The sequence below is a fragment of the Schistocerca cancellata genome, chromosome 3 (genome assembly GCF_023864275.1).
Source record: "Schistocerca cancellata isolate TAMUIC-IGC-003103 chromosome 3, iqSchCanc2.1, whole genome shotgun sequence".
Taxonomy (NCBI): domain Eukaryota; kingdom Metazoa; phylum Arthropoda; class Insecta; order Orthoptera; family Acrididae; genus Schistocerca; species Schistocerca cancellata.
In genome coordinates this window covers 516319760-517473192 of record NC_064628.1, presented here as the reverse complement: position 1 = coordinate 517473192, position 1153433 = coordinate 516319760, and the positions used below count along the sequence as shown (strand labels likewise).

Here is a 1153433-nt window from a genome sequence, read left to right as displayed (position 1 = left end):
ACTGTCTAATACATTCTTGGAGTGTGAAGTTAGTAGTGTTTGTGTCCAATGCAGTGCATGAACATAGGAATAAAGTGCACATGTTGAGTGTCGGTGTCAGTGGTGTTGAGAAAGAGTTGAAATGGCTAAAATGGAACATAGCTCCAGGGCCAGATGGAGTCACTATCAGTTCTGTACTGAATTTGTGGCTGAGTTAACCTCTCTTTTAATCATAATGTACCATAGATTCTCGAACAAAAAAAACTGTGTCCTTAGTTGGAGGAAAGCCATAAGTCACACCCGTCTTCAAGAAGGTTAGAGAAGTGATCCACAAAACTACGGTCCAGTATCCTAGACATTGAATTGTTGTAGAATCTTAGAACATAATCTGAATTCAAACATAATGGGGATCTTGAACAGAATGACCTCCCCAAGCTAAATGGCATACATTCCAAAAACAATGATCATGTGAAACTTAACTTGCACTTTTCTTATATCACATTCTTAAAGCTATGGTGAAGGGAAACAGGCAGATGTAGTATTTCTCGATTTCTGAAAATCATTTGACTCAGTATCACACCTACATTTACTACTGAAAGTACAGTTAAGTGGGGTATCAAGTGAAATTTATGAACTTCTTGACAGGGTGGATGCAGCATGTTATCTCGGACTGAGGATCATCAGCAGATGTAGAAGTAACTTCACATGTGCCCCAGGGAAGATTTTTGGGACATTTTCTGTTTGTGTTGCATGTTAATGACCTTGCAGACATAATTAATAGTAACCCCAAACTTTTCATAGTTGGTGCAAAGATGAGCAATTTGCTTTAAATGTTCAGAGATGTTAAGTTGTGGACTTGATAAAATGAAAAAAAAAAACATGATATCCAACAGTTACAATATAAATGATCCAGAAATGGGTCAACTCGTACAAATATGGGGGTGTGACAGTTTTAGCGATATGAAATGGAACTACATTAGCTCAGTCGTAGGTTAGGGAATTGCTGTCAGTCTACAAAGGAGATTGCATACAAAACACTAATTTATTTATTTAGCAGCTTATAATGTACATCTATGGAGTAAGTCCAAGTACATATTTGCTTTTTTCAGTTTTCCAATAGAATACATTACTTTTACTGATTCTAACTATTTTTTTTTGCTAAGCCATTTTGCCATAACATTTCTGAAAATTAACATCATAGTTACAAAATTTTAGATACTGTAAACTGAACAGATTTTATGAGGCATACATAATCTATGTACCTAAATTACAGAACATTTATTTGCAATAATTCTATACTATGGGTCCATCATTTTATATACATGGTATAATGCAGTCATATAGCACATACATATTCTAGATCCCATTTTGTTTACATTTATAAAAAAAATTAACAGCAATAATACTGTAGAAAACAAAATCTTTAGAAAAAAACAATGCTGTTAAGAAGTTAACACATTTTCCTTTTTCTTTTTCTCTATACCTGTGTACATTTTTTTGGTGTACTATGCCTGTTTGCATGAGTTATTTTCATTTGAAAGAAATTCTCTGACTGAATATAAAGGGGTTTCTAATAGCTGTTGTTTGATTGACTGTTTAAACTTATCCTTCGATTTGGCATTAGTGATGTGTGGTGGTAAAGAGTTGCACAACTTTACTGCCATGTAACCACTGCTTCTCTCATATTGAGTTGTTATGCTGTGGAATTCTTTATTTCTTGGTGTTTCTGGTGTGGTGGTGGTGTACATCTTCATTTTTGTTGAATTTATCTTTATGATCCAATGCAAGGAGCAGAATTTTATATAGGCTCAAGCTGTAGATGGTTAGAATCTTATATTTTTTGAAAAGAGGCTTTCAACTATCTCCTGTTCTTTTGTTTCCTATTATTGTAATTGCTCTCTTTTTGTAATTTGAATATTTTAATTGCCTCAGTCGAGTGGCCCTATATATCTCTACCATAGCTCATTATAGCATTGAAATATGAAAAATACACTATGCACGCATCATCTTCGGTTATTAGTGACTTAATTTGTCTCAGAGCAAAAACAGCACTGCTAAGTGTATTGCTTGTATTGGAAATATGATCTTTCCATCCTAAACAACTGTCCACGGTGATCCCTAAAAATTTAGCACTTTCATCTACTCTTACATCTAGCTCTTGCAAATTTGTCAGTTCACTTGTTCTTCTTTTGTTGTTTCTAAGTAGGACTGCATTAGTTTTCTCATAATTGAGAATTAACCTATTCACTTCAAGCCAGTGGGTGATCATTTCAACTGCTTGATTGCTTTTACTTATGGCCTCCTGTAAGCTCGGTCTCACAGTTGTGCTTGTTGTGTCATCTGCGAAGATTATCAATTCACTGTCTACGTTACAAGGTAAATCATTTACATGTATAAGTAAAAGGAGGGGTCCTAGAATACTACCCTGTGACACCCCATGTTGTATATCTTGCAGTTCAGATAGCTGTTTCCCTTGATTGTGTGATACTTCCACAGCTTGTTTTCTGTTCTGCAGAAATGACTTTATATCAAGAGCAGATCCTCTAATTCCATAGCGGTGTCGCTTCATTATTAATATGTGGTGATTGACAAGATCAAAAGCTTCAGATAAGTCACAAAAAACACCAACCGGGATTTGGCCTTAATCTATGCCTGCAGAGATTATATTAATAAGTTCAAATGCAGCTGACACTGCAGATTCTTCCTTCTGGAACCCAAACTGTCTACCATTAATGATACAGTTTTTATGAAAACATGCCATTAACCTAACAAATATTATTCTTTCTAGGATCTTTGGCCAAATAGGAAGGAGGCTAAGTGGTCTGTAATTATTTGGGCACATGTGAACACCTTTTTTGAATAGTGGTAGTACTCTGGCAGTCTTCATTCTATCTTGGAAGATTTGTTTTTTGAGACATGAGTTGAGTAAGTGACAGAGGGGTTTAGCAATTTCCCTAGTAGTTAGCTTCAAAATTTTACTTGACAGGCAATTTATGTCTGTGGATGCTTTATTTTTTAGTTTCTCTATTATTTTTCTTATCTCTTGTTCAGTTGCCGAATACAGGTAACATGAGTGACTTTTGTTTATCCTCAACTAGTTTTTGGGCTTTTAGAGAATCACTACTGTTACCCTGTGTAAGTTGTTGGCAGATGCTGATAAAATATTGGTTAAAAGTGTTGCTAATGATTATTGGATCTTCTGTTACAACATTATTGATTTTTAGGCTTAAGCTTTTATTGTTATTTCCTGCTGACTTTCCTGTTTTTCTGTTTATCATCTTCCAAGTGCTTCTGACTTTGTTGGGAGTTTGTGTAATAACATTTCCATTATACAGTTTTTTGCAGCTATTAAAGTTATTTAAATCTTTTTGTGGGCTCTATAATATTCAACAAAATGAATAGGCCTATCTAGAGCTTTCCAAATTGCATGAAGAAGTTTCAACTTTTTACCGGATACTAATAGACCTTTGTTAGCCATGGCAGATTTCCTCGCTTTTTCTTTATTGGTTTAGTTTCGATTGGCAAACACTTTTCAATGATTTTTAAATAGGTACCTAGGAAACTGTTATATTTATCATTAACACTATTAGATAAGTACATTTCTGGCCACTTTTCATTTTGTAGTTTTATCTTTAGGTCTGTTATCTTAAAATTTCTCATATATCTGTAAGGGATAAAGCTGAGTGAATCTAATTTCCTTACTTCTTGTATTATTACTGTCTGTGAGATGTGATCTGATAAATTCGTGTCTTCTCTAAGGCTATTATATCTACCAAACTAAATATTTGTAATTATGTAATCAATGGCAGTTTGAGTGTTCATACTTATTCTCATATAGTTTTTAATTGTGTTATGTAAACCACACATTAGAAGTAAGCTCTCTAGTTCTGTTCTATATTTTGATTCAGATAGGGAGTCAATATGCAAGTCTCCACATAAAATTAACTTGTTCTTCGAAAATAGTGATAGCAGCCCATCAAAGTTTTTTATGAACACACTGAAATCACCACTGGGGAGCTCTGTATAAAAGCATTATTACATAGGTTACATTTTGAAGTTCAAAATGTTTTTCAGTTGCATACCTTTCCAATGGAATTGCAGTTACAGGGCAGGAGATGCAATCTGTAACATATATGCAGCTTCCACCATTTTTTAAATTCTTTCTGCAAAAGTATGATACTAACTTATAATTGTCTAAGTTTATACAAGTTATTTCATTGTTTTTAGCCAATGTTCAGTTACACAGAGAACAGTAGGACTTATACCACTGCTTTCTATATATACTTGTAAGTTTAAGAGTTTGTTTTTGATTGATAGAATGTTTTGATGTGTAATAATTAATGTATTGACTAAGATATTTACTCCTCCTGTACTGAACTTTTGGTCCTTTTTCTGGCTCCATCAGAAAAAAAATCACTTAAGTGAGCTGGAGTTACCGCATTCCTCTTCTGTAGATGAACCATTGTTGGCTCTTTTGATTCTGATCACTTCACTTCTGGTGAGGGTGTAATCTTCCCTCTTGGCACTTCTCTTCTGTTGCTCATCATTAGATTGTGATTTTGTTGTCTTCTTTTTCTCCTGCAGAGGATTATTTGATGTTTTTGATGTCAGATTCACTTCTTCAGTAGCATTGGATTGGTTTATACTTTTTGTATTGTTTTCCGTTTCTTTTGTTTCCTCCAATGAAGAATGACTCATGCGACTTGTCCTAGAAAATTGCTTGATTGTGGGGGATCCATACCATGTAGAACTAAGACAGGATAAGGAATGTGTACAAAGATGGAAACATGAATTGTCAGAGGTTTGTGAGACACGTGGGGAGACATGGAAAATTCTGAAGCTATAGATATTCTGTGGCTCTCTGAACACCATGTACCAAGGATAGAGATCTTAAATACTATGGATTTAGAGAAGCCTCATTTTCATGTAGAGTTAACATAGAAAACAGAGTTGCAACATATGTTAAAGTTGGACACAGAGTCAGAAATATTAAAACAAGCAGTTTCTTTGTAGATCAAAATCCAGAAACATGTGCTTATAAGTTGTTACTGCAGAATACTTCTCTTGTAATTGTAACAGTCTATAGATCCTCTCTAGGATACTTTCAGCTATTTATGAGAAATCTAGATGATTTATTGAGCAATCTTTCAGACGAGAAGAAACAGTGCTTTAAGTTTCTTAAAAGATTCTGACAGGAAAAAAAAAATTGACTCGTTATTTGGTTGTTGGAATCTGATTTTATTAGTGGATTTTGCAACGCATGTGCAGCCAGGTAGCAGGGCCTGATTGATAACATTATCACAGACAGTGCTCAGGCTGAAACAATCAACCTGTACTATATTTGTAGTAGCCACCAGAAAGATCGCGGGAGGCGCACATTGGCACGGCGCGTCATGGACGGTAGTTGCCGCAAGTAGAGTCCCGTCCACCAGAGGGCACGCGAGAATTCGGACGCGCCCTCTGCCGGCGTAACAACAAGAACAACAACAACTCCGGCAGGACAGGCGGAGCGCAGTCAGTCAACATCGGGCATGCCTAGGACACAGTCCCGGTCTACGCTAAGTGAAGTGCGACGTAACGTGAACAGTGTTACTACACAATTGGCGACGAGTAGGGTCGTTCTTTCGCGTGTTGCGTCGTTGTTCCGGTTTCGCAGTTTCTCCACGGCATGGAGGATTTGGTGCGGGTTTTGGTTGCGCAGCAGACGGAGCTCATGGCCACCATGAAACAAGTGCTTCCGGCGTTGCTCTCCACGCCGTCTGCTCCGGCGCCGTTCCCTCCTCCCTTTCCCCCGTATGACGAGACGGCGGAGGATTGGGACGCATATGAACATCGCCTTCGGCAGCATTTCCAGGCGTTTCATGTTGCCGATGCGGAGGTATGTCGTGCTCTCTTCTTGTCTTGGATATCTCCCTCGCTGTATCAAGTTTTGCGGCAGCTAGCGCCGTTGCAGGAACCCTCGTCCTTGTCTTTTGACGCATTGTGTTCGTTGCTGTCTTCATATTATCGCCGCCGCACGCATGTTGTGGCGGCTAGGGTCGAGTTCTATCAATGCAAGAAACAGCCCCATCAGTCTTACCGGGCGTGGGCCGCAACCCTGCACGGTCTTAGTCGCAAGTGTCATTTTGTCACGGAGCAGTCGCGGGAGTCGTATGCCCATGTTATGGTACGCGACGTCATTGTTCGTTCGGCCCCTGATAGGGAGGTCCGGCAACGGGCCCTGCAGTTAGAAGACCCTTCCCTCGAAGTCCTGTCCATTGCTCAATCGTATGAAGTCTCTCACGCAGCAGGTCAACAGCTGGAAGCGTGGTGCGACGTCGCGGAGGTTCAGGGCGGCGCGGCCGCGTCCACTGTGTCCGGGGTGGACGACGTGCGAGCGGTACAATCTAGAGATGGGCAAAACTGTTCTTTTCAGAGATTGGATCAGAACTGTTCACTCCCTGAAATGAATTAGCTCTTTTTCATGACTCACCACTCATTTACAATATAAAATAAATGGAAGGCACATTGCCCTTTAAACTTGGTTTATTCCAGTACTATACCTGTATTTTGATCTTATTTGATCCTATTTTGAAGTAACACAGATAATGAGTAAGAATTTTGTATTGTTTATTGAAATTTCCACGATATGACAAAGTTTTTGATTATTGATTTATTTTGCACTATCGTGGTTTTTTGGGTGATCGGAAAATGTTGTAACTTGAGATTTACATTAACAATATATTTGGCTATAACGTATTAAAATTTCATTAACCTCATACAAATACATCGCAAGCCATATATTTTTAAAGTGAACGTTTCCTTACGAAGACGCCTAAAATCGCAAAATCCGTACCAGAATAAGAAAAAAAAATATAAATTTGACTGTAAAACGAAAGTGCTGCATATAGCCTTACGCAGAATAAAACAAGGAAAATATTGGTGTATCACATTTTGCGATACGTTTATCGGTTCGCTAGTAATTAAAGCGTAAATTCGAGTGTCTATAATAAAAATCCTATAGTAAGAGGAGTCATCAGGAACCTAAACTAATCAGTTTAAACAAATAAAAATAAAATAAAAACAATTGATGTATACATAACATAATAATGTAATATACATAGCGGCATTACTACGAAGAACAATATCCAGTGGGGACGAACTCCGATGCAGAGGCGCTGAGTCGAGCCGCGAGCTGTATTACTGCGTGAGCTGAGACCGCAGAGACCACAGTGACACCTGAGTCGCTTTGCTCGACGCTCTGGCTAGAGTCGAGACGGTGGGGCGAGCGTTGAGCGGGCGAGTTCCGAGGGAGGGGGTAGCGGTGAACTCACCTGCTCCGAGACAAATAGTTCGTTCCCTTGCGAGCGGGTTTTTGCAAGTAGTTCCTATGTTATCCGCTAGGTGGCTCTCTGTCCTGTTGCTCGCATCAACTGCCCAGAGGGCAGGACGTGCGACTGAAACGATCGCCGACAGAGTGCGATGCGAAGTTACGCTGCGCCAGACACTGCGCGGCAGACGACGCACAGAGACGCCACAGCATATGTGAAACACAAAATCCAATGGGGCACTGCACAATGCAGGCAGCCAAGGTAGAAGCAGGGCAGAGGCTGGCGCTGGCTGTGTTGTGTGGCGTGCACTGTGCTGTGACCAGCAGAGGCGCTGCTGATATGCTCCGTCTCTCTCTCTCTCTCTCTCTCTCTCTCTCTCTCTCTCTCTCTCTCTGCCGTGGGAAACGTTTGGAGCTACCGTTCTTTTTTTCTGAATCACTGATTGTTCACTCCTTTGAAAGATTGAACTCTATGAATTAGTTCAAGAGCGGATCCCCCATCTCTAGTACAATCCGGCCGTTACGGCCGCTCCCGCGCGGCGCGTAAACAGAATTCCGGCCGCCGGCCCCTGTTGCCGTCCTGTGCGTCGTGCTATATACATCACGATCGGTCGAAGTGCCCCCAGCGTTGGGCCGTTTGTCGCAAATGTAATAAAAACGGTCACATTGCTAAAGTTTGCCGCTCAGCCTCAAAAGAATCGAAGGAAGCAAGTACAGAGGACGTGGACGTTGACATTCAGGAAGTTTCATCGGGCCAGGCTCCCGACGCATCGGCACGCAAACTCTTTATCGAGGTGTCAGTTCGGTCGCGCCGGTTACAACTGCAAGTAGATACGGGCGCGGCAGTTTCGTTGTTGAATGCACAAACGTATTCCGACCTTGGATCGCCCCCGTTGGCGCCAGTTTACCGGCGTCTCCGCGGTTATGGTAAACAGTTCATTCCCCTACTGGGTCAATTCACTACCGACGTGACTTACAAATCAGTCACTCGGCCTATTACTTTTATTGTTGTCAGTGATGCGAGCTCCGCTAACCTTTTTGGCCTGGATGCCTTTCAAGCTTTCGGTTTTTCTATCGCTGACACCATACAGTTGGTCTCCGAAGACGTTCCCTATCACTCATTGGAATCTTTGATCTCAGACTTTCCAGATATTTTTGAGGAGGGCCTGGGGCGTGTTTCAGATTTTGAAGCTCACTTAACGTCGAAGGCGTCGGCTCGCCCGCGTTTTCTACGCGCGAGGCAGATCCCCTTGGCTCTCCGCCCTCAGGTAAAGGAAGAGCTAGACCGGCTGACAGCCCTAGGGGTCGTTCTTCCCATTTCTTCCAGTGAGTGGGCTTCGCCCCTCGTTATTGTCAAGAAGCCCTCGGGAAAATTACGTCTTTGTGGCGATTTTAAGGCCACCATTAATTCCCAATTGGTGGTGGACACCTATCCTTTGCCTCGTGCTGATGAATTGTTCTCCGCCGTGGCGGGAGGCCACTATTTTTCGAAAATCGATCTGTCAGAGGCTTATCATCAGATACCACTTGATGAGGACTCCAAACGGCTGGCAGTCGTCAACACCCCGTTTGGCCTTTACCAATACCAGCGGTTGGCTTTTGGAATATCCAGTGCCCCGGCGATATTCCAGCGTTATCTTGAGCATGTCACGTCGACAATCCCTCATTGTATTAATTACCTGGATGACATAATTGTCACGGGCCGCAGCACGACGGACCACTTGCACAACCTTCGCACCCTCTTTCTCAAATTCAGGTCTGTGGGCTTGCGTTGCAACCTGCATAAGTCAACCTTCTTCCAACCGTCCATTGAGTATGTGGGCTACACCATCTCTCGGCATGGCATCCAGCCACTAGGAAGTTTGGTCCAAGGTATCGTCAACCTTCCTCGGCCCACATCGCTGAAGGAGTTACAAGCTTTTTTAGGCAAGATAGCCTATTACCACCGGTTCATTCCCAGGGCTTCCACTATAGCCCACCCCCTGTACTGCCTTCTGCACAAAGGTGTTCCTTTTGATTGGTCGCCTGCATGCGAGTGAGCGTTCACCTCGTTGAAGGGCCTCCTCATGTCAGCCCCTTGTTTGGCTACTTTTGATCCCCATAATCCGTTGGTCCTGGCTACGGATGCTTCGCAGTATGGGGTGGGGGCGGTCCTGGCCCATCGCAACGCAGATGGTTCCGAGCAACCACTGGCGTTTGCGTCGAAAATGCTTAGTCCCGCGCAGGCCCATTACTCCCAGGTGGAAAAAGAGGCTTTGGCCATTGTCTACGCTGTTACCAAGTTTCACCCTTTCTTGTATGGCACGAAGTTTCAGTTAATCACTGACCATAAGCAGTTAATATCATTATTTGGCCCCGCCTCTCAGATTTCGGATAGGGCGGCCCACAGACTACAGCGCTGGGCCTTGTTCCTCTCTAAGTACCATTATGACATTCGTTTTCGCCCTACAGGCCAGCATGCCAACGCCGACGCTCTTTCCCGTCTTCCGGTGGGCCCGGACCCTACATATGATCGAGAGGAGATTATGTGTTTTCATTTGGATGTGGCGTCCCGCCAGGCGGTTGATGGCTTCCCGATCACTAGTTCTCGAGTCGCCAGGGAAACGGCGGCTGACCCGGTTCTGCGGCAAGTAGTTCGCCTCATTCAGCAGGGGTGGTCGTCCCGCCCTCCGGGCCGGGCCTCGGACCCTCTTTGTAATTATTTTCTTCTACGAGACCGTCTCTCGGTCTTGGAAGGGGTTCTCCTTCTGGCTACCGATGATACAGCTCCTCGCGTGGTTGTTCCTGCAAGTTTACGACGGGAGGTCCTCAAGTTATTACATGCGGGGCACTGGGGCGTTTCCTGTACTAAAACCTTGGCTCGCAGACATGTGTACTGGCCCGGTATTGACAGAGAAATTGAGCACTTGGTGGGCGCCTGTTCCCAGTGTGCGAGCCAACAAGCATCTCCCAGGGCAGCGTTCTCTTCATGGCCGCCGGCAACCCAGGCTTGGGAACGTGTTCACATCGATTTTGCGGGGCCGTTTCTCAATGGCTTTTTGCTCATTGTCATTGATGCGTATTCCCGATTCCCATATGTGGTTCGCTGCTCCTCAACCACTTCAGAAGTTGCAATCCAGGCACTAGCAAAAATCTTTTCTGTGGAAGGTCTGCCAATCACCCTGGTCTCAGACAATGGACCGCAGTTTCTTTCGCAGACCTTCCAGGATTTTTGTAGGCACTTCGGTATTCGGCACGTTTGCTCTCCTCCCTTCCATCCACAATCGAATGGGGAAGCTGAGCGCATGGTGCGCATCTTTAAGACGCAGATGAAAAAGTATGTGCACGAATTTCCTGCAGAGGAAGCACTGACGTTTTTCTTGACGCCATACCGGACCACACCAATGGGAGACCGCAGCCCCGCAGAGCTCCTCCATGGGCGTCCACCTAGGACTCTGCTGCACCTCCTCCAGCCTGTTCCTCGCCAGTCTTCCCAAAACGGAGTACCTGGCTTTCCACTGGGTATGTCAGTCTGGGCCCGTGGGTTTGGTCGCAATCCACGTTGGATACCGGCGGTGGTCCTGCACCGCCATGGCCGCCGGCTCTATACCTTGCAGGTGGGGGACCGGGTGGTACGTCGTCACCAAAATCAGCTACGTCCACGTTTGGGCACCCACCCTCCGACCTCTCGGACACCGGCTTCCCCATTGCCGGCACCTGTATTGGTTTCACAGGGGACGTTACCTCCTCTCCCCGCTGTGACTCTGCCGCACTGTGATGGTTCTCAGCCTTGGCAGCCTTCAGTGGCTCCAGCACCGGCATCGCCATCATTCGAGCTGCCCCAGCGAGAGCCGGCCCCCCTAGCCGGCCCGGTTTCGCAGGGGGCTAGTTCCCCTGTGGTCGTCCCTTCCCCTTCGTCCCCGCCACTGGGTCTTGCCCCTCCTGAGGTGGAACAGGATCCAGAGTTCGACAGCTTGTCGCCCGTTCTGTCCTGGGCTCCGGTTGTGGGACGACGGGGGCCTCTTCGTGTGGGTCACTTCCAGCCGTATTCGAAGGTTCTGGCTCGAGGGTTGGCAGATTCCCTCGACTCCGGCCATCCCATGGATGTGGAAGTCATCGCTCCTGCCCGACGCTCCACCTTCCGACGCAGTGGATCACAGTGGCTTCACCCCCCGAAGGAGGAGGAGTGTAGTAGCCACCAAAAAGATCGCGGTAGGCGCACATTGGCACGGCGCGTCATGGACGGTAGTTGCCGCAAGTAGAGTCCCGTCCACCAGAGGGCACGCGAGAATTCGGACGCGCCCTCTGCCGGCGTAACAACAAGAACAACAACAACAACTCCGGCAGGACAGGCAGAGCGCAGTCAGTCAACATCGGGCATGCCTAGGACACAGTCCCGGTCTACGCTAAGTGAAGTGCGACGTAACGTGAACAGTGTTACTACAATATTTGTTTATGGACCATGTGATCATGATGGACAGTTAATGGAAATAAACAATATATTACCTTAAGCACTGCACCATGTTCATACAAAGCAGCAGGTCTTATTGATGAGGACAGGGTACAATGTTTTAAGACTAAGTTAAATGAGTTGGTTTGGGAACATTTTAATCCATTTTAATCCATAATAGGGAATAACTTGGGATAGAGATGAGACAGAGCAAAATGTTTTTGATAAAAATTGTAGATGGCGAAGAGGGTCATGCATTGCTGGTAATGGCTTTGACATTGAACGTGATTTTCAAGGTGATTTGGAGATTAAAGATATGTTTTAAATGAGAACCCTAATATTTGATTTAAGATTTGAAAAGAGTGGGACATTTTATGTATAAACTGATGCCTCTGAACAAAGAAAACAAGTTCTCGTACACCATCTCAGTTTGTGAAGGCAGGAAAAATGGATGAGGTGCTGGCATTATATTGTAACATAATTTATGGTCATAATAGTCTGCTTTCATTATTAAATTTGAGAATCAACATGTCTCAGAATCCTAACGGCTAGGAGATTTCATGCTTACGGTATCACATGTATTACAAGAACAAGCACATTATAAGTTTGAAGAATGCCTTACATTTTGCCACTGGGCCATACACCATCAAGAGGTATTCACATCATTAATGTTTTCAGATGAAGCCACAAGTACGGTGAATTAAACAGGCACAACTGTCATTACTGGTGGGATGTCCATCCACACTGTACAGAACTGCTGACAATCAACATCGCTGGAGCCTTAATGTGTGGTGCGGATTTGTAAGTCGTTGTCTGATTGGTTCATATATATATATATATATATATATAATAGAAGGAAACATTCCACGTAGGAAAAATATACCTAAAAACAAAGATGATGTGACTTACCAAATGAAAGTGCTGGCAGGTCGACAGACACACAAACGAACACAAACATACACACAAAATTCAAGCTTTTGCAACAAACTGTTGCCTCATCAGGAAAGAGGGAAGGAGAGGGAAAGACGAAAGGATGTGGGTTTTAAGGGAGAGGGTAAGGAGTCATTCCAGTCCCGGGAGCGGAAAGACTTAACTTAGGGGGAAAAAGGGACGGTACACACACACTCCTGGAAATGGAAAAAAGAACACATTGACACCGGTGTGTCAGACCCATCATACTTGCTCCGGACACTGCGAGAGGGCTGTACAAGCAATGATCACACGCACGGCACAGCGGACACACCAGGAACCGCGGTGTTGGCCGTCGAATGGCGCTAGCTGCGCAGCATTTGTGCACCGCCGCCGTCAGTGTCAGCCAGTTTGCCGTGGCATACGGAGCTCCATCGCAGTCTTTAACACTGGTAGCATGCCGCGACAGCGTGGACGTGAACCGTATGTGCAGTTGACGGACTTTGAGCGAGGGTGTATAGTGGGCATGCGGGAGGCCGGGTGGATGTACCGCCGAATTGCTCAACACGTGGGACGTGAGGTCTCCACAGTACATCGATGTTGTCGCCAGTGGTCGGCGGAAGGTGCACGTGCCCGTCGACCTGGGACCGGACCGCAGGGACGCACGGATGCACGCCAAGACCGTAAGATCCTACGCAGTGCCGTAGGGGACCGCACCGCCACTTCCCAGCAAATTAGGGACACTGTTGCTCCTGGGGTATCGGCGAGGACCATTCGCAACCGTCTCCATGAAGCTGGGCTACGGTCCCGCACACCGTTAGGCTGTCTTCCGCTCACGCCCCAACATCGTGCAGCCCGCCTCCAGTGGTGTCGCGAGAGGCGTGAATGGAGGGACGAATGGAGACGTGTCGTCTTCAGCGATGAAAGTCGCTTCTGCCTTGGTGCCAATGATGGTCGTATGCGTGTTTGGCGCCGTGCAGGTGAGCGCCACAATCAGGACTGCATACGACCGAGACACACAGGGTCAACACCCGGCATCATGGTTTGGGGAGCGATCTCCTACACTGGCCGTACACCACTGGTGATCGTCGAGGGGACACTGAATAGTGCACGGTACATCCAAACCGTCATCGAACCCATCGTTCTACCATTCCTAGACCGGCAAGGGAACTTGCTGTTCCAACAGGACAATGCACGTCCGCATGTATCCCGTGCCACCCAACGTGCTCTAGAAGGTGTAAGTCAACTACCCTGGCCAGCAAGATCTCCGGATCTGTCCCCCATTGAGCATGTTTGGGACTGGATGTAGCGTCGTCTCACGCGGTCTGCACGTCCAGCACGAACGCTGGTCCAACTGAGGCGCCAGGTGGAAATGGCATGGCAAGCCGTTCCACAGGACTACATCCAGCATCTCTACGATCGTCTCCATGGGATAATAGCAGCCTGCATTGCTGCGAAAGGTGGATATAGACTGTACTAGTGCCGACATTGTGCATGCTCTGTTGCCTGTGTCTATGTGCTTGTGGTTCTGTCAGTGTGATCATGTGATGTATCTGACCCCAGGAATGTGTCAATAAAGTTTCCCCTTCCTGGGACAATGAATTCACGGTGTTCTTATTTCAATTTCCAGGAGTGTATATATATATATATATATATATATATATATATATATATATATATATAATGGCAACGTAAATCAACATAATTTTCTAGAAATGTCAAAAGACCATTCACCTGGCTTACTTGAAGATGTTGACTTAGACCAGACAGAGAATGTGGGTGTAAATGGTTGGTGCCCCCCACATTACTAACGGACCGTAAGGACAGTTTTGAATGAACAGTATCCACGTGAATGCATTGGACATACTGATCCCATTCTGTGGCCTGCATGTTTACCTGATCTAACTTCCCCTGACTTTTACCTTTGGGTGTATTTGAAAAATACTTATTACGAGCAGCAGCTAACGACAAGACAAAACATGATGGAACATATCTGGAGAGCTTGTGCAGCAGTTCCGCAGCACCCGTACAACACAGCGGTAGCTCGACGATATTCTGCTCCTTTTTTTTGTTGCCCTTCATGGCAATCCTTCCTGGGCTTATATTTCAGCAAGATTATGCCTGCCCGCACACAGCGAGAGTTTCGACTGCTTGTCATCGTCCTTGCCAGATCCTACCTTAGCCAGCAAGGTCGCCGAATCTCTCTACAATCAAGAATGTTTGCAGCATTTTGGGCAGGGTCCTCCAACCAGTTGGGGATTTTGATGATCTAACGCGCCAATTGGACAGAATTTGGCATGATGTCCGTCAGGAGGACATCCAACAACTTTATCAGTGCCAATCCGAATAAGTGCTTGGATAAGGGCCCTAGTCAGTTTAACACGTTGCTCAATTTGTGAAGCTCTTTCTCTTGAATAAATAATCCAATTTTTCTGAAATTGTTATCATTTATTTATCTGTACGTGTACATCACATCTACGGATTCCCGTCCCATTCAGATAATTCCTTCGTGGTGTGTCTTTTTTTTGTCTTAGAATGTACTTTGTTTTATACGTACATAGACATACTAACATAGTTAAAAAATTGCTTTCATGGTACATAAATTTCATGATCTTTTTCTTGTTTCACGTCGAGCGTAGCATTTGTGTAACAGATACAAACAAACAAACAAACAACTGTTCGATTAGCACTTCATGAAAGCTAAGAATTGGTGTTGTTAGTCAGTTACTAAGAATCTAAAATAGTTCAGCAAACACGTTTTAAATACTTGACGAGGAACTATGGTAAGGTGACAGGTGACGTCAGTGGTTGCAGGATGATGTCTGTCAGAAGGATAGGACCCAGGCGACGAGTTGGAAGGTTGGATTGGAATGAGGCATCACGACCCAACCGGATTGTCACTCGTACGGGCAACAGGGGTCCAGCATGGGCCTGGTTTAATGAACTATCATACAGTGGAATCAGAAATGTCTTCGCACAGTTCATAACGGTTGTGCTGAAATAAACGATATTACACAACGCAAGTTTTTTTACAGATCATATATAGATTATGTAAGAAATAGAATTAAGAGAACCAGATGTTTTTTATTACTATTTTGGGGACATCGCTTTAGTGTTTATTTTCTATAACAGTTTTTCGTTTTATTTTATAGCGTAATTTTTTTTGGGTCCTTATTTATTATGCACCATAACGTGCATTCAGTACGTCCCACATTTCATTACGTTTCATGGCGGGCACATCATGCTCCCTCGTTAGTCCTATTATCATATTAGCGCTGATCGCGTCATAGGAACATGTTTTAACGGTACCATCTGTGCGACACAGCGCCAACAATCAAATTCCTCCTGTGTGCTAAGGCTCACAGTCAGGTAGTGATGCAGTGCGGAGCTACGGTGTTCGTGTGTGTTCTTGTGAGTGATTCTTCATCCAACAACGCAAGGACATCCTTCTGCACACCAAACCACAGGCAACTTGCAACTCACGAGTTGGAACCCAGGTAAGTGAGGTTTCATTTGTTTACAGGATCATTGTCAGCAAAACTGTCCTGTTGCATTACGCAAAACATGCCAGACACTGGATATCTCTCACTCGTTACTCAGTGTATTAATACCCTTACTCCAGTCACAAGAATTTGTTATTAGGTGTATGAACAGATTCCACAATAGTTTCGATACTGGTCTTCATTTTAGCGTCTTATTGTTTATGCTACACAAATATATTTCAAACTACTGACATAGTTTGCCATATTGCAACTAAAATCTTTTTATATTTGCACGAATGATTTTAGTGTCATATCTGACAGTACACTCTCTTGCCATTATTTACAAAATTATGTATTTTGTATCCCGCCTGGAAGGCGGCGAGCGGGTCTGCTCCTGTAAACTGAAGGGAAGGCCGAATGTGGGAAGTGAGTAGGAGCAGGAAAAGGTGAAATGCATCAGTACTGCGTTTAACTTTATAACACCTTTACTATAGGAAGAATTAGGATTACAGTAGGCTTAGATAACTTTGGCTGAGATGAGCACGTAGGTGCGAAGCTGTATGTCAAATTACAAACGCAAAATCTGTAGTGGCTCAAATAGAAACAATGTTCCTTGGTCGTCTACTAGGAATCAAATGGACTGAATCTGGAGCGGCGCTCGTAGAGCTGCACAGCGCCGGCTAGAGGGCGCTGTCGTCTGTGTCGGTGTCGTAGTGCCAATCTACGAACTTGCGCCTACGCCGTGGCATCGTAACTATCGATACTACAATACACACAGCGTAAAATACCCTTTTTTCGGTGAGCTACTGATTAGATTCAGGTGATTCCGTTTTAGAGATGTAGCGCTATACGGACTCACCACGAAAAGTTTGGTCCATAGTTTGTTAGCTATCCTCTAATGCGGCTCATCTGCTCAAAGCAGAAAAATTACCGTGTACGTGTAGAAAAAAAATACACGCAATCGGAGGGGCATTATATCTCATTGTACGTACAAGTTCCTCACTAAAATATTCGTCCATCATTTAACTTTATCTACGTATCTATTTACAGTTAATGAACTGGAATTTGGCTCATTTAGGCTCCTGAATTTTCATTTTATAAATGCAGTCCATTAGAGAACTATACTGCTGTACCAAACCATGAATTATATCGTCTATGTTTACATTTTGTGCTCTGTTTGAGAGCTCATATTAACGTTAGTCATTTCAATGTCACTGTAAAACAACCAGTGATTATTCATAAAAATCTTAAGAACTAATATAAACACACATAAAAGCACTAACTTTTGCTATGGGAAAAGTAGTCATCATTTTATTAAAAAATCTACTCGTTTAGTTTGTAGCAAAGAATATGGGAGTTTCCTCGTTTTTTTCGACTTATTCTAGTGTTACATTACTGTGCTTCTTGATCTATAGTACTGTAGGCATCAGTGTGACATATGAATATGCTGTACATGAAGTACATCTTCTTACAATCTACATGTATAATTTTGTTCTTTCTGGTTTATATAGTTACACGGAAACATATTTGTTTGCAAATTTATGGCAAAACAGTTCAGAGTTTTATGTACCATTCTCTGTACATAAATTAGTACACCCTAGTAAGACCATTCATATGAGAACTCGTTTAGAGTATATTTTTACATGAGTTACTAATTAAAGATTTATAATTTTTACACTTTCTCAATTCAGACAAAAGCAATCATCTCTAATACTCGTACAGATACCTTTTCAAATCTTTGTGACTTTAAAGTACTTTAATTTTGTTTTCGGAAAAGCCAAAGGGTAGCTCCCAGATGCGGGATCCATACGATCTTATATGGTCCTTTGTACGGTAGTTGTTATTTACTATTTCTTTTCTGTAGAACTGATGATCTTTGAAGTGATTCTAATAGCACCGCTTCTTCAACTGAGTATTCTTATACACGCCCTATCTTTCTATTGTACCCATTCCTTCCTATCCTAGTCTGTTCAGTGGCTATTTCTTACTTTTTCTTCCAGCGTTAATTGTTCTTTCGTCAGGAATGGCAGTAGGTTTACCCAATCGTTAATTTCTGTATTGTTCATTAAGGGATCTGAGGGTGTGTATGGGGTAGTGTGAATTGGCAAGTTTTTTACCATGTGCTCAAATCCTTCGATAAATTCGACCGAACTTGTATGTTGTGTACTTGTAAAAGTTCATACAAAATGATTAAATTCTCTAAAATATGTTCAGTTGGGTTACTTTGCCGATGAAATTTTGATATTGAAATGTGTTTGATGTCACAAGCCTGTAGAAAATCTCTCCATTTTTTGCGCGTAAAGTTTGTTGCATTGTCTGATAGGAATGATCAGGAATGTGACAGGCCTGTGCGTATGCAGTCCCTAAGAATTCTTCTGATGATGGCAGGCACTGTGGTCGTCTTTATTGCATACAGTTTGACATATTTCGAGAAAAGGTCATGTAGGGCCACTAAGTTTTTAACTCCACCTCTTGCAGAGGGTACAGATTCAGAAACGTCGACGAATACTACTTGCAAAGATTGAATTGGTAATATAGGGTGTAGTTCTTTGTACCAGTCCTTGTTTCTGGGTTTAGTTCTCTGACAGATCTGACAAGTTTCCAACAGTTGCTCTACACACCTTCGCATATTAGGAAAATAAAAATAAAGATCCTGTTTCCTTAGACATTTTGATGATAATAGTAGTAACGTGTATGCCAAACTAAAATGTTCCTGCAAGCATGAGGTGTAAACATACACTAATTATTGTCTTTAATATTACAATACATTATTTTACATTTTGTACTGTTGTTGGAGCTGTACAGATGGATTTTGTGTGAGTAGTCTCTTTGTGCCATCAAGGATCTGCATCCTGTAGCATGACCATGTTAGTACATTTATCAAAATGGTATTGCCAATGATGTGTGTCTTTAGTAGGAGAATCAGGTAATCAGGTAATTTGTTCTGATATATCAGCAACATCAGGCCTTGCGGTACGTGTGACAAGGTATCCGCTGCTGCGTTATCCTTACCATGTACTTGCATTATGTCAAAACTATATTCTTGAAGAAAGGCTGTCTTGTGATTCGAGTATGAACTAACTTGCAGCTGAAAAATCTGAGTGCTGGTGATCGCAAAATACCTTACAGTGTCTGCCTTAAAGGTAATAGTTAAACTTCTTGAAGGCCCATATTACAGCTATAGGTTCTACAATGAAGAGCCAAAGAAACTGGTACACCTGCCTAGTATCGTGTAGGGCCCCCGCGACTACGCAGAGTGCCGAAACACAACGTGGAATGGACTCTACTAATGTCCGAAGTAGTGCTGGAGGGCTGTCCATAAATTCGTAAGAGTACGAAGGGGTGGAGATCTCTTCTGAACAGCACGTTGCAAAGCATCCCATATATGCTCAATAAAGGTTGTGTCTGGGGAGTCTGGTGGGCAGCGGACGTGTTTAAACTCAGATGAGTGTTCCTTGAGCTAGTCTGTAGCAATTCTGATCGTGTGGGGTGACGCATTGTCCTGTTGGAATTGGTGAAGTCCATCGGAACGCACAATGAACATATATGGATGCAGGTGATCAGACAGGATGCTTACGTACGTCTCACCTGTCAGAGTCGTATCTAGACGTATCAGGGGTCCCATGTCACTCCAACTGCACACGACCCACACCATTACAGAGCCTCCACCAGCATGAACAGTCCCCTGCTGCCATGCAGGGTCCATGGATTCATGAGGCTGTCTCCATACCCGTACACGTCCATCTGCTCGATAGAGTTAGAAACGCGACTCGAGCGACCAGGCAACATGTTTCCAATCACCAACAGTCGAATGTCGGTGTTGACGGGCCCAGGTGAGGGTTAAAGCTTCGTGTTGTGCAGTCATCAAGGGTACACAAGTGGTCCTTCGGCTCCGAAAGCCCATACCGATGATGTTTCGTTGAAAGGTTTGCACGCTGACATTTTCTGATGGCCTAGCATTGAAATCTGCATCACTCTGCAGAAGGGTTGCACTTATGTCAAGCTGAGCGATTCTCTTTAGTCGTCGTTGGCCTCGTTCTTGCAAGATATTTTTCCGGCCGCAGCGATGTCGGAGATTTGATGTTTTACCGGATTCCTGATATTCATGGTACACTCATGAAATGGCCGTATGAGAAAATCCCCACTTCATCGCAATCTCGGAGATGCTGTGTCTCATCGCTCATGCGCCGACTGTAACGCCGCGTTCAAACTCATTTAAATCTTGACAACGTACCATTGTAATCGAGCCAACAGCAGCGCCGTATTCTGCCTGTTTGATACCTCTGTATTTGAATACGCATGCCTATATCACTTTCTTTAGAGCTTCGCTGTAGTTCAGTAGCCAAATATGCACATCCGCATACTGAAAGTGTTCTCCTTGCAAAACTAATCATCTTTACTTTAACCTTATTGCCCTTTACAGGCATTTGAAACAAACACGTTCTAAGTCCAGAAAAAGATGCGTCTGTGCCAGTCTAAATTCATGTCGGGGTGATAGGATTTTAGAATTTACAAAAGCAGTTTTTATATCATCAAAATCTGTCTGACGTTTTTCTGTCCAACACAATACTACATTTTTCTTTAACAAATTTAGCAGTGCCGTGCTTTTGAGCAATTGACCTGGTACAAAACGACTGAAAAATGAACATAAATCAATGGAAGCCTTTAGCTGTAGCTTTGTCTTAGCAGCTGGGAAATTCTTTATTGCACTTCTTTTGATAGGATCAGGTGTTATTCCTGAGGGAGAGGTAATATGTCCCAAAAATTTATTTTCTTCTCTACCAGGTTTTGACTTTGGAGGTTGACTGTCACTCCAGCCTGTGAAAATTCGTATAAGAGTATGTCTTATACAGTAAATCAAAATTTTCCTCCCACGTTAAAGTAGCAGTTAAGATCTCGTCCAAACCTAATGTAGGAGGTTGGGTCCTAGAACTGTATTTAGAGAAGCAATGAACGCGCTGGAACTTACTTTGAGTCCAAAGGATTGTACACGAAAATGATAACTTCTACCAGTAAGAACAAAGCTCATATACTTTTTACGTATATTCTATGATTCTTTGGACGCAAGACCTGTTATTATGAACATCTGAGATCAGTGCTAGTAAAAAATTGCACGCTATGGAATTTATGCATCAGTTCACCTAAACTTTCAGGCTGTGTACGAGCTGGCACAATTATTTTGTTAATGGTGCATGGATCTTGGGCTAAACGAATTTAGCCATTAGGTTTTTCTGTAGTTAATAATGGAATAAAACGCAAGGAGCAAGATGGTTCAGTGACATTCCATCAAAGCATTAGTTTTATTCCCCAGGTGACAGCCTCTCATTTCGCTCTTGGGGTGGAGGAGGAGATTCGGCAAAATGTGTCGTGACATCACGTTCATATAGTATACATTTATTACACATGGTTTTTCGTCAAATCGATATAAATACTTCATCAGTACATTTCATAACGTATGTTGTTATTCTGAACAAAAATACGTAGAATTCGTTGCTTTTATCATTGATGTAAGCTTCATTATGTTCATTCTTGCACTAGAGACTTCAATAACTATTTACAGGAGCACTCTACGTTTTCAAGATTTTACTTTAATACCCTGTTGTACTTGCCGTATGTTACTGACTCTTGCGTTAAGTCAGCTACTATAACAACTTCGGTGGCCAGATAGCCCCTACCCAAAGGAAAGTCTCATTTTATGTCCTTTTCCCAGAAAAATTCCATGCCAAGCAAACATTCAAGTATGAGACCCTTCAAAACTAGATATAACATATTTCTATTTCCAATTGCGACATCTGCTTGTGTGCCACTTGACAGGCTGCTACTTCGCACCGAAAGCCCCAGTTATACGCGAGATTTGGACTGGATATGTCGCCACTTGATTTCCTTAATCTTGGTAAATAACTTCTGTAATATAACATCAACAGTGGCGCTTGTGTCTACAACAACTGAAGTATGAGTTTCACCAACTATGGCCTTGATTGAAGATTGAAGTAACACCTGAGGTTATTAGAACATGTGTTTATATCCATAGTTAATTCATCTCTTATATAAGTACCTGTATCGTATCTTTAACAGATTGGCCTGATTGTTTTGATTGCTCCCACACTGTCAAACGATCATTGGAGGGCTAATGAGGTCAGAATTAGTTTGACAAAGCTTCTTTATTATTTGTCACCTATAATTCATTGTTCAATTCAATGATATTTACCGACAGGGCGTGATTTTGCCATTTTGTACGTGGTGGGTGGGTATTACTTACATTTTCTTGGTTCTGATTCGCATTATGCGAATTGCAGTAACTGTTATTCCCATAAAACTGTTTTCCTCCTTTACCTAGGTAACCAGGACGATACCAATTATTGTATTTTGTACTACTATTATGATTCAGGTTCAGCGATCCTTACGCTGCACGCAAACCCAAGTTACATCGCAGGCTCGGTAGCGTGATTGTCATTCCGCCGACCGAGCTGTGGCACTACGGGGCAGCTGATTTTGCAGCGGCGCGTTATTGTAGCCGTTAACTGTTGCTATTGACCTTTACGTCCTCATGTATCATGTCTGTTGAATCTAGTATTGACAAAAATGCTCTAAGTACTCATCCGGTACCTGTGCTAATTTCTCACGAATATCTAAAGGCAACTTCGCCTTCCAAATCCTTAACATGTCTTTCTGAGAAAGAAGCTCTTCCCAATAACGAGTTTTGTTTAAATTTTTCTCAGAATGTCTATGGAGACTACCCTGTTTAGTATGGAAGCGTTCAAGATTGGGTACCTATTTCTTAAGTCTTTCCCGAGGGCATTTTGACGAGTACTTTGCCAGAAAGGTTCTTTCAAGCTGTTCCTAAGGTTGACAAAGTTTTACTGTGTCCGTAGTCCAAAGGGTGCCACACTTTGTTCGTATAATGTTGCGAAACGGATCTTCTGTTGTTTAGTCCAGGATTGAGGTAGCACACCCATTAGCCTTTATGAATTCAGCAGGATGTGGCGTAAGGCTATCCGAAGAAGAAGACGTGGAATTTTCTGTGCGTATTATACTTTCTTCAGGAATACCGAAGATAGTGAAGGCATTGCTCCGCCGTTGTGGTATACGGTTTGGCAATGAATCACTTGAATTCATTCTATTACCTTACGTTGCGTGATACGCAGCAGGGCTGATGTGTGTATCACGTTCTTTATCAGTATATGACGAAGTACCCCGAACTATGCCCCTAACCGCAGGCAATTCAGTTCCACTGTCGTAATTAGTGCAGTCACCTGTCACATTATTCCGGTAAATTTTTGTTTAAAGCGACTTACTTTATCAGTTCGGACTTCACCGATTGGTCAGAACTGTCTCCTTCAGACATAGCTACTGTGATCGTTTCACTTACAACTCGTCTTAATTCTGAAGTTAATTTATCATTAATTTGCCTTTGCTTTGTGTGAAAGCAACTCTGAAAAGTCATTAACAATGTGCTTACACCGATCATTAAATAGCTTTTGTACTTTACCACCCTGTTCTTCCAGAAAAGTATCGACCTTATTTTCTGACTTGACTGTAGTTGCTTTCAATTTTTTTATTCTTTAGGCAAAGTCTGCACGATTTCCAGGAGACCATAATAACCCTTCTTTAATTGTGAGACATCATCTGCTAAAGTATTATACTGCGGTAACAAATTGTTAAAATTGGTATTCAGTTTTTTCTGAATCTGAATTGTTTTCGTAATTCATTGGATTGTTTTTATAATTTATTGGATTGTATTTGTAATTCTGACATTTTTTGTTGTTGCGCCAATTGCTTCTGTAGCTGCGCTATTATGTTGTCCTCCATTGCCTTTAAATTTTTAACATTAGTGTAACTGACACACTTGGCTTATCACTTCGAGAATGAGATTTTCACTCTGCAGCGGAATGTGCGCTGACATGAAGTTTCATTGGCTTATCACTTATTTGCACGTTCGTCTTACATGAAGTATTGTGCATTTGAACATTCACCTCATATGAAACGTCTTCACGTTGAACGGATGAACTACAAAAAGGATCATGTAGCTCAGAATCGACTTCACATAAAAGATTATCTATTGAAGTATTTGCATCGCTTTCAGAGCGCAGTCCAACACCGTGTTCTGAAATGTGTTAATTTTCAACTTCCGTTCTTCCGTAGCCATTCATATTTTTACCATAACACGACTGGAAGCAAAATACTTTGGAAACAATTTTAAATAAATTATGATTTGAAAAAGTATCTACCTGCTAACAGTGCTCAATATCTGCCTTTTCGTCGAGATCAACAATGAAGCATCGCGCGTGTAGCAAGTAGCAGTGTAGCGCGACTTCCCCATTATAGCTGAAGAGCCAAAGAAATGGTACACCTGCCTAATATCGTTTAGGGCCCCCGCGAACACGCGGAAGTGCCGCAGTACGACGTGGTTGGCCGGAACTGACACCATGAATCTTACAGGGCTGTCCATAAACCGTAAGAGTACGAGGGGGTGGAAATCTCTTCTGAACAGCACGTTGTAAAGCATCCCAGATATGCTCAATAATGTTCATGTCTGGGAAGTTTGATGGCCAGCGGACGTGTTTAAACTCAGAAGAGAGTTCCTTGAGCCACTCTGTAGCGATTCTGAACGTGTGGGGTGTCGCGTTGTCTTGCTGGAATTGGCGAAGTCCGTGGGAATGCACAATGGACGTGAATGGATGTAGGTGATCAGACAGGATGCCTACGTACGTATCACCTGTCAGAGTCATATCTAGAGGTATCAGTGGTCCCATATCACTGCAACTGCACACGCCCCACACTATTACAGAGCCTCCACCAGCATGAACAGTCCCCTGTTGACATGCAGGGTCCATTGATTCATGGGGTTGTCTCCATGTCCGTACATGTCCATGCGCTCGATACAATTTGAAACAAGGCTCGTCCGACAAGGCAACGTGTTTCCAGTCATCAACAGTTCAGTGTCGATGTTGACTGGCCCAGGCGAGGTGTAAAGCTTTGTGTCGCGCAGTCATCAAGGGTTCACGAGTGGGCCTTCGGCCTTCGATGTTTCGCTGAATGATTAGCACACTGACACTTTTATATGGCCCAGCACTGAAATCTGCAAAAAATTGCAGAAGGGTTGCACATTTGTCACGTTGAACGATTCTCTTCAGTCGTCATTGGTCCCGTACTTGCAAGATCTTTTTACGGTTGCAGCGATATCGAAGATTTCGGATTTCTGATATGCACGGAACGTTAGTGAAATAGTCGTAAGGGAAAATCCCCACTTCATCGCTAACCGGGGGATGCTGTGTCCCATTGCTCGAGCGGACTATAAAACCACGTTCAAACTCACTTAAATCTTGATAACCTGCCATTAAAGCTGCAGTAACCGATCGAACAACTGCGCCACACTTTTTGTCTTGTAACGCCGGAAATGCATATCCTCCCATTTCCATCTACTGCACTGCAAATTTTTTTCCTTATTTTGTTACCTGAAGATATAACATTTCTGTGTCTTTATATATTGTAATTGTTTTACTGTTTGTATGTATATATATATATATATATTTATACATTTATGTTGATTTGTTTTGTGAATATTATTTGTATTTATACGCTGGGTCTGGCCTAGGGAAAACTATGCTATCGAACGAATACATCGATAGGTCGTGTGGAGAACAAAAGTGTTTAGGATCTTTGGTAGTGTTAACACTGTCGCGTGGAACGCGGGCAGAGGGAGAGTCTGCCTGGAGTAGCGAGTGGAGCAGGTGTGTTGTGTGACGCTCCTGCGAGTTGCCGCGCTTTCGGGGTTTGGCAGCATGTAATTGCGCTCGACTTGCTATGATAGTTTCTGACACGGTGTCGCGGACGGGAAGCATTAGCTGGCGCACATCAAGAGCCCGTTTCGCCTGGTGACCGTGTCGAGAAGGAGGCGTGCCAACATCCAGCTTCTGCAACAGCGACGGCCGACAATGAGTGACTGTCGCCACCTCCTCGATCGATGGCTTCAAACCTTCAATCAACCAACAAGGAAGACTGGGAGCACGTAAAGTTTTAGAACTGTATGGCAGACCTCAGCTTTTAAAACTGTTCAAATCACAAAATTACAGCAATGTAGCATGAACCTTTGTTGCTCATTGTCCCAATTGCATTACCAAGCAGGGTCCCTTCCTTTTTCGGAATGAACCTGAGTGTCGTTGAAATTCAAACGCCAGCATTAAAGCAATATTATTCTATTTCACTGCTTTAATTTCAAATTTCAGTAAAGTATTCATAGCTGGCTACAATATTTAGATTACACAGTCACAAATTAAGAGTGCGAGTTTTGTTACCGTATTTTAGCTTACCTGTGACTGCAGCTCAGCTTGGTACATACTAAATTTTACTATTGTTAATTGTTCAGAAACATTTAATTCAAGATCAAAGTTAAATCTCTTATTTCTAAATTGCGTAGATTCTAGTAGCTTTTGAAATGATTGTTGAGGTAGTCCAAGACTAACCGTATTTTACTGAATTTCGATGTGCTTCAGAAAGAAAGCTCACTATTAACTTCAGTCACTAAATTAACTTTCAGTTTTCCACTTTTATTAATTCTTTTGCTAAATTAAGTCAGAGTGTAGCGAAATTTATTACTTCTGACAAACTTTCAGTTTTCACACTACACCTTCAGTTGCCACGCTTCTAGTACTAATTATATGTGTAATAACCTTTCCTTTTCAGTTACTATAGTAATTGTCCATAGGACTGGCGACCGTAATTTCCCCCAAATCTCAAATATCTAATTACCACTAGTTAATTGTTAACGTAACGGCCGCACATTTACTTTCTTTATTAACTTTACCCCTTTTCAAAATTAATTTCCACCAGTTTCATTTGCATTTTTCCTTTCATTTAGATGTAACCCTTTCCTCCCTCTTTACCGACAAATTAACTTCGGTGACGATTGCTTTTCCCAAATTTCCATTAGGTACACGCGGTTTAATTTTTCACTGTCATTAAGGTCGATAAGTGAGGGGGAGGTTACAGTCTGATATAGGCGTTGCTGACCGCAGTGCCGTATTCTGCCTGTTTACATAGCTCTGTATTTGAATACACATTCCTTTAGTTTCTTTGGCGCTTCAGTGTATCTTGTGATGAGGAACCTGTTGCTTAATGCAATTTATCTTGCTTGTAGTTTTTTTCTTGTAATGGACCAAAATTTCGATGTCACAATGTGTAAGAACTTTAGGATAAAAAATATCTGTTGTCGTTACTAACTGGTAGCGTGCTTTAATTCTTAATCATGTTTCCTGTTAATTTTATCTCGTAAAAATAATTTCATTTTCGTTTCATGGAGTGATTCCTCTCATTTCCATCGTAATAAATTTCACGACTCCGTCTACGTATTGGACTGTCTTGCAAATGATTAAATGTTTTTTGTTTTATATGATCAGCAAAAGAGAAGAGGAAAATATAGTAACGGGGAACGAATTTGTTAATCAGCACAATTTGTGACTATTGGTGCTAATAAAGTGATACATGACCGTGGAAAGAATCGTAAGTATTTCAAAGCTAATATTTGCGTATAAGAGCAGTGTTTCTTAAAATGGGCCGGATTTTGGAAACCAAATTCGAAAAGAAACACAGGTTCTTTTACTGATCGTACAGTATGGAGCAGTTGCTGATTAAAAGCTTCATCTTATTAGCAACATGAACGTCGATTTCACTCCCCGATCACAGTTTTGAAAAATACCTTCAAAAGCAAGGTTCAGACAGGAAATAATAATATTAACCAACTGTAATTCGGGTTTAGATCAAATATAATTAATAAAAATTTACACAGAATTACCATCTGCTATCCGTGTAAGACAGATAAGGCGCCAAGAGACAAGCGATAAAAGAAGAAGTCAGACGTATAAAATGTTTTTCAGACAAAAATATAACAAGAACATTACAGAGACTATAATGTTATAACATCTGAGATCTTTGGAGGCTGTGGATTCATTTTTCTCGAATTTTAATGTCATATTACAATTATCAGGAGGTGACGCTTAGATTCCTTGAATCGCTTGTGCTCTCCTTATACTTGTGCCGTTCTTCGATGAATTTCCGTTTTCCGCAATCCTTTTGCAGCAAGGAAACTAACTACTCCTCTTTGCCCTTCTTTTGAAGCCTCCATTTCACCTTCTTCAGCATGACTGAGTGTAGTGGACAATCGACATAGGTACGTGTCCGCTCCGTCGTTACGTGGGCATGCGCCCATGCCTCTCTAGCGGCGAGTTTTGGCCTTAGCGGTCAGTTAGGGACCAGGTATTCTTCCATAGCCAATGGCATTACGGCATTATGATCTCTTCAGCGGTTTCTACTTTATAGCCTCCGGCTCGTTGAACGCACCATATATTGGACGGTCAGAAACAGTGTGAAAAGCTTGTAAGGGTGTTGTAGGTTAGGTTGTGCTGAGAAATAATAGTTAGTTAGTTGATTGCGTGTTCCATTAATCAATAGCACGGTACGGTAGCCGTTATGATGTGGAACGTAACAAAGTCCACAAGAATGCACATATGTTACAAGATTTTTTAATATGGGGTGGTCCATTGATCGTGACCGGGCCAAATATCCCACGAAATAAGCGTCAAACGAAAACACTACAAAGAACGAAACTTGTCTAGCTTGAAGGGGGAAACCAGATGGCGCTATGGTTGGTCCGCTAGATGGCGCTGCCATAGGTCAAACGCATATCAAGTGCGGTTTTAAAAATAGGAACCCCCATTTTTTATTACATGTTCGTGTAGTACGTAAAGAAAGATGAATGTTTTAGTTGGACAACTTTTTTCGCTTTGTGATAGATGGCGCTGTAATAGTCACAAACATACGACTCACAATTTTAGACGAACAGTTGGTAACAGGTAGGTTTTTTAAATTAAAATACAGAACGTAGGTACGTTTGCACATTTTATTTCGGTTGTTCCAATGTGATACATGTACCTTTGTGAACATATTATTTCTGAGAACGCATGCTGTTACAGCGTGATTAACTGTTAATAACACATTAATGCAATAAATGCTCAAAATGATGTCCGTCAACCTCAATGCATTTGGCAATACGTGTAACGACACTCTTCTCAACAGCGAGTAGTTCGCCTTCCGTAATGTTCGCACATGCATTGACAATGCGCTGACGCATGTTGTCAGGCGTTGTCGGTGGATCACGATAGCAAATATCCTTCAACTTTCCCCACATAAAGAAATCCGGGGACATCAGATCCGGTGAACGTGCGGGCCATGGTATGGTGCTTTGACGACCAATCCACCTGTCATGAAATATGCTGTTCAATACCGCTGCAACCGCACGTTAGCTATGTGCCGGACATCCATCATGTTGGAGGTACATAGCCAGTCTGTCATGCAGTGAAACATCTTGTAGTAACATCGGTAGAACATTACGTAGGAAATCAGCATACATTGCACCATTTAGATTGCCATCGATAAAATGGAGGCCAATTATCCTTCCTCCCATAATGCAGCACCATACATTAACTCGCCAAGGTTCCAGTTGTTCCAGTTGTCACAGCCATCGTGGATTTTCCGTTGCCCATTAGCGCATATTATGCCGGTTTACGTTACCGCTGTTGGTGAATGACGCTTCGTCGCTAAATAGAACGCGTGCAAAAAATCTGTCATCGTCCCGTAATTTCTATTGTGCCCGGTGGCAGAACTGTACACGACGTTCAAAGTCGTCGCCATACAATTACTGGTGCATAGAAATATGGTACGCGTACAATCGATGTTGATGTAGCATTTTCAATACCGACATTTTTGAGATTCCCGATTCTCGCGCAATTTGTCTGCTACTGATGTGCCGATTAGCCGCGACAGCAGCTAAAACACCTACTTGGCCATCATCATTTGTTGCAGGTCGTGGTTGACGTTTCACATGTGGCTGAACACTTGCTGTTTCCTTAAATAACGTAACTATCCGGCGAACGGTCCGGACACTTGGACGATGTCGTCCAGGATACCGAACAGCATATATAGCACACGCCCGTTGGGCATTTTGAGCACAATAGCCATACATCAACATGATATCGACCTTTTCCGCAATTGGTAAACGGTTCATTTTAACACGGGTAATGTATCACGAAGCAAATACCGTTCTCACTGGCGGAATGTTACGTGATACAACGTACTTATACGTTTGTGACTATTACAGCGCCAAAGCGAAAAGGGTGGTCCAACTAAAACATTCATATTTCTTTACGTACGAATATGTAATAAAAAATGGAGGTGCCTGTTTAAAAAAACGCAGTTGATATCCGTTTAACCTATGGCAGCGCCATCTAGCGGGCCAACCATAGGCCATCTGGTTTGCCCCTTCAAGTTAGACGAGTTTCGTTCTTCGTAATTTTTTCGTTTGATGCTTATTTCGTGAGATATTTGGCCCGGTCACTATCAATGGATCAGTTAAAGATTTATATTTCTATTATTATTTACTCCATTCCCTTAAATGGCACAAAATGAATATACTATATTTATAGATTTATTTATTGCTATTCAAGAATTCATCTATGTTATAGTAGGAGTTGTCAAAAATATATGATTTCAATTTATTTTTGAAGCTATTACTGCTGTCTCTCAGACATTTTATTTCATCTGGTAATTTGTCGAAAATTTTTATAGCAGCTCGTTTTACCCCTTTCTGTGCGAAAGACAGGTTGATTAAAGGATAGTGTAAGTCTTTCTTTTTTCTGGTATTATAATCATGAATGTCACTGTTGTTTTTAAACTGGTCCATGTTGTTGAGAGCAAATTTCATTAGTGAGTAAATGTACTGTGAGGCTGTTGTAAGAATTCCCAATCTTTTAAAAAGATGCCTACAAGATGTGCGACTATGAACCCCACACTTTAATCTAACCACTTTCTATTGAGCAGTGAATACTTTTTGTCTAAATGAGTTACCCCAATATATTATTCCATATGACATCAGAGAGTGTAAGATGCAAAGTATGTTAGCTTACTAATTGCTATGTCCTCAAAATTTGAAATTATTCTGATTGCAAAAGTTGCTGAACCTAGTCGCTTTAGAAGATCCAAAATATCAATTTTCCAATTAAGATTCTCATCTATAAGTACACCCAAAAACTTAGTATGCTCTACCCTGTCTACTGACTTCTGGTGATGTGTTATATTTATTGAAGGAACTGTACTTTTCGCAGAAGAAAATTGGATTTTTTCAATGTTTAGAGCATGCCCTTTTGCAGGAAACCAATTAATGATTTTTCCAAGGTCCTTACTTGTTTCATTTTCAATTGGAGTTTCTTTTACTGGATTAATAATGATGCTTGTATCGTCAGCAAACAGTGTCAGTTCAGCTTCCTGTTTCAGATAGGAAGTGAGGTCGCTCACATACATCAAGAACAGAAGGGGACCCATGATTGGACCCTGTGGAACACCTAATGTGATTTCACCCCAGTTAGATGAAGTGGCAAACTTATTTAAATCACTTGACCCGTATAAGGGAACTTTTTGCTTCTTGCTTTGTAGGTATGACTTAAACCACTCATTTGCTATTCCATTTGTATACCATAGAATTGTAATTTTTGTAACAACGTCATGGTTCACACAATCAAATACTTTGAACAAGTCACAGAAAATTCCTATTGGTGATATTTTGCTATTTAAAGACTCTATTATGTGGACAGTGAAGCTGCATGTTGCTGTCTCAGTGGAACAACATTTTTGAAATTCGAACTGTGATAGTAAGTATCCCATTACTGTTGAGATGGCTAACCACTCTTGAGTACATTACTTTCTCGAAGATTTTTGAAAATGCTGTAACCCGGGATACTGGCCCGATAAGAATTGACATCTGTGTTGTCCCCCTTTTTGTGGAGATGCCTAACAATCGCATATTTTAACCTGCCTGGGAAAATACATTGAGTTAGTGATTCATTACATATGTGACTCAGACCATCAGCTGTAATTGCCCCACATTGTCCGCATTGTTTTAGTATCTTATTAGAGATGTCATCTACTGCAACAGAACATTTATTTTTGAAAAATTTAATAATTTTACTTATTTCACAAGAGGTTATTAGGTGAAACTTAATCTGACTAAATTTTTTCAAAGGAGACTCTTCCATGTACTGTCTGGCTTTTTCTTTTGAACTGTTCTCACCAATTTTTTCTCCTACACTTAAGAAATGGTTATTAAATACATTAGCTACTTGTGTACTGTTGGTTACTATGGCCTCTTTTTCTTTAATAGTAATACTACCTACCCCAGTGCTTACTTTTCCTGTCTCCTTTCTAACAACATTCCATATTGATTTTATTTTATTGGTGGAGTTGTTAATTTCTTCTCTAACATACAGATTTCATGATTTCCTTACAACTTTTCTCAGTATGCTACAATAATTTTTATAGTGTAAAACTACTTCTGGATCTTTACTAGTTCTTGCTGTCTCATACAGTTTTCTTTTTCTTTCTGAAGACACTTTAATACCTGTAGTAATCTAAGGTTTCTTTGAAAAGTGTGTGGTGTTACATTTAGTAATTTTCTTGGGGGAAACAATGTTCAAAAAAGGATATAATTTGTCAAGAAATATATTGCATTTATCATTGGCATTTGGCTCATTATATACATCTTCCCAATTAACATTTCTTAAGCTTTCTTTGAAGTGCTATGTAGATACCGGATTGAGCGACCTCACACTTTTACACTGTTAAGAAATTAGCGCACGCAACGGCCTGATTGGTTAATTTCAATGCTTATTAACTCGTAAACGTATCGAATATTTTTATTAACAATTATTTCCGAGTGCAAACTACCCTGCAACACTCGTACAAGCTTTTCAGTCAATTTCTGACCACACCTTACGCAAGACGATCAAAAATTATTCATTCGAAGGCTGTACAGTCCAGAATCGGTATGCCAATCAGGAATAATCGCCGTGAGCATTAAGGTAATCATCCCGCTGACGCACCAGATTCAAGATACCCGTTTAGTAAAATCGCATAGGGAGAGATCAGGACTACGGGGCGGGTGCTCTAGTGTTTCCCACTGAGTTGACGTAACTTACGCGTTACAACATTTGCGATATGGGGACCTGCGTCATCATAAAGCAGCAACACCCCTTGTGGTGAGGTGGTTTCCGACAGATATGCTGCCCCATAGACATGCTTAGGTCTCCGATGGATGTCTGCTGGTGTTTGTCCTTTGGTAACAAAGTGAAGGATAACAGCAGGTTGGTCCTGTTTGGATGCATTTGGTATTTACGTCGCCATAGTTCACGTTTCCGCATTTACCGCACGCACATCGGAACAACACGAATGCCATACTTACGTTGCAGATACTCTGCAGCAACGCACTCAAACCGAAACCTTTTGATCGCCTCTTATATATTCCATAATCAGCTGGTTTTGTGCCGTCCCGTTTTTACTGTAACAGCGGCTATTTTGTCTTGTACTGCGCTTAATGTGACCACGTCTGAATGGTAACCATTGCGTACGGTGACTTGTCTGAGAATAGCAATTTCTGTATGAAAAATGAGTTGGCGTAATAGCTGTTTGTGACTTTATTTTATTTAGTTTGACTTTAGGCAACATTGATCACACAGGCAGTAATAGTTGTAACAAGTCAGAATTAACACTGTACTTTGATTTCAGGTAAAATGACAGAGTAAGCTTAGCTTTGGAGATGACCAAAGCGCTAAGTAAGGAGATTCCATTTCATACAAGCTTATTCTTGTAATGTTTTCACATACAGGATCTTATTCAAGATAATTTGAGTCTACATGTACACAACCAGACCGTAATTTAAAAAAATTACACAAAGGAGCAATAATTTCTTTTGTTAAATATTGGGTTATCAAATTATACTTACTCATATAGAACTGGTAGAGTAAGGAGGTAAAACTGGTAGGTAGGGGAAAAGCGCTTCCAACCAGTTTCCCGTGCGGCACTTCTTGTGCTTTGTTGTACTTGGTGCATGGAAGTGTTACTCGATTCAGCTCTACCACGTTAGTTTTATCCTCATCACAATGTCCAGGAACTAGAACTTTTATTGGATGTAAATGTCCTTCCCAGCCTTGTACGAATGATAGACGTCACACGACGGTGATCTAGTTTCAAATAGTCTAACCACGGCCGAGGAGAGATGTCCTGTTTTTTGGCCGCTAGGTGTCTGCCGTCATGTTTCTGAGACACATGACATTCACGGATATCTTCATGGTAACTTGTTTTCTTAATCGTAGTTTTGAAATCAGATGAGCGATTGGTCTTAGATGGATTGTTCTTTAGTAATGCTTCTCTTTTTTAAGTGGTAGATCATTTCCTCGTGTAAAATTCCATAATGTCCTTTTATTCGTAGCAAGTGGGCATCTGTCATTTTTCCTTGTTTGTGGGATATTCTCCAATATATCGAAAATGCATCTGTTTGTCTTCTTGCTGAATTTTGATTTTTGTAATTTCTGCACAACGCTATGAGAGACAGACAATATCGATGTCAACTTACATGTCTGTATGATGTAATAAATGGTCTCTTATGGCCAATAGCTCCGCTGTATAGATAGAAGTTTCAGTGTTAAGGGCAACAATTTCGTAAGTGCCATTAGAGGGACTGAAGAAGGTTTGTCCCATTCCCTCTTCTGTTTTAGAACCGTCCGTGTACATGTAAGCGTGTTGTGGCTAATATCGTTAAATTAATTGCTCCAGTTCGTAATTGAAGCTCTTCCCGTTTCTTAAATCGTGTGGCAGGTATGTCACTGGTGCTGCAGTAAAGAAAATGTCAAACAAATACCGAAGGAAAGGTAAGTTCGTGTGCTGTAAGATTGTTGGTGACAGATTTCGCCATTTCCGGTAGCTTTTTACCAGCAGTGGAGTTACGTTTGTGCTTTATCTGTGAGGTGCATGTGTTAGCATCAGAATTTAGCCGCTGTCTTTTGGGCATAATGATTAGATATCGATAAACGACTCAACGGAAATGTACGTGGCAGTATCTGACTTCGTATCGTTGCTGGGATTTCGGAAACTTTGACTAACAGTGCGTTGGCGGGAGTTAATTTAATGGCTCGAGGAGTTACGCCGATCATCCGGTATTGGAGAACATATAGTTACTGCAAAACGAGGTTCGGTGCGTCGCCATAGACGATGCTTCCATAGTTGTAGCTAGAGCGGATCAGGACGTTCTACTGAGTCAAAAGTATCGTCGGTTTCGCTCCTCATCAGACCTTAGCATCTGTTAATATATTCGTACTTTTTTCCACCTTCCTTATTAGGCACTGAATATTGTCATTCCACAATTGTTTGCTGTCAAAGTAGAATCCAAGTAGCTAAGCATGCGACTACTGTATGGGAAATTTGTAAGGCCTAAGCCGTCTTTTCCTCTAGAATATCACCACCGCGGACTTTTTTGACGACAGAGTAAGTCCATTGCCCAACTGCTGTTTGGCAAGCTCTTTGCACGGATCGTTTAGCCATAACTTTGTCACCCAGAGACATGGTGAATGGGCGTATATACTGTAGATTAGTGCTAGTCAACCTGGTCCCTACAGTCCACTAGTGGGCGTTCCAGCTTTTCTTATTTGCGTCAGGCAGTAGGGACTTAAAAAACATTTTCATTAGATTTTGATAAAGTGTGTGGCAAATAATTATTATTATATGCTGCAACTTGCTGAATCTCTGCATTATAAATTTTATAAAGTGAAGTTACTTCCCTACTTTATAAATCACCATGATTGTGGAACTGGTGCGTGGTTACAAAATTTTACTGCTAATAGAGATGCAAAAGTGGATAGTAAGTAAAAAAAAAATTGCATACCACTGCTGTAGGTGTTGGGACAAAATATAGCCTCTAGACCTATGACATACAGGGCGTACAGTAAAGGACTTAATGCCGCACCTTCTTCTTCCGGAATATGTGGCATTTTCAGTTTTTTAATTAGCTCTGGTCCAATGGCACAAATAATCTATAAATAAAGCCGTTAGGTATTCGTTCGTCAGAATTGTTTTTTCAGTATCTAATGATAGGGTTGTGATACTGTCTACAGTACTTCTACCCTTACGAAAGCCATGTTTTGTTCGTGGTAGCGGTTCCTGATTTTTTTTAGCTACCATTCTAAGCGTAGCTTGATGCGACGTTTAAAGATGTGCCCGGACGTCACGAAGCGCCATCGGTCTATGTGATGTTGTTTTTTTAAGATGGGCACTAATGTTTGAATTGTCCAGTCTTCTGGAACCATACCGTTCTTCCAAGTATCGTTGAAGATACCCACAAGAACGCGTTTAACGCTGTCGGACAAATTTCTTACAGAATAGTGGACATGTTCGTAGCTAGGTGAAGTGTCAGCTGAGTATTTCAGAGTTTGTGTAATTAATCGACAGAAAACGGTTTGGTTAAACTACCACAAAGGTCATTAGTGCTACAAGACGACGTGAATTCAGATGGCACATACATTGCTGTGGGGGAATTTACAGTGTCAGCAAATTATTCTGCCCAGTTTCGCAGCTGCTTGCAGGGCACCCGTTCATTTTGAGCGAGGGTACTATTGCCCAAATCTGGCCGAGGGCGATATTTTTTGCTAATTTTTGTTAAAATTTATTCCAGTGTTCTTTCTTAAAAGTCTGGAGAAAGAGATCGTTGACTGCATTCGTCCTTTTATAAGTGAGGTGCTTCTCCTGTTTGCATGCTGTTTGAATCGACTACATACGTGCCTCCTTTTTGTCGGCTCGTGTCTATAAACACGCTCTTCTGTGGAACAGAAAGGTAATGATGCTGCTGAGTGTATATGATCCCTGAACATCGTATATCTCGTTTGTGGGGACCGCCCGTTAGGTAAAGACAAAATGTTTACATTAATTATTTCGCCATATTTATACCAATCATCTTTCTTTACGTTCCATTTGTCGGATTAAAAGGCACGATTGGGTTCTGATGAGTGTTCAAATAATAATTACATGTGGCTTTATTATAGCTACCAGTTTCGGTCTAGCAACAGACCATCTTCAAGCGTAAAAAAAAGACATTAATTGCAGCACATGCGTCCAATGATGATAATTCGTATCTAAATCAGCGTTGTACATTAACTTACCGAATGCACGGAAGTGCCCCATTGAAACAAAGTCCTCTGTCACCCACGGTGGCCAACTATTTTATATAAGAGTTTGAGGAAAAAGCACTGGAGTCAGCAAGTCTCCAACCTTCTTGCTTCTGGCGGCAGGTAGACGATACATTTGTGGTGTGGCTCCACGTAATGGAGACATTACCTATATTTCTCCAGCATTTGAACTCGCTCGGTCCGAATATTCAGTTCACCACGGAAGTGGAAAAAGATGGCATCTTACCGGTCCTGGATGTCATGGTTAGAAGAAAAGCCGTCAGTAAGCCGGTCATAGTTATACCGCAAGCTATCTTACACAGAGTTATGCGCTATGCGATCAAAAGTATCCGAACACCCACAAAAACATACGTTTTTCATATTAGGTGCATTGTGCTGTTACCTGCCAGATACTTCATATCAGCGACCTCAGTAGTCATTAGACATCGTGAGAGAACAGAATGGGGCGCTCCGCGGAACTCGCGGACTCCGAAAGTCGTCAGGTGATTGGGTGTCACTTGGGTCACACGTCTATACGCGAGATTTCAACGCTCATAAACATCCCTAGGTCCACTGTTTCCGATGTGATAGTGAAGTGGAAACGTGAAGGGATACGTACAGCACGAAAGCGTACAGGCCGTCCTCGTCTGTTGACTGGCAGAGACCGGCAGCAGTTGAAGAGGGTCGTAATGTGTAATAGGCAGACACCTATCCAGACCATCACACAAGAATTCCAAACTGCATCAGGATCCACTGCAAGTTCTATGACAATTAGGCGGGAGATGAGAAAACTTGGATTTCACTGTCGAGCGGCTGCTCATAAGCCACACATCACGCCGGTAAATGCCAGACGACGCCTCGCTTGGTGTAAGGAGCGTAAACACTGGACGATTGAACAGTGAAAGAACGTTGTGTGGAGTGACGATTCACGGTACACAATGTGGCGATCCGATGGCAGGGTGTGGGTATGGCAAATGCCCCATGAACTTCATCTGCCAGCGCGTGTAGTGCCAACAGTAAACTTCAGTGGCGATGGTGCTATGATGTGGTCGTGTTTTTCATGGAGGGGGCTGGCACCTCTCGTTGTTTTGCGTTGCACTATCGGAGCACAGGCCTACTTTGATGTTTTAAGCACCTTCTTGCTCCCCACTGTTGAAGAGCAATTTGGTGATGGCAACTGCATGTTTCAACACGATCGAGGACCTGTTCATAATGCACGGCCCGTGTCGGCGTGGTTACACGACAATAACATCCCTTTAATGGACTGGCCTGCGCAGAGTCCTGACCTGAATTCCATAGAACACCTTTTGGATGTTTTGGAACGTCGACTTCGTGCCAGGCCTCACCGACCGACTTCGATACCTCTCCTCAGTGCGATTCTCCAAGAAACCTTCCAGCACCTGGTTGAACGTATGCCTGTGAGAGTGGAAACTGTCATCAAGGCTAAGGGTGGGCCAACACCATATTGAATTCCAGCATTTCCGATGGAGGGCGCCACGAACTTGTACGTCATTTTCAGTCAGGTATCTGGGTACATTTGATCACATAGTGTATTTGGTGGCCACAAGCTGTTATCAATCTGCACAACGCGATAGTGTCTTACGCTCTTTGGTACATACACATGTGGTCTCAGACACCGACAGTGTGCACTACAACACCTAAAAACGGTGTTCCGACAGAACGGCTATTCTGATAGACATGCCATGCATTCGATTCTAAGCAAGTTCAAAGCAGGGATGTGAATGACGATTCGGAGGCACCCATTGCAACAGCGTTCTTGACGTATTTTGGCAGCATGTCTTCAAGAATAGAATGAATCCTCAAGTGTGTTTTCCGTCCACCAGCAAAACTGAGGACTTTGTTGTGTCCTATCAAAGAGGATATTGGCTGTGGAAAACGTGGCATATATCAGATGCCAAGCGAACGGGGAAATCTTCTACTGGGCAGACATGTTGAACCGTGCAAGAACGTTGTGTTGGAGGCCATCATCATACACACCTGGGCCAAACTGATAAATCAGCTGTAGCTGAGCATTGCCAGAAGACGGGGCATACCATGTTTTACGAGAAGACTGATGTTTCATCTTCAGCGTCATAGTTCTGGAACTGACGTTTTTAAGGAGGCCGTCCATATTCTTACGGCGGACAACGTTATCAACAGGGATGCTGGTTTTCAACTAAGCGTTGCCTGGAATCCAGCACCGGCTACCATTAAAACAGGAGAAACAAGAAGCTCCCATTCACGGCTGGACGCAGCGTATTGTGGAGATTTAACTCAGCTTTTAATCACAGCAGCATCCGGCAGCCCATTCATTGCGCGGTTGGCCTCTCTTCGGCTCCCGGTCGGGGCACTACGAGCGCTACTTTCATCTAACTGTGGGCGCCTCACCGCACACGTATATTTTCCGCTCTTGGCATGATAAATTCCTACGCCGCAATTTTCACCGTTCGCGTTTTGCAGCAGTGACAACAGCATCTACCACCATCTGAAGACGTCGAACAGTTGTGTCGATGAAATACTGTGGAACGTGCACAATACAGAGCCCGACAGAAAAATGTATACAGTCCTTGTCAGGCTTTACCGAGATATCGATATTGTCGTTCGGTTTGAGTTACGAGTGTGTTGTAGTATGGTCTTTGGCTCAACAGATGTTAGTACTTTCATCTCGATATTGAGAAAACAAGATGGCTGGAGCACGCTTGACATTCGAGCAACGAAAATGTATTGTTAAGTGGTTTTTCAATTTCGATAATGCCTTTGAAGTGCAACGTCAGTGGAGGCGGGATTCTGAAACAGAGCCGCCAATCCGCCTAACAATTAAAAGCATCAGCGAAATTTTGAATTGCATGGAACGATTTGTGATATTTACAAAGGAAGATCATAAAGACAGCATACAGCTACAAGTCCTGCTTCGTCGGTTCTCGTGTTGGAAACGTTTGTTAATTCTCCACAGAACTCTGCTACGCAATGTGCATGTGAAGTTGGGCTTAGCAGTACAAGTGTAGGAAGAATTCTGAAAGCTGCAAAGTGGAAAGTTTACATCCCACGATTACTGCACGCGATTAATGATGACGATCCTGATCGCTGAATGCAGTTTTGCGAATGGCATCAGAAAATGGTAACTGATGGCGAACAATTTGTGACGAAGGTAGTGTTGAGTGACGAGGCACAATTTAAACTTAATTGGACCGTGAATCAGGATAACAGTGTGTTTTGGGCACCGGAAAATGCGTATTTGAATGTGGATAAAGCGGTCAATTACCAGGGGTTGATGAGTGGTGTGGACTATCATCTAGGGGCTTAGTAGGGCCCGTTTTCTTTGATGCTACTGTCACTGGAGAAGTGTACATGGAAATGTTATACACATAAATTTTGCCAGGTATACATACACTGTAAGGAGCTGATGAAGAGGTCTTCTACCAACGGGGCGGGGCACTACCACACTACCACCTAGCCGTACGAGCTTTCCTGGATGACAATTTTCTGGGGCACTGGACTGAACGAAGAGGGCCCATTGAGTTCCCTCCACGGTCGCCAGATGTAATACCTAAAGACTTTTACTTGTGGGGAACTGTGAAAGATGGCGTCTATCGACGTAAGCCACGCACGCTTTAGGAACTTCGCCAGCAGATTACAGCGACATGTGCAGCAATCTCCACTGTAACATTGATTGACGTAGTTGCGACGACCGCTCGTGGTTCTGTTACATGTATAGCCGCCAACGGTGAACATTTTGAACATTTAAAGTAACCATGTGCTAAACTCAAGGTTGTTCAAATGGTTCAAACGGCTCTAAGCATTATGGGACTTAACTGAAGGCTGTACAACATGTGTGATCAATTATTAAATGTAAAATATACACATAAGTAATACTTTTCGTGCCTTAAAGTGTGTATGCATTTCTCTGACGGACCCTGTATTATCTGGCGGTAAACCTGAGAAGTGCATTTGCGACAAGTCCGTGGGGAAAGCCTGAAAAGTCGCAGCTTTTGCTGTCTCATTGAAAGATAAAGGTCGCGAAGACCTCGAAAGTAGAGCACAACGTCCGACCTTACACTTCAGAAATGTTATGACTTCTGGCCAAATTACTGGCTTTGTGAACCAGAGGTTACCGTATTATGCAACGAATAGTACCCTTGTACCATCACGCCAGCTGTTGGATCCATATGATGATGATGATGAATGCAGTGTGGATATGTTAGCTCCCCTTGGGACCTCCCTATTTCGATACGTTCATTTCAGTGCTGTAAGTAGAATTGAGACTAGTCTGAAAGATGACACGATTCCAGTGTTGCTGACACTATGTGGTGCCCTAGACGTCATCTCAATCTCCGTGTGGATATTTGTCTCACTGCAAATGACTGCATTTCCTAACTGAAGGTACACTCTTTGACATAAAACTTGACCGGCGGCCGGCCGCTTCAGAGGCTAAATCCGCGCCGATCGCGACATGGGACAAAGAAACTGGCCAACTCGCTAATTCTCTAAGTCCGGTTATCTGCACAATCTGGCAACACTGTAGACTGCGGCACTTCCTGGAGGAAAACTTGTCCCAAGATAGAGAGACTCCAGGCTGATTACGCCTGTGGTCTAGCGGTAGCGTGCGTTGTTTCTGTTCATAATGTCAGTGGATCGAGAGCAGCTGGCATAAAATATTTTTATAGCCTCTTCTGTCTGAATGCTGAAGACGTGAATGTAATGGTAGCGCAGATTCAATCTATTTCGCTTTGTGACACACCGATATCAAAATTTTATCTAGTAACGATTTTGCGGCAGATTTCCTGCAGACTGTCCTCCTCTGGACGCCGTATGCGGCAAAGCTCCGGGATCCATTTGCTGGCTACTGGCAGCGGCCGTGGCGACAGCAGCGGCGCTGCACTCCCCCGTTCTTTATCGAAAGCGCCTGCTACCGCTCATCGCTTTTGATGATTTAAAACGCTTTATTATTAAATGTTGCTCCACAGAAAATTTCTACAATTTCCATTCACGCTCAAAAGCAACGGAGACAGACGCCCTGATTAGTAGGCGGGTAATCGGCAAGAGCTGAGTATGGCCCGAAATTAATTTTATAGACTGGGACGAAATTAAACCACCTCACTACATTCGATGAATTTATAAATGCTTCATACCTTGTTTCTTTTCCTTTCAAACTTAATTATTTGTGCAACTTTTGGTCAATGATTGGATGTTTTCGTCAAGCCAGAGTGAGCGTCTGTGGTGTAAAATGTATTACAGTTCTTGTTTGATTCCTTATGGTAAGTCTATGCGATAAACTGTGTGAATACCTTGCAATGCATGCTCTGTAGCAGTGCAGGCACACTGCACATTTGGAGTTCCATGTATGGGTTCATGAAGTATTTATTGTTGATCGGAAGTGATAGTTAAGGTCATCAGATTTAATCCAGATAAATTTGTCGTTTTGAAGGTTTCAGAGAACGGAAAGGAATTGCTAACGCCGGTGTTAGAAAACGTCTACAGTTAAATGCTATTGCAAAAATTTAGAAGATGTGAACTATATTAATGAACATGTGCACTTCATAAACAACCTTCTGACATGTTAGACCTATATGACGAACAAAGCTCAAATTTATATCGTTGACAGTCGGTTTGAATCTTTTCAGGACATATTTTACAGTGAAGCACCTTGGAATTTGCAAAGCAGAAATCCATGATATTAACTTAATTTACTAAGTCGAAATCGGACGAAGATTGATGTTTAAAGGCATTCTTCAGATTTCGCATAAGAAATGTTTACTAGCAGTTTGCAACTCCATTAATTAAAATGGAAAATAAAATGTTTTAGTCAGCGGCTTCTACCGTGATTCGAACTTATAGTACAAGCACTGCAACGCACAAGGGAACCTCTGAGCTAACGACACACTGGCGGCCAGAGGCGGACTATAGTCACTGCAATGTTGCCTGAGCCTCAAAACGCAACCTTAAACACACAAACAGAGGAGGTGGAGATTACTGTTTTAACGTCCCGTCGACAACGATGTCATTAGAGACGGATCACAAGCTCGGATTAGGGAAGGATGGGGAAGGAAATCGGCCGTGCCCTTCCTAAGGAACCATCCCGGCATTTGCCTGAAGCGATTTAGGGAAATCATTGAAAACCTAAATCAGGATGGCCGGGCGCGGGATTGCACCGTCGTCCTCCCGAATGCACACACAAACAGGTGTTACTTATGTGAAGAACGCCGTTCTTGGAGTCCAGAAATTAAATATACTTTCTAATTGTGTCATCTTGCAGCGGATTATATCGTACGAGTCTTCGATGTGGAAAACGAATGTTAATTGAATTTAGCGAGGTAACGCCGACCTACACCCGGAAGTAAATGCACTATCAGAGTGTTGACAAATACTTGCTACGACGCTGTCATTTCTCGGCTCTCTGACGAGGCAGCTCTTCAGCGAAATGCTTGCCGTGATTCTCCGATACGGTTCTTCAGAGTGGAGACGCGCGCGCACGTTTGGTTTTTATGCGGCGTTCTCCCCTGGTGGTTTCTGACGTCGCCTTGTGGGCTATGTATACATATGAGACATTCAATTATCATTAATCCAGAATGATACAAGTTTCAGCTTCCGGCGTGGAAGAAGGCTGTTGACGCCGACATTATATCATTTCAACGTAGGGAAAGCAAAACGGATCATTCAATGTTTCTCATTCAACATAAAGCATGTGAGATAAATTTCCGTAACGTTCATAATCATCTAAAAATACAAACGAAGTAAAAATACACCGGAATCTTATTCGAATTGAATATAATGTAAGATACCAAACGCTTTGCACCTCGATGTCGAATTTGTCCACTTGCAATCGTTTGCAGCATGCACATAGATTGTCATGATTACCACGAGAATGAAGAAATATGTTGGTAAGGATGGAAGCAAGAAGAGACGCAGTCAACAAATATTCTATTCCTCATGGCATTCATTTCATTTGACACGTAAGAAGAGGTAAAGCGGGAATTTACTTTCGTTAACACGAAAGATATGCCGCACATATTGATAACGAGGAAGTCTGCGTCTTCATACGTTTCCTCCTTGAAATCTGTATGCTCTATTATATACTAAGTAGCCCGATCATTGTTTCAGTAATGTTACCCTCTTGTTTGACCCCGTAACGATGAACAGATTCCAAATGCATGTCTTTGCGTGAAAGTAGCTGTTCGAACCCTTCCTGGGTTGTTTTTTGTGTTTTATTGCTTGGAATTCCTGAAGCAGACCACTGTGCCTTCCCCCCTCGTGGGTTAGGTCTCAAAACTAAACCGCTTTGTATCCAATGGCATAATTTATTCATACAGCATCAGCATAAGACTCTTGCGAGTGAGAGAATGACAATAACAATCGTAACAAGAACAAGCAAATAATGAATGATGTTTATTCCAACGCAGAACGAGAATGGCTTTAAATATAAAAATCTATATCTATATCCATATCTATTGATCTTTGAGTTGGCACAATGAAAATATATTCTTAGCATTTAGTTACTGAATTTAGTTCTGGATGTTTGCAGAGAAAAGGAAAAGTCGGTACTTCTCGCTAGTGTAATATAATGTGAACCAGCAACTACCCTTTCCTTAGAACACGACTCAAGCAGGTCCTCAAGTAGGCACTGCTGCACTCTGTTCCCTGACATTGCTCTGATGACGGTTAATGCAGATAGTTCCGATTATGAAATACAAAACGTATTGCAGGTTAGTTCCTAGGATAGTAACATTAAATTTGCGTTGTAGACGGCACATGAACGTGACGACTATCCATATTACTCATCAATATAAAAAGACAGTATTTTGGTAATTTAGCAGGATTACTCAAAATGAATTCTGAAATTGGGTGACTGACCGCACAGGTGCTAAACGTCGTCAAGAGTATACGATGTCCTAATCGCATTAGGAATATGAAGATCGTCTTCGACAGCTCGCAACTTTCACATAGCTATCCCCACCCTACTCCAGACAGCTCTCGGTGGAGTTGCACTACGTTGCCGATGTTATGGAAGGCCTTCAAACCGACAACAGACCACATATTGAAAAATACAAGCGAATTCTCTTGCAGCGTAAGCTTATTGTAACTAATCTAAAAATTATTGGAGAGGAACATTGTCCTATTCAAAAAAGTAAAATGTTACACACTGTTGACGTCAAACGGACATTATCTATGTCCTGTCTTGTGTCCTACTCATCTATAATATCAAGTGTACTATGAAAATGATTATATATAATGGATTATAAGGTAATGCATTGATACCAGATGGTGGGGGCCGGCCGATGTGGCCGTGCGGTTCTAGGCGCTTCAGTCTGGAACCACGTGACCGCTACGGTCGCAGGTTCGAATCCTGCCTCGGGCATGGATGTGTGTGATGTCCTTAGGTTAGTTAGGTTTAAGTAGTTCTAAGTTCTAGGGGACTGATGACCTTAGAAGTTAAGTCCCATGGTGCTCAGAGCCATTTGATCTATTTACCACAAAATGACATTAAAAATTTAAGTTATTCACGAGCAGCTAGTTGAGAATATGTATGAACATTAAATGATACGACGAACCGTCATGTTCTGCATATGGATTCAAACCCAGCTCATGCAGACTAAGCAAAGATTTCGTGACTGACGGAAACTAACAGTCATTCCTGATTAGGCATACAGAGAGTGATATACCTCGATTTTAGACAGTATCAGTTAGCAAATATCAACTTTAAATTGCATAACGCAAACATTTTTAACAGACGCGAATTCCTACCCAGCATCTATTGTCCTTGTTAACGAACTACGAGAGATGTTAAATATTGCTTCTTCACAAGTAACTTACTTGAAATGCCGTGAGGTAAAGCTGTGTGTTGGACACGGATTCGAACCCGGAACCTAATCGGATTGCTATCGAAGCACAGTCAAATGTGACATATCGGAATTTCGCGGCAGTAACTAGATGTTATAACTGAAATGACGAGACGAAAAATTAATTTTTTCCTTCCCAGGACTCCAACCCGGCACCTATCGCTGTTATATTCTAGAGAAAACTAACGTTAAATATGGGTTTGTTGCACCAGCAGTGACATGTGAGCATGTTTGAACTGAAATAATATGACGAAGAGTTCAGCGCTCACTGGGAATAGAGCCCCACACATATCGTTGTTGACTACACACAAAGAGACGTCAGCTACCGAATTTTTCTCCACCAGCTGCTCAGAATAGCATCTTGAACTTACAGTCATCTCGCAAATAGTTCTGTGTCTCACTGGGAGTTAAAAACGTCAGATATCGTTAGTGTGACAGCGAATGAAAATACATTAAAAATCAAAATTATTATCCACCAGCAGACAGGTGTTCTCATGCTAGAGCTTGATAATACATAATTAAATCTTTAGTGCCGGGCCAGGATTCGATCCCATTCACGCATAATATGTGAAGGTGTTGAGGAATCTGCAGTTTTGAACAAACAACAAATTGTAGCCGAGCTGTATTGCCACGAAGGGATCAAATTCCGCGTTAAGGGCGGTCTGAGTTGCATTCCCAGTTCAGAACCAATTTTATCGACATACAGAAGCTCAAATAAAAGATGGAATAAGTGTCCTGTGACCATACATAGCGTTTGTGTCGTCACTTGAAATAAATAACTAGTATAAGAAAGGTTACTGGTGGTAGAGTTTCTACATGTCGCCACTCCAGACTTTATTGTGGTTCAACCTACCGTCTACTTGGTAAAGAAGGAATATCATCTTTAATGTGAATTTTCAGACCACGCAGCCATTATATCTCCTTCACTTGGTGTAGCCAGGAGAGAATGGAATCTGTCTCTCCCTATCTAAAATCATTGACAGAAGTGGGAATCGAACCCAGACCATAGGTATAACAACCTACCATCCGTCCAACAGACCACGAAATCCTCTTCTCTGCGAGTCATTTTTCTATCGTAACGCAGTTGCGCCACACTGGATGAGAATTCTGACACACAGGCTCCCTGTAGTAATTTGCAGCATGTTCAGTAAATTCATTTACTTGGTTGACCGAATCACCATGAACTAGCTGCCTCGGCTACCCAGTGCATACATTCGACTATTTTGTAATCACAGAAATAAAATCACGTTACTGCCACCTACACACAACTGCCAACATTGTAGGATGCAGAAGTTTAAATAAGAAGTGTTCCTTTTCACTTGAGCTATTCTATTGCGCTATCTGTTACTAGAAAACGTCGTTCAGTCCAAAAGAAAAGCTGTAACTGTTTGTCTCTCAGAAGTCAAGACATGGCCATATGCATAATCTCACAGTGCTGTGGAATCCAAAAGTTCTGGAGGAATAGTTGCCGAGCTCTGGAGCTGTTGTAGTTCCGTGTCAGCTTGCAGCATAGATAAGATGTCGCGAGTTCGAATACATTCAGTGCTACATTTTTTAAAACGCAATTCTGCTCTCTGCTGAAGTTATCAATCTAATGGAACTTTGAACAAATTCCCTTCACTTCTCAACCCAAAGTAGTCGCATGTGGAAAAAGGACTAACTACTGTGACTTTTGTCCTATTCAGGTTTAATAGACAGCAGGCAGCAGATGCATCTCGAAGATGTGCAGGGAGAGCGCATCGTGCCATAATATGTCAGAAAAGTATTTTCTACATTAGCCGTCGTGTGGTAGTGATATTTTATTCTTCTTCAAACTTTGATTGACAGCTTTAACTCAGAACAAATTTTCTACATGCATGTAATCAATAAACTGCATGTGCATTGTCAGACTGTCATAGGTAACATCAGAGAATTCGCATATATCGTTGATGATTAATTTCTCTCTCATGTTTACTATTGTTTTAACAACACTAAAGGAAACCTTACGAAAATTGTGCACTGTATTATAAGAAATGAAATAAAACTAACGATGATAACCTTACGACGAAAGTATCTGTACACAAGCATGCCTCTATCGACACGAATTAGTAAAATACTACTCACTTAGATTTTGATAGGGTCTGTGTTTAATTGGTATGCTGTGTCATACTCAAGAGGTATGCAAATGTGGCATTTCATAAATATAGTTACGTATTCCTAGAAACCCAAAATTCGCTTGTCAGCAGCGGAAAGAGGCGTTACCTGTTGTGCAGCATTGTAAGTTTTTCAACATTGCACTATGAGCTGAAAGCATTTTCTTGCGATTTCCGTATTGATGTTTGATCTGACTGCTTGTAGCTCTTTCACAGAAGGGATAAAAACGTTTCAGTCAGTGAGACTGGAACTGCGAACCGTAACAGACGCTGTTTCACATGTCAGCACGTTACCACAGAGCTGGCGAGGGGGTATGGGTCTCAGTTTCCTATTACGACGGCAATAGTAACTAGAACTCGTAAACCGCTATTTAAAGGTCGAGATTAGTTGCGATTTCCACCTGCAACGACTTTCTTGGGCTGAAAACCGTAAATTTTCAATCTTTTGTTACCCTTCAAGCTATAATAACTCAGATTATTCAATGGAAATGACAGGTAAAATCAAGTGAACTTTGAGGCTTAATTCCGTGCACACCAGGAAGTAACTCGTCGATCACAGAGTTGCCAAACATACGTTGCCTTGTTGCCAAATCTCAGTTACAGTACCAGCAGGAAGAAGACGAACCGATGTGATCCTACAGCGGTCTGGGAAGTGACCATAGCTGGTGTCTCCAAGTCGCGGCTGCTACGGCCTGGAATACGTAATGCGTCTGATTCGCTTTCTGTAACTAGGTTTAGGGACTGGAGCGTAGTTACTAATAATACTCAGAACTGACTGCAAACTGAGCATCATAAATCAGTAACTCTCATTGTTGTTTTTATATTTCTTTCGTAAGTGCACTCAAAACTAAGAAAGTCATTCACAGGCGTTTTCCTGCCTCGCCGATAGTCGAGCAGAACATACAAATAAAAATAAAAAAGAATGTGTGTGTGTGTGTGTGTGTGTGTGTGAGAGAGAGAGAGAGAGAGAGAGAGAGAGAGAGAGAGAGAGAGAGAGAGAAATAAAAAGCAATGAGTGAGTGTGTAAAAAATTGTTGTAAAGAAATTGAATCATGGTATTTAAAGAAATCTTTCATTAAAATGACACGTTCCACATCATTACGAAATGTCGTATTCATGATCTATGGAACAAGAGTTAATCTAATGTAATGTAATCTAATCTAATCACATCATATTGATTATTAGCCATGAAGAGTCATGAACTACCGAAAGTTTTGCCAATACCAGTAACCAAATCTAAACTTGAAAATAAAAGACGACAATTTTTGTAATAAACCGTGACTCCTATCAAGACCCTTTCATCCCTGTTATCTAACCACGAAAGATGTCTGATATACCTCCATTCTGAAGTAACAAAGTGTGCATGCATTTAAAGATGAAGTGCATGATGTGAAGTTCTGTGACGGAGATACGAACCCAACACGTAATCCGATTGTTAACTAAGAAAAATCAAATGTTACGTATCGGTTTTTCTTACGAGCCGCTAGGTGTCTGAATCTAAAATAAGGATACAAACTTTTGTGCCTAAGCGACAATCGAACTGCACACCTACCGCGCATCCACGAATATAGCTTAAGTATCAGTTGCTTACTCATGAACAGTAAGATGTGTGCGTGTTTGACCAGAAATAACGACACCTGTTGCGATTGTTGGCAACACATGAACAGACATTGAAATTGCGCGTTAATTTTCACTAGCAGGTGGGTGTGCACTTGATAAAGCTAGAAATGAAATTATGAATATTTTTGTACTGGATCAGGTTTCAGACCCACATACTTACCTTTGGAAGAGAGCTAGAGAAGATTGCAGTCTTGGGAAAAGGAACGAAATGACTGAACTATACTGTTCCGAGAGATTCAGATCCTCGAAAGAGGAGATACGAATTCGAATCACAGTCCAGCACCAAATTTTTAAACGTCTCTAGTTCAATCAAGTACAAGTAAAATAAGAGCCCTGTCCCTTTAAATGGCTATCGGTTCATCAAATAAAATAAAATTTTCTAATGTAAGTAAGTTTACTGGCGACTGTATTTCTGTTTACCATGACTTCCGCTTTGTCATTTCCCAACGAAAACTGGCTCTGCTCAGTTGGTTATGAAGGAACGTGATGTTTAATGCGGATTCTGGATTATAACGTCTTTCTCTGGAGGTTACCAGAGGTAAAATAAATCTGTTTGTGCCTCTTAAAAGTAAATGCCTGAACCCACGCATTGCACCTGTGATAGCTCGTTCCACCAGACCATTGTGGCCACATTACCCAGCCCCAGGAGTGTGCTGTAACGGATGATGTGCTTAGCTTACAAAATTAGTCACGGTGGAAAAAATGCGAGTCTATTAAATGGTCAAGTAGAAGCAAGCTTCTGACGCAGAGATTATGCTATTCTCATGTCAGCAGGATGTAAAAACTCTTCTAGGCATCATAGGCTGGATGTGAAGCCATTTTGATTTTTCACAAATTCAGCAAATTTCTTAGTTCGAGAAAATCCACTGTGAAGTGTGAAGTTGCCGGATAATTCGATTATTACTGTTATTATTAATATCATTTTATTCATACTGCTGCTGTAACACAAGTGCTTGAACATCATTTAGTATCTTTTGGTCACTATAGAAGTAGTTTCCCAAGAACAGGTTCTTTCCCTGTCTACGGAATCCTTTTCATGTTAATATCAAACACCAGCAATTACTCGTAGATTACATTAAAACTAAAGTAATTGACGAAGACGTTACTTGGTAACAAAAACGCACTGCCTTTCTTCATTTACTTTCGCCTAGAAGTGGCTATCGAGTACTGACAAACCAAAAGGCAAGAGATCTTACTGCCTTCCGATATACGTTGCTGTTAGTTCTTCCACATGATATGGTCGACATGACCTGTTTCAAGTAGTGTATGACAGACAGTGTTTTAGAAAATCTATTGTTTCCCTTTGCAATAAGCAGAAGTATTTTCATTCTAAGCTGTCCAAGTACAAAATTTTCGCAATATTAGTGCACATTTAATATTCGCTTCTATAATGTATAAAAGTATTTCACAGTCGCAAAACTCGCATCCGAAACGTTGACCTTACACTTAGTCGCTGACCATAAATTCTAGCTCAGAGTGACACCAGTTTAAATAACCTAATGTAGCGAAGACTGTTTGCCAGTGCTCTTTCTCACCGGAAAATACGCAATTGACTCATTTGGCTCCATAAGTACACTGTAACAGTAATTTCTGTGTGAAATTTGTCAATAAGCTTTCGCCTTCCAACCGGCAAAATACGGAAGAGTACAGCCGGTAAACAAATCACAAATCACGATTTAGTGCCGATAAGACGATTTCTTTAAACATTGTCGAAGCTGAGGGAATTTATTTTCTGCTTAAATCGTCTTAAGCAGCAACGTTCACAGATAGGAAAAAGCTGAATATCCAGGTACGAAGGTTGTAAAACAAACTTCCCACAGTTTGTGTCAGGTTGATCTTTTCGTCTGATAACACTGCTTAAGTATTTTGTCTAAGAGGTATCACAAGTAGTATCCCTGTAGCTGTGGGAATCATTGGTTGAAAACGAGTTTAACACCAATGGGTACAGTGCTGCTATATTTTCAAAATTATTATCAACTTAAGTCTGAGTTCATCCACAAACTGAGGCGTATTTATAATATTGAAGCTAGACTGTGTATCCTTGTCTTTCTTGAGTGGTCACTGGAAGGCGTTTACACACACGTATACAATACTATGAATACTTCGAACGCTATGGTTAACGTTGCTCTCATAAACTACTTTTTTTTTTAAATTCTTCTGGGTCTTAAGCGAGCAATATGTGTTGTAGATACAGTCTCAGACCAAAAAATTGACCGCCGAGTCGTTCACGTAAGGTGGACAATACAGTCATGCTCCTCTCAGAATTCTATGTCTGGCAATATGCTCGATCTAGCAACATGTAGACTGCGGCACTTCCCAGAGGAAGTCTTGACTCCAGTCTTAGTACATTACTCTAGACTACGACCGTAGTCTTTAGGTTAAACGCGAGACCAGCTAATATGATATTGTAGATTCGCTTGAATTACACTCATAGCTTCAGCACCGAGAGGAAAGGGGCGATAAAAATTCTGTCGATATGTGCTTTCGGTCGCCAGACGTCATATTAGCTGGTCTCGCGTTTTATCTCAAGACTACGGTCGTGTTCCATCAGCGGTACGAATAAAATGATAGTAATAATAACAGTACTAATCGAATTATCCGGCAACTTCACACTTCACAGTGGATTTTCTCGAACTAAGAAATTTGCTGAATTTGTGAAAAATCAAAATGGCTTCACATCCAGCCTATGATGCCTAGAAGAGTCTTTACATCCTGCTGACATGAGAATAGCATAATCTCTGCGTCAGAAGCTTGCTTCTACTTGACCATTTAATAGACTCGCATTTTTTCCACCGTGACTAATTTTGTAAGCTAAGCACATCATCCGTTACAGCACACTCCTGGGGCTGGGTAATGTGGCCACAATGGTCTGGTGGAACGAGCTATCACAGGTGCAATGCGTGGGTTCAGGCATTTACTTTTAAGAGGCACAAACAGATTTATTTTACCTCTGGTAACCTCCAGAGAAAGACGTTATAATCCAGAATCCGCATTAAACATCACGTTCCTTCATAACCAACTGAGCAGAGCCAGTTTTCGTTGGGAAATGACAAAGCGGAAGTCATGGTAAACAGAAATACAGTCGCCAGTAAACTTACTTACATTAGAAAATTTTATTTTATTTGATGAACCGATAGCCATTTAAAGGGACAGGGCTCTTATTTTACTTGTACTTGATTGAACTAGAGACGTTTAAAAATTTGGTGCTGGACTGTGATTCGAATTCGTATCTCCTCTTTCGAGGATCTGAATCTCTCGGAACAGTATAGTTCAGTCATTTCGTTCCTTTTCCCAAGACTGCAATCTTCTCTAGCTCTCTTCCAAAGGTAAGTATGTGGGTCTGAAACCTGATCCAGTACAAAAATATTCATAATTTCATTTCTAGCTTTATCAAGTGCACACCCACCTGCTAGTGAAAATTAACGCGCAATTTCAATGTCTGTTCATGTGTTGCCAACAATCGCAACAGGTGTCGTTATTTCTGGTCAAACACGCACACATCTTACTGTTCATGAGTAAGCAACTGATACTTAAGCTATATTCGTGGATGCGCGGTAGGTGTGCAGTTCGATTGTCGCTTAGGCACAAAAGTTTGTATCCTTATTTTAGATTCAGACACCTAGCGGCTCGTAAGAAAAACCGATACGTAACATTTGATTTTTCTTAGTTAACAATCGGATTACGTGTTGGGTTCGTATCTCCGTCACAGAACTTCACATCATGCACTTCATCTTTAAATGCATGCACACTTTGTTACTTCAGAATGGAGGTATATCAGACATCTTTCGTGGTTAGATAACAGGGATGAAAGGGTCTTGATAGGAGTCACGGTTTATTACAAAAATTGTCGTCTTTTATTTTCAAGTTTAGATTTGGTTACTGGTATTGGCAAAACTTTCGGTAGTTCATGACTCTTCATGGCTAATAATCAATATGATGTGATTAGATTAGATTACATTACATTAGATTAACTCTTGTTCCATAGATCATGAATACGACATTTCGTAATGATGTGGAACGTGTCATTTTAATGAAAGATTTCTTTAAATACCATGATTCAATTTCTTTACAACAATTTTTTACACACTCACTCATTGCTTTTTATTTCTCTCTCTCTCTCTCTCTCTCTCTCTCTCTCTCTCTCTCTCTCACACACACACACACACACACACACACACACATTCTTTTTTATTTTTATTTGTATGTTCTGCTCGACTATCGGCGAGGCAGGAAAACGCCTGTGAATGACTTTCTTAGTTTTGAGTGCACTTACGAAAGAAATATAAAAACAACAATGAGAGTTACTGATTTATGATGCTCAGTTTGCAGTCAGTTCTGAGTATTATTAGTAACTACGCTCCAGTCCCTAAACCTAGTTACAGAAAGCGAATCAGACGCATTACGTATTCCAGGCCGTAGCAGCCGCGACTTGGAGACACCAGCTATGGTCACTTCCCAGACCGCTGTAGGATCACATCGGTTCGTCTTCTTCCTGCTGGTACTGTAACTGAGATTTGGCAACAAGGCAACGTATGTTTGGCAACTCTGTGATCGACGAGTTACTTCCTGGTGTGCACGGAATTAAGCCTCAAAGTTCACTTGATTTTACCTGTCATTTCCATTGAATAATCTGAGTTATTATAGCTTGAAGGGTAACAAAAGATTGAAAATTTACGGTTTTCAGCCCAAGAAAGTCGTTGCAGGTGGAAATCGCAACTAATCTCGACCTTTAAATAGCGGTTTACGAGTTCTAGTTACTATTGCCGTCGTAATAGGAAACTGAGACCCATACCCCCTCGCCAGCTCTGTGGTAACGTGCTGACATGTGAAACAGCGTCTGTTACGGTTCGCAGTTCCAGTCTCACTGACTGAAACGTTTTTATCCCTTCTGTGAAAGAGCTACAAGCAGTCAGATCAAACATCAATACGGAAATCGCAAGAAAATGCTTTCAGCTCATAGTGCAATGTTGAAAAACTTACAATGCTGCACAACAGGTAACGCCTCTTTCCGCTGCTGACAAGCGAATTTTGGGTTTCTAGGAATACGTAACTATATTTATGAAATGCCACATTTGCATACCTCTTGAGTATGACACAGCATACCAATTAAACACAGACCCTATCAAAATCTAAGTGAGTAGTATTTTACTAATTCGTGTCGATAGAGGCATGCTTGTGTACAGATACTTTCGTCGTAAGGTTATCATCGTTAGTTTTATTTCATTTCTTATAATACAGTGCACAATTTTCGTAAGGTTTCCTTTAGTGTTGTTAAAACAATAGTAAACATGAGAGAGAAATTAATCATCAACGATATATGCGAATTCTCTGATGTTACCTATGACAGTCTGACAATGCACATGCAGTTTATTGATTACATGCATGTAGAAAATTTGTTCTGAGTTAAAGCTGTCAATCAAAGTTTGAAGAAGAATAAAATATCACTACCACACGACGGCTAATGTAGAAAATACTTTTCTGACATATTATGGCACGATGCGCTCTCCCTGCACATCTTCGAGATGCATCTGCTGCCTGCTGTCTATTAAACCTGAATAGGACAAAAGTCACAGTAGTTAGTCCTTTTTCCACATGCGACTACTTTGGGTTGAGAAGTGAAGGGAATTTGTTCAAAGTTCCATTAGATTGATAACTTCAGCAGAGAGCAGAATTGCGTTTTAAAAAATGTAGCACTGAATGTATTCGAACTCGCGACATCTTATCTATGCTGCAAGCTGACACGGAACTACAACAGCTCCAGAGCTCGGCAACTATTCCTCCAGAACTTTTGGATTCCACAGCACTGTGAGATTATGCATATGGCCATGTCTTGACTTCTGAGAGACAAACAGTTACAGCTTTTCTTTTGGACTGAACGACGTTTTCTAGTAACAGATAGCGCAATAGAATAGCTCAAGTGAAAAGGAACACTTCTTATTTAAACTTCTGCATCCTACAATGTTGGCAGTTGTGTGTAGGTGGCAGTAACGTGATTTTATTTCTGTGATTACAAAATAGTCGAATGTATGCACTGGGTAGCCGAGGCAGCTAGTTCATGGTGATTCGGTCAACCAAGTAAATGAATTTACTGAACATGCTGCAAATTACTACAGGGAGCCTGTGTGTCAGAATTCTCATCCAGTGTGGCGCAACTGCGTTACGATAGAAAAATGACTCGCAGAGAAGAGGATTTCGTGGTCTGTTGGACGGATGGTAGGTTGTTATACCTATGGTCTGGGTTCGATTCCCACTTCTGTCAATGATTTTAGATAGGGAGAGACAGATTCCATTCTCTCCTGGCTACACCAAGTGAAGGAGATATAATGGCTGCGTGGTCTGAAAATTCACATTAAAGATGATATTCCTTCTTTACCAAGTAGACGGTAGGTTGAACCACAATAAAGTCTGGAGTGGCGACATGTAGAAACTCTACCACCAGTAACCTTTCTTATACTAGTTATTTATTTCAAGTGACGACACAAACGCTATGTATGGTCACAGGACACTTATTCCATCTTTTATTTGAGCTTCTGTATGTCGATAAAATTGGTTCTGAACTGGGAATGCAACTCAGACCGCCCTTAACGCGGAATTTGATCCCTTCGTGGCAATACAGCTCGGCTACAATTTGTTGTTTGTTCAAAACTGCAGATTCCTCAACACCTTCACATATTATGCGTGAATGGGATCGAATCCTGGCCCGGCACTAAAGATTTAATTATGTATTATCAAGCTCTAGCATGAGAACACCTGTCTGCTGGTGGATAATAATTTTGATTTTTAATGTATTTTCATTCGCTGTCACACTAACGATATCTGACGTTTTTAACTCCCAGTGAGACACAGAACTATTTGCGAGATGACTGTAAGTTCAAGATGCTATTCTGAGCAGCTGGTGGAGAAAAATTCGGTAGCTGACGTCTCTTTGTGTGTAGTCAACAACGATATGTGTGGGGCTCTATTCCCAGTGAGCGCTGAACTCTTCGTCATATTATTTCAGTTCAAACATGCTCACATGTCACTGCTGGTGCAACAAACCCATATTTAACGTTAGTTTTCTCTAGAATATAACAGCGATAGGTGCCGGGTTGGAGTCCTGGGAAGGAAAAAATTAATTTTTCGTCTCGTCATTTCAGTTATAACATCTAGTTACTGCCGCGAAATTCCGATATGTCACATTTGACTGTGCTTCGATAGCAATCCGATTAGGTTCCGGGTTCGAATCCGTGTCCAACACACAGCTTTACCTCACGGCATTTCAAGTAAGTTACTTGTGAAGAAGCAATATTTAACATCTCTCGTAGTTCGTTAACAAGGACAATAGATGCTGGGTAGGAATTCGCGTCTGTTAAAAATGTTTGCGTTATGCAATTTAAAGTTGATATTTGCTAACTGATACTGTCTAAAATCGAGGTATATCACTCTCTGTATGCCTAATCAGGAATGACTGTTAGTTTCCGTCAGTCACGAAATCTTTGCTTAGTCTGCATGAGCTGGGTTTGAATCCATATGCAGAACATGACGGTTCGTCGTATCATTTAATGTTCATACATATTCTCAACTAGCTGCTCGTGAATAACTTAAATTTTTAATGTCATTTTGTGGTAAATAGATCAAATGGCTCTGAGCACCATGGGACTTAACTTCTAAGGTCATCAGTCCCCTAGAACTTAGAACTACTTAAACCTAACTAACCTAAGGACATCACACACATCCATGCCCGAGGCAGGATTCGAACCTGCGACCGTAGCGGTCACGTGGTTCCAGACTGAAGCGCCTAGAACCGCACGGCCACATCGGCCGGCCCCCACCATCTGGTATCAATGCATTACCTTATAATCCATTATATATAATCATTTTCATAGTACACTTGATATTATAGATGAGTAGGACACAAGACAGGACATAGATAATGTCCGTTTGACGTCAACAGTGTGTAACATTTTACTTTTTTGAATAGGACAATGTTCCTCTCCAATAATTTTTAGATTAGTTACAATAAGCTTACGCTGCAAGAGAATTCGCTTGTATTTTTCAATATGTGGTCTGTTGTCGGTTTGAAGGCCTTCCATAACATCGGCAACGTAGTGCAACTCCACCGAGAGCTGTCTGGAGTAGGGTGGGGATAGCTATGTGAAAGTTGCGAGCTGTCGAAGACGATCTTCATATTCCTAATGCGATTAGGACATCGTATACTCTTGACGACGTTTAGCACCTGTGCGGTCAGTCACCCAATTTCAGAATTCATTTTGAGTAATCCTGCTAAATTACCAAAATACTGTCTTTTTATATTGATGAGTAATATGGATAGTCGTCACGTTCATGTGCCGTCTACAACGCAAATTTAATGTTACTATCCTAGGAACTAACCTGCAATACGTTTTGTATTTCATAATCGGAACTATCTGCATTAACCGTCATCAGAGCAATGTCAGGGAACAGAGTGCAGCAGTGCCTACTTGAGGACCTGCTTGAGTCGTGTTCTAAGGAAAGGGTAGTTGCTGGTTCACATTATATTACACTAGCGAGAAGTACCGACTTTTCCTTTTCTCTGCAAACATCCAGAACTAAATTCAGTAACTAAATGCTAAGAATATATTTTCATTGTGCCAACTCAAAGATCAATAGATATGGATATAGATATAGATTTTTATATTTAAAGCCATTCTCGTTCTGCGTTGGAATAAACATCATTCATTATTTGCTTGTTCTTGTTACGATTGTTATTGTCATTCTCTCACTCGCAAGAGTCTTATGCTGATGCTGTATGAATAAATTATGCCATTGGATACAAAGCGGTTTAGTTTTGAGACCTAACCCACGAGGGGGGAAGGCACAGTGGTCTGCTTCAGGAATTCCAAGCAATAAAACACAAAAAACAACCCAGGAAGGGTTCGAACAGCTACTTTCACGCAAAGACATGCATTTGGAATCTGTTCATCGTTACGGGGTCAAACAAGAGGGTAACATTACTGAAACAATGATCGGGCTACTTAGTATATAATAGAGCATACAGATTTCAAGGAGGAAACGTATGAAGACGCAGACTTCCTCGTTATCAATATGTGCGGCATATCTTTCGTGTTAACGAAAGTAAATTCCCGCTTTACCTCTTCTTACGTGTCAAATGAAATGAATGCCATGAGGAATAGAATATTTGTTGACTGCGTCTCTTCTTGCTTCCATCCTTACCAACATATTTCTTCATTCTCGTGGTAATCATGACAATCTATGTGCATGCTGCAAACGATTGCAAGTGGACAAATTCGACATCGAGGTGCAAAGCGTTTGGTATCTTACATTATATTCAATTCGAATAAGATTCCGGTGTATTTTTACTTCGTTTGTATTTTTAGATGATTATGAACGTTACGGAAATTTATCTCACATGCTTTATGTTGAATGAGAAACATTGAATGATCCGTTTTGCTTTCCCTACGTTGAAATGATATAATGTCGGCGTCAACAGCCTTCTTCCACGCCGGAAGCTGAAACTTGTATCATTCTGGATTAATGATAATTGAATGTCTCATATGTATACATAGCCCACAAGGCGACGTCAGAAACCACCAGGGGAGAACGCCGCATAAAAACCAAACGTGCGCGCGCGTCTCCACTCTGAAGAACCGTATCGGAGAATCACGGCAAGCATTTCGCTGAAGAGCTGCCTCGTCAGAGAGCCGAGAAATGACAGCGTCGTAGCAAGTATTTGTCAACACTCTGATAGTGCATTTACTTCCGGGTGTAGGTCGGCGTTACCTCGCTAAATTCACTTAACATTCGTTTTCCACATCGAAGACTCGTACGATATAATCCACTGCAAGATGACACAATTAGAAAGTATATTTAATTTCTGGACTCCAAGAACGGCGTTCTTCACATAAGTAACACCTGTTTGTGTGTGCATTCGGGAGGACGATGGTGCAATCCCGCGCCCGGCCATCCTGATTTAGGTTTTCAATGATTTCTCTAAATCGCTTCAGGCAAATGCCGGGATGGTTCCTTAGGAAGGGCACGGCCGATTTCCTTCCCCATCCTTCCCTAATCCGAGCTTGTGCTCCGTCTCTAATGACATCGTTGTCGACGGGACGTTAAAACAGTAATCTCCACCTCCTCTGTTTGTGTGTTTAAGGTTGCGTTTTGAGGCTCAGGCAACATCGCAGTGACTATAGTCCGCCCCTGGCCGCCAGTGTGTCGTTAGCTCAGAGGTTCCCTTGTGCGTTGCAGTGCTTGTACTATAAGTTCGAATCACGGTAGAAGCCGCTGACTAAAACATTTTATTTTCCATTTTAATTAATGGAGTTGCAAACTGCTAGTAAAAATTTCTTATGCGAAATCTGAAGAATGCCTTTAAACATCAATCTTCGTCCGATTTCGACTTAGTAAATTAAGTTAATATCATGGATTTCTGCTTTGCAAATTCCAAGGTGCTTCACTGTAAAATAGGTCCTGAAAAGATTCAAACCGACTGTCAACGATATAAATTTGAGCTTTGGTCGTCATATAGGTCTAACATGTCAGAAGGTTGTTTATGAAGTGCACATGTTCATTAATATAGTTCACATCTTCTAAATTTTTGCAATAGCATTTAACTGTAGACGTTTTCTAACACCGGCGTTAGCAATTCCTTTCCGTTCTCTGAAACCTTCAAAACGACAAATTTTTCTGGTTTAAATCTGATGACCTTAACTATCACTTCCGATCAACAATAAATACTTCATGAGCCCATACATGGAACTCCAAATGTGCAGTGTGCCTGCACTGCTACAGAGCATGCATTGCAAGGTATTCACACAGTTTATCGCATAGACTTACCATAAGGAATCAAACAAGAACTGTAATACATTTTACACCACAGACGCTCACTCTGGCTTGACGAAAACATCCAAACATTGACCAAAAGTTGCACAAATAATTAAGTTTGAAAGGAAAAGAAACGAGGTATGAAGCATTTATAAATTCATCGAATGTAGTGAGGTGGTTTAATTTCGTCCCAGTCTATAAAATTAATTTCGGGCCATACTCAGCTCTTGCCGATTACCCGCCTACTAATCAGGGCGTCTGTCTCCGTTGCTTTTGAGCGTGAATGGAAATTGTAGAAATTTTCTGTGGAGCAACATTTAATAATAAAGCGTTTTAAATCATCAAAAGCGATGAGCGGTAGCAGGCGCTTTCGATAAAGAACGGGGGAGTGCAGCGCCGCTGCTGTCGCCACGGCCGCTGCCAGTAGCCAGCAAATGGATCCCGGAGCTTTGCCGCATACGGCGTCCAGAGGAGGACAGTCTGCAGGAAATCTGCCGCAAAATCGTTACTAGATAAAATTTTGATATCGGTGTGTCACAAAGCGAAATAGATTGAATCTGCGCTACCATTACATTCACGTCTTCAGCATTCAGACAGAAGAGGCTATAAAAATATTTTATGCCAGCTGCTCTCGATCCACTGACATTATGAACAGAAACAACGCACGCTACCACTAGACCACAGGCGTAATCAGCCTGGAGTCTCTCTATCTTGGGACAAGTTTTCCTCCAGGAAGTGCCGCAGTCTACAGTGTTGTCAGATTGTGCAGATAACCGGACTTAGAGAATTAGCGAGTTGGCCAGTTTCTTTGTCCCATGTCGCGATCGGCGCGGACTTAGCCTCTGAAGCGGCCGGCCGCCGGTCAAGTTTTATGTCAAAGAGTGTACGTGTCGGCGCTGCACAATCATGTGCAGCCTGGCGCGCAGTATGTGTGTACTCTCGGGCGCTAATCGCATTGAGGCAGTGACATCATGCATGAAATTAACTATAGTCCATCTGAACTCTTCGATACCATTTTCACATGGATATCATGTGATATCAACCAAATCTTGCAGTAATATCGAGGAAAGATAAAGTTCAGTTTCGATGGGCTACTGTCAAATTCTGATACGAATATGATTGATAACACGATCTTCTCACAAACAACCAACATTCAAATGGTATTTATGATTGAGAAAGTCACTGCATAAACTTTTCCTTACGTACAGAATGTGGACGACGTTACTGCTACAGCCTTTGTGCGATTGGTTCAAATGGCTCTGAGCACTATGGGACTTAACATCTATGGTCATCAGTCCCCTAGAACTTAGAACTACTTAAACCTACTAACCTAAGGACAGCACACAACACCCAGTCATCACGAGGCAGAGAAAATCCCTGACCCCGCCGGGAATCGAACCCGGGAACCCGGGCGTGGGAAGCGAGAACGCTACCGCACGACCTCGAGCTGCGGACTTGTGCGATTGCACTTAAATGCTAATCACTTGGATAACCAAGCATCTAATATACTTTATGGAAATTTGACATTTGTTGCATGCCGCCCTCATGGTGTGGCAACTTGAAGTCATGAGCAGAAGTGTGTCTGATCGTGGCGAAATCGCGTATGCTCGACGCATGGGACACTCCATCGGCCAGGTAGTGGAAATACTAGGATTTTCACTTGCCACTGTATCGAGGATACACTCTGATTCCCCGATGCAGGGAGAAAAGGCGCTACCGTAATCAACTGTTGACTATGTAATAGCGAGGTGATGACAGTTATGACGGCGTCAGTTGTGGATTGCAACAGCTGATAGATGGGGCACACACCTCACGCCAGTTGAATGTTATATAACAACTGCTGTTGAGTGGCTGACTATCCAGAAGCACTTAGTCGCCATGAGATACTGAAGCCACTTCCTCTACTTGTGCCTCTTTTAACTGCACTTCGCTTGAGATTTTATATGGAATGAAGTGGATCCTGGGTTCTTCTTCCCTCGTTTCTCACTTTGCGAACGACGCATGAATTACAGTACGATTAGATAGACTGATCTCCCAATGTATCAACGCACCCCCCCCCCCCCACCCAACCCCGTTCGCCCACACCGTCCAATGTAGCTTCAGCTACACAACGCGCCACCCTATCGTTTCTAAAATGTGTAAGAATTTCTTGCGAGTCATTTCACAGACGCGTGTGTGCTTATGCGGCCCCTGTAGATCGCCTACCGCAATGCTGTAGAAGTAGCGCATCACTGAGGGAGATTTGCGCATCTCTGAACCGGTTCTCAACTATCTGCGTGAATTATGGGCACCGGCTGGGCGGCCATCGATCACCAGAACAGCTTCCCAATGCTTTTAGTGTAGTGGTCGTCAAACTGCGGCCCACGGGTCGCATGCGGCCCGAATCAAGTGTTCGTATGGCCCGAGCTTCTCAATTGTATTTTATAATTATATGCATCTAGCAACTTACAGCCGAATCTAAAAATTCAGCTAACATTGAGCTTCTTAAGAGAGTATCATATAAAATTGCTTAGAGACATTAACATTTTAAGATACGCTTTTTATTAATTAAGGTTGGCAAATCCGGATTTGAGCTAAATAAACTTGGCCGATTACCTGAGGGACAGAGAGGTAAGTACTGCGCCCACAGCTCTAGCTAAGAGGATGCGAGGGGCGGAATCTTTTCTCACCTGTCTTCCAAAACAGACAACTCACGGGCGCTCGCGGCTCGAACCGATCTACATCTACATGATTACACCTGCAGTTCACAATGAAGTGCTTGGCAGAGGGTTCATCGAACCACTTTCAGACAGGTTTTCTACTTTCCACTCTCGAAGAGCACTCGGGAAAACCGGGACACACATTATTTTCGTGCGAGCTCTGATTTTTCTTATTTCATCACAATGATGATTTTCCCCATGCAGGAGGGCGTCAAAGTATTTTCGCATTCAGAGGACAAAGTTGGTGATTAAGTTTCGTGAAAAAATCTCGTCGGAACGAAAACTGCCTTTGTTTTAATGACTGATCAGCTGCTGTGGCATAAATTTTGATAATGTGCGTTACAGAGACAGTTGTCTTCAAATGCGGTGATAATTTATAACAAGGAACATTAAAGTAATGAAATTTGATGTAATACTACGCAGTGAGTAGAAAAAAAAACGGCATTCAAAACATTTAGTAAAAATTTGTGATCGTGTCTTGTATTGTGGGTTGTGGGTTTGAAGGGACCAGACTGCTACGGCCATCGGTCGTGTCTTGTATTGCATAATGCGTTTATATATAAGTACAGTTATTTTTATTAATCATTAATTATCTACTCTCATAGACATCAGAGCAAAACTTCATCAGGCAGTTACAGTGTCACAACTTTGGCATCATTGAGGGTGGCAGCAATCTGAAACAGAGAACAGTGGACACGATGTGTTCCGAATGGTCCCATCTTTTAACGATCAGTGCATGGGGGCCTGCGGCCAACTTACCGCGCCGTTACTATAGCAAGTCTATTGGGGGCTCGTAGCATATTATTTTATGTACGTTAACAGTTAATTATAAAGTCGGTACATACGCGGCCCGAAGTACCGCCCCACAAAGTCATTAAAGTCACTTGACCAAACAAGTTTGACAACCACTGTTTTAGTGTCTCGGGGAATCCATGTCATGAGGCGTCGACGCCCCTGGCATTGAGAAAAGCTACACTGTACACTATTTCATACGTGTCTCGTATTCAGTTGTCAAAGTAAGTGTATGCTAGCAGGTTCAGATTTTGTGTGCAAGAGGGATAATGTGCGAATGGATGTGATGTTAACTGAGAGGTGTAAATGGACTTTCAGTCAACATTTGATGCTATCAGCTTCGACTTATAAATATTTTTTAACCACGTTCGCCTTGGAACCCATTAAAATACCTTTTAAACACCTGAAGCCAACTAGTATCAAGTTTTCGATGCCTATGGACCATAATGTTCAAAGAGGTAAGACACTAATAAAAATAATCGGCAGTGCCAACTGAAGCCGTGTCATTCAAGACAGTAGGAACATTAGGAACACTTGAATATGAATATGAAAGTATTTTAAATGTCTGCAGATAAATTCAGCCTGTTAAGTAAGATCCTGGTCGAGTTAATCAGCATCTGACAACAAACTAAAACATATATTACATAATATATGAACAAAACAAAAATGCAGTTACAGTTGAGTCGCTGAGAGCCAAAGTGGCATAACTCAATTCTTCCCATTTGAGAAATGAACGGCTTTACAATAATCGTGATTCGTTTGATGAGATGTAGAAATGAAATAATTGCCTTTACTGCAGAAATTTTATTTATTTGTACTTTAAATGCCTTTTTGTAGTCCCTAAAAGTTGGAGTACCACTTTTACTCTCAGAAATTTACTCACAGTAAAAGGTAAAGTGGTATAAATCAGGAGTTCTACCAATCTTCTTATAAATGTTTTGGTGAAGTTGAATACCCGAGAAGGGACACGCTGTCTTTTAATCTCGATAAGTGCAATTTAGTTATAAAACATAAACATAATACGACAAAGTAAATGTGAGTCTGCATTTATTGCTCCAATTATGCACTTTTATCTCACAAATTGAGTTAATTGCATTACTGTTGCTGATTACTAGACATGTTACTAGGTGTGTTGCTGGACATGTTGACTCTTTGGCAGAGGAAGAGGATGTGGACAGTGAAATCGAGTAAACAGATATGCTCCACTATAAAGCCTCTTGAAATATCTGCATGACAAGAATTACATTTTACGAAATTACGAATTTTAGAAACAACAATTTACTTATAATCCGTAGATTAACGCAATGCTTTTCTCCTTTTTCCAGTCGCTGAAAAGCCTGCTGCGTCGGATCGTTGTCCTGCTACGGTATCCTATCTTCAGTTCTATCGATGAACCAACGTTGTCAGTCTTAGATAAACGCGACGCGTAAACTGCACTCGTGTTTCTTCTTGGGAAGAATTCAAATTAAACTAATGCTTTATGGGCATTGTATGAAGGAAAAAGGTTCCCTTCGCTGTGTTCTGAAAAAACTAAGGTTACATCTCTTACCATCTGTGTGTAATGCCAACCACGCTCTTGCTTAATAGACTGTACCTATACCGCATCGATACGCCTTATGACTACTGGAAGTCGCTTCTCAAAGCAAGTAGTGCAAGCTGGATTTGCATCAAGTTTATCTTATTGTTTCAAGTTAAATGAAGGAGCAAAGACGTCCACGAGACAATCGACCGATGACGCACCGACTGCTGGCGGCGGCCTCTTGGTGGCACGTGAGACGGCAGCCATCCTGTCTGCTGCGCAGCAACGTGCCAGGAACCCAGGGCAAGGGGGTGGGGGTGGGGGGCCATGGCAACGGAACGAAAAGAAATTAAATGAGTTTCCGGTCTGCCACCAACTTCGCTTGCCCTCGCTTACAGTTCCCGTCCTTCTAAGCTCAAGAGCAGCATCTGACGGTCTTCTTGTCGCAAGACACGATGTTCTACATCTACAGTATACTCCGAAAGCCACCAAACGGTGTGTGTCGGAAGGTGCTTCTGGTACCACTAACTCATCCACCTGTAGATGTTCCACTCGTCAATGGAGCATAGAAGGAATGATAGTCGGTAAGCCTCTGCATTAGCTCAAATTTTTCGAACTTCCCTGTCGTGGTCATTTCATTAGATTTATACTGATGAGCCAAAAAATTATGACCACGCCCACCACGAACTTGTATGCTACCTGGCGGCGCTGAGGGCGTGTGACGCGGTAAGAGAGGTGTATGAGCGGAGCAGAGACGAATGGGGAATCATTCTAGCGACGATAACTGGCGAAAATGTGCAAATCCGCCGACTTAAGCGACTTTGAAAAATGCCAGTTTGATGTGGCCCAATGCCTGAGAGCGAGCATGTCGGAAACGACGAAGCTGGCCGGCTGTTCGCGTACTACTGTCGTCAGCTTCTATGGAAAGTGGTTGAAGAATGCTGTAGGCGAATGAAGTAGGCGACAGGAAGTTGCACGTCCACACCTCATCACAAAATACACTCCTGGAAATGGAAAAAAAGAACACATTGACACCGGTGTGTCAGACCCACCATACTTGCTCCGGACACTGCGAGAGGGCTGTACAAGCAATTATCACACGCACGGCACAGCGGACACACCAGGAACCGCGGTGTTGGCCGTCGAATGGCGCTAGCTGCGCAGCATTTGTGCACCGCCGCCGTCAGTGTCAGCCAGTTTGCCGTGGCATACGGAGCTCCATCGCAGTCTTTAACACTGGTAGCATGCCGCGACAGCGTGGACGTGAACCGTATGTGCAGTTGACGGACTTTGAGCGAGGGCGTATAGTGGGCATGCGGGAGGCCGGGTGGACGTACCGCAGAATTGCTCAACACGTGGGGCGTGAGGTCTCCACAGTACATCGATATTGTCGCCAGTGGTCGGCGGAAGGTGCACGGGCCCGTCGACCTGGGACCGGACCGCAGCGACGCACGGATGCACGCCAAGACCGTAGGATCCTACGCAGTGCCGTAGGGGACCGCACCGCCACTTCCCAGCAAATTAGGGACACTGTTGCTCCTGGGGTATCGGTGAGGACCATTCGCAACCGTCTCCATGAAGCTGGGCTACGGTCCCGCACACCGTTAGGCCGTCTTCCGCTCACGCCCCAACATCGTGCAGCCCGCCTCCAGTGGTATCGCGACAGGCGTGAATGGAGGGACGAATGGAGACGTGTCGTCTTCAGCGATGAGAGTCGCTTCTGCCTTGGTGCCAATGATGGTCGTATGCGTGTTTGGCGCCGTGCAGGTGAGCGCCACAATCAGGACTGCATACGACCGAGGCACACAGCGCCAACATCCGGCATCATGGTGTGGGGAGCGATCTCCTACACTGGCCGTACACCACTGGTGATCGTCAAGGGGACACTGAATAGTGCACGGTACATCCAAACCGTCATCGAACCCATCGTTCTACCATTCCTAGACCGGCAAGGGAACTTGCTGTTCCAACAGGACAATGCACGTCCGCATGTATCCCGTGCCACCCAACGTGCTCTAGAAGGTGTAAGTCAACTACCCTGGCCAGCAAGATCTCCGGATCTGTCCCCCATTGAGCATGTTTGTGACTGGATGAAGCGTCGTCTCACGCGGTCTGCACGTCCAGCACGAATGCTGGTCCAACTGAGGCGCCAGGTGGAAATGGCATGGCAAGCCGTTCCACAGGACTACATCCAGCATCTCTACGATCGTCTCCATGGGAGAATAGCAGCCTGCATTGCTGCGAAAGGTGGATATACACTGTACTAGTGCCGACATTGTGCATGCTCTGTTGCCTGTGTCTATGTGCCTGTGGTTCTGTCAGTGTGATCATGTGATGTATCTGACCCCAGGAATGTGTCAATAAAGTTTCCCCTTCCTGGGACAATGAATTCACGGTGTTATTATTTCAATTTCCAGGAGTGTATAAGGATCGAAGGCTTGCCCGCTCTCTAAAGCAGGATAGGCGGTACAGTGTTGGCACAGACAAGTATTTTGGTGCAAACCGTTCAGCACACGGTGTTGAGCATGGTATTCGCAGCAGAGAACTTCTATGTGTTTCCATGTTTACCCAGCAACATTGTCGCCTGGTCGGATGAATCCCGTTTATTATCAAACTAGATCGAGGGTCGTGTCCAGATATTCTGTATCCAAGCGGCTGCTAGAAACATGCAGCAGTTCACGGAGGCAGGGCAGTGGGAGCGGTATTATGTAATTGGGACGTCCGTCTGGGCTTCCATGGGACATGTGGTAGTAATCGAAGGCACCGTGACAGTTGTGAAGTACGTGAAGATTATTAGGGACCACCTATAACCCCTTATGCTTCATTGCTTCCCCAACAGCGATGGCATCTTTCAGCACAATAACAATCCCTGTCAAAAGGTCAGAATTGTGCTGCAATGGTTTGAGGAGTGTGATGGTGAACTCACGTTGATGTCTTGGCCATCAAATTCGGTTTATCTGAATCCGATGAAACCCAACTGGGACACTATCAGGCGCCAGCTCAATTCCCACAAACCAACCGCCCGACTTACGGGAAGAGTGTGACCTATGTGTAAAGCATCTGGTGCCACAAGCCTCTGGAAACCTATCAAGTACTTGTCGAATCCATGTCAACGCAGAATTACTGCTGAATTGCATTCCAGAGGTGGACCAACACGCTTTTAAGTAGGTGGTCATGATATTTTGGCTCATCAGTGTATGTGGGAGAAAGTAGTATATTGTTCAACTCTTCCCGGAAAGTGCTCACTTGAAATTTCAGTACTAAAGTTCTCCGTGACGCACAACGACTCTCTTGTAACGCCTGCCGCTAGAGTTTGTTGAGCATCTGTGCATTGCTCTCGTTTGGACTAAAAGATTCTGTAACGAAACGCAACGCCCTTGGTTGGGTAATCTCTATCTCTTCTCTTACTCCTCTCTGCTAAGGATCTCAGATTGATGAACAATACTCAAGTATCGGCAAAATAAGCGCCTTGTAGGCCATTTTCTTCGTGGACGAGTTACATTTCCTTAAGATTGGATTTATGAATCTCTGCCTCTCCGCCTGGCATCTGCTTTTTCTACAAATTCTTTTATGTTGTCATTGCACTTAACGTCGCTCTTGGTTGGTTGGTTTGGGGAAGGAGACCAGACAGCGTGGTCATCGGTCTCATCGGATTAGGGAAGGATGGGGAAGGAAGTCGGCCGTGCCCTTTCAGAGGAACCATCCCGGCATTTGCCTGGAGTGATTTAGGGAAATCACTTAACGTCGCTCTGTATAGTTACTCTTAAACATTTTACAGTAGGTACTGTTTCCAGTAATTTGTCATACATAGTGTAGTTGTAAAGTTGTGGATTGCTTTTCCTATGTATGTGCCGCATGTTACTTTAGTTTAGTTTACGCTCAGGGTCAGCTGTCAGAGCCTGCACCATTCATCAATCCTGTGCAGGTCATTTTGCAAATCGATAATGTCTTCTGGCTTTGATACTTTTTTGTACACAGCCGCATCATGTGCGATCAGCCTTAAAGAGCTTCCGACGCTTTCTACTAGATCATTTATATACATTGTAAACAGTAAAGTTTCTGCCACACGTCCTTGGGATACATCGGAAATTACCTTTACATCTGTCAATTTTGTTACTTTAAGAGCGAAGTATTGAGTTCTATCTGCAAGGAAGTCTTGATTCCTGTCGCACGTCTAATTCGATACTTGGTAAGCTTGTTTTTTTTCCACTAAACGACAGTGCTGGAGGATGTCAAATACCTTCCGGAAGTCAAGAAACACGGCAACAACTTGAGCACCATGTCAGCACTACATCTTACAGACGGAGACGCAAATGATGCAGTATATACGTTTCGGGAGCGAATTCTAAAGCCTCATCGACATGTGGAAACTTTACTGTGCTTTTGACTGAACCAAAATCGCACTGACTAGTGTAGATGTTGATCTACGGAGGGTTAACGTGCGCAAACTAAGTTTGCGCGGTGAAGCTTATGCTGCTGGACGTGTTGTTATCCGTACCCTAAATCGATTTAACTTTACCATTGTGTGTGTGTGTAAATATTCGGATAGTAACGATCAACTTGAAAATGGAATATACTGACGGGAATTAAAAGTGCTACGACGTGAATCCCTTACCGAACGACACCACACTGATACTCCAGTGTCTCCACGTCTGCGGGAGGTTTTCATTAAAATTTAATCTTTGTAGGAACTTATTTTTAGCACTAAAAAAAAACATTTATGCAGATGGAGCTTGCCTAGAGGCCGCGCACGTGCAGCGTATTGTCGTCTTTCGGACGTTGAGAAATGTCAAATCATCCGCATTGGGAACATGGAAGCATCATACCGACATTTGGCTGCAGTGGAATGACTGCAGAACGAATGACGAGATGAAGTCAGACAAAGTGTGTCAAGAAAACTGTGGAATTTCGAGGACTTCTTTACGAGCCTATCATAATATTGCTCGACTGACTTGGACTTATAAGCGAATGACAAAAGCTGAAATCCGGTCAGAAATTACAGGCAGAATGTCACTACGAACCACTGCGAAGCACTGGGAACAGATTACTAGAAGATGGTTTGAGATTTCGAGTTGCCATACGTCGCTTACGACTGATACTATTCCACAGACAACAAAGATTTGTATGGTAAAGAGCCAGGGTCAATTGGGAAATTAAAAGTCATTCAGTGGCGTTCAGCGGCGAGTCTCGCCCCTATTTGTGGCGATGTTAACATGTCCATGGATGACCTGATTCTCGAGACGTTTACCTCTCAAGTTCATGGGCTCATGATATGAGGAGCTATTGGGCATGCCAACAGGACTGATTTGGTTATTATCGAAGGGAGGTTAAATGCTCGCCAGTATGCGACAAGGATGATGGACTTTTGTCATGCACTTCATGACAAGGGTACCAAATGATACGCCATCCAGTCACATTAATGTGACCGACCGCCTGTCAAAAGCCCGAATGATCACCTTTGACAGCGGGGACCGCTGCGAGACGTGCAGGAAGGGAGTCAATGAGGTTGTGTAAGATACCAATAGGGATATGGAGCCACGCCGACTGCAGTGTTGTGGACAGCTGCGCTAGGTTTCTTGGTTGAGGATCCATGCCGCAAAAAGCCCGATGGAGGTGGTCTCACAGATTCTGAATTGAGCTTAAATACAACAAGTTTGGTGGCAATGGATGTACTGTAATCTCATCCCGGTGTTTTACGAACCACATATGTACAATGTGAACTTGTGTGATGCGTTGTATTGTTCTATTGGTGTGCGCCATCGTGCCGAGGATAAACAAACTTCATGTAGTATACTAGATGTATACTTCTGTTGATCCATTGTGCCTTCCAGAATGACGAGATTACCCAGGGGATGTCAGGAAAACATTTGTCAGACCTCAACGCTCCCTCCTCTGTACTGGACCCTTTGGTTTCAGACCTTTGACCCTGTATACCCCAATGGCTATCTGTCCGATGGGTCATAAAGCGTGATTCATGGGAAAGGACCACCTGTCGCCTCTCAGTGGACGTCCAGTTGCACCAGTTGCAGCCGCGCGGGATTAACCGAGAGGTCTGGGGCGCTGCAGTCATGGACTGTACGGCTGATCCCGGCGGAGGTTCGAGTCCTCCCTCGGGCATGGGTGTGTGTGTCCTTAGGATAATTTAGGTTAAGTAGTGTGTAAGCTTAGGGACTGATGACCTTAGCAGTTAAGTCCCATAAGATTTCACACACATTTGAACATTTCGTCCAGTTGCGGTACTGGTGTGAAAATTCCAGCCTTCATCGCCGATGAACAGCAATCAGCACGGGTGCGTGAGCCACGCATATGCTATGGAGGCCCGAGCGCAGCAGTATTCGCTGAACGTTCGTTGAGGAGACACTCTTGGAAGTTCTTTGGTTCATCTGAGCGGTCAGTTGCTCAACAGTCGCACATACATTCGCACGTACACACCTCCGCTGCGTCGTTCATTCCTCTCATTTATGGCCCGTGGTGCACCACAGTTGGCTTGGCTCCGGTTTTAGATGCAGCCATTTTGCCATGCATGGTGCATTTTAACCACGGCGGCAACCAAGCAGTTTACAGGCTTAGCCTTTTCGTCAATGCTTTCACCCTTGACCTGAAAGCCAGTGATATTGCCCGTCTGGACAATATCGCTCCGTTCCCGCGTTACGACAACGACTGCATTGTTTTCCGCATCTCTGACATGCTGTATATGCCTGCCACTGCTAGTGCTCCCAGCTGCCGTCTGTGAATGGTTATTGCACGTTGAAGCTGAAAGTAGGCAGTGGTTACAAAAATGTGACTGCATCTTGTATATACCATTAGGATAACACAAGACACCAGACTGTAGGTCAGATTTCACAGACACCTCAAGGAATTTACGTTTTCTTGACCGGTCTGTCTGGTTCTTTACTCATAGAGAGTATCTGGGATGCGACGTGAAAACGTATTACATTCATACCGGCCTCGCAAACTATTGCAGTATGTGTTCGAGGCATGGCAAGGCATTGGTCAGGGTGGCATACTGAAGCTTTTTCCATCCACGCCACTGCGAATACAAGAGCGTATTCGTGTCCACGGGGATCACATTTCATACTGACTTCTATGAAATGCAAGTTTAATCATTTGATGCCCGTTACGCGATGAACATCTCTACGCAGTTTGGTAAATATTGCTCAGGTGCTCCACGGAGTAACACCATTTCCTTCAGTGTAATTCCAGACAGCATGCGATGAAGAACTGCAGCATAATATCTCAGACCTCTGCAAAATTTCCCAATGTTGTTGTAGTAGATTACTTTTGTCTTTCGTAAGTTTATACAGATTCTCACATGAAAGGATTCCGTTGTTCCAATAAAGAGACAGTAACTTTATGTTCTTAATTGTTAAGATATTTCATCCATTCTCAAACTATTACGTTAGTTCTGCATCAGTATGCGAATGTATTCTTCCTCTTAATGACCACACTTTGTATCACGTCGATAGAAATTGTCTAACTCGTTGCGTTTTCTATGATAAACGACACACAAAGCTTTTGTCTACATATGTAACTGAACCCCGCATGCCACCATTCGGCGTGCGGCGAAGAGTACATATTATACCAGTATCATTCCCCGCCGTCCTATTCAAAGATGGTACGTGGGACGAAAGAGTATGGATTTCTCTTTTGATACGGGGTTGTGTTGGAGGAAGCATTACGTTTCCTGACGCTTTCCGGAATGCGGATCTCGGAATTTTGTGAGTAAGACTCTCCACAATGCACAACGTATTTCGTACATCTTCTCCCACTACATTTTTTTTTCAGCGTTTCTGAGTCACTTTCCTGCTGAGTGAACAGCTCAGAGAAGAATCGCGCTTCTCTTCTTTCAATAAATAAATAAATACATAAATATAAAAATAAAAGTTACATGGCCCCATTAATGCTATTCGGCTTCTTCCGATGCACAAATCTGGGAGACTGCAGGACATTCAAATTTTGATACGCTAAACTCTACATAGCAACGAGCACAACGTCATGTGAACAACGGAATTACCAGTGAAGTAAATAGCGGAAAAGTGTTCGGTTTTGCAGCTATCACGCACGTTAGCTTTAGGTTAGTGGTGGAAAACCTGGACTCGGGTTCGGCAGGAGCGGTTTCATGACAACTTCCGTTCATGAAGTCTTGCGTGTGCCATCATTTTTCTAAATCGCCTCCGGCAGATATGGGATAGTTTCTTAGAAATGACCATTGCCGATTTCCTTCCTCTCAATCAAAGTGAGGTAGTGCGCAGTCTCTCATGACCTTGATGTCACCAGAATGTCTTTCCTTCAACTTTACCGTTTAGAGTGCTGGAGAGAGAGAATTTTCAGTACTCGGTTGTATCTTTCTGGGTACGGTCATGTGGTGCCGTGAAATTTCTGAGCAAAAAATTTTGAGCTAACTTCTTTGCGTAAATTTTAGTTCTCTTCTCTGGTTTTGACGATTTCTTGGCTTGCGTAACTAGGGTGGTCGGGACTACCGTGGTAGGATGGGCTTGGCGTTTCCGTATGCAACCAGATGCAGTGCATGAGTAGCAAGAATAACAACAGAGCTCAAAATTACATACACTGTCTGAGGGAAACTAGCATATTCCAGGTAGCAAATCAGATGGGTGGAAAACATAAACTATCTGGAAACATCTGAACAGATAAATCGCCGTAAACGCGAGTGATACAATACAGAGACTGCTAACACAAAAGGTAGTATACAGTGATTTCTAAAAATTAGAGAAGAAATCACAGAGAAAGCAATGACGTGGAAAAAATAAAACTGTGGCCACACAAGGTAAGTGCATTTTTACCACAGCAGTGGTGCTCAAAATTGTCACACACATGCCAGTGCTTCTGCGACACTCTTGAATGATCTTTGTGTACAGGCAGAGTGTGCACTAACTAAATTATCCCTTAGCTGTGCGGTCGTTGGTAGGGAAGGGGCAGACCAAGTACCACACATCGTTACATAAATAAACCTTTGGTGCTCGCATACTGTAGCAAAAGTTTATAACCGAAATTTCAGTGAGCAGAAGGTTCAGACAATGGTGGTGTAGAGGCAGGAGAAGCGCTGGTGACACTACTTCTTGTTTTACACTCTATGGAAAAGGACCGGAGTGAGCCCTTGATGCGTCCACAAAGATTATTTTAAGGAACAGTGTCTGTAGAAAACATAACAAAGATTGTATGAGTGCAAGGTGACCATCTACATTCGAACCATTTGTCAGTTACTTAGTTAGATGCTCCATAGATAATTTGAACGATTCTTTTATCGAACCGATGTGGAACGAGTCAGTGTATGGGATATGTATGCCTAACTAGTGTTAATATTAATGAACACTTTTTTTTAGTTCTACTCATGCAAATACACTTAAATCAACTTTTTTTTGCTAACACTTTTGAATTAGAACTTCGTCAGTGGAATAGAAGGACTTGTCCAGTAGAAGTGATTTTAAGTTTAGAGTTAAAACTTGTTTTGCTACCTGTCACACATTTCATGGGATGAGGAAAATGATCAAAAAATTTTGTTGCTGCATATTTAACTCTTTTCTGAGCCACTGACAGCTATAGTAATGGGCAGTAAAGGTGATTTTCCCCTCTAGTGTTGCAAGTATGGACATAACTGTTCTAAAATTGTGATGGATTATTTATGACGAATTTCAGTAGCAAATATGAGTATTGCGATGGCCCTGGCAAAGTGAACTCTATAGCTGTTTTTTCAAAATTTAGGGAGAGTTCATTTGCTGAGAACCACTTAGTAATTACTCGCATCTGGAAAACACCATTTACAATCTTTTCTGTTGCTGTCTCTGTAATGGAATTTATCATAACACTAGTATCGTCTGCAAGAAGAATTAATTCTGCATTCTGCTTGCTGAATGTCAACTGGAACGTCATTCACGTACATAAGGGATAGGAGTGCACCAAAAATTAAACTCTACGGGACTCGTGATTTCTCCACAGGCACTAAAATTTTCTACCCTTCCAACATTATTTTAATTATTCTGAACAACTTTTTTCATTCTGTTTATTAAGTATGATTCAAACCATACGTGCATAAAACCATCGATTCCATAAAGCTTGAGTTCTTCCAAGAGAGTAACATGATCTACACAATCAAACGCCTTGGAAAGATCACAAAAAATACCAAACTGGGGTACTTTATTCTCTGAGGTTTGTACTGTTTGATGAGTGAATGTATAAACAGTATTCTCAGTCGAGCAACCCTTCTGGAATCCAAACTGTGGTATGATAAGTAAATTGTTTCTACTTCTGAGACAACTCTTTGAGTACATTGCTTATTCGAATATTTCGAAAAAAGATGTCGCTAAGGAAACTGGGCGGTAAATATTTAAGTCTGTCTTGTCACCTTTCTTATGTAGAGGTTTCAACAACCGCATATTTTAACCTGCCTGGAAAAAAATCCCTGTGCCAGTGATGCATTAGGCAAATTGCGTAGGACATAACTTATTAAGATGAAACAAATTTTCAGAATTCTGTTTGAAATTACATGGACATCACATGAGCATTTGTTTTTTTGGAAGTTTTATTATTCTATTAATTTCAGCGAAGGATGTTGGTACTGTTTCTAGTTGCTTAAGGTTTCAGGGAAGATTTTCAATATATTATCTTGCTTCTTCCTGTGAATCATTTAACAATATTTTTGCTGCTAGATGTAGAAAGTCACAGTAGGATGCGTTTAAAATGGGACACGGCAGCATGCAAACTGGACTGCAGATCGATGGTGGACCGTTCTCTTCTTGAATGACACCCGGTTTAGCTTGCGATGTGACAGCAGAGTTTTCTTGAAGTAGCACACAGGTAAAACATTACCATCATCCGTTGAATATTCGTGAAACAAATTTCTTCAGCTCATTTAACACCTATGCATGCGTGGAATATCTTACGACAGACAGACAGACAGAGCTGTGTCTCTTTACTTTGATTCCTGATCGCACAGATCTACAAAGGCCACATACTTTCCTTATGCCGTTAAAAAGAGCCATTGTTTGACATACAAGAAGAGAATCCTCGACCACGTAGGGCTCGCCGTCTGGTCCAGCGCAATGGATCGACAACTGGTGCAGGGACTGAAAGTTGAAGCTGAACGTAAATCAATGTAACGTATTGTGCGTAAACAGGCGAAAAAATCCCCTACTGTTCGATTACACTACTGGGGACGAATTACTGGAAACAGTAACTACCCTAAAAACTAGCGGGAAGTATCCAGAGCGACCTAAGTGGAACGACCACATAAAACAAATAGTGTGTAAAGCAGATACCAGACTGTTTCATTTGGAGAGTATTAAGGAAACGTAAGTCATCCACGAAAGAAGTGGCTTACAAGACACACATTCGCACGAGTCTTGTGTACTGTTCATCAATCTGGAACCCTAACGAGGTTGGATTCATAGAAGACACAGGCAAGAGCCAAAGAACAACGGCGCGTTTTGTGACGGGATCGTGAGAGGGTTACGGAGATGCTCAACGAACTCCAGTAGCTGACGACAACAGAGGCGTTGTAATCGCTTGGAGGTTTACAGTTAAAATTTCGAGAGCCTATGTTCCAAGAAGTTTCGAGCAACATATTATCTCCTTCCACACACATCTTGCGAAACGACCACGACGTGAAAATTAGAGTTCACTTGTCAGACGGAGAACTTTTTCCTTTTTTTTGGATTATCAGACTTCTGGATGGTTCGATGCGCTCTGCCACGAATTCCTCTCTTGTGCCAAATTCTTCATCTCGGAGTAGCAGTTCCAGCCTACAGCCTCAATTATTTGTTGGATGTATTCCAATATCTGTCTTCCCCTACTGTTTTTGCCCTCTACGCCTGCCTCCGGTACCACAGAAGTTATTTTCTGCTGCCTTAACAAATGTCCTACCATCCTGTCAGGGTTTTCTATATGTTCCTTCCTTCGCCTATTCTACGGAGAACCTCACCACCCCTTATTAGTCTACATACATGTCTACAAACGTACAGCACCACATCTCAGATGTCTCGCTTCTCTTTTACGTTTTTCCCACAGCCCATGGTTCACTACCATACAATACTGTACTCCAAACGTACATTATCAGCTTTACCGACAGTCATTATTTCCGCGCGTCAGTCGTCAATGCAACAGGAAAGTGAGAAAAGGGTAATGCTACCGAAAGTAGCCTCCTTCACACGCCGTAAGGTGACTTTCGGAGTAAAAATATGGATGCAGATATCGCACATAGAAAACAATTCGACACGCGGTGCAGTTAGCTCGATCTCCCAAAGTGAATCCCATAGATCATATATGGACTGAAAAAAATGGGGAACGCCGTGAGAAATACATGTTTGAACATAAATGCAGACAATAGCCAAGCCTGCAGGTTGTGATGATGTGTTTGACCGCTAACGACTTCTGTGAAAAGTCCTCAATACGTTGTCAGTATCTGTTATGTTCAGAACAGTGTCCAGTGTAGTTTTGCGTGCGTTATGGCGGTGCTAGGTGACCTCGAACACGGGCAAATTGTTGGTTCTTGTATGGTGGATCCTTCGGTAACCAAGGTAGCGGAAGTGTCTGATGTTTCAAGAGGCACCATATCGAAGATTTATACTTCATACAGGGAAAGCAGGAAAAAATCATCCGCTAAGTTACAGTGCGGACGAAAGCGTGTGTTGAGTGATCCTGACAGATCCAGTGAAGAGGACTGTGACCAAAAAAAGAGGAACACAGCTGAAAAAGTTATTGTAGAACTGAATGTCGTACTCGCGAACCTTGACAGTACTGAAACAACAACTATAAGCAGGGCGAGCTGGAATTCCAAAAGAAGCTCATCAGTGATGCAAATGTCTCTAACAGGACAACATGGTGCGGAACCATAAAACTTGGACTATGGAGCAATGGAAGAATGTAATGTGGTCGGATGAGTCTTGTTTGACTCTTTTCAACTTCTGACAGAGTGTAAACTAAGACTGAAACATGGCGAGGGGATCGATAATGATTTTGTTAGCCATGGTTACTCTGGAAGGTCACATTACCGCCCAGGGATTAAGCGACCGTTTTGGCTGATCGGGTCCATTCCATAGTGCGATGTTTGTCCCCTAATGGTGATGGTGGGTTCCAAGAGGACAGGAACCCTGTTCATACAGCTCGTATCGTCCAGGACTTGTTTCATGAACACGACGATGAATTGTCGAATCTCCTTTGGACACCACAGTCATTATATCTCGGTATTATTGAGGCTCTCTCGTCTACTTTTGTGAGAAGGGTGCATGATCACTATCCAACACCGTCATCGATACCTGAACTTGGCCGCATTTTGCAGTTTGAATGACATAAGATTCCCTTGAAAACCATATAGAACCTGTACTCATCCAATACGGGACGCCTGGAAGTTGTTTTGAATGCCAACGGGTTTCCACATAGTACTAAGCATGGTTATGTGTCGTGTTTTTGGTGTTTCTTTATTTTTTCCCTCCCCTTGTAGATGAGATTCCTTGAGAGGTGTGTTGCTGTTTGAAGTCCTCCTTCACAGCCCACTTCCGCTCTAGTATCAGTTTAGCAAGAAGTCTTCGTAAGGAACTCACAGATATCAATGTTGCCAGCATTACACTTCGCTAAGCCGGCCGGAGTGGCCGAGCGGTTCTAGGCGCTAAAGTCTGGAACCGCGAGACCGCTACGGTCGCAGGTCGAATCCTGCCTCGGGCATGGATGTGTGTGCTGTCCTTATGTTAGTTAGGTTTAAGTAGTTCTAGGGGACTGATGACCTCAGATGTTAAGTCCCGTAGTGCTCAGAGCCATTTGAACCATTTTGAACACTTCGCTGTAGGCGCCGTGCTGCTGTTCAGTGCGATCGCACTATTTAATGATGATACATCTGTTTTGTGAATTCTAAACATATAAAATTTGTGGGGAACTAAGTTCAAGTTTCCTTTCAATCTTATTGTGTACTCTCATTTCAGTTCCACCACATAATTTTTCTATTTTTCTTTACCTTTCTGATCTATCTTTGATTTATGGGAACCAGCATAATACATTAATGTCATGATAAAATGTTTCAGGCTATTAACTATTGAGAAGCACGCACTTTCTTTACTACTGTGTTGCACAGTGCTGCTAGTAAGGATGTAGAGGCGCAGACGCGAGCTGTGCAGGGGAGCCTTGTTTCGACAACACTGAATAGCGCTCTTCAAGCTTATGGAAACGACCTGCGAGACCATAGTTGAGGTTGTAAAAGTTCTGCCTGGGATTCCCTCTATAGTTAGTAGGGCAAGCTGAAAAGCTGCCTGCCACGATCTGTAGGACTGTACATTTTTTAAAGGCAAATGTGTACTGACTTTTCAAATTTATGCCAAAATGCTTCGTCTAACCTTAATCTACTGAGACTGGCTACAAAGAAGCATTAAAAATCATAATTTTCTGAATCTACATCCCATCTGATTTTCTGATGGTGATATCAAGTATGAACCAAATTCCACCTATCATAGTGACCAGATCATAACTCAGATAAAAAAATAAAAAAGGTTGTACCCTGCTTATATAGAGCCCCTACTGGTAACCCGTGTTTTGTTAAGACTTGGAATCCATTCTACGAAAATTAGTGAAAAGAAACCAATGATGTCGTTGAATGTGGTTCAAATGGCTCTGAGCACTATGGGACTTAACTTCTGAGGTCATCAGTCCTCTAGAACTTAGAACTACTTAAACCTAACCAACCTAAGGACATCACACACATCCATGCCCGAGGCAGGATTCGAACCTGCGACCGTAGTGGTCGTGCGGGTCCAGCCTGTAGCGCCTAGAACCGCTCGGCCACCCCGACCGGCTTGAATGTGGTGTTTAACATTCATTTCAGGAGGAACTCTTAAACAGAAAAGTGAACTACTGGAACGCTTATCAGAGTTTAACCTAAAATCTGCAGTATAGGCAGAAAAACGCGTCGCAAGATCTTCAGCCGTCTTCATTGACTGAATCTTTACAAATGCGACAATGATTCATACTATAGAAGTAATGAGCAGTGTCTTTGGTGATCACAAGCTCTGAAGTCAGTCTCAAAATAGAAATAAAATTTATTTTACAATGTGTTGTCCCCTAAAACGTACGAAAAGCGTTAAAAAAAAGAAGTGCTACGAGTAATTGGATAGTAACAGGGACATATAATCTTAACGATGGAGAAGATTGCTTCACAAAACATCCAGACAAAATTCATCAGCGAGTTTATTGCTAATTACGAAATCTCTAAGAAAATGACGGTGGCCCACCAATAGCAGCAGGAAGAATTTTAACCAATAACTCTTCTCCAGTATATATGCGGGAAAAACACCTCTCTATCCAGTGACGGTGGCTCACCAGCGGTAGTGTGATGATACAAGGTTTTTTTTTTTTTTTTTTTTTTTTTTTTTTTTTTTTTTTTTTTTTTTTTTTTTTTTTTTTTTTTTTAAGTACCAGTTAGCGCAGTAACGATCAGGAAGATCGAAGATCGGCGATTTTTACTGACTGAAAATTTATATACCTGACGCTGAAAGAAAGTGGTGTTTAATCTTAGATTTACCGAGCTTACGAGAAATGATATAAACCGTGAATCTAAGAATGATTTTCAAAGTATAGTGATCTGGTAGGGCATCTCAGTGAAAGATTATAAATTTTATTACTCAAGAGGCATCTAAATGGAACAGAAATTACGTAATTAATAATTTTCTACATTTGAAAATTTTAATACGCTTACTAGAGATAATTGTGCTAACAGTCATTCTTGGTTTGCATAGTACAACGTAAACGAAAAGAAGAAGATCTTTCGTTTCAGTTCACGTAGTTACGCCAAAAGATAATTTTGTGAAGCATTTACACTATTCAGCGCCCACAATTCGACCGCTAGAGCTGATGAACCTGTCTAAATAATAATTTAGCTAATCTTCGGATATATAAGAGGTACAGTTAGACGCAATCTCTGAAGAAGGTAGTGGAACTTACTTGGCCTACGGGCTACTTAAGACACGCTCGGGCAGAAGATGTAGGAATTTTACCCAATAATCCCACTTCTCCAGCATAAGCGCTGGAAAACCCCTTTTATAAGAGAACGCGACACTCGACTTTGACAGCGTTCAGTCAGCCATGGACACCACAAGAGCCTGAGGAAGGTCCCAGCGGAAGGGTCGAAACGTCGATCGTTTGTAAGAAATACGATGGGCCTAACAGCCCAGAAGCAGTACCAGTGGCCACGAAAACTTGCAGATGCTTATAAATTATCAAAAAAGATAAAATTTTGAAAGAATCCAGATTTTTACCGATATTGTTAATAATCTTTAAGACGTGGGTACTTACTGGAATTAAGGAAAACGTGGAAGAGAGGACCCATCAATATAACATTCTTTTCGCACAACCTGTTTATTTAACAATGTATAACCATAATTCTTGTTTTTACAAAATGAGCAATTTTGCAAAATTCTTTTGACTTTAATCTTAAGATGAATAAGCTTTTGCAAAAGAAATCAGAACAGCAAACAATATGCTAATAATTACAAGACGACCGGACTAGCAGCCCGCCCATTATCGGGTGAAACAGCGGTGTTTACTACTGCATTGCTCACAGTCCCTGTTATTAAGTGCACTTTTGCAACACATGAAAACTATATAAGCGCCATTGACGGACAAGAGTGATTCAGTTGCTCAAAACAGATGACGTAACATTTAATTTGAAAGCTGTATGTCGAAAGGTTCGGGGTTAAGATGCGCACCTGTGCTTGAAGGTTAAACAGACTAGGGAACAATATGACAATGAGAAGGCGTACTTCAAAGCCACCAACCTCTTAGTTTAAATCGGCAACCAAGGTGCGACTGGATCCCAATCCGTCCCTTTTGTCAGTCTTATTTTGACTAAAGCCCTGGTGACAGTTGGATGTTAATACTTTCAAAGTTAAATTGATTGTCAGTTATCAAGACCATAACCGTGAAAGTGCCGTCGGTGCAGGATTTTGTGCGCGAAGTGACCTGTCGACTGTGTAGCATAAAAGTTCGTGGGATTCATGTCAGGCGATCTGGGCTCCTAATCATTCGCTCGAAATGTCCAGAATGTTGTTCAAACAAATCTCCAACAATTGTGGCCCGGCCACATGGCGCATTGTCATCCATGAAAATTCATCGTTGTTTGGGAACACGAAGTCCAGGTAGCCCATCATAACCTTCTCCAGTCAATGGTGGGTTCAGTTGGACCAGAGGACCCAGTACACTCCAAGAAACACAGATCACGCCATTATGGGGTCACCACCAGCTTGCACAATGGCTTGTTGACAGCTTGGGTCCATGGTTTCGTGGGATCTACGCCAAACTCGAACCCTACCATCACGTCTTACCAATTGAAATCGGGACTCATCCGACCAGGTCACAGTTTTCCAGTCGTCTAAGATCCAACCAATAAAGCCACCAACCTAGGAGAGGCACTGCAGGCGATGTCTTGCTGCTAGCAAAGCAATCACGTCGGTCGTCTGGTGCCGTAGCCCATTAACGCCAAATTCGCCGCACTGTCGTAGCAGGTACGTTCGTCGTACGTCCCACATTGATTTCTGCGGTTATTTCACGCAGTATTGCTTGTCTGTTAGCACTGAAAACTACGCAAACACCGCTTCACCCGGTCGTTAAGTGAAGGCCCTCGACCACTGCGTTGTCCGTAGTGATAGGTAATGATTTGGTATTCTTAGCACATTCTTGACACTATAGATCTCGGATTACTGAATTACCTAACGATTTACGAAGTGGAATATCCCATGGTATCTAGCTCCAACTACCATTCCGCAATCAGTGTATGTGTATATCGCTCTCCCACGACTTTTGTTACCTCATTGTACACAGTACTATGATGTTATTGTGTTGCGTTGTGTATGGTCCTGCGAAATTCGCGAAAAATGAGAAGGCAGTATAGTAACCCAACTTCAAAACGTTCTACTATCTTCCGTAGGCCTGTAATACCTTGGTGACAATACCCCCAGTTTGTTTTATACAGTGGTAAAATAGCTAGCAAGCCACAGGAGGAGCTGAGAACACGAGCAGTCAGTAAGGGATCCTGCCGAGGCTCGATTTGAACGTCGCCAAATTGTACAACAACCCATACACCTCCGTCGGCTGTGCGGCTGGTCCCGGCGGAGGTTCGAGTCCTCCCTCGGGCATGGGTGTGTGTGTTTGTCCTTAGGATAATTTAAGTTCAGTAGTGTGTAAGCTTAGGGACTGATGACCTTAGCAGTTAAGTCCCAAAAGATTTCACACACATTTGAACATTTGAACCTCCATCGGAACATTAACTACTATACCAGTTACAGTTCAACGAGTAAATATTGACAAAAAATAATACTAGCTTTTTTAACATATGCTTCCTCGTGTTGTGTCGGGCTTCACCTATACTAATAATAAGTCGGTAAAACGGTCGTGACTATCTGTCTAAACACACTTCTCCATAACTACTAGATGAATTTTCATGCGGATTTGACAGGTAACTTGAGCATACATCGCGGGAACGTATATCCTTTAGTTCAACAAAATAGGATAACGGAAAAGAAGATATCGTGATTTAAAATTTTACTAAACTGCCTTGTCTGTCTGTTGGTCTCTTTGGACAAGCTAATCTCCAAAACTACTAGACGAATATTCATGAGATTTTCACAGCTAATTTGAACACAGCTTGGGGAGTCTTATAGACTTTATTTCATCGAAATCGTACCACAAAAAAAGTTACGCATACATGTTATAAAAATGTATGTGCTTATGTGTGTACGTTCCACATCTTCTCCGAAACCGCTGGATCGATTTCAACTGCTGTACTAGAGGAACCCTTCACCGTTGATACAACTGCTGAAAGAACGGAGGAGTTGCTGCCATATCAGAGGTAGTCGCCATACACAGCGCTATAGGGAGTTTTCGCCGAAGCTGCAAACATTTAGTAACAAAAGGAGAACGAACTGTCTACTGAACAGTCGCCAAAAAATAGATCGAGAAATATCACTGAAAACTGCTGGAGATTTCATTGACGCTTGTGAATTACAGAGGTAATTATAAGAGGGAATGGGACTTTGTGCTACCGGTTTTACCTATCGGGTTGGGCTACCATCACAGATGCAGTACACAACATGTGACGTCATAAGTGGCGTGTCCGCTAAGCATGGTATTCTAAAACACCAGGTTTGGTTGGTCGATGTATGGCTGGCAAGTTGCGGTGTAGTGGCTGGGCTTGGTAGGTAAGTGTGCACTGAGGAGTGTTCAGAGTCAGGACAGCGAGCCGTGGAAGGAGGTTGGGTAGCGGTCTGGCGGGCCGCACTGCGATCGCTATTTGGAAATCCCCTAGCGATTCGGGTAAATGGTTCCATCGTATGCTTATGGACGCCAAGAAATAAACTGTGCTAAATTCAAATATTCACTAAGAACGCTGTAACCACCCCGAGACATGCTACAGAAAATCTAATGACAGTATCGCAATCGCAATAAGGGGACGAACTAATTAAAATTATTATAAGATATATAAAGCAAATATTAACAAAACTGTTAACATGTATATGAAAAATGTCCATATATAAAATGAAATGATTCACTGACTCACCGTCGCCCGGCCCAAACCACTGAGGACAGAACTTTAAATTTGGACGGGTGTTGATCGCATAGTGTAGGTCTCATTTAAGAAGGGATATTTCGAAACTCCACCTCTAAGGGGATGAAATAGGAGATGAAAAGTTTTTTGAAAATATGTCGCTATTAAGGCAACTTTGAAGCTATAATTACGAAAATTCATATTTGGTTTCTTGTTTAGAAGTTGAAAATACGTGTTCCAGAATTTTTGAAAATTCACCCTCTAGGCGGCTGAAATAGTAAATGAAATTTTTTTCTGACAGTATATCGTTATTTAAAAACCGCCAAAGCATTTTTAAAGCTACATCCATGAAAACTGGTATTTGACTTCTCGATTAGAAATAAAAAAACACGTTTCAGTGTTTTTGGAAATTAAACCCGCAAAACGGGTGAAATAACGGATGAAAGTTTTAAAGGAACTATGGCATTATGAAAGCATTTTTGAAGCTAAATTTCTGCAAATTGGTCACAAATAAAAAATACGTGTTTGAGTGTTTTTGAAAATTCCGCCACTATGGTGGTGAAATAGGGGATGAAAATTTTTATGAAAATCTTTCGTTATATTAAAAAATAGAAGGTGTCGATCTCATGCTGTAAGCATTGTTTAAATGGATTTTTTTCGATATTCCACCCATAAGTGGGTGAAATAGGGAATGTAAGTTTTTTTTTTGAAAATATCTCGCTATTAAGACAGTTTTGAAGCTAGAACTACGAAAATTGGTGTTTGGTTTCTCGGTCAGAAATAAAAATGTGTTTCAGCCTTTTCGGAAATTCCACCCCTAAGGGAGTCAAATAGCAGGTAAAGTTTTTTTTTTTGAAAATATGTCATTGCGTAAGAACCACTAAAGCATTTTTAAAGCTACATCTATGAAAACTGGTATTTGACTTCTCGGTTGGGAATTAAAAATACATGTTCCACTGTTTTTGGTATTTCAACTTCTAGGAGGGAGAAACAGGGAATGAAAAGTTTTAACATAGTATTTCGTTACAATATAACATTTTTAAATCCAAATGTATGAAATTTGGTTTTTACTTCTCTGTTAGAAGGAGCGAACTACGTGCTGTGGATGAAAGTTTCAACGGGAATATCACCCCAAGAACTCAAAAGACAAAATTAACGTAAATCTCTGACTCCAGCAAAGCGTGAAAAGTTCATAAGGAGTTACAATTTGTAAACTAAATCAAAGAAAACTATTTACATCAGCACGACAAACAGAATTTGCCAGAATTGCATACAAAGAGGACTGGGTCTCCAATACATTAATTTTTTAGTAAGCTTAATATACGTTTGAAATTATTTTTGTTGTAATTACTTCGCAGACTAATAATTACTGATGACGAAGTAGATATTGCGTTTAAATGCGATTCCATGTACAGGAATATCCGTTTGAGAGGACTAGGGATACTGTTTCTAGAATGGTTACGTTTATTTACTGAAAGTTTTCTAATATTCGTAAGGTGACTATTTTAGTAACGTTGTACTACAGCAGCAAACTGAATAAAGAGATGAACGTGACTAGCTTTTGTTGTTCCTTTTATGATATACAAAGTTTATATAAAATTTGAAAGTGTATCAACCGTCTAGGCCGTACACAATAGACGGCTACAAGACCACGCTGATCGCCTAGTGCAGTATCTTATGTCCGACGATGTAGTTAATCCTATACTTTGATCACTCTCCCTGCGTCATTTCCCGCATTTTTGCGTGTTAACTTCCGCACCTATCCGCTGCAACACGATCTTGTATCTCATCCTACGAACCCCAACCCCTCACTTTCTCCGTCTATCCCAGTTCGGACCCACTGATGACATCTCATCCAGTCATATCTGCCGTCCCCATTTTTCACACTGTCCGCCCTCATACCTGCTACCCACAGTAATATATATTTTTTTTATTATTTATTCTTTACTTTATCCTTGTGACTCCTCGCCTATTTTAATGAGTTTTTGCCTTTCGCTACCGTCGAATCCTTCAGATTTCATCTTGTTTCCCCCTTTTGCATCCATTTCATCCTTTTCGTGAGTTTTCACATGTATTTGTGTGTATTTTTGCGAAATTTCGGACGCAGTTCTACATTATTTACGTAATTTTTCGCATTTTATCCACCACCATGGATCCTTGCTCCTTCCATCTCCGTCAATACATAAGGTTTCCTTATCCCTAGCCAGATCACAGTTCCATATACCGTTCCTGCGTTGTTGCTTGGCTCATGAAATACCCCCTAATGGCCTTACCATCAAATTATCCATCTCTGGTTGCCATCCCTCCTTCCACAATGACCTCCACTTGTCCAGATTCCGCCAGTCCTTGGCCCTCACCAACATAGTCCTGCAAAACCATGTCAACCAAGCCCAAAAATCCTTCCAGTACCTTCTCTCCATCCGTAAAATTCTGCTATGCAATCTCAAGTTCCTGGAACCCATAACACACACTGAAACTCTTGCCCTGCAGAAACTTGAGCAACATGCACAACGCCACCTCCAAAAGCTCTCCATCCTGCTCACTTCCTACTCCCACCTTGTAGCACCACTGTCCACCACCTCTACAACAGCCTCCAAACTTCCCTCATATCCCCTCATAGCTGACAACTTACCCCACCCTCCAAAACTCCCTCCTACCACCACACAGAATCCAGAACCTAAACAGACCCGCAGCAGAGTCATGAACCTTTCCTCCAGAAGCCTTAGCCCCATAGGAAGGCCTCACGTTTTGCTTGACTCCCAAATTCAGTCATGCAGGACTTGTAAAAGACCTTCCCTCCTTCTCCCAGTACCTACAGTGGAAAAACTTTTTAGCCACCAACCCTATCAATCAGACTCAACCAAAGACCAATATTGAACTTTGCCTAACTCTGTTCACTCCTCCATCCAACCATGATCCACCTCCATTTTCCCCAAATCACCTTCTCTTAAGTTTCCAGAATTTCTTATCCTCAAACCTTGCCTCAGCATCATTCGCCAAATCCCTCAACATGCAAACTAATCTTACATCTGCAGAAAGAACTGCAGTCCACCATCTAAAACCGGATCCCAACCTTATAATCCTACCTGCAGACAAAGGTTCCACCACTGTTGTTTTGAACCGCAAGGATTACCTGGCAGAAGGACTCTGCCAGCTGTCGGGTACTTCCACCTACAAACCTTACCACAATGACCCCATTCCAGAAACCCAGTAGCCTCTCCAGTCACCACACAAATCCTTAGGCCCATCTGAGAACCTCTCCCTGGAGTCCATATCTTTTCTCATCCCTACCACTCCCCTCACTCCTGCCTTCTACATGCTTCCTAAAGTCCATAAACCTAACCACCCAGGACGCCCCATTGTGGCCAGTTACTGTGCCCCCACTGAGAGAATTTCTGCTTTTGTAGACCAACACCTTCAACCTACAGTATTACCCACAACCTACCCTCCTATATAAAAGATACCAACCATTTCCTCCACCAACTCTCCACAGTTCCTGTCCCTTTATGACATGGTGTCCTGCTTGTCACTATTGATGCCACTCCCTGTACACTAACATTCCTAATACTTATGACCTCACCGCTGTTGAACAATACCTTCCCAGTGCCTGATGGATTCCACACCAACAACTCCTTCCTAGTCGCCTTGACCAACTATATCCTCACCTGCAATTACTTCTCCTTTGATGGCATTACCTACAAACAAATCCAGGGTATGGCTATGGGCACCCGCATGACTCCATCATATGCCAACCTATTTGTGGGCCATCTAGAGGAATCCTTCCTAAAAACCCAGAATCTTAAACCCCTTACCTGGTTCAGATTCATTGATGACATCTTTGTTATCTGGATCAGAGGTGAGGACACCCTATCCACATTCCTCCAGAACCTCAAAAACTTCTACCCCATTTGCTTCACCTAATCCTACTCAACCCAACAAGCCACCTTCCTAGATGTTGACCTCCATCTCAAAGATGGCTACATCAGTACCTCCATCCATATCAAACCTACTATCCACCAGCAATACCTTCACTTCGACAGCTGCCACCTGATTCATACCAAGAAGTCTCTTCTGTACAGCCTAGACACCAGTGGTCATCACATCTGCATTGGCAAGCAGTCCCTCTCAAAATATACTGAGGGTCTCACTGAAGCCTTCACTCATCGTAATTATCCTCCCAACCTTGCACAAAAACAAATCCCCCATGCCTTGAAACTTCCTGGCAGATTAAAACTGTGTGCCAGACCTAGACTCAAACTCAGGACCTTTGCCTTTCTCGGGCAAGTGCTCTACCATCTGAGCTACCCAACCACAACTCTCGCACCGTCCTCACAGCTTTACTTCTGCCAGTACCTCGTCCAAGCGTGAGTTGTGCTTGGGTAGCTCAGATGGTAGAGCACTTGCCCGAGAAAGGCAAAGGTCCTGAGTTTTCTTGCAATTTAATTCAGTATGAGTGATTTGGTGCACCGCACAATGCCTTTGGTTTATATTCGGTACTGTCTGTGAACGCTCTGCTTGCTCTGTTAAGTCAATCATTTGATTTCTTATTCTTGTACTCTGTTTAAACATTAGCCTGTGTAAGGTCACGTTTTGATGTAACTCTGTGACTGATTTTAATAAACTGATAGTGGAGCTAACTCCTGTAGTTAGGCTACATCATTATCCTACCTGATTATTCCTTTAATACCGGTATCTCTTTATTTTTTGGTCCATTAAATGATTCATATACAAATTTAAGGTGGCGCACTCGTCCTGTCGTGGTCTGATAGCAATAAATTGTGCACGAAAATTAGAGTAAAAATTTTCTGTTCTAATGGGCATTACAAAAAGCACTGACACTGTTTTATTATCCTTGAGATTACAACCATTGGAGGTTTACGTTACTGTGTAGTATTTTGTATTGATTTCAGTGAAGATGCGAAGCACATTCATAAGGACGAATCTCATTTTAATGTGTATCTCTTTCTAAATGTACTGCAATAATTACTAACAGACTTTCAGTTAAGATTTAGTTTGTGTTTTATTTTGTGAAAGATAAAATGAAACAATTCCAATAGTTTCATACAGAAAGGGTTAGCATTAGCAGAAAACATGTCTAAATATAAATCTCTAGATAGATAAACATGAAAGAAAAAGGAAAAAATGGACAGTTCTCAACACTACAATGTTTATTAAATGATTTCATAAATTTATCCAGTATAAAATTTTGTTTACATTTCTCGGGCAACGGGAAACTAAGCAGATTACTCATTCGAAAGACCATATCAGCGTGGCGGCATCTTGCAGCGGGGTAAAAGGGTGGGGAGGGGGGTGAGGGGTGGGGGAGCGGATGACAAATGCCGATCGCAATGAAGCGTCACCGAAAGCTTCCAGTTGTGCGTGCGCATTTCCTACGCAGTGAGGCAGGTAACAGGATCCGCTGTGGCTTAACTGTGACGTCGGGAACTCTCGTAAATGTTTTCGTTGTTCGAACGGTTTGCTGAAACAAATAATGTAACTGGCAGCACCTCAAAACAAAAACATTTGTACTGTGGGAACCGCTGTGGTCTGTTGCTTTGTTGTCACATGCTGCAATGCATGCGCAAATACATATTCAGTTAAATGTTCGCGCGTAGCCGATATCTCGAGCGTCCTCCAAAGTCTGTGGAAAAACAGCAGCACACGAATACATATAAAACACGAAAAATTCGCTGGCAATGGTTTCTATCACTGACACACAGTACACAATTTATTAATAACAACACACGGAGCAATTTCAGCCCGTTTATGACACTCAAAACCTATCAAAACTGGGTTAAGCTTGTTCTCTCCTTGGTGTTGTTAAGGCTTAATATGTAATCTATATGCAACAATGTTGCGGAGGAGTGAACTGTGCAGGGTGAATTGTAATTATTATGAACTAAGAACATTTATGTTTCATTTGTGATTTGTGCATGCGAAGTGGCGGGTCTCCAGTGGTTAATTCTGCAGTTAAGAATAGTGTGACTGTTGCAGGAAATGATTCACATTTGATAGTTGTTGAACTGGGAGACACTAATTGTAACAAGTTTATAAATGTAGTTGCAAGTGAAGATTTGAATCTAAATTCCTGTGTGCAATGACAAAAATTATTAATGAGTAATTCTGTGGCTGATGATGACCAAGAGAGTAGTAACTCAATAATGCATCTTTTGATATAAATGAGAGCAGTCAGGCAACAAGGGAAAGAATTCGGGCAAGTAAATAAAATTTGGATGTTCATTTGCAAAAATAAAATGTATTAAGACGTGAAATTAGTAAATGCAAAAGTGAAATTCGAGGACAATATCAGCAAGTAGAAATGTATACAAGGTGCATTCAAGTTCTAAGGCCTCTGATTTTTTTTCTCCGGACTGGAAAGAGATAGAAACATACGCATTGTTTTAAAATGAGGCTGCGTTCATTGTCAATATGTCCCAGAGATGGCAGCACCGTACAGCAGATGGAATTTTAGCGCCAGCGGCGAGAATGAGAACTGTTTTAAATACTTAAAATGGCGACGTTTTCTTACTTGAACAGCGTGCAATCATTCGTTTTCTGAATTTGCGTGGTGTGAAACCAATTGAAATTCATCGACAGTTGAAAGAGACATGTGGTGATGGAGTTATGGATGTGTCGAAAGTGCGTTCGTGGGTGCGACAGTTTAATGAAGGCAGAACATCGTTTGACAACAAACCGAAACAACCTCGGGCTCGCACAAGCCGGTCTGACGACATGATCGAGAAAGTGGAGAGAATTGTTTTGGGGGATCGCCGAATGACTGTTGAACAGATCGCCTCCAGAGTTGGCATTTCTGTGGGTTCTGTGCACACAATCCTGCATGACAACCTGAAAATGCGAAAAGTGTCAGCCAGGTGGGTGCCACGAATGCTGACGGACGACCACACGGCTGCCCGTGTGGCATGTTGCCAAGCAATGTTGCGCGCAATGACAGCTCGAATGGGACTTTCTTTTCGTCGGTTGTGACAATGGATGAGATGTGGATGCCATTTTTCAATCCAGAAACAAAGCGCCAGTCAGCTCAATGGAAGCACACAGATTCACCGCCACCAAAAAAAGTTCGGGTAACCGCCAGTGCTGAAAAAATGATGGTGTCCATGTTCTGGGACAGCGAGGGCGTAATCCTTACCCATTGCGTTCCAAACGGCACTACGGTAACAGGTGCATCCTACGAAAATGTTTTGAAGAACAAATTCCTTCCTGCACTGCAACAAAAACGTCTGGGAAGGGCTGCGCGTGTGCTGTTTCACCAAGACAACGCACCCGCACATCGAGCTAACGTTACGCAACAGTTTCTTCGTGATAACAACTTTGAAATGATTCCTCATGCTTCTTACTCACCTGACATGGCTCCTAGCGACTTTTGGCTTTTTCCAACAATGAAAGACACTCTCCGTGGCCGCACATTCACCAGCCGTGCTGCTATTGCCTCAGCGTTTTTCCAGTGGTCAAAACAGACTCCTAAAGAAGCCTTCGCCGCTGCCATGGAATCATGGCGTAAGCGTTGTGAGAAATGTGTACGTCTGCAGGGCGATTACGTCGAGAAGTAACGCCAGTTTCATCGATTTTGGGTGAGTAGTTAATTAGAAAAAAAATCGGAGGCCTTAGAACTTGAATGAACCTCGTATACCTGTAACTGGTGTGTAACATCAGCATTCCATTTAGATGCAAATAGTTAGGATTTAGATAAATTTGTCAATGTAGATAGGCAGGTAGGTCGCTTACTAATGCAGATTCAATACACACAAAAAAGTGAATACGGTAATGCAAGACAACCATAGTACGAGTTGTTCTACAAACATTGTTGCTGATGATCTTACGAGTAAAAAAACGTTTCAAGAATTCGCCTTATTGATTTTATGAAACAGTTCAGAATTGCCTTTCCACGTACTGGGAGTGAAGCTGAACAAATTGATTTGTGTGTACGGCACACAAGTATCAAAATATCTCGAATATTTCTTCTCTACAGCCCATTGTTGCTGGTTCGTGATATACTTTTCGTATTCTTTCAACAACTGGATGTTGTTACACTCCGTGACAAAAAAAGTAAAGTATCCAGAAGAAGTGGAGGAAACGAAATGAAACTTCGCATATGTAATGTTACTCCAATGATTGCAAAATTGAGTGCAGTTTACAAAACAAAAAAACGCATTATGAGCCCATTTATCAGTATGACGTTGCACGCTCTCTGGTCTGGATGTATGCTCTGATTCGGTTGGGAAGGGTGTCATAAGTCGTTGTATCATCTCCTGAGGCAATTTTCTCCACAACTGCTGCACCTGGTTCTTTACACTCAAGATACTCTGACTCTGACGGAGTTTACATCCGAGTTGGTCACACACACGTTCTATCGGGGCAGACCCGGGGATCTTGCTGGCCATGAGAGCACCTCACGTCACGCAAATATTTCATAAATGCATATGCCATGTGTGGAAGAGCATTGTCTTGTTGGAAAATTGCACCTCTCATACTGTAACATGATGTACGTGACATGGTGTTCTGTCAATCGAGTTCCTTCTGTTACTACCAGCCGTAATCTGAAGTCATACCTGACGGCTTCCCACACCATGACACCAGGAATATATCGCTGCGCCTCTGCAAAACGTTTGAAGAATGAGGCCCCCTCCCGAGGTCACCTCCAGACTCGCCGATGTCGGCCACCTGTGAAAGTGTAGATCCAGCATTCGTCGCTTAGCGTAATGCGACTCGATTTATCAGTAGTGGATACTCCCTGCACACGGCACCACTCTAAACGCAGCAGTTTGTGTTGAAGTGTTGATGGCAGTCTATACATGGGAAGGTAATTTCTTGTCCGGCTGCTGCTAGTCTCTGGTGCGAACTGACAGAGAGTGTGTTAGGATGTGTTTGGTGCACCAAACGTCGGTCCTCCCTTGTGGTCTGAGGTGGTCGACCAGAGCCTCGACGCCTGCGTTCAAGTCCCCATGCAGTCCGAAATCGAACCACTGTCACATCCGAATCCCTTACTAATCTGAATACTACACGATTCGACAATGTGACCAAACGGGGATCCACAATGAGGCCTCTTTACAATCTGTCAGATGCTGATGATGCTGTATTCACGCTAGTGTCCTTCACAATGATAACTCAACGTTTGACGCAGTACGCGCCTCTTATATACCCTACCATGTCTGGTAACAACACTAAAAGTGAGCAATACTGATGCCGCAGTGTAACAGTTCTGTCTGTCACAGAGAATCCCAACTCTGGTCATTTGCATACTCGCCAATGGCGTGTTCGTATACGAAGTTTCATTCACAAACGCCCATTTCTTGTCAGTGCTTCACATTTTTTGTCAGGCAGTGTACATTAGCTGCTGTTGCATACCCTCCATCGATAACCAGCCAGAATATGCATGAAAGAATACGAAATACAAAATAAACAATATTAAATAAAAGTACACGACCTTACACATAGGCCTCCCCTAATTTTGAGCTTACACTTTCATCCAGTTTCATACCATTTCTTAATATTACCCATAAATATTTAACGCAGTTACGTTCTCCTTTAACCTTGTAATCAGGTTCTAACAACTCCTTTGTCTTCATTAACGACATTCTCTCTCATTTATACTCATATAAATAGAGCTGTCATTCATTACATGAATTGGATATTTTGTCCATATCTTCCTGCATCTCTGCTCAGTTTTTCAACGACCATACTTTTCTATAATAATACTACTGATAATACTATTGATAATTGTTATTAATGCTTCAGAATAGGCATTTTGCAAAACCAAGAAAGGCAGAAGACGAAGATCATTCGTCCTTCGACATCTTGTGCAATAAAATGTAACAGTCGCTTCAAAGAGGTATAGAATACTCAGAATTAGGTGACATAACATGGGAACAACTTTTTATCGTAATTCTGCACGAGAACAAATAGAATTTTAAGTTCTATTTGATGTGTAGTCGCTTCTAGAGTCCTATGTACGAGAGGACTTCATCATTATGGCAGGCCTTCATTGTTACAGCAGGCCAAGTAACTTTTATTTACTGCTGCAGTACACTTCAGATTGATACAGATACGTGACACTATATTTCAACATAGTCATCAAGTCTCTGTAAACAATGGGTGGACGGTTCTAAGAGTCCTTCAACTCGACGATAGAAATCGGCTAATAGACTCCTATAGGTCACGGAGCCATTCGAGAATAGCTGCTGAAAAATCTCTTTTCCTGGATGTTCTTCCAGCTAGCTTAAAAAATGGTGCAAGAACTAAATTGTATGGTGGACCAGCATCGCCCACGTCTATGCTGCCTTGGTCAAATTTTTGGCACCATTCCACCATGGCTGGACGTGACGTTGCGTTTGGCCTATCTAGCGCTGGAATGTCACGGTGAATCTGTGTGCAATTTAGAAGTCTTGCCTACAAGAATCGTACTGTACCAAGCAGTTCAACTTCAGAGTACTGTTCCGATTGCCGCGTATTTCACTCATACATTGTCATGCACCTGTTACCCATACCGTAGCAGAACTGAGTCTGCTGGAAAGCTGGAACGTGTTCTGTCTCCTGACAATGTGCCACTCTTGTTGTGCAATGGTTTCAGCTTGGAACGACATTTGTAATTTACTTTCTGAAGATCGTGTATACATATAATATTGACACTACTCTACTCACATCGCTTCACACGTAATTTCACTCATGCAGTTATTGTTGCAGTGGACAATAGCATCGACAGCAAACAATGTAACTGAGTTGCTGACTTTATAAATCAGTTATGTAAGTCTGTTGAATAGGTTAATAATCCTACTACTCTTCCTTGGGGCATATTCATTTATGTTGAATATTCGCTTCCAGTTTGGTGACCTGGACTCTAATGGCCAAAAATTCATGGAGCCAGTCACTTATTTCTGTAGATCTACTCCGTATAATCTATTTTGCATAGTAATCGGAATTGAAGCACAGTGGAGAACGGCTTTCGGGAATCTAGGAAGACGGAATATACTGTTTGCCTTTCCTCCACGGACCTCATAATCTTTTAGAGCTTACTCTAGTATTATGCAACAGATGGAATTTAGGGGTATTGCTATGTACTTCCGTGAATTCGTTCTTTTACTATTTTTGTGATGAAGCGTTTATTAACGAAACTGTCAACAGTTGCAGTACATATGCACGGTTAAAAAAATTGATTGTTCTTCAATACTGGTTCTACTAGATTCAGTATCTCTCAGTTGTACGTATATTCAGTGGTCAAAAATTGGTATCCTCATCCGTGGACAAATTTTTGAACGTGGATTTTGATATTTCCGTTTGCTTGTCTATTGTTTCAGTTTTGACACTAGAATGATCCACAAGAGATAGGAGTGAATTTTTGATCTGTTCATTGACCTACATGTGTTTATAACTTACTAGGGGTTTCTGCTAGATCTTTTGCTAAGATCTGTGGAAATTTTTGTAAGCTTCACGGTTACCCCTTCTGAACCGTGAACGTAGTCTCTGTTTTCGCAATATTCTTCGACTAGTACCGTTAAACCAATGTTGACTTTTACCATCTTTTACTAGTTTCATGCTCTGAGCGGAGGATATCCAAAAAATAGTCCCCATTAGGAAATAAATGTATTACTGGAATATTTAAGGCAAATTCATTAGGAAAATGTTAAAACTACACCTTTCTATTACTTCTACACATTGCCACATTTAGGTTTAAGCAATTTTCATACGTCACAACGATTAACAAATACCATCTGCATTAGATTCTGTGGCATAAGATGCCCATGACAGCCCATGATAGGACCTTGAAGTTCTTCTCTAGAATCAAAGCGTTGGGAACCGAGCATCCTTTACATCTGCATGAAGACGTGGAAATTACTTGGAACCAAGTGTGGGCTGTAGGCCAGCAATTGCAAAATGTCCCTTTTGATCCTATGGAATAATTCTTATGTTTGTCGGGCAGAGTGTGGTCGAGCAAGTCTTGCGAAATATTCGTATGACACTGGTAATCAAGTGACATGTCGGTTATTTTGAATGGGTCTTCCCGGCGTTCTTGCTGTCTCCGATATGTTCCAGAAAAAAAAAAAGCAGTAGCCATAATATTGATGGCTGACAGAGTTTGGCGTGCTAACTTCGTTTGTTGGGTAGGTTTTGTGAGTCCAGACTACTGACAGCTGTTTGGTCTTTGTTTTGACATAGGAAACCCATGGGTCGTCACAGTTCAGATTAGTTGGTTCTCTCTTCCCGAATCGTAACGAAAAAGAGAGCGCCGTTTCACGCTGCGATTGTTGTGGCGGCTGCACAGAGAGAGGGGGAGGGGGAGATGGACAGAGAGAGGGGAAGAAGATGTGAGAAGATGTGACAATGTCGCAGCTTGTAATATCTAACATATGCGTGCATGGGCGAATCTGTAGGTAAACAGCTAGTATATAAATAAATAATTATTTAAATTAAAAATATAATCTCTTCAAAATCCACTGAGAAATTTTTCACACTCAAGATTAAAAAGTAGAAAATAATTATTTAAATAAAAATGAAATTTTAATATAAAACGTTCTTAAATTGGACTAAAAGGTATAAAATAATTTCTGCTAGCCCTATACATCTTCCTACACTCGTACAGATAGTCTTGAAAGTTTGTACTGGTGAATTTTTGATAGCTATGACAGTACTTCTTAGATTTATAATGAAAAATGCGGGGCGCATGGAGTAGAGGCTAGTGAGGGGGTGAACTATTAATGCACCAATTACATATATTGCATTTTTCGTTATAAATCTTACGAATATTGTCATAGCTATTAAAAATTCACAAGCACAAGCACAAATTTTCAGCAATCTCCTTGGGACTTTGATAAATTATTACAATAAAAATTTATTTTCAATTAAATAATTATTCACCTGATTTCTTACCTTCCTTCACACGTCGATTCTTTTATATCCTGCTCAGCGATCGTCGGCTGCATTAGGCGTACGTTTACCGAGGCGTATTCGCGCCTGCAGCTATTGCGTTTTACATTCTCAGTACGTTTATACTCCTGCTTCTTATTTTTCCTGTTATCACCTGAACATACAAATTGCTGTAACCAATCAAATGTGTTACGTTACACTTTTCACTACGCGTTTTGGAGGATTATACTTCCATCAACAACTATATTTATGTCAATTAATAAGGCATAGGTGTATCGCAAGTATGACGTTTGGGTAATCTGTCACACTGATTGACAGCAGAAGGCACAAATGGCTATTTCATTTCAGAGCCAAAGTATATGGATGTTTCGATTACGTAGGTGAGCACTAGAAAAAATTTAGATATCTTTCAGTGGTCAGAGGTTTCTTTTCCAGTTACATACTATTAGGGCCGACTCGAGATCATTTTTCCGCATAAGTGATAATTTGTACCCCCCTCCCCTCATCTCTTTAAAAATAAATGTAAACCTAGTATCGTGTAAATGAATGATTTTTTTTTCTTTTAAAGTACTATCTAGACATTCCTCTCTAACAGAAATTCTCGCATTCTGGAAGCTCTGGCGCCACTCTCATCTTGGCATACCAAGATTGTGTCGCTTAGCCCTTAAACTGGTTCTCCATGTTACGCACTGACCTAAGTAAAGATGGCGTATTACGATGCAAAAAGAGTAAGGTGCATATGAAATGAATAATGCTGCCAGTAGTGCCAAATTTTATACTGCATTTCAGTTATTATCATCATATTAAGATGATTGTGTGTGTGTGTGAGAGAGAGAGAGAGAGAGTGAGGGGGGGGGAGGGGGGGAGGGGAGTGAGAGGGAGAGAAAAATAGTAGTAAGATCGGCCAAAGAACTTCACGAGCAGCTCCTAAATACAGAAGGTGTGATTGGTGTGCATTATCCAAAATTGCATTATTGTCCCACGGTTTTTCGAAGAGAACGATAGAACAGATATGGTTACTTTTGAGCGTCATGTCCAGATGTTGAGGGGTTTTTTCTTCCACACCTTGAAAAAATTTATGTTGGAGAACTCTGGTTCCAAGAAGACGGTGTCACGCCTCACCCAGCACGGACGTCAATGACTGTCTTGCGCGAGCAGTATTCGTGCTGTTACTGTCAACATAGACAGAGAGAGACATGCTATACAAAGTTTACCGAAACTTCCGATTTCGACTCTCCGAATTCATTGAGCAGAACAGAGGCCAGCTTCAAGATATACAATTTTCAAAACCTAATGAAATAAAACTTTAAATGTACCTCCATGAAATGAAAAGAGAATTAAATTGATACATTCAGTATTTACTTTTTTATGATTTTTTAAAAATAAGGAAGTTCCCACTGCGTGCCCTGTACCTCTACATCCATTTACAGTAGTTTAGTGTACTTTTGTCCCTGAAAGGTCTTTGGTTTATGAGTCTGATGTGGTCATTCATCTTTTGAAGGTGAACGCTTTATGCTCCTCCAGAAACACCAAAACACCACGGTAGTTCGTTTATAAAAACGGCCTGTAATGATCCCATTTCAGTTAGTGGATGTTTAGGAAACAGCATCCACCCTGATTTAACCTTCTTCTGTTTTCGACAAATGTTCTGAGGTAAATAGAAGACTAATGGTAATCACAATTCTTTACGTTCTCGTCAGGCGTCCTGCCAGGCGGAAGTGACGCGCTGGTCTACTGCTGTGGCTGCATCTGTAATAGCGCCCTGGGGCAAACGAACTGCATCAGTTGCATTCACTCGGCCTTTGTATGATTCGTGAAACTGCGTCATCACTAAAGAATCATTTAAATTTAATTTTCATACGACGTACAGTGATGTATAAAAGGTAATCAAATGAAAACGAGACAGATGGGAAAAAAGTAAGTAAACTGTTTATTATTTCAAAAATAACAGATGGGAAAAAAGTAAGTAAACTGTTTATTATTTAAAAAATAATCACCGTAACAATGCATTTATCACACTGCGAGACAAGACGGTCATTGTCTTCATGGAAAAATGGAACCACGCATCCAGGCCACCACCTCTTCGTCCGCAGCAAATCGACGTCCGCGAATGTCTTTCTTCAGGACTACAAAAGTATTGAAATCGCTTGGGGAGAGGTCGGGACTGTACGGAGAATGTGTAAGGTCTACCCAGAGATACTTCTGCAGCATAATGCCCGCCCACATGTTGCCACGGGTGTATTGAGTACGATGCAGAAGTTTCTTTGGGAAGCCCTTACACACCCTCCGTACAGTCCCGATAACTCCCCATGCGATTTCGGTATTTATGGAGACGTCAAGAAAGACGTTCGTGGACGCTGACATCCTTCGGACGAAGAGGTGCACGCCTGTGTTCGGTGGTCTCGTAGGCAACCGCAGACATTTTTCGTTCAGGACGCTGACAGTCTTGTCGCACCGTGCGATAAATGTGTTAACGGTTACGGTGATTATTTTTGAAACAACAAACAGTGGTAACAGCGGTTCCCGTCAGATCACCGAAGTTAAGCGCTGTCGGGCTGGGCTAGCACTTGGATGGATGACCATCCGGTCTGCCGGGCGCTGTTGGCAAGCGGGGTGCACTCAGCCCTTGTGAGACAAACTGAGGAGTTACTTGATCGAGACGTAGCGGCTCCGGTCTCGGAAACTAACATACGGTCGAGAGGGCGGTGTGCTGGCCACACGCCTCTCCATATCCGCATCCGGTGACGCCTTTGACCTGAGGATGACACGGCGACCTGTCATTACCGATGAGTCCGCCAGGGGCTGCGGACGGAGTTTACGTTTTACAAACAGTTTACTTACTTTTTTCCATCTGTCTCGTGTTCATTTGACTGTCCCTTATAAATAAGCGTAAATCCACAAGAAAATCAAATTATATTACGTGGCTAAAATCGATATTTTCTAACTCCGCCAAAGGCTGCTATGAGAACACCTGCATGAAATTAAAAAGACTTCTTATGTACTTTGTAGAATAGCATTCCATTTGTTTGTATCGCGCAACACAACCTAGGTTTGTGGAGAAGGTTGTCGTCTGCGTCCTTTTCAAATAATCCCCCTCGGTATTCATCTTAAGTAACTCAATCACGTTAAGTAATTTAGGAAGAGCACGGGAAACCTAAATATGGGTGGCCAGATGGAAAATCGATAGTTTATATCCGAGTTGACTCGAATCCTGTGACGAAAATCGGTGCTCTTCTGCGGACATTCTTTATTTCCTCTACCAGTACTATCTGGTAAGGGTCCCAGACTGAAGCGCAGTACTTGTAGACTGGTCGAACTAGGGTTTTGTAAGCTACCACATACTTTTAATATGTGCTGGCGACAGAGAGCTATCCCAGAAACATTGTCACAAGCAAAGGCGATATCATAATTTTAAAAAAGGAGACCGCAATAGCTACGTGAACTATAGAGGAATCAGCTTACTTGACACCGCATACAAAGTTTATGCAAGAGTAGTGAACAAGAGGTTAAAGGTTGTAGCTGAGAGTTCATTAGACGGAGAACACATGGGATTTCGGAGGGGCAGATGACGGCAGATCCAGTATTTATAATAAAATTAATAATAAAAAACGGAGTGAGTATAATAGGGAAATCATTATAGCGTTCATTGATTTTATTACGGTATTCGATAATGTTGATAGAGAGGAACTGCGGAGAATTGTGAGGAAAAGAGGACGTCCACAACGCCTGGTAAACGTTTTAAAAATGTACAGTCATTCTACTATAATTTTAGAAATAAACGGCATTATAACGCAGCTTATAGCCACAAACAAAGGAGTAAGAGAAGGGTGCAGCATTTCCATCTTACTTTGTAACATTTATTTAGATGGCGCAGTTCGCAAATGGAAGGAGGTTTCTAGCTAAGGAATTAAGATAAACTGTAATTACCGCTAGAATGGTCTTTTATATGTAGAGGACGCCACACTGCTGGCGGATAAGGATGGCCTACAAAGGGAAATACGTTTATTAGGTAAGGCCTGTGAAGATTACCATTTGACGATTTCAGAAAAGAAGACAAAATCAGTGGTTTTCAGAGGGAAATATCCTGCATGGACAAAAATTATGGTCAACAACAGACCAACAGAACAGGTCAAACATTTTAATTATTTGGGTTCTGACGTCACATATGAGTATGACGAAGACAGAGAAGAAATTAGCACCGTCTGGAAATGTATGTGGAACAATAAACAGTGCCTGAAACATAAAAAGAGGAAAGAACAAGATTGAAATTTTATAAGAAAATGGCAGTTCCTACGCTTGTGTATGGAACCGAATCGTAAGTTATAAGTAAACGTCAAGAAAGTCGCATACAAGCACGGGGATGAGGTTTCTAGGAGCAGTAAAGGGATGCACAAGGGCCGACAGATTAGGGAAGAATTAACATATTTAACATCCGCAATAAAACGTAAGAAAATAGAAGGAACTGGAATATAAATATCGAAAGAATGAGTAGAAAAAAATTACCTTTCCAGATAAGAAGATTTAAGCCAGCTGGGAAAAGAAGTCAAGGAAGACAGAGGAAGTGATGGGTACCGTAAAAGGAGAAAAAAGACCTATTGCTCGAAGTGAAGATGACGATGATGACATCCCCCGTCGGTGGACTCATTTTCTGAAGATTCTTCCAATGATTGTCAGTCTGGCACCTGTCTATCCTGCAATTACTTTTATGCGGTTGTTCCGCTTTAAATCGCTCCGTGCGCATACTCCCTGATATTTTATCGACGCGACTGTTTGTCGTGTTGTTCGGTAATCACGTAACCATATAAAAACGTGCCTTTCCATACACAGTTTATGTAAAGAGTCTGCTGCCAATCCCTGGATGACTTCCTGCGTTTCACTACAATTTCCTAGCGCCGCGATCTCTTTGTACAGTACCGCATCATCTGAGAACAACCTCATGGGGCTTCCGACGTTATTCGCTAGTCCCACACAAAACCGGTGCATCTCACGTACCTGTTAATCATCTCTAGTCGAATTGCTTGTGAAGTGGCAGCACTGTCTAGAAAGTTGGCTACACTGCATGTTATCGGAAAACTGAGTACAGTTGTGTGTTCGTGCGTCAGCTGTTGTGAGAAACTCATATTGTTGAGTTGTTCTAGAAATGGGTCAGTTTGCATTAGAACAACTGATTTATATTGTGGAGTGTTACACAAAGACAGGCTCCATCCAGGAATGTAAAGAAATGATTCAAGCGAAGTATCCTGGTAGGAAACTCCGCACGACCGGCACTGTTCATTATCTGTACAAGAAGTGGAGGGCTGTAAGATCCGTTCAGAATATGCAGAGAAATAAGCGACCGACAGTGAAGAAACCTGAAACTACAGACGGAATTCGCATGGACATTATGAGAAGGCCCCGCAAGTCGGTAAGAGGGTTGTCGCAGCAGGTGGCCATCTTGTACTAGGAGATACCAAATTAAAAGCCTATCGTTTGAGTGTGCTGCAAGAGTTGAAATTTGAGGATCGAGAAAAAAAGAGTTAATTATTGTAACTGCCTGATAGCATCAACTACTAACGACTACTTGGACCCCGTGGTTTATTTCATCTCAGATGAAGCCCAGTTTCATTTGTCAGGTTATGTAAACTCCCAGAATTGCAGATACTGGTCGCAGGACAACCAACATATTTTGTATGAAGAACGTCTCCACTCTGAGAATATAGGTGTTTGGTGTGCATTATCCTGCATGCGCATTGTTAGTCCCATATTTTTCAATTACACCTTTAACAATGCCAGATATCTAGAGATCTTTGAGTCGTTCTACGCACAGTTAACATATGTCGAAAAACTGTATACAGTATTCCTATAAGACACCGAGCGATGTGGCCCAATGCTTAGCTTACTGGACTCTTATTCGGCAGGACGACGGTTCAAACCCTGTGCGGCCATTCTGATTTAGGTTTTCCGTGATTTCCCTAAAACTGCTTCAGGAAAATGCCGGGATGGTTCCTTCGAAAGGGCACGTCCGACTTCCTTTCTCACCCTTCGCTCATCCGATGAGACCGATGACCTCACTGTTAGGTCCCCTCCCCCAAATCAACCAACCAACCACCAAGATGGAGCAGCCGTTCACACATTCAGCCAAAGGACGGCCCACATCACCAACGTGTTCCCCGAAGACAGACTTTTCCGTAGAGCCCTCCGGCCCCCAAGGTCAGCGGACTTAACTGCGTGTGATTCTTATTTATCGAGCACACTAAAAGGCAAAATGTATGTTGACAATCCTCGCAAAATGGGCGATCTTAAATGGAACATTACTAGAGAAATTAACATCACCCCTGCAGAATTACAGCATGTTGTTGCTGACATTATCACACGGAGTCAGCGATGCCTGGAGGCCCATGGCCACCACATCCAGGAACTCCTATAAACAGGTAACTACATGCTTTTTAACGTTATTTTTATATGCTCTCTATGTTCTCCCCAGGAGAGTGGGATAGGACTGTTGTTCTCTCTATACATAAATTATTTGGCGGACAGGGCGGGCAGCAGCCTGCAGTTGTTTGTTGATGTTGCCGTGGTGTACGATAAGGTGTCGAAGTTGTGTGACTGTATGAAGCTACAAGACGATTTAGACAAAATTCCCAGGTGGTGTGATAATTGGCAGCTAGCCCTAATTGTGGAAAAATGTAAGCTAATGTGGATGAGTAGGAAGAACAAACTGTAATGTTCGGATACAGTATTACCAGTGTCCACATTGACACAGTCAAGTCGTTTAAATATCTGGGCGTAACGCTGCAAAGCGATATGAGGCGGAACGAGCATGTGGTAGGGAAGCTGAATGGTCGACTTCGGTTTATTGGGAGTATTTTAGGAAAGAGTCGTTCACTTGTAAAGCAGATCGCATGCGGGACGCTGGTGCGACCTATTCTTGAGTACTGCTAGAGTGTTTGTGATCCCTAACAGGTCGCGAACTGAAGGAAGACATCGAAGAAATTCAGAGGGCTGCTGATCTGTTACCGGTGGATTCGAACAAAACGTAAGTGTTACGGAGATGCTTCGGGAACTCAAATGGGAATCCCTGGAAGAGGGCGGCATTCTTTTCCGGAAACGGTATTATGAAAATTTAGAGAAGCGGAATTTGAAGCTGACTGCCGAACGGTTCTGCTCTTGCCAACATACGTCGCGTGTAAGAACCACGTAGATAAGATACGAGAAATTAGAGCTCATACGGCGGCGTACAGACAGTCGGTTTTCCCTCACTCTATTTTCGGGTGGAACAGGAAGGAAATGACGAGTAGTGGGTACAGGCTATCCTCCGCCACGCACCGTACAGTGGCTTGCGGAGTGTCTATGTAGATGCAGATGCCGCTAAACAAAGTCCTTGAGGGTGTTGCATTTTTTTCGCCAGTGTGTGTGTTGAAGAACGTAGCTAAATTAAGTTAAAATTCTACCAAGTACTTCTGTTTCAACCAACCCACCGGTCGCAGTAGATTCACACAACAAGTTTCGGCAGAAACACTTGCAGTAAGACAAGAAGTCCGAGGGTAACACGGTCGTGGTGTTTGGACAATTTCTCTAAAGGTAAGAAATTATTTATCTACAAGAAGGGAACGAAGCAACAGTAAGGGAAAGTCTACAGCCAATATTTACACGTTGCTGGATGGGATGTCCTCCAAGGTTCATCCACCTAAATCGGAAAGTTTATCTTTATCCGCATGAGTCAATGTGTCAGGTACAATTCTGTTGTGAAAAATGAATGCTCCGTCTGAAGTGTCAGCATTTCGCACAGATGTCTGTGATTAGTGCATGAATGTGTGCATAGTGAGTGGATTAAAGAGGGGGGGGGGGGAGGGTGAGGAGGAAGCTTAAGTGGTTCAAATGGCTCTGAGCGCTATGCGACTTAACTTCTGAGGTCATCCGTCGTCTAGAACTTAGAACCAATTAAACCTAACTAACCTAAGGACATCACAAACATCCGTGCCCGAGGCAGGATTCGAACTTGCGACCGTAGCGGTCGCTCGGCTCCAGACTGTAGCGCCTAGAACCACACGGCCACTCCGGCCGGCGAAGCTTAAGTGTACATACAGTACGTTCACTCAATGTGACACAACGGAGAGGTTCAGGGTTTAAACCAGGCAAAGGCAGATCACAAACCAGGTGATCTGGAATTTCATGCTAGAAAGTACTTTTCCCTCCATCCAAACAAACTTCTGAATACTTTTACAAACTGAGTCCCACGGTGATTAAAGAATCTGGCGATGACAACTACATCTATTTTCTCTTCGTGAATGAATGGTATATCAAATTTTGCCTATATGAATTTGGTTTGTTTAAAACGAATTCTCGTTGGTTTATCAACTTAAACACGAATACCCGAAAATTATACTGGGTGTGCCTGTCTTCAACCCAACCAAAATCTTCTCTCCAGCATACGATTCAAATCTTTCTAAGCGAGATCTGATTTCTCTTATTTTATCATAATCGTTCTCCATATGTAGGTGAAAGCCAACAGAATATTTTGGCAATCGAATACGAGAGTTGGTGACTGAAATTTCACAAGAAGATTATGCCACAACGAAAAAAGCCTTTGTTTTTATGATCGCCACCTCGTTTCACATATCGTGTCCATGACACTCTCTCTCCTATTTCACTATAATACAAAGAGCTTCCCTTCTCGAACTTTTTCGATGTCATCCATCAGTCCCATCTGATGTGGATCCCACACCGCACAACAGTACTCCAGAAGAGAGCGGACAAACGTAGTGAAGCAGTCTCTTCAGTAGACCTGTTGCACTTTCTAAGTGTTCTGCCAATAAACAGCAGTCGTAGATTTTCTTTCCCCACATCATTATCTATGTGATAATTCCATTTTAAGTTATTCGTAATCGTAATCTCTAAGTATTTTGTTGAATTTACAGCCTTTGGATTTATGTTATCGTGTAACATTTCTTTTAGAGCGCATGTGGACAACTTAATACTTTTCGTTGTTTAGAGTCAATTGCCATTTTTCGCACCATACAGATATCTTGTCTAAATAAATTTTACAATTGCTTTCGTCATCTGATGACTTTACAAGACGGTAAATGACAGCATAGTCCATAAACAACTAAGAAGGCTACTCACATTGTGTCCCATGTCGTTTATGTAGATCAGGAACAGCACAGGGCCTATTAAACTTCCTTGTGGAACGCCAAACATTATCTCTATTTTACTTGATGACTTCCAGTCAGTTAACACGATCTGTGGCCTTCATGACTGGAACTCACGAATCCAGGGCAAGCAATTTGATTGGAAGGCTTTTGCAAGAAACGGTGTCAAAAGCCCTCTGGAAATCTAAAAATATCGAATCAGTTTGACATCTCCTGTCGATAGCACTCATTATTCGTCAGAATAAGAACGATATTTACTGAATCCCTGTTAATTATCTGCCACTAAATCGTTTTCTTCGACGTAGTTGATAATGTTCAAACACAGTATTTCTTCCAAAATCCTACTGCAAATCGATGATAGTCTGTAATTCGGCGGATTACTCCTATTTGCTTTCTTGGGTATTGGTGTGACTTCTGTGCAACTTTCCAAACCTTAGGTACGGATCTTTCGACGAGCGAACGGTTGTATATGATTATTAAGTATGGAGTTATAGCATCAGAATACTCTGAAAGCAACCTGACTGGTGTACAATCCGGACAGGAGATCTTGCCTTTGTTAAGTAATTTAAGCTTCTTTGTTACACCGAGGATATCTACTTCTACGTTACTCACGTTAGCAGTTGTTCTAGATTAGAATTCCGGAACATGTACATCGTCTTCTTTGGTGAAGGAGTTTCACAAAACAGTGTTTTGTAATTCTGCTTTAGTGGCACTGTCATCAGTGACATCACCATTGTTATCGCACAGTGAAGGAAATGATTAGATCTTGCCGCTGGTGTTCTTGTGGTCACTAATCCCTGAATCCTTAATGACGCTCCCTGTTTGCTCAGGATTATTTGTTGCTATTAGGTCGCAACCATTTATATTTCGAGTGGGCTTCTGAACTAATTCTTCAAAATAATTTTCTGAGAAAGCATTCAGTACAATTTCAGACGACGTTTTGTGCCTACCTCCGGCATTAAACATGTATTTTTGCCAACATATCGAAGGTAGATGGAAGTCACCACCAACTATACCCGTACCGTAAGAGTGGGGTACCTATTTGAAATAAGACTCAAATTTTCTTTGAACTGTTCAATCACTGTATCGTCTGAGTCGTAGGGGGGGGGGGGGTCGGTAAAACGAACCAATTATTAATTTATCCTGATTGTCAAATACAACCTCTACCAATACTAACTGACAGGAATTATCTACTTAATTTCACTATAAGATAAACTATTTCTGACAACAATAAATACTCCACCACCAATCGTATTTGATCTATCTTTCCTGAACACGGTTAGGACCTTTGTAAAAATTTCGGCTGAACTTATTTCTATCTTTAGCCAGCTTTCCGTACCTACAACTAGCTGAGGTTCAGTGTTTTCTACTAGCTCTTGGAGCTCTGGTTCTTTCCCAACATAGCTACGACAGTTTACAACTACCATACCGATTGTTGACATATGTGCCTTCCTGTGTTTGCCCTGTACCTTTTTAAACTGACGGCCTTTCTGTAGTTTCTCCGCTCCCGCTATTCTTGTAGCCGCTTCCTGTGAGTGATGAACCCGGAAATTCACCACACTATGGCGCAAGTCGACGTGTCTGCAGCCTACACTGTCGCAGAACCACCTGAGCCTCTGATTCAGACCCCCCTCCCCACTCGGGTGTGTACCAAAAGATCGCAGTCAGTTCTGTAAACAGTTTGTATGTAAGCAAGGGAAATCATGAAATCATTTGCTTGAAGTGTTTTAAACTACAGCTATGAATTGTGAACTATGAAGAACAAGGAAGGGACAAATAAGAAAGAGTGCAGATGTGGATTTGGAAGAGAGCAACAGAAACGTCCAGTATAGAAGAACAAGTAATGATGAAGTGTTTAAAAAAATCAATGAAAATAGGACTCTGACTAACAAAATACAAAAAAAAAATTAATTGGACATCTGATTTAAGCATAATGACTTCTTAAATAAGATCTAGGGAGGAAAATTCCTGAGAAGAAAATCAAGAGACAGATCCAGAACGTCAATACCCCTACTGAATGCGATCAGGGAACGAACTTCAAAAGCTATTACCAAATGTCAGCAACAAAACAGAGAAGAATGACATCAACAAGTCAAAGGTTTCCCTGCTGCCTCCGTTAATTTTTGTTTTAAAGTGACTATAAAACAGATTTGTTAAATAAACGTGAGCTGCAACTGCCGCCCTACTTTTGACCATTGCCATCAACGAAGTTCTGATATACTCATAAAGACGGACTTATAACATTAGAGGTAAACTTTTATATAATCTCTGATGACGTTTTCTGGTATTCCTGTAAATCGTGGTCTATAAAACCATCTATAGTTGATCGATGTACTGTATATTAACTTTTTCTTATTTTTTTACCGGAATTCTTCTAAATGTTACTGCCTATGGAAAGAAAGTGGTTTCCTTCTATATGAGCTCTTTTTTATAGCTTTATTTTTATTTTTGTTTTTGCATTTTTCGTTTCGTCATAAATTCTATATACAGGGTGTAAAGGGTTGGGTCATCTTGCCTCTGTCCCTTACCTGTTCTAATGAAAATTTGATACTCCCTCTTTTGTCTCTAATTTCTCTTGGACTTCTTTCTATGAAGCCCCATTCGCTGTTCCAACTTTTCTGTTTGTGTGCTTGTTTGACAGCTTGTATAGTTGTTTGTCCTCAGCTGCTGCGGTTTCGTCCCACATCTTCTTGGCATTTCGTTTCATTATCACAGCCTACCATGCTTCACTTTCTTACCACCGGGTTCGTTTGTCAGTGCGGCAACCGTACGCTGAAGATTTCTCCGTTGGTAAAGAAACCAAGTGGTGTAACAGTGAAGTAGAGGAGACTGTAAAATGAATCATAGGGCCAAGAAGCGGTGGGGTGAAACCGGAGCCTCCACCGAAAGTGGGCGCTGCAATAAAGGCTGATGCACATGTGAATAAGAATGACAGGGCGCCTTGTACACGGCTTTTGCCAGTAGAACTCCGGTGCCCGAAAGGTCTGTCTATAGCCGAGTGGTGATGTTACTGCAGTCCTGGTTCAGGTTATCGACCTCTTACGAAAGCTGCAGAGGGCTTTTAACTGCGCAAGTTTAATTGCACCTGAAATTTAAAACTCTAGCTTGACATAGTTAACAGCTAGTATTACAGCTGCTGTGTATAACATTATAGGACACTCGGCCTTTTGCAGCCGTCATCGGATAGCCCGGGTTACACAAGCGGTGCTTACATAAGGAGGCAACACAGTGCACCGGCACTCAGCGTCGCGATCCGCCGGTAATTGCCGCTGCACACACACACACACACACACACACACACACACACAAGACACCGTAGCGCTGTTGCATACTGACTGCTGTTCGGTGAAAATTATGGTACACTCAGTTCCTCGGTTGGGACAGCGAATAATCGACGCAACTTTATCAAATGACTTGGATGTTTTTATTTAAGACGACCGCCTGTCGGCTTAACACGATCTATATCAGGAGTTTTAAAATGAAGGTTAAAGAACGGTCGCACTATTGCAAGAAACGGTCTGGGCGATTTGGACTAGGGAAGTCTAAACTCACTGAGCAGGGAAAATGCGACTAAGATACCTCTACATTACATCTGCATAATTACTCTGCAATTCACATTTAAGTGCTTGGCAGAGGGTTCATCGAACCACAGTCATACTATCTCTCTACCATTCCACTCCCGAACAGCGCGCGGGAAAAACGAACACCTAAACCTTTCTGTTCGAGCTTTGATTTCTCTTATTTTATTTTGATGATCATTCCTACTTATGTAGGTTGGGCTCAACAAAATATTTTCGCATTCGGAAGAGAAAGTTGGTGACTGAAATTTCGTAAATAGATCTCGCCGCGACGAAAAAGTCTTTGCTTTAATGACTTCCATCACAACTCGCGTATCATATCTGTCACACTCTCTCCCCTATTACGTGATAATACGAAACGAGCTGCCCTTTTTTGCACCCTTTCGATGTCCTCCGTCAATCCCACCTGGTAAGGATCCCACACCGCGCAGCAATATCCTAACAGAGGACGAACGAGTGTAGTGTAAGCTGTCTCTTTAGTGGACTTGTTGCATCTTCTAAGTGTCCTGCCAATGAAACGCAACCTTTGGCTCGCCTTCCCCACAATATTATCTATGTGGTCTTTCCAGCTGAAGTTGTTCGTAATTTTAACACCCAGGTACTTAGTTGAATTGACAGCCTTGAGAATTGTACTATTTATCGAGTAATCGAATTCCAACGGATTTCTTTTGGAACTCATATGGATCACCTAACACTTTTCGTTATTTAGCGTCAACTGCCACCTGCCACACCATACAGCAATCTTTTCTAAATCGCTTTGCAACTGATACTGGTCTTCGGATGACCTTACTAGACGGTAAATTACAGCATCATCTGCGAAAAACCTAAGAGAACTGCTCAGATTGTCACCCAGGTCATTTATATAGATCAGGAACAGCAGAGGTCCCAGGACGCTTCCCTGGGGAACACCTGATATCACTTCAGTTTTACTCGATGATTTGCCGTCTATTACTACGAACTGCCACCTTCCTGACAGGAAATCACGAATCCAGTCGCACAATTGAGACGATACCCCATAGGCCCGCAGCTTGATTGGAAGTCGCTTGTGAGGAACGGTGTCAAAAGCTTTCCGGAAATCTAGAAATACGGAATCAACTTGAGATCCCCTGACGACAGCGGCCATTACTTCGTGCGAATAAAGAGCTAGCTTCGTTGCACAAGAACGATGTTTACTGAAACCATGCTGATTACGTATCAATAGATCGTTCCCTTCGAGGTGATTCATAATGTTTGAATACAGTATATGCTCCAAAACCCTACTGCAAACCGACGTCAATGATATAGGTCTGTAGTTCATTGGATTACTCCTACTACTCTTCTTAAACACTGGTGCGACCTGCGCAATTTTCCAATCTGTAGGTACAAATCTATCGGTGAGCGAGCGGTTGTATATGATTGCTAAGTAGGGAGCTATTGTATCAGCGTAATCTGAAAGGGACCTAACCGGTATACAATCTGGTCCTGAAGACTTGCCCGTATCAAGCGATTTGAGTTGCTTCGCAATCCCTAAGGTATCTACTTTTAAGAAACTCATGCTAGCAGCTGTTCGTGTTTCAAATTCTGGAATATCCCATTCGTCTTCCCTGGTGAAGGAATTTCGGAAAACTGCGTTCAATAACTCCGCTTTAGCGGCACAGTCGTCGGTAACAGTACCATCGGCACTGCGCAGCGAAGGTATTGGCTGCGTCTTGCCGCTTGTGTACTTTACACACGACCGGAATTTCTTCGGATTTTCTATCAAATTGCGAGACAATGTTTCGTTGTGGAACCTATTAAAGGCATCTCGCATTGAAGTCTGTGCCAAATTTCGCGCGTCTGTAAATTTTTGCCAGTCTTCGGGATTTCGCGTTCTTCTGAACTTCGCATGCTTTTTCCGTTGCCTCTGCGACAGCGTTCGGACCTGTTTTGTGTAACATGGGGGATCAGTTCCATCTCTTACCAATTTATGAGGTATGAATCTCTCAATTGCAGTTGCTACTATATCTTTGAATTTGAGCCATATCTCGTCTACATTTGCATAGTCAGTTCGGAAGGAATGGAGATTGTCTCTTAGGAAGGCTTCTGGTGACACTTTATCCGCTTTTTTAAATAAAATTATTTTGCGTTTCTTTCTGGTGGATTTGGAAGAAACGGTAGTGAGCCTAGCTACACTATTCTACACAGAGTATGCTGAAAAACTGCTTCTCTTCTAGAAGAAGTCTACCTTAAGTAGCTAGAGGAACAAAGAGTTCTTAGTATTGGAAAAATGCGCAGGTCATTCCCGTTTTCAAGAAGAGTCGTCCAACAGACGGACGAAACTGAAAGCCTACAAGCGTCAGTTGCGGAATTTTAGAAAATTAATTGGAATCCATTGGATGTTTGTGCACACAGAGACCGCTGAATATTCAAATTTAAAGGACAGCAGTCAGTCGCTAAGATCCGTAATTTATGAGGGATCTAGATTTCGGCTATAACATAGTCTTCATCGGTGCGTAACCAAAAGAGTCATGCAGCTACCAACATATCAGGGTATCAACTTATGACAAATGAGACTAGCCTTTACACGGCAAAAATACCTGTATGACTCTTCTGGTAAAGCACCGATGAAGACTATGTTGTAGTCGAACTCTAGATCTACAATAAACTACTGCCAACTGGCTAAACAAGGCGGAGCTTCAGGAAAGCCATGTCACCCAAAGGTACCGCATACAGATATCATACAACGACTTAAAAGGACGATGCGAATGAAGTGGGATGAGGAAAGGACTGCATCGTCTCATCGTTCTTTTAAGTCGTTGTATGAAGTCTGTGGGCGACATCTACGACAAAACGAAACATTATAGGGTACTACACCGTGTGATCCCGTCGACGCACTGGTACATGAAGCAAACGGCGTTAAGAGGGTTTTATACAACGATCGCACAGTGAAATTTAATCAATGCCGTTTAAAAAAAAGAAAAAAAAAACATTTGCATCGCTTCGGACATTTCGACTGCTCTTTTCGTACTCCTGGAAAGGAAGGAGACATGAACCATATAATATTAGGATGTCCCGAAAAGACTGACAGTATAGATAAAACACTTAATTAGCAGAAAGGGCTTTGGTGAACAAAGGCCCCCACTGCGTTACCATTCTTTCGCCAGCAACAGACGTTAGGGTCTATAAACTCACAGACACAGCTCTCAAGGCATTTGGAGTGTCAATATAATCAGCCACGTCATAATCTAGATGCTACGAGTACGGTATAGAGGAAGAGGAGAGCGGCAACACGAGACCACAGACGAGGGCGGCCATTCCTGGGGGCCAGAGCAGGAACGAAGAACTACATTGAAAGGAGTACGAACCCCAATTACCCAATACGTCGGAAGACAAATAAGACACAAAGTGAAGTGTATTTGTACACAATTATTATTTAAAATAATATACGTACCTTTCATTGTAACTGACTTCAAGTTAAGTTTTGCACATAGATAAGCCTAGCGTATACATACAAATTTTATAAAATTTATAATTCTTTTCCTATTAATTGCATTGAAATAAGTACATAGTAAATAATCAAAACTGACAGTGTTAACTACGATTGGTTAAATGGCCACGAAACCAAAAGTCAAAATGAATAAATAAAAGAAATAAATTATCGATTTCTGCGTTTTACTACTGTCCTTCAGATTTGGATTTTAGAACATGTTTTGTGTTCGCGTTGTACGACCTTCCTGTAGATCGAAAACTTCCCTGTAGGAATCAACAGGGATTCCACAACAACGATCACATGAAACTTAGCTCACTCTCGTCCACGAGACACAGAAAGCAGCAGATACAGGCACCCGAATTGATACCGTGTTGTTAGACTTTCAGAAGGTTTTCGATACAGTTCCGCATTGTCGCCTGATGAACGAATACTAGTGAGCAGAATATCCGACCAGCTTTGTGATTGGACTGAAGAGTTGCTTCCAAATAGAACACTGCGCATCATTCTTAACGGAGAGAAATCTTCAGACGCCAAACTAACCTCGGATATACCCCACGGGCACGTTGTAGAATCACTAATATTTACCATATATGTAATGAGATGACGAAATTTATGGGATAGCGATTTGTATTGCCGCAGCTGTCATTTGTACTCAGGTGACTCATGTGAAAGATTTGCGACGTGATTAATGGCCGCACAACGAGAATTAACAGACTTTGAACGCCGAATGGTAGTTGGAGCTAGACGCACGGGACATTCCATATTACCAAATTTCAGGCGTTACATCTCACCACGGACAACGCAGTGGCCGACGGCCTCCGCTTAATGACCGAGAGTTTGCGTACAGTTGTCAGTGCTAATAGACAAGCAGCACTGCCTGAAATAACCGCAGAAATCGATGCGGGTCTTACGACGAACATATTCGTGAGGACATTGTGGTGATACGTGGCGTTAATTGGCTGTGGCAGCAGACGACCGACTCGAGTGGCTTTGCTACCAGCACGACATCGCCTGCAGCGCCTCTCCTGGGCTCGTGACCATATCGGTTGGATCCTAGACGACCAGAAAACCGTGGCCTGGTCAGATGAGTCCCGATTTCAGTTGGTGAGAGGTGATGATAGGGTTCGAGTGTAGTGCGGACCCCAAGAAGCCATGGACCCAAGCTGTCAATAAGGCTCTGGTCCAATTGATCCGATCATTGGCTAGTTACAGACTATTCGTATTGTCGGAGACATCACGTTCCCAAACAAAGATGGAATTTTTATTGATAGCAATGCACCATGTAACCGGGCCGCAATTGTTCGCGATTGGTTTGAAGAACATTATGAACAGTTCGAGCGAATGATCTTGCCACCCAGATCGCCCGATAAGAATCCCATCGAACGTTTATGGGACATATCCGAGTGGTCAGTTCGTTCTCAAAATCCTGCGCCGACAACACTTTTGCTGTTATAGACAGCTATAGTGACAGAATGGGTCATTATCACTGCAGGGGATTTCCAACGCTTCTTGAGTCCATTTCACGTCGAGTTGCTACACTAGGCAGGGCAAAAGGAGGTCCGACACGATATTAGGAGGTATCCCACGACTTCTATCACCTCAGTGTACAAACGACCTTGTGAACAACGTAGGAAGCTCCATTACGCTGTTTGTGGATGATGCTGTTGCATGCAGAAAAGTCGCAACAAAAATGTAGCGAAATGCAGGACAACTTGCAGAGAATAGACTGTTGGTGCAGTGTAATGATACAATAACTGGCCTATTCGCCTATTTATGCGCAGAACGTTACATTTCTTTATGTTACGTATCAACATAATCAAATATAACGTATTGCGCCTAAATATGCGGAAAGGTCGGTTATTATATCATTACACTATTTTCAACCAAGCACTGGAAGCAGTCGCACCCATTAAATGTAAGGAAGTATGTGTACAGAGTGATTCAATGTGGAACGACCACATAAAGCTATTCTGAAGAAAGGCAGATGGCAAACTGAGATTCATTTGAAAAAGCAACAGGAAGCGTAATCTATTCATGAATGAGGTCCCGTACAAAGCCCTCGTTCGACCAATAATTGAATATTGCTCGTCAGTCTGGGATCCGTAGAAAAAATAGACAAGACCCAAAGAAGAGTAGCGTAGTTCGTCACAGGTTCATTTAGTAAGCCCGAGAAAGCACAGAGATGCTTATCCAACTAACCTGGAGAATGTTACAAGAGAGCCGTTGTGCTTCACGATGTGGTTTAGTGTTAAAACTCCGTAAGTGTACTTTCCTACGAGAGATAACCAGTGTATTGCTTTCTTCTGCGTACATTTCGAAAAAAGACTGTTAAGATTACGTCTGAGACATTCGAGCTCACACGAAGGCTAACCAACGACCGTTTTCTCACGCATTATCCATGGCTATAACAAGAAATGGTACAAAAAGTAACTTCACCACACAGGATAATGTGGCTTGCTGTCTATAGATGTAGACAGAAACGTATGGACAGAAGAGATATACAAGGCAATAGGTAAATCCTAAAACGGACTATTCATCTATTCAGACATCTTGTACCAAAGGCCCCAACACATGCAACAACCTCGAGTAACGCAGAATTACATTAGGAGACAGAAGACACTGTTACGAGCTGCTATTTGTACTATACGAACTGTTATTAACGTTAATTAGCTTATGTTATTAATAAATGATGTAAGGCAGCACTGTGTATATGCTGCACGTAATAGAGTTACTGCTTCGTCACTTATACAGTTTAACTGCAATTTATCGATCAATTACGAAGAGGGGTCCAAACCACTACCCGTACGCTGTGTGTAAAAACATCTGCGGCTAGTTACCCATCTTGGCTATTGGTTCCATAGACTCAACAATCAGCTTTATGGCCTCGTTTTGCTGCTTTTTTTGGTTCTTCTGACTAGTTTTATGCAGCTCGCCATGAGTTCTTTTCCTGTGCCAACTTCTTCCTGGCGTAGCAGCACTTGCACGTCCTCAATTATTTGTTGGGTGTACTCCAAACTCTGTCTTCTTTTAAAGTTTTTACCCCTATAGCTCCCTCAAGTTCCATGGTTATTTACTAATGTCGTAACACGTGTCCTATCGTCAGGAGTCTTCTTCTTGTTAATGTTTTCTTCATATCCCTCTCCTCACATATTTTTCGGAGTAACTCCGTTTCTACACATAGGGCTCGCGAAGTGATTTTCAGCCTACACTTACATAGTATATCACGATAGCAGCACAGAAAAGCTTTGGAACGTAGTTGTTACATCTAGAAGTTGAAATTAGTTTCTTTCTTCCTAAAGCATAGTGAACAGCTGTTGCCGGAATTTTGGATTAATATATCGGATGCTCATTCAACAATCTAGCTCGCCGCAAAGGAGTTCGATGAGATTTTGGTCGGGGTTTTGAACTGATTTGTATCACGAAACGACCTAGTTTTCAACGACTCACGATTCAAAACACCTTACTTTGTTCAGAGAAGAGGAATCATGTAGATAAAGAAGAGATAGGAGATGAAACAATGGCAATATCTATAACGTTTTCTAAACACTTGGGTTTATTTTACTATAAAAAAAACCTCTACCATCCACCACTTCCATCGAATTTCACTGTCGTCTCAACACATTGCAGCAAACAGTGTTCAGAATGTAACCGCCACCTCCACGCGAGCTCATTAGAGTGCCATTCTCTGCTAACATGACGAGCTGTTTTTGTAGTCTATAGGTCAAAGACTGGCTTGATGGAGCTAGTTTATCCTCCATAAGTCCCTTCACCTCTGTATATCTACTGCAAATTACATGTATTTGAACCTACTTACTGTATTCGAAAGTTGCCTCCCCCCCCCCCCCCCCCCCCCACACACACACATACTCACACACATTTCCCTCTAAGACTGCGTAGATCACCTTACACTGTTAGAAAAACACAAGTTTTATAGAATTGATAGCTTTACACAGAACGAGTTTAATCTGTACGTTACAAATAGAATGAAAGAGTTGTGCGGAATAGCCTAGACAATGTTGAAAGGGGAGAACATTTTAGTGACTGGGAGGAAAAAAAAAAAAAAAAAACAAAACATGAAGGCAGTTCCATGGGGCTCAGTTTTGATACCACTTGTATTTCTTATTTATGTCAATGATCGTCCCCTTAACATTCATCAAGCAGAATTGGTACTTTTTCAGACGATACTACTGTTATAATAGATCCCACGGTAGCGAATGCAGCAGAAGAGATTGTTAATGATGTTTTGTAAGCAATAGTTGAATGATTTTCTGAAATGGGCTGTTCTTAAATTTAAAAAAAGAAACTTGCTACCTTCAGTTGTGTACCACAAATAAAGCCGTACCAACAACTGATGTAAAACATGAACAGGAGTCAGTAAACGACGGAGAATGCTCCAAATTTTGTGTGTCCGTATACATGAAAACTTGAACTGGAAGATGCATATTACTGAGCTGCTCAAAAAAATAAGTTCACTTACTTTTGCTCTTCGTATAATGACTAGTCTAGGAAACAAACAAATTACCTCCTGACATATTTTGCATATTTACTCTTAGTAGTATCTTGTAAAATATTTTTGTAAGATAATTCACCACTTGGAAAGAATGTACTGATTGCACAAAAGCGAGGAGAAAGAATAATATGTGATGTTCACACGTGGTCGTCATGTAGGTTTTTCTTCAAGGAGATAGGCATTTTACCTGCATCGAGATACATGTATTCGCCAATGAAATTCGTCATAAATCATCCATCACAATTTGAGAAAAATACTGATGTCCATACCTACAACAGCAGAGAAAAAAATGACCCGTTATTAAAGATGTCAGCGCCTCAGAAAGTTCAATATGCAGCAACCAAAAGTGATCATTTTACCAATAATATAAAATATCTGACAGGTAGCAAAACCAGTTTTAAATGTAACCTAAAATCGTTTCTCCTGGCAGATCCTTCTATTCCGTGGACGAATTATTGTTTAAGAACAGCTGGCTTCTAAAAGAAAACTTACTTTTAAGTGCAGCTGCAGGAGTAGGACTAAAAAAAATATGCTCATTAATTTTAACACCAATCATATGTACATATCCTGTAACCTGATTCATTCCGTAGCATATCGGCAAAAGAATCGTTCAAATGATCTATGGAACATTTAATTGACTAACTAACATCATCGAATCAACTACTCATTGATTCCACATGATATGTCCTATCAAGCGGCCAATTGTTTTAGTCAGCATGTAACATACGCTTCTTTTCTTCCCAATACGACTCAATACCTCTTCATTGCTTATCTGATCTATTCTCCTAATTTTCAGCATTTTTCTGTAACACTAACTTAAGAATATTCAATCTCTTCTTGTTCTTGCTGATTACATCTATGCTTCAGTTCTACATGAGATCAAACCACTGCCGTCTGGTATTCGCTCTGTACTTTTTCCGTGATTATTTCAGAACTTTAAAAAATACGTTATGTGAATATTGACAAAAGTTTTTCTAAATCTACAAACGCTTTAAATGTAATTTTGTGTTTGTGCAACTTGTCTTCTAAGTCAAAGGATCAGTACTGCTCACGTGTGTTTACATTTCTGATCTAATCTGTACATCTCCCACGTCCGCTTTTTCCTGTCATGCCATCCTTCTGTGTGCATATGGATCTCCTGTTAGTAGTGTGCGACCATCACTTATTAAACTGATCGTTCCGTAATTCACCTGTCAGAGTGTGTCTATATTTAATAATGGGATTCTTCTTTTATGTCTGACGATATTTCGATTGTATCGAATATCCTTAATACCAGATGGAACCGTTTGTCAAGACTGGTTCTCGCGAGAATGTTAATAAGTATGGGAAAGTATCGTGTACCTCAGTGCCTGATTTTGACATAGATCTGTGAGTGCTTCGTCAAAATGTTCTCGCAGTACCGTATCCGACATCTCATTTTCAGACACTTCTTCTTCGCTTTCCGCAAAATTGACTTCAAGTTAATTTTCTTTATTTAACTCTACTACATTTCTGGTTATTACGGGGGGCTTTCAACGAGTTATGCAACACATTTTTTCATCTGTCAGTTTTGGTTGAAAAACGCGGAATTTGTTGTGGGGCATCGTGGAATATTCCCGCTTCAGCCCCTGTAAATTGATGAAGTTCCGGTAGGTGGCATTGCTGTACTTGGACTTCAAAATGGCTGTAGTAACGGAGATACGTTCCAAGCAGAGAGCTCCGTTGAGTTGCTTTTGGCGGAGAACCAGAGCATCGCAGATATTCATAAGCACTTACAGAATGTCTATGGAGACCTGTCAGCGAACATAAGCGCGGTATGTCGTTCTCTGGGAGAGGCGTCTGTCGTCATCGCAACAAGGTCGCGTAAACCTATCCGATCACCGGTACGCCGGCTGGTCGCAAACACCTGTGATTCCATGGGTTCATCATTTCGAACCGGAAACAAAACGGCAGTCCATGGAGTGGCAACAGACCATCTCTCCTCCGAAGAAGAAGTTCAAAGTCGCACCCTCAGCCGGTAAACTCATCTGGAGCTCTGATCCGGTTATTCTGTTTGATGTCCTCCCTCATGGTTCAACAATCAACTATGAAGTGTAATGTGCAACCATCAGGAAATTGAAGAAACGACTTCAGCATGTTGGTTGCCACAAAAGGACCTTCTCTTTCTCCATGACAAAGCAAGGCCTCATAAAGGCTGCGCACCAGAGAGGAGCTTACAAAACTTCATTGGACTGTATTTCCTGGTCCTCCCTACAGCCCGTGTCTTCTACCTTCTGACTTCCATCTGTTTGAGCTACTGAAAGATGCGCTCCGCTGGAAGGATGATGGGAAGGCTACTGACGCAGCAAGACGTGGGCTCCGACGTCAACTATTAGAGTCGCACTATGCAGTCATACAGGTTCTCCCACTAAGGTGGTCTAAGGCCATCGCATTAAATGGAGGTTATGTTGAAAAACAGATTTTTGCAGCCAAAAGGGTTTGAAATAATATGGTGTATCGGTAATAAAACCAACCTGTTTTCAGAAAAAAATGTGTTGCTTTACTTATTGAACGCCCTCGTATAATAAAGACATAAAGAAAGTGGCTTGCATCAAGATAACTCAAGACTTCTTGTTGCCTATGCTGTCCTGTCCTACCTCGAAACAGAGATATTGTCACCACGTTCAGCATGTTTTTTAGATCTCTCAATCATTGAAAATATCTGGTCATAGATTGGCGAGATAGTAACACACGACCACTCGCCCGCCGCTATGACGGATGAACCCTGGATACAGATGAAGCAGCATGGAATGAAGTTCCATTGTGTCATCCAGGCTCGATGGTCAATCAGTCTAGAGTCTTTGCTTCTGTCAGAGATGGCAGTGCTGTGTACTTTGTTTCGCACCCTGTGTACTCACAAATAACCTACAAATTTTGTCATGTACTGTTGCTACTATGCGGTATATCTACTTTTACATCTATTTGTGTCTATCACATCTACATGCATAACTGCTAATCCGCTCGCAAATAGAGCGAGGGAAAAACGACCGTGTAAAAGCCCCGCGGAAGCCCTAATCTCTCGCATATTATATCATGGTCTTTTCGCGAAATATACGTTGGCGGCAGTAGAATCGTTCTGCAGACGGCCTCAATTGACTTGTTCTGTAAATCTGCGCAGTAGTACCTTGCGGAAAGAACATCGTCTTCCCTCCAGAGATTCCCAAATGAATTCACGTAGCATCTCTGTAATATTTGCGAGCCGATCGACCCCACCAGTAACAAATCTAGAAGTCCACCTCTGAGACCCTTCGATGTCTTCCTTTAATCAGACCTGGTGGCGATCCCAAACACTCGAACAGTACTCACGATTGGTTCGCTCTAGCGTTCTGTAAGCCGTCTCCATTATGGATAAGCTACACTCCCCAAAATTTTCCCAATGAAATGAACTCGAGCAATAGCCTTCCCTACTTCAATTTCATATCGTTTTGCAACGTTACGCCTAGATATTTAATCGAAGTGACTGTGTCAAGTTGCACCTTACTATTGCTGTAATCGAACGTTACAGGACTAATTTTCCTACTCACCCGCATTAACATACATTTTTCTACGCTTAAAGCCTCTGTCTGTCATCTTCTATACCCCTATAGTCACTCAATGACGACACATTCTTACACACCACAGCGTCATCAGCAAACAGCCGTAAATTGCTTCTCACCCTGTCCGTCAGGTCTTTTAAGTATACAGAGAACAACAGAGGTCCTATCACACTTCCCTAGGGCACTCCTGTGACAGCCTTGTCTCTGGTGAACACTCGCCATTGAGGACGACATACTGGGTTCTGTTACTTAAAAAGTCTCCGCGACACTCAGATACCTGTATCTGCCAACCTAAACCATGTGCTCGGACCTTCGTCAGCACCTGCAGTATGCACCGTGTCAAATGCTTACCGGAAATCTAGGAATATGGAATCCCCCTGTTGCCCTTCGTCCGTGATTGGTAGGATATCACATAAGAAAATGGCAAGCTGAGTTTCGCTCGAGCGATTCTTCCTAAATTCGTGCTGATTTGTGGACAGAAACTTTTCAGTCTCATGGAAATTTGCTTTAATCGAACTCAGAATGTGTTCAAGCTTTCTGCAGCAATTTGACATTAAGGATATTGGTTTGTAATTATGTAGGTCAATTCTTTTACCTTGCTTATACACAGGAGTTAAATACGTGGGTCAGCTGCGCTTTTTTTCCATGCTGGCTAGCCGGCCGGGATGGCCGAGCGGTTCTAGGCGCTACAGTCTGGAACCACGCGACCGCTACGGTTGCAGGTTCGAATCCTGCCTCGGGCATGGATGTTTGTGATGTTAGGTTTAAGTAGTTCTAAGTTCTAGGGGACTGATGACCTCTGAAGTTAAGTCCCATAGTGCTCAGAGCCATTTGAACAATTTTTGAAATGCTGGCTAACGAAGGGACAACGTTGCAGACTACACTTTGCGACACCGAACTGGGAGTTCCATCTAGATATGGTGACTTATATGTTTTCATCTCTTTCAGCTGCTTCTTTGCGCGCTAATTTATATGTCCTCCATGCGTGGGTCTGTACGACAGTCAAACGACGGTATGTTTGTACGATCCTCTTGCGTGATTAGTATAACGTAAAACTTAAAACGTCAGCTTTACTTTTGCTGTCTTCTACTGCCATCCCAGACTGGTCGACGAGGGACGGGATAGAAGCCCTAGAAACGCCTAGTGTTTTTACGTATGACCAGAATTTTCTCGGTTTCTTGGCAAAATCTTTAGCTAACGTATGACGGTGGAAGTTGTTGTATGCATCGCGCAATGCTCTTCTTACGGACACACGAATTTTTACAAACTTTTGTCAGTCAACATTTGCGCGCTATTTTTCAAATCGAGTGTGCAACAATCACTGTTGCCCCAGCGTCTTTCCGAAGTTGGTTATTAAAACACTGAGGATTCTTTCCATTCTTAACCCATTTAATGACACATACATCTCCAGAGCGTGGTTTACGATCAGTTTAAACTTTGCCCACAATCCTGCAACATCAGTCATTCAGGAGCTAAGTGATGTGCATTCATTGTCTAAGAGAGATGATAACAACTGCTTATCTACTTTTTCTAACATGAACACACTCCCGAGCTTCTTGACCGGTTTATTAACTTTAGAAACTATCGTCGCAATGATGACATCATGATCACTAATCCCTGTTTCTATACTGAATCTGTCTGTTTGTTTGAAACTGAAAGGTCTAAAATACTTCCATTGTGTGTGGGTTGTCTAACTAGTTATTCAAGACAGTTTTCGGAAAATGTGTTCAGAAGTATTTCACAAGACTGTCTGCCCATACCACCTGCAGTGAATCCATAGACGTTCCGGTCTATACTCTGTAGGTTATAATCATTATCAGCTAATATTGCATGATCTCGGCATTTCCGTGATACTGATTGTAGACTTTCCTTGAATGACTCTTTAACTGTCGCAGCGGAATACTGTGGCCGATAAAAACATCCAGAAATTAACTTGATTTCATCTAGACCTGTTACACGCGTCCAGACTTTCCACTCACACTCAAATTCTACCTCAATAGATACATTGTTTTGTCACACTCCCCTTCCTATGGGGTCTAATCTGTCGTCCAATATACACTACTGGCTATTAAAATTGGTACACCACGAAGATGACGTGCTTCAGACGTGAAATTTAACCGACAGGAAGAAGACGCTGTGATATGCAAATGATTAGCTTTTCAGAGCATTCACACAACGTTAGCGCCGGTGGCGGCACCTGCAACGTGCTGACATGAGGAAAGTTTCCAACCGATTTCTCATACACAAACAGCAGTTGATCGGCGTTGCCTGGTGAAACGTTGTTCTGATGCCTCGTGTAAGGAGGATAAGTGCTTACCATCACGTTTCCGACTTTGATAAAGGTCGTATTGTAGCCTATCGCGATTGCCGTTTATCGTATCGCGACATTGCTGCTCGCGTTGATCGAGATCCAATGACTGTTAGCAGAATATGGAATCGGTGGGTTCAGGAGGGTAATACGGAACGCCGTGCTGGATCCCACCGGTCTCGTATCACTAGCAGTCTAGATGACAGGCATATCCGCATGGCTGTAACGGATCGTGCAGCCACGTCTCGATCCCTGAGTCAACAGATGGGGACGTTTGCAACACAACAACCATCTGCACGAACAGTTCGACGACGTTTGCAGCAGCATGGACTATCAGCTCGGAGACCATGACTGTGGTTACCCTTGACGCTGCATCACAGACAGGAGCGCCTGCGATGGTGTACTCAACGACGAACCTGGGTGCACGAATGTGAAACGTCATTTCTTAGGATGAATGCAGGTTCTGTTTACAGCATCATGATGTTTGCATCCGTGTTTGGCGACATCGCGGTGGACGGACATTGGAAGCGTGTATTCGTCACCGCCATACTGGCGTATGACCCGGCGTGATGGTATGGGGTGCCATTGGTTACAAGTCTCGGTCACCTTTTGTTCGCATTGACGGCACTTTCAACAGTGGACGTTACATTTCAGATGTGTTACGACCCGTGGCTCTACCCTTCATTCGATCCCTGCGAAACCCTACATTTCAGCAGTATAATGCACGACCGCATGTTGCAGGTCCTGTACGGGCCTTTCTGGATACAGAAAATGTTCGACTGCTGCCCTGGCCAGCACATTCTCCAGATCTCTCACCAATTGAAAACGTCTGGTCAATGGTGGCCGAGCAACTGGCTCGTGACAATACGCCAGTCACTACTCTTGATGAACTGTGGTATCGTGTTGAAGCTGCATGAGCAGCTGTACCTGTACACGCCATCCAAACTCTGTTTGACTCAATGCCCAGGCGTATCATGGCCGTTATTACCGCCAGAGGTGGTTGTTGTGGGTACTGATTTCTCAGGATCTATGCACCCAAATTGCTTGAAAATGTAACCACATGTCAGTTCTATTATAATATATTTGTCCAATGAATACACGTTTATCATCTGCATTTCTTCTTGGTGTAGCAATTTTAATGGCCAGTAGTGTACGTTCAAAGACTCGCTAAATATCTCTACTTCGGGTTTCTACCAGTTATCGGGCCCGAGAATAATTTGAGTGCGAGAAATTCCCTGGAGAGCAGTAGATTCGTGAACTTCGTTACGAACACTTCGACAGTTTACTGTTAAAACTAAGACAGTCGAACTGTCTCTACTTGGCTGCATATCGAGTAGCCATCTTTCACCAGAGGACCTCCAACTACCGCCTAACCTAAAAGAATCCCTTGTGCACTCCATAAGTGCTTCCGCTATCCGAGTAGCTGCTCCCTTTACATAGTGCACCCCTGACCTGTTGAGAGGAGTCATACAGCTTCACCGTGTAACGCAGTTCCAGAAATCTGCAGCGATGACCGTCACCCGAATCGACGGAACCTCTGGTTGAAACCCTCCACTTGGCTCCAAACTGAAGGACCCCGATCGACTGTGGTTGCGATGGTGCAAATTGTGAGCTCTGCTTGCACCCAGAGAGCGAGGCCAGCAATCTTTACCACTTTGTCAGCCGCCCGTAGGAACAGAACCAGTCCTTAGAACCCAGGCGACAGGTATCATTGGTGCCGACATGAGCAACAACTTGCAAACTACTGAATCCTCGATTTTTTTTCTTCTGAGTTATCAGTCTTCTGACTGGTTTGATGCGGCTCGCCATGAATTCCTCTCTTGTGCCAACCTCTTCATCTCAGAGTAGCGCTTGCAACTTACGTCCTCAATTATTTACTGGATGTATTCCAATCTCTGTCTTCCTCTACAGTTTTTACTCTCTACAGCTCCCTCTAGTACCACGGAAGTTATTCCCTGATGTCTTAACAAATGTGCTATATATTACACTTTTACTAATGTTCACTTTGCAACCAGATTGCGTTTTTAATTACTATTCAATAATTGCTATGATAGTGAATACCGTAAGCTGAAAATACTGGACAGCATATGTCCGGTACGACCACTGTTTTTACAAAATAACAAGAAATTCTGTTATTAAACATTTACCTTCTGTTATTAAACATTTACCCTTCTTCTCAGTGTTTTCCAGTTTTCCATATACACTCACCCCAGGAATGTGTCAATAAAGTTTCCCCTTCCTGGGACAATGAATTCACGGTGTTCTTATTTCAATTTCCAGGAGTGTATTCCTGTCCTCTCCGATTCTGCGCAGAACCTCCTCATTCCTCACCTTATCAGTGCACATGATGTTCAGTATTCGTCTGTGGTACCACATCTCAAATGCTTCGATCCCCTTCTGTTCCGGTTTTCCCTCAGTCCATGTTTCACTAACATGCAATGCTGTGTTCCAAATGTACATTCTCAGAAATTTCTTCCTCGAGTTAATTTTTCAATAAGTACAATAAGTAAAATTCCGATATTTGCTATCCTTCCTGGTACTGCAATTTTAGCGGGCAGCAGTGTGAATATGCCTTCCACGCTTCAGCCTTCCCTTCTTTCTATTGTAGTGGTTTTTAGTCTGACCTGCTCCTACTACCCTAGAGGTTTCTTTTATTTCTTGTAGTCATTCATGGCACTATAGCAGTTAGTATCTTACGTGATATTCAAGGTTTCCTACCGGACATTATCTCATTCGCTAGTTATTCGTCTAATGGGTTCACTACTTCATCTGTCAAAGCTAACTGGGAAGGAAACACTTCCAAAAACTACGAGCGAGAACGGTTGTTATGCGACGATACGCCTAGATTGCTAGTGTGTGTGTATGTGTGTGTGTGTGTGTGTGTGTGTGTGTGTGTGTGTGTGTGCGTGTGTATGGGTGTATGTGTTTGTGTGTTTGTAGCAATAAATGGTATCACTTAATCGACATTTATAGCAATGTGTACTACAAAATCTGCCTCTTCGACAATTGTTTTTTCGAGATAATCCTAGTCTAAAAGTGCAAAATTTTCGATCCGTTTGCTTTCAACTTCACTTTTCAGGGATCTGTAACGAATATAAGTGTTGATTTGACTTGGCCAAGTTCCTTTGTAACGACATTTTGGTTCTGGTATGGGTCGAAACCGATCACATTTTGGAAGTTCATCCACTTGGGAAAAGTCGTTTTTGTATCTGCATGGCCAGAAAAAGTAGTCAAGATCTGACGAAATGTGAGGCAATTGTGGCGATTCATACCGTGTTTGCTAGTGTATTACGTTGTGGTTTCAATGATCTTTAAATATGCTTCAAATACAAATGGAAGTTAAAGTCACTATCCTTTATTCTTGCATTAAAAACTGATATTATTTCCAGAAATCACAAGAATACTCAAACACAATTATGTCGGCAACAACACTCTGATGCTCATCTACATCTACATTTATACTCCGCAAGCCACTCAACGGTGTGTGCCTCTGTCATTACCTCCCTTTTCTGTTCCAGTCGCGTATGGTTTGCGGGAAGAACGACTGTCTGAAAGCCTCCGTGCGCGCTCGAATCTCTCTAATTTCACATTCGTGATCTCCTCGGGAGATATAAGTAGGAGGAAGCAATGTATTCGATGCCTCTTCCAGAAACGAACCCTCTCGAAACCTGGCGAGCAAGCTACACCGCGATGCAGAGCGCCTCTCTTGCGGAGTCTGCCACTTGAGTTTGCTAAACATCTCCGTAACGCTATCACGGTTACCAAATAACCCTGTGACGAAACGCGCTGCTCTTCTTTGGATCTTCTCTATCTCCTCCGTCAACCCGATCTGGTACGGATCCCACAATGATGAGCAATACTCAAGTATAGGTCGAACGAGTGTTTTGTAAGCCACCTCCTTTGTTGATGGACTACATTTTCTAAGCACTCTCCCAATGAATCTCAACCTGGTACCCGCCTTACCAACAATTAATTTTATATGATCATTCCACTTCAAATCGTTCCGTACTCATACTCCCAGATGTTTTACAGAAGTAACTGCTACCAGTGTTTGTTCCGCTATCATATAATCATACAATTAAGGATCCTATGTCATTATTGTCATTATTGTTGACTGTTTGTGAGCAAAAGCTCAAAAGGTTTGCGTAAATTACCTCTACTCACGTCAGAGCAATAACTTTCAGTAGAGTATGAGTTAATAAAGTTCTCAGGTATTTCACTCGGAAATGGGTTCGCTTTTATGTAAAGGTATATTACACTTTTACTAATGTTCACTTTGCAACCAGATTGCGTTTTTAATTACTATTCAATGATTGCTGTGATAGTGAATACCGTAAGCTGAAAATACTGGACAGCATATGTCCGGTACGACCACTGTTTTTACAAAATAACAAGAAATTCTGTTATTAAACATTTACCTTTTACCTTGGATGAAGACTGAATGGCTTCTTTTATATAAGTAAGTAGGCTTGAAGAGCCGTAATTTAAAAATTATTTATGCCGATAGCAATGGCAGCCACCAATAGAGGACTGAAGCTACATGAAACTATCTTAAATACTTCAGGTGAGGCCACTACACCTTCTCCTGTGCTTTCTCATTACTGTGTGTGTTTTCTGTTATGGTTGATTGCATTATTATTTCTTTGCTTCTTCGTGTGCTGGAGAGTACATCTGAATGGATACATAAAATCTTTATTACATTATTGTTTTAATCTTACGGCCTTTTACGATGTGTATTACACATCTGTTTTCTCTTTTCTCTGTATTACAATCATTTTATCTGCAACAAAAATGACATTGTGTGCTGCGGGATATGATACTGACGTGACAAAGTCGTAACGGTCACCTGGCTGAACCATGATTCCGACATTTGATACTAGATGAGTGGTAGCAAAAAGAAGCAAAAAGTGTACAACTTAAATATATTCCCAAATAACAGAAACATAAAAAAGAATAGTCTAAAAAGCCTACGGCTACAATTGTTACAAACAGTAAGATTTTTCTTTTATGTAAATGAAGAATTTTAAATTACTTATTTTTACTTTGGCGTGTTTCAGACAAGGTAATGTGTTTCGCTCTTTTGTATAAGCCATTTTATGTAATTGTGGTACGATGCAACTTAGACACATTGTTATAAAAAATTGTTTAGGGCCAAGAAGCCATTGTAATTTTGATGTATGGGAAAGAACGACTGTGATTAGTGTTTTCTTGCGACCTCTTGTGGTTATTACTCAATTTCAGTGTAGTACGTTTAACTAAGTTTTTGTGTACCTGAGCTAAACTCAAAACATATGAAAGTTTTTCCTGTTTGTTAAACAAGTTAATAAAGGCTCCGTATTATTGCTGCATGTCCATTGTAACATTATTTAAGATATATTAATAATACTTCCATTTCAATTTCTTTTCATTGTTTTGTGCCGATTTTGTTACTTCATTTCTGTAGAAAAAAACAGCTGCCATTTTCAGAATTCTTCATTTTCACGTATTTATGGACTAAAAAAATTTGTATGAGGGAAGGAACAGAAATTTATTTTAATTCTTAGTAAGTAGAACAATAACGCAAAGACAAAATTTATATTGATTCATTTGAAAGATCTGTCTTAGAAGATCGCATTTTTTACCATGTGTGAGTGCCTTCGTTTTACGAGAGAATTTCGTACAGAGCTCACACATATTAATAAATCATCCACTAAACCTTCTGATGTTAAACAAAGTAATAATAATTGATGAAAGAGACCTACATTTCGCAAGAAATTGAGAAATTTATTGCTATTTTTTGTTTCCTTCCAAATATTTCTCCAATGCTGACTGCTACGTCAGGTTCATTTTAATAAGAATTAAGACAGAATTACTACAAAACGTAATACGAGGGTGAGGCAAATGAAAACCTTAAATTTGTAATAACAAATCGAAATTTCTCGCCGTTATCCTGTAAGTTGGTAAGAATGCAGAAGAGTGCAGAATGGCCTGTAGGTGGCAGCATAGTGCAGATGCACACATACCGTCGCAGTATCAGTATAAATATGGCCGCTCCACTTGCGACTTGCACCAGGGAAGAACAGCGTTCTGTTATTCGGTTTTTGCGTAGTGAAGGTGTGAAACCTATTGAAATTCATCGACGAATGAAGGTTCTGTACGATGATGCATGTTTTTCACAGCAACAAGTGTACGAATGGCGTAGGAAGTTTGCAAATAGTGAGACTTCAGTGGAAGATGCTCCTCGTCCAGGTCAGGCACGAGTTGTGACTCCACAGAACGTTGCAGCAGTTGAAGCCATAGTGAAGGAAAACCGCCGAGTGCCTCTGAATGACATTACCGCATGTTTACAGATTATTCATGGGTCAGCACACCACATTGCACATGATGTGCTCCAGTTTCATAAAGTGTCTGCAAGATGGATGCCACGGCAGCTAACTCCTGAAATGAGAGAACGACGTGTTGATGCTTGTGAAGAACTTCTTCCGCGCTTTGAACGAGAAGGTGATGGCTTCCTTGCAAGAATCGTTACTGGGGACGAAACCTGGGTTCACTTCCACCAACCGGAAACGAAGAGAGCGAGCAAGGAATGGCGCCATTCCTCATCACCAAAACCAAAGGAGTTTTGAACATAACCATCAGCAGGGAAGGTTACGCTGACTCCCTTTTGGAACGAAAAAGGCGTCATTTTGGAGCATTACATGCCTAGAGGAGCCACTGTCACCAGTGCATCGTACACAGATCTCCTAAAAAATCATCTGCGGCCAGAAATCAAATCAAAGCGACGTGGATTGCTGTCAGCAGGTGTCCTTTTGCAACATGACAATGCAAGTCCCCACACTGCCCGTACAACAGTTGCAACAATCACAGACCCGCGTTTTGAGTGTCTTCCTCATCCACCATACTCACCAGACCTTGCCCTAAGCGATTTACATATGTTTGGACCACTGGAAGACGCAATGGGAGGAAAGAATTTCCGTTCTGATGAAGAGGTACGCCACGCGGTGCATGAGTGGTTGCGCGGACTACCAAAAGAATTTTTTTCTAAGGGAATTTATGCACTTTGTAAGCCCTGGAGAACGTGCACTGAGCGTGGGGGAGATTACGTTGAAAAGTGATACAGCTTTGTACCACTTCTGCACATTAAATAATATTTAAAAAAATAATTAAGGTTTTCATTTGACTCACCCTCGTATTAAAAGCTCAGAAGATGAAAGCACAAAGATTCAGAAAGTGAAACGTTGACTTTCACTGCGACTCGTGCATATTAGTTTGGTAAGTTATTCTGCGCACATCGCTTCCTATTACAGTGCACTTCAATAAATCGTGAGGTGCTCTATGCATTAACAGGGCAATTATGCTGCAGTCTGTATCATGAAACAGTGAGTTCATAAAGAAGCAATAACCTGTTTATACATCTTTCATCCCCAAGGTTAGGGAAAGTCCATTTAATTTTTTGAAAATACGTAAAAATGTTAATGGTATACGAGCATGTAAAAGATGACATCTGAAGATGTTAAGAAATATTTTAACTTAACGTTCATTGAATATATTCAGGTAACAAATGTTTAGGTTCAAAATGGTTCAAATGGCTCTGAGCACTATGGGACTTAACATCTTAGGTCATCAGTCCCCTAGAACTTAGAACTAATTAAACCTAACTAACCTAAGGACATCACACACAACCATGCCCGAGGCAGGTTTCGAACCTACGACCGTAGCAGTCCCGCGGTTCCGGACTGCAGCACCTAGAACCGCACGGCCACCGCGGCCGGCAAATGTTTAGGACCTTGACGAGTATTTCGGGAGACACGAAGGAAGTTCTAATGCCATGTGGTTTAATGCCAGGCTACTCCTTTCGTGATTCCGAAGCACTCGGCAAAGTCCTAGAGATTTATCACCTGAAGATGTTCAATGACCAAAATCGGTAGAGAAAACTGAAGTATTTCTTGACATCAGCTGAGATGGTGTTTTATGTATAACTTAAAATGTTAACAGCCGAGGCAGCGCAATACAGAAATATATGACAAATACAATATTGCAGTGCCTGTGTTATTCCGAAGAACGATGCAGCGTCCGAAGGAACATGGAAGGCGGCGACTGCAGCCGTTGTGAAATGCAAGAATAGTGTTGGCAGTTGCGAAATGGACAACAGTCAGTTGTATAATGAAATGGCGCCACTGAAAATTTGTGTAGGGCCGCCACTCGGACTCGGATTTTCAGCTTATGGGGAGCGGTCGTCTTACCATTTGGCTATCCGAGGACGACTCACAGCCAGACCCAAACTTTGTGCCTATTGTCATCAACATTTGACGGTTCGTCATTTCCGGGGAGAATGCTCTTTTTTGTCCACTTACGTTCTAATTTATGTTTTCCCTCTCAGTTATCGAACTTTCAGCGTACGACGCGCGGGTTGTCACCGGCGTTTTACTTTTTATCCGTCGTAGCAATATGGCGAAGTACATTTAATGTTTAGTTCAGGACCTCCGTTGTCTCTGTCGCATATTTTGCGAACTTTGTCCAAGAGGAAGTTCCTGCTTTTAGCTGCCTTTCCTTCCGTCGATTGGGTTGGTTGGTTGTTTTTGGAGGATGGGACCAAACAGCGACTTCATCGGTCCCATCAGGTTAAGGAAGGATGGGGAAGGAAGTCGGTCGTGTCCTTTCAAAGGAACGATCCCGGCATTTGCCTGAAATGATTTAGGAAAATCACGCGAAACTTAAACCAGGATGGCCGGACGCGGGTTTGAACCGTCGTCCTCCCGAATGCGAGTCCAGTATGCTAATCACTGCGCCACCTCGCTCAGTCCGTCGATTGGGCTTAACGTGTAGTCCCTTTTAACTACTTTTTCGTCTTCGTGTTGTACGGTTCTAACATGGGCGCGTATGCCCTTAGTTGTTTTAGCGCCCTAAAACAAAGCAAATAAAACAAACAAACTTACTTGTACGTCCATTATCTGTATTCTCGTACGGGAAATCCGGGTTCGGGTCTCAGTCCGACACAAATTTTCATTGTCGTCATTCCATTATACAGCTGATGATCGTCCATATTCGCAACTGCGAATACATTTATTGTATTTCGTAACGGCTGTAGTCACCGCAGTGCCTGTTTCTTCGGACATGCATGTATGTCCGAAGGGACATTGCATCGTAATTCGGAATAACACAGGCACTGCAATATCGTATTTATCTGCTGACACCGGGCAAGCGACTTTCAAGTACAAAGTCTCCCCTGTACGGGAATATGCCTAGTGGAAGTACGAGTACAGGTTGTGGACACATGGTTAACGACATATGGAAGTTTGGGTACGGTTGTGAGCTCGTGCTCGGATAGCCTAATGGTAAGGCGACCGCTCGCGATAAGCGGAAAATCCGCTTTCGAATCCCGGTCCATCACAAATTCTCGTCGTCGCCATTCCATTATACAGCTGATATTGTCAATATTCGCAACTGCGAATACATTTCTCGTACGTATGACGAAGGTTCTTACTCATAGATAAGAAACACGCTGCTAGGCAGTGTATTTTTCTTTAAGCAAGATCAATGTCTATGTATTTTTATTTCAGTAAAAGTATTCTTAGAGATGTTGTGGGAGTGAAATATTCGCTTGTGAAATACGATCTGTCTCAAACAAATTTACATTCAGAAGTAGAGCATAAGAGATCATACACTTGTTAGGCTACTATTCATCTACATCTACATGGATACTCTGCAAATCACATTTAAGTGCCTGGCAGAGGGTTCATCGAACCACCTACACAATTCTCTATTGTTCCAATCTCGTATAGCGCGCGGAAAGAATGAACACGTATATCTTTCCGTAAGAGCTCTGATTTCCCTTATTTTATCTTTGTGATCGTTCCTCCCTATGTAAGTTGGTGTCAACAAAATATTTTCGCATTCGGAGGAGAAAGTTGATGATCGGAATTTCGTGAGAAGATTCCGTCGCAACGAAAAACGTGTTTCTTTTAATGATGTCCATCCAAAATCCTGTATCATTTCTGTGACACTCTCTGCCATATTTCACGATAATACAAAACGTGGTGCCTTTCTTTTAACTTTTACGATGTACTCATTCAGTCCTATCTGGTAAGGATCCCACACCGCGCAACAGTATTCTAAAAGAGGACAGACAAGCGTAGTGTAGGCAGTCTCCTTAGTAGGTCTGTTACATTTTCTAGGTGTCCTGCAAATGAAACGCAGTCTTTGGTTAGCCTTCCCCACAACATTTTCTATGTGTTCATTCCAATTTAAGTTGTTCGTAATTGTAATACCTAGGTATTTAGTTGAATTTACGGCTTTTAGATTAGGCTGATTTTTCGTGTAACCGAAGTTTAACGCGTTCCTTTTAGCACTCATGTGGATGACCTCACACTTTTCGTTATTTAAGGTCAACTGCCACTTTTAGCACCATTCCGATATTTCTTTTAAATCGTTTTGCAGTTTGCTTTGATCTTCTGATAACTTTATTAGTCGATAAACGACAGCGTACTATTGGCTGGTTTGTATATACAGTGTGGTATCTCATATCGTGAGCCGGCCGGTGTGGCCGAGCGGTTCTAGGCGCTTCAGTCTGGAACCGCGCGACCGCTACGGTCGCAGGTTCGAATCCTGCCTCGGGCATGGATGTGTGTGATGTCCTTAGGTTAGTTAGGTTTAAGTAGTTCTAAGTTCTAGGCGACTGATGACCTCAGAAGTTAAGTCCCATAGTACTCAGAGCCATTTTTTTTATATCGTGAATCGTGGAAAAGTGCACGAAAATAAGAACAATAAAGACTGCGTTGACAGACTCCATAAGTAAAAAAAAAACCTTACATTTTCAAAAATTCAAACAATGAATCCGTACAACTTATTCGCATTAGTCCTTATGCTGCTAACAGAGTACCTCGGAGGTTATTTTTACACGTTGTAGGGACTCGAAATGTGCTCCTTGGCTCACACTGCAAACATTGAGATGACACTGATACTCTTCGCAAATCTTGTGCAAGAAGTCGGTGATGAGGGAATGTAGCGTAGCTGCGATTCGCTGCTGTATCTGTGGTTTTTTGTTGTGGCCGAAGCTGGACAAACGCTTCTGACATAATGGCAAAAGAAAATCACAACGGATTAAGTCTGCTGATCGCGGTGGCCTTCTGCACCACACGTTACCACCTGCACCTGGACGGCCGAGCCATCGCCCAGCCAGATTTGTGATTAGCTGTTCCAACATAGCCAAATGGAACTGACGGGGTGCAGAATTTTACTGCAAGATGAAATTGTCGAAGTTTTCTTGCAACTAAAACAAAAGCCACAACGGAAGTATGTCGTGGTAGCAAAAGTCTGACATTGTTTTTTCTGTGGAAAATTGAGTCCCGCAGACCTTTCCTTTCGACGCTGAATAGAACAGTTGACCTATGACAGATCTCTTTCAAGTTAGAAGGAGAAATGGGAGTTTTCTGTTCCCCTACAACGAACATTGCGCCGATGAAACGTTGCTTCGTCACTAAAAATTAACATGTTTGACGTGTCGTTATCATTGTCCATTCTTGCCAACGTCTTGTTAGTAAAGAAGTCAGATAGTGCAGCATAATCTTCTGACCGAGTGCCTGACCCAGCTGTAAGCTATACTGTCTCATGCGCGAAAGATTGCGCATTACGGTCGTTTGTGTGATTTGAAGCTTACGACTTTCTCGGCGTGTTGATTTCTGTGGGATTCGCTGCAATGCTACTCAAAGCTGGATCAACATTCTGCTCTGGCACAGGAGGGCGGCTGAGACTTTTGCCTTTGCAAACTGTTTGTACCAGTCATAAATGGAGACCATGCTGGGTGGCTCCTGGTGAAACTTCGTGTGAAATTATCTTTGGATAGCAATTACCGACTGCCTTTTTGCTAAGTTGAGAACACAAGATTTCTTATGTTGTGGTACAGTTGCCGTTATCTACACGAGCACTGATTGACAATGCCAGCCTGCAACAAAAATTGCACCCATATGTAAAAAAAAAAAAAAATAAAAATAAAAATGTACTCCATTACCACTTAAAGTTATGATGCGAATATGTTGTACCTTTTAGCTTGTATGAATTTTTGAAAGTGTTGTGGCGAATGACCTATGTGGGGGCTCCCTTACTCTGAGGGAACGTTCTTTAGTTTACCCAAGGCCTTACTTGACTCATGGAGTTTCACATTGTAAAAGTAGCTTCAGGGAGATCCCACACAAAAAGGTGCTTGAGCAGAATTCCCTAAGAAAGATCACTATCTATTAATGAATAAGACAGTAAATTCAAACAGAATATAACTTCCTTCAGCTAAAGAGATTGCCGAGGGCGAACTTGTATCTTACGATTACTGAGTAAAACCACAACCTTCTACGAGCAACTTACTTGCACAGAATAAAAAAAGTGTCTTTTAGGAAAATATAGCATCAGTCCTCAATCCATAGTTGACAATAATCAATAGAAGCTTCCACTTCAATCATATATTATCATCAGAGATCAGCGTAGTTAGCCATCCATAACCGAGCTACAAAATTACTTCCAGCAGAAATTAAATTTCACGACACTGTATTTTTCATAGTATATACACATAAGCGCCACTTAAAATCATTAACTAGCCTTTATAATCTGTCTTTACTTTTGCAAGTCACAATCTATCTTGCTTGCTGCGGTACCTACAGATCATTATCGATTCACATAACGATACGACAGAACAGAACCTTTTTTTTACATTTTTCATAATCTTTTTTGTGGCAACGGATTCTTTGGCGGCTTCCTTCTTCTCGCACGACTGTCGGATGCCCGTTGTTATTGATCAACTACTCGGATCACCGATCGTTCACCTGCAAAGGTGCCCCTTAGCTTCCACAAGACTATTTTCAGTTTCTGTTAATAACATGAAAATTGCCCGTTTCCTAATCTACGTAACTTCTCATTCTAACATACCTACACCCTGCGATCTCAGGGTTTAGTCATTCAAGACCGTCGATATAAGCGGACCGTAACAGCGTAAAGTTATTTTGTGCTCATCCTGTGTACATGTCCACCCGTGCTGCTGTGAGGGCCTAAATAGCCAGTTAATAGCACTGAACACGTAACGCGAGCATCTAGACGTAAATGATGGTCCTATACATAGTGTTAACTTGTCTGGAACTGGTTACAGCGTATTCTCCGCCTCGGGGTGAAAGAAATATTCTGCAAATAGCGTGATGATTACGAGCTAGATTAGACTGTAATAGCATGCTTAGGAGACGGATCCTATCCTGGAATAATCGAGAGCAGCTTACGTACTGGATCACCCACGTATTTGTGTAACCTGTCACCGCATCAGTTATGCAAAAGCGGTTGCCGGCGCGCGGGCTACGCACGCAGCGCGGGAAGGGGCGGAAAGGTCGGAGGTGGCGGCCGGCCTCACGTGGTGGCCGTGTTTGCTAACACGCCGCCGCCCTGCCATTGGCCGGCGGTCGCGCATGCGCCGCGCCACCTCGCGGAGGGCATAAAGGGGGTGCGCCGCGGCCGCAGCGCACAGTTAGCGACGCTCGCCAGACATGGACGCACAAGCAGTCGCCTCGTCTAACAGCGCACCCCTGCTGCTGCTCAGCGCCGGCCGGCCGCGCAGCGTGTCGCCCGCCTCGCCCACGCACGAACTCACCGATCTGCGCGGCGCGCGGCTGTTCCGCGCCATCGGCCGGCGTCTCGGCCGCTACCGCCAGCGGCGCCAGCAGCACCAGACAGCCGCGCAGCAGAAGAAGGCTAGGCTCGAAGGCGAGACCGACGAGGACTCTTCGTCCTCGACCGACTCCGACTCGCGGTCCTCCTCGTCCGGGGCCTGCTCCGGCAGCGGCAGCGGCTCTTCTGGCAAGGGAGACAGCGCTACCGGCTCCTCTTCCGGCGCCAGCGGCAGTGGCAGCGACGACTCGGGCGTGGGCTTGAGTCCGCGCACCACAGGGCCGCCGAACGCCGGCGATGCCTGCGGCCGCTCCGGCGCGCACGCCTTCCGCAAGGTGTTCCAGACGCTCACAATCAACGCCCGCAGCCACAGCGCCAGCTGCGCCTCCAGCTCTTCGTCGCCCGCCACGCCGACGGGCCACGCCGGCCGCTCCAGCCGCCTCTCCGTGGCCGCCGCAGCCGCCGCCGCTCTCTCCTCTTCCTCCGCGGGGGGAAGAAATGGCAGCGGAGGCAGCAACAAGAAGTCGCCGAAGCGCATTCTGCGCTCGCCCGTCGCCTACACGTACGTGCGCGGCCTGTCCGGGCTGCCTACACAGCGCGTGCCGCGCGACTACCCCTGCGTGCTGCTACCGCAGCCGGCGTGCTGCAGCGGCAAGTACCCGACAGCACCCAGACACTTCGCCGGACACGGCCTCAACCGCTGAACGCCTTAGCTGCCTCTCTATCGCTGCGCCAACGGCTGACCGCCGACGCACCGACGCCTCCAGGAAGACTACTCGTGGTAAGTTTCACTGCGCTGCCTACCTGTCAGGGGCTTAGCCCGTTGTAAGCAAATACACGCGTCTCCATCACTGTACGTGTCCACTTGTGCTATTGTCGATTGGGTCTTTGCAGACTTCGCCATATAAATTATTGACTAGAATTTGCTGCTCATGATACTGCAGTTCACATTGATGCACTCTTTGTAGTCACACAGTTTATATTTGTTGCAATGATCAGAAATTTTTATATTACTAACAGTACTGCGATTGCTACATCGAGTGACGCTGTCGCCACTCTCTCTCTCTCTCTCTCTCTCTCCCTCTCTCTCTCTCTCATACACACACACACACACACACACACACACACACACACACACACACACACACAGTCATTTGGATATAGCGATCACAGTGCTGTTAATAAAATAAAAGTTTCTGTGTCATTTCAGTAGATATAAAATGTTTGAATTTTCTCTGAATTTCGGTGTAATAAGCAGAAAACCCTAGCCAAGCATTTCGTGTATGATTACGGTGAATAAGGCATTGAAACCGACCATATGTTAATAAAAATAGCGTGCGAGCGAGACCGAAAGCTTTTGTTATTACTAAAAAAAAATACTTTTTATTTGATGCGTTGCCCACAAACTGCCTGAGTTTGCACTAATTATTCGTCACGTACAGGAAAATCATTCAGTTTTACCAATATCTGTTGGATCATATTTACATGCGAAGCTTAAACATTAGTATTTTCCGATTTCAGGCATTGCTCAATTGTTCAGCCTAAGAATTGATATTTGTACAGTTTCGTCTAATCCGTTACGAATGCTTGCTGATTCATAACTTCCACAAATAATTTCTGTTTTTCCACTGTAGATGTGTCTAAGCATAAACAACAGCAAAATCTCACTTCAAAGGCTAGTTGCTTTACTGATTTTAACAACGTACGTTGAGTTAGATTATAAATGCTTTGCTGATTTTCCGAACTGATACTATTCCGTACAGTTTGTCAGTCGTGTGGTGACTTGAAGCGGTACTCTAATTATTCTTTTTTGTCTTTCTACAGAGGCTGTCGCACATCTGTCGTGTTCGAGCGACCGCGCGGCAACACCGGTGCCCTCTACTCGCCACAGGGCGGCATTAACTCGTCGACCACAGCGCTACGCTGTTTGCTGTACGTTCGTCAGACTGTCTTCGAGAGGCGCAGCTGTCCGCATTCAGAGAATGTATACGAAACTTCACACCTAGAAGACCCACACTACGTTATGTTAACGCATTGTATCCAGTGATAGCTCATTTTCTCTTTAAAAGTAATACACAGCCTGATAGATATTTTAGTACACATTCTATATTGATATGAATAGGGTATTATAAATTCTATACACTCCTCGCTCTTCTGAGAAGATTACTCAAGGATATTTTCGCAATTATCAAGTGAAAATTATATGCAGTGCTCTGATTTGTACACTACTTTAAACGTTGTGCCTAAAATACTTCGCGATTTTTGCAAAGTAAATGCACTGTTCTAGTAGAACACGTCTTATAATTTTTTACTGGAGTATTAGAAGAAAATAAGAGGAAGTGATCACATATCGTGGAAGAAATTCCGAGGTGAATTTAATCTATCGTTTTCACTTGTTACTCAAATGTATAAGTATCAAATTATTTGTGTCAATTACTTAAAGTAGAAATCACAGTATTGTAACAATTGTCACTGGATGTAAACATGATACCTTCAACAACCATTTAGTGCCTTAAATGGAATAGGTACATCGTTCTCGGTATATGATGTCTCAGGACAATTTATAGCAGGAAGTACTTCTTCGATATTGAATTGTCTCTAAAATAACAACACCATGGAGTACATCTGAATATCCAAATATATTTTATATGTTTCATCGTCTTAAATGTAATTTGGTTACACATATCTGAAAAAAAAAATAGCAACAGAAACGTAATGGCTGTTGCCTCAAAATGAACTAAGAGTAGATAAAGTGATATGTGATACTGCTGTTGCAGATATTGTATCCAAAATATATCTATTATACGTAAACTGTATACATAAAACTTTAGAGGAGTTTGTAGCAAGCTCTATAAGCATGAAGCTGTGAATATTAGAACATCATAATACGCAATAAGTGATGATTCCCTGGTGTAGAAATTATATAGCAATTTCCAGTATTATAAACAGTATCGAACCTTTACTTGTTACACATAAGAAAAATTTTGTAATAACGTACACATATATATCCATTATTGTAAAACCAATTACATTACAAAAGGATACTTTTTGAATAAATGGAAAATTAGATAAATTAAAAATTCTTTTCTAATGATTGTTACCTTTGCCATTTAAAAAATAATTAGTGCTACCAACTGTGGACACATTAACGTATGTCAGTTGGAAACACGACTTACGATGTTCCTTCTTTGTGCAACTTCGTTGTGTAGTGCCTGTGGAATTTGTAAGATATTAATAATTGTTCCAATAATTACGTTGGGATGATACTGGCTGAGGCAATAATGAAATTATTTAAGCTTGTCTTTTAACTCGTCTGAGTCAGTTACCAGTAACACACTTTTTGATGAAACCGCAGTTTAAGAAATTTTATTAGAGTCTCGTCTCTATGATATCTTTGGGTGTAAAAACGAAATAAAATGAAAAGAAAAAAATTAAAACCGAAATTTGATGGAATGTATGACACAATTTCAGTAAAATTATGGAGAAATCGTTAAGAGCTTTGTAAAAAATTCTGTACTTTCAAGCTTGAGTATTACACATGCCGATTGCATTCTATCGTAGCTATAGAAAGATAAGTAACATGTTTTTAAACGACAACCCTGCGTAATGAAAAATTAAGTCTTGGTTTGAGTATTATGTTAAATTTTTCTGACGCACTTCTAAGATGTTTTTAGTGTACTAACATATGTAATTGTCATGGAGTTACGCCAATAGTAACAACGACAATATTAAGCTGACCGTTACTTCAAAGATTTGGCGCTATCTGCAACAGGTGGTCATAACGAAGGTAACGACTAAGAAAAATGTAGTTTGTGGGAACATATGGCCTCAACAGAAAGAACTGTGAAACGAAACAGAGTCCGAGAATGTTTTACGTAGCTCTTTGAACGAGAAGAAGAAGTAGTGCTTGTACCTAGACAGTACCAGCAGTGCCGTACCATTCTCAAGTATCTCATTCGTAGGCAGGTAGGACAAATTGTTAATTAGAACAAAGTGTGAGCTCTAGTTAATTATTAGGTTATCAGAATAATGAAGGTAGTCTCTCAGAGATACAAACGCCAAGACCATACGACCTGTATGTAAATGATGATTATGTGCGTGAAGAATTATCATCAAATTCAGTTCAACACGACGTTAACAGGGAGTGTCTAAGGTTTTAAAGTGGAGAGGATGATTAAGAGTACATTAAACTTGTGAGAAATAACTGCTGAAATGTTAAACTCAAACACGTAAAAGTAATTGCAAGAACTGCTTACAGTAAGTAAACTAAGAATGATCTTGAGTAGCCCTTCAAGTAACGCGTGTTCGGGGGGAAGGGGGGAGGGAAGAGGATTTCAGTAATCATACCATGGACAGAAGCATGTAAACATGTAGGTACCTAATATATACGAGTATCCACTGAGCAGTAGGCAGCGAAAGATGCTTCTTTCCAATGTTATTGATTTTCCATCCTATTCCATTCGCCTATTGAGCGAGGGAAAAATGACTGCCTGTACATCTATGGCGCGTCTTGTCTTATTCTCCTGATTCCTACACGAGATACACGATGACGATAGCAGAACTGTCACATCATCTACTTCGAATACAGATTCTCTACGTTTGGCCAACAGGGTTTCGCGAGAACTATGTTGTCTTTCTTACAAGGTTTCCCACTTAGTTCCCCGAACGTATCTGATTCACTTTTGCGTGAGTTATACCGACGGGTTGCGCTCCTTGCAGCGCGTCTCTGAGTTCTTTCGATGTCTGTCGTCACGTCTGCTTGATAATAGCTCCAAATATTGGAATAGTACTCTAGAATTGGTCGCACTAGTGTACTGTATCGATTTCCTTTACAGATGCACTACATTTTTCGAAAACTCTTCCAACGGATCTACGTCTTACCGTCCCTTTTCGTAACACTAATGTCAGGTGCTTTACTCATTTCATATCACTTCTTAGTACTGCCGATAAATACTTCCGTTACATAACGTACTCGTGATGTTCACTAAAAATGCTGTAATCAGATAATATCTGATTCTTTCTCTTCGTTATGGTCACTATCTTGCATTTGTTCACATTTAAAAAGCGCTACCTTTTATTACACACAGTGCAAATTTACTCCAAGTCTCTCTGAATTTTCTTACGCTAGGCCAAAAGCATCGACAGCGAACAATATTCCGGTGCCGCTGATCATATCTGATAAATTGTTTATGTGTAACGAAAACTTTAGAAGTTCTATAACGCTTCCCTTAAGCACACACGCCCTTACTTCCGTTTCTCTGACACATTCACTATCTAATGTAATGGACTGACAATGAGTTCTGTTAGTAAAATATTCCTCGAGCCAATCACATGTTCGCGATGTACTTTGTATAATCATATCTTGATTAGCAATCGGCAATGTAGTGCATTGTCGAGTACCTTTCGAGAGTTTAGGAAGACGTAAAACATCTTATCACTTACGTCTGTTATTTGTAAGATGTCGTATATCAAATGAAGAAAGACTTGTTCCACGCGAGTGGGTTTTCCCGAATTCGTGGATGTTCTGTCACAGAACCATGTTTTCCTCCAGTAATTCGAACAGTTTGACCTTAGAACATGCGTTACCGTCCTGCAACTGACGGACATCAGCGATTTTGGTCCGTAATTCTGTTCGTCTAATCTTTTAGCCTACTTGTAAACAGGAGTGATCTTCGATTTTTCTCAGTCATACTAGACCGTTCACTGTGAAAGACAGTCTTGATAACCATGAGCCAGGAGAGAAGTTAATTCCGCAGAGTATTAAAGGTAAAATATAACTTCAACTCTAATGTAGCCAGATGCCTTGTTCACTTAAAATAGTCTTGTTTTTCAATGTAGGATGGTGTGTAGCGGTAAAACATTGGTGAGGTAGTGGCATCATGCGTAAATATTTTTCTGTGTTTGATATTTCTGCTCTTTACTGGCATTAGTTGCAACATTAGACAGATACACGATAGGCTGAATGAGAAGTTCACCATTCACTGACTTTACGTACGGCCAGTACTTCCTGATATTTTCTCATGTATCTTTCACCAGGATCTGACAGTGAAAATTATTGTAGGCTTCACGCATGGTCCTTCGATTTGCTAAGTTTTCTCCATCACTTTTCCTGCAGTCTGTCTTGTAGTGAGATTGTAGTACTCTTTCTTTTCGCACCGTTCTGCGAATGGCACCAGTAAGTCAATCTTGAATTTTTAAACTAAGGAGTGTCTTTGCGCAGGTACTTGTTTAGATAGAGCACGGTTTATAACGTTTTTCAGCTTAACGCTTTCAGCTTTGGCAACGAGTAGGATGTTAACTGCGTACTATGGATGTAGGAACTGTTAATAAGAGTACTCATAAATTTATAGGGCGAAATGCGTCTGTTTAAAGAGTAATAACATGGTGTTTAACGTCTCGTCTAAGGAACACTAGATGCGTTCACCTTGTACAAGTTATTAAACATTTTATGTTCCGTGGATCATTTGCACAATGAATGATAATGATGCGGAGCAACTCATTTTACATTCACATCACAAATTAATTTGTAAATGTAGCTACATGCTGAACATTTATAAGGTTTTTTTATTATTGTTATATAATTCATAGATGTGAGTTAGTAATCCCTACAGAACAACTTTTAGTGTTGCAAGAGAGGTAAGCAAAAGCAGCCATACGAAACAAGCAAGAAGCAGACGATTGATTATTAAATTATTTAAGAGGGAAGTCTCTCATAAATATAGTGAAATATCATGTAGACTTGTGAAGACCAGTGCTAAATGTACTACTGCCGTAGCGAGTCACCTTTGCAACGTATCTCTCAGATGCTATCAGTTTTTAGATATATTTAAAATATAAAATTGTAAAATCTGTTTACGAAAATGGAGTAAGAATTGATGTAGACAATTGAGTCCTAATTCCTGCCAGCAATTCCAAAACTTTATGAGAGGACTGCGAATAAAAGAATGACTAGAAATTTCGAGATATGCCCGCCCCCCCCCCCCCCCCCTCAAGGATAGAAGTATTTGCAGAAAATAACTTTTTTTCTTTTGTGCATTAAGTACTTATAGGACTAAATAATAACCTGGCACAGTAGGTGATTTATTGGAGTTGACAAATTGGAGTTGATATTTAATATTATGGAACGAGGGTGAAAGCTTTTTATTGTGTAAGATAAACGAAACAGAATGTTGTCCTCCCAAGTCCATTGACAGGGAACAAATGTGGAAATAAATGCGTGCTCTGTGTGTTTGTGTGTGTGTGTGTGTGTGTGTATGTGTGTGTGTGACATACACCCACACCCCCACACTCCCATACACCCACACTGAGAGAGACAGTGAGAGAGAGAGAGCGAGAGAGAGAGAGAGAGAGCGAGAGAGAGGTTGTCTCTTCTAAGAGGCGTCAGGCGCTTTTTCTTTGGTGTTTCGTCAATTATCTTCAGCCAATACTGGTCATCACGTATCTCATGTGACCCCCAGTGTTGACGGAAATCGTTTTGTTTCCCGTTGCAAAACAATGAATTTTAAAGCGGAATAGTACGTGCTTATTCGATAGAGCGATCCCAGATTAGTCTAGAGCTACACTTGTTTTATCGATTCGTATTAAGAGGACCGGTAGAGCACAAAGAACAATCAGTACTCCAGCTACTCCGGCTTGGCCCGTACTGTCTGCTACAGACATGCACTAGCAACGCTGGTCAGTCACTGCTGGTCTGCTGGTTATTCTTCGCGTTTTATTGTCTACTAATATATACCGACAACAGGAATATCGCACTACACTAATTTTGTACCGCTCTATCGAATGGGCACATAAAGTTCCTGTAAGAAATCTTTTTGTTTGTAACGAAAAACAAATCAACGCAGTCCGTCCTCACGGGACGTCGCATGAAAGACGTGATGATCACCATCTGTTTGGGCTGACTACAGCTACACATTGAAAAAAGAATCGAAACTGCAGACTTCTGCCGAAACACCAGAGAAAATGCACCTGACCAATCTTACGAAGGATACCCTTTATATACAGACTGCCGGGAAAAAATTTCAAAACCAAAAAATTGTTGATGTAGAGTGATGAAAGCTAGGGAATACGTTTGTCTAGGTAACGTATTTAAGTTATTAACATTGCAACATCACAGATTAACGTAAGGTCGAGGTAAGCTATTGCAAATGTGAAATGATGTTACGTTAATAACCGGTGTAGCTGTCTGAATGTTGAATGCAAGAATACAAAAGTGCATGCATTGTGTCGTACAAGAACTGGATGTCAGTTTGTGGACCGCAGTTCTGTGCCTGTTGCGCTTGGTCGGTCAATACGGGGACGCCTAACGCTGTTTGTGATGACGCTGGAGTTGTCGTCCGTTCCACATGTGCTCGAATGGAGACAGATTTGGTGATCGAGCAGGGCAAGGCAACATGTCGACATTATGTAGAGCATGTTGTCTTATAACAGCGTTTTGTGGGCGAGCGTTATCCTGTTGGAAAACGCCCCCTGTAACGCTGTTCATGAATGGAAACTAATTTTTAACGTTTGGGAGTTGCGAAATATGTCATCGACATTGCCATTTTTTAAGTGGACCATAAAACATTTCCTGGGATATTGGAAGAGGTGGAACTATAGCAGATAGTACCAAGATAACAGCACTTCAAAAAGCTGTCCCGCCGCCAGGAACAGCGACCCCACTAACGTCTGGTCTGTTTGTACGAAATGTAAGAAAACACGTTTAGTATGTTTAACTGTGCATTTGAAAGCTTTCAGTTCTCTACTGTTTTAGAGATGTGACAACTTGCTCGTGTAGCCATTCTCAATGTATGCGGAAGTATTTCGTTGTCGTTTATGAAGAATGTTACAAAAGCTGCAAAAATAGCGGTGTGGTCATGTGCTGAAACATCTACTGATCGAGCGAAGTCCTCACGATCCGTCTTTACAGACATGATTAAAATAATTAAGGTGAATGGAAGAGTGAAGAATTCAACGCCAACGAAATAGAACAGTAACCGATCAGAAAAATGCGATTAACGTTCTAAACGTTTTAGTAGCTGTAACACAAAACGGACATCTCGCTTCGAGGCACACTGAATGTGCGACTAGAATTAGCAAAATGGGTGTTCCGCGAATGTTGTATTCCAGCGCATTTTATCCTTTCCACGTATCACTCCATCAGCAGCTGTCTGCCAGTACCAGTTACAGTTACAGTTCTTCAAGTGTTGTCTCCGACAACTAGAAAGTGATGTGACTCTTTAACGACAGATTTTGTTTATGGATGAATCTTTGTTTACAAACCTTGGACAAATCAAATTTCACAATATACACTACTGAACAGTTGAAAATTTACGTTGGGTGAGAGAAATGAATACATATCGACCTTGGTCTGTTAATTTGTGGTGTGATATTTTCAAGAATTGCGTCACCGGCCCCTCTTTTATCGATGAGATCCTAAATAGCTGAACGTATCTACACTTGCTAGCATATATACTGACACAGTTATGAGAAGATATCCCACTGGACCACTGGGCGTGGTATAGAGATGTGTGTCCCGTTCACTCCTTATAGATAATTACAGAGCAACTTAACAGAGGGTTTGCAGATCTTTCGGTAAATGCAAAACGGCCTTCACGGTCTTCAGATAAGACACATCCGAACTTTGAATGAAATCCAGACGTTTAGCCGCTTAAAGGCGTTGGTTAATATCAATGGGGACGGTTGAAAATGTGTGCACCGACCGGGACTAGAATCTGTGTTCGCCTGCTTACAGGGCAGATGCGCTGAGGCAGGGCTGAGCCACCGAGGACACAGAGAATACTGCGACTGCAGGGATTTGTCTCTGACACGCTCCCCGTGAGACCCACATTCCCAACTTACCGTCCACACACTGCATCTGTAGTGCCCCTTTCCACTATACTCATAACTCGCGGCAATCAATCTACCGATTCCGGTAAGAGTTCGGGCAATGTGAGTGCATCCACAATGAAGAAGATTGTCCCCGTTGATATCTATCAACGCCTGTAAGGAGCTAAAGGTCTGGATTTCATTGTAATTTCGTTCATCGAGAGCTGCAAGATGTCCGAAAGAACAGATACCATCTTCATATAGATATGGCGTAGCGGCCAATAATCTTCTTCAGTGTGGATGCACTCGCATTGCCCGAACTCTTACGGGAATCAGTAGATTGACTGCCGCGAGTAATGAGTGTAGTGGGCAGGGGCACTACAAATGTAGTGTGTGGACAGTAAGTTTGGAATGTGGGTCTCACGGGAAGCGAGCCGGATATAAATCCCTGCAGTCGCACTATCCATTGAGTCCTCGGTGGCTCAGGCGGATAGAGGGGCTGCCCTCTAAGCAAGAGATCCCGGGTTCTAGTCCCGGTCGGGGCACGCATTTTCAGCTGTGTCCCTTCATATTTATCAACGCCAGTAAGCAGCTAAAGGTCTGGATTTCATTGTAACTTCATTCTTCGAGATCTGCAAGATCACCCATGGCATCTGTTCTTTCGAACAAGTCTTCATACACTCCTGGAAATTGAAATAAGAACACCGTGAATTCATTGTCCCAGGAAGGGGAAACTTTATTGACACATTCCTGGGGTCAGATACATCACATGATCACACTGACAGAACCACAGGCACATAGACACAGGCAACAGAGCATGCACAATGTCGGCACTAGTACAGTGTATATCCACCTTTCGCAGCAATGCAGGCTGCTATTCTCCCATGGAGATGATTGTAGAGATGCTGGATGTAGTCCTGTGGAATGGCTTGCCATGCCATTTCCACCTGGCGCCTCAGTTGGACCAGCGTTCGTGCTGGACGTGCAGACCGCGTGAGACGACGCTTCATCCAGTCCCAAACATGCTCAATGGGGGACAGATCCGGAGATCTTGCTGGCCAGGGTAGTTGACTTACACCTTCTAGAGCACGTTGGGTGGCACGGGATACATGCGGACGTGCATTGTCCTGTTGGAACAGCAAGTTCCCTTGCCGGTCTAGGAATGGTAGAACGATGGGTTCGATGACGGTTTGGATGTACCGTGCACTATTCAGTGTCCCCTCGACGATCACCAGTGGTGTACGGCCAGTGTAGGAGATCGCTCCCCACACCATGATGCCGGGTGTTGGCCCTGTGTGCCTCGGTCGTATGCAGTCCTGATTGTGGCGCTCACCTGCACGGCGCCAAACACGCATACGACCATCATTGGCACCAAGGCAGAAGCGACTCTCATCGCTGAAGACGACACGTCTCCATTCGTCCCTCCATTCACGCCTGTCGCGACACCACTGGAGGCGGGCTGCACGATGTTGGGGCGTGAGCGGAAGACGGCCTAACGGTGTGCGGGACCGTAGCCCTGCTTCATGGAGACGGTTGCGAATGGTCCTCGCCGATACCCCAGGAGCAACAGTGTCCCTAATTTGGTGGGAAGTGGCGGTGCGGTCTCCTACGGCACTGCGCAGTATCCTACGGTCTTGGAGTGCATCCATGCGTCGCTGCGGTCCGGTCCCAGGTCGACGGGCACGTGCACCTTCCGCCGACCACTGGCGACAACATCGATGTACTGTGGAGACCTCACGCCCCACGTGTTGAGCAATTCGGCGGTACGTCCACCCGGCCTCCCGCATGCCCACTATACGCCCTCGCTCAAAGTCCGTCAACTGCACATACGGTTCACGTCCACGCTGTCGCGGCATGCTACCAGTGTTAAAGACTGCGATGGAGCTCCGTATGCCACGGCAAACTGGCTGACACTGACGGCGGCGGTGCACAAATGCTGCGCAGCTAGCGCCATTCGACGGCCAACACCGCGGTTCCTGGTGTGTCCGCTGTGCCGTGCGTGTGATCATTGCTTGTACAGCCCTCTCGCAGTGTCCGGAGCAAGTATGGTGGGTCTGACACACCGGTGTCAATGTGTTCTTTTTTCCATTTCCAGGAGTGTATTTATACATCTTAACTTTTGTCTGTGGAGAAAATTAAAATAAGAAGCGTACAAGGGAACACCAACGAGTTTCCAAGACATGAAATGTCTGGTCTGAGCTGTGCTGACCCCGGAAGAATTCTGTTTGGAGTGTTGCCTGACCGCAATTATGTTAGAGCATGAATCAGTGCTCAAGGTCAACATTTTGAGCACTTGATCTGACAGTCGTAACACACGGTCAGTCACATTAGTGTAACCACCACCTATGTTTGACGTCAACAGGCAATAACCACTCACAGACGGCAGGTGGCAGTACTGACAGGGGAGGGTATATAACGCGTGTCGGGGAGACGCGGAAAACAGTGCAGTCGTTGTCGTAATGCGGAAACAGACCGAGTTATCTGGCGTCCAAAAGGGCACGATCAGTGGCTCTTGGGGCAGTTTGTAAACTGTTCTCGTGTCGCTGTGGTTTAAGTATACGGTGCGTGGCTAAATGGCGCTGTCCAAAACCGTCGCCGAGGCGACTGTGGTATACCACGGGCCATAAAAGACATGGATGAACGACGGCTGCGGAGAGGTGTACAGGCGAATAGGCGTGCAACTGTTGAGTACCTGACCGCCCAGATGAACCAAGAGACTACCGCACCAATAGTGTTTCCTCAACTACCGTTCAGTGAACGTGGCCGCGTATGGGCATCCGCAGGAGGCTCCTGCTGGCTGACTGCTGTTCATCGGTGACGAAGGCTGGAATTTGCTTACCAATACCGTAATGGTCGACCACTGAACGGTTACGGGTGTCCTTTTCAAATGAATCACATTTCATGCTTATTCGGACAGGTGGTCATTTTCATGTATGGCGTGAAACGTCTGAAAGCAAACACCTTGCATGCGTTATCGTCTGGAGAACGTTTTCGTGGCCTAGGTGATCTTGTCGTTCTGGAGAGCACAATGGACTTACGCAGTTAAGCATCTTTCCTAGGGGATCATGTTCACCCTCATGTTGAAATATCGAAGTACTGGTATATCGAAACTTTTCTAGAAAATATCCGTATTCATCGGCGATATTCTTTTCATCGATATATCGACGTCGAGATGACTAAATCGAGTGCCCATATTTTTATTTTATATTACATATTTTTTGCAACTTTCGATATATATTTAAAATTGTTCTTTTGAAAAATGTGGTAGAACATAATTTTACTTTCATTGTGTGATGGAGTCTTGCTACTTTTTGGGCTTTCATCAAGTCCAGTCTTTCTCTTTCACTGTGTGAAGCAAGTACAGTTGGCACCAAGAAGAAGTTCTCCGATGGCACTGCGGGGAGGGGGAGGGGGGATGGCCGTGTGAACGGAATAAAATTTCCAATGTGAAGAAATAGCACACCAGTTGCGTTAAAAAACAATTTTTAAAGCAACTGGTATGCTATTTCTTCACATCGGCATTCTTTAAAAACAGTTGCTGAAAACGATGAACAAAAATCTAAGTCATTAGACTGGTCTTTGCGGTGGGCGGATACATGTGGAGGAAATGCTGACGCAATCGGCACTGGCAGCTAGCAACAGAAACTGTAACGTTTAACTTCACTAAGCAGTTTAGACACTACAGCTTCTAGTTTAGTGGCTTTAGCAGAAACGAAAAAACAGGGAAGTCGACATGAATCATTCCGCACAAAACCGATATGTGACGATACCGAACGACGTACCTATCGGACACCTTTTGTTAGATGCAGTTACCGTTGTAGCAAAGTGATTATCGCCAACCGTGAACGTCCGTCGTTTTCCTTCCAATTCGTACTCTGTAGGGGGATAAGCCGGCTGCTAGCCTGTTGACGTACAGAATATCTAATAATAAATCAATACTTAAATACGAGTGTACTTCTCTAAAACCGACAGCCAATATTTGTATAGACCGGTACGTCGATACTTTTCCAGTCGGTATATCATTATATTTATAGCTTTTTTGATATATCGTTGGATGGTAGTGGCGTTCTTTTAAATATCGTTGTATCGGATTCCCTATATTTTTAAAAGTATCTACTGGACAGTGTAATAAAGATACGGGCCGTAGTTAAGTGTCTTCTTGGATCTGATTAAGTAGGGTGTTACTACACTCCTGGAAATGGAAAAAAGAACACATTGACACCGGTGTGTCAGACCCACCATACTTGCTCCGGACACTGCGAGAGGGCTGTACAAGCAATGATCACACGCACGGCACAGCGGACACACCAGGAACCGCGGTGTTGACCGTCGAATGGCGCTAGCTGCGCAACATTTGTGCACCGCCGCCGTCAGTGTCAGCCAGTTTGCCGTGGCATACGGAGCTCCATCGCAGTCTTTAACACTGGTAGCATGCCGCGACAGCGTGGACGTGAACCGTATGTGCAGTTGACGGACTTTGAGCGAGGGCGTATAGTGGGCATGCGGGAGGCCGGGTGGACGTACCGCCGAATTGCTCAACACGTGGGGCGTGAGGTCTCCACAGTACATCGATGTTGTCGCCAGTGGTCGGCGGAAGGTGCACGTGCCCGTCGACCTGGGACCGGACCGCAGCGACGCACGGATGCACGCCAAGACCGTAGGATCCTACGCAGTGCCGTAGGGGACCGCACCGCCACTTCCCAGCAAATTAGGGACACTGTTGCTCCTGGGGTATCGGCGAGGACCATTCGCAACCGTCTTCATGAAGCTGGGCTACGGTCCCGCACACCGTTAGGCCGTCTTCCGCTCACGCCCCAACATCGTGCAGCCCGCCTCCAGTGGTGTCGCGACAGGCGTGATTGGAGGGACGAATGGAGACGTGTCGTCTTCAGCGATGAGAGTCGCTTCTGCCTTGGTGCCAATGATGGTCGTATGCGTGTTTGGCGCCGTGCAGGTGAGCGCCACAATCAGGACTGCATACGACCGAGGCACACAGGGCCAACACCCGGCATCATGGTGTGGGGAGCGATCTCCTACACTGGCCGTACACCACTGGTGATCGTCGAGGGGACACTGAATAGTGCACGGTACATCCAAACCGTCATCGAACCCATCGTTCTACCATTCCTAGACCGGCAAGGGAACTTGCTGTTCCAACAGGACAATGCACGTCCGCATGTATCCCGTGCCACCCAACGTGCTCTAGAAGGTGTAAGTCAACTACCCTGGCCAGCAAGATCTCCGGATCTGTCCCCCATTGTGCATGTTTAGGACTGGATGAAGCGTCGTCTCACGCGGCCTGCACGTCCAGCACGAACGCTGGTCCAACTGAGGCGCCAGGTGGAAATGGCATGGCAAGCCGTTCCACAGGACTACATCCAGCATCTCTACGATCGTCTCCATGGGAGAATAGCAGCCTGCATTGCTGCGAAAGGTGGATATACACTGTACTAGTGCCGACATTGTGCATGCTCTGTTGCCTGTGTCTATGTGCCTGTGGTTCTGTCAGTGTGATCATGTGATGTATCTGACCCCAGGAATGTGTCAATAAAGTTTCCCCTTCCTGGGACAATGAATTCACGGTGTTCTTATTTCAATTTCCAGGAGTGTATTTGATCTAGTTCGACACACGTAATGTTGCTGAAATCCAATTCGAAAGGTCTTTCCAGTGCAGCAGCAAATTAGTTGGTTCAGGTCTATAGACGTTAAAATTATTGGCGTGTTTTACTCTCTACGGATATAGTTTTGGGTGGCCTGTTGATATATACGGTATATACATATATACATATGCTAATTCGGCTAAACTGCTCACGTCAGATATTTCCTGTGTTCTTTACCGTACCGTAATTCTGTTTTCATCGAAACTAAATGTGAGAAAAATTCTCGCTAACTGACTCATGGTCTCTCTTCATAGCTATTAACTCCAGAGATAGGTATCAATTTCACTTATTTAAGTGTAAGCATATTAATATCTGCCGCACTGCCTATATTACTAAAAGGCTGAAATCAACTATTTTCAGTTGCAGGTTGCCTGTCTAAAAGCTTCCAGGGACAACAAAAAACTGATCTTCAGTATTTCGTATAATAGCCGCGCACTGTAGCTCGCCGCTTCCGGGAATCGGGGTTCGTGTCACACAAGGTCGAGTCCGTCCGGCGAATTCACGACGACGGCCACTGAGCTGAGCAACCTGGGGTTGGTTTTTAGGTGGTTTCCCACATCCCTCAAGGTGAATACCGACGTCCGCCCTCAGTTACACGATTCGCAGACTTTTCGAAAACGTTTCACAGTTTCACGTGGGATAACACTAGACGCAGCCAAATGTGCTAGTCAAACTTTGTTTCAGAGGGACAAGGGGTGATGACGGAAGGAAATCCAGCCACCCTCTATCACTAACACTGCCATATTCAGTAACTAACATGACTATACCGTGCACATACGGGATAAAGACCAGAAAAATGAAATACTGGCCACATTTAAAAGAAATTAAGTGCTGTCAGAACCTAGTGACTGGGGGGTATTATCTTACAGTAACGGTTTGACATAATAAGACAAGTATTTTAGTTAGAAATTCTATAATCGGGGTGATTCAGTTGCCCCTACCACTGGGCTTTATACGACCTGCATTGCCTTCAGAGACCATGTGCGAGATTTTCATATTCTCTCTCTCGCCATGCACAAATTATTAGTCCTGCAGAAAAAATGAACAGGACCTTTTCGCAGGAAATTCAATGCAATTAAATTTCGTACTGGGATACGTTTTCGCTGAAGGGCACGGTTTTCGATTTATTCAAGACTACGTCCGAAGGTCACTTTTGTACGTCTTTATCGAATAATTCTAAAACTACGGCTTTTAGCGAGAACACATCCCACTACAGAATTTAACTACATTAAATTTCCTACAAAAAGGTCCTGTTAATTTTTTCTGTAGAAGTAGTGGTTTGCGCATAGCGAGCGAGAGAAAATGAAAATCTTGTATTGCGGGTTGCATAAAATCCAACAGTACGTATCTGTGGCCTGTATATTCTGAAACAGCTTATTTCATGGTGCGCAATTTACTCAGAATATATATATATATATATATATCAAATATTTGACAATGAGAGCGCTTAGCGACTTCCAACAAACTTCATACGTAATTTCAAATATTTTTGAAACACTTTCTCTCTGACAACCTCCACAAAATGATGAAAGTAAAACAGGTTTATCGCTTTCTGAATTTACACTATTCACGCAGTAAACATCAGCCTGAAACATGGCATTTTAATCCATTACTTGTTAGCTACTAATTATTCGCAACAGGTTTTGTAGACAATAGCCATATACTCTGGCGAATGTACCCTCAAAATTATATTATTGTACGACGCATAGTTCAGGAGGTACAACGTCACGAACGTGGAAGTTCGATTCCTTAAAGAATCGGGCGTTAGGGGGTTACTGGTCGTTGTTTGAAAACAGACGTATCCAACGGCGTTACACTTTTTAAACTCCGATTAGTAGTTTCTGAAGAAATTGCAGTGTATATATCTCAGGATTTATCTATTTCGAACACGAAACCGGTTATATCTTACGCGGAAGTTCGTGTTGTTTTACGAAGCTATTGCGTCAGGCTGTTGGGGCGGTTCAGTTTGACGCAATTAATATAGTTCACCTATGCAATAGCTGAATAGAGGAGAATAGTTTAATATGAAAGTGATTCTACTTGGCTAAATGTGGTTGGATCGAAACACCAACTGGGAGGTAAAGGGCATGGCATGTGGGGATGATTCACCAATTAGCTACAGAAACAGCTCTGCCCTAGTTTCTGCCAAAGCCTTGAAGAAAGCTGCAAGTCAAAAATGGAATCGAAAAATTAATTGAGTTAAAAAAATATATATCGTTGAATAATAACTTCACGTAAGGAATTCAATGTCAACATATACAATGACATCCGAAAATTACGTCATTTGCAGCAGTAAAAAGGAAATCACAAATTGATATGGTGATAAACACCTTCTTAAAATTCCGTTTATGTCTCAAGTGTTCGAAATGTTCAACGTCTACTTCAACATGCATTTTCAGTCGGTGATACAAGAACTTCTGGACAGACTGAAGCGATTCCTCCGATATCATTGCACATCATACAACACAGTGATTTTTTAAATTCTCTTGGGTCGTCGGAACTCTTACGCAGATTTTATCTTCGACTTTTCCCCAGATAGAAGAGGAGTGACGTCAAAACAGACCAATGTGCAGACGAACTAATAAAGCCTTCATGTCGTATCCAGTGGCCAAGAAAGAGATGGGTGAGTGATTTCTTAACCTCGAATGCACATTATGCTGGTACTACATAATCGACGTGGTTCAACTATCTCTTCATCTAGGACCGTCGACAGCACTTAGACATGGTGCTTACCTGTAAAGGTTTCTTCGATAAAGTTAGGACCAGTCACGCAGCTTTCAATAATCCCGCACCAAATGTTCACACTTCACTGCCTTTAATGTTCAGTTTGCCTCAGCCTGTGCGGATTTTCAACGGTCCAACAATGCATATTTGTTATGTCAGCTCTTTAACATATTGCAGCGTGTCAGCAACTGTGAAATGTACAGCAAATAAACAATTTTTTCAGCCTTCAGTTGCAAGGTAATTTTACTCGTTTACCTAGGTTTCGATTCCAGTAATGGAATCTTCTTCAGAACCTATAAGTTAAACCACATACGGACATATATTACTCACTAAAATGCATTATCAGTCTAATGATTGAATAATGAAGAAATTGTGATACTTACAAAAAATGAAATTATTTTGTGAGCCAAACACTGGCCATGTCACAGATTAAAATTAAAACATTAAAGATGCATAATCATAAGATTATGTCAGTCAAAATTAAAACCATTAGGGCGAACGTAGACGGAGCTGCGCCGGCCATAAACTAAGGCCGATAAAGGCAATTCCCTAATTATCGCCCACAAAAGCGAATACATCCGTAAAACGGAAATGTTTTTTGAGGAAAATGGCATCGTGCCAATCGAGGTGGACCCCACACCCGTGATCCAAAAAGAGATAAGGTCGGCTCTTAGGGGTAAAAAAAAGTTAATCGGCGAGTTTTATAAAAAATGCCTTACAAACATGAATCCGAAACCACCTATTTTGAGAAGCCAGTTTAAGGTTCATAACATTTCCCATCCCATCCGGCCGATCGTTGACAGTACCAAAAGTGCATACCACAAACTAGCTAGGTTCCTGCACCGTAAATTGAAAGAGAATTTTGTGTTTGAAAAAAATTTCTCCGTCAAAAATTCGGTAGACGTGGCCAACAAACTTAAAACTTTAGCCTGTTCTGACATCACAAAACTCGTATCATTTGATATCAAAAATTTATACACTAATGTACCTGTTGAACAGACGATGGACATTATAGAAACCAATTTGCGATACCATAAAAAATTATCGGCCCCTGAGATCGATGAACTAATGGTTCTGTTACGCACCACCCTCAAGTACAATTATTTCTCTTTCAATAATAAAATATATTCGCAACCCTGTGGTCTAGCTATGGGCAGCCCGTTAGCTGGTATCATGTCAGATATTTTTATAAACTCAATGGAGCAGATGTTTTTTCGGAATTATCCAGATTTGGCAAATAATATAATATTCTATGCGAGATATGTAGATGACTTGCTGTTTGTGTTTGAAGGTTCCCATGAAGAGCTAGAACTGTTATTTACCACTTTCAATAACCTACATGAAAAAATCAGTTTCACGCAAGAAAATCAGACAGCTGATAGGACCTTAGACTATCTCGATCTGACTCTATCCGTTATTGGCAACAAAATAGATTTCAAAATTTTTCGGAACGCAACCTATTCCGACATCATCATCCCAGCTGATTCCACCCATCCTCAGGCCCAAAAAATGGCCTTTTTTCACTCGAGTATCCATCGAGCTCTTTCCATTCCGCTTTCGCCAATCAACTTACAGAACGAATTAAAAGTCCTCGAAAACATCGCTCAGAATAATGGATATAATCCCAGTATAGTGAGACAGTTGTTCAATAAAAAAACACGAAAGAAGACTACCACCCTTTCCAGTTCAGATACTCACAATCAACACCAGGCAACGAAATACATATTAGTTCCCTTTATAGGTAACATATCCTATAAGGTAGGTCGTTTATTAAAAAACCTAGGGTGTAAAGTTTCATACTCTACCACCAACAACCTCAAAAAGAACCTAGTTCATTCTCTGGATAAAGGTAATGATAAATCATCGCTGTCAGGTGTATATAAAATCACGTGTGCTGAATGTCCTTCTTATTACATTGGACAGACAGGAAGGGCCCTGTCTGTTAGGTTTAAAGAGCACCTGCCGACAAAAAGCGGTGATGGGACTCGAGGATCTACATTTGCTGAACATCTGGTCCAAAAGGCGCATGCTCCCAAGCCTCTAAAAGACGCAGAGCTTTTGCATAATGAAGTAAAGGGATGTAGGCTAGACACCCTCGAAGAAATGCAAATTTTTAAACATCTTAGTATTGATAGGGACAATTTACTTAATGATCAGCTGCAATTAAAAAATAGAAGTTATTTCGAAGGATTTCAACCTTTACTTCAGTGGAGTTGACCCACAGTCCGCCTCGAATGGCCGATGCTGTTTCCCTATCTGCTTTGTCCCTTTATTATAATGTGATTGTACATGTGTGTCTTTGTATTTTCGTTATATGCTTGGTAATGACACATAGTTGCTAAGGCCTTTTTTATGTTAAAGACATTTTATGCTTAGCACGCATGGTTTTGACACTAATTTTTAGTTACTGTAGCGGGGCTACGCCCTCTTACTATAATATTTAAAAAAAAATTATACCTTGGCTTTGTAGTTTGTTCTCAGGTAAATTGTTTAATGTTGCTATACCAATAGATAGGTTTGTCCAATTGTAGGACAGCTTTCAGTCACATTTTGTTTATATGTATACTTGCTCTAAGTAATTTTGAGACAGTTTGTCTCTCGCCCCTGCGCTTGCGCTTGCGCATGCGCTTGGCCGCGGCCGAGCCTCGCCGCGTAACTGCTCACGACGCCTAGTTTTCGAGCCGCTTACGTGTGGTCCTGATTTATGGCCGGCGCAGCTCCGTCTACGTTCGCCCTAATGGTTTTAATTTTGACTGACATACTCTTATGATTATGCATCTTTAATGTTTTAATTTTAATCTGTGACATGGCCAGTGTTTGGCTCACAAAATAATTTCATTTTTTGTAAGTATCACAATTTCTTCATTATTCAATCATTAGACTGATAATGCATTTTAGTGAGTAATATATGTCCGTATGTGGTTTAACTTATAGGTTCTGAAGAAGATTCCATTACTGGAATCGAAACCTAGGTAAACGAGTAAAATTACCTTGCAACTGAAGGCTGAAAAAATTGTTTATTTGCTGTTATGTCAGCCTTTCTATGGTTTGTAAAGGTAACTTCATCCGTAAAAAGAAATTTTTTTTCAGAACGTATTATAGTATCGCATCAGGACTGAGCGAAAAAATTACATGCATCTTCTTCAAAAAATGTGTCAAATGGCTCTGAGCACTATGCGACTTAACTTCTGAGGTCATCAGTCGCCTAGAACTTAGAAATAATTAAACCTAACTAACCTAAGGACATCACACACATCCATGCCCGAGGACCATAGCGGTCGCGCGGCTCCAGACTGCAGCGCCTAGAACCGCACGGCCACTCCGGCCGGCCGTCTTCTTCAATCCCGCTGATTAATCTGCTGCTGAAGGACACATTGAACTGATGGAAGATGTCTGTGCGCAAAATGCCACATTCCACGGGTACTCGCAATTTCTCTGGAGCTAAGCGGACTATGAGCAACGTTGCCAGATTATTTATTTCGTTCACTCTCCTCGTTGCAGGCTAGTCAACTACTCTCTTACCGTTGCTTCTGCAGTCTCCGTAAATAATTATACATATTGAGAAATTTTTTTTTCAAACTATCCAGCTCTAGAAGCAGATGAACGACAGAATGAAAGCTACATTTCCTCTGTGCCCATTTTATAACGGTATCTCACCTGTCTAAGACACACTTCCTCCTTATCCGACGTGACGTATTCCTTTGTATGGGTCTGAAATCACGAACTTCCGCACGAGACAAGACTGTTTCATGTTCAAAACAGATACATCCTAAGTTCCAAATACTGTAATTTCACTAAAAGAGAAGAAACTCCAGTGAATTCGTCTCTTTTAAAACGTCGATACTAGCGGCGGAAACGGTTATAGTTCTATCGTTAATATTTGTATCCTTAATTACTACAGTTCTGTTTTAGAACGCGAAGTGGGTAACGATATCTCTGTAGTGAATATAGCTATGAAAAGAGAGTATAGGTCGTTTAGCGAGCACTTTCTCACAGTTCATCTGGGTGTACTTGTCCAGTGAATTCGTCTCTTTTAAAACTTGTTTGATGCAGCTCTCCATGCTACTCTATCCTGCGCAAGCCTCTTCATCTCCTAGTAATTACTGCAACCTACATCCTTCTGAATCTGCTTGCTGTATTCATCTCTTGGCCTCCCTCTACGATTTCTGCTCCCAAAGCTTCCCTCCAGTACTAAATTGGTGATGCCTTGATGCCTCAGAATGTGTCCTACCAACCGATCCCTTCTTCTTGTCAGCTTGTGCCACAAATTTCTCTTCTCCCAAATTCTAATCAGTACCTCCTCAGTAGTTACGCGATCCGCTCACCTAATCTTGAGCATTCTTCTGTAGCACCACACTTCAAAAGATTCTATTCTCTTCTAGTTTAAATTGTTTATCATCCATGTTTCACTTCCATACATGGCTAGACTCCAGGCAAATACTTTCAGAAAGGATGTCCTGACACTTAAATCTATACTCGATGTTAAATTTCTCTTCATCAGAAACGCTTTCCTTGTGACTATCGTCTACATTTTATATCCTCACTATTTCGATCATCATCAGTTATTTTGATTTCCAAATAGCAAAACTCAGCTACTACTTTTAGTGTTTCATTTTCTAATCTAATTCCCTCGGCATCACTTGATTTGATTCGACTACATTCCATTAACCTCGTTTTGCTTTTTAGAGGTTCATCTTACAGGGTTATTACAAATGATGGAAGCGATTTTACAGCTCTACAATAACTTTATTATTTGAGATATTTTCACAATGCTTTGCACACACATACAAAAACTCAAAAAGTTTTTTTAGGCATTCACAAATGTTCGATATGTGCCCCTTTAGTGCTTCGGCAGACATCAAGCCGATAATCAAGTTCCTCCCACACTCGGCGCAGCATGTCCCCATTAATGAGTTCGAAAGCATCGTTGATGCGAGCTCGCAGTTCTGGCACGTTTCTTGGTAGAGGAGGTTTAAACACTGACTCTTTCACATAACCCCACAGAAAGAAATCGCATGGGGTTAAGTCGGGAGAGCGTGGAGGCCATGACATTAATTGCTGATCATGATCTCCACCACGACCGATCCATCGGTTTTCCAATCTCCTGTTTAAGAAATGCCGAACATCATGATGGAAGTGCGGTGGAGCACCATCCTGTGGTACGTTTAGCTCCCTGCTTGCTTTATTCGTCGACTTCCGCGGGCTACGCGTGAAACTTGCCCGCACGCTTTCAACCGTTTCTTCGCTCACTGCAGGCCGACCTGTTGATTTCCCCTTACAGAGGCATCCAGAAGCTTTAAACTGCGCATACCATCGCCGAATGGAGTTAGCAGTTGGCGGATCTTTGTTGAACTGCGTCCTGAAGTGTCATTGCACTGTTATGACTGACTGATGTGAGTGCATTTCAAGCACGACATACGCTTCCTCGGCTCCTGTCACCATTTTGTCTCACTGAGCTCTCGAGCGCTCTGGCGGCAGAAACCTGAAGTGCGGCTTCAGCCGAACAAAACTTTATGAGTTTTTCTACGTATCTGTAATGTGTCGTGACCATATGTCAATGAATGGAGCTACAGTGAATTTATGAAATCGCTTCAATCATTTGTAATAGCCCTGTATATCCTCTTTTCAAGAAAGTGTCCATTCCGTTCAACTGCTGTTCCAAGTCCTTTGCTGTCTCTGACAGAATTACAGTGTCATCAGAAAACCTCCAAATTTTTATTTCTTCTCCCTGGGCTTTAATTCCAACTCCAAATTTTTCTTTTGTTTCCTTTACTGATGCTGAATATACAGATTGAATGACTTCGGGGATACGCTACAACCCCGTCTAACTCCCTTCTGAATCACTGCTTCCATTTCGTGCCCATCGACTCTTATAATTACCGTCTGTTTTTTGTATAAGTTGTAAAAAGCCTTTCACTCCCTGCATTTTACTCCTGCGACCTTCAGAATTTGAAAGAGAGTATTCCAAAATGTTCATATGTTAAAATGTGTGTGAATTCCTAAGGGACCAAACTGCTGTGGTCATCAGTCCTTAGACTTACACACTACATAAACTAAGTTATGCTAAGAACAACACACACACCCATGCCCGAGGGAGGGGCCGAGAATATTCCAGTCAACATAATTACGATATCTCAAATCGTTCCGGAATTACTTGAGGCGGTCAGCTTAGTTGAATCACCTTATAATGTGATACAAATGCCTGGCTTTTGTGGACTGTGGCTAACATTTGTATTCCCTGTCTGTTCCTCGAGGACCTATTCGAGTTGGCACTGGTTAACGGTTTCAGCCCTTTTGATTCCACAGGAAGCGCAGTTGTCCGCAAAGTGCAGAGTTATGGATTCGGCTTTCGATCCAGCACACAGTATTAAATTACTAAAAAGCAATTTTCAAAGTACGAAATTCTGTACTGTGTGCATAAAGTGAATAGCGTCATCTTGATTATGTGAATAATTGCCACTGTAATTGGTACTGCACACAAAGCTCATTTACTTCACGCAGTCGCTGTTATCTCCTATGGTGTCGCATGTACAGTAATTGCGCATTTACAGAGAATATTTGTACCCCAGAAAGAGCGAGCAGAACGATGTTAAATCTCAGATCGCAAAATTCGCGTGTGCCGCTATTGAAACGTCACGAAATTCTAGCTCTGCGTTCACGGAATACGTATCCTCTTATGGGGGCGCGCTCAAAATAAACTGCTGCACTCAATGATTGAACTTAAGACAGAAAAACGTTTTGCGCTCGATAACATTCGGTCGACAATTGTACAGAGAGAGATGAGCAATATACCATACGTAACATTCTGGATAGACTCCCAGAACAAGAAAAAAACGAGCATGGATATCGAGTTTCACGGTACTACAAGTTTTCAATCATTTTTACGTTAGCAGATACTATCAGGCTCTATCGATTTTCGTCATCAAAACAGTATAATTTCGTCATCTTATGTGGAAGCTGAGAACACCAACAGCCCTTCATGTGGACCTATTATTCATTATTCTGTTCTCTTGACTTGGCAACAGTGTATACAGTGGTGAGACAGCTACAATTATCGATGAAGTTACAACTGACATGTCTGAATCCATCTACGAGTAGTCTCTAGGGAATTTGAAATGTCCAGGGAGGTAAAACAAATGGTTCACAGTAAACTGGACTACTTTCGACCAGTACTGTAGAGAATTTAAAATATCCAGGAACATATATCAAATGCTGTAGAGTAAGTTGGACTTCTTCTAGAAGTAATACAGTGTCTGTGACAAGTCTTAGTACATTACGATGTTCGAAGTTGAATCCATAATGCTGCTGCTGCGGTCGCATAATCCATGCTGCTGCTGCGGTCGCAGGTTCGAATACTGCTTCGGGCATGGATGTGTGTGATGTCCATAAGTTAATTAGGTTTAAGTAGTTCTAAGTCTAAGGGACTGATCACCTCAGATGTTAAGTCCCATAGTGCTTAGAGCCATCTGAACCATTTTCAAGGCATAGTACATGTATGCTTGAGAACCAGGTTGTTGTATGCTGATACCTTTACCTCAAGAATCACTGACGATGATGATGTAAGCTCTTTGGTCTGTCTTACTGTTTACAGGTACTTATCTGAAAACTTTTTTGCAGTCCTACTAAAGCTGAATTCACTGAAAATAAGAGGAAATATGTAGTTAAGTTCCAGAACATTTTATTTACGTTACTGGAAATGCATTTTATCACTTATACCATGAGAGATGGTTAGGTACACCACTTGCTGGTTTGCGCGTTCCCCTGAGCTTCATCTTCTGGATTATTATCTGTGGGGCTACCTCAAACTACTGGTGTATTCAGCAGATGTTCTTAATGAGCAGAAGCACACGTCGTGCTGTTGTCTGCTTCATATCATGGGTAATAATTTTGTGGGGCTCAATGCCCAGATGCGAGACTTTCAATTGGGCACTTCAGTGACTTGCGTGTTCGTCATCTGCCTCAGCTATCCAACCGGGAAAGTAGACTTACAGTTTAACGTGGAATCCAAACCAAATATCGTTCCTGGCGATTCCCCACGCTGTTGAGACGCAAAGGCTAGATTGCAGCCAGACTGAAAATTTCCGTAGTCCGACCGGGTGTTGATCCGGCGACTTCTCGGTTTCCAGCAACGTGCTTTACCGCTAGATCACCAACCCCTACACATCATGATTGAAAGTGAGCGCGTGTAGGTATCATCGCCTTGGTACAGTAAAAGTTGCTCAAATCGGCAGGTGCATAATTCGGAAATCTGCCCAAACAGTAGAAGTATTTCAGTCCCGACGCATTCAGTGCACTTATATATGCTGATTTTTTTGTATAAAGCGGAAAGTGCCTAACGCGGAAACGGAAAGCAAATCTTAAAACATGCTTAATAATTCATTGCATACTGCGGAAAAGAGCCTATACAGTACTACTGTATTACAGTTCATTAGTTATTCACGACTCTAATAGGACGTTACTTTTAACACCTCTGTTAACCGGCGCAAAACCAGGAAAAAGGTGTGGACCTAAAACCGCGCCGCTCTGTGCAACAACGAATAAGTTACGATGAATGTCGTACAGTACATCAAAGGAAACTGTTCGTTCGTCAACTCTCTGTTTGTCGGCTTTCTGGTTTTCCTCATTACTGACGCACGCCGGCGCATAGAGCAACATTGTTGCACACCTATCAACACTCTGCTGCAATGTGCACAGTGAAAGAGGTGGGTATTGTTCCGCTAAACAATCGTTTTACCCGGCGAGATCATTATTTTCTGTCAGTTTCAGTTCACTAGTAGCACTTTAAGAGATACAGTAATATGACGTCGAACAAACGGTATATGTTGCTAACACTTAACGAAAAGATCAATGTAATGGAGGCGAGTGAGAATGATAAACTCTCTGTGCGCGAAATTAAGCCGCGTTTCAAATGCGGTAAAACAGAAATTTATGAGACCTTAAGAAACAAGGATAAGATTATCGACGAATGGATGAAAGGGAACAAGAAGATAAAAGAAAGGCGAAGAAGGCCGGAAATGAAGAAATTAACGAAAAAGTGTGGGAATAGTTTGTAAGTGCGCGTGCAAAAAACTTACCTTTATCTGGACCCATGTCGCAGAGTGAGGCTCTGAAAGTCGCTAAAGAGTTTTTGGAATTACGGAGCTTAAGACATCCACAGGATGACTGTACAGTTTCAAAGCTAGTCACAACATCGTGTGGAATGAAGTGTGTGGGGAAGCTAAGGGTGTGCAGGAAAGTGTAGCAACAGAATGGAATACAATACTGTCAAAAAAAAAAAAAAAAAAAAGATTCAAATGGCTCTGAGCACTATGGGACTTAACATCGGTGGTCATCAGTCCCCTAGAACTTAGAACTACTTAAACCTAACTAACCTAAGGACATCATACATATCCATGCCCGAGGCAGGATTCGAACCTGCGACCGTAGCGGTCACGCGGTTCCAGACTGAAGCGCCTAGAACCGCACGGCCACACCGGCCGGCTACAATACTGTCCAACTTCATTTTGAATTATAACCCGAAAGACGTGCTCAATGCAGATGAAACGGGACTGTTTTATTGCGCGCTGCCTTCAAAATCGCTAGCAATTCGAGGTGAAAGGTGCATCAGAGGAAAAAGTCCAAGGAAAGACTCACTGTACTGTTGTGTGGAAACATGTTAGATGAAATTGAGAAGCCACTGGTGATTAGAAGGCGGCAAAACCGCGTTGTTTCAAAAACATAGATGTCAGTAAGCTTGCAGTCACATGGCGAAGCAATAAAAAGACGTGGATGGTGAGTGCTCTTATGGAAGAATGGCTGGGCTCTTTCAATGCAAAATGAAAACAGGAAATCGCCAAGTGCACCTTTTCCCGGACAATGCAACCTGCCACTCGAAAGTAACGTTATCAAACGTGAAATTGGCTTGGTTCCCTCCAGGTTCAACTAATCTCACACCATCCATGGACCAGGGGGTTATTTACACATTCAAGTGTCGTTGTGGGTGATTACTGATGCAGCCTCTTATACTTACTGTTGAAGCCGAAAGTGCGTTTGCTCTTGCCCGATCAGTTTCTGTCCTGGATGCAGTAAATTGGATTGGCTTGGCAGTAAAGGAAATAAAACCCGAAACTGTCACCAAGTGCTTCAACAAAGCGGGGTTTGGGGGTCAAGAACAAGACGCTTCTGTGGCATTAGAAGTTCAAGAAAATGCAGCAGCAATTGCTGATTAATGAAAATGCGAAACATTTCATGTAGTGCAGACGATTACTTTCGAAGAGATGACTTTCTTTCAGCTCACTCCAATTTCACTTCAGCAACAGATTTAATAGAAATCCGCAACATAGAGGATGATGATGAAGAAACGAAGGAAGAAGAAGAGGTGGAGCAAAATGATGTCCCTAGAAAAATTAATACACCTGAAGAAGGTGCAAAAAATTGCCTAGAAAAAACAATTTTGAACAGTAAATTAAAACATGTTTCCCTTGTCGATACGTGGCGAAAAAATTGAAATGTAAAGCAAATAAGCATGAGAATAATATTTATGTACATACAATAAAAACGAATTTAAAGTTCGACTAAAAATATAGAAATGCCGTCTTAATTAGCAATTAGATCAGTTAGTATAATATTCCTGTGTTTTATTGTCCAATATACAGTAAATGAACATCTACTGTGCTGGAGTGAAGATATGGCTCGATGGCTCTGAGCACTATGGGACTTAACAGCTGTGGTCATCAGTCCCCTAGAACTTAGAACTACTTAAACCTAACTAACCTAAGGACAGCGCACAACACCCAGTCATCACGAGGCAGAGAAAATCCCTGACCCTGCCGGGAATCAAACCCGGGAATCCGGGCGTGGGAAGCGAGAACGCTACCGCACGACCACGAGCTGCGGGCAATGAACATATGTAAATACAGTATGTGCATGATTAAAAAATTTTACTGTACTTTTGTGCATGATACCTGACAAATTTACATAGCCCAGTGAGTTTTATGTAATCCGGAAACTTGTCCAATTTGGAAAATTATTTTAGTTCCAGGCGATTCCGTTTTGAGCAAGACAAATAGAGCCCAGGCTCTCAGGATAAACTACACTACTGGAAATGGAAAAAAGAACACATTGACACCGGTGTGTCAGACCCACCATACTTGCTCCGGACACTGCGAGAGGGCTGTACAAGCAATGATCACACGCACGGCACAGCGGACACACCAGGAACCGCGTAGTTGGCCGTCGAATGGCGCTAGCTGCGCAGCATTTGTGCACCGCCGCCGTCAGTGTCAGCCAGTTTGCCGTGGCATACGGAGCTCCATCGCAGTCTTTAACACTGGTAGCATGCCGCGACAGCGTGGACGTGAACCGTATGTGCAGTTGACGGACTTGGAGCGAGGGCGTATAGTGGGCATGCGGGAGGCCGGGTGGACGTACCGCCGAATTGCTCAACACGTGGGGCGTGAGGTCTCCACAGTACATCGATGTTGTCGCCAGTGGTCGGCGGAAGGTGCACGTGCCCGTCGACCTGGGACCGGACCGCAGCGACGCACGGATGCACGCCAAGACCGTAGGATCCTACGCAGTGCCGTAGGGGACCGCACCGCCACTTCCCAGCAAATTAGGGACACTGTTGCTCCTGGGGTATCGGCGAGGACCATTCGCAACCGTCTCCATGAAGCTGGGCTACGGTCCCGCACACCGTTAGGCCGTCTTCCGCTCACGCCCCAACATCGTGCAGCCCGACTCCAGTGGTGTCGCGACAGGCGTGAATGGAGGGACGAATGGAGACGTGTCGTCTTCAGCGATGGGAGTCGCTTCTGCCTTGGTCCCAATGATGGTCGTAAGCGTGTTTGGCGCCGTGCAGATGAGCGCCACAATCAGGACTGCATACGACCGAGGCACACAGGGCCAACACCCGGCATCATGGTGTGGGGAGCGATCTCCTACACTGGCCGTACACCATTGGTGATCGTCGAGGGGACACTAAATAGTGCACGGTACATCCAAACCGTCATCGAACCCATCGTTCTACCATTCCTAGACCGGCAAGGGAACTTGCTGTTCCCACAGGACAATGCACGTCCGCATGTATCCCGTGCCACCCAACGTGCTCTAGAAGGTGTAAGTCAACTACCCTGGCCAGCAAGATCTCCGGATCTGTCCCCCATTGAGCATGTTTTGGACTGGATGAAGCGTTGTCTCACGCGGTCTGCACGTCCAGCACGAACGCTGGTCCAACTGAGGCGCCAGGTGGAAATGGCATGGCAAGTCGTTCCACAGGACTACATCCAGCATCTCTACGATCGTCTCCATGGGAGAATAGCAGCCTGCATTGCTGCGAAAGGTGGATATACACTGTACTAGTGCCGACATTGTGCATGCTCTGTTGCCTGTGTCTACGTGCCTGTGGTTCTGTCAGTGTGATCATGTGATGTATCTGACCCCAGGAATGTGCCAATAAAGTTTCCCCTTCCTGGGACAATGAATTCACGGTGTTCTTATTTCAATTTCCAGGAGTGTATGTGGAAGGACTGGACTGGGATTTGAGTAAACATCATTCACTATTTGTGAAGCTTTTATTATAAAATATTATAAAGTGCAAACTTCCAGTTTACAATAAGCAAACTTTCTGAATACTGGTTAATAAGTTTAAAATAGACTGAATAAAAAAAATCTTTGACATTCAAGGACAAGCCTACAGTACACTTAAATAAACTTGAACAAGAAATAACGGAATTTACTCTGATTTAGAATTTACACATTTAAGAAAAAAACGAAAGAACCAATAATACAAACATGCGATGTAATTACTCTGACAACGAGAAGCAGGTGGCCTCCTAGAATCTTATACTACCATTCAAATCTGCAAACTGGATCCCGATTTATACGAAACCTAGAAAATGGGGGGTAATAAAGACAATTACTCATAACTGCATCCCATTAACATATTGCCTTACATTTAAAAACTCCTTTAATTCAGAAAACTTGGCCAGGGATAAAAATTTAACAAATTAAGAAACGGCCAATCGCAGCTCTTCAAAAATTTAAATCTGGCCAGCGCCATGTAATAAAATTTAAGGAAATTTAACAAACAAGGCAACGGTCGTCCAACAATTATTGTGGCAGAAGCCCGCGACAAGGTTACGTGACTTAATTCTCTACGGCATGTAGTGATGCAGGAGGCGGCGGTATCAGCGAAGGCGATGTCGCCAGCCGATGGAGGCAGGCGGCTGATCCACAAGAGAACTATGGGGCCAACAGCTTCGGTGCCGTTTGCACGTGTCACAACAGCCGTAACGCTCGGATAAACTGAGGGAGCCTCTAAGTTGCGGCACAGCTAGATCCTTTCACTATCTCCCATAATCGGGTGATCAGTCAGGGAAGGATTCCCTTAGCAGGCACCACCCCTGTAAAGGTCGACAGGTCTCCGCTCAAGGAAACACCAAACATTTTTTTTTTTTCCTGCGGCCCGCCACGAATTCCTCTCCTGTGCCAAATTCTCCATCCCAGAGTAGCACTTGCAACCTACGTTCTCAATTATTTGCTGGATGTATTCCATTCTTTGTCCTCCCTTACAGTTGTTGCCCTCTACAGCACCCTCTAGCACCACGGAAATCATTCTCTGATGTCTTAGCATATGTCCTATGGCCCTGTCCCTTCTCCTTGTCAGTGTTTGGCACATATTCCTTTCCTCTCCGATACTGCGCAGAACCTCCTCATTCCTCACCTTGTCAGTCCACCAAATTTTCGACGTTAGTTTATAGCACCACATCTCAAATGCTTTGATTCTCTTCTGTTCCGATTTTCTCAAAGTCCATGCTTCACTGCGATACAATGCTGTGCTCCAAACGTACATTCTCAGAAATTTCTTCCTCATTCACACAATTTTAAATATTTTTGGCTTGTCAGATCTACTGCTGAGCATAAAACCAGCATTACGATTACTAGAACCACATCTCAGGCATTGCAGCCCCTTGGTTCTGCCCATCATCGGAAGGCAAGATACCGGAACAAACCGCGACACCACGAATATCGCCTTTTCCTGGTGTAGCCCGTCTAACCTACTTAACCAGCTCCAAGCTAAGTGCGCCGACGGACAGCACGGTAACCCCATAATCCAAAGGCCAAAGCACGTAATGAATCAGAGTCGCCAAAACTCCAGGCTCTCTGTGCATTACTTCAGTCTGAATTCCCAAATGAGAGGAAAATTACTTGAACGTGCAAATGAAATAAATTTTGGCGCTCCAGGAACACATAGGACCAAGTAGATTACAATCATGCGCACTCGGGAATAATGTCAGAGAACTGCCGTGCCAAGAGGCCTCGTACCGAATCCTAAAGGCCAACGTGACCAAACTCGGGCCTAAACAGATGACCACTCCGAGCCGAGCCGAGTGCCACTTTATGCTGAAAACCACACTGCCCCTCCCGGCGGCACGGCCGCACCCCCTTATTGGAAAGTATTCTTTTTGGCGAGGAATCGCTATTTATCTGGAGCGTACGGAGGGTGATTTTGAGAGAAGGAAGCCGCCGTGGCTCAAAGAAAGACGGAGGGGAGATTAGAATTTAAGCTCCTGTCGAAAGCGAGGTCATTGGAGCACAAGGTCAGTTTACAGATATCGGCAAACCATACCGGCATTTGCGTGGAGCGATTTAGGAGAATCACCGAAAACCTAGCCGCGCGGTATTAGCCGAGCGGTCTTGGGCGCGGCAGTCATGGACTGTGTGGCTGGTCCCGGCGGAGGTTCGAGTCCTCCCTCGGGCATGGGTGTGTGTGTTTGTCCTTAGGATAATTTAGGTTAAGTAGTGTGTAAGCTTAGGGACTGATGACCTTAGCAGTTAAGTCCCATAAGAGTTCACACACATTCGAACATTCGAACGGAAAACCTAGTTCTGGATGGCCAGACGGGATGTGAAACGTCATCCTCCAGAATCGGAGGCCCACCGTGTTGCTATATTACTTATATCATATCGCGGAGCGTTGCACGTTCTGTTCCACTCTGGGTACGCACTGACGCGGAAGTGTGTAGACGTGCACGGAGGTCGCTCTTCCATGTGAGGTCTGAGTTTTTCTTAGAGTGTGTGAATACTGGTTTCAAGTTTCGTACGGTTACCTGTAACAGACTTTAACATTTGAATTCCCCCTAGGTGACGACAAGGCACGCCATATATTGTGGGGTGTACGGTGAAGGGAATGGTGATTTCGGTGCCCCCACTGGACAACATCGACAACAAACCCATTGCCCAGCGCCTGCATCAAGATGCAGTTCCTTTCAAATTCGTCCAGGAACTACGTTGGACAACATGATGAGTGCTGTCGGCCACTCATTAGCGGTCGTTCGGGATGAATCTGGAATTCACCCTGAAGAGGAGAAAATACAATTGTCTGAGTAGGATCCCTCTAGCTATTATAGCACGATAAATAAATGGCAAAGCGAGGTTAATCTGGAAGGAAGTCAAAAACATTCATCGCAGGAACTAATCAAGTCTCATCTGCTACTAATGTTTCAACTATAGCTGATCCCCTTGTAACTGTACCTTCTGGTCGGTTCCCACCCTACAAAATGTTATCAACACTCCTCCCGTGGGAAGTTCAATCACTGAACAAACTCCTACAAACGTACAGACAGAGGGCCATACGTTATTTATAAAGAAAATTTGGATAAAAACATAGGCCGTCTACACCCTATAGTTCTATGGAAGCTCTTACATTTTTCCTTACTAGAACTCAAAATGATATAATTAATCTCTTTTGTACGGGAAAAACCAAATTGAAGGTCGAATTAAAAACTCCAGACAAACTAATTTCTTAGTAAATGTGGAAATCATGAAATGAAAAATACAGAAGCTTACATTTTTATCTTCGTAGTCCACAAACTGGGGGCAGCAAGAAAAGTTGATGCAGGACTAGAAGAAGAGGAGATTTTGGAGGTCGCCCAGTCCTCCTCGTTATACATGCTGGAAGTTTATGAAGCAACATGTTCGGGGCGGTAAAGAACAAAGTGTTAAACTGCAGACCTGCTTGTTACAATTCAACTCTCCAACTTCACCGGAATCTTTATCTATCAATGGAACTAGAAGTCCTGTAGACCATCATGTGTCAAATATCAGGCAGTTCTTGAATCACCTTCGTTACGGGCACATCAGAAAACATTTTCAGTTTCTTAGGAGACGCGTCAAATGTAATGGGCATTATTCTTGTGAATCCTGCTCCTCTGTCATTGTTATTTGTGCTCACTGGGGGAGACAACACCCATCCTCGGATCTGTCCTTCCCTGAATATCACACACGGCGACAGACTCAAGAACTAGCTATATTCAATATCAGTGACTTCAGGGATGCGCTGAACATTACTCGTCAGCCAACCTATGCAAAATGGTAAGAGCGGGAGGGGAGCGGTAACGTGCCAACCCACTTTACAATCGTACCTTAAAAACAGGTTTATTGTTAGTGTCTTCAAAATTTTGAACACTTGAACGTAGGTGGTCAGTTCAGAAATCTTTAAAGAAAGTGTGATAATCAATGTTAAAGAAGAATGAGATTTTCACTCTGCCGCGGAGTGTGCGCTGATATGAAACTTTCCTGGCAGGTTAAAACTGTGTGCTGGACCGAGACTCGAACTCGGTGCGGCACACAGTTTTAATCTGCCAGGAAAGTTTCAGTGTTAAAGAAAATTATTATCTTTACAACTCTGATTGCTGACAGTAAAATAATAGTGATAAAATAATACAGACAATAAAAGAAGTGTACAAAGAATTCCAAGACTCTTCAAGTATGACCTTTTCTTCTGAAAACAAATAATTACAGCTCGTAATTTCACAAACAGCTAATTCGAGAAATCACTTAAGACAGTCAACTAACGAACATATACAATCCTTTCAAATCCATTGACAACCAGGGAATAAACAACAGTACCTAACTTGAGGAGGGGGAGGGGTCACGCGTCACAATATAGGTATTAATTTTACGAATGGTAGGTCTTTCAGTGCACTTGCTGGCCTTTCTCTTTATAATAGTTCATGTCTTGACCAATTTGGTGAGAATAACTTATGATACCTGTAACCAAAACTTGTTAGCACTAGGCATACACGACAACTCACAGCACTTAATTAAGATGTTTAGTAACGGCAACAAGCATGCGTAACCCCAAGCACGCAAGCACGCGCGCTCGCCCCCCCTCCCTACCCACACACACACAGAAAATTTGCAATGGAATGTAATTACAATTGTTAGAGTTATCCTTTGGCATTAAACGCCACAAATCCATTTAATTTTAACCTTTTAATTTAGCTGTGGCTGTGTATTAAGCCAATACATGACTGCTGTGTGTCATACGAACTTAACAACCAACCAACAATCTGAATGACTTGCAGACACTTCAAGTAACAAGTAACTATTTAACCAATGCAAACAAGAGCACTTGACTTTTTGAAACAATTCCGGATCAACAGCAATGTAAACCGTTTAATCCAGTAACTCATATTCCACATGTAAACAGTTAGTCAACAGCTAGGTCACAAAACCACCTCTGTTTACGGGAAGTAACAAGATCAGGCCACTTAATCGTACTAGAATTATAAACAATTCAGTGATCATACACTCAGCTAATCTTTACATATTGGAACTCCCTTTAAAGCACGGTAAAACAACAACACATGATAGTTCAAAATGGTTCAAATGGCTCTGAGCACTATGCGACTCAACTTCTTAGGTCATTAGTCGCCTAGAACTTAGAACTAATTAAACCTAACTAACCTAAGGACATCACACACATCCATGCCCGAGGCAGGATTCGAACCTGCGACCGTAGCGGTCGCTCGGTTCCAGACTGTAGCGCCTAGAACCGCACGGCCACTCCGGCCGGCACATGATAGTTCTTTAAATATGCACACCGTAGTAAACTGCAACTAACTGTCGTTAAGTCATTTCTTAACGGGCGAAAGTAACTTGAACAGTACAATGTGGGCATTCCAACCAGCTGTTTCATAACATATACGCTCAGTAGTGCAGTCTGGTCACAGAATAGTATATAACAGTATAAATGTACTCGTACTTCTACTGTAACCAGCTGAGGGTTACACTAATGCTTTAAACAGTCTGTTAGCCACCAAAACAACCGTACCGAACCAGAAAACGGTCACCGTTGTTTGTGAACACAAGGGAAAATTGGCCCCTCAGACTCGAGTACAGAACTGTTACTCAGCTACCACACAGGTTCTGCACAATCTTGCCCCTCGCTGCACCGCCCGCCCACTCGCTCGCTCGCTCACTGCCAGCAGCCGCCACCTTGCTGAGTAGTCTTACACCATCGCGGAACCAAATCTGAAGGACTCGAAAGCGACTGTCATGCCGCGCGCGCTTAAATAGTCTTCCCCGTTGTGATGAAACATCGGGTATTGGTGGAGTAACTGATCCTTACTCTAGTGCTTTCCCGTACCCTGGTTGTCGGCTCAGCTGGCTATTATGTGCTCTCGCTACCTTACCATTCAGTGTTTCCTGAACCAGGCATGTGACCGGAGCCAACACCTTGATAACATCGTATGGCCCCAAAAAATGTGGCATCGTCTTGGACGTCACCTTATCGGCGCCTTTACTCTGAGCCTAAAAATTGTTCGAATATGCTGGGCAGCCGGCCGGAGTGGCCGTGCGGTTCTAGGCGCTACAGTCTGGAGCCGAGCAACCGCTACGGTCGCAGGTTCGAATCCTGCCTCGGGCATGGATGTGTGTGATGTCGTTAAGTTAGTTAGGTTTAATTAGTTCTAAGTTCTAGGCGACTGATGACCTCAGAAGTTAAGTCGCATAGTGCTCAGAGCCAATATGCTGGGCTACCAAAGTGCAGACTGATGGGATGCTTACCTTTGTTGTATCGGGCAGCTTATCTCCTGTGTGCAAGCAGGATTCGACCGGCAAGATATTATTTGACCAAACATTAGACAGCTCCGAATTAACAGTTGCTCGAGTAAGTATTTATTTCAGTACTACTAGTCCACTTCCTCCTTCCCCATCTCTCTCTGTCTGTATCCTCATGCCCCTCTATCTGCTCCTGCTCCCTCTTTCCATCACCTCTTCTCCCCTCTGAGCCCATCTCCTCCTGCCCCCACTATCTCTTCTGCCCTCCTGTCCATCTTCTCCTCGCCCTCCTCCTCTCTCTCTCTGTCCATATCCTCCTCTTCCCTTCCTCTTTCCATTTCTCCCTCACCCCTTCTCTGTCCATCTCCTCCTCCATGTCTGTGTTCATGACGACCTTCTCTCTCTGTCCGTCCATCTCTTCCTTCCACCTTCTCTCTCTCTCTGTAGTTCCTTCTCTAGATTGTCGCACAGATGACAAAATGGTAGATATCGAAATAGACGACAGAGGGATAGAGAAACAATTAAAATCGCTCAAAAGAGGAAAGGCCTCTGGACCTGATGGGATACCAGTTCAATTTTACACAGAGTACGCGAAGGAACTTGCCCCCCTTCTTGCAGCGGTGTACCGTAGGTCTCTAGAAGAGCGTAGCGTTCCAAAGGATTGGAAAAGGGCACAGGTCATCCCCGTTTTCAAGAAGGGACGTCGAACAGATGTGCAGAACTATAGACCTATATCTCTAACGTCGATCAGTTGTAGAATTTTGGAACACGTATTGTGTTCGAGTATAATGACTTTTCTGGAGACTAGAAATCTACTCTGTAGGAATCAGCATGGGTTTCGAAAAAGACGGTCATGTGAAACCCAGCTCGCGCTATTCGTCCACGAGACTCAGAGGGCCATAGACACGGGTTCACAGGTAGATGCCGTGTTTCTTGACTTCCGCAAGGCGTTCGATACAGTTCCCCACAGTCGTTTATTGAACAAAGTATGAGCATATGGACTATCAGACCAATTGTGTGATTGGATTGAGGAGTTCCTAGATAACAGGACGCAGCATGTTATTCTCAATGGAGAGAAGTCTTCCGAAGTAAGAGTAATTTCAGGTGTGCCGCAGGAGAGTGTCATAGGACCGTTGCTATTCACAATATACATAAATGACCTGGTGGATGACATCGGAAGTTCACTGAGGCTTTTTGCAGATGATGCTGTGGTGTATCGAGAGGTTGTAACAATGGAAAATTGTACTGAAATGCAGGAGGATCTGCAGCGAATTGACGTATGGTGCAGGGAATGGCAACTGAATCTCAATGTAGACAAGTGTAATGTGCTGCGAATACACAGAAAGATAGATCCTTTATCATTTAGCTACAAAATAGCAGGTCAGCAACTGGAAGCAGTTAATACCATAAATTATCTGGGAGTACGCATTAGGAGTGATTTAAAATGGAATGATCATATAATGTTGATTGTCGGTAAAGCAGATGCCAGACTGAGATTCATTGGAAGAATCCTAAGGAAATGCAATCCGAAAACAAAAGAAGTAGGTTACAGTACGCTTGTTCGCCCACTGCTTGAATACTGCTCAGCAGTGTGGGATCCGTACCAGACAGGGTTGATACAAGACATAGAGAAGATCCAACGGAGAGCAGCGCGCTTCGTTACAGGATCATTTAGTAATCGCGAAAGCGTTACGGAGATGATAGATAAACTCCAGTGGAAGACTCTGCAGGAGAGACGCTCAGTAGCTCGGTACGGGCTTTTGTCAAAGTTTCGAGAACGTACCTTCACCGAAGAGTCAAGCAGTATATTGCTCCCTCCTACGTATATCTCGCGAAGAGACCATGAGGATAAAATCAGAGAGATTAGAGCCCACACAGAGGCATACAGACAATCCTTCTTTCCACGAACAATACGAGACTGGAATAGAAGGGAGAACCGATAGAGGTACTGAAGGTACCCTCCGCCACACACCGTCAGGTGGCTTGCGGAGTATGGATGTAGATGTAGATGTAGATGTAGATGTTATCTCCCCCACCCAAACAGCAGTCGCTGAGCCACAGCAATTCTTTCGAGATAGTAAGTGGGATTCGTACCAATTGCTTGAAATAGATTCAGGGGTTTAGGAGGAGTTTTTTTACCCTCTCATATGTCACATATCTTTCACGTATATTTAATTTACTTCTATTTGTGTGTTTTCAGTTGCCTGAGACTGCAGTCGTGTGTGTGAGTTGCGTTCGAGGGCGGGCGTGTGTGTGTGTGTCTATTGTTGACGAAGGCATTAATGGACGAGAGCTATATTTGTGACAGTCGTTTTGTTGTGCCTATCTGCGACTCAGCATCTCCGCTGTATGGTGAGTAGCAACTTCCCTTTTCATAATATTGTGATATACTTCATACATATTTCTGCATATATTTCACCTGTAGCTCTAGGGAATTTCACACTGCAGTTTAGTTTTCACCCTGCTCAGTCTTTATGACGTCGTATCGGCCGAACTATGTGTCGTACAGTTGTATAATTTTGTAGATACATTCAGCAGCATATGTCGTGAATAGAATTAATAGCAAAGAAATTACAAGTTAAAATGTGGCAGGTTTCACACATCTGAAAGTTTATGATGTCATATTTCCTGAATTATACGTCGTGCAATGATGCAATACTGCAAATATATTCAATGGTACGTGGAACTACTGACTGCAAAATGTGTTACGAACACAATTGGTAGTACAGAAGTAAAATTAAAACATCAAGCCTCATGTGGCAGTTATACTGCATGAACAGCAAAAATGTAGTAAGTGATGAAATTTATTCCTTTTATTCCTTTCATCATTTTGAGGGGGATGTCAGCGAGGAAAAAATTCCTTAAGCTTTGAAATTATGGGTAACGTTTGTTGCAAGTCACTAAGTACTCTCATTCTTAAATACTTCGTGAATAGTCTGGGTATTGACGCGTCATGCGCTATACTTGTTTCTCACGGTAGCCCCCACCCCTTCGATAGGAAGGTGGTCCTTACCCCCATAGCGATTCTCTCCAGATAGTAAGTCATATGTGTAGCAAATTTGGCCACAATCGGATCAGTGGTTTAGCAAGAGATGTGGAACATACATCCGTTTTTATAAGCTATATGGATTCAGACGATGCAAAGATAGGATTTACACGATTAAAAAGGAAAAACAAATTAGAATCTGCAATGCAATATAACCTTATTCGTGAAACTGTTGGTAATATTTTGTTCTGTTGCTTAGATGTAGTTGAACGCATGAATGCTATCTGTCCTTCACAAATTGTTTTCTATGCACTATGCCTGTAATCTGAGGCCAACGACCTACTACACGAGTTCAGGTATACTTATTTACAACCCGATTTGTTGGACCCTGGGGCTGTTTGCAGAGTGCCTCTGATATTCTGCAGTTGAATTCAATTACATTTTTTGATTATTATTGGGACTTTAGAAAGTGTCACAGACCCTTTCCGTTGCTGGCTCACGAGCTTTGAATTATCCATTTGCACTTGGTAGAGGATAAAACTTTGAGGCTCCATCGCTAATAAAATAAAAGCTTCAGAGTATTAGCTCTTCATTACAATTTCCACATCTCATGGAAAGTGAAATGTAATGTCAAAACAGTGTTGAAGACACATATTAATATGAATTATTGGAAACTTGTGATAAAGTAAATATACGTGAATAATACACGCAGTTGGTGACCGTAGTATTCTGGTGCTACAAATCAGCGGTTCAAATGGTTCAAATGGCTCTGAGCACTATGGGACTTAACATCTGAGGTCATAAGTCCCCTAGAACTTAGAACTACTTAATGAGCACTATGGGACTTAACGTCTGAGGTCATAAGTCCCCTAGAACTTAGAACTACTTAAACCTAATAACCTAAGGACATCACACACATCCATGCCCGAGGCAGGATTCGAACCTGCGACCGTAGCAGTCTCGCGGTTCCGGACTGAAGCCCCTAGAACCGCACGGCTACCGCGGCCGGCAAATCAGCGGAAATATTGGTTTTCACTTCACTTGATTTCCTCTTTTGCATGCACCCACAAAGGTACGCAAATGTCTAATGATGCGTCTTTTACACAAACACTATTTTCAAATTCACTTGCATGTGCAACTGGTTTATTACATCAACAGTTGCTTTACATCACGTCATAGGTACTATAGAACAAAAAATAATAATTTTCAGAACTGAACTTACTTCTGTACCTAGCCATAGTAATACAGATAATGACGATAACTTGCGTGTGTGTGTGTATGTGTGTGCGATGTGAACAAAGGACGAATAGCAACTCGCTCTAAAACAGGACTGGCCATGGTGTACTAAACTCCACACGGGCCGGGTGTGCGGGGCAAGTTTCTACCTGTCTTGTACAGCGAAACATTTGATTTAGTATTCCGGAGTGGCATTTTTCTGTCGGCGCAACTCTCACCAGTTCGGCAGAATCGTGGTGTCAGTGCTATTTACCCTTCGCTATTTGTTTGTGGGATGAAGAACATTCACAGGTCTAGTGCATCCTTGCAATCTAGCGATCTATCGTAGAAGTCCTTAAAAATGAATGGTAATGACAGAAGAGAGGTATGAGGTGGTCCATTGATCGTGACGGGGCCAAATATCTCACGAAACAAGCGTCAAACGAAAAAACTACAAAGAACGAAACTCGTCTAGCTTGAAGGGGGAAACCAGATGGCGCTATGGTTGGCCCGCAGAAGGTGCTGCCATAGGTCAAACGGATATCAACTGTGTTTTTTTAAATAGGAACCCCATTTTTTATTACATATTCTTGCAGTACGTAAAGAAATATGAATGTTTTAGTTGGACCACTTTTTTCGCTTTGTGATAGATGGCGCTGTAATAGACACAAAAATATGGCTCACAATTTTAGACGAACAATTGATAACAGGTATGTTTTTTAAATTAAAATACAGAACGTAGGTGCGTTTGAACATTTTATTTCGGTTGTTCCAATGTGATACATGTACCTTTTGAACTTATCATTTCTGAGAACGCATGCTGTTACAGCGTGATTACCTGTAAATACCACATTAATGCAATAAATGCTCGAAATGATGTCCGTCAACCTCAATGCATTTGACAATACGTGTAACGACATTCCTCTCGACAGCGAGTAGTTCGCCTTCTGTAATGTTCGCACATGCATGGACAATACGCTGACGCATGTTGTCAGGCGTTGTTGGTGGATCATCATCATCATCATCATCATCATCAGCCAATTCAATCAATAAATGATGTGGCCTCTTCGAGTCGTGGATTCAGGTAGGCTTTCAGAAGTCTTCTCCAAGTGGGACGGTCTTGGGCAGTTCTCTGCCATGTGTTACCCGCGATCTTCTTGATGTCTTTGTCCCATCTGTCTGGTGGCCTTCCTCTAGGCCTCCGGTGCTCTCTCGGACTCCACTCCAGTACTAGCTTCGTCCATCTGTTGTCTTTTCTTCTTGCGACGTGGCCAGCCCACTGCCATTTCAAGGAACCTACTCTCTCTAAGATGTCATTAACCTTTGTCACAGACCGGATGTCATCTGCCCTTTTCCTGTCCTTTCTTGTATAGCCCAGCATTGATCTCTCCATAGCTCTCTGTGCTGTCCTAAGTTTCCCTTTTGTGAATGAGTTCAGTGTCCATGTCTCGCATCCGTACGTCATCACAGGAAGAATGCATTGATCAAATACTGCTTTCTTCAGATTTACTGGCATTTTTGATCTGAATACTTCTGAATTCTTCCCAAATGCTTGCCAACCAAGCTTGATGCGTCGATAGATTTCTGGTCTTATGTCTCCCTTCATATTTATAATCTGGCCAAGGTAGACATATTCACTGACCTCTTCTAGTAGACTGTCCGTGACTTTCACATCTCCAGCTGGGACCCATTTGTTGGATATTACTTTTGTTTTGGAAAGGTTCATGTTCAAGCCAACCAGCTGACATTCCGATGCAAGATCTGTAACTAAGTTTTGGAGCTCTGCGAAGTCTTTGGCCAGTAAGGCAATATCATCAGCAAATCTCAAGTTGGTAAGCCATCTTCCATTAATTCTAATTCCCTTACCTTCCCAGCTCAGCTTTGACATAGCCATTTCCAATACAGCAGAGAACAGTTTTGGGGAGATGGGATCGCCTTGCTTGACACCCCTCATGATGCGGAATTCTTGAGTTGATTCGCCGATGTTAACATAAGCTGAAGAATTCTCGTAGATTTTCCTGAGCACTTCAATGTATGCTGCTCCCACTCCTTGCTCACTCAAAGCTTGGAGGACAGCTACATGGCTAACGGAGTCAAAGGCCTTTTCAAAGTCAACAAAGGCAATGCAGAGAGGCAGTTGGTATTCATTCGCTCTGCTTATCACTTCACTAACGGTCAGAATGTGGTCAATAGTGCTAAAATTGTTTCGGAATCCAGCTTGTTCTATAGGTTGGGCTGAGTCTAGGGTGGAACTAATTCGGTTTAACAAGATCTTTGTAAAAATTTTGTACAAAATTGAGAGCAAGCTGATAGGTCGGTAGTTTTTAATATTGTGAATACTTCCTTTCTTGTGTATCAAAATAATCTTAGCCTTGTTCCACGATTGTGGGATTGAAGCACAGTGCAGGCAGGAAGTAAATACTTTTGCCAAGTGATTTATTGTTACCTCTCCTGCCAGTTTGAGGATGTCAACGCTGAGCTCATCATCACCCGGCACTGTTCCCTTCTTCATGCTATCTAGAGCACACTTGACTTCCGATGGGAGTATATCTGGAACACTAGATATATCATTTAAATTAGATACACTCAAATTTTCCCCTGGATTGCTATACAAATTGCTATAAAAGTCTCTGATGAACTTCAAAACCGCCTCCTTTTCAGTGATTCGACTGTCATTTCCATCGAGTGCGATAATCTGCTTTTTACCGATTGTGAGTTTGCGTTTGGCTGACTTTAAACTTGTCTTGTTCTCCAAGCTTGCTCGTAAGGTGTCTTCAGTGAATTTCTGTATGTCAGTTTTCATTTCTCTTCGCACTGCCTTACATAGTTCGGAATACGCCACCATGTCACGATCGGTTTGGATCTTCATTTCTCTCCTCTGTTGTAAAAGGGTTTCAGTTTTGGCACTGAATTTCTTTGGTTGTTTATTTTTTTGGCATAGGCCACCGACTTCTTGTGCACTTGAAACAATCATTTCCGCCAAATCACAATCTTTAGTTACGTGGAACTTGCTTTGGAGGACTTCTTGGAATTTAGAGGAATGTTCTTCCAGGTTTTTGAGGTTGATTACCCTTCTCTTCCCTTTCATAAGTTTACTCCTTTCATTTCTTACATTGAGTTCGACCCTTGCTCTCACAAGACGGTGATCACTGCCAGTGTTGAACTGATTTAGCACTGATACGTCTTTTACAATCTGCGGAATATTTGACAGAATAAAGTCTATCTCATTTTTGACACTGAAATTTGGGCTCCTCCAAGTCCATTTTCTGTCAGGGTGCTTCTTGAAGAACGTATTCATGATGGACATACTGGTGTACTCAGCGAACTGGACTAATCTCTCACCTCTATCGTTTCGGTCGTCAATCCCATAGTTGCCCACCACTGTGTCGCCTTGTTTCTTGGTGCCAACTTTTGCATTGAAATCGCCAATGACCATCTGGAAGTGACAATCGCTACCTTTTTTACAGGTGTTATCCAGACTTTCATAAAAAGATTCAATTTCTTCGTCAGGGTGACTTGAGGTGGGAGCGTACACCTGAACAATCTGTATTTTATACCTATTCGACACCTTCAGGACCATTCGAGCTGTCCTGCTGGAAGTTCCTTCTAAGACAGATACTCTATCAGCAATATTCTTGTTGATTAAGAACCCAACTCCATTGAGTTTTCCTTCTGGGTCGCCACAAAAGTAAAACAAGTTGCCAGAGCGCAAACGGAGACAGTCTTCCCCTTTTCGGCGAACTTCGCTTAAACCAACAATACTCCAGTTGATTTTTGTAAGCTCTTTCTCGATCTCTTCTAGTCTGTCGTTGCCTATTAGAGAGCGACAGTTATATGTACAGACGTGAAGAGTCTGTATCTTCTTCTCAGCACCACTTGGTGTTTGGGACATCAAAGTTGCTCCCACCCGGAGATCCGACTGTGGGGCTATTACTCCGGAAAATTTAACATTAATGTCACACAACATAACTCGAAGGTGAGAAGCATAATCGCCACGCTTGCTTCAGAACGGATTGGCGATATAATTTCCAGGCCGCCCCTGACATGGGGTACAGACACCTTTGGTAGGCCGCTCCACTAGAGTACAGACGCCACCACACTGCTAGTTTTGGTCCACCCCGGGTATTTCATTTCCCCGGTGCCACCCATATCTGGGAGGCTTTCCCCTATCCGCCACCTGGGGAGGCGCCCGATGGGGGACTAGCAACCCCATGGATCATGATAGCAAATATCCTTCAACTTTCCCCACAGAAAGAAATACGGGAACGTCAGATCCGGTGAACGAGCGGGCCTGTCATGAAATATGCTATTCAATACCGCTTCAACCGCTCGCGAGCTATGCGCCGGACATCCATCATCTTGGTAGTACAATGCCATTCTGTCATGCGGTGAAACATCTTGTAGCAACATCGGTAGAACATTACGTAGGAAATCAGCATACATTGCACCATTTAGATTGCCATCGATAAAATGGGGGCCAATTATCCTTCCTCCTATAATGCCGCACCATACATTAACCAACCCTCCAAGGTCGCTGATGTTCCACTTGTCGCAGACATCGTGTATTTTCTGTTGCCCAATAATGCATATTATGCCGGTTTACGTTACAGCTGTTGGTGAATGACGCTTCGTCGCTAAATAGAACGCGTGCAAAACATCTGCCATCGTACCGTAATTTCTCTTGTGCCCAGTGGCAGAACTGTACACGACGTTCAAAGTCGTCGCCGTTCAGTTTCTGGTGCATAGAAATAAGGTACTGGTGCAATCGATGTTGATGCAACATTCTCAACACCGACGTTTTTGAGATTCCCGATTCTCGCGCAATTTGTCTGCTACTGATTTGCGGATTACCCATGGCAGCATCTAAAACACCTACTTGGGCATCATCATTTGTTACAGGTCGTGGTTGACGTTTCACATGTGGCTGAACACTTGCTGTTTCCTTAAATAACGTAACAATCCGGCGAACGGTCCGGACACTTGGATGATGTCGTCCAGAATACCGAGCAGCATACATAACACACGCCCGTTGGGCATTTTGATCACAATAGCCATACATCAACACGATATCGACCTTTTCCGCAATTGGTAAACGCTCCATTTTAACACGGATAATGTACCACGAAGCAAATACTGTCCGCACTGGCTGAATGTTACGTGATACCACGTACTTATACGTTTGTGACTATTACAGCGCCATCTATCACATAGCGAGAAAAGTGGTCCAACTAAAACATTCATATTTCTTCACGTACTACACGAATAGTTATAAAAAATGGGGGTTCCTATTTTTTAAAAAAAGCAGTTGATATCCGTTTGACCTATGGCAACGCCATCTAGCGGACCAACCATAGCGCCATCTGGTTTCCCCCTTCAAGCTAGACAAGTTTCGTTCTTTGTAGTTCTTTCGTTTGACGCTTATTTCGTGAGATATTCGGCCCGGTCACGATCAGTGGACCACACTGTGTATCATGCAGTCATATAAGAGATGGGTACTGCAAGTTTGCTATGAAACGATATTACAGTACCATTCAGAAAGAATTTAAAGATATAGTTGACAATGAAAGAGCAAAAATTTAGCGATCGACTTATGAGATCCATTGTTCAGTACATCAAGAAGCACTTCGTGCAAAATTTGCAGGCATGCAGCATGTGAATATATTTGTGGTACGAACAGAAAATTTATGATGTCGCACGCAGTATTTCATTGCCAGTTGCATCAGTTTTCGATAGAACTGAACGAATAGTATAAACTCTTTATATATAACTTTAATGAAGGGGTCCGCCGCTCGTGGTCTCGCGGTAGCGTTCTCGCTTCCCGAGCACGGGGCCCCGGGTTCGATTCCCGGCGGGGTCAGGGATTTTCACCTGCCTCGAGATGACTGGGTGTTTGTGTTGTCCCCATTATTTCATCTTCATCCAGGAAAGTGGCGAAATTGGATTGAGCAAAGATTGGGTAATTGTACGGGCGCTGATAACCACGCAGTTGAGCGCCCCACAAACCAAACATCATCATCATCATCTTTAATGAAGGGGCATGCCTGGAACTAGTTTTCGATTTTAAACTCGCTATTGTTGAATCTATAAAGGAAAAAGGAGTTCAGTGAATGGTCAGTAGACTTGTTTTGTGCATTTGAAATTCCTCTATTAAGGCCCTCTTAGAAGTCCTTCATTGCAAGTAGAGGCAGTGTTGTTGAGACATTCACTTACCTCCCGGGCGTGTGCGCAAGACGTCTTGCAATGCTAACAGAGCGGGGCGTGAGCGAGCGGCAGCGCAACGCCACTGCTTCTGTCAACGACGTCCTGCAGAGTCGGAAGCTAAGGCAGTGGCGGCCGGGCGGCCGATGCACGGCTGATGTCTGCAGCGGTGTAGTAGCCGTGACCCATGGTAGAACTATTGCGGTCGGCGCGCTATGTCCCAGGGCTCGGCTACGGCAGCCGCGGCTACGTGTCTCTTGTGTCAGGCCGGTCTGCCCTGATCCGACGTCGAACTGCGGGCCCGTAAAGCGTTCCGCATGGTGCACCAAGTGACCTAGCCCCATGGTGACAGAGTGTGATACTATGTTGTTGTTGTGGTCTTCAGTCCTGAGACTGGTTTGATGCAGCTCTCCATGCTACTCTATTTTGTGCAAGCTTCTTCATCTCCCAGTACCTACTGCAGCCTACATCCTTCTGAATCTGCTTAGTGTATTCGTCTCTTGGTCTCCCTCTACGATTTTTACTCTCCACGCTGCCCTCCAATACTAAACTGGTGATCCTTTGATGCCTCAGAAGATGTCCTACCAATCGATCCCTAGTGCCACAAACTACTCTTCTCCCCAATTCTATTCAATACCTCCTCATTAGTTATGTGATCTACCCATTTAATCATCAGCATTCTTCGGTAGCACCACATTTCGAAAGCATCTATTCTCTTCTTGTCCAAACTATTTATCGTCCACGTTTCACTTCCATACATGGCTACACTCCATACAAATACTTCCAGAAGCGACTTCCTGACACTTAAATCTATACCCTCTCTTAAATCTATACTTTCTCTTCTTTAGAAACGCTTTGCTTGCCATTGCCTGTCTGCATTTTATATCCTCTCTACTTCAACCATCATCAGTTATTTTGCTCTCCAAATAGCAAAACTCCTTCACTACTTTAAGCATCTCATTTCCTAATCTAATTCCCTCAGCATCACCCGACTTAATTAGACTACATTCCATTATCCTCGTTTTGCTTTTGTTGATGTTCATCTTATACCCTCCTTTGATGACACTGTCCATTCCGTTCAACTGCTCTTCCAAGTCCTTTGCTGTATCTGACAGAACTGCTTGCTCAATGTACAGATTGAATAACATCGGGGAGAGGCTATAACCCTGTCTCACTCCCTTCCCAACCACTGCTTCTCTTTCGTGCCTCTCGACTCTTATAACTGCCATCTGGTTTCTGTACAAATTGTAAATAGCCTTTTGCTTCCTGTATTTTACCTCTGCCGCCTTTAGAATTTGAAAGGGAGTATTTCAGTCAACATTGTCAAAAGCTTTCTCTAAGTCTACAAATGGTAGAAACGTAGGTTTGTCTTTCCTTAATCTTTCTTCTAAGATAAGTCGTAAGGTCAGTATTGCCTCACGTGTTCCAATATTTCTACGGAATCCAAACTAATCTTCCCCGAGGTCGGCTTCTACCAGTTTTTCCATTCGTCTGTAAAGAATTCGTGTCAGTATTTTGCAGCTGTGACTTATTAAACTGATAGTTCGGTAATTTTCACATCTGTCAACGCCTGCTTTCTTTGGGATTGGAATTATTATATTCTTCTTGAAGTCTGAGGGTATTTCTCCTGTCTCATACATCTTGCTCACCAGATGGTAGAGTTTTGTCAGGTCTTGCTCTCCCAAGGCCGTCAGTAGTTCTAATGGAATGTTGTCTCCTCCAGGGGCCTTGTTTCGACTCAGGTCTTTCAGTGCTCTGTGAAACCCTTCACGCAGTATCGTATCTCCCATTTCATCTTCATCTACATCCTCTTCCATTTCCATAATATTGTCTTCAAGTACATCGCCCTTGTATACACCCTCTATATGCTCCATCCACCTTTCTGCTTTCCCTTCTTTGATTAGAACTGGGTTTCCATCTGAGCTCTTGATATTCATACAAGTGGCTCTCTTTTCTCCAAAGCTCTCTTTAATTTTCCTGTAGGCAGTATCTATCTTACCCCTCGTGATATACGCCTCTACATCCTTACATTTGGCCTCTAGCCATCCCTGCTTAGCCATTTTGCACTTTCTGTCGATATCATTTTCGAGACGTTTGTATTCCTTTTTGCCTGCTTCATTTACTGCATTTTTATATTTTCTCCTTTCATCAATTAAATTCAATATTTCTTCTGTTACCCAAGGGTTTCTACTAGCCCTCGTCTTTTTACCTATTTGATCCTCTTCTGCCTTCACTATTTCATCCCTCAAAGCTACCCATTCTTCTTCTACTGTATTTCTTTCCCCTATTCCTGTCAATTGTTCCCCTATGCTCTCCCTGAAAATCTGTTCAGCCTCTGGTTCTTTCAGTTTATCGAGGTCCCATCTCATTAAATTCCCACATTTTTGCAGTTTATTCAGTTTTAATCTACAGTTCATAACCAATAGATTGTGGTCAGAGTCCACATCAGCCCCTGGAAATGTCTTACAATTTAAAACCTGGTTCCTAAATCTCTGTCTTACCATTATATAATCTATCTGATACCTTTTAGTATCTCCAGGGTTCTTCCATGCATACAACCTTCTTTCATGATTCTTGAACCAAGTGTTAGATATGATTAAGTTATGCTCTGTACAAAATTCTACCAGGCGGCTTCCTCTTTCATTTCTTAGCCCCAATCCATATTCACCTACTATGTTTCCTTCTCTCCCTTTTCCTACTCTCGAATTCCAGTCACCCATGACTATTAAATTTCCGTCTCGCTTCACTACCTGAATAATTTCTTTTATCTCATCATACATTTCATCAATTTCTTCATCATCTGCAGAGCTAGTTGGCATATAAACTTGTACTACTGTAGTAGGCATGGGCTTCGTGTCTATCTTGGCCACAATAATGCGTTCACTATACTGTTTGTAGTAACTTACCCGCACACCTATTTTTTTTATTCATACTACTAACACAATATGATTTCAGTGCGAAAGTGGGTAGGTGTTCGTACTCTCACAGACTGCGCTTGCTTGGGCTTTGCTATTTCTTGCGGCACGTGTACTGAACACTTCGGCCTTGGCTTCCACCTTCTTCTGCTTAGGTGCTGCTGTGTCAATTATTTCTACACCTCGCCTGGCCGGCTCACCTCACTACGTGCGATGGCTGTGTTGTTTTGTAAGCCATAACCTACTGCTGGCTCTGCTGTTATCCACTTCCTAATTTGCGCGTTTTGACTGAATATGGTCGCTGGCTACAGCAGGAAAGAAAATTAGAACGTCTGGAATAGAATGCAGATCTCGCATTTTAAGTGGACTTGACCGCCTAATGTCCACAGTAAGACACTGCAGGGTGAGAAGCAAAATCTTTCTGATCTGATGGGGAAGCATCTGAAAGGGACACATTTTGAAAAATACCACCCGATTTCCTAAGCTCACTACCATTAAAGAAAACGGGAAGCTTCAAGAATTCATTGTGGTCTCGTAAGAATTACAAGGACAGTTTCCTAAACCCTTTGCGGACACTCAATCTTACATCTGTTTTCGAGAGCATTTATCGTTTCAGTTGAAAGCACCCATGTGCGTGAACAGGTGTAATTGTTTGATCTGCAAGGTAATTCCTGTTACAACTGCCCAAGACGTCTACATTGTTTCGTCAGGCAGAGTTTGCACATCTCATAATGAGGTTGCAAAAGTGTTACAATATTTCTATCGACATATTTGTGTGAAAGAGTTTTTCGATTATGAAAGTAAATAAATCACTATTATGTGACGATTTGAGTGCCAAAATCTGTGAAACTGTCTGCTTCTGTACGTATGCCGACAGTTTGTACCAGATAAAAATTAGGCTGTCTTATGTCTTCAGAGCACCAAAAACAAATGACATTGAAAACTTGTTTTTCTGTGTGACCTATGTTGTCGAGAAACGTGAAATATGAAACTAAGTCGTATACAGTGCGACTGCACTGCCATTTAAATGCGGCTTGGCGTGGCGGTGGGCGAATGTGGAGCGAGACTGAGCACTACGGCAATCGCGCCGCGCGGTATTAGCCGAGCGGTCTTGGGCGCGGCAGTCATGGACAGTGCGGCTGGTCCCGGTGGAGGTTCGAGTCCTCCTTCGTGCATGGGCGTGTGTGTTTGTCCTTAGGATAATTTAGGTTAAGTAGTGTGTAAGCTTAAGGACTGATGACCTTAGCAGTTAAGTCCCATAAGATTTCACACATATTTTGGAACGGCACTCGCATCAGGGCGCTATACGCGAGCTGAAATCTTGGCTGACCTTGCTCTGAAACTTCCTGAAACACTAAGGTAATGGCAGTCCATGTGAGAGGCAATGGTGGGGTAGAGTCGTGTAGAATGTGCACCTACTGTCACTGGCATTCAAAAACAACCAACCACTTATTAGCATCGCTTTGGTTAGTGAAATTCGTGACGGTCAGCATTAAGGGGTTAAGGAAAAAAGAATTTCGTCTCCCCGATTTTTAATTCCCTTTAATAATCTTTCTTTCGTTACCTTTACAGCTTGTTCAATGTGCAACTGACAGAGCTGGTCATCTCTCAATTATTTGCAGCATATAACAAGGAACCCCTTGATTGCGTGGTAGCAAAAGGCTAACGAAGTTTATGGCATTCGACACCCCACATATTGTCTACTATGCAACCACAATATTGGCTGTTAACGGCAACAGGGGACGGGACTGTAGGTATCCAATGATTCATAGAGTGCACTCCTATCTCTGCTGGCTGCCGTTAACTTCCATCTAAAGGTTGGCACTGACCTTCAGTTTTTGTATTTGACACACCTACTTGGAACACGTGAGGCAATACTGATCCTACGACTTATCTTAGAAGGTAGATTAAGGAAAGGCAAACCTACGTTTCTAGGATTTGTAGACTTAGAGAAAGCTTTAGGCAATGTCGACTGGAATACTCTCTTTCAAATTCTGAAGGTGACAGGGGTAAAATACAGGGAGCGAAAGGCTATTTACAGTTTGTACAGAAACCAGATGGCAGTTATAAGAGTGGAGGGACATGAAAGGCAAGCAGTGGTTGAGAAGGGAGTGGGACAGGATTGTAGCCTATCCCTGATGTTATTCAATCTGTATATTGAGCAAGCAGTGAAGGAAACAAAAGAAAAATTCGGAGTAGGTATTAAAATCCATGGAGACGAAATAAAAACTTTGAGGTTCGCTGATGACATTGTAAGAGAAGAGCAGTTGAATTGAATGGATAGTGTCTTGAAAGGAGGATATAAGATGAACATAAACTAAAGCAAAACGAGGATAATGGAATGTAATCTAATTAAGTCGGGTGATGCTGAGGGAATTCTTTCAAATTCTGAAGGTGACAGGGGTAAAATACAGGGAGCGAAAGGCTATTTACAGTTTGTACAGAAACCAGATGGCAGTTATAAGAGTGGAGGGACATGAAAGGGAAGCAATGGTTGAGAAGGGAGTGGGACAGGATTGTAGCCTCTCCCTGATGTTATTCAATCTGTATATTGAGCAAGCAGTGAAGGAAACAAAAGAAAAATTCGGAGTAGGTATTAAAATCCATGGAGACGAAATAAAAACTTTGAGGTTCGCTGATGACATTGTAAGAGAAGAGCAGTTGAATTGAATGGATAGTGTCTTGAAAGGAGGATATAAGATGAACATAAACTAAAGCAAAACGAGGATAATGGAATGTAATCTAATTAAGTCGGGTCTGCTGAGGGAATTAGATTAGGAAATGAGATACTTAAAGTAGTGAAGGAGTTTTGCTATTTGGGGAGCAAAATAACTGATGATGGTCGGAGTAGAGAGGATATAAAATGCAGACTGGCAATGGCAAGAAAAGCGTTTGTGAAGAAGAGAAATTTGTTAACTTAGAGTATAGATTTAAGTGTCAGGAAGTCGTTTCCGAAAGTATTTGTATGGAGTGTAGCCATGTATGGAAGTGAAACATGGACGATAAATAGTTTAGACAAGAAGAGAATAGAATCTTTCGAAATGTGGTGCTTCAGAAGAATGCTGAGGATTAGATAGGTAGATCACATAACTAATGAGGAGGTATTGAATAGAATTGGGGAGAAGAGAAGTTTGTGGCACAACTTGGCTAGAAGAAGGGATCGGTTGGTAAGACATGTTCTGAGGCATCAAGGGATCACCAATTTAGTATTGGAGGGCAGCGTGGAAGGTAAAAATCTTAGAGGGAGACCAAGAGGTGAATACACCAAGCATATTCAGAAGAATGTGTGTTGCAGTAGGTACTGGGAGATGAAGAAGCTTGCACAGAATAGAGTAGCATGGAGAGCTGCATCAAACCAGTCTCAAGACTGAAGACCTCAACAACAACAACAACAACAACACTTAGGAAGCGAGTGTGATGACAGCATGCCATGGCTGATTGGCTACCTATATAAAGTTGCAGTCTACATCACATGCTTGCTATCATAGAGAGAAAATATTCTGCAAATGTGTCTTAAATTATTTTAAATATGTATTGTGATTCTTGTTTTTATCATAGGATGGTCTGAGAGTGGTACTGTGTACCAAACCCGGTAGCCAATAGGTAAGATAAAATTTGTGACCGTAGAATAAAACAAATATTTTTATTCTTGATTCGCTTTTGTTGAAATCAATCTTATATTTTTTTTCCCTTCAAGGCACTACCCACTTCGTTCAACAGACCTACCAAGTCGTTCTTCGTCTCGACAGAATTACAACGTCATCAACAGCCCTAAAACTTTTTATTTCGTCTCTCTGAATTTTAATTCTTTTCAGTAATTCGTCCTTGGGTACCTTTACTGCTTGCTCAATGTAGAGTTTCAATAACGTTACGGATAGGCTACATCGTTGTCTTTGTCCCTTCTGAGGTAATGCTTCCCTTTAATTTTCTTCGACCCTTTTAATTGCAGCATGGCTTTTGTACAAGTTGCATACAATCCTCCTGTATTTTATCCCCACAACATTCAGAAATTCATTCGGGAGGACGACGGTTCAATCCCGTCTCCAGCCATCCTGATTTAGGTTTTCCGTGATTTCCCTAAATCGTTTCAGGCAAATGCCGGGATGGTTCCTTTGAAAGGGCACGGCCGATTTCCTTCCCCATCCTTCCCTAACCCGAGCTTGCGCTCCGTCTCTAATGACCTCGTTGTCGACGGGACGTTAAACACTAACCTAACCTAACTAATTCAGAAATTCACAGAGTGTATACTTGGCAACTTATAAGCTTTCTGTGGGTCGCAGTAATCCAGCTACACTGTACCCCGACGACATGCTGATAGGGTGTACAAGGGGTATATTTGTGAGAAAATTAAAAGCATACACGCCACTAAGCCTTCTTTCCTTATCATTCTGGCTTCTCGTCCAGCCTCATTATTCACTTGTAGCATGATTTTTACGACTGACAGAGCTCGTCATCACTCAACAATTTGCAGCATATAACAAGGAAACCGATGAGTGCGAGGTCGCAAAAGGCCAACGATGTTTACGGCATTCGACACCCCACATATTGTCTACCGTGCAACCACAACATTGGCTTCTAACGACAACAGGCGGCGGGCTGGAGGTATCCAACGGTGAGCTCAGCGTGAGGCTACACAGCGTAGTTGAACTGCTTAGTCGACAAGCAACACACAACAGTGCTACAGTGCTAGTGGTGTTCTTGCAAACAGAGCAATGGCAACGATAAACATTGGCTGGCTCTGAGCAGTATGGGACTTAACATCTGTGGTCATCAGTCCCCTAGAACTTATAACTACTTAAACCTAACTAACCTAAGGACATCACACTCATCCATGCCCGAGGCAGGATTCGAACCTGCGACCGTAGCGGTCACGCGGTTCCAAACTGAAGCGCCTAGAACCGCACGGCCACACCGGAAAACATTGCATTATAGCACGGTGTATTGATAATTTTTACTTATGGACCGTCTGACAGCAACTGAATAAAACACAGTTTTAGTGCCATACGCGTTTCGCCTTTATTTTCTGCAAGGCATCGTCAGTGGCAGGTTGCGTGGACAATTTCTTACATATTACGCTCCTGTTGCATTTTTGGTGTTGTTCTTCTTTTTATGAATGCCAATTTGCGGTTTTTTTGCCACATTCCACAGCACTATGAACTGAACGCTTGTTTCAAGAAATTGTCCACGCAACCTGCCACTGATGATGCCTTGCAGAAAATAAAGGCGAAACGCGTATGGCACTAAAATTGTGTTTTATTCAGTAGCTGTCAGACGGTCCATAAGTAAAAATTATCAATATACCGTGATATTAACGCAACTGAGGAAGGCAGGACTACAAAAGTTGAGGATTGCATTATAGCTACAGCAGGTGTAGAAGTCGTCAGAAAGAAACCCAAGGAATTTCGCAGAGTGAGAAAGGAATGGCAGATGAAATATTAGCATTTCTACAAGATGAGTCAGTGGAATGTGTGTTGTATATGCTCGCTTGCGTGAACACTGTACATGAGGAGTACAATGATGACGATATGTGGTTAACAGGAGAAAGTGATACTGAAACAGGTGGTCGGCCTAGGTGCCCGAGCGGTTCTAGGCGCTTCAGTCCGGAACCACGCGACTGCTACGGTCGCAGGTTCGAATCCTGCTTCGGGAATGGATGTGTGTGATGTCCTTAGGTTAGTTAGGTTTAAGTAGTTCTAAGTTCTAGGGGACTGATGACCTCAGATGTTAAGTCCCATAGTGCTCAGAGCTATTTGAACCATTTGAAACAGATGTCGAGCCATGTAGTTCATCATCTTTGCCGAACAGGGAGCCACAAATCCCACCTCCAGTGAAACGTAGTGGAGGATAATCGCTGTCCAAGGAGCAGGTACTATAGTGCTTAAGAAAAACTACTGATATTCAAGGGAGGACAAGGCGCACTTGTTACAAAATATGGTGTTCGCGCGCTTCAGGTATGCTCCATGCAATTTGCAGAATGTGCATGCTAGTAATCCACTAAGTTATGCATATCGAACTGCGCCGATGTTAAATTACTCTGATTTCAAGAAAAGCGGGGGATCGTTACATAACTTAAAACAGTGCTACAGAATTGGAAGACGTAAGATAACGAAAATTCAAAGAATGCGTCAACTTCACGATGCTCAGAAAACTGCGGAATCGGCCCTAAAATATGTAGATGAAAAAAAAAGCAACAACTCTATCCTATCGTTCAGTAAGGAATTTGTTTTCATCTCCGACCAATCGAGATTTGAAGGGGAAATGCATATGAAAGGAAATATTGAAATTAGGGGTACCAAGACAGTTGAATCAACATCAAGTAACATCAGTGCCTTGACGCATTCGTATACAGTTATGCAGACAAGTAATCTAGATGGTAAATTGGCCGCAATGTTATTTAATGTGCTGCGAGAAGTTGCAGTTGCTCTGCCCCTTACGGTTCTTTCTCGTGCGCGTGATCTTGCAAGGGCAGTACGACAGCACGAAATATTTGCGTTACAGCAAGCAAGAGTGGGAAAATGGGCGTAAGAGAACTACAACTATGGTATGAGAACTGTTTTTGTCCATTATCTGGTCAAAATAACTTGCTTTTGGTTCATCCCTAGTCTGCGTATTAAAGTCACTCCTTTAGAGCTAACTATTCGTCCTCGAAAGTTTGTGACACAGAAATTCATACCACCTGGAACCACTGGACAAATTCAGCCTTTGAGTGTTTGTTTTTTCCATGTCTGTAAAACCCATTATTGCACTACCTGCAGCTACGCCTTAAATTACAGCCAGTTTCAGGATAAGCTCCACGACACACTATAAGATTCGATTGCATACCATCATATTCCATCAGTTATTATCCCGTTATCCCAATATGATTCTATATGCATTCTTTAAGAATGGATACCCAGCTGAACCTGTTGTACGGTTTGTAACTCCCAAGGAGCTCTCCTTCGATCTTGGTGGTGCCAACCTTTGTAATCACTGTGGCACGCCATTTTTGACTCATTGTTGATGGTGCAAGTTAATGGTTTGTTTTGAACATGTCTTGAATGTGACGATGTCCATTTTGCGAATTGTAATACGTACATCCCATAGAAGACTGATATCTGCAGCTTCCAGATACTCATTTTCTGTCTCCCTCCTAGTGCACATGTTGAATCATTGGCAGCTAATATTTTTCCTGTCATAATATTTAACACAATGAGCCTTACTAAAGATTGAACTTGTCACTTCGCACTCCAGAGGTCCTTGTAAGACATTAGGTTTCTTTGGACTACAGTGACAAGTCCGTTTCGCCTACTTTGGTATTCGCAGGACCTATAGTGCAATTGCCAAAAGATGCTCTTCTCAGAAACGGAACACAAAAGTTCGCTAAGCAGCTGATTACCCACCTCATCGTCCAGCGTCACTTTTATGCACGCGCGCTATTTTTCCTGCTGACCTGTACGAGGTGTTGGAGCTAGCTGGTGAGGCGGTGGGGGGGGGGGGGGGCGAGAGGGGGAACTGTGCGCTAGCCCAGCGACAGATAAACACACGTGCAGGGGCCACACGTGATGGCTGATGCTGTGTCGCTGTTTTAATCGGCCGTTGGACCCCACTGCTGCGGTCGTCGCACTGTTTATCTTCGTGATATGCAATTTGAAACGCCACACGTGGCATAATTTTCTGTTGAATCTGAAGCAGATGTTAAAAACCGAGGCGGGATCTATTGCAGTGACATTGCAGGAAAGGCTAGTAAATGTGGCAAGCTGGCGAAGGGACTGCTAGGAAGGTATGTCGAATTTCACGCTGAAAAAGTATTAGTGTATCAGTGGCAGATGTTCTACAATTGTTTACAAAATGACGGTTTTGAATTTCTATTTGGTTTGTATTTTATTCTATCATTAGAAGCACTGGGAATTGTAAGCAGAAAATCCTGATAAAGTAATCGGACGAGACTAAATTTGTGATTTACTGATATCGTCGTTTTGAGGCAGTTTTGTGATCGCAGCGCGAAAGGAGAGTTAAATGATTATGTCCATGAAAAGATTTCAGGTAACCATGTTCATGAGAACGTACATAGTTCCTTGGACAGTAAACGACATGTTCTACGATCTGCCAAAGACGTTTGACAGCGTAAATCGCAAGGTCTTCTTCAGTAAGTTTGGGTATAACAGAAATTTCTGTGAAATGCTCAAGCCATATCTTCGTTACCACAAAACAAAACGTGTCACTTGTTAAGTATGTTACTGACATTTGAGCATTAATATTAAGAGATGCTAAATGTTTTTGCTAACTGATAATGCATACATCGTAAAAATTAGCAAATTAAGAGTGATTGTACAAAGATCGCTACAGAGATTAGTAAATATAATCCAACCAATATTACTGAAGTGTGAAACGTAACTCACTGTACATGAAGTTCAGAATTTGAAAGAGTTTCCCATCCGGAATATGCTTGAAATATGTGGACATGCTGACAGAAGTTGTCAATGTTAAATTATTGAGACTGCGAATTTATAATAAATTCAATTACTGAATTGCCGAAACCAATCATTGATTTTGATGTAAATGTTGTCAGACCCTGGTGATCTGAAAACAAAAATCTATCAAAGTTCGTTCTATAATTTCATATTAAGCCTAACTCAACATAGGACTGTAAAATTTTACAACTCCATATATAGTATGACATATTAAGGGTAACTCATCCAACGAACATAAAATTTTCGAAATCCAAAAGTTGGAAGAATTTAAGAACACCTCGCAAAAATCTGTTCAACCAAATGGGCATATACCTACTGCTTCTAATTATAGTTAGACCTTAAAGGATGGTGTAAATAGTAAACTTCTGTTTGAAATCTACAGCTCAGTCCACAGAATCAATACTACTAGCGTGACCAACCTACATAAAGACTTAAAGTCAAATTTATCTGCTGTTAGGAGCACATTTTCAATAACTTACTGATAACCGTAAAGAAGTTTGGCTACCAATGAAATACGGGTTAAGAGGAGACAAAGAATTTATTAGTGATTAACTTTTCCCCATTGACGTATTTCTTAGGGTACCAAGTGATGTTTATATTAAAAATATTACCTAATGAGAATCCTGTTTAATATACGACTGCTGTACATCTTCAGCGCAGTGCTGCAGCAGCGCAATTTTTTCGGCGATATTTAAGCTTTAACTTTCCGCACTTTAGTATGCATAGACTTATATAGTAGTGGTACGTTTAGTATAAATTTGTAAATAAACATCAATGTAATTTGAGTAAATTTGTAATTTGCTTCACATTCTTGACGACAATTTCCGCTAGGATCTGTGAAAGCAACTTCAGAATATCAGTTCTTTCCCAAATGTGTGTGCTACGTTTTGTTTTTATGACATGTTCCACGCTGGCGACGATTCTTTCGGAAAGAGTGTGTACAGTGCACTCTCTATTTAATCTTATCAGTGGACCATGCATGGTTCCCAGTTGTGGATTCCTTTTTTTCAGTATGATAATCTCCCACTTACGCCTGTAATTTTTCAGGGTTAGTTTTATGAGAGTGGATGTGAAGCAGAACATTAGTAGGGACATATTCCTGTTCGCCATCATCTCGAAATTAATGATAACTTATTTTTACAAAGTATACTATTATATCGGTTGATCAAGATTCAGACTTCATATGTTTCCATACTCCAAGAGATTACAGGTCTGTTTTGTAAGCTAGACGTTACGCTATATCATATTAGGTTGACATTTGTTATCTTTTTTCAGTCCTTATCATCTGGCTTATTCAAATCAGAAATCATACTACAAATGTACTTACTGACTACGAACACAGATGACCATAGAGATGCTAGTAGGTTTATCGTGGTGCTGTGTTGACACATTAGCGGACCGATTGCCGACACCTTCAGCGGAAGTGGATTCAGTTACCAACAGTGTGTTATGTCCACCAAGAATGTGTGGAAGACGTCGCAATTGTACAACTGAAAGGATAAATAGGTACTTGTGCTCTTTTTCCGTTCACTCAGTGTATGAATGAAACGCTCAATGTTGGGAGCCCTCTGTCGAGTGAATCGTTTGCATTTCTCCCATTGTTACAACTACCATTGACAGCTACCACATTTTCGACTGCAGTAGGACCCCAAATAAGGACAGTGGTATCCTTCTGGACTACAAATCATAACTTTCGACGATTTACTTTTGATATTGTCAATTGGTTATGTTCATGACGAACAACACAAACGTACATGTCTACTTTGATTTTCGGAGGTATTAACCTATACAACACTCAAACATGTGATTTATACAAACCTGTTTTATCTCATCTTTCTTTTACTTACATGTCTGGATGAACCGGCGTTGTTGACGATAGATACTCGTCCAAAATTACTCGAAATTAATTCGCTGAATATGAATAACTTGGCTTCAGTGGTGTCAGTTATAGATGCGCTTCTTATTGGTGAGATATGACAATTTGTGCCGGATCGGGGCATCATATCCGCATTTATACACTACTGGCCATTAAAATTGCTACACAACGAAGATGACGTGCTACAGACGTGAAATTTAACCGACAGGAAGATGCTGTGGTATGCAAATGATTAGCTTTTCAGAGCATTCACACAAGGTTGGAGCCGGTGGCGACACCTACAACATGCTGACAAGAGGAAGGTTTCCTACCGATTTCTCATACACAAACAGCAGTTGATCGGCGTTGCCTGGTGAAACGTTGTTCTGATGCCTCGTGTAAGGAGGAGAAGTGCTTACCATCACGTTTCCGACTTTGATAAAGGTCGGATTGTAGCCTATCGCATTTGCGGTTTATCGTATCGCGACATTGCTGCTCGCGTTGGTCGAGATCAAATGACTGTTAGCAGAATATGGAATCGGTGGGTTCAGGAGGGTAATGCGGAACGCCGTGCTGGATCCCAACGGCATCGTATCACTAGCAGTCGAGATGACAGGCATCTTATCCGCATGACTGTAACGGATCGTGCAGCCACGTCTCGATCCCTGAGTCAACAGATGGGGACGTTTGCAAGAAAACAACCATCTACACGAACAGTTCGACGACGTTTGTAGCAGCATGGACTCTCAGCTCTGAGACCATGGCTGCGGTTAACCTTGACGCTGCATCACAGACAGGAGCGCCTGCGATGGTGTACTCAGCGACGAACCTGAATGCACGAATGCCAAAACGTCATTTTTTCGGATGAATCCAGGTTCTGTTTACAGCATAATGATGGTCGCATCCGTGTTTGGCGACATCGCGGTGAACGCACATTGGAAGCGTGTATTCGTCATCACACGGCATGATGGTATGAGGTGCCATTGGTTACACGTCTCCGTCATCTCTTGTTCACATTGACGGCACTTTGAACAGTGGACGTTACATTTCAGATGTGTTACGACCCGTGGCTCTACCCTTCATTCGATCCCTGCGAAACCCTACAGTTCAGCAGGATAATGCACGACCGCATGTTGCAGCCCTGTATGGGCGTTTTTGGATACAGAATATGTTCGACTGCTGTCCTGGCCAGCACATTCTCCAGGTCTCTCACCAACTAAAAACGTCTGGTCAATGGTGGTGGAGCAACTGGCTCGTCACAATACGCCAGTCACTACTCTTGATGAACTGTGGTATCGTGTTGAAGCTGCATGGGCAGCTGTACCTGTACACGCCATCCAAGCTCTATTTGACTCAATGCCCAGGCGTATCAAGGCCGTTATTACGGCCAGAGGTTGTTGTTCTGGGTACTGATTTCTCAGGATCTATGCACCCAAATTGCGTGAAAATGTAATCACATATGAGTTCTAGTATAATATATTTGTCCAATGAATACCCGTTTATCATCTGCATTTCTTCTTGGTGTAGCAATTTTAATGGCTAGTAGTGTAGCTTACGAGAGCAGGAAATTCGGGTTCGAGTCCGGGTCCAGCAGAAATTTTCATAGGTCAGCGGTAAGTAGTGCTTCTATATCTAACACAGCTGAAGCCAATTATTCACATTCAGTGAATTTATTTCGAAGCCATATCCAATTTGTGGCAATGTTCACAGATTCACGTGACTGACGTTAGTGAACCGTTATCACTCAATCGTACGCCATTGACTAGAAATAAAAACTTTTGTCGTTCTAGCAGAATGATGCAAGAATTACAGGACTCTTGAACCGTCCAAGGGGATGGGATAGTCTAGTGTCCCTCCTGAGTACATAATCAAAATTTAGAATAAATCGCGCATTTTGATACATTTTTAATAAAGGACTAAGTATCACATTTTCAAACAACATTCTTCATTGGATACCTCAGGGGGTATGGCCAAAGTGAGTTGTTAGAGCTGATTCAAAAAGTTTCCGATGGTATATTATCATGAGTAGCAAAAAAAGAAAAACGTTGTTCCCAATGCATACAACGCAAAGGAATTCTCAGCCGTCTTCATGGATTGCGGTTAACTAACAAAAAGATCTCGCTCGCAAATAGTTCGTATATTCTGAGGCACACGTTCTCACAAGAACGGATGTCCTACCTCCTGATATAGGGACTTCTGTCGGACCATTACGTCGCCGTAAATCTAGGTACCGAGCGGGGTGGCGGCGCAGTGGTTAGCACACTGTACTGGCATTCGGGAGGACGACGGTCCAAACCTGTCTCTGGCCACCCTGATTTAGTCTTTCCGTGATTTGCCTAAATCGTTTCAGGCAAATGCCGGGATGGTTCCTTTGAAAGGGCACGGCCGATTTCCTTCCCAATCCTTCCCTAATCCGACCTTGTGCGCCGTCTCTAATGACCTCGATGTCGACGGGACGTTAAACACTAATCTCCTCCTCCTCCTCCTCTATATCTTTGGGACACCAAAGTTTCCGCTGTAAGACTGGTCCACATGCGATACCTCTTAGTAAATCGCATATGCGATAGAATCAGGAAAAAGCAGCGTGAACACCACTCACAGATTGGGTCTCAGGTTTCTTCCTTTGGCCGACTGCCGACTAGAAGACAGCACGACGAGCGATGTGCGATCGTACGACATGTCAGCATGTCGCCAACCACCGCTACCATTATTTCCAGCAGATGAATCCTGATGATGTTGCTTCTTTATTCAACCAGCTCCTCATTTGTCCTCGCAAGGATTGAGTGGACCCTGTGCCAGACCCCCCCTACCTCAGACAGATATGTCAGGATGAACCGGGAATCGACCGCCGGTTTTTCCGCACTGAGAGCAACGACACTAACATTTCTTTCTTTTTTCTTTTGATCTGTTTCTTAGTAATTTTTAATCACTGGTTCTGTGCGGATGTCACTTGACATTTTTTGCTTTCCATCAGTGAGAACTTCAGTTCTTTGTATTACAGGGGGCAGTCAGCATAATAACCGGTCACGCTGAGCTGCAGATGCCGTCTAATCAGGAAGTAAGGTCTAAAATGATGAGGCGACGAATGTCACAGGATTTAATGGCATTTCTTTGGCTTGATAATGTTTTAATTCTGATTCTAAGCTAGCGTCCCGATTCCATTTTAGTGAGTGTCGCACCAAGGAGGGGTTCCAATTAGTGTGTACCGATACTTCATTAAATTTCTCAGGGCAGTATTTTCATTAAGCGACGATAGTGAAAATAAATTGAGTAGTGGGTGTATTATGTTATGACCTATTGTTTCTGGGTGTTACAATTTCCACAAACAGAGGTCATCACTGTTGGGTCGCAGGGTTTGATCAGGTGAATTTAATACTCTTTATTCTGTATTCTGACATGGTTGTCATAAGAAGTGTGACTAAAAAATAATTTAAAAGTTTGACACTACCATAGTGAAGCCACAGTCACAGTATATAATTTTTTTCTCTGAAACGATAGGGTTACATTATCGGTTTCAACTAACTACGTCGTTATTTTGAAATGCAGAAACATCATTTGGAGAATATATAATGGGAATTATGACCACACATCTGACAAAAATTACGAGAAATAATGACAACAGGCAACTGAGACAACGGTGGCACAACCAAGTCACTACAAGTTGTGCCTATGCTTGCCCAAACGTCCATTCCATGTCCTAATGTAGAATAGATAAAAACTACACCATGGTGATATTTGCCCAGAATTCTTGCAGTGTGTCCTGCGTTGACACAATGAGCGTATGGCTCCTATAAATTCACAGTTCGTAAGTGTATCAAGCACAGCAAGCTGCCATATGGAATGCAGCATATAATTTTACTATGTTCCGAAAAAGGAATCTCAAAACGCAATGCACTTTCATGTGGGACTGACACACTACTAACTTGCTAACGTAACATTGCTCCATTTGCCTGGTAGCCCATGGAGAATGGGTTCGCTTGTTATCACAGTTTTCACGATCACTTACATATACATACATACAAACAGATATAAATAGGACAACTTCTTTGGAAATAACTGACTTCATTGAAATACCAGCTCTTAAAATACTTCATATTCCATATGCCTTTCAACTCACTTAAGCCTGCACTACACGTATTTGTCTCAACACAGTATCATCTTCAGCTCTAGTATTTACTCCTTAAACATCTATTAATCACGTTTATTCATCTCAGGAATCACATAAAAATTCTTACATGCTCCTTCTCCACACATCATTGACCTCATTGCATTAATCATCCTTATACTTCAAGTTTTTTTATCCAAACAAGTAACTCCTCATCTATTTGTCATTTTCCCTTTCATCACAACCATCAGCTGTTATGTCGTTCCAACTCGTTACAGATCCTCTGTTATCTTATGACTCATGAAACAAATCTATAATATTACATAAAACTCTTTACTGATACTACTTAGCTTTACACAATATTCAGATAGACGTTTCCTTCCAGAACTGTCTCCTTTTGGCACTACTGATTCGACAGTTACACAAATTATAGATTCTTCGATACCTTAATTATTATTTTCAGATTCACTTAATATTTTATAACGAATGTACCACAGATCTTACTAAACTGTTCCTCATTGAAGTACATGGACAAACACGGATTATGTTACTAAATAATTTCTACAGTTTTCTTAATATGTGAATAGGAAAGGTGGGATAAGAGTTGAATTTGGAATAGGAAGTAAAGTCTCACCCAGCTTGGAGCATGCCACTTGCCAACTGGTACTCCAGCAAACGAGTTGCTGGTTCCCTGCACGTATTCTGATTCTACTCGATCACCAGGGTTACCCCTATATGTGTTACGAAACTTGCAATTTAGTGGATCTTCAAGAAATTTCACTTTAAATCGATTATAATTATTAATCTCTTCTATTAATTCCCCAGGTGGAATATTCGTCTTCCAACTGTCTATTGCAAAATGGATTTTGTATTCATCTTTAAAGTGTGCTGTAGAAGTCCCTTTTAACTACCTAGTAAACCTCACTGAATGAGAGTGCAATTAACTTTTCGGTTTACATTTCTACCCTATATTAGCCTCGATGTACTTATTACTGTTCGTTAATGAAACGATATTACCTACACTCACTGTCAATGTTTCGATGTTAATTTCTTTACTTTTATTCTCCTATTCAAGTATACCTTCTTGTAAATGGTAGATATCTTTCCTGAATTGCTGATCATCGTCCTGTCTGCGTGTTGCTACATCTTCTCTCAAAGTCACAACTGATTCATGGGTTTGTTAATATTTTCTTCCTTTTTTTGTCCTTCGGCTTTCCATTGACTGTATCTGCGGACAACATTCTGTTTTGTTCTTTCGGATCTATCATTTCCTTCTTATCACTTTTCTCTTGTTTAATTTCATCTTTGGCTACTTCCTTTTGTCATCGACTTTCCTTGATATGCCTTTGTCTCTTTCTTCAGGTTCTGGAATTTAGTCTTAGAATCTTCTTAACGATTTTCTACTTCTTTCTTCTCTACCTCAACTATCTGCTTTGTAGCGGTTTTATCTTCGTCCTCCATGTTCTTTTCAGGAACTTCTTTTAATTGCGCCGGCTGGGGTGGCCGAGCAGTTCTAGGCGCTACAGTCTGGAACCGCGCGACCGCTATGGTCGCAGATTCGAATCCTGCATCGGGCATGGATGTATGTGATGTCCTTAGGTTAGTTAGGTTTAAGTAGTTCTAAGTTCTAGGGGACTGATGACCTCACAAGTTAAGTCCCATAGTGCTCAGAGTCATCTGAACCATTTTTTTTCTTTTAATGAAAGTTTCTTTGTACTTTATAGTATTTCATTAGTGCTGACGCATTTATGTGGCATCTCTATTATATTTTTAATCTGTTTGTCATGACATGTCTCAGCTTCTTGAATCTCCTCTTGCATCTCAGACTCAGCTTCCACAAAATCTTTCTGTGTTTCTTCTGTGACCTCAAGCCTCATGTTATTCACATAGTTTACGAGTTTGAATTCTCCTGCAGTCTGGTATCTCTCCATGGTCTGTTTCCTCTTTCTCCATGCTCCTGCCACCACTTCTCCCAGATTTATTTACTTTCCCCTATCTGTCTCACCTTCCACAAGGTTTACCTGAGAACAAAGAACTTGTAGAACAAACCACTGGTTATACCAATGAAAGACACTAATTAAAGACAATATTATTTAGATATGTGCAGAAAAATGGCTGATTTGCAGAATGATGACCAGTGCTGGTGCAAAGGTAAAATACTACTTTCACAAAAATCCATCAAAAACTCAAAACAGCTTTACAAAATACATAATTACCTTCTTTTCTGTAGACATGATGTACGATCTGACACATGGTGTGTTCGTATTCCATCTGCATGTGAAGATACTTTTATTTGCTATGTGCATCATATGTGGGGGCATTACAGCACAAATTTAGAAGAAGGATTAATCTGTACTGCAATGTTCCTAATTCAAGTTATGGATACAACAGCAACTAAAGACATGTTGTGATGAAGCAAACTGGGACCTCTTTACTTCCTCTCTTGTTTTGCCATCTGCCTCCTTAAATTCGTTTTTTTTTTCATTTTTGACTAATGACCATTAACATAGATGAGTATAAACTGCATTTCCATAAAAGAGGAAAGCTGGCCCTCAGTCCTAAGAAATAGAGCACCCAATCTAATTTTGTGCTTAGTTTGGTGTATGTAATCAATTTCCTAATTTATTTTGAATATTCCTAGTTAATATCTTTTGTTATAGAGTAAAATTCGTAATTGTTTAGTGACATAAATTCTATCATTGACTTATAACAAATATAAATTCTGTACCAATTATAAACATTTGGAAGAAGAACTACTAGGATTGTTAAAGTATTTATTTGGCTCTATTCGAAAACATTAGCAAAGCCAGCTCTTTAATTCCAAAATAATTACCAAGTTTATAAAAAGAATTGTTTGCATAACTATATCTGTTAATTTCATTATTTGAGCAAAATAAGTCGGCCTAACCTTTGTTGTAGAAGAAACGGTTAAAAAGAAGGAATTTTTCGATTTATTCAGTTAATTGAATGAGTTATGTTTTAATTGTAATTTCTGTAAATTAAACATTGGACAGTGTATAGTTTCAGTGCCTATTATTGTGACTATTATAAAGGTCCGATTTTTGGTCCTGAGACAGTCATACGGGAAGTCTGTATCAGAGTAACAACTTAACAGTGGAATTAGAGTAACACAAATAGGCTGTCTGTTAAAACAGTGGCAGTGTCTGTTCAGTTTATTTGAGAAATAGTGTCACACGTACCATATATTCTTCAAGAACTGTGAACTGTGTGGTTAGGTATTTACTGCTCACAGATGTTCAACAGCAAATTATTGTAGCAGTATGCTGATGTTTACCTGCAAGCTTCTAATGGGGCTTATCATTTACCATTAGTGAACTGGCCATATAACTGTGTAATATGGAGGGGGAGGGGAGGTTGTGTGCAGCGAAAGTAAATAATTGTGAAACGCAACTGTGCAACTGCGGCTACATCATTTACAGTAGTCAGTGTCGAACTTCCACCCCCCACTTTTTGAGCCAGTATAACGATGCAGTACATCGACACCGATGACTATCAACGAAGAAGTAAAGCAGGCGACCATCACAATGTCTCATGTATCAGAAAACAAAAATCTACAAACAAAACCTGTTGTACAGAATTAGATCCCACAGTAGTAACTCAACCACTACACTTCGTATCTATTGATATCGCAGGACCCCTGCCTTCAGGTGGGGGAGGAGTTTAGTGCTTAGTTGCACGTTATGATATATTCTCAAAGTGTGCCGAATTATAAGCTCCAAGCACGTTCAATTAATAAAAGAATTTTTAATGATTACATACCTACAGTCGGTAAGTATGTGTCTTTGCTCTCTTACACTACATCATACTTCACTAGCCGAGTATGGAAATCATTTCTGCATGAACACCAGACGAAGCAAATACTGATTCAAGCTCTCATCCAGAAAGCAATTCCACAATGAGAATTTTCCACGAATTCAATAGGTTTATATGCACTTGTGCACCAAATCAACAAACACATTGAATAGAATATCCAGAATCATTCAAACAAATTGTAAATAAGCTGCCACTATATACAACACTATGCACTTAATCTGCCACTATATACAGCATTGTGCACTCCAGCTGAACTGGTATACAAGACGAAAAAGAAGAATGTTCCCGGGATGAAAAGACAAAGAAAACCTTAGCTACACCTTAGCTACAAGCACTCTTAAGGGACGCCTATTACAATACGAAATTAAGACGGGTGGAGAGGTATCAGATAAGAGGAAGTATTCTTTTGAAAACAACCTGAAATCTTCAGTACTACAATGAAGGAACTGTAAATGACAGCTACTCTATACAGATCCCTATAAATCCGTCAGGATTCCACATTGATGCTACAGGCTAGCTTATCCTGAAACCAACAGAATTAAGGGATTACATGTCCACAATCATCTTAAATATTTACACAGAGGATTAATCTTATTTATGTGTTATATGAAATGTTTGAACATTCATGGAATATTAATTGTGTCTAAGCAACTAAATCAGTAAGATTTGCAGAAACTTTGACCCACATGTGTACATTGTATAATATGAAACGCCAGAAGGCTATACAGTTACTACTGTTGGTACGTAGACATCCATTACACGAAGAAAATTTTGGCAGAATATATGGGTTAGACAGACAGACACACACACACACACACACACACACACAATGTCAGATAAACTGATTGCTAGGCACTGCATGGCCTGTGGTACTTAAGCACTTACAGAAACATATGTATACAGGGTGAGTCACTAACTCTTGCCATCTGGAATAACTCCGAAAGTATAATAGTAGTTGAAAAGTTTGTAGGACAAATGTTGCATAGAACAACGGGGGCCATAATATGACGTTGGTTTTTTTGTTGCTCGGTGGGGTCCCGTCAGAGATATGAAGGTCAACTTTGTTTTTTTTTTAAATGGGATGCTATAGTTTGGTACTTATTTTCTGATAGCAGCTGTCGATAAGAATCCAATGAGGCTAACAGTAAGGTCTTTGAAGGTCAACGAAAGTCGAAGAGGTGGCATGAACGTCCATTTACAGAAGGTGTTCGAAGTGATGACCATTGGTATCAATTCAGTGCTGCCATTATCTTATCATGGTCTGAGTGGTATTCCTTATCACTTCGGCACTTATCGAAGCAATTCTCTCTAGTAAATCGTGCAAATAGTAAATATTCGCCGAATACAGCGACATGTAAACACCATCAGACGGTTTCGCAATAAAACACTAACAGGACGGTAAGGATAGTATCGTCGAATTAAGCGAATGTGAATGATTTATTCCTTCGAAGAACAACTTGATATGCTTCTCATTTACGGTGAATTCCAACGAAATTCAGTTAGAACTAGAGACTTATACGCTGAAAGATATCCTCAGCGTACTCACCCTACACGTCATACATTTAAATATGTGTATGATAAATTGAGAGCAACTGGATCTTTAAAGCATTGGAAACATATCTGGCAGAGGAAATATACTAACGAGGAAACGGAAACTGGTACTCTTGCCAATGTGGTTCGAGATCCTTGTGTTAGTTCGCGTCAAATCGCAATGATGGCATGAGCCAGAGTAGTGTTGTTCGTGTTGTGCATCGCCATATATATCATCCTTACCGTATCAGTCTCCACGAAGAATTAACTGGTACGGATTGTATGTGTCGCATTGAATTCTGCCGATGGGCGCAACTTCAGATTCAGAGGAATGACACATTAATTTGATTTTATTTACTGACGAGGCAACATTCACGAACCATGGAAGTGCTAATTTGCGTAACATACATTATTGGGCACATGTGAATCCATGTTGGCTGCGGCAAGCTGCACACCAAACACCGAGATCGGTGAATGTATGGTGTGGGATTCTGGAAGACAAAATTATAGGCCCCTATTTCATTGAAGGAAATCTTAATGGTAGGAAGTACACCACATTCCTGCAAGAAACCTTAGGCCTGTTATTGGAAGAAATATCTTTAGGAACAAGGAACAGAATGTGGTATCAACACGATGAGTGTCCGGCACATTTTTTGCTGATGGCTAGAAATGAGTTGCAGAGACAATTCCCAAATCTTTAGATTGGACGCGGAGGAGATATGTCGCGGCCGGCTTGTTTGCCAGACCTGTCGCCTCTGGATTTTTTCTTGTGGGGATTCGTAAAAGACATTGTTTATAAAGACATTCCAACTACACCTGAAGATATGCGAGAGAGAATTGTCAGAGCATGTGCTTCGATAAGTGCCAGTGTGATAAGAAATACCACTCAGTCCATGATATGAAGATTGCAGCACTGCATTGATACCAGTGGTCATCACTTCGAACACTTTCTGCAAATGGACGTTCATGCCACCTTTGTGACCTTCGTTGGCCTTACTGTTACACATCACTGGATTCGTCTAGATAGCCACTATCAGAGAGTAAGTACCAAACTATAGCATCCCATTTAAAAAGCAAAGCTGACAATATCTCTGAAGCAACCCCACCTATAAAAAAAAACGAACGTCATATTATGGCTCCCGTTGTCCCAGTCCGCAGCTCGTGGTCTTACGGTAGCGTTCTCGCTTCTAGAGCACAGGGTCGCGGGTTCGATTCCCGACGGTGTCAGGGATTTTCACCTGCCTCGAGATGACTAGGTGTTGTTGTGTCGTCTTCATCATCATCATTAATCACCATTACGGTCGGAGGAAGGCAATGTCAAACCACCTCCGCTAGGACCTTGCCTAGTACAGCGGTGCGGGTCTCCCACATCGTCGCCTACGTTCTGTCAAGGAGAATGGGACTTCATCATCATCATCGTTGTCCCATGCAACTTTTGTCCCACAAACTTTTCAGCTCCTCTCATACTTTCGGAGTTATTCTTGGTGGCAATAGTTAGTGACTAACTCTGTATAGTAGTTATTAGAAATGCAAGACCAGAAGACATTTTAATATTAGTATGTATGCTGCATCGGCAGTACACTACAATAAACAGAAGACTACATGTGGTGATGCTCCACAAGATCCATATACAGATTCATGAGCTGAATAAGAAGTTTCCATTATCTCTGGACTAAATATAATGCAAGGCTGGCATATGAAATCCATGCATTCATTGCCAACTATTTGTAAACACATGTCATGTTGCTATAAAGCAGAGATGGTTAGTTGATTTAGTGTTAATACTGTTCAAAGAAGGTACTTTTAGTTTAGTGTGGTGTACAGCCAGAATCAAATAGCGGTCAATCTCACTGCTGTTTCTGTTAGCCTGATCGACACCAACGTGTCTCGAGACCCTTATTGACCTGCGCACGCATCAATATGAAATCGAAAGCGCGATATAACCTCTTGGCAGGTCTAGCAGAGCAACCGCCTCCTTCACGTCCCACTCGGTGACATGCACAGTCTACTCCAACAACAGCGGAGTGTGTGAGCTGACTCAGTCGTTTCTCACTGATAACTAGTGGACGAGCATTCAAAGACAAATACTGTCAGTTATGTGGGACATGGACGCTATCAGTTGAATATCACTTTGAACAAGTGTGTTTGATTCTTCATTCTACCAGTTTACAAGCCCGAGAAGCCCTTTCCTCGGATTTGGTGGTGATGGTTTTGGAACATTCGTTACTGTTTGGTGACTACAGAAACCACGGACAAAGTGAATTACTGAGCCTAGTCATCGGTGCTTGTTGAACTTGTTTGGTGAGAACCTTAGCGTGTAGACTACATGAGCAAGAGCTACCTGCATCACTGCACTATGTGTTCTGGTTTGCTTTAACTTCCAATTTATTCTAGTGTTTACTGTTCCCAATTGGTTAACTTACATTACTGAGATTGGTTATAGGGTTTGAAACCTGGTGGTAATTTATCAGTATTATGCGTGCTGGTTTCCTGCAATTTATTTTGTACTCAGGGTCAGTGTAAGTTTATTTTTCACTACTTTCTGTTTTAGTTGAAGCTATGAGGGTGTTGCTATTTACATTTATCTTTATTGATCCTTTTATAGAGCTAGCCTGAGGTATTTGCATTCTACACGAAGAGTTGAAATAATATTTCTCTGATTCAACTAAAAGTTATATTTGAAATTGTTTTATAGCTGCTCATTGATTGCTCTGACCTGCTGTACTTATAGGTGTTAATGGTTGTGTTTGAGGTGAACGTTCACTATGGGTTGTCAACTGGTGCAGCAGTCCGATCATGTCTGCTAGATTTTGTCATGGGTGAAGTAAAGTTTTACTGTGTATATAATTACCTTGACGATATGATTGTTTACAGCAAGACCTTTGGTGACCACCATTAATACCTTAGGTAGCTGACGTATTAGGCAGGCAGAGTTAACAGTGAAACATAATAAAATTAACTTAGTCTGAGCCGAAATTTCTTTTCTGGGTCATCTAATTTCAGCCAATGGGATTATAATTGGTAATGAGTGCACAAAGGCTATTTATACATATCTGTCCCAATGAGATAAGGAGAGAGTTGCACGATTTATTGTATTGGTTAATTTCTTCAGGAAGTTCATTCCGAACTTCGCCTAACTAGCCGCTCCCTTAAACCAACTTTATTATAAGGGAGAGCTATTTCAGTGGCAGATACCCAGCGTCATCTTTTGATGCAATGGAGCAGAGTCTCAGTAATGCCTTTTTACAAGCCATCCTGAATTTTCAGCGTCGATTTATTCTCCAGACCGATGCCTCCAAATTCTGGATTCAGTGATTTCCTTTTATAAAAATTGGATGTAGGTCGTCGACCAGTCGGGTATGCATCGAGGGCGCTCTTAGTAGCAGAGGTTAAATACTCTGTATACGAGTAGTTAGAAGCATTGCAAGTCTTATCTGGCCGGGAAAAATAAGAGTTCTACTTGGAGCATAGATATTTATTAATAGAAATATGCAAGTGCTAAGCTGGGTATGGCTTTGTCTTAACACTGGCTAGGTAACACGCTGGGCAGTTCCAATTTCAGGTTTCCAGTTTCCCCTAAAACACTTAACTGGTTCCGACAACTAGCTGGCCGATGCAGTAAGTCATATTTTTGGTGGGGATCAGGAACCGAGGTTCCATCACTTTTTGGGAGATTGAAGGAGCAACAGGAGCGGGATCAAGTAGTCAGAAATAATGTGGAGCAGCTCCTTAGTGGGAAGAAATTAGCCGGGTATTACCTTAACAAAGGTCTCCTATGTTATTGTACCCGCTACGACAGCAAGTTAAAGATTTCTCCCCAAAGAGTTAAGCCAGGCTGTATTGAAAAACTTTCGTTATTCCTTGTGTGGGGATAATCTGGATATCTTCAAGATCATAATGAACATTAAAGAACACTTTACTTGGCCAATTCTTAATTCCGACGTTAAGAAAGAAAAAAAAAATGGTCCAAATGGCTCTGAGAGCTATGGGACTTAACATCTGTGGTCATCAGTCCTCTAGAACTTAGAACTACTTAAACCTAACTAACCTAAGGAAATCACACACTTCCATGCCCGAGGCAGCATTCGAACCTGCGACCGTAGCGGTCGTGCGGTTCCAGACTGAAGCGCCTAGAACCGCTCGGCCACAGCAGCCGGCGTTAGGAAGATAGCAACGCAATTTTTCTCAAAAAACGTTTAAGGGCACTCTCGCACTAGATATAATGCAGTGACAGTTACTGAAGTTTCCAGTATACCTGACTATTTATTTAAGTGGAAAACTACATTGCAATTAACATTAACTGAAAAGAGTGACGTGACACAATCTGCGGGCATTCGAGAGACGCTGCACATGTTCGCCAAACATCGGATTGTCACTGTGGTTTTAGTTTAGTCACTGGTCGGAGTTTGAAACAAAATTTAGTCCTCGTGGTTGAGATTAGAAGAGGAGATAGAGAAAATTCAAAGTAGAGCGGTGCATTTCGTCATCTGTTTTAGTAAACAAAACGCGAACGTTAAGAAATATTCAACGAATTCCAGTGATAGACAACAATAGTGGCGTCGGTCGTCATGGAGGAGGAAATTACTGATGAAATTTCTACAGTAAACGTTCCACGTAAATATCACTTGATGACCTCGTCGGAAAGATGAAACAAATCAAAGCTCATATGGAATGTTAGCGACAGTCGTTCTTCCCGTTAAACTTTAGCGAATGGAACAACAAATGGCGAAATCTCTTACCGTTTCCAGAAGTGTCCTTCGCTTGTGGAGTGTAGATGTAGATTTAGATTTTGTAATAATTTGTTTTCTTGTTTCACACTGAATTCCTTACACCTTTCAGTGGCCAGTAAGATGACAAGCTTCTCATAATGAATGAAAGCAGAATGTTCTGCTTTTAAACCACAGATCTTCGTTGGAGTATATATCTCATCTCGAAGCTAGGAGCCCCTAAAGATCTCTGAATTATCTCAGTATCTGATAATCAGAGGGGTTATTAATTTTATCTCATAGCCACAATTCGCACTGTGGTCAATAACTCTTGAGAGTTAAATACCTATTAAAAACTTTTATTTAATTCGCAACGACAGTTCTAGAGAGGGTTCAATACGTAGCATAGGATGTATTCATTCGTCCTGAAATCTGGAAGCGTAAAAATACTGGACAAGGAACTTGAGTCTTTATTTTTAGACATGTAGGGCGGATGTGGAGCACGAGCTGACATTTAGCTACGTTGCGGTTTACAAATGCCGAAAGTCGCGCCGAGTTCACCAGCAAAAAAGAGATTGTGCGGGCATTCATGCTAGCTGTACAGCGGAAACACTGTGTGTGGCGATTCCCTGATGTTACAACGAACGCTGCCACGTGTGCAGTAAGCTAGTTAATTCCTTGTTTATCACCCCTGGCTTTTTAAAAATTTATTTGCTTAGTCATTTACGCAGCTACAGGGTTAATAACTGACACACAGTATGAAACAAGAATTGATGACGTAACATTAGAATGTATACAGATACAAGTTTAACAAAGAGCTTATTAAGCTTACAGTTTATTGAAATGTATTTGAAAAATTGAACAATAGAACTGATTATTTCAATAACCAAACAGAAATTTAAATCTGAGGAAATTTTAAAAGGCCGGTTGAAGCGGCCGAGCGGTTCTAGGCGCTTCAGTCTGGAACCGCGCGACCGATATGGTCACAGGTTTGAATCCTGCCTCGGGCATGGATGTGTGTGATGTTCTTAGGTTAGTTAGGTTTAAGTAGTTCTAAGTTCTAGGGCACTGATGACCTCAGATGTTAAGTCCCATAGTGCTCAGAGCCATTTGAACCAAATTTTAAAAAACAATACAACAATGCTTGCGATTAACAATGGCGTTGTGGCACAAGTTTGGAAATGCAAATACACGTTTAACAAAAGAATTTGACTTGCTGTGTACAATTTTAGAAGGTAGAATAGCAAATGTAATTGTTCTGGCACTACAGAGATAAGAAACAAAACGAAAAAAATAAGGACAATAGCGGTACAAATGTTTGGTGTCTACGCTGAAAGAACTGTACATACACACTGTCCAGTCACATTATTGCGACCAGCTGTCGAAAGGCTGAATAACCACCTTTTGGACGGCGGTTCAATCCCACGTCCGGCCATCCTGATTTAGGTTTTCCGTGATTTCCCTAAATCGCTGCAGGCAAATGCCGGGATGGTTCCTTTCAAAGGACACGGCCGACTTCCTTCCCTATCCTTCCCTAATCCAATGAGACCGATGACCTCGCTGTCTAGTCTCCTCCCCCAAAACAACCCAACCCAACGACCTTTTGGATCGCATCAGGTTCTGGAAGGAACAGACAGGGATGTAGCCAGATGCAATAGGTTTTTCAATTGAAGATGCATGATGAGGAGATGCCGACCAGGGTGGTCCCACAGATTCTCGATCGTGTTTATTTAAATCTGGCGGGTTTGGGTGTTGTGGGGGGGGGGGGGGGATGAAAAACTCATTCTGGTGCTCTTCGAACCACGCACATACACTGCTAGCTGTGGGAAACATTGGATTGTCCTGGTGCTATATGTCATGGTGGCGAGGACAAACAAACTGCCTATAGGGGTTGACGTGATCCCCAAGGGTAGACGCATACTTGTGTTGATCCATTCTGCATTCGAGAATGACGAACTCAACGAAGCAAAGACACGAGAACATTCCTCTTTCTACACTACTGGAAATTGAAATAAGAACACCGTGAATTCATTGTCCCAGGAAGGGGAAACTTTATTGATACATGCCTGGGGTCAGATACATCACATGATCACACTGACAGAACCACAGGCACATAGACACAGGCACAGAGCATGCACAATGTCGGCACTAGTACAGTGTATATCCACCTTTCGCAGCAATGCAGGCTGCTATTCTCCCATGGAGACGATCGTAGAGATGCTGGATGTAGTCCTGTGGAACGGCTTGCTATGCCATTTCCACCTGGCGCCTCAGTTGGACCAGCGTTCGTGCTGGACGAGCAGACCGCGTGAGACGACGCTTCATCCAGTCCCAAACATGCTTAATGGGGGACAGATCCGGAGATCTTGCTGGGCAGGGTAGTTGACTTACACCTTCTAGAGCACGTTGGGTCGCACGGGATACATGCGGACGTGCATTGTCGTGTTGGAACAGCAAGTTCCCTTGCCGGTCTAGGAATGGTACAACGATGGGTTCGATGACGGTTTGGATGTACCGTGCACTATTCAGTGTCCCCTCGACGATCACCAGTGGTGTACGGCCAGTGTAGGAGATCGCTCCCCACACCATGATGCCGGGTGTTGGCCCTGTGTGCCTCGGTCGTATGCAGTCCTGATTGTGGCGCTCACCTGCACGGCGCCAAACACGCATACGACCATCATTGGCACCAAGGCAGAAGCGACTCTCATCGCTGAAGACGACACGTCTCCATTCGTCCCTCCATTCACGCCTGTCGCGACACCACTGGAGGCGGGCTGCACGATGTTGGGGCGTGAGCGGAAGACGGCCTAACGGTGTGCGGGACCGTAGCCCAGCTTCATGGAGACGGTTGCGAATGGTCCTCGCCGATACCCCAGGAGCAACAGTGTCCCTAATTTGCTGGGAAGTGGCGGTGCGGTCCCCTACGGCACTGCGTAGGATCCTACGGTCTTGGCGTGCATCCGTGCGTCGCTGCGGTCCGGTCCCAGGTCGACAGGCACGTGCACCTTCCGCCGACCACTGGCGACAACATCGATGTACTGTGGAGACCTGACGCCCCACGTGTTGAGCAATTCGGCGGTACGTCCACCCGGCCTCCCGCATGCCCGCTATACGCCCTCGCTCAAAGTCCGTCAACTGCACATACGGTTCACGTCCACGCTGTCGCGGCATGCTACCAGTGTTAAAGACTGCGATGGAGCTCCGTATGCCACGGCAAACTGGCTGACACTGACGGCGGCGGTGCACAAATGCTGCGCAGCTAGCGCCATTCGACGGCCAACACGGCGGTTCCTGGTGTGTCCGCTGTGCCGTGCGTGTGATCATTGCTTGTACAGCCCTCTCGCAGTGTCCGGAGCAAGTATGGTGGGTCTGACTCACTGGTGTCAATGTGTTCTTTTTTCCATTTCCAGGAGTGTATGATTGTTGCAGAGTTGTTGCTGTCAGTCGTCTCACGACGTAAACACCAACGACCATCTCTCTGATGTAACATAAAACGTGATTCATCTGCAAATGCTACCTTTCGCCACTCAGTGGACGCCCAGCTGCGTTACTCTTGTCAAATTCCAGCCTTCGTTGTCTATGAACAGCAGGCAGCATGGGTGCACGAATCAGGTAGCTGCTGTGGAGGCACATAAGCAGCAACCTTCTTTGGAGGTCGTTGAGGAGACACTGTTGATGATATTTTTGTTCATCTGGGCTGTCAGCTGCTCAGCAGTTGCTCGTATATTCTCCTGTACAAATCTTTGCAGTTTTCGTTCGCACCTGTCATCTATGACGCCGTAGCGCATCACGGTTGCCTCGGCGCCAGATTTGGATAGCGCCAATTTGTCATCCACGGTATACTTAAACCACAGCGGTTCGCGTACAATTAACAAACTTAGTCGTTTCGGAAATGCTTTCGCCCTTGGCGCGAAAGCCAATGATCTTGCCGTTTTAGATACCGAATAAATCGCTCCATTTCCGCATTACGACAACGACTGCACTGTTTTCCACGTCCCCATTACACATTTTGTTTACCCTCTACTGCTAGAGTTGCAACCTGTCATCTATGAATGGTTGTTGCACGTTGATGTCTAACATATTTGGTGGTTATATTAGTGTTACAACATCGTGTTAACATGAAATGACTTATCATAGCACCCAATGCTGTGTTATTACTTCAAAGATGTCATAGCAGCATATAAAAATCTAAAAAGCTGCTTAACATGTAGAGTAGTTATCCTTAATGAGAAACGATCCAAACGATCCCTGATAGGACAAGAAAAAAAAAAAAAAAAAAAAAAAAAAAAAAAAAAAAAAAAAAACCTAAATGCGTTCCAAAGGAGGCACATCCACTTGAAAGGGGAGATAAAATACCTTTGTCAGTGATCCTAGTATCTACATCAGACAGGTGGCCGGCGTGTGTGTGTGTGTGTGTGTGTGTGTGTGTGTGTGTGTTGGTGGGTAGAAATGTGTGGACAGTACAATCTTAAGATACTGAATTTTTTCCACGGACAGAGGTCTATAAACATGTGGATACATCCCACAAGGAAGTTAACTCTACAACTGATTATCTCATAGGGGAAGAAAGTAATCGTACTAAGGCCTACTGGGGAGCAGACTGTGGAAATAACAATATCCTGCTTCGGTGTACACTGTGGTTCCTCTTTCCAAAAATTGGTAAATGCCAAAACAGTAGTAATAAGAATGGAGAGAAACTGTACCAGATACGGTGTTAATTAAGCTTACTGCAGGATCCTTCAATTGCCTTCTTGTAGAATTTTTAATTGGGTGGAAAGCTACATCAGACTGATGATACGACAGTGGAAGTAGTTTATAAGGCAACTGTAAGAGCTGTTCATGAAGCGGCCTTTGAACGTCTCAGAGTAGATCATAACACGTCTGGCAAATTTAAGTGACTGGTGGAATGTTGATATTGCAGACAAGGTGAAGGAGAAAAAGGAGACCTGTAACGGATGGCTAATGATGACAAAAGTAGGTATATGAGGGGAGAGACAAAGAAAGCACAAATTAAAGCAAAAACAGCTGCGTACGAATGTAAATGTGAAGAAATTAATAACAGCTTAAGAAGTTCAAAGTCCAAAGAAACATTGAAGTATACGTAGACTAAGACATACTATGAAGAACTGTTTAAAGAAGATAGATCCGAATTTCAAGATACATGCTCCTTTGTAGGTAAGGAACATGACACAGAAATTCAGGAGATAATAGTGGAGGTACAGGAGAGAGTTAAACAATTGTTGAAGCCCGGGCCAAACATATAACTGAACATCTCGTGAAGCTGACTGTTTAATCTCTGTCTTAACTGAGAGGAAGTCCCGGAAGTCTCATCACAAACATATATAATAAGGGAAGCAAGTATGACTACACAATTATCGAAGACTATATGGTAATTTCCTTAGAAATATAACAGAGAGAAATTGAGGAAGCAGAAGAACACAGTTGCTTCTGGGCAAGCACGTCTTGTGTTAATAATATCTGCAGTATTAGACAGGTGAAAGGCAAGAGAATGGCACGGAACTTTGAGACACATATGGTTTTCACAGAGTTCCTTAAGGCCTATTAGAGTGTTTAACTTTCTTGGGTGTGGGAAGCAATGATTAACCAGAATTTAAATGTTACCTAAAACAATTAGGAAACTATAATCAGATAATACTTGTGTTTAAGTTAGGAAGTTACTTTGACAGAAATTTAAAGTTAGCAAAGGTCAGACAAGGGTGCTGCTTATCGCCTACCCTCTGATATATTTTTGAACGAAACACTGACAAATTAGAAAAGGAAGTAAAATATATGGTAAATAGAATAGGTGATGACATCCTGTTCTCCCTAAATCTCACCGACGATCATATCATTTTCGCTGACGAAGAAGAGGATGTATATTATGTCTTAAGAAAACTTAAAGAAGTATATGAGCAGTGGGGTATGAAACTTAAAGGCTGATTACTTGGTTATCGGAGGTATAGGAAGGGATGTTGTGCTTTATGGATCTATATTCTATAATAAAGCGCAGTTGATCAAGTAATTGGGGGCAGTAATTTCGGACAAGGTGAAAATAACGAGGAAATAAATAATAAAGCACAGAATAATAAAGGAAAAGTGGCAATTAACCGCCCCATTCTATCGTTTGAAGTAAAAATACTTAAAAAATTTAAAAAGTAGGACACAGGAAACTACAGTTCAGAGCATTGCTCTGTAAGGTGATGAACTGTGGGAAGTCTGCAGGATCTGTGAGAAGAAATTAAAGACAGTGAAAATAGAGTCATAGAGGCGAACAAGATACAAGAAGAGAGATAATAAGAAATGAACTGCTACGACAACAGCTGGGAGTTATCGAGGATATTGTAAACACAATTGAAAACAAACGGTTAACATGGTAAGGGCATCTTAGAAGAATGACAGAGGAAAGATGGTCCAACATATGGAGCTAAGACCTGCACGGCCCAGAAAGAAGAGGAAGACCCCGGCTACATTGAAACGATGGAGTGAAGCGTGCGAAGCAGGGCAGTCATGAAAGTAGAGAACGGGCAAGGTAGGAGTGTGTACAAGACTCGCAGAAAGAACAACATCGACATCGTACTTTAAGCAAGAACTCATATGGCTGCTGCAGTCGACTTCTCGAAGGCGAGCGATGAAACCAGGTGGCAGAGACTACCTCGGAAAAACACAAGGTAGCGTGTTTGATGACGATCGGCGCGAGAACGCCAAACACGAAGGGAGCCTCGGCAGAGTCACATCATCAGAGGTCTTACGGTATGTGTCTGCGTCAGGCGTTCCTTCAGCAGCAAGGCCCGAATCCAGGACGTCTTGGAGACGTCCAGTAGCCGGTTGACGGCAGTCTGGTGGAAACCGCAGTGGAGGCGCCCATTCAGACACCGGCATAATCGGGTCTAGGAGCGGTCCATAGGTCAATAGCTAGCAGAGGCATCGGCTTGGTGTGGACGAGGCTGGGTGACCCACAACGGGCCGACAGCTAGCGTGGAGTAGTTATTGACATAGAGAGCAGTTACAGCCAGATAACACTGGGTTCGGGTAACGAGTGGTTATGCAAATTCTGCAGTTTTGTTATGACTGTGCCACGCCTTTGGCCACGAGGAGGGCCGATGCGACGATGCGGTCGTTCATAATGCAACCTCAGAATTTGTAGATCACTGAACATGTATGTTAGAAACTATCAGGTGTTATACCTCTTGCCGAAGCTGGAAACTGTTTCGTGACAAAGGTGCCTATACTATGCAGTGTTCCACAGCCACATCAATTATGGGCTGTTACTCTGGGGCCGTCCTGCAGGCTGCAAGAACGTGTTTTATTGCAAAAAAAGCAATGAGAATCATTACCTCAAGCAAAAAACTGAGCATTGTAAATCATTTTTTTCCAGAGTGGAGTTCTGACTTCAGTATATTTTCAGTTGTCTTGTTCACATAAAGACAAATAATGAGACTTACAGAAAGAGAACTGAGGCTCATCAGCACAGCACTCGTTAGAAAGACCGTACAGAGGCCCAAGATATCGATTAAGAGGCAGAATAGCTTCACTGAGGATATTCAGTCGATTGCACGATAAATCAGTCAAATCTAAAGGTCATAAATTCAACTAAATTACATTTACAAATATATAATCTTGCCAGGTTAAATAAATAAATAAATAAATTTACAAACAACTTAAATTTGAAGGAACACACAGAAAATGTTGGGGAAGGCTATCCAAAGACTGGGTTTTATTGGCAGGACAGTTACAAAATGTAAAAGATCTACTAAAGAGACTGCCTACACTACACCTTTTAGAATAGTGGTGCGCTGTGTGGGATCCTTACCAGATAGGACGGACGGAGTACATCGAGAAAGTTCAGAGAAAGGCAGTACGTTTTGTATTATCGCGAAATGGGTGCGAGGGTGTTACTTTGACATGATACAGGATTTGAGGTGTACGTTACTAAAACAAAAGCATTTTTCGTTGGGGCAGCATCTTCTCACAAAATATCCATCACCAACTTTCTCCTGCGAATGCGAAGATATTTTGTTGACGCCGACCTACATATGGAGAAAAGATCATCATAATAATATAAGGGAAACCAGAGCTTGCACAGAAAGTTATAGGTGTTCGTTTTTTCCGTGCGCGAGATTGGAATAATAGAGAATTATTGTGAAGGTAGTCCGATGAATCCCGCTGATAGGCATTTAAATGTGATTTGCAGAGTATCCATCCAGATGTACCGATCGAACAATTTAGAACTAAAATTGTGTGTATACTAAAAGAGCAACCTTTGTACAACGTAGAGGACTACTTTGTCTAGTTTGTTGATACCGTCATTGTAGAATGTATGTTGACAGCGCCAGAACTTCACCTGTTTGCACCGCTTCATCACTATCAAAGTGAAGTTCCTAAAGGTGTTCCTTATGTTCTGGAAACAATTGAAAATAGGATAGTGGTGCCAAATCGGGACTGTTTGGAGGATGATCGATGACAGTGAACCCAAGGCGTCAGACTTACAGATGTCCTCGTGTGTGGTGTGGCACTGTCGTGCTGAAGATGAGGTTGCTCCATGTGTAGAGAAACTCTTCGAATTAGAAAGTCGACTACAGGACGCTGTTTCTCACGCATGGACGTAGTCAGGTAACACACCGTCATGTTACACGCTACAATTCGGAGCTTCTAAAGGCAGAGGGCTGCAAGTATGTAGACAAGAAGAAATACGATGGAGACTGTTCATAACGTTTCTTTTATTTAAGAAAATTTAAGAGTTTTGAGAGCATTACTTTTCAGTATGCCCTCGTATCTTGATAAATTGGTATACGGGAACACAAACCGAGTGATCATTCACAAGTAACAAGATCAATTCTCAGCAGACTTGTCAACAACAGAGTCACATTTACGGCATAGCTTAGGTTGGCAGATTGATTTGGGGGAGGGACCAAACAGCGAGGTCATCGGTCCTAGGTACATCTTAGAAAGACACTCAAGTATTAATACAAACACACAGTGTTTATTAACAAACTGAACTACTCTCGCTCACAGCGCACGCACCTTCAATCCTGTGTGCCATTAATAAACAACCACAACTTGTCATATGACAGCAATGGACTTCCGTGGAGAATATGTGACTAGCAAATACACTCATTGTACGGATCGTATACCACAGCATGCACTGTATCAATCATAAAACGACCAGCGTGCAACCGTGACATGCAAAAGTGCTCAGGTGGTGCTTCTATTGATACGCAGAAGCCATTTCTCGCCTCGCATGGGTCCATATGGTTGGGAAACGACACGAACCGCTCTACCTGGCTCTTGTGTCCACACAGTAGCCACGCCTTGCGCAGACCGTAGTGACGTCCGGCTGACAGCTCCTCAGCACACCAGATTCTCGAGAGTCTCGCTCACGGCTTCGTCAGAACTCACCCGTTCGTCCCTGTGCAGCGACTAACGACTGATCACAGCTGACCGTCCATGCCACGAGCTCGGCCACGCTAGAGCTCACGGCCTTGCCGCCTTGCCGTCCGCCCTCACGCAGACACCGCATGACACTCAAAATGAGTAGCATACCGAGCGAGATGATGCAGTGGTTAGCACACTGGACTCGCATTTGGGAGGACGACGGTTCAAACCCGCGTCCGGCCATCCTGATTTATGTTTTCCGTGGTTTCCCTAAATCGCTTCAGGCAAATTCTGGGATAGTTCCATTAAAAGGGCACCTCCGCCTACCTTCCCCATTCTTCCCTAATCCGATGGAACATATGACCTCACTGTTTGGTTCCCTCCAACCAACCAACCTAGTGCCGTTCGACATGGCACACATTTTTCCGACCTTTACAGCAGAATGTCAGAGTCAGCACGCTGGTCCACCTGGCCATAGATAGTGGAGTCTGCTAGGAAAGGTGTTGGCACAACAAGGGGTAATGTGACAAACATGACGTTGCTCCAGCTCACGGCCCGCCTGAGTGTCGAGCCAACTAGTACAGGCAGAACATTCCCACTTGCCTGATATGTTCTTGCATGTGGTTCCTATCATTGAAACCTACTCTGACAAAGATCTCTCTTCACCTTCAACTGGGTGCACCTCCCTTGGAATACGTATCCGGCTGTACATCCATGTTACCTTCTTTAATCATTCTCTTAGGTATCATTTCCTGTAGTTTGTCCCTATTTTGCAACGTCGTCCAGGATTACTGAAACTGAGGATGTTTGGTGTATCAATACGTGAAGGCTAGTGAAATGAAAACCGAAAATCCACCACAACAGGATCATGGAATGGTTCCATTAGAAAGTATTCACTACGCGTGTTAAGACATTTATCCCACTGGGAGATCCACACCTCCAACAAATAACTCCAAAGCTGTTCACACAAGTTCCTCTAAGGCCTTCAACTGCAGCGGCCCTCTGCTCGTCGAGTTCGAGCATGGAGCTACAATCAATGCGAAGCACTACGAATACTAGTTGGTGTATTAAAATTGTTATTTGTGAGGTAACTGATGTTAAAAAACCACCGTATGAGTGAAACGCTGGTCCAATGTCAGAGGGGCTGATGATCCTAATCAGATCAAATTAAATAAATAAAAAGTCTCCTAGCGGTGACTAACTTTTTGTCCGGTGTTTTAATTACGTAGTACTCCAAGATTACGATCTCTGTACAGAGGGAACAAATTTGTTCCTCATCCCGCATGTAGTTGTCATGCCAGTTATGCAACTGTGTCACATTAGTCATTGTTGAAGGTATGTCGTATTAAGTTATGGTATATGTTGCAGTGTATCTTCGATATCGTATGCAATCTTCCGTTCAGCAATCAACAGAAAAGAAATTTTTCACTTTGGATTCGTTGTGCTACAAATATTGCCACTTTATCATGTTCTGATAACAAACTCAGTCCGAAACAAATTCACAGTATCGGTTTGGCTGGCTTGTGTTTAATACGGAGAATGACAGTTGTCTGCACGTGTAGCCGCCTACTGCACAGTATCCAGACCACACCGGCGGGTCCCGTGTCGTGGTTTGTCACCCTCTGGACTCGCGGCAGCGCGTGGCTCTTATTGAATGTGCACGTGTTCCAGCGTCTCATTAGCATTCCGCGCAGCCACTTCTCTAATTGTCCCAACAACAAGGCAGTGCGCATGTCGCAGGAGTTTCCAAAGTATACGAACACCCCTTCCACCATCATTTCCGTGCCAGTCGGAATTCTTTCCTTCCAATATTTTCTTCCGCTATTGTCAGCGGAAAGCGGTATTCGCTACGGAACTCGTCAGAGACCAATGTTATGTCAAAGCGTGTCCTCCCTCCAGTATTTTTCTTTTCCTAGAACCAGCACTGTCCGTTAGTGATTTCCGTTATGCTACTTCTAACCACTCTTATTTGTGATTTTCTTTTATTTGAGCTTAGCAGCGACTAAACAAAAATCTTCAAACGTTAATAACATGCGTGTCACGGTTTACTTTTCACTGGAATCATAATATCTTAGATAACAGAGGTTTTATGGAAAAGATGATATAGTCAGCCAGTGGATAGTGTCTCATAAAAAAAAATGCAGGAAGTTGTTCCCAGTAAATCAAAAGCAAGAGATTCTTCTGACAGGGAAAGTCTCACTTGTGGAGTTCAACAAGTCTCAATCCTAGGTCCACTATTGTTTCTCATGCAAGAAAATGAGCTTCGTCCGCCTCCGTAGCAGCGTCGTCAGCTTAGATGGCGGCCATGCAGTGGACCCGGGTTCGATTCCCGATACTGCCAAGGAGCTTTCCTTGGTGAGAGAACTGCCTAGAGATGCCAACTGGGGAGCTACTGGAATGAGAAGTTGCGGCTCCAAGGTCTGGGAAGTCGGCAAAGCGACCGGTAGAGTGGTGTGCTGGCCACATGCCTTTGCATACTGCATCCGCGAGACAACGAATGCGGGAGAATTACACGGCGGCTGGCCATTATCTCTCGGCCCTTCAAGGCCTGGACAAGTATACAACAAACATAGCAGTTCTTTCCGCAGCTGAAAGTACGAGTAGTTTTATAATCAGTCCAAACGTACACACAGTTATAACACAAGAACTGAAAAAATGTTCTTAAAAGTATTATTCAGTGGTTTACTGCACATAAAATCTATGATCAGTTTAAAAAGGAGAGAATATAATCGGTTCTGAATATTTGGAGGTACTTACACCAATGTGAATTGACACGTGGTGAAGAAACAATAACTAGGGCGGAAACTTCAAAATTTTTAGATATCCATATTGATAAGAATTTAAACTGCAAAAAATACATTTTGAACCCCTAAAACAACTCAGTTCAGAGACATCTGCACTTCAAATGATGGAAAATTTTCGTGGGGGAAATCAAGTTATTAATATCCTGCATACTTTCATTCAGTAATTTATGTAATTACTCAACTTTGTTTTAAAGTTTTCATTGTTCAAACATGCTGTAGAAACAATATGCAGTGTTCATCCACGGTCATCTTGAAGACTTCTTTTCAGGGGTACGTTCTTCTGAATAATGCTTCGCTACGTGAATTTCCTTATAAGTAACCCATTGGAATTCATAGGAATCAATGACACGCATAGTTGCAATACCAGAATAAGAAAGAAATTATGCCACATTAAGACTGTTTAGCACAAAAGGGGGGTGCACAATGCTACCACCTAACTGTTGCATCACTTACCCAATGATAAACGGCTGACATAAAAGTTAAATTTGAAAACAAACTGAGAAATATCTACCTGACCACTTCTGTTCTGCGGAAGAATTTATTTATGTAATATGTAAAAGTTGGTGGGTAGAAATTAATAAAATTATCATAAAACCCTTAAATGGTCAGCGGTAACAATATAACAAAGTAACAATACCAGAAGATAGTAACGATTTGCAGAATGACCTTCAGAGAATCTATGAATGGTGTAGGCCCTGGCAGTTGACCCTGAACGCTTACGTAGGAAAAGAAATCCACTACTGTACAGCTACACTACTGATGGCAAAACGACTGGAAACCATAAAATATCTAGGAGTAATTATCCAGAGCGGCCTTTAATGGGATAACCACATAAAACAAACAGCGGGAACAGCATATGCCAGATTCAGATGCATTGCAAGAATCTTCAGCAAATGTAGCTCATCCACAAAGGAAGCAGTTTAAAGGTGTTTGTTCGACCGATTCCTGAGTATTTTTCATTTGTCTGTGATCCCTACCAGATAGAACTGATAGAAGAGACAGAGAGAGATCCAACGAAGAGCGGCCCGTTTCGTCACGGGATCGTTTAGCCGACGCGAGAGCGTTACGGAGTTGCTCAACAAGCTCCGTTACAAAAGAAGCATGGTCCACCACGGAGATATTCACTCTTGAAATTTCGCTAGAGCATTTTCAGGAAAGAGTCTGACAACTTACACTACTGGCCATTAAAATTGCTACACTACGAAGTTGACGTGCTACAGGCGCGAAATTTAATCGACAGGAAGAAGATGCTGTGATATGCAAATGATTAGCTTTTCAGAGCATTCACACAAGGTTGGCGCCGGAGGCGACACCTACAACGTGCTGACATGAGGAAAGTTTCCAACCGATTTCTCATACACAAGCAGCAGTTGACCGGCGTTGCCTGGTGAAACGTTGTTGTGATGCCTCGTGTAAGGAGGAGAAATGCGTACCATCACGTTTCCGACTTTGATAAAGGTCGGATTGTAGCCTATCGCGATTGCGGTTTATCGTATCGCGACATTGCTGCTCAAGTTGGTCGAGATCCAATGACTGTTAGCAGAATATGGAACCGGTGGGTTTAGGAGGGTAATACGGAACGCCGTGCTGGATCCCAAGGGCCTCGTATCACTAGCAGTCGAGATGACAGGCATCTTATCCTCATGGCTGTAACGGATCGGGCAGCCACGTCTCGATTCCTGAGTCAACATATGGGGACGTTTGCAAGACAACAACCATTTGCGCCAACAGTTCGACGACATTTGCAGCAGCATGGACTATCAGCTCGGAGACTATGGCTGCGGTTACCCTTGACGCTGCATCACAGACAGGAGCGCCGCGATGGTGTACTCAACGACGAACCTGTCTGCACAAATGGCAAAACGTCATTTTTTCGGATGAATCCAGGTTCTGTTTACAGCATCATGATGGTCGCATCCGTGTTTGGCGACACCGCGGTGAACGCACATTGGAAGCGTGTATTCGTCATCGCCATACTGGCGTATCATCCGGCGTGATGGCATGGGGTGCCATTGGTTACACGTCTCGGTCACCTTTGTTCGCATTGACGGCACTTAGAACAGTGGACGTTACATTTCAGATGTGTTACGACCCGTGGCTCCACCCTTCATTCGATACCTGCGAAACCCTAAATTTCAGCAGGATAATGCACGACCGCATGTTGCAGGTCCTGTACGGGCCTTTCTGGATACAGAAAATGTTCGAATGCTGCCCTGGCCAGCACATTCTCCAGATATCTTACCAATTGAAAACATCTGGTCAATGGTGGTGGAGCAACTGGCTCGTCACAAAACGCCAGTCACTACTCTTGATGAACTGTGTTATCGTGTTGAAGCTGCATGGGCAGCTGTACCTGTACACGCCAACCAAGCTCTGTTTGACTCAATGCCCAGGCGTATCAAGGCCGTTATTACGGCCAGAGGTGGTTGTTCTGGGTATTTATTTCTCAGGATCTATGCACCAAAATTGCGTGAAAATGTAATCACACGTCAGTTCTAGTATAATATATTTGTCCAATGATTACCCGTTTATCATCTTGGTGTAGCAGTTTTAATGGCCAGTAGTCTATTACTTGCATCTACATACGTCTCGCGTAATGACCACAAGGAGAAAATTCGAGAAATTAGAGCCAATCCAGAGGCTTACTGACAATCATTCTTCCCATGCGCTATTCGCGAGTGGAATATGTTAGGAAAATTCTGGTGCTAAAAGTGCCCTCCGCCACGTGCCATTAGGTGGCTTGTGGAGTATGACGTAGACGTAGAGATTTACATATTTCTGTCTAATACGATTGCAGACTCACTAATTACAAATTATGATTAGTTGTACAACTGATCAGTGGAATGTAACACTATTTCTGAAGCATCCTTACGATCTGGCAAGCATTAACCGTGATACGCTGTCTGTGATAGGAAGGGCAGGGCCAAAGGGAGACTGAACACTTGTATTGTGAACTTTCTCTTTAAAAAAATGGTTCAAATGGCTCTGAGCACTATGGGACTTAACATCTGAGGTCATCAGTCCCCTAGAACTTAGAACTACTTAAACCTAACTAACCTAAGGACATCAGACACATCCATTCCCGAGGCAGGATTCGAACCTGCGACCGTATCGGTCGCGCGGTTCCAGACTGTAACTTTCTCTTTATTTTAACAAAACACACTATCTTAAACTTCCATTGGAAAAAACACCTACAGAGGTACTGACCGCTAAGAAACAATCATTTAGGTCTGAAAGCTGCACCACGTTGATTAGTAGCAAACAGATTAAACAATAATAAAAGTTGTCGCTATACAATGAAAGAGCTAAAATGTTTTTCTCGAAACAGACTTTCAGATCAACAATCCAAAATACAAATATGCTCCATAAAAGCACCATATAAGAAAATTACTATACAGCCAGATAATGGAAGTGCGCAATGCACTCAAGAGAGAAAGACAAAATTTGTGTTATATATTGCAACCTGAATGGTACAAATAGTCATCGAGAACCCTCATGAAATTAACAGATCTATAATCTCGTATTGTCTGGCCATTTCAAAAACCGACAGTCCACAAAAGGAGTAAGGTTAATAACGATTTAGTTGGTCGAGCCACACTTACATAAACATTTATGTAAATAATCTAGTAGTTACTCGATTGGAAAATTAGCCAGTTGACACTTCAAAAATTTACATGAGCTATAAATAAGAAATTACAAGGAGAGCTGCAGTCGGCACGCGGTGATTAAGACAAGTTCATCGACGTGCTGTACAACCTGTCTTGGTAAGGCGTAGCGGGCTCGGAAAGATTAAGATGGTGCAGGACCGCCTGCACCTGACTGAAGGTTCGGTCGAGCGCGGAGTTGGCTCCGTTTTCGGAAGGTGCGCCTGCTCCATCAGCCAGGCAGGTTTGACCCAAGTGTCACCAAAAGGAACAAATGGTAGCCTAATTAACAGAAACACGGAATTTAGTAAAAGAATTGGACCAGGCGTCTACTACACACCAAACGCTGCCACACGATTGTCAAAATTACAGCAACAAGAGAAACAAGTGTATATATTTTCAGTGAGTTAACGGAGTCAAATCAGTGAAACTTTTAAAGCGGCCAAAAACTAAACAGTTCCAAATACAGTTACTGAAGAGGATGTCCGACTGCCAACCACAAATTGTACCAAACTCGCGCCACAGTGGCGAAGGGTAAACAAGTATCAGCCGCTTGGAGCGTAGAACTAAATCCCAAGCAAACGCGTTCGGTTGCCTAACGAACACCTTACTAACAGCAGACAGAACATAACTTTTTGAATAACATTTCAGCCACATAAGACAGTAAAAAACGCAAAATAAAGAAGTCACAGAGATAAAGTGCCCCCCCCTCACAAAAAAACTAACCTGGTAGTACAAACATCCAATAAGGCAAATGAAATTGTCCGCTCCAGTAGTCGTACATGCAGGACGTGGCAAAAATGAACCCACTTTATATACGAACGCGCGCCGCCACAAATTCGACGCCTTACAGCAGCCAACTAACAAGGAGAGGCCACGTCGTTGTAGTAAGGTGCACTATTATGGCAATTCCGAGAAAATCGCAAGAGAAGTTTTATCCATCTATTATGTGGCCTACGTATCGCTGCGTTGGTGCCGTATGTTAATGTTCATGATGGTTACTGATTAGCGTTCGAGCTTCGTAAGACGAACGTGTATGAGGCGACGGTTCGACTCCCGCTCAACATTAATTATTAATCCAGTTTTTCATTATAAGTGGTTATATTCAGTTTCCAGAACGTCAACGAGGTGTATTTTCTCTTTGAAACTCTGAACATTCCTAGGAAATGCGGGAAAACTGCTTTCATTCGATACAGTAGATACTGTTTTAATTTATTTTTTCCATGTCCTTATAACAAATATCATCCTGCAAGTGTGATGTCGAGAGCACATGAAACGAGTAATTATACATTACCCTTGTGGTCTGCAAATTTTGACATATTTTTGATTGTGAATGACGTCATTCGCATCATTATTTATTAATCTTTGACTCAGGCTTTCCAAGGCTGTCCCTCGGCCTCAAGAATTTGATTAAAATAGTAAATAATCAAATAACATATGAGTTTCACTACAACTTCATGAAAATGGACGTGGGTTTTTTTCATTGTATTATCTCTCAAATGACAATATGACCAGTGGCGAAGAAAATATAGATAAATTTAGTAAATATGATGAACACTATACTAATTATGTTTTAATAAAGGGAGATATAATATAAAAATAAATATATTTAAGCCATATCAACTAATAGATGTATACAGCACGTGTCTTCTAGTATTTGATAAATTTAAAAAAAAAATTTAAAATGTTTTACCCACCTGACGTAATTTAAATGTTTTTGATAAAAATAACGGACTCACAAGGAGTGAACATCGAATTTTATTACTTGATGGTAAATATGAAATACGTCGGATGACAATTTAAGAATTTTACTTATGTTTCATTTTATGTAATTAAATTTGAACTAGTTTACTTTCCACGAGGTTCATACGTAGTTCACATAGATGGCACCATGCAACCAACCGATGTGTTCTCCATACAGCCCGCCTTCCGCAAACAGTAGTATGCAATGAACTGTGGGTGAAGCCCGACCAACAGGCATTACATGCATTGATCAAAAACGATAGTGGTATGTAATATACAAATCATATGTGTTAAGCCATTAATTGCAACTTTTTATGACATCATCTAACTATGTACCTCTTGTATTCTTAGCATTTAAAATGGCTAATTTCTAGCTGAAATCTAGATCTGCCAATAAAATTTAAAAAGGACGACTGACAGCTGAAATCTATTATTTACATATAGATTAAAGAGTTATAGCAGGACTCGAACCGTCAACTTGACCACAATGTCATCTTACGGCCGGTACTTTTGCACGGATACATCAGCTGCATAATAGGCTCGTAAAACTTCTCTTGCTGTTTTCTCCGAATTGACAGCGTAGTGCACTTTACTACTTGCACATTAAGTTGTTTTAACGGCCTACTAAAGGTGTACAAAGTTTGAAGTAAATCCGTGATCCCAACGTCGTGTCGTCCCCTGGTATGTTGAGAGCGAACTTCCCAAATAACACTCAGAATGGAGCATTAAATAAAGCAACAAATTCACTAGTTTTGTAGGAGTGCACAACCAGTTTTCCTGTCTAGGGACAGAAGTGGGATCAATAACCAGAAGTCTGATATGGAACCGGACGTGAACCTCGAACAAACAACCGGAAACTACCGAACCAGTCACAGGAAATGGCAGTTATATCTATGGTTACTGCCGACGCTCGTCTCATTCGCATCCGATAAACCAAATCGGGAGTCACCACATATATCGGTACAACGATCCAGGACGGACAGCTTGGAACCGACAACTAAAACACAACGGCGGTCTCCCGGCCGCCACCATGTCCGGTCGGTCACTGAAACTTCTCTCGTTACATACCCCACAAGTGCAAACCTTTGCAGCCGGCCACCATCAAGATAATAACGTTTCGCAATCCAGGAACCCTCCCTAGTGTGTCTTTCTGGCACCGCTGCTACTCTCTGAGCCGGTGATTTAACTAGCCATCAATTGCAGGCACACTACTCGCCTCGCCGCCAGGTTCCAACTTGATCGCCTCGCCCCGAGCAAACTCTTTCCCCTTTCCAGTCTCACTGACACTGTCCTCACGCCTCCGATCTCCGCGTCAAAGACGCCCTCATAAGGCAAAGATGTTCTACTAGAGACCGTGGAGCGCCTTACCGATCGCGCAACGGTTCAGTATCCTTTGGTACATAATTGGAAACAAAAATCTGCGCAACGTTCGAAAACATAATTTTCAACAATTTTTCAGATAAGGGCAGTGCACATTTACAAGAGATATCTGACTTTGCACCATGAGCAAGGTCAAGCTTGAAGATTTTCGTCTCGGAACAGAGACTATGTTACCACTGAAATTTTGTTTTTATCACGCAGTAAGTTAATCTTCGGAATAGGTTTATCTGTACATCTTTTTGAAGTAGCTGTGCTGCGTGTGTTTGTGGCAAACTGTCGAATAAAAATTTATGTCGTTAGTAAAATTTTTTCCTGAAAACGGTTCATCTCCAATGGAAATCCATCCAAATTTTTCGAAGCCTTTTAAAGCGTGTGCCTTCGTATTTTCAACAAATCACAAATGGATAGCTCAGTCAATGAGGTTTTATTCAGCTTGAAGATAATTCACATGCAAGACGGGCCCAAATCTACACTCTCACATATAAACATTGACAAAGTGCAGAAAATGGTGTTGTGTGATCGGTGATCAAAGGTCTAAATATAGCTAATGATCCAGGCTGATTAAAGAAAGAAGTCTCTTAATTGGTCCCCAAAATCAAGTTCGAATACAAATCCCTCAGTGAAATTATGTCCGTTTAAAAAATGTCAACTGATTTTGTGTACCCTTACTCTACATGAGACGTGGGGCGACAACTTTACTTTAGAATCAACACAGCAATCAAAGCAGAAGAACGAAACCAGCAGCTAAAGGAAACGAAGTCGATATCGTCTGCTACAGTTGTTACGTACACGCTGAAGTTGGGTTGCACAAAAAATGTCCACTTCACATTTTTTCAGTAAGTGACATAACTTTTCTGCCACTATATAAGACCTGCTATTTGCTCTGTTCATGCTCTTACGTTATTCTATGTTTCCACTGATAACAAATGAGTCTGTGCTACGTCCTTTGGCGTTGAATATACTTGAATATGGATGAATCTGTACTGTACCTAAGTTACACGTTTGACTGCATTGATAGACTGATTCATGCATTATCTCCTGGAGTTATCGTGTAAATATTCATGTTCCCGATTGCCGTCTGCGCCAAACTCATTATGAATGCCCGCAAATTATTGGCGGAAGCCTGAAACACCACATAGCCCATTTTACTTCCTTTTCTCTATCTTGTTCGTTGTAAATTACAGTTTTTGAAATGGTAATTCAATCTCATTTACTGCCATAATTTGTTATTCACAAGTACGTTTGCTAACATGTTAAACTTAATAAGCGTGGTTTGACGCAAGAGAGTGTAAAAATACATTCCGATACATGAAACAGTACAATAAAATTTGTACATCAAGTTTTTCGTTGATCTTCACTTTGCCAATGATACAACCTAACGACCTTAAGATATCCTGCGACTCATCGATGAGTTATTTCACTTGACCAATGGATGATTTCTATTACATTTGTGTTTTCATATATTGTACTTGTTATAATAAGTACAATAAAATTACGACATATTTGATGATAAATAGTTTATTCTCTAATAGAAAGTGAACTTCTGTTATTAGTAATCGCTCCTAAACTAAGCTAAGACTGCATTTTATATTTACCTACCGTTTTTTCTTTCTCATCTGCGTTTATACATTTTCCCACAGGCTTCCTCTGTAACTAGACGATATCTAATCGGTGCTTGTCCTTGATGTGGTGTATGTCGTGTATTATTAACAAATATGTAGACAATTACGCAGTTCCTTGTAACAGGTCCAAATTGACTGAATTTTTTAAGGGATGTTATAGCGACTATTGGTCATTCGACTCATCTAGAATTGTTTTTCATTATCAAATAGAGGTTTGACAGTAGTTTTTTTTAATTTAAAGTTGTATATAACAAACGACTGACTCTCTGAAACTATTTTAAAGTTAACTACGTAACAATACAATTCCGATGCGCTGCGTAGATTATTCATGAGCTTTCTCGCAGTGCTATGATCACGCAGAATACTGTATATCGTAGACAGTCGCAAGTCAGTCGCTTATAATGAGTACACTGTTATTGACAACAGCTGTTGGCCTCCCAGTTGTATGCTTGTAGGTCGATGAACATTTCCGTCCTTGAAAGACCAGCATCTGTTCTCTGGAACAGCTGTCATTTCTGACGTCTTTCCTTGTAAAAAGCGGTTTTATATTATTCCTGGAGCAGTGCGCAGGTGTACTGTTGATTCATAGAAGGAATCGGTAGTAAATCCGAGAACTGTTCGATCAACAAATACGCCGAGAGAACTCTGCGGTTTCTCTCGTTGTAAGCAAATGAGTCATTGTTTTTGGCTTTTCTGTTTTCTCACGTCGTTTTACTTTAACAAGGGAAGAGAAAGATTTTTTTACTTTAGTTTTTTGATTATTTCAAGTGTCATATACACGTCAGTCCGCTATGACGAAAATTGTGTGAATATTTTACAGACTCAGTTTATCAGATACATACCTAAAAGTGTTTTAGGGGCTATTTATTGGTCACTTACGTAGCCGTACGAAAGCCTATTTGCCCTGTAATAAATGAAATTAATTCTTGGATTGTTGTGGTCTTCAGTTACGAGACTGGTTTGCTGCAGCCCTCCACGCTAATATATCCTATGCGAGACCCTTCATCTCCGCAAAACATCTGCATCCTGCTACCTTTTGAACTTGTTTACCTTATTCAAGCCTTCGTCTCCCTTTACAATTCCCTTCCCCCCTCCCCCACCTCCACCAAACAATTCCTGCCATTAACAAATCGACGATTTCTTGAGGCCTCAGGATATGTTCTATTAACATGTAAACGAGACTTCTCCACGATGTATCACCCACATTTTCAGAGGTCCCATTCGCTGTGTAACCCAGTCCCTCACAAAGGAAGAGTACTTAATTAATTGTCAAATAATATTGTCAGTCATGGGCTCATGCCAAAGGCTAAATTACAGACAAAATGACAGCAATCATAGGCTGATTGTATTAATATTTAATGAGTTGGAAAACTTAACTAGCAGATTTATGTAGCATTATTAGTTTTCCTCGACCTCCTGGAACCAAAGACGTGTTGCTTAAGTGGAGGACCATCGGCAGCGCCATCGGTTCATGGGGGTGAATTAATTGTATTATCAGCTGATCAATTAACTTAAGAAAGGCATAAGAAGACGAAAATTGGCATAGAGCCTTGTCGTTATCTTCATATTGTTGGAGCAGATACGTCTGATGCCACCACAAGAAATCCAGCCTAAGCACTAGGGAGTCTTTCCCACCTCTCTGGCCAAAGAGTTGCAGGAATGAATATTGCTGTCCTCCCCCTACCAAAACCTCCCACTCTCCATCCTGTAAAGGTGGTTAAAAGAATTACTTTTTCTTCTCACGTGCAGGTCGCTGCATGTGCTACGACACGGAAAAACCATGCAGCGCTTTTCTTTGCCCCCCCCCCCCCCCGATAGCACCAATTACGGTTGCAGATTATTGATGGAGCCCCGACAGTTGAAGATGTTTCATAGAGCAACTCGTATGCAGAATTTTGTTAGTCGTTAGTGCATAAGTTGCTGTCACCTTTGATTAACATGAACTGGCTTGAGAATGAGATTTTCAATCTGCAGCGGAGTGTGCGCTGATATGAAACTTCCTGGCAGATTAAAACTGGGTGCCGGACCGAGACTCGAACTCGGGACCTTGCTTCTCGAGGGCAAGTGCTCTACCAACTGAGCTACCCAAGCACGACTCACGCCCCGTCCTCACAGCTGTACTTCTGCCAGTACCTCGTCCCCTACCTTCCAAACTTTACAGAAGCTCCCCTGCGAACCTTGCAGAACTAGTACTCCTGAAAGAAAGGATATTGCGGAGACATAGCTTAGCCACAGCTTGGGTGATGTTTCCAGAATGAGATTTTCACTCTGCAGCGGAGTGTGCGCTGATATGAAACTTCCTGGCAGATTAAAACTGTGTGCCGGACCGAGACTCGAACTCGGGACCTTTGCCTTTCGCGGGCAAGTGCTCTACCAACTGAGTGAAGGTAGGAGACGAGGTACTGGCAGAAGTAAAGCTGTGAGGACGGGGCGTGAGTCGTGCTTGGTGGTTCAGTGCCGGCACGGTAGCTCAGCGTGTTCGGTCAGAGGGTTATCTGCCCTCGGTAATAAAAAACTGAGTAAATCGAGCAACAACGAACTTAAAAGGATGTCTTACGACGTCCACCCCGAGCAGATAGAACGAGCAAAAGCGAACAAAATGAGATTAAAAAAAAAAAGTTGGTAGAGCACTTGCCCGCGAAAGGCAAAGGTCCCGAGTTCGAGTCTCGGTCCGGCACACAGTTTTAATCTGCCAGGAAGTTTCATGAACTGGCTTCCATTACCTTGGAATTAGTTGGGTAAAATTACATTGGTATGATTTCGTTTACGCTACGTACGCATACACTCACCTTCGTCTCCTGCTGTAATTAAGCGTACACGCAACTTGGGGTGTCAGCTCCCACCGATGCTGATAGCGTAAGAATTGACGCGCTGCCGCCCTTTGTAATCCCTGTCTTGTATCTCTTATGCCCGACCAATATACCTCACGTGCGCTACTTATGATAGGTTCTCATATTCTATTACTTGTATATACGAAGACTTAAACGATGAATGAAAATTTGGACCAAGTCTGGGATTCGAACCCGGGTCTCCTGCTCACTAGACAGATGCGCTAACCATTACACCACCCTCGCACAGCGGCTTTGTTAGCACGCCTCTCTCCTCAATCCAAAATCCCATTCATGCCTCAGCTCGCTTGGAATTCCCAATAAACGCGAACAGCATTGCTGAGGCTCTCCAACTAGGCTCTCTAGGGGCTGTACGATCTTTTATTTCTTGTTCAAATTGATTTTATCTTGTTACTTGTTTTTACTGTGAAAGACAGGCTGTCCGGCGTGTAAGAGAGAACTGTGGATTAGTGTTATCCTATGCTGTAACAAGAATACTTCGCATTTAAATGTGTCTTTTAAAGTTCAAATTATAATCATTTCATTAATTAACTGCTTGCCTGTTTTTGGTTTGCAGCTGTTCCTTTTTATATTATTCATTCTTGCGGAAACACCTGCACTTTGTCTCCTATCTACTTCGGCCATTGCCTGTTACTTTGCTCCCAGTCGGGAAAAACATCTTCTACATTTAGTGTCTCATTTCGTAAGCTAATTATATTCGTATCACCTGATTTAATTCGACTGCATTCCATTACACTTGCTTTACTTCTGTTGATATTCGCCTTGTAACTACTTTTCAGGGCACTATTCATTTCGTTCAAATGTTTTGCAACTCTTTTGCTGTCTCAAACAGAATTGCCATGTCATCTCCAAATTTCAACTTTTTATATCTTCATCCTGAACTTTAATTTCCATTCGTAATTATTCCTTGGTTTCCTTTACTGCAGGGAATTGGTTACAACCCTGTCTCACTCGCTTCTCAACTATGGCTTCCCTTTGATGTCTTTCGACTCTTATGGTTGCAGTCTGCTTTTTTTGTTCAAGTTGTGTGTTTTATCCCTGCTACTTTCAGAATTTCACAGATTGTATATCAGTCAACATTGTCAAAAGTTTTCTCTAAATAAACAAATTCTGTAAACGCTATGGCCTAGCGTGTTTGTACATGTCTCCGGAGCCCAAACTGATCCACCCTTAAGTAGACTTCTATCAGTTTTTCCATGCTTCTACAAACAATTCGTGTCAGTGTCTTGCAACCACGAATTACTAAACTGATGGTTCGGTAATATTCACATCTGTCAATACCTGTTTTTGGTTCAAAATGGCTCTGAGCACTATGGGACTTAACTTCTGAGGTGATCAGTCCCCTAGAACTTAGAACTGGTTAAACCTAACTAATGTAAGGACATCACACACATCCATGCCCGAGGCAGGACTTGAACCTGCGATCGTAGCAGTCTCGCGGTTCCAGACTGTAGCGCCTAGAACCGCTTGGCCACCCCGGCCGGCTCCTGTTTTTGGAATGGAAATTATTACATTCATCTTGAAGTCTGAGGTCAGTTCACCTGTCTGATAAATATTGTTCACGAGATGAAATAGTTTTGCCATGGCTGGCTTTCCCAAGAATTTCAACTATTTTAAGGGAACGTCGTTGTTCCAGGAGGTCTTGTTTTGATGTAGGTCTTTCAGAGCTCAGTAAAAATTTTCTCGCAGTATCACATCTTCCATCTCATCTTTAATTTACTTCCTCTTCGCTGTCTATATCATAGTCTTCAAGTATTTTTCTCTTATATGCACCCTTTATGTATTCCATTCACCTTTGTCTTCTTTGCTTATTGTTAGTACGGGATTGCCATCTGCCTTAATACTGTTCACGCAGGTGCTTCTCTTTTCTTCCAAAGATCTCTTCAATTTTTCTATACGCTGCATGTTACTCTCCTTTAGTCATGCATGCATCTACATCTTTGCATTTCCCGCCTAACCAATTTTTTTTGCCATTTTGTCTTCCCTGTCAATTATATTTTTCAGAGGTGTGTATTCCTTATGCCTGCTTCATTTGCTGTTTTTTTTTTCTTTCAAAATCTTTCCCTTTCGTCAGCTACTATTTAATGTCTCGTGCGTTATGCAAGGTTTTTTAATGTGCCCTGTCTTTCTGCCTATTTGATCCGCAGCTGCCTTTACTATTTCATCTCTGAAGGCTGTCGATCCGTCTACTATTGTGTTCCTTCCCCTGTTTCAGCCCTTTGAAACTGTCAACAACCTCTGGCTCTTTCCACTTATTCAGATCCAATCCACTTAAGTACCTACCTTTTTGCAGTTTCTCCAGTTTTAATCTGCAATTCATCAACAAGAAATTAAGTCAGAGTTCAAAATAACATTATGTAAAACAGTTCAAAATATCTTACCATTATGTAATACATTTGAAACCTTATTGTGTAAACACGGTTGGCGGTGGCGTGTTTGTTGCTGTCAGAAGTAGTTAACTTGTCGCGAAATTGAAGTAGATACTTTCTGTGAGTTAGTATGGGCAGATGAAGAAACAATCAATGCCTTCTCTGCGCGATAGCAATGGAGATACTATCGAAGACAGTGCTGCCAAAGCAGATTTACTAAACACAACCTTCCGAACTGCCTTAACAAAAGACGACGATGTAAATATTCCAGAATTCGAATCGAGAACAGCTGCCAACATGAGTAACGTAGAAGTAAATATCCTCGGAGTAGTAACGCAAGTCTTCTGGTCCAGACTGTATACCAGTTAGGTTCCTTTCGGAGTATGCTGATGCATTAGCTCCATAGTTAACAATTATATACAACCGTTCGCCCGACGGAAAATCCATACCCAGAGACTGGAAAGTGCGCAGGCCACACCAATATTCAAGAAAGGTAGTAGGAGTAATCCACTAAATTACAGACCTATAACGTTAACGTCGATATGCAGCAGAATTTTAGAACGTATATTGTGTCGAACAATATGAATTACCTCGAAGAAAACGGTCTATTGACACACAGTCAACATGGGTTTAGAAAACATCGTTCCTGTGAAACACAACTAGTTCTTTATTCACATGAAATGTTGAGTGTTATTGACAAGGGATTTCAGATCAATTCCGTATTTCTGGATTTCCGGAAGGCTTTAGACACTGCACCACACAAGCGGCTCGTAGTGAAATTGCGCGCTTATGGAATATCGTCTCAGTTATGTGACTGGATTTGTGATTTCCTGTCAGAGAGGTCACGATTTGTAGTAATTGACGGAAAGGCATCGAATAAAACAGAAGCGATTTCTGGCGTTCCCCAAGGTAGTGTTATAGGCCCTTTGCTGTTCTTTATCTATATAAACGATTTGGGAGACAATCTGAGCAGCCGTCTTCGGTTGTTTGCAGATGACGCTGTCGTTTATCGACTAATAAAGTCATCATAAGATCAAAACAAACTGCAAAACGATTTAGAAAAAATATCTGAATGGTGCGAAAAGTGGTAGTTGACCCTGAATAACGAAAAGTGTGAGGTCATCCAGATGAGTGCTAAAAGGAACTCAAATTTCGGTTACACGATAAATCAGTCTAATCTAAAAGACGTAAATTCAACTAAATACCTAGATATTACAATTACGAACAACTTATATTGGAAAGAACACATAGAAAATGTTGTGCGGAAAGCTAACCAAAGACTGCGTTTTATTGGCAAGACACTTAGAACAAGTAACAGACCTACTGAGGAGACTGCCTATACTACCCATGTTCGTCCTCTTTTAGAATACTGCTGCGTGGTGTGGGATCCTTACCAAATAGGACTGACGGAGTATTTCGAAAAAGTTCAAAGAAAGGCAGCACGTTTTGTATTATCGTGAAATATGGGAGAGAGTGTCACAGAAATGATACAGGATTTGGCCTGGAAATCATTAAACGTTTTTCGTTGCGACGGAATCTTCTCACGAAATTCCAATCACCAACTTTCTCCACCGAATGCGAAAATATTTTGTTAACACCGACCTACATAGGGAGGAACGATCACCACGATAAAATAAGGGAAATCAAAGCTAGTACGGAAAGATATTGGTGATGATTCTTTCCGCGCGCTATACGAGATTGGAATAATAGAGAATAGTGAAAGTGGTTCGATGAACCCTCTTCCAGGCACTTGTATGTGATTTTCAGAGTATCCATGTAGATGTAGATGTATAAACTAACCTGCGACAGCTGCTCCTGCAACTACATAGGGAAACAGGACGAAATTTCGTAATTGGAAACAAAGAACATACAGATACAGTAGGTTTAAAAAAATTTAAGTAAATCTAATTTTGTAGCCCACCTAGCACAAAAGAGTCATTCAGTTACAAACATCAGAACCAAGCTTCATATCTTACACATTGCAGTCATATGAATAAAAATGGACCTCTTGGAACAATTAGAGATTTTCACATCACCCCACACCCTCTTAAATGAACAAAAGGAATTAGCAAACAACTTATTTTTCCTAAATTTCAAAGAATCATTAAACAGAAAAACTAAATAACTCACAACCTCCCCCCCCCTCTCTCTCTCTTCCACATTGGCATATCTACTCAACATTCTCTCCCTCTCTCTCTTTCTCTCTCTCTCCTTGTAGCGCACAAACACACACACACACACACACACACACACACACACACACACACACACACACACAAAATCTCCTCCTCCCACACACCATCCTGCTTAACATGTCATTATTTATAAAAAAAGTAATCCTGTGAGGTTTATTGTATTATTTGATAAGTACTGATTAATGTTAGTGGAACAAAAGGTAAATGAAACGTCAAAAGTAATTTCAACGCCAAAACTGTAGATGTAATATCTTCCAAAATCACTGTTTAATAGATTTTATACATAGCACAAGTCAATAACACCACATAATTACATGTTACTTTTGCAGTGGAGAAATATATACTGAACAAAGAGACTCTCTGCGCTAACACAAACTCTTTGACATAACTTTAGCTATACTGCTTGAATTATTTACGTTTTATAAAGCATGTGGAACGTGTTACCTATGGCTAAGTGTGTGAAGTGAGGTAAAATTAACATCACTGGATAACATTCATTATGTTTTCCAAAATACTGTGTGCACCAACAACCAACCAACGGACACAAATACTGTTAAGTAATGCAACAAAATCGGTCATATAATGTGAATAATTTTGGCCACACTCAGTGCTTACACGTTTCGTTTATAGATCTAACCACAGCTACACGACTCCCACACTGTTATAAACAATAAATAAATAAGTACCATCTGTTGATGAATCGCTAAGCGGTTCAAAACCGGTAACGGGATAATAAAAACTGAAGGGCAGAACAAAAGGCGACTGGTTATAATAATTTCAACAAACACGAAGCGAAGTTAGACATTGTACTTTTCGCTATTATATGCGCAAGATAGTGTCATTCAGAAACCATGGTGTTAAAAAAAAAACCTTTGAAAAGGTTTTCATGTTTTTTTTTTCTTTTGTCAATGTTTTCTAGAACTTCGTTACTTATTTTATCCACCTACTTTATTGCCGAAGTTATTCGTCAGCAACCAATTTTAATTACTACCAGTTCCTTGGTCTCTTGTTTCTTCCCACTGTTTTCACTTCACGCCTATACAGCTTGTGAACTGATGTTCAGTGTAACAGAGGTGCTTTTTTTTGTTTCCTTGTGCCTCTGTCCCACATCGACGTGGGCTCTGCATAGATATCAGTGGATATGTCATGGTTATTCCCGTCGCCATGCTGTTAGTACCCCCTCTACAACCCCCACCCAAATGGCTGCATGTAGTGTCAATCATGTGAAAATGATTAAAAGTTTTTTAAATGTTCGTGAACCGTGTTACTGAGGTGCGACTTGGGTACCAGCCCAGTATTCACCTACTCGTATGTGGGACACCGCCTAAAAGCAACAGCCAGACTGGCTGGCGCAGCGACCTTCGTCGTTAATCTGCTGGGTAGATTCATTCCGCGACCGGAGCACCTTCTTGTCCAGGTTGAGACGCTTTAACACCAATATCTGTCTGGACGTGTTACAGATGATAGTTTTGAAGTACAGATTTTTTGTTCTAGCAGAATTATGTTGCTAAAGTAAGCTTTTTTCTTCTAAATATGCCTCGTGTCTCTTTCTTGCTTCAGTGGTCTTAGTATTTCAAAATTTTTGGCTGTTTACTGTACTTCTTCGAGTAATACAGTTCATAATCATGGAGCTCAACGACCAACAATATGGATAAGTTAATGTTTCTGTGCACGATTGCTCATGTTCCTAAGCTGACAACAGCTTTCATTGTGGGAACTGCAAAAATTGATTGCAGGCAACTTCTAGTGTAAACTCGTGATATTATGGAAATAAACGAAATTTATTTCACGCTCTGTGAAGGGAAACGCATGAAAACATTCAATTAGTGCAACCTGCAGCTTTTGCAAAGCGATAAAAGTTTACTAATTGGATGAGGAATGTTATTAACGTCTACTTTCTATCAGAATATTTCTTGACAACTTATTTCGCAAGGAAATTGTAATTTTACATATATATATGAGTTAGGTTGAAGAATGGTCCCTCGAGATAAAAGAAACAGCGGGTGCCTGTTTCAGAGTTTATTGGAGAAACAAGTTCACTGCCCTCCCAATCCAGCAGAGCTTTGCACGTGGGTTGGAAGTCAATTAGCACGTGCCACGGTCTCATCAAAATTCACGGCCACTGCCCTCCTTTACTCTGATTCCCCGACAGCGCCAGCTGGGGTGAGAAACCCTGCTACGTGGAGGTTACCGACTTTCGTCAGTGAGTCTCAGCTCAGTGGGTAAAGTGTTACGTTTCCGCTCGAATTAATTTTTGGCGTACTTCTTAAGTATTTATTTTCCTATTACTTTTTCCATCAACAAATGAATGATAGTGTAGGTGCTATTTTCTACATAGCGTCATGTTTCTGGTTTATATTGTTCTAGTGTACTGTATGCATCTATACGCTAACATTTGAGAAAATAGCAAGCACCTGTGAGAAATCCCAACGATCCCTCGAAACCCACCTTAATCAGTTTAATTCCTGATGCAACCAATGGCTCCTCGAGATCAGTCCCTCCAAAATCCCCACAATAGTTGTACGTCTCCATGGCTCTTACATTACAACCGTTCTGCCCATTTAACTAATACACTACAATGCCTTGGACTAACCTACGACTGGCAACTAAAGTGGCAACCTCACTTACTAGTCATCCAACAGAAAGCCCACAGTATACTAAAACTACTAAAATTACTGACTGGCCGAACATGGGAATCATCACTCTCCGCTATTCTCCACACCCATAGAACCCTGATGAGACCCATCCTTTGCAATGCAAATGTTCCTTGGATATCCAGCCAAGCAGAGTTTTGTAAGCCCCGCTAAATACTCGAGCTCCGGGGACTCCGCCTCGCTACCCGCGTCCATTTACCTTTCCCCACATGGTTTCTCTACCATCTAATCTAATTCCCACCCATTAGCACCCACACTGAACATCCCCGCATATCCCTTGCTATCCGCAAATTAGATTCCAATAATCCCATTCTCTCCCCTCTTATTACCAATCCTGGTACATTTCCGCGCCTTTACAAACACAGCCCATCGTCCCTATACCTACACACTCCATATCCTATCCCAACGCAACTTCAGACAACTTTCTCTCCCAGACAATGAGATCCGCCCCAATATTAATCCCCCTACCAACTCTAACTCTTCCCACCTACCCCTCTCCACACCAGGGCTCCTTTTGCCTCTCCATCCATCCACATCCCTATCTTCTTGTAACCTGTAACGCTAAGTGGTTGTACGCGAGCTAATCGGGCACCTAGAATTGCTACGAGATAAGATGAATTTGATGTGCAGCTGAATGCCAGCGGGCCCGGGGGTCAGGGCAGACCGCAGCGAACGCTCTAGGCTAGCCAGCACCACCTGTATCTAGATGACTTTGGGTTAGTCGGGAATGAGACAAGGAGCACGTGGTCACAAACCAGAAAATCCCAGTGTGGGGAATTTCGACGACGCGTCGATCGCTTAAGATTGCCGGCTCTGCTCCCAGCAATGGCTGTCTGTGAGACAAGCTGAAACACGGCATCTTACAGTTCTTTGAGAGTCTATAATAATTTACAAGAAAATATTAATGCAATCCTGTAAAAATGAGCTGCATCCAGTGACATAACAATATTTCAATATCTTTAAAACTACAGAAGTAAAAATTTCACTGTGAATAAACATTTACACAATGAACCTCTGAATTAACAACTTTTAATCCTTCCATACGATTTCAACAAATGTTATCTCCGATGATAGCATTGCATTATAGCAAGCTTCTCTGAAAGCTACGTATCCGTATCTACTTAATTTTTTGATTTATTCCTTTTTTTGTTCTTTTTATTTCGCAACTGTTTGTCAGAACATTGTATTCTTCACATTTACACAACAAATCAACACAGCATCAATATCTCACATTTTGTCATGTTTCTTTTTATTTAATGAACAATTCATTTAAATGGTGACTACAACTCCTATCAATATGTACTAATTTAAAAGTGGTCAATCGCATGTGTTAGCGGACACCACAATTGAAAAGAGAACCAAAAGACGCTTCTGTTGAGAAGGCATAAATAACTGTTTAAACATCACTGCAGGACAATCTGTTGTGATTTATCATGACCACAGTTGCACTGGCTTATTTACTTATGAACCAACTATTACTACCATTTATTGTAAATGGTCTGTCTTGGAAATCTTTCTGGGGAGCATCACTCCATTTGGTTTACGTGAGAGTTCACAAAGCATCGACAGTGGACGTTGCTCTGCTATGATGCTATGATTAACTTTCTGAGAACCACGTTCCAGACATATTCTACTGCGCGACATGTAAGAACACGCTGGCCACGGAAGCGGTTGTATTCGTGTTTCTATGAAGAAGATTTGCATATTCCTAGTCAAATTTGGTAGAGAATTAGTTTGCTGAGGGTAGGGCAGAACTGGGCCCGCAAAACTTTCCTAAACTAGCGGCTACTCTCCAGAGTGTCGTCATTGCGTTTTAATACACTCCTGGAAATGGAAAAAAGAACACATTGACACCGGTGTGTCAGACCCACCATACTTGCTCCGGACACTGCGAGAGGGCTGTACAAGCAATGATCACACGCACGGCACAGCGGACACACCAGGAACCGCGGTGTTGGCCGTCGAATGGCGCTAGCTGCGCAGCATTTGTGCACCGCCGCCGTCAGTGTCAGCCAGTTTGCCGTGGCATACGGAGCTCCATCGCAGTCTTTAACACTGGTAGCATGCCGCGACAGCGTGGACGTGAACCGTATGTGCAGTTGACGGACTTTGAGCGAGGGCGTATAGTGGGCATGCGGGAGGCCGGGTGGACGTACCGCCGAATTGCTCAACACGTGGGGCGTGAGGTCTCCACAGTACATCGATGTTGTCGCCAGTGGTCGGCGGAAGGTGCACGTGCCCGTCGACCTGGGACCGGACCGCAGCGACGCACGGATGCACGCCAAGACCGTAGGATCCTACGCAGTGCCGTAGGGGACCGCACCGCCACTTCCCAGCAAATTAGGGACACTGTTGCTCCTGGGGTATCGGCGAGGACCATTCGCAACCGTCTCCATGAAGCTGGGCTACGGTCCCGCACACCGTTAGGCCGTCTTCCGCACACACCCCAACATCGTGCAGCCCGCCTCCAGTGGTGTCGCGACAGGCGTGAATGGAGGGACGAATGGAGACGTGTCATCTTCAGCGATGAGAGTCGCTTCTGCCTTGGTGCCAATGATGGTCGTATGCGTGTTTGGCGCCGTGCAGGTGAGCGCCACAATCAGGACTGCATACGACTGAGGCACACAGGGCCAACACCCGGCATCATGGTGTGGGGAGCGATCTCCTACACTGGCCGTACACCACTGGTGATCGTCGAGGGGACACTGAATAGTGCACGGTACATCCAAACCGTCATCGAACCCATCGTTCTACCATTCCTAGACCGGCATAGGGAACTTGCTGTTCCAACAGGACAATGCACGTCCGCATGTATCCCGTGCCACCCAACGTGCTCTAGAAGGTGTAAGTCAACTAGCCTGGCCAGCAAGATCTCCGGATCTGTCCCCCATTGAGCATGTTTGGGACTGGATGAAGCGTCGTGTCACGCGGTCTGCACGTCCAGCACGAACGCTGGTCCAACTGAGGCGCCAGGTGGAAATGGCATGGCAAGCCGTTCCACAGGACTACATCCAGCATCTCTACGATCGTCTCCATGGGAGAATAGCAGCCTGCATTGCTGCGAAAGGTGGATATACACTGTACTAGTGCCGACATTGTGCATGCTCTGTTGCCTGTGTCTATGTGCCTGTGGTTCTGTCAGTGTGATCATGTGATGTATCTGACCCCAAGAATGTGTCAATAAAGTTTCCCCTTCCTGGGACAATGAATTCACGGTGTTCTTATTTCAATTTCCAGGAGTGTATAATGTATCCGGTGACGGCATAAACTGTGACAATCGACTTTTGTCCCTTATAGCACTTAACAGGGCTTGTTGTCATACTGAAATCACCATAGTAGTATCAACACTTATGCTTATTCGACCGTAAACAATGAACTGTGAAACTTAGCACGTTAGGACTACACAGATATACTTTTTTTTTTAATCTGATGTATGTGATGTGCCAGATCCCTTTTTGACGCATGAAACGTTGATAAGGAACATAGCAGCTGAGTCAACACCACAGTCTCATCTGATACTTGATACAAATTGACTGTATGTCGTTAGTTTCTTCAAGGAAGTACATGATAAAGAAAGGAAAATTCTTTTCTATATTCCCTTTCAGTAACGATCGTAAAAATCAGTTAGTGATTTTCTGCATCAGCCAGACAAACAGCTATTCAACGAAATCAGTTAACCATTGATTTGTGCGCTAGCATTTATACTGCAAATTAGTATTTCCCAACACTCTTACAACGTAAGATTATTTCCCAGGTCAACTATCTGCTTATTTTCCAATATCTGCGCCCTGCGGTGTCACCCGTGATGAAACAGTTATTTATAAAGAAATGTTAATGTCGAATCTGACCATCCACGGGTATCCGCGATCACAAATGTTATCTCATGGAGGTATTGAGGCGCGAACCATTTGTGGCCCAGCAAATGGTGTGACAATAGAACCAAATGGATGACACAATCGGTGATCCAAAGCAAATGCCAATTAAGCGAAGAAAAGAATCAACAAACCTAACAGAGAAACAAACTATCGAAATCCTACAAACCAACGAAATCACCAAAGAAACTATGAATCATTGAAACCCAAAGAGAAAAACTAAGTCAATGTTCAAGACTCACGATAATATCACAATCCAATACACTTACACGATCCAAGTTCTCAACATTAATTCTTCTGAACCGTCGAGACCCTAGAGGCAAACGATATCTACAAAAAAAATTACAAGTCATTCAAATCCAAACAGAAAGCCAAGTTAATGTTTAAAAATCCCGATATCATCACGCTCCAACAGACTACCTAAACATTCTACGTGCTGCGAAATATTTTAGTGCTTATATGTTACATTGTTATTGAATTCAGTAATGATTTTATACCACGGGAATATTTCTGCTGTCCTAGATTTATTCACATACGCGTACTTGGATGACGTTTCAGTCACATTACCCATCCCGCGGGAATAGTAGTAACTTTGATCATCTCACAGGAAAAGTGATTTTTTCGGAATAAAAATTTCCCTCTTTGTTTAATCAGGGTATGGGCTATCTCCATTCCAAAGTAAAACTAAATCCGTCCACCTGCTTCAGCGTGAAGGAGTAAGAAACATACTAACCGAATACTGAAAATAGTCAGTTTTTAGTTCGGTGCAGCAAAAATTTTATACCGAGAAATGGAGATAATAACTCGACGAAGAAAGAAAATAAGCAATTTCTAGCTCGCTGCAGCGCAGATTTTATAATATTTGTACAAGCAACGACGTCATCCGCCCTCACGTGTGTGCCTGTTACCTGACTCACTAAAAACCTGCCACGTTCTAAATTAAAAGCGCGTCGTGTCTCTGTCGCACAATATTTAAATGGCACAGTCTTTGTGAGTGTTTAAGTGTCTCAGAAGCTAAATGCAAGGGGTTTTTATGGAAGTAGGGGTTAAACACTTTTAGGATTGTATAAGTATTGTATTCATTACTTTAAATCGTATTATGTCGGACATATTAAACAATAAAATCATTTTCGCAAATACAGTACAGTTGAAAAGTCAAAGAGTAATTAGCTTTTAATAAGGGTAATTATTGTTTCGCGTTTCGCGTCATATTCTTGAAATCAAATATCTCGTACTACTCACTTTTAAAAGTGGCCTGTGTGTTAATTCAGGATATAAACTAATACCATGTCCAATCTGTTCCAAACCCAGCCGGAGGTTTCAGAGTGAGGAGTAACAAACAGTCACACACAAACTTTCACGTTTGTAAGATATATGGGATTAACATACAGTTTCAAGCTCTTCTCAATCTTTCAAACATGAAGATGTTCTACATAATCTCTTAAAAGTATTATAAAACCGAAATCATGCTTCTGATATATGCACTTCACAAAATTTTTGAAAAATCTTGTACAACTAACCAGTTGTTTAAAATTTCATAATAGGCACAACTGAAATGATATATAAGACAGAATGTATCATTAAGTAATCGTTATTTCTCATAAACACTGTAACTGGGTTTATTTTCATCAACGAGATTCAATGATAGGTCACGTAATAAAAGGTCGTAACTCATTCCATAAAAATGAACTTGATTCTGGAGTTGCGAACAAGGCTGAATGCATTTTAAGGTTTTACATAGCACATTGTTTATTCTGTTACTTCATTATAAGATTACAAGATCATAATAGCTACAGAAGATCTGATATAGCTTGAGGCTTTTAGTTGTGATGGACTGCTACCGAGGAGCTGCGTATTGTATCGGGCAACTGGTCTGCCAAGTTTGTCACTAAACTCATATCAGCCTTCAGCGCTTATCTGATCTCTGTGACATACCGGTACACGTAACAAGTAAGTGAAGTACTGTGTAGTAAATGATCTTCCCTTCGTGGGGGATCACAGTCATGCAGAAAGTTTTGAAACAAATGTCTGGTATTTCACTGTAAATTACTATTCATTTATTTCACACAATCATGATTTCGGCTTTATAGTCGTCCTAAAGTTAACTACGTTACAATAAATCAGCCAGTCTTCCGGAAAACGCTAGACCCAAAGTACAAAGATAGAGATCTCTGGAACGGAACAAGAATATGGAGCGAACAGCCGTCAGACTGGTGCCAAGTTAACTGCCTTATTGTTGACTGTTAAGAAATAGGAAAAGCTGTCGCCACTCGATAAAGTGGATAAAAGAAGAGGCATCGTGTGGTGTACGTGCAGGAGAGCTGGTTGGCTAAAAGCGCAAGATAGGGCAGATGGCGGGGGTCAGGTGCTGCTTGTTTCTGAACTCCAGCACTAAAACTCATGCTACTGGTTGATTATGTGTATGGAAGGGAGTTTGATGTAATATTGGAACAGGACAGATTGGTCGGCACTCGGAAGAATCACTGTCATTGGTGCTCAAAATCATGCACAAGTAAAAATTCTGCTTCTTTCTGGGAGTGCTCTGTGGCACTTACTTCCACCTGAGACTCGTCACAGGACGTTTCAGCCGAGAGAGCAGCTCTGGGCGCAGCCAAGATGACTTAATATTCACACCCACCACAACCGCCACTCGCAGGCACCGGTAAGACTAAGTATGGTGAGCCACTGCAACGTTCGCAAACCAACTGACAGGACATACACGGAGTTGTCAGTTTGATGTTGGGGCTTTTTACAGTTCTGATTCAAGTGCAGTCATTAGTAATATCGAACACAACATGTGATCATGTAAGATAATGGGTGTATGCATGATTCAGTCTTTAGTTTTCTTTGGTCTTTGATTAACATTTGGCAGTCACTGCACGACTCCCGAAAACTTAGTTGTTCCCCGAGTGTACGATTAACTAATGTATTCACCTTCATTTCATTACCCAACCTGTGCCAAAGTGCTGTTACTTTAATTTCATTGTAAACTTGCATTAATGTTCAATGATCATTATGATTTAATGTTCTTGAGTACTTGTGTTGAACTTGAAGTCCACAGAAAATTGTAAATAATAGGGCTTTATATGACCATTTTTCCAATCAGCAGTTTGATGAAATTTTCTATTTTAACAACTTGTGAGTTACTGCATCCATGTTTCACATATGCTAGGCCACCCGGATTAATAAATTAATTAACTTTTCCTGTAATTAAAGTTATCCCATTATTAAATTCACTTGATTCTGTGCAGTACCGGCTGATCGTAAGTAAGGTCACATGGTACAGCTCTTTCTGACATCCGCAGGAGTATGTCGATGGCTCAGCAGTAACTTCACAATGTAATCGTCGAAATAACATATACCCTTTATATTATAAAAATGGATGCACAGATATACAGACTATAACGGGTATAAGTGGAGTTATTCCTACTGGTGACTGAAGACGGTGTACTGAGCAACATAATATCTGTATTTACGTCATTTGCAGACTAATAATTATAGCCATTACAAGTCGTATGTTTTTAGGTTGGGCAGTACCTCCAAATACAGGGCTATTACAAATGATTGAAGCGATTTTATAAATTGACTGTAGCTCCATTCATTGACATATGGTCACGACACACTACAGATACGTAGAAAAACTCATAAAGTTTTGTTCGGCTGAAGCCGCACTTCAGGTTTCTGCCGACAGAGCGCTCGAGAGCGCAGTGAGACAAAATGGCGAAAGGAGCCGAGAAAGGGTATGTCGTGCTTGAAATGCACTCACATCAGCCAGTCATAACAGAGCAACGACACTTCAGGACGAAGTTCAACAAAGATCCACCAACTGCTAACTCCATTCGGCGATGGTATGCGCAGTTTAAAGCTTCTGGATGCCTCTGTAAGGGGAAATCAACGGGTCGGCCTGCAGTGAGCGAAGAAACGGTTGAACGCGTGCGGGCAAGTATCACGCGTAGCCCGCGGAAGTCGACGAATAAAGCAAGCAGGGAGCTAAACGTACCACAGCCGACGGTTTGGAAAATCTTACGGAAAAGGCTAAAGCAGAAGCCTTACCGTTTACAATTGCTACAAGCCCAGACACCCGATGACAAAGTCAAACGCTTTGAATTTTCGGCGCGGTTGCAACAGCTCATGGAAGACGATGCGTTCAGTAAGAAACTTGTTTTCAGTGATGAAGCAACATTTTTTCTTAATGGTGAAGTGAACAGACACAATGTGCGCATCTGGGCGGTAGATAATCCTCACGCATTCGTGCAGCAAATTCGCAGTTCACCATAAGTTAACGTGTTTTGTGCAATGTCACGGTTAAAATTTACGGCCCCTTTTTCTTCTCCGAAGAAAAAAAAAAACGTTACAGGACACGTGTATCTGGACATGCTGGAAAATTGGCTCATGGTACAACTGGAGACCGACAGCGCCAACTTCATCTTTCAACAGGATGGTGCTCCAACGCACTTCCATCATGATGTTCGGCATTTCTTAAACAGGAGATTGGAAAACCGATGGATCGGTCGTTGTGGAGATCATAATCAGCAATTCATGTCATGGCCTCCACGCTCTCCCGACTTAACCCCATGCGATTTGTTTCTGTGGGGTTATGTGAAAGATTCAGTGTTTAAACCTCCTATACCAAGAAACGTGCCAGAACTGCGAGCTCGCATCAACGATGCTTTCGAACTCATTGATGGGGACATGCTGTGCCGAGTGTGGGAGGAACTTGATTATCGGCTTGATGTCTGCCGAATCACTAAAGGGGCACATATCGAACATTTGTGAATGCCTAAAAAACTTTTTGAGTTTTTGTATGTGTGTGCAAAGCATTGTGAAAATATCTGAAATAATAAAGTTATTGTAGAGCTGTGAAATCGCTTCAATCATTTGTAATAACCCTGTACATGTGGCAAGAGCAAGCCATTAATGCTTGTTTCCCCTGTGCAGTAAATCAGGTGTTGAAGTGTGATACAAAACGGTTAGTCTGTACTGACAAGTGTAGTCCACTTCGCGATGCAGGAAACATCAAGTTGTAAAGTTTTTGACGTCTTTCTGGAAAGACTGTCCGACAGAGAAAAAAAACAACCTACACGTTGATGTGTGTACGTATTAAGGCGCCCCGTATAAAAATGTCTCCACTTATACCCGTTACAAGCTGTATATATGTATGCATGTTCTACATCTGCTCCTAAACGACTGGACGAATTTCAACAAAATTTGGTACATACATCACTTATTGTTTCGAAAAATCGCTCTGGAGGTAAGAACAATCCACCTATCAAAGGGGAGGGGGGGGGGAGTGATTAGGTGCGAGTACTCATTTAATTCATCCAGTATTTGAGAATAAGTGCACTTAATGACTTGCAACAAACTTTACGCACAGTTTAAAACCTTTATGAAACTTCTTCCTGCTGACAACCCCCACAAAAGAAAACGGATAAAAGTTTATCGCTTACTACATTTTTCGCTGTTCATACAGTAAAAATGCCATATAAAGTGTGAAGTTTTAATTAATTATTTAGCCGGCCGCGGTGGTCTAGCGGTTCTGGCGCTGCAGTCCGGAACCGCGGGACTGCTACGGTCGCAGGTTCGAATCCTGCCTCGGGCATGGGTGTGTGTGATGTCCTTAGGTTAGTTAGGTTTAAGTAGTTCTAAGTTCTAGGGGACTTATGGCCTAAGATGTTGAGTCCCATAGTGCTCAGAGCCATTTTTTGAACCATTTTTATTAATTCTTCACTACGAACTGTATTCCCGAAAAATTTTGCAGACAGTACTTACGAATACCGTTGAACGTACCAGCAAAATTATATCATTGTACGGCACACAGACCAGGAGACATGACGTCATAAACACTGAGATGCATGAAAAACTACCGTATCATGGACGAGTTTTGAATTTATTATTACTTTTTTACTAGCTCTATTCGCAGTACAGCTCGGTGGCAATATCCACATATGATGCTGCATTTATTTACGTAATTATATCATTGTACGACCCATAGTTCAGACGATATGACGTCGTAAAGATTGAGCTGCACGAAAATGAAACTGCAGGTCCAAATTCGCTGAAGATACGGATGAAATGTGTGTACGTATGCGATGTGGAAAGAAATACTAGGGGGGGGGGGAGAGAAACTCCAGTCTTCTGTTGGGGTGGGGGTGATAACATGGAGGGGAAGCGCGAGATTTCAGAGGAGGAGTTAGATGGAGGAAGGGCAGAGGGGAAGAGGAGAACATGAACTGAGGGAGGATGTAGAAGGAGATGAACAGTGTGTTGGGGGAGGAGGAGGAGGAGATGGACAGAAAGGGGGGGTGGGCCAGATGGACAGAGAGGAGATCAAGGAGGAAATAGAGAGAGGGGGAAGGAGATGGACTGAATTGTAGTAAATACATACCCGGACAACGCCGGGCAATCAGCTAGTCTGATCGTATAAAGCAGTTGTTGTGTTATTAGGTATGAGTACATATAAAAGATATTTCTGTTCATGTGCGAATGTGATGAATGTATGTCACAGCAACGTACTGGTTATCAAATATGCGTTACCGTTTATTCGTTGCGCACGGTCTCAACCTTATTATGTATCTTTGATACGTACTCATACCCTGTAATAAAATGACTAGTTTTTGAGGTCATATATACACTATTTCGATGACGACATGTCATTTAGACATGACGGACATTTTGCGACCCTTGAACTTGCTATAAAGCCGAAATCATTAGTGTGTGAAATAAATGAATAGTAATTTACAGGCAGTTGGTGCAAATTTCTTTCAAAAAACTATGTAGTTTATATTGAACTAAAATGTTATTGTAATAAACCGCTTACATTAATTGCATGTACTACCACAAGTCACGACTGCGCAACTTTTATATCACCACTGATACTAGTGGTTTATTAGCAATAGAAGCCGCCACAAACGCCGAATGGTCGATGAAAGCGGGTTCTGAGGTCACAACGTACAGGTAGACATCGAAAGAGCGCAGAAACCGGTGGAAGGTACTCCGGCACACGTGACGGACAAGCGCGCAACAGGCCAGTTGCCACTGACGTGCTACGTGCCGGTTTCCTTTGTGCAGCGCTGAAAGCGGCGAAACTTCGTGCGGACCTAAGTGTGGACGAATTTCCTCTACAGCGCATGTCCGTACGACACAGTTTCTGTCCTGCTTTGAGTCTGTTTTTCGATTAAACCGTTACGGTTCAAAGGAAGTTGACCTCATTTGCAACTATACGTTTTGTTGAAAAACAAATTTTGAAGCAATATGTGATGAACAGTGACGCTAGAATCTGCAGCCTCTGGCTAATGTAAGGGACTGTAAATACCATGTGGACTTTAAAGTTTTGAACAAGGCTGCGAGGTCAGCTACCGTTTACAGCGTAAATGAAAGCAATGACAGCCAAAGGTCGCCAAAAAGAAGTCTTTTGATCTAGATTTCGGGACTACTATGAGTGCCTTCATCAGAAGTAAAACACTCAAACTGGCCTATAACGTAAGTACAAAATTATAGGAAAAAAATTTTTTAAGTGTAAGTACTGACTGACAGTACTAGAAAGAAAGAGTACTTACATGTCACGTATAAAATAAATATCAAGCCGTAAAGATTTAGTGACAAAATTTTTGAAATAGAATACACGGAAGACGAGCCAGTATGAGCTGCTCACACACGTCGAGCTACAGATGGCATCAGACTGAGGCGCCCGCTTTAGGAATAGCGGGCAGGTGAACATTACACCAAGAGTGCCGTCTTGTAGTCACAAATATAAACAGGCTACTTAACATTCAAATTATAGACAGACGAATATTATGATGAACATTATTTAGTTCATGAAGTAAAAGGCAATATTTTATCTGACAGTAGCACACATGCTAACATTTTGTGTACATAAGAGCTTAGAAGTACAGTTTCAAGGCTGAAAACGGCATTATAAAATCACAGAGGGAGGTGAATAACTCAGCGAAGTAGAAAAACGATGTAACATAAAATGCAGCCAATATAAACCCCTTAATAAACAAAAAATTATGAGTCGACTTAGATAGAAAAAATATTTTGGTAACTGCAAGAGAGAACACGAAATCAAATATCAAGTAACGGCTTTATACCATTGAAGAAGCTTTTATTAAGTAATTGAAGCTGCTCATTAAGAATGAGGCCATTATTTTGAGAAATATGTTTAAAAATTCCTAATTCTTCGAGAACATCTAACCTATGACCTTTCTTGTCGGTGTGCAAAATGTTGATATCGTGAACAGCTTTAGGCTCTTGACCTGACAGGGAGAAGGCATGGGATGATAGGACATCAGTTAAGAATGAGGGAATGACTTCCATGTTACTAGAGGGAGCTGTAGAGGGCAAAAACTATAGAGGAAGACAGAGATTGGAATACATCCAGCAAATAATTGAGGACGTAGGTTGCAAGTGCTACTCTGAGATGAGGGAGTTAGCGCAGGAGAGGAATTCGTGGCGGGCCGCATCAAACCAATCAAACTCCTCCAAAAAAGATTTTCTGAAATAGCCGTGAGAAGGATATCTATTTTACAGTCATTCGTAAACAACCATAAAATGTGTCTTGAAACTCCCGAAGTTGCTCGTAAACGTGTTGAATTCATGTTCACTTCTGCCACGACTGACGCTAAACACCCAGCATGATGGTAGCTCGCGTATCATGTCATTTCTGGAAACCCAGAATCTACTCTGTAGGAATCAACATGGATTGCGGAAACAGCGATCGTGTGAGACCCAACTCGCTTTATTTGTTCATGAGACCCAGAAAATATTAGATACAGGCATCCAGGTAGATGCCATTTTCCTTGACTTCCGGAGGGCGTTCGATGCGGTTCCGCACTGTCGCCTGAGAAAGTAAGAGCCTACGGAATATCAGACCAGCTGTGTGGCTGGATTGAAGAGTTTTTTAGCAAACAGAACACATCATGTTGTTCTCAATGGAGAGACGTCTAGAACGTTTAAGTAACCTCTGGCGTGCCACAGGGGAGTGTTATGGGACCATTGCTTTTCACAATATATATAACTGACCTAGTAGATCGGAAGTTCCATGCGGCTTTTCGCGGATGATGCTGTAATATACAGAGAAGTTGCAGAATAAGAAAGTTGCAGCGAAATGCAGGAAGATCTGCAGCGGATAGGCACTTGGTGCAGGGAGTGGCGACTGATCCTTAACACAGACAAATGTAATGTATTACCAATACATAGAAAGAAGGATCCTTTATTGTATGATTATATGATAGCGGAACAAACACTGGTAGTAGTTACTTCTGTAAAATATCTGGGAGTATGCGTACGGAACGATTTGAAGTGGAATGATCATATAAAATTAATTGTTGGTAAGGCGGGTGCCAGGTTGAGATTCATTGGGAGAGTCCTTAGAAAATGTAGTCCATCAACAAAGGAGGTGGCTTACAAAACACTCGTTCGACCTATACTTGAGTATTGCTCATCAGTGTGGGATCCGTACCAGATCGGGTTGACGGAGGAGATAGAGAACATCTAAAGAAGAGCGGCGCGTTTCATCACAGGGTTATCTGGTAAGCGTGATAGCGTTACGGAGATGTTTAGCAAACTCAAGTGGCAGACTCTGCAAGAGAGGCGCTCTGCATCGCGGTGTAGCTTGCTCGCCAGGTTTCGAGAGGGTGCGTTTCTGGATGAGGTATCGAATACATTGCTTCCCCCTACTTATACCTTCCGAGGAGATCACGAATGTAGAGAGATTCGAGCGCGCACGGAGGCTTTCCGGCAGTCGTTCTTCCCGCGAACCATACGCGACTGGAAAGGGAGGTAATGACAGTGTCACATAAAGTGCCCTCCGCCACACACCGTTGGATGGCTTGCGGAGTATAAAGGTAGCTTCCGCAACAGTTGATATTTCAAAGAAACGTTTTCTGCCAGAAGCATTTTCTGACTCAGTACTGGAAGAGACGTTTCCACAGTGCGAGCGAGCAACACGCCTTTTGCAAATCGCATCGATACTTCTCTGTAGCCAACAAGCATCCAAGCGCTTGGCATCTGGTGAGTCGCGAGGTACGTGGGCGCCAAGGGCACGGTATGGCCGTTGCCTTATGGAGCCTGTTGTCTCGGTTACTGTGGGGGTCAGCACCGACACTAACAAGGAAGGAGGGAAGTTGTCATGGCCAGTGGCATGAATTTAAAATGATCTGTACATTAAATTTTCTAATTAACTGGACAGTTTACTTCTAAAAAGGAAAGAAATCTGCTTCCTCTGCCTCCTACACGCACGTATTTTACACGCTATTTCTGCTCGCAGAACGCAGGTTAAATATCGTCTTGCTATTAATACTGAAGCTCTCAAAGTCTGCGACCGAAATGGGGGCCTGACCACCCATGGGCGGCTGGTTAAGTCAGCGTTGACAGGGGGCGTTGAACTCTTGTCTTCCTGGAGGTGTGGTGCTGCCCGCTTTTTCCATTGGCGCGCGGGTTTCAAGGCGCTGCGCTGGTCGGTGTAAGCCGTAGTTGTGCCCGACCCTTCGAAAAGCGCGCCAGGCGGAGTGCTTTCGCTTCGCATCTAGTGTTTGCGGTGGCGCTTTCGGTTTGGGTCACTGTTTGGATCGCTACTGCCCTCTGGCGGGAGGTGAAGCAAGTGTACGGTCGCGAGACGATCGAGGAGTAGGTACTGGACGGTGACCGAGAGAGGTGGTGGCGCGAGCTGGGCGTTAACTACTCGCCACGTGCTTTGGCCGACCTCTTGGCTATCAGGGGCTAAGTCTGCCTTACCCGCATGTACGTGGCTTATGAAGCTTAGAAGCAGTGGTGCAGGAGATCAGCGCGTGGGACCGTATGTCTTCTTATCGGCCGTTGAAACCATTGGCAGCGTTTGGCTCTGACGAGCATTTGGAAGTGCGCCGTGTTCTTGGCGCTGTGGTGGAGTGTGAGAAGTTGAGTACTGTTTTTATGTAACAGAGTTATATATATATATATATATATATATATATATATATATATATATATATATATAAGAGAAGGTTTTAAAGTTCTTGTGAAGTGTATGAGTTTCTTCACCAGTGGTTTTGTTGGGGTCGTCCCACCACAGTTTTCGTTTGCCTGTTCTCGGGAATGTGGTAATTGCTTCTTTGTCGGGCCATTTTCACACCTCGATTGGATGATTTAGGGTCGGTGTCGCGGGTCTCTGTGGCTCGGAGTCTGTGCAGGCACCGCCTTTGCTACATCTTCTGGTTTTGCGTAACTCGGGGAGGTGGCGGCTTGTAATGGAAGTTTTGGGGCTGATCTGCTATGACCCTGTAGACCACCAGTAACTATTCCGCCTATTGTGATATGGGCCCCTTTACACGTGTCACTCCCTCACCGAGCTAAGGAATTTTGTTTTGTTTTGGGAACTGCCTTTAATGTGAATGTTTGTGTGCTGGCTTATTAACATTTATCTTGTAACAAATATGTTATGTAACTGGCGAGAGACAACTATTTTTGATTAGTACAAGCGAGCTACGTAAAGCTTTTTTTGGAATTGTTCTCTTATTGATACAACAAGTTTAAAATCTTCTTATTGTTAACGTCGAACTTTGAAATATCCTTTACATACAGCTATTTTTAAAAGAGTTATATATATATATATATATATATATATATATATATATATATATATATATATATATATAATGTGTGTGTGTGTGTGTCAAGTTAAAATCTCATTATTGGCAAGTTGTTAATGTCATACCTACCTGGTAATATCTTTTCATAATGAAAATTGTCAAGCTATTTGAAATTGTTTTGAAATTATTTTTTAAAGAAATGCCAGGCTTAAAAATTTATTATTGAAAAAGTTTTAAAATGAAAAGGTATCTTTAGCAGTGTGTGTTATTTCACCAACACCTCCTGGCCCCTACTTCCACGATAATGTTTTGGAATAACATGTGTCCTTGAGTTGTTGTTTGTGAAAACCCCTAGTTGACGGTTCACGGTGTACAGTCGATGCTTTAGGATTGCACAAAGCCTTGCATGGTACTCTCACACAAAGAGCATGTCGACTCCTCCGTATTTTTCGTCCGTTTTATGACTGGTTTCATGCGCTCTGCCGCGAATTCTTCTCCTGTGTCAACTGCTTCATCGCAGAGTAGCGCTTGCATCCATCGTCCTCGGTTATTTGTTGGGTGTATTCAGACCTCTGTCTTCCCCTACAGTTTTCACTTTCTACACCTCCCTCAACTTCAGTGGAAGTTATTCGTTGATGTTATCATCCTGTTCGTTCTTATTTTCAGTGTCTTCCACATGAGCTATCGTCGCCAATTTTGCGAAGAACTTACTCATTTCTTACCTTCGCACGACGTATCAATTTTGCTATTATATTTTTTCCGGTTTTACCACATTTCATGATTCTCAGAAATTCGTACGTCATATTAAGTCTGATATTTGATACAGTCAGAATTCTTTTGGCCAGGAATGCCCTTTTACCAGTGCTAGTCTGCTATTTATGTCCTCCTTGCTCCGTCCACCAAGGGTTAGTGTGCTACCTAGGTACCTAGGCACCCAGTAACTGCGTGTACTTCTTGATCTCCAGTTCTGTTGTCAAGTTTCTCACTTTCTTAGTTCTGCTACTTCTCATTGCTTTCGTCTTTCCTCTGTTTAATCTCAACCCACATTCTGACTCTTAAGATGGTTCATCCCTTTCAACAGATCCTGTAATTCTTCTTCACTTTCACTGCGGATAGTAATGCCATGAGCGAATCTTATCATTGATATCCTTTCACTTTGAATTTAAATTCTGCTCTTGAAGCTTTGTTTCATTCCCGTCATTACTTCTTCAGTGTAAAGACTGAACAATAGGGGCGAAAGACTACATACACCCTTTTTTAATTCGAGCTCCGTCCTTAGCCTCCTAGCCTCATTGTTCCCTCTTGGTTCTTGTACATATTGTGTATTACCGCTTTTCCCTTTAGCTTACTCCTATTTTTCTCACGATTTAGACTATCTTGCACCATTTTCACGCCGAACCCTCTTTTTCAGATCGACAAATTCTATGAGTGTGTTTTGATTTTTCTTCCGTCTTGCATCCATTAACAAGGGCGACGTCAGAAGTGCGTTTCTGGTGCCTTTAATTTTCTTAAAGCCAAATTAACCGTCATCTAACAGATTCTTAATTTTTTCCATTGTTCTGAAAGCTATTCTTCTCAGTAACTTTGGTGCATGACCTATTAAGCTGACAGTGCGTAATTCTCACACTTACCTGCCCTTGCTGCGAGGCGCCTCCAATAAGTAATGCAACACATTTTTTTCTGAAAGCAGGTTGGTTTTATTCACGAGTTCAGTACACCATATTATTCCCCGCTCTTGGATACCAACCTGTATTTTTCAACGCAATTTCCGTACAATGCGACGGCCTTACGCCACCTTACTGGAAGGGACTGCATGCCCGCATGGAACCACTCTGCTGGTCGACATCTTGCTTCATCAAAATCCTCCCCATCATCCACCTACTGCTTCCCGTGGAGCGCATCCTTCATTGGGTGTTTAATTGGATCTGTCGATCACCTCGAACGAGTGTCCGCACGTTCCAACATTGTTGCGAAGATGACGGACGCCTCGCCTAACGACTCACCGTGCTTTTGTTTACTGCCAGCTTTCCGTAGACATTCTGCAGGCGCTCATGAGAATCTGCGATGTCCGCCAAAAGAAACTCAATGACAGCTCTCTGCACCTCCGTTGGAGACACCATTTTGAATTCTACGTATAACGCCGCCACGGATCCTCATGAAACAGGTGCTGGAGTGTGAATATTCTACTATATCCCACCAAAAATTCTGCAGTTTTTTCCAACCGAAATTGGTAAAGAAAAAATGTGTTGCGTTACTTACTGAACGCTCCTCGTATATTCGGTATGTAGAGTGATACTTTTCCGAAGGTCTGATGATATGTCTCCGGACTCATTGATTCTATAAATCAACTCGAATAGTTGTTCAGTTGCCACTTCACTCAATGGTTTTAGAAATATGGAAGGAATATTGTCTTTGTCTTCCGCCTCATTTGATCTCAGGTCTTCCAGAGCTCTGTTGAAGTCTGACTCTAGCACTGAATCCACTATGTCTTCCATGTTACCCGCAGTCTGTTCGTCTGTCAAGTCATCACATAGTTTCTGCCCCTATTAGATGCCTTCAATGTACCCTTCCCACCCATACACTCTTTCCCCTGCGTTTAAGAGTGGCGTTCCTCTTGCATTAATAATTTTTACGCACTTTCTTGTAATTTTACCGAAGTTTGTTTTGACTTTTCTGTATGCTGAATCATCTCTTGTATTCACCTTAAAGATAGTTAATAAAATTGTGTAATGCACACTAGTTCGCTCATAGCAGGAAAAACAATCAGTTCAGTTTTTTAGTGAAAAGGAAAGGTAAAATGAAAACTTATGCCTGTAGTAACTCATTTTTGTGATTGGAAAGAGTTCTGAATTGTTATTTACTGTAATTGAAGTTGATTTATTACGAAGAAATTAAGTAAGTTGATTTTATGGTATTATGAGAAATAGTCATTCGAGACATTTTCGGAAAATCGCTTTGGCATAAAATAGAATTTGGTAGTATACAGAAGCTAATACTTCAGTTACGTATCACATTTGTCACAGATCATACGACAAATAGCCAGAGTAAACAACGCAACGATATTAACCACATTTTTAAAAGCAATTACGATACTGCAATTACTGACTATCAAAGATCAAACAGATAACGTTTTGCAAATAATCATTTCACAGTTCTAGCGCTGCGACGCAGAGCTTGTTCAGCTGTAATATTAAGTTATGCAAATAAACGTGATTTAGAGCATACGGTGATCAGGCTACACTCTCGTTCCAAAACGACTGTTGGCAATAATTATTTAATTAGGTAGTGCTACCTCTTTCTCCTGGACGTGGTTTCAGAGAGGTGGTCAGGTAGGTGGAAGCGAGCGGCGGTCCGTTAGTAAGACGTCCCTGGTTGAGTTAGACTTTCATTAGCGTTAGATGTAGAGAAATGGGTAGGTGGAAAGAGTACAATTGAAGGTCTGTCTGAGTGGGAGGACTTGTATGATGAGGTAATAAAGGAACAAATTGAAGTCGATATGGAAAACATACGGGATCGAGAATTAGAATCAGAATTTAAAAGAGCTCTGGAAGACTTGAGATCAAATAAGGCAGAGGGCATAGAAAACATTCCATTGGAATCACTGTGGGCAGGGGGGGCGGGAAGTGACAACCAAACGACTATCCAAGTCAGTTGTTAGATCCTGTGAGACTGACGACGCACCACCAGATTTTCGTAAAAACATCTTTCACACAATTTCAAGATAGCGAGGGCAGGTATGTGCCAGAACTCTCTCTCAGTCAGTTCAACGACTAATGCATTCGCGTTGCTAACAAGAATAATGTACAGAAGAATGGAGCAGAAATTGAGGATCTGTTAGGAGACGATCAGTTTGGCTTTATGAAAGGTAAGGCCACTAGAAACGCAGTTCTGACATTGCATTTGATAGTGGAAGTAAGACTGAAGAAAAATCAAGGCACACTCACAGGATTTGTCAACCTGTGAAAATGTAAAATGATGCAATATGTTCGAAATCCTGAGAAAAATAGGAGTAAGCTACAGGGAAATACGGGTAATGTACAATATGTGCCAGAACCAAGAGGGAATGAGATTCGAAGAGAAAGAACGAAGTAGTCGGATTAAAAAGGGCGTAAAAGGGGCATGTAGTCTTTTGCATTTATTGTTCAATCTACGCTTCGAAACAGGAATGACGAAAATAAAAGAAATGTTCAAAACTGGGATTGAAATTCAGGGGGAAAGGATATTTTGATAAAACTGGCGGATGACATTGGAATCCTCAGTGAAAGTGAATAAGACATACAGGGTATATTGAATGGAATGGTCTACTGGATACAGAGTGTGGACTGAGAGTAAGTGGAAGAGCGACGAAAGTAATAAAAGTAACAGAAATGAGGACACTGAAAACTGGAGATCACGAAGTGGACGAAGTTAAGGAATTGTGGTATTTTGGAAGGAAAATAGCCCATGAAGGACGAAGCAAGCAGGGCAGAAAGGCAGATTAAGATAGGCAAAGAGGACATTACTGATGTCAAATGTAGGCCCTAATTAATTTCTGAGAATGTACGTTTCGAGAACAGTGTTGTATGACGGCTAATCATGGATAGTGGGAAAACCAGAACAGAAGAGAATCGATGCATTTGATATGTGGTAGTACAGAAGGATGTTGACAATTAGGTGGACTGTTGTGGAGGTTGTCCGCAGAATCGGCTAGGAGTGGAACAAATGGACGACACCGACAAGGAGAAGGGCACGATGATAGGGCACTTGTTAAGGGATGAGGGAATAATAGTACTAGAGGGAGCTGTGTAGGGTAAAACTTGTAGGGTAAGACATCCAACAATTAACTGGGGATGTTGGTTGTAACTGCTATTCTCAGATGAAGAGGAAAATGGGTACCGAGATATGACAGAAGCCAGAGGAGATGCCGCCGTCCCCAGGATGACGTAGTGAGCCACAGAGTACTGCGAGCTGTGGTTAGCAGGAGCCTAGGCAGCGGCGTGTGTAAGCTGCGCCACCCGCATGTCCGTAGATGATACGCGATGATGTGCCGCGGCAGGTGTGCTACGTCGTCCAGGCTACTGGCTCGCCTGGATTGCAGAATTCAACACAGGGAAGGATGGTACTCAAACCAGTCCACAGCACGAGCTGATGCCCAGTGACAGAGAGACCGGGCCGCCACCAACCCAGGCTCGAGTAGGCGTCCCATTACAGATATGGCCACCAGCAGAGCGAGACCCAGCAGTGTGAAGGTACGAAATTGTCTGCATACAGTTCCCAGCACAGATGATTGCCTGCTGCTACTGCAGATGACTGGATATCGCACCATCCACTGCAGTGGTCTCCATCTCTAAGTCAGCTGCTGTAGATTGTGGCTGTTGGCATCAATTACATACTGCGATACGGCAGAGAATGTCGGCAAACATCTGAAAACTCAATACATCTGAGACTGAGGGTCTGATTTGTAGGGCTGTTTATAAGAGTTTGCTGGGCAGTACTGCAACAGCAGCTCCCTTACGCCGGAGGAGACAACAGGTAGTAGTAGTTGGGCGTCGCCATTGGGTGACGACAACTTCACTCGTTCTACTCTTCTCTTTAGTCAGCTCCGGAAGGAGTCTCGCCAGAGCTGCAGTATTGACCAGCTTTACCCTTCGGAGGCGCTGACTAGCTTCTTAGTCAAATTCCTGAATGAGCGCTCTTGCACTCTGAATACGTCTTCTTACTTGATAGTGCACGTTCACCACAATGACGGCACCTCGCTCCATATGACGTCGTTCTGCTGCGTCGGTGCCAGATGGATCAATGCCCCAGAGTGGGGTGTGGTGCAACAGGAGGTTCAAGATGGAGGCAAGTACGGAAAACATTAAGAACAATAAAAATAAATACAAATGAAATGTAGACAATAGTTTTAGTGATATAGGAAATTAGTGAAAATTATATAGGTGCCTTTTACAAAAACTATGGTATGACTCAAGACAGTTACTTACAAACTGAAAAGAAACTGAGGATCAAGAGAATAATATTACAGTTACAAAAGTGAGAAGAAAAATTAAAAACATGAAGAATTACAGGGCAATAGGTTTTGGAAGGAGAATTGTTGTCTATTAGCTCTACAATTAAGAAAATTTGCTTAAATAAGCTCAACACATAAAAAGGAAACAAAAGAAAGTTAAGTAACTGTAAAGGGGATTTGTTTTATGTCCTCTGAGGTTAGCTTGAGAGGGATTATGTCAATGCCGAGTAGGTTGCTAGAAATGATTTTTTTTATTATTCTGCCGAAATAACAGTATAAAGTCATAAGCACAAGCGCAATTCACAAATGTTTTCAAGAGTAAAGATACACAAGTTATTACAAAAAATTTTCAAAAAGTGTTCAGAAAAAATCTTACCGAAAAGAATAGCCTTCACACAAAGTATGGGGTTACATGTGGCCGTTCTCATCATCAGTATCTACAAAACGCAACTGCCAGACATTGCAGCCAGGTGGCAAGGCTCTATTGGCATAGTACTGTTAATTGTTCCCAAAGGGTAACCTAAACAGCTTGATAATAAAACTGAAAACAGGGTAGAAAATAGAATAAAAACATAAATATAAAACTAAATTCAAAATTTCAAGAAGTATTCAGCATAATGCATAAAACATACAAGGTCCAATTCTGGCCGGCAGGGATGGAGGAGAAAGTATACAGGGGTGGCAAAGGGAGTAGGGGGAAGGGGCAACAGCATATTGCTAGAAAAATGAACCATGTAAAAATATTCGTAAAAAGAAACAAAAACATAAAGCTTTGTACGTTTTATGCACCGTTGTGTACACTTTTCTGAACTTTTACTTTTATATTTATGTTCTTTTCCTATTTCTTTACTACTTTCAATTTCATTACCAAGTTCTCCATTTTACACTATACGCGCAGTTAACAGTATTGTGCCAATAGAACCTCGCCCATCTTGTGGCAGTTTCTGCTAGTTATATTTTGTAATGACTTTCCATCAGTTGAGTACTAATGGTGAAAATGGACGCATGTTACCCCATACTTTGTATGAAGGCTATTATATTTGGTATGACTATTTCTTGTTATGTCTTCTGTATCTCTACTCTTGAAGACTTTCGAGGATTATGCTTGTGATTTTGTACTGGAGCTTTGGCAGACTTTCTGAAGGTAGCTGCGTCCGAAACGCATCAACAATACAAACTTTTTAACAAGTTCTAGTTAATTTCTATTGACCTATAAAGTGTTGACCTAAGTCCTCTCAAGTTTATGTCATGGTCGTAGACATCTTGCATAACTTCTTGTATGACCTTAAACTCTAAGGTATGACCTAAGTCAAGGATGGAAAAAAAAGTAGAATGTGAGGTACAATATTTAGAAAATCAAAGTGTATGTAGGGCTGGTAGATCATGGATAGAGGCAAACAGCTGGAAAAGAAATAGTACAGATGGATTTGAAGAAGGTGTATGATAATGTATCAGTCACAAGCTTATGGGAAGCAAAGGATGGCAAAAAGTTTTCTGTAATCTTATCAGTGAAGCAAAACTTGTCTATCAGGATAATAAGAGTAGAGTCAAAATAAGTAGACAGTCGGATTATTTTACAGTTGCCAAACGACTGAGACCAGGTACCTGTACAACACTGTTCAAAATATATGTTGATAAAGGTTGTATAGAAAATGTATGCTGGTGTAGAAAATGTAAAAACAAAGGCCTACTAATGGCTACTGAGCATTGTGACCACTCCCCAGCAAAGGACTGAATACTGTCTGGTGGTGTGGTGGGCGGGCACGTGAGGCAGAAAGGACGATTGTAAGTGGAGCGGAGACGGATGGAGAGTCATTCTAGCGACGATGCAGCTCGCAAATGGAGAAATCCACTGACATAATAAGTGACTTTGAGAAAGGGCAGGTTCTTACGGCCCGGCGCCTGGGAACGAATGGAACAGCTAAGCTGTTGACGTGCTGCTGTCGGAAGCATCTGTGGAAAGTGGGTTGAAAGGAAATGAAACCACGAGGAAGAGACAAGGTGCTGGGCGTCCACGCCTCAGCACTGAATGTGGGGGCCTGCCTGTTCTGTAAAGGCGGATGGTTGACGGTATGTGGATGTGGTAGATCTAACGACCGAGCACAGCGCTGGTACAGACTCTAGTACTTGGGAGCACATCGTTCAGCGCACGTTGTTGAAATTTTGGTATTGCAACAGATGACTCATACTGATCGCAGTGGGCACGGAATGATCGAGATTGGACTTTGAATCAATGGAAGAGTGTCCCTTCTTTCGATGAATCTCATTTGTTATTACACCACGTCGATAACTGTGTGCGGATATGCTGCCATCCCCGAGAACTGCTGCTCGAAACACACAGCACCACCAGCGGCAGATAGGGGGTAATACAAGGTTACTCAAGTTCTCTGTAAATACATTAACTGACGCTCCACACTCAAGTAGTAAAACTCAAAAAGTTTTGTATTGTTGACACTTCAGATTTCTGCCACGAGAGCACAGCAGTGAGCAATTAGGCAAGATGGCGACAGGAGCCGAGAAGATGTATATGTGCCTGTAATGCGTTCACATCAGTCTTCTGCCACACTGCAAGGACACATCAGGCGCGTTAACAGGGGGCTGGGGAGCGTGCTGATGGCAGAGGGCATGGATCACATCTCAGTGGTGCCAGTTGGGTCTATCAGTAGACCGGAATTCACTAGGCATGGCCTGCACCTCAATAGGTATGGGAAGGGGAGGCTGGCAAAGCTTATAGGTGACGATGTAGTGGGTGGTGGTAGGATCACTCTAGGAAAAATTCCTGTAATAGTTGATGTTAGAGCTGCACCCTTTTTAGATTGAAGTCAGCTGATAGGTATAACTGCTTAAAGGAAGTAACTCTAACTAAGGGCTCACCTTCAAGGATGTAAAGTTTCCAAGTAGAGAAGGAACTAGCATATTTCATAATAATATAAGAGGAATTAGAGAGAAAGTTAGTGAACTGCTTATAGATGCTGACTCTCAAATTATTGGTAAATCATAGCACCACTTAAATAATTTGACAATTCAGAGGCTTCGTTTACCAGGATACAGATTAGTTGGCTGTTTTTCAAGGAGTTCCGTGTGGGGTGGGGGAGTGGCTATGTACGTAAAAAAACAGTATTCCATTTGAGTCCCTAGATGTATCACTGCACTGCACTGAACAGATATTTAAATATTGTGCAGGGGCAGTTGAATTTAGTGAAACTAAACTTCTAATCGTTGTTGTTTACAGGTCCCATAACTCTGATTTCAGAGTATTTCTGCTCAAGCTAGAGAGGGTTCTTGATTCACTTTGTAGGAAGTACCAGAAATTAGCTACATGTGGTGACTCAATACAAATTTTGTATGTGATAGTGCAAGAAAAAGGATGTTGTTAGATTTCATAAATTCATATGATCTTGAAAGGTTCAAAAAAATGGTTCAAATGGCTCTGAGCACTATGGGACTTAACATCTATGGTCATCAGTCCCCTAGAACTTAGAACTACTTAAACCTAAATAACCTAAGGACAGCACACAACACCCAGCCATCACGAGGCAGAGAAAATCCCTGACCCCGCCGGGAATCGAACCCGGGCGTGGGAAGCGAGAACGCTACCGCACGACCACGAGATGCGGACGATCTTGAAAGGTATGCGCTATGGTCTGATCAGGGTAGATAGAGAAAGTAAAGTCGATAGTTGCCAACCGCAAGGTGGAATGAGTGTAATATCTTTGAGTAGGAGGATCCTTGATGGTTAAGAGAGCCGGGCGCGCGCAGTAAAAAACTAGGGAGTCGCAACTAGGTGCCCAGAGGAAGCAGACGTGTGGTGACAGCTTTAAGGTAGGATTCGCGCTACGCAGTTTTCAGGTTGTACACTGAGCAACCTTTAGCACGTTAATGGGAGAAGCTATAAAATGATTTCAAAATGGTTTTTGTTAGATGATGTTCAGAGTTAGGATTTGTATGTCCAAGTTTTGACGCAGTAAGCGTTTTGTAAAATGTTTTGTAAGAGTGATTCGTGCTACAAACATGTTGGAAATGGTAGTTTTTGTATATGACTTAAATTTTTATATATATATATATATATCAACACTGTGTTTAATCATAATCCACATCCTTTGCTAGTATTGAATATGAAAATGAGTATTAAAGTAAAGTTACCCACCAAATGAAAGAACGTTAAGAAAATGAGGCCTCTATGCAATATATATGTGGAGTTCATGGTTTGAAATCGATTTTGGTATAACTAAAGTTATCAAAGCAAAGTTATTTCAAATAACTAATTTTATGCCATTGCACAACTGGCATTATTTAAGTCCAGATAAAATTTCATTAAGTAAACATCAAGCACAAAAGTTAATTTTTCAGTACCATCTCAATGCCATTGCACAAACGGCATTATTCTCTTAAACTTGATTGCTGAGTCAAATACGCCGGCCGCGGTGGTCTAGCGGTTCTGGCGCTGCAGTCCGGAACCGCGGGACTGCTACGGTCGCAGGTTCGAATCCTGCCTCGGGCATAGGTGTGTGTGATGTCCTTAGGTTAGTTAGGTTTAAGTAGTTCTAAGTTCTAGGGGACTTATGACCTAAGATGTTGAGTCCCATAGTGCTCAGAGCCATTTGAACCATTTTTTTTTTAGTCAAATACATGTTGCATTACTGGGAAAATGGAGGAGTGCACGAAACAATTTCGCAGATGCAGTCAGATGCAGGTTTGGTTCAAATGGCTCTGAGCACTATGGGACTTAACTTCTAAGGTCATCAGTCCCCTAGAACTTAGAACTACTTAAACCTAACTAACCTAAGGACATCACACACATCCATGCCCGAGGCAGGATTCGAACCTGCGACCGTAGCGGCCGCGCGGTTCCAGACTGTAGCGCCTTTAACCGCTTGGCCACCACGGCCGGCCAGATGCAGGTTTGTTGAATAATTATTTTGGAACAATTTTATCTTTGATACTTTAACTAATTAAAGAGGAAATAATTTTAGGTTAGATACTTTCACTATTAAAGATAATTTTGGACGTGATACTTTCAATCTGATGCAGTCGGTGTTTTTTCCAACTATGGTGCAGGGGAACGGTAACACAGCCATAGACAATATTTTTATTCATTCTTCATTACTAGATGGGCATTCTGTTAGTAAAAGGGTGAATGGCCTTTCAGACCATGATGCACAAATTTTAACACTAAAAGTCAAACAAATGTCACATTAATTACAAACTACGTAGGAACATTAACCCAACCTTGTCAAGGAACAAGAGTGGCAGGTTGTTTACAGTGCCGATAAAATAGATGATAAATATAGTGCTTTCCTTAACAGATTTCTCATGCTATTTGAGAGTTTCTTTCCATTAGAACCGTCTAAATGGGGTACTAGAGTAATAGGCAGCCTGGGTGGCTAGTGGGACAAGGATATCATGTAGAACAAAGCGAGAATTGTATCAAAATGTTGGAAGTAGTCGCAATCAAGTTACAGTAGCCCATTACAAATGACGTAAGGTGCTTAAAATGTTATTAGGAAGGCAAAGAGTATATGGTATACAAATAGAATAGCTGATTCACAGGATAAAATTAAAACCATATGGTCAGTTGTGAAGGAAGTGTCTGATCAGAAGCACAAGGTCAACGATATAAAGTCAGTTCACAGTAAAAATATTCCTGTTACTGATAAATCAGATATATGTACAGCATTTAACTTTAATTTTTTGAGCATTGCTGGTAAATTAAATAAAAATTTAGTTTCTACAGGAAATCATATAACTTTCTTGGCAAATGCTTTTCCCAGATTGATGTCTGAAATACTCCTCTGTGAATCAGACAAGGGGGAGATTGTATCAATAATTAAATCACTGCAGACTAAGGACTCTCATGGTTATGATGGAGTACCTAGGAGAATAGTAAAGTACTGCGCTGCACATGTTAACCCTGTATTTAGCCATATTTTCCTTTAGGAATTGCCAGTTTTCTGAACGATTAAAGTACACAGTGGTAAAGCCGCTTTCTCTTTTCTCTGTGAGGTTCGTACGTAACTCCCCTGTGCTGTCAGTCACTTGAGCCAACCCTGCACTAGGCTTCACAATGCTGGTGGCATGGTACTCACTCCCCAACGCTTCCTGCAACTGCTGGCCCACACCTCTATCGTGCGAACTACCTAGCAGTAGAACCTGTTTCTTTCTGTTAGACTTTGCAAGTGACCGAGGCCTCTTAACTGCTGAGGACTGCTTCATGTTCCCTACATCTACAGCTACGCGAGGCTCCTCTCCACTGTATTCTCACAGTTGGTAAAATCTATTGCATATACGCAAAGTATAAGTCTGAATACCTCCTCTTCCTAGCTGCCTTCTTGCCAACTGTCAGTTCCTATTCCCACCACGCTCCATCCTCCTTAACCTATCTAGTTCCTCCTTTGCGTATTGTAACTGCACCTGAAAGGAACAGATATGACGCTCCTGTTCCTCTATCAACTTATTTCTACTGCAGATTCTGTATTCCAAGGAGAGGATCTTGCTAGAATGCCCACTGGCTTCCCCACTGCATTCCCCCCGATGAAAATACTTCGAACAAATCCCACGCCGTAACCCACTACTCACAAACCTGCGACAGAGACCACACTTCTCACTCATGGTAAAATTTTAAGGTTACTGAAAAACTGTACGTCTAGGTTACCACAGTTGTTACATCAGTAGAACTATTTATAGAACTAACAATAGCGGTATAGGAATTCTCTGTCTACTAAGAAAGCAACTACTTGTATTAATACTACTACGCCACAGCTAATACCAATACCAACGAAACTTCACAAAATTGTTAGTTAAAACCAAAAATTATAGCGGCCACTGGAACACTCAACGAAATTAAAACACTGAATGAAAATTTCCTGAAATATTTAACTATAAACAATAAGAAACGTCAGCTGAAAACTAAAGCACGAAATTTACTAAACTACTTCAACGCACAGAAAACTCTGAAAACCACAGCGAGCGAACGTTTTCAAAAGTTTATTAAATCGTATTTCGCTACAAACTTCATGAAACACCGCTGAAAACTATTAAATTTAATAACTGTATAACAGTGCACAACTAAGTTTGTCAGTACTTAGCTTTATAACCGCTACCGCTGCACTACACGCAGCAAAATGTAAACACACTACTGAGGCGTAAGGCTTGGGCGAGCGACGTGAGCACACTCACGAGTAACAGACGATTCGAGTCAATAACACAGGAAGAAAGACTGAGGTTAGTTAAAATCCACTACTAAGTTACTTTTACAGCAAATATTAACACAAATAAACTTTAAAATAAGTAACTCAAGAATAGGTTGGTTGGTTGGTTGTTTTGGGGGAAGAGACCAAACTGCGAGGTCATCGGTCTCATCGGATTAGGGAAGGACGGGGAAGGAAGTCGGCCGTGCCCTTTCAAAGGAACCGTCCCGGCATTTGCCTAGAGCGATTGAGGGAAATCACGGAAAACCCAAATCAGGATGGCCGGACGCGGGATTGAACCGTCGTCCTCCCGAATGCGAGTCCAGTGTGCTAAAACTCAAGAATAGAACTTTATAAAATATTGACGAACATTTTCAATAGCAGTCCAGCACACGTGACGTCACACCAAAGCAAATGATGCAGTAGTGGCACACGTAACGAACTGTACTGTACACAACATAACCAGTAGTGATCACAATGTCATAACATACACTCTAACTCACATTCAGAATACAATGACCAAATCAAACACTAGACATTCTTGCACAAAGCAGACTGGAACAAATTAACGGAAATTATCCAACAACACAATCTAGAAAACATCTGTGGAGGTATCTATTATAGAGCACACAAGCTAACACAGGTAACACAGCATGCACAAAACACATCAATACCCACAGCAAAGAACACAAAACGCTCACCAGCACCATGGACCAACGAACTTACAAGACTCAAACAGGATGCCAGACGAAAGCGAAAATTATATCAAAGGGCGATAGCAGATAGCGACAGACGCATAAGACTTGAAGCATATAGGCATGCACAAGACTTATACAGGCAGACCCTATACAACACGCGTAGACAACAATGTAAGCTATTTATAACAACACAAACAGAGCAAAATATATGGGGGGAACCATAAAAAATACTGACAGAGAAGATAAAAACCTCACTAGTTCTGGGAACGCTAAGGCAGGATGACGGCACGACGACGAGGGGATGGAGGAATACAGCGGAGTTTCTGCTGTATAAACTGCTCCCTGATACAGCCACACGATATCATACAAATTTAAGAGATAACCTACACACACCATAAAACGCTGCAACTGTCACCTGTCCTTTTGGGCAAGAAGAGGTTACACTAGCAATCCCAGAACTCAAAAACAAGTAAGCACCTGGACCAGATAGTATCCACTCGGAAACATTGATAAAACTAGCACCGCAGATCACCTCGTTCCTAACAACGTTGCTGAACGATGCCTTACGGCTGGGCAGGGTACCTACAGTATGGAAATCCTCCAAAGCAGTCATTATTAAGAAATCAGCGGACAGAGATTCTTCAGATCCAAAGACTTACAGGCCAATATGTCTAATAAACACCCTAGCAAAGATTCAGGAGAAGCTACTGTGTAAGCGCTTGCAAACACACAGAGCTCTGAGGGGTATGAGCCAACAACAATTTGGCCTCAGAACTGGCAAATCAAAAGATGATGCCATCAACCAGGCCCTACACATAGTTAATACTACAACACAGAAATACGCCATGGCAATAATGATTGACATTGCCGGAGTATTCGATAATCTCTGGTGGTCCGAAATGTTTCAGAGGTTAAGACATCTGGAGGTACCACAATCACTGTACAACAGTTTCCTAGACTACTGTAAAAACCGAGTAGTCGAATGGCAGATAGACAGCCGGAAAGTAATTAAAAGAATTACCAATGGCTGTCTTCAAGGGTCGATCTGCGGCCCCATCTTTTCGGACATAACAGTCGAACCCCTGCTACAACTTCTGAAAGGGGAACACAGATCAGACGGAATTGTCGCCTCACCAGATGACCTAGTAGTTGTAGTCACTGCAAAACAACAGAGCCCAGTTAGAAGAGGAAGCCATTGGAGTACTACAAACAATTACACAATGGTGTCACAACAATAAACTCAGGATAGCCGAAAATAAAACAACATACACATTACTGAAAAGATCACTCCGAAGACACGTTACGCGCTATCTTGAGGGACAAATAGATGAAAAATTGAATTTCCACGAACACATAAAGCTAACAACAGACAAAGCAGAAAAAGTACTACAAACGCTGGTGAGGCTAAATTCAAAACAGTACAGATTACCTCCACCAGTCATACACACATACCACTGGGTAACATGTGGGCACGTAGACTGAACCTGGTCACTAACAAAGTATCGGTCAGACGAGGGCAGAGAAGTGTCCTACTTACGGTATCTGGAGCCTTCGGCACCGTCTTAGCGGATGCACAGTGTGTGGCGCTCGGAATATGCCCCATAAATATCACGACCAAATACAAAGCTGCAAGGTACTGGTTAAAGATGGGGAGACCAGATAAGGTATGCACAATAATTGCTGTGCCGATAGAGACGATATGTCGCCTTAAAAGTTGTCGTTTGGATACATGTCAAGCTGAGTGGGATGAAAGTGATAAGGGACGTAGAATGCACGACTTCCTCCCTGATGTAAGGGAGCGGTTGAGAATGAAACACGTCGATCCAAGCCGCGGTATGGTACATTTCTTAACCGGATACGGACCCTCTTCCATGCACTTAAACCGCGTGAGTCTGAGGCAGACATTTATATGTACATGTGGGGAAGAAGGTTCTCCAGAACACACTGTTTTTTGACATACACTGCACTTTAGACTACACAGAAACGGACATGGATATACATTCAGCAATAAGAGACGAAGAACAATGGGCACAATTAAACGTATTGACAAACAGTATTTCAAAAGCAACACATGAAGAGTACATGCGGACACGACATAACAGACATGCGTATGTGCAACGTAACAACAATCTCCAGAGTGTGGACAGAGATACCCACAGTGACAGCGAAAACAGTGACAATGAGGAGGAACAGGAGGAGGAAGCCGAGATGTGACAGTAAATAAGCATAAGGTGGTGGCGATCTAGCAAAGAAATCACCAAATGGTATACACGGATGGGCCCCTAAAGTTAATACATAGGATTTGTAATACATAGGATAAGCAATACTATTTCTCTACTAATAACCATTTGTGTGTGTGTGACTGGCGGTCAACGCCTCGAAGAAACCATTCCGAGGTATTCACCGTCAGTCAAATTCGGTGATGGTACTAACAAATCTCTTCTCTATCCTATCATCTTTATATATTCTTCTTAAAAAATACAATTTTATTTATATTTCAACCTTAAATTATTGTTGTTTTGAAAAGTATTATTCTTTGTAGCCAACGGCCTTGCCGCACTGCGAAAACCGTTTTCCGTCAGATCACCGGTTAAGCGCTATCGGGCTGAGCTAGCACTTGGGTGGGCGACCATCCGATCTGCAGAGTGCTGTTGGCAAGCGGGGTGCACTCAGCCCTTGTGAGGCAAAACTGAGGAGCTATTTGATTGAGAAGTAGCGGCTCCGGTCAAGGAAACTGACATACGGCGGGGAGAACGGTGTGCTGACCACATGCCCCACCATATCCGCAACCAGTGACGCCTGTGGGCTGAGGATGACATGGCGGCCGGTCGGTACCTTAGGGCCTTTATGGCCTGTTCGGGAGGAGTTTAGTTTTTTTATTATTCTTTGTAAATGTTGTAGGTAAAACAAAAGAAAATAAAACTGCAAAAAGATGAAAATCGAAAATTATAAGATGCACGACCTGCTTGAAAACATCAGGTAACAGGTCTATAATTTGGCAATACATAAATAAATAAATAATCCCAGCATTGACAGTGTCGTAGATTCGGCTACGCCTGACAGGCTGTGCGTCATCGGCCGGCCCAGATGCACCCGCACCATGATGGGCTGGTCCTGGTTGTCCAATCTCCGATTCCGTGTGCTGACAGTTGCGGTGGATCATGCAGTAGGGATCTGTGAGACGTCCCTCTCACTGACTCGAGGAAGTACCGACTACGACGGCGGTGATTCAGCTGAGTTTATTGAGCTGGCAGGACATTGGCCAGCGGCCTGGTTTCGTTGATCACCTGTTTTCCCAGCAGTCTGATTCCGAGCCATTACATGGAGAAGGAAGTCAGCTATACCTTTTTCAATGAAAACATTACAGAATTTGCTGTAAGTAATTGAGGGACCACTGGAGACCTAAGTCTGGAAGAATAAAAATGGTTCAAATGGCTCTGAGCACTATGGGACTTAACTTCTGTGGTCATCAGTCCCCTAGAACTTAGAACTACTTAAACCTAACTAACCTAAGGACATCACACACATCCATGCCCGAGGCAGGATTCGAACCTGCGACCGTAGCAGTCCCGCGGTTCCGGACTGCGCGCCTAGAACCACTAGACCACCGCGGCCGGCTCTGGAAGAATAATTCGGAATATGAGCGCTGATTCTCCGACCTGGTAGCTTAGTGTCTTTAAGTGCTGTGTCATCTCACTCAGTGGCAATTCTGGAGGGGTTTCTGAGTAACGTACATCTCTCCTGGTTGTTAGTCTCAGTTTTCGACACTAGATTTCTCCAATAGTTCTCAGGATGAGAGAAGCGAAGCCAGATTCTCACTCTGATAGCCAGGCTCACTAATCTTTTAACTAAAGACAGATCACTTAAGTTTGCCTACTTAGAATCGGATGATTTTTTGAACATGACCATGATTTATTAGGGGTGGTATGTACTCGATATCTTACCACATAATAACCAGTACGCGCCGTTGTAGTGGCGTCTAAAATCGCACACTTATTCTTAATTATTATTTTTTCACGTGTGAAAACGTGAATAAGAAGTCACGTACCTGGACGCGCAGACCGTTTTATTTGTGGTATGAAGATTATAGAACTGAATACTGCATTTGTGTTGTTTTAGTTCTCTCTAAGTACCAAGTATAATGACACACAATACTTTCTTCCTGTTCGCTAAACTCTGCAAAGTTAGTGGGGAGGCTGCTTGAGTGGATGCCGTGAACCACCGCACGCATCCTCCGGAGCGTCTTCGATCGCACTGACGCAACACTGTTGCGCTCCGCGCCTGGACATACACACCTTCCCTCATAGTGGTTACCACGGAGCTGCTATATCAATATTGCGTGTAGCCTCAGTCTGAAGTCTGCTACAATCATGCTCATAAATTAAGGATAATTGGAGAAAGTGGCACTACACAAAACTAGCGCTGATAGCATAGATCTGTAAGTCCACAGTACTGGTGATAAGTTGAGAAAACCATCCCGAAACACATGTTCTAAAAAAAAGGCCACTGCTTCCTGTGCATGCACCCCAACATCAATATGGTATATGATCACCATGCACACGTACACAGGTTGCACAACGGGAACGGGTTGGCATACTCTGGATCAGGTGGTCGAGCAGCTGCTGGGGTATAGCCTCCCATTCTTGCACCAGTGCCTATCGGAGCTCCTGAAGTGTCCTAGGAGTTTTAAGACGTTCAGCGATACGTCGACCGAGAGCATCCCAGACGTGCTCGATGGGGTTTAGGAGATTAGGCAGCTGTTTGAAGGTACTCTTCCACGATGGCAGCTCGGTGGGGCAGTGCGTTATCATCCATCAGGAGGAAGGTGGGACCCACTGCACCCCTGAAAAGGCGGACGTACTAGTGCAAAATGACGTCCCGATAAACCTGGCCTGTTACAGTTCCTCTGTCAAAGACATGCAGGGGTGTACGTGCACTAATCATAAGCCCACCCCACACCATCAAACCACGACCTCCATAAAGGTCCCTGTCAAGGACATTAAGGGGTTGGTATCTGGTTCCTGGTTCACGCCAGATGAAGACCCGACGAGAATCACTGCTCAGACTATACCTGGACTCGTCCGTGAACATAACCTGGGACCACTGTTCCAATGACCGTGTACGGTGTTCTTGACACCAGACTTTATGGGCTCTCCTGTGGCCAGGGATCAGTGGAATGCACCTTGCAGATCTCCGGGCGAATAAACTATGTCTGTTCAGTCGTTTGTAGACTGCGTGACAACTGTTCCAGTGGCTGCGGTAAGGTACCGAGTGAGGCTACCTGCAGTACTCCGTGGCCGTCTGCGGGCACTGATGGTGAGATATCGGTCTTCCTGTCGTGTTGTACACTGTGGACGACCCGTACTGTAGCGCCTGGACACGTTTCCTGTCTGCTGGAATCGTTGCCTTAAACTTGAGATCACATTTTGTGACACACGGAGGGTCCGTGCTACGATCTGCTGTGTTTGACCAGCCTCCAGTCGCCCTAGTATTCTACCCCTCGTAACGTTATCAATTTGTGTTCTCTAATCCATTTTCAACACACAGTCACCATTAGCACGTTTGAAAACGTCTGCGCACTTACTCGCTATACCGTACTCTGACATGCACCAGCACACCTCTGCGTATGTGGACTGCTGCCAGCGCCACCGTGCGACGACCGCAGTTTAAATGCACCGCATGGTCATACCCCGAGGTGATTTAAATCCGCATACCGCCCACCCGAGCGTTGTTTCACCATGTATCAGCATTATCCTTAATTTATGAGCATGAGTGTAGATCACATTCATCTTCACAAAAGGCATTAAATTAATCAATCGCGTAGCTCACTTGAAAGGTCTCTGTTGGATTCCTTTCATGTTTAATTTCTTAAATCTGTTGCCATTTATGGAATAAATTCCTCTTCTAAATGTACTGTGGCGTTTCTGACTATCTGGGAGGAGACTGAGCAGTGGAATGTGTTACTTTTACACATAAACAAGAACGATCTGTCACACTACTACACTTTAAAGCACAGTTTATATGTAATTCTTATATGTAATTCATGTCACACAGTCTCATACGGAACCTACATCCGCTTTCTTTTATATACTGTATATGATAAGATACTGTCATCCCCCTTCCCTTTTGTGTGAGAGGATGAATGAGCATATGTATTTCTAGTTGCATGCTTGAGGGTAGCAGACAAGGCTGTCTGCTAGAGAACAGTAGGACCAACGTCGGAACAGGTAGCTACGCTTCCTAAAAGCAAAGAGGTTTCCATCCTTAGTATGGTCCTGTCCGTCCGTTGTCATGTTGGTATAGGAAGCTGCCCCTCTGGCCACTTCCGTTGGTCTTTGTGAGCCACCGTCAGGAAGCACGCTCGCAGTAGGGAGTTGCAGTGTGGCCGTGGCGAGCGTCTGAAGTGGTAAGATCTCCGGCTAAGCGCGTGTCTGTTAAGTCCGTAGGACAATGGATTTCTTAAGTTCAGCCTAACTGAAAATTTAATCACTTTTATTTCGGGTTTAGGTCTAAAATATCCGATGTTATCTTAAATTGCAGCGCAGTGTAATTATCGTGTGAAGTTCAGATTATTTTTCGGTAGTTGCTTTGTTACTACTTTGTGAGTAAAGTGGAACCACGTGTTGATCAGTAACTCTAAGTTCATCAATCTTAAATCCGAATGTGCGTGAGATTATAACGTCTCGTCTTGAGAATATTTTTTTTAATATAGCAACTTTTCTTTATGCTTTTCTTTATGTTCAACCCACGTGGGGTGTACTTTGCGAGACCAGTACCACGTGCTTATATAACTGTTTGACCCATCAGGTTAATAGTAAGACGTTAGTAACCAGTTCAAGGTTTTTCTTTTGTCAATTGCTTTTCGATCTAATGTATTTTAATTATCAAAATTATTGTGGAGTTGTACGCTTTGTGTAAACCAAGTTGACCACGTGGAGCATGTGGTGTAATCATCAAAGTAGCCCTCAGCTATTCTTTTTGCGAAGACTTCACAAAGAGTTAATATGAATTTAGTATACCAGTGTGTGGTAATTACATGACGGACAGGATTGTGGTATGAACGTAATTTCTTTGGGTAAAAACTGAATCTGTTGGTTGTGGTTAATTTCTTCTTGCTTATGTTTCAATGTTCTTCGTGTGTGATTTTATGAATGCAGTGTTGTATACAGTCTCCCAATCTTGGCTCCATATTTTATGTGTTCCGTAAAATTACAATCTCACATTTTTTTAATCGTAAATAAGGCACCAGCTCAGTTATAACTCACGTATAATACGCTGAAATTTCAATGAACAATCTTAAAATAAATTTCCAAATATAAACTGATTTCTTTCTTTTTATTTAAATTATCCTTTATATATATATATTACCGGTTTTGTATGACTATTAAAAGATTATCATTAATGTTAGTCTGGTTGGTAAACCAAGACTAAATATCTGATGAAACAGTTGCCCAGTAATCCACGGCTAACGTCCCCAGACAGATCACGGCTTTTAACCCAGCTTTTATTGTCTATTAGCACCGATCTCAGCATACCAAATTAATGTTACAACATTACACTTCAGCTAAGAAAATTAAAGTTACAATATTACACATGGCAACCCTGTTCTGTGATTCCGCTAGACTCTGGAATCTCTGAAATGTTAGATTGCGAGCGTGTTATAATCTTAATTTTTTTTTCCCTACAGCGCTCAAACAACTTCTGCGTTGTTTCCGAGCAGACTTTCAAAAGATTCACGGCGTTGTTGATCGGCGTTGCGTTGTTTGTCTTGTTTTGTTTTTTATATTTGTGTGTTTTATATGTCTGTGTGTTTTTTTTTTCTTGTTTCGATCAAAGATAAAAATTTGTTTTGCGTGTGAAAAAGTGTGTACTAGGTTGGGTATCTTTCGTGTGACTGTCGTAATTTTTGGGGGACACATTTATTGTGATTAGTGTGTTGCGTACTGAGTATAAATTGCACTAATGCAAACACGTAACCAAGCTAAAAGTAAGCGGTCCAACAACTTAAGCAACATGGACCAAGGGGATAATTTGATTTCGAATATTAATGCGTCGGACAGTTCCGAAAATACAATGGGAAATACTTCAGACGAAATGCAAAACAGCACGAACGGGCTCACATCAGAGCCAGAAATTAATTTGCCTCTAACTAACCAAATTGATGTAGCAGAACTTATGAAAGCCTTATTGCAACAAAATAAGAAAACGCAGAGAAATCAGAAAAATCGTTCCGAGAACAAAAAGAATCATCCGAAAAATCGATCCGCGAGCTAGGCGAACAAATGACGCAGAAATCTGAAAAATCGATCCGGGAGCTAGGGGAACAAATAGACGAAAAACTAATCCAGCAGACAAAGTCGACAAGTCGATGCAGAGAGTGTCCGATGATATCTCACAAAGAATAAACAATCTGGCAAGTGAGATAAAAAGTGATATTATGAAAGAATTAGGCCGTACATTTGAACAAATCGATGATCGTCTGCAAGCCTTAGAACAGAGCAAGCGAAGGGGCGATGCCGAATCTAAAGAAAGCGAAGAACGGCTGCTTAGGAATTTCCAAGAGCTGAGGGAAGAATGCCAAAGGGAACACCAGCAGGTAATCTCGATGGTCCAAGAGGCGGAAACGCATTGTCCCACGTCCGTTAGCAACACAATAGCGGACAACAGTTTAGCGATCCACGCGTTGGAACAGCAAATAGAACAACTGAAGCAGACTGGGGCGGAGGACAAGAGACAAATTGATGATAAGATTGCGGCATTAGCGGACACTGTAGGCACGATGAAGCTGACGGAAAGCGAGAACAATACTACACCGGTAGCGGCCGCAGAGACCGAAGAAGTGCGTTCGCTTCTTAGATTTCAGAAGGGACAGTTTGAAGTGAACAGACAACACAAAGCTGTAACAGGCGAATTACAAGAACGCGTGGCGCATCTGGAAAACCGCATGGCGTGTGATTCCGAACTCGCCAATAGCACTAAAAATAGCCGTACGAACAGTGCAGAGAGGGACTCCGGCCACGAGGGAGATTTTGACGACAGGGAAGAATGTAATTTGAGGGGCAGACTTGAGAATAATAGAAACATTCAAGGGCCTCGCCAGGAGGAAATGCGGGGATTTGATTTCAAACATTTCCTTACGGTGAGAAAGTTTGAGATATTCCGAAATTCGCAAAAAGGAATACATCCACGAGCATGGCTCGAGCAATTTGAGTTCTGTCTTCCTCCCGACTGGGCAAGTTCACATAAGATAGAATATATGTGTGGCTATTTGGAAGGCGAACCGGCGATTCGCATGAGGTCGGCAGCGCGTCACTGCAACTCCACTCGGGAGTTTCGACAAGCCTTTCTGTCCGCCTATTGGTCGGAAGCGGCACAAGATAGGGTCAAACATGGCATAATTATGCTGCCAAATTTGAACCAGTCTGGTTTCGGCAGCCCTGCACGCCTATTCGACCACATGCTGCAGGCAAATCAATTCCTATACGACCCATACGGGCCTGCGGAACTAATTAGGATATGCATCACCAAATTGCCGATGCACTTGCGGCACGTCATTCTTGCGGGACGATGCAAAGAGGACGTGGAAACGTTTAAGACGCTTCTCCAAGAGTTGGAATACAATACAGGAGAATGCCCGCCTAATCAGGCACAAAGTTATTACGGGGCACAGCAGCGCGACCGCAGTCGTGGCCGTATTACTAATCAACGGCGTGACTGGTCGTTGCGACGCGAACGGAACAATAATCGGGACAGGCCGTATAGAAACTGGGGTGACAGTCGCGAACACAGGTGGAACAACAGAAATGATCGAGGACGTAGACAGAATCGTGAACGGGACAGTTATGGCAACCAGAATCGATACTACGGTGAACACGGTGGGAATAGGACTATAGGCGGAGCACCTCATGATGTGGAAATTCGGCCGGCTAATCCTAGACATAATCCAGCAAATGGAAATGAACGAAACCGGCAATGACAAACGATCAGTGCAGAAGGCGCCTAATTGGAACAAATGAGCGACATGGCAAATGACTAGAAAGGACAGTGAGAAGTAGAGAGGACGGTGAGGAGAAAGAATTGATTAGTTTAAATTTATGACGAATGCATTTTGAATAATATGTTGGTAAAAATTAATGATAAAGATGTTTCTGTGTGATGTATGGAAGTGATGTTTTAATTTTTTTCTCTCCTTGTGCAATTAGGATTTAGTTTGATTCAAACGTGAAGATAAAAGGTTTCTTTGTGAACGAGGAAAATGCTGTTTATGTTTTTTTTGTGTGTAAATTGAAAAGAGTCGCTCCTGAGGAAAGCAAGATCGTTGCTGAATTAGTGCATAAACTCAGGGGAAGATCCGATCTGTGGGTATTATGGGTCTGGCAAACCCAGGTCCCCAGCTGTTAGTAGCCTTGTTTCCGATTTTCTGCTTTCAGTGCTACTATCTATCTATTACTATTCTATATCTGTCAGTATAAATGAGGATCTCTTACTATAGTATGCGTGCTGTATGAATATTTTAAGATAAGAGAACTCTGAGAAAGGAATGAGTAAGTTTGGAATCTTGAAAACAGGATGCGATAATACGATTGTTGAACCATTGGCTTCCAATATGCGATGATATGTTAATATTGATGATATATGTCTTTTTTTGTTCTTTATAGCTGAGTACGTAAAGTGCTGTCTGTGGATTTCGTAAGTATATTGATTCCCTTCAAGGTGAAAGAAGAATTGTGGTTTGTGTAATTTACGTGGCTCTGAAATATTATTGTGGTAGTCAAATACGAGCAGCTTTTCAGCAAATGGAGAATGGAACGGAAATATTGATCCTTTTTGTAGTCTTGATCGATGTTGAGCCAAAGCCTAAAAAATTATTCTGCGTTAATACTTGTCCTAGAAAAGCGACGTTTATGTGTTTTGCTGATGCTGTGAGCATTACAGCTTACTGTTTTCGCTGGTGCGGGATGCACTGCAGCCTATATGATTTGTACTGAGGAAATTTCCCTCTTGAAGGTAGAGGATGATTAAATAATTTTGATTATGGGAACGAAGGAAAGCTTGGTTTAAGGTAATAAGGATAAAGCAAAACATTTGTCATTTAAACTACAGGAGGATTCGGATCTTTTGTGTCTGTTGTAAGTTCAATATGTTAAGATGATACTGTTTTACAGAATACAGGTGACCACAATTTTGCCATTCATAAGAAATGAATCCAGAATAACCACCACAGGCGAAATAAATGATTTGGAAGCGAAAGGTAACGTAAAGAAGGAACGAAATCGCAGCAAAATGGATAAGAAAATGTAATATAACCTGTATAATGCAAATATTTTTAACCTTCTCAGAGTCATCTGCGTGATTAATTGTGATAACGTAATTTTAGGTGAAATTTTCTTACTGTTTTATGTGTGAATATATGAGTATGATAAATGTATAATTGCGAGTCTCTTTTCAGGTGTGCGAACTGGTATAAATGTTTTGGCGTGTAAATAACCATTGTTCTTTTTAATGTGTATGTTTAAGGAAAGTTCTCCATATTTATCATGTGACAAGACGTATGCCGCGAGCGTCAAGAAGAGGACGAATTAGAACAATGTTGTAGTGGTATATACACGGTGTTGAAATAGCATTGAAGTAGCTTATTGGCTTAACTAGTAGTGGATAGAAGTAGAATATTGAGTAATGCATGTTTATGGGTAGTTAGTTTGTAGAATAGACAACAGGTGTGCATGTATGTGTGTGTAAATAACATGTGAACCCTATGCTGTCCTGACCTATACTTGCACAAGGCATAATCCTATTCATTTTAGTGAATTAATAAATAGCATTTGATTTATTAAAACGTAAGTGAACCACATTAGTGATGTGGATTTAAATATTATATTGTCAGTTCATTTAAATTTTTATTTTTATACTGTCAAGTCATTTTACTTTTATTTTTTTTTACATTGTCAAGTCATTTAAATTTTATTTTATATTGTCGATTCATCTAATTTTTTTATTTAAAAAAATATTAAGTCTCACTTTGTTCTTAAAAATTGTGAAAGACAATACTAAGTGGTATTATGTATGACATTGTGTAATCACATAAGGATGATGAAAAATTTCTGTGAATGCAGTTGAGAACGTGAAAGCGAACCGGCAAAACTCTTAAGAGACAGCGGGAGCAGCCGGACTAGTTGTAAACTGGCGGGTTTCCCAGCAGGACACGCTGTCAGCCAGGCCACTTTGGGAGCGCGGCTGACAACAAAAGAAGGTACGCGGCAAACACTTTCCCTTGTACCTGGAGCTAATGGGCGGCCGCCCCGGGCGACCCTTCCTCGAGGCGATGACCTGAGATGGGCGAGCGGTCCACCGCGCGGAAATCCATCTGCTGGCAACGCACCACACGCACGCGACCGTGACGAGACGGCCGCGGTGAAACAACACAAGGGGCGTGGAGCCTTTTGACACATACTGTCCAGAGTAACTGGCAGACTTCAATGACGCCTATCAACATCTCCTGACGGATGCCCACTGTCAAGCGACAGTAAATCATGGTTCGATGTTCTCTGGTCGCTAAGGGTGGCACAAAAGAAGAGCCATTAAGTGTCATCCTTGCCCAGGAATATCAACCTGGCGTGTCAAACGAGGATACCGCACGAATTTGACAACACAAACATGGAACCAAATCGAGATGACGTGACACGGGAGAAACTTCATGAGAGGGCAGAGACGGCGGGATCGCACGCAACAGATGGACAAAAAAAAAATCCCTACTGACAGCTGCGGCGACGAACCCCCCCTCTTTCCCCTATATTGTGCCTCGGAACAGTGGAAGTACTGAGTGTGTCAGTGAACAGTGATTATACGGTTTTTAGTCCAGTGCATATACGTGTGTTTCTGTCAGAGAAATTCTGACTCGTGTGTTTTGCAGGAGTTTGATTTATTGTTGTTTATTAGACTGACTCTTGTATTTTGCAGGTGTTCTATTTATCTTTTTTTAGACTTTGACTCTTGTATTTTGCAGGTGTTTTATTTATAGGTGTTTTTTGTTTTGTTTTAGATGTTGACTATTGCACTGTTTTATTTATCAATGTTTGTTTTTTGTGTGATGTATTAGATTTGTGATATTTTGTTTCGTAAATTCATTGCTGTGGCATTGCTTCGTTTATCAGTCAGATAGCTTTTTATTCTCAGTGAACTGTGATCGATTAGCCTTTGCATGGGGCATATTTACTGTGAGGAACCCCTTAAGGGTAACAATCACATAATTATTGTAGTTTCAGTATAATGACACAGTGCTCATTGTTTGCTAGCTAATTGAAATATAGTAGAGTGATTAAATGAGTGCCACATAGTTATTTTAATTCTACAAATTATTAGTTTTATACGATATAGAATTTTTTTTGCGATAACCACTTTGTAAAACATGTTTTTTTCTCTTATCATTTTGTTGCTTTTGCAGATTGTGCATTGTTATGTTCTGCTTTTTAATACCGATGTTATTTGATGTTCTTTTTTTAATTGCTGTGGCACCTTTGCTATTTTCATAAATTTTGCTTGTTAATAAACAGTCATAAATTTTCCTGTGATCAGTTGGCTCTTGCAATGAGCAAATACTGGTGAACTCCATAAGGGTAACAACCAGAAATTGTTTTCATATTAATGACACAGGAACCATTGTTTTTACTTGCTGACCGAATTAGGTCTACACTACCTTTTAAATAGGTGTCACAGATTGTGTTCTTTTTTTTCTGTTTGAAATTGGTAGATTCTAAAGATGTGTTGAAATTATTGTGTTTTAGCAAGTAGCTGGTGTCCTTTTGCCTTTTCTTTTACACTTTTGGTTTAAGTAGGGTGTGAGAAGCCTGCTTGGGAATGTCCTAGCATGGCCAGAAAATTCCCTGCACAGTCTTTTCCCGGAGCGTTGGGGTTATGAAAGGTCTCTGTTGGATTCCTTTCATGTTTAATTTCTTAAATCTGTTGCCATTTATGGAATAAATTCCTCTTCTAAATGTACTGTGGCGTTTCTGACTATCTGGGAGGAGACTGAGCAGTGGAATGTGTTACTTTTACACATAAACAAGAACGATCTGTCACACTACTACACTTTAAAGCACAGTTTATATGTAATTCTTATATGTAATTCATGTCACACAGTCTCATACGGAACCTACATCCGCTTTCTTTTATATACTGTATATGATAAGATACTGTCATCCCCCTTCCCTTTTGTGTGAGAGGATGAATGAGCATATGTATTTCTAGTTGCATGCTTGAGGGTAGCAGACAAGGCTGTCTGCTAGAGAACAGTAGGACCAACGTCGGAACAGGTAGCTACGCTTCCTAAAAGCAAAGAGGTTTCCATCCTTAGTATGGTCCTGTCCGTCCGTTGTCATGTTGGTATAGGAAGCTGCCCCTCTGGCCACTTCCGTTGGTCTTTGTGAGCCACCGTCAGGAAGCACGCTCGCAGTAGGGAGTTGCAGTGTGGCCGTGGCGAGCGTCTGAAGTGGTAAGATCTCCGGCTAAGCGCGTGTCTGTTAAGTCCGTAGGACAATGGATTTCTTAAGTTCAGCCTAACTGAAAATTTAATCACTTTTATTTCGGGTTTAGGTCTAAAATATCCGATGTTATCTTAAATTGCAGCGCAGTGTAATTATCGTGTGAAGTTCAGATTATTTTTCGGTAGTTGCTTTGTTACTACTTTGTGAGTAAAGTGGAACCACGTGTTGATCAGTAACTCTAAGTTCATCAATCTTAAATCCGAATGTGCGTGAGATTATAACGTCTCGTCTTGAGAATATTTTTTTTAATATAGCAACTTTTCTTTATGCTTTTCTTTATGTTCAACCCACGTGGGGTGTACTTTGCGAGACCAGTACCACGTGCTTATATAACTGTTTGACCCATCAGGTTAATAGTAAGACGTTAGTAACCAGTTCAAGGTTTTTCTTTTGTCAATTGCTTTTCGATCTAATGTATTTTAATTATCAAAATTATTGTGGAGTTGTACGCTTTGTGTAAACCAAGTTGACCACGTGGAGCATGTGGTGTAATCATCAAAGTAGCCCTCAGCTATTCTTTTTGCGAAGACTTCACAAAGAGTTAATATGAATTTAGTATACCAGTGTGTGGTAATTACATGACGGACAGGATTGTGGTATGAACGTAATTTCTTTGGGTAAAAACTGAATCTGTTGGTTGTGGTTAATTTCTTCTTGCTTATGTTTCAATGTTCTTCGTGTGTGATTTTATGAATGCAGTGTTGTATACAGTCTCCCAATCTTGGCTCCATATTTTATGTGTTCCGTAAAATTACAATCTCACATTTTTTTTAATCGTAAATAAGGCACCAGCTCAGTTATAACTCACGTATAATACGCTGAAATTTCAATGAACAATCTTAAAATAAATTTCCAAATATAAACTGATTTCTTTCTTTTTATTTAAATTATCCTTTATATATATATATTACCGGTTTTGTATGACTATTAAAAGATTATCATTAATGTTAGTCTGGTTGGTAAACCAAGACTAAATATCTGATGAAACAGTTGCCCAGTAATCCACGGCTAACGTCCCCAGACAGATCACGGCTTTTAACCCAGCTTTTATTGTCTATTAGCACCGATCTCAGCATACCAAATTAAAGTTACAACATTACACTTCAGCTAAGAAAATTAAAGTTACAATATTACACACTTAACAAAGGCAAATTATCCGATCCAGACAGTATACCAATTGGGTTCCTATCAGGCTATGATGACACAATAGCACGATACTTAGCAGTTATATACACTGAGGGGAAACAATCGCAACAGCAACAACTAATTAAAGCAGAGGAATGAAATTTCGGGAATACATTAGTCTAGGTAACCTATTTAAGTGATTAAATCACTGGTTAATGTAAGCGGGAGACGAACTGTTGCAAATGTGAAATGCTGGTACATTAATAACCAGTGCAACGGCCAGAATGTTGATGCAAGCATGCAAACGAGCATGCATTGTGTTGTACAGATACTGAATGTCAGTTTGGGGGATAGAGTTAAGTGCCTGTTGCACCTGGTCGGTAAATACAGGGACGGTTAATGCTGTTTATGTATGACGCTGGAGTTGTCGTCCGATTGTGTGCCATATGTGCTCGATTGGGGACAGATCTGGTGATCGAGCAGGACGCAACACGCCGACACTCTGTAGTGCATATTCTGTTACAATAGTGGAATGTGGGCGAGCATTGTTCTCTCTTGTTCTCTTGGAAAACACCCCCTGGAAGGCTGTTCATGAATGACAGTGCAACAGAGAGACGTACAAATTTATTGTCTAGGTGCGTGTGATAACCACGAGAGTACTACTGATTTTATATGTAACTACGCCACAGGCCATGACTCTGTGTGTAGGTGCGATGTGTCTAGGCCTCAAATAGGATGTTTGCAGACCGTCACCTGGCCTCCTAATCAAGACACGGCCATCACTGGCACTGAGGCAGAACCAGCTTTCATCAGAAAACACAACCTCCGTCCTGCACTCCAAAGAGCTCTCGCCTGAAACCACTGAAGTCGCAAATGGTTATAGTGAGACGCCCTGCTAAACCTGCAGGACAGGACAAGTAGTTTAAATTGTGGAAAGGGGCCAACATAAGCCGCTGTCACTTACACTGGAACATACAACTTTATTTATTTGACCAAACATTACAAGAGCCAAGAAAATTAAAAAAAACACAGCATTAATTTTTGGAACTTAATAACCGGCTGAATACGCCATACAATCTCATGCTTTAAGGGCAAGACGACTTTAATTTAAAATCGGTTGAAAGCCAATAACTTAAAACTCAAACCAAAATCAGGAATTTAAAAGGGAGAAGGCCTTATCTTAAATCAGTTCTTTCAATTAGACTGAAGGCCCAAACGATCTCACGCCTTAAGAGCAAAACAACTTTAATTAAAGAAAAAAAGGCTGAAGGCCCATCTCTTAAGACTCAAACCAAAATTAAATTTTTAAAAGTCAAAAGGCATTATCTTAAAACAGTTCTTTAATTAGGATGAAGGCCCAAACAATCTGACACCTTAAGAGCAAAACAACTTTAATTCAAAATCGGCTGAAGGCCCATCACTTGAGACTCAACAAATTAAATTTTTAAAAAGGCCAAAGGCCTTACTTAGAACGGTTCTTTAAGTCAGACTGAAGGCCCAAACAATCTTACGCCTTAAGGGCAAAACAACCTTAATTTAAAAATCGGCTAGAAGCCATACAAATAAAAACAACGAGAACAAATAAGAAAAGACAGTACACTCAACGGCGCTCAGAACTTTCCGAGGGTCGGCCTAGAATTCAAACACTAACGCTCGCTTAGGTGAGACAGGCAGTTGACCCAACCATTCTCGATCAGACAACCACCCAACCGACAGACAGTCCACGGACCCTCCGGCAAGATAACTTCCACTCCACCCGACCAGCACACAACAGGGAGTTCAATGGAATAACGTAGAAGGTATTGGCGCCCACAACGAATTATACATCGAGCTGTCAAACTAAACACCGTGCAGGACAGCGACAACACGGAGAGGAAAATACACTGCCTGAATTTACGTCAACGGCCAGACAGGTAACCGGAACGTTAACGGCCACAAGGCAGAAGATTCCGCTGGAGTATTTCAATTCAAAATAACCAAGTACAGTTCAGCTCCACCGGAGGGTTGCTAAAATTTGCTAACTTGAAAACACACGTCGTTGCTCGCGGGAATGTCCCGGCAGCCGACAACGAAATCCAAACGACAATATGTGAACAGTCGTGACTTGCTGGTAGATTAAGTCAAAACTCAACTTTCGTGCCCAGTATCGGTGAGCCACGGACCTCGTAGCAATGGGAACAGCGCCAGACACTCAGACCGTGCGTGGACGCCGCCAGCGGTCCCGGCCTAACTACGCGCCGCGGAGACTTTCTCGGTGCTCCACGCCAACCGACCAACTGCTCGCACACAGCACAGCCGGAAACTATAAGCGCCAGTCCAAAGATAGTACAAGGTGCGAACACTGCAACCACTCGCAGAGAGAGAGGATAACAACATAATCGCGATAACCGTGGGTGACTAAACACAGAATAGCAACCAAGGTTTAATCCAACGCAGAACATGAGCCAGACACGGCTCAAATGGTTTGGGGGTCAGTGGAATGCACGCTACAGAGCTTGGAGATGCCCTTGAAGTAAACGATCTGTAACAATTCATAGTGTCACTGTGTGCCAACTGCTGCTCAAACTGCTTCTGAAAATGCAGTACGTTGCGACAGAGCCATACGCCGACCACCACGGCCTTTCCCTGTCGATAATGCCACGTGGCCGTCCGGATCCCGGTCTTCTTAAGACCATACATTCTCGTGACTGCCGCTGCCAGCAATCATGTACAGTGGCTACATTCTTTCCAAGTCTTTCTGCAGTATCGCAGAATTAACCTCCAGCTACTCGTAGCCCTGTTACGTGTAACTCGTGAGGAGTTGATAAAGGCGTCTTTGTCGCTTTCAAGGCATTTCTGACTAACATCAACTAACCACGTCTGATCTCAAGAGTGTTACAGCTTGTATTTAAGGCAAACCTCATTTGCATCGTCACAGTGGCGCTACTAGCACTACTGTTGTACAACCTGGGGCGAAATTTGAATAGACATCATCTTTCGGATGTAGAAATACGCATAGCGATTTTCGATTGTATCACACAACTCCTTCTTGGTGTTGTAATTTTTTCTGTACAGTCGCTTGCTCGACAGAAGATGCTTAATAAAAGGCTGGAAGTTGTACACATCGCACCAGTATTCAATAAAGAGAACAGGTGTAATCCGATAGCCGGCTACTGTGGCCGAGCGGTTCTAGGCGGTTCAGTCCGGAACCACGCGGCTGCTACGTTCGCAGGTTCGATTCCTGCCTTGGGCTTGGATGTGTGTGATGTCCTTAGGTTAGTTGGGCTTAAGTAGTTCTAAGTCTAGGAGACTGATGACCTCAGATGTTAAGTCCCATAATGCTTAGAGCCATTTTTAATCCGATAACTTAAAGACCCGTATTTCTGAAATCGATTTGCAATAGCATTTTGGAACATATACTGTGTTCAAACATTATGAATGACCTTGAAGGTAACGATTTATTGACACACAATCAGCAGGGATTTGGAAAATACCGTTTCTCTGAAACGCTACTACCTCTTTATTCGCATGAAGTAATGGGTGGTATCGACAGGGGACCTCAAAGTGATACCTTGTTTCTAAATTTCCAGAAGGCTTTTGACACGATTCCTCGCGACATGCTTCTAATCAACTTGTGAGCTTACGGAGTATCGTCTCAGTTGTGTGACTGGATTCGTGATTTCGTTTCAGAAAGGTCATATTACGTAGTAATCGACAGAAAAGCATCGAGTAAAACAGAAGTACTGTAATACTCGGCGTCCCCTATGGAGGTGTTATAGGCCCTGTGATGTTCCTAATCTGTATAAACTATTTAGTAGACAGTCTGAGCAGTCCTCTCAATTGTTTACAGATGATGCTGTCATTAACCATGTAGTAAATTCAACAGAAGATCAAAACCAATTGTGAAATGATTTAGACAAGCTGTATGTATGGTGCAAAAATGAAATAGTCTCTAAATAATGAAAAGTTGGAGGTCATTCACGTGGGTACTAAAAGAAAACTGTTAAATTTCGGTTCGACGGTTGTTGTTGTTGTGATCTTCAGTCCTGACATTGGTTTGATGCAGCTCTCTATGCTACTCTACCTGTGCAAGCTTCTTCATCTCCCAGTATTTACTGCAACCTACATCCTTCTGAATCTGCTTAGTGTATTCATCTTTTGGTCTCCCTCTACGTTTCTTACCCTCCACGCTGCCCTCCAATGCTAAATTTGTGATCCCCTGATGCCTCATAACATGTCCTACCAACCGGTCCCTTCTTCTTGTCGTGCCACAAACTCCTCCCCAATTCTATTCAATACCTCCTCATTAGTGATGTGATCTACCCATCTAATCTTCAGCATTCTTCTGTAGCACCACATTTCGAAAGCTTCTACTTTCTTCTTGTCCAAACTAATTATCGTACATGTTTTAATTCCATACATGGCTACACTCCATACAAATACTTTCAGAAACGACTTCCTGACACTTAAATCTATACTCGATGTTAACAAATTTCTCTTCTTCAGAAACGCTTTCCTTGCCATCGCCAGTCTACATTTTATATCCTCTCTACTTCGACCATCATCAGTTATTTTGCTCCCCAAATAGCAAAATTCCTTTAATACTTTAAGTGTCTCATTTACTAATCTAATTCCCTCAGCATCACCCGACTTAATTCGACTACATTCCATTATCCTCGTTTTCCTTTTGTTGATGTTCATCTTATATTCTCCTTTCTAGACACTGTCCATTCCGTTCAAGTGCTCTTCCAAGTCCTTTGCTGTCTCTGACAGAATTACAATGTCATCGCCGAACCTCAAAATTTATATTTCTTCTCCATGGATTTTAATACATACTTCGAATTTTTCTTTTGTTTCCTTTACTGCTTGCTCAATATACAGGTTGAATAACATCGGGGAGAGGCTACAACCGTATCTCACTCCCTTCCCAACCACTGCTTCCCTTTCGTGCCCCTCGACTCTTATAACTGCCATCTGGTTTCTGTACAAACTGTAAATAGCCTTTCACTCCCTGTATTTTACCCCTGCCACCTTTAGAATTGGAAAGAGTGTATTCCAGTTAACATTGTCAAAAGCTTTCTCTAAGTCTACAAATGCTAGAAACGTAGGTTTGCCTTTCCTTAATCTTTCCTCTAAGATAAGTCGTAAGGTCAGTATAGCCTCACGTGTTCCAACATTTCAACGGAGTCCAAACTGATCTTCCCCGAGGTCGGCTTCTACCAGTTTTTCCATTCGTCTGTAAGGAATTCGCGTTATTTTTTTGCAGCTGTGACTTATTAAACTGATAGTTCGGTAATTTTCACATCTGTCAACACCTGCTTTCTTTGGGATTGGAATTATTATATTCTTCTTGAAGTCTGAGGGTATTTCACCTGTCTCATACATCTTGCTCACCAGATGTCAGTAGTTCTAATGGAATGTTGTCTACTGCCGGGGCCTTGTTTCGACTCAGGTCTTTCAGTGCTCTGTCAAACTCTTCACGCAGTATCGTATTTACCATTTCATATTCATCTACATCCTCTTCCATTTCCGTAATATTGTCCTCAAGTACATTGCCCTTGTATAGACCCTCGGCGGCAAATCACATAAATCTAAACTAAATATCTAGGAGTCACAATTACAAATATCTTAAACTGGGACGATCACATAGGTAACGTTGCGGAGAAGGCAAACCAAAGACTTCGTTTTATTGGTAGAACACTTTAAAGGTGTAACAGGTCTACTAAAGAGACTGCCTAAACTACGCTCTTCCGTCCTCCTTAGGAGTACTGCTGTACGGTTTTGGATCCTTACTTGACAGAATCGAAGGGGGACCTCGAAAAAGTCCAAAGAAGGACTTTCTCCTCAGACTGAAAAAATCTTTTATTGTCGCCAGCTTACACATGGAGGAACGAACATCGTAATAAAACAAGAGAAATCAGAGCTCGTACGGGAAGATTTAAATGTTCATTTTACCCACGCGCTGTTAGAGACTGGAGCGGTAGAGAAACAGTCAGAAGGTGGTTTGAAGAACCCTCCGCCAGGCGCTTTTGTGTAAATTGCAGAGTAGTCATGTGGATGTAGAATGTTTCAAACGTTGTGTGGCACGCAGTAACTCACTGCGCCCGCATACTAGATGGACTGTTGTAGAATTCAATATTTTCCCAGCATCAATGTCTGCAGGTTCTTCGTTTTCTATTTAGTAGTGTTTAAACGTTAGACGGTATCCATGTAACAGGCATAAACCGTGTGAACAGCAGTCCCTCGGGGAAACTGAAAGTAACACACGACGAAGTTGAATGCCATGCTGTTACAGCACTGCAGCACGAAACTTCTATATACAAATAATATTTATTGGCTTCAGTCAAAGAACTACTCTGTTAGCTTAAGAATCAAATATTTGAGAAAGATTCAGTAGTTTCCGACCACACAAAAATTAAAGTACAGTGTTCACGTTAGTAACACAAAAAAATTTTTCAAAAAATTTTCATGCAAGTCGTCAGCTTATAAGACAAAATTCTGTCAGCGCTAATGATATCTATAATCTAAATACACAGCCTGACAAAAAAATGAAGAACACAGAAGACACGGTCGGTTGTCAATGTAGCTTCGTATACGTACACACAATCACCGGCTACATAAATGATTGAAGTTTCAGTTCTACACGGGCAGAACGACCGCCGAATTACGTTAGTGCTGTTCGTATTTAGTGTTGTTTTCGTTCCTAATAGAATATACGGGGTCTTCGAAAAGTCTCTCCGCAGTGCTGTACGATTGTTAGCCGCGCGTGCTGTATGATTGTTCGGCTGCCTGGATTACTTCCCTTCAAGTGGGCTCTCCCAACGTTCGACTGTTTCGTTTATCTCAGCCAGCGTCAGTAGTATCGTTGGTGTGTGTCGTTACGTGCCGACGTGAACGTTTAAGTTTAGTTCCTTTATTCGTTTGTTTCGTTTTTGTCACTGTTAAAATGCTAACCACTGAAGAACGTGTGGTTTTAGTCGGACAAGTGTTCAAAGCTGGCGGTAAATACACAGTTTCACTTCGTCAAACATTTAATTCAGTTTTACCGGAGACAACACTCCCACATCGCGATACTGTGCGAGATTTGATTAACAAATTTCGAAGTACGGGTTCAGTGACAGTTGCACCGAGAAGTGGTCGACCTAGCGTTTTGTCTGAGGATAAACTACTCGATATTTACGATAAAATGTCCATGAGTCCGAAAAAATCAGTAAGAAAACTCGCCCAGGAAATCGATGTTAGTGTCGGAACGGCCCACACAGCTGTAAGGAAAAAATTAGAACTTTTCCCATACAAAGTGACAGTCGTGCAAGAACTGAAAAATACTGATCATGGCAAAGAGACTGCATTATTGTTAATAGTTCAAAATTTTGGTTAAACAACTTTGGAAGGGACATTCTTAATGAAACGTTTTTCACTGATGAGGCGTGGTTTCATTTATCCGGGTACATGAACTCGCAAAATTCTCCTATGTGGAGAACTGAAAATCCATTGTGTGTTCATGAGGAACCACTTCATTCTGTGAAAATAGGTGTTCGGATTGCAATTTATAGACGTACGATTGTGGGTTCAATATTTTTCAACGAAACAATAAACGCACGACGATGCTACAGTGATATTCTGTACCCATTCATAGGAGAACTTGTGTTACTGAACGGTTATTTTCAACAAAATGGTTCAACCGCGCATACAGCTCGCGTTTCAATGTTACTGCTTGCTGATGTTTTTGGTGATCGCATAATTTCACAGGGACTTTGGCCTCCACGATCGCCTGACCTAACACCATCTGACTTTTTCTTCTGGGGTGCAGCGAAAGCAACTGTCCAAAATCCATCGATGAATTGAAAACTGCAATACCCACTTTCACTGCTTCTGTTACAGAAGAAATGTTACAGCTTGCGTATGGAAACATGATTAGACGAATTGAATTGTGTATTCAACAACAGGGGGGACACTTTCAACATTTAATGAGAAAATTTGTAAGTAAAAATGAATATTCAATAAATTAATAAATTTCACGGAGTTTCATTTCGGTATATTCACAGCGGCATACGGCACGCGCGGCTAACGATCATACGGCACAACGGAGAGACTTTTTGGACACCCCGTATAAGGCCGCTTGATCAACGGCAGACGGTGAGTGATGATTGTGAAGGATACGGAAATGTCGCTTGTGTGAAGCAGCTTAGTCAGCACCTAACAGGGGCCTCACTGTGAGTCTCCATTCGGCCAGCTGGTAGAATGTGACCAGATGTTGGACTGCATGGAATTGTGGGGGCAGCCACACTCGTCGTCAAGGTTCCAGTCGACCACGTCAGACCACCAGAAGGGAGGACGCCGTATTGTGCACCGAGCACATCTCAGCCCCGTCACATCTGCATCTGACAACGAGAACAAGTAACAGTCTCCCTGAAACTTATTGCATCATACCGCACCATTGGTCGGAGACCAACAGCAGCCGGATCAGGGAAATACCGTCCCATGCGTAAGCTTCCGTCGACACCACGAACTGCTGTGTCTTATGCTGTGACCGGGAAGCATGAATGAATGACGTCGTATTTTGTTTTGTGAGGACTCCCGGTTCTACACTAACCCAGATGACCATTGTTGGCGAGTATGGCGCCGACTTCGGGAGCAGTCTCATTCTTCCAAAGTTTTGGAGAGGTACGGATGTGTTAGTCCTGATGTCATGGTGTGGCGGCTGTTTGGTATGACCTGAGGTTGGGCTGCTGCTGGCGACTGAGGGAACTCTGCCAGGGCGTCTTCGTGTGTTACCTCTAACGTGACAGTGTCGTGGTGCTATTTTTCAACAGGACAATGCTCGTCTACACGTGGTATATATCTTTATGGACTGTTGGCATGATATTCAGGTATTCCCGTGACAAGCAAGTTTCCCTGGTCTTTATGGACTGTTGGCATGATATTCAGGTATTCCCGTGACTAGCAAGTTTCCCTGGTCTGTCTCCAGCAGAATATGTTTGGGACCATCTCGGACGTCAACTCCGCCCCAGTGCCGGTACGCAGGATATCAATGATCAGTTACGACAGTTGTGAGCGTGCTTGCCTCAGGAGACGATACAACGGCATTATGACGCCCTTTCCAACAGAATCAGTGCATGCATCCAAACCGGAGGAAATGCAGCGTCATTCTGCTAACTGTGATATTACCAAATTCTTTGTAAATGTGACTCGATATTTTTATCACTGAAATAACATCCCATACTCTCTCAGGTTCATTCGGTTCCTCCTCCCCTAGTGATGCCATGGCTAATAACGGGATATATTTTTTTCCTTTTTTTTACTACCTTGTACTCCATAAATATACAGGGTGATTCAAAAAGAATACCACAACTTTAAAAATGTGTATTTAATGAAAGAAACATAATATAATCTTCTGTTATACATCATTACAAAGAGTATTTAAAAAGGTTTTTTTTCACTCAAAAACAAGTTCAGAGATGTTCAATATGGCCCTCTCCAGACACTCGAGCAATATCAACCCGATACTCCAACTCGTTCCACACTCTCTGTAGCATATCAGGCGTAACAGTTTGGATAGCTGCTGTTATTTCTCGTTTCAAATCATCAATGGTGGCTGGGAGAGGTGGCCGAAACACCATATCCTTAACATACCCCCATAAGAAAAAATCGCAGGGGGTAAGATCAGGGCTTCTTGGAGGCCAGTGATGAAGTGCTCTGTCACGGGCTGCCTGGCGGCCGATCCATCGCCTCGGGTAGTTGACGTTCAGGTAGTTACGGACAGATAAGTGCCAATGTGGTGGCGCTCCATCCTGCTGAAATATGAATTGTTGTGCTTCTTGTTCGAGCTGAGGGAACAGCCAATTCTCTAACATCTCCAGATACTGTAGTCCAGTTACAGTAGCACCTTCGAAGAAAAAGGGACCAAAAACTTTGTTGGCTGAAATGGCACAGAAAACGTTCACCTTAGGCGAGTCACGTTCATACTGAGTTGTTTCCCGCGGATTCTCAGTGCCCCATATACAGACATTGTGACGGTTGACTTTCCCGTTAGTGTGGAAAGTTGCTTCATCACTAAACACAAGCTTTCTGTTGAGCGGTCGCCATCTTAGCATCAACTGACGCTGACGCCTAGTCAACAGCGCCTCAAGCGAACATATGTACAGCTAAATGAAACTTTATAGCTCCCTTAATTCGCCGACAGATAGTGCTTAGCTCTGCCTTTTGTCGTTGCAGAGTTTTAAATTCCTAAAGTTGTGGTATTCTTTTTGAATCACCCTGTATTTCTGATGACGTACAATATTTTTCATTTGGTTATATAGTGTAGAACAAGAAGTGTGTAGGACTGTGTTTACTGTGCTATTTTCTGTAAGAGTAAAGACTCGGATTTTTTTTCTGGCGATCTTTCAGATAGTTTTATTAAATGTATTGTGTGAAACACAATGGAACAGGCAGAAATTTTGTAAGAACTGTGGAACGAGAGAGGTATCGATTGTTGTCAGGTCGAACGGAGAGGCAGACAGGGGCAACTGGCGCGTGAAGCATGGCGGTATGGAAACAAGTAATGTGTGTAGCAGTGGCGTGCGTTTAACGCGATATTAATATCTGAGGTTTTGTATTAGACCCGTTTGGAATTTGACTTTATGATAGATATTCTAAACGGACGTTGTATTATGCAAACGCTGTTGGTTTTTGCAGAACGATGCCTGTGGCAATGACAATGTACTCGTGAACAGACAATATTGTCGTTGGTTTAGAATTGAGCTGTATTACATAAACTGTGAATTTAATATTGCTCATTTTCTTGACTACGATATATGACGTGTGCTAAAACAGTAACTGCCAATGTGGAAACTGTGAACAGTGGTGCAACGTGACTGTTTTCGCGGGAACAGTGTTATTAAGAACTGTGAATACTAACAGTAGATGACCCCGCCCGGTTGGCCGTGCGGTCTAACGCACAGCTTTCCGGGCGGGAAGGAGCGCCGGTCCCCTGCACGAATCCGCCCGACGGACTTGTGTCGAGGTCCGGTGAGCCAGCCAGTCTGTGGATGGTTTTTAGGCGGTTTTCCATCTGCCTCGGCGAATACGGGCGGTTCCCCGTATTCCGCCTCAGCTACACTATGTCGGCGATTGCTGCGCAAACAAGTTCTCCACGTACGCGTACACCTCCATTACTCTACCACGCAAACATAGGGGCTACACTCGTCTGGTGTGAGACGTCCCCTGGGGAGTCCACCGAGGGCCGAATCTCACAATAACCCTGGGTTCGGTGTGGGGCGGCGGAGGGGTGAAGTGGACTGCGGCAGTCGTCGTGGGGTTGCGGACCACTGCGGCTACGGCGGGGACGGAGCCTCTCCGTCGTTTCTAGGTCCCCGGTTGACATAACATAACATAACCGTAGATGGACTGTCTAGCTTCGCAACTGGCAAAGTATAGCAAGTGGAATGTTTATTTAAACACGATGTGGACTGTGCCAAACTGTTTTGTGTGAAAGTTGCAGTTGAACTAATACGACCTTTAGGTGCTGCATAAGCAGTTACTTTGTTCCGGCCTGCGACAAATGGATGCTATGCCACTTATTAGTACCACCAGCCAAAACAGAATGTAAGGAAAGAGGATATTTTAATGCCAAGGACACGACTGGATGAACTTTTAGGATTCGTATCAACAACTTCAAACTGCTTCTATTGCCGTGCCACATCATACCGACCCAGAACAGATAAGAATCAAAAACATTCCTCTCTTCGAGAAACACAATTTTAACCAATCTAATTGCTTTATGCTTTGTAATAATCTCTTAACGTTTCTCTCTGTAAATAAAAGTAGTGTATTGTAAAGACTGTTCACCTTCAGTGATTGTTGACACCACTCCTAACAGTACTTATTGCCATCATTTATTTGTTTTTGATTTTCACTGTATTTGTAGTCGTTGCATGTGTTGTATGTGTCTTTTGGAAGGGTATGCTTCGATGTGTGTACACAGTAGTTTAGACAGGATAATCTATGTGTTGCATTGTGAAATGTGGCCAAACGTGTAAGTTGAGGCATCTGCCATTCACGTTATTTACACCGACCAATTACAAAGAAGTAGATTATTCACCGTTGGTTCAAGTTAGCGTATTGGAGGGAACTTTGAATCTGACAGTTGTCAAAGTACGTGATTTTTTTTTACATGCCGCATAATGTCATACTCAAATTTATTCGTGTTTGGTTGCAAATTAATCTGTGTTACACCCTTCTGGTTGCTTAAGTCTTTTTTTTTTAGGCAGCGTGTAATTAAAAATGTACGCTTGTGCGAAAGTTACAACATAAATTTGGAACACCTAGAGCTTTTTATAGAAAACTTGGTACACGTGTGAATTACTATCTGGAAAATATAATGCTGTAGCTGTGCGACACGCCCAACACCTCTAGCGATAGTGGTGTCGGAGGGGTGGCGATCGTGTAAAGACAATTGCTAAAAAACGGTGTTAGTGTCGGGTAGGAGCAGTCTATTAATATGTGTGGGCTTGAATTTTCGATTAACTGGTTTCTACCACAGCAAAAGTTTTTCCTAGTACGCCGGTGGGTTCATTCAAGAATTAATTATTGATGCTCCTGGAGAAAAAATAGTCACGTTTTGTGTAAAATTAACATTATACTTGATTTATGATAGACTGCATTGTAGCATGTATACAGTACCTACAGTTTTAAAAAACATGTAATTAAAATTAGTGTGATTCCACCTTATAAATGTATCTGATTTCTTTTCCAATCTAGCTGAAAACTGAGCTCAGTGACGCCGAGTAATCAACAAGATTGTAGCGTAAAACACGTCAGTTTTTTCAAGTGAACTTACAACCTCCGGAACCAAACAGTGTCGATACGGATAATATTTGAAATTTGTTGTTAATTTGAAAAGCTGTGCCTAAAATTGTGTACGGGCAATACATATAATCATTCATCATCATGAGACACTAAGAGCAACATCTTTTTGGTGGATGTTTTGGGCCAGTCTCTTGGATTTTTTTCTCCCAGGAGTTTTCGTCCTAAGGTGTTTTGTAAGTAACTGTTACATCAAGCAACGTGTGTTATTGATTTAGATTTTCTTCACTGTCTTAAGTTAGTTAATGTACTTTTCTCTCTAATTTCTTTTATTATTTTGTCAACTACTGAATTTGTTAATTTGTAACTGTTAAGCCTAAGGCTGTTGAAAATCAGCGAGGGCACTCCAGGATAGGAAATTCGAGACACAATGCAGAGAGCAGGTGAATACATTAGCGTTTAGGAAACAAGAGATAAACAAAAACGGGAGGCGTCTGAGAATTGCAGACACTCTGTGCAGCTGTTTCAGGGTAGAAGTTTGGTCTCCATTAATTAGTAACTTCATACTACGGCTGGACGATGTTGTAAGGTGTCATAATAGAGGATGGTCACAAACAGGCACGTCTTAGCAGAGCTTGATATCTGCTGCTCAGAACAGCAATGTCCATGGGTTTACAGATTAAAGTGAGATTGGAAATGGGCAAAACTGCTGGAGCGGCGGTCTCCACTCACGAGAGCTCTCCGGGCAGGGCCAAGCGACGCAGACCACAGTTATCACTAGCCGTAAGAGGAAGGACAGTGACGTTTAGTTCTCAGCTGAACGCTGTTGCTGCCAGACTTGTAGTTTGTTAATGTAAAGGCCAGGAACATCTCCACCTTCAGAATCGGAGGAGGAAAATGAACTGATTGTGATAAGCAGGGAGGTGCAGGGCCTCGCGTCAGATTGGCCGATGCCTGTGAAGTGCCGCTTGATTGGTGGACCGACTATAGGTATCGAGAAATTGTACACCGCCACAGTTCTTTAAAAACCCATACTGTTTTTGTATTCAAGAGAATTATCAGTCAGACCGTAGCGACACCGACCTCATGTCGCTCATCGCTAGCCTCGGATGAGCTCTGACAAATCTGTTTTCATTTATTTAATTATTTAGCATTGGGCCATCAGGCCCCCTATTACATCAGACTAGGGTTTCGCACATAGAATACGTTTGTTACATCATAATTACCTAAGAAATAACCACTTTTTTCTTTTTTTTCGGGATAAATTTTAGTCATCAGTTGCCAACAAATTTTATTATGCTTTACCGGTTTCGACAAATTAATTTGTCATCTTCAGAAGCTTAGTTCAGCACTCATTATTTTCTTCATAGAAGGATAATGCCATGGTCTGTTCAGAAATTTACATATTGTATGTGATTATTTTAAACGCTGTTCGACAATTTACAGTAACTGAATCATATGTTGTGCTAGTAACAAGGAACATATATATGTTCCTCACAACAGATAACATAGAAGTGATTCAGTGATTCAGTTATTGTTAATTCAGTTATCGTTAATTCTCAAACAGTGTTTAAAATAATTACATACAATACGCAAATTTCTAAGCATACCATGGCATTATCCTACTGTAAAGAAGATATTGACTGTCCGCTAAATTAAGCTTCTGAAAATGTCAAATTGATTCGTCGAAACTTGTAGAGCATAATAAAATCTATTGGCAACTTATGACTGAAATTTATACTGAAAAAAATAGTTCTACAGTTGCTGAACATTACAGCATAAATAAAATAATTTTTTCTCACTTGGAGTGCCGCTGTCAAACAAGTACTTTACAATACTGCTATTGCTTACTACTGCTCACCCAGATAATCACACTGACTTCTGTTATTCTACAAGTTGCAGCCTTTGCTTTTCTATTGCTTATTGTTAGTATGAGACTAGTGTAGAAATTAGTCTGATAAAAATAAATAGTTTTATTCAGACCCCAAGTTCCTTGAATCTCTTGATGCGAGTTTGCTATTCAGTCCCAAAATCCTCTCTTCTTGTATGTGTTCTGTAACAGTATACGACGTTCATCCAATTCAGTCAATCTGCCACACTGGAAGTTTGTCCTTCTGCATATGCTTCTAACCACTAGGACATTGTAGACTGACTTGAACCCATTGTTTTCCATCTTTGCTATACTAGGCCACGATAGTTTGTTCGTTAGATTTTCTTCCTGTCCAGGGCGTTTCTGTGGTCCTTCGCCATACTCACATCGCTGCAGCTTCTGTTTTGTTTCTGTTTTCCCAGAGGCAACCTTTCACAACCACAGCTTAAAATGCTCCAAATAAATTCTATATTAAGATGGTTGCTTGTTCAATTACTTTTTTCTGCAGGCGTCTTCAGTCTTTGCAATTCTTCTTTTAACATCCATCTGTCGGCATATGTTATTGCAATGCCAAGTAGCAAAATTCATTTACTTGCATTACTATTTTATTTCTGTCTTAAAGTTTGCCCTTACTGACCTGTTATACCGGGTGATCAAAAAGTCAGTATAAATATGAAAATTTAATAAACCACGGAATAATGTAGATAGAGTGGTAAAAATTGACACACATTCTTGGAATGACATGGGGTTTTATTAGAACAAAAAAAAAACAAAGTTCGCAAAATGTCCGACAGTTGGCGCTGGACAGCAAAACGTCAGTGACTGCGCATGACAATCGTGTATAAAAGGAGCTGTAATGAGAGAGAGAATCAGATGCGCCAGCAGTCGCAGCATGTTGACGTTACCTGAAAAGGCGCTTTTAGTGAAGCTGTATTATCAGAATGGGGAATGTGCTAGTTCAGCGTTACGATCCTATCGCCATGGGAAGGGGATTCGAACGGGTAAAGGTCCGTTGACAAATGCAGCTATGGCGAGAATGATTTCGAAGTTCGAAGCCACGGGTTGTTTAGACGATAGACCCCGTAGTGGCCGACGGAGCACAAGGCGTAATGCTGCTGAGACAGTTCAGGAAGAAATGGAGACTGTAGTGGATTGTCAGCGCTCGTGCAGTCGTACGTCGCACCGGCATTCCATACAATACTGTTTGGTTGGCACTGAGGGGTACCCTCCGATGCTATCCGTACAAAATCCATCAGCATCATGAACTGTTACCTGGTGATTTAGTGAAGCGGAGGGTATTTGCGGTGTGGACGTTTCAAAAGATGGCGGAAGATGACGGTTGGTTGAGTAACGTGTTGTGGACCGATGAAGCTCATTTCACGCTCCGAGGGTCTGTCAACGCCCACAACTGCAGAATTTGGGCTACCGAAAATCCTAGAACTGTCGTGGGAACTCCATTGCACGACGAGAAAGTCACGGTATGGGTTGGATTTACCACATCTACCGTTATCGGGCCTTTTTTCTTCGAGGAAATGCGTGATTCTGGTTTTGTAACTGCTTCCGTGACGGGTGAGAAGTACGCCGATATGTTATAGAATCGCATCATCCCCAGCCTGGCTGATAAACACTTGCTGGAACGTACGATGTTTATGCAGGATGGCGCTCCACCCCATATTGCTAGACGCGTGAATAATCTCTTGCGCGCGTCGTTTGGTGATGATCGTGTGCTCAGCCGCCACTTTCGTCATGCTTGGCCTCCCAGGTCCCCAGACCTCATCCGTGCGATTATTGGCTACCTGAAGTCGCAAGTGTCTCGTGATCGACCGACATCTCTAAGGATGCTGAAAGACAACACCCGACGCCAATGCTTCACGATAGCTCCGGACATGCTTTACTGTGCTATTCACAAAATTATTCCTCGACTAAAGCTATTGTTGAGGAATGATGGTGGATGTATTGAGCATTTCCTGTAAAGAACATCATATTTGCTTTGTCTTACTTTGTTATGCTAATTATTGCTATTCTGATCAGATGAAGCGCAATCTGTTGGATATTTTTTGAACTTTTGTATCTTTTTGGTTCTAATAAAACCCCATGTCATTCCAAGTATGTGTGTCAATTTGTACCTCTCTATCTACATTATTCCATGATTTATTCAGTTTTCAAATTTATACTGACTTTTTGATCACCCGGTACTTATCTACCACCAACATTTTAGTATTGTTCGTGTTTATCTTGACTCAAGGCATTAGAAAAATATAGTTTATGTCGTTTTCAGAATCTGATGAAACATCTATGTCACCAGCAGATCTCATGCAAAATATTTCTGTACCATTAATTTGACCGCTCTTGTGCCACTTCTCAGTGTTTGCATTGAATTTTTCAAAAATGAATTAGTTATGTATGGAGAAAGAGGACAACTTTGTTGCACACCTTATCCTAGACCCTTCTTAGTGCTTTTGAGTTAGATGTGCTACAAGCAGATAATAGCTCTTTGTGTATCAGGCTTAACGTTAGATTGAGGACCCTTGCTGTTAGCTGTGAGAGTGGAAAAGACAGCTGGAACAGAGCGCAGAGGCATAAGTTATCTGACAAACTGTGATCATCGCATCTGTGATATTGTAGGCACACCAGTTTCAAACACTGTCATGTCATAAGCACACCAAAGTCCAAATCCGTGAAGTGCAACCTCTACCACTGAAAGCACATTTTTTAAGAAGACCAATGCACAGACAGAACCGAACAGGAGATCAGTTCGGTTCTGCCTGTGCATTGGCCTTCTTAATAAACGTGCTTTCAGTGGTAGATGTTGCACTGTTGCAGAGTTTAAATCACTTCGTCCCCCTAGAGCGAATATGGAACTGAAAGGCGATATTTCTCTAATTCCATAGAGTTTGAAGGTGCTTTTTCGCATTACACTGTCATCATAGTTTTCCTCTACGGGTTGGAACAAAAGTCTTTATCCTCTTCTTTTTTGTTTAAATAAACGCCGGCCGCTGTGGTTGAGTGGTTCTAGGCGCTTCAGTCAGGAACCGCGCTGCTGCTACGGTCACAGGTTCGAATCCTGCCTCGGGCATGGATGTGTGTGATGTCCTTAGGTTAATTAGGTTTAAGTAATTCTAAGTCTAAGGGACTGATGACCTCAGATGTTAAGTCCCATAGTGCTCAGAGCCATTTGAACCATTTGATTAAATAAACACGAATATAATAGAAAAACAAGAATGACTCTCAAATGAAATTAATCCTCTCTGGAAAAGGAGCTCGTTCTATCGTGGAGTGCGATATTTACTATATATGCATTGAGTTTGCGAGACATTTTTGCACCCACCCTTTGTATTTTGTTTTTGGCGACAAACGGAAGTTCCCTGCCGTGAAGAACTGGATAAAATCTAGCAATGGAACGTCTCGTTCTGATGTCAAGTAATAAACATCTGCCCCAGCAGCCAAGTGTCGCTGTTAGTTCTTGCCTTGGGATAACAGATCTGTTCGGGTTTCACAGTATAATGTATGTCTGTCTGCGATTCGATGGTTCTAGTTATAGGTGCCACTTTCTTCCTTATTTTAAGTATCACTCCGATCTCTGTACACAGTTCTGCGTAGCAGGGAATCAACGAGTTGGCATTGTGGCTTGATATTACACTGATTTTATGTAGTTTTTCTCTTGTGTGAATGATGTAGTTAACATCATACCCAGCGGCCTTGACGTGGGAGTATAGGTAAGGATTGGTTATATTCTTCCATATCACTAATGGAATCACAGATCGCTGTAATGTATATGACGAAGCGTTTTGATAAGCTGTTTCTCATCGACGAAATGATATTCTGAGTCAGAGGAGCGAGAGTGCAATGAGATGGAAGTGTCCTTCGCGCATGTACAACATGTGCGAATGTAATGCTCTCTTGCACGAGTATTCTTTGTTGACATTCACTGAATAAACCTCCACCTCTGCAGCAATGTATTTATTAATAATGCTAGCAGTTTCGGAGGATTCATCTACCATCTTCATTTTATCGTCGAATGTCGCCTGTAGATGGAAGATTAATTCTCCGAAACTACCAGCGTTTAATGAAGAACGTCGTGGCTGAGGTGGAATTTTATTTACTGAATTTAATAACTGATCTGGACACGTCATTATAGGGATAGCATTCTTTTTACATTATACACTAAGAAATAGGATGAAACAGTTAGCAGTTATTTTGCGTGAAAACTATTGTAAAGCTTGCTGTGCATTGGTAGTAAAAATCTGTGGTTTGAATCGTAGAGAATATTCAATGGATCTGTTGTTGAGCAATGTGGCGATAAAGGGAATAGACCCTAAAAATAGAAAACGTGATCTCCTGAAAATGAATATAAAAAAAGACATTAAATTTCAGCATTTCGGTTACGCGATAAATAATACAAATTTAAATGTCGCAGATGCAAATAAACATATAGAGAAACAATTACAGACAAACTGGAGCGATCACATAACAAATGTGGGGAAGGAAAACCAAAGACTGAGTTTTATTGGTAGACAACTTGGAAGAAAAAATAATTCTACTAAAGAGGGAGTCTACACTATCCTTGTCCGCCTTCTTCTGGAGTATTACAGCGAGGTATGGGATACGTACCAGATAGGGTTTTCGGAGAACATCGAAAAACTTCAAAGAAGGACAGCTGGTATTACATTATTATAGCGAAATAGTTGACGGAGTGAAGCGGATAGGGTAAGCGAGTTGGGATGTCAGTCATTGAAACACAGGCGTTTTCTAATTCCGGCGAGATCTTTTCACGAAATTTCAAATTATCAGCTTTCTCTCCCGAGTGCGAAAATACTCTCTAAGACAAAAGAAGAACAAATGAAAAAATTCATTGATTTATTGAAGAGAAAGACCTTCACAAATCGAGCACGTCAATAACGCGTTGGTCCTCCTCTGGCCCACAGGTTCGAATCCTGCCTGGGACATGGATGTGTGTGATGTTCTTAGGTTAGTTAGGTTTGAGTAGTTCTAAGTTCTAGGGGACTGATGACCTCAGATGTTAAGTTCCATAGTGCTCAGAGCCAATTTTTTCTGGCCCACATGCAAGCGTTATTCTGCTTGGGGTTTATTGATAGGGTTCTCGGAGATCCTCCTGAGGTATATCCTGCCAAATTGTGGCGTTTATTGAAAGGATTATTGGATGTCCTCCTGAGGTATATCGTACCAGGTTGTGTCCAATTGGTGCGTTAGATCTTCAAAATCCGGAGATGATTTGAGGGCTCTAAGCATAATGCTCCAAACGTTCTCGGTTGGGGAGAGATCCGGTGAGCTTGTTGGCCGAGGTAAGGTTTGGCGAGCACCAAGACAAGCAATGGAAATTCGCGGCGTGTGCGGGTGGGGTGTCTCCAGACACGTCTTCGTCCTGGAATCTCATTGACTGGAGTAGAACTGTCTTCAGTGGCGAGTCCCGCTTTGAACAGAGCTCCGATGATCAGCAAAGACTTGTCTGGAGACACCACGGACAGCGGTGAGATACAAACCTGACTGTCACCCGCCGAACGGCCCGACAACCAGGAGTGTTGCTCTGGGGTGCCATTTCTTTTCATAGCAGAACTCCTTTGTCATCCGTGGCACCCTTACAACACAGGGAACAACAATATTCTACGCCCTGGTTTGTTGCCCTTCATGGCAAACCATCCTGGGCTTACATTTCAGCAAGATAATGCCCGTCCCCAAACGGCGAGAGTTTCTGTTGCTTGTCTTCGTATTTCCCAAACCTTGACTTGGCCAGCAAGGTCGCCAGATACCGCCCCAATTGAGAACGGCTGGACGGTTATGGGCAGTGCCCTCAACCCGTCTCGGGATTTTGACGATATAACGCGCCAATTGGACAGGATTTGGTGCGGTATCCCTCAGGACATCCATCAACTGCTTCAAAAAATGCAAAGCCCAGTAACTTCTTGCATAAGGGCCAGAACTAGACCAACGCATTATTGACTTGCTCAATTTTCGAAGGTCTTTCCCTTCAATAGATAATCCATTTTTTTCTGAAACAGTACTCATTTGTATGTCTGTTACATGTACAGCACATCCCCCGATTTCCGTTCCATTCGGATTACTTCTTCGTGGTGCGTTGTATGTTTTTAGGCTTACAGTGTACTTTTTTGACGCCCACCTACGTCGGAAGAAATGATCATCCTAATAAATGAGAGAAATCGGAGCTGGCACGGAAAGACTGATTTGTTCGTTTTTCCCGCGCGCTATTCGAGAGCGGAATGGTCGAGAAATAGTATGAAAGTGGTTCTGTGGACCCTCTGCCAAATAATTAAGAGTGAGTTGCAGAGTTATCATGTAGATGTAGATGAATTCTTAAAATGGATTGGAAGAGCTGTTTTTCTATCTCTTGATAAGGATAGTTTAATTAATCGAGGAAAGTCCAGTTAGGACAAAACACACTTTAGTTCAGTGCGCAAGCACTTGTACAATTTTAGGAACTGATTAGTCTACATCACTCTTTTATTTTTCTCTTACGCGTTTCGACCACACTAGGCCATCTTCAGATCTAAACCTGACGTTCAAAAGGAGAGTTGCTACTGTCGACATCATGTCTGCTCTTCAAAGGTGTCCAGATATAAATTCTTAAAATGTTTCTATTCAGAGCTGTCTTTGAAGCTCTTGCTCGGTACGCATGAGTTTCACTTGACAGCATACGCCAATCACCGCTGTGCAGCGACACCTCCCTGCCGCGGTTCTCCCTCCCCAGTGACCTGGGTCGCTGATGAATTCCGCGGCCTCCTTTAAGCTCATGCAAATGTAAATACACAATGTGGGTCAGGCTCCGCTGGCACGTGTCGGCCCGCGGCCCGGGGCAACGGCCCCTCCGTGACGTCACCTATGACGCCACAGCTACGTCATTGCCGACACGTGGCTGAGGGTGCACCCGCTGCCCGGAAATCGATGTGGGCAACACTTCCCCCGCCTCATCTGAGAACAGGGGGAGCGTGCGCTAAAAATAGACTTCTCATTGTCTCCAGCCTTAAGCGTTTCTCAAAAATTATTCGCAGTTTTCACTTAAGCTGCAATATGCTGTATATTTCATGTGGAACATTTTACTTGGAAAATGGAACACAAGACTTTTTCTTGAGTATTTGAGTATATGTTCTATCGAACCATCATGATGTCGTTCTTTGAATGCTTCATTTAAATCTGATGTGTTTTACAAAGCAAACTCAAATCCATGCAAATTCATCATCAATTCTTTTCTCTGTCGCATGTCTCTTTATGCTTTAATAAGTAAACAAACGCCGTCTGCACTACAACTTTTTCTTACCGACTACCGGCTTCAGTCTGCTCTTCCGATCATCTTCAGGTCTCAGTTTGTCAACAGCAGTGTAAAACATGCTCATACCGTAGTACCTGAAGCTAATTGGACCTTCTGTTTATTTCTATTCGAGAGGAGTATGCTATATTTCAGGAACGCTATCCACCTTTTTCCACCATGACACGGCCATAATCACTCATAATTACACAAAAGCCACTGCGCATAACGGAAGTTCTCACCACAGTCTTCCTTGCTACCAGATGCAAACGCGAGACGCTCTGCTGTGGTCAGCAGTGGGATCGTATGACATTAATTGAACTGTTGTTGAAAGATGATGAAACTCTCCATTCTAGTCTAACATGTGCAAGACTCTTCATGTCTCCATAGCTATTGCAACATGTATCCATCTGAAATTGCTTGCCGGCCGCTGGTGGCCTAGCGGTTCTAGGCGCTACAGACTGGAACCGCGTGACCGCTGCGGTCGTAGGTTCGAATCCTGCCTCGGGAATGGATGTGTGTGATGTCCTTAGGTTAGTTAAGTTTAAGTAGTTCTAATTTCTAGGGGACTGATGACCTGAAATGTTAAGTCCCATAGTGCTCAGAGCCATTTGAGCCATTTTTGAAATTGCTTGTTGTAATCAAGCCTTAGTTTTCCTCTACAACTTCTATATCCCTCCATTATCAATTTGACGATTCCTTGATGCCCCAGGATGTGTCCTGTCAAAGAGTCCTTTCTTTTAGTCAAGTTGCGACATACATTTCTTTTCTTCCCTTCTCAGTTCAGCACCTCTTTATTAGTTACCTGATCTATCCATCTAATCTTCACTACCCTTCTGTAGCACCACATTTCAAAAGCTTCTGTTCTCTTCTTGTCTGAACTGTTTACCGTCGATGTTTCACTTCAAATCTACACTCCTTATTATTTCCCATGAAAACTTAAGAAGTGGCTCACAACTTTTACCCATGCATTGCCCTTGTCAGTTTGTCCAGTAATTATCATAAGCAGATTGCCTACATTTGAAGGAGTCAGTAAGCAACGCCATTCTATCTTGATTAATGGTCATGTGCCGTGTGAGTGAACATGAAAAGAATGTACTTCACCTATGAATCATTCTGCTGTTAACTTTTAAATCACTAATAAATGTCGATGGAACTAGAAAGAAAATTTTATAATCAATCGGGGCAAAAAATGTAATCATCATTGACTCGGATTACATTCTTACAAAGGTAAGTCCCCTATCGCAAAAGAATAACAGGTATTTTCGAGAGTGGCCAGTGGATGAGTGTATAATAAAAAACTTCTTCATTGCTATAAAAGTTGAAATTTTCCCTGCGAATCAACTGTTCAAAAAGATTTCGGGCTTGCAGCCGGTCGTCTTAAACTTCATCGCTCACCTGAAGATGGCTGGCAGTTGTCCATCCGAAATATCGTTCAATGAAGTTTACGACGACCGGCTGCAAGCCCGAAATCTTTTTGAACATCTTCATTGCTGTGATATGATTGTATAGACTGCCCCTTTCGGAAGGGTAGCTTCACTTTCGGAAACAGCTTTCTCACTGATCAAAAGAAAAATTCGGAGCTTTGTCAGACATCCGGCAAAAACACTTTGGAATGGTACAACACTCCTCGACATAATAGTAAATTGTATACAGTTTCTGTGTTACGATGTACTAAAATCTTTTTGCATCTTGTCGGGGACGGTATCAATAGGAGCGGAACACCGACGCGATTTAAAGGAGAATTTCTATATGCGAATAACATGGTTTCATTAATACGATAATCCTGGAAATTCAGTTTCTTATTTACGTTGACATGCACATGCAAGAATGTATTCTCTACGATTAATAGTCTGGAATACAAAAACAACGTACACCACGACGGATTACCCTAGTAATTTTATCACTATAAGAAGAACATTGTTGTTCAGCTGAAGGTGATGGAGCTAATTCAGTGAACAAGTCGTAACACAGGATTCCAATGCTTTTTATTTGCAAGTTAATATTAAAAAGTCACGACTTTTAAAATCAAAATATTACACTGATACATTAATGCTCTTCACGTATTACTCGCAAAGTGATGATCTCACTCTACCCTCATCCTTCACACAAATACTCTCTTTGCAAATTGCGACAGCTACAGCTGAGGTCGATTTGGCCAGCTGTGAGATAATGAGGAACTTATAGGGATGAATATGGGAAAAACTGAGTTAAACTCATATATCGAAATACTCAACTAACTTTTTCACAATAAATTCAGAATCAATGTGGTATCCTACATAATGAGCGCTCTTTCTTCAAGGAATGAAAGTCGTCAAGCAGCGGAAAGTATATTAATGAAGCTTAAAGCGGAGTTTTCATAAGATAAAAAATACCAAATTTTCCAAAATCTAGATATTTAGTTTTGAAATTGCTTAGCATAAATTTAAGCTGTAAAAAAAGAAGCTATTTACACTTTCGTGAAAGTATTAAAATTCTTTTTTCTGTAATCATTCAGAGTAGCATGTTGATATACAACTCTGGTTACAGAACTACCGGAAATAATGTATTAATATGATGGTAAATTGATAAGGAAATCCCTTTCAGGAATTGAATAATAATAATGTATTGCAAATATTGTTATTTTGCACTTCCACAAAACACGCGGACTCATTGATTTGCAACATACGTGGTGCACACCTCGGAGACTTCAATGAGAGGATGGAAGGGAATCACTCGGTCAGCCTGTCTAAAGTGCACACCCAAGACAATTGAAAGAGTCATCAAACTCTTCACGAACACTAATTATGTTAGAAGTACTAGCCACTAAACTTAAACGTGTTTCCAGGAACACAAATTCCACGACATTTGAATCTCAAAATCTCTAAATAACACAGTGGTGTATCTGGTCCTATAAGAAATCTGTGACGAATTTCTCCCGAGGCTAAAAAGAAGGTGTTGACGAGGATGGATAATCACGAAAAGGAATAAATATGTTGACTGTTGAAGAGATGCGTAAGAAACGATAGATCTATAGTTAAATTTTATTAACAAAGAGATTCAGTTATTCTGCAACGAAGAAAAACTGTAAAAATGCTTCAGCTATTTTACTGTATAACAAAATTAGTAGGTACATGTACAACTAAACCTTCATCCATTATCTGATTTCCGATTTTAATTTAAAGCAGTGTTAAATGAAAATGTTTAAGCTTTAGCTTCCTCCTAAGAAGAGAGCACGGTCTGACTGTAATTCTAATAATGGTCTTCGCACAAAACTAGTTCCAGTTTTGTATCAACAGAAAGAAAATGAAATATTTAATTTAAAATTTCAGAATATTTCCAGCGGTAGACATAAAATTCCTCGAACTTCTGTGAAAAATAGTTATTGAAGTGGTGTGTGATGTGTGCTCGTGAATACCACAACTTGGCTTTATTTGCTTCTTCGTTTTGGACTGATTACTACATTAATTGTTTCTCTAGGGATGTAAATAAGGGAGAATTAACGGCTAAACTGGTTCTGTTTTCTGTCTTCTTCCAGTGAGTGTCTGAAGAAAATTCTGAAGAAGCGACATTTATAATTACATTCTTCCGACGTAGTGCCGATCATTAGGTGTCGGTGTATTATGATATGCATATCGGACAAAAAATTAATCATCATTTGATGAATAGATCGCATAGAGCTACTAAATAGTGGGCATGTCGGTCGCTATGTTTCACCTGCACTTCCATATAACCTGAGGTATTTCTTGTTGGGTTAAGATGGGGTAATTTAGCGAGTCAATCGAGGTGGGTTAGGGTGCCTGACTGCTGAGGGTTCGTTAAATCAAGAACGTATGCGAGCATCCATATGAACACAGTTGTCATCTTCTTTAATAGTGGGAGTGACCAAATGATATTCGTCCTAGGGGTATCACTTGATCACCGAAAATAATGAAATAAAGAAACTGGTTTAGACTGACGACAACCTAGAAGCTGTGCTCAAGTCATGGTACGCAAAACGTCTCGCTGGATTGTTGGTGAACCCGATGCCTTGTATCATTCGATAAAAGGTAATATCGTTGACTGGTCTTCGTGTTACACGGCTTTAAGTGATACAACATTCCTTGTAGACACTTTGGGCAGCCTATGTCGACACCCCACCAAGTTGGGTAGTTTGATTCAAGTTGGAGTCATGGGTAGGTCCAGATACGAGAGCTGCATTCTAACATTCTGTCACGTCTCTACGCCGACCCATTTTACTGCATTAATTATATACGACCTGCTGACACATTTACGCCACTTCACTGTCATAATTTACGTCAACGGTGGAGGGTCGCTGTCCAAAGTGGTGAGTGTAGACTTTTAAGGGAGTGAACTTATTCATCTTGCTTTCAATATTCGCTCACCAGCCTTGCTAAAGTATTATCGTCACGAATCGAAACTTTTTCGATGAGATTGTGCTTAGTGTGTTGGGGGTCTTCCTCCGTGTGTCTCACGTGTGTGTCGGGGGATGCGGCACTACCAGCGCTGACACGTGTGCCGCAGAGAGAGGGGGTTAACGGCCCCTGCGCTGCAGCGGCGCGCGCATGCGCAGAAGGCGGCGGCGCGCTGACCCAGTGGCCCAGTGCTATTGTTAGCAGCGCGGCACACTGTGCTATTCCGGGAACGGAGCCTCGCCGCTCCAGGGCGTCGACCCATTCTGAAATTCGTGCTGACGTCAGGGCGGTGGGGCTGGCCACCATTGAGGGTCGCGCGTGTGACCTACTTCGGCGGCCGAGTCATCCACGTGGGGTACGCCGCCATTCACGACACGGCCCCGCTCAATGGCCACGGTCCGGGTCGGCCCCCACCATCGCCAGGCGGCGCGTGGCCCGGGGCCTGGAACTGTGCTCCAGGTCGGGCGGCGGGCTGACCTCAGCCTCGCACCTCCTCCGGGCGGTCTGACGTCATCGTGGTGCCGCAGCCTCTCAGGCGGTATTGAGCAGGAGCTCCCAGGAGCGCGTGGCTCGTCAACTATTCTCTGGGTCAGGCCACCAGTTTGACCATCCCCGGCTGCCACTTCCTGACCGACATAACCATTACGTGCCGAGTGGCGTCATGACACTATCGTAACCTGCCACTATTGATTCTTCAGGCAAAACATTAATTCGAAACTTATGTAATTGTAATCTTTCCATTGCTGTTGATGTTGTCATCTTCGAACACACAGCGCAGTGTGTGTCATTATGTCATATATTAGAGACCCCCTCAGGCTGCATCTCATTGTTTTTCGTTGTTCATGCGGCATAATTGATAGATTTAGGAACATACCTTCCATCATCAAGAATAGGGTGTCTCTACAAAGAGTCGTCAGAGGCGTATTCTCTGGTCTTTCCGCATATATATCCAGTTTTGTTTTAGCAATGCGTAGCTGGTGTCATCCAACAAGTACAGCGCATCAAGTCTTTCAAGCTATACCTAGAACTGACGGAAAGCGTCGGTTTGTTTCCCGTTGCGAGCAAAATGATTTTTAAAGGGGAATTTTACACGCCCAATCGATTTAGTAGTCTCACATCAATCTCGGGCTATTTTCGTTGTTGTGGTTCAAAAATGGCTCTGAGCACTATGGGGCTTAACTTCTCAGGTCATCAGTCCCCTAGACCTTAGAACTACTTAAACCTAACTAACCTAAGGATATCGCACACATCCATGCCCGAGGCAGGATTCGAACCTGCGGCGGTAGTGGTCGCGCGGTTCCAGACTGTAGCGCGTAGAACCACTCGGGCACTCTGGCCGGCTGTTGTTGTTGTGGTCTTCATTCCTGAGACTGGTTTGGTGCAGTTCTCCGTGCTACTCTATCGTGTGCAAGCTCCTTCATCTCCCAGTACCTACTGCAACCTACATCCTTCTGAATCTGCATAGTGTATTCATCTCTTGGTCTTCCTATACGATTTTTACCCTCCACGCTGTCCTCCAGTACTAAATTGGTGATCCCTTGTTGCCTCAGAACATTTCCTACCAGCCGATCCCTTCTTCTAGTCAAGTTGTGCCACAAACTCCTCTTCTCCCCAATTCTATTCAATACCTCCTCATTAGTTAATCTTCAGTATTCTTCTGTATCACCACATTTCGAAAGCTTCTATTCTCATCTTGTCCACACTATTTATCGTTCATGTTTCACTTCCATACATGGCTACGCTCCATACAAATACTTTCAGAAACGACTTCCTGCCACTTAAATCTATACTCGATGTTAACAAATTCCTCTTCTTCAGAAACGCTTTCCTTGCTATTGCCAGTCTACATTTTATATCCTCTTTACTTCGACCATCATCAGTTATTTTGCTCCCCAAATAGCAAAACTCCTTTAATACTTCAAGTGTCTCATTTCCTAATCTAACACCCTCAGCATCACCCGACTTAATTCGACTACATTCCATTATCGTCGTTTTCCTTTTGTTGATGTTCATCTTATATCCTCCTTTCAAGACACTGTCCATTTCGTTCAACTGCTCTTCCAAGTGCTTTGCTGTCTCTGACAGAGTTACAATGTCATCGGCAAACCTCAAAGTTTTTATTTCTTCTCCATGGATTTTAATACCTACTCCTATTCCGACGTGTTCGTCTTATCGACATGTATGATCAGGGACAATAAAATACGAAGAACATGAGGTACTCCAGCAGCGTTAGTACAGGCAAGGTCCGTGCTGACTGTTACCGCCATGCAGCAGCGCTGCTCAGTCGCTGATGGAATACTGGTTGTTCTTCGTGTTTCACTGTCCCTGCTAATACATGTCGATAAACAAATATTTCTTTAGCCTAATTTGGGACCGCTCAATCGAATGGGCACGTAAAGTTCCGCTTTAAAAATAATTTTGTTTGTAACGCGAAACAAACCGACGCTTCCCGACAGCACTGCGAGTCACATGAAAGACTTGATGAGCTGTAGGGCCTATTTGTTTGGGCTGCCTCCAGCTACACTTGCAAAAACTAAATTGCAAATATCTGCTGAAACACCTGAGAAAATGCGCCTGACGACTCTGAGGGGAGACACCACGTATACCAGGAAAACCAGTCACATCCCTATCGATTTAATAAAACTTGGCTATGGAGGAAGAGGAGATAACCGCCGGTATCGTGCCACATCACTTTACCACGAAGATAAAACCGCCTTTAAATTATTGGGAAATATTTTGTTTTTGATGTATTTCCCGCTTGATAACCAACCTGACTGTGGAGTGGAGCAGCGAAAACCGAAGCTCACCGAAACGTGCCTCACATGGTGCAACAAACGGATCTTAACCTTCGCATTTTGGCGCTCTGTCTGGATTTCGTATTTGTTGTAAATAAAAAAGTTTCCACATAAGTTTACATGATTTTATCGGCGTGGTATAATTAGATACTAGTGGTTATCGGTTATCTATTAATGGACGTATTTCACTGAATAGGTATAGAAGTTTTTGATTTCCCAGATACATATGATCATGGACGTGTATTCCGAAACATACCATATATATTGTATAAATAATCAACAATAATAACATGGAGGTTAAGGAAGTTTGTAATCTTTCACATAACTTCAGTAATGAATAAGAATCGAACGCTATGAGGAGCGATCAAAAAGTTTCTGTTTGAGGGCGTTGCTGCAGCGTAGATGTAACACAGCGCGACTCCGATGCGGGTATATGAGCATCGACATGTAAACAAGGAATCAAATGGCTCTGAGCACTATGCGACTTAACTTCTGAGGTCATCAGTCGCATAGAACTTAGAACTAATTAAACCTAACTAACCTAAGGACATCACACACATCCATGCCCGAGGCAGGATTCGAACCTGCGACCATAGCGGTCGCTCGGCTTCAAACAAGGAATCAGTGTGGCATTCGTGTCTTTACGACGTGCGTGCGGTAAATGCGAAAACGTGAACTATGGCGTCGTTGTTACCAAATGCGTCCACACAGGACCAACGTGGTGTTATTTTTTTTTTCTTGATTGTTGAAGGACAAATACCGGTAGACATCCATCGGAGAATGAAGAACGTGTGTGGGGCAACATGTCTGTCGAAACCCATCGTTCTGTAATCGTTTGTTAACTTCCTTGCTGACCGCAATTCGACACATGACGCCCCATATAGCAAATGTCATGACGCAGAAGTAACGTCAAATCAAGTGGGACATAGTCGAGGACCAGCCCTATAGTCCTGACCTCTTCCCATGCGACTATCACGCCTTCGGTCCCTGGAAAAAATCCCTTGAATAGTCGACGATTCCTGTCGGAGGAGGATGTGCAGCTGGCAGTTAAGGACTCCTTCACGCAGCGGGAAACGGTGTTTTACTAAACGGGTATCTTCAACCTGGTGGGATGTTTCTGACAATGCTCACGGCGAGTTTGCTTGATTGGAATACGGATTGTGGACTGTTGAATGGTAACCTTTTGATCGCCCCTTGTATATCACTTTTATGCATAACGCAATAGCGGTCGAGAAATGACAGAGACGTATTTTTTGCTTTGATGCGGCCCGCTCCGAATTCCTCTCTTGTGCTGAACCTCTTTATACCAAAAGAGCACTTGCATCGTAAGTCCTCAATACGTTTTATATGTATTCTAGCCTCTATCTTCCCCTATTCTTTTTACCCTCTACAGCTCCCTCTAGTACTATGGAAGTTATTCCCTGATCACTCCCTGCCGGTTCTGCGGGTAACCTCCTGATACCTTATCTTATAAGCCCTCCTAATTTTTAAGATCTTTCTATAGCATCACATCCCAAAACTTCTTTTTTTGTGATTTTCCCACAGTACATGAATCATTACTACACAAAGGTGTGCTCAGAAATTTTTTTTCCTCAAATTAAGACCTGTGCCTCATTTCTTTTGGCCAGGAGTGCCTTCTTTATCAGTGATAGTCTAATTTTTATGTGCTTCTTGCACACTTGCAATACGTACTTCTAACACGCTTCTTCGCAGTGTGTTATTTTTCTTCCAAGGCAGCGGCAGCGGAGTACGGTAACGTGCTTTGCTGTTAAGCTTATCGCTAATCTCATTTTTCCAACTTCTCACTATTTTCTTTTTTCTTCGGTTAGCTCTCAGTAGACCATTCCTTTCAACAAGTCCTGTAATAGTTCTTCACTTTCACTGAGGATAACAATGACATCAGCGATTCTTGTCACTAATACCTCCCCTCCCGAATTTTAATCCTAGACTCAAACCCTTTTTTTTCAATCGTTACTTCTCCGATGTATAGAGTGAACAATTCTACACCCTTCCTTGTATAGAGTGAATAGTTCTACACCTTCTCTAGTTTGTGTAATTCGTTCTCGTCTACCGTTCTTATTGTTGTATATACTCTGTCTTTCCCTGTAGCTCACATCTATTTTTCTGAGAATTTCGAACACCCTGTACCAATTGACATTCTCGAACGATTCTTCTTGGTCGACAAATCCTACGAAAATGTCTTGATTTTTCTGAGTCTTGCTACCATAACAGCCGCAACATCTGTTACCTCTCTGGTGCCATTACCTTTGTCCCTCTTGGAATCCAGGATACAGACTTTTTATTCGTTACAGACTTCTCATGCGTTCCTAGAAATAATTATCTGTGACTGTTCTATTACGTCGATTTAGTGTTGCTGAATGCGACGGGAGATACTGTAGCTTTAGAAACTTGGGTTTCTTTGGGTGTTAGACCGGTAAAGGTAAGTCATGTCTTTTTCCTTTTGCGCAGCAGTGATTTCTGCGCAGTCCTGGAGTCGCGCAGAATGTGACGATTTGTAGAACGTTGAGAAATATTCACCAGTATATTCTTTATCACTTCTTAGTGCAGACCTTTTAGAGCTGCAGAAAGGGATCATCCCAACGCGTTGGTGTGCGGATTTCGGCTCCTACTCCCAGCACAAAATAAACATAACATAGGGTCTGGCTTCACTCGAGATTGAGTGGCGGACAGTGGTGGGTTCGCGTGTCTCTGGGCGGAAGGCGACAGTGGGAACTGGCCACATGGCTGAGTCCTTACGTCTTAGCAACATTTCGTGGTGCTGTCCAGTGTTGATAACACTTCTGAGCCAGCACGGTACGCCTTTCCTGTGGGGTCAGTGGCCGATTTTCATACCCAGTCTGGACAATTGCAGAACGGTGAGTCTGTTAGTGACTGGGAGTTCCAACGTCAGGCTGGTAACGGAGTCCCTCAGGGAAATAGCAGGTAGGTAGTAACACATTTCGCTAACAAGTCTACGTTCATACATGATCGTTTAACAGTGTTGTTTGTTTCACATTTACACTGAAATTTGGAAATTTGTGGGAAGTTCCTATCTGACCAAACTGCTGAGGTCATCGGTCCCTGCCGGCGGAAGTGGCCGTGCGGTTAAAGGCGCTGCAGTCTGGAACCGCAAGACCGCTACGGTCGCAGGTTCGAATCCTGCCTGGGCATGGATGTTTGTGATGTCCTTAGGTTAGTTAGGTTTAACTAGTTCTAAGTTCTAGGGGACTAATGACCTCAGCAGTTGAGTCCCATAGTGCTCAGAGCCATTTGAACCATTTTTTTCATCGGTCCCTAGGCTCACACACTCCTTAATCTAACTTAAACTAACTTCCGCCAAGGACAACACACACACCCATGCCCGAGAGAGTACTCGAACCTTCGGCGTGAGGGGCAGCGCAATCCATGACATAGCGCTTCAAACCGTGCGGCCACTCCGCGCGGCTTTAAAATACCAAGACGGCGCGTGACCACTAGTGCTATGGCATTGTTGTCATTAAACAGCAACACCAGGGTTGTTGCTTGGTGTGTGATAAAGATCACATACATTCCACAATTTCAAGTCCTATGTGATATATGATCCTAAGTGAGGGATTATATGTGGAAATACGACAATTGTGGCATTTCTGCTTTCTGAGCGAGAAACGATTGCGAAACAAATCAACTCTGCGTACATTATAAGGTTACTGTCAAGCGATTACAAAGCACAGGCACAACAATAAATTAAGATTATTTAGTTGAGTGTAAGGCGTCTTCCGACACAAGCGCCCCGCAGGGATCTTGTTGTGCAGTAAGATTTATTTCAGCGGTGTGTGTTCATTATGGTTCGCCGTAGTCCGCCCCGATAGCTGAATGGTCAGCGTGACGGATTGCCGTCCTACGGGCCCGGTTCGATTCCCAGCTGGGTCAGAGATTTTCTCCGCTCGGGGACTGGGTGTTGTGTTGTCTTCATCATCCTTTCATCCCCATCCGGCGCGCAGGTCGCCCAATGTGGCGTCGAATGTAATAAGACCTGCACCAAGGCGACCGGACCTTCCCCGCAAGGGGCCGCCCGGCCAATGACCCCAAACGCTCATTTCCATTTCATTTCCATTTCGGCATAACGCTTAAATATTTAACCAACAATGGATTTCGGTAGTTGCTTCCTGTACTGTCTGATTTACCATTATACCGGCAGCTGTTCTGCGAGCTGTTTAACTATCATTCTCAGCTCTTCGGTACGTATCACGCCTTATCAGACGACATATAACACCAACATTTTGTGTTAGTTTGTGTAATTTACTAAGCGGGCGTAATTTCAAGAACTGATGAAGAGAAGTGCGATGTTTCTACGCCAAAAAAGAAGAAGATGCAATAAGAAAATTCTCCGTTTTGACAGATGAAAGCACCGGTATTTCTTCAGTCAATTCCGCTTGCATTGTTGTGTACTATTATGACAGAATGGAAGGCCAAATATTGAGCAAACTCTTCACTTTGACTGAAAAAAACGACAGTGTCTGTAATTGGGGCCACTGGGACTAACTTGTATGAGAAATTCACTCATGCGTTAGTACAACATACTATTCCATTAGAAGTCGTCACTGATTTTGGCCCAAATGGCGTAAATGCTACGTCGGGGAAGAACTATGCAGTATCCAGTCGACTAAAAAGAGTTGTAAGTAGGCTGTTTATGTTTTCTTTATGTAAGTTTGCTGTTTATGTTTTTTATTGGCAACGTTACATAGCACTCTATATGAAAATCACTGGCTGTGCTGTGTGCAGTATGTGGCTAGTTTGCATTGTTGTCTGCCATTGTTGTCATGAACTGCTATAGCTGGATGTGAACAGCGCATAGCGCTGGTCAGTTGGAGGTGAGCCGCCAGCAGTGGTGGACGTGGGGAGAGAGATGGCGGAGTTTTGATAATCTGTAAGACTGAATGTCAATTATGAATATTAAGGTAAATACATTGTTTGTTCTCTATTAATATCTTTCATTTGCTAACTATCCCTATCAGTAGTTAGTACCTTCAGTAGTTTGAATCTTTTATTTAGCTGGCAGTAGTGGCGCTCGCTGTTTTGCAGTAGCTTGAGTAGCGAAGATTTTTGTGAGGTAAGTGATTTGTAAAAGGTATAGGTTAAAGTTAGTCAGGGCCATTGTTTTGTAGGGGTTATTGAAAGTCAGATTGCGTTGCGCTAAATAATATTGTGTGCCAGGTTAAGCATAGTCTTGTACAATTATTCTAAGTGGACATTTCATATGTCAAAACGTTCTAAGGGGACGTTTCATATGGCGACCCTGCCAGGATTCGAACCTGGAATCTTCTGATTTTTTCTTGTAGTTTGTGTATTTAGTGTAGCTTTTGTTTATTGCTAGTGCGTAATTGTAGAGAGAATCTCCTTTGTAGTTGCAGTCTTTCATTGTTGTACAGTAAAACAGTTGTGGCATGCATGTAGCTTTGCGCCAAGTATTTCGCTGCTGCAATTAACTAGATATTATTTTCAGTGCTATCTTAATGTGTTCTCTTATTTTTGCTATTCAAATTGTGCTTTTCTGTGTTATCGTGTGAAATATTGTGACAATAATGGCGTGTGAAAAACGTAACACTCGGCTCCAAAGTAAACTAAGAAATGACAGTGAAGACGAAAGCAGTGTGTTGGCCCCACCATGTAATGAGTTAACTAATGTTCAAAGTAGTAATTTGGTAACTGTGCATAGGGAAATGGAGCGGGCGTCAAACAATGGTGTAGCCAGTCAAACAGGTAATGAACAGGGAAGCATTATCGATCGATCGGTCGGCAACAGCTCGCCTCAGGAATCCGAAATGATAGGACACAATTTTGCAAATACTGTAGATTCAGGTTTTGCGTCCTCACCGTTTTCTCAAATGAGTCAAGACACATTTTCTGCTTGTCAAAATGTGAATGTTGCCGGTGAAAATCCACTGCCAAAAAGCATAGAGAAACAGATTCCAGACACTAATACATTATTATTGCAATTAATGCAACAAATGGAACAAAATCAGAGACAAATGGGACAAAATCTTCAAAAGTTAGACACAATGGAACAAAATCTTCAAAAGTTAGACACAATGGAACAACACCAGAGACAAACACAGCAACAGTTAGACGCAGTGGAACAAAATCTTAAAAAGTTAGACACAGTGGAACAAAATCTTCAAAAGTTAGACACAATGGAACAAAATCAGAGACAAACACAGCAAAAGCTTCAAAAGTTAGACACCACACTTGAACAAACACGTGAAGATTTAACTACTGAATTACATAACATTGAATCGAAATGTCAGAAAGTCTGTAATGATGTAAAAACACAAATTTGTGAGCATTTCCAACCTATTTTTTCGCGGCATGAAAATACATTACAGAATCACGAAGCAGCCATAAAAGAACTGCAAACTATTGTTCATGAAAATCATGAGACCTTGCAAGCTAAAATTGACTCAGTTGCATCTACCGATTCGGTTACGCAACTTGCAAAAACTCAGGAAAACTTAAAGGACACAGTAGAAAGACACATGGGGGAAATTAGTTCATTATCAGAGAAAGTAGCCGAACTTTCGGATCAGGTCACTAACTTATCTACAAAGGTAGATGATGATCTGAATGACACAAGACCCATAGCCTTCACTGACACAGAAGAGTATGAACAAATTAGAAAATTCAAACAAAATCAAAATCAAATCAACACACAGTACAAAAGAGAAATGCGGGAAGTACAAGATCAGCTGACACAGGTAATACAAGAATTACGTATTTCAGAGGACACTCGCGCTCCAACACGGGAAGAGGAACTTAGAAATACGCAAAAGCCACAAAATAATAACACAGGGCATTTCGGTAATTATGAAAGAAATTGGCAAGGTACACCGAATTTTGAGATGGAACCGCCGACACGATATGCTACTCGCCGACACGATGATTTTGACTATAAGCTGTTCATTACTACACGTAAATTCAAAACATTTAAGAATTCTGGCAACGACATTCATCCACAAGCATGGCTCCATCAATTCTCTCATTGTTTCCCTCCCAACTGGTCATTGGAGCACAGGTTAGAATTTATGTGTGGCTACTTAGAGAATGAACCAGCTGTAAGAATGCGATCGGTCATTAACGATTGTCACAGTGAAGGAGAATTTTACCACGCCTTCCTCTCAGCATATTGGTCACAAGCTACACAAGATCGCGTAAAACATAGCATCATGATGATGAAACACTTTGAACAATCTGAATTTTCCAGTCTTGTCAAATATTTTGAAGACATGTTGCACAAGAATCAGTACCTGTCAAACCCATACAGCCCCTCAGAACTCATCCGCATTTGCTTAATCAAACTGCCTGAACATTTACGACATATTATTTTGGCAGGACGTTGCAAAGACGACATTGAAGCTTTTCAGGGACTGTTACAAGAACTGGAAATTGACACAGACAGTCGCGGGATGCGAAAACAGGAAAACAATCACTATAGGTCACATCCGTCACAATTCCGTGACGACAGAAACAATAAATGGCCACGACAAACCTATTCTTACAACGTAAATCGTGACCAAAACAGACACCACCCATATGACAACCACTGGCAGAGTAATAGTTACAGGGAAAGATCACCTTTCCGCGGTAATGACTATCACAGAGACAATCAGAGAAACAGACAATATGGGAACCAATATAACTATTATCAAGGGAGACAGAATAACTTTAGACGCAACGGTCCAGCACGCAGTTACGACTCAGGCAGAAATTCTCCACCACGTGACCGACAAACAAGAAACTATGTAAACTACCGACATGACGACAGACGATATGATCGTAACGACAGACCTGAATTGCATCAGAACTGGCGAGATTTAAACAGAGCAGAGCACTCTCGTCACGATGAATTTGTAGAAGTTAGGTCTCCAAATCCCAATAACGACGCGCGCCAACAAAGAGACAATAGGCAATGACTCACTCCGCTGGCAGCGACAATATGTACTTATGAAACTGACGACGGAGCTGCCGTAGCTAGTAATTACGTAAAAATGGAAGACATTAGGGACATCTTACTCCAGGAACACGACGTAAAACATAACAACATTGCATATCCTGTGATTCACATTACTGTAAATGACGTAAAATTTACGGCAGTACTTGACTCTGGCAGTCCCATTTCAGTAATTAGTGAAACAGCTTTTAGCAAATGCAACAAATCGAACGATTGCCCCACACTTCCGTTACGTAAGATTAAATTACAAGGTGCAATCTTTGGAAAAAGTGTAGATGTACGCCAACAAACCAATTTAGAATTCGTTTGCCAAAGCCACAGCTTCTCTATGAACTTTCTTATTGTTCCATTATTGTCGACGGAAATTATACTGGGAGTAGACTTTTTGAATGAATACAAAGCAATTTTAAGCTTTCACGATGCTGAAATAAGTTTAGAGAAAGAAGGTAAGTCAATAGCTTTGAAATTTGAAGACTGGCTCTCAAACCATGATGAGGAAATTAATCGGCTTTACCTTCTGTTAGATAACAGTTCGGAATTTTCTACGGAACTAGACACTAACAATCACTCTGCAAGTACTGACAGGGATGACATCGACGGCATATTTGAAATTAATGAGTTAATTCAGAATAAAATTCAAACAATTGAGAATTGTAATGACACTGATAGGCAGGACCTTTTTGAGATTTTACAAGCACATTCCACAGTTTTTACTCACAAAACAGGAACAATCAAGGGATTTCAATACCAATTTCGTGTTCGTGAGCATACTAAATTTTGTGTTAGACCATACGTAATTCCAGCACATTATAGGGACCGTGTTAGAACAGAAATACAATCTATGCTTGACGAGGGCATTATTGAGCCTGCAGCAAGCTCATACAACAATCCGTTACATGTTGTTGAGAAGAAAAATGGATCGATCAGACTTGTCTTAGATTCGAGACAAATCAATACTATCATTATTCCTGAAACAGACAGGCCGCAGACGATGGAAGAACTTCTTCAAAATTTTAATGGTGTAAAAGTGTTGTCTTCCATTGATCTCAGATCCAGCTGTTATCAGATCGAACTTCATCCAGAATGCAGAAAATACACAGCTTTCCTTTGTTTCGGCGTTTGTTATCAGTTTCGGAAACTTCCTTTTGGTTTGAACATTTCTTCCGCAGCATTCATTCGCGGGTTAAATTCCATATTACCTGAGTTCTTAAAACGTCACATCACCTTATATGTGGACGATATTCTAATAGCAGAAGCTTCATGGGAACAACATAACCGCATCCTCAACAGTTTGTTACGTATTTTTGCAGAATCTGGAATTACAGTTAACTTGGAAAAGTCTGAATTCGGTAGGACAAAGGTGAAGTTTTTGGGACATATTATTTCTTCTGAAGGCATTCAGCCGGATCCTGAAAAGTTAGAAGCAATCAGAGCCATTCCAGTTCCATCTACAAAAAAACAAGTACGTAGTTTTTTTAGGTCTCGTAAATTTTTACCGTCGTTTTCTGAATATGCAAATTCTAGTTACACCAAAACTTTGTTCTCTCATTGGAAAAAATACTATTTGGAACTGGGACGAACAAGCACAGTTGGAATTCAATTCTTTGAAAGAAGCGTTACTTCACGCGCCAATACTAGCTCATCCAGATCTGTCACAAGATTTCTGCCTTAGCACAGATTCTTCTAAAGTCGGTCTTGGTGCCCACTTATTTCAAGAAGCCATAGAAAATGACACTACTGTTCAGAAAACCATTGCTTTTGCTAGCCGAGTGCTAACAAAATCTGAAAAAAATTATTCCGTTACTGAATTAGAAGCTTTAGCTATCGTTTGGGCATTTAACAAATTCCGTTTCTTTCTTTCTGGTAAGCACGTAAAAGTATACAGTGATCATCGTGCATTACAATTTCTTATGTCTTCAAAATTAAATCATGACAGGCTAAAACGTTGGGCATTGTTTCTGCAAGAATTCCGCTTCACAATAGTCTACATTCCCGGCAAGGAGAACATTGTTGCGGACGCGCTGTCACGCGCACCGGCTGAGCTTGAGAAAAGTAACACAGAAGGCAACCTCGAGAAAAATTTCAGTATTCTTTACATTCAGAAAGTCGCCTTTGAAAACTTCATCACCACATCTTTAAAGGACATTGCTCATGAACAAGATAAAGATCCGATTTGGAAAGACATCAAAAGTAAATGGCATGAAAAGACACACACTCAGATTCGGCATTATTACCTGGTTAGAAACAACATACTCTTCAAACGCTGCACTGTTGATGACAAGCTATGGGTACTTTGCATTCCAGACGATTTTGTTAATAAGCTCATTTGGTACATTCATTTCAGCTACGCACATTTTGGCCCACGAAAATGTTATCATATTCTTCGAACGACTTGTTATTTTAACAATATGGAAAAGCGAATTCGAAGAGTCTTGTCTATTTGTAAACTTTGTCAAAAGGCGAAACCATCTACTATCTCACATCGTGCTCCGTTGTTTCCTATTATTCCTTCCAAATTAAAAGAATTTGCTGCTGTTGATCTCTTGGGACCCCTTGTCACAACATCGAATGGATTTTTGTACGTTCTAGTCGCTGTTGAACTTACTTCAAAATTTGTTTCTTTCACTCCGTTACGTAAAGCCACTGGACGGTCTGTATCCAACGCCTTTGTTAAAAATTTCTTACGTGAAGTGGGACACGTTAGTAAAGTCATTTCAGATAACGGACCGCAATTCAGATCTGCTGTTTGGTTACGCATGCTTCGGAATCATAAAATCAAACCTGTTTTTATTTCATTGTATTCACCACATTGTAACCCGTCTGAACGGATTATGAAAGAAATCAATAAGCTTTGCAGACTTTATTGTCACAGAAAGCATCAGCATTGGGACAGATATTTACACTTATTTCAAAATGTGCTGAATGAAATGCCTCATGATTCCACTGCTTTACCACCTACTCTTGTACTGAAGAATGTAGAACCTCCGAACAGAATCAGAGAGCTTGTACCTTTCCCGAATACACGTAAACTTCGACACAGACATAATTGATTTGGCTCTTAAAAATATAAAATCTGCAGCAGACAAAAGGAGAAAACTACACGGTAAAGCAAATGCAAAGAAATTATATATTGGTCAGAAAGTTCTCATTAAAGCTCATTCATTGTCACATAAGAAGAAACACTTGAGTCACAAATTCTTTCTAGTTTACAATGGACCTTACAGAATCCGACGTATACCACATGATAATTGCGTTGAAGTTGAAACTCTGCGTACTAGGAAGAGTAAAGGTTTACACCACATTTCTCATGTAAAACGATTTATTGACAGATAATCTGCTTTTTAACTTTGTCTTTGCAATTTTCACTTCACACCACTTGTACAATTTGTCACACTGAGAAACTGGTAACATGCAACTATGTTTTAAAGCTAACTAACCATCCAGTCAAGAACATAGGTAACTTAGACAAGTAATTGCGAATGCATTATTATTGCGAACAGACGACACATTCCTCCTTGTTAGTTGCACGATTACATAACGAATATACGGCTTACATACTTAGAACATATACCAGCACTGCTAATGAAATTTTCATGCAACATTTTGGTTTGCTTGAGAGTGGATTCAGGATTTGAGGTGCTTTCTGTGAAATGCCAGATGACACAGTGGTTAGTTTATGTGACAGCTACACGATTTTATCACGACGCTGCTAATGCGTGACAATTTACAATGTTGCTTTTGCGGTGTATCTGTTTTATATCTGCACAGTTTTTTCTGAATTCTTCTATAAAGTGAGACATGTTTTAGTGGTGACTTTTGTGCTATTGCTACAAGGAGACAGCCTTTTCCGTAGGACAACAATACGTTACAGCACAGTACTTTCCTCATCACGGCAATAAGCGTAATAACTAAGTTATCTATACGCAAAGCATTTCACTTTTGTGTATCATGAGGTAAGTACATTGACTTCTACAGAACTTAGCTTTCGGAGGACAATAACTACGACACTTCCCAGAGATTATCTTACAGCAAGACGCATATTTAGCGCTACTGGACACGTATTTGAGTGATTAATTTTGTACTTAAAACATTTATTTTTAAAGATTTTTGAATTACAAAGAAAGTTTTTCGTGATACATTTCATTCCATTGCTGTAATCTGTAACACCTGAGGATACAATTACAAAACCTCAGGGGGGTACACGCCTACTTTGTGTACCATGTGTTTGGCAAGCACAAGGAGCCCTAGCTAATATGGTATTTGCTTATACAATTTAACACATCGGTACCATATTTCTCTAACACGAATTACACAGCTATCTGATCATTTAACAGAGAAACATTTTTTTTTACGTCAGTGACAGATGTTTACGTAATTACACCGTTGGGTAACTTCACACTTAAGAAATTGTACTTTGTCTGTACCTTTTGCACTGTTCATATTTTTTTGGTACCATTGTGATACTATGAGAGCTTTGAATGATGTATTTTGGTATGAGATCATAATTTTTAAAGTACGTTTGAGGTAGATGACACTACCGAAATGAGCAGAGAATTTTCTTTAGGTTTTGAAATCATTGGAAGAAGCTACGACGTTTTTGACATTTGACTGAGGTGTTATGATGTTATTTTTACGACGACGATGTGTATTATGCTGTTGAGGTATGTTTATGTCAATAAAATTCTTGACCTGTGAAATGTTTTTATATGAGACTGTCACTGTAGCGGAAACTACTGTCGTAAATATTTCCGTAAGAAAGTTAAGTGACCACCTGCACATAATGTGACGTGGGCACCCAGGTGTGTCAGACACCTGGAGAACAAGCCTTTTCAGACGCTCAGGTAGAAAAGAAAGCCATTAGGGTGTGCCAGAGGCACAGGTGGAAGAGAAGGACAAAGAGAGGCCTACACATCTGTTAATGACATTCCTTTGTAGAGGGCATCGCTAATGCGACACGCTCGTTACTTGAAAACATATGATTTTTGTAATGCGTTGTGGGCACACAGCTGTGTCAAACACCTGGAGAATAAGCCATTAGGATGTGCCTTTCATCGCTAATGCGACACCCTCGTTACTTAAAAATTTATGATATTTACTGAAATGCCTAACAAAATGACAAGAAATATTTTTACATCTGCACACCTGATTATGACAAGTGTCTTTCTACGAGAGTTGAGAGCCATTAACTTATGAAATGAAATGGCACATGACTACTGAATGATATTTTTATGCTTTGGTTTGTGTAATTGCTTATTTCATTTGATATCTGGTTTCCAGCTGTGTTGCAGCATTGCTTTTATAAAATGAGATGCATTTGCTAATGTGAACTCTTTCTGTCAACAGATCTATTAAATGATAATTTTGTAATCCACATTCTTTAAAAAAGGAGCACTTGGAAAGGAAAGAACAATAAGAAGTAACTAGTAACAGTAACACTTAATTTTCTTTTCAGGTACATGGTAATATTTTTTTACAATCAGTTGTTATGGTGCACCACTTTAATTACATAGACATTAAGATGTGAATATGCATTTCCCTTGTCTGCATTGTTGTTTCCTGTAATATTTTTTCTGCTTGAGCTATGTCATGTTTAGGTATAAGTTGCTGCTGTTTGTCAGGCATAGTGTTACTGAATTTGACTTTGTGTTACTCTTCTAAGCTAGTTTTTCTTGTTTCCTGCATTGCCTTATATTAGTTGTAATATTGCACTTGCTTTGCTAATTTATGCTGCTTGCTTTGCCATTTCTATATTTTGTCATTGATGTTTGTGTTAATTATTTTTTTTTGCTGCATTGCCTCGTCCCTTGGTATATATCTGAGCTCAGTAGATTTAAGTTAGCTTAAGAGGGGGTAGACTATATAAGAAACTGAATATGGAGAATAGGTAAAGAATGCATTGCGAAGAAAGATTTGGGCCCCAATGAGTATTGTACAATCAGAAATAATTACTTTGAAAGAAATATGAATAGAATACAGGAAGGAGGTATAGGTAGGATTATCTTGGAAATAAATAATGAGGTAAGAAATATGTGAACACATAAATACAGAAAGCATGCTTGGATAGGATTTTTTTGGTGGAAGCAAAGGTTGAAATAAGACGAACGATCTATGGAATGAAGGGAGATCTCCAAGCAAAATACTGCAGTAAACCAAACCCTGTCCTTTCCTCTTTGCTGCCTTTTCCAAATATGTAATTGTGTATTGTCCTTTCCTTTTGGTGTTATCCCACTATGTGTTTGTGTACCCTTGTGTATTTGTGTTTTTTTTCTGTCTTTATGTGTTTAGCTGATGAGAGCTATGTTGTAGAATTTTTCTAATATTCTGTTATTTTCTTTGTAAAGATGCTTAGACATTATTTATTCTGTGTTGTTTTCATGCTCATGTGTGAAGTTGACGTTTCAAAAGTGATTCTGATCTTTTATGTATGTACTCATGTCATCATTCCTGTAACACTGATGTATATGTTTATTTCTATTCTTTTGTAAAGCCCCTATTACTACAAATATTATCTGTATTGTTATGTCTTTAATGTTGTATTTTGTATCTTTGTAATTGTATTCTTATGTTATATAATTGTAATTGACGCCAGTTAATCAAATTAAGCAACTTGAAAGCATTCATTTCACTGCACACATTTCTGTTGGTCATAGTATATGGACAATATGTGAGAAGTAGGGACTGATAGTGTTTGCACGTGTGTTAATAATTCAGCAAGGGACTGGATAACAGCATTGCTGGTTCTAAGGACAATTCCCAAAAACTTTGTGAATGCACAAGTGGTGGTATATGGACTTGCTATCTTCTCTGCAAGCCTCTTCGATGGTGATTGTGCACCTGCACAGTCGCAGCAGATGGCTGCTGGCCATCTCTACAAGGACTACAGTGGGCCTGTCCACAATTTCTACAAGGACTACAGTGGGTCTGCATCTCTGGTGGCCCACCAATACTCCCTACCAGGACTGCAGTGGGTCTGCTCTGTGATGACCTACCTACCAATATTCATCAACTTCGACTGACTCTGCTGTGGGTTTGCTCTGTTGTGGCCCATTACCTGTCAGCATGTCAAGAGTCAGCACTGTCTTACCGTTGGAAGGACAATACTACTTCTTCAAGACTGCATGGAAATCCACTACTTCTATGTGCAATTTCTTTTACTAATGAGACTTTGTGAAAAACAAAAACTGTAATTACTATTATGATGAACAATCTGGACTGTCTTTATGGACTGAGAAAATTTTAGCTTTTGACCAACATTGTATAAATAAGTGTGTGCATTTGATATCTTTGTTGCCCGCATCTCGTGGTCGTGCGGTAGCGTTCTCGCTTCCCACGCCCGGGTTCCCGGGTTCGATTCCCGGCGGGGTCAGGGATTTTCTCTGCCTCGTGATGGCTGGGTGTTGTGTGCTGTCCTTAGGTTAGTTAGGTTTAAGTAGTTCTCAGTTCTAGGGGACTTATGACCACAGCAGTTGAGTCCCATAGTGCTCAGAGCCATTTGAACCATTTTTTAGCCATATCTTTGTTATTGTAATTATGAAAAATTTTATCAAATCTTTATTGGCCACTGCCCAAAAATATTTTGTAAAATTTTTTGTGGGGAGCATGGGGGCTATGTAAGTAGGCTGTTTATGTTTTCTTTATGTAAGTTTGCTGTTTATGTTTTTTATTGGCAACGTTACATAGCACTCTATATGAAAATCACTGGCTGTGCTGTGTGCAGTATGTGGCTAGTTTGCATTGTTGTCTGCCATTGTTGTCATGAACTGCTATAGCTGGATGCGAACAGCGCATAGCGCTGGTCAGTTGGAGGTGAGCCGCCAGCAGTGGTGGACGTGGGGAGAGAGATGGCGGAGTTTTGATAATCTGTAAGACTGAATGTCAATTATGAATATTAAGGTAAATACATTGTTTGTTCTCTATTAATATCTTTCATTTGCTAACTATCCCTATCAGTAGTTAGTACCTTCAGTAGTTTGAATCTTTTATTTAGCTGGCAGTAGTGGCGCTCGCTGTTTTGCAGTAGCTTGAGTAGCGAAGATTTTTGTGAGGTAAGTGATTTGTAAAAGGTATAGGTTAAAGTTAGTCAGGGCCATTGTTTTGTAGGGGTTATTGAAAGTCAGATTGCGTTGCGCTAAATAATATTGTGTGCCAGGTTAAGCATAGTCTTGTACAATTATTCTAAGTGGACATTTCATATGTCAAAATGTTCTAAGGGGACGTTTCAGAGTTTCTTCCTGGAATCATATTAACGAAATGCATTTGTCATTAAATTTACTTGTACGCTAGTGATAGATGCAAGACACTTCCTAGTCGTTGTGAGGAATTTGCAAGATATGCATATAATTATTAAAAATAAGTAGTAAACGGCAATGTCAGCTAGTTCATTTTCAAAAATATATGCATCTGAAAGTACATAAAACACTACATTCAGCGCTTTCACTTCTTTCTGTTGTTGAATGAATGTTGAAGCAGTTATAATAGGCGTGCGAAAAGTTGGCCGGTCACCTCAGGGACGAAGCTGCGTGCAAGACCAGAGAGATTTGGTGTTGTAGAGCGAGGCTGATTGATAAGGAGAAGGTTCTCTTGTTTGTCTTCCACTGCTGACAACTCATAGGCGTGTGCGACTTGTACCGGTCGGTTGCTGTGGTATGAATTTCAAACGGAAGTAACATGGATTCATGAGGGTGCTGTATAGAGACGGTCATCTTTAAACGTGATATATATTTCTAGGAATGAATATGAAATGTAGTTAAGGCTGTTGTAATATAACGCACTAAACAGAAAAAAATGGCACTCAAAACATTTAGTTAACATTTGTGATTGTGTCTCCCACTGAATAATGAATTTAAATGTAACTGCAGTTACTGTTATTAATCAATTAATAATCCGCAGGCACAGACAACAGCTGCCAAGAGGTGTTCCGAATGGTCCCGACTTTTAACGATTGGTACTTGGTGGCCATCGCCGAACTTATTGCGTCCTTACGACAGCTAGCCCGTCGGGGCCTCGTAACATACGAATTTATGTTGGTTACTAATTAATAACAAGATCGAAACATTTGAGTTCCAAGGTGCCACTCTACAATCTCAGTATTGCCTCTCGAGCAAAAAAACCTTCGACAACTACGGTCACATGCGTAATGGGGAACCGGCGCATGTTTCTGGCTGTCCAAGACGTGTAGGTCAAGCAGAGCCTGTACTTCGCCCTCCGACCCCTTCTGACCTCAATAGGCAAAAATTAATAAACATGCTAACAGATCGTACATAGGAGTTACGTCTTCCAGGCACCCTCTACATCTACAAAAGACTTATCTGAGCCATCCTCACCTCTGTGCAGTCCTGGCATACTTTCTTAATCTGCCAAGAAGTTTAAATCAGTGCACATTCTGCTGCAGAGTGAAATTTCATTCTGATAACGATCAGAATATATATAATACTACAAGAGCAGAAGAAGTGGTTTGGTTGCATTTTCAGAACTTCATGGGTCAATAATTAACAGTTACATACAAATTACATTTTAAGAAAAACGTATTAGAATAAACAATTGTGCTGCCTTCCACGAGTATCATTATATACGCAGTGACTGTTTAACTGAGTCGAGCATGGAAAGATTGTACTAGATGTGGTGAAATGAATAAGTAATTCCCGCAAGTACCTCAGGTTTGGTAGCAACAGGAGTAATATAAACGGCAATAGGTCTACCAAATGAATAAGGAAATAGAAAAGCGTTTAGGATTCTATGAAAAACATAGTTAATATATTATCGTAGCCAAAACAGACGCGAATCGAACACTCACCACAGTTTGAAAAACATAATGTTTTATCGCCAAAACCTGCCCGTCGATATTCTTTATCAAGCAACTAGTTTCGTTTCAAGGAATACCAGGTTCATAAAACATTTACATCGTACTAGGAGATGTAAAAGGGATGACGTCAAATAATAAACTCAATAAATTCATCACTGTTGTCAAATAGTAATATAAATTACATCGACAATCATAAAAATGTGCCAAATAGTGCAATATTGATGAATTTATGCATTTAAGTATTTGACGCAACTGATCGTTATGGTGAACAAACGTCACGAGTTTTGTATAGCTACCAACAGGAAAGCGAAAAAAAAGTAACTTAATCGCTCCGTATGAACCGGTATGAATGTAATAAAATAAGTAACTGCTAACACAGTAAATACACTTGGGTTTGAAGTCGCGTCAAAATATCCGTTCATTATCTCCGGCAACTTTTCGCATTAATAGTTTTGAACATCAGTACACTCACACAATGAAGCACAGACTCATACAGAATCCTTTACTTTGAAAGTGTTGTATGTCCATTTGTAGTCTATAGCTGTGCCGCCCTTTCTCCGCGAACGGCAAATGAAACTGAGTGGCAGTTAGGTCAGCTTAATTGACTCCCAATTATGCTACCAGAAAAAGAATAACGTATAATATATTACCTATCAGCCAGGCACAACGAACAGTGTGTACAGAGAACTCCCTGATCAATGAGATATGGCATAATTCCTTGTTATTTTAGTAAAGGTCAACGTGTTAAATTTGTAACCTAGGGCGTTTGAATACAGCCGCTGCCCCACGACGAGCAACATGTAAAGCAATGCCGCCAGATGAAGTGAAGAACGAATTGCGCGCAGCCGCACGGAGTGAACAACATTTATCACCGCCGGCGCGAACGTGTTAAATATGGTACAATTACTGTCATTAATTAATCATCTGCTCACACAGACAACACAACAATACTTCATCAGGCAATTTCAGTGTCACAACTTCGGGTTGCAGAGGCTGACAGCAATCTGAAAAAAAAACAATGGACACAGTGTTTCGAATGGTACCAATTTTTAATGATCAGTACTTGGGGGCCAAGGGCCAATATATTGCTGTCTTACTATAGCGAATCTATTGGGGGCTCGTAACATACTAATTTATGTAGGTTATCAACTATTAATAATAAGATCGGTACATATGCAGCCAGAGGTGCCTCCTCAGTGGCAGTATTGGTGCTTGAGCAAAAAAAGTTGGACGACAAGTGATCTGTTCAGTCACTGAGTGACTATTATTGTTGTGGTCTTCAGTCCGAATTCTGGTTTAGTGCAGCTGTCCAAGTCACTTTTCCTGTGCAAGTCTCTTCATCTTGTAAGTAGGCTGTTTATGTTTTCTTATCGGCAACGTTACGTAGCGCTCGGTATGAAAATCACTGGCTGTGCTGTGTGCAGTCTGTGGCTAGTTTGCATTGTTGTCTGCCATTGTAGTGTTGGGCAGTGGCAGCTGGATGTGAACAGTGCGTACCGTTGCGCAGTTGGAGGTGAGCCGCTAGCAGTGGTGGGTGTGGGGAGAGAGATGGCGGAGTTTTGAAATTTGTAATACTGGATGGCATGAACTGCTATATATATTATGATTATTAAGGTAAATACATTGTCTGTTCTCTATTAAAATCTTTCATTTGATAACTATGCCTATCAGTAGTTAGTGCCTTCCGTAGTTTGAATCTTTTATTTAGCTGGCAGTAGTGGCGCTCGCTGTATTGCAGTAGTTCGAGTAACGGAGATTTTTGGTGAGGTAAGTGATTTGTGAAAGGTATAGATTAATGTTAGTCAGGGCCATTCTTTTGCAGGGATTTTTAAAAGTCAGATTGCGTTGCGCTAAAAAATATTGTGTGTCAGTTTAAGCACAGTCATGTATAAATGTTCAAAGGGGACGTTTCAATCTCTCACTAACTACTGCAACCTACATTCTTACTGTATTCATCTCTTTGTTTCGCTCTATGATTTCCAGCACCCCCGCCTCCACCCCCCTCGCACGCCAGTCACCTCCAGTTCTAAATTGGTGATCCCTTGATGCCTCAGAATGTGTCCTACCAACCGATCCCTTCTTCTACTCAGGTTTCGAGACAAAATTTTTTCTCTCACCGGTTTTAATCAGTACCTTAGATTAGCTTACATTAGATTTACTTTCATTCGAATTGATCAATAGTGAGGAGGTCCTCCAGGATGTGGAACATGTCAGAAAAACAATAATACTTGACAAATATTTACAACTGAAACAAATAAGCTAATGTACCTTCCACAGGTCCCAAGTGGAATGATCGTCATTTTTTTTTAATGAGCACTATATGAAAGAATCACTTTACAAATAATGCACTGAATTTAAAACAAAAAAAGGTTTTTATTTATTTATAAGGTAATAAACATGTAATAGAACTATACAATACTTATTTACAGTGAACACATTACTGCACTGAAATGGTGCAGAAGTTACAAATCAGTTGGTCCTACTGAGAAATTCATCAATAGAGCAGACGGAGTTGGCAACCAATAAATCCCTTAGGCTTCTCTTAAACTGAATTTAATTGGTCATTAAGCTTTTTATGGCTGCTGGCAAGTTATTGAAAATGTGTGTTCCTGAATAATGCACACTTTTTGTACAAGAGCAAGTGACTTTAAATCCTTGTGAAGATTATTCTTATTTCTAGTATTGATTCCATGAATTGAGCTGTTGGTTTGAAAAAGTGATATATTTTAATGACATATTGCATTAAGGAATAAATATAATGGGAAGCAGTAGTTAGTATCCCTAGTTTCCTAAACAGGCTTCTGCAGGATGTTCTTGAGTTCACACCACATATAAATCTTACTGCACGTTTTTGTGCCCAGAAAACTTTAGCTCGGCTTGATGAATTACCCCAAAAAATAATCCCATATGACATTATGGAATGAAAGTAAGCATAGTATGCCAGCTTTTTCATTTTTATATCCCCTATGTCTGACACAATTCGCATTGCAAATAGAGATGTGTTAAGACGCTTCAGCAGTTGTTGGCGTGCTCCTCCCAGCTGAATTTATTATCAAGCTGTAATCCCAAGAATTTAACACTGTCCACTTCTTCTATCTGCTTGTCATCGTATGTTAGGCATATACTCGCAGGACACCCCATACAAGTTCTGAACTGCATGTAGTGTGTTTTTTCAAAGTTTAGTGACAAAGAATTGGCTAAGAACCAGTGATTGATGTCCACAAACATTTTACTAGCCGATCTTTCTAAGACTACACTGATTTGCAATTTATTGCAATGTTTGTATCATCGGCAAACGAAACGAACTTGGCATCTGATAATGTTACTGATTAAAGGTCATTGATATACACAAGAAAAAGTAAGAGGCCCAAAATGGAACCTTGTGGGATCCCACATGTAATTAGTTCCCAGTTGGATGATGCCTGATAGCTTAATACATGTCTTTTTCTAATAACACCCTTTGTTTCCTGCCAGAGATATAAGATTTGAAACATTTTTCAGCATTTCTTGTTACACCATAATATTCTAATCTACTTAAAAGGATATTGTGATTTACACAGTCAAATGCCTTTGACAGATCACAAAATATACCAGTTGCCTGCAGTTTTTTGTCAAATGAGTGAAGCACATTTTCACTGTATGTGTAGAGAGCCTTCTCAATATCAGAACCCTTTACAAATCCGAACTGCGACTTTGACAGTATATTATTTGAGATAAGGTGGTTATAAAGCCGATTGTACATTACTTTTTCTAAAATTTTTGAGAATGCAGGCAAAAGTGAAATTGGACGGAAATTTGATGCTATTTCTTTATCTCTCTTCTTAAACATCAGCTTAACTTCCTTATATTTCAACCATTCAGAAAATATTCCACTGATAAACGACTGGATACACAGATAGCTTAATATGTTACTTAACTCAGAATCACATTCTTTAATTAACTTTGTTGATATTTCATCATACCCACTAGATGTTTTTGATTTTAAAGATTTTATGATAGACATTATTTCTGCTGGGGTAGTGAGGGTCAAATTCGTATTATGGAAGTTACTTGAAATGTCTGGTCTGAGGTATTCCATAGCAGCATCTACAGAACCTGACAACCCCATCTTTTCAGTAACAGTTATAAAATGTTTGTTGAAAAGTTCTGCAACACTATACACATCTGTCACCAATGTATCATTGGTGCTATTTGTCCCTCTTCATGTCTGGTTCTACCGGTCTCCTCCTTCACTATATCCCAGTGTCTTTATTTTGTTATCTGACATGACTATCTTATTTGCTTTGATGTTCGTATTACAGTCTTTAATAGTCTCATTAGTTACGTGACCTACCCATCTAATCTTGAGCATTCTTCTGTAGCACCACATCTCAAAAGCTTCTCCTCTCTTCTTGGCTTAACTGTTTATCGTCCATGTTTCACTTCCATACATGGCTACATTCCATACAAATACTTTCAGAAATAACTTCCTGACACTTAAATCTATACTCGATGTTAAAAAATTTCCTTCTTCAGAAAAGCTTTCCTTCTCGTTGCCAGTCTACATTTTATATTCTCCCTACTTCGACCGTCATCATTTATTTTGCTTCCCAAATAGCAAAACTCATCTACTATTTTAAGCGTCTCGTTTTCTAATCTAATACCGTCAGCATCACCTAATCTAGTTAGACTACATTCCATTATCCTTGTTTTGCTTTTGTTGATGTTCATCTTATACCCTCTTTTCAAGACGCTGTCCATTCCGTTCAACTGCTCTTCCAAGCCTTTGCTGTTTCTGACAGAATTACAGTGTCATCGGCAAACCTCAACGTTTTTATTTCTTCTCCTTGGACTTTAGTTCATACTCCACATTTTTCTTTTGTTTCCTTTACTGCTTGCTTAATATACAGACTGAATACAATCTTGTCTCATTCCCTTCTCAACCACTGATTTCCTTTCATGTCCCTCAACTCTTATAACTGCCATCCGGTTTCTGCACAAATTGTAAATAGTCCTTCGCTCCCTGTATTTTACCCCTGCCACCTTTAGAATTTTGAAAGAGAGTATTCAAAGTTGTCAAACGGTTTCCTTAAGTGTACAAACGCTGTAAACGTTGGCCTGTCTTCCCTTAACCTATCTTCTGCGAGAAGTCGTGGGATCAGTATTGCCGCGCGTGTTTCTACGTTTCTCCTGAACCCAAACTGAACTTCCCCGAGGTCAGCTTCTACAAGTTTTTCCATTCTTCTGTAAGGGATTAGTGTTAGAATTTTGCAACCGTGACTTATTAAACTGATAGTTCGGTAATTTTCACACCTGTCAGCTCTTGCTTACCTAGTAATTAGGATTATTATATTCTTCTTGACGTTTGAGGATATTTCGCCTGTCTCATACATCCTCCTCACCAGATGGAAGAATTTTATATGGGGCTCTCCCAAGGCTATCAGTATTTCGGTTGCCTGATCCCGGAGCCTTGTTTCGACTGAAGACTTTCAGTGCTCTGTCAAATTTCTCACGTAGTGTCATATCTCCCTTCTCATCTTCATCTACGTCCTCTTCCACCTTTTTATCTACACTCCTGGAAATGGAAAAAAGAACACATTGACACCGGTGTGTCAGACCCACCATACTTGCTCCGGACACTGCGAGAGGGCTGTACAAGCAATGATCACACGCACGGCACAGCGGACACACCAGGAACCGCGGTGTTGGCCGTCGAATGGCGCTAGCTGCGCAGCATTTGTGCACCGCCGCCGTCAGTGTCAGCCAGTTTGCCGTGGCATACGGAGCTCCATCGCAGTCTTTAACACTGGTAGCATGCCGCGACAGCGTGGACGTGAACAGTATGTGCAGTTGACGGACTTTGAGCGAGGGCGTATAGTGGGCATGCGGGAGGCCGGGTGGACGTACCGCCGAATTGCTCAACACGTGGGGCGTGAGGTCTCCACAGTACATCGATGTTGTCGCCAGTGGTCGGCGGAAGGTGCACGTGCCCGTCGACCTGGGACCGGACCGCAGCGACGCACGGATGCACGCCAAGACCGTAGGATCCTACGCAGTGCCGTAGGGGACCGCACCGCCACTTCCCAGCAAATTAGGGACACTGTTGCTCCTGGGGTATCGGCGAGGACCATTCGCAACCGTCTCCATGAAGCTGGGCTACGGTCCCGCACACCGTTAGGCCGTCTTCCGCTCACGCCCCAACATCGTGCAGCCCGCCTCCAGTGGTGTCGCGACAGGCGTGAATGGAGGGACGAATGGAGACGTGTCGTCTTCAGCGATGAGAGTCGCTTCAGCCTTGGTGCCAATGATGGTCGTATGCGTGTTTGGCGCCGTGCAGGGGAGCGCCACAATCAGGACTGCATACGACCGAGGCACACAGGGCCAACACCCGGCATTATGGTGTGGGGAGCGATCTCCTACGCTGGCCGTACACCACTGGTGATCGTCGAGGGGACACTGAATAGTGCACGGTACATCCAAACCGTCATCGAACCCCTCGTTCTACCATTCCTAGACCGGCAAGGGAACGTGCTGTTCCAACAGGACAATGCACGTCCGCATGTATCCCGTGCCACCCAACGTGCTCTAGAAGGTGTAAGTCAACTACCCTGGCCAGCAAGATCTCCGGATCTGTCCCCCATTGAGCATGTTTGGGACTGGATGAAGCGTCGTCTCACGCGGTCTGCACGTCCAGCACGAACGCTGGTCCAACTGAGGCGCCAGGTGGAAATGGCATGGCAAGCCGTTCCACAGGACTACATCCAGCATCTCTACGATCGTCTCCATGGGAGAATAGCAGCCTGCATTGCTGCGAAAGGTGGATATACATTGTACTAGTGCCGACATTGTGCATGCTCTGTTGCCTGTGTCTATGTGCCTGTGGTTCTGTCAGTGTGATCATGTGATGTATCTGACCCCAGGAATGTGTCAATAAAGTTTCCCTTTCCTGGGACAATGAATTCACGGTGTTCTTATTTCAATTTCCAGGAGTGTGTATTTCAACTTATTAACAGTTATACATTGCTCAAAGCCTGTTACAGAGGATCGAATAATCGCATTTAGATCGTCAGTATCGTAAGGGCCAAGGGACATTTCCAAAACTTCACCACATCCAAGATCCAGTTCATTGACTGCCTGTGTGAAATTTGGAATGCCGTTGTATGTTTCCACACCGATGAATTCAGCACTCCACTCCCCTTTGCTTACATCTGTTGACGGCAAGTAATTAACACTTAATACTGACGATCTTTCTTTTAATGTTTAATCCTCAACTGATGCAGTAACGTGCATGCTGCTTGTTGTTATGCAATCGTCAGGAGAATAATTTGAGGGGGAAAGTCTAAGAGTGTATGAACCGTGAAGATTAAATTTCATCGACATACGGGTTTTCATGGTTCTGTTAAGATGCTCCGCAATATTTAATGTGGGGGGAAGCCGAGTGGTGGTCTATTCCGTTTCTCTCCATTAACGACTTGAAATAATTATTGTGAAATTCGTCCCCATGGTCGGTTTGCACATCGTGCACCTGTGCCTTCAAAGGAAGGGACCAGACGAATTTTGATTACGTGTCTGTGATCATTACAATATATTTGAACCCTTTATTCGATCGTGAATTTGCTCTCACACCCATAAAACCGGCCTGCCGTATGTCATCCAAAGTGTATATTATGATACATTTTCGAGGAGTTGTTTTGCACATTGGTCTGTTGGATTCCCCGACCACCGTTTCTGTTATTATTATTATTATCATTACCATTATTATCATTCAATAATGGGTCTTTCTTGAAACTCCGATATGACTAATGTTAATTCGGTCGTGTGAGCTGTACTCTCTGTGGTGGCTGATGCTGTCAGTTGTCGTAGTTAGTCTATGATTTCTTTGGGGTTGTCATCGTTAATGGACTCCAAAGATATATTACTCAGTCTTTTATGCTGAATGTGAATGCCTTGGCCTTCGCTATGTACTTCAATTAACGTAAGTCTAATGATATTACTGTATTTCCTACTGTTTGGGAATTTTATTCCTTCATTTGGGTGTTGTTTCGTCTTTGTGTATCAGTCATATTCACAAGGAAACCTACCCAAGGGATACACTTCGATTTTGGATAAATTCTAGTTTCCGATACCACCCGTCGGCTTTGACCAATGACGTCATACGTAAGGCTAAGATGCTGCAATGGACAATCGAATGGATTATACTCGTAAACAAATGAATGTAGTTTGCCATAAAATAATACATTTTATGCGACTATTATTTACGCGTGAATTTCATTTAAACGAGTTGAAGAGGACTGAAATAACTAAGAACACGAGAGCAATTACGTGTGCATATATTATGTAATATAATTGAACAGTGTTGTGTAGAACCTGTTGCCAGCGATGTGGAAGGCGTAGTTAGCCGGTCGGTGTGGCCGTGCGGTTCTAAGCGCTTCAGTTTTGAACCGCGTGACCGCTACGGTCGCAGGTTCGAATCCTGCCTCGGGCATGGATGTGTGTCATGTCCTTAGGTTAGTTAGGTTTAAGTAGTTCTAAGTTCTAGGGGACTGATGACCTTAGAAGTTAAGTCCCATAGTGCTCAGAGCCATTTGATTTTGGAAGGCTTAGTATACCGTTAGCAGAGCCTGTTCTATTTTCCATAAGTACTGCAAAAACAATCTAAATAATGAATCCTCGAATAGTTGGAATCGGTAACTAGAAGCAAACTATGTAGGAGGTCAAAAAAATGGTTCAAATGGCTCTGAGCACTATGGGACTTAACAGCTGTGGTCATCAGTCCCCTAGAACTTAGAACTACTTAAACCTAACTAACCTAAGGACATCACACACACCATGCCCGAGGCAGGATTCGAACCTGCGACCGAAGCAGTCGCGCGGTTCCGGGCTGAGCGCCTAGAACCGCTCGGCCATGTAGGAGGTCATTTCTAGTAACCGATTCCAATATTACTGTTTGTTGCGCAAAAGTCTTATAACACATCAGAAACGTGCGTAAAAAATGATCTTGTTAGTGAACTACAGAATACGACTAGACTTTCAAAAAATGGAAATCTTTACACACATTACTGCACACCAAAGAAATGAAATGCAAAAAAGACCGAATCTTGCAACCGATAACTATGCTACACGAAAGTGACACCAGCTGATGTAGCTCCAAATAACACCAAGTAAACCGATACCCCAGGAGTGACAGTAAAACTAAGACAAGTGCAACAAAAACATCAAAAAGGAAAAGATAATAGCGGTTACATTAAAAGAAACTTACCGCATATGAACTTCCAAACGAGTCAAAAATCGAGGCTGACAAGAACGAAATAAGGGCATAACAAGACATGATAATGTTAGAAGGTCAAACTGTAACGAAAGAAGCAAAATCCAGAATAAATAATGAAAAAATAATAAGAAACACAAACTTAAGGCACGAATGAGGTACCACTCAAATCAGTTCTCCCGCCCTCAATCAGACGCAAAATTTTAAAACAATAAAAAAAAGTAACCACGAGTCAGTCACATAAACCCTCCGGCAAATACACAGCAATACCCCTCGGCCCACCATTGTAACCAGAAAATATTAAAACGACAGAAAAACCTCCCTCTAGAGAAACCAAAAAACTAGCACTCGCACAATACAGTAACATGAAAAAACGCAACATAAAACAAGAAAACAATATCAGACCCGCCAACACCTAAGAAAACGAGTCCTGTACATTTTGCTGACTGCTTTCATAAATGCAAGAAATAAACAATAACCTTTAGGAACACTCTTCCTCCAACAGTATTACTCTAAATGGCCTTGGAACACGGAAATCCTTCTCTTTCCCCGCAATGACGCCCAATGATTTCAAAAATTTTGTAGTTGATTTACGGTCACTCATTTTCTGAAGCAGAATTTTCGCTTTAAAAACAACTGACTCATCCATAACGAACAGCGTGAGAAATCGAGACCTTATAAATCACGACTACTTTCATTAACAAAAGACGGCGAAAACAAATTACGAAATGAAAACAAAACAATCTACATCGAATTTTTAATATACGAGCGTAACGAGGAAATTCAGAGAAATCATTTAACGTTCATCGACAGCAATCTGCGGCACAAAAAAAATAACATCACACATTACGTCATTGGTCAAAGCCGACGGCTGGTATCGGACACTAGAATTTACCCTCGATTTTGATTGCCTGTGAATATGTTGAAATGTAGAGCGAAATAATAACACGTATTTTTAAACGGCGAAAACAAATACCCGTGGTCTAGGGGTAGCGTCTTTGATTCATAATCAAAACGTCTACGGTCCTGGGTTCGATCCCCGCCACTGCCTAAATTTTGATAAATAATTAGCATTGGCGGCCGAAGACTTCCGGCATAAGAAGTCAGCCTCATTCTGCCAACGGCCTTGTCAAAGAGGGCAGAGGAGCGGATAGAGGTTCAGGGCACTCTCTCGTCCTAGGGGTGGGAAATTGTCCCTAAAGGCGGAAGAATCAGCAATGATCAACGACATGAGGATGCAGAAGGCAATGGAAACCACTGCCACAGGACATGTGGCCTGTAATTGAAGAAGTGTCATGATGGTCTCTCCATTGGCAAAAGATTCCGGAGTAGTCCCCCATTCGGATCTCTGGGAGGGGACTGCCAAGGGCGAGGTTACCATGAGAAAAAATTGAATAATCTACGAAATGATAACGTTCTACGAGTCGGGGCGTTGAATGTCAGAAGCTTGAACGTGGTAGGGAAACTAGAAAATCTGAAAAGGGAAATGCAAAGGCTCAATCTAGATATAGTAGGGGTCAGTGAGGTGAAGTGGAAGGAAGACAAGGATTTCTGGTCAGATGAGTATCGGGTAATATCAACAGCAGCAGAAAATGGTATAACAGGTGTAGGATTCGTTATGAATAGGAAGGTAGGGCAGAGGGTGTGTTACTGTGAACAGTTCAGTGACCGGGTTGTTCTAATCAGAATCGACAGCAGACCAACACCGACAACGATAGTTCAGGTATACATGCCGACGTCGCAAGCTGAAGATGAACAGATAGAGAAAGTGTATGAAGATATTGAAAGGGTAATGCAGTATGTAAAGGGGGACGAAAATCTAATAGTCATGGGCGACTGGAATGCAGTTGTAGGGGAAGGAGTAGAAGAAAAGGTTACAGGAGAATATGGGCTTGGGACAAGGAATGAAAGAGGAGAAAGACTAATTGAGTTCTGTAACAAGTTTCAGCTAGTAATAGCGAATACCCTGTTCAAGAATCACAAGAGGAGGAGGTATACTTGGAAAAGGCCGGAAGATACGGGAAGATTTCAATTAGATTACATCATGGTCAGACAGAGATTCCGAAATCAGATACTGGATTGTAAGGCGTACCCAGGAGCAGATATAGACTCAGATCGCAATATAGTAGTGATGAAGAGTAGGCTGAAGTTCAAGACATTAGTCAGGAAGAATCAATAAGCAAAGAAGTGGGATACGGAAGTACTAAGGAATGACGAGATAAGTTTGAAGTTCTCTTACACTATAGATACAGCAATAAGGAATAGCACAGTAGGCAGTACAGTTGTAGAGGAATGGACATCTCTAAAAAGAGCCATCACAGAAGTTGGGAAGGAAAACATAGGTACAAAGAAGGTAGCTGCGAAGAAACCATGGGTAACAGAAGAAATACTTGAGTTGATTGATGAAAGGAGGAAGTACAAACATGTTCCGGGAAAATCAGGAATACAGAAATACAAGCCGCTGAGGAAGGAAATAAATAGGAAGTGCAGGGAAGCTAAGACGAAATGGCTGCAGGAAAAATGTGAAGACATCGAAAAAGATATGATTGTCGGAAGGACAGACTCAGCATACAGGCAAGTCAAAACAAACTTTGGTGAAATTAAAAGCAACGGTGGTAACGTTAAGAGTGCAACGGGAATTCCACTGTTAAATGCAGAGGAGAGAGCAGATAGGTGGAAAGAATACATTGAAAGCCTCTATGAGGGTGAAGATCTGACTTTCGGAAAAGCATCATCCACACAATTCCGAAGACGGCAAGAGCTGACAAGTGCGAGAATTATCGCACAATCAGCTTAGCAGCCCATGCATCGAAGCTGCTTACAAGAATAATATACAGAAGAATGGAAAAGAAAATTGAGAATGCGCTAGGTGACGATCAGTTTGGCTTTAGGAAACGTAAAGGGACGAGAGAGGCAATTCTGACGTTACGGCTAATAATGGAAGCAAGGCTAAAGAAAAATCAAGACACTTTCATAGGATTTGTCGACCTGGAAAAAGCGTTCGACAATATAAAATGGTGCAAGCTGTTCGAGATTCTGAAAAAAGTAGGGGTAAGCTATAGGGAGAGACGGGTCATATACAATATGCACAACAACCAAGAGGGAATAATAAGAGTGGACGATCAAGAACGAAGTGCTCGTATTAAGAAGGGTGTAAGACAAGGCTGTAGCCTTTCGCCCCTACTCTTCAATCTGTACATCGAGGAATCAATGATGGACATAAAAGAAACATTCAGGAGTGGAATTAAAATACAAGGTGAAAGGATATCAATGATACGATTCGCTGATGATGTTGCTATCCTGAGTGAAAGTGAAGAACAATTAAATGATCTGCTGAACGGAATGAACAGTATAATGAGTACACAGTATGGTTTGAGAGTAAAGACGAAGGTAATGAGAAGTAGTAGAAATGAGAATAGCGAGAAACTTAACATCAGAATTGATGGTCACGAAGTCAATGAAGTTAAGGAATTCTGCTACCTAGGCAGTAAAATAACCAATGATGTACGGAGCAAGGAGGACATCAAAAGCAGACTCGCTATGGCAAAAAAGACATTTCTGGCCAAGAGAAGTCTACTAATATCAAATACCGGCCTTAATTTGAGGAAGAAATTTCTGAGGATGTACGTCTGGAGTACAGCATTGTATGGTAGTGAAACATGGACTGTGGGAAAACCGGAACAGAAGAGAATCGAAGCATTTGAGATGTGGTACTATAGACGAATGTTGAAAATGAGGACTGATAAGGTAAGGAATGAGGAGGTTCTACGCAGAATCGGAGAGGAAAGGAATACGTGGAAAACACTGATAAGGAGAAGGGACAGGATGATAGGACATCTGCTAAGACATGAGGGAATGACTTCCATGGTACTAGAGGGAGCTGTAGAGGGCAAAAACTGTAGAGGAAGACAGAGCTTGGAATACGTCAAGCAAATAATTGAGGACGTAGGTTGCAAGTGCTACTCTGAGATGAAGAGGTTAGCACAGGAAAGGAATTCGTGGCGGGCCGCACCAAACCAGTCAGTAGACGGATGACAAAAAAAAAAAATTTTTATACATGGCCCTACGGTCTTAAAGGGGGTGCAAGGCCCCCTTGAAAAAAACTGAGTTTAATATTTCTGAATAAATGCCGTTGAAACGGTAACAGATACAAAAAAAAATTCAAATAAATGTTCTGTGGGTTTTAATGTACATTACAACGGTGCAGCAAGATCCGTCGAAAAGTCTTTTTTTCGAAATCCCCTCCCACTGACTATTTTCTTTTCCATTCCGACATTTGACTAACAGTATAGCGTATATCGTCATTAATACCAAATTAAATCATATGCGATGGAATGGTATTCCAAAGAGGCATGTGGTTGTGCTTGGTGGGCAAAATGAAAGTGCATTCAGAATTTTTTGACTTGAATAATTCTGCACTTCGTCATTATTGAACAAATTTAGAGTAATGTTACAACAATAATTTACAAATAATTGCAAATGTTACGCAATTAAACCTGAAAAGGTTACAACCAGAAAACACAAAACTACGCCAAATGTAAAAAGAAAACACAAACGCAGTAAAATATATTTCATATTTCTCAAAATTAAAGGAATACGTAAAACAAAATATGTAGAATATATATTTAGAAAATATTTATGTGGGAAAGACTTATTAAACAATGCAACATAACTGGCATTGAAGCCAACACATATTACACAAGTGTGCAGCATAATAAAGATATTAATAGCCTATTTTTGATAAACGCATCTTTGGAACACCAATTAATTATATATAATTGAATTTGGTATTAGCGATTCTATAAGTTTTGCTATTAGTCAAATGTCGAATGAGAAAAAAAATAACAGTGAGGGAGATGGGATTAAAAAAATGTGACTTTTTTAGCGCATCTGGATGCACCGTTACAATGCACATAAAAACCACAGATATTTCATTTTAAGTTTTTTAGTATCTGTAACCGTTTGAATGGTATTCATTCAGAAATATTAAAATCAGTTTTTTTCAAGGGAATGTTTCACCCCCTGAATGGAGATATGGGCATATGTAAAAAAATATGTCTCTTATTTTGCTCTTCACTACGACATATTCAAAGACGATCAAAATCGAAGTGTATCCCTTGGGTAGGTTTGCTTGTCAATATCTCGCCTTATCTTTGTATCTTTTTTGGGAATTACTTGCGGGGGTTAGTAAGAATATTAGTTCCACTAAACGAGTGTTTGCTCAAATTCCCTATCCCAGCATGTATTATGTGCTTGATTAAGCGTAGAATGCTTTCCAAGCATAAATGGCTGATCTCGACTCACTCCATATTTCGGATCTATTTTTCTAGCACTTCCAAAGTTAATATAACTGATTGGTATATGAGTTCTTCCTCCTGTTCTTCTTTTCCTCTTCGGCCTCCTTCTGTCATGCGTGACAGCTGTTTAGTACTTCCTGTTATCGGTTTAAAAATTTCATGGAGAGAATGATTTCACTCCAGCTGTGCTAATTTTTACAGTTGTAATTTCCAGCGAATAGCCTTCAGTGCTTGACGAGTTTGTGTTTCGTCGACATAGTACTGGGTGTTAGGGGTATAAGTGCAGATATTTTGATTGGTGACTGAGAACAGTGCGCTCAACAGTGTTGCACCAGTATTTACTTCATTTGCGGACAAATAAATATGGCTGTTAGGAGTAGTGCGCTTTTGGGTGTGTTTTAACTCTAAGTAAATGTGGCAAGAACAAGACATTAAAGGTTATTTTCCCTTGGGCAGCAGGTCGGGTGTCGAAGTATGAATGTGCGGATGCAAAATTGTTTGTCTATACTGACAAGTGTAATCCCGTTACTGGAGACACGGAAAAAACAGCAAGTAGTAAATTACGTGACGTGTTTGCGGGAAGACCGTTAATTGCAGAGAAAAAAGAACTAACACACTCAAGAGAGTACATATTAAGTTACCAACGATCACAATATCTGCACTTATACCCCTGGTACTAACATCGGTCTGGTACTAACTGTGGTGATGGATTGTTCTCCTCTTTAACTCTTCTATCTCAGATTCACATTGATGGATTCGTTCATTCGTGTCCTCTATCGAGGATTCGTACAACTCGACCTTCAGTGGTATTCCCTTTGGTAAACCCACCCAGTTCCTTTACTTGTGCACTGAGAGTTCCAATGACTGCATCAGTTTTTCCCTCTACAAATGGCTGGATTCTGTCATTCAGCTGTTGCACCTTGGGATCATACAGCTCGCCTTTCATAGCTGCTACTCTGATAATGCCATCCAATTCAATTAGTCTTGCGTTGATTACTTCAGTTTTTTTTATCAATGGACAGACTTAGGTTTGGCCTGTGCACCATCCCCTCAAAATGAGTGCAGTGTAATTCTGCGAATTTTTTCAAGGTCTACATTATACTGACATAGTAAAATGTCGGTACACACCTTTTAAACATAACCTCCTTAAAATTTCATCTGTATCGGCCACCATTGCATTTTTTCGTTTTTTCGTTGACCAGACAGCTACACAGTGTTTGATTCCAGCAGTTCCCACATATGCTAATAAATCCATTGAATTTCATGGACATTAATATGCTTTAAATCCACTTTGTGCAGTTTCAAGGTGAAAATTAGATTCGCATTATCCCTTACCGACTGCTTTGGAATCCTAGGATGTGTGGCTCAAGTAAAAGATAATGACTTCCATATGACGGCAAAAGCGAAAGTACTTCCATATCTGATCCTGGTTTTTCACTGCAATATCGTCAAAATGAAAACACTATTGGACTTATTTTCTCAGAAGGTTGAATATCGCCACTTTTGCAGAAGGTCTGGTAGATTACTATATCAATGCTGTGCAAAATCGTCTGTGACAGCCAGTATTTAGTGTGAAGTAGTTTTTTTGAGAATATATAATGTACATGCTCCAAGCAGACCCCTTCAGAATGTTGCAACAATGATAGAATGACATTGGTCTTCCCGCAGTTAGATGACTCAATAATTATAGTGCATGTATTACTGGGAAGTAGAGATCTACTCTTTTTCTTCTTCATGTTTGCAGGACCTGTCAGTTATTTACTATGACACTGTTTTCGTAAGGGTGATTCTTCCTGTTGGTCATGACAATGACAATGTTATTACATTAGCATACAGGGAATTTTATAGTTTTTTTCCAATTTGTAAACACTTCAGTATAACAGGGTATATGAACATACGTAAATATGGGTGTAGTTCTCTGCCAATATCTGACATGGTTGCTTGACACATATAACCTGTATTTATGCACAACATAAGTCGTTAATTTGAGCGTTGGTTTCTTCTGGCGTATGAGGAGTTTTTTGTGCTGACTCCAAGAGACGTTCCACATCCTCTAGTGGAACAACTGGACATACAGCTGCCAGCATAGTCAATAGTCTAAAGCATGCTGAAATATGTAACTGGTGTACATTAGAGTTTTAAAAGTTTATTCTTGCAGACGGATGCACTGTGTTTCGCTATATAGCTTAATTGTTTGTGGGAAGTGCCCTGCGAGATCGTATAAGCACTAGGTAGCTCTGATGGATAGTAGGCATTTCTGTGGTAAAATATGGAAGTTTGCATTTATGTCTTGCAGAGATGCATCCACTCGTCTGTAGATAACGTGACTGTAGCATTATGTCTTGCAGAGGTGCATCCACTCGTCTGTAGATAACGTGACTGTAGCATCACAATATCAGGGATATTCGAAAATGACTAACGGATAGAATTCACGATGGAACGTCATTCTCACAATGACACTTTTGCTGCCACTGATATTAAACCGCAAGTCATGTTAAATAATGTTAATTTAATGTCAGATGGCATCTCCTCACATGAAGGCTGTCTTGTTATTAGTTTTGACAAGCTTATCCGAGGAGTGTTCTCACATGACTGGATGAGTGAATTATCAACCACTGTGAGTATATATAACTGTTTATTTGGTGTGTTATCACTACAGCTTAGGATTATTATTTTCTGTTTATGAACTGAGCACCTTAGACAAACAGCTACATGGAGTACTTGTATTGTAAAATCTCCTCATTCACATCTAAATGCTGACTGCTGCTATGGGGGGAATGTAGGAAGCGCCGAAGACACACCACCAGGTGAGACAGTGGCGGCGGCATGGTGGTGGGTGTGACAGTCATTGTTACATGGAGGTCCATGTGCAGGACTAGATCCTAGCAGGCTATAGAGGAATGGGACTAGCCCTAGCAGCTGGAGGGGTGGGACTTCCCTGCCTGCCCACCCTGCTCAGCATGGGTGTTCACGGTGGCAGTGGAGTGAGTCATACATACCACTGCCTGGCGTGTGCGCTTCGCTGCTCAGTGAAGCTTAGCAGACACGGCGACTATGACACTTCGTAAGTAGAAGTACTCTGTGTAACAATTGTCTTTGGACAAACTCAGCGCATCAAATTGTATGTATTGGTAAACCCTGTACTCTGAAACTGATTAACTAAGCTTGCTTCGATGGCTGCTGCTGCTGTGGCTGTGATAATGCAGTATAGTCCGATGAATCCAGAAGACCGCCTGTGGATTGCTGTGGTGGTGCATATAGCAGTAAGTCGAGCACGTGCGTGTCCCGTTTCTGCATTTCTGCTCGTGCAGCATCAGGTATCTGTTGCTCTGTAGGAACAAAAACAACGCTAAGTAACTTTAACACAAAGGATATTAAGGGATGGACAGTTACCTACTCTTCTTCTTATTGCTCGATCTCTGCTGCCGTTTCATAGTGACCCTTTCACTGTGAAGTGCAGCCATCAACTGAATGACAAAAAACTCACAAAACTGGGCTGATATCCATATTGGTCCAGTTGCTTAGCATACAGGAACAGTAGCCGTTTGTCCCAGTACCGAGTCTGTGTTTCAGTGACTTTGCCATGTGTTGGGGGTAGGCGGAGTGGACTGGTGCTTATCTTAGCGTTGACCTTGGTGTACTACAATAACAGCCATTTTCCAGGTATTGGCATGTGGTTGGATGACCTTACCACGTGTCAGGAGGAGGGGAGGGGATGGGGTCTTATCGCTGACCTTGCTGTACTAGAAGAATTGTCCCCTTTTTTCTAGAAACGGCACTGATACACTACTACTGGTCATCAGTTCTAAAAAAGAGAATATACAAATAGACATATCAATAGATCAAGAAAATAGACTTTTACAGTGTGTGAATAAAGTGAACAACTTACCTAATAACTGCAGCAGGCGCGCCATGCATAGGCGAGTACGAGTAACTTATGCAGGGAAGAACGAGAGCAGGGAGTGCTTATTTGCAGATAAGTAAAAGTTTACAGATATCGGCACTAGTAGAATAGCAGTAACCAACAGCAGAAAGGAGAAACTTTTATACATTTCTAAAATATGGCATAATCTGATTAAAAATATATCATACATTATATATATATAGTCTTAAACCAGCCCCTTTCATGTGTTATTAGAGAAAGTAATGTAACAGGTGAACCAAAATGCCATCGACAAATTTTCAGAAGTTTTGTAGGGAGTTGAAATGGCTCTGAGCACCATGGGACTTAACATGTGAGATCATCAGCCTCCTATAACTTAGAACTATTTAAACCTAACTAACCTAAGGACATCACACACATCCATGCCCGAGGCAGTATTCGAACCTGCGACCGTAGCGGTCGCGCTCTTCCACACTGAAGCGCCTAGGACAGCTCGGCCACAGAGGCCGGCTTTGTTGGAAGTACTTTGGTCCCAAGGACCAACTGTCTCCTGTGGCTCGTTACAAAGCTATCGAATTTCGTTTCGTTTCTTGTCCTTTTTAGCTTCTTATCTTTATTGCACTGAAGGTAGTGCACAACAGTGCACATGTCGACGGTACGTGCTACCTGTCTTGTTTGAAAACAAAGCTTTTCCGGTCAATCATGGTACTTTCTTTTGACAACAATATACAGACATTAGTCTATGACTTAAAGCACTGCTCGGTCATGTCTTAGTTTTATTTTTCTGACAATGTTAGTTGCACTGAACCGTGCTGCAGCTCGTGTTGGTGCTGTTTGTTGGTTTCCGCCCTCTGTTGGAGGCCACATGGTATCGTTTGGTTGGCATGGCTGCGGTTGTTTGCCGTCTTCTCGTGTTGACAGGCGCCACTCGGTTTCGCAAGCGTTGCCTGTCCGCTAGTGGCAGCAGTGGCGGTTATCGATATGTAGTAACTGTTGCCCTACCTTTGGGGAGACGTCGTTGTTTTTCCGGGTCGTGTGACTGGGCCAGTTAGTTTGGGGCCTCAGGTCTGCACAGTGCCAGAACACACGCGGACCGTTGGCGGCACGCATAGACTGCCGGATGGAAGGGCTGTGGTCACGAGGGAGTACGTCTTAAACCGGATCCAGTAAGCCTTCAGATGAGTGCATTTCAATCCAAGTAGAGAAACCTCCACCATTGTGATGTGTCGCCATTCTCTAGTGACTTAGGTTCGTGTCGCTGCTCGTAGTGTAGCCGAGGCGAAGCGCAGCGAGTGGAGTGCTTGGGGAAGGCGGATCTGATTAACATTCCTCGGCTTCTTATTCCTTTTTACTGCGTTCACGTTGTTACAATTTGTTAAGTTCAACTAACGGTAATTTTTCTTGCCTGGTGGCCGCTAACGCCCCGGATACCTGCCCTGGGGGATAGTATGTGGAACGGCAGTGTACGTTTCCGCCTTGCCGCTGCTGTCCGGTAAGGAGTGCAGTTTTGACAGTTTTCTTGATTGTAGGCCGGTTGGTGATTCTTCTACTCTGGTGGTAGCGATACCTTTCTCGTTCCGGGCGCTCTAAACACAGTATTCTGGGGACGTAGTGCAGACATCCGGTTCCGGCTTTGGCGTATTGTTCCATCGTTGCATTTCGTTTATCGGACGTCAGGTAGCTTCAGCAAAATTATCATTAGTCATACGTTAGACTGCCACTTGTCTAAATTACCATCTTGTGAAGTGAATGCATCTCTTGGCTGCCTATCTCAACGCTCGCGAAAATGTTTGTTGCCGGACCTTCTCAGAGGTCGATTCCTGAAGCACCGTCTGTGGCTCCTTGGTTCTTGTAACACTTGTGTGTTCTAAAAGGAGGTCTGATGGCCAGTTGTTCAGTGTAACGCTCCTTCAGTCCAAGCCTTCTGCGGGTTGCCGGCTGGAGTGGCCGAGCGGTTCTAGGCGCTACAGTCTAAGTAGTTCTAGGGGACTGATGACCTCAGAAGTTAAGTCCCATAGTGATCAGAGCCATTTGAGCCATTTTTTCTGCGGGTATAATCTGCCTCAGTAACCTTTAAGGGACTTACGTACTGGTCCTTGTGTTTTATTAATGTTTTATTTATTACAATACCTTGTAATGCCTACATTAAAGGTTATATATGTCTAGTTAATAGTTCTGGTCGCCTTCTGGAATAAATCTAGCAGGTTCAGTGAATGTTAAGGGTTGTGTTACAAAGTTTACCGTCATCTTATTTCACCCGTTTGATGATCAGAAGCTTGTTTATTTAATTAACCTTTGCTATTGTAATTACTGTTTTACAGCAGGTTTCTAAATTTTTCATATTATTGCCGTCCCTGGCGTGTAAGGCTTTCAGTTGTGATAGTGGTCATTTGCCTTAAAATTCTAATTTGGTGTTTGTATTGTAGCAGTAAGCCTTAAAACCTTATTTACTGCCATTCCTAGCGCCTGATGCGTTCTGCTGTGTTTGGGACTACTTGCCTATAATATTTCAATACCTGTAATATGTAAGTTGCAGCGAGTTTTAAACAATTCTCAATTTATTGCCATTCTTGGCATGTAAAGCCTTCTGCCCGTATCACAGTGGCTTGCTTTTAAAACATTATCTGCTGTATTTGAATTTAATGGTGATTTGCTAAATTGTATCTCACTGAAAACACTATTATTTACACAGTTGTTTATTACTTCATTGATAACGTGCGGTATTGTTATTTATTGTTGAGTCTGGAATTACTGGTTTAAAATAAATTGTGTGTAACTGTAAAAGGCAACCAATAGTAATTCATTGCGGCCCCGTTCACAATCGTAAAGGAACCCTGCCTTCCCTTGACTACCAGGTTTCATGCACGTATCAGTGATACACAGCAGCAGGTATAGTTTTAATGATGGAAGGTAATCATCACGCGTGGCTTCACTGAATGCAATGGAAGAGGGGATCAGTGATGCTGTACTGCCAAAATACTCAGAAGGTATTCCTGAACAACCCGTGAAAATTTGTCTGTGAAGTTTTTGTTCACTCTGAGCAGTGCAAGATTAAAGTTCAAAGCTTGAAAAGAATTTGAAACTCACTTGAAGACTACATCTATACAGTAGAATAAGAACGGAACTACATCAAAAGTGGTGGTAAATCACATCACAAGTGCCTCACAACTTTGTAAATGATTTCATTTACTGTTCAGTCACAATGCGTTCGATGTCGACGTGGAGTAACCGCTCACAGACGGCAGGTGACAGCGGTAACAATAGATGATGTGGGGGGTTTGAGGCAAACAGCACAGTCGTTACCGTAATGTGAAAACGGAGCGTGGAAGCATTTCCGGAACGGCTAAGTTTGTAAACAGTTTTGTGTGCCATCGTGGGTAAAGTGAAACTTGCATAGCGAAATGGTGCTATCCAAAACCGGCCCCGAGACAACTGTGTTAAACCCTGGGCCACAGATGACAGAGGTGAACGACGGATGCAGAGATGTGTACGGGCGAAAGTCCACAGGCGTCTAATGTGCTGAATGAGACCAGGCTGATCAGGCTTAAGCGCTGTAGTGTGCGAGTGAGACAGACAAGAACCTACGTCATAGGGAAACCCCGTAGGGAGGCGTAGCTGTGTTAAATATGGCGGATCTAAAATCGGCCATAAAGGGAAACATTTATGAAAACTATTTAAGTCTGTAGTAATTCGGGGAATGAAGCCACAATAATTTTAATCTACCATCTTTCTTAAGTTTTCATAGTGATCACAATAAAACTTGAATATTTATAATATCTATAATAGTTAAGGATTTACTGTTACAGTGAACTTAACAAGTTTTGTAACAAAGACCTGAATGCTAAAATCTGAACGCTTGGGTCGATCTTAACGATCGAAAGTTCATAGGGGAACTCGGGGTGGAACGAGATACTTAATGTTTAAGAATGTGTGTAAAATAAGGGAACACAAGGAAACACTTCTTAAAGTTATAAAGAAACACCTTGTAGTGTAAACTAATGTACCTTATTTTAAAATCACTTAAAACAATAAATTTTGCATTTTTTACAATTCAAAGAAAGTTTTGCATATTTCCCGTTCCGCCCCACCCACGGGGCAGAATGGGGTAAGGCTATTTTTTGTTAAATTATTGCATAAACGTTGAATTTGAATTACGAATATCGTATTAAGATATGACAAAATGTTGTATAAAAGGCAATTCAGACTAAGGAATGTGTAATTTAAACAATTAAAAAGTCATTCTTCAAAATAAGAAAATACACTCCTGGAAATGGAAAAAAGAACACATTGACACCGGTGTGTCAGACCCACCATACTTGCTCCGGACACTGCGAGAGGGCTGTACAAGCAATGATCACACGCACGGCACAGCGGACACACCAGGAACCGCGGTGTTGGCCGTCGAATGGCGCTAGCTGCGCAGCATTTGTGCACCGCCGCCGTCAGTGTCAGCCAGTTTGCCGTGGCATACGGAGCTCCATCGCAGTCTTTTAACACTGGCAGCATGCCGCGACAGCGTGGACGTGAACCGTATGTGCAGTTGACGGACTTTGAGCGAGGGCGTATAGTGGGCATGCGGGAGGCCGGGTGGACGTACCGCCGAATTGCTCAACACGTGGGGCGTGAGGTCTCCACAGTACATCGATGTTGTCGCCAGTGGTCGGCGGAAGGTGCACGTACCCGTCGACCTGGGACCGGACCGCAGCGACGCACGGATGCACGCCAAGACCGTAGGATCCTACGCAGTGCCGTAGGGGACCGCACCGCCACTTCCCAGCAAATTAGGGACACTGTTGCTCCTGGGGTATCGGCGAGGACCATTCGCAACCGTCTCCATGAAGCTGGGCTACGGTCCCGCACACCGTTAGGCCGTCTTCCGCTCACGCCCCAACATCGTGCAGCCCGCCTCCAGTGGTGTCGCGACAGGCGTGAATGGAGGGACGAATGGAGACGTGTCGTCTTCAGCGATGAGAGTCGCTTCTGCCTTGGTGCCAATGATGGTCGTATGCGTGTTTGGCGCCGTGCAGGTGAGCGCCACAATCAGGACTGCATACGACCGAGGCACACAGGGCCAACACCCGGCATCATGGTGTGGGGAGCGATCTCCTACACTGGCCGTACACCACTGGTGATCGTCGAGGGGACACTGAATAGTGCACGGTACATCCAAACCGTCATCGAACCCATCGTTCTACCATTCCTAGACCGGCAAGGGAACGTGCTGTTCCAACAGGACAATGCACGTCCGCATGTATCCCGTGCCACCCAACGTGCTCTAGAAGGTGTAAGTCAACTACCCTGGCCAGCAAGATCTCCGGATCTGTCCCCCATTGAGCATGTTTGGGACTGGATGAAGCGTCGTCTCACGCGGTCTGCACGTCCAGCACGAACGCTGGTCCAACTGAGGCGCCAGGTGGAAATGGCATGGCAAGCCGTTCCACAGGACTACATCCAGCATCTCTACGATCGTCTCCATGGGAGAATAGCAGCCTGCATTGCTGCGAAAGGTGGATATACACTGTACTAGTGCCGACATTGTGCATGCTCTGTTGCCTGTGTCTATGTGCCTGTGGTTCTGTCAGTGTGATCATGTGATGTATCTGACCCCAGGAATGTGTCAATAAAGTTTCCCCTTCCTGGGACAATGAATTCACGGTGTTCTTATTTCAATTTCCAGGAGTGTATTTTAATGTCATTCTGAAAAGTGTACAATGCTTAATAACCACCAAACCACTAACTACTAGTCCTTTCGACGATAGTCATGAATCAGTATTTCTTCTTCATGTTCACTGTCTATGCCAGCACGTGAATTGTGTGCCCGCTTGAAACATCTCTGGCATGCGACCCAGTCTTCATTAGAAACGGAATAGCCGGCAGGGGTGGCTGAGCGGTTCTAGACGCTACAATCTGGTCGCGCGGGCGACCGCTACGGTCGCAGGTTCGAATCCTGCCTCGGGCGTGGATGTGTGTGATATCCTTAGGTTAGTTAGGTTTAAGTAGTTCTAAGTTCTAGGGGATTGATGACCTCAGAAGTTAAGTCCCATAGTGATCAGAGCCATTTGAGCCATTTGAGAAACGGAGTAGAAGTCCCCACAGTAGAGACACTCCATCATCTTCTTCCTTTTATTTTCTTAAGGCCTTTGATGTCCTCTGTTTTTTTTTTTTTTTTTTTTTTTTTTTTTTTTTTTTTTTTTTTTTTTTGGGTGTACAGTTTGATATTTTTGCCTTAAGCTGCATTGCACCTGACGTCTCGGTTCTGACATTGTTCATATTTGTGCACCCTACTCCTTTCTGTAGGCCTACTTTACGTGCGACAGCATTCTGCAGTTCCTTCTTATAACGAGAAACTGTTAATACGACGGTTTTTCCTTTTCGTCGTGTAGTCCGCCGAGTATTTTGACAGATTACTGGGATCGGAATGACAGTCTCGAGCGATATCTGGAAAGCTGAGTTGTTCGGCGAACATAGCTGGTTGGGAGAGATAAACTGTGAAACTGCTACTTTGTTGAATCCCATTGCTCGAGCACCAGAAGTATTTTCTGGTTTGCTAATAGACCGTGTAGGATGCCTCTTAATAAATCCTTTAACCCAGTCATGTCCAGCTAGACAAGTGTGTTTGTCAAATCTGCGTGGTAAGCCATTTCTTTTGGCTAGTTGATAGGCTAGTGATCTGAGAGATTTCATTGTTAGACCAAAAAGTCTGCTTTCCATTGACTTGAGATATAATACTAGCTCATGTTCTTGTTCTGCAGTGAACACCTTTTTAAATTTCCCATCTGATTTGTCAATTATGTCGTCAGGATTATTCGAAGCTTTAGGCACATATCTTCCAATGTTGATTTCGGTACGTTGAATTGCTTAGATGCTTTTAAAAATCCTGTTTGGGAAGATGAAACGGCTGAAACTGCCATTTCCATCGCTTTTACGTCCCATTGCTGTCTATCAGTCTTTTTCATGTACGTTATCACCATATGGAACAGCAAGGGGGAAAGAAAAAAGAATACAGTTTGCTTTCTACTTGCATCAAAATATGACGGGGCAGAACAGAACACTATTCCATTCTGCCCCGCCCCGTTCCGCCCTAAGAGCACTTTTGAAGTTAACAAATTTTATGGAATGTGATAACTGACGTACTTAATCGCATTAAATAACTAAAGTATAACAAATGCCATGCACTTTAAGGGAATGTGTCATTTTAGGGTATACAATTAACAATTAACAGTTTACCTGGCGTTGACATTCACCAAACGTTAGACCAACGCAAGCGGTAACGTGACGGACCACAATTCACTTAGATCTCGCATTTCAAACTAAGCAAAAATGGCTGCCCTAACTTCCCTTCCATTCGGAGAAATAGTTACATGCCCATACAACAGGTTGCAGCACTGTGTAGTCTAGAGAAGAGCAATTTCCCATTGTGCCCAGCTATCCCGTTCTGCCCCGAGTTACCCTATAAAAGCGCATCATTAAAATGACAAATGTTGTAAATATCAACGCTGTAACTTTATTTGTTTAAAAGATACAGTAAATTTAAATTATCAGTATTTTCAATTAAGCATCAGATCATCATTTCCTCCACACAGAACACATTGAACGATGACAGCATGACACCTTATTGAATCATTAGGTAACAGAATATTTGTTGTAAGGTTTAGTGCATAATAGTTACTTTTTTCTTTATTTATTTATCAGAAAGCACATTGGTGCAAGGCTACTGGCCGTGACATTCAAAGTTAAGAAGGAAATTGTACTGATTTTATGTAAAAGAATTGAACGTTTATTATATAATGGATATTATTGTTACTCTTTTTAGAATGTGAAAGTGGTCAAGCTTTGATTATTTAAATGTGTTAAAATGTAAATTAATGTAGAATGAGCTGTAGCCAATAAGATGGACACCTTCAGCGAAGGGAACTTCATTAGTCAGTTGAGCGACGCGGCTGGAAACGGGCAGAGGAACAGTTTGGGTTGAGACGCGAAAGCGGACAGTCGGTCTTTAGGTAGCTTGGAGGTGAAACGACTTAGAAAATTTCGCGTTGTGTGGTATCGCAGGACTTAGTCTCTGAGCGGTGAGCAGCCGCGCGTCTGGTGTGAGTTCTAACTTCTCGCATAGATAAGGAGGTGGAGTGTTGGAATTGTATTTCGCTATGAGACTGAATGATCGAACTGTGTCAAATGGATATGCGCCCGAGTGTAACAGCAACTCTAAATACGACCATTTTCGCTATTAGTTTGCTTTCTCAATAAACATTATTCTAATCAAATTGCAACTGTGTGGCCAACATCATTTATTGGTCGTTAATTTAGAGCCCAATATTATTATTACTGTTATTATATGTTATATTAACTTTGTATGTTTCATACAATTTCGCCAACTTGCCATCAGCCAGACAATTTAACCAAAGCGTCACAAGTGTCTAATTTAGGGCGTGTAATGCGACACGTGCGGTTCAACCCCTAGACGAGTTTGAGCCAAGACATTTCGATGAAGAGGAACCGCATGTGAGCCCGAATAACTTTGGGATGTTAGCTCGCAGAACTGCTGTCTGCCGGCCGAAGTGATGTGCGGTTCTAGGCGCTACAGTCTGGAACCGCGTGACCGCTACGGTCCCACGTTCGAATCCTGCCTCGGGCATGAATGTGTGTGATGTCCTTAGGTTAGTTAGGTTTAAGTAGTTCTAAGTTCTAGGGGACTTATGACCACAGATGTTGAGTCCCATAGTGCTCAGAGCCATTTTTTTTTTGTGGGAGTCGACGCCCCAGGGTAAGGGGTAGTTTCATTGACGTCCTTTATGCCATCCTCCGATGCCTTTTCGTGTAAGTTGTGAGCGGCGGAGTGTCTGAAATGTTTTCCTTGGTCAGCCATAAACAAAAACCGCGTGATTTCAATGTAGTTGTCGCGTTTTTGATGACCGTCGCAGAGATGTAAAATGAAGGTTGAAATGAGCGACCTTCTCGTCGTGTGACACGTCCATGGTGCTGTTGCGCAGAATTTTGGTAAAATTTGGTGCCAGTTGACGCAATTAACCGGCCTTACACTTCACATGTACTTCTGAGCTGTGTCGACACTCTGCTGTTAGAAGCGCCGCCGACACCGAGGGTGACGTCGCAGTGTACCACACTTTTGCATCATTACTGATGAAACCTTCCCGTCTCCTCTATCTCTTTTGTTATGCAACCTTCCCTTCTACAATAACCTATGAAACCTTCCGTTAGGATTACTATCTCTTGGCCGGCCGTAGTGACCGAGCGGTTCTAGGCGCTTCAGTCTGGAACAGCGCGACCGCTACCGTCGCAGGTTCGAATCCTGCCTCGGGCATGGATGTGAGTGATGTCCTTAGGTTAGTTAGGTTCAAGTAGTTCAGAGTTCTAGGGGACTGATGACCTCAGATGTTAAGTCCATAGTGCTCAGAGCCATTTTTTATATCTCTTGCTTAACAATAACAAATGAAATCTTACCTTTGGTATTAATTCACATTCTTAATAATAATAAGTGCAATCTTCGCACTCAAATTTCAATGCTGCTTATTAAAAGTGATTTGCTGATTATTTCGATGAAACATAGAATGTGTCGTCGTCGTAGCCCTCAGTCGATACCTGCAATAACCCAAAACTGTTCCTTACCTTTTTTACTGTTACTGGATTGCCATCTGACTGCTACATAGAACTGCGACATGAATATACTTACTCTGTTTTACTATACTCTATTAACTGCTGGTGGGCTGTCATAATAAGTGGCTGTATTTATTACCTAAACTGACGTTATTCTTTAATAGAAAAGCTGACATTATTCTTTAATTAATTTGACTGAAGTAATTCATAGTTAAACTTTCTCTTGACAACAATGAAATTTTGCAAAGTGTTACGTTGATGGTTTTTGGGATGACTTATAATCAGTAATGCAATATTACTGGCAAAAATTAATTATATTCTGAAAACGATTCTTCAAATATTTACTGTTGGTAATGAAATGATTTTGCAAACGTTCAAATGGGACTTACTTTTTACAATAATCTTACAACTAGTTTTGCGCAAACATACCAGTAGTCTTGAGTTTATATATATATATATATATATATCCTCTTACGATAACAGTTAGCTGATGTCTCTGTACATCCGTTTATAATCTCTTGTAAATCATAACTGGTGGCTGGCAGGCACACCGCTCCTGTAAACCTCTCGCTTCAGACCTGCTACCGACTCGCTTCACATCTCGCATACTACTAACTTCCTACGAACGCTAAAGTGCGGTCTCTCCCTCCAACAACGCTTTCTGGTGCAGACAAGCCCTGCTACCATTACAAAATGTATCAACGCGCGGTCTTTCCCGCTCTTTTCTTATGATGTATCCATGCGCAGTCTCTCCCGCCCTTTTTAAAATTATATCAATGTGCGGTCACTCCCGCCAACAATACTTTGGTGCAGACATTCCGTGCTACCACAATTATTTCCAAAATGACAAATATTAATTATTCCTAGTTAATCCTGTTAATAGCCGCGCGGTCTAAGGCGCTGCAGTCATGGACTGTGTGGCTGGTCCCGGCGGAGGTTCTAATCCTCCCTTGGGCATGGGTGTGTGTGTGTGTTTGTCCTTAGGATAATTTAGGTTAAGTAGTGTGTAAGCTTAGGGACTGATGACCTTAGCAATTAAGTCCCATAAGATTTCACACACATTTGAACATTTTTGAATCCTGTTAATAAAATATAAACATCTTTCATAAATTGTGGTTTGACAGTAGACAATAGAAATATACACGTTTTACACTGAGTAGTGTTGTAAACACCTTGAGCCAAATTTAAAACTCGCGCATAGAAGGCAATTGCGGGGTTTCGAAAAAGTGATTCTCGGATTCTGTTGCACTATGTAGAATTTTCAACCAGTATACAGTTTCGTGCTACTTGTATGTGGCGAAAGGACCACGAATTTAAAATTAAAGAGATTTTAGCTCATACGGAGGCTTACCAGTGATCGTTCTTCCCGCGAACCATTCATGACTGAAACAGGGAAAGGAGGAAGTGAGAGTGGTATACAAAGTACTCTCTTCCGGCGTATGGAGGTAGATGTAAACAGAACGTTAAGCAGTCAGTGTGTGATGGTCAGCTGCGTGATGAATCAAGCTAGGCTAGCGTAAGCCACGTCCTGTGCCGTCAGCAGGACACGTCACGCGGCGACCGCGTCTTGACCCGGATGTCACGGTGACCCGCTCCCCCGAACGCTGTCAGACATGTGGGTCACTGGGAGCCGTAGCCGTGTGTAACACGAAACCCTGATGCCACGCTTACTTTTTCCCACTCTGAATTCCAAGGGACGTGACCGCATAAAATGCGTATCTCAAAGATACCACTGTACTTCCGCCACTCATTCCTGAAAAAATATAATTGCCATATATAAACAGTTTGAAACATTTGTTTACTTTACAAATGATACTGAACTACATGGGCACTGGCTGTAGTAAGGAATAAACGTTTTCCCTTTCATTATTTTTCAGAAGAGAAAGAGATTTCGAAAAGATTTGTAATTATGAGTTAAGTTTGTTGAAAGTAGCTAGGTGCTCTTATTCTAAAATACTAGGTGAATATACGTAATGTGGGTAATTTGTAGACAATGAGTTATGGTGCGCCGGCCGCGGTGATCTAGCGGTTCTAGGCGCTCAGACCGGAACCGCGAGACTGCTACGGTCGCAGGTTCGAATCCTGCCTCGGGCATGGATGTGTGTGCTGTCCTTAGGTTAGTTAGGTTTAAGTAGTTCTAAGTTCTAGGGGACTGATGACCACAGATGTTAAGTCCCATAGTGCTCAGAGCCATTTGAACCATTTGAGTTATGGTGCCGCAAGAAATGTACACAGTTACTAATTTTAATACTTGACATACTGTGCAAAAACTTTACCGTGAGATTATACCTTTTCTTCTACAGTTTATGAGAGCATTTAAAATTTTTAAATTTTGTCAGTAATTATTATGAAATACTGACAATAATATTTTTGTTGCTCCTGGAAGCCGTTAGACAGGTAACCTGCAACTGGGTTCGGATTACCGTTTTCACCATTTAGCAATACAGATGTCGTCCTTTTGTTGCAGCAGTTGCTCCCTCGTTCTCTTCCTAAGCGGTGTCCTTGTCTGCACGCTTGCCAGATGGGGTGCAGATTACATTCTGCAATTTAAATACTGGAGAGTGTAACATATCTTCTCTTACTCTCAGAAAAAGCTGAGAGAATTATTTAAATGAATGCAAAATATTTTGGATGAAAGCGACAGTCCGTTTGTGGAGATGGTGACTGGCTTATTGTAAGGTTTTATTTTTTAAATTTTTTACGCAGTGACTTTTTTATGATACAATCATAACCAGTTTCGACCTTCAAAGACCATCTTCAGACACTATAGGTGCATTTGATGAACAAGTGTTCTACGCATGAGCATTTGTTCATCAAACGCCACCCATAACATCTGACGATGGCCTTTGAGGGCCGAAACCAGTTATGGCTGGTTGGTTGATTTGGGAGAGGGGACCAAATAGCGAGGTCATCGGTCCTAAAACCGGTTATTACTGAATCATAAAAAAGTGACTGTCAAAAAAACTTATAATAAAAAATGCGCTGTGCATGAATATGAGTTTGCTTCGGAAAAGACAAATGCGATGACACGATGTGGTTAGTTATTTTACACACGTGCATATATAGTTAATCCTCTTAGAATATTGGACCAATATTACTTTTAAACCTTTAGGTCATCGCTGTTACATTCTACCGACGTACCAGACCTTGGTGGTTGTTGAGCATCATTAGTGTTTGAAGGCTCGTTGGCCGTAAAATACTATTGCGACTTCCACATAAAAATTGGTAATGAATATTCGATCGAACTTCGTAAAAACAGGTCTCCAGTTTCTAATTTGTGGAGAATAGAATATTTAAACGACACGATGTGTTAAGGAATTGGTCTCTTTGCCTTCAAAACAATATGAGCACAATTTCCTGATACGTCTGCCTGAAAAATATCAAATCATTAAACAAATTGAACATGGTGATATTAACACGCTCACTACAATAATTGCAGACATCGTTAGGATGAAAATATTATTATTGCATAATATTCCTATCATACAGGGATTTCGTCAACATATCAGTTAGCACATAGTGTCAAAACAGAAATGAATCATTAGAAGAGGAAGTCTCTTCTTCCCACCAATATCATATGCTTCTTTAGAAAAATGAATGTGGGTTCTCTTACAGACGTTTCTTTTCTATGTTACGTAAATACAGTTTTTGGATTTGTCACTAGCATCTGTTAGTTAATCATTGACATTCCGTATATTACTCCTGACGCCAGAGTATTCACAATTAGAAAGTTCCTTCGTAAAAGAATAAAAAAAACTCTTTGTGAGATATGTTTTAGGATACTTATCAGAATTCTTGGGAAACGGGAATCTGACGTTTTTCTTACGTATCTGATGTAGAGGATATGTAACCCTGTCATCATCAGGTATGACGTTTGCATTACAATTTATTTTGCCTAAGGAATGTGTCAATTTTTCAAGTTTTTAGTGGTAGATTTGCCGGTGGTCGCCACAGTCATCGTTGCTCAGCGTAAGTTCCAAATACTCTCGACTGAATTGGAAGAACTTAAGTGTCAACAGCTTATTTAAAAGGTAAAAATAATATTTGAAGATCGGCGATGCCTCCCATCCTGATTTTCCCACTTTTGTTGAATCAGCTTTTCTAAGTAGCTGTCTCAGCTGCAGTGTCAAAAGATGTATTTGTATGTAATTAGTCTTAAATATGTGTTAACTACCATTATTTTCTGGGACACCTAATCCAAGAAAAAACAGTTAATAGGCACCCATGAGATCGGTTCTAAAGAACTACTAAACTGCTGATAATTTCTAGAGGCGCTGTTCTGAGCACCGTGCAAGGTTAACGGGACGAATCATTCGGGGACTGTGTGTTTACGGTCGAGTTGAAGTAGCCGCAATAGGGAGGGGCAGTACTGGCCTCGAAGCATCACAAGCGGAATTCCCCTGTTGTTTGGTGCTTCAGTTTTAATTGCACCTAGGTCCTCCGGGCTGTTGAATTCTGCTTTAATGGTGTCTCAGATGACAAATGGGACACGACAACGTTGATCAGAACGTGGTTCCGCTTAGTATTTCAATGTGCTATTCCATACACATGAATGGTAAATGATACATCATAGGGATAGCGAGAAAGCGCTAACCATCTTCTTCATAAAACGGATCTAGATTGTAGAATTAAATAGAATCTACGAGTAAATACACACATCTTTTTTCAATAAGATTCTTCTGGGTGTGTCATATGTGATCAAACTATCAGAAAAGTTAGAAGCTGACTATCATTACGGTATAAAGCCTCGACCCTACTTGACTTTTTAAGGGCACAACCTGTTTGCTGCAATTTAGAAGTGATGATGAGTCTGTACCAGCTGCAGAGACTGATATTCCGTTATCTTCATAAATTTAAGACACAAGACACATTGTAATCAAAGTTTCCATGGAGCGGCTATTTCCGAACCATCAGGAAACAATCTGCCATGTCGCCTGCTCGGAGTCGTTGTTAAATGTCCCCGATAGTTCTGCCGAAGAAAAGCGACTTTCTACTATAGTAATTGTCAACTCCATGGGGAAAGTGTGAATTGAGAGCAAATCGATGAAAGACGAAAGTAATGAGAAGTAGCAGAAACGAGATCAGCGAGAAACTTAACATTGTAATTGACGGTCGCAAAGTATTTGAAGTTAAAGAATTGTGCTTTCTAGGTAGTAAAATAATCCGTGGCAGAGCATGGAGGACATCAAAAGCAGACCATCACTGGCAGAAAGGGTATTCCTGGCCAAGAGCAGTCTGGCCTTGACTCGAGGAAGAAATTTCTGAGAATGTACATTTGGAGCGCAGCATTGTGTGGTAGTGAAACATGGACTGTGGGAAAACCAGAAAGAAAGAGAATCGAAGCATTTGAGATGTCGTGCTGCAAACGAATGCTAACAATTAGGTGGAGTGATAAGGTAAGGAATGAGGAGGTTCTGTGCAGAATCAGAGAAGTTAGAAATACATGGAAAACTCGGACAAGAAGAAGAGACAGAATGGTAGGACATTTTTAAGACATTATGGAATAACTGCCATGGTATTAAAGGAAGCTGTAGAGAATAAAACTGTAGAAGAAGATAGAGATTGGAATACATACAACAAATAATTGAGGACGTAGGCTGCAAGTGCTACTCAGAGGTGAAGAGATGGGCGCAGGGGAGGAATTCGAGGCGAGCTGCATAAAACCAGTGAGAAGACTGATACAAGATAAACATTAATGTGGGAAGAAAGGCACCGAGAGTCAAGAATGGGTGTTGCGTTAGACTTGGCACCCAAAACATTGTGGAGGTTGGACGGTTTGAAATTGTTGAGCCTGGCAACTGAGTAGAGAAATAGCAGCATAGGACACCATTGGTCGTTACATGTATTTTAGAGGGAACTGGGAGATCTTTCATTTGTTATAAGGGAAGCTATTCAAGAGATCTACCTGTCGAATCTCACTTGGAGGCGAGTGTCTCAACGCCTGACACGCTTGTGTCTATAAATCGTCAAGTGACGTTTCTGTAAGCTAGCGTAGCGTCGCAGTTCGCTACAAGCTTGAAGTCCATCATAATACTGCAAGACTATACTGGTCTTGCAGTTTGATTTGAAAGACTACAGGTTACGCAGGTTTATATACTGACAGCACTTGTTTTAATTTATAAGAATTCCACTCGTCCACCTGGCCATGTGTTTACAGAATTAATCTGCTTTCCGACGATGATCCCTTTTGCTAGCCTACATTGAAGGCTATAACTTTTACCAGAATCGTTAAATATTGAATCCTGAGAAAAATTAATAAAATGATGGCCCTGTCCTTGTTTACTCAATTACCAATGGGTGAGTGATATTCTAACATGGATTTAATCTTTCATAAAAATGGCAAGACTTTATTAATCACCGGAAGCAGCTACTAGGGTAGCAGAGTACGTGTGGCGTGCACACGCGGGTTTTTTAGGTTAGAGGGACCCCCCCTTGGGCGAAACGATAAAATACCTGACGGCTTACCAGAGAGGACATTATCATCGTTGATAAAGAACGTCCGTCCTCAGAGACCAAAAACAGGAAAAGTTAACGTAATATTGGTAAACTGCAGGAGTATCCAGGGCAAGGTTCCTGAATTAGTATCTCTTATTGAAGGAAATAGTGCGCATATAGTATTAGGAACGGAAAGTTGGTTAAAACCGGAAGTGAACAGTAACGAAATCCTAGACACAGAATGGAATATATACCGCAAGGATAGGATAAACGCCAATGGTGGAGGAGTATTTATAGCAGTAAAGAATTCAATAATATCCAGTGAAGTTATTAGCGAATGCGAATGTGAAATGATCTGGGTTAAGCTAAGTATCAAAGGTGGGTCAGATATGATAGTCGGATGCTTCTATAGACCACCTGCATCAGCAACCGTAGTAGTTGAGCGCCTCAGAGAGAACCTGCAGAACGTCGTGAAGAAGTTTCGTGATCATACTATTGTAATAGGGGGAGACTTCAATCTACCAGGTATAGAATGGGATAGTCACACAATCAGAACTGGAGCCAGGGACAGAGACTCTTGTGACATTATCCTGACTGCCTTGTCCGAGAATTACTTCGAGCAGATAGTTAGAGAACCAACTCGTGAAGCTAACGTTTTAGACCTCATAGCAACAAATAGACCGGAACTTTTCGACTCCGTGAATGTAGAAGAGGGTATCAGTGATCATAAGTCAGTGGTTGCATCAATGACTACAAGTGTAATAAGAAATGCCAAGAAAGGAAGGAAAATATATTTGCTTAACAAGAGTGATAGGGCACAAATCGCAGAATATCTGAGTGACCACCGTCAAACGTTCATTTCTGAGGAAGAGGATGTGGAACAAAAATGGAAAAAATTCAGAAACATCGTCCAGTACGCCTTAGATAAGTTCGTACCGACTAAGGTCCAAAGCGAGGGGAAAGATCCACCGTGGTAAAACAATCATGTACGAAAGGTACTACGGAAACAAAGAAAGCTTCATCATAGGTTTAAGAGTAGTCGAATCATAGCTGATAAGGAAAAGCTGAACGAAGCGAAAAAGAGCGTAAAGAGAGCAATGAGAGAAGCATTCAACGAATTCGAACATAAAACATTGGCAAACAATCTAAACAAGAACCCTAAAAAGTTTTGGTCATATGTAAAATCGGTAAGCGGATCTAAATCCCCTATTCAGTCACTCGTTGACCACTATGGCACCGAAACAGAGGACGACCGAAGAAAGGCAGAAATACTGAATTCAGTGTTCCGAAACTGTTTCACTGCGGAAAATCGTAACACGGTCCCTGACTTCAGCCGTCGCACGGACGCCAAAATGGAAAATATTGAAATAAACGATATCGGAATTGAAAAACAACTGCTATCACTTAGTAGCGGAAAAGCATCCGGACCAGACGAGATACCCTTAAGATTCTACAGTGATTATGCTAAAGAACTTGCCCCCTTTCTATCAGCAATTTATCGTAGATTGCTGGAAGAACGTAAAGTACCTAGCGACTGGAAGAAAGCGCAGGTCGTTCCCATTTTCAAGAAGGGTCATAAATCAGATGCGAATAATTATAGGCCTATTTCGCTTACGTCAATCTGTTGTAGAATAATGGAACATGTTTTGTGTTCTCGTATTATGACGTTCTTAGATAATACAAATCTCCTTCATCATAACCAACATGGATTCCGCAAACAGAGATCATGTGAAACTCAGCTCGCCCTATTTGCCCAAGAAATTCACAGTGCCGTAGACACTGGCGGGCAGATTGATGCCGTATTCCTGTACTTCAGGAAGGCATTTGATACGGTTCCGCACTTACGTTTAGTGAAAAAAATACGAGCTTACGGAATATCGGACCAGGTTTGTGATTGGATTCAGGATTTCCTAGAAGAAAGAACACAACATGTCATTCTTAACGGTTCAAAATCTGCAGATGTAGAGGTAATTTCGGGAGTACCGCAAGGAAGCGTGATAGGACCTTTATTGTTTACAATATACATAAATGACTTAGTTGACAACATCGGTAGCTCCGTGAGGCTATTTGCAGATGACACGGTTGTCTACAAGAAAGTAGCAACATCAGAAGACTCGTACGTACTCCAGGAAGACCTGCAGAGGATTAATGCATGGTGCGACAGCTGGCAGCTTTCCCTAAACGTAGATAAATGTAATATAATGCGCATACATAGGGGCAGAAATCCATTCCAGTACGATTATGCCATAGGTGGTAAATCATTGGAAGCGGTAACGACCGTAAAATACTTAGGAGTTACTATCCGGAGCGATCTGAAGTGGAATGACCACATAAAACAAATAGTGGGAAAAGCAGGCGCCAGGTTGAGATTCATAGGAAGAATTCTAAGAAAATGTGACTCATCGACGAAAGAAGTAGCTTACAAAACGCTTGTTCGTCCGATTCTTGAGTATTGCTCATCAGTATGGGACCCTTACCAGGTTGGATTAATAGAAGAGATAGACATGATCCAGCGAAAAGCAGCGCGATTCGTCATGGGGACATTTAGTCAGCGCGAGAGCGTTACGGAGATGCTGAACAAGCTCCAGTGGCGGACACTTCAAGAAAGGCGTTACGCAATACGGAGAGGTTTATTATCGAAATTACGAGAGAGCACATTCCGGGAAGAGATGGGCAACATATTACTACCGCCCACATATATCTCGCGTAATGATCACAACGAAAAGATCCGAGAAATTAGAGCAAATACGGAGACTTACAAGCAGTCGTTCTTCCCACGCACAATTCGTGAATGGAACAGGGAAGGGGGGATCAGATAGTGGTACAATAAGTACCCTCCGCCACACACCGTAAGGTGGCTCGCGGAGTATAGATGTAAATGTAAATGTAAATGTAAAAATAGGTCAACCAGCACAAGTTAAGTGAGATGGCAAATAAATTGTAACCATTCGACAACACAAATAGAAACAACAAATAATATGGCTGGCAAATACTAAAGTTTGTCTGAGTAATCTGTTTACCCTGGCTCAAAATATGGATAACACAATCTGAAATTATTTAATGGTGAATAGACTTTCATGGATTTATTCTGTCCGCAGCTCGTGGTCGTGTGGTAGCGTTCTCGCTTCCCACGCCCGGGTTCCCGGGTTCGATTCCCGGCGGGGTCAGGGATTTTCTCTGCCTCGTGATGACTGGGTGTTGTGTGCTGTCCTTAGGTTAGTTAGGTTTAAGTAGTTCTAAGTTCTAGGGGACTGATGACCATAGATGTTAAGTCCCATAGTGCTCAGAGCCATTTGAACCATTTATTCTGTATAGGAGTTACGCTACGTTGATGCAGCTGAGAACAAGTGGCAAGACTGTGCTCCTGTTTGCGATAACCAGCCGGAGCAGCAATATTGTACCCCTTCCTTGATGCATAGTGTTGTCTCAGGTGACGGTCATCGTGCAATAGTCAGTGGAGCAGCAATGTGCGGCGCCTGTAATTCGTAATCATGGGCACGAAATATGGAGAGTAATGGGCACGCTATCTGTCAGACAGATCGCAATTACTCTCTAATGGAGCCCAGAAATCTTGGCAGATTCCAGCATGTGACGCTCTTGTTCCCCGGGCATGCCGTGGACCAATTTGACTCATTTATGCAGCAGTGCGCACAAGGATATCAAACGTCAAGACAGCATACCTGATATAAATAAAATTGTCCTCGCCACAGTGAGTAGTCCAAGACGGTAAAGGTCCAAACTGTCGGTACAGCTAAGACTTCATGGTACAGCTCAGACTTCACCGCAGGCTCGCCAGTAAAGACCAGTACCAGAGCAAAGTCACGTTCAGGGCGAGTGTCCCAATGGAACCCACTCATAACAAGAGTCAAGACCAGAATTTCCTCTCCCGACTTTAGTCTGAATCAGTAGTCCATTTCTCCCCTCGTCACTTGTCCATCAAAACTCGGTAATCTTGAAAAGTGCCCCAACACAACCGCCCCCACGCTGGTTTCGCGCCAATCACTTCACTGCATGAGTCCCACATCTCCCCCTCTACCTCGTCTGTTTAACCTCCCGACCAGCCCTAACCCAAGTTAATAATATTCTTTTCCCTGCTGGAGAAACAGTCAATCTCTGACTCGTAAGTTTCCGCGCAGGAAGAGACGTTACTCTCCCGACTGTATTTTCCACGACCGCTTTTGACAGTGTGTTTCGAGGATTTTCGTTTGGACCTTAAATGAACAACACAATTATCACAGAGATCATTATCCTGATGGACCAAACGTTACAGCATGCTCGACAGGGGCCTCAGCTAAACTTACAGAAGTGCTTTTGTGTTCCAACATAGACAATTTCAAGGCCGCCATAAACGTTGCCTTCCACCCCAAAATTCTTCTGAAGGGGCAAAGCTTCCCAAACTCTCACCAGGCAGAGAGATGACACCACCTGATGGTTCCACTTACCGTGTCTGGTCCAAGGAAAACATGGAAACTCGTGGATTTTTATGGGCGTTAACTCTATACGCAATGGACAATTATGTCAATGTTGAAAACCCACGACGAGGCGACCTACTTTCTCTCCTATGCCCCTGCCCCACCTAAAAGGTAGCTTCTGGTGTGCTGTTTTTCGCCTCTTCGGACTAAAGCATTGTCTGCACATCAGTGCGAGAAATTCTTGCGACCAGCATTCCTTCCTCAGCATGTGCTTTGAGACGTTCTTCTCCCTAGCAGCTGCACGTGGCTTCCAAGCCTCGAACGCCCACTGCAAGATTTACTGTGAAAGAACCATACCAGCTGCTTGTTATCAACTCCAGAAAATACGAAAATGCTGTTAAAAGGATAGCTACCATAAAAATGTTGCATCCATTAACAATGCACAAGCTCCCATCATCACCTGCTCATGTTGATAACTTCCCGTTATCTCACGGAAAATAATATCTGCGCTGCAATAACTACATCATAGGGGATAACGGGCTGATGACCTTCTTCAGTGCGGATGCACACGATTTGCCTAAACTCTTACGGGACTCGGTGGATTTTCTGCCGCGAGTAATGGGTATAATGGCAGGGGCACTTCGAATGTAGTGTGTGGGCTATAAGTTCCGAATGTGGGTCTCACGGGAGCGTGCCATTGATAAATCCCTGCAGTCGCACTATCCTCTGTGCCCTCGGTGGTTCAGATAGAGCGTCTGCGATGTAAGCAGGAGATCCCAGGTTCGAGTCCTGGTCGGGGCACACATTTTCAACTGTCCCCGTTCATGTATATCAACGCCCGTCAGCAGCTAATGGTATTGATTTAATTGTAATTTCACATCAAATAATGGCCTTGAATTTGCAAATAATTGAGAAAGTGACTTTTCTTCTCTCACAGTTTCTACTTGGGTAGCGTCTCACATAAAAATGGTGCAGTATGACACAGAACAGAGGAAATCATTAAACAGTATTGAGATTGCTTAATGATCATGTAAGTGAGAGGGCTGACTTTGCCAACGAAGACCGCACATGAAAAAGGCATTTTAACTTGACCTCATTCAGTACAGGAGTCACTTACATGCACAAAGCCGCATGCCTGCTAGAAGAACACCTGAACTGTGTGTAGTAAGATTCATGTGGATCGTAAGGTCGTTGCTACACAGCACCTTTCAGATGAACAATTACTAGGCAGTTAAAAAGGCCTTGCAGCAGTATTTTTTACTCACTCATGCAATTTCTGAGGTCAGAGACGACTAACGTCCCTAATCAGATTACAATTCTGGGGAGTTCAAACTGTTCTGCGCCTCAGTGATTTACTTCTCCTCAGACATCCACAGGGTTTTTGTCATCCATAATACATAAACAGACAATAACTATAATTTAAGAAACACTCTCATTCTCAAAATCTAAACAAGGGTGTAACATGTGTCATCTGTTGTGCTTCTTTCCTAGGGCAATGTAATATTGTTTCTGGTGCCTACAGGACATTTGCACCTCACGCTTTTCAAATAGAATTTACATATATGCACGAAAAATTATCTTTGAAAATATAGCTGTATCAAAAATTAAATGAGTTTCACAAGAAAATATACAGAATTACATGAAATCAAGAGTTACACGAAACATCCTATTGCTCCCTCCGCTAAGGTCCGTGAGGAGTCAATTTACACTTACAAAGTCACAGGATAAAACAAGGCATTAGACACATGTACAAGTTCTCTCTGGACTGGCTGGAGCATCAAGGAGTTGCGAGGTTGCGTCAGGGTGAGGGTTGCCCTTCACTCAACGCGTGATGTAGGAGTAGCAGTTGACGGCTCTGGTCTTCCGTCTTGTCCTTGGCACAATCAGGATGGCAGCTGGGCAGCTGGCAAATGAGAGAGCAGTGTTGACGGACAGCGGCCAATATCTCCAATTCAGAAGATGATATCTCTGCCCCATCTTATCTCTCGACCTGGTATCTCAAGGAGTCCAGTCTTCCCTCGGATTATGTGGCGAGACAGCCTTGAATTTGGTGCCTTACCTGTCTCCTAGTTACGAGTTCTTGTGTCTCAATGTGCCAGTGGGTAGTGTGCGATGTTTGCACACTCGCCAGCGCTCGGCTGCGCCATACTGCATGACTGCCGGAGCAATCGTCTGGATAGTGATCATCAGACTCCACACACCACTTGTAGAGGGGCCTGTTTGTCTGTGGCTTGTGGTGCTGGCTTGTCTGCAGGTCCCTGAAGAGTGTTGCGTGACATCAAGGATGAGCCTCCTGTCTGGTGGGTCCCATTCAGCAGATGGTTGCTGTCGGCTGACAGTTACGCGGCGCCGGGCCGTCTGCAAGACTCTAGAGTGTGTGGCGTGACGTCAATGGCGGGCCACCCTTATCCGACAGGCCGCCTCCATTAATAGCCACCCAGGTTAGGTTGGCTTATGGCAGCCGCGGGGTCTCGCAGCTTCCCCTCTGCACTCATTCTCATTATAAGTCCGTGAGACGAGTGATTGGTACTGACAGTTCCGGCGGGCAGACGGCGCTGTTGCCGAACGTGGCTCACAGCACGCGGCGCCCTGTCTGCTACACGCATTCTCTAGCAGCAGAAATAAAAGCGAGACAAAATACAAGTCGTATTGGTACGCGTGAATTTATTTAAAGTTGATGCTTGAAATATATTAACTCGAAAACTGATAAGAGCTATTTAGTACAAGTATCTAAGATGCTGAAACATAATAAAGTTATTTGTTAAACTTCACAACTGAAATGAAAACTATTTTCGCAAGTTGTTGAACATTAGCAGTTTTGGTTTCCATTGTTAAGTATTAGCATTATTAATTTGTTCTACTACAAGCTACAGAATAATTGGTCAGTGTATTAAGAGTTATAATCTGAAGAAAGTACTCACAATATGATGATATGGTTGTAGATCGATAGCAAACTCCCTCCTTACATTCCTGAATACGTTGTAGTTACTGTAATGGAAAAACACCACTCACATCACTGTCAGAATCTGATTTGACATTGTCTTCCTCAGCACTACTCGAACTATCACTGCTCTCTCCCAGATGTATAATTAAATTTTCGATGCATTCTTCCACAACCCCTTCGGTTTTGGCCGCCTCTCTGATGGCACTTGCAGTGCTTTTTACAATTTTAGCCCACGTCTCGCTTGTCACTTTATTGATAGCTGCTGGAAGGAGAGTTTCCACTTCCGAGATCGTGAATTTTTTATTGTTTGCAGCAATGTAATTTTTTATCTGCGCCCACACTCCTTCAATTGCATTGAAGTGACAGTGGTATGGAGATAGTCGAACGATTTCATGCCCGTGCCTTTTAGCAATCTTGTCAATTACATATGTTGGAAATTGGGGCTTCTTTTGTGCCACAATTTCCAGCAGTTCCGCCTTCTCTGAAATCTACTTTTCGCCGTTTCAACAACTGAATGATATCGTCTTTTTTTGTTGCCAAGGTTGGTGCCTTATCGTGAACAACGGAATGATAAGGCGCAGTGTCCATAACAATCACTGATGGAGTTGTCAGATTCGTCATAAGCGATGTCTCGAACCATTCTTGAAATACTACACTGTTCATTTCTTCATGGTAATCTCCCGTCTTTTTTGACCGAAACATTTTCAAGCAGTTTGGCACACAACCTTTCGATGTTCCTGCATGTAAGACAATAATACGCCCTCCTTTGCCAACAGGCACTGCCATTGTCCCCTCGGGCGTTCCATCATTCCAGCCTCTACGTAAAGAATGGCTGGCATTGACCCAAGTTTCATCTAACCACTCTATACTTTCGAATTCCACACCCACGATCCTGCGCAGAAATCTGCACCGCCATGCAACTACATCTGTCCTTTCCATTAATATTTTGCGTCCGTTAAACAGTGAATTGCTGAAGCCTATGTCTTTCAACACTGTACGCAATGAAAATTTGCTCCCTTTAAAAAGATCGTCTTTCTGAAGCGACACCAGTAATTTAGATAGAGTGGGATGTTCCCTTCTCTTATAATAGCTGTATATATGACGACGGATAGCGTCTTTCTGAAAATCGTCCAAAGCTGTCACCTGCTTATTTCTCGGTCGCTTCTTTCCTGGTGTGTGCAGCTTTGTTGCGCCACACTCGTCACAATCTACACTATACTGTTCTTTCCCTATCTTTGCAACAGTGTTCTTACTTATTTTCAATGCTGCTGCAGTTCTCTTCACAACCTAAACAACAGGAATTAAGGGCCCACCTTTGTCCTTTTCTTTCTCAAAGTAATCCCTCACAGAGCACACGAATTCACGGGCCTGGGTGTGTAGCACACTTTTCTTCCTCCGTTTCACTTCTTGTGTTGGGCTGGTACTACCCGCCACACTAGACATTGTTTACAACGAAACATAAACAGAGAAACACTAAAAACAACAAAAACGAAATAAACTGCGAATTCATCTTCAGACAAACGACGAACGACCGCACCGCCTGCACGCGAGACACTGGTAAGTTTCATAAGCGCGAGCGACCGGGTTTCAGAGCGGCAACGTGGCCCTTGCTACCCGTTCAAAGTCAGGCCGTCATTGGCTGCCTGCCTGCGGTCGCTAGGCAACGGAAAGACGCTACCGAGCTGTCAATACCAAAGACTCGTCTCCCAGACTATAGGCTTCGGAGGCGTCTGGCTGGCCTCCAGCTGTCCCTGCGTTCATTCAGCGCTGCCATCTGGCCCTCCACTCGGCAGATTTCTGGGCCGCATGTGCCTCAGGCGTTTTTCTTCAAGCTACCTCGTGGTCATCACCAAAAAAATGGTTCAGATGGCTGTGAGCACTATGAGACTTAACATCTGAGGTCATCGGTCCCCTAGAACTTAGAACTACTTAAATCTAACGAACCTAAGAACATCACACACTTCCATGCCCGAGGCAAGATTCGAACCTGCGACCGTAGCAGTCGCGCGGTTCCGGACTGAAGCGCCTAGAACCGCTCGGCCACCCTGGCTGGCTGTGGTCATCACCGCCGGCTGCAGTGTTGCCTTGCAACGCTCCGCAGGAGGCGCCAGTACCACGTTTGACAGCTCCCAGTATCTGCACATTCATAGTATGCTTCAGTGCCACGTCTTTACATCGATTTTTTACAAATACAACTACACAAAAATGAACTCTTTGAATAAATACAAAATGAACCTATATATGATTATTTTCGTGATTGTAATATAATGAAAAGAAGAAATAAGTGTTATTGTATGACGTCTATAACGGTTGATGTCCCGTGCTTTTTGACAGAGCGTAGGGGAACGATGCGGGAGGCCCGCACCGCCGTACTAGGTAAGGTCCTAGTGGAGATGGTTTGCCGTTGCATTCCGCCGACCGTAATGGGAATGAATGATGATGATGAAGACGACACAACACCCATTCATCTCGGGACAATTAAAAAATCCCTGACCCGGTCGGGAATCGAACCCGTGATCTCATGCTCGAGAAGCGAGAACGCTACCGCGAGACCACCGCCGACTTATAACAGTTACAATTGTCTTAAGTATGATGTGAAGTGTCTCTCGTCTGTGTGTGAGAGTTGTGTTAGTACCATTTCCCCTCACGCATACCCCTATGTTAGGCCGGCTCTGCATCCACTCATCACTCAAACATACTCACTCCACACAAAACTTAGTTTAACTTATTTTCTTTACCCAACACCTGTCAATTTTACCTCTAAACCCTCTCTACTCTTAGATTATGCTTTCTCTACATATACTCCTTCTGTTCTTAGTAATTCCGATGGCGTTGTCACACTATGCTGGAGTGGTCTGAAACCGCACTTCTATTCACCTGCATAAATGCTCTTTCTAGTGACAGCTGCTCCTGGATTTGTGCATTTTAAACTTATAAATGTCATTAGCTCCCACGTACGTGTTCTTTAACATGTTCGAAAAATGCCTCCAGTCTTCCTCTTGCTGGATCTCCGCTGTAATAAAGTGCAAGAAGGTAAATGTAGGTTGACCTTCATCCTCACCAATGGTTCCCTTTTTACTACCGCCTTCCTTTTGCCGAGCCTGAGGGACGCCACACCAGCGTGACTAGCACTGTATGTGCTCACGTCTCATAATATGCATTTCACCCACGGCGCTTTCATGGAACCCGGCAAAATAGAAAGATCTCGAGGAAGGCTTCATCGCAGGCTGGCGATGGCCCAGAAACCCCATCAGAATTAGCGTCTCCACGCACCTAATGCGTGAGCAGCTAACACCACTCATAACACACCCAAAAATCGAGAGAAACATGCGCAGTGGTATGGTCGCAATCTAGTCACTGCAAAAAAGCAGAAAGCAACGTACACTCACTTCTTGAGAAGTATATAAGATGCCGCAAAGAAAACACTGCTACGAGAATTATAGAGCCGAATTAGATGTTCATAATGCGATCGTTTCTTGTCTAATATTGGACAATGACAGTGTGGTCCAAAGCCATAGTGACCATTTGTAAAATAGGCAAAATGGTGGTTGGACAAGGAGCTTAGTTCATCAACGTGCATGGGTTGTCATGGCACAAGAAAGTATACGAGGAGCTGTTACTTATGACGAAATTCTATTTAATCCTGATTTTCAAGCAGGCAGTGATTGTGTTGATACTATGAAGTAACAACAACGCAACGCATTCGACCATGTTTCACAAGCATTTACTGTTAGCTACTAAAAGATAATTATAAATACATCAAATTCAGAAATTCAAAAACGGTAATCTAGACTTTACTACACAATGTCACATATAATTTGTTAATCCATTGAAGTTATATGTACAAATTGTGTGTTTACTCTGACCTAAATTAACTACTATATACACTAACTCTACAAATGGTTTCAGATATGGTGAATTTCCTTGATTTCAAGGTCTCGAGTTCCAGTGCGTTCATGTGAGCGATCCTGCGGGCTTAGACACTTCCATTATAGACAGGGTAGGATTTGTAGCACAGCTGTTTCTTTTTGTTAGACAGATGGAAACTTTTAACCAACGTATTCTGAGGAATGCTCATTTCTCTAAGGCGTGCCTTACTATTCTAGATCTATTTCCGTTTTACTCTTGCCTTGCGTAATCTTCTGAGCGCCAGGTCAACAATTTGCTTGTGTTACACTTGGCTTTGCAGGGAAACGTCTGTTACTTCATAGATTACGTCTCTGTGTTGCCTGTTCTTGAGAACAGTCGCTGGTGATATCTTAGCAGCTCCATGTGGCAACTCGTTCATGACATCCTGGAAGTCGCATAGGAAAACATCTCAGGTTGCGTGTCATTTCGCGCAGTATATACGGCAAGGTTTCCCCAGGCTTTTCATTATCCTCTCTGCCAGGGTTGGTTGCGGACACTGTATGGAAGTGTATATTGGTTTAATCCCGTGTTTTCTTATCGTTGCTTTCCATCTCTCTGACTGGAACTGGGGTCCGCTGTCAGAATAATCCTATATAAATGACCTACTTGGCTCAGGAAATCTTTGCAAAAGGCTCTGTATACTGTCTGCGTGGTTGCCTTTTTCAGGGGGGCTTAAGGTGACACATGTAGTACAAGAGGGCCCAATAAATCTGTTGCAATGATGTGTTTTAGTTTAGATGAAAATAATGGGCTGCAGAGGTGCCCGCATTGTCACTGTAACATGCTTTGATTTCTGACACACTTTACACACCGCCTAAACCCTCCGTATTCTTCTGTCCATATCTTTAAAGTGGCACAGTATGCGTAATTTCAGGAAGAATTTCCTGGCTCCAATATATGTATAGCTAAGGGGAGTGTGTCAGGTGACTCTGGAATGCAAACACGCCAGAGCGCTCCTTCCCCTTCACTGCGAAAGAACAAGATTGCGTTTCTTCTTCTAGTGGGTTTGCGTTACTTGTTTCCAATCACACAGGTGAACATGACAGCGCATCTACAACGATGTTCTTCTCCCCTGTGAATGCGTCATTGTAAAATCGTATTTCTGTAGCATGAATGCCCGTCTCGTCAGTCTCTTATTGCAGAGCTTTGCAAAGACTTGTTTTTCTCCCACACAAGAAAAATCGAAATTTTTCGTAGCCAAACAGACTGCCAAAGCTTCCAACTCGGTTGCAGAGTAGTTTCTCTAGTATTTACTGAGAACATGGCTTCCAAAAGCGATGGTCTTATGCACCATGTTCCACCCCCTCCCCCTCCCCCCTCTTCTCCCGCCTCTTGATATCTCTGGAAGATCACCACGCCAAGCCCAGAGTATGAGCTGTTCGTTGCCATGCGAAATTCCTCCACCAGGTTGGGGTGTGACAAAAACGATGCATTAACCAGTGCGGTTTTGAGCGTCTGGAATTCATCTTGCGCCACATCGTCCCAGCCCCACAGCATATTCTTCCCAGTGAGCTGGCACAATAGCGGTGTAGCTAGTTTCTTCACTTAATGAATCTCTTGCAGAAATTTGCGACACCGATAAAGCCTTCGAGTTATTGGCATTGCAAATTTGGCTATTGCCTAGAGATTTTCTGGGTCTGGTGAGATTCCTCTCATGGTGACGATATGGCCGAGGAATTTTACTCGTGAAGTCCCAATACACGAATCCACAATGTTGGCAGTTACGCTGCATTCCTTGATGGTCCGTAGTACTTCCCTTAAGATCAGATTGGGTCTTGCCATGTCATGTCTGCAATCAAGAGATCACATACATAAGTGGTGATTTTTTGTTTTATGGAATCCTTTAAGATACTATCGAGTCTCCTAATGAAAGTGGCTGAGGCCATGTTTAACGCAGATGGTAGCCGTTTGAACTGGTAATACCTACCGAAGGCGACGAACGCAGAATATTTCCTGTAGTCTGTGTTGTGACTTGGCAAGACAGCCAAGCCACTATGAGGAAGCCGAAAGGCACGCGTTAAGCTCACGCAGGCTGGCGTGAGGTCTGGAACAGTTAAGGGAATTTATAGTAGTAAAGAACGTAAGTAACTACTGGAATACTTAACTTTAATTCATAATTGGTGAACATCGGTCTGACGGTACATGCATCACAAGATAAATAGCAAATGATAATGGCGCCTTGCTAGGTCGTAGCAAATGACGTGGCTGAAGGCTATGCTAACTATGCGTGTTAACCACCAATACGCGCTGGGATTCTTCGTCCACCGGTATTTGCAAGTACGCATCTGCTAGGTCCAACTTCGAAAAATATTTACCCGGGCACAGTTTGTCAAAAAGATCTTCTGGGCGGGGTAAAGGAAAAGTAGCAATCACTAGTTGTGGATTCACTGTTGCCTTGAAGTCCACACAAAATCTCAATTTTCCGGAAGGTTTTTGCAAAATTACTAAGGGTGATGCCCAGAGAAGCCTGCACACGTTCAATTACACCTTGTGATTCCAAATCGTGTAAAGTTTTTGCGACCTCATCACGCAATGCGTGGGGAACATTGCGCGTTTACTTTCAGTTCCAAATGTGCTTTATAGTTCTTAGCCCAACCAAGGCCCGGGGCAAAAATGTCTGCAAATTCTTCACATAGACGAGAAACACTGGCTGAAGGCACAGTCTGGTTCACTGATAGGACCTGATTGACTATAGACAAGTTAAACAACTGAAATAAATCGAAACCAAACAAGTTCACAGCAGAAGAAGAACGAAGGACGTAGAATGACACAAGTTTTGTTTGTCCCTTGTATGTTGCAAAAAGGCTGCACTGCCCTAACACAGGGATGACTTGTCCGGAATAACTAGTTAGCTTAACATTTGCGGCACGCAACGGAGGTGTGCCCAGCTGTGTGTACGTGTCATGATTGAGTAGTGAAACTGCAGCTCCGGTATCAAGCTGGAGCGGTATCACTTTGCCGTTAATGTCCAAATCTACAAAAAGTTTATTGTTCTGCTGATGACAAGAGCGACTGTCTCGTGCAACGTGAACTGACTCTGGTACAGAATCACTTGCGACTTGACGGGATTTCCGGTGATGTCGACGCACACTATTTGTGGGACGAACACAGACACATTTAGAGAGAGTAGCACTGGGCGGAGTGGCATGAACTACATGAATTCCCATGGGTGAAGTGTTGCGAGCCTGAGTATCCTTGGTTCGATTCCGATTCCGGCGTGAAGCAAAGGGCCTGGAATGGTCTTGAGTTTCCTATCGGAGCTTTTTCTGGCAAACACTTTGAACATGTCCTTTTTTATTACAGAAGAAGCAAATAGCTTGGTGTGATGGGCAATTCTCACGCGAATGTCTATTAGCACACGGGCATGATTTCACTGCATTAGCTTGCCGATGCGGGACACGTGGCTGAGAGCCAGGCGGCTTTGGCGCGGCCGGGCGCGAGGACTGTTTACTGTTCCATGCAGCTCGCCTGGCGGGCCGGTTAATGTGACACATGGATAGAGAAGTTGCAAATGATTCCTGAGCAAAGTCAAGTGTGTCCTGCCGATCCAATATGTCCATCACTTGTTGAAGAGAGGGATTGACTAGTTTCAAAATCTGTTCCCGTATACGAACATCAGAAACGTTCTGTGCAATTGCATCATGCACCATAGTATCTGAATAAGGGAGTCCACATTCACACTCAAAAGCACAATCCCTAGTAAAGCCTTGCAAGGTTGCAACCCACTCCTGATTAGTCTGACCGGCCGTACGTTTTGTACGAAAGAACATATACCGTTTGGCAACTACATTGACTGAGTCTTTGAAATATGCATCTAATGCAGACAAAATTTCTTCGTAGGACAGAGTTGCGACGTCGCGTCGGGGAAACAATTTGAGTATCACACGGTACGTGGACACGCCGACGCACGATAATAAGAAAGGCTGCCGCTCGTTACCTTGAATTCTGTAGGCGGCGAGATGGAATCCAAATTGGCGTGACCACTCCGTCCAGCTTTCCAGTACCGCATCAAAAGGATGAAAAGGTGGTGCAACTGCGTGTTGTGGCTGCGTGAGCGGTGGAGCAGCGGCTGCCGCATCGTTTTGCAGTGCACGTTGACCCTGGACGAGCCGTCCAAGGGCATCCAGTAAGGCCTGCGTCTGCTGGTTCTGTAAGCGATAAAATTCGGACAGTACATCTGGAGATTGTGGCGAAGCCATTACACAAGTAAATCAGGGTAGTAGCAATACGACCGCAAAATTCTCGTCGCCAAACTGTTGTGACTTGGCAAGACAGGAAGCCGAAAGGCATGCGTTAAGCTCACGCAGGCTGGCGTGAGGTCTGGAACAGTTAAGGGAATTTATAGTAGCAAAGAACGTAAGTAACTACTGGAATACTTAACTTTAATTCATAATTGGTGAACATCGGTCTGACGGTACATGCATCACAAGATGAACAGCAAATGATAATGGCGCCTTGCTAGATCGTAGCAAATGACGTAGCTGAAGGCTATGCTAACTATCGTCTCGGCAAATGAGGGCGTAATTTGTCAGTGAACCATCGCTAGCAAAGTCGGCTGTACAACTGGGGCGAGTGCTAGGACGTCTCTCTAGACCTGCCGTGTGGCGGCGCTCGGTCTGCAATCACTGATAGTGGCGACACGCGGGTCCGACGTATACTAGCGGACCGCGGCCGATTAAAAGGCTACCACCTAGCAAGTGTGGTGTCCGGCGGTGACACCACAGTCTGGGTGGAGTGTAATTTCCCAGAAATTGGACCGCAAGTCAAGGACGAGAATACTGTTAGGCCATGGAAGTTTTGCAAGAGTTCTTCCAGCTTCTCAGGACGATCTGTTTCTGAATCTATGATGGTATTAATTTGGCGTGAATCCAGCAGCAAATGGATTGAGCCATCGTGCTCTTCTAGTGCCATGAGGGGGTTGTTGTTCATGGAGGTTCAGTGATACCGTCTAGCATCCTCTTGATCTCTGAGAAAACTTCGTGACGGTAGGTGAGTGGAACCTGGTAAGGTGTCACGAAGAATTTTGCGTGCACAGGCACTTGGAATATGTTTTCGATGCTTCTTCCAGACCCTCCTTGTCATGCGCTGGAATGTTTCCTAAGTTCCCTAACGTGTTATCAGTAGCATAGCGCAACTCCCATCGAATTTGTTTATCTTTTTTGGGCGGTACAACTACGCTGAAGACACCATGATTGATTTCTATCTTCCTCGCTTTTGCGGTGTGATTTAGATTGACGCATATGACAGGAATTAGAACGCGTATTGTGTGATCAAAACAGTAATTTTTATGATGTCATCGTTTTGCAATGTGATTTCTCCTCATCCCACGCCCAATACAGCCTTTCGTTGGTTCAGGAAATCCATACCGAATACAATTGCCAGCGAAGGTACGACCAGAAAGTTTGTTTCCAACGAGTGCTCTTGGTAACTGAACATTAACTAGGTTTGTAGCCGGACCTCCATGTCCTTTCTTCTGAGTGTGCCAGTAATTTTCGTTTTCTTCAGCGTGAGTGCTAGCCCTGGATGATTCGCAATGGATCTCTTGTACAGAGATTTAGATTTCAGCGTAACATGGCTTCTACTGTCCTCAATCCTGGCCAGACTGACGCCTATGGTGACATGAATAATGGGATGTACATGCGGTCGTGTCATGACTTCTTTCTCCTCACGCAAAAGCTGTCTTGTGTCTTCATATCCTAACATGTTGATGTAGCCCTTTCCGATGTTTTCTGCGGCCTTATTTAGAGCTGTGTCTGCAGCAGTCGAGGGTCAGTTCCAATTTAAACTTCTGCCACATTTCCCGGGTTCCATGGGAAACACTTGGTTTGATTACAATGTCTTCTTTTGACATTAGTACATTCTGGCAAAGTAGATTCAAAATTAAAGTATTTTTTTACGAAGTTACTTACAAGCATTTCGTATATACTATTTGTGAGAACTGTTTATATAAATTATCCGATTCATGGCAAAACGCGCTATTGCAACCACTTCTTATTGGAATGAAAATTAATATGGTAACCAAGACACCATCATTTTCATATGGTGTAACTTGTCCGCCACATATTAAACAATATAGTCATTGGTGCATGTTTTGTGCAAATAGTCCATTGTTCAGAAGTGTACGTTGTGGTGGCTCGTTAAGCATTGTATCGGATTCAGAGGAAGACGATGCTGATTTGGCTGATATGTTGCTTGCAGACCTCTGATGGAGACCCTGGCCGACATCTTCCAAACCATCTTCACCTTGGTTCAAGCACACGTGACGGATCCAACGCTGAAAATCTTCATCTGGATAGCTACGAGATCACACTGCCAGTTGGGAGCCACTGATGGACCCTTAGGGACATACATATTCACCATTTTGAATTGTTTGACGAACTTCGAAGATTCCTGTTCACAATTATCCTTTGGTTGCCAGAACTTTTGCGAATATCTGAAATCTCAGAAAGATGGTATTACACTGATGTCATTGTCATCAGAGGACCGGACGATGTTGATGAATTTAGTAGACGAATTGCTTCTGTCGCATCAGTCTAACCTGGAGAAATTATCGTATGGAAACATGATGACGACCACATCCACCTCGTCCACGATTGCATCTATTCCTCTAGACGATGTAGATGCCGATTTAGGGTTGACCCCTTTATTGCCAGCAGAATTAAGAAATGTTTCCGACGAAGGCGAGCAATCACAGCCATGTCGGACCTCGACTGGTTCAGTATACTCATATATTTCTTCTTGCAAAAAAGGCCAAGTCGGGGACAAGTTTGGATTAGAGGAACCCATAAGAGAGTGCCTTGTGAGTCTGAAATTGTACAATGGGTCAGTTTCATCGAGGGATCCCTCTCAGTATTGAAAAGGGAAAACCTTTGAATTAATGATCAGTTGCAACAAGAACTCACCAGAGATGGCTCACGTAAATGGCCTCATACAAAGCGCAAGCCAATCTCTGACTACCAAAGGTGCAACCCTGAAACGACGGCAAAAAAGGTACTTTCCATATCAATGTCATACAATTGCATACCACCAGAAAGTATAGTCAGTGTAATACCATCTGGACGCCATTATTATATTAATTGCATTGATCCTAAATTAAAGCATTTTTTTGACATGGGCCTAGAGTTATACAAAAAAACTATAAATGAATTAGAACTCAAAGGTTTGGAGAATCTTTTATGTTCTGGCTCAGAAGATAGTATATTTTACAGCCATTCTACAAATGTTTGGGAATATTATTATACTTTATCAGATTCTCTTGCATGGCTAAATAAACTTTTGTTATTTCAATTTAATGATGACACAGATGAATTGTCTACATTTTTGTTAAATTTGGTATCATGGTTTAATAGACAGGGCCTTTACCAATGGCAGGATAATAATTATGTACAAAATAAAAAATTAAACACTCTTTGTATTATTGGCCCATCAAACTCTGGAAAAAATTGGTTTTTTGATTGTTTCATTTCACTTGGACTTAATGTAGGCCACATTGGCCTATGCAATAATAAGACCAATCAATTTGCTCTTCAAGACGCCGTTAATAGGCGTATAATCATTGGAAATGAAATTTCCTTAGAAGAAGGTGCTATAGAAGATTTTAAAAAAGTTTGTGAAGGAATTGCATGCAACATTCGTGTAAAATATAAAGGAGACGCTATTTTAAGACGTACTCCATTACTGTTAATTTCTAATTCTCAGCCAATTGTATGTAGTCATCCAGATTTCAACAATGTTCGTGTGAAAACTATTAGGTGGAAAAAGTATGATGAATTGAAAAATGCAATAAAAAAGCCTTATCCTTTAGCTATCTTTTCATTATTGCAAATGTGTAATATTCCTTATTAAATAAAAGACAAGAATTTGTACAATGTATAATTTTTATTATCAATTAGTACAACAAATAAAAATAAATTACAATTGTTACATTTCAATTACAATTGTTTAATTTCATATTGCTCCTGATAAACAGATGATTCCTCATTCCTTTTCACATTAGACATATAAATCATATCTGATACTTGAACATTTGATACAGTTGCTCTAGGGTAATGTGTCTCTAGACCATCTGTATACACTGAACATTCTGCAATAACTTCAAACAACATTTGAGTATCAGTATATTTTGTAACATCACTATTTAAACTGCTTGTGCTTAAAGCATATGTAGGATTAATGCCTACATGAAGGCTCGGTTGAACATTTGTATCATGAAGTCTAATATTATACCCCGCAGAAGCAATATCAGCTTTTTCTATTAAATTATTATATCCCGATGCTTCTGCATTTGTTACTGGACTAACAGCTCCTACTAATTGTTCCTCCATTCTTGCTGGTTCAAAGGGGGTTAAAGAAAAACTATCACATGACATAAAAGGATTACAGTGCTTATCAGCATTAATATTATACTTTTGAATTACATTTTGAGCAGTGCTTGTAATAGGAAAAATATCGACATTGGCTACTTTTGGAATTTTGAGAAAACCCAATGTTGGTGTATAAGTATAGTCAACAATAACACTTCCTGTTCGTGCATCTGCATCTACTTCAGAAACACAAGACTGTACACATTTCCAACCCCAATTATGTAAACCCTTATCTTTTGAGCTAGAAACATACGCATAATAATATTTCAAATTAATGGGTTGTCCAAATTGATGTGCAGGCAATTTAGTAAGAAACTCTGCTTCATCATTTCTATAACCATACCATGACTTCCAAATGGAATCAAACTTTCGTGTATGATCTATGGCAGTTGTTTCCATAGGTGCATTTGCAGTAAATGCTGTAGGCTTTACATTAATACCCGGTATTTTCAAATTAATCCCTACACTTGTAATCATATTCTTATTTTGATTTAATGTTGCAAATTCTGTATCACTTGAATTAGTCGGAAAAGCAATTCTAGGATTTCGTACAATTACTTTTACAGAACAATGAACAATTCTACTACCATCAGGTAATAAATCGAATTCAGAAGGTGTCATATACAAAAATGGCCTATCAACGGGAATTTCTGCCAAATGAGTAACCATGCATACTACCTTTTCATGTTCAATCACTTTATATGCTAAACCATATGTGAAAAATCTATGTACTTTGCGATATCTTATAATATTACCAGTATCTAATATACACTCCTGGAAATTGAAATAAGAACACCGTGAATTCATTTTCCCAGGAAGGGGAAACTTTATTGACACATTCCTGGGGTCAGATACATCACATGATCACACTGACAGAACCACAGGCACATAGACGCAGGCAACAGAGCATGCACAATGTTGGCACTAGTACAGTGTATATCCACCTTTCGCAGCAATGCAGGCTGCTATTCTCCCATGGAGACGATCGTAGAGATGCTGGATGTAGTCCTCTGGAACGGCTTGCCATGCCATTTCCACCTGGCGCCTCAGTTGGACCAGCGTTCGTGCTGGACGTGCAGACCGCGTGAGACGACGCTTCATCCAGTCCCAAACATGCTCAATGGGGGACAGATCCGGAGATCTTGCTGGCCAGGGTAGTTGACTTACACCTTCTAGAGCACGTTGGGTGGCACGGGATACATGCGGACGTGCATTGTCCTGTTGGAACAGCAAGTTCCCTTGCCGGTCTAGGAATGGTAGAACGATGGGTTCGATGACGGTTTGGATGTACCGTGCACTATTCAGTGTCCCCTCGACGATCACCAGTGGTGTACGGCCAGTGTAGGAGATCGCTCCCCACACCATGATGCCGGGTGTTGGCCCTGTGTGCCTCGGTCGTATGCAGTCCTGATTGTGGCGCTCACCTGCACGGCGCCAAACACGCATACGACCATCATTGGCACCAAGGCAGAAGCGACTCTCATCGCTGAAGACGACACGTCTCCATTCGTCCCTCCATTCACGCCTGTCGCGACACCACTGGAGGCGGGCTGCACGATGTTGGGGCGTGAGCGGAAGACGGCCTAACGGTGTTCGGGACCGTAGCCCAACTTCATGGAGACGGTTGCGAATGGTCCTCGCCGATACCCCAGGAGCAACAGTGTCCCTAATTTGCTGGGAAGTGGCGGTGCGGTCCCCTACGGCACTGCGTAGGATCCTACGGTCTTGGCGTGCATCCGTGCGTCGCTGCGGTCCGGTCCCAGGTCGACGGGCACGTGCACCTTCCGCCGACCACTGGCGACAACATCGATGTACTGTGGAGACCTCACGCCCCACGTGTTGAGCAATTCGGCGGTACGTCCACCCGGCCTCCCGCATGCCCACTATACGCCCTCGCTCAAAGTCCGTCAACTGCACATACGGTTCACGTCCACGCTGTCGCGGCATGCTACCAGTGTTAAAGACTGCGATGGAGCTCCGTATGCCACGGCAAACTGGCTGACACTGACGGCGGCGGTGCACAAATGCTGTGCAGCTAGCGCCATCCGACGGCCAACACCGCGGTTCCTGGTGTGTCCGCTGTGCCGTGCGTGTGATCATTGCTTGTACAGCCCATCAGACATGATTCCAGTCACCAACAGTCCAATTTCGGTTTTGACGATCCCAGGAGAGGCGTGAGGCTTTGTGTCGTGCAGTCATCAAGGGTACACGAGTGGGCCTTCGGCTCCGAAAACCCGTATCAGTGATGTTTCACTAAATGGTTCGCACACTAACACTTGTTGATGGGTCAGCATTGAAAACTGCAGCAATTTGCGGAAGGATTGTACTTCTGTCTCGTTGAACGATTCTGTTCAGCCGTCTTTGGTCTCGTTCTTGCAGGATCTTTTTCCGGCCGCAGCGATGTCGGAGATTTGATGGGTTACCGGATTCCTGATATGCGCGGTACAATCGTGAAATGGTCGGAAAATCCCCACTTTGTCGCTACCTCGGAGATGCTGTGTCCGCTGACTATAACAGCACGTTCAAACTCACTTAAATATTGATAACCTGCCATTGTACCAGCAGTAACCGATTTAACAATTGCGCCAGACACTTGTTGTCTTACATAGGCGTTGCCGACCACAGAGCCGTTTTCTGCCTGTTTACGTATCTCTGTATTTGAATACGCATACCTACACTAGTTTCTTTGGCGCTTCAGTGTAGTATCAAAAATGGTTCAAATGGCTCCGAGCACTATGGGACTTAACATCTGAGGTCATCAGTCGCCCAGAACTTAGAAATACTTAAACCTAACTAACCTAAGGACATCACACACATCCATGCCCGAGGCAGGATTCGAACCTGCGACCGTAGCGGTCGCACGGTTCCAGACTGAAGTGCCTAGAACCGCTCGGCCACACAGGCCGGCTCAGTGTAGTATCAATGCACGTTATAATACATCAGTCCCTGACGTATTAGAACATAACTGATATTATAAAAAATGGTTCAAATGGCTCTGAGCACTATGGGATTCAACATCTTAGGTCATAAGTCCCCTAGAACTTAGAACTACTTAAACCTAACTAACCTAAGGACATCACACACACCCATGCCCGAGGCAGGATTCGAACCTGCGACCGTAGCAGTCCCGCGGTTCCAGACTGTAGCGCCAAAACCGCACGGCCACCGCGGCCGGCAAACTGATATTATAAAATGGTGTGCTGATAATGGCTGGGCACTAGCCGAAATCTAGATTTGCCGAACAAAAGGTGTAAGAAAAGAACGACTGATTCCTGTGCTCTATCATTTGAAGGGGGACGTATCTGTTGAGAGACAAGACTGAGAGGTTTCTGATGCTTCCAGCTAATGTACAATCGTAGGAAGGGATACGACAGTTGTTACAGGATGTTACTAACTCTCCGTCTTTTTCTTTTCTGTTGGAATTTCATGCAAGCCATATCATAATGCGTACAGGTAGACACTGTTCCGCCTGGGGTAGCCAAGCACTAGGGAGCGACAGACCACCGCGTCCTTTAATGAGGTGTATAGGAAGCGCACGTCAGAGAGAGATCAGGAGAACAGGCTTTGTGGCGGCGGACAAAGAGCCGCCAGGACAGTGTAGTGCCAGACATCACCAGGACCTAGGACAGTACTACAGGGAGCAATTGTGGTGCTAAAGAAGCAACCCGCCACATTTTCCCCTCTTCAACCTGCATGCTGTATAGTATGCCTTGGTCCTCATTGTGACGGAGCGGAGTATGTCTTTTCCTGTATGCAAAATAATCTTTGATATGTTACCTCTTGAATCACCATATACGTAGCCTACCTTGGTTGTGCAGTCCCTCACCATACAAGCATCAACAATTTGCCCGCGTTCGTATTCACTTAGCTCCAACGTAGTGCTGTCACAGCTGTACAGAAAACTGTTGTGATCACGACTGATACTTGCAATATATTGAGGACATTGGGCAGGTTGCATTCGTTGTCAAATACGACAGCACAACCTGCAGGCTGGGCTACCATATACATTTGTATTCAGTCATGGATTTCTCGCAGTATTTCCACATTTTCGTCCAACCGTTTTATTAAAAATCATTGTCTGTTCTAGGCTATGAATCTATCTTTCATTTGTTGAGCCATTTCTACTAAAGCGTCAGTAGGTTAGAGGGTCTCGGGGAAACACAAGAAGTGCTTCAGTCGCAAGGGGTGCAGGCTGAACACAGGAAGAATGTAGATACAGGAACCATTGGTATAACAGTTGTAAATTGTCGTAGCTGTGTTGGGAAAGTACCAGAGCTCCAAGCACTAATAGAAAGCACTGATGCTCAAATCGTTGTAGGCACTGAAATCTGGCTAAAGCCGGAATTAAGCTCAGCCGAAATTTTTGCGAAGAACCTAACGGTGTTCCGAAAAGATAGGCTAAACACGGTTGGCGGTCGCGTGTTTGTTAATATCAGAACTAGTTTAACGTGTCGCGAAATTGAAGTAGATACTTCCTGTGAGTTACTATGGGCAGAGGTCATTGTTGGCAACCGGAATAAAATAATAATTGGATCCTTTTACAGACCTCCCAATTTAGATGATACAGTTGCTGAAAGGTTCAAAGAAAACTTGAGTTTGATTTCAATCACGTACCCGACTCATACGATAATAGTTGGTGGTCACTTTAATTTATCCTCGGTATGTTGGTGAAAATACATGTTTAATTCCGGAGGTACACATAAAAGATCATCCGAAATTGTGCCAAACGCATTCCCTGAAAATTATTTCGAGCAGTTAGTTCATGAACCCACGCGAATAGTAAACAGTTGTGAAAACACACTTGACCTCTTAGCAACAAATAATCCTGAGTTAATAATGAGCATCAAAACCGATTCAGGGATTAGTGAACACAGGGTTGTCGTAGCGAGACTGAATATTGTAATCCCCAAATCCTCCAAAAATAAGCGAAAAATATACCTATTGAAAAAAGCAGATAAAAATTCACTTGAAGCCTTCCTGAGAGACAATCTTCACTCATTCCAAATTAATAATATAAATGTAGACCAGATGTGGCTTGAATTCAAAGAAATAGTATCGGCAGCAATTGAGAGATTTATACCAAATAAATTAACAAACGACGGAGCTGATCCTCCTTGGAACACAAAACGTGTTAGAACACTGTTCCAGAAACAGCGAAACAAACATGCCAAATTTAAACAGACGCAAAATCTCCAAGATTGACGATCTTTTACAGAAGCTAGAAATTTAGCGCGGACTTCAATGCGAGATGCTTATAACAGTTTCCACAACGAAACTTTATCTCGAAACCTGGCAGAAAATCGAAAGAGATTGTGGTCTTATGTGAAGTACGCCAGTGGTAAGAAACAATCAATGCCTTTTCTGCGCGGTATCATTGGAGATACTATCAAAGACAGTGCTGCCAAAGCAGAGTTACTAAACACAGCCTTCCGAAATGCCTTCACAAAAGAAGACAAAGTGATTTTCCAGATTTCGAATCCGGAACAACTGCCAACATGAGTAACGTGGAAGTAAATACCCTCGGAGCAGTAAAGCAACTTAAATCGCTTAATAAAAGCAAGTCTTGTGGTCCAGACTGTATAATAATTGGGTTCCTTTCGGCGTATGCTGATGCATTAGCTCCATACTTGATAATCACATACGACAGACGAAAGAGCGGTAACCAAATATTGGAAAGTTGCACAGGTCACACCAATATTCAAGAAACGTAGTAGGAGTAATCCACTGTATTACAGGCCCACATCGTTAACGTTGATATGGAGCAGGGTTTTGGAACATTATGAATTACCTCGAAGAAAACGGTCTATTGACACACAGTCAACATAGGTTTAGAAAACATCGTTCCTGTGAAACACAACGAGCTCTTTATTCATGTGAAGTGTTGAGTGCTATTGACAAAGGATTTAAGATCGATTCCGTATTTCTGGATTCCCGGAAGGCTTTTGACACTGTACCAAACGAGCGGCTTGTAGTGAAATTGCGTGCCCATGGAATATCGTCTCAGTTATGTGACTGGATTTGTGATTTCCTGTCAATTCGTAGTAATTGACGGGAAGTCATCGAGTAAAACAGAAGTGATTTCTGGCGTTCCCCAAGGTAGTGTTATAGGCCATTTGCTGTTCTTTATGTATATAAACGATTTGGGTGACAATCTGAGCAGCCGTCTTCGGCTGTTTGCAGATGACGCTGTCGTTTATCGACTAATAAAGTCATCAGAAGATCAAAACAAACTGCAAAACGATTTAGAAAAAATACCTGAATGGTGCGAAAATTGGCAGTTGACCCTAAATAACGAAAAGTGTGAGGTCATCCACATGGGTGCTAAAAGGAACTCGTTAACCTCTGTTACACGATAAATCAGTCTAATCTAAATGCCGTAAATTCAAGTAAATACCTACGTATTACAATTACGAACACCTTAAATTGGAAGTAGCACATAGAATATGTTGTGGGAAAGGCTAACCAAAGACTGAGATTTATTGGCAGGACACTTAGAAAATGTAACAGACCTACTAAGGAGACTGCCTAGAACACGTTTGTCCGTCCTGGGTGGGCCTTGGCGGGTCACTTCAGAGGTGAAGATGGGTGCAGGAGCCGACAGATTAGTCGATGTGGGGTGGCGGGGAACGTTTCCTTGCTTGCCTTGCCGAGCTGACAACTCATCCCTCGTACCGATCTGCAGCTATGGTATAAGCGGAAGTAACATGCTTTAGTGCATGCACATTATAGAGAAAGTCTTCTTCAAATGCATAGCTAGGAATTGAAGGCTGTTGCACTACAGTGCAATGAATACAAGAAAAATGACGAACAAGACAAATGGTTCAAATGGCTCTGAGCACTATGGGACTTAACATCTGTGGTCATCAGTCCCCTAGAACTTAGAACTACTTAAACCTAACTAACCTAAGGACATCACACACATCCATGCCCGAGGCAGGATTCGAACCTGCGACCGTAGCAGCCGCGCGGTTCCGGACTGAGCGCCTAGAACCGCTAGACCACCGCGGCCGGCGAACAAGACATGTGGTAAAATTTTATGATCACTTCTCTTATTGTGTAATGCAGTGAAATATACGTACACTTACTGTTACGAATCAGTTAATCATCTGCTGTCACAGACAACACAACAACAGTTCTTCAGGCAGTTACAACGCCACGACTGTGGGGCCACTGAGGGTGGCAGCGATCAAATCTACAACTGTCGACACAAAGTGTTCCGAATGGTATCACCGGTCACTGGGCCTACGTGCCGTCCGGCGGCCAATTTATTACTCACTATAGCTAGTCTGTTGGGGGCTGATACCGTTCGAATTTATATAGTTTACCAGTTAATAATGAAGTCGTTACATTTTATGTGCGGCCCTAGTTGCCGCATCACAATGGCCCTTGAGTAAAAATGTTTGACGACCATTATGTTGTACTAGTTATGCATTTCACTCCTCTGTAATTGACACATTTTTAAAGGTGCTCGAAAGTGACGGCTTAGTAGAAATTTGCCGACAGCACAACAAGAAAATGATAAATTTACAGACTACAACGGGCAATGTTTTTTTTTTTTTTTTAAGACCAAGTGGAACAGTTTCGTCGTGACTGGTTCTCCCAAGGATCTAAGTAATTCTGGTGGAATATCGTCTTCTCCAGGGGTCTCAGTTGAACTTAAGTCTTTCAGTGCTCTCTGAAACTTATCCCACAGTAATATACCTGGCCACTCATCACCTTGCCGGACGCTGATGACCGCGCAGTTGAGCGCCCCACAAACCAGACATCATCATCATCATCATCATCATCATGGTCATCACCACCGTGCCTTTCTCTCGCTTTCCGTAACACAGTGAGGTGACGAAAGTCATGGAGTACCTCCTAATAATTTGTCGGACCTCCTTTTGCCTGGTATAGTGCAGCAACTTGACATGGCGTGGACTCAACCAGTCATTGGAAGTCCCCTGCAGAAATAATGAGCCGTGCTGTCTCTATCTACGAAAGTGTTGCCGGTACACGATTTTGTGCCTGATTGACCTCTCGATTATGTCACATAAATGTTCGATGGGATTCATGTCGGGAGATCTGGCTCAGCATATCATTCGCTCGAAGAATATTCTTCAAACCTATCGCGAGCAATTGTGGCGCAGTGACATATTTTGGAACATAAAGTCCATCAATGGCTGCATATGGTCTGCAAGTAGCTGAACTTATCCACTTCAGTCGATGATCGATTCAACTGGACCAGATGACACAGTCCATTCCATGTAAACACAGCCTACACCATTACGGAGCCACGACCAGCTTGCACAGTGCGTTGTTGACAACTTGGGTCCATGGCTTCTTGGGGCCTGCGCCACATGCTAACTCTACCATCAGCTGAAATCTAGAGTCCAACCGATACGTCACGAACCCAGGAGGGGCGCTGCAGATGATTTAGTCCTGTTACCAAAGATTGCCAATTTACGCCAATTTTCGCCGCACAGTTCTAACGGGTACGTTCGTCCTACGTCCGATATAGATTTCTGTGGTTACTTCATGTAGTGTTGCTTGTCTGTTAGCACTGACAACTCTATGCAAACGGTACTGCTCCCAATCATTAAGTGAAGGGCGTCGTCCACTGCGTTATCCTTGGTGAGAGCTAATGCCTAAAATTTGGTATTTACCACGCTCTGTTGATACTGTAGATCTCGGAATATTAAACTCCCTGACGATTTCCGAAATGGCAATGCGTCTAGTTCCAACCACCATTACGCGTTCAAAGTTTAATTCCCGTCGTGTGGCATAATAACATTGGAAACCTTTCCACATGAATTACTTGAGTAGAAATGAGTACGCCCCCATAGCTGAATGGTAGCCTGCACGGTAGCTCAGCGTGTTCGGTCAGAGGGTAATGTGCGCTATGTAATAAAAAAAACTGAGTTAATAGACCAACAACGAACATAAATGGATGTCTTACGACGTCCGCCCCGAGCAGATGCAACGAACAAAAGCGAAAAAAATGAAAATTTAAAAAAAATTTTAAAAAATGGTCAGCGTGGCGGACTGCCGTCTTAAGGGGCCCGGGTTCGATTCCCGGCTGGGTCGAGGATTTTTCTCCGCTCAGGGACGGGGTGTTGTGTTGTGTTCATCGTCATTTCATCCCCATCCGGCGAGCAGGTCGCCCAATGTGGCGTCGAATGTAATAAGACCTGCACCAAGGCGGCCGGACTTGCCCCGTAAGGGGCGTCCCGGCCACTGACGCCACACGCTCATTTCCATTTTTCCACTTGAGTAGAAATGCAGCTGCCCCACTGCAACGTACTTTTATATCTTGTGTACGCGATAGTACCGCCATCTGCGTATGCGCATATCGCCATCCCATGACCCTTTTGACCGCAGTGTGTTGTCTTCAAATTTGTTCGTAACAGAGTAAAGCTTTATCTTGGTTTGTGTTCCGAATTACGTGCCTTTTAATAGCAATCCCCATATATGTTTGAAAAGGTAGAGAGATGGAGTTTCTTGGATTCTATTTTAATACTCTCGACAGGGAACGAGCAAGAGAATAAACTTAACCAACTGTCGAGTTATATATGCGGTGTATTTTTGCACGCCGGACTTATTTTGGTGGTGTGTTTTGACACATTTAAAGCGGCGGAGGGAGCTCGCTGCCCCGGCGGAGGATCGGCCCTGCGCCCGACACGCGCTGTCAGCCACAGCGGCGCCGGCACCCACGCCCTCGGCTCAGCGGCGGGGTACCTGCCCGGCCCGGCCTGGCCGCAGCGGCTATCGACGGCTGTCAAGCACGCTACCCCGCCGCCTCCAACCAACTGACCACCACTGGTGTCGACTAATTATAACTGCTAGTGGCACAATGGCCGAGTATGTCTTTCAACGCCACGCAGCTTCGGCCTCTTCCGCAACGGCCTTATACGCAAACTAAGCGATGCTGGTTTTCCCGACCCACTCGTACGTCTCATACACTCACATCTCACGAACAGATTTTTCACCACTGACGTGCAGAGCAGACAATCGACACAACGCGGTATCCAAGCTGGAGTACCCCAAGGGGAGCATCCTGGGGCCCATCTCGTTCAACCTCTACATTAATGACTTTCCAGCAATACAAAACACGACGTTCGCCATCTACGCGGATGACACAGCCAGCCTTGCCCAAGACTGGAAAACGTCGAACATAAATTCGCGAATGTAGACGGCACTCAGAACTGCCTGCCCTCGGTTGCAACGATGGCGTAATAAAGTAAACGTCGACAAGCGCGAAGCAGTTGTGTTCACATGGAGGCCCAAGTGAGCCGCGCGTGGCTCTTCTTCCCGCCATCATGCACTTTACACCCTGTTTTTAACGTACTTCCACCTCACTGCGTTAATTTAAATTACTACTGTCACTGGCCGGCCGGAGTGGCCGAGCGGTTAAAGCCGCTACAGTCTGGAACCGCACGACCGCTACGGTCGCAGGTTCGAATCCTGCCTGCCCGCATCTCGTGGTCGTGCGGTAGCTTTCTCGCTTCCCACGCCCGGGTTCCCGGGTTCGATTCCCGGCGGGGTCAGGGATTTTCTCTGCCTCGTGACGGCTGGGTGTTGTGTGCTGTCCTTAGGTTAGTTAGGTTTAAGTAGTTCTAAGTTCTAGGGGACTGATGACCATAGATGTTAAGTCCCATAGTGCTCAGAGCCATTTGAACTACTGTCACTGAGTTGCTGCTTTGCCTGACCATGAGCGGCGATAACTGCGCGTATCCATATATCCCCTCTCGTAGTATTTTGCTCGACTGCTATTACTTCCTGGTCGTTCTCTGTCGTAAGCGAGTTCGGGTCGGCAGTCGGTTGGAACACGCCTGAGTGCAGCCCGGACCTGCCAGTCGGGGAGTTACAATGCGGCACTAGTGCAAAAAAATGGCTCTGAGCACTATGGGACTTAATTTCTGAGGTCATCAGTCCCCTAGAACTTAGAACTACGTAAACCTAACTAACCTAAGGACATCACACACATCCATGCCCGAGGCAGGATTCGACCTGCGACCGTAGCGGTCTCGCGGTTCCAGACTTTAGCGCCTAGAACCGCTCGGCCACTCCGGCCGGCGGCACTAGTGCAGTCGGGTTGGAGCAGCAGTGAGGTCTGCGTCGACATGGCTCGCCCGACCTTTTCCGCCGCGCATCACTTGAGCCGGGCCACGGTCTTGGTGGATCGTCGGTCGGTCGTCCTACAGGACCACGCGTTTTGGCTCCCCGATCATTCATGAGTCGGTTGTGTGTGTATGCATCGACTCCCAATTTGTCTTTGTGCGTGCTTCGTTACTGTTGGGTATCGTTCAGGTCTTCGTGCAATGTTTGTCAGGTTGTGTGTGTAGTTGCTGTTATTTCCACTGATGACTATTTCAGACGTCGGTATTCTGCGGGAGTCGGTCGGTTACTACGGACTAGGGAAGTTACCTCCGCGCGGTGCAGTCTGCTGGTTCCGCTGGAAGTCCCTGCGCAGTGTCGAAGCGTGTGTGGATCTGTCCGATCGCTACGAGCTTCGCGGTTCACCGATCCAGGACGTCAAAGTTGAGTAGTGGTTTCAAGTACTCAAGCCACGTCCATTCATGTTGTGTGGTTGGTTTCGGTGGTTCGCTGTTGGGGAGGTTTTCCGGTGAAGAACACCGAGTGTTCGTACTGCTGAAATTTAGCCGCCATGTGGTGGAATTAACTATATTGGTTGACTATAATTCAAGTGCACCAGCGGAATTTTCTCCCTTGTGGCCGTTAGTGTTCCGGTTACCTGCCCTGCCCACTAACGTAACTTCAGGCAGTGTCCTTTCCTCACCTGTTGTCGCTGTCCAACACGGCGTGTAGTTTTGACAGTTTATACATATACCTATGTGATTGTGGATAATCACGCCTATAACATTTGGTATTTGAATTCTCATGTACCAATTGGTGGCAAGCAAGTCTTTTGTCGTTCGGTCCGTGGCTGTCCCTTGGTTGGGTTCCGACGGATCAAGTGTAGTTGGGCTCACCATCTGTCTCACCTAAGTGAACGAGGGCAGACCGACCGCCTGGAGGCTTCTGAGTGCTGTTGTCATTGCTATCTTTCTCATGGGTGTTTAATTGTCTGTATAATCTATCAAAGCCAATGATTTAAAAAATTCTTGGTATTACTGTGTTCTATGTAAGTAAGTTAGAATTCTAGCAAGTGGATATTTGCTGAAAGGTTATTACCGTTGTGTTGTCTTTTCTTTAGTCCGGTTTCAGCTACTTAAAACTTTAGGCTTATGGTTATATTTTTTAAAATTTTGGAAAATTAATTGTGGGCCCTCAGCCTTGCAACCTTGTCTTAAAATTACCTTTCAGGCTTAAACAGTGCGGCCTTCTGCCTTTGATAGGTTATGGAAATTTATTTTAAAATCTTGAAAATTTTATTGTGGGCCTTCAGCCGTTTGTGTGGCATCATGTTTATGTTTGTCTATCTATCTGCTTTCCACCTAGCTGTGGTATATATACATAATTATTTTGTTTGCTATTTTAACTGCATTTTTATCTTGTTGATTTTTAAGACTTATTGTTTGGAGGCCTTCAGCCGTGAAAGAATTGCATTTTGAAACTCGTAGTTGTAAAAGTTCGGCTGTGTGCCGCTTTGTTTGTAAATGCGTTATTAAATTACAATAAATTACAATTTTAAGGTGAAACTGACGCCAACCTTATTCGGCCCTCTCCACAGTCCTAATCACCTGTTCTGCCCAGTGGGTTTAGCGGGCGTTTCACGAAGCTACTGCGCATACATCGACACTGTCGAGAGTTAACACTACATGGACGCCCAATACGTTTCCGAGAGAAAGTCAGATATCTCGGTGTTTGCTGGATCGGAAACTTGCATGGCGGGACCACATCGAATACGTTGCCAACAGAGCGCACGCGAGGCTCAAACAACTCTACCCAATGTTCAACAGGAAAAGTACACTGAACTAGAGGGTGTCGAGGTCCATATACATGGCACTGATTATGCCTCTGATGACGTGCGCAGCTCCCGTCTGGGGGTACGTAGCTCTTACACGCCTGCACTGCCTGCAGATCATACAGAACAGAGTGCTACGCATCATCAGCAACGCTCCACGCTTCATCCACTCCGTGGATCTTCACAATGAATACCGCCTTGAAACCCTCAAGGAAGTATTCAAAAAACTCGCCACACGACTATACAGGAGCTTGAGACAGTCTTTTTATCCTTTTTCTGGGAAACTATGATTTTGCCCGCATCTCGTCGTCGTGCGGTAGCGTTCTCGCTTCCCACGCCCGGGTTCCCGGGTTCGATTCCCGGCGGGGTCAGGGATTTTCTCTGCCTCGTGATGGCTGGGTGTTGTGTGCTGTCCTTAGGTTAGTTCGGTTTAAGTAGTTCTAAGTTCTAGGGGACTTATGACCACAGCAGTTGAGTCCCATAGTGCTCAGAGCCATTTGAACCAAACTATGATCATAACCATAGGTGGAAGCTTAAGCGTACTAGCTAGGGCATAACCGCCTATGGCGAGCTGAGATACACCCACAAGCGACAACATCTGCAAGCCCCTGCAAATCAGCAACATTGACTGGATATACCAGCTGCTATTAAAGCCGACCAACAAGCTACAGCAGCGAAACTGACAAGCTCGCACACTAACGCACAAACAAACCGCCAACACTACCCTATACTGAGAATCCGATATATGGCCTGTCGGACACTAAAAGGTAGCTGTTACATGTAAGCTGACGCTGGCCGAGAAGCCAACACGGGCACACAGCTGCAAGCGCCGAGTACCACCACTGCATATATTCAAAGGTATCCGCCTGCATGACACCCATTAGTTACAAAGCCTACCCTTTCAAGACTTGTCGCAGGCAGCAAGAAAACCACCACTGCTCTTACAATCAGACCCAACTATTGAAGAGGTTTTTTTTTCCTTCGCACTTGCCTTGGCACATCTACATCATATTCCGCAAGCCACCTAATTGTGTGTCGCGGAGGGTACTTTCGGTACCACTATATGATCCCTCCAACCCTCTTACACTCGAGAATAGTGCGTGGGAAGACTGATTGTCGGTAAACCTCTGTATTGGCTCTGATTTCTCGAATTTTCTCGTCGTGGTCAATACGCGAGTTGTATGTGGGGAGACGTAATATGTTCTCTCACTCCTCCTGAAAAGTACTGTCCCGAAATTTCAACAGTAATTCTTTCCGTGATACACAACGCCTCTCTTGTAACGTCTGCCAGTGGAGTTTGTTTAGCATCTCCGTAACGCTCTCTCGCCAGCTAAACGATCCTGTGACGAAACACACCACTCTTCGTTGGATCTTCTCTATCTCCTCTATCAGTCCTACCTGATAGATATCCCAGACAGATGAACAATAGTCAAGAATCGGGCGAACAAGCGGCTTATAAGCCACTTTTTTCTTGGATGAGTTACATTTCCTTGAGATTCTTCCGATGAATCTGAGTCAGGTGTCTGCTTTTCTTACTCTCTGTTTTATATGATCTTCCACTTAAGGTCACTCTGGATAGTTACGCCTAGACATTTTACGGCAGACGCTGTCTCTAGCTGTTTGTCATCAATAGTGTAGCTGTACAGTAGTGGATTTCTTTTCCTATGTATGCACAATATGTTACATTTCTTTACGTTCAGGGCCAACTGCTAGAGTCTGCACCATTCATTAATTCTCTGGAGGGCGTTTGCACATCCTTACTATTTTCTGGCGTTGCTACTTTGGTATAAAACACCTGCATCATCTGCGAATAGCCTTATAGACATCCGACGCTTTCTACTAGTTCATTTATATATATATTTTTCCCTCTGCCCTTCAAACCGCTACCCTTCGTTCGATTTACTTCCAAATCTATTTCCAGATTAGCGGGTATTAATGGTTAACCTTAAGTGGACTCCGCAAACATCACAATACTCACATCCTGCGCTGTCTCACTTTACTGAAAACTAACCCTTATGCAGAGTTGGCAGTAGATCTTTTGTGTTGGCGATCATGCTGGTGTGGGTGTGGAGGGGGTCTACCTCCTTTTCTTCCTTTGTGTTCCTAACCTATCCCGATTCACACAACCAGGGGACGGGGACCCGAAGTTTAATTTGCGACCCCAACCACGTGTCGTTCCTGGAGGTTCTTCACATCATTAACAGGTGAAGGTTAAATGGAAATCAGACTGAAAATTTTCACGGTCCGACCTCTAGGTTTCCAGGGACACGATTTATCACTAGACCACCAGGCCCTACATTGAAATCGAACTATGCAAGGCAACTATCACAACACTAAACGCTTTTGTGCCCACGTTACGGTTATCTGTCGTCATAACCGTCTACTATTGTGTTATAATTGATTCCTTTCCGGTAACAGAGGACTGGGTAATTGTGCGAAGCGGGTAATCGTACACATGCGGTATTGCAAGCTTGGGGTAAACATGACGACCAGACTACTGCATAATAGCTGCAAAACGAAACATATGCCTGGAACAGTTTTTTTCAGGCGGCTAACCGCAGAAATACACAAAATCGTTCAAATGGCTCTGAGCACTATGGGACTTAACTACAAGAATGTAGAACTACTTAAACCTAACTGCCTAAGGACATCGCACACATCCATACCCGAGGCAGGATTCGAACCTGCGACCGTAGCGGTCGCGCGGTTCCAGATTGTAGCGCCTAGAACCGCTTGGCCACCCAGGCCGGCGCAGAATTATACACTGAAAGATAAATTGTGTCAAAGTGATCCTGAAGAAACTGAACAGGCACGTCTTGAAGATAGACGCAAACAATTCCGAGGAAACCCACAAAGTTCTCGGAACCGGATCTAGAAATATACGACAGTCCCCTAGGTATCGCTTTTGTAGGAGTCGTGAGGACAAGATCGTATTAATTATAGGGCATGCAGAGTCATCGAAAGAGTCATTCTTTTACGCGAATGAAATGGGAACATGCCCTTGTAGCTGGTACTGTGGGAAGTATCCTCTGCTATGCCCTTCACAGTGGTTTGCAGAGTATGGGTGTAGACGTAGAGAACTTCCGACCAGTGTTGAAGTCTTTTGATTCCTCTAAGTAACAAAGAGTAGCAAGAAGTGTGCGTGAGTGCTTGGGTAGCTCAGATGGTAAAGCACTTGCCCGCGAAAGGCAAACGTCCCGAGTTCGAGTCTCGGTCCGGCATACAGTTTTAATCTGCCATGAAGTTTCATATCAGAGCACACTCCACTGCAGAGTGAAAATCTCATACTGAAAACATCCCCCAGGCTGTGGCTAGGCCATGTCTCCGCATATCCTTTTTTCAGGAGTGCCAGTGCTGCAAGGTTCGCAGGAGAGCTTCTGTAAAGTTTGGAAGGTAGGAGACGAGGTACTGGCAGAAGTAAAGCTGTGTGGACGGGCCGTGAGTCGTGCTTGTGTAGCTCAGATGGTAGAGCACTTGCCCTCAAGAGGCAAAGGTCCCGAGTTCGAGTCTTGGTCCGGCATACAGTTTTAATCTGCCAGGAAGTTTCATATCAGTTTCTTGTTATTTTCAGCGAACAGAAAATAATAAGGTAAGTTTCCAGGTGTTAGTGGCTTATTTTTAACTGAACAGGTTGTTAAAACCTACAATTCATTGTTTAATTGCATTGATTTGCTTTCTAAATACATCAGTTTATAAATGGCGATCAAAAAGTTTCGGTTCGAAGGCCGTACAGCCCATAATCCGTAGGCCAATCGGGCAAAATCGCCGTGAGCATTGTGGAATCATCCCTCAGACGTGCCAGGTTGAAGATACTAGTTCGATAAAACACCGTGTCTTGCTGCGCGAAGAAGTCCTTAACTGCCTGCTGCACATTCCCGCTAGACAGGAATCGTCGACGTCTGAAGACCTTTTCTAAGGTACCGAAGAAAGTATGGGGAGAGACCAGTACTATAAGGCGGGTATCGAGTGTCTCCCACTTGAGTTGGCGAAACTACGGCGTCACTACATTTGCCATATGGGGACGTGCGTTATCATGAAGCAGCAGTAGCCCGTGTCACAGTTTTTCCTGACTATTCCACAAGGATGGTTTTCGATAGACACGCTGTCCAATACACAGTCTTCGGTCTCCGAAAATTGTATACCGGCGTTTGTCCTTCAGCAGCGAGGAAAAGAATAATAGCACGTTCTTCCTGTTTGGACGCATTTGGTGATAATGTCACCATAGTTCACGTTTCCACTTTTACCGTACGCAAGTCGGAAAGATACGAATGCCACACCAATCCCTTACCTACATGTCAGTGCTTATGCACCCGCATCGAAATCACGCTAGGTTGCATATACGCTGCAGCAACGCCCTCAAATGGTGAAAGGGTACAGTACCGCCCGACACTGAAAATAGGTACAACATACTTTTGTCAGAACAACACATTTTTTCCTAATAATAACTAAATTTCAATTAATACAGCGAAGCCGGATACCAGTGTGTGAAAGAATGACAATTTATTTATTTAATTGATCACATGTGCACTCCCACAAAATAAATCCCTACATCCACTTTGGTGAGATCTGTGAAATGAATGAATGTATGGTCGTCTGCTAACCGCAGATAATGAATGTGAATCATCTTTGAGACGATCCTTTGGCCACCTTTGGTGGGACCAAAGAGATGAAATTTACCTGAGTTTTGAGCGCCTGAAATGTGGCTGACCAGTACGGTAGCAAGGTGCCTCCCCACTTCGGCTGAGGTGCGAGAGAACCTGAAGAACGGTCATGTTTCAGCACTCTGCCGCTGGATCTTGTGCTGTTAAGACCTGTCTTAGTTGTGCTCCGTAAAGACAAAAAAGTGGAGACATGGTATGCATGTGGAATATTTAAGAGTAGTTTGAAATAATAATTTCTCTATTTCAGGAACTTTTGTGGGGAGAATTAAATGTCAGGCAGGTGATATTAATGGGATCGTAGCAATCTTCGGAAGTGACCAACGGTCACAATGAAACCACGTATAGCGATAAGTTGAAATACTTCCGTGTGCTTAAGTCAAGCTGAATTACTAGCGTGTGTACTATAAGTTGAAATATTTAAGAAATAGCATGTGCAGGACTTGAAATTAGAGGCGAGTACTTCCACGTGGTGAGTACTGTGTGAGTCTCAATCTGTGTATGAGACAAAGGATAAAGAGAAGTACTCGTCCATGGTATCAGTTGAGGACTCGTGTGGTGATGAATATGTTCTTAATATTACATTGCGAGATATGTTTCTGTGTGACGCTTGATTCAAACTATAACACTCTGAGAGAGAAACAAGGTGAGTCAGCCGTCTATCCAGCTTGCATTGCACAGGAATACGTGCATATATCTCCAGAGTTCATAGTAGGAAAGTAGAATTACGAAGTGGGGCAGTGTTGTGTGAAACTGGGATAAATATTAATTGAAGTGGGAAAGCTGAAAGTGATAATGTTGTGACTATTCCCTGTCTTGTATTTCATGTTGCAGTGTGGTGTATGTCATGTAATTTAAGTATGTGTGGTTTGCATGGGAGAGTAGCAAGGTAGTTTCAGAGGTAGTGGGTATGCATGTTCCTTTTGTACCGCTCGGTCTGGAGGAAAGTTTCGTGATGATGGTTGTAAGAGTCGAAGTGTGAAATATAGCAAAAGATCCACCATCCTATCCAGAAAGTGCACTGTAGCATTATATAATTACGAGACCATAAGGTAGAGAATCACCAATGTAAAGCCATGCCCACTGGGCGGAATTTCTCATGTGTTATTGTTGTAGGTTATAGAATTTGTGTATTTAGGTTATAGAATTTATCAGAATAAATAAGATAGTGAAAAGAAAAAGATTGGTGGACTTTTCCTCCGAATTGTATGTTGTCATGATGTCCCGAATTTATAATGTGTGCGCCATTCATATTCAGTGCGGTGGCCACGTGTTGACAAAAGCCGTTAAATAAAAGACAAAAAGAAAATATGGTATTGCCAGTGCGTAGTGAACAGTCAGAGACTGTAAATTACTGATAGTCAGATGTGCGTTTCCGTTGCGTATTATTCATACAGGAGGATAATTTGTAACTTAATTGAGAGCACGAGAGTTCATATTACTCGATAAATAAGAATGAATCCACTCGCTTGGCAGACCACTCATCTTGCAGGCCTGACTGCTTGATGCCACAGTATGAGCAAGGCATGTGGGTGCCTCTTATAATTTCGACCCTGCCAGGATATTTTGCCAGGATATTTTTGCCAGGATTGTGCTGTTAGGGTTTGCTGTTAAGATTTTTTTATGGAATGTATTGTGATAGCGCTAAGAAGTAAAATTTTTTTTGTTTGTAATTTCTTTCTGGATTGGTGGGGATCTTTCGTTTTTTTTTTTATATAATCGCTTGCTACGTCATCTAAGGTTGGAAGATCGTTGTATAATTTTTTTTTGCGTAATGTCCGTAGTAACTAGGTCGCAGTCGAAAAGTGTAGTCACCATGGAGAATAGTGATTCTGGGTGAACGTAGCAGTGTGGCAGGAAGTAGCTGTCAACCATGGGTTAATGAGCGAGAACGGCAAACACTCGGAAGGGGCTGAATTGTTCAGCAGACCGCGGCTAGGTGATCCTTTATGCGGCGGGCCTTGTCCACAAACGGGGGCTTTTCCCGACGACGCGGGCGAGCCGAGACTAGGTCAGGTATGCAGTGAAAGTGAGGCTACCCTTGGCGAAGCTACGGTTTCTCAGGCGAACGAGGTGAGCGCACCGAAAGTAGCAAATGACAATGTGCTACTGCAGTTTTTACAGAGGATGGATAGAGATAATAAGGAAAGATTGGAAGCGATGGATAGAGATAGTAAGGAAAGATTGGAAGCGATGAATAGAGATATAAGGAAAGATTGGAGGCAATGGATAGAGATAATAAGGAGAGAGATAGGGAGACTAAGGAAAGATTGGAAGCAAATAAGGAAAGATTGGAGGCAATGGATAAGGGAAATGAGGAGGCAATGAGGAAGTTACACACAGTTATCGATGAGCGTCTGTACACAGTTAATAATCGGTTAGATGAGGGGGAGAAGAATCTGGATGCATTGAAGCAAGTATGTAATGCTGTGAAAGAAAAAGCCAATAATTTGGAGGTACGAATAAGTGCAATAGAGAGCAATATTACAGAACGTAGGGACGTGTTGCCGGATGAGCGACTCAAAGAAATAGTGGACTTACTTGCAGATAAACAAGGGGCATTAGACAGCGTGGAAGCTCAAGTCACCTGGCAGTGTGACCGAGCGGTTCTAGGCGCTACAGTCTGGAACCGTGCGACCGCTACGGTCGCAGGTTCGAATCCTGCCTCGGGGATGGATGTGTGTGCTGTCCTTAGGTTAGTTAAGTTTAAGTAGTTCTAAGTTCTAGGGGACTAATGACCTCAGAAGTTAAGTGCCATAGTGTTCAGAGCCATTTGAACCATTTTTTGACGATTATTAAAATCGTTATCCCTACATATGAAAATCACAGAAAAAAAATGATTAAAATCTTCATTAAGTCATTACATCTACGATGTCGTAGCTGCTCAATGAACTGATTTGGTGGAGATGAAATTTACTTTTCAAATCAATGAAAAACCTCTTATGTACTCAATGTGGGGGTAGGTAAGTATCCCAGCTTTTGATATTCAATGGTCAAATCGTACACAAGTTGGAGTGAGCAAAGTCTCAACTCAACACTTACTGTAGCCTAATGCGCACTTGTACTTTATCAAGTAGCATCTGCAATGGCGTCTCCATGCTGGATCTGAAACGCTAATCCCCTATTCCTTCCTTGACTGAATTCACTCAGTCTCAACTTTCCTGCGTTCTGTAGAAAGTTAATTTTTTCCTAGTCGAAATAATGGCTATTGCACAGTCGCCAAGGTTTGGAGCAATGTGCACAATTAATTTGCCCACAAAAATTCCTGCAGGAATAATTAACTACCTCTTTGCTATCAGTCACCGCGATACGTGAAGCGTATCATCCACACTTTGCAGAAAGCAAAGCTCTCAATGCCCTTGTTATTTTTCACACACCTGTGTGGTCTGCTGTGAGACCAGAGAGATATCTAGAAATTTTAGTTCTCAAAATACTTTTATATAATGGGGATCTCCCAACCATGTCGCATCTGCGTCGGCCAGTATGGCTTCAGCCAATCGCCGTCTCATTAGAGGTGAATTTTATTTTTCTTGCCGGGTTACAGCCTAACCCTGTTAAACTCAACCAGCCACTTACACTTGGTCCCAGCGGTATTTACGTAAAAAGGAATAATGTATTGTTCTGGCCTTCTCACTTTCTGCGCTGAAGCTCGCTGTTCTCTTGTTAAGTGGGGTTTTCTGATTTCAGTAACCACCTGCTCAGTTCGTCTCCAAAACGCGTTTCACTTTAACTTTTTTATTCATCCCTCTGTCCATATATTGGTAGAAATTGTTCTGTTAGTTTTTTGGTACATGAGATTACTGCAATTCCATTTTGTTGATATAATATAATTATTATTTTCTGAGGATCTCATACTGTATCGTACTGTTGTTATGGATCAAGCTCATGGAATAAAATCCATAAAATCCAGATGCCTTAAAAGTTAACAAACTAAACAGATGATTTACTTAACTTGCATTTATCTAAGTGTACGAAGACTCATTACAAATAATGCAGCAAGAAATAGAATACAGCTATCACAACGCCAACAAGGATGAGGCCCTCTGAACTTAAGCATGAACAATGGTGTCAGAGCCGTGACTAGGTGGCATCTGCTTAGCATCACTTAGTGAAGAGGCTCCAAGTGCGTTAGGGCTGTCGGTTGCTGCCGGTCGTCCTATATTGTGTTGGTGGAGGGCACTCGTAGTCCAGAGTCGCTGGAGGTATGGCTCAGAAGGTATGCACCATGCGACCATTATCGGTGTTTGATGGAAGCTTGCAATTCTGTTGCCAACTTTGACATCTGTGTGGTGGTACTGACACGTGATACCACAGAAATCACCGATGCTGTCATAACACAGAGCCATATAGTGATACACTGAGGTACTTCTACGAATGCGCGCAAAGTAACATTTGTCATGTACTTCTAGGTGGCTGTGTCAAGTGCTTGTTTTGTAGTTACCATATTTAGGAGATAACAGAGAGTGAAAATAAATGTATCTAAGGTTACTGTATTGTTGAACGTGGTTTTAATATAGACTTATTAAATGTCAGGCCCTTTTTTCTTTGTTGTGGCATTATGGGTTTGTGGGAATTTCTAGATATACAGGGTGAGTCACCTAACGTTACCGCTGGATATATTTCGTAAACCACATCAAATACTGACGAACCGATTCCACAGACCGAACGTGAGGAGAGGGGCTAGCGTAATTGTTTAATACAAACCATACAAAAATGCACGGAAGTATGTTTTTTAACACAAACCTACGTTTTTTTAAATGGAACCCCGTTAGTTTTTTTAGCACATCTGAACATATAAACAAATACGTAATCAGTGCCGTTTGTTGCATTGTAAAATGTTAATTACATCCGGAGATATTGTAACCTAAAGTTGACGCTTGAGTACCACTCCTCCGCTGTTCGATCGTGTATATGGGAGAGCACCGAATTACGTAGGGATCCAAAGAGGACGGTAATGGACCTTAGGTACAGAAGAGACTGGAACAGCACATTACGTCCACATGCTAACACCTTTTTATTGGTCTTTTTCACTGACGCACATGTACATTACAATGAGGGGTGAGGTACACGTACACACGTGGTTTCCGTTTTCAATTACGGAGTGGAATAGAGTGTGTCCCGACATGTCAGGCCAATAGTTGTTCAATGTGGTGGCCATCATTTGCTGCACACAATTGCAATCTGTGGCGTAATGTATGTCGTACACGCCGCAGTACATCTGGTGTAATGCCGCCGCAGGCTGCCGCAATACGTTGTTTCATATCCTCTGGGGTTGTAGGCACATCACGGTACACATTCTCCTTTAACGTACCCCACAGAAAGAAGTCCAGAGGTGTAAGATCCAGAGAACGGGCTAGCCAATTTATGCCTCCTCCACGTCCTATGAAACGCCCGTCGAACATCCTGTCAAGGGTCAGCCTAGTGTTAATTGCGGAATGTGCAGGTGCACCATCATGCTGATACCACATACGTCGACGCGTTTCCAGTGGGACATTTTCGAGCAACGTTGGCAGATCATTCTGTAGAAACGCGATGTATGTGGCAGTGCTCTCCGATACACACGATCGAACAGCGGAGGAGTGGTACTCAAGCGTCAACTTTAGGTTACAATATCTCCGGATATAATTAACATTTTACAATGCAACAAACGGCACTGATTACGTATTTGTTTATATGTTCAGATGTGCTAACAAAACTAACGGGGTTCCATTTTAAAAAAAACGTAGGTTTGTGTTAAAAAACATACTTCCGTGCATTTTTGTATGGTTTGTATTAAACAATTACACTAGCCCCTCTCTTCACGTTCGGTGTGTGGAATCGGTTCGTCAGTATTTGATGTGGTTTACGAAATATATCCAGCGAAAACGTTAGGTGACTCACCCTGTATAACTGTCTCAAGGAAAAATACAATATTGCTTTCACATATATTGCATGAAGTGATGGGTTGTTGAAGACTGTATGTCCTAGTAGTTTCAAAGCGAAACCACCTCCCTGATTGTTTACTTTTGTCAATTTCTTCTTGTATTCATTGCTTTCTATGATAATAAACATTAATTTTATGAAAATTTTATAGTAGTGTTTATTTTCATATTGTTGGGAATCAAAGGTTTAACTGAGCGATCGACTTCAGGAGAAGGCCAGCACATATAGTCGAGCCACACTGAGCAGGTGGCATTGGTAACCTGGCGTTGTACCGTCGTCAGCGTGTAGTGCCGCGTCTGACGCGCGCAGAAGGCTGGCACGCCACAACAGGCTTGAAACGTCCCCTTAGAAAAATTGTACAAGACTGTGCTTAAACTGACACACAATATTTTTAGCGCAACGCAATCTGATTTTCAAAAAACCCTACAAAAGAATGGCCCTGACTAACATTAACCTATACCTTTCACAAATCACTTACCTCACAAAAATCTTCATTACTCGAACTACTGCAATACAGCGAGCGCCACTACTGCCAGCTAAATAAAAGATTCAAACTACGGAAGGCACTAACTACTGATAGGGATAGTTAGCAAATAAAAGATTTTAATAGAGAACAAACAATGTATTTACCTTAATAGTCATAATATATATAGCAGTTCATGACATCCAGTCTTACAAATTTCAAAACTCCGCCATCTCTCTCCCCACATCCACCACTGCTGGCGGCTCACCTCCAACTGCGCAACGCTACGCGCTGTTCACATCCAGCTGCCCAACACTACAATGGCAGACAACAATGCAAACTAGCCACAGACTGCACACAGCACAGCCAGTGATTTTCATACAGAGCGCTACGTGGCGTTACCAATAAGAAAACCTAAACAGGCTACTTACATAGCCCCCATGCTTCCCACAAAAAATTTTACAAATTGTTTTGGGTACTGGCCAATACAGATATGAAAACATTTTTCATAATTACAGTAAGAAAAATATCAAATGCACACACTTATTAATACAATGTTGGTCAAAAGCTAAAATTTTCTCACAGTCCATAAAGACAGTCCTGATCATTCATCACAGTAAAACTGCCGTTTCTTTTCTCAAAGTCTGAGCAGTAAAAGACAATGCACACAGAAGTAGTGGATTTCCATGCAGTCTTGAAGAAGTAGTGTTGTCCTTCCAACGGAAAGACAGTGCTGACTCTTGACATGCTGACAGGTAATGGGCCACAACAGAGCAAACCCACAGCAGGGTCATTCGAGGTTTTGAAGAATATTGGTAGGCAGGTCATCACAGAGCAGACCCACTGTAGTCCTGGTAGAGATTACGGTATTGGTGGGCCACCAGAGGTGCAGACCCACTGCAGTCCTTGTAGAAATAATGGTACTGGTGGCTCATCAAAGATGCAGACCCACTGCAGTCCTTGTAGAGATGGCCAGCAGCCATCTGTTGTGACTGTGCAGGTGCACAATCACCATTGAAGAGTCTTGCGGATAATATAGCAAGTCCACGAACCACCACTTGTGCACTCACAAAATTTTTTTTGAAATGTCCTTCGAACCAGCAATGCTGTTATACAGTCCCTTGCTGAATTATTAACACATGTGCAAACACTAACAGTCCCTACTTCTCACATATTGTCCATATACTATGACCAACAGAAATGTGTGCATTGAAATGTAACTTACAAGTTACTTAATTTGATGAATTGGCGTCAATTACAATTTTATAACATAAGAATACAATAAGAAAGGTAAAAAATACATCATTAAAAACATAATAATACAGAAAACATTTGTAGTAATACAGGCTTTACAAAATAATAGAAATAAACATATACATCATTGTTACAGGAATTATGAGATAAGTAAATACATAAAAGATCAGAATAACTTTTGAAACATCAACTTCACACATAAGCATTAAAACAAAACAGAATAAATAATGTCTAAGCATATTTACAAGGTAAATAACATATTATTAATGCCAATTATACTGTATTTGAGGATAACAGTATTCCTCATCATAGTGAATGTAGCTTAGTATTAGAAGAAGAAAAAATTCTATGAAACTACACAGAGACAGGAAGAAAACAAATACACAAGGGTACACAAACACATAGTGGGATAACACAAAAGGAAAGGACAGGGTTTGTTTTCAGTGTAGCATTTGGTACTGCAGTCCAACCCAAAACTTCATTCCATAGATCTTTCGTCTTATTTCAACATTTGTTTCCACCAAAAAAATGCTATTCAAGCATGCTTTCTGTATTTATATGTTCACATATTTCTTATCTCATTATTTATTTTCCATTATCTTACTTCATCATTTATTTCCAAGAAAATCCTACCTAAACCTGTTGTCCCCAAACCCTACTTTTTTGGTTCATATCCTCTTTCAAAATACTGTTTTGGCCAAACCATTTTCTTATAGCTTCACAATGCATTTCTTCCAATCCATCATAGTTAGTTTCTTATATAGTCTACCCCCTCTTAAGCTAACTTAAATCTACTGAGCTCAGATGCTAAACTAAGGGACGAAGCAATGCAGCAGCACAAAACAATTAACACAAACATCAATGACAAAAAATTCAAATTGGCAAAGCAATTGCAATATTACAACTAATATAAGGCACTGTGCAGCAAACAAGAAAAATAAATCTGTAGTAAAACTGGCTTAACAGAGTAATACAAAGTCAAATTCAGTAACACTATGCCTGGCAAACAGCAGCAGCAAATGAAATAACTTGTATCTAAACATGACATAGCTCAAGCAGAAAAAATAGTACAGTAAAAATGGCCATTTTGAATACCTATGTCACGTCTTAACACTAGAGTGATGCATCACAAAAACGTATGCTAGCAGATAAGTTACCAAATCGTAACAAAATTATTTATGCAATTCCTGTGAAGGGAAATGTCTATTTATGTGCCCTCGTTTTCTTGGAAGTAGATCATAAATTTATAATTGACTGGATCTGTAGGCATAAAATAACTATATGAGTACATCTATTAAATTTTATTTTAACCAATGCTGCAGTGCAGCTAGAAACTAGATATTAAACAAAATGAGCACACATATATATAAAGCAACATATGAATAGTCATTCACTAGGCAAATGGCCTCTCCTAAGGGAAAAAATTCTCTCAACTAGCAAGACAATAGCTGTGAAATGTTTCTCATCGTTTCATTAGGCATTTTATTAAATGTCATAAATTAAGAGCTCCACAGTATAATCATATGTTTTCAAGTTTGAGTGTGTGGTATTTGCGATGCTCTCTTCAAAGGAATGTCAATAGCGAGGATAATGGCCTCTATTGTTTTTCTGCCTGTGCCTCTGAAAAGGCACACACTAATGGCTTTTTCTCCAGGCGTCTGACACAGCTGGGTGCCCACGACGCATTACGTGCAGGTGGTCACTTAACTTTCTTACGGAAATATTTACGACAGTAGTTTCCGCTACAGTGACAGTCTCATATAAAAATATTTCACAGGTCAAGAATTTGCGTTACAAAGCTGTAGAAACAAAATCCTATTGATATAACAGTGTCCAAAAAATTTTCGTCGGCATTGTAATACATTCACGCATTTACATACATTTCATAACTCTTAAAGTACGATTCTTGGTTTCCAACAACCTTTTTCACAAACCAGAGTCCCTAACCACTACTCATTATTCCTTACCTTATTCGTCGACACTTCTTCAATATTTCATCATAACAGATACGTAGCATAATCAAATAACTCATATAGCATCAGCTTATTGATCATAAACATACTGCAACAGCATAATACACATAGTCATCGTAATAATAACATCATAACTCCTCAGTCAACTCTCAAAATCGTCGTAGCTTCCTCCAATAATTGAAAAAAATTCTCTGCTCATGTCAAAAGTGTCATCTGTCTCAAACATACTTTAAAAATCGTGATCCCATACCAAATATATCATTCAAAGCTCTCATAATATCACAATGGCTCTGAAAAAATATGAACAGTTCACAAAGTACAGACAAAATACAGTTTCATTAGTGTGAAGTTACCCAACTGTGTAATTACGTAAACATGTGCCACTAACATACACTCCTGGAAATTGAAATAAGAACACCGTGAATTCATTGTCCCACGAAGGGGAAACTTTATTGACACATTCCTGGGGTCAGATACATCACATGATCACACTGACAGAACCACAGGCACATAGACACAGGCAACAGAGCATGCACAATGTCGGCACTAGTACAGTGTATATCCACCTTTCGCAGCAATGCAGGCTGCTATTCTCCCATGGAGACTATCGTAGAGATGCTGGCTGTAGTCCTGAGGAACGGCTTGCCATGCCATTTCCACCTGGCGCCTCAGTTGGACCAGCGTTCGTGCTGGACATGCAGACCGCGTGAGACGACGCTTCATCCAGTCCCAAACATGCTCAATGGGGGACAGATCCGGAGATCTTGCTGGCCAGGGTAGTTGACTTACACCTTCTAGAGCACGTTGGGTGGCACGGGATACATGCGGACGTGCATTGTCCTGTTGGAACAGCAAGTTCCCTTGCCGGTCTAGGAATGGTAGAACGATGGGTTCGATGACGGTTTGGATGTACCGTGCACTATTCAGTGTCCCCTCGACGATCACCAGTGGTGTACAGCCAGTGTAGGAGATCGCTCCCCACACCATGATGCCGGGTGTTGGCCCTGTGTGCCTCGGTCGTATGCAGTCCTGATTGTGGCGCTCACCTGCACGGCGCCAAACACGCATACGACCATCATTGGCACCAAGGCAGAAGCGACTCTCATCGCTGAAGACGACACGTCTCCATTCGTCCCTCCATTCACGCCTGTCGCGACACCACTGGAGGCGGGCTGCACGATGTTGGGGCGTGAGCGGAAGACGGCCTAACGGTGTGCGGGACCGTAGCCCAGCTTCATGGAGACGGTTGCGAATGGTCCTCGCCGATACCCCAGGAGCAACAGTGTCCCTAATTTGCTGGGAAGTGGCGGTGCGGTCCCCTACGGCACTGCGTAGGATCCTACGGTCTTGGCGTGCATCCGTGCGTCGCTGCGGTCCGGTCCCAGGTCGACGGGCACGTGCACCTTCCGCCGACCACTGGCGACAACATCGATGTACTGTGGAGACCTCACGCCCCACGTGTTGAGCAATTTGGCAGTACGTCCACCCGGCCTCCCGCATGCCCACTATACGCCCTCGCTCAAAGTCCGTCAACTGCACATACGGTTCACGTCCACGCTGTCGCGGCATGCTACCAGTGTTAAAGACTGCGATGGAGCTCCGTATGCCACGGCAAACTGGCTGACACTGACGGCGGCGGTGCACAAATGCTGCGCAGCTAGCGCCATTCGACGGCCAACACCGCGGTTCCTGGTGTGTCCGTTGTGCCGTGCGTGTGATCATTGCTTGTACAGCACTCTCGCAGTGTCCGGAGCAAGTATGGTGGGTCTGACACACTGGTGTCAATGTGTTCTTTTTTCCATTTCCAGGAGTGTAGTAAAAAAATGTTTATCTCTCAGTTAAATGATCAGATAGCTGTGTAATTTGTGTGTTAGAGAAATATGGTACCGATGTGTAAAGTTGTATAAGCAAATACCATATTAGCTAGGGCTCCTTGTGCTTGCCAAACACATGGTACACAAAGTAGGCGTGTACCCCCCTGAGGATTAATGTAATTATACCCTCAGGTGTTACAGATTACAGCAATGGAATGAAATGTATCACAGAAAACTTTCTTTGTAATTCAAAAATCTTGAAAAATAAATGGTTTAAGTACAAAATTAATCACTCAAATGCGTCTCCTGTAGCACTAAATGTGCGTCTTGCTGTAAGATAATTCTGTGGAACTGTCGTAGTTATCGTCCTCTGTAAGCAAAGTTCTGTTGAAGTCAATGTACTTACCTCATCATAAACGAAAGTGAAATGCTTTGCGTATGGATATCTTAGTTATTACGCTTATTGCTGTGATGAAGAAAGTACTGTGCTGTAACGTATTGTTGTGCTACAGAAAAGACTGTCTCATTGTAGCTATACCACGAAAGTTACTACTAAAACATGTTTTACTTTCCAGAATAATTCAGAAAAACTGTGCAGATATAAAACAGAAACACCGCAAAAGCAACATTGTAAATTGTCACTCATTAGTAGTGTCGTGATAAAATCGTGTAGCTGTCACATAAACTAACCACTGTGTCGTCTGGTATCTCACAGAAAGTACTTTAAATCCAGAATGTATTTTCAAGTAAACCAAATTGTTGCATTAAAATCTCATTAGCAGTACTGGTAAATGTTCTAAGTATGTGAGCCTTATAGTCGTTACGTAATTGTGAAATTAACAAGCAAGAATGTACACACACAATAACACTGCGTCGTCTGTTCACTATAACAACGCATTCGTAATTTCTGTTGAAATAAGTTCTGTTGGTTCTTTACTGAATATTTAACTTTAAAACATTGTTGCATATTAACAGTTTCTCAGTGTAACAAATTGTACTAGCAGCATGAAGTGAAAAATTTTATGGCAAAGACCAAGTTAAAAAGCAGATTATCTCTCAATAAACGGTTTTACATGTGAAATGTGGTGCAATCCGTTACTCTTCCTAGTATGCAGAAGTTCAACTTGAACGCAATTATCACGCGGTATACGTCGATCAGGAATGCTAAAATTTTTCTCAAGGTTAGCGTCTATGTTATGTTTCTCTGGGCCAGCCGGCGCACGTGGCTGCCTGCGGTGCAAGTCATTGTCTGTCTCTTTGTTGGCGTGCGCCGTTATTGGGATTTGGAGATCTAACTTCTACAAATTCAAGTTGTCGAGAGTGCCCTGCTCTGTTTGCATCCCGCCAGTTCTGATAAAATTCAGGTCTGTCGTTATGATTATATCGTCTGTCGTCATGTCGTAGATTACATAGTTTCTTTTTTGTCGGTCACGTGGTGGAGAATTTCTTCCTGAATCGGAACTGCGCGCTGGACCGTTGCATCTAAAGTTATTCTGTCTCCCTTGATAATAATTATTTTTGTTCCCATATTGTCTGTTTCTCTGATTGTCTCTGTGATAGTCATTAACGCGGAGAGGTGATCTTTCCCTGTAATTATTACTACTCTGCCAACGGTTGTCATACAGGTGGTGTCTATTTTGGTCACGATTTGTGTTGTGAGAATAGCCTTGTCGCGTCCAGTTATTATTTCTTTCATCGCAGAATTGCGGCGGGTGTGACCTGTAATTGTTGTGTTCCTGTTTTCGCGTTCCGCGATTGTCAGTGTCAATTTCTAATTCTTGTAAGAGTCCCTGAAAAGCTTCAATGTCGTCTTTGCAACGTCCTGCCAAAATAATATGTCATAAATGTTCAGGCAATTTGATTAAGCAAATGAGGATGAGTTCTGAGGGGCTGTATGGGTTTGACAGGTACTGATACTTGTGCAACATGTCTTCAAAATATTTCACAAGACTGTAAAATTCAGATTGTTCGAAATGTTTCATCATTATGATGCTATGTTTTACTCGGTCTTGTGTAGCTTGAGACCAATATGCTGAGAGGAACGCATGATAAAAATCTCCTTCACTGTGACAATCGTGAATGACTGATCGCATTCTTACAGCTGGTTCATTCTCCAAGTAGCCACACATAAATTCTAACCTGTGCTACAATGACCAGTTGGGAGGAAAACAATGAGAGAATTGATGGAGCCACGCTGGTGGGTGAATGTCGTTGGCAGAATTCTTAAACGTTTTGAATTTACGTGTAGTAATGAACAGCTTATAGTCAAAATCATCGTGTCGGCGAGTAGCATATCGGTCATTGTTACGTCGTGTCGGCGGTTCCATCTCAAAATTCGGTGTACCTTGCCAATTTCTTTCATAATTTCCGAAATGCCCTGTGTTATTATTTTGTGGCTTTTCCGTATTTCTAAGTTCCTCTTCCCGTGTTGGAGCGCGAGTGTCCTCTGAAATATGAAATTTTTGTATTACTTGTGCCAACTGTTCTTGTACTTCCCGGATTTCTCTTTTGTATTGCGTATTAATTTGATTCTGATTTTGTTTGAATTTCTTAATTTGTTCATACTCTTCTGTGTCAGTGATGGCTACAGGTCTTATGTCATTCAGATCATCATCTACCTTTGCAGATAAGTTAGTGAACTGATCCGAAAGTTCGGCTACTTTCTCCGATAGTGTACTTATTTCCTCAGTGTGTTTTTCTGAACCAAGTTTCAGAGTGTCCATTTGTGTTGAAATCGTATCTACTGTGTCCTTTAAGTTTTCTTGAGTTTTTGCAAGTTGCGTAACCGAATCGGCAACTGAGTCAATTTTAGCTTGCAAGGTGTCGTGATTTTCATGAAAAATAGTTTGCAGTTCTTTTATGGCTGCTTCGTGATTCTGTAATGCATTTTCATGACGCAAAAAAATAGGTTGGAAATGCTCACAAATTGGTGTTTTTACGTCATTACAGACTTTTTGACATTTCGATTCGATGTTATGTAACTCAGTAGTTAATTCTTCACGTGTTTGTTCAAGTGTGGTGTCTAACTTTTTAAGATTTTGTTCCACTGTGTCTAACTTTTGAAGATTTTGTTCCATTGTGTCTAACTGTTGCTGTGTTTGTCTCTGGTGTTGTTCCATTTTTAATAGAGAACAAACAATGTATTTACCTTAATAGTCATAATATATATAGCAGTTCATGACATCCAGTCTTACAAATTTCAAAACTCCGCCATCTCTCTCCCCATATCCACCACTGCTGGCGGCTCACCTCCAACTGCGCAACGCTACGCGCTGTTCACATCCAGCTGCCAAACACTACAATGGCAGACAACAATGCAAACTAGCCACAGACTGCACCCAGCACAGCCAGTGATTTTTCATACAGAGCGCTACATGGCGTTACCAATAAGAAAACCTAAACAGACTACTTACAGGCTCCCTAGTAAGTCGGCCACGCCGTGAGGCACAAACAAATGTCAGCTAACAGCCTGGCGCAGGCCCAATAGAGGGAGCATCCGAGCGCTGCGCAGAACCAAGAACTCCAGCGAAGGATACAGTAACAGCGGCCTGCGAACGCAAAGTGCACGCAGAGATGGCATTTCGGCAGTGAGGCAGGCACGGGTGTAAAGCAGAACGACCAAATTGGCTTCCTAAAGTCGGCTGAAGTCAGCTAGCATATGTCCCCCAGCAGGATGGCACCAAGTCAGCTCTCAGCAGTGTAACGCTTAGGCAGTCTATATCTTTGCAGCGGCTTTCATCATGTATTCGTCAGCATTTGCTGTATTCTCACTGGATTTCATTTCATAAGGAGCTTAAGCCAAGCTGTCTCGCGTACAGGCAAGTATGATAATAACTTGCGTGCGCATCGACTCAGTGATAATACGGGGTAACAGATTTACCGACGGATTGAACTTGGACAGCACTAGCCTGTCAGCTCGTCCACCTAACCTGCAGTCACGTGATCAGTTACACTTAAAGCAACAAGAGACGAGTGGAGTAATGAATGTCATTTTTTAAACAGAATGAACTATTATCCTGAAAAACTTCGGCAGTACACTTTTTTGGGGACCAGACGGAAAACATAAATTGCTGTCGCTGTTAGCTAACATTGCAGCAGTGTATTAGCTAGTGTCATTATTAAGCACTCTCTGTTGACAACTTTGTCGGCAGTTCATCTATTGTCTACAACGAAATATTTCCTAATAAAATGTTTTCACCTGTAGTTTCTGTTAAATATCATCATAATTGCTCTCGTGGCTGCCATCTTGTTGCTTCAATGCGTCAGTCGTTTCATTTTGTTTATTCATGTTAATTGTTTCCTGTTCTTGCTTACTTCTGTTCATGTCATTTCTCTTTTGGTTCCATATTGTTGAATATGAGTACATATTTTTAGTTACGTTAATTAATGCCTAAATTACCGCAAATTATTGTCAGTTTATATCGAAAGTTCTAGTATAGTAACTACGCGTAACAAGATGACTGCTGTTCATTGCTCAAACATTACATGGCGCAACAATCATTTCTTATTTGCACAAATGGTGCCACCAAAAATTTTGAAATTGCGAAAAGGAAGGAAAGCAAGGATATATTGTTACTGAATCTAGCTACATAGCGCGATAATTGGTCCTTCCTTCTCTTTCGCTGGTGTGCTCATTTACGTATTTATGTAAATTTTCTTTCCAATTTTGGTTTTGTATTTCCATTTATTGTTGCTTAGCAAATTTTCTTCTAAGCTTTTCTTGACGATCTCTATCACTCAACAGATAAAATGTACATGTGAACAATGAAATTATTTACAGTATTATGTAAAATAGTTCTTACAAGATCCGATAGGCATTGAGGGTGCCCATCTAATGAATAAAAAAATATGATGTGTGGTTATATTCTTTAAAGGCGTCCCTCACAGCAACTCAAATAAACGTTAGATAAAAGTTTTGCAATGACCTTTTGTTCACACAGTGTTAACGCTTACGTATATCGTTCTTTGTGGATCAATGTTGGTGCCAACGGGCTTGAATATAGTGAAAGTTGGCTTTTACCTCTGTATTTTGTAATACTACAGTTTCTGTGAGTTAATTGTGATCCGCCCAACAAACCTTGTGTTTTTTTTCGGTATAGCGTGGAGTGTAGCGTGGATTCAGCGATTTCGCGTTCTTCTGAGATGCGACTTTTGTAGATCAATAATTCTTCCTTCGCAGTTTCGCAGAGAAATAAGTAAAAAAACTTTTGCTTTTAGCAACATTGGCAATTATACTTTCTACATAAGCATTTTTTACTACAGAGCCCTGTGATCTTTGCTCGGTACAACCAGCTCTCTCAATCTCTCATCATAGGCAGAAAAACTAATTAATAAAAATTGAATGTAGTCCGTCAACTTTTATTTGCAATTTCACAGATACTACGTCTTTTCTTCTTATTACTCTGTACGTTTACCGTAACCTGTTATAAGATTATAAAGTTTCTCATCAAAAGAAAAGGAAAAAAAAAATTACAACACTCTTCTTTCGTTATGTTTAGATACATTACATTACGAATGTTACATCAGTCATTGGGTATGCAATATCTCCTGTACTGTTGTCAAACTGTGCGACATCTTTGAACAGTTTCTTCTTGCAGTCTTCAAAAGCAACAAGAGAGGCTCCTGGAAGTTGAATTCCGCCTAGTAGTGAAGTCGAAGCCTTGGCCGCAAGGCAATCTCGCCTCATGTTTCTCTCTTGTCATATCCTCGCAGATTTCTTCGTGGGTCTGCACCGCATACTTCTACGATTTCCGCTCCCTTTCATGCGTGATCATCGCGTTCCCCATAATTTAGTCTCTCATCTGTCCGATACGGTGGTGCAGATGAACCAGGAGTATTGTTCCTATGCCATTTATTTCCATTTAGTTTGGGTGGATGCCTCGCTCACCATTTTGCATTTAGTGGCCATATTGTGGTGACTTGTAGTGAGTTTGCATAAAGTGTACTGGCTCTCTAACATCAGGTTCATCACCGTAACCAAGATCTTCAAGTAAATGTAAAAATGCGCCCACATAATTATTTCCATGACTGGCCAGTGTAATATATTTCTGAATCATGTTAGGTAATTTTGTTTTGCAGATCCGTTAGCTCTTTCTCCTCTAATGGTGCGCACTAGAACTGGTTTCTTTTGACCATTTCCTTAAAATATTGAGTAGGACACCGAAACGGCGATCCTGCATAAGGCTTCATCATGAAAATGGTTTGCTTCACGCGGTCGTTCCCTTGTGATCAAAAGTCGTCCAGAAGCACGTTTAAACTCCTCGTAAGTTCTCCACTTTGCGCCGATCACTCACTCGCGGCGAGTGCCTCTTCCCGAAGAATTGCGCAAATGAAATTTATTTTGTATCTGGTAGACCGTGGCTTTGTAAGTCCATCCTGGAACTATTCGATTTAAAGTTTTGGATGCAAACTGTTCAGTCTATTCGGGAGCAGCGTATAATACTGTACCAAACAAAAAGAAGTTCTAATTTTGTCCTCCTAGACCTGTTAATTGGCGTATTTCCTCATCTTCCTTCCGGCTATCCTTTTCACTCATCCTCGTACTGTTCCCTGATCCACTATTTCGTTCTATTCCGTTAGACTGACTGTAGGAATCAACATGGATTCCGGAAACAGCGATCGTGTGATACCCAACTCGCTTTGTTTGTTCATGAGACCCAGAAAATATTAGATACAGGCACCCAGGTAGATGTCATTTTCCTTGACTTCCGGAAGGCGTTCGATACAGTTTCGCACTGTCGCCTGATAAACAAAGTAAGAGCCTACGGAATATCAGACCAGCTGTGTGGCTGGATTGAAGAGTTTTTAGCAAACAGAACACAGCATGTTGTTCTCAATGGAGAGACGTCTACAGACGTTAAAGTAACCTCTGGCGTGCCACAGGGGAGTGTTATTGCTTGTCACAATATATATATATATATATATAAATGACCTAGTAGATAGTGTCGGGAGTTCCATGTGGCTTTTCGCGGATGATGCTGTAGTATACAGAGAAGTTGCAGCATTAGAAAATTGCAGCGAAATGCAGGAACATCTGCAGCGGATAGGCGCTTGGTGCAGGGAGTGGCAACTGACCCTTAACATAGCCAAATGTAATGTATTGCGAATACATAGAAAGAAGGATCCTTTATTGTATGATTACATGATAGTGGAACAAACACTGGTAGCAGTTACTTCTGTAAAATATCTGGGAGTATGCGTGCGGAACGATTTGAAGTGGAATGATCATATAAAATTAATTGTTGGTAAGGCGGGTACCAGGTTGAGATTCATTGGGAGAGTCCTTAGAAAATGTAGTCCATCAACAGAGGAGGTGGCTTACAAAACACTCGTTCGACCTATACTTGGGTATTGCTCATCAGTGCGGGATCCGTACCACATCGGGTTGACAGAGGAGATAGAGCAGATCCAAAGAAGAGCGGCGCGTTTCGTCACAGGGTTATTTGGTAAGCGTGATAGCGTTACGGAGATGTTTAGCAAACTCAAGTGACAGACTCTGCAAGAGAGGCGCTCTGCATCGCGGTGTAGCTTGCTGTCCAGGTTTCGAGAGGGTGCGTTTCTGGATGAGGTATCGTATATAGTGCTTCCCCCTACTTATACATTCCGAGGAGATCACGAATGTAAAATTAGAGAGATTCGAGCGTGCACGGAGGCTTTCCGGCAGTCGTTCTTCCCGCGAACCATACGCGACTGGAACAGGAAACGGAGATAATGACGGTGGCACGTGAAGTGCCCTCCGCCACACACCGTTGGGTGGCTTGTGGAGTATAAATGTAGATGTAGATGTAGACAATCATATCAGTTTTCTCGATTACGTTGGTTATGCATGCCTGTATTTCTTTAAACTGGTCCAACATTCTTATTTCCTCCTGACCTTTCAAGTTTAAAGAAACTGTCCTATAGGAATCCGCGTCACTACATAATAACTGATCTACTTGTTTCTTGACTTGGTTAGGTAGTCCGTTACATTGTCTTCCCAGTCTTAAACGGTTTCAACGTCTTTATGAAACCCGTCGGTTGAGCCCTTCAGTTCCTGAGGTAACGCCTAACTTATTGTCACAAGTGCTGACTTGTTCCTCAGTTATATGCTTCGTTTAGTCTTCAGATTGCTTAATTTCTTCTCCGATCTTTTTATCCAATTCTATCATCTTTTTGTCATACCATTTCATGTGACCGATTAAATTTTGTTGTAATTTCATCAAATGTTCTGTGTACTCCTTGAATTCTTCATCAACCTTCTTGAATCACGCGCCATTCTTCTCGTCTTGTTGTTTATTAATTAGCTCGAGTGCTGCAGAATTATCTTGTATCTCTTTGTAATTCTGTTCCGCTCTTTTATGTTGCTCCTAATGATATCTCAATTAAGAATGATGGGAAATCAAAAGTAGGCGGTGAAGAAGGAGTCGGTGCGCGATCGGTAACACTGTGTGTCATGTCCTCTCGTCCAGCGGCCATGGAGTTTCCGATGCCTGTGACATTGTCACATCTTCTTCACGCGATAGTTTACCTTCGGACTGTTCTCTGTTAATCTGCCTGCTATTTAAATTACTATCTGTCACTATTGACCGAAATTTCTCTCAGGACTTTATCTAACTTCAGTTCTCTGTACGATATTTTGTGCTACTTTCGTATTAACTTCACGGTTTAATGCTCCTGACGGACTTGCTTCTTCCCTGTCAGCTGTATTCATATTTTCTAAACTACATTCTCGAGCATGGGTTAATCTTGGAACCTTGGTCGGCAGTGGTAGCCGAGCGGTTCTAGGCACTACAGTCTGGAACCGCGCGACCGCTACGGTCGCAGGTTCGAATCCTGCCTCGGGCATGGATGTGTGTGACGTCCTTAGGTTAGTTAGGTTTAAGTAGTTCTAAGTTCTAGGGGACTGATGACCTCCGATGTTAAGTCCCATTGTGCTCAGAGATATTTGAACCATTTTTGGAACCTTGGACACATCATGAAACACAATGAAATCCCACCAAAAACACAAACACACTTGAATATTTCCTCCCGAGCTGGAACATGAAACTCGGACAACGATAGAATGTTAGTCACCAACCTTTGCTGGAAGAGGAGCAAAATTAGCACAGCGCAAGTAATCTTATAGTTTCCTTAAATTCTTCAAGTTCTTTTATTACTGTGCACTTTGTGTCTACTTTTTGGTTGAAATGTAATTCGTAAGCAAATGATTCGAAAAGCAAGATTTATTGATTTAAAAATTTGACTACGTAAATCTGAGGGTTTCAGGCTTCGAAACGTCTAGCTATGTGTCGATAAATTCCTTTGCGAGGTATCTGTTGAGCTATCTAATTACAGGGATGTTAGTTCCTCATAAGATCATGTAAATTTAAGAGAAACAATGTCGTGCAAAGTGTGATGTCTTATAGAATGAAAACTACAAGTGGTGGCCCAATTAAGCATGAAAATCCTGGTACGTTCATACTGGTATATAGAAGGAAAGGGGCTCATCTAACTACAAAAGGAAACTAGCAGTCACTGTAGCATCGAACAAATGATTTACCCACTGCTGTAATTATGAACTGTATCTTTGGCACAGTCGGGTGGACGCACGGAAGTACACAGTGAAACTATATCATGGATAAGGCCAGCTACTGTGAAAATGGTTAGTGACTTGAAGAAAGAATCCAGAAAAGTAAATACGAACGCCCTTGATGGGAGCAACTAGCTGGCTGCTAATGTTAAATCTGTGTAATTAAACACTAATGTAAATTAACTAGCTTTGTGCCACCTTGGCTCGGTAACTGTATCACTGGTTCATGTGTACCATTCAGGCGTCCGCCCCAGTAGCTGAGTGGTCAGCGTGACGGATTGCCATCCTCCGGGCCCGGGTTCGATTCCCGGCTGGGTCGGAGATTTTCTCCGCTCAGGGACTGGGTGTTGTGTTGTGTTCATCATCATTTCATCCCCATCCGGCGTGCAGGTCGCCCAATGTGGCGCCGAATGTAATAAGACCTGCGCCAAGGCGGCCGGACCTGCCCCGCGAGGGGCCTCCCGGCCAATGACGCCAAACGCTCATCATCATCATCACCATTCAGGCGGAAATCGCGTGCAAGACAGCTGCAGTAGCAGCTGGGAACCATGAGTCCAGCTCGTCTTCTGTACTGTGCCCTAATGCTAAGTCGGAGACATCACTCCCTGCAGTTCTCTGCAACGACCAGGATCAAGTCTACCCTTTGATGTCCATGCGACAGGTGATTTCTGACTTTACTCTCCGAAGTCTCTGTGTGTCCATCTTTTCACAGATGATTGCGGGACCTCGGCTGTTCAGTGAAGAATGTCAAATCAAATGCCCTTCAGCCGCTTAAATTTCCAAATTGTTATTTTATTTAGCTACCAGTTTCGGCGATATATTACGCCATCTTCAGGCCCTCTGACCGACGTGTAGGAAAATTCTCACCTTTGGTCCAGTCAGAATAGGGGACAGCATTCAAAGACTGGAATCCGTAGATTTTTGGTCGGCAGGTGGTGTCTGAAGTGACTGCTGTCTCAAAAATTTATGGATACAAGTCTCTGACTGGACCAAACGTGGGAATCTTCCTACATGTCGGTCAGGGAGCCTGAAGATGGGCGTAAAATATCGCCGAAATTGGTGCCGGATGATGGGGAAATATCGGTCACAGGGATAATTTCGGACAGGAACAGCGTATTTCTGTTCTTACGTTTGTATCACTGAATTCAAGCTTTCGTTTCGCGCGTCCGTTTTGCTGTTTACACCTTACATATTGTCAAGCATATGCGAAGACACATTATTGCAATTGGAAGTTGAAACAGTGGTGTACAGCGGGTTACAGTGCAGTGTACGATTGTACTAGTTATCTTTATGCGAATACTTTCGTCATTGTACAAGAAGAGAAAAAACTGATAAGCTTAATTTGCATATAGTCTACTTATTTAAATGTTAAGAGGGAAGTATGAGTACAGTTTGTCTGCACATATCACTTTCGTTAATGTCTAGTTAACTATCTACAGGTATGTTGGCGTAATATCGGACAATGCCGCGTACTTACAAAAGGATGCTTGGTGCTATTCCGAGGCGCAGTTATGATCCTGAAATCTTGAAAAGGCGGTTGCTGCTGTAAGATCAGGAAAACTGTCGTACAGAAACGCGTCAAGCAAATTTAATGAACCACGGTCAACGTTAGAGAATAAAGTTAATAATACAAACTCTCTAGTGATTGGAAGGCCTTCTGTCTCAAGTACCATAGAAGAGAATGCACTTGTCCGTGATATTTTCAGGGCTGGACCTCTGATGATGTTAGATACATAGTGCAAGAATGTCTTGATATATGTGGACGAAGGGAAAAACACTTTCCTTGTAGCATGCCAGGGATTGATTGGTCGCGTTTATTCATATTAAGCCTCCGGCTATCTGAGAACATGAAAAGGCAACATGCTAAAGAGAGTTATGAGAAAGTGAAATCTTATTTCCAAAATGTTGGTGAAAAAATGGAAAATAACGAACCCAAAAATGTAATCAATTATGACGAGACCAATCTGTGTGAGGACGTTGGGAGGAAGCATGTGATAGTTAGAAGGGGAAAAAAACATCCTGAAATGATGTTAGATTCTTATAAAAGTAGTATTCCAGTAATGATGGCTGTCACTGGGAAAGGGAAGCTATTACCTCCCTTTGTGGTCTAAAAATCGGACCATTTATGGGACACCTGGTAAGAAGGAGGTCCCAAAGGATCGCGCTATAACTGCAACAAAAGTGGATGGTTTGATCTGTCTACATTTGAAGACTGGTGTATTATTGTTGCGCTGCCTTACCTGAAGTCAATGGAGGAGGAGAAATTATGAAAGGAGAAAGCTTTCAATCCACATTTCGCTGCGAGTAATTGATGGATGTGAGAAGATTAAAACTCTCCGTTAGACGTAGGTTTCTTCAGACCTCTAAATGCTGCTTGGCAGGCAGTGGTTACACAACGGAAGAAAAGCTCCTGTGGGCCAAAATCGAAAGATGCTTTCCCCTCACTTTTGAAGGAAACGCTTAAAAAAGTGCCAGCAACTGAAGAAGACAATATAAGAAGTACATTCTATGCAGTGGGATTAATTCTATTTGACCCTGAAATATCCTGATGGAGATAATTCTCAAAACGGTTCTTTAGAAGCCTGGTCTTTTAGCTTTGAAGATATGCTTCAGAATGTTCTCTGTGGAATGAAAAATAACGCAAGTGTCCAACGAAAGCAAAAATTAGATGTTGCCCCAGGAAAATCTATTTTAGGCATCGATATGAGAAATAGAGATAATGCTGATTTAGTGTCTGAATTGCGTGTGAATAATTATGAACCATGGACCTTGCCGTTGGTGGGGAGGCTTGTGTGCCTCAGCGATACAGATAGCCGTACCGTAGGTACAACCACAACGGAGGGGTATCTGTTGAGAGGCCAGACAAACGTATGGTTCCTGAAGAGGGGCAGCAGCCTTTTCAGTAGTTGCAAGGGCAACAGTCTGGATGATTGACTGATCTGGCCTTGTAACAATAACCAAAACGGCCTTGCTGTGCTGTGCTGGTACTGCGAACGGCTGAAAGCAAGGGGAAACTACGGCCGTAATTTTTACCGAGGGCATGCAGCTTTACTGTATGATTAAATGATGAAGGCGTCCTCTTGGGTAAAATATTCCGGAGGTAAAATAGTCCCCCATTCGGATCCCCGGGCGGGGACTACTCAAGAGGATGTCGTTATCAGGAGAAAGAAAACTGGCGTTCTACGGATCGGAGCGTGGAATGTGAGATCCCTTAATCGGGCAGGTAGGTTAAAAAATTTAAAAAGGGAAATGGATAGGTTAAAGTTAGATATAGTGGGAATTAGTGAAGTTCGGTGGCAGGAGGAACAAGACTTCTGGTCAGGTGACTACAGGGTTATAAACACAAAATCAAATAGGGGTAATGCAGGAGTAGGTTTAATAATGAATAGGAAAATAGGAATGCGGGTAAGCTACTACATACAGCATAGTGAACGCATTATTGTGGGCAAGATAGATACGAAGCCCACACCTACTACAGTAGTACAAGTTAATATGCCAACTAGCTCTGCAGATGACAAAGAAATTGAAGAAATGTATGATGAAATAAGAGAAATTATTCAGATAGTGAAGGGAGACGAAAATTTAATAGTCATGGGTGACTGGAATTCGAGTGTAGGAAAAGGGAGAGAAGGAAACGTAGTAGGTGAATATGGATTGGGGCTAAGAAATGAAAGAGGAAGCCGCCTCGTAGAATTTTGCACAGAGTACAACTTAATCATAGCTAACACTTGGTTTAAGAATCATGAAAGAAGGTTGTATACATGGAAGAACCCTGGAGATACTAGAAGGTATCAGATAGATTATATAATGGTAAGACAGAGATTTAGGAACCAGGTTTTAAATTGTAAGACATTTCCAGGGGCAGATGTGGACTCTGACCACAATCTATTGGTTATGACCTGTAGATTAAAACTGAAGAAACTGCAAAAGGGTGGGAATTTAAGGAGATGGGACCTGGATAAACTGAAAGAACCAGAGGTTGTACAGAGTTTCAGGGAGAGCATAAGGGAACAATTGACAGGAATGGGGGAAGGAAATACAGCAGAAGAAGAATGGGTAGCTTTGAGGGATGAAGTAGTGAAGGCAGCAGAGGATCAAGTAGGTAAAAAGACGAGGGCTAGTAGAAATCCTTGGGTAACAGAAGAAATATTGAATTTAATTGATGAAAGGAGAAAATATAAAAATGCAGTAAATGAAGCAGGCAAAAAGGAATACAAACGTCTCAAAAATGAGATCGACAGGAAGTGCAAAATTGCTAAGCAGGGATGGCTAGAGCACAAATGTAAGGATGTAGAGGCTTATCTCACTAGGGGTAAGACAGATACTGCGTACAGGAAAATTAAAGAGACCTTTGGAGATAAGAGAACCACTTGTATGAACAACAAGAGCTCAAATGGAAACCCAGTTCTAAGCAAAGAAGGGAAAGCAGAAAGGTGGAAGGAGTATATCGAGGGTCTATACAAGGGCGATGTACTTGAGGACAATATTATGGAAATGGAAGAGGATGTAGATGAAGATGAAATGGGAGATACGATACTGCGTGTAGAGTTTGACAGAGCACTGAAAGACCTGAGTCGAAACAAGGCCTCCGGAGTAGACAACATTCCATTGGAACTACTGACGGCCTTGGGAGAGCCAGTCCTGACTAAACTCTACCATCTGGTGAGCAACGTGTATGAAACAGGTGAAATACCTTCAGACTTCAAGAAGAATATAATAATTCCAATCCCAAAGAAAGCAGGTGTTGACAGATGTGAAAATTACCGAACAATCAGTTTAATAAGCCACAGCTGCAAAATACTAACACGAATTCTTTTCAGACGAATGGAAAAACTAGTAGTAGCCGACCTCGGGGAAGATCAGTTTGGATTCCGTAGAAATACTGGAACACGTGAGGCAATGCTGACCTTACGACTTACCTTAGAAGAAAGATTAAGGAAAGGCAAACGTACGTTTCTAGCATTTGTAGACTTAGAGAAAGCTTTTGACAATGTTGACTGGAATACTCTCTTTCAAATTCTGAAGGTGGCAGGGGTAAAATACAGGGAGCGAAAGGCCGTTTACAATTTGTATAGAAACCAAATGGCAGTTATAAGAGTCGTGGAGCATGAAAGGGAAGCAGTGGTAGGGAAGGGAGTGAGACAGGGTTGTAGCCTCTCCCCGATGTTATTCAATCTGTATATTGAGCAAGCAGTAAAGGAAACAAATGAAAAATTCAGAGTAGGTATTAAAATCCATGGAGAAGAAATAAAAACGTTGAGGTTCACCGATGACATTGTAATTCTGTCAGAGACAGCAAAGGACTTGGAAGAGCAGTTGAACGGAATGGACAGTGTCTTGAAAGGAGGATATAAGATGAACATCAACAAAAGCAAAACGAGGATAATGGAATGTAGTCGAATTAAGTCGGGTGATGCTGAGGGAATTAGATTAGGAAATGAGACACTTAAAGTAGTAAATGAGTTTTGCTATTTGGGGACCAAAATAACTGATGATGGTCGAAGTAGAGAGGATATAAAATGTAGACTGGCAATGGCAAGGAAAGCGTTTCTGAAGAAGAGAAATTTGTTAACATCGAGTATAGATTTAAGTGTCAGGAAGTCGTTTCTGAAAGTATTTGTATGGAGTGTAGCCATGTATGGAAGTGAAACATGGACGATAAATAGTTTGGACAAGAAGAGAATAGAAGCTTGCGAAATGTGGTGCTACAGAAGAATGCTGAAGATCAGATGGGTAGATCACATAACTAATGAGGAAGTATTGAATAGGATTGTGGAGAAGAGAAGTTTGTGGCACAACTTGACCAGAAGAACGGATCGGTTGGTAGGACATGTTCTGAGGCATCAAGGGATGACCAATTTAGTATTGGAGGGCAGCGTGGAGGGTAAAAATCGTAGAGGGAGACCAAGAGATGATTACACTAAGCAGATTCAGAAGGATGTAGGTTGCAGTAGGTACTGGGAGATGAAGCAGCTTGCACAGGATAGAGTAGCATGGAGAGCTGTATCAAACCAGTCTCAGGACTGAAGACCACAACAACAACAACAATTATGCAATACCCAGTGGTGACGAAAGTAGCAGAGCAGAGGAAGCAATTCTGTAAGTAGAGGCTTTTGTTCTTGTGAATTATCCACACGTGATTGGGGGAAAACAGCGAAATAGGCAGTTTGTCGGAATCGCAACAAAAGTGAGCGCGAAAGAAGAGGAAGTCAGATTTCTGCATCCATATCAAGGCTGTAAATCTGTGTTTATTTTTCCTGCCATTCCAGATGATGATACTGTAGATAAAGGCCAAATTGTAAGCGTGTTTTCGACTCCAATAGAAGAAAAGGGGAAGTCTTCTTTCACTGCGAATATATTAAGATTTGTTGTATGGGTAGATTGTTTTTAACAATGAAATGTTTTGTAAATATGTCTGTGAAGGTTTTCTAAATACGTGTCAAATGTTCACTGAAAATGTGTAGAATATTTTGTAACCGTCTGTAAAAATGTTTTCTAAACATGTAAAACACTTTTCTAAGCATGCATATTTTTTAAAAAGATAGTCACTGTCCGAAATTACCCCATTAGAGGGTAATATGGTTCTTTATGTGGAAATTCAATGAATGACCGAAATTACCCCATCAAATGGTTAACATCGGACAGTTTTAGTATTCTGACTAATTAAAGGCCGGCCGTTGTAGCCGAGCGGTTCTAGGCGCTTCAGTCTGGAACCGCGCGACCACTACGGTCACAGGTTCGAATCCTGCCTCGGGCATGGATGTGTGAGATGTCCTTAGGTTAGTTAGGTTTAAGTAGTTCTAAGTTCTAGGGGACTGATGACCTCACATACTAAGTCCCATAGGGGTCAGAGCCATTTGAACCATTTTTTGAGCTAATTAAAAAATATTTTTGACTAACTTTCTTTAATATTGTTCTCCAATGTCATCCAAAATATCTCGCACTTTTTGCCGCGAGAATTTAATGTTCTTTACGAAGTTACCTTAAGGAATACGAAAATTCCGTCCGATATTGGAGGAGGAGGGGATTAGTGGTTAACGTCCCGTCGACAACGGGGTCATTAGAGACGGAGCACAAGTTCGGATTAGGGAAGGATTGGGGAGGAAATCGGACGTGCCCTTTCAAAGGAACCATTCCGGCATTTGCCTGAAACGATTTAGAGAAATCACGGAAAACCTAAATCAGGATGACCGGAGACGGGTTTGAACTGTCGGCCTCCCGAACGCGAGTCCAGTGTGCTAACCACTGCGCCACCCCGCTCGGTCCGTCCGATATTACACCACCTTACTGTGACCCAATAAAATAACAATTTGGAAATTGGGACGTCTGAAAGATGTTTGATTTGACATTCTATTATGCTCCCAAAGTTAGCTGGTTCTCTCATCATAAAAATCTCGCCGGCCAACTGCAGCAGACCTTGCGGTTTTGACTAATAATAATTTTATAAACAAGTTTAACAAATTTCTGCTCTCGCAGATTCAGTCGTGATTAACTAATAATGGAGTGGCACGTGAGGGAATGCAGAAAACCTCTCCAAGTACATGAAGGGTTCTCAAGCCTGGCCAACTAAAAGCTTTGCGCATAGACACATGTGGGAAAACGCGGCTTCTGAAGTAATAATTATTGTCAGTCAATCAGTCCTCCTTACTCGAATTTAAACAATATTCCTTCGTGGCATATCCAGGGACAATCACCAGTCCCAAGGTCTCAAGTTCTGAGTGCTGCACGTGGCTTTCGGATCTCTATTTGGCCAAAAAGGGTTTCTCCTAGCGTCTCACACAGTGCATTTTTTACGGAATGCAGGTCACCCTCCCAGCATGCCCAGTGAATTCCCTGTCATATACCTGCTGGAGGACTGCTTTCAGCACCGAATAAGTTTCTGTGGTCCTTCTAAGTGAACTCCCATGTCATGAGTCAGGAAAAGAAAGCTCCTGAGGCTGCAGAAAATAACAGATCCCACTCACCGTAATAAAAGTAAAGGAATGAGTGAATATTGTTTGCAGTTTTCATGTAGCGTTAAAGACTCGGCCATTTGGATGTGTAATTACATTATGAAATAGATTGCGTGATAGATTGGGTATAACCTGCCGTGTAACAAGGCTTACTGTTTTCTGGATATGAAGCAAACAAAATAACGTTAAAACATGCAAATCTCAGCGGTTCAGGAAAGATCATTTAGTGTATATACCTTCTTTCTCCAGGTTTAATGGTTTTAAGACCTTTACCATGGCTACAAAAATAGTTTTGGTGAAATGGAGTCAATTTGCCTAATTCTGCCCTCAATTCTGAGCTTTTCACTCGCTTGATATAAAGGAATGGAAGCCGTAGCTTTATTGAATATATTCTTCAACAAATTGGTTAGATAGATTCTGTGCCTAGGTTCTCAAGTGCTGTCGTTAGAGATTTTATTGTGACAGAGTCAAATGTTTCTTACGGTCAATGAACCCCATACGAAGTGGTGTACGTTTTTCATTACTTCATTCTAAATCTTCGTTAACGACCTGTTAATGGTCCACTGTGCTATCCTCTTCTAAGGCCAGCTACAACTTTTTCCTAGTTCAAGTTTCTTCTAGACGACTGTTAAGAATCCTGTAAAAAATTTGTATTCCATTGACAAGACTAACGGGCCTGCCGTTTTTCAGATATTTCCTTCACCCTTTCTTTTGGATTACAAGATTACAGTGTTGTTCCAACTATCCATTGTTGCCCTCTTGCGCAAACATTCTGTGTGCAATCATCTTGTGAATGTTGCAGCTCTTCTTATTTCTGTGTTTTCTGAGAAGATTTCAGAGGTATTCCGCCTTGAGCAAGGCACCTTTATAACCCTGTTTTCACTCAGACATGTTTCATCACTTTTTGTGCTATTTTCAGTGAGTTCGTTTATTTTTCCTCTGCAAAATTCTTACGTGTTAACCTTTAAAGGAAACTTTTGGTATAAAATATTTACATTTGCAACACGAGCGAGTATTGTCAATTGCTGTTACATTGGCTTGCATACAGTACAGAGTTGTGACATGTATCACTGAGTTGAGGCACTCTATGTAGATTATTTACGATATGTCTAAAGCTTCTAGTTAAGAAAGTGGATATATGTATTTGTTTACATACGTCACACGGAGCTATTCGATATCTATACTAGTAGCTTTACGTCTGCTATGCAATCTACAGCTTTTCATCTGCAAATAGTGAAACGTTATTTTATTTTTCTGTTTATTATCAATTTCCTACAGATAATCACTACGTATCGTGCTGTTTGGCGTCTTACTTACAGTTTTTTGATGCTATGGTGCTTTTGCTTTCATGTGTCGAGACATCACGCTTACTCCTTTCGCTTTATGTCGTTACACATTCACTTTATACGATTTCTTGCCAGCACAGATTTTTCACCTCCATTACGTGTTGTTGTGACTGTGTAAGTTGGTTTTTTTGTGGCATGCTTAGGATATGGCGCACAGATTTGAAGAGTTGTTGATGTTTCGGTATTTAGTTCCTGAGTGTGAGTGTGTGTGTGCTTAATTTTAGAAGCTGATCACACGCAGTTTTGGGATAGGTGTTATTTATATAGTTCATCTATTGCTGCAAAGAGGGTTTTATTGCCCAGTGCTGTGAATCTGTTTAGTACCTTCTTTCCTTGGACTATTAATTTTTGGATGTGATACTTTCCTTCTATTGTTAATTTTTGGCATAGGCTGCCATTAATTTTAAGGATTTTTAGTTTGGTTCCTATGTTGGTTGGGTTGTGATTCTGTATTCGTAGATGCTCTGTAAATGTTGAGTGTAAGCTATTGCTTTTGAACGGTCTGATACGTTCTGTTTACCTGGTTCTAAAACTCCTGCATGTTTTACCCAAAAACAAGAAAGAAGAATCAGAAGCCCAGGGAAAGAAAAGAGTAAACGAATACACATCACTGTGCAATAAAACCCTCTTTGCCACAATACATGAACCATTAAAATAATGCCTACCCAAAAAGTGCATATAATCTGCTTCTAAAATTAAGTTCCTGTCTCCCCATACTGCACATCATTCACTCGACGTGCCCATCCACAACTCCTTCTCTCTCTCTCTCTCTCTCTCTCTCTCGCTATCTTGGAAACACACACACATTACACAATCGCTGCAACACTTAACGGAGGCGAAAACTAGGCTCTTCGCAAGAAATGTATAAAGTGAATGTGTAACGACAGAAAACGAAAGAAATACGCGTGATATCTTGACACGAAAAGGTAAAAATATCACATCAAAATAAAAAAGCTTAAGTAACACGCCAAACAACACGGTACGTAAAGGTTCTCGGTCGGAAAGGCATAATAAACAGAAAAATAAAATAACGATTTGGTGTTTGCAGATGATAAGCTGTAAATTGCATAGTAGACCTAAGGCTAATAGTATAGATAGCCAACAGCTCCATGTAAGGTATGTAAGCAAATGCATACGCCCACTTTACTTCCAAATGTACTATAAAACTAGAAGCTTTAGACATATCGTAAATAAACTACATAGAGTGCCTCAGCTCAGTGTTACATGTCTCAATTCTGTACTGTATGCAAGCCAATGTAAAAACATTTGACAATAATCGTTCATGTTGTAAATGTAAATATTTTGTACCAATAGTTTCCCTTAAAGATTAATATGTACAGAATTTTCAGTTGGGTGAAAATAAAACTCCAAAGTATATTGCACAAGGTGGAATTCCTCTCCAAATTTTGTGTATAAATTGCTACATTTTGCTTTCACCTCCTTTTTTCCTGATTTTATAATTGCTCCCGTTGTCCAATTATTCTCAGTAGTTTCCTCTTTCCATGCATCGAATTATGTTCCCCAATTCTTCTGCTAGTATTTGCGTAATACACTGATTCTCAGACTCTGCTATCTGGATGTTCCTTTCCTTAGGTGCGGTATACAGACTTTGAAGAAATCTTCAGATAACTTTATTATGGTCCCCAGTTTGTCGTAACAATGCTATCTGGCATCCCGCCTGGAGTGATATGGCAGCATAATTATCTGTTTCAGTTCCCTCACACTTTGGTTATCACCATTGTACCTCTTGTTATACTCTCATTATACTTTGCAAGATCTACTGGTAATCGTTTCTCAATAATTTATTTAACTCTATTATAAGTGTAATTACATAAGGGATGAGGTTGTGTTTTGTAGAGCCAATGTGATTTTTAGAATACAATATGAGGACAAAACAGCTCGGCTGATGCAGCTGGCAGATACTCATACATTATGTACAAATTAATGATCCATCAGTAGCGAAGTCTGTATAATTAGAGGAGAGACGCAGTTCAGCATCATTGTGGAATGAACCCAACCTCAAACTGATTTTGAAAAACACCTTAAGGTCTCTTCTTGTCTAAGCTGTTTGTCATCCATGTTTCACTTCCGTTCAAGATTGCACTCCAGACAAATACCTCCAGAAAAAGACTTCATGAGACTGAATTTATATTCAGTGTTTACAGATTTCTCTTCTTCAGAAATGATTTCTTTCTGTTGGCAGTCTGTATTTTATATCGTCTCTACTTTGGAAATCATTTGTTGACGAAATAGCAAAACTCATCGGGCATCTCACTTCCTAACCTATTTCTCTATGCATTGCCTGATTTAATTCGATTACATTCCTTTACCCTTGCTTTACTTTTACTGCTGTTTATCTTATAACCTCTCTTTACTACATTGTCAACACCTTTCACTGTTCGTCCAGATCTTTTTCCATCTCTAATAGAGTTACAACGTCATAGACATACCCCAAAGATTTTATTACTTCTTCCTGAACTTTAATTCCCTTTCCAAATTTCTTCTTAGTTTCCTTTACTGCTGTCTCAACGTACTGGCTGATGTAGCATTCGCTGGGTAATTCAGTGGTTTGGTATTTCACTAATTTGTAAATGAAAATGATAATCTTATTTTATTACACTGAGTAATTACTACATAATTTTTCTCCTGGCTAAAGATTTGGTCAAGTTGCTAAAGAACTCCAAGTTAACGTCGTGTTAAAGTGTTGTCTGTAAGTTGTGTAAGTGTCACTAAATCACAGTTCATACAACAGATTCTATACAACTATTGATTAAGATGGAAGCAGTTATCTTCAGCAAAATGATCATTAAAACCACCGAATATCAGCCGCGCACAACACTGACGTATGTTACCTGAAACAATATTCTTCGCAACTCGTGCGTAATTAATTTCGGCTCCATACATCAGCTAGAAAAGTTTTTTATAACGATCGTGCTATGAGCACTGTTTTTAAAGAACCAATCTGATTCGAATTATTTTCATTAAAATGAGTTCGGGACCACCGGTGCACATTTATTTTTACACATTTGTATTACGTTCAGCATTTATGTCTGCAGAGCTGAGTAATTTGAATTTGCCGCTGAGACAATTGTTAAGATGGCGGCAGACAATTGATAGAGACTTTCTATTGTTAGACCATATAAGTATATATTTAAAATGATTATTAAACGCTATAAACTATACTTTCATATTGTGCAGTATTTAGACCTCATCAAGCAAACATTTGATTTGTTTCTAAGGAAAACACAGACAAAAAAGCGATACAAATCGCTATTATCAATGGCTGCGCTCGTTGCAGTGGAAAGAAATAATTAATCAAAACTAGACATAGTTGTCTCACTTAGAAATAATTAACACAGATAATGCTTACTGAGAGAGGGATTAAAGTTACAAATAATTATTCACTCATATTTATAATAATAATGAACTCTATTTTCAAGTAATAATTAACAAATAATTACAATTTCTTAGCAGACCTCAGTTTGATATGCGTCCGCAGTCTACAAAAGCCAACCAACAAAAGGTAAAAAAAAAAAAAAAAACAAAAAAAGACAAACGTAGATCATAAAAGGAATTTACAATTATCATTGTCTTTGTATGATACACATCGATATGTCTAATTACATCATAGAATATTATGTAAATAATTAATTCACTATTTTTTCATATGCCGAATAGATAATGTTTATAACTGTTACAGGCATAATTTCCTCTCGTCGCACTGTAGCCAAAAATTTATCACGTGGATGTTGCAATGCCATCTCTAATAGAGTTACAACGTCATAGACATACCTCAAAGTTTTTATTACTTCTCCCTGAACTTTAATTCCCTTTCCAAATTTCTCCTTAGTTTCCTTTACTGCTTTCTCAATGTACTGGCTGAGGAAACACCTAGTAGACTACACAACATGTTTCACTCCTGTCTCAAATAACACTTCCCTTTAATGCCTTTCGACTCAGTCTGGTTTCTGAACAAGTTGCAGATTTCTTCTTCCGTATCCGTATGCACCAATTATATCTTCCCTTGCCATTAGTTAGCAACGTAGGTTGCTTTGTTATTGACTTTCAAAATATCGTCTTTAGTGCATGTTATAGACATATCTGGGCAAATCAATAAGTGGTCCAAGTCCTGTATTGCTCCGCATTCACACCTATCGCTATGACTGTAGCCTCATTTAAAAAGGTTTTATTTGCAGCCGGTTTAGTGACCTCCAAGTTGTAAAAGGTAGTTGAAATCCTGCAGATCCCTCCTCAAGTAGTTCCATTGTGGAGTGTGGCACCATTTCTTCCCAAACAGATAGCCGCCTTGCAACATGCTTGATGGCGAGCTCTTCAGTAGTTTCAATGAAACTCCTGTGGGATTTCAGCCGGACACGTTGTTTTCGGTGCATATGCATCGGGTGCCAAGGATCATTCTTTTGTTTCGATCTTTCGATCTCGGCGGCTACTTGTCTGCGGATAGTGGGTGGTGATAGCACCACCCACTATGATGGGATAAATTTTGTCTTTGGGAGTTGGTTTGAGGCATACTGTGGCAATACGCACAGCTTCGTTTACGGTGACGTCAACTTGTTTAGTGTGAGCAGAGTTCCTCCAAACTGGCGCCGCGTATTCCGCTGCTGAGATACTCAGCGCCAGACCCATGGTGCGCAAAACATGTGGTTGAGCTCCCCACGATGAACCTGTTAGCTTCCGCAGTATGTTGTTCCTGGCACAGACCTTTTTTTTTAGTGTTGTGACAGTGCTGCTTAAAAGTAAGCGCTCTGTCCAATGTTACTTCCAGGTATTTTGGGCTGTTTGTATGCTTCAGCTCTTCCCCCTGCCACATGACTCGGAGTTTCCGTTTGGCTTGTTTGTTCCTAAGATGGAAGGCGGATACTTGAGATTTACTAGGGTTTGGTTTGAGATTATTGCCTTCGTAATAGGTAGCAAGTTCTGTTAAGACTCCTGTGAGATTCTCCTCCACTTGTTCAAAGGTTTTATCCTGTGTGGCCACTGCTGCATCATCAGCATATATGAACATTCGTGTCTGGTGGCTGATGGGAAGATCATTGGTATAGATGTTAAATAATATTGGAGCCAAGACACTACCCTGTGCAAGTCCATTTTTCTGTGTCCTCCATCGGCTGTTTTTAAATTGTAAGGTTACACATTAGCGTCTGTTCTGTAGCATGCATTGCACGAACATAGAAAGGGTGTAGTCCTTAGTGACATTATACACTTTCTGGGTAAGCAACTTATGGTTAACTGTTTCATATGCGGCACTGAGATCCAGGAATGCGACTCCAGTTATTTCTCCTCTCTGATAGCCGTCTTCGATGTGCTGTATGAGACTAAGGATTTGGCCACAGCATGATTTTCCTGGTCGAACTCCAGCTTGTTCGTTAATGAGGGCTTTGTCCACATAATCAGCTATGCGTTTGAGGATCATTCGCTCCAGCACTTTGAATAGATGACAAAGCAGTGAGACAGGCCGGAAATTTTTAGCTTCAGCTGGGTCTTTCCCTGGTTTTAGTAACGCAACCACCCGAGCTTTTCTCCACAGTTTAGGAATTTGCATTGTTATAATACAGTTATTCATTAGCTCTAGGATCTATGCTTGTACTCTCGGCCCAAAATGTTTAATTTGCTCAGATCTCAGACCGTCGAGGCCAGGGGCCTTATTGTTTTTCAAATCGTTGATGGCGTCTTGTAGCTCCTGAATGAAGAACGGGCGAGCTAGGAAGCTAATCTCTCCTCGTTCAATTTTCTTTTGATTTTGCCATTCCTGATCTACCTTTTAGTTTTTCCGTTCATGAGCAGTTGGTGAGCTATCTGATCAGGTGTAACTTCACTGTAATTTGGTTGTGGTTCTGTTGGGTCGTTGCTGAGACTTTTGAGCAGTTTCCATGCCTTCCTACTGCTGTGCTTCATGTCCGTCTCTTGTAGGAGGTTGCACCACTTTTCCTTTCTCGTTTCGGAGATACCAGACATCAGTACCTCACCTGCCTCGATCGTTTCCTCTGCGTAGGGGTCCTTATTGTAAAGTTCTTCATACTTTTTCAGAGCTTCCTTGCTGCTACCACTGAGTCCAGCAATATACTGAGTGCGGCACCCTCTAGGTATGCGCCGTCGAGAGATTTTCTTGACGAGGTCTATAAAAGTTTCATACGATAGTACTTCTGGTTTAATTTCCAAGATCTCCTTATCAAGGTCCTCTGTGAAGAGTTTCCAATGAGCTTTTTTGAAGTTGAAGCGTCTCTTGAGGGGCATTACATGTGATTTGATTACTACCATAATGCAGCAAATTATTGCTCTGTGTTGCGATCTTGGAACTGGGTCCTCGATTTGCTTTACAGTTTGCAATGATACCTTTTCGGAGACAAAGAAGTTATATGGATTATATCCTCGTTTCCATCTTCCACTGTTACATGATGCAAGCAACTTTGGGTCATGTATCAATTTCAGTTTAGCCTGGTCTGCCCAGATCTCCAGCATTTCGCCATCGTCATTTGTCTCTTTATAGCCGCATGCGAGACCGTGACAGTTAAAATCTCGTAGTACAACTTAAATGTTTTTTGAATGGAAAATTCCAGGCTCCGTAAATTTGAACCTCGAACTGGATGGTTTGTACACGGATGTTACAGTACATAAATGTAGCTCAATAGTTAAAATTTCTATATATTCTTCGCAGGTCAAGGCACAGGAGCATACGTCTAAGTTCGGTTTCACTCATATAGCACTTCCGTACCTTTCGTGTGGTCTCTCAAGAACTAATTTCATGCCCTGTATTTTTGGTCTATGGCTAGTTGGAGCTCTGTGTGTTTCTTGTAGCACTAAAACACCAAAGTTGTTTCGTTTGCACATGTCAGATAATAAAATTTCTTTATTTACAGATAAGCCTTCAATATTGCAGGAAGTTGTCACTAGTGATGGTCTTGATAAAGGCCTTTTTAGGGGCTCTTCGGAGAGCTGTTTTGGCATCTTTGGTTTTGGTGCTCCGGTGTTTGCAGGACTGGCCGACTAGGTCGTTTCCAGGGGACGCCCGATTGCTTGTTGTTCGTGTGATGAACGCAATCTTCGTGGAGGCTCCTGCAGTGTCCCCCAAGTTGCAGATAATTTTTCGCTCTAGGTGTTTTAATATAGCGAGCTATCGAATTTTAAAGAGTGTATTCTAGTCAACATTGTCAAAAACTTTAGCTAAATCTATAAATGATACAAACATGGGTGTACTTTCTTCCGTACATTTCTTTAGGTACGCCGTAGGGTCAGTGTTGGCTCGTGTGTTCTTACATTTCAATGAAACACAAACTGATCGTCGCCAAAGTCGGCGTCTGCTAGTTTTCCCATTCTTCTGTAAATAATTCGTGTCAGTATTGTACAAGAGTGACTTATTAAACTGATAGTTCGACAACATTATTACCCGACAGCACCCGCCTCCTTTGGAATAGGAATTATTACATTTTTTCTTGAAGTCTGACTGTACGTATTTCGCCTGTCTCGTATATCTAGCACACCATGTGGAACAGTTTTGTCCTGATTGACCACCCCAATGGACTCAATAATTCTGAGGGAATGTCATAAACTTAGTTCTTACGCAAGAGATATAATTAATACCCTTGTAGTGAATGAGTTTTGCACTGATGTTTCTCAAAGAGCAGCGCCCTTATTTGGAAATGTAGTACAACTAAGATTTTGGCAATAATGGTGGTATGTAGGGATTAAGTACGGATGCGTCGCTGCAGTTGTCGGTACTTGTTCAACGATAGTAGTTTACTACTCTCAAATCAATCCTTGGTCATTTTAAACTCAATTACTTGAGAATGACAGCGATTTATGAATTTATGACGGAGCCCAGAAAAAAGTTAAATTTAAAAGCTCGGTTAGCGACTAGAAGAAGCAATGTTGTACTTTGAGTACAAAGAAAAAAGTATTAGAAACGTCTGGTGTTTTCGTTTTAAGCGAGAACCAGTACTTGGAGCATGAAAAAACATACAGCGTTTCTTTAAATGCCTCAGATCTGAGCGAATGAGTAAATATTTTCGCTACAAGCAGAATAGCGATGAGGCAGTTTTCAGAACAGCCTTAAATAAATAGCTGTAGAAATACTTCAACAAATATAAAATATTAGTGTTGCAGGAAACAATGTGGCAAAGGGTTATCAGGTCAGTGTGTAGATTTCCAGCTCAGTTATTCTTTTAGACCGATGTCAAAGAAAGTCTATGTTACCTGTCACATTGCTAAAAAAATCTGAAGATGGTCTTTAGTGTTCGACCACAACAGTAACTTATAATTACAGGTTTAAAAGTCTGGAATGCGGACTCTTTGCGAACGAAAGGTTTTGTTTTGAAAATGGTACCAGTCATATGTGATGAGTTAAAAGCAGTTAATGAATTTACTGCGTCGGTGGTATGAAATCAACAGTTCCGACTTCATCGACCCAATTGTTTAAATGGAGTGCATTTATTTCAAGTGATATAAAAATCCCTTGTGGCTACGTAAGCCAAGATCCTATACCGATTCATTTGCCTCAGTGGCGCTAGTCAGGTATCAGTGTTAGGAATGCACTGGTGGAAACATCAGTGAAAATGGAAGTTTGACGCAGACCTGCAGGCATACTCAGTCAGATTAATGTTTAAGGCGACTGCTCGCGATAATCTGGAAATCTTATTTTCATTCATGACTACAAATTCGTAACAGTCGCCAGAAAAGTACTTATTTCTCTAAAATGAAGGCAAACTTATAATAGACGAAGGAATTGCGATAACTTAGAAGAAAAATAATTCGTGATAGAAGTCGCAACGAGGATGTAAGAAGCGAATAGCACTGACAAAGAAGGCTCTGAAACGTCCTGTCAAGTTAAAACTGTGTGCCAGACCGAGTTATAACCTTGGATCTTGGCATTTCGAGGGCAAGTGCACCTACCAGCAAAAGGCGAAGGTCCTTGGTTTGGTTCTTGATCTGGCTCATAGTTTTAATCTGCCAGAAGTTTCAAAACAGTGCAAAGGCTCCTTCTGAGTGAATTCACTCCGGGAGGAAGGGTATAACAGCCAGGCAACTGGATGGGACACTTAGTGCCAATCTGAGCTCTGGAATTCGTAAACCTTGCCACGGTGATGGTGCCCAGTTGCCACCCCTACAACTCAAATTCGCGCGTGGTACTACACTCAGTGACTGCAAAGCGTTTGCCCGCGGGTCGTGAGTTAGCGGCTCAGTTCTCGTTAACGGAGAGGTGTAAAGTGTCTATTGTTAATTTCAAACGGATGTGGTATGACCTCTTCCTCAAGCCAGTCTCTTGAGCTCGTGTATAACGTACGATGACATTTTGAGGAAGAAAGAGATAACAACGGCCCTCTTACACCTGTGTCGAAACTCGTCGAACGAATGGCTGCAGCTCTGAAAACTGCAACGGCCTCTGTGAAGAAAAGAATAAGGGAGAAGTTTGGTGGAGATCTACAGGAACCAACTGCTGATGTTTCGACTCCAGGAGAAACCAGAGGCAATGCTGCTAAGATGACGAATCGGTAATTTTCTATGCACCATATCACGCCGTTCAATTAAACGAAATCCCTATATGCAGAAGAAGGGAAGGCAACTTAGTCGAATGGCTAGAGAAGAACAGCGTAGATTAATTTGAGAGGGAAACGAAAATGCCAAAAATGCTGGAAATCATGAAGTAGGATAAAGCTCGTAATATCGCTTACGACATTGACAAAATTGCAGAAGTAAACTGTAGTACTGTGTTGAGGGTTCATTGCCATTTCATTGCAATAGAAGTCGTGTGGGCTTAAGTGAAATTATATATTGCAGACAGAAGTAAAAGTTTTAAATTAAAAGCGGTCGAAATTTTAATGTGTAAGTCATTGGGCAGTATTACACCTACAAAAAGAAACAATATTACCCCACCCACATCTTAGAAGATATTAGAAGATGATAAGAGCAGCAAGAGTGGAGATAGTGATCATTGACATATGTATTCATTTATGTATTGAAATACTGAAACACGGCAATCTTCAAAAATTCTCAACATACACTACTGGCCATTAAAATTGCTACACCAAGTAGAAATGCAGATGATAAACGGGTATTCATTGGACAAATATGTTATACTAGATTACATTTTCACGCAATTTGGGTGCATAGATCCTGAGAAATCAGAACCCAGAACAATCACCTCTGGCCGTAATAACGGCCTTGATACGCCTGGGCATTGAGTCAAACAGAGCGTGGATGGCGTGTACAAGTACAGCTGCCCATGCAGCTTCAGCACGATACCACAGATCATCAAGAGTAGTGACTGGCGTATTGTGACGAGCCAGATGCTCGTCGACCACTGACCAGACGTTTTCAGTTGGTGAGAGATCTGGAGAATGTGCTGGCCAGGGCAGCAGTCCAACACTTTCTACATCCAGAAAGGCCCGTACAGGACCTGCAACATGCGGTCGTGCATTATCCTGCTGAAATGTAGGGTTTCGAAGGGATCGAATGAAGGGTAGAGCCACGGGTCGTAACACATCTGAAATGAAACGTCCACTGTACAAAGTGCCGTCAATGCGAACAAGAGGTGACCGAGACGTGTAAGCAATGGCACCCCATACCATCACACCGGGTGATACGCCAGTATGGCGATGACGAATACACCTTCCAATGTGCGTTCACCGCGATGTCGCCAAACACGGATGCGACCATAATGATGCTGTAAACAGAACCTGGATTCATCCGAAAAAATTACGTTTTGCCATTTGTGCACCCAGGTTCGTCGTTGAGTACACCATCGCAGGCGCTCCTGTCTGTGATGCAGCGTCAAGTGTAATCGCAGCCATGGTCTCCGAGCTGATAGTCCATGCTGCTGCAAACGTCGTCGAACTGTTCATGGAAATGTGAATTTTAAAATGGAAATGCTTGTTATCTTGAAAACGCCCACATCTGTTGACTCGGGGTTCGAGACGTGGCTGCACGACCCGTTACAGACATGCGGATAGACGCCTGTCATCTCGACTGCTAGTGATACGAGGCCGTTGGGATCCAGCACGGCGTTCCATATTACCCTCCTAACAGTCATTGGATCTCGACCAACGCGAGCAGCAGTGTCGCGATACGATAAACCGCAATAGCGATAGGCTACAATCCGACCTTTATCAAAGTCAGAAACGTGATGGTACGCATTTCTCCTCCTTACGTTTCACTAGGCAACGCCGGTCAAATGCTGTTTGTGTATGAGAAATCGGTTGGAAACTTTCCTCATGTCAGCACGTTGTAGGTGTCGCCACCGGCGCCAACCTTGTGTGAATGCTCTGAAAAGCTAATAATCATTTGCATATCACAGCATGTTCTTCCCGTCGGTTAAATTTCGCGTCTGTAGCACGTCAACTTCATGGTGTAGAAATTTTAATGGCCAGTAGTGCATATTTCCAAACCTTTTCTTTTTGAGTAACAAGAGAGTATGTTTCAATGTTCCAAAATTATTAGCGGTTTTTCACGCTTCAGGCGTACTGCAGTGCAACAGCTCTACAATTTTCGGATATGATATTAGTAGTCGGGAGACCGGCATGACGTAACAACGAACAGCCGCTTAGTAGCACTGGCAACATAACCGCTGGCCGTCAGGGACGCTTTAAGTGCAAGGTACTGTGAAAATTTCTTATTTCTTGTCAACGACCGGCACGGGAGCTTGCTGTCTCGCTTAGGAGTTACTCCCGACTAGTAGGCCGGAGTTGCTAGTATTACTAAGAGCGTTCAAAAAGTTTTGCACAGTCGTCTCTATTTTTTTTTTTAAATTTTTGCAGGAGGAGAATGAAATTTTTTTGTGAACATACTTGGAACATTTAGCTATACATTGAGCCTACTCAGTGTAGCCTCCATCAGCTGTGACGCATCTGGCCCAACCCGTTCTTTTCATGATGTAAATATGCACTTCGGTAAAAATCTGGGGATTGACTTTTAAACCATCGCTTGACCCAGGAAATAAGGTCTTTCCCACTATCAACTGTTTTACCTCGCAGGTGGGCCTTCAGACGACCAAAGAAGTGAAAATCAGACGGAGACAACTCCGGACTGTAGGGAGGACGAGGAACAATTTTCCAACCCATTTTCCTGATCTTCTCCTGCGTCATAAGGGCTGTAGGGGTTTGGACATTATCATGGTGTAGTCTGATGAGCCGACCGTGAAGCTGTGGTCTGTGGGTCTTGATGGCACGTCGCAGCTTGTCCAGTGACAAACAGTAACTGTACCGGTTAATTGTCAAGCCAGGTTCCAAAAAGTCAATAAAAATGACATCACACTGATCCCAGAAGGAGGAGGCCATATTCTTTCGGCCTGCTGTTCGTGAAATCTTGGTATCTTCTTCCGAGGGGAACCAGGAAGACGCCACTCCATGGTCTGCGTTTTGCTCTCAGGTTCAGACAAAAACAACCATGTTTCATCCTGGATAATGAGGCTGTCAAAACACTGTTTCCACTCTTCAGGAAAGGTCTTCATCAGACCCTCGCACACATTCTTCCTCATCGTTTTCATTTCTCTTGTCAATAATACAGGCACCCAACGTGCAAAGGTTTTTCTGTACCCTAGTGACTGTACCAGTGTTACCACACTACCCAATGACAAATGAGGCATTTCAGCAAGCTGTCGTGTCGTCACACATCTGTTATTTTGGATGATTTGAACAATGATCTTGCCGACCGGAGTGGCCGTGCGGTTCTAGGCGGTACAGTCTGGAACCGAGCGACCGCTACTATCGCAGGTTCGAATCCTGCCTCGGGCATGGATGTGTGTGATGTCCTTAGGTTAGTTAGGTTTAATTAGTTCTAAGTTCTAGGCGACTGATGACGTCAGAAGTTAAGTCGCATAGTGCTCAGAGCCATTTGAACCATTTGATCAATGATCTTCTTATTCACATCACTCACTGCCATCGATGGTCTACCGCATCGTGGATTGTGGATTCTTTAAACCTCTGCAACCACCGCTGGATACTGCTGCGGTCCACTGTGTCCTCCCCATAAACAGGGAGTAATTTCCTGTGAATTGATGTGGCAGAGTCATCGCCGGTCTTGAAGTCGAACTCAGTTTTCGCAACCTGACGTCTACTTCCTGGTCCATTATGGCTCACCTCTAAATAAAAGAAAATGCTTTTGTATACCAATATATAGCTAAATGTTCCAAGTACGTTCACAAAAAAAATTCATTCTTCTCCCGCAAAAAATAAAAAAATTAGAGACAACTGTGCAAAAATTTTTTAAACGCCCTTTGTATGAGAATCAGGTACAGATTACTGCAGCTCGTTCTTCCGATTGCGGAAAAAGCCAGAAAGACATACCGCCAGTGCGGAAACGAACTTCAGGGTCTGACACGAGAGTGAAGTTTTAAGTGTAGCTTTGGACACAATGATTCGTGATACAATTACGTACTACGTGCCAGACAGTAGGTTTCGTATAGAAATTCTCAAACATTCTGATCCTACTTTGAAACAAATGTTACAAATTATTGAATATCAGGAATCGTGTGATAGTTCCGTGGAAAACTTTGAGGTATATTTCATTCGCAGTAAAACGCAAAGTGACAAACAGGTACGGCCCTGCAACCGACCAATGCTGGCAATCAGGTCACCGCGCCGTGACCAAAGTAAACAATTGTCAACGAGTGTGCCTTCTGTGAAATCATGCTCCTGCTGCTTTCCTACGCATAAAAGACAACACTGGCATTCGCAGAACGCGACTTGCTGTGCTTGTGGAACGCCAGCACATGTACAGCTGTGTGCTTGCTACAGAAAAAGAACTCTACCCACGTTCGTTCTCTTAAGGGCGGAGCACCTTCTCACTCAGCGAATGTAGTCTTTACTAAACCGGCTACTGGTACTAGTACTGACAGAATTAAGTATGTGCCTTCACACCGCCTAAGTGTTATGCAACGGCAGTAAAAAAAACTGTTTCTGAACTTAGTCATTGCTGGACGCTGTGTGGTACCTAAGTTAGACGCTGGCGCTTCCGTTACATTGCTTAATCGTGCCACTTATGAACAGTTAGGTTCACCACACATGACAAAATCTTGCACGCAGCTTACTGCGTATAACGATCAGGACAGATCCAGTGCTTGGTGCCTGACACATTCCAGCCTCACGCCAGAACAGTGACGTTTACAATTCTGCGTTCGCAGAGTTGTGAAAATATTTTTGGGTTAGATTCATTTGATTTGTTTGGTATTATTCACGAGAATATACTTTCTGTTTCTCCTATCAGTCAAAAGGACAGTGTTACTCAGTTGATTGCAGAGTTTCCCGATTTATTTTCTGAAAGCCTTGGTAGAGCAAATATTTTTGTGGCACATGTTACAATGATGGACAATGCGCATCCTACATTTTTACGGGCGCGTCTCGTTCTTCATGCACTTAGAGACAAAGTTGTAAGTGGAGATGGCAAGTCAATAGTGTTAATGCTCCTATCCTGGTTAGTCAATGGGATCCTCCCTTATTCATCTTACCCAAAGCTTCTGGAAGACCTCGCATCTGTGTTGACTTTAACTCCACTGTAAATCCACAAACAATTACTGATACTTATCCGTTGCCTCGCCATGGGGAATTTATGGATAAGTTTGGTGCAGGGCGCTATTTTTCAAAAACTGACTTACGCGATGCCTATTTGCGAATTCCGCTAGATTAAGGGTCTCAGAAAGTGTTTGTGGTCTACATAATGTTAGGGTTGTTCAAATTTTTGCGCTTATCCTTTTGCTGCGCTTCCGCGTCTGCCATATTCCAACGCTACTTAGAACAGCATACTGCAAGAATGGTTCAAATGGCTCTAAGCACTATGGGACTTAACATCTGAGGTCATCAGTCCCCTAGACTTAGAACTACTTAAATCTGGCTAAGCTAAGGACATCACACACTTACATGCTCGAGGCAGGATTCGGATCTGCGACCGTAGCAGCAGCGCGGTTCCGGACTGAAGCGCCTAGAACCGCTCGGCCACAGCACCATACTGCAATAGTTCCATTCTGTAGTGTCAGGACGTACTCCGGAACAACAGACCAATAACCGTCGTAAGCTCTTGCAAGTAGTTTCAGCTGCAGGTTTGAAATGTCGCCTGGACAAATGTGCCTTTTTTTCGGACTGAAAATCAGTACTTAGGCCATGTCATTAATCACCAGAGATGTAATCCACTTCAGTCACATTTGCTGGTCATTCGGGACCTCCTGCCTCACGGAACGTGGTGGAACTGCAGGCAGTTCTCGGGAAGTTGACGTATTATATCCGATCTATACCCAACGCAGCCCAGATCGCGGCTCCTTTGCATCGTTTGCGCCGGAAGCATGTCCATTTTGTATGGACCAAAGAGTGTCAGGATGCACCCCAGAAACTTAAAAATGCCTTGTTGAGTGACAGACGCCTTGTCCATTTCGATCCCGCTAATCTGTGGTTTTGGCAGTGGACGCTTCTTCTTACGGAATCGGAGCTGTGGTCTCACACAAATTTCGTTCACTGGGCAGGCCGATTGCTTTCGCTTCCAAGTTATTGACTAGACTCAATGTAACGATTCCCAAATCGAGAAGAAAGCTCTCAATGTTATCTATGGCGTGACAAAATTTCACCAGTATATATTGGGTCAAACGTTTTACCTGGTGATAGACCAAATAAGCCACTTAAGTTTTTTTTTTCATCCGTCCAAACCTGTTCTGCCAGGCAACGCTCTGAAGTCGCATCAGTAGAAAATGTCGTACCGGCACATGTCGAAGGATGCAAATGCTGACGCCTTTCCTCGCCTTCCTGTTGGTCCTGATTGTGAATTCAATGGAAGTGCCGCATTTTGTTATCAGATCGATGTGCAGGACACTGAACTTCTACAGACTTTTCTACTGAACTACTGGAAAATTCTTTTGTGCGCCGATATTTTCCTCCTCGACAGAGCCGCTCCGTCCAGCACGATGTGATTTTACTGCAAAATGACTCTGGACATTCGAGTGTGCTTATTCCTAAACAGTTGCGAAAAGGTGCGAACGATTACTCCACTAAGGAAACTGGTAATTTGTACGCGCAAAACAGTTAGCGCGTCAGCACTGTACTTGGCCATGCAGGATGACGCCAATATTGAACAGACGAGGTCAGAGTGTCGTGCTTGGGCTGAGAATCTATCGGGACCGCCGCAGACGTTTACAACTTGGCCAGACTCACAATTGCCGTGGCAACAAGTGCGTATTGACTTTGTTGTCCCTTTTGGAACACTCGTTGGTTTATTGTTGTGGACTCTTTTTTTAGCAAATATCCGTTTGCAGTGCCCATGAACTCGACTATGTCGCGTGGTACCATTCAGCCTTTGCCATCTACCCTTTGCTTGGAAGGTTGGTTAGAGACAACGGACCACAGTTTACGACTCAGGACTTTGAACAGTTTTGTACAGCCAATGGTATCACTTACCTTATCAGTGCTCTGTTTCATCCTCAGTCGAATGGAGAAGCTGAGCGATATGTGCGTACGTTCAAGCAACAAATGAACAAACGGGAACAATTGCTGCTGCTCGTCCTCGCAAAATACCGTTCCCAGCCCCGTGATGGTCCGTCCCTCCCACGCTCCGAAAGTATAGCTTTGCGCGTAATGACTCTATTCATTTCAGAGTTGTTGGTTGCACCAGGCTCTGGGGGAAGAATCGTTTTTCAAAATTTGGGCGCTTGCATGTATTTAACTGAAGGTTCTGCTGGGCTGCTGCGACGAGATCAGAACCAGATTCGTGCTTGTCGCAAAGTTCTTCAGCAGATTTTCTGTCCCTGGATTCGCATTCTAGCGGGATCTTGCGGCTGGTGCGGCCGCCCCCGGGTGCCTCTTCCGCAAGGCCTTTGGAACCGATGGAGCTGGACCCATCGCATTCGGCGCCGCTGCAGTTCAATATCCTGGTGCCCGTACCGTCGCCCTTCGTGGACCCAGGACAGTCTTCGTCGTCTTCGTCGTCGTCGTCGTCGTCGTCATCGGCTTCGCCAGCGCCGTCGTCATCGCCACCCTCTCCGTTTTTCACCGGACCGGCTCAGGAAGAGGGTGGGCGCCTTTTCGGGGCTTTTCCGGCCAATGTTTCCCTCGGGGCGTAGGAGGGATGTCGGGGGGGGGGGGGGGGGCTAGGGCTCGGCGTCGGTCCCAGTTGCAGCTATTGGGCCCTCACGCCACCCAGCTTCCTGCTTTCCGCGCCTCCCCCCCCCCCCCCCCACTCCCGTTGTTGTAATATCTTTCACTACACCGGCACGATGCTGACGATGCTGCATTTCGTGGGGGGGGGGGGGGGGGGAGGTTGTGCAGGCCAGAAGCATCGACTACACCGACCAGCGCAGTGCCACGAAAACAGCTCAAGAAGGCGCTGATCCGAACGCCAAGCATGTGACTGAATTGCTGCCACCGCTCATTGCAACTTCTCGCCACCCATGATTGTGTCGGTGCAGACTCCCACTGTAGCCGACACAATAGACTGGAATTCTGAGCTGTCAAGTGATCGCAGTGTATCCATATTTTCTGTGTGACAGTGTGTTCCAGCATATCAGATGCAGTAGAGAATACAGAGAGCTCTGTCAAGCTAGTCAGAAGCAGACAGCTGGTGTCCCGCCCATCCCCCCAACTTCCACCAAAAGAAGAGAACTCCTTATGAGAGATGTACAGGACCCTCGATTCCAGCCATGGAAACTACAGTTACATTAATGTGTCCATCTGTCAAATATCTTAATAACCAACTTTTGCTGTGCGGAACTCTGCGAGATGTTCAGGGGTTCTGGAAGATACCGACAGGGATGTGGAGCCATGCCGACTTCAGTGCCGTGGCCACCTGCGCTAGGTTTGTCAGTTGAGGATCTATGGCGTGAACAGCCTGACCGAGGCTGGAATTTGTTGGCCAGGGGAGTACGGTAAAACATCCTGGTACCCTTCATACCACGCACATACACTGCGAGCTGTGTGACACGTTGCATTGTCCTACTGGTAGATGCCAGCCTGCAGACGCAAAACAAACTGCATGTAGGGGTGGACGTGGTCCCCAAGGATAGGTGCATACTTGTGTTGATCCATTGTACCTTCCAAAAATGGTTCAAATGGCTCTGAGCACTATGGGACTTAGCTTCTGAGGTCATCAGTCCCCTAGAACTTAGAACTACTTAAACCTAACTAACCTAAGGACATCACACACATCCATGATCCATGCCAGAGGCACGATTCGAACCTGCGACTGTAGGGGTCGCGCGGTGCCAGACTGTAGCGCTTAGAACTGTTCGGCCACCCCGGCCTGCTGTACCTTCCAGAATGACGAGATCACCCCGGGAATGCCCCGAAAACATACCATAATGCTCTCTCTTCCGGTCTGTACCCTTGCAACGGTTGTTGCAGGGTTTTTTGCTTTCAGTTCGATGGAGCACAAAACGTGATTCATCTGAAAAGGCCACCTGTCGCCGCCCAGTAGACACACAGTTGCGGCCTTGGCGTGCAAATACAAGTCTTCGTCGCAGATGAACGGCAGTCAGCATGGGCGCATGAATCAGGTGCCTAGTGCTCAAGGCGATACGTGGCAACGTTTTCTGTACATTGAGGAGACTCTGTTGGCAGTCCCTTGATTTATCTGCACAGTTATCTGCTCAGTTTCACGTCTATTCGCCCATACACATTTCTGCAGACGTTGTTCTCTCATCTATGGCCCGTGAAGCACCACAGTTGCTGACGTGCCACTTTTGGATAGTGGCATTTTGCCATCCATGTTACACTTTAACCACTTCGATATGCGAATAGTTTAGAGATTGAGCCGTTTTGGGAAACGCTTCCACTTTTTGCCTAAAGCCAAATGGTCATGTCCTTTTGCAAGTCAGATAGATCGCTCCATTTCCGCAATACAACAACAACTACGCTATCCCCCCCCCCCTTCCCTCGACACGGTTTATGTATCCTTCGCTGCTGGTCCTGCCCCCTGCCGTCTGTGAGTGGTTATTGCATGTTGACATCGAACACAGGCGGTGGTCAAATTAATGTGACTGGACGGTGTAAACGTTAGTCTACAAATTGGTTTCAGGAAGTCCCAAGCATCGTAATGGTTTAAAAGAAGTTTACTTAAGAAAAAAATAGATGACAGTTACTAGTTTAGTAGAATGTAGTGTCATACTACATTGCGGAATATCGATCCATACAATGTAGTTTTTAGTGAGGTACCGGAAAATAATTTCGCATCGTGGTTGGGAGTTGGAAGACTGTAACAGAGGACGTATGCTTTCTGCGCTCCGTCGGATATGAGTACCAGAGATGCATTAGCTCAGTGGCCCAGGATATGCAGAAGTGAGCGCACTAACGCAGCAGACTGGGATAAGGTCGACAGCGGTGTGACATCAAGGCGGCGCGGCAGGGCAATGAAAGTGCACCGCGGCGCCATATATTGGGCACTTAATGACGTAAGCCAAACACCGGCAGTAAAAGCGGTTTCAATTAAGACGACGGAAAGCCGGCGTGGGATCGATGCGGGCGCAAGTCACGTTGGGCCGCCACAGAGCGCCTTCCCGCAAACTCGCGCAGAAAGAACTAATTAACTTGTTGCGCCAGAGCAGGCGGCTGCGGCCCGTGGGAGTTGAGTGGAGTGTGGTGGTCACGTTGCGAGGCTGCACGTGATTTGTACACGGAGAGCAGCCGGCGTTGTGCGTACGGGCAGTCTCCGCTGATAATGGACAGGGTAATGAGTGCTCTCGGAGACAATGGGAAATGTTTCCATTGCGGCGCATCCATTTCTTTTGGCATGTACTTGTCCGTCGTTTTCCTTGTTGCTTTCCCCCACCGCCGATTTCTCTCTCTCTCTCGCTCTCTCTCTCTCTCTCTCTCCGCACACGCACTTAGCGTACTGACACACACACACACACACACACACACACACACACACACACACATATGTATATGCTAGTGTTCACACATACGGAAAAAACACACACACACACACACACACACACACACACAATTATTGTAATTACAAGCAGCTTTAAAGAGATTTCACCGACTTTCAAGACAATATCTACCACATAGATGAAGATAGAGTCTTGGGACAGAGTTCTAATGCACGCGTCGAAACTAAACGTTTACCTCGACTCCGGTAGTAATTTCCCGGTTCAAGTGGTTGCTCATAGGTGACTCCCAGGTGCAACTAGCTCGCTAACTCGCTTGTTCGCTACCCACTATGTGCCGCGTCGAGGTGACGATAACGCAACAAAAGCCGCTTGAGTTCTTCATTTCAACAGATTCAATGTAGATTCAGTTGTGCTGAATTTCAGCCTGACACCTCCTAGAGCTCAACGAGTTTGACGATGACACAAACTACAGGTTTCTTTTGTTAAACGAAATATCTACATCTACATCATACTCCGCAAGCCACCTAATGGTGTATGGCGGAGGGTACTTTCGGTACCACTATCTGATCCCTTCAACCCTGTTCCACTCGCGGATAGTGCGTGGGAAGAATGTTTGTCGGTAAGCCTCTGTATTGGCTCTAATTTATCGACTTTTCTCCTCGTGGTCAATAGTCGAGATTTATTTGGGGGGAAGTAATATGTTGTCCGACTCCTCCAGAAAAGTGCTGTCCCGAAATTTCAATAGTAAATCTCTCCGTGATGCACAACGCCTCTCTTTTAACGACTGCCAGTGCAGTTTGTTTAGCATCTCCGTAACGCTCTCTCACCAGCTAAACGATCCCGTGACGAAACGCGCAGCTATTCGTTGGATCTTCTCTGTCTCCGCTATCAGTCCTACCTGACAGGGATCCCTGATAGATGAACAATTCTCAAGAATCGGGCGAACAAGCGCTTTGTAAGCCACTTCTTTCGTGGATGAATTACATTTCCTTACGATTCTTCCGATGAATCTGAGTGTGGTGTCTGCTTTACCCACTGTCTGTTTTACATGGTCATTTCACTTAACGTCGCTCTCGATAGTTACGCCTAGATATTTTACGGCAGACGCTGTCTCCAGGTCGCTAGCTGTTGGTCATCAATAGTGTATCTGTACAGTAGTGGATTTCTTTTCCTATGTATGCGCAATGTGTTACATTTATTACAGATTGTCCCCGTATGCTCGTTCAAGATGTAGAGCGTATTCATCAGAGTGTTACACATATTTCACAGAAATCTACACAGCTTGCCAGCCGAGAGTAAACTATTTCTCATGTATCCGTCTGACTTGTTTGTGGTGACGTTTGTGTTTCAAATTATACAGGATTCGATTGCTACATGGCCGGCCGGAGTGGCCGAGCGGTTCTAGGCACTACAGTCTGGAACCGCGAGACCGCTACGGTCGCAGGTTCGAATCCTGCCTCGGGCATGGATGTGTGTGATGTCCTTAGGTTAGCTAGGTTTGATTAGTTCTAAGTTTCCGGGGACTGATGACCTCAGAAGTTTAGTCCCTTACTGCTCAGAGCCATTTGAACTATTTTTTGATTGCTACATACAATTTATGACGGTGATTAACAATTATGTGCATAGTTTTGTCAGTTCATTGATGTATTGGAGATAGAAGATAACAGTTCCTCTTCACATTCAGGCAACAGAACACAGAAGTGACGTAAAATGAGTCTCAACATTCAATGCCTACCGTTAGTCCTATTTTGTACAGATTACACACACTTGAGAGATATTGTAACATGGGATGCGCGTGTGATTTGCAAACCGTATTCTTCGTAGGATGACTACACTTTCACAGTATCCTATGAATGAAGAGAATTCTGCCACATGTCTTACTGAGACTGGACAAAAGTATGGAAACACCACAATCATAACACTTAACCATGCTTAATACGGTTTAGGAAAAGCGTTGACATTGAAAACAATTTCCAGTCGTCTCGGAGTGGCTAAGTACAGGTCCTTTATGGTTTTCAGTGGTATCTTATACCATTCTCGCTGAAAAGCAGTGGCAAGTTCCGGTAACGACGACGGAGATGGGCAGCGATCAAGCACCCTTTCTCAAATGCAGATCACAAACGCTCAATAATTTTAAGATCTGGTGATTTTAGTGACCAGGGGGGATGCGTCAATTCATGACTGCACTGGACGATGCGAGCTGTGTCAGCGTGACTCCTGTCGTCTTGGAACAGCCAAAATGGCCAAGTAACCCTTAGCAGTAATGTGATCTTGTGGATTATCCATGGAGCCATGAAATACCACAATATGGCTTGCCAAATCGTCACCAACCCTCTCAACACTTTGAACGTAAACTTGGCTAGAATTTGAAAAGAATGTAAAACAATATTCATCCGCCCAAACGACTTTCTTCCGTTGCTCTATAGTCGAGGTTTTATGGGGTCGGCACCAACGTTTCTTGCTACGGGCATTTTCACCACTGGTGAGTGTTTGGAATTCTAGCTCGCCTTGCAATTCCCTACTTACGGAATGCTCTTCGAGTTGTTTTGGTGTCGACAGAGTCCGCGAGTACAACATTCACTTCTGCAGCGAAAAAAATGGCTCTGAGCACTATGGGACTTAACATCTGAGGTCATCAGTCCCCTAGAACTTAGAACTACTTAAACCTAACGACAGCATACACATCCATGGCCGAGGCAGGATTCGAACCTGCGATCGTAGCGGTCGCACGGTTCCAGACTGAAGCGCCTAGAACCGCTTTTTTCTCTCTTCTTTTTTCGTTGTTGATCGTTGCGTTTAGTCGTTGCGGACGTCACGTGACATCCGTTCGAGTTTGTTTGTTGATCCTTCCACTCAGTTTTTTTATTACACAGGCCAACCGGCTCTCTGACCGAACACGCTGAGCTAACCTGCCGGCGTCGGCCACACCGGCCGGCTTCTGCAGAGACTTTTGTAGCTGTTGTCCTCTTACTTTGCTTCACAGTCCTCTTTACTTATCGACCGTCACGGTCATTCAACACCCAATTTCGTTCGGGTTATGACTTAGCGGATGATATGTTTCGGCTTCCCCTGTATGCATTATAAATCATCTTCAATACGGTACCTTTTAAAACACCAAACGCTTCGGTTACCTTGGTTACGGAAGCGCCCACCAGCAGAATACCAAGAATTTGCCCACGTTCGGATTCCCGTACCTCCGACATAGTGCCCTTACAACTAAACAGAACACTGTTCTGAGCACGGTTGGCACTTGAAAACTAATGAGGACATAACACAGGTGCCGTTCGTCGTCAAATTCAACATCTAACCCGCAGGCTTGGGCACCATCTGCATTTATGTCATCATCATCATCATCATCATCATTTAAGACTGATTATGCCTTTCAGCGTTCAGTCTGGAGCATAGCCCCCCTTATAGAGTTCCTCCATGATCACCTATTCAGTGCTAGCATTGGTGCCTCTTCTGATGTTAAACCTATTACTTCAAAATCATTCTTAACCGAATCCAGGTACCTTCTCCTCGGTCTGCCCCGACTCCTCCTACCCTCTACTGCTGAATCCATGAGTCTCTTGGGTAACCTTGCTTCTCCCATGCGTGTAACATGACCCCACCATCTAAGCCTGTTCGCCCTGACTGCTACATCTATAGAGTTCATTCCCAGTTTTTCTTTGATTTCCTCATTGTAGACACCCTCGTGCCATTGTTCCCATCTACTAGTACCTGCAATCATCCTAGCTTCTTTCATATCCGTAACCTCAACCTTGTTGATAAGGTAACCTGAATCCACCCAGCTTTCGCTCCCATACAACAAAGTTGGTCGAAAGATTGAACGGTGCACAGATAACTTAGTCTTGGTACTGACTTCCTTCCTGCAGAAGAGAGTAGATCGTAGCTGAGCGCTCACTGCATTAGCTTTGCTACACCTCGCTTCCAGTTCTTTCACTATGTTGCCATCCTGTGAGAATATGCATCCTAAGTACTTGAAACAGTCCACCTGTTCTAACTTTGTTCCTCCTATTTGGCATTCAATCCGTTTATATTTCTTTCCCACTGACATTACTTTCGTTTTGGAGATGCTAATCTTCATACCATAGTCCTTACATTTCTGATCTAGCTCTGAAACATTACTTTGCAAACTTTCAATCGAATCTGCCATCACAACTAAGTCATCCGCATATGCAAGACTGCTTATTTTGTGTTCAAATATCCTAATCTCACCCAGCCAGTCTATTGTTTTCAACATATGATCCATAAATAATATGAACAACAGTGGAGACAGGTTGCAGCCTTGTCTTACCCCTGAAACTACTCTGAACCATGAACTCAATTTACCGTCAACTCTAACTGCTGCCTGACTATCCATGTAAAGACCTTCAATTGCTTGCAAAAGTTTGCCTCCTATTCCATAATCTTGTAGAACAGACAATAACTTCCTCCTAGGAACCCGGTCATATGCCTTTTCTAGATCTATAAAGCATAGATACAATTCCCTGTTCCACTCATAACACTTCTCCATTATTTGCCGTAAGCTAAAGATCTGGTCCTGACAACCTCTAAGAGGCCTAAACCCACACTGATTTTGGTCCTCAACTAATACTCGCACTTTCCTTTCAACAATACCTGCGAAGATTTTACCCACAACGCTGATTAAAGAGATACCTCTGTAGTTTTTACAATCTTTTCTGTTTCCATGTTTAAAGATTGGTGTGATTACTGCTTTTGTCCAGTCTGATGGAACCTGTCCCGACTCCCAGGCCATTTCAAATATCCTGTGTAGCCATTTAAGACCTGACATTCCACTGTATTTGATGAGTTCCGACTTAATTTCGTCCATCCCAGCCGCTTTATTGCACTGCAATCTATTGACCATTTTTTCCACTTCCTCAAATGTGATCCTATTTCCATCATCATTCCTATCCCATTCTACCTCGAAATCTGAAACATTACTGATCGCATTTTCACCTACATTGAGCAACTCTTCAAAATATTCCATCCATCTGCCCAAGGCATCCACAGGATTCACCAGCAGTTTTCCTGACCTGTCCAAAATACTTGTCATTTCCTTCTTACCTCCCTTTCGAAGACTGCTAATTGCACTCCAGAATGGTTTTCCAGCAGCTTGACCCATAGTCTCCAACCTGTTTCCAAAGTCTTTCCACGATTTCTTCTTCGATGCTGCAATTATCTGTTTGGCTTTGTTTCTTTCTTCAACATAACTTTCTCTGTCTACCTGGGTTCTGGTATGTAGCCATTTTTGATACGCCTTCTTTTTCCTTTTACAGGCTGTCTTGACTGTATCATTCCACCAAGCTGTTTGCTTCATCCTACTTTTACACACTACTGTTCCAAGACATTCTTTAGCCACTTCTAGTACTGTGTCCCTGTACCTTGTCCATTCCTTTTCCAATGACTGTAATTGACTACATTCAACTAACTGGTACCTTTCTGAGATCGCTCTTATGTACTTGTGCCTGATTTCCTTATCCTGAAGTTTCTCCACTCTTATCCTCCTACATATGGACCTGACCTCCTGCACTTTCGGCCTCACAATCCCAATTTCCATGCAGATTAAATAATGATCAGTGTCATCAAAGAATCCCCTGAATACACGTGTGTACCTCACAGCCTTCCTGAATTCCTGATCTGTTATTATATAGTCAATGACAGATCTGGTTCCCCTGCCTTCCCAAGTATACCGGTGAATGTTCTTATGTTTAAAAAAGGAGTTTGTGATTACTACGCCCATACTGGCACAGAAATCCAAGAGTTGTTTCCCGTTCCTGTTGGCCTCCATATCCTCTCCAAATTTACCCATAACTTTTCATACCCTTCTGTTCGATTTCCAATCCTGGCGTTAAAATCACCCATGAGCAGAACACTGTCCTTGTCCTTTACTCTAACAACTACATCACCGAGTGCCTCATAAAAACTATCCATCTTATCTTGATCTGTCCCTTCACAATGCAAATATACTGACACAATCCTAATTTTCTTGCTAGCCACTGTCAAATCTATCCACATCAGTCGTTCGTTTACATACCTTATTGCAACTACGCTGGGTTCCATTTCTTTCCTGATGTAAAGCCCTACACCCCATTGTGCTATTCCTGCTTTGACTCCTGATAGGTAGACCTTGTATTCTCCCACTTCCTCTTCTTTCTCACCCCTTACCCGAATGTCACTAACAGCTAAAACGTCCAGCCCCATCTTACTTGCAGCCTCTGCCAGCTCTACCTTCTTTCCAGAGTAGCCCCCATTGATATTAATAGCTTCCCATCTCATTACCATTTGTTTGCTAAGTCGTATCTTAGGAGTCCCTGGTTTGTCAGTTAGAGGTCGGACTCCGTCACCTCCAAAGGTCCGAGGCATTTTGCTCTGATTATTGCCAGCATCATATTTAAAGTACCAGGGAATCAGGTTGCTAGCCTTACTTGCCCCGAGTCCCATTGGGTTTTACCCCTAACGGCTGAGGGACTAACCGGTGGATTTGGTAGTCTTTCCGGTAGAGCACAAAGGTGACCACGACTCAGAATATGTCCGAGATGCCCAGCCTTATTCCAAAGTAACTGGTATCCCGACTGTCGGGACCACTTACTTGGCCACTCATACGTTGCCCGTGGTTCATGAACTAGGACATGACTACAGGAACCCACACCATGAACCACCTGCATTTATGTTCAAGCACAAATTTCTAGCGGTGATTCCATATTTCTGTCCAACCCCTGTACTTACGACTGAATCTAAATGATCATTCAATTTCATATCTCTACAGATAGGTAGCTACAGGTACGCGTCTGTATAAGTTGTGCGATATATAATGTATATAATGTAATCATTGCTATCGTAAGCACAGGATGTTATTTTTTCGTATTTTAAACTGCATAATTTTACATTTCTGTAAATGTTTTGAAGTCTTAGTGGCACGGGACGAGATTAGGACTTAAGAAGCCGACCTCTCAGGCAGAAATACACAACAGGCTTCGTCAGTTGTGACAGACGGTCCTACAGTGGAGGGTGGTGGAATGAAGACTTGTCATCCTCGAGTGAATAAACGGTGGCGCCAGCAACGAGTCAGTGGACTATGCTTGCAATTACTAAAATAGAGTATTTAATAACAAATATTAAACAAAATAAGTAACAGCCTGATATGTGACATAAGGGATAGCACTAAATGTACTTGTAAATTGCCAGTATTAATTGTCTGTCTAATTAACTAGAAAGTGTAAGTTTTATGTAACAATTTCCGGCGTGCTGTCGGACGAAAAACAGATGCAGATGCCATAAAGGCTGTAATAAATATAATACTGAAATTTAGTGTGATAAAAGTGAGTCAGTGTCCTGTTTTGTCTGATGTACCTCACTTATGTTGACATTATGCTTGTTGTGGTACTTTGTGTGTCACTAGTTCGGTCGGTGCTTAAGTTAAAGAATGCGAACTTTTGAGTTTTGCTGCATCACGAGTGATTTTTGTACCATATATGTAGGGGTAGTTAGTGTAGGTGAAGGAACGAGTGTTTTGTACAAGTTACGCAATCCAGGAGGACCGTACATTTGTCCGCCTCAACTAAATAACAATGGCATCTCATTATATTACTCACGACGACTGCATCTAACGCATCAGTCGAATAACCAACTACACGCAAGTGTTTTTCAACTAACAAACGCTATATTTTCAAGAAACGAAAAGTGATGCGTAGGTTTCGAGACCAGATCGAAACCAGCTCCCAGAACAATGATGTCAGTACAGCTTTCAATAATTGTAGGGGGATTTATGACTGACCACCGAGCTAGTTCGGATAGTAATGATACTGCGCTTTCCCGCCTGTGGAAAACTGGCATTGACCCTGGCTTTAACTGAAAATTATGTTTAATACTCTAACAGCTGTCATACTTAGTTAATACCCTTAATGTCAGTCCTTACCACCTGAGTGTTATCAGAAAAGAACACAAAGAATGAGCAGAATGTGTGCATGAAAGTATGTCTGCTGATGAAACTTCCAGCATGGAACCGCTTAGTTTAAATTATTATGAAATAAGTTAATTAGCACTAATGATGCCTGCTTGTTTACACAAAACGACATAAACTGAGATTAGCCCCCACTCATTAGCTGAGACCGTGAGAGAAGCGCAGGCGCTGAATTCTGAGCACGGTGGAGCTTACTTACTGCTGCTCTCTCCATCACTCAATAAGGTGCAAAGATTTAACGGCAGCCATCGTACATATACTTTCGATAACGGAAAAGAGAAAAATTTTTTCTTTCAAAATTTAATTAATATTCTAATTAACCTTAATCCATAGCTGTCCTCTAATTAGGCTGTTTTTAAGCTGTAATAGAGAAGTCTCAGCATTTTTAGTTGAAGACATTTAATCCTTCAGTAGATGATATGTAAAGACTCACGTTCTCCTTTGATTCTCATCATCCTGCTGCTGCCTTCACCTTAATTTTGTTTGTACCGTTCGTTTTTTTCTCAGTTCCTCCTGCATTTCATACTTTTCAATTCTTCTCTTTCCACTCACATCTCTCTCTCTCTCTCTCTCTCTCTCTCTCTCTCTCTCTCTCTCCCTCTCCCCCTCTCCCTCTCCCCCTCCCCCCCTCTCACATGTGCGTGCGTGCACAAACATCCACCCACCCAAGCACCCACCCGCGCGCGCACGCGCACACACACACACACACACACACACACACACACACACACACCTACCCACACACACACACACACACACACGCACATACATACACTCACACATTTCTAATGAAATGCAGATCATGGTTAGAAGCGTTGAATGCCTCTAGGATGTTGCGATATTTGTGCCTGCAATAATGTTTCGTGCTTTAATCATCATATCGTAACACCAACCTACATTTGGATGCTTCGTTGATTAGTTTCATTTTGTTACATGGAACCATAATCATCTGCATGAGCTGGAAGAGAGAAAAGAGTGTATTATAATAAATGTACGACTCCATTAGCGATGCTCCACTGGACACAGTATAGCAGGCTATTCCAAAACCCATTTTGGATGGAGTCGAGCACAGCTCTTATGATTTACGAGATTCATTTTTAGGGTTCCGTATGTAAGTCGATAACAATGGAACCCTTAAAAAATCGCTTTGCTGTCCGCTGTCTGTCCGTCTGACTGTGCAGACGCGTTTCCTCAGAAAAGGGTATTGGTATCAAATTAAAATTTATATCACATACTAAGGTATATGGTCGCTTCGCGATATAAATAATTTAAGCTTCTAAATCAATGCAATCAAAAGATACGACAATATATGTAACATATTTTGATTCTCGAAAAGTCACTCATGCAGACGTGTAGTTGAACTATGAATGTACATGTCAGGCTTAGCAGTCTAGCGGAACGTCAGCAGGCGTGGTAGATCAGCGTGTTCGGTCAGAGGGCTGGCTGTCCTCTTTAATAAAAACTCTCAGTGAAATATTCAACGATGAACTTGAAGGTGTGTTATGGGACGTCCACGCAGACCAAATGCCGAGGACAATGAGGAACAAAATGAAGGAGAATAAAAGGATTTAAACTCTCGGTCGAGCGATGGATTTTTTGAGATTTTGTTTTACCTATCCTTCCCCTCCCAACGATGTGAGGAGTGGCTAGAACCGACATGCGTTCCAGACTGCACGTTAAGCTGTGGGACCCCTTTCCCCAGTTCTGTAAGTGGGGCAGATTAGGGACACGAAAATCACCGGAGTGGCGTCCGATAGAAAGAGCAACAAGGAAATACGAGTATTATCTATATATTTGTACGGAATCCTCAGAGAAGGGGTTCCAAATGCTGATTTAGCATTCTGGCAAAAATGTGAAGCTAAGGAAATTAGAATTCTCGTCGGTAGTGAAGCGATCATTCCTTTGTCTGGTGGTATCTAAGATACCAGCGGAAGTCCCAGGCCGATTCTTTAAAGAAGTTAACGAGTAACGTATTTGGCGATTAGCATGCACGTTGGAAAAAGTTTGAAATTATGTTTAAAGTTTGTTGGAATTTTCTATAGTAGTAGTAGTAGTAGTAGTAGTAGAGGGTTTTTTGTGCACACGACAGCAAGGTCTTCAGCGCCCGCTCAGTAACAGAGTGAGACGGGTGTCAAGAAAATACGCAGAAGATAAAACAGAACATAAAACACAGGTAACAAGCTTTGGAAAACATGTGCCTACCCACACCAAAGCGTGGGACGAAGCAGGGCGCCAGCAGTAAAATATGGACAACGCAGGAAGAAACTGGTAGAAGGAGCTAAAACAATGTAGCGGATGGAAGTGGCTGGCTGACCGCAAGGAAAAAAGGGAGGAGTCAGCCACTTTGCAATACACTAAAACCTCCAGCCTAAAAGTTTAGGCCAGAGTCCAGACACATCACAAAACTTTAAAACCCTAGACACATATGTCTCATCGTTATGTAAAACACAAGGCAGATACCCATCAACTCGTGCTTCTGCCCGAGCAGCACGGTATAAAATGCAGTCTGTTAAAATGTGCCGGACAGAGATGTGCACACCACATTAATTTTCTAAGTGCTCTCATTATTGAACACTCGATATGTATAGTCCGGGTAATCTGCGTTCCGTTTTAAGCGGAAGCTAAGTTTTCAACGTTTATCACGCCACATCTCCTGAACTATGCATCATAGAAAGACGTAATTTTGCACGTTCGTTCTTTTGTATACGATAGTGATTCGGATTCCAGACCGCGCTGCTGCTACTGCCGTAGATTCGAATCCTGCCTCGGGCATGGATGAGTGTGACGTCCTTATGTTAGTTAGGTTTAAGTAGTATCTAAGTCTAGGGGACTGATGACCTCAGACGTTAAGTCCCATAGTGCTTAGAGCCATTTGAACCATTTTTTCGGATTCCACAGGAAGGCTGGGCTGCGACTGGCGGCTGCGCGCCACCTTCGTAAAGGGATCCACCGCAAAGAAATTCATGTGGCAAGACCCAGTGACGACTGTTTGTCGCTGAGCCTGTGGCCCGGGCTCGCCTCATTGCTTGCTGGTGGCTGTTAGTATTGCACCACTGCACAGCCAAATTGACTCATTTTATGTAAATTTAACGTGGAGGGGTGAGGAGAAAGGAAAGAGAGGAAAAGGTTTTCATGTCAGCTGCATCGGGACTTTGTGAGAAGTAAGCAGCTGCGAGTGAAAATGCGATCCAGCCTAGGTTAGAACCTGGGAGCTCCTGCTTACTAGGCACTTGCGTTAACCCCTGCACCACCTGGATACAGTGTTTGTCGCGACTGCGCAAATCATCTCAGTACGCTCCGCGGCCCTCTCACATTCCCACCTGGCGCCATATGTCTGCAGTCCCCTCCATGTCTCACTTGCTCCGTACTTTGTGATTGCTGCAGGCGGTCGAACTGATTGTGCACTCGCACTGAAGGTGGTGGATTCACTGGCAATCGAGGCGAATCAGTTATACGAATGCGTAGTGTCTGTTCTTTCGGACCACCTTCAGAGCAAATTCACAATCACATTGGACATCCTGCTGGAATGTCAAAAGTTGCGAGCATGGAGGACGTGGACAGGGACTGCGGGTAGGTGGCACTGGGTGGGAATGTGAGTCGGCTGAGGGGGGGAGGGGGGGCGTACCGAGGTAGTCCGAGCAATCGTAATAAACACTGTGTGTGGGTGGTGCAGTGGTTAACGCAACTGCCTAGTAAGCAGCAGATCTGGGGTTCGAATCCCAGGCTGGCACGCGTTTTCACTCCTTGTCGCTGATTCTGCATAAACTCGCAATGCAGCTGTCATTAACCCTCCGTTGCTCGCGCCGATGACACTCGTCATCCACATGACTTTCCCACTCAGTTTTGTGTGACGGGGCTGGATCGAGTCCTCGCCATTTTCAGTACCTTTCTGTTAACTATCCGGCTGTTAGCTCCAATCATTGTTGCCTTTCAGTTACGAAAGATACCTGGTCATAAAAAAGTCAGTATAAATTTGAAAACTGAATAAATCACCGAATAATGTAGATAAGAGAGGTACAAATTGACACACATGCTTGGAATGACATGCGGTTTTATTAGAATCAAAAAAATACAAATGTTCAAAAAATGTCCGGCAGATGGCGCTTCATCTGATCAGAATAGCAATAATTAGCATAACAAAGTATGAAACGTCTCCTTAGAAAAATTATACATGACTGTGTTTAAACTGACACACAATATTTTTAGCGCAACGCAATCTGACTTTCAAAAATCCCTACAAAAGAATGGCCCTGACTAACATTAACCTATACCTTTCACAAATCACTTACCTCACAAAAATCTTTGTTACTCGAACTACTGCAATACAGCGAGCGCCACTATTGCCAGCTAAATAAAAGATTCAAACTACGGAAGGCACTAACTACTGATAGGCATAGTTAGCAAATGAAAGATTTTAATAGAGAACAAACAATGTATTTACCTTAATAGTGTTGAAAAATCATAATATACATAGCAGTTCATGACATCCAGTCTTACAAATTTCAAAACTCCGCCATTTCTCTCCCCACATCCACCACTGCTGCGGCTCACCTCCAACTACGTAACGCTACGCGCTGTTCACATCCAGCTGCCCAATATTACAATGGCAGACAACAATGCAAACTAGCCACAGACTGCACACAGCACAGCCAGTGATTTTCATACAGAGCGCTACGTGGCGTTGTCAATATAAAAACCTAAATAGCCTACTTACAAAAGTAAGACAAAGCAAAGATGGTGTCCTTTACAGGGAATGCTCAATATGTCCACCATCATTCGACAATAGCTGTAGTCGAGGAATAATGTTGTGAACAGCACTGTAAAGAATGTCCGGAGTTACAGTGAAGCATTGGCGTTGGATGTTGTCTGTCAGCATCCCTAGAGATGTCGGTCGATCACGATACACTTGCGACTTCAAGTAACCCCAAAGCCAATTATCGCACGGACTGAGGTCTGGGGACCTGGGAGGCCAAGCATGACGAAAGTGGCGGCTGAGCACACGGTCATCACCAAACGACGCGCGCAAGAGATCTTTCACGCGTGTAGCAATATGGGGTGGAGCGCCATCCTGCATAAACATCGTACGTTCCAGCAGGTGTTTATCAGCCAGGTTGGGGATGATGCGATTCTGTAGCATATCGGCGTACCTCTCACCCGTCACGGTAGCAGTTTTGCTGTCCAGCGCCATCTGTCGGACATTTTGTGAGCTTTGTTTTTTTTTTTTTTGTTCTAATAAAACCCCATGTCATTCCAAGCATGTGTGTCAATTTTTACCTCTCTATCTACAATATTCCGTGGTTTATTAAGTCTTCAAATTTATACTGACTTTTTGATCACCCGGTACATTGTTTATGAAACATTGTTATAGTCTGGAGGACACTTGTCATCCGCGCTAGCTCTGCTGCCACAATCTGAAAGACAGTAAGTCTATATTGCTTTCCTAGATTCAATCGATCTTTCATGTGCGTAAATTTAGACATATTCAAACTGTTTGCAGTTACCTTCCGTGTTACTTACTATTCTCTTTATTTTTAAATTGTGGAAGAAATGTCAAAGGCAATAAACCTCGTACAGAGTTTAGTAGAGATCCTAATGTATGGCTGGAACGGTTCAATGAGCTGAGTGACGAAGATGATCACAGTGATAGCGCTGACTCAGAGACTGGGAATTCTGTGCATGAAAGCGGTCATGATTCAGGAACAGTACAAGAAGTGCCAGAAAATGATGAATATGAATCACAGGACGAAGGAGCTCAAGAGGATGTATTTTTTTTTTAGGGAAAGATGTAATAACTAAACGGAGGAAAAATAAATATCCTACCAGTGTTAGAAGCAGAACTTGTAGTTTTATTACGCATTTGCCTGGACCAAAAATCAAGCACGTATAAAAAAGACAGAAATAGAAATTCTGAATTTGTTTTTGGATGAAAACATAATAAACATGATCGCAACATGCACTAATATATACATCAATGAAGTTCATGGTAACTTCTCTATGGAAAGGGACACTAAAGAAACAGATGCTATAGAGATCAGACCTTTCATTGGTTGAGATGTTCTAGGAAGAGTATATCGAAAGTGCGGGATAACTCAGAGGGAAACGGACTTGAAACATGTTATTTATGCATAAGTGAAAACCGATTCCGGTTTCTGTTGAGATGTCGGAGGTTTGATAATATCCGTCGTAGAGGTGTTCGCAGAGATTCACAGAGAGATTAACAAGTTGGCTGCTACCATAGCTATCAGAGAGGTACATGAACTATTCACGAACAATTGCCAAAAATATTTTTCACGTAGTGAATTTTCTTACTGTTGACGAACAATTTTTGGCATTTAGAGGAAACTGCCCGTTCAGGCAATATATTCCTAGCAAACCAGCAAAGTATGGGTTAAAAGTGTTTGTTTTGGTTGATGTAAAAACAGCTTACACTTTGAATTTAGAACCGTACGTCGGTAAGCAACAAGAGGGACCATGTAATGTCAGTAATACAGCTGAAGATATTGTTCTTCGAATGGTCAAACTGTTTCAAACGTTAGAATATATTATACTGTGTACAAATATTAAATGTATTGTATTTAGATTTAATAAAAAATTATAAAACCAGTCACAAAGACCGTTCAAAGTGTACAAATAGACCGCTTAATTTGTGAATGACACCAGTCATCCACGCGAGTAACGATGTCACGAGTTTTCGCGCGAGTAACGGAGGGTTAAAAGTTCCTTTTACTTTCTGACCCCCCGCCCCTCCTTTCCACCTTGAATTTACATAATATGTCTCACAGTTGCGGATTTCGCTGGGTGTCTGTTCTTTCGGATATGTTAGAAAGAACAGCCACCACACATCGATAAAATTGAGTCAGTTTGTTCTCCGATCTCGAGTGGCTACAGATTTGGAACTATTGTATTTCTACGCCGACTTTACTATATCCCGGAATTTTTAGTTTTTCGTTTATTTTATGAACTCGCTCAGTCGCGAACTTATAGGAACGTGTGTTCGTTTCCCTGGTGTACCCACTGGAGCAAGTGACGATAAAGTCTACCTAAGCCACACAAGATAGAGAATATTGAGCGCTATGCTGTCCAAGGGTGCCATACGACAGTTTCTAAGGGGGAGGGGGGCAGACCTGCGGTATGGAGTGTTTTTAATATTTTGGAAAACTAATGCCGACTTGTAAGTAGCGATAAAAAGCGCCAGATCCTACCCTGTTAAAAACCTTCGTAACACCAACTTTTAAATCGTTTTCTTGAAAGCTGACTACACTATTTTTTCCTTTCCGTGAGAGCTAGGAGGAGGCCGCCCCCTCCGTCCACCCCCACCCCTCTTGCCTTCAGGTATGGCCACCCTTGATACTGTCTGCAGAGTTTGTTACGAAAAGATTTAGTAATAAACAAGCAATAAATTAAAACATCCTGTCTGCATGGAACAGAGAAAATGTTGTAAGTCATAAACATCTTTTCTTTCAGCATTTTGTGTAGAGTGTGAACGAAAAAAAAATTTCCTTAGGGTTTGAAGTTCGTCTTAAGTTTGTTGGAAGTCACTAAGTGCACAAATTCTGAAACGTAAGATCAATAAAGTTTCGGTAATTTGCACGTCTTACGCTACCTCAAGGCATATACCCATTTTGTAACTTTAATGCTTGCCCTACTGACTTACTTTTAACACAAGATAACAGCTGTTAATGAGTAGGTGATGAGAGCATTTCAATTTTTTAAGTTCGGTCTATAATTATGTGAAATATTGAAGATAAAATTTTTGTTTCCCCCTGGAAGCCGTTAGATAGGAAACCCACGACTGGAAACTGGTGACCATGCCCAGTGTTAGCCTTTTGGCAATGTGGCTGTGACGGTGTTTTCTCAAGCGAACACTGCTGGCGTGACAGGTGCGGGACACAGTTTCAGCAAGAGAGCACAGAATGCTGCAATTCTGATGCAGTAATAGCTTTATCGTCATCGCCGGCAATAAAAAGTTTATTATATATAGCAACCGAAGCATCCTTTTATTTTTATCAAACACAGGCTGATGAAGAACTATATGTGAACAGGACACCTGTCTTGAATTTATAGGACCTGTTCTTGTATGAAAGAGTTACAAAAAGGTAGCTGTGGTATGCAGTGAGCACAAGACTGGTTTCATGTTCCATGTGCGTTGCACTCAATTGTAATTCTTAATGATGAAAAAATACCACATCTTATGTTTCATTTTGTGCTAATGGGACTTTTATTACTATCAGCTCAAACATATTTGCGATGCCAGTCTACCATTTTCCACATTACACGATGACGTATGCAGCGCCATGGATAGCCTTTTCGCTGTTCACGTTGAAACATGAGTCTCCGCGGTGGTGGTCGCGGTAATTGTGCCATCGCTATGACCTCGTACACTCTTTAGCGTATGAGACGAAAATGTCGTATAAAATAAAATCAATAACATTCAACCGCTTCGATCATGCCGACGTAGCTACACGTCTAGATACACAGAGTGATGCACCTAAGCTGTTCACCTCAAATATTTCCGAAACAGTTCTAGATACGAGGGGCATTTGAAAAGGCCGTGCAAAGTCCGAGAGATGGCTCCACCGGCGTGTATCGAGGTCATGTTTAGTTAGTAGCATCTTTGGAAAGAATGCACACCAAGTTTCAGCCATATTGGTCTATTTCTTTGTGTTTGGCATTCGTGTGAATCAAGGAAGTGGAGTGATTGTCAAAAAAATGGGCGAAAAACAATTTCGTGTGGTGATTAAACATTACTTTATGAAAGGCAAAACGCCTCAGGAGACCAAAGAGAAGCTTGATAAACATTACGGTGACTGCACCTTCGATGAGAATGTTTATAAGTGGTTTCAAAATTTTCGGAGTGGCCATATGGACACAAGGGATGCTGAACGTTCTGTACGCCCTGTGTAGGTTACGACTCCAGAAATCACGATAAAATCCATGATATGGTGATGGATGACAGAAGAGTTAAGGTGCGTGAGATTGCTAGTGCTGTGGGCATCTCGAATGAACGGGTACATAATATTTTGCGTAAACATTTGGACATGAGAAAGTGAAGTGTTGCAAGGACGGATTGCAGCTGTTCAGGAAGGATCTCGAAGAACCTTAATCGTCGTTTCGTCACTGTGGATGAAACATGGATACATTACTATACTCCTAAGATCAAAGAACAGTCTAAACAATGTGTTACCAAGGGAGAATCTTCACCAAAAAAGGCGAAGACCATTCCTTCGGCCAGAAAGGTTATGGCGACTGTCTTTGGGGATTCGCAAGGGATAATTCTCATCGACTATCTGGAAAAGGCTAAAACTATTACAGGTGCATATTATTCATCGTTATTGGACTGTTTGAAAACCGAGCTGCAAGAAAAACACCGGTGATTGGACCACAAAAAAGTCATTTTCCAGCACGACAATGCACCAGCACACACCTCAGCAGTTGTGGTCGCAAAATTAATGGAAATAGGCTTCCAACTCTTTTCACATCCCCTCTACTCTCCAGACTTGGCTCCCTCGGACTACATTTGTTCCCCAATTTGATGAAATGGCTGGCGGGACAAAGATTTTAAAACGGGGAGGCGGTTGCAGCAACTAATAGCTATTTTGCAGCCTTGGACAATTCCTATTATTCGGAAGGGATCAACAAATTAGAACAGCGTTGGACGAAGTGTGTAAGTCTAAAAGGAGACTATGTCAAAAAATAAAAAAGTTTTACCCCAAACACGTAAGTAGTTTCTATTTTTGCACGGACTTGTCAAACGCCCCTCGTATAACTGTGTTTACTGTCAGATGAAATTGTGTGAGAGAATCAACAAACGATTTATAATCTCTTTTCATAGCTTTATTAATGACTGATATGTAAGTATCAACTCAGCTTTTTAAAATGGAATTATAGTAATTTCTGCAGCTAGTAACACAGTTCTAACAAAGATGAATTGAATGGCGTTTCAATTTTCAGAATATGATTGCTAGTTCTTGAGTGATTACAGTATTTAGCACAGCAGGGTTTATCTGGTTTGAACACGAAACCGATTTCTGTCTTATGCAGAACTTCGTGATTTCATACACAAGTAAGGAAATGCGTCACGTTGGTTAGCGGGAAACGGAGTGTTACACCGCCGAGATACTGGTAAAAAGGGGCACACTGGAACAACACCTTGCATTCTCATTCTGTCTGTGATCTTTATTTGTGACGAATGCTGGTCAGTAGGCCTGCTCGTGCTCGTGATTTGACGCCATTGGACTGTCCTTTTTTTTCTCTCTGTCTGGGGTTAAACCGAAGTTAAAGTCTACGCATGTTCCGACAATCCAAAAAGATCTACAACATCGCATTGTTGCACTAGTCTCGTTGATATCGAAGGAATCTCTTACGTCTGTCCGTAAATCATTGGGCCAGCGACTGCAAGCGCTTATTCTAGTAGATAGTGGGCATTCTGAACACTTTATGACATAAACTGACTTTTGATTAAATGTTTATGACCAGATTCTTTTCCATTTCTTTTCGTTCTGTTGCTGACGTGTTTTGTAGTGTGTGTATCTTGCTACTGAAATAAAGACGCGAAGTTATTAATTAACATATGTGGTTCTGTTCTTTATTGATCCAGCAGTCACTATGGATTAATACACAAACAATGGCTGCGAGTGGGCTTTGATTTAAATCCATGGGAAAATTTGAAAATTTGTGCTAGACCGAGAGTAGAACCCAGAAATCCTGCTTAGTAGGCAGATGCTCCGACCACTGAGCCATCCGGATATAGTGGGCATCACACCTGCACGAACTACCAAACATGCATCCCGTCAGACCAAAATTCGTAGCTTACCCACAAAGCCCCTGCCCATTATTCTCATTACTCGCGGCATTTTGCCGATTCTTGTATGAATTCGAACCTTGTGTATCAGCACTATAGAGATCATTGGCCCTCCTCGCCGTAATTAAATATATATGTGGTGTCTGTTCTTTCGGACATGACACAGTGGTCGAGCATCTGCCTAAAACAGGAGGTCGGGTTTTGAAACCAGGTCCCACACAAATTTTCACCTCTCCCCATTGATTTAAATCTACGCCCACTCGCAGCCAATGTCTGTAATTCCTTTGTGTATGAATTACTAACTAACAATCTTTATACTTCAGAACCTTGTTTTAGAAATCTTCTCAGCTTTTGATGTGCAGCTGTCTTTGTAGTCAGTGACTCAAACAAGAGCTGTTACCGTAATTAAGTGGTAAATCATCCATAGATGCCACGTCCTTACCCTGGCAGTTGGTATATCGATCCAACCACATTTAGCCAAGGATAAATAGTACCACTTTTAAGTTAAACTTCTCTCCAGTATTCTGATATTGCAAGTAAAGTCTTAATTCTTTTTTTTCCTTTTTTTAAAGGTCCGTTTTGATCACACAAACCTTTACACTTCACTATTACCGGTTTCGGCTACTGCCATCTTCAGAGCTGATACAAACAAAAACAGGGTGTAACCAACTAAGTTCAATTTGCTGACACTAAATCTATAAAAGACCCGGTGCTACATGAGAAAAATAAAAAGTATATTTACTTGATTAACAACCATGTGTACTAGCCATACATAGCAAAAGATATTCTGATGTAGGTATCAACGTCAAATTATACATGTAGGTACATAATAAGTGCTGGACATGATTAGGATGCATCTGGTTCAAATGGTTCTGAGCACTATGGGATTTCTGAGGTCATCAGTCCCCTAGAACTTAGAACTACCTAAACCTAACTAACCTAAGGACATCACACACATCCATGCCCGAGGCAGGATTCGAACCTGCGACCGTAGCGATCGCGCGGTTCCAGACTTTAGCGCCTAGAATCGCTCGGCCACCACGGCCGGTGATGCATCTGGTATTTATACAAATAACTGGGACAATCTGAGTGCACAATAGCTAGGGAACATGAATAACCAGTATCACAAATTTAATAGTTAAAACGCAGTATGCATACTCATTAATTAAAATTACATTACATGGGTAAATGACCATCTGACAATAAAACATGGGGTAACATACAATACGTGGAATTAGAGGCGTACTCAAAATCCACATAAAAAGTGCAAATAGTAATAATGGTCAAACTCCTAGCCTGGCAAAGCAAAACGCAACTTCTCTAAAAGCCAGTACAAAAAAGTTTAAAAATAAAATCACAGCTATAAAACGAAATCTTCCAGCATGACAATGCAATTAAATCGTATCCGTAAGTGTAAGTTAAGTAACGAAAGAGTGACTATTAATTAAAAAGTCGATAGTCGATAATACATCGGGATGGGATCCAGTGACGCCTCCTCGTGGCTTCTCTGTATGAAATTCTTGTTTTCTTGTGGCGGAACTTCCGGTAGAAGGACGAGTCTCCTTGTCGCTGGTGATCGGCGCACACGACCGCACGTCAAGCCACTGGGGTACTCGTCGCTGCTCAAACTAGTAATTTTCTGAATGCTTCAAAAGAAGCATCCGGGTTAAACTCATTCCGTGTACTCAGCGGTAATTCTGTTTGAAGTTTTCCGTTATGTAAATCTCCATTTCTTTAGTAGTTTCAGTAATTGTCCCTTTGATCCATTATTCAACATTTTCATGTCAGTCTTGATGTTTCGCGCCGAATGCATTTTCTCTGTTCAAATGTGTACCAAAACCGCTCTTATTTTGGTTGTACGTATGATCTCTAAAACGAGTCTTTAAATTCCTTCGCGTCTGACCGATATAAAACTTGTCATATTCTTGTCAGTTGATCTTATAGACACCAGATTCTCAATATTTGTTGCTTTTGCTGCCAACTTTGTGGCGTAGCGTAGAACCTACTGTACTTTTCGTTTGAAATCCAATTTCTACTTTCATTTTTCTGATAGCTTGTGCAATTCTGTATGAAAATGCGGCATTGTGTGACACAGCAAAAAACTTCGTGCACTATGGTCCTTGTCTCCTTCTTGTCACGTATGTTTGACTTTATTATAATGGTGCATTACATCAGGATCCTTATACCTGTTTGCCTCGGCTACTTGTCTAATCACATTCAATTCTTCCATTTCGTCGTTAGGGATGAGTGTTTGTTTTAGCATCCTGTTTATGATGGCTCTGAAGTATGCCCATTTGTTCTTCTTAGGGTGACAGGATTTCACATTCATCAAAGTGTCAGTACCCGTCGTCTTCCTAAATATGATAATCTCTTTCAGTTAACCTAAGATCCAAAAAAACTTTCACTTCCTTCTTCTCCCTGTTCCACTGTGACCTTAATTTTTTGTGCATCCTACCCACTCTTTCTGCTACCTCGCGTATTGAACTTTGTACAATAGTATGATGTCGTCTGCATGACGTCTGTAACTAACACGATTATAAATATGAAATCCTGTCACCACAAGAAACAAACATGGGCGTACTTCAGAGCCATGATCAACAGGATACTAAAACTACCACTCAACCCTAACGACAAAATGGAAGAACTGAATGTGATTAGACAAATAGCTGAGGCAAACGGGTATAAGAATCCTGAGAGTAATGCACCATTATAATAAAGTCAAAAATATGTGACAAGAAGGAGACAAGGACCAGAGGGTACGAAGTTTGTTGTTGTGCCATACAATGGCAAACCGAACTATATACATATAGACATGGTCCACGAGGGTAGATGCATACTTGTGTTGATCCCTTGTGCCTTCGAGAATGACGAGAATGCCCAGGGAATGCCACAGAAACATTCCCCAAACTTCAGAGCTCCCTCCTCCAACCTGGATTTTTCCGACTACTATTGCAAGGTGTTTGCTTTCAGACGTTTCAGGCCGTACACGCCAACGGCGACCTGTTCGATAGAGCATGAAACGTGACACACCTGTTACCACTCATTGGACGTCCAGTTGAGGTATTCGCGTGCAAATTCCAGCCTTCGTTGCCAATGAACAGCAGTCAGCAAGGGTGCGTGAACCAAGCACCTGCTGTGGAGGTCTAGTAACGCACAGTGAATGGTCCTTGAGGAGATACAGTTGGTAGCCGTTCGGTTCGTCTAGGTCGCCAGTTGTAGAACAATTACACATATATTCGCTTGCATGCATCTCCTAATTCTCCATTCACCTCTTCATCTAAGGCAGTGGTACGGCACAGTTGCCTTTTTGCCGGTTTTGGATGCGCCATTATGGTATGCACAGTATACTTTAATCGTGATGGTACGTGAACTGTTTACAAACATAGCTCTTTCGGAAATGCTTCCACCCTTGGCCCGAAAGCCAATGATCACGCCCTTTTGGACATCAGATAAATCATGCCATTTCCCGATTACGTCAACGATTGTACTGTTTAGCCGGCCGGTGTGGCCGTGCGGTTCTAGGCGCTTCAGTCTGGAACCGCGTGACCGCTACGGTCGCGGGTTCGAATCCTGCCTTGTTCATGGGTGTGTGTGATGTCCTTCGGTTAGTTAGGTTTAAGTAGTTCTAAGTTCTAGGGGACTGATGACCTCAGATGTTAAGTCCCATAGTGCTCAGAGCCATTTGGACCATTTTTGATTTTCCGCCGCCCCCCCCCCCCCTCTCTAAGACACGCTTTACATATCCTCCATTGCTACACTACTAACACTTCCCACCTGGCGTCTCTGAGTGTTCATTGCACGTTGACGCCGAACATAGGCGTTAGGACCGTGTAATTCCGTAGCGTATTCTGTGTGAAATCTAGCTGGAATTCCACCATGGCCAAGCGGTTTGCGGAAATGCATTCCCTGTTCAGAAAGCACATTTTGTGTCTGAAAACAACCACCTGTCGATGACGTTTATTCAGAATTATCTCTTACTCTTTGTAGCGGTAAACTGAATCTGAACTTCATTGTCACTAGGACTATGCTGCAACTTTTGTGTAGTTTTTCTATTTCTGCTTTCAGAAGGTGACTTAAGCTTTTCTAGATATTTACTTGAGCATCAAACCCCAGTTGCAGATTAAGTGAAAACATGTGTTCTTGGTAAGTAAACTGGTTTGCGGAATATCACCACTATCTTCCAGTTTGCTTTTGTCTAGTTAACATACTGGTTTCGACCAGAACGCTTATCAATAATGAGTTTGGTTTGACGTCATTCGCGGTCACTCGGCCCTGGAGACGTTTGATCCTACGTAAGTCGCAAGGCCACATGATCCCTGCTACGTGAGCATCACACTAATCCCTGCTACGTGAGGAACGGCTACTACCCCTTTTTGGGAAGTGGACACGTCGTTTATCCCAGTCTCAGGGAGAAGGTCACAGAATCCAGTTCGAATTCGTATTCCCCGAGAAACTCTCGAGGTCCGCTGTTAAATCGTATAAACGTGGGCAAAAAAAAAAAAGTTTTCGAATTATACGAATTGTAATGTAACATAGATCAGTTGTCTTGACAGAACGACAAAAAGTCACATTTTGCGGACAATTCGAGAAAAAGGTTGTGTTCTGCAGATGAAACTCAGAGAAAACTACACAGTTTAAGAAATTGGGTAACAATATTTTGATTACAGTTTACGTTTATGCAACAGCACGTCTATGTTATTGCAGTATTTTATCTAGTGTTGATGCACTTCGTGAAATGAAAAAAACTCGATAAGTCTGAAACAGAAAAGAAAAACGCAACTTAATGGCTATTTCTCTGTGCGTCGTAGTTTATTGCGACCGTACGTCTTGCTTGAATAACACACTGTCATTCGATGTCCATCTCTCACTCGTGCTGCGATTTGTAGCTACCCCTAAGACATTTCACTGTATCCATTCCCTCGTTATTTTGCGAATCTTTGACTATATTATTTGAAGCCCAATTCAATAGAAGTAGTGAAATTCATGAATCTATGTCATTATCGTAATACCAATCGTTCTACTACCAAATTAGAATAAAGTAAAAAAATGTGATGGCTGCTTATTGGCACTTCTATTTGAAGCACTGTGTCTCAAATCAAAATCAGTGGCTAGAGAAGTGCCCTGAGACTTACAAGTAAAATATCAAAGCCGTCTCACTGCTTTACAGGTACGATTCAGTTTTAATGTGGAGTCACATCTTCAGCGAATTGATAGTTCATTTGGATCATCTGCAAATCATCGACAAATATCAGGAGACGTTTTACCAGTTTCGCAGTGGCAACTATCGTTTGAAATTTGCTTGTTCATTGGGCACTTTCATTTCTCCCCATTATATTATGTTTTCAGTAGATCGCGGCATATATCTTACTATATGCACATCCACTATTCACATCTTCGATTAATCGATATACGCAGTGTGAGCAACCTCTTAGGACGTTGTACACTGAGGTGACAAAATTCATGGAACAGCACCTAATATCGTGTCAAACCTCCTTTCGCCGTAGTGCAGCAACCCGACGTGGCGTGGACTAAACAAGTCCTTGGAAGTCCCATGTTGAAATATTGAGCCAAGCTGCCACAGTAGCCTTTCATAATTTCGAAAGTGTTGCCGGTGCAGGATTTTGTGCACGGATTGACCTCTCGATTATGTCCAATATTTTTCGACAGGTTTTATGTTTGACGATCTGGATAGAAAAATCGTTCGCTCGAATTGTTCAGAATGTTCTTCAATTCAACTGCGAACAATTGTGGCCAAGCGACATAGTGCTGTTTCGACGATTACTGCTTGCTAAACACTGTGCGGTGTGATCTCGCACATTACTGTGATGTTACGTGAAAAAGATTTTCGTAAATTGTGTATGAATTCTCCGCATTTAATGATTCATTGTATTTAAAGTCAAGAATTAAAAAACTGAGGACATGCTCACTGCAACGAAAAATCGAACAATTGTTCGAGTCTTCTTCACTGTCGTGGCGAATCGTTACTCGCCGTATAGTATTCAAACAGTAGCTGTACAAAGCCCATTTTTCAGTTGCGCTGAACTACGAAAGTTTGTGTGTGTGTGTGTGTGTGTGTGTGTGTGTGTGTGTGTGTGTGTGTGTGTGTGTGCGTGTGTGAGTGTGACTATTTCTATTAAACGTTTCGAGTCAGACAGCATTTTCAAATTGATTATGGTGCATAAGAATTTTTGTTTTGCATAGCCTGAAGATTTCAGGGCTTAACTATCACTACTTATAGTAGTAGTCATTGCTTTTTATCACAACAGATATCTTTCATCTTATAGATTGTCCCAGTTTGTCTTACGATAAATCCTTACCTCTTGTAACATACGGTTTACAATCGTTGTCTTTAATGAATTATTCTGGAAACGAAATCAGTGTGATATGGAGAGAACTGGAAAGAAGTATGATAAATGGCGGTCTTGTAGGCAGAAATAAAAATAAAGACAAGAAATGAAGTAGTCGCGAATAAGTAAGCGGCTCATATTAAAAATAGTGTTAGGTAGAATGTACCATGAGGCGACCGGGCCAAACTTACATTGAAGTGGATGACTCCAGAAGGCTAACGGAACGACGAAGACGAAGATGGGGTTCTGTTACGGCCAATGGTAGATCGAAATAGAGACTAATATAAGTGCGAAGCAGAAACCAAATGAAGTTACAAGGGGCTGATTGTAGGCTGTGCTGTGTTACCTAGTGAAATTGCAAAGTCCGACATGTTACTGAAAAGAAAGAAGTCATTCAAAGGGGCGACGCCCAGCTCTGTGACTGGTAGCTGTCCCTCATAGCTTGTAGATAAGCGGAAAGACCAATTACCGTTTTATAACTCTTTGGGAGATAGTTACTGGAAATTTTGAACCCATAAAAATCTAGACGCATCAATTTAAGCCGATTTAAGGAAGAGAATCGTATAAAATAAGCTGCAGAAATAGCAAATTCCACACTCACATTCATTGGAAGAATCCAATGGAAATGTAAATACCTTCGTTTGACAGATCTGTTACGTTGAAAGCTATCATTATGAGATCCTTACCAGGCGGTATTGACGGAGGAAGTTGAGAAAGTTCAAGGCAGTTGTGCAGTTTCAGCTGATCAGGATGAGAGCGTGGCGGGTGTGATCAATTTACTGCAGCGGCAGATGCTACAGGAAAGTCGATGTGCATGGAAAAGCTAATCGTCAATATTTTCATCCATTATGGATGTGGAACACTTACACTGCAAGGAATAAAGTTTATCAGAAGTGACTGCAACCAGTAGGCTTTTGTAATGGTAACGGTAACTTTTTTTAATTTACCATTACCAGTTCCCAGATGTCCAGCGACTCATCGTCAGACGGTATGCAGTTCTTCATGTTTGTTTGCAGCACTGTGGGGTCTTTATATGGCTATGCCAATATCGAATCTATCGACTGCCGCGAAATATTTTGAATCAGGTACATCATACTCTTGACTTGATGGTATTACTTACGGTTATTTGCATCTATAGAGTTAATCATAGTGCGCAAATCACTTTAGACAACATAGTTTATATTTTCCAGATACAATAATTCTACAGCATTACACAAACTACACCACACTTTACGGCCCGTAGGTACTTCAGAGACTGTAAACAAACTAAAGAGTGTGATGAATGTGCAGAGATTTTACTTTGGAGTAAAGACTTACATGAAACAGCACTAGCATTTTCATAAGTTTCAATCGATCATGAATGATAATAAAAACAATTACGCATTTGAATAATATTCATTATTATAAAAGTATCATACGCTATTTGCAAAGCCAGTAGAACTTGTTTTCAAATGACATTTTTTCTAAATTTCTCCGTATTATAACAACAGTTAGCAGGCTATTTCCTGCATATTACAACTGCTTATGAACTATACGTAAGAACTTAGCATGTTGATGACTTCACTTAATGAAATAGTAAGATATATGGCGCTTTTAGGAGGTGATGGAAGGGGGTGGTGCATGTCAAGAGGTTTTCTTGTGTGTGTGTGTGTGTGTGTGTGTGTGTGTGTGTGTGTGAGAGAGAGAGAGAGAGAGAGAGAGAGAGAGAGAGAGACAGAGAGACATGGTAAGTAGGTGTGTCACTAAGAGTAGGGAGTTTAACGGTTGATGTTTATGAACAGGTGTTAGCCTGACAAATAATTTATTTCAAGGATAGAAATTTCGTTTCACAAGTTTGAGGACTCGCTGAAATTCTGAAAAAATGGGCTGCTTGTTAAGGCAATTTGATCATTGAAAATAGTGTGGGATGATTTATGTTTATAGGTGAGAAACCGTAATTATTCAAATGGTTCAGATGGCTCTGATCACTATGAGACTTAACATCTGAGGTCATCAGTCCCCTAGAACTTAGAACTACTTAAACCTAACTAACCTAAGGACATCACACACAGCCATGTCCGAGGCAGGATTCGAACCTGCGACCGTAGCAGTCGCGCGGTTCCAGACTGAAGAGCCTAGAACCGCTCGGCCACTCCGGCCGGCCCGTTATTATTCCAGAAGGTTCATTTGTATCCTTGTGCCTTAATGTGTAGGATATGTAAGTTTTTTTGTCGTTAATGTAAAGTCTATTACCCGCTTGGTGGGCACCAAATTGTATTTATTTAGATTTCCTTAAACGTAGTGCATCGATGCGAACTTTGTATTGGATTTCAAAGCTTCTCCCAGTTTGCTCTCTACAGTAGGAGGAGCAGTTATCATAAGTTAGTTTACATATACTACATTAGTGAAAAGGTGGGTTGTCTGTTTTAGTGTTATGAATTATTTTGTTTTGCATTTTGTTGTTCATGTGAAAACTTATTTTGATCTGTGTCGTTTAAACAGCTTTGCGAGGTGATATGAGATGTTGCCAGGACAAGACAGAGAGATGTATTTGGCTGCTTCTGGTGTGTTGATGGTGTTTAATTGGTTTTATCTTTTACATCTAAAATTGTAAATTATGGGTGGGAGCTTAGTTCTTTAGGTATTATGGAGGGTTCAGCTTGAATTTTCATTTACGGTTGAGTGCTAATCTAAAGAATGCTAGTTTTGGTTTATTTGGGTGGCACAAAGTATTATATATAAAGACATATGATGTGGTACGTTTCCTATGGATTTTTAATTTGTTTGTTGTTGCGGTATGTAATGTTAAAGTCTAGAAAATTAGTTCCATCCTGTAATCAGTGTTCAACTGTAAACGGTTTTTTCGATTTTATACTGTTAAGTTTTTAAGCTCAGCCCTTTATTTTCAGTGGTTGCCGTATTGTACAGAACCAAGGTGTCATCAACAACATGTTTATAGCGAATCATTTGGTCTTTTAGAAGGTGGGTTTCTTTAAAAGATCTGGTTTCTATATCGCTCACATAGGTATTAACTACTGCCCGTTGCTAAGCCATCATTCTGAACGTAAATTTTGTTATTGAAGGTAAACTAATTGTGGGACAATAGAAACTCAATAGTTGCATTAGTTCGTATATTTCTACGTTAATTATTTGTTATGGTATAAGTTGCTTTTTACTATTCAGTGTGTCTGTTATTGTGTGTTAGTATATAGGTCAACTATGTCGAGGGATGTAAACCTTGGTAATCACTTCTTAACTGTTCTTTATGGCGTGGTTGTTTGCAAATGTATACGATTTACTGCTAATATCATTACAGACATAAAAAACAACCTCCATATCCCACTCACTGTAAGCAAAGGGATACAGGTAGACGTACGGGAAGAACTGGAAATTTTTCAGTCATAATCACAAATCACCCCACATTGTTTTAATTGCTTAAATTGGCTCAGCACACAACTAATTTCTTAGAATCCTCTATTTTGCAAAACTAATTCCCCCGTCGTCTCTCTCACCCTCGCTCTGTCACACATCTGCTTACTATTATCATCTCCCCCCCCCCTCTCTCTCTCTCTCTCTCTCTCTCTCTCTCTCTCTCTCTCTCCCTCTCTCTCTCTCTCTTTCATACGCAGCCTCCTAACTCCACCCTGCCACAATAACCCCCTCCAACACACTTTCAAAGCACTGACGTATATGAAACTATCAACATGTTGTGTTACCTAATTCATAAGCAGTATGTAACAAGCGAGAAGAAACCTACAAAATGTAATAAATACCAAGAAAATGTAATTCGAATCTAGAACTAGTGACTTTGTAAATCGCACAAGATACATTTGTAAGAATGAAAGTAATCAAGTCGGTACATCTTTTTACTGTCATTGCAGAGCGGTTACAACTTTCTAAAATGCGAGTGTTGTACAATGCAAATCTTTGCTCCAACGTTAAATCTCTGAACATAAGCTTCAGTCACACTCTTTCGTTTGTTTGCATTCTGTACAGAATGCGGGAGCCGTTAAATGTGGCATAGTTTATGTTTTGATGTGGAATTATAAATGGGAAACGTAAACTTTTGCTCCATAGCTATTTGTTCACCAAGATTAACCTCATGGATGAAAATAAGTGTAAGTAATACCATCAAGTCGACCTGACGACGTAAACAGTTCCACATACTGCATCACATTCAGTACTTACTTGTTTCGATTGTTTTCTGTGTTCGCAAAGGCACACATAGACCACTATAATGTTAAAAACAAGTATTAAGTACTGTAGAGGTTACCATGTGTTGATGAGTTGGTAGATGTCTGGAAACAAGTAATGGTAAAACTAAAATTTCTACCCTAAAAAAAGGTGACTGGAAGCAGTTAATTTCTGATAGCACTTACCATTAGTATTTGCAACAACGCACATTCCGAGAAACGCCCCAGGTAAAATATTTTTCCTCTCACGTATATATCACGAAATTGCCAAGAAAGAAAAGTGAGAGTAAGAAAATTGAATGAATATAGTGGCTTACCCTGCCAAACACCACAATTTCGCTTGTGGAGTACTGATGTAGCTGCAAGTGCACAATTGGGAGAGGTCTTCACGAAGTACAAGCACACTAATAAGTAGAAACCAGGCGAAGAAGCGCTGTGGTTAGCACAGGTTTACGTTTTCCGATATTTCCATAAGTCACTTGAGGTAAAGAGTAAGATGGTTCCTTTGAAAGAGCACAGTCAATTTCCTTCCCCATTCTACCCTAATCTCAACTTGTGCTCCGTCTCTAATGATCTCGATGTCAGCGGGACATTAAAAGCTTATCTCCTTCTCCTCCTCATACTACTAATGTGTAGAGTGTGAACAAAATTACTTGGCTCCTATCCGCTCAGATAGCGTGGTTACGGAGGGGACAAGAGAATTGATAAGGGTTCTCTTGCGGATGGCACAGCGGTGTAGTACCTGAAGGTTGAAATAGTAGGCAGTTCATCACGAAACTGGCCAATGAGACTATGAGATGAGAGAGAATAAAATTCTTGTTTTACAAATAGGTTCTATAAAAGCGTTTTTTCGACAGCTGGTGTGAGCGTGCAGCATGCTACCCATGCTACCGTTCCCACAGTGTAGTGAAAGCGGATAGAGAATGTTTGTTTCATAACAGACAAAAGCAATGCTCAGTAAGCGACAGAAAACTGCCCCTTCAAAAAGGAGGCGTGGTCTCGCCCAGCACGAGAATGCTTTTCTGTGCATATACCAAGTTATCTTGCGCAAGCTTGATCTAGAACTTTCGCTGCTCAGCTGGAGGAGAGGAAATTATGTGTCGTTTTGCAGCTTATCTTACTTGTTTACTGTGATGAGACAAAGACAGGAACGAGAAACAACAGAAACTTTGGTAAACACGTATAAAAAAGTTTAAATGTGCTCAGTGCGGCACCTGAAGTTCATAATAACGATTTCGAAACCGACGCCTGAACGCGTTATGAAACTTAGAAATTTTGAGCGACCAAAAATATGAAAAACAAATGTATGTTTCATACCGAGGACAATGTCGTAAACCAGCTGCCTAAATTTTGCTCGTTTCATCGTTTCACTAAATTAACAGAGTAAGTGATTAAATGCAGGAACTACAGCTGTTGCAGTAGGGGTTATAGTCGTTGTGAGCAGATTGATAGTATCAGAAAGAAATACTGGAAGTAACACAGCGAAGATTTTTTTTTTCTCAGCATCGGGATGAAGTCAACACAACCCAGTGCTTATAGTGTTATATTAGTCATACAATATATTCAATGATCATACGAGGATAGTAGGGAAACTGAGAAAAAAAGGGAATAAAAAGCAGACAGGGAAGAGAGAATCGAATTCCATCTTAAGGGACAGAGAAGAAGAGAGCAACAGTGATGGCTATCGCTAGAGGGAATGTTAGATGAGAAACACTTCTCGTAACACTTCAAGTAAATGGAGGAAACAACATTTTTAAAATCGAAGAAGAAGGTGTTTCTATAACAAGATGGGAAATTCCCTGTAATTTCGAATGGTCTGTACCAAACACAGACTTAAATGACACAAAATTTTCTGAGTATTGTACCGCGTCATAATGTGAAACAGCTACACTGGAGACGTCAACGTTTCGGCCACGGTTACAGTAGACCCAGAAGAAGGCAACTGCAGACGTGGTCGAAACATTGGTTTATCCATTACAATTTTTCGAATTACATCTCGGTACAATACTCAGAAAACTCTTATATCAGCTGACTCTGTCCAGGTAAGCGTAAGCTATTATAACAGACTAGAACGAATTCCGAAGTACGGGTATGGGTTCAAATATGGACCTCGTAGTCAAGAGCAACAGACTGAAATTCAATAGGTGCGAACAATACATAATGACTTAAGAAAGAGATGGTGACGGAAATAGTTGACGACTACCAAAGGAAGACTAAAAGTTCTTAAATTATTGAAGGAGGAACAACAAACATAAGAATCAGCAAGCGCTATCTCACGCTTGTAAATTGTTGACTTGCGTAATTTACTTGGAGAAATGCATGCTAAACACTGTGCTGACCTATATTTATTCACAACTGGTTTCGATAATTGATCATCTTCACGGTGCTAAAATATTGTGACAACTTCACATGTCATACATGCTATTTAACCAGAAAAGATGTCATTGTTGACTTGCAAACATAAAAATATAAGAAAAAGACAAAAGTATCGTTTCCTGATGTTTGCAAGTCAGCTATGGCATCTTTTCTGGTTAAATAGTATGTATGACATGTGAAATTGTCACAACACGGCATCTTTTCTGGTTAAATACACTCCTGGAAATTGAAATAAGAACACCGTGAATTCATTGTCCCAGGAAGGGGAAACTTTATTGACACATTCCTGGGGTCAGATACATCACATGATCACACTGACAGAACCACAGGCACATAGACACAGGCAACAGAGCATGCACAATGTCGGCACTAGTACAGTGTATATCCACCTTTCGCAGCAATGCAGGCTGCTATTCTCCCATGGAGACGATCGTAGAGATGCTGGATGTAGTCCTGTGGAACGGCTTGCCATGCCATTTCCACCTGGCGCCTCAGTTGGACCAGCGTTCGTGCTGGACGTGCAGACCGCGTGAGACGACGCTTCATCCAGTCCCAAACATGCTCAATGGGGGACAGATCCGGAGATCTTGCTGGCTAGGGTAGTTGCCTTACACCTTCTAGAGCACGTTGGGTGGCACGGGATACATGCGGACGTGCATTGTCCTGTTGGAACAGCAAGTTCCCTTGCCGGTCTAGGAATGGTAGAACGATGGGTTCGATGACGGTTTGGATGTACCGTGCACTATTCAGTGTCCCCTCGACGATCACCAGTGGTGTACGACCAGTGTAGGAGATCGCTCCCCACACCATGATGCCGGGTGTTGGCCCTGTGTGCCTCGGTCGTATGCAGTCCTGATTGTGGCGCTCGCCTGCACGGCGCCAAACACGCATACGACCATCATTGGCACCAAGGCAGAAGCGACTCTCATCGCTGAAGACGACACGTCTCCATTCGTCCCTCCATTCACGCTTGTCGCGACACCACTGGAGGCGGGCTGCACGATGTTGGGGCGTGAGCGGAAGACGGCCTAACGGTGTGCGGGACCGTAGCCCAGCTTCATGGAGACGGTTGCGAATGGTCCTCGCCGATACCCCAGGAGCAACAGTGTCCCTAATTTGCTGGGAAGTGGCGGTGCGGTCCCCTACGGCACTGCGTAGGATCCTACGGTCTTGGCATGCATCCGTGCGTCGCTGCGGTCCGGTCCCAGGTCGACGGGCACGTGCACCTTCCGCCGACCACTGGCGACAACATCGATGTACTGTGGAGACCTCACGCCCCACGTGTTGAGCAATTCGGCGGTATGTCCACCCGGCCTCCCGCATGCCCACTATACGCCCTCGCTCAAAGTCTGTCAACTGCACATACGGTTCACGTCCACGCTGTCGCGGCATGCTACCAGTGTTAAAGACTGCGATGGAGCTCCGTATGCCACGGCAAACTGGCTGATACTGACGGCGGCGGTGCACAAATGCTGCGCAGCTAGCGCCATTCGACGGCCAACACCGCGGTTCCTGGTGTGTCCGCTGTGCCGTGCGTGTGATCATTGCTTGTACAGCCCTCTCGCAGTGTCCGGAGCAAGTATGGTGGGTCTGACACACCGGTGTCAATGTGTTCTTTTTTCCATTTCCAGGAGTGTATATTGTAAGACAGCACAGTGTCTACCGCGCATTTCTCCAAGCATATCGATGCTGTTGACAGCCGCGTGAAAATTTATGTTTGCGTGATTTAGACACCAGTCGAAAGACAGGAATATAAATTTTACCGATTTAAGACCAGTTTCACTTCGGAAAAAGATGAAGTTGCCATAAAAGCAATTATGACCTAAGTTGCGGTATAAAGAATAAAAAATGGTTCAAATGGCTCTGAGCACAGGAAAGGGTAAGGCAGAACTACATCAATATTGACAATGTTGTTAACTTGTACACCAATGCCCTCGCGTTTGGAAGGGCCTTTTTTGAAATCTCCATTCTACTCTTTCTATGTGCTCTGTGTCGATTTCCTAAATAACGATACATTTTAATCTATTTACCTTCCTCCTCACCATAATCCCGTCACTTTCAGCCATTCATCCTAACATTTATGATCGAGATTAGGTCTCAACAGCGAGTTTAGGACACGTAAGGGGAGAACCACAACGTACGAGTTGCAGGTTACGGTCCTGCGTTACACTCGCATTGGCGAGCTCTTTCCTATGAATCGCGATGTGTCGTCAGAATGAATCATCTTGTTTTTTTTTTGTTTTTTTTTTTATTGGTAGACAGGGTGCACAAACTGGACTTCTTATTTCCAGGATCCATTATAACACTATTATTAACAAAGTCACGTATGCAACCATTCTCTGCAGTCTTGCCTTATCTCGGACAGGTAGTCTTGCTACATGCAATTAGTACATCGTTTTCCGAGAAAACCAACGACGATCTTGTGGTCGATATGTACATAAAATTTTTGAACAACAAAATGAGATTTTTTTGTAATATTTTACTGTTCTGTAAATTGCTGTCGTCACACCGTGTTATACTGATGTACGTGCGTCTGCCCTCTGGAGCACCGAACATCTCTGCTAACTAGGTCACTGACCTTTTAGCTATCTCTTAAACAGTTGCACCCTCGGGAGCACTGTAATTGCAAACACCATTTCGGGACTCGTTAATCTTTTTCGGGCGCATTTTCCAAACGAACGGACTTCACGTAATGAAACAGTCCTTTGATTACAGGCGAAAATCTCAGAGCGTAACCCAGGAGCAGCGCAGTATAGATCGAGGTATCATTTTGCAAATTCTCGCAACTTACGCCCACGCGGCAATTAAATTTCTTGCTCAAGACACCAGGCAGAAGTTTATTTGACAGAAGTGATTTACATCTCAGGGAACTGCCGCTCATTTAACAGCGTAGCAAGATTTTCACCAAAGCGTGGGAGAAGATTAAAGAAGCCCACAGAAATTCGAACATATTCTACTTACTTTAATCGAAAAATGTTTCTTTAAGCCTAACGAGGTTCGAGAAGCGCGTCGTCTAAAACGTGTTTTGCACATAATGACTGATCATTGTCCGTTTTTAAGTGTAAAATGTAGAGCTCACCGGCGTACACTCAGGTGACAAGTCATGGCATAGCGTTATGCACGTATACACACGGCAGTGGTATCGCGTACACAAGGTGTAAAAGGACAGTGCATTGGTAGAGCTATCATTTGTACTCAGTTGATTCATGTGAAAAGTTTTTCGACTTGGTTGTAGGCACACGACGGGAATTAATGGACTCTGAACGCTGAATGGTAGTCGGAGCTAGATGCATGGGTCATTCTATTTCGAAAATCGTTAGGGAATTCAATATTTCGAGATGCAGAGATCCGAGAACACCAGATTTCAGGCATTACCTCCCACCGCGGACAACGCAGTGGCCTACGGCCATCACTTAATGACCGAGAGCAGCGGCGTTTGCATAGAGTTGTCAGTGCCAACAGACAGGCAACACTGCGTGAAATAACCACAGCAATCAATGTGGGACGTATGGCGAACGTATCTGTTAATACATTGCGGCGAAACTTAGCGTTAATGGGCTATGGCAGCAGATTCGAGGGCCTTTAGTAACAGTACGTCATCGCCTACAGCGCCTCTCCTGGGCTCGGGGCCATGTCGGTTGGACCAAAGACGATTGGATAACCGTAGCCTGGTCAGATGAGTCTCGATTTCAGTTGGTGAAACCTGATGGTAGGGTTCGAGTGTGGCCCAGGCCCCAGGAAGCCATGGACCCAAGTTAAACTACGCACTGCGCACTACGCACTGATGTAGGCTGTGTTTACATGGAATGGACAGTGTCCTCTTATCCACCAGAACCGATCATTGACTGGAAATGGCTATGTTCGGCTACTTGCAGGCCATTTGTAGCCATTGATGGACATTATGTTCTCAAACCTAAGGCTCCGAAAGTCATCCCGAGTAATGATCATCTGTTACTGCTTAGAGACCTGTCACAGTGTTACCATGGGACCGTTTTGTGCACACCTGAACGCTGCGTCTCATTGTGTTTCATGAATTTCAAAGACAACTTAACAGTTGGACTTGAGTGTTTTTGGGAGAAAATGTGTTCCCGTGTTCTAGAAAAGAAAATTATAAATTGTTTAGGACTCAATTTTTTGAGATGGCTGGTATTTGTAATGACAGTAAATTCGAGGCATTGACACATATCATTAATTTTTTTCTCTTCTACCTCAATTAATTATATAATTTACTTTGAAACATCTCAGTGTATGGGCCTGTGTGCTACAAAAGTAATTTATAGTGCCAGCTGTTAGGGGCGTGTGGAAATAGAGCAATTTTTATGTTATCTGTGGGAAATTGTAATTTTTTAAATCATTTTTCAGTGATCCATTTTCATTTGTTTAGCTAAAGATTTAAATAATATGCAAAAAGTATAACGTACCAGTGAAGCCTGACATGCTCAGGGGGGAGACGGCAGTCTTAATGTGGCAATTTAAAAAAAAATTAAAAGTAAAAACTTTTAATTGTTAGATCGTATTTCTCCTATCACAATTAAAGTTCGATAACTAGTTTCTGTTGCTATCTGCAAGCGCCTTCAGATCGTTCAAAATATGAAAAGGTGGTGAATAAGCATTGGGAGGCATCGTTAGCTGCAATCATGCAACAACATGCATTCGTAAGTACCAAAACAATAACACTACGTAGTAGAAAAAGACAATACTCGTTTGTAAACATTGGAGAGGTGTACTATGTAGATCAGAGATATGATTTGTTGTTGAGCAAGGAGACTTATAGTCAGTGTGTGACTTGTAGTGGCATTGTACTGCTGTGCATGCAATGAAGGTATCCAGCAGAAGAAATGTGCCTCGATGTGGGGAAAGTGGCAAATGTTGAGAGGATACAGGAACGCCGATTTGTCATTTTTTTCCACTTTTCTTTCTCCTCTAAAGCCCCCCCCCCCCCTCAGGTGGAACAGTCCGCTGACTCGCTCACCTGTGGGTGATTGGCTCACAGTCTGGTCTGGGGTCAGGGTCCACCAGCTCGACGGCAGACCTCTCTCTACCTGTGTGCCCCGACCACTACCTGCCAGTCCACACTCCTCAGTGCAGGAAGGTAGGTTCCGCCGAGCAGTAATTGGTGCACACACACACATCAGACGGGTCGGTGAGTGAGTTAGCGAGCATGTTGGCGGACCAGTCAGGCTATGAATGGGCGCCTTTAAGACCCGTCTTTGTTTGGACACGGGCGACTGCTTGGCGGAACCTACCTTCCTGCACTGTCGGAGTGTGCAATGGCAGGCAGTCGTCGGGGCAAGCAGGTGGAAGTCAGTCCGGCGGCCGAACCTAAGGGCTCGGATTACCGACCCATCTGCGGGCCACCGGTCACACGCAGGCGAACAGGTTGGGGCAGAAGGACTCGCCGAGCGATTCGGCGGTCCTTCGAGCAAGCTCTCCTAGACCTGTCCGATTACAGGGCGACTGTTATTTTCAACCGATACCAGGTGCGATACTAGTAGGTCAGAAGGTATCCAATTCGGAAAAAGTGAGAGGTCCTCACCAATTTCGGCATGTACCTGAGAACCAAAGAAACTCCACTAAAAACCTTGGTCGGGACTACGGCACCAAAATAATTATTTTTTCTGGGACTACGTTCTCCATTATCACAGACAAATACTAAAATTATTTGTGGGTGTGTAGTGAATGATGTTGAGTGTGTGCTTGTGTGTCATTATAGGTGAAGCCGTTTGATGTCAGAGATTATTAGCCACAATATTACATTGGCGGCGCTGAAACAGAGAGGAAAATGCCAGTTCGACACTAAAATTACATACTCCCATTAACACAGATAAGTGTAGAGTTCAACTCTCGATAGGTGAGTGGTTCTGGAATTTTAATGACTGTTTTATACATCACGATAAAATTACAATGGTAGTGAAACATTGAAACAGTGATTTCTAGGATTAACTGCTACATTGATATTTTTGTGTCTTCTTAGTAATAAGGCAGTGTGCACGATTGTGTGTTTGGATGCTTTTCTGTAATTATGCAAAATTATTCTTTATGTAACTACAGTAATGATACTATTATAAATCAATAACCACACCTTTGTCAACTTTATTTATAATACGAGGGTATGGTGAAAAGTAATTCCTCCGAAATTTTTTGTGTGAAAATTCTTAAAGATTTGTAAATAAAACACACGTAATTAACATTCTACATCTTTATTCTTCTCATCTCTACATATTTACAGCCCTTCGTCGCTAGAGGGCTCCGAATTGTAGTGTGTAACATGACGCTTCGTAACGTAACTATGTCGTTGCGTGAGAAACAGAGTGCTGTAATCGAGTTTCAAATTCTAAAAGCTGGTCCACATACGGAGCACTGTCTCCTTCAGCATGACAGTGCTGCGAAGTCTGCAGTAACCCGGCGGCTTGTGTTCACTGTCATTGAAAATCCTCCATAGAGCCCCGACTAGACTCCATCCGATTTTCATCATTTTTTAAGGAACACCTTCGAGGACTTCATTTTGATAGTGATGAATCAGTGCAAGCAGAGGTGAGGTTGTGGCTCCGTCAACAAAGCCACACATTCTACGATGTCGGTATTAACAAACTGGTCTCTCGTTGGGAAAAAAGTATTCGAGTCAGGGTGACTATAATGAGATTTAAATACATGGACTGGAACAATAAAGATGAAGACTGTTAATAAAGGTTGTTTTATTTAAAAAGCTTTAAGACTTTTCACATAAAACATTCGGTAGCAATTACTTTTCAGAGCACCCTCGTGTGTGATTTCCTCGATTTATTATTTTCATGTCAAAAATACCCATGTGAAGGATCATTACTCGTATTACCTGTCCTTGAAACGTTTTATGCAAAACGAAGTTGGGCGTCCGATTAACCTACGGCGAATATTCATTTACAGGAAAGATGGTTACCTAATGAAACCCGAGGGACATGTAATACATCCTGTGTGAAATGGCGAAGGAAGGCAAATGTAACTTGTATTCGAATATTTTACATCCTCTTACAAATTTGAACGAAGAGCTGTTAACAGCTGTAGAGATATGTTACACAACTTGTGAAAACGTTGATTTGTTGGCATCTAATACAAGGCCACAGTTACAAAAATCAGCTTTCGTCCAGGGTAGGTCGTGCTGAGAAGTAATTGTTAAGAAAAAAATTCGATATCTTTCACCATTTCCTATTTGATTATCATTCAAGTTAGCTAATTAGGACACTGTTTGCTCGCAAACCGCCAGAGACGTTGCCGCCAAACGTGTTCTTCGCTCGGTTTTCTAAAACGGAACAAGAGAGAGATACAAAAATTGGACATTGAGACGGCAATAAGGCTATCATCTACGCTATCAGACCAGCTGACATTAAAATAAACTGTATCTGACGGCCCGCTGGAATCTGCTCGCGCAGCTGCCTAATTGGCTAAATTAAACGCTAATTAAATCAGAAACGGAGCAATGTATCGATTTTTTTTGTCAACGATTATTTCTCAGTGTAACCTTCCCTTCATCACCCATACAAGCTTTCCAGACTATTTATGAGAACCCTGCATAACGTCTACAAAGAAGGGTTGTTAAGCACTGTGTAATTACACGACTGTACTCAGTTCGTGGTCTTGCCGTAGCGTTCTTGCTTCCCCCGCACGGGGTCCTGGGTTCGATTCCCGGCGGGATCAGGTATTTTTCCTGCCTCGAGATGACTGGGTGTTGTTGTGTCGTCTTCATCATCATCATTCATCCCCATTACGGTCGGAGGAAGGCAATGGCAAACCACCACCATTAGGACCTTGCCTAGTACGGCGGTACGGGACTCCCGCATCGGCCCCTACACTCCTCGGAGTATGGGACCTCATCATCGTCAGTGACATGATTATGTTACTTCCATCCTCGGACGCGTTTCCAGCCTTGGAGTTAGATGAAAATTTCATGTCCACCATTACACTGATAAATTACAGGAAAGAACTCATCTGCAGACTATGAGCAATAACTCGGGATGGATCTAGGGCCCTTTGTGTAGCACTTTATGGACTCAAGGCGTATGACACTGTTAATGGTGATCTGCTCTTCAAACGAGACACTAAAGTTGCCTACCTGGATTTGTTCTCACTCTCTTATCACAGCCAACAATACTAACAGAGCACTACGTTCCAAACTAATGAATCACGTAACCAGTTACTTTTAAGGAACCTGATACATATAATGCCAAAGTGGAGTCAAGTCAAAAGCCACATGAAATGAGGTAGGTTATTATTATTATTATTGTCATTATTACTATTAATGGATACGACTGACCCCACATAATGCTACAAAAGGTCCTTATGAATGTTTGTTGATATTTCTTTATGCTCATATTTCCTCTAGTCACTCGCTATGCTGTCTTTTCCTCACTTAAAAACGAAGCGACTCCGATCTTCTTGTTTAGCTTTTCCACCTTGTCAGCTTTCCATGCTGAACTTTACATTGATCATTTTCGTAGTCCTGGATACTTCTTCTATGACTACCGACAATTTGATCTCCGTTTTTGTGTTTTTCCTTTCCCAACAAAGTCAACAGTTTGATCAGTGAGTAGCTCTGGTTTAACTCTAGACTTTTGACAGTAAAATTTTGATTTAAGGTTTTTAATGTTACAAGACGACCAATGTCAGTTGTGGCAGTAATGGTAAGTGAGGTACATAGTAAAGTAATTAATTAAGCATCATAATGAGTGTGTAATAAATACTTGTTGCTGAGTAAAAGAACTCTGAATATTTTAGCGACATTTATTTTATAGATAATTTGTGTACGATACTTCGAACTTGTGGTTCAATAAATAATGAATGTGAATCCAGTAACATGACATCCATTAAGACAAAAAACGAGAACACAGTATCTATATGTATACTAACATTGTAATATCGTCGTTCTTATCTGTCTGCCGGCCGCTATGGCCGAGCGGTTCTAGGCGCTTCAGTGCGGAACCGCGCTGCTGCTACGGTCGCAGGTTCGAATCCTGCCTCGGGCATGGATGTGTGTGATGTCCTTAGGTTTAAATAGTTCTAAGTCTAGGGGACTGATGACCTCAGCTGTTAAGTCCCATAGTGCTCAGAGCCATTTGAACCATTTTTGTTCTTATCTGTCTGTCTATTGAAACACGCTACTCTCCAAAACTACTAGAGGAATTTTCGTGGGATTTACACACGTAAATTAAGCATATAGGTTTTATTTCATCAAAATCGGTACACGAAAAAATAGTTTTATCTAATACCATTGTGTTTCTCTGAACATGCTAATCTCCAAAACTTATAAACCAATTTTCATGGGGTTTTCACAGATAAATTGAGCGTAGCTTGGGGCAATATATAGGCCTCATTTCAACAAAACCGGATCGCCGGAGAAAAAGGTACCATACTTCAAAGTTTATCTAAAACACTCTGTTCAGTTTAGCATTTCTGAAGTTTCATCATCACGGCGTAGTACACTCAAAAACTAGTAGACAGCGCTGTTAGTTTCACAACACAACAAACAACCGACAGATGGCGCTTTTAGGTTTTTTTAACTAAGTGAAAGATGTATTTTCGGAAATTTACGTCAGTGACAGAATTAAGCGCCGCAGTCTTATCTTCACGAACACAAACTAACAGCGAATCGACTTGGCTAGGATATACAGATTTACTGATTTCACTTTGTATATTAAGAACTTAACGACGTTGCTTTGTTTCTCACGATAGGTTTCATCTATATTCTTTGTTAGGAAAATCGAATTTATCAAGTTTGCTGTGTGTGTGGTATGCCTACTCATTACTTTTTTGTTCTGTTTACTAATAAAATGTCCAGAAAACGGACGAGTCTTTCTGAATACATCAAAATCGTTGAAAGACTGAAAATTATGCAGTCTTAAGACTCCAATGAAGATCGTGAGGCCAGACTATCTGCAGCTGGAAAACGTTAAGCTTTAAATCACTATTTGAAAACTCCTTCTGAAGGTGAGGTGTGACGTAACCCTGGTCGAAAGCGTTATGCATTTTTTCGCTCCTCAAAACCCTTCACTAAAAGAAGCTTAAGGTTACTACTCCCAGCGTAACATCATAGAAGCGGTAATTTTAATAGGAGGTATGACAGGTGAGTTTCCATACCTCTTATCGTGCTTATTCCTAACAAATTACCGTTTTGCTTTAAACGTGTGCCATGATCACAAACAGAAGCAGACCATAGTTGCCTTTTGCAGGCCCAGTTCTAAGTGACTCTCTCCCGTGTTAGTGAAGCAAACATCCTCTTTGTCCAAGTTATCAATCATACTACTTCAAAATTTGTGTACAAAGAAGCTTTACGAGTCAAATATAAATTCCATTCATACAAAATGTTGGAGCTATAAATGAATACCCAGGCAACGCTGGATTTCTCAGCTAGTTAGCAATAAATTGATGGTGAAGAAAATTTGGAAATTTGTCGTAAGATCTTATGGGATCTAACTGCTCACGTCAGTAGTCCTAAGCTTGTACACTACTTAATCAAACTTAAACTAACTTACACTAAGGACAACACACACACCCATGCCCGAGGGAGGACTCGAACCATCGACGTGTGGGGAGGGGGGGGGGGGGGAGGGAGCCGCGGAAACCGTAACAAGGCCCCTGAGACCACGCGGCTACCCCGCGCGGAAGGTGCTGAAGAGCTCATCATACTAAACAAGAGTGGAACACGTGTTTCACGTGTAGACAGAAGAATTACGATGTGATTTCAGTTGCTCTTCTTAATCCAAATCTACTTATATACTCCGCAAGCCACTTTAAGCTATGTGGCACAGGATACTTTGTGAAGTACGTTAAGTCCCCCCTTTTCCTGTTCGAGAAGATCAATTGCTGATAAGCCCACAAATGAACTCGAGTATCTCTATTTTTAGCCGGATCGAGACACGAACTCAGGACCTTTTCCTTTCATGGACGAGTGCTCTACTGACTGAGCTACCCAAGCACGATCTACGACCCCTCCTCACAGCTTCAATTCTGCCAGTACCTCGTCTCCTACCTTCCAAACTTCACAGAAGCTGTTCTGCGAACCAGGCTCTCACATTCTTGCAGAGTCAGTCTCTGAAGTTGGCAAAGCACCTCCGTTACACTTTACTGCTTAGCAAATGAACCTGTAACTAATCGCGCCACTCATCTTTGGGTCTTCCCTATTGCTTCCATCAGTCCTTTATGGTGCGGATCTCAGACAGACGATCAATATCAAATATTGCTCGGACGAAGGTTTTGGAGGCTGCCTCTTTTGTGGTTGGACTACAATTCCTGAAGATTTTTCCTTTTCAGTCTGGCATCTGCCTTACCTGTAATTAATTTTTTGTGATTGTTCCACTTTAAACCACTCCGTACGCATCCTCATAGATATTGCATGGACGTTACAGCTTCCAGGGACAGTTCTGGAATCGTGTAACCCTAAACTAATTGACATTTCTGCCAATTCTGCCTATTTATGGGATATAGAATACATTTGTTTATGCTAAGGGCCATATTTTTACGCTGAAAGTCAACTGCCAATCCTGCACCAAGAGTCGCTTCTCTGCAGGTCTTCTTGCATTTCGCTACAGTTTTCTAGCGTTGCGACGTCTCTGTATGTAGCACCATTATCAGCGAAAAGCCTCATGGAATTTACGACGTTATCCACTAGGTTATGTCTATATATTGTGAAAGGTAATGGTCCAATAATTCTCCGTTACGGTACGTTCGAACTTACTTTTGCGTCTGAAGTCGTCTTTTCGTTGAGAATGACAAGCTGTATTCAGTTTCCTCAGTCCAGTCACACAGTTGCTCTGATATTCCGTACGCTCGTATTTTGTTCATTAGGTGGCAATGTGGAACAGGATCGAACGCCTTCCGGAAGTCGAGCAACATGGCACCAACCTGTGCGCCTATGACTACCGCTTTCTGCGTCTCGTGGACGAATGGAGCGAGCTGGGTTTCAGAAGATCGTTGTTTTCGGAACCCATGTTGGTTCCTACAGAGGAGATTTTCGGTCTCCACAAAGAAACATATTCCACAATTCCACAAGAGCTCGAAGACAGTGGTGCAGGCCTATAGTTTTTTGCGTCTGTTCGACCACCCGGGAATGACTTACGCTTTTTTTCCACTCATGAGAAATGCTTCATTCCTCCAGCGACCTACGGTACACTGCTGCTTACCGGTATCTCATATGATCCTTATGTTTTTCCACTACAAAAAGACTGTAGTTGCTTTTCTATTCCTCCATCAGGTATCTCAGTATCTACCATTTCGACGATTGAGTGATGACTGAAAACAGGGACTTTTTATCGGTCTTCCGCGGTGAAACAATTTCCGATAACAGAATTCAGTATTTTGCTCTTCTCTCTGTTATCCTCCGTTTCGGTGCTAACATTCTCACTGAGTGAAGCAATAGAGAATTTCGAACCCTTTACTGATCTTACGTAACACCAAAATCTCTTTGACTTTTTTTCCGATATAAGTTGATAAAGTTTTACTTTCAAAGTCAATGAACGCTTGTCTCATTCTACATCTACATCTACATCTATACTCCGCGAGCCACCTTACGGTGTGTGGCGGAGGGTACTTATTGTACCACTATCTGATCCCCCCTTCCCTGTTCCATTCACGAATTGTGCGTGGGAAGAACGACTGCTTGTAAGTCTCCGTATTTGCTCTAATTTCTCGGATCTTTTCGTTGTGATCATTACGCGAGATATATGTGGGCGGTAGTAATATGTTGCCCATCTCTTCCCGGAATGTGCTCTCTCGTAATTTCGGTAATAAACCTCTCCGTATTGCGTAACGCCTTTCTTGAAGTGTCCGCCACTGGAGCTTGTTCAGCATCTCCGTAACGCTCTCGCGCTGACTAAATGTCCCCATGACGAATCGCGCTGCTTTTCGCTGGATCATGTCTATCTCTTCTATTAATCCAACCTGGTAAGGGTCCCATACTGATGAGCAATACTCAAGAATCGGACGAACAAGCGTTTTGTAAGCTACTTCTTTCGTCGATGAGTCACATTTTCTTAGAATTCTTCCTATGAATCTCAACCTGGCGCCTGCTTTTCCCACTATTTGTTTTATGTGATCATTCCACTTCAGATCGCTCCGGATAGTAACTCCTAAGTATTTTACGGTCGTTACCGCTTCCAATGATTTACCACCTATGGCATAATCGTACTGGAATGGATTTCTGCCCCTATGTATGCGCATTATATTACATTTATCTACGTTTAGGGAAAGCTGCCAGCTGTCGCACCATGCATTAATCCTCTGCAGGTCTTCCTGGAGTACGTACGAGTCTTCTGATGTTGCTACTTTCTTGTAGACAACCGTGTCATCTGCAAATAGCCTCACGGAGCTACCGATGTTGTCAACTAAGTCATTTACGTATATTGTAAACAATAAAGGTCCTATCACGCTTCCTTGCGGTACTCCCGAAATTACCTCTACATCTGCAGATTTTGAACCGTTAAGAATGACATGTTGTGTTCTTTCTTCTAGGAAATCCTGAATCCAATCACAAACCTGGTCCGATATTCCGTAAGCTCGTATTTTTTTCATTAAACGTAAGTGCGGAACCGTATCAAATGCCTTCCTGAAGTCCAGGAATACGGCATCAATCTGCTCGCCAGTGTCTACGGCACTGTGAATTTCTTGGGCAAATAGGGCGAGCTGAGCCTCACACGATCTCCGTTTGCGGAATCCATGTTGGTTATGATGAAGGAGATTTGTATTATCCAAGAACGCCATAATACGAGAACACAAAACATGTTCCATTATTCTACAACAGATTGACGTAAGCGAAATAGGCCTATAATTATTCGCATCTGATTTATGACCCTTCTTGAAAATGGGAACGACCTGCGCTTTCTTCCAGTCGCTAGGTACTTTACGTTCTTCCAGCGATCTACGATAAATTGCTGATAGAAAGGGGGCAAGTTCTTTAGCATAATCACTGTAGAATCTTAAGGGTATCTCGTCTGGTCCGGATGCTTTTCCGCTACTAAGTGATAGCAGTTGTTTTTCAATTCCGATATCGTTTATTTCAATATTTTCCATTTTGGCGTCCGTGCGACGGCTGAAGTCAGGGACCGTGTTACGATTTTCCGCAGTGAAACAGTTTCGGAACACTGAATTCAGTATTTCTGCCTTTCTTCGGTCGTCCTCTGTTTCGGTGCCATCGTGGTCAACGAGTGACTGAATAGGGGATTTAGATCCGCTTACCGATTTTACATATGACCAAAACTTTTTAGGGTTCTTGTTTAGATTGTTTGCCAATGTTTTATGTTCGAATTCGTTGAATGCTTCTCTCATTGCTCTCTTTACGCTCTTTTTCGCTTCGTTCAGCTTTTCCTTATCAGCTATGATTCGACTACTCTTAAACCTATGATGAAGCTTTCTTTGTTTCCGTAGTACCTTTCGTACATGATTGTTGTACCACGGTGGATCTTTCCCCTCGCTTTGGACCTTAGTCGGTACGAACTTATCTAAGGCGTACTGGACGATGTTTCTGAATTTTTTCCATTTTTGTTCCACATCCTCTTCCTCAGAAATGAACGTTTGATGGTGGTCACTCAGATATTCTGCGATTTGTGCCCTATCACTCTTGTTAAGCAAATATATTTTCCTTCCTTTCTTGGCATTTCTTATTACACTTGTAGTCATTGATGCAACCACTGACTTATGATCACTGATACCCTCTTCTACATTCACGGAGTCGAAAAGTTCCGGTCTATTTGTTGCTATGAGGTCTAAAACGTTAGCTTCACGAGTTGGTTCTCTAACTATCTGCTCGAAGTAATTCTCGGACAAGGCAGTCAGGATAATGTCACAAGAGTCTCTGTCCCTGGCTCCAGTTCTGATTGTGTGACTATCCCATTCTATACCTGGTAGATTGAAGTCTCCCCCTATTACAATAGTATGATCACGAAACTTCTTCACGACGTTCTGCAGGTTCTCTCTGAGGCGCTCAACTACTACGGTTGCTGATGCAGGTGGTCTATAGAAGCATCCGACTATCATATCTGACCCACCTTTGATACTTAGCTTAACCCAGATTATTTCATTTCCCTACTTACGCTCATTTTCGCTTCGTTCAGTTTTCGTTTGTCAGCTTGGTTTTGATTTCTCTTCAATCTTTGATGAAGCTCTTTGTTTATGTTGACGTTTCCTAACACGGCAATTAAACTAGGGTCGGTCTTCCCATCCTTTAAGACGTTGCTCGTAACATACGATCTAATGCATACTGAACGATGCTTTTGAATTTTTTGATTTGTGGTCCACACCCTCGTCCTTAGCACTTGATATTTGATGCTGACTACTCAGAAGCATTGCATAACTACAGGTCGCTATGAGAGTAACTCAACTACTATTACTAACAGACGACGAAAGATGGGGAAACGTGCCTTCAAGTTTACTAAATGTTTGTCATTTCTCCAACTATATGTGTCTCCTTCGCCGTTTAGAATCTGGAGGAGCTTAATGTGACTCGAGTTACGAAACCTGTTAACGCATTAGTGGCTGTCCGTGTGGTGGGGCTCCGAGCAGAACGAATGTTGCCAGTGTCGGCTGATAAGGCCGAAGATGTCGAGTATAAATGGAAAAAATTCAAAAGCACAGTTTAATATGCCTTACAGAAATATGTTCCGAGGAAGGTCTTAAGGGATGGGAAAGACCAACCGTGGTTTAATAACTGTTTTACAAAACAGCTACGCCGGCCGCTGTGGCCGAGCGGTTCTAGGCGCTTCAGTCCGGAACCAGGCGGCTGCTATGGTCGCAGGTTCGAATCCTGCGTTGGGCATGGATGTGTGTGATGTCCGTAGGTTAGTTAGGTTTGCGTAGTTCTAAGTCTTGGGGACTGATGACCTCAGATGTTAAGTCCCATAGTGCTTAGAGGCATTTGAACCATTTGAAAACAGCTACGTAAACAAAGAGAGCTTTATCGCAAATTCAACCTATGTCAAAACCTTGCTGAGAAACGAAATCTGAACGAAGCGAAAATGATCATAAGGGGAGCAATGACTTTGAAAGTAAAATATGGTCAACCGACATGAGTGAAAATACCAAGAGATTTTAGTCTTACTGAAAATCAGTAATCTGTTCGGAATCCCATATTGATTCACTCACCGAAAAGGAAGATAACAGAGAGAAGGTAGAAATACTGAATTCGATCTTGCAAAATTGTTTCACCGCGGAAGATCGTAACACGGTCCCTCCTTTCAATCGCAATCGTCATACGAACTTCGAAATAGGTGCCTAGAGACTGAAAAATGTGCAGGTAATTCCTTTCCTGTCGTAGGACAGATGAACACAATTATAGACCTCTCTCATTGACTCGATCTGTGGCAGAATTACGTGACATGTTTCGTGCTCAAGAACTGTCACGTTTTTGGAGAACGAAAATCTCCTCTATAAAAATCAAACAGAGATCTTGCGAAACTCATCTCGCTCTGTTCCTCCATGAGACCCATCCCGCTGTAGACAATAGAGCTGAGGTTGATGCCGTGTTTCTTGACTTCAGGAATGCATTTTACACCGCCCTGTTTAGTGAAGAAAATACGAGCTTATCGAGCTTCGGACCAGATTTCCGCCTGGATTCAAGACTTCCCTGCAGACAGAACTCAGCATGTCGCTCTTACAGGAAGAAAATCGACAGATGTAGAAGTAGTTTCGGGAGTACCCCAAGGAAGTGTGATAGGACCGTTAGTGTTTACAGTGAATATAAATAATCGAGTAGAAAGCGTCGGACGTTTTTTAAGACTGAAGACTGTTTGCAGATGATGCGGTTGTCTATAAGAGAGTAACAACGCCAGAAGACAGTATCGGTTTGCAGAATCACCTACAGAGGACTGATTAATGGCGCGGGCTCTGGCAGCTGACCTTCGACGTAAATAAGTGTATCATATTGCGCATAGAAGGAAAATAAATCTACTGCTGTACAACTACAGTCTTGATGACAGACTGCTGGAAACAGTATCAACCACAAAATATACCTTAACACATAAAACAAATAACAGGAAAAGCTGATGTCAGGCAGATTCATAGGAGGAATCTCAATTAAATGTAGCTCATCCAGGAAAAAAGTGGCTTACAAGACTCTTGTTTGATCGATACTTGAGTACATTTTATCAGTCTGGGACCTTTACCAGATAGGACTGATAGAAGAGACAGAGAACATCCAACGAAGAGTAAAGCGTTTCGTCACGAGATCGTTTACTCGGCTCGAGATCTATACAGAGAGGCTCAGCAAACTCCAGTGGCAGGCGCTGCAAGAGAGGCGTTGTACGCCACGAAGAGGTTTACTACCGAAATTTCAAGAGTGTACTTTCCGGGAAGAGTCGAACCACATATTACTTTCTCCCACACACATCTCATGAAATGACCACGACGAGATAGTTAGCGAAATTATAGCTAAACAGAGGTTTACCGACAATCATTCTTCCCATGCCCCTTTCGCGAGTGGAACAGAGAAGGGGGAATCAGTTGGTGGTACAAGAAGTACCCTTTGTCAGGTGGCTTTCGGAGTATGATGTAGACGTAGATGTAGATGTAGAAACTGGGGCACCACAACCCGCCATCCTCTGTGATTGCTGAACGCTGACAAGGAGTTGAAGCAGCATGGAGTGACATACCTGTATCAGTAATCCAAGCTCAGGTCGACTCCATACCCATCCAGGTTAGAGGTGTTGTTGCGCCAGAGATGACATTTCTGTTCGCTAAGCAAGCTTAAATCGCCTTGAATTTAATCAAGTATTCGTCCCGACATTCTGTACATGCACAATAAGTCAAATTTGCTCTCTTTCTTGCTGTTGCTATTTTAGCGAGCACAAATAAACGGTTAAGATTAACCGTAATGCTATTATCACATTGTTGGGACGCTGAAACTAATAAATATGTGTTGCAGCCTCAGGACAATTAATAAGCCATCACAAAGTTTTAAGGCATTGGAAGCGTCTCCCAGTCGTAGAAAATATTGGTCATGATGAACACAAAGCCGACACTCCGCAATAGGATCGATATCTGGCCTTAACTCCACGGCTTAGTCCAACTATACCTGCAAGGTCAACGACTGATTTAAAAAGCAAGACTCCGTTTCCCTCGAAAACCACCTAAATTTTTACTCGAGAAACAGACAGCGTCTATCTGGCTGACAGCAAAGTGTAGATGGGTCCGTTCGTTGTGGAGTAAGCAACCAAAATACTGGAGGATGTATACATGTAGTGTGTGCTTTTCACCATGGGATCCGGTATCCACTCTATCCGTGTGGAGGGTAGGTGTTACCTGGTGTAATAATAGAAATACGAGTATGATAGAAAGAGACCTGAACGACAGTGGCGAGAATTGAATGAGGGAGCATATAGCGTTGACAGCGCGCACATATTCGTAGTTTATCGATGATGTGTATCTCTCAAAGGAAGACATCGATCACATAGACCAGGGGTCTCCAAACTGTTTAGTCCGCGGGCCACATGACTCTTCCACGAAGTCATAAGGGCCAAGATCTACCTAGTGGGATTAAAGCACCCTAGCACTCCATGATCATCGTAATGTAAGGCTCAAGGAAAGATGAAATCGTAAAAATCTAAGGCTGTGGGAATAGCTAGCACTGAAACGAACTACGATTTTGATTTAATTACATAATTTTGATTGGTGGACGTACCTGACCGAAATTCTGGCGCATTTTGTTCTGGCGTATTTCACGGACAAAAAAGTAGTAACTGCACATTCTTCACGAAAGCGTCCTGCAAAGTTAACGAAATCTCAAAATCATTGTTAGCGACACTATTACTGCAAGACATAACAGAGGTAGAGTATGTCAACGCATTGTTATTTCAAGCGGCGCAACAATAAGTTCAGTTATGTAGTCTTGTAGCGAGTAGCAGAGCCAGAGCATATGTTTGATAGTTCTGTTGCGTGATTGTGTCTATGTTGCGAATGTTTCACGAGTTTTTTTTAGTGTTTTATGCGCTGTACTAGTAGGTGAGACGACGAAGTGTGGGACAATTCAAAGTTTGAATTCGAAGAGACAAGGAAAATCTGAAAATCGAAATACGTATAGCACCACAGAGTATTTTTTCACTGCATTTTTTAGTGGAACTACAGTGAAATTGTGAGTATTTAATTTAGTAATTAAAGTACCTTAGGCAGACTACTCCCTAGTTTTATTAGTATTAAATAGCACAATTTTATTTTCAGGTTACAATCTTTTGTGAAGTTCTGTACAAATATGGAAAAGAAACTAAAGGTTGACAGTGAATGTAGAATTTTTAAAGAGAGAGGCAGTAAAGGTACCACCTCAAATATTTGGCGGGCCGGATACCGGGGATGTCCGGCCAGCCAACGCGGGCCGGTTGGCCGGCCCTCGCGGGCCGGTTTCGAACTGCGGGCCATAGTTTGGAGACCCCTGCAATAGACTGATCAGCGAAATCTCCGAATTGACTTATACAACATTTCAGTCGGGTAGTAATTTATTAATACCCTTAAAAATTAATTAACTACGTCTCCTACACACTAAAAAAATTTCAGACGGTGACGAAGAGATGAGTACAGTAAGCATGTTCAAATGGATGTGGGTTGCAGCAGTTATTCGGGGACGAAGAGGCTTGCACACGATATAGTACCGTGGTGAGCTGCGCCAAATCAGTCTTTGTACTGAAGACCACAACAACGATAACATATACTTGTCAGACGAGATATTTTATATGTTGTCTTCTTACGATTAAAAGTACTTGCATGACCTGGTTCCACATACTCTCGGAAACTGCCAAAGGGTTATCGAATCCATGCTACTCGGAATCGCTTCTGCTTTTCGTGAAAAGTTAGATCAACGCGCTGTTAAGGAGGTAGCTATAATATTTTGGAGCACAAATAAACGATTCAGGGAATGATCTTTAGCGACCATGACTGTGTGATCGATAAATGAAAAACTGTAGTTTCAGCTTGTGTACTAACATGTGATAGACCAGCGGTAAATGCATCTGTCAGAGCACAAAAATGACGAATACGTCCCTCTATAAAAGACACTGGCAGAAGAGTGGAGAATCGGCTGCCTCAACCCTCATTTTACTTTCCGCCCCAAAAATTATGATACGCGAACATATTCAGTCTCTTTTAACACAGAACGTTTTAAATATTTTTACTCAGTCTCTCTTTGTAATTATGCCTTCATTCTCAGCATACCCCTCTCACTGCCACTGTGTATATACGTCTCTCATCCGCTGTTTCCTTTTTCTCTCACTGGTTTACAGTGTATCCCACTGCAGCTGTCTCCTCTCTCACACTGTCTTCTTCCGTCTTTCTGTTCAACTGCCGTCATTCCTTGTAAGCTCCAAAATTGTGCGGGGTGTCCAACATACCCTTTCTCCTAAACCATGCGGCTTTTCGCGGATGATGCTGTAGTATACAGAGAAGTTGCAGCATTATAAAATTGTAGCGAAATGCAGGAAGATCTGCAGCGGATAGGCACTTGGTGCAGGGAGTGGCAACTGACCCTTAACATAGACAAATGTAATGTATTGCGAATACATAGAAAGAAGGATCCTTTATTGTATGATTATATGATAGCGGAACAAACACTGGTAGCAGTTACTTCTGTAAAATATCTGGGAGTATGCGTGCGGAACGATTTGAAGTGGAATGATCATATAAAATTAATTGTTGGTAAGGCGGGAGATTCATTGGGAGAGTCCTTAGAAAATGTAGTCCATCAACAAAGGAGGTGGCTTACAAAACACTCGTTTGACCTATACTTGAGTATTGCTCATCAGTGTGGGATCCGTACCAGATCGGGTTGACGGAGGAGATAGAGAAGATCCAAAGAAGAGCGGCGCGTTTCGTCACAGGGTTATTTGGTAACCGTGATAGCGTTACGGAGATGTTTAGCAAACTCAAGTGGCAGAGTCTGCAAGAGAGGCGCTCTGCATCGCGGTGTAGCTTGCTGTCCAGGTTTCGAGAGGGTGCGTTTCTGGATGAGGTATCGAATATATTGCTTCCCCCTACTTATACCTCCCGAGGAGATCACGAATGTAAAATTAGAGAGATTCGAGCGCGCACGGAGGCTTACAGACAGTCGTTCTTCCCGCGAACCATACGCGACTGGAACAGAAAAGGGAGGTAATGACAGTGGCACGTGAAGTGGCCTTCGCCACACACCGTTGGGTGGCTTGCGCAGTATAAATGTAGATGTAGAACCCACTTGTTTAAAATTTGGTCCAAAATGCACCTTCTCCTATAACTACGTGTCGAAATTCGACTCTCTGAGATGGTCCAGACGTCCCAAGCGTATGTATGGTCTCCATTCATCTCTCTCTTTCATTTCCACTGTCTCCTCTCTCTGTTGCTACCACTGCTGCTATCTCTCTCCATTTTTCTTTCCCTTTTACTGCCACTGTCTCTCACTGACCATCAATATCTCTCTCTCTTTGGTACCCGCTGCTATTGTATTCATCTGTCTCTCTTTCTCTTTCACTACCACTTTCTCTCTCCCACCATCACTGTTTCTCCTCACTTTCTCCCCCACTGGCACTGTCTCCTCTCACTTTCGCCGTTACTCTCTGTCTACTACTCTTTTTCAGCACGGAAACGGGCAAATATGTTCACATGCCAAACTTTTTGCTGAGGAAGGCAGAATGAGAACTTATGCAGCTGGTTCCCCAAGTTTCTCTCATATTCCAAAAGAAAAATATTCACCTTTTTTTGTGCTCCGGCATTTTCCGCTGGTTCCCTTAGTTCTGCTTGAATAAAACACATTCTGCAGGTCAACACAGTTTTGACAGTTTATTTGTACACTTCAATACATTTATATACTTTGGCACTTATAAACAAGTAATAAGCACGCATGACATAACGCTAAACACAGTATCGTTTGCTTTACATTTTTTCTGGATACTTTGGTCATCGACCACAATTCATCCAGAACGATCCGTTTTACGATTTGTAGCTTGAAGAGTAAAAATGTTAGAAGTATTTCACTGAATCTGCAGTCCTTCCAATCTCATACCACTTTTGGCAGTAATTACGATCTCTTGAGGCATATTAAGGCCCTTTTTAGCCCAGTTTTTGTCACTGTAGTACCACTTCGGACATATCTGTATACGCGGAAAATGCCCATTATACAGAGAGAGCGTGTTATAAAGTTTTATTCTTGGAAAAATGCTGACTATGAATATAGTTTGGTGACCTCAGAACGCTTAAGATGACCCTAGAATCTTTCCCACCAGTTCACTGCATCAGTTAAATCTACATTTACGGGTCAGACCGGAATATTACTTGCAAATTTTACCTGTATAAGTACAGCAAATTTGAACCCGTGGATCTCGATAGCAGATATTTATATCATCTTATGGAGATATGGTAAGAATTTCAACGTTCTGCCATGAAAAAAAAAATTAAAGAAGCGGCCAGCCCCACAATTGGTACTTTTCGTTCCCAAAAATCTTGATTTTCCAGGGTTTTCTCAGGAACCACCACTCAAAAAATGATGATTTTATGAGCCGTCCAAGTTTTACCCTAGGTCACGCCCAAAGCAAAGGAACCAACGGATTTTCTCAATTTTCCTGGGATGGACGAAGTGTACAATGTTTACATTTTGACCCTATACAGTAGGAGAGCTACAGTACGTCCGTTCTTCCGGTAGGTATACAAATGGCCACTAGAACAGGAGTTATCCAAAACACTTGATACATTACCTGTGTGAGTAACAGAATGCGAGATATGACACCCTGAAGAAACGAATACTCGCGCGCACCCTTTTGGAATATATTGGTACCGTGCACTGTCGTGGACGGACCGATTAGATTATTGCCAAGGAGGGAACAAGAGATTTCCCGTCCTACAATCTATCGATTGTTCAAAGCAATCGCAAAAAAAGGAAAGAAAAAAATTGGAAGGAGAGTTACAGAGATTATTATCGAACTGTCATCTGTTATCCGTTACCTGATCTGACCGTAGTCTTGTAAGTTATCGTACGTTACGTAGCAGAAGACACATTCCCTTTGGATTTCATTCTGTAAGGTTGACCTTGCGCAGGCTACATACTTTAATTACATATGCCCTATGAGAAGTTGGATGAATAGTCTAGGAACATGCCTTGTCAGTATTAGAATAGTAAGCCATTACGTGCCAATACAACGTTTTTCCCAAAGCCTTTACCATGGCGTCTCTCACGGAAAATGATAGCGACTGTCTGTGTCGCTCTCCCACTGATAAAGCGAACCTATTACTAGCCGCGCAGCCTTTATCTGAATATTTTCTTCTGTTAGTTCAACTATATAAGGCAGTTGCTTAGCAACGAACGTACAACAGAATTTGCTGGTCGGATCGGTCTCAGTTATTTCGGGTTGGTTCGAGAAGTGCTCGAATGTGCATCTTTCGCGGATACGCCGCCTGAGTCACGGAAGTGTGTGGACTTACTCCACGTGTTAGTACGCCGCTCGTGGTCTCGCGGTAGCGTTCTCGCTTCCCGAGCACGGGGTCCCGGGTTCGATTCCCGGCGGGGTCAGGGATTTTCACCTGCCTCGAGATGTCTGGGTGTTTGTGTTGTCCTCATCATTTCCTCATCCAGGAAAGTGGCGAATTTGGACTGAGCAAAGATTGGGTAATTGTACGGGCGCTGATAACCACGCAGTTGAGCGCCCCACAAACCAAACATCATCATCATTACTCCACGTGAACAAGCTATCGATATAACCACAGCGATTAGGAACATGGTAATTTCAATTGTTTGTCTGTTCGTGCGTGGCACCGTGTTACTCATACCCAGAATATTGGGATAATTAACGTAATTACTGTTTTTGCCCCGTGTGCAATCAATCGGATTTCGTGTTACCTGCCATCGTAATAGTTCTTGGCAAGACTTCTTCGAAATTCATCAGCACAAAAACTGGACGAATCTTTCTGTACCATCAAATAATTCGAATGCGGCGCACGCTCCAACATCACTTCATGGAATACTACTGAAGTCACCATGACCGGAGCATCACAAGAATACCAGTATTTATAACTACAGAAGGAGGATGTTTCCAAGCAATGCACCGCAAAGCCATAAATATCTGAGGTAAAGGAGGATTCTAGAATGTTTTCTAGCTATTGTAATAACCATGTCGTGATGGCTATGAAAGCACCTAGTTCTATAGCGAGTACTGATCCTGTAACACTGCTTGAGAAAAATGTGTACTGAGATACGAGGACATGGTCATTTAAGCTCTTATTGAAAGGAAAGGACAAAACACTATGAAATTCACCTTACGATTATCGAGAAAGTACTACACAGATCAAAGTCACCATTTACGAGCAATATTGCAAATAATTGTAACAGTGATACCAACAGGGTTCAAATACAATTTTAGTCGGCTGAAATTCAAGAGTTTGTTAGCAAAATCTTGTTAGCAAGAAAACAAATAGTCGTCTTATGTCAGAATATAGTTCGTAGTCAATGGGACCTTTGAACTTCACGAAAGTATATCTGTTGGGGGGGTACTTTAATTTCCTACACTTCGTTCATATTAAAAAATCACGCAATGTCAAAACTAGTTGTTTTGAATATGCCAATTACTATCCATTTCAGTTTAAAAATGGTCCAGAGAGGCTAGGAATATTAGGCACTTACAAATTAATGTCAATGATAATGTTCTTTCTTCATCTATTCACACACCAATCAGAACTTAAAGGTATTTTGTTGTGTGAATCAGAATATTCTATTGAAGAGTTTCAAATTTTCTGGAGTACAGGATTCAGCTGTATGTCAGGATAGTACGTACCGTAACAAAAGACGCAGAAATTTACACTGGAATGTTCGATAATACAAAATCAACTTTATGTGGAAAAATCACAATGGATGTTCCAATTATTGTTCATACACTATGTTAGGGGTCCACCATTCCCTTTGAATCAGGGGACAAAATTACTCCTCTCTACAGCTGGTAAAAGCATAATTCTCGGGCCAGACAAAGAAGCACCCACTGGGAAAATAGTACCAAATGTTTCTATTCAAACAAACTACACCCGGCGAACTTCGTTATAGCTGACGCGGCAAACGTTGTTATGCCGTATAAATTATCTCTAGTCTATAAGAATAATGTATACGTGTAACACAATGTACACGTGTAACACAATAGCCGTTGTTGGCGGGAGCTCGTGACACAAACAATAATAATGGAAAACTGTGTAGGGAGTGAGAAAAGGCTTAGGGGGAAGTCCGGCAATATCAGCCACTATTAGTTCTAACGTTTCTACGGTAGATACCGCGGATTTAACAACTGCAGCCGATAGACGGCTCGTCCATGAGCATACAAACGTAGTGGCAATTTCGTGTCGAAACGTGTTCGCCAGCATTATGAATAAGGCCAAGCGCACACGCATCGATTTCTATCGTTCGTAAAAATATTGTACGATTAAATTCTTTTAGAGGAACAAACGAGAGCATAGAAACATCTTTGTTCCACTAAAGGAATTTGATCGTACGATATATTTCCGTACGATAAAAATCGATGCGTGTGCGCTAGGCCTAAATATCGGTTTGGCGAATGACGCGTGCTACCTAGTTAAACTTCTCGGTCTAGTTACGTCGATTCAAAGAGGGATATTCGAGTCGTTGCTATTGGTACATTTTCTTCAATTACCTGTCTATTGAATAGTGAAAGACTATCACCGGTAGACACCTGGCGGGGATAACTGATAAAATGATAGTTGATCAGTTATCGACTGGGGTTGAAAATGATTAAATTACTAAAATCTCTATTAAAAATAGGGGTTGGTGGTAGAAGGGTGAAAATTTAGTGTTGCGTGTATTTTGTAATGTCACATCATAAAGAAATAAAAATAAAAAGGTCTGTCCAAAAAATAAGAAAAATTTTCTTGGGTTGGACCAGCCTTATCACTTAGGGGTATGAAAAACAGATTACGACCGAGTCTCAGACGTACCGAATATACATGTAAAATTTCATCACAATCGATCGATCCGTTGATCAAGTGATAATTGATCAGTTATCGACCGGGGTTGAAAATTATTAAATTACAAAAATCGCTATTAAAAATATGAGTTGGTGGTAGAAGGGTGAAAATTTAGGTTTGTGTGTATTTTTTAATGCCACACCATAAAAAGTAATAATAAAATGTTCTGCCAAAATTTTAGGTGGGCCACGCTTATCACTTAGGGGTATGAAAAATAGATTGCGACCGATTCTCAGACTTTCCGAATAACATGTAAAATTTCATCAGAATCGATCGAGTCGTTTCGGAAGAGTATGGCAATTAACACTGTCACACGAGAATTTTATATATAAGGATAGGCGATTTGTATTTCAATGGTTTCTTTAATTACACAGTCACAGAAGCCGATAGTGCGAGCCACGACGATTTCATCAACTTTGATCCGGTGATTGTTTTCTAAAGCATGCTCAGCTAAAGCACATTTCTCGGGGTAACGTAGGCTTCCTGCGTTGTTACTTGGTGCGTACTGTTTGTCTGACGTAAGACTGGCCACACTTGCAAGGTATCTTCTAGATACCAGGTGTTCTGACACTTGATGCGTCTTGAAATGGTATGGATTATTGTCGGAAGCCTGAAGATCGATTTCATCTTGTGTCTTTTCAGCAGGCGGCTTATCTTGCCCGAAACGCAGACACAGAACGGCAAGAAATTACAGATTAATCTAAAACACACAACTGATAAATGCAATAGCAATTTTCAAGGTTATAGTGTTTACACACTATCATGTGACGACTGTGATAGAGTATAATGGACAAACAGTTCGAAACTTTAACATCAGGTTTAAACAATAAACATCAGGCATTTCGTACTTCCTGTAGTAAGTCGGTTTCTGGTCAACTTTTCTCGTACCACAACCGTCCTGATGGACCTTTTACGAGTAATTTGAAAATTCTCCACATTACACCAAAAGGACTTTTACTGACTACCTAGGAAGAGCTCGAAGTTTATGCTCATTATAAAGATAAATCTTTGTCCTTCTCGAACGAGCAGCTGGACGTCAGAGATAGATATTTTTTCGACTTCTTTGATGAGTTACAACAGAAAGCTTTTGCTGTCTTGTTTTTTAATCTCAACAACCATTTATTTCTTGCCTTATATTTATAATTTTAATTTTTTATATTTTTTATTCCGCTTCTCGCACGCTTTTCAACTATTTTATCCAAAACGTAATTTTAGTTCCATGACTGATTATGGCACTGTTCAAATTTTTAACATTTGATCTGTCATTTAATGACTTTTAACATTTTGGTTCAACGTTTCCTTGGTGCTTTTACGGCAATCTACAGATGGATATTGCTAATTTTTATGTAATATAGAACTTGACTTTAGAATTACGTACCCTTCTCTCGCCAGCCATCATGGCACAGCTGATCTCTACGTAGCATATTGCTTACACTTGATATTATATACTCTTCTCTCGGCAGTATTCATAATGATTATTTCATAACGTTCTTCAGCGGTTTTCATGCGCATCAACAGCTTTTCTTGCCTATGTGCTAGCACACTGTGGTGGCCAGCTCCTGTCGCATCGTTGACATCGTCCTCCACCAGGGCCCTAGATGGTGCATATCGATACTTTCACGCCGTATCCAAGGAAACCAACGCCTCATGTACATCTATCTCCGCTGTATCACACTCTTCGAGTTTTATTCAAATGGTCATAGAGATAATCTGTGCATTGAAAGCCAATTTATATTGGCTATTCCCCCTGTGTATTCTTCTTTATCTTTTTAAATGTAATGTGACAAACTGCTTTATAAGGCAGATACTTATGTGAAGTTACGTAACTTTTTGATTAATCTTTGTAGAGTTGTTTTATATGTACACTATTTGTAATAATGTTTCCTACCTACTGTTACACGTACTGTGATAAGCAATGGGCAGAGCATCAAATAACTAACCTCTAGCTCCTCTACCCTAAGCAGCAGCTAACGCTCGACCATCCATGATACCTGCTCTGTCCACCGGCACCATTTGCCATCAAGGGTGGTCATATTTTATGTATCTTGCATTAACTATTATTATTCGATTTCCCTCTAAACCTTTATTGTACTCAAATTTCAGTGCATATGGTCTCAAGATGGACGCTATTTGACAAAAACCGGTTCCATTTTTTTTATAAACGTTCTATTGCAGTCAAGACGGTTTTAATTTTAATTTTAAAATATTCCACTGAGACCACTGTTTTGTCTCCACAAAATGCTTTCAAAAATCATGTATTCATTTTGTTTAGGTTTTCAAAACTTTCCTAAAGGCACATTCAGATTTATGATTCTTTTTTTACATAAAAAGTTGTAGGATAACGATGATAGCCTGAGGTCATTACTTGACATAGAGGCATGGGTTTTCCAGAGAAGGAAACCATCGAGGGTGTAAAAGGGAGATGACCATGTTGCTCATGTGGACTCTTCTAAACAGAGTTGAAGAGATGGACCAATGTCAGTTTGGATGGTGGTTTAGCCATTAAGGTTTGGTCCTAGAAGTTTTCGAGTGATGGTGATCACGATACTTGGAAATATTTCACAAATAGTCCATGAGAACTTACATTTATCTCTAATAAGCCTGACTTTAACATAGTCTGACAGTAAAATCTTTGATATTTTCACATCTGATTGGCACTTCTGATTATTATATGCTACGTATGAACTGTAGATTGAAACTGAAAAAACTGTTGCCTAGAGGAAAATTGAAGAGGCCTTTGGAGAAAACAGAACCACTTGTATGAATATCAAGAGCTCAGGTGGAAAACCCGTCCTAAACAAAGAAGGGAAAGCAGAAAAGCGGAAGGAGTATATAGAGGGTCTATACAAGGGCGATGTACTTGAGGGCAATATTATGGAGGACGTAGATAAAGATGAAATGGGAGATATGACTCTGCGTGAAGGATCTGACGGAGCACTGAAAGACCTAAGTCGAAACAAGGCCCCGGGAGTAGACAACATTTAACAACAACGACGCTGTACTATTCTACATATAAGTAATTTTTTTTCTTATGATTTTTCGATAAACTTGTGTAATTAATGTTCTGATTTCATTTCTTTTTTATTTCATGCCATTGTGTTAAGAAAACTGTAGACAAGTTTCAATGTGAATATTAATGTTTATGTCAAATGTCAAGTAATATTGTGATAGAATTGAAATGTAACAAATGTTGAAACTGTTGTAAGATGTTTAAAATTGTAACTGTGCGTCTGGTCCATACGCAGGCAATGTGTTAGGATATGTAGAAAGCAAAACCTCGGGTGAATACCTGGTCTGTCAGGGAGCGGTAAAAGGTGGATGGCAGGCGAGCGCGGGAAAATGCGCACGGGCACTGCACGGCACAACGGGCTCAGCAGTGGTAGTTGGCGCTTGGCAATGGTTTGAGCAACACCTTCTGGAGCGAGGAGGCTCTCCTGGAAGACATAGCTTCACTGAGCCTCGGGTATGCCGTTCCAGCGCCCACACAGCATAGGCACCAAATGGAAAAGTATTGCGACGCTAAGAAGAATTAAAGTGCCGATACGTCAAGAGCCATAGCTGTGGTTGTATATGTGCTCTGTGCCTCGTCATCTCGCCGCCCGCCAACCGCCGCATCGATACTAGCGGGTTGAAACTTATAGTACTGTATTCGTATGGATCAGAGAGTGAATTGTGCAATAATAACCTAAATTTTACCAGAACTTTCACATCATTTAATTATCCTCACAACTAACCTAGACAGGGTCCTTTCCAAATGTTGTGCAATCCGAGTGTCCCAAAATGAAAATTAAAATTTGTGTTAATAATAATTATTTGCAGAACTAGCTATGTTAGAATGGTGTTTAAAGAAATGCTTCGTTAATGAACCAGTAAATGAATAACGAAAGTCTAACGAAGTTGAAAGATAACTTTAATATTGATATAGTAATAATGTTTAATTATTTCGAGACAGATATAAAGGTATTTAAATGAGCAGTAAATAAGATGAAAAGAGTAGTAACTTATATACTGGAAATCTTGAACGCATAATAAATTCAGTAATCATTTTTTTAATACAGTGATCATAACAGTTTCAGGCCCCCCCTTTTTTTTCATTTGAATTCTGAAGTATTCTAAATTGGTTTGACCAGCAAAAGTTAAAGTCAATATAAAAGTCAAATTTTATCAGTGTTTTATCTTTATCAAAATTGACATTTTGTGTGTGGCACCAAAGTGATATTTCTAGGGTAACCTATGCCCGATTTTAATCAGATTAATAGACAGTATAAAGTTTTGTAGTATACATTGTAGTGTAGTGTTATGTATTCATGGTTTTTCCATATCAGTACAGAACGTGAAACTATCAGTTCAATAGATTTTCTGGTTCTAAAATTCTACTATATTATGCAGTGTTACTACGTGTTGTTTTGCATGAATATATACCAACTTGTACAGGGAAGAAACTCAGTTAATGCGTAATTAGGCTGGCGACCGTATTATTATCAAATTGGTAGCATCTTCAGTGTTGCTTTGGTCCATCCTGACGTGTAACTGCATTTCGGACTTGCTTGACGGATCATTGTTATTACAGATTGGGTGTAAGTCTGATTTGCCACCATTCAGGTACACGCGGTCGATATCTATACGAAAATTCTTTCTCATAAGGTGAACCCCGCTCTCTTACCATAGTACAGGCTTTAACGAGTACTGTGTCACGCGGAGGTTACAAACATTCCATTAGAACTACTGATAACCTTTGGACAGCCAGTCATGTCAAAACTCTTCCACCTGGTGAGCAAGATGTATGAGACAGGCGAGATACCCCCAGACGTCAAGAAGAATATAATAATTCCAATGCCAAAGAAAGTTGGTGTCGACAGGTGTGAAAATTACCGAACTATCAGTTTCACAAGGCACGGCTGCAAAATAATAAGACAAATTCTCAACAGACGGATGGAAAACGTGATAGAAGCCGACCTCGGGGAATATCAGTTTGGATTCCGTAGAAATGTTGGAACTCGCGCCGCAGTACTGACTCTGCGGCTTATCTTAGAAGATAGGTTGAGGAAAGGCAAACATACATTTCTAGCATTTGTAGACTTAGAGAAAGCTTTTGACAATGTTGAGCGGAATACTCCCCTTCACATTCTGAAGGTGGCAGGTGTAAATTACAGGGAAAAACTCCTCCCGCACAGGCCATGAAGGCCCAAAGGTAACGCCTGGCCGCCGTGCCATCCTCAGCCCAAAGGCGTTACTTGATGCGGATATGGAGGGGCATGTGGTCAGCATACCGCTCTCCCGGCCGTAAATCAGGTTCCGAGACCGGAGCCTCTACTTCTCACTCAATTAGCGCCTCAGTCTGCCTCACAAGGGCTGAGTGCACCCCGCTTGCCAACGTCGCTCGGCAGACCGGATGGTCACCCATCCAAGTGCTAGCCCAGCCGGACAGTGCTTAACTTCGGTGATCTGACGGGAACCGGTGTTACCACCGCGGCAAGGCCGTTGGCAAAATACAGGGAGCGAAAGGCTATTTTCAATTTGTACAGAAACCAGATGGCAATCATAAGAGCGGAGGGGCATGAAAGGAAAGCAGTGGTTGAGAAGGGAGTGAGGCAGGGTTGTAGCCCATCCCCGATGTTATTCAATCTGTATATTGAGCAAGCAGTAAAGGAAACAAAAAAAAAATTGGAGTAGGAATTAAAATCCATGGAGAAGAAATAAAAACTTTGAGGTTTGACGACGACATTGTAATTCTGTCAGAGACAGCAAAGGACCTGGAAGAGCAGCTTAATGAAATGGACAGTGTCCTGAAAGTAGAATACAAGATGGAACATAAACAAAATAAAAACGAGGTCAATGGAATGTAGTCGAATTACACCAGGTGATGCTGAGGGTATTAGATTAGGGAATGATACACTTGAAGCAGTAAACGAGTTTTGTTATTTTGGGAGCAAAATAACTGATGATGTTTGAAGCAGAGAGGATATAAAATGTAGACTGGCTATGCCAAGGAAAGCGGTTCTGACGAAGAGAAATTTGTTAACATCGAGTATAGATTTGAGTGTCAGGAAGTCTTCTCTGACAGTATCTGTGTGGAGTGTAGCCATATATGGAAGTGAAACATCGACGATAAATAGTTTAGACAAGAAGAGAATAGAAGCTTGTGATACGTGGTGCTACAGAAGAATGCTCGAGATTAGATGGATAGATCATGTAACTAATGAGAAGGTACTGAACGGAATTGGGGAGAAGAGGAATTTGTGGCACAACCTGACTAAAAGAAGCGATCGGTTGGTAGGACATCAAGGGATCACCAATTTGCACTGGAGGGAAGCGTGGAGGGTAAAAATGTAGAGGGAGACCAAGAGATGAATACGCTAAGCAGATTCATAAGGATGTAAGTTGCATTAGTTATGCTGAGACGAAAAGGCTTGCACATGATGGAGTAGCATGGAGAGCTGCATCAAACCAGTCTCTGGATTGATGACCACAACAACAACAACAACAACAACAACAACAGCAGCAGCAGCAGCATGTAGGTCAGAACTGTATCTATTTGTGTTAGAGTGAATTTAACTTGGAATAACTTAGTTGTGAACCTACCTGCGATTTTTCAGCTATTTTATTTTTATGTACATTGGGGGTCGAGCTATTTTCAGTTCACTTAGACACATAGCAGAGTTTATCACCAGAATAGGAATTTTCATGGATTTAAGAACAATAAACTTTGTTTATTAAACTTTAACCGTATATAAATGGAGCATGTTATTTAGATTTTCTGCATCTACAACAAAACTAAAGTCATTTTAAATTTGGTTTGTAAGTCAGTGACAATTGGAGTGTTTTATCTACCTGTTGTTAAAGTGACGGTATCTGTAAAAACGGTTATCTCCAGAGGACGAACCCAGTTGAATACTGCGGCCCCTTTCAGGTTGGTGCACCAAATGTAAGGCAGAATTGGACACAGCAGAGTTAGCAGAAGTGCGATGATAAGCGGTTATAAAATAAAATAAAAATCAAGACGTATTTATTACAGAGGAAGACAGAAGGGAGGAAACTGAAGTGTATGCTTTATTTTAAGCAAAATTATAACAGTATCAGAGGTATAGAGGAATATCATATGAAATCGTAAAACTTTTTAGAAAAGAAGCTAACGGTGTTCCACGGAAATCAAACAAATCTTTGATCAATATGTTCACGTATTGTGGATAACATGTAAGACCTCTGAAAAGAGTTAGAGAAACTGATAAATGATAGGAAATCCGAGTATATGTCCGAAGGAAGGATTTTGATTCAAAGCAGATAAAACCGAAGCATTACATATGATGGAATGAAATAGGTCATTGATTCGAAGAATTCATGGAAAGAATATAATGGTTGTTTCTAACGTTTGCCTGCAGAAGAGAACAAGTAGAACATTCTTGTCAAGGGTCGAATAAATCAAACAATAACGAAATTGTAGGAGACTGACGGTCCTATACCACTTTAGAATTTCAACCGGTGAAATATCAGTGGGATGCAGAGTAAAAATAGACACAAAGCATGAAAGAAAAATAGTGGTCAGATTTAGTAAAAACGAGAATGTATTTAAGAGTAGGTACCACTAACATAGTATGCCGGAAAATGAATATAATGGTAAAGAAGACAATGGGGTGGTTATTAAACAAGGAACTTGTAAAAACAGCACGGGATGTTGTAAGTATAACGTAAGACAAACGGTGTTTCTTTCAGAACATATGGCACAACCATGTATGGAAGATCGCAGAAGGACCTGGTTCAAATGGTTCAAATAGCTCAGAGCACTATGCGACTTAACGTCTGAGGTCATCAGTCGCCTAGAACGTAGAACTAATTAAACCTAACTAACCTAAGGACATCATACACATCCATGCCCGAGGCAGGATTCGAACCTGCGACCGTAGCGGTCACCCGGTTCCAGACTGAAGCGTCGAGAAGCCACACCGGTCGGCGAAGGACCTGGTATTCAGGAACAACCGATTTACGTTAGTCTCCAACAGAAGACGCTGTAGACGATTCCTATTTTACGCACTCGAAGTATGTCGTACAAATTGTTCTCATGTGGATCCAAGAGGACACTCGGCTCCTTTCAAGACAGTGTTAGCGACAGTACGGCGCAGTATCAACAGTGCCTCAAGTAAGCATTATGACCGTATATACAGTCACCGCCAGGATGAACAAACCGTAGAATCTGCAAGTGGTTGTAGCTGTCGTTCATTGGATTCCGGACGAGACCAGGCTCAAGGAGAAATCAGTGCAAATGAACACTATTCACACGTACAGTCTTCAGACTGAAGTTAAGTAGTATAACATTTCGATAAGTAAGTTATTGTAAGTTACTGACAATCAGTGTTGTCATCATTTTGCGACAGATGTTGCTCAAACCTATTTGGTCCCGTGATGATGCTGTGTAGTTGCTGCGTGCAAGCAAGGCACTTCATAACAGCAACTGCTGTCTGTGTCAGGGGATTCCCTTCCTCCCCCACACATACGTCTGACGGCATGTGAAAGCGTGAGACAGTGCTGTCTCTCGTCATTGCCTCGTTATGACAAGCAAGTACGATAGAACAAGCTGAATTAAATAAAACTGTTCGTAAACGTGTTGAGGAAATGTGAGAAAATACAATAGAAACAGAAATTATTGAAAACCACGAAGAAAAGAAAACAGAAACTTATGTCAGGTAGACTCTACATTCCATCGGTTAAGATCTCATGTTGCGCAGAGAGATAATTTTATGAGCATTCGAAGATGGCTCTAAACGCTTTTACTGTATTTCTCAGCCTAGCGTCACGTGAATAGTATCATGACCGGTTCGACCTATTAGTACCCGTCATCACACGATATCAGAAGACAGAAGCTTGATAGATGACGTCCGTCTGCAGACACGAATACCAAACTGGTAGCTGACGCTCGAAAATATCACCCCTGCATCTTCCGTGACATTACATTTACTTACCTGAGCGCAAAACAGGGAAGATATAGGCTGGAATTTATTCAGAGTAACAGTCGCTACATTCACCTGGAATGATATATGGGAAATCATAGAGCTGGATATTAGAACGTGGACTGGAGCCCTGGTCCTCCGGAATGCGGATCTGGTGCCTTTACCAGTACGCCACTTCGCTTGGCCTCAGTTAGTCGAAGTTCTGTAGGTCATTTGAACGATTCTTTTATCGAAATGATGTGGAACGAGTCATTTGCAGGATTTGTATACATGATCAGTGTTAACATTAATGAACACATTATCTTTCTCGTCCTACTCATGCGATTACAACTGAAAACAAGATTTTTTTTAAAAAAATAATAGCTACTAGTTTTTAAGAAGAAATTCGTGTGGAATAGAATTTGTCCAGGAGATGATTGTAAGCTCGCTGCCAGCCACACTTTTTTGTTGCTGTGAAAATGATCAAAAAGTTTTGTTGCTGAATGCTGAACTCCTTTCTGAGCCACTGTCAGCTTTAATAATGGGAAATATGGGTTAGTTTCCCTTCCATTGTTGTAGGTATCGACATCACTGTTCTTCCCAAATTGTGACTGATTATGTATGACGAATTTCAGTAGCTGATAACTTTATTATGAAAAAGCAGTTAAAATAGGTAAGCTCCCTGAAGAGGTACGTACATGATGTCCGTGGGTGAAAAAGAGATATTATTATTACTGCTTGATTTTGTGCAAAGTATACTCACTTCCAAAGGAATGAGTTACCCCAGAAAATTATTCCGTAAGGAGTAATTGATTGGAAATATGCATAATACGTCAGGAGTTTTATTAATTTATTTCCAAGATTAGCAATTATACGAAGAACCGAAGTAGCTGGACTTAACTGCGGAATGTTAAGGCATGACTTTTCCACGCCACTCCTAGCTTGTGCACTAACTGAGAGAATAGTCTCGCAAATATCACGTTTAAAGAACTTGCGTCTCTCTCCCTTTTTCTTCTTTTTTCTTTTATCATCACGAAACGTTCACTGTCGACGGAATACATGCAGGATGACGTAATTTGACGCTGCGCTGAAACCGTTCCTCGATGAGGGGTTACCCCTCGGTGTATTCGACGGCGCTACAACGTCCATCTCCGACGGAACTCGTCGTGCGCATTTTTCCGCCTGGATGAAGCACGCTTCCCCCTGTTGCGTAATGCTGTTGCATACGTACCGTAGGTAGGCTTTCCCATATGCAGACGTAAAATGAAGGTGGCAGACGAAAGAAAAAAGTGACAAAAAGAAAGAAGTGTGTCAACGGGACGAATACGCATGCAAACCCCTGCCGCGCGCTGCACACACGGTTGAGAAGGGCGCGACACTTCCAGGCAAGATCGTCGCTATGACGCTGGGGACGGCGCGAGTGCTGTTCCTCGCATTATCTCAATAGAAAAAGATTAAATTCTGCAGATGGCAGGAACTCATTTGCACTAGTTCCTTAATGTACTTAAGCCGCCAATTGCAGGGCGTGGTAAACTGTGCGCGGCTGTGACAGTTGCTTTTTGACTAGAGTTATCTTAATATGCAGTAGGAAAGTACAGCGGTCCCGAAACTAAGCCGGGGGATAAGATAAGTAAGCTATGTTCTCAGTAAACTTGTTTGATAGGTTTATTATAGCTCCATAGCTCAGCGGTGAAGCGTCTACCTTTTCAAAATTGGAAAATTAAGCAAATGACAGGTTTATTATAGCTTCACACCTAAACAGTGGAGCATCCACCTTTTAATAATTGGAAAAATAAACAAATAATCAACACAAAGAGTGGTCCTAAAGTTTTAAATATCACTTCGAAAAAATATAATTATGTAATTAATATTTTTCTTGTTTACACGTACATGTTTGCAGTCGTGACATACACTGAAATCCCAGCACCACAGTAGCACAGAACACGCTAGCCTCTTCAGTCCCAAGCACGCATTAAAAGTACAACCTAGCTACTAAAGTGTTCATTGATATGTGTTAATACTAGTTAACAATGAATGACCCTAAAGGAATTTTGAAATCATAATGACTTTTGTTGATGGTATTATATATGATAATCAGGACTTAAGCAGGACAGTTATATACACCACTCTGCAGCTTCCTGTTGCTTTATTATATAAATGAAACAGTCATATACATTACACATATTCATCATATTTACTGTAACGTTCAAGACAGGTCAAAATACACATTTTGTACTCAAAGTTTCAACAGTTATAAACAAACAATTAAAAATATTTAAACAAAATTACCATAGCTAAATTTTTCAAAGTATTTTTGCTTTTCTTGATGTTACCACTTGGTTCAGTATTAAAACAACATTACTTGTCCTAACTTAATTTTTTTTGTGGAATGTGTTGCAGCCGTTCCTGCCAGTAGTGAAGCAAGGGAATACTTTGCACTACTCGTACCATACAAAGGTAAGACCTCTGCAGCCGTCTGGCCGGTATTTTGACCTGTTCGTCTAGACATGGCAGTCACGCCTGGGAATAAAGCGAAAAATACCCACTTCCACCGACATAAACAAAGTCGGCGTTGAGTTGTCATATATGGTAGCTAAAGGCTTATAAATCTTTTACAACATTAATTTATAGTTACCTATTAACTAAGGAATGTCTGCGCAGCTTCAAAAATTATTAAAGCATACGAAAACACTTATAATTACATTCATTTCGCAGGGACATGCTGTGAAGTTACGTAATCCAAAGGTTGCAATCACTGTTGCGCCTCGTGGTGCTTGGCAAAAAGACAAACAAATGAGATGTGGCAAGCACAATGTATATCATAACATATAGTCGTAGAACTACAGTAGCCTAACATAGACTGCCATAAGTAAGCATAGACTGCAGTACTTTTCCTAGTAGCTTTAGTCTGTTAAGATTGTAACTGTGTTACCTGTACACTGAGTGTGTTGCATATCTGTTGGGCGCTACCTCATAATGATCGCTTTCTTAATGTATGGGATCAGTCTTACTAGATTCTCCTAAAAACCGAAATTGGTGAACCGTCTAGAAACTGAGGATATATAAAGAATTGGGTAACCTATGGAACATTTTTGTTCTACATAATTATCCTCTCGTCTGTTCCTCAGGAATAAATAGTATTTATAGAAAAACTGAAATAGTCAGTGTTTAATTCAGGTTCGAAAATTGATGATTTTTACCGTGAAACAGAGGAATTTCGTAGTAAAAATAAAGAAAAAAACACAAATTTATTACGTAGCGCTAGAAAACGCAATTTTCTTGGCAAAAATGTAAAATAAAAAAGTAAACATCGCTTCGCTACTTCACTGAAATATTATAAAACATGCTTCTGTTACTCACAAACAATTTTTGCATTTATCAGTAATAACAGGAAACTTGCCTTTGATCAGGATGAAGAACATTCTATCGAGTATGATTTAACAACAATAATTATATATACTTCTTACGTTTGTGCACGTAAATTGCTATTGCATCAAAAATAATTGCTTTTGTTATATAAAAGTGTAGAAGTTACGCGGTCAGTTAATTTTTACTACCGATAAAAGACCAATTTATATACTGTAAGAATACAAAATACACAATGGACTGCCGCGCGTGGTAGCCACGCAGTCTCAGGCGTCTTGTCACGGTCCGCGTGTGGCTCACCCCCCCCCCCCCCCCCCGTCGGACGTAAGTGTCCTCCCTCGGACGTGGGTGTGTGTTTCGTCCTTAGCGTAAGCTAGTTTAATTAAAGTTAGATTAAATAGTGTGTAAGCTTAGGGACCGATGACCTCAGCAGTTTGGTCCCGTAAGACCTTACCACACCTTTCCTTTCCACACAATGGACTAACACTGAATGCTCTGCGGTTCTAATTATGTGCATAACAAAGAGCCATTTTATCTGTTACACGTTCATTTATGTTTGTTTCCATACCAGTACTATCGATGATCCTATCATATACAGCTTCACTTACATAGTGTACCTAAACCACCGAACTGTAGTTCTGGTAGAGTCCAACTCTAATCGAACACGACACCACAGGCTAGAAAACATTCAGCTGCGCAAGCGCCCGAGAAAAAAATAAAAAATAAATAAAACCTGGAGGTATGATATATGTTATCTCGGGACTGAAGAGGCTAGAGGCGGTACAACGAAATGTCGCAGCCCATTGATGAAGTCATGTATTGCAGTGTATCTCTTTTCTGAATTTGAAGGGAAAGAATGCTGCAACAAGTGATGCTGAACTGATGGAAGTGTACGGCAATAATTGCACCGTGATATAACACAGTGGGCACATGATGCAAAAGCTCTAAGTGTAATGTGAAAACGTTAGAATGACAAAGAAAAGTATGGCAACCATCTCTCTGTGCAAGAGATGTGGTAGTATTGGTGTTAGAAGATTACCATATCACAATCGAGGTGATAGTGGAAAAAATTATGGATCTGTTTTAGACATCTTGCACGACATTTTGAATATGACAGATGTCACCGATGGCTGGGTTTCACGACTGCTCACACCCACTTAAAAAGGCCACCGAGCCAACATAGCAGCAGAAATGTTGCAGCTGCGTCAGGCAAACCCATATGACTTCTTTAGTCGCCTAATCATCATGGACGAGTGCTATGGTTATTACTATGATACAAAAAAAAAAGTATTGGAAACATGGGGATTTACCACCGTCGGAAAAGGCAAAGAGCCAATCACCATAGTGCAAGTTTGCAAGTTCATGTTATGGTGCTTACAGATTATGCTCACCAAAATCTCCTGGTGTGGTTTTGGCAGGCTATCGAGACGAAGCATCGTAGGAGGCTGACCAAGGCTGTTTTAGAGCCATGATAACGGCCCAACTGATTCTTCACAGAGCAACAATATGCTGCTTCTTTGGGCTACCAAATTTAGCCTCATCCCTACATTCCCATGACACAGCACCCAGTGACATATTTCTCTTTCCATTGATGAAAAGCCATGGTATGACAAGGATGCTTACCCAGCTAGCCGCGCGGTCTAACGCGCTGCTTCCCGAGTGGGGAGGCGTGCCAGTCCCCGGCACGAATCCGCCCGGCACCTCAACCATTACTGCACTCTCCATATGGTGGCTGCATTATCCGTCCAGGCAACCACTGACTAGCATCACCCTGGATGGAACTGTGTCTGGGTGGTTCTCCACAGCACCTGACCTTGAAAAACAAAGGCGGGTCGTCGTTCAGTTCAGTTCTCTGGCAGGTAGGTCCCGTTAGCCATTTCTCTGCCAGTGAAGTGATGTCAACGACACTACCTTTCCAGCTGTTCTTTTGCACCAGACCCCATCAACCGTGGGGTTCATCCCAACTGTCATAATACAAGATACATCCGTCAGCCCACAAAATAGCTCAATGACTGAGTGTTTTCTTAGCTGACCACAGAATGCCGTTCCAGAGTCATAAAGACTGATTTAATATCCACAAATATCAAACCACAGTGAAAGGGAACGTTTGTTGATCATATTCTTTCAGAAATTCAAATAGTGTCTACAGTTAGCCTGCTCTAGTGGCGATGGACAGTCTACATAATCAAACCATATGCAATACTAACTACGATTAGTGAGCCTGATAGGCTATCAGCAGTATGCCCGTTTATAAAAGTTAATGTCTAGCACTATCCAACTTCTTGTAGGCAGTGGGTCATTCACAATTAACCAGCCTGATGAACTGCATTCACTACAGAAATCTGACAAAATCGTATCTACAAGAAATGGGCCTGAGAGGCTCTAGACAGGATGCTATTTACACAATAAAATCAAAAATTAAAAGTCAGTGTGAATGGCTGTTGACAATATGTCATCTATAAAGCATATCTAGAAATAGTGTGACTGAAATTCTGAAGGAAGGATGCCATTTATATATTTAAATCTAAAAATAAGTAGCCTGAATGGATGTCAGCAGGGTGCTATCACAATTAATCAGCCTGATAGGCTGTAGGCAGGATGCCATACATACGGCAAAAATGATAGTAAATTCCTGTAACAAAAACATCTTCAGTTATTATAATTGCGTAGGCTTCCGCGGCCAGAGTCAGTCGACATAAAAGTTTTCTGGGTGTAGTATCGCGTCATATTGCATAAAACTACTGATGGAGAAAACCAACGTTTCGGCCACAATTAAAGAGGCCTTCTTCTGGGTCTTACTGGTGCGTTCTAGCTATGCAGTGTCCCTTATATTTTGTTATACAGTTCACTGCGCATGCCATTACGTCACAGTTTTAAAAAATATAGTTCATTTCATTGATCAGGAGAGGGAACTTTATTTTAATAGGTTACTGTGGTGGAGGGAGAGCGTAATCTCTGTTGTCTATTGGTTTTTGTCTTATATACCATGATTGATGGTCACCGGTGAATGAGAAATTGGCTCCTGTTTACCAAGTGCTGGACGTCAGCCGCGCGGCGGCAGTTACTCGCCGGCAGTGCTCGTTCTTCATGTTGACAGTGCGGTCTGTTGGGCTTTGATTGCTGGCAGCCAAGATGGAGCAAGCCTGAGTCCATCCTACCTGTTGTTGCGTTTCGTCATAAACGGCTGCTTGGCCAACACACAGGCTTCGCTAAATTTTATTTCTTTTCCGCAATCTTGCTGATGTTCTGCCACTGCACATTTATTGTGTTGCCTTAGAGGAATATAGCGCTCGTGTTCCCGAATGCGCGTTGCTATTGGTCTGCCATCTCGTCGATGTATGCCTCCCCACATTCGCATTCCATCTTGTAAACGCCTGTAGTGTGTATTGGATACACCTTGTCCTTAGTGGAGCCTCGCACGTCCTGGATCCTGCGACCACTATAAAAGAGAGGCTGTACCCCAACCCGGCGAAGGTGTTTGCTATTCGATCAGTAACATTTTTCACATAAGGTTGTAACCTCCCCCTCACTTACCGACCTTAATGACAGTGAAAAATGAAACCGCGTGTACCTAATGGGAGTTTTGGAAAAGCAATCGTCACCGAAGTTAACCTGTCGGTAAAGAGGGAGGAAAGGGTTACATCGAAATGAAAGGAAATGTGCTAATGAAACTGGTGGAAATTAATTTTGAAAAGGGGTAAAGTTAATAAAGAAAGTAAATGTGCAGCCGTTATGTTAACAATTAACTAGCGGTAATTAGGTATTTGAGATTTGGGGGAAATCACGGTCGCCAGTCCTAAGGACAATTACTATAGTAACTGAAAAAGAAAGGTTATTACACATATAATTAGCACTAGAAGCGTGGCAACTGAAGGTTGACACGTGTAGTGTGAAAACTGAAAGTTTGTCAGAAGTAATAAATTACGCTACACCCTGACTTAATTTAGCAAAAGAATTAATAAAACCGGAAAATCGAAAGTTAATTTAGTGACTGAAGTTAATAGTGAGCTTTCTTTCTGAAGCACATCGAAATTCAGTAAAATACGGTTAGTCTTGGACTACCTCAACAATCATTTCAAAAGCGACTTGAATCTACGCATTTTAGAAATAAGAGATTTAACTTTGAACTTGAATTAAATGATTCTGAACAATTAACAATAGTAAAATTTAGTACGTACCAAGCTGAGCTGCAGTCACAGGTAAGCTAAATATGCTAACAAAACTCGCACCCTTAATTTGTGCTTATGTAATCTGAATATTGTAGCCAGCTGACTTTGAAATTAAAGCAGTGAAATCGAATGGTATAATTTTAATGCTGGCGTTTGAATTTCAACGACACTCGGGTTCATTTCGGAAAAGGAAGGGACCCTGCTTGGTAATGCAATTGGGACAATGAGCAACAAAGGTTCATGCTAAGTTGCTGTAATTATATTGACGAAAATGGAACAGTTCTAAAACTTTACTTGCTTCCAGTCTTCATTGATGGTTGATTGAAGGTTTGAAGCCGTCGATCGAGGAGGTGGCGACAGTCACTCATTGTCGGCCGTCGCTGTTGCAGAAGCTGGATGTTGGCGCGCCTTCTTCTCGACACGGTCACCAGACGAAACGGGCTCTTGATGTGCGCTAGTTAATGTTTCCCGTCCGCGACACCATGTCAGAAACTATCATCGCAAGTCGAGCGCAATTACATGCTGCCAAACCCCGAAAGCGCGGCAACTCGCGGGGGCGTCACACAACACCTGCTCCACTCGCTACTCCAGCCAGACTCCTTCCCTCAGCCCGCGCTCCACGCGGCAGAGTTAACACTACCAAAGATCCTACACACTTTGATTCTTCACACGACCTATCGACGTAATCGCTCGATAGCAGTTTTCCCTAGGCAAGACCCAGCGTAAAAATACAAATAATATTTACGAAACAAACCAATTATACATCGACATAAATGCATAAATATACAAATAGTAAAACAATTACAATATACAAAGAGACAGAAATGTCATATCTTGAGGTAACAAAGCAAGGAAAAAAAATAGTACAATAGATGGAAATAGGAGGATATGCATTTCCGGCGTTACACGTGCCCCACATTGTCTGAGGATGTTCGTGTAACGTAAACAGACTCAGAAAATGTCCCAAAAAAGAAAACAGCGGAAATGCATATGCTCAAAACATCAAAAAAAATTTAGCATTCGTCTAATTAATCATAAACCAATTTTTAGACAATAATAATTGAGTGGAGACACTCCTAAGCTTATTCCACTCTGTCATCTTGCACAAAATAAAACAGGTTGACAACATATCAAAATTCATAGAAAACATAGAAAATGGTTTAGCTATTCCAAAATCATTAAAATTCGTAACACTATAAAAAATGGAATACTATTTGCAAAATTGATCAGAGTACATGGTCATAAAAGACAGGTATATCAAAATACGCAAACTAATAATTAATTACATAGAATACACAATTTTATGTAACCTTTTCATAATTAATATTCTCGTCATGTCCAATTAACGCTAAACAAGAAAATAATATACAGCAGATAAAATAAGACATAAATATTGACAGCAGAATCCTTTCACATCAGCTGTCCGGGAAGAAAAGCAACTCCACATTCCGTACTCGCGAGTACAAAGAATGCCGACAGCGGAACAAGAGCCGACAGCGACACAAGAGCCGACAGCGGCTCGGTCTTTCCATTATTGTTGCGCCCGCCGGTGCGGCACGCTTGATCTCACTCCCCCTTGTAACGGCGTTTCCAGAACGTCCGTTTGACTGAATTCTTTCGGAAAAACTCACTCCCGAGTAATCTCAAGGAGTCCATAAACACTATCACAGCGGATAACTCAACACTGTCCATCATGACACGCATGTACTAGCCTGAAACTTAAAACAGCGTCTAAGTACATCGGCAATGACTAATGAAACACACATTCATGAAATCTGACAGCTAGTTACAAAAGCATATTTACTTTCCTTAATCTACTGTGACTCAGCTGAAAACTTAAACTAGCAGCTTGGATTTTTCAGATGATTACTAATCAGTTACTCTTAAATCATTTAGTCAAAATTAATTACTTATTAATTACAACTTCTTTAATGACCTCTAGGTCAGGCAAAAGCATCGTAACATGGCACATCCTTAAATCTTACACTCTATATTTACATACTGTACAAATTACCCATTGTGTGGTATTAATCGATCCTAGGTTGTTTTCCAGAGCTTGGATACTCTAAGCAATAAGCATTTGTGTGAGGTATACCAATGACTTTTTTATGGTCCATTATAAACAAACTTAAATTTAGAGATTTCATTGTCTATCTCGCTCGATTTCTCATGAGCTTTTACAAGTACTAAGTCTCCGATTGCAAACTTAGCAAAACGCGCTTTAGCGTCATGACGACGTATGCGAGCATCGGCTTTTAGCTTCATTACTTCTCGCAAACGATCTTTTTTCACACCAATACTAATGTCAATCCGTGGAGGGAATTTGATTATCTCTTCCAATTCACTTTCTACACTTTTGTCAATGCCGAAATTCCTCACGTTACGGCAGTTCAAATTCATTCCTACATCAATGTCATCCGGCCAGTTAACAATGTGTGTGGGCTGGTATTGCCTATGCACACAGTCTCCTGCCTCGTCAAAACTAACTACTATTGTTTTATTTTGTGACGTACATGTCAAAGTTTTACTTTCGCAATTAATCACTGCACGGTACTTTAATAGCCAATCTAACCCGATAATTACTTCCGTAGTCAAGTCTGGCACGACGACAAACTCTAGTTCAAATCGTGCCCCACATAGTTCGAAGTTGACAAAAATCTGTTTTGTGACCGGTTTACTGGCCTTCCCAGTAGCACCGATAATTTTCACTCCTGCTACTGGCATAACTACGATGCCAGGTCTGTCTTTCAGTAACTCAAATATTTTCCCAGATACAGCACTCAATTCTGCACCGGTGTCAATCAACACGTTTAGTTGTAGGTCATGCATATTAACAGACACTACTATCTGTCTACACTTGTCCTCGGCTGTCTCTTTATTTTCCCACAGTAAATCCTCGTCTATATCCAGGTCATTCCAGAAAAAACCATCCGGCTTTGATCCTAAATCCGGCTTATCTGGCGGCTTTTTCAGCCTCTGTTCACTTACAGTTTTAATTTCAACACGTTTGTCCTGAGGCTTAGTCTGTAGCTTCGCCTCCAATACCGAAACCTTTTCCTGTAACTCGTCAACTATTGAGTGTTGCTTTGCTATCAACTCACTAATTGTCAACTTCGTTGATTCCTCTTTAGTCAGATTGATCTCATCTGCCAATCTACCTGGAGAAATGTGCCCAGTAGTATCTGCAATTACTTCCTCTAGATCTGCGCAACCCACACTGCTATCGTCTGACCGTATAATGTCAGCTCTAACCTCATACACGTTGTAATCTATGTGCTTTTCTACCAATCGTGTCCGGCTATCACTAAAATTTTCGCAATCTTTCTCCTTAATACTCTCGCAATGTTTAAACTGGAGGTTTGCGTCGGATGGGTCGGTTACTTCTACCACTGAAACTTTCGGTAAGGTCTGCCGGTTAGGGCCAGAACTTTCCGTTACTACTTCAACATCTAACTCCTGCGGGACGAAACACGACGAATCTTGCTCGTGCTCCCCCTTAACATCAACTATTTCTAGTAAAGTCTGCCGGTTAGGGCCATAACTTTCTATCACTTCACAAACACTATCTTCCTGCAGGACGAGACGCGGCAAATCCTGCACGCGCTCCCCATAAACACTTCTCCCATACAGACCCCTATAATCTCTTAGTTCGTCGTATAAGCGACCGAACTGCCTTAACCAGACCTCATCCCTCTCTGCATCCCCTCGCTCGATGACGGACGTGTTATCCGACATCTGATCTTCTCTCAACAATTGCGAATCATTCTTAAACTCAATCTCCAGTTCCGCTGTGGGTATTACAGCTGCCACTTTATAATCGATTTCCGGAACACTACTTAAATTGTTCTCACTGACAGTGAATGTACTACCTACTGCCGTGTATACAGCTGATCTACTACTTGTGGGCGCACTCCTTTCTCCTAACACTGGCACACACTCCCGCCGTTGATTATTCCACACGGAATTTTCATAATGACGATACCTGGGTTTTCTCCTGTTATTGGGCCTCCAAAATTTCTCCACGCCCGCTCGGCCCCTCACCGGCGCGGCTAATGGTTTCCCTGTCTCGTCCCAGCAGATACTCTCCCCGGATGCTGCTGAGACGGCTGATCACACCCTCTGGCGTTATTACTATTCTGTGAAGCCCGTATCACGTTAGTATGATACTGGTTTCTGTCATTCCTGTTATTATTTGCATTGTACCGATTGTTATTACGGTCCGAGCCATTATTGTTATTGCTGCGGTATGCATTATTCCCATGGTTATCATTGTTGTGGTTGCTGTGGTACTCGTTGTTGTTACCACGGCCTCTACCACTGTCGCGATTATTGCGCCAATTGTCCTCGTCCTCAACTCTTTCCAGGAAATCATTCACTGTCCTATAATTGCTTCCTACGTAGCGTTTTGTATCATCTGGAAGCTTCTTGTAGAGTTCCCAGACTATTTCGGATTCCGTGCGGCGATCACGCAAATATTCCAACTTGCGGATCCAGCCCTCACAAAACTCCTTCATCGAGCCGCGCGAATTCGCATCGAAAGGCCTCGATACGACAAATTCGCGCCAAACACTTTGCTGTTTTTGCTCTGACCAGTATTCAGCCAGAAACAAATTATTAAACTCGTCAAAAGTCAGGTTCGTAATGTTGAGGTTTAAGCCCCAACGCTTGGCATCACCAGCCAGCACATCAATAACCGCATTAATTTTTCTCTCATTAGTCCATGATCTGGGTAAAACTCTTTCACAATTTTTAATGAAATCCGTCGCGTGTATACCGCCTTTTTTCAAGGGGTCGAACCGCTCCTCTTTCGTCAACAATTCCGAACTATGTGCACAGATTGGCACATAGCTCTGTTTTTCGTCAAGTTTCTTTTCTAATTCCGACACTCTCGTAATTACTTGGCAAGTGGTTGTCGCAAGCGTTTCCACTTCCCTCTTTTTCTCTTCGCAGGTATTAGCCTGCTCCCTCACTTTAGTGTCTACTTCGGACACTAAAGCCTTTAAAGTTTCCACCTTCTGTTGATCCTCTTTTTTCACCAACTGAATTTGTTCCGTCACCTTATTCTCGATGATCGGAGCAACTGCTTCTCCTACACTTTTCTCGATTCTGCTAATTTCGGAATCAAAACGAGTATTTATGCTCGCAATTTCCGCCTGAACGCCTATCATTTCCTGTTTAAGATTACCGATTTCGGTATTAATTACAACAATATCTTCTTTGATTTTATCAACTTTTGTATTAACAACTCCAACATTGTTGTTAACAACGTTAATAGCTTTGTTCTGATTGTCTAGCTTGGCCGATTGACTCTTGATTTCGTTAATCAAAACATTCAATAAATCAGTTAAATTCCCGGAAACTACCGGTTCCACTTCCGTAGCGGCTTCCTCTTTAATTGTCCCCCCGTATTCGTCATAAAGGGATTCAGGTTTGATTTTCACTTACGATTCCGAAACATTTTCTAAAGTTTGGAATTCCATTTCTGCTCTTTGTTGCGTTTCGGCGGTCGCGTCTTTCATGCTAGCCGCCTGCCCCTGAACAATGGGTACCGCGGTGCGCGTTTCCCACTGTTCGACCGATTGTTCCGTATCCAAGTCTACCAAATTTTGGCAATTGTTGCCTTCACTCATTTTAATAATTTTCAATATAAATGCCAAATCTCAAATATAATTAGGATTACTCCCACTACTTATTCTCGCTGACGTAACGGCCTGTACGTAACCAATACTTTGTTACGAGATTTGCACAATGCAAAATTCGTGTCCAGAACAACCTCAAATCTGAAGATTGTCCTGTCAGCAGGTCGCCACGTGTAACCTCCCCCTCACTTACCGACCTTAATGACAGTGAAAAATGAAACCGCGTGTACCTAATGGGAGTTTTGGAAAAGCAATCGTCACCGAAGTTAACCTGTCGGTAAAGAGGGAGGAAAGGGTCACATCGAAATGAAAGGAAATGTGCTAATGAAACTGGTGGAAATTAATTTTGAAAAGGGGTAAAGTTAATAAAGAAAGTAAATGTGCAGCCGTTATGTTAACAATTAACTAGCGGTAATTAGGTATTTGAGATTTGGGGGAAATCACGGTCGCCAGTCCTAAGGACAATTACTATAGTAACTGAAAAAGAAAGGTTATTACACATATAATTAGCACTAGAAGCGTGGCAACTGAAGGTTGACACGTGTAGTGTGAAAACTGAAAGTTTGTCAGAAGTAATAAATTACGCTACACCCTGACTTAATTTAGCAAAAGAATTAATAAAACCGGAAAATCGAAAGTTAATTTAGTGACTGAAGTTAATAGTGAGCTTTCTTTCTGAAGCACATCGAAATTCAGTAAAATACGGTTAGTCTTGGACTACCTCAACAATCATTTCAAAAGCGACTTGAATCTACGCATTTTAGAAATAAGAGATTTAACTTTGAACTTGAATTAAATGATTCTGAACAATTAACAATAGTAAAATTTAGTACGTACCAAGCTGAGCTGCAGTCACAGGTAAGCTAAATATGCTAACAAAACTCGCACCCTTAATTTGTGCTTATGTAATCTGAATATTGTAGCCAGCTGACTTTGAAATTAAAGCAGTGAAATCGAATGGTATAATTTTAATGCTGGCGTTTGAATTTCAACGACACTCGGGTTCATTTCGGAAAAGGAAGGGACCCTGCTTGGTAATGCAATTGGGACAATGAGCAACAAAGGTTCATGCTAAGTTGCTGTAATTATATTGACGAAAATGGAACAGTTTGAAAAGCTGAGGTCTGCCATACAGTTCTAAAACTTTACTTGCTTCCAGTCTTCATTGATGGTTGATTGAAGGTTTGAAGCCGTCGATCGAGGAGGTGGCGACAGTCACTCATTGTCGGCCGTCGCTGTTGCAGAAGCTGGATGTTGGCGCGCCTTCTTCTCGACACGGTCACCAGACGAAACGGGCTCTTGATGTGCGCTAGTTAATGTTTCCCGTCCGCGACACCATGTCAGAAACTATCATCGCAAGTCGAGCGCAATTACATGCTGCCAAACCCCGAAAGCGCGGCAACTCGCGGGGGCGTCACACAACACCTGCTCCACTCGCTACTCCAGCCAGACTCCTTCCCTCAGCCCGCGCTCCACGCGGCAGAGTTAACACTACCAAAGATCCTACACACTTTGATTCTTCACACGACCTATCGACGTAATCGCTCGATAGCAGTTTTCCCTAGGCAAGACCCAGCGTAAAAATACAAATAATATTTACGAAACAAACCAATTATACATCGACATAAATGCATAAATATACAAATAGTAAAACAATTACAATATACAAAGAGACAGAAATGTCATATCTTGAGGTAACAAAGCAAGGAAAAAAAATAGTACAATAGATGGAAATAGGAGGATATGCATTTCCGGCGTTACAAGGTAAGCACACTGATGGCTGCAGTTTGTCTATTTTTTGCTTATCTTGATTGCTTGTATTCGTCGACAAGGCTGTGTGGATCAACTTATGGCTGTAGCAATTGACTAGAAACTTTATACGTAGCGTCTTAAGCTCAGGTGTTATGTTTTGAGCATCACTTAGGCGCTGCGTACAGATTGCCAAAGAACGGATGACCGGGTTCTTCTGCAGCGGGTGGTGGTAGGATTGAGCGTGCAGATACCTGTCTGTATGTGTAGGCTTGCGATATCTTCAGTTATCTTACCATAGCATTTGGACAAGGATGAGGATATGGTTCAAATGGATCAAATGTCTCTAAGCACTATAGGATTTAACATCTGATGTCATCAGTCTCCTAGACTTAGAACTACTTAAACCTAACGAGATCATACACATCCATGTCCGAGGCAGGATTCGAACCTGCGACCATAGCAGCTGCGCGGTTCCAGACTGAAGCGCCTAGAACCGCTCGGCCACAACGGGCGGCGATGAGGATATGGAAATGGGTTCTAATCATCTACTGCTCTTTACCATTCCTACCTTACCCAAATACTGTCTACCACCATCTAAGCTACATTTCAGCGAGCTTTGAGTATCTTTATCTACACCGAAATATGGGCCAATACTCACCACTGAATCAGTTCAACAAGGTACTTTCCTTTTACACCTTTCCTTCCTTATTATTTCAGCTTTACGTCGGTTCCTCTCCTCCATTTCTCATGATTATTCGTATTACTTTGCTGCTATAAAATTTGTGCTATTCTTTCAGGATCTCTGAACAATTCTCAACCCTTCTAATTCGCACCTTACAATTACCTGGAACATCATTATTCACAAAAATACACATAATATATTACAGGATCAAATTCAAAGGTAATCCATTCAGAGGTAATTACCAGATGTGTTAAGACATTTATTCCACTGAGAGACGAGATGATCAATTCCTGTTTTGTAGATTCCAGGTAGCCGCTGACTGTTCCATAACTTCACCTTCTCTTGAACTTCCGCATCTGACCGAGGCCGACATTTATGCATGTCTGTCTTGAGGTTGCCAAAAACGTGAAAATCGCCTGGTAAAAGATCTGGGCTATGCAGAAGATGTTGCAGTGTTACCAAACCAAATCCCTGAAGCGTAGCCTTCATCCGAGTGGCAGTGTGGGAGCGAGGATTATAATGAAACAAGAAGATCCCGTCCAACAGCATTCCGACAGCCCGAGGGCAAATGTCAAAGCCAACAGCGGAAACATTCCTCATCTCCCCCATAAAAGAAATCCAAAGCTGTTCACACAAGTTTCAGTAAGGTCAGGATGACCTTCTTCGACTGGAGGGGCCCTCTACTCGTGGAGCTGCTCAAGCGTGGAGCCACAGTCAATGAGCAGCACTACGAAGACACTTTGTAGAAACAGTGACGCGCCATGCAGTAGAAACGCCTAGGAATGCTGTCAGACAGAATCGTCCTATTGCATAATAACGCCGGTCGTCACACTGACAATCAGACAAATGGCACACTTCTGCGATTTTGTTGGGAAATGCTGCAACATCCTCTTCACAGCCTCGATCCTAGCCAGTATAATTTCCACGTCTTTGGAGACATAGAAAGATATGCATGGGCATCGGTTCCAGTCAGGCGAGTAAGTGCAGGAGTGGGTGTGGTTGTGGATCCGTCAAGGGCTGACTGCATTCTATGAAACAGGAGTTGATCATCTTGTCTTAACGCTGTGGTGACTACTTTTGAATGCAGCCATTTCATTGCCCGCTGTGGCGGGTGTTTGGCTTTCATTTGACTGATCCTTATAACAGGGCCGAGCCAAAAGTCAGGCTGCAAGCAAATCCCTATCCTCCTCACCACTTCCTCTTTTGTCATATTTAAGAGAAGTAAGAACTGAAAAACAACGTATTAGAATATGCAATAAAGAAACGTGTCAAACAGTACATCTCGAGTGTTCGTTCCTACCACTGAATAGGCTCCATTTTGCTTGTCTAATTCATGTCATGCCTAAATTCGAATCACAATTCCCTTGGCTAGTAATCAACACCTGGCAATGAAATCCTCCAGTACATCCACTCCCGGTGTTCCATTGGCTACCGACTTTTAACAAATCTGTCTCACGTCATTCGTGCAGGTACTTCATCAGTGTCGCCATTAATACGACTCCAAGACTCTGAGACAATAGACAGGTTATGTTACTACATAAAAATTTCATAAATTTCATATTCATATCTAAAGCTTTTGCTGCATGTTATTTTTATTCCCCTCAACATGATTCAATCCCCAGGAAACTGAGCCAACTCCTTGATTATAAAGCGAACTGATTTCAATGACCACATTTGCCATTCCTTACAAATACACATTCTTTACATGTCAAGCCACAAATCATCATACACTGAGTAAAAGGAAAACCATGAAAGAGAAACTGGTCGTATTACATACTGACGTAGTAGCTAATCTCTACATGGCTTCAAATCGGTAATATGGTGCATCTTCTCTCTGATAACTTCGTGCCGAGATATTTTGCTTGGTGCATGCGAACTTTAATGAGTTGTTGCTACCTCTGAGTAACTACATGATAGCGCCGTTAGCAAATAAACTGTGTGTGTTTGGCCACTTCAGAAAACTTCGCGATGATGATAAGACTATAATTGTCTGTCTACCTGGACGTCCTATGTTTGCATATGTGGCAGTCATGAACGGGGATGTACAGCTATAAACTGAAGAGTCAAAGAAACTGGTACACCTGCCTAATATGGTGTAGGGCCCCCGCGAGTACGGGAGGGGGGGGGGAGGGGGAGATCTCTTCTGAACATCATCCCAGATATGCTCATAATGTTCAACTCTGGGGAGTTTGGTGGACAGCGGAAGTGTTAAGCTTAGGAGAGTATTCCTGGAGCCACTCTGTAGCAATTCTAGACGTATGGGGTGTCGCATTGTCCTGCTGGAATTGCCCACGTCCCTCGGAATGCACAATGGACATGAACGGATGCAGGTGATCAGACAGGATGGTTACGTATGTGTCACCTGACAGAGTCGTATCTAGACATATCAGGGGTCACATATCACTCCAACTGCACACACCCCTCACCATTACAGAGCCTTCACCAGCTTGAACAGTCCTCTGCTGACATGCAGGGTCCATGGATTCATGAGGCTGTCTCCATACCCATATACTTACATCCGCTCGATACTATTTGAAGTGAGACACGTCCAGCCAGGCAACAGGTTTCCAGTTATCAACAGTCCAATGTCAGTGTTAATGGGCCCAGGAGAGGCGTAAAGCTTCGTGTTGTGCAGTCATCAAGGGTACAAAAGTGGACCTTCGGCTCCAAAACACCATATCGATGATGTTACGTTGAATGTTTCGCAAGTTGGCACTTGTTGATGGCCCAGCATTGAAATCTGCAGCAGTTTGCAGAAGGGTTGCACCTCTGTCACACTGAAAGATTCTCTTCAGTCGTTGTTGGTACCTTTCTTGCAGGATCTTTTTCCGGCCTCAGCGATGTTGGAGATTTGATGTTTTACCGGATTCCTGATATTAACGGTACACTAATGAAATTGTCTTATGGGGTAATCTTCACTTCAAACTCACTTTAAGTCTTGATAACCTGCCATTGTAGCAGCAGTAGTCGATCTAACAACTGCGCCGACGCTGACGCTGGAAAGACGAGCCTATCCTTGGCTCGAGATGGTGCAGTTTCGACAAACGTTTGTCATTCCTGCGGTTCCTAAGGGGAGAGTGTGGTGTCACCGCCAGACACCACACTTGCTAGGTGGTAGCCTTTAAATCGGCCGCGGTCCGCTAGTATACGTCGGACCCGCGTGTCGCCACTATCAGTGATTGCAGACCGAGCGCCGCCACACGGCAGGTCTAGAGAGACGTCCTAGCACTCGCCCCAGTTGTACAGTCGACTTTGCTAGAGATGGTTCACTGACAAATTACGCTGTCATTTGCCGAGACGATAGTTTGCATAGCCTTCAGCTAGGTCATTTGCTACGACCTAGCAAGGCGCCATTATCATTTGCTATTTATCTTGTGATGCATGTACCGTCAGACCGATGTTCACCAATTATGAATTAAAGTTAAGTATTCCATCAGCTACGTACTTTATTTGCTAGTCTCAATCCCTTTAACTGTTCCAGACCTCACGCCAGTCTGCGTGAGCTTAAACGCGTGCCTTTCGGCTTCCTCTCCTAGTGGCTTGGCTGTCTTGCCAAGTCACAACAGAGAGAACAGATGTTACCATTCTTGTTGATTTTTTATTGCTGGTGGAGCATGAAAAAGAGAGAGACACACTCTGATGGGGCATTAGTAAAACTTAATTCCTCAGCAGGTCATGCCAATGCGTGGTAGGCCTGCGATGAGGTTGTTGGCCAAGTCCTCGGATGAGCCGGTTGCAGGAGTGTCCTGCTTTCTCGTAGAACCTCTTAGCGATGATGCGAATCCTGTCTCGGAGAGGCAGGATCCACTTGTTCTCGAGGAGTTGTCGCGTTGAGAAGCGCGTCGGATGATACATGGCAGTCTTCAGGGCGCGGTGCCGTATCAGCTGCAGAGTCACAATGTGAGCATATGCAGCTTTCCCCTAGACCACGGCCGCATACTCTAACAGTGGACGAACCAATGTTAGGTGTAGCGTGATGCCGTGTTGCGGTGGCAATGACGACTGCGGGTTTAGCGGCGGATACAGGGCGCGAAGGCGTCCTATTGCTCTCCCTTTCACATCACGGATGTGATGCTTCCAGGTGAGCCTGCGGTCTAGGGTGATCCTATAGGTATTTCGCCATCCCACTCCATGGGATAAGTTCTCCCAGGATTTCGCCTGGCGTACGCCGTGGTGGCAGAAGTCTTCGGGTGAAGACAACTGCCTGGCGTTGAATTTCAGCCGCCATTTTGTTGCCCATGAGCCCAAGGTGTCGCACCCGCGTTGGAGGCGGTTTCTGAGCACTTGGGCGTTCATGCTGCGAGTGAACAGGGCCGTATCATCCGCGTACAGCGCCAGTTCAACTCCTGCCACTTTCGGGGCGTCGGCAGTGTACAGGGAGTACAACGAGTGACTGAGTACCGACCCCTGCGGCACTCCTGCACGTATCTGCCGGTCTGTGGACGTTCCGTCGTCGGCTCTCACGTGGACGGTTCGTGTAGACAGGTACGAACGCAGTAGCGTCATGCGGAACGTAGGTATCCCTTGTTCAAAAAGTCTGAACTCGACACCGTCATGCCATAGCGAGTCAAACGCACGAGACGTCGAGGAACACTGCCACAAGGAATCCCTTGTTTCCAGTGCCCTCATCGCTGGTTCTACCACCCGCAGGAGCTGGTGGGAAGTGGCATGTTCTTCTTGAAACCCGAACTGCTCGTTCGGGGTGGTGACCTCCTGGGTGACGTGTCGCATCAGTCTTCTCGCGTACAGCCTCTCGAAAACCTTCGAGAGGGATGGGGGCAGGCTGATGGGTTAGTAGCTGGATGCCTGGCGTGGGTCCTTACCGGATTTCAGAATGGCCACAACCTCCGCGTGTTTCCATGCAGAGGGGTAGACACCTGATCGGAGGATCTCGTTGAAAACATCGGCAAATTCGCGGTGTAATCCAGGCGGAAGGTTCTTCAGGTGGAGGTTCGTGACGCCATCGCTGCCTCCAGTCTACTTGGGGTTCAGCGAGTGAAGCTGCACAGCAACTTCTTCCTCTGTTATCGGATCGATAACGTCGCCTTCCTCCCTTGCGGCGCGGAAGGTTGGTAGTTGCTCATGGACCCGCCGTATGTAATCGACGTCGATGACGTCGGCCACCGGTGTGAAGTTCGCTGCGAATGCGTCAGCCAGAACGCTGGCTTTCGCGTCCGGATCGCTGGCGAAGTCGTTCCCCACCTGTAAGGGCGGTATTCGCTGTCGCAGGCGTAGGAAGGATTTTACCACACTCCATGCACTACCATCCTCAGGATTGAGGGTAGACACAAGGTCTGCCCATTTATGGTTCCGGTGTTGCTCGACTGCTGCCTTAATTTCCCGTCTAATGCGCTTTAAGCGGCGCTTCGTGTCTGGTTGGCTAGTGAGCTGCCATTCACGAAACAGTCGGTTCTTCTCGGTGATCGCGTCCAGGATAGGGCGCGGTAGCTGTCGCGAGAAGTCTCGTGGCCCTTGGCAATGTCTCGAATTGGCTTCATCTGCTGCTCGGAGTATTCTTTGGGTGAAGAATGCTAGGGCGGCGTCTGCCCCTACCTCTGTTGGGTTTAGCGCGTCCTCGAGCAGTTCGAGGGCTTTCGTCTGAAACAGCTCGTCATTGAGCCTGCGATAGTTCGGACGGCTCTTTGGAAGGCCAAAATGACCGGTACGTGGTCGGAGGACAGGACGTTACGTGTCTCGGTGGTCGCGAATTGCCCGATGCCCTTCAGAAGAGCAATATCGAGCACGCCCAATTGTCCCCGTACAGGGAAGATCGTGGGGTCAAACGGCCCCATGGTGACCGCACCGTTACGGTGAACAGCGTGGGAGAGGCGGGGGCCGGCTGCGCCTGACAGTTCGCGAGTTTCGCATTGAAATCCCCGGCAATGAAAGCTCGCCCCTCCAGCGAAAGCAGGGCGTCGAAGTCGGCTTCGTCCAGTGGTCTGCCAGGCTGCCGGTACACCGACACGAAAAGAATCTTTCCGGCGGTGGTGTTGACGGCCACTCCTGTGGCCTCCAGCGCATTAAGCGCCGGCAGTTGAACCCGGTGGTGGCGCAGTGACTTCTTCACGTAGATGGCAGTGCCGCCCCCGTGAGTGGCTTTGTTATCTCGGTAGCAGCAAAAATTTGCTACTCACCCGTCGACCCCGGGTTTGAGGAAGGTCTCCTGTGCAAGGCAGATGTCGACCGCCTCGTCCCGTAGGAACTTGCGAAATTCGCCCTGCTGGGTGTGGAGGCCCCTAGCGTTGGACGTGCAAATTGTTAACCCATAAATATGGTCGTTATCCATATTAAGGCTGGTTTCTACCGGCAGTGGCCTGGAGGGCCGCCGTCACTGCTCCCACGAGCACCGGTAGCTGAGTCACCAGCTGGTTGAGCGGCCAGCTCGGTGGTGTCTTCCTTCGCTGTTTCGGGAAGGTTTGACTCCATCGCGACGTTTCCCGTAGTCGGCAGCGGAGCGGCGTGGTGGGAAGCCCTGCGCGGGCGGCAACCCTCCTCGCAGCCGCGGGCGCCGGCAAGCCGAACCCACTGGACTGCAGGCGATACCGCCGGCGAAGGCAGCTGCGACGGCTGCGGTGCCGGTGCGGCCTCCCCTGCGAGCGGCTATGGCCTCCCGGAGGGGGCGGCCGGCTTCCTCTTAGCGACGTCCGCAAAGCTGCGACTCGGGTTTACGCGTCTGCACCACATACTTGGTGTCTTATATAGGCGTAGCCGACCGCACCGCCGTATTCTACCTCTTTACATATCTGTCTTTTTGAGTACCATACCTATACCAGTTTCTTTCCCGCTTCAGTGTACTAATACAGGGTTATTACAAATGATTGAAGCGATTTCACAGCTCTACAATAACTTTATTATTTGAGATATTTTCACAATGCTTTGCACACACATACAAAAACTCAAAAAGTTTTTTTTTGGCATTCACAAATGTTCGATATGTGCCCCTTTAGTGATTCGGCAGACATCAAGCCGATAATCAAGTTCCTCCCACACTCGGCGCAGCATGTCCCCATCAATGAGTTCGAAAGCATCGTTGATGCGAGCTCGCAGTTCTGGCACGTTTCTTGGTAGAGGGGGTTTAAACATTGAATCTTTCACATAACCCCACAGAAAGAAATCGCATGGGGTTAAGTCGGGAGAGTGTGGAGGCCATGACATGAATTGCTGATCATGATCTCCACCACGACCGATCGATCGGTTTTCCAATCTCCTGTTTAAGAAATGCCGAACATCATGATGGAAGTGCGGTGGAGCACCATCCTGTTGAAAGATGAAATCGGCGCTGTCGGTCTTCAGTTGTGGCATGAGCCAATTTTCCAGCATGTCCAGATACACGTGTCCTGTAACGTTTTTTTCGCAGAAGAAAAAGGGGCCGTAAACTTTAAACCGTGAGATTGCACAAAACACGTTAACTTTTGGTGAATTGCGAATTTGCTGCACGAATGCGTGAATTTTCTTTACCGCCCAGATTCGCACATTGTGTCTGTTCACTTCACCATTAAGAAAAAATGTTGATTCATCACTGAAAACAAGTTTCGCACTGAACGCATCCTCTTCCATGAGCTGTTGCAACCGCGCCGAAAATTCAAAGCGTTTGACTTTGTCATCGGGTGTCAGGGCTTGTAGCAATTGTAAACGGTAAGGCTTCTGCTTTAGCCTTTTCCGTAAGATTTTCCAAACCGTCGGCTGTGGTACGTTTAGCTCCCTGCTTGCTTTATTCGTCGATTTCCGCGGGCTACGCGTGAAACTTGCCCGCACTCATTCAACCGTTTCTTCGCTCACTGCAGGCCGACCTATTGATTTCCTCTTACAGAGGCATCCAGAAGCTTTAAACTGCGCATACCATCGCCGAATGGAGTTAGCAGTTGGTGGATCTTTGTTGAACTTCGTCCTGAAGTGTCGTTGCACTGTTATGACTGACTGATGTGAGTGCATTTCAAGCATGATATACGCTTTCTCGGCTCCTGTCGCCATTTTGTCTCAATGCGCTCTCGAGCGCTCTGGCAGCAGAAACCTGAAGTGCGGCTTCAGCCGAACAAAACTTTATGAGTTATTCTACGTATCTGTTGTGTGTCGTGACCATATGTCAGTGAATGGAGCTACAGTGAATTTAAGAAATCGCTTCAATCATTTGTAATAGCCCTGTACTTGCATCCAGTTGTTTCATGCGATACTGCCACCATCTGATGGATGGTCTTCCTACAAGCTGTATCTTTTGCTATCGTCATGAGAGTCCCTGTTTTGATGCTTCAAACCAGACGCCCTTGGCGAGAACAGCAGGCAGCCCACTGATGAAGCAATAAACAAACAGCAAGAGTAATTTCCATTCGTTAAGTGTAATTAAAATGCTGGTTAAGTCAATTTGTAAAATTCACCGTCTCCCCATGCACAAAAACGACTGAGATAATGAAAAAGCCAGTTTACCAAAATGTTCAAAAATGAAAAAAATGTAATTCATAAATGCGAACATAATCTTGTGACCGAAAACAATTCTCTTGTAAAGCCTTCCACAGAATATGTTTTTTTATCTGTACCTGAAAACTTTAAGCTGAATATTTGTGAATATGTAACTGAAACATTTCAACACACATTGTATGAACAAAGAAACGTTATACAACAACATTTTATGAAAAGTACTTAGTAAAGAATAATAAATGCTTGTAACTGTAAAACGATAACTGTTAGCTGCGTTCAAAATTAATAAAAGATATTCAGTGTAATAAAAGTAATTGTAATGCCAGGTCGAAGGCCTCATTTATGATTCTGACCGGTTTTTCATCTAACATAAACTAAATTTTGAGGCAAAGTTAAAACTTATCTGAGAAGATCAGCAAATCCGACGTTACGATGTACAAAATACGTCGGTAAAGATCGAAGGACCGAAGAGCAAAGAAAGTAAAAAGCTAAAAAATAGAATTCAATCAAAATCTAAGGAAAAGAACATTTCTGTAAAAAAAGCTAAATAAAGTTATGCGAACTGTTAAACTCAATGTAATCGAAAAAAGTGTATACCCAAAGGATAAATTAATAACAATGTTATCATATCACATAAACATAAAAAAGGACTCAAATTTCTCCGTAAAGGGAAGAAAAACCTAAAGTGGTGCGAAATAGTAATCCTTTCAGAGACTAAGGGGTTAGGTAAGAATGACATCAGCATTGTTTATTGCATAAATAAAGTCTTCCGCCGTATAATATACTACTGAAGGAAAAAATCACAATACGGAGAGGAAATTGTGCGACATAGACGAAAGTTGGAAGACGCATTTCTACTCCTGAAAGGAATTTCGCGCCAATCACGGAAGAATGGTGCTAGTAGCTCCGCTCTGAGAATATAGATCAGGTTTACTTTAAGCACACGCTGTAACGGTCATGAATGTTTGTTACTTTTGAGATAGGATTTCAGATTGATTCCGTATTTATGGACACTGTACCACACAAGGGTTTGTAGTGAAATTGCGTGCTTATGAAATATCGTCTCAGTTATGTGACTGGATTCGTGATTTCCTGTCAGAGACCTCACGAAAAGTGTGAGGTCATCCACATGAATGCTAAAAGGAATCCGTTAAACTTTGGTTACACTATAAATCAGTCAAATCTAAAGGCCGTAAATTCAACTAAAAACCTAGGAATTACAATTACGAACAACTTAAATTGGAAGGAACACATAGAAAATGTCTTGGGGAAGGCTAACCAAAGACTCCGTCTTATTGGCAGCACGCTTAGAAAAGGTGACAGATCTACTAAGAAGACTGCCTACACTCCTCTTGTCCGTTCTCTTATAAAACACTGCTGCGCGGTGTGGGGTCCTTACCAGGTAGGATTGACGGAGTACATCGAAAAAGTTCAAAGAAGGGCAGCACGTCTTGTATTATCGCGAGATAGTGGAGAGAGGGTCAGTGAAATGATACAGGATTTGGAGTGGACATCATTAAAAGAAAGGCGTTTTTCGATGAGACGGAATCTTCTCACGAAATTCCAATCACCAACTTTCTCCTGCGAATGCGAAAATATTTTGTTGACACCTACCTACATAGAGAGAATCGACCACCATGATAAAATGAGGGAAATCAGAGCTCGTATGGAAAAATATAGCTTTTCGTTCCTTGCGCGCGCTATACGAGATTGGAATAAAAGGGAACCCTCTGCCAGGCACTTAAAGGTGATTTGCAGAGCATCTATGTAGATATAGATGTACATGTAGGCTGGACGTGGGGACTTGATGCTGGTCAAGAATGCCTTTAAGGCAGCAAACTCACCATTATCAACACCTCACTGAGTTTGAACGGGGTCGAGTAATAGAGCTATGAGAAGCTGTGTGTTCCTTCTCCGATATTGTAGAAAGACTTGGCAGGAATGTGCCACTGTACATAAGTGCTAGCATCGGTGGCCACGAGAATGTACGGTCGCAAGAATACCGGATTTTGGACGGCCACGTCGCATTGTCCAGAGGGAAGTCCATCGTGTTCGGCGTAGGACTCTGGCACATCGTACTGCATCTGCAGTAGCAATTTGAGTAGCAGTTGGCACCACAGTGACACAAAGAACTGTTACAAATCACTTACTTCAAGGACAGGTTAGAGCAGACGTCCTGTAGCGTGCATTCTGCTGACCGCAGACCACCAGTATTTGCGACTTCAGTGGTGTGAAGTAAGCACTCATCGGAGTGTTGGATGGAAGTCTATTGTTTTTTCTGATGAAAGCTGGTTCTGCCTTGGTGCGAAAAACGTCGGTGTGTTGATTAGGAGACCAGTTGAAAGTCTGCAACCAACCTGGCCTACGCCTGGAGCTATGGTTTGGGGTGCGATTTTGTATGGCAGAAGGAGCACTTTCGTGATTATTCCACTTGACCTGACCGCAGAATTGTACGTCAGTCTAGTGATTCGACCTTTGGTGCTGCCATTCATTAACAGCATTCCAGGGTGGTGGTTCAAATGGTTCAAATGGCTCTGAGCACTATGGGACTCAACTGCTGAGGTCATTAGTCCCCTAGAACTTAGAACTAGTTAAACCTAACTAACCTAAGGACATCACAAACATCCATGCCCGAGGCAGGATTCGAACCTGCGACCGTAGCGGTCTTGCGGTTCCAGACTGCAGCGCCTTTAACCGCACGGCCACTTCGGCCGGCCCAGGGTGGTGTTTCCCAACAAGATAATGATCGCACACTTATCGCTGTTGTAGCCGAACGTCGTCTATAGATTCCTGACATGTTGCCTCAGCCTGATCGATCACCACATCTGTCTCCAATCGAGTGCATATGGGACATCATCGGACGTCGACTCCAGCGTTATCCGCAAACTGCATTAACCGTCCCTGTATTCACCGACCAAATACAATACGCTTGGAACTTCATCCCACGAACTGCCATCCGGCACATATATAGTACAATCGACACTCTTTTGAATGTTTTCGTTCAACATTCTGGCAGTTGCAACAGCTGTAAATGCAGCCGCATTTCACCTTTCAAATGGCTTATCTCGTGCACACTTTAACCTGTGATTTTCGCAATGATTATCACTTACTTATGTTACCTAGACAAATGTATTTCCGAAATTTCATCACCCTACATTATTTATTGGTGTTGCGACTTTTTTCCGTCAGTATATATATATATATATATATATATATATATATATATATATATATATATATATATATATATATATATACTATAACGGATATTCATTGATATATAGGCCATTAAAATTGCTACACCAAGAAAAAATGCAGATGATGAACGGGTATTCATTGGACAAATATATTACACTAGAACTGACATGTGATTACATTTTCACGCAGTTTGGGTGCATAGATCCTTAAAAATCAGTACCCAGAACAACCACCTCTGGCCGTAATAACGGCCATGATACGCCTAGGCATTGAGTCAAACAGAGCTTGGATAGCGTGAACAGGTACACATGCCCATGCAGCTTCAACACGATACCACAGTTCACCAAGAGTAGTGACTGGCGTATTGTGACGAGCCAGTTGCTCGGCCACCAGTGATCAGACGTTTTCAATTGGTGAGAGATCTGGAGAATGTGCTGGCCAGGGCAGCAGTCGAACATTTCTGTATCTGGAAAGGCCCGTACAGGACCTGCAACATGCGGTCGTGCATTATCCTGCTGAAATGTAGGGTTTCGCAGGGATCGAATGAAGGGTAGACGTAACGTCCAGCCGGCCGGTGTGGCCGTGCGGTTCTAAGCGCGTCAGTTTGGAACCGCGTGACCGCTACGGTCGCAGGTTCGAATCCTACCTCGGGCATGGATGTGTGTGATGTCCTTAGGTTAGTTAGGTTTAAGTAGTTCTAAGTTCTAGGGGACTGATGACCTCAGTAGTTAAGTCGCATAGTGCTCAGAGCCATTTGAACCAATCGTAACGTCCACTGTTCAAAGTGTCGTCAATGCGAACAAGAGGTGACCAAGACGTGTAACCAATGGCACCCCATACCATCACGCCGGGTGATAGGTCAGTATGACGATGACGAATACACGCTTCCAATGTGTGTTCACCGCTATGACGCCTAACACGTATGCAACCATCATGATGCTGTAAACAGAACCTGGATTCATCCGAAAAAATGACGTTTTGCCATTCGTGCACCCAGGTTTGTCGTTGAGTACACCATCGCACGCGCTCCTGTCTCTGATGCAGCGTCAAGGGTAACCGCAGCCATGGTCTCCTAGCTGATAGTCCATGCTGCTGCAGACGTCGTCGAACTGTTCGTGCAGATGGTTGTTGTCTTGCAAACGTCCCCATCTGTTGACTCAGGGAACGAGACGTGGCTGCAAGATCCGTTACAGCCATGTGGATAAGATGCCTGTCATCTCGACTGCTAGTGATACGAGGCCGTTGGGATCCAGCACGGCGTTCCGTATTACCCTCCTGAACCCACCGATTCCATATTCTGCTAACAGTCATTGGATCTCGACCAATGCAGGCAGCAATGTCGCGATACGATAAACCGCAATCGCGATAGGCTACAATCCGATCTTTATCGAAGTCGGGGGATGGTATGCATTTCTCCTCCTTACACTAGGCACCACAACAGCGTTTCACCAGGCAACGCCGGTCAACTGCTGTTTGTGTATGAGAAATCGGTTGGAAACTTTCCTCATGTCAGCACGTTGTAGGTGTCGCCACCGGCGCCAACCTTGTGTGAATGCTCTGAAAAGCTAATGATTTGCATGTCACAGCATCTTCTTCCTGTCGGTTAAATTTCGCGTCTATAGCACGACATCTTCGTGGTGTAGCAAGTTTAATGGCCAGTAGTGTATATATATATATATATATATATATATATATATATATATATATATATATATATATTACGAAATAATAGAAAATTCGCGTTACGTCTGGTTTTGGTCAGAGAGAGCGTGACGGTGGAGAGAAACCGATGTTGCGGAATATGAGTCCCTGCAATACTGACTTAATCCACTGGTCACTAAAGAGTATTACAAAACTAATGACGAGTATTTTAAATCCCCATTCGTCTTTCGTTCCTCGTAGACTGCGGTCTTCTTGCAGCAAAGGTATTTATATGATTTGTAGTAGTAAGAATAATTGTGTGTGAAATCATCTTGCAGCAAAGGTATTTATATGATTTGTAGTAGTAAGAATAATTGTGTGTGAAATCATAATATCGCATATAATATTCTTACTACACTCCTTCGTCGGCTGTGGTGGCCGAGCGGTTCTAGGCGCTACTGTCTGGAAACGCGCGACCGCTACGGTCGCAGGTTCGAATCCAGCCTCGGGCATGGATGTGTGTGATGTCCTTAGGTTAGTTAGGTTTAAGTAGTTCTAAGTTCTAGGGGACTGATGACAACAGCAGTTAAGTCCCATACTGCTCAGAGCCATTTGAACCTACACTCCTTCCAGTTCAGAAAATATGTCAGTCGAAAGGATTGATGGATTTAAAGAATTCCAGAGTAACTAGATAAAATATGAGACCTATTAAACATGAACTGGAATGGCACTTACGTGAGACGACAATTGAATGCTCACATTAAATATGGAAGGAAATGAACATACAGCCTTATCCATTAGTTCAGAGATTATATTTATTACAATAATATTCGAAGGACTTAACTTCCTTGTTTGCTGTGTGCGAGCAGATAGGGTAGGCAAGGATAACATCGGTTATTTCGTCTGTAATAAGTACCCCACACTGTACTTCCACACAGAGTGGTCGCCCGCAACCGCGTAGTGGATGGATAGTATGAAAAATATTGTAGGAAGTATAATTAAGAGCTGAAAGTGTGACACCGGTTCACAGGAATGAAGTGTTTGAGTAATCCAGTTATTTCGTGGAGAGGCGCGCGGGATTTGTTATCAGATTAAAGGATGAAACAGTATCGTGTTTGTGAATCTGTTTATTTCATGGAAGAACATGTTAACGGGAGAACGTAAATGAACCGGCTTCCGTGACGCAGTATTATCTGTTTAATTAACACTAAAACGCAACGTACTAATGGTTACTTCAGTGTGAAAGTGAAACGAGATTATCTGTTAACACAAGACTGGAAGAGTTTATGTACTGTTAGGGAAGTGTGCTACGGGCTAAAGGGACAATACGATAGAAGAGTTCAATTGGTTCAAATGGCTCTGAGCACTATGGGAGTTAACATCTGAGGTCATCACTTCCCTAGAAATTAGAGCTACTTAACCCTAACTAACCTAAGGACATCACACACATCCACGCACGAGGCAGGATTTGAACCTGCGACCGTAGCGGTCACGAGGTTCCAGACTGAAGCGCCTAGAACCTCTCGGCCACTACGGCCGGCGGTAGAAGAGTAATTTGGTTTTTACAGTTATTATTTCAAAGTGACATCTTTTCGCTTTTTCGACTGAATAACTGCAATACTTGAAAATTATAAATGGCACCTGTTCGTATTAGGCACATGGTCAGGTCTATCTCGTAACGAAGCGTATTCTCTCAGTAAAGCCACCAAACTCGAGTCCATAACCGCGAAACAATTAAAAGAACGGAAAGGAGGAGCTTCAAAATTTTGTGCCGGTACAAAGTGGCAGAGTAACTTTAAATGCAGCACCGATCTTGTCTACATTCAGGCAAGCTTCTAGCTACTTCTGCATTGCCTTTTTGCATTTTCTCTCAGCGTAACATTTTAGACATTTGTATTTCTTTATACCTACTTCAGCTGACATATTTTTGTATTTTCTCCTTTCATCATTTGAATTTAATATCTCACGTGTTACCCAAAAATTTCCATAGAGCCTTGTCTTTTTTCTAGCAGTTGCTCTGCAACCTTCACTGTTTCATATTTACCCACTAATCTATCTCGTTTCTCCTTCTTATTTCAGTCAATCCCATTGTGCTCCCTTTGGATTTTCAACCACTTCGGGTTGTTTTAAGTTATCCAACAGCAGTCTCCTTTATTTTCTACCTTTCTGAAATTTATGCAGGTTTGGTCTGCATTCGATAATTAACAAAGTATAATCAGAGTCCGCACTGTTCCTGGGAATGTTCTGCAGTTTAAAACTTGCTTTGTATATCTCTGTCTCACGATTAAATTACATATCTGAACCATTCCCGTGTCCCCAGCTATTATCCAAATCTTGTAAAGACATTGTGAATTAAGTCAAAAAAGCTGTTTCTATTTTGAGATGTTTATTTAAGCACGGCAGGCCTGTTTCCACACTATTGCCGTCATCAGGCGATCTGAAAGTAATGGTTTTATTACATACTACTTTCTAGGGCAGATGGTAGCCTACTTGTCATATATGAGATTGACAACCATACATTTATGGAATTCTTAACTTATCTATAACATCGGTGGTTAGTCACTCAAGCGTTTTTCTTACGTCTTTTAAAGTTATTTTATGACATTAGCTTTCATAGGCTATATTTGTTGGAAGTTATAGCCTGAATTTTATTTGTTGTGTGTGACAATTTTTTGTTTGTTTGACGTTTAGCTGACGATGTTATAAGTTTACATCAGAGCAGTTGCTTATCGATTTCCCTTAGTTACCGTGTTGTTAATTTTTATCTGTGAATGTCTTATTGTTTTGGCTTAGCTTAGTAATATCGAGCTGCGGACTCATTGGAAACAATATCATCCAAGTATACAGCCTTCTTTCTGGACTCTTAGACGAAGTATTAGCATTTAATAATTTGTGTTCTGCGTAAATTGTACCAGGCGGCTTTCCTTATATTCCCCTGACATAGTTCCTATTCTCATAAGACTTTTCCTCTTCTTCCTTTTCCTACTGACTAATTCCAGTCATCCATTACAATTACATTTGCGTCTCTCACAACGTAATGAGGTATCTGCGGCGCTATAGGTCTGTCAGCATGTGGTGCTGCGACGTATCACGGTTTATGTCTATCTCGGCTACAACAGCCCGTTCATTGCGCTATTCAAAGTAGTCACTCTGAATTCCTGTTATTACCCGTATTTAATATGGGGTCTATTTTACAAAGAAATATTTTACACAAAAGGATTTTACTATGCGATCAAGCCATATATTTGAGTCACATATTCTCAGGAATTAAAACGGTAGCACTTTCTCCTTGTTTTCAGCCGTCTGCAGTACCAACAAAACAAGGCCAGACCATTCAGTCATCCACACTGTCGTTCCGACAAATAACGAAAAGACTGCATCCGTTTTCGGGAATCAGTTGCTACTTCGGCTCTTTCATAGATATTCTACCGGTGTGGTGGGACCCACTGTACGGCTAGCTTGAACTCTATCGTTGCGGCATGTTAGCCACTCCCTTTGCGCAAAAGTTAAAATGGCTCTGAGCACTATGGGACTTAACATCTATGGTTATCAGTCCCCTATAACTTAGAACTACTTAAACCTAACTAACATAAGGACAGCACACAACACCCAGTCATCACGAGACAGAGAAAATCCCTGACCCCGCCGGGAATCGAACCCGGGAACCCGGGCGAGGGAAGCGAGAACGCTACCGCACGACCACGAGCTGCGGACTTTGCGCAAAGTCTACAAGCTGAATCCCCCCCCCCCCCCTCCCATTTCCCACCCCCAGCCGAGGTGAAGTATTCACTATGTGTTCTGGTCATTTTCTAGGATCTACTGGGGTTCCGGCTAACGAACAACCCTGAAGAGAAAATGTGATTCTGCACTCATGCACGCAGTTTACGATAGATTTCACCGATTACACTCATAAAGTTTGGCATATACTGTTACAGTAAATCGAAAACTGAATAGGTTACATAAAATGAATGGAAATTCGGAGGAAACAAGATAATAAAGAATGTAGTACACATAGTGACGAAGTTAAACTGAATTCTTGTACTGTTCACTTAAACACAAAACTAAACATGATGGCCCTACATAAAAAAATATAGAATTAAGATCATAATAATTGCAACTTAGATTGCGTGAATAGCGAATAAGATTTGACAGATTCCCCAGTTAGATTAGCTATAGTCAAAAAGCAGAACCAAAAGGCAGATCTCGACGATGTGTTAAAATTAAAGATCATCTCTGATGCTGATTCACTGTCTCTTAAATCTCAGAATTATCATTCTTGCACAGTTAAAGTCTTTCTAGTAGCAAAAACATCAAACGCTGTAAAGCAGCGTGAAAATATCCCACATATTGCTTGCAAATTATGTCACTCGTAAAATTTTAAAGTTTTGAAAGGTTTAGGCCGGAATACCGCCCAGCAGCCAAGCTGAACTCCTGCTGAAAACCCAGACCCAACACCAATTGTCCAGCGGATCCACTCGGGCGAAATCGTCGGACCGTAAAAAGACTGGGAGATGCAGCAGCGCCGTCTGTTTCAAATCCCAGGAAACCATACCACATATGCTTTTCCTGACTGTTTACAAAGTTAAGATAAAATAACCATATTGGAAAATACATTTCTTTTCTTAAAACCCAACATATTCAAAAGAGAGCCTTCCAGGCTGATAAATTTTTGACCTTACAAAACAATAAAAAATGCACATAACGCTAAATAATAACGAAAATATGATAAGATGCCTTCAAGTACAACTTATAAAATGGCAAACACAAGTAAATATTTCTGTGTACGTAAGTGTGTCACATGAAAACAGAACGCAGATTCCAACTTATTTATGAGGCAATCTTAGTTTTTATGTACACTATTGGCCATTAAAATTGCTACACCACGAAGATGACGTGCTATAGACGCGAAATTTAACCGAGAGGAAGAAGATGCTGTGATATGCAAATGATTAGCTTTCCAGAGCATTCACACAAGGTTGGCGCCGGTGGCGACACCTACAACGTGCTGACATGAGGAAAGTTTCCAACCGATTTCTCATACACAAACAGCAGTTGACCGGCGTTGCCTGGTGAAACGTTGTTGTGAAGCCTCGTGTAAGGAGGAGAAATGCGTACCATCACGTTTCCGACTTTGATAAAGGTCGGATTGTAACCTATCGCGATTGCGGTTTATCGTATCGCGACATTGCTGCTCGCGTTGGTCGAGATCCAATGACTGTTAGCAGAATATGGAATCGGTGGTTTCAGGAGGATAATACGGAAAGCCGTGCTGGATCCCAACGGCCTCGTATCACTAGCAGTCGAGATGACAGGCATCTTATCCGCATGGCTGTGACGGATCGTGCAGCCACGTCTCGATCCCTGAGTCAACAGATGGGGACGTTTACAAGGCAACAACCATTTGCACGAAAATTTCGAAGACGTTAGCAGCAGCATGGACTATCAGCTCGGAGACCATGGCTGCGGTTACCCTTGACGCTGCATCAGAGACAGGAGCGCGTGCGATGGTGTACTCAACGACGAACCTGGGTGCACGGATGGCAAAACGTCATTTTTTCGGTTGAATCCAGGTTTTGTTTACAGCATCATGGTCGCATACGTGTTAGGCGTCATAGCGGTGAACGCACATTGGAAGTGTTGTGGCGTAGCAAAACATCCACGCCACTTTGAGGTAGCCGAAAGGCACGCGTACACACACGCCGGCTGGCGTGAGTTCTGGAACAGGATACTTAATTAATGCTATAAGAAAAATATGCAGCTCCTTGAATACTTAACTTTAATGCATCCTTGTAGTACATCGCTATTGACGATACAAATGAGTCTATCTCCAGATACGGTTAATTACAATCACTGTAAGGCTAATGGCGCCTTGCTAGGTCGTAGCCATGGACTTAACTGAAGGCTATTCTAACTGTCTCTCGGCAAATGAGAGTAAGGCTTCGTCAGTGTAGTCGCTAGCAAAGTCGTCGTACAACTGGGCGAGTGCTAGTCCGCCTCTCTGGACCTGCCATGTGGTGGCGCTAGGTCTGCAAGTACTGACAGTGGCGACACGCGGGTCCAACATGTACTAATGGACCGCGGCCGATTTAAGCAACCACCTAGCAAGTGTGGTGTCTGGCGGTGACACCACAGGAAGCGTGTATTCGTCATCGCCACCCGGCGTGATGTTATGGGGTGCCATTGGATACACGTCTCGGTCGCCTCTTGTTCGCATTTACGGCACTTTGAACAGTGTTACGACCCTTGGCTTTACCTTTCATTCGATCTCTGCGAAACCCTAAATATCAGCAGGATAATGCACGACCGCATGTTGCAGGTCCTGTATGGGCCTTTCTGGATACAGAAAATGTTCGACTGCTGCCCTGGCCAGCACATTCTCCAGGTTCTCACCAACTGAAATCGTCTGGTCAATGGTGGCCGAGCAACTGGGTCATCGCAATATGCCAGTCACTACTCTTAATGAAATGTGGTATCGTGTTGAAGCTGCATGGGCAGCTGTACCTGTACACGCCATCCAAGCTCTGTTTGACTCAATGCCCAGGCGTATCAAGGCCGTTATTACGGCCAGAGGTGGTTGTTCTGGGTACTGATTTCTCACAATCCATGCACCCAAATTGCGTGAAAATATAATCACATGTCAGTTCTAGTATAATATATTTGTCCAGTGAATACCCGTTTATCATCTGCATTTCTTCTTGGTGTAGCAATTTTAATGGCCTATATAACAACCGTCGTCCTCCCGAATGCGAGTCCAGTGTGCTAACCACTGCGCCACCTCGCTCGGTCGTACATCGTTGACGTCAATCTGCTGTAGAATTATGGAATATGTTTTATGCTCAAGAATTATAACGTTTTTGGAAAATAAACGTCTCCTCTATAAAAATCAAAATGGATTCCGCAAACATCCTGCGAAACTCAGCTCGCTCTGTTCCTCCATGAGACCCACAGCGCAGTGGACAACGGCGTTCAGGTTGATGCCGTGTGCCTTGATTTTAATAAGGCACTTGACACTTTCCCGCATTGCCGTTTAATGAAAACAAAATGAGCTTATGGAGTATCAAAGAAGACTTGCTATTGGATTCAAGACTTTTTTTGCAGATAGAACTCAACATTTGTCGCTCTTAACGGAACAAAATCAACGGATGTAATGGTAATATCCGGAGTACCACTGGGTGGTGTGATAGGACCGTTGCTGTTTACAGTATATATAAATGATCTAGTAGAAAGCGTCGGATGCTCTTTAAGGCTATTCGCAGATGATTCAGTTCTCTATACCAAAGTAGCAACGCAGACGGTAGTAAGTATCTGCAGAACGACCTGCAGAGTATTGATGACTAGTGCAGTCTCTGTTAGTTGACCCTGAACGTAAATAAATGTAATATATTGCGCATACATAGGAAAAGAAATCCACTACAGTACAGCTGCTGATGACAAACAGCTGGAGACAGCGTCTGCCGTAAAATATCTAGGCGTAGCTATCCAGAGCGACCTTAAGTGGAAGACCATATAATACAGATAGTTGGAAAAGCAGACATCAGACACAGATTCATCGGAAGAATCTAAGGAAATGTAAGTCATCCACGAAAGAAGTGGCTTATAAGGTGCTTATTTGCCCTATTCTTGAGTACTATTGAAACATCTCCTTAGAAAAATTATGAATCACTGCGCTGGTAAACCCTTTACGTTATTTGATTTTCAAACGGCTGAGCAAAACTGAACGTGCTGAGACATTTCTCTCTTTACTTATTCTGATCATCACTAAACTGACACACAATATTTTTAGCGCAACGCAATCTGACTTTCAACAATCCCTACAAAAGAATGGCCCTGACTGACAATAACCTATATCTTTCATGAATCACTTACCTCGCAAAAATCTTCGCTACTCCAACTACTGCAATACAGCGAGCGCCAATACTGTCAGCCAAATAAAAGATTCTGACTACTGAAGGCTTCTAACTATTGAAGGCACCTAACTACTGAAGGCTTCTAACTACTGGAGGCTTCTAACTACTGAAGGCTTAGTTAGCAAATGATAGATTTTGATAGAGAAAAAAACAATGTATTTACCTTAATAGTGTTTAAAAGTCATAATATATATATCAGTGCATGACATCCAGTCTAACAAATTTCGTTTTTCTGACGGACACACGTCCAGATCGTCCGCTCTCAAAACTCTGCCATCTCTCTTCCCACATCCACCACTGCTGGCAGCTCTCACCTCCAACTGCGCAACGCTACGCGCTGTTCACATCCTACTGCCCAACACTACAATTGCGAATATTCCAACAATGCCAACTAGCCACAGACTGCACACAGCACAGCCAATGATTTTCGTACAGAGCGCTACGTGACGTTACCAGCGTAAAAACCTAAACAGCCTACTTACACTATTCATTTACCAGGTAGGAATGATAGAGAAGATCCAACGAAGAACGGGGCGTTTCGTTACGGGATCCTTTAGTTAGCGAGAGAGCGTTACGGAGATGCTAAAAAAAACTCCTCTGGCAGACTTTACAAGAGAGGCGTTGTGCATCACGGAGAGATTTACTTTTGAAATTTCGGGATAGAACTTTTCAGGAGGAGTCGGACAAAATATTAGTTTCCAACACATACATCTCGCGTACTGACCACGAGGAGAAAATCAGAGAAATTGGAGCCAATACAGAGGCTTATCGACAGTCATTCTTCCCACGCGCTATTCGCGAGTGGAACAGAGTTGGAGGGATCAGACAGTGGTACCGAAGGTACCCTCCGCCACACACCATTTGATGCCTTGCGGAGTATGATGACCTTGTCTTGTGACCATATTTCTCCAGTTTCTGTTTTTTTTGTTGTTCTTGGGCTGAGCTTCTAATCCTTTTTCTCGAAAAACATCTCTCTTATCAATTTCATCTTTTTCGTATGACTCCTGTTTTATTTCAGTAATTTATATGAGGATTGTTTTTTCTGTTTTCTCCTGCATTGCTTGCTTTCATTCAGCTGAACCATACGTCGATAAAATATCACCTTACATTTCATAGTACTTACAGTCTACTTTTCGATGTTTATACAAATCTTCATTCCTACCTGTGTTTAGCTGAATGTTTTAGGGGTCCCAGAACAAGATTTTTCCTATCACTCTCTCTTTTTCCGTAGTTTTCTAGTCTTAGTGACACCAACAGGTTGAGCTACATGTAAATATTCTGGTTTCATCACTTTAATAAAGAGTCGTACCTTTGAGAGAAAACAGATGTCTTGATGTAGACATTTATTGCCGTCAATTAACTGACTCTGCGTCTTGATTGTTCTTTTTAGTGTCTCCGCGGAATTTAAAAGAGTGGACGTTTTTAATTCTCATCGTAACATGTGTTTAAGAAATTTTTGTGGTATGTTCTGTTTTTGTGTAAGATAGTGTATATGAAGAACAGCTTTTTTTCTGCAATTATTTTTAAAATATTCACCTTCCTTGTTGAGTTTTCATTTCTAAGCACGATATTGCAAGCTCTTCAAACACTTAATTAATATTATTACCACTATAATTATACTATTTACAGACATTTTTGTAGCAAGAATTAAAAGACGTGGAAAAACCATTGATCCAGCTTAAGTCTAAAGAACATGTCAGTGTGATGCCCTGTTTGTTGGATATGGACGTGTAATCTATCCCAGTTCAGATAACGTGCCTCACAATATCATTTAATATTTCACAGTAAACAAAAGTGCCCCCAAGAGTACAAAGAAACTGTTAGGTAATGTGCAAGTAATGGGTCAGAGATTTAGTTAAGTACTTCAGGACTCTAACATACTAAATGCTTACCTTACAGTGCACTGTTCTGCCTTTTCACATCAGCTCTGTCATTACACTATTTAGGTGGATGGTTTTCAGGTTTTCTTACTTCTTTCAGAATATCATGTTTGCTGATGGCTTTTTAAATTCCAGGACAAATAAAAGGTTTTTATGCAATAAACGGTATCCTGTTTGAAGTTAATTCAACCAATTCTTTTGCTTCACAGTAGTAGAGATGTGCACAGCATCTCCACTGACGCCATCACCACTTTTAATAGGGAATATCCATAACATATCGCAGATCAAATGTCACGTGACCCATCTCACCATACAGAGGCTTTCAGGCAAGTAACTGTACAATTTCTGTTTTCTTCGTTAACCTGCGAGTGTTTCCAACTACGCCAAATACGACATTTTAGGCACAGCAAAAGGTTAGGTTACATTTTATTACATTTTAGGGTCATTACCTTACTTATAACAATGTTTAAAACTGAAATAAATAATAATTTTTGTAGGGATTACTTGCAAAATCTACTAAATTTTCTATTGTTGTATTCTGTGCTTTTCTCATATTCGACGATGTGTTGAAAAGCTTTGAAAAAATCCGCTGCCCAGTCTTTTTTTGTAAGGTTTTCAATTCAGCTACATTTGTAGATGTGTATTATCTTAGCATAGTTGAGACTGATATATATAATGTTACAAATCAATTCTTTGCCAAATGAGTGTAAATCCCTCACATAAAGCTTTAGAGTGAATATTGACTTATGTTGCTTTCTTGATTTTAAAGATTCCAAATAACTTTTATAAAAATGTCTCTAGCTGAACTTATTATCTAATTGAGCATACGATTCTGTAGCAACTTTCTGTAAATATTTAATTTTGTAATCCATATTAAATATATGAAGATCAAGATGGCTACCACAAATAAATTGTGAATTGATTATCGTGAAATAATTCGCTGCGAATCGTGGAAGCGTCGTTATTAAAATTTCTCTTGTTAGAGGAGGAAACTAAATTTCACTCAGTTTATGTTGTTCAGTTATTGCACAAGGGTAGCCGAGCAGCGGCTGCAGTTTGTAGTAGATTTACACTCTGCCTTCATGACGGAAGAAGGAATATTATTTCCACTGATAAAGTAGTGGCTGCGCTCTGTTGTAAGTGCTATGCGTTTTTTGAACAGTGAAATAAATAATTCTGTAGCTGAAGATGATTCTATTGGAAGAAAGCATTCGGTTCATAAGAATAGTGTTGAACGCTATGCCTAAAGACAAGCATTGGATTTGACTGAACAGGTAGCTCCACATGCGACTCCCAGCAATAATAGTAATAATGGTGTTTGTGAATATGTGATGGAAAATGAAATGCATGTAAATCCGGATTCGATGCAGACAGATTCCCTAGCACGATAAAAATTTCCGCGGAACCTACATAAGCCCACAGATAAAACTCCACGCATTATGTACATAGGATGTATCCTTCCGGTTCCTGGGTCTTTAATTTCTATGGCATTAGCAAATATTTTTTCACGGTCGTATGCCAAGGATCCGTGGCCACAATGGCAATATCTCACACGGGGTAGAAACAGATTACAAATTGAAAACAACTCCCCAGCAACAGCAAATCACTTAGTTCGGCCAGAAGCGCTATCGACTAGTTTTTGACACATTTATTCCAAACTATAGAGCGTTGAAACAAGGAATATTTCGAGATGTCTGTAATGAACTGTCTCTAGCAGAAATTATCGAAGGAATTTCGTCCGATGTTCGTGTCATCAAACTAACGTGAAAAATGAGACGTGTCACTCATAATGAAGTATGCCATGTTGTTGATTTGCAGACCTGTATCCTCAGTTTTAACTCTCATAATATCTTGCAGCATCATGTTTACAACTATAGCACGCGCTGTGAAGTTACTCTGTAGTTCAGGAGTGAAAAAAATGTTTCCAGGTTTACGTTACGAACATACAGCCACAACGTCGCAGATACCGTTGCTGTCAACATGGCGGTCAGCTTTCCAACCCAAGGAAAAAAAAAAAAAAACTTTAAGACTTTCCGTTTATGAAACGAGTTAATCAAATCGTGAATGAAAACTGGAACCTTGAAGAAGCTGAGAATTACCCTTGCAATGAAAGTTAGTATCAGACTGTTCGGACTTTCCCATCAAATTTAATAATACTGACTTACAGAAATGAGAAAGCAAGTGGATCCCCCTTGTAATATTATTGGGATTTCCGTCGCATGAAAGCTGTGAGTACACTTGGAAAGGCATTCACCTATCTGTATATTAAATGATCAACTTATGAGATGAGACATATTCTTTGAAAGACATTTGTTTTATATAATTTACATAACTGTAAAGATGCGCATCTAGCGCGGACGCTAATACATCGATTGCGCAGTCAAAGAAACATTTTAACAGAAGCTGAACTGACGTTCCGCTTCGATCTAAATAAAAGATGACAGTAAAAAACCTTTGTAGATCTTCAGATTTTATGTACTTCTGCTTGTAATGTGAAAACGTAAAGGAGGTCGACTTTAAGCTATAAAAGTGAGCGGTCTTGCCAGCGTGCAAACAACATTATTAATTAATAAAATTCACGTAATTTATGTTCGAAACTGTAAATCGGCAAGTTATTGTTATGAAGGTGTTGAACGGTGCAAGAATTGTCTTTAACGATGGAGAAAAGTAATGACTGTAATTTGTGACAAAAACGTGAACCAACTAGACAGCACAGGGCAGGCTGAAATCTGATCGCACCATACAGTTAGAAAATTAATTATGTAAGTTATACTGTTTATAAAGAAGCTCTAATTGCTTGTGAGAATTATTAGGATGTATTTAGTGTTTACCAGATTTCTTATTCTATTCTTTTCCTTTATTTTTTTACCTCCATGTCATATTATTTTTGTAAATATCAATCAGCCTTTACTACAGCAGAGAATACTGCGGCATCCTGGTCGTAGACAGAAGGCCGCCCCTTATCTTCTATACAACTCATAGCTGCCCCGTTTATTATTGATTTCATTTGCAAATGCAATTTTTTTTATTGTTCATTGTTAAAGATCCCTTAGGTGATTATAAATTTCATACTGATTACGTAAAGAAATCCGGGTTGTTCTTTTCCAAATAATAGAAACCTTTGCGTAATCAAAAACTAGCCCCTTCTGACAACGATCAGGAGCCGACCAGAAGACGGACGTCTTCGACCGCTTTCGTGTTTCCTGTGGCAAAGCTGTGTCAAACTGGGAACACGACATTCTAGTATGAAACACAATATAATCAGATTAAAATTGAAAGAAAAAAATCAAATATATTTAACCCAATTTTTTTTATCATACTAGACCCTCTCCCTCTCTCCTTCTCTCGTCTTCCTGCCCGAACAATTTCACCGGAAACAAAAACCTGACAAATGAAGGTAGTGCCCTGCGACTGCAATACAAATTTAATGTAAATGTCGTGTGAATAGGGCCTTCCGTCTATATATATAGACTGATCATATATAACTTTTGATGAGTTAGTTTGCCAGAACCAAAATACACTAGCGGAAAAAGATCACAGCACCAGGAAGGAGTTGTGCGGCGTAAACGAAAGTTGGTAGGCGTGTCTCTAAATCAGAAAGGTGACGTATATTCAAATTTCACGCAGTCGCATAAGAATGGCTTGCCACGAATGTACCTACCATACATGATTGGTGGCAGCGGTGGTTACGAGAATGTACGGTCACAAGAAGACTAGGCTCCGGACGGCCACGTGGCACTACCGAGGGGGAAGACTGTGGTGTTCGGCGTATAGTTTTGGCAGCAGCAGTCTGAGCAGCGTTGGCACCACTGTGACACAACGAACTGTTACAAATCGATTACTTCAAGGACAGATCCAAACCACACACCCCGTAGCGCACATTTCACTGACTCCAAACCTTCGCCATTTGCGACTTAAGTGTTGTCAAGCGAGAGCTCATTGGAGGGCAAGGGGGAGGTCTGTTGTGTTTTCTGATGAAAGCTGGTTCTGCCTCGGCTCCAGTGATGGTCCTGTGTTGGTTAGGAGGCCAGTGAGGTCCTGCAACCGAGCTGTCTGCGTTCTAGACACACTGGACACACACCTGGAGCTGTAATCTCGTGTGCGATTTCATATGAACAGCAGGAATACTCTTGTGGTTATCCCGAGCAACCTGACTCAAAATTAGTGCGTGAATCTAGTGATTCGACCTGCTGAGCCGCCATTTGTGTACGGCATACCGGACGATGTTTTCCAACAGGATAACTCTCACCCACATACCGCTGTTGTAACCCAGCACGCTCTACAGAGTGCCGACATGTTGCCTTGCCCTGCTCGATTACCAGATCTTTCTCCAATGGAGCACATATGAAACACATTGGAATACAATTCCAGCGTCACCCACAAACAGCATTAAGCGTCCCTGTATTGACCGAGAAAGGCAAAGGTAAGAGGCCTTGAACGACACATGTCATCTGTATAGCACAATGCACGCACGTTTTCATTTTTGCATTCAACATTCTGGCGGTTACACCTGTTAGAATGTACCAGCATTTCACATTTGCAATGCGTTATCTCGCGCTTACATTACCGCGTGAACTTCTAATGTTAATCACTTAAATATGTTACCTAGACAAATCATTTCAGTAATTTAGGTACAGTACATTAATTAATTTTTAGTGTTGCGATTTTTTACCGTCAGTGACTGACATTAATGACCGTATATTTCGATTGCGTTGACCCAGAAGCCTAAATTTTGTACGTTGCCAAGGGGCCGTAGATCTTAGTGTTTAGCACAAATTTCAACTTGATACTTCTACCCGTTCCTTAGAAAAGGGGTTCTTAACAGAGGGACAGACAGCCGGGCAATCAAGTGATACTATAACGTTACCGTTTTTGTCGAGTGAGGTACGGAACCATAAAAAGGATTATAGAGGCTCCCAAAGTCATTCAGCATAACACGTATTAGACGCGTCAACGAACGGCTAATCCACCCACTGATGGTGCAGAATCAGCGTCATATACGCCCAAAAAACGACGAAATAACAGAAGCTATAGCTATCCAAACCAACTGTTAATTGACGTAAGAGGAATTTTCGGAATGTCATCAAACATTACTCTCTCCGGCTTTAGAATTACAGACTGAACCTATTCGGAATTTCAATGATATTCTGGCCAAAAACTGTGCATCTTAGTACGTAATTGGATAGACAAAATACGAAGTGAAGGAACGTGTTAAACTTAAAGCAGTATTCAGTAAACTTATCGATGGTTAATATGCTAATACCAGGTTACGCAGTTTAACATTTTACGGTGGAACAGTCGCTCGTTATTTCAAGTTAAGTGTAGTGAGACAGTTGCAGCGGAGCTGCATAGCGGCTGCAGTAATATAGTAAACATGGAACCAGTCTGAAACTTCCTGGCAGATTAAAACTGTGTGCCCGACCGAGACTCGAACTCGGGACCTTTGCCTTTCGCGGGCAAGTGCTCTACCTACTGAGCTACTTTTTTTTTTTTTTTTTTTTTGTAATCTCAGTTTGTTCGCTTTTTGTTCGTTGAATCTGCTCGGGGCGGACGTCGTAAGACATCCGGTTAAGTTCGTTGTTGATCGATTAACTCAGTTTTTTTGTTACAGAGGGCTGCTAACCCTCTGACCGAACACGCTGAGCTACCGTGCCGGCGCTACTGAAGCACGACTCACGGCCGGTACTCACAGCTTTACTTCTGCCAGTACCTCGTCTCCTACCTTCCAAACTTTACAGAAGTTCTACTGCGAACCTTGCAGAACTAGCACTCCTGAAAGAAAGGATATTGCGGCAATATCCTTTCTTTCAGGAGTGCTAGTTCTGCAAGGTTCGCAGGAGAGCTTCTGTAAAGTTTGGAAGGTAGGAGACGAGGTACTGGCAGAAGTAAAGCTGTGAGTACCGGCCGTGAGTCGTGCTTCAGTAGCTCAGTAGGTAGAGCACTTGCCCGCGAAAGGCAAAGGTCCCGAGTTCGAGTCTCGGTCGGGCAAACAGTTTTAATCTGCCAGGAAGTTTCGTATCAGCGCACACTCCGCTGCAGAGTGAAAATCTCATTATGGAACCAGTCTAATAAACAATTTTTAATCAGAGGCTACACTACCAGGCGAGAAAAGAGGACAAGAAGTAGCAGTATTGGTGACAGACAATATACTCTATCACCAATGGCCTCAAATTTGTATAATCTGCGTTCAAAACTGTAGCCGCGCGGGATTAGCCGAGCGGTCTGGAGGGCTGCAGTCACGGGCTGTGCGGCTGGTCCCGGCGGAGGTTCGAGTCCTCCCTCGGGAATGGGTGGGTGTGTTTGTCCTTAGGATAATTTAGGTTCAGTAGTATGTAAGCTTAGGGACTGATGACCTTAGCAGTTAAATCCCAAAAGATTTCACACACACAAACACACAAAACTGTCATTACCCGGACAGAACTAGGCAGTATGCTTATATTCTTTGTACACTGGTTTATTCCACTAAGAAGTCTGGTAATAGTAGTAGGAGTAATCCACTAAATTACAGGCCCATATCGTTAACGTCGATATGCAGCAGGATTTTACAACATTGTGTTCGAACATAATGAATTACCTCGAAGAAAACGGTCTATTGACACACAGTCAACATGGGTTTAGAAAACATCGTTCTTGTGAAAGACAACTAGCTCATTATTCACATGAAGTGCTGAGTGCTATTGACAGGGGATTTCAGATCGATTCCGTATTCGTAGATTTTCGGAAGGCTTTTGACACTGTACCAAACATGCGGCTCGTAGTGAAATTGCGTGCTTATGGAATATCATCTCAGCTATGTGACTGGATCTGTGATTTCCTGTAAGATAGGTCACAGTTCGTAGTAATTAACGGTAAGTCATCGAGTTAAACAGAAGTTATTTCTGGCGTTCCCGAAGGTAGTGTTATAGGCCCTTTGCTGTTCCTTATCTATATAAACGATTTGGGAGATAATCTGAGCAGCCGTCTTCGGTTCTTTGCAAATGACGCTGTCATTTATCGACTAGCAAAGTCATCAGAAGATAAAAAAAACTGCAAAACGATTTAGAAGAAATATCGGAATGGTGCGAAAAGTGGCAGTTAACCTCAAATAACGAAAAGTGTGAGGTCATCCACACGAGTGCTAAAAGGAGCGCGTTAAACTTCGGTTACACGATAAATCAGTCTAATCTAAAAGCAGTAAATTCAAGTAAATACCTAGGTATTACAATTACGAACAATTTAAATTGGAAGGAACACATAGAAAATGTTGTGGGGAAGGCTAAGCAAATACTACGTTTCATTGGCAGGACACTTAGAAAATGTAACAGACCTACTAAGGAGACTGCCTACACTACGCTTGTCCGTCCTGTTTTAGAATACTGTTGCGCGGTGTGTGATCCTTATCAGATAGGACTGACTGAGTACATCGAAAAAGTTCAAAGAAAGGCAGCACGTTTTGTATTATCGCGAAATATGGGAGAGAGTATCACAGAAATGATGCAGGATTTGGGATGGACATCATTAAAAGAAAGGTGTTTTTCGTTGCGACGGAATCTTCTCACGAAATTCCAATCACCAACTTTCTCCTCCGAATGCGAAAATATTTTGTTGACACCGACCTACAAAGGGAGCAACGATCACCAAGCAAGATAAAATAAGGGAAATCAGAGCTCGTACGGAAAGATATAGGTGTTCATTCTTCCCGCGCGCTATACGAGATTGGAATAATACAGAATTGTGAAGTGCCAGTCACTTAAATGTGATTTGCAGAGTATCCATGTAGATGTAGCTGTAGAATAGGAGTTCAGTGGTTGGATTTATTTCAGCAAACAAAACTTCCGTATACTTTACCCAGAGACTTCAATGCTCAATAATGACAGAATGTACGCTGTCCTCGCATCATTAGATAACGAATTAATGACTTTTATGAATGGTTATGAATCCTGGCAGGGAAAAATCTGCATTATGCTCCACTTGCATTGCTGTAACGTCCGTTTGACAGGTGCTCCAGGATCTGACCATTATCCTATAGTTCTGAGGAATCTATGTGAATATAGTCCCTATCTGTGTACAAACCTCACAACTAGATGATATATTAGAAAAGCAAATTGAGAACATTATCAAGGAATGATAATGCAAGAAATAAATGAAAATTTCAGTATTCTCGAGGGAACTGACGGTGTGTGGAAAGTTCGTCTCATTAATCGAACGACCAGCTAATAGCAGTACTCCTCCAGTAACAAACAATACAGATGTTTGTCCGGCGGTCATCTGGTGGAACACGATCTCGAGAGGGCCACAGCAGAGAGAAGACTGGCTCCATCGCAGTAAATAAAGACGTCAACGTTTGGCACTTTCTTAAATTACAAGGGAGCAAAAATAAAATAAAATAAAATAAAATCCTGAAGGCGTTTGAGAAGGGAAGCTGGTTTCAATAGTATTATTCGATACGAAAAGATACAAGTATGATAGAAGTCTGGCAGAACATCAAACGTAGTAAAAATCATTAATCAGACAGAGAATTCATCGAAAGAGAAATGCTTTGGATACAACCGTTCCTGCACAGATCTATACCAACTTCGACCCGTAACAAAAATCTTTACTTTCATGGGGATGAAACCGAACATAAATTGTGCACACCTTTTTCAGATCAAGATTCGATTAATGCTTTACAAAAGTAACTCAACACAGGTCCATATTTCGACAGAGTACATTGTAGCGTAAAGTAAAACTTGCCATCTGAGTTACATTCCATAGTACGAAGGATGTACAATGAAATATGCATGAGAGAGGTTGGACAACACAGATTTTAATTACTGTTCTTAAACCAAACAAAGATCTTCTCATCCCGTCGCCTTACAGACCGCTAACACTATCTTCATATTGATGAAAGACTCTTGATAGACCGCCTAATAACGGTTTAGAATGGTTGATGGAGAAGAATAGTGATCTTCCCAAGACCCACTGGGAGATAGCGCTCTTTGAAATGTAGGCATTTTGACAACTGACGTTCAAAGCACTTTCGTGAATAAATGTTTCTTGTTTTCGCTATTCTGTGGTACTCGTATTTCCACTGAAAGAGACTGATCTGAAATAATGAAGGAAAAACTCGTCGGTAATGGTTTTTACGCGAAGAAGTTCGCATTTCCTGGATGTTAGGAGGCTAGATAGAATAAATATCCCATTCAGGAATCAACCTAAATTTATATATATGAGAACTGGCTCCAGGTTAAAGTGTGGACCTCACATAAACGACGTTTCTTCAAGGACAGAAACGAAGATGAGTGCACTGAGGTGTTTGGTCAGCACATGGAGGGGAGGTCACCCCAAAAGTGTGCTCACCTTCCTCAGGGCTCTCGTGGGATCTGCCTTGGATTGTTAATGTATAATTTACTACGACGGAGCAAGCATTCTTCAGTATCGCTGTATCGAATATACATGGGATTCATGCTAGCCGGCCGTTGTGGACGAGCGGTTCTAGGCGCTTCAGTTTGGAACCGCGCGACCGCTACGGTCGCAGGTTTGAATCCTGCCTCGGGCATGGATGTGTGTGATGTCCTTAGGTTAGTTAGGTTTAAGTAGTTCTAAGTGCTAGGGGACTGATGACCTCATGTGTTAAGTCCCATACTCCTCAGAGCCATTTGAACCCATTTTTGATTCATGCTACCCACACTTACTAACGCTTTTCTTGTTGAGGAATGGGAATCACCACGAAGTATCAAAAGAAATTCACGTTAAACGAATCTCACGGACAGGATACTCTTTTAATCACCAGATTAGTGAGGTATTGGCCAGACACCGAAAATGTAACGGTCTAATGGAAATAGATTAACAACTACTGATAATGAAATCGCTTGAATAGTGGACCTTCTACGTAAATGAAATACAGAAATACGAAATATTTCAAAAAAAAGCCTTTCTACTAATTTTCGATTCAGTCGTACAATAGGCCGCGGAAGCCTGCGCAATTATAAATATAAATATTCTCCCAACTTGTAAGTTGAAATGAACGTTTTTCCTTCCTGAATTCGACGAAGGTTTATGACGATTTACTGAAGACCGCCAACGGTAAAAAAGTAGAACGCGCAATATATAACCCTACAGAAAATAGTCAAACCCTATATTTCCTCACTAAAGAGGCAATAACTTACTACAGCAAAGCAGTAGCAATTAAGGAAATACTAAAATACGGCAGATGACACGGAACAACTTGGTGATATTTATCGATTACATAAGAACCTCAAAAAACCAAAGTGCAACAAGTGTGTCACCAATAAGTACAGACATTATTAAAAAAGACACTACAGGTAAGTAAGCAAGAATAGTAACAAATATTTTATGAATTACAGGGCACAGTGGCATCTTTCATAAAGAAATAGTAGATAGCTTAGCGGAGAGAGAAATGTTAAATAATTGACTTGCCTTACCAAGAAATGTTGAATTTTATCAATGAAAAATCAAGAAAAGACTGGCAGACGCAATGGATTCGATCAACATTTCAATAGGATGTTATTATATCTGGCTGCAGTCTTAAATAGAATTATCTCCTTGATTTACTGTTTGTAATAGAAACAGTCGATTCACAACAACGTTTACGCAAGTGCGCTTAAACCACAAAAAAATTTCCAGTTCACATGTTGCGAATAGAGTAAAGGAATCTCCATTATGCCATTTACGTAATGAAGAAGGGGACGTGAATCATCCAGTATTACTGTACACCAGATATAAGCAACAACATAATTCTTTTAGCCAAGCACTGATTAATGCAGAGCCTCCCGTTCCAACATCGACCAGAGTGTTTCTGTCAACCCAAAAGAGTGAACTAGTATTAAATGTGATACTAAACCACTTAAATACGTGTTATCTATCTATATATAAAATTAACTGAATTTTTCGTCTACTCTTGGCAGAATATGCTATCAATACTAAGTCGGAAACGCTTCCTAAAACACTTCCTAATGTTCTGCAAAATTATATTTATTTGGTCGTGTACCGGTCTTTGAAGAACACTAGGGAATGTCTGCAGTTTCATGTTATCTAGGTATACTGTGCCCACGATGAGAGTGTATTTTGTATGATGCTATGGTTCATTTTCGGATTTCGTACATCAGCTAGAAAAACGGAACCCTTATACGATAACTTTGTTGTCTGCCTGTCTCTTTCTTCGATTGCTAAGAACGCCGTTTCTCTGGAACGGGTAGATGTGTCAATTTCACTTTATGTCACGTGCTAATGTCTATGGTCTCTTGTCGGTGTAACAAATTTAAAAGTCAGTGCAATCAAAAGATACATACTATTGTACTCGAAAACTCACCCTCAAAATCTGTAGAGTACTTCCCGTTGATGTAGAGTCATGAAACTTGGCAAGAATCAAGGTTTCACAGTACAAGTAAAGGAAGAATATTTGAAAATTGTTGATTTGTAGTTATATCACACGAAAGTCGTGGAAGTCGCGGGACAACTATCTTGCCAGTTTCGATATCGATAATAGGCAGAAATCACCGAGATTCTCGATTCCGGGATGGATGAACTACCTCGTATACACATAATTCAGTTTGTACGGGTCCCTCAAAGCTCGAGTCCCACTGGCACTTGGCTATATCTTTTATTATGGTATGATTACATCATGAATAATTTCTAGTAGTGTCATGTTTCAATCATCTGTTCATACCCAAATGCTTTTTGTTAACTTGTAATTAGCAAAATATATAACAGAATACCCATTAAGAATGATACTATGTAAACGTGGTGGATGGTTGTATGATGATGGCCAAACGTCAATGAAGAAAAAAATAATAAAAATCTCAAACACGCATTTTACAATTACAAAGCAGTAATGGAAATCTTCCTCGGACTGTTGTCTACCAACAGAATCGGTTAACACAACACTGCTTTCTTTCCAAAAATTTAACCAATGTCAAATTTAATTTTAACAATTAAAGTAAACACTGCAATCAATGCACCCAAGTCCACAGATTTTCCGCTTGCTTTCTATTAAAAATGACATGTAGCACTCTGGCTCCATATCGTATTGCTCCAATTAGAAAAAGAAAATGGTTGTGTAGATACCCCGATTATATAACAAATGTGTCCGCAAAGTGACGGACTAGATAGTATATTACAGTCCCAGATTCATGCCGTGTAAAGTGCCGATGCGAGCACAATCTGTACTGCTACATCTAGATCTACGACTACACTTTGAAAGCTAGTTTACTTTGTGTGGCGGCGGCTGCTTAAGGTGCTTTTTTCCCTTCTCGCTGTTACGTTCCCGTGAGAAAAATGGCTGTTGGTAAACCTCCGTATGAGCTCTAATTGCTTTAATTTTCTCGTCGTGGTCATTTCGCGAGATGTATGTGGAAGGATGTGATATGCTGCTCCAACTCTCTTGATATATATGCTCCCAGATTTTCTTCCTGAATACTGCAATAGCCTTGTGGCAATGCAACCTTCCTACAGGCTACAGAATCGTCGGCGAATAGCCTCAAGGAGCCACCAGCAATAACATAAGCTAATATCGTAAACAGAAACACCTCTATAACACTCCCTTCCGGTACTCGCTAAACTGTCTTTACATGTGTAGATTTAGTTCCTTGCTCGTTTACAAGCTGTTCTCAGATTTCGATTTGAAAAAGGAGAGGAAGTTTGGGTTGCGAATGAACCATACTTTCATTTACCCTAAGCGATGAGGGTACTTACTGAAAACTTAAATCTGGCTCGTTGAAGGTGGATTTAAACTGGCGTCGTCCCAAATGCAAGTACCGTGTCCTACTAATACGCCACCTCACTCTGTTTTCATTTGAAACGTGGAATTATAGATGCGACGCAATAGAATAAGTGAGACGTCTGTAAAGAACGTTCCCTGGCTGTCTACGGGGTACCCCGCACCGACACAACTTGAAATGTCTTGGGCAGTAAGTGAAATTACGAACGTGGACGTCCCACTTTGTTCGAGAAAGTATTCCCATTTACCATGCACAGCCCTTGCCGATTCATGTATGCAGCTCCTACGTACTTTTTATGGAAAAGAACACACACAGGAGGTTAACGACAGAAAGCAGAGTGCATCGTCTCCATATCGATCGCATAACAATTCGGACTCAGAATCTGAAACAATTAGACATGGTGTATCAAAAGAGCATATTTTGAGTATGCTACTTTCTCTGTTGTATATAAATGATCTTTTACTTTCATTGTCAGACCGTCTGTATGACATCTGTGTCGATCGGATGTAAAACCCTTATCTACCTTTTTTTTTCATTGTCAGAAGATGCAAATTATGAGCTTTTATGCAGATGTTATAGTTCTATGGATATAAAAAGTAACAGAGGTCCCCTTACTGAAAAGGAATCTAAAGAAGCATTTTTGAAAACATCAACAGATGATTTAAAGCAAGTACATTATCATAAACTCTTTACAAAACTCAGTACATACGATTCAGTATTTCTCATTGAGCACCACATGTTACAGAACAGTCTACTCAAATAGCAAAATACAAATAGTACAAAGTATTAAGTTTCTGAAACTACATATAGATCACAGCTATAAATGGATAACCCACTGCCTCGAATTAATGTATCCTTCAGGCCAGGTACGTTGGCAGTACAGATGATTACTGCTCTAGGCTATTTAAAATGAGGTAAGTGGATTATTTTCTGTTTTTTCATTCGTTCATGAATTAATGGATCGTTTTCTAGAGAAGAATGAAGGAGTTAGTAGCATGAAGATAGTACTAGGACCAACAAGATCTTATGTAATGCTCCCAAGGGATTAACATTTGTACAAAGAGGGATCGGGTACAGATGTATTCAGCAGCCTGTCAGAGCATACTAAATGTCTTGTAGGGTATCGATTGGCGTTAATAGCGAAATGAATTTTCTGTTGAGCATCTCTATACTCCCATAAAGAGTATCTTCACAGAAACTCTTGAATGGATGTTTTACGTAATTTTATAATTAACATTAGGACTTTTGTACAATAACATTCCTCAATTTAAAGTTATTTCACAGAGTGCACTTATATAAAATGTGCATCTTTGATTTCCTTTTACGTGGCATAAATGAATTTTCATAGAATGTATGGAATACGACAAATGTGATATAATTTATCTTGATTATTTCACTAACAATATCTTGCTGTCAACACATGACTTGGATAACAAATATATTTCACTCTTCTTCACAAGTTCAATAAGAGTGTTCATATTAGCTTTTGAATACCGGAAGAGTCCTTAATATTTTATAAAGCACAAATTTCTAGCTTGTCTTTAACTGTCGGAGCCGATTGATCACACTGAAGACCATGGCAGCAAGAATTACGTCATGGTTCAGGCATGGTACATAGTGATAAATAGTAGCTAGTTGTGATTACTGTTACAATCTTACCGTAATCTTAGTGTATTTCCCACGTACTTTGTTGATTTGTATATTCAGCGGCAGACTCCCTTCTAAGAACATAATTTAATACCAGGCCAACGCTGCACTTTGACAGCTATGAACATGATCACTGGGTTTCTATTCCGCGCAAGCCTGCCCTTTTGTAACACGTGGATTCCTTTGTTAAAGTATATTTTCAGTATGTTCTTTGCATAACATCTTTGAATGATAATGAACTTTTTTCATACTCCAACTCTAGCAACTCTTGATGGCATAAGAGAATACTCATGAGTGATAGGGAACTCTATGTGACTATTCCTAGAAAAATACTTCGGACACAGAAGAAAAGTTCGGTTTGTCATCTCAACAGCAACGCCATGTCGTTAGAGACGGAGAAAAAGCTTAGCAAGACATGTAAGGTGCAAGAAATTAGTCGCCTCTGGTATTGAGGATGCTGAGAGCTGTAACTGAACGTGACTTCCAATCAGCCCAAATAGCTACGCTAGCAGAAAATGTATTTTTAGTATAGTGCACATAAAAGATAGCAGTATATGTCTTATGGATAATACAATGGCAGCGCGGGATTACATCTACATCTACATCTACATCTACATCCATACTCCGCAAGCCACCTGACGGTGTGTGGCGGAGGGTACCTTGAGTACCTCTATCGGTTCTCCCTTCTATTCCAGTCTCGTATTGTTCGTGGAAAGAAGGATTGTCGGTATGCCTCTGTGTGGGCTCTAACCTCTCTGATTTTATCCTCATGGTCTCTTCGCGAGATATACGTAGGAGGGAGCAATATACTGCTTGACTCTTCGGTGAAGGTATGTTCCCGAAACTTTGACAAAAGCCCGTACCGAGCTACTGAGCGTCTCTCCTGCAGAGTCTTCCACTGGAGTTTATCTATCATCTCCGTAACGCTTTCGCGATTACTAAATGATCCTGTAACGAAGCGCGCTGCTCTCCGTTGGATCTTCTCTATATCTTCTATCAACCTTATCTGGTACGGATCCCACACTGCTGAGCAGTATTCAAGCAGTGGGTGAACAAGCGTACTGTAACCTACTTCCTTTGTTTTCGGATTGCATTTCCTTAGGATTCTTCCAATGAATCTCAGTTTGGCATCTGCTTTACCGACGATCAACATTATATGATCATTCCATTTTAAATCACTCCTAATGCGTACTCCCAGATAATTTATGGTATTAACTGCTTCCAGTTGCTGACCTGCTATTTTGTAGCTAAATGATAAAGGATCTATCTTTCTGTGTATTCGCAGCACATTACACTTGTCTACATTGAGATTCAATTGCCATTCCCTGCACAATGCGTCAATTCGCTGCAGATCCTCCTGCATTTCAGTACAATTTTCCATTGTTACAACCTCTCGATACACCACAGCATCATCTGCAAAAAGCCTCAGTGAACTTCCGATGTCATCCACCAGGTCATTTATGTATATTGTGAATAGCAACGGTCATATGACACTCCCCTGCGGCTCACCTGAAATCACTCTTACTTCGGAAGACTTCTCTCCATTGAGAATGACATGCTGCGTCCTGTTATCTAGGAACTAGCCGAGCGGTCTAGGGCGCTGCAGTCATGGACTGTGCGGCTGTGTTGATAATACAATGAAACTAAATAACTTGGCTGTCTCTTGGCGATCTGTGATCTAGTCACCATGACTGGAAGTGCGGTGCAAGCATTTTAAGTTGAGTGTTATCTGTTGATCCACAAACAATAACTGCTAAGTCGGAACTGGTGTCTTCTGGACGGAACACGAGACTCCGTAGCATATTTGCAGGAAATATTAGCACTGTAGTCGCATGATTACAGTATATTAAGGAAAAGGACACCACTGGAATAATTCAGAGAGTTTTGGAAGTGATCGTGGACAACAGAAACATGCAAACCTTGTGACACAGAATCAATTGCATTCTGGATATTTTACAGGTTCTCTTCCAACTGAATCTTTCGTTACAGGGCGACACGCCATTGGTACTAGTTACTGAAGGAACTGGCAAATCATTAACTGACAATTTGTTGCACGAAATCTCTGGAAATGGTGATAGAGCAAGGCTTGGTGATATTATGAGGAGGCCTTTTTGTAATACGGAGGAACAGAGTTATTGGAAGACAGGTTTATTGAACATAAGATATGTCTCAGGTTTTCTAACTGCTCTAAGGTTTGATACAGCTTTAGGACTCAAATTTGGCCATAGTCAGGAATATTAGTGGGACCAATAGCACCCCACATCATCCAGTCACGTTTACCATTTCAAAGTACACTATGTGATCAAAAGTATCCGGATACCTGGCTGAAAATGACTTACAAGTTCGTGGCGCCCTCCATCGGTAATGTTGGAATTCAATAGGTGTTGGCCCACTCTTAGCCTTGCTGACAGCTTCCACTCTCGCAGGCAAACGTTCAATCAGGTGCTGGAAATTTTCTTGAAGAATGACAGCATATTCTTCACGGAGTGCTGCACTGAGGAGAGGTATCGATGTCGGTTGGTGAGGCCTGGCACGAAATCGGCGTTCAAAAACATCCCAAAGGTGTTCTGTAGGATTCAGGTCAGAACTCTGTGCAGGCCAGTCCATTACATGGATGTTATTGTCGTGTAACCACTCTGCCACAAGCCGCGCATGATAAACAGGTGCTCGATCGTGTTGAAAAATGCAGTCACCATCCCCGAATTGCTCTTCAACAGTGGGAAGCAAGAAGATGATTAAAACATCAATTGGGCCTGTGCTGTGATAGTGCCACGCAAAACAACAAGGGTTGCAATCCCCCTCCATGGAAAACACGACCACACCATAACACGACCGCCCCCGAATTTTTAAGTTGGCAGATGACGTTCACCGGGCATTCGCCATATCCACACCCCCAGATCGCCACATTGTGTACCGTGATTCGTCATTCCACACAACGTTTTTCCACTGTTCTATCGTCCAATGCTTACGCTCTTTACATTAAGCGAGGCGTCGTTTGGCATATACCGGCGTGATGTGTGGCTTATGAGCAGCCGCTTGACCATGAAATCCAAGTTTTCTCGCTCCAGCCTAACTGTCACAGTACTTGCAGTGGATCCTCATGCAGTTTGGAATTCCTGTGTGATGGACTGGATAGATGTCTGCCTATTACATATTGTGACCCTCTCCAAATGTCGGTGGTCTGTGTCAGTCAACAGATGAGGTCGGCCTGTACGCTTTTGTGCTGTACGTGTCCTTTCCCGTTTCCACTTCACTATCACATCGGAAACCGTGGACCTAGCGATGTTTAGGAGTGTGGAAATCTCGCGTACAAACGTATGGCACAAGTGGCACCCAATCACCTGTCGACGTTCGAAGTCCGTTGAGATCCGCGGAGCGCCCCATTCTGCTCTCTCACGATGTCAAATGACTACTGAGGTCGCTGATATGGACTATCTGGCAGTTAGTTAAAGTCTTCTTCGTTGGCTTGTCGCTGAAATAGGTGTATGACTGAAAGAAAACCATGGAGTGTATTTAAGATAAAGCGTTAGTCTTTTAAGTAAGTCTGTACCATATACCGTTGTTTTGTCCGCAGCTCGTGGTCTCGCGATCGCGTTCTCGCTTCCCGAAAACGGGGTCCCGGGTTCGATTCCCGGCGGAGTTCAGGGATTTCACTTGCCTCGAGATGGCTTAGTGTTTGTGTTGTCCTCATCATTTCATCATCATTCCTGAAAGTGACGACATTGGACTGAGCACCGATTGGGAATTTGTAAGGGCGCTGATAACTGCGCAGTTGAGCGCCCCACAAACCAATCATCATCATCATCATCATCATCATCATCATCATCACCGTTGTTTCGGATTGAAGTGGCGGATAGGAAGTCATCTGACGACTTCTTTGACTTGATATGATGCGGGACAGAAATTATGCTTCAACGTGTTTAAGGATTACCTAGTACTGAATTTGTGGAAATAATCTTACTAGATTATTCCAAAAGCTTAATGTTGCTCCCGATCCACTAAGAGGTATTTGTGATTTTTATTTGCAAGGTTCACTCTTAATTAGGTAGCCTTATGCCATTTAATCTTACAGTTGAACCAACTCACAGTGTTAAGATTTTATACCAAACTGTTTCACATTTATTTTCAATAATAATACTAATAACATGTAATAAAATAGAAACTAAAATAACATAAATGAATACAAATAAGTGTACTGTCCCAAAACTTGCCTTTTCTCTTTCCACCTCAGTCATCATATCACATGACTACTTCGTGTGGTATTTGACTGAATTGGGACATATGTCTAAGAGTTCGTAGAAGTCGTCTTGAAAAGATATGACAAATTAATTCAGTAACCTTTGCTCCTCAGTAACCGTGCTTACAGACATAATTTCATGGTGGTGAAATAATTACTAGTGTTACCAGCGTTACCCAGACATGTATCATGATATCTACGTCATCACCATTGTATTATTATCTTGCATATGAATTGTTTTAAGAAGAGTTATCCATAAATATAGTTGTATGAAACACTATATTTTCACGTCATTCTGTTGTGCTAATGCTGTTGCAGTTGTTTTCACTTAATTACATTTCCGTGCGGACCCGCCAGGGTAGCCGAGCGCGCTAACGCGCTGCTTCCTGGACTCGGGTAGGCGCGTCGGCCCTGGATCGAAACCGTCCGGCGGGTTAACGACGAGGGCCGATGTGCTGGCCAGCCTGGATGTGGTTTTTAGGCGGTTTTCCAAATCCCGCTGGGTGAATACCGGGCTGGTCCCCCTGTTCCGCCTCAGTTCCACAGCTCGGAGACAACTGAACACATTCGCACTATTCCATGGATTACACTCGACGCAGACAGTTGGGGTGTACTAATTCCGTCCCGGGGTGTATGGGGTGGCGGCAGGAAGGGCATCTGGCCAGCCCTTAACATTAACATATCAAAACCTATTAACGACGGCTGACCCTGCGTAACTGCAGGACAAGGCTCAAGCGATAGACAGAACATTTCCGTGCGATCGCGCAATATTTTATTTGCTTTGGGTTGGTAGGTTGTCATTTTCAACAACATGATTATTCAGGAACCTAGGGGAAATAGATGAAAATCTGCTTCGAACTGTATGTACCGAGCCAATTTTTTTTCCCGAGGAATTTGCGAGCTTGGTTGATATTTTCTAGTCACATACATTTTCCTAAGGCAGGCACACGTACAGTATGTGACATTCTATTCGAAGACGATTTTTATTTATTTTAGGCTATTTTTCTGAACAGTCATGTTATTATGGGTGACAGGATACCAACTCAACATGAATAAAAAGAGCACAGTACAAATAAAATAAATTCAAAATCAAGGTAAGAAAAAGCAAAGCAAAAAGAGTAACTGTGATAATGCAAAAATGTAATTTGGTAATTTTACATTTTGGTATTGTTGTTGAAAGATATTTTAAATTGGGAAACCTTGCATGTTTTCGGCACTGATGAGCTGGAACATGTTGCGGCGAGCAGGCAATAGCAATTTGTATATTGCTAAAACTGGTGGACATCCTTTTGGTCATTCAGGTGGTTTCCTGTCAGACTAACAAACCGCTGCAAATCCGTAATGTAAGAGGTGCGCTAGCGTCAGCGCGCTTGTGCGATGCCAGTGAACCCGCGGGAAGTGCGCAGCGGCGGCGGGGGGTCGGCGCCCACGGCCGGCGGCACACGCGACTGTGTCAGCCGGTGAGTGGGCGCAGCTGGACACAGGCGCGACAAGTAAACAAAAGAATCGCGTGCCGTGACGGTCACGTGAAGCCCTGACGTCACTGCGTTGACGAGCCGCTACGAGTGTCCCCGACACGGTAGCCTTTGTTTTTGTGCCCTTGTTTACAGTTTGATGGAGTGGTGCAAATTGCGTAACCTTTACCGAGGACCACTAAACGTTGTTCTTCCAGCAGCCCTTTGTAATGCTCCATCCGAGTGCGAGTCATCAGTGTTTGTTCGAATGATGTCTACCAATTATCTGCTACCGTCGCACGCGCCGTGAAACACCTGGAATTCTCCACTGATACACAATGTTACATGAGACAGGCAAATCAAATTACTGTCAGCTCTGAAATCAAAGTGACGAACTGTCAAAAGCTGACTCGTCACCAGGTAGAGTAATACGCAACTGGAGTATCAAGGTGGTTCAAACGTATCCTTTAGTTGTAACTGCAAATGCAGAAAGTCTTTTGAATGGCTTAACACTTTGACGATGTGTCGCTAGTAGACACGGATCAAAGGCCAAACAGTTATAGCGACCTTGCTGAAAAAAATCCTCCCACCTTTCGCTTGGTTTAATTTTTACAAAGCCCAGGACCTCAAGAAGGGTCGATAGATGTCTGATGTAGACAAGGAATCCGTAATAAGAACCTGCGAGATGTCATCGTCTGGTAATCCTAAAATGTATGTGTAATTGGGAAACTTGTCGATATCCTCTTGGCCGCGCGGTGTGGCCGCGCGATTAGAGGCGCCATGTCACGGATTGCGTGGCACCTGCCACCGGAGGTTCGAGTCCTCCCTCGGGCTCGAGTGTGTGTTTGTTGTGTGACCTCAGCAGTTTGGTCCCTTGAGGAATCACACACATTTGAACATTTGATATCCTCTTGTAATCAATGCAACACAGTAATGAGACTTTAGTTTGTGCCAGGCCGTTTTCTTACACTTTTATTTCTATTTATATAGTGATTTCTATACGTCCTACCTATCACCTTCATTCACTCTTTCCATTCAAATGATATTTGCTTTCATTGCTCAATTTATTTTCGCCCTTAAATACGTAAGTGGACAGGGGCAGCAACGAATTTTGTATCAACTCTTTTCTGATACTTAGGAAACTCTGCAATATTTGTGTTTACAAGATCTTCTGTATCTTGTTGCTTTCGGCTAATGGTAATTTCAACTCTGAGGGAGAGTCAGCCATTTCGCGGGTGAGGCACGCTAACAACAACACAGAAACAGGTTTCACAGCACCAGCAGGAGTAAGCATGAGTTATCCCTGCCAACCTAATCCAGAGCTCGGTCAGGTCAAAAGCGTTCCTCTGGACAGGTGGACTGAGCATCCAGTTCAGACAGTATAGGACGGGAGGCTTAGGAATATGGGGGGCCGAAGCGTCTTGAATTCCTCACCTGTCCCAGGGGTCTTGAATTCCTAACCTGACCCAGGGGGTCTGATCGACCACATGCAGGAACTACTGTTTCGTACTGTTGCTGGACTGTACTCCATTTCTGATATATTGCCACAGCTGTGCCTGAGAAAATTTTCACTTCAGTTTTCCGTGGGAAGGACAGTCCACAAAATACCTAAATTCATAAGAAATCCTAGAATGCTTGACTTACAGCGAGAACGTGGCTTAAGGTCTTTCCCGGCTGCGGAAGCACTTTACTGTGTAACATCACAATAGGTGTCGTTACATGATTAAAAAGTTGAGTGCTGCAACTATTTAACCTCATCCCCAACAACCGCATGCCTGTAGAAGCAATATGGGTCTACACATTTCTTTTTTTATTCTTATGCGCACGTCCTGTGTCCCGGTTTCCATTTTTCACCCTTCCTGAAAATGTGTGGTCAAGTGTGAATGATTTGAATGCAGTAGCAGTGGAACCTGAGAAGTGGTGGGTTTCTTAATCTTCTACCAACCTAAACGGTGTCGGCGGAAGGCGGAGAGCAGGAACGGGTGGGCTTGGCCAAAGATGAGTGAAGCAAAACGTTTTCCTAGCAGAGGTTGGTCATGGGCGTCCCCCACCATCTTGGGCGGTTCTGAGAGAGCTCCGCGCGACGGTTGCAGGTTGAGTTGCTCTGAAGACAGGTAAGCTACCAGACGTTCCCTCAGGACGTCTGTGTCTAGCAAGGCACAAAAGGTATTTGAATCTGTTAATAATAATTAGTTAATCTCAACAATTTCTTCTCCTAACCATGTTTTGAATTGCCATTTAGGTTCTGGTTACAATTTTTGGTTCAGTTAATCAGTGTCATAATAGTGTGATTTCCGTTAGGCGCGACCACGCGGTCTATAGATTCAAAGAGCAGCCCAAGCCTTAAAAGTTACTCTCTGCCATTTTATTTTATTTGTGCGGTACATTTTAAATTATGAAATAAACTGTGCCGAGCGTATATTCGGCAAGATGAATCGATTTGCTTCCAAGCGCTTCACTCAAGGATATGCAGCCACCAAAACCCTGCTCGATGCCAGCCACGAGGTGCATACAATTCTTCCCACTAATAAATGCTGTCGACATTTTGTTTGCCGTGTGAATTAGTGCATGTGAATGTCTGTATTACAAACTTGAGCAGTGGCCAGTGGTTCCCCAGAATTTTCCCAACCCACATTACTCTACAGATAAAGGCCAACGTGGCTTGTTATTTTCGTATGAGAAAGCCATAGGATCGTATATAATTGTACCAAGGATGTTTTGTCCATCTATTAAATGCAAAAAAATTACTGTTAACATGCGAAATATTAGTCAAAAATAAATATTTTATCATTTGAAGCTATTTCAGTGATTATTAATTTATTTTCAATGCATCTAAAAATAGTGTCACATTTCTAGTATTGATGATTACGCTCCTAAAATCCAAAGTGCTTGGCTCAAGTTTAGCTAATGGTACGTAGCTTTCTCTGACTGCCCCATAGAATACCATTGCGTTATCCGTTGCGACGTTAATAAATTCAATCAGTGAAGGAATTGTTCCCAAAATTTAGATGGGTCTAAATCTATTTCAAATAACGGACAAAAAAAAAAAGAACTATTCAGAGAAGATTACGTCGCTAAAGAAAAATAAGAGTGTATGTGGACAGGATATGCCATCATAGCAGGCTACAACAAGAGAAATAATAATAATCAAAAGAAGCTCCTGCTAGTGGAAGTAAGTAGCCCTCCATAGGCTGCCACTCAATGAATAGTAAGAAAACCAGTGCTGAGTTACACCTGTATCTACAACTACATCTGCGTCTACATGATTACCCTGTAATTCTCAGTCACGCTTTTGCAGAGGGTTTATCGAACCACCTTCAAACTATTTCTCTACTGTTCCACTCTCGAACAGCTTGCGGGAAAAACGTACACTTAAATATTTCCGTGCGAGCTCTGATTTCTCTTATTTTATTATGATGATCATTCCTCCCTATGCAGGAGGGCGCCAACAAAATATTTTCACACACTGAGGAGATGGTAGGTGACTGAAATTTCATGAGAAGATTCCGCCGCAAAGATAAACGCCTTTGTTCTAATGACTACCACCCCAATTCGCGTATCGTGTCCGCGGCGCTCTGTCCCCTATTTCACGTTAATACAAAACGAGCTGACCTTCTTCGAATTTTTTCGATTTCTACTGTGAGTCTTGTCTGATGCAGATGCCCCAGCGCGCAGCAGTACTCCAGAATGGTATGGAAATACATAGCGTAGGCAGTCTCTTTAGTAGCACTCTAAGTATTCTGCCAGTAAATCGTGGTATTTTGTTCGCTTTCCCTACAACATTTCTATGTGATCGTTACAATTTAACTTATACGTAATTGTAATCCCTGTGTATTTAGTTGAAATTACAGTCTTAAGATCTGTGTGTTTCATCCTGTAAAGAATGGCGTTCTGGCATCTAAATTGTTGGTGAGTGACAGCGGGCTCGATTCCAATCGTCTTATTGGAGGGACAGTTAGGCCTTTTCGTGATTGGCTACATAAAGCGTCCCGAGCGGAGACACCGAGGCCTGAAGGGAAGTGAGGAATGTTTTTGCAAGGAGACTCATGGAGACTTCTCTCTGGATGCTACTCTCAGCACAACCGTGACTTTGATAAGGAGATTTGGACTCTGGCTTCATGCCAAGACGCCCGAATTTGAGATGAGTGCATCCCGCGGCTGCAGCCACAACAGCCTGCTCTACGCCAGCCAGCAGTAGCGCTCGCAGCAGTACAGCGCATGGCGACAACGTGCAGATTCACTGCGGATACGGTACGCACTCAGTGCACTGCCATCTGCCGACGACAGGAATTTCAGCAGTTTGAAGAAAGAGGGTTTCATTGTGTAACATTGTTCACGCAAATGTTTGCGAACATCTTTCTTGTCCTCTTAAAGCCTATGAAAAGATGAATAGTTCAAATGGCTCTGAGCACTATGGGACTCAACATCTTAGGTCATAAGTCCCCTAGAACTTAGAACTACTTAAACCTAACTAACCTAAGGTCATCACACACACCCATGCCCGAGGCAGGATTCGATCCTGCGACCGTAGCAGTCCCGCGGTTCCGGACTGTAGCGCCAGAACCGCTAGACCACCGCGGCCGGCATGAATAGTTCCTTTGATATCATGCTGATATGATTATTTCCTTCTTATCATTTTCGCAGTGATGTTGTGTACTGTGTTTACCATCTTGCGTTTATTTTTTTTTAACATTTTGAAGGAACCGTAGTTCAATTACATACCGCTGTTTAATTACATTCCTAGCTCTGACAGCAGTTTAACATTAATTCAGCCAATATTGTCCGGCAGTATGCTAGTGGTGACCCTAGGTTGTATTTCTGAACAATTTGCTGTTTGGTTTGTTTTATAAAGTTAATGTCTAGAAATTTATTTTCCATGCGTTATGCATGAACCAATTAATGTATGCTATTAGCAGATCAAACTCTGTGATTCGAGTATTTATCCCAACCCTGAAATGAAATTGCCAACGCCCTCCAAACATAAACACTTAAGTGAGGCCCCATGAGGAAATCAGGACTTCAATTAACGTTTCCTGCAAGCTACACAGTTACGCTGATAATCACTCTGTGTCTCATGAGAATATGCTCCCGCTTTCTGATCTGCGGTGGTAGTTCTGGCCACTGAATTTATTTGCCTATCCACGGAGGTTGTTAGCAAGTTGGCGATTGTGTTTTCGTGTATACTCGGCTTATGGAACACTCACAAGATGTTTAGATTCTTTCCTTTTCCTTGAATACTGAAAATGGATACTATTATAATTGAAACTGTAGTTATTTCTATTTATGTTTGTTGTAAGTACAATTTCTCGGGATTGTAAAGATTATTGTTCCAAGAATAATGTGTATTTGTACTGTATGATCACGGCGCTGTTTTCAGGTATTCGATAAGCTACTAGCCTTGTGGAATAAAGAAATTATATTTTCTGAGATAAAGAACGAGGAAGGGCAGCGGCGGACATCGTAAGGAGGTCTGTCTACGGCAGTATTTTCACGCTCTATTTGCGAGTGGAACAGGAAAGGGACTGACCCTCCACCATGCACCATATCTTGGCTTGCAGAGTATACATGTAGATGTAGATAGCTAGTGGAAGCGCCTTGGATAGTGGAGTTGGCAGTGCACTGCATCTGAGCTAAGTGCCCGAAACTGGTGTCGGTCTGGTGCGAGTTCCCTGACGTAGAAGGCACAGAATTGCAAGCCGCAAGCACTCTTAAAAGGGATAAAATTAGCTTGATAGATTCAGGTGTGATGTTTGCCCATCGGGAATCTAGAGTCTAATAGTAAACATGTGAGAGCGTTGAATGGAACAACACCCGAACGACATTACCAGTGCCTCACGATTGCCTGCACCTGATCTTCATACGAAGGAAAATACACATTGCTTCCAGCTCAACTATTTTAGAACGTGAACCAGTGACAATACACGGTTCAGTCAAATTAATCGCCTATGTTCGACTTCTGCATGCATTAACCAATCACAGACGGCAGGGGGTACCACTAGCAGTGCAGAGCATGTAAAGCGTGCTGGGACAACACGAAAACAGTGCAGTCGGTGTCGTAATGCGGAAATGGAGCGATTTATCTGACGTCCGAAAGGACATGATAATTCGGGCCAAGGGTGGAAGCATTTCCAAAACGGCCAAGTTTGTAAACTGTTGCCGTGTCGCTGTGGTTAAAGTATACCGTGGATGGAAAACCGGCGCTATCCGAGGCAAGCGTGGTGTACCACAGCCCATACATGACACGAGTGAATGACGGTTACGGAAATATGTAAGGGCGGATGAACGTGCAACTGTTCAGCAATGGACTGCACAGAGGAACTCAAGTAGTTACCAACAGCGACTCCTTAACAACCGTTCAGTGAATGTTGTTGTGTATGGGCCTCTGCAACAGGCACCTGGTTCATGCACCCATGCTGGTTGCTGCTCATCGATGACGAACTCTGGAATTTGCACGCCAGTCCTGCACCTGGGTGTCCACTGTGTGCCGAGGAGCGGCCTTTTGGGGTTACTCACGTTTTATGCCCCAACAGACGGATGGCCGTTCACGAGTGCAGCGTGAAACATCCGAAGGCAAACACCCTGCAAAAATCGTCGGAAGGGTCCAGGCCGATGAGGGAGCGTTCTGTTCTGGAGAATGTTTTCGTGGGATTCCCATGGGTCAACGCAAGCATGCTCTAACAAACTCCCCCAGTCGTTATGACCTGCCCTTACCACTTGCCACGCACTGAGATATCTGACAGAACTAAAGTGCATGTGAACCCAGGCCCTGCAAGGTAAGCAGATCCCGGATGAAGTCACGATTAGAAATCAGAGTAACAGCTGTCATACGTACCCTAAACTATTTCAGTGAGTAAGAAGTAGCCTCTACTCTTGAACACACAAACAACTGTTATCTGTAATAAATCTTTCTATTACTGAATCACCATACACATTGGGTTCAAGTGTGTAGTTGGTGACATTGGAAAATCCTCCATAATTAGGAGGATCCTGACAATGAATTCACAAAACCAAATGAAATTAATTGTGATAAATATGAACACATAACAACGTTTCAAAAGCATTCCTTCATGAGAAAAGAACCCCTAGGCTAACTTACAATACAATAATCACAAAACAGTTTACCCTCCAAAATATTACACTCACCACATTCAATATGCACAATTGTCTACACTATGTTAGCTGGACAGTTATTTATGTTTAACTGATAGCTTCCTCGACTTTTAAGCCCTGTCAACACACAAGCGATACGTGTCTAGCATGAACATGAGGGAATGAGAAGAAATTACATAACACAACTCCAGTCTCCAATAGAACTGAAGTGTGCACACAAGCTAGTGACTTCCTTACTGAGTGACTCAGCAAACGCGATATGTACTGTGCTTTGTCAGTGGCTGCTGTGGTCGGCAGTGGCATATGATGACTGCGGTGTTGACGTTGTGCGGAACTGTGAACCTCAATACTATTCAGGCCTTGACTGTATCAGCAGTTGGAAACTGCCCTGAGTTTTCGTGGGGCGAAAAACTGTGTTTTTCCATAGCAAAACAATTCACATTCTGCAGAACGTGACTAACTCGGACCGAAATCCGTAATCTCCACTACAGAAATGTTACGAGATTTTCGAAACCTGGGAATACAAGTGTTCATTAAAAAGCTCTTCTAGGAAGGCAGAACAGCAAGTGTTCTGTCTATACACGGCCCTGGTCTGAAGACATCTCCCCTTTGTACTCGTGACCCTGATCTGTTTCCCCCACTGTACCGGGTGTTCATCCCCTACCATAAGTCGTAGCAGCCAATGCTGATTGTGATACGACTTGCGTCGTTTCGTGGCCCAATGAATCTTGAGAAGCAAATTGGGGGTGGAAATTATTTTCCTTCTGGCCTATAACATTCGTGTTTCGTTCCTGTACTCACAGACTCCGCCCATACACGAGCTGTCCACGTGCACTCTACTGTTCTCCATGCCTTCATCACGTGATATGCAAGTATTTATTAAAAATAGTGGTGCTTTCCACTGTGGGCTGCTTTCTGTTTTGTAAAAAAGAAATATAGCGACAATGTTTTTCATGCTTTTCAAAGACCTCCAATTGTGATTCTGAAAGCATTCCTTTCCTAGAAGCTTTCCCAGGCATCAGGTGTGATCTCTCGACATGTGTTCTGTCCCATCGTCTCTGCCCCCTGTTTACTTTATTTTTTGCGACTCAACATTTTTCGTATATGAAAATCCCGTATATTGGTCCTCTAAGAGCGGCTACACGGATCCGTGCTATATTAAGATGTTTCTCTTCATTCTACGCAGGTATGTCAGAGAAGCTCGCTTAATGGCTTATTGTTAGCTAATGTGCCTGCCTCCCCACTGCGAAGGGTCAGCTGTTTTATGGCCCCTCTAGAATGCGTTCCTTGTTCTACTTCTCTCAGGGGACTGGTGACCATCGATGTTAAGTCCCATAGCGCTCAGAGCCATACTACTTCTCTCGACAGCTGGGAACTCCCTGCGTCCACTTCAGTTCAAAATAATTGGGATACTATGTGACTGTTAACACGAAAAGTAGGGAATGCTTGTTAGTATCGAGTCCATGTCGGCCACCTACGAATGATTACTCTCCGTACTATGAAATTAGTATAACTTCTGAAAGTAGGGCATTTGTGGTATCAAACTCCTCAGCTTGATGTGTAGATTACTTTTCTATATTTAAAATAGTATGTTAAGGGGCAAAATTATACCGCCACGCTACGATGCATGTATAATCCCGCGCCGTGCGGGATTAGCCGAGCGGTCTAAGTCGCTGCAGCCATGGACTGTGCGGCTGGTCCCGGAGGAGGTTCGAGTTCTCCCTCGTGCATGGGTGTGTGTGTGTTTGTCCTTAGGATACTTTAGGTTAAAGTAGTGTGTAAGCTTAGGGACTGATCACCTTAGCAGTTAAGTCCCATAAGATTTCACACCCATTTGAACATTTTTTTATAATCCCGCCGTTTGTTTTTCTCGGCACTATGGCGTCTATCAGCAAGACAATGTAATATGTTATGGAGCTCGCATTGTACGTGTGTTGCCTGAAGAGCACCAGGGTGAGTTTACCGTACTCCCCTGCCCACCTAGCTCTCCGGATTTGTACCCAATTGAGAATCTGTGGGACTATCCTGATCTTTCTGTTCGCACCATGGATCTCCACCGAGAAATCTAGCGCAACTGGCCACTTCACGCTAGTCGGTATGAATCTACATCCTTGTCGGTACCTTTCGGAACCTCTCTGACCCTCTTCTTGGACTTCCCACATCGGCCCACGCTGTAGAAGGTGGTGTTTTAGGCTTTTGGCCACTTGTTACATTTATGTCACTGGGCTGTGTATTACTTGTAGAAATACACTGACCAGCGTTTAGGTCTACCTCTGGTACGAAATACTGCAGCGATGGTACACAGAACGGATTCGTCAAGTTCTTGCTAGGTATGTGGACGTATATGACAACAGGTGCGTAACCACAGGTAACGAAATTTCCGTAAAATATGGGCTGTTGAATTGTGGACGTGGTGCTGACGAGCGATAGTATCCCAGATGTGTTCCTTAAGATTCATATCTGGCGAGTGTGGTGGTGGTCAAGTCACTGTAGCGCTATTTTTGTCTTGTGACATGGACAGTTGTCTTTCTGAAAAATGTTGTCGCAATCGGTGATTCGAGAATGAAGCAATGCAAGCGGTCTGCTACACACTGAGACGATAGGATACCTATTAATATGGTGTTGGAGCTCCTCCTGCTCGGCGTAATGCAGCTACTCGAATTTGCATGGACTCAACAAGTCGTTGGAAGTCGTCTGCAGAAATATTGAGCAATACTGCCTCTATAGTCGACCATATTTGTGAAAGTGTCGGTTCATGATTTTGGCGGTGTACTGAACTCTCGATTATGTTGATAGGATTCACGTCAAGTGACCTAGGTAACCAAATCATTCGCTAAGTTGTCTAGAATGTTCTTCAAACCAGTCGCGAACAGTTGTGGTAGTGACATGGCACATTGTCATCCACAAAAATTCCAACGTTGTTTGGGAATATGAAGTCCATGAATGACTGCAGATGGTCACCAAGTAGCCGAACATGACCATTTCCAGTCAGTGATCGGTTCACTTTGGCCAGAGAACGCAGTAAGTTTCATACAAACACAGTCCACGCAATTATGGAGCACAGTGCCTCGTTGACAAATCGTTTCCATGGCTTCGTGGGGTCCACGCCGTACTCGAATCCTACCATGAGCTCTCTTACCAACTGAAATCGGTACTCATCTGACCAGGCTACAGTTTTCCAGTGTCTTTGATCCAACAGATACAGCCACGGGTCCAGGAGAGGCGCTGCAGGTGATGTGCTGTCAGCAAAGCCACTCGAGTCGGTCGTTTGCTGTCATAGTCCATTGACTCCAAATTTCGCCGCACTGTCCTAATGGATACGTCCATCGTACGTCACACATTGATGTCTGCGGTTGTTTCACACAGTGCTGTCTGTCTATTAGCACCGTCAGCTCTACACAAATGTCGGTCATTAAGTGGAAGCCTTCGGCCATTGCGTCGTCCATAGTGAGAGGTAATGCCTGAAGTCTGGTATTTTCGGTACACTCTTGCGATGTGAATTCTCAGAATACTGAATTCTCTAACGATTTCAGAAATGGAACGTCCCATGTGTCTAGCTCCAACTACCATGACGCATTCAAAGACTGTTATTTCCTGTCGTGCGGCCATAATAACGTCGGAATTCTTTTCACATGAATTAACTGAGTACAAATGAGGCTTCTGCGGATTCACTGCCCTTTTATACTTTGTGTAAGCGATGCTACCGCCGACTGTATATGTGGATCTCGCTTTCCCATAACTTTTGTTACCTGATTGTAATGTTCACGTAGACCACAGCTGTCACGGAATCGTCGACTACTACCACAGGTCCCACGATGCAGTGAGCCTGTCCAGTACCTGTTCGCCAGGAGACGGCGTATCCCGAAAAGGCCAACGGCTAGGGGAGTCAATAAGCGTGATTATTGATTCTTCCGATCAGGTGATGCGTTTCCATCGAACCACGGTCCAGCCTCGATGATCCCGTGCTCATTGCAAATCGTGATTGACGATATCGCGTCAACGTGGGAACACGTAGGGGTTGTCTGCTGTGGAGCCCCATTTTCCACAATTTGCTGTGGGTTGTTCTACATCTACATCTACATACATACTCCGCAGTCCACCATACGGTGCGTGGCGGAGGGTACCTCTTACCACAACTAGCATCTTCTCTTCCTGTTCCACTCCCAAACAGAACGAGGGAAAAATGACTGCCTATATGCCTCTGTACGAGCCCTAATCTCTCTTATCTTACCTTTGAGGTCGTTCCGCGAAATGTAAGTTGGCGGCAGTAAAATTGTACTGCAGTCAGCCTCAAATGCTGGTTCTCTAAATTTCCTCAGTAACGATTCACGAAAAGAACACCTCCTTTCCTCCAGAGACTCCCACCCGAGTTCCTGAAGCATTTCCGTAATACTCGCGTGATGATCAAACCTACCAGTAACAAATCTAGCAGTCCGTCTCTGAATTGCTTCAATGTCCTCCCTCAATCCGACCTGATAGGGATCCCAAACGCTCGAGCAGTACTCAAGAATAGGTCGTGTTAGTGTTTTATAAGCGGTCTCCTTTAGAGATGAACCACATCTACCCAAAATTCTACCAATGAACCGAAGACGACTATCCGCCTTCCCCACAACTGCCATTACATGCTTGTCCCACTTCATATAGCTCTGCAATGTTACGCCCAAATATTTAATCGACGTGACTGTGTCAAGCGCTACACTACTAATGGAGTATTCAAACATTGCGGGATTCTTTTTCCTATTCATCAGCATTTATTTACATTTATCTATATTTAGAGTTAGCTGCCATTCTTTACACCAATCACAAATCCTGTCCAAGTCATCTTGTATCCTCCTACAGTCACTCAACGACGACACCTTCACGTACACCACAGCATCATCAGCAAACAGCCACACATTGCTATCCACCCTATCCAAAAGATCATTTATGTAGATAGAAAACAACAGCGGACCTACCACACTTCCCTGGGGCACTCCAGATGATACCCTCACCTCCGATGAACACTTACCATCGAGGACAACGTACTGTTCCATTGTGAAACTTCTGGCCATACATATTTCCAGGTATCTTTCACCAGTCATTGTGTTCCGCAGAATATCACACCGTACTGTCACCTTCGGACGCTCCTGTGCTTTTTGAACACATTCATGTGGGTTTTCGGTTGGCCAATGATGGCAGTTATGCCTGTTTACAAATCCTCCAATGTGGAAAACTGCCTCATCAATCCACAAAATGTTCTCAAAAAGTTCTGGCCAGCCATCATTCCAACGCAAGAACATTTCCAAAAACTCCATTCTTCCGTCACAGTCCTCAGGAAACAAAACAATTGCTGCACATAATGTGGCTTCCACGGCGTAAAAGTGAGATCTTTCTTAAGAATCGTTGCAACAGTGAAACATGCAAGAACGCTTTCACGAGAACCTTGACGCAGTGATTTCTTAGGGCTCCTCGTGAACATTTCACGAACTCTGTCAACGTTGACTGATGTACTCTAAGTTGATGGTCTTCCCGATCTTCTTACATCGGCGACGCTACCTGTTGTTAGTAATTTGGAATGACAATTTTTAACTGTTGCTGCGTCCAGTGTTGCATGGATCCCTCGCTCAGCTCTTGCGACGGTATCTAACGGTTGCCGTTGCTGAGTAGTTGCTTTTCCTAACAGCATGCCATGCGTCTTTACCTGCATTTACTCGTACTTCAGGTACTGGCTTTATGCACGACTTTGTTTAAAAAGAATAGCTCGATGCAGTCATAGGGTCGAGCCGTGCACGTCTGCTTTCATGACCCGCAGCCTATCCTCTGCAAATAATAACCTGCAGCCGTGATCCTGCAGTCAAATAGTCTATGAATTGGTTAGAATTTCGAATTAATCAAATACACAGTAATATAAAATAAAAGATAAACGAATAATTTAACAAAAAGGTATCTAGTCTAACATCTGTAACTGATGCAGACGACAGAGACTGACTTCACATTCAACTCATTTACAAAAAATATAAGTGATACTTGGTTCATAAATAAATAAGCCACTATCCTTGTGCAAGTGCGCTGAATTTACGTGACTACAGATTATCGCTAAATACTATTTAAACAATTATTTATGCCTTCTTAACAGATGCGTCTTTTGGTTCTCTTTTCAAGTGCGGTATTTGCTAACACATGTGACTGACCACTTATAATTTAGCACTGTTTTTCTTAAATGGTACTTGATATCAACATTTAAATCGATTTACTGGGAAAATAGTAAACTGTTCATTATATAAAAGCACAAGTATGACAGTAAATGAGGTTCTGATGTTGTGTTCACTAGCTCTGTAAACGTGGCGGATACGACGTTCTGTCAAACATTTGCATAATGAAATAGATACAAAAGACGTCATAAGTCAATAAATTAAATAGGTACAGATATGTAGCTTTTATCTAAGATATCGTTTGTTGAAACCACATGGAGCGATTAAAAGTTGTTGATTTATAAGTTCATGGATTAAATGTTTATCTACTATTAGATATTAACTTCTGTTGCTTTAAAGATATTGAGATACTGTTGTCATATTTGATGTGGCTCAGATGTGCTCAGATTTGCTTTAATATGTAACTGCGATTTATTGTCGAGAGCTGTAACTTAACCGACTTTAAGGATGTCTAACACTTCACTTCTTGGAGCATTGGCCGTCCTGCTAAACGACTGTCCATCACGAAAATTCCCTGTTCTGGGATTTACTCAAATCCATTCATCATAAGAATAAACCTGAGCCGGCCGCGGTGGTCTAGCGGTTCTGGCGCTACAGTCCGGAACCGCGGGACTGCTACGGTCGCAGGTTCGAATCCTGCCTCGGGCATGGGTGTGTGTGAAGTCCTTAGGTTAGTTAGGTTTAAGTAGTTCTAAGTTCTAGGGGACTTATGACCTAAGATGTTGAGTCCCATAGTGCTCAGAGCCATTTGAACCATTTGAACCAATAAACCTGATGTAAACATTCTTCCGCGTTTGCTGTAACCTCATTGGAGTTCATATCAACGTGGGACTGCAGCCAAGCTGTCTCGAGTACTGTCAAGTAGGATAATAAGGGTAGTTTTGAGCTGTGCGTTACGCGCACATCTACTTAGCGATAATATGTGACAACAGCTTTACCGACGCGTTTAACTTGGACAGCACGAGCCTGTCAGCTGGTACAGCTAGCCTGCAGTGACGTGGCCAGCTGCAGTACACACGTAAAAAGAGACGAGCAATACAGCTTCGAATGTCATTTAGTTTTTTAAACAGAATGAAATAATACACTGCAAATCTCCCACAATACGCTCCTTAGGCGACTAGACGAAAGCCTCAACAGTTTATCGTTTTTAGCTAACGTACTATTGTAATTTAAAACAAGAATACTGAAAATTCCTGACTTAACCACAGTGTAATTTTTGTGCATAAGCCATGTGTAACGTAAGAGAGTATTGAAGAATTACACCGTATAGTTAAACAGTGAAGTCACTGAAGGTATTACACTCAGTCGTCTGGTGATCTCTTAGCTCCTTCCCTATCCGAATCCGAGAAATAGATTTCAGTTCTGGAAGTGTCACCTGCCAAGTTGATAACGAGTCTATCAAAAACAGAATCCACGAAGCCAAATAGGCGCAGCATTTTCTCTTGTTCTTTTATGACGAGCCGTTCTATATCCCGCCAGGGTTCGGCAGTGCCGAGTGAAAAAGCTGCGTGCGTTAGTTCCAGTACGTCAGGAAACTTAATAGTCTTGTTACTTCTCGGGACAAATCCTGCAGCTTGGCTCCAGCTCAATTCTGTTGGGTTCATATTGTAATGGTACAGTAGCAAAAGTAAAAATGCATGTATGATGTGCTCGATGTTGTGAAAATTATTGTTTTTCATTTTTCTACCATACTTATCTATCTCTGTGGTATAAAACGAAGAACATAGTCCAAATAAAGAGGATTTGGTTTTTCATTTTTGCCTTAAAAATTAAATTCTTATGTTTTCTTAATTTAAACAACTTTTATGAACAGCCTTTCATAAAACATCGATAATCATGAATTTGAATGTGAAATGGAAACAATAATTTCGCGTCTAATACGTACTTAGAAACAAGAAGGCGTGCAGTATTCATAAAAATGATGACGAGTTTTATAATTACGAGATGCAGATATTTCCAATTGAACGAGGAAAAAAGTGATACTGTGGTGATTTGAACGCACGAACATTTGCATTTGCTTCACGTTCCATCACACTACCGACTGCGCTACACGTTCAAGTGATGTATATAAAACAACTGCATTATATACATCACTGGGAAAACTTCAGATCCGAATATCTCCGTAAATTTATGAAAAATACTAAGAACAGCCTACTTCTCGGCACTTTTTAACCGTGTTCTACGCGCGTGTTTCACTACTGAACAGAAAGCAACCCAGCCATTTTCATACTGCGCTTTAACAGCGCGACAATCAGTGCACAACGCCGTAGAGGCTGTGACTCTACACGATTTTTGAAATAAAAACTACGTAGCTAAAGCGTGATAACGAAAAACGTTGATGGCTGTTAATGGATTTGAATACCTTGAAGTTCCATTTAACATAACTTAGTAATAAGATATCTAACACATAAGTAGGACCTACTTCCAAGAGCGTAACAGCACCAGTGTACGTGTGCAACGGCTTCTGACCAATCATCACGTTTGTATTTGTTTACATCAGGTTCATCCTTATGATGGACGGATTATAGTATTTGTACCTGGACTTCCTCGTAGTGGTCACCTAGCCCTGAGACCTGGGTCTCCTAGCGTTTAGCTGTACAACAAATTCATCTTACCTCGTAGCAGTTCTAAGTGGCCGACTATCTCGCCTACATATGCGTAACGTTAGACACTCCACCATCTTTGTACTCACACTACAGATCCCCAGATCTCATAACGAGCTCTTATTTTGGCCCATTCTTCCACAGTCAACACAGTTGGCATTTTCGGGCTGAAACAAAAGAAAAAAATGCTGTTTAACACAACCTCAATGAGTGGTGTTTCTAACAAAACTAGGTCTAAGAAAATTGGTTCATAAATAAAGAAACTATGGCAGTTTAAAATAGGTAGTGACTTACCAGACAACCTGTAGAGAGATATAGAGATCTCCGATTTTAATGGTCTTCTTTCTATTTCTCTATGTGTAAAAACATTGAAAGAGCCGTATTCATTTCATTAGGCAAAATATAATGCTGTCATTTCAACTTGCCATTAATACGTTTGACAACGCATAGCTGTGGAAGTTACCAAACGAATTTTAATTGACACAGCTAAGGACTATAGTGCTTAACACAGTCAGAAGGCTTTTTTGTTATTTATGGATGCAATATACGCAGGTGTATAACTTTTCACATGTTACACCGCAAGCCGCAGTACATTGCGTGATGGAGAGTACTTTGTGCCAGTATTAGCTCCATTCTCGCATTAATCGTTGGAAAAATGACTGCCTCTTTGCTTCTGTGCGCGCCTACTGTCTCTCGTCCTAGTCTTACAGCGCATATGCGAGGCGTTAGTAAACTGTCGCATAGTATTCCTTGAATTATGGTTCTTTAAATTTACCGGGCTGGGTGAAAGCTGATCCCCCTCTTTATACATAACATAAGAGTGTGCAGCCGTTATTGCTTGCGTGTAATGCCTTGAAGAAATTCCACATTTATATAAAATTTGACTCATGAATGAACAATGACGAAATATGACTACTGTTAATGAAATATGATGTAGTCAGAGAACTTTCCGTATTCCGAGTGTACCTCTTAAGAGCCCTCATGCGCATTTTCTCTAATGTTTCGCCTGATATTTGCAGCTTATTTTTTTACACTGTGTAGCTTGAGTCAGCCCAAAGAAATACTGCTCATCCTGTATTTCTTGCGCATTCAGTGTCGACGAAAAGCATCAGTCTATTTCCAATTAGAAATAAAATGATTTTTAAAGCTGAATTTTACGTACGGATTCGACAGAGCGACCGTACATTAATTTCTCGCAGTCTACAACATACCACAGTAGGGACTGGGAGATGAAGAAGCTTGCATAGGATAGAGTAGTACGGAGAGCTGCATCAAACCAGTCTCAGGACTGAGGATCACAACAACAATATACCGATATGTATTAACCAGGACAGTAAACCACGTAAAATAACCAGTACTCCAACAGCGACTGAGCAGCGCTGCAGCTGGCGGGGGAGGGGGGGGGGCGCAATCAACACTGGCCAGAGAGGTACTCTTACTCCTGGAGTGAAGATCATTCTTCGTGTTTTACTGGCCCTGCCAATACGTATCGATAAAAATAATATCACACTAGACTAATCAGGAACTGCCCATAATGGGCAAGTAAAATGACGCTTTAAAATCATTTTGTTTGTAATGGGAAGCAGAACGATGTTTCCCGTAGACACTGGGCGTTGCGTAAAAGACATGATGAACAGAATATTTTTGTGTTGACGCCAGCTGTACATCGCAAAAACGAAATTGAAGGTATCTGCCGAAACGTCGCAGAAACATGCTGCGTAAAGGATCCTTTAGGGTTATCTAAAGGAAGACAAAACCAAAACCAAGACCTTCGACCCTTCCAATACAGGCTGTTAGTATATATGCACCTCTTCTTGTAGAAAGGACGCAATACAGATGTGACTGGCCCTTGTATGCTTAATACCTGTCTCTGTCTTCAGGTGACAACTGAATGCCACAAACACATATGAGCATGATATGTGATGTACACAGATATTATTTAAACAGAATCTACAAAATTTAAACAGAACGTTTACATAGGAAAATATTTAGGAAAACATTACATCTTTCGTTACTTAGAAGTATTTACGCAAACTAAAAAAAGGGGGAAACAAATTTTTTATGTGGAGATATAGTTAACAACTGATGATAAATAAGATGAATTTACAGTTTGTAACGAAAATTTAATTTAACAAAGAGGAAAAAAGAAAATGAGTCTTATCATTGAATACTATGCTGGCATTCTATGGCATGTTTCTTTATTTCCCCTATCTCCAGTAGGATCAACTCTCTGTTTTTCATAGCTGAATGTAATACTTCAGATTCTACATCATATGAATGGATTTTTGTTAAAAAAATAATGAGTAAACGTTGAATATTTCTTCCTTCAGCCTAATTGCCACAGCTCTTTCTGATTGTCCAGTATATGCTTTCCCACACTGCTTTCATTTGATGTTGCACACGTCAATTTGTGTCAAAGACTCCAATTTGTCTTTAATATTGAATAAAATTCTTGATATGCTACTGGTATAACAAAATGCTGATCTGTAGTTATGAGAATTTAACTTTTTTGTGAGGTCTGAGGTATTGCCAGTATATGGAATTTTGCACCAGTCTTTCTAACTACTGAGTGATTTTTGTTAGCCAGAGTACAGAAGCGGTGTAATTTTGTGCACTTTCTTTTTTTGTAGAATATTACCAATCAGGGCAGAGCTATAGCAACTGTTGGAAGCGATATGTTTGGTGGTCAGAAGTTCTGTCTGAAAGGCTGAATCAGGTAATGGAACAAAATATGAGTCAATGCAACGTCGAATAGAATGATCTAGGTAAGTGTCTTCTTGTGCAAATATCTATTTAAGATACAAGAAATTTAGATATGATCCTTCCAGTTCCATTGTAAACTCAATTTTCTTGTGTTTGCAAGTTTAAATGTTGCAATAATATATCTGTCTAGTGGTACCAATCCACAGAAACAGTACATCATCCATACGTCGGAACTAGTGCTTAATTTTGCAATTCAGTAGCTATTTTTGTAGGAAAATTTGTTCGAAAATGTCCGTGAAGATTGCAGATAATATAGGGCTAAGAGGTGAATCCCTAGCTAGCCCGTCAGACAGATTACAATACTTGTTTTGAAAATGGAAACAGTTCTATTTTAGAAAAATTTGAGTAGCATCAATTTCATCATATAACTTTACAGGATTTACTCTGGATTTGTGCAATAGACTTATCAATATGTTTATACATTTATCACTAGGATTGTCTGTAAATAACTTAGTGAAGTCGAACGACACTAGTTTGCAACTGGATGGGATTTGCATGTCTTTAATTTTATCAACAAGAGCACAGAATTTTGAATTGATCCTTGTTGCCTATATCATTAAAAAGGAACCAAATTTTAAATCTAAGTTTGGTATCAAAACTTCCGTGGCTCTTTTTAATAAAATTAAAGATATGCAAATCCCTTCTACTTGTGTATCTGAACTACTATCGTTCGACATCACAAGATTATTTTCTAATGTTCCTACTCACAACAACATATTAACAGATCTTTTGCACAAACCCAATGTAAATGCTGTGGAATTGCATGACATAATTTAAATGTATGAGAAACATAATTACTTCCAGTTTCAAAACAAGTATTATAGTCAGTCTGCTGACCTAATTATGGGTTCACATATTAGCCCTATACTGTCTGAGATTTTGACCAAATTTCCTGCAAAGAGAGCCACTGACTTGCAAAATTTAGCAATGGTATGTATATGTGGGTGATGATTTGTGTTTCTGGACTCGCATGGAGGGAACCTTGATGTAGACAGTCTACATCTACATCTACATCTACATTTATACTCCGCAAGCCACCCAACGGTGTGTGGCGGAGGGCACTTTACGTGCCACTGTCATTACCTCCCTTTCCTGTTCCAGTCGCGTATGGTTCGCGAGAAAAACGACTGTCTGAAAGCCTCTGTACGCGCTCTAATCTCTCTAATTTTACATTCGTGATCTCCTCGGGAGGTATAAGTAGGGGGAAGCAATATATTCGATACCTCATCCAGAAACGGACCCTCTCGAAACCTGGCGAGCAAGCTACACCGCGATGCAGAGCGCCTCTCTTGCAGAGTCTGCCACTTGAGTTTGTTAAACATCTCTGTAACGCTATCACGGTTACCAAATAACCCTGTGACGAAACGCGCCGCTCTTCTTTGGATCTTCTCTATCTCCTCCGTCAACCCGATCTGGTACGGATCCCACACTGATGAGCAATACTCAAGTATAGGTCGAACGAGTGTTTTGTAAGCCACCTCCTTTGTTGATGGACTACAGTTTCTAAGGACTCTCCCAATGAATCTCAACCTGGTACCCGCCTTACCAACAATTAATTTTATATGATCATTCCACTGCAAATCGTTCCGCACGCATACTCCCAGATATTTTACAGAAGTAACTGCTACCAGTGTTTGTTCCGCTATCATATAATCATACAATAAAGGATCCTTCTTTCTATGTATTCGCAATACATTACATTTGTCTATGTTAAGGGTCAGTTGCCACTCCCTGCACCAAGTGCCTATCCACTGCAGATCTTCCTGCATTTCGCTACAATTTTCTAATGCTGCAACTTCTCTGTATACTACAGCATCATCCGCGAAAAGCCACATGGAACTTCCGACACTATCTACTAGGTCATTTATATATATTGTGAAAAGCAATGGTCCCATAACACTCGCCTGTGGCACGCCAGAGGTTACTTTAACGTATGTAGACGTCTCTCCATTGATAACAACATGCTGTGTTCTGTTTGCTAAAAACTCTTCAACCCAGCCACACAGCTGGTCTGATATTCCGTAGGCTCTTACTTTGTTTATCAGGCGACAGTGCGGAACAGTGAGTAAACTGTTGATGATGGAGACTAATGGCAAGATAAATGGTTGTGGTTACTTGACAGTTTCATGATACAGCATGTCCTGATACATTCTCACCATGTATGACACGGAATGACACGCCTCTCCTCGTTACAGGTCAGAGTCAATGTAATCGACGTTTGAGAAGTTTATACCTTAACCAATATACACTCCTGGAAATGGAAAAAAGAACACATTGACACCGGTGTGTCAGACCCACCATACTTGCTCCGGACACTGCGAGAGGGCTGTACAAGCAATGATCACACGCACGGCACAGCGGACACACCAGGAACCGCGGTGTTGGCCGTCGAATGGCGCTAGCTGCGCAGCATTTGTGCACCGCCGCCGTCAGTGTCAGCCAGTTTGCCGTGGCATACGGAGCTCCATCGCAGTCTTTAACACTGGTAGCATGCCGCGACAGCGTGGACGTGAACCGTATGTGCAGTTGACGGACTTTGAGCGAGGGCGTATAGTGGGCATGCGGGAGGCCGGGTGGACGTACCGCCGAATTGCTCAACACGTGGGGCGTGAGGTCTCCACAGTACATCGATGTTGTCGCCAGTGGTCGGCGGAAGGTGCACGTGCCCGTCGACCTGGGACCGGACCGCAGCGACGCACGGATGCACGCCAAGACCGTAGGATCCTACGCAGTGCCGTAGGGGACCGCACCGCCACTTCCCAGCAAATTAGGGACACTGTTGCTCCTGGGGTATCGGCGAGGACCATTCGCAACCGTCTCCATGAAGCTGGGCTACGGTCCCGCACACCGTTAGGCCGTCTTCCGCCCACGCCCCAACATCGTGCAGCCCGCCTCCAGTGGTGTCGCGACAGGCGTGAATGGAGGGACGAATGGAGACGTGTCGTCTTCAGCAATGAGAGTCGCTTCTGCCTTGGTGCCAATGATGGTCGTATGCGTGTTTGGCGCCGTGCAGGTGAGCGCCACAATCAGGACTGCATACGACCGAGGCACACAGGGCCAACACCCGGCATCATGGTGTGGGGAGCGATCTCCTACACTGGCCGTACACCACTGGTGATCGTCGAGGGGACACTGAATAGTGCACGGTACATCCAAACCGTCATCGAACCCATCGTTCTACCATTCCTAGACCGGCAAGGGAACTTGCTGTTCCAACAGGACAATGCACGTCCGCATGTATCCCGTGCCACCTAACGTGCTCTAGAAGATGTAAGTCAACTACCCTGGCCAGCAAGATCTCCGGATCTGTCCCCCATTGAGCATGTTTGGGACTGGATGAAGCGTCGTCTCACGCGGTCTGCACGTCCAGCACGAACGCTGGTCCAACTGAGGCGCCAGGTGGAAATGGCATGGCAAGCCGTTCCACAGGACTACATCCAGCATCTCTACGATCGTCTCCATGGGAGAATAGCAGCCTGCATTGCTGCGAAAGGTGGATATACACTGTACTAGTGCCGACATTGTGCATGCTCTGTTGCCTGTGTCTATGTGCCTGTGGTTCTGTCAGTATGATCATGTGATGTATCTGACCCCAGGAATGTGTCAATAAAGTTTCCCCTTCCTGGGACAATGAATTCACGGTGTTCTTATTTCAATTTCCAGGAGTGTAGAAAAGTGACTCCACTGTCAGCCCTGTGTGAGTGCATCTCTGCAGGACTACTGTCATGTTGTACTCGCCCACGATGGTCTCCTCCCCCATACCGTCCATAGCTCTCCGTCGATTGTTTTACTTGACAACTTCGTCATTTCAAGAAGAATAGCTTCCAATAGAGTGCCCATCTGTCATCCAGGGGAGACTGGCAGTTTTGGTCAAGCAAATGGCGCTTTTGTATGTGTCCTCTGTTTAATGATTATCTTTCTCTCAGGCCCATAACATGAAATACATGTAAAGAGACGATAATTACCGAGCGGAACGTCTCCATTAAATCATACATTAGTAGGTACTATATATGAACGCAACACAACAGAAACATAGATGTGGATGAGTACATAACCGTAATTAACAATAGTTTTTAACCAAACAATGGACAATAAATCAGTTCAATGAGGCACATAAGTGAATACAATGTACAGTTAACAATTTTCGAATTTTTTTATGTATCATGAATGATAGTACAAGAAACGTCATTTATCTAAAAATTATAATAATAATACATTGTAAAAAGGATAACAGAAATATTTGGATTAGTGTATACACATCCATAGAACATATGTACATTCTTAGAGTAGTAAACATGTTACCATACTGACAGCCTTACGTTTTATATTGTGATAATTTTGAACATATATGGTGACGTCACCTACAGCAGGACCAATGCAGTGCACTCAGCACCCAACAAATCCTGATTTAGTCACTCTATTTCGAAACTACTCTAACTACACAATGCTACAATAACTACAAACACTATTTTACGATTGGTCTAGACCACTCATCATGTAAATCATATCATTTTTGTCAAGCTTGGGACATACAACATAAAGCTGTGCCACTAGGTATTGCCTAAGGTGCATAAATTATTTCCATCACTTCTTAAAAATGTTCCTTCAGGTTACATAATTAGAATCATAATTTTATACCCCATCTGGTCCACATCAGCAGTCTGTAAATACGATCAATTACTGATCAGCAAAATAGGCTCCAACCTTAATATGACAAAAAAGGTATTAATAGGTTTAAGGATAAGTGGCTCCATTTGGTGAAGAGAAAAACATTGTTAATCATTTAATATTACGGTTATTCATATGTTCCATTTCAAGAACCACTTCTTCGAGTTACCTAAGAATGAAAGACGAAGTAATTAGTAATGTGTGCAACTTTCCTCCGCCCACACTTCACAACTCATGACGAGGTGCGAGGTGGGCCAGCTAACTGCCTATGAAATCTTGCTGGCGGGGCTGGAATGTTACTGAAGCAGCATGCTGCAAGACCTCAGTCCACTGCAGTCGCGAGCTGAATTTCTTCGTGGCATGACCCAACGCTGTTCTGTCTTGGTGCTTTACATGACCAAAGGTGGGCCCCTGTCAAAACAAAGCTGGATAGAACCACTATAAATCCTCGCTGTTCAGATCCTACTAGAACCCAATCTTCAACTACTGCTGATGCCGTGGCACAGTCCATGGCAACTGTTGGCCCGTGTGGTTCAATAGGTTCCTTCTATGTCTAGACACATTACCTGTTAGCTGCTGGTCTACGAGCTACTGTTAGACCTGATGATTTCGTGGCTCGAACCAAGAAGGAACGACTTCCAGGATGACTTCATCCAGTTCCTGGGAGTCTCCAAGGGGTCTTAGATTAGGGGCTTACACAGATGTGCGCCACACACCTGATAGGGTGCCAGAGTGGCCGGCTGCCAAAGGCATCTGTCTACTGACTGCCGAACGCTGACGTCAACCTCACGTCTGCAAATTCACCAGCTGCTTGCCACATCCATGAATTACCTCTCCTCCCAAGCACGGTCATACTGCCACGGCCAAGCATGCCTCTATATGCTATGCCAAGCTAGGGCTGCTGTGTAAAGGTCTTCATATGCCACTACGTGATCATCCTGACAGTAATAGTGTCTATACATATGACTCCATTATAGTAAAGAAACACTGGAGGCGGATAAACTAACCCAGGCTCTGTGACGTCATGATTACAATCAACAGAAGAAAATCCTTATCACCTCTCTGACAATTGCATAACATCATCACTAATGACTAAATAAAACGAAATGTTTCAAAAAATTGCAAGAAAAAACACATAAATAATACAGCATGAATGCACGAAGCACAAATGCTACGATAGACCACTGAATTCCACACCTGAACGTCGTGGTACACACACTCCTGCCGTAGTTAAGGGCTTACGTTTCCAAATCTCCACGAAATACGTTCTACAGCTACCCTTGCAACAACACTGCTTCTTCATCATGCTGAATCCTTAGCTCAATATCTTAATACACATCCTTCTCTATCCAGTATAAAACAAAAATCCTTAGACTTGGTAGGGTCCATCTTACACAAAGGATATGTAATAACATAGTAATAGGCAAGATACAAAGAAATATTCTGGTAAATGTCACTTTTATTTGAAATGAAAACTTAAATTACTGCTCCACGGTCAACTCCTACTTACATTTCACACGTGTGACTGAATTACAAAATAATGCCAAGGTCCATGCGTTAGTTTAGCATTCATCAGAAACTGCAAAGCTCTGTGCCCTGAGTAGATCTTCGTCACCCAACCAAATAAATAAATAACAAATTTGGTAAACTGCCGTACAACTGCCAAATCTTCTAATTCAGTGACAGAATAATTAAGTTTCCAATTTGTGAGCACCTGGCTGGCAAAAACCATAGTACTATAACACATAACACCATATACTTCGAATTCTTGGAGGAGCTATGCTCGAAGATCAGTTTTAGAACCGTCCAAGCCAATAAAAAATTCTATTCCTAAATCAGGATGTGACAGGAGAGAGGCAGAAACGAAAGTCTGTTTCACACCTTCAAATTTAGTTTGTGCTTGGGCATTCCAGTCCCATAGAAAGTTATTACCCATTAGTGCAGAAAGATGTGGTGTACCCAACCTGTTTAAATTCATGAAGTGTATAGAAAAATCTGGCAAACATGGAAATGATCGAATTTGATTTTTCGCCAGTGTAACAGGAAACTCACAAATAGCTTCACTCTTAACTGGCACAGGTTGAGTTCTATTGACAACATATTCAAGAGAATAAACTTGCCTCCTTCGACATTCTGATTTCTGCAAATTAACAGTCACTCCAAACCCTTCAGAGACACTGAACAGCCTACCTAAGACCTCATTTTTCCCAACCGTTCTCTGCGATCGAGAAATCGCTGACGTACATTGTTATTCTAGTTCTTAACTCAGCAAGCAAAATACTGTTGAAACCTCCAATAAAGGTATCTGAGGTCACATTTAGTCCAAATGACAGCTTACAGTTTTTATAACAACAACCATAACACAGATATGCGTATTTTTCCGACGTTAACTATGGAATTCAATATGCCAGTAACTTGCTCTCATATCAGTGAACAACAAAACAGAGACTCTATCAAAATTCTGTAGAAGTCCATCCAAATCAACCATCCAAAATGAAAGACATATCAGTTACAAATAGAATAATAGTTTTTATTTACTGAGTGTAAAACAAAAGACTAATATAATGACCGTTTTTCGATAAACCAATAAAGGATTTTTGTCATTATGAACTAACAACAGGTTCTATGACACCCTCCTATATTGACTTTTCAATTTCTGCTTCGATTCTATCTTTATAAATTGTGGACATTGGGTAAGGTTTGGCAAAAGTTTTCAAATGCTCCTTGACATTAAACTGATGAGAAAAAAACCTGTAATAGTACCTGGATGTTCTGAATACACTAACGAATGATATCACAACACATTAAATAACTCCTGCTTAATTGTTTCGTCTGGCTCCTCAGCACAACAAATCCAATTATGTATTTTTTGCAAAGAGCATAAACCCCTTTGAACTCAAGAACAGTATTGCTTGAACACTATTCTCACTCCCAACACACTTTGGGTCGAGTCATAACTCAGATCTGGTGAGAGATGTAAGACAATGGTTCGTATTATTTTCCTTACTGCACACTCATCAAATAACAACTTCATCGTAGACCGATTATTCATGAAACTTACTTCACCACAACCCAGTTCTACACTGCTTGGTGTGTTAGCAAAAAATGCACTCTGCTCCTAAAATTACTTAATCACTAACCTTGGTACTGATTATCAGCGCCCACTTGTCAGCTTCACACTTTTTACAATGATCGCCCCTTTTGGCTTTGTCCATTGTAGAGGTATAACTGCTAAGAACATACACCTTCACTTCCCTGAGATGAAGATTCACTCGTTACTGATATTTGAATCAATTTGTCTATAACAGGTGACTTTTCTTGGTTTCCACTCAACAATATCTCCCTCATATTTTCAAAATACAGCGTCTCTTATTCTTCGGTATCCTTGTTTTTACATTCTGCAACTATAGTATTAGCTGTCAGTAGCACTTGTCATTGCTTTGTGGGAATTCTTACCCCACATGCATTGCTGCTTGGATTAGGTTATCACACCTCAACAATTCGAGGACCTGAATACCTATTTTGTCATGAACTGTCATTACTGTTACCTCTGCTGCTATGGTTGTAACCAGTATATGTAGAGATCATTTTTGCAACTTCTGGCAAAGGTGGTTTGCCGTACACATCGACTGTATGGATTGTATCATGATCTCCTTTATCCCATTTAGCCAGGCAGCCTTTGGTCTGCCTCTTTCCCTTCTTCCCTGTGGATCATACATCAAGATCTTCTTTGGCCATCTGTCATCTGTCAGTTACGTTGTATGTCAATACCAGGATCCTTTCGTCTTAATAAACTGCCATTTTAAATCACATAGTATTGCTTTATTGCAGTGTTCCACTGGTCCTTCCACTTAAGTTTGATCTCTCCCCAGGATGAATCTTTATCCTGCTCCCTGGCAATATCTACAAATTAGCATGTGATAAAATTCTCAATGATGATCAGTCTGTAAAATGAGACTGATTAAATTTTACATAATTAGTATTCACTGTTTTATTCTATCTTGAGCTGCTTCATACGAATAGACGTGAAGAAATTGTTTGTCTGATACACAATTTTGAGCCAAGGTGTGCATGTGCATGGCGCGTGTGCCCTCTACATATCGGCAAACCAATTCAATCTCTTGAGTGTATCGTCAAGTGGTAGGGAGAACTGCTATAGCTAAGCATGGGGATGAATGTTGTTTGACGTATTTGGAAAGACTTGAAATTAATTTCACATGTGAAATTTTGAAATGAAAAGAATTAAATTAAATATCTTACACAACTCAAAAGAAATAAAACTGTACTCATGTACTCGCCCTGTACTGTTACTCAAGCATACAAAAACCAGGATCAAGAAAATTGAAAAAAATATCAGTCCCTGGTATTAAATAAAATTTCTGCAAGTATATGGAAAAAATGTTGTTCAATAATAAGTATGCATTCACCCTGAAATGCACCTAGTTACTCAAATACTATGAGGTGCCCATATAATAAACCTGACCAAAAACTGCACACAAACCAACCGCACACACGTATACACCAGCTGTCAAATTCGAATACAACATGGGCAGCGGTCCTTGCCCACTCAGAACAAATCAAGTTTATGGACAGGTTCGCACATGTCGTATAATGGTTGTTTATAAATCTACTACACCAAAAATTATTTGTTTAATATAATAATTAGTAATTCAGAATCTGGAAAACATGGTCATTACAGCAAAGCAACGGGACTATGTATGAATACTCTTTTACAAATAATCAGAAAACACTACATTTCCATTTTGGTACTGATGCAGCGAGAAACGTTGTCGTGAATCGACAAATTACAATATTATGACTGGAATAACATTATATTTTAAAGAGAAAGCAGGAACTACATTAATTTTACAATTGAAAGCTGATTGGAATTAGCAGTCTTTTTAAAAAATCTCCGATTTTTCTGCGCCTCACATTGTTGCCATATTTCGAAACGGCGTGGCGTCGATGGCGCCCCAGACTATAAACTGGCGAAGCTGCGTTGGAAAATAATGTGTTCAGATTCGTTGCAGGTTCTACTAGGACTCGTGTACTATCACAGCTGTCGTCGTGAGCTTGATGTCCTGGGACTAAAATTACAGAGCGTGCTGTGTTTGAAATACGGAACAATGACTATTTACGCAATATGTTCTTGTATACAATGTCCTACTCTGTAGAATCTGTGAAACAGTTTCAATTCAATGATTGACACGACACGGTTTAAAATTTATTAACATCAAATCACCGTCCTTGAGGTGATCAAATATATCGTGCACACTTTTTATTGCACCCGTAACCCATCGATTTCCGTCAGCTGCACACGCAAAAACTGTCTGAGTTAATCCACATAAATAAGCAGAGCGCACAGTTCATTCAATATTAATCACTGTATTTCCACAGATCATGCGATGTGGTGCACATTTTGATTTAAATGTTTAAGTCTTGACCTTAACACACGTAACCCAGCAATACACACGACAACAATGAGCGTTCTTATTTGTGACCGTCGAACCACCCGATTGTTCAGTTTCGATACTCGAAAATGGGCTCCTCTTTGTAATATTAGTAATTTTCGCCTCACAAACATTAATATACGCTCAACATTAAACGCCTGATAGCCTAAAGTTATAGAACAATTGTAAAGTAAAAGAAATGAACCATCGCATAGCAGCGACAGAATCTATTATTCTTTATCTTTGCCGTTCTTGCGCGGTGCCTATAAATCTCTATGTACATGTATCGATTAATGATATAAAAAAAGAATTCTGTTGTTTCAAGAAAAATGAGGCATTAGGCGCCTCATCTTTTACTGTTTGTATTCCATGAAAGGCGGACGCGGACTTGCTGCGTTCCGCATCGGTATTTTATATTTTATGTGAAAATATTCAGTAAATATGCTAATTGTTATTTTTCCAATCAGAAAACATGTAGTTTCTTGTAATTGATTACGTACAGACAGCATCAAGAGGACATTTTTACTGTTATGTATAAAGTATTTAACCACAAAGGTCATCTATTGTAATTTAATATGAAAAGGTACGTAGTATTAAAAGACGTGTGTTAAAGATAAGTGAGCTTATTTTAGTAAATTAACCTTAATGATTTCCATGTCCTCATTTACTTGAATGTTAATTACTGTGCGTTAGTTCATTACCAGAAATTACTATCGCGCTGATGGGCCGAAAGCAGCATAAGGCAGAAGGAACATTATCGTTTTCCTATTATTTCTCAATCAGCTCATTTTTTTAATTGCGTAGTGTTGCATTTTTTAAAAGTCTTTAAATATTCTGGTCCCTTAGTGTTGTTCCGGATACGACTACATCGCGACTAAAAAATGCACAGAAATGATAATGTTTCTTCCCAACGATCTCAAATAAATCAATCGGCTGCTCTTGTTCAAAATAATTCAACCAGGTATGTAATGTTCAACGTATGTTATTATAATAGTGCAATCAATCCCTCATTTTGTAGCCAAGTGGCCCACCAAAATATTCACTTTTTCGACATTTTTCAAAAAATATAAAATAACAATTTTATTTCTTTTCGCCCCCCCAAGAGCAACGCTACATCTTGTAGTAAAGATGCATATAGGTACAGGGAAACACTTACGTTCTGATAGTTGTGTTTCTGGAATGTGTTGACATTTACTGCTGATCATGATGAACAAAACAAAATAATAAGGAGAAAAATATTTCTATGTGATTCCTACAGTTATATCTTTACACGTGTATGCAGAAGTTTTCAAAAGGAAAATATGATTACGGGCACTTGTCACTGATTTAATTGTCCCAGCCAAATCGTAAATCGTGCGAGCTCTTGTGAATATAGAGATACTTTCTCGAATGTTCCTCTTGAACTTCCCATGCAACAAAAATTTTCTGATGGAATGAATGGTGTCGGATAGAAATGTCGGTATGTTGTCAGAGTTGACATACAAGTACGTCTGGTACAGAGAACAGCTGGTCACAGATATGACAATATACCAGAATGAATGTGATAACAGAGAAATACCGACTTCATTCGCATGCGGTTAGTGAAATAATTCAATGGCGACAAATCAAAATTTGTGCCGAACCAGGAATCGAAAACGGATTTCCTGCTTCACCCGAACTTTGCCTTAATCTCTTCGGCTATCCGATCATGCTTTCCGACCAGCCCAAATTCCCAACTTGTCGCACGCTGCTTCGGTGGCGCCATCTTGCCCATTAACCTCATTGCTGGCAAAATCTCGCATAATTCTCGCAAGAGTCGCACCTAGGGTGCCTTAACATTGAAGATATCACGAAACGCCTTCCACTATACTATGTGGGGTTTCCGTTCTTTCCGACATGTCCGAAAGAACAGACACCACGCATATAACAGTAACATGTAATGCCAGAAGTAATGTGCCGTGTTACCTGTTTCCATTCTGTGCTTAGAACACACTTCGTCACGACGGCTATCTTCACTTTCTCGCTCAGCGCGTCTTCAATACCACCCGAACCACTGTTGTTGTTGTTGTTGTTGTTGTGGTCTTCAGTCCAGAGACTGGTTTGATGCAGCTCTCCATGCTACTCTATCCTGTGCAAGCTTCTTCATCTCCCAGTACGTACTGCAACCTACATCCTTCTGAATCTGCTTAGTGTATTCATTTCTTGGTCTCCCCCTACGATTTTTACCCTCCACGCTGCCCTCCAATACTAAATTGGTGATCCCTTGATGCCTCAGAACATGTCCTACCAACCGATCCCTTCTTCTGGTCAAGTTGTGCCACAAACTTCTCTTCTCCCCAATCCTATTCAATACCTCCTCATTAGTTACGTGATCTACCCATCTAATCTTCAGCATTCTTCTGTAGCACCACATTTCAAAAGCTTCTATTCTCTTCTTGTCCAAACTATTTACCGTCCATGTTTCACTTCCATACATGGCTACACTCCATACAAATACTTTCAGAAATGACTTCCTGACACTTAAATCTATACTCGATGTTAACAAATTTCTCTTCCTCAGAAACGCTTTCCTTCCCATTGCCAGTCTACATTTTATATCCTCTCTACTTCGACCATCATCAGTTATTTTGCTCCCCAAATAGCAAAACTCCTTTACTACTTTAAGTGTCTCATTTCCTAATCTAATTCCCTCAACATCACCCGACTTAATTCGACTACATTCCATTATCCTCGTTTTGCTTCTGTTGATATTCATCTTATATCCTCCCTTCAAGACACCATCCATTCCGTTCAACTGCTCTTCCAAGTCCTTTGCTGTCTCTGACAGAATTACAATGTCATCGGCGAACCTCAAAGTTTTTATTTCTTCTCCATGGATTTTAATTCCTACTTCAAATTTTTCTTTTATTTCCTTCACAGATTGAATAACATCGGGGATAGGCTACAACCCTGTCTCACTCCCTTCCCAACCACTGCTTCCTTTTCATGCCCCTCGACTCTTATAACTGCCATCTGGTTTCTGTACAAATTGTAAATAGCCTTTCGCTCCCTGTATTTTACCCCTGCCACCTTTAGAATTTGAAAGAGAGTATTCCAGTCAACATTGTCAAAAGCTTTCTCTAAGTCTATAAATGCTAGAAAAGTAGGTTTGCCTTTCCTTAATCTTTCTTCTAAGATAAGTCGTAAGGTCAGTATTGCCTCACGTGTTCCAGTATTTCTACGGAATCCAAACTGATCTTCCCCGAGGTCGGCTTCTACTAGTTTTTCCATTCGCCTGTAAAGAATTCGTGTCAGTACTTTGCAGCTGTGGCTTATTAAACTGATTGTTCGGTAATTTTCACATCTGTCAACACCTGCTTTCTTTGGGATTGGAATTATTATATTCTTCTTGAAGTCTGAGGGTTTTTCGCCTGTTTCATACATCTTGCTCACCAGATGGTAGAGTTTTGTCAGGACTGGCTCTCCCAAGGCCGTCAGTAGTTCCAATGGAATGTTGTCTACTTCGGGGGCCTTGTTTCGACTCAGGTCTTTCAGTACTCTGTCAAACTCTTCACGCAGTATCGTATCTCCCATTTCATCTTCATCTACATCCTCTTCCTTTTCCATAATATTGTCCTCAAGTACATCGCCCTTGTATAGACCCTCTATATACTCCTTCCACCTTTCTGCTTTCCCTTCTTTGCTTAGAACTGGGTTTCCATCTGAGCTCTTGATGTTCATACAAGTGGTTCTCTTATCTCCAAAGGTCTCTTTAATTTTCCTGTAGGCAGTATCTATCTTACCCCTAGTGAGATAAGCCTCGACATCTTTACATTTGTCCTCTAGCCATCCCTGCTTAGCCATTTTGCACTTCCTGTCGATCTCATTTTTGAGACGTTTGTATTCCTTTTTGCCTGCTTCATTTACTGCATTTTTATATTTTCTCCTTTCATCAATTAAATTTAATATTTCTTCTGTTACCCAAGGATTTCTACTAGCCCTCGTCTTTTTACCTACTTGATCCTCTGCTGCCTTCACTACTTCATCCCTCAAAGCTACCCATCCTTCTTCTACTGTATTTCTTTCCCCCATTCCTGTCAATTGTTCCCTTATGCTCTCCCTGAAACTCTGTACAACCTCTGGTTCTTTCAGTTTATCCAGGTCCCATCTCCTTAAACTCCCACCTTTTTGCAGTTTCTTCAGTTTTAATCTACAGGTCATAACCAATAGATTGTGGTCAGAGTCCACATCGGCCCCTGGAAATGTCTTACAATTTAAAACCTGGTTCCTAAATCTCTGTCTTACCATTATATAATCTATCTGATACCTTTTAGTATCTCCAGGGTTCTTCCATGTATACAACCTTCTATCGTGATTCTTAAACCAAGTGTTAGCTGTGATTAAGTTGTGCTCTGTGCAAAATTCTACCAGGCGGCTTCCTCTTTCATTTCGTCCCCCCAATCCATATTCACCTACTATGTTTCCTTCTCTCCCTTTTCCTACTGACGAATTCCAGTCACCCATGACTATTAAATTTTCGTCTCCCTTCACTACCTGAATAATTTCTTTTATCTCGTCATACATTTCTTCAATTTCTTCGTCATCTGCAGAGCTAGTTGGCATATAAACTTGTACTACTGTAGTAGGTGTGGGCTTCGTATCTATCTTGGCCACAATAATGCGTTCACTATGCTGTTTGTAATAGCTTACCCGCATTCCTATTTTCCTATTCATTATTAAACCTACTCCTGCATTACCCCTATTTGACTTTGTATTTATAGCCCTGTATTCGCCTGACCAAAAGTCTTGTTCCTCCTGCCACCGAACTTCACTAATTCCCACTATATCTAACTTTAACCTATCCATTTCCCTTTTTAAATTTTCTAACCTACCTGCCCGATTAAGGGTTCTGACATTCCACGCTCCGATCCGTAGAACGCCAGTTTTCTTTCTCCTGATAACGACATCCTCTTGAGTAGTCCCCGCCCGGAGATCCGAATGGGGGACTATTTTACCTCCGGAATATTTTACCCAAGAGGGCGCCATCATCATTTAATCATACAGTAAAGCTGCATGCCCTCGGGAAAAATTACGGCCGTAGTTTCCCCTTGCTTTCAGCCGTACCCGAACCACTAGGATAGTATAATTATTATTGAGCGGTGGGCTCCAGTTGGACCCCCACAAGTAGCTAGACGTATATAGTCCACCCAGACAGAACCCCACTTACATGGGAAATGGGTTGTCATTATATAACTGGGGTGTGGCAGGTGCCACAATTGATGCACGCTGACGACTGTTTCACTTCAACAGCCGCCCAATCCAAGGGCACGGAGCCCACCTTGAACGTGAGTCGCTCAAACATTATAGGCGACTGGTGGCGCTGACGAGTGCACAGTCTGGATCCTCGGTTTCGCCATTTGACACGTGTGGCCTGGGGAATGCTGCGGTGCGGCGTGTGTTAACCCGAGTAAATTTTCATGGACTCGTTTACCTACAGACAGATTCAACTTTCACGATCACTTGTTCAGCGTTGACGGTACACGTGAGGGCTTGCCATGATTTACGAATTGTGTGTAGACAGGATTCGTTAAGAGCAGTCAAAATTAGTTTAATTTGCTGAAACAAGTGGGTTCAGATTGTAAATACACTCCTGGAAATTGAAATAAGAACACCGTGAATTCATTGTCCCAGGAAGGGGAAACTTTATTGACACATTCCTGGGGTCCGATACATCACATGATCACACTGACAGAACCACAGGCACATAGACAGAGGCAACAGAGCATGCACAATATCGGCACTAGTACAGTGTATATCCACCTTTCGCAGCAATGCAGGCTGCTATTCTCCCATGGAAACGATCGTAGAGATGCTGGATGTAGTCCTGTGGAACGGCTTGCCATGCCATTTCCACCTGGCGCCTCAGTTGGACCAGCGTTCGTGCTGGACGTGCAGACCGCGTGAGACGACGCTTCATCCAGTCCCAAACATGCTCAATGGGGGACAGATCCGGAGATCTTGCTGGCCAGGGTAGTTGACTTACACCTTCTAGAGCACGTTGGGTGGCACGGGATACATGCGGACGTGCATTGTCCTGTTGGAACAGCAAGTTCCCTTGCCGGTCTAGGAATGGTAGAACGATGGGTTCGATGACGGTTTGGATGTACCGTGCACTATTCAGTGTCCCTCGACGATCACCAGTGGTGTACGGCCAGTGTAGGAGATCGCTCCCCAGACCATGATGCCGGGTGTTGGCCCTGTGTGCCTCGGTCGTATGCAGTCCTGATTGTGGCGCTCACCTGCACGGCGCCAAACACGCATACGACCATCATTGGCACCAAGGCAGAAGCGACTCTCATCGCTGAAGACGACACGTCTCCATTCGTCCCTCCATTCACGCCTGTCGCGACACCACTGGAGGCGGGCTGCACGATGTTGGGGCGTGAGCGGAAGACGGCCTAACGGTGTGCGGGACCGTAGCCCAGCTTCATGGAGACGGTTGCGAATGGTCCTCGCCGATACCCCAGGAGCAACAGTGTCCCTAATTTGCTGGGAAGTGGCGGTGCGGTGCCCTACGGTACTGCGTAGGATCCTACGGTCTTGGCGTGCATCCGTGCGTCGCTGCGGTCCGGTCCCAGGTCGACGGGCACGTGCACCTTCCGCCGACCACTGGCGACAACATCGATGTACTGTGGAGACCTCACGCCCCACGTGTTGAGCAATTCGGCGGTACGTCCACCCGGCCTCCCGCATGCCCACTATACGCCCTCGCTCAAAGTCCGTCATCTGCACATACGGTTCACGTCCACGCTGTCGCGGCATGCTACCAGTGTTAAAGTCTGCGATGGAGCTCCGTATGCCACGGCAAACTGGCTGACACTGACGGCGGCGGTGCACAAATGCTGCGCAGCTAGCGCCATTCGACGGCCAACACCGCGGTTCCTGGTGTGTCCGCTGTGCCGTGCGTGTGATCATTGCTTGTACAGCCCTCTCGCAGTGTCCGGAGCAAGTATGGTGGGTCTGACACACCGGTGTCAATGTGTTCTTTTTTCCATTTCCAGGAGTGTATTTCAAAGTGTTTCTTTGCTACGTTTTGAGTTGCCAGCGGAATGTGTTCATTTTTGTTTTTTCTTTTTCAGTTACGATTTAATGTATCGTTACATATATGAGTGGTTGTTCCAGACCAGCGAAACAGCGCAAACAATTGGGAGTGTTTAACGAACTGACTAAATACAGTTTCCTCTTTTCGAATCTGCTCTGCATATTTACTTACTGGCCACGAAAAAGAGCGATGCAAGCTAAACCAAATACAAGAAAGGAAATACTACACAGCTAATGGACAACCTGTAAACATGTATTTTTCTTTGCTTACTAGACAAAGTAAGCGAATTTCTGATAGCAACTCACTGATGTAGATTTGAGACAAATTCATAAGGCAGAGGTGAGATCTGGTGTTCTCGATATGCTATTACTGTAAGGAAGCAATGCCCTTCCATACATGCTTACAGTTCCCACCGGTCTCTAAAAATCGAAGTGTCGGAATCTGCTCTTATGTTGTTGCAAATGTTGTTCTGAGACCAAGATAAATGGAAATCCGAGCTGCAGAGTATCTTAGAATTTTCTATTTAAATTTAAAAAAAAATTTAATTTAAATGTTACCGAATGTGGGATAATGTCATCGCAAGTTTCCAACGTAGGAAATTAATGCTTTAAAAGTCACTAGTCTCAAAATATAATCTTAAGCAGATACGCTTCTATAGATAATGTAAGAGCTGATCGCCTATTTAGAACCAATACAGAAGTTAATACTGTACCGAGTTGGCATTGTTTTATACAAACATTAGTTTATCGTCACAAACGCAGTCTTTTTGTACGCAAACTCTTGTCGTAATGTCCACCATCTGCATTGAATGACCCACGTCACACTAGATATCACGTTTAGTATCAACAAGTGGGCAGAATGAAAATTAAACCCACAGTGATGGCAGGCTTAATAAATAAATTGCTTGATAATCTGACCAACACAGCTCAGGTAGAAGAAATGCTGGTGGAAAACAATTGCTTCCCAAGCACCACAACATCGAATTTTAGCCGTTGTGAACAAATAAAACAGTGAAAGAACTACTTCAATCATGGACTATCGCTACTGTCGAGAACATGGCCCACGAACTTGATGAAGCGAATACTTAGCTTCATCATTCAAGCACCAAGAAAAATTTAAGTGCAGATCAACATAAAAGTAGACATAGTGGTGCAGCTTACTGTTATGTTACTCAATGCAGCGCAGATCAGAATCATACATTTTTATTTTCTTGAGAAGAAATGAACTGTGTATTTAGGACAAATGAAAAAGTTTCCCTTAGAAGGTCGTACGGTCCAGAATAGGTATGCCAGTCAAACAAAATGGCCACGAGCACTGAGACAACCATCTCACCGACGCACCAGGTTGAAGATACCTGCTCGATGAGACACGGTGTCCAGCTGCGTGAAGAAGTCCGTAACTGCCTGCTACTTTGACTCTTCGGGTCAATTCCACAATGCCAAGTCTTGTAGGCGATGACATCTCGATCGGCGAAAGATTCCTGTCTAGGAAGGGAGGCGTTTCCACAACGAACAATGGCTAGGGTAAACCAACCACTACCAGGATTTCCAGTAGCGACATCCAGAGTAAAATTAACCATGCATCCTCGAAAGAATGTAGGTCCATTGAAGATAACTGCTTGAGCTGTTCCATTGCTTTCGAAAACATAGTGCCACACTGCCCGCTGAACGCCCAGCAAGTCGGTGACGCAACCCGCCCGACTTGGCTTGGCGTTAGGCCGGCGCACCAAGTATGCGCGCTGCTAGTGTTAACTACAGCGCGCGTACGGGATAACTCCCGCCTGCTGGTGCCTGCAGAGTCTAGGTCCGTTATCAGCGCTTTTACTTAATTAAGGTCACTCGCTCTCTATATAAGCGGGCAGTGCAAGCCAGCGGAACCATTCCGCTGTGAGCGCTATCTTCAACAGCATTCAAGCACTACGCTCCGTCGACGTGTGTATCGTCAACGCCGCCACCGCATGCCAGTCTACAAACACATTATAAGCCTCGAAAATAAACTTAGTGACAATGGAACAGCTCAAGCAGTAATCTTAAATGGACCTACATTATTTCGAGGCTGCATAGTTAATTTTACTCTGGATGTCGCTACTGGAAATCCTGGTAGTGGTTGGTTTACCCTAGCCATTGTTCGTTGTGAAAACGCCTCCCTTCCTGGACTGGAATCTTTAGTCGATCGAGATGTCATCGCCTACAAGACTTGGCATTGTGGAATTGACCCGAAGACTCAAAGTAGACCTAGTTATGTTTATAGTAATATGCCATTTACATTAGAGGAATCGTCAACCCTTCAAGGCGTTTTTAAAAGACTGAAGGCGTTATAATCGCAGGGGGAGGGATCAGGACTATAGGGTGGGTGTCCGAGTGTCTCCCATTTCAGAAGGCGTAACTTCTGCATTAAGACATTTGCGATGTGCGGACGTGCGTTTTCATGAAGTAGCAGCACCCAGTGGCGTACCATTCCACAACGGTGCTTTTCGACAGACATCCTGCCCCAAACACATTCCTCATTGTCCGATGGATGTCTGCTGGTATTTATCCTTTGGTAGCCAAAAAAACAATGAGGACACAGTGGTCCTGTTTGGACGCCGCTGGAAATAACGTCGTCACAGCTCATGTTTCTGCGTTTACTGCACGCACGCTAGTCTCTTGCTTACATGTCGGTGTTTATATACCCCCATCGGAGTCGCGCTACGAGCGGTAACTTTTTGATGATTTTACTTTGGAGTGGAGCCAGAGTCATACAAAACTTTTTGGAAGATATAACCACCACCATTTCACTATACAATAAGTTTCATGGCCTTAGGCCATTTTCAAGTGTTACAAGTATAAAAAATCATTAGACTTGAGTAGAATATATCATCAAAGTATGTATCTTCGGTTACATAAACCAATTTTTTCAAACGTAAATGCGAAAACATTTGCGTAATAGGCTAATTTACTGGCAATTAGCATGACTGCCGGGCGGGGTGGCCGAGCGGTTCTAGACGCTACAGTCTGGAACCGCGCGATCGCTATGGTCGCAGGTTCGAATCCTGCCTCGGGCATAGATGTGCGTGATGGACTTAGGTTAGTTAGGTTTAAGTAGTTCTAAGTTCTGGGGGACTGATGACCTCAGAAGTTAAGTCCCATAGTGCTCAGAGCCATTTGAACCAATTAGCATGACTTATTCACTGATATGGTTGTGGAATGTCTATTAGACTAATGTTCTGACGTTTACTTTTGACAAAACTGGTTTAGATAACCGAAGATACTTATTATGACGATGACTTGTATTCTATTCAAGTCTAATGGTTTTTGAAATTTCTAACACTTGGAACGGCCTAAGGCCGAAATATAGGTTGTGGAATAAAACCTCTTGTACAGTCAAATGGCGGTTATACCTTCCAGAAAACTTTTTGATCGCCACTTATAGATTCGCACGTTGTCTCGTGTCAGTAAAACCACTTCAGTTGATTCATTACAATATATTCATAAACACTTGCAAGTAAAACAAAGCCAACGAATTATATAAACTGTCTCGTCCTTTAAGCAGCTTGAGGACGTAGTGGACCGTTGTCTGTTTGGCACTTGCACCGAGTAGCTGCAAAGTCGAAAACTCGTTTTAATAATTTGTGTAAAAGTTATTGATTGCCTTTTATTATTAGCATTTATTTAGTCCAGATTAAGCCAGTTATGGCAATGACACACAACCAGCGCAGCAACCGGACATGTAACGGTTACAATAAATACGCAAGACCAATCTAAGGTTCTTAGAATACTGTGATTTTAAAAATTCAAGTCATTTGAGTAAGTAAAAGGAATACATAAATGTCCGTACTTATCTAGGGCGGCTACGATGTCATTTTTGTACATCGCTGGAACTGTATTAGCCCTCCCTCCCTCCCCACCCCTCCAACTCACACGCACTGAAACAGCCACGACTCCGTTTAGACGGGCCCCGCGACAAATGCAGGGTATAGTTGGCCTCCATCCCTCTCCTGTATGCGTGCCCACACTTCGCTCCATTCCAAGCTCAAGAAAATGTCGCCCACACTACGTTTTTCAAAGTCAGCTTCACACCCCCTGCTCTCCCCCCCCCCTCTCCCCTCACATACAGAAGCACTAAATTACTACACCACTGCCCTGGCCACCCTACTCCCGTTGAATAAAAGGTGACAGATAAATAACAAACACTTTTAAATATCACTCTGTTTCAAGTGCTTTGCTGAAGCGAAATTTAATCGTAACAGTTTTTCTCGATATATCTTTACATGGAACATCTATTTGTTCCTGCACCATTGCACGTACCCGATGCTGCACACTACCCGAGGCGCGTTTTAATTACAACGAATGCGACTAGTAAGATAATATCCTTACGCCCATATCCATAAAAATTACAAAAATAAATTTGCATGTATAAACTGAGCTGACAAAAGTCATGGGATACCTCCAAATATCATGTCGAGTCTCCATTTGCCACGACGTAGTCCAGCAGCTCAGGGTGGCATGTATTCAACAAGTCGTTGGAAGTCCCCTGCAGAAATACTGAGCCACGTTGCCTCTATAGCTGTCCATAATTGCGAAAATATTGTCGATGCAGGATTCTGTGCGCGAACTAACCTCTCGATTATGTCCCTCAAATGTTCGGGGGGATTCATGTCGGACAATATGAGTGGCCAAATCATTCGCTCCCTTAAGATTTCCGAAATGGAATGTCTCATGTGTCTACTTCTAATTGTCATTCCCCGTTCAAAGTCTGTTAATTACAGTCGTGCGGCCATAATCACGTCGACAAGTTTTTCACACGAATCTCCTGAGTACAAATGACAGCTCCGCCAATGTACTGCCCTATTGTACCCTATGTATGCAACATTACCGCCATCTACGTATGTGCATATCACTATCCCAAGACTGTTGTAGCCTCAGTGTATGTATATATGTTTGCATCTACGTATGTTTCATATCTCCTACAAAGCCACTCTACGTATTTCAACCAGACTTGATACACAAATCACTTACCGTCTGAAAATCACCGCTGTTGGGTAAGAACCTTGTGTGTATTAAAGTGAGGGGGTGGTAGTAAAAAAGCGTTATAGCCCACAGTGCGCGAATAGCCATATTTTGGTCATCCAGTATTTGAGAAAGAAATCACTTAGTGTCCTGCAACAAACTTTACAAACAGTTTCAAACCTGAACCAAAAGTTTTATTGCGGACAACCCCCACAAGAACGATGAAAGGAAAAAATTTTATTACTTACTACATTTCCTCTGTTCATGCAGGAAATCTGCCGCATGAAAAGTTACGTTTTATTTTATTACTTCTTAACAAGTAATTCTATTTGCAACACATTTTTCAGTAAGTATCCACATATGTCGCTGAATGTGCCTACAAACATATATCATTGTACGACACGTAGTTCAGAATATATGACGTCATGAACACTAAGATGCGTGAAAAAGTGCCGCCTTATGTATGACGTTTTAATTTATTACTTCGTTATTACTAACACTATTGGGAACATATTTCGCTTATAGCATGTATAAGTACTACTGGATGTAGCTGCACAGTTATATCATTGTACTGCTCATAGTTAAGATGGTACGGCTTCAAAAACATTAATCTGGGTGAAAATGAAACTGTAATGCGAAATTAGCTAGAGATAAGGGTCAAATATGCATGCAATTAGGTGTGAAATATGGTAAATATATACGAAATATACACTACTGGCCATTAAAATTGCTACAACGAGAAGAAATGCAAATGATAAACGGGTATTCATTAGACAAATATATTATACTAGAACTGACATGTGATTACATTTTCACGCAATTTGGGTGCATAGGTCCTGAGAAATCAGTAGCCAGAACACCCACCTCAGCCGGCCGCGGTGGTCTCGCGTTTCTAGGCGCGCAGTCCGGAGCCGCTCAGCTGCTACGGTCGCAGGTTCGAATCCTGCCTCGAGCATGGATGTGTGTTATGTCCTTAGGTTAGTTAGGTTTAGGTAGTACTAGGGGACTGATGACCACAGCTGTTAAGTCCCATAGTGCTCAGAGCCATTTCAACACCCACCTCTGGCCGTAATAACGGCCTTGATACACCTCGGCATTGTGTCAAACAGAGCTTGGATGGCGTCTACAGGTACAACTGCCCATGCAGCTTGAACACGACACCACAGTTCATCAAGAGTAGTGACTGGCGTATTGTGACGAGCCAGTTGCTCGGCCACCATTGACCAGACGTTTTCAATTGGTGAGAGATCTGGAGAATGTGCTGGCCAGGGCAGCAGTCGAACATTTACTGTATCCAGAAAGGCCCGTACAGGACCTGCAACATGTGGTCATGCATTATCCTGCTGAAATGTAGGGTTTCGCAGGGATCGAATGAAGGGTAGAGCCACGGGTCCTAACACATCTGAAATGTAACGTCCACTGTTCAAAGTGCCTCCAATGCGAACAAGAGGTGACCGAGACGTGTAACCAATGACACCTCATACCATCACGCCAGGTGATACGCCAGTATGACGATGACGAATACACGCTTCCAATGTGCGTTCACCGCGATGTCGCCAAACACGCATGCGACCATCATGATGCTGTAAACAAAACCTGGATTCATCCGAAAAAATGACGTTTTGCCATTCGTGCACCCAGGTTCGTCGATGAGTATACCATCGCAGGCGCTCCTGTCTGTGATGCAGCGTCAAGGGTAACCGCAGCCATGGTGTCCGAGCTGATAGTCCATGCTGCTGCAAACGTCGTCGAACTTTTCGTGCAGATGGTTGTTGTCTTGTAAACGTCCCCATCTGTTGACTTAGGGATGGAGACGTGGCTGCACGATCCGTTACAGCCATACGGATAAGATACCTCTCGTCTCGACTGCTAGTGATACGAAACCGTTGGGATCCAGCACGGCGTTCCGTATTACCCTCCTGAACCGACCGATTCCATGTTCTACAAACAGTCATTGGATCTCGACCAACGCTAGCAGCAATGTCGCGATACGATAAACCGCAATCACGATAGTCTATAATCCGACCTTTATCAAAGTCGGAAACGTGATGGTACGCATTTCTCCTCCTTACAGGAGGCATCACAAAAACGTTTCACCAGGCAATGCCGGTCAACTGCTGTTTGTGTATGAGAAATCGGTTGGAAACTTTCCTCATGTCAGCACGTTGTAGGTGTCGCCACCGGCGCCAGCCTTGCGTGAATGCTCTTAAAAGCTAATCATTTTTATATCACAGGATCTTCTTCCTGTCGCGTCTGTAGTACATCTTCGTGAAGTAGCAATTTTAATGCCCAGTAGCATATTTTACATGTGCTTTGGGACAGGCCACTGGTAAAAAGTTCATCCTCAACCCCTGAAACGATTTCAAGTATTTGGTGCACACATTAGTTACGATATGGAAAGGAATACTGTGCTGGTAGGAACCACCATTGGGGTGAGCATGGTAACGTGGAGAGAGAATGGGAGAGGAAGAGATGAACAGACAGCTGGGGGAGCGAGGTGATGGACACTGACAGGGGAACAGGAGTAGATGGATATTGCGAGGGGAGGGGGAATTGTACAGAGAATGGGGAGTAAATGAGAGACAGAGAAAGGAAAGAGGAATAGTTGAAAAAAGTGAGTGGGAGGAAGAAATAGACAGATAGAGGGAGGGCAGGAGTTGAAGAGAGACAAAATGGACAGAGAGACGAAAGAGGAAGAGATGGACAGACTGAGGTAGAGGAAGAGTTGAGAGATAGTGGGGAGGAGATGAAGGGAGAGATGGGGGAGAAGTAAATGAACAGAGAAAGGGAAGATGAAGAGATGGACAGCAAGAGGGAAGAGGAGGAGATGGGCAGAGAGGTGTAAAGGATGACCTCGACAGAGATAGTGAGAAGAAGCAGATGGACAAATAGACCCCTAGAATAAATACACATACGTGGGGAATGCCTGGAATTCAGCTAGTTTAGAATAAAAACATAAATAACTAATTAATGAAAAAACTGGACAATATCAGAAAAACTGGGATAATATGTAACGATGTAACGCAAGACAAACCAAAAGTGAATAGATAATTTCAAAGAAGTACATACGTTTGAATATCCATGTAAACTGCTAATGGAGGATATTTACTTAGTGACCTAAATTATTGTCTAATTTAAATGAGTTTTCCTCGTCTTTGTTTGTGCAAAATAGTCCATTATTTTAGAAAAAAAATATTTTCTACATAAGTTACACACATTCATTTTCACGTATACTCTACGAGTCACTGTTAACTGCGTGACAGAGGATACCGTTTATTGAACCAGATACTGAGGGGTTTTCCTTTTCCATTCACGATTCAGCGTAGGAATAATTTTAAATAAAATTATTGAAATAACAACGTCTAAGGGACAGAAACGTAGCGAGTCGAAGATCGTTCGTGGTTTCCACACTGAAAGACGGGTCTTGGAGTTTCCCACGCACGCGCCTGAGATATTTATGGCGTATTGCTAACAGTTCTGTCAGTTAAGATTTTTGGACATTTATTTTATACTCAGTCGTCGTTCAAACTAGCCTGGTGCCAGTCACACCACCTTTCTCTTATTGATAGTGTTTCCAAACAGCACAACCATTCTTGACACACTGTAGAAAATAAGTATTTTTAAAAATATGTTTAGCTTGGAAATAGAATGCTCAGCTTTTACAAGATGTGTAGGCTTTGTTAGGTACATCAGAACGGCTTTAAATAAAATTCTTATCAACATTATCTGTGCTGTTAAAAGCAGAGAAATGTCACGATGAAATATCATTGAAATACTTCGATGGTACATTCTTAACATCTTCGTCACATGCGGTAGGTGTGAAAAAAGATTATTGCTTCGTAAGCTTCTATAACATACTTCATTCCTTAAAACTGGATATTTAGCTGCATATAAATGTTATAAATGTTGCCAGTATGGGATGAGGAACTGTTGTTTTAACCACAGTCATGGGCTCTGACAGCCTCTTATCTACGAAAAGCTGGTTGATGTTTTTTGAGTAATCAGTCTTCCGTCTAGTTTGACGCTACCCGCCACGAATTACTCTCCTGTGCCAACCTCTTCATCTCGAAGTAGCACTTGCAGCCTGCGTCCTCAATTGCTTGCTGGATGTATTCCAATTTCTGTCTTCCTCTACAGTTTTTGCTCTCCACAGGTCCCTCTAGTACTATGGAAGACATTCCCTGATGTCTTAACAGATGTCCTATCATCCTATTCCTCCTCTTTGTCAGTATTTTCCACATATTCCTTTCCTCTACGATTTTGCACAGAGCATTCTCATTCCTTACCTTGCCAGTCCACCTACTTTTCAACATTCCTCTGTAGCACCACATCTTAAATGCTTCGATTCTCTTCTGTCCCGTTTTTCCCATGACCCATGTCTCACTACGATACAGTGCTGTGCTACAAACTTACATTCTCAGGAACTTCTTCCTCAAATCAAGGCTTACGATTGATATTAGTGGACTTCTGTTGGGCAGGAGTGCCCTTTGTGCCAGTGCTAGTCTGCTGTTGATGTCCTCCTTTCTCCGCCCGTCATTGGTTATTTTGCTGCCTAGGTAGCAGAATTCCTTAGCTTCATCTACTTCATGACCACCAATCCTGATGTTACGTTTCTCACTGTTCTCATTTCTGCTACTTCTCATTACTCTCAGTCCATATTCTGTACTCATTAGACTGTTCTTTCCATTCAGCATATCACGTAATTCTTCTTCCAAGTCACTCAGGAATTTCAGTGAATCGTATCACTGTATGCTTTCACCTCAAATTTTAATCCCACTCCTGACCTTTATTTTATTTCCATAGTTGCTTCTTCGATGTACCGATTGAAAGTAGGGGCAAAGACTACATCCCTGTCTTATATTCTATTTAATACGAGCACTTCGTTTTTCGCCTTCCAGCCTTATTATTCCCTCTTGTTTTTTGTACATATTGTATATTACACGTCTCTCCCTATAACTTACCCATGTTTTTCTCAGAATTTTGAACATCTTGCACCATTTTACATTGTCGGACGCTTTTTCCAGGTCACCAAACCCTATGAAAGTGCCTTGATATTTCCTTAGTCTTTCTTCCATTGTCCACCGCAACGTAATAATTACCTTTCCTGAAGACTAACTGATCGTTATCTAACATATCCTCAATTTTCTTTTCCATTCTTCTGATAATTCTCGCACTTGTCAGCTCTTGCAGTTTTCGGAATTGTGGGGATGATATTTTTCCGAAAGTCAGGTAGTGTATCTACACACCAACGTGAATAGTCGTTTTGTTGCCGCTTCCCCCAGCGATTTTAGACATTCTAATGGAATGTTATCTATCCCTTTTGCCTAATTTGATCTTAATGCCTCCAAAGCTCTTGTGAATTCCGATTCTTCTATCACATCAGACACATGTGCCCCCTCATAGAGGCCTTCAGTGTATTCTTTCCATCTATCCGCTCTCTCCTGTACATTTAACATTGGAATTCCTGTTGTACTCTTAATGTCACCACCCTTGCTTTTAATTTCACCAGAGGTTATTTTGACCTTCCTACATACTGAATCAATAATTTATTTTTCAATTTCTTCACATTTTTCATGCAGTAATATCAGCTTAGCTTTTCTGCACTTCCTATTTATTTCATTCCTCAGCGACTTGTATTTCTGTATTCCTGAATTTTGCAGAACAGTTTTGTGCTTCCTTCTTTCGGCGATCAGCTGAAGTATTTCTTCTGTTACCCATGGTTTCTTCGCAGTTACGTTCTTTGTACCTATGTTGTTTTCCTTTGCAGCTTCTGTGATTGTCCTTTTTAGATATGTCCATTCCTCTTCAACTGTAATGCCTGCTGAGCTACTCCTTACTGCTGTATCTATAGCGTTAGAGAACTTCAAGCTTATCTCGTCAGTCCTTAGTACTTCCGTATCTCACTTTTTTGCGTATTGATTCTTCCTGACAAATCTCTTAAACTTCAGCCTGCTATTCATCACTACTAAATTGTGTTATGAGTCTATATCTGCTTCTGGGTAAGCCTTACAATCCAGTATATGATGTACTCTAACTGAAATCTTCCCATAATACCCGCCCTTTCCAAGTATACTTCCTCCTCTTCTGACTCTTGGACAGAGTATTCGCTATTACTGGATAAAGTTTATTACAGAACTCAATTAGTCCTGCTCTTCTCTCACTCCTTGTCCCAAGCCATTATTCTCTTGTAGGCGTTTCTCCTACTACTTCCCCCACAACTGCATTCCAGTGTCCCATGACTATTAGATTTTCATCTCCCTTTACGTACTGAATACCTGTTCAGTACCCTCATATAACTTCTCTATCTTTTCATCTTCAGCTTGCGACGTCGGCATGTATACCCAAACCATCGTTGCCGGTGTTGGTTCTTCCATAATACTTTAGTCCGTTTGTTCGGCAACTTACACTTAATGGCCCACCTTTCACAGATATTGAAAGTTTTTGTAATTGATTTATGTCGTTAGCCTTTGATCATCGAGTGATCTGTCACAGTGGTAAGACGGTGAATCGAATCTCCCTCCGCTCATAAGTAGAGCTGCTGATAGTGAGTAAGTGTTTAAGGACACCAAACAGCTAAGGTCATCAATGTCATGTTCACCACCCCAGAAAAGAAGCTGATATAGCGCGAAGTTACGCCTGCAAGTTCGGCAACACTTCGTACACTCCAACGTTGGAGGTTGTCCGCATTGAAGGGACCATGTTTTGCCGAAAAGCAGATTTCCTGGTGTTCCAGCAAGCAGACGTAGGAGCGCCACTAGAGGTCGCGCATCGCGGGAACCAATTTAATTCCGAAAATAGATTCCAAGATATCCTGCTGCCGGACAGTATTTATTCTGGCGCAAAGCCATCCAACGGAAGAACTCTAGTTCGGACATTCAGCTCTGATTTCTCTTGTTTTATTTTTATCATCATTTCACTCTGTGCAGGTGAGCGTCAAAAAATATATTTGCATTTAAAAGAGAAAGCTGGAGTTAGAAATTTCGTGAAAAGATCTCGCTGCAACGTAAGACACCTTTGTTTTAATGATTGCCACGCTAAGTCACGCGTCGTTTTCGTGAGATTGTATTTACTTTTTTTGCTATAATACAAAACGAGCATCCTTTCTTTGAATTTTTTCGATGTCCTCCGTCAGTCCTATCTATCGCACTCTGTGCAGCAGTACACGAGAGGGGTCGGACAATCGTGGTGTGAGCAGTCTCTTTAGGTGACCTGATGCCGCCTGTAAGTGTTCTGCCAATAAATCGCGGTGTTTGGCCTGTAGTCTTCCCCACAACATGGTGATACTTCAGATTAAAATTGTTCGTAATTGTTTTCCGTGGGTAGGTGGTTGAACTGACACCCTCTAGAGTTGTAGAACTTATCGTGTAACTAAAATTTAACGGATTTCTTTTAGTACTCATGTTGATGACCTAACTTCTTTTTTTTTTTTAATTCGGAGACAACAGCCGCTTTTCGCACTACACAGATATCACTTTGAAGGTCGTTTTGCAATTGGTATTGATTTTATGAGGACTTTACTATATGGTAAATGATAGCATCATCTGTAAACAATCTAAGAGGGCAACTCATATTATCTCCTGAGTTGTTTACGTAGTTTAGGAACAGCAGAGGGCCTATTACGCTTCCTTGGAGAACGCCAGATATCACTTCTTCCGTCCGTTGCTACGAACTGTAACTTTTCTGACAGGGAAAATCACAAATCCAGTCGCACAACTAAGAAAATACTCCAAAGGCATGCAGTATGATTCGAAGCCGCTTGTGAGGAATGACGTCAAAAGCCTTCTGGAAATCTAAAAATATGAAATCAATTTGAGATCCCCTGTCAACGGCACTCATTACTTCCTGAGAATAAAGCTCTAGTTGTGTTGTACAGGAACGACTATGTGTCAATAGATAGTTTTCTTTGAGTTAACGTCCGAACACAGCATATGTTTGAAAATTCTACTGAATATCGACTTCAGTGATATGGGTCTGTAATTCGTCAGATTACACCTATTTCTTCTCTTGAGTAGCTGTGAGACCTGTGCAACTTCCCAGTCTTTAGGTACGGATCTTTCATCGAGCGAGCTGTTGTATGTGATTGCTACGTATGGAGCTATTATACTAGCCTACTCTAAAAGGAATCTAATTAGCATACAGTCTGAACCGGAAGACTTTCCTTTATTAAGTGATTCGAGTTTCTTCGTTGCACCGAGGACATCTACTTCTAACTTACTTATGATGGCGACAGTTCTTGATTCAAAGTATGGAATAGGCACATCGTCCTCTTTGGTGAAGGAATTTGGTGCGCAGATGCTTTATTATCTGCAAACCCAATGCGTTGGGTTTGGTGTCTCTATTACCTAGGAAGTACACATGGAACAATTTTTCAAATACTTCCAGTGTACCTTGCTGACACCAAAAGATTTTTGGATGATGTTAACTGCTTCGAAATACAGAACTGTTTCCTTATTATTATTTTAGTCTCTACAGTTTCTTTAAGGAATTAACTGAAACTGACTTGATTTTCACAGACTTTCATGTTTAATGAATGTGGAGATCTTTGGCACTTCAGTTATATTAAAGGTAATTTGATTTTAGAGACCAGTCATCCAAAATGTTCCTCAAGGTTCATCTCGATAGATTGTGTTGGAAATTTTATAAATGTCTTAATTACAGGAAAATCGGAATACTACTAATTACGTATTCTTTTTCGAAGTTTCCGTGCCAAATTATCTTAGAATTCTCTCGGACAGACAGTCAAGTACATCACCGTAGTATTGAAACACGTTTTCCATGAAGATATCACAAGAAATAACGCATTTTTGGAAAGATTTGTACATCTACATACATACTCTGCAAGCTATCGTATAATGCATGGGGGAGGGTACCTTGTGTGCTTGTAGCACTGCTAATTGATTCCTTCCCAGTTCCACTCTCAGTCAGAAGGAGGGAAAATCGGCTGTCTACAACCCTCCATACGAGCCATAATTTCTCTTATGTTATCTTCGTGCTTCTTACTCAAAGCGTATGTCCACGGCAATAGACTCGATCTCCAGTCAGCTTTAGTGTCTGTTCTCTGAATTTTCTCAGTAGTGGTTGGCGAAACGAACGTCGTCTTCCCTACAGGGATTTCCATTTGAGTTCAGGAAGCATCTCGGCAACACTCGGGTATTGATCAACCTTAGCGGTAACAACTCTAGCAGCTTACCTCTGTACTGCTTCGAAGTCATTCTTTAATTCGACCTGATGGGGATCCCAGACACTTGGGCAGTACTCAAGAATGGGTCACAGTAGTGTTCTATACGTGGTTCCCTTTACATACGAGCTATAACTTCCTAAAGTTCACCCAATGAATGGAAGTCGACCGTTTGTCTTCCCTGCTACAGCCCTTACGTGCTCGTTCCCACTTTGCAACATAACTACTACGTATTTAATCGTCGGTCGTGACTACGTCAGGCAGCGCATTACCAATGCTGTATTGGAACGTTGCGGGATTGTTTTTCCTACTCATCTGCATTAACTTACACTTTTCTACATTAAGGATGATGTTCCATTCATCACACCAACTAGAAGTTCTCCCTTAGTAAACCCTGTATCCTCCAGTCACTCAGCGACGACACCTTCCCGCACGCCACAGAATTATCAGAAAACAGCTGCAGATTGCTACTCCCATCATCTGTCAAATCATCTGCGTATACTAGTCGACCAGTGCAAATAAATCGCACTCTATCCTCATCAGTCACCAGTGGGTCGGTAATACAGTAATGGAGAAACAAGAAAATGTATGTATTTGTTAATATAAGGGATTATATTTTGAATAGTAGTATAAAATTTTAGTATGGTTAAGTGTAAAACATGTAAAAAGCAGATATTGTATTTGTCAGATTAATTTTATATTTAAAAGTTCTTTACTTTACAAAACTTCTTTCAAAATAATGTTAACAGTTTACCTTTCGGCTGTATGTGTCTTTAGCACAAATCCAAACATCAGTGAATTTGCAAACTTGTGGCAAAGCACGTATAACAGTCCACGCGAAAAAACCAGTTTCTGGTAAATACAATCATGTGCTTTGAAGCGTCTGACATTGTCCTTTATTAATGGACATAGCGAAGACTATTTTTGTAGAGGATTTTTTTTTCTTATCATTTCGACAGGCGTGGCTGGATCAGACGGTAATGGTATGAGCACAGTAATATTGGAGACAATGATTTTAGCAGTGGTGGTGTAATCACATAAATGTGTTACCACTAATCTTGCATCATTAATGAATCCCTGATTAGCATTAAAATTTCCTTAAAAGTAAATCGTGAGGTGCTAAACCGGACGGATTTAAAGAGTTCAACAGTTCGACGGGGTACAAATGAACGTTGTTTATTTATTCAAGTTGGATTGTATAAGTACTAAGGTAAACTTTTGCCTCTCCAGGTAATAAGACGGAAAGGACATATCCATTAATTGTTGTACGTACAATCAGTATATTTTGGACATGAAATCGCCTTTGATTCAAATTTCGAGACATTTTGTTCTTTGATTTATATGGCACTGAATATGGTGCTATGCTAATCAAACTGTCGCAACTACAATAACAATATTTAGGAATTTTGATCGCTTCGTTGACGTAATCTGTTTGATTTTCTAAATCACCGTTGCCCAGTTTAAGTAACCATTCATAAATCACCATTTGCCCTCATATTCTGGGCCACCTTATGAATTTTAACACGAGACCTTAAGGGTGACCGTTTGACTATAGTTCCGACAATGGCTGTTCTATTGGGTTGTCTAACGACGGGTAATACAGAATTATTTGTCTTCATAAGGGAGATTGTTATTCAAGATGAACCTTACATGTCGATGGAGAGCTGCGCGAGGTAGCCGCGACGTCTAGGGCGTCTTGTCACGGTCCACGCGGCTCCCCCCGTCAGAAGTTCGAGCCCTCCCACGGGCATGGGTGTGTGTGTCATCCTTAGAATAAGTTAGTTTAAGTTAGATTAAGTAGAGTGTAAGCTTAGGGACCGATGACGTCAGCAGTTTGGTCGCATAAGACCTTACCACTAATTTCCAAATTTGTTGATCGAGAAAACTTAGCTCGTCTTTGGGAATCTTTGGAAATCTCGTCTCAAATGATATGGTCTGAGTCACGGAGAAGCTGCCCATCGATGAGACCGCTGTGTTCAGGATGGCTACAGGCAGACTGAAAGTCGAATGTGATGTGCGTGCCCCTGGTAGGAGACTGGTAACAACGCATGTCTATGCAACTGTTAATAAATATTTCCATCTCGTAAAACGTGACACAAAGTTTTTAAAACAAATGTTTTCTTGGAGCTTCCCAGTTTGCCAGTGGAGTAACAATTAGAAAAAAAATCAGTTCTTACTGGCGGTTAGACATTCTCAGCTATTGCGTTGTGTTCGTTGTTTAGATTCTCGTAAGCTGTCTCGCCGTTCGTAGGCTGTAGGCTTCTGTTGTGTGTTGTGCGACTCTAAAAACAGGGGTCTGTAGGTTTAGTTGTTGTAAAGATTTGTCATGATGTTTAAAAAAGATTTTCCAATCCTAGCAGTGTGAGGTTTTGGGCCTCAGGTTGCGTGTGCAGTCTCAGAAAATCTTCTGAAAGTGCGTTCTGAAATGTTAACCACAACTCAGGTTTATTGGCAGGACAACAGAATGTGCAGGTGAAGACGAAAAGCCATAATGTTTCCAAAATTAATTAAAAACCAATAATTTAAACAATTTGTGGATTTTTTGTCGTCTGTGGTGAGCGAAATTTTGAAAATGATGTATCAATTATTAATTTTGATTAAGCAATACAGGAGATATGGTGTATTCACAAAAACCAACGTTGAGAAATAATATATATAATTGAGAAGAAGGGCGATCCTATCACCATTCCCTGGGGCGCTTCTGGCGACGAACGCGTGTCGTCGAGAAAAGGTGCTGATTTGTAGACACAGGCTATTCCTTCTTACAGAAATTTATTTTACAGGAAGTTGGGAAACTATCTGTTCAGTTTAATACAGGAGGTAGAAAACATCAAAGTAAATTGTACATATGGTTCCTGACGGCAATTTATGGTGCTAAAGATGATTTTCAAAGAAGGTGTTTCGCTTGTTATTTAGAGCAGTGCCATTCACAAGAACTGCTCGAATGCACGATCACTGACCTGCATCCTCGCCGTACATGGGCGGACAATTGACCGCCGTGACCGTCAGAAGATTCCTGGCATGTCCGTAACTGTACCAGCATAGACGTTAATTGTCCTACTTCCACAACGGTTTTATACACTAGCTACTTCAAACGCCCCCAGACGAAGAAATGCAGACAAGCGAGGTCAGATGATGGTTCAAATGGCTCTGAGCACTATGTGACTTAACTTCTGAGGTCATCAGTCGCCTAGAACTTAGAACTAATTAAACCTAACTAACCTAAGGACATCACGCACATCTATGCCCGAGGCAGGATTCGAACCTGCGACCGTAGGTAGACTGTAGCGCCTAGAACCGCACGGCCACTCCGGCCGGCGAGGTCAAATGAGCTGGGTGACCCGGCCACAGGACCAGCTCGGCCGATCCATCCATTCTCGAAGGTTGCTCTCAGATGATTCCTCAAAGCTTTTCGAAACATAATTTTAGGAAATGGCAGCAGTTATAAAATACTATTAAACATAAGAAGAAATGAAACTTCTAGATATTAAAAACAGTCTTGATCACATAACATATTTTACTGAATGTATATACATCGTGACGCACATATTTCTCTGAATCATACCAGTATTTATAGTATAATCGGAACATATCAGTTTTTGTAACGTTATCATGGTTACCAGGGGCATTTCTTCCGAATCGCCTCAGGTCGATACATTTCTGCTGTATGTAATAATATTATGGTAGATACAGTGTTTTATACTAAAGTTGTAATAACAAGCCAATACTTTCGTACCTTTATATCTGAAGATATCGGTCATTATGCTGTTACCGTAGTTACTGGCAGCTTCTTGACTGAGGCGTCTGCCTTACGTATATACACTCCTGGAAATTGAAATAAGAACACCGTGAATTCATTGTCCCAGGAAGGGGAAACTTTATTGACACATTCCTGGGGTCAGATACATCACATGATCACACTGACAGAACCACAGGCACATAGACACAGGCAACAGAGCATGCACAATGTCGGCACTAGTACAGTGTATATCCACCTTTCGCAGCAATGCAGGCTGCTATTCTCCCATGGAGACGATCGTAGAGATGCTGGATGTAGTCCTGTGGAACGGCTTGCCATGCCATTTCCACCTGGCGCCTCAGTTGGACCAGCGTTCGTGCTGGACGTGCAGACCGCGTGAGACGACGCTTCATCCAGTCCCAAACATGCTCAATGGGGGACAGATCCGGAGATCTTGCTGGCCAGGGTAGTTGACTTACACCTTCTAGAGCACGTTGGGTGGCACGGGATACATGCGGACGTGCATTGTCCTGTTGGAACAGCAAGTTCCCTTGCCGGTCTAGGAATGGTAGAACGATGGGTTCGATGACGGTTTGGATGTACCGTGCACTATTCAGTGTCCCCTCGACGATCACCAGTGGTGTACGGCCAGTGTAGGAGATCGCTCCCCACACCATGATGCCGGGTGTTGGCCCTGTGTGCCTCGGTCGTATGCAGTCCTGATTGTGGCGCTCACCTGCACGGCGCCAAACACGCATACGACCATCATTGGCACCAAGGCAGAAGCGACTCTCATCGCTGAAGACGACACGTCTCCATTCGTCCCTCCATTCACGCCTGTCGCGACACCACTGGAGGCGGGCTGCACGATGTTGGGGCGTGAGCGGAAGACGGCCTAACGGTGTGCGGGACCGTAGCCCAGCTTCATGGAGACGGTTGCGAATGGTCCTCGCCGATACCCCAGGAGCAACAGTGTCCCTAATTTGCTGGGAAGTGGCGGTGCGGTCCCCTACGGCACTGCGTAGGATCCTACGGTCTTGGCGTGCATCCGTGCGTCGCTGCGGTCCGGTCCCAGGTCGACGGGCACGTGCACCTTCCGCCGACCACTGGCGACAACATCGATGTACTGTGGAGACCTCACGCCCCACGTGTTGAGCAATTCGGCGGTACGTCCACCCGGCCTCCCGCATGCCCACTATACGCCCTCGCTCAAAGTCCGTCAACTGCACATACGGTTCACGTCCACGCTGTCGCGGCATGCTACCAGTGTTAAAGACTGCGATGGAGCTCCGTATGCCACGGCAAACTGGCTGACACTGACGGCGGCGGTGCACAAATGCTGCGCAGCTAGCGCCATTCGACGGCCAACACCGCGGTTCCTGGTGTGTCCGCTGTGCCGTGCGTGTGATCATTGCTTGTACAGCCCTCTCGCAGTGTCCGGAGCAAGTATGGTGGGTCTGACACACCGGTGTCAATGTGTTCTTTTTTCCATTTCCAGGAGTGTATGTGGCAAATCCCGTCACAGGGTACCCAGAGCGTAATTTTGATGTAAATGGCTTATTGTTTTATTGTTCTTGCATACTTGATTTCTATTTTTTAGCGTCATTGGTTTTGTTCCTATTGTATTAAATATACTAATCACATCTACTGTGTATAGGTATGATTATTTTCTGAGTAAAAAATTGTAAGCCATACTTTCGTATCTTTGACATGAAATCAGAACACATTAATTTTGATACCGATACTATGGTTACTGGTGGCGTCATTATAAGTAATCTTTGCAAAACACTCACGCATGAATCCTCTAGAGGCCACTTTGGGTCTAGTTCGAATTTTAATGGTTTATTTCTTTATTAATGTTCTTTTACTCTATTTTATGTAAGCCAATTTCTATTTTTACACGACTATGGTCGTGATGCGAATATTTCACTTTACAATTGTATTTTTACTGATTTTATTCGTATTTTACTGCCGTTGGCCATAACTGACGTAATGATGGAGACGGTGGACGGAGCTTTCGCTATTTATGCAGCAGTGGCTCTTCACTGCAGCCCAGAGCAGATAGTGCTCCATGTCACCAGCTCCAGCAGGTACATAGTTTTTTACTGTTGTGTTTACCTTCATGTTTCCTCTAATAACTTCCTTGTACTCCACTTACAGACATTTGATTGAAACCAGTCACCGTTTTCCAAAATAAAATATTTTATCGGTCTACACTGTATTTATTATATTTTTAATTCGCCAAAACAATACTGAAATGGGCTGGTGCCTCATCGTACTGGAACTTCATCCTTTCTCCAACATTCTTAGGTACATCCTCCAGCAATTCTGGCTACACGTGTTCCAGGAGGATGCGATATCTCCGTTCATTGAGGCAGATTGGAAGAATGTATGGTCCAATCACCCTACCACCGACAATGATGGTCCACACATTAACACCGAATCGCTGCTGATGAGCACGAGATTGAGTACCTTGTGAATTCAATTGTACCCAAAAAGGCGAATTGTGGACAGCGAAGCAGCGTTCATGAGTAAACAAAGCCTCCTCGGCATACAGGACCTCTGCCGGAAATAAAGAATGCATCGCAGTCTGTTGTAAAAACCACTGTGCGAACTGCACGTGTTGGGCAAAATCTTCAGGTGCCAGTGCAACCACGTGCTAAAGATGAAAAGGGTAAAACTGCTGATAATGTAACACATTCCACATCAGACTACATCTGATGCCAAGGATGTGTGCAACGCTTCTTGTACTTGTAGATGGAGTGTTTTCAACATGTCACAGAATCTCGTCTTCCATTTCGACCTGTACCATGCATTCTATCACGGAAAGTGCATCTTTCACTTAGAAGCGATACAGATGGCCGAATGTTTGGTGTTGTGGAACCCGTCGCTTGGAAGAGCGCTGTCGATACTCTCTCACTCCAGTGCGTCCATTTCCATTCACAGACCCATGTACGAGATGCATGTCAGTCATTTCAGCGTACGTAAACCGCTCCATATTCACTATTGTTGTGGCAAGACGGTAATGATTGCGACTGAATAAGGTAGTTTACAAGGAAGTCACCGATTTTGTCACAGGGTGGTGATTTTTACGAATGATTCGGCGTGTTTCGAAGCAGACCTCAGAGCTATGCTTTCGTAAACAGAGCAGTTTTGAAGTTCCGTACACATTACCGCAGCAATTATTACATGAGTACCACTAACAAAATGTTTTCTAACATGCAAGTTGACTTCAGAGCCCACATGCTCCTTATCGATATAATTTGTTTAGATGTTCTCTACCTCCAGTATTAATTTGGACGAATAATTTCGGAACACCCTGTATTCGTGATCCAAATACGTCTAAGAATTCTGCAGTAAACTGATGTTAAAAATATTTGTCTGTAACTTTTCGTGTCCGTATTTTACCGTTCTTATGTACATGAGCCACCTTCGCTTTCCTTCAATCACTTGAAACTTTGCGCTCGGCTATAGATTCGCCATAAACGCGACCTAAGTAAGGGGCCAACGATGGAGAATACAGAATCGGGATCCAACCGGTCATGTATTGTGAGAAAATTAATTTGCCTTTTAAATCACAGTTGTCGTACATACAGAACAAATGCTATTTGAAGTTGTTGTTTCTGTTCCCGTATAACTAAATAAAGTATCTCAGCTTTCGTCAAAGTACAAGTCACTTCAATCCGAGTGCAACATGCCCACATTTTCGTGGCTGCTCGTTTCTCTAGTACTGAATCGGTAGTGGTCACTGGAATTCGAGCTGCTAATAGGATAATTCTTCGCGCTGCCGTCTTTGGCGAACAAATGATCTCTGCGCAACAAGCTTGACGCCACAGTCGTCCGTCATTTTTTAATGCTGTATTCCATTTAGGAGATGAGTACTTTGTAGAAGTGAGCGTTGTTTGTACTTATACATGACCTCTTACGCCATCGTGTACCACCTTACGTGACGCAACAACTGTTAATCGTTTGCTTTGAGAAGACTATCAGAGCAGTGGCTGACAAGAGTAGCTGTCTCGATAGAAGTCGAAAGACTATGCATTTACTTGGTCTTTTGATCCTGCATGTTACGTCTGTTTTCGTTTGGATTTGATCTGCTACCCGAAGTCAGATAAATGATTCTCTATGTCAGAATGGTTTCCAAAAGCAACTTTCATTATTTCAATATACAGAAAGCTTTCCTGCACTGACAGATTTTACTAATTTCTCCATTTTATTTCTGCCTTTTTTCGTTTCGATCTTTCGGGATACAGAATCCCCTCTCTACATCGGGACAACGCCCGATTGCTCCAGCTTGGATGGGCCCCTGGTATTCAGCATTCAGCAGGGTCGTCCGTGTGGGGGGGGGGGGGGAGGGGGGGGAGGTGAGATAGGCCCCCGCCAAACGAAAAAGAAATAAAGGTGGTTTAGAAATTATCAAAATCCAGATGAATGACTGGGGTTCCCATTCGGACACTTTAAAGGCTTTTTCAAACTACAGGCAGAAATGTTTATCCAAATATCGAACTATTTTTAAGGATGTTTATATGAAAACTAGATTAGTTAGTTAATGTTCCATCGATCATTTTAAAGATCCTTTCATCCAAAAGATGTGAAACGATCAGTATCCTGTGAGCACAGCTTCATAAAATTAAAGATGATGGTAAAAAAGTTCTTAACGTCTAGTACAAGTGGAAACTGCCAAATTTAGCTGTTTTGTTGATAGAGAACTGCACAGTTGCTAAACTTGGCTTCAGTCTCATAATTAGTGAGTTTGCTTTACTGAAACCAAGGAAATCAAAAAGTGAAATTATAATAAAAACATCTCAACTCTCTATTATAGCACCTTTTCTTCGATTTCTAGTTAATAATTTATGCCCTGTTAATAATTTAGGAAGAGAAAATGAAATGTATTCTATATTGTAAATCACACTAAAATAGGTGTACAGTAAGTACCTGCCAAAATCAGTAAGAAATTCTCTTTACAGCCAGGTTTTTTTAAGAAAATGTATGCATTTAAATTTATCTATTGCAGAACATATTTAACTTGTGTGCAACATTTTTCATCAGTATAGTTCTTTTAACAAACATTTTCCAGTAATGTTTCATTTCGCAACTCTCCTAACAAACTTACGCAATTTGCTGAATATGGGTTAGAAAAAATTGCATAAAAGTAGTTTTAGGGTGTATGTGGGGAAGGAGCTTAGGGTCGCAGCTTCGCAACACTGTGAGGAATGCAATATAACATTCTTATGGCTTTCCTTAGCAGATTATTATTTTCCTCCAAAATGGTCTCGGCTAGCCTTTCCAAGAACAGTCAGACTTTCAGCCCATACTGAACACATAATGCACGCAGCAAACAGCGGTGCAAATACCACACGTGCGCGCTCCCTTAATGAAACATACCAACCGACTTACTACTCCCGCTATCTGCTGATTTCAACAACGCCTCCATTTTTAATAGATATTTCTGACAAATCTGTGATACTATTTACAGACTTTTAAACGAAATAAAATTAGTTTCAATTCAGTTTTGTACTTCAAACAAGGATGCAAGTATGGCATTTAATGCACATAATTTTGCAGTAGGTATGTTCTTTGAAATACGTTATCATGACAATATTAAAAATGAGTCTGCAGCTTTTAAGAAGCAAAGGGAAGCTGTGACAATACTTCGCCAACCGTAAAAACGCCTTACGCTGCGGTTTCTGCCAGCCAATCACCGATTTAGCTGTACTTAGATATGGTAGTCATTCGCACGCATGTCTACCATATGGAGCCCTCGCTTACTGTACCCAAGAATTCCTGATTCAGACTCGGCCCCCGGCGAGGCCTCCTAACTATACTTCGTCGAATGATAAGCTCGACTCTGATGTAAAGAGAAAAAAGAAAACACTCTGTATGCTTAGCGATTTGGCGTCGTGCGCAGTGCATCTACACAGTGCTAACGGAAATGGACCCTACTTTTATATCGGTTATTTCGTCGTTATTTTAGAGCGAATGACTCAACGAGGTGCCCTAAGGCATTGAAAGTGTGCACTGTTTCTGTCAATCACTGCGATAAACGGTTGACGCATTTAGCTCTGGTCTGAAATCTTATTGCTCAGTCACTTTCTCTGTCCTGGTAGTCTTCTCATATGGGAGGATCATTCGAATGCACTGTAAAAATATGTGCGAAATTGCTTCGAGTTCTTTAGTGAAATATGGGGGCACATAATTATTAATTATGGTTAATGACTTCGAAAATTTATAGAAAAAAAGGAAAAGATCCGTCGATATCGGTATGGTAGTTGAAAAAATGTCAGATGACAATTCCAGCTATGAACTAGATTCCTCGAACGCTGATCTGGAAGGAGAGATTACCAGATATCTGAGTTTTAGGTATTTCCTTCTGTCGGAAAGCGAGGATTGTTAAAGTGAGTTTTAACTGTATTGTTTCTGTGGGAACTGATGTTTCATGCTTTCCGATGAAATTGCACGGTACTATTTGCTGGTTTTGTGGAGACTGGTAGCGGTGCATGTTTCCGGATCAGCAATAGAAATTTGAAACTTTCTGAAGGCAATCGACAGCTACAGAGATGACGTTGATAAAGAACTGATAACCTGTTTACCCTCGCCTCGCCGGTCAAGGTAAGAGTGATGAGCCTTATCTAAACTATTTCGTTAAGACTAAAGCGACGGGAGTTGGTTTGCCTGCGCAGGAAAATTTTTCCCATAAAGGCGTAACTGCGTCGCAGAACTGCGGTTCCGGAACTAGTGAGAGGCGGACACTCTCCAACGCGGCCTCCAGTTACCATAGTGAGTGTGCAGGACGACTCGAAGAGACCTTCAGTGGCATATATTTGGCGGCTGGTCGCCGCGTAGGGAAGATTTCAAGGCGGAAGCGCTTACGGAAGCAGTCAGTGGGCTTTGATCTCGAAATGTTTAACTTATTTGACCTCCGTCATAGCATCTAAATCCGCTACCTCGCCAGTTTTGAACTTATTAAGGACTTTTTCAGGTTATTCCACGGTGGTGTCAAGTCTGAAGTATCTAGTCACCATTTCTATTTGTCTTCTTTTCTGTTTATTTCACTCCATTGTCTTCTTGCATGCAAGATCCGCTGAGAGTATCGGCAAACAACTATCTAGAGGGCGTTATTAAGCTTTTACAAGTCTCCAAGATAGAACGGAGTTGTAACTAACATTTCCCAACGAGTTCATATTTGGTCACAGATACCACAGTACATTCAATCTAACAACTACATGTCAATAATTCTCATATGAATATTCTGATAGCTTACAGGTGTCGTTAGTGTGAACAAACAGGGCAAAACGTGCCATTTGAAAGGACTGCTTACAAATTCTGTCCTACGGTCACCTAGGTAAACTTCAAGTTACTTTGTTTTCTCTCTGGCTTAAATGTTCTGAAAATTGATAAGCTCATTCATCAGGCGCTTTTCGCTTCCAGTGACAAAACTTCACCAGCATCTGTATTGTGATTGCGGCATTAACCATTTACGAATCGAACGGAATGTAAGGATTATTACCAATTTCCTCTCCTCTTTCCAGATACCGCACGATTCGGAGCAGTAGTTAGGGCGCTGGACTTGTGATCGGCGTGAGGGCGAGGATCGGAAGCTTAACTTTCCCATATTAGAGAAGTTACTGACAGCGTTTTGTGTTCTGTCCATTTGGGCTATGTTCTGTTCACAAATGCTTGCTGGAAGCTGGTGTCAGACTTACACTGTACTCACTGTACTCACTGTTTCATTTTCTTCGCAGCACTGTTCGGTCGCTCACTGTACTCACTGTTTCATTTTCTTCGCAGCACTGTTCGGTCGCTCCGCAAGATTTTCTTGCTCATTTGCTTTCTTCACGTTATTCACAACTTATGATATTTCTTTGCATTTTGAATAAGTGCTGTATTGTATTTTCATTTGTGTTCTTATATGCTAGAGATAGTGCCAATGAAAGCATTCTTAAAGAAAAGTGCTCTTAGTGTAATCATCACCAGGCGCTATACAGAACACATTGAAAGTAAATATTTTTATGCCTTTGAATATTCATTCATAGGAACCAAAGAAAGTTATTTACTCATAATGTTTCCTGCACAGCTTTTAGTGATGCTAAAAATGAGCTTCTTAGTTTGCAGAACGGTTAAGAGGGAAAAACAAAAATAGCCGTGACAGTTACTTTTACCTACGCACATATAATTCCCCCTGCCCTTTGTGATGTTTCAGTTGTTGTCGATGCATCTGGATATAATTTGTAACTCCTAATTATTCTCAAACTGGGATAAAATCATTAGCCTATACTTGGAGTATATCCGTCCCCAGTCGACGTGACTGTAGCTTCTTATTTAATTAGTTAGTTAGTTCCATACTGCATGGATCATTTGCACGATAAAACGCAGTGAAGTGGCACGAAACATTTTACATTCACGTCGTATTTTTTTTGGAAGGTCATCAATCTTTTGACTGGTTTGATGCGGTCCGCCACTAATTCCTCTCCTCTTAGTTTAGCATTAGCAACCTACGTCCTCAATTGCTTGCTGGATTTAAGCCAATCTCTGTCTCCCAGTGCTAGTCTGCTTTTGATATCCTCCTTGCTCCGTCCATCATTGGTTATTTTGCTGCCTAGGAAGTAGAATTCTTTAACTTCATGTACTTCGTGATCATCAGTCTTGATAAGTTTCTGGATGTTCTCATTTCTGCTTCTTCTCATTACCTTCGTCTTTCTTCTGTTTGCTTTCAGTCCATATTCTATACTCATTACGCTGTTCATTTCATTTAGCATATCATGTAATTCTTATTCAGTTTCACTCAGGAAAGCAACGCCATTAGGAAATCGTAGCATCGCTTCTAATAATGAATCCCCTATATCTTTCCTGTCAGCTCCTGTTTCTTCTTCCATCACGTCATCAGCCGTGTCTTCCCCTCCGTAGGGCTTTCAGTGCACTCTTTCCACCTATCTGCTCTCTCCTCTGCATTTAAAAGTGTAAATACGATTGAACTCTTAATGTTATCGCAATTGCTTTTAATTTCACCAAAGGTTGATTTGACTTTCTTTATGCTGAATCCTCCCCGTTGACAATCATTTCTTTTTCAGTTTCTTCACATTTTTTATGCACACATTTTACCATAGCTTCCCTGCACTTATCAATTATTTCGTTCCTAAGTGACTTCTATTCCCGAATTTCCCTGAACATTTTTGTGCTTCCTTCCTTCATCGATCAGATGAAGTATTTCATCTGGTATCCATGGTTTCTCTGTAGTTATCTTCCGTGTACCTATGGTTTTCCTACCACCTTTTGTGACTGTCCTTTTTAGAGACATCCATTACTCTTCAGCTGTACTGCCTACTGAGATATTCATTATCGCAGTATCCGTAGCCTCAGAGAACTTCAAATGTATCTTCTGATTTCTTAGTACTTCAGTATCCCACTATCTCCCTGACTAATGTCTTGAACTTCAGCCTACTCTTCATCACTACTACGTTGTGTTCTGAGTCTACATCTGCTCCTGGGTGATGCCTTAGAATCCAGTATCTGATTTTGGAATATCTCTCCGACCACGATGTAATGTAACTGAAATCTTCTCGTATCTCCCGGTCTTTTCAAGTATACCACCTCCTCTTGCGATTCTTGAACAGAGTATGTACTGTTACTAACTGATGTTTATTACAGAACTCAATTAGTCTTTCTGCTCCCTCGTTTCTGTTACCAAGCTGATATTCTCCTGTAACCATTTCTTATTCTGCTTCCTCTAGACCTGCATTCCATTCCCCCATGACTTTTAGATTTTCCTCTCCCTTTACGTACTGAATACCCGTCGAGTATCCTCGGATATTTTCTCTGTCTCTTCGTCTTCGGCTTGCGACGTCGGTATGTATACCTAAACTATTGTTTTCGGTGTTTGTTTGCTGTCGATTCTTGATGTGAATGATCCTATCACTGACCTGTTCACAGTAGGTCACTCTCTGTCCCACCTTCGTATTCATGACGAATCCCACTCCCGTTATACCATTTTCTGCTGCTGTTGATATTACTCCCTACTAATCTGATCAGAAATCCTTGTTTTCTTTCCATTTCATTCACAGACCCACGCTATATCTAGATTAAACCTTAGCATTCCCCTTTTTTTAGCGTCGCAACCACGTTCAAGTTTTTGACATTTTATGTCCCGACTCGTAGAAAGTTACCCTTTAGTTGGTTATTCAATCTTTTTCTCTTGGTCACCTGCCCCTTGGCAGTCCCCTCCCGGAGATCCGAATGGAGGACTATTTCGAAATCTTTTTACAATGGAGTGATCATTTTGACACTTTTTCAATTACAGATCACATGTCCTGTGGATACACTTTATGTGTGTAAGATGCAGAGGTTTCCATTTCCTTCTACATCATCATGCCGTTGATAACTGCTGCTTCTTCCGCCTTTAAGGACTGTTTCCCACTCCTAGGACAAGAGAGTGCGCTGAACCTCTGTCCGATTCTCCGCCCTCATTGTCGATGCTGTTGGCAGAATGAGGGTGACTTCTTATGTTGGAGGTCTTCGGAAGTCAATGACGATTATTAATCAAAATTTAAGCCGTGTCTTTTTTTTCCTTTTAAAGACGCTACCCCTTCTTTTCCTCACATTTCTGAAATTATATAAAACTACTAAAAAAGGGAAGTTAATCCCATCGCCACTTTTTACCATAAATTTGTAAGACGAAGCCCCCCCCCCCAAAAAAAAAGAGGAAAGGAGGATGCAACGAAACAAGGAAGGTGCTTTCTAATATATATTATTATTACTATTATTATTATTATTATGATTGTTCCCCTTTAGGAGAGTGATTGAACTTGAATTAGCCAGCCGTTGTGGCCCAGCGGTTCTAGGTGCTTCAGTCTGGAACCGTGCGACCACTACAGTCGCAGGTTGGAATCCTGCCTCGGGCATGGATGTGTGTGATGTCCTTAAGTTAGTTAGGTTTAAGTAGTTCTAAGTTCTATGGGACTGATGACCTAAGATGTTTAGTCCCATAGTGCTCAGAGCCATTTGAACCATTTGATTTGAACCATTTTTGAACTTGTATTCATGATTTCATCTGCGGACGTTTTTCTTCTTTGCTTCCCAAAAGCTTTTCATCCTCTCAGATTGTTCTTTCTTCCGTTCTTCTGTCCATTTTTTACCAGGCTGGAGCGTTGTTCTTTCCTCAAACAACACATTTGCGATTTTATTCCGGCACGCAGTACGGTCTTCAAGATTTTTATGTTGACCTGCTGCAGATCCTTCTGGACTCCTCTCAGCCATTCTGTGCCGCATTTACTCTTCGTTATAATACTGAAAAGTTTCCTTGCTGTTCTGGAGTCTTCCGTCCTGTAGATATGTGTATAAAATTTGGCTCGGCGTTTTCTGATTTCGTCTGTTACTGTGTTGGTCTTTATATAGAGCTCGTTTCGTGGTCTCTTCATTCAAATGTCGTTTTTGTTGATTGCCCCGTAAATCTTCCTGAGAATTTTTCTTTTCTGTTTTTCGATTTCCCCAATTTTTGAATGACCATCAATCACCATTGTTTAAGCTGCGTAGATTGCTTCTGGAAGAATTACTGTTCTATAGTGCCTTAATTTTGCGTCTGTCGAAATGAACTTCATGTTGTAATGCGTCCACGTTAGCTTGTAGGCCTTCTGGAGCTTGGTGATTCTTTGTTCATTGGCGATTCGATGTAATCCTGAGGACCGTGTAATTTCTCCGAGGTATTTAAAATGCAGACATGCGCAATTATACCATGTTTTGTGATTAAAGGAACTTTATGTTCTGGCTGTCTTTCCATGTGTTTGGTTTTTTCATAAGATATCTGTAGTCCGGGTTTTTGTGAAATTTCACTAGTTTTTCCACTGCGTGAATCGCTTCTGTTCTGTTATTGGTGATAATTGCAATATCGCAAAGCAAGGCACTTGACTTTAATTCGATTTTTTTTTATACCAATTTGGATTCCCTTTACATGAGATTCCCATTCCTTGATAATCTTTTCTAGAACAATGTTGAAAAGGATTGTGGATAGTCCGTCGAATCGTATGCTTACCTGAAGTCGATGAATGTAATTACTGTGTTTCTGCGTTTCCTCATTTCTAATATCGTTTTTAAGCACTAGATCTGTTCCGCGTATGATCGTCCCTTTCTGAATCCGGCCTGGTATTCACCAATTAGTGGATCTGCTTGGGATTGTACCCTGTTTAAAAGTGCCTTGGAAACGATTTGGTAAGCGACTGGGAGCAGCATATGTCTAAATATATAATTTACTTTTATTCAACAAAGAAATAAAAGTAGAAAAAGGACGCTGGGGCGTCTGTCAGCGCAATAGAGGAGCTAGGGGAAAGGGCCCTCATCAGGAGGCTGGTGAGGGATGTCGGAGTGCGTCGCCACATCTTGACATGCGTGCTTACAAAGAGGGCTGTTGCTCGATGGTTGACGTGACAGAGAATGAGATCTCCTTTGACCTTGGGGAGGGTGAGGGACTCATAGCTGACTTTAAATAACATGCCTTGACTCACAGAGGAACTCAGTGCAGCCAACATGCGTCTGGCCATTGACAGCGGGATGAGGAATGTCTGGGCCACGTACGGGATTCGTGACGCGGTATAAACATCAGCAAAACGGGACCATTTGGAGTCGATGGTCACAGAGTTCTGCTCGGATCTGGCCTAGTAAGCGCCTACTGTTAAGGGCAAGTCGAATGTAAAACGAATACAGAGACATCATAGCATGTCGCAGATCCGCAGGGGAGGAATGCATACACCGGGCAGGCTACGGTATAATAGGCAATGCGCGAGATTTGCGAACATTAAGGACGCTGCCCGAAGCGGCGCCGTAGGACTCCACCCACTCCAGTGCTGTCTGAACATTGTTGCCGTTGCGCAGGAGGAGGACCAGGTCGTCTGCGTAGTCCGTACAACAAAAGGTTTATCCCAGTGAGGCGTTGGCGGAGGTCGCAAAGTAACGCTTCCATGGCGAGAGCTTACAGGATCGCAGAAAGAGAGCATCCTTGCCGCACCGATCGTTGAGCCAGGATGGGCGGCGTAAGATGACGATTGTGCAATATCCTGGACGTCGCGCACCAGAGTAGGCGAATTACGACCTCTACAGAGCTGTCTGGCAATCCCATATTCCGCATCACCGCCGTCAGATAGGAGTGATCAACACTCTCAAGGGCCTGAATGGAATGAGGGGAGGCTAGGACCTCTGTGACGTGCCAAGTCCCACTGAGAGTGTCAATGTCATTAGAGAACCTTATCATTGATATCCTTTCACCCTGAATTTTAATCCCACTTTTACTTCCGTCACTACTTCCTTGCTGTATAGATTCAACAACCTATCTTACACCCTTTCTAATCCGACCACTTAGTTCCTCGTCTTACAGTCTTATTGTTTCCTCTTGGTTCTTGTACACATTGTATATTACCCTTCTTCCCCTATAGCTTAACCCTATTTTTCTCCGAATTTGTAGCATCTTGCACTGTTTTGCATTATCGAACGCCTTTTCCAGGTCGACAAATCCGAAGAAAGTGACTTGGTTTTTCTTCAGTCTTGCTTTCATTATCAACTGAAACATTAGAACTGCGTCTCTCCTGCCTTCACTTTTTTTAAAGGCAAACTGATCGTTATCCAACACATCCTCTATTTTCTGTTCTTGTCAGCAAATTGGATGCCTGGGCTATTAAGCTGATAATCCCATAATTCTCGCACTTGTCGGATCTTATTATCTTCGGCATTGTGTGGATGATTTTTTTTTTCCAAAAGTCTGATGGTATATGGCCAGTCTACACACCAATGTTAATAGTTGTTTCCTTGCCACATTCCCCAATGATTTTAGAATCTTAATCTTAAGTCCACCAAATCTCATTTACATTCTGATTCTAATAACTGAAATCTTCTCGTATCTCCCGGTCTTTTCCAAACATACCACCTCCTCTTGTGATCCCTGAGCAGAATATGTGCTATCACTAACTGATATCTATTACAGACTCAATTAGTCTTTCTCCTCCCTCGTTTCTGCTACCAAGCCGATATTCTACTGTAACTCTTTCTTCTGCTTCTTCCCCGAGAACTGCATTCCAGTCCCCCATGACTATTAGATTTTCCTCTCCCTTTACGAACTGAATACCCGTCGAGTATCCCCATATACTTTCTCTGTCTCTTCGTCTTCGGAGGTCACTCTCTGCCCCACCTCCGTATTCATGACGAATCCTACTCCCGTTATACCATTTTCTGCTACAGTTGATATTACCCTATACTTATCTGAATAAAAATCCTTGTTTCCACTTCGCTGACCCCCACTATGTAGATTGAGCTTTAGCATTTCCCTTTCTAGATTTTCTAGTTTCCCCACTACGTTCAGACTGCTTATGGATACACGTTGTGTCTACAATTCAGTGGTATCCATTACCATCTGAATCCTCATTATTGTTTTCTGGTGTATCTGTGAAGTGCGAACTTCGCAGGTGCAAGCTAGCTCAAGACACACGTTGGTTTGGAAGCTGTATGTGTGTATGCGTGATAAAAATGCCAAGACTACGCCCATAAGTAGTGAATATAAAGCTATGTAAAATGTAAAAAAAAAAAAAAAAGGCAATCAATTTGGAAACGCTATCTGACTTTTGAAGTTGAACAGAAATAGTCACAGACCCACGTACTTTGATAAGTTTAGTGCAATGGAAAATTTGTAGGTCCTACATACTTTTTTTAATATCGCATAGTGAACACTGGTTCACAAAAAATACCTTTCTGCTTGTAGTGCCCAGCTCTGCAATGAAGACGTCTCCACAGTTTTCTAATTGACACAAAAAGTAATTTATGAATGTCACAGTCAAGTATTATAAACACATGTGCAAAATCTATTCACACTATATATAACCAACAGCAATCACTGAAAAATTTTTATTCACCTACTTTGACTGGACCTAAAGCCTAATAACATGCCAAGGAAAGTTGCTCATTAACAATATATTATGAGATTGGGACTAATGATAGATTTTCGATACTCGCTGAGTGATCCTGGATCTTAAAGTGATGTCATAAGTTTCAACAAGATGGCACCCAAGCAACACGATACACTCCAGTGGATTAATACAAGGAATGATGGAGTGTATTTTGCAATAACTCAACAAGTGGATTGATATTGATATCGTAAATGGACACAAGGAAACGATATTAGATCCCTGCAAAAGTAATGAGACAACAAGAACAAGATTAAGATTCACAACAAGCGATAGGAGCATTATATCTCATCTCACGTTTACTGAACAAGTAAAAGCTATTTTATGCTTCAGAAGAGGTTAACATATTTATATTTACAGTGCAACAAAGTGAAAAACGCTATAATGATCTCCCATTCAAAGGAGTACAAGCAGCTTATGAGCCAGCGTTTTGCTCCACGCAAACACACTATCTGATTCCTACTTGCTGACTGATTACAACCAAGCAATATTAATCTAAGGTCACCACAATCATTAAACTTCACCACGGCAAGTAAACTGAACTGACGCCATCCACTTCTTCATTCAGTGCAGAATATGGACGTCCATCAGGCAAAAGCATTCTTTTCTCCAAAACATATTTCCACTGACAAGCACCGAACCGACCCCGAACAACACACACTCACTCAGATGCATTCTTTCTGCCACTGGTGTAACTGTCACGTGAAAAATTGTGGCGTATATTTGAGAGCTTCATAATTATTGACTTACTATACGAGTGGTACAGAACCATCCTGCTAAAATGACTTGATTTTTTTGGTACTTTCACAACGTACTCTAAATGATTCTCACTTAAAATGTGACAGTGGTTATCAAATTTATGATTTGATGTAAGGAAGGTTGGTCCAAGCTGGAACTAATATCATATTTTACTTTGTGGATTATCTGTGTTGTCAATAGCTATGGCAATAAGACTGATCTCACTGGCTTACTAGCAATGTGGTAACATGGTCACTTTATGAACTAATTGGTGCCTTAGCTGTCGGTTCCAATATTGCTTAAGTCCTTTTCTCTTTGCCAGCCTGTTATCTCTTTTCTTACCAAGCTACAAAATTCAAGATAAAAAAATCAGTAAGAACATTTCAACTTCTCCATCTTCAAGATTTCTTGCAACCTCAATTTAACACCCACTAGATGTCAAGGTTAAAAATGGTTCAAATGGCTCTGAGCACTATGGGACTTAACATCTGTGGTCATCAGTCCCCTAGAACTTAGAACTACTTAAACCTAACTAACCTAAGGACATCACACACATCCATGCCCGAAGCAGGATTCGAACCTGCGACCGTAGCGGTCACGCGGTTCCAAACTGAAGCGCTTAGAACCGCACGGCCACACCGGCCGGCTGATGTCAAGGTTAAATAGTTTGAAAACTGCATCATTGAACTGTTGTTAAATCTTGCATTTTATTACCTATAAAGACACAATTTTTGTTTTTTTTTTGAATATATAGTTTGATATATTTATTTATGTCATCGAATAATTTATTATCTAGGTTTCATTTTGAATCTATTATCACTGCCACCATTTACATACTTTCATTGTAGTATTGCATTTTTTCTTGAGTATGACACAGTACTTCATATACATACAGGCCATACTGAGGTGAGAAGTGCATAACATCTTGCTAATTTTTGGATGGTTGTGTAATCTGACGCCTTTCAAAATGTACTGGTTTGGAAGTAAATATGTCTTCAATTCAAGTTGGAGCACAGTGTTACCAGGAAAGGAATTTTCTCGGTGGACACTCGAGAAGGAGTGAAGATGGTAAACTTTTTAGAATGGAAGATCAGCAGAAAAATGCGCGGTGAGATAGCACTTCTTAACGAAGCTACTGAATAGAATTTTTTTGTCAAATCAGCAAAGTGCAGCACTTGATGTTTTCTTCTTGGTTGTGTTTCTTATCAAAAGTCGTCTCAGATGCTGGTAACAATTGCCAGTAGCGATGAACATACTTCTGGGAAACTGTTTGTAGTACAGAATAGGCTTTTGTGCCTTTTGATTCAAAATATTATCTCTTTTGCAGGATGCAACTCTTTGCCATTTGTAAAAGGTCTGTGCCACAGAACCTATTGTTTATGTGAAAAAATAGATTTGTGAATGGTGGCTTCAAAAGTTTTCAGTGAGAACTTAATATTCGTTAGTAATCTTTTTGTTCCGGAAGTCCAATTAATGTTAAGAAAAAAGTGAATAATAGTGAAGTAACTACACTGTGACTGGAATGGATGACAACACAAATTATTTAAAACGGTTGACTCAGAGATGCCTAAATTTACGTAGCAGAATACTGATGTAACAACCAATGTTTTAAAAGAATAATATTTTTTGTGCTTTAAATGTAAATTCATGCTACTAGATTCTATTATTAAACTTACCAAAAATCGTAATTTTTACAAGTGGACATTTCCTTTTTTGAGAACTAATAGTTTTAGATAGACTTTATAGCTGTTGTTGCACCATTTCATTGATTGTTTAAAGTTGGTCAGAGCTTCAGAACTGCGTCTGAGTTAAAGATTTAGTTAAGTGACCACTAAGGAATGCAAAATACGTGGCAGCAGTGCCTGGAAATGGTGAAGGCAGTGTAGTTTTTACGCTAAAAGTTTCTTTAATTCTTAACACGTTTCGATTCTCGATTGAGTGCGTAAAATTTCCGGGTGCCATCAGCTTTGGAATGACGAGTAATAAAGCTCAGAGACCGACGTTTCGCAGTGCAGGATTGGAGTTGTAACGCCCCACATTCCAAACCCAGTGAAAAGTGGACATTATTTTCATCACGACGCCAATAACCAGCGTACCATCGGAGATACTAGTGGCCCTGTTAACAGTGAACCAACTTATTATGTATTGTTTCGTAAACTCGGACAAATACGTAGACAGGTCATACGAGGTAATAGCCGACGTTTCAGCGATACATCTTTAGCCGCAGTGGCCCGGAAATGATTTCAGCACAATAATGCACTTACGTGCATCCTGTGCGAAGAGCAAGGTGACGGTTGGATGGACAATTCAAGGATGGCTATCAGTGTTCCTGGAAACCTATGGTAGTAGGTCGCAGCAGATATCCGTCCGACCATTGAGAAAAAGCAGCTGATTCCAAAAGACGCCTGTGCTGGCAGGAGAACTGCTACAACCAGAAATGTGTGATAAGACAACATTTCACGCCAGAAGTCTCACGAAAAAAATATTAGTCATAAGTTGACGTTAAAAGTAGCGACTCGACATAAAGGCAGGAAATGATGGCATTATTAAACCACGTTACACCAGATATCATGTCACGAGATGTATGAAAGGTACAACTTGTATACACCCCAAGTAATCTGGGTGTTACATTTATGATAGTAAAAAGAGAAAACCATCAATGAAAAAGTTACTGCGAACTTGGAGTGGCCGGCTGCTGTGGTCTAGCGGTTCTAGGCGCTTCAGTCCGGAACCACGCGGCTGCTACGGTCGCAGGTTCGAATCCTGCCTCGGGCATGGATGTGTGTGATGTCCTTAGGTTAGTTAGGTTTAAGTAGTTCTATGTCTAGTTGACTGATGACCTCAGATGTTAAGTCCCATAGTGCTTAGAGCCATTTGAACCATTTTTGAATTTGGAGTGGTGTCAGTATTTCAATCTATAATACAAATGACAGTGGTATACTTCGATAATTGGAGCTCACGAAAGCGTTCAAATTAAATTCAAAGTTAACGACAAGCACATCTCATTAACTTCGTTAGGTACATCGTCCAAGACCGCATGTGTGGGAGGAAACCAAGTGGATGGTTGGACTGCACCATATTATTTAGGTTTTTTATTGTTGAATCCTGTCACTCATGAAGGTGCAATGGACTGAAGGCATACAGCCATGGGTTAGAAGTTGACGTTAGCATTTCTGTAATGATTCTCATGCACCCATAATGTCGATCTAAATAGCGTGATGACCTCATTGCGCGATTGTGGTACAGTATTTGACGACTGGGTTCGCTAAGATGAAAGCTGTGGTATTAACAACGAGGGCAGATGCGTCATCTCCCCTTTAGATACCAATTAGAATTTAGACGAATTTTTTGCCCGTCTTAATTTTGTGGCTGCCTTTCAGCAGTTGTCGGCCGCGATGGTCGAGCGGTTCTATGCGCTTCAGTTCGGAACCGCGCGACTGTTACTGTCGCAGGTTCGAATCCTGCCTCGGGCGTGGATGTGTGTGATGTCCTTAGGTTAGTTAGATTTAAGTAGTTCTAAGTTCTAGGGGACTGATGACCTCAGAAGTTAAGTGCCATAGTGCTCAGAGCCATTTGAACCATTTGAACCTGCCTCGGGCATGGATGTGTGTGATGTCCTTAGGTTAGTTAGGTTTAAGTAGTTCTAAGTTCTAGGGGACTGATGACCTCAGATGTTGAGTCCCATAGTGCTCAGAGCCATTTTGAACTCGCTCTGGCTTGACCATAGGAGGTCAGTCACAGCGGCCCTAGAGAAGGGCGAGGGTTGTGGCAGTCGGTTGCGGAAAGCCCCTGCTCTGGAAAATTAGCAAGTACCTTCGTTGATACTGGGTGTTTGAAATCAGTTTACAGCCGTGCCAACAATGTTATTGTCAGAAGTATGGAAGGCCAGTGTATATGTAGTGTGACTACAAAGATGGTTTTTGCATTTCGCCTGCGAATTTTGAAATCCATTGAAAGGTCACTGGAGGGAACTTTCATAGTACATGAATTACAGAGCAGTTATGTGGTCTAATCGAATCTTTGGTAAGCAAATGTCCAGAGCACGACCGAAGCAATTTCAAATTTTATGTGGTATTTTTAGAGATATTTAAGTTACCATTAACATTTCTTCTTCATCTCGTAGAATACACCCTCCATAAATGAACAATTTTCCAGGGACTGTCAGATTAATAAGTTGTCAATTGGATAGATTCATCGAATAACACGAAGATTGTAGAAAATGACGAAAACTTTCTTTGATTTACCAAGATTAATGATTTTGATAATTCAGATTTTTATTTGTTTAAAGAGTAGGACTGGTAAGAACTAATAATTTTACCACCAAACGTCTTACATACCAAGCAAGTTCCATTACATAGTATACAGGGTGTTACAAAAAGGTACGGCCAAACTTTCAGGAAACATTCCTCACACACAAACAAAGAAAATATGTTATGTGGACATGCGTCCGGAAACGCTTACTTTCCATGTTAGAGCTCATTTTATTACTTTTCTTCAAATCACATTAATCATCGAATGGAAACACACAGCAACAGAACGTACCAGCGTGACTTCAAACACTTTGTTACAGGAAATGTTCAAAATGTCCTCCGTTAGCGAGGATACATGCATCCACCCTCCGTCGCATTGAATCCCTGATGCGCTGATGCAGCCCTGGAGAATGGCGTATTGTATCACAGCCGTCCACAATACGAGCACGAAGTGTCTCTACATTTGGTACCGGGGTTGCGTAGACAAGATCTTTCAAATGCCCTCATAAATGAAAGTCAAGAGGGTTGAGGTCAGGAGAGCGTGGAGGCCATGGAATTGGTCCGCCTCTACCAATCCATCGGTCACCGAATCTGTTGTTGAGAAGCGTACGAACACTTCGACTGAAATGCGCAGGAGCTCCATCGTGCATGAACCACATGTTGTGTCGTACTTGTAAAGGCACATGTTCTAGCAGCACAGGTAGAGTATCCCGTATGAAATCATGATAACGTGCTCCATTGAGCGTAGGTGGAAGAACATGGGGCCCAATCAAGACATCACTATCAATGCCTGCCCAAACGTTCACAGAAAATCTGTGCTGATGACGTGATTGCACAATTGCGTGCGGATTCTCGTCAGCTCACACATGTTGATTGTGAAAATTTACAATTTAATCACGTTGGAATGAAGCCTCATACGTAAAGAAAACATTTGCACTGATATGAGGATTGACACATTGTTGGATGAACCATTCGCAGAAGTGTACCCGTGGAGGCCAATCAGCTGCTGATAGTGCCTGCATACGCTGTACATGGTACGGAAACAACTGGTTCTCCCGTAATACTCTCCTTACAGTGACGTGGTCAACGTTACCTTGTACAGCAGCAACTTCTCTGACGCTGACATTAGGGTTATCGTCAACTGCACGAAGAATTGCCTCGTCCATTGCAGGTGTCCTCGTCGTTCCAGGTCTTCCCCAGTCGCGAGTCATAGGCTGGAACGTTCCGTGCTCACTAAGACGCCGATCAATTGCTTCGAACGTCTTCCCGTCGGGACACCTTCGTTCTGGAAATCTGCTCGATACAAACGTACCGCGCCACAGCTATTGCCCCGTGCTAATCCCTACATCAAATGGGCATCTGCCAACTCCGCATTTGTAAACATTGCACTGACTGCAAAACCACGTTCGTGATGAACACTAACCTGTTGATGCTACGTACTGATGTGCTTGATGCTAGTACTGTAGAGCAATGAGTCGCATGTCAACACAAGCACCGAAGTCAACATTACCTTCCTTCAATTGGGCCAACTGGCGGTGAATCGAGGAAGTATAGTACATACTGACGAAACTAAAATGAGCTCTAACATCGAAATTAAGCGTTTCCGGACACATGTCCACATAACATCTTTTCTTTATTTGTGTGTGAGGAATGTTTCCTGAAAGTTTGGCCGTACCTTTTCGTAACACCCTGTATACCATCGTACTTTGCATAATAAATAGGTCTTAGATGAATTTTAGCTTTGACTCACCTTCAGCCCCCTGCAACAAAAATGTATTTTGCAGATTGGAGGAGGCGAGGGAGAAAGCAAAGGGAATAGATTATTGATATCAGCTGCATCAGTGCTTTGTGTGGATTCAGTGGCGACGAGTGAAAATGGGTGCATAACCAGGACACGAACGCCAGATATCCTGCTTACTAGGCAGCGGCATAAACCACTGGGCCGCCGAGACGCAGAGTTTACCGCAAATGCACGTACTATCTCGGCAGACCTCTCGGTCGACCCACACTCACGCTTAGCGCCACCTATCCGCAGTCGGACCTGACCGAAAGAACAGACACCACGCATTCATATAACTTATTCACCTCGATGGACAATGGTTCCACCTCATTCAGTGCGGATGCACAGTTACATCCGGCTTCCTCTGGGGATCAAACAAGGGAACCTCCCCATCGAACCCCATCAGATTTAGTTATACGTTGGCACAGTGGATAGGCCTTGAAAAACTGAACATAGATCAATCGAGAAAACAGGAAGAAGGTGTGTCGAACTATGAAAAAAAAGCAAAATATACAAACTGAGTAGTCCATGCGCAAGATAGGCAACAACAAGGATAATCGGAGCTCAGGAGCACCGGGATCCCGTGGTTAGCGTGAGCAGCTGTGGAACGAGAGATATTTGGTTCAAGCCTTCCCTCGAGTGAAGTTTAATTTTTTATTTTCAGACAATTATTATCTGTCTCTCCGTCCGATGCTATGAACTGACATCCACAAGAAAACCTAAATCGGGCAAGGTAGAAGAATCTTTTTACCCATTCGCCAGGTGTACAAGTTAGGTGGGTCGACAACATATTCCTGTCATGTGACGCACATGCCGTCACCAGTGTCGTATAGAATATATCAGAGGCGCTGCAGTGATGGACTGTGCGGCTGGTACTGGCGGAGGTACGAGTCCTCCCTTGGGCATGGGTGTGTGTGTTTGTGCTTAGGATAATTTAGGTTAAGTAGTGTGTAAGCTTAGGGACTGATGACCTTAGCAGTTAAGTCCCATAAGATTTCACACACATTTGAACATTGAACAATATATCAGACGTGTTGTCCTGTGGAGGAATCGGTTGACCTATGACCTTGCGATCAAATGTTTTCTGTTCCCATTGGAGAGGCACGTCCTCTCGTCTACTACTCACACAGTTCTGCGGTGCAGTCGCAAAACACAGACACTAAACTTATTACAGAGAACAGAGACGTCAATGAACGAAGGGACAGATCATAACTTTGCGAAAATAAAGGTTTCACTCGAGGGATGACTTGAACCAAGGTCCTCTCATTCCGCAGCTGCTCACGCTAACCAGGGGACCACGGCGCTTGTCAGCTCAATGTATCCTTGATGTTGCCTATCTTCTACATCTGCATCTACATTTATACTCCGCAAGCCACCCAACGGTATGTGGCGGAGGGCACTTTACGTGCCACTGTCATTACCTCCCTTTTCTGTTCCAGTCGCGTATGGTTCGCGGGAAGAACGACTGTCTGAAAGCCTCCGTGCGCGCTCTAATCTCTCTAATTTTACATTCGTGATCTGTTCGGGAGGTATAAGTAGGGGGAAGCAATATATTTGATACCTCATCCAGAAACGCACCCTCTCGAAACCTGGCGAGCAAGCTACACCGCGATGCAGAGCGCCTCTCTTGCAGAGTCTGCCACTTGACTTTGTTAAACATCTCCGTAACGCTATCACGGTTACCAAATAACCCTGTGACGAAACGCGCCGCTCTTCTTTGGATCTTCTCTATCTCCTCCGTCAACCCGATCTGGTACGGATCCCACACTGATGAGCAATACTCAAGTATAGGTCGAACGAGTGTTTTGTAAGCCACCTCCTTTGTTGATTGACTACATTTTCTAAGGACTCTCCCAATGAATCTCAATCTGGTACCCGCCTTACCAACAATTAATTTTATATGATCATTCCACTTCAAATCGTTCCGCACGCATACTCCCAGATACTTTACAGAAGTAACTGCTACCAGTGTTTTTTCCGCTATCATATAATCATACAATAAAGAATCCTTCTTTCTATGTATTCGCAATACATTACATTTGTCTATGTTAAGTGTCAGTTGCCACTCCCTGCACCAAGTGCCTATCCGCTGCAGATCTGCCTGCATTTCGCTACAATTTTCTAATGCTGCAACTTCTCTGTATACTAAAGCATCATCCGCGAAAAGCCGCATGGAACTTCCGACACTATCTACTAGGTCATTTATATATATTGTGAAAAGCAATGGTCCCATAACACTCCCCTGTGGCACGCCAGAGGTTACTTTAACGTCTGTAGACGTCTCTCCATTGATAACAACATGCTGTGTTGTGTTTGCTAAAAACTCTTCAATCCAGTCACACAGCTGGTCTGATATTCCGTAGGCTCTTACTTTGTTTATCAGGCGACAGTGCGGAACTGTATCAAACGCCTTTCGGAAGTCAAGAAAAATAGCATCTACCTGGGAGCCTGTATCTAATATTTTCTGGGTCTCATGAACAAATAAAGCGAGTTGGGTCTCACACGATCGCTGTTTCCGGAATCCATGTTGATTCCTACATAGTAGATTCTGGGTTTCCAAAAACGACATGATCCTCGAGCAAAAAACATGTTCTAAAATTCTACAACAGATCGACGTCAGAGATATAGGTCTATAGTTTAGCGCATCTGCTCGACGACCCTTCTTGAAGACTGGGACTACCTGTGCTCTTTTCCAATCATTTGGAACCTTCCGTTCCTCTAGAGACTTGCGGTACACGGCTGTTAGAATGGGGGCAAGTTCTTTCGCGTACTCTATGTAGAATCGAATTGGTATCCCGTCAGGTCCAGTGGACTTTCCTCTGTTGAGTGATTCCAGTTGCTTTTCTATTCCTTGGACACTTATTTCGATGTCAGCCATTTTTTCGTTTGTGCGAGGATTTAGAGAAGGAACTGCAGTGCGGTCTTCCTCTGTGAAACAGCTTTGGAAAAAGGTGTTTAGTATTTCAGCTTTACGCGTGTCATCCTCTGTTTCAATGCCATCATCATCCCGGAGTGTCTGGATATGCTGTTTCGAGCCACTTACTGATTTAACGTAAGACCAGAACTTCCTAGGATTTTCTGTCAAGTCGGTACATAGAATTTTACTTTCGAATTCGCTGAACGCTTCTCGCATAGCCCTCCTTACGCTAACTTTGACATCGTTTAGCTTCTGTTTGTCTGAGAGGTTTTGGCTGCGTTTGAACTTGCAGTGAAGCTCTCTTTGCTTTCGCAGTAGTTTCCTAACTTTGTTGTTGTACCACGGTGGGTTTTTCCCGTCCCTCACAGTTTTACTCGGCACGTACCTGTCTAAAACGCATTTAACGATTGACTTGAACTTTTTCCATAAACACTCAACATTGTCAGTGTCGGAACAGAAATTTTCGTTTTGATCTGTTAGGCAGTCTGAAATCTGCCTTCTATTACTCTTGCTAAACAGATAATCCTTCCTCCCTGTTTTTTATATTCCTATTAACTTCCATATTCAGGGATGCTGCAACAGCCTTATGATCACTGATTCCCTGTTCTGCACATACAGAGTCGAAAAGTTCGGGTCTGTTTGTTATCAGTAGGTCCAAGATGTTATCTGCACGAGTCGGTTCTCTGTTTAATTGCTCGAGGTAATTTTCGGATAGTGCACTCAGTATAATGTCACTCGATGCTCTGTCCCTACCACCCGTCCTAAACATCTGAGTGTCCCAGTCTGTATCTGGTAAATTGAAATCTCCATCTAAGACTATAACATGCTGAGAAAATTTATGTGAAATGTATTCCAAATTTTCTCTCAGTTTTTCTGCCACTAATACTGCTGAGTCGGGAGGTCGGTAAAAGGAGCCAATTATTAACCTAGCTCGGTTGTTGAGTGTAACCTCCACCCATAATAATTCACAGGAACTATCCACTTCTACTTCCCTACAGGATAAACTACTACTAACAGCGACGAACACACCACCACCGTTTGCATGCAATCTATCCTTTCTAAACACCGTCTGTACCTTTGTAAAAATTTCGACAGAATTTATCTCTGGCTTCAGCCAGCTTTCTGTACCTATAACGATTTCAGCTTCGGTGCTTTCTATCAGCGCTTGAAGTTCCGTTACTTTACCAACCCAGCTTCGACAGTTTACAATTACAATACCGATTACTGCTTGGTCCCCGCATGTCCTGACTTTGCCCCGCACCCGTTGAGGCTGTTGCCCTTTCTGTACTTGCCCAAGGCCATCTAACCTAAGAAACCACCCAGCCCACGCCACACAACCCCTGCTACCCATGTAGCCACTTGTTGCGTGTAGTGGACTCCTGACCTATCCAGCGGAACCCGAAACCCCACCACCCAATGGCGTCGAGGAATCTGCAGCCCACATGGTACCAGAACCGTCTCAGCCTCTGATTCAGACCCTCCACTCGGCTCTGTACCAAAGGTTCGCAGTCAGTCCTGTCGACGATGCTGCAGATGGTGACCTCTGCTTTCATCCCGCTAGCGAGGCTGGCAGTCTTCACCAAATCAGATAGCCGCCGGAAGCCAGACAGGATTTCCTCCGATCCATAGCGACACACATCATTGGTGCCGACATGAGCGACCACCTGCAGATGGGTGCACCCTGTACCCTTCATGGCATCCGGAAGGGCCCTTTCCACATCTGGAATGACTCCCCCCGGTATGCACACGGAGTGCACATTGGTTTTCTTCCCCTCTCTTGCTGCCATATCCCTAAGGGGCCCCATTACGCGCGTGACGTTGGAGCTCCCAACTACCAGTAAGCCCACCCTCTGCGACCGCCCGGATCTTGCAGACTGAGGGGCAACCTCTGGAACAGGACAAGCAGCCATGTCAGGCCGAAGATCAGTATCAGCCTGAGACAGAGCCTGAAACTGGTTCATCAGACAAACTGGAGAGGCCTTCCGTTCAGCCCTCCGGAATGTCTTTCGCCCCCTGCCACACCTCGAGACGACCTCCCACTCTACCACAGGTGAGAGATCAGCCTCAATGCGGGCAGTATCCCGGGCAACCACAGTCGTAGTTCGATCGGGGAATGCGTGGGACGAGCTGGCCGTCCCCGACAAACCCCCATCCGGACCCCCACAGTGATGCCCATTGGCAACAGCCTCAAGCTGTGTGACCGAAGCTAACACTACCTGAAGCTGGGAGCGAAGGGATGCCAACTCAGCCTGAATCCGAACACAGCAGTTGCAGTCCCTATCCATGCTAAAAACTGTTGTGCAAAGAACGTCTGAACTAATCTACAGAGAGCGCAAACAAATCGACACAAAATTTAAACGGTTATTAAAATACAAGATTGCCTAGTAAATGCAGTAATGCTGCTACTTGCGCACTGCTGACACACTGCTCGGCGGCGGAAGGAGACTACGCGATTTTACACTATTCAGGTACTAAAACGCGATGCTACAACTGTCAAATACTATAATACGCCCGAAATTTATGAATTAAACAATGCAAGTACCAAAAAAACGCAAAGAAATTAAGAATTAAACTGTGTAACAAATGAGTGAGCTAGGAGTATACGACTTGCTGCTGCAGCTGCTTATCCAACGGCGGCAGGGGGAAATCTTGCGCATGGACTACTCAGTTTGTATATTTTGCTTATTTTTTTCCTGTTTTCTCGATTGATGTGTGTTCAGTTTTTCAAGGCCTATCCACTGTGCCAACTTATAACTAAATCTGAGGGGGGTGCGATGGGGAGGTTCCTTGGTAAGTAGCGAACATAGAGCACGTGGACAAGAACTGGCGGATAGGTGGCGCTCGGTGGGAATGGGGGGCCGCCGAGACGTGCGCTGAAATAGTCCAAGCATTTGCGATCAGCCCTGTGCCTGGGTGGCACGGTGATTAATTGAAGTGTGTGATATAAATACTGAGTCTCTGCACATTACCTGAATATTTGTTCAGCCATTTATAATTGCAGCAGCTCGCCTAAAATACTCCAAGTATAAAATCTGCTTAGGAGTAATGTCAATTTAGCTGCATACCGCTTAGGCGTCCAACAGTCGTTAGAAGAAGGGTGAATAGAGTTATGAATTTCCTCTGTAACGAGATCATTAAAGATGACGCATGGCTTGGATTTGGGGAAAGATTCGGAAAGAAATCTTTCAAATCTTTCAAAGGAACCATCCCAGCATTTAAGCAATTTATAGACTGGCGGAAGGCGTAAATTAGTTTGGCTGGACGGCCGTTTGGGCCGCTGTTCTCTGGAATTGATGTCCAGAACGGTAATAGGACCTGTCAAAATCTTCATTAGCTTTCTTAGCAATATGATAAGTGCTATAAGCATTAACATTACGAGAATCGAAACCCTCCAACCCAGCAGCAGCAGGAACAATACTTCAAGTTCTTACAATGGTAACAGTAAACCAGCCACCACCACGATGAAGGTATTGAGGCGTGGCGCCTTATATCGCTCCTAACTGGAACCTGTGTATCGAGAGAATGACTCATGCGTGCACAGTGACAGCGGTTTCAGTCGAGTACGTAGTTCTATTTTTTATCTGCTAGAGGACAGTAGTGCACAGAGACATCCAAGAAACAGGTCAATAGAATGGTTTTGTGAATTGTTCTGTTTATTTCTTGAAGGCTTTTTTGTTTATTTATGTTTGTACAGTTTTGTGTATGTTTTTAGTACTGTGAATTATGTGTGAATGTGGTTTATGTCATTGTTCTACTGATGAACGTTTTACGACAGGGAATTTTTGTATCATAATATGTTGAGTAACTTTATGGTACAAGGAAGGCTAATTCGAGTGTAAATGAAAATAGTTAATAACGTGAAGTATAAACAAAATTCAGAATGTTAAATATTTATTTCGGGAAAAAGTACAGTTCGGAAGTGTGTTATTTGTTGGGTTGGGTTGTTTGGGGGAAGAGACCAAACTGCGGGGTCATTGGTCTCATCGGATTAGGGAAGGACGGGGAAGGAAGCCGGCCGTGCCCTTTCAAAGGAACCATCCCGGCATTTGCCTGGAGCGATTTAGGGAAATCACGGAAAACCTAAATCAGGATGGCCAGACACGGGATTGAACCGTCGTCCTCCCGAATACAAGTCCAGTGTGCTAACCACTGCATCACCTCGCTCGGTGTTATTTGTTAATTGGTTAGTCATGCAAAGCGCGGGCTAACGCGGGAGAATAATGTTTTTCTATTGGCCTTTAAAAACTGACCAATCAGAACGGAGTATTCTTCGCGCCTCTTTTCTCTTGGAGACAGAAAATGCTTACAGCAGTCTAAGTGGTCGGAGCCCAGTCTTTTAATGGAAAGGTCGTGTGTAGTATCAGCTCCGAAGGAAGTTATAATTTGCCGGTTTTAGTTGTGCTACACGTTTCAAAAGTGTTTTAAAGTGAAGCCATATCTGTTCCGGTGTTTTTTTTTAGAAAGTAGGTTTTTTAAGTAATTTTGTGTATGAGAAAAGATAGTGATTCTGCGTGGCATATTGAGCAAATCGGCGACTAAAAACTTGCGTTCATTAGACAGCGATAGACTTAATAGTTTGACTAGCATTATCATTTAAGAACAATCTGTGCTTAGTAGCTGTTAAGATTTCGGGAAAAACGTTACCATAAACTTGCCAACGTGAATGAAAGGGTTTTGTGCATGACTGTGTTAAGATTAGCACGGGCTTGGCAGTGTACATTATCAAGATTCAGAACATACCGAACTTCTGCCAATATTTCCAACTTTCATTCAAAATTAAGACCTTTCCCGATTCTTGGAATATTTACGTTGTATGCAGCCTGGTGCGCGCTGCAGTTGAGTAGGTTTCTCCTTGGCTTTCCTACCGGCGATCTGGTGCAACGAGTTCACAGGTAGGTGCAGGTAATGGACGAAAGGGAACCGCGCCGCCGCAGCATCGTTACTAATTATACGCGAAATGTGGGAGAGAGTGTCACTGAAGTGATACAGGATTGGGGCTGGATATAATTAAAAGAAAGGCGTTTTTCGTTGCGACGGAATATTCTCACGAAATTCCAATCACCAACTTTCTCCTCCGAATGAGAAAATACTTTGTTGACACCGACCTACATAGGGAGAAACGATCACCACGATAATATAAGGGAAATCAGAGCTCGCACGGAAAGATATAGGTGTTCGTTCTTTACGCGCGCTGTACGAGATTGGAATAATAGAGAATTATGAAGGTGGTTCGATGGCACTTAAATGTGAATTGCAGCGTATCCATGTAGATGTAGATGTATACTAGAATTAAAATTGCAACCTACAAATACATATGGACCATTCATAATAGAAGTAGAGGCAGCTCCTTTCAGTTTATTTTTTGCGACATCCACTCCAACGCCACTCATCGTCTCTAAGTTTATAATTAACATGAATTCAGTAGCGTGCACGTCAACAATGTCCGTAATGCGGTATGGCTCAGTAGTTCTTTCCAGTGGAGTTACCTGTGGAGCAGTCTCGTGCAGAACGGCAGTGCGGCAGGATATAATGCGCTTAGTGATAAGCCACATCAACCTTCGCAATGTTCCAGCCGCTCGGAATCGTATGTCTTCACGGGAGCCTCACGACCTCATACAGCTCTGTGCTGCGCAACCGCGTGAAGCTACGGAGACTGCTCAATGTCAGTGTGACTGTCCCAGGGCAGCGCAGAGATCTACAACACCAAGAACACTCACTTCTAGGCTTTTGGAAAGATCATGTTTTTTCACCTTTATTGGTGATAATAAACTGTACATTTTCAGTTACAGGTACATTTTCACATCTGTGGCTCTCAAACCAAATGAAAACACCTTCAGAAGTCTCTACTCTTCGTCTGCTACGATCACGGGGAGTCATGTCCTTACCAGAATAGTAATAAGATTTTTAAAAGTCTTTATTAGGTACCTCACCAATATGATATGTTCGATAAGCAATCACATCACGAGAATAAAAACTCTCGGATGCATTCAGATGAAGTGACAGATAACCTAGAATGGCCAAAAAGGTTGTGACAGAGTAATGCAATATTTGGATAAGAAGTTGTCTGTTAACTTTCCACATCAAATTCGAATAAAATACCAAGCTTTAGATGAAAGCATCCGCGATTGTCGCCCTGGACTAGGTTCGACAGTCAGACAGCCGTGACACAGCCGAGGCACCCGAGTGTATGCCCAAAGGGCATCTGATTGGCTAGTTTACATCGTGATGACATCACAGAAATGGCGTGTACTAAGTTAGGGCTCTCAGATTAGGGAAGTTATAGAAATTAGATCGGTCAACTTTAATTCTCATACGGTTGTCCACTTAACAGTATCTGGAAACCAGCGCCTGAAAAAGAAACGTGATGCAAGTGTAATGCTGGACGCAGAGGGACCATCTCAACATTAATTATCTACATGATGTCATAATATGTAATGTGGCCAAACGGATGACACTTTTTGGCCATAAAAGTTGGAGTCTCGCCAGTTTCACGACAGCCAGCGTAGCTATTGACGACGATGAAGGAGGTAATTAACGAAAGTTTGTAATTTGATGCGAATTTGACGCAGCAAGTTAACCGAGAATTTTTTTACCAAAGGACTTCATCGGGCAAGATTTCGTGGTGGCTGCAGTAACTGTTTACGCTTTCACACTGATAAAGTATATGAAATAAGACTGTCACAACATTCCACAAGGTGTGCCTAGAACATTCAGTGAATGGATCTACATTGAAATGTCTGTTAAAAATGCATTCGTGCCAAGACGTGCTATGTTGCTTCGAGTTCACCAAAATCTGAAGTACATTAGACACCCCATTCTGGCCGGAAAACTTTGTCGACGTTTATCACATTTATGGTGGTTCTCCTGATAATCACATCCAAGACTATCATTTTATTGCACACACACACACACACACACACACATTCATTGTATTTGTGTGGTTGTGTGTGTGAACCAAATTCGCTTCAACACTACACAGTTCACATGGTGGTTAGGAGGTCAGTTTACTTTTACATATCTTAGAAAAAGATGAGTGTGTTTCAGCAATGAAGCCTAGCCAAACAACTTAACATTTGTGGGTAAACTCTTCGTCTGGACGTGTGGACGGTTATTTAACCTTCTGATCAATTTGTATGAAGATATTTGATGGCCATATCATGCTCAGAAGTGCCTTATATTGATTATTGGTATACATTTACTTAGAATCGCCTTAATGGGACCCCTCTTATGTTTCTTATTTCTATGTATTAGATGCAGATCTTTCTATAAATTTTGGATTTTGGATGGATGTATATTTGCGTCCTTAAATTTGAGGGCAGAAACATCCGGAAGTTTTTTCTGTGATACTTATTACGCCTTCCCTTAGTATCTTGCTAGTTTGTTTGTAAAATATTGTTATGAAATAGCGGTTCTTGACCCAGTCCACCGTTAATACTTGTGTGGCTGTGGTAAGAAAAGATAAACACAACAAACTGAAACTGTGCAAACGCCACATCGCGATGAAACGTTTTTGATTCGTATAATTTTCAGGTATAGGTAGGACTGTAGCTGCGTGATTGAGCTTGAATAATACATACACACTGATGTAATGAACCCTTATTACTCTTTGTAGACTATGTATATTTCAGATACTTACAGCTATCCAAGAATTTACAGACGAATGGAAAAACTGGTAGAAGTCGACCTCGAGGAAGATCAGTTTGGAACCGTATAAATGTGGGTACACGTGAGGCAATACTGACCCTACGTATCTTAGAAAATAGATTAAGGAAAGGCAAACCTACGTTTCTAGCATTTGTAGACCTAGAGAAAGCTTTTGACAATGTTGACTGGAATACTCTGTTTCAAATTCTAAAGGTGGCAGGGATAAAATGCAGGGAGCGAAAGGCTGTTTACAATTTGTACAGAAACCAGATGGCAGTTATAAGAGTCAAGGGGCATGAAAGGGAATCAGTGGTTGGGAAGGGAGTGAGACAGGATTGTAGCCTAATCTCGATGTTATTCAATCTATATATTGAGTAAGCAGTAAAGGAAACAAAAGAAAATTTCGGAGTAGGAATTAAAATCCATGGAGAAGAAATAAAAACTTTGAGGTTCGCCGATGACATTGTAATTCTGCCAGAGACAGCAAAGTACCTGGAAGAGTAGCTGAACGGAATGGATAGTGTCTTGAAAGGACGATATGAGATGAATATCAACAAAAGGAAACCGAGGATAATGGAATGTAGTCGAATTAAGTCGGGTGATGCTGAGGGAATTAGAATAGGGAATGAGACACTTAAAGTAGTAAAGGAGTTTCACTATTTGGGAAGCAAAGTACCTGATGATGGTCGAAGTAGAGAGGATATAAAATGTAGACTGGCGATGGCAAGGAAAGCGTTTCTGAAGAAGAGAAATTTGTTAACATCGAGTATACATTTAAGTGTCAGGAAGTCATTTCTGAAAGTATTTGTATGGAGTGTAGCCATGTATGGAAGTGAAACGTGGACGATAAATAGTTTGGACAAGAAGAGAATAGAAGCTTTCGAAATGTGGTGCTACAGAAGAATGCTGATGGTTAGATGGGTAGATCACATAACTAATGAGGAGGTACTGAATAGAATTGGGGAGAAGAGAAGTTTGTGGCACAACTTGACTAGAAGAAGGGATCGGTTGGTGGGAAATATTCTGGGGTATCAAGGGATCACCAATTTAGTACTGGAGGGCAGCGCGGAGGTTAAAAATCGTAGAGGGACACCAAGAGATGAATACAGTAAACAGATTCAGAAGGATATAGGTTGCAGTAGGTACTGGGAGATGAAGAAGCTTGCACAGGATTGAGTAGCATGGAGAGCTGCATCGAACCAGTCTCTGGACTGAAGACCACAACAACAACATCCAAGAATGATTCATAGTTGCTCAAAATTTCCATCTTCCGGTATCTATCGCTGTCCCCTTCTCTTTTACTCGTATAGGTAATTGCCTATTGTGATTCAATCAGACATACACTAATACCTAGCCATGCCATGGCTTCCACTGAAAGGTCTCAATTAAAGGAACAATATTACACCACCTGGAAATTAAATATAGACATTGCCGACTGTTCAACTTAAAATGAGGTGGAAAGCGAAACTCTGTTGAGAACGGTGTGCTGCAGCCCGCAGACTGAGTCTATATAGGAAGTCGCACAGACCCACGAGCGATTCTGTTGTTCCAACGATCGGTTAATTTTCACAGAGCAGTAACAAAAAAGGCGAGGTTGCAGTAGTGAGGGCACTGAACGGCCGAGAGGAAAGTCGTGGAGGGCTATGACCGGCAGTTGGTAGAATCCCCTAGAACGATCCGAGGTATTCCCCTGCCGCTTATAGCGTATGACACAGCTTCAGCCACATGGCAGGTTGGCAGTGGGAGAGATGACCTCATAACCAAGTGACGGAGTCAGCCACCTCGAGAATGATAGCAGGCGAATAGCAGCGGTTACCCCAGCGCCCAGGTCTCTTCTTACGACGCAAGTTGGGATATGAGGTCGTAACAAGACTGTGCGAGAGTGAATGTGGCGGATTACAGGCTGCTGACACATGAACTGTGGCAATATGCATGGAGCTGATATTGCCGTCCTGCTGTTATTACAGATTTGGAAAACGGCAATTTTTCCTCAAATATTTCTTTTTGATCTTATGACCGTCCTAATGCGGCCCTCCACGAACTCGTCTCTTGTGTCAACCTTTTTCTCTCAAAGTAGCATGTGCACCCTGTACTCAATTATTTGCCTTCCTCTACAATTTTTATCCTCGACTGCTCCTTCTAGTACCAGAGAAGTTAATACTCGGTGTCTTAACAGATGTCCCATCATTCTGTCGCTTCTTCTTGTCAGTGATCCTTATTTGATTCTTTCTTCACTGAGTCTGTTGAGAACCTCTTTGTTTCTTATCAGTCCAACTAATTTCCAACATTCTTCTGCAACACCACATGTCGGATGCTTCGATTCTCTTCTTTTACCGTTTCTCCACCGCTTAGCACTCACTACCATACAATGCTGTACTCCAAACAAATAGTCTCAGAAATTTCTTCCTGAAATTAAGACATATGTTTATTACCATCATCTACTTCTGGCCAGGAATACCCACTATACCTGCGCTAGTCTGCATTTTATGTTATCCGTGCATAGTCCCTCATGTATTACTTTGCTTCAGAATTTCTTCATTTCCCCATTGTAGTTCTCATTAATCGTTTTTCTGCTACTCTTTATTACTTTCGTCTTTCTTCAGTCTATTCTCAGACCACAATGTGAACCTACTACACTGCTTATTTCATTTAAGAGGTACTACAGTTCTTTCTCGCTTTGCACTGACGATAGTATTGTCATCAGTAAATTTCATCATTGATTTCCTTTCACCTTGAATTTTAATATCACTCCTAAAACTTACTTTCATTTCCGTCATTACTTCTTAGAACAGTAGAGCAGAGAGGCTACATAGCTCTCTTACACCCTTCTTACCGAGCACTTCGTTCTTAGCCTTCTGTTCTTGCTGTTCCCTCTTGGGTCTTACACACGGGAAGGGGGAGGGGGGGGGGACTAAAACGTTTCCGGTTGAGGGCGTTGCTGCAGCGTATATGCAACCCAACGCGACTTCGATGCCAACATACAGGCACCGACATTTAAGCGAAGGGTTAGTATGTCTTCAAACGGCAAGATTTTGATCGCCTCTTTCCCCGTAGCTTAGATGTATTTTTCTTAGAATTTCCGACCTACTGAATTGTTTTATATTGTCGAAGGCTTTTTCTACGTCGGCAGATCGTAAACTCTTGCTTTTATTTTTCTGAAGTCTTGCTTCCATTTCTTAAGTGCGTCGTCAGAACTGCCACTCTTGTGGTTATATCTTTCAGAAAGGAAAACTATTCGGCATCTAGCAGATTCTCAATCTTCTTTTCCAGCATTATGCGTATTATTCTGGTCAGCAGTTAGTCGTTAAATTGTCACTTCCCCCAGTATTTTAGAAATTCAGAAGAAATGTGTGGCATGAAAGTGTCACATCGCTGTGTGATATTTGATTACTTTTCTGCTTAATTCTTGGCTATTTTGCCGGCCAGAGTGGCCGAGCGGTTCTAGGCGCTTCAGTCTGAAACCGCGCGACTGCAACGGTCGCAGGTTCGAATCCTGCCTCGGGCATGGATGTGTGTGATGTCCTTAGGTTAGTTAGGTTTAAGTAGTTCTAAGTTCTGGGGGACTGATGACCTCAGATGTTAAGTCCTATAGTGCTCAGAGCCATTTTGAACCCGCTCTGGCTTGACCGCAGGAGGTCAGTCACAGCGGCCCTAGAGAAGGGCGAGGGTTGTGGCAGTCGGTTGCGGAAAGCCCCTGCTCTGTCCATTGTCGGCATATGCGGTTTTTCTCCTATGAAGACAGTCTACCACTAGACCACTGCATATCCCTAGCGAGTCACTGAACGTGATGAATTCACCTCCTTGCATGCAAATCTAAGAAAGGGCCGCTCAGCTCTGCTTGGATACCATGAGAAAATTCGTTGGCTTACACTCCAGACTATGTTGGCCAGTCAAATGCCTCTTAATCGCCACCGTACCTTCGCGCGAAGGGCTCTACCAGTAAGTAGAACATGGGTAGCAGGTGATACCAACCTCTTGCAACGGGAAATTTCTGCAGGGTTCCCCTGCATCAAAGCAAAAAATCGACGTTTCCGTGGCAACGTTCGCAGTTGTTTCCTCAACTCAAAGTTTTCTGAATAGTGGGGAGTTAGATTTAGGGGAGGGTAATTCTGGAGACTTGCACTCCTGCCGTAGAGAGAGGAAGACTTCGAGTGGGGTGCACACTTTCTGATGGCGGCTGCAGCGATCTTCATCCTGTGGTGACGGCACGGTCTGGCTCACGTTTGCTGAGTTTGGAGTTAATGTCACATTTCGCATGAGCGCTATCCAGTCTCTTAGCAGCTCACATTTTGGAAGCATTTGAAACGTCCCCTTTGAAAAATAATACGTGACTGTGCTTAAACTGACACACAAAATTTTTAGCGCAACGCAATCTGACTTTCAATAATCCCTACAAAAGAATGGCCCTGACTAACATTAACCTATACCTTTTACATCACTTACCTCACAAAAATCTACGTGACTCGAACTACTGCAATACAGCGAGCGCCACTACTGCCAGCAAATTAAGATTCAAACTACGGAAGGCACTAACTACTGATAGGCATAGTTAGCAAATGAAAGATTTTGATAGAGAACAAACAATGTATTTACCTCAATAGTGTTCAAAAGTCATAATGTATATAGCAGTTCATGATATCCAGTATTACAAATTTCAAAACTCCGCCATCTCTCTCCCCACATCCACCACTGCTGGCGGCTCACCTCCAACTGCGCAACGCTACGCGCTGTTCACGTCCAGCTGCCCAACACTACAATGGCAGACAACAATGCAAACTAGCCACAGACTGCACACAGCACAGCCAGTGATTTTCATACAGAGCGCTACGTAACGTTGCCAATAAGAAAACATAAACAGCCTACTTACATAGTCCCCATGCTCCCCACAAAAAATTTTACAAATTGTTTTGAGCAGTGGTCAATAATGATTTGATAAAATTTTTCATAATTACAATAACAAAGAAATCAAATGCACACACTTATTGATACAATGTTGGTCAAAAGCTAAAATTTTCTCACAGTCCATAAAGACAGTTCCGATCGTTTATCACAGTAAAATAGCAGTGTTTTTCTCAAAGTCTGAGCAGTAAAAGAAAATGCACATGGAAGTAGTGGATTTCCATGCTGTCTTGAAGAAGTAGTGTTGTCCTTCCAACGGAAAGACGGTGCTGACTCTCGACATGCAGACAGGTAATGGGTCACAACAGAGCAAACCCACAACAGAGTCAGTCAACGTTTTGAAGAAGATTGGTAGGTAGGTCATCACAGAGCAGACCCACTGTAGTCCTTGTAGAAATAATGGTAGCGGTGAGTCAGCAAAGGTGTAGACCCACTGTAGTCCTTGTAGAAATAATGGTATTGGTGGGTCATCAAAGATGCAGACCCAGCGTAGTCCTTGTAGAGATGGCCAGCAGCCATCTGCTGCGACTGTGCTGGTGCACAATCACCATTGAAGAGTCTTGCAGAGAAGATAGCAAGTCCATAAACCACCACTTGTACATGCACAAAGTTTTTGGAATTGTCCTTCGAACCATCAATGCTGTTATCCAGTCCCTTGCTGAATTATTAACACATGTGCAAACACTATCAGTCCCTACTTCTCACATATTGTCCATATACTATGACCAACAGAAACGTGTGCAGTAAAATGTAACTTACAAGTTACTTAATTTGATGAACTGGTGTCAATTAAAATTTTATAACATAAGAATACAATAACAAAGGTACAAAATACATCATTAAAGAACATAACAATACAGATAACATTTGTAGTAATACAGGCTTTACAAAACAATAGAAATAAACATATACATTAGTGTTACAGAAATTATGACATAAGTAAATACATAAAAGATCAGAATAACTTTTAAAACATCAACTTCACACATGAGCATTAAAATAAACCAAAATAAATAATGTCTAAACATCTTTACAAAGTAAATAACATAGTATTAGAAAAATTCTACAAAATAGCTCTTACCAGCTAAACACATAAAGACAGGAAAAACACAAATACACAAGGGTACACAAACATATAGAGGGATGACACAAAAGGGAAAGGACAGGGTTTGTTTTACTGCAGTATTTTGCATGGAGATCTCCCTTCGTTCATAATTATTCCCAAAAGGTCCTATCTAGGCCTGCTTTCTGTATTCTGTTCACATCCTCTGTCAAAAAATAGTTTTTCTCCAGTGTACACTACCTTTTTTTTCCAAACAATTTCCTTATAGCTTCTCAATGCATTTCTTATAATTCATCATAGTTAGTTTCTTATATAGCCTACACCATCTTAAGCTAACTTAAATCTACTGAGCTCAGATGCTAAACTAAGGGACGAGGCAATGCAGCAGCATAAAACAATTAATACAAACAGCAATGAAAAAAATGGAAATTGTCAAAGCAAGCTGCAATAAATCTAAATTACCAAGCAATGCCATTACAACTAATATGAGCCAATGTGAAGCAACAAGAAAAATAAATCAGTAGTAAAACTAGCTTAACAGAGTAATACAGAGTGAAATTTAGTAGCACTATGCCTGGCACACAGCAGCAGCAAATTTAATAACTTATATCTAAACATGACAAAGCTCGAGCAAAAAAATATTACACTAAAGATGGCCATGTCTAATACCTATGTCACATCTTAATACTAGAGTGATGCATCACGATAAGTTACTGTAGCAGACAAGTTACCAAATCGTTTAAAAAATTATTTATGCAGTTCCTGTGAAGGGAAATGTCTATTTGTGCTCTCTTTTCTAAGAATGTACATCATAAATGTATTCTTTCCTGGGTCTGTAGACAGAAAATAGTGATATTAGTACATCTATTAAATTTTGTAATAACCAATGCTGCAGTGCAGCTAGAAACTAGATATTAAACGAAATGAGCAAATATATATAGCCTATATAGAGCAATGCATGAAACGTCATTCACTGGGCAAATGGCATCTCCAAAGGCAAAAGAATCTCTCAACTAGAAAGACAATAAATGTAAAATGTTTCTCATTATTTCATTAGGCATTTCAGTAAATATCATAAATTAAGAGCTCCACAGTGTAATCATATGTTTTCAAGTTTGAGTGTGTCGTATTTGTGATGCTTTCGACAAAGGAATATCAATAGCGAGGATAATGGCCTCCCTTTTTTTTTCTACCTGTGCCTATGAAAAGGCACACACTAATGGCTTTTTCTCCAGGCTTCTGTCGCGCAGCTGGGTGCTCACGACGCATTACGTGAAGGTGGTCACTTAACTTTCTTACCGAAATATTTACGACAGCAGTTTCTGCTACAGTGACAGTCTCATATAAAAATATTTCACAGGTCAAGAATTTGCGTCACAAATCTGTAGAAACAAAATGCTATTGATATAACAGTGTCCAAAAAATTTTCGTCGGATTTTAATACATTCACGCATTTACATACATTTCATAACTCTTGAAGTACGATTCTTGGTTTCCAACAATCTTTTTCACAAATCAGCGTCCATAACCACTACTCATTATTCCTTACCTTATTACACATATACATATTTGTCGACACTTCTTCAATATTTCATCATAACAGATACGTAGCATAATCAAATAACTCATATAGCATCAGCCTATTAATCATAAACATACCTCAGCAGCATAATACACATCGTCGTCGTAATAATAACATCATAACACCTCAGTCAAATCTCAAAAACGTCGTAGCTTTCTGCAATAATTTCAAAACCTAAAGAAAATTCTCTGCTCATTTCAGTAGTGTCATCTGCCTCAAACGTACTTTAAAAATCATGATCTCATACCAAATACATCATTCAAAGCTCTCATAGTATCACAATGATTCCGAAAAAATATGAACAGTTCACACAGTACAGACAAAATACAGTTTCATAAGTGTGAAGTTATCCAACTGTGTAATTGTGTAAACATGTGTCACTGATGTAGTAAAAAAAAATTATCTCTCAGTTAAATGATCAGATAGCTGTGTAATTTATGTGTTAGAGGAATATGGTACCGATGTGTAAAGTTGTATAAGCAAATACCATATTAGCTAGGGCTCCTTGTGCTTGCCAAACACATGGTACACAAAGTAATTAATGTAATTATACCCTCAGGTGTTACAGATTACAACAATGGAATGAAATGTATTACATAAAACCTTTGTATCATTGTCCTTCAAATATCTTTAAAAATAAATGATTTAAGTACAAAATTAATCACTCAAATACGTGTCCTGTAGCGCTAAATGTGCGTCTTGGTGTAAGATAATCTCTGTGAAAGTGTTGTAGTTATTGTCCTCCAAAAGCTAAGTTCTGCAGAAGCCAATGTACTTACCTCATGATAAACAAATGTGAAATGCTTTGCGTATAGATATCGTAGTTATTACATACAGTACCGTGATCAAGAAAGTACTACACTGTAACGTATTGTTGTGCTACAAAACAAAAAAAGGCTGTCTTATTGTAGCTATACCACAAAGTTACTATTAAACATGTTTTACTTTCCAGAAGAATTCAGAAAAACTGTGCAGATATAAAACAGAAACACCGCAAAAGCAACATTGTAAATTGTCACTCATTAGTAGTGTCATGATAAAATCGTGTAGCTGTCACATAAACTAACCACTGTGTCATCTGGTATCTCACAGAAAGTACTTTAAATCCAGAATGTATTTTCAAGTAAACCAAAATGTCACATTAAAATCTCAGCAGTACTGGTAAATGTTCTAAGTATGTGAGCCTTATAGTCGTTATGTAATCGTGCAACTAACAAGCAAGAATGTGCACACACAATTACACTGTGTCGTCTGTTTGCAATAACAATGCATTCGTAATTTCTGTTTAAATAAGTTCTCTTGGTTTTGACTGGATATTTAACTTCAAACATTGTTGCATGTTAACAGATTCTAAGTCTGACAAAGCATACTAGCAATGTAAAGTGAAAAGTTATATGTCAAAGACAAAGTTAAAAAGCAGATTATCTCTCAATAAACGGTTTTACATGTGAAATGTGGTGTAAACCTTTACTCTTCCTAGTACGCAGAGTTTCAACTTCAAAGCAATTATCATGTTGTATACATCGGTAAGGAATGCTAAAATTTGCTCAAGGTTAGCATCTATGTTATTTTTCTCTGAGCCAGCTGGCGCACGTGGCTGCCTGCGGTGCGAGTCATTGTCTGTTTCTTTGTTGGCGCGCATCGTTATTGGGATTTGGAGGTCTAACTTCTACAAATTCACCTTGCCCAGAGGGCCCAGCCCTGTTTAAATCCCGCCAGTTCTGATGAAATTCAGGTCTGTCGTTATGATTATATCGTCTGTCGTCATGTCGGTAGTTCCTGTAGTTTCTTTCTTGTCGGTTAAGTGGTGAAGAATTTCTCCCTGAATTATCACTGCACGGTGTACTGTTGCGTCTGAAGTTATTCTGTCTCCCGTGATAATAATAGTTCTGGTTGCCAAATTGTCTGTTTCTATGATTGTCTCTGTCATATTCATTAATACGGAAATGCGATCTTTCTCTGTAACTATTATACTGCCAGTGGTTGTCATACAGGTGGTGTCTGTTTTGGTCACGATTTACGTTGTAAGAATAGACTTGTCATGTTCAGTTATTGTTTCTGTCGTCACGGAATTGTGACGGATGTGACCTGTAGTGATTGTTTTCCTGTTTTCGCATCCCGTGACTGTCTGTGTCAATTTCTAATTCTTGTAAGAGTCTCTGAAAAGCTTCAATGTCGACTTTGAAACGTCCTGCCAAAATAATATTTCTTAAATGTTCAGGCAATTTCATTAAGCAAATGTGGATGAGTTCTGAAGGGCTGTATGGGTTTGAAAGATATTGATCCTTATGCAACATGTCTTCAAAATATTTGACAAGACTGGAAAATTCCGATTGTTCGAAATGTTTCATCATTATGATGCCATGTTTTACTCGGTCTTGTGTGGCTTGAGAGCAATATGCTGAGAGGAAGAAAGTAAAATTCTCCTTCACTGTGGCACTCGTGAATGACCGATCGCATTCTTACAGCTGGTTCATTCTCTAAGTAGCCACACATAAATTCTAATCTGTGCTCTAACGACCAGTTGGGAGGAAAACAATGAGAGAATTGATGAAGCCATGCTTGTGGATGAATGACGTTGTGAGAATTCTTAAACGTTTTGAATTTACGTGTAGTAATGAACAGCTTATAGTCAAAATCATCGTGTCGGCGAGTCACATGTCGGTCATTGTTACGTCGTTTCGGCGGTTCCATCTCAAAATTCGGTGTACCTTGCAAATTTCTTTCATAATTTCCGAAGTGTCCTGTGTTATTATTTTGTGGCTGTTCCGTATTTCTATGTACCTCTTCCCGTATTGGAGCGCGAGTGTCCTCTGAAATACGTAATTCTTGTATTACCTGTATCGGCTGATCTTGTACTTCCCGGATTTCTCTTTGGTGTTGCGTATTAATTTGATTCTGATATTGTTTGAATTTTCTAATTTGTTCGCACTCTCCTGTATCATTAAAGACTACCGGTTTTGTGTCATTCAGATTATCATCTACCTTCGTAGATAAATTATTTAGCTGATCCGAAAGTTCAACTACTTTCTCAGATAATGAACTAATTTCCTCCATGTGTCTTTCTGAACCAATTTTCAGAGTATCTACTGTGTCCTTTAAGTTTTCCTGAGTTTTTGCAAGTTGTGTAACCGAATCGGTAGATGCAACTGAGTCAATTTTAGCTTGCATGGTCTCATGATTTTCATGAACAATAGTTTGCAGTTCTTTTATGGCTGCTTCATGATTCTGTAATGCATTTTCATGCCGCGAAAAAATAGGTTGGAAATGCTCAAAAATTTGTGTTTTTACGTCATTACAGACTTTTTGACATTTCGATTCAATGTTGTGTAACTCAGCAGTTAAATCTTCACGTGTTTGTTCGAGAGTTTGTTCCAATGAGTCTAACTTTTGAAGCTTTTGCTGTGTTTGTCTCTGATTTTGTTCCATTGTGTCTAACTGTTGCTGTGTTTGTCTCTGGTGTTGTTCCATTGTGTCTAACTTTTGAAGATTTTGTTCCATTGTGTCTAACTTTTGAAGATTTTGTCCCATTTGTTTCTGATTTTGTTCAAGTGTTGTGTCTAACTTTTGTAGCCTTTGTCCCATTTGTTGCATTAACTGTAATAACAGTGCACTGGTATCTGAAACATGTTCCTCAGTGCTGTTCGGCAGTGCATTTAAACCGGCAATATTCGCATTTTGAAAAGCAGAAAATGTGTCTTGATTTATTTGAGAAAACGGTGAGGACGCAAAACCTGAATCTACAGTATTTGCAAGATTGTGTCCTGACATTTCGGAATCCTGAGGCGAGCTGTTACCGACCGATCGGTCGATAATGCTTCCCTGTTCACTAATTATTTCACTGCCTACACCATTATGCACAGTTACCAAATTACTACTTTGAATATTTGTTAATTCATTACATGGTGGCGTTAACACACTGCTTTCGTCTTCACTGTTATTTCTCAGTTTACTTTGGAGCCTAGTATTACGTTTTTCACACGCCATTATTGTCACAATATTTCACACGACAACACAGAAAAACACAATTTGAAGAGCAATAATAAGAGAACACATTAACATAGCACTGAAAATAATATCTCGTTAATTGCAAGCGCAGCTGCGAAATACTTGGTGCAAATCTACATGCATGCCACAACTGTTTTACTGTACAACAATGAAAGACTGCAACTACAAAGGAGAGTCTCTCTACAATTACGCGCTAGCAATAAACAATAGCTACACTAATTACACAAACTACAAGAAAAAAAATCAGAAGATTCCAGTGAGGTATCCTCGGCTAAGGGTCGACATATGAAACGTCCCCTATGAAAAATTATACGTGACTGTGCTTAAACTGACACACAATATTTTTAGCGCAACGCAATCTGACTTTCAATAATCCCTACAAAAGAATGGCCCTGACTAACATTAACCTATACCTTTCACAAATCACTTACCTCACAAAAATCTACGTGACTCGAACTACTGCAATACAGCGAGCGCCACTACTGCCAGCTAAATAAAAGATTCAAACTACGGAAGGCACTAACTACTGATAGGCATAGTTAGCAAATGAAAGATTTTGATAGAGAACAAACAATGTAATTACCTCAATAGTGTTCAAAAGTCATAATGTATATTCATGAGATCCAGTATTACAAATTTCAAAACTCCGCCATCTCTCTCCCCACATCCACCACTGCTGGCGGCTCACCTCCAACTGCGCAACGCTACGCGCTGTTCACGTCCAGCTGCCCAACACTACAATGGCAGACAACAATGCAAACTAGCCACAGACTGCACACAGCACAGCCAGTGATTTTCATACAGAGCGCTACGTAACGTTGCCAATAGGAAAACATAAACAGCCTACTTACACATTTGCTACACAACTTGTATTGCCTGATTAATTGCATTGTTTCGTGGGTCTTGGACTCCTTTTACTTTGCATTGGCGTGCTGCGGACATTAGAAAAGCTTGTAGCGTTTCATAAGCAATCTTACACGTAACTGACGTACCTTCCTACATAAGGCTGCACATATGATAATTTGTATGGGAGGTCGGGGCATAGACCTGCGAGTATGGAATACTTCTAGTATCCTGGAAGACGAATGGCGACTTGTAATTAGCCATAAAAAGTGGTACTCTATTAAAATCCTGGGTAATTTCCAATAATGATTGCCTACCGAAGTCGCTGGGTCCAAACGATACATACCAAACGTGCGATCGTGAATCGATCATGCGACTCTGGTGACGGGCGTTATGAGTATGTTTACGTTGGTCACTACAGCAACGACAAAAGAAGGGTGTTTCAAAAATACTTGTAACTGAAAAGGAGAAGACTTACCTTACTCGTCGTTGATGTTGTTGTCATGTGAAAGTCCATTATGGTGGTCTGGATGGATAATTTGGAACAGTTGAACCATGTTCGTTTTCCGCACTGTCCGCAATGAAATTGTAACGGTATTTCAGCATCGAAACTATTCTTACGAAGTTTTACACACTTCGCATCGCCACAATCTTCACAGTCCCTTGTTTCCTCGTCCGGTAGTACACCATATTTGCGACAAAAAGTCGAACAATTTTCTACGTTGGATAAACATGGAATTAGATTCTTCCATGTGAGAGAATCCGCCGAAGAAACGTCAAGAACACCAGAGACATCCCACTCACAAACGACACAAATCGTCTTGGTTTCCCTAGCAACTCACAAATAATTCGCGGAGATATGTAATTTAGAGCAAGTAAGGGAACGACGGAAAACAGATAAAAATGACGATCACGAATAATTGATCACAACGCCCGCCACCAGAGTCGCATGATCGATTTACGATCGCACATTCGATATGTATCGTTTGGACCAAGCGACATCGATAGGCAATCATTCTTGGAAATTACCAAAACCTGCGTAATACCGACTTTTAAATCTTTTTCTTGCAAGAAAAACACATGACTGCATTGTATTTTTTCCTTTCCCTGAGAGTTGCATAGGGCGGGTGGGTGGTGGGGGGTGGGGAAGGGCGGCGGCAAGCCATATATGGGCGCCCTTGTTTCCACAGTGCCAGCGGGACATTCTTGATTAAACTGACCTTCTAGAGAGCTTTGTGTTTCAATATTTTAGGTGGCATTGTGCTCGTTGTATTTGAGGAATTTCTCAGTCAGTTTTACGAGACTTTACGTCTTTCTAAAGAGGCAGATCGATTAGGAGTTACAAGAGCAGCGAAAGGAACGAGAAAACGGAGGAGTGGAGATAACAAAATTGAGATATCCACCACCAGATCGCAATCGACAAACCTGGCAAAGATGAGCACTTTTGTACACCAGGACTTGTTTCAGTTGTTATTTTTGTTTTAGTTTTTATTTGTATTTAGCTATGTTTTCCTGTGATTTCATTTTGTGTGTCGTGTACATGTATGTTTTTTGTACTTAATGAGTTACGATAGGAAATACATTGTGCATACCTCGCAATAATTTGTTAGAGAGTGTGTGAGGGCACACAGTATTTCAGTTCACATTCACATGGGGTAAAAATCGTTAATGATAGGAGCGTAATACGTGTGTTACCAATGCTCTGGACGAAGACGCGCCTCTGCAACCATCGAGAAGCGTAGGAGAGACCTGTTGAGGTGCAATGTAAATGTACTTTATGTCTGTCTCAAGGAGTCTACGTAAAGTAAACCAAAATGTAACTTATCGTTCCTCTAAGAGTTTGCTGTTTCTTGTTTACGTTGCCTCGTTTCTTTTTCCTTGGCTGTCTAGTCCATATGTGATGTGTAATATGTTTTCTATTGTGAGACGGCAGATTTTTCTTTGTGGGGAACCATTTGCTTCTACCACTTTTTTCAGAGAATAAGAAGGTGTAGAATTATGGATTCACGACCTGAAAGTTGATTTAGTGTCAACAACATGAGTAGGATTCTTGTTCTTTTTTTAATTTTTTTTAATTGTTCTATGTTGCTGTACGAAGGGAATTCAATAGGTAATGCGACATATCTTACTCGACGAATTTAGGGTGAAAAAATGCGGAATTAGTTGTGGGATACCGCGGAATATTTCAGCTTCAGCCACTACAATTTCATGAAGTTCCGATAAGTGGCGGGGGTGTGCGCAGATGCGTTCTAAGCAGAGAGGTCCCATTGAGTTTGTTTTGGTGGAAATAGAGAGCGTCGCAGATATTCACAGGGTGCTTGCAGAATGTCTACGGAGACCTGGAAGGGAGCAATGGCACAGCGAGTCTTTTGGCGAGGCGTCTAACGTCACCTCAACAACGTCGCCCTAACCTGTCCGATCTCCGGCGTACCGGCCGGCCTGCAATGTTGGAACGTGCGGACACTCTCACTCGAGGTGATCAACGGATCGCAATCAGACACCTCGCACCAAAACTGGACGTCTCTGTTGGTAGTGCTGACGCACTCTTCCATCAAGTGGGGCACTCAAAGATGTGTGGCTGCTGGGTTCCTCGCGACCAAACAAAAGACCATACATCCGACTGCCACCTGTTTGGCCCAATGAGGGATGCAACCAGTAAGACGTTGGCTCCGACGTCGACCAGTAGAGTGGTATCATGCGGTCATATAGGCTCCTCAAGTAAGGTGGCGTAGGATCGTTGCATTGAACGGAGATTGTGTTGAAAAATAGGGTTTTGTAACCAGAAGAATGGGTACTAGTATCCTGAATAAACCCAACCTGCTTATTGACAAAAAACCATTTATTGTATTACTCTTCGAACGCCCCTCGTAGTACGCACTGCGGATTTTTTTGAAAGATCTGGCCTGTCGTCGGTTGCTGATAACCTACCGGAGTCCCTGCTGGTGAGTTGCCTGTCGCCACCTTAAGCCAAATGAGAGTTGAGCTAACAAGACCAAACTACATTTAGTTTTCGATGTTTTAGTGCATCACCTGTCTACGTCTTTCAACCTACTTTGCTTCCTTTATGCTGTCCAGTTGGTACTACACCATAGTTTTATTCTCGATATTAAGAAAGCGCGTCTAATGAAGTACACTCATGCTCATAAATTAAGGATAATGCTGATACATGGCGAAACAACGCTCTGGTGGGCGGTTTGCGGGTTTAAATCACCTCGGGGGATGACCATGCGGTGTATTTGACCCACGGTCGTCGCTCGGTGGCGCTGGTAGCAGTTCACATACGCAGAGGTGTGTTAGTGCATGTCAGAGTACGGTGCAGCGAGCAGGTGTGCAGACGTTTTCAGACGTGCTAATGGTGACTGTGTGTTGAAAGTGGCTCAAAGAACACATATTGATGACGTTATGAGGGGTAGAATACTAGGACGACTGGAGGCTGGTCAAACACAGCAGGTCGTAGCACGGGCCCCCCGTGTGCCACAAAATGAGATCTCAAGGTTATGGCAACTATTCCAGCAGATAGGAAACGTGTCCAGGCGCTACAGTACGGGACGTCCACAGTACACAATACCACAAGAAGACCGATATTTCACCATCAGTGCCCGCAGACAACCACGGAGTATTGCAGGTAGCCTTGCTCACGACCTTGCCGCAACCACTGGAACAACTGTCTCCAGACACACAGTCTACAGACGACTGAACAGACATGGTTTATTCGCCCAGAGACCTGCAAGGTGCATTCAACTGACCCCTGGTCACAGGAGAGCCCGTAAAGCCTGGTGTGAAGAACACAGTACATGGTCATTGTGTAAGTAGGCTGTTTAGGTTTTTATATTGGTAACGCCACGTAGCGCTCTGTATGAAAATCACTGGCTGTGCTGCGTGCAGTCTGTGGCTGGTTTGCATTGTTGTTGGCTATTGTAGTGTTGGGCAGTTGGCTGTTAACAGCGCGTAGCGTTGCACAGTTGGAGGTGAGCCGCCAGCAGTGGTGGAAGTGGGGAGGGAGATGGCGGAATTTTGAGAGCAGACGATCTGGACATGTGTCCATCAGATATATATATATATATATATATATATATATATATATATATATATATATATATATATATCTTTTCAACACTATTAAGGTAAATACATTGCTTGTTCTCTATCAAAATCTTTCATTTGCTAACTATGCCTATCAGTAGTTAGTGCCTTCAGTAGTTTGAATCTTTTATTTAGCTGGCAGTAGTGGCGCTCGCTGTATTGCAGTAGTTCGAGTAACGAAGATTTTTGTGAGGTAAGTGATTTGTGAAAGGTATAGGTTATTATTAGTCAGGACCATTCTTTTGTAGGGATTATTAAAAGTCAGATTGCGTTGCGCTAAAAAATATTGTGTGTCAGTTTAGTGTTGATCAGAGTAAGTAAAGAGAGTAATGTCTGAGAACGTTCAGTTTTGCTCAGCTGTTTGAAAAGCAAATAACGTAAGAGGTTTATCAGCACAGTAATTCATTAATTTTTCCAAGGGAACGTTTCAATTGGAACAGTGGTCCCAGGTTACGTTTACGGACGAATCAAGGTATAGTCTGAACAGTGATTCTCGCCAGGTTTTCATCTGGCGTGAACCAGGAACCAGATACCAACCCCTTAATTCCCTTGAAAGGGACCTGCATGGAGGTCGTGGTTTGATGGTGTGGGGTGGGATTTTGATTGGTGCACGTACACCCCTTCATGTCCTTGACAGAGGAAATGTAACAGGTCAGGTGTCTCGGGACGTCATTTTGCACTAGTATGTTTGCCTTTTCAGGGGTGCAGTGGGTCCCACCTTCCTCCTGATGGATGATAACGCACGGCCGCACCGAGCTGCCATCCTGGAGAAGATTCCAGGCGAATGGGGTGGCCTGCCTGCTCTCCAGACCTAAACCCCATCCAGCACGTCTGGGATGCACTCGGTCGACGTATCGCTGCACGTCTTCAAACCCCTACGACACTTCATGAGCTCCTACAGGCACTGGTGCAAGAATGGGAGGCTATACCCCAGCAGCTGTCGACCACCTGATCCAGAATATGCCAACCCATTGTGCGGCCTGTGTACGTGTGCATGGTGATCACATCCCATATTGATGTCGGGGTACATGCGCAGGAAACAGTGGCGTTTTGTAGCACATGTGTTTCGGGACAGTTTTCTCACCTTATCGCCAATACTGTGGACTTACCGATCTGCGTCGAGTGTGTTCCCTATGTGCCTATGCCATTAACGGCAGTTTTGTGTAGTGCCACGTTGTGCGACACCACATTCTGCAATTATCCTTAATTTACGAGCATGAGTGTAGTTTCCATAACCAGACCTATTTATGATAGCACCGGACGTTCGCTAAAGAAAAAAAATTTTGGGAACGATTTTTATGTTCGATAAATCTTGACGTTTGTAACACTAAAGTTTTGCTAAGGAAACAGTGTTTCTCTACGCTTTGAGTTAAATTAAAATGAACGCTACATGAAATATAAAGTCACTGTTTGATTATATTTGTCACGGTTCTACATTCACTTGCAACGTATTTTGTACTCAAAGAACAGTTAGTATGTTAGTAGGAGCAACATGGGTGGGGGGGGGGGGCTTGATCATTTGTACAAATACTGCATTTGCAAATTGAAGTGTGTGTGTGTTACAGTAGAAAGTGCGCCTTTAGGCAAGCGTGAAAAGTTGTTCCTGCGTCAGGTAGCATGATAGGGGCTCCCTTTCTGGTGAGACGAACCAGCTACCCGAGTGCTACACGCGCTAATCCTGTTACGGGGACACTGACGGCACGTGCCTTTTGTGGCTCGCCATGTCGGCCACCCCGAACCACTACTGTTGGAATTCTCATCTGGCGAATTGGGAGCCAAAGCAGAGCTCGCTCCTTCTGCAAAGGGAACCTCTAAGCAACGAAATAATTTAGACGAGCTGCATCTCAGAATCATTCTACTTTGTTGTGCCACAAACAATCATTTACATGTACAACATGCCTGTCTAATTTTCAAACCTCTTGACCACCACAAAAAAGGAACTGAATAAAGCTACGTACTGAATTGCTTTTTATGTAAATACAAGACAAATGCTTAAGTAATTATTGCCATTACAAATTAGATAGTAAGCATTAATTAAGAAATGAGTATGGCGAAATAAGGAAGCTAGGAATTCAAATTTTTTGTGACTGTTCTTTTAATTATTGGATTCTTTTGCACAGTATAAGATCAAAGTGTCATTCTTAAGTATTAGTAATACTGATTAATAGATACTCATGAACCATTGTCCTTGTGAGCATCTGACACAAATGTATTGCAGATTAGCGTTTTATTGAATGACATCATATATTTAATCATTTTTGAAAACAACATGGTTTTTAAGTTAAAATTTCGTTTTTACGAAAGTACATGCCTTTAATAGTTGCATATTTGTTAAAAGGTTACACAAAGTTTTATTGATGTAATCAAGCTAAAACCGTGCTCCTAGAAGCTAGTCTGCATTCTTAATCCATGTTATGAAACAATTTTTAGTCATGTACAGAGATTCCGTGTTCTATATTCAAAGTTTGCTAACACGTTTTATGTTTACTAATTTGGAGTTGTCCTAGTTACCTTTGCATTAGTTCGTTCTTTTAACCGGACAGGCAATGATGCTTGAAATATTCATATTTACTTTGTGGGAGACTATTATATATATTGTATTTTTGTTTCCTGAGCCTTGTGTAAGTAGTTAATTGTTTTGAAATGCAGAAGTCAAGTTATAATCGAGTACTACAAAAGTGGGAGCTTTATTCTGTTTAAAATGAGAGATAGGGTGATGTGACATGAAGTCACATAAACGCAGATTGTTTTTGTGCGTATTCCATTGTGAGGATGTTCCATTGCAATACAGTGACGAAATTTACTGATGATTCGCATTATTTGTAGATACTGTGATAAGTTGTTTAACTGATATATAACGAACATTGCACTCGTTCATCTAGTATGCTTTTGATAATACCGTAAGTAAAGTCGGATTGCATATCACATTAGCCAGACAGAAACAAACATCGACCCTGATTCAGTCTATTTACGCAAACATTTAAAATGTTGTCTATCCCTTCTGCCTTACTTCTTTGAAAGTGCTCCAACCTTTTTTAAATTCTGCCTCTAGTACTGGATGTTCCCTCTCATAGACTCTGATTTCTTCTTCTACCACGTTATCAGACAAGGTCAGGTCTTCAGTGTGCTTTTTACATCTATTTTCTCCCTCTTCTGAGTTTAACAGTGGAATTACCATTGCACTTTTAATGTTACCGCCCCCTCTATTAATTGCCCCGAAGACTGTTTTGACTTTTGTGTGAGTTGAATCTGTCCATCTGATGATGATACTCTTTAATTTTTTTCACGTTTTTGCTGCACCCGTTTCGCCTTTGCTTCCCTGAACTCGTTGCTTATTTCTTTCCTTAGCGATTTACATTGATTTAGTCCTATCTTCACCTGAAATAGTTTTGCATTTTCTTCTTTCACCGATCAGTTGAAGCATTTCTTCTGTTACACACGGTTTTTGCAGCTACTTTCCTATGTTTGTCTTTCCAACTTCTATGGCTGCTCCTTTTAGCGACATCCATTCTTCTTCAATTGAACTGCCAACTGTGGTATTCATTATCGCAGCGTCTACAGCATTAGAGAACCTAACACGCATCTCATACCTTAGTACATCTGTATTCTACTTCGTTAAACACTGATTGTCCTAGACAATTTTCTTAAACTTCAGTCTACTCTTCATCATTACCAAGTTGTGAACGTAGTATATACCAACTCCTACGTATGCATTACAATCCGTTATCTGAAATTTATTGCAGAACTCAATTAGTCCTTCTTCTCTCTCGTTACTACTACCAAGCTCATATACTCCCGTAACTCTTTCTTCTATCTCTTTCTGTAGTTTCGCGTTTCAGTCTCGCGTAAGTATTAGATTATCATTGCCCTTTACATACTGAATTGCCTGTTCATTATCCTCACATGTTCATCTTCTGCTTGCGGCGTCATGCATCCATAACTGTCGTTGTGGAATCAAGTTTGCTGTCAAATCTGTTTAGAAAAACCCTATTACTGAGCTGTTGACGGTAGCTCACTATGTGTCCTACCTTCCTATTCGTAATGAACCTTACTCTGTCTATACCATTTTCTGCTGCCGTTGACATTACGCTACATTCTTCTGACAAGAAATCCTTATCTTCTCTCCATTTCACTTCCACTGGCCTGCACTGTATCCACACGCGTAACACCAAATATTTCGGTCTTTTTTTCACTACCATTAATAACAAGTTTCATGACAACTAGATGACTAAGAGAAGTATCCGAAGAGGATTCAGCTTTTAACCTCGTGTGATATCAACTGATGCATCAAACGCACACTTAAAAAGAGTACCGGTGACCTAGCCTGTAATCTGAAATCTCGCCTTCCCTTCAGGCAAAGACGGATAAGGTAGGCGAGCAGCACGAAAGTGGTACAGCACCAAGTTTTATAAGATTTGCTAAAAGTGTGTTAGATTTGTTGTCACCAGTCTAACAGTGTCACTGTATCGCCAAACTGAAAATCAGGTTTTTTCTTTCCAAGCAGGGCAGTAAATTATTGACCACCGTTTTGAAAGTTGCGTGGCACAATCATAGCGACCTGAAACTTATACGATCTGAAACTTAACTGATTATGTCAATGAAAGATTGATTTCACTTTTCAAGTTGCGTATTTCGTATGCAGTAAGGTGCGGGTACTTTTTGTTAAGGGTAAATGGCAAACACGTTGCCATGTTACATCGTAGACTAGTGCTTCATCACAGTGCCAGACCACATTGACGCATTGGTATCCGAATTACTTTTCAGTTCTCAATAAATGAAATGATGATGAAGATTCAGATTTCACTGAGAAATGATTGCCTAGATCCAATTAAAGTCATTATTATTATTTCGATACTATCACAAATAAAATCGAAACGATCGAAATGAACTTACAGTTGATCATTGTCAGGAACGAAAAAGCAACAGCGTCATATCTGTGAAAAAGCTCAGAGATTAATCACATAACGACAAAGGTCACAGAAATTCCCTTTTCATAGGTGTTAACATCTCACAAAACAAAAAAAACCCGAACATAATAGTATCAGTTCATACTCTTTTTCTTTCAACTAAACATCTATGCTAGTCTTCAAATCACAGTTTTCTAAATAAGTTTAACGTCGCTTTCCATCTCACAACTTCATAATTTTCGTCGAAGAGTCCTTATGAAGATTATGTTCAGCATCCCTAGTCACCTTTCAAGAATAATTCTGTCATTTTCAAGATCTACATCTACATCTACATGATTACTCTGTAATTCACATTTAAGTGCTTGGCAGAGGGTTCATCGAACCACATTCACACTATCTCTCTACCATTCCACTCCCGAACAGCGCGCGGGAAAAACGAACACCTAAACCTTTCTGTTCGAGCTCTGATTTCTCTTATTTTATTTTGATAATCATTCCTACCTATGTAGGTTGGGCTCAACAAAATATTTTCGCATTCGGAAGAGAAAGTTGGTGACAAATTTCGTAAATAGATCTCGCCGCGACGAAAAACGTCTTTGCTTTAATGACTTCCATCCCAACTCGCGTATTATATCTGCCACACTCTCTCCCCTATTACGAGATAATACAAAACGAGCTGCCCTTTTTCGCACCCTTTCGATGTCCTCCGTCAATCCCACCTGGTAAGGATCCCACACCGCGCAGCAATATTCTAACAGAGGACGAACGAGTGTAGTGTAAGCTGTCTCTTTAGTGGACTTGTTGCATCTTCTAAGTGTCCTGCCAATGAAACGCAACCTTTGGCTCGCCTTCCCCACAATATTATCTATGTGGTCTTTCCAACTGAAGTTGTTCGTAATTTTAACACCCAGGTACTTAGTTGAATTGACAGCCTTGAGAATTGTACTATTTATATATGTAATCGAATTCCAACGGATTTCTTTTGGAACTCATGTGGATCACCTAACACTTTTCGTTATTTAGCGTCAACTGACACCTGCCACACCATACAGCAATCTTTTCTAAATCGCTTTGCAACTGATACTGGTCTTCGGATAACCTTACTAGACGGTAAATTACAGCATCATCTGCGAACAACCTAAGAGAACTGCCCAGATTGTCACCCAGGTCATTTATATAGATCAGGAACAGCAGAGGTCCCAGGACGCTTCCCTGGGGAACACCTGATATCACTTCAGTTTTACTCGATGATTTGCCGTCTATTACTACGAACTGCGACCTTCCTGACAGGAAATCACGAATCCAGACGCACAACTGAGACGATACCCCATAGGCTCGCAGCTTGATTAGAAGTCGCTTGTGAAGAACGGTGTCAAAAGCCTTCCGGAAACCCAGAAATACGGAATCAACCTGAGATCCCCTGTCGATAGCGGCCATTACTTCGTGCGAATAAAGAGCCTGCTGCGTTGCACAAGAACGATGTTTTCTGAAACCATGCTGATTAAGTATCAATAGACCGTTCCCTTCGAGGTGATTCATAACGTTTGAATACAGTATATGCTCCAGAATCCTACTGCAAACCGACGTCAATGATATAGGTCTGTAGTTCGATGGATTACTCTTACTACCCTTCTTAAACACCGGTGCGACCTGCGCAATTTTCCAATCTGTAGGTACAGATCTATCGGTGAGCTAGCGGTTGTATGTGATTGCTAAGTAGGGAGCCATCGTATCAGCGTAATCTGAAAGGAACCTAATTGGCATACAATCCGGACCTGAAGACTTGCCCGTATCAAGCGATTTGAGTTGCTTCGCAACCCCTAAGGTGTCTACTTCTAAGAAACTCATGCTAGCAGCTGTTCGTGTTTCAAATTCTGGAATATTCCATTCGTCTTCCCTGGTGAAGGAATTTCGGAAAACTGCGTTCAATAACTCCGCTTTAGCGGCACAGCCGTCGGTAACAGTACCATCGGCACTGCGCAGCGAAGGTATTGACTGCGTCTTGCCGCTTGTGTACTTTACATACGACCAGAATTTCTTCGGATTTCTTACCAAATTTCGAGACTGTTTCGTTGTGGAACCTATTAAAGGCATCTCGCATTGAGGTCCGTGCCAAATTTCGCACGTCTGTAAATTTTAGCCAATCTTCGGGATTTCGCGTTCTTCTGAACTTTGCATGCTTTTTCCATTGCCTCTGCAACAGCGTTCGGACCTGTTTTATGTACCATGGGGGATCACTTCCATCTCTTACCAATTTATGAGGTATGAATCTCTCAATTGCTGTTGCTACTATATCTTTGAATTTGAGCCACATCTGGTCTACATTTGCATAGTCAGTTCGGAAGGAATGCAGATTGTCTCTTAGGAAGGCTTCTAGTGACACTTTATCCGCTTTTTTAAATAAAATTATTTTGCGTTTGTTTCTGATGGATTTCAAGAAACGGTATTGAGCCTAGCTACAACGACCTTGTGATCACTAATCCCTGTATCAGTCATGATGCTCTCTATTAGCTCTGAATTGTTTGTGGCTAAGAGGTCAAGTGCGTTTTCGCAACCATTTACAATTCGCGTGGGTTCGTGGACTAACTGCTCGAAATAATTTTCGGAGAAAGCATTTAGGACAAACTCGGAAGATGTTTTCTGCCTACCACCGGTTTTGAACAAGCATTTTTGCCAACATATCGAGGGAAGGTTGAAGTCCCCACCAACTATAACCTCATGAGTGGGGTATTTATTTGTTACGAGACTCAAATTTTCTCTGAACTGTTCAGCAACTATATCATCGGAGTCTGGGGGTCGGTAGAAGGAGCCAATTATTAACTTTGTTCGGCTGTTAAGTATAACCTCCACCCATACCAATTCGCACGGAGAATCTACTTCGACTTCACTACAAGATAAACCACTACTGACAGACCCAAACACTCCACCACCAATTCTGCCTAATCTATATTTCCTGAACACCGTCTGAGACTTAGTAAAAATTTCTGCAGAACTTATAAATTCGTTAATTTCTTTCATAGACTAGGAGAGACATAATGCAAATTTACTTCTTGTTACTTTGCGGCCCTCGGATGATAATAGTTGGAAATTAATACTACAATGCACTGGCAGAAGAAGTGAATTTTATTGTATTATCCTACTCTGTAATTTCAAACTATCCTTTTTAGAATTCAGAAAAATTACTTACGATGTAACTCACCGACTTTTTTTTCTTGGATCATGTGCCTCATGCAATATTTTTCCGAAAGTGTGTCTCCAGACTCATGTATTCTGTAACTCAACTTGAATAGACGTTTGGATCCGTCTTCCTCGAATGATTTGATAAATACCGAAAAACTGTCATCCATCCCTTCTGCCTTAATTGACCGCAAATCAACTGACTTCTCTAGTAATCTCCCACTTTAATAGTGGATCGCCTATTTCTTTTACATCGATAACCCTCTTTTCTTTATTACGTCATTAGACAGTACCACAACTTCATAGAGGCCTGAAATGTACTTTTTTACCGATTTACTGTCTCCTTTGATTTTAGCAGTGGAATGCCTCTTTCAATCCTAATGTTGATGCAATTGCTTTTCAATTTACTGAAACTTTTTTTTTTTTTTTTTTTTTTGGATTTGTCTGTATGCTGAATCAGTCTTTCCGACGACAATTTAGTTTTCGAATTCTTCGTATTTTTCCATTGCACATTGCATTTTTTATGTATTTAGTTCCTAAATGACTTATTGCCATATTCCTGTCTTTTTCCGATTTATTTTTTACTTTCTTCTTTTGCCGATCCACCAAGGTTTCTTCGCAGCTACCTTGCTTTTACCTACATTAGCTTATCCAACAACTGTGAATGCATTTTCTAAAGATGCCCATTCTTCTTTAACTGAACAGCCTGTTGTGGAGCAACTATCGCAGTAGCTCTAGCCTTTGATAACTTCAAATGCATAACGTTATTCTACAGCACTTTAGTTTAGTATCATCAATAAATTATTATTTAAGTCAGTAGCTGTTCCTGGGTATGCCTTAAAATCCAATATCTGACTCCAGAATCTCTGTCTGATCATGATATAATTTACCTGGAATCTTCGAGTGTCTCCGGGCCTCTTCCAAGTATATCTTCTCTCCCCAGTATTTGAACAGTGTATCCGCAATTACTTGCTGAAAATTATTGCAGATCTCAAGTAGTCTGTCCCTCTTCCATTACTATTATTAATTCGATATCATTCCGTAGAAATGTCTTCAGTTTTTCCCCCAATGTTTTGCGTGCTCAACATCCACAAATAGTAGAGTTTCTTCTCCCTTTGCTTACTGAATTATGCGTTGAATATCCTCATATTCAGAACGTTCTCCATCTCTTTATCTTCTGATTTTGACGTCCGCATGTATACCTGAATTATTGTTATTGTTGTTGGTTTGCTGTTGATTGTGATTAGAATAATCCTATCACTGAACTGTTCACAATAACTCACTCTCTGCCCCATATTTCTAATCATAACTAATGTTATTCCAGTTACACCATTCCTGCTGCCCTTAATAGTACGCTATATTTCTCTAATCAGAAATCCTTATCGTCTCTCAATTTCACTTATGACCTTCACCATTTCTAGACTGAGCCTTTGCATTTCCATTTCAAATTTTCTAGTTACCTAAGTACTTCGGACATACATCGCTCTGACTCGTAGTGTTTCACCCTTCAGTGTTCTCCTCATGGCCACCTACCCCTTGACAGTTCTCTCCCGAAGATCCGAATGAAGGAATAATCTGGAATCTTTTGCGACTGGAGAGGTTATCATCATAAATTTTTAATTACAAGATCCACGTCCTATGGGTATGCATTAAACATCTTTAATGTAGTAGTTTCCACAGCCATCTTCATCCTCATGCCATTCATCAGTGATGATCCCTCCGCCTTTCAGTGGCAATTTCCCGCACCATGGGTAATAGGGCGCACCCATCCTCCTTCCACTACCCCGTGCTCTCATTCAGATTGCTGTTGGAGTGACTACTTCCACCAGAAGCCTTCAGCGGTCATTAGTGATGATTTTTGGCCAAAAGGTAAGCACTGGCTAGGGTCTAACACGAAACATGAAACTCATACTTCACGGAGTACGTTTTTTGCCGCATTACATTTGTTTACTGATAACGGAAAGAAATTTAAACAAGTGAATCATATGTACGTTTGTGATTCGCGCCTAATCAGTACCACTTCAGCACCATAAAGTTAAACTGTTAAGTTACTTCCCAACATACATTCCAAACAGACGAGAACACGCAGAGTATCCTACCGCATTGGCCCCTTACTTAGCTTGCATTTTTCGCGAATCTGTCACCCAGTAAAAAATCCCAAGGGACTCGAAAATAAGCTCAGATGACTCCTGGATGTAAGAAGGGTGAACGAACGGACCCGTAAAATTACAGACCAATATCTCTAACAACGGTTTCTGCAGAATTCTGGAGCATTTTCTCAGTTGGAATATAATAAATTTCCTCGACACTCAGAAGCTTACATTCACGTACCAGCAAGGTTTTAGAAAGCGTCGTTCGTGCGAAACTCAGCTTACCCTTTTCTTACGTGACATACAGCGACCTTTGGATGAAAGGCAAAGGGCAGATTCTATATTTCTAGTTCTCCGAAAATCATTTTACGCATTGCCCCACTGCAGACTGTTAACGAAGGTATGATCATATGGAATAAGTTCCCAGATATGTGAGTAAATCGAAGACTTTTTCAGTAATAGAACCTAATATGTTGTCCTCGATGGCGAGTGTACATCAGACAAAGAGTGTCGGCAGGGGTATCCCAGCGATGTATGATAGGACTGTTCTTATTCTTATGTAAATAATCTGCGAATAGCGTAAGTAGCAATCTATGGCTTGTAACGCCGGAAATGCATATCCTCCTTTTTCCATCTATTGTACTATAAATTTTTTCCTTATTTTGTTACCTGAGGATATGACATTTCTGTGTCTTTATATATTGTAATTGTTTTACTATTTGTATATATATATATATATATATATATATATATATATTTATGCATTTATGTCGATGTATAATTGGTTTGTTTTGTAAATATTATTTGTATTTTTACGCTGGGTCTTGCCTAGGGTAAACTACGGTATCGAACGATTACATCGATAGGTCGTGTGGAGAACCAAAGTGCTTAGGATCTTTGGTAGTGTTAACTCTGCCGCATGGAGCGCGGGCAAAGGGGGTCTAGCTGGAGTAGGGCGGTGGAGCAGGTGTGTTGTGTGACGCTCCCGCGAGTTGCTGCGCTTTCGGGGTTTGGCAGCATGTAATTGCGCATGACTTGCTATGATAGTTTCTGACACGGTGTCGCAGACGGGAAGCATTAGCTGGCGCACACCAAGAGCCCGTTTCGCTTGGTGACCGTGTCGAGAAGAAGGCGCGCCAACATCCAGCTTCTGCAACAGCGACGGCCGACAATGAGTGACTGTCGCCACCTCCTCGATCGACGACTTCAAACCTTCAATCAACCAACAAGGAAGACTGGAAGCACGTACAGTTTTAGATCTGTATGGCAGACCTCAGCTTTTCAAACTGTTTCAAAATTACAGCAATGTAGCATGGACCTTTGTTGCTCATTGTCCCAATTGCATTACCAGGCAGGGTCCCTTCCTTTTCCAGAATGAACTTGAGTGTCGTTGAAATTCAAACGCCAGCATGAAAGTAATATGATTCCATTCCACTGCTTTAATTTCAAAATTCAGTTAAAGTATTCATAGCTGGCTACAATATTTAGATTACATAAGCACAAATTAAGAGTGCGAGTTTTGTTACCATATTTTAGCTTACCTGTGACTGCAGCTCAGCTTGGTACGTACTAAATTTTACTATTGTTAGATGTTCAGAATCATTTAATTCAAGAGATGAATACACTAAACAGATTCAAGAGGATGTAGGTTGCAGTAAGTACTGGGAGATGAAGAAGCTTGCACAGGATAGAGTAGCATGGAGAGCTGCATCAAACCAGTCTCAGGACTGAAGGCCACAACAACAACAACCAGTCAAATAAGTATTTGTTTTATATTCAACTTAATATACCTCCGTGCATTTCAACCATGTTCTGCCCATCTTCAGGCATATATATGCACAGACGTGTTCATTATTAAATGATAAAATTTTTCAGCTAATGTAAATTAACCCAGAAATGCTAAAGCTACAATTTTGTGCATTGTTCTACTGATGGAGTGCCTGTTGGGGAATTTTTAGAGAAGGTGAAGGGGGACGGCCGTAACTTGGCTTTAGTGGTATTTATTGCTGTTATTATTTTGTTCTGGAGTTCAGCAAGATGTCTCTCGTTATCTGCTGAGGTGGCCAACACAGTCTGTGTGGGATAAATGCAGATCTTGGGTGGTTACAATTAAACTGAGGGTTTTTCCAATGCTGCAGTGCGGGCTGTATACATCACAGGACGCTGAAACATCGTCGATATGTTTATTAATCCGTGCGCTCTCGGAGTATGCTGAAGAAAATAGTAGTTCCAGTTTCCGCGAGCAGGTGAAAATATGGCGCTGTAAGCAGTCAGAATGTGGAATGTTTCCTGCGTGCGGTTCTAGGCGCTACAGTCTGGAGCCGAGCGACCGCTACGGTCGCAGGTTCGAATCCTGCCTCGGGCATGGATGTGTGTGATGTCCTTAGGTTAGTTAGGTTTAATTAGTTCTAAGTTCTAGGAGACTGATGACCTCAGAAGTTAAGTCGCATATTGCTCAGAGCCATTTTTTTGGAATGTTTCCTGTTTTGTCATCAGTGCGCCGTGTATGCCATTTGTCACTTGGCGATACGTCTTGATTTCTTTTGTGAAGTGAATGTTGGTGTAAAGGGTTAAAAAAGTTGAATTTTTCCCTACGAAACGCAGTGGTTATTGAGAAGGAAGATAGTGCAGCAACTATAGCGCTGCACTGAGTGAATATTTCCGACTAAAACAGCTGTTAATAAGAAACTAATACTATCAAGGAATTTGAAGAAACAAGTGAATTGTTTGGTGTAGCAGGGAGAGGGAGGTGGCTCATTTCTATGGCAGCTTTTGATGAAGTTGCTGTAGCTACAGCAACATGTGCCTCACGTTCTGTAGCCAGTACTCCAAATGCCTCTTGGGAATTGTCTCTCCCCTGATCAACAGTCAAAAGATTTTGCGGCGTATTTTACAGTAGTATCCCTACATGACTCAGAATGTTCACCAAATGAAGTCCCAACGTAGGGTGCTACGCTTGACTTTCAATGTCGTTTTTCGGCACACTTGGAAATCGATGGCATGTAGCGGGTAATATTCTTTGGGTGGACGAGGCTCATTTTACTCTGCATGGTGCCGTGAACTCACAGAACTACCGCATATGCGGTTCTACTCAGCCACATGTTCTGCAGGAGTATCCATTGCACTCAGCTTACACGAATGCGTGGTGTGGTTTCACAAGCTCCTTCATTCTAGGTCCGTTTCTCTTCGAAGAGATGACACCACGCGGAACTATTAGATGTACGGTGACATCTGCAGGTGAGTACTGTCAGTTATGAGTCTCGTTTGCATTTATTTTCTTCACTTCCTTTCTTACCTGTTGTCACATTGTATCAAAAACGAAGGGTTAAATACTCTTTTTATAGCAGCACATTTTATGGTTTCTGTTTGTTGGAGATCTTTCCGTTCAATTGGAAATTTGTGGTTTCTTTATAACACTCATGTTGTTTATATGCTGTTTACTCCAGACTGATGAAACATAGGCAGAGTTTGCTTCAGTGGTGTCTGTAACACTAAGTTTCCCGTTGTTCTGTTTGTTTAAAGTTGTTGTGGTGGTGTGTACGTGTCATTGTGAAACGAATGAAAATGTAGCAGCAAGAATAACAGTATTATTAAAAGGAAATAAATAATCTCTGATAAGTCAGATTTATGTGCTGCTAAGACCGACTATAATTAATTATTTTGTTATACGTTATCATTAAAAATAAATATTGAAATGCTGTTTCATTAATTCAGTAAGTGACATTAAAATGTATACACCAAATAGTTGATATATCACACCTTAACCTCTTCCCAGAAAAACACTGGTGTATTTCTGAAGTTTAAAATCGCCGCTCCATACGCTCACGTAATGGCATCGGACAGAACACAGAAAACACAGTCTGGACTGGGTATTCTTACCAACGTAATTTTTCGTCGAATATCAATAAATTCAACCTTTCCCTTTATGCTGCATTATATGTCAGAATCCTACACCGTTCTGACTGTTCACAATATCAATGTTATTCACCAGTTGCCAATAATGCAGTATCCCCGTACCAGACGCTAATGGCCGCTTTCCTGCTTGCTTCGGACACAAAACTTAAAACACTCATAGTAGGTTATCTAGTTATAAACAAAAGTCCGTACACTAGAATTCCATCTGGTGTATTATACCTTATATTTTAGATTACTTGTACCTCACACAACACGATTAGTTTTTACAATATTTAAAAGAAAAGACATATCATTGATGTCAGTCGCTTCATACATCATAGAGAACAATACAAGGACAAAATTTTCACAGACTTTACAATGCCAATACATTCTTTTAGTGGTATTATCTTTTGTTATATGATTATACTTTGTAGAATACAGTTTATAAAAATAATAAAACATATTGTTGTTGAAAATTATTTACATTACACAATATAGTAATAAGTCTTTTCTTTGTCAGTTTCCTGGAAAAATATTCATCATTTCATAAATCTCTAGCACTGTCGCATACACTGGAGACAAAAAATATCGGCGTTGACATTACACCGTGTTAACATTGAAAGTTAGCTGAAGGCATGGTGTTGTTCTATTCATACTCAATGGTAAATTGGATATTTATATGGAAGTTATTGAATTCATTAAAACGCTTGTTATTTCATAATCTGTGCCATCAAAGAGAAGGAGTGCATCGTCGACATATCTCTTGTGGAATTTAACTTTATTTGTGATATCATGGATTATATTTTGTTCTCTGTGTGGTTGACAAATATTTGTGCACAAATGGTCTACCCATTGCGAACAGATGCTGGTTGTAAATCTGACTTTGAAATGGAAGTCGTTACGCGAGAATAGTCCATTTAGTACGAATATTGCGATAATGGACTCAAGTCTCTACTAATGTCTGTGCAAACATTATTTCACTGTCAAATGGATGTAACAAAGAAACATTTATTATTCACTTATATGTTGAATAAATTTGGAACCATTTAACACACACGCATTATAATATTTTTTTTATTATAAACGTCATTTTTGTAAAACGCAACATGGCTGAGGCAGAAACAGAGATCTTGTGAAACTCAGCTCGCTCCGTTCGTCCAGAAATCCAAAGCGCTGTAGACAACGGCGCCTACGTTGATGGCACTTTCTCTGACTTGTGGAAGGTATTCGATACAGTTACAAACTGCGTTTAGTCAACAAAATACTAGAATATTGGATATACAAACAGATCTGTGACTTCAATCAGTACTTAAGCACTCCAAATGATGTTCTTGACGGTAAGAATTAGATTGCTGAAAGCGACTGCAGAAGTGCTTCAACGGAGAGATAAAGGTTGCGAACGAAAAATGTGTTAATATTTTTAACATCAGGCTTAAGACTTATATCACAGATGTTATAGCTCAGAAGGTGACCGAAATCGGAGAATATTTTCTCTGTTTGCCCAGGATGTCCCATGGCGGTTTTCGAACCAATAGTTTTCGTACGAATACTTCTTAACATGAGAATAGCTTACCCGCACACCTTCATTTGGCGCGTTTTCGCAGTGAGAAGTATGGTGACATGATCTGAGCCATCTTTAGCAAGAGACCAGATGCATCATCAAAGAACTAGGAATTATTTACGTTAATTTCTCCACATTCATAGGAAAACTGTGATATCTGCAAATTTTTCAGTGATACGAAAAAGTGTCAACTGATGCAATGGTATATGCAGAACCTATAGCCTAGAACAGCAGTTCTCAAACTCTTTTGGCAACGGAACCATTCTGAAATACTAAATGCTTTATGGAGCCCTAAAATAAGCATACCCTGGTTTTATGTTCATTCTTTAATTATAATCATTTAATGAAAATCATACAACATATGTATATTATGTCACTGAAATCTACAACCATATGCAAAGGAATACAGTACACAAAACAACACCGTATTGATTGCACCGTAAACTGATAATGTTGTTTCCTTTAGAGTGAGGTATGAAGCTTTTTTTCTTATTTTTGATGAACTGTTTAACGTCAGACTTGATAGAAGAGAGTTGAAGATGTACCGGGTGGTTATAATTAAACTCTCTCTATTAAACACTTTATAACACGGAAACTAATTACCATACAGTAACTAACTTTGTCGCGTTAATGTCAGGGCACGGGGAAGAGAAATAACGCAGGATCAATTCAACGGAAACACTTTTAATGTGCTGTTACGGCACTTCATATTATTACATACCGGTACCATTACTGCTACAAAACGGGCTCAATATTGCGCCTATCTGTCTCCGGAAGAGTCTGAAAGCACAGGATTGCATTCTGCGCAACAGATCGAAGCATGTCCGTAGGTACGCTGGCTACCTCTCTTGATATGCTGCGCTTCAGATCATCACATGTGTGAATGTTTCGCTGGTAAACCCTGTCCTTCAGCTGACCCCACAACCAGAAATCACAGGGAGTGAGATCAGGTGACCTTGCCGGCCTAGCATTTGGAAACGATCGGTTGATAATTGGATCATTTCCAAATGTGTTTAGGAGAAGCAGGTGAAATTCACGAGCGATGTGCGTTGGGGAACGTCTTCTATTAAAACTGTTGAGTTCAATGCGTCTCTCTCTGCTGTAGGGCTGGTATTACAAGCTGGCGAAGCATATTGCAGTAAAGCTGGCCAGTCACACTGCACGTTTTTGGTCCTTGAGCGCCGACCTCTTCAAAAAGGGATGGGCCAATGATGAACGTAGCCTTGAGGCCACACCATACGGTCGCACGTTCACCGTACAGAGGAACTTTATACAGAGTGACGGGAGGTGAAGATCCCCACACTTGGCAATTCTGTGTATTCGTCTCACCCGTCAGAAAAAAAATGAGCTTCATCTACCCATGGGCTGGTTCAGTGCCAGCCCTCTTCATTTTCAATCGCTGCGAGAATGTGGAGAGCGAAGTCAACACGTCATTGTGCGCCCTGTGGTACATGCTGCTGTACGATATCGATGCCATTTGAGAATGGTTCGGAGCACCTTCTGTGCAGTGGACCATGGGATATTCAACCGTAGTGACACAGCACGCCGACTGCCGGGCGATCGGGAACTGCGCAGAGCCTTGTCTGCCATAGCAACAACAATTTCATCAGCCGCCTGTGGTACAACCGGTCTCTTCCCGGAGTGATGCCCAGTTCTCCTGTTGACTCGAACTTCTTCATCATGCTGCGCACAGCAGGTGGAGAAAGAGGATCCTTCCGTAATCTTTTCAGCCGGCGATATTCTCAAAGTGCAGCTGCAGCATTACTGCTGCTTTGATAATAGTGCCCTGCTCCTTTTGTCCAAGCTCTTATTGACAAGTCAACAAGTGCAACGCGACTGGTCAGGTGTGTGAAACTATGAATCACGATGACAGATAACGGCACCTGCTGGCCATAGTTGGAACTGGACAGTGGCGCTGTGACGCACGGATATCGTGCACCCCATACTCTGGGCATTAATGCTACCAAGTATGGCACTCGTATGGTAATTAGTTTCCGTGCTACAACGTGTAAAATAGGGAATGTTTAATTATAACCACCCGATATGCCAGGTTCAGCACCCAGTCTATTGCTCATGTACTGAGAATCCCATTTCACATAAGTACACTCCTGGAAATTGAAATAAGAACACCGTGAATTCATTGTCCCAGGAAGGGGAAACTTTATTGACACATTCCTAGGGTCAGATACATCACATGATCACACTGACAGAACCACAGGCACATAGACACAGGCAACAGAGCATGCACAATGTCGGCACTAGTACAGTGTATATCCACCTTTCGCAGCAATGCAGGCTGCTATTCTCCCATGGAGACGATCGTAGAGATGCTGGATATAGTCCTGTGGAACGGCTTGCCATGCCATTTCCACCTGGCGCCTCAGTTGGACCAGCGTTCGTGCTGGACGTGCAGACCGCGTGAGACGACGCTTCATCCAGTCCCAAACATGCTCAATGGGGGACAGATCCGGAGATCTTGCTGGCCAGGGTAGTTGACTTACACCTTCTAGAGCACGTTGGATGGCACGGGATACATGCGGACGTGCATTGTCCTGTTGGAACAGCAAGTTCCCTTGCCGGTCTAGGAATGGTAGAACGATGGGTTCGATGACGGTTTGGATGTACCGTGCACTATTCAGTGTCCCCTCGACGATCACCAGTGGTGTACGGCCAGTGTAGGAGATCGCTCCCCACACCATGATGCCGGTTGTTGGCCCTGTGTGCCTCGGTCGTATGCAGTCCTGATTGTGGCGCTCACCTGCACGGCGCCAAACACGCATACGACCATCATTGGCACCAAGGCAGAAGCGACTCTCATCGCTGGAGACGACACGTCTCCATTCGTCCCTCCATTCACGCCTGTCGCGACACCACTGGAGGCGGGCTGCACGATGTTGGGGCGTGAGCGGAAGACGGCCTAACGGTGTGCGGGACCGTAGCCCAGCTTCATGGAGACGGTTGCGAATGGTCCTCGCCGATACCCCAGGAGCAACAGTGTCCCTAATTTGCTGGGAAGTGGCGGTGCGGTCCCCTACGGCACTGCGTAGGATCCTACGGTCTTGGCGTGCATCCGTGCGTCGCTGCGGTCCGGTCCCAGGTCGACGGGCACGTGCACCTTCCGCCGACCACTGGCGACAACATCGATGTACTGTGGAGACCTCACGCCCCACGTGTTGAGCAATTCGGCGGTACGTCCACCCGGCCTGCCGCATGCCCACTATACGCCCCCGCTCAAAGTCCGTCAACTGCACATACGGTTCACGTCCACGCTGTCGCGGCATGCTACCAGTGTTAAAGACTGCGATGGAGCTCCGTATGCCACGGCAAACTGGCTGACACTGACGGCGGCGGTGCACAAATGCTGCGCAGCTAGCGCCATTCGACGGCCAACACCGCGGTTCCTGGTGTGTCCGCTGTGCCGTGCGTGTGATCATTGCTTGTACAGCCCTCTCGCAGTGTCCGGAGCAAGTATGGTGGGTCTGACACACCGGTGTCAATGTGCTCTTTTTTTCCATTTCCAGGAGTGTATATTGGGAACGGGAGAAGAACAGTCAGAGCTCTTTGGTAAGTTGCGGATATTCATCACGAACCCTGCGCCAAAACTCATAAAGTGACGTTGTTTTTAACGATAATTCCATGCTCGAATCTGATGTTTTGTTTGACATAGTTTCTGGCTTCTGAAAATTTTGTGCAGAAGGATTCTGAACCCATGAATTCATTTTCAGTTTTGTATTCTGCTTTTCGGGGAATTACGTATCAAAAGATGCACGGATAACGTGGAGACACTGGACCAGTCTTCCAGATATTTGATTCGGTAATTCTGCTGTCTCACCAGGAAACACATTCAGTGTTATAAAGATCTCTCTTGTCAACACAAACAATCCAAAAATACAGCTTTGTTAAGGTGGGTACTTTGTTGTTAGTACTAAAAACTGTTGTTTGTTTTCCTTGAAAAGATGGATTTAATTCACTTACTTTTCCAAAGAGACATTTGAAAAAAGCTAGTCTGAACAACTAAGCCCTATTACTCAAATGATTTTTTAACTTAAAAGTAATGTAAGTCATAAAATCCTGTAATTCAGCCCTTAATTCGATTAATCTTGTTAACGTCTTACCCCACCTCTTTGTGGAGCAGTAGTGGTTTAGTCCTGCTCCCGTAATCTTCATGCAATGTCGGCACTCGGCACTGAAGTGGGCGTGATTTAACGTAATTGATTATTTTTTACTGCTTCACCAAGAGCCAGTTTTAGATTTGGCGGCATCTTGTTTATAGCAAATGCTTTTTTACTAGCCATTACCTTGGCCCCCACGGTACAAACATCAGTACAATCTTACCAGTGAAGACGGTTTACAAAAAGAAACTTAATTATGTTAGAAGTTTCTTTTCCGATAGTGTTAGTTTGCAGTGATAGCATATAAGCAATTCTTCTTCGAGTGAACTTTTATATGGATATCGTAACTATCATCAGCAATATGCCTAGCCCAGCAACAACAGTCCATTCATCCATTTGCAAGACGAATTTGTTGCATTGAAGGCGATCAACTAGTTAACTTGACGCGCAGAACGGTTTCGTTCGAAAGCGGCATGATAGAAAGACGTTCTGCACAATTTTCATTGAGCATATATTGTGTTATGACTTCGACACATGGTTTTATTAAATTCTCAGCGGTAATGTGCGCCTCATCCGCTTGTGCAATGTAATAGCTGACCAAATGTGATGCTTTCGTAGCTTTTTCATTCATAGCTTTTTGACCTCTTAATAATTGTTCTTTCTTATACATAAAAAATTCTTCTCTATTATCTTTGTAACTACGGTGTATAGTTTCTGAATGCTTGCACATCTTGGCAGATCCCATGGAACTATTCAGAAATAGCTTTGTTCATAAGATGCAGAGAGGTGAGCCGTTACAATCAACAGATCCGTGATTGTTGTAAGGTTCGTGGTAGTTTCCTTTTTTCACCTTTGAACTTTCAATGCACAATTTGTTACAACATCCTTACTCAAACGCCCCATTTGATCTTTTAAAATCAACAGCTTACTTTTGCAATATGACAAACAGCATAATATCACCACAAGATATTCAATTTTACAGCTGTAGTCAAGAGCCGACACGGTTTGAATGTGCTGTATTAGTTGATAAACGGCAGCGTCATCGGCAAACAACCGAAGACGACTGCTCAAATTGTCTCCCAAATCGTTTATATGGATAAGGAACAGCAAAGGTCTTATAACACTACCTTGGGGAACGCCATAAATCCCGTCTGTTTTATTCGATGACTTTCCATCGATTACTACGAACTGTGACCTCTCTGACAGGAAATCACAAACCGAGCCACATAACTGAGACGATATTCCATAAGCACGCAATGCCACTACGAGCCGCTTGTATGGTACAGTGTCAAAAGCAGTCACAAACTAGAATAGGAACTGTACTCTGTGCTGTGTGTTGTAGATTTGTTTAGACTCGGACGGTAAAGCATAGACAGAGAAATCCTACGTCAGTATGGCTGCTGCGTACGTGTGAATTGACGGATGTTGACTCTCCACGTATCTACTCGTACAAACTGATTTTTTTTGTTTGTAGTTTTTGTTCGTAGCATTATTGTAGATTTATTATGTTGCTTGTGGTCTCATTTTCGGCTATTACAAACTGAAAGGAAAAATAGCTTTTATAAAACCAAAATTGTTATACGTATTTATACGACATGTTTTTCTCATTGTGTGTCAAGACTTGGTGTGCTTTGTTGTGTTCAGGTTGATATTATATTGGTGAAGATATCGCTGCGGAGCCCCCGGGCTCCACGTAGCGCAATTTTAAGTATCACTGTTCTAGAAGCTTGTACTAGTATGGTTGCCAATCGTCTCGTAACATAAGGGATTTCCCATATTAGAGGGATAAAATAAATTTCCCTTGTGGACATTGGACGGGGTACTAAAATATTTTGTCTTATTCTTGCAATTCATTAGTCGATATCAATCATATCAATGTCAGGCTCACATGTTGCTGATGAATATGTTGTAGTATGAACATGTTTTATAAGAAGCCTCTTGGAATAACGGTACCGTACATCACAATACTTACATAGTATTAGACAATGCGTTTGAGATTGAATTTGCCTTATTTAAACAGTGGCCTAACTCTATTGCCAAAGTAACTTCAGTAACAAAGTCTACGTATTACTAAACAGTGCTTTTCGAATTTGAAAATTTGCGGCACCAAATAACGATGCTTTGTTTAAATGCGCCCACAGGCATAGGCGCATCATTCACTGAAGTCTGACGTTTGGTGGGGTAGGATGGCGGCGTCTGGAAGTTTGTGTATGGTACTGCTACGGTTTTCTGAAACGAAATGGCGTTGTAAGCTTTACGAGGTGGTCGAAACAAATTCTGCAGTTGAGCAAATATTTGATTTGGGGTTTTACACATACAGTGCGGAATCGTGTTACATATATGCACGTTTAAAGCAGACTGTAGTTTCCGTAAGGACACACAAATGAAAAAAGACACTTGTTACCAAACACAAATAGCACGGACTGATAACCTTGTTGTTTATTCCCTTTAAACTCCAAATCAACCAACAAATAGCACGTTATACTCATATGTGGACTTTCATGACGAGCATACAATTCGAAGACATGCAGAAGTTGATCACAACTGGTGGAAAACACATTAATCTTCATCCGTTAATAATACATTTATTACACCCATTAAAATATACGTACGTTAACTATCTAAAGACCGCCGGTTTTTAGATAAGACAAACTGTAATGTAATCATTTAGACTTACATTTAGTACAAAAGCAGGTGAGATTTTTCTAGTTATGCTTGTATTGAAACATGTTCCTTTTCTTTTATCTAACGTCTGATGTACGAATGATTACAGCCAGATACGACGCAAGTATTGACCTTTGTGTCAAAATTTTAAAGGTAAAGTAGTTATATCAGCCCATCCCCGTTTCATACGACTGTTTTATCAGTAAATATTTACACGTACTTTGCACTCGCCGCCATATTGCGATTCTAAAGTGCTGGCTTCAGTGACACCAGTGATACTGTATGAAGTATTGCCAGTATAGTAATGCATGTCTGTCAACGCGCCAGTACGCGCTCTGCAGTTACACCTAGACAATATACGTCAGTCGCGAACGGTAGACACTCGGCAGTAGTTGTCTGTCATGTAAATACGATTAATATCAAAGTAGCAATGTCTAATTCATCTCCTAGGCTAATTAAACGATTATGTGTTTAGTGGGAAAAATGGGAAAAGAAATGTCCTTGGCTAGAATACGCTAATAACAATTCGTTCAAGCCAAAATGCATAAGCTGAACTTAAAGTTACCAGGATTTCTTTAGTTGTTAAGGATGACAAAGCAAAAGGAACAGGTAAGTAAGATTCTGTTGGCGATTATCTCATGATTATATATTGTGTGGTAATGTTGACAATGTTTAACACCTCGAATATTTTCTAAGTGTTTAAATAAGTTCTATAATATTTACATTTAAATTTATTAATACAGTTTTTTACACTAAGCTGATCCCCATAAATTTCATTGTTACTACATTGTGCACGTCTTGTCTTAGTTAAATAACAGCAGATTGGGGTAAAAATTTGAAGTTATTGTTGGTGTCCAATCAATATATCGAGTTATATGTTCGATAACAGTATAACAGCTTTTTTGTTACCTCTTCTGCAAACTCGTTATGATTAATTCATTGTTTCCAGCATTTTTGAAATTTACATATAGTAAACATTACAAAATACAAACTCAGTATTTGGGACAGCAGTATCTGCACCCACTGAAAGATCAACAAACTGTAACCGATTATTGATACTTTCTAAATTATTTGTTCATGCTACCGAATAGTTACGACCGAAAAACAGTCAGTATGGATATATGAATTTCATAGCAACAAAGTATAAAGCTTGTAAACAGGATTTTGTGAGACGGCACATTTATGCCACATCTGTTGAAACTATTCACAACGCAAGTAGTTTCTGCGTGCTATAATACGATGAAATATTTTCTTACTAGAGGCTTATACTCAATTAAAAATTTTCAATGCATAATTAGTGGTCTTTAGTTAGTTCTTAACCAGTCACCTATCATTTTGTTGCTCTTGCTTTTTATTTCACTATCAAATTTTTCATATCAATAGTCATTTTTGAGAACTATGACAGTTTATTCGTTGATATGATAAGAGGTTATCTCGAAATCTGCACTAAATTACACTGTCCGTTTCAGAGTTGTATTAACATTGACAATAAAAGTAATCAAAAGAACCAAAATGAACACCATTATGTCATCTTCTACGTATAACGGATTTTTATCATCGCCATGTTCTGATCTGAAGCGACATACTGCTCTCCCATTTGTTAATGTCAGCTTATTCAATTCAATCGCGCGTCGTTCATGTAATTTGTCAGTTCTCATCACGATGGTAATTACTCCCCGTAATTACCGAGGAGAGGTCTTTGAAAGAACATGAAATTGTATACAGTTTCTCGATATGTAAACCAGAGAAGCTGACCACTCGTATACAAAAGAATGGTAGAATTTATTATTCCTTGGATAGTGAAAGCAATGTAGAAAAGGCACTAATCGTGTTTTTAAAGAACGTGGTATTGTGGAAACTGTAGATCTGGAAACGGCTCTTAGATGTAAAAAATTTGAGAACCGACCTGTCGTCGTAGGAATTTGATTCCAGCTCATTATTGATGCACCGCCTCTCACTCGTTAAGGCAATGACGAGGCAAAGGGTGGGGCAAATTGGCTGCAGCCTCGGCGAGGATGGAGGGGCCACACGATAAGGTCACGGGCAAGGGCTTTCCGCTCTACAGACTAAGGGCTGCACTAAGGGCACGCTTCTCTCAGATTACAACAATCATTATGCAACCTTCCGCTTTCAAAGTAATAGCTAGAAGTCCCTTATCATAACGAGTTTGCTTCTTCATTCCACGTATGTGGTACACTTTCTTTGATGTTTTGTGTTACGAGGATGTCGTGAGCATATTGCTATTTCTCTGGAAAGACAGCAAAGAGACGTGGTATAACTGTATTATCAGTGATTGGTCTACCGAGAGACGCTGCTTAAAGAAGAATAAGTTTCGGTATTTTACCAGATATTCCGATACGAGAATCATGAGTTTTTCTGTTTACCCGACGGTGTTAAACAGTTCACATTTTATCAATGAATGTAACATACCGAGATGTGGCCCTTTCTTACACAGTGGTGGATTCCTGACACATTTCCTGTCAACGGAAGTGGCTTCATCTTGTACTTTAGTTATATCTCATTTTTAAATACCTCCTTGAGGAGTGATCTGCATGGTTAATTTCAGTCGCAGTAATACTAGCAGGTTCCGACTATCCACAAGCCTGAAAGGTAAGGCGTCAGCGCACACGATGCTGACAGGTTGTGACGCTTGAAACACGGCCTGCCGTGCAAGTGATATTGCGTACGTCACAATAGGTGGGTTTTGTGCGAGACTGGTTGCGGCAGATAATTTTGCCGTGGTAATGGAGAAGATACCGAATGACTTCTCAGGGAGAAAAGCCCTGTTAAGAACGAATCAGCGATAATTCTCTTCGTAGAATAATTTTTGACACTCTCAAGTAACAAATGAAAATCGTCATCAAGTATAGCGACTTGAGAATAAGCACAAAGTTCTTAGAAGTCGGTATGTTATAACTGTCATTAAAGATTACAAACTAGTGTGAAAAACTTACAGTTCATACAGTAATAGAATTTGACAGCAATAATTTTAGAACTAGTAATACGTCTGTTTTAAGGAGTTAGTGCTAGTCATAAAACTGAACAACATTACATTGTATTAAGAAATAAGAGATGTTCATACAGTTCTGTTCAAAGAATGAAACGCGAAACTTTGAATCCTACAGACACTATCTGAAGAAAGTTAAACATAGAAGAATCTCAGACTGACTTCAGAATGTATGAGACGCATTTGGTTCAATGTGGAACATATACTGGGACAAAATAACATTTTACAAATCATGAAATCATGAGACTATCTGCCAAAAGGCCGAATAATCAGTTTTTGCAGTACGAGACGCGTAGGAAAAGAGTCGATGAGATTATGGACGATACCGACAGGGATGTGGAGCTATGCCGACTCCATTGCCGCGGACAGCTGCGCTAGGTTTGTCGTTTGAGGATCCAAAGCGCGAAAATCTCGATCGAAGTGATCCCAGAGATTTTCGGTTGGTACTAAATACGGAAAGTTCGGTGGCCAGGAGAATAAGGTGAATTCATCCTGGTGGTCTCCGAAACACGTACGTACGCTGCGAGCTATGTGGCACGTTGCGTTGTCCTGCTGGTAGATGCCATCGGGCGAGGAAAAACAAAATGCACGAAGGGGTGGACATTGTCTCCAAGGATAGATGCATACTTGTGTTGATCCTTTGTGCCTTTCAGAATGACGAAATGACCCAGGGAATGCCACGAAAATATTCCCTAGACTATATCGCTGACTTTTCACGCCGTATATGCCAAAGGCCATCTGTCCGGTGCAGAATAACGTGATTCACCTGAAAAGTCCACCTGTCGTCATACAGTGGATGTCCAGCTGTTGTACTGGCGTGCTAATTCCAGCCCTCTTCGCCGACGGATAGCAGTCAGCATGGGTGCATGAACCAGGCGCCAGCTGTGGGAGCCCGTATCTAGCAACGTTCATTGAATGGTTGTTGCGGAAACACTGTTGGTATCCCCTTGGTTCACATGGCTGGTCAGCTGCTGAACAGTTGCACGTCTACTCGCCCGTAGTTGTCTTGCACGCCTGCGATCTATGGGATGTGGTGCAACACGGTTGCCTTGGCGCTGGTTTTGGATAGTGCCGTTGTAGCCTGTACGGTATACTTTAACCACGGCCGAACACGAACAGTTCACAGACTTATCCATTTTGTAACTGTCTCCATTCTTGACCCGAAGGCCAATGATGATGCTCTTTTGGACATGAGATAAATTGCTCCAATTCCATAATACGTTCACTGTTTTACCGCGTCCCCCCCGACACGTTTCATATATCCTGTACTGCTAGTGCTCTCACCTGCCGTCTGTAACTGTTGATGTACGCTGACTTCAAACATAGGCGGTGATCACATTAATGTGACTGGACCGTGTGTATGTATGTAAGAGTTAGAGCTTGCCCGGCGTATAGTTTGTTCCATGAAATTTCGGGCTAACTGCCGTATGTCAGTAAATTCTGATCTCGATAAAAGAGACAACACCTGAAGCTGGCCAGTAGATTCTGCTCCGAAATATCATGGTAGGAAGCTAGCTACATCCAGCAGTTCGCTCGAAGTCTCGTGGAACAATTGTCTTCTTAGATTCTAATCATCTGACGATGATGTTATTCTGACTACTGACTATCACTATGCTGACTAAATTTTCTGTCGCTAACCGTTGATCATTAAATTTGCAACAAACGTGAAATTGTCATTAAGTATACCAGATGCTTGTATACGCAGGTGAACAGCATTTCATCGTTATCACACAAAGTAGACAGGACTAACGTCGTCTACATTCTGTAGATAAGAAACGAATATGCAGCAGGTTTCTGACTAAGTAATCGCATTTGAACTCTGTTTGTGAGACTATAGTATAAGGAGGCGAGAGGTTCACAAAAACATCCTGGCAGATTAAAACTGTGTGCCGGACCGAGACTCGAATTCGGGACCTTTGCCCTTCGCGGGCAACTGCTCTACCATCTGAGCTATCCAAGCACGACTCACACCCCGTCCTCACAGCCTTACTTCTGGCAGTACCTCGTCTCCTACCTTCCAAACTTTACAGAAGCTCTCCTGCACAGTTTTAATCTGCCAGGAGGTTTCATATCAGCGCACACTCCGCTGCAGAGTGAAAATCTCATTCAATTCACAAAAACGTTGGAAAACGCAGATCGTGACACATCGAGACTGCATTTTATTGTTTCGCCATACTGGTGCTCGTACTGGTCAGGATACCACAACTGTCATGCGACTAAGGAATTGATGGCTACATATTGAACGATCTGCACGATCTGAACAGCCTTACGAGAATGGTGTCTCAAGAGGACAGTCACACTGGGTGAGTATAGTTAAAGTGCGGCTGCTCACAGAGGTACAGTGTGGGCTGTAATTATCGTAAGGCAGCAACATTTGGTAGATATTCTAATTCGTTAATGTGGAACGATTTACACTGGAAAAATTTAGTTCCAATTTTGGCCACCAGGTGCAAATCTAGCGCTGTGCATGCAAGAAAGGCGTAAGGAAATGTTTCTATATATAACGGATTAGGAACGAGACGTGGGCACAAAAGGTCAACAAGTGAGAAAGGCTTAACGTTGAATCTATTATTAACTGCTACTTACGCAGTTTGTTCAATATGAGCAACAGAGACGTCGGCCAGATGCTGCAAAGTGCCAAATTTGCCCCTAGTGACCAAAATTGGAACTAATTTTTGTGCAGCGTAGATCGATATCGCACTACCGCGTTAGCATCTACCAAGTTTTGCTGCCATACGACAGTTAACAGCAGACACTGGACCTCCGTGAGTAGCTGCTCTGTAAATATAACCACCCAGTATTTTCTTTCGGCCGTGCAGGATCTTGAGCGACGTACCTCGAGTCAGCAAACGGGGTTCTTTGCAACGAGGCACTTTTCCACGCGGACAGGACGACAACATCTGTAGCACCACGGAATGTCAACCGGGAGACTACTCGCTTTCCTTGACGCGACAATACAGAGTCGCATCTGCAGTTGTGGGACCAACGACAACACTGGACAAACGTCACTTTCCCAGACGAGTCCATATTCTGCGCGCAGCATCACAATGGACCTATCTGTGTGTAGACGATCCAAGGAGACAGAACTTTTGTTGCAGTCATCATCGTCATATGAGCTTAGCACCTGCCTTCACATCACGAGAGCTTCCGGTTTAGGACAGCCGGTATTTTGACAGCAACTTTTGCATTTCCCACGTTTTAACGCTGATGGCTGTGCCCTACCTTGGAGGTCTACGTGACGTTATTTGACAACAAGTTAACGCAAGAGCGCATCATGACCTTAGTACACTGATCTACCTCGGTACAGAGGGTGTTAAACTGTTGTCCTAACCAACACGTACTCCAGATGTTTCATTCACTGAAAACCTCTGATCGCGGGTTGCTGAGCGCCGCATGCTATTAATCCCGAGCTACTGTGATTCACGAACTCTGGCATCATCTCCAAACAGTGTGATATGACGTACCGATATCTTTTTAGCAAGCTCAGTTCGACTCGATACGCAGCCAGATTAGAGCTATTGACGGATAAATTTCCTTTCTTTCCGTTAATGATCGCAAAACTTTTGGTCCTTAGAATACCTGTTTCGGTCAGCAATGACCATCTTCAGATATGCAGCAAAACACGGGAAAATCAAATACCAGTTGCGAACAGGTGCGAGGTGCCGGGGCTAGCAGTGTATTTAACACCAAATTCTTCTAGAATCTACATATGTAAATGATGGTCTAAGCCCCCCCCCCTCCTATTCTAACTTCGACTTTTGCTGCTGCACATGGATTAAAAAGAAACGCGAACTGACTGTAATCGACCCTGCAAGTGGAGTAGAAAAGAGTTTGGCATCTGCAATAATTTAATTTGATAAATAAGTTAAATAAAGGAAAGTTTCATTAACGTAGTGAGAAATGATGGGGTTGCTCTACCGATTAACAGAATGAAAGTTCTGTTCAAAATAACAATATGATTTATTATGACTAAACGCAAAAAATAATAAACAAAAACACATGAAACATTTACGATACATCAAATTGGCTCAAATTGGATACTCAAATAAATGCTGTGAAGGTGAAGTTGTCCCTAAACAATATTGTGACATTTATGACGAAGTGGTATGTGGAGTCAATTCCTTGCAACTCAAATCTTAAGAGAGACACACAGCCAAACCAACAATAATTGCTGCTACTTTAGTGAGAACTCAGACAATGAACACCCAAGACAGAACAAAGTTAGAAAAGACAAATAGGCACGCTCTCCTGAGCTCTGATTATCACCTAGCAAAATTGCCTGCTTTGCCGGTGCTGCGGACGTACATTATCAAGCTGTCTTCTTAACTGCACGGACACGATCTGGCGTACCGGAGGCGATGGCTGGTTGCTTCGACGTCCCGTCGTGGTGATGATAATGTTGCGAGTATAGCCTGAAAAAAATTATCCTGGTTTGGTTGTTCCAGACTACAGACTTCCTAGCAATACAAATGCGCCTCTGAGGGAGACGAAGAAGGCTCGCCACACAATCACTGACGGTACAGTGATTGATTTTAACAAGCAAAGTCACACAGTAACTCCGATACAGTCAAATTTAGCCAAAACTGCTCAAGACAGACAACATAGGCCGCTTGTATGCAGAACGCTCAATTGCCAACTGTACTCGAAAGTTACGTTGAGGTCGAAACTGCAGCAACTTCGTCAAACAGTTACAATTAAATAAGAGTATATTAGACAGCCAACGGAAGGCAGGCTGTCCAGAGAAGCGAGAGCTCAGTCTTGTAACCTGCTCCGACCGAAAGGCGAGAGCCAACCACTACAAGAGCACCCGTACAAACCGAACACAGAACATTCCCGCCCCCACGACAGTGGCCTTGGTTAAACGTTCCAATCAGCAACTCGAAAACCGGCGGAAAATTCCACTCTATTGCCGAAGCACTACCATTCAACCAATGGAGATTCTTGGCGCCAATTTCTGCGCCGATTTTGCTCCGTCACGGAGCTATGCCCTGAGCAAGCCAATCACAGTTACGATTTTGCAGAAAACGCGGGAATTTGCCCGCCAAGATTGCATGGGTACACAAGTCATTCCCACGCCTCACTGATAGTCCGCCAGAAAGTGTTTTCGCTACGTTTCTGCGAAGTAACTGAACCTCTAGCCCAGCCACTTCTTCAGGCCCCTGTCTCCGCCGCTATGATGACAATGTCAGCGTCTGGAAAGCATTCACTCGACTCACTCACACCCGTCGGCTTAACCCTTTCAAGATCAGCAGATCCGCCTGTCACCGGACCACCCGACGCTGCGTGGGAAGTCCGCGTGTGAAGGAATAGCAACTTTTCACTGCATGCAATTAGAGAGGAAAATCGAATTACTCAGAGTAAGAAATATGAGAGGGGGCTTCTGCCACCTCTCACAGGTTACATTTTTAAACAATAAAATTTACGATAATTAAGAGTATTATTCTCGCAGATATGTAAACATGAGCTTAAAATATGACGATGCGTGCCTGTTTTACAACATGTCCTAATATACGAGGTTTGTTCAAAAAATTCCGGAATCTAGTCCACAAAATTTTTCTGCACTTGCCTTTTATTCACTATGCATGGTCTTCTTTGAAATAGTCTCCTCCAGAATTGATACACCGCTCCCTACGCCGTTTCCACTTCCGGAAGTTGTCTTGGTATGCCTCATGCTTGATCGCACGAAACGCCGTCTGCGAATTCTTTTATCTAGTCTCTCGTCGCAGATCTTCATCTTTTCAATGGTGTTTTCAACCTTGGTATGCAGAGTATGGAGGATGAAGCAGCACTGTGACTTCGTTTTTTTGTGCAATAGTCGTGCACCAACAGGGATGAATGTACGGATGCTTAATCGAGATACAAGGGCCTCGAATTATCCGCCACATATCACGCCGTTTACTTCTTACATTTTCTCGCATGCGTCGCAACACGTCTTGATAGTACCATAGATTAACAGGTTTTCCTGTGGCACGAATTCGTGATGAACTACTCCTTCAAAGTCAAAGAAAAATATCAGCATGGTTTTGACATTTGACCTGACGAAATTGTTTAGTTTTGGAGAACCTTTCCCGACCCATTGTGAAGACTGAACCTTGTTCTCAACATCATGACCGTAGACCCACGTCTCATCACCAGTTACGAGCCTCTTAAAGAACATCTCGTTCTCGTTTGCGCGATCCAAAAGCTCTTCACAGGTTGACTCATGGGCTGTGGGACGAACTTGGCGGCAACACGATGCATTCCAAGATGCTGTGACAGGACTTTAGGACATCATCCAACTGAAATGTTACATTCTTCTGCAGTTTCTCGGACAGTCAATCTTCGATTAGCACTCACAGTTTCGTTGACGTTCCTCACATGAGCGTCGTCGGTAGGTGTCGAAGGGCGTCCTGAACGAGGATCATCTTTAACTTCCATCCGGCCGTTTTTAAACCGTGTGAACCCTTCGTAATACCGAGTACGGTTCAAGTGACTCTAAGCACTATGGGACTTAACAACTGTGGTCATCAGTCCCCTAGAACTTAGAACTACTTAAACCTAACTAATCTAAGGACATCACACGCATCCATGCCCGAGACAGGATTCGAACTGCGACCGTAGCGGTCACGCGGGTCCAGACTTAAGCGCCTAGAACCGCACGGCCACACCGGCCGGCATACCGAGTACGGCTTAAGCACTCATCACCGTAGGCTTCATACATGATTTGGTGAGTTTCACGGAAAATTTAATGCAGACGCGTTGCTCCTCTACTCTTCGATCTCGAAATTCGCAAACTGTGTGACACAACGTTCTACTCAAGACAGCACTGAAGGATAACTGACATTCAACAGTGAAACTACTGGCACTTACACATTAAACACATGAGTGTGTAGCGATGCCAAACCATTTCGTTGCAACAAACCACTGGCGCGAAATTACGAATGTTCCGGAGGTGAAGTACAGTACACACAAATAATGTTTGTGTCATGGCACGTTAGATGTCGCTACTGTAAGCTCATTAATATTCGTTAATTTTCTTGGTACGTCATGTCGAGGGATAGGAGAGGCCCTTTGGCGGTTAAGTCAGCCGACTATTTCCCGCCTATGCTGCATCCTAGCGGGTATTTTTTATCCAAAATCCATACCAAAAGTGTCTCAGAATCTCATATTGTCACTTTCCCTTTTTAACAATTTTAAAATTGAACTTCGCGTTTTGTTACATTTTATCACCGTAATATTTTTAGACCTTAAGAACCCATTAAATATCTGATCTATTGTTTTTTAATTTTATTGCAGTTTGCACAGCTATAAAATTAAGGAATAAGAATAAGCTCACAGTAGCGACATCTAATCTGCCCATGACACAAACATAACTTGTGGCTTCTGTATCTCAATTTGTCTTTAACAGTAGCGCTGTTAACAGAACTTCTCTGTCGGCACTCCGGTCTAGATTACGCCGTATTGCAAATGTGTGCGACGAAGCTAAGCTGATATCGTGTATATTCCTTAACGATGCCACTATAGCTTCATTATATTAGAATATGTTGTTTAACATTTATTCTTCGTCACATTTTAAGCGCATGTTTCCACATACACTCCTGGAAATTGAAATAAGAACACCGTGAATTCATTGTCCCAGGAAGGGGAAACTTTATTGACACGTTCCTGGGGTCAGATACATCACATGATCACACTGACAGAACCACAGGTACATAGACACAGGCAACAGAGCATGCACAATGTCGGCACTAGTACAGTGTATATCCACCTTTCGCAGCAATGCAGGCTGCTATTATCCCATGGAGACGATCGTAGAGATGCTGGATGTAGTCCTGTGGAACGGCTTGCCATGCCACTTCCACCTGGCGCCTCAGTTGGACCAGCGTTCGTGCTGGACGTGCAGACCGCGTGAGACGACGCTTCATCCAGTCCCAAACATGCTCAATGGGGGACAGATCCGGAGATCTTGTTGGCCAGGGTAGTTGACTTACACCTTCTAGAGCACGTTGGGTGGCACGGGATACATGCGGACGTGCATTGTCCTGTTGGAACAGCAAGTTCCCTTGCCGGTCTAGGAATGGTAGAACGATGGGTTCGATGACGGTTTGGATGTACCGTGCACTATTCAGTGTCCCCTCGACGATCACCAGTGGTGTACGGCCAGTGTAGGAGATCGCTCCCCACACCATGATGGCGAGTGTTGGCCCTGTGTGCCTCGGTCGTATGCAGTCCTGATTGTGGCGCTCACCTGCACGGCGCCAAACACGCATACGACCATCATTGGCACCAAGGCAGAAGCGACTCTCATCGCTGAAGACGACACGTCTCCATTCGTCCCTCCATTCACGCCTGTCGCGACACCATTGGAGGCGGGCTGCACGATGTTGGGGCGTGAGCGGAAGACGGCCTAACGGTGTGCGGGACCGTAGCCCAGCTTCATGGAGACGGTTGCGAATGGTCCTCGCCGATACCCCAGGAGCAACAGTGTCCCTAATTTGCTGGGAAGTGGCGGTGCGGTCCCCTACGGCACTGCGTAGGATCCTACGGTCTTGGCGTGCATCCGTGCGTCGCTGCGGTCCGGTCCCAGGTCGACGGGCACGTGCACCTTCCGCCGAGCACTGGCGACAACATCGATGTACTGTGGAGACCTCACGCCCCACGTGTTGAGCAATTCGGCGGTACGTCCACCCGGCCTCCCGCATGCCCACTATACGCCCTCGCTCAAAGACCGTCAACTGCACATACGGTTCACGTCCACGCTGTCGCGGCATGCTACCAGTGTTAAAGACTGCGATGGAGCTCCGTATGCCACGGCAAACTGGCTGACACTGACGGCGGCGGTGCACAAATGCTGCGCAGCTAGCGCCATTCGACGGCCAACACCGCGGTTCCTGGTGTGTCTGCTGTGCCGTGCGTGTGATCATTGCTTGTACAGCCCTCTCGCAGTGTCCGGAGCAAGTATGGTGGGTCTGACACACCGGTGTCAATGTGTTCTTTTTTCCATTTCCAGGAGTGTATATGAAAGTAATACTTTTCATTATGGCATATTTCATTGTTTTAAGATGTAAAATATGCACTAGTTGTATCTGACTTTTTCATATTTTCCTGCAGATCTGAAGATGGTCGAAACCAGTAGACTAAGGACCAAAAGTTTTCTTATCATTAATGGTAAAAAAAGAATTTATTATACACTTCCTGGATTACTGCTTCAATCCGCGACTATGTCGCAGCTTGTAGAGTTATTGTCGCCACCAGAGCTAGCATCTCTGTCTAAGATATATTGCACCTTTCTGTTTGACCATCAGACTTCTTAGTGTCGTCCACCACAACTTTCTCCCCAGTTCCAAACTTTTTACCTCAGTTTCACTTACTCTCTGCGTTAGTAATTATTTTTTAATGTATTCCTGCCTCAGTCTTCCACTACAGTTTGCATCCTCTACAGTTCCCTCTAGTGCCATGGAAGTTATTCCTTGACGTCTTAATATACACTACTGGCCATTAAAATTGCTACACCAAGAAGAAATGCAGATGATAAACGGGTATTCACTGGAAAATATATTATACTAGAACTGACATGTGATTACATTTTCACGCAATTTGGGTGCATAGATCCTAAGAAATTAGTACCCAGAACAACCACCTCTGGCCGTAATAACGGCCTTGATACGCCTGGGCGTTGAGTCAAACAGAGCTTGGATGGCGTGTACAGGTACAGCTGCCCATGGAGCTTCAACACGATAACACAGTTCATCAAGAGTCGTGACTGGCTTATTGTGACGAGCCAGTTGCTCGGCCACCATTGATCAGACGTTTTCGATTGGTGAGAGATCTCGAGAATGTGCTGGCCAAGGCAGCAGTCGAACATTTTCTGTATCGAGAAAGGCTCGTACAGGACCTGCAACATGCGGTCGTGCATTATCCTGCTGAAATGTAGGTTTTCTCAGGGATAGAATGAAGGGCAGAGCCACGGGCCGTAACACATCTGAAATGTAACGTCCACTGTTCAAAGTGCCCTCCATGAGAACAAGAGGTGACCGAGACATGTAACCAATGGCACCCCATACCATCACGCCAGGTCATACGCCAGTATGGCGATGACGAATACACGCTTCCAATGTGCGTTCACCGCGATGTCGCCAAACACGGATGCGACCATCATGATGCTGTAAACAGAACCTGGATTCATCCGAAAAAATGACGTTTTGCCATTCTTGCACCCAGGTTCGTCGTTAAGTAAACCATCGCAGGCGCTCCTGTCTGTGATGCAGCGTCAAGGGTAACCGCAGCCATGATCTGCGAGCTGATAGTCCATGCTGCTGGAAACGTAGTCGAACTGTTCTTGCAGATTGTTGTTGTCTTGCAAAAATCCCCATCTGTTGACTCAGGGATCGAGACGTGGCTGCACGATCCGTTACAGCCACGCGGATAAGATGCCTGTCATCTCGACTGCTAGTGATACGAGGCCGTTGGGATCCAGCAAGGCGTTCCGTATTACCCTTCTGAATCCACCGTTCCATATTCTGCTAACAGTCATTGGATCTCGATCGACGCGAGCAGCAATGTCGCAATACGATAAACCGCAACTGCGGTAGGCTACAATCCGACCTTTATGAAAGTCGGAAACGTGATGGTACGCATATCTCCTCCTTACACGAGGCATCACAACGTTTCACCAGGCAACACCGGTCATCTGCTGTTTGTGTGCGAGAAATCGGTTGTAAACTTTTCTCATGTGAGCACGTTGTATGTGTCGCCACCGGCGCCAACCTTGTGTGAATGCTCTGAAAAGCTAATCATTTGCATATCACAGCATCTTCTTGCTGTCGGTTAAATTTCGAGTCTGTAGCACGTCATCTTCGTGGTGTAGCAATTTTAATGGCCAGTAGTGTATAATACCTGTCTCACCATCCTGCGCCCGTGGCGCGCTGCACGTTTCGAGCCGCCCGTTCACTCGGATGACGACGTTTGTGGAGACGGCTAGAGACCTAGTGAAGCAAAAATGTGAATCACCCGAACAGCCGACATGTTTCCATTGATCGACGGTCGAATCCCCGTGGTCACTGCAGTCGTTGGGTCAACATGTGAACACGTAGGCCTAGTCTGCTGCGGAGCTCCATGTTCAACAACGTACGATGAACCGTGTGTTGCGAGACACTTGTGCGTGGACCAGCATTGTGCTCTTTCGGCAGAGATGCCACAGATCACCATATAGTTTACTTTACAGAGCAGACAAGTACTCCACGTTCTGTGAAGAGTCGTGGACGTTCGGCTGTTTAGTAACTAGTGGTAATTTCACTATCATTCTACCTCTTTCCGTAGATGTTGACGACAGTAGCACATGAACGTTCGACCAGCTTCGCCGTTTTCTAAATACTCATTCACAAGTTCTGCGTAATAATGATTTTCCCTTTGTCAGAGTCTCTTATCTCAATGAATTTCCCCATTTGCATCCCATATCTTCTCTAGGGTAGTCCTCCATTCGTGTCTCCTCCGCTTACATATTATTTTTACAGCGTCACGTGCCCGCTGCGCCACTTGCGGCATCCAACTTCGTGGTGGGCAGTGGTTATAATATCATGGCTTATCAGTGTATTATTCACTCTTTGCAATAGCTTACTCCAATTTTGCTCAGAATTTCGAACATATTGCATCATTTCCCAGAAGCGAACACCTTTTCTAGGTCGAAAAATCTATACTGTATATGAACAACAGGTAAAATTTCATTATTTGCAATCCTTGCTGGTATTGCACTTTTAATGACTAGCAGTGTACTGGGCACTGAGTCGTTTGCTGTAGGGCAAAGGTTTGTCTCTACATGCAGTGATAATCGTCTGCTGCAAGACAATCACACATAGCCATCGTAACTTTCTACTGGTGAAAGGTTGCGGAAATGAAATGTAATGATGGTATGGCACCGGAAGATATAGCTACAGGATGCCCAGCTAAGGAGCCCCTGATTTCAAAATTAAATATCTCGAAAACTAAGATCGGTAGACGAGTGCAACAAAATTTTTGTATATTGTCAAGGGTGTAGAAATTTTATACAGAAGCGATACAGAAGTTTCTAAATAGTTCGAAATGTTGCTAAAACAAGGAGCTTTACACTGTGCAGACTCTGGAAGCAGTCTTTGTAGTAACAGCACGATTTTTCGAAATGGCCTCCACTCATAGTACGGATGTGGTGCAAACGATCAATGAACATTGCACTCACATCCTGTAGTGTCTTAACGGAAATGGATTCAGATGCCACACACATCGTCGACTCAAGCTCGTCCACCGTGGTGAGATGGTTACGGAAAAATTTCTTTAACTGCACCCCATGAGTAGTAGACACTGGGAGTCAGTTTCCATCCCCAGGCCAGTAAAATTGCATTAACCCAAGGCAATGACTCTATTGTCGAAGTATTCATCAAGAAAGCGATGTGGTGTGGCCCCAACACGCGTGAACCACTCGGTGCCTGGTCGATGCTCCAACGCTTAACTGTGGGGCGGCAAAGTGTTGCAAAATTGCAACGTAGCGTTCACTAGTGATCGTTTCTCGCATGAAAAAAGGACCAGTAATGACTACGCTGCATACCGCAGTCCAGATAGTATATTGAGAGAATAGAGTTGTTTCGCTTCACACAAAAGAGGATTTTCGGAACCACAAAATCGCAAATTTTGTTGATTCACACCACTCAGATGGCGTGTGCTTCATCTGTAAACGAGGTGCAGCCAGCATCAAATCTTTCATTACCAGTCATTACGAGAATCTGGTTCCCAAAATCATCCCTTGGTCACACAGCTCGTACAGATATAGCCTGATGCCTTTGGATTTTGAATGAGAAGAGGTGTAGGCTCTGTCTCAGTATTTTCTGCGTGCTGATCCGCTTCATACCAGACTCTCCTGCATTCTTCGGACTGTTTTCTTGGACTTTGCTGAATAATTCAAAAATATTTGGGGTAATTTTCAGATGTAACTACAGTTTGCCTGGGGCTAAAATTCACCGCTAAATCATTACTCACGTCCGTGCTGTTGGAATCTGGCGAAGAGCTTGCCAATGGTTCTCCCATCGGGCCCACTGGAACATTAAATCTTGTTTGAAAACTGCACCTTGTTTCGGTAGGACTTTGTTCTAAGCTGTGGTATTCCAGCAGCAGAAAAAGACGTTGTTCAATGGAACACATGATTTCAATCTTTTCCTTCTATACGTTAGCTTCCTTTAACGTTTCGACGGTGGAACTGACCCCTCTGAGCCGTGGCGCGCTATTTAGAGGAACTGCGTATTGCAATTAAAGCGCATCTGTCAGCAGATTTTCGAAATATTTCGAAACTTTTGTATAATTTCTTTATAAAATTCTTGTAGCTTTCACAATTGTTGCACTCATCTGCCGATTTTAATTTTCGAGATATTGAATTTGGAAATCAGAGGCTCTTTTACTGTACACCCTGTAATTACTCAGGACGTTTGGTGTCACCCTATAATGTGATGTAGTTATTGACAGAGAAGAGGAAGAAACTGAAGAATCTTTTTAATTTATTACAGAGAGAGAGAGAGAGAGAGAAGCTGAGAAACGAAATCGAAAAAAGACGGTCAGATGATCTGTGAAGAGATTTGACCTAAAAGTAAGAAATAAAATGCATTAGAGAGATATTCGATGCAACTTTGTATTGTGCTCGAAAATATGTACAGAAAATGAGGAGTCGACTGAGAATTTGAAGTTCAACGTTTAACTTAGCATTTTAAAGAATACTGGATGATGACTTTGAATAGTCTTAAAAGATTCTTCCCTCAAACCACTAACTAAGTTCTTCTCAATTACTCTGATTACTTTCAAGCAATCAAATATTTCTTTCCAAAACCAGACTTCCCGATGGTGAATTTGCTACCCCATTTGCCCATTTCCTACTCTTTGTGTGGCTATGAAAATTCGGGCGACAATAAATTGTGTGAGTTCTAGGGTAACTTGTTTTCGCTACGTTCAACCATTTGATCAAAAAAAAGGAGATGGATGTGGGATATTGGGTGTATAGACTACTATTCCCCTCCCAAGAACCATGGACCTTGCCGTTGGTGGGGAGGCTTGCGAGCCTCAGCAATACAGATTAGCCGTACCGTAGGTGCAACCACAACGGAGGTGTATCTGTTGAGAGGCCAGACAAACGAATGGTTCCTGAAGAGGGGCAGCAGCCTTTTCAGTGGTTGCAGGGACAACAGTCTGGATGATTGACTGATCTAGCCTTGTACGGTTAAATGATGATGGCGTCCTCTTGGGTAAAATATTCCGGAGGTAAAATAGTCCCCCATTCGGATATCCGGGCGGGGACTACTCATGAAGACGTCGTTATCATGAGAAAGAAAACTGGCATTCTACGGATCGGAGCGTGTAATGTCAGATCCCTTAATCGAGCAGGTAGGTTAGAAAATTTAAAAAGGGAAATGGATAGGTTAAAGCTAGATATAGTGGGAATTCGTGAAGTTCGGTGGCAGGAGGAATAAGACTTTTGGTCAGGCGAATACAGGGTTATAAATACAAAATCAAATAGGGGTAATGCAGGAGTCGGTGTAATAATGAGTAAAAAAATAGGAGTGTGGGTAAGCTACTACAAACAGCATAGTGAACGCCTTATTGTGGCCAAGATAGACGCGAAGCCCGTCTCTGTTACAAGTTTATATGCCAACTACCTCTGCAGATGATGAAGAAATTGAAGAAATGTATGATGAAATAAAAGAAATATTCAGATAGTAGAGGGAGACGAAAATTTAATAGTCATGGGTGACTGAAATTCGGTAGCAGGAAAAGGGAGAAAAGGAAACGTAGTAGGTAAATATGGATTGGGGCTAAGAAATGAAAGAGGAAGCCGTCTGGTAGAATTTTGCACAGAGCACAACTTAATCATAGCTAACACTTGGTTCAAGAATCATAAAAGAAGGTTGCATACATGGAAGAAGCCTGGAGATACTGACAAGTTTCAGATAGATTATATAATGGTAAGACAGAGATTTAGGAACTAGGTTTATAAATTAAGACATTTCCAGGGGCAGATGTGGACTCTGACAGCAATCTATTGGTTATGAACTGTAGATTAAAACTGAAGAAACTGCAAAAAGGTGGGAATTTAAGGAGATGGGACCTGGATAAACTAACTAAACCAGAGGTTGTACAGAGTTTCAGGGAGAGGATAAGGGAACAATTGTCACAAATGGGGGAAAGAAATACAGTACAAGAAGAATTGGTAGCTTTGAGAGATGAAGTAGTGAAGGCAGCAGAGGATCAAGTACGTAACAAGACGAGGGCTAGTAGAAATCCTTGGGTAACAGAAGAAATATTGAATTTAATTGATGATAGGAGAACATATAAAAATACAGTAAATGAAGCAGGCAAAAAGGAATACAAACGTCTCAAAAATGAGATCGACAGGAAGAGCAAAATGGCTAACCAGGGATGGCTAGAGGACAAATGTAAGGATGTAGAGGCTTATCTCACTAGGGGTAAGATAGATACTGCCTACAGGAAAATTAAAGAGACGTTTGGAGATAAGAGAACCACTTGTATGAATATCAAGAGCTCAGATGGAAACCCAGTTCTAAGCAAAGAAGGGAAAGCAGAAAGGTGGAAGGAGTATATAGAGGGTCTATACAAGGGCGATGTACTTGAGGACAACATTATGGAAATGGAAGAGGATGTAGATAAAGATGAAATGGGAGATATGATCGTGAAGAGTTCGACAGAGCACTGAAAAACCTGATTCGAAACAAGGCCCCGGGAGTAGACAACATTCCTTTAGAACTACTGACGGTCTTGGGAGATCCGGTCCTGACAAAACTCTACCATTTGGTGAGCAAGATGTATGAGACAGGCGAAATACCCTCAGACTTCAAGAAGAATATAATAATTCCAATCCCAAAGAAAGCAGGTGCTGACGGATGTGAAAATTACCGAAAATCAGTTTAATAAGTCACGGATGCAAAATACTCACGCGAATTCTTTACAGACGAATCGAAAAACTGGTAGAAGCTGACCTCGGGGAAGATCAGTTTGGATTCCGTAGAAGTGTTGGAACACGTGAGGCAATACTGACCCTACGACTTATCTTAGAAAATAGATTAAGGAAAGGCAAACCTACGGTTCTAGCATTTGTAGACTTAGAGAAAGCTTTTGACAATGTTGACTGGAATACTCTCTTTCAAATTCTGAAGGTGGCAGGGGTAAAATACAGGGAGCGAAAGGCTATTTTCAGTTTCTACAGAAATCAGATGGCAGTTATAAGAGTCGAGGGACATGAAAGGGAAGCAATGGTTGGGAAGGGAGTGAGACAGTGTTGTAGCCTCTCCCCGATGTTATTCAATCTGTAATTGAGCAAGCAGTGAAGGAAACAAAAGAAAAATTCGGAGTAGGTATTAAAATCCATGGAGTAGAAATAAAACTTTGAGGTTCGCCGATGACATTGTAATTCTGTCAGAGACAGCAAAGGACTTGGAAGAGCAGTTGAACGGAATAGACAGTGTCTTGAAAGGAGGGTATAAGATGAACATCAACAAAAGCAAAACGAGGATAATGGAATGTAGTCGAATTAAGGGAATTAGATTAGGAAATGAGACACTTAAAGTAGTAAAGGAGTTTTGCTATTTGGGGAGCAAAATAACTGATGATGTTCGAAGTAGAGAGGATATAAAATGTAGACTGGCAATGGCAAAGAAAGCGTTACTGGAGAAGAGAAATTTGTTAACATCGAGTGTAGATTTAAGGGTCAGGAAGTCGTTTCTGAAAGTATTTGTATGGAGTGTAGCCATGTATGGAAGTGAAACATGGACGATAACTAGTTTGGACAAGAAGAGAATAGAAGCTATCGAAAAGAAGAATGCTGAAGATTAGATGGGTAGATCGTATAACTTATGAGGTGGTATTGAATAGGATTGGGGAGAAGAGAAGTTTGTGGCACAACTTGATTAGAAGAAGGAATCGGTTGGTAGGACATGTTCTGAGGCATCAAGGGATCAACAATTTAATATTGGAGGGTAGCGTGGAGGGTAAAAATCGTAGAGGGAGACCAAGAGATGAATACACTAAACAGATACCGAAGGAGGTTGCAGTAGGTACTGGGAGATGAAGAAGCTTGCACAGGATAGAGTAACATGGAGAGCTGCATCAAACCAGTCTCAGGACTGAAGACCACAACAACAACAGCAGACGACCATTACTGCTGTCAGCATAAATTAGCAACAGAAACATGCCTATTGCGCGTCTCGGACACGAGAGTTAGCCTCCGCTCCTGGACAGCCGGACACGCGCTGTGTGAAAGCGATCCGCCCCTCCACCACTTTCTCCCCCGCGCAGTGGCTTGCAGCACGCCGGGGCGTCACGTCCCACGCAGCGGGCCGCCCAAAGAGGCTGGCAGCGTGCGGCGCGGGCGCAGCCGCGGCCTGACTGCTGATTAGCCGGTGCCCTCTGCTGGAAAACACGTCCTGTCCGTCTCTGTTACGGACGCTTCTTCTGAAGTACTCACTTGCAAGGCACTGGGCAAAATAATTGCTCTTCTGTCTCGTAGCTCAAATGTTGGTTTATTTCTGTAGACACGACTACCTAATAACTACGATTATCTCTGAAGCTCAGGGTTAATGAAAGTTAAGAAGCTCATACACCCTCTCACAAAATACCCAGAAGATATGGTCGGATGACAGTGTAATTTCCTACACCTGGTTACAGGTATGTAAATAATTAAAGTTGCAGTTACCTGTGATAGGTAGAACGGCTACCAGAGTGCACTGCTACTGTTGGTATGTAGTGCTGTCACCAGGCCTAGTGAGGTATACACGGGGCGTGAACAGCGTCTGGCGTTGAGTGATGACTGTGAAGGACACGGAGACGCCGCGTACTCATGTGAGACAACGCTATCAGCACCTGACACAATTTGAAGAGGACCTCATTGTGCGTCTCCATTTGACTGGCTGGATGAGTCGACCAATATCCAAAGTTGTGCGGCTTTCGGACGTGGCAGCACCTCTATGTTCGAGTACATCAGAACCCGAGGGCAGACACACTATGTGATCAAAAGTATCCGGACACCCCCAAAAACATACGTGTTTCGTATTAGGTGCTCATCAGAGCCCTCAGTAGTCATTAGACATTGTAAGAGGGCAGAATGGGGCGTTCCGCGGAACTCACGGACTTCGAACGTGGTCAGGTGATTGGGTGTCACTTGTGTCATACGTCTGCACGCGAAATTTCGACACTCCTAAACAGCCCTAGGTCCACCGTTTCCGATGTGATGGTTGAGTGGAAACGTGAAGGGACACGTGCAACACAAAAGCGTACAGGTCGACCTCGTCTGTTGACTGACACAGACCGCCGACCGCCGACAGCCTAATAGGCAGAGATCTATCCAGACCATCACACAGGAATTCCAAACTGCATCAGGATCCGCTGCAAGTACTGTGACAGTTAGGCGGGAGGTGAGAAAACTTGGATTTAATGGTCGAGCGGCTGCTCATAAGCTACACATCACGCCATTAAATGCCAAAAAAACGTTGTGTGCAGTGTCGAATAACGGTACACAGTGTGGTGATCCGACGGTAGGGTGTGTGTATGGAGAATGCCCGGAGAACGTCATCTGCCAGCGTGTGTAGTGCCAACAGTAAAATTCGGAGGCGGTGGTGCTATGGTGTGGTCGTGGTTTTCATGGAGGGGGCTTGCATCCCTTGTTGTTTTAGATGGCACTATCACAGCACAGGCATACATTGATGTTTCAAGTACCTTCTTGCTTCCCACAGTTGAAGAGCAATTCGGGGATGACGATTGCATCTTTCAACACTATCGAGCAGCTGTTCATAATGCACGGCCTGTGGCGGAGTGGTTACACGACAATAACATCCCTGTAATAGACAGGCCTGCACAGAGTCCTGACCTGAATCTTACAGCACACCTTCGGGATGTTTTGTAACGCCGACTTCGTTCCAGGCCTCAACGACCGACATCGATACCTCTCCTCAGTGCAATACTCCTTGACGAATGGGCTGCCATTCCCCAAGAAACCTTCCGGCACCTGATTGAACGTATGCCTGCTAGAGTGGAAGCTGTCATCAAGGCTAACGGTGTGCCAACACCACACTAAATTCCAGCATTACCGATGGAGGGCGCCACGAATCTGTAATTAATTTTCAACCAGGTGTTCGGATACCTTTGATCACATAGCGTATATTCGTTGTCAAAGTTCCGGTCGAGTACATCTGACCACCACAAGGATGCATTGCCGTATGATGCTCCAAGTACATCGTAACCGCTTCACATCATCGTCTGCTCTCTGAGAAGAAGTACTGGACACAAGTGGTCGGAGACTAGTGGTAGTCGGAATAGGGATTAATTATCCGATGCGTATGCGGCCGTTAGCATGACACAAGCGGCTGCGTTTGGCGTGGTGCCGTCACTAGGAATCATTAGCTGCTCATAAATGGCATAACATTCTGTTCAGCAATGAATCACTGTTCTGCACTACCACAGATGGCAATCGTCAGTAAGTATGGTGGCGCCCTGACAAGATACGCATTCTTTAAATGTTTTGGTGAAACAGTAGTGGTACTCGTGGCGTCGTAGTGTCGGGAGCCACCGATATGATATATAGGAACACGTTTGGAAGTGATGCAGGGAACTCTGATCGTGCAGTAGTACGTCACAGAAATCGTGCGTCCACATGTTATCTCTAATGCGAACAGTATCGTGGCTCCTTTTTTTGACGCGTCAATGCTTGTCTACACATGTCACGTGTCTCTACGAATAGTCTGTGTAATGTTAAGGTACTCCTGTGGCCAGGAAGCTCCCCAGATCTGTCTCCGATAGAACCTGTGTGGGACCAGCTCGGACGTTAACTCTGTCACAGCGACAGTACGCAGGATATGAAAGACCAGAAACAACCAACTACAACAGTTGTGGGCCAGCTTTCTTCAGGAAAGGATAACACGGCTCTATGACATCCTTCCTAACCAAATCTGTACACTGCCAAGTTATTTGTAAATTTGATGCGATTTTTGTAATCACTGAGATATCTTCTCAACGCGTGAAGTTTTATTTCGTTTCCTCCTCCCTTTCTGGTTGTTTCACTATTGTCAGGCAGTGTATTAAAAAGAGGTGGCCAAGGCCTCAGGAAACTACGTTATATGGGTTGTTGTGGTCTTCAGTCCTGAGACTGGTTTGATGCAGCTCTCCATGCTACTCTATCCTGTGCAAGCTTCTTCATCTCCCAGTACCTACTGCAACCTACATCCTTCTGAATCTGCTTAGTGTATTGATCTCTTGGTCTCCCTCTACGATTTTTACCCTCCACGCTGCCCTCCAATGCTAAATTTGTGATCCCTCGATGCCTCAGAACATGTCCTACCAACCGATCCCTTCTTCTAGTCAAGTTGTGCCACAAACTTCTCTTCTCCCCAATCCTATTTAACACCTCCTCATTAGTTACGCGATCTACCCACCTTATCTTCAGCATTCTTCTGTAGCACCACATTTCAAAAGCTTCTATTCTCTTCTTGTCCAAACTAGTTATCGTCCATGTCTCACTTCCATACATGGCTACACTCCATACAAATACTTTCAGAAACGACTTCCTGACACCTAAATCTATATTCGATGTTAACAAATTTCTCTTCTTCAGAAACGCTTTCCTTGCCATTGCCAGTCTACATTTTATATCCTCTCTACTTCGACCATCATCGGTTATTTTACTCCCTAAATAGCAAAACTCCTTTACTACTTTAAGTGTCTCATTTCCTAATCTAATTCCCTCAGCATCACCCGACTTAATTCGACTACATTCCATTATCCTCGTTTTGCTTTTGTTGATGTTCATCTTATATCCTCCTTTCAAGACACTGTCCATTCCGTTCAACTGCTCTTCCAAGTCCTTTGCTGTCTCTGACAGAATTACAATGTCATCGGCGAACCTCAAAGTTTTTACTTCTTCTCCATGAATTTTAATACCTACTCCGAATTTTTCTTTTGTTTCCTTTACTGCTTGCTCAATATACAGATTGAATAACATCGGGGAGAGGCTACAACCCTGTCTCACTCCTTTCCCAACCACTGCTTCCCTTTCATGCCCCTCGACTCTTATAACTGCCATCTGGTTTCTGTACAAATTGTAAATAGCCTTTCGCTCCCTGTATTTTACCCCTGCCACCTTCAGAATTTGAAAGAGAGTATTCCAGTCAACATTGTCAAAAGCTTTCTCTAAGTCTACAAATGCTAGAAACGTAGGTTTGCCTTTTCTTAATCTTTCTTCCAAGATAAGTCGTAAGGTCAGTATTGCCTCACGTGTTCCAACATTTCTACGGAATCCAAACTGATCTTCCCCAAGGTCGGCTTCTACCAGTTTTTCCATTCGTCTGTAAAGAATTCGCGTTAGTATTTTGCAGCTGTGACTTATTAAACTGATAGTTCGGTAACTTTCACATCTGTCAACACCTGATTTCTTTGGGATTGGAATTATTATATTCTTCTTAAAGTCTGAGGGTATTTCGCCTGTCTCATACATCGTGCTCACCAGATGGTAGAGTTTTGTCATGACTGGCTCTCCCGAGGCCATCAGTAGTTCTAATGGAATGTTGTCTACTCCCGGGGCCTTGTTTCGACTCAGGTCTTTCAGTGCTCTGTCAAACTCTTCACGCAGTATCTTATCTCCCATTTCATCTTCATCTACATCCTCTTCCATTTCCATAATATTGTCCTCAAGTACATCGCCCTTGTATAAACCCTCTATATACTCTTTCCACCTTTCTGCTTTCCCTTCTTTGCTTAGAACTGGGTTGCCATCTGATCTATAAAGGTTATTACCATATTAGAGCTTCGTTTCTACGACTCTTAATAGTTAGCACACTGGACAAGAAAGTTGTCACCCCAATGAGACATCACGCTAACATCGTGTAACACCGCCTTTCCTCTTGATAATGGCCTTAGTTCGGCGACAGAGAGAGTCTACTAGTTTTTTCTAGTATGCCCCGTCCAGCTGGTGCCATTCGTTGATGATGTAGATCACTCTGAGCTATGAAATAGTAGGAACGTTGATTGCAGCATTTGACCGGCTGTTCCAAACAATAGTAGACAGTTTCTGTGGGACTGAGGTCTGGTGATATAGCGGACCAGGTAACGTAATATAGCGTACCTAAGTATTGATCGAGTCAGGAAAGTATGCATGCTGTCCTGTGTACACCACTGTTGCCATCTTGGAGGACGGGAGTGTCCACACCATATCTACAACAAAGATGTAGATGGAAGAGTCACGCTTGGTACCTCAGAATGTTCAAATAAAAAGTCTGAATGAGAAGACCCAAATTATGGTACGAAAATCACCCTTAAAACATCGTAGTACACCTCCAGTCTGAACTTCACCATCAACATGTAGCTTGTTAAATGTCTAATTGTGCCATTACTATGCTAGATGTCTTACGCCATATATAGAGAATAAACAGCTACTTGTTGGACCACTACACACACCTCCAGCCAGCTAGCGCACAGTTTCTTTGTTGCTTGGCCAATTGATGATTTGCTGTTTCGTGTGCTGCTGTGAGCAATGACATGTTGCGGGGCACTCGACTCCGACTGCAGTTTCCTCCTCAATGACAGCGCGAAAACGAGTTGAGACAGTCGATGATGATGATGATGATGTTTGGTTTGTGGGGCGCTCAACTGCGTGGTTATCAGCGCCCGTACAATTTCCCAACCTTTGCTCAGTCCAATTTCGCCACTTTCCTGGATGATGATGAAATGATGAGGACAACACAAACACCCAGTCATCTCGAGGCAGGTGAAAATCCCTGACCCCGCCGGGAATCGAACCCGGGACCCCGTGCTCGGGAAGCGAGAACGCTACCGCGAGACCACGAGCGGCGGACGAGTTGAGACAGTCATGTATTCCCTGACAACGGCAACTCCTACTAGGTTTGAACCTATTGCCATTAATCCTTTGATTGCTACAGGTGTGCTGCCTGTATTCCCTGCTGAGTGCGGCTTTGTTGTTGCTGTACTGCTTGCGTAATGCTGCTACCTGTGCTCAGAGATGGGCTTCCGTCCACTATGAAACATCTTTTATCTGATTTTAAGAAAGCTATTCGGCGAAGAAATTTGAGTTTGGCACATCGTACAGTCTGATATCTTCGCTCGATAAAGGAATTTATTTTCGTCATTCGTCATAGTTACTGTTCTGCATCAAATTAATTGAGTCACAGCACGAAATTTTAAAGAGTTTGCAGAGGTAAAAAGGCACTGCATACACTTAGTATCAGTTTGATTTTAGCTCATACATTACTGCGTGTGAAATGTAAATAAGAAATCGAAACTTTATTTAAAACTGAGAGCAGAATGATATCTCATTTCGTTCCTGGGTTATTGCTTTCTAAATCAGGCAGATGTTCGAACGAGATGTGCCCAGTTCCATCCATGTGCATTGGGAATCATGTGGTCAGAACAATTGTCATGTTTCATAAACAGTTCAATATGACGAAGCTAGGTTTTTTGCAAATGATAACAGACAAAGAGATTCGCATGTTGTATGACAAAAATTTGAAACTTTTTATTCACTGAGATATGGAAGTAAGTCGTCCGGAACAGTGGGATGGTCGATACAACGATACATGTAAACACACCAATAGCACTTAAGGCAAACCCAAAGGCCATGTTTGAACACGTCCTCAGTACGTGGGGATTGGTGGAGCATGACGAGTTAACTAATTCATAGCAGTGGAAGGGTTATCAAAGCATGATACTCGTCTCCCGTCTCTGTCGGCCAGGACTTTTTTTTACGAACACTGTTATTACGCCATGTTACATCATTACAAGTAGATATGTTGCACAGTTTGCATTGGTACAGCAGCCTTGAATCACGCACTGGTCATGGGTACGTCGAAACTCTGTAGCTTTTTTCTGTCATTCTATCACGTCTCCACGTCGGCCCATCTCATTGCACTGATACCATACTACCAACTACCATGTAAACACCACTTTCCTGTCATGACATACATCACTTCTGGGTGCTCGAACGACTGCCTGGTGCTAGCTCCTCACAACCTAAAGCGTTCCAAAGTGTCCAGTGCGGTCTTTTAAACTGGAGTGACTAATATTTTGTCTGGCGAGATTGTATTAGTCATGGGAAACACACATGGACAAAATGAAGAGGAATATCACTCCCTAAATGACGTCACATCGTAACGTCTGGTTAAAAAATTCTTAGGTTTCCCGACACGGTTTTGTGATCTATTTTATCGAAAGTGAATGTTGGCATGACACCCATGTCATTTTTTTGTGTTGTATCGCGACTCACATAGTAACACAAAGGGTACACTACATAATCGGCCATTACCAACTTTTAAGACCGAAGTTGTTTACTAGCCTTCACCGTGGTACTGGTTTACGGTACAATGCCCAAGTAATGTACGAATTAACTGACATCCATGTCGCTCAATAAATGTATCGAAACATATATCCAGATCGAAGATGCCATAACAGGACGCATTTGAAACAAATCATCGTCTTCCTATGCAGAATGCTACGCCGAAGCTTCCTACTTGCGACTGGAGGAGACCTACAAGGATGAGGACATCCATTACGCTTTCCAGGATCCTCTGCGATACGAGTAACACGGATGTTCCTCCCTTATGATACCAGGACGGTGTGAATGCGTTCAGCTTATTTCAACGCGATCAGCTTTCACGTTAGCTCCTCCCAAGAAAGAAACTTTAATCAGAGCCAGATAATGAATAAACTTTTACTCAAATGAAACGCCCCATTGATTTATTTAGGCGTATTTTTTTAAGTTATATGTAGCAATGACCACATTTCCATTTTAAAAATTTGAGTTTCATCCAAGGTTGCAATTTCCAAAACATTCACGATGTTAGTAGCATATGATGACAAGTTGCCCCATTTCCCGTTTCTTTTTTCCTTTCTGAAGGAAACTTAAGGACGATCTAGTAGAAGACGATCTAGTAGAAGTTTTTGCAAACCACAGAAATAAATAATAATAATTTATGGCTTTGCTGTTTCGATGACTGTTAAAGATCGACAGTAAATCGAGTGACGCAAGAATAATCTAATGCTTAAGATACTGAATGTGATCTTAGCTCAAAATCTACTGTTTTATACATGGGAAATCTTCATCCTTCAAAAGATGTTTCAGATCACAAGTTAATGTCAGCGTCGCTAATCGATGTGTTTAGCGGTCGACAAATACGACAACGAATTACTATGCCGACATCAATACTGGTACGTGTCATTGTCTTCTGGTTTGATATTCTAAACATTCATGATAAAATTTTGGAACCATAGTCGAAAGTTTAATTTCACACTGAATTTTGGCCTGTGTTCTGAAAGTAAGAGTTAAAATCATTTATCCGTAAATAAATACATTATTTTTTTGCTGTATGCAGAGTACATCACTTTTTAATGTATATCTTATACAAAATTCTCAGTTTATTACTGAATATGTAATTGAATATGTAATTTTCCATGATATTAATTCGGATGCACAGAAGAAAAAAAACGAGTGAAACGATGAAAAGCAGAACTGCATGGCTTTCAAACAGCTCCTTGGGTGATAAGGTCAATCAACATATTACCCATGTTGCGAAAGATAAATATTTACACCGTAGTATCTGCAGAATAAAACAGCAACACCAACAAAAGTTTTGCATGTCCCATTTATTTCGAAATTCATACCACAGAAAAAAACTGGCTCTCAGGCATGCAATGTGTCAATGTGTTCACCTCAGCTTAAAAAAAAAGATAGCGACAGAATCGTCAGTTTCCCATGGGAGGGGGGGGGGGGGGGAGTTCACAGCACTCCTGAGTAACGTCAATAAGTAGAGAAACGCCCCCTTGCTCGGATGCACTCTTGAATCCGTCGTGGCATACTGTCGATGAGATCAACCCAGCTCTAGCTCTGGTCCAAATTGTCCCACTCTTGAACGGCGATTCTGTGTAAGTCCCTCAGAGTACACAGTCGTTGCCGACGGCCAAAAAAAGCTCATTGGGGTCATGTCCGAGGAACAAGCAGGCCACTCCATTCTGGTGATTGTTGCATTCTGAATGAATGTGTTCACGGGAACAGCACGATGAGCACGCGAGTTACCGTCCATAAAGTTGAAATTGTCACCAAAATGTTGGCGAAACGGTTCCATTGTTAGTTGTAGAGCCTCGTCTCTGTAACGTACAGCAGTGATATTGCCCTCAACAACAACGTGAAGAGTACATTGGCCCCCTGAATGCCACCCCAGAACATCTCTCCACCACTGCCTTGTGGCACATGTGGGACACAGTGTTGGAGGCGGTCGATATTACTGGGTCATCTCCAAACACTTCGCCTGCGGTTATCAGTTTACGAACAACTCCGAGGTTTGCCTGTAACCAAAACCCGACATCAGTCCTGGGGGGTCTGTTCTGCATGATTTCTTATCCGCCTGTAAGGAATCCATGATGTTCTGATGTGCGACGTGGTGCCTGCCATGGTCGTCGGGAGTGGAGATTCGCATCACGCAATTGTTTCCCAAGAGTTTTATGCGGTACATGGCGCCCTGTAGCCTCTTCGAAGTTCTAATTCAGTTCTGGATCATACAGCCCACGGTTCCTTTGACTTAGAAGTCGTAGATATCGATCATCGCGTGCACCTGTTGAAGTCCTAAACACTTCCTGTCAATTGGAACCGATTCCATGTTCGCACCACATCACTTTGACTCAGGTGGACAGGTCGGCAACCTCCCTAGTTGAGAAGTCTTCTACGAGTAACATGTTGATATGGACCCTATCATTGGTCTTGTCTCTCCTACATGGCATGATGGATGTCCACTCTACTGCTCCGCAGATGACTCTGATACGACCCTACGACTGATGTGGCCCCATTTGTATTTTACTTTCAACTCGGATGATGCAATCCATTCGAGTGAAGTGTTCGACCCATCGGTATCGCTCATGGTAACTGTATGTATGTTTACAAACAACGTTAGGAGTGAAGTTCCGACTGGCAGAGGAACAGTCACAATAGCAACACACTTGCACAACATATCAGGGTGATGCAACACGTTAGTTGTGTGTAATAAAAGCGTATCTCAGTTTTGTTGTTGTTCTTTCCACTCGTATCTTCAACCAGATAGATTATTTATATATTAGCACTCGGCAGAGGTCTTGCAGTACACATTATATATGTAAATGTTACGAATACTCACTATAAAATAGTCCAGAAGCTAGCAAACAAAAATAATGAAAGGTACATTTACTATGATGGTATCTGTTCTTTTGGACATGTCCGAAAGAATAGATACCATCGGTGACCAAGCAGCTCGTTAGAATGAAATACGTCAACGGGGACAGATGAAAATGTGTGCCCCGATCGGGACTCGAACCCGGGATCTTCTGCTTACATGGCAGACGCTCTATCCATCTGAGTCACCGAGGACACAGAGGATAGCGCGACTGCAGCGATTTATCTCTGGCACGCCTCCCGCGAGGCCCACATTCTCACCTTATATGTCCACACACTACATTCGTGATGTCCCTACTCAAACCACTCATTACTCGTGGAAGACATTCTTACCAAGTCGCGTAAGAGTGCAGGTAATGTGTGTGCATCTGCACAGAAGAAGAAGGTCATGGCCGGTATTGCCAGAACTATATACTTATATGAATATGGTGTCTGTTCTTTCGCACATGTCCTTTTTCCAGTTTAAATTCTGATCAGTATGGACGTCTAAGAGTTTTTTAGTTTCTTCTTAGGATATGTCCGAAAGAACAGACACCATCTTAGTAAATATGTAGTTAAGGCTTACCGGCCCACTTCACCATCTTCTTCTGTGCGAATGCACAAACAGTGCCCGAACTCTTACGGGAATCGGCAACGCGCCGCGAGTAATGAGTATAATGGGCGGGGGCACTACGAATGTAGTGCGGGACAATACGTTGAGAATGTGGGTTTCGCGGGAGGCGCGCCAGAGATAAATCCCTGCAGTCGCGCTATCCTCTGTGTCCTCGGTGGCTCAGATGGATACAGCGTGTACCATGTTAGCAGGAGATCCCGGGTTCGAGTTCCGGTCGGGGTACACACATTTTCATCTGTCCCCGTTGACGTATGTCAACGCCTGTAAGCAGCTAAGGGTGTTCATTTCATTGTAATTTCATAATGAAAGGTAGCAGTGCGCAGTAAATAAATAACTGCAAACGGTCGCAGATATTTCTGCAAAAACATTTCCTATCCTGTTAGCAATTTATCTCATTGTACCGATCGTCTTGTCCTTTTGCTGGCACAGCCTGTCAGGATTGGTCAGTGCAAGGGCGTGGGTGTTTAGTTGATTTGGCGAAGTATTCTGGTCACTTGGAATATTTATACGTTTATTTTTCCCAGAACTTCCGTGACGTAAATGTGGGACAGCCATGTAGATTTACCGTGGTGATAAATTTATTTGACACACAGTCATACAAGAGGCTTTGACGAAACAGCTACATTTACGCCAGAAATTCTGTCTCTTTGAGGTGAACTTAAATATTTGCACTTCTACGAGCAGACAAAGTGCGTAGGCTTTCTATGTGTCGTACCACGAGAGTAATCTTTTTTTCCTGTCGGTGCTTTTCGAAGCTGTCCTGAATATCATCTTCATGGTAAGCACGTGCTCCAGTACTTTGGACGGGATAAGCATCGTTTCTTTTAAATATTTGTCAGTAATGTCTGAGAAAGATATCTTAAACCAACTGAGTATTTCTGTGGTACAATACTAAATAACATATTACGGACGAAATCATACGCAAACTTACAGTCATGGGGTTTGTACTGACCCCTCTATGACACTATGAATTATTTGAAAATTCCTTCGACAAAGTACTTGAATAAGAAAGCAGTTTAAAAGACTTTCTGTTAGCGGTCTTACAATACAGTCAAAGGGGGAATCGATTGAAAATATATGTATATGGGTTTTTACAGTTTGTAGTTATTCTTCGATAATAGCGACATTACAGAAATCGGTTGGGGCAGCCCATTGCGAGCAGAACTCCATGTAATCTGGAATTACATTGGTTTAAAAAACAAAAGATGAGAGTGCTGCTTTTTTTCTACCTCAAGGTCATTCACGTAGGATGGTTCAAGTCTCACACATTGCAGGTATTTCTTGAAAACACAGTGGATTCATGGGCGACAAGAGTCCTGATCTTTTAAGGTCTGAAGAGACTCTTTATTGCCACACTGCCAGCGAATGATGTATTTGTGGATGTGACCTTCGTGTGCTCCCACAGGAGTCTCACAATTCTTGTTCCATACTTTCCTGGCTATGCTTCTAAATCATAGTAGGAAACCCATATCTGAGATTTCACAATGAACGAGTCCTCCGCAGTACATAGCATCTGTAATTGAAAAAGTCTAAGATTTTTTCCCTAGAGCCGAAGTGCACCTTTATCCACTAGACTCTGATCTTCTGATGATATGTTTCACAAAATCTTTTCCTATTTCCCGCTGACACTTATACGTTTACCGAGCAAGGTGGTGCAGTGGTTAGACACTGGATTCGCATTCGGGAGGACGACGGTTCAATCCCGCGTCCGGCCATCCTGATTTAGGTTTTCCGTGATTTCCCTAAATCGCTCCAGGCAAATGACGGGATGGTTCCTTTCGAAGGGCACGGTCGACTTCCTTCCCCGTCCTTCCCTATTCCGATGAGACCGATGACCTCGCTGTCTGGTCTCCTTCCCCAAAACAACCTAACTTATACGTTTATTTATTTCACACCGTCATTTAACACTGTAGATGGTCAGATTATGACAGAAAATTCCGAAAGCGAAAAGCAGCGTTTAATTTATATGTGACATGAACGAGAACCGTCATCAAATTTTTATAATTACCTCCACTTTGCATCTAAATGTATTTCCAATCTTGTACACGATAATAAACAATCTAAATTCAAAGTACTGCTATGAACACTGTTGTGACCTATGTCTGATAAATTACGGCACTTTGATCAGAGCTAAATACGTATTCTAATCTAACGATTTTTAAAATTTCATTTCTTGTTTTTAAGATGGGGTGACGTTGTTTGTAGTCTTGAGTATTGGACGCTGGAGTGAATCAGTGAATTCTAGGTTTACATTCCTTGCAGGTATGCGTTGTAACGATCTGCAGTTGACAGCCAGTTGCTTTAAATAAGGGCATTATTAACATTATGGCATTTATCCATGTATATTTATAATGAATACTTTTAAAGCAGTTATGGACACAATAAGCTAAGCATTTCAGACTGTTCAAAACAACCAGATATTGTATAGTCAGTTGTTCTTAGTAGCGTATAACGTCCAGTCGGATTGTATAATGTCTTCGGTCAGTATTGATGTCTCCGTGAAATTAATGACTGCTAGTTCTTTCCTTATCGACTTACATATGCGATTTCGGTCATTGCTGGTTAAGTGTGTGCTGTCATAACCACAAATTCACAGCTTTCACAACATGGATTCGATCTTTTATTACATGCAATTTTTCTCCAATAGGAACTATGTCCTTAAAAAATATGTCGTACTGGTTCTCAGAAACGCTTTAAAGTACATCACAGTGTTAATACTTTCGTAGGTACATGATAATTCCTTGATGATATTATAAACTTTCGAGGATGTTGGAGAAGGGTAAATGTATCAGTTTGAGGTAAGGGACCCTGGTTCGGATCGACAGAGTCGAAAGTTAAGAGCGAAAATTGTGCTGATACCTTTTTGCAATTCCGAAGAAAGCAGGTAGATGTATTACCGAACTATAAGCTTAATATGTCATGGTTGCTAAATAATAACGCGAATTCCTTATAGAAGAATGGAAAAATTGGTAGCAGCCGACTACGGGAAAGATCAGTTTGGATTCCGGAGAAATGTGGGAACACGTTCTCTTAGAAGGTAAGTTGAGGGAAGGCAAACGTACGTTCATAGCATTTGTGGACCCAGAGGAAGCTTTTGGGGTAAAATATAGGGAGCGAAAGGCTATTTTACAACTTGTGCAGGAATCAGACGGCAATTGCAAGGGTCGAGGGGCATGAAACGGAAGCAGTAGTTGAGAAGATAATGAGACAGTGTTGTAGGCTGTTCTCGATGTTATTTAATCACTACACTGAGCAAGCAGTAAAGGAAATCAAATAAAAAAAATGGAGTAGAAATTAAAGTTCGGAGAGAAGAAATAAGAACTTTGAGGTTTACCGATGACATTGTAATTTGTCAGAGACAGCGAAAGACTTGGAAGACAAGTTGAACGAAATGGACATCGTCTTAAAAGGAAGATATAAGATGAACATCAACAACTGCAAAACAATACTAATTGAATACAGTTGAATTAAATTAGGTAATGTTGAGGGAATTAATTAGGAAACGAGGCACTTAAAGCAGTAGAGAGTTTTGCTATTTGGGCAGCAAAATAACTGATGATCACTGAAGTAGAGAGAACATAAAATGTAGATTGGCAATGACAAGGAAAGCGTTTTTGAGGAAAAGAAAGTTGTTAACATCGAGTATAGATTCAAGTATGAGGAAGTCTTTAGTGAAAGTATCTGAATGGAGTGTAGTCATGTGGGGAAGTGAAACATGGACGATGAAGAGATAAGACAAGAAGAGAATATAAACTTTTGAAATGTGGTGTTACAGAAGAATGCTGAAGATTAGATGAGTAGATCACGTAAGTAATGAGGAGGCACTGAATAGAACTGGAGAGAAAAGAAATTTGTGGCACAACCTGATTAGAGAAATGGATAGGTTGATAGCACACATTCTGATACATCAAGGGATTTAGTATTAGAGGGAAGTGTGGGGGATAAAAATCATAGAAAGAGAGAGCAGGAGACGAATACAGTAAGCAGATTCAGAAAGTTGTAGGTTGCAGTAGTTATTCGGAGATGAAGAGGTATGCACAGAATTGTAGCATGGGGAGCTGCGTCAGACCAGTACTCGAACTGAAGACCACAACAACAACAACAAGAACAACCACAACGTCTGACAGTGGAATATATACGCCGATACTGTTGTTGCTTCGTTTATGGGGTACTACTTTCAGAGCTAGAAGTATGGACCAAAGCAAGAGAAAAAGTCTAGTAAAAATGGGCTATAAAAGGTGTACCTTAAGGGCTGTGAGCGCTTATTAATCTTCACTACTGCGAAACGCATCTCTTCTACTGAACAAGTGTTCATAGCTCTTAAGGTATGCATGTACAGCCCATATCTACAGGACAGTTGGACAGTTTTTCTTGTTTTGGTCCATACTATCATCTCTGAAAGTTACCTACCCTAAAATTCTAGCAAGAACATTACAGATAAATGTACGGTACTACACTATCAGAACGATTTTCGTTAATAACTTCCGACTCGGTCGTTTCCGGACCACAGTTCCTTACATCAAAGTAATACTTTTAACCTTCACCATCATCCCTGAATGTTTACAACATCGTAAAGGAATCACCCTGTACGTTTCCAGATCTTCTTTGGGTACTTCCTTTCACTGGGGCTACCTTCTGTCAGTTTATGATAATACCGTCAATTTTAACTGTACTATGCTTGTGTGGGTTCTCTCATAAGTAACTGATTCTCGTGAAGTTTCTGCGAACGGAATCCAAATTCTGTATTGGATATCCAAAATTTGCTTTTAGGTTACTATCCTTAGGATGTAAAACACCAAATAAAATTTTTATAATATTTTTCATGGTGTCCTGTAATATTCTAGAAATGCTCTTACTGAAATGATTGGATCACTAATATACGTTTAAGTATTCCTATACTTTCTGTCTTCAATTTAACTTTTACATTATCCCATTAGAAATACATTAAGAAAAGAAGGCTAATATTTCATCTTCTACTTTCGTTGTAATAAGAAGTATTGCGTTGAAGCAGGCCTGATTCAATGATTCAACACTATTACCAGAGGCTCTGTGGCGGGGAATGTTAGAATGACACCAATCGCGTAATGGTGAAGGTTCGTGGTTTACTCTGCCACAATGGATTTATTTGAGACGAATTAAATGTACTGAAATGAAACGAACGGATTATGAATACGAAATCAGTGAAACGGCAGCCAAATGAAATGGAGAGTTCCGCGAAAGAAGGGGATAACCCACGAGTGAGAATTTTTAATTTTTTAATTTTTTAAAAGTTTTTGCGTGTTATATGTTCGGTTAAATTCAAAGACAATGGAATGAGTACAATTAGATAAAAAAAATTTAGATTGTATACATATCTTTCTAGTGGTATATAGGGGAGGACTTTCTACCAGCATGTGGTTCATTCGAAGTCACAACAAATATCATTATTACCCTAATTCTTATTTAACTGAAGATTAGCATTTACTTCAGGCGACCTCTTGAAAGTGCAAAGCACTCAGACATGCTGAACCCGAAATGCAGTGAATATGACTAGAGAACTGAAAATTTGTGCCAGACTGTGACTAGAATTCCTGCATTCTGCCTTCAGAATTCTTTGTGAGCACACCTCCAGGCCTGATCAAGCTTTCATTCTCACAAATGTATGCAATTATTATTTTCGAACGCTAAAGTCGTATCTATGGAGGGAACATTGATATACGCAGAACTGAATTTTTTTCGTCGACCTACATTGTCTCCAGCAGTCGCTTGACTACGGTGCGTCGAAAGGTTTGTCCATAAACACGCTGTAGGATTTAAACGTCGCGACATTGATAGAACAGACAGAGCCCGTTAAAGCACCGTAGATTTCGTGCAAGCTTTTCGTAGACGTCTTGATAATTTGTATTCGATATCTAGAACGAAGTTGACTTAAAGCTTTGCAAAGATAAATGAAAGGACTTCTCGTTTGACTAAGACATACGTCACAGCTCATATTTCACTATTTTTTTTTTTTTTGCTATAGGAAAAGGTTTCTAGGCTTAGTATTGAATTTCATAGTACTGCCGAGTACTTGTTTTAATAAACTGTAGTGCCGGCCGGTGTGGCCGTGCGGTTCTAGGCGCTACAGTATGGAATCGCGAGACCGCTACGGTAGCAGGTTCGAATCCTGCCTCGGGCATGGATGTGTGTGATGTCCTTAGGTTAGTTAAGTTTAAGTAGTTCTAAGTTCTAGGGGACTGATGACCTCAGATGTTAAGTCCCATAGTGCTCAGAGCCATTTGAACCATTTTGAATAAACTGTAGTAAGGTGGTGTTATGAAATGGCTTCCTAGTACACTCTAGTGAAGGTGTCCCAAAAAACATCAAATTTGGAGCAAAGACATGTTGCAAATCAGCGCTTTGTCTGATAATGAAATATTTTAGGGATTCTGTTTTTATTTTCTGCTGCCAAATATTTAACCTACGTTAATCCTTATGAAAATTAAAATATTATTCTCAGATACCCATTATCCACGTCAAAGGTATTATTAGTATTATAGTTTCCTATTGTGATTAAAATACTAACAGTGGTTTGGAGATCTGTATAAACTGAAAATAATGACACAGACTGCCAAATGTATATTGTACATGTAAACGAAAGTTGCTCGAGATGTCTTACATTTAACGGCAGTTTGGCAGTACATTTTCGCTCAAAGAATTTATCTCACACGTGTCTCAGAAATCAGAATAATGCAGTTCCTCGAATTTATGCTTTGATTACACTGTGTCTCGATAATTATAATTATATATTCATGGTTGTAACCGGACTACCTATCACTCGGCATGTTTCCTCACTCTAGTAATTAAAATTTTTGCCTAATGTTAGTTCAGTAAACAGTATCGTCTAGTCCCAGAGCAAAGTATCATGATGAAAATGTTACAAGTGGTGCCTAATTACACTTAACTCCGTAGTGTGACGTCGATTTGTCCACAAACATCATTCATGTTGTTCTTCCCAGTCACTATGGTCGTACACAGCAATAAAACGCACATGCAAACAAGCACTGGACATGGACATAAAACAAAATTATCAGCCAAAAATTAAAGTCAGACTAACGTATTGTTGGAATAAACACAGTTAATGAGGCTATTCGTTATCATACAACTTCTACAATTTATGCAATTCCAACATTGCATTGGTATAAGTATCAGTAACTCAGTTTATTTATAATGTATTGCGTTTTCCATCACAGTTACACGTTCATATTCAGACCATTATGTATTTCTCTAATATTTGGGTGTATATAATGCCAATGGAACATTCAGAAGATTTGTTCAAACATTAAATCAATGTAACAAATGTGATTTGATTGTAACACAATTCTAATGGACAAAGCTCGTCAGACGTCTTTAGTTGTTTAGACAATCAAAATACATGAAAAAATGTCTTGAATGTTCCACTGAAATTATGTGCAGCCAACAACAGAGAAGGAGGTAATCGTTCGCAAATAAACGCTAACGTTTGAAACTTGCCACATATAGAAATAATGATATTCAACTGTCACACTTATATACACTTACATAATTGTATTGAATATGAAATATGTCAAAATGGAAAAAATACTGTCCGCGTAAATATTGATTGAAATACCGGTAAACATCTAATTTCAATCCCTGCACGTAAATCAACCATGTAAGTTAGAATGTGGTAGGCAAACTAGTATAAATAACATTGAGTTACTGTGAACTCTTCTCATATTTGCACTCGGTAACTAAGGTCAATGGCTCTGAGCAATAAGGGACTTAACATCTGAAGTCATCAGTCCCCTAGACCTAGAACGAGTTAAACCTAACTAATCTAAGGACATCACACACATCCATGTCCGAAGCAGGATTCGAACCTGCGACCGTAGCAGCAGCGCGGTTCCGGACTGAAGCGCCTAGAACCGCTCGTCCACAACGGGCGGCTAACTAAGGTCATATAATTCACACTCCAGTAAAATGTAACGGTATTTTACGTGAAAAATTCATTGCATATGTTAGTGACGGGGTTGATCTCAATAAGAACTCTGAATTAGAACGATAACTGACCTCACAAGACAATTTATTGCGTTTTCTCGAGACACAACACAGTATAGCAGCAGTATGCTGCTACTATACATACATCGATCAGCATGAGTAATAATCCAAATAGAAGACAACAGTGAGTATGAATAGACTCCATTCCTTCTGTAACTTACGCTAAAGCCGCAAGAAAGCAGCTGGCGGACAGTGATTTCAAAACTCGAGCGTTGATTCTTGGAAAGCATCGATATCAAGTTCTCGATTTTATATGATACTACACTGTTCACACATTAATAGCCGACTGCTCTTATTGATTATTGTTAATAACAGCCAGTCTGCGAAAAACACTTTGGTGTATTATCAACACTTTCCGTAATTTGGGAAAATGACCCACAGCACCAAATATTTCCTAAAAATAACTAAACAGTTGGCGAAAACTATTTAAGTCACATTGCAGTAAATTTACTGTCTATTCCTGTAATAATGCTGTTATTTCAGTCCATATTTACGGTGCTGCTGATAGTTACTACTAGCTAGGCACGGAGTCTTTCTTTCGGCCGTAAATTTCACCGCCCCACGCTAGTTACGCGGCACACCGCATACGCAAACAAAAAAGTGACACTAATTCTTGTTTGAAATTACCATTATCAACATCATCATCGTCATTACGCATAGTTTTAGGCTATACGTCTTTCCCCGTTTTTAAACAAAGAAATTTAAAATTGATAGCACCATCTTCTCCATGGTCGTCCTATTCTTACTTTATTCTTGAGTCTATAATCACCGGTTTTCTTTGGTATCTGATATTGATTCTTACGGAGTAGATTTTCATGCCATTCCTTTATATACTGTTGGACCTTTTCTGCTGCTCCCAAAACATGGAGCTCCTCTCTTATTTCACTGTTATTCTTAAAACCTTCTAATTTGTATCCTGCAAAGGTCTTAGAAATCTCATATCCGTCCAGTTCTGTGTAACTGTTTGGTCGTTAAAGTTAAAATGGCTCTAAGCACTATGGGACTTAACTTCTGAGGTCATCAGTCCCCTAGAACTTAGAACTACTTAAACCTAACTAACCTAAGGACATCACACACATTGAAACGTCCCCTTTGAACAATTTTACATGTGAAACGTCCACTTAGAACAATTATACAAGCCTGTGCTTAACCTGACACACAATATTATTTAGCGCAAAGCAATCTGACTTTCAATAACCCCTACAAAACAATGGCCCTGACTAACTTTAACCTATACCTTTTACAAATCACTTACCTCACAAAAATCTTCGCTACTCAAGCTACTGCAAAACAGCGAGCGCCACTACTGCCAGCTAAATAAAAGATTCAAACTACTGAAGGTACTAACTACTGATAGGGATAGTTAGCAAATGAAAGATATTAATAGAGAACAAACAATGTATTTACCTTAATATTCATAATTGACATTCAGTCTTACAGATTATCAAAACTCCGCCATCTCTCTCCCCACGTCCACCACTGCTGGCGGCTCACCTCCAACTGCCCAACGCTATCTGCTGTTCACATCCAGCTATAGCAGTTCATGACAACAATGGCAGGCAACAATGCAAACTAGCGACATACTGCACACAGCACAGCCAGTGATTTTCATACAGAGAGCGCTACGTAACGTTGCCAATAAGAAAACATAAACAGCAAACTTACATAAAGAAAACATAAACAGCCTACTTACATAGCCCCCATGCTCCCCACAAAAAATTTTACAAAATGTTTTTGGCCAGTGGCCAATACAGATTTGAAAAATTTTTTCATAATTACAATAACAAAGATATCAAATGCACACACTTATTGATACAATGTTGGTCAACAGCTAAAATTTTTTTCACAGTCAATAAAGACAGTCCAGATTGTTCATCATAATAGTAATTACAGTTTTTGTTTTTCACAAAGTCTCATTAGTAAAAGAAATTGCACATAGAAGTAGTGGAAAGCCATGCAGTCTTGAAGAAGTAGTGTTGTCCTTCCAACGGAAAGACAGTGCTGACTCTTGAAATGCTGACAGGTAATGGGCCACAATGGAGCAAACCCACAGCAGAGTCATTCGAAGTTCTGACGAATATTGGTAGGTAGGTCATCACTGAGCAGACCCACTGCAGTCCTGGTAGAGAGTATGGTATTGATGGGCCACCAGAGATGCAGACCCACAGTAGTCCTTGTAGAGATAATTGTATTGGTGGGCCATCAAAGATGCAGACCCACTGTAGTCCTCGTAGAGATGGCCAGCAGCCATCTGTTGTGACTGTGCAGGTGCACAATCACCATTGAAGAGTCTTGCGGATAATAGAGCAAGTCCATAACCACCACTTGTGCATTCACAAAGTTTTTGGGAATTGTCCTTAGAACCAGCAATGCTGTTATCCAGTCCCTTGCTGAATTATTAACACACGTGCAAACACTAACAGTCCCTACTTCTCACATATTGTCCATATACTATGACCAACAGAAATGTGTGCAGTGAAATGAATGCTTACAAGTTACTGAATTTGAGTAACTGGTGTCAAATACAATTATATAACATAAGAATACAATTACAAAGATACAAAATACATCATTAAAAACATAACAATACAGATAATATTTGTAGTGCAGGCTTTACAAAACAATAGAAATAAACATATACATCAGTGTTACAGGAATGATGACATGAGTACATACATAAAAGATCAGAATCACTCTTAAAAATTCAACTTCACACATGAGCATTAAAACAACACAGAATAAATAATGTCTAAGCATCTTTACAAAGAAAATAACAGAGTATTAGAAAAAGTCTACAACAGAGCTCTCATCAGCTAAACACATAAAGACAGGAAAAACACAAATACACAAGGGTACCCAAACACATAGTGGGATAACACAAAAGGAAAGGACAGGGTTTGTTTTCAGTGTAACATTTGGTACTGCAGTCCACCCCACAACTTCATTCGATAGATCTTTCGTCTTATTTCAACATTTGTTTCCACCAAAAAAATCCTATCCAAGCATGCTTTCTGTATTCTGTTCACATCCTCTTTCAAAAATAGTTTTTCTCCACTGTGCACTACTTTTTTTGGCCAAACTATTTTCTTATAGCTTCTCAATACATTTCTTCCAAGTCATCATAGTTAGTTCCTTATATAGTCTACCCCCTCTTAAGCTAACTTAAATCTACTGAGCTCAGATATATATACCAAGGGACGAGGCAATGCAGCATCACAAAACACAGTTAATATAAACAGCAATGAAAAAAAACGCAGATTTGCGAAGCAAGCAGCATTAAGAAATTAGCAAAGCAAGTGCAATATTACAACTAATATAAGACAATGCAGGAAACAAGAAAAACTAGCTTAGAAGAGTAACACAAAGTCAAATTCAGTAACACTATGCCTGACAAACAGCAGCAACTTATACCTAGACATGACATAGCTCAAGCAGAAAAAATATTACACTAAAGACGATAATGCAGACAAGGGAAATGTATATTCACATCTTAATGTCTATGTAATTAAAGTGGTCATCTTAATGTCTATGTAATTAAAGTGGTGCACCATAACAACTTATTGTAAAAAAAATATTACCATGTACTTGAAAAGAAAATTTTGTTTTACTGTTGCTAGTTCCTTCTTATTGTTCTTTCCTTTCCAAGTGCTCCTTTTTTAAAGAATGTGGATCATAAAATAATTATTTAATAAATCTGTTGACAGAAAGAGTTCACATTAGCAAATGCATTTTATTTTATAAAAGCAATGCTGCACCACAGCTGGAAACCAGATATCAAATGAAATAAGCAATTACGCAAACCAAAGCATAAAAATATCATTCAGTAGTCATGTGACATTTCATTTCCTAAGTTAATTGCTCTCAACTCTCGTACAAAGACTCTTGTCATAATCAGGTGTGCAGATGTAAAAATATTTCTTGTCATTTTATTAGGCATTTCAGTAAATATCATAAATTTTTAAGTAACGAGGGTGTCGCATTAGCGATGAAAGGCACACCCAAATGGCTTGTTCTCCAGGTGTTTGACACAGCTGTGTGCCCACAATGCATTACAAAAATCATATGTTTTCAAGTAACGAGCGTGTCGCATTAGCGATGCCCTCTACAAAGAAATGTCATTAACAGGGGTTTAGGCCTCTCTTTGTCCTTCTCTTCCACCTGTGCCTCTGGCACACCCTAATGGCTTTCTTTTCTACCTGAGCGTCTGAAAAGGCTTGTTCTCCAGGTGTCTGACACACCTGGGTGCCCACGTCACATTATGTGCAGGTGGTCACTTAACTTTCTTACGGAAATATTTACGACAGTAGTTTCCGCTACAGTGACAGTCTCATATAAAAACATTTCACAGGTCAAGAATTTTATTGACATAAACATACCTCAACAGCATAATACACATCGTCGTCGTAAAAATAACATCATAACACCTCAGTCAAATGTCAAAAACGTCGTAGCTTCCTCCAATGATTTCAAAACCTAAAGAAAATTCTCTGCTCATTTCAGTAGTGTCATCTACCTCAAACGTACTTTAAAAATTATGATCTCATACCAAAATACATCATTCAAAGCTCTCATAGAATCACAATGGTTCCAAAAAAATATGAACAGTGCAAAAGGTACAGACAAAGTACAATTTCTTATGTGTGAAGTAATCCAACTCTGTAATTGCGTAAACATGTGTCACTGACGTAGTAAAAGGATGTTTGTTTCTCTGTTAAATGATCAGATAGGTGTGTAATTTATGTGTTAGAGAAATATGGTACCGATGTGTGAAGTTGTATAAGCAAATACCATATTAGCTAGGGCTCCTTGTGCTTGCCAAACACATGGTACACAAAGTAGGCGTGTACCCCCCTGAGGTTTATTGTAATTATACCCTCAGGTGTTACAGATTACAGCAATGGAATGAAATGTATCACGAAAAACTTTCTTTGTAATTCAAAAATCTTTAAAAATAAATGTTTTAAGTACAAAATTAATCACTCAAGTACGTGTCCTGTAGCGCTAAATGTGCGTTTTGCTCTAAGATAATCTCTGGGAAGTGTCGTAGTTATCGTCCTCCAAAAGCTAAGTTCAGCAGAAGCCAATGTACTTACCTCATGATAAACAAAAGTGAAATGCTTTGCGTATAGATAACTTAGTTATTACGCTTATTGCCGTGATGAGGAAAGTACTGTGCTGTAACGTATTGTTGTCCTACGGAAAAGGCTGTCTCCTTGTAGCAATAGCACAAAAGTTACTACTAAAACATGTTTTACTTTACAGAAGAATTCAGAAAAACTGTGCAGATATCAAACAGATACACCGCAAAAGCAACATTGTAAATTGTCACTCATTAGTAACGTCGTGATATAATCGTGTAGCTGTCACACAAACCAACCACTGTGTCATCTGGCATTTCACAGAAAGCACCTCAAATCCAGAATCCACTCGTATGCAAACCAAAATGTTGCATGTTAACAGTTTCTTAAGTCTGACAAATTGTACAAGTAGCGTGAAGTGAAAATTGCAAAGACTAAGTTAAAAAGCAGATTATCTGTCAATAAATGGTTTTACATGAGAAATGTGGTGTAAACCTTTACTCTTTGCTCTTCCTAGTACGCAGAGTTTCAACTTGAATGCAATTATCATGCGGTATTCGTCCGTAAAGAATACGGGAATTTTGCTCAAGGTTAGCGTCAATGTTATTTTTCTCGGAGCCAGCCGGCGCACGCAGCTGCCTGCGGTGCGAGTCATTGTCTGTTTCTTTGTTGGCGCGCGCCGTTACTGGGATTTGGAGGCCTAACTTCCACAAATTCGCCTTGCCCAGAGGGCCCAGCTCTGTTTAAAACTCGCCAGTTCTGATGCAATTCAGGTCTGTCGTTACGATCATATCGTCTGTCGTCATGTCGGTAGATTCCATAGTTTCTTTCTTGTCGGTCACGTGGTGGAGAATTTCTCCTTGAATCGTAACTACGCGCTGGACCTTTGCGTCTAAAGTTATTCTGTCTCCCTTGATAATAGTTATTTTGGTTCCCATATTGTCTGTTTCTCTGATTGTCTCTGTGATAGTCATTACCGCGGAAAGGTGATCTTTCCCTGTAACTATTACTCTGCCAGTGGTTGTCATATGGGTGGTGTCTGTTTTGGTCACGATTTACGTTGTAAGAATAGGTTTGTCGTGGCCATTTATTGTTTCTGTCGTCACGGAATTGTGACGGATGTGACCTGTAATGATTGTTTTCCTGTTTTCGCATCCCGCGACTGTCTGTGTCAATTTCCAGTTCTTGTAACAGTCCCTGAAAAGCTTCAATGTCGTCTTTGCAACGTCCTGCTAAAATAATATGTCTCAAATGTTCGGGCAGTTTGATTAAGCAAATGCGGATGAGTTCTGAGGGGCTGTATGGGTTTGATAGGTACTGATTCTTGTGCAACATGTCTTCAAAATATTTGACAAGACTGGAAAATTCAGATTGTTCAAAGTGTTTCATCATCATGATGCTATGTTTTACGCGGTCTTGTGTGGCTTGAGACCAATATGCTGAGAGGAAGGCATGGTAAAATTCTCCTTCACTGTGGCAATCGTGAATGACCGATCGCATTCTTACAGCTGGTTCATTCTCTAAGTAGCCACACATAAATTCTAACCTGTGCTCCAATGACCAGTTGGGAGGGAAACAATGAGAGAATTGATGGAGCCATGCTTGTGGATGAATGTCGTTGCCAGAATTCTTAAATGTTTTGAATTTACGTGTAGTAATGAACAGCTTATAGTCAAAATCATCGTGTCGGCGAGTAGCATGTCGGTCATTGTCACGTCGTTTCGGCGGTTCCATCTCAAAATTCGGTGTACCTTGCCAATTTCTTTCATAATTACCGAAATGCCCTGTGCTATTATTTTGTGGCTTTTCCGTATTTCTAAGTTCCTCTTCCCGTGTTGGAGCGCGAGTATCCTCTGAAATATGTAATTCTTGTATTACCTGTGTCAACTGATCTTGTACTTCCCGGATTTCTCTTTTGTACTGTGTATTGATTTGATTTTGATTTTGTTTGAATTTTCTTATTTGTTCATAGTCTTCTGTGTCAGTGAAGGCTACGGGTCTTGTGTCATTCAGATCATCATCTACCTTTGTAGATAAGTTAGTGACCTGATCCGAAAGTTCGGCTACTTTCTCTGATAATGAACTAATTTCCCCCATGTGTCTTTCTACTGTGTCCTTTAAGTTTTCCTGAGATTTTGCAAGTTGCGTAACCGAATCGGTAGATGCAACTGAGTCCATTTTAGCTTGCAAGGTCTCATGATTTTCATGAACAATAGTTTGCAGCTCTTTTATGGCTGCTTCGTGATTCTGTAATGCATTTTCATGCCGCGAAAAAATAGGCTGAAAATGCTCACAAATTTGTGTTTTTACGTCATTACAGACTTTTTGGCATTTCGATTCAATGTTATGTAACTCAGTAGTTAGATCTTCACGTGTTTGTTCAAGTTTGGTGTCTAACTTCCGAAGATTTTGTTCCATTGTGTCTAACTTTTGAAGATTTTGTTCCACTGTGTCTAACTTTTTAAGATTTTGTTCCACTGTGTCTAACTTTTTAAGATTTTGTTCCATTGTGTCTAACTTTTGAAGATTTTGTCCCATCTGTCTCTGATTTTGTTCCATTTGTTGCATTAGTTGTAATAACAATGCATTAGTGTCTGGAATCTGTTCCTCTACTCTTTTCGGCAGTGCATTTGCGCCGGCAACATGCACATTTTGACAAGCTGAAAATGTGTCTTGACTTATTTGAGAAAACGGTGAGGACGCAAAACCTGAATCTACAGTATTTGCAATATTGTGTCCTATCATTTCGGATTCCTGAGGCGAGCTGTTGCCGACCGACCGATCGATAATGCTTCCCTGTTCACTACCTGTTTGACTGTCTACGCCATTGTTTGACGTCCGCTCCATTTCCCTATGCACAGTTACCAGATTACTACTTTGAACATTAGTTAACTCATTACACAGTGGCGCTAACACATTGCTTTCGTCTTCACTGTCGTTTCTCAGTTTACTTTGGAGCCGAGTGTTACGTTTTTCACACGCTATTATTGTGACAATATTTCACACGATAACACAGAAAAACACAATTTGAAGAGCAAAAATAGGAGAACACATTAACATAGCACTGAAAATAATATCTAGTTAATTGCAGCTGCGATGAGAAGAGCGGAAACAAGCGTAGTTTACGCTGCCCGTCAAAAGAAATGAAGCACCCAAAATAGGAAGAAGAAAGTAAATGAAACTTTATGGGTTCAGAGGGTATGTGATGTCATCTCAGTGACTAGAAAGTAGAGCGAAGTTTACAAAGAGTCTGGCAATATGAGTCCACTTATCAGTATGACGTTGCACCGTTTGTGGCCTGGACGCATGCACTAATTCGGTTGGGAAGGGTGTCATAAAGCAGTCTGTCATCTCCTCAGTTGAAACGGGTGACAACTGTTGCAACCTGGTCTTTAATATTCTGAATACTGGCACTGTCACGGAGTTGATGTCCCACACATGTTCTGTTGGGGACAGATCTGGGGATCTTGCTGGCCACAGGAGAGTATCAGCACGACGCCAAGCGTGGACGAGCATTGTCGTGTTGAAAAATGGCGCCACGACACTGTCCCATGACAGGTAAGACATGACAACGCAGTATGTCTGTGACGTACTGTTGTGTCTTCAATGTTCCCTTAAACGCTACCAACCGTAACCTCCAAGTCATACATGATGCCTTCAAACACCGTGACGCCAGAAGCGTAGCCGTTTTGTCTCCAAAACATTGGAAAAATGCGACTTGCTCCGAGTTCGTCGCCATACTCACCGATCATGGTCATCCAGGGTCGTGCAGAACCGCGAATCGTTGTTGAACATGATGTGATGCCATTTGTGAGCGATCCATGCTTCTTAGTCACAGCAGCGTCCCAAACGCAGCCATTTGTGATGTGGCCTAAACGGCAGTTTCGTAGTCCGGCTGCTGTTAGTCTCTCTGACCGATGGTGTGGGATGAGATGATATTTCAGGGACGCCATTACTTGTTCTTGGATGATAACCATAGATGTGAAGGGGATTTAGTGTGCTTTGTGCAAAATACAGCGACCTCTCTACTGGTGCACATACGTGGTCGACCGGAAACTTGATGACGAGAATGTCTGCATTCATGTTGTCCCGCAGCTCAACATGGCACCATTGTCACAGCCGAATGCCCTACAAATCTGGATATTGCATAATTAAGCCAGCTGTGCATACGGCGACCGACAATGAAGCCCATTTCTGGTGACAACACTGCCTCAGACGACTACGCAGCATTTCTGTGAGCTTCCAGCGATCATTCATCATCTTATGCTGTTCTCGCATCCAGTAAACTCGGACATCGCCGTTCTACCTGCCACAGGGCATTATAGCTCCTATCGTTTACACATACCCCTCCCCCCCCCCCCCTCAATGGCGTGCCTGTGTGCATCTACAAGCTCCTATCGTTTACACATACCCCTCCCCTCCCTCAATGGCGTGCCTGTGTGCATCTACATCTATACAACTTCTTTACAATTCATACTTAAGTGCGCAGTGCGTGGCAGAGGGTTCACCGAAACACTTTCACACGATTTCTCTACCGTTCCATTCCCTAACAGCGTGCAGGGAAAACGGACACTCGAATCTTTCCGTCCGAGCTCTGATTTCTCTTATTTTATTACAACGATCATTTCTCCCTATACAGGTTGGTGCCAAAAAAGTATTTTCATATTCGGAGGACAAGGTTGGTGGTCGAAATTTCATGACAACGTCTTGCCGCAACGAAAAATACTTTTGGTTTTATGATTGCCACCCCAACTCAGGTATCATATCCGTTAGACTCTCTCACATGTTTCGCGATAGTACAAAACAAGCTGCCATTCTTTGAACTCTTTCGATATCGTCCGTCAATCCAAGCTGGTAAGCATCCTATACCGCCCAGAAATACTCTAGTAGCACAGGAAGGACGTGTGTAGTGTAGGCAGTCTCCTTAGTAGACCTGTTGGATCTTCTAATGTTCTGCCAAGAAACACAGTCTTTAGTTTGCCTTGCACAGAACATTAACTATGAGATCATTTCAATTTAAATTGATCGTAATTATAATTCCTAGGTATTTGGTTGAAATTACGTTAACATCCGACAGTATTTTCCCGGTCCCTCACTTTTTTTTGTGTTTCAGGCAATGCACTCTATAAGTTGCGGCCTTACCGCCAAATGTAAAGAATAGCGTCATATGAATTGCATGAGATCGTTTGGGTTTGAAACATATGAAATGCATTCGCATTTGCGAATAGGGACAACCATGAGCTGTAAACGGAATGACAACAATGAAAATTTGTACCGGAAGTGGGCTGGAACCCGGGTTTCCCGCTTATCGTAAGCCGCCGCCTTATTATCATTATTTTTTAAACTCATTTTGTTCGCTTTCGTTCGTTGTATCTGCTTGGGGCGGACGTCGTACGACACCCGTTTAAGTTCGGTGTCGACCGATTAACTCAGTTTTTTTATTACAGAGGGCAGCTAACCGTCTGACCGAACACGCTGAGCTACCGTGCCGGCGGTTATTATTAGGCTGTCTGAGCAGTACTCACGGCCAGGCCCAAACGTCCATTTCTTGTCAACCATGTGGCTACATGGTTCACCCATTATGTATACTCTCGTACAGGGGAGACATTTTAATTGAAAGCCGCTCGCCCGGTGTCGGCAGATGAATACGATACTGCAGTACCTGTGTTAATGCAGTATTCCTACGGAGATGGTTGCATGTCTGCAGAAACATTGAGTCGCTTTTCTTAACACGACAGGAACTGAAATACTGTATTTGAGTTTGATGTTGATGACATGCGTACTTTGCGTTACTCTCTCCATACGTGTTCTTACTTTATGGTTACGCACAGTGAAGGCTTTCGCCGCCGGATGTCATAACTGCTGATGAAGCTTCCAGACTGTATGGACTTGGTCGAAGAAACTTTTCGGTTCCTGTCGTTTCGTCCAGAGCTGCACTGCGCGTTTTCCGACTTGCTCCTGGCGGCGCAGAGTCTTTCCGACTGACGAGTCAGACATCGGAGAACACATAAATACTGGGTGAAGTGGGCGTTGTCGAGTTTATGCGTTATCATCAGATATAACCTTTGTCAAAGATAAACATGGAGGTAGAATGAGGGGAGATGGGGCTACAGACTTACGCTGTACGTTGTTTTCACGCCAGTGGGCGGGGCCTGCCGCCATCTTGTATCCCCCAAAACATTAACAGACGAGTGTTTACAATTGCTTCTTGATCGTTATTTCTGTCGTGTGCGCGCGATATTTGTTTTATATAGTAAATGTTACACTGTTTTAGTGAACAACAAAGCATAAGGAACGCAACTTCAAACATTTTTCTGGTCTTAAATGCGTATTCGATACAGTAATACGACACGAAAATATGACGCTCCTGGCCTCAGTACTGTAATTCCTTTTTGTTTATACACTTCGACTAACAGAGAAGAGAAGTATGTGCTATGAAAAGCGTGCTTTCGTAATCGATTTCTATTCACTTTCATAGTGTTTGTGTCGATAATTGATAAAGCCAGAACTCTAAAAGCAATGATTGATAGTTAAGAGGCACCAATTTGTATTGGTTGCATTTTCAAGTCAAATGCAAATTTTAAATGTTCCAGTTTGCAAGAAACACCTTATTTCCTTTGGTGTCCCATAGATGTATGCAGGGATGATATAAACAAGCCAGCTGTCAAGTCATCAAAGTGAAAGATTCGTAAAATTACGAAGGAAAAGAACTGAATTTAAGATTGTCAGGCCCATTGAAGTTACACATCTGCTTTGTTTTTAAATTGTACCTAACAAATGACATTCAGTGTGGCAAATAACATCAATTTACAGGGTAACACGACAACACAGTGATTAATGTTATGATCTAAGCCTGGACTTAGATTGGGAACTTTGCTTTAACAAATATGTAACCCTTTTTAAGTACTTATAATTTAACCACTGTAACAGATGTTCCACACATTTTACTGAAGATTTAATTAACTACATGTAGTTACATTACTTTTATATTAAATTATTGCATTTTAAAACATTAGTCCCCATTTCCAGGATATTTCTTGCCAGGACTTTTCGGTAACTTGGGAATAACCAAACAATGAAAACCAAGTGTATTGCTCACCTCCAGAGAGCTCTTCGCGTTGGATTGCTAGGTAATCTAAAGTCAAATCACAGAAATGAAACCATATTGTAAAACCTTACAGTGCATCAGAATTTCAAGTATATATAAGAAAATAGCGCTTAAATAAGTCCACTTACGAATGAAATGTGATTTGTTTAAACTTTAGACTAGAATCAGAACTATTAGTACACCGGTAAGCGACGCAAGCCGGCATTTTTTATCAAAACACTTCACGACTACACGGAATCAAGCCACCAGAACGAATGTTTTGGGGTAACTAACATGGCGGATCTTCACTTGGGTCTGCTTCAAGTTTGTGACGTCATGACAACTCTTATTTTTACTTCCATGAAGATAAAGCTTAACTATCGATTGTCACCTGTCAAGGATAAAAACATATGTATCGATTCTGCAGAGCCATTGACCATAGTTCATTGAGTTTCAAGGCTTCGTCTTTTCTGTTAAAGAAGAGTTTCCTACTCGATCTGCGCACAGGAAAACGGCCGTGGGATTGAGGAGGCTCGGTGTGACGGGTGCCTGAACACTTTCCATGCAGCACATGACGCAGAAGAGAGGAGGCGGACTTGAAAGCGGTACGGGCAGAGCTCTTATGCAGGGGCAACACGACGCGACGCCCAGCTACCAGGAAGTCCGGCGTGACGGTGGTCGGCGGTGGCGACGCGTGACGCAACGGGCAGCAGAGCGCGCGCACACAGTGCTCGGCGGCTGCGTTGCACAACGCCGGCGTCATCGCGTCGCGCGGGTGGGCGGCGCGTTGCACCGCATGCGGCGGGCGACAGGCGGGGGGAGCGGGGCGGCCCGGCAGATGCCTCGCCCTCTGTCTGCAAGGCGGCGCTAAAATTACACACGGGGCGCCACTCCGCGCACACCCTCAGCTTAATTAAAGTGTTTGTGGCCGCTGTCTTTGGCAGTGTTTTTCGCTTCCATATGGCTTAGCAGCTGTTATTGTCAACCAACAGGGCCGTATTACCTAATAAGAGAAATAGTCATAAAGTTTTAATTATCACCTTGGGGGAAAAAAAATGAAACTGTTAGAAAATTATTTCTTTGGGATGTTGTTCAAATCGCGCGTCACACTGGCTTGAATGTTCAAAAAATGTTCAAATGTGTGTGAAATCTTATGGGACTTAACTGCGAAGGTCATCAATCCCTAAGCTTACACGCTACTTAACCTAAATTATCCCAAGGACAGACACACACACCCATGCCCGAATGAGGACTCGAACCTCCGCCGGGACCAGTCGCACAGTCCATGACTGCAACGCCTAAGACCGCTCGGCTAATTCCGCGCGGCCATGGCTTGAATGTCGGCTATTTTCTGAAAGCGTTCACACTTGATGTGAATTCCTGCACAGTGTCGTTTTTAGTGGGATCGTGTTAATAACAGGAAGCCTCCACGTCGGCACATGGTCTATATCCCAGCTGCTTACTGAAAATACGACAACACACCACAGACATTTGTGAATGTGGAGCAGTTGGCACGACGGACCACGTCTTCTGGGAATGTGCCATTAAATAAGATGCTACAGACAAGGTAATACCACAGTCAATAACATAATAAGGAATGGGAAATGCTTCATAAGCTGACAGCAGGAATATCAGCTTACGAACTGTAAGCTTACACGGCTGAGACGCACCAAGAAGAGGCCATACATGATGACAACACGACAGAACTTTTACCTACAACAGACTTTCAGAAGCAGTGAAGGGATGAGCCTCAGAGGAGCAGGAGGGATTTCCTGAGACCATGACAGCCATTTTCTTGTTTCTACACCTGAAGTGGCGCAGCCCCTGTGAATTCTGAGTTGTACCTCTGCGCATCTGGGGGTAACTATACAGACAAATGAGGAATCTAGCTTGGTTCGGATACCAACTACAGAAGTGAAGTGTAGTGTAATGTTGTGCAGTGTAGTGTGGTTTGTATAGCAGTGTAGTTCACAATTACAAATTACAAAATTTGTGATCCAGCAATACAGCATAGTGCAGCAGACCAATATAATGTGCCTTCTGGATTCCAGACGAACATATATTGCTGTGACAGGTGGCCAAATGGCCTATGTAAATTTTTTAACAATTATTACGTTTTTATTTTTATATAGATATTTGATGCAGATTTTTCGCTTAAATACCAACGCTTGGTTATACTAACACATTTGAAATTATGTTAACATATTATGTGCTATATTCATACCAGTGCATGTGCAATATCTGGTCTGCTCTTTTGTCTACATGACAGACTAAAAGAAAATAGCAAATAAATAAATAAACACTAAGTCTCGTCACCCATTATGGTTTTTCCCACAAAAGAATGTACACGTTTTGCATTTAAATCATCTCTGAGTATGAGGGTATGTGTGGTCGTTTTTGCTCGAGAGTCAAGGTCTGAGAGAGGAACTTTTCTTCTTCAAAATATTGTGCAAAATGTCTTGAACGCTTCTTTGAGTCATATTACGCCATTGCGATTTGCCACTCGACAACATTGACACGCTACGGTCACGTCTACTACTTAACACTTCCTGCTTACAATTGACTGTTGTTTACAGTTGTTAGTTGAAGCTGCCACAATAGTTACTGCGCTAGCGACGCTTGTGCGGCAGGAATGAAATCGGTGCATTCGCCCTTCAGTATGACCTAATTTTTTCAGCGACAGATGGCTTGGAAGAGACCTTGGTTAAAGGCGACTCTATTTTGACTGCTGAGGAAACGTTCCACCTCATCGACATTCTGGAGATGCCTACTATGCAATGGTTTCTTCGTTTGGGGAAAAAGGAAGAAGTCATTCTGCGCCATTCCAAGACAATGTGTGATGGTCAGACCAAATATGGAAGTCAGGCCAAATTTGCAAGTCCAAATAAGCAGCAGGTTTGTCTGTGTGAGGTACGTGTGGTACAAGAAAACCACTGTTGTTTATTTTCCCCTGGGCTTTAAGGTGGGTGATCAAACATTCCCCATCAAAAATGCTGCAGGGTAGCCCTCATTTATCGTGCGGTGTGCGGCCGAGAATTCTCATGAAGAAGGAACTGCATGACAGTTACGTTATGTTGGGTTGAAATCAGGCGAAATCTCTCGGCAAGCACCCATACTTGGCGGGAGAAACAATTCTCTAGGCACCTTCACGCGCTCACTGTGCCCTCAGAACTGATATGAGCGACGTGACACTATCTACGGGATTACTAGAGACATCTGTGCAAAACTTCATCGGATTTTCACTGTGGTTTCCACTTCGCGACCGGTCTTTCCTTAGTTTCCAATAGCCCTCGTACAACAAAAGGTATTGGTTGTTTTTGCAGTTGATACTAGTAGTGCAATCAAGTACAAACATACATAGAGTAGCAGAAGAAATGGTAAAGAGTGTTCCTAAAGGTATTTGGTTTTGTGTGAATGGTCTCAACTACAATTTTAAAAAGACACGTCATATTCAGTTCTGCACATCTAGGGTAGTACACCAACGATAAGTGCAACACATGGTGAGGAAATAATAAGCAAGGAAGAAACTTCAAAACCCTTAGACGTCCATATTGATCAGAATTTAAACTGGAGAAAGGACATGCGCGTAAGAACAGACACCATATCCATATAAGTATATAGCTCTGGCAATACCGGCCATGACCTTCTTCTTCTGTGCGGATGCACACACATTCCCCGAACTCTTACGGGACTTGGTAAGAATGTCTTCCACGAGTAATGAGTGGTTTGAGTAGGGACACTACGAATGTAGCGTGTGGACATATAAGGTGAGAATGTGGGTCTAGCGGGAGGTGTGCGAGAGATAGTCCCTGCAGTCGCACTATCCTCTGTAATACTATATAATTCTGATTTCGTTCTAGACGACTGCAGGTTATCAATGGTGTCTGTTCTTTCGGAGAAGTCCGAAAGAACAGACACCATATCCATATAAGTATACAATACAGATTGCTGATAATGTCAGAGAACATCTGGCCTAGTGAACCTTATTTTCCTAATACCCACTAAAACTGTAAATTATTCACCTAAAGATTTGCAAATGTATCGTGAAATCTTGCCTTTGACTGATCTACAGAAGAATACGAAAAGCCAAAGCAATGTGAAAGACAAATCAATTACAAAACCTATATTGGATAGTGAAGAAACTAGCAGTGGCGATAGTATTGACATTGCAGTACACGTATTAACCCCCCCCCCCCCATGAGCTAATAGATTGGCTATAACTGCTCGTTACATCAGCTGCAATTGGTTATACAACTCATTCGAATGAAATTGTTTCAGTAATTTGTGAACTTAGAGAGAGAGGTATTATCGAGACTATGGAGTCTGTAGTTCAGAACTGCATAAACCAGCAAACAAAACATGCGCTCGTAGATACATCACGATTTAAGGTTTGGAAGACCTGTGGCAGGCAGATTTTTCAACATGAGGGAATAATGGCTTCAAATATATTTTAGTGATCATTGGTATTTATTCTAAATTTGCCTGGGCATTACCTGTGAAAGCGAAAATGGGGAAGAATGTTGCTACAGACTGGGATGAATCAAAGCCCAGACAACCTTCAAACCGATCACATCGACGAGTTTTACAATAGATATTTCCAGGCTGTGATGGTCTGTTACGGAATACGTCACTACTCGACATTCCCCCATCTGAAGGCCAGTATGCTGGAATGTCTGCACAGAACTGTGAAAGCCCAAATGTAGTTGTATTACAATCTTTGTGCTTCATAAAAATGAATCAATATCCTCCCGCAAATAACTGCAGCGTATAATCAAATCAAACATTGCACAATAAAAATGAGATCAATCGACATAGTAGACAGTCGCATTAAAATGCTAGATCCATGCAAATAGCAATTTAATGTAGGTGATGTACTATGTATTTCAAAACGCAAGACAGCACTTGAGAAATCATATATGCCAAACTGGTCAACCGAGATATTCACAGTTTCCTAAGTGCAGAGAACGAACTCTAGAAATTACCTCTTAAAGGAGGAGGGTTACACTAGAGCTCAGAACCAGATGTGTATCTCGTAGAGAGGATCATAAAGCGTCAAAGGAATAGAGCATTAGTTAAATGGATTGGTTTTCCTGCATCAGAAAACAGCTGGATTGACGCTGGCAAACTGCTGTATAACAGGGTGTGCAGACCACAACCACCACTGTGGCATAACATGCGTGATGGGAGATGCGTTAGGGGAGAAGGTAATGTTCTCGACAAACTACCACTCAAATTGCACATTCCTGGATATAACTACTGTGGATCTGGAACAAAACTTCAGAAACGATTGGCAGTTGATGATAAGGGGAAAAGAAGCATGGAAACACGACATTGTATACATGATAAATATAGATCGTCGTACTGCAGATCTAATTTTAGCTTATAAAGCTAATACAATACGTGGGAGAAGGTCAACACATTGCAGCATTTGCAGTTGAAAAAACATGCCTGTTAAAGTTGAGATGGGGTTTGGTGTAAAGAAGTTCAGATAATTTATGGGCGCTGCACGTCGGAAGTTAAGGAACAATATGGCAACCAAGGTGTGATTGAAAAACTGGATCTGACAGCCATGTATGCAGCTAAAAGCGCCCTCAAGCACAAAGCAGTGAGAAAAAGAAGACTGATTAAAGCTTCCCGGGTTCTACCAATACCCAAGTTGTCGGGCGGAAATATTCCCTTCCCTATTCCTGCCCTAGCCTGTCTCTTGGAGGTGGTTTCACTGGTTGGGGGTGCCGCGGCAATTGCCAGGAGAGTCAATAATGCAAAAAAATTCCAGGAGCAACTGCAGGAGCCACGAAGACATAACTGCATGATGGAGGCAACGGCTATCGAAAAGGAGTGTACTTGAAACCGTACAAGAAAGGACTAGGTCTCTTCATAAATAAAAATAAGCCCCATAGCAGTCCTACCACATAGGGCGCTTACAAAACAGATACGCTGAAGTTTGTTAAGAAGAAATTCAACATTCCAAGATTCCGAGGTGCGTTTATGCAGAATACGTTACCGAAGACTATGTGGAAATCAGCAGAATGAGGAAATGCGGAATTGCGAATCTAGATGTAGTGGTAAGATCTGGGTAGCACCCGTTAAAAAAAAATAACGTCTACTATTTCGAGTTTTTCGGCGACCAGTAACCATGAGAAGATATACATCTATACTTCACCGGCAGAAGACATGTGTTCTACAGTTTTCGACGCTACCAAGACTTTAATACATTCCTGTGTAGTCATCTACGCATCATGTTCCTCCTGACGTTTGCGAATGATATATAAGGACGGGCATTAAACATCCATTCACAAGTTGATGTTTAAATGCACCATCGTACACTACGATACTAACGATTCAAACGAAGTTTTAAAATGGTTTGGAAAATGGATTAAGCTCCATGCGCACATCAGTACGCTTAAATCTGAAATAAGTGCGATGAATGCGTCGATTGACTTCAAGCAGAAACGTTCAATAGGCCCACTGCCGGGTTTCAGAAAGGGCAGGCTTTGAAAACGGATCCCAGTAAATTCTACAAATCTGATCAGACAGTGGATATTCCCCCTGTCAGTACAAGCCGTGTTGAGTGTAACACTGCAAAGAACTCATATCTCAGCGATAGACAGATTCATTCAATTTAAGATTCTTCCCATCAGCTGGAACAGGGTATAAGATTACTGAGACTTCCATTAACGCTATATACCTTCCAGTGACAGGTCACACATTGGACTACCTGGAGTTGTGTATGTGAAGCAGAATAACCAATTTGTTGACTTTCATGGTGAGGAAATCACTATACGACTACACCTCAGACAGGATAGGTGTAAGATGTAAAAGCAGCGCACACAGCGTACAGCACAGCTCTTGGAGGCAGATCTGCAAGGTAAACTACGAGTTTCTTAAATCAGTAGGCCTGAAACCTCGCAATGACGTCTTCGCTCCGGAAGTCTTTCTCAGCGGAATATGAAGAGCGAATCATATTTCAGGAATACTTCTCGCATAAACCTTATGTTTCAATGACATTTAACAAGAACAATGAAATTAGGATTGTCATCGAGCACCAAGAAGCTTCTTCCATGCAAGAGTTTCACATATTTGGATGGTTCATTTAAGAAAAAGGATGGTAGTCCTACAGTGGGATTAAGGCTTACGTGCAATGCTTATGGGATATTTTGAGGACATGCAGCGAATTTTTACGAATACTAAACTGAAGGTTATTCTGGTGTAAAGTGCAACGGATAGCGACTCACACATTCGAAGAGCCCAAGAGGAGACTCAGATCATCATAAACAAAATTATATGGAAAATGTGGCAGACAAGAAGCGTTTGAAACTTTTAAAAGTTCATATCTGCCATTAACTTTCCTTTCTGAGCTTTTTGGATATCCAGTCCTACTTGCAGCGAGCAATCAAACATGGGCTATTAAAACCTTTGTGCAGCTGGGGACTCTAAGATTCATCATACTTGCATTTCAGACCAACAGAGGGGAGAATTTAGCAAATGCCGGCCGTGGTGGCCGAGCGGTTCTAGGCGCTACAGTCTGGAACCGCACGACCGCTACGTTCGCAGGTTCGAATCCTGCCTCGGGCATGGATGTGTGTGATGTCAATAGGTTAGTTAGGTTTAAGTAGTTCAAAGTTCTAGGGGACTGATGACCTTAGACGTAGTGCCCAGAGCCATGTTTTGAACATAGCAAATGATTCCACTGCATTTGACAAATGCAATTTAACTGATGCCAGAGTCTACTTGAATTCAGAATTTTATCCGTATGACAGTTTACTGCTGCAGTGGGACCAGAATGTATACAGTCTGTCATTTGGCATGTATGTAAGCTTCTGTGCTTCTTACTATCAAGGCATTTAAGAGGAATGATACCTACTGTGTCCACGAAAGTTCAAGGAGCTGGCACCAATAATCGTAACAGACTGTTCTAAGCAGAATGAGATAGTAAAATCAGGACCAGTAGACGTGAAAATCGAATTTTAATCCTCATCAAATTTTCCAGAACACACTGCAGCGTTTGCTCTAGTTTTATTTGACCGTGTGATTAAGTATTACCCGCGTATTGGTGTTGTGTAGCGTACTGTATAAATGACCAAGATTTGTGTCATACCTACTGCATTTCACAATGGCCGCTCAGAGTGTGAACATTGTTGCTGACATTCAAGGTTTCTGTGATGATGAGTGCAGACCATTCATATTTAAAGACGTTGCATTCATAGCACACACAGAAGATGCTGGTATAATAGAGGTATTCTCAGCAAGCACTGCATCTTCGAGGCCTTTCAAGGATGTGAATTGTGCTAAAACATGGAGGAGTGCAAAGTGGTTAACACGTTTCTTCCATGGACTCCACTGGGATGATCCTGGTATGCCTTATACAAATATGATGACGTTGCTTCGAATATTCGATCATCCTGATATCATTTAGTTCAAAGACGAAGAGAATATCACAAGGATGCATCGAATTTTGCAGCTATTCAAGACCTGGAATTCTATGGGTACCCTGCTCTCCACCAACTCAAGAAGAGGAAGAGTTGTGAAAACAGTGTTGCGTCTGCTTTTGAAAGTGTAAAATTACTTTTAAGTTGGATTAATAAAAATGAATGAATTTTTGACCTCAAATTCAGTGTTTTCCTTTCTTTCTACCTAGCACCCACTTCGATAGTATGTAGGTTTGCCCAGGTCCTACGTCTGTAGCTTTGTTCAAGCGCAGGTGATACAATTTCAGACATGTTTGCTATATGTCTTTGGAAGCGGACATGATCAGGCGCCAGATGTTCCGAAAAATCTATGCGTATTTTCCTACCGAGCGAGGTGGCGCAGTGGTTAGCACACTGGACTCGCATTCGGGAGGACGACGGTTCAATCCCGTCTCCAGCCATCCTGATTTAGGTTTTCCGTGATTTCCCTAAATCGTTTTAGGCAAATGCCTGGATGGTTCCTTTGAAAGGGCACGGCCGACTTCCTTCCCCATCCTTCCCTAACCCGAGCTTGCGCTCCGTCTCTAATGACCTCGTTGTCGACGGGCCGTTCAACAACAAAAAACGTATTTTCCTCCATCTTAAACAGCACCTCTTCCTTATTCATTTTCTCCTCCTCTACACTCACGCTCAACTATCCTTCATGATGTGTGCACTGCTACTGACACTAAATTCAAGGTGTAGTCTGTATAAATTTCAGTTAAGAGTAAATGTGCCCATTCTTATAGAAAGGTCATGTGTAATGCACATTGTAAGAACAACATGTATTTGCTTATTTAAAAAAAAACTGATGATAAACGTTTTTACTGAAATAAACCGACAAAGACATATGGTAACAAATATAATTTGTTCATGGTGCAAATGGCTCTGAGCACTATGGGACGTAACTGCTGAGGTCATCAGTTCCTTAGAACTACTTAAACCTAACTAGCCTAAGGACATCACACTCATCCATGTCCGAGGCAGAATTCGAACCTGCGACCGTAGCGGGCGCGCGGTTCCAGACTGTAGCGCCTAGAACCGCTCGGCCACTCCGGCCGGCTAATTTGTTCATGTTTCTGTTATACAGTTTGATCCACAATTTCAGCAGAGATACTTTAAATCCGCAGTTACGATGTTTTTACAACAGGCTAGAACTAATGCAGAGATACTTTTTAACACTATTACTAGAATTTCAGGAGAGATACATCAAATCCACAGTCTACTTAGAACTTTAGCAATTTACAATTGATACAGTAGCACTGGCTGAGTGCCTTTACAGCTCATAATTTACGCAGTAGCTCTTTCACAGTATGCGTTTGACACCGTAGCACTGATTGAGTGCATTTAGAGTTTATATTTGGCACAGTAGAGCTTCACAGTTTTCGATGAACTGGGAATTGTGTCTACACTAAGAACTAATCTGACTAGGTGACTAGCAGTGGGTGAAACTTAAAAACCAGAAACCATAAATGTGCAAGGTTGTTATTTTTTCGTTGTCAGCACAAGGATGACGATATTTTCATACACATTAATACATATGATGTGTACAATATTGGCAGGTGTAAGTGATGCACATGGTAAACCTATACACATATTAACAAACATGCACGTGCATGCACAGACATGCACACACACACACACACACACACACACACACATACACACACACAATTTTTACACTATGACACTTCATGTGCTCGAGATCGCATACCAGTGCATGCAGTGGAGCACCTTGAACAACACCATAGAGTCAGTGCAAATAATCTTCAGTTTCGAGGACCCTTGATGCTGGCATGACGAACCCCTTTGGTCGGCTCTGGGTGTCACCTTTCAATGTGCTTTAAGCATACATCTTGGAATGCAGACCTACAAATTCCACACTCTTAGACTCATTTTCCTCGTCCTTCATTAGACCGATAACCTTTTTGTTCTACAGAACAATGATGTAAATATTATTGTCTGTGTATGAGGATGTGTCGAGTTCTTCATCTTAGTACCTCATTACTTCAGATGGATCGCAGTTCACCCAACAGATGAAGCTCTCTATATCCATATAAAGTAATTCGGAGCCACAAAATGAGATTCCTCAGCTCATAGGACAATCGGTACATGTGGAGTTTGGAAAGGTGTAGTATGCGTGTCTTCACACAGATAGCTTTTGTGAACTCTACTGCAACCTTCGGCATCTCCACAGCCACAAAGTTCTTATTGAAAATAGTAACGTGCTTAAAATTTGGTCTGGCTATGCATTTCTTTACGCCACAACGCCTATCTCATTCGGTACTAATAAGAATTTCGATGTGTTTGCTGAACTTTCCCATTGTTTAGCCGAAAATTGCATTATTCGTTAATTTAAGAAATCTTGATCGGAGTCACACTTTGCAGAAGCCCTCTTTGTGGTATTCAGATCAATGTATTCTTTCAACCAGGGGGACTGCTTGAAGGAGATGGCCTGGGTGATTCTATCCAGATTCGCCTCCAAACTGAGACACTGCTGGAGATTACAGTAGTGGACGATGTTGCTCTGCTTATTAGCCAGCATTGTCAACAGCGGCAAGTCACTGTGTGCACCGTGCAGACCAATAGGGTATGTGAGGTCTGCCTCAACAACATGCCCTACATCAGAATCAGCCGCAACACTTCGGATTTCTCCACCTGATCTCTCGCATTCAGGCTCAGACAGCCATCGAAACTCACCAATCAGCAGCGATTGTTGCATTCAGGTCTAACTACGTGATCTAGAGCAAAGAGGTGCATCGAACCTCGCACCTATCCAAGGATAATTCGCCTTGGTGTGCCTATGGACACATTGGCAAAGCCTTTCTGGATCCCGCGCTCAAAGAATAGAAGCATATCAACATCAGTCAACAGTTGGATGCAGCACATAGTTTTCTGGAAAATAGTGTCCCAAGAGAACCCAGGTGCTGTGTAACAAACGGTGGGGTCCAGAGCATAGGTGGTCATGCATAAATTCCGGAACTTCTGGAATACATCAGCAAGCAAGCGCCCGTCAATGTCCACGTGAAGTCTTGGATACTCACCCAGACGTTCACAGCATGCCCATACTCTGCACTCCTAATGGCATCGTCTGTGAGGTTGGTGGAGAATGCAGTTATGTCAGGTAGCCTGGTTTTGTTGAGTTTTCCCATACTGTTTAGATACCCTTTCTAGTTACAGGCTGAAACTTTGAGTCATCAGGGTATGCATCTCGAGTGATGTGCATGTTATCCTGAGCAGAGTTCAACGAGTTTCAGGAGTGTCACATGCATAAATCGTAACGAGTCCAGGAAGCGGAGCATAGTTATAGGTGTCATTCGTTTGGAGAAGAAGATGTATATCTTGACGCTCTCAGGTAGGACACTGACCTGATTTTTCTCCCTGCGGAAGTCAGCCAAGTGCTCAACAAGAAAGTGCGCATAATATCCACTTAAATTCAGATTGCATGTATTGTTAGGTGTACCATGGAACTTCCCCATAAGATAACAGTGATCCCTATGAGGAGTTCCTCTTTCCTATCTAATGGCAGCCCCCAAATATGGCAGTCAACCGCGTTATTGTACAAATAATCATCTCCTTTGACTTCGCCATGTGGACGTTGCAGCTGTAAAACCCATCAACCTCCCATGAAAGTTTTTCGAGTTCAGTGAGCATTCAAATCGCAGGATTATCTCTAGCAAATGTTCTGTGGAGTTTAAGACTTGAATCAAATGAGCACACCACTTGGTAAGCAATTACCTACGGTACATGTTCCTGTGTGAATGTTGTTGTGAGACCGTGGGGTCGCCTTCACAGTATGTCACAGGAGTGAGGAGGCTCTCAAAGTTAGTGTTCGCAACAAAGGGACATCGCTCCTGGTGGTCGGCATTCTTAAACTCTAAGAATTTATCTTCCTCGGTGGACATCTCAACACATACCACATCCTAGGCAGAGCAATCGACGCTTTCAGAATAACTCGCTAGAGGAGAAGACATTGAGAGATCTGAAGCAAAAATGCTGTTTATACCTGTGTTTACGCAGTTGAGATGAAAGGAGTTAGGACAAATCTTTGATCCAGACGTAGTTTGGCTCTGAGCACTATGGGACTTAACAGCTATGGTCATCAGTCCCCTAGAACTTAGAACTACTTAAACCTAACTAACCTAAGGACAGCACACAACACCCAGCCATCACGAGGCAGAGAAAATCCCTGACCCCGCCGGGAATCGAACCCGGGAACCCGGGCGTGGGAAGCGAGAACGCTACCGCACGACCACGAGATGTGGGCGATCCAGACGTAGTGAAAATTGTGTCCCATTGACAATAAGAGCATGTTCACATGCAAATTACAATCAGCTGCTAATATTGATAAATGAGGGGGTTCAACAAATTAGTGTGTGAATTTGCTATCGCCATCATCATTATCTAGCTTGTCGTTCTTCAGGTAATAAAATGTTAACCGAAATATCCTCATTCTACCTCTCAAATTTGGGTATGACCTTAAGTTTCAGGATTTCGATACCGTCAAATTTATAAAACCCATGAACGTCAATACCCCTGCCGTATCGAGATGGGCAATGCAGATTTTTCTCGAAATTTCTTTCACAAGCCAGGATAGACCACGCAAATCAAAAGGTGTCACTTTCATTTTTGAGATTAAAACGTGCGTGCTTAGCAGCTATAATGGCAGGAAGTTTGATGTAGCTAGACCTTCAATCAACAGGACAGAATACATGTGTGTTCGGAGGTCCAGATGTAGTACATGGTTGAGTGCTTTTCCCGAGCCTCTAACTTCTACCTCGGAAATATGTCCCAGTAAACAGAGTTTGTATAAAAAGTAATGAGACTGATTTTCTGCTGACGCGACTGTACTCCGCAGTGCGCGCTCGTCCCAAGGGTTGGTGGTGGCGGGTGTCTGGCCCAAAACGCGCGGAGTGCAAATGGCCTGCGGGTTCTTGTCTCGGCAGTTTCGTGCGTTGAGTGGACACGTCACAAAGTCGTCGGTCGTGGCGCAACATGCAGCAAACGATCGAGCCCCGTTACGCTATAAAGTTTTGTGTGAATCTAGGAAAATCGGGTACGGAAACGCTGGCTATGTGACGGCAAGCCTAACGCGATGATTGCCTGTCAAAAGTCCGGGTTTTCAGGTTGGTGAAGAGATTTAAAGTGGGTCGGGACAGTGTTGAGGACGAGGACCCGTCAACCAGCAAATATCGAACGTGTGCGTGTTTTATTGAACACCAACTGTCGGATGAGTGTCAGGATGATAGCAGACGACCTCGGACTTGATAAAATGACAGTGCACAACATCATCACCAAAGAATTGTTGATGAGTAAGAGCTGCGCTGAGATGTTCCTGAAGATTTTGTCAGACGTCCAAACGCAAGTACGTGTGGACGCCTGCCAAGAAAATCTCCGGAGTCTTGAAGCTGATCTGGAATTTTTAAATAACGTTATCACCGGAGACGAAACCTGGGTATTCCAGTGCGACCCGGAGACAAAGCACATGAGTGCCAAATGGCACACTGAAGCTTCCCCACTTCCAAAAAAGGCTCGCATGGCCAAATCGAAGGTGAAAGCCATGCTGATTGTGTTTTTCGACGTCAGGGACGTGGTTCATCATGAGTTTGTGCCCCAAGGCCTAACTGTCAACGGTGCTTTTTATTGCAAAGTGCTCTAGAGACTGAAAACCAGGCTCCATCGTGTGAGGCCAGGCACTGCCGATGATTGGAAGTTGCATAATGAGAACGCACCAAGTCACACCTGCTTCATGGTGGTCACCTACCTGGGCAAGAAAGGGATTACAACGATTCCCCAGCTCCCATATATTTTCGATGTGGCCCCATCAGACTTCTTTTTGCTCTCCAAACTAAAAGCTTCCTTGAAAGGACACCATCATGGGACACTGGAGGAGGTCCAAGCCGCCACGACGAGGGCTTTGAAGGCCATCCCGCACTCAGCGTTCGCGGCAGCAATTGAAGCATGGAAATGTCGCATGCAGCGGGCTGTTGACTCTCGAGGGTCAAACATTGAAGAGTACTAAGTAGTTCTAGGAATATCTACAATAAATTTTGATTCACAAGCTCATCTCATTAATTTTTATACAAACACTGTAGTACTCATGGTGGATTCATAGAATCACTCAGTGATTGAGGATTGAGATGCTCCCCTCCCACATAGACAGCATTTGTCTTCTCAACTCCACTGTCCTGTTTGGGGGAGGGGGGGGGGATGAGTGAGCTCACAGCAAAGTACTGCACAACACTTAATTGTGGGATACCACAGATTGCTTTGATTTTGAGGAGCTCTGTCTCTATGACAGGGAGGCACAGAAACCTGACTGAGTCCCAGTACCCTCCCGCCTGGTTTTCTACGCGAGAAAACGAGATATTCTCCTCAAAAGCATCCTCAATCACTGTGTAACTTAGTTGTGGCATGACCTAATGTCCATCATTAATATGATGGGGGAGTATGATGGTGTCGGGAATGATAGGGACCAGGGTATGCGTCGAGGCACGTGTACGATGCGTTGGTGAGGATGATCTGTCTGAGATGAGGAGGAGAAGGCCAATGTGAGCAGCCTGGATTTTTATGCTCCAGGCCTGGACCACTTGCCTGAGGGGCGGGACTTCATTCTTCTGCAGGCTGACCCCTGGATGCCAGAGTGGTTGTGCAATTGTGGGTTGTGTTGTAGCGGCTGTGGTCGCGGCTGTGGTCGTGCAGCCACCAGCGGTGCCCTACCTGGTGGTGCGTGCCACTGTGGTGTGTGCTTCATGCCCACTGCAGCCCTTGGCACTCCAGCCACAGCAACCTGAGGGATCACATCTGTGAAAGAATAACAATTAAGTAGAATGTTCCAGTTACGGATCGATGATTGCAGCATTAAATCACAGTGAGTATAAACAAAAAAATTACCTTTTACATTCCGGGTACAAGACATTAGCTTTTTGTCAACATCATAAGGAAGTTGCCCCACCCAGGTAAGTCCTCTTCTAAAAGGGCCAAGTCACAACGCTTTTGTCTGTCTTCGTCAGAGTTCTGAAATTGTCTACAGCGATATATCGATTATACGTAGATAATTAAAAAAAAAAGTTCTGACCAGATGGAAGGGATGGCTCCTGGTCATCATCCTAGATGCATACCCCTATGAGACTCCTTTTTTTCTGCAAAGTAACATCTACAACAACCAAGAATATATGTCTCACACAACTGTATACAATGAAAAAAAGGCTGTCAAACAACGATATTTTACAAATATACTTACATTCTTGATGTGCAGCTTGCTGCCACTGCCTTTCAGGCTCCAGCAGCAGCTGAAGTCCTGTCAGCTGCCGCGCTGATGATGCAACAGCGACATCAAAACTTTTATAAATTCTTGGTACGATATGAATACATCAAGAGCTGTTTTCTGAACACATAAACTATCACACACACAAAATTTGGAGAGGTATTTATGAGACTGCTTCGCAGCTTGCAGCTGATGCTCTAGGTCAGCCAGCATTTTGGAAATGAATGCTGAAACAGCAAGAGAAAGAACTTTTATAACTACTTGTTACTAAAGCTGTTTTTTCTTTTATATAGACACTTGTTACGAAAATGTAGCACAATCTCGAAAAAATTGAATACCTTGCTATGAAATTTTATAGCTGTCACAATTTGAACCCATAATTGTTTTTATTAACACGCACACAGCATTTGCTCCAAGTTCAACCGTTTGCCACCACCTCTGCCGCTGGAGCTGCTACTGCTGAATGTTTCGTCTTGCAACGAACGCAAAATCTTAACTAGACTGTGCCGAACACAGACTGATGATGGTTGTGGAGGGGTTGGGCTTTATTACCTACAGGCTCCACCCTCTGTTTTATAGATGACCAATAGGAATTCAGAATACCACTCTGACAAGTTGGAACACATCTTCGTTTTGTTCATGCTTGGTGCAGGTAGCTGAGAAAACAGAATGTTGCTCTGAAGGGAGAGCTATCTTTCAGATCATTCTGGGACAAACAGACGGAGGGAACTTTCGAAAAACTCCTTTGTTTGCCAGCAAGTGGCTGCATGTTGCTGGAAAACTGGACACAGCTGCTATCTCTCGAATATATCTTTTGTTCGTTCTGGGCTAAACAGATAGCATCTTTTGTTCATAGGAAGTTCGTTTTGTTTAAAATCAGGCTTTGGCAGCTGACTTCAACCAGCTTCATCTCTCGATGTACGTGTCTTTGTATGACAGGGCACAGCTGTGTGAGGAAGACGCTATCTTCCAAAAACAAGTCTTTTATTCATTCTAGAGGGCGCAGAAGGCAACCACTGTCACACACTTCAGGAACATTGGATCAGTGCGCATTTCAATCGTCTGCCACTACTATCTGACCACTGACTGGCTCCGTGAGAGTACATTTGTTGGTCGTGGGCTGTTTCATTGTGTTTCAGTCAGACCAGACTGGTCAAGGTTGTGTGGGATTTTTGATGGGTGTCACGGACCGGTGGGGCGGGGGAGGGGGGGGGGGGAGAGTAAAGCAAGAGGCAGTGAAGGTGGCCTACTGCGGGCAGACTGAACCCCCAAGGTGAAGTGAGGCAGCTGTCATGCGGACTGGGAGCAGACAGGTCTCATGGTTCCACTGATGCCTCCCAGATATCGCACCAAGTGGTGCACATGACATGGTACAAGTGGCTACTCAGCCAGCCACAGAGCACTGCATGAGCAACACCACTGCCTGGGTAGCCATGGAGCTTGCAACACACTGTGCATATAATGCTCTATGAATCCGCACCCTGTCATGCTGTGCTTTAAATATGTGATTATGAGTGTCGTGCATAGCAACTTTAACCTCCGCTGTGCTAGCACCTGGAAGCGCACCATGGAGCATCTTGAAGGTGGTGAAACTGCAGTGTACGATGCGATCATAAATTAAACAAGACTATCTCTGTCCTACAAAATGTAAATTATATCCTCTGCAGAGTACAATTCCCCAATTTCCGTCCTCTGAATTTATAACGCAGATTCCCATTTTATAAACAATTTCCATCAAAAATTTCCACTTTATAAACAATATCCATCAAGAATTTCTGATAGTGTTACGTCCTCTGAGTCGACTGCGAAAATTCAAAATTCCCAAGAAATTAGATTTTGTCACGAAAATTCTGAATTCCCAAGAAAATTTGAAATTCCATCAAGAGGGCAGTTAGGGGATGGGGAGGGTAAGGCGAGGGGAGGGGGTGGGGAGATCTGATTTGCATAATTAAATTGATTAATTTGCATAATGAAATTGTGATGGTACCACAATTACCACTACAATCCTGTACTAGGATGGGGGAGGAAATTTGGCAACAATAAAACTGTGCTTATATCAGCTTTGACTTACTACTTCCTTTTCTGGCATTGTGCCCCATATGAGCGCAATTAGTTTGCACTGCACCATGTCTGTCCCAAAATACTATCAGCTGCATCTCACCTGGAGATATTGGGTTCTAATGGCTCTGAGCACTATGAGACTTAACATCTGAGATCATCAGTCCCCTAGAACTTAGAACTACTTAAACCTAACTAACCTAAGGACATCACACCCATCCATGCCCAAGGCAGGATTCGAACCTGCGACCGTAGCAGCAACGCGGTTCCAGACTGAAACGCCTAGAACCGCTCGGCCATGGCGGCCGGCCTGGAGATGTTGGGGCTTTGCCTGTTTTGGCGGTGGTGAATCCATGTGTTCCCCTACTTGCTTTGCTTCTTTGTGTCAGGGCCAGATCGATACACCTAGCGCTTGTCCATGGTGATTAGGTGGCTAAAGAAGTCGTCTGACTTGGTCAGATACAACTATAACACTTCTGTTGTTGTCTCAGTTCGATGGCGTCTCTGAATATGTGTGGGCAGGTGTGGAACCCAGGAGCATGTTCAAATTTTCGTGTGTAATGTTTAAATATGATCCGTAAGTGATTTTCATTTGGAGTGCCAGGACCTACACTTCTCTTGCTACTCCTGGTTATAGATGCGGCCTCTCACTTTGTTCTCTATCATCCAGTCTCCTTTAACCATAATGGGAGTGTCTCCACCATCTAACCACAGTTTCGTGTGTTGATGCGCTGTTGCCATTCACTGTTGCCAACTCAGCTTGTTATTTTGCAACATCGTACCCCTCTGAATAGAATGAGCGCACGATACCCCACTTTGTCAGTGAGCTGTACTATTTTGTTTTGCCTCCTCCAGTGGCGTGCTATGGAGTTGCTGTGCACAAGTTTCAATGTGAACCAGGTCTGGAGAAATTTGCCTGCAATCAAACAAAAGTTAATTACTTAATTTTTTGAGATGATAATTAAAACTTTATGACCAACTATCGTACGTAACGTCCCTACAATAGAGACCCTGGGTATTTTACTTTAGAGAGATATTTCCCTTAATAGGCACTTTGTAAATATTGATATATTGTATTTTTCATGGTTTTTTTTCAGGAATTTATTCTTGAAATACAAACTCTTACACAAAGGGCGTTCAAAAAGTTTTGCACTGTCGTCTCATTTTATTTATTTTTTGCAGGAGGGGAATGAATTTTTTTGTGAACATACTTGGAACATTTAGCTATAAGTTGGTATATAAAACTATTTTCTTTGATTTACAGATGAGCCATAATGGACCGTGAAGCAGATGTCAGGTTGCGACAACGGTCGGTGATGGAGTTCCTCTTCAAGACCGGCGATGACTCTGCCACATCGATTCACTGGAAGTTGCTCTCCGTTTATGGGGAGGACACATTGGATCGCAGCAGTATCCAGCGGTGATTGCAGGGGTTTAAAGAAGGTGATTTCTCTCTACTGGACAATCCACGATGCGGTAGACCATCGACGGCAGTGAGTGATGTGAATAATGAGACCATTGATCAAATCATCCAAAATGACTCGGCTCCATAATTAACCGGGACCGTTACTGTTTGTCATTGGAAAAGCTGCGACGTGCCATCAAGACCCACAGAACACAGCTTCAGGGTCAGCTCATCAAACTACACCATGACAATGCCAAATCCTATACAGCCCTTATGACGCAGGAGAAAATCGGGAAAATGGGTTGGAAAATTGTTCCTCATTCTCCCTACAGTCCGGACTTGGCTGCTTCTGATTTTTACCTCTTTGGTCGTCTGAAGGCCTACCTGCGCGGTAAAACATTTGATAGTGAGAAAGACCTTGTTTCCTGTGTAAAAGTCAGCCGGCCAGAGTGGCCGAGCGGTTCTAGGCGCTACAGTCTGGAACCGCGCGACCGCTACAGTCGCAGGTTCGAATCCTGCCTCGGGCATGGATGTGTGTGATGTCCTTAGGTTAGTTAGGTTCAATTAGTTCTAAGTTCTAGGGGACTGATGACCTCGAGAGCCATTTTTTGGTGTAAAAGTCAATCCCCAGAATTTTACCAACGTGTATTTACATCATGGAAAGAACGTTGGGCCAGATTCGGCACAGCTGATGGAGACTACATTGAGTAGGCTCAATGAATGATAGGTAAATGTTCCAAGTATGTTCACAAAAAATTTCATTCTCCTCCTGCAACAAATAAAAAAATTAGAAACGATTGTGCAAAACGTTGTGAACGCCCTTTGTATTAGTTTTTTGATGTATGCGTTCTCATTTACAAGAAGATACTACGTTTTATAATTAGGTTACTTGTGTGTCTGTAAACCGCGAAAAGAGAACTTGATAATCGTATCTGATGTTGGATTAGCCATCTTCGTGTGTTCTATTTCCAAGCAGACTGCATTTGAATCGTCACATGCTAAAAGGGCCTCAGTCAGAAAATATTCAAACATGAGTTAAGAACATTGACGTGTTACTGAAGGGTAGCCGCCTCTTTTAATACTAGAAGGCATTCAGCCAGAAGCTTGATTATGGTAGGAAAGATGCTACAGAATTCATGTTATGTGCTATAAGAACTTCAGTCAGTGAATGAAGCTCTTCTAGTATGTCATGTGAGCCCTTACAGCAGAAACAAGAGAAGTGAAGCTTCAATAAAACGAAAGTTTTCTATGAAAGGAAAGTCATTATACTGGTAAGGAGACAAAATATGTAGATACAATCTAGTGACGTGTAAGTTGTTTAAGGAGAAAAATTCCCAGATGATGGTCACCGTACGCTAATTTTCAAGGAGAATTTCAGTTTGCATTTAGGATGCTCTCGAAGAGACTGCTACTGCGTAGGTGACGAGCTGAATGTGAAGTGATGTGCTACTGGAGAGCTAACGGTCCACGAGAGAAGGGCACAGAAGAAGCTAAAAGGACAGATCAGTCCCATGCACTTGCTGATAGTTTTGACTACATCCACTATGTCCAAATACCTCAGATTACCGTCCTCGATAAATTTTATCTGGGACAGTTGACAGCTCATATATTTTGTATGAATGAAATTAGAAAGTAGCACATACACATATAGGGTGAGTCACTAACTATTGCCACCTAGAATAAATCCGAAAGTATGATTGTTGTTGTTGTTGTGGTCTTCAGTCCTGTGACTGGTTTGATGCAGCTCTCCATGCTACCCTATCCTGTGCAAGCTTCTTCATCTCCCAGTATTTACTGCAACCCACATCCTTCTGAATCTGCTTAGTGTATTCATCTCTTGGTCTCCCTCTACGATTTTTACCCTCCACGCTGCCCTCCGATGCTAAATTTGTGATCCCTTGATGCCTCAGAACAAGTCCTACAAACCGGTCCCTTCTTTTACTCAAGTTGTGCCACATACTCCTCCCCAATTCTATTCAATACTTCATCATTAGTTATGCGATCTACCCATCTAATCTTCAGCATTATTCTGTAGCACCACATTTCGAAAGCTTCTATTCTTGTCCAAACTATTTATCGTCCATGTTTCACTTCCATACATGGCTACACTCCATACAAATACTTTCAGAAACGGCTTCCTGACACTTAAATCTATACTCGATGTTAACAAATTTCTCTTCTTCAGAAACGTTTTCCTTGCCATTGCCAGTCTACATTTTATATCTTCTCTACTTCAACCATCATCAGTTATTTTGCTCCCCAAATAGCAAAACTCCTTTACTACTTTAAGTGCCTCATTTCCTAATCAAATTCCTTCAGCATCACCCGACTTAATTCGACTACATTCAATTATCCTCGTTTTGCTTTTGTTGATGTTCATCTTATATCCTCCTTTCAAGACACTGTCCATTCCGTTCAGCTGCTCTTCCAGGTACTTTGCTGTCTCTGGCAGAATTACAATGTCATCGGCGAACCTCAAAGTTTTTATTTCTTCTCCATGGATTTTAATTCCTACTCAGAATTTTTCTTTTGTTTCCTTTACTGCTTGCTCGATATACAGATTGAATAACATCGGGAACAGGCTACAATCCTGTCTCACTCCCTTCCCAACCACTGCTTCCCTTTCATGCCCCTCGACTCTTATAACTGCCATCTGGTTTCTGTACAAACTGTAAATAGCCTTTGGCTCGCTGTATTTTACCCCTGCCACCTTTAGAATTTGAAAGAGAGTATTGCAGTCAACAATGTCAAAAGCTTTCTCTAAGTCTACAAATGCTAGAACCGTAGGTTTGCCTTTCCTTAATCTTTCTTCTAAGATAAGTCGTAAGGTCAGTATTGCCTCACGTGTTCCAATATTTCTACGGATTCCAAACTGATCTTCCCCGAGGTCGGCTTCTATTAGTTTTTCCATTCGTCTGTAAAGAATTCGCGTTAGTATGTTGCAGCTGTGTCTTATGAAACTGATAGTGCGGTAATTTTCACATCTGTCAACACCTGCTTTCTTTGGGATTGGAATTATTATATTCTTCTTGAAGTCTGAGGGTATTTCGCCTGTCTCATACATATTGCTCACCAGATGGTAGAGTTTTGTCAGGACTGGCTCTCCCAAGGCCATCAGTAGCTCTAATGGAATGTTGTCTACTCCCGGGGCCTTGTTTCGACTCAGGTCTTTCAGTGCTCTGTCAAACTATTCACGCAGTATCGTATCTCCCATTTCATCTTCATCTACATCCTCTTCCATTTCCATAATATTGTCCTCAAGTACATAGCCCTTGTATAAACCCTCTATATACTCCTTCCACCTTTCTGTTTTCCCTTCATTGCTTACAACTGGGTTTCCATCTGAGATCTTGATATTGATACAAGTGGCTCTCTTTTCTCCAAAAGTCTCTTTAATTTTCCTGTAGGCAGTATCTATCTTACCCCTATTGAGATAAGCCTCTACATCCTTACATTTGTCCTCTAGACATCCCTGCTTAGCCATTTTGCACTTCCTGTCGATCTCATTTTTGAGACGTCTGTATTCCTTTTTGCCTGCTTCATTTACTGCATTTTTATATTTTCTCCTTTCATCAATTAACTTCAATATTTCTTCTGTTACCCAAGGAGTTCTACTAGCCCTTGTCTTTTTACCTACTTGATCCTCTACTGCCTTCTCTACTTCATCCCTCAGAGCTACCCATTCCTCTTCTACTGTACTTCTTTTCCCCATTCCTGTCAATTGTTCCCTTATGCTCACCCGGAAACTCTGTACAACCTCTGGTTTAGTCAGTTTATCCAGGTGCCATCTCCTTAAATTCCCACCTTTTTGCAGTTTCTTCAGTTTCAATCTACAGTTCATAACCAATAGATTGTGGTCAGAGTCTACATCTGCCCCTGGAAATATCGTACAATTTAAAACCTGGTTCCTAAATCTCTGTCTTACCATTATATAATCTATCTGATACCTTCTAGTATCTTCAGGATTCTTCCATGTATACAACCTTCTTTCATGATTCTTGAACCAAGTGTTAGCTATGATTAAGTTATGCTCTGTGGAAAACTCTACCAGGCGGTTTCCTCTTTCATTTCTTAGCCCCAATCCATATTCACCTACTATGTTTCCTTCTCTCCCTTTTCCTACTCTCGAATTCCAGTCACCCATGATTATTAAATTTTCGTCTCCCTTCACTACCTGAATAATTTCTTTTATCTCGTCATACATTTCTTCAATTTCTTCATCATCTGCAGAGCTAGTTGGCATATAAACTTGTACTACTGTGGTAGGCGTGGGCTTCGTGTCTATCTTGGCCACAATAATGCGTTCACTATGCTGTTTGTAGTAGCTTACCCGCACTCGTAATTTTTTATTCATTATTAAACCTACTCCTGCATTACCCCTATTTTATTTTGTGTTTATAACCATGTATTCACCTGACCAAAAGTCTTGTTCCCACTATATCTAACTTTAACCTATTCATTTCCCTTTTTAAATTTTCTAATCTAGCTGTCCGGTTAAGGGATCTGACATTCCACGCTCCGATCCGTAGAACGCCAGTTTTCTTTTTTCTGATAACGACGTCCTCCTGAGTAGTCCCCGCCAGGATATCCGAATGGGGGACTATTTTACCTCCGGAATATTTTACCCAAGAGGACGCCATCATCATTTATCCATACAGTAAAGCTGCATGCCCTCGGGAAAAATTACGGCCGTAGTTTCCTCTTGCTTTCAGCCGTTCGCAGTACCAGCACAGCAAGGCCGTTTTGATTAATGTTGCAAGGCCAGGTCAGTCAATTATCCAGACTGTTGCCCCTGCAACTACTGAAAACGCTGCTGCCGCTCTTCAGGAACCACACGTTTGTCTGGCCTCTCAACAGATACCCCTCCGTTGTGGTTGCACCTACGCTACGGCCGTCTGTATCGCTGAGGCACGCAAGCCTCCCCACCAACGGCAAGGTCCATGGTTCATGGGGAAGGGAAAGTATGATAGTAGCTGAAAAATTTGTGGGACGAATGTTGCATGGGCCAACAGGCCCATAATATGACTTTGGTTTTTTTTGCTAGTTGTGGTCGTATCAGAGATATGAAGGTCAACATTGCTTTTTAAATTGGATGCCATAGTTTGGTACTTATTTTCTGGTAGCAGCTATCGAGACGAATTCAATTATGTCTAATAGTAAAGTCTTTGAAGGTCAACGAAGGCCACAAAGGTGGCATGACCGTTCATTTACAGAAGGTTTTCGAGGTGATGACCATTGGTATCAATGCAGTGCTGCAATCTTCTTATCATGGGTTGAGAGGTGTTCCTTATCACTTAGGCACTTATCGAAGCACATGCTCTGACAGTTCTCTTTCGTATATCGTACAAATAGTAAATATTCCCGAATATGGCCTATCCATCTACCGTGCCATTGACATGTAAACACCATTCAACGGTTTCGAAACACAACATTAATAGGAACGGTAAGACTAGTATCGTAGAATGAAGCGAATGTGAATGATGTATTTCTTCGAAGAACAAGTCGATATGCTTCTCATTTATGGAGAATGCCAACTAAATTCAGTGAGAGTTTAAGACTTATACGCTGGAAGATATCTTCTACGTACTCACCCTGCACGTCGTACATTTAAATCTGTGTATGATAAACTGAGAACAACTGGATTTTTAACGCATCAGAAACATATCCGGCAAAGGAAAATTACTAACGAGGAAACGGAAATTGGTACTCTTGCCACTGTGGTTCGTGGTCCTTATGCTAGTTCGCGTCTAATGATGGTGGAGGACAGAATTATAGGCCCGTATTCCATCGAAGGAAATCTTAATGGTAGGAAGTACACCACATTCCTTCACGAAAAATTAGGACTGTTATTGGAAGAAATATCTTTAGAAACAAGGAACAGGATGTGGTATCAACACGATGGGTATCCGGCCATTTTTCGCTGATGGTTAGAAATGAGTTGCAGAGACATTTCCCAAATCGTTGGATTGGGCGCGGAGGAGATGTGTCGTGGTCGGCTTGTTCGTCAGACTTGACGCTTCTGGATGTTTTCTTGCGGGGATTCGTAAAAGACATTGTTGATAAAGACGTTCCAACTACACCTCAAGATATGCCAGAGAGAACTGTCAGAGCATGTTTTTCGAAAAGTGTCGATGTGATAAGGAATACCGCTCAGTCTATGATAAGAAGATTGCAGCACTGCACTGATACCAACTTCATCACTTCGAACACCATCTGTAAATGGACGTTCATGCCACCTTTGTGACCTTCGTTGACCTTCAAAGACCTTACTATTACACATCATTGGATTCGTCTCGATAGCCGCTATCAGAAAATAAGTACCAAACTGTAGCATTCCATTTAAGGGGGGTAGGACGTCAACGGGCCGACTTGGAGCAGGAGAGGCATCACAGGACATTTTAATTTCCAGTGTCTATAATTTAACAAATAAATTCATAAAACTTTGTCAGCAACACCAGGAAAGCTTCAGGATCCACATTCATTGCAGTGGAAGTTCGAAAACATAAAAAAAATAAATTATTTTTACGTGTGAAATTTCATCATTTTTTCACTTACTAATGGCTGCACTTGTTGCTATAGGTACACTTTTCTTCATAAGTTAGAGAGATTCTTCGATGAATTTTGCACAGCATACATACCATACTCACAGGTGTATGAAACTCTAGAATTTATTTAATTTATGATAAAACGAATGAACTGTTATATTTTAAACTTTAGAAATAACACAAATTTATAGTTAATTACCTCAATTTTTACCACAGTTTTTAATAGATTTGGAAAATGCTAGAGTGTCATAAACCTTTAAGTATGGTTTGTATGCTTGCAAAATTCATCGAAGGATCTCTCTTACTTATTAAGAAAAGTGTACCTATAGCAACAAATACAGCCATTAGTAAGTGAAAATGATGAAATTTCACATGTAAAAAAAAGAATCATTTCGTTATGTTTTCGAACTTCCACTGCAATGGGTGTGAATTCTGAATCCTTCCTGGTCATGCTGACAAAGTTTTATGCATTTATTTTTAAAAGTATAGACAGTGGAAATTAAAATGTCCTGTGGTGCTCCAAGTCGGCCCGTTTGACGTTCTACCCACCTTAAAGAAACAAAGTTGACGTTCATATCTGTGATGCGACACCACCTAGCAACAAGAAACCAACGTCATATTATGGTTCCCGCTGTCCCATGCAACTTTTGTCACACAAACTTTTCAGCTCCTGTCATACTTTCGGATTTATTCTAGGTGGCAATAATTAGTGACTCACACTGTATACATACAGTGTGAGTCACCTAACGTTACCGCTGGATATATTTCGTAAACCACATCAAATACTGACGAACCGATTCCACAGACGTGAGGAGAGGGGCTAGTGTAATTGTTTAATACAAACCATACAAAAATGCACGAAAGTATGTTTTTTAACACAAACCTACGTTTTTTAAAATGGAACAACGTTAGTTTTGTTAGCACATCTGAACATATAAACAAATACGTAATCATTGCCGTTTGTTGCACTGTAAAATGTTAATTACATCCGGACATATTGTAACCTAAAGTTGACTCTTGAAACCTCCAACGTGCCGCACATTGCAAAACATCTACCGCCAACAGTGTGCAACAGGTATGGTCGTAGCACGCAAACGGGTCCGTAACAGGCCCGTCACAGGAGAAGCGGGTGCAGTTGGTGTGTTAGCTGCTGTTGCCATGAACCCACACATGAGTACACGGGACATTGCGAGAGTCGGTGGACTGAGTCAAAGTAGTGTCATGCGCATACTGCATCGTCACCGCTTTCACCCGTTTCATGTGTCGCTACATCAGCAATTACATGGTGATGACTTTAATCATCGAGTGCAATTCTGTCAATGGGCATTAACAGAGAATGCGTTGCAGTTCTACCTGTTTACCGATAAAACGGGTTTCACAAACGGAACATGCATTACTGGTCCGTGGACAATCTTCGCTGGCTCAGACAGGTAGAGCGACAGCGACCGTGGACTGTAAATGTATGGTGCGGAATCATTGGCGACCACCTCATTGGTCCTCACTTCATTGCAGGGGCCCAAACAGCTGCAACATACTTCGCGTTTCTACAGAATGACCTGCCAACGTTGCTCGAAAATGTCCCACTGGAAACGCGTCGGCGTATGTGGTATCAGCATGATGGTGCACCTGCACATTCCGCGATTAACACTAGGCTGACCCTTGACAGGATGTTCGACGGGCGTTTCATAGGACGTGGAGGACGCATAAATTGGCCAGCCCGTTCCCCTGATCTCACACCTCTGGACTTCTTTCTGTGGGGTACGTTAAAGGAGAATGTGTACCGTGATGTGCCTACAACCCCAGAGGATATGAAACAACGTATTGTGGCAGCCTGTTGCGACATTACACCAGATGTACTGCGGCGTGTATGACATTCATTACGCCAGAGATTGCAATTGTGTGCAGCAAATGATGGCCACCACATTGAACATCTATTGGCCTGACATGTCGGGACACACTCTATTCCACTCCGTAATTGAAAACGGAAACCACGTGTGTACGTGTACCTCACCCCTCATGGTAATGTACATGTGCGTCAGTGAAAAAGACCAATAAAAAGGTGTTAGCATGTGGAGGTAATGTGCTGTTCCAGTCTCTTCTGTACCTAAGGTCCATCACCGTTCCCTTTGGATCCCTACGTAATTCGGTGCTCTCCGATACACACGATCTAACAGCGAAGGAGTGGTACTCAAGCGTCAACTTTAGGTTACAATATCTCCGGATATAATTAACATTTTACAATACAACAAACGGCACTGATTACGTATTGTTTATATGTTCAGATGTGCTAACAAAACTAACGGGGTTCCATTTTTAAAAAAAACGTAGGTTTGTGTTAAAAAACATACTTCCGTGCATTTTTTTATGGTTTGTATTAACCAATTACACTAGCCCCTCTCCTCACGTTCGGTCTGTGGAATCGATTCGTCAGTTTTTGATGTGGTTTACGAAATATATCCAGCGGTAATGTTAGGTGACTCACCCTGTATATCGGCAGTCGAAAACGATTGCCCAACGAATTACGCCCTTTCCTCTGTAAGTTTCTGCACAGCATTCTTCCGTCAGTCACTGAATTACACTTATATTCTGACAACTGTGGATGACAGAACAAAAATCATGTTGTACCGAGAATGTTATTGTCGCTGACTGACCGTAATCGGTTTGAGAAAATTTAACGCAGTTTTCCTGTCAGGGAAAATTCCTTTCCCGCTCGTGACAGGGATTTCGGCATAGTCAAAAGAGAACGCAGAAAGCATGCCAAGATCTATACGATCCGCTAATCAAAAAATCTCATAATACATTCCAGCAAAGGCCAGAAATTAATTATGACAGAAATTGATGCAATACATTTTATGAATCTCAGGAGTTCGTGGCAATGGTTTTAGAAGACTCGTGTCTCAGTTGAAACCTGCCATAAAAGTGTTCCAGAAGATAAGGAAATCCACTTTTTTATCAGCAATATTGCGAAATTTACCTACTGAGACAATGTACTTCTGTAATACATTTGTCAGTATTGTTTATTATTAAAGACACTGAAGAACGCATTTTTAGGAGAAGAAAACTGTAACTACTACAGGACATCCCGGGAAACGCTAAAATGACCTGAGTCGTCGAAGTTTAATCTTTTTCATGTCCACAATTTTTATTCCTTCACTATGTGAAACGAGTCCTGATATTCAATCTAATATTGTGCACTACAGATTGTTTTCACAGCAGAAAAGAAAAAGTGGTTTAAATATAATTACGTTTTTCATTAGTTTTCTCGAAGCAAGACTGGAATGACTAAGACTCTTTTAGCATGTGGCAATTCAACTTATCCTTCCACTCTTCTTAGATTACCCAATGTTTCTTTTCTGTCGAGGTGCATATTTGTATATTAGTTTAGGTACTCGTTCATCTGAAACTCTTTGAATGTGTTCATGCTATTTTTTCCTGCGCTCCTCTGTTATGTGAATCCTGGTTATGACGTCAAGTACCTCTCTTGTTTCACTATTCTTTTTTAGATATATGAGTTTTTTAATCAAGTAGTGGTCTTAGGAGTTTCATCTGCATCTCCATCTGTATGAGTACTCCGCAAGCCACCTGGCGGTGTGTGGAGGAGGGTACTTCCGGTACCACTAACTAATCCCCCCAACTCAGCTCCACTCGCGAATGGCGTGTGGGAAGAATGATTGTCGGGCCCTCTGTATTAGCTCTAATTTCTCTAATTTTCTCGTCGTGGTCATTTCGCGAGATGTAAGTAGGAGGAAATAATTATGTTGTTCGACTCTCTCGAAATTTCGACAGTAAATCTCTCCGGGATGTACGATGCCTCTCCTGTAGCGTCTGCCGCTGTAGTCTGCTGAGCGACTCTGAAATGCTCTCGCGCCGACTAACGATGCTGTGACGAAATGCACCGCTCTTCGTTGGATCTTCTCTGTCTCTTCTATCAGACCCACCCCATAAGCGTGCCAAATTTTATGAACAATACTCAAGAATAGGTCCAACAAGCTCCTTGTAAGCCACTTCTTACGTGGATGAGTAACAGTTCCTTAAGATTCTCCCTACAGATCTCAGTTTGGAAAGTCCTTCTGCAAATCGATATTGTCTTTTGGCATTGCTATTTCTTACAGACAACTGAATCATCTGCTGACGGTCTTAAAGAGCTTCCAACGGTTTCTGCTGGATCCTTTATATACAATGTAAACAGTGACGGTCTTATGATACTTCCTTGAGGTTTTCCGGAAAGTACCTTTACATCTGTCGACTTCATTCTGGCCGGCCGTTTTGGCCGAGCGGTTCTAGGCGCTTCAGTCCGGAACCGCGCGACTGCTACGGTCGCAGGCTCGAATCCTGCCTCGGGCATGGATGTGTGTGATGTCTTTAGGTTTAAGTAGTTCTATGTTCTAGGGGACTGATGACCTCAGATGTTAAGTCCCATAGTGGTCAGAGCCATTTGAACCTTTTGAATTCCGTTATGAACTATAGATTGAGCCCTATCTGCAACGGAGTATTGAATCTGCCACGATATTCCATAAGCTCGTATTTTTCTTTGACTAAACGGAACTGCGGGACGGTGTCGAACTCCTTCTTGAAGTCAGGGAACACGGCGTCAGCCTGAGAGCTGTAGAGTCTCATGGAGGATCATGACTAACTAAGTTTCTCAAATCTAAGTTGATTTTATAGAAGAGATTGTCTTCAATAGAATCTTTTCGGTTTACGAGCCGTGTCAATTCGAATAACACACTTGAGCTTTCGACTCTTGTCTATGCCACCACCATCAAGAGCTCAAATCGCTGATAGCCATGGCTGGCATGGTGTTCTGCTTATCTAGATGAAATGACAGCGTGAGCAGTCTTCCAGAGGAGGGCCGGAATGGCGCATGTGTGGAAGGCAAGTTGGGCGGCTCCCAGAAGCTTCATCCCGTGGCGGGACCGAGTGACGTCAGATGGCTCGAACGCAATGTCAAAAGGATATACGGACTCAGCAACGAACTTGTGACGCCACGTTTTTGGAATACTTGGCTCCATGCAGGGAACACGGGAAAACAATATTTAATTGAAAGGCTACTGACTAAAGGTCTTAATTTTTTTGTGCGCTATCATGAACTTGTATGCATGAACACGCGCAGTCAAGAAATATTAAACTCATCGGGAACACTCTCTCCCCGCCAGTGACAGCTGCTAGCACTTTTAAGACCTGCAGTGTCATGTACTGTGACATACATTCCACGGCCTGTCTTTCCAGTGGGCCTCGGCTCGATCGGGGACAGTGAGATATACGGACCCTGTGGCGTTGGGTTGGGTTGTTTGGGGAAGGAGACAAGACAGCGAAGTCATCGGTCTTATCGGATTAGGGAAGGATGGGGAAGGAAGTCGGCCGTGCCCTTTCAGAGGAACCATCCCGGCATTTGCCTGGAGTGATTTAGGGAAATCACGGAAAACCTAATCAAGATGGCCGGACGCGGGATTGAACCGTCGTCTTCCCGAATGCGAGTCCAGTGTCTAACCACTGCGCCACCTCGCTCTGTCCCTGTGGCGTGCGTCAAAGCACGTGACACTACAGGTCTTACGAGTGCCAATGGCCGTCTCCGGCGGGGAGTGAGTTACTACTCTAGATGAACTTGATAATTCTTAACTGTGCGTTTAAATGCACGCAAGCTCTCGAAAGTACACGACAGAGTTAAGACCTTTAGTGGCAATACTGATTTCCTGTGGGCCCTGCGTGGAGTCGAGCATTCGCGATATATGTCGAGCAAGGAGACTAATGTGACGCCACAAGTTCGTTGCAGGAACCATATTTCGTGGGCCCCGGTGCAAGGGCCGTTGACACTTATAGGGACACTTGTAGGGACGTGGGAGAAGCAGTTTCAAACGTGTTGCCGGCCCCTCGCAACGGGGCCAACACGGGTCATGCAACGAAATTGTGACGTCACACAAGTATGCTTGGCCGCCACACTCGGGGCACGCTCGGCTGACGGGAAATCACTATTTAATTGGAAAGATACCAATTAAAGGTCTTAATTTTGTCGTGTACTATCAAGAACTTGCATTCATGTAAACGCGCAATCTAGAGGTATTAAACTCATCAAATAGTTACTCACTCCCCACCGGAGACGGCTGCTGGCACTCGCAAGACTACCAGTGTTACGTGCTGCGGCGTACGCGCCATGGCCTGTCTTTCTCGTGAGTTTCGCCTCGCACCATCTGAAATCACTTGGTCCTGCGGCGGTACGGAGCAACACCGCCTTTACAGAAGGCCCCGGACATGTCCGAAAGAACAGATACCATCTTCATACAGTTAAGGCTCACCGGCCATTGACCTTCTTCTTCTGTGCGGATGCACACCTATTGCCCGAATTGTCTGCCGCGAGTAATGAGTGTAATGGGCAGGGGCACTACGAATGTAGTGTGTGGACATTAAGTTGGGAGTGTGGGTGTGGGTCTCACGGTGAGCGTGCAAGGGATAAATACCTGCAGTGGCATTATCCTCTGTGCCCTCGGTGGCTCAGATGGATAGTGCTTCTGCCATCTAAGCAGGAGATCCCTGGTTCGAGTCCCGGTCGGGGCACACATTTTCAACTGTCGCCGTTGATGTATATCAACGCCTGTCGACAGCATAGGGTCTTGATTTAATTATCATTTCATTCTAGAGCACTGTATGCTGACCGATGGTATATGTTCTTTCGAACATGTCCGAAAGAACAGATATCATATTCATAGTGGTTTAAGATGTTTCACCACAGAAGTATTTTCGACATAATAAGCTCTTTTGTTGCCTACTTACAATCGTTTTCGACGAAAAGAAGTCGAATGTCTGGTAACATTAGGACATTCATGCATGTATATTAAATACAGTATTCGCCTTTTCAGTGAAGATGTCAAACGAAAAAAAACCTGCTTTATACGTGGAAATAAGTGATGGAAGTGGTGTGTACTGTCGGTTGACTGTAAAATTTCCGAATATCAGAGCCGTGGAACGCATCTTCTTATACTAATGTACGTTACTGTTGTTGTTGAACTTGAACGAATGTAACACAAGGGTAGGCAAAACACAACCATGTTAGCAGGAACGTCTGTAAAAGCGTCCGTAGCAACTGCGACGAAGATAAATATGTAGCAGAGGCATCTATTCTAAATTCAAACACCCCCACTAGAAGCGATGTCTCTCAGTACTTCATTCTCGGAGTCCAAATTCTTGTGTTAGATGCTGATGTTTGGTTCCTGGCAGTGGCTTTGTCATCATATCTGCAAGCATTCCATTTGTGGAAATTTGGTCCACTGTGATTTCTCCTGTATGTGTCTTTTTCTTGATGAAACGATGCCTGGTGTCAATGTGCTTAGTGCGACCTTTGTATCCACTTGTCTTTGACAGATCAATTGCACCTTTTTTGTCGCAAAACAATTTTATCGTGGGGAAAGGGGAAACTCTCTTTGCAGACGTTGCAGCCAGAGTGCTTCCTGACATGGAGAAGTTAAAGCCAAATATTCTGCTTTTATCGTCGAAAGAGCTAGTGTTGGTTGTTTTTTACTATTCCATGAAATTGCTGCACCTTGTGACATAAATAAAAACGAGTGGTTGATTTTCTATCTCCTATGTCCCCAGCCCAGTCAACGTCAGAGTAACCTGTGATGTCATGATCTTCTTTTTTGGAAAATTATGGCTTGAAGTCTTTAGTTCCCTTTATATACCTTAGGATTCGCTTTACAGCTTGCCATTGGGATATTCCAGGGTTATTATTAAACCGACTCACAACTCCAATTGCGTGCGCTAGATCCGGTGTAGTACCTATTTGTGCATACATTAAGCTACCTGTGACTTCTTTATGTGGGACTTCCTTCATGGCATCTCTTTCTATCTCTGTTTTTGGGCTCATTTCATAAGTTAATACTTGGTTATTGCCAAGCGGAGTGGGTACTGGACTATACAGTCTTCCATGACATACATTCGTAATATCTGATCTATATAATAAGTCTGATCCAACCATGAAAGTCGAAGCTTACGATCTTTTGTCACTCGGATCCCTAGACAATTAATTACTTCTCCAAGGTCCTTTAGTTTACGTTGTTCCTTTAGTTGTTCATTAAAAGCAATTTTCTGTTGCATATTGTCAGCATGTCATCTACGTAAACAGCTACAGTTAATACAGGGTGGTCCATTGATCGTGACCGGGCCAAATATCTTACGAAATAAGCGTCAAACGAAAAAACAACAAAGAACGAAACTTGTCTTGCTTGAAGGGGGAAACCAGATGGCGCTATGGTTGGCGGGCTATATGGCGCTGCCATAGGTCAAACGGATATTAACTGCAGTTTTTTTTTTTAAATAGGAACCCCGAATTTTTACTACACTCCTGGAAATTGAAATAAGAACACCGTGAATTCATTGTCCCAGGAAGGGGAAACTTTATTGACACATTCCTGGGGTCAGATACATCACATGATCACACTGACAGAACCACAGGCACATAGACACAGGCAACAGAGCATGCACAATGTCGGCACTAGTACAGTGTATATCCACCTTTCGCAGCAATGCAGGCTGCTATTCTCCCATGGAGACGATCGTAGAGATGCTGGATGTAGTCCTGTGGAACGGCTTGCCATGCCATTTCCACCTGGCGCCTCAGTTGGACCAGCGTTCGTGCTGGACGTGCAGACCGCGTGAGACGACGCTTCATCCAGTCCCAAACATGCTCAATGGGGGACGGATACGGATATCTTGCTGGCCAGGGTAGTTGACTTACACCTTCTAGAGCACGTTGGGTGGCACGGGATACATGCGGACGTGCATTGTCCTGTTGGAACAGCAAGTTCCCTTGCCGGTCTAGGAATGGTAGAACGATGGGTTCGATGACGGTTTGGATGTACCGTGCACTATTCAGTGTCCCCTCGACGATCACCAGTGGTGTACGGCCAGTGTAGGAGATCGCTCCCCACACCATGATGCCGGGTGTTGGCCCTGTGTGCCTCGGTCGTATGCAGTCCTGATTGTGGCGCTCACCTGCACGGCGCCAAACACGCATACGACCATCATTGGCACCAAGGCAGAAGCGATTCTCATCGCTGAAGACGACACGTCTCCATTCGTCCCTCCATTCACGCCTGTCGCGACACCACTGGAGGCGGGCTGCACGATGTTGGGGCGTGAGCGGAAGACGGCCTAACGGTGTGCGGGACCGTAGCCCAGCTTCATGGAGACGGTTGCGAATGGTCCTCGCCGATACCCCAGGAGCAACAGTGTCCCTAATTTGCTGGGAAGTGGCGGTGCGGTCCCCTACGGCACTGCGTAGGATCCTACGGTCTTGGCGTGCATCCGTGCGTCGCTGCGGTCTGGTCCCAGGTCGACGGGCACGTGCACCTTCCGCCGACCACTGGCGACAACATCGATGTACTGTGGAGACCTCACGCCCCACGTGTTGAGCAATTCGGCGGTACGTCCACCCGGCCTCCCGCATGCCCACTATACGCCCTCGCTCAAAGTCCGTCAACTGCACATACGGTTCACGTCCACGCTGTCGCGGCATGCTACCAGTGTTAAAGACTGCGATGGAGCTCCGTATGCCACGGTAAACTGGCTGACACTGACGGCGGCGGTGCACAAATGCTGGCCAGGTAGCGCCATTCGACGGCCAACACCGCGGTTCCTGGTGTGTCCGCTGTGCCGTGTGTGTGATCATTGCTTGTACAGCCCTCTCGCAGTGTCAGGAGCAAGTATGGTGGGTCTGACACATCGGTGTCAATGTGTTCTTTTTTCCATTTCCAGGAGTGTATATATTCGTGTAGTACGTAAAGAAATATGAATGTTTTAGTTGGACCACTTTTTTCGCTTTGTAATAGATGGCGGTGCAATAGTCACAAACATATGGCTCACAATTTTAGACGAACAGTTGGTAACAGGTAGGATTTTTAAATTAAAATACAGAACGTAGGTACGTTTGAACATTTTATTTAGGTGGTTCCAATGTGATACATGTACCTTTGTGAACTTATCATTTCTGAGAACGCATGCTGTTACAGCGTGATTACCGGTAAATACCACATTAATACAATAAATGCTCAAAATGATGCCTGTCAACCTCAATGCATTTGGAAATACGTGTAACGACATTCCTCTCAACAGCGAGTAGTTCGCCTTCCATTATGTTCGCACATGCACCGACAATGCGCTGACGCATGTTGTCAGGCGTTGTCGGTGCATTACGATAGAAATTATTCTTCAACTTTCTCCACAGAAAGAAATCCGGAGACGTCATATCCGGTGAACGTGCGGGTGATTGTATGGTGCTTCGACGTCCAATCCACCTGTCATCAAATACCGCTTCAACCGCACGCGGACTAAGTGCCGGACGTTCATCATGTTGGAAGTAAATCGCCATTCTGTCATGCAGTGAAACATCTTGTAGTAACATCGATAGAATATTACGTAGGAAATCAGCATACATGGCACAATTTAGACTGCCATCGATAAAATTGGGGCCAATTATCCTTCCTCCCATAATGCCGCACCATACGTTAACCCGCCAAGGTCGCTGATGTTCCACTTGTCGCAGCCATCGTGGATTTTCCGTTGCCCAATAGTGCATGTTATGCCGGTTTACGTTACCGCTGTTGGTGAATGACGCTTCGTCGCTAAATAGAACGCATGCAAAAAATCTGTCATCGTCCCGTAATTTCTCATGTGCCCAGTGGCAGAACTGTACCCGACGTTCGAAGTCGTCGCCATGCAATTCCTGGTGCATAGAAATATTTTGAGATTCCCGATTCTCGCGCAATTTGTCTGCTACTGATGTGCGGATTAGCCACGACAGCAGCTAAAACACCTACTTCCTGTTTCCTTAAATAACGTAACTATCCGGCGAACGGTCTGGACACTTGGATGATGTTGTCCAGGATATCGAGCAACATACATAGCAAACTCCGGTCGGTCATTTTGATCGCAATAGCCATACATCAACACGATATCGACCTTTTCCGCAATTGGTAAACGGTCCATTTTAACACGGGTAATGTATCACGAAGCAAATACCGTCCCCACTGGCGGAATGTTGCGTGATACCACGTACTTATACGTTTGCGACTATCACAGCGCCATCTATTACAAAGTGAAAAAAGTGATCCAATTAAAACATTCATATTTCTTTACGTACTACACGAATATGTAATAAAAATGGGGGTTCCTATTAAAAAAAACGCAGTTGATATCCGTTTGACCTATGGCAGCGCTATCTAGCGGGCCAACCATAGTGCCATCTGGTTTCCTCCTTCAAGCTAGACGGGTTTCGTTCTTTGTAGTTTTTTCATTTGATGCTCATTTCGTGAGACATTTGGCCCGGTCACTATCAATGGACCACCCTGTATATCACTTCCTTGGTTTCTGTGATAAATACATTGATCAGCGGTGGACCTGCTGAAATTTAAACTTAATAGAACTTTGTCCAGTTTCATATACTAACAGCGACTTCCCTGTTTAAGTCCATACATTGCTTTCTTGAGTCTTTTAATACCTTCATATTTGACTGTTTTTGTCATGTAGTCAACTGTGAGAATTTTATCATAAATTTCTTCTTTCAAATCACCTTGCAAAAAAGCTGTTACCACACCACAATGATCAATGTCCAAGTCGAATTTAGCAGCTAGAGTAAACAAAATCTGAGTGAATTTCACCGTATCACTAGTGAGTATGTTTCTTCATAGTCTAAATCTTTAACTTTTGAACATACCTTAACTAAAAGTCGAGCTTTATGGCGATTTATCTGTGCCTGTAAGTCTCTTTTTATCTTAAAGATCGCTTTTTTGCCTTGAGGCAGGATAGCTGATTCCCAAGTTTTATTTTCCGCATATTGCTTCAATTCTTCCTCTATTGCTTGAAACCTTTTCTCTGAATCCTTGGATTGCAAAGCTTATTCCAAAGTTGATGGCGGCTCTCATTCTTGTGAATCTTCTTTAGTACAATAGGTCACATAATTATCCATCTTCTTCGGTGTGGGTATTCTGAAAGATCTTCTGAGCACTTGTTGTTGAGGCGGTTCAGATTCTTCTTCTATTTCGACTGAGCCTTTTTCTTCTAAAATGCTGTTATCTGACTTGTTGTCCCTTGAGTCATCTTGAATCGTAATGTTCTCCTCCTTATTTGTGAACGAAATAGATATCTGATTTGGTTTCGGCAAATGATCACATGTTCCTGGCTTGTTATTATTCTCTTGAATTATTTCTTCTTCAAATATCACATCTCTGAATTTAATGATTCTTTGTTGAACTGGATGAAACAACCGATATGCCTTGCTGTCTTCACAGTATCCGACGAGTATGCACTGAACACAATTCTTGTCCCATTTGCGTCTAATGGGTTTTGGCATGTGGACAAATACACTACTGCCGAATAATCTTAGATGGCTGAGGTCAGGTTTCTTTCTTCAGAAACGTTCTTCTGGCGTTATGTTGTTGAAAGCAATTGTCGGTGATCTGTTAATGAGATAAACTGCGGTGGGGACTGATTCTCTCCAAAATTTACTAGGTAATTTCGCTTCAAATAACATACATCTTGCCTTTTCCACAATTGTTCTATTGTACCTTTCTGCAACACCATTTTGTTCTGGAGTGTAGGGAACAGTGGTTTCATGTTTAACTCCTTCTTCCCTTAAAAATTTCGTCAGTCTTCCGTTTACATATTGTTTTCCATCATAAGTTCGCAAGATACAAAGCCTTTCGCCTGTCTGATTCTCTATGAACTTTTTAAAATTGCGTATAATGTCATTTACTTGGTATTTATTGCTGACAGTATGCAAAAAAATCTTTCTAGAGAAACCATCAATCAGAGTTATATAATATTTAGCGCCACCAATCGATGTGGTTTGCATTGGGCTACACAAATCTGAATGCACTAACTCCAAAATTCTTTTAGCTCTAGAAGTGGAGTGAGGAAAGGAAAATCTAGTTTGCTTAACCTCTATGCAACGCACGGAGTGTCGACGTGTCTTTTATATTTGATGCCACTAGCCAACCCATTGCATCTGAGTGTAGGTGGCTTAATCTTCTGTGCCATAGTTTCCCATCAATAGACAAGGATGCATATTTTGTTTCTGCACTGCGATCACTCGGTTGGTCCAGACTATACATCCCGTTGACTAACTATCTGTATCTCGAATGCGGCATCCTCTATTGTCAAAAAAGCTGAGTGACCCTGTTGCACTGTTTTGCTTATGGAAAGTAAATTTGTACTCAGCTGAGGAACATAAAGTACATCCGTCACCTTAATATTTATTTTCTCTCGGCCTGCCACAGCTTTAATATACGGGGAACCTGTCCCTTTAACGGGTAAATTTTCGTTGTTGGCCACGACCACTTGTGAACTGGGAACTGACACTACGAAATTTAAATCACATGGATGGTTTGACATGTGAGCTGACGCACCAAAATCCACAAATCATTCTTTGTGTATAGCTTTAGTTGACGGTGGCATCATGAAGAATGTCGTGTGACTAGTTTCTTTAATTACTGATTTTCGCTATGTGTCCATATTTGTTGCAGTTGTAACATCTCGGACCTCTGGGATTGTGGTGTCAACTGATTCGCTTGTCTTTTTTATTCGCCTGGAGAGCCACATCATTAACATACGAGTTGCCATACGCTTCATCCTTCACTTCCTGTAGTAATTTGTTTTTAACGGAATCGCCCGTTATGGGCGTGTTGGAGTTCTCTAAACCCATTATCATTGGTTTGTACTCATTAGGCAGCCCAGCTAACAAGATACATCCTACCCACTCGTCTTTCACTTCAAAGTTAAGATCATTCAATTTATTTGACGTTGAAATTATTCCCGACACATTTTCTTCCCCAGACGAATAGTTCTCTAATCGTGTTGTTCGTTCTCAACAAGCCTATTCTTCGATAAAGTCCTGAATCCTCGTAAGTTTGTTTTAATTTATCCCACACTTCTTTTGCAGATGACGTGCTCTGCAGATGCACATAAATACCTGGATCAACTGATAAGATTATTTTGGCTCTTGCGGTGCGTACCTTCATCTTTGACCTCGCCCGCTATACACTGCCACAATTGTTCGTGCTGTAAATAAGTTTTCATTGCAAAATTGCCATGTATTGTAATTTTCTCTTCCTTTCAGTTTTTCAATTAACGGCAACGAATTAGCACTGACTGAACTTATGATAGCGGCGTTCTGTATCTACGTCTTGATGTGACGGAAAAAACGTAGTTTCTATTCAAATAAACCGCTGGGTGACTGTGCCTGGGCTCATGACCTATTGTTATTGAACTTGAAATAAACACGCGGTTACGGTTTGGAAGTGAACATAAATGCTTTTATTGACACACACAGAACGAATGTAACACAAGGGTAGGCAAAACACAACGGGGTTAAGAGGAAAGTCTATAAAAGCGTCCGTAGCAACTGCGGCAATGATAAATATGTAGCAGAGGTATCGATTCTTATAAAGTCCAACAGTTACAGTCTACAGGTTGTAGAAGGGAAAAAAGTTTTGCATCACCCCGGTTCCGAAAACTTCTGAAGAGAGACGATGACTGTGGATATTTTATCATAGACACTGTCCCTTTGACTGTTTAGAGATGTCACTGAACCCGCCCAAAGATGTAAACAACCATGCATGAGCAGCGCCTATTAAACGGAGTGGGTGCCACAGCCGATGACTTCCAGTAATTCCATCAGGAAGGAGGTACACGGCTCGTGTTGTCTGTAGATCAACCATGCCTAGACGGTTAATACTGCGGTTCGATCGCGTCCGCATTGTTGCTTTGTACCAGGAGGGCCTCTCGACAAGAGAAGTGTCCGGGCGTCTCGGAGTGAACCAAAGCGATGTTGTTCGGACATGGAGGAGATACAGAGAGACAGATACTGTCGATGACATGCCTCGCTTAGGGAGCCCAAGAGCTACTGCTGCAGTGGATGACCTCTACCTACGGATTACGGCTCGGAGGAACCCTGACAGCAACACCACCCCGTTGAATAATGCTTTTCGTTCAGCCACAGGACGTCGTTTTACGACTCAAACTGTGCGCAGTAGGCTGCATGATGCGCAACTTCACTCCCGACGTCCATGGCGAGGTTCATCTTTGCAACCACGACACCATGCAGCGCGGTACAGATGGGCCCAACAACATGCCGAATGGACCGCTCAGGATTGGCATCACGTTCTGTTCAGCGATGAGTGTCGCATATGCCTTCAACCAGACAATCGTCGGAGACGTGTTTGGAGGCAGCCCGATCAGGCTGAACGCCTTAGACACACTAACTAGCGTATGCAGCAAGGTGGAGGTTCCTTGCTGTTTTCGGTGGCATTATATGGGCCCGACGTACGCCGCTGGTGGTCATGGAAGGCACCATAACGGCTGTACGATACGTATGCCATCCTCCGACCGATAGTACAACCATATCGGCAACATATTGGCGAGGAATTCGTCTTCATGGACGACAATTCGCGCCCCCATCGTGCACATTTTGTGAATAACTTCCTTCAGGATAACGATATCACTCGATAACGATATCGCTCGATAACGATATCGCTCGACTAGAGTGGCCAGCATGTTGCCCAGACATGAACCCTATCGAACACGACTGGGATAGATCGAAAAGGACTGTTTATGGACGACGTGACCCACCAACCATTCTGAGGGATCTATTACGAATAGCCATTGAGGAATGGGACTATCTGTACCATCAGTGCCTTGATGAACTTTTGGATAGTATGCCACGACGAATATAGACTCGCATTAATGCAAGAGGACGTGCTACTGGGTATTAGAGATACCGGTGTGTACAGCTATCTGGACCACCACCTGTGAAGGTCTCGACACATTGCATGTGGTACCACCTGTGTGGTATTCATGAGCAATGAAAAGGGCGGAACTGTTGTTTATGTTGAGCTCTATTCGAGTTTTCTGTACAGGTTCCGGAATTCTTGGAACCGAGGTGATGTAAAACTTTTTTTGATGTGTGTACATTGCAATAGCCCTCAATTTATAGGGTAATCATAGTAATGAAATCGTTTTCGTAAAAGGGAACTACAGACTCCAAAAATTATCAAATATTTTGTGCAGAAATAAGAGATACTTACGTGAAATAGTGACATGCACGCCCAAGCGCTTCTGCCTGCAAAGGGCCCGGCCTACACTGAGCCTCGGCCTACCCGAGGTGACATCACAAACAAGCGCCCAGGCCTTACTTGGAGTCGGTGTTGAAAGAAGCTCTTAGTAGCTGCCAAACTTGCCTTCTGCGCATGCGTGACTCTGGCCCCGTCTGAAAGGGTCAAGACGCTGCCATTGGATCTACTACAGAATCAGAACACAGTGCCAGCCCTGGCAGTCAATGATTTTAGCTGCTGCTGATGATGATGATGAAGGCAGCTACCGAAAGCTCCATTATATCTTAAGTGATGCGGTGTGTAAAATGAGAAGATTTTATTGAAGCATTAGCTAGGTATCCGACGTTGCCTGAGTATGTAGTTGTTCCAATCTGCTACCTGTCCATCTCTTCCTTCCCCTTCTCTCTGCCCATCTCAAACTAAACCCTGTCTCTATCCACCTTCGCTCTCACTGTCCAACTTTTCCTGCCCATCTCTGCCTATCTCCTTCTCCTCCGTCTCGCTGTTTATCTCCTCCTCTTTCGTATCTCTGTCTGTCACCTCCTCTCTCTTTTTTTCTGTCTATCTCCTCCTTTCCTCTCTCTCTCTGTCCATTTCCTCTTTCTGTACATTTCTCACCCCCCTCTCTCTGTTCAACACCTCCTCTCCCTATCTATCTTCCCCTTCCCACTCTCTGTCTGTCCTTCTCCTCCACTCGCCTCTTCCCTCTCCACGTCATCACTCCCTCCCCAATAAGAGGCTGGTGGTTCTTACCCTCACAGTATTTCTTTGTAGATCGTAACTAATACAAGTACCAAATTTGGTTGAAATCGTTCCAGGGGTTTAGGATGAGCTTTTTACCCTTGGTTATGCCAACGCACGCACGTATCCAATATATTTCAAATATTTTTTAACGTGTTTCCCACGTATTTCACACGTATCACTAGTGAATTTCGCCCTGCAGCTTCATTTTAACGCATCTCAATGTTTATGACGTCATATCTCACCTGCGAAACGTGTTGCGAATAGATTTAGTAGCAAAGAAGTAATAAATTTAAACGTCATGCATAATGCAACAGTTATCGCACATTTAAGTGTTTACGACGTCATATCTCCTGAACTCTATGTCGTACAATGATTTAATTTTACTGGAACATTCAGCGACATATATGAATACTGTTTGCAATAAGTGTCGTGAATACAGCTGGTAGTAATGAATTAATAAATTAAAAATACAGTTAGTATTAAAAAAGTAATAAATTAAAATGTCATGCTTCATGCGGCAATTTCAGTAAGCGATATACTTTTTTTCCTCTCCTTATTTCTTAGGGGATGCCAGGTTTGTAAAAGGTTGAAATTATGTGTAAAAATTTGTTGCAATTCACTAAGCGCTCTCATATTCAAATACTTGAGAAATAACATATGGGTATTTAGCACCGTGGGCTACTCTGCTTCTGACCCGCCCCCCGCCCCTCCTAAAACGTCATAATTCTTGAGCACACAATGTGTTGCATAATTCTACATAAACATCAACGATGTAGGCCTATAATTATATGCCTCTGTCCTTAGACCCTTCTTAAAAACTTGGATGACCTGAGCTTTCTTCAAGTCGGTACGTACCCTTCGTTGCGGTAGCTAACTATGATGAACTGATGCTAGAAGGGACGCAAGTTCTTTCGCACAGTCTTTGTAAAATCTTACAGGTATCTTACCCGGTGCTGATGTCTTTCCGTTACTTAGCGATTGCAGTTGCTTTTGTGTTCCATGGTCGGTTATCTCAGTATCTGCCATTTCGATGTTCGTATCACGACTGAAAGAAGGGACCGTATTACAATCTTACTCAGTGAAGCAATTTCGAAAGGGTGAATTCATTATCTCGGCCTTCCCTCTGTTACCTTCCGTTTCGGTGCCAGTATGGTTACTGATTGATTGAATAGATGTTTTGAAAGCGTTTACTCATTCTACATAAAAGCAAGCCTCTTAGGATTTTAGACTGGTTGACAATATTTTACTTTCAGAGTTATCGAACGCTTCTCTCAGTCATTCCTTACGCTCATTTTCACTTCAGTCAGCTTTTGTTAGACAGTTTTCGACTTCTCTCGAATCTATAATGAAGCTCTCTTTGTTCATGTAGAGATTTACTAACATAGCTATTGATCAAGAGTGGGTCTTTCCCATCCTTTGTGACCTTGCCGAACATACTTGTCTAAGGCTTACTGAATGATGCTTTCTAATTTTTTCCACTTGTGCTCCACTTCCTCGTGCTCAGCACTGAATATTTCATGTTGACTGCTCATGTACTCTGCAATTTGTATCCCGTCTCTCTCGCTAAGCTAAAATATTCTCCTACCTATCTCAATATTTCTTGTAACACCTGTAGTAATAATTGCTACCACAGTACTGATACTTTCATTGATACTTTCCTCTACATTAAGCGATTCGACAAGTTCATATCTGTTTGTTGCTAGGAGGTCTAAGATGTTATCCTTACTAGTTGGTTCTCTTATTATCTGGTCGAAGTAATTTTCGGAAAAGGCGTTCAGGTGCGTTATCCTCCTCTGTTGACTGGCGGTCAAAGTGCAAGTCTGTGGCGCATACATTAGAACTGGTATTGAAATAACATTATAAAACTGTAGTGCCGTCTCTTTCCTAACGTTTTGAGGCGTGTGCGATTTATACTATCTACCAATTGATGAGCTTTTCATGGTTTGAATTCTTTCTTGATCGTTGGATGTAATATATGAGCGTTCACATCCCGGATTTTAATGTATTTATTTGTTCTAGTAGTTTAACAACAATTATTACTTCTGCTTTAAATGTTCATTACCATGGAACACCATAATCAGGTTTATCCTTAACTATTGTCATATTAATCATTTCGCTGCTTTAAGCAAGGACCAAATAGCTCTCTGTAATTTATTTTCCGAGTCTGTTAAGATCACTTGATCATTTGCAAATAGTAATGTGTTTATACCTTTATTATTTATCTTATATTGGCGCACTATTTCATGATGCCATGTCTTTACGACTTGGTTATGCATGTATTAACTAATGTAGATAATAAAGCACACCCTTGTCTCACCTTTTGAGAGTTATCACAAATGGACCTAGTTTTTTTACTTTGATTTTATTGTGTATGCACTTACTTTGAATTACACTTAGTACATACTGACATATACTATTTTCTTCCAAGATTTCCTACATTTTAACTCTGTAAACTTGATCTAGGCTTTCTCATAGTCGTTGAAATGATTGTATTCTCTGTGTTTTTTAGTAATTTGGCTAAGGAGTTGCCTCAGCAGTAGTGGAACGCCAATGAGCTTAAATGTCTGTAGACGTACATTTTTAAAGTACTCAATTGAAGGTGCGATGGTGCTACAGGAGGTATCGGTAACTGGGGGTGGTGGTGGTGGTGGTGGTGGGGGGGGGGGGGTTACAGGGACGCTTTGTCATTTTATTCACACACGTGAGAAGTTGTTGCACCCCCGCAGCTTGTAATAACACCACAGGCAGGAATGAAACAAGAGGGCTGACAAACCATAAACACCCTTTGCTGCTTCGGATAACGTTCAAGTTGCGTCATTTGGTTTTGAACGCTCCCTAGTGATTTTACCCTGTACACCAGAGCAAAAACTGCGGTCGGACTACACTCCAAAGGGGTCAAATCATGTTCAATGTGGTTGCAGCCCCACGATTTCGTTACAGAAAGATTGAATTGTCCCGGGTGGGACAGGGGTGGAGGGCATGTGTGAGCAGTGTCGAATGTTGTCAAGAACGTTGTCGTGTTGCTCATCACACTACAAACTGTCGTTATCGATCGCGAAATGTGTGGAAACCAACACCACAAAGGAAGGAGTGGTTTCACTGGCACGCTTTGTGTCACCTCCTGAGGCCTTTCGTGTCGATTCTGAGGTGTGGTGTGTGTGAAGTGTTTTCGCCAGCCATCCATAAAAAAGTGTGATTTTCGCGCTGGACGCCGCGGTTCTGACCTCCATCGTAGAGGAGTCAAAAGAAGGGGTGAAGAGTACGTAAGAGGGATGTGACGATCTTGCTATCCTCTGACGTGTCCACGACGTCGTTTCGCAGAATGTTGGTGACATTTAGTGCCAGTGTGACATCATTAACCCACCTGACAACTCACATGAACTTATGAGTTTTTGCCCTTTTATGTTTGTGTCGACCCTTGCTGTTTGAAATGTCGCCCAGCCAGAGGTTGACGTCACAGGGCGCCACACTATTGCATCGTTACAGAGGTTGGTTTTTCCGTACTTTTGAGACGTATTTCAAACTTCCGCGTCGCGTTGGGGGAGACAGGTTCCAAAAAGAGTCATTAATTGAGTTGTCTAGTGTGGATTAAGCAAAGGTAAAGCTGCGTTTATACACTACTGGTCATTAAAATTGCCACACCATGAAGAAATGCAGACGATAAACGGGTAATCATTGGACAAATATATTATACTAGAAGTGACATGTGATCACTTTTTCACGCAATTTGGGTGCATAGATCCTGAGAAATCAGTACCCAGAACAACCACCTCTGGCCGTAATAACGGCCTCGATACGCATGGGCATTGAGCCAAACAGAGCTTGGATGGCGTGTACAGGTACAGCTGCCCAAGCAACTTCAACACGATACCACAGTTCATCAAGTGTAGTGACTGGCGTATTGTGACGAGCCACTTGCTCGGCCACCATTGATCAGACGTTTTCAATTGGTGAGAGATCTGGAGAATGTGCTGGCCAGGGCAGCAATCGAAAATTTTCTGTATCCAGAAAGGAGGACCTGCAACATGCGGTCGTGCATTATCCTGCTGGATGGAATGAAGGGTAGAGCCTCGGGTCGTAACACATCTGAAATGTAACGTCCACTCTTCAAAATGCCGTCAATGCGAACAAGAGATGACCGAGACGTATAACAAATGGCACCCCATACCATCACGCCGGGTGATACGCCAGTATGGCGATGACGAATATACGCTTCCAATGTGCATTCACCACGATGTCGCCAAACACGGATGCGACCATCATGATGCTGTAAACAGAACCTGGATTCATACGAAAAAATGACGTTTTGCCATTCGTGCACCCAGGTTCGTCGTTGAGTACACCATCGCAGGCGCTCCTGTGTGTGATGCAGCGTCAAGGGTAACCGCAGCCATGGTCTCCTAGCTGATAGTCCATGCTGCTGCAAATGTCGTCGAACTTGTTGGTGGAGATGTTTGTTGTCTTGCAAACGTCCTCATCTGTTGACTCAGGGATCGAGACGTGGCTGCACGATCCGTTACAGTCATGCGGATAAGATGCCTGTCATCTCTACTGCTAGTGATACTAGCCCGTTGGGATCCAGCACGGCGTTCCGTATTACCCTCCTGAAACCATCGTTTCCATATTCTGCTAACAGTCATTCGATCTCGACCAACGCGAGCAGCAATGTCGAGATACGATAAACCGCAATCGTGATAGGCTACAATCCGACCTTTATCAAAGTCGGAAACGTGATGGTACGCATTTCTTCTCCTTACACGAGGCATCACAAGAACGTTTCACCAGTCAACGATGGTCAACTGCTATTTGTTTTTGAGAAATCGGTTGGAAACTTTCCTCAAGTCAGCACGTTGTAGGTGTCGCCACCGGTGCCAACCTTGTGTAAATGCTCTGAAAAACTAATCATTTGCATATCGCAGCATCTTCTTCCTGTCGGTTAAATTTCGCGTCTGTAGCACGTCATCTTCGTGGTGTAGCAATTTTAATGGCCAGTAATGTAGAATTTGTAGATGAAAGGAAAACGTTTGAAAATGTTGACTGGACTACACACTTTAAAATTTTGAAGGTGGCACGGATACAGTAGAGGTAGCGAAGGGTTATTTAAATTTTGTACAGAAACCATGTTTCAGAGTGGAAGGACATGAAAGGGAAGCTGTAGTTAAGCAGCGAGTGGAACAGCGTTGTAGCGTATCCTCGATGTAATTCGATCTGTAACTTGAGCAGGCTGTTAAGGAAAGCATGGAGAAGTTAGAAGACGAAGTGGTTAGCCAACTGGACTCGTATTCGGGAGGATGACGGTTCAGGCCAGCGTCCAGCCATCCGGATTTAGGTTTACTGTGATTTCCCTAAATTGTAACAGGCAGATGTCGGGATGGTTCCTTTGAAAGGGCAAGACCGATTTTCTTCCCCATCCGAGCTTATGCTCCGTCTCAAATGATCTCGATATCAACGGGACGTTAAACCTAAGCTTCCTTCCTTCCAAATTTGGACGGGGAATTAAAGTTTAGGTAGAAGAATAATCACAAAAAATGCTTCGAGATTTTACGATGAGTTTCTGACTCTGTCAGAAGTAGCAAAGTAGTTCGAAGAACTGTTGGGCTGATAGGAAATATCTTTAAAAGAGGTTGTAATATGACCACCAAAAAATATAAAACAATAGAAATGGGATGTAGTCGGATTAAATCAGGTATGCTGAGAGAATTAGATTAGGAAGTGAGACCTTTAAAGCAGTAGATGGGTTTTGCCATTTGGCCAGCAAAATAACTGACGATGGCCGAAGTAGCAGATAGGATGTAAAATGTCGGCTGGAAATGGCAAGAACATCTTCGGAGAAGCAATCAATTTAAATGTTAGGAAGCGTTTCCGGTGGATATTTGTTTGGCGTGTAGCCTCATATGAAAGTGAGACGTACCATAAACAGTCCACAGAAGAAGAGAATCGAATTTCCTCAAATGTGGTGCTACAGAATAATGCTGAAAATTATGTAGGTAGATCGAATAACCAATGAGCGGGAGCTGAATCAAGTTGAGGAACGGAAAATTTATGGCACATCTTTACTAAAAGAAGGGCTCAGCAGGTAAGACACATCCTGAGGGACCAAGCTATGGCCAATTTCGTTAGGGAAGTTCGAGGCAGTGAAAATTAGAGTGGGAGACCATGGCTTAAATACAGTAAACAAGTTCTAAGGCCTATAGGTGACGCTAATTACGCAGAGCTAAAGAGACTTGCATAACATAGCCTAGCGTGGAGTGATGCATAAAAGTAGTCTTCGGATGAGACGACGACAAGAAGAGCTAGGCTGCATTTAGGTCTTAACGTTGCGGTATAACGTTATCAGGGATCAGGTGGAGATAGCAGTTATTAAATACAGAGAAATTAACAGCCATTAACGCATGACACGTAGAAATCACGAGACATCACTACCAAAGGTGGAATATCTAATTAGTTATAGGGTAAGGGCTGTCACTGCCGGTGTTTACTTCTTTATCCAGGCTGAGTGGCTTAAGTCTGTGCACATATCTGTTCACTGACATTTCGTCCCCAGCTACGGGAAACATTTTCAGAGATGAAACTTTCCAGATGCAAGTGTTTCATCTCTGAAGACTTATCGCACCGCCGAGAACGAAACGCCAGGGAACCGAGTAATGCATCGAACGAGGTCTCTCAACCGGGAAGTATTTAACTAAATTCAATCGAGCAAGCAGTTTAAAGAGTCAACAAACGTATAAGGGTCATGAACTTCAAAGGTTATTGCTCTTCGGGGAATGTACATTCGTTATAATCAATAACTGGAACAGCACTGAAATGTTATCTTTTGGCGACTGTTTATTCCTCCGAACAAAATACGGGAAGTAGTGCATACTCATTTAATCTCTTAATGGATTTCAATGATTTTTTTCTATGTAGGCCAGCAATTTTGAAAGCGCCGTTATTCCGCTAGCAGTCTGCCGGCTCCCAGTTCGTGTTTTACGGGAGCAATGTTCTCGGCAGTCTTGGCAAGAGGTTGAAAAGCACAGCACGTCTGTTACATTCTCCCCTGAGTGCATCCAAATCAATATTTAAATAAATTCACAAAAAAGCCTTCTTGTAGAGTCGATTATGGGAGAGGATACATTTCATATTACTACGGAAACATGGCGACTGCTGAGTACATAACATACTCTAAATATTCTTCACAGTATACTGTTATAATCATCGATTAATTAACTATAACAGTAGGTAATTAACATTTGCATTAGTTTTACTTCCACAACATCACTTTATTTTTATCACAATTAATATAAATATATGTTTCATGTGCGTAGACATTTCAGATAAAAATAAAATTAAAAAAGTTAATTGGGGCAGATTGTATATTTAAAGACGACGTTACGAAGCCTGGAATGAATACGTAAAATAAGCAGTGAGACTATGTAGATATTTTCGATTTATTGGTATAGTTGTGGGAAAAGTAATACATCGGCAAACATGACCGCATAAAGACTGATTTACTCTTGAGTAGCGTTCTGTTATCTCTTAGGTAAGGCAATACGCATGTCTAACGTGGTATCATGTCGTGGAAAAGCTGTATCCTAACATTATTGCTACAAGGAGTCATGGTTATTGCTATTACAGGTAACCAAAAATATCTTTGGCGTGGAGTACTGAAGTAAGCAAAATTGCTCCAAGCCACAGAACGAGTCACTCCATCTTTTATCGTGTGTAGAGCGCTGGAAAAGTTAGGAATACAAGTTTCAGTACCAAAATTATCAGCAAAATTCATGGTAAATGAATGATGACTACTTTTTCCCTCCACATTCTTCTCGAGTTTCGGTGTCATGATATGCAGACAGTGTTGGTAATGAAACGTCCTGCCAGCGTCAGCTGCACTGTCAATAGTTCATATCCACGCTAAATGGAGTGTGTCATTTCCTTCCACTGAATCACACATACAGTGTTATATAATGGAAACTTCATGTAAATTAGAGCCAGGTGTCTCATTACATACTTACGTAAGATACTTTGAAAGAGCTACCAGTAATAAACATCGTTTATTTACACTAGCGTGATCACACTCGTACATTATTGCTAAACACTTATTAATGTATGTGGTCTACCTGCGTTCTTCCTACCATTAGTGGAACGTGTTACATGATTTTATAGATTCTTGTTAGTACATTGTCGTAAAATACGTGAAAAATACTTTAAATTCAAATTATACCTGTGAAATGCAAGAAAGCTTAGCGGCTATAATTTTCAGCTTCGTGCTGGTCTTCATAGTATGTCGAATGTGTAAGCTTTAGGAAAATTAATTCTCTAACTAACAGCAATTAGCATAATCTCAGAAAAGGGAGGAATCTGTTAAAATCATCCTCGGTAGTGAAGTTAAGCTAATATTGCTGCAATAACCACTCACATGAATTTGTATGAACTTCAGTTAATAGAGATTTACATGTTAAGTGTAGACCAGATGTGGCTTGAATTCACAGACATAGTACCGGCAGTAATTAAGAGATTTATACCAAATAAATTAACAAACGACGGAGCTGATCCTCCTTGGTACATAAAACGAGTCAGAACACTGTTGCAGAAACAACGAAACAGACATACCAAATTTAAACAGACGCAAAATCCGCGAGATTGGTGATCTTTTGCAGAAACTCGAAATTTAGCACGGACTTCAATGCGAGATGCTTATAACAGTTTCCACAACGAAACTGTGTCTCGATACCTGGCAGAAAATCCAAAGAGATTCTGGTCGTAAGTGAAGTATGTTAGCGGTAAGAAACAATCAATGCCTTCTCTGCGCAATAGCAATGGAGATACTATCGAAGACAGTCCTGCCAAAGCAGAGTTATTAAACACAGCCTTCCGAAATACCTTCACAAAAGAAGACGAAGTAAATATCCCAGAATTCAAATCAAGAACAGCTGCCGACATCAATAACGTAGAAGTAAATATCCTCGGAGTAGTGAAGCAACTTAAATCACTTAATAAAAGCAAGTTCAAATGGCTCTGAGAAGTATGGGACTTAACATCTGAGGTCATCAGTCCCCTAGAACTTAGAACTACTGAAACCTAAGGACATCACACACATCCATGCCCGAGACAGGTTTCGAACCTGCGACCGTAGCGGTGTCGCGGTTCCAGACTGTAGCGCCTAGAACCGCTCGGCCACCACGGCCGGCTAACAGCAAGTCTTCTGGTCCAGGCTGTATACCAATTGGGTTCCCTTCAGAGTATGCTGATGCATTATCTCCATACTTAACAATCATATATATGCGTTCGATCGACGAAAAATCCGTACCCAAAGACTGGAAAGTTGTACAGGTCACAATAATAATCAAGAAAGGTACTAGGAGTAATCCATTTAATTATAGGCCCATATGCACCAGATTTGTGGAACATATATTGTGTTCGAACATTATGAATTACCTCGAAGGAAACGGTCTATTGACACACAGTCAACATGGGTTTAGAAAACGTCGTTCCTGTGCAACACAACTAGCTCTTTATTCACATGAAGTGCTGAGTGCTATTGACAAGGGATTTCAGATCGACACCGTATTCCTAGATTTCCGGAAGGCTTTTGACATTGTATCACACAAACGGCTCGTAGTAAAATTACGTACTTATGGAATATCGTCTCAGTTATGTGACTGGATTTGCGATTTCCTGTCAGACAGGTCACAGTTCATAGTAACTGACGGAAAGTCATCGAGTAAAACAGAAGTGATTTTAGGCGTTCCCCAAGGTAGTGTTGTAGGCCCTTTGCTGTTACTTAGCTATATAGAAGATTTGGAAGACAATCTGAGCAGCCGTCTTGGGTTGTTTGCAGATGACGCTGTCATTTATCGACTAATAAAGTCATCAGAAGATCAAAACAAACTGAAAAACGATTTAGAAAAAAATATCTGAATGATGCGAAAAGTGGCAGTTGACCCTAAATAATGAAAAGTGTGAGGTCGCAGTAAATTCAAGTAAATATCTAGGTATTACAATTAAGAACAACTTAAATTGGAAGGAACACATAGAAAATGTTGTGGGGAAGGCTAACCAAAGGCTGCGTTGTATTGGCAGGACACTTAGAAAATGTAACAGGTCTACTAAGGAGACTGCCTACACTACGCTTGTCCGTCCTCTTTTAGAATACTGCTGCGCGGTGTGGGATCCTTACCAGATAGGACTGGCGGAGTACATCGAAAAAGTTCAAAGAAGGGCAGCACGTTTTGTATTATCGTGAAATAAGCGAGAGAGTGTCACTGAAATGATACAGGATTTGGGCTGGACGTCAATAAAAGAAAGGCGTTTTTCGTTGCGACAGAATCTTCTCACGAAATTCCAATCACCCACTTTCTCCTCCGAATGCGAAAGTATTTTGTTGACACCGACCTGCATAGGGAGGAACGATCACTAAGATAAAATAAGGAAATCAGAGCTCGTACGGAAAGATATAGGTGTTCGTGCTTTCCGCACGCTATACGAGGTTGGAATAATAGAGAATTGTGAAAGTGGTCTGATGAACCATTTGCCAGGCACTTAAATCTGATTTGCAGAGTATAGACGTAGATGTAGATGTTTGTAACAAGTTTTTGTGGTACATCCTAAATGGAAATATGTTTTTTTTTCACTTATTGCACACTCTTGAGAAGCATTTCACTCAGGATCTGTGTAAGGAACATTCGCATATATCTTTTGTCGTGGAAATATTTCTTGTGAATTCTTGCTGTTATGGCATTTCATGCGTCTTTGAAGATTGATGTCGATATAGAACAAAGCATGTCTCTAACGTAATATAATTTAATCAGAGCATGGTGTAATATTAGTTGCGACAATAGCTTAGCTATTTGAAGCATATTGCCATATAAATCTCATGAGTTACGGACAGGCTTTGAGACGCAAGGGGAGGACAGCAATTATGTCCGCCGTCGGTTCATTGTGTAAGACAGCACACCCGGGGTGTCGTCCCTGATACGTGTATTTCGGGACAGAGTCTGATCCAAACAGAGGCAGTTATGGCACAGAGCAGTGCTGCGGCATCTGCAATTAATGCTAGTTACGTGACCGTTACGCAATTGTGTCACTACGTATTAACTAGCAAATTCTGTTACCAATGGACTCCAGAAGCAAACACTGCAGTATAAGTAGCTCTCGCGTCTGAAAAAGTGTTCATCCAAAGGTAAAATCTGCAGAGGCCTATGAATACCAAAATATGTTGGCCGACACCTTCACATCCACTAATTAGCTCGCAGGAAATTCTTAAGCTCTGTTTTTTTATGACAGTAGCCTTTTTGCGTAATTCAGCTGTAGAGAACAGTGATATGCTCTAGCTCTCAACTATAAATGGACAAGGAAATTACCATACGATATCTAAAAGCATTGTACGAATTTTCATAATTAAGTGGTACCCCATCTGGTAGACTCTAGTGGCCCGAGATCTAACGTAGAAAACATATTTTGAAAATGATGGCAGGAGTGTAAATAGCAGAATACGAGCTGGAATGGTAGTTATTTGGTTAAATATTCTATAGATCTTATTGAACGATTATTTTATCGACTTAATGTGGAACAGATCAATTTACATAATATGTACATATGACTGATTTTAACGTTAATGAACATACTTTTTTTAGTCCTACTCACGCAACTACATTTAAAAGCGTTTTTTTTACACACGCAATACCAGCTTTTCAATAAAAATTTGTCCTTGGAACAGAAAGAGTTATCCACAAGAAATGAATTCAGATTTTATTTAAAATTTGCGTTGCTATCTAACAGATATTTTATATTATTGGGGGAAAGACGAAAACTTATTGTTGCTACATACTGAACTCCTTTCTGAGCCACAATAGTTTTAATAATGGATAATAACGGTTATTTTTTCCTCTAGTTTTGTGGATTGGGACATCACTAGTCTTCTCAAATTGTTTTGGATTATTTATAACGAATTTAATTTGCTAATGTGCGTACAGTGATAGTGTACTTAAAATGCCTAACTCGTTGGAGAGGTACCTACTAGCCGACCACAGATGAACACCGCATGTTATTCTTAGTGTTCGCTTTTGTTCAATCAATACTTTCTCTCTAAGCGATGGATTACTCTGAAAAACTATTCCTTAACCATGGTTGGGTGGAATATTAACAATCTCCCCATGTAAAAATCAATTGTTGCGAATGTTAACAAAGGGATGTGCCAGAAAGATATGACTGGGTGTTGTGTGATGTCCTTAGGTTAGTTAGGTTTAAGTAGTTCGAAGTTCTAGGGGACTGATGACCATAGATGTTAAGTCCCATAGTGCTCAGAGCCATATTTTTTTAACCAGACAGATAGTTTGATGATGACCCCACAAAAAAGAGCTATCTACATAGGAACTTGGAATGTGCGGAGCCTACACCAAGCGAAACATGTTAGAACTTTGATTCTTTTGTTTCCAAGATTTTAAGAAGAGCAAAAGCATTTAACCCATGTAGGGTTGCTGCTCCCCATCAGGCGCCTCCCCAGGTGACGATTAGTGGAACGTTCCCCAAATATGGAGGATATCAGGGAAACAAAATACCTGGGGTCGACCAAAAGGAGCAGGTATGAGGGCCAGTGGCCTTGCAGTCAGTAGAGGGAGCTACAAAGTCTGAGGATACTCCCTGAAAATGGAGCCAGCTAGTTGGCGAGCTGTAAGGAGGAACCACCCAAATGGTTTGGCGGAATATTAACGATCTTCCCCTGTAAAAATCAACTGTTAAAAATGCTAACAAAGTGATAAGCTAGACAGATAGTTTAGTGACGCCCTCACAAAAAAAAGAGATATGTACATAGGAACATGGGATGTGCGGAGCCTACACCAAGCTAGAACCCTACGTCAGCTGCTAACGTAAGTAAACGACTATGGTATAAAAATACCAGGAAATTAGGTGGAAGTGACATAGTGGACCGGGGAAATAGGAAAAGAAGAGGCCTATCAGCCGGCTATAGGAAGACATTGCTTCCATGAAGTATCAAATGATAATGGATTTAGAGCTGTGGATTTTGCTATAAGAAATAAACGTGACTGTCAGCTGTACATGTTTCCCACACAAAAAGATACACAAAGAAACATGAACGTCGTCAAATGGACAAAAAAGAAACCACGTAGACCATATATTGATTGATCGGAGACACGGATCGGTCATAATGGATTTTAGGAGCCAACGCGGAACTGGCTGCAGTTCAGACCGTCATCCAGTGAGAATTAAGTATGGACAAAGGATCTCACTATTGAGTAAACAAAAACGCCACAAACAAAAGAGTTTTGACCTTCAGAAAGTGAAGTTATAAGAAATACAGGAAGCATATCAGACGAAAACAGAAGAGTGGATTAAGAACGATACCGACACGACAAATGAACAGAGAGAAACAATGTGGAAACGATGTAAGACTGCAATCCTCGAGGAAGCTGGAAAGGTTCTGAGACACGTACGGGCTCAAAAGATGATGGAATGTTTTCAGGAAGAATGTATGAGAAGAATTGGTGAGCGTAACATAGCACGAATTAGATTATTTCAGAGAAGAACTAGAGCAAATCTGAATGAGTATAATGAGAAGCGCTGTGTAGCTTAGAGGGTTTGCAGGCAGAAGAAAGAAGCATTATAAAAGAAAAAAAAATGGAAGAAATTGAACAGCTAGGAGAAGAGAAGCAAATGAGTGAACTGTACCAAAATGTTAAAAAAGGAAAGGCTGGGTTTCTAGGCAGACCAAATATGTGTAGGAGTTAAGAAGGGGATTTGATAGGGGAGAGTCATAAAATACTTGGCAGATGGGGGGGAATATTTGCAGGAATGACTGAGCCTAGAAGTAAACAGATTAGAACGAGAGGAAACTCGTGAAAGTAACTTATTATAGATCAGAGGTCTTAACACTAGAATCTACACTAGAGGAAGTGATGCAGGCTATTAAGACCCTAAAAAACAATAAAGCATCTGGAGAAGATCAGTCGGTCGCTGTGGCCGAGCGGTTCTAGGTGCTTCAGTCCGGAACGGCCTTGCTGCGACGGTCGCAGGTTCGAATCCTGCGTCGGGCATGGATGTGCGTGATGTCCTTAGGTTAGTTAGGTTTAAGTAGTTCTAAGTCTAGGGACTGATGACCTCATATGTTAAGTTCCGAAGTTCTCAGAGCCATCTGAACCATTTGGATAAAATCAGATACAGGTGAAACTTCTCAAATATGGTGGGGAAACATTGTGGAAAGCAATACATAAAGTAATACTGAGCATCTGGCGGGAGCAGAGAATGTCAGTGGAGGGGAAAACGGCTACAACGTGCCGAATACATAAAAGAGGAGATAAATTAGAGTGCCGGAACTATTCATGAATCTCCCTGCTAAATACTGTATATAAAGTGTTCTCCAAGATCCTAACTGGGAGGCTTACTCCCCATGTGGAAAAGAGAACTGGAGACTATCAGAGTGACTTTATAAGAACTACGTCAACAAATGACCAGGTGTTCACACTGAGTGTACCACTTGAAAAAGTTATAAACATCAAATAAAAATACATCAGATTTATATCGATTTCAAACAAGCATATTGATAGCATCTCAAGAGTGACATTATGGAATATAATGGAAAAGGCTGTAATAACTAAGAAGCTCATTAAACTTACTATGATGACCCTCAGCAAAACCAACTGGAAAGTAAAAATAAAGGGGAAGTCTCCAGAGAAGTGGAAGTGAAGAAGGGACTGAGACAGGATGACATTATCTCCTCACTGCTATTCATCCTCTGCCCAGAAAAAGTAGTCAGATGTAGTTAAACAGAAGAGGAACCATTTTCAATCGTTCACTTCAGTAACTTGGCTTCGCAGACGATGTCGCATTACTCGCGTGGAACATTACTAGACTGGCTGCTGCCTATCAACAAGTAGGAAGAGGTACAAAGGAACTGGGCCTGGTAGTTAATGTCAAAAAGACCAAATATATGGCAGTGAGCAACCAACCAAATCTACGAAATCACAGGACAGTCGACAAGGAGTTTGAAAGCGTGAGAGACTTCAAATACTTTGGATCGACTTTCACAGAGACATGTGACATCGGCGGTGGGGTGAAAGTTAGAACAGCATCAGGCAACAGACGCTACTTGTCCGCACTACCCCTGATTAGAAGCTCGTTTCTATCACGAACATGTAAAATCCTCATTTACAAAAGAGTTATAAGACCGCTTGACATGTATGGTGCCGAGACGTGGACCATGACTGCAAATGAGGAAAGGAGCTATAGACTTTGGGAGAGAAAGTTTCTGCAAAAGATGTATGGACCAATATACGATCAAGAAGATTTGTGCATCCGTACGAATGCAGAACTAGAGCAACTTTTTGAAGAACCTGATATTCTCACCACCATTAAAATATGATGACTGCGATGGGTAGGACACGCGGTCAGAAAGGAGGAAGACAGAACACGTAAGAGGAGTTTTGATGGCAAGGCTAGAAGCAAACGACAGGAGGCTCGTCCCAGAAAGAGATGGATAGAAGGGGTCGAAGAAGACTTGAAAAAGCTGGGTGTCAGAGGATGGAGACGGAAAGCCATGGACCGGATAGAATGGCAGGAGATGGTGATGCAGGCCAAGGCCCTCCAAGGGCTGTAGAGCCGAGGAGAAAAAAAAGAGAAAAAGTATTTAAACTTAATAGTTTCAGCAGCTTAGTAATTTGCTTCTTCCGATTGACATTTTCATCAATATAACCATCCAAAAATTTGGAGCATTCTTCCCCATTTATTGACTCCTGATCATATGCTACATCAGTTGCTGGAATGACTATTTGCTATACCAAACTGAATAAAGTGCGTTTCCTCAAAATTTAGTTACTCCTGTTAAAAATAAAATATCTAACCATTACCACATGAATCATTGTTAACAGTGTCTAGAGCAGCGGAAATGTAGTATTTTGCGAATTTATATGAAAATTTTCTCATCAATTTGTATCGTTAAGAGGCTTCGTAATTCCAGAGAAAAGGCAATAAAATATGAAGGGAAGCCACAGTATGGACGACAGTATGTACAATTATTCGACGTGGTGTCTTTCTCTTCCCGGCACAATAAACACTCCTGCATACTTCATGCGGGGTTATATCGCCGCTGTTGAAATGTATGTCACGAAAAGATATGACCGCCATAGTGTGCAAAATACCGTTGCAAATAAGACTACGATGGAAGCTACCGTTTAATAAATGTTAAAACTATAGCAAATTATTTCTTCTCTGGTTCTACAGTTGCTGTATTTGCGCAGTAACGTCCGTTATGGATTGTGTTTAGCAGAGAACTGTGAATTTTGGTTAGGTATCTCGTGTCTTCTTTGAAATGTTGCTGCATCAATGTGACAAAAGCATCACGTGATTTACTCACATCAGGTGATTTACTCAGAGCATACTGTAATGTGGAGGTGAAAAAAAAAAGCAGTGCCTGAAGTAAATGGAAATGAGCAAGCCGGCCGCGGTGGTCTAGCGGTTCTAGGCGCTCAGTCCGGAACCGCGCGACTGCTACGGTCGCAGGTTCGAATCCTGCCTCAGGCATGGATGTGTGTGATGTCCTTAGGTTAGTTACGTTTAAGTAGTTCTAAGTTCTAGGGGACTGATGACCACAGATGTTAAGTCCCATAGTGCTCAGAGCCATTTGAAATGAGCAAAAGAGAGAAAAATCTTTGTTAACGTTTCGTTTATCCACAACTGTATAGAGGCGAATACACATACTTTTACATTCTGTTAGCTGAGTACCCCGCATTTTCCAGGTACACATTTGTTACAGTCTTTTAATAGCGTATCTCCTCCTCCCTTTCTTTATATCCATCTCCTCCTGCTGCCTTTGTCCATCGCCTCCTCACCCTTCTCGCTCTTCATCTCTTCCTCGTTCCTCACTCTTTCCATCTACTCCTCTTTCCTTTCTATGACCATCTTCTCCTCACTGTTATTTCTGTCCATCTCCTCCTCTTCCCTCTCTCAGTCCATTCCCTCTCTCCCTCTCTCAGTCCATCTCTTCCTCCCTTTGTCTCTGTCCATCTCGTCCTCCGCCTGTCTCTGCCCATCTTCTAAGCTTTTCTTTCTCTGTCCATCTACTCCTCTCCCTGTCAATTCCCCCCCCCCCCCCCCATTTGTCCATCTCCTCCTGACCCCTATTCACTCCTTGTTCAAAAATGGCTCTGAGCACTATGCGACTTAACTTCTGAGGTCGTCAGTCGCCTAGAACTTAGAACTAATTAAACCTAACTAACCTAGGGACATCACACACATCCATGCCAGAGGCAGGATTCGAACCTGCGACCGTAGCGGTTAGAGACTGAAGCGCCTAGAACCGCTCGCGCCTTAACTTGTAAGCCTTTCACTTGTCTACCTGGCCATGTTGTTGTTGTTCTTGTGCTCTTCAGTCCGGAGACTGATTTGGTGCAGCTCTCCATGCTACTCTATCCTCTGCAAGCTTCTTCATCTCCAAGTAACTACTGTAATCTACATCCTTCTGAATCTGATTAATGTATTCATCTCTTGGTCTCTCTCTACGATTCTTACCTCCTCGCTGCCCTCCAATACTAAACTGGTGCCGGCCGGAGTGGCCGAGCTGTTCTTGGCGCGTCTCAGAGTCGAATCCTGCCTCGGGCATGGATGTGTGTGATGTCCTTAGGATAGTCAGGTTTAAGTAGTTCTAAGTTCTAGGGGACTGATGACCTCAGATGTCCCATAGTGCTCAGAGTCATTTGAACGATTTTTTTCTTACCTCCACCCTGCCCTCCAATACTAAATTGATGCCGGCCGCTGCGGCTGAGCGGTTCTAGGCGCTTCGGTCCGCAACCACGCTGCTGCTACGGTCGCAGGTTTGAATCCTGCTCGGGCATGGATGTGTGTGATGTCCTTACGTTAGTTAGGTTTAAGTAGTTCTAAGTCTAAGGGACTGATGACCTCAGATGTTAAGTCACATAGTGCTTAGAGCCATTTGAACCATTTTTACTAAGTTGGTGATCCCTTGGTACCGCAGAACATGCCTTAACAACCGATCCCTTCTTCTAGTCAAGTTGTGCCACAAATTCATATTCTCAACAATTCTGTTCAATATCTCTTCATTAATTACGTGATATACCCATCTAATCTTCAGCATTATTCTGTAGCACCATATTTCGAAAGCTTCTATTCTCTTCTTGTCTAAACTATTTACGTCCATGTTTCACATTCACACATGGCTACACTCTATACGAATACTTTCAGAAAAGACTTCCCGACACTTTAATCTGTACTCGATGTTAACAAATTTCTCTTCTTCAGAAATGCTTTTCTTACCATTACCAGACTACATTTTATATCCTCTCTACTTCGACCATCATCAGTTATTTTGCTCCCCAAATAGCAAAACTCATCTACTAATTTATGTGTCTCATTTCTTGATCTTATTCCCTAAGCATCGCCTGATTAATTAGACTACATTCCATTATCCTCGTTTTGATTTTGTTGATGTTCGTCTTATATACTCCTTTCAAGACAATGTCCATTCCGTGCAGCAGCTCTTCCAGGTCCTTTGCTGTCTCTGACCAGAATTACAATGTCATCTGCAAACCTCAAAGGTTTTATTTCTTCTCCGTGGATTTTAATTCGACTCCAAATTTTTCTTTAGTTTTCTTTATGGCTTGCTCAATATACAGATTGAAAAACATTTGGGATAGGCTGCAACCTTGTCTCACTCCCTTCCCAACCACTGCTTCCCTTTCATACCCCTTGACTCTTAAAACTGCCACCTGGTTTCTGTACAAATTGTAAATAGCCTTTCGCTCCCTGTATTTGACCCCTATCACCTTCAGAAATTGAAAGAAAGTTTGAACGTACTAGATTAAATCTGCCCTCTGACAGTAGCTGTTATTGCTAGACTGCAGTGGACGTTTTCACCTTTATCAGAATCTTAAATAAAAATTGAATACTGAGAAAAATTAATAACATGCTTGCCTTGTCATTATTATACTCAATTAGTGATGGTCGATTAATATATCAGAACAGGATTAATGTTTTATAAAAATGGCAAGAGTTTATTAATCATTAAATTGTACAAACAAGACAAGCTAAAAGAGATGACAAATACATCATGAACCACTGGCAACCCAAACAGAAGCAACAAGTAATTTTCACTCCATTGAATGGCAAAAGCTAAGGTTTATTGTATAATCTATTTATCCTGGCTCGAAACATGGATAACACAATCTGAAATTATCTAGCGCTGAATAGACTTTGATGGATTTTTTCTACTCTTAAGTTGCACTACGTTGGTACAGATGAGAACAAGTAGCGAGACTTGCTGGCATGCAGCTTTGTGTGGATGGTTGACACCTATGCTGAATTAGTTCAAATTAGGAAGGCTTTTTGAAGTGCAGTCTTGGTTGGCAACGTCGCCCCTACCACTTAAGTTATCATTGCGAGATCTCAATACTATTTGATTTCCTCTGTTCCTTGTCACACTAACCATGGGGAAATCAACCGCTGATGAGGGGGGGTGGGGTGGGGGGGTGGAGGGAGGCAGTGAGAAAGGAAATGTCACTCTCTGTTTTATTTTCTTTACGCTGACCTAAATGAACTAGTATATATAACTATTCTACAAATGGTTTATTATGGCACATTGACTATTGTTCCCCCAGTTGTTTCTTTGCAGTATCCGGCTGAAACTGGTTTGGATCTTGTGGTTATCCCCGGTTTCCATTCTGCCGTTCATTGTAATTTTTGTTTGAATTGCCTCGTCTACCTCTGTTCTACCACGATGGATGGTTATTCCTTATACCGTTCGAGCTGTTGTTTCCCCGTGATCAATATTTCCCTCCATTCCATTTGTCGTCGTTCCTGTCTGACGAGCCTTGCTAATTGTGCTCATTGTTCCTGTTCCTGTCTCTTGCGTTTTGTATTTCATTGACGTAGTCTAATACACATAGCGCGCTCTTGAATAATTCAGCGGAATCGTTGGAGTTGTTGGTAGGGCAGAGGTAATTTAACCTAACAATGCCTCATAATTTGCTTGGGAATGTACGGCTGTCGAAACCCGATTCTTCTTAACTTGCGACTCGAAGAACTTCACTGGACTACGGGATCCTTACGCTTGTATATCTTTGGCCAGTATAACCTCTTGCTTGATTCTTTCTTGTATTTCAGTGGCCACGGTTCAGGCAGCAGTTTATCGTACTGAGCTATTCAACTTTTTGTATGTTTTGTACTGTTATTCACGCGACACCAGTCATTTCCAAGCGGTCTATACCAGAAATTCGGAAGACTTCAACTGAACGTTCATAAAACCATCCAATACATAAAATTCAACAACATATGTATATGTAACGGTCCTTTTCCCAAATATATCAACGTAAATATTAAAAACTGTTCACCCAGCGCCCAAAAACAATGCATGCTGCTCAGAAAATGTGGTTAAAATACAGAATCAAATCCCTATACTCTACAAAACAAGAGCTAAATTATGAGTTATATAAGACACATTTCCAACTTGCACACACCATTAACAATATGACAGTTTTCTCCCTTCTGGTCAACAACGTTGGAAAGCACACAAAAACTGCTGTACAAAGAATGGAAACAGTTCACAGAAGAAAGATTGAAACGTCCCCTTAGAACAATTATACACGACTGTGCTTAAACTGACACACAATATTTTTAGCGCAACGCAATCTGACTTTCAAAAATCCCTACAAAGGAGTGGTCCTGACTAACATTAACCTATACCTTTCACAAATCAGTTACCTCACAAAAATCTTCGTTACTCGAACTACTGCAATACAGCGAGCGCCACTACTGCCAGCTAAATAAAAGATTCAAACTACTGAAGGCACTAACTACAGATAGGCATAGTTAGCAAATGAAAGATTTTAATAGAGAACAAACAATGTATTTACCGTAATAATCATAATATATATGCCATCCAGTCTTACAAATTTCAAAACTCCGCCATTTCTCTCCCCACATCCACCACTGCTGGTGGCTCACCTCCAACTGCGCAACGCTACGCGCTGTTCACATCCAGCTGCCGCTGCCCAACACTACAATGGCAGACAACAATGCAAACTAGCCACAGACTGCACACAGCACTGCCAGTGATTTTCATATAGAGCGCTACGTAACGTTGCCAATAAGAAAACATAAACAGCCTACTTACATAAAGAAACATAAACAGCCTACTTACAAGATCAACGAACTCAGAAAACTCCAGTCACAACACAATATCTTTACATGCAGCCAAGGAAAACACACACAAATTCTACCCAAATTAGTGAACCTTACAGACACACAATTAACAAACAAAGGTAGCTGTTGGAAAATGATTAAAGTACAATGGAAATTTAGAAGTAGATGAAGATCACATAGGAAATCTAACTATAGAAGCAGAAAGGGTTTTGACAAGCGAAGATAGGAATGAAAACCACAGTGTCAGCATTGAATTTACTTGAGAACTAGTAACAAAAGAAATCCAAAATATAATATCCAGTGTAAAAACACAACAACACAAAAACAACAAAAACGTGGAATATGCAACACTCAGAAAACTTAGGGGAAAACTTCAAAATGAAAATGTTATCATTTCAAAAGCAGACAAAGGGAACACAGTACTGATAGACAAGGAACAATACATTGAAAAAAACACAAGAATTCATCTCACAAAATAACACTACAAAATTAAAATTAGAAACCAACAAAAAGATTTGAGACAAAAATAAAAAGCACTTTGAAAAAGATAGACATCATACTGGATAACAGGGAGAAAAGAAACTTGACACACATTAATCTTACTGCACCTGTCCTCCGAAGCCAACCAAAGATCCACAAACCGAATCTTCCTGTGAGACTAATACTGGATTTCAGAAAATCCCCCACCTACAAGCTTGAAGGATACAGGTTAAAATTACTCTCTGAAAATTACAATGTACAAAATACAGAAACATGAAAACACTACATAGCTAATAAAACAAATAAAAGATATAAAAATCCCAGACACAGCAACACTTCTCTCATTTGATATAGAAAGCATGTATTCCAACATACCAGTACCAGGAACAATAGAAATCATAGATAATAACCTGAAAACTTACAGTCAACTCCCTGATGAGCAGATTAAGGGAATATGCACATTAACAAAGTCCATAACAGAACAAAATTACTTCCAATTCAATAATGAATGTTATTTACAATAAGATGGATTACCAATGGGGTGCCCAGCGTCAGGAACGTTAACAAATATTTTCGTAAACCACACTGAACAGATCATTTTCACAAAAATACTAGCGAAAGAATATCACACAGTCTGTTGGTTCAGGTATATGGATGACATCCTTCGCTTAACAGATGAACTACCAACAAAATTGAAAAGCTGCATACTGACATCACCAAGGTACATAAAAATATAAAATTCACAGTTGAAAAAGAACAGAATAACCAAATTAACTTTCTGGATATAACAATCAGAAAACAAAATAATAAGCGTGTGTTTGAAATTTACTATACACCCACAGAAATGGACATTATCATTCCCCAATCCCCAAACCATCCACACTCACAAAAGCAAGCAGCACCTCAACACATGCTCCATAGACTCCACACAGTGCCACTCACCAAAGAAAACTATCAAAAAGAACTGGACATTGTAATGCAGATAGCACAAAATAACGGTTACAATAGTGACATAGTCACAAAGCTAAACAACAAAATCAAAAGTAAAAATAAAAGCATAAAGCACCAAACCACAGACAACAACACAACAGAACCAAACACAAACACGCAGCCCCTAAACAACTACACAGAATAACCAGAAAAAGATGAAATAAAACACAAGATGGTAAACAATGACATACAAACACATAAAATCAACATCTAAAATCACCAACATTTTCAAAAGACAGAATAAATACAGCATACACAACAGACAATTCTATACAAAAATACACCCCAAAACTAACAAAAAATAGAGACATATACCAGAATGTAGATATATATATCAATTACAGTGTAACATTTATGAAGGCAAATACATAGGACAAACAGGTAGGCCATTTGATACAAAGAACACATGAAAGCCTGGAGATATAGGACAAGCCACTCCACATATTCTGAACACCTAAGAAAATATAACAACAAATCAACCACTAGGAAAGAAGACATGAAAATAATTAGAATCAACAATAAAAAACACCTCCTTACCCTGCAAGAATACTACCACATACAGAAAACCAAAGCAGAAAAGTAAAACTTGTTGAATGATGAAGTACACATGCCAAACAATTCACTGTTTACACTAATAGATAAAATTATAGAATAACGCTCTCAAAGAGGATTAATATGATAATACCAGCCAATATAATAAAAATACCACCCATCTTTACACTCACTTATTCATGAACCCCTCCATGGTACATTGAAATAAAAAGTCACCAAAACTTTCAACCACTCGCTAACAGCTTCTGCGTTCATATTCAACATTCTACAACTCAACAACCCCCCCCCCCTCCCATGCCACTATATGTATATATAAACATCAAGAATAGGAGCTGGATATGAACATATACTTCGTTAGGATGGCAACATGTAGGTAAACAAACCAAAGAGGAGGAAACATTATTGAAGTTCCAATATTTACGTTGTTAAAAGCACAGTGTCCGAAGAAATAGCTATATCGAGGGGCAAAAGAATAATATTACACGACAAAAAAGGAGAAACATGGCGAACAGTTTGAAAAAGTTCCGAATACAAAATTGTACTTATGTGTCGGAAATAAAGTGGTAGTTCGACCTCAAGACAAGATCAGAGGAAACGCAGGATACAGCAAACCATAAATAATTACTTATTTACACAAAAAATCACGATGTGAACTGTTTGATAATCTGAAAATAATAAAACTGTATCGTTATAGATCCCACTGATGATGCCTTAGAGCAAGAAAAAGGCGAAACGCGTCGGGTAAAAATAAATTAAGTTGCAGAAAGAAAAGGCAGTTTTATTTACAAAACAAATATTTGTGTGATTGCTGCGGAGGAAGGCCACGCAAACAAACTTGTCATTCTCTTTGCACACTCGGGAATTATCATTGGATAAGAAATGTATGTGGTCGATTGGTTCGACATTTTCTGCGAACGAATTTTCCCTCGTTTCTGCATCACATATGTCCAAACGATCCTTGTGTCGTCCGATTCACGGAATAATGTTTCCGTCTGCCGATGGCGTACACAACTGTGTCCTGATTCGGTTTCTGCCATACCTCGCATCACTAACGGCGCACTCTCTGTCGTTCGTGCTATGGTGGTTGGTGTATTCTTCGGCATTCCCCTTTGTGAGGCTGATGTAGCCTAATATTGTGCATCGAAAGTCGTAACACGTACTCTTCTCCCCTACCGTGATCACGAGGGAGTGCTGTCGTACCACACTGTGATTCTGCTTGCGCAACCCGTTCACATGCTTGCTGGATGTCTTTTGCTATTTCGTTTTGCTATGAGGTGATCTGGGTCTGCCGTTCTTTGACGTCTGATATTTCTGCCTGTTTCCTCGATGTGATCGATGCTCTTTACGTTCTCACTAATTTCTTCTTGCATTTAATTTACGATCCTCTTTCCCTATATTTTGAGCGTGGCAAGAACCATTTTGGTTGTGCACATTTCAATTTTGGCCTGTGTTATTTGTTCTGTAGCCAACAAAGCGTTCTTGAGTTCACCTTGAGTTATTAATCTTGCCGCCGTGGCATCATGTTTTGTCTCGTCGCGACCTCTTCCGTCTCGAAGTTTTATTGACGCTTTCAGTCTCTTCTTTAACGAGCACTACTTCCATCTTAACCTGCTCTATGATTTCAACAAGCTTCTCAGCTACCATACGTATCTCCTTCGTCTCTTTAGTGATTAATTCGTCCATCTCCTTGTGGCTATCATCTCCCTCTCCTGCCTCTTCCTCTCTGCTTCTTGCACCTTCTTCTCTGATTCCTGTGTCTTCCTCTCCGCTTCGTGCATGAATCGCATGAGGGCCTCAAATTGAGATTCTGTACTACTATCTCCGGGACTAAACGCACGCGATTCCATCCCTCAGTGACGTTTGTTCGCGACTATGATCTGCCACCCTCACTAATGGTACGTCTTGCCGTGCCTGGAGAGTCTGCATGGTGCTCTTCTGCGTTTTCACCTTTGCTCTCGTTGCCTGACTGAAAGACCTTGTCATAAACAGAAAATTCTGCGTTCGACATACACTACTGGCCATTAAAATTGCTACACCAAGAAGAAATGCAGCTGATTAACGGGTATTCATTGGACAAATATATTATATTAGAACTAACATGTGATTACATTTTCACGCAATTTGGGTGCATAGATCCAGAGAAATCAGTACCCAGGACAACCATCTCTGGCCGTAATAACGGCCTTGAAACGCCTGGGCATTGAGTCAAACAGAGCTTGGTTGACGTGTACAGGTACAGCTGCCCATGCAGCTTCAACACCATTTCACAGTTCATCAAGAGTAGTGACTGGCTTATTGTGACGAGCCAGTTCCTCGGCCACCATTGATCAGACGTTTTCAATTGGTGCGAGATCTCGAGAATGTGCTGGCCAGGGCAGCAGTCGAACATTTTCTGTATCCAGAAAGGCTCGTACAGGACCTGCAACATGCGGTCGTGCATTATCCTGCTGAAATGTAGGTTTTCTCAGGGATTGAATGAAGGTAGAGCCACGGGCCGTAACACATCTGAAATGTAACGTCCACTGTTCAAAGTGCCGTCAATGCGAACAAGAGGTGACCGAGACGTGTAACCAATGGCACCCCGTACCATCACGCCGCGTGATATGCCAGTATGGCGATGACGAACACACGCTTCCAATGTGCGTTCACCGCGATGTCACCAAACACGGATGCGACCATCATGATGCTGTAAACAGAACCTGGATTCATCCGAAAAAATGACGTTTTGCCATTCGTGCACCCAGGTTCGTCGTTGAGTACACCATCGCAGGCGCTCCTGTGTGTGATGCAGCGTCAAGGGTAACCGCAGCCATGGTCTCCGAACTGATAGCCCATGCTGCTGTAAACGTCGTCGAACTGTTCGTGCAGATATTTGTTGTCTTGCAAACGTCCACATATGTTGACTCAGGGATCAAAAATGTTCAAATGTGCGTGAAATCTTATGGGGCTTAACTGCTAAGGTCATCAGTCCCTAACCTTACACACTATTTAACCTCAATTATCCTAAGGATAAACGCACACACCCATGTCCGAGGGAGGACTGGAACATCCGCCGGGACCAGCCGCACATTCCATGATTGCAGCGCCTTTGACCGCTCCGCTATGACTCAGGGATCGAGACGTGGCTGCACGATCCGTTACAGCCATGCGGATAAGATGCCTGTCATCTCGACTGCTAGTGATACGAGGCCGTTGGGGTCCAGCACGGCGTTCCGTATTACCCTCCTGAACCCACCGATTCCATATTCTGCTAACAGTCATTGGATCTCGACCAACGCGAGCAGCAATGTCGCGATACGATAAACCGCAATCGCGATAGGCTACAATCCGACCTTTATCAAAGTCGGAAACGTGATGGTACGCATTTCTCCTCCTTACAAGAGGCATCACAACAACATTTCACCAGGAAACGCCGGTCAACTGCTGTTTGTGTATGAGAAATCGTTTGGAAACTTTCCTCATGTCAGCACCTTGTAGGTGTCGCCACCGGCGCCAACTTTGTCTGAATGCTCTGAAAAGCTAATCATTTGCATATCACAGCAACTTCTTCCTGTCGGTTAAATTTCGCGTCTGTAGCACGACATCTTTGTGGTGTAGCAATTTTAATGGCCAGAAGTGTAACTGCACGGTTAGCTACTACAGTCGACTGATAATTCTCCGCAGCTTTTGCTTGATTAGTGCTACCAGTCTGCATTGATGCATTTGTGACGCGATTAAATAACTTTCCTTACGTTGGAGCAAAGGTGCCTTGACTCTAGTAAGCATGCTTTCAGTTTTCTACTTCCGAAGGGGCAACCTTTATTTACGATAACATGTATGTGCCTCAAATAATCTACCATCCCATAAGTTAACACAACACCATTCTCCGTCAGGAAAAATCGAGAAATGACACAGAAGTCACAATGAATAAAAACACAAGGAATAAACACACAAAAATTTACAAATCATCAATGTATTTAGTGCCAGCAGTTCTCCTGTTTATACCGATCTGGTTTACTTCAGTGCACGAGATGAATTTAAACAGAGATGCAGGTCTCCATGCTACTCTATCCTGTGCAATCCTCTTCATCTCTAACTACTGCAACCCTCATCCTTCTGAATCTGTTTAGTATAATCATCTCTTGGTCTCCCTCTACGATTTTTACCCACCACGCTTCCCTCCAGTACTAAATTGGTGATCCCTTGATGCCTCAGAACGTGCGCTACCAACGATCCTTTCTTCTAGTCAAGTTGTACCACAAATTCCTCTTCTCCCCAATTCTATTCAGTACCTTCTCATTAGTTACATGATCTGCCCATCTAATCTTCGGCATTCTTCTGTAGCATCACATTTCGAAAGCTTCTGTTTTCTTCTTGTCTAAACTGTTTGTCGTCCAAGTTTCACATTTATACTTGGCTACACCCCATACAAATACTTTCAGAAAAGACTTACGGACTCTTGAATCATACTCAATGTTAACAAATTTCTCTTCATCGGGAACGCTTTCCTAGCCATTACCAGTCTACATGTAATATCCTCTCTACTTCCACCTTCCTTAGTTATTTTGTTGGCCAAATAGCAAAACTCTTTTACTACTCATCTACTACTCATTACTAATCTCCCTCATTAAATAGGATAAACAACACAAGTTAACCGAGATGGGACATAAATCACGAACTGTTGGCACACAAACAGAAGCAACAGATCATTGGCACTGCAGTGAGTTGCGTTTGGTTGGCAAAGACTAAGGTTTATCTGTATAATCTATTTACCCTAGCTGAAAACCTGGATAATGCAATCTGAAATTATCTAACGCTGAACGGAACTTGATAGATATTTTCTGCACAAAGTTACACTACTTTGGTGCAGCTCTGAACAAGGGTCGAGACTGTGATTCTGTTTGTGCTAACAATCCGAAGCAGAAATACTATATCCTTTCTCGATATGTATCACTTTCTCAGGTGACAGTACTGGCGTTAACGTCAGCGGGGTAAGGATGTGCGGCGAATGGATAATTCGTTATTGCAACCACGAAGTATGCAAAGTTGCGGGCAGGTGGTCTGTCAGATGGATCGTAATTACTCTCTAACAGAGCCCTGAAATCTCTGCAGATCCGAGCATGTGAACTCCTGTTCACCAGTCATGTAAAGCATCAATTTGGCACATCTGATACGAGTAAGATTGTCCTCAGCACAGCGACTTGTCCGAAATGATTGAGGTCCACACTGTTGGTACAGTTAAGGCTTCATAAAATGCTCCCCAGTTAAGACTAGTGCAGTGCTAAGTCAAGCTCAGGGCAAGTGTCCCATGCACAACCCACTCGTAACAAGAGTCAAGAATCTCTGCTCTGGACTGGAGTTTGCTTCAGAAGAAGCATATCTCCCTTCATCCTTTTCCATCAAAACTCGATAAACTCTCGTAAATTGCGCCAACGCAACTGCCCTCTCACTGTTTTCGTGCCAGTCAGAAGACTCCACGAGTACCACGTCCCCGCCCCCCTCCCCCCCCCCCCCCAGCTCATCTGCTCAACCTCCCGGCCAATAGCAACCAAAGTGTATAATATTCTTTTCCCTGCTGGAGAAGCAGCCAATACCTGAATCGTAAATTCCCGCACAGGAAGGATAAATTGGTACACTCTCGAATTGTGTTTCCCAAGGACACTTCAGGCAATGTGTTTTGAGAGTTTTCGTTGAGGCCTAAAGTGAACAACACATTTCTCTATAAGATTATCCCGATAGGCTGAACGACAGAATAGGTATGACCAGAGACCTCTGCTAAACTAAGAGAAGTGCTTTAGTGCTTTCGTGTCCCAACATAGACCATTTCAGAGCCGCCAAAAATGTTTGTGCTGTCCTAAAATTCTTCCGAGGGCCTAAGGCTTCCCAAAAAAAACTCGCAAACTTTTTATTGGCACCAGCTCTTCCACAGTGGGCTTCTATGACAATGTCTAAACACCTCGGCTGGGCGACCTGCTCTCTGTTCTGTGCCACTGTCCCTGCTGTGACCAGAAACGCCTGACACATAGATCCAGGTACGCTGTTTTTTTCACTTCTTCGGTCGAGAGCATTGTCTGCACATCGGTGACAGCAATTCTTGGGACCAGCATTCTCTCCTTTGTAGGTGCTTTGGGATGTTCCTCTCCCTAACAGTTGCACGTGGCTCTCAAGCCCCGAATGTTCACTGCAAGATTTGCTGTTAAATAACCAAACAGACTGCTTGTTCTCAACTCCAGAAAATATTATTCGAAAAAGAGCGACCCTAAAGGTTACACATGCATTAACAATGAATATGCTCCCATCAAAGTCTGTTCATATTAATAACTGCCCGCTGTTGTGGCCGAGCGGTTCCAGGCGCTTCAGTCGGGAACCGCGCTGCTGCTACGGTCGCAGGTTCGAATCCTGCCTCGGGCATGGATGTGTGTGCTGTTAGTTAGTTAGGTTTAAGTAGTTCTAAGTATAGGGGACTGATGACCTCAGATGTTAAGTCCCATAGTGCTCAGAGCCACTTGAACCACTTGAACTTGTTAATAACTTCCTGTCGTCTCACAGAAAATGATGTCTGGGGTGCAATAACAACATCAGAGAATTGACTTCAATATGAAAATAAGTGAGAGAGTGACTTGTCCTCTCTCATTATCTGTATACTGTCTGAGAAATATGTTGCGAACATTGTCAGAAGTAAATCGGTAATAAATTAAAACATCGTCTTTCATGTCGTAGCTTTACTTCATAAACAGCGAAAATATAGTAAGCGATACACTTTTTTAGTTTAGTCATTTGGTGGGTGTTTCCAGAGATAAAAAATTCTTAAAGGTGTGAAATTATGTGTAAAGTTGGTTACAAGTTACTAAGTACTCTCGTTCTCAGATGCTGGATGACTAATGTATGTTTATTCGCGCGTCTTGGGCTGCACTGTTTCTTCTCCTCCACCACCACCTCTTTGATTGGTAGGTTTTTCTTATCCTCACAGCAATTATCTCCAAACAGTAAGTGGTACGTGTACGAAGTTTAAATGAAATCGGTGCAGTGGTTTAGGAAGAGATGTGGAAGAGACATATATATATATATATATCTTCCACATCTCTTATATATATATATATATATATATATATATATATATATATATATATATATATATATAGTCATTTTTGTAATATGTATGGATGAAAAAGTTTTTAATTTCGCCTATTTGCTGCATCTTAAAGAGATTACTTTGACATTTGATCTAAGTCTCTTCCTCCCTCGTCAGCTGCAGTAAATATTAACATAACATTTAAAGCGATGCTGATTCAGTGCAATACCTGGTTTGTTGTGTCTCCAACCTGGTAGTCGTTGTTACAGGTAGTCTGCGGAAACCAATTCATAGAAGAAGTTGGGCACTGATGAAATGATGAATCGTACGTAAGATTGGATTTAACCCCTCCCCCCCTCCCCTCAGCGTCAGTTCAAGCCTGAAAATGGTGTACTGAAGCACCAAAACTGGTAGCCATATAATAAATAACATCGCAAGGGCGGCTGTAGGTACTTCATTTTCTACATAAGTGAAGCCCCTTGGACTTCCAGTGAGAAGGATGGATATACGAAAGCTTCTGTGGAGTTTATAAGGCAGAAGATGCGGTGCTGGCGGGAGTAAAGCTCCGGAGACGGGTCGTGTGTCACGCTCGGGTAGCTCACTTGGATCATTCGTGTCGCACCCACGGAATGGGAATGGCGTGTGGCAGCAGTGTTGACGCAAGGCGAAAACGACGGCTTTTTCGCTGTCTCTATGGTAAGTTTATGCCACTTCTTATGTGATTGTGGCTGGACTCATAGCTATTCAAAAGGCAGGATGAATATGAATAACTTACATTAAAGATATGATTAAATCTTCTTTTGACAGAAATTTTGTGAGGCCCTTGTCTTTTGAGGTTACGTTATGGTTCATGGGAAAAGTGCAATACTCTTAGCTATTGGAGTGCATTCACCCTCTGTTTACAAAGCTGCTTTTGTGAAATTTAAAACCCAGACTTATATTGTTCCATTAAGAAAAGTGTGGTAGAGGTATAGAATTTAACCAATCAGATAGTACAGTGAGCGGCGTTATAGCCTCTCATGCTGCGCTAGGTATACGAAATAGTTTATGAGCAGCCTTTCGAAATCCCCTCAGAAGAAATTCACAAAGTTCCTTGGCCACATGATAGAATTCTTTCGAATGTTCCAGGCAAATCGTCAGAGGCCTTAATGTTCCCTCTGCGCTGGCTGTCTGGTGATCGTCTTTTTGTCTTTTTGTTTTAGATTCAAAACTTATTTTTGCATCATACTCTTTTTACTGTTCTACTGTGGAAATTGCAGTTATGTTAATATGGCTCTTTTGTAATTACCGTTGGACGTATGGCCCTTGTCACTCAAAGCTATAAATAAATAAACAAATAAATGACCCCTTTACTGAATGGCGTTCCACAGATGAAGATCGAACGTCAAAGAAATATACCCTTGTATATAAATACCTGCGGATATCGTACAGCGGTCATCTATGACGGACTGTGCTTCATGTAATTCAACCGAGCACATTCGTAGTGAGTATTGTAAAAGGCACGTCTCGCAGGTACTGAATGAAAAGGTTTCTATCCCAAGCCCGGCAGTGAGATCCCGCTGGATACGCTCGCCATCCCGCAGACGACGTTTGGGCAGGGGGGGAGTCCATTGCGACACTGGCGGTACACGGAAAAAACAGAAGGCTGAGTCACAGTGAGGGCGTCATGACAACTGACATTAGTTCTCCAAATGTGAAAACAGATGCAATATCCCGTGGACTGAAAGTCCATCAAATGTACAGAAGACAATAGAGACCAGCACAGAAACAGAAATTGCACCGCACTTTTCGGTTTTGCAATACGAAGAGCCAACGCGTTAAGAAATGTCATCAACAGGCAAAGAGAGAGAGAGAGAAAAAAAAAAAAAAACAGACCACCATACGGAGAGATACATGAATATAAAACGGAAAATAGATCGAGAAGAGGAGAAGGGGAAATACTAATGGAGCAGGAAATCACAGTGAACACGAAGTTAAAGGCAAAGAAACTAAACTTAGAAACGTATAAGAAAAGGAAACAAAACAGAGATTAACGATGAAATCCACAAAAGAACTTCCGATAAAAAGAAAGGACACATGTCATCTGAGAGATCCTTCACTGAATCAACGAAATATCACTTGACTGGATCCCCAAAGAGCATAGCGAGCTCCAAAAAAACGCAAAGCCTTTGGCCACAGCTTTAAGGAGAAAACTAAGAACCATACAGGAAAAAGATAACAATAAAGGGGACTCTACAACATAAAGTGTCAGCGAGCGCCTTGCGGAAAATAGAAGCAAAGTAAATTCTGACAGTGCACAACAACAGTCACAAAATGTGACCGAAAACGAAATTGCAGAAACAGGAGATGAACCGCCATTTAGTCAAAGCGCTTCAGAGCCAATATTAGACTGGGCAGAAGATAAAAAGGAACGAACAGATGAAGATATGGAACACGAATCTTAACAAGAAAATGAATTTTCTTATTAAACGAGTGTAAATGAAACGTTAAGGCTAACAGCAAGCAGAAATACGAAAGAAGAAACAGGAAAAAAAAGTACTGTCTTTTAGTAAAGGATGGACTTAGGATGAAAAACAGTAATGGAACAAATCTATACATAGACAAAATTCAAAGTGGCATTAAAGTGGCTATGCTTATGGATTTCTTGTATCAGAAACTGATATAGCATTATTATTAGGAACCTGCATGTAGCTGCCAGCAGGGGAATTTTCAAAACAGCTCATGAAAATAATGGCGGAGCCGAAATCATTACCAGGAAAGGAATTGTAACGAAAAATTTCTGTCTTTTAGAATCTGTGACGGCCATTTTTAATAAAACTGTTATATTCGTCTATGCACCATCTGGTAACAATGCATGAGACGACAGAACAAAGTTTTATAAAAATGACACTTTCACTTTATTCAAAGACATCCCTGTCGACCTTTTCGACAAGGTAACTAGAATTGTGTTTTATATTAAAAGACCTACGCTCAAATTTTAATAATGCCGGATACTTTGTGGGACTAAAAACAACACAAAATGGCAAGACGGGAAAAAAATATCACACCACAGTGAGATTTACTTCTTTTAGTAGAAGATCGCAAGGAAGAATTTACAGAACCTATCTCTTCCAACTTAGAAAACAAAGTCGTAAGTCACCACCTCTGAGTAAGATGCTGTGTTCAGTTACTGAAACAGAAGACATACTGCATTAGGCATGTATGAAAATTAGCCATAAACATGTTGCTAGAGAATGCCCTAGATGAGCAAACAGAAGACCCTTGGCAGATCGGTTTAAGAAAGCGCAATAAATATATATCCAATACAGAATGGTGGATCGCTGTTGCGAAGGAAAAACTCTGAGAATGTACGGTGGTCGAGAAATACAATAGTACTTCACTGCTATTGTCTACACGATCTCTGGGAACTACCAACGTAGCAAGATGTCAATGCATATCAACATAACCAAAGCCAAACTTCGGAATATGAGGAGACTACAGCTAGAACAATTAAAAATGAAATCACACACATGAACTACTGTGGAAAGGGAAAACCTCGATGTATCACATTACAACATGAACAACAGAAGCGAAGAAATTTTGTTGAGTCTCTCAGACCAGAGAATAAGAGAGTCCTGAAGAATAAAAAAGACATAAATGAGGCTTATTGATTTTATAATATATTATACAGGGTGAACCAGAACTCTAGTGACAAAATTTAGGAGATTATTCGGAGACATTACCTGGGTATTTTGGTATGAGAGACCTGTGATCCCCGGTAACGCGTTACAGAATAACAATGTAATTGTGATTTATTCGCCTTTGTTAGCAGAGTTATCCTAGTTTCTGTGAAAATATTTTCAAAACAGTGAAAAGCCTTTCATATGCAAACACCAAAACGATGTAAGGCGAAAGGATCTGATTGTAATTATTATTCGTGAGCGCCTATATGTATGGATGCAAAACTACTACCGTCCCTGCGGGAACAGCGTAGATTAGCGTCACCGTTCCGCTCTCCAGCTGCGCTCAGTTAACTCATAAAAGACCCCGATAAATGCAAGAACTATCGCACATCACTTCATGCATCCAAGTTGTTGAACAGAACAATATGTAGAAGAACGGGAAATAAAACTGGGGAACTGTTAGATGACGATCAGTTGGACTTTAGGAAAGATAAAGGCACCAGAGAAGCAATTCTGACGTTGTGGTTGATAATGGAAGAAAGACTAAAGAAAAATCAAGACACATTCGTAGAATTTGGCGATCTGAAAATAAGCTCTCGACAGTGTAAAATGGTGCAAGATGTTCAAAATTCTCAGAAAAATAGCGGTAAGCTATAAGGGAAGACGGGTAATATTCAACATGTACAACAACGTAGAGGAAGTCATAAGAGTAGCAGACGAAGAACGAAGTGTTCGAACCAAAAAGGATGTAAGACAGGAGTGTAGTCTTCATACCTTGCTGTTCAATATATACATCGAAGAAGCAATTCAAGAGCGGAATTAAATTCAAGGTGAAAGAATATCAATGATAAGGTTCGCGGAAGACATTGCTATGCTCAGTGGAAGTGAAGAGGAATTACAGCATGTGCTAAATGGAATGAACAATCTAGTCAGTACGGAATATAGTGTGAGACTAAATCGAAGAAGGACGAAAGTAATGAGAAGTAGCAGATATGTGAACAGGGAGAAACTTAACATCAGGTTTGGTGATCACGAAGTAGATGAAGTTAAGGAATTCTGCTACCGAGGCAGCAAAATAACCAACGCCTGTCGGAACAAGGAGGACGTCAAAAGCAGACTAGCAGTGACAAAAAGGGCACTCCTGGCCAAGAGAAGTCTATTAGTATCAAATATAGGCTTTAATTTGAGGAAGAAATTTCTGAGAATGTGCATTTTGGTCACAGCATTCTATGGTAGTGAAACATGAACTGTGTGAAAACCAGAACAGAAGAGAATCGAAGCAATTGAGATGTGATGCTACAGAAGAATGTTATAAATTAGGTGGAGTGATGAGGTGAGGAATGAGTAGGTTTTCCCGAGACTCGGCGAGGAAAGGAATATATGGGAAAGACTAACAAGAAGAAGGGGTAGGATGGTAGGATATCTGTTAAGACATCAGAGAACAACTTTCATGGTACTAGAGGGAGCTGCAGAAGGTAGAAACTGTAGAGGAAGACAGAGATTGGAATACACCCAGCAAATAACTGAGGAAGTAGGCTGCAAGTTTTACTCTGAGATGAAGAGGTTGGCACACGAGACGAACTGAGAAGTACTGAATGTAAACTTGAGGAGCATATGTTTTCAATGTAATACAAATACAAGTGGGTAAGAAAACAAACGAAATGTAAGGACTCTGTAACGAGTCCCTTGTATCAAAATACTCACAAGACATCCTTGAATATCTGACGCAAGTCTGCCAGTGGAGTTCTGGTTCACTCTTTTATAGCGACAAATAAATAGAAGAAAAACGTAGTAAGAGATATTTTATCCACAACGGAGCTAGAGGGCACAATAACGGAAGATTATAAACGACATGTCATAACTTAAATACCGACACGATGTTTTAGAGGTACCTAAGTGTTCACTTGCTAAAAAGTCTCTTGGACTCTTCGGTTTTGTACAATCTGATGGCACATAACAGGAAATTACAAAATTTATAAATGAAACCCTGAATGGAGATGCTGAGCAAAGAGATCTTAAACAGTGAATTGTTATGTTGCTTCCTAAAGGACGAAACACTGAAACAAAATGAGATCTATAAACTCAATGAACCATATTATAAAATAATAGCGAGGGTAATCAAAGAGAGATTAAGACCAGATCTAGAAAAAATGATTGGATACCATCAGACATGTCTGTCAGGGCGCAAGACTTTAAGTGAATACAGAGATATTGTTGCACTTTTTCAAGCACAGAAGCAAATGGTAGTCTTGCAGTTATAGAATTCGCGAAGGTGTTTGACAAAGTAAATCAGAAACATATTTTTAAAACGTTGACGTACATATGGTTAATCGAAAATAATCTGAATGTTTCAACTCACACTTTAAAAGGTGTAAAACGATTGACAATGGACAATATACTAAGAGCATTCTGAGTGAAAAAGATGTCACTGTCTACTGCTTTATTTAGAATGAAACGCCTTGAAATTCACAGAAAACCTTCCAAACAGTATAATGGCAAAATTATTCCAATTTATTAAATCCAAAACCTTCCAACCACCAGCACACATTAGTACAATAAATGACAAATCGAAACACTTTAGGTTTTCTTAATTAGAACCAACTAACATGAAATGTAATGTACAGGAAAAAAGCAAGAGGAACTGCCGCTAAATAGTCGAGAGACTAAGTTCAAAGGGAAACCAAAATAAGATAGAGGTAAAGTTTCCAAACAGAAATTTGCAAATTATTTGGAAAAATTTAAATAATAAATTATTTCCAATAGAAATACAGGCGGTATGGTATAGAGTTGTCAATAATATTGTGAGCACTGACGAGAAACTATATTGAGTAGGACTCAGAGAGACAAATAAATGTCTAAAACGCATTGAAATTGACACACTGGACCATCGCTCCGTTTATTTAAGGATGTAGAAATATATAGCAGGAACTTTATACTAATCAATTTCAGTGTTCCTTTTCATGCACAAAAAACAACGTAAAAATATTGTTAATTGGCAATTTTACAATAAACAAATCTTCGCGAAGAAAAATTAATCAGCCAATGGAAGGTTTATTTAAACCGCTTCGGGTTTAAATAAACGTTCCATTTTGCAACTGACTGGCTGCTTAATATTTCTTCAAGAAGACTTCATCCTACGGTTACTGCTCCAGCCATGTAAAAAAATTTTAGATAATAAATAAAACAGGAAATGGCGATTTCCAGGAATATAGAGAATTTACACTGATCAGTCAAAACATAACGACCGCCTAGCTAAAAGCCGGTATGCCCACCTTTGGCACGGATGACAGCGGCGACACGTCGTGGTATGGAAGCAATGAGGCCTTGTTGGGTCGCTGGAGAGAGTTTCCAACGCATCTGCACAAACAAGTGACCTAATTCCCATAAATTCCGGGGATGGACGGCAGGGGGGGGGGGGGGGCGATGAGCTCTGACACCACGTTCAATCAGATGGGTTCGATCGTGTTCGCATCTGGCGACTTGGAGGGCCAGCACATCAACTGGAACTCTCCATTGTGTCCCTCGAACCACTCCTCACTTCGTGAATGGGTGCATTACCTTGTTGAAAACTGCCAGTGCCGTCGGTAAACATGATCGTCACGAAGGGTTGCACGTGGTCCGCAACCAGTGTGCGATACTCTTTGGCCGTCATGATACCTGGCACGAGCTCTACTGGACCCACGTGAATGTTCCAAACAGAGCCAACAGCTTGTCCTCCGTCCCGCAGTTGAGATGTCAAATAGCTGTTCCTCTAGAAGGCGACGAATTCACGCCCTCCTATCGGCATGGCAAAGAAGGTATTGGGGTTCATTAGACCATGCAACCATTGTCACTGTGCTTAAGTCCAGTGCTGATGATCACGTGCCCATGTCAGCCGTACTTGCCGATGTCGCATTGTTAACATTGGCACATGCATGTATCGTCGAATGCGGAGGCCCTTCGTTAGGAGTGTCCGGTGCACAGTGCGTTCACATACACTTGTGCTCTGCCCATCATTAAAGTCTGATGTCAATTCCACCACAGTTGGCCGCCTGTCCTGTTTTGCCTGCCTGCCATGTCTACGATATCCGACATCTGTGTTAAGGGGCAGCCGCCCACCCCGAGGATCTCTGGACGTGGTTTCACCTTGGTTTCGCCACATATTTAAGACATTCACCACAACATTCCCCGAACACCCGACAAGTCGTGCATTTTCCGAAATGCTCGTGCCGAGCCTCCGGGCCATCATAATCTGCCCTCGGTCAAACGCAGATAGATCAAACGCCTTCCCCATTCAACACACGCACTGCACGCTCAATGATACACGTATCGTGCGTGTGTCTGACTACCAGTCATTCACCGTGAGTGTGTCTCACTAGCAGCCATTCCTCGCCAGACGACGCTGCTATCGGGTCGACGGGTTTATATCGATAGTAGGTGGGCGGTCATAATGTTCTCTTTTATCAGTGTATACGATAAAAATATTAAAAAAATACACAAGAAAAAAGAAAAAAAGAACTCTTGGAAGAAGTTGAGAATTCTGTTTGGGAAAGAGGGAGTAGGATAGTTACCTAAAATAAAACGTCACATGCGGTAGAAGGATGCTGAATCAGGAGAGTGTTGTTGAGAGAAAGTACTTCGTCGGCTCAGAGACCGCCACGGCAAACCGAGGCGGCCTCAAAAGAACCCTGAAGCAGCAGTGCTAACACAGGAGATGTAGGAAGGCAGTACATAGTAATGGGAATTTGCATTTTCAGTTATCTTGTCTTTAAGGGGATTATCTAAAGTTAACAGAAGTGACTACTAATTGTATTAAAACATGCGAGGAAAAAGGGCAATGTGGAAGCATTGAATTTATTTTCAAACTTTATTTTCTTTTAATTAACAAATGGAGGCCAAGAAAATTTTTTTCAATTATTGTGCAGCGTGAAGGAACAAATATTTTTTCAAAAAGTTTGGAAGAGATTTCAATTTAACGATATGGATAAATTTCCTGTAAATTTAGTAATTATCATAAAAGCTACAATACTGCTCATATATTAAAGATAATGCTGATACGCGGTGATACAACGCTCTGGTGGGCGGTCTGCGCGTTAAAATCACCTCAGGGTATGGCCATGCGGTGCATTTGACCTGCGGTCGTTGCACGGTGGCGCTGGCAGCAGTTCACATACGCGGAGGTGCGTTGGTGCATGTCAGAGTACGGTGCAGCGAGTAGGTGTGCAGACGTTTTCAGACGTGCTAATGGTGACTGTGTGTTAAAAATGGCTCAGAGAACACATATTGATGACGTTATGAGGGGTAGAATACTACGGCGACTGGAGGCTCGTCAAACACAGTAGGTAGTAGCACGGGCCCTCCGTGTGCCACAACCTGTGATCTCAAGATTATGACAACGATGCCAGCAGACAGGAAACGTGTTCATGCTCTTGCTCGGGAACTTACCGCAGCCACTGGAACAGTAGTATCCAGACACACAGTCTACAGACGACTGAACAGACATGGTTTATTCGCCTGGAGACCTGCAGGGTGAATTGCACAGACCCCTGGTCACAGGTGAGCCCGTAAAGCCTGGTGTCAAGAACACAGTACGTGGTCATTGGAATGGTTCAAATGGCTCTGAGCACTATGGGACTTAACATCTCAGGTCATCAGTCCCTTACAACATTGGAACACTGGTCCCAGGTTATGTTCACGGACGAATCAAGGTATAGTCTGAACAGTGATTCTCGCCGGGTTTTCATCTGGCGTGAACCAGGAACCAGATACCGACTCCTTAATGTCCTTGAAAGGGAGCTGCATGTAGGTCGTGGTTTGATGGTGTGCGGTGGGAATATGATTGGTGCACCTACACCCCTGCATGTCTTTGACAGAGGAACTGTAACAGGTCAGGTGTATCGGGACGTCATTTTGCACCAGTATGTCCGTCTTTTCAGGGGTGCAGTGGGTCACACCTTCCTCCTGATGGATGATAACGCACGGCCCCACCAAGCTGCCATCGTGGAGGGGTACCTTGAAGCAGAAGATATCAGGCGAATGGAGTGGCCTGCCTGTTCTCCAGACCTAAAACCCATCGAGCTTCTGGGATGCTCTCGGTCGACGTATCGCTGCACTTCTTCAAACCCCTATGATACTTCAGGAGCTTCGACAGGCACTGGTGCAAGAATGTGAGGCTATACCCCAGCAGCTGCTCGACCAACTGATCCAGAGTATGCCAACCCGTTGAGCAGCCTGTGTACGTATGCATGATGATCATATCCCATATTGATGTTGGGGTACATGCGCAGGAAACAGCGCCTATTTGCAGCACATGTGTTTCGGAACGGTTTTCTCATCACCAATATCTTGGACATACAGATCTCTGCCCTGTGTGTTCCATATGTGCCTATGCTATTAGCACCAGTTTTGTGTAGTGCCACGTTGTGTGGCGCCGCATTCTGCAGTTATCCTTAACTTATGAGCATGAGTGTAGAAAAGAAAAATTGAAACAATGAAATGTATATAAAAATTTAAAAAATGAAAAAAAAGTGGCTAAGAAGCTAGCCGACGAAGGCATAGCAAGAGAAGAAGTGATTAGATGAAGATGGGAAGCCAATAAGTAGAAAAATTAAAGTTTGCAGAGCTCTTGCTCACGGAAAGCAAGTGTCGTGGCTTCGTGTCCTGGTCCGGCATACAGTTTTAATCATTGAGAAAGATTCATATCAGCGGACACTCCACTGCAGAGTGAAAATTCATTCTGGAGACCTTGCCAACGTGTCTCGTATTAGTTTATTAATTCGTATGACAGAAAATGAAGCAGAAAAAGGGAACAGAGACATGTAAAAACGAGGTTTAAAAGTACTGCAAAACGCCAAACCAGGAACGGCTAGCCGAGAAACGCAAAGATGAAGAAACTTACGTTAGTAGGGGAAAGATAGATGCAGACTGTAAGGAGATTAAAGGCACCTGTGGAGAAAAGAGAAGCAGCTTACCACTATCAAGAGCTCAGATGCCATGTCTATACCAAGCAAAGAACGTAAAGCTACTAGTTGGAAATGGCTTCACAAGGGAAATGAACTTGAAGGTATTGTTTTGGAAAGGGAATAGGAAGTAGAAGATGGGATGTGTGGTAGAGGAATTTGACAGAGCACTGTAAGTCCTAAGTCGAAACATTCGCCTGGAATATAGGACATTCCATCAGTAAAGGAGAAAAAGAAGAAATTTTAACTGGAAATAAAAGAAAAAACAAAATTTGAGGTTTACGGATGTAGTTCTGTCAGAACATCAAAGGCCTTAGAAGAGCAGTTGCATAGAATGGATAATGTCTTCAAAAAGAAGTTATAATATGAACATAGACGAAAATAAAACAAGGGTACTGGAATGTAGCCGAATTAAATTGGTTTATGTTGAAACAATTATCAGGAAATGAATTGCTAAGAACAGTATATGAGTTTTGGTATTTACGCAGGAATATAACTAATGATTAAGGTAATTTTTAGCAATGTGAGATAAATGAACTGTCAGCGTAGGAACGGAACATCAACTAGGGGTGAATGGAATATATTTGCAATTCTTGCTTGCTTCTGGAAAAAAACACAGAATTACGAGCAGGAGTTTTCGATCTAGTTGATGAAATTGCTTCGTTATCTCATATCTGAGGTTTCATTGTATAATAATAAAATAGGAAAGTCATTCGTAGAGATCAAGACGTTTTCTAGAAGAATGTAACTTCGATGAAGTCCTTAATGATCTGCAAAAAAGCAGTATGAGAACTGGCGGCCATGTTGCATTAGGAATTTCGAATTGTCTGGGTCATAATGTTTATTAATAATATCAGTGTGACTGAGACAATTTGAAATTTTGAGCGATCAAGTTCGTTGCGGTGCTTAATTCTGCCAACAATCAGGATACCATTTGAAACTGCTTCTACACAATGGTCTTCCTAATTGCGAAAGATTTGAAAAGCTGTCGCATGTACAGTATATAACTTTTGTAAATGAAAGGTCACATGAAAGCAAAAATAATACAGGAGGAGCAAAAAAAAAATTCTTACGTAGAAAAAACTCTAAAAATTTATCTGTAATTAAATCGAAATCTAGAGGTGAAATTCTGGGCGAAACTGGTCGCTATAAAGTAATTCACTAAATCGAAAGAAATATCATTATAAGCACTATTTTCTTCATCATTTCGGGTAGCCCTTCAATCTGAATGTAACACATCGTGTAGATTGTCGTCGTCGTCGTGGTCTTCAATCCTGAGACTCGTTTGATGCAGCTCTCCATGCTACTCTATCCTGTGCAGGCTTCTTCATCTCCCAGTACCTACTACAGCCTACATCAATATGAATCCGCTTAGTGTATTCATCTCTTGGTCTCCCTCTACGATTTTTACCCTCCACGCTGCCCTCTAGTGCTAAATTGGTGATCCCTTGTTGCCTCACAACATGTCCTACCAACCGATCCTTTCTTCCAGTCACGTTGTGCCAAAAACTCCTCTTCTCCCTAATTCTATTCAATACCTCCTCATTAGTTATGTGATCTACCCATCTAATCTTCAGCATTCTTCTGTAGCACCACATTTCGAAAGCTTCTATTCTCTTCTTGTCCAAACTATTTATCGTCCATATTTCACTTCCATACACGGCTACACTCCATACTAATACATTCAAAAACGACTTCCTGACACTTAAATCAGTACTCGATGTTAACAAATTTCTCTTCTTCAGAAATGCTTTCCTTGCCATTGCCAATCTACATTTTATATATTCTCTACTTCGACCATCATCACTTATTTTGCTCCCCAAATAGCAGATCTCCTTTACTACTTTAAGTGCCTCAGTTACTAATCTAATTCCCTCAGCATCACGCGACTTAATTCGACTACATTCCATTATCCTTGTTTTGCTTTTGTTGATGTTCATCATATATCCTCCTTTCAAGACACTGTCCATTCCGTTCAACTGCTCTTCCAAGTCCTTTGCTGTCACTGATAGAATTACAATGTCATCGGCGAACCTCAAAGTTTTTATTCCTTCTCCATGGATTTTAATATCTATTCAGAACTTTTCTTTTGTTTCCTTTACTGCTTGCTCAATATACAGATTGAATAACACCGGGGAGAGGCTAAAACCTGTCTCACTCCCTTCCCAACCACTGCTTCCCTTTCATGTCCCTCGACTATTATAACTGCCATCTGGTTTCTGTACAAATTGTAAATAGCGTTTCGCTCCCTGTATTTTACCCCTGCCATCTTCATAATCTGAAAAAGAGTATTCCAGTCAACATTGTCAAAAGCTTTCTCTAAGTCTACAAATGCTAGAAACGTAGGTTTGCCTTTGCTTAATCTTTCTTCTAATAAAAGTCATAGGGTCAGTATTGCCTCACGTGTTCTAACTTTTCTACGGAATCCAAGCTGATCTTCCCCGAGGTCGGCTTCTACCAGTTTTTCCATTCGTCTGTAAAGAATTCGCGTTAGTATTTTACAGCTGTGACTTATTAAACTGATAGTTTGGTAATTTTCATATCTGTCAATACCTGCTTTCTTTGGGATTGGAATTATTATATTCTTCTTGAAATCTGAGGGAATTTCGCCTGTCTCATATATCTTGCTCACCAGATGGTAGAGTTTAGTCAGGACTGGCTCTCCCAAGGCTGGCAGTAGTTCTAATGGAATGTTGTCTACTCCCGGGGCCTTGTTTCGACTCAGGTCTTTCAGTGCTCTGTCAAACTCTTCACGCAGTATCATATCTCCCATTTCATCTTCATCTGCATCCTCTTCCATTACCATAATATTGTCCTCAAGAACATCGCCCCTGTATAGACCCCCTATATACTCCTTCCACCTTTCTGCTTTCCCCTCTTTGCTGAGAACTGGGTTTCCATCTGAGCTCTTGGTATTCATACAAGTGGTTCTCTTATCTCCAAAGGTCTCTTTAATTTTCCTGAAGGCAGTATCTGTCTTACCCCTCGTGAGATAAGTCTCTATACCCTTACGTTTGTCCTTTAGCCATCCCTGCTTAGCCATTTTGCACTTTCTGTCGATCTAATTTTTGAGACGGTTGTATTCCTTTTGCCTGCTTCACTTACTGCATTTTTATATTTTCTCGTTTCATCAATTAAATTCAGTATCTGTTCTGTTACCCAAGGATTTCTACTAGCCCTCGTCTTGTTACCTACTTGATCCTCTGCTGCCTTCACTACTTCATCCCTCAGAGCTACCCATTCTTCTTCTACTGTACTTCTTTCCCCCATTTCTGTCAATTGTTCCCTTATGCTCTCCCTGAAACTCTGTACAACCTCTGGTTCTTTCAGTTTATCCAGGTCCCATCTCCTTAAATTCCCACCTTTTTGCAGTTTCTTCAGTTTTAATCTACAGTTCATAAGCAATAGATTGTGGTCAGAGTCCACATCTGCCCCTGGAAATGTCTTACAATTTAATACCTGGTTCCTAAATCTCTGGCCGGCCGGAGTGGCCGAGCGGTTAAAGGCGCTACAGTCTGGAACCGCACGACCGCTACGGTCGCAGGTTCGGATCCTGCCTCGGGCATGGGTGTGTGTGATGTCCTTAGGTTAGTTAGGTTTAAGTAGTTCTAAGTTCTAGGGGACTTATGACCACAGCAGTTGAGTCCCATAGTGCTCAGAGCCATTTGAACCATTTTTTTCCTAAATCTCTGTCTTACCATTATATAATCTATCTGAAACCTTCTAGTATATCCAGGCTTCTTCCATGTATACAACCTTCTTACATGATGCTTGAACCAAGTGTTAGCTATGGTTAAGTTATGCTCTTTGCAAATTTCTACCAGGCGGCTTCCTCTTTCATTTCGTAGCCCCAATCCATACACACCTACTACGTTTCATTCTCTTCCTTTCCCTACTGTCGAATTCCAGTCATCCATGACTATTAAATTTTCGTCTCCCTTCACTACCTGAATAATTTCTTTTATCTCATCATACATTTCATCAAATTCTTCATCATCTGCTGAGCTAGTTGGCATATAAACTTGTACTACTGTAGTAGGCGTGGGCTTCGTGTCAATCTTGGCCACAATAATGCGTTCACTATGTTGTTTGTAGTAGCTTACCCGCACTCGTATTTTTTTATTCATTATTAAACCTACTCCTGCATTACCCCTATTTGATTTTGTATTTATAACCCTGTATTCACCTGACCAAAAGTCTTGTTCCTCCTGCCACCGAACTTCACTAATTCCCACTACATCTAACTTTAACCTATCCATTTCTCTTTTTAAATTTTCTAACCTATCTGCCAGATTAAGGGGTCTGACATTCCACGCTCCGATCCGTAGAACGCCAGTTTTCTTTCTCCTGATAACGACGTCCTCCTGAGTAGTCCCCGCACGGAGATCCGAATGGGGGACTATTTTACCTCCGGAATATCTTACCGAAGAGGACGCCATCATCATTTAGTCATACAGTAAAGCTGCATGTAGAGCAGTTCTGCTCTTCGTGAGGCGTGCTTTGCGATTAATACACGGCCTGACAAAGTGAAGCACTAAGGAGAAATGTTAGAATGTCTGTCCACAAATACACACTATCGGTGGATATGTAAATGATCAGAGATGTAATTCTCTGTGGCAGGTACAACGGCCACCAGAGTGCAAGAATGTGTCCACGTTTAATGTTGTTACCAGGCCTGGTAGTGTATGAAAGGGGCATTAACAACGTCAGATGTTGAGTGGTAACTGTGAAGGATACGAAGATGTTGCATGCTAGTGTGAACAGCGTTACCAACACGTGACATAGTTTGAAAGGGGCCTCATTGTGGATCTCCATTGGGCCGGCTGGTCGAAATGATCAGTATCCAGATTTGTTGGGCGGTCGGGTTTGACAGTGGCGTAACGTGAGGGTAGGTATACGCGTCGCCAAGATTCCAGCAGACCACGTCTGGCCACCACAAGGGAAGATCGCCTTACTGTACACCAAATACACTCATATCTCTGTATGTCCATCTTTTTAGAGATGGCTGCAGGATTCGGCTGTTCGGTACAGGACGTCAAAATAAACACCTTTCAGCCGTCTAGTTTCCAACCTTATTTTATTTGGCAACCAGTTTCAGCGTTTTCTACGCCATCTTCAGGCCCCTGACCGACGTGTAGGAGTATTCTACCTCGGCTGTCATCAAAACGGGGACCAACAACACTGATATTAATAGATTTTTGCTATAGCGATCACTTCAACCATTATCTGCAGACAGACTAGACGGCTGAAAGGTGTTTAATTTGACATCCTGTAAATACACTCGTGCTCAGAAAAAAACAGATCACCTTGAAGGAATAGAGATTCGTCGTTCATATTCAAAGGACAGGTACATTAGTATGCTCTGTAGAAATTATTAACATTTGAACCACGGCGCCCCGCAGGTTCAAGGTCAACATCGATGTCAGGGTGGAACACCACCTACCCGTACAACGTGCCTGTGGTTCTCGCTGGCGCTATAAACCGAAGGTAACGGATCAGTGTGAATTGAGCAGACGTGCAGGATGCCTCGTACCGTCAAATCAGTGAGTTTGAAAGAGGGCACATTATAGGCATGAGAGAATATGATACTGCTGCTCGTGTGGTCGAAGTGTTTCGGCAGTGCAACGGGTGTGTGCAGAAAGGTTCACGGAAGGCCTTAACACGACGAAGTGGGTGAGATCGCACCAACAAGACTACCATCCGAGAAGATAGACACCTCATACGAATGGCATCGCAGGACAGATTTGCGTCCTGCTCGACTCTGGCGCAACAGTGGAATAGTGTAACACGTCGTACACTATCATGGGTGACAGTCCGTCGCCGTTTATTACGGCTTAGGTTACGTGCGCGTCATCCACTTCTCCACCTGCCTTTAACAAATGTGCAGAAACATGCTGGACGGAACGATATCATTAGCGACAGAAATGGCAGCAGATAGTTTTTTTCGACGAATCCATGTTCTGTTTGCCTGAAAATAATGACCGCATTTTGGTTCGTCACGGACCGAGGGAGCGGCATCACAGTGACTATTTTCGCACTAGACATACGGCGCTAAGTCAAGGCCTTATGGAGTGAGGTGTTATTGAATATAACCGCAAATCACAGTTGGTGCGTTTCCAGGGCACTGTGATCGGTGTGACCTACGTGAATGACATCCTGCGATCCGTAGCCATACCCTGTCTGCACAGCACCTCAGACGGTGTTTTCCACCAACACAATGCATGACCACATGTTGCTGAAAGAACACGTTCCTTCTTGGTGTCACAGGACGTCAGCTTATCGTCCTGGCCCGCCAGATCACCAGACTTGTCGCCAATCGAAAATGTGTGGGATATGGTGAAACGATGGGTGCAGTGTTGTGACACAATGCCAACCACCACAGATGAACCTTGAAACCAGGTGAATGCAGCATGGATGGATGGCTACGCCACAGGACGCCTTTCACGACTTATATGCGGCCATGCCATGACGCATGGAACAGATTATCAAGGACCATGGTGGACCCTGTGATACTAGGCAAAAGGACATATACTCAACTGAGGTGACTGAAATGCTAATGACTTATGCAGAACATGGTGATGTACGTGTCCTGTGAATATGAACTTGCTGCCTCTAGCCGTTCAAGCTGTTTTTTTTTTTTTGACATGAGTGTACATCATAATCCCTTCACATTTGCATTCACCGTCCCGAGAGCAAATAATGGACTCCGTGCAACATTCCGTGTCAGCCAGCACCATTGGCAGGAGACTAAGTGCAGCCGTACTGAGGAATCGCCATCCAGTGCGCAGGCTGCAGTTAAAACCACAAAACAAATGGCTGTGCTTGGAACGATGCCGTGACCGGGAAGCATGGAGTGCTGATGAATAGCGTCGAACTGTGTTCAGCGATGAACTGTGATTCGACGAGTATGGCGGCGGTATGGCGAGAGGTTCCAGTCTTCCAAGGCTTGGGAGACGCACAGCGGCGTTATTCCTAGCGTCATGGTGCGGGGAGCCATCGAGTATGACTTCACGCCACGGCTGATACTGACTGAGGGAACTTTGGTGTCACAAAGGTATGTCTTGGATACGCAGCGTCTTCAGTTTAGTTTAGTTTAGTTTAATTATGTCAAGTTCCATAGATCATTTTTACGATTATTTTATCGATATGATTACAGATTACAAGATATGTATACACACACATGAATAGTGCTAATATTAATATTATTGAAATTTTTAGTTCTACACATGCAACTACATTTGAGGTACAATTTTTTTTACCTGTTCTGAAACAGAAACTCGTCCATGGAATAGAAGGAGTTGTCCAAAAGAAATGATTTTGAGCTAGATATAAAACTTGATCTACTACATGCCAGACACTTTATGTAGTTGGGCAAATGATCAAAGATTTTTGTTTCTGGATAATGTACTCCTTTTTGAGCAACTAACAGCTTCAATAACGCATGGGAAAGGTCATTTTCCCCTCTAGTTTTGTATCTATGGACATCACTGTTCTTCGCGAATGGGGATGGAATATTTATAACGAATTTCATTAGCGAATATGTGTACTCTGATGGTGCAGCTAAAATACCTAACTCCTTGAATAGGTGCCTACATGACGTCCTTGAGTGAACACCACTAATTATTCTCACTGCTCTCTTTTGTGCAATCAATACTTTATGTCTAAGTGGTGAGTTACCCCAGAAAACTATTCCATAAGACATTATTCAGTGGAAATATGCGAAGTACGTTAGGAGGCTGATCTGTTTATTACCAAGACTAGCGATTATACGAAAAGCGAAAGAAGCTGAACTTAATTGTTGGATAGGCTCAGTAATATGCTTCTTACAGTTCAAGTTGTCTTCAGTGTGAACACCCAAAAATTTCGAGAAATCTACCCTGTTAACTGAGCCCTGTTCATATGCTACATCAATTGTCAGTATGACTATTCGGTGTACAGAACTGGATATAGTAAGATTTTTAAAAATTAAAGGAGAATCCATTTTTGAGAACCACTTAATAATTCTTTGAAAGACAATATTAACAATACCTTCGGATGCTTTTTCTGGAATGGGATTTATTATAACACTCGTGTCATCTGCAAAAAGTACTAGTTCAGCTTGCTGAACGTTAAGTGAGGGATCATTCACATGAATAAGGAACAGCAGAGGACCCAAAATTGAACCATGTGGGACTCCCTTTGTGATGACCCCCATTCACTAGAATTTACCACCCTCCCAACATTATTTGTGTTTTTCAGCACAACTTTTGCTTTCTGTTCGTTAAGTATGATTCAAACCAGCTGGGCGTATAGCCTTCAATTCCATAAAACCTGAGTTTCTCTAAGAGTGTGACATGATCCACACAATCAAATGCCTTGGAAAGATCACAAAAAATACCAACTGCCGATAATTTGTTATTTAGGGCTTGTACTATTTCATTGTTATCTCTCATGCGACTGTATCATAGTACCACTTTTCAACAGGCTAGTGCTCGTCCACACATGACACACGTCTCTCTGAAATATCTGCATTATTTATTTATTTATTTACACGTCAAGTTACGTAGGACCAAATTGAACAGTATATCTCCAAGGTCATGGAACGTGTGAGTACAGGAAATTACAACATAAAAGAAATAACAGATAAAAATAAAATGTTTATGTACCTGAAAAACGTCAATCCATAAGTTTAAGTAAACGCAATCAACAGTAGAACAAGAATCAGCTTACTTTTTCAAGGAACTCTTTGACAAAGTATAAGGAATGACCCATTAGGAAACTCTCCAGGTTCGATTTGAAAGCGAGTGGATTGCTGCTAAGATTCGAGTGGTAGCTTATTGAAAATGGATGTACTGCACACCTTTCTCCACAAGAGTTAAGGAAGTCTGATCCAAATGGAGGTTTGATTTCTGCCGAGTATTAACTGAGTGAATGCTGCTTATTCTTGGGAACAAGCAAATATTGTTAATAACAAATGACTGTCATTTGTTATTAACAATATTTGCTTGTTCCCAATCAAAATACCCAGACTCGTGAACAGGAGTCTGAACATGGGCTTTACACGACAGTTAACTATGTATCTGAACACCTAGAAATTTGAAATGTTCAGTTTCACTAATCTTATGCCCATTCTGTGAAATTAAAACGCTAGGTTTTGTTGAATTGTGTGTTAGAAACTGTAAAAACTGAGTCTTGCTGTGATTTAGCGTTAGTTTATTTTCTACAAGTCATGAATTTAGATCATGAACTGCACTATTTGAAACCGAACCAATATTGCACACAACATCTTTCACTACCAAGCTAGTGTCATCAGCAAACAGAAATATTTTAGTTTTACCCATATTACTAGAGGGCATATCAGTTATATAAATAAGACATAGGAGTGGCCCCAACACTGATCCCTGGGGCATCCCCCACTTGACCGTACCACACTCAGACCCCTCATCTCAGCCATTCTCAGCAATGTGAATAATGAGCTTCTACTGTCTGTCACTTGGAAAGGAATTTGTCAACAGAGTTATATGATTCCCTGCAGAAGCTAAATTTTTATTTAATTCAGCAACAATGCTCAGAAAATGATTGTTAAATACTGTACATATATCTGATTTATCAGTAACAGAAATATTTTTACTGTGAACTGACTTTATATCGTTGACCTTGTACTGCTGACAGACACTTCCATCACAACTGACCGTATGGTTTTAATTTTATCTTGTGAATTAGCTATTCTCTTTGTATACCACATACTCTTTGCCTTCCTAATAACAATTTTAAGCACCTTACAATACTGTTTATAATGGGATACTGCAGCTTGATTGTGACTACTTCTAACATTTTCATATAATTCTCACTTTGTTCTACATGATATCCTTATCCCACTAGTCAGAACGTTCTAATGGAAAGCAACTCTCAAAGAGCATGAGAAATGTGTCAACAAAAGCATTGTATTTATCATATATGTTATCGGCACTATAAACATCCAGCCACTCTTGTTCCTTGACAAGGTTCAAAAAACTCTCTATTGCTGTTGAATCAACTTTCCTACATAGTTTGTGATTATATGTGACATTTGTTTCAGTACAGTAGCATTTTAGTGTTAAAATTTACGCATCATGGTTTGAAAGACCATTCACGCTTTTACTAACAGAATGCCCATCTAGTAATGAAGAATGAAGAAAAATATTGTCTATGGTTGTGCTACTGTCTCCTGCACCCTAGCTGAAAAAAAAAAACACAGTCTGCATCAGATCATATGAATTTAGGAGGTCTACCAACATCCTTTTTCTTGCACCATCATACACAAAATTTATATTGAAGTCAACACATATAACTAATTTCTGGCACTTCCTACGAAGTGAATCAAGCTTGAGCAGAAATGCTCTGAAGTCAGAGTCAGGGGACCTATAAACAACAACAATTAGACGTTTAGTTTCATTAAATTGGACTGCCCCTGCACAGCTTTCAAATATCTGTTCAGTGCAGTGCCGTGATAGGTCTGTGGACTCAAAAGGAATACTGTTTTTCACATACATTGCCACTCCCACACCCCGCAAGAGGTTACCAGCAAAATCGCCCGGTTTGTCCCAGACAGAACATGTGTCGCACTAGTACGTCAGCTCGGTCCCACTGCTGATATCCATGACATCAATGACCAGTTGCAACAGTTGTGGACCAGCTGGTCTCACGAAAGCACAAAACGGCTTTATGACACCCTTCCCAATTGAATCAGTACTCATAACCAGGCCAGAGAGGGTGCAACGTCATACTGATACGTGGGTTTGTACTGCCAATGTTTTGTATATTTTATTCAATACTGTAGTCACTGAAATATCATCACGCAACTTTCCAACCCGTGAGGCTTCATGTCATTTCCTCCCCCTTTCTGATTGCTTTCCTCCTTTTTTTATCGGGTAGTGTGTATGTGAGATGTTAAATTGTGTCCGGAACGACTTTTTAACTTTTCACATAGTATCGTTAATGACATTACTTTACTTTCTGTACCACATATAGACAGGATTGCGAGATCATTGATCTGGTGTCAAATTGCAGCACGTAACTTTGTGTTTCAATCAGTCTATAATTACTCAGATGTAATGCTCCGTATAGATTTAAGTGTCAGGAAGTCTTTTATAAAGGTATTTGTATGGAGTGTAGTCACGTGTGGACACGAAACATGGACGATAAATAGTTTAGACAAGAAGAGACTATAAGCTTTTGAAATGTGGTGCTACAGAAGAATGCTGAAGATTAGATGAGTAGATCACGTAATTAATGAGGAAGTACTGAATAGAATTGGGGAGAAGAGGAATTTGTGGCACAACCTGTGCTAAATAAAGGTATCGGTTGGTAGGACATGTTCTGAGGCAACAAGGGATCACCGACTCAGTATTGGAGGGAAGCGTGGAGGGTAAAAATCATTGAGGGAGACCAAGAGATGAATACACTAAGCAGGTTCAGAAGGATATAGGTTGCAGTAGTTACTCGCAGATGAAGAAGCTTGCACAGGATTGAGAAGCATGGAGAGCTGCATTAAACCAGTCTCAGGACTGAAGACCACAACAACAACAATGCTCCCTAGGAGCATGGTCACGTACTCCAATCTAAAATTTAACGTTATTTCCTTCTTTTTAAGGTAGTTCCTTTAGTCAGCCGTAACCGGCACGTACCAGAACTCCAGGTAAAAATGTAAGAAAAAAATGTACACTATATTTCAGATGTTAATCAAACGAGAAAGTTCGAGAGTTTACATCTCACCAATTGTCAGGTGTTTAGGAAAGCAGCAGAAATTCAGTTGGATAGACGTGATGTAGGAAATCTACAGTGGTTCCGTTGGAGGAAGCATTCAGAAATTTGTACGAAATGATTTAGCAAAACCAAATTTTATTCTACATCATGTTAGATGTTGCGGCATTTAGAACTTTACAACACCTTGCAAACACAGTTCAGATGCAAAATGACGTAATAAAATATTATTGAAAGCTTTAAACTGTAGTATAGGGCTAACAGAATGAACATGTGTAATAAACAATGTCATGACAAAGTTACTTATTCAAATAATTTTTCTCTCACAAAGTAATATACAAAGGCGTTAGTACAATACCAATAGCTGTGACATGTACCATACAGTCGAAAACTGTAGGATTCGCTTAAATGACCTTTCAAAAGGTGAGGTTCAACAGCCGTAATGTATTTTATAAAATGCATTTTAACCATCGGCTGTTTATTTGTCCCATTAATCGTCTACTGGTTTCAGTTATTGACCTTCATCAAGGATGTAGGGTACAAGAGATTAGTTAAAAGCATGCTTTTAACTGATCTATTGCATGCTTTTAACTAATCTGTTGTACCCTACATCCTGAATGATGGATAATAACCGAAACCAATAGATGACTAATGGTACAAATAAACAGATTATGATTTAAATACATTTTATAAAACAAAATTATCAAAAGTGGTTTCTTTATTTAATTGTTTACAACACGCTCCTGTACATTATTTGTAATACTACATGTGTGTGTGTGTGTGTGTGTGTGTGTGTGTGTGTGTGTGTGTGTGGAGTGGAGTGTAATGTTTGTATTGTATGATGATGATGATGAGAGGAGAGAGAGGGAGAGGGTGAAATCCGGTGCCTGCAGTGGGGATCAGGACTTTACGCCACCACCTTTCCTTCTCTTGTCGACCAAATACTGGCACTGAAAATTGTTTTCACCATCAGGATTCAAACCAGCTTACCCACATGTCGAGCGTCAACGCAAAAATGTGCGTTAACGACCTCTTCTTTTCCAAAGGAACCTTTCTGGCGCCCAAAAGGAGAGGAGGTGGCAAGGTGGGCAGGGGTCGCAATTCGAATCCTGGCCATCATGGTTATCAAACGTGAGTACAGACTTGTAACTGACTCTTGTTATCGGCTAATATACTTACTGTCAGATGTAAGAGGAGACTTCAGGGAGAGTGTCAGCTTTCTAGATAGATCTAGTACTTCCTTTGTGGCTCAAAGGCCTGGTGCAAGTCTTCCATTTGGAGACCACTTCGGCAGCTTGCGTGTCTCTAATCTGTTCCACTTAAGCAACCAGGAAACGGTTTAACCTAAAATGAGAACAACGTGTGGTTCTTGGTGAATCACAACACTATTGAGAGGTGAGTGCTACTTTAAAATGCACACTGAAAAAATTCATGACACGACCGGGATTCGATAACGTGACCTTTTGATTTTCAGGTACTCACTTTACCTCTGGACCACAATGTACAGCTGCTGTGCAGTAAAATTATCTTAATTTGAAGTTGCTGCAATTATTCAACAATAGATTCAGATAATTATAGTTCTGTAAGTGTCGGGGGTGAAAACTCATCCTGCGAAATGACATTAAACGCCTTTCCTGAAAACACCTAGGGCAAATAGCTCGGAACCCACTTGTGATGGAAATATATTGGATAAAGTGGCAACAAATAGATCTGATCTTTTCGAGGAGTCCGCATTAAAGGCGGCATCAGTGACCATGGAGGAGATTTAGCAATAATGCTTACCCAAGTCCAAGTGACAATTAAAACAAAGATATATATATATATATATATATATATATATATATATATATATATATATTCAGTAAACTAGATAAAGAGACAGTAATGCCATACCTAAAGAGAAAATTGAAACATTTACCGCTGAGCAGTAGCATGTAGAGGAACTGTGATTGAAGTTCACAATATTAGTTCGTCAACCGCTGGATGGATATGTTCCTGTTAAAACAGTTCATAATGTGAGGGGTCAACCATGCTGTACCGTCACGTAAAGGAACTTCTAAAAAACGACGGCTTTTACATAACAAGTGACGAATAAAGCATAAGGCTTTACATAGCGAGACGATATAGGAAACGCGCTTTCATCTCATGCTGGCAATGTGTTAAACCTTCAACGACTATCGCAACAAAATCTTTTAGAAACACCACTCACAAAGCTTCGAAAGACTGTCACTGACACAAAACGTAGTCTCCAGCCGCCCATAGGTGAAACAGGCACTGAAAATGTGGGTAGGAAAACAAATGCATATACGCTAGATTCCAATTTCAAGTGTTCCTTTGCGAAAGATGATGCACGATTACTACTAATCTAATTCGCACATTATTACGGAGGTAGAAGATATACGTAGACATTAGCCTCAGTGGCGCTGAGGAATAGCTAAAATCGCTAGAAATTAATAAGCCCCACATGACTCGATGCCACCCCTATCAGATTCGGCACAGAAGATCTGGTTTAGTTAGTTCCCCTTTGACCATAATATATCATAGCTCCCTTAAACGCAACTGGTATCGTATTGTTCACTAAATAAGCACATCATACTGCGCCCCAGATGATATTAGTAAATGCTATGAAAATGACATTTTGTTTTAAGTCTTGTTACAAAATTCTGCATATGTCGAAATCCTGATACTTAATAATGTTTCGTTTTCTTATGGCTTTCAAGTCCGCTGAAGAGTCTGTAAAGAGACATCGTGGTACTAAAGGCGATACTTGGCTGGACTGTAAGAAGCGCTGAACTTGGAACCCAGTATCTGCGATACTCCAAGTTTATTATTCTGGGGGAAATAAATTTTTTTAGTGCATGCTAAGCAAAAGAAATTGTGTTGAGAAAAAAAGGGATGCAGTAAACAAGTCTAAAAGAAACGATAAACATCTCCGTTTAGAATTGTACAAAAAAATTTATAAATAGCATTGTTAAAAACTGTCGGAGAAACGGTATACTGTTACATTCTCTATTTTTTAAAAGGAGAATCATTGCTTGAATAAAGATATAGAAATGAGTAATTTTTCGAAGGATGGGAAGTTAAATATGTATTAGATCATATACACTCCTGGAAATTGAAATAAGAACACCGTGAATTCATTGTCCCAGGAAGGGGAAACTTTATTGACACATTCCTGGGGTCAGATACATCACATGATCACACTGACACAACAACAGGCACATAGACACAGGCAACAGAGCATGCACAATGTCGGCACTAGTACAGTGTATATCCACCTTTCGCAGCAATGCAGGCTGCTATTCTCCCATGGAGACGATCGTAGAGATGCTGGATGTAGTCCTGTGGAACGGCTTGCCATGCCATTTCCACCTGGCGCCTCAGTTGGACCAGCGTTCGTGCTGGACGTGCAGACCGCGTGAGACGACGCTTCATCCAGTCCCAAACATGCTCAATGGGGGACAGATCCGGAGATCTTGCTGGCCAGGGTAGTTGACTTACACCTTCTAGAGCACGTTGGGTGGCACGGGATACATGCGGACGTGCATTGTCCTGTTGGAACAGCAAGTTCCCTTGCCGGTCTAGGAATGGTAGAACGATGGGTTCGATGACGGTTTGGATGTACCGTGCACTATTCAGTGTCCCCTCGACGATCACCAGTGGTGTACGGCCAGTGTAGGAGATCGCTCCCCACACCATGATGCCGGGTGTTGGCCCTGTGTGCCTCGGTCGTATGCAGTCCTGATTGTGGCGCTCACCTGCACGGCGCCAAACACGCATACGACCATCATTGGCACCAAGGCAGAAGCGACTCTCATCGCTGAAGACGACACGTCTCCATTCGTCCCTCCATTCACGCCTGTCGCGACACCACTGGAGGCGGGCTGCACGATGTTGGGGCGTGAGCGGAAGACGGCCTAACGGTGTGCGGGACCGTAGCCCAGCTTCATGGAGACGGTTGCGAATGGTCCTCGCCGATACCCCAGGAGCAACAGTGTCCCTAATTTGCTGGGAAGTGGCGGTGCGGTCCCCTACGGCACTGCGTAGGATCCTACGGTCTTGGCGTGCATCCGTGCGTCGCTGCGGTCCGGTCCCAGGTCGACGGGCACGTGCACCTTCCGCCGACCACTGGCGACAACATCGATGTACTGTGGAGACCTCACGCCCCACGTGTTGAGCAATTGGGCGGTACGTCCACCCGGCCTCCCGCATGCCCACTATACGCCCTCGCTCAAAGTCCGTCAACTGCACATACGGTTCACGTCCACGCTGTCGCGGCATGCTACCAGTGTTAAAGACTGCGATGGAGCTCCGTATGCCACGGCAAACTGGCTGACACTGACGGCGGCGGTGCACAAATGCTGCGCAGCTAGCGCCATTCGACGGCCAACACCGCGGTTCCTGGTGTGTCCGCTGTGTCGTGCGTGTGATCATTGCTTGTACAGCCCTCTCGCAGTGTCCGGAGCAAGTATGGTGGGTCTGACACACCGGTGTCAATGTGTTCTTTTTTCCATTTCCAGGAGTGTACATTGAGGTGACTAAAGTCATGGGATACCTCCTAATATAGTTTCGGACCATCTTTTGCTCGGCGTAGTGCAGCAATTGGAAGTGGCATGGACTCAACAAGTCGTTGGAAGTCCGCTGTAGAAAACATTGAGCCATTCTGCCTCCATCGCCTCCTATAATTGCGAATGTGTCACCGGTGCAGGATTTTGTGCACGAACTGGCATCTCTATCACGTCCCTTAAATGTTAGATGGGACTCAAGTCGGGCTTTCTGGGTGTCCAAATCAGTCGCCTGAAAAGTCCACAAGACTCTTCCAAACCAGTGGCTAACAGTTTTGGACATCATTTTTTGGGAACATGACGCCCATGAATGGCTTCAAATGGTTTCCAAGGGACCCGACCACATCGATTTCCAGTCAATGTTCAGCTGGACCAGAAGACCCAGTCCATTCCATGTCAACACAGCACACAGCATCATGGAGCCACCAACAGCTTGCACAATGCAATTCGTGCCCACGGCTTTGTGGGAGTTTGCGCCACACTCGAAACCTTCCATCAGCTATTGCCAATTGAAATCGGGACTCACCACCAAGACACGGTTTTCCAGTCGTTTGGGGTTCAACCTATAAGGTCACAAGTCCAGGAGAGGCGCTGCGTGCGATGTCGTGCTTTTAGAGAAGGCACTCGCCGCGTCGTCTACTCCCACAACCCGTTAACACCAAAGTTTGCTGCACTCTTCTAAAGGATTCGTTCATCGTACGTTCCACATTGATTTCTACGGTTATTTCACACATTGTTGCTCGTCTGTTAGCACTGACATCTCTAGACAAATTATGCTTCTGTCAGCCGTTAAGTGCAAGCCGTCGGCAGCTGGGTGTTCGTGGTGAGAGGTGATGCATGAAACTTGGTGTTCTCGGCACACTCTTGACAGTGTGAATCTCGCTCGGAATATCGAATTTCCTAACGATTACTGAGCCGTAGTTGTGTGCAGCTCTTCGAAAAGGGCGCCAGGCGGAGTGCTTTCGCTTCGCGTCTAGTGTCGCGGTGGCGCTTTCGGTTTGGCGCTCTGTTTGGATCGCTACCGCCCTCTGGCGGGAGGTGGAGCAAGTGCACGGTCGCGTGATGATCGAGGAGTACGTACTGGGCGGTGGGCGAGAGAGGTGGTGGCGCGAGCGGGGCCCTGCTGTTGGCGGTCGTCAACTGCTCGCCACGTGCTTTGGCTGACCTCTTGGCTGTTTGGGGCTGATCTGCTATGGCCATGTAGACCACGAGTAACTATTCCGCCTATTGTGATTTGGGCCCCTTTACACGTGTCACTCCCTCACCGAGCTAAGGAAAATTTCTTTTGGGAACTGCCTTTAATGTGAAGGTTTGTGTGCTGGCTTATTCACATTTATCTTGTAACAAATATGAGTTACGTAAATGGCGAGAGAATTATTTTTGCTCAGTACAAGCTAGCTACTTAAAGTTTTTTTGGAATTGTTCCCTTATTGATATAACAAGTTTAAAATCTTCTTATCGTTAACGTCAAACCTTGCAGTATCCTTTACATAGAGCTATTTTTAAAAGAGTTTTTTTTACTGTTGTCTTATATAGACATGTCAAGTTAAAATCTCATTATTGGCAAGTTCTCAATGACATACCTGGTAATCTCCTTTTCATAATGAAAATTGTCAAGATATTCCTGTCGTGAGGGCATAATCATGTCGGAAACCTTTTCACATGAATCATCTCAGAACAAATGACAGCTCCGCCAATGCACTGCCCTTTTACACCTTTTGTATGCGATATAGTGACACATCACTATCCCGTAACTTGCGTCACCTAACTGTAATTATTGTTATTTGAGTAGAACATACGTAGAAAAATAACATGGCTTTGCTTTGACGAAAAACAATGTTTACATTGGATTCTCATGTAATTGTTCTTGTGCGTAACTGACATATTCATTAGATAATAATTTTTTTAATTTTTTAGAAATTAAATAATCAATTGTGATTGCAGCGGTATTTAATGTCAGTTAGGAAACTAGTCCAGTCGACGAAGGAAAACTAGGCGTGTTGTTTTCCATCGACACCGGTGGGCTATATAATGCTGCGCATATTCAATGACTTTTCTTCAAATGAGACGTTAGTCACTTCATACCAGACGTTAGTCATCATTTTGAAGTAAGTTGTGAGTTGCATCAAAGGACACATCCAAACATGAAAAGATGAAACTCTACTTAGCTGCTTATCTTAATTATGGTTTCGTTGCCGTCATAACTTCCGTGGGTCCTCTCCTGGCACGGAGAAAATTATCTCATGAAAGGATTATGCAGATCGGGCAATTATCGATATCTTAAATTAAGCAAAGTATTTGAACTTTTAAACCACTATATTCCGCCACATATCACACATTATGACAGCATAATTAAAAAAAAAAAAAAAGAAAACGTAATCAATAATGCAACTTCATATTTTACCCTCACAAACGAATAGACTTCCATCTCCAACCACTTCCCAACAACTTTATAGACAACGAAAAAGGGCAGAGATACTATACACAGCAAAGAGCTTACATCTTCTTCAGAGACAATCACTGGTACATGCCTAAAAATTTAATAAAAACTAACAAAATAGAAAGGAATTTACAAAATTTTGTGTAAAATACTTGAAAATTGTTCTAAATTTGTGGATAATAAATACTTAAGAACGAAGTAATTAAATTTGTGAAAACGGATTTATGTGTAGTTATTTTTATGTAAACTAAGGTAATGATACTCACTGGTACCGTAGGATTCCTAATGTATCATTAGCTTTATTACATTACAAGTGTGAGGGTGTTATTTGTGGTGTCACCGCCAGACACCACACTTGCTAGGTGGTAGCCTCTAAATCGGCCGCGGTCCGTTAGTATACGTCGGACCCGCGTGTCGCCACTATCAGTGATTGCAGACCGAGCGCCGCCACACGGCAGGTCTGGAGAGACTTCCTAGCATTCGCCCCAGAACCGACTTTGCTAGCGATGGTTCACTGACAAAATACGCTCTCATTTGCCGAGACGATAGTTAGCATAGCCTTCAGCTACGTAATTTGCTACAACCTAGCAAGGCCCCATTACCAGTTACTGTACTGTACTTTACTGTTGATACTGTAAAACATGTACCGTCAAGAGCGACGTTCACCATATATGGATTAAAGTTAAGTATTCCACCAGCTACGTCACTTTTTTCTACAGTCTAATTTCCTTGTCCTGTTCCAGACCTCACGCCAGCCTGCGTGAGCTAAAACACGTGCCTTTCGGCTTCCTCTCATACCGGTGTTGGCTCTCCTGCCAACCCACAACATTTGGGGACGAGGCAACACTGCGTTCGTAACTATACTGCCCTGATTTACTTGTGTAATGGCTTCGCCACCATCTCCAGATGTACTGTCCGAATTTTATCGCTTACAGTATCAGCAGACGCAGGCCTTTCTGGATGCCCTTGGACAGCTCGTCCAGGGTGAACGTGCAATGCAAAACGAAGCGGCAGCCGCCGCTCCACCGCTGACGCAGCCACAACACGCAGTTGCACCAACTTTTCATCCTTTTGATGCTGCCCTGGAAAGCTGGACGGAGTGGTCACGCCAATTTGGATTCCATCTCGCCGCCTACAGAATTCAAGGTAACGAGTGGCAGCCTTTTTTATTGTCCTCCATAGGGGTGCACACGTACCGTGTGATAGTCAAATTATTTCCCCGACGCGACGTAGCAACTCTGTCCTACGACGAAATTTTGTCTGCATTAGATGCATATTTCAAAGAATCAGTCAATGTAGTTGCCAAACGGTATACCTTCTTTCGTACAAAATGTACGGCAAGTCAGGCTAATCGGGAGTGGGTTGCGACCTTGCAAGGCCTTACTAGGGATTGTGCTTTTGAGTGTCAATGTGGACTCCCTTATTCAGGTACTATGGTACGCGATGCAATTGCACAGAACGTTTCTGATGTTCGTATAAGGCAACAAGTGATGGACATATTAGATCGGCAGGACACACTTGACTTTGCTCAGGAATCATTTGAAACTTCGTCACCCGTGTGTCAGGTTAACCAGCCCGCCGAGCGAGCTGCATGGAACAGTCAACAGTCCTCGCGCCCGACCGTGCCGCTGCCGCCTGGCTCTCAGCCACGTGTCCCGCACCGGCAAGCAAATGCAGTGCTAAAATCATGACCGTGGTATGCTACTAGACATTCGCGTGAGAATTGCCCGTCACGCCAAGCTATTTGCTTTTACTGTAATAAAAAAGGACATGTTCAAAGTGTTTGCCAGAAAAAGCTCCGATCAGAAGCTCAAAACCATTCCAGGCCCTTTGCTTCACGCCGTAATCGGAATCGAACCGAAGATACTCAGGCTCGCGACACTTCGCCCATGGAAATTCATATAGTTCATGCCACTCTGCCCAGTGCCACTCTCTCTAACAGTGACTGTGTTCGTCCCACAAATAGTGTGCGTTGACATCACAGGAACTCCCGTCAAGTCGCAAGTGATTTTGTACCAGTGTCACTTCACATTGCACGAGACAGTCGCTCTTGTCGTCAGCAGGACAATAAACTTTTTGTGGACTTGGACATTAACGGCAAAGTGATACCGTTCCAGCTCGATACCGGGGCTGCAGTTTCACTGATCAATCAAGACACTTAGAAACTGCTGGGCACACCTCCGTTGCGTGCCGCAAATGTTAAGTACCTATTTAGGTCAAGCGATCCCTGTGTTAGGACAGTGCAGCCTTCTTGCAACATACAAGGTACAAACAAAACTTGTCATTTTACGTCCTTCGTTCTTCTGCTGCAGTGAAATTGTTTGGTTTCGATTTATTTCAGTTGTTTAAGTTGTCTATAGTAAATCAGGTCCTATCAGTGAACCAGACTGTGCCTTCAGACAGTGTTTCTCGTCTATGTGAAGAATTTGCAGACATTTTTGAACCGGGCCTCGGTTGCGCTAAGAACTATAAAGCACATTTGGAACAGAAAGGAAACGCACAACCGAAATTTTTCAGAGCGCGCAATGTTCCCCACGCATTGCGTGATGAGGTCGCAAAAAAGTTACACGATTTGGAATCACACGGTGTAATTGAACGTGTGTAGGCTTCTCTCTGGGCATCACCCTTAGTAATTTTACCAAAACCTTCCGGAAAATTTGAGACTTTGTGTGGACTTCAAGGCAACAGTGAATCCACAACTAGTGATTGCAACTTTTCCTTTACCCCGCCCGGAAGATCTTTTTGACAAACTGTGCCCAGGTAAATATTTTTCGAAATTGGACCTAGCAGATGCGTACTTGAAAATACCGGTGGACGACGAATCCCAGCGCGTTTTGGTGGTTAACACGCATCTTGGTTTGTATCGATTCAAACGACTGCCATTCGGGTGCGCATCCGCCCCTGCATTGTTTCCGCAATATCTACAAAGTGTTTGTGCGTCGGTCCCTACTGCAGCAAACTATCAGGACGATATTGTGATCTCCGGACAGACGGAAGAATAACATTTAGCCAATCTCAGAACATTATTTCAGGTCTTGCGACAAAATGGTCTTCGCTTGCGGAAGGAAAAATGTGTGTTTTTTTGCTCGTGACTTACCATATCTGGGACATGTAATCAATGCCCAAGGCATACATCCCAGTCCAGAGCACCTCCGTGCCATACAAGACTTGCCTTCGCCGCAGAATTTGAAGCAGCTACAGAGTGTGCTGGGAAAAATCAACTATTATCATAAATATATCCCTCACGCCTCTTCCATTTCAGCTCCGCTTCATCGCTTACGCCGTAAAGGTGTTCCGTTCGTCTGGACGACGGAATGCGAACGCGCCTTTCGCCAGTTGAAATCGGCGTTGATTTCCAATACTTGCCTTACGCCATTCGATCCCCGGAAGCCCCTTTTGTTGATGGTGGATGCATCGGATTTCGGGATCGGTTCTGTGCTTGCGCACAAAGATGGTTCGCACGATCGCCCTATTGCCTTTTCGTCCAAATTGCTCTCGTCTGTGCAAAGAAATTATTCACAGATCGAGAAAGAAGCATTGGCTCTCGTATTTGGTGTTACAAAGTTTCATGATTTCTTATATGGTCGTCGCTTTACCATCATCACAGACCACAAACCTTTGACATCGCTTTTTCATCCGACCAAGCCTGTACCTCCACGTACAGCGCAGAAATTCATTCGCTGGTCTATTTTCCTCTCGCAGTACCGCTACGATATCTTGTATCGGTCCACTGCTAAGCACGGAAACGCCGATTCGTTGTCCCGTTTGCCTGTTGCTGAGGATAGAGCATTCGATTCCTCCGAACTTGCTTGCATGTTAATTGATTCGGAAACCGATGACGTGGTCGAATCGGTTCCGATTGATTTTCGTCGTGTAGCTACAGCCACAGCTGCCGACCCTCTCCTTGCTACCGTTCTGCGTTTTGTTGCTACGCAATGGCCCTTGTCAAAGTCACGGATCGGGGATCCGTTGGTTCGCAGATTTTTTGCTCACAAGGAGACTTTTTCTACGACGTGGTGTTTTGCTGTTGCGTTCAGATAATGATCAGTCCATGGTCGTGGTCCCACTTTCGTTACAGTCCTCTGTCTTACGGCTTCTCCACCAAGGCCATTGGGGTATAGTGAGAACGAAACAACTTGCTCGTCAGCACTGTACTTGGTTCGGAATCGATGCCGCGATTACGAATCTGTGCTCTTCTTGCATGGTGTGTGCCGAACGACAGTCAGCACCACCGCGGAAATTCTTTGCATGGCCAAAAGCCACTTCCCCTTGGCAACGCTTACACATCGATTTTGCTGGTCCATTCTGGAATGCTCGATGGTTGGTTGTGGTAGATTCATTCAGTAATTTTCTTTTTGTTGTCCGGATGTCTTCCACGACGTCATCTGCCACCATCCAAGCGTTATCCGCTATGTTTTGCATTGAAGGTCTTCCACAGACTGTTGTTTCCGACAATGGCCCACAATTCGTGTACGCAGAATTTCAGTGATTCTGCAAGGCCAATGGTATTCAACATCTGACGTCCGCGCCGTTTTCGCCACAGTCAAATGGTGCCGCTGAACGATTGGTCAGGACTTTCAAGTCACAGATGTTGAAGTTGAAAGAGTCTCATTCTCGGGAGGATGCGTTATTGCTCTTTTTGTCCTCGTATCACTCTCAGCCCAGAGATGGTTGCTCGCCGGCTGAGTTGCTCCACGGTCGCCCTCATCGAACCTTGATGTCTTTGCTACATCCGCCGCATCAGGTTCCTGTGTAGCGGCAGACACCTGCTTTTGCTCCAGGCGACGTTGTCTACTATCGCAACTATCGAGGTTCACGGCGTTGGCTCGAAGGGCACATTCGTCGCTGACTCGGCCGCGCTATGTATCTGGTTTTGGGGGCCTCTGGTGAGTTGCGACGGCATCTCAATCAGCTGCGCCTCTGTCGTCGCACGGGATCTGCCGCTCCCCGTCTGCTTTCAGCGACGGTGCCGTCCGGTCAGCGCCCTGGGGACCCATCTACTGGCTCGCCTCAGCCCCAGGTGTTACCGACGCTGCCTTCCATTTTGCCCCATGGCGACGCGCCGCCGCCGCCGCCGGCGGCGCCGCCGCCGCCGCCTGTTCTCTTGCCGTCGACGCCCGCAGTGGACGCGTCGCTGCAACCGCCGGGCGCCTCCCTGGGTCACGCGTCGCCGATCGCTTCCCGTGACCAGTTGTCCTCCGACATGGAACTCTTGCCCGCTCCGGACCATATGTTGTCTTCGCCCATCGGGTGCCGTGGCCCGATGGAGGTCGACCGTTCGGCCTCTCCTGTCTCTCTACGGGCGCATTCACCGCATGTTGGCGTGCACTCTGGAGCAGGTTTTCAGGCGTTTCCTAGCTCCCCGCGGTCCGAATGGCGGAGTGCGGGTGGCACAGCCTCGCCTGTTGTTAGGCTCCCCACCTCGTCGCATACGTCAACATGGGGTCCTCCCCACGGCGGGCGGAAGCCTTATGCCACAACCGTGCGCCGATTTGCGGGGGAGGAATGTGGTGTCACCGCCAGACACCACACTTGCTAGGTGGTAGCCTTTAAATCAGCCGCGGTCCGTTAGTATACGTCGGACCCGCGTGTCGCCACACGGCACACGGCAGGTCTGGAGAGACTTCCTAGCACTCGGCCCCAGTAGTACAGCCGACTGCTAGCGATGGTTCACTGACAAAATACGCTCTCATTTGCCGAGACGATAGTTAGCATAACCTTCAGCTATGTAATTTGCTACGACCTAGCAAGGCGCCATTACCAGTTACTATTGATTCTGTAAAACATGTACCGTCAAGAGCGACGTTCACCATTTATGGATTAAAGTTAAGTATTCGACCAGCTACGTCAGTTTTTTCTACAGTCTAATTTCTTTGTCCTGTTCCAGACCTCACGCCAGCCTGCGTGAGCTAAAGCGCGTGCCTTTCGGCTTCCTCTCATACCGGTGTTGGCTCTCCTGCCAACCCACAACATTATTCTTGAATAGCGTGAAAATCCCAGCTTGTAGTATAAATGTACGTACCACACTTAAGTGCAGTAGAAGGTATTATGAATAAATTGTGCTCACGGGGTGCATAGGGTGGAAAGAGGGATGAAGGGCGGTGAAGAGCATTAGTGTAAGGGAACGTAGCTCGCCAGATCGTGGTCATGCATTTCCGTCCTTGATAGTACCGCAAACAGAAGAGAGAGCAGACGATTTCCCACTCTCCTTAGCGTAGCATGCCACTACAAGCGACTATAGTGTTTTTGAAGAAGTTATACCCATCCTTTTGCAGTGCTCCTCATGAATCACTGGCAACTCTGCCCTTTGACATGCCCCGGCGGTTGCTTATTTTCCACAGAGTGCGTTAACGGTTCATGGAATACGCTACTGGCCATTAAAATTGCTACACCAAGAAGAAATGCAGATGATAAACGGGTATTCATTGGACAAATATATTATACTAGAACTAACATGTGATTGCATTTTCACGCAATTTGGATGCATATATCCTGAGAAATCAGTTTCCAGAACAACCACCTCTGGCCGTAATAACGGCCTTGATACGCCAGGGCATTGAGTCAGAGCTTCGATGGCGTGTACAGGTACAGCTGCCCATGCAGGTTCAGAACGATACCACAGTTCATCAAGATAAGTGACTGGCGTAATGTGACGAGCCAGTTGCTCGGCCACCATTGACTAGACTTTTCAATTGGTGAGAGATCTGGAGAATGTACTGGACAGGGCAGCAGTCGAACACTTTCTGTATCCAGAAAGGCCCGTACAGGACCTGCAACATGCGGTCGTGCATTATCCTGCTGAAATGTAGAGTTTCGCAGGGATAGAATGAACGGTAGAGCCACGGGTCGTAACATATGTGAAATGTAACGTCCACTGTTCAAAGTGACGTCAGTGCGAACAAGAGGTGGTGATACGCCAGTATGGCGATGTCGAATACACGCTTCCAATGTGCGTTCACCGCGATGTCGCTAAACACGGATGCGACCATCATGATGTGTAATCAGAACCTGGATTCATCCGAAAAAATGACGTTTTGCCATTGGTGCACCCAGGTTCGTCGTTCAATACACCATCGTAGGCGCTCCTGTCTGTGATGCAGCGTCAAGGTCAACCGCAGCCATGGTCTCCGAGCTGACAGTCAATGCTGCTGCAAACGACGTCGAACTGTTCATGAGGATGGTTTTTGACTTGCAAATGTCCCCATCTGTTGACTCAGAGATCGAAACGTGGCTGCACGATCCGTTACAGCCATGCGGATAAGATGCCTGTCATCTCGATTGCTAGTGATACGAGGTCGTTAGAATCCAGCACGGCGTTACGTATTACCCTCCTGAACCCACCGATTCCATATTCTGGTAAGTCATTGGATCTCGACCAACGCGAGCAGCAGTGTCGCGATACGATAAACCGCCATCGCGACAGGCTACAATCCGACCTTTACCAAAGTCGGAAACGTGATGGTACGCATTTCTCCTCCTTACACGAGGCATCACAACGTTTCACCAGTCAACGATGGTCAACTGCTGTTTGTTTTTGAGAAATCGGTTGGAAACTTTCTTCATGTCAGCACGCTGTAGGTGTCGCCACCGGCGCCAACCTTGTGTGAATGCTCTGAAAAGCTAATCATTTCCATATCACAGCATTTTCTTCATGTTGGTTCAATTTAGCGTCTGTAGCACGTCATCTTCGTGGTGTAGCAATTTTAGTGGCCAGTAGTGTACATACGTGAGTCAATAATGATGACAATGCAAGAAACATTTATGGACAGAATCTACGTAAATATAGGCACGCTGATAGCTGCTGTATGGCAGCTGTACCGTTACTCCGTGAAACGTGCCTGCCCTGCCAGGAGGGCTGCTCGCTTTTCAGTTTATAGACAGACAACACTTCCTATTCAGTGCTTTTTTGTTGAGCCCACAAATACCTTCTCTGAGCTCGTGTTTATGTAATGGACTGATTTTCAGTTTTTTTTGATTATTTATATGAAGTTGTTAATTGAGCTTTTACGTAAAAAAATCTCAAAAGCTAGAGCTTTCAACTGTCTTCCTCCGCCAAAAGTATCCTGCTGTCAGTAATCAGCGATCAGTATGTATTCGACAACTCCGAACTCATCACTGGCTGGAATGCTTACCAACTTCTGAAGAGGCTTAGAGTCTTAAATCAGCTTCCTGTGCAACAGAAGAACATTACCTAGGTATTATGAAACTTTAGATATCTCAACATAAGTCAAACAATGCATCACAGCAAATTACTGTTAACCACACTTACTTTGCAAGATATATTGTGGATGTTGTAGCGAACCGCTACATCTCTAAAGTCGGCGGCACAGTCATTTTGTCAACTACAAAGTATACGTTTATGTCATAATTAATATCGCTTTTAGACTGTATTTTGTTTTATAAAAAAAGATGAAGGTCTGACACAGGCACAGGCACTCCACCATCCTCCAACATGTTCTTAAACTACCGTATCGGATTTCTTCAGTTTTCCACTACCATTCGCCTTATTTCTCCGTCTGTTCTATGGGATGTAATGCGTTTACAAACGAATTTCTTTCGCTGCATTTACATACGTTGATTGTTTTTCAGTTCGTTACTTAGATTTCGAATGGTGGACCGTGAAATTCCTCCCATGTGGGTAATATCTCGCTGACTATACTGACAATGTGACAAATGAGTCGATATTCTGGCCTTTTTAAGTGGAGTGTGGACAAGACCTTCATTCATATGTGCGGACAATCACAATGAAACAATATTCTGAATTAAGGAACCAACTAAGGGTTATAACATGATCTACCCACAAAAAAGATCAGACTGATGGAAAAAATTGTCACAATTATCGAAGAAATAAAAAAGAGAATTAAAGATGTGATCGCTGGTAAGGGAGGACATATAAAATTCTGAACACCTTGTACACATTCGTGATTTTCAATAAAATTATGCGTTTTAAATATTTTTTTAACTTGAAGATAGTTGAATAAGTTCTCATAAATATAATATTAATGATACATAAAATTTAAGTTCGTAAAAATGAGAGACTAAAGTTGCATATTAAAGCCGCTGTGTCCATTCAGTAGGTATAATAATTTAGTAATTTTGCACCGCACTGTATATTGAAGTAACTCCTTCCGAACAGACCTTGGAAGGCCCAGCGGTACCCACCGACCACCGTGTCATCATGAGTCTATAGGGAACACTGAATGCGGATATGGAGGGGCATGTGGTCAGCACGCCGCTCTCCGGGCCGTTGTCAGTGTTCGTGACCAGATCCGCCACTTCTCAGTCAAGTAGCTCCTCAATTAGCCTGACAGGGGCTGAGAGCGGCCCGTTTTGTAACAATAATGTACCTATAATAATTTTTTTCTTTATGCATTTAGATAAATGTTTCTTTCTGAATTTATGTGAAATAATGTAAATATTTTTTTTTTAGATTTTTTCTTTTCGTGTCATGTTAAAGAAACTGTACACAACTTTTGAAATGAATGTCATTACTTACGTTAGATTTTAAGCAATTTGATAACCAAAGGAAAATGTATTTAATGTTAAATACTATTGTATAATGTGAAAATTGTAATTTAAACACTTGGTCCATACGTAGGTAATGCATTAGAATATGTATAGTAGAAAACCTGTGGTGAATACCCTACCTGTAGGGGCGCGGGAAAAGGTGGATGCAGGCGAGTGCGGGAAAACGCACACTGGCGCGGTTCGGCACAACGGGCTCAGTAAAACAGTCGGAGTTGGGCATCGGTCAGAGGAACAAGTACTGTACCGAGGAGGCTATCTAGGAAAAGTGGATTCCATTGAGCCTCGGATGGTCCGATACCGACGACTACTTGGCATGGCTATATTCTCAGGCACAAAACTGGAAAGATTACGACGCTAAGAAGAATGAAAGTGCCGATACTGTGAGAGCCTTAGCCGTGCTTGTATGTGTGCTGTGCTGCCCGCTATCTCGCTGCCCGCCATCCGCCGTACCGACGTGCACAGGTCAAACGTTTATTTCATCTTTAGAAGTGTATCTGTGTGGACCAGTGTTGAAACTGTTCTAACTGTTCAATAATAACGTGACTTTTACCAGAATTGCCTTAGACATCACTTATCCTTATCATTGACCTAGACAGGGTCCTTACCTTATATTGTGCAACCCGAGTATCCTGAATTGAAAGTTACAGTTAGTACTAAATTATCTGCAGACCAATTTATGTTATAAAGACGTTCAAGGATAGGAGTGCCAATGTAAATGTTAGTAAAGAATATCAGTGGGATCAAATTGAAAGATAAATTTTGAATTGAGCTAGCAATGTTATTTAATTCATTTGAGACTGAAAGAATGTTAGGCTATTAATCCAGAAGCGTGAAAAAAGAATAGTAATCCATAGGTTAATAATTTCGAGTGTTAATGTACCTTCATGACTTACTAGCTTCCGTATAACGACCATAACAGTTTCAGGCCCCCCCCCCCCCCCAATTCTCTTGCCTACTCTTGCACATTTTAAAGTGTACTGATCAGAATTGAACAGTAAAATTAATTTCTATATTAAACCTAAGTGTATTAGTGTTTTTTTTTTCCAATTTTAATAGTGACATTGTATGTGTGTTTTCAAAATTGCTGATTCTAGGGTAATCTATGCCCGATTTCAGTCTGATCAATATACAAAGTGCAGCTCGTAGTAATCATTGCTGTGTGGTGTTGTGTAAGTTTAGCTCATTCAAATTAGTACAAAAGAAGAAAACCTTAGTTCAGTAGATTCCTTTTGGTTCTAAATTTTGCTATAAAACGCAACATTACTACGTGTCATTATGCTTGTACATGCACATACTTGTACAGGGAAAAACTCACTCAATGCCTAATTAGGCTGGCGACCGTATTATTAATCATTGGTAGTATCTACTGTGTGTACTTCTTGTCCATGAGAACGCGTAATTATACTTTACATTTGCTTGACGCATCACTGTAGTTACTGACTGAATAAGTCCGAATTGCTTCCATTAGGTACACGCGGTCAACTTATGTACTAAATCCTTGTTTACAAGGTGAAGCCCGTGAACTTATCACAGTACAGGCTTTATTGAGCTAACGCACGTCCGACAGGGCGGTAGTGTTACACGTGGCTTCCCGGTGACAGGACATCCAGTTGTTGTCGGTTATACACTAACGTAAAGACCGAACAGTGGATGTTCAGTGGCACGAACAGCAATAAAGTTTAGCAAAGTAAACTATAGCGTGAGTCAAGTATAATAGTGCGGTGTGATTGGCATTCAATATGGACAGGAACGGGGACAGGGTAGATGTGCCGAGCGAAATGGAGAATGCGGCTAGCAGTAGCAGGAGTCTACGCGGCCAGATAACAGATGGCGTTAGCGGAAGACAATTGGCGTACATACAATACCATGAACACGTCAACGAACAGATTGAAATGTCGCGATCACCTCGAACACAGCAAGGGACAAAACAGGAAGTAGAGGGTGACTTTGTAGATGATAGTGGGTACGTGAACGAATCCACTGACATATTTGATTCACCACAGATAAAGAAAGAACCGAAAGAAACTTATGAAGTAGAATCGGAACACACGGATTCCGTAGAACAAAACAGTGTAAAAATTTTAAATATGAACGACTTATTTGAACAATTAACCAAACAAATTGTAGGACAGAATGAGCAGCTTAAAATACACGTTGATGAGCAGCTCAAAACACAGAACGAGCAGCTTAAAACACACGTTGATCAAATTAAAGCACAGGTCAAAGATCAAGGAATTAGAATTAGTAAACAAATAGAGCAGGTAGAACAAAAAGTGGGAAATTTAAGTTCTGTGGTAAATAATATGAAATTTGAAATTGACACCATTAACAAAAATATGGATACTATGCAGGAGGAAATTGGTAACATTAACAGTAGATTCGATGTCGAAATTCTCAACATCCAAGAGAAAGTAGAACCGCTGGTTGAAACTAAGGTAGACGAAAAAGTTTTCGGTCTTAAAACTGAGATCGTAAACGAATGTCAATACGGAATATCTCAGTTGAAAAGGGTAGTAGTAGACACTGAAAAAGAATTAGGTGAAAAAGTAACCGGATGTGTTCAAAATTGTACGAAAATTCAAGGCAAAATTTTCGATCTAGAGAGCAAAATTAAAGATAGGCCTGGTGTGGTCTGTAATGGCGCACCAATTACGAAGCTGTTAGAAGGTGAGGAACGCTTCGATCCAGCCAAGAAACATAACGGGTGGCATCCGTTAGACTTCATCAAAAATTGCGAGAGAGTATTTCCTGAGCACTTGTCTGATCAGGAAAAGATAAACGTTGTAATTAGCGCCTTAGCAGGTGACGCTAAGCGCTGGGGAATAAATTTAAATACCGAACGAATGACGTTCGAAGAATTTAGGCAAAAATTTACCGAAGAATATTGGTCAGAACAAAAACAGGACCATTTATGGCGCGAGTTTATTATGGCAAAACAGCATGATAGCAGGGGCAGGAATTCTTTGAAAGATTTCTGCGAGTATTGGTACCGGAAATTGACACATTTAAAAGGCCGAAGATCAGATTCAGAAATTATCTGGGAGCTGTATAAAAAGCTCCCAGAAGATTCCAAGAGGTATGTAGGAAGCAACCATCGTAGCTTCCAAGCCTTTCTCGAAAGAGTCGAAGACGAAGACCATTGGCGCGAAAGTCGTGCCAATTATCAAAATTTTGGCAACCGTAATACCCGACACAATGACGAAAGGAATGACGGCGATGGATTTCGCGTCAATGTAATACAGAGGGGAAGAGGCAGAGGAAGAGGCAGAGGAAATTATCAAGGTCGCGGTAGAGGGTATGCCGCGCAAAATAATAACGACGCGGGAAACTAATTTCCGCGAACGTTGCGGGCCAAACAGAAGCGGACAATACATGCCGGCCCCGAATTAAGAACAGATACCGGACCAACCGTAATTTAATGAGACAGGCTAGAGACAGGCGTGAGACGACGCGACGTGTTGTGGCGAGACAAGCGTCAGGTGCGAGCCAGCGTGAGTCATATAGGCCGCACAGAATACTCCAGGTTAACAGGCGAGTGGAGTATCAGAGGGCAACGGCCCAGCCTAGCGGAACATCTGTTCAGAGAGAAGCCGCTAGCAATCCGGCAGCAGTAGGTGCGAACGCAGCCGTAAGAGATAATGAAAATTTTACGAGTGATAATTCCGTGGCAAAGGAAACAATAGATGAGACTGTGAGTACACAGAGAGGTGCGGTTAGCAGTGTTTGCAATGAGGAAAAGGGCGATAATGAATTAGCAGAAGTGACTGATTGGCGTGTGCAGATCGACGATCTGTACAAGGGCCTAAAGCAATGTGAGTGGGAGGATGTTAAGAAAGAATATGAGGCGAAGAAATTAGTTAATAAAAAGGGAAATGATAGGGGCGTCAATATAGTGACGTGGCCCAAATTTGAAGAAGGGAGAATAAATAGCGCCGCGAAAAGTACGCGTGCTGCCGATAAGGGGAAGGTTAATGATAGGAAGGATTTGGAGGATGAAATCCTCAGCATTGACGAAGAAATAACTTCTGCTAACAATCCGCAAATAGTGCAAGCTGCTACCGAGAGGCACCGTGGAGAAGGGGTAGATGATTACATGAAAGTAATTAAAGTCCACGAGGATTACACCGAATATGAAGTCACAGTAGATGTAAATAAAGCTGATGATGAGGCCGTTTCGCCAAAAGAGGAGATTGGATTAAAATCTAAGCCTGATGACAATACCGAGGAGGAACTTAGTGCCTGTCTCAGAAAAGCCTTTATGTTAGAACCTGATAGCGATCCGGAATGGTCGGATTCCGACGATAGTTCAGAAGATGAAAGATACGCTAATATAGACAAAACTGAATATACTAACTTTCCCCATTGTGCAAAAGTAGCGTACTTAAGCGAATCTGATGTGGAGGAAGAGAGTAGTGATGACTCGAGTGAAGATGTATTTTTAGGTGTAAAAGAAAATGAATATACTTTTACTGAAAGAGGATATGAAAAAATTAGTGAAATAAAAGGGGATGCAGTTAAGTACGATATTGTACCTAACGATGACGAGATATCAAAACAGAATCCAGATGTTGTGACTGAACAAAGAAAGAAAGAGCCGCCTGACGACTCAGTGTTTATTTTGCGAAGAGTTCAAGTAAGCAAAGACTTTGAACTCCAGAGGCCTAAGAAGCCACCAGACTTAAGTGACTGTTTTATGAACCATAAAAGACTGCCTTGTTAATAAAGAGACGAGCAGGGGCAGGATGCTGTATTTGTAGATATTATTTATATTATGCATGACTTTATAGTTACTGTAGCTCAGTGTTATTTGAAAGTGAATTATTGTTTGTTGAATTAGAGCCTGGGGCAGATTCATATCGGATTTTGAGAATGTCATGAACACTTTACATCATGAAACTACAGGATTCCCACCGGAAGAAATTTTGTTAGGTAAAAGTAGTAAAAGTTTAATTGAAGAAAAATTAGAGTTTCCACCTTGTACAAGTTTGGGATTGAATCAAAAGAAAGAATTGGTTATAAAAAGGGCAAAGCAAAAAGCCGAATCTAGATCTAGAAGACACGATAAAAATCTAAAGGTTTCAAAATTCAAAATTGGAGATTATGTTCTTCTAAAAACCCACGAGAAATCTAGTGAACTAAACCATGAGATTTCAAAATTTAAATATATTTATAACGGACCATATATAATACAGAATATTCCACACGATAATGCTTACTACCTAATCTACCCAAAATCCAAAAGACCTTTAGGTGTAAGAAATATAGTGGATCTGAAATTATATGTTCCCAGAAACGAGTAATTGTGCTGTATCTTATGCTGAACACAAATTGTTTCAAATGTAACTATTCTTTGTAAATGCCTGTATACCATTGAAAGTTTACTAATGTAATTATGTGAGTTTCAGATTACCAATTGTATTGTAACTATAAAAATGTATGGAGAAAAGGACTGAAAGGAAAGGGTAAATGCTTTCAGACAGATAACAGGTGGAACTGTCAAAAATGAAAATGGGCAGTGTATGAACCAGAATAGGAAGGACTGCCAAATACCAATGAGGGCAGATAAATAGTCGATGGAAAATAGTAGATGTAATCCAAAGGATGTGACAATATGAAGTGAAATGGACTGCCCAAATCCATATAATAGGCAGTAAATATGTGTAGTTAATTTTCTGAAAATTTTGTGTGTGTGTTTTGTTTAGTAAATTAGAAAATGGACTGCTATTCAAAGCAAGCAGCGACAAATTATCTTATAGTATATAAGGAATATGCATTTGTTTTTGTAGTTAAATATTTGCATTCCAAAATTTTAAATTATTTCGTTAAGAAATTTGGGAAAAAATGATTAAATTGCTATTTTAGTAATGTTTAAATGGGAAGTTGGACTGTGCAAAAGGCACTTAAGTAAATAACAAGATATTGGTCTTAATACACTCCTGGAAATGGAAAAAAGAACACATTGACACCGGTGTGTCAGACCCACCATACTTGCTCCGGACACTGCGAGAGGGCTGTACAAGCAATGATCACACGCACGGCACAGCGGACACACCAGGAACCGCGGTGTTGGCCGTCGAATGGCGCTAGCTGCGCAGCATTTGTGCACCGCCGCCGTCAGTGTCAGCCACTTTGCCGTGGCATACGGAGCTCCATCGCAGTCTTTAACACTGGTAGCATGCCGCGACAGCGTGGACGTGAACCGTATGTGCAGTTGACGGACTTTGAGCGAGGGCGTATAGTGGGCATGCGGGAGGCCGGGTGGACGTACCGCCGAATTGCTCAACACGTGGGGCGTGAGGTCTCCACAGTACACCGATGTTGTCGCCAGTGGTCGGCGGAAGGTGCACGTGCCCGTCGACCTGGGACCGGACCGCAGCGACGCACGGATGCACGCCAAGACCGTAGGATCCTACGCAGTGCCGTAGGGGACCGCACCGCCACTTCCCAGCAAATTAGGGACACTGTTGCTCCTGGGGTATCGGCGAGGACCATTCGCAACCGTCTCCATGAAGCTGGGCTACGGTCCCGCACACCGTTAGGCCGTCTTCCGCTCACGCCCCAACATCGTGCAGCCCGCCTCCAGTGGTGTCGCGACAGGCGTGAATGGAGGGACGAATTGAGACGTGTCGTCTTCAGCGATGAGAGTCGCTTCTGCCTTGGTGCCAATGATGGTCGTATGCGTGTTTGGCGCCGTGCAGGTGAGCGCCACAATCAGGACTGCATACGACCGAGGCACACAGGGCCAACACCCGGCATCATGGTGTGGGGAGCGATCTCCTACACTGGCCGTACACCACTGGTGATCGTCGAGGGGACACTGAATAGTGCACGGTACATCCAACCGTCATCGAACCCATCGTTCTACCATTCCTAGACCGGCAAGGGAACTTGCTGTTCCAACAGGACAATGCACGTCCGCATGTATCCCGTGCCACCCAACGTGCTCTAGAAGGTGTAAGTCAACTACCCTGGCCAGCAAGATCTCCGGATCAGTCCCCCATTGAGCATGTTTGGGACTGGATGAAGCGTCGTCTCACGCGGTCTGCACGTCCAGCACAAACGCTGGTCCAACTGAGGCGCCAGGTGGAAATGGCATGGCAAGCCGTTCCACAGGACTACATCCAGCATCTCTACGATCGTCTCCATGGGAGAATAGCAGCCTGCATTGCTGCGAAAGGTGGATATACACTGTACTAGTGCGGACATTGTGCATGCTCTGTTGCCTGTGTCTATGTGCCTGTGGTTCTGTCAGTGTGATCATGTGATGTATCTGACCCCAGGAATGTGTCAATAAAGTTTCCCCTTCCTGGGACAATGAATTCACGGTGTTCTTATTTCAATTTCCAGGAGTGTATATTAAAATAGTGTGAACCTATGTACAGTGAGTGGAAGGAAATATGTAGTGTAAATCTTCTTGAAATTTTACGTAAAGATTCAGAACCAGTGTATTATTGTTAAATTTAGTGTTCCCATAAAATTTGGACTTAAGAAAATTTTCTGGAAACAGGGGCATGTGTAACAATAATGTACCTATAATAATTTTTTTCTTTATGCATTTAGATAAATGTTTCTTTCTGAATTTATGTGAAATAATGTAAATATTTTTTTTTTTAGATTTTTTCTTTTCGTGTCATGTTAAAGAAACTGTACACAACTTTTGAAATGAATGTCATTACTTACGTTAGATTTTAAGCAATTTGATAACCAAAGGAAAATGTATTTAATGTTAAATACTATTGTATAATGTGAAAATTGTAATTTAAACACTTGGTCCATACGTAGGTAATGCATTAGAATATGTATAGTAGAAAACCTGTGGTGAATACCCTACCTGTAGGGGCGCGGGAAAAGGTGGATGCAGGCGAGTGCGGGAAAACGCACACTGGCGCGGTTCGGCACAACGGGCTCAGTAAAACAGTCGGAGTTGGGCATCGGTCAGAGGAACAAGTACTGTACCGAGGAGGCTATCTAGGAAAAGTGGATTCCATTGAGCCTCGGATGGTCCGATACCGACGACTACTTGGCATGGCTATATTCTCAGGCACAAAACTGGAAAGATTACGACGCTAAGAAGAATGAAAGTGCCGATACTGTGAGAGCCTTAGCCGTGCTTGTATGTGTGCTGTGCTGCCCGCTATCTCGCTGCCCGCCATCCGCCGTACCGACGTGCACAGGTCAAACGTTTATTTCATCTTTAGAAGTGTATCTGTGTGGACCAGTGTTGAAACTGTTCTAACTGTTCAATAATAACGTGACTTTTACCAGAATTGCCTTAGACATCACTTATCCTTATCATTGACCTAGACAGGGTCCTTACCTTATATTGTGCAACCCGAGTATCCTGAATTGAAAGTTACAGTTAGTACTAAATTATCTGCAGACCAATTTATGTTATAAAGACGTTCAAGGATAGGAGTGCCAATGTAAATGTTAGTAAAGAATATCAGTGGGATCAAATTGAAAGATAAATTTTGAATTGAGCTAGCAATGTTATTTAATTCATTTGAGACTGAAAGAATGTTAGGCTATTAATCCAGAAGCGTGAAAAAAGAATAGTAATCCATAGGTTAATAATTTCGAGTGTTAATGTACCTTCATGACTTACTAGCTTCCGTATAACGACCATAACAGTTTCAGGCCCCCCCCCCCCCCCCCCCAATTCTCTTGCCTACTCTTGCACATTTTAAAGTGTACTGATCAGAATTGAACAGTAAAATTAATTTCTATATTAAACCTAAGTGTATTAGTGTTTTTTTTCCAATTTTAATAGTGACATTGTATGTGTGTTTTCAAAATTGCTGATTCTAGGGTAATCTATGCCCGATTTCAGTCTGATCAATATACAAAGTGCAGCTCGTAGTAATCATTGCTGTGTGGTGTTGTGTAAGTTTAGCTCATTCAAATTAGTACAAAAGAAGAAAACCTTAGTTCAGTAGATTCTTTTTGGTTCTAAATTTTGCTATAAAACGCAACATTACTACGTGTCATTATGCTTGTACATGCACATACTTGTACAGGGAAAAACTCACTCAATGCCTAATTAGGCTGGCGACCGTATTATTAATCATTGGTAGTATCTACTGTGTGTACTTCTTGTCCATGAGAACGCGTAATTATACTTTACATTTGCTTGACGCATCACTGTAGTTACTGACTGAATAAGTCCGAATTGCTTCCATTAGGTACACGCGGTCAACTTATGTACTAAATCCTTGTTTACAAGGTGAAGCCCGTGAACTTATCACAGTACAGGCTTTATTGAGCTAACGCACGTCCGACAGGGCGGTAGTGTTACAGTTTGCTAACAGTGCCCGGCGGACCCGTACGGTCACCATTTTAAGTGCTGGCCAAGCCCGATAGTGCTTAACTTCAGTGATCTGACGGGAACCGGTGCTGTCACTGCGGCAGCGCTGAAGAAAGGCAGCACATTTATTTAATCCGATCATGAAAAGACTTGAAAGTGATGCATAGACTGGCATCTTGCTTCAAATGTTCAGAAATGTAAAACGCAAACGTGACTGTAATAGCGTTAAGCCCCAGTGGAGTACAACTCATACAAGTACCTAGGCGTAACAATTTGGCTCAACAGGGTATATTTAGCGTATATAGAGAGGGGCAACACGAAAGGCTATACGTCTCTTTTTCGCACGAGTGAACGTCACGGAAATGCTGAGATGTCTACTACCCCTCTAAAGCTTAGTTATAAAGTTTCAAGAACGAATATGAACTGATGAATCTAGGAATATACCACAGCTTCCTACGCATCATTCCTGTGATAACTACGACCACAAGATTGAAGGGTGTACAGTGGATTTCGAGCAGTCTTTCTTCGCGCTCCCCAAACGTGGTACAAAGTAAGTACCACTTAACATTGATCTACAGAGTATAGCAGATGTAGATAACTCAACTGGTAATATAAATTACTATAACACTATTCATTGGTAGTACAGGAATATTGTGCGAAAGGTACAGTCAACTGAAAGCTTAATGTAAACAAATTAAGAGATTCTTTTTTTGGGATAGCACATAATGTACTTCAGTGTAATAGTACGTAACAATTTCTTTTTATATAATTAAATTGAGTTACTGTCCGGTGTTCTGCATACGCCAAGAGACAAAAATGAGACGCCGGCTGACCACAATGTGCTTTTTGTGTTATGCTCTTTGTATGCATAGGAGAACCAGACCAATGTACTCTTCGAACAAAAGGACTTGATGCTTTTGTCTCTTAAACAGGCTATTGAACATGATGAAACAAGGTAATTGTGCCTCAATGGACTGCTCTTCCACGAGACAGGAATAGAAACTAACTCACAGATAATTACAAGAGTTCATTATACTGCCAGTGCATGTCAGTGAGTGAAAGATGAAATAGTTCACCTATTTTAGATTAAAGCTCTAGAGAAAGAGATGAAGCTATGATGCAAAATGTTTTGCATATCTGCACAATTATTATTTGATTTTTCTTTTAAATATGTGTGTTAATGAGAGACAATATGAGAGATAGGAGTTTAGAGTCATTGGAGATAAAAAATTACTCTGGCGTGAGATGCAATCAGACTCAGTTCTGCTGTGTATTAAGAAGCGACAGTGCTGCTGCATCGTAGCCTACGTAAGGGACAAACGGGCAACTACATCTCTGGCGTACAAAGTTTTAAGGTTATTCGCTAGTAAATTAGCAGCGACTTACAGGTGCGAAGCACGCTAAGGTAACAGCTTATAGGAGTAGATTTGCTGCCTCTAACAGTGTATCGTTATAAAAATATTTTACTGTTCTGAATATGACGTTGTGTGAAAATATATCTTGCGCTTTTCTCGAAACTTAAAATGAAATCGAAAATTTCATATTTCAGTTCTCTCTCAGGGATTAATTTCTCTCTGTTTCAAATTCGTCACATTTAAATGCATGTGATGCCGTTTATGATTATATAGCCCCAGGATGTATCACCTAAATAACGTTACCGAGGTGTTTAGGCGATCGATTAATTCCTCTACCTACAGCATTTATGCAACAATTCCTGGATTGTGTGGCTGCTGACTCACAACAGCTATCATACGTACTGCATCTAGTGTACTCGCATGAGTCTCTGTAAATAAGACATTGATTTACATTTGATTTCATATTTGTTAGCAGCTGTGATGGAAGCTATGGCTCATAGCTTGGTGTGCTAACACTTATGAAGACGACAAGAACCGGAGTGGAACATCGGAGAAGAAAAGCCGGAATGCTGAATACTGCCTTGAATGTTCCTTCGAAAAGGAAAGACAAGAAATGTAGTGATGATGCAATATCCGCATCCACTGTTTCTTGGAGATGACATTCTAAGCAGTATTAGTGATGTTGAACAGTTCAGCTCACTAAAACTAAGAAACATCCCACGAGTAAATGTAATCACTAACTTTCTGTAGAGAGCTCGAGTTAACTAGTTTGACCCTTGTCACAATTTACCGCATACCCCTTGAGTGTGGATTGATGCACGTGATTCAATAACAGCAAAAGACACACTGGGGTGGTTTCCTTCGAATAAGCTGATTAAATTTCCTTTTCATGTGTATTATAAAATCTCAAACAAAATCATTGGAAGAGATAAAATTTTTTCCATTTTGTTTGAAACTGTTGTGACTGCATTGGCTTTACCACCTTGAATGAAAGTTACAGTAAGGCGTAAATGGTCATTGTTGATTAACGGTGTACTTGATGAAGAACGACGGTGTGCGAAGATAATGTTCAAACAAAGAAAATTATTTTGTAAGAAGCGAAGCTGTTTTCGAATTAAGATGCGGTTTAGATTTTCAGGAAATAAAATAACTAACGATAGAATGCTTCCAACCTAATTTAAGTAGACAGAAAGACCGCTTCCAACATAATTTAAGCGGACAGAAATTACTTGTATTACACTATTGGCCATTAAAAATGCTACACCAAGAATAAATGCAGATGATAAACGGGTATTCATTGGACATAAATATTATACTAGAACTGACATGTAATTACATTTTCACGTAATTTGGGTGCATAGATCCTGAGAAATCAGTACCCAGAACAACCACCTCTGGCCGTAATAACGGCCTTGATACGCCTGGGCATTGAGTCAAACAGAGCTTGGATGGCGTGTACAGGTACAGCTGCCCATGCAGCTTCAACACGATACCACAGGTCATCATGAGTAGTGACTGGCGTATTGTCACGAGCCAGTTGTACGGCCACCATTGACCGGACGTTTTCAGTTGGTGAGAGATCGCAGGGATCGAATGAAGGGTAGAGCCACGGGTCGTAACACATCCTAAATGTAACGTCCACTGTTCAAAGTGCCGTCAATGAGAACAAGAGGTGACCGAGACGTGTAACCAATGGCTCCCCATACCATCACGCCGGGTGATACGCCAGTATGGCGATGACGAATACACGCTTCCAATGTGCGTTCTCCGCGTTGTCGCCAAACACGGATGCGACCATCATGATGCTGTAAAGAGAACCTGATTTCATCCGAAAAAAATGACGTTTTGCCATACGTTCACCCACGTTCGTTGTTGAGTACACCATCGCAGGCGCTCCTGTCTGTGATGCAGCGTCAAGGGTAACCGCAGCCATGGTTTCCGAGCTGACAGTCAATGCTGCTGCAAAAGTCGTCGAACTGTTCGCGCAGATGGTTGTTGTCTTGCCAAACGTCCCCATGTGTTGACTCAGGGATCGAGACGTGGTTGCACGATCCGTTACAGCCATGCGGATAAGATGCCTGTCATCTCGACTGCTATTGATACGAGGCCGTTGGGATGCAGCACAGCGTTCCGTATTACCCTCCTGAACCCACCGATTCCATATTCTGCTAACAGTCATTGGATCTCGACCAACGCGAGCAGCAATGTCGCGATACGATAAACCGCAATCGCGATAGGCTACAATCCGACTTTTATCAAAGTCGGAAACGTGATGGTACGCATTCCTCCTCCTTACACGAGGCATCACAAGAACGTTTCACCAGGCAACGCCGGTCATATGCTGTTTGTGTACGAGAAATCGGTTGGAAAATTTCCTCATGTTAGCTCGTCGTAGGTGTCTCCACCAGCACCAGCCTTGTGTGAATGCTCTGAAAAGCTAATCATTTGCATATCACAGCATCTTTTTTCTGTCGGTTAAATTTCGCGTCTGTAGCACGTCATCTTCGTGGTGTATCAATTTTAATGGCCAATAGTGTAAAACAGGAGAACTGAAAAATTGATCATTTTACAAAATCTCATTCTTGAAATATACTGGTCCTGTTATTACTGGTAAAATATTGCAGGGGACGCACTTACACCAGCATTTTGCCGTTGCCAGAAAGGGAAGATCGAAACAATCTAATGTCACTTGTTTCATAGACAACATGATTACACATTCATAAAACAAAGATTAATACAACGTCAAGGGTTTACAGATGTTAATTTTCGACAGGACCTTACCTTTTTATAATACACTTACGAGACTTAGTATATATTGTTCACTTAATGCAGTCACCATAATTTTGAGCATGTATTAACTGTAATAATATCAGAATTATTACATAACGATTTACAAGCAGGAATTTTCCCTCGTATTAGTATTATTACCATGTATCTTAAGGAGTTCACCTTTGTGGTTTTATCAAAACATTTATTACAACACCCGTGTACGGAAAATGGATACAGAATTGATTCATAGAAGTACCGTCCTACATCAGTCATATTTATCTGTAGCTGGATCTTTTAACATCTTCTGATTTAAAACATTATGGCCTACCTGGAGCAAAAGAACCTTCGCCAATGAAATTGACACAGATTCCGAAAACAAAGCTCGTGGGTAACTCATGTCGCAGTCTTCACGCACGACACCCTATGTGCCATCGATAGAGGAAGGTTCTTTTCCTATTTATAAAGCTTTTGATTCAGTACCACACCGACAATATCTAAATATAACACTTTTGTGTGTTAAACAGGTATCCGTCTCCATCGAATATTTCTTGGCAGGCAGGACACAGAACGTTATCCTAGATGGTCATCTGTAGTCACTGAAGCAACATAAAGTGTACCCATGGGGACTGTAATAGGACCATTGGTGTCCATGTTATACTCTGGCGAGTAAAACTTAAGGACGAAAGCAACTTTCACATGATGTGTCGCTCTCAAGTAACATAATTCCATGCAGCTTGGAATATACGTAGAAAGAACTATTAGGGTGTAGTACAGAAGGCAATTGAAAGAAATGCGCACTGAGACGCATGTAGAATGATGATGATGATGAGGTCCCATTGTCCGAGGAGCGTAGGGAACGATGCGGGCGATCCGCACCGCCTTACTAGGCAAGGTCCTAGCGGATGTGGTTTGTCATTGCGTTCCTCCGACCGTAATGGGGATGAATGTTGATGATGAAGACGACACAAGAACACCCAGTCATCTCGAGGCAGGAAAAATCCCTGACCCCGCCGGGTATCGAACCCGGGACCCCGTGCGCGAGAAGCGAGAACGCTACTGCAAGACCACGAGCTGCGCGGACAAAGAGGTGATCCTTTTAACGTTTCGAAACCTCCTAAAACGGCATGTACATTTGCTTTACCCACGTGATCTTGAAGCCTTACGTAACATTGTTTTTCGAACCGTAATAAATAAGAACATACTACATTCTAGTAGACTTTAGACATAACGTTTGCACTAACTAGCCTTTTTGGCGCAGGATGTCAATTTCTACTTTAGCTTTTGATTGGCGTTTGCGAATCTTGTGGTTGTACGTACGGTGGCAACAGTTAGATACCCTGATACATCGCAAGAGTAACATTAAACACAAAAGCCAACTTGTGTTTGCTTTCAAAATGAATTGTAGAAAAATGAGTGACAATTAAAGATTACATGAATGTATTCTAATCTGGAATGTTTCCACGTATCGAACGTCGAGCACAACCTCACAAAAAATGTAGAATGTTTTCTTGATTGTACGAACATTGTCTTCGACAATATTATCCAACCACTAGTTTTCGGCGAACTGTTCAGTACTAAAACAATGGCATCCGATTTGATAATCGATCGTGCATAAACGTACGGAATATTCTCACATCACTTACCACAAAAACTGCAAGGTCAGTATAGCTCTGATGTATGTTGTAGACAATAGTATGTAAAGGGTGATCTCTGATGTCATGTGATTCGAAGTTACAACAGTTACTCTAGTCAGACATTAAAATGGACTTTACATTCTGCACGAGAGTATGCCAATGAACCGCTTATAAATGTACTAACTATTCTCACGCCTGTCATCAAATAAATTACAAGTTATGTGTGAAGTTCATAGCCGGCCGAAGTGGCCGTGTGGTTAAAGGCGCTGCAGTCTAGAACCGCAAGACCGCTACGGTCGCAGGTTCGAATCCTGTCTCGGACATGGATGTTTGTGATGTCCTTAAGTTAGTTAGGTTTAACTAGTTCTAAGTTCTAGGGGACTAATGACCTCAGCAGTTGAGTCCCATAGTGCTCAGAGCCATTTGAACCATTTTTTTGTGAAGTTCATATATACTGAAGCGACAAAGGATCTGGTATAGGCATGCGTAATCAAATACAGAGAGATGTAAACGGGCAGAATACGGCGCTTCGGTCGGCAACTCTTATATTAGACAAGTGTCTGGCGCAGTTGTTATATCGCTTAGTGCTGCTACAATGGCTGGATATCAAGATTTAAGGGAGTTTGAACGTGGTGTTACAGTTGGTGCATCTCCAAGGTAGCCGCGAAGTGGCGATTTTCCCGAACGACAATTTCATGAGTGTACCGTCCATATCAGGAATCTAGCAAAATATCAAATTTCTGACATTGCTGCGGCCAGGGCAAGAGCGGGACCAACGACGAATGAAGAGAATCGCTCAATGTGACAGAAGTGCAACCTTTCCGCAAATTGTTGGAGATTTCAATGCTGGGTCATGAACAAGTGTCAGCTTGCGAAACATTCAATGAAACATCATCTATAAATTCCGGAACCAAAGGCCCACTCGTGTACCACTGTTGACTGCACGACACAAAGCTTTACGCCTCGCCCGGGCCGTCAACACCGACATTCGACTGTTGACGAGTCTCGTTTCAAATTGTATCAAGCGGATGCACGTGTACGGTGTGGAGGCCACGACATGAATCAATAGACCCTGCATGTCGCGAGGGGAATATTCAGGATGGTGGAGGGTGGGGCGTGTGCGGTTGGAGTGATATGGGACCCTTGATAAGTCTAGATACGACTCTGACGGGTGACACGTACCTACGCATCCCGTTTGATCACCTGCATCCATTCATGTCCGTTGTGCTTTCCGACGGCCTTGGGAAATTCCAACTGGATAATGCGACACCCCAGATGTCCAGAATTGCTAGAGAATGGCTCCAGGAACACTCCTCTTACTTTGAACACTTTCGCTGGCCACCAGACTCCCCAGACACGAACATTAATGAGGATATCTGGGATGTCTTGCAATGTGCTGTTCAGAAGAGATCTCTGCCTCCTCGTACTCTTACGGATTTATGGACAGCCCTGCCGGATTCATGGTGTCAGTTCCCTCCAGCACTACTTCAGACATTAGTGGAGCCATGCCACGTTGTGTTGCGGCAATCCTGCGTGTTCACGGGGACTCTAAACGATATTAGGCAGGTGTACTAGTTTTTTTGGCTCTTCAGTGTATATGCAGTGACAATTCAAAGTAAAGGATTGTCTGCTTTTTCGTAAACTGAATTCACAATAGTAAAAATTCAGGTTTCTAACTGAACTTTATATTGTGCTGTTAGCATCATATAATTTCAGTAATGAAGATGATGAGTACGTTCGTGAGATCGGTTAGGAGACACCAATGAAGCGGCGATGCATGTGGGACAAAGTAGATATCTTCGTCGTTCCTTTAATTCTGTGTTGCTATAGTGTAATAACGTAGTAGAAGACGATTAAAAGCGTCTAGAATGACTCTTCTCGAGTTGGTCTTGAAGAAGCGGACAAAATTAAAATTTTAAAAACATTTAGTCACTAAGAAAGAAAATGACCAGTTTCCTCGAACCTACCCGTCTTTTAGGTGACGTGAATGATTTGTACAGCTTAAAGAGATTTGATACTGCTTGACTGTGGATTCTGACCGTAATTTATCACCTGTAAAATACATACCAAAAGTGAAGAAATTGCAAGAATGTAAGAAATTAAGGAGACGGGACGTTGACAAGTCGAAACAACTGATATTGTTCATAGTTTGAGAAGGAGCATTACGCAACGACTAATTGAAGTAGAAGAAAGTAATGCAGTAGAAAAGAAATGAGTAGCTCTGTGAAGGAAATTCAAGATAAGAAGACAATATCAACGAGGAATTTTTGGGTAAAGTAAAGCCGTGTGGCTGGGGGACGCGAAGAGCGGGTTCAGGGAAAGGCTTTTTCCCTCCTGTGTGGCTGTAGACACCTTTCCGTATACAAGTATGACATTGTGTCTTTTAATTCTCCCCTTTTGCAGTGTCTGAGTTAAAATGACGGAAAGTCTACAGACTGAAGGTTTACGAGACCCAAAAAATTACTCTCTCGGAGAAACTGGCTCGGCTTCGTATTTTCGCCACAGTAGAAGTCTGAAATATCGCGCGTCAGTTTCATTCGCACTGAGAAATCGGACTTCGAGAATTTAATGACAATCGTAGTTATCTCGGTGAGATGGCCGCAATGACGGCTAAACAGGCATGGCCCAAGACGATTATTTGCATTCATTCATCAAGACCCACTCACACTTCCATTTGGAAACCTGTTAATAGCATAACAGTGAGATTAATGGTAACAAATAATAAAACATGACCCAGTGCTTGAAAGGAAATAAATAATTATTCTCACTTACAGGAATTTACATTGATATACCGCAACAAATCAAGGGCAGAAGGAGAAAAGGTAAAGAACGAAGTAACAAAAGAATACCATAAGAGAAATGACAAAGATTGCTATACAAGCATATCACGACTTATTCCTCCAAATCTAAAACGCTATTGATACATGTTCAGTTCACAATTAGCTCCATATATTTATTCTTAGAAAGAAAGGAATTTTGTTAACACAGGAAAAACAATAAAAACGCTAAATGTCGTTATGGTGGGGAAGAGTATCTGTTAAGTTTAGGTGACTGTGATGTATTTTTGTGGAGTGGAGAGTCATGTTCGTGCTGGAGTGTTGAAAGACGGGAGAGGATGAAAACCGCTGTTGGCACACAGTCCGCTCTTCTCGAATAGCACGAAGGGAGCCGCCGAGCGTAACGTCCCCATCCGACGGAGGGAACACCTTCAACAATGTCGCATGGCCTCATTTCATGAAACATTGCGAAGAGGTTTGGAATTTTAATGCAGGACACTGGCTCAAAGACTGCTGGTTAGGTACTTTACGCCACTATCTCGCCTATTCCCTCTGCGGTAAAGGTCAAGAGAAAACTGTCAACAACATGCAGGAGACTCGAAATGTCACCTACCCAAGCACTCGCCACGCCCTATGGTGCTTAACTTGGGTTATCTGGCGGGAACCAGTGAATCGACCTCGGCACGGCCGTTGACGCTCTGAGTAATATATCCGATACTGAATTTAACTGAAAGGAGAATGTGAAAAAAATGCAGCATATGAGACAGGCAGGGGAGAATATAGACGTCTAGAAATATACCAAAAGGGTATGAAAAATTGCAAAGCAGGAATGAATAGTCGATAAGTACAAAACAGCAGAAGCTTATAGAACTATGAGGTCGCTAGTTTCCTCGTATAGGAAACTCAAGGAAACCTTAAGAGAAATCAAAAGCAGCTGGAGGAACACTGTGCGTCAGTACTGATAAAATGTTGTTGTTGTGGTCTTCAGTCCTGAGACTGGTTTGATGCAGCTCTCCATGCTACCCTATCCTGTGCAAGATTCTTCATCTCCCAGTACTTACTGCAACCCACATCCTTCTGAATCTGCTTAGTGTGTTCATCTCTTGGTCTCCCTCTACGATTTTTACCCTCCACGGTGCCCTCCAATGCTAAATTTGTGATCCCTTGATGCCTCAGAACGTGTCCTACCAACCGGTCCCTTCTCCTAGTCAAGTTGTGCCACAAACTCCTCTTCTCCCCTATTCTATTCAATACTTCATCATTAGTTATGTGATCTACCCATCTAATCTTCAGCATTCTTCTGTAGCACCACATTTCGAAAGTTTCTATTCTCTTCTTGTCCAAACTAGTTATCGTCCATGTTTCACTTCCATACATGGCTACACTCCATACAAATACTTCCAGTAACGACTTCCTGACACTTAAATCTATACTCGATGTTAACAAATCCCTCTTCAGAAACGCTTTCCTAGCCATTGCCAATCTACATTTTATGTATTCTCTACTTCGACCATCATCAGTTATTTTGCTCCCCAAATAGCAAAACTCCTTTACTACTTTAAGTGTCTCATTTCCTAATCTAATTCCCTCAGCATCACCCGACTTAATTCGACTACATTCCATTATCCTCGTTTTGCTTTTGTTGATGTTCATCATATATCCTCCTTTCAAGACACTGTCCATTCCGTTCAACTGCTCTTCCAAGTCCTTTGCTGTCTCTGATAGAATTACAATGTCATCGGCGAACCTCAAAATCTTTATTTCGTCTCCATGGATTTTACTACATACTCCGAATTTTTCTATTTTTTCCTTTACTGCTTGCTCAATATACAGATTGAATAACATCGGGGAGAGGCTACAACCCTGTCCCTTCCCAACCACTGCTTCCCATTCATGTCCCTCGACTCTTATAACTGCCATCTGGTTTCTGTACAAATTGTAAATAGCCTTTCGCTCCCTGTATTTTCCCCCTGCCACCTTTACAATTTGAAAGAGAGTATTCCAGTCAACATTGTCAAAAGCTTTCTCTAAGTCTACAAATGCTAGAAACGTAGGTTTGCCTTTCCTTAATCTTTCTTCTAAGATAAGTCGTAAGGTCAGTATTGCCTCACGTGTTCCAACTTTTCTACGGAATCCAAAGTGATCTTCCCCAAGGTCGGCTTCTACCAGTTTTTCCATTCGTCTGTAAAGAATTCGCGTTAGTATTTTACAGCTGTGACTTATTAAACTGATAGTTCGGTAATTTTCACATCTGTCAACACCTGCTTTCTTTGGGATTGGAATTATTATATTCTTCTTGAAGTCTGAGAGTATTTCGCCTGTTTCATACATCTTGCTCACCAGATGGTAGAATTTTGTCAGGACTGGCTCTCCCAAGGCCATCAGTAGCTCTAATGGAATATTGTCTACTCCCGGGGCCTTGTTTCGACTCAGGTCTTTCAGTGCTCTCTCAAACTCTTCACGCAGTATCGTATCTCCCATTTCATCTTCATCTACATCCTCTTCCATTTCCATAATATTGTCCTCATGTACATCGCCCTTGTATAGACCTTCCATATACTCATTCCACCTTTCTGCTTTCCCTTCTTTGCTTAGAACTGGGTTTCCATCTGAGCTCTTGATGTTCATGCAAGTAGGTCTCTTATATCCAAAGGTCTCTTTAATTTTCCTGTAGGCAGTATCTATCTTACCCCTAGTGAGATAAGTCTCTACATCCTTACATTTGTCCTGTAGCCATCCCTGCTTAGCCATTTTGCACTTCCTGTCGGTCTCATTTTTGAGACGTTTGTATTCATTTTTGCCTGCTTCATTTACTGCATTTTTATATTTTCTCCTTTCATCAATTAAATTCAATATATCTTCTGTTACCCAAGGATTTCTACTAGCCCTTGTGTTTTTACCTACTTGATCCTCTGCTGCCTTTACTACTTCATCCCTCAAAGCTGCCCATTCTTCTTCTACTGTATTTCTTTCCCCCATTCCTGTCAATTTTTCCCTTATGCTGTCCCTGAAACTCTGTACAACCTCTGGTTCTTTCAGTTTATCCAGGTCCCATCTCCTTAAATTCTCACCTTTTTGCAGTTTCTTCAGTTTTAACCTACAGGTCATTACCAATAGATTGTGGTCAGAGTCCACATCTGCCCCTGGAAATGTCTTACAATTTAAAACCTGGTTCCTAAATCTCTGTCTTACCATTATATAATCTATCTGATACCTTCTAGTATCTCCAGGATTCTTCCATGTATACAACCTTCTTTCATGATTCTTGAACCAACTGTTAGCTATGATTAAGTTATGCTCTGCGCAAAATTCTACCAGGCGGCTTCCTCTTTCATTTCTTAGCCTCAATCCATATTCACCTACTATGTTTCCTTCTCTCCCTTTTCCTACTCTCGAATTCCAGTCACCCATGACTATTAAATTTTCGTCTCCCTTCACTACCTGAATAATTTCTTTTATCTCATCATACATTTCTTCAATTTCTTCATCATGTGCAGAGCTAGTTGGCATATAAACTTGTACTACTGTAGTAGGCATGGGCTTCGTATCTATCTTGGCCACAACAATACGTTCACTATGCTGTTTGTAGTAGCTTACCCGCACTCCTATCTTTTTATTCGTTGTTAAATCTACTCCTGCATTACCCCTATTTGATTTTGTGTTTATAACCCTGTATTCACCTGACCAAAAGTCTTGTTCCTCCTGCCACCGAACTTCACTAATTCCCACTATATCTAACTTTAACCTATCCATTTCCCTTTTTAAATTTTCTAATCTACCTGCCCGGTTAAGAGATCTGTCATTCCATGCTCCGATCCGTAGAACGCCAGTTTTCTTTCTGCTGATAACGACGTCCTCTTGAGTAGTCCCCGCCCGGATATCCGAATGGGGTACTATTTTACCTCCGGAATATTTTACCCAAGAGGACGCCATCATCATTTATTCATACAGTAAAGCTGCATGCCCTTGGGAAAAATTACGGCTGTAGTTTCCCCTTGCTTTCAGCCGTTCGCAGTACCAGCACAGCGAGGCCGTTTTGGTTAATGTTGCAAGGCCAGGTCAGTCAATCATCCAGACTGTTTCCCCTGCAACTACTGAAAAGGCTGCTGCCCATCTTCAGGAAGCACACGTTTGTCTGACCTCTCAACAGATACCCCTCCGTTGTGGTTGTACCTATGGTACGGCCATCTGTATTGCTGAGGCACGCAAGCCTCCCCACCAACGGCAAGGTCCATGATTCATGGGGAAGGACTAATAAAGTAGTAGTCTGGAAACAGGAAGGAGTGTACAGAAGCGATATATAAAGGAATGGCAGCCGTGGGACAAAACGATGAAAGTACTGTGGTAGGTGAAAAGGAAGGAGATGAAGTTGAGACAAGTTCTGTGACAGTGCGAGAAGAATTTAACAGAGCACTTAGTCTGAAATCGAAGCAATACAACTGCAGTAGACGACTCCCTCAAGAATGATTTAGATCCTTCAGAGAGCTAACGACGAAAAAACAGTTGGAAGTGGCATGTAGGATACATGACATAATCTCAGACTTCAATATAAACACCAGTTAGGTGCAATAGGAATTTCGGAAGGTCCGTTGGGCTAATGCCCCCCGCCTCCCTCCTAATATAGGTTTTCCCTGATTTCCTTAAATCGTTAAAGGAAAAGGCCAGGACGTTTTTTTTTGAAGGCAGAGGCGATTTTCTCCGTCTTCTAATGACCTAGCCACTGGCAAGACGGTGAGTTCTGATCTTCCTTCTTTCCTGCCTCCAGTAAAAATATAAAAGCATCAATCCCAAAACAGGTAGATACTGAGAGGTGCGAGTAGCACTGAACCAACAGCGTAATAAGTGACAGCTGTAAAATTTGAACACGCAATATCTACGAAAGGAAAGAACTGGTACAAGCAGGCTGTAGATGATCACTATGGATTCCAGAGAAATGACAGGACACATAAGGCGATACTGACCGTGTGGCTTATGGTAGAAGATAGGTTGAAAAGGCAAATTCACATGTGTAACATTAAGAATTTCAAAATCTGTGTTGATACTGTTGACTGGAATACACTATTTGAAATTCTGAAGTTGTCAGGTGTGAACTATTCGAAGCGAAACGTTATGTAAAAGTTGTATAAAAGCCAGACAGCACTTAAGAGTCGAAGATCATTAAAAGGGAGGGTGTGGTTGAGAAGAGAGAGAAGCTTGGATTTAGCTTATCTTCAGTCTGCTAGGAAAAATGAAAAATGGGTTACAGAAATACCAAGAAACAGAAATACTAAAATACACTGATACTTCGTAACTCTGGCAGACGGCAAAGGAAAGATCAGTTGATCGGAATAGATAATGCCTTAAATAGAGGTTATAAGATGAACATCAGCAAAATAAACAACGCTAACAGAATGTCGTTGAGTTAAACCAACTGATGCTAAGAAAAGTTGATTAAGAAGTGAGACAGAAAAAGGAAATGGCGGTTCAAGAGGGAGTATACAATTTCAAAAGACTATATCGTTTACAGCAGTGGTTCCTAATCTTTCTGAGAGTGTTACCGCCACAGATGGAATCAGGTGCCAGCTAATTCCCCGCCATCCCCCAATTTGTCCTTCCCACCCCATCCGCCCAACAACAACGCAAAACTAAACTTTAGACTGAAAGAGAATTTTCTTCGAATACTTCCATTTTTAAAACGATGAAAGATAAATATTATTTACATTTTGTATGTATTTGTATGTATTTTATTAATCCAATAACTAGTAAGTCATTCATTATTTCTAACTGATTTTTCTATTTCGTTTGCTCTGAGTACGTTGCAACCTTTTTTATTTCATTGCTATCATAGTCAAAATTATACTTCCATGTATTTAAATATTTTCTGCAATGTTTCTTTTGCATGTGCTGTCACGTGGTTTGTGTGCAACACGAGCGCTACCTATCGCCTCCATAGTGACACTTGCTTCACCCACACCCTGTACCCCAACTTAAAATTAACCAAGCTGAAATGTGACCGCTATACACGCTGTGTATAAATCATTTGATTGGTCGACTCCCTACTTCAGAACTGGCTGAAATTAGAGGACTTCAAGGTGTAAATGTTTTGTGTCTAGCTACTACCGCTAATAATATTATTAATAATACCAATAATAATAATATGTACAGTACTCCAGCAGCAGTCACTTAGTTACTTCTCTGATGTACGATCAATTAGTTCGTTTATCTGTTTGAAAGTGAGTGATGAAGCAATTTCTGATACATTGAAGGAACTGCATACAACTAAAGAACTTTTCATGAGATGTTAAGCATTTCTTACATGTATGGCTAACTTTTCTGTCATAGATATGTGGCACAAAACGTAATACATACGTAGTGGGTGAGTTATGTTAAAGGGATGTCGTTTATACATACTTTTCACAAATTTCACAAATTTGACTTCCACCACATTTTGTCTTAATTAATGACAGTATTCAAAAAAGTAATTAATGAAAACTTACGTAATCAATGTTAGCCTTTCAAAATTACGATAATAATAACGATGGTGATGATCTTTTAAAAGAAATTTAGTTTCGTGACGGACAGTCATACACCTTTGGACTTTACATCTCACAAAATTTTATTTTATCCCTCAGAGGTGGGGGAGGTGTGAATGGTTATCACCCCAAGATTGGGAATCACTGGTCCACTGATCTTCATGAATGAAGATAAAAATTTGAGGTAAATTTTTACTTACGCATAGCACAAAGTTTTCATTTAAGAAAAACATCCAATTTTTCCAGAATATATCATTTACATTTTACAATTACTTTGGGAAGAAAATATTCATTTACTTTGTACGAATGTTCAGTATACGCACCACCGCACGTGTGACAAACATTCATACGACAGTCAAAGTCGTCACATACTCCTGTTAACACGTCTAGGATTACTGCCTTCACTGCTGTTGCTGTGCAGCGTCGTCGTTCACCCAGAGTTGTTAGAAGGGTGGGTGGCGGCGGGGGGGGGGGGGGGGCGGGGCTCCGGACCGGAGCGTGACGTCTGATCAGACTACCTTGGAAGCCAGTCTTGCAATGCAAATTCATACACCCATTACGGCCAATCCACTGTTGAGGCCATTCATTTTAAAGAAATGCCCTCACATGCGGGTGGCTGTGCAGTGGTTTTCCCCCCTGCTGAAAAAATGAAATGCTTTTTTATCGGTGTGTTAGCGCTCTCTCGACGCACATTCGGTAATGAACGAGCGAGGTGTCGGCGAGCCAGCTGCTCCACGGAGACCTCTACTGGTGAATACGTGAATCAGCAACTTGCAACAATCGCTAAAGGAATCTTTTATTTTCGACGCATAAGCTGAAACTTAGATAAATTTCTATCTTCATTCATGAGGAAGATATTGGCTTGTAAAGTGGATAAACGTCTTTGAGACGTCCTCTATTAGAAATGTTTTGATATTTAGAGAACAAAATAACTGAAGATTACAGAAGTAAGTATATATAAACAGATTAGAAACAAGAAGAGAGTTTTTTTGAAAAGAAGAAATATGTCAAATCTAACATAAATTTAAGATTTTTCTGAGCGTGTTCGTCTGGAGTTCAGTCTTACACAGAAGAGAGGCATCAACAGTACGCAGTGGAGACGTGACGAGAAGAGAAGGTTGAAATATGGTGTTAGAGAACACTTATAAAGATTAGATGGGTGCATTCAACAGATAATGAAGATGGATTGAATCGGATCGGGAGAAAAGAAATTACAGTAGTCCACGAGCAAGCTACAAAGTAGGTTGACAAGACATGTCCTCAAGCGCGAAGGGCTACTTAATTTAGTAATGGAGGGAAGAGAGGGAGAAATTGTAGTCTGACCAATGCGTGACTATACTAAGCAGGTTCAAGTGGAAGTGGGTTGCAGTATTTAAACGGATATAAAGAGACATACGCAGGAGAGACTAGCGTAGGGGGCTACAACGATGACACTTTAATAAAAGACTGAACACGAAGTTAGGGCAATCCCCATTTCTTAGAGAAATACTGAATCTTACTGTATGTTGTCCGAAATTAGTCAGTCCACATATCAATCTATACACTAAGTTTAGCAAGACTGAACGAATCATATATATTTAAGAGCATATACTCTCTCCCGTATATTAGACACTTAAAATTAACTATACTATCTGATACAGAAATAAACTATTCTCACTGAAGACCATAACAACTATAGCAATAACAACAACAAAAAGAAATTCGTGGCATTATTGAGACTTGGAATACTACAGTTCATGAATATCGGAAAACACTTCATATCACTTGTCTTTCTTCACATCTGCCGTATCGCTTATTCAATTGCAGCCGGTATACCGTGGATAGTAATGGACAACAAAACTTTATTTTAAACGGTAGTTCAGAAGATGAAGTACTTCGGTCCCGGCGGAGGTTCGAGTCCTCCCTCAGGCATGAGTGTGTGTGTTTGTCCTTAGGATAATTTAGGTCAAGTAGTGTGTAAGCTTAGGGACTGATGACCTTAGCAGTTAAGTCCCATAAGATTTCACACACATTTGAACATTTTTTTGAAGTACTTCAGTTTTTAAAAAAAAATTGGAGATTTGTTTAATTAAACTTCTTCCTTTATCACGTAATAACATTTCATTTGTAGTGTGTAATATACCAAAGAAGGTAAGTATTCTGTAATGTGCATGAATTTGTCAAGTCTTCAAATAACTGAGTGTATAGATTATGTGTCGAGAACTAATTTCAGACAACTTAAAGCAAGAGTCAGTAGGCACTATTTTTCTAAGACGTGTGGATAGGCATAACAGGCCGTGCAATATTTCAGTTACTGTGTCATCAGTTCTTTGAAATTCGTTATATTTTCGTCCTATTTCACATACACTTAAATCATCCATTCGACATTAAAAATCTTGTTGTTTCGAGACATTCACTCCAGTCTTCGGTGCATCACTTGCAATCAGCGTACAAACATTTGTAACGACAGAGAGGCTTTACTACTCTTATGCGATTCGTCTTCTTGCGAAACAATATTTTCACGTAGAGTCCTTTGTTTAAAAGTACGTGCGACACATGATCGCAACTAAGTCGAGCAAATGTGTTACGCCCGAGAAGAAGGTAATTGCAATTTGTCTTTTTCGAAGAATCGAGTAGACTCCAGCTCCCCCTGTATTGGCGGGACAGGTGTACAAATGGGTAGGAAGCATCCGACGAGAGAGCGGCGAAGCCGTAGGTGTGACCTGTGAGCTCGGCGCACCGCCCCGCGCCACACACGGGGTCGTTCAGTGACCCGTGGCCTGTTTGTGGCGGGGCTGCCTCTCCAATCAGCGCGGCCTCTCAGCGCCCTGACACGTCCCTTCTCGCGGTGTATTTCGAACGTTCATTTCCCCATGACCGGCTGCCGGTATCGGACGTCGACATCCGACTCCTTTTTCTATCACCCATTTCGCTGAAAATAGTCCTCGCTTGGCTTCACTGCAGCACGTGCATATCTGCTGCAGACGAGGGACTGTTCGGCATCGTTGATAACATGTACGACCTGATGCATCAGTTCCACGGCACACTTGCTCCAATACAACACCTTTCTGCTAACTGTGTAGGTGTCGCTGCTGGAGACTGACTGTTCTTCGAGTCCCTATTAATATGAAACATCCCCTTAGAAAAATTAATGAATTACTGTGCTGATAAACCCCTTACGTTATTTGATTTTCAAACAGCTGAGCAAAACTGAACGTGCACAGACATTTCTCTCTTTACTCATTCATTGTCATTAATAAACTGATACACAATATTTTTAGCACAACGCAATCTGACTTTCAATAATCCCTACAAAATAATGGCCCTGACTAACAATAACCTATACCTTTCATGAATCACTTACCTCACAAAAATCTTCGTTACTCGAACTACTGCAATACAGCAAGCGCCAATACTGCGAGCTAAATAAGATTCTAACTACTGAAGGCACTAACTACTGATAGACATAGTTAGCAAATGAAAGATTTTGATAGAGAACAAACAATGTATTTACCTTAATAGTGTTCAAATTCATTATATATATATATATATATATATATATATATATATATATATATATATATATATATATAATTACAAATTTACTGTCTCTGATGGACACACGTCCAGATCATCCGCTCTCAAAACACTGCCATCTCTCTCCCCACATCCACCACTGCAGGCGGCTCACCTCCAACTGCGCAACGCTACGCGCTGTTCATATCCAACTGCTCATCACTACAATATCAAATATTCCAACAATGGAAACCAGCCACAGACTTCACACAGCACAGTCAGTGATTTTCATATAGAGCGCAACGTGGCATTACCAACATAAAAACCTAAACAGCCTACTTACAAATACATATCGGTAAAGCAAATAGCGCACTAGACTAACTGGGATCGCTCTGTCGAATGGGTATATACAGGGTGTAAATTTTAAGTTGACAAACCAGAATAACTCGAAAAATAAGCTTCACACGAAAAAATGTGTAGAATCCAAAGTTGATTATTTTCGTGGGGGACATCTGCTGGTGCAAAATTAGCCCGCCACCCTAGCCTCCTGGGGATGGGGCGTGAGGCAACATTAAAATTTCATACGGAAACCCCCATTTTTTATTGCAGAATCCGATTATGCCTAAAAACTGCGTACATTTTGTCTTAAACATTTGTTTTGATTCTTGGTAGTTGGTGCTGTAATTCAAGGAAATCCATGTTCTCATTTTTGCATGGAAAATGGTTACGGATAAATAAAAAAATACTTTGTAAATTTTGATTCGCTAAAGCTAAAACTCTCCCTCTCTGCTCAAAGGGTGGGGTTTGAGAGACAGGAATTAGTTTTACAAATGTTGACCCAAATATTAATTTTTTCCACAGATTCAGATAAGTTTTGTTTGTTTCGTGGTCAACAATTGTAAAACTCTAATTCCTTTCTCTCAAACCCCACCGTATGGGGAAAGAGGGAGAGTTTTAGTTTTAGCGAATCAAAATTTACGAAGTATTTTTTATTTACACTTAACCATTTCCAACGCAAAAATGAGAACATGAATTTTTTTAAATTACAGCGCCAAATACCAAGAATCAAAAGAAATGTTTAAGACAAAATGTACTGTGTTTCTTTCTTCAACATAACTTTCTCTGTCTACCTGAGTTCTAGTATGTAGCCATTTTTTATATGCCTTCTTTTTCCTTTTACAGGCTGCCTTGACTGTGTCATTCCACCAAGCTGTTTGCTTCATCCTACCTTTACACACTACTGTTCCAAGACATTCTTTGGCCACTTCTAGTACTGTGTCCCTGTACCCTGTCCATTCCTTTTGCAGTGACTGCAATTGACTACATTCAACTAACTGGTACCTTTCTGGGATCACTGTTATGTACTTGTACCTGATTTCCTTATCCTGAAGTTTCCCTCCTACACATGGATCTGACCTTCTGCCCTTTCGGCCTCACAATACCAATTTCACTGCAGATTAAATAGTGATCAGTGTCATCAAAGAATCCCCTGAATACACGTGTGTCCCTCACAGCCTTCCTGAATTCCTGATCTGTTATTATATAGTCAATGACAGATCTGGTTCCCCTGCCTTCCCTAGTATACCGGTGAGTGTTCTTATGTTTAAAAAAGGAATTTGTGGTTACTAAGCCCATACTGGCACAGAAATCCAAGAGTTGGTTCCCGTTCCTGTTGGCCTCCATACCCTCTCCAAATTTACCCATAACCTTTTCATACCCTTCTGCTCGATTTCCAATCCTGGCGTTAAAATCACCCATGAGCAGAACACTGTCCTTGTCCTTTACTCTAACAACTACATCACTGAGTACGTCATAAAAACTATCCATCTTATCTTGATCTGTCCCTTCACAATGCGAATATACTGACACAATCCTAATTTTCTTGCTAGACACTGTCAAATCTATCCACATCAGTCGTTCGTTTACATACCATATTGCAACTACACTGGGTTCCATTTCTTTCCTGATGGAAAGCCCTTCACCCAATTGTGCTATTCCTGCTTTGACTCCTGACAGGTAGACTTTGTATTCTCCCACTTCCTCTTCTTTCTCACCCCTTACCCGAATGTCACTAACAGCTAAAACGTCCAACCCCATCTTACTTGCAGCCTCTGCCAGCTCTACCTTCTTCCCAGAGTAGCCCCCATCTCGTTACCATTCGTTTGCCGAGTCGTATCTTAGGAGTCCCTGGTTTGTCAATTAGAGGTGGGACTCCGTCACCTCCAAAGGTCCGAGGCTTTTTGCTCTGATTGTTGCCAGCATCATATTTATAGTACCATGGAAGCAGGTTGCTAGCCTTACTTGCCCCGGGTCCCATTGAGTTTTACCCCTAACGGTTGAGGGGCTAACCGGTGGATTTGGTAGTCTTTGCCGTCTGAGCACAAAAGTTTATTGTGTATGGGTTCTGCTAATAAATAAAAGATAAAATGGAAATTGACATTTTCGTTGAATTTGATAGAAGTCTCTCCTTTATTTGGAGAGACTATCAAATTTAAAGAAGTACGAATACTTGTAACAGACCCTTGTATACGCACATGCAAAATAAGAGGGGCATTCTAAATTCTGAACCAGCCTGACAATACCAACAGGAATGACGGCTACGGGCTCCTGACGTCCTGGTTGCCAGCAATCCCGTAAAGAAGCGCTGCGTGTGATGGCGGAGCAGGGTCCTCACCGCACACTGGCACTAAACAAACAGCGTTCGCACAGCTGGTGTCGTCACTCTGTTACTAACAGCAGGAAAACAGGGCCCCTCAGAAGCTAGCCTTTGATTCGTAGTGGGCTACCAATTGCCAGCAAACTGTGCGACCCACAAATAGTGTGACACATACCCTTTCCCTCTCTCCTGATACACATAAATGTTATTTTAGGCCTAATAAAATATAATGAATTTGACGTCAATGGCTTAGCGACGCTGTTAGAAAAACGATGTATTGAATCACCAATTTTCCAGCTAATTAGTCTTTATCCCGAGGAAAGCCGCTGCAACTCGGTCGAAACGTCGATTTAGTTTAGCAACTTAAGTATTTCATAAGGTAGCGCTTGTCCGCAGCTCATGGTCTTGTGGTAGCGTTCTCGCTTCTCACGCACGGGGTCAGCGATTTTTCCTGCCTCAAGATGACTGGGTGCTGTGTCGTCCGCATCATCATCATTCATCTCCATTACGGTTGGAGTAAGGCACTGGCAAACCACCTCCACTAGGACTTTGCCTAGTACGGCGGTGCAGGTCTCCCGCATCGTCCTCTAAGCTCCTCGGAGTATGGGACCTCATCATCATCAATGTGACCCTCTAGTACGCCCACAACGATTGCAATGAGATTGTCACCAGCCGCAGGAGTCTTCGTATGTGTATTAGGGCAGAGATAAACTTAACATGAAAATTGCAGACCACGAAGTAGATGGAGTGAAGAAATTTTGCTGTTTGAAAGCAAAATATCGAAAGACGGACTAAGCAAGATGGGAATAAGAAACCAAATAGCACAGGTAAAGATTGCAAATTGACCAAAAGAATGTTACAAACATCAGCCTTAATTTAAGGAAGGAATATCTGAAAATATGTGAAAGAAACCGGAAAAGAGGAAAATCGTGACGTTTGGAATTTGGTGCTGCAGAAGGATATTGAAAATTAGATCTACCGATAAGATAGGAAATGAGTGAAGAGATGAACATACGGAAAACAGGAAGATATTGGTGGATAGAATATATGTTAAGGTATCATGGTAGTTGAGGGAGTTATTGGGGAGGACTGAAGCATACCAGGAAACTGGGAGCAAATGCTACTCTCAAGTGAGAAGGTTGGAGAGAAATTTGACAGGCTGTACCAAAGCAATGAGGATACTGAAAAGAAAAGGCCTCTGCTCACAGCGAAATGTACACTGAGATGACAAGTCATGGGATATCTCCTAATATTTTGTGGGACCTCTTTTGCCAGGCGTAGTGCAGCATTTCGGCGTGCCATGAACTCAACAGTTCGTTGAAAGCCCCTTGCAGAAATACTGGGCCATACTGCCTTTATAGCACCTCATAACTGCTAATGTGTTGCCAGTGCAGGATTGTGTCCACAACCTGACCTCTCTGTTATGTCCCGTAAATGTACTATAGAGCAAATGTGGGACTACCTTGGTGACCAAATCATTCACTCGAACTGTCCAGAATGTTCTTCAGTCGCGATCAGTTGTGGCCCAATAAAAAGTTTGGGAACATGAAGTACATTAGTGTCTGCAAACGGTCTCCAGGTAGCTGAACACAACCATTTTCAGTTAATGATCGGCTCAAGTGGACCAGAGGAACAAGTCCGTTCCATGTAAACAGATCCCACACCTTTGTGGAGACACCATCGGCTTGTACAGTGCCTTATTGACAACTTAGATCCATTGCTTCGTGTGGTCTGCGCCACATTCGAACTATATCATCAGCTCTTACCAGTTGAAGTCGGGACTCATCTGACCAGGCCACGGTTTTCCAAGCATATAGGGTTCAACCGATAGTCAGGCGCCCAGCAGAAGGGCTGCTGTCGATGTCGTGCTGTTAGCAAAGGCCTTCGCGTCGGTCACCTGCTGTCGTTGCCCACTTACTCCAAATTTCGCAGCACTGTCCTAATGGATACGTTCGTCGTATGTCCCACATTCATTTCTGTGGTTATTTCAAGCAGTGTTGCTTGTCTGTTCGCCTTTACAATTCTACACAAACGCAGCTGCTCTTGGTTGTTAAGTGAAGGCTTTCGGCCACTGCGTTGTCCTTGCTGAGAGGTAATGCCTGAAATTTGGTATTCGCGGCACACTCTTGACACGTTGACTCTGGGAATACTGAACTCCCTAACTATTTCCGAAATGGAATGTCGCATGCGTCTAGCTCCAACTAGCATTCCGCCTTCAAATTCTGTTAATTCCCGCCCTGCGCCCATAATCAGCCTGCGTCTTCAATCTGTCCTCGGGTTCACCGCCTCGTTGGATTATCTTCCATCCGTCGTCCAACAGGCTACCGCTCACCGCCAACCAGGGTTTCACAGACTTCATCCACGTAAGCACATCACAGTGCAACGTCAGAGATTGACTTTCAGCCATGAACATCGCAGTGCAACGTCACTGATTAACTTTCCGCCTGAACAATGTTCGATGCAAGAGGGCTATTGCACCGACGGTATAGTGAGGCGATTATTCCATAATGCGTGGAAGGTACAGTTCAGTCCGCAGGTTTAAGGGCGTTTTATTATCCTGGATTGGGTCCAGTCATTTGATTTACCTTAAAAATGAATCAAAATGATCATTTCAACAATCTCGGTGACCAGGTGTTGCCCTTTCTTCTAAACGTTGATAATGAATGTGCTGTGGGCGCACCGACACTCCCCTATTCCAAAATAACAATAGCCGTGTTTACTGGACTCCAGATATACAACGTGGTTGACTATTCGTGTTCGTGCTTCCCTGTCGAATGCTGGCTGGCCTGTTCTAAATACCATAGAAAAAGCGGATGAAACGTAGCAATCAGGATAGCCTCAGTTTGGTAGCTCTTTAGGATCTAATCATGAGTGTTTTGTCGCAGCTTCACGTGGAATATATGAATAAAATCGTTGACCCTCTCCCTCACGCGATTCAGGCGGTTATTAAGGCCAGAGACAGTGCTACACCGTATTACAATACTGGAAACGAGTATAAAGACATTCTATTTGTAGGATGATTAACATTTTTGATTGGACTAGTTGTACAATAGTACGAGATACAGCATACCGACAAATGCAGTCGCATGGTACCGCATTTGATAACAGTAGTACAATATATAGCATCAATGATTCATGTGTTAGAGGCTGGAACCCGGTATAATCGCAGTGTGCTCTCTGCGGTGTTAGTGTGCAAATGGGTCTTTACTGTGGATAGGAAACAGACATCTTTAGTGACAGTGCGTGTTGTGTACATAAACCACATTTATGACAATGCCACGAGGAAAACCGTTACCATGAGATAAAAGGCAAATTTCTGTGCGTATAATCGTAAAATCTCCAGTAAGTTAAAGCGTTAAAGTACAGTGATTGATAATTTCGTTAGATTGGGGGCACTATATGCACAGAACGAAAAATATGGGCAATGTAGAATGTTATCTGAGGCATCAAACGGCTATTTTTGCGCAAAGCAAGGGCCACAAACCTTTATCCTTCTCAACTTGTTGCTGGTTTACTGTTGCTAGTTACTGCCAGACGTGTCGGGCAAATTTTATCAAATGACAAACATCTTGCATGCAGGAAACAGGATCATGCTCTAACCAGGAACATGCTCTAACACCCAAACGTAAACTGGATGGACTGGAGGTCGCTGAAAAACATATGTCGTGGACTTCAGAATGGGATAACATGGCCTTTAGTGATGAGAAGAAGTTTAATTTGAGTGACCTGAGGGATTTCAATATTACTCGCATGATCTGAGAACAAAAAAATAATGACGTGTGGCTAGGGCCTCCCGTCGGGTAGACCGTTCGCCTGGTGCAGCTCTTTGGAGTTGACGCCACTTCTGCGACCTGCGCGTCGATGAGGATGAAATGATGATGATTAGGACAACACAACATCCAGTTCCTGAGAGGAGAAAATCTCCGACCCGGCCGGAATCGAACCCGGGCCCTTAGGATTGATAGTCCGTCACGCTGACCACTTTTTTTATCTCATTTTGTTCGTTTTTGTTCGTTGGATCTGCTCGGGGCGGACGTCGCAAGACACCCGTTTCAGTTCGTCGTGGATCCATTAACTCAGTTTTTTTTATTACAGAGGGCAGCAAACCCTCTGACCGAACACGCTGAGCTACCGTGCTGGCATCACTCAGCTACCGGGGGCGGACATCTGAGAACAGAACAGGAGGTAAGAATGAGCAGAAATTTTGGTTTTGGAAGTGTTGCGGTTTGGGCGGCCTTCTGCGCTGAGGTAAACCATGCATAGTTTGGCTGAAGACTAGAATGAGCTCGTAACATATACACTGAGATGCAAGAGACACACTCGTCTAGAACATGTGAGGACGTAGGGGACGGAAGTCCGATGTTTCAACAAGACAATGCATCTGTGCATGTTTTTGCAACAAACAGAAAGTTGTTTAAAGATATCTATGTCTTGCCCTGACCTCCAAGTAGCCGGATTTGAACCCTGTGGAGAAACCTTTTGCGGAATACTTGCAACGCGTATTTATTACAATGGAAGGAAATTTGAGGCCGTATGTGAGCTGAGAAAAGCGACATTTTACTCCAATCCTAACAAATCAGTCCTAAAGAGAATTTTTGACGTAATTAGGAAGAACGGAGGTTGGTCAGACAGGGCGGTGAATGCCTTTATACCAATTTCCAACCAGGAAATGCAAACGCCATATTTTGTTACTCGTGATATGAAAGAAACAATGGAATTCTGTCACGACTGTTTATATCTTTCATGTGTTCATAATAAATTAGATACATGGGTACTTCAGGCACTCTAATATTACTTTCGTAGGAACCATACTTTGATGTTGATTTCTATTACTGTAGAGTCATGCCTCCTGGGGGCGACTAATCTTCCGTCTTGCGTGCTGAGAATCAAACAGAGTTTGATTTTACCCCTTTCTTGTAAAACACTATCCTAGTAGCATTCGAATGTCAAAAACTGCAGGCCTGTATTTTATAGATATAGGACCCAGGGTGACCACCACCAATTTTCAACGACAGCGAGCAGTAACCATTCACAGACGGCAGGTAGAAGGTGAATGAAGTTGGGTAGACGCAGAGAACAGTAGAGTCACTGTCGTAATGCGAAAATGGAGCGATTCGTGTTACGTCCAAAAAGGAATGTTCATTGTCTTTCGGGCAAAAGGTGGAAGCATTTCCGAAACAGCTAAGTTCGTAAACTGTTCGCGTGCCGTCGAGGCTGAACTACACTGTGCTTGGCAAAATGCACTCCGTCTTCAGGCCACAAGTGGTCCATCGGGACCATCCGACCGCCGTGTCATCCTCAATGAGGATGTGGATAGGGGGAGCGTGTGGTCAGCACACCGCTCTCCCGGTCGTTAAGATGGTTTTCTTTGACCGGAGCCGCTACTATTCGGTTGAGTAGCTCCTCAGTTAGCATCACGAGGCTGAGTGCACCCCGAAAAATGGCAACAGCTCATGGCGGCCTGGATGGTCACCCATCCAAGTGCCTGCCACGCCCTACAGCACTTAACGTCGGTGATCAGACGGGAACCGGTGTATCGAGTGTGGCAAGGCCGTTGCCTGCGTGGCAAAATGGTGCTACTCAAAACTGGCGCCGAGCAACTGCGGTGCACCACGTGACGTAGGTGACAGGGATGAACGACAGTTACAAAGATGTGTACTCGTGATTAGAGGTACAACTGTTGAGCATCTGACTGCCCAGATGAACCGAGGGGTACTAACAGTGTCTCCTCAACAACCGTTCAGCGAACGTTGTTGCGTATGAACCACCGCAACAGGCACATAGTTCATGCAATCATGCTGACTGCACTTCATCGGCAACGAAGGCTGAAATTTTCACGCCAGTACCGAAACTGGATGTCCATTGAGTGGTGACAGGTGGCATTTTCAGATGAATCACGTTTTATGCTCCATCGGACAGATAGCCGTTGGCGTGTACGGTGTGAAACGTCTGAAAGCAAACACTCTGCATCAATCGTCGGAAGGGTCCAGGCCAAAGGAGGAAGAGTTATGGTCTGGGAGATATCTTCGTAGCATTTACTGGGTCGTCTCTTCGTTCCGGAAGGCACAATGGATCAACAGAAGTGTGAATCTATCCTTGGGGACGATGTCCACCCATAGATGCAGTTTGTTTTTCCTGATCACGGTGACATCTACCAACAGGACAACGCAACGTGTCACACAGCTCGCATTGTACGTGCGTGGTTCGAAGAGCACCAGGATCAGTTTACCGTACTCCACTGGCCAACAAACTTCCCGGATTTAAATCCAATCGAGAATCTGTGGGGCTTCCTCGATCTGACTGTTCATGCTATGGATCCTCAAACAGAAACTAACCGCAGCTGGCCACAGCATTGGAGTCGACATGGCTCCAAATTCCTTTCAGTACCTACCAGAACTGCAGCGACTCTTTCTGAGCGGTCACAACGTTTCGCTCTGTGTAAGGTGGTTAATCAGGCTTTTGACATGCGGTCACATACATGGCGACTGATAAAAATGAAATACACATGATCAAATTGAAAATTAAAATAAAGATAGCCTTTGGAAAAACTGTCACCACAGTGATGATGATGTTTGGTTTGTGGGGCGCTCAACTGCGTGGTTATCAGCGCCCGTACAATTATCCAATCTTTGCTCAGTCCAATTTCGCCACTTTCCTGGATGATGATGAAATGATGAGGACGACACAAACACCCAGTCATCTCGAGGCAGGTGAAAATCCCTGACCCCGCCGGGAATCGAACCCGGGACCCCGTGCTCGGGAAGCGAGAACGCTACCGCGAGACCACGAGCGGCGGACTGTCACCACAGTGCAGTCTCGTAGGTATCCTAATTTAACTAATAACCAAGGAATGAGCGTTCAGTGTCACTAGTGATATTATAGTCAGATAGAGAGATAACTATTACACTACACTAGTACCTTCAAAGTTGATATATAAGAATTCTAATTAAATTTTCCTACTCACCGAGTAAGATTAATAATTTATTGATGCGATGAGCTCTGTAGACACACAATGAAACTCCTTTACTCTTGTAGATAGAATGGTGTTTTTGTTTTTAATAACGAACCCTTAAACATTTCGTTATGGAGCCAAGGAAAAAATAAGGTTGACAGAAATAAAAAACCCTCGTGCAGAACGTCTTTTCGGTGAAATGTTTGAGCAGTACGAACAGAAGGGCTCTCAAGAAATTACACAACGTATCTTTTTTCGAATTTTCGTGGTTAAATGAGGAATAGGAAATCGAGAAATGTGGTATAAAATAGAGAAGCGTGAGGCCTAGTTTTACAAAAAAAGAAATAAAATTGCTAGAAAATAATGGGGGTAACCAAGAAAAACTTGATTACTGATTTGAGGGACATTTTTGGACGAATTTTGATAGTCAAATGAAGAGTTGGAACTGGAGAAATAGGGTATCAAGCTGACCAGCGTGAGGTCTGGTTCTGCAGAAAGTATTTAATTTCTTGAAGGTACTCAGGGTAGTTAAGAAAAATGTCAATAGTGATTTGAGAGGAATTCGAAATATTTCACTAACAACTACTGCTAGCTGTGCAAACGAAGTGTCAAAAAACTCCTCTCTTCAGCACCTAGCTATTTTGCGCATAAAAAGTTACATTGGTGAAGACATTCTCGATTTATTTGTTTCATGCTGAATAAAGAAAATAAATATCAAATTACTGCATAAAATGAAACTTTTCAGATTTCTCATGACCAACACACTCTTAAATATAATGGAATACCGATAAATACTTTAACTGTTGTGCCGAACGAAAATACATTCGCTGATACAATGGTGCGAAAATTGGAAATTTATGGTAAGTTCCTATGGGACTAAACTGCTTAGGTCACCGATTACTAGGCTTACACACTACTTAATCTAACTAAAACTAACTTACGGTAAGGACAACACACACACCCATGCCCGAGGGAGGACTCGACTCGACCCTCCGGCGGTAGGGGGGGGGGGGGGCGCCCGAACCCCGCGGCAATGCCCCTGAGAGCGCACGGCTACCCCGCGCGGCAGAATGGTGGGTTCATCGGTTTTCTCCACTAGGAGATTGAGTGGAACTGTAAAATATAAAATATTAGTTCACTTTATTACAGTATAGACATGAAGATTAAGTAACGTGTTCTATTTGTGTCTATAGGAAGATTCCGAATATATCACTTGATACAGACAAATTTACAAGACTCCTCACGTGAATTATAACTGACGTAATGTTCACCCTAAGTTCTGCCTCAGACATTTAATACAGTCGTGGCCTGTCTAAGACGATGCTGTCGTCTTGATCGATGACTGCTTACTGGGCTGAGAGTCGCCTCCTTAGCAGTAACCAGAATATTCATTTCGGTGTTATAACGAGCCTCTAGCAGGAGTGACTTTGCCGAAGTTTCTCATTCGTCGATGCGGCGTTTTCTGTAGCTTCGGTGCGAGGTGTCAACATTGTTTTGGTACCCCATTCCTCGGACGACACAACATAAATCTGTGTGATGCTTTCTGAAAAATACTTTAAAATAAAATAAAAAACTAAAAAGAAAATGGTGAATTTTTTGTGAATTGATTTGTCTAAAAGTATAAAACAAAAATAGATTACAGAAACCTATGCTGCGCTTCATTTTCTGCATATGATTTTAAGTGTTATTCAAAGGCACGTCAGATACTTCTCTTCACTTTTTACTTTAGAAAAATCACCACCACCACCACCACCACCATCATCATCATTATCACCTGCTTCCAAGAATTAGATGTTGTAATCCCCTGTTCAAAAATGTTCAAATGTGTGTGAAATCGTATGGGACTTGACTGCTAAGGTCATCAGTCCCTAAGCTTACACACTACTTATTATTCCTAAGGACAAACACACACACCTATGCCCTAGGGAGGACTCGAACCTCCGCCGGGACCAGCCGCACAGTCCATGACTGCAGCGCCCCTGACCGCTCGACTAATCCCGCGCGGCAATTGCGTGTTCCTGTCTCTGTCGACGACCCATCCACCTCTTACGAACTCTGCCTAGTTCTCTGTTTCCAGACCACCGATAACTCATTATCTGTTTCTGCAATCTATTTTTTGTCTATCAACATGATCCATTTCATTCTATTCTATCTTGTCATTAGCTGAAAAGATTTTTAAATCTGATCTTATTATTTCATTCCTTATTTTATCCATTTTATTGCAGGCACTTCCATATGTCATTAACTTCATTTCTGCTGCTTACTGTCCATGACTCGCAACCATATACAAGAACAGTTACAGTGATAACTTCATAGAATTTCATTTGTGTTTCTTACATTTCTTCCCAAGATCTTCCAATTGTCCCGCAGGTACTTTGACATTTACTAAACCTTCTTCTCGATATTTTTGTCATAGTTGAAACTGATATCACATCCCAGATAACTGAAGTGGGATACTTGTTCTAAAATTTTCCCCTTTGCAATCTGCTTGGATTCTTTCCGTGAAAGCTATTATTTTTCTCTTATTTGCAGATATAGTTAAGTTGTAACATATTGCGATACTTCTCAGTCTATATACTGTTTTTTTGTAAATTACTTGCCGGCCGGAGTGGCCGATCGGTTCTAGGCGCTACAGTCTGGAACCGCCCGACCGCTACGTCGCAGATTCGAATCCTGCCTCGGGCATGGCTGTGTGTGATGTCCTTAGGTTAGTTAGGTTTAAGTACTTCTAAGTTCTAGGGGACTGATGACCTTAGAAGTTAAGTCCCATAGCGCTCAGAGCCATTTGAACCATTTTTTGTAAATTATTTTCTGTTTCCTGTATACTTATCTGGACATCTGCTTACAACAGAGTGTTTAATCATACGCTAGTTCCTACTTTAATTCGTAAGTGTATTTCATTTTTTCTCTTCATAACTTGGTCATAAATACACGTCAAACGAAATGGGTGATCCGTTTTTTTGTTTTTTTTTTTTGAAAATTTTAACTGTTAATATCGTTACAGCGGAGATTTTGTCTCAAATGACGTGACAGTTACAGGCTTAGCCGTGCGGCGCTTGTCAAAATAACAAGCACACGGGCCTGGGTTCGCATAAGCTGCGGCATTGTGGCAGGTCTCCTTTGGATCTTGTAACTTCTGCCGCCTTCAAAAGACGGCCGATGTCAGCCGGCGTCCTAAGGGTAGACTTGCGGCGGCGGCGGCGGCGGCGGCGGCGACACAACAGGTCCCGCCCGGCCACTGTCCCCGACGCGTCTCGCCTCCATTGTGGTCCAGACACGTGCTCCGCCGGCGACCCCGCCAGCCGCCAGCCGCCGCTATTGTTGGCTGCACGTGGACCTCGCCACACAGACGTCGCGACACCGCGTCTCACACGCTGTTACATCCGACGGAGACATACACGTCTGCTGCTATTACGTCTACGAAAGTATGATGAAAATTTCCCTGTTCGACAATGGCGAAAATTTTTACGTCAAAAGTCCACATGTGCTTCGATGTAATCCTCTTTCAGGTCAAGGCCCTTTATCCAACTTTTTGTCTGGGAGCTGAAGGTAATAAGGCCATGCATTCAGTTAACTGTCTCTAATGTGGTATAGAGATATCCAAAATGTGTAATTTTTAAAATTAGTTATGCCCTAATACCTCCCTTATGGATTCTTTCAGAAATAGTTAGCCTACATTTAGGTATTTTTTAGATATAATTTTTTATGTAGGAAACGAAAAGCAAGTGTTTGTAAGGAGTAGCGAAGGTAATAACGCCGCCTTGAAATTCTCTCACATTTCTGGCACCCAACGTACCACACTTAGACAAAAGTGAAAAAATGCATAATTGTAACCAATAATGGAAGTGATTCATTCAACAGTTATGGAAACTATTCAAAATTTATGCATACAATGAATTTCTCATTCAGTCATTTTCAGGTTCAGCACCGCCATCCTCACACAACGTACGAAATCCATTTTTTTTTACAGATCCATTATACTGTGCAACACTAAAAATGTAAATCGAATGAAAATAGCCAGTTCCTATCAATTTTAATGTGATTATCGCGAATAACAAAAAGACAATTCTAAATTAGCTCTAGTTTTCATTTTACACTGTTTTATTATGGTGACATAATGCATGGGGGCTTATTTATATAATATATAATAAGAATGCAAATATTTTTGGTAGCTGTATGTCCGATTACGCAAGTCTCGTAAACGGCTGGCCCTGACTAGTATTAGTACGCAATCTGACTGCATAGAACAACAACAAAGAATGAAATGAAAATTTCAGTTAATACAGTTAATTAATTAAGTCCCCAGCAACTATAAAACCTACGAAACCAACAAGCACAAGTGTAGCTGTTCTGTATGTGGTAGTATGACTCAACGCACATCTGGCACGGTTGTTCTTCAACAAGACAAGAATTTTTAAATACCAATTATACTGACGTGATAAAAGAAAATTAGAAATACTATAATTGTGCAAGTAAACCAAAATTACACTCTAATACAGGAACACAAGCCAGATGCTTTGTTGACTGAACCTGTGATGATGCATTATTTAGGTCACTGAAATAATGAGAGAGAAAAATAAAAGTAGTTTGTTACCTTAATTTATATTGACGAAATGCACTCTGATCATTACAATGTCTCCATTAGAATAACATCTGCTATCTCTCCCATCAAATAGCTGCATAAAACATGGAACAAACACTCACTACTACCCCATCTCACTCCAACTTCAGCGACAAGCAGTGTCCACCACAACTTCTCGGCAAGAACTGCTTGCCGCTACGTCTCAATAAGCACTGCTAGTGGAGGCGGCGGAACAATACTCTCTGGCGCGATCTTTGGCGCTGTGGCTCAGTGTAGCCACCTTTCAATAATTATATCCGGATTTTTATGTTAAGTTTAAAATCATATATTATAATGGTTTGCCAAGTCATAGTAACTAGTAACAATGATTGTCCCTGGTCTTACTTGTATGCAAAATTTTGGATATAAATTTTTTGATACCAATTTTAGTGATCTTTTTGTCTCCCTCCTTTTCAACTTCAGTGACTTTATTAATGCATATAATAATTTTTGCACATTTGTTTCCAGATTAACTACCAGTTGTTCAAGTTGACTGCTATTGAAGTGAACAAATATGCCACGAGTTTGTGTTAACAGTGCTGACACATTTTGCTATGTCTGTGGAGACGTGACATTTGCTTCACAAAAATAGCAAATAACTCCATTGATTAAAAAATATTACAGTTGTTATTTTGGGTGCAAAATAGGTGACCAAGATAAACCCTGGGCTCTACATGGGATCTGCGACACTTGTACCAGCAATCTCAGGAATTAGATGCATGGGAAAAGGCGTTCAGTGACCTTTTCAGTGCCCATGATATGGCGTGAGCCAACTAACCATGTCAGTGACTGCTACTTCTGTATGCTTCCTCCTATCAAGGAGGGAATATCTAAGAAGAAGAAGCGAACAGTGATCTAACATTCCATCTGCCATACATCCAGTTCTACATGGGGAAGGGTTACCAATATCTGAACCACCGACAGAGTACGAGATTACTTCTGATGGGGATTCTGAATGTCCTGAACCATGTACATCACAAGATCCAGAATTTCTTCGAAATATATCATCAACTGATGATGCACAAAAATTCTCTCAAAATGAGTTAAGTGACATCATTAGAAATTTGTAGCTTACTAAAGCTAAGGCTGCGATTTTAGCATCAAGACTGCAGCAGCGCAATTTTCTGGAAAGCAATGTAAATGTTTCATCCTACCGCAGAAAAGAGCAACAATTCACTCTTTTTTTTAACGTGCAAGATAGTCTTGAGGCATGTGTAGACATAAATGGTCTAATGAAGGCCCTCAGAATTAATTACAACCCTGATGAGGAGAGACTCTATTGATTGGTCACAGTAGAGCTTAAAAGCAGTGCTTTTACGTATTGGTAATTAGCTTCCTTCGATTCCTGTTGGGCATAGTGTGCATATGAAAGAGTCATACCAAAACATGAAAATTTTACTAGAAGCCATCAAGCATAATGAGTCTAGATGTCAGATTTGTGGTGACTTGAAACTGGTTGCACTACTATAAGGTACGCAGTTAGGGTATGCTAAATATTGCTGCTTTCTCTGTGAATGGGATAGCCGAGCTCGAGCATCTCATTACTGTAAACATGAATATCCCACCAGAAAATCTCTTCAACCAGGTATAAAGAACATTAAGAGTGAACTTCTAGTAGTCTCTAAAAAGATTCCGCGCCCGCCCTTGCACATCAAGTTGGGTCTCATGGAAAACTTTGTTACGGGAATGAACAAAGGTGATGACGTGTTTAAGTAATTAAGGTAAAAATTTCCTTACTTAAGTGATGCCAAAGTAAAGGAGGGCATCTTTGTAGGCCGACAGGTTTGAGTGCTTTTTGAAGACCATACTTTTGATGGAATCATACAAGGTGATGAGAAGCATACTTGGGAATGTTTTAAGACAGTCTATTTAAATTTCTTAGGGAAGAAACGAGCAGTAAGTACAAGTGGATTGTAGATAACATGTTGTCATCTTATGAAAAACTTGGTTGCAACGAGTCATTGAAAATGCATTTCTTACATAGTCGTCTTGACGTCTTCCCCAAAGATTTTGGTGCACTAAGTGATGAACATGGGGAGCGATTTCATCAAGATATTGCCACATTTGAGAAGATGTATGCTGGAAAGTGGAGCCCTACTATTTTAGCAGATTACTGCTGGACTGTCGTAAGGGATGTTCCCGAGTATGTGTATACACTTCAAGCAAAGCGAAAACAGTCATCTTCCGAATTTGAACAAAATTTGTAATTGTATATACTGTATATATGGATATTTAACATTAATCCTTTATATATATTTGTGACCAGTTAATTTCTACATTTCTTTTGTGCTTTACGTAGTTCTGGTACAAAGTAGGCTTAAAAAGTATTTTCATTCATGTAATGTTATTTTCATTTTTTCTTAATATTTTACTTTTATACTTCTCGAATGGCACTGAAATATATCAATGTATAACACATAACATAATCAAGTAATTATTCACTTAAAATTTGTTATGCTCAATCTTGGAGCATGAATGAATATTTAGTTAGTGAGTTATTTATAAAAAAGTGTAGATTACTTTTAAAAAAAAAGTAGAGCTAAATATTTATGAAGATGATGATTTTGTGTCATTTTATACTGAAATAAACATTACTAACGCAAAATTATGCTATTTACACACTTTCAATTCATATTTGTTGTTCAGTGATCATACTTTTCAGGGTACCATGTTTTCGTTGTGTGCACCAAATCCAATACTTCTTGCTCCTTTTAGAAGTAGCCACCAGAGTCACTGCAGTACGGACCCTTATTACAGGACTTGGAGTGTGCTTTGATTGAGATTTTCTTGCCAGCATTTGTATACTTAGAGAAAGCTTGTGCCAATCTTGACTGCAATACTCTCAAATTCTGAAAGTGGCAGGGGTGAAATACAGGGAGCGAAAGGCTATTTACAGTTTATACAGAAACCAGATGGCAGTTATAAGAGTCGAGGAGTATGAAAGGGAAGCAGTGGTTGGGAAGGGAGTGAGACAGAATGGTAGTCTATCTCCGATGTTATTTAATCTGTATATTGAGCGAGCAGTAAAGAAGCAAAAGAAAAATTTAGAGTAGAAATTGAAATCCATGGAGAAGAAATAAAAACTTTGAGGTTTGCCGATGACATTGTAATTCTGTCGGGACTGCAAAAGACCTGGAAGAGCGGCTGAACGGAATGGACAGTGTCTTGAAAGGAGGATATAGGATGAACATAAACAAAACGAAAACGATGATAATAGAATGTAGTCAAATTAAATCAGGGGATGCTGAGGGAATTACGTTAGGAAATGAGAGACTTAAAGTGGTAAATGAGTTTAGCTATTTGGGAAGCAATATAACTGATAATGGTCGAAGCAGAGAGGATACAAAATGTAAACTGGCAATGGCAAGGATAGAGTTTCAGACGAAGAGAAATGTGTTAACATCGAGTATAGATTTAAGTATCAGGAAGTCTTTTCTGGAAGTATTTGTATGGAGTGTAGCAATGTATGGAAGTGAAACATGGACGATAAATAGTTTAGACAAGAAGAGAACAGCAGCTTTCGAAATGTGGTGCTACAGAAGAATGCTGAAGATTAGATGGGTAGATCACATAACTAATGAGGAAGTATTGAATAGGATTGGGGAGAAGAGAAGTTTGTGGCACAACTTGACCAGAAGGAGGGATTAGTTGGTAGGACATGTTTTGAAGTATCAAGGGATCGCCAATTTAGTATTGGAGGGCAGCGTGGTTGGTAAAAATTGCAGAGGGAGACCAAGATATGAATACACTAATCAGATTCAGTGGGATGTAGGTTGCAGTAGTTACTTGGAAATGAAGAAGCTTGCACAGGATAGAGTAGCATGGAGAGTTGCATCAGACCAGACTCTGGACTGAAGACCACAACAACAACAAAAACAACAACATTTGCAAGAACCGATGTTGAAGCTGCTGATGATCTAGTAATAACCAACTCTCTTTTGAGAACTGATGCCTTGGCGTTAAGTGGCCTTTGGTAGCTTTCCTATCTTTATAGTTCCCATTACTTACTGAAAAGGTGATTTCTCAGGAATGTCGTCCCTTTGAGCTGGCGAGCTGGCTTCTGTAATGGGTCTTTCAGACACAGAACTCAGTGTGTGACGCTTCTGTAAAACATTTGGATTGTATAGAAGAATTCCAGTTGGCATGAACCCAGAACTAGTATTAATAGGTGTTACAGCTTGGTACCACGCTTCAGAAAATAGCTTTGGAGATTATAGTTTCTCAAGTTGTCGTCCTCGATTTTAACGACAGAAACTGTTAACAGCTTCATTACGTTTGACTTTAAGAGATATGGGAGCAAACAACCTCTTGCTCAGAGGCTGTAGCTCATGACTGAAATGGACAGGACGACAGAGTATCTTGATACCTAATTCTTCTACTACAACCAGTACACTGACATCCATGTGACTTCCATGACAGTCCAAAATCAGAGGCAGTTTCCAGAAGACCAGTAGTGGTTGAAATTTCCCATAAACAGAAAACCGCTGTAGCCCTTTGGTGTCATAACAAATGTGCTGCCAATTGGCAGGTCATCTCCAATTTTACTTTTTCCGTAGGCGCCTTTGTAAGGGACCATGGGCGGAATCCACATACAGCAACATTACAACATGCAACAACTGTAATTGTTTCTTCTTGTTTTTCAAGTGTTGCCACATGCACTCTTCTACTGCTCATTCGAGCGAGAAATTTGTCAGCAGCATTGAAAATTAAGAAGACAAGTTTCATCCACATTATAAATTTGACGCGGCAACAGTTCAGTTTCGTCATACACCTAATCCGAAAGGTGAAAAAAGCGCTTCACTGTCCGCGTATTGAATCGCATAAGCCTACCATAACTTAAATTTTCACCTTCCTAAGGATAATGTCCGGATTTCCCTTTAGAAATGTCATCAAAATCATCTCTGCTGATTCGTAACAACTCTTTCTTTAAATTCTTTTTCAATGTCGGAATTCATCACAGAATTACGGTTAGGTCTCCTAGTTGCCGTCTTCCCTTCATCCTTGTTCAGCCAATCCCGAACAGCTCTTCGTGGGATGTTAAATGTCTTTGAAGCCTCCGAAACTGTAATGCGAGATGTAATTGCTACAGTGGCCTTCAATAGATCCTCAGTAGTCCACTTTGCAAGAAGCTTTTTGCAGGGCTTACCCATATTGTCACCTAGAAGAGAAAAATGCAGAAATGGCGTTATTACCTGAAAGTGCCTTTCTAAAGTTTTATCAAATATACTGATAAATATTTAAAAATTCACCTACATGCTCTAATACTAGGAAGAATGTATTTTAATCACATAGTAATCGAAACATTGAATGAGAACGACGTTAGAAATTCATGCGTGCGTCCATTAAGACACGGAAAATATCAGCGTCAAAACAAAGCAAACTTTTAGCACACGACCACACTCTGTCGGCTATCCAACTCACAATGATGTTGGTATTGCTACAAAGACGCTATAAGCATGCACTGGAAGCTCACCCCTTTGTTATACGTTCCTTACTCAGTGCTGCCATCATCTGAATATTTCCAAGCTAGCCATTCAACTACACATGGCGTTAACACCTTTACGGCGTTAGTACCTTCAGTTACCCCAAGTAAAATCAGATAGTGAATAGGGTGTATGCTCCAACTATTCAAACTACAAAGTAGATATAAAGTGATTACAGATAGTAGGTGATATATTAGAACCACTGACTACTAAGACAGGTCACCCAAACAAAGACGGTAATGATAATTTCGCGTCTCTTAATGGCCGAATGGAATCTTTCAGTTGGACAACGTGGGGGGGGGGGTGGGGGGGAGGTGGCTTAGAGTTTATAATGCAGTCTGACCCGTGTGTCGTTCCTAGCGACTCCTCATATCGTTGACTGAAAATTTCGAGTGGAATTCGATCCAACGACCTTTAAGTTTCCAGGCTCGCACTTTGTTACTAGACCACCAGGCTCTGAGTAACCGCACATTGTTGTTTTTCGTGGCCTTTACCCCGTATATTCACGGGATCGGTATGTTAATTTTCGATGTGTTAACGTTAGTGGAACAGAGTGACTGGATGCCCTCCCTGTCACCCCCACGCCTTTTCGGCGCCCTATCAGTCTCCGCCCGTGCGAAAGTTACCAACATTCCCTAAAGTATGAACCATAATGAAAATGAAAGCTCCAGAACTAGCTGCAATAAGGTTATTTATCTAATATTTTACATGTCAGGCCTGTTTCAGGTAAATTGCCATTACCTACATCTACATAGATACTCCGCAAGCCACCGTGCGGTGCGTGGCGAGAGTACCCTGTACCACTACTAGTCATTTAATCTCCTGTTCCACTCGCAATTGGAGTGAATAGAGTGAGGAAAAAAAGACTATCTATATGCCTCCGTATGAGCTCTAATCTCTCGAATCTTATCTTCCTGGCCCTTACGCGCAGTAGAATTATGCGGCAGTCAGCTTCAAATGCCGTTTCTCTAAATTTTCTCAATAGTGCTTCTCGAAAAAGACATTGCATTCCCTCCAGGATTCCCATTTGAGATCCCGAAGCATCTCTGTAACACTTGCTTGTTGTTCTAACCTACCGGTAACAAATATAGCAGCCCGCCTATAAATTGCTTCGACGTCCTCCTCTAATCCGACCTGTTACGGATCCCAAACACTCGAGTAGTATTCAAGAATAGGTTGCGTCAGTGTCCTATATGCGGTTTACTCTACAGGTGGACCACTGTTTCCTAAAATTCTTCCAATAAACCGAAGTTCCATTTAGTATCACTTTCCAACGTTATACCCAGATATTTAAAAGACTTGACTGTGTCGAGCAGGACACTAGTAACACTGTAACCGAGCATTACAGGTTTGAACTTTCTACGTCCGCATTAACTCCCAGTGCGAAATAATACTGATGAGTTTGTCTATAATAAATCATGGCTGTTTTATGTTCATTTTTGCACTAGTAATTAGTCTAGTTGCATCTATAGTAACTTATTTCTGTCAAGTCTTAGCAAGTACAATATTGTTTGCAGTTAGAAAATATAAAAATACATTTTTGACAGTTCAGTATTTTGACACTTCTTTACTACGATACTATATGTTTACAACATGTATACAGCTTACCAGAGATGCTTTTACATTAAGTTGTTTTTATTTTCCTTTGAATTTTCTCTATGACATGTGTATGTTTTGTTTTCCATTTTATTATCCCTTTTCTTTTACTGTAACGTCAATAAGGTTTCCGAGATAGTATTTCTGTTTAAAATGCGTGTGTGCATTAAGAATATCGAGGACATTTTCTTGTATGAATATATGTTTCTAGTTCTTAGAGAATGTTCATAGTAAATCCTCTCAGTAATACGTTTAGCGAATACTGAAGAATGCGTTTCAGCTCGTCGGCTTTGACGAATGATGTCACAAGTTACCATAGATGATGCATTGCAAAGATTTAAAAGCATACACGAATGTTAAGAAACAAACAACTGTAGTGCAGAGAAGACAGATCGTAGACATATATCACGTACATCCATATTTCGAACGTATGTTACGTGTATCGCTTTTTTCACAGTAGAAAAGCCTATGTAGGTCAACTGAAGTATAAGATACTAGTGCTAGCGAAAGAAAAAAAAAGCGACAAACGTAACGTTGGTATGGAGTACCTCAGTTGAGATATAAACAAAATTTTACACATGTCGGTTTTTTCGCCTTTGCAGGTACTAGTATCAACTGAACAATACTGGTACCAGCGGTGGCGAAAAAAGCGACAAACGTAAAATTGTTATCCTGTACTTCAGTTGACCTATATAGGTCAACTAAAGAATAGGATACTAGTATCAGCGAGTGCGGAAAAAGGGACAAATGAAAAATTTCTATCCTGTGCTTCAGTTTACCTGTATAGGCCACATAAAGAATGGGATACAACATTCGCAGTTCATCTGAAGTACAGAATGCCAGTGTTACGTACGTCACATTTTTTTGCTTTCGCTGGTATTAGTCTCCCTTTCCTCAGCTGACCTACATAGTACAAGACACGAATCAGTTGCAGCGGAAACATCAATTGGAACGACTACTATCAGACAAGTGTATAATTCAGACATGTACACAAATGATTTAAAATTACCACAAGCATCAGAAAGCGTACACAATATGTGTTTCTTAATAACATATTCATTTATTTCTACTTACGATTATGACGCTTCGCCACAGAAGGAAAGCAATTTATTATCTATGTCTCGAAAATATCAAAGCCACACAGTTGTATCTCATACTTCAGTTGACCCTATGTTTAATATTTCTGACGTAGTTTCAATATTTTAGGCTTTGTAGTGTTAAGTTTTCAAATGTAACTATAAGCTTGACGTATTACTATCACTGTTGATAGTGTCTTCTGTAAAACTGAAAATTTTGTACGGTTTGCCCAATACAGAAACTGTTGCAATCGACACAGGTGATTTTGTGTATTGCAGAAGGGACATGTACCGAGATTTTGGTTGTGCATGAATGTAATTCCGTTGTAAGACTGTTATTTGTAAGTAAAGCCAGTTGTATGTTTGTGGATTTGAATACTGCAGTTATTTTCTTTGATAGTCTACATCTACATCCATACTCCGCAAGCCACCTGACGGTGTGTAGCGGAGGGTACCCTGAGTACCTCTATCGGTTCTCCCTTCTATTCCAGTCTCGTATTGTTCGTGGAAAGAAGGATTGTCGGTATGCTTCTGTGTGGGCTCTAATCTCTCTGATTTTATCCTCATGGTCTCTTCGCGAGATATACGTGGGAGGGAGCAATATACTGCTTGACTCTTCGGTGAAGGTATGTTCTCGAAACTTTGACAAAAGCCCGTACCGAGCTACTGAGCGTCTCTCCTGCAGAGTCTTCCACTGGAGTTTATCTATCATCTCCGTAACGCTTTCGCGATTACTAAATGATCCTGTAACGAAGCGCGCTGCTCTCCGTTGGATCTTCTCTATCTCTTCTATCAACCAACCGACACTGCTGAATAGTATTCAAGCAGTGGGCGAACAAGCGTACTGTATCCTACTTCCTTTGTTTTCGGATTGCATTTCCTTAGGATTCTTCCAATGAATCTCAGTCTGGCATCTGCTTTACCGACGATCAACATCATATGGTCATTCCATTTTAAATCCCTCCTAATGCGTACTCCCAGATAATTTATGGAGTTAGCTGCTTCCAGTTGCTGACCTGCTATTTTGTAGCTAAATGATAAGGGATCCATGTATTCGCAGCACATTACACTTGTCTACATGGAGATTCAATTGCCATTCCCTGCACCATGCGTCAAGTCGCTGCAGATCCTCCTGTATTTCAGTACAATTTTCCATTGTTAGAAACTCTCGATACACCACAGCATCATCTGCAAAAAGCCTCAGTGAACTTCCGATGTCATCCACAAGGTGATTTATGTATATTGTGAATAGCAACGGTCCTATGACACTCCCCTGCGGCATACCTGGAATCACTCTCACTCTCACTTCGGAAGACTTCTCTCCATTGAGAATGACATGCTGCGTTCTGTTATCTAGGAACTCTTCAATCCAATCACACAATTAGTCTGATAGTCCATATGCTCTTACTTTGTTCATTAAACGACCATGGGGAACTGTATCGAACGCCTTGCGGAAGTCAAGAAACACAGCATCTACCTGTGAACCCGTGTCTATGGCCCTCTGAGTCTCGTGGACGAATAGCGCGAGCTGGGTCTCACACGCCCGTCTTTTTCGAAACCCATGCTGATTCCTACAGAGTAGATTTCTAGTCCCCAGAAAAGTCATTATACTCGAACATAATACGTGTTCCAAAATTCTACAACTGATCGACGTTAGAGATATAGGTCTATAGTTCTGCACATCTGTTCGACGTCCCTTCTTGAAAACGGGGATGACCTGTGGCCTTTTCCAATCCTTTGGAACGCTACGCTCTTCTAGAGATCTACGGTACACCGCTGCAAGAAGGGGGGCAAGTTCCTTCGCGTACTCTGTGTAAAATCGAACTGGTATCCCATCAGGTCCAGCGCCCTTTCCTCTTTTGAGCGATTTTAATTGATTCTCTATCCCTCTGTCGTCTATTTCTATATCTACCATTTTGTCATCTGTACGACAATCTAGAGAAGGAACTACAGTGCAGTCTTCCTCTGTGAAACAGCTTTGGAAAAAGACATTTAGTATTTCGGCCTTTAGTCTGTCATCCTCTGTTTCAGTACCATTTTGGTCACTGAATGTCTGGACATTTTGTTTTGATCCACCTACTGCTTTGACATAAGACCAAAATTTCTTAGGATTTTCTGCCAAGTCAGTAAATACAACTTTACTTTCGAATTCATTGAACGCCTCTCGCATAGCCCTCCTCACACTACATTTCGCTTCGCGTAATTTTTGTTTGTCTGCAAGGCTTTGGCTATGTTCATGTTTGCTGTGAAGTTCCCTTTGCTTCCGCAGCAGTTTTCTAACTCGGTTGTTGTACCACGGTGGCTCTTTTCCATTTCTTACGATTTTGCTTGGCACATACTCATCTAACGCATATTGTACGATGGTTTTGAACTTCGTCCACTGATCCTCAACACTATCTGTGCTTGAGACAAAACTTTTGTGTTGAGCCGTCAGGTACTCTGTAATCTGCTTTTTGTCACTTTTGCTAAACAGAAAAATCTTCCTACCTTTTTTAATATTTCTATTTACGGCTGAAATCATCGATGCCGTAACCGCTTTATGATCGCTGATTCCCTGTTCTGCGTTAACTGTTTCAAATAGTTCGGGTCTGTTTGTCACCAGAAGGTCTAATATGTTATCGCAACGAGTCGGTTCTCTGTTTAACTGCTCAAGATAGTTTTCAGATAAAGCACCTTAAAAAACTTCACTGGATTCTTTGTCCCTGCCACCCGTTATGAAAGTTTGAGTCTCCCAGTCTATATCCGGCAAATTGAAATCTCCACCCAGATCTATAACATGGTGGGGAAATCTACTCGAAAAATTTTCCAAATAGTCGTCCTAGTAAATTGTAGGTACGTAGGTTGTTCTATGTTTCGGGAAGTTTTAAGGTGTATGTCTTTATGTGCTGTGTCGGGTTTCGGTTTTGTGTATTTTTTAAAAATTTTTTCACTATATCTGGATCAAAATTATTTTTGTAGACTGTGTAAAAGGGCGTTTTCGATTTGTTTTGTATAACTGGTTTCTCTAGCCGTAAATTAATTGTTCTAATAATCACTGAGCGGAAGAAGGCACGTTTTTGTGTGTTAGGATGGCAAGAGTTGGCATTTATTGTATTATCTGTGGCGGTAGGCTTTCTGCATATATCAAATACGTAGTGGTTGTTGTCTTTACCAATTTTCAGGTCTGAGAGAGCGATATACTGACATCATGCCCCTCCATATCTGCGTCCAGGGACGCCTATCGGCTTATGTCGTTATTCCCAAAAGACATACGCAAGTTGGTTGGTTGTTTTGGGGGCAGGAGACCAGACAGCGTGGTCATCGGGCTCATCGGATTAGGGAGGGTTGGGGAAGGAAGTCGGCCGTGCCCTTTCAGAGGAACCATCCCGGCATTTGCCTGGAGTGATTTAGGGAAATCACGGAAAACCTAAATCAGGATGGCCGGACGTGGGATTGAACCGTCGTCCTCCCGAATGCGAGTCCAGTGTACATACGCAAGTGTTAAGACATAACGTAGATGAACGTGGCACTATAGAGCAATTTAAAGAATGAACTGGACAGGAAATGTACGAAACTGAGCGGTAGTAAAAAGAGAAAAAACGACGAAACAATTCCTTGCACTCCTAATAAGATTATGACAATATACATAAATGACCTGGTGGATGACATCGGAAGTTCACTGAGGCTTTTTGCAGATGATGCTGTGGTGTATCGAGAGGTTGTAACAATGGAAAATTGTACTGAAATGCAGGAGGATCTGCAACGAATTGACGCATGGTGCAGGGAATGGCAATTGAATCTCAATGTAGACAAGTGTAATGTGCTGCGAATACACAGAAAGATAGATCCTTTATCATTTAGCTACAAAATAGCAGGTCAGCAACTGGAAGCAGTTAATACCATAAATTATCTGGGAGTACGCATTAGGAGTGATTTAAAATGGAATGAGCGTCGGTAAAGCAGATGCCAGACTGAGATTCATTGGAAGAATCCTAAGGAAATGCAATCCGAAAACAAAGGAAGTAGGTTACAGTACGCTTGTTCGCCCACTGCTTGAATACTGCTCAGCAGTGTGGGATCCGTACCAGATAGGGTTGATAGAAGAGATAGAGAAGATCCAACGGAGAGCAGCGCGCTTCGTTACAGGATCATTCAGTAATCGCGAAAGCGTTACGGAGATGATAGATAAACTCCAGTGGAAGACTCTGCAGGAGAGACGCTCAGTAGCTCGGTACGGGCTTTTGTCAAAGTTTCGAGAACATATCTTCACCGAAGAGTCAAGCAGTATATTGCTCCCTCCCACGTATATCTCGCGAAGAGATCATGAGGATAAAATCAGAGAGATTGGAGCCCACACAGAGGCATACCGACAATACTTCTTTCCACGAACAATACGAGACTGGAATAGAAGGGAGAACCGATAGAGGTACTCAAGGTACCCTCCGCCACACACCGTCAGGTGGCTTGCGGAGTATGGATGTAGATGTAGATGTAGATCTCCGAAGGGAAACGTCTGAAAATGTATGTCGAACAGCTGCAGATTCAGGTCAGAAAACTGGAATTTACAACTACCAGAACTGTAGCAAATGGCTACGCCGTTCTTCACGCGTGGGCAGTCGGCGGCCCGTGGACCAGATGTGGCCCATTGTTGGTTTCAGTCCGGCACGCGAAAGACATTCGAGGGAGAGAGAGCGAGGCTCTCGAATTGTTCGCTGCTGTAACGCATTTTCGGACATTCGCCATTCTGTTTTTGTCATTTTTTCCATTTTGGCTTCTGTATAATAGGCTAATTTATGTTAATTCAGTCTTTTACAATTTTTAAATTGAACAAATCTCTGATGGGTTACTTTATTTGGTGTTATAGGAACAAACTCATGACAATGTTATTAGTCATCAAAAATATTTTTGGAGAAATATTTAAAAAATGCTTATTAGTAATATTTGTGGATATTAACTCATGAAATTTCAAACACTGTAACGATCTGCGTATGGACAAAAATCTCAAAGTTACTCCTAACTGCTAGTCGACAGGATCTGCCTATATCATTGTTGTATTTTGTTTTCCCTTTCTTTCTCGTATTAACCTTTGTAAATATTTGCCGGTAAATAATTAGTACACACTTGTAGAGGTTTCCAGTTCACTCGAGATTTATTGTTGCAACAGTGCGTATGGAGTACATGAGATCATTACAGTTACAGATCAACAGTGCAAGCGGTTCAGAGGTGCTAAGTATTGAAGATTGCTAAGACACCCATATTAGCACGTGGTGTCGCCTCCACGGGCGGCAGTGGAAGCGCTGACTCTGACATCAAGTCGATCGTACAGATGGCGAATACAGTCATGTGATACGTTATTCTACGGCTGCTCGACCTGTTCACGCAGTTCTGTAAGAGTTGCTGGTTTTCGAGTGGTACGAGTCACTTCTTGACTCATCATATCCCATACGTGCTTGATTGGAGACAAGTCCGGAGATCGTGCTGCTCATGGAAGTTGTTATACGTCTTGCAGAGCACTTTGAGTTTCACGGGCAACACATCACCTTCCTGTTGCAAGAACGGCAAAAGAACAGTTTTAATAATATTCTGCACGTACCGAGTGCTGGTTATTGTCCCGTCCAGAAACACCAAAGGTGTACAAGACTTGTAGCGTATCGCGCCCCAGACTATAGAGGATGGGATGGTGCCCTCGTGTATTGGACGAATGCACTCTATGAGACAGCACTCACCAGGTCTACGTCTGATGCGCAAATGACCATCACTGCTGTGCAGGCAGAATCTGCTTTCATCGGTGCAGACCACGGTGCTCTGTTCCTTCTTCCAAATGATCCTCTGACGGCACCAGTCGAGCCGTGCACGTCGATGCTATGGCTTGAGTGAAAGAAGGGCTAGACGTGTGCGTGCCCGTAGTCTCACTGCTAACTAGTTTGGAACAGTTCGTGGTGACACATCTGGGCTCACAAACCCTCGTATCTGTGCTGTTGTAACTGTACGATCTGCCACTATTGCCCTTACAGTACGACAGTCCTGGCGGACGTCTTGTCTGTAGGTATGAGAATGTTCATGTAACCACTGATACCAGCGTCGATGCGCAACTGATGCAGCACATCAAACTTGTGTGGAAATTCATCGAAAGGACCATCCCGCCACTCGGAAGGCCACAATTTGACTGCATTCGAACTACCTCAGTTGGCTGTAGGAGGCACGAGTGCGTCTCTATGGCATGGTTGCATGGTTGCTTCACTCGACTGCGCCACTCTCAGTCTTATGGCTTTGGGCATTCCCCATTAAAGACTAGGCACAGATGGCGATCTGGTAGGTAAGCCACGGCGCTGTCTGTTGGCGGACAACGTTAAAATCATTACCAGTACATCTACTATCGCCCAGGTGTCATATGCTCTCCTCGGACCAAAATCGCCGTATTCTCTCCAGATGTACTAATTTATTCCTCTAGCAGTGTAATTCCTGTCCATTGTGAACGTATTAGAACACTGCCTGTTGAAAGTGAAGGTAATCTATAAACGAATTAGCTGCAACCAGTTTGTTTTAGGATGATGACGTTTCAACATGCTTGGCACCCCATTTACATATGTTTACATTTATTTACATGTTGTGAACATTGTCACTTTACAGTGACGTTTCAGAATTTATCAGACAAAGTTTTTAAGACAGCCACGGCAAAACGTCCTAAGCAAATGTAAACATCTGAAGATAGGCTGAATATAAAATGAAAGTGCACTCAAGGCGTGAAAGGGCTGTCTTTCCTATCGGTGTTACTCTACAAACATTAACGTCATGGGCGCTATAGCTGATCGGTTGATTTGTATGTGTGTGAGGGGGGGGGGAGGGGGGAGACCAAACAGCGAGGTCATTGGTCCCATTGGATTAGGGAAGGGTGGGGAAGGAAGTCGGCCGTGCCCGGCATTTGCTTGAAGCGATTTAGGGAAATCACGGAAATCCTAAGTAGGATGGCCGGGCGCAGGTTTGAACTGTCGTCCAGTGTGCTAACCAACACCTCGCTCGGTACAGGCGCTACAGTTTTGACTTTGTGAGCTAGAAACGCTGCTGTCGTGTCGCGTGACGATTCGACCCGCGAGATGAAGTAAGTACACTGGTGCCCAAAATTAAAAGCAACAAACCTCTGTTCCCCCGACCTGACTCTAATTCACGATATGATCATACAAACAACAATGTCCGCACGTTCGTGTTCTACCAGGAAGATATCATTCCGGCCAACGAACAAACATGCCAACGATGACTTCAAGGCAATTAACAAACGGGGTAGTATTTTCCGGGCAATACCACATCCACAGTCGCAGTATCCACAGTCACAAATGGTGCAGTATGGCACAGAGAAGACGCTTACCAGACTCTCTGCCGTGGAGGGCCGTAGGATGAACGCAAGAAGGACAGTGGAAAACTGATGTGGCCCAATGGCTTAATGTGAATCGTTCTGTTGTTCCTCGGATATGGCGACGAGTTTATAGAGATTGAGATCGTATCCCGAAGACCAGGGAAGAGCCGTCCACGGGTGAATCAGAAAGAGGGAACCGTTATTAGGCTGCAAGGGCACAAAAGTACCGCCTTGGTACTACGGCAACTGACATCTGACCTCGTCGCAGCCACTGCACGTGTTGTACCGGGGCAAACTGTATACAGAAACCTTTAGCAGAATTGCCTTTATTGTTGGAGACATGCTGTACCTGTGACGCGTCTTTACAGAAGGAAATGTCTAGAGTGTAGTCGTCAACACGCCAGCAGGAGGGTGTAACAGCGGGCCAATGTTCTTTTCACAGATGTATCGCGATTTGGTATGGTGAGAGATACTCGACTTATTCACATGTGGAGGAAACATGGAATACGTTTTCGGAACCCAAAGTTGAGAAAACAGACCGATATCAAGGAGTATCTCTAATGGTGCGGACAGGAATTATGTTGACCACTAGAACATCTCTTCATAGAGCTGTACTGGTGAATCGGCAAGCTTTGGCTGCTGTCAAGTACTGTGACGAGATCTTGGGATCCCATGTACGTTTGTAGTTACATCATGTGATTGTTCAATCCTGCACAGACGAGCGTACGACATGTCTACCCTTCGGGAGCTAGTCGCGTGGTGCTGGGTATGACCGCCTGAACCCACGTTTTCGTATTCATTTTCGTACGACAGTAGTGGAATCCCGGCCGATGTGTGTAGCAATACCGCGGAAACGTTGAACGATAAATAAGATGGGGCAGGATTTTGCCAGTGAATCCCGACTTGTGCTGATAGGCATTTCTTCTTCTTACACGAGGCGCAACACCATCTTCTTACAAACAACCAACATTCAAATACGATTTCGCATTGTAAAAGTAGCTGAATAACCTTCCTCGTACACAGAATGCAGATGGTGTTGCTCTTACTGTATGGTGTTGCACTGAAATGCATTTGCCGATGCATGTAGAGCACTTCATGCCAGTTTGTCTTTTGCTGCATGCCGCCACCATATCGTTGCGCTTTTAATGGCCAGTGGTGTAGACAACATAGGGAAACAAATGTTTTAGAAGGCGAGACATAGATGTAATCGAAGATAATTACTTAATTTAGCTTATTCACTTCGCTTTCAATTAATCTCTTTCTTTACACCGCCGTTAGTCAGATGATGTCTATTGAGTACCTACGGCGCCATTTGCCGTGTCAGAGTTTCCTACGGAAATCAAAAAGGCGGGACGTCTTCGTAGGCGGCGCTGAGTGCTTTGAGTTCCGCCAGTGAGTGACGCAGGGTGTGTGAGCCGGCTCTTTTGTTGCGCTTACCCTTTCTGCGTCAAGGCGCGTCGGCTGCTAGGGAGCTTTGCACCCATAACGACCGACTGACGCACGACCCTCTAACAAACACGTAGTGCGAACTCTTTTTAGAAAAGTAACAGTTGGCAACTTTCTGCACAATTACGGCTCTGTACAAAGAACCTGAATAGAATGGCCAACGGTAAGAAGAATAGGACCCACGAAAGTAGTGCGAAGATAATAACACACAAAACTGACCGTGAAACTGGTATGGATGTGTACAGCTGTCACGATTCGTACTCGAGATTTACTGTTACATCTGTAACCAGTCGTTAATGATCAGATATTGTTTCTGAGACCCATGCGTGCTTTTATCATAAGACGAATTTTGCTGGATTTTAAGTTCTTCAAGTATTTTTACATCGTTGCTTAACGCACAAGAAGATATCGTAACATTTTTACACAAATGTTTTATTCTTTATTCTGTTTTTATAAGTTCTACATTCAACTAAATATCCATGAACTACATTTACGAATAACTTAAACTGGAACGATCACATAGATAATGTTATGGCAAAGCGAATCAAAGACTATGATTTACTGCAAGATCACATAGAAAATGTAATAAGTTTGATAAAGAGACTGCCTACACTACGATTGTCCTTCTTCTTCTGTAGTATCACTGCGCCGTGTGAGTTACGCATCAGCTAGGACTGACGTAAAATGTTCAAAAAAGGACAACTCGTTTTGTATTATTGCGAAACTGGGGAGAGAGTGATACGCCAACTGTGATGGCACTCATCAAAACAAATCATCATTTTAATCATCAGCTTCCTTCTCCGAATACATAAATATATCGTTGACGACCGCTTACAAAGGGAGAAATGATCATCGTAATAAAATAAGAGAAATCGGACCTCACACAGAAAGATTTAAATGTTCATTAGTCCCATGCGCAGTTAGAGAGTGGAACAGGAGGGAAATAGCTTGAAGGTGAGTGCATTAATCCTCTACCAGGCACTTAATTGTGAGTTGGAGAGTAATCATGTAGATGTACATGATGTAGAAAAACAGAACTGAGCATTTAATAACTTCGTTGCACCTAACAGCCGGTAAGACGAGTGAATGTAAGGTCTCGGGCGACCCTAAATTTTAGGGCCCATGAAGACCGTGGAGTATTCGTCTTGTAGCTGAAAGAAGAGCCAGGGCCACTGACCTAGAGAGAGGGCGTTGTCAAACAGTAACACTCGACCAAAGGTGCAGTACGTCTACGGAGCTTTGTCCGTTAACGCCTTATGGTTATTTGATAAATCTGGTAAATTATCATGAAAGAATGGCGCATTTTTTCTGCACCTTCATGGCTGGTAAGCTTGATTATTCCACAGATCGTATAAAGAGTTCCAACAATGTGCAAGGTATAGTTCATTATTGACAGCCGTCTGAATTTGTCAGTGTGTCGACTGCGATTATAAATGGAGAAAATCGTGTTTCGTACTGTTATAAAACATTTATATGTGAAGTGTTGGACTGCCACACAAATCAGAAGAGTTGAATGAAGTTTACGCAGATTCTGAATCATCATTGAAGACCACTTACTTTTGGATTAATGAATTTGCACGTGGTACGACTAGCACCGAAAACGAAAAGCTGTCTGGTGACCCATCTGCGGACACCACAAGGGAAGCCATTGATAAAATTCATGATATGGTAACACAAGACCGCCGAATAGAAATTAATGAGATTGCTGTGACAGTAGCCATATTAACGGACAGAGTGCATAAGATTATGTGCGATGGCTTCCACGGTTGATCATAGTAGACCAAAAGCACATCCAGCACAAAATTTCAATACAAAGTCTGGCGAAGTTAAATCGAAATTCTCAAGACTTTCTGCGCCGATTTGTGACTTTTGAAGAGACCTGGATAGTTACACACAAGAATCAAAACGGCAGTCAAATAATGTACAAAGGCTGCTGAAAGTGCACCGAAGAAAACAAAAACCATGTTGCCAGATGGTAAGGTGATGGCCACTGTTTTTTTTTTTTTTTTTGGGGGGGGGGATGTTTTAAGAAATAATCTCTACAGATTACAACTACATCTACATCCATATTCCGCAAGCCACCTGACGGTGTGTGGAGGAGGGTACCTTGAGTACCTCTATCGGTTCTCCCTTCTATTCCAGTCTCGTATTGTTCGTGGAAAGGATTGTCGGTATGCCTCTGTGTGGGCTCTAAGCTCTCCGATTTTATCCTCATGGTCTCTTCGCGAGATATACGTAGGAGGGAGCAATATACTGCTTGACTCCTCGGTGAAGGTATGTTCTCGGAACTTCAACAAAAGCCCGTACCGAGCTACTGAGCGTCTCTCCTGCAGAGTCTTCCACTGGAGTTTATCTATCATCTCCGTAACGCTTTCGCGATTACTAAATGATCCTGTAACGAAGCGCGCTGCTCTCCGTTGGATCTTCTCTATCTCTTCTATCAACCAACCGACACTGCTGAGCAGTATTCAAGCAGTGGGCGAACAAGCGTACTGTATCCTACTTCCTTTGTTTTCGGATTGTATTTCCTTAGGATTCTTCCAATGAATCTCAGTCTGGCATCTGCTTTACCGACGATCAACTTTATACGGTCATTCCATTTTAAATCACTCCTGATGCCTACTCCCAGATAATTTATGGAATTAACTGCTTCCAGTTGCTGACCTGCTATACTGTAGCTAAATGATAAGGGATCTTTCTTTCTTTGTATTCGCAGCACATTACACTTGTCTACATTGAGATTCAATTGCCATTCCCTGCACCATGCGTCAAGTCGCTGCAGATCCTCCTGCATTTCAGTACAATTTTCCATTGTTACAACCTCTCGATATACCACAGCATCATCCGCAAAAAGCCTCAGTGAACTTCCGATGTCATCCACAAGGTGATTTATGTATATTGTGAATAGCAACGGTCCTACGACTCTCCCCTGCGGCACACCTAAAATCACTCTTACTTAGGAAGACTTCTCTCCATTGAGAATGACATGCTGCGTTCTGTTATCTAGGAACTCTTGTAAAAAGGCAGAACCGTAACTCGGCTGTATTAAGCTTCATTGATGGATCATTTGTGACTTGAGCGTTGGCTGAAAAAAGACCAAGACTGGCACGCAAAAACGTGTTCTTTCACCAGCATAAAGCACCATCCGAAACATCAGCGATAAAAATGGCGAAATTGCGTGAACTGCGCTCTGAATTAGTTCCTTATCCACCCTTTTCAGCAGACTTCGTCCCAAGCAACTTCATCCTGTTCCCTAACTTGAAACGTTGACTTGCTAGGAAGAATTTTGCAACACATACGGAGGTAATAGTTGCAGTCAACGAGTATTTTGCAGAGTTAGACAGAACGTATTTTTCCGATGGGATGCAAAATCTGGAAGATCGTTGGACTACAGGTATATTCCTAAAAGAAGACTATGTCGAGAAGTAAGGTGAGCTGTTTACCAGACTTATCAAACAATTATATTGGGACCCCTTACCTTCTTATTGTCTCTACGGTTGGGTGACGGCCTCACTGTCCGACCTGTAGGTGCCAATGTGCATCCAGTCCACGTAATATAAGTTCACATTTAACTCCTCGATTGAAGAAGTTCTCATCGGATGTTCAGGCCCCCTTCGAGGCTGCAATTTAAGGGAGAGCGGCGTCGTTATTTTAAAGGTATTACGACATATGAAAATTTTTGCAAACGACAACTTGGTACGTACAAAACTTAGGGAAACAGGTCTTATGTGGAAGGTGTTCCTCCAACATGTAGAACAATACAGAAACGGGTGGTCTACTTTTCCCTGAATCAACTCTCATCAGTCTCCCATCTCCATCCAGCTGAGAGACATTCCCACACAATGTCGACAAATACAACCTTCAAAGCAGAGAGCCGTCATCACCACGACGTTAATACCTCAGGGAGCCAGCGCACCGTCTCCACCGCCCAGATGTTGCGGTTTCTCTGTATTGTAAACATTTAAGGCAACAAAAGCTCCGCTAGGGACATCTCTGCAATGATAGTAGTTCCTAGGAATCCAGGTATATTTCAGCGCTTGTTGAAGTAGAGAGAACGGCAAGTAGTCTCCAAAACAGTCGCTGAAGAGAGATTCAAAATGTTTTGCAACACTACTCGCGATTAGCGGGGAGACCTTACATTCCCACTACGATCACCAATAGCCGATGACACAGTGTTACTATGTAGTGGAGCATGGGAGGATAGCACATATTTTTCAACTGATGTACTGAAAGCTGGGAGATCTGTTCTGTTCCGTCAGTGATTTGAGGGCTTCTTATTTATTTCACTCAATAAGATGTCTGAAGGGCACCGAGGTCGAGATACCTTACATCGTTGTCCAGAAGGCAGAAAAAAATTTCATCACGTACGCGTATATTGTAATGAATTTATAAAACAATTCCTTTTCCGGTTCAGTCGGGCTTATTTTCCCTTATTTACTGGAACGGAGATGTTCAGTAGCATGCCGCCACCAGGTGTTAATTCTTTTATATCACTTGTTGATTACAGTTTTCCTTAAAATGTGAAAAATATTTTCCCTGCTTTGGGCCAGTGTGGTTGTCTTCCGGACCATTGTAGACCGTGTCCAGAAAGAATAATTTATGTTAGTGTGCACTATCATGTATGTTGTGGATTTCAAGAAACGGAATATATACAGGATGACAATTATTGAACGCCCGCATCTCGTGGTCGTGCGGTAGCGTTCTCGCTTCCCACGCCCGGGTTCCCGGGTTCGATTCCCGGCGGGGTCAGGGATTTTCTCTGCCTCGTGATGGCTGGATGTTGTGTGCTGTCCTTAGGTTAGTTAGGTTTAAGTAGTTCTAAGTTCTAGGGGACTTATGACCACAGCAGTTGAGTCCCATAGTGCTCAGAGCCATTTGAACAATTATTGAACTATATGAAAAAAGACGTAAATTAGTTACAAACTACGGTGTGCACACATTTTATTCCACATGTAAACGTCACTATCTCCTGAATCGCTGTTCTTAGGTCAACAATGATTTTGGGGTTATTTCTGCACGTCTTGTCTTTAATGTAACCCCACAAAAAGTAGTCGCACGTGTTCAGATCCAGAGAATATGGCGGCCAATTGAAATCCATGCCAGTGGCCTCTGGGTACTCCAGAGCCAGAATGCGGTCCCCAAAGTGCTCCTCCAGGACCTCAAACACTCTCCTGCTCCGATGGGTTCGAGCTCCGTCTTGCATGAACCACATCTTGTCCAAATTAGGGTAACTTTGGATAACGGGGATGAAATCATCTCCCAGATCCTTCCCGTATCGGTCGGTAGTCACCGTGCCATCAAGGAATATCGCACCGATTGTTCCGCAACTGGACATTGCACACCACACAGCCATTCTTGGAGTGTGAAGATACTTCCCGATCGCGAAATGCGGATTCTCCGTCCCCCAAATGCGCCAATTTTGCTTACTGACGAACGCACCCAAATGAAAGTGGGCTTCGTCGCTAAACCAAACCATAGAACGCATACTAATTCCCATCATGCCCTATGGACAACGGTGCAGTTTGAACACCCTAACGCAAACCGTTTAAAGTTATGATGATTTGGTTTCAAATAATTCGGTAATTGTCACCCTGTATGTACTTACATTGTTGTGAACGTATCCTTATCTGGCATACCGAGAAAAACATCAGACATATCATCGTTATTTCAGACTTTCGCAAACACGTTGTAGCGTATTGACCACATATGGGCATATTATTGTTAGCCTGAGTGGTGTACGGCAGCAGCACTGAAGTCAGGCCTGCGCACGATGGTGTCACTGTAATAACTCAACAAGACGGAAGTAATGTTACGAAACAGGTTAGCTCGCTGAAATAGTGAACACAGCAGTACTATATAGACTAGCGCAGCAGAGGGCAAGACAGACTCCCACAGCGACTGTGGCAGTGGTGTTTTAGGATGCGTGAGTGGTAGTGTGGCATATCCACAACAAGCAGACCGTTAGTGACCATAAGTACTGGACATTTAATAAAGAAATTATTCTCAGTTTCGCCACGTTACCAGGACGACGGAGCTGCCCCAGACGAGGTCGCCACATGCACCTGCCAGCAGAAGTCACCAGTCCATGGCCACAGTAGGGCAGTCCCTGTCTGAACGTAGTCCCACAGCACAGCTGGCCATTCATGTCAACAACAGCAGCACAGCTACTCCTTCCTACGGGTCAGCAGGTCACTTCCCGTGCACACTAGCAATCTACTGCCATCACAGGATGCGTGTCTCATAGTGGTGGGCGTCCATCACTGTGATGCAGCCAGTTGCCACCCGCGACTGTAGCAAACATTGGGTCGTCTTGTGTGGGAATCTTGCGGCCGGTTCACATAACGAGGCTGCTAGTACTTGACGGAGACTCCGCGTCAGTATCAAGTTTTGGAAGGAATCCATCTTTCGCCTCACGGGATTAGCCAAGCTGTCTAAGGCGCTGCAGTCATGGACTGTGCCGCTGGTCCCGGCGGAGGTTCGAATCCTCCCTCGGGCATGGGTGTGTGTGTTTGCCCTTAGGATAATTTAGGTTAAGTAGTGTGTAAGCTTAGGGACCGATGACCTTAGCAATAAAGTCCCATAGGGTTTCGCACACATTTGAAAATTTTTTTGAATTTATCTTTCGGCAACCAGTCGCTCATTTTTGGTAAGTGAGTTGTTTCTTTCCTTCAGTAAGAGTTTCGAGAAAATATTTGCAAATTTTCAATATAAAAATAATTAAAAGGTGAAGGAAAGAGGCAAACGACGCAAAAGTTTAGGAAGGTACAGCTTCATACCTTAGATTCTTTAATAGTGTATAAGCCAGGGACAACCATTGTGTGTTCTCATTTTCGTTCTGTTCTACTTACTGTTAGACACATTCTATTCTGTAGATGATTGGTTTTCTGTGGTTCGTATGTAAGTGTACAACAATATATACCATATTCATTTAAACTGTGTACCCCATCATTTATGAAAAGTGAAATCCGCCAATAAGACGGAAATTCCATTTTCAAAAAGAGTAAGTCTTTCCCTAAAAACTGAAATTAATTAGAGAATATCAATATATTTTCTAGAGCGGGCAGAGAAACATAGAATCAGTGACAGTTGAAAGAAAATAACATAGCGTGAAGTTAAAGTGACTACTTCCAGGTTTACTTATCGGAATTTTCAAACAATGAGCGCTACGCTATCTGGTAGTCAATTGTTTGAGAGAACTAACATGTAGTTAAAGCACTACTTTCAGGTAACTGCTTGCTAGCTGGGAAAAATAATTACTATTTCGTTTATGAACTTTAACGTGTCCATTGCTAATGACAAAAAGGGAAAATAATTACCTTCCTAAACCTTTCAATTGGACATGAATTAACTAAAGTGATCTGATTGGTAGTAGCCAAGAATATGGAAGTTGTTCATTTTAACTGAAGACACTGTAATATCTCGAGAACTATATATCAGGCCAAAAGAAGTTATAGTTCCAATTTGTTTGTCTCATAGGAGACATCCAATGATACCACACTCGACCCTCCAGGCCACACAGAGCGTAGGTGGTGTATGTGTGTGTGGGGGGGGGGGGCACTTTGAAATCTTCATTCTACAGCACAATCTAAGTATATTTTGTCTGAAGCATTTTCTTCGTTTCGCCACGGTGGTGCTGTAATCGGAGGAATGATATTTAAAAAATAAGGTGTACCAGCAAGTATCAGCAGGCAGCGAAGACATCGTTGACCGCTTCAGAAACGCCTGTGCTAACATGCCCGCAGATATGCTTCTGTCTCTTGTGTGGTCATTTGAAAAGAGGATCACTAAGTGTGCTGAGTTGGCAGTGCTACATTTGAGCACTTACTCTAAATGGAAAAGCAGAGTAGCTGTGGCGAAACGAATAAAATGATTCAGACAAAACATATGTAGATTTTGCCGTAGAGTCGTAATCTGCAATAAAAACGGTGTCTCCCATTGAAGATTTCGAAATTTCTCCCGCCACCCATGCACGGCGTGGGGGGAGGGTCGAGTTTGTTATCATTGTATGTTCCTCTAAAGACAAATTGGAATTATAACTTTTTTCGATCTGAAGTTTAGTTTTCGAGATATTTCAGTGCCTTCAATTAAAATGAATACCCTGAATAATAGATAAAGCTCATGTGTAGTGTGTGCAACGCACTATTTAAAACTTGCACACAATTAACAGTTATTAAAAAGTACACCTTGCTATGTTTTCTTGGGATGAAGTTCTCTGACCATAATCCTGAAAACAGAGTGCAAAATTTGTAACACCCGGTAATTCGTCATGTTATTTGGTCAAGCAGAAACTCCGGTGAATCATACCACTTCGGCAAATTACTACAAGCTACCCACTTCCGAACTGGAGAACTCACTTCACGTGACATCTCACATGATTCATAAAGACAGGTGAGAAATTCACATGGACAGAAGAATGTCAGTGTGTATTTCCAGGTTTAAAGACATTTGACACCCAGCTTGGTTTATTTCCAGATTTTTGGAAGGAGTTCATCCTTTCCCATATGACACATCTAATCATCCATGAGGATGAGTTATAAACCAGGAAATTAATGGCAAAGAGCAACTTGTAGTTTACGTTTTGAGACAGCTGACTGCAGCAGAGAAGGAGAATTCAGGGACAGAGAGAAATGAGCCTCATTTATGGTCCAATTATTTTAGAAGTTATCATTACTGGAAAAGATTCTGAGTAGCCACCAGCTGCGTTGATTTGAAGTGGTTACTGGGACTGAAGAACCCATCTGGTAGGCTGAAAAGATGGGCTCTGAGACTTAACGAATTCGACTACAAAGTAATACACAAGCCAGAGAAGTAGCACAGAACTCCAGACATATTAAGTGGAAGTGTAGCACTGTTGAAAGTTCTTGGTCATAGCCTGGCAGAGTGGCAGCCTGCACAGTGTATTGACTGTTACTGTAAATAGTACAGGATGTAGTCAAAGTTTAGTAATTGGGACATGTCATTGTGCAAGGAAACGAGGCTAGCGCCAAGAGTGGTAGTACCAGCAAAATTTAAAGTGGAGATTCTAAAGGAAGCACACGACCATGCGTTATCTGATCAAGGAGGGTGCAGAGCAACGAACCAGAGAGTAGCCAAGAGAGACTGTGGAGAAGGAGAGAGGATGTGGATCAACACGTAGGGAATTGTGTACAGTGTGCACAGTGAGCTGACTTGAATCATAAACACGTGCCATTGCAGAGGCTACCAGAAGCATCACAACCTTTTGAAATGATTGGGATCAATGTATTTGGACCATTTAATGGTACATCAACAAGAAATCAATTTGAATTAACACTAATACATGTCTTTTATCGGTATGTGGAGATGATTGCTATGCCAAACCAGCAGGCAATGACAACTTCACAAGCAATGGTTAACAATTGGATGTTGATGTCTGCTGTGCCATGTACAATAGTTACAGACCAGGGTACAAATTTCATGTCGGACTTACTGAAGGTACTGTGTCTGCTGCCGCATGTGACGAAGTTAAGAACTAGCCCTCTTCATCCACAGGCCAATAGTAGAACAGAACAGGTGCATACAGGGTGTCTCATTTATCTCGACCACCCTAAGTAACTGTTTGTACAGATGCAAATTACAAAATGTTTCCAGCAAATGTGCTTTATCCCGCATGGGGACATCAATCAGCATGATTGACCTATCTCAGTTGTGCGACTGGATTCGTGATTTCCTGTCAGGAAGATCGCAGTTTGTAGTAATAGACGGCAAATCATCGAGTAAAACTGAAGTGATATCAGGTGTTCCCCTGGGAAGCGTCCTGGGACCTCTGCTGTTCCTGATATAGATAAATGACCTGGGTGACAATCTGAGCAGTTCTCTTAGGTTGTTCGCAGATGATGCTGTAATTTACCGTCTAGTAAGGTCATCCGAAGACCAGTATCAGTTGAAAAGCGATTTAGAAAAGATTGCTGTATGGTGTGGCAGGTGGCAGTTGACGCTAAGTAACGAAAAGTGTGTAGTAATCCACATGAGTTCCAAAAGAAATCCGTTGGAATTCGATTACTCGACAAATAGTACAATTCTCAAGGCTATCAATTCAACTAAGTACCTGGGTGTTAAAATTACGAACGACTTCAGTTGGAAAGACCACGTAGATAATATTGTGGGGAAGGCGAGCCAAACGTTGCATTTCATTGGCAGGACACTTAGAAGATGCAACAAGTCCACTAAAGAGACAGCTTACACTACACTCGTTCGTCCTCTGTTGGAATATTGCTGCGCGGTGTGGGATCCTTACCAGGTGGGATTGACGTAGGACATCGAAAGGGTGCAAAAAAGGGCAGCTCGTTTTGTATTATCACGTAATAGGGGAGAGAGTGTGGCAGATATGATACGCGAGTTGGGATGGAAGTCATGAAAGCAAAGACGTTTTTCGTCGCGGCGAGATCTATTTACGAAATTTCGGTCACCAACTTTCTCTTCCGAATGCGAAAATATTTTGTTGAGCCCAACCTACATAGATACGAATGATCATCAAAATAAAATAAGAAAAATCAGAGCTCGAACAGAAAGGTTTAGGTGTTCGTTTTTCCCGCGCGCTGTTCGTGAGTGGAATGGTAGAGATAATATGATTGTGGTTCGATGAACCCTGTGCTAAGCACATAAATGTGAATTGCAGAGTAATCATGTAGATGTAGATGTAGATTGCCTTCGTTGTAGCTTAGTTTTTTTTACAAAGATATGAACAGCGGTATGACTTTTTTAAATGGCATCCTGTATTTTTTATTCAGTAATTATTTTCCTCTCCTAAAGACCTATTAAGAAATGTATCACAGTGTGCCATTCACTGAAACACAATGTTATGAATTACTTAAAACAATATTGACTTTCAGCCTGGGATCACAAACTTGTCCACTTGCTGGAGTTGTCAGAAAACAAATGAAAACCAAGTAAAAACAAAACACAAAGTTGACTTTGACTCTCCTGTACCAGTGCCCAGGAGCAGAACATTCAAAGGTGCTCAGTGTGGTGACCCTGGACACCGTAGACTGGTGCACTCGTTGAATGAAATAATTATTTACTGCTTCCAGTGTTGCCCGCTGAAGAGAATTACAAGAAAGCACGATACATTACTGCATGTCCTCTGGAGGAATGTCGCGATAGACAACGTCTTTAATGCATCACCACAGAAAGAAGTCCAGAAGATTTAAAACAGGAGACCTAGCATGCCAAGTAACTATGTCGCCTCAACCAATCCATCAGGCAGGATACCTTTGGTTCAGAACACGACTTGTGCGCAAGGCATTATGTGCTCGACATCGTGTTGATACCACATAAGCATTCTGGTTCTTAGCGGCACTTCATCCAGAAGAGGCGGGAGAATTCGTCTGAGGAAGTTTTCATACCCTGAGCCGTTTAGACTGCCATTGATGAAATAAGGGCCAATAATTGTAGTACCAAGCATCTCACACCAGACGTTAACTCTCCATTGATGCTGATGTTCCACCTGTCTAAGCCATCGTGGGTGTCACTGGGCCAATAATGCATGTTCCTTGTATTTACCTGTCCTTTGTTTGAGAAGGAACATTCATCGGTACATAGAACATTGGAGGAGTTCGGGTTGGTGAGGATTTGCTGCTGTGCCCACTGACAGAACTGTACACGATTCTGGAAATCATTCCCGTGCAGTTCTTGATGTAGGTGTACATCGTAAGGGTGGAACTGGTGACCTGTAAGAATACGATGTACATTGGTTTTAGGAATGCCAATCTCGTGTTCAAGCTGTCGTGTGCTCACATGTGGATTCATAGCAGTGTGCGATTTGTGCTTTTACCAGTGTGGGGGGGGGGGATGTTTTAGGGGGTTACTATAAATATATATATTACTAGTTTGGACCGTGGTGTTACCCTTGGTTAAACAGTTATTTATAAATAGATGTTAATGCCGAAACTCACTATTCACGCGTATGCACTATCAGAAAAGCCATCCCTTGTTATATCTTTAAAAGTACATTATAGGTAAAGCTTATTTACAAAATCATCTACATACAGGTATACTAGGGTAATTCAAAAAGTAAAGGCACATTTATGAAAAGCTGTACTTATTCTGATGATAGAAAACTGAAACATGCGTTATTTTTCTACGTAACCTCCCTGGACGTCAATGCAGTTTTCCCGTTTTACGAAGTTTTTTTATTTCGTCAGAAAATACGTTTTTCGGTTGCATCTGTAAACAATTTTGCACTGCAGCAATGACGTCTTCATCACTTTCAAATCTTCTTCCCTGTAGTGCTTCCGTTAAGCGTCCAAACATGTGAAAATCGCTTGGAGCCAGGTCTGGACTGTATGGTGGATGTTCCAGCACCTCGAATCTCAACTCCTTTATTGCGTCGGCTGTCCGTTTGGCAGAATGTGGGCGAACATTATCTTGCTGCAGGATGACACCTCTTCACAGTTTTCCACGACGTTTGGATCTGATTGCAGGTTTTAGTTTCGTACGCAACACATCACATCCACCATACCATACAGACCTGGCTCTAAAGCCTCGTTTACGCTGGGGCGATGTCTTGCAACATTGTGGCATGCTACGGAAATGTGGCGTGCGTCGTCTTGTAGCATGCAACAACAGTCAACATCTTGCGGCGTATGTTGCATGCGGCATGTTAATTTATACCAAAGCAACAGAATTTGTGCCCCACGTGTGTCGGTCTTGCAGTATAATGGATGATAAAATGATCGCAGCGGCGGCCTACTTGGTACTTGCACATGCAGCTAACAACGGAAATGAAAACCAAAGGAAAAGAAAACGATGGTGGAAGAAAAGAGTATTTAAAGAAATAGTATCCTAGGAACTAGAAGCAGACGATGGTGCATTATTTAGTAAATTTTTAAAGCATCATATTCTGCTATTTCCCTCACAGTGCCAGAAGTATGTGAAGCTATTTCATTGGTGTTGAAGAATTACATAAAGGTAAGGTAAGCACACAACATTCAATACTGATTTTATTTAAGTAATGTTTTATTGGCATTTCTGAGCAAATTAAAATGGATATTAAAGAACTGTTAAAAATACTTATTTCTAAAATCGAATTAATGCGAGCTCTTCTGTTTCTGTTTGAACAAATTCGTCCAATTATTATTGTCCACATATACAATTTCACAGCTAGGTTTTGCAACCAATGATTCGATGCTCGGAATTTGCTGTTCATACTCCCCCAAGGCCGCTTTAAAATGAACATTTGAAAATATGTGCTTGACATATGTGGGAGGTACATGTTCTTCAAGAGCTACATCACCGTCGTCCTTTGATACTGTGTCCTCTGTGTCATCAGTCTGAAAAAATAGGGAAAGTAATGAGTATGTTTTCAGATTCCAAAGGATACTGAAGAATGGGAGAAGGCAGCAAGAAATTTCGAAGTGAAGTGGAATTTCCCTCACTGCATAGGAGCCATATATGGCAAACATGTACAAATTATCTGTCCTCCGAAAACTGGAAGTGAATACATCAACTACAAAAAAACATTCAGCATTGTCCTTATGGCAATTGTAGGCGAAAATTACTGCTTTCAATATGTAAATGTTGGATGTAACAGGGACAGGAAGAGAGGGGAGGAGGAGACTGACATAGAGGAGGAGAGAAATTGACCTTAGCGAAGGGGAGAGTGACGGAGGGTATAGGAGGTGATAGAGGAGGGAAGCAGATGGACAGAGAGAAGGGCAAGAGAAGATGGGGAGTGGGAAAAGAAGGAGATGGACATAAGTGGAAGGTAGAGACATCCGGGCAATGCCGAGTTTATTTACCTCATTTATAAAATTAATAAATCCTCATATGTTGTTAATTAACAACTTTGTAAATGATTCATGTAATATACTATACTCAAACTACACTTTAATATGAGATGAATAAAATGTAAAATTAAAATTTTTGTGTTGTTTTGTGCTTAATTTTAACACTCTGAAATTATAAGTGAATGTTAATTTGTTAAATCATTGTATTATGACAAAGCCACAGCAAAGTGTGGCCGGTTCAGATAGTACTACAGTATGTAATTGTCACTTTAACTTACAGAGTTTAGTTGAAGGGACGAAATGAATGAGACTGCTCCTGAAGATTCGAGGGTTTGCCTGATGTTTGTCAAGGGCGCTATGGTGCTGAGACTTGGTCCACCTTGCCACAAATTTTTCTGCATCGAAGCAATGCAGTGGAGGTCCATTTATTGAAATGAAAAGTAGATGTGAAAGTGTCGGAATTTGTAAGTGATTTCTCTGATCACTCAGTGTTAAATTCATGGCACTATATCTGCGTTCACATTCAGCCGTAGATATAGGTATAACTTCGACTGCTTTCACGAGTTCCTTCACAGAATTGGGCATGTGTTGAGGATTTTCTTTATAGATTCGAAATTCTTTAACTAGTGATGCACACGTGCTTTCACGTAATTTAAAATCCACCTTATTACACAAGCGAGAAATTGACATGTCACCGTAAACCACACGTTCATAATCATCTAAAGGCCATGTATCTGAATTTAATACGGCTACATCCGAAAAGAAATCCAGGTGCTCATAGCGGTTTTTTATATTGTCTACCAAAGACTGAAAAGATTTCTTTCGAAATGTCTGAAATCTGTTATATTCAGCACAAGATGGTTCTTTAATTAATACCCCTTTGAATGTGCACTTTTCCTCCAACTCTTGTACTATAATCCTAATTCGTGGCGAGTTATTTGTTTTCAGTGTTTCAAGAGTTCTTATAGCCACGTCAATTTCCTGTTTTGCTTTAAGGACTGAAGAATTTTTGTTCTGAATAAAGAATGATAATACTTGCAAAACTTCTAGGGCCTCATAAAGCATTACTAATTCCATTACAAGCAACCGCTTTGTTGGTAAGTAAACCTTCAAATTTAGATCTCTCCTGAGTTGATCGGGAACCATCATGTCTCAGTTTTTCAAAAAGATGGACAGGAAAACTGTGACTTTCAAGAAGAGCTCGAACAGCATGAAATGAGGAAGCAACCCAACGTACGCGAAAAATACGGCCTAGTTTTAATAGCTGCGAGGATAATTCTTGTGAAGCACCTTGTAGTAGTCTCTAATTTTTGGGACTTCGAGAAAACACAGAATATAAGGAATCTAAAAAAAACCTGTATATGGTATACATCTTCTACATCACTCATAACATCGTGGACAGCTAACTCCATTTTGTGGTTCATACAATGAACGACAGTTAAATCCTTATGTAAATGACTACGCAGTAGAGCGGCTACGCCTTGGTAAGGTGCAAGAATTTTTGAGGCACCATCTGTTGCGATACCTACAAGGTGGCTTTTTAGTACAGCATTTGTAATGCCATACTTTGCAAGAGCTGCTAACAGTGTGCTGAAAATGCATTCTCCTGTCCCACTTTCTAATTCAACAATGTCAAAAAAAAAAAAAAATTGCAAGCAACTCCCTCAAAGGACGAATATAAATATATTTTTAAACACGTTTTATTGGATACCGTCGTACTTTCGTCCAACATGATACTAAAGTTTGTACCCGATTCTACAAGGTAGTGAGCAAGATTCTTTTTCATTTCTTCTCCTACAAACATAATGATATTTCGGCATGCATGGTCAGAATGAATCATATTACCGACTGATAAACCATTAAGCTTTTGTAGTTCAATTACTGCAGGATACGATTTGAATGATAATTTCTGTTTAACTATGACATATGCAGATCTGAACAACGAAGCAATTGCGATTACTTTTTCTTGATGCTGCTTTCCCCACAACTTTTCACTTTCGCTCACGCATTTTTCTAAACTTTACTTTCCTTTTATACTCATGATTTTTACGCACTTTGCATGATCCCCGATTTTATCATTTAGTTTTTTGGCATTATTAGCAGGAACACCAGCGAAAAACGCGTTATCGATACGCACACGTTCACTGCTTTCCACCTTAAGTTCACGAACTTGCGATCACACTATGCATATTACTAAGATTTTGTCATTTACGGACAGCCACGGCTTAGTCTTTTGCCAGTTTTGAAAACATGATAAGGCAACACCATTTCATACTTTAATCTCAAGAGTACTGTTACTCCCATTCCTACCTTGAGACGTGTCACAGTTTTCAGTTACCGGAGATTCAGTTTCTTCCCCTATATTAGCACCAGCATTACCGTTTTCTTTTCTACATTCACCATTCACTGTCTATTTTAACTCTTTTAGCACCACTGTTAGTATCCTGACTGTCTTTGTATACGTATCAGGTAATGCACTGCTCTTAAGGAAATCAGAAATTTTCCTTTGTTTGAATGAAATCCTGAAATTCCGTAGTTCTTACAGGCCCGGACGCACTCAACTCACTAATGAAGCTACTGAAGCGGGAAAGTGTGAAGATCGCCATGTGTTTGGCGGACGCGAGGCAACGAACGAACGGCATCAATTAATTTGGAGTACTCGATGTTGGGAAGCGTGTGTTAAGCTCCACCCACGTGGTTCGCGGCTAGCGAAGACAGACTGTCCGATCCCGTCTGGTAGGTACTGTTGCTCACTTCGCACTACTTTGTGCTGTCGTCCCAGGCGCGTTAGTCCGCGCCATACCGTTGCCAAAAAAGTGGCCTAATGGTAAATGTTCGCACAGGTACACCGGGCCGGTCATCACCCTGTGTCAGGGCCCGGGGTGGGAATTTCAGCCCCCAGCACACCCAACTCTGTGGTACGACTGCTGCGGTATGACTGCCACACTACTTCCCTTGCAAGCTCGCAAGTAAACGGATGACGCACCTTAGACGAAATCAAAAATTACAACATAAGAATGATGATTTACGAGGTGCATTCCAGTTCTAAGGCCACTGATTTTTTTTCTCCGGACTGGGAAGAGATAGAAACATGCGCATTGTTTTAAAATGAGGCCGCGTTCATTGTCAATAAGTCCCAGAGATGGCAGCACCGTACGGCAGATGGAATTTTACCGCCAGCGGCGAGAATGAGAACTGTTTTAAATACTTAAAATGGCGACGTTTTCCTTACTTGAACAGCGTGCAATCATTCGTTTTCTGAATTTGCGTGGTGTGAAACCAATTGAAATTCATCGACAGTTGAAGGAGACATGTGGTGATGGAGTTAAGAATGTGTCGAAAGTGCGTTTGTGGGTGCGACAGTTTAATGAAGGCAGAACATCGTGTGACAACAAACCGAAACAACCTTGGGCTCGCACAAGCCGGTCTGACGACATGATCGAGAAAGTGGAGAGAATTGTTTTGGGGGATTGCCGAATGACTGTTGAACAGATTGCCTCCAGAGTTGACATTTCTGTGGGTTCTGTGCACACAATCCTGCATGACGACCTGAAAATGCGAAAAGTGTCATCCAGGTGGGTACCATGAATGCTGACGGACGACCACATGGCTGCCCGTGTGGCATGTTGCCAAGCAATGTTGACGCATAACGACAGCATGAATGGGACTTTCTTTTCGTCGGTTGTGACAATAGATGAGACATGGATGCCATTTTTCAATCCAGAAACAAAGCGCCAGTCAGCTCAGTGACAGCACACAGATTCACCGCCACCAAAAAAATTTCGAGTAACCGCCAGTGCTGAAAAAATGATGGTGTCCATGTTCTGGGACAGCGAGGGCGTAATCCTTACCCATTGCGTTCCAAAGGGCACTACGGTAACACAAATTCCTTCCTGCACTGCAACAAAAACGTCCGGGAAGGGCTGCATGTGTGCTGTTTCACCAAGACAACGCACCCGCACATCGAGCTAACGTTACGCAACAGTTTCTTCGTGATAACAACTTTTAAGTGATTCCTCATGCTCCCTACTCACCTGACCTGGCTCCTAGTGACTTTTGGCTTTTTCCAACAATGAAAGACACTCTCTGTGGCCGCACATTCACCAGCCGTGCTGCTATTGCCTCAGCGATTTTCCAGTGGTCAAAACAGACTCCTAAAGAAGCCTTCGCCGCTGCCATGGAATCATGGCGTCAGCGTTGTGAAAAATGTGTACGTCTGCAGGGCGATTACGTCGAGAAGTAACGCCAGTTTCATCGATTTCGGGTGAATAGTTAATTAGAAAAAAAATCGGAGGCCTTAGAACTTGAATGCACCTCGTAGTTCTAAATGTTTTGAAATGTTAACTACTACATTACACTTCTTCAAAATTAATAAGTAAACATATTAATAATATTAATAGTAAGAATCTATTAAAAACTTTCAGTGTTTAGCTCCAAAAATTTAAATTATATGTAAAGTTTTACTCCAGTGAGTGGGAAATAAACACCCAAGGTTGGGACGCAGAAACTAAAACCAGAGGAGGGGATGGTCTGATGCAGAGGGGGGGAAATCCCCCCCATCCCCCCCCCCCCCTGCAAATCGCACACTGATTCATAGCAACGGACGCGTGAACAGTAACTTCGGCAGCTTGGTCTGTGCGAGTGCTACGACGATTGCGCAACAAGACGAGGAAACATCCGTCGGGAAAGTGGGTTCTTGTAAGGATATCGCTCTCTGTACAGTTCCGCTGCCTGCGTAGCATTGCGCCTACTTAAAAAAAATGATTCAAATGGCTCTCAGCACTATGGGACTTAACTTCTGAGGTCACCAGTCCCCTAGAACTTAGAACTACTGAAACCTAACTAACCTAAGGACATCACACACATCCATGCTCGAGGCCAGGATTCGAACCTGCGACCGTAGTGGCGCGTGGTTCCAGACTTTAGCGGCTAGAACCGCTCGGCCCCCCCCGGCCGGCACGCCTACTGTCAACAACAACAATAAAAGAAACGCTATGTCGATGCAGTTGTAGGAAGGAGAGCCTTTACTGTATGCCTACTCTACACAACAGTATTTAAAAGGACTAAACTACTGTACTAAATGTACCCGTGCATAATAAAACAGTATTGCAATTACTGTTCTGCTAATTTACATTCCCCATAGATGAGTAGCATTTCTACCTTCGCTTCGTTGGTGTACATTCTGCTCACACAACTCTTCAACTGACGATGGCTGACGGAATGAAATGTGTGCATTTTACTTATGTTTAAATTTGTCCTCTGTCAACGTCAGCACGTGAATGTGTTCCATTACCCCCAGTACCTGCACTAAGCGCTGGGAGTGTCAACGTCAGTGTTGTGTTATGTAATTAATAACGTTGTGTTTCAATGAATGGTACACTGTGATACATTTTTGAATAGGTTTTTAGGAGAGGAAATGAATTACCGAATAAAAAATGCAGGTTGTCATTTAAAAAGTCATACCACTGTTCATATCTTTGCAAAAAACTAGGCTACAACGAAGGCAATCATGCTGATTAATGTCCCCCTGACGCCTAAAGAATATTTGCTTGAAACATTTTGTAATTTGCATCTGGGCAAACAGTTATTTAGGGTGGTCAAGATAAATGGGACACCCTGTGTATCAAATGGGAAATGTGTGTGAATGTACATCGTAGCAATGGGGATATGAATCTAGGGCATGTCGTGTCAGCGTATAATTCAGCAGTACACACGAATACTGAGTTGTCTTTTATGGGGTGGTGTATGGCCAGAAAATGCCATTACCACTCGATTTCATAAAATCAAAGAAAGGTAAAGCTGGAGAGTCGGCGGGTGAATATGTGTAAACAGTACGAGAAGAATTAGCCCAGGAAAATTAGGAAACTGGAGTAAATTATTTATGAAGTATTGAAACTTTGGAACACATTCATAGGTCATGTAGTAGTAAGAAACAGAAAATCTCCCTCCTCTAGTGGGTGGACATAACCCTTCCCCACCCCTTAATTCAATTTTTCTGCTTTTTCTAATTTTTTTTAAAAAGTTCATTTTACGAAGACATCTATTATGTTCGAAAGTATTTGCAGTGGAATTCTGCTCGAAGAAGGTCATATGCATATATGCATGTTTTAAAGAAGATAACCAATTCCGAGACAGTCTGGTGTACTAAAAATGTGAAGAGAAGAAAAAGAAAATAGAGAGAGAGAGAAATTACTTTTACCACTGACATTTATTGATTCTGAACAAGTCTGCTAGAAATTTTTTTCTTTTATAATATACACTTTAATATTTAACTAAAATCAAAATCATTTGTCATGAGAACAAGGAATTGTTGTAGAATTGGTCAATAATTACTGTCGAGACAATATTATAATACATTTACAATCATCACAACATACATTTACAATCATCACAACACCTATGTAACTAAAATACCCCAATATCCGTTCAACAAATAAGCTGTTGTATACGTATAATTATTCGCAGAATACCATCCTCCAAATCTTCTGTGAAATCACTGCGATAAACTTTAGTACAACTTTGTCCTCACCCGCGTTTACACATTGCCGTGTAGCGTAAGTCAGCCTTCATATACTTGCATTTTCTTTCGCAATCATGAGTGTAACCACATGAAATCAACAGCCTCAAGCTGGTGATCTTTCATGTGAACTGGAGAGAGGGGTGAGTTTGATTCCCTATACGTCAGTTTCTTGGGTCCACGCTTTTCCTCAACCGCAGCTGGACTTGCAGATATGATCAGTAGAAGCTGAGGAATGCTGCAACAATAGTGAATGGCAAATTAGGGAGTAAGACAGCATTGCTTGCCTGGCTCACAAATACATTATAATATTGACATCTGACACCGTATGAAGTATCTTCACCAAGACTTTTTTTCTTTCTTTTGTGTAGAGAGAGGTGATAAATTTTTCTCCAGATTTTGAAGTGACTGCAGGAGCCGAAGTTCGACCATTGAATATTTTTGGAATATCATTTAGATGCAGAGATCTGTTAAATATTTGGAAAGCCAGCAACTCCCCTCTACCAAAAACGGCTGAAGTGCTGTTGCAGCCACTCAGTGCATGACAAAATAGGATTGCAGTCATGGATGAACGGTGAACTACGTACATCTTTTCATTTTTGGGTGCCTAGTCCTGACTTCAGCAATACTGACCACATGAGAAAATTCATCAGTTAGCGTTCATGGAGTCGTAACGCCTGCTCCGTTTCAGTTCACCGACTACCATCAAGGTAGCTGTCCTAAGCATGGCCTAAAACAGACCGAAACCGGTAACCTCAAACAAAAAGTTCTTTCTGAGCGAGACTGGTGATGTTCATTTTAAAATGATAAAAAAAGCCGGTGTTCTCCAAGAGGTACAGATTTCATCAAACTGAAAATTTACGAAATTTCATTTACATAACTAACCAACAAAAAGTGCAGAAACTGTGCATTAACGCAATCCTATTCTATCTCTTACCTCTCTTTATCTGCTTGACTTAATTTATGCACAAGAATTTTTTATGTAGAGCTTTACAAGGAGTATATTTTTGTGGTTACAGTTCTCTTTGAAAATACATAATTTTTTTGCAAAAATTTGGAGAATGCAAGAAACTGACTTTTGATGGAGGAAAAGGGGGGATGCACCCTCCCTATGGGGGGGGGGGGGTGGAGGAAATTTCCTGTTTCTTACTAGTGCACCCAATATGAGAATGTTTCCGGAGTTTCAGAACTTTATAAACTATTTCTCCTATTTGCTGTTTGTTGACTAATCTGCGTGATGAATATTGAAACAAGTACAAAAGCTGTATAGGAAATGAAATGTAGGCACGTTTACCATAGAGTGAATCAGATCATTGGGTGAGGTTATCCAGTCCTTACACTCCAAAACGGAAGTCGAAATAGTTTCACAAGATATCAAATAACCTATCAGGTGACAGAGACTACTTTGCCAATCAACGTGAAGTTTCAGTTGCCAATAAGAACGACAAAAGTACATGCTATGATCTTTTCGAGGTTTCTAGCGTCGATTCCAGGAGTTTCAGTGGCGGAGTGAGAGGAGAAGGAATCGCTAGAAGAGGCAAGAAGATGTGGTTGAGCCTGTGCATGAAGTGTAATATGCGAGAAGAACAGGAAGACAAGGGGTGTGTGTCAGACTTGCGAGAAAGCATCCATCACGGGTTACATGGACAACTGAGTGCTAATCTTTAGTCGCTTGAAGAGTGCTTGGGTTTTCAGAAAACGTGGAGCAAGCTACCACCTGATTTAAGTCTACTTATGGAACCCAGTAGAACAAAACCTACCCTACTATTAGCACTTAACATCAGTAGAAATGAAGACTGAAAGAGTACGACTGTATATTCTAATCAGAGTCATAATAACAGGAAGACGTGCGTAGTTTAAGTGTTACGCCATTCATAAAATGGTTCAAATGGCTCTGAGCACTATGGGACTTAACTTCTAAGCTCATCAGTCCCCTAGAACTTAGAACTACTTAAACCTAACTAACCTAAGGACATCACACACATTCAAGCCCGAGGCAGGATTCGAACCTGCGACCGTAGCGGTCACACGGTTCCAGACTGTAGCGCCTAGAACCGCACGGCCACCCAGGCCGGCACGCCATTCCCACACACCCAGTGAATTGGGGAGTTCTTGGAAAATTCATGCAGGTGAGCATTCATAGGATATTATTAACTTTGGAAGATGGTAGCAGGCTTGCAATAATGACAGACGAGGAGTTACAATATTGTCGCTGGGGAACGGTCACACTGTGACCGACCAGGGCAATACAGGCAAGCCAGAGCTCATGTGCACTTGTTCTTAACCACATAGGAACGACTAGATTCTCTGAGGAATATTGTGGAATCCAGAACGCATTTCCTGCAAGCAGGTTTTCATTGGATTTACTTCACTTACGATGACTTAGTAGTAATGGCGAGTTGTTAAGAACAGGGGAAGCTCAATGAGGTCAGTTGGACTGAAGCGAAGTACGCTATTAATCAATAGGAATACATGTGTGTTAACAGGGAAACCCTCCCATCCACCAGTCACAATTACGGGAATAACGCAAATGAACATTTCATAACCACAACTGTATTGGCCTGATATACCTTTGGAATTGTTGCCAGCAGCGGATAGAACATTCTCAAATCAAACCCTAGAACTTGACCTAATCAATTTACTGGCTCTATTCATTGCCACATAGAAAGGGCGCATTGCAGTTGAGCAGTGAATGCAACACGTAGAGCAGTTCAGAGAAGGACAACGACCCATGACGGTAATTTTGAATGCTGCAGCACCAAGTGCCACCATGGGCTCTAATTCTGCTGTTCTCCGTTTTTATTCTTTTGCGGCAGGAGCATTACACTGCCAGAAGGCCAGATCCCAATAGACCTGGTCTTTAGAGGATAGGAGAGGATGAGAGTGTAACCTTGTAGTGTGAGCCGGCCGTGGTGGCCGAGCGGTTCTAGGCGCTTCAGTGTGGAACCGCGCGACGGCTACGGTCACAGGTTCGAATCCTGCCTCGGGCGTGGATGTGTGTGATGCCCTTCGGTTTAAGTAGTTCTAAGTTCTATGGGACTGATGACCTCAGATGTTAAGTCCCGTAGTGCTCAGAGCCATTTGAACCTTGTAGTATGAACGCAGATAAGATGTAAATTTCGGGTTAAGAGAAAAGGAAGCATCGAGACAAGCTGTGAACACAAGTACAAAACGAGCGTGATAAAAAGACTCATAATCAAGTAGAAATTAACAGCATAGTAAATAGGTATGGATGCAGGATCTAACTCAACTGGCAAGACACCAGTTACTTTGGTTAGAAATTTCTCTGTACTTTGTATGAACATTTTAGCATTAAATGAAACAGTTTTTAAGGTCAACCCGAGGAACTGCGATTTAGTGGGGTTACCTAGCATACCGACCATGTACAGTAGTGTGGGCCTAGGCGGTGTATTGCAGCAGCGGTAATGGCAGATGAGCATGGGATGTTGCAACTGTAATAATTCAAAAAGAGTGAAGCAATGTCGCAAGAGCAGGATAACAGCCAGATTTCAGCCGGCTGCTGTGGCCGAGCGGTTCTTGGCGCTTCAGTCAGGAACCACGCAGCTGCTACGGTCGCAGGTTCGAATCCTGCCTCGGGTATGGGTATGTGTGTGATGTCCTTAGTTAGGCTTAAGTAGTTCTAAGTCTAGGGGACTGATGACGTCAGATGTTAAGTCCCATAGTGCTTAGAGCCATTTTTTGAGGCAGATTTCTACGTTGACATGCACAACGAGTGCGCCGCCGCCGAATACACACTGATCAGCCAGAACATTATGACCACCGACCCACTATCTACACAAGCCCTTCCAGGCGCTAGCAACGTCACAGGAAGAGGATTCACTGCTAGTCGGACACACGCGCAGTGCGTGTAGTATCATTGAGAATGAAGTCCGTGTTTAGAATGGGTAAGAAGTGCGATATATCTGAGTTTGACTGAGAGCAGGTCGTGATGGTCAGGAGGCTCGGCACAAGCATTTTGGAAACAGCACGACTTGTTGAGTTTTCGAGGAGTGCTGTGGTGAATGTCTTCAAGACGTGATGAAACCAAAGTGAAACCTGTCCAGATGTCCTATGGTTGTTTGACTATCCTCTTATTGGAGATGTCGGTTGTTGTAGGCTGGGCAGACTGGTAAAACAGTACAGGCAACGAACTGTGGTGAGATGGATCTCCGCAGCCAACAACCCATGCATATCCCAATGTTAACACCACAACATCAGCAACTACGACTGAAATGGGCATGTGACAATTGGCACTGGACATTGGTGCAGTGCCAGAGCGTTGTATGGTCTGATGAGACCTAATACCTTCTTCATGATGCCAACTGGAGGGTCCGATTCCGTCGTCTTCTGGGGGAACGGGTCCTTGACACCTGTACTGTGGGGCAGAGACAAGATGTCGGCGGGTCCATTATTCTCTGGGGAACATCCACGTAGGCATCCATGGGTCCAGTGGAGCTTGTGCGAGGCACCATGATGACCAAGGAATGTCGTACACCGGTTGCAGACCACGTAGACCCGTTCATGACTATCATGTTTTCCTATGGCAGTGACATTTCGCAACAAGATGATGTGCCAGGTCACAAGAGCAGGAGTGTGATGGAGTATTTCAAGGAACACATCAGCGAGTTCCAAGAGATATGCCACCCGCTACCCCCCCCCCCCGCCCCCCCCCCCCCCGTCCCCCGCTCCCCAGGTCTCGTCGACCCCGTACCCCGCTACTTACAGGAATTAGGTAACTTGTGTGTGCCAACTACCTCCAGTGACTTACCAGTGAAAGTGTCGTTAGTAAAAATTCTCTATTTAAACTAGACTGAACAGCATGTGACTGCTTTAATCTTTAATAAAACTTGCATCTGACTGCGTATTTAACGGAACTGAACTTTATCTGACTGCATGAAAATATTGTTGGAAAATTAATACTCAAAATACACATCTGACTGCATGAAAGTTTAGTGGTAAAAATAAATGAAAGTCACCGACCTGCATCTGACTGCGTCTGTGGACTTAGCTCGTGCACTCCTTCCCGTTTAGCCGATAATAAAACACATATTCAACTCAGACGTAGTGCAATGGCATAAAATTGTCATTCTAGATAACTTTACTCACTTTGGCCCTGTTTGTTACTTAATAAAAATTCTGTCCTTATCTGAATAATTTGCCAACTGTGCAATGGCATATAGATTATTTTACTCTGATAAATGAAATTATTAGCTTTACTCATGGGAACTTTACTTTAATGTACCTTTTGGTTCAATGCAAGCACAGGATACGGAGAACGACATAAGGTTTGAGATGAAACTCTAATTTTATATAAAAAATATTTATTGTTCAAACTTTTAAGGCACATGTGAAAAACTAAAAAAACTTCTATAGCATGGATTTACGAGAAAGTTTCACAAAAGGCTGATTGCATCAACAATGGGATTTCTATCTAGCTTTTAGACATTATTTAGCCAAAGAAAACCTATTTTATTAATTATTCTTTCTAGTTTCCCCAGGAATGTGCCGAGTTTCGCTCAATATATAGCTTATTATGTGCGTAGCGCCAATTCTTACTTTGATGCTGTCACGACCCGGCTGCCTCCTGCAGGCATCTAGCTCCGACTCGAAACACGTCTGCTGTCTCTGCGCATCTCCTCACCACTCCTCAAACTTTTACCGCGTGCACCTAGCTGTTAGCTGTCAAAGATCTTACTATTCGAAGATGTACTACTCGTCCAACCTTGCGGTTGGGAACTATCGACATTTTTCACTGGCTCTATCCTGATCGAATCTCAGCACATACCTTTCACCAGGGCCTCATTGCTTTCATGCCACTACGCGTCGCCTCTGTTATCCAGGTGGACATAACGACTATTATCTAGGTGGTCGTAATCTTCTGGCTGATCAGAGTTAAGTACAGGACATTTTTGTAATGAAATTATTCTTAGTCTCACAGTCCTTCCTGTTTAACGAAGTCACTACATGGACCTTCCAGTAGAAGTCATCTGTCTAAGGCCACGGATGGGCAATAGCTCTACACACGAATGCCCTTCTCGACTTACTGGCAAGGGGCATCTGGCCAGCAGAGGTCAACACCAGGGCCACAGCTGACTTGTCCAGGGGACAGGACATCGTTCTTCATGCACACCAACTTCCTACTGCCATTACAGGATGGGTATCTCAGTATGGTGGGAATCCAGCCCCGTGATGCAACCAGGCGCTGCCTGGGCCGTAGCAGATACAGCATCGTCGAGTAAACACTCTGGTGGCGATGGAACATCTCGGCCGGCTTACGTAACGAGGGCACCACCACTCGGTCGGCGTCGGCTTCACGGGGCGCGCAAGCAGCGAGCCTAGCAGAAGTCAGTGACCAGTCGGCCATTGACGTGGAGTATCAAGCAGCACAGATGCTTCAATAAAGGATTTGGTACCTTTGCAGCTGCCTTTATCCGGAACCTCCTACAATCTCAATTTGTGTCCACCCCTTATTCGCACCATCCTGGCTCGTAGTCACCGCGCTACGCACTAGGGCTACTGTAAAGCGATTGCAGTGTAGTGGTAAGAGCATACCATAGAATCTCCAACTGCTAAGGTACTACACATTTGAAACGCTGAGGTACTACTTACACTAACCATACAAACAAGGATATATTCCTAAAAATATGTAAGTAAAGATATCCTTTAGTGTATTTTGTTATGAGCAGGCTGGTTTGAGCAGTGGCTGATGCTGGTCTTAAAACTTTTTCTTGACAACAAGGCAGACATTTTTCATGTGAAGCAGTCTATGAATTACAATCCAACAACAAGGGGTTGAATAAGGACAAATATTCAACAGTCTACTAATGCCCTCTCAATGAAGGCAAATTTAAGAAGTATTAAAACCAATTAACATCTAAAATAATGTAGCAGGACCCAAAGATACTAGTCATAAAATCGCAAACAGATAACGTAATAAAATTACTTTGGGACAACCCACAGAATGAGGACAATTTTAAAACACATACATACTGAAATATGAATTGATGAACGCAGGCCAGAGCACCAAATACATTCTTATTATGATAGTGAGTACATGTTTGTGAATGTTTGCTCTGAATGATAGTGCAATAGTCCCTGTGAAATAACACTGTGGCAAGGAAACAGAAATAAGGGTTAAGGAATTTCGTTAACACTCAAAATTACAACAGGACGAGAGAACTTTCACAAATAACTTCCCAAAGTACACTGACGGAAAAAAACGCAACACCAGAAAATAATTAATGATATTTCGTCAATACATCTGTCTAGGTGACATATTTCAGTGATTAACATAGCGAGAGCAACGGCAAAGAAAGTGCGAGATAAGCCACAGCAAATGTTAAATGCTGGTATATTAATACCGGTGTAAGTGCCAGAATGCTGAATGCAAGCACGCAAACGTGCTTGCATTGTGTTGGACACGTGCCGGATGTCAGTTTCTGCTATGGAGTTCCATGCCTGTTTCTCTTGGTCGGTCAATATAGGGACGTTTAACGCTAAAGATGTCGTCCGATTATGCCACATGTGTGCTTGATTGGGGACAGATCTGGTGATCGAGCGCCGGCCGGTTGGCCGAGCGGTTCTAGGCGCTACAGTTTGGAACCGCGCGACCGCTACGGTCGCAGGTTCGAATCCTGCTTCGGGCATGGATATGTGTGATGTCCTTAGATTAGTTAGGTTTAAGTAGTTCTAAGTTCTAGGGGACTGATGACCTCAGAAGTTAAGTCCCATAGTGCTCAGAGCCATTTGAACCATTTTTTTTGGTGATCGAGCAGGCCAAGGCAACATGTCAACACCCAGTAGAGCAAGCTGGATTACAACAACGGTATGTGGGCGATCGTTATCGTTGGGAAGCACCCCCTGGAATGCTGATCATGAAAGGCAGCATAACAGGACGAATCATCACATTGACATATAAATTTGCATTCAGGGTTCGTAGGGTAATCACGAGGGTAGTCCTGCTGTCATACGAACTCCCACACCAGACCATAGCTCCAGATTTAGGTCTAGCGTGTCTGGCACGCAGACAGTTTGGTTGCAGGCACCAGTCTGACCAACACAATGTCGTCACTGGCACAGAGCCAGAACCAGCTTTCACCAGAAAACACAAAGAACACAAAGATCACGACTCTGACATCCAAAGAGCTCTTGCTTGACGTCATTGAAGTCGTTAATGGCGGTGGTTTCGGGTCAGTGGAATGCATGCTACAGGGCGTCTGGCTCGGAGCTGTCTTTGAAGTAACCGATTTTGTTGTGAAACTCTGGTACCAACTGCCGGTAAAATTGCTGCTGCAAATGCAGTTACGATGCGACAGAACGATACGCCGAACACGATGGTCTTCTCTCTCGGTAGTGCCACGTGGCCATTCGGGATCCAGTTCTTTTGCGACCGTACATCGTCGTGGTCAGCGCTGTTAGCAGTCATGTACAGTGGCTCCATTCCTGCCTAGTCTTTCTGCAATATCGCAGATGGAACATTCATCTTCTCGTAGCCCTGTTACACGACATCGTTCAAACTCATTGAGGTGTTGATAATGGCGTCGTTGTTGCGTTAAAGACATTCAACTCATCACGTCCAATCTCAAAGATAACTAACGCTGAAGAACGTTACAGCGTATATTTAAACAACCCTGATTTGCATCCTAATAGTGGCGCTGCTACCACCATTCTTATGCGACTGACTTGAAATCTGAGCAGAAAACATCTTTCAGTTGGAAAACATCTTTCAGTTGGAAAAGAGCACAGGTAGTCCCAGTCTTCAAGAAGGGTCGTCGAGCAGATGCGCAAAACTATAGACCTATATCTCTGACGTCGATCTGTTGTAGAATTTTAGAACATGTTTTTTGCTCGAATATCATGTCGTTTTTGGAAACTCAGAATCTACTATGTAGGAATCACCATGGATTCCGGAAACAGCGATCGTGTGAGACCCAACTCGCTTTATTTGTTCATGAGACCCAGAAAATATTAGATACAGGCTCCCAGGTAGATGCTATTTTTCTTGACTTCCGGAAGACGTTCGATACAGTTCCGCACTGTCGCCTGATAAACAAAGTAAGAGCCTACGGAATATCAGGCCAGCTGTGTGACTGGATTGAAGAGTTTTTAGCAAACAGAACACAGCATGTTGTTATCAACGGAGAGACGTCTACAGACGTTAAAGTAACCTCTGGTGTGCCACAGGGGAGTGTTATGGGACCATTGCTTTTCACAATATATATAAATGACCTAGTAGATAGTGTCGGAAGTTCCATGCGGCTTTTCGCGGATGATGCTGTAGTATACAGAGAAGTTGCAGCATTAGAAAATTGTAGCGAAATGCAGGAAGATCTGCAGCGGATAGGCACTTGGTGCAGGGAGTGGCAACTGACCCTTAACATAGACAAATGTAATGTATTGCGAATACATAGAAAGAAGGATCCTTTATTGTATGATTATATGATATATGATGACTGGTAGCAGTTACTTCTGTAAAATATCTGGGAGTATGCGTGCGGAACGATTTGAAGTGGAATGATCATATAAAATTAATTGTTGGTAAGGCGGGTACCAGGTTGAAATTCATTGGGAGAGTCCTTAGAAAATGTAGTCCATCAACAAAGGAGGTGGCTTACAAAACACTCGTTCGACCTATACTTGAGTATTGCTCATCAGTGTGGGATCCGTACCAGATCGGGTTGACGGAGGACATAGAGAAGATTCAAAGAAGAGCGGCGCGTTTCGTCACAGGGTTATTTGGTAACCGTGATAGCGTTACGGAGATGTTTAACAAACTCAAGTGGCACACTCTGCAAGAGAGGCGCTCTGCATCGCGGTGTAGCTTGCTCGCCAGGTTTCGAGAGGGTGCGTTTCTGGATGAGGTATCGAATATATTGCTTCCCCCTACTTATACCTCCCGAGGAGATCACGAATGTAAAATTAGAGAGATTAGAGCGCGCACAGAGGCCTTCAGACAGTCGTTCTTCCCGCGAACCATACGCGACTGGAACAGGAAAGGGAGGTAATGACAGTGGCACGTAAAGTGCCCTCCGCCACACACCGTTGGGTGGCTTGCGGAGTATAAATGTAGATGTAGATGAAACAAGCCTACCAACTTTCTTTTATGTCGCTCAACTCCTTCGTAGAGCATTTTTTTCCCTTCAATGTAGTTTTAGCTATTTTATTGAAAACCTGCGTTATGGGCAACAACATTGACAAGAATATGCAAGGTTCATAAATCACTCATTGCAAAATAAATCAAACTGGTAGATCAACAACAGTAGATCAAAGACACCGAAATATGCCACGTGTTTGCTTTAGTTAGATAAACTTTATACCACTTTGGGAAAGGTACAATAACGGAATCCGTTGGTTCACTGAGTACTACTGCACAACCGGCCGAAATGATTACAATACAAGTACTCAGAATTGGGGATAATCTGTTACAAAAATTCTCGACTGCCGCGCAGTAATAGTCTCCCTTGCACAGACTAAGAACCTGTCTACACACCAATAACACTGTCTGACCTTTCCTATAAGCACGATATCAGTCTTATAAGGGACAGAGTTAACAACAGTTTGCACTATAAATGAGGGAAGCGCTGTATGACAACACACTCACTGCCCTCAAGACGCTTCCACAATTCGTGCTTTCTAGCAACCGCCAGGAACAGACTGCCCCGTAGCAAGCAGCACTGGGGAAGCTGTGCTTCCACTGTTCGGACAGCACGGATTAGATCGCAGCTATCCAGACGTGCGGTCAGATCCATCCTATTCGCCCTCTTGGTTGTGGTCCAGGGTTCCCTCCGATGTTGCTCGATCGTTCTGCCATTTCTGCCCAATGTGTTCAGTGGTCTCCCATACCGACTCGCGCCAGCGCATGTGTCGCTGTGCCCTCAGTGACATGCGCCCTCCTGGAATCTGGCTTCCCCAGCTCCAACTATGTTCGCCCGGATTTTCAACCTGCCACGGGTGACTGACGTCTTGTGACGCAAGTATTTAAATATGCAACCCACAGCACGATGCAAAGTAATATTTCTTTACAGATGCAACGAATTTCTAAACGTAAACACATTGGCACACCCAAGAAAACAGCTTTTCATACTTGACAGGGATCTGTAATCAACAACTGAGATAAAAGTAACAGTTAGGCACTGATAGATAATAGCACTATGCCGCAACTAGTCTCACCGGTACATAATGGATACTAATATGACTGCACCCGAAAAAGTTATTCTACACTTTTAGTAATACAACTGCACAACTCAGTTGATTCCACACAATGTGGACAAATTGAAGACTACTATAATGACAAGTAGGACTACCTAACACGTGACAGTGCAAATCTCATCACTGCTGACAATAAATTAAAGAAACTTGGAAGTCTCACTCTGATGAGATGTTACATGTTTGTATACACCACACATAAGGTCACAGTGCTAAATGTAAATGTCGTGTGACTAGGGCCTCCCGTCGGGAAGACCATTCGCCGGGTGCAAGTCTTTCGATTTGACGCCAATTCGGTGACTTGCGCATCGATGGGGATGAAATCACGATGATTAAGAGAACACAACACCCAGTCCCTGAGCGGAGAAAATCTCTGACGCAGCCGTGAATCGAACCCGGGCCCTTACGATTGAGATTCTGTCACGTTGACCACTCAGCTACCGGGGGCGGAAGTCACAGTGCTGTATCACACCCTTTTGGCTCAGACAATGGCCAGATATAACTTGGAATAATATAAAATATGCTTGAAAATTCATCTTAATTAAAAAAAAATCGGCTACTGTTGAAAAAATAACTGGGGAAAATAACTGGACTTGGCAGATGCTAGAAAACAGTGGATGAACGGATTCTTTTGTAAGAGAAGGGAAGGCACCTGTTGATTGGAAAATGGCCATTATGAGAGGAACACTGCAGAAAACTGGAATACAGGACGACATGGCACACAGGATCAACAATTTGTATGAAGATGCCTACAGTAAAACACCTTTGGCATGAAATTTGGGTTAAGACAAATAGGATTTCTCTCTCCTCTTCTTTTCTTTACCGTAATAATCGAAGTGGGGTGACTCTAAAAAAGACCTTATAGATCGAATAAACATCAGTAGAATTCAGAGAGCTGGGTACGGATTCGTTCGTAGCATGGTAACAAAGACACGGAGGCATGGGATCCGGACAGGGGAAATCCGAAAACAGAATCAAGTTGAAAGACTGCAAGGCAAAACATGAAGTAGCTGCTGAGACAGTAATGACTTGCGCGAGACATCGACATTAACAGGCTAATGTACGATCTTAAACTCAAGAGAAAATAGGCCAATGGGAAGACCAAGACGCAGGTACTGGAAAATGGTGAAATCTGACTTGGAGCAGAGAGGATAATTATTACAGGAGTCTTGATCGCCAACCTTTCGAATAAAATGGAACGACATGGGATTTGATGATGATGAAGATGATGATGATAGGAAAGGTGTTGCAGTTTCGGCACTATTACTAGTCGTTCTACATTGTATAAGATGTTCAAGAAGCTAGATGATCACTGTGTTGTACTTAACACAAGACAACCTAGAGCAATGCTGTCTAGATACCTTGCTAGGAGAATTCTCTGGTAGGCACGGTTGAGGCATCTGCGACGCTAGAGGGCTCTTTAACCTTAGACTACAGAGCATGTGGAGCAGGGTGCAAAGGCGGCCCCAGTGGACAGGAGAGTAACTGACAGGTTAAGTTTCTGGCGTGGAGTTGTAACCTCCCCCTCACTTATCGACCTTAATGACAGTGAAAAATTAAACCGCGTGTACCTAATGGAAATTTGGGAAAAGCAATCGTACCGAAGTTAATCTGTCGGTAAAGAGGGAGGAAAGGGTTACATCTAAATGAAAGGAAAAGTGCTAATGAAACTGGTGGAAATTAATTTTGAAAAGGGGTAAAGTTAATAAAGAAAGTAAATGTGCAGCCGTTACGTTAACAATTAACTAGCGGTAATTAGGTATTTGAGATTTGGGGGAAATTACGGTCGCCAGTCCTAAGGACAATTACTATAGTAACTGAAAAAGATAGGTTATTACACATATAATTAGCACTAGAAGCGTGGCAACGGAAGGTTGACACGTGTAGTGTGAAAACTGAAAGTTTGTCAGAAGTAATAAATTTCGCTACACTCTGACTTAATTTAGCAAAAGAAATAATAAAACCGGAAAATCGAAATTTAATAGTGAGCTTTCTTTCTGAAGCACATCGAAATTCAATAAAATACGGTTAGTCTTGGACTATCTCAACAATCATTTCAAAAGCTACTTGAATCTACGCAATTTAGAAATAAGAGATTTAACTTTGAATTTGAATTAAATGATTCTGAACAATTAACATTAGTAAAATTTAGTACGTACCAAGCTGAGCTGCAGTCACAGGTAAGCTAAAATACGGTAATAAAACTCGCACTCTTAAATCGTGCTTGTGTAATCTAAATATTGTAGCCAGGTATGAATACTTTAACTGAACTTTGAAATTAAAGCAGTGAAATGCTATATTATCATTTTAATGCTGGCGTTTGAATTTCAAAGACACTCGGGTTCATTCTGGAAAAGGAAGGGACCCTGCTTGGTAATGCAATTGGGACAATGAGCAACAAATGTTCATGCTAAGTTGCTGTAATTATAGTTACGAAAATGGTTCAGTTTGAAAAGCTGAGGTCTGCCATACAGTTCTAAAACTTTACGTGCTCCCAGTCTTCCTTGTTGGTTGATTGAAGGTTTGAAGCCGTCGATCGAGGAGGTGGCGACAGTCACTCATTGTCGGCCATCGCTGTTGCAGAAGCTGGATGTTGGCGCGCCTTCTTCTCGACACGTTCACCAGACGAAACGGGCTCTTGATGTGCGCTAGCTAATGCTTCCCGTCCGCGACACCATGTCAGAAACTATCATCGCATGTCGAGCGCAATTACATGCTGCCAAACCCCGAAAGCGTGGCAACTCGCGGGAGCTTCACACAACACACCTGCTCCACTCGCTACTCCAGCCAGACCCCCCCCCTCTGCTCAGCCCGCGCTCCACGCGGCAGAGTTAACACTACCAAGGATCTTACACACTTTGATTCTTCACACGACCTATCGATGTAATCGTTCGATAGCAGTTTTCCCTAGGCAAGACCCAGCGTAAAAATACAAATAATATTTACGAAACAAACCAATTATACATCGACATAAATGCATAAATATATATATACAAATAGTAAAACAATTACAATATACGAAGACACAGAAATGTTATATATTCAGGTAACAAAAATAAGGAAAACAAATTTATAGTACAATAGATGGAAATAGGAGGATATGCATTTCCGGTGTTACACGTGCCCCACATTGTCTGAGGATGTTCGTGTAACCTAAACAGACTCAGAAAATGTCCCAAAAAAGAAACAGCGGAAATGCATATGCTCAAAACATCAACAAAATTTAGCATTCGCCTAATTAACCATAAACCAATTTTTAGACGATAATAATTGAGTGGAGACACTCCTAATGTTGTTCCACTCTGTCATCTTGATCAAAATAAAACAGGTTGACAACATATTAAAATTCATAGAAAACATAGAAAATGATTTAGCTATTCTAAAAAACTAAATTCCTAGCAGTATCAAGAAATGGAATACTATTTACAAAATTAATCAGATTACATGGTCATAGAAAACAGGTATATCAAAATACGCAAATTAATAATTAATTACATAGAATATGTATTTTATATAAACTTTTTATAATTAATATTCTCATCATGAGTGTGCACTTAACGCCAAACAATAAAATAATATATAGCAGATCGACAAAAACATAAATATTGACAACAGAATTCTTTCACATCAGCTGTCCGGGTAGAAAAACAACTCCGCCTTCGGTACTCGCAAGTACAAAGAATGCCGACAGCGGCGCAAGAGCCGACAGTGGCACAAGAGCCGACAGCGGTTCCGCCCCGCCAGTATTGATGCGCCCGCCTGTGCCGCACGCTTGATCTCTCTCGCCCTTGTAACGGCATTTCCAGAACGTCCGTTTCACTGAATTCTTTCGGTAAAACTCACTCCCGAGTAATCTCAAGGGGTCCCTTAAACACTATCACAGTGGATAACTCAACACTGTCCATCATCACACGCATGTACTAGCCTGAAACTTAAAGCAGCGTCTAAGTACATCGGCAATGACTAGTAAATCACATATTTATGGAATCTTACAGCTATTTACAAAATCATATTTACATTCCTTAATCTACTGTGACTCAGCTGAAAACTTAAACTAGCAGCTTGGATTTTTCAGTTGATTAGATCATGATTAAATTGATTAAAATTAAATTGATTAATCAAAATTAATTACTTATTAATTACAACTTCTTTAATGACATCTAGGTCAGGCAAAAGCATCGCAACATGGCACATCCTTAAATCTTACACTCTATATTTACATACTGTACAAATTACCCTTCCTGTGGTATTAATCAATCCTTGGTTGGTACAACTTCAGGTCTACAATGTTCCGTATACCTAATAGCTTTCCAGAGCTTGGATACTCTAAGCAATAAGCATTTGTGTGAGGTATACCAATGACTTTATATGGTCCATTATAAACAAACTTAAATTTAGAGATTTCATGGTCTATCTCGCTCGATTTCTCATGAGCTTTTACAAGTACTAAGTCTCCGATTGCAAACTTAGCAAAACGCGCTTTAGCGTCATGACGACGTATGCGAGCATCGGCTTTTAGCTTCATTACTTCTCGCAAACGATCTTTTTTCACACCAATATTAATGTCAATCCGTGGAGGGAATTTGATTATCTCTTCCACTAAACTTTTACTTCTGTCATCCAACAGGATTTCCTCTGGAGAAAATCCCGTCGATTCATGTCTCAAGGTGTTCATAATTCTCTTAAATTCTGCTTCATATTTGCCCCATGCCCTATGGTTGTGATGGCAATAGGTACAGGAAAGTCGGCCTCATCTTTGTTCGTGTGTTACGTTTGACACACCGTCTACAATACTTTCCAATTCACTTTCTACATTATTGTCAATGCCGAGATTCCTCACATTACGGCAGTTCAAATTCATACCTACATCAATACCATCCGGCCAGTTAACAATGTGTATAGGCTGGTATTGCCTATGCACACCGTCTCCTGACCCGTCAAAACTAACTACTATTGTTTTATCTTGTGACGTACATGTCAAAGTTTTGCTTTCGCAATTAATCACTGCTTGATTCTTCAATAGCCAATCTAATTCCGATAATTACTTCCGTAGTTAAGTCTAGCACAACGACAAACTCTTGTTCAAATCGTGCCCCACATATCTCGAAGTGGACAAAAATCTGTTTTGTGACCGGTTTACTGGCCTTCCCAGTAGCACCGATAATTTTCACTCCTGTTACTGGCATAACTACGATGCCAGGTCTGTCTTTCAGTAACTCAAATATTTTCCCAGATACAACACTCAATTCTGCACCGATGTCAATCAACACGTTTAGTTGTAGGTCGTGCATATTAATAGACACTACTATCTGTCTACACTTGTCCTCGACTGTTTCTTTATTTTCCCACAGTAAATCCTCGTCTATATCCAGGTCATTCCAGAAAAAACCATCCGGCTTTGATCCTAAATCCGGCTTATCTGGCGGCTTTTTCAGCCTCTGTTCACATACAGTGTTAATTTCAACACGTTTGTCCTGAGGTTTAGTCTGTAGCTTCGCCTCCAATACCGAAACCTTTTCCTGTAACTCGTCAACTAGTGAGTGTTGCTTTGCTATCAATTCACTAATTGTCACCTTCGTTGATTCCTCTTTGGTCAGATTGATCTCATCTGCCAATCTACCTGGAGGAATGTGCCCAGTAGTATCTGCAATTACTTCCTCTGGATCTGCGAAACCACACTGCTACTGTCTGACCGTATAACGTCAGCTCTAACCTCATACACGCTGTAATCTACGTGCTTTTCTACCAATCGTGTCCGGCTATCACTAAAATTTTCGTAATCTTTCTCCTTAATACTCTCGCAATGTTTAAACTGGAGGTTTGCGTCGGATGGGTCGGCTACTTCTACCACTGAAACTTTCGGTAAGGTCTGCCGGTTAGGGCCAGAACTTTCCGTTACTACTTCAACATCCAACTCTTGCGGGACGAAACACGACGAATCTTGCTCGTGCTCCCCATTAACATCAACTATTTCTAGTAAAGTCTGCCGGTTAGGGCCAGAACTTTCTCTCATTTCACAAACACTATCTTCCTGCGGGACGAGACGCGGAAAATCCTGCACGCGCTCCCCATAAACACTTATCCCATACAGGCCCCTATAATCTCTTAGTTCGTCGTATAAGCGACCGAATTGCCTTAACCAGGCCTCATCCCTCTCTGCATCCCCTCGCTCGATGACGGACGTTTTATCCGAGATCTGATCTTCTCTCAACACTTGCGAATCATTCTTAAACTCAATCTCCAGTTCCGCTGTGGGTATTACAGCTGCCACTTTATAATCGATTTCCGGAACACTACTTAAATTGTTCTCACTGACAGTGAATGTACTTCCTACTGCCGTGTATACAGCTGATCTACTACTTGTGGGCGCACTCCTTTCTCCTAACACTGGCACACTCTCCCGCCATTGATTATTCCACACGGAATTTTCATACCGACGACACCTGGGTTTTCTCCTGTTATTGGGCCGCCAAAATTTCTCCACGCCCGGTCGGCCCCTCACCGGCGCGGCTAATGGTTTCCCTGTCTCGTCCCAGCAGATACGCTCCCCGGATGCTGCTGAGGCGGCTGATCACACCCTCTGGCGTTATTCCTATTCTGTGAAGCCCGTATCACGTTAGTATGATACTGGTTTCCGTCATTCCTGTTATTATTTGCATTGTACCGATTGTTATTACGGTCCGAACCATTATTGTTATTGCTGCCATGGTTGCGTTATGCATTATTCCCATGGTTATCGTTGTTGTGGTTGCTGTGGTACCCGTTGTTGTTACCACGGCCTCTACCACTGTCGCGATTATTGCGCCAATTGTCCTCGTCCTCCACTCTTTCCAGGAAATCATTTATTGTCCTGTAATTGCTTCCCACGTAGCGTTTTGTATCATCTGGAAGCTTTTTGTAGAGTCCCCAGACTATTTCGGATTCCGTGCGGCGATCACGCAAATATTCCAACTTGCGGATCCAGCCCTCACAAAACTCCTTCATCGAACCGCGCGAATTCGCATCGAACGGCCTCGATACGACAAATTCGCGCCAGACACTTTGTTGTTTTTGCTCTGACCAGTATTCAGCCAGAAACAAATTTTTAAATTCGTCAAAAGTCAGGTTCGTAATGTTGATGTTTAAGCCCCAACGCTTGGCATCACCAGCCAACACATCAATAATCGCATTAATTTTTCTCTCATTAGTCCATGATCTGGGTAAAACTCTTTCACAATTCTTAATGAAATCCGTCGTGTGTATACCGCCTTTTTTCAAGGGGTCGAACCACTCCTCTTTCGTCAACAATTCCGAACTATGTGCATAGATTGGCACATAGCTCTGTTTTTCGTCAAGTTTCTTTTCTAATTCCGACACTTCCGTAATTACTTGGCAAGTGGTTGTCGCAAGCGTTTCTACTTCCCTTTTTTCTCTTCGCAGGTATTAGCCTGCTTCGTCACTTTGGTATCTACTTCGGATACTAAAGCCTTTAAAGTTTCCACCTTCTTTTGATCCTCTTTTTTCACTAATTGAATTTGTTCCGTCACCTTATTCTCGATGATCGGAGCAACTGATTCTCCTACACTTTTCTCGATTCTGCTAATTTCGGAATAAAAACGAGTATTTATGCTCGCAATTTCCGCCTGAACGCCTATCATTTCCTGTTTAAGGTTACCGATTTCGGTATTAATCACAACAATATCTTCTTTGATTTTATCAACTTTTGTGTTAACAACTCCAACATTGTTGTTAACAACATTAATAGCTTTGTTGTGACTGTCTAGCTTTCGTTCAATTTTTTCAGACTGAGCTTCTTGCTTGGCCGATTGACTCTTGATTTCGTTAATCAAAACATTCAATAAATCAGTTAAATTCTCGGAAACTACCGGTTTTACTTCCGTAGCGGCTTCCTCTTTAATTGTCCCACCGTATTCGTCATCAAGGGATTCACATTTGATTTTCACTTCCGATTCCGAAACATTTTCTAAAGTGTGGAATTCCATTTCTGCTCTTTGTTGCGTTTCGGCGGTCGCGTCTTTCATGCTAGCCGCCTGTCCCTGAACAATGGGTACCGCGGTGCGCGTTTCCCACTGTTCGACCGATTGTTCCTTATCCAAGTCAGCCAAATCTTGGTAATTGTTGCCTTCACTCATTTTAATAATTTTCAATATAAATGCCAAATCTCAAATCTAATTAGGATTCCTCACACTAATATTCTCGCTGACGTATCGACCGTTTGGTAACCAGTACTTTGTTACGAGATTTGCACAATGCAAAATTCGTGTCCAGAACAACCTCAAATCCGAAGATTGTCCTGTCACCAGGTCGCCACGTGTAACCTCCCCCTCACTTATTGACCTTAATGACAGTGAAAAATTAAACCGCGTGTACCTAATGGAAATTTGGGAAAAGCAATCGTCTCCGAAGTTAAACTGTTGGTAAAGAGGGAGGAAAGGGTTACATCTAAATGAAAGGAAAAGTGCAAATGAAACTGGTGGAAATTAATTTTGAAAAGCGGTAAAGTTAATAAAGAAAGTAAATGTGCGGCCGTTACGTTAACAATTAACTAGCGGTAATTAGATATTTGAGGTTTGGGGGAAATTACGGTCGCCAGTCCTAAGGACAATTACTATAGTAACTGAAAAAGAAAGGTTATTACACATATAATTAGCACTAGAAGCGTGGCAATTGAAGGTTGACACGTGTAGTGTGAAAACTGAAAGTTTGTCAGAAGTAATAAATTTCGCTACACTCTGACTTAATTTAGCAAAAGAATTAATAAAACTGGAAAATCGAAAGTTAATAGTGAGCTTTCTTTCTGAAGCACATCGAAATTCAGTAAAATACGGTTAGTCTTGGACTACCTCAACAATCATTTCAAAAGCTACTTGAATCTACGCAATTTAGAAATAAGAGATTTAACTTTGAACTTGAATTAAATGATTCTGAACAATTAACATTAGTAAAATTTAGTACGTACCAAGCTGAGCTGCAGTCACAGGTAAGCTAAAATACGGTAACAAAACTCGCACTCTTAAATCGTGCTTGTGTAATCTAAATATTGTAGCCAGGTATGAATACTTTAACTGAACTTTGAAATTAAAGCAGTGAAATGCTATATTATTATTTTAATGCTGGCGTTTGAATTTCAACGACACTCGGGTTCATTCCGGAAAAGGAAGGGACCCTGCTTGGTAATGCAATTGGGACAATGAGCAACAAATGTTCATGCTAAGTTACTGTAATTATAGTTACGAAAATGGTTCAGTTTGAAAAGCTGAGGTCTGCCATACAGTTCTAAAACTTTACGTGCTCCCAGTCTTCCTTGTTGGTTGATTGAAGGTTTGAAGCCGTCGATCGAGGAGGTGGCGACAGTCACTCATTGTCGGCCGTCGCTGTTGCAGAAGCTGGATGTTGGCGCGCCTTCTTCTCGACACGGTCACAAGACGAAACGGGCTCTTGATGTGCGCTAGCTAATGCTTCCCGTCCGCGACACCATGTCAGAAACTATCATCGCAAGTCGAGCGCAATTACATGCTGCCAAACCCCGAAAGCGCGGCAACTCGCGGGAGCTTCACACAACACACCTGCTCCACTCGCTACTCCAGCCAGACTCTCTCTCTCTGCTCAGCCGGCGCTCCACGCGGCAGAGTTAACACTACCAAGGATCCTACACACTTTGATTCTTCACACGACCTATCGATGTAATCGTTCGATAGCAGTTTTCCCTAGGCAAGACCCAGCGTAAAAATACAAATAATATTTACGAAACAAACCAATTATACATCGACATAAATGCATAAATATATATATATACAAATAGTAAAACAATTACAATATACGAAGACACAGAAATGTTATATATTCAGGTAACAAAAATAAGGAAAACAAATTTATAGTACAATAGATGGAAATAGGAGGATATGCATTTCCGGCGTTACAGGGTCAGCCCATCACAGTCCATCATCTGCGAGAAGCAAAGCACAGCTTAATTATAAAACAAGACTGGCAAAAGTCGTCACAGCCATAGCTAACGCATTCCTCAGTTTCTTGTTGTCTTCAGTTTGAACACTCTTCTAGTGCAGCTAATGTCTCTTCCAGCCGGCCGTTGCGGCCGTGCGGTTCTAGGCGCTTCAGTCTGGAACCGCGTGACCGCTACGGTCGCAGGGTCGAATCCTGCCTCGGGCGTGGATGTGTGTGATAATTAGTTAGATAGTTAGATAGTTAGGTTAAAGTAGTTCTAAGTTCTAGGGGACTGATGACCACAGATGTTCCCATAGTGCTCAGAGCAATTTGAACCATTTGTCTCTTCCACTCCGCGTAACTACTACAACATAAACCAGTTTGAACCAGCCTTCTGTATTCAAGATGGTGTCTCTCACTACAGTTCTCATCATGTGGACACTGATTGTCTGTCGAAATGTAGTAGGAGGTAACATACGATGGTATATAACTTTTGACAGATCAGGTGATGGGGTTATACTGAAAAGCCTAATGATAAGATGTTGATAGAAATTATGTTGCTGATCACGACTAGTGTATTTCCATTCAGTGCTAAAGAAGGTCATAGGCCTCACCGTTTCCTGGCAATCATCCATACTTTTAGACAAGTTGCTCCCAAAAGCTCTGTTATCTTCTATTCAGTTCCAAACCTTAATTTTTTACCCGATCTACTTCGGTCTATCAGCATATTTCTTATACGCCGTATGTGAGAAGTTTATATTGTATTCTTATTTTCACTGTTTAGCGTCTTCGTTTCATTTTCATACAAGTTTACAAGAGAAACAAAAATGACAATAGATAAAGGGAAAGACCGAGACTGAGGTACAAGAAAATGCTGATATCTGACATGGAACACAGAGGACATTACTCTACCAGAATCCTTCCGTACATAACTCATGTTATTATCTTGCAACCAAAACTTATTAAACTGATTGTTCGACAGTAAAAATGTAACCTGGCTTATAACTGTGACTGCAGCCATGTACAGACCATCACAGTCGCTTATAGGCAAAGCTGCACAAAGTGCTACTACTTCTGGCCAGACCCCAAAATACTCTGTGCGCTGTTCACTCAGATTTATATTCATTTAAAATAAATTTTTATTTTCAGGAAAGGATATTTTGCGATTGCCAGTTTGTATCTATATCTTCAGTAATTCTGTCATCGTCAGTTATTTTGCTGCCCAAATAGCAAAACTTTTTCACTAAATTTAATTTCTAATTTTCTAATAACATTACTGCTACATCAGCTGTCTGAAATCGATTTCGTTTCTGTTATCCATATTTTACTTTCATCGATTTCATCTTGCAAACTCTTTCTAAGACTTTATCAATACTTTTCATGTGATATTCCGAGTACTTTGACAGAATTACTCCGTCATCGGCAAACCTTAATTTTTTAACTTCTTCTGCGTGAACTTTAATTCCCTTTTCCAACTTTTTCCTCACTTTCAGTTAACGCTTGCTTTATGTATATACTGAATTAACTGCGAGACTGGCTATAGCCATGTCTCACGTCATTCTAAATTACTGTTTCCCTTTCATGTCCTTCAGCTTTTAGAGGAACTTTCAGTTTCCGTATTTCATCCCTAATAACTTAAGAACATCAATGAGTATATTCTATTCTACGTTGCCAAAAGCTGTTTTCTAAAATTATAAATAATCTAAATGTAGCTCTGCTTTTCTTCGACCAACCTTCCAAGATAGGTCTCGTGTTACTGCCTTCCAGCCTTCTGTAGGTAATTCATATTAGTGCTGTAAGACTACCTGGGTTTTAAAGAATTGTAAGGCAAAAATTAATGTGCCATTCAGAATAACAAATGAGAAAACTTATGGCTACTAAATGAGACATTTCACAATTACTTTGATTCATTCCGATAAAATTATTGAAAACAATGCTAACAATGGCAAAATTGGTGTAAAATACTTTGGCATATCTGATATGGAGGTCATGGGTAGAAGTACTTATAATTGCGCTAGTGAATTACTTGCAATCTTAAATTATCCAAGGGAACACAACACACATGTGGATGGAGTTGAAAGCAGACTGCTTATCGATTCAAAATGCATGTCCTCAAAGTGAATCTTGTATTTGTCGAAGTGTCACTATTTTCCCTACGTATCCTTTCACGGTTGCGGTTCGACCTCGCAACACTACTGTAGATGTAAGCTGAAGTGGCTGCAAAATCAATCATTGGTGGCACCAACAACTTTGCCAGTGGCAAAATGCCAATCAGCCGAAATTTCTGTAAGTCCTTCGAGACATCAGCTCTGGTGCTGGCACTCGCCATTGACCAAGTCGAAGACGGAGACTCAGATGAAGTTGACGATGAAGATGAAGTGATTTCTGATCGAATGTTTGCTACAGGGAAATCTCGCACTGCCGCGTTTTGCGTGCCAACCAATAAAAATGCTCCTTAGAATGCGCTAGTCCCCTTCCTTGGGCTCTCCTCTATTTAGTCAACCAATAAAGGTCCTCCTAGCATCCTAAACAGAAAAAAGTCGTTTCACTCTCTCTCCATCTCTTTTTGTGACCAATGAGGTGGTATTCGTCAGCACAGATAAACTTTTCTATCTAATCTGTAATTTATTTAAGTGAGCCAGTCCCTGAAATTCTTATACTGCACAAACATTTGTCTTTAGGAGGGTCAACACGTCCAGCAGTGTCTTATGTCTTCAAAGGCACAAAACTATGGGTTCCCTTTCCATGTTCAAGATGTTTATCCGTGGCACCCCGTGCTACCCAGAGAACAACTCTGTTTTATACTTCCCTGCACACTGTTAAATCGTTTCTCTCTTTCTGGGCTGAAAATATTGGTGGTGGGAGCTCACACAACAGGAGGTCCTATCTGTGTGTCCATGAAATCTTAGGCACTCCAGGGCAGCGTCCCAAAGAACTGCCCGGCTGTGGGCTTTTGACCCTCACCTTTTCTGTAAGAGGCCTTCTGCAAAATGACTCTAAGGGTGGCTGTCGACTCTTATTGTTCCTGAACCATCCAGAATGCTTTCAACGTTCTCTCAGTTCTATGTGGCATGCAAAGCCAAAACAAGGGTAAATGAAGAGTAGGGTTACATTACTCAGTCACCGACAATCGCTAGTACATCTGTTTAGTGTTTTTCTCAGTGTCAGTTAAATATTCCAATGATATGAGTCTTTAATTATTAATGTGCATGCGTGACGTGATTGTTTCCGAAAAAATGGTTGTGTAACAGTATTTGTCAACCAAGGCTTATTAAACTGATTGTTCGGTAAGAATCTGTCCCATAATATTTCTTCTCATGACAATGCTGTAGCCAACTGTTTGGATGTACAGACCACCCCAATCGCTTATTGGCAGAGCAGCGTAAAGTTCTACTATTTATGGCCGATCCTGAAATGCTCTGTGGTCCGACCTATTCGCTAAGCCTTATTACATACCTCTCCCTTATTTGTACTTCCCATGTCACTGGTTGCTTGCTCCAAGTTCTTCAACTGGATTCGTTTTCGAAGTTTGTGCTGGCAAGTACGGATAGCGGTTGGGTAGTGTAATGTTTGTGTTGTTGACGATTGGGAAAAGGAAAGGGGCTGAAACCCTAGGCTTCACATCGCAAACTACAACAAGGGGACCAATGAGTTTAACGTTCTCATCCGACAGACAGAGGATCGACGATGTCGCATACTTTTATACCTCGAGGCACTTAACAGGGATATGAAATATAGCACAAGAGATTGAGGCAAATCAGCTGATCATGAAAATGACACCACTGTTTCTCCTTTCGGGTTAGCTATTGGTGACGAATATTTCTTCCACCTGAAACTTACTGGGAACCAGAAAGAAAACAGTTTTTATATTTTTCCAGTTATCAAATTAATATTTCTTGATGGAACAGGTTATGAAATATAGCTAAATCATATATGATCGAGTTTCTGACTACTTAAGTTCTGAAATATTAAATAATGTTACACTATTGTTTGAAAATAAATAGAAAGAAAATCACAATTTTTAATAAAAACAGTGGATAACAATTTCCTTCAATCTAATATAGGCATGAGAATTAGTTTTAATCACTTATAAAGTGAACATGTCACTGTACTACTGCTGCGAAAAGTTAGTATTGTGTATACATCTATCTTAAGTGAACTGATAGTTCTTTTGTTTCCCTGTCGATGAGAATCAAGTTTGTAGTTCAGAATAGTACAACTTTACTTGCAACTGAATTTAATTGCACAAGCTTAGTAACGGAATTGTGTAGTTATTTAGCATGAAACATTACAAATCACAATTTATAGCCCGTTTTAAAATTAAAGAAATACTGAAGCATAATGTAATTTTCTGAACTCAGCTTATTATTTTCAACCCAACTGTATATTAATGTTACCAAATTTTCTGTTTCACAGTGGCGGTAAAATTTATACTGACATTGAAATTTTTTAATTAATTTGGTTATAGAACAACGTAAAGCAAAATTTTTAAATATATGCGAACAATGCTAAAATATGGAAACTCTAATGAAAGAACATTAATACGCTGCAGGTATAATGATCAAACGTGCTTTGCTAGTGAGACAGTGTAGTTCGCGTAAAGACTATTCTTACAGTCTGTAGACAACATGTTTTTCATTAAAAAATCGTTTGCTCGAATAGCGCGATGAAACTTGATGTGAACGAGGTTTTAATGAGACTGAGGGAAACAACGGTCCATTATTTCGCTACATTCGCTAACGCGGATGGAAATAGTGAAGAGACATCAGGCATAGGTCGTGTTACTATGCATTGGTCGTGTTACTAATGACTTTGTGTGGAAATCCATTTCATTTTCTACAGTTATTATTTTCCCTGTTAGAGTACCCGAAACTGGAAAGTGCCATAGCTGTGTAACGAAATACGGTGCTTTATTAACTGACTTGGAAATTCTGTATTTGGGAGGTACGAAGCACTCATGTCTGCGGCCGAGTACTGTGTATCTGTCTGGTTGGAAAGTGTTCATGTGAAGAAGGTAAACACAAAACTTAACGACACAATGCGCTGCATTACTGGTTCCATCAAATCAACCCCATGCCACTGGTTACCTGTACTGAGTCACATCCCTCCACGTCACTTAAGGCGGAAACATACTGAGGGAGGCCAAGAAAATCTCTGCATCACCATCTCTACCACTGCACCAGGAATTCTGTCATCCGCCACAGCAACGATTGCGATCAAGAAGACCAGCAAGTGTTACTGCAGGACAACTCATCGCGGATGGTTTTGATCTAAATGAAATCTGGAAGCATGAATGGTCAACAAAAACATTGGGAACAACAGCCCATCACCTTGATCCCACAAAGAAGCCAAAAGGTTTTGACCTACCGGGGAACCTTTGGTGTGGACTGGACATGGTTGTTGTAGGTACTTCACGTATAAATGGGGCTGGATCAGTTCACCAACGTGTGAATGTAATCAAGAAGAGCAGACAATTGAAAACTTAGTAAAACGCTGTCCACTTCATTCATACCCTGGAATTCCCGATGACTTGTTCACTCTCACACCCAGCTTAATTAACTCGTTGAAAAACACGGAATTTAAGGTTTAATCATGTCTCATATCATATGCATATTGTATAAAATCATTTGCCTTATATAACTGTATATTGTATAAAATCACCATACGATTAAATAAAAGAAGAAGAAAACGATGTTAATAGATTAAGGCACACTTTCCATTTTCTTTTTGTATCGCATTTTGTATCAATTCAGTATGTAACTATTAAAAACTAAAATGCACAGTATTGATGTTCCACAGCAAAATTATTTTATAGTCCGTTGTGAACGGACCATCTGCTTTCTAGACCACCTTCAGACAACTTAAGAATAAACAGATAGTCCACACACCATCTGAGAGAGTTTATGGCTGTGAAAAGATTGTTTTTCGAAATATAGGTGACATTTTACGACTACATATCTCAATGAAAAACCCAAGCATTATGGAATACACAAAGACGCTATGAATAATAAATCTTATACTACGTAACACCCAAAGATTAAAAGTATAAGAATTTAGGGGCCATAACAGTAGACAAATGACTATTGACGCAGACTAACGTGTTATGTGGACAATGTAACTGATGAGAGTCATGAACAGGCGAAAAAGGAGAAACCAGAGGGGAGTTATACTATTAATACGTTTTTCGTATATAGTCGTAAAAGGTTATATCTCCGGAAAAAATCTTTTTATACCCATAAACTCTCGCTGATGGTGTGTACACTATCTGTCTAGTCTTAAGATTCCTGAGGATGGGTTAGAAAGCCGAAAGCGGATTCACATCGAACTACAAAATTAATAGTATGGCGGAACATTAGTATTGCGTATTTCAATGTTTAATATATATATTCCTCCCCCTACCGGGGGGAACATTCCATAAATGGCATGTAGTAGTGATATCTAGGCTATATCGTTGCCTTACATACATAGAAATCCAATACTAGATATTTATTTTATTATCATCGGATTCCACATGAAATTACACAGTTTAAAATAATGTTGTAGAGATGTTACGTTCTGTTAATTTGGTAGCAATAAATTTAATAAACATACAAGACTATCGAGAAAATAGCAATACATTATTATGACTAAAATTCTTCAAGGTATTATGCCGCGTCATTTCTAAAAACTAACAACAATAATAAACTAAAACCGACGTTTCGGCCGAATTGCAACCGCCTTCCTCAGGGCATGACTGGTTTTGCATGGGGATAGGTGCTTCTATTTATCACAGACTATCGATGTCTGACGACACTGTTGTAAAACTTTTAATTGGCCCTCTAATATGATTGGCTAGTCATGACGTGAGGGAAGATGGAAAGAAAGAGGCTATTCGTGGATGTCCATGTCGTAAACGATTGGTAGCTGTCCGCCAATCAGCGTTCGGCTTCTGTTTGGCAATTTTCCTCCTGGTGTGCTCGAAAGTGGACTGACAGTCGCTCTACAGTTGTTTGTACAGATACGTCCGTGTCCCGTGAAGCTTCTGCCCCGCGACCGCTCGCGGTGCGTTGGACTGGGATGGCCGGCAGTCAGGACGCCGGGAGTTTGTAGCCATCTTCTCTGTTGATGTTGTCAGGTTGCTTAATAATTTCGATCGCCTCCCGTATTTCGCGTTCTCGCATCCACGATTCTTTCGCCAGTACTCGGGCTTCCTTGGACCTGATAGGTTGCCCACAGTCACGGTGGTGTTCCGCTATCGCCGATTTATTGGTTCAAATAGCTCTGAGCAGTATGAGACTTAACTTCTGAGGTCATTAGTCCCTTAAAACTTACAACTACTTAAACCTAACTAACCTAAGGACATCGCACACATCCATGCCCCAGGCAGGATTCGAACCTGCGACCGTAGCGGTCACGCCGTTCCAGACTGTAGCGCCTAGAACCGCTCAGCCACCCCGGCGACCCGAAGATTTATTATGATGTACTCGTACATAGCGTCCGTGTTCTGCTACTCGTAAGCTGACAGGTCTCCCTGTTTCTCCCATGTAGGCAGCTCCGCACTCACACCGTAGTTCGTAAATACCTGCAGTGTTAAGATTGTTGACTACATCCTTGGTGGAACCTATCATTTCGTAGATACTGTGACTGCTTCGAAAAATACAAACAACATAATAAATCGGCGTGGCGGCGGGGACGGAGCCTCTCCGTCGTATCTAGGTCCCCGGTTAACAAACAACATACAACAACAACTTAATACATTTAAAATTTTATGAAATTATGTCTTTGCTTCTCTGGATGTTCTACAATATTACTGTAGATACAAGTCTGGAATATGTTTTATTAGATTCACCAGACCAATAACAAAAAATACATGGAAATCCTGTGTTACTTTAACCACGTAAGTTATGCAACGGCTTCATATTAGCGAAGTTGCTAAATTTCTGGCAAAATCTTTTATTAGCCGCCGGCCGTTGTAGGCGAGCGGTTCTGGGCGCTTCAGTCTGGAACCGTGTGACCGCTACGGTCGCAGGCTCGAATCCTGCCTCGGGCATGGATGTGTGTGATGTTCTTAGGTTAGTTAGGTTTAAGTAGTTCTAAGTTCTAGGGGACTGATGACCTCAGATGTTAAGTCCCATAGTGCTCAGAGCCACTTGAACCATTTTTTTCTTTTATTAGCCTAACTCCGTAACTAAACATTTGCGAACCTTTGTTTATATCAACTTTTTTCTTTAGTTTTACTTGTAGAACAACATATTCAAATATTTGCGTATCCTCGTGAATCACCCTGTATATGAAGAGAGAGAGAAGATGTAGTAAAATATATTTTTTTTTAATTTACATTCTAAAACATTACTACAAATTATATTTTATGTAAAAGGAATTGTTTAAAGGACATATCTACAAATTAACAATTTTGGGTTTTTTCTTCTACTTGCGCTGTGAAACCTTGCTTCTTGCCATGGTTCATGATTCTAGGTCCTCGCAAAGTACCGTATAGGTTTTGATCAGTGAGTTTGCGAGTGTCAAAATATGTGACATAAACTTTAAGATTGCATTGACTTAGAAGCTTAAATGTGTTGAACCACCAAGGGACCGTAGATTGTAGTATGAGACAAATTTCAACATGATACCTGTTCTTGTTGCTGAGAAAAAGCGCCCTTAACAGTTTGACGGACAGACAGACAAACATACAACAAAGCGATCGTTTAAGGGTTCCGTTTTTATCGACTGAGGTGTGGAGCCCGAAGAAAAGGGAAAAGACGCCACTCAGCGTTTGGCAATCGACGATCCCTTTGTGGTGAAAAAAGTTAAAAGGAGTGTAATGCTGCTCACAATATAGAAAGCACCTGTAAACAGAAACCTGTTGTTGGAGGCTTTAGTAACTACGGAGTTCCGAGATCACAATTTCTGGCATATAGTAATGAAGCACAGCAAAGATTGTGACGTAGCCATCACAAATCTCTCACCGATATTTCGTTACTTGTCTGCTCATTTCTTGGTTATTTTTGACGAGAGTACAAGGCTAGCTAACTCTGCAGGTAGGCTTCAAATTATCTTGTTAAGAAACGAGGGGGCAGACGTTCGTTCCATGGTCTAGCATGACTACAGAGGTCAGTGACAAAGGCTCTAGTGAAACGAGGAGGGTCCCCAGGGAAGCGACTGCTATATTCTCCTGCCCCTCGTCCTAGCGGCAGATGCGACTTTCTCGTTTGAAGGGAACTACCTCTAAACCACGGCAAATCCGTAAAATATATTGTGCGTGACAAATTCACTTCCCTATTCTCAGATCTAAGAACGGGCTGCCCCTGCGCCAATCGGCCAATGTGAGAAAATTCGATGCCTTTTCCCTCCAAATCTTGTTATCTAATCAACTGCGTCTTTCTCCCACAGTGCTTAGGCGTGAAGGGCTCGACCAACGAGTGGAACATCGCTTACAGCCTACACCAACCTGTTGCATGCTGAGATGAATTTTGTAAGCCAAGAATGAGGAATTTTTGCAGGTTTCCCCTGTATTCAAGACGATAAAGCGACATTGGTGCTGGTCACTGTGGTAATGGATGGGTGTTCTCAGGGACATGTAGTGGTTTTCTGAAAAGCTGGGGTTTAGGTTTAGAGGAGAATTTCGGGTACTTGCCGCGGGGACGCCGTCTGGGGCAATCGTGGTCCAGACGACATCAGTGGTTCTGGCGTACGGTTTCTGAGTTTTGAGTAAGTTTCACGTTTCCCCTTTGCGCTGTCCACTTTCTGAGTAGCTCCGAATTTACTGGGTATGCTGAACAACTGAAGTTGCCTGATTAATTGTGTTACTTCGTGGCTTTTGGACTCTTTTATTATCCATTTGCGAGCTGCACAGATTAAGGAAACTTACGTCGTTTCATAATCAGTCTTCCACAAAGATAGTGCACATCTCCACAGTGTAAACGGGACATTCAAGGTTAAATTGAATTTCTAGAGAGCTTTGTGTTTCAATAGTTTAGATGACTTTGTGCCCGTTTCATCTATAGTCTCAATTGTATTCCGATCTCTGTCTTCCTTTACAGCTTTTACACTCTGGAGCTCCCTGTAGTACCAAGAAAGTTGCTTCCTAATGTCTCAACAGATGTCCTATCATCCTGTCTCTTTTTTATGTCAGTGTTTTACGTATATTACTTTCCTCGCCGATTCTGCGGGGGACATGCTCATATCTTACTTTATTAGTCTACGTAATTTTCAATGTTCTTCTGTAGCACCACATCTCAGATGCTTTGATTCTCCTCTATTCCGGTTTTTGTACAGTTCTTATCTCACTACTACACAACGCTGTGATCAGAAGGTACATTCTCAGAAATTTCTTCCTCAAATTAAACCCTATGTTTGATACTCGTAGACTTCTCTTGGCCAGTAGCACTCTTTTGGTCATTGCTGATCTGCTTCTTATGTCCTCCTTGCTTCGTCCATCATGGGCTGTTTTGCTGTGTAGGAAGCAGAGTTCCTTAACTTACTCTACTTCGTGTCACTAATTCTGATGTTAAGTTGCTCACTGTTCTCATTCCTGCTACTTCTCTTTACTTTAGTCTTTCTTCGGTTTACTTGTGATCCACATTGTGCACTCATCATACTGTTCATTCCATTCAACTCATCGCGTATTTCTTCTTCCCTTTACTGAGTATAGCAATATCATCATCGCATCTTATCATTGGTATCCTTTCACCCTGAATTTTATTCCCACACTTGAACCTTTCTTTTATTTTCGTCGTTGCTTCTTCGATGTATAGATTCTACAATAGTGTGTGACAGACTACATTCCTGTCTTACTCCCTTATTAATCCGGAGACTCCGTTCTTGGTCTTCCAGTCATATCGTTCCCCATTGGTTCTTGTAAATATTGCATACTACCCGGCTTTCCCTACAGCTTACACCTATTTTTCTTAGAGTTTCAAACATTTGCAGCATTTTACTTTGTCGAACGCTTTTTGCATGTCGACAAAACCTATAAACGTGTCTTACTTTTTCTTGCTCCCATTATCAACCCTATACAACTAAATATAACCCTCGCTTTCCTAATGTGTTCGTCTCAATGTGGCCGCGTTCCGTTGCAAACCAGGTGTCAAACCTTTTGTTCATTTGTTAAATGTGAAAGTATTTTGATCTCTGCTTATGACTGATGTTTTACGAGCGTTGAGCTCGTCATAAATGTGCTAAAGGCTGTTCTTAGAGAGTCCAAGTATGGATAGACAAAACGCCCACTTTCCACGTTACGTATATCGATGTAAGCGGAGATTTACACGATTGCTCTAACCCACAATACTCTCCCTCCATCTCTCTCTGCCTCACTCCCTCTCTCTCTTTGTCTCTCTCAAAGGGATGAGCGCGACCGAGCTTGCACGTTTATTGTATGCCTTTATGTTGGCAGATATCTATACTGAATAGTGAGTTTGGGAGGGACGTGAATGATAACAGATTAAGGATAGGGAAAGGTGGAGGTGTCGTCGATTCCCTTGGTACAACGGATGACGTGAACACAAAATCAAATTATGGTTCAAATGACTCTGAGCACTATGGGACTTAACTACTGAGGTCATCAGTCCCCTAGAACTTAGAACTACTTAAACCTAACTAACCTAAGGACATCACATACATCCATGCCCGAGGCATGGAGCGGTCGCGCGGTTCCAGACTGTAGCGCCTAGAACCGCTCGGCCACTCCGGCCGGCAAATCATTTTATGGTACTACATTTTTATCGTAATGGGTTGTTGAGAAAATGTGGACACAAATATTACTGCGTAGTGACATTATAATTCTACTTTCTTTTTGGAAAGAGAGGAAGGTAACGTGGTAGGTAAAACTGGATTGCGAGAAACCCTGATAGTTAAATGTATCTGCTGAACACACACACTTACCGCATCAGTCTCACAATTACAATATATGTCCGACGTCAGTACAAGACGCAAAAACATAGGACTATATGAGTGAACATGTTACAGACGTAATGACGCCGTGCTGTGATAATCTGGGTAGCACCATTAGGAGCCGCTAGTGAGTTAGTTAGTTACACGTTTCATAGACCATCTGAATGGTTCTTTTATCGAAACGATGCGAAACGAGTCAGTTTTGCAGGATATTTATGCATGATTAATGAACACATAATGTTTCGCCCCAATCATCCAACGGCACTTAAAAACGATCACGTCACGTAGCTAAATGTCCGATATTGAATAATTCGAGCATGACCGTAGTAGAAAACGAATTCGGCTTTCTTTGTCCCCCGCCCTGTCGTTTAAGTAATGTGTGGCAAAAGTGATGAACTACACTAAACAAAAGTTATTTCATTCTATATGAACTACATTTTCCCTTTTAAAAAATCAGAGGACTCTCCTTTTAAAAACCGTATAACTGGATCTAGGTTATGGTGACCTAGTGGTTTAACTGAAAACGCACCTCATATGAATATGGGAATGAGAAATGCCTCACATGTAAAATCAAAATTTACCTGATGCGAGATCGTCTCTTGACCTTACAGAAGTCCACGAGACAATAGCATCAAACGCAGAAACTGCGATAAAGTGAGCTAAATCGATTGTTAGGCTATAGGCCTTGGAAGATCTGACAGCTCCTTACTTCTAGAAAGGTCATCGGTCATCCTCCTTGCGTAAGCCACCGTTCTATTGTAGCTCCGTAGTCCTGACGTCAGGAATGTTCCAGTTAGCGAACCAGGTTCGCGGGAGGATTCGCTGGCGCAATTTAGCCCGTCGTTACTACGTCACGAAGATGATCCAGTCCAAGGTCAATGCGGAATTTGTTTATTACGACGTGTACTATACTGTAACTTGGAAGAGATGAAGTAATCAAAACATGAATTTGCAAGCATTGTCTATACAACATGCCCCAATTCAAGGAAAACGTAATACATAGTTTGAGTATATGAGCGAACAATAGCGTATCCTGTAGGAATGTATCTGACAAAAATAAATAACTGTAAAAAGAGAAGTGATTTGACTTTGAATGTTAATTGTTCGAGTGCTGGGACACACCACACGGATGACAGCAGGAGCGTGACCACAACATGGAGTTGTAAACTTTTATATGAAAAATAAAATCGAAACTCAAACTGCGTCAATCGATATTTATGGTACCGCGCGCCGGGGAATTTGAATCCCCGCCAGACGTCATGGGCGTCGACGACCCCTATAAGTCTGCACCATCGCGCCGTAAGCTGTGGCGGCGCGCGCCTCCTGGCACGCATTTAGTGTGAGGGCGACACAGTGGAAAACGTGGTTCCAGCGGCAAATAGCGGCGCCCCCGATAATTTAAGCGCCTGCCTCTCACTCAGCCAGCGAGCCTATCTTGCGTACGTCTCAGGACACATCGCCTTGCCTTAGACAGCTTATTTACCTTCTTGCTCTGTGTACGAGTGGACGTGGTTGTTAAGTTTTCTTGTGACTCCGCTGTTTCGATCTTGTTGTTGTTCGTTCTGTCCTTCGTTGTTCGTGTCCGTCCTCTCCCGTTGTGTCGTCGTTCGCGGGCCGCTCCGCGGGTCTCGCCGTGCTTTCCCTCAGTTCAACCCCGCGACCGTTCCGACCGCCGTTACAAAAATGGCTCTGAGCACTATGGGACTTAACATCTGAGGTCATCAGTCCCCTAGACTTAGAACTACTTAAACCTAACTAGCCTAAGGACACCACACATATCCATGCCCGAGGCAGGATTCGAACCTGTGAGCGTAGTAGCAGTGCGGTTCCGGACTGAAGCGCCTAGAACCGCACGGCCACAAGTCCGGCGCCGTTACAACATACACTCCTGGAAATTGAAATAAGAACACCCAGGAAGGGGAAACTTTATTTACACATTCCTGGGGTCAGATACATCACATGATCACACTGACAGAACCACAGGCACATAGACACAGGCAACAGAGCATGCACAATGTCGGCACTAGTACAGTGTATATCCACCTTTCGCAGCAATGCAGGCTGCTATTCTCCCATGGAGACGATCGTAGAGATGCTGGATGTAGTCCTGTGGAACGGCTTGCCATGCCATTTCCACCTGGCGCCTCAGTTGGACCAGCGTTCGTGCTGGACGTGCAGACCGCGTGAGACGACGCTTCATCCAGTCCCAAACATGCTCAATGGGGGACAGATCCGGAGATCTTGCTGGTCAGGGTAGTTGACGTACACCTTATAGAGCACGTTGGGTGGCACGGGATACATGCGGACGTGCATTGTCCTGTTGGAACAGCAAGTTCCCTTGCCGGTCTAGGAATGGTAGAACGATGGGTTCGATGACGGTTTGGATGTACCGTGCACTATTCAGTGTCCCCTCGACGATCACCAGTGGTGTACGGCCAGTGTAGGAGATCGCTCCCCACACCATGATGCCGGGTGTTGGCCCTGTGTGCCTCGGTCGCATGCAGTCCTGATTGTGGCGCTCACCTGCACGGCGCCAAACACGCATACGACCATCATTGGCACCAAGGCAGAAGCGACTCTCATCGCTGAAGACGACACGTCTCCATTCGTCCCTACATTCACGCCTGTCGCGACACCACTGGAGGCGGGCTGCACGATGTTGGGGCGTGAGCGGAAGACGGCCTAACGGTGTGCGGGACCGTAGCCCAGCTTCATGGAGACGGTTGCGAATGGTCCTCGCCGATACCCCAGGAGCAACAGTGTCCCTAATTTGCTGGGAAGTGGCGGTGCGGTCCCCTACGGCACTGCGTAGGATCCTACGGTCTTGGCGTGCATCCGTGCGTCGCTGCGGTCCGGTCCCAGGTCGACGGGCACGTGCACCTTCCGCCGACCACTGGCGACAACATCGATGTACTGTGGAGACCTCACGCCCCACGTGTTGAGCAATTCTGCGGTACGTCCACCCGGCCTCCCGCATGCCCACTATACGCCCTCGCTCAAAGTCCGTCAACTGCACATACGGTTCACGTCCACGCTGTCGCGGCATGCTACCAGTGTTAAAGACTGCGATGGAGATCCGTATGCCACGGCAAACTGGCTGACACTGACGGCGGCGGTGCACAAATGCTGCGCAGCTAGCGCCATTCGACGGCCAACACCGCGGTTCCTGGTGTGTCCGCTGTGCCGTGCGTGTGATCATTGCTTGTATAGCCCTCTCGCAGTGTCCGGAGCAAGTATGGTGGGTCTGACATACCGGTGTCAATGTGTTCTTTTTTCCATTTCCAGGAGTGTATTAAAGTACTGAACAGCGCAAATTACTAAAATAAGCAGGCGCAGACATCAACGTTGGAGAGCCGAAAAGCTTGTAGGACCGTGATACTGTCAAATTCAATACAATAAATGATTAGCAAGATAATAACATGATAATCATACTTCGTAAAGAACATTAGACTGCAGGTCGACTTGAGAAAATGTAAATGCACATTCGATAACAGGCTCATGGTGCGCGGTCGTAATGAACGTGCCAATTAGTAACGCAAGGTACACTGAAGAGCCAAACAAACTGATACATCTGCCTAATATCGTGCAGTTCTCCCGAGAGCACGCAGAAGGGCCACAAAACGACGTGGCATGGACTCGCCTAATGTCTGCATTAGTGCTGGAGGGAACTGACACCATTAATGCTGCAGAGCTGACCATAAATCCGTAAGAGTGCGAGGGAGTGGAGATCTCTTCTCAACAGCACGTTGCAAGGCATCCCAGATATGGTCAATAAAGTTCGTGTCTGGCGAATTTGATGGTCACCGGCAGTTTTTAAACTTAGAAGTGCTTCTGGAGCCACTCGCTAGCAATTCTGGACGTGTGGGGTATTAAATTGTCCTGCTGGAGCTGCCTAAGTCCGTCTGAATGCACAATGAACATGAAGGGATCCAGACGATCAGTCAGGATGCTTACGTACGTGTCACCCACCAGAGTCGTATTTACACGTATCAGAGGTCCCATATCACTCCAACTGCACACGCCCCACACCATTGCAGAGCCACCACCAACTTGAACAGTCCCCTACTGACAAGGAAGGTTCCATGGATTCATTTGGTTCTCTCCATACTCGTGCACGTCCATCCGCTCGGTACAATTTGAAACGAGACTCGTCCAGCCAGCAATATGTTTCCAGTCATCAACAGCCCAATGTCGGTGTTTACGGGTCCAGGCGAGACGTAAAGCTTTGGTAGTGCAGCCATCAGGGTTACACGAGCGGTCCTTCGGCTCCGAAAGCCCACATCGATGATATTTCGTTGAACGGTTCGCACGCTGACACTCGTTGATGGCCCAGCATTGAAATCTGCAGCAACTTGCAGAAAGGTTGCGCTTCTGTCATGTTGAACTATTCTCTTCAGTCGTCGTTGGTCCCGTTCTTGCAGGATCTTTTTCCGGCTGCAGCGATGTCTGGGATTTGATGTTTTACCGGATTCCAGATATTCACGGCGCACTCGTGAAATGGTCGTACGGGAAAATCCCCACATCATTGCTACCTCGGAGATGCTGTGTCCCATCCCTCGTACGCCAACTATAGCACTACGTTCAAACTCATTTAAGCCTTGATAACTTGCCATTGTAGCTACAGTAACCGATCTAACAGCTGCGCCAGACACTTGTTGTCTTATATAGGCGTTGACGACCGATGCGCCGTATTCTGCGTGTTTACATATCTCAGTGTTTGAAACGCATGCCTATACCAGTTTATTTGGAACTTCAGTGTATATTTCTAACTATCCGGTATGTTAACAAAAATAAATAAGGGACCTTCTGTCTGCACAACTCATACACTGTGCGGCTGGTCCCGCGGAGGTTCGAGTCCTCCCTCCGGCATAGGTGTGTGTGTTTGTCCTTAGGATAATTTAGGTTAAGTAGTGTGTAAGCGTAGGGACTGATGACCTTAGCAGTTAAGTCCCATATGACTTCACACATATTTGAACGTTTGAACATTTGTCTGCACAACAGCTAACAGGCGGTAAGAGACAGTAGTTGTGACAGGAGTAAATCGTACATAATATTTTTGAAACGGATGCTACACGAATTTTAAAAAGATTTTATTGCATTAGCTAGTGTTGTACTTTCTTCCAGAATAACTACGTCTTTGAATTTAAATTATGTTATAATGTCTTTCTCTCACTTAAGAATTTTATGTCCCACGTTCTTCACGGTTGTAAAGCACTGGGAGTGACACTTTTGAACTTCAGCCTCCTGCATGGTAATGTTATGACGGTTGTATGCTTGGTCGCCTGAGCTGTATCAAATCGATGGCTAAAATATTTTTGCTTTCTCCAACAAGACAAATGAAATAATTCGAAATAGGGGAAGATCAGATAGTGTAAGACAGTGCCTTATTTCGGACAAGAGATGTAACTGAACTCAGGTGATCGTGAGAGTACCTGCCACGACGCTGCAGTGTGAACGGTTTTGAATCAGAGCAAGAGTGCGCTTCAGATTGGCGCTTATTTGCTCTCGTTGAGTTTTCAGTTGCGCGAACGTAGCTCTGGACTGCTGTGTTTTGTTTGTAAGTGAGCAGTATTATATTACTATTGTTTCTTTGGAAACAACTGATATTGTACATTACGTGGTAGGCTGTGATAATTTCTAGCCCACATAATAACAATGGCAATGTCAGACTACCAAAAGGTTATGTTATAGCTGTACCGGACAAAACAGACAGCATAAAAATTAAACTGTTGCGGTGTTATTGTTTAAAAGGCAAAGATGGAGAAGTCAGGACATAAGTGGGATGAAAATAACATAAGGGAAGCCGTGTAAGAAGTAAGACTTCTTGAAATGACAACCACGGAAGCGAGTGAGAAATATTTCTATAAAATTTCAGTAGAAAACGTAGAGGTTACCTGTTACAGGGTACGGTATTTTTTTTACTAGAACGTTCAGTTACGAACAGAAAAAGTACTGTGCGATCACCGGAAAAATTATGATAGCCAGCTTATGCCTTTGAAAGAAGCGTTCTTAAATCTAGTGCATAACTATGCGGAGAAACTGGAAACGAAGCATTTGTTGAATGGGACAAAACTGAAAGCGGTTAGATCTTTTCAGTGATTCTGGGAAAGATATGAAGACTTAAGACTGAGGACAGCTCAATACACGATTCGTTCCAGATACTAGATCAGTGTACACACTGTGAGTTATGCTACCTCAAGACATATACACAGTTTCTTACTTCAAAATACTTCACTCACGGTGTTAAACATTTAACTTAAGATTGCACTTCTTCATGAGTAGTTTATACAGGATTTAAAATTTTTAAATTCGATCAATAATTGTTAGAAATACTGAAAACCAAATTTTTGTTGTCTCTGGATGTCGTTACATAGGAACCCTGCAAGTGGGACCGGCAGACGAGGTGGTCCTTTAAATCATTTAATAAGACTAATGGTCGAAAGTCGACCTGTTGTGTCAATGTCGATCTCGATGTAAATTTACGTGGTCAATGACCATACGTAGAAGTCATTGGACTTTATGTATAAGAACAAATATCGTGTAACTTGCAGCGATACACTCCACATAAAATAGCGGCTATAACTTCAGACTCAGAACGGACCATTGCAAATGCTGTATTATAGCTGCAAATATTATTGAAATATTATTTCTCTTTAACTGATCGATCAGTTGAAGTGAGTCCTTGATACACTGTGTTGAGAAATAAATTTTGTGTTATAATTCCTTAGACTTTGTAACCTCATGCTTCCTAATCAGCCTACTGGATTGCGATGTGACTGACCGTGATCGCATACGCATGATGAAATTTTACAGTGAGTAAGACTGTCGTTACCGAAGGAAAGTAACGCCGGTTAGTTGGAGGGAAGTGTACAACACACTCATCTGAAGGAAGAATCTATTCTAAACTTAAGCTAAATGCTGATGATAATTTTGAAATGGGTGGAGTACAGTGCAATCGCTCACGAACCACACAGGGGGAAGAGCATCACGTAATATTTTGTACAAAAATTACTGATAATACAAAGAAAACACTGATTAGCTAAACATGAAATATTAGCGTGAGTAAGACTGTCGTTACCGAAGGAAAGTAACGCCGGTTAATTGGAGGGAAGTGTACAACACACTCATCTGAAGGAAGAATCTATTCTAAACTTAAGCTAAATGCTGATGATAATTTTGAAATGGGTGGAGTACAGTGCAATCGCTCACGAACCACACAGGGGGAAGAGCATCACGTAATATTTTCTACAAAAATTACTGATAATACAAAGAAAACACTGATTAGCTAAACACGGGATAATTAAACGGTGTCAGCTCGCTAGGGCAATGAGTCTCTAGAATCTTAAGAAACTTAGTGGCAAAGAAATATAAGCAATAGTCACTGGTGTGGCGACAGAAGGTTGTCACACTTTTCCACCGCACAATAGTTCACGAGAAAACAGATGAATCAGAAAGCACTGAGTTTGCAGTTATTTATTATCAAATACTAAGTTTTGAAAGTAAAATTAAGTGGAGCTGCTGGTTAAATAAAGGTAACTAAAAGTTTGTTATGGAAAAAAAAATAACTTCCAGCAATCTCAGTGTAACGTTACGCAAAATTTAGAAAAGGGCAAGCATTTTACTTTTGATTATTGAAAGATTGAATTGAATTTACTTCAAGCAAATGAGCAGCTGAAATTTAAAAATAACAACAATAAGATAGTATTTTAAACATAGCTGCGCAACAGCAACGGTTCCACGTAATAATACCTAAAACAGCCGACCAGTTGCAATGGATAAAGTAATCTTTACCTAGGTTACGACAGATTTAAATCTGTCTTCTTCAGAAGGCGGCAGTATTGCATTAATATATTTTAATTTGGACTAATGGATCTATGCAGATATTGGTAAAAACGACGATGATACATCATTCCATATTAATGTAATACTGCCGCCTTCTGAAGAAGACAGATTTAAATCTGTCGAAACCTAGGTAAAGATTACTTTATCCATTGCAACTGGTCGGCTGTTTTTAGTCTTATAACAATAAGATAGATATCAAGCCATCAGAAGTCAATAATAAAGCTAAATACAGAATAAATTAAATGTGCACTCTTAATTTGCGCTGTATCTTTAGTTGTTAGTTTTGCCAGTGAAATTTTATTCAAATTTGCAAATTATTTACGCCTCTGTTTGCAATACAAGAATGAACAGTTACCGAGGCAGAAAATTAAGATTGAAACTGTTCACTGGCAAACACACAAAACTGGCAGTAAATAGTTGATCAATTTTCATATTCTTACGACACTCGGCGCTTGCATGGAAACGATGTGGAAAGGATGCTTCCGGATGCCATGAAGAGTACAGGGTGCAGCGAACTACCGGTGGTGGCTCATGTCGGTACCAATGACGTGTGTCGCTTTGGATCGGAGCAGATTCTGTCTGGTTTCGGGCGGCTAGCGGAAATGGTAAAGACTGCCAGTCTTGCTTCCGAGATTAAGGCGGAGCTCACCATGTACAGCATCGTCCATAGAAGCGACTGTGGTCCTTTTGTGCAGAGCCGAGTGGAGACCCTGAATCAGATGGTTTGGTTGGTTTTTGTGGGGCGCTCAACTGCGTGGTTATCAGCGACCTGAATCAGAGGCTCAGGCAGTTTTGTGATCGTGTAGGCCACAGATTCCTTGACTTGCGCCATCGGGTGATGGGTTTCCTGGTTCTGCTTAATAGGTCAGGAGTCCACCACACACAGGAGGCGGATACACGGGTAGCGGGGGCTGTGTGGAAGGGACTGGGCTGTTTTTTAGGTTAGAGGGTCTCAGAGAACCACAGAAGGGACGTCCGTCTAAAAGTGGGCAGGTAAAAGACAGTCAGATAGTTGTAGAAATGATTGGAATCGTAGTTGTAAATTGTCGTAGCTGTGTTTGGAAAGAACCAGAACTCCAAGCCCTAATAGAAGGCACTGAAGCTCAAATAGTTGTAGGTACAGAGAGCTGGCTAAAGCCGGAAATAAGTTCAGCAGAAATTTTTTCAAACGATCTAACAGTGTTCAGAAAGGATAGATTAAATACAGTTGGTGGTGGAGTATTTATTGCTGTCAGAGGTAGTTTGCCTTGTAGCGAAACTGAAGTAGATAGATCGTGTGAAATGGTATGGGCAGAGGTTGTACCTGACAATCGGACTAAACTATTCACTGGATCGTTTTACCGACCCCCCCAACTCAGGAGATATAATTGCTGAAGATTTCAAAGAAAACTTGAGTCTCATTTCGAATAAGTACCCCGCTCATACAATTATAGTCGGTGGTGACTTTGATCTATCCTCTATATGCTGGAAAAATTATAGTTTAAAGCCGGCGGCAGGCATAAAACGTCATCCGAAAATATAATGAATGCTTTCTCAGAAAATTATTATGAACAATTAGTTCATGAGCTCACTCGAAGCGTAAATCGTTGCGAAAGCATACTTGACCTTTTAGCAACAAATAATCCTGGACGAATAATGAGTATTGTGACGAATAAGGAATTAGCGACCACAAGGCAGTTGCTGCTAGGCTGAATACCGTAACACCTACAACCATCAAAAAGAAACGCGAAGTATATCTATTTAACGCCTTTTTAAGAGACAGTCCTCACTCATTCCGATCTGATCATGTAAGTGTAGAAAAGTTGTGGAATGTTTTCAAAGAGATAGTATCAATAGCAATTGAGAGATATATACCACATAAATTAATAAGTGATGGTACTGATCCCCAATGGGACATAAAACGGGTCAGATCGTTATTGCAGAAGCAACGAAAAAAGCATGCCAAATTTAAAAGAACGCAAAATCCCCAAGATTGGCAAAGTTTTACAGAAGTTCGCAATATGGCGCGTACTTCAATGCAAGATGCTTTTAATAATTTCCACAACGAAATTCTGTCTCGAAACCTGGCAGAAAACCCAAAGAGATTCTGGTTATACATGAAGCACACCAGTGGCAAGACGCAATCAATACCTTCGCTGCGCGATGACAACGGTGAAGTTACTGATGACAGTGCCACTGAAGCAGAGCTATTAAACACGGTTTTCCGAAACTCCTTCACCAAAGAAAACGAAGTAAATATTGCTGAATTTCAATCAAGAACAACTGCCAAGATGAGAAACATAGAAGTAGACATCCTCGGAGTAACGAAGCAGCTTAAATCACTTAATAAAGGCAAGGCTTCCGGCCCAGATTGTATACCAATCAGGTTCCTCTCAGAGTATGCTGATAAAATAGCTACATGTTTAGCAATTATATACAACCACTCGCTCACAGAAAGATCCGTACCTAAAGACTGGAAAATTGCTCAAGTCAGACCAATACCCAAAAAGGGAAGTAGGAGTAATCCGCTGAATTACAGGCCTATATCACTAAAGTCGATTTGCACTAGGGTTTTGGAACATATACTTTATTCGAACATTATGAAGTACCTCGAAGAAAACGATTTATTGACACATAGTCAGAGCGGTTTCAGAAAATATCGTTTTTGTGAAACACAACTAGCTCTTTATACTCATGAAGTAGTATGTGCTATCGGCAGGGCATGTCAAATTGATTCCATATTTTTAGATTTCCAGAAGGCTTTCGACACCGTTCCTCACAAGCGTCATCTTACCAAAATGCGTGCCTACGGAGTATCGCCTCAGTTGTGCGACTAGATTCGTGATTTCCTGTCAGATATGTCACAGTTCGTAGTAATAGACGGCAAGTCATCGAGTAAAACCGAAGTAATATCTGGTGTTCCCAAAGGAAGTGTTATAGGCCCTCTAATGTCCCTGATATATATTAACGACATAGGAGACAATCTGAGTAGCCGTCTTAGATTGTTTGCAGATGATGCTGTCATTTACCGCCTTGTAAAGTCATCAGATGATCAAAACGACTTGCAAAATAATTTAGATAAGATATATGTATGGTGTGAAAAGTGGCAATTGACCCTGAATAAGGAAAATTGTGAGTACTAAAAGAAATCAACTACATTTCGATTATGCGATAAGTGACACAAATCTGAAGGCTGTAAATTCAACTAAATACATAGGGATTACGATTACAAATAACCTAAACTGGAACGATCACATAGATAATATTGTGGGTAGAGCAAACCAGAGACTGCGATTCATTGGCAGAACACTTAGAAGGTGCAACAGGTCTACTAAAGAGACTGCTTACACCACGCTTATCCGTCCTATTCTGGAGTATTGCTGTGCGGTGTGGGATCCGCATTAGGTGGGACTGACGGATGACATCGAAAAAGTACAAAGAAAGGCAGCTCGTTTTGTATTATCGCGGAATAGGGGAGATAGTGTCACCGACATGATACGTGAATTGGAGTGCAATCATTAAAAAACAAAGGCGTTTTTCGTTGCGGCGGGATCTTCTCATGAAATTTCAATCACCAGTTTTGTCCTCCGACTGCGAAAACATTCTGTTGGCACCCGCCTACATAGGGAGAAATGATCATCACGATAAAAGAAGAGAAATCAGGGCTCGCACAGAAAAATATAAGTGCTCGTTTTTCCCGCGCGCCGTTCGAGAGTGGAACGGTAGTGAGACAGCTTGAAGGTGGTTCATTAAACCCTCTGCCAGGCACTTTATTGTGAATAGCAGAGTAATCACGTAGACGTAGATGTAGATGTAGAAAGTGATCCTGCCTGGTAATAATATGTGAGGACAATGACAACACAGGTGCCCTACAAGTTTTAACTATTACAAGTTATTATTCAAGTTAGTCATGATTTGTGAAAGAAATGTCGCTGGGTAACGCCTACGTAAGTTTATTATTTTTCACTTGACAGTCCCACAATGTTGTAGCTGTGTGGACGACGAAGAATGTAGCCGACGACAACGCTGAGCTGCCACTGGTGCTGCTGCTACTGCTGCTGAATGAGATCGCGGGTTCGTCTTCAGAGGCATGGATAATTATGGGACAGGCAACAGTTAGAATTGCAGCTTCCCCCGACTGTCAACTCCTACCGTTGTCTCAATACCCGCGGGTCAAAGAATTAGGCGCGCCCACACTGGCGCCATCGTAGCTACACCCCGCGTCTGTGGGAGGGCCCAACAAACACTTCGGCGCTCTTTCATCACTTAAGCTGCTCTGCTTCCTCTCTGATCGCAACGCGATAAGCAAAGCAAAGATAAACAACGGCACAAATACCACCTTTTCGTCGTTGCTATCTGTACATTTAAATAATGTTCCCTTGGCTATTGCTCCGCAATTTATAACATTTTCATTACAGTTACAATCAATTACGTACAATCAGAAATAAATACACTATTAGATCAATTATGTATTAAATATAAATTCTGTAATAAAGCTTACAGATTCCCAATCAGAAGTACAGTACAAGCTGCCAGTGGATATTAAACGGTGAAAAATTTTGAATATCGCAGAAGGTATTTTACCTGCATTTTCGGTGATACAACTTTCCCTGTGATTCGTTGTCATCTCGTACAATCGGGTGGTCTGCTGGTGGTCCCGATCTTCTCAACACAATATTTCGCCTCGTAGCTCGGCGTCTCCATCATGAGTTTCCTGGGACTGGTCACTTTGCTGACCGGGTCCCTTATTTATGCCTGGGAGTTGCTTGGTGTTCACTACGGCGCCCGCGCCCGCTGTGACACTTTCTTGCGGTGGTGCCTTCCTCCAGGCGTTGTCTCTTCCGTCCCGCAGCTGTCTTCCGCGGTGGCGGCATTCCCACGGCCTTCCATACTAGTTCCTCGTTCGCCAGGCGCGCTCCTAGCACTATCGTGACGCTGTAGACGTTCCTCACGCTACGGCTTTCTCTCGTAGCCACGTCCGCCTCCTCGTGTTCTGAATTCGGTACGCTTCTGCGATGTGCGCTTCCTGTGGCATCAGGCAGGTGTTTGAGTAGCATATTATATGTCCGCGCAGGCTGCCGCAGTCTATTGTGGCAGTAGCAGCTGTCTTGTGTTCCGTATTACGTCTGCTCCCAGGTTGTGCGGTGCCTGAAATTTCAGATGGTCGATGCTGTTCCCTATCTTGTCCGTGACCGCTATGGATGTCTGACGAGGAGGTAGTTGCCGCATGGTGCTTCGTATGAGTTCTAGTCCTGTTAATTACGCCCCAGATCGTCTGTAGGTCATCATCTGAGAATGGGGCTTCTGCTAGTGTTTCTGTAGTAGTTCCAAAGCCGGATTCGACGGTGCCGCTTCCCGGTTCATCATAAAACACCTGATGAAGACGCCGAGTTACGGAGTCGAAACATCGTGATGGGAAGACGTGAACCACCGGCAGAACAGACTATTCAGCGAGATGACAAATTCTGCGTTAAAGGAGGCAAATTAGCTTCCTCCTTATGACAGCACGATGTGAACGTCTTTGTATAACGAAAAGGAACCTTAGGTGCTAAATATTTTGCATTACAAAATGGTTCAAATGGCTCTGAGCACTATGGGACTTAATACCTGAGGTCATCAGTCCCCTAGAACTCAAAACTACTTAAAACTAACTAACCTAAGGACATCACACACATCCATGCCCGAGGCAGGATTCGAACCTACGACCGTAGCGGTCACGCGGTTCCAGACTAAAGCGCCTAGAACCGGTCGGCCACAGAGGCCGGCTTTGCATTAGAAAATATGCGCTGTAAATTCATTAAAACCCGCAATCCTTACTCTCAAACTTTTTGGAATTACTTTAAGTGCGTATTTAAATGTATATTTCAGAACAATAATAGATTTTTCATTATCAATGTCCACATTATTCCGACTACTTTGTTTACGCTAAAACTGTGGCTCTCTAGCTCTCTGGCCCTCAGTCCGACCCGTAGTGTTCTTCATCGAGACACAGCGTAGAAGGAACATACAAGAGGCATTCAGTAAGTAACGCAACATTTTTGCTCGTTCAGTTTTGGTTGTAGTTTTATGAAGTTACGATAAGTCGCGGCGCTATACGTAGCCTTCAAAACGGCGTCTGCAACGGAGTTGCGTTACAAGCACGTACCGGTCACTTAGTTTCATTTGTCAGAAAACGAAAGCTTCGCAAATGTTCATAGGCGCTTGCAGAATGTCTACAGAGACCTGGCAGTGAACAAAAGCACTGTGAGTCGTTGGGCGAGGCGTCTTTCATCATCGTAACAAGGTCGCACAAACCTGCCTGATCTTCCGCGTGCCACCGGCTGCACACAGCTGTGACTCCTGCAGTGTTGGATGCTGGAATGTGGAGACACGGTCATTCAAAGTGATCGACGGATCACAATCAAGTACCTCGCCGCGCAACTGGACGTCTCTGTTTGAAGCCGGCCGCGGTGGTCGTGCGGTTCTAGGCGCTCCAGTCCGGAGCCGCGCTGCTGCTACGGTCGCAGGGTCGAATCCTGCCTCGGGCATGGATGTGTGTGATGTCCTTAGGTTAGTTAGGTTTAATTAGTTATAAGTTCTAGGGGACTGGTGACCAGAGCAGTTGAGTCCCATAGTGCTCAGAGCCATTTGAACCATTTTTTCTCTGTTTGAAGTGCTGACACTCCCATCCACCAGTTGGGGACTGAAAGGTGTGTGCCCACTGGATTCCTCGCCGCCTTACAGAAGACCATAAAGAGCAACGAAGGGTCATCTGTGCGGAATTGCTTGCGCGTTACGGTGTTGACCATTATTTTTTTTTGTTGCACATTATAACAAACTAAACGACAGTCCATGGTGTGGCACTACACCACCTCTCCTACGAAGAGAAACATCAAAGCTGCAACCTGAGCAGGTAAAATCTTGACGACGGTCTTCTGGCATTCTGAAGGACCAATTCTCTTTGATTTCCTCCCTCATAGTGCAATGATCAGTTCTGAAGTGTCCTGTGCTACCCTCAGGAAACTGGAGAATCAACTTCAACCCTAGACGTCGTAAGACAGGAATACAAACGAACTTCTGTTTCTTCATGCCAACGCAATGCATTACACAGGTCTACGCACGCGAGAGAAACTCCCAAACCTTCATCGGACTGTTCCTCCTCATCCACCCTACAGCCCTGATCTCGCTACATGAAAGATGAGGAGGTTATTGATGCAGCAAGGCGTTAGCTCAGATGTCGAACAGTAGAGTTGTTCCTTGCGGGCCTACAGGCGCTCCAAGTAACGCCGTCCGCAGCTAGCGGTCTCGCGGTCGCGTTCTAGCTTCCCGAGCACGGGGTCCCGGGTTCGATTTCCGGCGGGGTCAGGGATTTTCACCTGCCTCGAGATGACTGGGTGTTTGTGTTGTCCTCATCATTTCATCATCATTCATGCAAGTGGCGAGATTGCGCTGAGCAGAGGTTGGGAATTTGTACGGGCGCTGATAACGGTGCAGTTGTGCGCCCCAAAAACCTAACATCATCATCGTCATCATCATCATCATCATCATCCAAGTAAGGTGGTGCTTATTTGGGTTATATTATTTCTAAGTTTGATTTTTCTCATAATTTGTTTCCTTTAAGTATGTTTTCTTTTGTTAGATTTGCTGGTTCTATATGATTTATACCTTTTCTTTCAACTAAGTTTGTTAGACATAATCATTTAAAGTTAGGTTATTATTCAGCCTTGAACGGGTTTTGTTGCCTAAAGAGTAGGGAATAGCACGGTATACTGGTCTCCTGAATCAAGCCAATCAGCTTTCAAAAAAAGAAACGCTGCAATTCTTACTGAACACCCCTCGTAGTTTCCGTATGGTAAGGGGAGTCGTAGCTATTCAAAATGAAGAAATTGAAAATTAGGATCTTACTTGAAATTTTGTGATTACGGCCGGAAATGAACATAAAATGAGTTTCGTTTATGCCTTGACAAGAGCTCTAAACTCCGTCTGAACCGGCCTTAAGGGTCAGTGGTACCGACCGACTATTGTGCCATCTTTAGACGAGACGCATCACTGGCTGCGGATTTGACGGGACATTGGTTAGCGCACGTCTTCCCGACCTTCATCTGTTTTCGCGATCACAGCCGCTATTTCTGAATCAAATAACTCTGTCTGTCTCACAAGGGTCGAGTGCACAGAGCTTGCCAATAGCGCTCCGCAGACCCGGACGGACACCTGTACAATTGCTAGCAAAGCCCGACGACATTTACCTACGGTGATCTGAAGGGGACCGGTGTTACCGTCGGCACTCCTAACAGAAGTAAGCGACAAAACGACGCCAATAAACAATTTTATGTACAGCGTGTGTTGCCCCCGAAGGTTTTCATTGCTAAGACGTTTGGTTTTCCACTGATGATAACATCAATGACCTAGCAGTTGTGGCATTGGAGATGCCCGGTTTGCTTGTATTAGTGCAGATGATTCATCTGCAACATTTAGACCTGAACGTCCCAAGAATGCGATTTCATGAAACGTTTTTACTTCTGCGTGCATATCTACCATAGCACCTGATAGGCATACGGAGTAGAAGTTGGTAGCAGTATTTGTGTCTGTCTACTTCCTTTTGCCGCTCTTAAAATGGTTCAAATGGCTCTGAGCACTATGGGACTTAACATCTGAGGTCATCAGTCCCCTAGAACTTAGAACTACTTAAACCTAAGCACATCACACACATCCATGCCCGAGGCAGGATTCGAACCTGCGACCGTAGCGGTCACGCAGTTCCAGACTGAAGCGCCTAGAACCTCTCGGCTGCCGCTCTTAACTGCTACGTATACACATGACTTTTTTTAGTTATGTTTTGTGGACACTTGTGCCGAAGTACATCTCGCAATTAATGTTGCGTCGGCCTCCATGTATAACTGATATTAAAAATGGATACTCCAGTCTGCGATAGTCACGTATTAATAATATAATTAGTTCAATCCGATAGCTGAGTGGCCAGCGTGACTGATTGCCGTCCTACGGGCCCGGGTTCGATTCCCGGCTGAGTCGGGGATTTTCTCCGCTCAGGGACTGGGTGTTGTGCTGTCTTCATCATCATTTCATCCCCATCCGGCGCGCAGGTCCCCCAATGTGGCGTCGAATGTAATGTGAGCTGCACCAAGGCGGCCGGACCTGTCCCACAAGGGGCCTCCCGGCCAATGACGGCAAACGCTCATTTCCAATAATACACTCCTGGAAATGGAAAAAAGAACACATTGACACCGGTGTGTCAGACCCACCATACTTGCTCCGGACACTGCGAGAGGGCTGTACAAGCAATGATCACACGCACGGCACAGCGGACACACCAGGAACCGCGGTGTTGGCCGTCGAATGGCGCTAGCTGCGCAGCATTTGTGCACCGCCGCCGTCAGTGTCAGCCAGTTTGCCGTGGCATACGGAGCTCCATCGCAGTCTTTAACACTGGTAGCATGCCGCGACAGCGTGGACGTGAACCGTATGTGCAGTTGACGGACTTTGAGCGAGGGCGTATAGTGGGCATGCGGGATGGCGGGTGAACGTACCGCCGAATTGCTCAACACGTGGGGCGTGAGGTCTCCACAGTACATCGATGTTGTCGCCAGTGGTCGGCGGAAGGTGCACGTGCCCGTCGACCTGGGACCGGACCGCAGCGACGCACGGATGCACGCCAAGACCGTAGGATCCTACGCAGTGCCGTAGGGGACCGCACCGCCACTTCCCAGCAAATTAGGGACACTGTTGGTCCTGGGGTATCGGCGAGGACCATTCGCAACCGTCTCCATGAAGCTGGGCTACGGTCCCGCACACCGTTAGGCCGCCTTCCGCTCACGCCCCAACATCGTGCAGCCCGCCTCCAGTGGTGTCGCGACAGGCGTGAATGGAGGGACGAATGGAGACGTGTCGTCTTCAGCGATGAGAGTCGCTTCTGCCTTGGTGCCAATGATGGTCGTATGCGTGTTTGGCGCCGTGCAGGTGAGCGCCACAATCAGGACTGCATACGACCGAGGCACACAGGGCCAACACCCGGCATCATGGTGTGGGGAGCGATCTCCTACACTGGCCGTACACCACTGGTGATCGTCGAGGGGACACTGAATAGTGCACGGTACATCCAAATCGTCATCGAACCCATCGTTCTACCATTCCTAGACCGGCAAGGGAACTTGCTGTTCCAACAGGACAATGCACGTCCGCATGTATCCCGTGCCACCCAACGTGCTCTAGAAGGTGTAAGTCAACTACCCTGGCCAGCAAGATCTCCGGATCTGTCCCCCATTGAGCATGTTTGGGACTGGATGAAGCGTCGTCTCACGCGGTCTGCACGTCCAGCACGAACGCTGGTCCAACTGAGGCGCCAGGTGGAAATGGCATGGCAAGCCGTTCCACAGGACTACATCCAGCATCTCTACGATCGTCTCCATGGGAGAATAGCAGCCTGCATTGCTGCGAAAGGTGGATATACACTGTACTAGTGCCGACATTGTGCATGCTCTGTTGCCTGTGTCTATGTGCCTGTGGTTCTGTCAGTGTGATCATGTGATGTATCTGACCCCAGGAATGTGTCAATAAAGTTTCCCCTTCCTGGGACAATGAATTCACGGTGTTCTTATTTCAATTTCCAGGAGTGTATAATTGATATGATACTACAGAGAACAACGTTTACGCGACTATAAGATATAAGATACGTGCAATTCACCTGCTTTACATTGCCTTGTCGACTATAGCGCCACGAAGCGCATCTGCCCACGAAGCTATGTAATAAGTGGAGCCTGTAGAATGAGTGTAGCCCGTACTAAGCGGTAAACACTGAAGTGACAAAAGTAATGGGAGAGCGGTATGCACATATACAAATGGTGGTAGTATAGCGTACACAATGAATAAAACGGCAGTGCATTGTAAGAGCTGTGATTTGTATCCAGGCGATCCATCTGAGAAGGTTTCGGACTTAATTGTGGCCGCACAGTGTAAATTAACAAACCTTGAACGCGGAATGGTAGCTGGTGCTAGATGCATGGGACATTGCATTTCGGATGGGAATTTAATATTCCGAGAATTCACAATGGCAAGAGTGTACCGAGAAAACCAAATTTGAGGAATTACCTCTAACCACTGATAACGCTGTGGCCCACGGTCTTCACTTGAAGACCGAGAGCAGCGGAGTTTACGTAGACTTGTCAACGCTAATAGACAAACAACGCTGCGTGAAATAACAAAAAAAAAAACCACTGCGGGACGTACGTACGTCGAACGTATCCGTTAGGACAGTGTGGCGAAATTTGTCGTTAATAGGGCTATGGCAGGAGATGACCGACGCGGGTGCTTACGCTGACACCATTACATCGCCTACAGCGCCTCTGCCGGGCTCGTGACCATGTCGGTTAAACCCTAGATAACTGGAAAACCATGGCCTGGTCAGATGAGTCCCGATTTCATTTGCTAAGAGCTAATGATATATTTAGAGTGTGGCGCAGAACCTACGAAGCTATGGATGCAGGTTGCAAACAAAGCACTGTGCAATCTTGTGGCTCCATAATGATGTGGGCTGTGTTTACGTGGAATGGACTGGGTCTTCTGATTGTGTTCGGCTACTTGGAGACAAGTTTCAGTCATTTATGTACTTCATGTTCTGAAACAGCGATGGACGTTTTATGGATCAAAATACGCCAAGTCAGTTGGCTACAGTTGTTCGTGATTTGTTTGAAGAACGTTCTGGACGGTTCGAACGGATGATTTGGCCACTCAGATCGCCCGACATAAATCCCATCGAACATTTATAGGACACAATCGAGATATGAATTTGTACACAAACACCTGCATCGGCAACGCTTTCGCAATTTTGGATGGCTATGAAGGCAGTATGGCTTGATGTTTCTGCTGAGGGCTTCCAAGCAGTTATTAAATCCATACCAGGTCTCGTTGGTGCACTACGCCGGTCCAACATTAACAGGTATCCAGAAATATGAGGCATGAAGTATGAGAAGATCTGAGAGTTAATGCTTTAGCTTCTTTTTTGGCAAATCTCGACATCTTGCCTTTTGAAGTGTTGCTGAGCCCAAGGGTGGCGTTGCAGGGCGTCACACTTTCGCACATTACAGAGGAAGTTTTTACGTACCTTTGAGCCAAGTTTCAAACGTAAGCACCGCAATGAGTGAGAATGACGGGGTTTCGAAAGAGTGATCCTTTAACTCTACTGCGTAGTGTACTTACTCACTTCATGTAATGATCGAGACGGAAATAATCAGATTCTATTTATTATCTACAAAGGGAACAGGAATGGTCAAAATGATTCGTTACATAAAGTGTCCTTCGTGTTTGGTGACTTTTCGACTATAGAAGGAGAAGTACATGCCAATGTAACTATATACTTATGTATTACGATGCTAACATACAAACTGCAAATTTATATTCTAGAAGTCAGCGGTATGAAAATGAGGGTAAGGGCTAATTTTACTGTTATCGAACGGATAATGTACCGCAAGCACGTCTGTTAATGAATTTAGGTCCCCTTCAAAACTGGCAGGTGAAAATACTGCGTCATTAGCAAAAGTGTTGTATAAGAATGTGTGTTTTGATAAACTGGCTAATACTTTTTTAGACGTTCCACTGGCGAGTTCATCTCAGTGGGTCGTGCTGTACCGCAATAAAGTTAAGCGGTTCGTAGACCCTTGGCAACCTCACCTGCTGTGATGGAACGCTTCAGAGGTGTCCATACACACTTTTACTTTCCTTTTGGCTCGTTGCCTGGTGCAGGCCTTTCTACTGGTGGCCATTTCGGCTGCTCGCGTGTCTGATCTATGAATATTTAGTTTCGGTAACTGCGATACAGTAAAGAAGGGATACTTTTACGTAAGAAATTCTTCGATAAGTATATCATCTGGGACAAAGGACGGAGAAAGAATTCGACTACGTTCCTTCCAAAGAAACCATCGTTGCACGTACCTTAGTCGATTTAGAAGCACTAAACGAAAGCATCATCTGGATGGTTGCTCGGTGCTCAGGATTTGGAACCCCACCCCCAAAATCACAATCTGCATGGTTATAAACTGCGCCATCTCGCTTGATAGAACTACATTTACATCTAAATCAATATAAATAATTTTCATACCACCGTATGGTGCGTATTGGAGCATACCTTGTACCACCACGAGTTACTTCCTTTTGCTCTCTCAAACGGGACGAGAGCAAAACGACTGTCTATATGCTTCCGTATGAGCCTTAATTTACGTTATATCGTCTTCGTGGTCTTTACGCAGAATGAATCGTTCTGCAGTCAGCTTCAGAAGCCGTTTCGCTAAACTTTCTCAATAGTGTTTCGCAAAAGAGCGACGCTTCTCTTCCAGTGATTCCCTTTTGAATTAACGAACCACCTCCGTAATACTCGCGTGTTGATCGAACCTACGTGTAACAAATCTAGAGGCACATCTTTGAAATGCTTGGATGTCTCCTGTAATCCGATCTGCAGTCATGGATTGTGCGGCTGGTCCCGTCGGAGGTTCGAGTCCTCCCTCGGGCATGGATGTGTGTGTTTGTCATTAGGATAATTTAGGTTAAGTAGTGTGTAAGCTTAGGGACTGATGACCTTAGCAGTTAAGCCCCATGAGATTTCACACACATTTGAACATTTTTTTTAAATCCGATCTAGTGCGGATCCCACACACACGAGTAGTTCTCAGTCTTTCAGTCCTCTGGCTGGTTTTATGCGACCAGCCACGAGTTCTTCTGCTGTGCTTACCTCTTCATCTCAGAGCAGCACTTCCAACCTACGTCCTCAATTATTTGCTGGATGTATTCCAGACTCTGTTTTCCCCTACTCTTTTTACCCTCTGCACATTACTCTAGTGCCATGGAAGTTATTTCCTGATGTCTTAACAGGTGTCGTGTCATCCTGTTCCTTCTTCTGGGTTTTTCTTATATTTCTTTTCCCACCGATTTTCCGGAGAACCTCCTCATCCCTTGCTTTATCAGTCCACCTATTTTCATCACTCTTCTGCTGCATCACATCTCTAATGCCTCGATTCTCTTCTTTTCCGGTTTTCTTACAGTGCACGTTTCACTACCATACAACTCTGTGCTCCAGACGTACATTCTCACAAATTTCTTCTTCAAATTAAGGCCCACGTTTGGTACGAGTAGACTTGTCTTAGCCAGGAAGACCCTTCTTTGCAAGTGCCAGTCTGCTTTATATGTCCACTCTGCTCCGTCCGTCATGGTTTATTTTTCTGCCTGGGTAGCAGAATTCCTTAACTTTATGCACTTGATGATCACAATATTGATGTTAATTTCCTCGCCATTCTCATTTCTGCTACTTCTCATTACTTTCGTCTTTCTTGTCTTTACTCTCGATTCATATTCTGTACCCATTAGACTGTTCATGCACTAGGTGCAGGGAGTGGCAACTGACCCTTAAAATAGACAAATGTAATGTATTGCGAATACATAGAAATAAGGATCCTTTATTGTATGATTACATGATAGCGGAACGAACACTGGTAGCAGTTACTTCTGTAAAATATCTGGGAGTATGCGTGCCGAACGATTGCAAGTGGAATGATCATATAAAATTAATTGTTGGTAAGGCGGGTACCAGGTTGAGATTCATTGGGAGAGTCCTTAGAAAATGTAGTCCATCAACAAAGGAGGTGGTTTACAGAACACTCGTTCGACCTATACTTGAGTATTGCTCATCAGTGTGGGATCCGTACCAGATCGGGTTGACGGAAGAGATAGAGAAGATCCAAAGAAGAGCGGCGCGTTTCGTCACAGGGTTATTTGGTAACCGTGATAGCGTTACGGAGATGTTTAGCAAACTCAAGTGACAGACTCTGCAAGAGGGGGGGCTCTTCATCGCGGTGTAGCTTGCTCGCCAGGTTTCGAGAGGGTGCGTTTCTGGATGAGGTATCGAATATATTGCTTCCCCCTACTTATATCTCCCGAGGAGATCACGAATGTAAAATTAGAGAGATTCGAGCGCGCACGGAGGCTTTCAGACAGTCGTTCTTCCCGCGAACCATACGCGACTGGAACAGAAAAGGGAGGTAATGACAGTGGCATGTAAAGTGCCCTCCACCACACACCGTTGGGTGACTTGCGGAGTATAAATTTAGATGTAGATTATATCCAATGAAAACTCACTGTCCAAGACAACGCAGTGGGTTCTATAATGTAAAAAGTTTTCGAACCACTCACACGTCTAAAAACCTAATCCGTATGTTCGGAACGACGTCAAAAGTCGGCAGTGTTGCATTGTGTCAAACGCTTTTCGGAAATCTAGCGGTGTGAAACCTGCTGTGTTGCTCTTCATCCATAGTTCGCAGAATATCGTGTGAGAAAAGGGAAGTTGAGTTTTGCAGAAGCAATGCTTTTTTAAATTTGTGCCGATTTGAGGAAAGAAGTTTTTCCATCTCAAGGACGTTTATTCGAACTGAGAATATGTTCAAGGATTCTGCAGCAAACCAGTGTTAAGGATATTGTTCTGTAATTTTGCGGGTCCGTTACTTTATCCTTCTTATATACAAGAGTCTCCTGCACTTTTTTTTCAGTTGTTTGGGACTTTCCGCGTGGTGAGAGATTCGCGATAACTGCAGGCTAAGTAAGGACAGTGCCGTAGATATTCTGTGTAAAACCGAACTGGGACTGCATGCCGACCTGGCGACTTAGTGGTTTTCAAGTCTTTCAGTTGCTGTTCTATGCCAGTGGATAGACCGCTATAACTGCGTTTGAAGGGTCACTCAGCGTGAGAGAGAACAAAAGCATAGTACACATCATCATTGCAAGAATAGTGAACAACTTTTAATGCTGGATCCGAATAACTAATACTGAATTGCTACTTGCACGAAGTGTACGCGTAGTTTTAGGTGGACATCTGGTTTTACAAATGTATAACCTGAAGGCAGTTTTCAAAGTTTTGTTTAGGAGAGTTACCGTCTCTCTCGTGTAGAACCAGATGTTATTTCGAAAGTCGCACATAGTCACGACGTAATTACGTTCAAGCAAAATTTTTATTGTTAATGCTGTTGCAGTGATTAAATAGGCATTATGGTACAGCGTTAAGTGTCCTTACTGCCTACTGACTTGTTCCACTTCACACGCACCGTAAACCAATCTAGTGATGGTGCTCGCTACGGTCAGGCGCAAACGCCATTACCCGCTATGACGATCGCACTGTGACAGCCAGCTTTCGAGCTGCAGTAGCAAAATCATTCTGTTTCGTTTTTTTGCAGCGGATAGACGCTACATATTCCCTTTTTATTTTTGGTATGTTGGCCCGCCGGCCTAAGCATGTCTCGTCTAGGATTCGGGGAGACATGCGGATCCAACATGACCGGCGGATTAACGACAAGGGCCGGTATAACGTCTAGCCTAGATGTGAGTTTCATGCGGTTTACCATATCCGACTAGTTTAATAGCTTGTTGGTATCCCCACCCCACCGCATCTGCGTGATTCTCAAACATTTAGAAAACGTTCACATATTGTCATAACGGACAGTTCTGGGCGCAGGCGTATGGTGTCCACGAACTCCGTACCGGTGGGGAAGGAGTAGCGCAAAGGAGGGCATCATGCGACCCTGTACCACTACCATTGCTAATGGTAGTGATTAATGCCGCTCCTGTGAAGACGTAAGATAAGGCCAATAAAAGAAAGAGTATTTTTAATATGTTCAACCAGCTGTATCTAGTGTTTTTCTAAAGCACACAAGGCTCCACCAGCAGGCATAAGGGTGGTAATGGATGTATTACACATAGGTCAGTGTAGCCACATCAGATGATTTACAGATACTGCAAAATGATGACCTTGTAAATGTGTAAAACGGCGGTTAGCACGTCATGCGCATGAGGATGAATGATTTTCATTTTCGCAATCGATCCAAATAGTAAAAGATTCCAGTGATCTGCTTATATGTTAGCTCCAATTTTATCAGAAATCTAAGACCTTTTGAGTAACTAATAGCAACACACATGGACACGAAATGAAACTACGAAGACTGTTCGTTTATTAAGGTCCGAACGGTCCCCAAATGGAAACCACATAGGAAAACCAGTTAAGCTTTGTACAGATGTGTTGAGTAGAGTCTCTGTTATTCCCGATGATTGCGTCACGACGCTCTTTTCACTTCCGAGCGCACAGTGAGCACGTAAAGATGCCAATAACAGTAGTGTCTCCATCGAAGTATAAGTGTCTGCTGTGAGATTTCGCTTGGTTTCATGCAGACCACGGAACGGAAAAGTCATGCTTTACCTTCTTCTTGACAGTTGTTGGCCGCACATTGCAGGGGTAATGTGTAAGTAACCTGTTTGTATGTTGGCACCGGTATAGACTGTGATAATATTGCTGACAGCGCTCTGCGCCCTCGGCAAGAGATTCTGTGGTTGGACGGACTAGCAGTTATGGAGTGGATAGGGAAGTGTATGGACATGATTTTCTTAGTGGATACTGTGTTCGCAGGACATGCATTGTAAAGTGAGACGAAATGATGCATTTATAAGAAAATGCGCAAGGAAATGTGGGGACTGTGGGGAAACCGGAACAGAAAAGAAAAGAAGTATTTGACATGTGGTGCTACAGAAGAATGTTGTAAATTAGGTGGACTGATCAGGAACGAGGACGTTGTCCGGAGAATCGGTGAGGAAACGAATATTTGGAAAGCACTGACAAGAAAAAGAAACAGGATAATAGGACGTCTGTTAAGACGTCGGTTTGTAACATCATCACAGAATCAGCCCTGATTATAATTTTGTTACAATAGATCCCCTTTTGAAAGTGAGGAGAATTATTGTAGTTTGCATACAAATTTACTAAGGAGACAGAGAATTTGGAGAATTTTTTTTACAGCGACATATACACCTGGAAATGGAAAAAAGAACACATTGACACCGGTGTGTCAGACCCACCATACTTGCTCCGGACACTGCGAGAGGGCTGTACAAGCAATGATCACACGCACGCCACAGCGGACACACCAGGAACCGCGGTGTTGGCCGTCGAATGGCGCTAGCTGCGTAGCGTTTGTGCACCGCCGCCGTCAGTGTCAGCCAGTTTGCCGTGGCATACGGATCTCCATCGCAGTCTTTAACACTGGTAGCATGCCGCGACAGCGTGGACGTGAACCGTATGTGCAGTTGACGGACTTTGAGCGAGGGCGTATAGTGGGCATGCGGGAGGCCGGGTGGACGTACCGCCGAATTGCTCAACACGTGGGGCGTGAGGTCTCCACAGTACATCGATGTTGTCGCCAGTGATCGGCGGAAGGTGCACGTGCCCGTCGACCTGGGACCGGACCGCAGCGACGCACGGATGCACGCCAAGACCGTAGGATCCTACGCAGTGCCGTAGGGGACCGCACCGCCACTTCCCAGCAAATTAGGGACACTGTTGCTCCTGGGGTATCGGCGAGGACCATTCGCAACCGTCTCCATGAAGCTGGGCTACGGTCCCGCACACCGTTAGGCCGTCTTCCGCTCACGCCCCAACATCGTGCAGCCCGCCTCCAGTGGTGTCGCGACAGGCGTGAATGGAGGGACGAATGGAGACGTGTCGTCTTCAGCGATGAGAGTCGCTTCTGCCTTGGTGCCAATGATGGTCGTATGCGTGTTTGGCGCCGTGCAGGTGAGCGCGACAATCAGGACTGCATACGACCGAGGCACACAGGGCCAACACCCGGCATCATGGTGTGGGGAGCGATCTCCTACACTGGCCGTACACCACTGGTGATCGTCGAGGGGACACTGAATACTGCACGGTACATCCAAACAGTCATCGAACCCATCGTTCTACCATTCCTAGACCGGCAAGGGAACTTGCTGTTCCAACAGGATATTGCACGTCCGCATGTATCCCGTGCCACCCAACGTGCTCTAGAAGGTGTAAGTCAACTACCCTGGCCAGCAAGATCTCCGGATCTGTCCCCCATTGAGCATGTTTGGGACTGGATGAAGCGTCGTCTCACGCGGTCTGCACGTCCAGCACGAACGCTGGTCCAACTGAGGCGCCAGGTGGAAATGGCATGGCAAGCCGTTCCATAGGACTACATCCAGCATCTCTACGATCGTCTCCATGGGAGAATAGCAGCCTGCATTGCTGCGAAAGGTGGATATACACTGTACTAGTGCCGACATTGTGCATGCTCTGTTGCCTGTGTCTATGTGCCTGTGGTTCTGTCAGTGTGATCATGTGATGTATCTGACCCCAGGAATGTGTCAATAAAGTTTCCCCTTCCTGCGACAATGAATTCACGGTGTTCTTATTTCAATTTCCAGGAGTGTATAAATATACGCCCAGCGTAACCTTGATATTCTGGGATCGATGAAATACGCAAAACCCCTTACAGTCGCTTCCAGCTTTTCCCGCGCTGAGTGCGAAGCTAGACTACACATTCAATTTTAATTCCATTCGTTATTATAGTTCAGGTGCATCAGTAGATGACTAAATCGAGAATATATATGTTTGGCGAGTCACGTAAGATGCAATACCACTTTTATTTCGTGAACAGTTACACACACCGGAAGGCGGGTTTCGGCAAATGTTAGAACGTCGGGTGGCACGTATATCTTTGTTTGGTTAATGTTTTTAGCACTGATATCAACTGAGATATTGAAGTAAGTAAGTTTTTTAAATGGAACCGAATACTTTTTTATAATTGCATTTGATAGCTCTAGAGAAGACAGTGATACAGCGTTTGTTAATGTTGATGTTGATGCCTGTCTTTAAAAAACCGAGAAATGTCGTAGAATGCGAGAGCACGGTGGCCAGAAATGGCATTTGCGGTGCTTACACTGCTAATCAGGCGTCTCGGACCAGACTGCGTAGTTGTATAACCTCAGGTAGGCCTGTGATACGAGAATAAACCTTTTTTCCCCCTGAGCCAGCTTACGACCCAGATGCAGGTTCACCTACGAATGTTGTAAGTGGAAATACGACAGGGGCTAGGATCTAGCGTATCACAAAGGGCTTAGGATAACTATTTCACATTTGTGTATCCTGTGAGATTTACGTGAAATGATCAGAGAAATCAACTGTACATTCTTCAAAAATAAAGAGGTCTTACACGCTGCATAAAGCAATTACCGTATTAAATATATAAATGTTAGAAGGAAGAATTGACCTACTTTTCCTGTACGTGACTGTGTGCTTCTCAGAGGTAAAATACATGCTGACGCACAACTATCTCTACCTACACTGCTCTAAATTATATTATATGGGATACATTCGTTGAACTAATCATTTTATTAAAATACTTTGCTGACCACCTGACACTGCAAAATAAATATTCTTCTTAACGAAATGCCATTTCATGCTGAACGTAAGCGCGTAATGACAATGTTACCAGCTACGTGCAATACACGCAGTCGACTTATTTGACACTGTAATGCAGTTTAGTGCATATGCAAATGAAATAAACAATTCACTAACACTGATTTGGTAACCACCCAAATCCCACAACATAAATTTTGCCTTCCAAAAAATAGCTCTATCTTTTATTTAAGCATGTGTTCAAACTGTTGACCATGGACTGAAAGGCACATTTTCAATCGCCGTTCGGAAGGACGTTGAACATATCTAATTACAGTGGATGATATGGTGGAGCATGCACTGGTGATTCGACAATACCAACTGTCTGGCGTAGCTGACACTTCGTCATAGATTGCATCTTTGAGTGCTCTTCAAAGAAATAAATCAAGAGTACTCAAATTGAGGGACATCGCAGGCCATTTGACAACAGAAATTGGTCCTATCCAACGTCCGGGAAAGTTCTCATTCAGTATTTGTATTGCATCATGGGACGAGTGAGCTGAACAACCGTCGCGTTGCAGCCACACACACTGTCGAATAGACGGATGTACGTCTTCCAGAAGAAGTGGCAGAATGTTCGTCAGCATGTGTGCCTAAGAATGGTCATTTAGAACGCCTGAGATGAAGTAATGTCCCACAATGTAATTTCCTATGTTGCCGCACCATACGTTTACTCTCCACGGCCGCTTATATTGCACATGACGAAGTCAGCATGGATTTTCGGCTGCCCAGTAGTGCACGTTACGCAAATTTACATTAGCGTGGTTAGTAAACGTTGCTTCATTGGTAAAGGGCATACGCTGGATCGTCTCTCAGTTGCCGAAGGGCAAACTGACAAAATTCTGTACGACGTTCGAAATCACTGTCGTCGAGTGCCCGATGCAATGACAGATGGTGAGGATGGACATTCTGCGATTGATAATCGTCTGGCTGATTCCACATTCCTTGGCAGTATGTGTCGTACTAACGTGCCGATTCATTCATTAGTGTACATGCCTGCACGCAACGAATGTTGAAGCAAAAATGAGCGGCCTGCAACGCAGACAAGTAAACAGCAAATGTTTCGACATTCTGACACAGCGATGCACAAGTGATCTGCTTGGCAGTATTTGCACTAATAATGCCTCGAATTATCGGACATTTCCCGAATTTTTTAACGACAGGTTTCAACGTCAACAATAACAAACGCTATATCACTGTAATTATCTTCTCAAGAGCTATCGAATATAAAAAGTATATGGCACCATTTAAGAAGAACGTACTACCTTCAATACATCCGTTGATACCAGCGCTAAAAAAGAAGTAAAAAATAAAGTGCCCCTCGACGTTTTGGAATTTACCGAAAGCCGCGTTCCGATATGTCTAACCTTTCACGAATTAAAAGAGGTATTACATCTTATGTGACTCACTCTGTATATGGGTAATGGCTACAGTGGTAGATACTTCTAATGGTTACTGAGGATGGTTGCTGAATAACATCAGCGTTTACGTCATTTGCAGACTAATAATTACAAGTATTAGAAGCTGTAAATTTCTAAGTAGGTTAGCACTTCCAAGTATGTCTCTCAAGAGTAAGCCATTAATGCGTATTGTTCACTGGGCAGCAAGTCAAGTGTTGAAGTACGAAAGCATGGATGCTAAATGGTTAGACTATACTGAGAAGCGTAGTCCACTTAGTGGTGCAGTTACGACCATGCAGAAAGCATGCGCTGGTAAGGTTTGCGATGTATTCACGGGAAGAATGTTCCAAGAAAAAAAAAAAAAAAAAAAAAACTGATGAGTGTACATATTGTGGTACCACGTATAAACGTATGTGCACTTGTACCCGTTATATGGGTGTTGCAGGGTACGCTGTGCTGAGACATAATTGCTAAGAAGAAATTTAGATACAGTGCTCCATTTCGAGTTTATTAGGATTGAAGTTAGCCAAATTCACATCAGTTGTTCCCATAGCGTAGATTATAGCGCATGGGACTGCTCAGCCTTTGGCTCCAGTTCAGTCTTTATTGCCGTCTCACGTCCAATTTTTGTATCACTGCCTTGTTCGGTTTTAGGAAACAAACAAAGAAGACTTTTGGCGACACCAACTTTGGCGGTCCGCTTGAATGTGCATGCGCAACAGCCTTATTAGCTAACTTCACTGCTAAATATCTTAGAAATGATGCAACGTATCGAATTTTTTCTTAACCATTATTTCTCTGCACAGCCTACCCTAAAGCGCGCTCACAGACTTTCTAGCCTGTTTCTGACCACCCTATATATGTTTGGTGTTTGATGAGTCACTGCAAATTTTTGTATTCGTCTTCTTTTTCTTTTATTGTGTCACTGTTTACGTTGATTGCCATTGGTGTAAAGTGGAAAACCTCAAGTGAGTTACATGTCTAGACCAACTGGTTATATATTAGGATTGTTAAGAAAGCTCATATTTACAATATTATTACGACAGTCACAGATGGATGTGTTTGAAATATCTAAACTGCAACTACTGAGACACTATATGATCAAAATTATCCGGACACCTCCAAAAACATACGTTTTCCATATTAGGTGCATTGTGATGACACCTGCTGCCAGGTACTCCATATCAGCGACCTCAGTAGTCATAAGACATATTGAGAGAGCAGAATGGGGCGCTCCGAGGAACTCACGGACTTCGAACGTGAGCAGGTGATAGGGTGTAACTTGTGTCATACGTCTGTACGCGATGTTTCCACACTCCTAAACATCCCCAGTTCCACTGTTTCGCCGGACGCTGCGGCCGAGCGGTTCTAGGCGCTTCAGTCTGGAACCGAGCGACTGCTACAGTCGCAGGTTCGAATCCTGCCTCGGGCACGGATGTGTGTGATGTCCTTAGGTTAGTTGGGTTTAAGTAGTTCTAAGTTCTAGAGGACTGATGACCTCAGATGTTAAGTCCCATAGGGCTTAGAGCCATTTGAACCATTTGAATCCACTGTTTCCGGTGTGGTAGTGAAGTGGATACGTGAAGGGACACGTAAAGCACAAAAGCGTACAGGCCGACCTTGTCTGTTGGCTATCAGAGACCGCCGACTGTTGAAGAGGGTCGTAGTGTGTAATAGACAGACATCTATCCAGACCATCACACAGGAATCCCAAACTGCATCAGGATCCACTGCAAGTACTATGACAGGCGGGAGGTGAGGAAACTTGGATTTCATGGTCGAGCGGCTGCTCATAAGCCACACATCACGCCGGTAAATGCCAAACGACGCCTCGCTTGGTGTAAGTAGCGTACATATTGGACGATTGAACACCGACCGACATCGATACCTCACCTCAGTGCCTGTGAAGAACGGGCTGCCATTCCCCAATAAACCTCCCAGCACCTGACTGAACGTATGCCTGGGAGAGCAGAAGCTGGGGTGGGCTAAGGGTGGGCCAACACCATATTGTACTCTAGCATTACCGATGGAGGGCGCCACGAACTTGTAAGTCATTTGCAGCCAGATGTCCGCATACTTTTGATCACATAGTGTAGCATTAAACTTTTCTTAAAAGACGCTTTCTCCCAGTGGCTTCATGAAGACTAAAAAGCAAACTTCAAAAGAAACAAAAAGTTTAGCAAAAACGTCCTATGTAGTAAACTATGAAAATATTTTAAAACGTTGTTCATATTCATTTAATCGTACGCTTAAATAGAGGACAAATGGGTTGGTGATCCGTATGAAGCTCTCGATTCTCGATATAAACCATAATGATTTTAAAAAAGGCATACTGGAATTTGTATACCACCAGCAACACACATTTTTGTGTCCTCACCCCATGGGAGAAATGTATTATCCTAAGTAAGTATTCTCTCCGGAAGCTTGTTAAAAGTGCTTCATATCATCTCGGGGGCTGCCTCGCTGCCTTCACACCTCGCATATTGTAATACTGAAACGTCCCCTTAGAACAATTATACAAGACTGTGCTTAAACTGACACACAATATTTTTGGCGCAACGCAATCTGACTATCAAAGATCCCTGCAAAAGAATGGCCCTGAGTAACATTAAACTATACCTTTCACAAATAACTTACCTCACAAAAATCTTGATTACTCGAACTACTGCAATACAGCGAGCACCACTACTGCCAGCTAAATAAAAGATTCAAACTACGGAAGTCACTAACTACTGATAGGGATAGTTAGCAAATGAAAGATTTTAATAGAGAACAAACACTGTATTTACCTTAATAATCATAATATATATAGCAGTTCAATTTCAAAACCTCCGCCATCTCTCTCCCCACATCCACCACTGCTGGCGATTGAAACATCAACTTCACACATGAGCATTAAAACAAAACAGAATAAATAATGTCTAAGCATCTTTACAAGGTAAATAACATATTATTAATGCCAATTATATTTGAGGATAACAGTATTCCTCATCATAGTGAATCTAGGTTAGTATTAGAAGAAGAAAAAATTCTATGAAACTACACAGAAACAGGAAGAAAACAAATACACAAGGGTACACAAACACATAGTGGGATAACACAAAAGGAAAGGACAGGGTTTGTTTTACTGCAGTATTTTGCATGGAGATCTCCCTTCATTCATCATTATTCCCAAAAGTCCTACCTATACCTGCTTTCTGTACTTTTTTCGTATAACTTCTCAATATATTTCTTCCAATTCATTGCAACTCATTCTCTTAATGGCTACACCCTCTTAAGCTAACTTAAATCTACTGAGCTCAGATGCTAAAATAAGGGACGAGGCAATGCAGCAGCACAAAACAATTAACGCAAACAGCAATGACAAAAAAATGGAAAATCGCAAAACAGGCTACAGTAAATCTAAATTACCAAGCAATGCAACATTACAAATAATATGAGCCAGTGTGCAGCAACAACAAAAATAAATCAATAGTAAAACTAGCTTAACAGAGTAATACAAAGTGAAATTTAGCAGCACTATGCCTGGCAAACAGAAGCAGCAGAAGTATTAACTTATATCTGAACATGACATAGCTCAAGCAAAAAAATATTACACTAAAAACAACAATGCAGATAAGGGAAATGTATATTCACATCTTAATGTCTATGTAATTAAAGTGGTGCACCACAAAAACTAATTCTACAAAAGAAATTACCAAGTACTTGAAAAGAAAATTATGTATGCAAGTCCTATGAAGGGAAATGTCTTTTTGTGCTCCTTCGTTTTTTTTAAGTTATTGTTTACTGGATCTGTAGGCATAAAATATCTATATTAGTACATTCATCAAATTTTATTTTAAACAATGCTGCAGTGCAGCTAGAAAACAGATATTAAAGAAAATAATAGACATAAAAATATTTCTCGTCATTTCATTAGGCATTGCTGTAAATATCATAAATTAAGAGCACCACAGTGTAATCATATGTTTTCAAGTTCGACCATGTCGTTTTTGCGATGCTTTCTACAAAGAAATGTCAATAGCGAGGAGGATGGCCTCCCTTTTTTTTCTACCTGTGCTTCCGAAAGGCACTAATGGCTTTTTTCCAGGCGGCGCACAGCTCCCCGCTCAGGACGCATTACGTCAAGGTCACTTGGCTTTCTTACCGAAATATTTATGACACCAGTTTCCGCTACAGTGACAGTCTCATATAAAAATATTTCACAGGTAAAGAATTTGTGTTACAAATCTGTAGAAACAAAATCCTATGAATATAACAGTGTCCAAAAAAATTTTCGCCGGCATTGTGATACATTCACCCATTTACACACATTTCATAACTCTTAAAGTACGATTCTTGGTTTCCAACATCCTTTTTCACAAGTCAAGAGTCCCTAACTTCTATTCATTATTCATATACATATAAACACGTAATCACATTCCTCATATATGGTAGCATCATCTTATTGACATAAACATACCTCAACAGCATAATACACATCGTCGTCGTAAAAATAACATCATAACACCTCAGTCAAACCTCAAAAACGTCGTAGCTTTCTGCAATAATGTCAAAACCCAAAAAATTCTCTGCTCATTTCAATAGTGTCATCTACCTCAAACGTACTATAAAATCATGCTCCCTTACCAAATACATCATTCAAAGCTCTCATAGTATCACAATGGTTCCAAAAAAATATGGACAGTTCGCACAGTACAGACAAAATACAATTTCGTAAGTGTGAAGTTATCCAACGGTGTAATTACGTAAACATGTGTCACTGACGTAGTAAAAAACATGTTTATCTCTCATTTAAATGATCAGATAGCTATTTAATTTGTGTTAGAGAAATATGGTACCGATGTGTAAAGTTGTATAAGCAAATACCATATTAGCTAGGGCTCCTTGTGCTTGCCAAACATATGGTACACAAAGCAGGCGTGTACGCCCTGAGGATTATTGTAATTATACCCTCAGGTGTTACAGATTACAGCAATGGAATGAAATGTATCACAGAAAACTTTCTTTGTAATTCAAAAATCTTTAAAAATAAATGTTTTAAGTACAAAATTAATCACTCAAATACGTGCCATGTAGCGCTAAATGTGCATCTTGTTGTAAGATAATCTCTGTGGAAGTGTCGTAGTTATTTTCCTCCGAAAGCTAAGTTCTGCAGAAGTCAATGTACTTACCTCATGATAAACAAAAGCGAAATGCTTTGCGGATAGATATCTTACTTATTACGCTTATTATTGTGATGAAGAAATTACTGTGCTGTAACGTATTGTTGTGCTACAGAAAAGGCTGTCTCCTTGTAGCTATACCACAAAAGTTACTACTAAAACATGTTTCACTTTATAGAAGAATTCAGAAAAAACTGTGCAGATATAAAACAGATACACCGCAAAAGCAACATTGTAAATTGTCACGCATTAGCAGCGTCGTGATAAAATCGTGTAGCTGTCACATAAACTAACCACTGTGTCATCTGGCATTTCACAGAAAGCACCTCAAATCCAGAATCCACTCTCAAGCAAACCAAAATGTTGCATGAAAATCTCATTAGCAGTGCTGGTATTTGTTCTAAGTATGTAAGCCGTATATTCGTTACGTAATCGTGCAACTAACAAGGAGGAATGTATAAATAACAACACTGTGTCGTCTGTTCGCAATAACAATGCATTCGCAATTACTTGTCTAAGTTACCTATGTTCTTGACTGGATAGTTAGTTAGCATTAAAACATAGTTGCATGTTAACAGTTTGTAAGTGTGACAAAGAGTACTAGTAACGTGAAGTGAAAAATTTTTTGGTAAAGACAAAGTTAAAAAGCAGATTATTTTTCAATAAACGGTTTTACATGTGAAATGTGGTGTAAACCTTTGCTCTTCTCAGTACGCAGAGTTTCAAATTGAATGCAATTATCATGCAGTATTCGTCCGTAAAGAATACTGGAATTTTGCTCAAGGTTAGCGTCAATGTTATTTTTCCCTGAGCCAGCAGGCGCAAGTGGCTGCCTGCGGTGCGAGTCATTGTCTGTTTCTTTGTTGGCGTGCGTCGTTATTGGGATTTGGAGACCTAACTTCTACAAATTCACATTGCCCAGAAGGCCAAGCCCTGTTTAAACCCCGCCAGTTCTGATACAATTCAGGTCTGTCGCTACGATCATATTGTCTGTCATCATGTCGGTAGATTCCATAGTTTCTTTCTTGTCGGTCACGTGGTGGAGAATTTCTCCCTGAGTCGTAACTGCGCGCTGGACCGTTGCGTCTAAAGTTATTCTGTCTCCCTTGATAATAATTATTTTGGTTCCCATATTGTCTGTTTCTCTGATTGTCTCTGTGATAGTCATTATTGCGGAGAGGTGATCTTTCCCTGTAATTATTACTACTCTGCCAACGGTTGTCATACGGGTGGTGTCTGTTTTGGTCACGATTTAGGTTATAAGAATAGAATTGTCGTGTCCAGTTATTGTTTCTATCGTCACGGAATTGTCGCGGGTGTGACCTGTAGTGATTGTTTTCCTGTTTTCGCATCCTGCGACTGTCTGTTTCAATTTCTAATTCTTGTAACAGTCCCTGAAAAGCTTCAATGTCGTCTTTGCAACGTCCTGCTAAAATAATATGCCGTAAATGTTCAGGTAATTTGATCAAGCAAATGCGGATGAGTTCTGAGGGGCTCTATGGGTTTGAAAGATACTGATTCTTATGCAACATGTCTTCAAAATATTTCATAAGACTGGAAAATTCAGATTGTTCGAAACGTTTCATCATTATGATGCTACGTTTTACTCGGTCTTGTGTAGCTTGAGACCAATACACTGAGAGGAAGGCATGATAAAATTCTCCTTCACTGTGACAATCGTGAATGACCGATCGCATTCTTACAGCTGGTTCATTCTCCAAGTAGCCACACATAAATTCTAATCTGTGCTCCAATGACCAGTTGGGAGGAAAACAATGAGAGAACTGATGGAGCCACGCTTGTGGATGAATGTCGTTGGCAGAATTCTTAAACGTTTTGAATTTATGTGTAGTAATGAACAGCTTATAATCAAAATCATCATGTCGGCGAGTCACATGTCGGTCATTGTTACGTCGTTTCGGCGGTTCCATCTCAAAATTCGGTGTACCCTGCCAATTTCTTTCATTATTTCCGAAGTGCCTTGTGTTATTAATTTGTGGCTGTTCCGTATTTATATGTTCCTCTTCCCATATTGGAGCGCGAGTGTCCTCTGAAATACGTAATTCTTGTATTACCTGTGTCAGCTGATCTTGTACTTCCCGGATTTCTCTTTGATGTTGCGTATCAGTTTGATTCAGATTTTGTTTCAGTTTCCTGATTTGTTCGCTCTCTTCTGTGTCATTAAAGACTACCGGTTTTGCGTCATTCAGATTATCATCTACCTTCGTAGACAAATTATTTAGCTGATCCGAAAGTTCAACTACTTTCTCTGATAATGAACACATTTCCTCAGTGTGTTTTTCTGAACCAAGCTTCAGAGTGTCCATTTGTGTTGAAATCGAATCTACTGTGTCCTTTAAGTTTTCCTGAGTTTTTGCAAGTTGCGTAACCGAATCGGTAGATGCAACTGAGTCAATTTTAGCCCACAAGGTCTCATGATTTTCATGAACAATGGTTTGCAGTTCTTTTATGGCTGCTTCGTGATTCTGTAATGCATTTTCATGCCGCAAAAAAATAGGTTGAAAATGCTCACAAATTTGTGTTTTTAAGTCATTACACACTTTCTGACATTTCGATTCAATGTTATGTAACTCAGCAGTTAAATCTTCACGTGTTTGTTCGAGAGTTTGTTCCAATGAGTCTAACTTTTGAAGCTTTTGCTGTGTTTGTCTCTGATTTTGTTCCATTGTGTGTAACTGTTGCTGTGTTTGTCTCTGGTGTTGTTCCATTGTGTCTAACTTTTGAAGATTTTGTTCCATTGTGTCTAACTTTTGAAGCTTTTGCTGTGTTTGTGTCTGATTTTGTTCCATTGTGTCTAACTTTAGAAGATTCTGTCCTATTTGTCTCTGATTTTGTTCCATTTGTTGCATTAATTGCAATAATAATGTATTAGTGTCTGGAATCTGTTTCTCTATGCTTTTTGGCAGTGCATTTTCACCGGCAACATTCACATTTTGACAAGCAGAAAATGTGTCTTGACTCATTTGAGAAAACGGTGAGGACGCAAAACCTGAATCTATAGTATTTGCAAAATTGTGTCCTATCATTTCGGATTCCTGAGGCGAGCTGTTGCCGACCGATCGATCGATAATGCTTCCATGTTCACTACCTGTTTGACAGTCTACACCATTATTTGCCGCCCGCGCCATCTCCCTATGCACAATTACCAAATTACTACTTCGAATGTCTGTTAATTCACTACCCAGTGGTGCTGATAAGCTACGCTCGTCGTCACTATTATTTCTCAGTTTACTTTGAAGCCTAGTGTTACGTTTTTCACACGTCATTATTGTCACAATATTTCACACGATAACACAGAAAAGCACAATTTGAAGAGCAAAAATAAGAGAACACATTAACATAGCACTGAAAATAATATCTAGTTAATTGCAAGCGTAGCTGCGAAATACTTGGTGCAAATCTACATGCATGCCACAACTGTTTTACTGTACAACAATGAAAGGCTGCAACTACAAAGGAGATTCTCTCTACAATTACACACTAGCAATAAACAAAATCTACACTAATTACACAAACTACAAGAAAAAATCAGAAGATTCCAGGTTCGTATCCTGGCAGGGTCGCCATATGAAACGACCCCTTAGAACAATTATACAAGACTGTGCTTAAACTGACACACAATATTTTTAGCGCAACGCAATCTGACTATCAAAGATCCCTGCAAAAGAATGGCCCTGAGTAACATTAAACTATACCTTTCACAAATAACTTACCTCACAAAAATCTTCATTACTCGAACTACTGCAATACAGCGAGCGCTACTACTGCCAGCTCAATAAAAGATTCAAACTACGGAAGTCACTAACTACTGATAGGGATAGTTAGCAAATGAAAGATTTTAATAGAGAACAAACACTGTATTTACCTTAATAATCATAATATATATAGCAGTTCAATTTCAAAACTTCCGCCATCTCTCTCCCCACATCCACCACTGCTGGCGGCTCACCTCCAACTGCCCAACGCTACGCGCTGTTCACATCCAGCTGCTGCTGCCCAACACTACAATGGCAGACAACAATGCAAACTAGCCACAGGCTGCACACAGCACAGCCAGTGATTTTCATACAGAACGCTACGTAACGTTGCCAATAAGAAAACATAAACAGCCTACTTACAATACCTCAAAAGTAGCCAGTCCTCCTCCTCCTCCCGCTACGACACTATCATGAGCCTCGCCAGGGAGGTGAGAGTATTTCTTACCACAGTGTTTCCCGCCTTGAATAGATGCGATAGCAAGAGTACGACGGAGTAGGAACTTCAGAAATACTCATTTATAAGACTATTCGTTTTCGAAACTAAAATGGGAAGTCACAGTACTTACATCCGAAATCCCCATCTTTAGTGAAAAAAAGTGACGAACGAATAGAGGGATAACTGGCAGTATTACGACACACAAAACGAGCAAAACCCACAAGACTCACGAAATACCAAATCTTTTCGAAACTCGCGTAATATGTGTGAGTAGTATGGGAGTAATATGTGTGAGTAGATCTCACAAAAGATGTAGGTAATCGTTTTCCACCTGTGTTTTATCAATCAGAGATCCATTTCACGTTCCAGTAACCATGAAACCTGCTGGGGCTTGTCTGTGTTTAACGAGATACCGATCAGTATCGAACGGTCGTATCAAAATGCAATACACGCCAGACCACAGTGTGTGCAATAGGGTTTATTACGTTTGCGTTAGCAGTACCATTACAAGGAGCTAACCCAGCAGAAAAACTCGTTTTGCAACAGCCTGGCGCGGCGGCGGCGATGCATTTTTGAGAACGTATGCCTCTGAGTCACCGCAGCGCGGCGAGGCAACGCCGGAACAGGCCGCGGGCGTGTGGGCGGACTGCCGCACCAAAAGCAGCCGCGGGACGTGGACCAGCGTGCCGTGCTCATACCTGCGGTACACACCCGAACTGCCACTTGTTCAGGGTGTTGAATTTCGAGAGGCAGGTCGCTTAAAAGGACAGTGAACCATGGCCCCAAAATCCCCGGCATGCCAACGAGGTGTAGCTTTCCGTAAAAAAAGTTCTCGTGACAAATCCTCTGATAGATTATTAGGAGACTTCGAGGGTGGTTCCCTCCCATAGGTAGGAAATCGGATAACTATTTTGTTATGTAATGCACTTGACGACAATGGTCAGATATTTTTTGTATATTTATTATTTCTATGTTTCGGTCAAAGTAGGTGTTCACGGCAATAAAGAGGTTCTTAACATTCTAAATGTATATGGTCAGTGCTGTCGCTATTTGACTATCGTCGCAGACTGGGTATACGACTTTCAACCAGCTATGAGCTCTGAAAGACAATTACAAGAACTGAACGGAAACAGGTATTTCTCATTTAGAGAACATGGTATCCGAGTTAACTAGTGACTGAGAAACTGCAAGCAGACGATCCGCGAAGGAAGAATAGGGATCTGCTATGTCTGCAACAGTTGTCTAAAAACAAGTGTTTCTTAATGAGTAGCTGCAAATGCCTCATGTTTAGTATGTCTAGCAGTAAGTGCTGCCGAGGTAAGCCACGTGTACCCACCAAAATCAGAGGTCCGCAGTCCAGAAAAAATCAAAATTAAAATCTATAAAATCAAGTTCTCGACTACTCTGCAGATTATTACGGGTTCCTTGTACAGCAATGCCCCTGAAAAGCCTATAGATGGGGAGTATAGGATTACACAAAAGTCTGTTAACATTTTAAAATTCAATACATAACGGAATAGTGTATGTAGAGAGGTAAAAACTGACACACATGCTTAAAATGGCATGGGGTATATTGAAACCAAAATAGTGATCCAAATGACCAACAGATAGCCCTTCATATGATGTTCTATACAACATACGATGTCGAACATGTCGACCGTCATTCACCAACAGTAGCTGTAGCCGAGGGACAATCTTCTGAACAACATTGTACAATTGTACACCATCTTTTTAGTCATCGATCTTCTACTGGTGTTACAAGAACAATATACTATTGTAAACAATAGTATAGTATGTGCAGTCGTGCTCAAAAGTATCCGAACGACCTGAATTGCATTTCGCCTGATTGGCATGCAACCCACATAACGCAGCTGTCTAGCAGGTCCTCTAATCGCTCCTTGGTACAGTCGTTTGACTATTGAAAATGGTTCCAACAAGTCACCGCTAGAAAACACTGCTCTGTATCGCAATAACTCAAGATGTAAAGTAATACTACATACTATAAATATCAGGGAACACCTTATCACAGATAAGACTGTGCTTAAGGCTTGTAAGCTCACATTTATTACAATAAATGACATACCTGAAATGTTACCACTCTCATTATTACGTCAGATAGGTAATGCACGTAGTAAGTTCACCGTATTCATGATCTCCTCTTCAAAGTAACATACCGCACTTATTATTTAACACAAAATTACATTAAAAATTTAAGTTATTCACGAGCAGCTAGTTGAGAATATGTATGAACTTCAAATGACACGACGAACCGTCTCGTTCTGCATATGGATTCAAAACCAGGTCATGCAGATTAAGCAAAGATTTCGTGACTGACGGAAACAGTCATTCCTGATTAGGCATACAGAGAGTGATATACCTCGATTTTAGACAGTATAAGTTAGCAAATATCAACTTTAAATTACATAACGCAAACATTTCTAACGGACGCGAATTCCTACCCAGCACCAATTGTCCTTCACAACGAACTACGAGAGATGTTAAATATTGCTTCTTAACAAGTAACATGTTTGAAATGCCGTGAGGTAAAGCTTTGTGTTGGACAGGGATTCGAACCCAGATCCTAATCGGATAGATATCGAAGCACAATCAACTGTGACATATCGCATTTTCTCGGCAGTAGCTAGATGTTGTAACTGAATTTACGAGACGAAACATTAATTTTTTTCTTCCCAGGACTGCAACCCATCACCTATCGCTGATATATTCTAGAGAAAACGAACGTTAAATATGGGATTGCTGCACCAGAAACGATATGTGAGCATGTTTGAACTAGAAATAATATGATGAAGAGTTTAGTGCTGACTGGGAATAGAGCTCCACACATATCGTTGTTGACTACACACAGAGACGTCAGCTACCGAATTTTTCTCCACCAGCAGCTCGGAATAACATCTTGAACTTACAGTGAACTCGCAATAGTTCTGTCACACTGGGAGCCAAAAACGTCAAATATCGTTAGTGTTGACAACGAATGAAAATACATTAAAAATTGGAATTATTATCCACCAGCAGATAGGAGTTCTCATGATAGATCTTCATAATACATAATGAAATCTTTAGAGCCGGGCCAGGATTCGAACCCATTCACGCGCAATGTGTGGGGATGTTGAGGAATTTGTAGTTTTGAACAAACAACAAATTGTAGCCGAGCTGTATTTTCAAGGTCCGCAGCTCGTGGTCGTGCGGTAGCGTTCTCGCATCTCGCGCCCGGGTACCCGGGTTCGATTCCCGGCGGGGTTAAGGATTTTCTGTGCCTCGTGGTGACTGGGTGTTGTGCGATGTCCTTAGGTTAGTTAGGTTTAAGTAGTTCTAAGTTCTAGGGGACTGATGACTATAGATGTTAAGTCCCATAGTGCTCAGAGCCATTTGAACCATTTTTTTGTATTGTCACGAAGGGATCAAATTCCGCGTTAAGGGCGGTCTGAGTTGTATTACCAGTTCAGAATCAATTTTATCGACATACAGAAGGCCAGATAAAAGATGGAATAAGTGTCCAGTGAGCCTACGTAGCGTTTGTTTCGTCACTAGAAATAAGTAACTAGTATGAGAAAAGTTATTGGTGATAGAGTTTCTACGTGTCGCCACTCCAGACTTTATTGTGGCTCAACATAACTTCTACTGGGTAGAGAAGGAATATCATTTTTAATGTGAATTTCAGACCACAGTGCCATTGTATTTTCTTCACTTGGATAGCCAGAAGATAATGGAATCTGTCTCTCCATCTCTCATCTATGTGGCTCATTTTTCTATCATAACGCCGTTGTGCCACACTGGCTGAGAATTCTGAAACACAGGCTCCCTGTATCAATTTTCAGCATGTTCAGCAAATTTATTTACTTGGTTGACCGAATCGCCATGAACTAGCTGCCTCAGCTACCCAGTGGATACATTCAACTTTATTTGTGACCACCAAAATAAAATCACGTAACTGCCACCAACACAGAACTGCCAACAGTGTAGGATGCAGAAATTTAAATAGGAAGTGTTTCTTTCCACTTGGGGTACTCTATTGCGCTATCTGTTTGTTGAAAACGTCGTGCAGTCTCTCACAAGTGTTGACCTGGCCATATGCATTATCCCACAGCGCTGTGGAATGCAGATGTTCTGGACGAACTGTTGTTGACTTCTGGAGCTGTTACAGCTGCGTGTCAGCTAGTAGCGTAGTGGTAAGTATCGCGCACTGTAGGTAAGATGTCGCGAGTTCGAGTACATTCACTGCTATATTTTTTAAAACGCAGTTCTGCTGTCTGCTAAAGTTATCAATCTAATGGAACTTGTAACATAATTCCCTTCACGTCTCAACCCAAAATAGTCGTACGTGGAAAAAGGGCTAACTTCGGCGACATTTTGTTCATTTCAGGTTTAACAGACAGCCAGACAGTAGATGCATCTCGAAACTTTTGTATTATGTATGGGTAGAGCGCATCGTGCCAAAATACGTCGGAAAAGTATTTTCTACATTCGCTGTTGTCTGATAGTGGCATTTTATTCTTCTTCAAACCTTGTTTGAGAGCTTTAACTCAGAACAAGTTTTCTACATGCATGTAATCAATAAACCGCATGTGCATTTTCAGACTGTTACAGATAACATCAGAGAATTCGCATATATCGTTGATGATTAATTTCTCTCTCATGTTTACTATTGTTTTAACAACACTAAAGGAAACCTTACGAAAATTATGAACTGTACTATAAAAAATGAAATAAAACTACCCACGATAACCTTAAGACGAAAGTCTGTTTTAATAAAACTGAGTATCTGTACACAAGCGTGGCTCTATCGTCACGAATTGCTAAAATACTACTCACTCAGATCTTGATTGGGTCTGTGTTTAATTGGTATGCTGTGTCATACCCAAGATGTATACAAATGTGGCATTTCATAAATAAAGTTATGTATTCCTAGAAACCCAAAATTTGCTTGTCAGCAGCGGAAAGAGCCGTTACCTGTTGTGCAGCATTGTAAAATTTTCACGATGAGCCGAAAGTATTTTCCTGAGAGTTCCTTAGCGATGAATGATCTGACTGCTTGTAGCTCTTTTACAGAAGGGATATAAACGCTACACTCGGCGAGACTGGAACTGCGAACCATAACAGAGGCTTTTTCACAAGTCAGCACGTTACCACAGAGCTGGCGAAGAAGATGTGTCTTAGCTTCCTCTTACGAGACCAGTAGTGGCTAGAACTCGCAAACCGCTATTTGAAGGACGAGATTAGTTGCGATTTCCACGTGCAACGACTTTCCTGGGCTGAAAACCGTAAATTTACAATCTTTTGTTACACCTCAAGCGATAATAACTCAGATTATTCAATGGAAATGACAGGTAAAATCAAGTGAACTTTGAGGCTTAATTCAGTGCACACCAGGAAGTAACTCGTCGATCACAGAGTTGCCAAACATACATTGCCTTGTTGCCAAATCTCAGTTACAATACCAGCAGGAAGAAGACGAACCGATGTGATCTTACAGCGGGCTGGGAAGTGACCATAGCTGGTGTCTCCAAGTCGCGGCTGCTACGGCCTGGAATACGCATTTCTGTAACTAGGTTTAGGGACTGGAGCGTAGTTACTTATAATACTCAGAACTGACTGCAAACTAAGCATCAGAAATCAGTAATTCTCACAGTTGTTTTTATATTTCTTTCGTAACTGTACCCAAAACTAAGAAACTCATTCACAGACGTTTTCGTGGCTCGCCAATAATCAAGCACAACAAACAAACAAAAAATAAAAAAATAATGTGTGTGTGTGTGTGTGTGTGTGTGTGTGTGTGTGTGACAGAGAGAGAGAGAGAGAGAGAGAGAGAGAGAGAGAGAGAGAGAGAGAGAGAGTAACAGAGAGAGATAGACAAAAATCAAAAAGAATGAGAGAGAGAGAGTAAACAATTGTAAAGAAATTGAATCATGGTATGTAAAGAAATCTTTCATTAAAATGATACGTTCCACATCATTACGAAATATCGTATTCATGATCTATGAAACGAGAATCAATGTAATGTAATGTAATCTAATAATATCATATTGATGACTAGCCATGAAGAGTCATGAATTACCGGCATTTTTGCTAATATCAGTAACCAAATCTAAACTTGAAAATAAAAGACGACAGTTTTTGTAATAAACCGGGACATCTATCAAGACCCTTTCGTCCCTATTAACTAACCACGAAAGATGTGCGCATTCGTCTCTGATCTCATTTTTATGGATGAAAAACGCGATCGCATCGGACAGCGTACTTTAGGGAGCTCTTGGAACGAATGTGAATGTACTGGCCTGTCGGTTCCCCGAATTCTGTCCTACCGAGCACGTGTAGGATGCGTTGGGGAAACGTATTGCAGCGCGTCCACATGCTCCAGCAGTTGTCAACAGCCCTGATGGAGAACTCGAACGCCCTGCCACGAGAACTACTCGCCAACCTCGTTGACAACTGGGAGAACGTAGCAGAGGACGCATTGCCGTCCACGGTGAGAACCTGTTTTCTGAAGTAAGAAAGTGTGCATGCATTTAAAGATGAAGTGCATGATGTGAAGTTCTGTGACACAGATACGAACGCAACATGGTTCTTTCCCTGTCTACGGAATCCTTCTCATGTTAATATCAAACATCAGTAATTACTTGTAACGCCGGAAATGCATATCCTCCTATTTCCATCTATTGTACTATTTTTTTCCCTTGCTTTGTTACCTCAAGATATGACATTTCCGTCTCTTTGTATATTGTAATTGTTTTACTATTTGTATATTTATGCATTTGTGTCGATGTATAATTGGTTTGTTTCGTAAATATTATTTGTATTTTTACGCTGGGTCTTGCCTAGGGAAAACTGCTATCGAACGATTACGTCGATAGGTCGTGTGAAGAATCAAAGTGTGTAGGATCTTTGGTGTTAACTCTGCCGCGTGGAGCGCGGGCTGAGCAGAAGGAGTCTGGCTGGAGTAGCGAGTGGAGCAGGTGTGTTGTGTGACGCTCCCGCGAGTCGCCGCGCTTTCGGGGTTTGGCAGCATGTAATTGCGCTCGACTTGCGATGATGGTTTCTGACATGGTGTCGCGGACGGGAAACATTAACTAGCGCACATCAAGAGCCCGTCTCGTCTGGTGACCGTGTCGAGAAGAAGGCGCGCCAACATCCAGCTTCTGCAACAGCGACGGCCGACAATGAGTGACTGTCGCCACCTCCTCGATCGACGGCTTCAAACCTTCAATCAACCATCAAGGAAGACTGGAAGCAAGTAAAGTTTTAGAACTGTATGGCAGACCTCAGCTTTTCAAACTGTACCATTTTCGTAACTATAATTACAGCAACTTAGCATGAACCTTTGTTGCTCATTGTCCCAATTGCATTACCAAGCAGGGTCCCTTCCTTTTCCGGAATGAACCCGAGTGTCGTTGAAATTTAAACGCCAGCACTAAAGTAATATAGCTAATTCTATTTCACTGCTTTAATTTCAAAGTTCAGTTAGCTGGCTACAATATTCAGATTACACAAGCACAAATTAAGAGTGCGAGATTTGTTACCATATTTTAGCTTACCTGTGACTGCAGCTCAGCTTGGTACGTACTAAATTTTACTATTGTTAATTGTTCAGAATCATTTAATTCAGGCTCAAAGTTAAATCTCTTCTTTCTAAATTGCGTAGATTCAAGTAGCTTTTGAAATGATTGTTGAGGTAGTCCAAGACTAACCGTATTTTACTGAATTTCGATGTGCTTCAGAAAGAAAGCTCACTATTAACTTCAGTCACTAAATTAACTTTCGATATTCCGGTTTTATTAATTCTTTTGCTAAATTAAGTCAGAGTATAGCGAAATTTATTACTTCTGACAAACTTTCAGTTTTCACACTACGCGTGTCAACCTTCAGTTGCCACGCTTCTAGTGCTAATTATATGTGTAATAACCTTTCTTTTTCAGTTACTATAGTAATTGTCCTTAGGACTGGCGACCGTGATTTCCCCCAAATCTCAAATACCTAATTACCGCTAGTTAATTGTTAACGTAACGGCTGCACATTTACTTTCTTTATTAACTTTACCCCTTTTCAAAATTAATTTCCACCAGTTTCATTAGCACATTTCCTTTCATTTAGATGTAACCCTTTCCTCCCTCTTTACCGACAGGTTAACTTCGGTGACGATTGCTTTTCCAAAACTCCCATTAGGTACACGCGGTTTCATTTTTCACTGTCATTAAGGTCAGTAAGTGAGGGGGAGGTTACACGTGGCGACCTGGTGACAGGACAATCTTCGGATTTGATGTTGTTCTGGACACGAATTTTGCATTGTGCAAATCTCGTAACAAAGTACTGGTTACGTACAGGCCGTTACGTCAGCGAGAATAAGTAGTGGGAGTAATCCTAATTATATTTGAGGTTTGGCATTTATATTGAAAATTATTAAAATGAGTGAAGGCAACGATTGCCAAAATTTGGTAGACTTGGATACGGAACAATCGGTCGAACAGTGGGAAACGCGCACCGCGGTACCCATTGTTCAGGGGCAGGCGGCTAGCATGAAAGACGCGACCGCTGAAACGCAACAAAGAGCAGAAATGGAATTCCACACTTTAGAAAATGTTTCTGAATCGGAAGTGAAAATCAAATGTGAATCCCTTGATGACGAATACGGGGGGACAATTAAAGAGGAAGCCGCTACGGAAGTAAAACAGGTAGTTTCCGGGAATTTAACTGATTTATTGAATGTTTTGATTAACGAAATCAAGAGTCAATCGGCAGAAATTAAAGCTCTGTCTGCCAAGCAAGAAGATCAGGCTGCCAAGCAAGAAGCTCAGGCTGCCAAGCAAGAAGCTCAGGCTGTCAAGCAAGAGGCTCGGGCTGCCAAGCAAGAAGCTCAGGCTGCCAAGCAAGAAGCTCAGTCTGAAAAAATTGAACGGATGCTAGACAATCAGAACAAAGCTATTAACGTTGTTAACAACAATGTTGGAGTTGTTAATACAAAAGTTGATAAAATCAAAGAAGATATTGTTGTAATTAATACCGAAATCGGTAATCTTAAACAGGAAATGATAGGCGTTCAGGCGGAAATTGCGAGCATAAATACTCGTTTTGATTCCGAAATTAGCAGAATCGAGAAAAGTGTAGGAGAAGCAGTTGCTCCGATCATCGAGAAGAAGGTGACGGAACAAATTCAATTAGTGAAAAAAGAGGATCAACAGAAGGTGGAAACTTTAAAGGCTTTAGTGTCCGAAGTAGACACTAAAGTGAGGGAGCAGGCTAATACCTGCGAAGAGAAAAAGAGGGAAGTGGAAACGCTTGCGACAACCACTTGCCAAGTAATTACGAGAGTGTCGGAATTAGAAAAGAAACTTGACGAAAAACAGAGCTATGTGCCAATCTGTGCACATAGTTCGGAATTGTTGACGAAAGAGGAGCGGTTCGACCCCTTGAAAAAAGGCGGTATACACGCGACGGATTTCATTAAAAATTGTGAAAGAGTTTTACCCAGATCATGGACTAATGAGAGAAAAATTAATGCGGTTATTGATGTGCTGGCTGGTGATGCCAAGCGTTGGGGCTTAAACCTCAACATTACGAACCTGACTTTTGACGAGTTTAAAAATTTGTTTCTGGCTGAATACTGGTCAGAGCAAAAACAGCAAAGTGTCTGGCGCGAATTTGTCGTATCGAGGCCTTTCGATGCGAATTCGCGCGGCTCGATGAAGGAGTTTTGTGAGGGCTGGATCCGCAAGTTAGAATATTTGCGTGATCGCCGCACGGAATCCGAAATAGTCTGGGAACTCTACAAGAAGCTTCCAGATGATACAAAACGCTACGTAGGAAGCAATTATAGGACAGTGAATGATTTCCTGGAAAGAGTTGAGGACGAGGACAATTGGCGCAATAATCGCGACAGTGGTAGAGGCCGTGGTAACAACAACGAGTACCACAGCAACCACAACAATGATAACCATGGGAATAATGCATACCGCAGCAATAACAATAATGGTTCGGACCGTAATAACAATCGGTACAATGCAAATAATAACAGGAATGACAGAAACCAGTATCATACTAACGTGATACGGGCTTCACAGAATAGTAATAACGCCAGAGGGTGTGATCAGCCGCCTCAGCAGCATCCGGGGAGCGTATCTGCTGGGACGAGACAGGGAAACCATTAGCCGCGCCGGTGAGGGGCCGAGCGGGCGTGGAGAAATTTTGGCGGCCCAATAACAAGAGAAAACCCAGGTGTCGCCGTTATGAAAATTCCATATGGAATAATCAACGGCGGGAGAGTGTGCCAGTGTTAAGAGAAAAGAGTGCGCCCACAAGTAGTAGATCAGCTGTATACACGGCAGTAGAAAATACATTCGCTGTCAGTGAGAACAATTTAAGTAGTGTTCCGGAAATCGATCATAAAGTGGCAGCTGTAATACCCACAGCGGAACTGGAGATTGAGTTTAATAATGATTCACAAGTGTTGAGAGAAGATCAGATGTCGGATAAAACGTCCGTCATCGAGCGAGGGGATGCAGAGAGGGATGAGGTCTGGTTAAGGCAGTTCGGTCGCTTATACGACGAACTAAGAGATTATAGGGGTCTGTATGGGAGAAGCGTTTATGGGGAGCGCGTGCAGGATTTTCCGCGTCTCGTCCCGCAGGAAGATAGTGTTTGTGAAATGATAGAAAGTTCTGGCCCTAATCGGCAGACTTTACTAGAAATAGTTGATGTTAAGGGGGAGCACGAGCAAGATTCGTCGTGTTTCGTCCCGCAGGAGTTAGATGTTGAAGTAGTAACGGAAAGTTCTGGCCCTAACCGGCAGACCTTACCGAAAGTTTCAGTGGTAGAAGTAACCGACCCATCTGACGCAAACCTCCAGTTTAAACATTGCGAGAGTATTAAGGAGAAAGATTGCGAAAATTTTAGTGATAGCCGGACACGATTGGTAGAAAAGCACATAGATTACAACGTGTATGAGGTTAGAGCTGACATTATACGGTCAGACGATAGCAGTGTGGGTTGCGCAGATCTAGCGGAAGTAATTGCAGAAACTACTGAGCACATTCCTCCAGGTAGATTGGCAGATGAGATCAATCTGGCCAAAGATGAATCAACGAAGGTGACAATTAGTAAATTGATAGCAAAGCGACACTCAATAGTTGACGAGTTACAGGAAAAGGTTTCGGTATTGGAGGCGAAGCTACAGGCTAAGCCTCAGGACAAACGTGTTGAAATTAAAACTGTATGTGAACAGAGGCTGAAAAAGCCGCCAGATAAGCCGGATTTAGGATCAAAGCCGGATGGTTTTTTCTGGAATGACCTGGATATAGACGAGGATTTACTGTGGGAAAATAAAGAAACAGTCGAGGACAAGTGTAGACAGATAGTAGTGTCTGTTAATATACATGACCTACAACTAAACGTGTTGATTGACACCGGTGCAGAATTGAGTGCTGTATCTGGGAAAATATTTGAGTTACTGAAAGACAGACCTGGCATCGTAATTATGCCAGTAACAGGAGTGAAAATTATCGGTGCTACTGGGAAGGCCAGTAAACCGGTCACAAAACAGATTTTTGTCAACTTCGAGATATGTGGGGCACGATTTGAACAAGAATTTGTCGTCGTGCCAGACTTGACTACGGAAGTAATTATCGGGTTAGATTGGCTATTAAAGTACGGTGCAGTGATTAATTGCGAAAGCAAAACTTTGACATGTACGTCACAAGATAAAACAATAGTAGTTAGTTTTGACGAGGCAGGAGACGGTGTGCATAGGCAATACCAGCCTATACACATTGTTAACTGGCCGGATGCTATTGACGTAGGTATGAATTTGAACTACTGTAATGTGAGAAATCTCGGAATTGACAATAGTGTAGAAAGTGAATTGGAAAGTATTGTAGACGGTGTGTCAAACGTAACACACGAACAAAGACGAGGCCTGTATGAAGTAATAATGAGGAATAAGAGTGTGTTTTCAGACAAACCGGGACTTGTGGAAGGGTATAAATGCAAGTTGCATGTAATTCCGCACGAACCATTCTTCGTGAGACCGTATGCTATACCGCTGTCCAAAAAGGAAGCAGTGCAACGAGAGATAGATAAGATGATCGAATGGGGAGTGATTGAAAGAAGTACGAGTCCATACAATAACGGTTTGGTCATTGTAGCAAAACGGGATGGTAGTGTGCGTATTGTGATTGATGCACGCACGTTGAATAGGGTCGTTCAACGTGAAACAGACAGACCAGAGAGTATGGAGGAGGTTTTGCAACGTTTTCATGACGTTAAGTTCATGACTAGCCTCGATCTGACGGCTAGTTACTGGCAAATAGAACTCGAAGAAGAATCTAGGCCATACACCGCCTTCTTGTTTGCGGGCAGGTGTTATCAGTATAGAGTACTGCCGTTTGGACTTAATATATCTGTGTCCGTATTCATCAGGGCCCTAGATAAAGTGCTAGGACCGGCTTTGAGTTCAAGATTAACTGTATATGTTGACGACCTATTGTTGGCCAATGCCACTTGGCATGACCATTGTGACCTGTTAGATGAAGTTTTTAGAGCATTGCGCCGTGGCGGAATGACTCTAAAGCTAAAGAAATGCGAATTTGTGAAGCAGGAACTGAAATTTTTAGGGCATGTAATTACCACTGCTGGTATTACGAAGGACCCAGAGAAACTAGAGGCAATAAGGAATTGTCCTCCACCCAAGTCTAGGAAACAGTTAAAAAGTTTTCTAGGGTTAACAGGATTTTACCGCAAATTTGTAAAAGGACAAGTGTTTAATGATGAAAATTTGAATAACCTCTTACGCAAAAACCTTCCGTTTGTGTGAACTGACGGGTGTCAGGCCGCTTTCGAGAGATTAAAAGACGAGTTGTTAAGATCTAACATACTATTTCATCCTGATTTATCACTACCCTTCCATCTGGGAACGGATTCGTCCAATTACGGGGTGGGGGTAGAACTGTTCCAAGAAGTTGGTGAAGGAGAGGGTAAGGAACACCGGACGATAGCATTCGCGAGTCGAACTTTATCAAAAAGTGAGCGAAACTACACGATTTCTGAGAAAGAGTGTCTCGCTATCGTGTGGGGATTCAAGAAGTTCAAGGGTTACCTATGGGACCGTAAGGTGATTATTCATACGGACCATAAGGCGCTCACTTATATGAAGGATTGTAAACTACTTCACGAAAGACTGACTAGGTGGTCACTGTATTTACAGCAATTTAACTATGACATCTGTTACGTAAAAGGGACCGACAATTGCGTAGCGGATGCGCTGTCGCGGTTGCCCGAGTCTAATCAAGATGTATTGAAAGATGAGTCAGATGGAGTGGTCAAATTATACTATTTTAAAGAAGTTGAGGGACGTAAATTAGTAGTGAACATCTGTAAGAATCTACGTCGTCATCAGAACGAGGACGGTTGTTTAAATATGGTGAAAACCCGATATGACGAAAGGAGTCCAGAAGGAGAGAAATTAAGAAAGTATTACAAGATATACGATCATATCTTGTACATATGTAAGGGTGAAGATAGTAATATTTGGCGGGTATGCTGGCCCACCAAATACGTCACGGAAATAATAGACTACTACCATTTGGCGTATGGTCACTGTGGACCAAAGAAATGTACGGAAAAGCTGAGTGAAGTAGTGCATTTTAACAACATGTTAAAACGCGTTACTGACAGAGTGAAAACTTGCGATTTATGTCAGAAGGTGAAGGTTACCAACTGTACGAGTCGTGGTCCTATGCAAAGTATAAGGCCTAACGACACCTTTGGGTTACTGTGCGTGGACTTGTACGGACCTTTGCCCAAGTCATCAGGAAACTTTGCCTACATTTTAGTAGTGCTAGAAGCTTTTTCCAAGTTCATCAAGCTATACCCGATTAGGAAAGCTACAGCCAAAGCGGTCTATAGCAAGCTTGTGAACGATTATTTTGTTCATATTGGCAAGCCCAAGGCGATTCTATCAGATAATGGGGCACAATTTACTTCTAAGTTGTGGAATGAAGGCATGGAAAGTAATGGGGTCGAGGTGATCCATATTTCAGCTTACTGTCCGGCTGGGAATCCCGCTGAGAGGTATATGCGCGAGCTAGGCCGACTTTGCCGTACCTATTGCCATCACAATCATAGGGCATGGGGCAAATATGTAGCAGTATTTGAGAGAATTATGAACACCTTGAGACATGAATCGACGGGATTTTCTCCAGAGGAAATCCTGTTGGATGACAGAAGTAAAAGTTTAGTGGAAGAGATAATCAAATTCCCTCCACGGATTGACATTAGTATTGGTGTGAAAAAAGATCGTTTGCGAGAAGTAATGAAGCTAAAAGCCGATGCTCGCATACGTCGTCATGACGCTAAAACGCGTTTTGCTAAGTTTGCAATCGGAGACTTAGTACTTGTAAAAGCTCATGAGAAATCGAGCGAGATAGACAATGAAATCTCTAAATTTAAGTTTGTTTATAATGGACCATATAAAGTCATTGGTATACCTCACACAAATGCTTATTGCTTAGAGTATCCAAGCTCTGGAAAACGATTAGGTATACGGAATATTGTAGACTTGAAATTGTACCAACCTAGGATCGATTAATACCACACAATGGGTAATTTGTACAGTATGTAAATATAGAGTGTAAGATTTAAGGATGTGCCATGTTACGATGCTTTTGCCTGACCTAGAGGTCATTAAAGAAGTTGTAATTAATAAGTAATTAATTTTGACTAAATGATTTAAGAGTAACTGATTAGTAACCATCTGAAAAATCCAAGCTGCTAGTTTAAGTTTTCAGCTGGGTCACAGTAGATTAAGCAATGTAAATATGATTTTGTATCTTTCTGTAATATTTCATGAATGTGTGTTTTTATTAATCATTGCCGATGTACTTCGACGCTGTTTTAAGTTTCAGGCTAGTACATGCGTGTGATGATGGACAGTGTTGAGTTATCCACTGTGATAGTATTAAGGGACTCCTTGAGATTACTCGGGAGTGAGTTTTTCCTAAAGAATTCAGTGAAACGGACGTTCTGGAAACGCCGTTACAAGGGCGAGTGAGATCAAGCGTGCCGCACAGGCGGGCGTAACAATACTTGCGAGGCGAAGCCGCTGTCGGCTCTGTGCCGCTGTCGGCTCTTGTGCCGCTGTCGGCATTCTTTGTACTTGCGGGTACGGAAGGCGGAACTGTTTTTCTTCCTGGACAGCTGAAAGAATTCTACTGTCAATATTTATGTTTTATTTTATCTGCTGTATATTATTTTCTTGTTTAGCGTTAATTGGACATGACGAGAATATTAATTATGAAAAGGTTACATAAAATTGTGTATTCTATGTAATTAATTATTAGTTTGCGTATTTTGATATACCAGTTTTTTATGACCATGTACTCTGATCAATTTTGCAAATAGTATTCCATTTCTTATAGTGTTACGAATTTTAATGATTTTGGAATAGCTAAACCATTTTCTATGTTTTCTATGAATTTTGATATGTTGTCAACCTGTTTTATTTTGTGCAAGATGACTGAGTGGAATAAGATTAGGAGTGTCTCCACTCAATTATTATTGTCTAAAAAAATTGGGTTATGGTTAATTAGACGAATGCTAAAATTTTTTTTTGATGTTTTGAGCATATGCATTTCCGCTGTTTCTTTTTTGGGATATTTTCTGAGTCTGTTTACGTTACACGAACATCCTCAGACAATGTGGGGCACGTGTAACGCCGGAAATGCATATCCTCCTATTTCCATCTATTGTACTATTTTTTTTTCCTTGCTTTGTTACCTCAAGATATGACATTTCTGTCTCTTTGTATATTGAAATTGTTTTACTATTTGTATATTTATGCATTTGTGTCGATGTATAATTGGTTTGTTTCGTAAATATTATTTGTATTTTTACGCTGGGTCTTGCCTAGGGAAAACTGCTATCGAACGATTACGTCGATAGGTCGTGTGAAGAATCAAAGTGTGTAGGATCTTTGGTGTTAACTCTGCCGCGTGGAGCGCGGGCTGAGCAGAAGGAGTCTGGCTGGAGTAGCGAGTGGAGCAGGTGTGTTGTGTGACGCTCCCGCGAGTCGCCGCGCTTTCGGGGTTTGGCAGCATGTAATTGCGCTCGACTTGCGATGATGGTTTCTGACATGGTGTCGCGGACGGGAAACATTAACTAGCGCACATCAAGAGCCCGTCTCGTCTGGTGACCGTGTCGAGAAGAAGGCGCGCCAACATCCAGCTTCTGCAACAGCGACGGCCGACAATGAGTGACTGTCGCCACCTCCTCGATCGACGGCTTCAAACCTTCAATCAACCATCAAGGAAGACTGGAAGCAAGTAAAGTTTTAGAACTGTATGGCAGACCTCAGCTTTTCAAACTGTACCATTTTCGTAACTATAATTACAGCAACTTAGCATGAACCTTTGTTGCTCATTGTCCCAATTGCATTACCAAGCAGGGTCCCTTCCTTTTCCGGAATGAACCCGAGTGTCGTTGAAATTTAAACGCCAGCACTAAAGTAATATAGCTAATTCTATTTCACTGCTTTAATTTCAAAGTTCAGTTAGCTGGCTACAATATTCAGATTACACAAGCACAAATTAAGAGTGCGAGTTTTGTTACCATATTTTAGCTTACCTGTGACTGCAGCTCAGCTTGGTACGTACTAAATTTTACTATTGTTAATTGTTCAGAATCATTTAATTCAGGCTCAAAGTTAAATCTCTTCTTTCTAAATTGCGTAGATTCAAGTAGCTTTTGAAATGATTGTTGAGGTAGTCCAAGACTAACCGTATTTTACTGAATTTCGATGTGCTTCAGAAAGATAGCTCACTATTAACTTCAGTCACTAAATTAACTTTCGATATTCCGGTTTTATTAATTCTTTTGCTAAATTAAGTCAGGGTGTAGCGAAATTTATTACTTCTGACAAACTTTCAGTTTTCACACTACGCGTGTCAACCTTCAGTTGCCACGCTTCTAGTGCTAATTATATGTGTAATAACCTTTCTTTTTCAGTTACTATAGTAATTGTCCTTAGGACTGGCGACCGTGATTTCCCCCAAATCTCAAATACCTAATTACCGCTAGTTAATTGTTAACGTAACGGCTGCACATTTACTTTCTTTATTAACTTTACCCCTTTTCGAAATTAATTTCCACCAGTTTCATTAGCACATTTCCTTTCATTTAGATGTAACCCTTTCCTCCCTCTTTACCGACAGGTTAACTTCGGTGACGATTGCTTTTCCAAAACTCCCATTAGGTACACGCGGTTTCATTTTTCACTGTCATTAAGGTCGGTAAGTGAGGGGGAGGTTACATACTCTTAGAGTACATTAAAACTAAAGTAATTGATGAAGACGTTACTTGATAACAAAAACTTGTGGCCTTTATTCGTTTACTTGCGCCTAGAAATGGCTATCGGGTACTGCCCAACCAAAAGACAAGAGATCTTACTGCCTTCCGATATACGTCGCTATCAGTTCTTCCATATGATTTGGTAGACATGACCTGTTTCAAGTTATGTATGACAGACAATGTTTTAGAAAATCAATTGTTTTCCTTTGCAATAAACAGAAAGATTTTCATTCTAAGCTATCCAAGTACAAAATTTTCGCAATATTAGTTCAAATTTAATATTCGCTTCTATAATGTAGTTGCAAAACTCGCATCCGACTCATTGACCTTACACTTAGTCGCTGACCATAAATTCTAGCTCAGAGTGACACCAGTTTAAGTAACCTAATGTAGCGAAGACTGTTTGCCAGTGCTCTTTATCACCGGAAAATACGCAATTCATTCATTGGGCTCTATAAGTACACTGTAACAGTAATTTTTGCGTGTCTGCAATGCATACGGATTAGAATTTAGTGGTGCTCTCTCTTCCACTTCTGTATACAATATGCCTGACTTAAACGGGCCCTTTATCATTACAGGCCCTGGGAAACATCATACTGACAACAGTAATGTGCTTATACTGACAACCTGACTGTTCGTTTTACCTGATTTTGTAATTATTTAAATAAAACAACATGACCTTCCAGTGGGAGACTTTTCGCCTACCAACCAGTGAAATGCGGCAGAGTACGGCCAGTAAATGATTCACAAACCACTATTTAGCGCCGTTAAGACGATTTCTTTAAACATTGTCGTAGCTGAAGGAATATAGTTTCGTCTTAAATCGTCTCAAGCAGCAATGTTCACAGACATCTCAAATAGGAAAAAGCTCATTATCCAGGTACGAAGGTTGTAAAACAAACTTCCCACAGTTTGTCAGGTTGATCTTTTCGTCTGATAGCACTGCGTAAGTATTTTGTCTATGTGGTATCACAAGTAATGTTTCTGTAGCTGTGGGAATCATTGGTTGAAAACGAGTTTAACACCAATGGGTACAGTACTGCTAAATATTCAAAACGATTATCAACCTAAGTCTGAGTTCATCAGCGAACTGAGGCGAATTTATAATGTTGAAGCTAGACTGTGTATCCTTGTCTTCCTTGAGTGGGCATTGGAAGGCGTTTACACACACGTATACAATACTATGAATACTTCGAACGCTATAGTTAACATTGCTCTCATAAACTACTTTTGTTTTTTATTCTTCTGGGTCTTCAGCGTGCAATATGTGTTGTAGATACAGTCTTAGAGCAAAAAATTGACCGCCGAGTCGTTCACGTAAGGTGGGCAATACAGTCATGCTCCTCTCAGAATCCTATGTCCGGCAATGTGCTCGATCTGGCAACATTGTTGACTGCGCCACTTCCCAGAGGAAGTCTTGACTTCAGTCTTAGTACTTTATTCCTGACTACGACCGTAATCTTGAGGTAAAACGCGAGACTATCTAATACGACGTCTGGTAACTAAAAGCATACGTCGACAAAGTTTTTATCACCCCTTTCCTCTCGGTGCTGAAGCTATGAGTGTAATTCAAGCAAATCTAAAATAGATTTCGCTTTCTGTGACACTGGTAATAACAGTTTGGTCCAACAATATTTTAGCGAAAGATTTCTTTGCCGACCATCTGCTTCTGAAAACCGCATGCGTCTGGGTTCTCTGGGACCCGTTTACTGCCTACCCGAGGGTGCTGAGGCAATGCATTGTCTCGCCTTCTGCCGACAACGTCTGCTCCACTCCGCACTCTCGACCATGTAAAATGCTTTAATGTTGTTGAGTGGTGACGCGTAAAATCTGTCTACGATTTGTGTTTCACTCTTGATAGCAAAGGAGGCACAAAACCGTTTTTATTTGATGATTATTTTATTACACTAGAATGCAATACATCAATGTGGCACAGAATTAATTTCATTGTTTCTGATCCAGTGCACTACAATTAAAGCGTCAGATTCTGTTCTTTTTCCTTTCACGGGAGGTTCCTCAAATAATTTATTACTGTCATGGATTCATGTGTGTTAGTCAAGGCACAGAGAGTAAATGCAATGTAATGTGTTTGACTTCTTTCTTTGATTCTCTATGGTAAATGGATGCAAAAGATTGTCTCAATACCCATCAGAACCTGCTCCATAGCTACTCAGGTAAATTAATTGTTTTGAGGTCTATACCTTAATTAATGGAGAAGTGAACGCTGTTCACAACTGATATTTAAAATTTTCAATTGGATATAAGGCGACAAAATTGCCCATATTTGAAGCTACCCAGAGAGAAAGTAAGTTGCTAGAGCCGCTGTTAGCAAATGTCTGCAGGGAGTTCCTAATTGCTACTCTGGAAATTTAGCATAGAGGCTTTATAGTAATCAAGAGGTTCATTTCCTTCATACTTATCACCCTGGCATGTGAGTCTTAAGTGAAGAACAATATTGAAATTCGTATCGCTGATGGTCGAGTCGAATTTCTTCACAGACGCTGGTATTGCGAAGCAGCTTGGCAGTCAGAAAGCCAAGATCTATGACCATTAACACAACCTACTGAGTCGAGCTACCAAGAGGATCTGATGTGTAAAGGTTTTCTTCCGATTTCAATACAGAATTTTTTCTGGAAATTCGCATTTCCATAAAATATATCAGAAAAAAAAGCTCGCATACGCTGGCCCCTACCACGGTTAGAAATAACGACTGATTAAGCTGTTCTGACCCGAGATACGGGCGGTACCACCGGGCTACAAACACACTGCTGCCTGTATGCCACTCTCATCATGGTATTTATCGCTCAGCCTCATAACGCATCGTGAAAGATAATAAAAGTTGTCACTTATGTGAAGAGTAGCATTTCTTTAGGCAAAAAATTGAATTTTCTGTTTCAGTGTCTTAGTTTACACGAGGATTATATAGCACGAGTCATTCAAATGCAAAGGGAATATCAAGTGAATTTATCGAATTCAGTACCATACCCGGAAGTGACTGCACTGTCACAGTGTTGCCTAATGTTTGTAACGATGTTGCCAGTTCTCAGCTGTGCTAGGGACAGTTCTGTAGCAGTATGTGAGGAGAATCCCGTACTCGTGTCATAGGAGGATATGGAGAGGAGGCGTTTTCTCCTACCAGTTGTGCCAAACATTCAGGTGTATAATCTTCCATCACGATTAAAGTTTCCTACAAAATATATACGAATAAAACACTTACCTTGTTACTTTGTGACAAAAGATTATTTCAGTACAATAAAAAGTCTTTGGAAAGCACTTATGCCCACCTGTCACAAAAGTAAGATAACAAACACTTTGCACATAGAAGTCGATTACACCTATGTACAGTCTTGTGACGTTTAAATAAATCGTCTTAACGGCACTAAATCGTGGTTTGTGAATCATTTACCGGCCGTACTCTGCCGCATTTCACTGGTTGGAAGGCAAAACGCTTACTGACAAATTTCACAGAAGGAAAAGGGGGACCAATTGTCTCCCACTGGAAGGTCATGTTATTTTATTTAAATGATTACAAAATCAGGTAAAAAGAACAGTCAGGTTGTCAGTATAAGCACATTACTGTTGTCAGTATGATGTTGCACTGCCCAGGGCCTGTAATGGTAAACGGTCCGTTTAGGACAGGCATATTGTATACAGAAGTGGAAGAGAGAGCACCACTAAATTCTAATCCGTGTGCATTGCATACTCACAGAAATTACTGTTACTGTGTACTTATAGAGCCCAATAAGTGAATTGCGTATTTTCTGGTGAGAAAGAGCACTGGCAAACAGTCTTCGCTACATTAGGTTACTTAAACTGGTGTCACTCTGAGCTAGCATTTATGGTCAGCGACTAAGTGTAAGGTCAATGAGTCGGATGCGAGTTTTGCAACTGTGAAATACTTTCCTACATTATAGAAGCGAATATTAAATTTGAACTAATATTGCGAAAATTTTGTACTTTGATAGCTTAGAATGAAAGGCAGCGCGTTTTTGTTATCAAGTAACGTCTTCATCAATTACTTTAGTTTTAATGTAATCTAAGAGTAATTACTGACGTTTGATATTAACATGAAAAGGATTCCGTAGACAGGGAATGAACCTGTTCTTGGGAAACTACTTCTATAGTGACCAAAAGGCATCAAATGATCTTCAAGTACTGTGTTCCAGCAGCGGTATGAAGAAAATGATAGTAATAATGACGGTAATAATCGAATTATCCGGTAACTTCACACTTCCCAGTGGATTTTCTCGAACTATGAAATCTGCTGAATTTGTGAAAATTTCAAAATGGCTTCATATCGAACCTATAATGCCTAGAAGAGTTTTTATATCCTGCTGACATGAGAATAGCATAATCTCCGCTTCAGAAGCTTGCTTCTACTTAACCATTTAAGTTTTTCCACCTTGACTAATTTTGTAAGCTAAGCACATCATCCGTTACAGCACACTCCTGGGGCTGGGAAAGGTGGCCACAATGGTCTGGCGGAACGAACTATCACAGGTGCAATGAGTGGGTTCAGGCATTTACTTTTAAGAGGCTCAAACAGATTTACTTTACCGCTGGTAACATCAAGAGAAAGACGTTATCATCCAGAATCCGAATTAAACATCACGTTCCTTCATTACCAACTGGGCAGAGCCGGTTTACGTTGGGAAATGACATAGCGGAAGTCATGGTAAAAAGAAAAACAGTCGCCAGTAAACTTACTTACATTTTGTAAACTTACTTTATTTGATGAACCGATTGCCATTTAAAGGAACAGAGCTCTTACATTACTTGTGCTTGATTGAACTAGAGACGTTGAACATTTTGGTGCTGGACAGTGATTCGAATTCGTATCTCCTCTTTCGAGGATCTGAATCAGTAAGCAACTGATACTTAAGATATTCGTGGATGCACGGTAGGTGTGCAGTTCGATTGTCGCTTAGGCACAAAAGTTTGTATCCTTATTTAGGTTCAAACATTTGATTTAACTTAGTTAACAATCCGATTACGTGTGGGGTTCGGATCTCCGTCACAGAACTTCACATCATGCACTTCATCTTTAAATGTATGCACACTTTGTTACTTCAGAATAGAGGTATATCAGACATCTTTCGTGGTTAGTTAACAGGGACGAAAGGGTCTTGATAGAAGTCCCGGTTTATTACAAAAACTGTCGTCTTTTATTTTCAAGTTAAGGTTTGGTTACTGATATTAGCAAAAATTTCGGTAATTCATGACTCTTCATGGCTAGTCATCAATATGATATTATTAGATTACATTACATTACATTGATTCTCGTTTCATAGATCATGAATACGATATTTCGTAATGATGTGGAACGTATCATTTTAATGAAAGATTTCTTTACATACCATGATTCAATTTCTTTACAATTGTTTACTCTCTCTCTCTCATTCTTTTTGATTTTTATCTATCTCTCTCTGTTACTCTCTCTCTCTCTCTCTCTCTCTCTCTGTCACACACACACACACACACACACACACACACACACACACACATTATTTTTTTATTTTTATTTGTTTGTTGTGCTTGACTATTGGCGAGCCACGGTAACGTCTGTGAATGAGTTTCTTAGTTTTGGGTACAGTTACGAAAGAAACATAAAAACAACTATGAGAATTACTGATTTATGATGCTTAGTTTGCAGTCAGTTCTGAGTATTATAAGTAACTACGCTCCAGTCCCTAAACCTAGTTACAGAAATGCGTATTCCAGGCCGTAGCAGCCGCGACTTGGAGACACCAGCTATGGTCACTTCCCAGCCCGCTGTAAGATCACATCGGTTCGTCTTCTTCCTGCTGGTATTGTAACTGAGATTTGGCAACAAGGCAATGTATGTTTGGCAACTCTGTGATCGACGAGTTACTTCCTGGTGTGCACTGAATTAAGCCTCAAAGTTCACTTGATTTTACCTGTCATTTCCATTGAATAATCTGAGTTATTATCGCTTGAGGTGTAACAAAAGATTGTAAATTTACGGTTTTCAGCCCAGGAAAGTCGTTGCACGTGGAAATCGCAACTAATCTCGTCCTTCAAATAGCGGTTTGCGAGTTCTAGCCACTACTGGTCTCGTAAGAGGAAGCTAAGACACATCTTCTTCGCCAGCTCTGTGGTAACGTGCTGACTTGTGAAAAAGCCTCTGTTATGGTTCGCAGTTCCAGTCTCGCCGAGTGTAGCGTTTATATCCCTTCTGTAAAAGAGCTACAAGCAGTCAGATCATTCATCGCTAAGGAACTCTCAGGAAAATACTTTCGGCTCATCGTGAAAATTTTACAATGCTGCACAACAGGTAACGGCTCTTTCCGCTGCTGACAAGCAAATTTTGGGTTTCTAGGAATACATAACTTTATTTATGAAATGCCACATTTGTATACATCTTGGGTATGACACAGCATACCAATTAAACACAGACCCAATCAAGATCTGAGTGAGTAGTATTTTAGCAATTCGTGACGATAGAGCCACGCTTGTGTACAGATACTCAGTTTTATTAAAACAGACTTTCGTCTTAAGGTTATCGTGGGTAGTTTTATTTCATTTTTTATAGTACAGTTCATAATTTTCGTAAGGTTTCCTTTAGTGTTGTTAAAACAATAGTAAACATGAGAGAGAAATTAATCATCAACGATATATGCGAATTCTCTGATGTTATCTGTAACAGTCTGAAAATGCACATGCGGTTTATTGATTACATGCATGTAGAAAACTTGTTCTGATTTAAAGCTCTCAAGCAAGGTTTGAAGAAGAATAAAATGCCGCTATCAGACAACAGCGAATGTAGAAAATACTTTTCCGACGTATTTTGGCACGATGCGCTCTACCCATACATAATACAAAAGTTTCGAGATGCATCTACTGTCTGGCTGTCTGTTAAACCTGAAATGAACAAAATGTCGCCGAAGTTAGCCCTTTTTCCACGTACGACTATTTTGGGTTGAGACGTGAAGGGAATTATGTTACAAGTTCCATTAGATTGATAACTTTAGCAGACAGCAGAACTGCGTTTTAAAAAATATAGCAGTGAATGTACTCGAACTCGCGACATCTTACCTACAGTGCGCGATACTTACCACTACGCTACTAGCTGACACGCAGCTGTAACAGCTCCAGAAGTCAACAACAGTTCGTCCAGAACATCTGCATTCCACAGCGCTGTGGGATAATGCATATGGCCAGGTCAACACTTGTGAGAGACTGCACGACGTTTTCAACAAACAGATAGCGCAATAGAGTAGCCCAAGTGGAAAGAAACACTTCCTATTTAAATTTCTGCATCCTACACTGTTGGCAGTTCTGTGTTGGTGGCAGTTACGTGATTTTATTTTGGTGGTCACAAATAAAGTTGAATGTATCCACTGGGTAGCCGAGGCAGCTAGTTCATGGTGATTCGGTCAACCAAGTAAATGAATTTACTGAACATGCTGCAAATTGATACAGGGAGCCTGTGTTTCAGAATTCTCAGCCAGTGTGGCACAACGGCGTTATGGAAAAATGAGCAACTGAGCAGAAGATTTGGTGGTCTGTTGGGCTGATGATAGGTTCATATATCTATGGTCTGGGTTCGATTCCAACTTCGGTCAGAGATTTTAGGCAGGGAGAGACAGATTACATCATATTCTGGCTGCACCAAGTGAAGAAGATATAAAGGCATTGTGGTCTGAAATGCACATTAAAAATGATATTCCTTCTCTACCTAGTAGACGTTAGGTTGAGCCACAATAAAGTCTTGAGTGGCGACATGTTGAAACTCTATCACCAGTAACCCTTCTCATACTAGTTACTTATTTCTAGTGACGAAACAAACGCTACGTAGGCTCACAGGACACTTATTCCATCTTTTATCTGAGCTTCTGTACGTCGATAGAATTGGGTCTGAACTGGGAATGTAACTCAGACCGCCCTTAACGCGGAATTTGATCCCATCGTGACAATACAGCTCGGCTACAATTTGTTGTTTCTTCTAAACTGCAAATTCCTCAACATCTCCACACATTGCGCGTGAATGGGTTCGAATCCTGGCCCGGCTCTAAAGATTTCATTATGTATTATCGAGATCTACCATGAGAAGACCTATCTGCTGATGGATAATAATTACGATTTTTAATGTACACTCCTGGAAATGGAAAAAAGAACACATTGACACCGGTGTGTCAGACCCACCATACTTGCTCCGGACACTGCGAGAGGGCTGTACAAGCAATGATCACACGCACGGCACAGCGGACACACCAGGAACCGCGGTGTTGGCCGTCGAATGGCGCTAGCTGCGCAGCATTTGTGCACCGGCGCCGTCAGTGTCAGCCAGTTTGCCGTGGCATACGGAGCTCCATCGCAGTCTTTAACACTGGTAGCATGCCGCGACAGCGTGGACGTGAACCGTATGTGCAGTTGACGGACTTTGAGCGAGGGCGTATAGTGGGCATGCGGGAGGCTGGGTGGACGTACCGCCGAATTGCTCAACACGTGGGGCGTGAGGTCTCCACAGTACATCGATGTTGTCGCCAGTGGTCGGCGGAAGGTGCACGTGCCCGTCGACCTGGGACCGGACCGCAGCGACGCACGGATGCATGTCAAGACCGTAGGATCCTACGCAGTGCCGTAGGGGACCGCACCGCCACTTCCCAGCAAATCAGGGACACTGTTGCCCCTGGGGTATCGGCGAGGACCATTCGCAACCGTCTCCATGAAGCTGGGCTACGGTCCCGCACACCGTTAGGCCGTCTTCCGCTCACGCCCCAACATCGTGCAGCCCGCATCCAGTGGTGTCGCGACAGGCGTGAATGGAGGGACGAATGGAGACGTGTCGTCTTCAGCGATGAGAGTCGCTTCTGCCTTGGTGCCAATGATGGTCGTATGCGTGTTTGGCGCCGTGCAGGTGAGCGCCACAATCAGGACTGCATACGACCGAGGCACACAGGGCCAACACCCGGCATCACGGCGTGGGGAGCGATCTCCTACACTGGCCGTACACCACTGGTGATCGTCAAGGGGACACTGAATAGTGCACGGTACATCCAAACCGTCATCGAACCCATCGTTCTACCATTCCTAGACCGGCAAGGGAACTTGCTGTTCCAACAGAACAATGCACGTCCGCATGTATCCCGTGCCACCCAACGTGCTCTAGAAGGTGTAAGTCAACTACCCTGGCCAGCAAGATCTCCGGATCTGTCCCCCATTGAGCATGTTTGGGACTGGATGAAGCGTCGTCTCACGCGGTCTGCACGTCCAGCACGAACGCTGGTCCAACTGAGGCGCCAGGTGGAAATGGCATGGCAAGCCGTTCCACAGGACTACATCCAGCATCTCTACGATCGTCTCCATGGGAGAATAGCAGCCTGCATTGCTGCGAAAGGTGGATATACACTGTACTAGTGCCGACATTGTGCATGCTCTGTTGCCTGTGTCTATGTGCCTGTGGTTCTGTCAGTGTGATCATGTGATGTATCTGACCCCAGGAATGTGTCAATAAAGTTTGCCCTTCCTGGGACAATGAATTCACGGTGTTCTTATTTCAATTTCCAGGAGTGTATTTTCATTCTTTGTCAGCACTAACGATATTTGACGTTTTTGGCTCCCAGTGTGACAGAACTATTGCGAGTTCACTGTAAGTTCAAGATGTTATTCCGAGCTGCTGGTGGAGAAAAATTCGGTAGCTGACGTCTCTTTGTGTGTAGTCAACAACGTTATGTGTGGAGCTCTATTCCCAGTCAGCACTAAACTCTTCGTCATATTATTTCTAGTTCAAACATGCTCACATGTCGTTGCTGGTGCAACAATCCCATATTTAACGTTCGTTTTCTCTAGAATATAACAGCGATAGGTGATGGGTTGCAGTCCTGGGAAGGAAAAAATTAATGTTTCGTCTCGTCATTTCAGTTAAAACATCTAGCTACTGCCGAGAAAATGCGATATGTCACAGTTGATTGTGCTTCGACATCTATCCGATTAGGTTCTGGGTTCGAATCCCTGTCCAACATAAAGCTTTACCTCATGGCATTTTAAATAAGATACTTGTTAAACTAGCTGCTCGTGAATAACTTAAATTTTTAATGTCATTTTGTGTTAAATAATATGTACGGTATGTTGCTTTGAAGCGGAAATCATGAATACGGCGAACTTACTACGTGCATTATCTATCTGACGTAATAATGAGAGTGGTAACATTTCAGGTATGTCATTTATTGTAATAAATGTGAGCTTACAAGCCTTAAGGACAGTCTGATCTGTGATAAGGTGTTCCCTGATGTTTATAGTATGTAGTATTACTTTACATCTTGAGTTATTGCGATACAGAGCAATGTTTTCTAGTGGTGACTTGTTGGAACCATTTTCAATAGTCAAACGACTGTACCAAGTAGCGATTAGAGGACTTGTTAGACAGCGGCGTTATATGGGTTGCATGCGAATCAGGCGAAATGCAATTGAGGTCGTTCGGATACTTTTGAGCGTGCATGTACCAGCGATGTTCTGTAATGTAAAATAAAGCTGGAAGTTTAAGGTACGTGCTTGAAAATGACAAAAGGTTGAAATTGACCAATCGCATAAATAATAAAAAAGTAATAATAATACAGCATACCTGGAGCATGTTTTCATTCACAAAAGAGGATATCGTTTTCAATGAGTATTTTGAACCGTGGTTCTGTTCTTCGTTGTTCAGCTGTGTTACCAGAGGTGAAACGCATGTGTTCGTGCTTCATGGTTACCTGAAGTATGAATCTAACGTAGTCGTTAAACATACGAAGCTATGATCGTTTCAAGAGATCACTGAACTACACTTACGATTGGGTCACGATTTTGTTGCAATGAAATGATGTTCCACACTGGATAACAATTCTGGCTCCCTGTCGGTGGATTGCAGATTGTTGAAAATATTCATTTCTTTGTTCTTCTACATCGCCATTCACCAGTTGCCTTATACACTCCTGGAAATGGAAAAAAGAACCCATTGACACCGGTGTGTCAGACCCACCATACTTGCTCCGGACACTGCGAGAGGGCTGTACAAGCAATGATCACACGCACGGCACAGCGGACACACCAGGAACCGCGGTGTTGGCCGTCGAATGGCGCTAGCTGCGCAGCATTTGTGCACCGCCGCCGTCAGTGTCAGCCAGTTTGCCGTGGCATACGGATCTCCATCGCAGTCTTTAACACTGGTAGCATGCCGCGACAGCGTGGACGTGAACCGTATGTGCAATTGACGGACTTTGAGCGAGGGCGTATAGTGGGCATGCGGGAGGCCGGGTGGACGTACCGCCGAATTGCTGAATACGTGGGGCGTGAGGTGTCCACAGTACATCGATGTTGTCGCCAGTGGTCGGCGGAAGGTGCACGTGCCCGTCGACCTGGGACCGGACCGCAGCGACGCACGGATGCACGCCAAGACCGTAGGATCCTACGCAGTGCCGTAGGGGACCGCACCGCCACTTCCCAGCAAATTAGGGACACTGTTGGTCCTGGGGTATCGGCGAGGACCATTCGCAACCGTCTCCATGAAGCTGGGCTACGGTCCCGCACACCGTTAGGCCGCCTTCCGCTCACGCCCCAACATCGTGCAGCCCGCCTCCAGTGGTGTCGCGACAGGCGTGAATGGAGGGACGAATGGAGACGTGTCGTCTTCAGCGATGAGAGTCGCTTCTGCCTTGGTGCCAATGATGGTCGTATGCGTGTTTGGCGCCGTGCAGGTGAGCGCCACAATCAGGACTGCATACGACCGAGGCACACAGGGCCAACACCCGGCATCATGGTGTGGGGAGCGATCTCCTACACTGGCCGTACACCACTGGTGATCGTCGAGGGGACACTGAATAGTGCACGGTACATCCAAACCGTCATCGAAACCATCTTTCTACCATTCCTAGACCGGCAAGGGAACCTGCTGTTCCAACAGGACAATGCACGTCCGCATGTATCCCGTGCCACCCAACGTGCTCTAGAAGGTGTAAGTCAACTACCCTGGCCAGCAAGATCTCCGGATCTGTCCCCCATTGAGCATGTTTGAGACTGGATGAAGCGTCGTCTCACGCGGTCTGCACGTCCAGCACGAACGCTGGTCCAACTGAGGCGCCAGGTGGAAATGGCATGGCAAGCCGTTCCACAGGACTACATCCAGCATCTCTACGATCGTCTCCATGGGAGAATAGCAGCCTGCATTGCTGCGAAAGGTGGATATACACTGTACTAGTGCCGACATTGTGCATGCTCTGTTGCCTGTGTCTATGTGCCTGTGGTTCTGTCAGTGTGATCATGTGATGTATCTGACCCCAGGAATGTGTCAATAAAGTTTCCCCTTCCTGGGACAATGAATTCACGGTGTTCTTATTTCAATTTCCAGGAGTGTATATCTAATGCGTACTTCGACTTGACTTTCTTAATTACTGAGATAAAGTCACCTAGCGGCCGTTTGTACAAACCAGCGCCGCAGTAGAACACTGAAATTTCTACACGTTTAGCGGTGTGAAAAATTAATGCTTGTAAGTTAACGCAATCAGAAGATACAGCCATTTATGACACATATTGTGATACTCGGGAACTCATTCATAAGAACCTGTAGGCTACTTCCAGATGAGCTAGAATCATAAAATTCAGCAATAAGCAAGATTTCACAGTATACGTAAGGGAAAAAGTCCGAAAATTGTTAAGTTGTAATTATTTAACACGCAAAACAATCTTATTTATCATTTGTTATTCCTCTGTTTGTCCATCTATTAAGACTCCTTTTTCTTAGGCACGGGTAGACGCATGAAACTGAAATTTATGGCACATACTAAAGTACGGTCTCTTTGCGGTGTCCAACATCTAACATTCTAAGCCAATCCTGACGAAAGATACCTCCATTTATGACGCATATTTTGATAATCGCTGACTCATTCATCGAAATGTTGGGTACTTCCTGTTGACCTAGCGTCATGATACTTTAGCACGAAGCAATTTTTCTCATTATAAGTACGGTAAAAAAATCCGAAAATTGTTAATTTATGATTTTTATCGCACGAATGTCTTGGAACTCTGGCTGTCGATGTCTTGCCAGTATCGATATCAAGAACAACCATAAATCGTCGAGATGCTCGGTTCTCGGCACAGATGAACTGTCTATCTATAGAATTAATTTTGCAGGGAACTCTCTGAGCACGAGTTACAGCTGCTCTTGACCAAACTATTTATCTGGGGATCTAGAACTGATCTCGTGGTGACTCACTGAATGTTGCGTATTTGAAGGTTATGAAAATTGTTATTTAAGTGCCAGATAACCGAGTATGAAACACAAAAAAGCTTAACGTCTGCGTCATTTCACTTTGGATTTATTACATGGTTACAGCTAGGGTTAGCAACTGGGAGCATTTGTGTTGGTTATTGGGTAAGTACATCGCAGAAAAAAATAGTTTTCTGGTTTCAGGTACGAACTTTTCGATATGAATTATTCGCCACATTCAAGAAGACCAACGTGCTTTGATAAGAAAGTTTTGGCGGTTTACTAGTATAGTCCACTCTAGAATTTTCAGGAAAATTGTAGCCGCGCCGGGTAGTCGCGCGGTCCAAGGGCGTCTTGTCATGGTTCTCGCGGTTCCCCCCGTCCGACGTTCAAGTCCTCCCTCGGGCATGGGTGTATGTGTTTTCCTCAGAGTAAGTTACTTTAAGTGAGATTAAGTAGTGTGTAAGCTTAGGGACCGATGACCTCAGCAGTTTGGTCCCATAAGACTTACCACAAATTTCCAAATTTCCAGGAAAATTCTGTCTTTAGTTATAGATTACGTACTTCAGTATACCTCATATTATATGCTGATTTAGGAATGGCAATAATGCTGTTGACTAAGTAGATTTATCATACGAAATGCGGATTACAAACTAAACAAATGATTGTGCTCCATATTACGGTTTTGCGTTTGCATTGCGCTACGTTTGCCGGTAGACTACTAATATACAGGGTGGTACATTGATCGTGACCGGACAAAATAACTCAAGTAATAAGCGTCAAACGAAGAAACTACAATGAACGAAACTTGTCTATTTTGAAGGGGGAAACCAGATGGCGCTACGGTTGGCCCGCTAGATGGCGCTGCCATAGGTCAAACGGATATCAACTGCGTTTTTTTAAAAATAGGAACCCCCATTTTTTATTACATATTCATGTAGTACGTAAAGAAATATGAATGTTTTAGTTGGACCACATTTATCGCTTTGTGATAGATGGCACTGTAATAGTCACAAACATATGGCTCACAATTTTAGACGAACAGTTGGTAAAAGGTAGATTTTTTAAATTAAAATACAGAACGTAGGTACGTTTGAACATTTTATTTCTGTTGTTCCAATTTGGTACATGTACCTTTGTGAACTTATCATTTCTGAGAACGCATGCTGTTTAACAGCGTGATTAATGCAATAAATGCTCAAAATGATGTCCGTCAACCTCAATGCATTTAGCAATACGTGTAACGACATTCCTCTCAACAGCGAGTAGTTCGCCTTCCGTAATGTTCGCACATGCATTGACAATGCACTGACGCATGTTGTCACGCGTTGTTGGTGGATCACGATAGCAAATATCCTTCACCTTTCACCACAGAATGAAATCCGGGGACGTAAGATCCGGTGAACTTGCGGGCCATGGTATGGTGTGCTTCGACGACCAATCCACCTGTCATGAAATATGCTATTCAATACCGCTTCAACCGCACGCGAGCTATGTGCCCGACGTCCATCATGTTGGAAGTACATCGCCATTCTGTCATGAAGTGAAACATCTTGTAGTAACATCGGTAGAACATTATGAAGGAAATCAGCATACATTCTACCATTTAGATTGCCATCACTAAAATGGGGGCCAATTATCCTTCCTCCCATAATGCCGCGCCATACATTAACCCGCCTAGGTCGCTGATGTTCCACTTGTCGCAGCCATCGTGGATTTTCCGCTGCCCAATAGTGCATATTATGCCGGTTTACGTTACCGCCGTTGGTGAATGACGCTTCGTCGCTAAATAGAACGCGTGCAAAAAGTCTGTCATAGTCCAGTAATTTCTCTTGTGCCCAGCGGCAGAACTGTACACGACGTTCAAAGTCGTCGCCATGCAATTCCTGGTGCAATCAATGTTGATGTAGCATTCTCAACACCGACGTTTTTGAGATTCCCGATTCTCGCGCAATTTTTTGCTACTGACGTGCGCATTAGCTGCGACAGGAGCTAAAAAAACGGGCATCATCATTTGTTGCAGGTCGTGGTTGACGTTTCACATGTGGCTGAACACTTTCTGTTTCCTTAAATAACGTAGCTATCCGGCGAACGGTCCGGACAATTCGATGATGTCGTCCAGGATACTGAGCAGCATACATAGCCCACGCCCGTTGGGCATTTTGATCACAATAGCCGTACGTCAACACGATATCGACCTTTTCCGCAATTGGTAAACGGTCCATTTTAACACGGGTGATGTATCACGAAGCAAATACAGTCCGCACTGGCGGAATGTTACGTGATACCACGTACTTATACGTTTGTGACTATTACAGCACCATTTATCACAAAGCGAAAAAGTGGTCCAACTAAAACATTCATATTTCTTGACGTACTACACGAATAAGTAATAAAAAATGGGGGTTCCTATTTAAAAACACGCAGTTGATATCCGTTTGACCTATGACAGCGCCATCTAGCGGGCCACCCATAGCGCCATCTGGTTTCCCCTCTTCAAGCTAGACGAGTTTTGTTCTGTGCAGGTCTTTGGTTTCATGCTTATTTCGTGAGATATTTGGCACGGTTACTATCAATGGACCACCCTGTATACACTGTCACAGCAGCACAAAGTGGAAAGCAGTAAATTAACTTTTTATACCTGGCATTCACAGTCATGTAGAACTTTATAAAAGGCATCGTATTTACACTAGTGACTGTAACACTTTCTTTGTTTCACGATTGCAATTTCGGCCTTAGGCAGTTGAAAAATACAGAATGTTTTTAAATTATTTGACAAAATCGTTGTGTATCTTGGTATTCGGCCGATTACACAGAATGAAAATTGCAATTGCGTAAGCATGTTACTTACATTTTTGTGGCTTTAAGCCATGTCAACTTAAAATGGGCTGACACATTTATATGGCGTTGTCATGTGCTCGCAATATGTAACAGCATCACTGCATTTTTCATTCTGTGTAATCGGCAGAATATCAAGATACACAACGATTTTGTTAAATAATTTATAAGTATTTTGTATTTTTCAGCTGCATTTGATAATGGCCTAAGGCCAAAATTTCTATCGTGAAATAAAGAAAGTGTGACAGTCACTGGCGTAAATATGATGTCTTTTGGAAAGCAATAGCTCCTGCCAAATCGTGCAGATGGCCCTGTGTGTGCTCACATTTCAGTAATTACAAACTGAAGTCAAACAACGCGTATGTGTACTTTTTCTGGTCTGTTGGAATAATTCTAGGTTTAGACACTTAAGATCTGTGTTCGATTCACACTTGAGGCAACCATTTAAAGAAAGAACAGACCATCTTTCAATAACTTTACTTATGTCTTGACTACACTTTTACTTTTCGACTTACCGTTATTTTCAAAGGCTACAAAAACACAACCTAAAACTGGTATCAGACGATGACATGAAAATATATTATACATTTCACCACTGATAAGACACATGTGACAACGATTAGAATGTGGATTACTAGCTTACCATTGATATGTCAATCATATAGAAATATTAAATACATTGTATCACATCAACATTCTCGAGCACAAGACAAGTGCAGCATGCTACCAAGTGAAAATTTTGGACGCCAAGTGGAGCAGACACTCAGGCGGCGCTTGGTACGTAGTACACGCTGTTTTTATATGAGTGACATAGGAATGGTAAGCTAGGAAGCCACATTCTAGTCGTTGTAATGTATCTCCTATCATTGGTGAAATGTATCATATTTTCATTTCATCGTCTTAGGATAGTTTTAGGTTGTATTTTTGTAGCCCTTGAAAATGACGAAAGTCGAAACGCGTAAGGCTGATTAAAAATAAATGCGTGGTCAAGACATAAATAAAGTTATTAAATGTGCATCCAGATGGCTGCGTCGTCTTATAGCATTTTCATGCAAATTGCAGCTGAACAGGCCGTCCTTACCTCTGATAAAGGCAAGTGAAGAATGTAGGGTTGCACCGTGGTTCCAAATTCAGTCGACTGGAGGAGGGTGTGTGTAGATTTGTCTATGAGTAAGTAGAATCCATGTGGCCAAATATTTTAGTCTATTAACAAATCCTTATGAAAGGTCAAATGGTTCAAACGGCTCTGAGCACTATGGAACTTAACTTCTGAGGTCATCAGTCCCATAGAACTTAGAACTACTTAAACCTAACTGACCTAAGGGCATCACACACATCCATGCCCGAGGCAGGATTCGAACCAGCGACCTTAGCGGTCACGCGGTTCCAGACTATAGCGCCTAGAACCGCTTGGTCACGCCGGCTGTCCTTATGAAAGGCCACAAGGCACTTGTACCTTATTGTATTTGAAATTCAGATGTAGAAAATATTGTTGCTACACTGAAATTCGAACTCAGATACCCCTGTTTAAGAGATCTGACCCCTACTGGATGATACAGTTCCATCATTTCATTATTTCCCTAAGATTCCAAACTCCTTAAGGCGCATGTATGGGTCTGAATCCTGGCATGGAAAAAATAGTTAATTATGGCATTTCAAGGTGTAGCATATGTACACCAAGGTACGGATGCAAAGTAATTATTTTTAACTTCGCGTGTTATGAACAATAACGGTAGGTGCATGTTTCTAGTGCCAGTCAGACCAAAAAATATTCATTACATCATTTTAGATTCTAACATGCCACTTCTAACTACTGGTGAAAAAGAATTCTATCGTTAACAAATCTTCAAGTGTACTCAACAATAATGACATGCGCGGAGTTCGAGTCGCACAGAACTTTTCGTGGTATTATTGCAGGTTCAGACATGCGCACGTCCCGCTTTTCACGTAGTAAACCAATATTTAACGCCTGTTTGTGGCTAGAAAATAACGGCAATTGGTGCCGGGTTCGAATCATGGAAAGAGAAAACTTTTTCGTTTCATAATTTCAGTTCCAGTCAACTCGATAACGGTTTAAAAAAAATTCGGTATGTAACATTTCCTTGTGTCTTATAAACAATCGAATTAGAAACTGGGTTTGACGCTGTACAACATAAACTTTACGTCATTTCATTTCAAGTTTAAACAAGTTCTTACTTTATTACTTTCTGTTGAAATCATATTTACGGTTTTTCGTTGTTAGTTAACAGGGAAAATAGCTCCTGGGTAGTTGTAGCGGGTCCTTGTGCGGTACAAAAGTATTCGTCATGCAATTTCAAGTTGAAACTTGCTTTTTGAAATGTCATTTTCTGCACAGTTTGAGTTTATAAGTGTTGAAGACTGTGTCACCACTAATAAAGTGTTTTCTGATATTTGCGTTATCGTGGTATTAATTTTCTTCGGGATGGATAGCCATACAGAACAATACTCTGTTGTGGTGTCTTGTAGTAACCTTATTGTATAGACAAGCCACTGATCTGAAAAGAGATTTGAAGGACTGCGAGAACCTTGCATTATGTGGGTTGCAAAACAGTCAGGCGGAACGCAGTTCAGGTCATTCGTATACTCTTCAGAATGGTGGTACATAGCACCGTAGTCAATGGGCAGTAAAATATGAAATGCATAAATTATTGTCCTGTTGTGTCTGGAAATCGATTTAAAATATAAAAGATTTGCAGGTAAAATTTCTAAAGGTACGTCGTACTGTTCTCTGACTGGCGCTACATTTCTGAGAAGAAAATATCTAACCGGAGCGTTATACAGGGAAGCAGTGAAATAACTAGGTTTAAGTGCATTAAGTTGTTCGGAATTGCAAAGGTGTGAAATTAACAAATGTAGTTTGTACACTTATACTGTTTTGTACTATCTTCGTAGTGTAAATGATCGTTCTGTTGAACGGTGACGTCATTCGATCTATTTTCTGACAAAAACGTTTCTTAACATTTGTGATTACATTAAGTCAGCTTCGAAATACAAACTTAAGCTGAGGCCCTAGGCCATTACAGACTTAACTGTCACTAATATTATAATGTATAATATCAACTGTATCATCCTTCCCTGGGATAGCCTTCTAATACAACACTGGATTTAGTACTAGCAGTTAGTTGCTACGGCTGGCTTTCTGTCCACTGAAACTCTAGAAGGAGCCATCGATGTTTCGCGACAGTGACGTCATGGCGGCGAGTCCTTGGGATAGGCCTGCGGACGGCACAGCAGACTAATTGCAGTTTCGTCACCATCCTGGCCGGCGTCCCACTTCGGGCCAGAGCGGATTTGCTGCTCGCAATTCGCCGGTGCCGATCCGACAGATAGCAGCCGGACGTCGCTCGGACTCGCAACCCATAATTTATGTGACTCACACTCGCCGTCGCTGACAGCCAATTAAGGGACTTTCGCAAACAAAATTGATGTAATAGTTGCGAGAAATAAGATAATGTGGGTCGGCACTGTGTTTCGATGTGTGCTCATACAGTATATTTCTGTGTAATACAGAAGGGAGGAGGGGGAGGAGGGGGAAGACTGGGGTTGGGGAGATGGAGGGATGGGGAGAAGAGAGAGAGAGGAACACATACACACACACACACACATTAATTTACACATAAACCTTGTACGTAAGATATATCAGACAGACGAAATATACTCGTACTGTGACAAGGACTCGCTATCGTGACGTCACTGTCGCGAAACGCTGATGGTTCATTCTGGAGTTTCTGTGAACAGAAAGGAGTGTTCAAATGAAAAGGTACAAACCGTTGCAACAACCAAATCTGTTGACGTTTGCATATGCCGCTTTGGAATAACGCAGTGAGACATCTAGGGACGTATATGTAGTGTCGCCACTTCCTTCCAAAAAAATTCAGTGTTGTGCCCTCGGCAGGCAAGGTGATATTAACCGTCTTTTTTGACGTCCGAGGTCCGTTACTCATCAATTTCTTCGAGCTAGGAAGAACCATTAACAGCAACATGTAATGTGAGGCACACTGTAGCCCATGCAGCTCCATCAAGAGGGAACGGCGTGGGTAGCTCACGGAGAGAGTGTTGTTGTCGACGATAGTGCTAATCCCCGTGTCTTTAACGGCCAAGTGGGAGTAGATTCAACATCTGCCCTACAGTCCAGACATGGCACGCTGCGGACTGTGACAGTGGTTAAGACACTGGGCTCGCATTTGAGAGGACGACGGCTCAAACCCACGTCCGGCCACCCAGACTTAGTTTTCCGTCATTTTCCTAAATCATTCCAGGAAAATTCCGGGATGGTCCCTTTGAAGCGGCATGGCTGATTTCCTTCCACGTCCTTGACACAATCTCCGTCTCTAATGATCTCTATGTCGACGAGACATCAAACCCAATCTTCCTTTCCTTCAATGCGACTTTCATGTGTTTGATCCTCTAAAAAAACATCTCAAATAGATGCTCTTCAACTCGGATGACGAACCGAAGAACATAATAAAGGCCTGCCTGCTGTCACAGCCATAGGCATTTGGGGAACAAGGAATCAATCGGCTCGTGATACACTGGGGCAGTTGTGCTCGGGCCTCTGGTGATAACTTTTAAATGGAAGCTTCAGTTATACTCACAGTATCGTTTCGTATCTTTTCTTTTGAACACTACTCATGATAATTCATATTACAAAGAAGGTAGGTGCAAACTACCGAATAATTAGTCAATAAGTCATGGTTAAAATACTGATGCAAATTATTTACAGAAATTACAGAAACTGGCGGAAACTGACCATGGGGAAAATCGATTTGAGTTCCAAAAAATGTGCGGGACTATATTTGCACTACGACTTATCATATAAGATGGACTGGAAAAAGACAAAATATATCTATTTCATTTTCAGATTTCGAGAAAGTTTTTCACTTTATTGACGGGAATACACTATTTGAAATTTTGAAAGAAGGAGGAGTAAAAAACATGGTGCAGAAAGTTATCCACAACTTATACAGAAACCAGACTTCAGTAACTAGTCGAAGGGCTTGGAGGTAATAACAGATGAGAAGAGACTGACACAGAGTTCTATCCTCTTACAGATGATACTCGATCTGTACACTAAGCAAGCTGTAAAGGAAAGGGAATTTCTGTCCAGGGAGAAGAAATAAGTACTTTGTGGTTTGCCAATGACACTGTAATCCGACGAAGCAGTAATTTTGCATCTGGTCTGTAGGTCTTTTAGAAGGCTCATTGAGCTGTGCAGTAGGGGCTCAATTAAAGGAACATTCTGCCTCCGGAATATTCATATGAACGCAGGAAGTCACGTAGAGCATGATGCGTCGACGAGTAAAATTTCGACGTTTGTAACTCCCTAATAAAAATTATTGGAAATTTGATTCCTACGCAGTTGGCTTCAATGCATCAGGTATAGGACACAAAACAATAATGGTATGTTATGTCGATAATTTTCATGTTAAGATCGTCTCTATTTTTTGAAAAGCATCATCAGTGCCAATGTTTTTAGACATTGCTGTGCATGTGTTCTTGTTCAAGTTGTTCGTCTGCTTTAGGTCATTCGAATTTTCATTAATGCACGACTAAGAAATGAATAAACGTTTACGTCTGTTGTGGATTGGCAAGACAGCCAATCCACTATGAGGAAGCCGAAAGGCACGCGTTTAAGCTCACGCAGGCTGGCGTGAGGTCTGGAACAGAAAGAGGTAACTATAATATAACTATAATAGCAAAAAACTGACGTAGCTGCTGGAATACTGAACTTTAATCCATAATTGGTGAACATCGCTCTTGACGGTACATGTTTTACAGCATCAATAGTAACTGGTAATGGCGCCTTGCTAGGTCGTAGCAAATGACGTAGCCGAAGGCTATGCTAACTATCGTCTCGGCATATGAGAGCGTAATTTGTCAGTGAACCATCGCTAGCAAAGTCGGCTGTACAACTGGGGCGAGTGCTAGGAAGTCTCTCTAGACCTGCCGTGTGGCGGCGCTCGGTCTGCAATCACTGATAGTGACGACACGCGAGTCCGACGTGTACTAACGGACCGCGGCCGATTTAAAGGCTATCACCTAGCAAGTGTGGTGTCTGGCGGTGACACCACAACGTCATATTACGAGTAAAATGAAAACCTTAAATTTGTAATAACAAATCGAAATTTCGCGCCGTTATCCTGTAAGTTGGTAAGCGGTGTACAAACAGCGTGCAGAATGGCCTGTAGGTGGCAGCATAGTGCAGATGCACACATACCGTCGCAGTTTCAGTATAAAGATGGCCACCCCACTTGCGACTTGCACCAGGGAAGAACGGCGTTCTGTTATTCGGTTTTTGCGTAGTGAAGGTGTGAAACCTATTGAAATTCATCGGTGAGTGAAGGCTCAGTATGGTGATGCATGTTTGTCACAGCAGCAAGTCTACGAATGGAGTATGAAGTTCGCAAATGGTGTGACTTCAGTCGAAGATGCTCCTCGTTCAGGTCAGGCACAACGAGTTGTGACTCCACAGAACACTGCAGCAGTTGAAGCCATAGTGAAGGAAACCCGCCGAGTGACGCTGAATGACATTCAGCATGTTTACAGATTAGTCATGGGTCAGCACACCACATTGTGCATGATGTGCTCCAGTTTCACAAAGTGTCTGCAAGTTGGGTGCCACGGCAGCTGACTCCTGAAATGAGAGAACGACGTGTTGATGTTTGTGAAGAACTTCTTCGGCGCTTTTCCTTCCAAGAATCGTTACTGGAGACGAAACCTGGGTTCACTTCCGCCAACCGGAAACGCAGAGAGCGAGCAAGGAATGGCGCCATTCCTCATCAACAAGTGATTTCCATATGTTTGGACCACTCAAAGACGCTATGGGAGGAAAGAAATACCATTGTGATGAAGAGATGCGCCACGCGGTGCATGAGTGGTTGCGCGGACTACCAAAAGAATTTTTTTCTAAAGGAATATATACACTTTGTAAGCGCTGAAGGACTTGCATTGAGCGTGGGTGAGATTATGTTGAAAAGTTATACAGCTTTGTACCACTTCTGCACAATAAATAATATTTAAAAAGCATTTAAGGTTTTGATTTGGCTCACCCTCGTATGTTTTCGATTTTAAAAATATTAGACACACTGAGGACGACAGACCGACAGAAGTTAAAGATGTAAATAGTGTTCTATTTTGAAAAAAATTTACGTCGTTGCTGTAACTCTCTGGAAAATAACTACAGAAACTATGTTCATAACTCCATAGAAAGAGTAACGTTTCTTATGTTTATACATCGAAATAATCATATTTTTCTTTCTTGTATCATTTTGTAGGTTAGAAACTCTTTTAAAAAATTTGCCATTGTCTTGGCACCGTTGAGCACAACCTGTCAAAGCGCTCAACTGAGTCAAAGCCCACAACCTCGTTCCTGGTGACCATGACTAACTTTATCCTCACTTCTACCTTAAAAAAGTCCACGGTACAGTTACAGGCACCCACATAACAACATCCTACGCTAACCTATTCAAGCGATATTTATAGGAGTCCTTCTTATCCACCTAGAAACACAAATCCTTCGTCTGCACACTGAGCAAGCTGTAAAGGATAGGGAATTTCTGTCCAGGGAAAAGAAATAAGTATTTGGTGGTTTGCGAGTGTCACTGTAATCCGACGAAGAAGTAGTTTTGCATCATGTCAATGATGGCCTCTTTATGATCTATATCGGGGGTGTACAGACTTGCTACTACTGCAGGCTGTCAACTCCTCACTGTGAGCAATCGAGGACCCCAGAAAGAAATGATTGTGATGCACGGAAGTCACGCGCAACTAAATTATAGGGAGGGGGTCCGGGGGTGGAGGACATGTCCGAAAGAACAGACACCATATCCATATACGTATATAGTTTTGGCAACACCGGCCATGACCTTCCTCTTCTGTGCGGATGCACACATGTTCACCGAACTCTTACTGGACTTGGTAAGAATGTCTTCCACGAGTAATGAGTGTGTTGGGGTGGGACACTACGAATGTAATGTGTGGACATAGAAGGTGAGAATGAGGGTCTCGCGGGAGTCGTGCGCGAGATAGTCCCTGCAGTTGCGCTACCCTCTGTCCCCTCGGTGGCTCAGATGGATAGCGCGTCTGCCAGGTAAGCAGGAGATCTTGGGTTCGAGTCCCGGTCAGGGCACACATTTTCACCTGTCCTCGTTGATATATATCAACTCCTGGCAGCAGCTGAAGGTATTAATATAATTCTAATTTCGATCTAGACGGTTGCAGGTCATCAGTGGTGTCTGTTCTTTCGGACATGTCGGAAAGAACAGACACCATATCCAGTAAGTATAAAGATACAAGAAGCCACAAAAAAAAAAAAAAAAATGGCTCTGAGCACTATGGGACTTAACTTCTAAGGTCATCAGTCCCCTAGAACTTAGAATTACTTAAACCTAACTAACCTAAGGACATCACACACATCCATGCCCGAGGCAGGATTCGAACCTGCGACCGTAGCGGCCGCGCGGTTCCAGACTGTAGCGCCTTTAACCGCTTGGCCACCACGGCCGCAAAGAAGTCGCAGTACAGCTGTTTTACGAAGTATCAAGCTGTTACATACAAAGACATTAACACACAAATAATTAGTTCTTTTACGTATATTATCAATTTATTACTTAGCACAAATTATAAGCATCATTAACAATTTCGAAATAAATTGGAGGTCCGAAAAATAATTCTATTTTTTAAAAATAATTCTTATGTTAATTTCGTGTGTCATTTTTGCTTACAAAAGGAAAATGCAAGATTACTTACACTGTCAAAATTACGGTAGATGCAGAATTAGTATTATGATCCTACACAGTCACGTTGTGACCAAATATGTATCAGATTATCCAATAACTGACGAAGAAAGAGGCACTCTGACCAGATCCATTTCAAGGTCCACCGAAATACATGATGTTCAGTTCAGTAATTATTGGGCTGATGAAGCTGACTGACGTAAGGTATGTACTGTGAAACACTCGGATCACTGAAGACTTGACAATGCCCTGAGGCTCACGTCAACTCATGTTTCTGCGACTGCAATATTGCACAGGTAAGTAAGTTAAAAAACATACTGCTATAGCGATCCCGCTGCCCCAATTCCAGCAAGGCTCGCGTGGCTCAAAAGAACAAAATTCTGCAGGGAGAGAATGAAACAGCAATAAATAAAATTTACAAGAACGAACGGTGAGGGACGAGCCACCATGAGGTCAATTGCGTGCCGCATCCGCAGTCTCTGCATCCCTGATCTAGATCGGAAGCCAGACATCTTATTCACATTCTCCAGAACCCAATACCTTCTCCTCCAATTGCTTCATCTTGTCCTCCTCAGACCAACAACCCACCTTTCTCGATAGCCATATCTACCTCATCTATGGCTCCACAAGTAACTAGTTCCACATCAAACTGACCTACCACCAGCTATACTTTCATTTCAACAGCAACCATCCATTCCAAACCAGGAAGTCCCTTCCACACTGAATTACTGGGTGGGGGCGTCCGCAGCGATGAGCAGTACCTCTTCAGATATGTTTTCGAAGACAGAAATTACCCTCCTCACCTTTTCCGGAAACAAATGTCCCGCTCCTTGTCTCTCCTCTCTCCACAGTCACTTACCATCCCCCCACACATCCACTGACCTGCCACGTGGCCACAAAGGAGGTACACCCTAACCCCCTTGTGACTCTATTACCATCCTGCACTGCAGGATGTGAATCACATTTTCCGCTAGATTCCTACTACCCCTCGTCAAGCCTTGAAATGAGAAATATCCTCCTGAGTATCCTCACTGCCTCACCCAGAGTGGTATTCTACCACACACACAACACATCTAATAACATTCTCCTTAACACTTTTTTTTAAGTCATCAGTCTTCTGACTGGTTTGATGAGGCTCAACACGAATAAGTCTCCTGTGCCAACCTCTTCATCTTAGAGTACCACTTGCAAGCAACATCCTCAATTATGTGCTGGACGTATTCCAATATTTGTATTCCGCTACAGTTTTTGCCCTCTAACAGCTCCCTGCAGTACCATGGAAGTCAGTTCCTGATGTCTTAACAGATGTCCTATCATCCTGTCCCTTCTCCTTGTAAGTGTTTTAAACATATTCCTTTCCGCTCCGATTCTGCGCAGAACCTCCTCATTCCATACCTTATTAATCCACCTGATTTTCAACATTCGTCTGTAGCACCAGATCTCAAATGCTTCAATTCTCTTCTCTTCCATTCCGGTTTTCCCACAGTCCATGATTCACTAAAATACAATGCTGACCTCAAACGAACATTCTTAGAACTTCTCCCTCAAAATTAAGGCACAAGTTTGATACTAGTATACTTCTCTTGGCCAGAAATGCCCTTTTTGCCAGTGCTAGTTTGCTTTTGATGTCCTTGCTCCGTTCGTCATCGATTATTTTGCTGCGTGCATAGTAGAATTCTTTAACTTCATCCACTTCGTGACCATCAATCCTGATGTTAAGTTTCTCTCTCTTTTCATTTCTACTGCTTCTCATTACTTTCGTCCTCCTTCGATTTCCTCTCAGTCCAGACTGTTTAATTAGACTGTTCATTCCATTCAGAAGATCATGTAATTCTTCTTCACTTTCACTCAGGATAGCAATGTCATCAACGAATCGTATCATTGATATCCTTTCAGCTTGAATTTTAATCCCACTCCTTAACATTTCTTTTATTTCTGTCATTGCTTCTTAGATACACAGAATTAACAGTAGGGACGAAGGACTACATCCCTGTCTTACACGCTGCTTAATCTGAGCACTTCGTTCTTGGTCGTCCACACTTATTACTCTCATTCATGGTTCATGTACATATTGTATATTACTCGTCTCTCCCTACAGATAACCTCTATTTTACTTAGAATTTCGAACATCTAATACAATTTTACATTATCGATCGCTTTTTACAGTTCGACAGATCCTATGAACGTGTCTTGATTTTTCTTTAGTCTTGCTTCCATTATCAACCGCAATGTCAGAATTGCCTCTTTAGTGTCAAACTGATTGTCATCTAAGACATCCCAAATTTTCTTTACGGTTCTTCCGTATATTATTCTTGTCAGCAACTTTGATTCATTAGGTGTTAAACTGACTGTGCGATAATTCTCGATCTTGTCAGTGATTCAGTCTTCGGAATTCTGTGGGTGATATTTTTCGGAGTGTCAGATGCTATGTCGCCAGACTCATACATTCTGCATACAAACGTGAACAGTCTTTTTGTTACCGAGCGAGGTGGCGCAGTGGTTAGCACACTGGACTCACTTTCGGGAGGACGACGGTTCAATCCCGCGTCCGGCCATCCTGATTTAGGTTTTCCGTGATTTCCCTAAATCGCTCCAGGCAAATGCCGGGATGGTTCCTTTGAAAGGGCGCGGCCGACTTCCTTCCCCGTCCTTCCTGAGACCGATGACCTCGCAGTTTGGTCTCTTTCCCCAAAACAGCCCAGCCCAGCCCAGTCTTTTTGTTTGCCACATTCTCTAATGACATCAGAAATTCTGATCGAATATTATCTATCCCTTCTGCTTTATTTGGTCTTAAGTCCTCCAAAGCACTCTTAAATTTTGATTTTAATACTGGATCGCCTATATCTTCTAAATCAACTCCTGTTTCTTCTCCTATCACATCAGACAAATCTCCGCTGCATAGAGACCTTCAATGAACTCTTTCCACCTGTCCCCTGTCTCCTTGCTTTTAATTTCACCGAAGGTTATTTTGAATTTCCTGTATGCTGAGTCAGTCCTTCCGACAGTTATTTCTTTTTCGATTTCTTCACAGTTTTCCTGCAGCCATTTCTTCTTAGCTTTCCTCCAATTACTGTTTATTTTATTCCTCAGCGACCCGTATTTTTAAATTCTGAATTTTCCCGAACGCTTTTGTACTTCGCAGTTACTTTCTTTGTATCTATGTTTTTCTTTCCAACTTCTGTAGTTGCCCTTTTAAAGATGTCCATTCCTCTTCAACTGTATTGCCTACTGAGCTATTCGTTATTGCTGAATCTATAGCCTCGGAGAACTTCAAGCGTATCTCGTCATTCCTTAGTACTTCCGTATCCCACTTCTTTACATACTGATTCTTCCTGCCTCATCTCTTAAATTTCAGCCTATGATCTGAGTCTCTGTCTGCTCCCGGGTACGCCTTACAATCCAATATCTGATTTCGGAATCTCTGTCTGACCATGAAATCTTCCCTTATCTCCTAGCCTTTTCCAAGTGTACCTCCAACTCAGAGTATTCGCTATTACTAGCTGAAATTGATTGCAGATCTCAATTAGTCTTTCTCCTCTCCCATTCCTTGTCACAAGTCCATATTTTCCTGCAATCTTTCTACTACTCCTTCCCCTACAACGGCATTCCAGTCCCTCTGCCTTTACGTACTGTATTCCCCTTTCAGTATCCTGATATACTTCCCCTGTCTCTTCATCTGCTGCTTGTGACGTCACCATGCATATCTGAACTGTCGTTGTCGGTGTTGATTTGTTGACGATTCTGATAAGAACAGCCCTATTGCTTAACCATTTACAGTAACACACTCTCTACCCTAGCTTCCTATTCATAACGAATCCTACTCCCGTTGTACCATTTTCTGCTGCTGTTGATATCACCCTACATTCATCTGACCAGAAATCCTTGTCTTCCTTTCATTTCAGTTCACTGATCCTTACTACGTCTAGATACAGCCTCTGCATTTCCCTTTTCAGATTTTCAAGGTTCCCTGCCACGTTCAAGCTTCTGACATTCCACGCTCCGGCTCGGAGAATGTTATCCTTTTGTTTGTTATTCAGTCTTTTCCTCATGGTCATCTGCTCTTTGGCAGCCCGTCCCGAAGGTCCGAATGGGTAGCTGTTTCGGAATCTTTTGCTAATGGACAGACCATCATGACACTTTCTCTATTACAGGCCGCATGTCCTGTGGATACACGTTTACGTGGCTTTAATTCACTGGTTTTCATTGCCTTCTGAATCCTCATGCCGTTGATCATTACTGTTGCTTCAGCCTTTAGGGGCAGCTTCCCAGTGCAAGGACAAGAGAGTGCCGTGGATCTCTATCCACCCCTTCGCCCAGTTTGACAGCACCGTTGGCAGAATGAGGGTGACTTCTTATGGCCGAAATTTTCGGCCTCCGATGCTGATTATTAGTCAAAATTCAAGCGGTGGTTTCTAAGCTGGTACCGAGGACGCTTTGATTACTAATCCAAGACGCTACCCCAAGACGACGGGTGCAATAATGCACATCGGTAAACAAAAAAGAGTGATGCACACAGAATACATGTATTTGATGTTAATGTAACTTCATACACATTCACACTTCCTCGGTGTCGGGTTCGAATCCCGTCACGGCTTAAATTTTGATTAACAATCAGCATTGGTGGCTGAAGCCTTCCGGCAGAAGAAGTCACACTCGTTCTGCAAACGGCCTTGTCGAAGAGGGAGGAGGAGCAGACAGAAGTTCAGGGCAACCTCTTGTCCTAGGGGCGAGAAACTGCCCCTAAAGGCGGAAGAATCAGCAATGCTCAACGTCATGAGGATGCAGAAGACAATGGAAACCACTGCGTTAAAGACATGTAGCGTGTATCCACAGGACACGTGGACTGTAATTCGAAAAGTGTCATAATGATCTGTCCATTGACAAAAGATTCCGGAATAGTCCCCGATGCGCCTCCTGGTTTCTGGGAGGGCTGCCAAAGTGGAGGTGACCAAGGGAAAAAGAGTGAATAATCAACGAAAGGATAACGTCGTATGAGTCGGGGCGCGAAATGTCAGAAGCCTGAACGCGGTAGGGAAACTAAAAGATATGGAAAGGGAAATGCAAAGGCGTAATCCAGATACAGCAGGGATTGGTGAAGTGAAATGGAAAGAAGATAAGGATTTCTGGTCATATGAGTGTAGGATAATATCAGCAGCAGCAAGGAAATGGTATAATGGGAGTAGGATTCGTTATGAATACGTAGGAGGGTAGGGCAGAGAGGGTGTTACTGTCAACAGTTCAGTGAGTGATAGAGTTGTTCTTATCAGAATCGAGAGCAAACCAACACTGACGACGATAATTCAGGTATATATGCCGACGTCGCAAGCTGAAGATGAGGAGATGGAGAAAGTGTATGAGGATATTGAACGGGTAATATACTACGCAAAGGGAGATAAAAGTTTAATTGCTATGAAGGACTAGAATGCAGTTGTAGGGGAAGGAGTAGAAGAGAAGGTTACAGGAGACAAAGGGCTTGGGAAAAGGAATGAAAGAGGAGAAAGACTGACTTCTGTAATAAATTTCGGCTAGTACTATCGAATAATCTGTTCAAGAATCACAATAAGAGGAGTTATACTTGGAAAAGGCTGAGTGATACGGGGAGATTTGAGTTAGATTACATCATGGGCAGACTGAGATTCCGAAATCAGATACTGGATTGCAAGCCGTACTCAGGAACAGATATAGACTCAGATCGCAGTGATGAAGAGCAGGCTGAAGTTTAAGGCATTAGTCAGGAAGAATGAATACGCAAAGAAGTGGGATACGGAAGTACTAATGAATGAAGAAATAGAACAGCTAAGACAATCCATTAGTTGTGTTCCTTTCTTAGCGTTGTTAGCATGCTTGGTGGAGTATATAAGGGAAGCGAGCAGCATCAGTTGTTGTGGAGATTCTGCGTATTAGTGCGTGACAGTTGTATCTCCAACTGACAGATCTGAAAGGGGCCTCATTGGGGGACTTCAGTCGACCTGCTGATCGAGCCGTGCTGTACGCAGATTTGTGGACATCTGGATGTGACAATAGTCCAATACTGGATTGCATTCGATAGCAGGCAAAGTTGTCCTTAAGTTTCCGGTCGACCACCGTAAGGGAAAATCGCTGTATCGTGCAGGAAGCACGTCGTAAAGCCGCCACGACTGCGCCTGCCACCCGAGAACAAGTAATGAGCTCGCTGCAGCGTTCTGTATCACCTCGCACCATTGGTCGGAGACTACTCGCAGCCAGACTAGGCCGCAGTTAACACCACAGCACAAACCGCGGCATTTACATTCATTCGGTGACTGGAAAGCATAATCTGCTCCTTAATGGTGTTTCATTGTGTTCAGCGATGAATCACGGTTCCACGCTACCCCGGATGACCATTTTGAAAGGATCTTGCTCTAAAATCGTAAGTTGACAGGAACGAAGGAAAACATTTTGCGTCTAAGTGTATGGAATGTAACAAGGTTTGCTTTCCAGTGCGGAAGAGCAGCACGAAATGGATATTTTACAATTATCGCAGTTGCTAAGTTTTAGAATCTCCTTGAGAAAAGTAAGTCCAACATCTTGGAATGAGGTCCCTGTCTTGAGGATGTAATTCATATGCGTGATCAAGTTATGTTTTTAGCAGTGTTTTAAGTTGTTTGTTTTTTTACTCGTACGTTTTCACAGTATTTTAAATCTACATACAAGATGGTTTCATTGTTATTCATCATCATCAGCAGCAGCACCAACAGCAGTGTCACGTACAGGACATTTCACCCATCATAGAAATAACTGTAGTCATGCGGAACATAATGAAGCAAATCTTTTGAATTTCTCGTGTTTTTTTCCTATTGGTAAACACTGTTCCAGTGTAAGTCTTTTCAAAATTAAAAACAACAGACTTTTTCGGAAATAAAAGATCGAATGTACGCTTCTATAATCCTGTATTCAGAAGCCACAACAGCTGACACTTACGATGTTCAAAATGCATAAAGGGGAGTGACTGAAATCTTCCTTTCCAACTTTTTAAAACATGTCAACCTCGTGATTCATTCGACAACCCTACTTTCCCGTAGTATATTCGCCACCATTTGGAGAAGTTGTAGATATCTTCAAATCCTATTAGCTTTATGGTGAACTTACGATTTTTGGAAGCATAATTCTTTCACTATATACACTCTAACAGCTTTTCTGGTTACCCATTTGAACGAGTTAAATTTTCTCTCACATAATTATACAAATTTTCACGAATAGGAGAAAACTATTCCACTTTATTAAAACGTTTAATGTCGACCAAAGATGAACATATTCAGATCATACGGTGATTCTTATTTTTGCCATCGCAGCCATCGGAAAAAAACGTAGGCCTTTGATATTTTCTGGTATATATTCTCTTATATAATACAGGGCTATTACAAATGATTGAAGCGATTTCATAAATTCACTGTAGCTCCATTCATTGACATATGGTCACGACACACTACAGATACGTAGAAAAACTCATAAAGTTTTGTTCGGCTGAAGCCGCACTTCAGGTTTCTGCCGTCAGAGCGCTCGAGAGCGCAGTGAGACAAAATGGCGACAGGGGCCGAGAAGGCGTATGTCGTGCTTGAAATGCACTCACATCAGTCAGTCATAACAGTGCAACGACACTTCAGGACGAAGTTCAACAAAGATCCACCAACTGCTAACTCCATTCGGTGATGGTATGCGCAGTTTAAAGCTTCTGGATGCCTCTGTAAGGGGAAATCAACGGGTCGGCCTGCAGTGAGCGAAGAAACGGTTGAACGCGTGCGGGAAAGTTTCACGCGTAGCCCGCGGAAAATTGGCTCATGCCACAACTAGAGACCGACAGCGCCGACTTCATCTTTCAACAGGATGGTGCTCCACCGCACTTCCATCATGATGTTCGGCATTTCTTAAACAGGAGATTGGAAAACCGATGAATCGGTCGTGGTGGAGATCATGATCAGACTTAACCCCATGCGATTTCTTTCTGTGGGGTTATGTGAAAGATTCAATGTTTAAACCTCCTCTACCAAGAAACGTGCCAGAACTGCGAGCTCGCATCAACGATGCTTTCGAACTCATTGATGGGGACATGCTGCGCCGAGTGTGGGAGGAACTTGATTATCGGCTTGATGTCTGCCGAATCACTAAAGGGGCACATATCGAACATTTGTGAACGCCTAAAAAAACTTTTTGAGTTTTTGTATGTGTGTGCAAAGCATTGTGAAAATATCTCAAATAATAAAGTTATTGTAGAGCTGTGAAATCGCTTCAATCATTTGTAATAACCCTGTACAAAAGGAAGGTGCAGAAGTCACTTGCTTCTTTCTTGACAATGCCTTTATCGTATGTATGTATTACAGGCTCATTATTCTTGATGTTATCGTTACAAAATACATTTACCCTTCGCTACAAAAGGTAAAATACACCCTGTATAGGCAGTTTGGAAGTGATAAATTTTGCTTGACGTCGAAACAAATACGAACAATTGAGTCACTATGTATGCACTTTTTTTTATGTTTTAATCTTGGAAGTAGAGGTTTTCGAAACACTTATCACGGCAAAAGTAAGCAAAACGAATAAAAGATTACTTGATCGTCCTGTTTTCAGAGGCGACATGCACCAATAAAATAATAAAGTATTCTACTGACCTGCATTGTTCATATGTTTTTCTTTCTACAATATGTTTTCGTTTACCTGCAGTATACTCATGACCTTTCACACGTTCTGTTACTGGAACATTCTGTTTGTCATTTCCAATATTACGTTCCCCATTTTCTCTTTCCTTTTTTTGGGGGGGGGGGGGGTTTACTTTCAGTACGTTCCAACTCAAAATCTAATGCCATTTTACATCTCACTGCAGAAGCTCAAAAAAAAAAAAAAAAAGGAAATCAAATGATCGTTGGGTATTGATACCCAGGATTCCCGCGTGGGGAAGTTCAGTCGCCGAGTTTCAAGGCTTTACAGTTGACGCCACATTGGGCGACTTGCATATAGATGACGAAATTAATGGTAGGGACGACACAACACCCAATCCCCCAGAGGAGAATATCTGCGACCCGGCTGTTAATCAAACTCGGGCTCGTCCCATGACAGTCAGACGCGCTGACCATGCAGGTAAGAGGGCGGACGCACGTTCAGAAGTAACAACAGTTGAACTACGAAAAGCGAAACGTGACGCATATTGCACTTGGTATACGCTAGAGGGCATGCAAAAGGAATCATTCCAGGATTAAAGCGCTCCGAGAAAGATGTCACTGTAACGAAGTTGCATAAACGTATTTACGATCTTTGGAATTAAGCCTTTTCATCCAGAAAGATGTATCTGATTGTATAGAATATGGAACCGTTCTTAACTCATTTTGGCAAAATTTGGAGTGAGGCCCTTTTAAGAATGCCTGTATTGCTGTAAGCGATTATGGCAGCGACCAGGGGTGAGGTGCTATTCTTCCAATATTATGGAGAGGCGCATCGGTGTTACTCCACGCCTCAAGGTATGGGAGTTATGATTTCAGATCACGGAGGTACTGATTAAGGGAAATCTCGGTGCATGAGGGACATCCTGCATGAGGGGACATCCTGCATCCTCATGTATACCCTCTCATGGGACAACATCGTGAAGACTTCTTTCAACAGGATGATGCTCGTGCAGACATGCAACGTTCTGTAAGAGCTGTCTGCGTGACGTGCAGGTACCCTCATGGCCAGAAAGATCGTCCGATCTGTTCCACATAGAACACGTGTGAGATTGCCGCAGACGCCAACTCCGTCCCAGCTCCAGAATCCAAGATATCAATGAGCAGTTTCCATAGTTGTGGGCCAGCTTGCAACAAAAGAGGTTCGAGTGGCTACAAGACACCATTGCTAACCGAATAAGTGCAGGCATGCAGGCTGGAGGGGGATGGAGGTAATGTCACACTGATGGTAAGTCGGATAGGAGTGTGTGTTCCAGATTTGAAGGGACACGAGATTCATCAAACTCATCCGGAGAAAGCCCTGTTCTGCCCTCGCGTCTTATGCAAATGTACGAGTTATATGCAAGGCCACCCAAAGGAATCCCAGCAGGTCCCAAGCACCTTAGGAAAATGGACTAGGTCATGACGTAACTCAATACTGGTCGTGTGATATAAAATTGATGGGGAATCCTTGGAAAAAATGGGAGCACATTAAAATGGCGGGAAGCTCTTACTCTCAATCGTACAACAATAACATTCGAGCCCCATCAATTTCCTTATCATTCCTTGTAACTAGCTCCACTGTGTAGGTCTGATCATTGGAGTTTTTTGCATCATGGGGAGAGGTTTAGGTTTGTTATAAACAAATTAACAATAAGTCTATAGTGAAAGGGTTTGGAAATAATATCAATACTATATCAATTTGACTAATACTTTATTATTAACAATGCTCATTTTTGCTGTAGGGTGAACCTGCTTCGTTTCGCTGAAAATTTGTAGGTGTGTGACCAGTAGACAGACGGCTAACAATCAAACACCGTGCGCCAACTTCGAAGGAAAAAAGGACTTTCTAGGCGGTTGTCTGCCACTTGAAGATCTTTACTGTCAGGAATATTTTAAAATTATTTATGTTGCTACCCAAGGGCTTAGACATTGAATACCTGACAAACCTGGCGGAAAAAAAACAGGTTTCCTTGGAGAAAGCGACGCTGCAGAAGAAAGGACATGATATACTACTGTTCCTATTCGGGAATCGATGTTCAGTCTTCGAAAATAAAACTTACCTCTTTCATGTACGATGCATCATAAAAGTCTCAAAGACAAATGGTTCATATGTAGGGCTGGGAACAGGACCCCGTTGTGCTCTCAATATTCATTGGATGTGTGTGTGGAATAGTTAGATGAATCGCTTGTCATTGTTATGCATGTGTTAATATGCATGCCTAACTGCTCGCTATGTGTGCGTATTTAATGTCTACACATTGTGTATTTTGCAAAGTTGTATATATTTGTGTGTACGTATAGGTGTGTGTATCATTTATCTACACCTACTGCTGGCAGTGCTGATTTCCCATACATATTATGTATACAAAAATAATTAAAAAGGTATGATTAAAATGTTAATATTGTACATGGAATGATCAGAAAGAAAATGTATGAAAAAATAAATATTGCATATAGAGTGAAAAACGTTAAATAAAAATGGGAGGCACGGTATTTATTTTTTGGTGTATCTGATTGTCTTGGTAATGTATATAGGTCTTAAGAAAAGAATAATAACTTTATGAATAAAATCAGTGGATATATTTTCGAGGAAAATGACTGTGTAAATACATCAGAAAAACAATTGTAAAAAGAATTAGCTTTGCAAGTTAATATAGTTAGGAGAAAACACAGTGTGTGTGTTTTTACAAACAAATAGTTTTGTAAATAAAATAAAAAATTCTTAATAGGCAACGAAAAAAAGACACAAAGATGTTTTGGTTTCTATGAAAAAAGAAGTTCGAAACTTAACTGCTAATGATGAAGCATTGGTAAGACAAATGCTTGTCTTCCCAACTTCAGGCTAGGAAGAATAACGCAATTTTATTCCCCTAATGAATCACATCAAGAATACTGTTATGCTTAGAATACTGTTACGCTTTGTGGATTCTCTTACCTTCACTTCAGAAACTTGATGAGATAAAGGGGCAGGAGGATACGCTTATCACCAAAGCCGCATATTCCAGTGATAATGAGTTTCAGCTTGCGAAGAAAGGAATCTTTCCATCTGAATACCTTGATTAAATGAGGACACCCCATGAAACCACACTGCCGACCACGTTCTCCAATAAACTTACAGGCACTGCAAAGAACGTAGCTTGCGGTGAATGTTTGGCAGGTGTTCGGCGACCCTGATTTAGGACAATATGCTAGATTATGCCTGAACACCTGCTTGCAGATACTTTCGAGATCTTCCGGAGTGTGTGCCGGGGCACATATTCTCTGGGTCCTGCATTCTATTATGCCACATTACGGCATTCGAAGAACGCAATGTTAAGAAGAACACTTGTCTACATTATCCTACTGACAAGTGTTGACATGCTGTTGCTTCTTAGAACCCGGGATTCGTAGGGCCTTTGTCAATATGTACACAGGTTCGCCATATTAACTAACCCGCAAATGAGTGACGCGGAGTCCTGTCTATCTAATGATTTAAGTTACATCCTTTTCTTTGTCATCCGTCTTCCGACTAGTCTGATGTTGCCGGTCATGAATTCCGCTCTGACACCAACCTCTTCAGATCGAAGTAGTAAATTGCACTCTATATCCTCAGTTATTTTCTGGATGTATTCCAGTCTATGTCTTCCCTTATAATGTTTGCCCTTTATCGCTCCGTCTAGTACAATGGAGGCTTAACACATGTACAATCAACCTGCCCTTCTTTTTGACAGTGTTTTCCGTATGGTCCTTACTTCACCGACTCTGCTGACCACGAACTTATCCCGTACCTTATCAGTCCACCTAATTTTCAACATTCCTCTGTAGCACCACATCTTAAACGCTTCGATCCTCTTCTGTTCGTATGTTCCCACTGTCCACGATTCACCACTGTGCTGTGTTTTAAATGTACATTCTCATAAATTTCTCCCTCAAATTAAGGCCTATGTTTAATGCCAGTAGACATTTCGTGCCCACTGTGCAAGTCAGCTTTTAATATTCTCCTTGCTTCGTCCGTCATTGACTATTTTGCTTCCAAGGTAGCAGAATTCCGTTACCTCTTGTAATTCGTGATTACCAATCTTGATGTTAAGTTTCTCGCTACTCTTATTTCTGCCCCTTCTCAATCCATATTCTGTATATTTTACACTGTTCATTCCATTCAATGGAGTCCGTAATTCCTCTTCAATTTCTCAGAGGTTACGATGTCACCTTGAATTTTAATTTCACTCTTCAGCCTTTCCCTTATCTCCGCCATCTTGCTTTAATTCTCTCTTAGCAGCAAGTTAAGTTGGTTTTCCTTAGCCGTGGCTATTACTTCTTGCGGCATTCCGCCGTGCAGACTAACTTGCGTGTTATTTTGCTTGTATTGTATTATATTGTATGGAACTGGGGACCTAGAAACCATGGAGCTCTTTTGATGTATTGAACAGTTGAGGTGAAAGTATACATCCCTGTCTTATACCCTTTTTATTTCGAGCACTTCGTTTTTAGTCATCCAGTCTTATTGGTCCTTCCTGCTTTTTTATACAGACTGTATATTACCGGCCTTTCCCTCTAGCTTACTTCTATTCTTCTCAGAATTTCGACCATGCACAATTTTACATTGTCCAGCGCTTTACTTAGGTCGATAGATCCTATGAGCGTGTCTTGATGTTTCTGTAGTCTAGTTTCCATTAACAAACGCAACGGCAGGACCGCCTATCTTTACGTTTCCTAAAGTCATATAAATCGTCTATTACATTCTTCTGCGTATTATTCTTGTCAGCAGCTTGAATGAATGAGCTGTTAAACCGATTGTGCGATAGTTCTTACATTTATCGAACCTTGCTATCGTCAGAATTATGTGGACTATATTTTTCTGAAAGTCTGATGGTACATCGCCCGTCAGGTAAACACTGGTCAGCCAGAACATTATGACTAGCGACCTACTTTCGATATAAACTCGTCCAGGCAATAAATTGCAGCGTCACCTGGCGAGGAATGACTGCTAATCAGACACACGCAAGGTGCATGAAGTATCAATGAGTGTTCTGTCCGCGTGCAGAATGGGAAAGGTGCACGATCTGTCTGAGTTTGAGAGAGGGCAGGTTTTGATGACGGGGAGGCTCGGCACGAGCATTTCGGAAACTGCATGACTTGACGAGTGTTCGAACTCTAACATACCTGCAACGAATGTAGCTACGTTCGTCAGTGAAAATGGACACGATAAGCAACCTGCGCTATCAGTAAAGGGAACCTAACCTGCATAACACTGTGTGTGTGTTGTATGAGTTCCGAATTTACTGCCATTTAAGCCCTCAACAGATCGTTACATGTAAAACTTAAAAATAACATTTAGATAAGCTATCTGACTGCGTATTTGAATATGAAAAACTACAGGGACAACTGACCCTGTAACAATGAATACGTTTTTGGATAAGAATTTACAAGTAATACAGAATCTGACTTGTGCAACGGAATTTACTGGGTTACAGAACATGACATATTATGGTGTGACAGTGTCTCTATTTTGGCCCTAAGTTTTGTACTCACCTCTTTGGATGACTGCCTTTTTTCATGTGGTTTACAGCAATTCGTAGCAGCATGCAACAGCAACTGATAAAGCTTATTGTTACTAAGAATGAATTTAATAAAAAGTAGTTTGCTTGGGTCCTGTTAACTACTATAATAACTTGTGAGAAGGGATTTCATAAATTAAGTCTATTTAAAACTTCAGAAAACAATTATAGGCAATGACAGTAACAATGGCATAGGTATGAATAATGGCTGAGTGCCAGATTAACAAATTATTTCAATCTCAAAGTTGCATTAACATTTAATAACCACAGTATTTATTTATTAATTAGTTATGGAGAATAATTATTATTATTTGGAGGATAAGTATGCTTCTTTAACTGAAAAGCATAACATGGGAGTATTGCAAACTCAGACTAACAACCACGAGCCTAACCCTGCAATTGCTTTTGCGCTATATTTGCGAATTTTATCTTGAATTCCATCTTCAAGGGTAGTTAAGCCATCTAAATCTCTCCCGGCTATACAAATGAACTCAGGCCTTGAGTATGGTAAGATCTGCCATCACTGACGTGAGGGCAGGGTGACACGTCTTCCGAGCTCTTGACTGACACTACTACTTCCACTCTCGCAGACAGACCTCGTCTCACAACAATGCTTAGAATCGCGCTCCAATGTTTCGACCTCAGGTTGTTACTATCGATACCTGAGTGCTTACACAATGCAAAGAATATCGTTAAATTGGCTATATTGTTTTCAGTGTACTGGAGAGTTCTGACACACTCCGTACAGTGTGGCCGGGGACGGATTGTGGTGACACGGAGGGTCGGTATGAGCATTTCGGAAACTGCCTGACTTGTCGAGTGTTCGAGTAGTGCTGTGGTGAGTGTCTTCAAACGTGGCGAAACCAAGTCGAAACTATGTCTAGACGTCGTTGGGGTTTGGGCGGCCACTCCACGTTATAGATGTCGGACGTCGTAAGCTGGGCAGATTTGTAAAACAGGACAGGCGGCGAAATGTGGCGGAGCTGCTGGTCAGAGTACAAGTGTGTCTGAGCATACGGTTCATTGAACACTCCTAACGATGGGTCATCTTAGCCGACAACCCTTGCCTGTGCCAATGTTAACAACATGAAATCGACAAGTACGACTGAAACGGGCACGTGACCAACGGCACTGGACATAGGCGCAGCGGCAGAGCGTTGCATGGTATGATGAATCCCGATACCTTATTCATCATGTCGATGACAGGTCGTGAATCCGGTACCTTCCAGAAAAACAGCTCCTTGACACCTGTACCCCGGGACGGAGACAAACTGGCGGCGGATCCATTATGATCTGGAGAACATTCATGTGGGCATTCATGAAGCCAGTGGCGCTCGTGCAAGGCACTATGACGACAAAGGAGTATCATACACCTCTTTATGACGATAATGTTTCTCGACGGCAGTGACCTTTTTAAACGAAATATTGCAAAATGTCACAAGGCGATGAGTCTGATGGAGTGGTTCAAGGAGCTTAGTGTCGCGTTCCAACTGATGTGCTGCCTCCGACAAGCAACTGGCCATATCTGAACTTGATAGAACACTTCTGGGATGTGATTGAACCTGGCGGCAGACCTCATCGCCCCCCCCCCCTCCCAGAAACTTGCAGGAATTAGGTGACTTGTGTGAGCAGATGAGGCCCCATGCAACGACGCGTCGCCGCTGTTATCCGTGTATCGGCTGTTGGGTAGGTAGTCAATCTTCTGGCAAATGAATGTATTCTACACACCAATTTGAGTAGTAGTTCGTCTGCCACTTCCCTCAAATATTTTAGGAATTCCGATGATATGTTATCTACACCTCCCTTATTTGATATTAAGTAGTCCAGTGTTCTTTTACATTCTGATTCCAATACTGCATCCTCTGTCTCCGCCCTGTCGACTCGTGTTTATTCTATCTCCTCATCAGACAAGTCTTCCCCGTCATAGAGGCCTTCAGTGTACGCATTCAACCTAATCGATGTCCACTTTTCGTTTAATAGTGGAATTCCCATTTCACTCTTAATGTTACCACCCTTGCCCTTAATTTCGCCGAAGATTGTTTTGATTGTTCTGTATGCTGAGTCAGTCCTTCCGACAATCATTTCTTTTTCGATTTCCTCAAATTTTTCATGCGACCATTTCGCCTCAGCTTCCCTGCACTTCCTATTTGCACTGAAGTGCCAAAAAAAACGACTGAAGAGAATCGTTCAACGTGACAGAAATGCAACCCTTCCGCAAATTGCTGCGGATTTCAGTGCTGGGCCATCAACAAGTGTCAGCGTGCGAACCGTTCAACGAAAGATCATCGATATCGACTTTCGGAGCTGAAGGCCCTCTCGGGTACCCTTGATGACTGTACGACACGAAGCTTTGCGCCTGGCCTGGGCCCGTCAACACCGACATTGGATTTTTGATGACTGGAAACATGTTGCCTGGTCGGACGAGTTTCGTTTCAAATTGTGTCGAGCGGATGGACGTGTACGGGTATGAAGACAACCTCATAAATGTATAGACCCTACATGTCAGCAGGGGACTGTTCAAGCTGGTGGAGGCTCTGTAATGGTGTGGGGTGTGTGAAGTTGGAGTGATATGGGACCCACGATACGTCTAGATACGACTCTGGGGGGTGACACCTACGTAAGCATCCTGTCTGATCACCTGCATCCACTCATGTCCATTGTGCATTTCGATGGACTATGGAAACACCAGCAGGACAATGCGACAACCCACACGTCCAGATCTGCTACAGAATGGCTGCAGGAACATTCTTCTGAGTTTAAGCACTTCCATTGGCTACCAAACTCCCCAGACACGAACATTATTGAGCATATCTGGGATCACTTGCAACGTGTTGTTCAACGTGTTGTCGTCGTACTCTTACGGATTTATGGACAGCCTTGCAGGGTTCATGGTGTCAGTTCCATCCAGCACTTCTTTAGACATTAGTCGAGTCTTTCTGCGTGCTCGCGGGGGCCCTACACGATATTAGGCAGATGTGACAGCTTCTTTGACTCTTCAGCGCATCTCATATCTAAGGGACTTGTATTTCTGTGATCCTGAATTTCCTTGATCATTTTTGTACTTCCTTCTTTCATCGATCAACTGAAGTATTTCTCCTGTTAGCTATCATTTCTTCGCAGTTACCTTCTTAGTACCTATGCTTTTCTTTCCAGCTTCTGAGACTCCCTTTTTAGAAAGGTCGACTTCTCTTTGATTGAACTGCGCTGTTCTTTAGCGAAGTATCTATGGCTTTAGACTACTCCAAGTGCATCTCTTCATTCCTTTGTACTTCTGCATCCCATTACTTTGATCATTCATTTTATCATTCATTTTTACCTGACTAATCTGTTAAACTTCAGACTACTAAATTGTGATCTGAATCTATATATGCTCCTGGGTTTCGCCTTACAATCTAATATCTGATTTCGGAATCTCTGCATGACCGTGATGTAATTCAACTGGAACCTTCTCGTATCTCCCGATCCTCTCCAAGTATATCACTCCTCTTGTGATTCTTGAACAGAATATTCGCTGTTACTTGCTGTTGCAGAACTTGATTAGCCTTTCTCGTCCCTCATTCCTAATACCAAGCCCATATTCTTCCGTAACTCTTTTTTTCTACTCCTTCCCCCATTTTTTTCATATACTTTTACGTAGTGAATTACCCATTCAGTACCCTCGTATATTTTTTCCAGGTCTTCTTCTTCAGCTTGCGACGTCAGGCATGTGTACCTAAACAATCTTTGTTGGTGTTGGTTTGCTGTCGATTCTGATGAGAAGAGCCCTATCACTGAACTGTTCACAGTAATTTATTCTCTGGCCTACCTTCCTACTTATACCGTATTCTACTCCCATTATACAATTTTTTACTGTTGTTGATATTACCCTCTACTCATCTCACCAGAAATCTTTGTCTTCTTCCCATTTCATTTCACTGAGGTCCGCAGCTGGTGGTCGTGCGGTAGCGTTCTCGCTTCCCACGCCCGGGTTCCCGGGTTCGATTCCCGGCGGGGTCAGGGATTTTCTCTGCCTAGTGATGACTGGGTGTTGTGTGATGTCCTTAGGTTAGTTAGGTTTAAGTAGTTCTAAGTTCTAGGGGACTGATGACCATAGATGTTAAGTCCCATAGTGCTCAGAGCCATTTGAACCATTTCACTGATCCCCACTGTATCTAGATTGAACCCTTGCATTTCCCTACCACGTTCAGACTCGTCATATTCCATGCCTCTACCAACAGAACGTTGTCGTTTCGTTGGTAGTTCAATCTTTTTCTCAAGATCACCTCCTTCTTGGCGGTCCCTTCTTGGATATCCGAATGGGGTCTAGTTTAGAACTTTTTGCCAATAGAAAGATCAGCACGACAAATTTTTAATTACATGCCACATGTCCTGTTGAAACTCATTATGTGACATTCATGCAATGGTTTCCATTGTGTGCTGCATCCTCATGGCGTTGTTCGTTGCTGATTCTTCCGCCTTTAGGAACAGCTCCCACTCAAAGTTCAGTAGGGGGCCCTGAAAAACTGCCCGCTACTCTGCCCTCTCTGATAAAGTCGTTGACAAAAAGGGGTAACATCTTACGCTGGAAGTCTTCGATCGCCATCGCTGATGATTTTCATTTAAAATTTAACCAGTGGCTGGGTTCGAATCCAGAACTTTTTTATTGGTAGTCAGAGACGCTACCCCCAGCCGGCGGATATGCTTTACTTAAATCTGCTTAATATGGACATTAGCCCATCTGTAGATGCTGAATTCCTTTCTGCGTTTGCCAGATACGAACATAATCTGCAGAGATATGTGCGAGGGTGAATGAAAACACTTAAGCAGACCTTGCATTGTTCGATAATTAAATATGGGAAGACGTTTAGTACTTTCGTAACAGTAGTATCAATAGACTCTCTTTTTTTGTGGTTTTTCTATTTACGTTTAAACTGATTAGTAAGTACTAAGCACCACAACCACCTAAGATACCAAGGTTAAGGGAGATAGAATCTTAATGGAAACATATGTAGGTTGCTTCCTGAAAAGAAGAGGAAAAGGGTTCTGGATAATCAGAGATAGTTTTGCAGTCAAAGTAGATATGCCATCTATTGCTGTAAGACCTTAATTGTAATTTGGTGCGGTACCAGTGTGTTACGCAAACTATGTAATTGTAATAAATAAATTCATAAATCTATAAATTACTGTGACTATGATAACTCAATGGCACAATCTACCGTATCTTCCTTCGTCGTCGGCGTTGTCGTTGTTACCGTGAGGCACCGTTATACCAAGAGGAAAGGCGTGTCGATCTTAGAGCATGAGATATGATGACCTTAAGCCAGTGACAACGCACAACGGCCACTGTAGCACCTGATTCCAGAATAGCTGTTGTACTTAGGATCTACGAACTACCCCTCTTGACCAGGTCCCCAAAACTTAACTCGTAACGAGATCCCTTCAAAGCAAATTTTCATAACGATCTTCTATAAAGGCTTCGTACAACGAGAAGAAATGTTACAGTTTATGGAATAATAACAGATACGACCAAACTGTCTTGTCTCTTCTGTTTTATTTAACATAACTTCGTTCACAGTTTCATTTGGCATTCACCACTCATTCACCGAAACCCTTTGATGAACAGTTTTGGTTGCTTGACACCAACAGTCAATGATAATGATACAGTTTTCTCCTTTTTATAAATTGAAGCCCACTCTCCGTGATATAATTAAAAAAAAAAAAACGGTCTCAATACCGCGTCCCTCGTGAGATGGGAATAGACTTATCCCGGAATTGACCGCCCTGTAGGTGCACTCAATTTAATGACCACACTTCGCTATCCGCGATTTCGTGTAACTAAATGTCGATTTCTTAGTCTGATTGTTCACCGTAGCTATTTAAAACTCGCCCATATATTTTTCACAACGCACAATTAGCACTTCTTTACTTGTTCATTTCTAAGAGTAAACGGAAAAAAAGACGCCGTATCATCGGCTTAGTCGATATAAAGGAAAACACCTTAATATGCCCAATTTTACCTCTTGTTATAGGATCCGCTACCTTACTTATTAATTTACTACGTATTATTTCCAATAACACTAAACAGGTATCGCCGTTACATTTTAATTGTATTCAAAAGCATGTTATTATTATTATGACCGACCAAATCGTAACAAATCGCGCGGTATGCGTTTTTAACGATAACTTTACGCTATTCAAATTCCGTTACATCTATCTTGACTCGTAATGTTACAACAGGAATATTCCCATCAGCCTATTGTGGCTTCATTATGTTCCCTCACATACTACTCTAGGTCCATGCTGCATGCAAACACTAAGACTATCAAAATGATTTGAAACTACCCTTCTCACACACTCTCTTTGGGCCTTACAATTAATTTCCTGAATGAATACTATGTGTTGATGTTTATTATGTAGAATGATTCAGATGCCCCTACCGATGGGCTTTATGTAACCCACAATGCCTTCAAATAAGACGTGGAAGATTATCATGTTCTCTCGTTTGCTACGTGCAAACTGTTAGCCTTTCAGAAAAAAATGAACATGAACTTTTTTATGAAATTTAATTTATTTAAATTTGATACTTCGCTAGAGGCCATAGTTTTCTAATTATAGAAGAAAAACATATAAAAGTGATCTCCAAACCCTTTTTTCTTGTACAACTCGGAAACGGTGGCCTCCAGCAAAAACGTATCTCAGTTGAAAGTTTAACTACATTACATTTCCTTCGAAAAGGTCCAGTTTCATTTTTCTATGAGGTTAATAGTTCGTGTATAGCGATTGAGAGAGTATGAACATTTGAAGGCGTCGAGGGCAGCTTAAAACCCAGCAGTAGGTGCAGCTCAATCACCCTGTATAGGGGCAGTGAACTGAAAATTAAACAGATGAAACAAAAGTAAGTACATTGCTTATTATTTCTAAAGTAACCGCCATAAATGTTAATACATTTATCCCACTGCAAGACAAGACAGTCAGTGACTTCTTGGAAAAATGTTTGCGTTGCCTAGAGAACCACGATTCTATCCAGGTTTGTAAGTCTTCGTTATAACCATATCGACAGCCACGAATATCTTTCTACTGGCCTCCAAAAATATGAAAACCGCTTAGGGGGAGATTGGGACTGTATCGGGGATGTCTAAGGACTTCCCAGTGAAACTTCTGCCGCATACAAAACCAACTTGGCGTCATATGGACAGGCCACACCCTCCATACAGTCCCGATCTTTCGCCACGTAATTTCCACTTTTTTGAGCCCTGTAGAAAGATGTTCGTGGTCGTCTTAGGAGGAAGAGGTGCACGCCTGGGAACGATCATGGTCCCGGAGGCAACTGTACACATTTTATATGAAGGCACTGGCCATCTTGTCTCACACTAGGATTAATATACAGAGGGGTCCAAAAAAATGTATCCACTGTTTAAAAGTCCATAACGTGCAAACTAATTGACGGAGTTGTCTCATTTTTGGTGAAAGTGTAACTTAAAGTCCAACTTAAAGATATCACTGTAGGCGTTCGAAATGGTCACCATTAACATCCACACACAAACGATGCGGCCGAACTGCAGCAAGAACTACTGACTGCAACGTGTTCAGCTGGATATTTGCACATGAATGTACGATGGATTCTCCATCCAATGTGCGTGGCTTTTGTCGATAAATGACGTCCGTTAGTGTTCCCCACAGGTAAAAGTCCAGAGGAGCTAGGCCTGGAGAACGTGGTGGATACTCCACAGCACCTTTAGGGCCTATCAATCTTCCTGGTAGATTTTCGTCGAGATACGCCCTAATACGATTTTGGTAGTGGGCTGGGGCACCATCTTGTTGAAAGTAAACTCTTCCGTCTCCATACAAGTCTCGGATGGCAGGTAAAATGGATGTCTGAAGCCTCTGAAGGTACACCTCACCGGTAACTGTGCCGTCAATGAAAAATGGCCCAATCAAGCCCCGGTAAGACAACCCACACCACATATTTACTCCTGGAAAATTCGCGGCTTTGTCTACATGGACGTTCGGATTTTCGGCGGCCCAGTAGATGCAATTGTGGTGATTTACTCTACCATTGAGTTTGAACTGTGCCTCATCAGACCACACAATCATCTCTGCAAACTCTTCATCGTTGCGCACCATGTTAGTAAACCACTCGCAGTACTCCATTCTACGACCTGGGTCGTCCTCGTTCATTGCGTGTAGCAATCGTGGGATGTAGCGTTCCACTTTGCTGTCTTCAAAATTCGCCAAACACTTGAGCGACTCACTCCAGTTTCACGGGCATACTGTCTCACAGACTTCTGTGGTGAGCGAATGATTTGTTGTAACACACGACAGGAGTTAGCTGGAATTGTTACTGTTACAGGTCGTCCAGATCGTTGTTTGTGTACATCTTAACACTTTTTTTTTGCCGTTGAACCTCATTAATGTTTTCGTACTTAAAATATCACTTCAAAACTGACTTCCTTTCATCGAATGTAAGCCTTGCGCCAGCCATGTTTACTCGAGTAACTAAGCGCGACTAAGAACATAACACTGACTATCTGGCGACTGTCATCTGACAAAACAAAACAACGCAATAAAACGCTTGTGTGTCGATTGCCGGAACGACAAACTATTACACTACCAAAGATAAGACAACTCTGTCATTAAGTTTGCCAGTTATGGACTTTTAAACAGTGGATACATTTTTTTGGACCCCTCTGTATTAACATTTATGGTGGTTACATTATACAAAGGAAACAGTTTAATCAAATAAACGTTAGAACTTAGTAATGTACTTACTGTCATACTTAATACACACTTCTACTTTTGTGTAATAAAACTGGCAGTTGACGAAAACAGGGAATATTGTTATACGATATTACTACTATACCACTCCTATGTAAAATTAAATGATGAAGTGACTAGATAAAAGAGCTTTTACCTTATCCTTTAACTCTCTACGTAACCATATTTCCATATTTACTGTCCTGTGCGAGAATTGTGCCGTGTGAGCACCTGGTTGGCCACAGTATCTGCCTCTCTGTATCTAAATTTTTATTGGTAATTTCCATCCTGATACGATCTGTTTTTTTGTTTCTCTCCCTTTCACTTCCAATGCGTAAAACTGGAACGCAGCCGTAGTAGGCTAAGGAATTAAACAGAGTTGCAGTAGAATCTAAATAGGAAAATCGATCTTTTTAGTATTTGCAAATTATGACCTCTCAGAGCTACATGTGTTACTATTATTTACGGTGTAACATTTTTTCATTCATAGTGAACAAAATGATATCGCCTATAAAAATATGCTCATTATAATCGTTTCAAAACAAAGTATTTTGGTAAAATAAGCTTTATATCGTATTACTATAGGTTTCAGATTCTGTATAGTTACCGCCACATGAGATTACCTAATTTTAGATACAGAACCGTAGCTAAAAACTGAATTTGACAGCATGGAGATTCTTGGAGCGTGTATAAGTGCACATAGAATGGGTAGAATAATGCGAAATTGGGGTTGTATTTACATTGAAGTCGACAGGACACTCAAATTTACCAATATGGAAACTGAAGCTGCATAAGAGATTGTTTGAACAAGACTCACTATGCAGTTTGCGTATACACTTGGTCTCCTATCGACCGCCGCTGCTACGGAAAAATTTACAAAAATCGCAACCAGACGTTAGATACGTTCGTCAATCGACATCTACATCTACGTATACGTGACTACCCTGCTATTCACAATAAAGTAACTGGCAGAGTGTTCAATAAACCACCTTCAAGCTCTATCTATAGTTCCACTCTCGAACGGCGCGAAGGAGAAACGAGCACTTGAATTTTTCTGTATGAGCTCTGATTTCTCTTATTTCATTGTGTTTATCATTTCTCCCTATGTAGGTGGGTATCAACAGAATGTTTTCGCAATCGGAGGACTGGAGGGACTTAAATTATTCAACAGTCTGCTAGAAAACTTAGAGTCTCGTTAGCGGTGACTGTGACAACACATTAACACTAAATGTCTCCTCTGAAAACTGCTTAAAACAACCAGTTCAGAGTTTCACTCATGATGGAAATGTAATAAATCTAATGGAGACAAATAGAACTGACACCTTTGAAGGTGCCCAAATCGAAACTGATGTCAGTGACCATCAGGCACTTGTAGCACCGCTGATTACTAAAACCAAAAATCATCTAAAGGAAATTGTATGGTCCTTAAGTTAGATAACGATGTTGTAGTGGAATATCTCAAGAACGAACATGAAATATTTTACATTCGATGGTGCATGTAGAAGAACTATGGGTCAAGTATGCAAGAATAGATGACCAAGCGCTAAATACCTATTAGAGTGTACCTAAAAGGAAAGTTCGTGATGGGAGGGAGCCTGCATCGTAATCAGTCCCTGTAGAGAAACTTCCCAAGAAACAGGAGCTACTGTGCAATAGGTGTAGAACAATGCATCGGAGTGCAGACAGAAGTACCTCCCACAAAACAATAGATATTCTGATCATATATAAAGGCTGTGAGTGTATTAGTTAGTCACCAGACAGCAGAGGAAACGCATAAATACTTCGTTGTGAAATATTCCTTCATGAAGAAGAATTGAGGAGTACCGCCCCGACTTCGTTCTGAAATCGCTTTGAAGACTACTGACATAACTGCTGTCGATGAGAAACAGCTGAAATCGCTAACTGAACAATGCTTTAGGCCCGGTGGAAGTACTATCCGATCCTATATACATTATATAGCCGTCTACAAGATGGAATGTAAAAGTGACCCACAAAATTATAGTCCATTCCTACTGACCTCCATATGTTGTAGGATCTGAACTCATAATAAGGCATCTCGAACTGAATGCATGTTCCGGAAACATCGCTCATGCGGAACACGACTCGCGCTTTTCTCACGTTGTAACAACAACAACGCTGTACTATTGTACATATAAATAATATTTTTTCTTCTGAATTTTCGATAAATTAGTGTAATCGATGTTCTGATTTCATTTCCTGTTTGTTTCATGTCATTGTGTTAAGAAAACTGTAAACAAATTTCGATGAGAATATTAATGTTTATGTCAAATTTCAAGCAATATAGTAATAGAATTGAAGTGTAACAAATGTTGAGACTGTTGTAAGATGTTAAAGTTGTAATTGTGCGTAGGCAATGTGTTAGAATATGTAGAATGCAAAACCTCGGGTGAATACCCTGTCTGTAAGGGAGCGGTAAAACGTGGATGGCAGGCGAACGCGGGAAAATGCGCACGGGCGCTGTACGGCGAAACGGGCTCAGCAGTAGTAGTCGGAGTTGGGCATTGGTCTGAGCAATACATTCTGGATCGAGGAGACTCTCCTGGAAGACGTAGTTTCATTGAGCCTCGCTCGGATATGCCGTTCCAACGCTCATACAGCATGGCAAAATTCCATAGGCACTAAATGGAAAAGCATTGCGACGTTAAGAAGAATTAAAGTGCCGATACATCAAGAGCCATAGCTGTGGTTGTATGTGTGCTCTGTGCCTCGCCGTCTCGCCGCCCGCCAACCGCCGCATCGATACGAACAGGTTGAAACTTTTAGTACTGTATTCGTGTGGACCAGTGTTACTTTTGTTCCATACTGTTCAATAACAACTTAAATTTCACCAGAACTGTCCTATCATTTAATTATCCTCACAACTAACCTAGATAGGGTCCTTTCCACATGTTGTGCAATACGAGTGTCCCGAGATGATTAATTAAAGTTTGTGTTAATAATAATTACCTGCAGACCTAACTATGTTAGAATGGTGTTTAAAAAACTGTCTTGTTAATGAACTATTTGATGAATAACGAAGGTCTGACAAAGTTGGAAGATAACCCTGATATTGATGTAGTAATAAAGTTTAATTATTTCGAGATGGATATAATGATATTTAAATGAGCAGGAAATAAGATGAAAGGAGTAGTAACTCATATATTGGAAATCTTGAGCACATAATGATTTCAGTAATCAAATTTTTTTATACAGTGATCATAACAGTTTCAGGGTCTCCCCCCCCCCCCCCTTTTTTATTCATTTGAATTCTGAAGTGTTCTAAACAGCAAAGTTAAAGTCAATATAAAGGCCAAAATTTATCAGTGTTTTACCTTTATCAAAATTGACATTGTGTGTGTGTGTTTCGAAAGTGCTATTTCTGGGGTGACCTATGCCCGGTTTTAATCAGATCAATAGACAGTACGAAGTTTTGTAGTAAACATTATAGTGTGATGTTATGTATTTGTGGTTTATCCATATCAGTACAGAAAGTGAAATTATCAGTTCAATAGATTTTCTGGTTATAAAATTTACCATATTATACAGTGTTACTACGTGTTGTTTTGCATGAACGTACATCAACTTGTACAGGGAAGAAACTTAGTTAATGCCTAATTAGGCTGGCGACCTATTATTAACAAATTGGTAGCATCTTCTGTGTTGTTTCTAGTCCGTCCTGACGTGTAGTTGCATTTCGGACTTGCTTGACGTATTATTGTTATTACAGAGTGGGTGTAAGTCTGATTTGCCTCCATTCAGGTACACGCGGTCAATATCTATACGAAAATCCTTTCTCATAAGGTGAAGCCCGTCAAATTACCATAGTACAGGCTTTAAAGAGTATCGTGCCCCAAAGCGCAGTGTTACAACGTGACATTCTGAAAGCCAAGGAACGGGACAACCAGGTAGCTGCAGTATGTCTTGACTTACAAAAATATTTCGACTCAGCGCCACAAAAATGCTTATTAATAAAGTTCTGGTCATACGGTGCATAAGAAGAGGTTTGTGACTAGTTTCAGGATACCTTGGTCCCAGGATGTTGTCTTCGACGTAGTTAGCGACAGATGTAGAAGTAACTGCAGGTGTGAGATGAGGAAGTGACGAATAATAATCCCATATTTTTGTAGACGATTCATTTGTCTTCAACGAAGTACTATTTGGAAAAAAATCTAGCACCAATATCCAAGTAGATCATGATAAGGTATCGAATTTGTACAAAGTTCGGCAACTTAGTTTACAATTTGAGCAATGTGAAACTGTGAAGTGCGCAAAACGAAGAATTGCAATATCATACGGTGGCAATCTCAATTTGGAACAATCAACTCACAGAAATACAAGGTTGTATCAATCTGTAGAGATATTAATTGGAATGATCACACACGCTCAGTTGTAGATGAAGAAAAAGGCGTATTTCAGTTTGTAGGTAGGATACCTGAAGAACACAGGCTTTATGTAGCGTCTTGTATCTCAAGGGAGCAAGAGAGAAGATGTTATGGGTGGCCGCTATCCTCTTTCTACAACACAAATGCACACGTGGATTAATACGGTTGTTTATTTACATGAACAGAAAGCTGTTACTTAACTTGAATATTAGGCACTAGTAATAGTTCTCTCGCAGAGTGAGATAATTGCAATAAAGCTAGACCCGCTATAGTCAGTAATCTGGTCACTATGTACTGTCGTAGCCTATGACGAACTAAACCCGCTCTGCGAGTAGACAGACAGGCGTCAAACTGGATGATTGTGTGAGCGAGTTAGTGAGGCCCTCCGGTCAGAGGTGGCGGCCTAAATAGATGCTGTCGAGAGGGCGTTGCCGGCATACTGCTTGTGGGTGTGTCTCTGTCCTCTCTCGTGATAGATGCGCTTGATCCAGCGGCTAATAATCGATCTTCACGCTTCGTCTTTGCCGACTGGTGTGCTGGCGACAGCTTATGCCAGCACACAGAATACCAAGGAGACCGCTTCCAAATCACTTGTACATCTCATTATCGAATATTGCTCAAGAATGTGGGACCCATAGCAAACAGGTCTAACAGGGGGTGTTGAAAGTACAAAGGAACTAGACTAGGTCCAGCAGAGAGACACTTAACAGCCATTACTCCTGCGCTCCATGCGTGAATGGAACAAGAAAAAGTACCTAATATTTTTTTTGGGGGGCGGGGGGGGGGAGGGGGAGGGGAGGAAGAGACCAAACAGCGAGGTCATCAGTCTCATTGGATTAGGGAAAGACGGAAAAGGAAGTCGGCCGTGCCCTTTCAAAGAAGCATCCTGGCATTTGCTTGGAGCGATTTAGGGAAATCACGGAAAACCTAAACCAGGATGGCCAAATGCGGGTTTGAACCGTCGTCTTCCTGAACCCGAATCCAGTATGCTAACCACTGTGCCACCTCGTTCGGTAATATTCCTTGACACGCACTCCATAGAGGTTTACATAGTTGTAGGTGTAGTTTCAGATGCCTTACCCTTAAAACCCTGATAGCGTACATTCCTAGAGTCAACAAAAAATCGCTTCCTCCTAATGCCTCTCCAAAATCCGTGAAAGTAAAATTAGAGAAATTCAAGCTCACGCGTGGTTTACCACCAGTTGTTCATCCCGTAAACCGCTGATGATTGGAGTAGGAAAGAAAGCAAATGATACTGGTACACGAAGTGACCAACTCTATGTACCTTTAGAGTTTTGCGAGGTTGAGATGCAGATGTGGAACCGCTGTTTTCTACGCAACGCCCTGGCATGTTTCCATGACTACCAACAAAGAATTGCACATGAGCAAGACCTTGCCTGAAGTTTAACGGGCTACAAAAAGAAGCGAGGTGCACTGCTGTGTATTACACAAAACTTTTTCTTTTGCTACGTCGTAGGATGTTAGAACTAGTTTGCAGTGTTTAAGTTCACCCCCACAGTAGAGAGCCAATTATACAGTGATCAGTTCCATCGTTCTAGTGTTCTCTTGATCGCGGTAAATGGAATGACATAACAGAATAAATTAGATGCGCCAACTGCAGGAATGGTACACCAACACAATACAGTGTGGGGTTGCTAGCTCCTTCGTTGGGCGCCTCCATACGAGTCGTATAGGGGAACGTTTTCCAGATGTGGGTGACACCGGAGAAATGAAATACTCATGGCGACAAGAACTAGAGTTTTAGGTTTGGTGTTGTTTCATGACAATTTCACCAAGGTTATTTCAGATATCTGATGCATGATGGAAGTATTTTAGGGGGTAGCCTCCAAAGCAAATCCTCCAGCCCAGACTGTGCTGCAATTAGGCCATCGGAATCTGGAGAGCGCTAACCAACATCCAGATCAGAATCTACTGGAAATTATGAACCCAATAATAAGTTAAAAGTACAAATGAAGTATTTCTTGTTACAACATTAAACATCAACACGCTTAACAACAAAGGAAATTACAGTGTCTCGGTAAAGTTATAGAGGAAAACGAAATCAAATCCTTAGCTTTGCAAGGAAACAGATTTACGGGAGAGAACACAATGGAACCCTAAGGATATAGACTTTTAGGGTAAAAACTGTTGGAATCCAACGAGAAAAGCAACCCCATGTCAAGGAGCAAGATTCATCGTTCACAACAGAATAGTTACTTCTATCACAGATTTTATTTCACCAAACGAACGCCCATCAGTTTTAAAAGTTCCAGGTGCGAACAAAACGTATACTGTAATTAACTGGCGTACCTAGTTAATAAAGGTAATAAAAGAAATTCCGAAAACGTGAAACTCCTTTGAGTAGTTCTAGAACTCGGAAAGTATTAAAATTCTAGGGAAGAATATCAAAATACAACTGGAGGGCTTAAATGGGCAAATAGGAGGAAAGAAAAATGTAGAAGAAAGTCAGAGAATATCCAGCTCACAAAAGAACGAATAAGAATCGAAAAAGTCTCAAGTTGACGTTCATCTCTTTTAATACCGTCCCAAGGAAACAGAGAACATGGAATAGCCAACTGCATATTAAGAAGAATTTCAGGTTGACCGTCTGGCCCTTCTCGTTTCAGCATCAGAAGGCAGTGAAAATTACAGAAACAGGCCATCATGTTACCAATGTAAATAGAAATTTATCGCGCAGGAAAGGAAAATATTACCAAAACACAAAATCTTAAGAATAGATAGAGAAGTTCTGAAATCCAAGAACAAAGATTTTCGAGAAATAAATTTATACTCGCTCGGAAGATTTGTATGAAATTCAGTCTAATTTGAACAGTTCAGGTTATGAAATTGCCACAGTAAAGAGAACAAAGAAACACAATATCAGGAAGCACTGTCACAAAGAAAGTGATCAAGTACAAAATGAAATTTGTAACATCAAGGTTATTCGATTGAAGAAGGCCTGAAGATGACGTAGTGTATAGTCGACAACGTATTCCTCTCGACGGGGACAAGGGATACTTCAATCTCTTCAAAGAAATAAACGAATAATTATGGCATGATATGGCTTACAGATAAAAGAGCAAGGACGGACGTGACGAAGAGTAGTAGAAAGAAATACGACGATTTCCGCAGCAACAAAATTACAAACAGTGGAATTGTGGAAGAATTCTACTATATGTGATGAAAGTTCACGAAGAATGGTGGAAGGATGGATGCGTCAGAAGTAGATTGGCACAGACGAAGAACGTTTTCTTCAGTAGAAGAGCTTTACGGATATCGCATGCTGATATCATACTCAGGAGGAAGTTCATAAAAGCATACACCATCTGATAAAATGTATCCGGACACCTATTAGCGGATGTTAATATTGGGTGTCTTCACCCTTCGCCTTTATGACAGCTTGAACTCTACTGCGGACGATTTGAATGAGGTGTCTGAATGTCTGCGGAGGAATGATAAACCACTCTTGCTCAGTAGCTGCAACCAGAGAAGGTAGTGATGTTTGACGCCGGGGTCTAGAGTTAAGATAACGTTCTAACTAATCCTAAAGGTGTTTCATTAGGTTCAGGTCAGGATTCTAGGCAGGCTAGTAAATTTGTTGTCCACAATAAATTGCCTGACAGATGCTACTTTATGACAGCGTGGACGGTGAAGCTCATACGAATGCCATCGTTTCCGAACTGTTACCCTAGTGTTCGCACTACACAATGGTGTACAATGTGTTCATATCCTCCCGCATTTAGCGTTTTCTTAAGAGCAGTACCTAACCAAGGAAAACGCCACATCCTCCATACTTCATTGTTGACAATACATATTATGGCAGGAACGCTCTCGAGGCATTCGCCAAACCGAAACTTTTCCATCGGACTGCCACAAGATGTTGCATGATTCATCACCGCAAATCATTCGTTTCCATTTATCCACTGTCCAGTGGCGTCCCCTTGTACGCTGCTGTATCAAACGTCGCCTACCACAGACTGCAGTGTTGTACCACGGCTTCACTGGGAGCACTGAACTGTTCCTGCATCGATCAGCAGAACGACGTCATAGAGGGTGAAGCGCCTGCCAGCCTAATGACCAGGCACTTTGGAGCAACAGCGCGTATTCAGAACGCAAAACCCTCAGGAAGCTGACGAAGGGGAATACATCAACCACGCCTCTGAAATCCGAAGTTGCGATATGTCACAGTTCCTGCAGAGGTTCTGAAGGAAAACCAGTGAAAATGAGGTCATTGTTACGTTATATTGACAATTTTACTTTGCGATCGTCTAATCGCAACTGAATAGAAGACAATTTCTGTGCCAAGCTCGTTTCACTTTATTCTTTGCAAGGAATCTTCAACGACTGATGTAATGTTTTTCTGGTAACTGCCATTTGAAATTTCGTTTCTTTTTTTACACTTCACAGCATTAGTAATTGAATACACATTGTGATTAGAAGCTCCCAAATCAACAAATATCAACATACCGTAACATTATGCACAACTGAGGACGAAAGAGATACTACAGAAAATGAAACCATTCTTGATAATGGCAACACCTGGCCGCTCCATACTGTTATGGTTATCAGAGTGGTATTATTGTTGCTGGAGGAACACTAGCTAGCCAGTTTACATATATACCAATCAAAGTAGATCATATCTGCCAGATTCTCAGATTGCGTTCAGTATAACTCAGGTGTGTACAGTATACGAAGCGACACAATCGGTGCCATCAGGTCAAGATGAAGCAGTCAGCCGCCATCTACAGACTTTACTGTCAATAGCGTCGGATCTCTATCTGAGCTGGAGTTTGTATGCTGTCAACTTCGTGCTATCGGACCGTCGAGTTAACTGTTGGGTGATTACCTTCTTGAGACACGCACCTCTCTGGTGAGCCGTGGTTTGAGCCTGGTCCTTCTAGCTGCCCAATTGCCCCATCGCTGGCAACCGGACCTTGTGGGCTTCCGTAGTTGCTGTATAACGGCCCAACGGGGGCACGCCGTCGTCTTCAGCCATGCCGGAAGTTGCCTATTAGCACTTCCTGTTCCGGTGTGTTGTACGCTGCCGCTACAGGAATTTATAGTCGGCCAGGACTGTTCTCTGTCACCCGTCGCCATCAATGCGCCGCCTTGCACCAGTTTCTACGGCGGCACTGACCCCAGCACGGCAGACAACAGCTGACGCCGGCAAGCACCATTGATAGTGGCCACTAACACGACAGAGGGCACCGACCTCCACTCCTGCTACGTTTCCGTCTCTGCAACTGTCATGAATAAAGGCCTGAGAGTTCATCATTGAACTCCAGCTCACCACCTCTATATATAGCACTCACGTCCAGGCGGCGGAACGGTACTTCAACCTAACGTACCAGCAGTCAATTCATCTGCCCCTGTAGGGGTCACGCTCCGACGCCTATAATAGAAATGTGTGGCATATGAGGAGCTGCTCGACCAGTTTACTCCAATCTTTTCAACTCCGTACACACAGTTGTTGTACCACGTAGACTGCTGGTAGCACTCACGAGTGATTCCTTTCGCTGATTTCTTGCGACTTTTAACAAGCAACCTCGGCAGTGCTCTCCTGGCCCTGTCCTTCCGTACATAATTCCTGCGTGGTCTTGGTTTAGCTGTGGTTATTCCTTCTCGTTTTCACTTCATAATCATACCACCGACTGTCGACTTAGGCAGTTGCATAATGGGTGAAATGTCCCAGATAGGTTTCTTACTCACGTGATAACCAATGAGTAATCGACACTTTACGTCAGTGAGCACTCCTGACCGACCCATTTTGCTGTTGGTGCTTCTCTAATGACAACGTTATACATCCGTCCTGCTTTTATACTGGCGGAAGTGTCTCCAGTGACATCTAGTGGTCAATTATGCATTACTCTTAAGCGTGTCCAGATACTTTTGATGAGAAAGTGTACGTCTCGAACACATCATTTTCTTAGAATGAAACGAGTATCGTCGGAAACCCAGAGAACTGAAAATTGTAAGCATTTGAGATGTTTTGAAAGCCGTTAAGTGGACAGAGAAAGTACGTAATAAAGAAGTAGAAAAGATCGTTTACGGCAGTTCCTTCCAGTTGATGGTAAAGATAGTGAGACGTCCATCGAGACTTAGCATGGAGCTACCATTGACCGTCACCTCACCTGGATCCCTCATCTCTATCCGCCGGCCGGGGTGGCCGAGCGGTTCTAGGCGCTACAGTCTGGAACCTCACGACCGCTACGGTCGCAGGTTCGAATCCTGCCTTGGGCATGGATGTGTGTGATGTCCTTAGGTTAGTTAGGTTTACGTAGTTATTTGTTCTAGGGGACTGATGACCTCAGTAGTTAAGTCCGATAGTGCTCAGAGCCATTTGAATTTTGAATCGGCTCTATCCAATCGAAAGCGCACAACCGCCTCCGACTCCTCAAACTCCTCTCTGGCCGGACATGGGGGTTGAACTCCTCTATCATCCTCCACACTTACAAATCCTTAGTCCGTCCCATCCTCTGTTATGCCAGTCCTGCCTGGATATTCGTCCCCCCCCCCCCCCCACCAAATTCAATAATTCCCTCCAGATCCTCGAGCGCCATGCACTCCACCTCACCTTCTGTATACACCTCCCATCCCCCATGCGGATCCTCTACAACCTGATTCCTTTCCCCCATCTGCTCCTTTTCATCGAGCATATCCGCATCATCTACACCTGCCACCGCATTGATCCCGCTCATTCCCTGGTTGCTCCTCTCCTGTCCAATCCCTGCTCTCTGCTGCACCTTCACTGTTGTGCCCCCCATACCCTTCACCTCTACACCCTTCATCTCCTTTCCCAAGGTGGCTTCTGTCGACTCCCTCTCCCGGATGATGCCCTGTCTCCCTCCATTTATCCCTCCTATCAACTCTGATCCTCACCTCCCCCTCCTTTCCTCTGTTCTTTCCCCAGGCTCCCTCCCCCCCCCCTGCCATCCTGTTTTTTTTCTCTGCCTACCCTCTCTCTGCCTCCCTTCTCTCCCCTGAGTCCTTTTTGCTCTCCCCTCCACTGCCATTATCAGTCCTTCTCGCGTCTGCCGTCCCCCTTTTCTATGTCACCTCCCTCCATTGGCTCCCCCCTTTTTTCTTTTCTCCCCCCTCTTTCCGGGTCCTTCCCCCCCCCCCCCCCTATCATTCGCCGTGTCACCTGTATAGTGCTATTTTAAGTGAGAGTTCACTGTTGTGTGTCCTCTGTCAGTGTTGCGAACAGCCAACATATTGTCGCTAGTTGTGTTTTTTATCTCATGCAAACAGAAACCAGACTGTCACCGTGTTTTTTTAATTGTGCAGGCCTACTTCTTGTGTGTCTTCATCCGCATCACCACAGTGTTTTTATATTTTAAATTGCACAACTTCCCGCCATTTTACAGTCTTTTTACAATGTCACCGTTTTATCGAATGTTTTTCTTGTTTGTTTCTATTCTCATTGTGTTTTTTACCTTTTCTGTAGGCTGTAGAGCAGTATATTACGCTGCTGCCAGCCGCCCCCCCCCTTTAGGGGGGGGGGAAATTAACATCCAATAAAAGAAAGGAAAAGCATGGCATTGGAAAGAGAAGCAGAAGATGACCATGACTCGAATATATGCAACAGATTACAGAGTATGAAGAGTTTAATAATTACTTGGATTGATAACCACAAGAAGAAAACAACATAAAAAATTCTATCGGTAGATCTACTAACTAATGCGGAAGTACTGCATCGAATTAGGGGACAAAAGAGTTTGTCGCAGAATTCGACTAAAATAAAGGATCCGTTGATAGGACACACCCTGAAGTACGAAGGAATCGTCATTTTCGTAATGGAGGTGAGTGTGGTGTGTAAAAATTATGGAGAGAAATGAAGAGTCGAATACAGTGAGCAAATGGATTTAGGCTGCCACATTTGTGGAGAAATCAAGAGACTCGCACAAGACGGAGTGGAGTGGTCAGCTGCATCAACCCAGTATTCGGACTGAAGACCACAGCAGCAGGAAAACATGGAGAACAACATCAAATCAGGCGAAAGTTTGCTAACTTAATGAGAAGACTGCTGGAAGCCATTCGCCTGTAAATCCTATAGACCATATCTGAAACGTTTTCGATACTCATGCAGTGAATATTCAAGACGAAAAAGTACATTCAGCATGGTGGAAATGTACCTCAAACATAGAATTTTTAAGGCAAGTAATCTGATTTGGACAAATAACGACAACAAAGCAGCCGGGGAAAGAAGTAACTAAACCAATCATGAGTCGCAGCGTTCTGATATTTTTGTCATGTGTGTTTATAAGTCCCCTCTTGCGTGTAACTGAAAATGATTTCGTACATTTCGTATGTTCATAAAGTATTGTCTTAGTTTAAAACACACTTTTTATTTCTTGCATCTGTGATATAACTAACCTTGAAGGGTTAGTTTTATTAAATAAATTACCGTAATACTTCCTTTACTAGCCTCTACTTTTTACAATCGATGCATTAATTACACGCTTAATTTAAGTGTTCTTGACACCTCTTTTATCATCAACATACTGTGTTTCAAGCCAACTTTGAACATGCTTTGATTGAGTTTTCTGGCGGTGCCCATACTCTGGTTATATAATTGTAAATGTGATTTTAAGAAGTTTGTTAACATGAATTGAGACATCGTTTACTATTTCAAATTCGTGAAACAGTCACATGAAATTGTTGGGAATATTAGATAAGCTATTTAAACTACGCGCATGAGGAAGAACACAAGGGAATCTCAACCGTTCTCGTAGTGGTGGGAGTACAAGTCTTGCAAAAGGGTTTACGTTATACGAAAAACCTACTCCCACTTTCACAAGTAAACTGCTTTCGATCTCTGAAATGATACGGAGGTAAATAATACAAATTATAAGAATTTAAGAACATATACACGTTTGTACAAAACAACAGAAGTGAGATGAAAAAAGCATAAAACTAAAAAAAACTGACGCTAGAGTTAAATAGGTTGTTGCTACAAAAGATCAACAGGAGTACCAGCAGTGCTACTATTTGTATACGTCATCAGTACATAGTAGATAACAGTGTGTGTGGCAATGACACGCCACATCGTGTCCTGGGAAAGAGCACACGCTAAGATTAACGAGGGGTCATGGCAAGATGAACCAGACTGATAGTGACGGAGGGTGGATGACTAAGACAGAGAACCGTAACTGATTAAATGCTGTGTATACAGATTGTGGTGACAATCTTAACTAAGTTCTAAATCCAGAAAGTTTTTGACCCATTCCGATGACAGAACCTTTACTTACGCACTCAAAAAATTAGAGCTCTGAATCTCGACATATCAACTTTCTGATGTTGTTGTTGTGGAGGACTCGTGATATCGGAAGGTACGTAAAGAAAAGCTACTTTGACTTGCATAACAACAACAGATATTTGATTTAGCAAGAAACTGGAACCCATTATTGTCCATTAGAGATTAATGAAACCGATACCTCCTCTTAGGAGGACGTTCAGACCTCGATGTCACTCAGGTGGAGCAGTGGCTGACAGAATTTGTTGCGCTGGAGTTCTTGACGCTTACGAACTTCATTTATGTTTAATCCAACAGTCATTCTCGATGCTGCTCTCCGTAACTTCTTAATTGAACTAATATTTCCATGTCTCCTCATCTACTGCACTAACATAATTTATAGTATGTTAGGCATAGTCTAATACTTTCCTATCCCGATAATTTTTGCTTGAAATACTTTTTCTATCGCTAAATTAGCTATTCATGTCGGACGTAGCGAACTTCCCCCCTAACCTGTCACTCTCTATTATAACAGTTTTACATTGACTTCTTCCCTTCCCCTACTGTTTCCGGCGCTTCTTCGTTTAGTACCCTGTGTATCCACTTAATTTTGAGCGTTATTCGGCAATGCTACATTTAAAGTGGTTTCGATTCCTTATTCTCATGATATTCTAGGATCCAAGTGTCTCTGTCATACTATAGTATGCTGAAGATGTACACATTCAGGAACTTCATCCTCTATTAGAGTCAAATATATGCCATCAGAAGATTATTTCTTATTGGAAACAGCTTCTTCGTATGTTCAGATCTGTTTTCGACGTCATTCTCGCTTCAACCATCGTGTGTAATCTTAATTACTGGACAGAAGAAATAATCGCCCACTGATAGGGGTGTGTCGCACCCTATTTTGATGTTCAGTTAGTGGGTGGTCTTTTCTTTCCTGCTCATCATCGCTTTCGCCTTAGCCTTGTTTGTTCTGCATCCATACTCTATCCAAACTATACTATTTCTTTTATAGCGTCTTTGGTTTCTTCCTTACTTTCTGGTACACCTTCAATGTCATATGCAAGCCTTATCATGGGTATCTCTTCTCCTTCTGCTCTTTCTTTCACATTGATGTCAAAGTGAAACAAGCGGCATTATGTTGCAAACGTACTTTACAGCCATGATAAGGTATCTTTCTTAATGTACCTGATTCATCACGCAACTTTATTTTTATAGATTTAGAAAATACCTCTATTGCTTACTCGTCACGGAACAGCAAACATCTTTTTTTAAATTGTCGTAAGCTTTTTCTAAAGGCATAAATGCTACAGAGTATCCTCGTTTATGTATTCTTTAACCAATAATAAACGAAAAACATTTACTACCTGGTATACTTTCCACTTTTGTAACGAAACGTATTTCTCTAATGCATTATCAATAACTCGTTCTGTTCTTCTGTGTGTTATCAGTTTAATATAATGACGTTTCGTGATGATAATCCAATAGTTTTAACATTTATGTGCTAGTGTCTTTTTCGATAATTTTGTAGGAATTTCATGCTGTGTTACCCGATTTATATATCTTTTTACAGACTTCGATAACGTTCCAGTTCCAATACTTTCCGAAGATTTTAGTAGCTCCGTAACGTATGAGTGATAATCCTTGATTATTTCATGAACTCACTGCGTTGTTAACGCATTACTGAATCACCAGGTACATCTATATCAGAACAGTTATTCGCAAGTGGCACGTACTCCGCCAACTGTCTGCCTTTCCTCTAGGGTTTAAAGAGGTTTTCAATCTATAGCTATGCTTCCATTTTCTCCACCTACAACATTCTAACTGCCTAACATTCTACGGTGCTCTTTACAGAACGGTAGTATTGATCGTCCTCCTGATAACCGTCTAAAGAGTCGAAGGGTCGAACCTAAAGAAGTAAAAGAAGGAAGAAAAATTAGGTAGTAATTAGAGACGGAGCACAAGCTGGGATTGGTTCGTGAGTCGGGGAGGAAATAGTGCCGTTTCAAAGAAACCATCCATTCGTTTTCCTGGAGCGATTTAGCTAAGTCACCAAAACCTTAATTCAGATGGCCGGACCGGATCTGAACCGTCGTCCTCCCAAATTGGAGTTCAGCGTGCTAATCACTGCGCCACCTCACTCGGTCCCTGCAGAAGAGAGAAACGGTACACGAGCTCACCTTAGGAATTTTTATTTTTGCAAAGGAAGGGGTCACACTGAGAAAAATTGCGAAAATAGGTGAGTGTGCAGGGTAAAAACTTTGAAAAGACAACGAATATACACTACTGGCCATTAAAATTGCTACACCACGAAGATGAAGTGCTGTTGTTGTTGTTGTTGTGGTCTTCAGTCCTGAGACTGGTTGGATGCAGCTCTCCACGCTAGTCTATCCTGTGCAAGGTGCTTCATCTCCCAGTACCTACTGCAACCTGCATCCTTCTGAATCTGCTTAGTGTATTCATCTCGGTCTCCCTCTACGATTTTTACCCTCCACGCTGCCCTTCAATACTAAACTGGTGATCCCTTGATGCCTCAGAACATGTCCTACCAACCGATCCCTTATTCTGGTCAAGTTGTGCCAGAAACTTCTCTTCTCCACAATCCTATTCAGTACTTCCTCATTAGTTATGTGATCTACCCATCTAATCTTCAGCATTCTTCTGTAGCACCACATTTCGAAAGCTTCTATTCTCTTCGTGTCCAAACTATTTATCGTCCATGTTTCACTTCCATACATGGCTACACTCCATACAAATACTTTCAGAAACGACTTTCTGACACTTAAATCTATACTCGATGTTAACAAATTTCTCTTCTCCAGAAACGCTTTCTTTGCCATTGCCAGTCTACATTTTATATCCTCTCTACTTCGACCATCATCAGTTATTTTGCTCCCCAAATAGAAAAAACTCCTTTACTACTTTAAGTGTCTCATTTACTAAGTGAAGTGCTACAGACGCGAAATTTAACCGACAGGAAGAAGACGCTGTGATATGCAAATCATTAGCTTTTCAGAGCATTCACACAAGGTTGGCGCCGGTGGCGACACCTACAACGTGCTGACATGAGGAAAGTTTCCAACCAATTTCTCATACACAAACAGCAGTTGAACGTTGCCTGGTGAAACATTGTTGTGCTGCCTCGTGTAAGCAGGGGAAATGCGTACCATCACGTTTGCGACTTTGATAAAGGTCGGATTGTAGCCTATCGCGATTGCGGTTTATTGTATCGCGACAATGCTGCTCGTGTTACTGTTAGCAGAATATGGAATCGGTGGGTTCAGGAGGGTAATACGGAACGCCGTGTTGGATCCCAACGGCCTCGTATCGCTCACTAGCAGTCGAGATGACAGGCATCTTATCCGCATGGCTGTAACGGATCGAGCAGCAACGTTTCGATCCCTGAGTCAACAGGTGGCGACGTGGGCAAGACATCTGCACGAACAGTTCGACGACGTTTGCAGCAGCATGGACTATCAGCTCGGAGACCATGGCTGCGGTTACCCTTGACGCTGCATCACAGTTAGGAGCGCCTGCGATGGTATACTCAACGACGAACCTAGGTGCACGAACGGCAAAACGTCATTGTTTCGGATAAATCCAGGTTCTGTTTACAGCATCGTGATGGAGCATCCGTGTTAGGCGACATCGCGGTGAACGCACATTGGAAGAGTGTATTCGTCATCGCCATACTGGCGTATCATCCGGCGTGATGGTCTGGGGTGCCATTGGTTACACGTCTCGGTCACATCTTGTTCGCATTGATGGATCTTTGAACAGTGGACGTTACGTTTCAGACGTGTTACAACCCATGGCTCTACCCTTCATTCGATCCCTGTGAAACCCTACATTTCAGCAGGATAATGCACGACCGCATGTTGCAGGTCCTGTACGGGCCTTTCTGGATACAGAAAATGTTCTGGCCAGCACATTCTCCAGATCTCTGACCAATTGAAAACGTCTGGTCAACGGTGGCCGAGCAACTTGCTCGTCACAAACGCCAGTCATTACTCTTGATGAACTGTGGTATCGCGTTGAAGCTGCATGGGCAGCTGTACCTGTACACGCCATCCATGCTCTGTTTGACTCAATGCCCAGGTGTATCAAGGCCGTTATTACGGCCAGTGGTGGTTGTTCTGAGTACAGATTTCTCAGGATCTATGCACCCAAATTGCGTGAAAATGTAATCACATGTCAGTTCTAGTATAATATGTTTGTCCAATGAATACCCGTTTATCATCTGCATTTCTTCTTGGTGTAGCAATTTTAATGGCCAGTAGTGTAATTACAATCCAGAACGTAGAACTCCAATAATTTATAATATGACGGGTAACATGACATGCTATCAAGCTATTAAACACGTAAAAGGAGGCCTACTTGTACAATGCCGTCTTTAAAAGTGATGCAGGTTCAGTAAATGCTATGCCCAGTGATGATGGCACATCAGGATCGAAAAATGTTTGGGCAAAGACTTTAAAAAATAGCGAAAACATTGAGATTTTCCATAAGGAGGAATTTTGAGAAGAAAATTTAATTTACAAATACGGAAATCTCCAACAGAAACGTACAACTGCAGAAAAATGTTTAATGTCTGTTTTAAATTTGTAAGAAACTTCGTTGAATTTTGGGAGTCTATGTATAACATTATTTTGGAAACAAAATATATTTCGTGCTGCATGCCACACGGAACGAACGTACGTAGTAAATTATGAAATACTTTTATTACTTAGGGAAGGGAAAAGAGCAATCTTTCGATAGGCATCAGTGGCGATGACGTCGGTGGAACGGGGCCAGGGAGCGCAGCTTTCCAGCCGCCCCCTCCCGCGCTCCTCGGTTCGTGCTCGGGCCGGCCCTGGCCCCTCTGATCTGCCGGAAGCCCAAAAGCTCTGCCGGCCTTGCCAGCTGCCCCGTCCGTGCCCACAGCTAACGAGAGCGCCGCTATTTTTATTCTTCGCTGCCTTGTTGGTCTCCTCCGTCCGAGCTGCCGATTCTTGTTACCAGAGATATTGCCACATTTCTCGGCCTTGAAACGCCCACCGAGAACAGTCGCAGACCCTGAAGAAAGGCCTAACCCAGCCGCGGCGAATTATTTATCGCTATCAGCATCGGCATCTAAATGACGCTACAACGGCCTGCGTCGTACTGCCGAGCACTGCTGCATAACAGAAAACAAGGCGAGGTTAACGACTTCTCTAGCCGTAAAGAATTAAACAGCACTTCATGCTTCTGATTGAAAAAAATCCATGAAATGCTACATTTGTACATTGCAAACTGCCATAGGTTATGTGGTGAATATAACTAAACCAACTCACCTCTGTCTCAATAGATCTCGGAAAACTGACGGTATCGACAGACCACCCTGTCATCTTCAGACGGTTTGCGTCACTGGATGCGGATATGAAGGGGCAAGTGGACAGCACAGCGCTCTTTCAGCCGTTTCGTTTTTTTTTTTTTTTTTTTTTGTTTTTAACTAGAGCCTCTATTTCTTCGTCAAGTAGCTCCTCAATTGGCCTCACGGGGCCTGAATGCAGCCCTCTTACAGAGAGTGCTCGGCTGACCCTGACGTTCGCCCATGCAAGTTCTTGCCAAGCCAGACAGTGCTTAACTTCCGTGATCTGGCCGGAACTGGTGTTAACACTGCGGTAAGGCTGTTGACCTATGTGGTGAATGGCAAGAATTCAATAAAACTGTCAGCAACTTGAAGGTTGGTTAAAAAAGGCATGCTTCACTAGACATGGTGTCCGTCCCCGGTAGCTGAGTGGTCACAGCGACAGACTGTCAATCCAAAGGGCCCGGGTTCGATTCCCGGCAGGGTCGGAGATTTGTCCGCTCAGGGACTGGGTGTTGTGTTGTCCTAATCATCATCATTTCATCCCCATCGACGCGCAAGTCGCCGAAGTGGCGCCAAATCGAAAGACTTGCACCAGGCGAACGGTCTACCCGACGGGAGGCCCTCGTCACACGACGTTTCGTTTCACTAGACTTGGTTCTATTGGAGATGGTTTCCCTTCCCTTCCTACAATATATGGAATGATTTGTCCACCCCGTTATAGGGGGAATTAAAGTATAAAGCGCTTGCCAGACCACTGTGTAACTCGACAATTTTCGTGTTACAAAACAACGACATAGCTGTTTGGTAGAAGGAACGATTGGAGTGGCAAGTGGATGAGAGTTGTTTTAAAGAACCTTTAAATACATTTATTAATCCAATTCAGCAACACATGCACATGCACGAGGTGCACAGTACAATATTTAGTGTTTGTGTTACCGAAATGCAAAACTTAATATCTACACTACTGGCCATTAAAACTGCTACACCAAGAAGAAATGCAGATGATAAACGGGTATTCATTGGACAAATATATTACACTAGAACTGACATGTGATTACATTTTCACGCAATTTGGGTGCATAGATCCTGAGAAATCAGTACCCAGAACAACCACCTCTGGACGTAATAACGGCCTTGACACGCCTGGGCATTGAGTCAAACAGAGCTTGGATGGCGTCTACAGGTACAGCTGCCCGTGCAGCTTCAACACGACACCACAGTTCATCAAGAGTAGTGACTGGTGTATTGTGACGAGCCAGTTGCTCGGCCACCATTGACAAGACGTTTTCAATTGGTGAGAGATCAGGAGAATGTGCTGGACAGGGCAGTAGTCGAACATTTTCTGTATCCAGAAAGGCCCGTACAGGACGTGCAAAATGTGGTCGTGCATTATCCTGCAGAAATGTAGGTTTTCGCAGGGATCGAATGAAGGGTAAAGCCACGAGTCATAACACATCTGAAATGTAACGTCCACTGTTCAAAGTACCGTCAATGTGAACAATAGGTGACCGAGACGTGTAACCAATGGCACCCCATACCATCACGCCGGGTGATACGCCAGTATGGCGATGACGAATACACGCTTCCACTGTGCGTTCACCGCGATGTCGCATGCGACCATCATGATGCTGTAACCAGAACCTGGATTCATTCGAAAAAATGACGTTATGCCAATCGTGCACCAGGTGAGTCGTTGAGTACACCATCGCAGGCGCTCCCGTCTGTGATGCAGCGTCAAGGGTAACCGCAGCCATGGTCTCCGAGCTGATAGTCCATGCTGCTGCAAACGTCGTCGAACTGTTTGTTGCAGATGGTTGTTGTTTTGCAAATGTCTCCATCTGTTGACTCAGGGATCGGGACGTGGCTGCACGATCCGTTACAGCCATGTGGATAAGATGCCTGTCATCTCGACTGCTGGTGATACGAGTCCTTTGGGATCCAACACGGCGTTCCGTATTACCCTCTTGAACCCACAGATTCCATATTCTGCTAACAGTCATTGGATCTCGACCAACGCGAGCAGCAAATGTCGCGATACGATAAACCGCAATCACGATAGGCTACAATCCAACATTTATCAAAGTCGGAAACGTGATGGTACACATTTCTCATTTCTCCTCCTTACACGAGGCATCTCAACAACGTTTCACCAGGCAACGCCGGTGTACTGCTGTTTATGTATGAGAAATCGGTTGGAAACTTTCCTCATGTCAGCACGTTGTAGGTGTCGCCACCGGCACCAAACTTGTGTGATTGTCTTGAAAAGCTAATAATTTGCATATCACAGCATCCTCTTCCTGACGGTTAAATTCCGCGTCTTTAGCATGTCATCTTTGTGGTGTAGCAATTTTAATGGTCAGTAGTGCAACTCAACAGTCCAAGAGATAAAATCTTCTAGCCCTGAGAATTTCTTCGAATTTAGAATCTGAGTTACAGAAAAAAACCACGGATTTAGAAAGAAAGAACAGATTTCAGTTGTTTATTACAGAAAAAGTGTAAAAAATTGAATCACGTTGTGCATGTCACTGGATAAACGACGGTTCAAATTTTTAACACATCTGCTCTGTTGTCCGCTTGTAGCAACTTTGCGACTACATCGCAGGGGACGTCATTTTGTGTGTTGCAATTTTCGCGAACACAATCCGTTGTTCAACTGCAACGTGCGTTTCGCTGTCTATTCAATAAGAGGCCGCTTCCTCACAAGCAAATTTATAACTGGTATACAAAATTCTTGGAAGCTGGTTGCGTATGGAAAGAGAAGGACATTGGTCGTTCACGCTAGCCTGATGAAAATGTCGAGCATATCCGAGATGCGTTCACATGGAATCTTCGACAAGACGGGCAGGTCAGGTACTTCAACTTCCTCAAATTACGGTGTGGCGTGTTCTGAAAGACGTCTCCATATGAAGCCTTACAAGTCGCAGTTATCACAGCAATTGCGTCCCAGCGACCGTAATAGAAGGTACGAATTTTGCATTTCAGTTCTCCAGGATATAGGAAAGGACGCTTTTTTTTAATTGGCTCATTTTCTTGGACGAATCGAGTCTCATCTGTCGGGTAAAGAATAATATAATATATATATAATAATATAAGAATTTTGGATCACAAAATCCTTCCCTCATCGTCGAAAACGAAAGACAATCGCGAGAACTGAAATTTTTTTATGCCATTTCTATTCAGAAAGTTTACGGATCCTTTTTTGAGGAGGGAAATGTGACATGATAGTCATACCTAGACATGCTGCACATGCTGAATGTTCCTTCAACTTCAGGAAGGTTCCAATGATGTTATTTTCATGCATGACGACATCTCGCCTCAGTTTCACCTTAAGACGCTGCGTTATTTTAACAACACCATCCCACAAAGTTGGATTGGAAGAGGTGGACAACAAGACCTTATTCACTGCTTTTGCCCTCCCACGTCTCCAGACTTCACACCTTGCGATTTTTTTCTGTGGACGTACATAAAAGAGTCTTTGTTCCAAATACGGCAGCTACTTTTGACGAGCTGACAAATCGAATTGTTGAAACTGACGCTTCAATAAACAGGGTCCTGCCGTTTCGTGTGTGGAATGAAATGGACTACAGTTTCGAAGTTTCTCGAGAAACGCACGGTGTTCATGTTGAGTATATGATATAGCGTCTGCGAAAACATAGAACTTCGATCCAACATCTATAGAGTGACATGCTCAATGTGTTTACATTTTTCATAGTTTCTCTGTAACAAACAATTGAAATCTGTTCTTTTTTAATCACCCATCATACCACAAGTAATAATGCGACAGCCTTACTGATATGAATGATAATAAAGAGCCACAACGATCAAATCTTACCTTAGAGTACAATATCCCAAAATATACCGCACCAAATGCAGACATCCTAAACTACTACTATACATTCAATGAACGCGATAACAGAATATACAACAAACCAGTTTACCCAGTGCTGACCACAGCCACAATAAATGAGAGCAGAAAATCACTGAAAGCCAGCAGTAAGGAGAGATATTAATTCACTGAACATATTAATTAATAAAATACAGTTTCTCAGGGTTTAATACACTAGGCCCTTCAGCAGCCTCACGACAGTTGCAATGTGACCTCTTGCACAATTCAAACTCACATCTACATCTACATCTACATGGATACTCTGCAAATCACATTTAAGTGCCTGGCAGAGGGTTCATCGACCAAGCCACAAAGGCTTAGACTGAACGCAACTGGCACATTATCCTTTAACCGTTGTAGCTGGAAACCCACTGCAACTAATAAAAAGTTTTTTTTCCGGGCAGGTTCATGTTTCCTGAATCCACCAAGACAAGAACTGTCCGCAAGCCATCATAAGCCAAATCATATTCTAACTCGTAGCTTTGCCTCGTCCATCCGTCCGCTCGCTTAGGCAGTTGCAGCTGTGTAACCTTCTTGCTGATGATCTAGCTTCGTCGTGCCACTGCTTTCAGCATACTAGCAGATACGCCGACAGGAAAGCATGACCAGCACAGACACCATCTAATTAGGCGGGGTGGCAGCGGGAATTCAACTGTGCTGTAAACTGGCAACTCATGCCACAGGAGAAAGAAGTGATAAGTGAAAATAAAAATAATTAGACTAATCTGGGATTAATAAATCTCAGACCTTTGACTTCTTAGTTTGGCACTTCTGACAGCTTATGGAACTGAGACTTCCACATTAATATGCCTTTCAGAGATTGCACGTAAGAAGAATTGCCACTCTGCATGTGTAAAAGTGGAAATTTATTTAAGTTTAATGATGTTGATTGAGATGTATGTGGTAGAAAATAATGTTTTTTGACTTAGCTGAAAGTGAGAGTTTAGAGCTCTGAAGGCAAATCTCTCCATGATGTACATAGAGTTTCTTGTAGCGTCCCACGCGATGCTTTGTTGATCATTTCTGTGACAACTCACACACTGCCTGAACACAACCGCAGTAGACAGTGTGAGCGTACGTACACCTTAACTGTTTATTTATTTATTGTTTTATTTCGAACAGATTAGTGTCTCCGAACCAGGACCTTTGCACATCAAAATCTACCAGAAAACGTTCTCTGTTTCTATAAGGCCGTGCTGAACAGAAATGCCTCCAAATTTTTTAAAGCTTTTAAATAAAACAAACGTTATTAACATTATACACCTTTGTAATTGATCAGTTTGCAGCCCTCTGCCGGTAAAGGGCTCCAAATTGTAGCGCATGACATTGTGCTGTGTAACGTAACTACGTCGTCACGTGAGGAACAGCGTCCTGTAATCGAGTTCCGAATTCGAAGACTTCGTCCACATATGAAGCATCCTCCCTCCAGCATGACTATGCCATACAACATACGAGCGCTGCGACATATGCGACAATCCGACGACTTGGGTTCAGTATCATCTGTCATCCTCTATATATCCCCATCCAATTTACAAAAATGGTTCAAATGGCTCTGAGCACTATGGGACTTAACATCTATGGTCATCAGTCCCCTAGAACTTAGAACTACTTAAACCTAACTAACCTAAGGACACCACACACATCCATGCCCGAGGCAGGATTCGAACCTGCGACCGTAGCGGTCACGCGGTTCCAGACTGAAGCGCCTAGAACCGCACGGCCACACTGGCCGGCTCATCCGATTTTTATCTGCTTCCTAAACTTAAAGAACACTTTCGAGGACTTTCTTTTTATAGTGATGAAGCGGTGTAAGCGGAGGTGAGGCTGCGGCTCCGTCAACAAAGTCAAACATTCTACACTGATGGTACCAACAAACTGGTCTCTCACTGTGAGAAATGTGTTCGTCGTCAGGGTGACTATGTTGAGAAGTAAATACGTAGACACGAAAAACAAAGAAGTAGAATGTTAACACCATTTGTTTGATTTGAGAAGCCTTAAGGGTTTTTACATACATAATTCGGAGGCATTACCATTCAGCATGCCCTCGTATGTGTACTTTTGACCCATTTATGTAGACGACACTCTCTTACTTGTCGATGGTTCCCGCGAGGACATTGAGGAAATAGTAAAAAAGTTCAACGACGCACACAATAAAATAGAATTTACCGTGGAGTATGAAACTGACAATTGTTTACAGTTCCTGGACCTGAATATAAAAAAGCAGGGCAACAAACATGCGTTCTCCGTTTATAGAAAACAAACTACGACTGATGCCGTGATCCCGAATGATTCATGCCATCCGCAGGCTTATAAAGAAGCTGCTTTCCGTAGTCTCGTGCACAGGACAGTCAATATACCTATGAGCGAAAAAGATAGGGAGACTGAAATTAATACCGTTTAGAGAATAGCGATGAATAACGGTTACAGAATAGATATGGTTAAAAAACTGTTACGGAAAAATAATAAGCGCAAAAAGAATAAACCTGATGGAGAGAAAGTGAAAATTATCACGTTGCCATACTACGGAACAGTCTCACAAAAGATAGCAAATATTTTTAAGCTATACGATGTTGAAATAGCTTTTCAGACTAATAACCTAGTGAGGTATAGCCTTAAGCACGATATTGGCTAGAAGAGAAATGAGTTTGAAAGATTGGGAGTTTATAAGATTCAGTGCAGAACTTGTGATGCAAAATATATAGGGCAGAGAGGAAGATCATTCGCGATCCGGTATAAAGAACATAAAGATGCGCTCAGGTTAGGAAATTATGACAAATCAGCTGTTGCGAACCATATATATGAAACAGGCCATCCCCTTAAGAGCATAGAAGACAACGTAGAAATATTGCATGTAGAAAAGAAAGGGAGGAAACTTGATTTACTAGAGGAATTCGAGATAGCTATCCATGAAAAGAAACAAAGCAATATTCTAAATGCACAAGATAATTTTAAAGAAATGAGATTTTTTTGCGGGTTTCCAGAATTATTTTAGGGTGGGTATGCGACTTTAAACTTGTAGCATGTCACTGACGGAGTGGCGAGAGGCTAACAATAGCAGACCAATGCAATAAGGAAATCAGGCGCCCAATAGCATAGAGTTACCGTCAAGCACACGGCTGTAACCACGCCACAACACCTAGGCACGTCAGTCCACAACAGCTCCCGAGCCGGCACAGTGCGACAGCATATTTGGTAGCGATGGGACGGCCATCGACTGGTGTCAACAACTTGAATATAAGACGAGGACCCACAGTCCAATATACTTTTAATTCTGTTTTATTCTATGGGCTTCCTAACTATTTGTGATGGTATTTTGTCTTTTATCTAGTGACAGTGTGACTGATTAGGTTTTCTGATGAACCACGTAGCAGAGTGGTGATTAGGCTGAGCTTAGTATTCAGCATAGGTTACGTTTCCGTCCAATACCTAATCAACGAGGGAAACTTAGTGAATCACTTTTTTCATTGACCTATCATATGGGAAAAATTTACGTACTTTTCTTACTGGTGCCGCCTGAGGAATGGAGCCAAATGTAACTGTTTTAAGTGTATCAGATGCTAAGTGTTATATTGATTTACGCGAGAGTTTGTTGTAGTAGTTATTCTAATAAACCGGAAGTTTATACAAATTTTTAGGTTTCTTTGCCTTTTCCAGACTAATGCTTCCATTTCATACTTTTTCTAAAGTAATAATCAATAAATAAGTTGTGATTATTGTTACTCTGGATTATTAACTTTTGTTACCAAAGTACGATGCCCATGTGGGGTCATGGTTATAAGTTATGTTCAATTTGATAAAAGTAAGATAAGTCACGCTGCCGAACGATGAAACCGCGCATACGGAGTTCTTATGTTATTCTTTTTAGGTGGTGCGGCGTTGTCAGTCCACGTATAAGTAACTGTATCTGTGATTCAATGTTTTGTTCACGGAAGAATAAGAAAAAAATGGTTCAAATGGCTCTGAGCACTATGGGACTTAACATCTGTGGTCATCAGTCCCCTAGAACTTAGAACTACTTAAACCTAACTAACCTAAGGAGATCACACACATCCATGCCCGAGGCAGGATTCGAACCTGCGACCGTAGCAGTCCCGGCCGTTAGCAGCCTACAGAGGTTATTTATGAATCGAACCGCACTAGAACATCTCTTGAACACATAGATTGTACCGTTCACAATACATCTATTGGTGTCTGTCGAACCGTGTTTGGATTTAATCACCTGCTCGTCATAGATAAAGATATGTCATTTTAACAAGCATCTTACGTGTACCTTCTCAGTTGATGAAATTTCATTTTGGGTCCCGCTCCAGTTATGGGCATCTTCACTGTTTTTGTCAGGGAGTTTATAATAAATTCGTGTGGTTTAACGGCGGGCTGTAAGTCTTTCGACTGGACGACGCTTCGCTGACATTATTGTTGCGAATCTATCCCAGTCTCCCTTCTGGTGGAAAGGCACCTACAGTTTAACGTGGAATCCGACCTACTTGTTCCTAGTGATAACTACCATCGTTGCCAGATAAAGGATAAATTGAAAGCAGACCGATAACGTACGGGATTACACTACAGCCAAGGCGCTCCCGAAGGCTATGAATTTTCTATTGGATCACTGTGTATTTCACCCCACAGCTACCGATTTAATGGTTAATGAAAGTGTTTTTATCTAGTATGGCCATTCCGTGATACCCCGTTAAAACGAGGTGCAAGCCTTACAGTGGGTGTGAGAGAAGAGATTCGGTCGCGGGACCGGTCTCCCGCCTCCTACGCAATGGGCGTGTCCGGCGGGTGGCTGCGGTTGGTGGCGGAGCTGGCAGCGGAGTGGCGCGGCGTGGCCCCCTGACCGTGACTCACAGAGGCACCGCGGCCCTGGAGCCGCACACCCAAGGACGCCGTCACTCGATCCTGCGGGCACCGCCCAAGGCCCGCCACGTACTGTACCACCTCCCGAACCGGCACCCGCAGCCCGCTGTACGGCGTGTCGCGAGGGCCAGCTTCCGCCTGCGTCACGTTACACCTACATGCTCTGACTTAATTGTTGAGGCACTTCTGGACAGAGCAGGTCATCCAACGAAGCTGAAATACCAGGATCGGTGTAGCAAGCTGGAACTATCGGTCGCCAGTGACCTCTTCATCAAAGAGAAGTTCCTCAGTCCATATACTGTCTTTTCATTAGCTTATTTACTCCGCCAATACATTTAGAAGCAGTTTCATCATAAGAGCATTAAATATACTACGATGCACGTCTACCAGGTGGCTTACGGAGACCATCCTTCGTTGACGTTAGTTAATCCTGAATACCACAGGCGTCAAAAGATTTGCCTAAACAGAACAGGAACAGGGACTCCACGCCAACAGAGGGGAGACCCTGCTAAACGTATGACTAGCGCTTGAAAAGAAACACCTTGCACCTATAACTGGTCATATTGCTCGTTGCTACATCTACATCTACGTGATTACTCTCCTCTTCACAATAAAGTGCCTGGCAGAGAATTCAATGAACCAATGAACCACCTTCAAGATGTCTCTCTACCATTCCAATCTCAAACGGCACGCGGGAAAAACGAGCACTTAAATTTTTCTGTGCGAGCTCTGGTTTCTCATATTTTATCGTGATGATCATTTCTCCCTCTGTAGGTGGGTGCCAACAGAATGTTTACGCAAACGGAGGAGAAAACTCGTGATAACGTCATGAGAAGATCCCGTCGCAAAGAAAAACGCCTTTGCTTTAATGATTGCCACTCCAATTCACGTATCATGTCTGTGACACTATCTCCCCTATTTCGCCGTAATGCAAAACGAGCTGCCATTCTTTGTACTTTTTCGATGTCATCTGTCAGTCCCACCTGATGCGGATCCCACACCGCACAGCAATACTCCAGAATAGGGCGGACAAGGGTGGTGTAAGTAGTCTCTTTAGTAGACCTGTTGCACCTTCCAAGTGTACTGCCAATGAATCGCAGTCTTTGGTTTGCTCTACCCACAATATTAACTATGTGATCGTTCCAATTTAAGTTATTTGTGATTGTAATCAATAAGTATTTAGTTGAATTTACAGCCATCAGATTTGTGTGACTTATCACGTAATCGAAATTTAGCTGATTTCTTTTAGTACTCGTGTGAATAACTTCACACTTTTCTTTATTCAGGGTCAATTGCCAATTTTCGCACCATACAGATATCTTATCTAAATCATTTTGTAATTCCTTTTAATCACTTATGACTTTATAAGATGGTAAATGACAGCATCATCTGCAAACAATCTAAGACGGCTACGCAGATTGTCTCATACATCGCTAATATAGGTCAGGAACAATAGAGGGCCTATAACACTTCCTTGGGGAACGCCGGATATTACTTCTGTTTTACTCGAACACTTTCCGTCTGTTACTATGAGCTGTGACCTTTCTGACAAGAAATCACGAATCCAGTCACACAAATGAGGCGATACTCCGTAGGCACGCAGTTTGGTTAGAAGACGCTTGTGAGGAACGGTGTCGAAAGCCTTCTAGAAATCTAAAAGTATGGAATCAATTTGACATCCCCTATCGATAGCACTTATTACTTCATGAGTATAAAGAGCTAGTTGTGTTTCGCAAGAACGATATTTTCTGAATCTGGCTGACTATGTGTCAATAAATCGTTTTCTTCGAGGTACTTCATAATGTTCGAATACAGTAAATGTTCCAAAACCATACTGCAAACCGACGTTAGTGTTATAGGCCTGTAATTCAGCGGATTAATCCCACTTTCCTTTTTGAGTATTGTTATGACTTGAGCAATTTTCCAATCTTTAGGTTCGGATCTTTCTGTGAGCGAGTGGTTGTATATAATTGCTAAATATGGAGCTATTTTATCAGCATACTCTGAGAGGAACCTGACTTGTATACAATCTGGACCGGAGGCCTTGCCTTTATTAAGTGATTTAAGCTGCTTTGTTACACCGAGGATATCTACTTCTATATTTCTCATTTTGGCAGTTATTCTTGATTTATAATTGAGGAGTATTTACTTCGTCTTGTTTGGTGAAGGCGTTTCGGAAAACCGTGTTTAATAACTCTGCTTTAGTGGCACTGTCGTCAGTGACTTCACCGTTGTTATCGGAAAACTTACTTTCAGTAGGAGGGGTACCAGGTTCGATTCCTAGGCTCGAGAAAGTTGTCTACGTATAAGAATGATTTTCCCTGTCCCAAACAATACGCGCAAGCGCCAAAGCATATTAATTATCCATTTCAAGGCATATCTACATTCGACAGCTAATTTATTAACAACACATAATGAACCAAATCGTGCTTCACAATTTGCAGTATTACAGAAATTGCAATTCTTTGATTGCAATGAAGAACCATGTACATAATTAATATGATAAATGATGGTCCTTTAAACCTATGTTATGGACTGACCGACCTTTGTAATTGCACTATTCGTATTACAAGTGTTCAGATGCACGTCAGCCTTGTTGGATGCATTAATGTAAGTGCCTCTCGGTATTATCATGGACGTCTCTTAACATTTCTGCAGATACTGAAGCGCAAGCATGACGTATTCGAACTTTTAACACATCTGGATTTTCCGGTTCCGTTCCGTAAACGCGATCTTTGGTGCAACCCAACAAGAAAAAATTCAAGGGCGTTGAATCAGCCGATCTTGCTGGTCATCGAATGCAGCCGCCAAGACCTATCCACCGTTTGAGGTACACACATTATCCAAAAAAATGGTTCAAATGGCTCTGAGCACTGTGGGACTTAACTTCTGAGGTCATCAGTCCCCTAGAACTAGAACTACTTAAACCTAACTAACCTAAGGACATCACACACATCTATGCCCGAGGCGGGATTCGAACCTGCGACCGTAGCGGTCATGCGGTTCCAGACTGAAGCGCTTAGAACCGCTCGGCCACTCTGGCCGGCAATTATCTATTTCAAGGGATCTCAACATATGACCAATACGTGCTTCACAATTGACCGTATTACATAAATGCTATCATATCTCTGATTGCAATAAATAACAATGTACATAATGAATATCATTGTATACACGTCTACATTAAAAGGGTGGTGAACCATCGTGCTAAAATCAGTGTCCTAAAGCTGAATGAAGTAGGATGTCTTCTAGGAGACGCCCAAGATGCAGCTCATTCTGTAGGAACTGCAAATGCAGGAGACCAGCTTGTTAACTGGTCCAGTGATGTGGTCTCTTAGAACGTCGCACCATACGTTAACATCCCAGTGCACTTGCACGTGATGTGGTCGTAACGAGTGAGGGTTTTGAATAGCCCATTAATGTATATTGTGTATACTGACAGAGGCGCCATTGTCGAATACCATTCATCTCCTCATAAAATCTGCCTGATGAAATGTGCAAATACGGCTACTTTATGTGCGAGACCTCTGCAAAACGATACCCGATTTTCGAAATCGTTTCCATATAGCTGTTGGTATAGGTGCAGCTGAAAGGGTTGCCAATTTCGTTCTTCCAGAATCTTTTGTACCAAAGATCTCGATTTTCGCAGGTCCCCATCAACTCTTCTTTATTCCAATTACTATGAGAAATAAGTATTACTGGGCGAGATCTAATAACTTTCACAATATTAATAACATTGACCATATTATTATTATTATTATTGTAGGAAATACTACGCCAACCTAAATACAATAGCACGATAAAACTTTCATTTATACTACATTGTACGTACGCGTTACTTCCATTTAAGGTACGCTCACAGTGTGTGGGATGTGCTCCAAAATACTCAATAAGCTTCTGGGATCTTTGCACGACACGTTGTACCTGTAAAGCTAAGCATCTCTGAACGTCTTAAGAAATGCGGAGAAGGTAGACGAGGCGTTGTAGAACGTTATGATTACACTCTTCGGGTTTCAGCTGCATAGATCAGTATCATATTGGTGTCGTCCTCTCTGAAGTACGTTGCAGTTGATACCCGTCTGACTGTAAGACCTGACTTGAACTGCCTGTACAAACAGACGACCACGCGACTTTATCAGATCAGAAGCAGGAGGGAAACGCACGCAAATGGCGGCTCAGCTCGGTGGAGGCTCGCTTGTACGCTCATTTGCCCTTTGGACAGCAGTATAGAGGCAGCCCTTCTTGCACTAATGTATGCGAGAAACATAAAACTACAGAGGACGGCTTCCGTGGGTCACCTGGTACAGAAGGCGGTCATATTGCGTTGACACGGTGTAATAGGGAAGTGTATTGTGTGTTGTAAATAAAAAAGGGGATAAATAATTAGATACATACACATATGCATATGAAAAATATTTAAAATTGCATTATTAGAATGTTTTGTGCTTGTACGAATTTTTAGGCTATCCGACTTCTTCTCTTAAATTTCAGTTGTAAATGCAGGCAGTGGACTCCAAGTACACCAGTGCGTGACGTAACTAAGAAAATCCTCCATACTTGGTTTCACTTCACTTGAATAAAAAGTACTTAATACTGGTATCAAAGTTTTTCTTATTTTGAAACATGTATGATACAAAACAGTCGTATCCCGTCATATTTCCGAACGGCACTTCTTAACAGCACTTCTACATACAAGAGAGTTAGTAACAAAATCATGCACAAAAATGAGTGATGGTTTCTTCATTTGTCTGCGCCTTACCGCGCATTCATAATTAACGTCTTTACCAACGTTTATGGTCGATCGGTGTTTCATTTTTTTTTAAAATAAATTTTAACCTTACGATATCTTGGGGGTCTTACATCATGTACCTACACAATTGCCCCCATACTGTACGTTGACATGATATGGAGACGTACAGTGTTTATTGCTTGTACATGTTTAAATTTGCCGTAGGAGTCGATGCCCTTTATTTGTCGGCTTCTATATTATTTAATTGAATGGATACGTCAGCTTATCCAATGTATGTTAGAGTTGTACAACAAACTAAAAGATTATATACATAATATGATAGTCCATTACATATTCGAAGTTAGCGTGCTAACAATAATGTTCAGTTTGCTTCATTCTCGCTGCCGGGTTTCGCGCTGGCAGATTTGGTGGCAAAGAACAAGTCGTCAATGGTCAACATGTCAGCTGCTATCCGTCACACGTGCGTGCACTCGTTTTCTTAGTATTGATTTCACATTGAGCGTCACACTTTAACCTGAGTGTCACATATTGAAGAATTTCCGTGGCGTTTGTCTTCATTCCAGGTGTAGTGTGTGTGTGCTTATTGTTCAAAATCCGACGCTGTGGCAGAAGATCTCCATTTTTACAGCCCGGGCGTCATTATTAGCCGTCGTACTCTCATTTTCAGCGGAGAGGACCCCGACCAAAAGCATCCGTCGATGAGGTAAGTGCCGACTCGAACAACTATAGTTCACTTGTTAATGTGTCAAGCGGTGTGAGCCACGATACTCAGGAATTATTTCGTTGCACACCCATGCTCATGTCACCCCCACTTCACCATCCATTTGTTCAAAGACACATATAGCCGTCCAAAACATAGTATAAATGGCTTGTGTTCATTTATTTTCATCTTGTCTTCATATGGAATTTGATTTCCAGTAAAAAAGTCATACAAGTATTGAGTTACAACAATATATATAACATGATAGCTTATACCTATGGCTGACATTCCATCCATCGCTTATACTACGAAAATAAATTTCTTAAGTTTTAAAACGTCATAAAAGTTTCATTAACTGGGTTCTGTTACTACAGTTTGTTTGTTATTTTCAGCTTCTCTTCGTTCACATCACATATACAAATTACTTACGTGCACATTATCATGATACAATACAAGAATATTATACATTTATGCTTCATTTTATAGATACGTTTTTATCGCTTATGGGAGCTCATTTCATGCTGAGGCAGAGGAGGGAGAAAAAGATTAGCAAGAGGACTAAAACAATTAAGATTTTCTGGCCTAATTACGCATGGTGCCGCCTCCTTCGTATGGGAGTGAAGAAAGGAAATTCTCATCTATTGGTAAAAGGATTTATGAGGAAATGCTACTCGTAGAGTCATGGACTAGTTCTCAAAGAACTTTTGTTTCATTAAAGTAATGTGTACTGACTAATCATTTACGTAGTATCATGTTGTTTCTTCATGTGCTAGTTCTATTTACTTCAATTCACGTGTAGCTTAGTGTAAAATATGACGTTTTAACCATCGTAGACTTATCTTTCTCAAATACCTGGAAATATCATTATTCAAGCTTTCATGTGGCACGATAAAAATTGATTTGTTTTTGTAAAATCTCATGCTTAATGGTCTATGTGTACTCTGCAACGAATAGGTACTGATAATTGTCTCGGAGATATACTGCGACTATGCATATTTCATTTCTCATTTGCCTTATGACCTTTGTATAAATATCCTTATAACTAAACTGTTTACTCGAGGTGCGTCCCGGTTCATCATTTGGTACCTGCAACTCTCGACGTAATTCTCTTCTTCTGCGCCGTGACAATACACTGTTCGCTGAAAGAAAGAAGACTTAAAACTAATTTAAAACTAATTGCGTTACGTAGCTCGGTGGCCACTGATACATTTGGTCATTACATCCGTCTGCAGATATTTCAATACTTTGTTTAAATTCTTAGACATTCGGTTATTCTGTTACCCTTTATGATCATTTACTCAGCAAAGAAAATTATATGACATTTCTTACGGTATTTCGTCGTCAGTCTTTAGCTTACACGTCTCGTATAATTTTTCATAATGCTTCTTTTTGCTTGTAAAATGCTACCTAGTCCCATCATTCTATAAGAGCTTTCATATCTTTGAGCGGGTGGAGACCCGTCTGTCTCTCCTTGTTTTCTCATAAACTAATCTGTACGTCCCAGGGTATGGTATTTTGGAAATTACATACGGTCCTGAATAGAGTAATCGCCACTTCTTATTCAGCATGCCAAATTTTGTCGATTTAGGGTGCGTCTGTAAGAGGACTCGTTGCCCTTCAAAAATTTGTGTAACGCCTTTCAGTTTCTGTTTTCTAGTGAAACCATGGCTTTTTTGATTCTGTCTTTTAGTGTCATTTCTGTAGTGGGTACCTTTGATATGGGCGACTTCCACTCATTTGTTTGTTTTGTCTGGAACGTCAATTCATTATTTGTGAAACCTGTTGAAAAATGTGGAAGGTTATTGACAACTTACATGAAAGGAGTTACGTATTCTACCCATCGCCTATGTTTGTGACCGGGTGTGTGTCCTAATAAACCGGCTAAATTCTTCAAACGCTCGTTCTACTGGCCTTACTTCTGGGTGAAAAAAACTTACTAATATGTACTTTATGCCCTCCGAGGTCATAAATTGTTTCCACTTTTGCCCAACGAAATATGAAGCGAAATATGAAGTATTATCAGTTAGTAGTACCTTTGGTTTACCTACTCTTCTCAAATAGTCTCCCTCAATTCTTTTTGTAACATTTGTGGGTGTTGCATTTTAATGGCATACATTTTGATATGTTTCGAGAAAATATCATATAGTGCTACTACGTATCTTATTCCTCTTCTTGGATATGGACCAGCTATATCCAGAGATACTGTGTCTACAGTGTCTTTTGTTAATATTGGGTGTAGCTCAGTATATTTTGACACATTGGACTGTTTCGAGTTTTGAAATATTGCGCATTTTTTTAATACTTGTAGGACTCGCCTTCTCAAATTTTGAAAATAACAAAGTGTGGCAATTTTTTTCAGTACATTTGCCTACTCCATAATGTCCCCATACTTCATGTGTGTGTCTTATAAATTCGGCATCTTCAGGAAAACACGCAGACCACTGATCAGATTTTTCATGTTTCCTATGAAACAAAATGCCTTTGTACTCCTGATACCATTTACTTACCCTTTCACCTTCATTCTGCTTAAGGTTTTGCGTGACATTACTCCATCTACGATCTTGCTGTTGTATAATTTTTATTTGCTTACAAAGTTTATGGTAATCAGACTGTTGTGTTGTACCTTGGACTAGTAACGTTTTGAGTTCTGCATCTTGATCTGTTAATTCACCAAATTCCTCTAAACCTTGTGGTAACCTGGACAAGGCATCTACAATAACATTCTGACTTCCTTTAAAATAAATGATCTCGAAACTGAATTCTTATAAATATAGACACCACCTAGCTAAACTAAGGTGTAATAGCTTACATGTTAAAAGAAATGACAGTGACTGACAGTCACAGTAAGCTTTTGTATTCGTGCCCCACAAAAAATATTCAAACTTTTTAAATGCCCATATTACAGCTAAACTTTCTAATTGTGACACAGAGTAAGATCCTTCTGCTTTTAATAACATTCGACTAGCAAAACTGATGAAATTGGGTACTTCGTTATCTTCTTCCCGCATCTGGAACAAGGATACCCCAGCCCCGGAGATGAGGTATCTGTGAATAGACAAAAATCCTTGGACATTTCAGGGTGGCTAAGAATGTTTGCATTGACTAATGCCTGCTTACTGTTATTAAAGTTCTTATCATCCCATTACCAAGGCCTATTTTTTCGTAACAAATTGAGTAATGCATCACGGTTCGTCAATTGCTGTGGTACTGCTTTACGAAAAAAAGATGCTCGTCCTAAAAAAGCTTTTCGTTGTTTTTTATTTCTTGGAGCTAGACAATTGCGTATGGCATAGAGCTTTTTCAGATCAAGTAATATACCTTGTTATGACACATCATGTCCTAAAAATCTGACTTGCTCCCTACCAAAACTAGACTTTTTTAAATTGGCTGTTACTCCATAATCTGTAAATCTTTGAGGCACCTGTTCAATGAGCGTGATATGTTATAGCCAAGTGGGTGTGGCTATTGGCAGGTCGTCATGGCTTTGCTTGTCCAATGCAGCTATAGACACGCCTGCACTGATGTTCAGTCGAAAAGGTAGAACACCGAATTCGTAACTTCTGCCACCGCAGACAAATGCTGTATATTTTCGACTTTCTTCATGGAGCTTTATTTGCCAGTAGGACATATTGAGATCCAGTACACTGAAATATTTTGTACCATGAAACTTTAGAAGATGTTCGTCCAAGTTGTCTGGTCTTATGCATACTGGCACTATAATCTTATTGATACCTCTAGCATCGAGAACTAATCTTACAGAACCTTTCACTTTGCTTACTGGTAATATAGGACGACAGTAGCGTTAACGTGAAGGTTGTGTAATTCTCCACTTAATCATGTGCTTGATCTCTTCCCTTACTACCTCTCGTTTTGCCCATAGAATAGGATATGACATTGCACAAAATGTTTCATGTGGATAGACTTCAAATTTATATTCATAGTCTTTGATTACTCCTGGCTCCCTACTGAAAACATTTGCATACTTAAATAACAAGTTAGAAAGTTCGTGTCGATGCGTATCATTCAGTATCTATGATTCACTTAGTTTCTGCCCCCCTGCGGGTCCGGGGATTAGAATAGGCCCGAGGTATTCCTGCCTGTCGTAAGAGGCGACTAAAAGGAGTCCATCCCCCTCACGGGGGTAGTTAGCGCCTGCGTCCGGAGACGGACGGTTCCTCGACCTATTATTGTGGTCTTTTTGGTTTTTCACTTCTCGTTTCTTCCTTTCTTTTGTTGGTTCCTTTCTTTGCTCTTCTCCACCTCACTGTCTTCCTTACTCTTTCCCTTGACTTCTCCTTGCCTTCTCATTGCCTTCTTCTCCTCCTTGCCTTCTCATTGCCTTCTCCTCCTTGCCTTCTCATTGCCTTCTTCTCCTTGCCTTCTCATTGCCTTCTTCTCCTTGCCTTCTCATTGCCTTCTTCTCCTTGCCTTCTCTGGTCTCCGCCTCGGCGTTTGAGACAGTCTGTCCTCTTTCTCCCTCTCTTCTTTTTCCTCTTCTTCCTTCCTCCCTGTGCGTGCCTGAAGGCCGACCCACGCGTTCGCACGCGTAGCCGGTGACGGGGTAACGCGTAAGTCCCCGCCCTGGGTAGACATGTAAGGCACGCGCGTACCCCCTGGTAAAGGCCAGGCCCGGGGGGGGGTGATTGCCTGAGCTGATACCTTCTGACCATGCCGATTGGTCCCTCCGTCTGTTTCTCGGGAGGTGTGACCTGAGGTGTAAACATTCACCTAAGGCGGGAGTGCCCTCTGAGAGGGTCCCCACAAGGAAGGAGCGCGCCATCGGAGACGCTGGCAATCATGGGGGATTCCTCCGCAATGGATTCTACTCCATCTCTCTCGACTTCTGCCCAAAGACGGAAACGTGACCAGCCAACAGTGACAAAAGTATTACCGCCTGCCCCACAGTTCCTCGTCGTTTCTCGATCTGAGGACGGAAAGGATTTTTCCTCTGTCAACCCTTTCGTTATTCAGAAGGGCGTAGATGCCATAGCCGGATCTGTCAAATCTTGTACCAGGTTGCGTAACGGTACCTTATTACTAGAAACTGAGAGTGCCTTTCAGGCACAAAAACTGCTTCGGGCCACACTCCTGTACACGTACCCTGTCCGGGTGGAGGCCCACCGAACTTTGAATTCGTCTCGTGGTGTAGTCTATACTAGCTCCCTCGACGGATTGACTGACGAGGAGCTTCAATCTTTCCTCGCTGAGCAGGGCGTGACGGCTGTCCATACGGTCATGAAAAAGGTCAACAATGACCTTGTACCGACCCGGACACTTTTCTTGACCTTCGATAGTGTTAAGCTGCCATCGCGCATCAAGGCGGGCTACGAGGTTATTTCTGTTCGCCCCTATGTCCCGACACCTACGCGCTGCTACCAGTGTCAGCGTTTCAATCACACTCAACAGTCTTGTTCCAATGCGGCTAAATGTGTCACTTGTGGCAGGGATGCCCATGAGGGTGACTGTCCACCTCCGTCTCCTCGTTGTGTGAACTGTCAGGGTGACCATGCCGCATCCTCCCGCGACTGTCCTGTCTATAAGGAAGAACGCTGTATCCAAGAAATTCGGGTCAAAGAGAAAGTGTCCACCTCGGCTGCTCGCAAGCTATTGGCTAGTAGGAAGCCCACGCTGCTCCCAGCGGGGAAATACAGTACTGTCCTCGCCTCTCCTCGGACAACCAGGGAGGTAGCAACCCAGACATGCGATCTGACCTTCAGAACCACGGTCGTCCGTTCGGCCAGTGCTAAGATCGCGCGGTCGACGTCTCCTCTTCCTCCCATCACCCCACAGACACCAGCCCCTTCATCAGCTTCTGCTAAGACGAAGACCCCGAAGTCAGATGCACGGGCCTTTAAGAAGGAACCATCCCGTGCAGACTTCCTACGTACCTCGACCTCCCAGCCTTCGACCGGTACTTCCACCAAACGTCCTTCCAAAAAGGCTCATAGGAAGCACAGTTCTCCTTCTCCGCCACGGCGCATTTCTTCTCCTGCGCCACCCAGCGGTTGCCGTTCACCGGCGGAGGAAGCTCCCCCTCCCGGCCATCCTCCCGAGATGGCCGATGAACCTATAGACCCAATGGACGATGACTGTCCGCCTACTGATAGCGGCGGCAGTGCTCGCTCGAAGCCAGGCCCTAAGCGGCCTTCGAGGTGACCCCTTCTATCATCTTCCTTTTCTTACGATGGCACTTATTCACTGGAATATTCGCAGCATTCGCTCCAACCGAGAGGAATTGAAGTTGCTGCTCCGCTTGCACCGTCCACTCGTCGTAGCCCTCCAGGAAACGAAGCTACGCCCATGCGATCAAATTGCCTTGGCACACTACACCTCTGTGCGTTTTGACCTACCCCCTGTGGTAGGTATCCCAGCTCATGGAGGGGTTATGTTGCTGGTCCGGGATGATATTTACTACGATCCCATCACGTTGCACACCGGCCTGCAGGCAGTTGCCATCCGCATTATTCTCCCCACTTTTACGTTTTCCTTTTGTACCGTTTACACTCCATCGTCATCTTCCGTTACCAGGGCAGACATGATGCAACTTATTGCTCAGCTACCTGCACCATTTTTGTTAACTGGAGACTTCAATGCCCACCATCCCCTTTGGGGCTCTCCAGCATCCTGCCCGAGGGGCTCCTTGTTAGCAGACCTTTTCAACCAGCTCAATCTTGTCTGCCTCAATACTGGCGCCCCTACTTTTCTTTCGGACACATCTCACACCTATTCCCATTTAGACCTCTCTATATGTACTCCCCAACTTGCACGCCGGTTTGAGTGGTATGCACTTTTTGATACATATTCGAGCGACCACTTCCCGTGTGTTATCCATCTCCTGCAGCATACCCCCTCTCCGTGCTCCTCTAATTGGACCATCTCCAAGGCAGACTGGGGGTTTTTCTCTTCCAGGGCGACCTTTCAGGATCAAACCTTCACAAGCTGCGATCGTCAGGTCGCACACCTCACGGAAGTCATTCTCGCTGCTGCTGAATATTCCATCCCTCACCCTACTTCTTCTCCACGTCGCGTACCGGTCCCCTGGTGGACCGCAGCATGTAGAGACGCTTTACGTGCTCGTCGACGTGCTTTACGCACATTTAAACGCCACCCTACAGTGGCGAATTGTATCAATTATCAACGATTACGTGCTCAGTGTCGTCGTATTATCAAAGAAAGCAAGAAAGCCAGCTGGGCTGCTTTCACAAGCACCTTCAACAGTTTTACTCCTTCTTCTGTTGTCTGGGGTAGCCTGCGCCGGCTATCTGGCACTAAGGTCCACTCACCAGTTTCTGGCTTGAAGGTCGCGAATGACGTCCTTGAGGCCCCTGAGGCTGTCTCCAATGGCTTCGGCCGCTTTTTCGCAGAGGTTTCGAGCTCCGCTCATTACCACCCTGCCTTCCTCCCCCGCAAACAGACAGAGGAGGCTAGGCCACCTAACTTCCGCTCCTCGAATTGTGAAAGTTATAATGCCCCTTTCACCATGCGGGAACTCGAAAACGCACTTGGCCGATCACGGTCCTCCGCTCCAGGGCCAGATTCTATTCATATTCAGATGCTGAAGAACCTTTCTCCTGCGGGTAAAGGTTTTCTTCTTCGTACATACAATCGCATCTGGATTGAGGGACATGTTCCCGCATGCTGGCGCGAGTCTATTGTTGTCCCGATTCCTAAGCCGGGGAAGGACAAGCACTTGCCTTCCAGTTATCGACCTATCTCGCTTACCAGCTGTGTCTGTAAAGTGATGGAGCGAATGGTTAACTCTCGATTGGTTTGGCTGCTCGAGTCTCGACGCCTACTTACCAATGTACAATGTGGATTTCGTAGGCGCCGCTCTGCTGTTGACCATCTGGTTACCTTGTCGACCTTCATTATGAATAACTTCTTGCGGAAGCGCCCGACCGCGGCTGTGTTCTTTGATTTGGAGAAGGCTTACGACACCTGTTGGAGGGCGGGCATTCTCCGCACCATGCATACATGGGGCCTTCGCGGTCGCCTCCCTCTTTTTATTCGTTCCTTTTTAATGGACCGACAGTTCAGGGTACGTGTGGGTTCTGTCCTGTCCGACACCTTTCGCCAGGAGAGTGGGGTGCCACAGGGCTCAGTTTTGAGCGTCGCTCTCTTCGCCATCGCGATCAATCCAATAATGGATTGCCTCCCAGCTGATGTATCAGGCTCCCTTTTCGTGGACGATTTTACCATCTATTGCAGCGCGCAGTGTACACGTGTCCTGGAGCGCTGTCTTCAGCGTTCTCTTGACCGTCTTTACTCCTGGAGTGTCGCCAATGGCTTCCGTTTTTCTGCCGAGAAGACGGTCTGTATTAACTTCTGGCGCTACAAAGAGTTTCTCCCACCGTCCTTACGACTCGGTCCCGTTGCTCTCCCAATCGTGGAGACAACCAAATTTTTAGGCCTTACATTTGACAGGAAACTTAGCTGGTCTCCACATGTGTCATATTTGGCCACCCGTTGTACCCGTTCTTTAAATGTCCTCCGTGTTCTCAGTGGTATGTCGTGGGGAGCGGATCGAACCGTCCTACTTCGTCTATATCGGTCGATCGTCCGCTCGAAGCTGGATTATGGGAGCTTCGTATACTCCTCTGCACGGCCATCCATCTTACGCCGCCTCAACTCCATACAACATCGGGGTTTACGACTTGCGATCGGAGCATTTTATACTAGTCCCGTAGAGAGTCTTCATGCTGACGCTGGCGAATTGCCACTCACCTACCGGCGCGATATACTGCCTTGTCGGTATGCCTGTCGGCTACTGTCAATGCCCGACCACCCGTCTTATCGTTCATTTTTTGACGACTCTCTTGACCGTCAATACGGGTTGTATGTCTCTGCCCTGCTACCCCCTGGAGTTCGCTTTCGTCGCCTCCTTCAACACCTTAATTTTTCACTCCCTGCAACCTTTCGAGTGGGCGAGAGCCACACGCCACCTTGGCTCCAGGCTCAGGTCCGCGTTCACCTTGACCTCAGCTCGCTCCCAAAAGAGGTCACCCCCGGTTCGGTCTACCACTCCCGTTTTTTGGAACTTCGTTCGAAGTTCATCAACATGACTTTCATTTATACAGATGGCTCTAAGACCAATGACGGGGTCGGGTGTTCCTTTATTGTCGGGGCACAAAGTTTCAAATACCGGCTCCATGGCCATTGTTCGGTCTTCACAGCTGAGCTCTTTGCCCTCTACCAGGCTGTTCTTTACATCTGCCGCCACCGACATTCTACTTATGTCATCTGCTCAGATTCCCTGAGCGCCATCCAGAGCCTCAGTGATCCGTACCCGGTTCACCCTTTCGTACACCGGATCCACCGCTCTCTTCAGCAGCTGGTGGACGTCGGTTCTCCGGTTAGCTTTATGTGGGTTCCTGGCCATGTCGGTATCCCTGGGAACGAAGCTGCAGATGCCGCGGCCAAGGCTGCGGCCCTCCAGCCTCGGACAGCTTCTTGTTGTGTCCCTTCGTCCGATTTTAGCAGGGTCATTTGTCGGCGCATTTTATCGCTGTGGCATGCCGATTGGGCTGCACTTACCGACAACAAGCTTCGGGCCTTAAAACCTCTTCCCGTGGCTTGGACGTCCTCCTCACGCCCTTCTCGGCGGGAGGAGGTCGTTTTAGCCCGGTTAAGAATTGGACACTGCCGGTTCAGCCATCGCCATCTGCTGACGGCTGCGCCGGCGCCGTTCTGCCCATGTGGGCACTTGCGGACGGTTAGACACATTTTAATGTCCTGTCCAGATCTTAACACACTGCGCCTAGATCTTAACCTGCCAAATACTTTCGATGCCATTTTAGCGGATGACCCACGAGCAGCTGCTCGTGTTCTTCGTTTTATCAATTTGACAAACCTCGCTAAGGACATTTGATGATGCTGTTTTTTAATCCTATGCCTGTCAGTCTGTCTTTTATCGTGTTTTCCCTTTTAGTTGTTGTTGTCAACTTGTGCCTCGCGGTGCATTCTTAGAGTAGTCAGGGCGCTAATGACCATTGAAGTTGTGCGCCCTAAAACCACAAAAAAACTTAGTTTCTGCTCTACCATTTCGTAACAAACCTCAGTGTTTGCTTCTTGTGCAGCATAAAATTTGTTTGTGAAATATACTGCTGGAAAGGGATTCGACTCTAGTTTGTGTTTGTTACTTTCATTAGGTGTTTTGACTAAATCAGTAGAAAAAATCTGATCCTTTACATAAAAGTGGCATTTACCATTACCTATGTCAATCTGTGTTTTGTATGTTCTAAACGTGTCCATGCCAATAAGACAATAAACTATAAGTTTGTCAGTTATAAGAATATTGCACTTCATTGCAAAATGTTCAGTTCGTAATGGAATAAACGACTGGTTTTTAACCAATTTAGTCTTGCTGCCTGTAGCAGTTTGCACCTTGCAATTTTGAACAGGAAATGTTGGTAATTTGCCTCTCTTCTTCAATTCACAGAAAAATGCATTTGACATTAGGTTCGTAGTTGAACCTGTGTTAAAATTAACTGTGTGACAATATTAAATATCTTCATTTTAATTATCGCTTGTATTTTTTTTCGGATTTTACCTACTGTATTCTAACTCATGCTGATACAAATCATCTTTGATGCCACTTTGCTTGTCAAACCTTATTAAACATGTTTGTAGTTTTGCTTTGCCACCACTCCCAGAGAAGTCAATAGTCGGAGGCTTAATTACAACCGGTTGCTCTTTTCCGACGGCGTAGAGTGACTTAATTCATTACCTGGAGTAATTTCAGTTAGTTGCAATGTGTGGGTACTTCTCCAATTTCTGTCGTTAACTGCTGCGCCGTTATTTTGCTGCCCAAAAGTCGGTTGCAGTACAACGTTAGGCATGGCATCGTTGCCGCGCGTCGGCCACTTCTGCGGCTGACTGCTTCTGTTCATGTTCGGCGTAGGGCCTTGTGATGGTGGACTGTAAATCGCTCGTGCATTAAAATGACTCCTGTTGTTTTGAAAATTTCTTTTAAATCTTTTGTTTTCCCGTTCCTGTTTCCGTAATCGTTACCTCTGGATATGTAAATTTGTTGTTGTGTGTACCATCTTTTCTGTGTGGTTGGATCACGTTTTATTGACTGATTTACATAGCTATGTTTTTGTTGTCTGATTTTCTGTTTCTCTATTGGGTACAGGGTTTTCCTCATAGATTAAGTCGATAGAATCAAGCTCTGACAGAAAATATTCAGAGTCGTGCTCTGGCGTTGTGACTAATGTTTCTCAAATGTTCGATGGTAAACGACTGTTCAAAAATTTTAACACGGCTACCTGTGATATTGGGGTCGTCCAGTAGCGTGTCTTGTTTAGGTATTTTTCAAAGTAACCACGCAGGCTACCGTATTTACCATTGATTGGTTCGGGTTGAAAACAATGAGTCTGACTAGGGTTGCCATAAGTCGAGGATTTCGCGAACAGACCGCGATTTTCTGATCGAAGACGGGTGTCCTGGACGAAGAGGAAAATGTCCGCGAAAAAAGTGGGTAGTAAATAAAAAAATTTCTTTTACGCAAGTTTAGCCACTGGCCACCGATCAAGTGTTTCATAACTCCTGCAAACGTGACGATAGCCATTGAAACGTGTGCTGATATTCCGTGTCACTTCAGAATCGCTCGGCTATTTTCAAAACAGACTGTGGAAGCATTGCAATAATAGATAAGTTGCGACTGTTTCAGTTTTCCGCTGTTGTTTTACAACGTCTCTGCTGTCGGTATCTGATATTCTTTGGTCGTGTAAAGTTAGCATTCAGCTGTGCGAAGTGTAATTCTGGTGTTGTTATTGCACAGAATTTGAAATTTAAAATGTCGAAACGAAAAGTACATTTTCGAGAAGAATATATTGATGCGTTTCCAAGTATTAAACGTGGAAGAAAGGAACATGAGGCAATTAGCAAAGTGTATGGATAAGTACAATGCATTGTAAGTATGTAACAGTAAACAATGCCTATCATTTTTAGAAAGCATACAAATGAGTTTTATAATTGATCAGATTACTCAACTGTACGTGTTTAAAAACCAAGTCTCCTTCAATTTTATGTTCTGGCGATAGTTTTCAGTTATTGATAAAAATGTTTTCATCGTGCCATCAAATTTAGTTTTCAGGGTGACCATAGAATGAAAGAGCTATCAAAAAAGTGTGTTTTGAGGCGTAAAAATTTAATAGTTGTGACACTTCGAAACATAGCGCAATGGACTGTGCAAGTTTACACAATACCGTACATAAACTAAAATGTTAACTCGCATGCTTTTGGTTAAATGGTAACTAATCCTAAATTATTTCATTACGGTTGCTACATTTCAATCGCCAATGGAGGGAAACGAGCTCTCAATAACCATATAACAAGCAAGAAACACACAAGAGCTGTGAATTCTGCTTCAACTTCCAAACAGTTGACAAGTTTTTTTTTAGTGATAATCAGACAGAATCTAAAAAGGTTGCTGCAGCAGAAGCAATATTCGCGTTTCATGCTGTCAAACACCACCATTCATACAATTCTTCGTCTTGTACATCAAAAACCATTAGTGAAATTTTTAGTGTTTCAAAGGTAGCAGTTCAGTTTTCAAGTGCAAAATCTAAAACTGAAGCAATTGTTAACAATGTTATAGAACCTTTCATAAAAGACAATGTTAAAAATAGTCTATCAAAAGTTAACTATGTTGGGATCAGTACAGATGCTAGTAATCACAGCCATGTAAAAATGTTTCCTGTTCTGGTCGAATACTTTGAGGTGTACAAAGTAATTTATTACATTTGAATGAGTGTGACAATGAAACCTCCAGTACAGCGTTTGAGTATGTGTATAAAATAATTTTAGAATTCAACCTTAGTGACAAAGTTTGTGCTTTTGGTGGGGGTAATACAAACACTAACTTTGGAGGTGTTTAAAGAAAAGGGGAAAACAATGTGGTCAAGAAACTTGAAAACAAACTAAACAGGTCTATGGTAGGTGTAGGTTGCCCAGTTCATTTACTGCATAATGCTATTCAAATGGAACCGACATACTTTCACCAGATGTGCGAAGTACAATTATTGAGGTCTAGAACCACTTTTCAGTTTATACTGTTTGTGTAGCAGCATTAAGAGATTTTTGTGATTTCCTCCATATGACTCACAAAGAATTACTTATGCATGTGAATGAGCTTATTTTCTGCAATTGAAAGATTCATATACATGTTTCAAGCTCTTAAATCATACTTCCTGTCTCTCGATAAGTGCCCAAGTATTCCCTTTTTATTCTGATGCTTGTGGAGAAATGTATTTGCACTTTCTGCTTGCTCAGTTGAGTCCATTTCAAAATGCTATCGCCAACACTGAGAAATAGGACATCTCTGTGAATGAGATTAAGTTGGAACTTAAAAACATCGTGCATGTTTTAGAGGAAAGAAAGAATTGTAAATTCAGGACTACGAAAGTAAAAGAGTTAATGTAAGATCTCTCCCAGTATCAGCAGTCAAAATTTCAAGAGGATGTCATGTCATTTTATCAGACATTTACAGATTATCTGACAAAATGGAGCAAGCCTTTATCCGAATTTGAACATTTTGATTGGATACTGTTGAACGTTTTATCTCATTGGGAAAAAGTTGAATGTACACTGAAGTGGATGCAAGAAAACAGAACTTGCAAAGTGGATGAGAGTTTGATATTTGACCATATAGTGAAACTGAAATGTTTCCTTACGCAGGAAGATAACCAGAATGTGGAAATGATGCCTCATAAAAAGTGGGTTAAATTTTTAGGCGATTGTGTTTCTAAAGAGCTGTATTCAGAACTGCTTGCTATTGCGCAGTACTATTTCTCCATTCCAGGGCATAATGCCAACGTGTTTTCCCTAGTGAATGCACAATGGACAGAAGAACAGGCTAGCTTTAATATCAGTCAATGCAATGCTCCAAATCCAATATAACATGAAAAACGCAAATTGCACAGATTTTCATAGACTGATTCAGAATTGAAGCGAGTTTCTGTCTTCTGTCCAGGGCTCAGAGAAATATGACTGGTTTAAAGCATAAAGTGAAAGATATATATCAACTGTAGCAGCATGATTGTGTACATGTTGTTAATTTGTGTTCAGTGCTTTAATTAAAAAGTTATTTAATGTCAATTACAATTAATTTTATTCATAATTGACCACTCCTTTATAGGCACCATCAATGCTTGGATTAATTTTCCTTGCTAATTACAACTTCTTTGCTGATAGAATTACTGTTTGAATTATGGTAATTATGAAGAATTTGCTGACGTGCAGAAAGGTGAAAGGACATTGTGTGATTCCAGGTTTCAACCACATCTCCATAATTACCACTGTAAAGTAAAGATGTAGACTCAATTGAAATGCAAACCAATGGTCACTTGCACAACATATAGGTCCGTGTTTCAACCACATCTTTATAATCACCGAATTTTGTCCTTGATTTTCGTCCTTGGATTATGGCAATCCTACGTCTGAGTACGAATTAAGTCGGGTGATGCTGAGGGAATTAGATTAGGAAATGAGACATTTAAAGTAGTAAAGGAGTTTTGCTATTTGGGGAGCAAAATAACTGATGATGGTCGAAGTAGAGAGGATATAAAATGTAGTCTGGCAATGGGAAGGAAAGCGTTTCTGAAGAAGAGAAATTTGTTAACATCGAGTATAGATTTAAGTGTCAGGAAGTCATTTCTGAAAGTATTTGTATGGAGTGTAGCCATGTATGGAAGTGAAACATGGACGATAAATAGTTTGGACAAGGAGAGAATAGAAGCTTTCGAAATGTGGTGCTACAGAAGAATGCTGAAGATTAGATGGGTAGATCACATAACTAATGAGGAAGTATTGAATAGGATTGGGGAGAGGAGAAGTTTGTGGCACAACTTGACCAGAAGAAGGGATCGGTTGGTAGGACATGTTCTGAGGCATCAAGGGATCACCAATTTAGTATTTGAGGGCAGTGTGGAGCGTAAAAATCGTAGAAGGAGACCAAGAGATGAATACACTAAGCAGATTCAGAAGGATGTAGGCTGCAGTAGGTACTGGGAGATGAAGAAGCTTGCACATGTTAGAGTTGCATGGAGAGCTGCATCAAACCAGTCTCAGGACTGAAGACCACAATAACAACAACGTCTGAGTCTTTCTTGCACTACCTCAGACCAGTTTTGTCGAGGAAACCTCGTTCAAATTCGATATAATTGCTGCAACGTTCGGCCCATAAAAGAACGTCACCTTGCGAATATCCCACGACAGATCTTATTTTCTGTGCTTCCGTCCATTTGCGTGGAAATACATGACGAAAAGCGCTGATAAATACTACATGGATTTATTCTTTTACTTTCGGCAGTGGATTTAGGAAACCGTTGATTTCTCAGCAAACCTTCGTCAGCAAAAATAGTTGATAGACACTGGCATCTTCGGTCGTATTTATGTTGTTATTGTAGTTACCTCTAATTCCGGTTGGTAATTGTTCAGGTATTGGAGTTGTGGGTATGTTTACATTTTGCACTCTACAAATGTCGCGGGTACCTGTTTTGGGACTCGTGACAATTTGTGGATACATAGCGACAGGCTGTGGTTTGTTCACTGTAGCCTGTGTATTATTGATATGCATATTTCGTGATCCGGTAATATTTTCTTCTAAATAATTGCGGATCCTATCTTCCGCGACTTGTAGATTGATGTTTGCGTTGTTCACTATTTCATTTTCTTTTTTGTGAATAGCCTTTTCTACCATATCTGTGTATAACTTACAATCGCTTACTAACTTCTCTGCAATGGTATTACCCTTATATAGCGTACCTGCTTCAGCTTGGCTAATGATATCACTCACATTTTCATTGATCTTCTCTCTCTCCTTCTTAGCACGTGCTGAGTCAACTTCTAATGTTGCTACTCTTAAAGCAAGCTCTTCTACAGCTACATGTACACCTTCACAGTCTTTATTTGGTTTGTTAATGACCGTGGTTATCTTTTTTACTGTCGAAACCAACTGGATTTGTGTGGCTTCAATGTTTCTGTTAACGTCTGTGGTTTTCTTTATCTGTTGCTCTACTCGGTCATGCTGGTCGTTAAGAGAATCTACCTTCTGTCTTAACTCCCTAATATTACCGTTAACTTCAGAAAGTACTTCATGCTTTACTTGTTTTTTTTTTCATATCATTCAATTTTTCGTCGATTTCAGTGCGAAAATTTTTGGCTAAGTCATCGAACTTCTGTGAGACAGTGTCTTACAAATCCTTGAGTACTTGTTTTTGTACTTTTTTTACTGTATTTAGATCTTGTGTAACAGTGTTTTGCTGCTATTTACCATGGTCATATCTTGTTTCATATCACTCAAATTTCTATTGATACTAATATCGTGTTTATGTTAGATAATAACTGCCATAGCAATGCGCCAGTTGTACTACTGTGGTTACTGTCAGCTGTACCTTTCAAGTTAATGTTTGTGTTGTGACCAAATAGTATTTGTAACGTGTTGTCAAAATTCATATGGGAATCGCTCTCCATTCTTGAGCGGTACGTCGCTCTGGGAGATGCGTGACATTGTCTCGTCAATTGTAAACACTGTGTTGTCAAGATAATTCCGCTGTGGAGCGTCGCTGTCATTTGTCAGAACTGCGACACTCATTTCTGATCTTCTTAATCCTTCTGCAGTAGCCATGCATGGCGCCTGAACTTCAATTGTTCGATCAGGCAGTTCTACGCCATCTTGGCTGATTGCGTTTTCTCTATCGCTATCAAGAATGGCATATACTTTTCGGCCATGTTATATGAATATGCAAAAAATAAAATTTTCACAAAAATGTTAAAATTTAATATGCTAATTATTATACCTGGTAATTGTAATTTGCGTGATGTGAAAGCCTGTTTTACGTCTATTATAATGCGCAAATAATTGTATTGCAATTCTTTATTTTTGATCACAATGTGTATCCCACTGAAAAATTCCTGTTAATTAAAAAAAAATTCAACGAAAGGAATAATGAGGAAAAGGTTTCTATCTACATCAAAAGAGGCGTTACCATGCGTAACCATGCAAACAACTTGCGTAACCGTCCTACCTTTGCTGCGCTGAACAAAACAGCTTACTGTGGAAAATTTTACGTAATCTGCGTCCAATTCTTATTACTTTCGAAAATTTCTCCTCAATTTTTACCTTTTTGCTTTACTTGCGCCCCGTCGTGATTCATGCAAACAGTAGATACAGAGAATTAGTTTTTATGATTCGTAACAATGTCATAGAAATTTCTTACTAGAACAATTGTTAACAAACCCTACTCACAACCGGTGCCCTAAAGTCCTGGCACACAGGTCGACAGTTGTGTTGTAAATAAAAAATAAAAAAGGGGATAATTACAGTAATTGAATACATATACATGTGCATACGAAAAACATTTAAAGCTGCATTATTGGAATGTTCTGTGCTTCTACGAATTTTTAGGCTATCGGATTTCTTCTCGTATTTAATTGTAGATGCAGGCATCAGACTGCAAATACCCCATTGCGTATCGTAATTGAGAAAATCCTCCATACTTGGTTTCACTTCACTTGAATAAAAGGTAGCTAATACTGGTATCAAAGTTTTTCTTATTTTGAAGCATGTATGAAACAAAACACTAGTATCCAGTCGTACTTCCGAACGGCACTTCTTCACAGCACTTCTACAAATAAGAGAGTGAGTAACAAAATCATGTACGAAAAAATGAATGATGGATTTTTCATTTGTCTTCGCCTTACCGCGCATTCATAATTAACGTCTTTGCCAACGCTTATGGTCGATCGGTGTTCATTTTTTTATTTTAATAAATTTTAACCTTACGATATCCTGGGGGTCTTTCACTATGTACCTATACATTTGGCGGAGTGGCCATTTGTACTCAGGTGATTTATGTGAATGGGTTTCCGATGTGATTATCACCACACGACTAGGACTAACAGATTCTGAATGTGGATGGCAGTTGGAGCTAGACGCGTGGGAAATCGTGAGGATCTTCGGTATTCCAGGATCCACAGCGCCAAGAGAATACCAAATTTCAGGCATTACCTCTCACCATGGAGAACGCAACGACTTAGAGAAGCGGCGTTTGCGTAGAGTTGTCAGTGTTAACAGACAAGCAACGCTGCATGAAACAACCGCAGACGTCAATGTGGGACATACGACGAACGCATCCGTTAGGACAGTGTGGCAAAATCTGGCGTTAATGGGCTACGGTAGCAGACGACCGACGCGAGTACTTTTGCTAAGAGCAGTGCGCCTGTTGGGGTCGTGACCGCATCGGCTTGACCGTAGACCTCTATTTCAGTTAGTAAGAGCTGATGCTAGGGTTCGAATGTGACGCAGACCCCACGAAGCCATGGATCCAAGTTGCCAACAGGGCACTGAGCAAGCTGGTAGTGGCTCCATAATGGTGTAGGCTGTGTTTACATGGAATGTGCTGTACCCTCAGGTCCAACTGAACAGACCATAAACTATAATGGTTATTTTGGCTACATGGTGACCATTTGCAGCTATTCATAGAATCCATGTTCCCAAACAACGATGGAATTTATGTGGATAACAATGCGCCATGTCACCAAGCCCCATTTGTTCACAACTGGATTGAAGAACATTGTGTACAATTCGAGCGAATGATTTGGCCCTCCAGATCCCCTAAGACGAATCCGACTGAACATTTATTGGATATAATCAAGAGATCAGTTCGTGCATAAAATCCTGCACCGACAACGCTTTCGCAATTACGGACGGCTAAAAAGGAAGCGTCGTTCAGTATTTCTGCAGAGGACTTCCGACTTGAATCCATGTCGCGTCGATTTGCTACAATACGCCTGCCAAAAGAAAGTGCGGCACGATATTGGAAGATATCCCAGGACTTCTGTCGTCTCAGTGTATCCTTTTCATGTAACAGTATCAACACGTGGAAGTTTTTTCATTGTAATGTCATTCGGTACACAACAGAAATCATACATCACAAATACATATTTCTAGGGTGTTGACATCAAAATGGAGCTTCTACGATAGAAAATGTACCCTGGCGAAGATGCTATGCTTCCAAACGTTCATCTGTGAAGTAAAAAGCTACTGAAAAGACACTACATGGAGTTTGCTATTAATTTTTTTGTTTCACGATGTAACAGATCTGTCTTATATCTTAAGAGGTGACTGTGTCCCTTTCCCACGACTACCACTTCTTGTGACACATATTAACAAAGTCTTATAATGAATTGACAATTGAAGCCCATCTGTTTCACACTTCATTTAATGCTATATGTGAAATGCTTTAAATCTGCAATCATAGCGCACAACATTAATGCACCTTGCAGAAATCGTGACTTAATATCAATTTTGAACATTATGTAAGTATGGCTTGTAGGTGAAGGGAAGCTAATTTTATTTTGGCTTTCTGAACGATGTTATCTCACGTTAACGTATACTTTAGTAAACGCTAACAGTGGTTACTCAGTAGCAGCTAGATCTTTCTCATAAACTTCCTATATCTAGATTTCGAAATTAATTTCTCGCACGTAAGAGTAAACAAAGTAACTAAGGCATAATTATACTTTCATCAGCACAAAACAGGAAATATAAGAAATTTTTATATGAAAAAGTAAATGTAGTAACACATAAAATTTTAAAACTCACGTTTGTTACGTAAAATGTAATTAAATTTTGAATGTTTTTAGTTTTTTTCAACTCCATCTTTTGCGAAACACAATGTATTTGTTTTTATGTGCCCAGAAGTAATTAGATATCTCTGTGCCATCTTCTGTGCGTCAAATTTATTTCTGTAAAGTATCATATAAAGTTCATGATTGTTTATCCTTTTTAGGCCCAAAAACTGTAACACGTGCATTTTATTTAGTTTTTTCCTATTGCTCACCTGAAAATTCCATTGCTAGCAAAAATTAATTTTTGCAGTTCGGCTTTTTGTGGCCTTTTTTTTTTTCGTTGTGACAGCATAATATCCGTAAAGAAATCATGATGAAATCTGCTTACTTTTGAAATACTTTTTCGTGGGTAGTGGCGATGTATGTCACTGTACTTACATTTGCCGACTTTTGTGCATCTCCGGTAGATATCTCTTTCTACTCTAATCGTGTACACCGCTTATCACATTTTTTATTCACTCTTACTACCGTTGAAAACGTTTTTAAAAAATAATCAAATTTCCCACGGCTACTTTGCAGATGATATGCTCCGAAAACGAAGAAGAGGCACAAAAAAGTCGAAATAAAAAAATGTACTAACAACGTAATTTTCAGATGACCAGCAGAAATAAACTAAACAAACTGCAGATGCTATAATTTTTGGACCTAAAAACTGATAAACGGCCATGCACCTTTTATGGTCTTTTACAGAAATAAAATATGTGACACACAGATGACATATAGGATCGAAAATGCAGTAAACAAAACAGAAGTATGTTGTGGTTTGCTTAAAGCAGAATTTAAAAAAAAGCCCACATTTAATTCGCAAACATAGAGAAAACGTCGACAGGAGCTTCCAACCACAGCACAGTGCTTCATTTAGAGAGGCATTGAATTTAAGTTGTAATTTATACATTTGAAATAATGAAAACTATTTGCATTTTTTTCAGTCATCTATATTCTACTTTGATGCGGCCTGCCACAAATTCCTCTCCTGTGGCAACCTTCGCATGTCAGAATAGCACTCGGAACCTATTATTTGCTGTATGTATTGGAATCTCTTAACAAGTTAACGATATATAGTAGGCCAAATCGGTTCAGTTACCAACCATGTATACGATTCTATTACACGTTCAGTGTTTTATGGAAAATAAATATTATTCCATATTTCTCTTTCACGCGCTCGGATAGCCGCTTCAGGAACAGGTAGATGCGCTTATACTGGAGCCACCCTTGTGTTGCCAACTCTAGAAATTAAAACGCACCGAAGCCTTCTCTAAAAAGCACCAGAAAAGCGATAGAACTAACAAACATGGTTATCATTCAATGCTTCTCTCACCATATAAAGAATCTTGACAAAACTAAAAAGCTATTTATGTAAAATATAGTGAAGTTTCAATCTTGAAATGGGAAACTAATAAACAACCCTAGAGGTTATTCTACAATTATACCACGTTACATGGTGTGAACCATATCAGATAATATCTCCTACAGTTATGTTCGTTACGTATATTGTACTCGTTTTAAAAATCGTCCTCTTCGTTAAAATCTTCCACAAAAACACCATTATCGTTTGATGATATTCTTGGGGAGTGTATATCTGTAAGCTTAGAATTGTCTCAGCTATGCCCTTGGGCAACTCACAGGAGCAGCAATATTCATCCATTTATAAGACCAAATTTTATTGCCAAATTTGAATGCAAGGTTATCACATTTTTGTCTATTTCGTTGTTTTGTTTTTATTCCATTTACTTGGCTGAAGACCCTTTCAGCATCTGCATTGGAAAGTTGAAAGGAATGGATGGAAGCTGCAATTTTCACTATTTCAGCAAATGGGTTTTCTCCACTAGCATCTCTGTATGAACTAACGTCACTCCAAAATTTTAGCCTTTCTGTTGCTTCAGTTCTTTTAGTGTGGTGGAAATTTTTTTTCAGGTTTATATGTCTTTAATTAAGAATTATAAATTTCTTGTAACAAAGTCTCTAGCAGCATGTGAAACCGTAAACTGCAAAGAATGGCACTTGCGCCTACTTACTTATAGATGCGGAATTTCACTTTCAGTTTAACAAGAACTATATTGTTAGTCACTTCTATTACAGAGCCTATTAAATTCATGTTCCTTTCAAAAAGAATTTCTTAAAGGCCACCTCAATAATGTCATCTGCAGTGCATCCATCTAACTGTACAATTTCTAGATACGTATTCACGATTAGATTTATTGTAGTAGAATAGTACCTGTTTAAAACTAGTAGTAATTTTTTAATGAAATGTCATTTGTTTCGTCTAAAATTAAGCTATATCCTTGACCTTCTAAATATCAGAATGTGCTAACACGTTACAGACAACTGCTGTGCACTTTGTACGATGGAGTTTAAGACCTGCTGATCCAGAAAAACAGGATTTAGGCAGATCACACAAGTGGTCTACGGTTAGAAATGAACAATGTTCTGCAATAAAAAAGTGCCAACCGCTCTTCCGCCATCTTCGATTCTTGTCTAACTGGTTTGTATCGTAAAGTACGCTTCCGGCTACCACTGTTTCTGCCGGTTTTATTTGCTTATTTGTTTTACTGTGCGTCTCTATATTCTCCAACCTGGAAAGTAACTCGACTTTGCAAGATTTGCAATCTCCCGTCATCCAAACACTGACTTTGAAATCGCTGGGAATATTGGAGTTTCCCCTTGGCTACTAGCTAACTAGAAGTATATACCTACTTATAGCTGTCATAAGCGTGTATCTCCCTTTCTGCAGGTATCTACTTCTCTGCACAATATGTCATTAGAGACGTATAACATATTTGCACAAACACTACCAAAAACTGTCTCACTATACAGTGTCCACAACATTCAAATATCAACTCAATAGCTCTGCCACCTCTAAACTGACCAGTCATTATCGAAGAATCCCTGTCAGGGAAGGAGGACTCTGTGCTACCAACGTACCAAGCTACATCACATAAATGTCAGTTATGTAATCTCATCTTAACTGGAATCCTGAAGTTGGCAGCAGTCCCGCCAAATTATGTCATTGTTATGTCTATAACCAATAGGCATGGCTGGAAGGGGAGGGGGGTCGGGAGAAGGGTTCTTATAGGAACTCATTAGTCAATTGCTTGCAATATCAACTGAAATTATCTATTTCATAATGTCTTTTACATTCAGCAGCACCAGATTAAGCGCCAGGTATTTAAGAATAAAAAATCATATTTTGGTAAGGTGGTATTTACATAAATCTGGCACTAGATTCTTTTAAAAACCAACATATCTGGTACCAAAAACACCAGATTGGCATCACTGCAATCCCGTAACTTAACTATGCCACATCCGTTAATAACCATGCTACGCTGCGCCAAAGCGGTACAAAGGTACAAGAGGACGAAGAGGAGTATTGGACATTTCACCTTCAGCAACTGTTTTGGCGCAGTTGATAATTTCACAGCACCATATTCTCATACAGTACTCTCTTCCCCTTCATCGTAAGTGGCCCGCTGTTTTTCATGGTTCTGGAAATTTACTTCGTTTAAACATAGCCATGAGTCAAACTAAGGGAAGGAACTCTGTGAAACGTATGAACTTAACTTCTGTGTGTTATAGCACTAGAATTGGATGTGTTTCGTACATTATAAGGCGGAGACTGGAGACCAGCCCAGCGTTTGCCTGAACAGGTCTGGAAAAACTCTTAAAAACTACGCAATTGGCAGGTATCACAGAGGAACAGTCGTCAATGCGCCATACGGATTCCATTCGGGTTGGATCGCCTCCCTCTCTAGCGAGTAGCGCGCTGGACATTGAGCTATACGAGCAGGTCGTATTGTAGAACACTGGTCATCAAATGGCCCGCATGCGGCCCGATTCAACTATTCGTGCGGCCTGCTGTTCTCAGTGTCATCTAGGGACTAGGAGCCAAATCGAAAGACGTTAACTAACGTTTAGAGTTTCATAAGAGTTTAGTTTTCTTGCTGAATAACAAACAAAATACAGAGAGTAATATTCTAAAATGAGCTTTTAGTGATGTTAGTGAATTCGGCTGTGATCTAAGTAAAGTTCGAAGGTTGTAAAACAATAAACTGGTAGCCAAGATCGCAGGAATTCTTTTTATTCCATGATTACCGGTTTCAGCGAAACTAAAGCAGCCATCATCGGATCTTAGGACACCTACAGATTACAAAATAAAGGCAGGTAATGGTGATATTAATAGTTTCCTATAACACGCAGGTTTTACGAAACTGTCAGACGTGATTTCCGGTTTCGGTGAAACTAACGCCGCCTTCATCGGATCTTAGGGCACATACAGGTTACAACATCAAGGCAGGAAACCGGTAATCATGGAATAAAAAGAATTCCTGCGATCTTGGCGACCAGTTTATTCTTTTACAACGATCTAGATTGCTCCCACATCAGCACAATGTGCTCCCTACAAAGTTCGACGGTTATTTCAGGGACAGGGGGCTAAGTAGCGTGGCCATTGCGGAGTTAGAATATGTGAGAAGAACTGAGAAGAACAATGTTTCATAGTTTGTCTTTCGGTACGCACGGGAGTCCGCAACTCGTACCGATCAACTGCTAACGTATAAGTTTTGACACTGAAGTAACATAGATTCGTGGATGCGTAGTACAGATATGATAACCTTCAAACCTGGTACATATTTGTAACAAGAAATATGAGATTCAATTAAGACAATAAGTAAAAGAAAAATGAATCTGCTAACATTTACTAAATATTTTTGATCGTGTCTCCAGTTGTGTAATATTTAGATGTAAGTCCAACTACTGTTGTTAATCAGTTAACCATTTCCTCACACAGAAAACATAACACCTCGTCAAGTAATAACAGTTTCACACCTTTGTGATTACTGAGGGTAGCAGCAATGTGAGACAGAGAACAGTCGACACGAAGTGCTCCGAATTGTGCCGACTTTTAACGACCAGTACTTGATGGCAGGCGACCAACATATCGCGCTCTTACTATAGTAAGTCTTTTGGGAGCACGTGACATAGTAATTTACATAGGTTACCAGTTCATAATAACATCGGTACGCATACGGTCCGAAGTGTCACCCCACAATGTCAGTATAACTTCTTCACTCTTAAGAAGCATTAGAAGTCAGTTAGTGAGTTTCAGAAAAAGTGCAGCACCAGCATCAGAGATCATGCCACCTGTGTCTTACTATACATGAATATGAATATGAAGATGGTATCTGCTCTTTCGGACGTGTCCGAAAGAGACAATCTTCATATAGATAGGGCTTGTCAGCCGATGATATTCTTCAGTGCGGGTGCAATCACATTGCTCAAACTCTTACTGGAATCGATATACTGACTGCCTTGAGTAATGGGTATAGTGGGCAGGAGCACTATAAATATAGTGTGTGGACAGTAAGTTGGAAATGTGGGTCTCACGGGGAACGTGCCAGAGATGAGTCCCTGCAGTCGCACTATCCTCTGTGTCCTCGATGGCTCAGTCGGATGGAGGGTCTTTCATGTAAGTAGGAGTTCCCAGGTTCGCGTCGCGATCGGGGCACAAATTTTCAACTGTCCCTGTTGATATTTATCAGCTCCTGTAAGCAGATAATGATTTGGATTTCATTGCAATTTCATGTGTCTTCCCAGGTCGATTGCTAGTACCAGACCCTTCCTATATCCGTGCGCTGAGCTAATTCGCTGCTCAGTACCTGTTTCCCTAACGAAGGTGCTGTCCCAGACTATCGTGCTTTGTCTCAGAATATATTCTTCTCATAGTTTCAGATGTGAACAGGAACCTGTGAAAATACAAAACGTGTACACACCAGCGAAAAAATTCTCCTATCGGAGCACAAAAAATGCGATTATGCTCTTGTTTATTAACAGACTCAGGCTGAAAAGTAGTGTATCAGCTGCCTCATTGTACCTTCCTCAGAACGCTCATGAATTTTATTTTGGCTTGTGAACATATTCGCGCTTTTTTAGCGTACAGCTCACCTCGAACTCCCACAAGCTCCGACAACTGTAATTCATTCACATCCACTAGTCCATTGCCAGAAGTCCCTTATATCCATCCACTTCCAGTTGCCCTTCCTTGCTCACTCATTCTGCCCAACTCATCGTCATTAACACTTTGTTCCTGTTTCATAGCCACAGTTCCCTTCGTTCTGTCCTACTGCTACAGTCTCCTCTCAGTGTCACTGATTCCTTGTTGTTCTCTCTTATTACTGATATTCCTTCCTTCCTATTGCTGCTGTCTCTTCTCGCTCTCACTATCTCTTTCTTCTTCGTTGTCATTATCATATAATCTGCCTCTTACTATCACTGGCCCTCATCCATTCCACTTTCTCTTTATTCCTTCTCTCCCCCCCCCCCCCCACCCCCAGCACTGACTCCTTCACTCTCTTTCTAGCACTATTATGTCGTTGTCAACTCTATTGCCACTGTCTCTCTCTCTCTTTCCCTTATATTGCCATTGTCTCTTTCGCTCTTTTTATAAGACAAGCCATGCTGCTATCTTCAGGTATTTATTACTCTCTTTGCCACTGCCACTATCGTTCTGTCTATCAACATAAAAAAGCGTGAATATCTCGCATTCCCAAACTATTTGGAAAATTTTTAAAGGTGCTGATGAAGGTAGAATGAGGCTGCTGGTACCTTATATTTCATTCAGAGTGTTTTAACCAGGAACGTATTAGTATAGTTTCTGCTCCGTTAGAGGCATTTTTCAGACGATTCCTTTCTTTTCCCTGCTACAGCAGAACATGTAGCAAATATGAAAAGAAATATACTGGTCAGTAAAATTTAAAGCAGTTTACTTATGTGAAACTGAAGGAACCGAAAATTTTGCGTATGCTTCAGTACTACAACATGGGATCTTGGATGATAATGGAGACACTTAACAGCATATTTTTCCGTTCTGCGTCACTTTATAAACTACGTTTTTGCCTCGCACCGAATTTTATTTGTGAATGTTCCGTGTACATGTAGGGAAATTTGAATCTCTGTATATTGGAAACGGATAAAGATAATGAAATAAATTTTCGACCTTGTTCGAGATCGGTATCTTAAGAATACATCGTAAAAATTACAGCCATTTGCTGTGCGTAGCCGTCTTGGAATCCTCGGCTTGGTTTTGGTCCGCTGATGATTGTGAAAATATGGTAAGAAACGCTTTTTGTGGAGCTTGCCGAGGAACCATCCATGAACTAATGGTGCTTCAACAAGTTCCATCAAACTAACCGTACACTACATCAAATGCAAGAAGACTCAACCTATTTGTTCCATTTGACTAAGCTGGAGGAAGTGTGTAACATTCATTCTTTGACCCTGTACTGTAGGATAGTAACACGAAGACGATCCTTCCGTTGTGCACGCAAATTATCCCTAGACTAAGTGCTATCCAGAGCACTAGACGCTATGTTTTCATCACCAATGAAACTAGAGGTAAAAGCACAGGAAAATCCCGTTTTTAGATGAGTTGCATTAAACCTCTATAAAACCAAAGTTTTATATGGCCAAACAACCAAACAACCATCCATACAGTTGAAAAAAGCTATACTGCTCATGATTTGTCTCTAAAATGAGCTACTAATAAATACAGCAAACCAGCAATGATTTAGACACTGTAGTCATAAACTGTTAAGAAAATCAGCCATACCACTGGTTTTCTGAATTATAACTAGAGAATATATGGATAATAATCGAGGCCATCCATCGCTTTCCGCCCATGCACACACTGGATCAGTCGACGGTAGCCCCCGCCGGGCACGTTCAGGGTGTGATAACAGTGTGTTCCGCGGGGTGGGTTCCTACAGTGGTAGCTACCAGGTGAAAGCTGGCTGGTGGTGGAAGGAGCCTCGTCTTGTCACTGCACGGCAGGCAGCTCCGTTTAGGAGGCGCCACCGTCGGACTGACTACAGTGTAGGGACGGCGGTATCGCTGAACCAACCGGTTTTTACGCTACCGGTTTTTTAACAACAGTTTGCCCTGACTTAAAACTGCTCAAAATAACCGGTTACAAAATAACCGGTTTCTGGAATAACAGATTTTTCAGTTTTTATCGCTGTGATTTTCTGTAATAAACATAGACATCGAACAAATATTGAAAAATCTCTGGGCTGCATTATGAGTTTCAAGATATTTAAAACCACAATATCAAATAAAAGATAGGCCGTTCACCGACTGCTACTTTTATCTGAAAGTGATAAGGGGTTGAATAATATAAAAAATCACCACTGCTGTCCTATCGATTCTAAATTTTTGAAACTGTGGTCAGAAACCATGTTGAAAAAGAGGATCACACCACTATTTGGTCATTACGAAGAGTGCTAAATGGTGAAAAATTGAGGATGAAGAACTGTGTTTCTTGTGTTGAGATTTCCGTTCCCAAGCGTTACACATTACCGTCTCAGCAATGCTGTACCAGTTCTTATCCCATGTGGTTGTAGCTCGTTTCTAACTGTTGGCATTCTTATTAAAATAGCACTGATCGCTTTGCCCATTTTCTATAATAACCGAATATTCCAAACTAGTGGAAATTTTACGAATAAATACGACTTGTTTTTTCAAAAAACGAAAAATATCAGCATTGCCGCTACCTCAAATTGATATACCGGTTTTTTACACATTTATTAGTAAAAAACCTGTAATAACAACTACCAAACAAATACCGAAAAATACCGCTGATTTACAGCTAAAATACCGGACTTTAACCTCTCGATGGTCCCACCCCTACCACAGTGGCACTCGACAAGCGGCGGAAGCGCGCGTGGGCATACATAGGCATCGTCAAAGTGACGACTCTGAGTCGGCACAATTTTCTCCACAGTAGTTAAAAATACAGAAAGTCACTTACATTTTAGTAATAACAGTAACTGTTTTCCACATCGAAGCACACAAAAAAGAATGGATACGTCTCACGTGTGTCTGATATTTTGCTTCACGTGACACACTTTGAAGACAATGCACTAACAATGATTCTGTAACAACTAACACTTAGGCTTATGTTGATGTTGGAGTGATTCCATGCCATGCCTCACTCGATGAAAGCAATTCGTATATTTTGTTCAAAAAGGCTACCAGAACAATCTTTATAATTCTGTATAAAGAAAGTATATGGAATGCTTCGTTACGTATCAACTCAACTGTCAAAATGTCATTGTCTCTTTATACACAGAGATGTCTAGGATCACGCTCAGTATTAAGTACCATGTTAAAACAAGAGACAAATTTTGTCCACGTGGTGCCGACTGCTTGTAGATATTTGAAAAAAAAAATCATATTTAGGAACAACCAAGAGCTACTAATGAAATAAATCCTTATTTACCGTAAGTTTAGATCAACCGATCATCACCAGGAACATAAAAATACTTACAACAGCCTGCCTTCTTATTGTGACATTAATACATAATTACAATAACTGATGACAATGATACAAGAGGATTTCTATTTTTATTTTTTTATGTCGCTGTAAGAACAAGTAACAGGCTGATGGAAATAATTTTACTTCTTTCTGAAGTAATCATTTTATAAATAACCGCAGGCTTTCACTTTTATTATGAAAGGTGAATTTATTGCACCACCTATATAAATCACATTACTGGCCAGTTTCGGGCTTTGACCTTTGTCAAATGTATAGCCTTGGAGACCTGTGCGTCATAATCAGCACGGAATCCGAAAATATAGTTCTTGTGCAACACAACTAGATCTTTATTCTCACCAGTAACAAGTACTTTCGACAGGAAATTTTAAAGACTTTGAAACCTTTCCTCACAAGCGTCTTCTGAATGAATTGCCTATGGAGTATCGTCCTAACTGAGCGACCGGATTCGGTTCGTAGTAATTGGCAGAAAGTTATCGAGTAAAACGGAAGTGATATCTGCCATTCCGGAAGGTAGAATTATATTGTCTCCGCTGTTTCTCACCTTTATATAAATGATTTAGGAGACAATATGAGAAGTCATTTTAGAATGTTTGCATATGATGCTGTTATTTATCGTCTAGTAAAATTATCAGAAGAGCAAAGACTATTGCAAAATAATTCAGACTAGACTTCTGTATGGTGCGAAAAGTGGCAATTGACTGTAATGATGGAAAGCGTGATATCACCCACATGCGCACTAACAGCAATCTGTTAATTTTCTGTTACGAGATAAAACACGCAAATCTAAAAGCTGCTAATTAAGCTAAATATCTAGGAATAACAATTAGGAACAGCTTAAATTGGATCGATATGATAGGCGAGTTGGGGTGGAAATTGTTAAAACAAAAGTTTTTCGTCGCGGCGACATTTTCTCACTACATTTCAGTTTCCAACTTCCTCCTTCGAATGCGAAAATATTTGTTTCGTAACCACCTACAAAGGGCGAAATGACCGTTGTAACCGGAGCTCCCGCGCGTTGTTCGAGAGTGGAACGGTAGACAAAAATGGTGAAAGTGGTTCGATATACCCCTTCGCCATGCACTTAAGTGCCAACTGTAGAGCAGTTACGTAGACTTAGATGTTTCGTGCTATGCGGGGAGAGACACTTGCCCCCCTAGCACGAAACAAGCTTTAAAGGTGTCAAAGATCGCCAGAGCTATACATTTGAAACTGGCCAAAGTCCTGAAATGGCCACTAGTGTGATTTAAATACGGGGTGCAATAAAGGCGTCTTCCATAGTAAAACTGATAGCTTACGGTGGTTTTTAAAATTAGTCCATCTTTTAGAGGATACATGGAGACTGTGGATCCGCACAAGAAGAAATTTAAAATAATGTTATGGTACCTGACGATGACCGAATGATTGAATTTGGTAGTGAAAAGGGTTATTTCATCAGCAGTTTTAGGTTGACTGTAAATATGATTCTCTTTCTTCAAAACAGGAGACGCATCCCTGATGTGCCAAATTTCCTGAATGGTGCCAGCGGTTGTTATTAATCACGGTAGTGTAAGATAGAGACGATAGAAATAGTTTATGGTTTTAATAATGTACTCCAACACACTTCCGATGGATTTCGCTACAGAACAGTAGGTTTATATGCAGGATCAGTAATACGAACGAGACTTCTCTGCACATTCTCTGATTAACGGAGACACTGGCTTTCTGGTCCATTTCACGCACTGCTGTCGACTGTCATGCCTATTCCGTGTTCACTAATTTCAGTACCTTATACAGGCAACACGGTGTAGACTGTTGACTATTTACATTTCACTCGCTGTCATCTCGCAGTATATTCTTGCAGTGGGAAACTGCGTTTGACGCAGAATCTCGTGTATTTGGGGTGATAGCTGCTTATTTACTCACAGCAAGGTTAAAAAGCATACACTATTGACCTCTACTATTTGGCATCTGTTATTTACTTATTGATGCATTTATTTCACGAGGTAAAATGAAGGCATTCAGGCATTCTGCAAGACCAACCAAATTTCGTAAGTGAGTTACTATTTATTTATTTATTTACATTGTTTAGACATATAGAGGATCACAAAAAGGAAATTATGGTCTGTGGCTGCTATTTTTCTTGTTCTTCCAGAATTGTTTCATCATCTCTCTATGCTTATCTCTACGTCCATCTGACTGCTTTCTTCTAGGTATCTTGGGTCTGTCTTCTGATGAAATTTCCCAGATGTAGACCTTACGTCTGAGGACGTTTCGATCTTCAACGTCTGTCGGTGAGATTTTGGAATTATTAGATCAATTTGGACCTGTTTTACCCAGACTGATGTCGTTTCCACTTTCTGTAAGTAAGTCAAAATTTTCTTTGTTAGTCAGTTGTCATCCAGTCTCTTGATGTGTCCGTAGAATTCCAATCGTTGTTTGCGGAAATCGGTTTCGATGTTGTAATATTCTTCTATGACTATGTGTGATTGTAGACGGCAGCCTTCGTCTGTGAGTTTTGGGCCAAGGATTTTTCGGATGATTTTTCTTTCAACCTTTCTGATATTTTCGTGGTCTCCTTTGTAATCAATGTTTAGAGTCTCGCTGGCGTAGAGTGTTTCATATTTGATAACACTCGTGTAGTGTCGAACTTCTGTGTGATGTTTGTGCGTTTTTTATTGTAGGTGCTCGCAACATCGCCACATGCTTTCCGCATTTTGAGTTCCCGTGTTTTTTGTGCTAATCTGTCTGTAACTTCAGGCTAAATAGTTTCTCCCAAATACTTGAAGTGTTTAACCTTGTTTACTGTGCCATATTTTGTGATTAGATTTTGTGTTCTGATGTGTTTTGTAGCCATTAATTTGATTTTAGAAAAAGAAATTTGCAGTCCAACTTTCTCGGCACATTCTCTGAGGATTTCAGTCTGATGGACTGTTGTTTGTTCATCACCAGAAAGGACCGCTAGGTCATCAGTGAAGGATAGGCCTGCGACGTCGACGTTATCCTTTTCTTTTCCTAGACTGATGGGTCTCCAGATGTTTCAATTTTTCGGTGAGTTATTATTATTATTATTATTATACTGCTCGTGTATCATAATGCATAGTAAATAATATGTGGAAGATAAGAGGTATCAGTCTTATTAATATTAACAATTTTCTTATTAGTTTCCTTTCGATCGATTATTCACATCTAACAGAAACTTATGACAACAGTACAGAAGGAATCAATATGAATAGGAATTAGCAGATTAACTAGAAAGAACAAAACAGAAATCGAAAGGGAGGAGAAAACCGCAAAGAGGGAAGCTACGTCAATGACAGAAAATGAAATTTTAATCTCCGCTCGAATACGGTTTGGTTTTGGATAAGGCGCAGGTTACAGGGTAATTTATTCCGTTGTTGTAATACATCCTTTGTCTGGCAGCAAGAGCAATTGAAAATGATAAAGATAATTGAATCCGCTCGACAATATGGAGTACATAAAGAAACATTTGCCGCCTAATGGATACAATACAAATGCGATGGCGTGATGTATTGAATTTAAATTGATGCATCAGATTTTTAATTAGTCTGTTAAGTATTGACTTGTTTTCCTGAAAATTAAACTAGTTATCGTTTTGATAATTGGAGAATGTATCAGGCCACGCAACTTGCTAAACGTATCATTGTTCGATAACCAAATTTTCCGTAAAAAGCGTTAATTTCATTTCCGCTTAAGTAGAGGTAATAGTATTGATTCGGACGTCCAATTAAAAAATGAAGGTTGTGCTTGAAATGAAATGCTTGAACAACGAGACGCAATACATGATAAGTATGGTGCCCTTCCCGAAACGTCTTTTCTAGAACATAGAATTTGCAACTTAAAAACATATGTGAGAAATCTGTAGGAGACAGACACAGTTGCAAATAATTGATTATTATTCTGCGTGAATCAAATTACAAGTTCGTTACACATACCTACGACTCCCTCACGAGAAGAAACAAGCGAAAATAAAGTTAAATGAGAAAGAGCCTGTTCCCTAGGAAATATCTCTGTTTTTCAACAAATGAAAGCGACTTCTCTTTAAATACGGATACGATTATCAAAAATTGTTTAGTGATATAGATATCATTGTTTTACTTATTGCCAGAATATAAAAGTTTGTAGCGTCCATTTGTACAAATATATTTTATAATGACAGGAAGAATAAAGTTTTAAAAATCGTGTTATTTTGCTTCGTATGCTTTCCTGACCCCCTGAATTCTGGAAGTTATGGTTATAAATGACCTCACCTCTAAGATTCAGTTATGAGTGATTACTTAAAATGGGGCTCATTGTTCAAACTCATGTTACATATAATTTTCTGTTTTACATCTATTTTGTATATTGACAAATTGTAAATTTCGTCCACCATGTTTTGGCGTTTAATTGACGCCCTCGGGTAGCCTGAAATTCATTCATATTTAGCTGTGGCCCTGCGGTATTTGTTTTTCAATACGTCCAGACTTTCGGGTGCGATGCTAAGGGAAACTGATCACAAAACTTTAGTCTGGGCGGTCAGACTTGCAGAATTAAATTAAGTTTTGGGTACAAAATATTTAAGGTAGCAAGCATATTCACATAAAATAACAATATGATAACTGTTGGAGTTGATAACCTTTCTGCTCACAGCAAATGTCTTTGATTTTCTTCTTGGTTGTCATGGTAACGAAACATTAAGTAAGGTTATTCAAGAGGTCGTTACCACTTTGCATTTAGTTGTTCTGTGGAAAGAAGTTTGTTAGGTTCTTAAATTTCCTTCGGTTCGTAATGGTATACTTCATGAACTATGTTACATTCCAGAATGAGATTTTCACTCTGCGCTGTTATGGAACTTCCTGGCAGATTAAAATTGTGGGTCGGACCGAGACTCGAACTCGGGACCTTTGCATTTCGCTGGCAAGTGTTCTGCACATTTTTTTTCCCGATGTTCAAAAATGGTTCAAATGGCTCTGAGCACTATGGGACTCAACTGCTGTGGTCATAAGTCCCCTAGAACTTAGAACTACTTAAACCTAACTAACCTAAGGACAGCACACAACACCCAGCCATCACGAGGCAGAGAAAATCCCTGACCCCGCCGGGAATCGAACCCGGGAACCCGGGCGACCCGATATAGTTCGTTGCGTTTGGTCTGGGCGTACGTCACAATACATCCGTTGAAGTTGATCGTTGATTACTTACTCAGTTTTTTAATTACAGAGAACACGAAGCCCTCTGACCTAAGACGCTGAGCTACCGTGCCGG

General features: G+C 42.3%; 1 protein-coding gene and 1 pseudogene across 1 annotated transcript; one reads left to right on the top strand and one right to left on the bottom strand.

The window, feature by feature from the left end:
- The first annotated feature begins 137971 nt into the window (after nt 1-137971).
- LOC126176397 (uncharacterized) lies at nt 137972-141081 on the top strand. The gene is made up of 3 exons (XM_049923555.1): nt 137972-138125; nt 138189-138873; nt 139917-141081. Exons 1-2 carry the CDS (start codon nt 137972-137974, stop codon nt 138794-138796), a joined length of 762 nt encoding a protein of 253 aa, XP_049779512.1. The 3' UTR covers nt 138797-138873; nt 139917-141081.
- Nucleotides 141082-520093: 379012 nt separating this feature from the next.
- On the bottom strand, nt 520094-520211 carry LOC126177667 (5S ribosomal RNA; annotated as a pseudogene).
- Between the last annotated feature and the right edge of the window lie 633222 nt (nt 520212-1153433).

Excerpts from the sequence above, each read along its gene's own strand:
- LOC126176397 (XM_049923555.1), top strand. The coding sequence starts at position 137,972 with ATGGACGCACAAGCAGTCGCCTCGTCTAACAGCGCACCCCTGCTGCTG. Across the intron at positions 138,126-138,188 it reads CATCGGCCGGCGTCTCGGCC|GCGAGACCGACGAGGACTCT; the intron begins GCTACCGCCAGC and ends CTAGGCTCGAAG.